Source organism: Ranitomeya variabilis, chromosome 3, assembly GCF_051348905.1.
Source record: "Ranitomeya variabilis isolate aRanVar5 chromosome 3, aRanVar5.hap1, whole genome shotgun sequence".
NCBI classification, from domain to species: domain Eukaryota; kingdom Metazoa; phylum Chordata; class Amphibia; order Anura; family Dendrobatidae; genus Ranitomeya; species Ranitomeya variabilis.
This window is the reverse complement of record NC_135234.1, coordinates 402,796,272-403,949,704: the sequence shown is the minus strand read 5'-3', so window position 1 is coordinate 403,949,704 and position 1,153,433 is coordinate 402,796,272. Positions and strand designations below refer to the sequence as shown.

The following is a 1,153,433-nucleotide window of genomic DNA, read 5'->3' as shown; positions in this document are numbered from 1 at the left end:
CAAAGTCATATAGCAAATAGATCAATGGCTGCACTCAAAATTTACTGTGCTAAGGCAAGGAAATGTGCGATACATGAAATGTGTATAGCATAATGGCTTGTGAAATTTATGAAAAAACACATGAGATTCTTAGCACAAGATTTGGCCAAAAGTTGTGAGCCCATCCACCAAACGTCAAGGTAATCTCAAAACGGATGGGTACCTGAGCTGACTGCCTAGTGTGAACACTTACCTATGGCTAATAACATGGTAAAGCCTGCTTTTATAGGAAGCTCAGAACCAACTGTGTTTGGATGTAATTAAAATCACAGCATGGTGAAGGGCGGGGCGTTCAAGTCAGAAAAAATAGTACATAGTAAATATAGGAAAACTGACTGAACAGCAATATTTTTTTTTAATTCAAACCCCCCTTCATCATCTCCTTAGTTAGGGAAAAAAATAAAAAATAAAAAAAAATTATTTATTTCCATTTTCCCTTTAGGGCTAGGGTTAGGGCTAGGGTTAGGGCTAGGGTTAGGGTTAGGGCAAGGGTTAGAGCAAGGGTTAAGGTTAGGGTTGGGGCTAGGGTTGGGGCTAAAGTTTGGGTTAGGGTTTGGGCTAAAGTTAGGGTTGGGGCTAAAGTTAGGGTTAGGGTTGGGGCTAAATTTAGGGTTAGGGTTGGGGCTAAAGATAGGTTTAGGGTTTGGATTACATTTATGGTTGGGATTAGGGTTGGGATTAGAGTTAGGGGTGTGGTTAGGGTTACCGTTGGGATTAGGGTTAGGGGCCTGTTTGGATTAGGGTTTCAGTTAGAATTGGGTTTCCACTGTTTAGGCACATCAGGGGCTATCCAAACGCGACATGGCGTCCGATCTCATCTCCAGCCAATTCTGCATTAAAAAAGTAAAACAGTGCTCCTTCCCTTCTGAGCTCTCCCGTGCGCCCAAACAGGGCGTACTCGGGACAAATTGGACAACAACTTTTGGGGTCCAAGTTCTCTTGGTACCCTTGGGAAAATTAAAATTTGGGGGGCTAAAAATCATTTTTGTGGGAAAAAAAAGGATTTTTTATTTTCACGGCTCTGCGTTGTAAACTGTAGTGAAACACTTGGGAGTTCAAAGTTCTCACAACACATCTAGATAAGTTCCTTGGGAGATATAGTTTCCAATATGGGGTCACTTATGGGGGTTTCAACTGTTTGGGTACATCAGGGGCTCTGCAAATGCAACGTGACGCCTGCAGACCAATCCATCTAAGTCTGCATTCCAAATGGCGCTCCTTCCCTTCTGAGCTCTGCCATGCGCTCAAATGGTGGTTCCCCCCAACATATGGGATATCAGCGTACTCACGACAAATTGGACAACAACTTTTGGGGTCCAATTTCTCCTGCTACCCTTGGGAAAATACAAAACTTTGGGCTAAACAATTTTTGTGGGAAAAAAATTATTTTTTATTTTCACGGCTCTGCGTTATAAATTGTAGTGAAACACTTGGGGGTTCAAAGTTCTCCCAACACATCTAGATAAGTTCCTTGGGAGATCTAGTTTCCAATATGGGGTCACATGTGGGGGGTTTCTACTGTTTGGGTACATCAGGGGCTCTGCAAATGCAATGTGACGCCTGCAGACCAATCCATCTAAGTCTTCATTCCAAATGGCACTCCTTCCCTTCCGAGCTCTGTCATGTGCCCAAACGGTGGTTACCCCCCACATATGGGGTATCAGCGTACTCAGGACAAATTGGACAACAACTTTTGGGGTCCAATTTCAACTGTTACACACTTGTGAAAATACAAAACTGGGGGCTAAAAAATAATTTTTGTGGAAAAAAATATATTTTTTATTTTCACGGCTCTGTGTTATAAACTGTATTGAGACACTTCGGGTTCAAAGCTATCAAAACACATCTAGATAAGTTCCTTAGGGGGTCTACTTTCCAAAATGGTGTCACTTGTAGGGGGTTTTAATGTTTAGGCACATCAGGGGCTCTCCAAACGCAACATGGTGTCCCATCTCAATTCCAGTCAATTTTGCATTGAAAAGTCAAATGGCGCTCCTTCCCTTCTGAGCTCTACCATGCGCCCAAACAGTGGTTTACCCCCACATATGGGATATCGGCGTACTCAGGACAAATTTCACAACAACTTTTGGGGTCCAATTTATCCTCTTACCCTTGGTAAAATAAAAAATTGGGGGCGAAAGTTCATTTTTGTGAAAAAATATGATTTTTTATTTTTACGGCTCTGCATTATAAACTTCTGTGAAGCACTTGTTGGGTAAAAGTGCTCACCACACATCTAAATAAGTTCCTTAAGCGGTCTACTTTCCAAAATGGTGTCACGTGTGGGGGGTTTCAATGATTAGGCACATCAGGGGCTCTCCAAACGCAACATGGCGTCCCATCTCAATTCCAGTCACTTTTGCATTAAAAAGTCAAATGGCGCTCCTTCCCTTCCGAGCTCTGCCATGCACCCAAATAGTGGCTTACACCCACATATGGAGTATCAGTATACTCAGGACAAATTGCACAACAACTTTTTAGGTCCAATTTCTTCTCTTACCCTTGGGAAAATAAAAAATTGGGGGCAAAAAGATCATTTTTGTGAGAAAAAATATGATTTTTTATTTTTACGGCTCTGCATTATAAACTTCTGTGAAGCACTTGGTGGGTCAAAGTGCTCACCACACATCTAGATAAGTTCCTTAGGGGGTCTACTTTTCAAAATGGTGTCACTTGTGGGGGGTTTCAATGTTTAGGCGCATCAAGGGCTCTCCAAACGCAACATGGCGCCAATCTCAATTCCAGTCAATTTTGCATTGCAAATTCAAATGGCGCTCCTTCCCTTCCGAGCTCTGCCATGTGCCCAAACAGTGATTTACCCCCACATATGGGGTATAAGCATACTCAGGACAAATTGTACAACAACTTTTGGGGTCCATTTTATCCTGTTCCCCTTGGTAAAATAAAACAAATTGGAGCTGAAATAAATTTTGTGTGAAAAAAAGTGAAATGTTCATTTTTATTTAAACATTCCAAAAATTCCTGTGAAACACCTGAAGGGTTAATAAACTTCTTGAATGTGGTTTTGGTTTTGAGCACCTTGTGGAGTGCAGTTTTTAGAATCGTGTCACACTTGGTTATATTCTATCAAATAGACCCCTCAAAATGACTTCAAACGAGATGTGGTCCCTAAAAAAAAAATGGTGTTGTAAAAATGAGAAATTGCTGGTCAACTTTTAACCCTAATAACTCCCTAACAAAATAAAATTTTGGTTCCAAAATTGTGCTGATATAAGGTAGACATGTGGGAAATGTTACTTATCAAGTATTTTGTGTGACATATCTCTGTGATTTAAGGGCATAAAAATTCAAATTTGGAAAATTGTGAAATGTTCAAAATTTTCGCCAATTTTCCATTTTTTTCACAAATAAACGCAAGTTATATGGAAGAAATTTTACCACTATCATGAAGTACAATATGTCACGAGAAAACATTGTCAGAGTCGCCAAGATCCGTTGAAGCGTTCCAGAGTTATAACCTCATAAAGGGACAGTGGTCAGAATTGTAAAAATTGGCCTGGTCATTAACGTGCAAACCACCCTCAGGGCTTAAGGGGTTAACGAGTCATGCAATATGACTTAGGCCGGTTTCACACGTCAGTGGCTCCGGTACGTGAGGTGACAGTTTCCTCACGTACCGGAGACACTGACACACGTAGACCCATAAAAATCAATGCATCTGTTCAGATGTCATTGATTTTTTGCGGACCGTGTCTCCGTGTGCCAAACATGGAGACATGCCAGTGTTCGTGGGAGCGCACGTATTACACGGACCCAATAGAGTCAATGGGTCCGTGTAAAACACGGACCTCACACGGACGTTCTCCGTCTGGGGTCCGTGTGCGTGCAGGAGACAGCGTTACAGTAAGCACTGTCCCCCCCACATGGTGCTGAATCCGCGATTCATATCTTCCCTGCAGCAGCGTTTGCTGCAGAGAAAATATGAATAATAGTGTTTAAAATAAAGATCTATGTGTCCGCCGCCCCCCCACCCCCTGTGCGCCCCCCCCCCCCGCTGTCCTGAAAATACTCACCCGCTCCCACGTTGGCTGTCACTCCTTCCTCTTTGCCCCGCGCCTCCTACTGTATGCGGTCACGTGGGGCCGATCATTTACAATCATGAATAGTCGGCTCCGCCCCTATGGGAGGTGGAGCCACATATTCATGACTGTAAATGATCGGCCCCACGTGACCGCATACACTAGAAGCCGCGGCCAGACCAGGAAGCAGCGAGAGAGGCGGGTAAGTATTTTCTGATCAGCGGGGGGGGGCGCACAGGGGGTGGGGGGGCGGCGGACACATAGATCTTTATTTTAAACACTATTCTTCATATTTTCTCTGCAGCAAACGCTGCTGCAGGGAACATATGAATCGCGGCTTCAGCGCGATGCAGGGTACCAGACGCGTGGGTACCACACGCTCCGTGTGGTACCCACTCGCCATACGGGCGGCACACATGTGCCGCTCGTATGGCCTACATGAGTTCCCAGGCACACGGACACGGAAAACTCCGGTACCGATTTATTCCGGTACCGGAATTATCTGGACGTGTGGGACAGCCCTTAGGATAAAAGCCAAATCAGTATCTCAATTCGCAGACTTGAAAAAATGAAAAATTACTGCTACATTTTTAAACCTTCTAAAATGCTAACAAAGTAAAAGAACATTTTACTAATGGTGCTGAAGTAAAGCAGACATGAGGGAAATGTTATTTATCAATGTTTTTCTATAAATAAACACAAGACATATTAAGTTATATTTGCAATTATCATAAATTATAATATACCACGAAGAAATATTCCGAGAATCACTGGGATTTGTTGAAGTGTGCCAGTTATTGCCACATAAAGTAACACTGGTAAGATTTAAAAAATTTGGCCCCATCACTAAGGGGTTAATTACATTTTCTAAATGATAGAACTAGTATAAACCTGATTTCCCTATATCTAATTAATCACTGAATTGCCTACACTAATAAGACCCAAAACCTAAACCGCATTTTTTTGTGTTTATAAATAAAATCTGCTTTATATGCCTGTTGTATTAGATTGGGTCAATCTCTACCTAGCTTTAGTTATGATTTTTAAATAATATAATATTTTGTCCTTTTTTTATGCTGCTGACAACATACAATGTATTTTCTTTATCTCTTGTGTTTCTCTTATCTTTTCCTATATTTGAAAAATAATAAAACAAAATATAAAAAAACTTACAATTTCCTCATTTTTGTGCAATTTGTGGCAGGAAACATGGTGAGTAATCCTGCAGTGTCGCAACTGCTGCAGAGGTATTGTTTAATCTAATTTATTATTCGGATGCATTTCAAAACAAAGCTATCTCATTTATAGTACTAATCTCAATTGTTTCGCTTACGTTTCTACTAGAGGACTCTGTACTTAATCTCTGCAGCTGTATCTCCACATTGCCAAAACAGATACATGTATTTTCCCTTCACTATATATTCTATTGGGAGAAACATTAAGCTGTGTATTATTTTTCACATTAAGGAAAAAAAAATTGAGCTTTAATGGGAAGTGTCTATCTATTGAGTTACCCCTGGCTATGTGCCAGCCCTTAGATTCAAAGACTCCTGGGATCAATATGAGTGTTTGCTGGCAACACCTACAATGGAGAGGCTTCACATGCTGAACAACTGAGACAACAAGTGCCTATAGGTAATGGTTCTGACATTGGGATTACATCATTTTACTGTCCTAATTGTCATATGCTTAAGCTTTGGATATTATTTACAATGTGTAAATGTGGCGTGGAAGAGGAAATGCCAGTTCTTTGTGTTTATCTCATCGCTGTGCTGTACAGATGCTCGAATGGGAAGTACGGTAATTATATATGTATATGTAGACACGCACTTCACTAGCAACAAAATATGGCCAAGATGTTTGAATTATACATCTCACACAGGTCTTGTAAACTATTAAGGGTATGTGCACACGTTCAGGATTTCTTGCAGAAATTTCCTGAAGAAAACCGGAAATTTTCTGCAAGAAATCCGCATTTTTTTTTTTGCGGTTTTTTTCCGTTTTTTTTGCGGTTTTTTAACATTCTGCAAGCGTAATTAGCTTGCAGAATGCTAAAGTTTTCCAAGCGATCTGTAGCATCGCTTGGAAAACTGACTGACAAGTTGGTCACACTTGTCAAACATAGCGTTTGACAAGTGTGACCAACTTGTTACTATAGATGCTGCTTTTGCAGCATCTATAGTAAAAGATAGAACGTTTAAAAATAATAAAAAAAATAAAAAAAATGCTTATACTCACCCGCAGACATCAGATCTCCTCACCGGCGTCCATTCCTATAGCTGATGTGTGCGCGCAGGGCCTTCCATGACGTCACGGTCACGTGAGCGGTCTCGACCAATCACAGGACAGTGACGTCATTCGGCAAGGTCCTTCTCCGCACACCAGCTACAGGAACCAGCCAGCGTGCAGCACAGAGGCGGGAACACTGCGCTGGACATCGAGGGTGAGTATAGGACTGTTTTTTATTTTATTTCTTATTTTTTGACCACTTATATGGTGCCCAGTGCGTGGAGGAGAGTTTCCTCTCCTCCACCCTGGGTACCAACCGCACATAATCTGCTTACTTCCCGCATGGTGTGCACAGCCCCGTGCGGGAAGTAAGCAGATCAATGGACCCCTAGGTGTGCGGAATCCCCGCAATTCCGCATTTTTAATGAACATGTTGCTTTTTTTTCCGCTATGCGATTTTTTCGCGGAAAAAATCGCAACATTTGCACAAAAAATGCGGAATACCTTGTAAATAATAGGAGGCATATGTTAGCGTTTTTTTCGCGTTTTTATCACGTTTTTATAGCGAAAAAACGCGAAAAAAACGCTAAAAATCCTGAACGTGTGCACATGGCCTAAACGTAAAAATCTATAGGTGCTTGTACAATCAAACAAATGGCATTACACTCCCTTATTGAGTCTCCTTTAAAATGGACACAAAAAAGTTGATGTTATATTGATCACACTCCAAGGATCTGCAATGATGGAGATCATACGCATATCACAATTTTTTTTTACATATTTGTGTAATTTTATGAATGTATATAGTGTGTATATTTGCAGATATATTCAATACTGTGTAAAAGTTTTAGACAGGTGTGGAAAAAAGGCTTCAAACGAAGAATAATTTAAAAAAAATAGAAGCATTAATGATTTATTTTTATCAATTAACAAAATGCAAAGTGAATTAACCAAAAAAAAAATACACAGTAACTCAAATCAATATTTGGTGTTACCACCCTTTGCCTTAAAAGCAGCATCAATTCCTATTGATACTATATACACGCACACAATTTTGAAGGAACTCGACAAAGAGGTTGTTCCAAATATCATGGAGAAGTAACCACAGATCTGTGGATATAAGTTTGTTTAAATCCTTCTATTTGTGCTATTCCAGACAGACTTGATGATGTTCAGATCAGTGCTCTATGGGAGCCACAAAAGAATTTACGGGATGCTTTATTTTTCTTTACTCTTAGGATGGTTCTTAATGACTTTATGTTTGAGGTCAGTGTTCTGCTACAGAATCAATTTAGAGGCAGTCCTGGCTGTTTTGCATGATGGATAAGTATCTCCCTGTATTTCTCACAATTGAGGTTGCCAAGAAATGGACAACGCTGAGGAATGTAGTCGCAATTTTCGGCCAAGGAAACTTAGTTAAGCATGTAGGGGTCGGACTCACTTCGGTGCAATAGGAGGAAAACAGGAGGCTTGTCCCTTTAAAAGTTCATGTGGGTTTATTGCTTAATAAACCCAGAAGCAAAAACAGAAAATAAACAGGCTTTAGATCAGGCAAAACAAAGTACAAATGACCACAGCAGGGCTCTGCTGCGCCAGGCCTGTGGGCACACAGGCTGGAGTAATGTCCAGTACTCAGGCTCGGTCTGGAGCCACACACACAGGAGACCTCCCTCCCAACACATAGACCATGTGCAAAACAACAGCAGCCATTATATTGGCTATAACCACACCCAGAGGTGAGGTATGTGGGTAGCCACACTCGCCCATTGCTCATAGCTACCCACAACGCAGACCCAGGTGCAACAAACGAACCTCTTAGTGCTTTCATGCACTAGAGAAAATACTCTGGGTTACATCACAGACACAAGCTATCTCTGTGACAAATACCTCCCATCGACTATGCGACCATTAGACACACTACAAGCAGATAAAAGATACATCACACTTACCTTTTGAAATTGGAAGATGGCCGTCTAACAGTGTCATCAGCTCAGAACTAGAAGCTAATAGTGGGATTCAGGTATACCCAACTACCATTTAGAGAAGTTAGGCCAGAAGTGTTCTTCAATAGAGATGAGTGCATTGAGTGCATAGAGAATGGTGTTCGAGTCAAATTTCCTGAAATTCACAGTTTCAGGTGAATTCAAATATTTTGAGATTCAATTTGTGGTTCACAAAATAAGAGAACTTGCCTGTTACTAATTTCCCGTAATGCTGAAGCATCAAAGAGCAGGCTAACGTAATTTTGCATTGCTGAGTAGGCCTCCCATAATGCCCTTCAGCTGTGACATCTTACAGATTATCATACTTTGCATGGTGGTGGTAAATACCTGGCCACCTGAAATCAGTGGTTCCCAGTGGAGCACAATTTGTACTTCAGAGTTATTTTCTCTCTTTTCTGTAGTGTGTAAGCCCTTATGGACAGCAGGGGTCTTTCTTTCTCTCTCACCTGTAAAGTGAGACCTCTTATGGTAAATAGGGATCTCTCTCTCTCCCTCCCCCTTGCCTGTAGATTGGAAACTCTTCTGGTCAGTGGGGGTCCTCTCTCTCTCTCTTGCCTGTGAAGCGTAAGCTCCTATGGTCAGTGGGGTACTCTCTTCTGTGATTTGTACAAATTTAGTTTTCAGTTAATAGATTTTTTAGGGAACATTTGACTAAGCTGGTGAATTTCCAAACATAAACTGATCTCTAGTCTCCATTGAAGAATTGAGGCCAAAAACAAACCTCTGACATGGAAACAAGGCCAAATGACTCAACTATGTGCTAAAACATAGGAATTGGGATGCAAAAAGTGGCATCAGATGGTCTGCACTGTCAAGTAAAAATTTTAATTATTTGTCTATGAGTCTATGGCAGAAGGCAGTTTGTTTGCTAAAGGCCTATAATGAGTGTCTGCAGCCAACTTTGATGCATAGTAGAGGTGCCTAGAAAGATCGGGGCTGCATTTCAGCACATAAAGTTACTGTGTTTAAAGGGAATTTGTGGTTACAACTCCGCACTGCCGCAGGGATAAATTCCAGGAGAATATCATAGATTCACAGTGGTTTTATTCAATGCGTTTCAGGGGTCTCATGCCCCCTTCATCAGGAACTACCACCATATCTCTTCAGGTCATTGAGGACCTGTAGATCTGCAGCAGCCGACTGCCTATATGCCTTTATCTCATCCTAACCAGGTGAGCAATTTTTGTGGTACATTCTTTCCTTTACAACGTGGATAAGACCCTATTGTGCTTTTTTGTCTTTCCATTCTTTTGCAACAGCACAAGAAGTTAGGGATGAGCAAGATTAATTGTTTCCTCAATGCTGATAAAGGCAGATACTTATCGATATTGTAATACCATCTTGGTGGAGGCATCTGATTCATTCTGCAGCAGTGATGCCGACAATGTCATTAAGAACTATTGTATCTTCGTGCGTGCAAATTGCCTCTTCTGAGAAAAAGAGGACTTAAACTCTATAGCGCCACCTGTTGGAAGTAGCGATCCTACAAGTCACAATCAACCCTTTAACGAGTCGTGCAATATGACTTAGGATAAAAGCCAAATCAGTATCTCAATTCGCAGACACGGTGTTTTGGGCTGTTGGCCCTCGTCAGTGCGAAGCATGAGAACTGATTTGGCTAGGTTAGAGGCTCTGAACTGGGGTCTAACGGGTAACGTTTCTCCTTATGGAGAGTGACATACCAGCTGGCTTGTCAAGGTACGGAGGCTTATTCGCTTTGTCAGTCACATCTCAGATGCCGGGTGCCTGACTGCGCCCTGTTACTGAATCCCCGCCCCGCACTGTGTTATTCATTATGCACAGTGCGGGGCTGGGGTTCCTGGGAAGGCGGGGGAGCGTCAGAGATGGGAGAGCGTCTGAGATGGGGGAGCGCCTGAACAGCGCAGTGCGCATGCCCAGGAACCCCAGCCCCGCACTGTGCATAATGAATAACACAGTGCGGGGGGTGGGGATTCAGTAACAGGGCGGCCGCACTGCCCGCACAGGCGCAGTCAGGCACCCGGCATCTGAGATGTGACTGACAAAGAACACTGTGCAGGCCCCAGGCAGGCACGCACAGCGCAGGCACCGGATTTAAGAAGCAACAACGCGAAGGGGGCGGGTACCATCAGCCCTGAAGAGAAGAGTGACGGCAGTTGGGAGATTCATACAGGACGCTTCGGACCGCTTCCTGGGACAATATCTGGTATGTGTGGCCAATTTTTAAAATGCTTTATTGAGGTAATAAATGAATCAAAAACTAAAAGAGCCACCTTGTTAGACTGCAGCATTACTGCTGCACAAGGTGGCTCTTTTAGTTTATAACGGCTGGAGGGGGTGACAGTGGCCCTTTAAGGACTTCATGGTAAGGCAGAACAAAGGCCAGATTCATCAAGATCACTGTTGTTGACACCAGTCTTGATGAGGGGGCATGCCAGAGTGAGATGCGCCTGCTTCATTAAAAGGCACCAAAATCATTAAGAGACTGGATTAACATTTGTGGAGTAATTAGATTAGCGTGCATCGCTAAGACATGTCCTGCATATTTTGACAGATCAGGCAGAAACTATCATGAAAACTAGGGATGTTCGGGTCCGTTGGCTTCAGTCGAACTGTAATCCAAAGTTCAATTTGGGCACCAGAACTTGACCTAAACCTCAGACCCCATAGAAGCTAATAGGGACCCGAATTTTGGTGCTGTAAAATGGTCATAGTAAGGGCTAGGGAGCTGAAAAAGGAAGCAAAATGGGGGTAAGAGAAGGACAATTGCCCTGCAAAGTACTGTGGAGAGGAAAAATAAAAGGAATAAATAAAAGAGAATCTGTTGCGTTGCTTACGTCCATCTCCATCTTCTCAACCTCCTCCTCCGCGTGGACCTCCATCTCCTGGTTCAAGATTATTATTACTCTTTTTTATTCTATGTTATTTTAAGTCATTTTAAGTCATTTTCCTATCCCAAAAAATATATTTACACTGTGTGCAGAATTATTTATAATAATATTATAATTGATCAACAACTATGTTCTCAATCAACCCAAAAGACTCATAAATATCAAAGCTTAATATTTTTGGAAGTTGGAGTGGGTTTTTTTTTTAGATTTGGCTATCTTAGGAGGATACCTGTTTGTGCAGGTAACTATTACTGTGCAGAATTATTAGGCCACTTAATAAAAACCAAATATATTCCCATCTCACTTGTTTATTTTCACCAGGTAAACCAATATAACTGCACAAAATTTAGAAATAAACATTTCTAACATGCAAAAACAAAACCCCAAAAAATTAGTGACCAATATAGCCACGTTTCGTTATGATGACACTCAGCAGCCTTCCATACATAGATTCTGTCAGTTGCTTGATCTGTTTACGATCAACATTGCGTGCAGCAGCCACCACAGCCTCCCAGACACTGTTCTGAGAGGTGTACAGTTTTCCCTCCCTGTAGATCTCACATTTTATGAGGGACCACAGGTTCTCTATGGGATTCAGATCAGGTGAACAAGGGGGCCATGTCATTATTTTTTCTTCCTTGAGACCTGGCCAGCCACGCTGTGGAGTAGTTGGAGGCATGTGATGGAGCATTGTCCTGCATGAAAATCATGTTTTTCTTGAACGATACCGACTTCCTACTGTACCACTGCTTGAAGAAGTTGTCTTCCAGAAACTGGCAGTAGGTCTGGGAGTTGAGCTTCAGTCCATCCTCAACCCGAAAAGGTCCCACAAGTTCATCTTTGATGATACCAGCCCATACCAGTACCCCACCTCCACCTTGCTGGCGTCTGAGTAGGAGTGGAGCTCTCTGCCCTTTACTGATCCAGCCTCTGGCCCATCTGTCTGGCCCATCAAGAGTCACTCTCATTTCATCAGTCCATAAAACCTTTGAAAAGTCAGTCTTAAGATATTTCTTGGCCCAGTCTTGACGTTTTATCTTATGTTTCTTGTTCAAAGGTGGTCGTTTTTCTGCCTTCCTTACCTTGGTCATGTCTCTGAGTATCGCACACCTTGTGCTTTTTGTTACTCCAGTAACGTTGCAGCTCTGAAATATGACAAAACTGGTGGCAAATGGCATCTTGGCAGCTTCACGCTTGATTTTCCTCAGTTCATGGGCAGTTATTTTGTGCCTTTTTCGCCCAACACGCTTCTTGCGACCCTGTTGGCTATTTGCCATGAAACGCTTGATTGTTCGGTGATCACGCTTCAAAAGTTTAACAATTTCAAGACTGCTGCATCCCTCTGCAAGACATCTCACAATTTTGGACTTTTCAGAGCCCGTCAAATCTCTCTTCTGACCCATTTTGCCAAAGGAAAGGAAGTTGCCTAATAATTAAGCACACCATAGGGTTTTGATGTCATTAGTAGTGTTGAGCGATACCTTCTGATACTTGAAAGTATCGGTATCGGATAGTATCGGCCGATACCCGAAAAATATCGGATATCGCCGATACCGATACCCGATACCAATACAAGTCAATGGGACTCAAGTATCGGAAGGTATCCTGGATGGTTCCCAGGGTCTGAAGGAGAGGAAACTCTCCTTCAGGCCCTGGGATCCATATTCATGTAAAAAATAAAGAATTAAAATAAAAAATATGGATATACTCACCCCTCTGGCGGCCCCTGGACCTTACCGATTGTAACCGGCAGCCTCCGTTCCTAAGAATGAGCAGTTTAGGACCTGCGATGACATCGCGGCTTGTGATTGGTCGCGTGAGCGGTCACATGAGCGGCACGCGACCAATCACAAGCCGCGACGTCATCGAGGGTCCTAAACTCCTCATTCTTAGGAACGGAGGCTGCCGGTTACAATCGGTAAGGTCCAGGGGCCACCGGACGGGTGAGTATATCCATATTTTTTATTTCAATTCTTTATTTTTTACATGAGTATGGATCCCAGGGCCTGAAGGAGAGTCTCCTCTCCTCCAGACCCTGGGAACCATACACTGGGAACTTCCGATTCCGATTTCCGATACCACAAAAGTATCGGAACTCGGTATCGGAATTCCGATACCACAAGTATCGGCCGATACCCGATACTTGCGGTATCGGAATGCTCAACACTAGTCATTAGACAACACCCCTCCTCATTACAGAGATGCACATCACCTGATTTACTTAATTGGTAGTTGGCTTTCCAGCCTGAACAGCTTGGAGTAGGACAACATGTCTAAAAAGTTTCATGTGATCAAAATACAACTTGCCTAACAATTCTGCACACAGTGTATATACACTAGCTCCCTGAAGATAAGGATAGACTGAGTGTGAAGAAGCTGCAGACAGATACACAGATCCTGTGTGGCTATCTGTGAGGGAAACTAAAAAGAATAAATAAAAGATAATCTGTCACTCAGCAAGAAGTAAATACAGAAGTGGAACCAAAATTTTATAAAATATTAAACTTACTTTGTAGACAACATAATGCTGCATGACCAATAAGGAATACTGATACAATCAAGCAATTAGCATTGCATTTGGAAATCTACCATTATTGTCTATGAGCTATCTTGACATGGCGCACAGTGTTAGTATTCACTGCGGGTGCTGTTGTGAACTCCGTTTTCAGGCTCCCTCTTGTGGTCACAGATGGTATTGTGTGACTTTGGTTTTTTGGCTCCCCCTGGTGGTTTGGTTTATTATCCTGCTGGTCTGCTGGATCAGCTGCCTCGTTATTCACCAGGGAGGCTCCTATTTAGCTCTGCTTCACTTCCACTTGTTGCCGGCTGTCAATGTATTCAGTGCTATTCTGATTACTCCTGATTATCTCGTTTTCTGCCTCTTCAGGATAAGCTAAGTTCTGTTTGAATATTTTTTGCTCATCTGCCTGCAATATGATTTCTGTGTATGATGAGTCTAGTCCAGCTTGCTAACATGTGATTTCTTTTGGCTGGTAAGCTCTGGAGTTGCTTCCCCCGCACCGTTAATTGGTGCGGGGGCTCGAGCAATCTCTGCGTGGATATTTTGAATAGGGTTTTTTATTGACCGCACAGTTTCCTTCCTATTTTCTGCTATCTAGTATTAGCGGGCCTCATTTGCTAAATCTGATTTCATCTCTGCGTTTGTGCTTTACCCTTAACTCACCGTTAATATTTGTGGGGGGCTATTCTATATCTTTGGGGTCATTCCACTGAGGCAAGTGAGGACTTACTTTCCCTCCAGGAATAGTCAGTTTCTCAGGCCGTGACGAGACGTCTAGGATTTTTAGGAAACGTTCCACGGCTGCCTATAGTTGTTTGCGGATAGGATCAGGTTGCGGTCAATCTAGTTACCACTTCCCCAGAGCTAGTAGTCTGTTCAGTTACTTAGCTAGTCCGACCTGCGATCCTTGCCACTAGGATCATAACAGGGTGCATGCAGATTGAATTACATTTTCAGTAGGTCTATCCAGGGCCACCAACAGGGCATTACTGCCCTTACTGGCGTATGGGGCCCGGGAGCAGAGAGGGGCCGGGAACAGGCCCCTCACTTTTTGCTTTTGCTCCCCTGGTACTATGCCGGCATGCGAGGTATCAGCACAGACGGGCACACTCATTCTCTGCTCCTTCACACTATGCATAGTGAGAAGCAGAGAGCCAGCAATGCGCGCAGCCGTGCAGATTGTTGCTGGCTGCAGTGGAGCAGGGACGCACAGTCACACAGCATGTGATAATACTCACACCTGCGCCTGCAGTCAGCAGCACAGCCAGGACCTAAGCATCTAATCCCTCCCCTCCAGCAGCCTCAAAGCTCTCAGACTGTAAAGAGATATGGAGGGGTGGGGCTAAACAGAGGGGGTGGAGCCACATACAAGCAGGAAGAATAAGGCAGAAGAAAAGATAAAAATAAGAGCGGGAGAGAGAAAAGATGGAAGAAGTGAGAGGAGAGAGACAGAAAGCACAACAGAGAGGCAAGACACAGGAGAGAATGCTATATATAAGACACTGGCTGCAGTTGTGGGATTCAGGGGGCTCTCTAATTTAGTGACATTGCTTTTAAAAATTAGCTGGCGGTTGCCAAACTATGTTTTCCTGTCCCGCAATTTTCAACTAAATGTGCATCTGAGGACGCACATTCAGTTGCAATATACTGCAGTACAGAAAGACACCGGCTTTCTGCACAGCAATAGTTACTAGCTTCCAGCCAATCACAGGCTGGCAGCTGACATCAGCGTGCACATTGCTGGCATATGATGTCACTGTCATGTGCCGTTGCATCCACACCTCAAATGAGGAAGAGGACACCGCTGGGCCATGTGCAGGTAAGCAGAATCTCTTTTTTTTAACTTTCTTTTTGTACTAAATGCCACAGGATGAGAGCTCATATGGGGGCAGGATGGGAGCTCATATGGGGCCGGATGGGAGAACATATGGGGGCAGGATGGGAGCTCATATGAGGACAAAATGGGAGCTCATATGGGGGCAGGATGTGAGCTCTTATGGGGGCAGGATTGGAGAACATATGGCTGGAGCCAGGAATGAGACAGAAGGTGGGCAGGATGGGGAATATTATTACTGTAGGGGTAATTAAGGGATATTATTACTGCAGTAATGTATTTTATTTTTGGAGGATACTGTTTCAATGATGGGATACTGATACTGTACAGAGCGACACTATGTCGCCTTTTCTCTTCGTCTGATGTAGTATAGAAGTTGGGAAAAAAATAAGTAATGTGCTCTGCAAGTGGAGCTCTAACTGTGTTATTTCCTGCAGAGACCTGGCTGGAAGAAGTGATGGCGGTCTGTGCTGGATGAAGATGAAAAAGCAAAGATTGAGGACTTCACTTAGAGACGTCACTGGTGAGTTTGTGTATTACACATACACGCACAGTATACATTGTATATTATATACAGAGCTCCTGTGTACAATGTCACCAGTAATCACTGTATTACCTGTACACTGACTCTATATACATAGCTCCTGTGTATAATGTCAATGGTGATCCCCACATTACCTGTACACTGTCACTATGTACAGAGCTTCTGTGTGCAATGTCACTGGTGATCACTGTGTTACCTGTACATTGACACTATACACAGAGCTCCTGTGTGCAATGTCACCAGTGATCACTGTATTACCTGTCCACTGACACTATACACAGAGCTCCTGTGTATAATGTCACCACTGATCACTGTATTACCTGTACACTGGCACTGTATACAGAGCTCCTGTGTATAATGTCACTGGTGATCACTGTATTATCTGTACACTGACACTATATACAGAGCTCCTGTGTATAATGTCACTGGTGATTACTGTATTAACTGTGCACTGACACTATATACAGAGCTCCTGTGTATAATGGCACTTATGGTGATATTAGTATCATGGGTTTTTTTAATTAATGATCAGTATTATAGTATTCGGTCACTATGTGGTGGCAATATGTAATCTGGTCATGGTGTGGTGGTATTTGTTCCTTGTATGTGCTATTATCCGGTCACTTTCAGGGCTTATCTAAAGCATTTTATAATGTTGTAGACAAGCCCCTGGTCCAACCTGCAAGTGAAGAAAAATAAGTTATATTATACTCACCCAGGGGGCTGTCCGCTCTGATGGGTGTCGCAGGTCTGGGACAGGCGCCTCCCATCTTCTTGCGATGACGCCCTCCTGCTTTTTCATCGCTCCACAGCATCGGCGCTTTGGCACAGGCCTACTTCTCTGCCCTGTTGAGGGCAAAGTAAAGTACTGCAGTGCGCAGGCACTGGGAACCGGACCGCACAGGACAGCCCCCCCCCCGGGTGAGTATAATATTACTTATTTTTCTTCACTTGCAGGTCAGACCGGGGGCTTATCTACAGCATTATCTACAGCATTATAGAATGCTGTAGATGCGCCCTGAAAGGAAGTGGCTGCATCTTATAGCAGCAAAATCTGCTGACAGGTTCCTTTAATGAGTGATTGGTGAGGATGTGGTGCAGAAGTAGAGTTTTTCCAAGAGAGGTTGGTGGGACTGTGGAAGGTTCAAGGGGTGGAGGAGGAGCTAGAGTGGAGCCTGGGCGGAGTCTCAAGGGGGCCCCGAAAATATTGCCAGTATGGGGCCCCCGAAATTCCTAGTGGCAGCCCTGGGACTATCACTTTTTATTATAATAAAAATTATCACTGTTAGTTTTTCTCGGATAATCAGTGAAATGAAAATCATTAATTGAGCTTTGTCTTAATAGGCCTGCTTTTGTACGTATACTTAAATCTCTTGTTTAATGTTATAAAATTTTGAAACAGGAGGCAGAGGTCTGAATGGAGGAGGAGGTTGAGGAGGAGGTGGAGATGAACGTGGCATTGTAGGTGGAAGAGGCAGTGGAGGAGGCAGCCAACACTGTTTTGTGGGGGTTTTTGCTTTCTTTTTTTGTTTTTTGTTTTAATTTTTTAGGGAAAAAACTTCAAACAGAATAAAAAAAATAACAATCTTGAACCAGGAGGCAGAGGTCCAAGTGAAGGAGGAGGTTTATGATGAGGTAGTGATGGACTTGGCATTGTAGATGGAGGAGGCGGAGGAGGAGGTAGCCAACACTGTTTTTGTGTTTTATTATTTTGTTTTTCTGCTTTTTTTGTTTTATTTGTGGAGGCCCCAAAACATTTGGAATGGCAAATAAAACATGCAAACTGTGGTGGAGTACAACAACGGCTGGATGCAGCTGTTCTACTTTTCTAGTCAGCCAAAGGTACAGACTAGTGATGAGGGAATGTGCTCAGATAACGTGTTAGCTGAGCATGCTTGGGTGTTATCCAAGTATCTTGTGTATGCTCTGTTTGTTTGGCAATCCCCACATTTGTTGCAGCTGTCTACCGCTGCAAAACATGCAACCGCAGGGACTTGAATATATTATCCGGGCACACCCAAGATACTCGGATAACACCCGAGCATGCTTGGATAACACATTATCCGAGCATGTTCACTCATCACTAATACAGTTAAGTTCTGTGGGATTGCCCATGTTGGCTGTGGACAGGCAGATGTGCCTATCTGTGATCACACCCCCTGCCGTGCTAAACACACGTCACGGCAGTACACTTGCCGCGGGGTAGGTCAGCACCTCCAAGGTGTAAGGTGCAAGTTCAGACCATGTATCCAATAAGGAGACCCAGAAGTTAAATGAGGCAGACCCATCACACAGTACCTGAAGATGTGTGGACACATACTCTTCTACCATGTTGTTGGAACGCTGCCTCCTGCTCATATGAACCGTATCAGATGGTGGTACTAGATGATGTGGCACGCTGAGGAAGGTTTTTGACATTTCGGCCAGGCTAACCCTCCTTTCCAAGGTGGTGCTGGTTCCCCAGCCACGTTGAAGACTTCCTTCGTCTTTGCATTGTTCTTCCACTGAGCCAACTATGAAGTGGGAACGCAGTCAGTAATGCACCTACCAGCATGTGCTTGTATTACCGCATTTTCCATTCCCATGCCAGTGATGAAAGTAAGGATGGTACGTTGTAATTGTAATGAGGACCAGCAGGGTGGCCACCCAGTAATCAGAACTGGTAGCAATCCAGGCAACTCGTTCATCATTGTGCAGGCACAGCTGCATGTATTGGTTCATGTGTGCCAGGCTGCACAGAGGCAATGACAAGCTGCCCTCAGTGGGAGGTGTATTATCTGGGTCTCCTTTATGCCCCCAGCCACAGTCCAGTGATGCCTGTGAGCTGCTTTGAGTGCCACCCTATTTTGGACATGGTTCCTCCTCCTCATACTCATCCTCCAAAACTGTCCTCTGGCTTGACAGTTGTGTGCCTGGTCGCTGTTGGCACAGGAACCCATGCTCCAATCCATGTGTGGACGACTGGTCTGATAATGGTGTGGATGGTTCCTGTTCCTCACCCTCTTCCTCCTATGCTACCACTTCATCCATCATCACCTAAAGCATTTTCTCAAGCAGGCATAGAAGTGGAATAGTAATGCTGATTATGGCGTCATCAGCGCTGGTCATATTGGTGGAATACTCAAAGCAGCGCAACACTGCACACATGTCCCACATGGGGGGCACAAGGTTGGTGGTGAAGTGGTTTTGTTCTGCAGAGTGACTCACCCATCCGTGCTACAGCTAAAGCTCCACTATTGCCTTCTGCTGCTCGCACAGGGTCTCCAGCATATGCAAGGTGGCGTTCCACCTTGTGGGTACGTCTCTTATGAGTCGGTGAATGGGAAAGCAGAAGTGATGCTGCAGCGCAGACAGGTGAGCAGGGTTAGAACACTGAAAGCGCACACACAGTGCCCGCACTTTCAGCAGCAGCTCTGACATATCATAGTAATTTGTAAGAAATCTCTGCACCACCAAACTAAGCACATGCACCTGGCATGGAATTTGTGTCAAACTGACTAGACCCAGAGCTTCTATGAAATTTTGCTCATTATTGCACATCACCAGGCTGGGCTTGAGGTTCAGTGGCACCAACCACTCATCCGTCTGTTATTTGGTCCCCGTCCACAGCTCCTGCACGGTGTAGGATCTTTCCCCCAAACAGATGAGTTTCAGAACAGCCTGCTGTCATTTCCCCCTGTCTTTGCTGAAGTTGATGTTGCAGATGTTACACTGACCGGATGATGAGGAAGTGGAGGAGGAAGTGGTGGACGAAGCAGAGTAGAAGGTAACATGGACAGAGAAACATCCAGCAATTCTTGGTGGTGGTACCTTCTGCCTCAGGCCCAGCCACCCACTACATTTACCCAGTGGGCAGTTAGGGAGATATGACATCCCTGGCCTTGCTTACTGGCCATGTATCAGTTGTTATGTGAACCTTGCCACTGATGGAGTTGCACAGTGCACACCTGATTTGATTTTGTCTGCAACATGAGTGTGCAGGGCAGGGATGGCCCACCTGGAAAAATGGTGGTGGCTTGGAAGCACATAATGTGGACACTGGGCACCATCAGTTTTTTAAAATTGTCCGTCTCCTCCCTCCTGGAATGGCAGCATTTCAAAGGCCAAACATTTTAAAATGCTATAATTCAGAAAAAAAAACTTTATTCGGCATCCAAACAGTAAAACAGTGTTGGGTGTCCTGTACGAACCACAAAACTTCACAGTTTGGGTTCATTCATCCCTAATGATAAAAGCCACTAAATATTGGCACAATTCTGTGTTGTTCAAAAATAACTGACTTTTCTATTGGCGTAATCACTTTGATTAACCCCTTCACCCCCAAGGGTGGTTTGCACGTTAATGACCGGGCCAATTTTTACAATTCTGACCACTGTCCCTTTATGAGGCTATAACTCTGGAACGCTTTGACGGATCTTGGCGATTCTGACATTGTTTTCTCGTGACATATTGTACTTCATGTTAGTGGTAAAATTTATTCGATATAACTTGCATTTATTTGTGAAAAAAACGAATATTTGGCGAAAATTTTGAAAATTTCGCAATTTTCCAACTTTGAATTTTTATGCCCTTAAATCACAGACATATGTCACGCAAAATACTTAATAAGTAACATTTCCCACATGTCTACTTTACATCAGTACAATTTTGGAACCAAAATTTTTTTTTGTGACGGAGTTATAAGGGTTAAAAGTTAACCAGCAATTTCTCATTTTTACAACACCATTTTTTTTTAGGGACCACATCTCATTTGAAGTCATTTTGAGGGGTCTATATGATAGAAAATACTCAAGTGTGACACCATTCTAAAAACTGCACCCCTCAAGGTGCTCAAAACCACATTCAAGAAGTTTATTAACCCTTCAGGTGTTTCACAGGAATTTTTTGAATGTTTAAATAAAAATGAGCATTTAACTTTTTTTCACACACAATTTATTTCAGCTCCAATTTGTTTTATTTTACCAAGGGTAACAGGAGAAAATGGACCCCCAAAGTTGTTGTACAATTTGTCCTGAGTACGCTGATACCCCATATGTGAGGGTAAACCACTGTTTGGGCGTATGGCAGAGCTCGGAAGGAAAGGAGCGCCATTTGACTTTTCAATGCAAAATTGACTGGAATTGAGATGGGACGCCATGTTGCGTTTGGAGAGCCCCTGATGTGCCTAAACACTGAAACCCCCTACAAGTGACACCATTTTGGAAAGTAGACCCCCTAAGGAACTTATCTTGATGTGTGGTGAGCACTTTGACCCACCAAGTGCTTCACAGAAGTTTATAATGCAGAGCCGTAAAAATAAAAAATCATATTTTTTCACAAAAATGATCTTTTTGCCCCCAATTTTTTATTTTCCCAAGGGTAAGAGAAGAAATTGGACCCCAAAAAATGTTGTGCAATTTGTCCTGAGTACGATGATACCCCATATGTGGGTGTAAACCATTGTTTGGGCGCATGGCAGAGCTTGGAAGGGAAGGAGCGCCATTTGACTTTTCAATGCAAAATTGACTGGAATTGAGATGGGACGCCATGTTGCGTTTGGAGAGCCCCTGATGTGCCTAAACATTGAAACTCCCTACAAGTGACACCATTTTGGAAAGTAGACCCCCTAAGGAACTTATCTAGATGTGTGGTGAGCACTTTGACCCACCAAGTGCTTCACAGAAGTTTATAATGCAGAGCCGTAAAAATAAAAAATCATATTTTTTCACAAAAATGATCTTTTCGCCCCCAATTTTTTATTTTCCCAAGGGTAAGAGAAGAAATTGGACCCCAAAAAATGTTGTGCAATTTGTCCTGAGTACGCTGATACCCCATATGTGGGTGTAAACCATTGTTTGGGCGCATGGCAGAGCTTGGAAGGGAAGGAGCGCCATTTGACTTTTCAATGCAAAATTGACTGGAATTGAGATGGGACGCCATGTTGCATTTGGAGAGCCCCTGATGTGCCTAAACACTGAAACCCCCTACAAGTGACACCATTTTGGAAAGTAGACCCCCTAAGGAACTTATCTTGATGTGTGGTGAGCACTTTGACCCACCAAGTGCTTCACAGAAGTTTATAATGCAGAGCCGTAAAAATAAAAAATCATATTTTTTCACAAAAATGATCTTTTCGCCCCCAATTTTTTATTTTCCCAAGGGTAAGAGAAGAAATTGGACCCCAAAAAATGTTGTGCAATTTGTCCTGAGTACGCTGATACCCCATATGTGGGTGTAAACCATTGTTTGGGCGCATGGCAGAGCTTGGAAGGGAAGGAGCGCCATTTGACTTTTCAATGCAAAATTGACTGGAATTGAGATGGGACGCCATGTTGCGTTTGGAGAGCCCCTGATGTGCCTAAACATTGAAACTCCCTACAAGTGACACCATTTTGGAAAGTAGACCCCCTAAGGAACTTATCTAGATGTGTGGTGAGCACTTTGACCCACCAAGTGCTTCACAGAAGTTTATAATGCAGAGCCGTAAAAATAAAAAATCATATTTTTTCACAAAAATGATCTTTTTGCCCCCAATTTTTTATTTTCCCAAGGGTAAGAGAAGAAATTGGACCCCAAAAAATGTTGTGCAATTTGTCCTGAGTACGATGATACCCCATATGTGGGTGTAAACCATTGTTTGGGCGCATGGCAGAGCTTGGAAGGGAAGGAGCGCCATTTGACTTTTCAATGCAAAATTGACTGGAATTGAGATGGGACGCCATGTTGCGTTTGGAGAGCCCCTGATGTGCCTAAACACTGAAACCCCCTACAAGTGACACCATTTTGGAAAGTAGACCCCCTAAGGAACTTATCTTGATGTGTGGTGAGCACTTTGACCCACCAAGTGCTTCACAGAAGTTTATAATGCAGAGCCGTAAAAATAAAAAATCATATTTTTTCACAAAAATGATCTTTTCGCCCCCAATTTTTTATTTTCCCAAGGGTAAGAGAAGAAATTGGACCCCAAAAAATGTTGTGCAATTTGTCCTGAGTACGCTGATACCCCATATGTGGGTGTAAACCATTGTTTGGGCGCATGGCAGAGCTTGGAAGGGAAGGAGCGCCATTTGACTTTTCAATGCAAAATTGACTGGAATTGAGATGGGACGCCATGTTGCGTTTGGAGAGCCCCTGATGTGCCTAAACATTGAAACTCCCTACAAGTGACACCATTTTGGAAAGTAGACCCCCTAAGGAACTTATCTAGATGTGTTTTGAGAGCTTTGAACCCCCAAGTGTTTCACTACAGATTATAACGCAGAGCCGTGAAAATAATTTTTATTTTTTTTCTCAAAAATGATTTTTTAGCACCCAGCTTTGTATTTTTACAAGGGTAACAGAATAAATTGGACCCCAAAATTTGTTTTCCAATTTGTCCTGAGTACGCTGATACCCCATATGTGGGGGGGAACCACTGTTTGGGCGCATGACAGAGCTCGGAAGGGAAGGAGCGCCATTTGGAATGCAGACTTAAATGGATTGGTCAGCAGCCGTCACGTTGCATTTGCAGAGCCCCTGATGTACCCAAACAGTACAAACCCCCCACAAGTGACCCCATATTGGAAACTAGACCTCCCAAAGAACTTATCTAGATGTGTTTTGAGAACTTTGAACCCCCAAGTGTTTCACTAAAGTTTATAGCGCAAAGCCGTGAAAATAAAAATTCTTTTTTTTTTTCACAAAAATGATTTTTTAGCCCCCAGTTTTGTATTTTCACAAGGGTAACAGGATAAATTAGACCCCAAAAGTTGTTGTCCAATTTGTCCTGAGTACGCTGATACCCCATATGTGGGGGGGAACCACTGTTTGGGTGCATGACAGAGCTCGGAAGGGAAGGAGCGCCATTTGGAATGCAGCCTTAAATGGATTGGTCTGCAGGCGTCACGTTGCATTTGCAGAGCCCCTGATGTACCCAAACAGTACAAACCCCCCACAAGTGACCCCATATTGGAAACTAGACCTCCCAAGGAACTTATCTAGATGTGTTGTGAGAACTTTGAACCCCCAAGTGTTTCACTACAGTTTATAACGCAGAGCCGTGAAAATAAAACATCTTTTTTTTCCCACAAAAATGATTTTTAGCCCCCCAAATTTTTATTTTCCTAAGGATAACAAGAGAACTTGGACCCCAGAAGTTGTTGTTCAATTTGTCCCGAGTACGCTGATAACACATATGTTGGGGTAAACCCCTTTTTGGGCGCACGGGAGAGCTCGGAAGGGAAGGAGCACTGTTTTACTTTTTCAACGCAGAATTGGCTGGAATTGAGATTGGACGCCATGTCGCGCTTGTAGAGCCCCTGATGTGCCTGGACAGTGGAAACTCCCCAATTCTACCTGAAACCCTAACCCAAACACACCCCTAACCCTAATCCCAACGGTAACCCTAACCACACCCCTAGCCCTGACACACCCATAATTCTAATCCCAACCCTAATCCAAACGTAAATGTAATCCAAACCCTAACCCTAACTTTAGCCCCAACCCTAACTTTAGCCCCAACCCTAACTTTACCTCCAACCCTAGCCCTAACCCTAACCCTAACCCTACCCCTAACCCTAACCCTAAACGTGACTGAAATACGTGGCACTGAAATACGTGGCACTGAAATACGTGGCACTGAAATACGTGGCACTGAAATACGTGGCACTGAAATACGTGGCACTGAAATACGTGGCACTGAAATACGTGATACGTGGCACTGAAATACGTGGCACTGAAATACGTGGCACTGAAATACGTGATACGTGGCACTTAAATACGTGGCACTGAAACACGTGGCACTGAAATACGTGATACGTGGCACTGAAATACGTGGCACTGAAATACGTGGCACTGAAATACGTGGCACTGAAATACGTGATACGTGGCACTGAAATACGTGGCACTGAAATACGTGATACGTGGCACTGAAATACGTGGCACTGAAATACGTGATACGTGGCACTGAAATACGTGGCACTGAAATACGTGGCACTGAAATACGTGGCACTGAAATACGTGGCACTGAAATACGTGGTACTAAAATATGTGGCACTGAAATACGTGATACGTGGCACTGAAATACGTGATACGTGGCACTGAAATATGTGATACGTGGCACTGAAATACGTGGCACTGAAACACGTGGCACTGAAATACGTGGCACTGAAATACGTGGCACTGAAATACGTGGCACTATGACTGTCAGAAAATGTTCATTAAACGGTTAGGGGTGAGGTTAGGGGTAGAGTTAGGGTTAGGGTTTGGATCCCTTTATCACCTTGATGGTGGTGGGTGGCTTTTCAGTGTGTTTAAATGCATGCGTTTTTAAAGCAAACAAACGCATGTGCTTAAAAACGCAAGAAAATACTGCAGGTTGTATTTCTGAAAATGAACGCATGCAGAAAAAAACCGCATGCGTTTGAAAACGCGACCAAACGCGTACAAAAAAACCGCATGCGTTTTCAATGTTAAATATAGGGAAAAAACGCATGCGTTTTTTTGTGCAAAAAACGCTGCAGACAAAAACGCAAGTGTGAAACCAGCGACGCTTTTTATAGCAAAAAAGTTTTTGCGTCTCCACATTTTGAGACCTATAATTTTTCCACATTTTGCTCCACAGAGTCATGTGAGGTCTTGTTTTTTGCGGGACGAGTTGACGTTTTTATTGGTAACATTTTCGGACACGTGACCGTTTTTGATCGCTTTTTATTCCGATTTTTGTGAGGCAGAATGACCAAAAACCAGCTATTCATGAATTTCTTTTGGGGGAGGCGTTTATACCGTTCCGCGTTTGGTTAAATTGATAAAGCAGTTTTATTCTTCGGGTCAGTACGATTACAGCGATATCTCATTTATATCATTTTTTTATGTTTTGGCGCTTTTATACGATAAAAACTAAAATATAGAAAAAATAATTATTTTCGTATCGCTTTATTCTCAGGACTATAACTTTTTTATTTTTTTGCTGATAATGTTGTATGGCGGCTTGTTTTTTGCGGGACAAGATGACGTTTTCAGCGGTACCATGGATATTTATATCAGTCTTTTTGATCGCGTGTTATTCCACTTTTTGTTCGGCGGTATGGTAATAAAGCGTTGTTTTTTGCCTCGTTTTTTTTTTTTTTTTTCTTACGGTGTTTACTGAAGGGGTTAACTAGTGGGGCAGTTTTATAGGTTGGGTCGTTACGGACGCGGCGATACTAAATATGTGTACTTTTATAGTTTTGTTTTTTTTATTTAGATAAAGAAATGTATTTATGGGAATAATATATTTTTTTTTATTATTATTTATTTAGGATTTTTTTTTTTTTTTTTTTTTACACATGTGGAAAAAATTTTTTTTAACTTTTTTACTTTGTCCCAGGGGGGGACATCACAGATCATTGATCTGGCAGTGTGCACAGCACTCTGCCAGATCGACGATCTGCTGTGCAGGGCTGCAGGCTTACCAAGTGTCTGCTCTGAGCAGACACTCGGTAAGCCACCTCCTTCCCTGCAGGACCCGGATGCCGCGGCCATCTTGGATCCGGGACCTGCAGCCAGGAAGGAGGTAGGAGACCCTCGCAGCAACGCGATCACATCGCGTTGCTCCGGGGGTCTCAGGGAAGCCCGCAGGGAGCCCCCTCCCTGCGCGATGCTTCCCTATACCGCCGGTACACTGCGATCATGTTTGATCGCGGTGTGCCGGGGGTTAATGTGCCGGGGGCGGTCCGTGACCGCTCCTGGCACATAGTGCCGGATGTCAGCTGCGATATGCAGCTGACACCCGGCCGCGATCGGCCGCGCTCCCCCCGTGAGCGCCGCTGATCGGTGATGACGTACTATCCCGTCGGCGGTCATACGGGCCCACCCCACCTCGACGGGATAGTACGTCAAATGTCGGGAAGGGGTTAATTGGGGACCAGACTTATTTTCACCTAGAAGTGAAACTATAGTGTGGAAAATAAAGCAAAAAAAAAAAAAAACAAGGCCTGCACCCACTACCAAATAAGGAACAGTGCAAAACGTAAGAGGTAAGTGCCAATAACAACCGGAAAATCATATAAAACGAAGCACCAACAATACCAAATATGATAAAAATTACAAAATTTTATTCAGTATATTAAAAGATAAAAAACCAAGATGAACAAAAAGGGATGTGACACGGTAAGCCAGAAACAGGTGGCACCATAGCCAGAGACAGACACATTCAGGTATATACAAAAAGATACAGTATATTTGCTCAAAACCAAATTAGCCAATACTTGTGCAAAGAAACGCATATACACCAAGCACACAGAAGGAGGCTGTGTACCACCCTTGAGATACGAGAAAAAAAAGGGGTCCGATGAAATGACCGAGTAATAAAGGTAAGTTACCTGAATGGACACTGGAGCTCTGAGGTGCCACCGTCCCGTATCTCAAGGGTGGTATACAGCCTCCTTCTGTGTGCTTGGTGTATATGCGTTTCTTTGCACAAGTATTGGCTAATTTGGTTTTGAGCTATGGTGCCACCTGCTACTGGCATACCGTGTCACATCCCTTTTTGTTCATCTTGGTTTTTTACCTTTTAATATACTGAATAAAATTTTGTAATTTGTATCATATTTGATATTGTTGGTGCTTCTTTTTATATGATTTCCAGTGTGGAAAATAAGTATTTGATACACTGATGGTTTTGTTTCAAGTTTTCCCACCTAAAAAGAATGGAGAGGTCTGCAATGTTTATTGTAGTTATTAAATCCAATTACCCATATATAGGTATTATGGGAAAAGGAGGCTAAGGCAACAATGTAACATAAAATAAATTTTAATGAAAATATTTAAAAACATAATGAATGTACAACAGGAATCGTTCTCATAAAAACAATGTGTGCCGAGAACAACCTCTAGGCAGAACACAAACTGATCCAAAAGTATAACACAGTATATAAGTCCACTTATAGCAATGGTATAGAATACACTAAAGCAAATGTGCCACATGGATAATTTGAGACAAAGCACAGAAAGGAGACATGGAAACTGATTTCCTATGACCATGTACGGAAAATGCCGCATAAGAGATGATGTTACTACTCTGTCACATAGATAAATTTGCCACATAGATAATTTGAGACAAAGCACAGAAAGAAGACATGGAAACTAATTTCCTATGACCATATGCGGAAAATGCCGCATAAGAAGTGATATTACTACTCTGTCACAAAAGAAAACTACTATTCCGCTAAAGAAACTAACCTAATGTGAGGCACAGGTTAACTGCATCTAAATGCTAATACCCTTTCAACAGCATGTTGAACTAAAATGCCAATACAATAAAGAGGAAAACATGGAAACTAATTTCCTATGAATATAAGCGGAGAATACCGCATGAGATGTAATGTAGTTACTCTATCACACAAGGAAACCTACTAAGCGGCTATAGAGACTAACCTAATGTGGGGCACAGGTTAAGTGCATAAGATGCTAATAGCTTATCAACAGCATGTTGAACTAAAGTGCACAGTGTAATCATAAAGTGGACAGTACATGATGATGTATAAACTTACATGGATGAGTGTCCAAACAAACAGAGTGTTCCACAGCGACCCCGACAGCGCCGTTTCGCCTGACTGGCTTCCTCAAATAGGGGGCGTAAGTGTCTAAAGCTCGCTACTCTCTCCTTATATACACCTATAACAGCTGCAGCGCGCGTCTGTGTGAAGAGTGTCCAACGGCGCATGCGCTGATCCCTGGACGTCACTACATGAAGTGTGACTTCCGGAACTCCGCACTTGGAACGCGAGCGTGGAACGCTTCCCCTTCCCATATGTACGGAGCCGGAAGTCACTGCGACGTCACTGACCGGCGCATGCGCAAACCACACACAGAGGCTGGAATAGGATCCTAACGTAACGAAGGTATAAAATAAAAACTACAAATATAAATGGGATGATCTTAATATCACTGAATCCATGAACGCTAATGCTCGCAGAAGCAAGGGCTAAAAAGATAAATGTGTAAAAAAGAGTGGAACAACATGCTGTTGAAAGGGTATTAGCATTTAGATGCAGTTAACCTGTGCCTCACATTAGGTTAGTTTCTTTAGCGGAATAGTAGTTTTCTTTTGTGACAGAGTAGTAATATCACTTCTTATGCGGCATTTTCCGCATATGGTCATAGGAAATTAGTTTCCATGTCTTCTTTCTGTGCTTTGTCTCAAATTATCTATGTGGCAAATTTATCTATGTGACAGAGTAGTAACATCATCTCTTATGCGGCATTTTCCGTACATGGTCATAGGAAATCAGTTTCCATGTCTCCTTTCTGTGCTTTGTCTCAAATTATCCATGTGGCACATTTGCTTTAGTGTATTCTATACCATTGCTATAAGTGGACTTATATACTGTGTTATACTTTTGGATCAGTTTGTGTTCTGCCTAGAGGTTGTTCTCGGCACACATTGTTTTTATGAGAACGTTTCCTGTTGTACATTCATTATGTTTTTAAATATTTTCATTAAAATGTATTTTATGTTACATTGTTGCCTTAGCCTCCTTTTCCCATAATACCTATATATGGGTAATTGGATTTAATATGTATCTTTTGAGGTGTGCACAACACTATTTATGGACATATGATAAAATTATAGCTTATTCTCTGTTCTCTAACAGATTGTCTTGTTATTACAATATGGACCTGAAAGCCAGAGAAAACAATTGGCGGTCCAAAGCGTCTGATTTGTTTAAACAGGGAAGTTCTTCAGGACTACAGGATACTACCGAAAATAGGGATCTTTTTGTTCAGTATAAAAATGCTGTTCACAAGAAAACAAAAATTTGGTGGAACAAAACCACCTTAGAAAACTATGTATCTCGCAATATTGTACCGAGAGGTTTACGTAAGTGTGCAAGTATATCCATCTTTAGATTTGGAAGATCCTGAACTTATAATTAAATGGAAAAAGGCTGCTGTCACATGCTCAATAGAGTTTATGAAAATTATTATTGAGAGAAACACTATGAGCATGAGTATATTGGATAGTGAAATTGACGAACTACATAAAACTCTAAAAGGTCAATTGGCAGTGGATAAAATGGAAAATCTTGTTCAGACTTTGGAAAAAGAAATTGATAAAAAAGAAGCAGATATTAGTGCACTCAAACTCAAGAAATTCACAAGAGACACCATTGATTTCGAAACCGATAAAATTTTTAGATGGCAGTTTCCCAAAAAGAAGTCTGTGACACCAAATTCTAGAACAATAGGACTAGTACGGGAGCAATCTGAGTACGCTGAAAGTAGTACATCATGCAGTGAAGCAGAAAGCTCAAGTGAATTATCTGTACGTACTAGAACATCAAACAGGGAAAATAGAAGATATCCGGATATTTTCTATAATAAAAAGAGTAACAGACGTGGCAATGATAGATCTAAGGTAATAAACCTCTCACAGCATGTGCTTACAGAGCCCCAAATACGTCTTCTGGAGAAGGGTCTAACTTTTTCACCTTCTTCATACCTAGACAAGTTTGAAGTAGTCAAGGATTTGCATTTATTTGCACGTAAGATCATCCTGCAGAAAATGCATCATAGAACAGACTTGGAAGATGTTTTCACGACTGAGGCTGAAAAGGAAGCTTTAAAATGTTTGCAGGAACTTATTGAGGAAAATAATCAAGAAACCATTGGTAAGTTCCCAATGCATCTATTAGGGAAATCTAAAAAATTCCCTAGCCTCAGCACGTGTTCAGTGGTAGACATTTTCATTAAGGTGATGGTTGAGGAGGTTGAGAACCTACCCTCTGTGCCTGGTTGGGTGTCTAATTTAAATGCTGATGAAAATAGGGCACTGAGAGAATTGCAGTCATGGGATGATGTCGTCATCAAACAGGCAGATAAAGGGGGCAACACTGTGTTGTGGCCTTGCAAAATGTATGAAAAACAAGTGTATAAAATTTTGCATAACACTAGTTGTTATAAAAAAACTTCATTATAACCCATTGACCAAGTTCCAACAAGAATTGGTTAATATATTGGAATCTGCCTTTGATGACGGCATCATCCCCAAAAGATTGGTTGAAATTGTTTCCAAATTACAACCTAGAATGGCCACGTTTTATTTATTGCCTAAACTGCATAAAAATCCATCTGACCCGCCAGGAAGACCCATTGTGGCGGGGAACGGTAGTCTTTGTGAGATTGTTTGCACTGTTATAGATTATTATCTGCAGCCGTTGGTATTAACTTTGCCTTCATACATCAAAGATACCACTATGATGTTGAAAAGACTTGACTTGCTACAGTTGGAGGAAGGTGCAATTTTGGTTATGGCCGATGTGGAGGCATTATATTCCTCCATTAGACATGAGGACGGTCTGGAGGCGGTTGCTCACTATTTGCATGAAAGCAATTTGGAGTCAACCTTGGTTGAGCTTCTTCTTGTTCTTTTGAAATTTGTATTGGAGCATAACGTCTTTTTATTCAATAATGAGTTTTTCATTCAACAGCAAGGTACGGCCATGGGGGCTACCTGTGCCCCGGCCATATGCGAATTTACTTATGGGATACTGGGAGCGTTTTGTTTTCCATGATGATGATTGGGATATCCATGCCATACAAGGATGGAGTCGTTACATTGACGACATCCTGTTTATATGGGAAGACTCTGTTGATAAATTAGCCTTGGTCATGACGAAATTGAATCAGAATAGGTTTAACATCAAATTAACTTATAATTATGGGAGAAAAGTTGAGTTCTTAGATTTAAACATTATGGCTTTGGATGACGGCAAAATAGTGACAAATGTATTTTGAAAACCAACAGCAACTAATACTTTGTTGCACGCTTCTTCTGCCCATCATAGGTCTACTATGAATGGTATACCCACTGGCCAGTTCCTTAGGATCAAAAGAATTTGCACTACCACTGATGATTATGATAACCAAGCATCGGATCTAGCTAGAAGATTTGCTGATAGAGGATATAGTAATCGTCAAATTAAAAGAGGTCTTAAAAAAGCAGCAAATACCTCTAGGGATGAATTGTTATATGGTGACAAAAAACGAAATGAAGCAAAAAATGATAAGAACGATATACGATTCATTACAAGGCTTAACAAGCAATGGCCTGAACTATCTCATATTATGCAAAAACATTGGAAGATTTTACAATCCGATCCGGTTCTGAAAACTTTGTTGCCGAATCGTCCTCTTATGGTTCCAAGGAGATCTAGGAACTTAAAAGACCTTCTTGTGCATAGCCACTATTCTGGAACTGGTCCTAGATCTGACACATCTGAAGGTAATGGTTTCTTTCCTTGCAAAATGTGTAAAGGATGTCGCAATATGTTTAGGAGTAAATCCTTCAGTAACCATGATGGTTCTAGAGTTTTTGAAATACGTAGGAGACTTACATGTACGTCTAAGGGCGTTATATATCATGCTCACTGTCCTTGTGGCAAAATATACGTGGGTCTCACTACACGTGAATTACGAATCAGGACAAGAGAACATGTGAGAGACATTGAGAAATCTGTAACCATTACTGATCCCAGTGTTTTGAAAACTCTGCCTAGACATTTTAAATTGTACCATCAATCGGATCCTAGGGGGCTTAAAGTTCAAGCTATTGATCAAATTGAATTGGGTATTAGAGGAGGGAATCTGGCCAAGATTTTGGCTCAAAAAGAAAGTAAATAAATCTACTTGTTAGGCACCTTAGCCCCATATGGTCTTAATGAGACTTTGGGTTTGAATTCGTTTCTGGAATAGGGCTATTTGTAATTTGAATCCTTATTATTGCTTACATAGTTGCGTAGGTCCTAGAGTCTCATTAGGTTTTTGGTATACTTGCATATCCTGGTAGTCCTGTATATTTTTAATTGTATGTGTCTTTATGTTTGTTATTAACTACATATTTTTTAATCTGATATTAGTTCTTGTATTGGGTTACTACTTACCATGTGGCGGTTGCTTGGTGGTCGGTGGCATTCCTCTTCTGAGGTGAAGATGATACCTAAGAAGATTAAAGAAGAGTAAAAAATAAAAGATTGGTTATCGGAAGGAATAGGAAAATGGAAGCAATAAGAAGAAAAAATAATATTGTCACTCATTATGATATTAATTTAAATATATTTATTGATATCTGATATATTATCAGTTTATTATTCACTTATTGTATATTTAATTGTTTATATTATTGTAATTCTGCACATTGTCTATTGTACTATATATTTATTGTTATTCATGTATTTTGGATATGTCTTTTAATATTAATGTAGACTTGGATTTAATTAATTCACTTAGATCATTTACATGTATTTTTTGATAATTTTTGATTAATTAGGTGTATATTAATATGTTCAGGGCACTGCACATTTGATTGGGCCCGTTTTCCTTTCCACTCTTTTTTACACATTTATCTTTTTAGCCCTTGCTTCTGCGAGCATTAGCGTTCATGGATTCAGTAATATTAAGATCATCCCATTTATATTTGTAGTTTTTATTTTATACCTTCGTTACGTTAGGATCCTATTCCAGCCTCTGTGTGTGGTTTGCGCATGCGCCGGTCAGTGACGTCGCAGTGACTTCCGGCTCCGTACATATGGGAAGGCGAAGCGTTCCACGCTCGCGTTCCAAGTGCGGAGTTCTGGAAGTCACACTTCATGTAGTGACGTCCAGGGATCAGCGCATGCGCCGTTGGACACTCTTCACACAGACGCGCGCTGCAGCTGTTATAGGTGTATATAAGGAGAGAGTAGCGAGCTTTAGACACTTACGCCCCCTATTTGAGGAAGCCAGTCAGGCGAAACGGCGCTGTCGGGGTCGCTGTGGAACACTCTGTTTGTTTGGACACTCATCCATGTAAGTTTATACATCATCATGTACTGTCCACTTTATGATTACACTGTGCACTTTAGTTCAACATGCTGTTGATAAGCTATTAGCATCTTATGCACTTAACCTGTGCCCCACATTAGGTTAGTCTCTATAGCCGCTTAGTAGGTTTCCTTGTGTGATAGAGTAACTACATTACATCTCATGCGGTATTCTCCGCTTATATTCATAGGAAATTAGTTTCCATGTTTTCCTCTTTATTGTATTGGCATTTTAGTTCAACATGCTGTTGAAAGGGTATTAGCATTTAGATGCAGTTAACCTGTGCTCCACATTAGGTTAGTTTCTTTAGCGGAATAGTAGTTTTCTTTTGTGACAGAGTAGTAATATCACTTCTTATGCGGCATTTTCCGCATATGGTCATAGGAAATTAGTTTCCATGTCTTCTTTCTGTGCTTTGTCTCAAATTATCTATGTGGCAAATTTATCTATGTGACAGAGTAGTAACATCATCTCTTATGCGGCATTTTCCGTACATGGTCATAGGAAATCAGTTTCCATGTCTCCTTTCTGTGCTTTGTCTCAAATTATCCATGTGGCACATTTGCTTTAGTGTATTCTATACCATTGCTATAAGTGTACTTATATACTGTGTTATACTTTTGGATCAGTTTGTGTTCTGCCTAGAGGTTGTTCTCGGCACACATTGGTTTCATGAGAACGTTTCCTGTTGTACATTCATTATGTTTTTAAATATTTTCATTAAAATGTATTTTATGTTACATTGTTGCCTTAGCCTCCTTTTCCCATAATACCTATATATGGGTAATTGGATTTAATATGTATCTTTTGAGGTGTGCACAACACTATTTATGGACATATGATAAAATTAATGTTTATTGTAGGTATCGCAGATTCCACCACTGTTACCAGTTTGTCACAGATGACACTGGAGATATCACACAGATCTCACCACTGCCACCAGTATGTCAAGGAAACACAACTCCACTGCCTCCAGCCGTCAGGACAGTTACACAGTTGAGTAATGAATGATGGATAAGGCAGCCATGGCTGCTTCCACTGCTTGGCCAGTTATTGGAGAATTGACAGTGATCGTATGGGCTATACACCTCCTAATCCAATGCATGGAATTTATATACCCCAGTAGATTACTGCCAGCTCCACAATAACAAAAAGAATTACTAGCTGCCACCACCAATCATTTTTACAAACCGATCGTAAACATGTTACAGGTAGCATGTGGCATTAGGAGTGCGGTTTACAGAACAAGAGGAATGTAGCTATTAAATTTTATATATTTAATCCAGAAAGGTAGATAGTGTTTATAAAAAATAAACAAAGATGATACAAAATAGGGACAAAACAATATGATATATACAATTACATAAAATCAAAGGCAATAACAAAAGAGAATTACTAAACCTGATGTCACAGAAATGGCTCAGAGTTTTGTGGAGGGAAGCACTCCGATTGGGAAAATGAACAACCCTGACAGCAAACTTTGACTTCCAGAATGAACAATGACCCAAACCCAAATTCTGCTTTTTATTAAATTGGAGCGGATGGATTAGCCTTACAATGATATAAGAGGATGGGTTCTGTCCGGCCCTTACCTGCAATGCTGAAAATGCATGTCCCATAATTATCAGATCAATGTGAGCTCCAATATTATTAAGTTGGAGAGGTTGGAATGGCTTTAGGCAGGCGTCACACTTAGCATAGTTTCAGGACTCTGAACATTTTTTTATTACCTTTTGTGCATTACTGCCCTTTTCCAGGATGGCATCTTTGGTCTCATGTGCACTGTGTCTTCCTGCTATAAAACTCCACCCCAGACTTCAGTCTGTGCTAGAGTATTCTGCCTTGCATCCAGCTCCTGACCTCTGGTTACTCCCTGGATATATACCTGCTCCTGTGAACCTGTGTGGTGATCCTGCTACTCTGCTCTGAGTTCCTGCTGCATACACCAGTTCCAGTAATCCTCCTTCATCTGCTGCTCGTGTTTACTTCCATCTGCATTTGCTGGACATGTAAGCTGTTGCTGCTTCTCAAGAACCTGAGACTATTACCCAGGCCTCCCTGGTTGAGCTAAGATATTATTTGAACTGCCTTATAAGCATATCTATCTGTGTTTTGGACTAAGCAAGGACTTATTCGTGTCAAGTATCCTCAAGAATAATTGTGCTTCATAGACTTTCTGTGTGATTGCATTTTCCTCTGAAGTTCCCTATAGACTGCTAAGCTGCATTTAATATTTACTCCAAGTGTTGTGGACTTGAGTTTCTCTCTGCACCTGTTTGAATCACCGTGTGATAATATAGACTTTACCACTTATAAAACTGTGTCCTGTAGTTGTCTTGTTCCACGCAAAGAGTCTCCTGAGTTATCCCCTATAATTATTACAGGATACTCTAGCCTAAAAAAAAAGGAGACTGCTGGAACAATGACTGCAGAAAGCAGACTAGAGCAGGTGTTTTCCATAATTAGATCACTGCAGAAAGATGTGGAAGGTCTGCAGAAGAAGTTTGGAAGCTTTGAACACAATCAACAAGTGTTTGGACAGACTTTGCAGGACTTAAGCACCCGCACGGCAGCCCAGGAAAACAAACTTGCTGGCATAGAGTCCCAGTATGGACGGGCTTTTCAGGACATAAGCACGCAAATAGCTGCACAAGCGACTTTTCCCTCTGGGCAACCGCCACCAGCTAGCCCACCTAAGTTGCCCCTATTCAGATTTAATGGTGATCGCAACAAATTTCGTGGCTTTGTGAATCAATGTATGCTATATTTTGATGTGCATGCTGACCGTTTTCCTAATGATAGATCCAAATTATTGTGTGTAATAATGCTGCTGACCGCACGAGCGCTCGCCTGGGCGAATCCGATGATTGAGTCTCGTGACCCACGGTTAAGTAACTTGGATGATTTCTTGGCCGCTATGGCATTAATTTTTGATGATCCTAATCGCCGTGCAACCGCTGAATCTGCTTTATTGTCCTTACTCCAGGCAAAACGTTCTGTTACTGAGTATGCTACTGAATTCAGGAGATTAGCAGTAGATACCATTTGGGACAGTTATGCACAATTGCCTATTTTTAAAAGGGGTCTGTCCAGTATTGTAAAAGATGAACTAGCTCGCTCTGAGTCACCACAAGAACTAGAGACATTTATACAGCATTGTGTGCGCATTGACATTCGCCTTACTGAGCGTAGGCAGGAGAAGTTTGCTGCATATAACCGTATTTCTAACTTTTCCCTTCCTTCCAAAGAGCCTGCAGGTAAAACATCTCGGGAGGTGGAGGAGGTGCCCATGCAAATTGATTCCGTTCAGAGGCGTGAGATCAATGAGCGCCGGGAGCCTTGCCTTCGTGAAAGTCTATGTTTCTACTGCGGCCAGTCTGACCACTTCTTGATCAATTGTCCTAAGTGTCCTAGACAGCCTAACAAGGTGCTAGCAGCAGTAGGGGAGTATGACAACTGTGATGATGAATCTGACATCTCTGAATGTAGCCTGCCTTTAAACGCTGTATTCCATTCACTTTCTATGACTTCACCCCCCAAGGAGCTTAAGGAAAAGAACTCTCACTGTTCTCTCCCTATTAAGATCCTGTGTTCAGGACAGTGGATTTCCAGTGCAGCTATGATTGACTCTGGTGCAGGTGGCAATTTCATGGATATCGCATTTGCCAAGGAACATGGTATTGAAATTCAGTAAAGAGCCTCTCCAATTACCATGGAAACAGTGGATGGGTCACCTTTAATCTCTGGGCCTGTGGATCAGGAGACCGTACCCCTTGAAATTTTATTGGAGCCTAATCATCAGGAGCAACTTTCTTTCTTGCTAATTTCTTCTCCTCATTTTCCTGTGATTTTAGGCATTCCTTGGTTGCGTTCTCAGAACCCAATTATCAACTGGGAGACCAAGGAGATTATCTTTCCAACAAGGAGCAACTCAGCATTAACAGAAGCTGTCCCCGGATACGGAACCACACGTACAGGTATTTTCTTTACCTCCAGCATATAAAGAGTTCTCTGACATCTGTGACAAGAAGAATGCAGGTCAGCTTCCTCCACACAGGCATTATGACTGTCCAATTGAGTTGCTTCCTGGGGCAGCTATTCCTTTTGGTAACGTATACCATTTGGCGGCACCTGAGCTTCAAGCCTTAAAGGAGTATATTGATGAAAATCTGGCCAAAGGCTTCATATGGCCTTCTTCCTCACCAGCAGGGGCACCTATCTTTTTTGTAAAGAAGAAGGATGGAACCCTGAGACCCTGTGTTGACTATCAGGAACTCAATAAGGTAACCGTACGAAACCGTTACCCTTTGCCTCTGATTCCCGAATTACTGGAAAGAGTCCGCCATGATAAGGTGTTCTCTAAACTGGATCTTCGTGGGGCTTATAATTTGGTGCATATTCGTCCAGGGGATGAGTGGAAGACAGCATTCAGATGCCGGTATGGACACTTTGGATCTCTTGTGATGCCCTTCGGGCTTTGTAACGCCCCTGCAACGTTTCAACACCTTGCTAATGACATTTTCAGAGATTTGTTGGACCAGTTTGCAGTGATCTATTTGGACGATATACTAATCTTTTCTGACTCTCTACAGGAACATGAAGAACACGTCAAAACTGTTTTAAGATGTCTGAAAGAGAACCATCTGTATATTAAGCCGGAGAAATGCGAGTTCCATCATTCTGAGATACAGTTCTTAGGTTATATCATCTCTCCCCAGGGGTTGAACATGGAATCTGGTAAGATTCAGGCTATCCTTGACTGGCCGGTACCCAAGAACGTTAAGGAGGTCCAACGTTTTATTGGTTTTGCTAATTTCTACAGACGCTTCATTCGAAATTTTTCTGATATTGTCCATCCCATTACTTCCTTGACAAAGAAGGAAAAGCCCTTTAAGTGGTCATCACAGGCTCAAGAAGCTTTTGATCGGCTTAAGATCTGTTTCACATCAGCACCGCTGTTGATACACCCAGATCCAACACTTTCTTTCATTGTGGAAGTGGACGCTTATGATAATGCTTTGGGGGCTATTCTCTCTCAAAGAACTGGAGAGAAGGGTCTGCTACATCCTTGTGCTTTCTTTTCCCGTAGACTAACCTCAGCAGAGAAGAATTACGACGTGGGAGACAAGGAATTGCTGGCTATTATTGCGGCTTTCAAAGAATGGAGGCATCATCTGCAAGGAGCTGCACAACAGATCATAGTGCTAACTGACCATCGCAATTTAGAGTTCCTTAGATCCGCTAGATGTCTTTCTCCTCGTCAGGCTCGTTGGAACTTATTTTTAAATTAATTGAACTTTTTTATCTCGTACCGTCCAGGTTCTCGTAATGGGAAAGCTGATGCTTTATCCTGAATCCATGCTGCGGATTCCGTACCTGGAGCCCCATCCAAGACCATTCTATCTGATGCCAATTTCATCGGAGTTATCCACGATCAGGACTTGTGGAAGGAGTGCAGGGAGGCCTATGACGGTGATGTATTTCTGGCCAACCCACCTGTGGATATTAATCTTGTCTTTAAGGGTGGCATGTTGTTCAGACATTGACGTATCTACGTCCCTGAGGTCGTCTGTCTGCAGATCCTCAAGTTGGTACATGACTCCAAGTTGGCTGGTCACAGGGGGGTACAGAAGACACAAGAGTTCCTGAGCCGATTCTCCTGGTGGCCAACTTGCCTGAAGGATACCAAGGACTATGTTCTCTCTTGCAAGGTATGTGCTCGTTACAAGACTCCTCATGTGGCACCTACGGATCTTCTACAACCATTACCTGTTCCGTCCCACCCTTGGGGGTCTATATCAATGGACTTTATTGTGGAGCTGCCTACATCGGGGGGCATGAATACAATCATGGTGGTAGTTGATCGCCTGACTAAAGCTGCTCATTTTGTTCCATGCACCGGCCTCCCCTCAGCTAAAGATACAGTGAACTTGGTTATACAGAATGTCTTTCGGTTGCATGGGGTTCCAGATGAGATCATCTCTGACCGTGGAGTGCAGTTTACTTCAAGATTCTGGAAGGGGTTTTGCTCTGCACTCAATATTAATGTCTGTCTCTCTTCCACTTACCATCCCCAGACAAATGGTCAGACTGAGCGTACCAACCAGACGCTGGAACAATATCTAAGATGCTATGTCAGCCATCTCCAGGATGATTGGTTGGAGTTGCTGCTGTTAGCCGAATTTTCATATAACAATTCTCAGAGCGCCTCCACTAAATTTACACCTTTCTTTGCCAATCTGGGTTATCATCCGTGTATCTTACCTAGGTCTCCAATTAATTCTCCGGTTCCGGCAGTGGAGGAAAGGCTGACTGCGATGAAGCAAAATCTGGAGGTTCTGAAGGAATCCCTGACTACAGCTCAAGAAGGTTATAAGAGATCGGCTGATAGATTCCGTAAACCTGCACCCATGTTCAAGGTAGGAGATTCCGTGTGGTTAGCAATAAAGAATCTGAAGTTAAACATTCCTTCACAAAAACTTGGACAGAAATTCATTGGCCCTTTCAAGATCAACGGTATTGTGTGCTCTGTGGCCTGCCGGCTGAAGCTGCCTAGGACTATGAAGGTACACCCAGTTTTTCATGTATCTTTACTAAAGCCTGTATCTCCTAATACCTTCCAGGGACATGTTGTGCCACCTCCGCAGCCTGTGGTGATTGATGGGCAAGAACAATTTGTGGTGGAGGAAATTGTTGATTCCAGGATTCGCATGAATCGGCTCCAATATCTGATAAGATGGCAGGGATATCCCCCTGAGGAAGACTCTTGGGAACCTGTGGAAAACATCAATGCCCAACAGAAGATTTCTCATTTTCATCAGAGATTCCCTGAGAAACCAGGTCCAGCATTGTCCTGAGGCCGCTTCTAAGGAGAGAGTAATGTCAGGACTCTGAACATTTTGTATTACCTTTTGTGCATTACTGCCCTTTTCCAAGATGGCGTCTTTGGTCTCATGTGCACTGTGTCTTCCTGCTATAAAACTCCACCCCAGCCTTCAGTCTGTGCTAGAGTATTCTGCCTTGCATCCAGCTCCTGACCTCTGGTTACTCCCTGGATATATACCTGCTCCTGTGAACCTGTGTGGTGATCTTGCTACTCTGCTCCGAGTTCCTGCTGCATACACCAGTTCCAGTAATCCTCCTTCATCTGCTGCTCGTGTTTACTTCCATCTGCATTTGCTGGACATGTAAGCTGTTGCTGCTTCTCAAGAACCTGAGACTATTACCCAGGCCTCCCTGGTTGAGCTAAGATATTATTTGAACTGCCTTATAAGCATATCTATCTGTGTTTTGGACTAAGCAAGGACTTATTCGTGTCAAGTATCCTCTAGAATAATTGTGCTTCATAGATTTTCTGCGTGATTGTGTATGGAAGTTGCTTTCCCTGCTCCTTACCTGGAACCTCTTTGTCAGACAGCTGGGTTGTCAGGGGGAAGACCTTCTGCCCTGGACAGAAGGGACCATGTGACTGCAGGGGGAGAGAGGAAGAGAGGGGGGCGTGGTGAGAAAAGTGCGGGAGAGCAGAGCGCGCCAGACAGAGGGGACAACGTGCCAGGGAGAAAGCAGGCTGCAGCGCCACGCTCCCCATGATAGAGTGCTCCCCGTGAGGGCACTAAGGCTGGAGTGAGAGTGGGTACTTGGAAGGCTCCATAATCAGAGACGACGTATCCCCTTTCAGTGACCTGAGCGCGCAGCCCCGGTGACCGCACTGACAAGCCAGGACCCCTGAGTGTGACTAAGGAAACTGCTCAGTGTGTGTGTATTCTTGCTGCAGAAAGAGAGAGACTGTCAGCCTGGTGCACAGAGACCCGCAGCAAAGTGGCTGTGTGATTTCCTGCTTGCAGCTTCACTGGGAGAAAAGTCTTAACCCCGGAGTTTCCAGTTTCCTGGAAAACAGAGAAGAGACTTCGATCCCCTGGACCCCGCAGTATCAGTACAGAGACTGTGATTCTTGGTGAGAGACTTAACAGTGCGGAGCCCCTGATTCCTGGCTGTGCTGTAAAAGCTAAAGACTGCATCTTGTGAGCACATGAAAGTGGACTCTGCTGGTGACTGTACCCACGCTGGAATTAGGACCCTCCAGTCAGGACCTCCCTGGACTGATAAGTTACAAGAACACTCGTTAACCCTTTTGTTTTCGTTTAACTGTTTACTGTTTGATTTACCTCTTTTAACCCCCTGTTTACTCCCTGCGAGGAGAATCTTACTCCTGTTAATAAAATCCCCTCAACAGTTGGTCTGTCTGTTCCGTGGTGACATACTCTACCCTGCACTCTATTACACTTGGCGTAGTAGGCAGGATGTCACACGGTAGCGCGGAAGGGGCAGACCAAGCAGTTGAGGGAGGCCCCAGGTCTAGCATCTCCCTGGGAGCCATGTTGGTTAACCTGCCAAAATTCTCGGGGAGCGATGTCATGTTGTGGAGTTGGATGGAGCGCATCCGAGGGATGATGCGGATGCATCCTATGACACCGGCTTTGCAGGCAGAAATAGCGGTGATGGCCCTAGAGGGGGATGCACGGGACTCTGTTATGCTCAGACCCCCCCAGGTGAGAGATACCCTGGACAAAGTATTACGGATACTTGAGGAGACGCATGGGGACCCCACTAACGTAGGGGAGCTGCGCATGTGACTGTTCCGCCGGGTACAAAGAGAGGGGGAGACCGTGACGCAATATATGAACGCACTGCAGGAGCTTCATACTGCCATTATACAGAAGGACGGCGTAGGTGTGGAGTCAATTGACATTATGCTGCGGGACCAACTGGTGACAGGCTTGCGAGATGTGTTGGTGAAACAGGCCCTGCGAGAGTGCATGCGCGTAAAGCTAGATATGACTTTCTCTAAGGTCGGGAGTGAGGCACGCACGCGCGAGCAAGAGCAAGGGGTGGTAGTGCCAGTTGGAAAGGTATGGAGCGGGGAGGTAACAGCCCCTCAATGGGTAGAAGACTTGAAGAAGGAGGTTAAGCGAGTCCGTGAGGAAGTGGCTGAATATAAGAAGATCCCTGCTGCAGAGTACAGCCCTCTGGTGCGAGAAAGAGAGACCGCCCCCCAAAGTGAGACTAGTGCCACTCGGCGAAGAAGACAGCCTAGATGCTACAACTGCAGAGCACCCAGTCAAAAAGAAGAGGAGGCGATGTGGACCTGAGATTCCCAGTTGAAGATAAGAAGAATCTGGGAGGAGATTGAGAGTCTGAGGAAAGCCCTTACTGCCGTTTTGGGGACCAGCGGCATACTCCGAGGTAACGTGCGGAAGCCACCAGAAAGAGATAGAGGAGAGGTGCGCAGCATGAAGAAGGCTTCGGTGGTGGCCCCAGAGTGAAACTCCGTGTCCTGGGGTGAAGAGCAACCGCAGATGAGAGATGTGCCCCGCCGAGGTCGACGATCCAGACTGAAGCGCCCTCCAGACAGACGCAGATGTGAGTGCTGGTCGTGCAGAAAGGTGGGACACATGTCCAGAAATTGCCCTACCCGAGAAGCGCGGTGGCAGAGATCCGCTCATCCCTCTGAGGGTCCTGCTAACTGGAGGGAACGTTGCCCCTGGTGAGAATGGTACGGCAGGAAGAGAAGAGTTCCACCTAAGGCAAGACAGTACCACAATGTTGGACGCCAAGGAGAGGTGAAGAAGGTGTCAAGCATCTCTGGTGGAATGACTGCGCTGTCCCAACGCGTAAAGGCGAGCCTGGTGGATCTACAGCCTGGGTCTGAAGGTTTTGTTGGTGAGACTCAGCCGGGAGGAAAGAAAGTGACGTTCACTCGAGAAGACCACCGGAGTGCTTTACTACCTTGCCCAGCACGAGTTCCCGAAGAAGGAGAGAAAGTGCCAAGTGTTCCTGCGACTCTCGTTTTCAAGGTCCTAGCCGATGAGAAGGAGGAACCACTGATGTCGTCCCCCGAGGTGAAGAATGTGCTGGCTGGCAGCTCACCAGTTCCTGATTGGACAAGGGAAATGGAACAGCTGTGTGAGACAGGGCGTGTGGCTGCGAAGCCCTAGGAAGTGATGCCCGCAGAGCCCGGCGCAGATGACAAAGAGTCCGGCCTGCATGGTCTTAATTCATATGACTCAAGCTCTGACGAGAATGCTCCTGTCAAAGAGAGGGGGAGCTATGTGTTATGATCCGGTGGCCTTGGAGCCGCATCAGACCTTCTCTGGAGAAGGTGGTACCTGTACAGACCGCAACCCTAAACTGACACCGCAACTAGAAGTAGCCGTGGGGTGTACCTAACACATCCTAGACACCTCGACACAGCCGGAGGACTAAATAACCCTATAGATGGAAATGGGAATTCTATCTTGCCTCAGAGCAGAAACCCCAAAGGATAGGCAGCCCCCCACAAATATTGACGGTGAATATAAGAGTAAAGACACACACAGGCTGAAAACAGGATTTAGCAAAAGAGGCACTTCTAGCTAAATAGTAAAGGATAGGACAGAGTACTAAGCGGTCAGTATTAAAACTCTGAAAATATCCACAGCAGAAAATACAAAAATTCCACATCTAACTAAAGACATAGAATGTATATCTGCATCTCCAGAGAATCCAGCATGACTGAAAAAATCCAAACAAGTCTAAGCTGGACAAGACAAAACAATAAATTGTTCTGAACTGAAAAGCACACTGCATGTGTGCTGCAGGAAAATAAACCAGACACTTATCTTGGCTGAATTGGCAGCAGAGCAGAAGGAACCAGACAGGGATGTAAACCCTCCAAGAACAATGGACAACTGGCACTGACTAATGAATCCAGCACACCTAAATACCGAATAGAGCTGCAATCAGCAGAAACACCTGCCCTGGATTACAACCCAGAGACAACTGCACTATCACAAACAACCACCGGAGGGAGCCCAAGAGCAGAATTCACAACAGTACCCCCCCTTGAAGAGGGGTCACCGAACCCTCACCAGAGCCCCCAGGGCGATCAGGACGAGCCAGATGAAAGGCACGGACCAAATCAGCAGCATGGACATCAGAGGCACAAACCCAAGAATTATCCTCCTGGCCATAACCCTTCCATTTGACAAGATACTGAAGCTTCCACCTCGAAAAACGAGAATCCAAAATCTTCTCAACCACATACTCCATCTCCCCATCAACCAACACAGGGGCAGGAGGATCAACAGAGGGAACAACGGGCACCACATATTTCCGCAATAAAGATCTATGGAAAACATTATGGATGGCAAAAGAGGCTGGAAGGGCCAAACGAAAAGAGACCGGATTGATAATCTCAGAAATCCTATAAGGACCAATAAACCGAGGCTTAAACTTAGGGGAAGAAACCTTCATAGGAACATGACGGGAAGACAACCAGACCAAATCCCCAACCCGAAGCCGGGAACCAACACGCCGATGACGGTTAGCAAAACGCTGAGCCTCCTCCTGAGACAACACCAAATTGTCCACCACATGAGCCCATATCTGCTGCAACCTGTCAACCACAGAATCCACACCAGGACAATCAGAAGGCTCAACCTGCCCTGAAGAAAAACGAGGATGAAAACCAAAATTACAAAAGAAGGGCGAAACCAAGGTAGCCGAACTAGCCCGATTATTAAGGGCAAACTCGGCCAATGGCAAGAAAGCCACCCAATCATCCTGATCAGCAGACACACAGCATCTCAAATAAGTTTCCAAAGTCTGATTAGTTCGCTCGGTCTGGCCATTTGTCTGAGGATGAAATGCGGAGGAAAAAGACAAATCAATGCCCAGCCTAGCACAAAAGGCTCGCCAAAATCTAGAAACAAACTGTGAGCCTCTGTCAGACACAATATTCTCCGGAATACCATGCAAACAAACCACATGCTGAAAAAACAACGGAACCAAATCAGAAGAGGAAGGCAATTTAGGCAAAGGCACCTAAATGGACCATCTTAGAGAACCGGTCACAAACCACCCAGATAACAGACATCCTCTGGGAAACCGGAAGATCTGAAATAAAATCCATAGAAATATGCGTCAAGGGCCTCTCAGGGACCGGCAAAGGCAAAAGCAACCCACTAGCACGGGAACAACAAGGCTTAGCCCCCGCACAAGTCCCACAGGACTGCACAAAAGAACGCACATCCCGCGACAAAGAAGGCCACCAAAAGGACCTACCAACCAAATCTCTGGTACCAAAAATACCAGGATGGCCAGCCAACACAGAACAATGAACCTCAGAAATCACTCTACTAGTCCATCTATCAGGAACAAACAGTTTCCCCACTGGACAGCGGTCAGGTTTGTCAGCCTGGAATTCCTGAAGAACCCGTCGTAAATCAGGGGAAATGGCAGAAAGGACCACCCCTTCTTTCAGAATGCCGACCGGTTCAAGGACCTCAGGAGAATCAGGCAAAAAACTTCTAGAGAGGGCATCAGCCTTAATATTCTTAGAACCCGGAAGATACGAGACCACAAAATCAAAATGGGAAAAGAAAAGGGACCATCGAGCCTGTCTAGGATTCAGCCGCTTGGCAGACTCGAGGTAAATCAGATTTTTATGATCGGTCAAGACCACAATACGGTGCTTAGCTCCCTCAAAAGCCAATGTCGCCACTCCTCAAACGCCCACTTCATAGCCAACAACTCCCGATTGCCGACATCATAATTGCGTTCAGCAGGCGAAAACTTACGGGAAAAGAAGGCACACGGTTTCATCAAGGAACCATCAGAATTCCTCTGAGACAAAACGGCCCCTGCCCCAATCTCAGAAGCGTCAACCTCAACCTGAAACGGAAGAGAAATGTCCGGTTGACGCAACACCGGGGCAGAAGTAAATCGGCGTTTAAGCTCCTGAAAGGCAGAGACAGCTGCACAGGACCAATTCGTCACATCAGCGCCCTTCTTCGTCAAATCGGTCAAAGGTTTAACCAAACTGGAGAAGTTAGCAATGAAACGGCGATAAAAATTAGCAAAGCCCAAAAATTTCTGAAGGCTCTTCACGGATGTGGGCTGAATCCAATCATGAATGGCCTGAACCTTAACCGGATCCATCTCAATAGATGAGGGAGAAAAAATGAAGCCCAAAAAAGAAACCTTCTGCACTCCAAAAAGACACTTAGACCCCTTCACAAACAAAGCATTATCACGAAGGATCTGAAATACCATCCTGACCTGCTCCACATGAGACTCCCAATCATCAGAAAAAAATCAAAATGTCATCCAAATATACAATCATGAATTTATCAAGATAAGTCCAGAAGATGTCATGCATGAAGAACTGAAAAACAGATGGAGCATTAGAGAGCCCAAATGGCATCACAAGGTATTCAAAATGGCCTTCGGGCATATTAAATGCAGTTTTCCATTTATCCCCCTGCTTAATACGAACAAGATTATATGCCCCCCGAAGGTCAATTTTAGTAAACCAACTAGCCCCCTTAATCCTAGCAAACAAATCAGAAAGCAAAGGTAAAGGGTATTGAAACTTGACCGTGATCTTATTCAAGAGGCGATAAGTCTTAAGGAGCCATCCTTCTTAGCAACAAAAAAGAATCCCGCTCCCAACGGTGAAGAAGATGGCCGAATATGCCCTTTCTCCAAAGACTCCTTAACATAACTCCGCATGGCGGTATGTTCAGGCACAGACAGGTTGAAAAGTCGGCCCTTAGGAAACTTACAGCCTGGAATCAAGTCAATAGCACAATCACAGTCCCTATGCGGTGGAAGGGAACGGGACTTGGGCTCATCGAATACATCCTGAAAATCAGACAAAAACTCAGGAATTTCAGAAGAGGAGGGAGAGGAGATTGACATCAAAGGAACGTCATTATGAACCCCCTGACAACCCCAACTAGTCACAGACATAGACTTCCAATCCAACACAGGATTATGTACCTGCAACCATGGAAAACCCAGCACAATAGCATCATGCAAATTATGCAACACCAGAAAACGACAATCTTCCTGATGGGCTGGCGCCATACACATGGTCACCTGTGTCCAAAACTGGGGTTTATTTTTAGCCAAAGGTGTAGCATCAATGCCCCTTAACGGAATAGGATTCTGCAAAGACTGCAAGGGGAAACCACAACGCCTGGCAAATTCAAAGTCCATTAAGTCCAAAGCGGCGCCTGAATCCACAAACGCCATGACAGAAAATGATGACAATGAGCAGATCAGGGACACAGATAACAGAAATTTAGGTTGTACAGTACTGATGGTAACTGAACTGGCGATTCTCTTTGTACGCCTAGGACAGACTGAAATAACATGAGAAGCATTGCCACAATAAAAACACAACCTATTCTGATGTCTGAATCCTTGTTTTTCTGTTCTAGACAGAATCCTATCACACTGCATAGGCTCAGGCATCTGCTCTGAGGGCAACGCCACAGCGCGCACAGCTCTGCGCTCACGCAAGCGCCGATCAATCTGAATGGCCAGAGACATAGAATCACTTAGACCGACAGGCGTGGGAAACCCCACCATAACATCTTTAATGGATTCAGAAAGACCCTTTCTGAAAATTGCCGCCAAAGCATCATCATTCCATTTAGTCAGCACAGACCATTTTCTAAATTTCTGACAATACAATTCTGCCGCCTCTTGACCCTGAGACACGGCCAACAAGGTCTTCTCCGCTTGATCCACAGAATTTGGTTCATCAAATAATAATCCTAGAGCCTGAAAAAAGGCGTCTACATTAAGCAAGGCCGGATTCCCAGATTCCAGGGAAAATGCCCAATCCTGAGGATCGCCACACAGCAGGGAGATGACAATTTTAACCTGCTGAATGGGATCACCAGAGGAATGAGGTTTCAGAGCAAAAAACAGTTTGCAGTTGTTTTTAAAACTCAAAAATTTGGACCTGTCCCCAAAAAACAAATCAGGAGTAGGAATCCTAGGCTCTAAAACCGGAGTCTGAACAATATAATCAGCAATACCCTGTATTCTAGCAGCAAGCTGGTCTACATGAGAAGCTAATCCCTGAACATCCATGCTAGCACAAGACTCCACAGCCACCCAGAGGAAAAGAGGGAAGGAGAGACAAAGCAGACTACGGAAAAAAAAATGGCTCAACACCCTTCTTCCCTTCTTCTGAGATGCATTTAACTCATTGTTGGCCAGTTGTACTGTTATGATCCGGTGGCCTTGGAGCCGCATGAGACCTTCTCTGGAGAAGGTGGTACCTGTACAGACCGCAACCCTAAACTGACACCGCAACTAGAAGTAGCCGTGGGGTGTACCTAACACATCCTAGACACCTCGACACAGCCGGAGGACTAAATAACCCTATAGATGGAAATGGGAATTCTATCTTGCCTCAGAGCAGAAACCCCAAAGGATAGGCAGCCCCCACAAATATTGACGGTGAATATAAGAGTAAAGACACACACAGGCTGAAAACAGGATTTAGCAAAAGAGGCACTTCTAGCTAAATAGTAAAGGATAGGACAGAGTACTAAGTGGTCAGTATTAAATCTTTGAAAATATCCACAGCAGAAAATACAAAAATTCCACATCTAACTAAAGACATAGAATGTATATCTGCATCTCCAGAGAATCCAGCATGACTGAAAAAATCCAAACAAGTCTAAGCTGGACAAGACAAAACAATAAATTGTTCTGAACTGAAAAGCACACTGCATGTGTGCTGCAGGAAAATAAACCAGACACTTATCTTGGCTGAATTGGCAGCAGAGCAGAAGGAACCAGACAGGGATGTAAACCCTCCAAGAACAATGGACAACTGGCACTGACTAATGAATCCAGCACACCTAAATACCGAATAGAGCTGCAATCAGCAGAAACACCTGCCCTGGATTACAACCCAGAGACAACTGCACTATCACAAACAACCACCGGAGGGAGCCCAAGAGCAGAATTCACAACAGTACCCCCCCCTTGAAGAGGGGTCACCGAACCCTCACCAGAGCCCCCAGGGCGATCAGGACGAGCCAGATGAAAGGCACGGACCAAATCAGCAGCATGGACATCAGAGGCACAAACCCAAGAATTATCCTCCTGGCCATAACCCTTCCATTTGACAAGATACTGAAGCTTCCGCCTCGAAAAACGAGAATCCAACGGGCACCACATATTTCCGCAATAAAGATCTATGGAAAACATTATGGATGGCAAAAGAGGCCGGAAGGGCCAAACGAAAAGAGACCGGATTGATAATCTCAGAAATCCTATAAGGACCAATAAACCGAGGCTTAAACTTAGGGGAAGAAACCTTCATAGGAACATGATGGGAAGACAACCAGACCAAATCCCCAACCCGAAGCCGGGAACCAACACGCCGATGACGGTTAGCAAAACGCTGAGCCTCCTCCTGAGACAACACCAAATTGTCCACCACATGAGCCCATATCTGCTGCAACCTGTCAACCACAGAATCCACACCAGGACAATCAAAAGGCTCAACCTGCCCTGAAGAAAAACGAGGATGAAAACCAAAATTACAAAAGAAGGGCGAAACCAAGGTAGCCGAACTAGCCCGATTATTTAGTGCAAACTTGGCCAATGGCAAGAAAGCCACCCAATCATCCTGATCAGCAGAAACACAGCATCTCAAATAAGTTTCCAAAGTCTGATTAGTTCGCTCGGTCTGGCCATTTGTCTGAGGATGAAATGCAGAGGAAAAAGACAAATCAATGCCCAGCCTAGCACAAAAGGCTCGCCAAAATCTAGAAACAAACTGTGAGCCTCTGTCAGACACAATATTCTCCGGAATACCATGCAAACGAACCACATGCTGAAAAAACAACGGAACCAAATCAGAAGAGGAAGGCAATTTAGGCAAAGGCACCAAATGGGCCATCTTAGAGAACCGGTCACAAACCACCCAGATAACAGACATCCTCTGGGAAACCGGAAGATCTGAAATAAAATCCATAGAAATATGCGTCCAGGGCCTCTCAGGGACCGGCAAAGGCAAAAGCAACCCACTAGCACGGGAACAACAAGGCTTAGCTCGCGCACAAGTCCCACAGGACTGCACAAAAGAACGCACATCCCGCGACAAAGAAGGCCACCAAAAGGACCTACCAACCAAATCTCTGGTACCAAAAATACCAGGATGGCCAGCCAACACAGAACAATGAACCTCAGAAATCACTCTACTAGTCCATCTATCAGGAACAAACAGTTTCCCCACTGGACAGCGGTCAGGTTTGTCAGCCTGGAATTCCTGAAGAACCCGTCGTAAATCAGGGGAAATGGCAGAAAGGACCACCCCTTCTTTCAGAATGCCGACCGGTTCAAGGACCTCAGGAGAATCAGACAAAAAACTCCTAGAGAGGGCATCAGCCTTAATATTCTTAGAACCCGGAAGATACAAGACCACGAAATCAAAATGGGAAAAGAAAAGGGACCATCGAGCCTGTCTAGGATTCAGCCGCTTGGCAGACTCGAGGTAAATCAGATTTTTATGATCGGTCAAGACCACAATACGGTGCTTAGCTCCCTCAAGCCAATGTCGCCACTCCTCAAACGCAAAACCAAAACACAAGGATTCCTAAAATATAACTTTTAATGTATAAAGTTAAAACAACAAAGTTCTAAAATTGAGGACAATACAATGAAAAAGAATAACCAACAGGGGAACTAACTGACCCCTATCAAATACCCTACTCCTGTCCACTACCTATTTGCGGAGGTAGGCACCCTAAGTTTCTGCGGTTGGCGCCCTCGATCCACGAAGACTGGCCCTGTTGGCCCTACAAATACCCTATATTCCCTAAAAGGTAGTGTCACGAATACCAATAGACCCAAAAACCAAAAATATTATAAAAAATTAGCAAAAATAGTTTAAATAAATAGAAAAAAATAGAAAAAACAAACTAAGCAAAAAAAAACAAAAATAGCTATATAGCCAACAGGCTGAAGACCCTTAATAGGGTATTCATATACAGTATTTTATTTTATGGGGTATAAAAAATGGGAAAAGTATTAATATCACCTTTAAACAGAACAGCTCAATTAGAAAGAGCCACTCGGATCACAATGATACCATCATGTATTTATCCCACTAAATGCATAGAGTAGAAACCCCAACTACCACATCTGTAGTTACAATGGCCTGCTAATTCATCCATAAACAAAAATATTATAAAAATTTAGCAAAAAACTGTATATACACAACATAATAGAAAAAAATAATCAAAAACGAACTAAACAAAAAAACTGAAAAATAGTTTTGTAACCAACAGCCTGGATGCCCTTGATAGGGTACTCAAACAGTTTTATAGGGCCGACAGACAGGGAAAAAATTAATGTCCCATTTATGCACAAGACTCAATTATGGGGAACCACTCAAAAAAACAGTAATGCCAATAAATAATGAGATGAGTATAACAGATGAGTAAAGTGCTTAATGCTTAATGACTACTTTTGCTGCATAGGATACAGCTATCTAAATGACTTTTGGAGCGATATCCACAGCGCTTGATATGGCTTAATGACTACTTTGGCCACATAAGATTTGGCTATCTAAATGATTGTTGGACCTATATTTACAACGTGATTGAAGGACGTCGATGTATTGGAGGGGCCATATCCTCATTTCTTCTCTGTGTGAAGCGCTCTATATGGCTGGAACTACATATGATATGGCCATTAAAATGACTATATGACACACTATATATACATCTCCTTGGGATAGGTTTTTTCATTATACTCTGGGGTCTCCACTCTATGAAATGATTCTATTGGAATTAGCCAGTGCATCAAGGTGGCTTTTTTTGCATCCAGCTTTTGCTGATTTCACCATTGTGTGAGAACTATTTATTGGCATTACTGTTTTTTTGAGTGGTTCCCCATAATTGAGTCTTGTGCATAAATGGGACATTAATTTTTTCCCTGTCTGTCGGCCCTATAAAACTGTTTGAGTACCCTATCAAGGGCATCCAGGCTGTTGGTTACAAAACTATTTTTCAGTTTTTTTGTTTAGTTCGTTTTTGATTATTTTTTTCTATTATGTTGTGTATATACAGTTTTTTGCTAATTTTTTATAATATTTTTGTTTATGGATGAATTAGCAGGCCATTGTAACTACAGATGTGGTAGTTGGGGTTTCTACTCTATGCATTTAGTGGGATAAATACATGATGGTATCATTGTGATCCGAGTGGCTCTTTCTAATTGAGCTGTTCTGTTTAAAGGTGATATTAATACTTTTCCCCTTTTTTATACCCCATAAAATAATATACTGTATATGAATACCCTATTAAGGGTCTTCAGCCTGTTGGCTATATAGCTATTTTTGTTTTTTTTTGCTTAGTTTGTTTTTTCTATTTTTTTCTATTTATTTAAACTATTTTTGCTAATTTTTTATAATATTTTTGGTTTTTGGGTCTATTGGTATTCGTGACAGTACCTTTTAGGGAATATAGGGTATTTGTAGGGCCAACAGGGCCAGTCTTCGTGGATCGGGGGCGCCAACCGCAGAAACTTAGGGTGCCTACCTCCGCAAATAGGTAGTGGACAGGAGTAGGGTATTTGATAGGGGTCAGTTAGTTCCCCTGTTGGTTATTCTTTTTCATTGTATTGTCCTCAATTTTAGAACTTTGTTGTTTTAACTTTATACATTAAAAGTTATATTTTAGGAATCCTTGTGTTTTGGTTTTGTTTTTGTAGTCTAGGATTCCATTGGTATTTGCTTTTGGTCTTTTTCTGCTAAGTTGTTTGTTATGGCAGGTTTTTTGTCCGGACCTCTGGATACGAATCGGTGGTTAGATGATGCGAGGGAGGCTTTTTCAGACATTGAGGGCACGGGGAGCTCGGCGACCACACCTACCTTGAAGGGTCTTTTTTCTGACCTTTTGAAGGCTTATAAAAATAATATCAAGTCCTGGTGGGAGGTCCAATCCCTGGACAATTATATCAAGAATAAAATCATACCTTTTGGTCTAAGGATACATTTGTTACCAGCACCTAGGTGTGCGTCTCCAACATTGTTAAAAAAATGGGAGGAGGAGTCTATTTCATCATCTGTTAGATTTATGCAGATTCTGGTAGAAGAGGAACAGAACACTTTTGAAAAAACAGCTAAGACTTTGAAGGAACTGATTGAGAAAACTCTAAAATTTAAGACGGATCCGAATTTTTCAACTAGGGAGGAATCCTTAAAAATAGCGGTGGACAGGTTTCACCTAGAGATTAAGGATAGGAAACATAAACGGTTTCTGAAGGATAGTGCCGAGTTTAAGGAGAAACGGGCTTATCCTTCATTACAGGTTCCTCAGACGAGTGGCAACGAGGTATCCTCTTCGGATATTGAGTTTTCTGACGTTGATTCAGCCTCAAGGGGGTTTGCGCCCAGGCAACAGCTTAGGAATAGAGGTCGAGGTAAGCGAGGCCGGAGATGGCAAAATCGAAGCTTAGAGAGGGGTTATCCCTCTGCCTCCTCCTCATCCTCTTTTTTAGAGGATCGAGGGAACATTCCCTATCATTTGAGAACTCGACCTCTTCTAGGTCAACCAAGATAGGAATTTTGGAAGATAAGAATCAGATTGTGAACCTGTCCTCCCATATTTTAACACCAATTGAGAGGGGCGTTCTGTCCCTTGGTCTTAGTTTTGTTCCGACCACCAGATTCGATCCCTTCAACTGGGTTAAAGATCTTAATTTGTTCACCAGAAAATTAAAATGGAAACGTTTTTTTCAAAAGAATGATGCACAGAAATGTCAACAGCTTGGCATCTCTCAGTCAGACCTTGCTGATCTGGAAATATTGGAGGATCTTGTGGAGGAGGGATCCCGCCCATTGGGCGAGGGTCCTTTCTCAAAATTGAAACCCATCAGTAGGAGGATGCCTCTGCCAAGTGAATATGGCAGCATTGAGATTTTTCAAAAACTGGTGACTGATGAAATTAATAAGATAAACCCAAGTTTTGATTCAACTTTTCCTAATTTGTCGGGTGTGGAAAAAAGAGCGTTGGATGGCCTTAAAAACAATCACTCAATTGTGATTAAGCCTTCAGATAAAGGCGGGAACGTGGTTGTTATGGATACCCGGGGTTATGTGGATATGTGTCTGACTATTGTGTCTGATAGGGATTCATATGATATTCCCAGATGTGATCCAACTCAGGTATTTTTACAGGAGCTCTCAGGAATTTTGACACTAGCATTAGAACAGAGATTAATCTCTAAGAGTGAGTTTGATTTTCTTTTACCTAAATCACCCACTATTGCTACATTTTATGCACTCCCAAAGGTGCATAAGGGCACTACCCCTTTGAGGGGTCGCCCTATTGTATCAGGGGTAGGTGCGTTAGCATAGAATTGTAGCATTTATTTGTACAAGCTTCTGCGTCCCTTTGTGCTGGCCCTACCCTCTTACATCAGGGATACAGGTGACCTCCTGACAAAATTGGAGGGCATTACAATTGATGATGACACAATCATTGCCTCGATTGATGTCGAGGCATTGTACAGCAGCATCAGACATCAAGATGGTCTGAGAGCTGTGAAATTTTTCTTGAGTGAGAGGGGTATACATCTTGGGCCACACAATGGATTCCTGATGGAGCTCTTAAATTTTGTGCTGAGGCGGAATTTTTTTCTTTTCCATGGTAAGTTTTACCACCAGCTCAGGGGCACAGCAATGGGGAGCCCTTGTGCCCCCACTTATGCTAATTTGCTCCTGGGCTGGTGGGAGGACACATTTGTTTTTCGAGATGAGGATGATCTATGGGGCCCCAGGATAGTTTTCTGGGGCCGTTACATAGATGATATTTTGGTTTTTTGGAAAGGGGACATTGAGTCCTTTAAAGGATTTATGCAATACCTCAACAGCAATATCGAAGGTATGGTTTTTACGTACGAGATTGGGGTGGATAAGATTACCTTTCTTGATGTCCTCATCTCGAGACAAAGTGATGGCCTCCTTAGTACTACCATATTTAGGAAACCAACGGCAACTAACAGCCTGTTAAGGTGGGAGAGCCATCACCCGTGCCCCCTTAAGAGAGGGATCCCTAAGGGGCAGTTTCTGAGACTACGTAGAAACTGCTCAAGGATGGGGGACTTTGAAACAAAATCCCTGGACCTTAGAAATCGATTTGAAGATAGGGGTTATCCCAGGGATATTGTGAATTCTGCTTATCAGACTGCACAAAGTACGAACCGGACCTCTCTGTTGATGCGGAGAAGAAATGAGGATATGGCACCAATTACTCGTTTAATTGGTACTTATGATGACCAGTCTGGTCGGATCTCTCAGATTCTTGGGAAGTATTGGCAAATTCTGAGATCTGATCCAGATATTAGTGAGCACGTATCCCCTTATCCCTCGGTCACTTACAGACGCGGTAGGTCCATAAGGGACATAGTGGTGCGGAGCCACTTTGAACCCCCTAAAAGACCGGGTACTTGGCTTGAGAACAGGTCCCTCGGAACTTTTAGATGTGGACATTGTTCCTTTTGTAAACACATTAGAGTCACAAATTCGTTCAGAAGTTCGGCAACTGGAAGAATATTTCGGGCAAGACATTTTGCGAACTGTAGAACGAAGGGGGTGGTGTATCTCTGTACCTGTGGGTGTCCCAAAGATTACATGGGAAAAACTAAACGCGAATTTCGCGTCCATATTGGAGAACATTTGTGGGACATTAGGCACAAAAGAGACACCCCTCTGGCTCGACATGTGAATACAGTGCATGGGGGTGATCCTGGGTCCCTGGCGTTTATGGTTATGGAGGTCATCTCCCCTTCCGTCAGATTGGGAGATTGGGATCAGAGAATTGTTCAACGTGAGACAAGGTGGATCTATTTGATGGGGTCGGTGAGTCCTTCTGGCCTCAATGAACAGCTGTCCTTCGTGAGTTTCATCTAACACGGTTTAAGCTACGTATTGTTGACTGCCTGGGTTGATTGTGGCCCTTTTGTAAATAATAATATATGTTTATAATTGGTATATTATAGTTCTTTTTTTGTTTTTATGCTTTATGTTTTTTGTTCTCATTCACTTCATATATTGTGAGAGTATCTGTATTTGATTATAGGGAGGGCGTAGATTGATATCTTTTTGGTGGTGTTATTTGGTTTGAACCAATTTTGGATATATTGTTGTGAACATTGTGATATGTAAATCCTTGGAGGTACATGTTACCTGCTGTATACATTTCTAATTATGAACCGGTACAGTCCTCATATGCCACCTAATTATGTGGTAGGTGGTGCTGCCCGGCCTCTTTTTGGTTTATGTATGTTAGCGGTCCAGCAGTGCTCTACATTACACATTTTCTCCAGTTTTAGGAGGGCCGCAATATGACTTTTTCGGCAGATGTAGTAAAACTCTCCTGGCTGGGTTGAAGCGCTGCTGTGGTCCATCGGACGCATGCACTGTTTTGGTGTATCCTCGCACAGTATTGATCTTGTACGTCATCTCTGTGGGCTGGAGCGCATTTTGCGTTCCAGCTAGAGGTACGGCGCTTACGTTGGTGGGCGGAGTTTAGTCCCACATGATCACTGATAGTTTTAACGTCATCTATGTGGGCTGGAGCGCATGTGCGTTCCAGTGAGATGGACGGCGGCGCACATACCGGTGGGTGGAGACTGTTCCCACGTGGAAATGGAGCCGGTAAGAGGCTATATATATGAAGTGTGAATGAGCGGTGTGTCATCATCTTGGCATCGTTTGGACGGTCATTACCCCCTGATGAACCCCCGGTCTTCCCACGGGGGGGAAACGCGTTGGGTATTGTAAGGGATGCTATCCTGTATGGAGACGTGTGTCAATGGCTGGACTGATATCTGCAGCGCTGCTGAAGGACTCTTACGATTCAGATGAGTAAAGCGCTTGATATGGCCTTATGGAGATGTCTGTCGGTGGTTGGACTGATACCCGCAGCGCTGTTGAAGGACTCCTATGAAACATATGAGTAAAGTGCTTGATATGGCTTAATGACTACTTTTGCTGCATAGGATACGGCTATCTAAATGACTTTTGGACCGATATCCACAGCGCTTGATATGGCTTAATGACTACTTTGGCCGCATAAGATTTGGCTATCTAAATGATTGTTGGACCTATATTTACAACGTGATTGAAGGACGTCGATGTATTGGAGGGGCCATATCCTCATTTCTTCTCTGTGTGAAGCGCTCTATATGGCTGGAACTACATATGATATGGCCATTAAAATGACTATATGACACACTATATATACATCTCCTTGGGATAGGTTTTTTCATTATACTCTGGGGTCTCCACTCTATGAAATTATTCTATTGGAATTAGCCAGTGCATCAAGGTGGCTTTTTTTGCATCCAGCTTTTGCTGATTTCACCATTGTGTGAGAATTATTTATTGGCATTACTGTTTTTTTGAGTGGTTCCCCATAATTGAGTCTTGTGCATAAATGGGACATTAATTTTTTCCCTGTCTGTCGGCCCTATAAAACTGTTTGAGTACCCTATCAAGGGCATCCAGGCTGTTGGTTACAAAACTATTTTTCAGTTTTTTTGTTTAGTTCGTTTATGATTATTTTTTTCTGCAGGCGAAAACTTATGGGAAAAGAAGGCACACGGTTTCATCAAGGAACCATCAGAATTCCTCTGAGACAAAACGGCCCCTGCCCCAATCTCAGAAGCGTCAACCTCAACCTGAAACGGAAGAGAAATGTCCGGTTGACGCAACACCGGGCAGAAGTAAATCGACGTTTAAGCTCCTGAAAGGCAGAGACAGCCGCAGAGGACCAATTCATCACATCAGCGCCCTTCTTCGTCAAATCGGTCAAAGGTTTAACCAAACTGGAGAAGTTAGCAATAAAACGGCGATAAAAATTAGCAAAGCCCAAACATTTCTGAAGGCTCTTCACGGATGTGGGCTGAATCCAATCATGTATGGCCTGAACCTTAACCGGATCCATCTCAATAGATGAGGGAGAAAAAATGAAGCCCAAAAAAGAAACCTTCTGCACTCCAAAAAGACACTTAGACCCCTTCACAAACAAAGCATTATCACGAAGGATCTGAAATACCATTCTGACCTGCTCCACATGAGACTCCCAATCATCGGAAAAAATCAAAATGTCATCCAAATATACAATCATGAATTTATCAAGATAAGTCCGGAAGATGTCGTGCATGAAGGACTGAAAAACAGATGGAGCATTAGAGAGCCCGAATGGCATCACAAGGTATTCAAAATGGCCTTCGGGCGTATTAAACGCAGTTTTCCATTCATCCCCCTGCTTAATACGAACAAGATTATATGCCCCCCGAAGGTCAATTTTAGTAAACCAACTAGCCCCCTTAATCCTAGCAAACAAATCAGAAAGCAAAGGTAAAGGGTATTGAAACTTGACCGTGATCTTATTCAAGAGGCGATAAGTCTTAAGGAGCCATCCTTCTTAGCAACAAAAAAGAATCCCGCTCCCAACGGTGAAGAAGATGGCCGAATATGCCCTTTCTCCAAAGACTCCTTAACATAACTCCGCATGGCGGTATGTTCAGGCACAGACAGGTTGAAAAGTCGGCCCTTAGGAAACTTACAGCCTGGAATCAAGTCAATAGCACAATCACAGTCCCTATGCGGTGGAAGGGAACTGGACTTGGGCTCATCGAATACATCCTGAAAATCAGACAAAAACTCAGGAATTTCAGAAGAGGAGGGAGAGGAGATTGACATAAAAGGAACGTCATTATGAACCCCCTGACAACCCCAACTAGTCACAGACATAGACTTCCAATCCAACACAGGATTATGTACCTGCAACCATGGAAAACCCAGCACAATAGCATCATGCAAATTATGCAACACCAGAAAACGACAATCTTCCTGATGAGCTGGCGCCATACACATGGTCACCTGTGTCCAAAACTGGGGTTTATTTTTAGCCAAAGGTGTAGCATCAATGCCCCTTAACGGAATAGGATTCTGCAAAGACTGCAAGGGGAAACCACAACGCCTGGCAAATTCAAAGTCCATTAAGTTCAAAGCGGCGCCTGAATCCACAAACGCCATGACAGAAAATGATGACAATGAGCAGATCAGGGACACAGATAACAGAAATTTAGGTTGTACAGTACTGATGGTAACTGAACTGGCGATTCTCTTTGTACGCCTAGGACAGACTGAAATAACATGAGAAGCATCGCCACAATAAAAACACAACCTATTCTGACGTCTGAATCCTTGTTTTTCTGTTCTAGACAGAATCCTATCACACTGCATAGGCTCAGGCATCTGCTCTGAGGGCAACGCCACAGCGCGCACAGCTCTGCGCTCACGCAAGCGCCGATCAATCTGAATGGCCAGAGACATAGAATCACTTAGACCGACAGGCGTGGGAAACCCCACCATAACATCTTTAATGGATTCAGAAAGACCCTTTCTGAAAATTGCCGCCAAAGCATCATCATTCCATTTAGTCAGCACAGACCATTTTCTAAATTTCTGACAATACAATTCTGCCGCCTCTTGACCCTGAGACAGGGCCAACAAGGTCTTTTCCTCTTGATCCACAGAATTTGGTTCATCATATAATAATCCTAGAGCCTGAAAAAAGGCGTCTACATTAAGCAAGGCCGGATTCCCAGATTCCAGGGAAAATGCCCCATCCTGAGGATCGCCACGCAGCAGGGAGATGACAATTTTAACCTGCTGAATGGGTTCACCAGAGGAATGAGGTTTCAGAGCAAAAAACAGTTTGCAGTTGTTTTTAAAACTCAAAAATTTGGACCTGTCCCCAAAAAACAAATCAGGAGTAGGAATCCTAGGCTCTAAAACCGGAGTCTGAACAATATAATCTGCAATACCCTGTATTCTAGCAGCAAGCTGGTCTACACGAGAAGCTAATCCCTGAACATCCATACTAGCACAAGACTCCACAGCCACCCAGAGGAAAAGAGGGAAGGAGAGACAAAGCAGACTACAGAAAAAAAATGGCTCAACACCCTTCTTCCCTTCTTCTGAGATGCATTTAACTCATTGTTGGCCAGTTGTACTGTTATGATCCGGTGGCCTTGGAGCCGCATGAGACCTTCTCTGGAGAAGGTGGTACCTGTACAGACCGCAACCCTAAACTGACACCGCAACTAGAAGTAGCCGTGGGGTGTACCTAACACATCCTAGACACCTCGACACAGCCGGAGGACTAAATAACCCTATAGATGGAAATGGGAATACTATCTTGCCTCAGAGCAGAAACCCCAAAGGATAGGCAGCCCCCCACAAATATTGACGGTGAATATAAGAGTAAAGACACACACAGGCTGAAAACAGGATTTAGCAAAAGAGGCACTTCTAGCTAAATAGTAAAGGATAGGACAGAGTACTAAGCGGTCAGTATTAAAACTCTGAAAATATCCACAGCAGAAAATACAAAAATTCCACATCTAACTAAAGACATAGAATGTATATCTGCATCTCCAGAGAATCCAGCATGACTGAAAAAATCCAAACAAGTCTAAGCTGGACAAGACAAAACAATAAATTGTTCTGAACTGAAAAGCACACTGCATGTGTGCTGCAGGAAAATAAACCAGACACTTATCTTGGCTGAATTGGCAGCAGAGCAGAAGGAACCAGACAGGGATGTAAACCCTCCAAGAACAATGGACAACTGGCACTGACTAATGAATCCAGCACACCTAAATACCGAATAGAGCTGCAATCAGCAGAAACACCTGCCCTGGATTACAACCCAGAGACAACTGCACTATCACAAACAACCACCGGAGGAAGCCCAAGAGCAGAATTCACAACAGCTATGGAGAAGAATTGCTTGTACTAAGCCCCCAAACTGAGGAGCCTGAGCAAGAAGTCCCTAAAGTTTCCGATAACAGCAAGGAAGAGGATGAATCATCTATGCAGACATCTGCTAGCGGCAAAACTAAGAAGAAGAAGAAAAAGAAGAAGAGGCCAGCAGTTGTCGAAGAAGCGGAAAAGGCATATCTCAACCTGACCGATGAACAACTCCTAGACCATTTAGTTTGGCAGTATGTGAAAGAAGAAAGGCAGAAGGAGATGCGACAATTGCAGTTATCTGACTCTCCTCAAAAGAACAAAGAGAAGCATGAAGAGTCTTCGCCCGTGGAATGGCGAGATTCAAGAGAGGGGAATGTAAGGAGGTTGCTTTCCCTGCTCCTAACCTGGAACCACTTAGTCAGACAGCTGGTTTGTCGGGGGGAAGACCTTCTGCCCTAGACAGAAGGGACCATGTGACTGCTGGGGGAGAGGGGAAGAGAGGGGTCCGTAGTGAGAAAAGTGCGGGAGAGCAGAGTGTTATGACCCCAATGGCGAGGGTCTCAGAGGAACGTGGAAGTCTGCAGAATACAAAAATCCAGCTCATAGGGAAGTGGTAACTGGGTTGACCATATATCTACTCCTAACGCCAACACTAGAAGTAGCCGGGGATCATTCCTACGTTGATTCTAGATGACACGCGCCAGCCGGAGAATCTAGCTACCCCTAGTAGAGGAAAACAAAGACCTTTCTTGCCTCCAGAGAAGGGGACCCCAAAGCTGGATAGAAGCCCCCCACAAATAATGACGGTGAGGTAAGAGGAAATGACAAACACAGAAATGAACCAGGTTTAGCACAGAGAGGCCCGCTTACTGATAGCAGAATAAAGAAAGGTAACTTATATGGTCAACAAAAACCCTATCAAAATCCACACTGGAAATTCAAGAACCCCCGAACCGTCTAACGGTCCGGGGGGAGAACACCAGCCCCCTAGAGCTTCCAGCAAAGGTCAGGATATAGATTTGGAACAAGCTGGACAAAAATACAAAACCAAAACAAATAGCAAAAAGCAAAAGGCAGACTTAGCTGATATAACTGGAACCAGGATCAGTAGACAAGAGCACAGCAGACTAGCTCTGATAACTACGTTGCCAGGCATTGAACTGAAGGTCCAGGGAGCTTATAAAGCAACACCCCTAACTAACGACCCAGGTGCGGATAAAAGGAAAGACAGAAAAACCAGAGTCAAAAAACTAGTAACCACTAGAGGGAGCAAAAAGCAAATTCACAACAGTACCCCCCCTTAGTGAGGGGTCACCGAACCCTCACCACGACCACCAGGGCGATCAGGATGAGCGGCATGAAAGGCGCGAACTAAATCGGCCGCATGAACATCAGAGGCGACCACCCAGGAATTATCCTCCTGACCATAGCCCTTCCACTTGACCAGGTACTGAAGCCTCCGCCTGGAGAGGCGAGAATCCAAGATCTTCTCCACCACGTACTCCAACTCGCCCTCAACCAACACCGGAGCAGGAGGCTCAGCAGAAGGAACTACAGGCACAATGTACCGCCGCAACAAGGACCTATGAAATACATTGTGAATAGCAAACGACACAGGAAGATCCAGACGAAAAGATACAGGATTAAGGATTTCCAATATCTTGTAAGGCCCAATAAAACGAGGTTTAAATTTGGGAGAGGAGACCTTCATAGGAACAAAGCGGGAAGAAAGCCATACCAAATCCCCAACGCGTAGTCGGGGACCCACACCGCGGCGGCGGTTGGCAAAGCGCTGAGCCTTCTCCTGTGACAACTTCAAGTTGTCCACCACATGATTCCAGATCTGCTGCAACCTATCCACCACAGAATCCACCCCAGGACAGTCAGAAGGCTCCACATGACCCGAAGAAAAGCGAGGATGGAAACCAGAGTTGCAGAAAAAAGGCGAAACCAAGGTGGCGGAACTAGCCCGATTATTAAGGGCAAACTCAGCCAACGGCAAGAATGTCACCCAATCGTCCTGATCAGCAGAGACAAAACACCTCAAATAAGCCTCCAAAGTCTGATTGGTTCGCTCCGTCTGTCCATTAGTCTGAGGATGGAAAGCAGACGAAAACGACAAATCAATGCCCATCCTACTACAAAAGGATCGCCAGAACCTGGAAACGAACTGGGATCCTCTGTCTGACACAATATTCTCAGGGATGCCGTGCAAACGAACCACGTTCTGGAAAAACACAGGAACCAGATCGGAAGAGGAAGGCAGCTTAGGCAAAGGAACCAAATGGACCATCTTAGAGAAGCGATCACATATCACCCAGATAACGGACATGCCCTGAGATAGCGGAAGATCAGAAATGAAATCCATGGAGATATGTGTCCAAGGTCTCTTCGGGACAGGCAAGGGCAAGAGCAAACCGCTGGCACGAGAACAGCAAGGCTTAGCTCGAGCACAAGTCCCACAGGACTGCACAAATGACCGCACATCCCTTGACAAGGAAGGCCACCAAAAGGACCTGGCCACCAGCTCTCTGGTGCCAAAAATACCCGGGTGACCTGCCAATACCGAGGAATGAACCTCGGAAATGACTCTGCTGGTCCACTTATCCGGGACAAACAGTCTGTCAGGTGGACAAGACTCAGGCCTATCAGCCTGAAATCTCTGCAACACACGTCGCAGATCCGGAGAAATAGCTGACAAGATAACTCCATCTTTAAGAATACCAACAGGATCCGCGACTCCAGGAGCATCAGGCACAAAGCTCCTAGAAAGAGCATCGGCCTTCACATTCTTTGAACCTGGTAAATACGAGACAACAAAATCAAAGCGGGAGAAAAACAATGACCAGCGGGCCTGTCTCGGATTAAGGCGTTTAGCAGACTCGAGATACATCAGATTTTTGTGATCAGTCAAGACCACCACACGATGCTTAGCACCCTCGAGCCAATGACGCCACTCCTCAAATGCCCATTTCATGGCCAACAACTCCCGATTGCCCACATAATAATTTCGCTCGGCAGGCGAAAACTTCCTAGAGAAAAAGGCACAAGGTTTCATAACAGAGCAACCAGGGCCTCTCTGCGACAAAACGGCCCCTGCCCCAATCTCCGAAGCATCCACCTCAACCTGAAAGGGAAGTGAGACATCAGGCTGGCACAAAACAGGCGCCGAAGTAAACCGGCGTTTCAACTCCTGGAAAGCCTCCACGGCAGCAGGAGCCCAGTTAGCTACATCGGAGCCCTTCTTGGTCATATCCGTCAAAGGTTTCACAATGCTAGAAAAATTAGCGATAAAACGACGGTAGAAGTTAGCGAAGCCCAAGAACTTCTGAAGACTCTTAACTGACGAGGGCTGAGTCCAATCAAGAATAGCTCGGACCTTGACTGGGTCCATCTCCACAGCAGAAGGGGAAAAAATGAACCCCAAAAAGGGAACCTTCTGTACACCAAAGAGACACTTTGAGCCCTTGACAAACAAAGAATTTTCACGCAAAATTTTAAAGACCAACCTGACCTGCTCCACATGCGAATCCCAATTATCAGAAAAAAACAAAATATCATCCAGATAAACAATCAAAAATTTATCCAGATACTTCCGGAAAATGTCATGCATAAAGGACTGAAAAACTGAAGGCGCATTGGAGAGCCCAAAAGGCATCACCAAGTACTCAAAATGACCTTCGGGCGTATTGAATGCGGTTTTCCATTCATCACCTTGCTTAATGCGCACAAGGTTGTACGCACCACGAAGGTCTATCTTGGTGAACCACTTGGCACCCTTAATCCGGGCAAACAAGTCAGACAACAGCGGTAAAGGATACTGAAATTTGACAGTGATCTTATTTAAAAGCCGATAATCAATACAAGGTCTCAAAGATCCGTCCTTTTTTGCCACAAAAAAGAATCCCGCACCAAGAGGGGAAGAAGACGGACGAATATGTCCTTTCTCCAGAGACTCCTTGATATATGAACGCATAGCGGTATGTTCAGGTACCGACAGATTAAACAGTCTTCCCTTAGGAAATTTACTGCCTGGGATCAAATCTATCGCACAGTCACAGTCCCTATGAGGAGGCAGTGCACTGGACTCAGACTCACTGAAGACATCCTGATAATCAGACAAATACTCCGGAACTTCCGAAGGCGTAGAAGAAGCAATAGACACAGGCAGGGAATCCCCATGAATACCACGACAGCCCCAACTTGAGACTGACATAGCCTTCCAGTCCAGGACTGGATTATGGGTCTGTAACCATGGCAGCCCTAAAACAACCAAATCATGCATTTTATGTAAAACCAGGAAACGTATCACCTCGCGGTGTTCAGGAGTCATGCACATGGTAACCTGTGTCCAATACTGCGGTTTATTTGCTGCCAATGGTGTAGCATCAATACCCCTAAGAGGAATAGGATTTTCTAATGGTTCAAGAGTAAAACCACAGCGCTTAGCAAATGAGAGATCCATGAGACTCAGGGCAGCACCTGAATCTACAAATGCCATGACAGGATAAGATGACAGTGAGCAAATCAAAGTTACAGACAGAATAAATTTAGGTTGCAAATTACCAACGGTGACAGGACTAACAACCTTAGCTATACGTTTAGAGCATGCTGAGATAACATGTGTAGAATCACCACAGTAGTAGCACAAGCCATTCCGGCGTCTATGAATTTTCCGCTCATTTCTAGTCAGGATTCTATCACATTGCATTAAATCAGGTGTCTTTTCAGACAACACCATGAGGGAATTTGCGGTTTTTCTATCACATTGCACCGAATTAGGTGTCTGTTCAGACAACACCATGAGGGAATTTGCGGTTTTGCGCTCCCGCAACCGCCGGTCAATTTGAATAGCCAGGGAAATGGTATCATTAAGACCTGTGGGAATGGGAAAACCCACCATAACATTCTTAATGGCTTCAGAAAGGCCATTTCTAAAATTAGCGGCCAGTGCACACTCGTTCCAATGTGTCAGCACGGACCATTTCCGAAATTTTTGGCAATACACTTCAGCCTCGTCCTGCCCCTGAGACATAGCCAGCAAGGCCTTTTCTGCCTGAATCTCAAGATTGGGTTCCTCATAAAGTAAACCGAGCGCCAGAAAAAACGCATCAAGATCAGCCAATGCCGGATCTCCTGGCGCCAGCGAAAAAGCCCAATCCTGAGGGTCGCCCCGTAAGAACGAAATAACAATTTTTACTTGCTGAGCAGAATCTCCAGATGAACAGGGTCTCAGGGACAAAAACAATTTACAATTATTCACGAAATTCCTAAACTTAAACCTGTCTCCGGAAAACAGTTCAGGAATCGGTATTTTAGGTTCTGACCTAGGATTTCTGATAACATAGTCTTGTATGCCCTGCACACGAGTAGCCAGCTGGTCCACACTTGTAATCAAGGTCTGGACATTCATGTCTGCAGCAAGCATAGCCACTCTGAGGTAAAGGGGAAGAAGAAAAAAAAAAAAAACTCAGAATCTTCTTTCTTATAATCCCTCTTCTGCAATGCATTAAACATTTAATACTGGCCTGGCAAACTGTTATGACCCCAATGGCGAGGGTCTCAGAGGAACGTGGAAGTCTGCAGAATACAAAAATCCAGCTCATAGGGAAGTGGTAACTGGGTTGACCATATATCTACTCCTAACGCCAACACTAGAAGTAGCCGGGGATCATTCCTACGTTGATTCTAGATGACACGCGCCAGCCGGAGAATCTAGCTACCCCTAGTAGAGGAAAACAAAGACCTTTCTTGCCTCCAGAGAAGGGGACCCCAAAGCTGGATAGAAGCCCCCCACAAATAATGACGGTGAGGTAAGAGGAAATGACAAACACAGAAATGAACCAGGTTTAGCACAGAGAGGCCCGCTTACTGATAGCAGAATAAAGAAAGGTAACTTATATGGTCAACAAAAACCCTATCAAAATCCACACTGGAAATTCAAGAACCCCCGAACCGTCTAACGGTCCGGGGGGAGAACACCAGCCCCCTAGAGCTTCCAGCAAAGGTCAGGATATAGATTTGGAACAAGCTGGACAAAAATACAAAACCAAAACAAATAGCAAAAAGCAAAAGGCAGACTTAGCTGATATAACTGGAACCAGGATCAGTAGACAAGAGCACAGCAGACTAGCTCTGATAACTACGTTGCCAGGCATTGAACTGAAGGTCCAGGGAGCTTATAAAGACTGCATCTTGTGAGTACATGAAAGCGGACTCTGCTGGTGACTGTACCCACGCTGGAATTAGGACCCTCCAGTCAGGACCTCCCTGGACTGATAAGTTACAAGAACACTCGTTAACCCTTTTGTTTTCGTTTAACTGTTTACTGTTTGATTTACCTCTATTAACCCCCTGTTTACTCCCTGCGAGGAGAATCTTACTCCTGTTAATAAAATCCCCTCAACAGTTGGTCTGTCTGTTCCGTGGTGACATACTCTACCCTACACTCTATTACACTTGCATTTTCGTCTGAAGTTCCCTATAGACTGCTAAGCTGCATTTAATATTTACTCCAAGTGTTGTGGACTTGAGTTTCTCTCTGCACCTGTTTGAATCACCGTGTGATAATATAGACTTTACCACTTATAAAACTGTGTCCTGTAGTTGTCTTGCTCCACGCAAAGAGTCTCCTGAGTTATCTCCTATAATTATTACACATAGGGAAATATGGTCCGTTTTCTACAGGCGTAATAGGCAGAAAAGTTCCTGAACAGTGATCCGTATTCAACTCGAGGATGCAATTTTTTTTCACTAAAAATGGGCTCAAATATTTATGAAAACATATATACAGTCATATATATATATATATATATATATATATATATATATATATATGTCAGTGAGACACATATATATATATTTATATTTGGATAGCTTAAAAGTCGGTAATTCAATTGCCGGCTTTTGCCATCTCCTTATCAAACCCGACAGTGTATGAGACATGGTTTACATACAGTAAACCATTTCATATCCCTTATTTTTTTACATATTCCTCACTAATAATGTTAGAAGTGTCTGTGTGCAAAATTTGGTGTCTCTAGGTGTTAAAATAAATGGTTAAATCAAGGAAAAAACTGGCGTGGGCTCCAGCGCAATTTTCTCTGCCAGAGTGGGAAAGCCAGTGACTGAGGCAGATATTAATAGCCTAGAGAGGGACCATGGTTATTGGCCCCCCCTGGCTAAAAACATCTGCCCCCAGTCACCCCAGAAAAGGCACATCTGTAAGATGCGCCTATTCTGGCACTTAGCCTCTCTCTTCCCACTCCCGAGTAGTGGTTGGATATGGGGTAATAAAGGGTTAATGTCACCTTGCTAATGTAAGGTGACATTAAGCCTGGTTAATAATGGAGAGATGTCAATAAGACACCTATGCATTATTAATCCAATAGTAGTAAAGGGTTTATAATACACACACATTAAGAATAAAGTATTTTAATGAAATAAATACACATGGTGTTTTAAAATCTTTATTGTACGCTTAATCCACCTGAAGACCTTCATTCTGTAACAAAAAAAAACATAAAAAAGCAACAATATCCCATACCTTTCTGGCGACCAGTCATTTCCCACACTGTAAATCCATCTGAAGGGGTTAAATAAATTTACAACCAGGAGCCTGCTATTGCAGCTGTTGTTCCTGGTTGTAAAAACTGGGAAATGAATGGAATGCAGGGGAACGTAGCATGGTAGACTTGCGGTGCTGCGCCCCCTGCTGGCATAAACTCATATGAACTCTAGCATGAGAAAATATTCAGAAAAATTCCCACGCTATTCTACATTATTATACAAGCGATGCAAGTTTGGTATGCTGTAATCGTAATCGAGTCATTTTTAAAATAAAATGAATAATGTAAAAGCAAAATGTAATATAAGTTGTTTAGTTGGATTTTTTTTTACAATATCACTGCAGTTAGAATTTTTTCTCCATTTTCAAGTATATTAAATGTTAAACAGAATAGTGTTGTTCAAAGCTACAATTTGCCCCTCATGTGGCTATATTAATGGAATAAAAGAAAATTTATGGCTCTTGGAAAAAGAAGAGGATAAAACAAAAGCACAAAAAAGAAAAATCATCAACTCTTCATTGGATTAAAGGAGTTATACGTAATAGATAGATAGATAGATAGATAGATAGATAGATAGATAGATAGATAGATTTAGATAGACAAGAGATATAAATAAAATGCATTCTACCGCCGTCATCCATGGCTCTTCTTTTGACTAGCCAGCCTATGTTGTGTGTGTCATGAGACAACAATGGCGTAATACTAGGAAAGCTAATCAGAAAAAAGGCATGGATGACAGTGGGTAGAAGGGCTTATAGGGCTCCCATCTAGTGACCACAAAATACTGCTCTGGACCAAGGTCCTGTATCTGCTCATCTCTAATTAGTAAAGATAGATAGATAGATAGATAGATAGATAGATAGATAGATAGATAGATAGATAGATAGATAGATAGAAAGAAATGCATTTTCGCATGCATGAACAAAAATTAAAAAGAAATTAATTAAACACACATATTCCATAAGTTTAAAAAAAAGTTTGGCATTGGGTACAAAAACTTTTTTGTATCAAAGTGTTGGCACTGACTTTTTATTTTCCAAGTGATCTGAGTTAAAGCTAAGAACATACATGAGTTCTTACTGCTTTGCCAACTTTTTTATTTACTTAAAATATTTCACCATCAAAAGTGTTTTATGCCTAAACTGAAGGGGGATTCCGGAGTCTGTTAACACAAAACATGGGTATGGTGGTATAAGAGGTTTTAAGAAGCAGGATTGTTAAAGTTGAACACAATGTTTCCATTAAGACAAAGTGGCAGGGGGTTATGAGTCCCAGTACTACACAACCATGAAAAGGGACTTTTTAGAAAATACTATGGTTCAAGATAGACACGATGGCAGTTTTGGGGGCTGTGGCAGCTGACACGTCACTTTTAAAAAAGTACGGCAAACAAGAGACTTGGCAATATCTTGATCCTTTAAGATAAATGTGCCGGATGCTGCAGAAAAGCACACAAGTTAGCCAGTGGTGCTCTTTCAACTGTTAGACAAAAATGAAAAATAGGAGATATAAAATGAAAGCACTTACTGGCGTTAAAAAGTATTTTTTATTCCTGTTAAAAAGTACTAGCACAGGTAGCAATGGGAGAGCAATCAAGGAGTCTTGTCAGCAACCGCCGTTTCATGTGCATTAATGCTTCTATCAGCTGTGACATAAGCAACATGGTGGTACTTGCTTATGTTCTTTTTAGATTATTTGCCATTTTATTTATGGTTTTACTGTTGTTACCATGGTTGTGCTATATACAATGCTCACACTCAAAAAGAGGCAACAGCACCATGTTGCTTCCTATCCAGCCTGTAAGAGTGTAAGTGCACACGAGATCATCATTGCTAACACCGCTTCTTGCTTTCTCTCTTCTGACCACCCATGTTTTACTTTTTAACATAAATAAAGGGAACTTTTTATGGCTAGTGGGTGTCTTAGTTTTGTCTACTATTTATGACAGGTTCCCTTTAAGCGAATCAATAAGATTTAATGTAAAAGTAAAGAAATTTAAAGTATTGACGTCATTAAACAATCACTTTTTGTTAGAAGGGTACACTGACAATGACAATAACACATACTGGACCCTCATAAATCAGCTGCCATTTGTGGGGAACCTGGCATTCAGCTCTCAATTCCCACACAGTGTCAGATGAAATAGAACATAACAATGCACAGAATCATGAAAGAGAGAGCTTTTTTAAGCCAATTCTTTTCGGAAAAAAAACTACATTAGGTAAAAATTTCCTATGAAAAATGGGGTTTGTGAAAAGTTTGACTCCTTTAAATAATATATATATATATATATATATATATATATATATAGATGGTGGCCCAATTCTAACGCATCGGGTATTCTAGAATATGTATGTCCGCGTAGTATATTGCCCAGCCACGTAGTATATTGCCCAGCCACGTAGTTTATTGCCCAGTTACATTGTATATTGCCCAGTGACGTAGTATATTGCCCAGTTACATTGTATATTGCCCAGTGACGTAGTATATTGCCCAGTTACATTGTATATTGCCCAGTGACGTAGTATACAGCACAGAGCCACATAGTATATTGCCCAGTTACGTAGTATATTGCCCAGCCACGTAGTATATTGCCCAGTGACGTAGTATAAAGCACAGAGCCACGTAGTACATTGCCCAGCCACGTATGAAACAGGTTAAAAAAATAAAAAATAAACATATACTCACCTTCCGCAGGCGCGTTATAGCTCTGTCGCCTGTGTGGGGTGCAGGCGGCAGCTTCCGGTTCCAGGGTGTGATGACGTCGCGGTCACGTGACCGTGTCTGTTATGGACCTGGTGGTTAGGTGCACCAGGAATGTGCACATGTGTTAAACACGGAATCGGGACAAGCTCTGGGGAAATGGGAACTCTGCTCACCGTAAACCCTACTCCTATCAACACAACTAGAAATAGCCGTGGAGCGTGCCTGACTCTGCCTAGACGCCTCTTCACAGCCTAAGAGCTAACTACCCCTAAAGAAAGGAAACAAAGCCTCACTTGCCTCAGAGAAATTTCCCCAAAGGTAAAAGCAGCCCCCCACAAGTATTGACTGTGAGTTAAGAGGAAATCACAAACACAGGATGAAATAGGCTTTAGCAAAGAGAGGCCAGTCTAACTAAACAGATTGAGGATAGAAAAGGGATCTTTGCGGTCAACACAACAAACTACAAAAACCACGCAGAGTGTGCAAAAAATACCCCCGCACCGACTCACGGAGCGGTGGTGCCACTCTGCACCCCCAGAGCTTCCAGCTAGCCAAGCAGTTTCATGATAGCAAGCTGGACTAGAACTTAGCAAAAAAACATAAGCAACAAATGAACAAGCCGGAACTTAGCTTTTGCTGGAGTAGACAGGTCCTCAGAAAGATCAAGGAGAGGTCTGAACCAGTACTAGAACATTGACAGCTGGCATGGAGTAACGATCTGAGTGGAGTTAAATAGAGAATCCTAGCCTAACCCTAAACGAGGGCAGCTGGGGAAGGAATCTCAGAACCAGCAGCTCCCCTCACAGCCACCAGAGGGAGTCCAAGGACAGAACTCACCGAAGTACCATTCATGACCACAGGAGGGAGTTCGAGAACGGAATTCACAACAGTACCCCCCCTTGAGGAGGGGTCACCGAACCCTCACCAGAGCCCCCAGGCCGATCAGGACGAGCCAAATGAAAGGTACGAACTAAATCGGCAGCATGGACATCAGAGGCAACAACCCAGGAATTATCCTCCTGACCATAGCCCTTCCATTTGACCAAGTACTGAAGTTTTCGTCTCGAAATACGAGAATCCAAAATCTTCTCCACCACATACTCCAACTCCCCCTCGACCAACACCGGAGCAGGAGGATCAACGGAGGGAACCATAGGCGCCACATATCTCTCAGCAATGACCTATGGAACACATTATGGATGGCAAAAGAAGCAGGAAGGGCCAAACGAAATGATACAGGATTAAGAATTTCAGAATTCTCATAAGGACCAATGAAACGAGGCTTAAACTTAGGAGAAGAAACCTTCATAGGAACATAACGAGATGATAACCAAACCAAATCCCCAACACGAAGTCGGGGACCAACACGGCGACGGCAGTTAGCAAAACGTTGAGCCTTCTCTTGGGACAAGGTCAAATTGTCCACCACATGAGTCCAAATTTGTTACAACCTGTCCACCACAGAATCCACACCAGGACAGTCCGAAGGCTCAACCTGCCCTGAAGAAAAATGAGGATGAAAACCAGAATTACAAAAAAAAGGCGAAACCAAAGTAGCCGAACTGGCCCGATTATTAAGGGCGAACTCAGCCAATGGCAAGAAGGTCACCCAATCATCCTGATCCGCAGAAACAAAACATCTCAGATAAGTTTCCAAAGTCTGATTGGTTTGTTCGGTTTGGCCATTTGTCTGAGGATGGAAAGCCGAAGAAAAAGACGAATCAATGCCCATCTTAGCACAAAAGGACCGCCAAAACCTTGAAACAAACTGGGAACCTCTGTCAGACACAATGTTCTCCGGAATGCCATGCAAACGAACCACATGTTGGAAAAATAATGGAACCAAATCAGAGGAAGAAGGCAATTTAGGCAAGGGTACCAAATGGACCATTTTAGAGAAGCGATCACAAACCACCCAGATGACCGACATCCTTTGAGAAACAGGAAGATCTGACATAAAATCCATGGAAACATGCGTCCAGGGCCTTTTTGGGACCGGCAAGGGCAAAAGTAACCCACTGGCACGAGAACAGCAGGGCTTAGCCCGAGCACAAGTCCCACAAGACTGCACAAAAGAACGCACATCCCGCGACAAGGAAGGCCACCAAAAGGACCTAGCCCCCAAATCTCTGGTATCAAAAATCCCAGGATGACCAGCCAACACCGAACAATGAACCTCAGAAGTAACTCTATTAGTCCATCTATCAGGGATAAACAGTTTCTCCGCTGGACAACGGTCAGGTCTATCAGCCTGGAACTCCTGCAGCACCCGCCGCAAATCAGGGGAGATGGCAGACAGAACTACCCCCTCTCTGAGAATACCAGCCGGCCCAGGAACCCCAGGAGAATCAGGCACAAAACTCCTTGAAAGGGCATCAGCCTTCACATTCTTAGAACTCGGAAGGTACGAAACCACAAAATTGAAACGGGAGAAAAACAGCGACCAACGAGCTTGTCTAGGATTCAACCGCTTGGCAGACTCGAGATAAGTCAGATTCTTGTGATCTGTCAAGACCACCACGCGATGCTTGGCTCCTTCAAGCCAATGTCGCCACTCCTCGAATGCCCACTTCATAGCCAACAACTCCCGATTGCCAACATCATAATTACGCTCAGCAGGCGAAAACTTTCTCGAAAAGAAAGCACATGGCTTCATTACAGAGCAATCAGAACTTCTCTGAGACAAAACAGCCCCTGCTCCAATTTCAGAAGCATCAACCTCGACCTGAAAAGGGAGCGAAACATCTGGCTGACACAACACAGGAGCCGAAGAGAAACGACGTTTCAACTCTTGAAAAGCCTCAACGGCCGCAGAGGACCAATTCACCACATCAGCACCCTTCTTGGTCAAATCAGTCAACGGTTTAACAACACTAGAAAAATTAGCGATGAAGCGACGGTAAAAATTGGCAAAGCCCAGAAATTTCTGAAGGCTCTTCACAGATGTAGGCCGAGTCCAATCATAAATAGCTTGGACTTTAACAGGATCCATCTCGATAGTAGAAGGGGAAAAAATGAAGCCCAAAAAGGAAACCTTCTGAACTCCAAAGAGACACTTAGATCCCTTCACAAACAAAGAATTAGCACGAAGGACCTGGAACACCATTCTGACCTGCTTCACATGGGACTCCAAATCATCCGAAAAGACCAAAATATCATCCAAATATACGATCATGAATCTATCCAGATACTTTCGGAAGATGTCATGCATAAATGACTGAAACACAGAGGGAGCATTAGAAAGGCCGAATGGCATCACCAGGTACTCAAAATGGCCCTCGGGCGTATTAAATGCTGTTTTCCATTCATCGCCCTTTTTAATACGCACGAGATTATACGCCCCTCGAAGGTCTATCTTGGTGAACCAACTAGCCCCCTTAACCCCTTTCTGTCATCGGACGTACTATTCCGTCCATGTGGGGTGGGCCCTAATTCCCAAGGACGGAATAGTACGTCCAGCACGATCGGCCGCGCTCACGGGGTGAGCGCGGCCGATCGCGGCCGGGTGTCAGCTGCCTATCGCAGCTGACATCCGGCACTATGTGCCAGGAGCGGTCACGGACCGCCCCCGGCACATTAACCCCCGGCACACCGCGATCAAACATGATCGCGGTGTGCCTGCGGTACAGGGAAGCATCGCGCAGGGAGGGGGCTCCCTGCGTGCTTCCCTGAGACCCCCGGAGCAACGCGATGTGATCGCGTTGCTCCGGGGGTCTCCTACCTCCTATCCCTGCAGGCCCCGGATCCAAAATGGCCGCGGGGCTGAATCCGGGTCCTGCAGGGATCACTTCCGGGTGCCGAGCAGGCTGCAGATGAAAGCTGCAGCCTGCACGGCTGTAAGTGAGATCGGAGATCTCACAGAGTGCTGTGCACACTGTGAGATCAGCGATCTGTAATGTCCCCCCCTGGGACAAAGTAAAAAAAATTCCCACAAAAAAAAAAATATTATTCCCATAAATACATTCCTTTATCTAAATAAAAAAAACTCAAACAATAAAAGTACACATATTTAGTATCGCCGCGTCCGTAACGACCCCACCTATAAAACTATATCACTAGTTAACCCCTGGAGTGAACACCGTAAAAAAAAAAAAAAAAAACGAGGCAAAAAACAACGCTTTATTCTCATACCGCCAAACAAAAAGTGCAATAACACGCGATCAAAAAGACGGATATAAATAAACATGGTACCGCTGCAAACGTCATCTTGTCCCGCAAAAAACGAGCTACCACACAGCATCATCAGCAAAAAAATAAAAAAGTTATAGTCCTCAGAATAAAGCGATGCCAAAATAATTATTTTTTCTATAAAATAGTTTTTATCGTATAGAAGCGCCAAAACATTAAAAAAATGATGTAAATGAGGTATTGCTGTAATCGTACTGACCCGAAGAATAAAACTGCTTTATCAATTTTACCAAACGCGGAACGGTATAAACGCCTCCCCCAAAAGAAATTCATGAATAGCTGGTTTTTGATCATTCTGCCTCACAAAAATCGGAATAAAAAGCGATCAAAAAATCTCCCGTGCCTGAACATGTTATCAATAAAAACGTCAACTCGTTCCGCAAAAAACAAGACCTCACATGACTCTGTGGACTCAAATATGGAAAAATTATAGCTCTCAAAATGTGGTAACGCAAAAAATATTTTTTGCAATAAAAAGCTTCTTTCAGTGTGTGACAGCCGCCAATCATAAAAATCCGCTAAAAAACCCGCTATAAAAGTAAATCAAACCCCCTTTCATCACCCCCTTAGTTAGGGAAAAATAAAAAAAATTAAAAAAATGTATTTATTTCCATTTTACCATTAGGGCTAGGGTTAGGGCTAGGGTTAGGGTTAGGGTTGGGGCTAGGGTTAGGGTTGGGGCTAGGGTTGGGGCTAGGGTTAGGGTTGGGGCTAGGGTTAGGGTTGGGGCTAGGGTTAGGGCAGGGGCTAGGGTTAGGGCTGGGGCTAGGGTTAGGGCTGGGACTAGGGTTGGGGCTAGGGTTAGGGATGGGGCTAGGGTTGGGGCTAGGGTTAGGGTTGGGGCTAGGGTTAGGGTTGGGGCTAGGGTTAGGGTTAAGGCTACAGTTAGGGTTGGGGCTAAAGTTAGGGTTAAGGGTTGGGGCTAAAGTTAGGGTTAGGGTTTGGACTACATCTACGGTTGGGAATAGGGTTGGGATTAGGGTTAGGGGTGTGTCTGGGTTAGAGGTGTGGTTAGAGTTACCGTTGGAATTAGGGTTAGGGGTGTGTTTGAATTAGGGTTTCAGTTATAATTGGGGGGTTTCCACTGTTTAGGCACATCAGGGGCTCTCCAAACGCGACATGGCGTCCGATCTCAATTTCAGCCAATTCTGCGTTGAAAAAGTAAAACAGTGCTCCTTCCCTTCCGAGCTCTCCCGTGCGCCCAAACAGGGGTTTACCCCAACATATGGGGTATCAGCGTACTCGGAACACATTGGAGAACAACTTTTGGGGTCCAATTTCTCCTGTTACCCTTGGGAAAATACAAAACTGGAGGCTAAAAAATAATTTTTGTGGAAAAATTTTTTTTTTTATTTGCATGGCTCTGCGTTATAAACTGTAGTGAAACAATTGGGGGTTCAAAGCTCTCACAACACATCTAGATGAGTTCCTTAGGGGGTCTACTTTCCAAAATGGTGTCACTTGTGGTGGGTTTCTACTGTTTAGGTACATTAGGGCCTCTGCAAATGCAATCTGACGCCTGCAAACCATTCCATCTAAGTCTGCATTCCAAATGGCGCTCCTTCCCTTCCGAGCCCTCCCATGCGCCCAAACAGTGGTTCCCCCCCACATATGGGGTATCAGCGTACTCAGGACAAATTGGACAACAACTTTTGGGGTCCAATTTCTCCTGTTACCCTTGGGAAAATACAAAACTGGGGGCTAAAAAATAATTTTGGGGTGAAAATGTTTTGGTTTTTTTTCACGGCTATGCGTTATAAACTGTAGTGAAACACTTGAGGGTTCAAAACTCTCACAACACATCTAGATGAGTTGCTTAGGGGGTCTACTTTCCAAAATGGTGTCACTTGTGGTTTTTTTTTACTGTTTAGGTACATTACGGCTCTGCAAACGCAATGTGACGCCTGCAGACCATTCCATCTAAGTCTGCATTCAAAATGGCGCTCCATCCCTTCCGAGCCCTCCCATGCACCCAAACAGTGGTTTCCCCCCACATATGGGGTATCAGCGTACTCAGGACAAATTGGACAACAACTTTTGGGGTCCAATTTCTCCTGCTACCCTCAGGAAAATACAAAACTGGGGGCTAAAAAATAATTTTTGTGGGAAAAAAATGTTTGTTTTATTTTTACGGCTCTGCATTATAAACTTCTGTGAAGCAGTTGGTGGGTCAAAGTGCTCCCTACACCTCTAGATAAGTTCCTTAGGGGGTTTACTTTCCAAAATGGTGTCACTTGTGGGGGGGTTTCAATGTTTAGGCACATCAGTGGCTCTCCAAGCGCAACATGGCGTCCCATCTCAATTCCTGTCAATTTTGCAGTGAAAAGTCAAATGGCGCTCCTTCCCTTCCGAGCTCTGCCATGCGCCCAAACAGTGGTTTACCCCCACATATGGGGTATCAGCGTACTCAGGACAAATTGTAAAACATCTTTTGGGGTCCAATTTCTTCTCTTACTCTTGGGAAAATAAAAAATTGGGGGTGAAAATATAATTTTTGTGAAAAAATATGATTTTTTATTTTTACGGTTCTGCATTATAAACTTCTGTGAAGCACTTGGTGGGTCAAAGTGCTCACCACACCTCTAGATAAGTTCCTTAGGGGGTCTACTTTCCAAAATGGTGTCACTTGTGGGGGGTTTCAATGTTTAGGCACATTAGTGGCTCTCCAAATGCAACATGGCGTCCCACCTCAATTCCTGTCAATTTTGCATTGAAAAGTCAAACGGCGCTCCTTCCCTTCCGAGCTCTCCCATGCGCCCAAACAGTGGTTTACCCCCACATATGGGGTATCAGCGTACTCAGGACAAATTGTACAACAACTTTTGGGGTCCAATTTCTTCTCTTACCCTTGGGAAAATAAAAAATTGGGGGTGAAAAGATAATTTTTGAGAAAAAATATGATTTTTTATTTTTACGGTTCTGCATTATAAACTTCTGTGAAGCACTTGGTCAGTCAAAGTGCTCACCACACCTCTAGATAAGCTCCTTAGGGGGTCTACTTTCCAAAATGGTGTCACTTGTGGGGGGTTTCAATGTTTAGGCATATCAGGGGCTCTCCAAACGCAACATGGTGTCCCATCTCAATTCCAGTCAATTTTGCATTGAAGTCAAATGGCGCTCCTTCGCTTCCGAGCTCTGTCATGCGCCCAAACAGTGGTTTACCCTCACATATGGGGTATTGGCGTACTCAGGACAAATTGTACAACATCTTTTGGTGTCCATTTTCTCCTGTTACCCTTGGTAAAATAAAACAAATTGGAGCTGAAGTACATTTTGTGTGAAAAAAAGTTAAATGCTCATTTTTATTTAAACATTCCAAAAATACCTGTGAAACACCTGAAGGGTTAATAAACTTCTTGAATGTGGTTTTGAGCACCTTGAGGGGTGCAGTTTTTAGAATGGTGTCACACTTGGGTATTTTCTATCATATAGACCCCTCAAAATTACTTCAAATGAGATGTGGTCCCTAAAAAAAAAATGGTGTTGTGAAAATGAGAAATTGCTGGTCAAATTTTAACCCTTATAACTCCCTAACAAAAAAAAATTTTGGTTCCAAAATTGGGCTGATGTAAAGTAGACATGTGGGAAATGTTACTTATTAAGTATTTTGTGTGACATATCACTGTGATTTAATTGCATAAAAATTCAAAGTTGAAAAATTGCAAAATTTTCAAAATTTTCGCCAAATTTCCGTTTTTTTCACAAATAAACGCAGGTAATATCAAAGAAATGTTACCACTATCATGAAGTACAATATGTCACGAGAAAACAATGTCAGAATCACCGGGATCCGTTGAAGCGTTCCAGAGTTATAACCTCATAAAGGGACAGTGGTCAGAATTGTAAAAATTGGCCCGGTCCATAACGTGCAAACCACCCTTGGGGGTGAAGGGGTTAATCCGAGCAAATAAATCAGACAGTAGAGGCAAAGGGTACTGAAATTTGACCGTGATTTTATTAAGAAGGCGGTAATCTATACAAGGTCTCAGAGAACCATCCTTCTTGGCCACAAAAAAGAACCCTGCTCCCAATGGTGACGACAACGGGCGGATATGCCCTTTCTCCAAGGACTCCTTTATATAACTCCGCATAGCGGCGTGTTCTGGCACAGACAAATTGAAAAGTCATCCCTTAGGGAACTTGCTACCAGGAATCAAATTAATAGCACAATCACAATCCCTATGAGGAGGTAGGGTACTAGACTTGGGCTCATCAAATACATCCCGGTAATCCGACAAAAACTCAGGGACTTCAGAAGGAGTGGAGGAAGAAATTGACAACAATGAAACATCCCCATGTACCCCTTGACAGCCCCAACTGGACACCGACATTGATTTCCAATCCAATACTGGATTATGGACCTGCAGTCATGGCAAACCCAACACGACCACATCATGCAGATTATGCAACACCAAAAAGCGAATATCCTCCTGATGCGCAGGAGCCATGCACATGGTCAACTGGGTCCAGTACTGAGGCTTATTCTTGGCCAAAGGCGTAGCATCAATTCCCCTCAAAGGAATGGGATGCTGCAAGGGCTCCAAGAAAAAACCACAGCGCCTGGCAAACTCTAAGTCCATCAAATTCAGGGCAGCGCCTGAATCCACAAATGCCATAATAGAATAGGATGGCAAAGAGCAAATCAGAATAACGGACAAAAGAAATTTAGGCTGTACAGTACCAATGGTGACAGACCTAGCGAACCGCTTAGTGCGCTTAGGACAATCAGAGATAGCATGAGTGGAGTCACCACAGTAAAAACACAGCCCATTCTGACGTCTATGTTCTTGCCGTTCAGCTCTGGTCAAAGTCCTATCACATTGCATAGGCTCAGGCCTCTGCTCAGAGGATACCGCCAAATGGTGCACAGTTTTGCGCTCACGTAAGCGCCAATCGATCTGTATGGCCAAGGACATTGATTCATTCAGACCAGCAGGCGTGGGGAACCCCACCATAACATCCTTAAGGGCTTCAGAAAGACCCTTTCTGAAAATTGCTGCCAGGGCACACTCATTCCACTGAGTAAGCACAGACCACTTTCTGAACTTCTGGCAATATACCTCCGCTTCATCCTGACCCTGACACAAAGCCAGCAAAATTTTCTCTGCCTGATCCACAGAATTCGGTTCATCATAAAGCAATCCCAGCGCCAGAAAAAACGCATCTACATTACGCAATGCAGGATCTCCTGGCGCCAGGGCGAATGCCCAGTCCTGAGGGTCGCCACGCAACAAAGAAATAATGATTCTCACTTGCTGAATAGGGTCACCAGAAGAGCGGGGTTTCAGAGCAAGAAACAGTTTACAATTGTTTTTGAAATTCTGAAATTTAGATCTATCCCCAGAAAACAAATCAGGAATTGGAATTCTAGGCTCCAACATAGGATTCTGAACTACATAATCTTGAATGTTTTGTACCCTTGCAGCGAGTTGATCTACACTAGAGGACAGACCTTGAATGTCCATATCCACACCTGAGTTCTGAACCACCCAGAGTTTAAGGGGAAAAGAAAGGCAAACACACTGCAGAGAAAAAAAAATGGTCTCAGAACTTCTCTTTTCCCTCTATTGAGATGCATTAACACTTTGTTGGCCAGCTGTACTGTTATGGACCTGGTGGTTAGGTGCACCAGGAATGACCTGATAGTTAAACACGGAATCGGGACGAGCTCTGGGGAAATGGGAACTCTGCTGACCGCAAACCCTACTCCTATCAACACAACTAGAAATAGCCGTGGAGCGTGCCTGACTCTGCCTAGACGCCTCTTCACAGCCTAAGAGCTAACTACCCCTAAAGAAAGGAAACAAAGCCTCACTTGTCTCAGAGAAATTTCCCCAAAGGTAAAAGCAGCCCCCCACAAGTATTGACTGTGAGTTAAGAGGAAATCACAAACACAGGATGAAATAGGCTTTAGCAAAGAGAGGCCAGTCTAACTAAACAGATTGAGGATAGAAAAGGGATCTTTGCGGTCAACACATCAAACTACAAAAACCACGCAGAGTGTGCAAAAAATACCCCCGCACCAACTCACGGTGCGGTGGTGCCACTCTGCACCCCCAGAGCTTCCAGCTAGCCAAGCAGTTTCATGATAGCAAGCTGGACTAGAACTTAGCAAGAAAAACCATAAGTAACAAATGAACAAGCCGGAACTTAGCTTTTGCTGGAGTAGACAGGTCCTCAGAAAGATCCAGGAGAGATCTGAACCAGTACTAGAACATTGACAGCTGGCATGGAGTAACGATCTGAGTGGAGTTAAATAGAGAATCCTAGCCTAGCCCTAAACGAGGGCAGCTGGGGAAGGAATCTCAGAACCAGCAGCTCCCCTCACAGCCACCAGAGGGAGTCCAAGGACATAACTCACCGAAGTACCATTCATGACCACAGGAGGGAGTTCGAGAACGGAATTCACAACACGTGTCGCGGTCACATGACCGTGACATCACGGCAGGTCCTTGTTGCGCAGGACCTGTGATGACGTCGTGGTCACATGACCGTGTAGCAGTCACATGACCGTGACGTCACGGCAGGTCCTTTCCACGCAGGCACGCAGGACTTGTGATGACGTCGCGGTCACATGACCGTGACGTCATGGCAGGTCCTTCTGCCAGACCATCCTTGCCACCGGAACGTGCCGCTTGCATCGCGAGGAGCGGGAAAGGCGGCATAGGTGAGTATATAATCATTTTTTATTTTTTTTATTATTTTTAACATTAGATGTTTTTACTATTGACGCTGCATAGGCTGCATCAATAGTAAAAAACTTGGTCACACAGGGTTAATAGCAGAGGTAACGGAGTGCGTTACCCGCGGCATAACGCGGTCCGTTACCGCCGGCATTAACCCTGTGTGAGCGGTGACCGGAGGGGTGTATGCGGGCGCCAGGCAGTGAGTGCGGGAAGTAAGGAGCGGCCATTTTCTTCCGGACTGTGCGCTTCGCTGATTGGTCGTGGCAATGGTAGTGGGCGTTTTGCCACGACCAATCAGTGACTTGGATTCCATGACAGACAGAGGCCGCGACCAATGAATATCCAGGACAGACAGACAGACAGAAGTACCCCTTAGACAATTATATAGTAGGATATATATATATATATATATATATGTATATATATATATATATATATATATATATATATATATATATATATAAGCCTTAAATATTCTGCCTAAAGGTATCCCTTACATTTCATCCAGGAAGAATGTTTGGTGAAGTCAGGTTAGATAATTGCTTCGGTTTTGCCTGTACTCTTTTTTTTGACCCTATTAGTAACAAAATAGCATCTGTGTAGGGTCACAGAATAAAAAACTAAATTTAATTCTTACAATTAACTGTGTAATCCGACTTTCCAAAACAGCTATTGCTGTCTGAGGTTGTCTGTTTGATATTGTAGCTCATCCCTATTCAATTCAATAAAGCTGAACTACAATACCAGACACAACCGATGGACAGTTGTAGTGCTATTTCTGGAAGGGAGCAGTCAAGTAGTTTTCTAATATTGTACAACCCCTGTAAAAGTCGCTAATCACCACAGCGTTCAGTGAATAAACCAGAGTCACATCTGATTTTTTCCAGTTTAAGTGAAGCCTTTAAAGTTGAAAACATAATAAATGAAGTGTATACACTTAAATACAATAAGCTGACAAATTATGGAAAAATTATAACATGATGGTGAATGAGCAACTTAACTCTGATTTCTGTTGTTTTTTTTTTCATCTTTAACACGCTATTGAATCTCTCCGACGTCAATAAGTCTGATGAGAGAAAGCTCCTTGTTCTCTATGTACACATTCAGCTTTAACATGCTATTCTTCAGGATCCAAGTCAAAAGGTCTGATGAAAGAAAACACCTGCATTAATCTCCGAGTGGTAAAACATTTGATCATCAGAGTTGCTCTTCATATGAACTTTCTTTAAAAGTTAACCGGCCAAACCCAAGAGGGAGTTGAGACAACATAAAGCCCAGTTACTGTGTTTGCTATCAATAATTATATTTGTTTTTTATTGTGTAGAAGCCTCGGGTCTGTGAGATCATGCCTCCTGTAATCCTTCCAGAATAGATGACACACAGCTAATAGCGCTTTGGTCCGGTTACTAGAGGATGACTTTTACTCTTAAGATAACAATGAGTTCACAAAGGGAAATGTAAAGCAATTTTTAGTTAAGTCTCTACTAGTAAAAGTCCCTTCCCGCAGAATGTATGTGGATTACATGTATTTGCTTTACTACCTTCCCAGGAAAGCATTGGGCGTTAAGATGCATAGCTGAAGAAATAAAGAGTCAGACAATAACCACTCATATGTCTGTTTTTGCAGAGCACACAGCACTATGTAAAAGGAGAGCGAATGTATCCAACAGGGAACTCTTCAATAGCTGAGAAGCGATTTCCTACAAGCACAAGAGTTGTGCCTGAAACACGACTTTCTCGTTCCAAGCTTGAGACAAACCATTTATTTCCCTTTCATTCTGCATTTAAGAAATGACACTGTTTTTCTTGGCGGAATGTGTTTTTGTCCGTAGTCGGCAGAATAAGTGATTTAAACACAGCTGCAGGTTTAGGACCCTGCTCTAGGCATGTCGGCGTGTTAACAAAAGTAACGTTCTACAGCTTCAAAAGAGAAAGTTTTCTCGAGGCTTCCGGAAAAATTAGTCATCTTGCTTTGCTTCCCTCATATTTAACTCTCTTAAGAGAAATATTTAATCACATGATTTTGCACAAGATAATTAATGAAGCAGTTAAAGGCAATGGTAACAATGATAAAATGTACAATAATACTGGTAAAAATTTCATAACAGACTGGAGAGCTGATGCTGTAAAGCTGGTCATACATATTCGATGGCTGTTTGGCTGGAAGATGCCTGAGCCAATCATTTGTCCAACAGCCATCTCAGCCATGTCTCCCCCCAAACAGGAGTGATCATTCAGCCTCCATGAGAAAACTGCCAACATACATTTCTGTATAGCGCTTACCAAATAAGCTGCAGAGGGAACCCGGCTTTCTGGATCATCTCGGCTGATCAGCTGTTCAGCTCCTCAACTGCATGTGTCATACATGCATAGAGAGCTCAATAAACAGGCTCTCCATACATGTGTCCTGAGTGTCACACAGCCGCAACACATGAAGCTGTGGAGCCGAACAGCTGATCAGCCGGAGCGATCCAGGAAGCCGGGTTTCTCTGCAGCTTATTAGGTAAGTGCTATAGCTTGCCAAATTGTCCAATTTGGACAGCGATGATAATGTATGTAAAGTGCTGTGGAATTAATAGTGCTTTATAAGTGAGTAAAATAAGTACATTTGTAAGGGGCATATTATTATTTTTTTGGATGTGTGCTTCTTTTCTTATTTATTGCCAGTGATAATATGTGAAGATTCTGAACAGGGCTTGTAAATCAGATATGTGTATGTAATAAATAATAATAGTAATTTTATTTCTATAGTGCCGACATATTCCGCAGCACTTTACATTTTAGAAGAGACTTGTACATACAATAGACATTACAGCATAACAACACACACATAGATCAACAGATACCAAGAGGAGTGAGGGCCCTGCTCGTAAGCTTACAATCTATGAGGAAAAGGGGAGACACGAGAGGTGGATGGTAACAATTGCTTTAGTTGCTCAGACCAGCCATAGTGTAAGAATAGGGTGTTCATTTAAAGCTGCATGAACCAGTTAACAGCCTAAGTATGTAACAGTACAGACACAGAGGGCTATTAAATGCTTAAAGTGTATGAGAACATGATGTGAGGAACCTGGTTATGGTAAAAATTTTGAATGGGCAACACAGGGATAGTTAAAGTGTTGAGGCGGTAGGCCAGTCTAAACAAATGTATTTTTAGGGCACGCTTAAAACTGTGGGGATTAATCGTATTAACCTGGGTAGTGCATTCCAAAGAATTGGAGCAGCACGTGTAAAGTCTTGGAGACGGGAGTGGAAGGTTCTGATTATTGAGGATGTTAGCCTCAGGTCATTAGCAGAACGAGGGCACGGGTAGGGTGGTAGGCTGAGACCAGGGAGGAGATGTAGGGTGGTGCTGAGCCATGGAGTGCTTTGTGGGTGAGGGTAATAAGTTTGTACTGGATTTTGGAGTGGATGGGTAACCAGTGTAATGACTGGCACAATGTGTATCATATGCAATTATATTTTTCTCACTTTTACCATGTTAAAGTTTAAAGTATTTAGTTACATCTTTTTTCTGTAAGGTGATTAACAACCAATTTTGGCTACCATTATGTGTCTCAGAGTCAACAACTATGCACTGTAAGTGGTACTGTTGTCAGGAGTCTTGACAAATTAGTCTAAGGGTAGATTCACATGACTTTTTAAAAAATCATTCAGAGTTTCATCCAGAAAAAAAAGTGTGACGATTTTTTTTCTCGTTTGTCATCCGTGGGCAATCTTTGTGCTGTTTATATGCGATCCATTTTTTTACACAAACAGCTATTAATCATTTACAAAACCAATTACTATGTTACAGAATTGCAATGTATCCATAAAAATTGGATGCTATACTGCAGCATCCGATTTTTTTTCGCACCCATAGATTTGAACGGGTGGTTCTCATCCAATTTACAGAAGAATCTCATGCATGCTGCAATTTTTATTCACACGCTGATTCGGTCAGTGAAAAAAAATCACTCATCTGCACTGCTCCATTGAATAGTATTGGTCTGAATGTTGTCCTTTTTTTAGGGACAGCACTTGGGCTGAAAATACGGTCATGTGCACTGGTCCTAAGAAGCACTGTAACTTCCTTCTCTACACATAGCTCATAGTATTTTACATGCATATGCTTGCATTTGATTGGATTCCATTAACCACTTCTTGACAAGATGATGTTTCATTTTGCTCTTTCGTTTTTTTCTTTACCATTTTTCAAAAGTCAAGACTTTTTATTTTTCCATCCAAGTAGCAATTTGAAAGCTTGTTTTATGCAGGATGAGTTGAAGCTTTGAGTGACACCATTCATTTTACCATATACCGTACTATTAATTGTACCATATATCGTACTGAAATGGGAAAAATTCCAAGAGAGGTGAATTGGTGAAACAATGCTATAATGCTATACCACTTTTGTAATGTTCATTGTGCTGTTACAATGACCTGGCAATTGGATTCTCCAGGTCAGTACAATTAGGGTTAAAACAAACTTAAAAGGACTTTCCATATTTCAATAGTTAAAAAAAATCTGGATTTGGTAAAATAGCGTGTTCATATCGCCTTTTTCTGAAACCTTTTTTATTTCATTTTTTCCATCCATGTAGCTGCGTGACTCCTGTTTTTTGCACCCTGAGTTATAGTTTTTATTGATTTTATTTTAAGGCACATACAAGTTACATACAGTGTTTTGATTTTGATTTTTGAGGAGAAGTGTGGTGACCAAAAAATGTCAATTCTGCCCTGTCTTTCTGGTAAAGGCTAGCATAGAGTTTAACTATTTTTTTATTTTGATTAATCAGACTTTATCAAATATGTTTATTTTTTATTTACTTATTAATTTTTAAAAGAGGGGTGATTTAAACATTTTACATTTTTTAATATCTTTAAAATGTTTTTTAATCTTTATTTTTTTAGTCCCCCTGGGATCATAACAGTACTGTCATATAGAGTGTAATTGGCAATCTCATATGAAGTCAAGACATAAATGACACTTTCCTATGAAGCTTCAGCAAGGCTCCAGTTGTCATAGTCATCCATTGACACCAGCAAGCAGGCTATTTCAATGCAAATGTCAGTGAGTGACAGTGCTATTTAAATCAGCTCTAGCTCCAGGTGCTGCTGTTACATGTGGATGTCACTCCATAAAATTAACACATAACCTGTGATGAAACTGTGCATCATAATAAGGGTGTTAAGGAGTTAAATATACTGTGTTAAGATGAAAAAGTTCCATGTATCCATTTCCCCTTTACATCCAATGATTAGAGCTGCCATAGTCCAAGAATTCTATTTCAGGTGCTTGCCAAATCTACACAATGGAAAACATGGAAGAAGTTTTCAGGAGAGCAATAATGGGCACAGATGTTTAACCCCTTAGTGACACAGCCAATTTGCGACTTAATGACCAAGCCAATTTTTACAATTCTGACCAGTGGCGTATCCAAGGGGGGGCAGCCAGGGCATGTGCCCCGGGCGCAGCCGACAGGGGGGCGCCAGCGGGCCGCCTGATGATGCGGCGGTCCAAGGAGGGGGTTGGCAGGGCCAGGAAGTGAGGGATGTCTAATTATACTCACCTACTCCTGATGCGGTCCCTGCAGGTCCCTGCTTCCCGGCGCCCCGGCTTCTTCCTGTACTGAGCGGTCACATGGTACCGCTCATTACAGTAATGAATATGCAGCTCCACCTCCCATAGGGGTGGAGCCGCATATTCATTACTGTAATGAGCGGTAACGGTGACCGCTCAGTACAGGAAGAAGCAGCAGCGCCGGGGAAGCAGGAACTGCACCGCGCCAGGAGCAGGTGAGTATACGGGAGGGGAGCGCTGCACTGCACGATATTCACCTGCTCCTCGTTCCAGTCGCCGTCCGTCTTCTGCAGTGACGCTGAGGTCAGAGGGCGCGATGACGTAGTTAGTGCACGCCCTCTGCCTAAACGTCAGTGCAGAGGAGGCGGAAAATGGAGCGGCAGCTGGAACGAAGTCAGGTGAATATTGAAAGTGCCGGGGGCCTCAGCGACGAGAGGTGAGTATGTGATTTTTTTTTTTTTTTTTTTAATCGCAGTAACAGCAAATGGAGCAAATATCTGTATGGGGCATCTTATGGGGCCATAACATTTGTGCAGCACTATATGGGGCTATAATGTTTGTGCAGCACTATATGGGGGCCATAATGTTTGTGGAGCACTATATGGGGGCCATAATGTTTGTGCAGCACTATATGGGGGTCATAACGTTTGTGCAGCACTATATGGGGGCCATAACTTTGTGCAGCACTATGTGGGAGCCATAATGTTTGTGCAGCACTATATGGGGGCCATAATGTTTGTGCAGCACTATATGGGGGCTATAATGCTTGTGCAGCACTATATGGGGGCCATAACGTTTGTGCAGCACTATATGGGGCCATAATGTTTGTGCAGCACTGTATGGGGGCCATAATGTTTGTGCAGCACTGTATGGGGCCATAATGTTTGTGCAGCACTATATGGGGGCCATAATCTTTGTGCAGCACTATAACGGGGCAAGTGTCTGTATGGAGCATCTTATGGTGCCATAACGTTTGTGCAGCACTATATGGGGCAAGTGTCTGTATAGAGCATCTTATGGGGCCATAACGTTTGTGCAGCACTATATGGGGCAAGTATCTGTATGGAGCATCTTATGGGGCCACAATGTTTGTGCAGCACTATATGGGGCAAGTATCTGTATAGAGCATCTTCTGGGGCCACAATGTTTGTGCAGCACTATATGGGGCAAGTGTCTGTATGGAGCATCTTATGGGGCCATAACATTTGTGCAGCACTATAACGGGGCAAGTGTCTGTATGGAGCATCTATGGGGCCATAACATTTGTGCAGCACTATATGAGGCAAGTATCTGTATAGAGCATCTTATGGGGCCACAATGTTTGTGCAGCACTATATGGGTTAAGTGTCTGTATAGAGCATCTTATGGGGCCATAACATTTGTGCAGCACTATATGGGGCAAATGTCTGTATGGAGCATCTTATGGGGCCATAATCAACGTTTCAGCAGCACTATATTGCACAAATGTGCCTATGGAGCATCTTATGGGGCCATTATTAACCTTTATGCAGGATTATATGGGGCTCCTGATTCAATATGGATATTCAAAAACACTTAACCTACTGATGTCTCAATTCATTTTGCTTTTATTGGTATCTATTTTAACATTATGGAGATACAGGAATGTACCTTGGCTTGGTCATACAGTTTCAATAGAGTTAAGGTTCAAATGGGGGAGGGTTTGGGGGGGGGGGCGCCAAACTGATCCTTTGCCCCGGGTGCTGGAAAGGCTAGATACACCTCTGATTCTGACCACTGTCACTTTTTGTGGTTATAACTCTGGAACGCTTTAATGAATCCCACTGATTCTGTTTGTTCATGACATATTGTACTTCATGTTAGCAGTAAAATTTCTTCGATATGACTTGTGTTTATTTATGAAAAAAATGGAAATATGGCAAAAATTTGAAAATTTTGCAATTTTCAAACTTTGAATTTTTATGCCCTTAAATCAGAGAGATATGTCACACAAAATGCTTAATAAATAACATTTCCTACATGTCTACTTTACATCAGCACCATTTTGGAAACAGAATTTTTTTTTTTTAGGAAGTTATGAGGGTTAAAAGTTGACCAGCGATTTCTCATTTTTACAACAAAATTTACAGAACCATTTTTTTAGGGACCACATCACATTTGAAGTCACTTTGAGGGGTGTACATGACAGGAAATACTTAAAAGTGACACCATTCTAAAAACTGCACCCCTCAATGTGCACAAAACCACTTTCAATAAGTTTATTAACCCTTTACATGCTTCACAGGAACTGAAGGAATCAATGAACATTTAACTTTTTTCACAAACATTTTACTTCAGAACCAAATTTTTTTATTTTCACAAGTGTAAAAAGAGAAAATGAACCACAAAAGTCGTTGTGCAATTTCTCCTTAATGCGCCGATTCCCGATATATGGGGGTAAACCACTGTTTGACCGCACGGCAGAGCTCGAAAGGGAAGGAGTGCTGTTTGACTTTTTAATCCAGAATTGGCAGGAACTGAGATCGGACGCCATGTAGCGTTTGGAGAGCCCTTGATGTGCCTAAACAGTAAAAAAAAAACACAAGTGACACCATCTTGAAAACTAAACCCCCAAAGGAACTTATCTAGATGTGTGGTGAGCACTTTTAACCCCCAAGTGCTTCACAGAAGTTTATAACGTAGAGCTGTGAAAATAAAAAAATTATATTTTTTCCACAAAAATTATCTTTTTGCCCCCAAATTTTTATTTTCCCAAGGGTAAAAGGAGAAATTAGACCCTCAATGTTGTTGTGCAATTTGTTCTGAGTATGCTGAAACCAAATATGGGGGGGTAAACCACTGTTTGGGTGCATGGCAGGGCTCAGAAGGGAGGGAACACCATTTGACTTTTTGAATGCAAAATTGGCTGGAATCAATGGTGGCGCCATGTCGCGTTTGGTGACCACCTGATGTACCTAAACAGTGGAAATCCCCCAATTCTAAATCCAACCCTAACCCCAACACACCCCTAACTCTAATCCCAACCCTAACCATTACCCTTACCACAAACCTAACCCTAACAAACCCTTAACCCTAATCCCAACCCTAACCATAACCCTAACCACAACCCTAACCCCAACATACCCCTAACCCTAATCCTAACCCTAATCCCAATCCTAGCCCTAGCACTAACCCTAGCCCTAATGCTAATGCTAACCCTAACCCTAGCCCTAACGCTAATGCAAACCCTAACCCTAATGCTAACCATAACGCTAACCCTAACTCTAACCCTAATGCTAACCCTAACCCTAACCCCCCTTAGCCCAACTCTAACCCTAATGGAAAAATGGAAATAAATATATATTTTTTTATTTTATTATTTTTCCCTAACTAAGGGGGTGATAAAAGGGGGATTTATTTACTATTACTATCACTGTGATAGGGTCTGTCACAGTGATCAAAATGAATCAATAGGAAAAATGTCCTATTGTTACCAGGTGCCACTATTTTCTCCCGAAAGAAGACGCCGGCAACATCATAGGGGGATGCCTGGACACCAGAGGTATTGGGGGGTGATTGGTGGACTGGGGGACCTTATTTCTCTCTCCTTTGATGTGTGATCACATCAGAGGAGAGAGAAATTAAATGGAAAAAAATGGACTTTCTTTTTTTTTTGCGGTCACCGTTATGCCGTTAATAACACAGAAGTCGATAAAAACCAACCCGAATCATGTTCTCTGGGGTCTCAGCTACCCCCAGTAGCCGAGACCCTGGAGAAATTCTGACTCTGAGGGACACTATACACTTAAACCTCAGCACCATTAACAGGGTCGCAAGAAGCGTGTTGGGCAAAAAGGCACAAAATAACTGCCCATTAATTGAGGAAAATCAAGCTTGAAGCTGCCAAGATGCCATTTGCCACCAGTTTTGCCATATTTCAGAGCTGCAACATTACTGGAGTAACAAAAAGCACAAGGTGTGCGATACTCAGGGATATGGCCAAGGTAAGGAAGGCTGAAAAACGACTACCTTTGAACAAGAAACATAAGATAAAACATCAAGATTGGGCCAAGAAATATCTTAAGACTGACTTTTCAAAGGTTTTATGGACTGATGAAATGAGAGTGACTCTTGATGAGCGAGATAGATGGGCCAGAGGCTGGATCAGTAAAGGGCAGATAACTCCACTCCGACTCAGACGCCAGCAAGGTGGAGGTGGGGTACTGGTATGGGCTGGTATCATCAAAGATGAACTTGTCGGACCTTTTCGGGTTGAGGATGGAGTGAAGCTCAATTCCCAGACCTACTGCCAGTTTCTGGAAGACAACTTCTTCAAGCAGTTATACAGGAAGAAGTCGGTATCGTTCAAGAAAAACATGATTTTCATGCAGGACAATGCCCCCTTGTTCACCTGATCTGAACCCCATAGAGAACCTGTGGTCCCTCATAAAATGTGAGATTTACAGGGATGGAAAACAGCACACCTCTCAGTGTCTGGGAGACTGCTGCACACAATGTTGATTGCAAACAGATCAAGCAACTGACAGAATCTATGGATGGAAGGCTGTTGAGTGTCATCATAAAGAAAGGTGGCTATATTGGTCACTAATTTTGGGGGGTTTTGTTTTTGCATGTCAGAAATGTTTATTTCTAAATTTTGTGCAGTGATATTGGTTTACCTGGTGAAAATAAACAAGTGAGATGGGAATATATATGGTTTTTATTAAGTGGCCTAATAATTCTGCACAGTAATAGTTACCTGCACAAACAGGTATCCTCCTAAGATAGCCAAATCTAAAAAAAACACTCCAACTTCCAAAAATATTAAGCTTTGATATTTATGAGTTTTTTGTGTTGATTGAGAACAACTTGCCTAATAATTCTGCACACAATGTATACAGTGGGGAAACAAGTATTTAGTCAGCAACCAATTGTACAAGTTCTCCCACTTTAAAAAGATAAGAAAGGCCTGTAATTGACATCATTGGTAGACCACAACTATGAGAGTCAAAATGAGAAAACAAATCCAGAAAATCACCTTGTCCACCTTGTCTGATTTGGCAAGATTTATTTTACAAATTATGGTGGAAAATAAGTATTTGATCATTAACAAAAGTTAATCTCAATATTTTGTTATATATCCTTTGTTGGCAATGACAGAGGTCAAACGTTTTCTGTAAGCCTTCACAAGGTTGCCAAACACTGTTGGCCCATTCCTCCATGCAGATCTCCTCTAGAGCAGTGATGTTTTGAGCCTGTCACTGGGCAACATGCACTTTCAACTCCCTTCAAAGGTTTTCTATGGAGTTGAGATCTGAAGACTGGCTAGGCCATTCCAGGACCTTCATATGCTTGTTATAAAGCCACTCCTTCGTTGCCCTGGTGGTGTGCTTGGGATCATTATCATGCTGAAAGACCCATCCACGTTTCATCTTCAATGCCCATGCAGGATGGAAGGAGGTTTGCACTCAAAATCTCATGATACATGGCCCCATTCATTCTTTCATGTACACGGATCAGTTGTTCTGGTCCCTTTGCAGAGAAAAAGCCCCAAAGCATGATGTTGCCACCCCCATGCTTCACAATAGGTAAGGTGTTCTTTGGGTGCAACTCAGCGTTCTATCTCCTCCAAACACGATGAGTTTTGTTTCTACCAAACAGTTCTACTTTGGTTTCATCAGACCATATGACATTCTCCCAATACACTTCTGGATAATCCAAATGATCTCTAGCAAACTTCAGATGGCCCGGACATGTACTGGCTTAAGCAGGGGGACACATCTGGCAATGCAGGATCTGAGTCCCTGTTGGCGTAGTGTGTTACTGATGGTAGCCTTTGTTACGGTGGTCCCAGCTCTATGCAGGTCATTCACTAGGTCCCCCCGTGTGGTTGTGGGATTTCTGCTCACCGTTATTGGGATCATTTTAACCCCACAGGGTGAGATCTTGTGTGGAGCCCCAGATTGAGGGAGATTATCAGTGGTCTTGTATGTCTTCCATTTTCTTATTATTGCTCCCACAGTTGATTTCATCACACCAAGCTGCTTGCCTATTGCAGATTCAGTCTTCCCAGCCTGGTGCAGGGCTACAATTTTGTTTCTGGTGTCCTTCGACAGCTCTTTGGTCTTCACCATAGTAGAGTTTGGAGAGTGACTATTTGAGGTTGTGGACAGGTGTCTTTTATACTCATAACAAGTTCAAACAGGTGCCATTACTACAGGTAATGAGTGGAGAACAGAGGAGCCTCTTAAAGAAGAAGTTACAGGTCTGTGAAAGCCAGAAATACTGCATGTTTTGAGGTGACCAAATACTTTTTTACCACCATATTTTGCATAATGAATGTTAACAAATCAGGCAAGGTGATTTTCTGGATTTGTTTTCTCATTTTGACTCTCATAGTTGTGATCTACTTATGATGTCAATTACAGGCCTGTCTCATCTTTTTAAGTGGGAGAACTTGCACAATTGGTCGCTGACTAAATACATTTTTCCCCACTGTATCACTGAAATGTATCACAGAATACGTAATACTCTATGGATGAAAATACAGTCAATTTTTTCAACCTCCCTGTATATATTTAGCATTGGACTGCAAACCCTAAGCCCTGCCTAGAGACTGTGTTCTGCCACTCTCCCTGGTCTTGCAACTGTCTCTCCCTAGGCTAAATGCAAAATGTATCTGATACAAACAGTAAAGCACAGATTCAGCCCTTACAAGGACTGCTAGTGTGATGATTCAGAATCAGCACCAGTATAAACAATAGAGGATTCTGATTAGTTCAACTTTGCACACACAGGCCCGGACAAGCACGCTCTCTCTCCCATATGAACTGTCCTTGAGCTGTGGTGTTAGTGTGCCAGGCGTGGTGGTGACTGTCCTTTTATAACCCCTGATGATGTCATATGGCAACCAATCACAGTAATGCCACTACCAAGATGGCTACAGCATTACAGTGACTCGCAGGCTATCCCCTCATGATAATTGGTTGAGTAGCAAGTACCAAACCGGTATTCGAGTATCACAGAGCACGTTTGCTCATCCCTAATTTTCACCCTTTTGTTCATCAGAATACACCATTACTAAGACTGTATTTGTGGTAAAGAACTGGAAAAGGTTTGAATATAGTCCTAGGAGACCTCAGTGTTAAACAAATATTTTTTAAGCGCAATTGGAGTCTTTGTTGTATTGCGATTTGCTGAGAATCAAGTTTATTTAAAATATTTTTAAAATCCGGAAAATTCCAATTTCAAAAGATCTGATCATCTCTAATGTTGACATTAGCATGGACAACAGGTAACTTCTGCATAAAAAAATGATATGCTTTTCATACTGTATCTGTTTGTTGGGATCTGTTCTTAGCAAAGTTTATTATTCCTCCAAAGTGTTTACTGAAAAAAATACCATTGGTTTAATCAATAAGGCACATTGATAAAGCATATGTCATAGCGCTGTTCATATGCACAAATCCACAAGCTGTAATTTTACTTATTCATCAGATACAAGAATGGCAGTTTTGATTAAGTAAAAATTGTATAGATGCATTAATTTAATATAAAAGATTCATATGGGCCATTTAAATATTCCAACTCAATAACTAGAGTTTTCTCTGAGTAAAATAATCTACTAGACTTTTCTACCATCTGGTCAATGCAAATATTAATACACTAAAGTGCAAAAATTCAATATAGATATAGTTTCTTTCCTTTTCAGAATTTTATTTGGCTGGCATAAGAGAATCTGGTAAAAACTAAAAAGTGATGCAGAGGCAGAATTTTAGCTTGAAAAAGAGTGTTAAATGTATGTGGATTTCTATCAAGTGTTTTATATAGAAGGAAATATTTGGGAATCTTGTAAGGGTTTTTTATACCTGGGTGGCCTGGCACTGATACAACCAAAATGTTGTGCCAAATATAAGACTGACAGTGCGTTTAACGTTTGGAAAATAGGGGTTGAAGTAAAACACAAAATTCCACAATACTAGAAGCTGCAGCTTAATTATGTCAACTTTGAACATTATTTCTAGGATGTCAACATTTGCCAAAAACTTGACAATTGAATGAAAATTGATTTTATATTTGAAGTTAACGGGCAGCCCTTTTGTTGACTTCACACAATGCAGCTGATGCCAGTTATGAAACATTATGGGAGACATCAGATTTTTGGAGAAGCAACTAGTCAATATAAATACAAAAACATTCCTAAAGTATACCTCCAACTATGAAAAACGATTTGTCAAAATCTCCAAACTGATGCACTTATTAATTTCCTAATACAGCCTCATCTTGTTTCTATTACAGAGTTCCAAATTCAATATTTTACTTCACATATTTTACTTTATATGGATAAAAAAAAAAATGGCTAAATGCTTATAGATTTACTCTACAGATTTACTATATACAGCTATGAAGCTTTACTAGTGGTGAGTGTGAGGAGTCAAAAAGTTATTATTTTAAAGGTATGTATACTCTTTCATCCACTCATTGGTCTTTCCAGAGGTCCAAAACCTATTGTAGGTCATAATGTCACGGGAGACCTAGGTAGGCAAGAGCTAATAACCTGGGCCCCTGCGATTTCCCTCAGACTAGGGAAACCCTGACTGACCCTCTCCCAGAGTTTACACTGATGGTGTGCATGTCTGGGCCTCGATCCTCACCCTGTCTCCTGTTTCAACCCTAAGCTGAAACCACCACCCACCACCCAGTGAAGAGACTATACACCAATACCCACAGTAAGCACAGACAAGGATAACGGAAAAATATGCACCACGCCGCAGTCACTCAGGAATACACTATAAGTGCACAGGGCAAAACAAATACAAATACAGGAAGGAGAAAATAAGACAAAGGGAAATACACCACCAGATTCGATACTCCAACACCTAGCTCACCACTCGAGACCGAGATAACCTAGCACAAGACAGAAGCTATAATCGGCGACGCCCAATGTTCAGAAGAGCTATTTAAAGGCAGTGGGCATGGCCCAGCTTCCAATCCGAGCACCAGCTAAATTAACCCCGGACCAGCTAGATAAAATCTAGCTGACGCCACTGAGCACATAGTGGACAAAAGCGGAATTACCGCTGTCTGTCGAACGACCTAGTATGAACAGCGTCTGACCTGACATTACCCCGCCTTCTACGAGGGACCCCAGGGCCCTCACGGCTTATAGGACCCGGCTTGTCCGGATGACGGCGGTGAAACATACTGACCAGTCGATCCGCATGAACGTCCGAGGCTGGTACCCAGGACCTTTCCTCAGACCCATAACCACGCCAGTGTACCAAGTACTGTAAAGTGCGGCGCACTGTTATGACCTGGTGGTTAGGAGCACCCGAAGTGACCTGATGGTTAAAATAGAAAACCTGGGACAAGCTCTGAGGAAGTGGTAACTCTACTGACCGCAATCCCTAATCCTATCACACACACTAGAAATAGCCGTGGAGCGTACCTAACTCTCCCTAGACGCCTCTTCACAGCCTAAGAGCTAACTACCCCTAAAGGGGAAGTGACAAACACAGGAATGAAACAGATTTTAGCAAAGGAAGCCGAATCTTCTCTAGAAAGACAGAGGATAGGAAAGGGAACTATGCGGTCAGTACAAAAAACCACGCAGAGTGTGCAAAAAGACCTCCACACCGACTCACCCCCAGAGCTTCCAGCTAGCAAGGAAATATCATAATAGCAGGCTGGACTGAAACATAGCATGTACTGAAAAATATATTCAAAAAACCAAAAAACAGCAAATGACTAGCAAGGACTTAGCTTCTGCTGGAGTAGTCCGGTCATCTGAGAATTCCAAGAGAGATCTGAACCAGTACTGAGACATTGACAGCTGGCATGAACTAACGACCTGGGCAGAGTTAAATAGGGAAGCGAGCAGAAGCAATAAACGAGGGCAGCTGAGAAAGCCAACCTCAAAGATCAGCAGTTCCACTCAAAGCCACCAGAGGGTGTCCAAGGACAGAACTCACCAAAGTACCATTCACGACCACAGGAGGGAGCCCGAGAACGGAATTCACAACAGCGCACTACATGAGAGTCAACCACCTTGGAGACTTCAAATTCCAAATTACCATCCACCAAGACTGGAGAAGGCATAGGTGTCGCGTCCACAAGACCCACCACCTTTTTAAGCAACGATCTGTGGAACACGTTGTGTATCTTATACACCGTAGGAAGCTCCAACCGGTACGCTACTGGGTTAATGACGGCGGCGACCCTAAATGGACCAATAAACCGTGGACCCAATTTAAGGGATGATATTTTGAGTCTTATGTTTTTTGTGGATAACCACACCCAGTCATCCACACTCAGGTCCGGACCTGGCACACGCCTACTGTCAGCCACACGTTTGTACCTAGCACCCACGCTCAACAAGCGCTGTTTAGCTCTCCTCCAGACTGATGACAGTTGTGCTCCTAACTGGTCTGTCTCCGGGACGCCGGAAGAGCCCCCCTGACTCAAAGTACAAAATTGAGGATGTAGCCCGTGAACACAAAAAAACGGAGACTCCCCAGACGACTCCTGGCGGTGATTATAGATGGCAAACTAACCTGATGAACCGACCCCTCCAAGAAGTGTCGCCATTCCTCAAAGGCCAATTTGATTGCCAACAACTCCCTGTTGCCGATATTGTAGTTACGTTCGGCGGGTGACAGTTTTTTGGAAAAATAGGCGCATGGACGCAAACCGCTCAAGGATGAGCCTTGTGACAGCACCGCCCCCACACCAACCTCAGACGCATCGACTTCCACAACAAAAGGTTTCGATACGTTTGGCTGCACAAGAATGGGGGCCGAAACGAAACTGTTCTTAAGAAATTCAAATGCGCGAACAGCAGCCTCAGGCCAAACGGAGAAATTGGTACCCTGTTTAGTCATGTAAGTTAGTGGTTTAGCAATGATAGAAAAATCTTTGATAAACTTCCTATAGTAGTTAGAAAACCCAAGGAACCGCTGAAGTGCTTTTAGGTTATCAGGCCGTTCCCAATGCAACACCGCTTGCACCTTAGTGGCGTCCATTTTAAAACCAGAAGCAGACACAATATAACCCAAGAAAGGCAACTCTTGAACCGAAAATACACATTTCTCAAGTTTCGCATACAGCTTATTCTCTCTGAGAAGCTGTAACACCTGCCTGACATGATCTAAATGAGTATCACGGTTGCAAGAATATATGAGAATGTCATCTAGGTACACGATAACGAATTTCCCCAAAACATGCGAGAACACATCATTTATGAAATGTTGAAACACTGCAGGTGCGTTTGTCAACCCAAATGGCATCACCAAATTTTCAAAATGACCCTCAGGGGTATTAAAAGCTGTCTTCCACTCATCACCATGATGGACTCTTATGAGGTTGTATTTTCCTGAGGTCAAGCTTGGTAAACCACTTAGCACCTGCCACCTGGTTGAACAAATCCGGTATCAATGGCATAGGGTATGGATCACGAACCGTAATCTGGTTTAACTCCCTGAAATCCAGACACGGGCATAGCCCGCCATCTTTCTTCTTCACGAAGAAGAACCCTGCTGCCACTGGCGAGGATGAAGGCCTGATGTGCCCTTTGCTCAAACTTTCAGCAATGTAATCCTTTAGCACTTGTCTCTCCGGACCGGAGATGTTAAACATCCTTGCTTTAGGCAATTTGGCCCCCGGTTTAAACCTGATAGTACAGTCATAGGGGCGATGTGGTGGCAACTCAGAACAACCCTTCTCAGAGAACACATCCACAAAATCCAGAAGTGACTCAGGAACGCTTGGAGTCACAGCAGAAACACATGTGGCCAAGCAATTCTTCTGGCAGAATTCGCTCCACTGAATTATGTCCTGAGTTTTCCAGTCAATAACCGGGTTGTGCATAGACAACCAAGGAAAACCCAGAACCAATTGTGCCGGAAGACTCTTGAGCACCTTACATGTAACCTGCTCAAAATGAAGAACCCCAATGTGGAGTTTCACCTCAGCCACAAACTCAGTAACCTCCCCCTGTGGGAGAGGAGCAGCATTGATGGTTACCACACGGATAGGATGAGGCAGTTTGTCGATCCTAAAACCGGCAGTGCGCGCAAATTCCTCATCAATGAGATTTGTGGCAGAACCACTATCCACAAAAACAGTGATTGGCTGCTCTCTGCCAGCGACAATAACTTTGGCAGGGAGCATGTATTGAGAAACCACCATGGAGGATATACATAAGCTCAGATTGGACTCCTCCACACCCTCTGAGCTTAGAAGTTTTCCGCCGTTGCGTTTTTCTTAGACAGCAAAGGACAAACATTAACAAAATGACCAGTTTTACCGCAGTAAAAACAGGCTCCCTGCTTCCTGAGCACAGGGGCTTGATGCTTAACATGTGACACCCCTGCGATTTGCATAGGTTCCGTGGGCTCACCTGCAGCAACCTCACGTGAACCTAAACCTTCACCCACAGGCAGCATCTCATGCTCCCCCTGACGCAAACGGCGATCAATGCGGACCACAAGACTCATAGCGGAATCTAGTGAAGCAGGAGTCTCGTACATCAGGAGGGCTTTTTTAACCCTTCCAGAAACCCAATGAATAAACTGACTCCGCAGCGCGGGATCGTTCCACTGTGTGTTGAGCGTCCAGCGGCGAAGTTCAGAGCAGTAATCCTCTGCAACACGCTCTCCCTGGTGAATAGTGCGTATCTTAGACTCTGCTAGAGCCATTCTGTCAGGATCATCGTAAATGTGTCCAAGAACGGAAAAAAACCTCTCCACTGAGTTAAATGCAGCAGAATCAGATGGCAAAGAAAACGCCCATGCTTGAGGATCCCTGTTGAGTAATGACAACACCAAACCCACACGCTGAGCCTCATTACCTGAGGAGATCGGACGCATCCGAAAATACAGTTCGCAAGCTTCACGGAAAGTAACAAATTTACTGCGTTCCCCAGTAAACTTTTCAGGCAAAGGAAACTTAGGCTCAGCAACTCTACCTGTCACTCCGGCTTGCACATTAGATACTGCTAGTCCCTGTTGCTGCACTGCCCCCCTCAACTCAGTGACCTGTAGGGACAGCGCCTCCAACTGGTGGGTTATGGAATTCATGGGAGCCATGGAATTCAAATAATGTTGGCCGATTATAATGTCACGGGAGACCTAGGTAGGCAAGAGCTAATAACCTGGGCCCCTGCGATTTCCCTCAGATTAGGGAAACCCTGACTGACCCTCTCCCAGAGTTTACACTGATGGTGTGCATGTCTGGGCCTCGATCCTCACCCTGTCTCCTGTTTCAACCCTAAGCTGAAACCACCACCCACCACCCAGTGAAGAGACTATACACCAATACCCACAGTAAGCACAGACAAGGATAACGGAAAAATATAAACCACGCCGCAGTCACTCAGGAATACACTATAAGTGCACAGGGCAAAACAAATACAAATACAGGAAGGAGAAAATAAGACAAAGGGAAATACACCACCAGATTCGATACTCCAACTCCTAGCTCACCACTCCAGACCGAGATAACCTAGCACAAGACAGAAGCTATAATAGGCGACGCCCAATGTTCAGAAGAGCTATTTAAAGGCAGTGGGCATGGCCCAGCTTCCAATCCGAGCACCAGCTAAATTAACCCCGGACCAGCTAGATAAAATCTAGCCGACGCCACTGAGCACATAGTGGACAAAAGCGGAATTACCGCTGTCTGCCGAACGACCTAGTATGAACAGCGTCCGACCTGACACATGAGCCAATATAATGTAAAGGGATTCTGGGCCACACTGAATGTTAACCAATTCAAGACTGGTCCATTTACCCTTCTTCCTGACCAGAGACATTTGCAGATTTTTCATACATGCAGTTTAACCCCTTAGTGACAGAGCCAATTTGGTATTTAATGACCAAGCCAATTTTTACAATTCTGACCACTGTCACTTTATGAGATTATAATTCTGGAACGCTTCAACGGATTCTGCTGATTCTGACACTGTTTTTTCGTGACATATTGTACGTTATGTTGCTGGTAACATTTCTTTGATATTACTTGCATTTATTTATTAAAAAAAAAGAAATATGGCGAAAATTTTGAAAATTTTGCAATTTTCATACTTTGAACTTTTATGCCCTTATATCAGAGAGATATGTCACACAAAATGGTCAGTAAATAACATTTTCCACATGTCTACTTACATCAGCACAGTTTTGGAAACAAAATTTTTTTATTAGGGAGTTATAAGGGTTAAAAGTTGACCAGCAATTTCTTATTTTTACAACAAAATTTACAAAACCATTTTTTTAGGGACCACCTCACATTTGAAGTCATTTTTAGGGGTCTATATGGCAGAAAATACCCAAAAGTGACACCATTCTAAAAACTGCACCCCTCAAGGTGCACAAAACCACATTCAAGAACTTTATTAACCCTTCAGTTGCTTCACAGGAACTGAACATATGTGGAAGGAAAAAATGAACATTTAACTTTTTTTCACAAACATTTTACTTCAGAACCAATTTTTTTTTTATTTTCACAAGTGTAAAAAGAATGAGCCACAAAATTTGTTGTGCAATTTGTCCGGAGTATGCCGATACCCCATATGTGGGGGTGAACCACTGTTTGTTGCACAGCAGGGCTCAGAAGGGTAGGAGCGTCATTTGACTTTTTCAACGCAGAATTCCCTGGTATTGAGATCGGATGCCATGTAGCGTTTGGAGAGCCCCTAATGTGCCAAAACATTGGAAACCCCCCACAAGTGACACCATTTTGGAAACTAGACCCCCTAAGGAACTTATCTAGGTGTGTGGTGAACACTTTGAACCCCCAAGTGCTTCACACAAGTTTATAACGTAGAGACGTAAAAATTAAAAATCATATTTTTTTAAGAAAAATTATCTTTTCGCCCCCAATTTTTTATTTTCCCAAGGGTAGCAAGAGAAATTGGACCCCAAAAGTTGTTGTGCAATTTGTCCTGAGTATGTCGATACCCCATATGTGGGGTAAACCTCTGTTTGGGTGCACTGCGGAGCTCGGAAGGGAAGGAGTGTCGTTTGACTTTTTAATCTCTTAATTGTGAGAACGGACGCCATTTCGGGTTTGTAAATGTGCCTAACAGCAGAAACCCCCCACTACTGATCCCATTTTGGAAACTACACCCCTCAAAGATTTTAATCAGGGGTATATTGAGCAATTTGAACCCACATGTATGACACAGAATTTGATAACATTAGGTCGTCATATTGAAAAAATAAATTTTTTTCACAAAAATCTTGTTTTAGACCTGAATTTCTCACTTTTTTCAGAAATAACACCAAAAAGTGGACCCCACAATTCGTTATCCACTTTATTATGAGTGCAGTGATATCCCATATGTAGTCAAAAAGTTCTGTTTGGACAAATGGCAGTGCCCGGACAGAAAGGGGCACAATGTGACAAATTTTGCTTTATTTGAAATAGATTGTTATACTGGCAGAGCCTGTATGGTTCAAGAGCAACCAAAATCCCCCACAAATGTCTTTTTTTATAAATTGTACCCTCTAATCTATTTATCTAGGGAGGTAATGAGTAGTTTGATGCCACCATTTTTTATGCAGTTGATGCAACACAAGCTTGAAAATTTACAATTTGCATTTTTTTCACTGTCTCTTTTATTATTCTTTTTTGTACATTCTGAGGAACAAACCTCAATTTTATTTCACTAGTTTTTAAGTGTTCAGAAATATATCCAATATGGCACCAATGTACCAATGTGAGTACTGGAGACATGGCTGTGTCTATAGTAGATGGCATACCATTTGGTCTTTAGGGTGAAAATAAAGATCCAGGACCCATTCAAAGCTTCTAGAGACATTGAGCAAACAAGAAAATCCTTCCAGGAATTATTACTCACAGAGGGAGGCATGCTCCTAAAAACAAATTGGCTGATTATAAAATTGGTCTTGCTAACAAAACAGTTGTCCTGCATTTGCGTATATTGTAGCAGGAAGAATAAACTGTACTGGAATGAAGGGCAAAATGTGGAAGAAAATGCAGCCAACTATGTGGCAAAGCTGAGTTTCTTCCAAAGATAAAAGAACACCATCAGGGCTAGTGTTGTGAATTCCAATTATGATGTCGGCAATCGGGAGTTGTTGGCTATGAAGTGGGCATTTGAGGAGTGGCGACATTGGCTTGAGGGGGCTAAGCACCGTATTGTGGTCTTGACCGATCATAAGAATCTGATTTACCTCGAGTCGGCCAGGCGGCTGAACCCTAGACAGGCTCGATGGTCCTTGTTTTTCTCCCGTTTCGATTTTGTGGTTTCATATCTTCCGGGATCTAAGAATGTTAAAGCGGATGCCCTCTCTAGGAGTTTTTTGCCTGATTCTCCTGGAGTTCTTGAGCCGGTTGGCATTCTTAGGGAAGGGGTGATTCTTTCTGCCATCTCCCCTGATTTACGGCGGGTGCTTCAGGAATTTCAGGCTGATAAACCTGACCGCTGTCCTGTGGGGAAGCTGTTTTTTCCTGATAGATGGACAAGTAAGGTAATTTCTGAGGTCCATTGTTCGGTGTTGGCCGGTCACCCTGGGATTTTTGGTACCAGAGATTTGGTGGCTAGGTCCTTTTGGTGGCCTTCCTTGTCGCGGGATGTGCGTTCTTTTGTGCAATCCTGTGGGACTTGTGCCCGGGCTAAGCCTTGCTGTTCCCACGCTAGTGGGTTGCTTTTGCCTTTCCCTGAGAGGCCCTGGACGCATATTTCCATGGATTTTATTTCGGATCTTCCTGTGTCCCAGAGGATGTCGGTTATCTGGGTGGTTTGTGACCAGTTCTCTAAAATGGTCCATTTGGTACCTTTGCCTAAATTGCCTTCCTCCTCTGATTTGGTTCCATTGTTTTTTCAGCATGTGGTTCGTTTGCATGGCATTCCGGAAAATATTGTGTCTGACAGAGGTTCCCAGTTTGTTTCCAGGTTTTGGCGGGCCTTTTGTGCTAGGATGGGCATTAATTTGTCTTTTTCTTTGGCGTTCCATCCTCAGACAAATGGCCAAACTGAGCGAACTAATCAAACCTTGGAAACCTATTTGAGATGCTTTGTGTCTGCTGATCAGGATGATTGGGTGGCTTTCTTGCCGTTGGCCGAGTTTGCCCTTAATAATCGGGCCAGTTCGGCTACTTTGGTTTCGCCTTTTTTTTGTAATTTTGGTTTCCATCCTCGTTTTTCTTCAGGGCAGGTTGAGCCTTCTGATTGTCCTGGTGTAGATTCTGTGATGGACAGGTTACAGCAGATTTGGACTCATGTAGTAGACAATTTGACGTTGTCTCAGGAAAAGGCTCAGCGTTTTGCTAACCGCCGTCGGTGTGTTGGTCCTCGGCTTCGTGTGGGGGATTTAGTCTGGTTATCTTCTCGTCATGTTCCTATGAAGTTCAAGCCTCGGTTTATTGGTCCTTATAAGATCTCTGAGATTATCAATCCAATGTCTTTTTGTTTGGCCCTTCCAGCCTCTTTTGCCATCCACAATGTTTTCCATAGATCTTTGTTGCGGAGATATGTGGTACCCTGTTATGATCCCTAGTGGCTGAGGATCACAAATAGACCAGCAAGTGATTAAACTAAGGACGAGCTCTAGGGAGATGGTAACTGGACTGATCGCAAATCTGAACCTATCCAACACAACTAGAGGTAGCCGGTGAACGTGCCTAAAAAATTACTAGACGTCTCGAGCCAGCCTGAGGAACTAGCTACCCCTAAAGAGAAAGAAAGACCTCGCTTGCCTCCAGAGAAATAATCCCCAAAGATATAGAAGCCCCCAACAAATATTAACGGTGAGGTAAGAAGAAGGCACATACATAGGGATGAAATCAGATTCAGCAAAAGAGGCCCACTAGTACTAGAAAGCAGAAAAATAGAGCAGGGGTCTATGCGATCAATAAAAAACCCTTACAAAATATTCATCCTGAGATTTCAAGAACCCACACACCAACTAACGGTGTGTGGGGAGAAACTCAGCCCACTAGAGCAACCAGCAAGCGAGGGAATTACATTTTAGCAAGCTGGAACAGAAAACATGATAAACACTGCTGATCAAAAAATGAGCAAACAAAACTTAGCTTGTCCTGGATGGACTGGGAGCAAGGTAGTCAGAAAGAATTTGAGTAGCACTGATTACATCGACAGCCGGCAACAAGTGAAAGTAAAACAGAGCAATATAGGAACCTCCCAGAGGATAATGAACCAGCTGATAGCCAGAGACCAGCAGGATAACAGACAAAGCCAACAGGGGGAGCCCAAAGCAAAAGTCACACCATACCACCAGTGACCACAAGAGGGAGCCTGAACACAGAGTTCACAACAGTACCCCCCCTTGAGGAGGGGTCACCGAACCCTCATGAAAACCACCAGGGCGATGAGGATGAGCCACATGGAAGGCACGAACCAAATCGGCTGCATGAACATCAGAGGCGACAACCCAAGAATTATCCTCCTGACCATAGCCCTTCCATTTAACCAAATACTGGAGCCTCCGTCTAGAAATACGAGAATCCAAGATCTTCTCCACCACGTATTCCAATTCTCCCTCAACCAGCACCGGGGCAGGAGGCTCAACCGGAGGAATCACAGGCACCACATACCTCCGCAACAACGACCGATGGAACACATTATGAATAGCAAATGATGCTGGGAGATCCAGACGAAATGACACAGGGCCAAGGACTTCCAGAATCTTATAAGGACTGATAAACCAAGGCTTGAACTTAGGAGAGGAGACCCTCATAGGAACGAAGCGAGAAGACAACCACACCAAGTCCCCAACGCGAAGTCGGGGACCCACACAGCGACGGCGGTTGGCAAAGAGCTGAGCCTTCTCTTGAGACAGCTTCAAATTGTCCACCACATGATTCCAAATCTGATACAACCTATCAACCACAACATCCACTCCAGGACAGTCAGAAGGCTCCACCTGACCCGAGGAAAAACGAGGATGAAACCCCGAATTACAAAAGAAAGGAGAAACCAAAGTAGCAGAACTAGCCCGATTATTAAGGGCAAACTCAGCCAACGGCAAAAAAGTAACCCAGTCGTCCTGATCAGCAGAAACAAAACATCTTAAATAAGTGTCCAAGGTCTGATTAGTTCGCTCGGTTTGGCCATTCGTCTGAGGATGGAAGACCGACGAAAAAGACAAATCAATGCCCAATTTAGCACAAAAGGTCCTCCAAAATCTAGACACAAACTGGGATCCTCTGTCAGAAACAATGTTTTCAGGAATTCCGTGCAAACGAACCACATTTTGAAAAAACAGAGGAACCAACTCGGAGGAGGAAGGCAACTTAGGCAAGGGTACCAAATGGACCATCTTAGAAAAACGATCACACACCACCCAGATGACAGACATTCTCTGAGAGACAGGGAGATCTGAAATAAAATCCATGGAAATGTGCGTCCAAGGCCTCTTCGGGACAGGCAAAGGTAACAGCAAACCACTGGCTCGAGAACAGCAAGGCTTAGCCCGAGCACAAATTCCACAAGACTGCACAAAGGAACGCACATCCCGCGACAAGGAAGGCCACCAAAAAGACTTGGCCACCAAGTCTCTGGTACCAAATATTCCAGGATGGCCCGCCAACACCGAAGAATGAACCTCGGAGATGACTCTGTTGGTCCATCTATCCGGGACAAACAGTCTCTCCGGTGGACAGCGATCAGGTCTATCCGCCTGAAACTCTTGCAGCACACGTCGCAAATCTGGGGAGATGGCAGACAAAATCACCCCTTCTCTAAGAATACCAGCCGGCTCTGAATCTCCAGGAGAGTCAGGCACAAAACTCCTAGAAAGAGCATCAGCCTTCACATTCTTCGAACCAGGCAGGTACGAAACCACGAAATCAAAACGAGAGAAAAACAACGACCAACGAGCCTGTCTGGGATTCAGCCGTTTGGCCGACTCGAGATAAATCAAATTCTTGTGATCAGTCAAGACCACCACACGATGCTTAGCTCCCTCGAGCCAATGTCGCCACTCCTCAAATGCCCACTTCATAGCCAACAGCTCCCGATTACCGACATCATAATTCCGCTCGGCAGGCGAAAACTTTCTTGAAAAGAAAGCACATGGCTTCATCACAGAGCCATCGGAGCTTCTCTGCAACAAAACAGCCCCCGCTCCAATCTCGGAAGCATCAACCTCCACCTGGAAGGGAAGTGAGACATCTGGCTGACATAAGACCGGAGCCGAAGAAAACCGACGCTTCAGCTCCCGAAAGGCCTCCACAGCCGCAGAAGACCAATTAGTCACATCAGAACCTTTCTTGGTCAAATCAGTCAAAGGCTTAACAACACCAGAAAAATTAGCTATGAAGCATCAACCTCCTGATGCTATGAACCTTGACTGGGTCCATCTCCATAGTAGAAGGAGAAAAAATGAAACCCAAAAAAGAAATCTTCTGGACTCCAAAAAGACATTTTGAGCCCTTCACAAATAAAGCATTGTCACGCAGGACCTGAAAGACCATCCTGACCTGCTTAACATGAGACTCCCAATCATCCGAAAAAACCAGAATATCATCCAGATACACAATCATAAACTTATCCAGATATTCACGGAAGATGTCGTGCATAAAGGACTGAAAGACTGAAGGAGCATTAGAAAGTCCAAAAGGCATCACCAAGTACTCAAAATGGCCTTCAGGCATATTAAATGCAGTTTTCCATTCATCACCCTATTTTATACGCACAAGGTTATACGCACCACGAAGATCTATCTTGGTGAACCAACTAGACCCCCTAATGCGAGCAAACAAATCAGTTAACAATGGCAAAGGATACTGAAATTTGACCGTGATTTTATTCAAAAGGCGATAATCAATACAAGGTCTCAGGGAACCATCCTTCTTAGCCACAAAAAAGAATCCTGCACCAAGAGGGGATGAGGACGGGCGAATATGTCCCTTCTCCAAAGACTCCTTTATATAACTCCGCATGGCAGCATGCTCCGGCACAGATAAATTGAAAAGTCGTCCCTTAGGAAACTTACTACCAGGAGTCAAATCTATAGCACAATCACAATCCCTATGAGGAGGTAGAGAATTGAGTTTGGGCTCCTCAAATACATCCTGGTAGTCTGACAAAAACGTAGGGACTTCAGAAGGAGTGGATGAAGCAATTGACACCACAGGAGCGTCACCATGAATTCCCTGACAACCCCAACTTGACACAGACATAGCTTTCCAATCCAGGACTGGATTATGAGTCTGCAGCCATGGTAGACCCAACACGACTACATCATGCAAATCATGCAGTACAAGAAAACGAATCACCTCCTGATGAACAGGAGTCATGCACATGGTCACTTGTGTCCAGTACTGAGGTCTATTCGTAGCCAATGGTGTAGAATCAATTCCCCTTAGTGGAATAGGGAATTTCAAAGGCTCCAAATCAAAACCACAGCGCCTGGCAAACGACCAATCCATCAGACTCAGGGCAGCACCTGAATCTACAAAAGCATTAACCGGGTAAGATGACAGGGAACAAATCAGGGTAACAGACAAAATGAACTTAGGCTGTAAAGTACCAATGGTGACTGATTTATCAACCTTCTTTTTGCGCTTAGAGCATGCTGAGATAACATGAGCTGAGTCACCACAGTAAAAGCACAAGCCATTTTGCCGTCTATAATTTTGCCGTTCACTTCTGGTCAGAATTCTGTCACATTGCCTAAATTCAGGTGTCTGTTCAGAAGACACCGCCAAATGGTGCACAGGTTTGCGCTCCCGCAAACGCCGATCAATCTGAATGGCCAGAGTCATTGACTCATTCAGACCTGCAGGCGTAGGGAACCCCACCATGACATTCTTAATGGCTTCAGAAAGACCTTCTCTGAAATTTGCAGCCAGGGCACACTCATTCCACTGAGTAAGCACCGACCATTTCTGAAATTTCTGGCAGTACACCTCTGCTTCATCTTGCCCCTGTGAGAGGGCCAATAACGCTTTTTCAGCCTGGTTCTCAAGATTAGGTTCCTCATAGAGCAATCCAAGGGCCAGAAAAAACGCATCCACACTGAGCAATGCAGGATCCCCTGGCGCCAATGCGAAAGCCCAATCTTGAGGGTCACCCCGCAAAAAAGAAATGATAATTTTAACTTGCTGAACGGAATCACCAGAGGAACGAGATTTCAAAGAAAGATACAACTTACAATTGTTCTTGAAATTCAGGAACCTAGATCTATCTCCAGAAAACAACTCCGGAATAGGTATTCTAGGCTCTGACATAGGACTGTGAACAACAAAATCCTGAATACTTTGAACCCTAGCAGCAAGATGATCCAGACTGGAAGCCAAGCTCTGGACATCCATGTCAGCAGCTGAACTCAGAGCCACACCAAGATTAAGAGGAGGAGAGAAGCCAGCCACAGCAGCTAGACACACGGCAACAACACAAAAAAAAAAAAAATAAATTTAAGGCTTCTTTTCTCCTGCTTCTGCCATGCAATTAACACTTTGTTGGCCGGCTGTACTGTTATGATCCCTAGTGGCTGAGGATCACAAATAGACCAGCAAGTGATTAAACTAAGGACGAGCTCTAGGGAGATGGTAACTGGACTGATCGCAAATCTGAACCTATCCAACACAACTAGAGGTAGCCGGTGAACGTGCCTAAAAAATTACTAGACGTCTCGAGCCAGCCTGAGGAACTAGCTACCCCTAAAGAGAAAGAAAGACCTCGCTTGCCTCCAGAGAAATAATCCCCAAAGATATAGAAGCCCCCAACAAATATTAACGGTGAGGTAAGAAGAAGGCACATACATAGGGATGAAATCAGATTCAGCAAAAGAGGCCCACTAGTACTAGAAAGCAGAAAAATAGAGCAGGGGTCTATGCGATCAATAAAAAACCCTTACAAAATATCCATCCTGAGATTTCAAGAACCCACACACCAACTAACGGTGTGTGGGGAGAAACTCAGCCCACTAGAGCAACCAGCAAGCGAGGGAATTACATTTTAGCAAGCTGGAACAGAAAACATGATAAACACTGCTGATCAAAAAATGAGCAAACAAAACTTAGCTTGTCCTGGATGGACTGGGAGCAAGGTAGTCAGAAAGAATCTGAGTAGCACTGATTACATCGACAGCCGGCAACAAGTGAAAGTAAAACAGAGCAATATAGGAACCTCCCAGAGGATAATGAACCAGCTGATAGCCAGAGACCAGCAGGATAACAGACAAAGCCAACAGGGGGAGCCCAAAGCAAAAGTCACACCATACCACCAGTGACCACAAGAGGGAGCCTGAACACAGAGTTCACAACAGTACCCGTTGTTCCCTCTGTTGATCCTCCTGCCCCAGTGTTGGTTGAGGGGGAGTTGGAATATGTGGTTGAGAAAATTTTGGAGTCTCGTTTTTCGAGGCAGAGGCTTTAGTATCTTGTTAAGTGGAAGGGTTATGGCCAGGAGGATAATTCTTGGTTGGTTGCCTCCAATGTCCATGCTGCCGATTTGGTTCGTGCTTTTCATTTGGCTCATCCTGATCGGCCTGGGGGCTCTGGTGAGGGTTCGGTGACCCCTCCTCAAGGGGGGGGTACTGTTGTGAATTCCGCTCTTGGGCTCCCTCCGGTGGTTGTAAGTAGCACTTTTGTGAATTCTGCTCTTGGGCTCCCTCCTGTGGTTTTGAGTGGTATAGCTGCTTCTTGGATTTAGCATCAGCAGCTGCTCCCACTGATCGTCTTTCTGGCTCGGCTATTTTAGTCTGGCCTTATTCCTCAATCAATGCCAGTTGTCAATTGTTCCTGCTTGGAGCCACTGTTCTTTTGGATTTCCCTGACACTCTGTCCAGTTCAGCAAAGATAAGTCCTTTTGTCCTTTTGCAGTCCACTTGTTGTGGACTTTATTGTTCAGCACATTCTATGTTTTGCTCATTTGTCCAGCTTATCAGTATGGATCTATTCAGCTAAGCTGGAAGCTCTGGGCTGCAGTTTTTGCCCTCCACACCTTTAGTCAGGTGTGGAGATTTTTTGCATATCTCTGCGGTGGACTTTTTCTAGTTTTTATTACTGACCACACAGTGTTTCTTTCCTTACTGTCTATCTAGCTAGAATTGGCCTCCTTTGCTAAATCTTGTTTCATACTACGTATGTCATTTCCTTCTCCTCTCACAGTCATTATTTGTGGGGGGCTGTCCTATCCTTTGGGGATTTTCTCTGAGGCAAGATAGCTTTCCTGTTTCTACCTTTAGGGGTAGCTAGTTCTCCGGCTGTGACGAGGTGTCCAGGGAGTGACAGGAACATCCCACGGCTACTGCTAGTGTTGTGTTAAAATCAGGAACTGCGGTCTGTATAGTTACCACCTGCCCAGAGCTAGTCGCATGTCGCTCCTACATTACCAGTCCATAACAGGCTAGAATAGCAGACACTTTTAGAGACTGGTCGTACAACGTCCGTTTAGCTCCATCAATCCCTATATGAGAGACGAATGTGCCAATAAACGTGGTACACCATAGCAAGCTCCCACCTGCCAAGGTCAGAACCACTATATGCACAAAACAACCAGTTCTCTATAGAAAGTATTGTCTGGTATCAGAGGTTCGGCAAGAACCATAAAGTAAAGCCCATAGTGTATAAGTACAGAACTTCCTCATTTTTAGAAATCCTCCAATAAAATGCTCATGCCCGTATCATCAACATAAATATAAGTAATATAAATGGAAGCCAAAGTTTTGTGTAGCAAGACAATCATAAAAACAGTCAAAGTTAGATAAATGGTCAAAAGTGTTTGTGAGTTATCAAGTCCTAGAATTCATTTTAAGATGATCTGACTTTTCAAGATCATTTGTGGGGTCCAACCACTAGAGCGTACAGACGTGGGTATGTGGATGAGAATTTGTTGGGATAGTAGTTTGGTATGGGATTGATCAAGTCCTAGAATTTTCAGATGACCTGACTTTGCAAGAACATTTGTGGGGTCCACACTGTAGAGCATACAGACGTGGGTACGTGGACGAGAATTTGTTGGGATAGTAGTTTGGTATGGGATTGATCAAGTTCTTTAACTAATTGTGAAATTGGGTAAAATGTGATCTACTAATTAAAATATTCTTTATCAATTGTTCCAAATTGTTCTACTGGGGCCACTAAGCAGAAAATAAAAATTATTGAAAAAAAAAACCCAAACTAATAATTGTAGGTGGTGTGGTAGGTCTCAAAACAGGGGGAGATACAAAGGCCTGGTTGGGATGGGAATGTGGGGCAATAGAATCAGGAATCACTCTGTCTGCCATGCTTTCTGCAAACTCGGCATCTTTTTTGAGGATGCCTTTGGGTGGGAGTGACAGGGACAGGGTGAGGAAAATGGCGTTCTGCAAGTCTCCGGGAATCCTCAGAGTCGAAAGCTTCCCCCGGTGCCATTGACTCAAATATGAGGCTCTCTACAATTTTTTCCTGAAAGTGCAGGAATGTAAGTGGTCCTTGAGACTTTTTATATAGGACAAAGTTGTTATATGTGGCAGTTTGAATAAGGTAGATTGCCACCTTTTTGTACCAGGCCCTGGTCTTCCTCTTGACCAGGTATGGTTGCAGAACCTTGTCTGACAAGTCTACGCCACCCATATATTTGTTATAGTCTGTGACGCAGACTGGTTTTCCTTGTCCCTGGTGGCACCCCTCTCTCTGACCATCACAGTGGTGTCCGCATGCAGTGTGGTAAGCATGTAGACGTCCTTCCTGTCTTTCCACTTCACTGCAAGAAGTTGGTCACTTGCGAGTGAGAATGACGCCCCCCTCTCCAAACGTCTGGACACCAACTGTGACGGGAACCCACTCTGCTTTCCTGACTGTCCCACAGACCCCTGTATTTGCAGCATGGAGGGATTTATAGTTGTCAGTATACACGTGGTACCCTTGATTGAGAAAGGGCGTCATTAGCTCCAGACAATTTTGCCTGGGATACAAATTGTCTGGGGGCAGTTTGGGGTGGTTATTTGGTGGTCCCTACCTTCATAAATTAGGAAGGTGGAAGTGTACCCTGATGAGCTCTCGCAAGTTTTGTATAATTTTATGCTGTATTTGGCTCACTTGGAGGGAATAAATTGGCAGAATGATAGACGGCCCTTGTAGCTTATCAAGGACTCGTCGACTGCCACATATTTCTCTGGGGTATAGGAATTTAGAAATTATGTTTTTAGGAGGGAAATTAGGGGTCTCAATTTATTTAGCCGATCGTAGTTGGGGTCAGTTCTTGGGGGGGATTGGAAATTGTCACTGAAGTGGAGCAATCTCATCAGGGCTTCGTAACGGACTCGGGACATGATGGCTGCAAATACAGGGGTGCTGTGGACAGCTTTTGTTGCCCAGTAAGAGCGGAGTGTGTTTTTTTTTTTTTACTAAACCCATATTCAGGGTGAGGCCTAAGAATTTTTTTATTTCGGGGACATTTGTGGGGATCCAGGAACGGGAATGAAAAGCAGTGGGTTTTTGGGAAATATATTGTCGGGCATATAGGTTTGTTTGGTGGACGATTAATTGCAGGACTTTGGGGCTAATGAAAATTTGGAAAAAATCAATGGGGGTAAAATTGGCGACATCTACTATTATTCCAGGGGCTGCAGAAAAAGGGGGAATTTGAGGGGAAAATGAGGTGTCATTATACCACAGCAGTGGGGGGACTGCGGTACTTGGTCCTGCCTCTGACGCTTTAGCAGTGACGACCGACTCCGCTACCATCGGGCTGGGGGATCCTGTCGAGGAAGAGTCATCATCACTGTCTGAAAGCTGCTCAGATTCAGAGGCAGATTCTGTTTCACTGCCGGAGCTGCTGGAGCAAAGCAGGCTGTAAGCATGCTCCGCGCTGAAAGTTCTGCGGGCCATTTTATTTATTTCCTCTGTTAACCCTAACCTTAATATGTGTAACCCTAACCCTAATATGTGTAACCCTAACACTAATATGCGTAACCCTAACCCCAATATGTGTAACCCTAACCCTAATATGTGTAACCCTAACCCTAACATGTGTAACCCTAACCCTAATATGCGTAACCCTAACCCTAACCCTAATAAATTATTTTAAAAAATTATTAGAAAAAAATTACAAAAAAACGTTTTTTTGTCAATGACAGGGCAGCACTTCAACTGTAGTCTCTCTCTCTTCTCTCCCAGAACAACTACAAGGAGAGAAGAGAGAGGTACAGCCCAAGTGCTGCCACGTTTATCAAACATTAGGGGTTTTGATCACTGTGATAGGACCTATTACAGTAATGAAACCCAGCAGCCAATGAGAAAATTCTCACTGGTTGCCAGGTGTCAGCCAGCAGATCTTGGTGGGCGCACTGCGCATGCGCCCGCCATTTTCTTCCTGCCGAGGAGAAGATGGGGGGCCGTGGGCTGGGGGACAGCCTCTACTAGGGACAAAGGTACCGTAGGGGGCTCGTGGGACCCTATTTATCTCCCTTCTGATATGCGATCACATCAGAGGGGAGAGAAAATGCAAAACAAACTTTTTTTTCCCGATATCTTATATGGGGCAATCGCAACCCTGGGGGTCTGTAAAGACCCCCGGGATTGCGATTGCCCTGGGGGTCGGTAAAACCGACCCCAATCTAGTCTCAAATTCTGCAGCCGGGTGCCGGAAGATAGATTTTGGCGGGCGCATCTACACATGCGCCTGCCATTTTCTTTCTGCCGGAGGAAACGGAGGGGGTCCGGGGACTGGGGGACAGCTTTTATGGTACATAAGGTACCGTGGGGGGCTCAGTGGACCCTATTTCTCTCTCCTCTGATGTGCGATCACATCAGAGGAGAGAGAAATTAAATGCAAAGCCGAGACCCCGGAGAAAATCGGACTCTGTGGGGCGCTATACACTTTTTCCACAGCGCCGTTAATTAACGACGCTGTGGTTTAAGTACCCTTAATGACCACCGTTAAAAGGCATATCGGCGGTCGTTAAGGGGTTAAAGAACCATAAAAAAAATGTTTTGCCAAGATAGTCAATATTTTTTTGCATATTCATGATATATAGGGCTTCATTTTTATGCCACTATCATATTCTCTTTATTTTTTTATTTTGCTGATAACGGGTGATGTTGGTGGAAAATAAATATTTATTTTTCACATTTTTTTTTTTTTATGACCACACAGAAACATTAAAATACATTTGAAGCAAATCTGTCAGCAGGATTGTGATCAGTTTACTACAGACACTGTGAGGTTGGTGCCATTATACTGATTAAAATGATACCTGGGTTGATGAAATCCATCTTGTGGTTGTTGTTTAATCTTTATTTGCAGTTTTCAGTTAATGAGATTTTCGTGCTCCAGGGTGGGCCTGTGAGCGGTTCTCTGCTTACATATGCATATTTATGGGCTTTTAACAGGTCACTGTTCTGTCAGTGACCCGCCCCCTATTTTACATGCTGCATAGAATATTGTGAGGAAAAAAATTAACATTCATCTCACATGAGCTGGCGCTGGCCAATACAATGGCTAATATGCATATATTAATTTATGATTTAGTCATATAGTATTGTTGGAAAAAAATAATATTATCTTCATCAAAATGGCACCGCCAGCAGCCCCTATCGCCTTCCACTAGATGCTACTGTGCAAGTGCCTCCACCTGCGTGATGAATGTCAATTTATTTTTATACACAATATTCTATGCAGTATTTAAAAATATGTTCCTTCTTTTGTAACAAGTATTGTTAAATATTTGACAAGTTGTTTTTTTTTTAAGGGGATGGGGCTGGTTACAGTGATTTGGATTGTCAGTGTCATTTTTTCCTCTAATTTTTATATAATTTTTATTTATTTTACACATTGTGCCCCCCATAAGATCATCAAAGACATTTGGAGCGGGGTTATTTAAATATTGAAACATTTTTATTTTCCTTTGAATTGGCTGGTATATTAGTGCCAGTTAAAAATGAAATATAGCCTGCTGGCTGCATAGCAGAACTGTCTGGATCTCCTACTACCCAACAGCTCCTGCTCCCCCTTAAGTATAATAATCACCTGATGGCATTGCCTCCTATTACTGCATACACAGTACTTTTACACATTGTGTATACAGCAATGGAGAAGGCACAGATGGCAATAAACTATTTCTGCCTTCTCTATAGGAACTTTGGCTGCATCTGACAGACAGATCCCCACTTCCGCAGTTACACAATTGCTTGTAACTGCAATTTTATGCAGTGACATTTTAGAAAGTCACTGCAGAGTAGGAGCAGCACTGTACACTATAGTTAACAGAGTGGTAACCAGCTCACGTGGACGGCTCTCAGCGTGCAGAAGCAGGGAAAAACGTGTGACTTCATGTGAGCAATCGAAGGAAATAACAACATTTTCCAGCTTCTTAAAATTCCAAAACTTTTTTCGTTACATCATTAAAATTCAAATGCGTGGACCAATAATGTGATCAAAATTTTTTTCTTGGAACAGGAGTGCCTGGTTATTTTATGTCTATGTACGGTCCCGAAGCAGTTACAGAAGACATATATTTAGTTTGTCCATGTTTGTTATCCATTAGGGAACATTTTCTAAAACTGAAGTTTCATTTACCAGTCCTAAACTGATTTGAGCTAAATTTCAAAAGTACTAAGGGAAGTGAGACAGATGTGGTATAGACTTTTTAACCTACAAAGTCAAAATACTGTACTTATCTAATATATGCTGACAAAAAAATTGAGACACTTACAGATTATACCTTTAAAAAAAGTTTATCCTCTCACACAGCCAAACCAGATCTCACACTTTCCACTGACAAGGGTCAGTACCCTGAAACACAGTGTCTGCAAATTGAGATTCTGGTTTTGGCTTTTATCCTATGTCATGTGACAAGGCTCATTAAAGGGTCAACATTGACTTTTAAAATTGCTTCTTCCTATAGGTGGCACTAGAGTTCTAGTTCTTTTCCTCTCTGAAGAGACAATTTGCTTATTTCCCAGATGAGCATTGCGGCTTTAAGTCTCCTCATCTCGGTATGCTTAACATGTCACTCTCCACAAGGAGAAAACGTTACCTCTTGGATCACGGTCAGACGTCTCTCACACAGCCAAACCAGATCTCACGCTAAGCACTAACGAAGGTCAGTACCCCGAAACACAGTGTTTCCAAATTGAGATTCTGGTTTTGGCTTTTATCCTAAGTCATGTGACAAGGCTTGTTAAAGGGTTGAAATTGACTTTTAGGATTGCTACTTCCTATAGGTAGCATTACAGTTCTAGTCCTCTTCCTCTCTGAAGAGACAATTTGCTTACATCCTATGTATAATTTATATACATAAATCTGGAGTTGGTCCTCGTACAGCAACAAAAACAGTTTCAGCACTTCCCACTACTCTTTCTACAACATTTTGGGGTGTGTCTGTGGGAATTTTTCTCCATACATCCAGAAGATTATTTGTGAGGTCATATGCTGATGTTGGATGAGAGGGACTGGCTTTCAATCTCCATTTCAGTTAATCCCAAAGGTGTTAAATGTTGTTAAGGTCAGGGCTCAAAGCAGGCGCCACACTAAATTTGCCCAACCATGACTTTATGGACCTTGCATTGTGCACTGGGGAACAGTCATGATATAAAAGAAAAGTCTTTCCTAAACGGTTCCCACAAAGTTTTGAGCTCAAAATAGTCACAAAATATCAGCATGCTGCTGAAGTATTGAGATTTCCCTTTACTGTAACTAAGCAGACAAGGCCAACCTTTGAAAAATGAAAAACAACCCTGTAGTAATATCCCTTCTCCATCAAACTTCACTGTTGGTACAATACAGTCAGATGTCAGTTGGCAAACCAAGACTTGCAAAAAATTGCAAAATCATTCCTTGCCACGAAAATGACCTCGACTTATTCACACAAAAAAACCCCAAAAAAACATTTTCACTGATTATCAGCTCTGACACGAAATTACCTGCCAACATAATTTCAGTGTTCTTCTCATTAACTCATTCTTCTCATTAACTCATCAGTATTAACAAGGATAAGCAGCTGCTATCATTCTGTCATGTTGATAAGAGCAGACTGGTTGGTTTAAGAGTAGGCTGGTGCTTGAAATCTATGTCTTCTATTAACCTTGCTACCTCCAAGGAAATACGAACAGTCATCATTGCATTGCATCAACAGGGAATTACAAGCAAGGACATTGCTGCTTGTAAGACTGACCCTAAATCAACCATTTATGCATTCATCAAGAACTTCAAAGAGAGGGGGTTGATTGCTTTGAAAAAGGCTTCAGGGCGCCCAAAACAATCAAGCAAGTGCAAGTTCTATCTTCTAAACTGAATTCAGATATGGGAACAGTTTAATACCAGTGCAGTTTTCTCATGAATTGCAGCAGTCTAGTGTCGGTATATCTGCACACATAGTGAAACGAAGGCTTTTGGAGGCTGGCCTGGTGTTAAGAAGGGCAGATAAAAGCCAATTCTCTTCAAGAAAAACATCAAGGACAGACTAACATTCTGCATGAAGAACAGGAATTGGACCGCAGGGGACTAGGGTAATAATTATTTTCTCAGTTGAAGCACCTCTGCAGATAGTTTGGGATATCTGGAAGAATCATAGGTCAGATAAGAAAAGTTGAGCACTACTATAAGTCCTGTGTCATGTCAACAGTACAGCTCACTCAGACTATTCATTTTTGTAGTTGTTTTTCAGCCAAGTGAGTGGGCTCACTCTCAATTTTGCATAAAAACACCTCCACAAAAAAAGAACAGTATCTTAACATCCTCCAAGAGCAACTTCTCACAAAGATCCAGGAGCAATTTGGTGATGAATAAAACTTTTTTCAGCATGATGGATCCCCATGTAACAAAAAAAGTGAAAAGCGATAGCTAAGTGGATTGGTGAACCAAGCATTGACATTTTGGGTCCACAGCCAGGAAAATCCCCACATCTCAATTTCATTGAGAACCCATGGTCAACCCTCGAAAAGTGGGTGGACAAACAAAAACACCAAAATTGTGTTAAACTCGAGAATGGGTCAACATCAGTCAGGATTTGGCCCAGTAGCTGATATCCAGCATGCCAGGGTGAATTGCAAAAGTCTTGAAAAGTAATTGTCAAGACTGTAAATTTTGAGTCTTTGCATAAACCTGATTTATTTGTCAATAACAGTTTAAAAACTTATGAAATGCTTATAATTGTACTTCAGTAACCATAGAAACATCTAAACTAAAAGATCTAGAAACAGTGAACCTTTGAAACACTGAAAATTTGAGAGAGCCAAAAATTGTGTCAGTTTCAAAACTTTTGGCCACAGTAGATGCAACATATTCTATTTTTAAAAATCTAAATTATTTTTAAAGAAAAATTATTAATGGTCATAACTTGAAATCTTTTAGTGCCATCAATTGAACAAAATATTATATAATACAAAAAATGTGTAACTTGTGAAACTTTCCATGGTAAATTGACCATTTTAGATGAAAAGATCATTAATCTTCTGCTGAAATTCCTACTCAAAATACATATAGTTCACAAATTGTTTCACAAAGTATGTTTGTTCTTATGAATCGTTTTGAAGGTTAAGTGTGAGTTACATTGTTCAGCCACTCACTGCACAGAGACTTAAGACAAAGGGCTTAAAGAAAATAAAAAGCTAATTAATTCATTAACTGTCGCCAGCTTTATCGAATGTGTTTATACCTGTCTGAGGGAGAGATAATTATAATCTTTTTTTATAACATACAGACATCACATAGTGGTACAATGAGAGCAGATCCCAGGTCAGATGTGTGACTTTTATTGTAAGATTCTGCACATAGCCTGTAATGTACATCCCATATGAAAATTTCTCTAGAGCCAAAGTTTCAACATAATTGCAGAGTAACCATCCACAACCCAAAGTGCGTTTAAATTATAGGACATATCAAAAGTCTTGGTGGCAGAAAGAATAATCCTTCTCATAACAAGGATCACCAGGAAACCTTAGATATATAGCTGAGGGTGAGGGAATGAGACATTCTTTAAGATATTACATACCCACAGAGGTCATTAAATACAGTATACTCCATAAGTCACATAGCAATGACTATTACTAATAAAAATGTAAGTTACTCCAAATGATTACAGGTTTTTATAATTATAGTCAAGCTCTTATTTACACCTACTCATTTTACACAATACCAGATTTCATGGTTTTTAAAGAGCATTCTCATTCCCTGTTGTATTTTAGAGGAATATTATTGCACATTTTACATCACTGTTGACCACATTTACAAAAAGCACACATTTTTTTAAATACAATATTTTAGACAGCGTTTTTCTGTGTATAAGTGTTCTGAACAGTAAATTAGTTCACCTCATAGAATGTATAAGATTATTTGTATTTATCATTAATGATCAGAATTTATCATTTATAAATTATAGACTATATAAAGCTTGTTATAAATAACTCATACGAAGAGATGAGTAAATCAACTAGAAGCAAAATTAATTTGCATCTGATTTTGAAAGATTTGCCAAAGTCAGCAAGTTTAAATACTTTGTGATTCTCACTGTGCAAGCCTTGCAGCTATCAAATCATATGATAGTATAGCACAACCAATCAAGAGGAATATCAGAGCTGTATGAAAGCAGAAGTAGGGAATGAAGGAGTCTTTTTGTGATAAATCTGAATAGTGAGAGGACATCACAGCTTAAAGCTTAGCCATAGACATACGGAGAAAAAAGCCCTGAACAAATTGAACAGATAGGCCCGATTCATCAAGATCAGAATTTTTAATTCTGGTCTTCATGAGGGGGCAGATGAGGCGATTGATTCATTAAGAGGTGTGCGCCTCTTAATGAATCAGGGAAGGAGCTAAGTGGCGTGCACCTTCATGTGCACTTTGCCACAAATCTTACTCAAGTAAGATTTGTGGCTTGAGATAAACCAAGGTTCATCATGACCTTGAAAAAAGGGGGTCGCTGTGCCCTGTCAGGTTTCTTTGCCAGAGCTGGGGGAAAATGGCTTGAAAAGGCCATAGGTCACAATATTTTTGCACAGCCTCAGTGCAAAACTTTTGCAACTCTTCAAAGCTTTTTAACCCCTTAACCCCCGGAGCTTTTTTTGTTTTTCACTCCCCTTTCCAGAGTCATACATTTATTATTTTTCCGTTGATATGGCCATGTGAGGGCTTATTGTTTGTGGGACAAGTTGTACTTTTGAATGATACCATTGGTTTTACCATGTCGTGTAACAGAAAACGGGAACAAATTTCAAGTGCGATGAAATTGCAAAAAATGTGCAATAACCACACTTGTTTTTTGTTTGGCTTTTTTGCTAGGTTCACTAAATGCTAAAACTGACCTGCCATTATGATTCTCCAGGTCATTACGAGTTCACAGACACCAAACATGTCTAGGTTCTTTTTTATCTAAGTGGTGAAAAAAAATTCCAAATTTTGCTAACAAAAAAAAAAAAAAATTGCGCCATTTTCCGATACCCATAGCGTCTCCATTTTTGTGATCTGGGGTTGGGTGAGGGCTTATTTTTTGAATGCCAAGATGAAGTTTTTAATTATACTACATTTGTGCAGATATGATCTTTTGATCGCCCGTTATTGCATTTTAATGCAATGTTGCGGCGACCAAAAAAACGTAATTTTGGCGTTTTGATTTTTTTTCTCGCTACGCCATTTAGCGATCAGGTTAATCCTTTTTTTATTGATAGATCGGGCGATTCTGAACATGGTGATACCAAATATGTGTAGGTTTGATTTTTTTTTAATTGTTTTATTTTAATTGGGGCAAAAGGGGGGTGATTTGAAGCACGCATTACACGATCGCCTCTGCTACATAGAGGTGAGGCACAGATCACCTCTATGTAGTAGAAATGCAGCATTGCTTTGAGCACCAACCACAGGGTAGCGCTCTCAGCAATCTGCCATCAACAACCACCGCACGAACACTGCCGGAAAAAGCAGAAGACTTCGAATTGCAGTGAATACCGCCGGAAGGTAATGAGCGGCCCCGGAAGTAGATGCGGCCGGGAGACAGCGGGATGGGAGGACGTGTCGCTGGACAGGTAAGTGTAATATTTAGAATGTTTGTTATTAATTTTATGTTTTCTTTTACAGCCACCCTGGACCCAAACTGGACCTGAACTGTAACACAGGTTTCCCATGTAAACCTGTGTTCGTGACTGTGTGACCAAACACTATGTGTTCAGTACGGTCCTGAACTTTACAGTTCTGGTTCGCCCATCCCTAGAGGTGATGTCAACAGAGGAGGACAGTGCTGATATGAGCAATATGCTATTGCTTAGCACAAAATTTGGCCAAAAAATGTGAGCCCATCCATCAACGCCCCACCCTTCACCATGCTGTGATTTTAATTACATCCAAACACAGTTGGTTCCGACCTTCCTATAAATGCAGGCTTTACCCTGATATTAGCCAGAGGTAAGTGTTCACACTAGGCAGTCAGGTCAGGGACCCATCCGATCCATGAGATTACCTTGTCATTGGTGGATGGGTGTTGTGAAATTGGATTTTGGGCTCCCCCGGTGGCCACTGGTGGAATTGAACTGGTGTGCATCATCCTCTCTGTTCACCTGTTTCCATCAGGATGTGGGAGTCGCTATTTAGCCTTGCTCCTCTGTCACTTCCATGCCGGTCAACATTGTAATCAGAAGCCTTTCTGTGCATGTTCCTGCTGCTAGACAACTCCCAGCTAAGTTGGACTTAGTCCTTGTTTGTTTTTGCATTTTGTTCCAGTTCACAGCTGTAGTTTCGTTTCTGTATCTGGAAAGCTCTTGTGATCTGAAATTGCCACTCTGATGTTATGAGTTAATACTAGAGTCTTAAAGTAATTTCAGGATGGTATTTTGATAGGGTTTTCAGCTGACCATGAAAGTGCCCTTTCTGTCTTCCTGCTATCTAGTAAGCGGACCTCAATTTTGCTAAACCTATTTTCATACTACGTTTGTCATTTCATCTAAAATCACCGCCAATATTTGTGGGGGCCTCTGTCTGCCTTTCGGGGAAATTTCTCTAGAGGTGAGCCAGGACTATATTTTCCTCTGCCAGGATTAGTTAGTCCTCCGGCCGGCGCTGGGCGTCTAGGGATAAAACGCAGGCTACGCTACCCGGCTACTGTTAGTTGTGCGGCAGGTTTAGTTCATGGTCAGTTTAGTTTCCATCCTTCCAAGAGCTAGTTCTTATGTTTGCTGGGCTATGTTCTCTTGCCATTGAGAACCATAACAGTTTGACCGGCCTAAAAGGGTTAAATTAATTGACAGAGAAAGGAGAGAAAAGAGAAGTCTGCTGAAGATTTTTTTTTTTTTTTCTCAGTTCTGAGTGTGCTTGTAATTGAATCTCTTGCAAGTCTGCCTATATTGCAGCCTTTCTCTCTCTCTCTCTCTCCTTCTAATCCTGGAATGGCTCTGTGTTCACCTGTTTAAAATGGATATTCAGAGTTTAGCTGCAGGTTTGAATAATCTCACCACGAAAGTTCAAAACTTACAAGATTTTGTTGTTCATGTTCCTATATCTGAACCTAGAATTCCTTTGCCTGAATTTTTCTCGGGGAATAGATCTTGCTTTCAAAATTTCAAAAATAATTGCAAGTTGTTTTTGTCCCTGAAATCTCGCTCTGCTGGAGATCCTGCTCAGCAGGTCAGGATTGTGATTTCTTTGCTCCGGGGCGACCCTCAGGATTGGGCTTTTGCATTGGCTCCAGGGGATCCTGCGTTGCTCAATGTGGATGCGTTTTTTCTGGCCTTGGGGTTGCTTTATGAGGAACCTCAGTTAGAACTTCAGGCGGAAAAGGCCTTGATGTCCCTATCTCAGGGGCAAGACGAAGCTGAAATATACTGCCAGAAATTCCGTAAATGGGCTGTGCTTACTCAGTGGAATGAGTGCGCCCTGGCGGCGAATTTCAGAGAGGGTCTCTCTGATGCCATTAAGGATGTTATGGTGGGGTTCCCTGTGCCTGCGGGTCTGAATGAGTCCATGACAATGGCTATCCAGATCGATAGGCGTCTGCGGGAGCGCAAACCTGTGCACCATTTGGCGGTGTCTACTGAGAAGACGCCAGTGAATATGCAATGTGATAGAATTCTGTCCAGAAGTGAACGGCAGAATTTTAGACGAAAAAATGGGTTGTGCTTCTATTGCGGTGATTCAACTCATGTTATATCAGCATGCTCTAAGCGTACTAAGAAGCTTGATAAGTCTGTTTCAATTGGCACTTTACAGTCTAAGTTTATTCTATCTGTGACCCTGATTTGTTCTTTATCATCTATTACCGCGGATGCCTATGTCGACTCTGGCGCCGCTTTGAGTCTTATGGATTGGTCCTTTGCCAAACGCTGTGGGTATGATTTGGAGCCTCTTGAAACTCCTATACCCCTGAAGGGGATTGACTCCACCCCATTGGCTAGCAATAAACCACAATACTGGACACAAGTAACTATGCGGATTAATCCGGATCACCAGGAGATTATTCGCTTTCTTGTGCTGTATAACCTACATGATGTGTTGGTGCTTGGATTGCCATGGCTGCAATCTCATAACCCAGTCCTTGACTGGAAAGCTATGTCTGTGTTAAGCTGGGGATGTAAGGGGACGCATGGGGACGTACCTGTGGTTTCCATTTCATCATCTATTCCCTCTGAGATTCCTGAATTCTTGACTGAATATCGTGACGTTTTTGAAGAACCTAAGCTTGGTTCATTACCTCCGCACCGGGAGTGCGATTGTGCCATAGATTTGATTCCGGGTAGTAAATACCCTAAGGGTCGTTTATTTAATCTGTCTGTGCCTGAACATGCTGCTATGCGAGAATATATAAAGGAGTCCTTGGAAAAGGGACATATTCGTCCTTCGTCATCTCCCTTAGGAGCCGGTTTTTTCTTTGTGGCTAAGAAAGATGGCTCTTTGAGGCCGTGCATTGATTATCGGCTTTTGAATAAAATCACGGTTAAATATCAATATCCGTTGCCACTGCTGACTGATTTGTTTGCTCGCATAAAGGGGGCCAAGTGGTTCTCTAAGATAGATCTTCGTGGGGCATATAATTTGGTGCGAATTAAGCAGGGGGATGAGTGGAAAACCGCATTTAATACGCCCGAGGGCCACTTTGAGTATTTGGTGATGCCTTTTGGTCTTTCAAATGCCCCTTCAGTCTTTCAGTCCTTTATGCATGACATTTTCCGTGATTATTTGGATAAATTTATGATTGTGTATCTGGATGATATTTTGATTTTTTCGGATGACTGGGACTCTCATGTCCAGCAGGTCAGGAGGGTTTTTCAGGTTTTGCGGTCTAATTCCTTGTGTGTGAAGGGTTCTAAGTGCGTTTTTGGGGTTCAAAAGATTTCCTTTTTGGGATATATTTTTTCCCCCTCTTCCATCGAGATGGATCCTGTCAAGGTTCAGGCTATTTGTGATTGGACGCAACCCTCTTCTCTTAAGAGTCTTCAGAAATTTTTGGGCTTTGCTAACTTTTATCGTCGATTTATTGCTGGTTTTTCTGATGTTGTTAAACCATTGACTGATTTGACTAAGAAGGGTGCTGATGTTGCTGATTGGTCCCCTGCTGCTGTGGAGGCCTTTCGGGAGCTTAAGCGCCGCTTTTCTTCCGCCCCTGTGTTGCGTCAGCCTGATGTTGCTCTTCCTTTTCAGGTTGAGGTCGACGCTTCTGAAATCGGAGCTGGGGCGGTTTTGTCGCAGAGAAGTTCCGATTGCTCCGTGATGAGACCTTGTGCTTTTTTCTCGCGTAGATTTTCGCCCGCCGAGCGGAATTATGATGTTGGGAATCGGGAGCTTTTGGCCATGAAGTGGGCTTTTGAGGAGTGGCGTCATTGGCTTGAGGGGGCTAGACATCAGGTGGTGGTATTGACTGACCACAAAAATCTAATTTATCTTGAGTCCGCCAGATGCCTGAATCCTAGACAGGCGCGCTGGTCGTTGTTTTTCTCTCGGTTTAATTTTGTGGTGTCCTACCTGCCGGGTTCTAAGAATGTTAAGGCGGATGCCCTTTCTAGGAGTTTTGAGCCTGACTCCCCTGGTAATTCTGAACCTACAGGTATCCTTAAGGATGGAGTGATATTGTCTGCCGTTTCTCCAGACCTGCGGCGGGCCTTGCAGGAGTTTCAGGCGGATAGACCTGATCGTTGCCCACCTGGTAGACTGTTTGTTCCTGATGATTGGACCAGTAAAGTCATTTCTGAGGTTCATTCTTCTGCGTTGGCAGGTCATCCTGGAATCTTTGGTACCAGGGATTTGGTGGCAAGGTCCTTCTGGTGGCCTTCCCTGTCTCGAGATGTGCGAGGCTTCGTGCAGTCTTGTGACGTTTGTGCTCGGGCCAAGCCTTGTTGTTCTCGGGCTAGTGGATTGTTGTTGCCCTTGCCTATCCCGAAGAGGCCCTGGACGCACATCTCGATGGATTTTATTTCGGATCTTCCTGTTTCTCAGAAGATGTCTGTCATCTGGGTGGTGTGTGATCGTTTCTCTAAGATGGTCCATTTGGTTCCCCTGCCTAAGTTGCCTTCTTCTTCCGAGTTGGTTCCTCTGTTTTTTCAAAATGTGGTCCGTTTGCATGGTATTCCGGAGAATATCGTTTCTGACAGAGGTACCCAATTCGTGTCTAGATTTTGGCGAGCATTCTGTGCTAGGATGGGCATAGATTTGTCTTTCTCGTCTGCTTTCCATCCTCAGACTAATGGCCAGACCGAGCAGACGAATCAGACCTTGGAGACATATTTGAGGTGTTTTGTGTCTGCAGATCAGGATGATTGGGTTGCTTTTTTGCCTTTAGCGGAGTTTGCCCTCAATAATCGGGCCAGCTCTGCCACCTTGGTGTCTCCCTTTTTCTGTAATTCGGGGTTTCATCCTCGATTTTCTTCTGGTCAGGTGGAATCTTCGGATTGTCCTGGAGTGGATGCTGTGGTGGAGAGCTTGCATCAGATTTGGGGGCAGGTGGTGGACAATTTGAAGTTGTCCCAGGAGAAGACTCAGCTTTTTGCCAACCGCCGGCGTCGGGTTGGTCCTCGGCTTTGTGTTGGGGACTTGGTGTGGTTGTCTTCTCGTTTTGTCCCTATGAGGGTTTCTTCTCCCAAGTTTAAGCCTCGGTTCATCGGCCCGTACAAGATATTGGAGATTCTTAACCCTGTGTCCTTCCGTTTGGACCTCCCTGCATCTTTTTCTATTCATAATGTTTTTCATCGGTCATTATTGCGCAGGTATGAGGTACCGGTTGTGCCTTCCGTTGAGCCTCCTGCTCCGGTGTTGGTTGAGGGCGAGTTGGAGTACGTTGTGGAAAAAATCTTGGACTCCCGTGTTTCCAGACGGAAACTCCAGTATCTGGTCAAATGGAAGGGATACGGTCAGGAGGATAATTCTTGGGTGACTGCCTCTGATGTTCATGCCTCCGATTTGGTCCGTGCCTTTCATAGGGCTCATCCTGATCGCCCTGGTGGTTCTGGTGAGGGTTCGGTGCCCCCTCCTTGAGGGGGGGGTACTGTTGTGAAATTGGATTTTGGGCTCCCCCGGTGGCCACTGGTGGAATTGAACTGGTGTGCATCATCCTCTCTGTTCACCTGTTTCCATCAGGATGTGGGAGTCGCTATTTAGCCTTGCTCCTCTGTCACTTCCAAGCCGGTCAACATTGTAATCAGAAGCCTTTCTGTGCATGTTCCTGCTGCTAGACAACTCCCAGCTAAGTTGGACTTAGTCCTTGTTTGTTTTTGCATTTTGTTCCAGTTCACAGCTGTAGTTTCGTTTCTGTATCTGGAAAGCTCTTGTGATCTGAAATTGCCACTCTGATGTTATGAGTTAATACTAGAGTCTTAAAGTAATTTCAGGATGGTATTTTGATAGGGTTTTCAGCTGACCATGAAAGTGCCCTTTCTGTCTTCCTGCTATCTAGTAAGCGGACCTCAATTTTGCTAAACCTATTTTCATACTACGTTTGTCATTTCATCTAAAATCACCGCCAATATTTGTGGGGGCCTCTGTCTGCCTTTCGGGGAAATTTCTCTAGAGGTGAGCCAGGACTATATTTTCCTCTGCCAGGATTAGTTAGTCCTCCGGCCGGCGCTGGGCGTCTAGGGATAAAACGCAGGCTACGCTACCCGGCTACTGTTAGTTGTGCGGCAGGTTTAGTTCATGGTCAGTTTAGTTTCCATCCTTCCAAGAGCTAGTTCTTATGTTTGCTGGGCTATGTTCTCTTACCATTGAGAACCATAACAGATGGGCTCACATTTTTTGGCCAAATTTTGTGCTAAGCATCTCATGTGTTTTTTCAAAGATTTCACAAGCCATTATGCAATTCACATTTCATGTATCACACATTTCCTTGTTTTAGTACAATTCAGTGCAGCCATTCATCTATTTGCTATGTAAGTTGTTTTTGGTTATGCACCAGTTCAGACTAGTTCGCTGTTCAGTCAGTTTACTATTACTTGCTATGTACTATTTTTTTCTGACTTGAACGCCCCGCCCTTCACCATGCTATGATTTAAATTACATCCAAACACAGTTGGTTCCGACCTTCCTATAAATGCAGGCTTTACCATGATATTAGCCAGAGGTAAGTGTTCACACTAGGCAGTCAAGTCAGGGACCCATCCGATCCATGAGATTACCTTGACGTTGGTGGATGGGCTCACATTTTTTGGCCAAATTTTGTGCTAAGCATCTCATGTGTTTTTTCATAAATTTCACAAGCCATTATGCTATTCACATTTCATGTATCACACATTTCCTTGCTTTAGTACAATTGAGAGCAGCCATTCATCCATTCCTGTCAGCACACTGCAGTGTCGGCTCTGCTGGTGAAGATAAGGACATCCTCCCACCCAATCTATGGATGTCCACATAAAAACCAACCCATTTATGTAACTTAGCTAAATGTTTACAACACTTAATGTGCTGGAGGAAAATACTCTGAGTTTCACATCACTGATGCTATTAACCATAGTGACACATATCTCCCCTCCAGTACTTTACCAGTGACTTTGTCACACCTGTTTAAAGATAACCAGCCACCATTATTTCTTGCAAAAAGGAGTGTCTGCTCAATGCTCTCACATACTGGGAAAAGTGAACTATTCCCTAGATTTGTCATTGAGCTTGAATGTGCATCGCCATATTGAAAAGTGCAAAAGCAATTATGGACATGGACCGGTCTTTCATGGCCCACTGGGTTTTGCTTATCCACCTCCCCCTACACCTTTAAATCCTGAAAATGGGCATCAGCCCATTGTTAACAGCAACAGGACAGAAGGTTTCATCCACTCTCTGTACTTTTGTTTATGTAAGCTTAAGTTCTGACAAGTTGTTTTATAGCTTACAGTACATGCATGGGCAACAAAAGACATTCTGCATGTCATGTTCCAGACTGGGTTTGAGTCCTTACCCAAAAAGAAGAAGGACAGCGCTGTGGCGCTGTCCTTCTTCTTTTTGGGTATGGACTTTATTTCTGGGATGGACCCCCTGGTGTTGACGTGCACCCTTATGTCCACAGAGACGTTGTGATTGCAGGGTGCGGTTTAACTGCTCTTTTTCGGATTTGAGTCCTGTCTAGCCCTTTCCCAGTCTGGTCATGTTAGGGGTTAACTTTGCTCTGCCTCATTCTGGGTTCAGGTTTGCTATTTAGCTCCGCTGCACCCTGCAGGTTGTGTCAGTTATATTTTCTGCCTACGGCGTGAGTATCTGACTCTGGTGCTACCCTGATTTCTCCTGCTGCCTTAGGCTTCTTTCACACTAGCGTCGGCACAGGGCCATCGCTATGCGTCGGCCCGATGTACCAACGCGCGTTGTGAAAGTGATGCCCGACGAGGGCAGCGGAAGCAGTCTTACGACGCTTCCGCTGCCCCATTGTAAGGTCCAGGGAGGAGGGGGTGGAGTTTCGGCCACGCATGTGTGGTCAAAAATGGCGGACACGACGCGCAAAAAACGTTACATGTAACTTTTTTTTGTGCCGACGGTCCGCCAAAACACGACACAACCGTCGCACGACGGTTGCGACATGTGGCCATACGTCGCAATATGTCGCTAATGTAAATCTAGGGAAAAAACGCATCCTGCGGACAACTTTGCAGGATGCGTTTTTTCTCCTAAACGATGCATTGCGACGTACAGCAAACAACGCTAGTGTGAAAGTAGCCTTAGCTGACTTGCTCGTGTCTGTTCCTTCCTCTCACCCCATCCTGACTTAATGTTTCCATTTGTATTTGGATTTCCCGGTGTTTTACTCGGCTTTGGTTCTGACCTGATTTCGTCTCTTGCTTCTGGTGCTGTGGCTACTGACTGGTACTGACCCTCTGGCACCCCGCTGACTCTGTATTTGGTGTTTTCCCTTTGTACTATGTTACTCCCTAGGTTTTGACCAGGCTTGTTTGACTATTCTGCTGCCACCTGGTGGTAGCCTCGCTGCAGCGCTGCAGGTCTGCTTTGGCAGACTTGCTGTCCTCCCTCCACTCTATTGCCATCTAGTGGAGCTTGCATCATCCTGCATAGCTGCAGCATGACATTACAACTGACCATTGACAGTTTTTTTTCTTTGCTTCTCTCTTCATGGATCCGCTTTGCACACTGGCAGATCAGATGTCTAATCTGACTCAAATGATGCAGAATTTGTCTGTGGAACACAGAGCTCTGGCCACTTCCCATAATCAACTTCAGAGAGAGCTTTCTGAGACGGTTAATTCTTTTCAGGGTTCTATTACTCAATCTGTCTATAATTACTCGGACCCCATAGATGTCTCGCTCCACTCTCCTGAACCTACGGTCAGGCTCCCAGATACTTTTTTCAGGGAGAAGGAGAAGTTCCATACATTCAGGGAGAGTTGTAAGTTGCTTTTCTCCCTTAGACTCCGTTCCTCTGGGGATGAGAGTCAACAGGTGGGGATAATTATTTCATTACTCCGGGAGGGTCCTCAATCTTGGGCTTATTCTCTACCTGTTACTGCCCCTGAATGTGTGTCTGTGGATAGGTTTTTTTAAGCTTTAAGACTGATTTTTGATGAACCAGACAGGGTCAGGGTGGCAAAGGATGCGATCATGGGTCTTTCCCAGGGTAAACTCACTGCCGAATGGTATTGCTCAGAGTTTAGACGGTGGCCCACTGAAGTGTCCTGGAATAACTCTGCTTTAAGATGCCAGTTCAGGAGAGGAATGGTGGATCATCTTAAGGATGCTCTGGCTCTCCATCTGCCTCCCAGTTCTTTAGAGGAGGCCATGACTCAGGCTATTCGTATGGATCGGAGATTGTGAGAGAGAGGTGTAATCCAGCAAGAGGTTTCAGTATACCCTTCTAAGTCCAAGGTCATGCCATATACGGAACCTATGGACGTTGGGGCCATTAACCTCAAAGAGGAGAGGGAGTGGCGACATGAGGGGAGACTATGTTTCTATTGTGGAAATCCGTGACATTGGAAGAAGGACTGCCCCTCCTGCCCACCGACTAACAAGCTGCCGAGTCTGGGTGATTGCCGAGGAGGTCACCCAGACTCTCATATACTTTTTTCCTCATGTCAAAAAATGTTGGAGGTAGAACTTTGTTATGGGGACTTACACACCCACTTCAGCTTTTGTGGACTGTGGGTCATCCCTGAACTTTATTGACTCATGCTTGGTGTCCTAGAGTAAGATAGGGACAGTTAGGCTTGAAACACTAATTCACATCATTGCTATTGATAAGACACCGCTGGTTAAGAATGTTGTTAACTTTGTCTCGGAGGAATTTCTCCTCAAGGTAGGTTCCTAGCATCAGGAACACATTTCATTTTATGTTCTGGATAATCTTCCAGCAGGACTGGTGTTGGGATTCCCCTGGTTACAGCTGCACAATCCTGTTATTGACTGGGAATCTCGGGATATTGTGAAATGGGGTTCTAACTGTTCTAAAGATTATATATGTGCTGTGCTGGTGTCATCCGTTAATCTGGAGGGTATTCCAGAGTACCTGAAGGATTCTAAGGATGTGTTTTCTGAAAAAGAGGCTGAGGTTTTGTCACCACATCGCCCCTATGATTGTGCTATCAATCTCATTCTGGGTGCTAAATTGCTCAAGGCCCGTCTGTACAATTTCTCTGGCCCAGAAAGTTCTGCTATGAAAGAGTATGTCTCTGAAAGTTTACGTAATGGTCACATCCTTCCCTCTGTCTCTCTTGTGGCTGCTGGATTATTTTTTGTTAAGAAAAATTATGGTGGTTTACACCCTTGCCTCGATTTTCGGGAACTAAATAAGATTACGGTGAGAAATACCTACCCTCTCCCGCTTATCCCTGATCTGTTCAACCAATTGTCTGGGGCTAAGTGGTTTTCCAAGTTGGATCTCAGGGGATCGTATAATCTTATTTGTATTCGGGAGGGGGATGAGTGGAAAACAACATTTCTCAACTCTGAGGGGTTGTTTGAAAACTTGGTCATGCCCCTTGGTCTCACTAATGCGCCAGCGGTGTTTCAGAATTTCATTAATAATGTTTTTTCTGACTTCATTGGGCACTTTATGGTGATATATTTAGATGACATCCTGGTATTTTTATCTGACAAAGAATCTCACATGGGTCATCAACATGTAGTTCTTCAAAGGTTACTGGAGAACTCTGTTCTCTAAACCTGAGAAGTGTTTATTTTTTGTCAAGAACTGTTCTTTCTGGGGGTCATTCTGTCTGCCAAGCGGTTTTGTATGGACCCTGGAAAGGTACAGGCCATTCCTATTGGGTGCATCCCAGAGACCTTAAAGGTCTTCAGCATTTTGGGGGGTTTGCCAATTACTGTCATAAATTTATTAAAGGGTTTTCTCAGGTGGTCAAGCCTCTCACTGATCTCTCTCGTAAGGGGGATGATCTTAAAAACTGGTCGGTCCCGGCAGTTGCAGCCTTTTCTGCATTGAAAAAATGTTTTATGTCTGCTCCTGTATTGGTCCAGCCCGATCCATCTGAACCATTGATTGTTGAGGTGGACACATCGGAGGAGGAATTGGGGGCGGTGTTGTCTCAGGTACCCATCACGTTGACTAACTTGAGACCTTGTGCCATTTTCTCCAAGAACTTTTCTCCTGCTGAGAGAAATTACGATGTCGGGAATCGGGAGCTATTAGCCATAAAACTGGCTTTTGAAGAATGGAGGCACTTTTTGGAGGGGGCTGTTCATTGGATTACGGTGATTACGGACCACAAGAACCTCTCCTATATAGAGTCAGCTAAGTGCTTGACTCCTAGACAGGTGAGGTGGTCGATTTTTTTCACGTTATCTTTTTTCCATCACCTTTTGGCCTGGTTCCAAGAATGTCAAGGCCAATGCCTTGTCTCACAGTTTGGATCCGATATCACAGCCCGAACCTCCTTCCTCCATTCTTCAGCATGGGTTGGTCGTTGCTGGGGTGTCCGCCAAGTTAAAGTGGGAAATTCGCAAGGCTCAGTCTCTTGCTCCTCCGTCATTGCCTGATAACAAGCTCTTCGTCCCTTCTTCAGTATCTGTTGAGGGTTCTCCTGGAGTTCCATTATTCTGCTCTCAGATAGCATCCTGGAGTCTCGGCTACTCGGAGAGCTATTGCGAGACTGTTCTGGTGGTCCTCCATGTCTTATGACATCGCTATGTTTGTGACTGCTTGTGATACATGTGCCCATGCTAAAGCTTCCCATAGCCGGCCAGCCGGGGAATTGGTGCCATTGCCAATTCCGGATAGACCCTGGACTCATTTGTTCATGGATTTTATCACTGATCTCCCTCCTTCCTATGGCAAGATTGTAGTTTGGGTGGTGGTTGACAGATTTAGTAAACAGGTGCATTTTGTACATTTGGCAGGACTACCTAACACGGAAATTTTATCCAAATTATTTATTGAACATGTTGTGCAGTTGCATGGTGTGCCTCTGAATTTGGTGTCTGATAGAGGAGTGCAATTTGTTCTGGAGGGCATTTTGTAAGAGAGCAGGTATTGATTTGACTTTCTCCTCAGCCTATCATCCCAAAACTAACGGTCAGACAGAGAGGACAAATTAGTCACTTAAAAAAATGTTGCGGTGTCTTGCCACATCTCGGCAGGATGACTGGTGCTCCTCACTGCCTGTGGCTGAGATTGCATTTAATAATCAGGTTAATCAGTCCACTGGCAACTCTCCGTTCTTCTGTAACTTCAGTTTTCACCCCCATTTTCCTGAATTTTCCAGGCTGGATTCTGGGTGTCCAGGGGCTGATTCGGAGGTTCAACGGTTGGAGGAGGTGTGGAGGGAGGTTCAGAACAACATTGGGGTGGCTCTGTGCAAACAAAAATATTTTGCTGATAAGCAACGATCTGTAGGACCTAAGTTGCTGATAGGAGACAAACTGTGGTTGTCTACCAAGTACATATGTCTGAAAGTTCCCTTTATGAAGCTGGGTCCTAAGTTTATTGGTCCTTACGAAATCATTGAGGTTGTCAATCCAGTTGCCTTCCGTTTACCTCCGTCGCTTAGGATCCCCAATGTATTCCATTAGTCCCTTCTTAAGTCATGTGTACCTTCCTCTGCTGGGTCTCCATCCCCTCCACCTCCTGTCTCTGTGAGTGGTCGAAATGAGTATGAAGTTGAACGGATTATTGACTCTCAGATGGTTTGCAGTTCACTTCAATATTTGGTCCACTGGAGGGGTTACGGTCCTGAGGATCGATCTTGGGTCCTGGCGCAATCTGTCCATTTTCAGTCCTGTCTACCCCTTTTCCTGGTCTGGTCATGTCAGGGGTGAACTTTGCTCTGCCTCATTCTGGGTACAGGTTTGCTATTTAGCTCCGCTGCACCATGCAGTTGGTGTCAGTTATATTTTCTGCCTATGGCGTGAGCATCTGACTCTGGCGTTACCCGGATTTGTCCTGCTGCCTTTGCTGACTTGCTCGTGTCTGTTCCTTCCTCTCACCCCGTCCCAACTTAGTGTTCCCTTTTGTATTCAGATTTCCTGGTGTTTGACTCAGCTTTGGTTCTGGTTCCATCTCTTGCTTCTGGTGCTGCGGCTTCTGACTGGTACTGACCCTCTGGCACCCCGCCGACTGTATTTGGTGTTTCCCTTTGTACTGCATTACTCTCTAGGTTTTGACCCGGCTTGTTTGACTATTCTGCTGCCACCTGGTGGTAGCCTCGCTGCAGCACTGCAGGTCTGTTTTCGCAGACTTGCTGTCCTCCCTCCACTGTATTGCCATCTAGTGAAGCTTGCATCATCCTGCATAGCTGCAGCGTGACACTGCAGATGATTTGCTCATCTGCATCAGGCAGAAAATCTCATGCTGGATGGCTCTCCATCAATTACAGCTGGACATTTTAGTGACAATGCTTTTGGCTGAACTATGGGTAAAGTAATACATCATCCATGCATGACACATGTCCTAAATTAAAGGAATATTTGTCCTTTCAAAGAACTAAACCCACATAAGAAGCTAGCAGACATGGACAGGAGGGTGTCTGGGTATTTCAATCGATCTGACATGGGAAAGCACGCCCACCAGGATTTGCAAAAACAGAACAGTCTGCATGCTCAGCTCCTGATTTAGAATTTAGGAATGTGATGGAATTCAAATACTTTATATTTTGGTTTGTCCTTCCAAGTAGAATAAAGTGGTAACTGAATATGTCATTCGACAGACAAACAGGAGATTTAGTTACTTTGAAAACCACAATTGGCGGATAGCAAGGGACCGGTTTCACCTATTGCCCCCCTTCAATGAGGCTACTAAATTTGTCTGTAGGGACAACTGTGGCATCAACTATGTCATCCCTCTCGTATTTACACTTCACACGAAAAGTTAGAGATATTTGGCTTTAAGAGTAAATTTATGGAAAACATAATAAGTTCACACTATAGTGAAATTTTATCATGAAATTAGCGCATTTTAGTAGAAGCATGCAATGGTGATTTCCTCATCTCAAAAATGTATTAAAACAAAAGCCAACCAACAACAGTGGGGGGTATACCCCAACAAAAAAATCTCAATGTCTCAATAAATTTTGTGAGGCAATCAGGGCCGGCTTTAGACAAAGTGGGGCCCTAGGCAAAAATTTAAAGTGGGGGCCCCAAATGATAACATTGCACTGCGGCCCCCATATTTAGGGGCCTTATATCGGCCAACGGGTCTGCCACTATTAGCTGTACGCAGGGGCGTTGCTAGGGTCAGAAAAGATTGGGGGCCCAAGACAAAGAGTTGCCCCCAACCCCCTCTTAATTTTTTTTTAACTCTTCAGATAAAACAGTGCTAACTCTCTGAGAACAGATAATGTAGTAGATGTCACCTGCAGTCCTATGTAACACCAGAGATAGCAGTGATAACTCTCTGAGTACAGATAATTTAGTAGATGTCACCTGCAGTCCTATGTAACACCACAGATAGACATAGCGTTTCAGAGTAAGACTATGTTCACATGCAACATTTTTTTCAGTAGCCAAAACCTTTTCTATTAGCAGTAGAAATGTTGCGTTCAAAACATCTGTTTTTCAGCTTGTTTTGTGGTGTTCTTCACACTTTTTTCAGCTTTTTTTTGGAGTGAGGATGTTTGGTCAGTATTTCAAATCAGCATATGTAAGCCAAAACCAGGAGGGTGAGAAATACAGAAGTAGTGACGTGTTTCTCAGGCTATGTGCACACGTTGCACATTTTGCTGTGGATCTGCAGCAGTTTTCCATGCGTTGTACAGTACCATGTACACGTATGGAAAACAAAATCCGCAGTACACATGCTGCGGAAAATACTGCGTGGAAATGCTGCATTGTATTTTCTGCAGCATGTCAATTCTTTGTGCGGATTCCGCAGCGTTTTACACCTGCTCCATAATAGGAATCCGCAGGTGTAAAAACGCTGTTGAAAACCGCACAAAAAAATGCGGTAATTCCACAATAAATCTGTGGTAAATCTGCAGCTAAAACGGAGGGGATTTAAAAAGTGCTACAGTTCTGGAATCCAGTCAGAAAAAAAACAAGCGCATGCAGGAGATTTTGGAAATCTCCTATGTTTTGCTGGCACTTTGAAAAGCAACTTTTCGCCATGTTCATATGCAGAATTTTTGCAGCTCTTTCTCCTGCAAATAAGAAGTTTACAGCATTTTACAGCACAAGCTGTAAAAACTGAGATTTTCAGAAACCTCCTGCACACCCTTTTACTTTCTCCTGACTGAATTTCACAACTGCAGCGTTTTTTAAATCTGCAGCGTGTCACTTCTTTCAGCAATTTTTTTCACCCGTAGAAAGCAATGAAAAAGTAAAAAAAATGCTGCAAATGTTGCAACGTTGTTTTTCGCTGCATTTTTTGTGAATAACACTAACTTTACTAAACATGTGCTGTAGACAAAATGCATACTGTAAAAAACAAACAGCAAAAGCTCTAAGGTTATGTGTCTACAGTCAGTAAACACTGCGGGTCAGCTGCTGTGTACTTGTGCAGCGTCCAACCCGCAATGGCCAGATGTTACAGTATAGTGGATGGGTTATCAAGAAATTCCATCTCTGCTATGCGTGCACTATCACCTGCACCTCACCCGCAGAGACGGACATGGGGCGCGTCTGTCCAGGCTGCAGCATGTCAATTTATATGGCGTAGACACGAGTCTCCGCAAGAGAAATCTCACCCCTGCAATGTATAGGACGCAGGGATTCCGCACAGATCAATGAACACATGCGGAATCACCTGTGTTCAAAACATGGCAGCACTTTGGACACCACACATGTCCGCTGCATCCAAGGGGCTGACATTTCCGGATCCTCTGCACATGCCCTAAAAAATGAGTGTTTTGAAAGCAGTGTTTTTACTGCCAGGAGAGCAGGCTTTGGCTGCAAAAAAAAATGCACCAAAAATGCTGATTCCTATGCACACCTGTACTATATATGTGTATGGTTTACCCTTATTATTTCACATGGGAATTCATTTATTTCTATATAATAAATGCCCTGATTCAGCAGACAATATTCCTGTCTTGTGTCATCGAGACAGTAGTGACAGGAGGTCGCCCTGTCAGATTGCAAGCAGTGACTGTGGTCAGAGCCTATGCTAATCCCTGCTATATGTGACTGTGAAACCTGATCCTACAGCAAACAGCACAGAGCTCCAGGACCACATGAGTAAATCACAGCACTGAGGGGGTCTCAAGGGGGGTTTGGGAGAGACGCCACTGCTGTACACCCTCTGGGCACTTCATACAGGGGCTGCAGAGGTAGGGGGCCCCCTTTCTAGGTGGGGGCCCCAGGCGTCTGCCTGGTCTGCCTGTGCCAAACACTGGCCCTGGAGGCAATGAGGGGGGAATCATATACAAGGATTGTTATGTGCTCCCCAGGAAGCACATAGAGGCAAACTGATCCCGCTGGAGAGCATTGTAATTACAGCCACGTCTGTGGTTACAATGCAAAATAAAAGAGAGAGTGGATTTGGCCAAACTATTTGACCAAGTCAGATTTAAGAAACTAATACCAACTTCTTAAACTGAGAAGAAAAAGTAAATGGCATTAGCAAACATAAGGCTTCACACATGGTGATGATGGATCCTATGCATTGAGCTATAGCAGTTAATCGAATGGTGTATGGTGCTCAGCACGGAATTAAATATGTAAATGAAAAATAGAAGAAGCATGCGACACTCACCAATCCAAAAAAATTAAATAGTCCTTTATTCAACTCCGTAGTAAAGGGTCAAAAGCCCAAATTCTCTCTCTTCTTTAAATCCAATACAGCATTGAGAATAAATTTAAAATATAACTTTTAATTATATCATTAAAAACTACCTTCTATACAAAAAGTGATTAAGTGCATGTGCATTATGTAAGAAAATTCCACCTAGCCACTATAGGTCCAATTAGACCGAAAACATAGGTATCAACATGTCCCTTATGAAGAACACCCTATATTATAAAGAGAAAAACAGTTCCAATTCTGGTCAACTTCTTGATTGGATACCAGATCGCATATTTTCTTAAACCGTGCGCTTCAGATATAAAGGTCCAATATTCGAACCATAAAGCACTTATCACGGTTACCATGTGGACATATCATATCGGGTGCATACATCACGTTCCACCATATTTAGCAAAAAGAAAAAGGAACAATCTCACCCATCAGTAGCTAATCAGTGGCTAATGGGTGAGTGATTCGGATTGGATAACTATTCCGTAAATCTTTTCTGACCCGATTGGAGCTAATCTTTATAAAACACTGACACGGGCGGGGAGGTGTGACCACTGATAGCCCGATAGTCAGAGAGGGAGAACCTTTGTTTTTTCCGGCAATAGTTATGTACCCTGATAGAGTGTGGACTCCCCTGATGATTCTATGAACTGATGAAACGCGTTGGGACACACAGGGACAAACAGGGCTGATATTGTAGGGGTCAGCTGTGGACTGCCCTTGTCAGGGCGGGAGTTATTGGGGACAGGGCCATATTAGCCTTTACAGGGCATAACAGGTTTAGTGCCCCACTCCCATGGAAATCAGTTGCTGAGGCGAAAGAGGACGGCTCCTGAGCTACTGATGGGTGAGATTGTTCCTTTTTCTTTTTGCTAAATATGGTGGAACGTGATGTATGCACCCGATATGATATGTCCACATGGTAACCGTGATAAGTGCTTTATGGTTCGAATATTGGACCTTTATATCTGAAGCGCACGGTTTAAGAAAATATGCGATCTGGTATCCAATCAAGAAGTTGACCAGAATTGGAACTGTTTTTCTTTTTATAATATAGGGTGTTCTTCATAAGGGACATGTTGATACCTATGTTTTCGGTCTAATTGGACCTATAGTGGCTAGGTGGAATTTTCTTACATAATGCACATGCACTTAATCACTTTTTGTATAGAAGGTAGTTTTTAATGATATAATTAAAAGTTATATTTTAAATTTATTCTCAATGCTGTATTGGATAGTCCTTTATTCCAAACTTTGGGACATGGACACAAAATCAGATGTGCAGGTTACAAAGGCATATGGGGAGAGACAGAGTGGACTATGGCTGTTTCGCGAAGCAACGCTTTAACGGGTACAGGTGTGTAATTACGTGAGGTCACTTCCTTTTAAAAGGGTTAAACCATTAGCATATTCTGGAAAAGAATTAATAATTATACAATAGATAATGTGCAACAAATATATGCATAAATTAAGTAATTACTTTCAAACTGAAGCAAACACCTGGCTAGAGGAAAATTAACAGATTTAATCTTTAAAATTGAGAGTCCTCAGTGGTTCTAAACATTTTTCTATCTACTGGCTAACACGGTACCAAGATATATATCTTTCCTGTATCAGATTTAATCTGTCATTTAATCCAATGGGACCTTGCGCATTGGTTCTCATGATCCACTTAGCTTCATGTCTAAGTAGAATGTTGTTGTGGTTACCACCTTGTGGTGGATAATTAACCACTTCGAGACCTGCAAAATGCAAGGTCTCTGGATCAGAATTGTGTTTTTCCTGAATATGTTTTATAAGTCTAAATGGACCCTTACCAGAAATAATTGAGCGATAATGTTCTCAAAATCTAGTTTTTAAAGGTCTGATTGTTTTTCCAAAATATTAGAACATACATGGACAGAATATAATGTATACCACAAATTTAGTTTTACATGATATAAAATCTGTAACTTGGTGTACAACAGATCCAATGCGTAGAGGATTACTGGTAATATGAAGGTGCAACAAGGGCACTTTCCGCATTTGCAATTGCCTTTAGAGGAATGTTTTTCTAACCAATTATTATTTACAGGCTTTTAAGTAGACTGCTATGTATTCACACAGCCATGATTCTCATTTCCCAGGGTACATACAGTGTGTGGGGACTACTGAGGGACAACCATACAGTGTTAAGGGATTATTGAGGGCAATCTTACAGTGTGGACAGACTACTAGGGACCATTGTACAGTAAGAGGGGACTACTGGGGGTAATTTTTCAGTGTGGGGGGACTACAAGGAGCCATCTTACAGTGATAGGGGACTACTGGGGGCCATCGTACAGTGTGGGGGAACTGCGGGCCATCTTACAGTGTGGGGGGGCTTCTGTGGCCATCACACAGTGGGAGGACTACTGGGGGCCATCAAACAGTGTGCATAGGGAGCTGTGGGCCTAACATGCTGTGTATGTGGCAGCTGTGGATGGAATCATATGGGGAACTATATATTGGGGAAAGCGGGACATTATTAAATGTTAAGTGGGCACTTAAGAAGCATAATTGTTATAGGGCACTAAGGGTATTGTGACTATCAACTGGGCACACTGGAGGCATTATTTCTTTCTAGGGGTAAAATGTGGGCACTGTCTTCTAGGGCATTTGCATGGGGCATTTATATTTTCTAGGGTGCAATTTTACCATCTAAAGGGCACAAAGGAGGAATTTTACTTTGTAAGAGGCATAGTGATGGGCATTATGTGGGTTACTAAGAGGATCAGTAATAGGGATGCATAGCAGCAGCTCAGTATTGGAGTATCAGCAGGAGTGTGTATAGGTTGGGAATACATGGGAACGGTGCTGGAAATGTTAAAAGTAAAATGTGTCTTTGTTGTAAACTCTGTAGACGAGTCGTGGATGGAGAAGTTGTCATGTCGGTCTGGGCCAGATGGATAAGATGGGAAAAGTGAACAACTCCACCAGAAAGAACATCAGCTGTAAGTCACCATCAATAACTGTACTGTAATCACTTGTATGTTCTGCAGCACTGGTATCGCTACCACTATATGGCGGTAATATCAGTGTTAATCTTTGTATAGAGATTTTCAGTATTGTCATCTTCTGAGGTTCCCCTATACCTGTTACTAGGATGCGCCAGAGTAGTTGTACACACGGTTACCTGATTAGGGGTCACAAAGATGTTTCGTCCCCCTCGAGCTGAGTCCCTAAGTACGCCTCTGGAAGGAGGCCTAATGATCAATAGGAGTCTGAGCCCCTGGACCTCCAACAATCTAACTTCTAACTTTCTACAACATATCAGAGGTTCCTTTAAAATGACTGGTACACTTTAAAGCTGAATGTTAGCTACACATGGATTATATTCCTCCTGAAATCCATTAGGCAATACTTAAAGAATTCCTGATAGAACAGATCTAAAAAAAAAAAAAAAGATTTTGTGCAGATGTGTTGCTCTAAGTTCAGGCTTAACGTCTCTACATAATTTGTTAAAACCAGAATAAAGTGTTTTAACACCATTTGATTTTTCATAATACCTTTTACAAGCTAAGGCACAGGAACGTGTGAAAAGGTTGCAATCCCACCCAGGACTATAAATATATTTATTGTTTCTTTAAACCTTGTTTTTAATGTTCACTCTGCAAAGAGCTCAAATCCGATTGTGCAAATATATTTCTGAAATTGTTACTTAAAGCAGCCACAACAATGCTTTATATGTAATACGCCACAGCTTTTGGCATCGACTGCATTCAGTGTTGGGCTTGGCTGCCCATTTCTGGTAAAAAGCTTCTCTCATCACAACTTCAAAATGACTTCCTTCTTAACAAACACCTGGGACTCTGAAATGAATGAAACAGGGCTGCAATCCTGAACTTCAATCACTGGATATTGGATTCATTGTTATCCACTTTGTGAAAAGTATTTCCTTTATAGTATTTTCTAAGTCTTAAGCTTGGCTGGCTTTCAAATTTTCAGCCACGACTGTAGGTAAGGATCATGTAACGTTATACAATTGGTGTACAATACCGAGCAACTAGTGTATTTTTTAAAGCATATGAAAGTTTTACCATGCATTCATATTATGTATAGATAAAGAAGAGATGACAGCTTTTTCATTTTTCCAAACAAAGACGCCAATTTATGAGGCATATCTACATAACAGATGTGAACCCATGTGCCTTAGAATGGCCCACAATAAGTAGGCATGAAAACAACAAAGGTCTGAAATAAAATGTAGCAAATTTATATTCGAGGATGTGGATTGAAGCATTTTGTGTGGTCAATAAAAACACTTAAGGATCCCATACACATTAGATTAAAGTTGGTCAAATCTGATGATTTCAGTGGCCCCAAACGAGGATCTAATGTGTTACATTACAATGCGCTATCTTTTTGTTTCCTTGGGAGATTAACCACAACCGAAGATGTCTTGCAGCTTCTTTTTCCATTATTACCATTTAAATACATGCTCTCTTATCGAAATTGAATGTGGATGTGTATTAGGGAGAAAGATATTTGTCCATAATCTAAGGTGTATAGACACTATTGGTATTACTACATACACACAATGAAGCGGTCTTGTATTTGTTCACAGAGTTACTTCACAACAGTCCTTATGCCAGGACCATGTACAGACTGCAAAGTATATATATCCTCTAGTCCTCAATACTCAATATGCCACCAGGAGTGGAAACTGAACAAGAATATAATGTATAATCCCAGAAAATGTTATTGGCAATATATTCAAGATTTATGCAAGATCCTGAATATGGCTATATGAGTGAGACATTATTTCTTTATTTCCCTGATATTTGTACCAATTGATAATTTGCAGCTAATTTCAGAAAAAAAAGTTCACTTATTTCAAACAATTTCTCTACTTTTGCTATTGAAAATAGTTTGCATCATTCACGAATGCCCCAAAACCACTTTCATGGGAGGGAAAACCTGAATTTTCAGGTGATTGTCACCCATATACATTTACCACTCATGGTACAGCAGCGAACCATGCCTTGTAAGCCGAACACAATAAGAAGGAGTAGAATCGATCAGTGAGCTTGTTAGACATTGAGGGTAAATCAGTGTGCTTGTCAGGCCTTGAGGTGAATGTCCCAGATTTTTTTTTTTTGGGTCATTCAATTGAAATGGGTATTGTTACATGTTGGTGGTACTCTCAGATTGCAGTAATAATTGTTTGGGGTATTATTTGTTATGGGGGGGCACTTGGAGGCATTGTTACCTTTGAGGCTAATTAAAGAGCATTATTATGTACTAGATTGTGGCCCGATTCTAACGCATCGGGTATTCTAGAATATGCATGTCCCCGTAGTATATGGACAATGATGATTCCAGAATTCGCGGCAGACTGTGCCCGTCGCTGATTGGTCGAGGCAACCTTTATGACATCATCGTCGCCATGGCAACCATTATGACATCTACGTTGATACTGTGCCCTTTGCTGATTGGTCGAGGCCTGGCGGCCTCGACCAATCAGAGACGCGGGATTTCCAGGACAGACAGACGGAAAAACCCTTAGACAATTATATATATAGATAAAGGTGCCCTCAGGGGGCATTATTACGTGTGAAAGGGGCACTCGGGAAAATTAATACTTTTTATGGGACGGTCAAGACAATAGTATTAGTAGAATAGAGAGATTCTGAATAGGTGGGGATGGTGCTGGAAATGTGAACAGTAAAATGTGTCTGTTCTACTAACTCTTCAGTCAAGTTGTAAGTAGAAGATGTTGTCATGATGGTCTGGGACAGAAGGAAAAAAATGGAAAAGATGTCTACAGTGAGTCACTATATATAAGTGTATTGTATTCACTTATATTGTCTGCAGAACTGGTCTCTACTACTATATCCTCACTGTATGGTGGTAATATAGTTCTTGGTCTTTGTGCAGTGATTTTTATTCGGAACAGTATTGCCGTTTGCTGCAGTGCTCACTATAATTATGATTTACCTCAATCATTGTAAATTACCTGGATTACGTAGCCTGGGAGAAACTCAGATGTTTTTCAACCCCATCCCTACCATGCCAGGGCTGAAACTCTCATTCACGTATTATAGAAATATCTGCCATTGAAAATCAGATCCATGCCTACAAATGTAATAATAATAAAATCCTATTAAATTAGAAAAAAAAAATGTTCCAAAAGTCGTGGATCGGCATCATGACAGATTCCATTTAAGACATCTTCTCTTCAGAAATTGGTAAGTGGAATGATGATAACATATACAGTGCCTTGCAAAAGTATTCGGCTCCCGTGAACTTTTCAACCTTTTCCCACATATCATGCTACAAACATAAAGATACTACAGTTGTGGCCATAAGTATTGACACCCCTGCAATTCTGTCAAATAATACTCAGTTTCTTCCTGAAAATGATTGCAAACACAAATTCTTTGTTATTATTATCTTCATTTAATTTGTCTTAAATGAAAAAACACAAAAAGAATTGTCCTAAAGCCAAATTGGATATAACGCCACACCAAACATAAAAAAGGGGGTGGACAAAAGTATTGGCACTGTTTGAAAAATCATGTGATGCTTCTCTAATTTGTGTAATTAACAGCACCTGTAACTTACCTGTGACACCTAACAGGTGTTGGCAATAACTAAATCACACTTGCAGCCAGTTGACATGGATTAAAGTTGACTCAACCTCTGTCCTTGTGTGTACCACATTGAGCATGGAGAAAAGTAAGAAGACCAAAGAACTGTTTGAAGACTTGAGAAACCAAATTGTGAGGAAGCATGAGCAATCTCAAGGCTACAAGTCCATCTCCAAAGACCTGAATGTTCCTGTGTCTAACGTGTGCAGTGTCATCAAGAAGTTTAAAGCCCATGGCACTATGGCTAACCTCCCTAGATGTGGACGGAAAAGAAAAATTGACAAGAGATTTCAACGCAAGATTGTGCGGATGTTGGATAAAGAACCTCGACTAACATCCAAACAAGTTCAAGCTGCCCTGCAGTCCGAGGGTACAACAGTGTCAACCCGTACTATCCGTCGGCATCTGAATGAAAAGGGACTGTATGGTAGGAGACCCAGGAAGACCCCACTTCTTACCCCGAGACATAAAAAAGCCAGGCTGGAATTTGCCAAAACTTACCTGAAAAAGCCTAAAACATTTTGGAAGAATGTTCTCTGGTCAGATGAGACAAAAGTAGAGCTTTTTGGGCAAAGGCATCAACATAGAGTTTACAGGAGAAAAAAAGAGGCATTCAAAGAAAAGAACACCGTCCCTACAGTCAAACATGGCGGAGGTTCCCTGATGTTTTGGGGTTGCTTTGCTGCCTCTGGCACTGGACTGCTTGACTGTGTGCATACAATTATGAAGTCTGAAGACTACCAACAAATTTTGCAGCATAATGTAGGGCCCAGTGTGAGAAAGCTGGGTCTCCCTCAGAGTTCATGGGTCTTCCAGCAAGACAATGACCCAAAACACACTTCAAAAAGCACTAGATAATGGTTTGAGAGAAAGCACTGGAGACTTCTAAGGTGGCCAGCAATGAGTCTAGACCTGAATCCCATAGAACACCTGTGGAGAGATCTAAAAATGGCAGTTTGTAGAAGGCACCCTTCAAATGTCAGGGACCTAGAGCAGTTTGCCAAAGAAGAATGGTCTAAAATTCCAGCAGAGCATTGTAAGAAACTCATTGATGGTTACCAGAAGCGGTTGGTTGCAGTTATTTTGGCTAAAGGTTGTGCAACCAAGTATTAGGCTGAGGGTGCCAATACTTTTGTCTGGCCCATTTTGGGAGTTTTGTGTGAAATGATCAATGTTTTGCTTTTTGCTTCATTCTCTTTTGTGTTTTTTCATTTAAGACAAATTAAATGAAGATAATAATACCAAAGAATTTGTGTTTGCAATCATTTTCAGGAAGAAACTGAGTATTATCTGACAGAATTGCAGGGGTGTCAATACTTTTGGCCACAACTGTAAATGTAAATTTTTGGTGAAGAATCAACAACAAGTGGAACACAATTGTGAAGTTGAACAAAATTTATTGGTTATTTTAAATTTTTGTGGATATTCAAAAACTGTAAAATGGGGCGTGCAATATTATTCGGCCCCTTTAACCCCTTCACCCCCAAGGGTGGTTTCCACGTTAATGACCGGGCCAATTTTTACAATTCTGACCACTGTCCCTTTATGAGGTTATAACTCTGGAACGCTTCAACGGATCTTGGCGATTCTGACATTGTTTTCTCGTGACATATTGTACTTCATGTTAGTCGTAAAATTTCTTCAATATAACTTGCGTTTATTTGTGAAAAAAACGAATATTTGGCGAAAATTTTGAAAATTTCGCAATTTTCCAACTTTGAATTTTTATGCCCTTAAATCACAGACATATGTCACACAAAATACTTAATAAATAACATTTCCCACATGTCTACTTTACATCAGCACAATTTTGGAACCAAAATTTTTTTTTGTGACGGAGTTATAAGGGTTAAAAGTTGACCAGCAATTTCTCATTTTTACAACACCATTTTTTTTTAGGGACCACATCTCATTTGAAGTCATTTTGACGGGTCTATATGATAGAAAATACCCAAGTGTGACACCATTCTAAAAACTGCACCCCTCAAGGTACTCAAAACCACTTTCAAGAAGTTTATTAACCCTTCAGGTGTTTCACAGGAATTTTTGGAATGTTTAAATAAAAATGAACATTTAACTTTTTTTCACACAAAATTTATTTCAGCTCCAATTTGTTTTATTTTACCAAGGGTAACAGGAGAAAATAGACCCCAAAAGTTGTTGTACAATTTGTCCTGAGTACGCTGATACCCCATATGTGGGGGTAAACCACAGTTTGGGCGCATGGCAGAGCTTGGAAGCAAAGGAGCGCCATTTGACTTTTCAATGCAAAATTGACTGGAATTGAGATGGGACGCCATGTTGCATTTGGAGAGCCCCTGATGTGCCTAAACATTGAAACCCCTAACAAGTGACACCATTTTGGAAAGTAGACCCCCTAAGGAACTTATCTAGATGTGTGGTGAGCACTTTGACCCAACAAGTGCTTTACAGAAGTTTATAATGCAGAGCCGTAAAAATAAAAAATCATATTTTTTCACAAAAATGATCTTTTCACCCCCAATTTTTTATTTTCCCAAGGGTGAGAGAAGAATTTGGACCCCAAAAATTGTTGTGCAATTTGTCCTGAGTACGCTGATACCCCATATGTGGGTGTAAACCATTGTTTGGGCGCAGGGCAGAGCTCGGAAGGGAAGGAGCGCCATTTGACTTTTCAATGCAAAATTGACTGGAATTGAGATGGGACGCCATGTTGCATTTCGAGAGCCCTTGATGTGCCTAAACATTGAAACCCCTAACAAGTGACACCATTTTGGAAAGTAGACCCCCTAAGGAACTTATCTAGATGTGTGGTGAGCACTTTGACCCAACAAGTGCTTTACAGAAGTTTATAATGCAGAGCCGTAAAAATAAAAAATCATATTTTTTCACAAAAAATGATCTTTTCACCCCCAATTTTTTATTTTCCCAAGGGTAAGAGAAGAAATTGGACCCCAAAAATTGTTGTGCAATTTGTCCTGAGTACACTGATACCCCATATGTGGGTGTAAACCATTGTTTGGGCGCAGGGCAGAGCTCAGAAGGGAAGGAGCGCCATTTGACTTTTCAATGCAAAATTGACTGGAATTGAGATGGGACGCCATGTTGCGTTTGGAGAGCCCCTAATGTGCCTAAACATTGAAACCCCCCACGAATGACACCATTTTGGAAAGTAGACCCCCTAAGGAACTTATCTAGATGTGTGGTGAGCACTTTGACCCAACAAGTGCTTCACAGAAGTTTATAATGCAGAGCCGTAAAAATAAAAAATCATATTTTTTCACAAAAATGATCTTTTCACCCCCATTTTTTTATTTCCCCAAGGGTAAGAGAAGAAATTAGACCACAAAAGTTGTTGTGCAATTTGTCCTGAGTACGACGATACCCCATATGTGGGTGTAAACCATTGTTTGGGCGCATAGCAGAGCTCAGAAGGGAAGAAGCGCTATTTTACTTTTCAATGCAAAATTGACTGGAATTAAGATGGGATGCCATGTTGCGTTTGGAGAGCCCCTGATGTGCCTAAACATTAAACCCCCCCACAAGTGACACCATTTTGGAAAGTAGACCCCCTAAGGAACTTATCTAGATGTGTTTTGAGAGCTTTGAACCCCCAAGTGTTTCACTACAGTTTATAACGCAGAGCCGTGAAAATAAATTTTTTTTTTTTTTTCACAAAAATGATTTTTTAGCCCCCAGTTTTGTATTTTCACAAGGGTATCAGGATAAATTGGACCCCAAAAGTTGTTGTCCAATTTGTCTGGAGTACGCTGATACCCCATTTGTGGGGGGGGGACCACTGTTTGGGCGCATGACAGAGCTCGGAAGGGAAGGAGCGCCATTTGGAATGCAGACTTAAATGGATTGGTCTGCAGGCGTCACGTTGCATTTGCAGAGCCCCTGATGTACCCAAACAGTACAAACCCCCCACAAGTGACCCCATATTGGAAACTAGACCCCCCAAGGAACTTATCTAGATGTGTTGTGAGAACTTTGAACCCCCAAGTGTTTCACTACAGTTTATAACGCAGAGCCGTGAAAATAATTTTTTTTTTTTTTTTTCACAAAAATGAAATTTAGCCCCTAGTTTTGTATTTTCACAAGGGTATCAGGATAAATTGGACCCTAAAAGTTGTTGTCCAATTTGTCCTGAGTACGCTGATACCCCCTATGTGGGGGGGAACCACTGTTTGGGCGCATGACAGAGCTCGGAAGGGAAGGAGCGCCATTTGGAATGCAGACTTAAATGGATTGGTCTGCAGGCGTCACGTTGCATTTGCAGAGCCCCTGATGTACCCAAACAGTACAAACCCCCCACAAGTGACCCCATATTGGAAACTAGACCCCCCAAGGAACTTATCTAGATGTGTTGTGAGAACTTTGAACCCCCAAGTGTTTTACTACAGTTTATAACGCAGAGCCGTGAAAATAAAAATTATGTTTTTTTCACAAAAATGATTTTTTAGCCCCCAGTTTTGTATTTTCACAAGGGTATCAGGATAAATTGGACCCTAAAAGTTGTTGTCCAATTTGTCCTGAGTACGCTGATACCCCCTATGTGGGGGGGAACCACTGTTTGGGCGCATGACAGAGCTCGGAAGGGAAGGAGCGCCATTTGGAATGCAGACTTAAATGGACTGGTCTGCAGGCGTCACGTTGCATTTGCAGAGCCCCTGATGTACCCAAATAGTACAAACCCCCCACAAGTGACCCCATATTGGAAACTAGACCTCCCAAGGAACTTATCTAGATGTGTTGTGAGAACTTTGAACCCCCAAGTGTTTCACTACAGTTTACAACGCAGAGCCGTGAAAATAAAACATATTTTTTTTCCCACAAAAATGATTTTTAGCCCCCCAAATTTTTATTTTCCCAAGGATAACAAGAGAACTTGGACCCCAGAAGTTGTTGTTCAATTTGTCCCTAGTACGCTGATACCCCATATGTTGGGGTAAACCCCTTTTTGGACGCACGGGAGAGCTCGGAAGGGAAGGAGCACCGTTTTACTTTTTCAACGCAGAATTGGCTGGAATTGAGATTGGACGCCATGTCGCGTTTGGAGAGCCCCTGATGTGCCTGAACAGTGGAAACTCCCCAATTCTACCTGAAACCCTACCCCTAACCTCACCCCTAACCGTTTACTGAACATTTTCTGACAGTCATAAGTGCCACGTATATAAGTGCCACGTATATAAGTGCCACGTATTTAAGTGCCACGTATTTCAGTGCCACGTATTTCAGTGCCACGTATTTCAGTGCCACGTATTTAAGTGCCACGTATTTAAGTGCCACGTATTTAAGTGCCACGTATTTAAGTGCCACGTATTTAAGTGCCACGTATTTAAGTGCCACGTATTTAAGTGCCACGTATTTCAGTGCCACGTATTTAAGTGCCACGTATTTAAGTGCCACGTATTTAAGTGCCACGTATTTAAGTGCCACGTATTTCAGTGCCACGTATTTAAGTGCCACGTATTTCAGTGCCACGTATTTCAGTGCCACGTATTTAAGTGCCACGTATTTAAGTGCCACGATATTTCAGTGCCACGTATTTCAGTGCCACGTATTTCAGGCACTGAAAAATACGTGGCACGTAAATACGTGGCACGTAAATACGTGGCACGTAAATACGTGGCACGTAAATACGTGGCACTGAAATACGTGGCACTGAAATACGTGGCACTGAAATACGTGGCACTGAAATACGTGGCACTTAAATACGTGGCACTTAAATACGTGGCACTTAAATACGTGGCCTCTGAAATATCGTGGCACTTATATACGTATATAAACGTATATTTCAGTGCCACGTATTTCAGTGCCACGTATTTCAGTGCCACGTATTTCAGGTTAGGGGTAGGGTTAGGGGTAGGGTTAGGGTTTTTTGTTTTTTTCTTGTTTTCTTGTGTTTTTCTATAAAAACGCATGCGTTTTACCGCGTTTACATGCATTTTTTCACACGTGGTTTTTTAAAAAAACGCATGCAGATAAAAACGCAAGTGTGAAACCAGACTAAAAGACGCTTTTTATAGCAAAAAAGTTTTTGCGTCTCCACATTTTGAGACCTAGAATTTTTCCACATTTTGGTCCACAGAGTCATGTGAGGTCTTGTTTTTTGCGGGACGAGTTGACGTTTTTATTGGTAACATTTTCGGACACGTGACCATTTTTTATCACTTTTTATTCCGATTTTTGTGAGGCAGAATAACCAAAAACCAGCTATTCATGAATTTCTTTTGGGAGAGGCGTTTATACCGTTCTGCGCTTGGTAAAATTGATAAAGCAGTTTTATTCGTCGGGTCAGTACGATTACAGCGATACCTCATTTATATCATTTTTTTATGTTTTGACGCTTTTATACGATAAAAACTATTTTATAGAAAAAATAATTATTTTGGCATCGCTTTATTCTGAGGACTATAACTTTTTTATTTTTTTGCTGATGATGCTGTATGGCGGCTCGTTTTTTGCGGGACAAGATGACGTTTTCAGCGGTACCATGGATATTTATATCCGTCTTTTTGATCGCGTGTTATTCCACTTTTTGTTCGGCGGTATGGTAATAAAGCGTTGTTTTTTGCCTCGTTTTTTTTTTTTTTTCTTACGGCGTTTACTGAAGGGGTTAACTAGTGGGGCAGTTTTATAGGTTGGGTCGGTACGGACGCGGCGATACTAAATATGTGTACTTTTATTGTTTTTGTTTGTTTTTTTTAGATAAAGAAATGTATTTATGGGAATAATATTTTTTTTTTTATTATTATTTATTTAGGAATTTTTTTTTATTTTTTTTTACACATGTGGGAATTTTTTTTTTTACTTTTTTACTTTGTCCCAGGGGGGGACATTACAGATCGCTGATCTCACAGTGTGCACAGCACTCTGTGAGATCTCCGATCTCACTTACAGCCGTGCAGGCTGCAGCTTTCATCTGCAGCCTGCTCCGACCCGGAAGTGCTCCCTGCAGGACCCGGATACAGCCCCTCGGCCATTTTGGATCCGGGGCCTGCAGGGAGAAGACGTTCGGTACGAGGTGAGTACATCACCTTGTACCGATCGTCTCAGGGAAGCCCGCAGGGAGCCCCCTCCCTGCGCGATGCTTCCCTGCACCGCCGGCACATCGCGATCATGTTTGATCGCGGTGTGCCGGGGGTTAATGTGCCGGGGGCGGTCCGTGACCGCTCCTGGCACATAGTGCCGGATGTCAGCTGCGATATGCAGCCGACACCCGGCCGCGATCGGCCGCGCTCCCCCCGTGAGCGCGGCCGATCGCGTATGACGTACTATCCCGTCGGCGGTCATGGGGGCCCACCCCACCTCGACGGGATAGTACGTCAGATGTCGGGAAGGGGTTAATTTCAGTGCAGCAAGCTCATTCCAGAAGTTCATTATGGATCTCTGAATGATCCAATGTTGTCCTAAATGCCTAATGATTATTATTATACATTTTTATAGCGCCATTTATTCCATGGTGCTTTACATGTGAATACGGGGCAAATATTGACAAATTAAATATGAGCAAAAAACAAGGCACACAGGTACATAAGGATGGAGGACCCTGCCCGCGAGGGCTCGCAGTCTGCAGGGGATGGGTGAGGATACACTAGGAGAGGGTAGAGTTGGTTGTGCGGCGGTTCAGTAGGTTGAGGATCACTGCAGGCTGTAGGCTTGTCGGAAGAGGTGAGTCTTCAGGTTCTTTTTGAAGGTTTCTATCGTAGGTGAGAGTCTGATGTGTTGGGGTAGAGAGTTCCAGAGTATGGGGAAAGCACGGGAGAAGTCTTGGATGCAGTTGTGGGAAGAAGAGATGAGAGGGGAGTAGAGAAGGAGGTCTTGAGAGGATCGGAGGTTGCATGTAGGTAGGTACCGCGAGACCATGTCACAGATGTATGGAGGAGATAGGTTGTGGATGGCTTTGCATGTCATTGTGAGGGTTTTGAACTGGAGTCTCTGGGCGATAGGAAGCCAGTGAAGGGCTTGGCATAGGGGAGAGGCTGGGGAATAGCGGGGAGACAGGTAGATTAGTTGAGCAGCAGAGTGTAGGATGGATTGGAGTGGTGCCAGAGTGCTAGAGGGGAGTTCAGAGAGTAGGAGGTTGCAGTAGTCAAGGCGGGAGATAAGGGCATGCACTAGTGTTTTTGTGGTGTCGTGGTCAAGGAATGTACGGATTTGGGAAATATTTTTGAGTTTGAGATGACAGGAGGAGGCAAGGGCTTGGATATGTGACTTGAAAGAGAGGGCAGAGTCGAAGATCACCCCGAGGGACCGGGCGTATGGGACTGGGGAAAGTGAGCAGCCATTGACATTAATAGATAGGTCTGGTGGAGGGGTAGAGTGAGATGGGCGAAAGATGATGAATTCTGTTTTGTTCATGTTCAGTTTTAGAAAGCGAGCAGAAAAGAAGGCTGAAATAGCAGACAGACAGTGTGGGATTTTGGTAAGTAAGGAGGTGAGGTCAGGTCCGGATAGGTAGATCTGTGTGTCACCGGCGTAGAGATGGTACTGCATACCGTGGGATTCTATGAGCTGTCCAAGGCCGAAGGTGTAGATGGAGAAGAGTAGGGGTCCTAGAACAGAGACTTGAGGAACACCGACTGACAAGGGGCGAAGTGAGGTGGTGGTGTGGGGGAGAGAGACACTGAATGTTCGGTCTGTCAGATATGATGAGATCCAGGATAGGGCCAAGTCTGTGATGCCAAGAGATGAGAGGATCTGTAGCAGAAGGAAGTGGTCCACAGTGTCGAAGGCAGAAGACAAGTCCAGGAGAAGGAGGACAGAGTAGTGTCCCTTGCTCCTGGCAGTTAGTAGGTCATTGGTGACTTTAGTTAGGGCAGTTTCAGTTAAGTGATGGGGTCGGAAGTCAGATTGTAACCGATCAAAGAGGGAGCAGGAGGAGAGGTGGGAGGACAGTTCAAGATGGACGTGTTGCTCCAGTAATTTGGAGGCATAAGGGAGAAGAGATATCGGGCGATAGCTAGACACAGAGGATGGGTCGAGGTAGGTCTTTTTGAGGATGGGTGTGATCTTGGCAGGCTTGAAGGATGAGGGGAAGACACCTGTTGTCAGTGAGAGGTTGAAGAGGTGCATTAGGGTTGGGATGAAGACCATGGAAAGGTTAGGGATGAGGTGGGACGGGAGCGGGTCGAGTGTGCAGGTGGTGAGGTGTGATCTCGACAGGAGGGTAGAGAGCTGATCTTCTGTCATGGTGGAGAAGCTGGTTTTGGAGGAGCAGGGTTGAGCAGCTAAGAGGGGCATTGGGTGCTGTGGGCCAAAGCTTTCTCTGATCATATCGATCTTCTGTTTAAAGAAAGAGGCAAAGTCTTCAGCAGAAATGAGAGGGGAGGGAAGGGGTGCAGGGGGATGGAGTAGAGAATTGAAAGTGTTGAAAAGCTGTTTAGGGTTGTGAGAGAGGGAGGATATAAGAGATGATAAGTAAGTTTGTTTTGCGGCACTGAGCGTGGACTTAAAGCTGGCGAGTGACTGCTTGTATGCAGTGAAGTGGTCGGCAGAGCGGGATCGCTTCCATCTCCGCTCAGCGATCCTGGAAGCTCGTCTCAGTTCTTTGGTCAGGCTGGTCAGCCAGGGCTGCCTGTTGAGTGTACAAGTTTTGTTATGCATGAGCGAGGCGGCCAAATCTAGTGTTGCTGTTATTGTGGAGTTATAAAAAGTAGCAGCGGCATCTGTGAAGGGAGGCTATGTCTGTAAGAGGGAGAAGGGACTCAGAAAGTGATTGTAAATTGAGGTGTTTGAGATTTCTGTGAGGGTGAGTTTGTGGAGTGGGGGTTGCACACTAGGAGAGGAGAGGAAAGAGAATGTCAGTAGGTTGTGGTCAGACAGGGGGAGGGGTGTGTTAATGAGATTAGTAAGGGAGCAGAGGTGGGTGAAGATGAGGTCCAGCGTGTGGCCATCTTTGTGAGTGGCCTCAGAGGACCATTGAGTGAGGCCAAAGGAGGCAGTGAGGGATAAAAGTTTAGAGGCAGCTGAGGTGGAAGTGTCAATGGGGATATTGAAATCACCCATGATGATAGTGGTGATGTCAGCAGAGAGGAAATGAAGTAGCCAGGTGGTGAAGTGGTCGAGAAAGGTGGAGATGGCTAGTTCTGGGCGGTAGATGACAGCCAGCTGGAGGTTGGAGGGGGAACAGATGCGGATAGAGTGCACCTCAAAAGAGGGAAGAGTAGCAGAGGGTGGTAGCGGGATTGGAGTGAAGGAGCAGGTGTCGGACAGGAGCAAGCCAACCCCTCCACCACGTTTGTTGCTGAAGCGAGGGGTGTGAGAGAGGTGGGAAAGCGCAGCTGGAGAGGCTGAGTCAGAGGGGGTGAGCCAGGTTTCAGTGATGAAGAGGTCATGGAGAAATGGTAGTTTGTTGCAGATGGAGCGTGCGTTCCATAGTGCTCCAGGTAAGGGAACGGGGGAATGGGGCTGGATGAATGGGTGTGAGGTTGTCATGGTTGGGAAAACGTGCATAAGATCATGGCAGGGGGTTAGAAATGAGTGTGGTGATGTGTTGAGGAGGGCTAGGATTTGGGGATACGTCATCAGAGATGAGGAGTAGCAGACAGAGCGTTAGAAGGTGAGAGCAGGATAGGACATGATGCAGCTGTGAGTGTCTGGAGAGAAAGGATTGTATGTGGAGGAACAGTTTTGAGGAGAAGGTGAGATGGCTGGGGATTATTGAGGGAGAAATGACTAGTTCTTTACTAGGTTGAGGAATTGCAGGAGATTGTAAGAGGGAAAGTAGTATGGAAGTAAAAGAGAAAAGAAACCGAAACATTGTAGTTGTGGTGTAATGATGATAAATATAATCCACCTGTGTGTAATCAAGTCTCCGTATAAATGCACCTGCTCTGTGATAGTCTCAGAGTTCTGTTTGAAGCACAGAGAGCATCATGAAGACCAAGGAACACAACAGGCAGGTCCGTGATACTGTTGTGGAGAAGTTTAAAGCCGGATTTGGATTCAAAATGATATCCAAAACTTTAAACATCCAAAGGAGCACTGTGCAAGAGATCATATTGAAATGGAAGGAGTATCACACCACTGCAAATCTACCAAGACCTGGCCGTCCCTCTAAACTTTCATCTCAAACAAGGAGAAGACTGATCAGAGATGCAGCCAAGAGGCTCATGATCACTCTGGATGAACTGCAGAGATCTACAGCTGAGGTGGGACAGTCTGTCCATAGGACAAAAGTCAGTCGTACACTGCACAAATCTGGCCTTTATGGAAGAGTGGCAAGAAGAAAGCCATTTCTCAAAGATATCCATAAAAAGTGTTGTTTAAAGTTTGCAACAAGCCACCTGGGAGAAACACCAAACATGTGGAAGAAGGTGCTCTGGTCAGATGAAACCAATGGAACTTTTTGGCAATAATGCCGAACAATATGTTTGGTGTAAAGGCAACACAGCTCATCACCGTGAACACACCATCCCCACTGTCAAACATGGTGGTGGCAGCATAATGGTTTGGGCCTGCTTTTCTTCAGCAGGGACAGGGAAGATGGTTAAAATTGATGGGAAGATGGATGGAGCCAAATACAGTATCATTCTTGAAGAAAGCCTGTTGGAGTTTGCAAAAGACCTGAGACTGGGACGGAGATTTGTCTTCCAACAAGAAAATGATCCCAAACATAAAGCAAAATCTACAATGAAATGGTTCACAAATAAACATATTCAGGTGTTAGAATGGCCAAGTCAAAGTCCAGACCTCAATCCAATCGAGAATCTGTGGAAAGAGCTGAAAACTGCTGTTCACAAACGATCTCCATCAAACCTCACTGAGCTCGAGCTGTTTGCTAAGGAAGAATGGGCAAGAATTTCAGTCTCTCGATGTACAAAACTAAAGAGACATACCCCAAGTGACTTGCAGCTGTAATCGCAGCAAAAGGTGGCGCAACAAAGTATTACGTTAAAGGGGCCGAATAATATTGCACGCCCCACTTTTCAGTTTTTGAATTTCCCCAAAAATTTAAAATAACCAATAAATTTCATTCAACTTCACAATTGTGTTCCACTTGTTGTTGATTCTTCACCAAAAATTTAAATTTGGTATCTTTATGTTTGAAGCATGATATGTGGGAAAAGGTGGAAAAGTTCCAGGGAGCCGAATTCTTTTGCAAGGCACTGTAGATCATGCGCATATCTTCATAAATGCATGAATACTTGTCTCCATATACCTTTTTATTAAAGAAACAACCCTATAAAAATGTATAGGTTAAACATTTGTAACTGGTATGTAGTGTAGAGTAGGTGCATTCATATACCCAACGATCGCCATATACAATGGTTCTAAGCCAATAAAGACTCATTCTGAGGCCCCATAGACTTACATTGTAAAAGCCACTTGCGTCTCATACATAAACCTCAGTGTGAGTCAGCAAATCATAACAGCCATTGTTTGACCACCGAAGAGGACCGAAGCGACACTGGAAACCGGGGGAGACAGTGATAGTTGAGTATATAAATTCACCTGCACTACAATACATATATATATTTACATGGGTGCAGCTTGAAGTATTTCTTTTTATTAGCAAGAAAATTCTTGTACATTTTGCAAAATAAATGTGACCCTTTGTATACATTAAACATAACTCATCTGTAGTCATTTTGTCGATAAATGATAACTTGAGGCTTCGATTTTCCCCACAGAGGCGTAAACATGGCGTAAACATGGCGGCACCAGTGGTGAAGTCTTTGCTGTAGAGTGTGTGAATGTGAGAATTCACTGACTAATTTGAAATGATTTACAGAACAGCTCTTGAAGACCTCCAAAACCCTGCCGAAGTGGAACTTCTCATCTCGCAGCAACAATAAAGTGAAGCCATGGGGATTAAAGCAGCCTAGTATTGTTAATCTTACAGCTGGCTGGTAAAGGGCAAGACTTCACCACAGGGACCCTTGTGCGAGCAGTTCTTATATAGTTGTCAGTACCAATTGAATGTACATATACGCACAGTTTATACCAGGACAATGGACAAAATGTATTGAGGAAAGGAAAATGAAAACTAGATTTACTGTCTCCAATTATTCCCTCCTTCCTCAGGATGAAAGCACATCATATAGTGCACGTTCCATGACCTGAAGCACATAGCGGTCATGTCTGGATAATACCGTTCATCTTCTGCACATATTAAAAAAACAACCATCGTGTTATGATATCCATTTGCAGTATTAACTGTACTTTCCACATTGTGGGATGGCATTATGAGCACCAACTTTGTACATTAACCATTGTATTGCTAGGCCTGTGATATGTATCACTTCTCTACAAGTGACACTGTATATTCACCATGTTTAACAACTACATAATAATGGCTGTTGTAGAAAAGGTCTTGTTAATGTTTTTGCTGCAAAGTGATGTCATTGTGTAGGAATGTTTGTCTTCATTTTATAGAAATGAGCTTCTTGTATGCAATTGACATTAATGCATATAAAATGTGTTATATAGTCACAATGTAATGCCACTGTAAAGGCATTGGACAATATGAGAAGAATGAGCACTAAAAGGATATTACATGACTTATGACGGAGAGATGACAGGCCGCAACAGCCACAACAATGGAAGTCAGTGATACCCAAATTTTAGCAAATGTCAAATGACAGTAAAGTAACAAGTTGGCATCTAGGGAGCTTATTATTGCACTCGAGGAGGTAAAAAACAATGCTGGAGCAATGTACACTGACGTAGAAAAGTATCTCAACTTACCAGTGCACAGAGGAACTTAAAGAGATTGTCTAATGAACATAAGTGGATAGTTTGGTGGAGGTCTAGGGCTGATCAACAGAACACAACAGAGGACTTTTATCCAGATAAGAATGGTACGGCAGTGCGTATGCTCAACCACCACTCCATTCATTCCCCCACAGTGCAGCCAGGAAAAACTGAGTGCAGTCTAACAGAGAGTGGATGGGAATGGCATGTGTAAGATTGCGCTCACTGCATGTGTTGGGGACACTCGCTTGACACGGGATTCAAGCACTCAGGCACGGTTTTCTCACAAAAAGTCTATTTGGTTTATTTAAGCAGTCATAAATCATAGAAACGTGCGCCAAATGCAAACAGTCTTTACATAAAGCTTCACATCATCAGTTTGCAACACTAAACACGTTGATCCTTGTCTGACCAGTTGCCGTGGGTGACCGCACAGTTCATAGAGTATCAAAAGCACCAACAGTCTATGGTACCTTACGGGAGCTCCTGCTCCACCTGCTGACTCCTTGTCAGTCCTCTCTCCAGGGAAAGCTGCCTTACGGGGTTCACCAACTTGCCTGGCAGGCACAATTCAGTCAGTCCAGAGCCACCGAAGGACGGTAGCTTCCCCAACACAGACCATCCAGGTCCACGGTCTCTCAGGTGCTTCCAGGAAGACTTCACTCACAGGAGCTTCCAACACAGACCATCCAGGACCACGATCTCTCTGTGCTCTTCAGGGATCCAGTCCTACTCCCAGGACCTCCCAACACAGAAGCTTTCCACAGTGCGCTATTCAGGACGTCCGTCCCCACCTGGGGCCGTCCAACACACAGGCGTGTGGCCTGTCCAGGTGCTATTCAGGACGTTTGTCCAACACCCCAGGCCACCAGGTCCAAAACATTTGCAGTGGTATGATACGCCTTCCATTTCAATATGATCGCTTGCACAGTGCTCCTTGGGATGTTTAAAGTTTTGGAAATCATTTTGTATCCAAATCCGGCTTTAAACTTCTCCACAACAGTATCACGGACCTGCCTTTTGTGTTCCTTGGTTTTCATGATGCTCTCTGTGCTTCAAACAGAACCCTGAGATTATCACAGAGCAGGTGCATTTATACGGAGACTTGATTACACACAGGTGGATTATATTTATCATCATTAGGCATTTAGGACAACATTGGATCATTCAGAGATCCACAATGAACTTCTGGTGTGAGTTTGCTGCACTGAAAGTAAAGGGGCCGAATAATATTGCACGCCCCACTTTTCAGTTTTTGAATTTCCAAAGAAATTTAAAATAACCAATACATTTTGTTCAACTTCACAATTGTGTTCCACCTGTTGTTGATTCTTCACCAAAAATTTACATTTGGTATCTTTATGTTTGAAGCATGGTATGTGGGAAAAGTTCCAGGGAGCCAAATACTTTCGCAAGGCACTGTAATTAGAGTATTTTGCAGAGGCAATAAGGTTTGGAGTGGAACTGGGAGATAATATCTTTCAATGTGTTTCCCCACTTTTGTATTGAAGTACAATATGTAATTGGAAGAGACTGTAGCGTAACATTGATCAGCGATTTTAATCCCTGGGCATTCCAGCTCTCATTTGCTCCATTTGCAACCCTTTCAAAAATTATTCCTTTCACCTTTATGACTTCCGCTGTTTGGATATACATATTTACCACTTCTATATCAAAGTATGAAATGATTTATTTTGGGAGGGCACATTTTTTTTGATTAAGCCAAAGGAATTTGAGTAAAAAGTGAAAGCATCAATTACATTTTTTTTTCTGTTTCGGGCTGAAAATAATTACCGTACATTTGGGCAGAAAACAATTATGTTTAACCTCCTTAACAAAATCGTATTATTGCAGTTTTGCATTTTAAAATGAGATTGTGATGTTGCATTGTAACATACGTAGCATGCAGTTATTTCCTAGGGTATCACATAGTGACCTGCAGCGACTATGACACACAGGAAAGTTTCAGAATGTGTTGGATTTTCTGTATCTGGTCTTTCAAGTCACTTTCGATAAACTTCCCCCATAGCCTTCTATTCATTTTGCAGCTTTAAAATAGTCACTCGTCAGCAAGTTGCGCAAATGTTTTTGGTTGTGCGACTTGTCTGAGAATTGCTACCATGTGTTGCGTGACAAATTTCGCTTGTAGACCCAGCCTAGAACACACATTACATTGCACATAGTGTAAGCATTTTTTGGCTTAAAAAAATAGGAGGAATTTCATAAAACATTTTTTACAGGCATTTTGTTTGCAATTATTAATGCAATCTTTACGTACATTTTTTAGTTGCAACAAAAGTGAGTGTGATTAACATTTCCTTATTATCCATAAGGTATAGTCTGGCTGCAGCATTTGTTTTATATCTTTTGGTAGTAAAGACAATGCAAAAAACAATATATAAAAAAACTTTTTTTTCAAGAAATGCTCTTTGTGAGACTATGAAACCATCTTCAGCATTTTTAGTAAAAACATTGAGTTTTTCATGGCACTATTTCTAGCTTTTTTGCAAGATGTTGAAATCTAATAATGACATATAACATTTTTTTCATAAAAAAAGTACGTTAATCATTGCCTGAATTAAAAAAATTCCACCCGAAAAAGGCATGTAAACATGATACTTTTTATAAAAAAATTGTAATTTTTAAAATATTTTCTTCAGCCCATTGACCCTTTCAGTTATGAAATAGTAAATAAATTGCATTCATTAACAGCCTTTACATCTCGCATAACAAAGACTTTTGTCACCATTGATGAGGCGAACTATAGCAGATGTCAGTCAAAATGCAGAAAACTTTTGTAAGTTGTTTTAGAACAATTGGAGGCAGTGTTTAATTCGGCAGATGGTGTTGTCTATATTACTGCATCACAAACCACTTCTGTCGGTTGGCATTCACACTAGTCACCTGCCAGTGTTACTTGTTTTGGCTCTTTAACAAGTGGCGATCAGACTTAAAAACTAAACGACTCATTCTAGAACTGTCAATACATTTCTGATAAATAATACCCTTTAAAATATTTTATATAATAGGATGCTTTAATACACATAACATACTGTAATATTTCTGGTGCAACCTGTTTGGCATGTTAGCGACTTTCCTTTCTTTAGGCCACATGCACACATTCAGTATTTAGTGAGTTTTTTTACCTCATGATTTATAAGCAAAAATCAGGAGTGGAACAATCAGAGGAAAAGTATAATAGAAACACATCCCCATTTCTGTATTTTTTTGCCCGCTCCTGATTTTGGCTTACAAATACTGAGGTAAAAAACTCATCAAATACTGAACACGACTAGCAAATATTCACACCAATGCATTTAAGCACAAAATATATGACTCCTTTTAAAATAACTATAATTGTAAAATAGTGTCTAAAACACAGTATAATTTTGGCTCTGTTTTTGTGTAATTTGCTTAAAAACTTCTGGCTCATTTTGCTAATTAATTCTCCCCTACTATAGTAGAACATGATTAGTGATGAGTAAGGCTACATCCCCACTTCCTTTGTACAGTTGTATGTATGTGTGTATATAGGAGGCAAAAATTAAAACCATCAACTTTAAGGTTAAAGAAAACCTGTCACTAGGTTAAATGTGGTTAGTTTTTGCTCTTATTTTATTCTGACTGCTCCCTTGAATATTATTTTTTTTATTTTATTTTTTTTAAAGTCCACCATGTGGTTCCAAACATATTGGCCCTATTATTTAGTGCTAATTTGTATGGTCTTTACTAGTGATGAACGAATATACTCGTTGCTCTGGTTTTCCCCAAGCACGCTCGGGTGACCTCCGAGTATTTGTTAGTGTTCGGAGATTAAGTTTTCATCACCTCAGCTGAATGATTTACAGCTACTAGCCAGGCTGAGTACATGTGGGGGTTGCCTGGTTGCTAGGGAATTCCCACATATAATCAAGCTGGCTAATAACGGTAAATCATTCAGCTGCCGCGATGAAAACTTAATCTCCGAACACTAACAAATACTCGGAGGTCACCCGAGCATGCTTGGGAAAACCCGAGCAACAAGTATACTCGTTCATCACTAGTCTTTACCTAAAGGCGTTGCGCACAGGATTCTTTGGGTTCATGCTTTGTGAGCACAGCCCCCTTTGTAAAAAGCATAAACATTAGCACTAAACAAAAAGGTCCACATCTATGGAACCATATAGCAGAATACTTGGGGGAGAAGCAGGAAAAAAATGAGCAAAAACTGGTCACTTATGATCTGGTAACAGTTTCTCCTTCAAAGCTTTCTATTGTATCCCTTAATGGTAGTCTGCATCACAAAGGAAAAGTTAGGCTGAAACCCTGCAATAGACTCTATAATAGGGGGTCTTTATAAAAGAAAAGTTTTTCTTCATACACAGTATCACATTCTTCTTTTAGACCGCTCACCACCATAAATGAGCATTTGAAAGTGACGTAAAATGTACCTTTTCCTCGAATAAATTTATTGCATTCTGTAAAGTTTCTCATGGATCATTGTGTGAGGGAGGATCCGAAAAATTCTTATAAAATCTCTGCATAATGGTATACTTCCCTGAATAAAACTCATCCGATAGATATTAATCCACAGCATTTTACATCTATTATCATCACTGTCCCCCATAATGGAGATGTTTTGATGATAAAAGGATTTTACATGTACATTTACTAAATTTGCCAGTATCTTCTACCTGAGCACCAAGTATCTGAAGCATATTAAGGTCACTAATACTATAATATATTTTCCTTAAAGAGAACCTGACAACTGATACACGCTGGTTGATCCACGGGCATCATGTATCAGATACTGGCTGTCTTATTTCAGCCATGTGTATATGACTCTGAAACACTGTAGTATTTTGGAGAAAAGCATAGTTTTTCATTCACGTAGGGAAAGACATGTCATTCCAAGGCAGCAAGTGGAGAGAAGCCGCCAGGGACCTGTCTGCCCAACTATTCTCCTTTGTGACTTGGTCCGAAGCGATTATTAAATATGTTTTCCTCTGAAACGTCACAGCGTTTCAGAGTTAGACATATATGGCAGAAAAGACTCAGCCAGTCTTTGACACATGTATCAGCTGTCAGGTTCCCTTTAGTCTACCCTTTGGGAGCCAAAGTACATGAAACTCACACTACACTCTTCTCAAACACTAATGCTACACTGAAACTTCTAACCGCACTTCTATGGAGAACGACATAGCTCTTCCATAGCTCATTGGATAAATAATATGCAGTGCAACTCCACCATTTCCAATTACATTGCCATACACTGTGCTGTTCCAAATTAATTCTCCATTCTACAAATTTGGTCATAAAATTAAAAACTTTCATGCAAAAACTGTAAAAAAAAGAATACTGTTCAAAATCATTTGAGAGTGAAGAGCATTGCCTTGTATATTATATACTACACAAAAACCCAGACTCATGATATACGGTAGCCAGGATAATATCCAGGCCCCTCTAAACCCACTCCCAATATTATATAGAAAAACAGGAGATCAAACAGGAGCATGTAGGAACATCAATGCAAACTTTATTAGAAAAATATTAAAAACAACACATTAAAAACACCAATTGAAAACACCAGGGAAATCCGGAGATGATTACAGCAATACGGGCATATTTTGATAACCATCAAAGACACAGTGTAACCTTATAACCCCTAATCGATGCAAGTAAGGGAAGATTAATAGTACCACCTCAACAGAAGGAACCGAATCAACAAGCCCACCTATATATATAGTATCTACCAGCAACACCTATGCGGTTATATTGTTGCAGATTAGGTTAAATGCCACCGGTTCCCAAAAAGGCTAGATGTGGGAGATGTCCCAAGGGGCGATAAAAATGAACAGCCAACCGGCATAATGTAGTCCACCTTAGAACATATACCTCACCCGGATCTTACCCTATATCCGTGGTCCCTGGTACGGGCGTAACCCCCAACGCGCGTTTCGCTTCTTCTATGTCTGCTTTTTGAAAAAGCAGACATAGAAGCGAAACGCGCGTTGGGGGTTACGCCCGTACCAGGGACCACGGATATAGGGTAAGATCCGGGTGAGGTATATGTTCTAAGGTGGACTACATTATGCCGGTTGGCTGTTCATTTTTATCGCCCCTTGGGACATCTCCCACATCCAGCCTTTTTGGGAACCGGTGGCATTTAACCTAATCTGCAACAATATAACCGCATAGGTGTTGCTGGTAGATACTATATATATAGGTGGGCTTGTTGATTCGGTTCCTTCTGTTGAGGTGTGGGTACTATTAATCTTCCCTTACTTGCATCGATTAGGGGTTATAAGGTTACACTGTGTCTTTGATGGTTATCAAAATATGCCCGTATTGCTGTAATCATCTCCGGATTTCCCTGGTGTTTTCAATTGGTGTTTTTAATGTGTTGTTTTTAATATTTTTCTAATAAAGTTTGCATTGATGTTCCTACATGCTCCTGTTTGATCTCCTGTTTTTCTTGTATATTATATCCAGGATGGGGAATTTACTGCACTTCCACCCTCTTCTGTGAACTTCTTCCTCAATGAATAAATAAAGTTGATGAACTGTGTCACCTGGAAGACTTGACAGCCCTTACTCAGCGTAAAGTCCCCTTTAATTAATAAACAAAATAATAGAGAATACAGCGGGGTAGAGAATATGAATAGTAAGCATTATAATTGTGAATCCTAAGGAAGAGTTTTAGAGGACAATTAAATGAATTGCAAATCTGCCAGCTATTAGTGATGGTGGGATGCATGTTATGAACTCTATATATCACTAATAATGTCTCTTTAATCACAGCGCTGCTCATAATAGTTGGATTAAACAGTCTCATGATATCAAAAATCCATAGGAGCCTATCTCTCTTCCCCACCTAAGTGATAAATAACCTGAAATCATGTTTAAAGGAAACCTGTCACCCCGTTTTTTCGGTATGAGATAAAAATACCGTTAAATAGGGCCTGAGCTGAGCATTACAATAGTGTATTTTGTGGACCCCGATTCCCCACCTATGCTGCCGAAATACGTTACCGAAGTAGTCGTTTTCGCCTGTCAATCAGGCTGGTCAGGTCAGATGGGTGTGGTGTCCTCCCCCAGATCTTGCGTAGTTTTCCGTTGGTGGCGTAGTGGTGTGCGCATGTCCAAGTCCCGAATCCTCTGCCAGGGGTGTAAAAACAACAGCCGTTATTCCATTGGTGGTCGGTGGGCGCGGCCATCTTGCTTTGGCCGCAGAAGCGGCGCTCTACTGACCGCGGCTTCAGGAAAATGGCCGCGGGCATCCGCGCGTGCGCAGATGGCTATCGCGGCGGCCATTTTCGTGAAGCAGAATTCGCATCTCAGCTTCACGAAAATGGCCGCCGCGATAGCCATCTGCGCACGCGCGGATGCCCGCGGCCATTTTCCTGAAGCCGCGGTCAGTAGAGCGCCGCTTCTGCGGCCAAAGCAAGATGGCCGCGCCCACCGACCACCAATGGAATAACGGCTGTTGTTTTTACACCCCTGGCAGAGGATTCGGGACTTGGACATGCGCACACCACTACGCCACCAACGGAAAACTACGCAAGATCTGGGGGAGGACACCACACCCATCTGACCTGACCAGCCTGATTGACAGGCGAAAACGACTACTACGGTAACGTATTTCGGCAGCATAGGTGGGGAATTAGGGTACACAAACTACACTATTGTAATGCTCAGCTCAGGCCCTATTTAACGGTATTTTTATCTCATACCGAAAAAACGGGGTGACAGGTTTCCTTTAAGAGGTAAGTAAGTCTCAATAATATTTAATTTTACTGGACCTCCAGCATTATTATAAGGTACTGTAGGGTTTTCTTTAACTCAATTAGTAACATCAGACAACGTGAAGTTCAAAAAGTTTGATAAGTTCAATACATACCTAGAAAAAGTTAAGTCTATTAACACGTAGGATAAGACCCTCCATCCCCAAAGCTGATCCAAATGTTTGTCTCTTGGATCTGTCTGCTCACATTTTCTAAACCAGTTGATACCTCTTAATCCAACTAGACCACTAATGGTTTTAAGATTTTGTTCTGCAAAAACATCAGTTGTCGCCAAGACTTAACAGGGAAGAGGGTAGACAGATTACAGAAGATGTGCGATAGATAAGCTTTGGTCTCTATCAGCTCAGACCAATTAGAAGATTAGGAAAGAGTTGTTGAATCCAACATCAGTGCCAAGAGTAAAGAAGCAATATGTCTTCTGTTATCTGATTAAGGTAAAGTAGATGAGATTCCTACTGTGACAATGTGTCAAAAATGTATATGGTTGTCGGGAAGAATTATTTTAGTTGTACACACAGTACTGTGCAAATGTTTCAGTTAGGTTTGAAAGAAGCTGCAAAGTAACAATAGAAGTATTAATAGTTTATTTTTCTCAATGGCAAAATGCAAAGTGAATGAACAAAAGAGAAATCGAAACAAATCAATATTTTGCATGACAACCCTTTGCTTTCAAAACAACATCAATTCTTCTAGGTACACTTGTTCACAATTGTTGAAAAAACTAGGCAAGTAAGTTGTTCTAAACATCTGGGAGAGCTCAACATTGATCTTCTGTCCCAATGTATTCCTATGCAAACTCTTATGTGTCTTCATGTAATCCCACATAGGCTTGATGTTCAGATCAGGACTATAGGGGTATATCATCACTTTCTGGTCTTGTTCTTCTTTATGCAGAATGTAGTTATGTAACATTTGGGATAGTTGTCCTGCTGTAGAATAAATTTGGAATTAATCAGATTTTTTGTCTGATGCTATTGGATCATATAGGACCATACATGTTACACATTTAAATGGATATTTGTATCTTAAAATGTTATAAGATGTTCCTTCAATATGTCATAACATTATGTTCATTAGGAATCCAATCTCTAGGACTTGTACCAATCCCAAAAACAAAGTAACAGGAGTTCCCTAAGCAGTTCTTCTGCACAGCGGCACACTGCACTACTTACTGTGCAATAAACTGCAACACAGGCCCACTCAGGTCAATAGGGTTATATTGTAGTTTCCTGTACAGTGTTTGGTAGCGTCACCGTGAGTGGGAAAATCAGTAAAGCAGGGTCAACTCATAATTTGTACTGTGGTCTCTTCATTCTGAGAATTGTATGGAACACTGCGGTAATACTTCCTCTGATGAGGATGTAAGAGTCCTACAAGATTGAATATATATTATTTGCAATTCCGGTCTAAAGAAAAAAATAAAAATTGAGAGTCCTCAGTTGTGTTTTAATGGCTAACTGAAAACGTGGTGACAAATAACAAGCTTTTGTGACTGATCAGGCATGGTTTAATACCTAAATACCTAAGTAGTCTCTGAAGCTTTCTATTTCTCATTACATTTCATGTTAAGAATCAACCAGAGGATTTTCAATGTAATTTTTTTACCAACCTGGTACAAATATACGGTATATTGTTTTTCCTCTAACAAATATTTGTTATAGGATTAGGAAAGGTGTTTTTTTTATTAATTTGGTATAGAAGTCTTGTAATCTCTAAAGATTAAAGCACCACTCCAGCACTTTTTTTTTCATCTCTACCACTGGAGGCATGTCATTATCCTAAATTCCCCATTCCTAGTATTATTCTTACCATCCGCCGTCTTCATCTGTTATCGTTGCCACTCTGGTCGGTTTTCTGCAGGTTGCGACCTGCCAGATCCCTCCCGTATGTGCTGGTCCATCCGGAAGTCACTATTCAAGGTAAGTCTATGAGAGCCAGAACGAGGCTCTAAGAAACTTACATTAAGAGCTTGTGACCGTTACCTCTGACTTCTGGTCAGTCATAAGTTGTGGTCACAAGATGGCGGTGTGTGTTAGTGTGAAACTAGGGGCAGGGAACTTAGATTGGTGCCCCCACTCTAGCACTGAAATAAGAAAAAACGTTCCAGACAGAAGGTATGCACCCTTGTCTTTTGAGAAGGAACATCCAATCATATACTTGTACGTACAGGTTTATCATGTCCCACTTAGGTGTCTCTTCTGTAGACATTTAATACTTTTAATCTTTTCTCATACATAAGATCTCAATATTTTTTAGGTCCTTTATCATATTAGTTGCTAATTTTTGTATTTTGTTTCCAACTATATAGCACCTTTCTATGAACTGGTGTCCAAAATCAAGATGCATAGTACAGATGAAGATATTCTGCTTCTTTGTAAAATTATAATATTATGTTCCAATCTGATAAGTTCAGGTCTCTTTTAATACATGACAATATCCTGCTGGCCTTAGAAATAGATAATTGACATTTTATAACGTAACATGCTGTTATTTAGACGTTGAGCTATAAGTACTCCCAGATGCTTTTCAACAAGTGACTCTCCTAGTTTTACTTCCTTTATTAAATATTATGTTCACAGCTTATTAGTACCCAGATGCATAATTTTGTGCATCACTTTATATTTCTCCACTTTCAGCCTCTTCTGCAAAGTATGAATGCTCAAACACTTAAAGTACATTGTGAACAATTTCCATAGACTTTATTTAACATAAATTGGCATCTGCAAAAATAGAAACAATGTTATTAATCCGGTCTTCTACATATTTATTAATTAGGTTGAATAGTAGCAGACCCAGCACTGAACCTTGGGGTACAACACTTATGACCGGAGACCATTCAGCGTAGCATTTAGTGTCCACAGCTCACTTGATGCGATCTTTGAACCAGTTTTCTGTCCAATAACAAACTATACTTTCTGACCCCAAAGGTATGTGCACATGATTTCTTTTAAACTCAAGCTGGACATTTTTTATCCCAATTTTAAAACACACCAAAAGACTTTTTGGAGTCCCCATAAAGCTCTTTATTTATATTTTGGTGTTTCCCAAGCAGAAGACTACAGAATAATGGTCATTTCACTTCTTTTAACCGCTTTGCATCTTTTAAAACCTGAAAGGATTAAAAGACAATCAGAGGATTGAACATATGTACTGCAAGATATTTTGACATTGAAATACATATGTACAATATTTTGAGCATTTTATGGTACTTTTTTAAGGAGGGTTTCAAAGTGGATCCCCTGAAAAGGACACGTGCCCATGACCTAAAGATGACCCTCAGTCCAGATTTCTCACTTCTACAGAAAAACAAATCAGATTGGTAGTGTACTGTATCTATGGAAAGTACAGAATGGAAAAGTCAATAATAGTATGTGTTGCTAGCTTTTCTTTAGTATTAGGTCTAATGGACAATTTTGATTTACATAAGTATGGTTGGTTTCACATACGGCAGATTTGTCACAAAATTTTCTGTTACTGTTTCATTTATTCCGCATAAGGCTTGTGGAAATCCATGCAGATCCTGCAAAAACAAATTCATTCAGTGTTATGAAATAGATTTTCAGTCCACATGTGCACAATGTGAACAAACCTTTATACAGATAAATCTATTGCAAAGTATTTTTAACTTTACTTCTAATTTATCCAGTAAACCGTACGGAGTCCTTTTATTGTTTCTAGTTTCATCTAATTTCATATATGCAAGAATAGTTTTAGAATTATTTCTAACCCATTTTTGGATTAACGTGCTTCTCTACATGAAAGAAATACACTTGATACCACAGTAAACATACTGGTATAGGAATCAAGTCTTCTGTCATTAAGATTAGGCTTTTATGAGAAATTTCATGTTGAGAGATCTATTCCTTGAAGTTGAGTCTCTTCTTTACACAGCAGTTTTATGTAATTAAGGTGGAAAATCTCTAAGGCAATGTATTGAAATAATGTCTAATGATGTCTGATGATTGTCATGAAGTCCTGAATGAGAAGAATGCATTTTAATTGTAACTGCTGGTAAAAGCTTTGGAAAAGCAAGCAGGAAATGGCCATATTGTTGATTTTGGTAAGGGTCCCATAATTAATAATTATATGGTGAGGTCTTGTCAACGGACATCAATTAGGAATCCAGAAGAACAAGAAATAATGAGCCTTAGTGCAGCCCAGTGTATTGTGGAGTGTCTGCATAATAATGAAGTTCCCTCTGCCGAAGATACAAATTAATAGGAACTGCCTTTACCCTTGTGTACTGATGCCTAACAACAATCTGCTTATGACAAAGGCCGTAAGTAAGACGCCGGCAAATATATATTCGCGTGGCAGATGATCTCCATTCTATAAAATAGCGAATCTGTTACAGAAACAAATGAACAGTCCATAACGTGACTGATAGCGTCCTTCCTCCATAGAAAATGAATAGAAAGGCTTTACTCAGATTTAGGTCAGGCTGGTATTCTCAGTAGCTGTATTAACGGAGAAGTTTGCCAAATGTGGCACCCTGATGAACAACAACATTATCCCGGATGGAAGGCACCATGTCAGCTCACTGCTTAGTGACTCGCAGGCCCAGCACTTCAATCACTAAGTAGAAACAACTTCACAAATTAAACTCTGTAACATTTACTGACAGATGATTTGCAGATTCTTTATAGAGGACTAAGAGGCTTGTGCTTACAAAGGACCTGTCCAGCTTTATTAAGAGCTTTCAAGAAGACGAGCAACTGTAGCAAGTGAGGAGTTTCACAAGTTCATATGCGCATTACACAATGGCAGCATACTTTATGTCACACAATTGCTTTTGATATGTTACTAACAAAAAAGAAAAAAAAGTTTTTAGTCAGTGAATTATGTCTATTAGCCCTTACACATTAGAATAAAGTAGGCCAAACTCACTAATTTTGGCAGAACCAGAGGACTATCCAATATGTATGCGAGTCTCTTGTTTCTTTCCATAAAAAAAAATGTTTCAGAAAATTTTACTCCACTTATGACCACAAAACAGAATTACAGGTACATGAAATTGCGTTTTGAAATTGTGTCTGGAAAGGCATTGGAGCGTGACAATGGACTTTTTAGCTTCACAGCCTCGCATTGTACTTCCTACCATGCAGCACCTTCCCCTGGCTGATTGACAGGTCATTGACAGTGTACCAGAGCAAACAACCTACCAATCAACCAGGGGAGGCAATATAGGTGGGTAGGTAATACAGCTAGTTAGGAAATACAATGTCAGGCTGAGAAACCTGGAGTTTCGCCATTCCGACACAACTAAAAAAAAGTGCAATATTTCGCTGCTGGAGCAGTACTTTGCGTCAAGTGACAAGGGTAAGGGGTGGCTTGTCAAGGTAAGGAGGCTTATTCGCCGTGCAATGCTCCTCTGGGAATTTAAATATGCAAATTGCCTCTGTTGAAAAAAAGAGGACTTAACTCTATAGCGCCACCTATTGGAAGTAGCCAATATGCACCAATAGGTGGCGCTATAGAGTTAAGTCCTCTTTTTTTCAAGAGGCAATTTGCATATTTAAATTCCCAGAGGAGCATTGCACGGCGAATAAGCCTCCTTACCTTGACAAGCTAGCTGGTATGTCACTCTCCATAAGGAGAAACGTTACCCCTTAGACCCCACTCCAGAGCCTCTCACCTAGCCAAATCAGTTCTCATGCTTCGCACTGACGAGGGCCAACAGCCCGAAACACCGTGTCTGCGAATTGAGATACTGATTTGGCTTTTATCCTAAGTCATATTGCACAACTCGTTAAAGGGTTGATTGTGACTTGTAGGATCGCTACTTCCAATAGGTGGCGCTATAGAGTTAAGTCCTCTTTTTTTCAACAGAGGCAATTTGCATATTTAAATTCCCAGAGGAGCATTGCACGGCGAATAAGCCTCCTTACCTTGACAAGCCAGCTGGTATGTCACTCTCCATAAGGAGAAACGTTACCCCTTAGACCCCACTCCAGAGCCTCTCACCTAGCCAAATCAGTTCTCATGCTTCGCACTGACGAGGGCCAACAGCCCGAAACACCGTGTCTGCGAATTGAGATACTGATTTGGCTTTTATCCTAAGTCATATTGCACGACTCGTTAAAGTGTTGATTGTGACTTGTAGGATCGCTACTTCCAATAGGTGGCGCTATAAAGTTAAGTCCTCTTTTTTTCAACAGAGGCAATTTGCATATTTAAATTCCCAGAGGAGCATTGCACGGGGAATAAGCCCCCTTACCTTGACAAGCCAGCTGGTATGTCACTCTCCATAAGGAGAAACGTTACCCCTTAGACCCCACTCCAGAGCCTCTCACCTCACCTAGCCAAATCAGTTCTCATGCTTCGCACTGACGATGGCCAACAGCCCGAAACACCGTGTCTGCGAATTGAGATACTGATTTGGCTTTTATCCTAAGTCATATTGCACGACTCGTTAAAGGGTTGATTGTGACTTGTAGGATCGCTACTTCCAATAGGTGGCGCTATAGAGTTAAGTCCTCTTTTTTTCAACAGAGGCAATTTGCAAGGGTAAGGGGGTGAGGAACCTTAAATTCTCTTAAATGTGAAGAAAATTCTTTGGTCGTGAAAACTAAGTTAACTTCAGAAAAAACAATGCACATACAGTATTTATGTGGTTTAGATATCGAGCATAAACTTTCTATGGGCACAGTCAAACAGCTGTATAAATCAAACCAAAATCGGAACGCAGTGCATGGACTGGCCAGCGATTCTCTCTACCCGAGTGTGATAGCTTCATGTATTTCAATGCAGCGGCCATGCTCATGTCAGGAGAGCCGCCAGCCAGTCCGTGTGTTGTGTTCCGATCTCAGTCCGATTTATACATTTGTCTGACTGCACCCTAAGTCTGTGTGTTCATTTTCCTCTCAGGTCTGGTTGACTTTTACACTATTTCCTCTTGACCCTTTCATGTGATGAAAGAACGGACACTGCACTATATCTTAAAAACAGAACTGAACTGGGCTTATTTATTTGCTGCTTTACACTTACATTAGAATGGTGTATTTAAAGGTGTCGCTCTGAGCGATAATTAACAACTCTAATTGCAAATCTATGAGCAGCTTAACATGCAAGTCGTTCCATCATCTTACTGTGTGGTGTTTCTTCCAGTATGGTGTCAGTCTTGGCAGCTGCACTCAAGAGTCTACTAAATAAGTAGCTATATTCTCTCACTTCAAAAATGAAAAGTGCTTAAAAAAAGTACCGGTTAAGGATGTGCATATTTTAACACGTGTTGTGAACCTTTCTTATAAGCATGGTCATGGGCCACCAAGGGAATCAATATGGGTGGCATGGTGGCCCATTGGTTAGAAATATTGCCTTGAATATGCTTTCTCCTATACTTAAAAGACATATTAAGGTTTATTACCTTCGTGTGAAGTGGGCTGGGCATGAGGATTTAGTGTATGAGGATGGGTGAAAATCAATGGTGACAACATTGCTGTTGGACTTCGTGCTATTTCAGCAATGACAAATAATTCATTTTTTCTTTTATCTCAAAGGATTATAGTATGTAATAAAGCACAAATAACCTGTTTTCATGTCTTCACATGGCTCTGTAAAGCTAGTCTCTAAAGGTACCTTCACACGAAACGACATCGCTAGCGATCCGTGACGTTGCAGCGTCCTCGCTAGCGATATCGTTTCGTTTGACACGCAGCAGCAATCAGGATCCTGCTGTGATGTCGCTGGTCGCTGAATAAAGTCCAGAACTTTATTTGGTCGTCCGATCGCTGTGTATCGTTGTGTTTGAAAGCAAAAGCAACGATACCAGCGATGTTTTACACTGGTAACCAGGGTAAACATCGGGTTACCAAGCGCAGGGCCGCGCTTAGTAACCCGATGTTTACCCTGGTTACCAGCGTAAAAGTAAAAAAAACAAACAGTACATACTCACCTGCGCGTCCCCCAGCGTCTGCTTCCTGACACTTACTGAGCGCCGGCCCTAAAGTGAAAGTGAAAGCACAGCGGTGACGTCACCGCTGTGCTGTTAGGGCCGGAGCTCAGTCAGTGTCAGGAAGCAGACGCTGGGGGATGCGAAGGTGAGCATGTACTGTTTGTTTTTTTTACTTTTACGCTGGTAACCAGGGTAAACATCGGGTTACTAAGCGCGGCCCTGCGCTTAGCAACCCGATGTTTACCCTGGTTACCCGGGGACCTCGGCATCGTTGGTCGCTGGAGAGCGGTCTGTGTGACAGCTCTCCAGCGATCAAACAGCGACGCTGCAGCGATCGGCATCGTTGTCGCTATCGCTGCAGCGTCGCTTCGTGTGAAGGTACCTTAAGGGTTGCATAGGAAACAATCTGTTGCCCAAGCAGCCTTGAGAAAGTGACTGTATACACTTTGGTGTGCCCAGGAAGGCATGCTGAAACCTGCCCACCCATAATTGGACAGTTACGTCACAGGATCTTCAGCTCACATGACATGATACCTGAAAAATACTATATTCTTCAATACATAATTGATAGTGTTAAATTTGGTGGGGAAAGTATAATGGAATGGGGATGTTTTTTACGGTGCGGGCTAGACCCCTTAATTTCACTAAAGGGTACAGTAAGGGTATGTGCACACGTTGCGGATTTCTTGCAGAAATTTCCTGAAGAAAACCGGAAATTTTCTGCAAGAAATCCGCATTTTTTTTTTTGCGTTTTTTTTGCGTTTTTTTCGCGTTTTTTTAGCATTCTGCAAGCGTAATTAGCTTGCAGAATGCTAAAGTTTTCCAAGCGATCTGTAGCATCGCTTGGAAAACTGACTGACAGGTTGGTCACACTTGTCAAACATACTGTTTGACAAGTGTGACCATCTTTTTACTATAGATGCAGCCTATGCAGCAACTATAGTAAAAGATAGAATGTTTAAAAATAATAAAAAAAATAAAAAAAATGCTTATACTCACCCGCAGACAGCTGATATCCTCACCGGCGTCCGTTCCGTATAGATGGTGTGCGCGCGCAGGACCTTCCATGACGTCGCGGTCACATGACCGGTCTCGACCAATCACAGGACGGTCACAAGACCGTGACGTCATCGCAGGTCCTCCACCGCACATCAGCTACAGGAACCGAAGCGGCAGCATGCAGCTGAGAGGCGGGAAGACATCGAGGGTGAGTATATGACTATTTTTTATTTTAATTCTTTATTTTTGACCAATTATATGGTGCCCAGTGCGTGGAGGAGAGTCTCCTCTCCTCCACCCTGGGTACCAACCGCACATAATCTGCTTACTTCCCGCATGGTGTGCACAGCCCCGTGCGGGAAGTAAGCAGATCAATGGACCCCTAGGTGTGCGGAATCCCCGCAATTCCGCATTTTTAATGAACATGTTGCTTTTTTTTCCGCGATGCGATTTTTTCGCGGAAAAAATCGCAACATTTGCACAAAAAATGCGGAATACACTGTAAATAATAGGAGGCATATGTTAGCGTTTTTTTCGCGTTTTTATCACGTTTTTATAGCGAAAAAACGCGAAAAAAACGCTAAAAATCCTGAACGTGTGCACATGGCCTAAAGTATACAAAAAGGTTTTAGACCCCATACAGTGGGAACAGTTTGTGGAAGACTTTCCTGTTCTTGCGTGAGTATGGTCCTGTGCATATAACAGGGTCCATTAAAGACATGATTTAACAAATGGAAATGCAGCTTAAGAGTCCAGCAAGGAGCCCTGATGAATTTGAAAGCTGAGTACAAAGGAGACCTCGTCGACAAGCATCAATGCCCGACTTCACAAATGCTCCCTTACCTGAATGACCACAAATTCTCAATTTATTGTGCAAAGTCTTAACAGATGAACTGAGGCTGGAATAGCTGTAAAATGGTTCAATTCCTTATCAGCACTAATGGTTTTGGAATGGAGATATCCAACAAGCTCATATAGAGGTGTCCATGTTCTTTTTGTTCATTCATGGAATCATTTAGCATATCTAAATTATGACTCATTTTGTGCAAAATTAATGCTGGGTTTTGGATGAGGAATGTTTAAAAAATGGAAAACATTTCAGATTTCAGTCAAAGAAAGGAATAAAATAATGGATGACTTTGCAAGACTATTATATTTCGTATTTTTAATGTAGACCAAATAATGCATAGTGTAGAAGTCTGGAGAGAGTTCTTTATAGCAGAAGTAGGCCTCGATTGCTGGGTTGGTATAGATGCATAGAATGATGAGCTGCACACAATATCAGGAATACCTGCTATGTTCAGGTCATTATTATACTTGCTCTAGTTTTAGAATTGTGTTTTTAAAGGGAACCTGTCACCACGTTTTTGGAAGATGGGATAAAAATAGCGTTAAATAGGGGCAGAGGTGGGCGTTACATTAGTGTGTTTGTTATGCGTTTATTACCCACCTAAGTTGCCGAAATAACTTTGCAAAGTCTCCGTTTTCGCCTGTCAATCAGGCTGGTCAGGTCACATGGGCGTGGTGTCTTCACCCAGATTTGGCGTAGTTTTCCGTTGGTGGCGTAGTGGTGTGCGCATGCCCAAAGTCCGGAATCCTCTTCCAGGGGATTTAAAATAGCGCGGTGTTCGTTATTGCATTGGTGATCGGTGGGCGCGGCCATCTTCCTTTGGCCGCGCGTGCGCAGAAGCGGCGCTCTGCTGGCCGCGGCTTCAGGAAAATGGCCGCGGGATGCCGCGCGTGCGCAGATGGATATCGCGGCGGCCATTTTCCTGAAGCCGCGGCCAGCAGAGCGCCGCTTCTGCGCACGCGCGGCCAAAGGAAGATGGCCGCGCCCACCGATCACCAATGCAATAACGAACACCGCGCTATTTTAAATCCCCTGGAAGAGGATTCCGGACTTTGGGCATGCGCACACCACTACGCCACCAACGGAAAACTACGCCAAATCTGGGGGAAGACAACGCCCATGCGACCTGACCAGCCTGATTGACAGGCGAAAACGGAGACTTTGCAAAGTTATTTCGGCAACTTAGGTGGGTAATAAACGCACAACACACACACTAATGTAACGCCCACCTCTGCCCCTATTTAACGCTATTTTTATCCCATCTTCCAAAAACGTGGTGACAGGTTCCCTTTAAAGTAACTTATGACAGTAACTCGAAGAAAATGATCTGTAACTAAAGCCACACAATAGCATCAGAAGACATCCATGTGTATCACTAGAGAAATAGCAGAACATATAATCCCCTAGAAGCTGACAGACTAATGTAAAGAAAGGCACATCTTTCATCAGTACAGTTCACAGCATAAGGAAAACGGAAGCTAGGAGCCGAATCTCGGAAGGTGTGTGAAAGGTTGTGAATGCTTATGCTGCTAGCATAAAAAGACCTGTCAGCAATGCATACCAAGGTGTTGGAAATAATTTTTTTTATTTTGAAAAGGATGTCAATATTGTGAATACAAAACAAACATGAAGACCTTATTACCTTATTTCGAGTAACCTGATCCTACAGGAAATATTTGTAGATCTTGTTATCCACTTAGTTCGCCTTCATTAATCTAGGGGTGCCTTGTGTGTGGGTGTTGATTTCTTTACTCCTCTTTTCCGCATAGGAAGTGAAGAAATGTGTCTATACCTAGACTCAGAACAACTACACAACCTGAAAAGCAGGGCCGGTTTTAGGCAAAGTGGGACCTTGGGCAAAATTTTAAATAAGGCCCCAAATGCTAACATATTGCACATCACACAGAAGCATTTTGGTTGTATTTACCTGCGCTGAGTTCAAGCCGCTAAACAAATGTGATTGACAATATTGAAGTCGTTCAACGCTTGTTTCCTGGCCTTTTTTACCGGTTGAGGAATGATTTGGACAGAACGATCACTGATAGATCAATCTGTCCCCATACAATATTATGTTATCAGCTGGATATCTGCAGTTTGCATCGGGCGATGTGCTGCTGAAAACAATGATTTTTGTTCTAGCATAAACAAGCCAATCACTGTATTATACTAAACAAGCATTTTGGTTGTTTAGTATAATACACCTCATAGTCCTCCATATAGTATAATGCACTCCACAGTCCTCCTTATATTATAATGTGCACCACAGTCCTCTATATCATATAATGCACACCCCTTAGTCCTCCATATAATATAATGTGCCCCATAGTCCTCCATATAGTTAGTATAATACACTCCCCATAGTCCTCTATATAGTATAATAGACTTCCCATAGTCCTCCATATAGTATAACACACTCCCCATAGTCCTCCATATAGTATAATACACACTCCATAGTGCTCCATACAGTATAATACCCTCCTCATAGTACTCCATATAGTATAATACACTCCCCATAGTCCTCCATATAGTATAATACACTCCCCATAGTCCTCCATATAGTAGAATACACTCCATAGTCCTCCACATATTAAAATATACTATATGGAGGACTGAGGAGTGTAATAAAATCCTCAGTCCTCCATATAGTATAATACACGCTCCATAGTCCACCATATAGTATAATACACTCCTCATACTCCTCCATATATTAAAATACACTATTCAGTCCTCCATATAGTATATTACACTCCTATTGGTGGACAGATTACTGGGAGGGGCTGGTGAGGACCCAGCGGTCATGGTGCACATTGGCACAAATGACAAAGTTAGAGGTAGGTGGAAGGTCCTTAAAGATGATTTCAGGGAATTAGGCTGCAAGCTGAAAGCAAGGACCTCCAACATGGTATTTTCCGAAATACTGCCTGTACCACGTGCCACGCCAGAGAGGCAATGGGAGATTAATAAGTGTCTCAAGAATTGGTGTAGGAAGGAGGGGTTTGGGTTCCTGCAGAACTGGGCCGACTTCTCAGTTGGCTACAGGCTCTATGCTAGGGACGGGCTGCACTTCAATGGGGACCCTCCCAGCTGTGTTGGGAGAGAAAATGGCTAGAAGGTTGGAGGAGTGTTTAGACTAGGGAATGGGGGGAGGGTATTCATTTTATAGGAGGGGAAGATAGTGCAGATAGAGACTTGGGCACAAATAAGGAAGTTGGGGGTGGCGGTGGCATGGGGGGTGGGGTTAGAACAGTTAATAATTTAAGAAAGAATAGAGGTACAGAGAGGAACATCAAGTGCATGTATACTAATGCCAGAAGCCTCGCCAACAAAATGGACGAATTAGAATTAATGTTGTTGGAGCATAATTATGACATGGTGGGGATATCTGAGACGTGGCTGGATGAGAGCCATGACTGGGCTGTTAACTTGCAGGGTTATAGTCTGTTCAGAAATGACCGAATGGATAGGCGAGGGGGAGGGGTGTGTCTATATGTTAAATCGTCCTTAAAACCCATCCGGCATGATAATATAGGTGAATCTACTGAAAATGTAGAGTCCCTGTGGGTGGAGATAAGGGGAGGGGGAAAAAATAATAAATTACTGATAGGGGTTTGTTATAAATCTCCAAAAATAATGGAAGCAATGGAGAATATCCTCGTAAAGCAAATAGATGAAGCTGCGACCCAAGGAGAAGAAGTCATTATTATGGGGGATTTCAACTACCCTGAAATAGATTGGGGAACAGAAACCTGCAGTTCCAGCAAAGGTAATTGGTTTTTGACAACTATGAGAGACAATTACCTTTCACAACTGGTTCAGGACCCAACAAGAAGGGGGGCACTGCTAGACCTAATATTAACCAACAGGCCAGACCGCATAGCAAATATAAGGGTTGGGGGTCACTTGGGGAATAGTGATCACAAAATAATAAGTTTTCATGTATCCTTTAATAAGATGTGTAGTAGGGGGGTTACAAGGACACTAAACTTTAGGAGGGCAAATTTCCAACGGATGAGGATCTTGGTGCAATTAACTGGGATGATATCCTGAGACATAAAAATACACAAAGAAAATGGGAGACATTTATTAGCATCCTGTATAGGACCTGTGCACAGTATATACCGCATGGGAATAAACATACTAGAAATAGAAGGAAACCAATATGGCTAAATAGAGCTGTAAGGGGTCGCAATAAGTGACAAAATTAAAGCATTTAGAGAATTAAAGAATTAAAGGTAGTGATGAGGCATTAACTAAATACAGAAAATTAAATAAATTCTGTAAAAAGCAAATCAAGGCAGCAAAGATTGAGACAGAGACTCATTGCCAGAGAGAGTAAAAATAATCCCAAAATATTCTTTAACCCCTTCCCGACATGTGACGGAATAGTACGTCACATGTCGGGACCCCCGCTTTGATGTGCGCTCCGGCGGTGAGCGCACATCAAAGTCGCGACATGTCAGCTGTTTTTTACAGCTGACATGTGCGCGCAATAGCGGCGGGTGAAATCGCGATCACCCGCCGCTATTAACTAGTTAAATGCCGCTGTCAAACGCAGACAGCGGCATTTAACTACCGCATCCGGCCGTGCGGCCGGATATGAGCGCATCGCCGACCCCCGTCACATGATCGGGGGTCGGCGATGCTTGTACATTGTAACCATAGAGGTCCTGGAGACCTCTATGGTTACTGATCGCCGGTGGCTGTGAGCGCCCCCCTGTGGTCGGCGCTCACAGCACACCTGCATTTTAGCTACATAACAGCGATCTGATGATCGCTGTTATGTAGCAGAGCCGATCGGGCTGTGCCTGCTTCTAGCCTCCCATGGAGGCTATTGAAGCATGGCAAAAGTAAAAAAAAAAAGTAAAAAAAAATGTGAAAAAAATAAAAAAAATATAAAAGTTTAAATCACCCCCCTTTCGCCCCAATCAAAATAAATCAATAAAAAAAAAACCCAACCTACACATATTTGGTATCGCCGCGTTCAGAATCGCCCGATCTATCAATAAAAAAAAAGCATTAACCTGATCGCTAAACGGCGTAATAAGAAAAAAAATCGAAACGCCAGATTTACGTTTTTTTGGTCGCCACGACATTGCATTAAAATGCAATAACGGGCGATCAAAAGAACGTATCTGCACCAAAATGCTATCATTAAAAATGCCAGCTGGGCACGCAAAAAATAAGCCCTCACCTGACCCCAGATCACGAAAAATGGAGACGCTACGAGTATCGGAAAATGGCGCAATTTTGTTTTGTTTTTTGCAAAGTTTGGAATTTTTTTTCACCACTTAGGTGAAAAATAACCTAGTCATGTTAGGTGTCTATGAACTCGTACTGACCTGGAGAATCATAATGGCAGGTCAGTTTTAGCATTTAGTGAACCTAGCAAAATAGGCAAGCAAAAAACAAGTGTGGGATTGCACTTTTTTTGCAATTTCACTGCACTTGGAATTTTTTTCCCGTTTTCTAGTACACGACATGGTAAAACCAATGATGTCGTTCAAAAGTACAACTCGTCCCGCAAAAAATAAGCCCTCACATGGCCAAATTGACAGAAAAATAAAAAAGTTATGGCTCTGGGAAGGAGGGGAGCGAAAAACGAAAACGGAAAAAGCTCCGGGGGTGAAGGGGTTAACTACGTAAATAGTAAGAAACTAAGAAATTATAGTGTTGGCCCCCTAAAAAATAGTCTGGGTGAAATGGTGGATGAGGATTAGGAAAAAGCCAATGTGCTAAAAGAATTTTTTTCATCAGTATTTACACAAGAAAATCCCATGGCAGACAAAATGACTAGTGATAAAAATTCCCCATTAAATGTCACCTGCTTAACCCAGCAAGAAGTACTGCGGCGTCTAAAACTCACTAAAATTAACAAATCTCCGGGCCCGGATGGGATACACCCCCGAGTACTGCAGGAACTACGTACAGTCATTGATAGACCATTATTTTTAATCTTTAAAGACTCCATAATAACAGGGTCTGTACCACAGGACTGGTGTATAGCAAATGTGGTGCCAATATTCAAAAAGGGGACAAAAACTGAACTCGGTAATTATAGGCCAGTAAGCTTAACCTCTACTCTGGGTAAAATCCTGGGGGGCATTTTAAGGGATGCTATACTGGAGTATCTGAATAGGAATAACCTCATGACCCAGTATCAGCACGGGTTTACTAGGGACCGTTCATGTCAGACTAATTTGATCAGCCTCTATGAAGAGGTAAGTTCCAGACTGGACCAAGGGAACCCAGTGGACGTAGTGTATATGGACTTTTCCAAAGCTTTTGATACGGTGCCACACAAAAGGTTGATACATAAAATGAGAATGGGGATAGGGGTGGTTATTAATGGAGCACACTCGGACTGGGTCGCGGTTAGCAGTGGGGTACCACAGGGGTCAGTATTGGGCCCTCTTCTTTTTAACATATTTATTAATGACCTTGGCTCCCCATTACCCAGAGACTCCAGTTCAAAAGCCTAACCATGGCATACAAAGCCATCCACAACCTGTCTCCTCCATACATCTGTGACCTCATCTCCCGGTACCTACCAGCACGCAACCTCCGATCCTCACAAGATCTCCTACTCGACTCTTCTCTTATCTCTTCTTCTCACAATCGCATACAAGATTTCTCCCGCACATTCCTCCTCCTCTAAAACTCTCTACCCCAACATATCAGACTCTCGCCTACTGTGGAAACCTTCAAAAGGAACCTGAAGACCTACCTCTTCCGACAAGCCTACAACCTGCAGTAACCACTGATCCACCAAACCGCTACACGACCAGCTCTGCCCTCACCTATTGTATCCTCACCATCCCTTGTATATTGTGAGCCCTCGCGGGCAGGATCCTCTCTCCTCCTGTACCAGTCGTGACTTGTATTAAGATTATTGTACGTGTTTTTTATTATGCATACCCCTCCTCACATGTAAAGCGCCATGGAATAAATAGCGCTATAATAATAAAATATATTTAAAAACACAGTACTCACCTCTCCTCGTTTTCCTTGCTGCTCCAGGCTCTGCTCCGATATCAGCAGCTGCACTGTCCAGCACACAGTGGGTAGACGATAAGAAAGTATCATTTTTGGTTGGTTTTGCAGAATGATAATTAAAGCAATGACTAAATGAGATTTAGAAATGTCTAAGGTATGCAGAGCATATTGAAGCATATCATTCAGAACCGTTAGGCCCCAATCAGATGCTTTTGTTTTACATATTTGTTCTATACAAGGTTTTCACATATAGAGCAATTTTCCAATATAGTCTATGGAGATGTTCACATGTCCATTTCTTTGAGGACCAAATGTCCTCACAAAAAAATAAAAATAAAGGGATATTCTTGTTTTTGATCCCACATTCTACCATAGCCTATGGCTCCGATTCATCAGACAGACGTGAACAACGCCGGTCTTGATAAGGGGTTGTGTTGGAGTCAGATGCTCCTTCTTAATGGAGATGTGCACACCTCCTAATGAATCAGGAGTATTTGACAAAGTGGCATGCGCCTCGCCACTAATATTACTCCAGTAAAAGACAGGAGGAAGATCTATGGTGTAAGACATAAAGCAGCTCGACATGAATTAGCCAAGGTGTGATGTCATGCCCCCATTCTGCCCATTTTGGCGGAGCTGGGAGAAATTGGTGTGAAAACAGTAGCAATGTGCAAAAATTTGGCAACTTTTCAAAGCGACTTGCGCCAGAATTCTGGTGGAATGACTTTGACAAATCAGGACCTATAGGTTTGTGAAAAACTTGGACAGCACACTGGGGGAACTGTAGTTGTATTCTTGCGTTATCAGTTTTTCACTGATTGATAACAGCTAGAGAAACCTGCCAGGATTTTTTTTGTTTGCATGACAGAAAAACTGACACAAGGACGAAGCAAGGATAGAAATCTCATCCAGCACACTGATGAAATTCGGTCCATTTTTTTTCACGTTGGAGTGAAAAAAAAATGGACATCCGAGGCCTTACTCATACTTTTTACAATATCATCTATGGTTTCAACAAATTAGGTTTTGGGTTATGACCCTGTTAACATTTTCTTGAATTTTGCTTGAAAAGTAAAACCTGCAGTGGTTTAGTAAATCCGGTGATTTTGTCATCACGTTATACTTGTGCATTCCAGGAGAGAATTCATATTGTTTATTTGAGGCTACACATATACTGTACGTCCCCTGTGCTCTCCAGGACTCATTCACACATCATCATGTTGTGGTGCTAGTCAGCAGTAGAAAGACAACGGCACATGTCTGACCTAAATCTCAAGCGTAAGGGAAGGAGAGAACTATAGAAGAACATTAACATAGAATATAAAGCAGATTTAGTCTTTTAGCCTTCGTTTAGGTTGACTACAGATCACTATTAAAATTTACTGTGGGCCTAACAAAAGCAAAATTGGCTTTCTTGCCCAAAGCAAGCAATCAGAGCTTAGCTTTCATGATTAAAATTTTTGGATGGACTGTGATTGATTGCTATGAACAAGTAGGACAAGAGATTTCATACCTCGGGGTATGTGAACACTGATTTTTTTTTAGGTGGTCAAAAATAAGTCTTATGGAAACCTCTTAGGGAAACAATATTTCTTTGGGGAGTGTTTGAAGGAGTTTCCTAAAGCAGATTTGAAGAGTTTTGGAAGCTTTTTAAATAAAGCATTTTTTCTGCAGTCTTTTGATTGGACAGTGCCTAGTTTGGAGCAGATTCCATGAGGAGAAGCTTCAAAAAAGTGACACTCTCTCTTTTTTAGCCATCAGGTGTTTTCGAAACCTAAAAGGAGAAAAAAAAATCTCAAAAGACTAAACATACACAGCACAGTGGTTTTACAATAAACATGATTAGGAAAACTCTTACAAGCATTTTTTAAGCAAATTTTCAGGTAGACTTTGAAGTGGACCCATTAAAGTGAAATGCTGAAAAAACTTCTTACATTTTGATGAAATTTCTGATAAATATATGCTTTGAACAAGTTTTTTTTTTTTTTTACGTACAAGGATGGACCTCCAGAAATAATGTTATGGCATATTCTACAGTGGCTTGCGAAAGTATTCGCCCCCTTGGCTTTTTACCTATTTTGTTCCATTACAACCTGTGTTTAAATATTTTTGTAATACGATTTGTGTGTGATGCATAAGCATTAAATAGTCTAAGTGGGTGAAGGGAGAAAAATATAGAAATAAATTAAATTTATGCAATCAAATAAATACAAATTGACATGTGCATATGTTTTCACCCCTTTTGCTATGAAGCCCAAAAAAATTCAGGTGCAACTAATTACCTTCAGTCACATGCTTAGTGAAAAGTTCACCTGAGTGCAATCTAAGTGTCACATGGTCTGTCTGTATATACACAAGTTTTCTGAAAGGCCACAGAGGATGCAATACCATTAAGCAAGAGGCAGCATTAACCAAACAACACCATGAAGACCAAGGAGAACTCCAAACAAGTTAGCAACAAAGTTGTTGAGAAGTCAAGTAGGGTTGGGTTATAAAAAAATCCCAATCTCTGATGATCCTCTCGAGCACCATCAAATCCATTATCATTAAATGGAAAGAAAATGGTACCACAACAAACATGTCAAGATAGGGCCACCCACTAAAACTCTCAGCCTGAGCAGGGAGGCATTAATCTGAGGGGCAGCAAATAAACCAAAGGTAACCCTGAAAGAGCTGCAAAGTTCCCAAGCAGAGACTGGAGTATTAGTCTATACGAACACAATAAGCCATACAATTCATAGAGGTAGCCTTTGTGGAAGATTGGGCAGAAAAAAGCATTTACTTACAAACAAGAACTGTAAAGCTCATTTTGAGTTTGCCAAAAGATATGTGGGAGTTTCCCCAAATGTATGGAGGAAGGCGCTGTGGTCAGATGAGACAAAAATTTAACTTTTTGGCAACTAAAGTAAACGCTATATCTGGCACCGAACCAACACAGCTCATCAAATGATTTTTCGCCCCAAATTTGTTATTTTCCCAAGGTTAACAGAAGAATTTGGACCCCAAAGTTGTTGTGCAATTTGTTCTGAGTACGCCGATACCCCATATGTGGGGGTAAACCACTGTTTGGGTGCAACGCAGAGTTCGGAAGGGAAGGAGCGCCGTTTGACTTTTTCAATGAAAATTGGCTGGAATTAAGATCAGACGCCATGTTGCATTTCGAGAGCCTCTGATGTGCCTAAACAGTGGAAAACCCCCACGTTGAGCCGTGAAAATAATAAAATCATATTTTCCTCACAAAAATGTTATTTTAGTCCCAAATTTTGCATTTACATAAGGGTAACGAGAAATTGCACCATACAATTTGTTGTGCAATTTATCTTGAGTATGCGGATACCCCATATGTAGGGGAATACTAGTTTTGAGGCACAGTGCAAAGCTTAAAAGGGAAGAGGCACCATATTAGAGTTCAGATTTTGCTGGAATGGTTTGAGGGTGCCATGTCACATTGGCAGAGCCCCTGAGGTGCCAGAACAACAGAAATCCCCTATATGTGAACTCAGTTTACAAACTCCGCCCCCCAACAAATTCATCTTCGGGTGCAGTGATCATATTGACACCACATGTGCCTCACAGAATTTAATACCACTGAGCAGTGAAGAACGAACAAAATACATTTTTACCACTAAAATGTTATTTTAGCCCCAAGTTTTTAATTTTTTGAAGAGATAATAGGATTTTTTTTTACAACAAACTGAGGTCCATTTTTTCCTGAGTGTGCCAATACCCTACATGTAATAGGAAAATATTTTTCGGTCACAGTGTAAAGCTCAGAAGGCGAGGAGCGCCAGATTTTATTGTTATGGTTTGAAAGTGCCATAACCCACTGCGAGATCCCATGAGGTGCCAGAACAGCAGAACTCCCCCATAATTGATCCCATTTTACAAACTACACCTCTCAATGAACTCATCTAGGGGTGCAGTGATCATATTGATACCATGGGTGTGTCACAGAATTTTATTCAACTGGGCAGTGAAGATAAAATAACTACATTTTTACCACCAAAATTTTGTTTCAGCCAAAGATTTTAGATTTTCACACAAGAAGTTGGTAAAAATGGCACAAAAATTTGTGCCACTATTTCTACTGAATGTGGCAATACCCCATATGTGGCTGTACAGTACTACTTAGCCATACGGAGAGACTAGGGAAGAATGCAGCGCTATTTGCCTTCTGGAGCGCAGATTTTCCTAGAACAGTTTGCGTACTCCATATACAGAGCCCCTAATGGCTAGAAGAGCAGAATCCTCCCTCAAGTGACCCCATTTGTGAAACTATGCCCCTTGGGGAATTTATCTACAGGTGTAGTGATGATTTTGACTCCTTGGGTATTTTCCAGAAACAAGCAGCAATGAATGTTGCCAAGTGAAAATCGCAAACTGCCATTGCAGTGAGCAGTACTCTCTAGTGACCAGTACATTACAGTCACCAGTACGTGCTTCTGGAGACATGCACCCCTAAGTTAGGTGGGCTCTCATCGCTTCAGAAATGCTAAACGTGGATGCAATATATAGAGTGGGGCTCAGAAGGGAGGGGGCATTTGGATTTGGGAGTGGAGAATTTGCTGAATTTCTCTTGGTGGGTGAGGAGCTAATACGCTTTTCCATAGCCTTTGTGCTACCAGTAACATGGAAGCTCCCTATATTTCCGTTAAACAATGGTGGACCTGAGTGAGGGCTTGCTTTTTTTGTGGATTGAGTTGAAGGTTTTATTGGGAACATTTTACATAATGCTTGGGATCACATTTAACCAGTGCACTTACTTTGGGGTTTCCATCTAAATCTTCGAGTGACGTGATTCAGATGAAACCCCTGAGGGATCCATTCACTATAGTGAGGCAGCAGTCTTACTCTGTCTGTGACCGCTCCTGGCACCTAGTTCCGGGTGTCAGCTGTCCGAATCAGCTGACACCCGGCGGTGATCGCCCGCACACCCCCCGAGTGAGCGGGTGATCGCGGTGACGTAATATTCCGCCCCTGGTCAAATAGACCCAGCACACATGGACAGAATATTACGTCCGATGTCAGAAAGGGGTTAAACACTTGACAGACTGCATGTCACATCTTAACCACTAAGTGGCGACATACAGACACATATATCATAAACCTCTCCCAACACAGCAACGGAAAATCTGAGCCTTTTTTTACATTTTTCAAACCAGGTTAACTCGACGAACTCATGATGGGATATTATGTCGTCAAGAGGAAAATGTGAGAAAGTACACCTGTGTGTATTACCAAGAGACTAATTTATCAATAGAACAAAGTAAACCACTGAGACAAATTTAATTTGAGATAAAAGTTATATTTTAAGAGAAATTTATAAATTAGGAAGCCGAGGTCCAGCATAACCGAGAGAATTGCAGAAGTCTTGAAAAATAAGAGTCAACGTTTGATATCGTATAAATGGAAGTTGTCCTGAGGAGGAGTCGGATTTGCCTCTGAAACGCATCTAATATATAATTGCCTAGAATACTACTTCCTGCAATTTGTGCCAACTTCCGTGGCTTTGTCCGGAGCTAATGTCCGGAGCTAATGTCCGGAGCTAATGTCCGGAGATAAGTGACGTCACCAGTGTCCTACACCCAGGCAGAGCACAGGGGCCCCAGGCAGCATATGGGGCCCCAGGCAGAGCACAGTGGCCCCAGGCAGCATATGGGGCCCCAGGCAGAGCACAGTGGCCCCAGGCAGCATATGGGGCCCCAGGCAGAGCACAGTGGTCCCAGGCAGAGCACAGGGGCCCCAAGCAGCCTATGGGGCCCCAGGCAGAGCACAGTGGCCCCAGGCAGAGCACAGGGGCCCCAGGCAGCATATGGGGCCCCAGGCAGCATATGGGGCCCCAGGCAGAGCACAGTGGCCCCAGGCAGAGCACAGGGGCCCCAGGCAGAACATGGGGCCCCAGGCAGAGCACAGGGGCCCCAGGCAGAGCACAGGGGCCCCAGGCAGCATATGGGGCCCCAGGCAGAGCACAGGGGCCCCAGGCAGCATATGGGGCCCCAGGCAGAGCACAGGGGCCCCAGGCAGCATATGGGGCCCCAGGCAGAGCACAGGGGCCCCAGGCAGAACATGTGGCCCCAGGCAGAGCACAGGGGCCCCAGGCAGAGCACAGGGGCCCCAGGCAGCATATGGGGCCCCAGGCAGAGCACAGGGGCCCCAGGCAGCATATGGGGCCCCAGGCAGAGCACAGTGGTCCCAGGCAGAGCACAGGGGCCCCAGGCAGCTTATGGGGCCCCAGGCAGAGCACAGTGGCCCCAGGCAGAACATGGGGCCCCAGGCAGAGCACAGTGGCCCCAGGCAGAGCACAGGGGCCCCAGGCAGCATATGGGGCCCCAGGCAGAGCACAGGGGCCCCAGGCAGCATATGGGGCCCCAGGCAGAGCACAGTGGCCCCAGGCAGAGCACAGGGGCCCCAGGTAGCATATGGGGCCCCAGGCAGAGCACAGTGGTCCCAGGCAGAGCACAGGGGCCCCAGGCAGCTTATGGGGCCCCAGGCAGAGCACAGTGGCCCCAGGCAGAACATGGGGCCCCAGGCAGAGCACAGGGGCCCCAGGCAGAGCACAGGGGCCCCAGGCAGCATATGGGGCCCCAGGCAGAGCACAGTGGTCCCAGGTAGAGCACAGGGGCCCCAGGCAGCCTATGGGGCCCCAGGCAGAGCACAGGGGCCCCAGGCAGCATATGGGGCCCCAGGCAGAGCACAGGGGCCCCAGGCAGCATATGGGGCCCCAGGCAGAGCACAGTGGCCCCAGGCAGAGCACAGGGGACCCAGGCAGAACATGGGGCCCCAGGCAGAGCACAGGGGCCCCAGGCAGAGCACAGGGGCCCCAGGCAGCATATGGGGCCCCAGGCAGAGCACAGGGGCCCCAGGCAGCATATGGGGCCCCAGGCAGAGCACAGCGATATTTTGGACCACTGTGCGGTGTTTCAGACCCCCTGTGTGATGTCTGGGGCCCTGTTATTAAGTATATTAAAGATTAAAGTAACGTATATTAAAGTATATTATAGATCAAATTTGAAACGTTTATGAGCACCATTGAGTGATATACTCAAGAATGACATAATTTTTCAACATTTTATGGTTTGAAACTGTAAACACTCAGAGTTTTTTTTACTTCAACCAGAAAACCTTAACGGTTCATAAAAAACTTGACTGTTCAGGATATGATAAAAGTCATAGTATTCTGAATCTTTAACTTATAAAGATACCTTTACATGGGGTGATTATTGGTTCCAGAGAGGCTTTCGGTCGATAATTGTACACATGGCTGGTGACAGGACAATACAATATAAACGTTCAAAGGTAAACACTGATAACATTAAAATCTAATATATAATTGCCTAGAATACTACTTCCTGCAATTTGTGCCAACTTCCGTGGCTTTTTCCGGAGCTAATGTCCGGAGATAATGTCCGGAGCTAATGTCCGGAGGTAATGTCCGGAGATAAGTGACGTCACCAGTGTCCTACACCCAGGCAGAGCACAGGGGCCCCAGGCAGCATATGGGGCCCCAGGCAGAGCACAGTGGCCCCAGGCAGAGCACAGGGGCCCCAGGCAGCATATGGGGCCCCAGGCAGAGCACAGTGGTCCCAGGCAGAGCACAGGGGCCCCAGGCAGCCTATGGGGCCCCAGGCAGAGCACAGTGGCCCCAGGCAGCATATGGGGCCCCAGGCAGAGCACAGGGGCCCCAGGCAGCATATGGGGCCCCAGGCAGAGCACAGTGGCCCCAGGCAGAGCACAGGGGCCCCAGGCAGAACATGGGGCCCCAGGCAGAGCACAGGGGCCCCAGGCAGAGCACAGGGGCCCCAGGCAGCATATGGGGCCCCAGGCAGAGCACAGGGGCCCCAGGCAGCATATGGGGCCCCAGGCAGAGCACAGTGGCCCCAGGCAGCATATGGGGCCCCAGGCAGAGCACAGGGGCCCCAGGCACCATATGGGGCCCCAGGCAGAGCACAGTGGTCCCAGGCAGAGCACAGGGGCCCCAGGCAGCTTATGGGGCCCCAGGCAGAGCACAGTAGCCCCAGGCAGAGCACAGTGGCCCCAGGCAGAGCACAGGGGCCCCAGGCAGAGCACAGGGGCCCCAGGCAGCTTATGGGGCCCCAGGCAGAGCACAGTGGCCCCAGGCAGAACATGGGGTCCCAGGCAGAGCACAGTGGCCCCAGGCAGAGCACAGGGGCCCCAGGCAGAACATGGAACCCCAGGCAGAGCACAGGGGCCCCAGGCAGAGCACAGGGGCCCCAGGCAGCATATGGGGCCCCAGGCAGAGCACAGGGGCCCCAGGCAGCATATGGGGCCCCAGGCAGAGCACAGTGGCCCCAGGCAGAGCACACATCAAATCGGAGGCCGAGGGTCCCTGCCCACCAAATCGGAGGCCGAGGGTCCCCGCCCACCAAATCGGAGGCCGAGGGTCCCCGCCCACCAAATCGGAGGCCGAGAGTCCCCGCCCACCAAATCGGAGGCCGAGGGGCCCCGCCAACCAAATCGGAGGCCGAGGGGCTTCGCCAACCAAATCGGAGGCCGAGGAGCCCCGCCCACCAAATCGAAGGCTGAGCGGCCCCGCCCACCAAAGCGGAGGCCGAGGGGCCTGGCCCCGCCCACCAAATTGAAGGCCGAGCGGCCCCGCCCACCAAAGCGGAGGCCGAGGGGCCCCGCCCACCACATCGGAGGCCGAGGGGCCCCGCCCACCGAATCGGAGGCCGAGGGGCCCCGCCCACCAAATCGGAGGCCGAGGGTCCCCACCCACCAAATCGGAGGCCGAGGGTCCCCGCCCACCAAATTGGAGGCCGAGGGTCCCCGCCCACCAAATTGGAGGCCGAGGGTCCCCGCCCACCAAATCGGAGGCCGAGGGTCCCCGCCCACCAAAGCGGAGGCCGAGGGGCCCCGCCCACCACATCGGAGGCCGAGGGGCCCCGCCCACCAAATCGGAGGCCGAGGGTCCCCGCCCACCAAATCGGAGGCCGAGGGTCCCCACCCACCAAATCGGAGGCCGAGGAGCCCCGCCCACCAAATCGAAGGCTGAGCGGCCCCGCCCACCAAAGCGGAGGCCGAGGGGCCTGGCCCCGCCCACCAAATTGAAGGCCGAGCGGCCCCGCCCACCAAAGCGGAGGCCGAGGGGCCCCGCCCACCACATCGGAGGCCGAGGGGCCCCGCCCACCAAATCGGAGGCCGAGGGTCCCCGCCCACCAAATCGGAGGCCGAGGGTCCCCATCCACCAAATCGGAGGCCGAGGGTCCCCGCCCACCAAATTGGAGGCCAAGGGTCCCCGCCCACCAAATCGGAGGCCGAGGGTCCCCGCCCACCAAATCGGAGGACGAGGGGCCCCACCTGTGAAAATTTTACTGTGAAAATACCTGATGGGCACACAAGTATGCGCCAGTATGGGTACTAAGAGCTTTTCCACATAATAATGAAATATTTTAAAATGTCATAGAACATACCAATATACATAGTTATTGATACATATTATTTATTATTTACATTATTGTTCTTAAGCAAAGAACCGTTGTTGTGGCATTTGCCACAACACGCAAAGTTGTTGTCTGATGTCTTTCATCACTCCCCTCATAAGCATGTTCATGGATCCTGTGTAACTGTACCTTAAATAACAAGAATTGTCAAGAGCTGGTGAGTGCAGCCATTTTTTGTTCTTTCTTACTATTATTTATTAATTGTATTATTCTTACATTTGAATAAATAAAGTATATATGGATTCTAGACTCCCGATTCTTTAGAATCGGGCTGCCATCTAGTTAACAATAAACAAGTTCAAATTAATTTATCCTCGGATGCTTTGCGATTGTGCAGCGTACTTGAAGTCCACGAATTCTGGCTTTCTATACGTTTAATAAAAGTCTTAAAACTTATGAAATGCTTATAATTATACTTGTGAAAAACAAACTTTGTGTTGGTCTAAACTTTTGGCCACGACTGTAGGGAGAAAAAAAAGTTTTATAGGGAGTTTGGTTTTATCTGTATGTTGCAAAGCATTGACATAAGTCATATTTAGCGCTGAACAGACATTACACCAACTGAACATCGATGTGTTTTTCTAGTCCACTCAAAGGAGAAGACAAAGCAAGAATGTAATGTTTGGATTACACAGGAATAAATATGCAGTATGGAGATCTAGTGACAGCTGATCACACAGCGATACATGATGCACCTGGTACATCAACACATCAAACTCAGCTACCTTACTTAACAACCTTTCTGAGACGCCAGACATTACCTGTACAAACTAAGTTTGCACTGGGAATAACACAATAATGAAAAGACGTTCTTATTTGAATGGGTTTTTCTAAGATTTGCTTTCACTGAATATCACAGTCCACTAAAGCCCATGACAACTAGTAGCAGAAAGCAAAGGATCGCTCCTGGCAGTTAAATACTAGACAGAATCCATAACACTACGCAGCATATCACCAGACTGTGAATTATCCTAGGAATTAGCCTGAAAACATTATCACATTTAGACTCTAAGAAGTTGAAAGTGGATCTGAGAACTGATACATTATACTTTAAATGAGGTGGACATCCTGAGCAAGTAGACAGTGGTAACACTTACATACATACAGCAATTCCACAAATGTGTATGTTGGTGATCATGATCCAAACTGACGCAACTGAATCTTAAACTCTGGTCTAAGCTAAATATCTTGCACGAAATCTCAGCATCGAAACAACCCCAATATTGACATCACTGTCCCTATCACAATCTATATTCTCTGGGAGGTAATTGGAGATCCCATACGAAACCCTTGCCGATGTATATGGTGTGACTGCAAGCTAACAGCGCTAACCACTCAGCTGCCCAGCTATCTACTACTACCTATGCAGGGTACAAGACAATCCTGGTGATAGGATTGAACTACTGACCTTTTTCTAGTGAAATACTTTACCGAAATCATGCTATAGTATGTTTAACAAGACCATCTTATAGCCATTAAATGTATTTACGCATGCTTATGTGTGATGCCAAATTGAGGGCCACTTGACAAACATGAATAGTCAGTAATACAAAAGTATTTACCGTATATACAGTACATTTTCAGAAAATATACAATTCAACTGAGTATTTGTATGATAAATCATATTCAGCTTAGTACATTTCACATACACAATGACAAGTGGGCTGCATGGCGGTTCACTGGATGGCATTAGTGCCTCGAAGCACTTGTGTCTTAGGTTTGAATCCAAGCAAGAACTACATCTATATGTATGTTCTCCTTGCTCTACCATGAGTTTTCTCCCAAATTGCAAAAAATATACTAAGCGGTTAATTGCCTTCCTATGAAATTGACCCTAGTGTATGTCTAAAATAGGGAGAAAGATTGTGAACCCCACCGAGGATCAGGACTGAGGTGAATAGTGATAATCTTCGAATAGGGCTGTGGAACACTTTGCAGCCGTACAGTGTAAGAAATGAGTAATAAACTAATATAAAATATATATCTAATACTACACGTTGCTTTTTTGGGGAGCAGCAATGTGTAACAGTGGATTCAGCTGTTCGGGCTCTGAAAAAAATAGCTCCGTCATTTCTTGGAAAGGTTTTAGCAATATTGACAAACAGTAACAATGTAAAGTGATGTGAATCCTATCCATTATTTCAGCAGGAAAACTTACATTCTTGGAATAAAACATCAAACGTTCATTATTCTACAAGATGTAGTTTATCTTGGTCTATTCATCCTCATACTGTCCACACAACCACTCACTTTCCATGTTCTTTATATTTTTCAGAATTTTTCTAGAATCATCAGTAATTAACCTAATTTGATACCAAAATGAAGTTAATTTCGTTGAAATAACTAGAACTCCTCATTCCATACACTGGACTATTAGTCCCTGATCATTAGATGATAAAAAGTTTGACTACATTATGTTTTATACAAAAGGTTTATTTATAAACTAGATGGTGGCCCGATTCTAACGCATCTGGTATTCTAGAATATACATGTCCACATAGTATATTGCAGGAAATAGAAAAAAATCCAGCTCGACGAGGTGGTGAAAAAGCAAAGTCTTGGTACTTTCTTCACTTCATATCAAAAAATGGAGGATAAAACAACAGCACAATATAATTAAAAACACTATCTACGTGTTTCTGGTGACACAGCACCCTTAGTCATGATTGGTTATCATGACTAAGGGTGCTGTGTCACCAGAAACGCGTAGATAGTGTTTTTAATTATATTGTGCTGTTGTTTTATCCTCCATTTTTTGATATGAAGTGAATAAAGTACCAAGACTTTGCTTTTTCACCACCTCGTCGAGCTGGATTTTTTTCTATTTCCTGCATTCCTCACGCCTTGACACAGTGTTTCCGTGCTCCGAGCCTCCAGGGACTACAACTATGGTGAGCTGGATTTTTTCTTTTCTCTTCACATAGTATATTGCACAGCCCACGTAGTATATTGCCCAGCCACGTAGTATATTGCCCAGTCACGTAGTATATTGCCCAGTGACGTAGTATATTGCCCAGCGAAGTAGTATATTGCCCAGTGACGTAGTATATTGCCTAGCCACATAGTATATTGCCCAGTCACGTAGTATATTGCCCAGTCACGTAGTATATTGCCCAGCCAGTAGTATATTGCCCAGCGACGTAGTTTATTGCCCAGCGACGTAGTATATTGCCCAGCCACGTAGTATATTGCCCAGCCACATAGTATATTGCCCAGTCACGTAGTATATTGCCCAGCCACGTAGTTTATTGCCCAGCCACGTAGTATATTGCCCAGCCACGTAGTATATTGCCCAGCCACGTAGTATATTGCCCAGTCACGTAGTATATTGCACAGCCCACGTAGTATATTGCCCAGCCACGTATATTGCCCAGCCACGTAGTATATTGCAATGATGTAGTATATTGCCCAGCCACGTAGTATATTGCCCAGTGACGTAGTATATTGCCCAGCCACGTAGTATATTGCCCAGCCACGTATTATATTGCCCAGTCACGTAGTTTATTGCCCAGCCACGTAGTATATTGCCCAGTCACGTAGTATATTGCCCAGTCACGTAGTATATTGCCCAGTCACGTAGTATATTGCCCAGCTACGTAGTATATTGCCCAGCCACGTAGTATATTGCCCAGCCACGTAGTATATTGCCCAGCCACGTAGTATATTGCCCAGTAACGTAGTATATTGCCCAGTGACGTAAAATAAAAAATAAACATATACTCACCTTCCGAAGTGCCGTTGAAGTCCTGGGGCCTGTGTACGGTGCACATGGCAGCTTCCGGTCCCAGGGTTGGTATGAGCGCAGGACCTGTGATGACGTCGCGATCACATGACCGTGATGTCATGGCAGGTCCTTGTCGCATAGCATCCTTGGCACAGGAACCTGCCGCTTGCACTGCCGAGGACACCGTGCCACCTCGGAGGGTGAGAATAACCTTTTTTTATTATTATTATTTGTAACAGATCTTTTCACTATTGATGCTGCATACGCTGCATCAATAGTAAAAAGTTGGTCACACAGGGTTAATAGCTGCGTTAATGGAGTGCGTTACACCACGGTCCATTAATGCTGGCATTAACCCTGTGTGAGCGCTGACTGGAGGGGAGTACGGAGCGGGGCACTGACTGCGGGGAGGAAGGAGCGGCCATGTTGTTGCCGGACTGTGCCCATCGCTGATTGGTCGTGGCAATGGTCGTGGGCGTTTTGCCATGACCAATCAGCGACTTGGATTTCCATGACAGACAGAGGCCGCGACCAATGAATATCCGTGACAGACAGAAAGAAAGACAGACAGACAGAAGGACAGACAGAAAGAATCAAATGTGAAGGTACCAGGAACCCATTATCCTCCTATCATATTCCAGAACTGCAGCCTCCCTGGACTGCACAGAAGTACAAGGTGTTCAATGCTCAGAGACATGGCCGAGGTAAGAAAGACTGAAACCTGATCACCGCTGAATAAGACACGTAAGTTGAAATGTCAAGATTGGGACAAGAAATATCTCAAGACAGATTTTTCACAGGTTTTATGGACTGTTGAGATAAGAGTGATTCTTGAGGGACAAGATGGATGAGAACCATGTCTGGATCAGTAACGGGCAGAGACCTCCACTTCGACTCAGACACCAGCAATGTGTCGTCTTCGTGGCAGACTTTTCCTGAGCAGGGGTAGGTAAAGAATATTGTATCTGAGCAATGCAATATTGGGTGTATTCTTTACCCACCGTTGCTCAGCTCTGCACTGTTAGAAATAGTACTCCATTTCCTGCTCTAGACCACTAGTTATCCAAAAATGACCATCATGATTATTTGAAATCAACATGGATGTTGATGTTAACCTGCCATAGATCACCAGGAATCTAAGGGTAAGTTCACACTAGGTGTTTTTTTCATGATCTCTTGGCAGGAAAGAAGCTGCAGAAAAAACACAGGTTTTCCTTGCATTTTTTGCATGCTAGATTTGTCTCTTATGCATGCTGATAAAGTTTAGAGTTGAAAAAAAGTCCTATTCTATAGAATCAGGTTTGGTTTCAATGGGTGAAAACCCTGAAAAAATGCTGAAAGAAGTCACATTTGCAAAAAAACATGCGAAGCACAAAATACTGATGACAAAAAAACTAATGTGTGTGCATGAGATTTCTGAAATCTCAGACTTTGCAGGTACTGTAAAAACGGCTCAAAATTTGCATGAAAAAAAGCATAAAAAAACGCTGCAAAACGCCAAGTGTGAACTTTGCCTTAATATTAAACCTTTCACGGTGTTGGATCCCCAGGGATTACATGGTCCCCAAAATGTCTTGACTAACTGAAAGTGATGGTTTTCACTCCACAAAACCTTCACAGTGTGTCCAGGATACAGTGAGATAAAATTTCATTAAAAATTATTTCTCCAGAAAAATGGCACAGATTGTGACAATTTCCATGCAAAGCTAAATTCTCTATGGAGACCAGCGAGTTATGACACTATCCACATTAAAGTATTAAGTTGACATCAAATCACATCTACTAACTTGTATTCTGTTATTGAACTAAAAAAAAGCACTTTTTATGTTTCATATTTTTTTTTAATGAAAATTAGTTTAGAAAAAAGTCACAAATTCTTCTGAATTCTAAAGTTATAATAATGAAAAAATGAAAGCAAAGTTAAATTTACACAAAGATAAAATATGAATTCAGACGATGATTATTCAAACATATTAACAACGTTCTATTGATGTTGTAATACCCCTCTGAATCAGTATTCCTTTGTATAAAAATCCATAATCATCTTTGCCTGCTGGCTATAAGGTATATAGTGTAATGAAATAGTTTACCATAATGGTTGGCCTATAATACATTATCTAACCATTACCTACAGTGGTGTCTTTATTTGTGATTTCAGGAATGTTAAAGGGAACATGCCAGAACTGGACACCTGAAAGATCTCCTACATACCTCACAACATATCAAATACCAATTTCAAAAATTTGGGCATTCAAAGCCTTACCCATTTTGTGACCCTAAAAACGTGGCTTTTCTCATTGCACTGCAATCACTGAAAATCAATGATTTTATTTTTTCGACCTGGAAAGTCTGTTCCTCCTTTTTGTCTCCACCTGTACATCAGGGAACATCTCAAGACCACTTTGTGCATCGACAGAAGAACGGTCACTTGGTAGCGTAACCAGTTGGTTTACTGTCGTGTTAAAATTACTAGTGTTTAAATCATTTTCTGTCCCCCTACCATTATCATCAGTGTTGTCTTTATGCGCGATGCAATCATCATCGGACAGCAGTAGCATAATGTTATCTTGTTCCTTCACATCAGGACTGTGCCTCTCAATCTCACTGTCAAAAAGCTCAGGTGTAAAATGGATAGTGACATCCTCATCGTCTTCCCCAGTTATTTCGATAACAGAGCTTTCAGCTTTTTCTAAGGCTGTATTACGATCAATTGTGTTGTCACGAAACAGAGGAATGACATTGCAGACATTCTCAACACATTCTCCATTACTGGTAGAAGCAGATCTGTCCAAAGTCAGTTTGTCAGGAAGGGCTGGACACCTTCCTTGAAGTTCTTCACAGTCAATCGTAGTCTCGAGATTGGTGATCTGGTGGGGATCTCTCCTTGTAGAAGAGGGGAGAGGAGTTGAGGTGAGGGGACTGCTGATGAAGAAAGAATAGAAAGACGACTTCTGCTTTGAGAGGTGACGCTTTTGCTTCTCAGATTTGTCCATCACTTCTTTTTGAGTTGGATTTGTTTTTCGGCCTCTAGAATTTGTAAATTTAGATCTCTGGGGTCTAAAAACTGCAAAGTCTCCTATCGAAAAACAAAATAGAAAAATAGTCATAACAAATAGCATATAAAAGTATGGTCATGCACATACAATGACGACTAAGAGTTGTGCTGCCTAATTGACAGTAGCAACATGAGGTTTCAGGTGAAAACCACCAGAATTAACTTCTCATGGCAATAAAAATAAACAGTTTTATGCAAAAAAAAGGGTCTTGTGGAAATAAACCCATTAGATTCCCCTGTTAAAGGCAATCTTTCAGCAGTTTTTTTTTTTACATGTAATCTGAGAGCTGCATAATGTAGGGGCTGAGACCCTGATTCCAGCAGTGCTTCGCTCGTTGGTCTGCATGCTGTCATCTTGATTTTCTCTACTGCAGATCTAACAGTGCTCTGATTATTGGACCCTGTATAATCCATCCCCTACTACTGATTGAGACCTTGCTGTGTACACTGTGCATAGGCAGAAAACTGCTAACAAGCAGTGGAGGCGGCATTACACAGAGCAAGTGAATAGGAGGCATGAGACACATAGTTCTGTAGTAATAGTCTCTTGCTGATAAAACACTGATTTTATTGAAACAGCAACACATAGCCGAGTAATTGACACATGACTGGAATCGGGATATCGGCCCCTACATTATGCTGCTATCATATTACATAGCAAAAACCTGCTGTCAGATTTCCTTTAACCCCTTCACCCCCAAGGGTGGTTTGCACGTTAATGACCGGGCCAATTTTTACAATTCTGACCACTGTCCCTTTATGAGGTTATAACTCTGGAACGCTTCAACGGATCTTGGCGATTCTGACATTGTTTTCTCGTAACATATTGTACTTCATGATAGTGGTAAAATTTCTTTGATATTACCTGCGTTTATTTGCAGAAAAAATGGAAATTTGGCGAAAATTTTGAAAATTTTGCAATTTTCCAACTTTGAATTTTTATGCCCTTAAATCACAGAGATATGTCATGCAAAATACTTAATAAGTAACATTTCCCACATGCCTACTTTACATCAGCACAATTTTGGAACCAAAATTTTTTTTTGTTAGGGAGTTATAAGGGTTAAAAGTTGACCAGCAATTTCTCATTTTTACAACACCATTTTTTTTTAGGGACCACATCTCATTTGAAGTCATTTTGAGGGGTCTATATGATAGAAAATACCCATGTGTGACACCATTCTAAAAACTGCACCCCTCAAGGTGCTCAAAACCGTATTCAAGAAGTTTATTAACCCTTCTGGTGCTTCACAGGAATTTTTGGAATGTTTAAATAAAAATGAACATTTAACTTTTTTTCACAAAAAATTTACTTCAGCTCCAATTTGTTTTATTTTACCAAGGGTAACAGGAGAAAATGGACCCCAAAATTTGTTGTACAATTTGTCCTGAGTACGCCGATACCCCATATGTGGGGGTAAACCACTGTTTGGGCGCATGACAGAGCTCGGAAGCGAAGGAGCGCCATTTGACTTTTCAATGCAAAATTGACTGGAATTGAGATGGGACACCATGTTGCGTTTGGGGAGCCCCTGATGTGCCTAAACATTGAAACCCCCCACAAGTGATACCATTTTGGAAAGTAGACCCCATAAGGAACTTATCTAGAGGTGTGGTGAGCACTTTGACCCACCAAGTACTTCACAGAAGTTTATAATGCAGAACCGTAAAAATAAAAAATCATATTTTTCACAAAAATTATTTTTCGCCCCCAATTTTTTATTTTCCCAAGGGTAAGAGAAGAAATTGGACCCCAAAAGTTGTTGTACAATTTGTCCTGAGTACGCTGATACCCCATATGTGGCGATAAACCACTGTTTGGGCGCATGGGAGAGCTCGGAAGGGAAGTAGCACCGTTTGACTTTTCAATGCAAAATTGACTGGAATTGAGATGGGACGCCATGTTGCGTTTGGGGAGCCCCTGATGTGCCTAAACATTGAAACCCCCCACAAGTGACACCATTTTGGAAAGTAGACCCCCTAAGGAACTTATCTAGAGGTGTGGTGAGCACTTTGACCCACCAAGTACTTCACAGAAGTTTATAATGCAGAACCGTAAAAATAAAAAATCATATTTTTTCACAAAAATTATTTTTCGCCCCCAATTTTTTATTTTCCCAAGGGTAAGAGAAGAAATTGGACCCCAACAGTTGTTGCACAATTTGTCCTGAGTACGCTGATACCCCATATGTGGCGATAAACCACTGTTTGGGCGCATGGGAGAGCTCGGAAGGGAAGTAGCACCGTTTGACTTTTCAATGCAAAATTGACAGGAATTGAGATGGGACGCCATGTTGCGTTTGGAGAGCCACTGATGTGCCTAAACATTGAAACCCCCCACAAGTGACACCATTTTGGAAAGTAGACCCCCTAAGGAACTTATCTAGATGTGTTTTGAGCGCTTTGACCCACCAAGGGCTTCACAGAAGTTAATAATGCAGAGCCGTAAAAATAAAACAAAAATTTTTTCCCACAAAAATTATTTTTTTAGCCCCCAGTTTTGTATTTTCCCGAGGGTAGCAGGAGAAATTGGACCCCAAAATCTGTTGTCCAAGTTGTCCTGAATGCGATGATATACCATATGTGGGGAGAACCACTGTTTGGGCGCATGGGAGGGCTCGGAAAGGAAGGAGCGCCATTTGGAATGCAGACTTAGATGGAATGGTCTGCAGGCGTCACATTGCGTTTGCAGAGCCCCTAATGTACCTAAACAGTAGAAACCCCCCACAAGTGACACCATGTTGGAAAGTAGACCCCCTAAGGAACTTATCTAGATGTGTGATGAGCGCTTTGACCCACCAAGGGCTTCACAGAAGTTTATAATGCAGAGCCGTAAAAATAAAACAAAAATTTTTTCCCACAAAAATTATTTTTCAGCCCCCAGTTTTGTATTTTTCCGAGGGTAACAAGAGAAATTGGACCCCAAAAGTTGTTGTCCAATTTGTCCTGAGTGCGCTGATACCCCATATGTGGGGGGAAACCACCGTTTGGACGCATGGAAGGGCTCGGAAGTGAAGGAGCGCCATTTGGAATGCAGACTTAGATGGAATGGTCTGCAGGCGTCACATTGCGTTTGCAGAGCCCCTAATGTACTTAAACAGTAGAAATCCCCCACAAGTGACACCATGTTGGAAAGTAGACCCCCTAAGGAACTTATCTAGATGTGTGGTGAGCGCTTTGACCCACCAAGGGCTTCACAGAAGTTTATAATGCAGAGCCGTAAAAATAAAACAAAAATTTTTTCCCACAAAAATTATTTTTCAGCCCCCAGTTTTGTATTTTCCCGAGGGTAACAGGAGAAATTGGACCCTAAAAGTTGTTGTCCAATTTGTCCTGAGTGCGCTGATACCCAATATGTGGGGGGAAACCACCGTTTGGACGCATGGAAGGGCTCGGAAGTGAAGGAGCGCCATTTGGAATGCAGACTTAGATGGAATGGTCTGCAGGCGTCACATTGCGTTTGCAGAGCCCCTAATGTACCTAAACAGTAGAAGCCCCGCACAAGTGACCCCATTTTGGAAACTAGACCCCCCAAGGAACTTATCTAGATGTGTTGTAAGAACTTTGAACCCCCAAGTGTTTCACTACAGTTTATAACGCAGAGCCGTGAAAATAAAAAATCCTTTTTTTTCCCACAAAAATTATTTTTCAGCCCCCAGTTTTGTATTTTCCCGAGGGTAACAGGAGAAATTGGACCCCAAAGGTTGTTGTTCTATTTGTCCTGAGTACGCTGATACCCCATATGTTGGGGTAAACCCCTGTTTGGGCACACGGGAGAGCTCGGAAGGGAAGGAGCACTGTTTTACTTTTTCAACGCAGAATTGGCTGGAATTGAGATCGGACGCCATGTCGCGTTTGGAGAGCCCCTGATGTGCCGAAACAGTGGAAACCCCCCAATTATAACTGAAACCCTAATCCAAACACACCCCTAACCCTAATCCCAACAGTAACCCTAACCACACCTCTAACCCTGACACACCCCTAACCCTAATCCCAACCCTATTCCCAACCGTAAATGTAATCTAAACCCTAACCGTAACTTTAGCCCCAACCCTAACCCTAACTTTAGCCCCAACCCTAACTGTAGCCTTAACCCTAGCCCCAACCCTAGCCCTAACCCTAGCCCTAATGGGAAAATGGAAATAAATACTTTTTTTTTATTTTTCCCTAACTAAGGGGGTGATGAAGGGGGGTTTAATTTACTTTTATAGCGGGTTTTTTAGCGGATTTTTATGATTGGCAGCCGTCACACACTGAAAGACGCTTTTTATTGCAATAAATATTTTTTGCGTTACCACATTTTGAGAGCTATAAATGTTCCATATTTTGGTCCACAGAGTCATGTGAGGTCTTGTTTTTTGCGGGACGAGTTGACGTTTTTATTGGTAACATTTTTGGGCACGTCACATTTTTTGATCGCTTTTTATTCCGATTTTTGTGAGGCAGAATGACCAAAAACCAGCTATTCATGAATTTCTTTTGGGGGAGGCGTTTATACCGTTCCGCGTTTGGTAAAATTGATAAAGCAGTTTTATTCTTCGGGTCAGTACGATTACAGCGATATCTCATTTATATTATTTTTTTTATGTTTTGGCGCTTTTATACGATAAAAACTATTTTATGGAAAAAATAATTATTTTTGCATCGCTTTATTCTCAGGACTATAACTTTTTTATTTTTCTGCTGATGATGCTGTATGGTGGCTCGTTATTTGCGGGACAAGATGACGCTTTCAGCGGTACCATGGTTATTTATATCTGTCTTTTTGATCGCGTGTTATTCCACTTTTTGTTCGGCGGTATGATAATAAAGCGTTGTTTTTTGCCTCGTTTTTTTTTTTTTTTTCTTACGGTGTTTACTGAAGGGGTTAACGAGTGGGCCAGTTTTATAGGTCGGGTCGTTACGGACGCGGCGATACTAAATATGTGTACTTTTATTGTTTTGTTTTTTTTATATTTAGGTAAAGAAATGTATTTATGGGAATAATATTTTTTTTTTTTTTTCATTATTTTGGAATATTTTTTTTTATTTTTTTTTACACATTTGGAAATTTTTTTTTTTACTTTTTTACTTTGCCCCAGGGGGGGACAATACAGATCGGTGATCTGCCAGTTTGCATAGCACTCTGACAGATCACCGATCTGATTGAAGTGCAGGCTGCTTCACAGTGCCTGCTCTGAGCAGGCTTCTGTGAAGCCACCTCCCTCCCTGCAGGACCCGGATCCGCGGCCATCTTGGATCCGGGTCTGGAGCAGGCAGGGAGGGAGGTAAGACCCTCGCAGCAACGCGATCACATCGCGTTGCTGCGGGGGGCTCAGGGAAGCCCGCAGCCGGGGTGCCGGGGGTTAATGTGCCGGGGGCGGTCCGTGACCGCTCCTGGCACATAGTGCCGGATGTCAGCTGCGATATGCAGCTGACACCCGGCCGCGATCGGCCGCGCTCCCCCCGTGAGCGCGGCCGATCGGCTATGACGTACTATCCCGTCAAGGGTCAGATAGGCCCAGGTCACCTCGACGGGATAGTACGTCAAAGGTCACAGAGGGGTTAAGAAGGCCGTGCTTTGCTCCAAGTCACTGAATGCTAATACAATATGGTCCAAATACAAACCTTTATTTTTGCCTTTTGCATCTTCATCAGATCCCGATTGGTCAGAACTAGAAGCAATTGTGATTACAGATGGTTGAGGGGCACGGGTTGGTGTACGAAGGGTCTGTTCTGTTTGATGCAAAACACTGTCAGTGGGGTGAATAGAGATGTCCAGCAATGAAGAACTGATAAAGCTATCCTTGTTGGTGGGAGAAGGTTCCTGATGACACGGATCAGCACTGACCACACTTGGTATCTGGACCGGTTGTTGCTGGTTTGTAGAAAAAGCCAACAAAGACTCCAGGGCGCTGTTAAAAGTAGAATGATGCTGGACCAGCTGCCGCACCCATTTTGACAGTCCTGCAAAACAGATTATATAGAAATCTTTCATTTCATTCCAACATAATTCAAGATCTTATATAGAAACAGACGTCAGATTAATACTTAACATTCGGCGACTCAATCATAAGTTATTTAGATCGGAGAAACACGAGTCAAAATTAGCCCAAATAAATAAAAAAATATTATTTATTGAAACTTTAACAATAACCACTAAAACGTACACATAATGTACAATAAGTAGTAATTCACAAGATTGTGTAAAGTGACTAATCCATAGGTGCAACCAATGTTCCAGGTATACAGAAAAGGACACTAATACCTTCAATCATAACAAAGGGTATCCAGTACGTACCCATAAATAGTAGTGAGCGGCAACACAGGAACGCGAAACGCGCGTTGGGGTACGGTACCAGGATACAGATCGGACACTCCGTTAGATATGGGTAATTAATTCGTTCACCCTTTTTACTTAGTTTACATGCCATGATCGGCACAGATATGGTACATGGTGGTACTGTTGGTTTAGTTTGCATAGCCACATTATACTGCTATTTATTCCATGTGCCATATACCGGGCTCACTACTATTTATGGGTACGTACTGGATACCCTTTGCTATGATTGAAGGTATTAGTGTCCTTTTCTGTATACCTGGAACATTGGTTGCACCTATGGATTAGTCACTTTACACAATCTTGTGAATTACTACTTATTGTACATTATGTGTACGTTTTAGTGGTTATTGTTAAATTTTCAATAAATAATATTTTTTTATTTATTTGGGCTAATTTTGACTCGTGTTTCTCCGATCTAAATAATTCAAGATCTTGTCTGCGTTAATAGCAAGCAATCATTGTTGGCATTTAGCTCATTACAGAAATTAACTATTAGTAGAAGGGACATGTAAATCTCTCTCTAGACGGGAGTACTTGACAAGAAGTCCCAGAAGGCTTCACTTGCTCAAAAGTAAGTTTTCTAACATCTGTTCATCCCCTTCTAACATCCCATTCCAGAAAATGCCCCTACACCTCTATTAAAGGGAGTGGAACAGCATTCGTGTATTTACAGCTGGACGGATGACAGTGCACGGTGTTCTCCTATGGGCAGTACAGTATCAGGTGAGAAGTTGTCATACCGGAGTCACTTGGATCTGGATTGTATTAAATTGCTTTGGATACACTTGGTGACTTTAGGGATTTCTATTACACTGTTAATTTACAATGCAAACTGTACCCATTACTGATTAGATCTATTAGGCCTGATGAGGCAGGTGTACTTGCTCTGAAAATCCATGTCAAAATGGCTGTATAAATCCTCAAGTTGAGGAGTCTTGGAAGGCAGAAAAACTTTCACAAAGGATTATACAGAAATCCTGACATGGATTTTTAAAGTAAGCACACCAGCCTCGTCACGTATAATATAAGAGGTCTATTTAATAAAGTACTATTGGAAAATTGGGTGACAGATCTGCTTTAAAGATACTCAACCATTTGTCAGAGGTGACAAGACATCCCTATATATAATCAAACATTGCCATCAGTAAATCTTGATTTCTTTTAATGAATCAGTTCTTTATTTTTCACTACTACATCATCATATATTGAATGTATTATTAATATCAGTGTTCAATGATTATTTACAAGCATTTGTACTATGATTTTACAGCAATGCAGAAGTAATTAGAACAAAATATGGCTGTGTATAATTGCAGTGCTATATAAAGTATACTTAAAATTAAGTATCCACATACTTGCCGTGTATATAAGTATATCTATTGCTGTCTGTATTGCCAATGTTAAGCTCCCGGACAAAAGAAAATTCTACATCCCCAGTCCCAGGGCATATTCCAGACCTTAAGTAACAGGTATGCCCTAGCATGACACATGATGCTGACTGGAGTACTATCCTGCTTCCCTGATAGATCTTTTAAATGTAGAATGGAATCTGAGCTCCCCCTACTGGCTACACTCTGGAAGTGTAACATCCCCATTTTAAGGTCTTTTATTATTGTTTCCATTTCATTACTTGACCACTTGCGACTATTTTTTGGCTGCACTGGCTGAGGATTTAGGGATTTGCAAAGCAGTGCTGCCTTAATAAATTAGACATCTAAAGGGTTTAGCTAAGAAACTTAAAACAAAATCAATTACAAGATGTGACCTGTTCAACACAATAAAGGGCTTTTCCCTGTGGTCATTACTGGCTGCAGAATAAACTAAATTAATGCTTTCTTCAAGACATAAACACAAAGTGAAATATGAAATAGCAGCGTCTGCAGCTCATGGTCTCCAAATTCTTGTATTTAAAGAAAAAGCATGTAAGACCTATATCTAATGTTCACAAGCTGCATAAAAAGGTAAGTTTCACTAAAAGACATTAGATCCAACTCAAACGAATGTGTAATGTCTGACTACTCGGTATCTGGAGTGTTCAAAATATCATCAGCTAAAGACATGGATGTTAGACAGAAATGTTCACATTTGTTGCTGGTAGAAGGTGAAATATTTATTTCCCTCTCTTCTTTTAGCTCACTTATACTTTTATAACTTGAAACCAGAACAGGATCCATTGTGACTGCTCAAGTCATGTAAGACAGACCTCTTAATGTCTGATTGTTTCTTGATATGGCGCAAAATTTTTGTGTAACTCAAAGTGCAAAAATGTTGTGGCTTTTCTTTTGGCAATTTTATGCAGTTCCTGGCCAACTCTATCTACTTTTTCAAAAATGGTTGAAGCTTGGGCGAGACAGGGTGTGGCTTAACGTGTCCAATAAATTCACCATAATTTTACACCACAAAAATCTGTATAAATTATGATGAAAATGGACTCTAGCCCCTTAGTGGAGTACACTTCTGGAGGGGCATGCAACAGTTGAAAGATGCCCCAAAGTAAGATACATGTGCCTCTAAAAGAATTTGGAGCATCTTATTCTAGCACATACCTCATCAAGATTGGGGTACAAAACGCCAGTCTTGATAAATTGGGGGTCTGTATGTCTGTAGTATGGCAGATCAGAGCATTGCAAACCTCCTACTATATGTGACATCCTTGGCACCTCTTCTGATTAGCAGGCCCCCATGACATCAAGCAAGCGCCCAAGTTGAGAAGAGGTGCTGGGAATGTCAGAGGAGGCTTGCTGTGTTATCGGCCAGTGGACACGGTCTACAATGGTGGCCGCTGGACCAGGGTCCTGTCAATCTTTTCACTCAACTCTAGCAATGACGTCAACGTGACAGATACCATCTTGGAAGCACATAGTCATTCTTCACTTACCGGTTATATACTTTGGATTGCTTCGGAAACGGTCATCAACTAGTATCAGTGCACCCCAATCGTTTTTATGTCTGATACATCTGAGGGGAAAAAAAATTGCAGAACTTTACTGACAGCTGACCGATAAGTGGTAGAAACTAGACATTCCCCATATTAAATTGAGATGTATACTAAATAGCAGGAACAAAAACTGAGCTGCATACAAGGCTCTGCAGGGAAACTGGATGTAAAAGAGACAATGTAGTAAAATGGAGGATTGCGTAAAGTAGAACTATCTAGCTGTATCCTCATCACACACACAAAATCAGAGTTCTGCATCCATGGGATAAACTTATGAAAAAATAAATCAGACCCTTAGAATTGGCATCGTTGGGCAGATACGTAAGTTGATATTTGCATCTTGTAATCCCAAATGCATTGCTGGGTGGTATAGTCCTGGAGTTCATGACAGACGCTAAATGTGCCTACGCAGTTACATATGGAGGCGCATAGTATAGTACTATTCTCTGCAACACTATCCAGTTCTAAAACGTATACTGTGCAGTGACCATTCTTCACAATGGGAACCTATGGGTGACAGATGCCACTGAATGCATTCACAGCATGACTAGTGTCTTATCAGACTTTTGTAGATTAAGGAATTGAAACAAAACATTAAAAAATACTTCTAAAGGCAAAGAGACTCATTATAACATAATTACTTTATAATGATTCTAGGAAATGGTTCCATTTGCTCAATAATCTAATTTTTTGGAAGTATCAAATGCAGTGGAAACAGTGTTTCTGGATTATTAGATGCCAGATTAAGGGAATGACTGTTTTTTGCCTTAGAAGAATTATTTCTGTGTATCTTTTTTTTTCCTCATTACCTTACGCTATATATATATATATATATATATATATATATATATATATATATATATATATATATATATATATATATATATAAAAGTAAACTTTCCTTTGTCGTGCCGTTTCTGCATGGCAGAGCATTTCTAGATTTTCAGGAAAGTGCCAGATTCAAGCCTTTTCTGCTCCTATTGCCATAAATCTTTGTAGACATTTTCCTCCTAAAATCTGACCACTTTGTGTCACTGTCAGCGTATATCAGATTTTGGTGAAGGATCTCTTCAAGTAAAAGGTCACTTGTCTTTAGTGACTTTCTTTTCCTGTGCATGGCCTTTCCATGACGTTCCTCCGAGTGGAAGGTGAATAAAGCTGAACTGCTAGTTTTTTTCTTGCTCTTTTTAATTTCGCAGACTTCAGAGAGCGTTGCGCTGTGTTTGTGTTACTCGAGCTCCTCAAGGCCAGACGGGCACACAATGAGAAATCCAATATGCTATTTGTTATAGTTCAGAACAACGCATTTAATCGATATATGCTGGGGAGACTGAACCGAAGCGATTTGTATTGAAGTAGTGCAGTTTGGTAGTCTCAGCCTTATACATAAATGTACAAACAAAATATTAATTATTTACTGCTGCTCGTTAATCTGGATATCATCTGCTGCAAACACTGATGGGTGTAGCTGCCAGATTTGACTCATTATGCATCATAACTTACAGGCATTTATCATTATATACAAATTACAGAATATCAAGTGACTGTGAATTTACGATGCCTACTTACAATGAGCAAGCCCATAATAGAAAACTAGCTTACAATTAGCCGATATATCATTATGTAACTGAACAATAAGTAATCCATTAGAATAATAACTGATTATATAGACTCTAAACGCGGCAAGTCTCAGCCTGAGAGAACAGAAAACATGACTCCTATGAAAGGTCGGAATCTGTCATTTTCTCAGTGCAATCTTGTATGACGATGCTGTGTGGATACTGGGCAATTCCACAGAAAAAAAGGTTTTGTAAAATGTAATTAATTACTAATAATAAAAGAAATAGTTGGTGGATAATTCTTTTAAGAACTTCCTGACAAAATAATAATATCATTTAGCTATTTAAACTCTCAGAAACAACTAAATAGGATGAACATTTATGTAGCAACAAATTGTTTTCTTACAATGGCACTTCCTTTAGGTTTCTATTCAATGCTGTGAGTGTAATAAATGTACTAACAGAGTAGAATTTGTTTTAATAATTGATTAGCCATGTCTGCCAAAGACAATTAATAGAGGGATTACTCCAACATAGCACTATATGCAGTCACTACACATTGTGGTTTGTAGATATGTTAAGCATGAATTATAATAACCAGCAGATAGGGTCGAAGTAAAGAAATATTCAACACATGTTAAAGACTAACTTAAGCTAATCTATAGAGGAATCTAGTATCTTACTGTATATTAACGAGCAATGTGGACACATTTACATTCATTTTCATTATGTATTTAATTACATAGTAACACTTTTTACCTGGGCTTTATTCTTTTCTCTTCATAGGTCACTTAATAAAATATTGGTGACTATCGGATGGAAGATTTCCTCAGTACACACAACATTATGGGTTATAGATAATTTAGTGACAAAAATGTATAATTGGTGGAGAAAGGTTGAACTTGATGGACTTGGTTCTTGTTTCAACCTATGCATATGACACTAGTTGCAAAATAGTAAGAGTATTAATACCATAAAAGCCAACTTAAAAGAACTTGCCTCCCCAAAGCTTGATTAAGGGCTCGGTATGCTTGGATCTCATACCACTGGCTCCCAGGTAGAAGTCCTCTAGTTTTGGAGTATTGATCATTATATTTCCTTTTCAGTTCAACCTACAATGAATAGGATAAAGACAGAAATCATAGTAAGAGAGAAAATAAATATATCAGGAGTCAAAGACCTCAATGTTTCCCTGCTTGTATGCTTCGCAAATACAGCTCCCACCTCTCTTTCAGAATAATTAGTCATTTGCATTACCTAACATACACGAGGCACACAATGGGTTAAATGCCCAAAAGAAACTTCACACAAGATCCCAAATGGGCTGCTTGTATATATTGGCATGTTTCCTGGCTGCAAGGAATGTAATATTAATAAAATTCTATGGCTGTTACTCATATTATTTGGAATAGCTAAGCAGACTTAACATGACGGTAATGTACTTCTATTAGCACTCACAAGATCTAAAGCAAAAGGGTTTTTTTCTTTTTTTTTAACCATTCAGTCCTACATGTTGACACTCTACTTTCATAGCATGCCACATTTCTAACTGAACTTGTCACACACAGAACTGATATTTCTTTTATCTATTCTGTGGCACAAAGTATTGTCCAAGTTGTGTTTCCAATTTCAGAATATCTAAATTAAAGTTAATACTTAAGAGCCTGGAAGAGAAAATGCAAAACACATGAAACTTAATCCTAGACTCCAAACAGGTTAGATTCTTTTAGAACAAACAACAAAATCCATAAATTGGAGATGTGCAGAACTGCATTGCAGCGTGAATAAAGAATCATATAAATGAATATTACTATGAGAAAACACGAAAACAAAAAAGTTTACTATATCTTTTAGTCTGAAAGTTAAGGTGACCAATACATTTATAGTCTTTAAAATCAGGTTCAAACCGTTTTTCATTCCACTTTTTTTTTTAAGGAAACAAGAAATAAAGGCAAAAAGGTGGAAAAAATAAAGGAAACCAAATGAAAATTTCAATTAGATGGAGTAAGATATAGGAAATTAAATACATGGATTTACGGTATGCCACAATAATACATGGAGTGCCAAATTCATCTTTTTACAATATTATATGTATACAAGAAATAAGAGATGATGTAAGAGGCGTATAGTCTAAATCATTAAGAGCAGACACAAATAGATCACATGGGGTCTGCAGAGGACTAGGACCACTACATACATCCATTCTAATATGGAAATCTACTAAATTAAATAAAACAAATATTAAATGTATTTATTTCTCTACATATAGTTTAAGGCTTAAAATCCAGACACTAAATCAATGCTCTCATCTAAATCTATGTATAATACAGTCTTGAAAAGAAAATATGAGAAAATTGGTGCCAATGTTATAAGCAATAAAATAAAGGCGCAATATAGTAGATAAATACAATAGGGAAATGGGTCAACTGCATAAACCGCAACATTTATTACTTGTAAAATCAATGTGAAAGATCTTAGGATAATAATTTATCATCTAACTACTATAGATGCACTGTGGACATTATTATGTGAAACAATGAACATAAGTGTACGTGTATAATAATAATAATAATAATAATAATAATAATAATAACAACATATGTCACCTGACCATTGTGGCTCATTTCCACATGCATTTATAAAGCTGGACTGTGATAAGAAATCAGTTCTGTGATGAACATGCAACAAATATACCACGACAATACCAGAAAGGCGAACGAGTGTAAACTGGCTCTAAATTGCCAGGATGCCCCAGTTCCATGAGCAGTACGCTTTGGCATGGTAACACGTTTTGACAAACATCACAAATCCCTGATTGTAAAAGTTTGAAATCTGCAAACAGAGTTTTATGGGCTTTTGAGCGAAATGCTGCGCCGGAAAGCTTTCACTCTGTTTTTTTTTTCTCGTGGATTGCTCTTTTGTACAGTGTTAACCTTTTTAAACTGACAGCTGAAGGGACATGCTTCAGGAAAAATACAGAAGACTTCTAACTATTTCTGACAGGTAATTTTCAACGTGGGTTGGGGTACAAAATTTTATTTTCTGTACCTATGCCCTTTCAAACAAACTGTCAAATTTACAAATTCAAACTTTCAAGCAAGACAGTAAATTGAATTTGATTCTGTAGATTTAATAGTTGCCTCAGTCACAGAAAACGCATGTGGCAGAATGGTGCATGTTCTCGAAAGTGAAAGGTGGAAAAAAAAAAAGACACTCCAAAAGCTTGAACACGTTGCTTGTGTGAAAGGCAAAAATATTGTATTCTGTACCGATGTCTCACATCAGCACAACATAACTAAAGACACAATATAAATGAAGACAGGTAGGCCTACATGTAGTAGATGAAAAGACAATACATCGGAATAAGCTGCCTCATACATGTAATGTCTGCAAATAAAAACATATGTTGCTTCATAGGTTTTTATTTTGCAGTACGTTTTCATAACCTGAAGAAAAAAAAAATCTATCTATTAGTATTTGGCTTGCATTAAGTCTTGGCTTCCATCATAAGCTATGAAGGATAAGTGAAAGAGCTACAGAAATAGGTTATTGCAAATATATTTAAGTTCAAGTTCTGTGTCTATAATACAGTTGTACTGTGAACATAGGGATTGCAAGCTTAGTACTTTCACATGGGCCAATATTACGCTGCTAAAGCCTCAATTACAGTGGAGGTAATATAAAGACATTATAAGTTGGTTGGTATGGTGTAACTGAGACAATGGGGCACATGATAATTCTTAAACAATGCAAACTTGATCACGACAATCAGAAAATGTGCCAAATTTATCACAGTGGTTCATATTGTTTGATAAACCTTGTAAATTTACACTACCTATTATTTTATGCCGGAAATTTGAGCTAAAATTTTGATGGGCGGTGTCACATTTTAGATCATGCTCCTTTCCAGCAAGACTGCACCCGCTTGTCGGACAAGGTTCAGAAAATATCTAAAATACAAATATAGTGGATATCATGAAAGACCGTTTTATGGACCAAATTATGCTAGAATTCTGGTGCATTTAGTTACGATTCCGGTCCTCCATATGGAACAAAGTATAAATGAACAATGTAAAATACCAGAAATTTATATTTCTTTAAAAGCAAGTAAACCACAAACGCTATACCAGAAGGCAAGCTATATCAAAGAGGCAAACGGACATGCAAGCAGAGGTAAAAGATATGTTCAAGTTCGAAATTATTTTTTAATTATCCTACTGCATCTAAAATGTAAAATGTAGGCTCTTTGTAATAGGTCAGAATTAAAAATGTTCTATCGCTTTGTTTCTAAACCTCCTACACAGATTTATGTGCTTGATTACTAACAGACAAATAATCTCTTTATAGTCTAATGTTCATACTCCCCTCTGTCTTGCTAACCTACAAAATGAATGTTAGCATAAAGTCGATGACAAATGGAAGTAAGCATGACTGAAGGATCAGACTATACAGATTTTTGTTTGCCGACTATGACAACATATAATCTTCATAGGAACTGTAATTACAGAACGAAACAAGCTGTAGAAACAGAATGATACATGAGCTGTAGAAACAGAATAGAAGAGCTGTAGAAACAGACCAATAGAGGAGGTGCAGAAACAGACCAATAGAGGAGCTGCAGAAACATAATGATAGAGGAGCTGTAGAAACAGACTAATAGAGGAGGAGCTGCAGAAACAGAATGATAGAGGAGCTGTAGAAATAGATGAACATAGGAGCTGTAGAAACAGACCAATACAGGTGGAGCAGAAAAAGACCAATAGAGAAGCTACAGAAACATACTAATAGAGGAGCTGCAGAAACATACCAATAGAGGAGCTGCAGAAACAGAATGATGGAGGGGCTCTAGAAACAGACCAATAGAGGAGCCGTAGAAATAGATGAACAGAGGGGCTGTAGAAACAGACCAATAAAGGAGCTGTAGAAATAGACGGAAAGAGGTACTGTAGAAACACACTGATAGAGGAGCTGTAGACACAGATGAACAGAAGACAAAACAGACCGATAGAGGAGTTGCAGAAACAGAATGATAGAGGAGCTGTAGAAACAAACCAATAGAGGAGTTGCAGAAACAAACCAATAGAGGATCTGCAGAAACAAACCAATAAAGGAGCTGCAGAAACAAACCAATAGAGGAGCTGCAGAAACAGAATGATAGAGGAGCTGTGGAAATAGACAAACAGAGGAGCTGTAAAAACAAACCAATAGAGGAGTTGCAGAAACAGACCAATAGAGGAGCTGCAGAAACAAAATGATAGAGGAGCTGTAGAAACAGACGAACAGAGGAGCTGTAGAAAATGACTGATAGAGGAGCTGTAGAAATAGATAGAGGAGCTGAAGAAACAGAATAATGAGGAGCTGTAGGAACAGGCCAATAGGACATTTTTAATTAACATTAGTTAAAAAGTTGCTTTAATTTACAAGCATTGATGCAATAAAACATTTTGGCTGCGACTGTGTGCTGTAAATGGCCTTTATTACTATGGTAGAGTCAGTGTGTCATTTGGCATAATTTACTGTGATATGAAATGTGTTACCCTTCTTCTTTGTGTACTACAGATAAATCTCAGATTTATCATTGTACATAAAAGGAAAAAATTAAATCCAGCTCTTACATTTATAAACCTAGTGGGAAAGAACATTCTTCCTTATATTTGATGAGTTTCTTCTAGCTAAGTTTTATCAAAGAAGCTTGCTGGTCAAAGAGTTATATTTTAAAGAATAGTCCACTCTGAAATGCGTTTCCTGGTATTTCTAAGGGTACCGTCACACAGTGCCATTTTCATCGCTACGATGGCACGATTCGTGACGTTCTAGCGATATCGTTACGATATCGTTGTGTCTGACACGCTACTGCGATCCGGATCCCCGCTGATAATCGTACGTCGTAGCAGATCGTTTGAAACTTTCTTTCGTCGTCTAGTGTCCCGCTGTGGCGGCATGATTGCATCGTGTGACACAGGTTGTATACGATGTGCGCACAGTAACCAACGGCTTCTACATCGCAAATACGTCATGAAATTATCGCTCCAGCGCCGTGTATTGCAACGTGTGACAGCAGTCTACGACGCTGGAGCGATAATCATACGACGCTGCAACGTCACGAATCGTGCCGTCGTAGCGATGAAAATGGCACTGTGTGACGGTACCCTAAGTCTCCTTATATTACTCAATGAAGATTCAGAAGGAACAGTGACTCTGATCCTAAAAGAAGATAGGCTGGGTAAATTAGAATCTGGGGGGCTCGAGTAGGACATGAATCTCCATTTGCACTTAGAATAGTCTGTTTACATAGCAAAATAAAAGAGACATTGACACGTTGCGCACAAAATATCCATCTAAATGTAATACATTTTCAAAGACTATGATGATAAGGCAATGTACAGAATGATAAATCTCAACTTCCATTAAACTTACCACATACTGTAAGAATAAATCCTCCTGTCTATATCATAAGTCTGTAAACCCCTATTGGCAAAGGGTTACAAACACTGCTAATTATTGCTGAGTGACAAGACAAATAAAGGTCACCAAATTTTAACTTTTCTGCTTAAATAAGCAAAGTTGATGTTACATCTTGCAAAAAATCATGTTTTGGCATGATAGGTCTATGTGAATTGCTGTGGGTTAAAGATTCATTAGAGCCCTGGCAAAGGTATATTAGGAAGAAAAGAAACCTCCCGTCAGTTTAATGCAATGAGAATCCATTTCATTGTATAACTTCACATTAGTAGGCATCAAATAAACGCCCAATTCAAAATGACAGGTTGCATATGTGAAAAAGCCACTCTCCCCTGCTAGCAAATATCCTCAATGTGCAGTAAACCACAGGCTAGGGATTAGTTAAAATGTCAGAAGACAGCCTTTTACCTGATCATCCTTAAAAATGTACTCTTAGCTATCAGGCATGCTTTACAGACAAAGGGCTGCAGCGAGCAAGCAGCAGACGGCCTGTGGCAAGCTCTGCCATCTTGTAGCTGTCAAACAGATTTAGACTTTGATCTGTCTAGGAGGTCGTGACTACACTGTCTTCCTATTAGTTTGTGTCTCGCAGTATTATACCTGATAGTCATGATGTGCTTTACGCATAATTAGGCAAATGCTACCCGCCTGTGTACATTTCTGCATCAAAATCTACACATAGGTTTCAAAAGTTAGTACTGTGACCCGACAAATTAAGAAATGGAAGAATGTGTTTTTTTTATTAGGATTCTTATGTCATTCAGGTAAAGGAGTAGTATGATACAGCAAAGAGGACTAGGAGTCTTTTTATAATAAAATATAGCTTTTAATGAGCTATTTTAAAACACAACTCCAATGCATATATTGGCACAAATGCACAGTTGGTGCTAGTGATAATGATGGCATTCGGGGGACTGTTTCTTTTATTACACTAAAGAGCGTGTGGTACCAAAATTCTCCTTTTCTCTGTGTTTGGAGCAATTATATGATATATATTCCGAGTGGTCAGTACTTTTCCAAAGCTGATCAAATAGCACCATGACACACTGAAAGTACAGACAATTCTGTGTATAAGCAATAAACGACTAAAAGCAGCCGCTTTATGGGCAGCACGGTGGCTCAGTGGTGTTCTCCCCATGTTTGCGTGTTTCCTCCGGGTACTCCGGTTTCCTCCCACATTCTAAAAGACATACTGATAGGGAATTTAGATTGTGAGCCCCATCGGGGACAGCGATGATAATGTGTGACAGCGATGATAATGTGTGCAAACTGTAAAGCGCTGCGGAATATGTTAGCACTATATAAAAATAAAGATTATTATTATTTTCTAGAACTCTACATTGTGGCATTCCAATTTCAGTCCTTTTGACAATGTATGAACAGAAAACTGGCCATTATCATTTTCCTTTTCAATAAGGTGTACTCTGTTTGGTCCAATACTGTAAGTACAGAATAAATGGTGTGGGGCACAAAGATACACACCCCGCTGACGAGAAAAAAATAGTTTCACCCAAGTCTCAGTTTATTTCCATGTTTCCAGGAAGAATAAGAGAGGAATGAAACACAATGATAGAGTTGCATTTTTACTTTATAAAGAATGAAACAATTCGCTTAAAGGGAACCTGTCACCCTCAAAATCGAAGATGAGCTAAGCCCACTGGCATCAGGGGCTTATCTACAGCATTCTGTAATGCTGTAGATAAGCCCCCGATGTATCCTGAAAGATGAGAAAAAGAGGTTAGATTATACTCACCCAGGGGCGTTCCCGCTGAGGTCCGGTCCGATGGGCGTCACGGTCCAGGGCCTCCTATCTTCTTACGATGACGTCCTCTTCTTGTCTTCATGCTGCGGCTCCGGCGCAGGCGTACTTTGTCTGCCCTGTTGAGGGACAAAGTACGCCTGCGCCAGAGCTGCAGCGTGAAGACAAGAAGAGGACATGATCGTAAGAAGATGGGAGGCACCGGACCGTGACGCCCATCGGATCGGACCGCCCACCCAGGTGAGTATAATCTAACCTCTTATTCTCATCTTTCAGGATACATCGGGGGGTTATCTACAGCATTACAGAATGCTGAGAACAAAACTCCCAGATACATATTGTGAGAAAACGAGGTCTGGCGAGAGTCGCGCCAACCAACCCCGGTCTCACCAAATCAGCTCCAAACAAACCATGATTCAAGGAGAAAAATACAGAGCATCGATGAACATTTCATTAAACAAACTTTTATTCCATAAGTAGTACAAAGACATGTAAAAAGCAAATAACATTATTTAATAACTAGAGCAAAAATGCCCAAATGTTGCTGCCGGTGTAAGGGCATACAAAAAACCACTGCCCCCCCCTTTTATTTTATAAAACAGGGGCAATCGTATGTAACCGAACGCTAAGTATAGGCAAAAGGCCACAGTGTGCCAGGCCTAAAGAGAAACACCTATATATCCAGCACGGATATCCATAATGGAACTCCACAATAACACCATTAAGTGTGGTGATTAAAGAAGGTGCTTCACTTACCAGTGAAAGGGGCAGAGTGGGAAGACAGTCGGGAGGTGGTCATTACAGAATGCTGTAGATAAGCCCCTGATGCTGGTGGGCTTAGCTCATCTTCGATTTTGGGGATGACAGGTTCCTTTTAACCCCTTAATGACTGCCGTTACACCTTTTAACGGCGGCAGTTAAGGGTACTTAAACCACAGCGCCGTTAATTAACGGCGCTGTGGAAAAAGTGGATAGCCCCCCAGTCGGAATTTCTCTGGGGTCTCGGTTGCCGGGGGTAGCCGAGACCTCAGAGAACATGATTCGGATTGTTTTTTACCGAACCCCAGGTTGCAATCGCCGGTAAATAACCGTTTACCGGCGGCCGCAAAAAAACCCAAAACACGATTTCCCATTTAATTTCTCTGTCCTCCGATGTGATCGCACACCGTGATCAGAGGACAGAGAAATGGGGTCCCCGATAGCCCCCTACACTCACCCGTCTCGTCCGATGCTCCTCGTGGCTCCCGATGGGCGCCACCATCTTTTTCCGGGAAAAAAATGGCGGGCGCATGCTCAGTGCGTCCTCCGGCCGGCACCCTGAAGATCTTTGGGGTCTCGGCTGCCGGGGGTAGCCGAGACCCCAAAGAACATGATCGAGGTCGGTTTTTTTAAATAACCGCTTACCGGCGACCACAAAAAAAAGCAGCGTGTCATTCTCTGTCCTCTGATGTGATCGCACATCAGAGGACAGAGAAATAGGGGGATTTGGGGACCCTGTCATACTTACCGGTGTCCCTGGGTCCTCCTGCGTCCCCTCCTGGCCACTGGCTTCTTCCTCTGGGAAGAAAATGGCGGGCGCATGCGCAGTGCGCCCGCCGTGATGTGCCAGCTGGCAGAGGCAGATTCTTCCTCTTGTTTTATTTTGGTCACTGTGAGATCCTATCACAGTGATCAAAATAAAAAAAATAGTAAATAACCCCCCCTTTATCACCCCCTTAGTTAGGAAAAAATAATAAAATAAAAAAAATGTATTAATGTGTTTTATTTTCAAGGCTCTACGTTATAAACTTCTGTGAAGCACCTGGGGGTTTAAAGTGCTCACCACACATCTAGACAAGTTCGTTAAAGGGTCTAGTATCTAAAATGGTGTCACTTTTGGGGGGTTTCTACTGTTTAGGAACATCAGGGGCTCTCCAAACGCGACATGGCGTCCGATCTCAATTCCAGCCAATTCTGCATTGAAGAAGTCAAACGGTGCTCCTTCTTTTCCAAGCCCTGCCGTGCGCCCAAACAGTGGTTTACCCCCACATATGGGGTATCGACGTACTCAGGAGAAATTGCACAACAAATTTTGTTGTTCATTTTCTCTTTTTACACTTGTGAAAATAAAAAGGGGTGTAATTTGTAGAATGGTGTCAAGTTTGGGTATTTTCTGTCATGTACACCCCTCAAAGTGACTTTAAATGTGAGATGGTCCTTACAAAAAATGGTTTTGTACATTTTGTTGTAAAAATGAAAAATCGCTGATCAAATTTTAACCCTTATAACTTCCTAAGAAAAAAAATTTTGTTTCCAAAATTGTGCTGATGTAAAGTAGACATGTGGGAAATATTATTTATTAACTATTTTGTGTGACATATCTCTCTGATTTAAGAGCATAAAAATTCAAAGTTTGAAAATTGCAGAATTGTAAACATTTTCGCCATATTTCCGTTTTTTTCATAAATAATCGCAAGTAATATCGAAGAAATGTTACCACTAACATGAAGTACAATATGTCACGAAAAAACAATCTAAGAATCAGCGGGATCCGTTAAAGCGTTCCAGAGTTATAACCTCATAAAGTGACAGTGGTCAGAATTGTAAAAATTGGCTCGGTCATTAAGTACCAAATTGGCTCTGTCACTAAGGGGTTAAACAAATGTCATGAGAGCAGACAAGACATCTTCCACAGCTAGTCTCTATTACACTCTATTCTTGCTGCCCCTCCAGTTCTAAATACAGACAAGTTTATTCTCTACAGACGTCTGCCTACTACAGGCTCCCACAAATCTAGACTTATACCGGATCATCCAGGATCTGGTTACTTTTTTATCAGCAATTCTCCAATTAAACCTATGATAACATATTTCTAGTATTTTCGTGTTGTTAGGATGTATTCACACATTACTACATTTATTAATAAATTCTTTGACTAAATGTATAATTGGATAAATAAAATGTTACCACTATAATAGCATCATGGTAACCATTACAATAATGTCAAGTCTAAACCATGCTTCTACCTGTTTCTTACAGCCCAAGAGAACAACTTAAAAATCACGTAGAAAAATCAAACCTAGTATTTTATCACTCACAAACTTGCTTCATCTTCTGCCAGAATCAGAGCTTGTAACATAAACTGCATACAGAAAAGTCAAACTGGAGCATACAAGGAATGTGCATTAGGGGTACTGACTGCCGAATCTACTGTAAACATTGTATCTACGGTGGGATGACAAGATATTTACTCATTCAGTGTTATGAATTTAAAGGACGGCTTCATTTGTGGCGGATGCCCTTATAAGAAGCCTTACTAACTCTTTAATAGTAATTATTACATTTTACAATTCTGAGTTACTTATTAAATATGTTGCCTCTATATTGCAAATATTGCAAGAGATTTGCAAAACCATGGTCCAGTAGCCAAGTCAGTAGCCCTGGCCGCTGGACAAGTGCACTGCAAAGCTCTACCTTCTGAAGCATGCATATAATGCGTCTATTGACCAGAAGGTTTGGCGTCATTACAATGTGATGCGCCAATGCATGCATGACATAGCAAGGGACTACTAATAAAAATAAGGTGCAGGGGATGCCGCTGGTGCTAAGCGGTTTGCAGTGCTCTGGTCTGGCAGCGACGGACTACCGATACGGTATCTTAATGGAAACACTGATCATAAAACAGCTTAAAATCCGATACAAAATATAAAGCTAAGATTTTGCAGTTGTGCTTTTTTGTTTGAAAACATAAGGAATGTTGTTACATGCATAACTAAGAGCAACTCTAGTTTAAAGAATGCAATTATATGCGGCTCCTTAATATCCTTTCCATTATTTCTGCAAGAAGCAGTTATCTTTAAAGGGAACCTGTCACCCCCCAGGGCGTTTTTAAGTAAAAGAGCCACCTTCAGCAGCATGAAGGTTGCATTCTGTGAAGGTGGCTCTTATGTTTTTGATTCCTAGGAAAGCTGAAATATTCACTTTTATAAATTGTGCGCCATACCAGTAGCGTCTGGGGGGTACGTTTTCTCCCCCTGACTCAGCTGCCTCACAGCTGTCCATCATTCCCTCCTCTCTGTCTTGTGCTGTCACCAGCGCCTGCGCTCTGCAATTATATCTCGAGCATGCGCCGTGTGTGCTGCCCTGGAACTTACATCAAGCGATCTAAGTAGATCGCTCCTGAGCACAGCGGAGGCCCCAGATCCCGCCCTGCAGTGTGTTATGATGTATTCACACTACGGGGATGTGAATCTTGCGCTTGCTGAGTGGAGCGGGTCACCGTGCTCCATTGAAGATAGTGCTGAAGTCTCGCGAGATTTGTGAAGTCACAACAGGCGGCGCCCGGTGGGATGATGGACGGCTGCGAGGCGGATGACTCAGGGGGAGAAAACGTACCCCCCGGACTCAATACAGGTATGGCGCGCAATTTATAATAGTGAATATTTCAGCATTCCTAGGGATGCTAAACATAAGAGCCACCTTCAATGAATGCAGCCTTAGTGCTGCTGAAGGTGGTTCTTTTACTTAAAAACAACCTGGGGGGGGACAGGTTCCCTTTAAATAAAGCAAGGAAGTTATAGGAAAATCTAAATTGAATGTGACAGCCTGCTATCCATATACTGATTTATAGCAATTCTGTAAGAACATCAAAGTAAAAAATGAAGCATCGTTACAAACTGGTCAATCATTCTGTGTCTACAGCTCACATGTAGACTCATATGTACATCTAGTATTCTGTGCGAAAAAGGGGAACAATAGTAACAATTCATTTCCTAGGTGCTAGGACTAAAGAAGTGCAGGACAGACAAGTAAAAAGCTGTTAAAAACTAAAAGGTGTAGGAAATCATCCAGATTAATGCCGAAATTTTAATTCAATCTGCTGATTTACTGTACAGCCGTAAAAAAAAAAAATAAATAAATCTTCAAACGGCTCCGACTTCATAGTGCATGTCATAACTACACAAATGCTAATAGGCTGCACTTGAAATGTAATTTTCAGCGGTAGCATTGCTGTGAAGAAACAAGTGAGGCAATGCTACTATTGGGACCACCAAAACGTTTCTTCATAATGAGGTGCCGGGATAAAGTATATTTCAATGGAGACAATTGTTGACAGATGTGATTTCCTTCTGAGTAAAGCGCTTTCACACATCATTACTTCCCATCTACATCCAAATATTGATAATGAAACACAAAAACATATTATAGGATGTTCAGAGAACTAGCCAGTTCAAAGCACATTTTACAAACAGTCTTGTATGGAGATTAACTCTTCTGGGACTGAATTCTTTAGAAATGAGGTGTTCTAAGCCAATGTTTATGTAACACTTTCCATTTTTCACATCCTAGATTATCTACTGGTCTCATCACAAAACGTATATTCCACTACTAAGCGAGACGTCATATTATCTCCTTTTTAGAAATCAGGTTATCTGATGAATGTAAAAGGTTTTTCCAAATATAAAGCAACAGAGCTTTATTTTTTTCACTTCCCACTCAAATACCTATTATTAGAGCGCCAATTATTCCATAGTGCTTTACATGCGAAAAGGGGTATACATAATGAAAAACAAGTACAGTAATCTTAAACAATACAATGACCGACAGGTACAGGAGGAGAGAGGACCCTGCCCGCAAGGGTTTATTGCTTTTAGTTTTGTAAGCATTCAAATATATTTAGTTCTATTATGCAGAATGTCAAGTTGCTGATTAGACATGGAAGAAATTAAAGGGGTTGTTCGGTCCAAATCGATAAGTCAGCAGTCACTCTGTGTGACTGTAGACTTACGCATTCCCCAGCACATGCACTGTGCACTGCGGGGATTTACTATATTCTGATCCGGGACCGGAGGGTATGTATGAGTTATACATACTCCCGGCCAGTGGGCGTGGCCTCGCTCCATACACTTGTATGGAAAGAGTCCAGACCAACTGGCCGGAAGTATGTATAGGTGCTTCTCACAAAATTGGAATACCATCAAAAAGTTAATTTATTTCAGTTCTTCAATACAAAAAGTGAAACTCATATATTACATAGAGTCATTACAAACAGAGTGATATATTTTAAGTGTTTATTTCTGTTAATGTTGATAAGCCAATCAAAACCCAAAAGTCATTATCTCAGTAAATTAGAATAATTAATGAAAAAAACACCTGCAAAGGCTTCCTAAGCGTTTAAAAAGATGCCTTAGACTGTTTCAGTAGCTTCCACAATCAAGGGGCAGACTGCTGACTTGACAGATGTTCAGAAGGCAGTAATTGACACACTCCACAAGGAGGGTAAGCCAAAAAAGGTAATTGTTAAAGAAGCTGGCTGTTCACAGAGTGCTGTATCCAAGCATATTAATGGAAAGTTGAGTGGTAGGAAAAAGTGTGGTAGAAAAAGGTGCACAAGCAGCCGGGATAACCACAGCCTTGAAAGGATTGTTAAGAAAAGGTCTTTCAAACATTTGGGGGAAATTCACAAGGAGTGGAGTGCTACTTGAGTCATTGCTTCAAAAGCCACCACACACAGACATATGCAGGACATGGGCTACAAGTGTCGCATTCCTTGTGTCGAGCCTCTCATGACAAATAGACAACCCCAGAAGTGTCTTACATGGGTCAAGGAGAAAAAGAACTGGAATGTTGCTCAGTGTTCCAAAGTGTTGCTTAGAGATGAAAGTAAACTTTCATGGGAAATACTCCTTTTTGGCTTTGAATATTGTCCCCTGGTCCATGTGTGGCCAAACCCTGATCCAGTATCCTAGACTGCGTGTCTGAACCGAGCACAAATCAGTGTCAGTAACCGTTCTGTAGAGGGGCCAGAACTTACTAGTCTGAATGGAGACTTAGCCCTAATCAGTGTCAGCATACCTGATCCCTGGGGTCTGCAGCTGCAGGTTTTGCCCAGGAGTGGTATCTGGCAGCTACCTGCAGCCCAGTCTGTCTCCATCATATGGAGCTCCAGTGAACACCAAGTAGCCACTTAGCTATGCCCCTTCCTGGGCAGGCCCAGTCCTGTGGCACAGTGGATCCACAAACCCACAAGTACCACCATTGGGAGTAACATTTGCTTGGTCATGGGCCCCGTTGATATTCAGCCCTCTCTGCTTTGTGTCGGCAGCTGCGCTGCCAGTGAGAGAGCCAAGACATATTTTTTCCATCTGATGACACTAGATGCCCGATTGGAAGCCCTGATGTATGGAGAACCTGAAACCTGCGTTCCTGTAATGGAACCCGTCCTGTCTGATCTATCTCGGTACTATGGGAATCCAAAGCAGTGCCGTGGGCTCCTGGATAAGTGCATGCGGCACTATGAAGTTTTCAGCCAGCAGTTTTCCTCGGTTCGGGCCAATGTGGGATTCCTGATGTCCTACCTAGCAGGAGATGCCCTGGCATGGCTAATTCCCCTATGGGAGATAGGGACTCCTATCACCTCAGACTTGCAGGCCTTCCTGGTGGCCTTCTGTATGGTCTTCACTGAGACAAACCCAGAGCAGTCTGCAAAACTTCTCTTTCCAACTTCAAAGAGCAGTCTAGACGGGTGATGCATGTAAGGAGACCGTTACATCTGGTCCTATGCCTTCAAAGACCACCCATTCTTCAGCTTGTTGAGGCAGCTACCTGTGCAGAATCCATAAAGGTCAAAAGTGTTTCACAGCTTGAGCAGAAGCCGCAACACAGTCATGATATAGGATTGTGGTATCGCTGCAGTTGCACGGAACATCCTGATGGTCTTTATCCATTGAAGCTTAAAAACTGCAAAACCTGGATGAAGTGGGAGAGACTGCCTTTGGAAGTAGTATTCCTTCTCCACAAATGACTGTGACTGTATCCATGGCAAGTGAAGGCTTTGGTTCGGTGTGAAAGTTCATGCTGCAAGCCATGAAGAGTCGGTGTCTGATTTCTGTCTGACGGCTCCGGAATCCAGCGAGGGTGTTGTTTAGTGAAGGATGAGCCCTACTCAGAAACAGTCAAGCCATGGCTGAACAACTTGAGCTACAGATCGGAGCACTGTCCACGGAGAAGATCGCCTTCCATGTGTGGTCTGGAATTTCCTTTGGTCATCCAGAGCTGAGAACTCAGGCGCCCGTTCTAATCTGGAGACCCCGTGTGGTGCTTCACAGGGGACAGCTGAGTCACAAGAGGTGTCTGGTCCCCAGACATTCAGGTCAGCCAGCAGAGTCGCCATCTTCTCTGCTTGTCACCTAGTCACTGTGTGCTGGTGTTTCTGAAGAAAGGATAGTGGAGGCGATGTCCCAACACAGCCCTGATGACTATACCAATAATCTGCATCCAGGAACCTCCCTGCCTCATGGACGTGTCATCTTGGAGACCAGACTGAAGATGGATCAAGAGCAACGTATCACTTCCTAGACTGCTAAGTGTAGATAGGATCTGTTTTACTGTATCTGCTGTAGATGTAGCAGTGGTGATATTGCTAAATTGTGTATAAACCCTGCTTACACACCTGTTTGACAGCTTCGTCTGTTCACTGTTCATTGTCAGTAAGGTGCCAATCAGTGGTGGAGGGCAGGGTTTCACAGATTTTCTGGACTACAGAGCACATGAGATCGTCAGGCAGTGATAATCTCTTGCTGATAAAACACTTATTTAAACTGACTAGCGGTGGATACCGCATAGATGCAGGACACATGCGTGCACTGTCTCTTAACACAGGCCGGGCCGGCAGTGTTCATCCTTCTGACACTTATAGTCACAGTTTCCACAGTTTGTACCAATATTTGTGGTATGTCCTGATGAAGGGGTCACCTGAACCCAGAAAAGTGTAGAATAAACCACGCTGAAACCCCTACAATTTTTGGAATCCTTCTTGCGGCAGCGTGAGAATGATCATTTTTTCCTACCCAAGTGTATGTTTCAATCAGGTCTTGCACTGACCTGTGGATCTGCAGGAGCCGCCATTAATATATGTCCTTCCTTCACTCTCACCAGGTAAGTAGTTCTCTTGATGGGCAACTCTGTGTAACGTTGGATAAGACCCTATTTGTGCTTTTGTGTCTCCCTCTTTTCTCTGAAAAGTTGAGTGACAAATATTCTTCTTAATTGTACTGAAACTACAACACAGTCTAGCAAGTGATACATCACTGTAATCAAATGCTCTTGCCCTATATTATGCTGCTCTACGATTAAATAGCAAAAACCTGCTGACAGATTCCATTTAACCCCTTTCCGACATCAGGCGCAATAGTACACCGATGTCGGACTCCATCCCTTTGATGTGGGCTCCGGCGGTGAGCCAACATCTTTCCCGGCACATGGCAACTGTTTTGAACAGCTGACATGTGCCCGGAACAGCTGTGGGTGGAATTGTGATCCAGCAGCGGTTATTAACCCATTAAATGCTGCTGTCAAAGAATGACAGCGGTATTTAACATGCGCTTCTGGCAATGGCGCCGGAAATCCGCCCACTGGTGGCCCCCATCACATGATCGCGGGTTACAGGTGGGTTGGCATGATAACCAGAGGTTTCCTGGAGACCTCTATGGTTGTCACTGTCGGCTTGTTGTGAGCGACGCCGCCCAGTGGTCGGCGCTCATAGCAAGTGAGAAATTCAGCTACATATAGGCAAACTGATCATCGGGGGGATATAGCTAAGCAGATCAAGTTAGGGCAGCTTCTAGTCTCTCATGGAGACTATTAAAGCATGCCAAATGTAAAAAAAAAGTTTTTAAAAATATAAATGTTCAAATCACCCCCCTTTCACCCCATACAAATCAATAAAATACAAATCAAACAAACACATATTTGGTATCGCCGATTTCAGAATTGCCCATCCAATCAATAAAAAAAGATTAACCTGATCCCTCAACGGCGTAGTGAGAAGAAAAAGTAAAAACGCCAGAATTATGTTTTTTTTTGTCGACGCGACATTGCATTAAAATGCAATAATGGGCGATAAAAGATCGCATCTGCACCAAAATGGAATAATTAAAAACGTCAACTCGGCACGCAAAAAATGAGCCCTCAGCCATTCAAGATAATGAAAAATGGAGACACTATGGGTATCAGAAAATGGCACATTTGTTTTTTTTTTTTTTAAAACAAAAGTTTGGATTTTTTTTTCACCACTTAGATAAAAAAGAACCTAGACATGTTTGGTGTCTATGAACTTGTAATGATCTTGAGAATCATAATGTCAGGTCAGTTTTAGCATTTATTAAACCTAGTAAAAAAGTTAAACAAAAAACAAGTGTGGCATTGCACTTTTTTGCAATTTCACTGCATTTGAATTTTTTTCCCATTTTCTAGTACATAACATAGTAAAACAAAACCAATGGTGTCATTCAAAAGTACAACTAGTCCGGCAAAAAACAAGCCCTCACACGGCCATATTGATGGAAAACTAAAAAGTTATGGCTCTGGGGAAAAAGGGGAGTGAAAAAATAAAACGAAAATACCTCCGGGGTTAATGAGTTTATTTAAAAACAAACTAAAATGAATAAATAAAAAGGAATGGGGGGCAATCCCAAATGTCTGTCAATTATTTACTTAAAAAAATGAACATAGATTGCAATTCACTTATTCACGTGACCACTAAACTCCAGTTGAAATCAGTCATGTGACAGTTGATTTTGGTAGAACTTTACATTTCTCCACCTTCCAAAATGTATAAAGCTTAGCGCCTATAATTCATAGGATAGTTTTGAGATTTAGGAGTGTCAGAATTGACTGCTAAATCATATTATCAGTTAAATCACTTTCTAAATTCATTACCTAGCAGCACTCTCACTTGTAATCCCTTTGACAGGAAGGGCATGAAAGGCTTATATAATGTCAGAACCACTGTACAATTTGAGTGATGTGAACTCTAGTACGCAGCATCTTAGAAAGCTTTACAGTTCGACAAATCATGTAGCACATTCACCCCAGGCCCATCTACTCATCTCATACTTAAAGGCATTGAGGGACTGTGAACAATAGATTAGATTAAGAACTAATGCAACCAAAAATCTAACTCTGAAGAGAAAATTCAATCCATATCCATTGGTGCAGAAGTGAATAAGAAAATAAAAATCAAATTGCTTCCCTTGAGGTACAACGTTGTTCCATACGTTCACTGCCATTGCGGTTTAGGTGAACTAGGAAGTGTCACTCAAACTGACAAATCCCCAAGGTGATAGCTTCACTTTTAAAGCCTTCAACTTACTTTGACAGTGCAGTATAAATGGAAAGGTCAACACTGCTTGCTAAGGACAAGAGAAAACACAAGTAAATCACTCTGCTATGTTTTATGGAATGGAAAAGGTAACTAATGAAGAAAAATTAAAAGAGGTATCCTACTTTAAATGCATAAAGTGATGATTTATTCAATGATAATAATGTAAACATTTTATTAAATTGTTTCACTCAGAAACTGCTCCTCTTATAAAAAAAAAACCCTTAAGAACTCTTAAATGATGAAGTATATATTTATGTATCCAATCACTATGGCTAGAAAAAAAAGTGTCCTTTTAGTGATCAACTGATATTTCAGGGACGTCTTCCCTCATTTCTTCTAACTTGCAGAATCTGAAATGTGCAAGACATAATGGTCCAGCATATCATCTGTGTGCCTTGATTTACATCTATATTAACCCCTTAACGACCGCCGATACGCCTTTTAACGGCGGCAGTTAAGGGTACTTAAACCACAGTGCCGTTAATTAACGGCGCTGTGGAAAAAGTGAATAGCGCCCCCCAGAGTAGGATTTTCTGTGGGATCTCGGTTACCGGGGGTAGCCGAGACCCCAGAGAACATGATTAGGGTTTTTTTTACCGACCCCCGAGTTGCGATCGCCGGTAATTAACAGTTTACCGGCGGTCGCAAAAAAAAAAATGCGATTTCCCATTTCATTTCTCTGTCCTCTGATGTGATCGCACATCAGAGGACAGAGAAATGGGGTCCACGATCGCCCCCGATACTCACCTGTCTCCCCCGGTGCTCCTCGTGGCTCCCGATGGGCGCCGCCATCTTGTTACGGCCAAAAAATGGCGGGCGCATGCGCAGTGCGCCCGCCGGCTGGCTCCCGGAAGATCTTTGGGGTCTCGGCTGCCGGGTAGCCGAGACCCCAAAGAACATGATCGGGGTCGGTTTTTACTGACACCTGTTTTGCAATCGTCGGTAATTAACTGTTTACCGGCGACCGCAAAAAAAAAAAAGCGATGTGTAATTCTCTGTCCTCTGATGTGATCGCACATCAGAGGACAGAGAAATAGGGGGATTCGGGGACCCTGTTATACTTAACGGTGTCCCTGGGTCCTCTCCTGGCCGCCGGCTTCTTCCTCTGCTAAGAAAATGGCGGGCGCATGCGCAGTGCGCCCGCCATGATCTGCCGGCCGGCAGCTACAGGAGTTGGGGCTAAAATTAGGGTTAGGGTTGGGGCTAAAGTTAAGGTTGGGGCTAAATTTAGGGTTAGGGTTAGGGCTAAAGTTAGGGTTAGGGCTAAATTTAGGGTTAGGGCTAAAGTTAGGGTTAGGGTTGGGGCTAAATTTAGGGTTAGGGTTGGGGCTAAAGTTAGGGCTAGGGTTAGGGTTGGGGCTAAAGTTAGGGCTAGGGTTGGGGCTAAATTTAGGGTTAGGGTTGGGGCTAAAGTTAGGGTTGGGGCTAAAGTTAGGGCTAGGTGTTATGACCCCAATGGCGAGGGTCTCAGAGGAACGTGGAAGTCTGCAGAGTACAAAAATCCAGCTCATAGGGCAGTGGTAACTGGGTTGACCATATATCTACTCCTAACGCCAACACTAGAAGTAGCCGGGGATCATTCCTACGTTGATTCTAGATGACACGCGCCAGCCGGAGAATCTAGCTACCCCTAGTAGAGGAAAACAAAGACCTTTCTTGCCTCCAGAGAAGGGGACCCCAAAGCTGGATAGAAGCCCCCCACAAATAATGACGGTTAGGTAAGAGGAAATGACAAACACAGAAATGAACCAGGTTTAGCACAGAGAGGCCCGCTTACTGATAGCAGAATAAAGAAAGGTAACTTATATGGTCAACAAAAACCCTATCAAAATCCACACTGGAAATTCAAGAACCCCCAAACCGTCTAACGGTCCGGGGGGAGAACACCAGCCCCCCTAGAGCTTCCAGCAAAGGTCAGGATATAGATTTGGAACAAGCTGGACAAAAATACAAAACCAAAACAAATAGCAAAAAGCAAAAGGCAGACTTAGCTGATATAACTGGAACCAGGATCAGTAGACAAGAGCACAGCAGACTAGCTCTGATAACTACGTTGCCAGGCATTGAACTGAAGGTCCAGGGAGCTTATATAGCAACTCCCCTAACTAACGACCCAGGTGCGGATAAAAGGAATGACAGAAAAACCAGAGTCAAAAAACTAGTACCCACTAGAGGGAGCAAAAAGCAAATTCACAACAGTACCCCCCCTTAGTGAGGGGTCACCGAACCCTCACCACGACCACCAGGGCGATCAGGATGAGCGGCATGAAAGGCACGAACTAAATCGGCCGCATGAACATCAGAGGCGACCACCCAGGAATTATCCTCCTGACCATAGCCCTTCCACTTGACCAGGTACTGAAGCCTCCGCCTGGAGAGGCGAGAATCCAAGATCTTCTCCACCACGTACTCCAACTCGCCCTCAACCAACACCGGAGCAGGAGGCTCAGCAGAAGGAACTACAGGCACAATGTACCGCCGCAACAAGGACCTATGAAATACATTGTGAATAGCAAACGACACAGGAAGATCCAGACGAAAAGATACAGGATTAAGGATTTCCAATATCTTGTAAGGCCCAATAAAACGAGGTTTAAATTTGGGAGAGGAGACCTTCATAGGAACAAAGCGGGAAGAAAGCCATACCAAATCCCCAACGCGTAGTCGGGGACCCACACCGCGGCGGCGGTTGGCAAAGCGCTGAGCCTTCTCCTGTGACAACTTCAAGTTGTCCACCACATGATTCCAGATCTGCTGCAACCTATCCACCACAGAATCCACCCCAGGACAGTCAGAAGGCTCCACATGACCCGAAGAAAAGCGAGGATGGAAACCAGAGTTGCAGAAAAAAGGCGAAACCAAGGTGGCGGAAATAGCCCGATTATTAAGGGCAAACTCAGCCAACGGCAAGAATGTCACCCAATCGTCCTGATCAGCAGAGACAAAACACCTCAAATAAGCCTCCAAAGTCTGATTGGTTCGCTCCGTCTGTCCATTAGTCTGAGGATGGAAAGCAGACGAAAACGACAAATCAATGCCCATCCTACTACAAAAGGATCGCCAGAACCTGGAAACGAACTGGGATCCTCTGTCTGACACAATATTCTCAGGGATGCCGTGCAAACGAACCACGTTCTGGAAAAACACAGGAACCAGATCGGAAGAGGAAGGCAGCTTAGGCAAAGGAACCAAATGGACCATCTTGGAGAAGCGATCACATATCACCCAGATAACGGACATGCCCTGAGATAGCGGAAGATCAGAAATGAAATCCATGGAGATATGTGTCCAAGGTCTCTTCGGGACAGGCAAGGGCAAGAGCAAACCGCTGGCACGAGAAAAGCAAGGCTTAGCTCGAGCACAAGTCCCACAGGACTGCACAAATGACCGCACATCCCTTGACAAGGAAGGCCACCAAAAGGACCTGGCCACCAGATCTCTGGTGCCAAAAATTCCCGGGTGACCTGCCAACACCGAGGAATGAACCTCGGAAATGACTCTGCTGGTCCACTTATCCGGGACAAACAGTCTGTCAGGTGGACAAGACTCAGGCCTATCAGCCTGAAATCTCTGCAACACACGTCGCAGATCCGGAGAAATAGCTGACAAGATAACTCCATCTTTAAGAATACCAACAGGATCAGCGACTCCAGGAGCATCAGGCACAAAGCTCCTAGAAAGAGCATCGGCCTTCACATTCTTTGAACCTGGTAAATACGAGACAACAAAATCAAAGCGGGAGAAAAACAATGACCAGCGGGCCTGTCTCGGATTAAGGCGTTTAGCAGACTCGAGATACATCAGATTTTTGTGATCAGTCAAGACCACCACACGATGCTTAGCACCCTCGAGCCAATGACGCCACTCCTCAAATGCCCATTTCATGGCCAACAACTCCCGATTGCCCACATCATAATTTCGCTCGGCAGGCGAAAACTTCCTAGAGAAAAAGGCACAAGGTTTCATAACAGAGCAACCAGGGCCTCTCTGCGACAAAACGGCCCCTGCCCCAATCTCCGAAGCATCCACCTCAACCTGAAAGGGAAGTGAGACGTCAGGCTGGCACAAAACAGGCGCCGAAGTAAACCGGCGTTTCAACTCCTGGAAAGCCTCCACGGCAGCAGGAGCCCAGTTAGCTACATCGGAGCCCTTCTTGGTCATATCCGTCAAAGGTTTCACAATGCTAGAAAAATTAGCGATAAAACGACGGTAGAAGTTAGCGAAGCCCAAGAACTTCTGAAGACTCTTAACTGACGAGGGCTGAGTCCAATCAAGAATAGCTCGGACCTTGACTGGGTCCATCTCCACAGCAGAAGGGGAAAAAATGAACCCCAAAAAGGGAACCTTCTGTACACCAAAGAGACACTTTGAGCCCTTGACAAACAAAGAATTTTCACGCAAAATTTTAAAGACCAACCTGACCTGCTCCACATGCGAATCCCAATTATCAGAAAAAACCAAAATATCATCCAGATAAACAATCAAAAATTTATCCAGATACTTCCGGAAAATGTCATGCATAAAGGACTGAAAAACTGAAGGCGCATTGGAGAGCCCAAAAGGCATCACCAAGTACTCAAAATGACCTTCGGGCGTATTGAATGCGGTTTTCCATTCATCACCTTGCTTAATGCGCACAAGGTTGTACGCACCACGAAGGTCTATCTTGGTGAACCACTTGGCACCCTTAATCCGGGCAAACAAGTCAGACAACAGCGGTAAAGGATACTGAAATTTGACAGTGATCTTATTTAAAAGCCGATAATCAATACAAGGTCTCAAAGATCCGTCCTTTTTTGCCACAAAAAAGAATCCCGCACCAAGAGGGGAAGAAGACGGACGAATATGTCCTTTCTCCAGAGACTCCTTGATATATGAACGCATAGCGGTATGTTCAGGTACCGACAGATTAAACAGTCTTCCCTTAGGAAATTTACTGCCTGGGATCAAATCTATAGCACAGTCACAGTCCCTATGAGGAGGCAGTGCACTGGACTCAGACTCACTGAAGACATCCTGATAATCAGACAAATACTCCGGAACTTCCGAAGGCGTAGAAGAAGCAATAGACACAGGCAGGGAATCCCCATGAATACCACGACAGCCCCAACTTGAGACTGACATAGCCTTCCAGTCCAGGACTGGATTATGGGTCTGTAACCATGGCAGCCCTAAAACAACCAAATCATGCATTTTATGTAAAACCAGGAAACGTATCACCTCGCGGTGTTCAGGAGTCATGCACATGGTAACCTGTGTCCAATACTGCGGTTTATTTGCTGCCAATGGTGTAGCATCAATACCCCTAAGAGGAATAGGATTTTCTAATGGTTCAAGAGTAAAACCACAGCGCTTAGCAAATGAGAGATCCATGAGACTCAGGGCAGCACCTGAATCTACAAACGCCATGACAGGATAAGATGACAGTGAGCAAATCAAAGTTACAGACAGAATAAATTTAGGTTGCAAATTACCAACGGTGACAGGACTAACAACCTTAGCTATACGTTTAGAGCATGCTGAGATAACATGTGTAGAATCACCACAGTAGTAGCACAAGCCATTCCGGCGTCTATGAATTTTCCGCTCATTTCTAGTCAGGATTCTATCACATTGCATTAAATCAGGTGTCTGTTCAGACAACACCATGAGGGAATTTGCGGTTTTTCTATCACATTGCACCGAATTAGGTGTCTGTTCAGACAACACCATGAGGGAATTTGCGGTTTTGCGCTCCCGCAACCGCCGGTCAATTTGAATAGCCAGGGACATGGTATCATTCAGACCTGTGGGAATGGGAAAACCCACCATAACATTCTTAATGGCTTCAGAAAGGCCATTTCTAAAATTAGCGGCCAGTGCACACTCGTTCCAATGTGTCAGCACGGACCATTTCCGAAATTTTTGGCAATACACTTCAGCCTCGTCCTGCCCCTGAGACATAGCCAGCAAGGCCTTTTCTGCCTGAATCTCAAGATTGGGTTCCTCATAAAGTAAACCGAGCGCCAGAAAAAACGCATCAAGATCAGCCAATGCCGGATCTCCTGGCGCCAGCGAAAAAGCCCAATCCTGAGGGTCGCCCCGTAAGAACGAAATAACAATTTTTACTTGCTGAGCAGAATCTCCAGATGAACAGGGTCTCAGGGACAAAAACAATTTACAATTATTCACGAAATTCCTAAACTTAAACCTGTCTCCGGAAAACAGTTCAGGAATCGGTATTTTAGGTTCTGACCTAGGATTTCTGATAACATAGTCTTGTATGCCCTGCACACGAGTAGCCAGCTGGTCCACACTTGTAATCAAGGTCTGGACATTCATGTCTGCAGCAAGCATAGCCACTCTGAGGTAAAGGGGAAGAAGAGAAAAAAAAAAAAAACTCAGAATCTTCTTTCTTATAATCCCTCTTCTGCAATGCATTAAACATTTAATACTGGCCTGGCAAACTGTTTGTCCCCAATGGCGAGGGTCTCAGAGGAACGTGGAAGTCTGCAGAGTACAAAAATCCAGCTCATAGGGCAGTGGTAACTGGGTTGACCATATATCTACTCCTAACGCCAACACTAGAAGTAGCCGGGGATCATTCCTACGTTGATTCTAGATGACACGCGCCAGCCGGAGAATCTAGCTACCCCTAGTAGAGGAAAACAAAGACCTTTCTTGCCTCCAGAGAAGGGGACCCCAAAGCTGGATAGAAGCCCCCCACAAATAATGACGGTTAGGTAAGAGGAAATGACAAACACAGAAATGAACCAGGTTTAGCACAGAGAGGCCTGCTTACTGATAGCAGAATAAAGAAAGGTAACTTATATGGTCAACAAAAACCCTATCAAAATCCACACTGGAAATTCAAGAACCCCCGAACCGTCTAACGGTCCGGGGGGAGAACACCAGCCCCCCTAGAGCTTCCAGCAAAGGTCAGGATATAGATTTGGAACAAGCTGGACAAAAATACAAAACCAAAACAAATAGCAAAAAGCAAAAGGCAGACTTAGCTGATATAACTGGAACCAGGATCAGTAGACAAGAGCACAGCAGACTAGCTCTGATAACTACGTTGCCAGGCATTGAACTGAAGGTCCAGGGAGCTTATATAGCAACACCCCTAACTAACGACCCAGGTGCGGATAAAAGGAATGACAGAAAAACCAGAGTCAAAAAACTAGTACCCACTAGAGGGAGCAAAAAGCAAATTCACAACAGCTAGGGCTAATGTTAGGACTAGGGTTGCGGCTAAAGTTAGGGTTAGAGTTGGGATTAGGGTTAGGATTAGGGTTGGCATTAGGGTTAAGATTAGGGTTGGGATTAGGGTTAGGGGTGTATTGGGATTAGGGTTAGGTTTGAGGTTAGGGTAGAGATTAGGATTAGGGGTGTGTTGGATTTAGGGTTCTGATTAGGGTTCTGGTTGTTTTGGGATTAGGGTTGTGATTATCGTTAGGGTTGTGATTAGGATTATGGATTGGGTTGGGATTAGGGGTGTGTTGGCGTTAGGGTTGGAGTTAGAATTGGGGGGTTTCCACTGTTTAGGTACATCAGGGGGTCTCTAAACGCCACAGCCAATTTTGCGCTCAAAAAGTCAAATGGTGCTCCCTCCCTTCTGAGCTCTGCCGTGCGCCCAAACAGTGGTTTACCCCAACATATGGGGCATCAGCGTACTCGGGATAAATTGGACAACAACTTTTGGGGTCCAATGTCTCCTGTTACCCTTGTGAAAATAAAAACTTGGGGGCTAAAAAATCTTTTTTGTGGAAAAAAAATATTTTTTATTTTCACGACTCTGTATTATAAACTTCTGTGAAGCACTTGGGCATTCAAAGTTCTCACCACACATCTAGATAAGTTCCTTGGGGGGTCTAGTTTCCAAAATGGGGTCACTTGTGTGGGGTTTCTACTGTTTAGGTACATCAGGGGCTTTGCAAACGCAACATAACGCCCGCAGACCATTCTATCAAAGTCTGCATTCCAAAACGGTGCTCCTTCCCTTCCGAGCTCTGCCATGCGCCAAAACAGTGGTCCTCCCCACACATGGGGTATCAGTGTACTCAGGACAAATTGGACAACAACTTTTGGGGTCCAGTTTCTCTTGTTACCCTTGTGAAAATAAAAATTTGGGGGCTAAGAAATTGAAAGACCATTCTTTCAAAGTCCGCAATCCAAAACGGCGCTCCTTCCCTTCCGAGCTCTGCCATGCGCCCAAACAGTGGTTTACCCCCACATATGGGGTATCAGCCTACTCAGCATAAATTGCACAATACATTTTGGGGTCCAATTTCTCCTGTTACCCTTGTGAAAGTAAAAATTTGGGGGTGAAAAAATCATTTTTGTGGAAAAAATATGATTTTTTTAATTTTCATGGCTCTACATTATAAACTTCTGTGAAGCAATTGGGGGTTCATAGTGCTCACCACACATCTAGATAAGCTCTTTGGGGGGTCCAGTTTCCAAAATGGGGTCACTTGTGGGGGGTTTCTACTGTTTAGGTACATCAGGAGCTCTGCAAATGCAACATGACGCCCGCAGACCATCCCATCAAAGTCTGCATTCCAAGTGGCGCTCCTTCCCTTCCGAGCCCGATGGGTGGCCCCCCCACATATGGGGTATCAGCGTACTCAGGACAAACTGGTCAACAGATTTTGGGGTCCAATGTCTCCCGTTACCCTTGAGAAAATAAAAAATTGCAGGCTAAAAAATCATTTTTGAGGAAAAAAAAAAGGATTTTTTATTTTCACGGCTCTACGTTATAAATTTCTGTGAAGCACTTGGGGGTTTAAAGTGCTCACCACACATCTAGATAAGTTCCTTAAGGGGTCTACTTTCCAAAATGGGGTCACTTGTGGGGGGTTTCTACTGTTTAGGCACATCAGGGGCTCTCCAAACGCGACATGGTGTCCGATCTCAATTCCAGCCAATTCTACATTGAAAAAGTAAAACGGCACTCCTTCACTTCCAAGCTCTGCGGTGCGCCCAAACAGTGGTTTACCCCCACATATGGGGTATCGACATACTCAGGAGAAATTGCACAACAACTTTTGTGGTCTAATTTCTCCTGTTACCCTTGTGAAAATATGAATTTGTGGGCGAAAAGATCATTTTTGTATAAACAAATGCGATTTTTAATTTTCACGGCTCTACTTTATAAACTTCTGTGAAGCACTTGGGGGCTCAAAGTGCTCACCACACATCTAGATAAGTTCCTTAAGGGGTCTAGTTTCCAAAATGGTGTCACTTGTGGGGGGTTTCCACTGTTTAGGCACATCAGGGACTCTCCAAACGCGACATGGCGTCCGATCTCAATTCCAGCCAATTCTGCATTGAAAAAGTCAAACGGCGCTCCTTCTCTTCCAAGCTCTGCGGTGCGCCCAAACAGTGGTTTACCCCCACATATGGGGTATTGGCGTATTCAGGAGAAATTGCACAACAAAATGTATGGTTACATTTCTGTTTTTACACTTGTGAAAATAAAAAAAATGGTTCTGAAGTAAAATGTTTGCAAAAAAAAGTTAAATGTTCATTTTTTCCTTCCACATTGTTTCAGTTCCTGTGAAGCACGTAAAGGGTTAATAGACTTCTTGAATGTGGTTTTGAGCACCTTGAGGGGTGCAGTTTTAGAATGGTGTCACACTTGGTTATTTTCTATTAGATAGACCCCTCAAAATGACTTCAAATGTGATGTGGTCCCTAAAAAAAAATGGTGTTGTAAAAATGAGAAATTGCTGGTCAACTTTTAACCCTTATAACTCCCTAACAAAAAAAAAATGTTGTTTCCAACATTGTGCTGATGTAAAGTAGACATGTGGGAAATGTTATTTATTAACTATTTTTTGTGACATATATCTCTGATTTAAGTGAATAAAATTACAAATTTTGAAAATTGCAAAATTTTAAACATTTTCGCCATTTTTTTCATAAATAATTGCAAGTAATATCGAAGAAATGTTACCACTAACATGAAGTACAATATGTCACGAAAAAAACAATCTCAGAATCAGCAGGATCTGTTAAAGCATTCCAGAGTTATAACCTCATAAAGTGACAGTGGTCAGAATTGTAAAAATTGGCTCGGTCATTAAGTACCAAATTGGCTCTGTCACTAAGGGGTTTAATAAACTGCCATTTCATTCTAATTGGCATATAAATCATATTTATTTGTATAATTTCTTGTTTTGTTTTTTTTAAACTTGGTATTGCAGATTTTTTGTTGCCATTTCAATATGTTTGATATGCTTGAAAGTAAGTCCCAAATCATACAACATTAGCTTGGGAAGACCGAAACTGAGAAGCTATAACTATGTTTTTGAAGTTAAAATATTTTTGATACATTGCCTTATTCACCGTAAATGCTATATTTTCCGATCCATTTTAAGATCACAATTTCCAGAGTGGGCGCTATTACTAGCCTAAGCAGTAGTGCTCCAAAATCTGTCAGATTGGGAGGGGATCTACTATGTACAGCTCTCTTCATGCCAACCCACAGATCTTCAATTGGATTCAGGTCTGGGCTTCGAATGGACAAAACTTTGATCTTCTGGAAAACCCATTCTCTTTGGTTGATTTAGAGGATGTAGGGATTCAGCTCTGTTTGGAATACGGTAGGCTTCACACAGGCTTGAGGTATCTTTGTCCAAACCGGTAGTTTTATAAACAAATGTACATCCTTCCCGCATAAAGCAGAATCACAAGAAAAATAGTCCATACAGCAACATGGCTCAGATATTCAGGTGTCACAGGGCTTAGTCTGACTGATCAGGACTGACCAGCACAATAAGTCTTTCCACCTGTCCAAAAAGACATTTGGAAATTATACAGAAGTTCAATTACCCTTTACACCAGCTTAAGATTCTGAATTGGAGGATGGGAATGACCAGTCCTTCCTAGAACTCGGACCCAAAATCCGGGCAGATTAAAAAACTTCTCAGCACTATACAAAGCCTGCTTCTATGGATTTCACATCACTAAGGATAGACACCTCGGTGACAATACTTGATCCAGAATCTGTCCAGCTGCTTTCCTACAAGGTATACTTAGGGTCGTTGTTGTGCTTGTTACGCCTAAAAGTTAATTTTCTGTTCATTTTCAGCTTCTTAGCAGAGGTCTGAAGGTTTTGCTGCAACATTGATTGATATTTGGAACTGTTCATTGGCGCTTCCACCTTGACTAAAACTACAGTTCCAGCTGCAAAATAACTGCCCCAAAGCATAATACTGCCTTCACTATACTTCAATATGGCTATAGTGTTCTTTTGGTTATGTGCAGTTTTGGCTTTCGGCCAAACACACCTTTTAGAAATCTAGCCAAAAAGTTCAACCTTGGTCTCATCAAACCATAACATGTTTTCCCACATCCTTTTGGCAAACTTGATGTAGGTATTGGCATGTAGGCATTGGGTGTTTTTCTGCATAAGAAAAAGACTTCCCTTTAGCTACCCTATCTCACAGCACAGACTTATGAAAGATTGTTGTCACATGCAGTGCACAACCAGTACTTGTCAGAAATTCCTGCAGATACCTTATTATTGTAATAGGCCTCATGGCAGCCTTTTGTACCAATTATCTTCTCATCCGTTCATTAATTTTTGAGGGGTATTACATTCTAGGAAATTACACTGTTGTGACAAATTGAAGCCACTTCTTGATGATCGTCTTCAGTGTTCCATGGAATAGTTGATACTTTGGAAATGTTTTGCACCCTTCTCTCAACCGAATACTTTCAAGAATGAGAACCCTTTGCTGTGTTGTAAGCGGTTTGCGGACCATGGCTTTTAATGTAATATGCAACTAAGAAAATGTCAGAAAAATAAAATGGGAACAGAAAAACTTTATACGGGGTCAATCAGAATCACTTTAACCCCTTTACCCAGAGGGTGGTTTGCACGTTAATGACCGGGCCAATGCTTCAATGGATCTCGTGACATACTATACTTCATGACAGTAATAAAATTTCCTTTATATGACTTGCGTTTATTTGTGAAAAAAACAGAAATTTGGCAAAAATTTCGCAATTTTCCAACTTTGAATTTTCATGCCCTAAAATCAGAGATATGTCACACAAAATACTTGTGTAGCTGACAGCTGAGGGTTGCAGCCCCCAGCTGTGAGTTTTACCTAGCTGATTATAGAAAATACAGGGGAACCCACGCTGTTTTTTTCATTTATTTACTGCGCACGCGGTGGCTGATGAATACCTCCATCAGCCGCTCCTGCTGTCACTTATTAGCAGCAGCAGGGGTAGGCTGATGGGAGTAATAGTCCCATCAGCTGCCGCCTGCTGTCTCTTATCACTTAAATATAAGTCTCATCATTCTCCCCTGCTTGCGCCGATCGCCGGCAGAGCAGAGGACAATGATGAGAGCCATTTTCAGCACCCGGCGCCGGGGAACATCGCTTACTGTAATGCTTCTTCCCTGGCGCTCGTCCGTGTGGTAGTGATGCAGCACACACATGCCACATGTGTGCCGCAAGTATTACACACAAGGACACCGACATCTCTGTACCAGAAATATCAGGACCTGTGAAAGAGACCTTATAGTGGGTTTTTATGTGTGGCTGCTGTCACACACTAAAAGACGCTTTTTATTGCAAAAAATAGTTTTTGCTTCACAACATTTTGAAAGCTATAATTTTTCCATATTTTGTCCCAGAGTCATGTGAGGTCTTGTTTTTTGCGGGATGAGTTGACGTTTTCAATGGTACCATTTTTGGGCACATGACATTTTTGTATCGCTTTCCATTACAATTTTTGGGAGGCAGAATGAACAAACACCAGCAATTCATGAATTTCTTTTCCTTTTTTTTGGGTGGGGGGTTATGCCGTTCCGTGTGTGGTAAAATTGATAAGGCAGTTTTAATATTCGAGTTAGTACGATTACAGTGATACCTCATTTATATATTTTTTTATGTTTTGGCGCTTTTATACAACAAAAACTATTTTATAGAAAAAATAATTATGTTTGCATCGCTGTATTCTGAGAGCTGTAACTTTTTTATTTTTCCGCCGATGGAGCTGTATGGTAGCTTGCTTTTTGCGGGATAAGATGACATTTTCAGCGGTACTATGTTTATTTATATCAGACTTTTTGATTGCGTTTTATTCCACTTTTTGTTTGGTGGTATGATGATAAAGCATTGGTTTTTTATGTGTTTTTATTTTTTTATGGTGTTCACTAAAGGGGTTAACAGTTTTATAGGTCAGGTTGTTGCGGATGTGGCAATACCAAATAGGTGTACTTTTATTGTTTATATAAATACTAGCTGTACTACCCGGCTTCGCCCGGGGTAATAACTGCTGTTAGCAAAATAGAATGTGTTAACAAAAATTTATTCTGCACAAAAAACCCACAAAAAAAATAGATAGAAATGTAATTATTAAAAGGCAAAAACTAAGCTAATAGAAGCATTTTACAACATATATTTCAACACCAGAGATATTCCACACAGATTTAACTAAATTGGCCAAGTAATGTGAAGTAATCTTTTACTACTTATTCGAGAGCCTTTTGATAAACGACATTCTTAGTTTTTCCTTCAGGTGCAAAGACAAACAGATTTTTGGCTGTTCCAACTCTTGAACAGGCCACATAAAGTTGACCATGAGAAAAGCATGGAGATTGTAAATCTAAGCTAGCTGAAGAGCCCGGCGTTGCCTGGGCATAGTAAATATCTGTGGTTAGTTATAGCACCTCACTTCTCTTATTTTCCCATCACGCCTCTCATTTTCCCCATCACATCTTTCATTTTCCCCCTCACATCTCTCATTTTCTCCCTCACACCTCTCATTTTCCCCCTCACTCCTCTTATTTTCCCCCTCACTCCTCTCATTCCCCCCTAACACTTGTAATTTCGACCTCACATCTGTCATTTTCCGATCACTCCACTATTTTCCCTCACTCCTCTCATTTTGCACTCACACCTTTTCATTTTCACCTCAGTATATACATGTTTGTCATTTCCCTTATATATAGTATACACCTGTATGTCATCTCCTGTATATAGTATATACCTGTATGTCATCTCCCCTGTATATAGTATATACCTGCTGTGTGTCATCTCCCCTGTATATAGTATATACCTGTATGTCATCTCCTCCTATATATAGTATATGCCTGTATGTAATCTCCTCCTGTATATAGTATATACCTGTGTGTCATCTCACCTATATATAGTATATATCTGTGTGTCATCTCCTCCTGTATATAGTATATACCTGTATGTCATCTCCTCCTATACATAGCATATACCTGTATGTCATCTCCTCCTGTATATACTATATACCTGTAGGTAATCTGCTCCTGTATATAGTATATACCTGTGTGTCATCTTCTGTATATAGTATATACCTGTATGTCATCTCCTGCTGTATGTAGTATGTACCTGTATGTCATCTCCTCCTCTATATAGTATATACCTGTGTGTCATCTCTCCTGTATATAGTATATATCTGTGTGTCATCTCCTCCTGCATATAGTATATACCTGTGTGTCATCTCCCCTGTAAATAGTATATACCTGTGTGTCATCTCCTCCTGTATATAGTATATATCTGTATGTCATCTCCTCCTGTATTAGACCTCATTCACACGTTATTTGGTCAGTATTTTTACCTCAGTATTTGTAAGCTAAATTGGCAGCCTGATAAATCCCCAGCCAACAGTAAGCCCACCCCCTGGCAGTATATATTAGCTCACACATACACATAATAGACTGGTCATGTGACTGACAGCTGCCGGATTCCTATATGGTACATTTGTTGCTCTTGTAGTTTGTCAGCTTATTAATCAGATTTTTATTTTTGAAGGATAATACCAGACTTGTGTGTGTTTTAGGGCGAGTTTCGTGTGTCAAGTTGTGTGTGTTGAGTTGCGTGTGGCGACATGCATGTAGCGACTTTTGTGAGATGAGTTTTGTTTGGCGACATGCGTGTAGCAACTTTTTGTGTGTCGAGTTTCATGTGACAGGTTAGTGTAGCAAGTTGTGTGCAGCAAGTTTTGCGCATGGCGAGTTTTGCGCGTGGCGAGTTTTATGTGTGGTGCCTTTTGAGTATGTGCAAGTTTTGTGTGAGGCAACTTTTGCATGTGTTGCAACTTTTGTGCATGTGGCAATTTTTCCGCGTGTGCAAGTTTTGCGTGTGGCGAGTTTTCCATGAGGTGAGTTTTGCACGTGTGGCGAGTCTTGTATGTGGAGAGTTTTGCGTGTGGCGAGTTTTGAGCGGCGACTTTTGTGTTTCAACTTTTATGTGGCGAGGTTGGTGTATGTGTGGTGAAATGTGCGCTGAGGGTGGTATATGTGTATGAGCACATGGTAGTGTGTGGCGCATTTTGTGTGTGTGTTCATATCCCCGTGGTGGTGTGGTGTTTATCCCATGTCGGGGCCCCACCTTAGCAACTGTACAGTATATACTCTTTGGCACCATCGCTCTCATTCTTTAAGTCCCCCTTGTTCACATCTGGCAGCTGTTAATTTGCCTCCAACACTTTTCCTTTCATTTTTTCCCCATTATGTAGATAGGGGCAAAATTGTTTGGTGAATTGGAATGCGCGGGGTTAAAATTTCACCTCACAACATAGCTTTGACGCTCTCGGGGTCCAGACGTGTGACTGTGCAAAATTTTGTGCCTGTAGCTGCGACGCCTCCAACACTTTTCCTTTCACTTTTTCCCCATTATGTAGATAGGGGCAAAATTGTTTGGTGAATTGGAAAGCGCGGGGTTAAAATTTCACCTCACAACATAGCCTATGACGCTCTCGGGGTCCAGACGTGTGACTGTGCAAAATTTTGTGGCTGTAGCTGCGACGGTTCAGATGCCAATCCCGGACATACACACATACATACACACATTCAGCTTTATATATTAGATATTGTTTTCATTTAAATATTTATTTAGAAACAGAATATATTGTTTTTACTATTATTTTTTATTTAAATATTTTTACAATTATTAAAAAAAAATGTATTTACTTTTTTTTATATCTTTTTTACTTTGTCCCACTATGGGACTATCATTGTTTGCAGGCTGATAGCTTCTATAGCATGCAGATGAAGCAGCATCTGCATGCTATAGAAATTGTCAACACTGCACTGACAGAGAGACTTGATGATCATGCTCTGCGCATGATCAGCAAGTTTACTAGCTCTGGTGACCGGATGTCATCATGATGGCATCGGGTCACCATGGCAACGATCGGGACCTCGAGTCACACAGCAGGGTCTCCGATCCAAAGGCAGAGGGGCTGAAATAAAACTGAAGAACTGAAATAAATTAACTTTTTGATTAGATTACTAACTAGATGGTGGCCCGATTCTAACGTATCGGGTATTCTAGAATATGTAGGTAGTATATAGCACAGGCTACGTACTATATTGCACAGTGACGTAGTATATAACACAACCGAAGTAGTATATAACATAGCTACGTAGTATATAACAGAGCTACGTAGTATGTAACACAGCGTACGTAGTATATAGCAGAGCTACATAGTATATAACACAGCCACGTAGTATATAACATAGTCACGTAGTGTATTGCACAGGTATATAGTATATTGGTCAGCCACGTAGTATATAACAATTATACAATTATATAGTAGATTTTCTGAGAAGCGTTTGTATATACATACTATACATATAATTTATATGCAATCCATGACTGTGCATATATACATTACACATATATACCCAGTATACATATAATATATACTGTATGCAATCAGTGTAAAATAAAACATACAGTCATGGCTAAAAGAGTTGGCACCCTTGAAATTGTTCCAGAAAATGAAGTATTTCTCCCAGAAAATTATTGTTATCACACATGTTTTATTATACACATGTTTATTTCCTTTGTGTGTATTGGAACAACACAAAAAAACTGAAAAAAATGTAAATTGGACATAATTTCACACATGTTGGCACCTTTCCACAATTGTGGGTAAACAACTTTATTTCAAGCATGTGATGCTCATTCAAACTCACACGTGGCAAGTAACAGATGTGGGAAATAGAAAAATCACACCTGAAACATGATAAAAAGGGGAGAAGTTGACCCAATGTTTCCATTTTGTGTCTATGCGTTCACACTAAGCATGGAGAATAGAAAGATGATAAGAGAACTGTCTGAGGACTTGGGCTCCAAAATTGTTGAAAAATATTAAGGTTACAAGTCCATCTCATTAGATCTTGATGTTCCTTTGTCCACGGTGTGCCACATTTTCATGAAGTTTACAACCTATGGAACTGTTAATCTCCCTGGATGTGGAAGGCAGATAAAAATTGATGAAAGGCTGCAATACAGGATAGTCTGGATGTTGGATAAGCAGCCTAATCAAATTGCATATAAATACAAGCTATCACGCAGGCTGAGGGTGAATCAGTGTCAGTGCGAACTATCCGTCAACATTTGAATTAAATGAAACGCTATAGCAGAAAACCCAGGAGGACCCCACTGCTGACACAGAGACATAAACAAGTTGAACTGCAGTTTGTCAAAATGAACGTAAGACATACCATAGTCCTTCTTATGAACTGATGAGACCAAGATAGAGTTTTATGGTAAAGCACATCATTCTGTTTACCAAAAAAGGAATGTTGCCTAAAAGATTAGCTACAGTGAAATATGGTGGAGGTTCAAAGATGTTTTGGGGTTGTTTTGCTGCCTCTGGCACTGGGTACAAGGCGTCCCGAAATCTCAAGATTACCAAAGGATTTTGCGTCCCAATATACGAGTACACTCCATACACTCGTAGTGCCCAATATCAGAAAGCTGAGTTTGCACCCTAGGTCATGGGTCTTCCAGCAGGACAATGATTCCAAATATACTTCAAGAAGCACCCAGAAATGGATGGAAACAAAGCGCTGGAGAGTTCCAAAGTGGCCAGCAATGAGTCTGGATCTAAATCCCATTGAAAACCTCTGGAGAGATCTTAAAATTGTTGTTGGGAGAAGGCACCCTTCAAATATGAGAGTTGTGGAGCAGTTTGCAAAAGAAGAGTGGTCCAAAATTCCAGTTGAGATGTACAAGAAGCTTGTTTATGGTTATAGGAAGTGAGTGATTGCAGTTATTTATTCCATTTTGAGGGTCTTGTGTGAAATTACAGTATGTCCGATTTGCCTTTTTTCCCTCTGTTTTTTGTTGTTCCAATACACATAATTGAAATAAACATGTGCATAACAAAACATGTAATTGCAGTTATTTCCTGGGATAAATACTTCATTTTTTGGAAAAATTTCAACACTTTTGCCCATGACTGTATATCCTAAAGCCACAAAATGTCATACAGCTATGACAAAGTGAAAAGCTATAGATATGCAGAGGAGACACACCAATAAAAAAATAATTGTGTCATTAAAACTCAAAGCTGGCAAAAGTATAAATACTCAAAAGGGGAAGCAGTTATACAAATACACATAGAAATACATTATCCACCTCCAAAATTTGAAGGGACAACTTTTTGAAATTTGATTAAAAATCTCGTTTTGTTCACCTCCACAGGAACAAAATTTAAGCAGTCTTGTTCTGATGTAATACTGTCTTCTTTCTGTTTCCAACTATATGATTAAATACCAAACGTAGACCCAAATCCTGGATTGTCTGCTGTATCCGGGGCAGTTGAGGCAAGAGATGAACAGATCGATTCACGGGACTCCAGTCCAAGTCAGTGGTATCTGACGGCTGGACTTGAGACCTGTGAATCTCTTACCTTGCCACTGGATTTTTGTAAAGCAGTGGGAGAATTAAACTTTTGACAACAATGAGCAATGTAATGGTAAATGTCATAACATTAAATAAACATCATAAACCTCTAAATATGAGAAAAATGGTGATTAGGGTAATTCCTGATGTTAAAAATGCAATTAGGAGGAATGTTTATTAATACAGTTTAATAATGATTAAATGTCTGTTGATAATGTCTGTAAAGCGCTGTGGAAATAATGCCGCTATATAAGAGAGTAAAATAACAAGAGAGCCTAATTTCCATAACACTAATTGCAATACACATAGAACTCATATAAGAAAACTTTTAACATGAAGCCTACAGCAAACTGCTACAAAAGAAAATCCTGAAGCTATGAAGGCATTCCAGCATTTAGCAATAAAACAAAAATTGAAAAATGCAGTATGATGGTTTCTGTCATTGCTCACAAATTATATGCGTGGAAACAAACCATGGACTGTGTTCTATATACAATTTCCACACCTGCTCTTTGCTCATTCCTACAGAGGAAATAATAGAACAGCGGCTTGCACAACAGGTGTGGAAAGCTTTGATGAATGGAGTTCATAGTGTTTCCCTTCAATACGTCAGATTTAAACAACCTTAGCTAACTGGCAAGAAAGATAGCCCATGACTCGGCAGCAAGAAGAGAGGGTTTCCCAATAAGTCCCAGCACTATAATAGCCATAGTCCACTAAAGAGTTAAATCATTTAAAATGTACAAGTCTATAGACATAGTAACAGATAAGTAACAGTGACACAATATTGCCATAAAATGAGTAACTCTGCAAAAACATAACACTGTATACTACTTATATTTTACTAGGGTAAAAAGCTAGAACTTGGGGGAAACTTCTAAATAAATATCTTGCTACCAAAAGTAAGTAGAAAATTCTCATATCCCTCAGAAAATCTAAATTAATTACAACCAGAACGAAGTAAGTCTCACTTGGCTACAACATTTTCCAACCACTATTTTCAGGTCCCAGAAGGTGGGCAGAGGAAATCCTGGTGACGGCCAAGCATGTCACAGTTCGGCTCAGAGGTCTAATTCCCTACTCATAAACTCTGAATTATATATATCATGTTATCCACTTGTGACATTTTCATATAATTACACTATTTCAAAGTTAAAAACAGAATTTCGTTAATAATATTAAAAATGCGGCAATGAGAAAGTCAATTTTACATTTCTTTACTATAGTCAATATGTTACACAAAGCCAGAGAGGATGGTGGGAATCTGAAAAACCTTAAGAATCAAACTAAACATGGGCAGGCAAACTATTCCAATAGCCAAGTATAGTCAGTTATCAGGTCCTGAAGGATTGATGGTGATGATAGGTTGATTGATAATTGGTAGTACAGTGTAATATGAGTGGAATTTACCCATCTGGTACTGGCTACTTCCAGTAGAATAGGGGTATGTCCACTCAGTGCTTTTGAAGTGGATTTTGAAGCTGATCTGCTTCAAAATCCATCTTAATATATACTTACCTTGTAATGTCTTCACATCCTGTTCTGTCCAGATGTGTCCGGATCCCAGAATTCCAAGCGGCGGAAGTTCACCAACCTCGATATTGGGACACCCAAGTGATGGGTGTCTCAATATGAAAACGGCTGGTGGTACCAGCCTCTTGCGCGGTACCAGCAGCGGAACACTGTCGCACAACACACACAATATATGTCGTATGCACCACACACACTGTATAGCCCGTAGGCACCACACACACACACTGTACGCAGCCTCTTGCGCGGTGCCACCAGCGGAACACTGTCACAAACACACCGCCGCCAGGATCAGCCGTATGATTCACTGACCGCCACCATCTTTGTACAGGAGGAGTGCATGTGCAGTTTTAATGTGACCACCACTATCTGTCTGAACAAAGATGGCGACGGTCTGATTTACCGCAACTGCGCAAATTCCGCGCAGGCGCAGTAAATCATTCGGTTGATCCCGGCGGCAGATGTGCGACGTGTCTACAGGCAGAGGAAGCTGGTCACATTAAAGGAGTTTTCCCACGAATGAAAGTTAATTTTAAAAATTTTCTGTGTCTGAATGTGTACGGAGTATACCACATCTCCTGGGCAGGGGAGGAAGCAAAAGACAATACTGACATTACAGCAGGGGATCACAGAGGATTTCTTTTGTCAGGTAAAATATTCCACTGACTGTTTTTAAACAATATAACAGTAGAACACAGCACAGGAAGGAGAGAGACAGCAGACAAGGAGGATAGCACATGGGGTAGACAGGTCAAAGAAGAGAGCACAGACGGGAGAAAGTCAGCACATTGGGAAAGTGAGAGTGGATAGGTGGGTGAGCACATGAGGGGGGAGAGATTTTCAACACTGCAAAGCCTGCCCCCATTGTGACATTACCACCCTCCCGATGCAATAGCATCGGGCCTCCATCTAGTATCATATAGTTTCTAAAGATTGTTCGGATGTGGATTTGACATCAAATTCTGTTCCAAAAAATGCAGCGTGAACATAGGCTTACATATGATGGCACATACACTATCTTAAGGAGTACCTGTCACCAAACCCAAAGTTGCCAATTTTTACTCTTATTTTATGGTTAATTATGTGGAGCAGCATAAAAACACCCACCAAAGATTATTGTGAGCCATGCCACCTTGTAAAGACCCCCCCCCCCCTTTTTGCACTTATCAAAAAGGCTCTTTTTCAAGGCAGAGCAGATTGGAGCTTGAAGTATAAGTAAAACTGACAGTTTTATGATTTTTTAAATCTATTCTATATCTAATCTATTATATAGTTTGGGAAAAGGACAAAATAAGTATCAAAATCAGAGTGTAAACACAGCCTTAGGGATAATTGATGTGGCAACATCTTTTCTTCTATATTCCGACCACAATTATCGACCCGTGAAGTCTTGTGACCTGAATTAGCAGCTACTGTAAGTTCTCAGGTTGAGAGTTGTGACTGTAATACGCTCGTGTGAACCTTTGCAATGTCATTTTCTGCTGGAGAAAACTATCTTCTCTCCACTAATTACACACACCTAGTTATACAACTACTGATCATGTCAGAATAAAACAAGTCTGGAGAAGTGATAAATAAATGACAAACTCTACAGCATGATAAAATATATATTTGCAATGGGACACTCCAAGTCAATTACCTGTAGAGCTACAACTTCTGAGGTTAATTGAGGATAAACAGAGATGCAAAAATAAAGGAAGAATGCAGTATTTGCCAAGTCTAGCATACAGTAGAAGCTACAAAAATAAGAAAGCTATTGATCAGAAAAAATCCTGCTGCCTTTACCTCTTCCATCTCTCCACTACTTTTCAGGACTAATTCAAACATCCGTATTTAAATATGAAAAAATGGTACCAGTGTCATCATTGTTTTGGATCGTGTCATCAATGTATGGTCTATGTGTATGTTTCTACCGTCAGTGTTCGGTCCATGTGTGTGTTTCTGACATTAGTGTTTGGTTTGTGTGTTTGTTTTTACCATCAGTGTGTTATCAGTGTTTGGTCCGTGTGTTTTTTTCTTACCATCAGTATGTCATCAGTGTTTTTCACGTATGGATAAATAAATTACAAAGCTTCTTCTATCCTTTGCAATATTAAACACACACAGCGCACAGATATCATCCGTCTACTGCAAGTGTTTTTCACGGATCCATAGGCTTGTATTAGCCTTTGTCATCCGTGATAATGGAAAAAAACAGACATTTCTGTGAGCTTTGCATGGACACACAGTTTGTGAAAAAAAACGGTCATGTGAATAGCACTATACATTATAGGTGCAACCCAAACTTATGAATGAGGCCTTACTCATATACACTTCTCAAAAAAAAAGGGGACTCTTAAACAACAGAATATAACTTCAAGTAAATCAAACTTCTTTAGAAGCAACACTGTTTGATAATCAATTTCACATGCTGTTCTGCAAATGGAATAGACAACAGATGGAAATTATTGGCAATTAAGACGCACTCAATAAAGGAGTGGTTCTGCAGGTGGAGACCACAGACCACATCTCAGTACCAATGCTTTCTTGCTGATGTTTTGGTCACTTCTGAATGTTGGTTGTGCTTTCACACTCGTGGTAGCATGAGACGGACTCTACAACCCACACAAGTGGCTCAGGTAGTGCAGCTCATCCAGGATGGCACATCATTGCGAGCTGTGGCAAAAAAGTTTGCTGTGTCTGTCAGCGTAGTGTCCAGAGGCTGGAGGCGCTACCAGGAGACAGGCCAGTACACCAGGAGATGTGGAGGGTGTCATAGGAGGGCAACAACCCAGCAGCAGGACCGCTACCTAAGCCTTTGTGCAAGGAGGAACAATAGGAGAACTGCCAGAGCCCTGAAAAATGACCTCCAGCAGGCCTCAAATGTGCATGTGTCTGCACAAACTGTTAGAAACCGACTCCATGAGGATGATCTGAGCGCCCGACGTCCACAGATGGGGGTTGTGGTCACAGCCCAACACCATGCAGGAGGATTGGCATTTGCCACAGAACACCAGGATTGGCAAATTTGCCACTGGCGCCCTGTGCTCTTCACAGATGAAAGCAGGTTCACACTGAGCACATGTGACAGACGTGACAGAGTCTGGAGATGCCATGGAGAGCGATCTGCTACTTGCAACTTCCTTCAGTATGAGCGGTTTGGCAGTGGGTCAGTAATGGTGTGGGGAGGCATTTCTTTGGAGGGCCGCACAGCCCTCCATGTGCTTGCCAGAGGTAGCCTGACTGCCATTAGGTACCGAGATGAGATCCTCAGACCCCTTGTGAGACCATATGCTGGTGCGGTTGGCCCTGGGTTCCTCCTAACGCAGGACAATGCCAGACCTCATGTGGCTAGTGTGTCAGCAGTTCCTGCAAGATGAAGGCATTGAAGCTATGGACTGGCCCGCCCGTTCCCCAGACCTGAATCTGATTTAACGCATCTGGGACATCATGTCTCGCACCATCCACTAACGTTACGTTGCACCACAGACTGTTGGCAGATGCTTTAGTCCAGGTCTGTGAGGAGACCATCCGCCGCCTCATCAGGAGCATGCCAAGGGATTGTAGGGAGGTCATACAGGCACACGGAGGCAACAAACACATACAACTGAACATCTTTTCCTTGTCTTGATGTATTTCCACTGAAGTTGGATCAGCCTGTAATTTGATTTTCCACTTTGATTTTGAGTATCATTCCAAATCCAGACTTCCATGGGATATTCACTTTGATTTATATTGATCATTTTTATGTTTTATTGTTCTCAACACATTCCACTGTGTAATGAATAAAGATTTGCAACTGAAATATTTAATTCAGTGATATCTAGGATGTGGTATTTTAGTGTTCCCTTTATTTTTTTGAGCAGTGTACATGACAGAATTATCAAGTAGAAGGAGACAGAAAGGACTCTGACTTGATCAAAATACACAAAGTTTGGAATTTAAATATAGTACCGTGCTACAAACTCTCATATATTGCATAAAGAAGAGACCAATATGTAAAATACGAAATAGAAATATGCATAAATAAATAAATCAATGCCAAAAACACAGTTCCCAGGTAAGACCTACACAGAATAAATAATCAGACTGTGCTTCATAACATTGTGCCCAACATATTCTGGAGTTTCCACAATTGCACAATCCCACTGTGCCGGATGAGCCCCTGTAATAAGATCTAATAACAGAATGTACACACACTGCAGGTGAATCAATTGTACGCCACTGGTATTGGTAATAAGTCTTGGAATACAAAAATAAAAACAATGTCCTGTAATAGAATCTAAAGGGTTAAAATACTTTGAAAAATGTTCTTTAATGGGGGTTTGAAGGTGGCTACTGGGATGAAGGTAGATATAACAAGATGTGTTGCAGGAGCATCCTCCTGTCGCTCTCTTGTATTTTCATCCTGATGTACGTGCTGGACCTGGGTTAAAAGTAAAAATGGCGTGTGACGTCACTGAATGAAACCACAGATTACTGATGCGGCCGAAAGAAATCAACGTGTTTCAAAGGATCAATGTCCTTCTTCATCAAGGTATGGCCATGGCATGAGGAGTCTATTTATACTGTATATCCTCAAATCCATTCTCAATCATTGATGATTAAATATTAAACAATAGTATACATTTGTAGAGACCGCAGGTAAAGAAGGATGCAGGGACAAATGGGAGCCAGAAAGCAAACAGTGTTTTTAACTTTTCTTTTAACTTCCAACCAAAAGATAACAACGGTTTTCCACGCAGGGAACTTGAGTACAAGTCTACAATATCACAGTAAATCCTAACTACTATATAGGAGGCCTGAGCTATACCCGTAGAACGCGGCAGCGCCTCACTAGTACCTCCCCTACTAAGATAAAGTCAACAACGTTCACTTATCGGTGCTGTTTCAGCGATGTAGTCCCGGTGGTGAGGCTCCGTCAGCGACGTAGTCCTAGTGGTGAGGGAAGGCGGTGTCCTCCGACGTCGAGCCCAGGAGTAGATTCGAGTCCAGAATGTCTTTTGCGGTGCTGCGTTACCTCCCGCAGGCGGACGTTGATCCGGGGTAACCGTTTCCACGTCCAGAGAAGAGTCTTTTTGAGAAGAGTTAGCAGAATTATCAGTATCAGTCACAGCTAAGAAAAACCCGGGAGGGTCCGGAGCACTGTGTGGCAAGATGCTCCCGGGGAGCGCGGTAATACTGTCCCTGAGCTGATCAGCACTACCCCTCTGCCTGGGGGGTCGCTGACGACGAATGCGCCTCTTTTTGGGGGCTCTGGTGATTGCCCGCAGTGTCTGTTGCACGTTTTCCCCCTGCTTCCAGCAAGTCTCACTGCAGCCTGCACACACACGACAACTGCGCTGCAGTTTCCTCTCCTCAGAGATTTCCCGCGCTTCTCTGTCCCTGCTTTCGCGCGTTTTGCTTTTTATCCTCTCCTCTCCCTGCGTCACTCTGCCTCCTGTCACATGAGCCTGGCTTCCCATGCGCCCCTCAAGTCCGTCCCCCGGAACCCCGACTCCCGGCAACAATGGTTCCACCCGTCTGCACAGCTCACCAGGTCCCTGTCCCCTACATTCCCCCACCCTGTATGCTCGCCAGTCCCCGGGCGAGGCCTTCGCACTGACAGGTCGCCCATCTGACGGGTTGTTCCACACTTGGGTCTGTCTAGTGTGTAAGTCAGGACTGTAGCGAGTTGGGGGTCTACCGGCAGTAGAACGTTCAGAACGTCGTGGCTCGGGTCCTTGTGTAGGGGGTGTTGGGGGAATGTCGTCAGCGGAAGGGTGACTGGTCAGGGGTAGTGTAGTAGTCGAGATAGGGAGAGTATTTTGACGCCGTTCTTCTTCTTCATCATCTTCTTCATCCCACCAATGGTTGTTGGGGGACTCAGTCGTAGGTGGCTCTTCCCTGATTGCGAATTCCGGGGTGTCCGAGTCAACAGAGCGACACAACTGGAGCATGTTGCGATGAAGAATGCGAGTACCTGTACTTCCGAGGGCCTCAGGCTGCACTTCATATACAGGTCCATGCGGGTCTATACGGCGAAGCACCCGATAGGGTGTTTTTTCCCAACGATGGTCTAACTTGTTTTGCGGTCTTTGCTCTCGAACGAGTACTCGATCACCTGGCCGGAACTCTGGGGGTTTTGCTGTAGGGGTGCTCCGATGCTCCACTTCCCGAATTCGAGTGTGTACCAGTCGGTGTAAGGTCTGCAGCCGATGCCGATGATCACGCACCCACGAAGCCATCCCTGTTCGAGGGCCTTCTTCCTCCGAAGACAGTTCCAGATCTGTCATGCCTTTTCCTGGGCGCCCAAAGACCACTTCATACGGGGTGCGTCCTGTGACTTGATGAACTCTATTGTTGTAGACCCACACTAGGTCAGACACATACTCCGGCCAGCGGGCCTTCTGATCTTGTTCTAACGCACGCAGCATTTGAAGCAAAGTCCGGTTAAACCGCTCACAAGCCCCATTTCCCTGGGGATGATACGGTGTGGTGCGCGACTTATCAATGCCGTAGAGGCGATGCAGCTCTTCCATGACTTTGCCCAAGAAACAGGCGCCTTGATCCGAATGTATTCGCCTCGGACAGCCGTAAACTTGAATAAAGTTCTTACAGATAGCGCTCGCCGCCGACTCAGCTGTCTGATCACGGGTAGGGGTGACTACCGCGAATTTTGAAAAATGATCTACCATAACGAGGCAGTGTTCGTAGCCTTGATGCGCTGCTCCAATGGTAATGTAGTCTATCATTAATACTTCAAAAGGGGCAGACGTCGTGATGCTCTGCACAGGCGCCCTTTCCTCTGGTGACTTGGTTAGCTCACATTGTCGACATTGTCTACAGGCAGTTTGTACTTCCGCAAGCAGCCGAGGATGATAGAACCGAGTTTGCAGCCACTTAAACGTCCTCTTCACTCCGAAGTGTGCCCCGGACTCATGAGCTTCTTTAGCAACTGCGGCCACCACGGGCCCTGGTAAGACCATCTGCCAGGTCGGCTCGGAATCTGCCTGGGCCATGGTTAAGTGGCATAAGAGCCCGTCCTGAAGAGTTAGGCGTTCCCACTGCCGCAGAAGAAGGTTCAGATCTGACGGGAGAGTTTGTCCAGGGGTTCTCACGGGCAATAGACCATTCGTTATCCACTGTCGCAATGGAGCTAGTTCCTGGTCTTCCTGTTGCAGCCGTATCCATTCGTCCCGACTCTGAACCAACAGTCCTGTAGTCGTTCCGTTCCCGGTCTGTTCCCGGCTCACAGCCGTCCGAGCAGCGCCCCCGATGGCGTAGGGGATTTCTTCTCCCTCCAGCTCCTCATCTCGGTTAGTTCTTGGGGGGTCCTTCCGCAGACGAGATAATGCGTCAGCATGAACATTCTCCGCTCCTCGCTTGTAGAGGATACGGTATCTGTACTTGGCCATCCGGGCTACCCAGCGCTGTTCCAGAGCACCCAATTTCGCATTTTCCAGATGTGCCAATGGATTGTTATCCGTGCGTATCAGCACCTCGGAACCGGCCAGGTACTCAGCGAACCGCTCCGTCATAGCCCACACCACGGCCAGCAGCTCCACCTTGAAAGAACTGTAATTGTCTGGGTTCAACTCAGAGTCATGAAGAGACCGACTCGCATAGGCGATCACTCTCTCCCGCCCATCCTGAACCTGAGACAACACAGCTCCCAATCCCTGAGAGCTGCCGTCGGTGTGTAGGATGAACGGTTGCGAAAAGTCCGCATAAGCCAACACCGGCGGCTCCATGAGAGCTGTCTTCAAGTCCCGGAACGCTGCTTCTTGTGGCTCCTGCCATTGTATCTTCTTTCCCCGTTCCTTGGGGGAGCTTCCTTTCAGCAGGACTTGTAGATTGTGAGAACGGCGAGCAAAGTTCTTCACGAAGCGCCGGTAGTACCCAGCGAGGCCCAAGAACGCCCGTACATCCTTGGCGGTCTCCGGTGTGGGCCACTCCTGGATTGCGGCAATCTTCTCCTGCGATGGCCGGACTCCTTCGGCGGACACCACATGCCCCAGGTACTCGATCTGTTCCCGGAACAAGTGACACTTCTGGGGCTTCACCTTAAGCCCGTATTTCAGCAACCGGTCTAGTACCTGCTCCAGTCGGCACAGATGTTCCTCGAATGTTGGAGCATAGATGATGATGTCATCCAGATAAATGAGAGTGGCCTCGAAGTTCAAATCCCCCAGACACCGCTCCATTAATCGTTGGAAGGTGCCTGGAGCGTTGGCCAGCCCAAACGGCATCCGATTGAACTCGAATAGTCCCATGGGAAGGATAAACGCTGTCTTAGGACGATCTGCTTCTGTCATCGGGACCTGCCAGTATCCGCTGGCTAGGTCTAAGGTGGAAAAATATTTGGCCCGACCCAGCACGGAGAGAGACTCCTCGATACGGGGAAGTGGATAAGAGTCTCGGACGGTGCATGCATTTAGCTTACGATAGTCCACACAGAACCGGAGCGTGACGTCCTTTTTCCGCACCAGCACGATCGGGGCAGCCCACGGGCTCTGACTCTCGCGGATCACTCCCTTTTGTAGCATCTGGCCTAACAACGTCTTTACTTCCTGGTACATCTGCGGGGGAATCTGTCTGTACCGCTCCCTGATGGGCACTGTATCTCCGGTCGGAATTCCATGTTCGATGGCCGTGGTACAGCCAAAATCATCTTCATGTTGTGCGAACACTTTAGCATAATGTCCAAGGAGTCGCTGCACTTGTGAGATCTGTGATGGATCCAGGCCCGACAATTCCATCCGCATGTGCTCCAGAATAGTTTGACCCTTTCGAAACGCTATTGGCTCAGGATCCTGCGTAGACCGGACACTGACCATCCAGGGATCAGGGGAATCCACCGTTAACTGCAAAGTATCTGGAGGGGGCATCACTTCTAAAGGTCGTAACACTTTGGCCATCTCACTTCGGGCCCGTAGCACGACATCGTGTTCGTCCACATTCACACATCGCACTGGTACGGCCCCATTTTTAACAGTAGCCAGGGATCGGGCCACCAGCAGTCCTGTGGGCAAAGGGGATGTAAAGGTGGGCTCAATCTGTACTTGTACTCCTTCTAGAGGGATGCGAGCTCGTATGGGCAGGGATATAACAGTCTGTCCTGGGGGGAACGTCACCTTCGCTGTCGGGGAAGTAATTACTCTCCCTAGTATGTCTCCCTCCTGACAGGTCTCTTGTACCCGGACTTCCCTCACTAACTGTCTGAACACGGAGCCCTGAGGTGTACTGGTCCCCCACTGATTGAGTGTCTCTTGCGTAGTCTCCCCTAACAGAAAACTGCCAAAATCTTTCAATACGTTCATCCCCAAGGTCACAGTATGTTGTGGGCCGGGATCTCCCCGTGTTAACACAACCCCCCGGCGGCCCAGGTCCTTCCCACATAAAGATATTTGCATCCAGGTGACCCCTTCCACTGGGATGGGCAGCTGATTGGCGGCCTGTAACCGAATTACGGGACCCCATTGGGGTCTGACTGTCAAAGGAAAGTGTTTTCTAAAATAAGCCTCGGGCATAGTCGTGACTTGGGACCCGGTGTCCACCAGACAACGGACAGCCCGCCCTTCAAACTCTGCCCAAACCAGGGGGCAGCTGGCAACCAAATTTCCGGGACTTTCACCACCCATCCGCAGGGACTCTGGCTCCGAGCGTCGTCCCCTTAGCTCGGAGCCCTCTAGTTTAACGCCTGACGGGACGAGGCCCTCCCTCTCCGGGGGCACTCCCGTGCGAAATGTCCTGCCTCCCCGCAACCATAGCAAGCACCGGGGACCGGATAATATCCTGGACGAGCGCCACGAGCTGGACTCCCAGACCCTGTCCCCCGGGGTAGCTCCCTTGGGCTTCGCGCATTCTTTTTAACTTCAGCCAGTTCGTCTCTGATTTGTTTGAGCTCCTGCCGCATCTCCTGAACCCACGACGGCTCACCCCCTCCTGGTGCAGCGGTCTGGATAACCCGAGTCTCTCCTGTCAGGACCGTCACCCCCCTCTCTTGCTCCCGGGTGCGGGCCTCATTGCCTATGTCGGAGAAAGTCAGGCGCGGGTCGACCCGCACTCGTTCACGTAGAGCCTGTTTGGTCAACTCATCTCGCAGTCCCGTCACCAGTTGGTCGCGCAGGGTCACGTCAACATGTCCCATCCCCATACCATCTTTCCGCACGATTGCAATGTTTAGCTCTTGCAGAGCATTCATGTACTGAGTGACAGTCTCGCCCTCTTTTTGTCGCCGTCCAAACAACCGGGCCCACAGCTCTCCCACGTCGGTGGGATCCCCGTGCGTCCCCTCTAACACATTTAACACCCCGGTAAAAGTATTCCGCTCTGTGGGGGGTCTCAACATCACTGAATCTCGGGCCTCTCCGTCTAAGGCCATAATGGCCACCTCTGCTTCCAGGGCCGGGGTCATAGGATGCATCCTCAGCAACCCCCGCATCCTTTCAGTCCAACTCCACAACAACATGTTGCTCCCATTAAACTTGGGCAGGTTATTCAACATGGCCCCCAATGAGAGAGACGCTCTCGGACCAGCCCCATTCTCCGTATCTTCTGGCTCCCTCTTTGGATCCTGCATCCTGCCGACTACGCCAAATGTAGAGACCGCAGGTAAAGAAGGATGCAGGGACAAATGGGAGCCAGAAAGCAAACAGTGTTTTTAACTTTTCTTTTAACTTCCAACCAAAAGATAACAACGGTTTTCCACGCAGGGAACTTGAGTACAAGTCTACAATATCACAGTAAATCCTAACTACTATATAGGAGGCCTGAGCTATACCCGTAGAACGCGGCAGCGCCTCACTAGTACCTCCCCTACTAAGATAAAGTCAACAACGTTCACTTATCGGTGCTGTTTCAGCGATGTAGTCCCGGTGGTGAGGCTCCGTCAGCGACGTAGTCCTAGTGGTGAGGGAAGGCGGTGTCCTCCGACGTCGAGCCCAGGAGTAGATTCGAGTCCAGAATGTCTTTTGCGGTGCTGCGTTACCTCCCGCAGGCGGACGTTGATCCGGGGTAACCGTTTCCACGTCCAGAGAAGAGTCTTTTTGAGAAGAGTTAGCAGAATTATCAGTATCAGTCACAGCTAAGAAAAACCCGGGAGGGTCCGGAGCACTGTGTGGCAAGATGCTCCCGGGGAGCGCGGTAATACTGTCCCTGAGCTGATCAGCACTACCCCTCTGCCTGGGGGGTCGCTGACGACGAATGCGCCTCTTTTTGGGGGCTCTGGTGATTGCCCGCAGTGTCTGTTGCACGTTTTCCCCCTGCTTCCAGCAAGTCTCACTGCAGCCTGCACACACACGACAACTGCGCTGCAGTTTCCTCTCCTCAGAGATTTCCCGCGCTTCTCTGTCCCTGCTTTCGCGCGTTTTGCTTTTTATCCTCTCCTCTCCCTGCGTCACTCTGCCTCCTGTCACATGAGCCTGGCTTCCCATGCGCCCCTCAAGTCCGTCCCCCGGAACCCCGACTCCCGGCAACAATGGTTCCACCCGTCTGCACAGCTCACCAGGTCCCTGTCCCCTACATTCCCCCACCCTGTATGCTCGCCAGTCCCCGGGCGAGGCCTTCGCACTGACAGGTCGCCCATCTGACGGGTTGTTCCACACTTGGGTCTGTCTAGTGTGTAAGTCAGGACTGTAGCGAGTTGGGGGTCTACCGGCAGTAGAACGTTCAGAACGTCGTGGCTCGGGTCCTTGTGTAGGGGGTGTTGGGGGAATGTCGTCAGCGGAAGGGTGACTGGTCAGGGGTAGTGTAGTAGTCGAGATAGGGAGAGTATTTTGACGCCGTTCTTCTTCTTCATCATCTTCTTCATCCCACCAATGGTTGTTGGGGGACTCAGTCGTAGGTGGCTCTTCCCTGATTGCGAATTCCGGGGTGTCCGAGTCAACAGAGCGACACAACTGGAGCATGTTGCGATGAAGAATGCGAGTACCTGTACTTCCGAGGGCCTCAGGCTGCACTTCATATACAGGTCCATGCGGGTCTATACGGCGAAGCACCCGATAGGGTGTTTTTTCCCAACGATGGTCTAACTTGTTTTGCGGTCTTTGCTCTCGAACGAGTACTCGATCACCTGGCCGGAACTCTGGGGGTTTTGCTGTAGGGGTGCTCCGATGCTCCACTTCCCGAATTCGAGTGTGTACCAGTCGGTGTAAGGTCTGCAGCCGATGCCGATGATCACGCACCCACGAAGCCATCCCTGTTCGAGGGCCTTCTTCCTCCGAAGACAGTTCCAGATCTGTCATGCCTTTTCCTGGGCGCCCAAAGACCACTTCATACGGGGTGCGTCCTGTGACTTGATGAACTCTATTGTTGTAGACCCACACTAGGTCAGACACATACTCCGGCCAGCGGGCCTTCTGATCTTGTTCTAACGCACGCAGCATTTGAAGCAAAGTCCGGTTAAACCGCTCACAAGCCCCATTTCCCTGGGGATGATACGGTGTGGTGCGCGACTTATCAATGCCGTAGAGGCGATGCAGCTCTTCCATGACTTTGCCCAAGAAACAGGCGCCTTGATCCGAATGTATTCGCCTCGGACAGCCGTAAACTTGAATAAAGTTCTTACAGATAGCGCTCGCCGCCGACTCAGCTGTCTGATCACGGGTAGGGGTGACTACCGCGAATTTTGAAAAATGATCTACCATAACGAGGCAGTGTTCGTAGCCTTGATGCGCTGCTCCAATGGTAATGTAGTCTATCATTAATACTTCAAAAGGGGCAGACGTCGTGATGCTCTGCACAGGCGCCCTTTCCTCTGGTGACTTGGTTAGCTCACATTGTCGACATTGTCTACAGGCAGTTTGTACTTCCGCAAGCAGCCGAGGATGATAGAACCGAGTTTGCAGCCACTTAAACGTCCTCTTCACTCCGAAGTGTGCCCCGGACTCATGAGCTTCTTTAGCAACTGCGGCCACCACGGGCCCTGGTAAGACCATCTGCCAGGTCGGCTCGGAATCTGCCTGGGCCATGGTTAAGTGGCATAAGAGCCCGTCCTGAAGAGTTAGGCGTTCCCACTGCCGCAGAAGAAGGTTCAGATCTGACGGGAGAGTTTGTCCAGGGGTTCTCACGGGCAATAGACCATTCGTTATCCACTGTCGCAATGGAGCTAGTTCCTGGTCTTCCTGTTGCAGCCGTATCCATTCGTCCCGACTCTGAACCAACAGTCCTGTAGTCGTTCCGTTCCCGGTCTGTTCCCGGCTCACAGCCGTCCGAGCAGCGCCCCCGATGGCGTAGGGGATTTCTTCTCCCTCCAGCTCCTCATCTCGGTTAGTTCTTGGGGGGTCCTTCCGCAGACGAGATAATGCGTCAGCATGAACATTCTCCGCTCCTCGCTTGTAGAGGATACGGTATCTGTACTTGGCCATCCGGGCTACCCAGCGCTGTTCCAGAGCACCCAATTTCGCATTTTCCAGATGTGCCAATGGATTGTTATCCGTGCGTATCAGCACCTCGGAACCGGCCAGGTACTCAGCGAACCGCTCCGTCATAGCCCACACCACGGCCAGCAGCTCCACCTTGAAAGAACTGTAATTGTCTGGGTTCAACTCAGAGTCATGAAGAGACCGACTCGCATAGGCGATCACTCTCTCCCGCCCATCCTGAACCTGAGACAACACAGCTCCCAATCCCTGAGAGCTGCCGTCGGTGTGTAGGATGAACGGTTGCGAAAAGTCCGCATAAGCCAACACCGGCGGCTCCATGAGAGCTGTCTTCAAGTCCCGGAACGCTGCTTCTTGTGGCTCCTGCCATTGTATCTTCTTTCCCCGTTCCTTGGGGGAGCTTCCTTTCAGCAGGACTTGTAGATTGTGAGAACGGCGAGCAAAGTTCTTCACGAAGCGCCGGTAGTACCCAGCGAGGCCCAAGAACGCCCGTACATCCTTGGCGGTCTCCGGTGTGGGCCACTCCTGGATTGCGGCAATCTTCTCCTGCGATGGCCGGACTCCTTCGGCGGACACCACATGCCCCAGGTACTCGATCTGTTCCCGGAACAAGTGACACTTCTGGGGCTTCACCTTAAGCCCGTATTTCAGCAACCGGTCTAGTACCTGCTCCAGTCGGCACAGATGTTCCTCGAATGTTGGAGCATAGATGATGATGTCATCCAGATAAATGAGAGTGGCCTCGAAGTTCAAATCCCCCAGACACCGCTCCATTAATCGTTGGAAGGTGCCTGGAGCGTTGGCCAGCCCAAACGGCATCCGATTGAACTCGAATAGTCCCATGGGAAGGATAAACGCTGTCTTAGGACGATCTGCTTCTGTCATCGGGACCTGCCAGTATCCGCTGGCTAGGTCTAAGGTGGAAAAATATTTGGCCCGACCCAGCACGGAGAGAGACTCCTCGATACGGGGAAGTGGATAAGAGTCTCGGACGGTGCATGCATTTAGCTTACGATAGTCCACACAGAACCGGAGCGTGACGTCCTTTTTCCGCACCAGCACGATCGGGGCAGCCCACGGGCTCTGACTCTCGCGGATCACTCCCTTTTGTAGCATCTGGCCTAACAACGTCTTTACTTCCTGGTACATCTGCGGGGGAATCTGTCTGTACCGCTCCCTGATGGGCACTGTATCTCCGGTCGGAATTCCATGTTCGATGGCCGTGGTACAGCCAAAATCATCTTCATGTTGTGCGAACACTTTAGCATAATGTCCAAGGAGTCGCTGCACTTGTGAGATCTGTGATGGATCCAGGCCCGACAATTCCATCCGCATGTGCTCCAGAATAGTTTGACCCTTTCGAAACGCTATTGGCTCAGGATCCTGCGTAGACCGGACACTGACCATCCAGGGATCAGGGGAATCCACCGTTAACTGCAAAGTATCTGGAGGGGGCATCACTTCTAAAGGTCGTAACACTTTGGCCATCTCACTTCGGGCCCGTAGCACGACATCGTGTTCGTCCACATTCACACATCGCACTGGTACGGCCCCATTTTTAACAGTAGCCAGGGATCGGGCCACCAGCAGTCCTGTGGGCAAAGGGGATGTAAAGGTGGGCTCAATCTGTACTTGTACTCCTTCTAGAGGGATGCGAGCTCGTATGGGCAGGGATATAACAGTCTGTCCTGGGGGGAACGTCACCTTCGCTGTCGGGGAAGTAATTACTCTCCCTAGTATGTCTCCCTCCTGACAGGTCTCTTGTACCCGGACTTCCCTCACTAACTGTCTGAACACGGAGCCCTGAGGTGTACTGGTCCCCCACTGATTGAGTGTCTCTTGCGTAGTCTCCCCTAACAGAAAACTGCCAAAATCTTTCAATACGTTCATCCCCAAGGTCACAGTATGTTGTGGGCCGGGATCTCCCCGTGTTAACACAACCCCCCGGCGGCCCAGGTCCTTCCCACATAAAGATATTTGCATCCAGGTGACCCCTTCCACTGGGATGGGCAGCTGATTGGCGGCCTGTAACCGAATTACGGGACCCCATTGGGGTCTGACTGTCAAAGGAAAGTGTTTTCTAAAATAAGCCTCGGGCATAGTCGTGACTTGGGACCCGGTGTCCACCAGACAACGGACAGCCCGCCCTTCAAACTCTGCCCAAACCAGGGGGCAGCTGGCAACCAAATTTCCGGGACTTTCACCACCCATCCGCAGGGACTCTGGCTCCGAGCGTCGTCCCCTTAGCTCGGAGCCCTCTAGTTTAACGCCTGACGGGACGAGGCCCTCCCTCTCCGGGGGCACTCCCGTGCGAAATGTCCTGCCTCCCCGCAACCATAGCAAGCACCGGGGACCGGATAATATCCTGGACGAGCGCCACGAGCTGGACTCCCAGACCCTGTCCCCCGGGGTAGCTCCCTTGGGCTTCGCGCATTCTTTTTAACTTCAGCCAGTTCGTCTCTGATTTGTTTGAGCTCCTGCCGCATCTCCTGAACCCACGACGGCTCACCCCCTCCTGGTGCAGCGGTCTGGATAACCCGAGTCTCTCCTGTCAGGACCGTCACCCCCCTCTCTTGCTCCCGGGTGCGGGCCTCATTGCCTATGTCGGAGAAAGTCAGGCGCGGGTCGACCCGCACTCGTTCACGTAGAGCCTGTTTGGTCAACTCATCTCGCAGTCCCGTCACCAGTTGGTCGCGCAGGGTCACGTCAACATGTCCCATCCCCATACCATCTTTCCGCACGATTGCAATGTTTAGCTCTTGCAGAGCATTCATGTACTGAGTGACAGTCTCGCCCTCTTTTTGTCGCCGTCCAAACAACCGGGCCCACAGCTCTCCCACGTCGGTGGGATCCCCGTGCGTCCCCTCTAACACATTTAACACCCCGGTAAAAGTATTCCGCTCTGTGGGGGGTCTCAACATCACTGAATCTCGGGCCTCTCCGTCTAAGGCCATAATGGCCACCTCTGCTTCCAGGGCCGGGGTCATAGGATGCATCCTCAGCAACCCCCGCATCCTTTCAGTCCAACTCCACAACAACATGTTGCTCCCATTAAACTTGGGCAGGTTATTCAACATGGCCCCCAATGAGAGAGACGCTCTCGGACCAGCCCCATTCTCCGTATCTTCTGGCTCCCTCTTTGGATCCTGCATCCTGCCGACTACGCCAAATGTAGAGACCGCAGGTAAAGAAGGATGCAGGGACAAATGGGAGCCAGAAAGCAAACAGTGTTTTTAACTTTTCTTTTAACTTCCAACCAAAAGATAACAACGGTTTTCCACGCAGGGAACTTGAGTACAAGTCTACAATATCACAGTAAATCCTAACTACTATATAGGAGGCCTGAGCTATACCCGTAGAACGCGGCAGCGCCTCACTAGTACCTCCCCTACTAAGATAAAGTCAACAACGTTCACTTATCGGTGCTGTTTCAGCGATGTAGTCCCGGTGGTGAGGCTCCGTCAGCGACGTAGTCCTAGTGGTGAGGGAAGGCGGTGTCCTCCGACGTCGAGCCCAGGAGTAGATTCGAGTCCAGAATGTCTTTTGCGGTGCTGCGTTACCTCCCGCAGGCGGACGTTGATCCGGGGTAACCGTTTCCACGTCCAGAGAAGAGTCTTTTTGAGAAGAGTTAGCAGAATTATCAGTATCAGTCACAGCTAAGAAAAACCCGGGAGGGTCCGGAGCACTGTGTGGCAAGATGCTCCCGGGGAGCGCGGTAATACTGTCCCTGAGCTGATCAGCACTACCCCTCTGCCTGGGGGGTCGCTGACGACGAATGCGCCTCTTTTTGGGGGCTCTGGTGATTGCCCGCAGTGTCTGTTGCACGTTTTCCCCCTGCTTCCAGCAAGTCTCACTGCAGCCTGCACACACACGACAACTGCGCTGCAGTTTCCTCTCCTCAGAGATTTCCCGCGCTTCTCTGTCCCTGCTTTCGCGCGTTTTGCTTTTTATCCTCTCCTCTCCCTGCGTCACTCTGCCTCCTGTCACATGAGCCTGGCTTCCCATGCGCCCCTCAAGTCCGTCCCCCGGAACCCCGACTCCCGGCAACAATGGTTCCACCCGTCTGCACAGCTCACCAGGTCCCTGTCCCCTACACATTCACCAACTCAGACGTGACAGAGGGTGTTAAAGTCAATGACCCAATCTCATGTCATACATCATAGGTTATTTATGCAATTCAATGTCCAAGTGGTAAACTATATGTGGGATGCACAAAATGGATTCTTCTGATAAGAACATTACAATAATATCAGTAAGAGCTACCATGGACACCCCCTGTTACGACATAACAGTTGATTCCACAACCAGTCCTGCAAGGGTACCCCTTTTTTTGCATTCAGCTAGTCCCAAGAAACTGGAGGGGTGGGGATTACCTCAAGAAAATGTCAAGAATCGAATCCAAATGGATTTTTATACTCAATAGTTTGGCTCCCAAAGGGCCTAATCACAAGATTGAATTATATGCCTTTTAGTTATTTATTTTTTTCTTTTTAGTTATTTTTAACCTTTTTCACAATTACTAAATATATAGATTTTTGTAAACATATTCTGGATATGTCTTTCCTTTCTTTTATTTATTTATATATAGTGGTGTGAAAAAGTGTTTGCCCCTTCCTGATTTTTTATTCTTTTGCATGTTTGTCACTCTTAAATTTTTCAGATCACAAAACAAATGTAAACCCTTTACCCCCAAGGGTGGTTTGCACGTTAATGACCAGGCCAATTTTTACAATTCTGACCACTGTCCCTTTATGAAGTTATAACTCTGGAACGCTTCAACGGATCTTGGCGATTCTGACACTGTTTTCTCGTGACATATTGTACTTCATGATAGTGGTAAAATTTCTTCGATATAACTTGCGTTTATTTGTGAAAAAAATGGAAATTTGGTGAAAATTTTGAACATTTCACAATTTTCCAACTTTGAATTTTTATGCCCTTAAATCACAGAGATATGTCACACAAAATACTTAATAGTTAACATTTCCTACATGTCTACTTTACATCAGCACAATTTAGGAACCAAAATGTTATTTTGTTAGGGAGTTATAAGGGTTAAAAGTTGACCAGCAATTTCTCATTTCTACAACACCATTTTTTTAGGGACCACATCTCATTTGAAGTCATTTTGAGGGGTCTATATGATAGAAAATTCCCAAGTGTGATACCATTCTAAAAACTGCACCCCTCAAGGTGCTCAAAACCACAATCAAGAAGTTTATTAACCCTTCAGGTGTTTCACAGGAATTTTTGGAATGTTTAAATAAAAATGAACATTTAACTTTTTTTTTTTACACAAAATTTATTTCAACTCCAATTTACCAAGGGTAACAGGAGAAAATGGACCCCAAAAGTTGTTGTACAATTTGTCCTGAATACGCCGATACCCCATATGTGGGGGTAAACCACTGTTTGGGCGCATAGCAGAGCTCGGAAGGGAAGGAGCGCCATTTGACTTTTCAATGCAAAATTGACTGGAATTAAGATGGGATGCCATGTTGCGTTTGGAGAGCCCCTGATGTGCCTAAACATTGAAACCCCCCACAAGTGACACCATTTTGGAAAGTAGACCCCTTAAGGAACTTATCTAGATGTGTGGTGAGCACTTTGACCCAACAAGTGCTTCACAGAAGTTTATAATGCAGAGCCGTAAAAATAAAAATTCATATTTTTTCACAAAAATGATCTTTTCGCCCCCAATTTTTTCTTTTGCCAAGGGTAACAGGAGAAAATGGACCCCAAAAGTTGTTGTGCAATTTGTCCTGAGTACGCGGATACCCAATATGTGGGGGTAAACGACTGTTTGGGCGCATGGCAGAGCTCGGAAGGGAAGGAGCGCCGTTTGACTTTTCAATGCAAAATTGACTGGAATTGAGATGGGACGCCATGTCACGTTTGGAGAGCCCCTGATGTGCCTAAACATTAAACCCCCCCACAAGTGACACCATTTTGGAAAGTAGACCCCCTAAGGAACTTATCTAGATGTGTTTTGAGAGCTTTGATCCCCCAAGTGTTTCACCTAGTTTATAACGCAGAGCCGTGAAAATAAAAATTCTTTTTTTTTCCACAAAAATGATTTTTTAGCCCTCAGTTTTGTATTTTCACAAGGGTAACAGGATAAATTGGACCCCAAAAGTTGTTGTCCAATTTGTCCTGAGTACGCTGATACCCCATATGTGGGGGGAAACCACTGTTTGGGCGCATGGCAGAGCTCGGGAGGGAAGGAGCGCCATTTGAAATGCAGACTTAGATGGATTGGTTTGCAGGCGTCACGTTGCATTTGCAGAGCCCCTGATGTACCCAAACAGTAGAAACCCCCCACAAGTGACCCTATATTGGAAACTAGACCTCCCAAGGAACTTATCTAGATGTGTTGTGAGAACTTTGAACCCCCAAGTGTTTCACTACAGTTTACAACGCAGAGCCGTGAAAATAAAAAATCTTTTTTTTTCCCACAAAAATGATTTTTAGCCCCTCAAATTTATATTTTCCCAAGGGTAACAAGAGAACTTGGACCCCAAAAGTTGTCCAATTTGTCCCGAGTACGCTGATGCCCCATATGTTGGGGTAAACCCCTGTTTGGGCGCACGGGAAAGCTTGGAAGGGAAGAAGCACTGTTTTACTTTTTCAATGCAGAATTGGCTGGAATTGAGATCGGACGCCATGTCGCGTTTGGAGAGCCCCTGATGGGCCTAAACAGTGGAAACTCCCCAATTCTAACTGAAACCCTAATCCAAACACACCCCTAACCCTAATCCCAACGGTAACCCTAACCACACCCCTAACCCTGACACACCCCTAACTCTAATCCCAACCCTAATCCCAACCGTAAATGTAATCCAAACCCTAACCCTAACTTTAGCCCCAACCCTAACCCTAACTTTAGCTCCAAACCTAGCCCCAACCCTAACCCTAGCCCTAACCCTAATGGGAAAATGGAAATAAATACATTTTTTTAATTTTATTATTTTTCCCTAACTAAGGGGGTGATGAAGGGGGGTTTGATTTACTTTTATAGCATTTTTTATAGCGGATTTTTATGATTGGCAGCCGTCACACACTAAAAGACGCTTTTTATAGCAAAAAAGTTTTTGCGTCTCCACATTTTGAGACCTATAATTTTTCCATATTTTGGTCCACAGAGTCATTTGAGGTCTTGTTTTTTGCGGGACGAGTTGACGTTTTTATTGGTAACACTTTCGGACACGTGTCAGTTTTTGATCGCTTTTTATTCCGATTTTTGTGAGGCAGAATGACAAAAAAACAGCTATTCATGAATTTCTTTTGGGGGAGGCGTTTATACCGTTCCACGTTTGGTAAAATTGATAAAGCAGTTTTATTCTTCGGGTCAGTACGATTACAGCGATACCTCATTTATATCATTTTTTTTTAGGTTTTGGCGCTTTTATACGATAAATACTATTTTATAGAATAAATAATTATTTTGGCATCGCTTTATTCTGAGGACTATAACTTTTTTATTTTTTCTTTGATGACACTGAATGGCGGCTCGTTTTTTGCGGGACAAGATGACATTTTCAGCGGTACCATGGTTATTTATATCCGTCTTTTTGATCGCGTGTTATTCCACTTTTTGTTTGGCAGTATGATAAAAAAGCGTTTTTTGCCTCGTTTTTTTTTTTTCCTACGGTGTACACTGCAGGGGTTAACTAGTCAAACAGTTTTATAGGTTGGGTCGTTACGGACGTGGCGATACTAAATATGTGTACTTTTATTGTTTTTTTTTTAATTTAGATAAAGAAATGTATTTATGGGAATAATATATATTTTTTTCTTTATTTAGGTTTTTTTTTTTTTTTTTTACACATGTGGAATTTTTTTTTTTTTACATTTTTATTTAGTCCCGGGGGGGGGGGGGGGACATCACAGATCGCTGATCTGACAGTTTGCACAGCGCTCTGTCAGATCGGCGATCTGACACAGTGCTGCAGGCTTACCAAGCGCTTGCTCTGAGCAGGCACTCGGTAAGCCACCTCCCTCCCTGCAAAACCCGGATGCCGCGGCCATTTTGGATCCGGGGACTGCAGGGAGAGGAGGTAAGAGACCCTCGGAGCAACGCGATCACATCGCGTTGCTCCGGGGGACTCAGGGAAGCACGCAGGGAGCCCCCTCCCTGCGCGATGCTTCCCTGTACCGCCGGCACACCGCGATCATGTTTGATCGCGGTGTGCCGGGGGTTAATGTGCCGGGGGCGGTCCGTGACCGCTCCTGGCACATAGTGCCGGATGTCAGCTGCGTTAGTCAGCTGACACCCAGCCGCGATTGGCCGCGCTCCCCCCGAGAGAGCGGCCGATCGAGCTGGACGTACTATCCCGTCGGTGGTCATACGGGCCCACCCCACCTCGACGGGATAGTACGTCCAATGTCAGAAAGGGGTTAAATATTAGACAAAGTTAACACAAGTAAACACAAAATGCAGTTTTTAAATGAAGGTCTTTATTATGAAGGGAACAAGAAATCCAAACCTACAGAGCCCTGTGTGAAAAAGTGATTGTCCCTAAACCTAGTAACTGGTTGGGCCACACTTAGCTGCAACAACTGCAATCAAGCATTTGCGATAAGTGGCAATGAGTCTTTACAACGCTCTGGAGGAATTTTGGCCAACTCTTCTTTGCAGAATTATTGTAATGTAGCCACATTGGAGGGTTTCTGAGCATGAACCGCCTTTTTAGGTCATGCCACAGCATCTCTATCGGATAAAGGTCAGTACTCCGAAGTCTTAATTTTGTTTTTCTTAAGGCATTCAGAGGTAGGCTTGCTGGGGTGTTTTCAATTATTGTTGTTAAATACATATACATTTTTATACAGAAATATTTTTTTTATAAATTATTCATGTACCAAGGACAACATCTGCAAGGAGTTTGTATGTTCTCCCCGTGTTTGCGTGGGTTTCCTCCGGGTACTCCAGTTTCCTCCCAAACTCCAAAGACATACTGATAGGGAATTTATATTGTGAACCCCCCTCGGGGATAGTGATTATAATGTGTACAAAACTGTAAAGCGCTGCGTAATATGTTAGCGCTACATAAAAACACATATACACATATTTTATCCATGTCGTATGTCAATGAAGTATCTGATTTTATTGATCAGCCAATTTTAAATCCTCATTCTATTAGTCACTAACAATAGCCATGTTATTTTGAGTTTTTGCTTTCTTTGTTTAATCTTTAATGATTGAGAATGGAATTCACTGAGGATATATAAGGTGCCTACTCATGCCATGGCCATACCTTGCTGAAGAAGGACAGTGATCCTTTGAAACGCAGCGGTAGTCTCACTCAGTAACGTCACACTCCATCTTCACATGGAACCCAGGTAAAGTCACACTACTGGCCGGAGCGCTCAGCACATTGGGACAGTAATACAAAAGAGATATGGGAAGACGCTGCCACAACACATCTTGTTAGATTACCTTCATCCCGGCAGTCTCCTACGGACCTTCTTTAACCCCTTCACCCCCAAGGGTGGTTTGCACGTTATGGACCGGGCCAATTTTTACAATTCTGACCACTGTCCCTTTATGAGGTTATAACTCTGGAACGCTTCAACGGATCCTGGTGATTCTGACATTGTTTTCTCGTGACATATTGTACTTCATGATAGTGGTAAAATTTATTTGATATTACCTGCGTTTATTTGTGAAAAAAATGGAAATTTGGTGAAAATTTTGAAAATTTCGCAATTTTCCAAATTTGAATTTTTATGCAATTAAATCACAGTGATATGTCACACAAAATACTTAATAAGTAACATTTCCCACATGTCTACTTTACATCAGCATCATTTTGGAACCAAAATTTTTTTTTGTTAGGGAGTTATAAGGGTTAAAAGTTGACCAGCAATTTCTCATTTTTACAACACCATTTTTTTTTAGGGACCACATCTCATTTGAAGTCATTTTGAGGGGTCTATATGATAGAAAATACCCAAGTGTGACACCATTCTAAAAACTGCACCCCTCAAGGTGCTCAAAACCACATTCAAAAAGTTTATTAACCCTTCAGGTGTTTCACAGGAATTTTTGGAATGTTTAAATAAAAACGAACATTTAACTTTTTTTCACAAAAAATTTACTTCAGCTCCAATTTGTTTTATTTTACCAAGGGTAACAGGAGAAAATGGACCCCAAAAGTTGTTGTACAATTTGTCCTGAGTACGGTGATACCCAATATGTGGGGGTAAACCACTGTTTGGGCGCATGACAGAGCTCGGAAGCGAAGGAGCGCCATTTGACTTTTCAATGCAAAATTGACTGGAATTGAGATGGGACGCCATGTTGCGTTTGGAGAGCCACTGATGTGCCTAAACATTGAAACCCCCCACAAGTGACACCATTTTGGAAAGTAGACCCCATAAGGAACTTATCTAGAGGTGTGGTGAGCACTTTGACCCACCAAGTGCTTCACAGAAGTTTATAATGCAGGACCGTAAAAATAAAAAATCATATTTTTTCACAAAAATGATCTTTTCGCCCCCAATTTTTTATTTTCCCAAGGGTAAGAGAAGAAATTGGACCACAAAAGTTGTTGTGCAATTTGTCCTGAGTACGCTGATACCCCATATGTGAGGGTAAACCACTGTTTGGGCGCATGGGAGAGCTCGGAAGGGAAGGAGCGCCGTTTGACTTTTCACTGCAAAATTGACAGGAATTGAGATGGGACGCCATGTTGCGTTTGGAGAGCCACTGATGTGCCTAAACATTGAAACCCCCCACAAGTGACACCATTTTGGAAAGTAGACCCCCTAAGGAACTTATCTAGATGTGTGGTGAGCACTTTGACCCACCAAGTGCTTCACAGAAGTTTATAATGCAGAGCCGTAAAAATAAAACAAAATTTTTTTCCCACAAAAATTATATTTTAGCCCCCAGTTTTGTATTTTCCCGAGGGTAACAGGAGAAATTGGACCCCAAAAGTTGTTGTCCAATTTGTCCTGAGTACGCTGATACCCCATATGTGGGGGGGAACCACCGTTTGGGCGCATGGGAGGGCTCGGAAGGGATGGAGTGCCATTTGGAATGCAGACTTAGATGGAATGGTCTGCAGGCGTCACATTGTGTTTGCAGAGCCCCTAATGTACCTAAACAGTAAAAAAAAACCACAAGTGACACCATTTTGGAAAGTAGACCCCCTAAGGAACTCATCTAGATGTGTTGTGAGAGATTTGAACCCCTAAGTGTTTCACTACAGTTTATAACGCAGAGCCGTGCAAATAAAAAATATTTTTTTTTCCACAAAAATTATTTTTTAGCCCCCAGTTTTGTATTTTTCCAAGGGTAACAGGAGAAATTAGACCCTATATATTGATGTCCAATTTGTCCTGAGTACGCTGATACCTGATATCTGGGGGGGAACCACCGTTTGAGCGCATGGCAGAGCTCGGAAGAGAAGGAGCATCATTTGCAATGCAGACTTAGATGGATTGGTCTGCAGGCGTCACATTGCGTTTGCAGAGCCCCTAATGTACCTAAACAGTAGAAACCCCCCACAAGTGACCCAATATTGGAAACTAGACCCCCCAAGGAACTTATCTAGTTGTGTTGTGAGAACTTTGAACCCCCAAGTGTTTCACTACAGTTTATAACGCAGAGCGGTGAAAATAAAAAAATAAAAAATTTCCCCCCAAAATTATTTTTTAGCCCCCAGTTTTGTATTTTCCCAATGGTAACAGGAGAAATTGGACCCCAAAAGTTGTTGTCCAATTTCTCTTGAGTACGCGGATACCCCATATGTGGGGGGGAACCACCGTTTGGGCGCATGGGAGGGTTCGGAAGGGAAGGAGCGCCATTTGGAATGCAGACTTAGATGGAATGGTCTGCAGGCGTCACATTGCGTTTGCAGAGCCCCTAATGTACCTAAACAGTAGAAACCCCCCACAAGTGACACTATTTTGGAAAGTAGACCAGCTAAGGAACTCATCTAGATGTGTTGTGAGAGCTTTGAACCCCCTAGTGTTTCACTACAGTTTATAACGCAGAGCCATGCAAATAAAAAATTTTTTTTTCCACAAAAAATATTTTTTAGCCCCTAGTTTTGTATTTTCCCAAGGGTAACAGGAGAGATTGGACCCCAAAAGTTGTTCTCCAATGTGTTCCGAGTACGCGGATACCCCATATGTTGGGGTAAACCCCTGTTTGGGCGCACGGGAGAGCTTGGAAGGGAAGGAGCAGTTTTACTTTTTCAACGCAGAATTGGCTGGAATTGAAATGGGACGCCATGTCACGTTTGGAGAGCCCCTGATGTGCCTAAACAGTGGAAACCCCCCAATTATAACTGAAACCCTAATCCACACACACCCCTAACCCTAATCCCAACGGTAACCCTAACCACACCTCTAACCCAGACACACCCCTAACCCTAATCCCAACCCTATTCCCAACCGTAAATGTAATCCAAACCCTAACTTTAGCCCCAACCCTAACCCTAACTTTAGCCCCAACCCTAAATGTAGCCCTAACCCTAGCCCTAACCCTAATGGGAAAATGGAAATAAATACATTTTTTAATTTTTTAAAATTTTTCCCTAACTAAGGCTACGTTCATATTAGCGTTCTGCGCCGCAGCGTCGGGCGCCGCAGCGTCGCCGCATGCGTCATGCGCCCCTATATTTAACATGGGGGCGCATGGACATGCGTTGCACTTGCGTTTTGTGACGCATGCGTCACTGCGGCGCACGCGTCATGGCGCAGAGGAAGCAGCAAGTTGCATTTTTTGTGCGTCCAAAATCAAGCAAAAAAGGACGCATGCGTCGCAAAACGCAACGTTGTGCATGCGTTGTTCCTGCGTTGTGCGTTGCGTCGCCGACGCTGCGGCGCACAGCGCAAATGTGAACGTAGCCTAAGCGGGTGATGAAGGGGGGTTTGATTTATTTTTATAGCGGGTTATTTAGCGGATTTTTATGATTGGCAGCCGTCACACACTGAAAGACGCTTTTTATTGCAAAAAATATTTTTTGCGTTACCACATTTTGAGAGCTATAATTTTTCCATATTTGAGTCCACAGAGTCATGTGAGGTCTTGTTTTTTGCGGGACGAGTTGACGCTTTTATTGGTAACATGTTCGGGCACGGGAGATTTTTTGATCGCTTTTTATTCCGATTTTTGTGAGGCAGAATGACCAAAAACCAGCTATTCATTAATTTCTTTTGGGGGAGGCGTTTATACCGTTCCGCGTTTGGTAAAATGGATAAAGCAGTTTTATTCTTCGGGTCAGTACGATTACAGCGATATCTCATTTACATCATTTTTTTATGTTTTGGCGCTTTTATACGATAAAAGCTATTTTATAGAAAAAATAATTATTTTTGCATCGCTTTATTCTGAGGACTATAACTTTTTTATTTTTTCGCTGATGATGGTGTATGGCGCCTCGTTTTTTGCGGGACAAGATGACGTTTTCAGCGGTACCATGGTTATTTATATCCGTCTTTTTGATCGCGTGTTATTCCACTTTTTGATTGGCGGTATGAGAATAAAGCGTTGTTTTTTGCCTCGTTTTTTTTTTACGGTGTTCACTGAAGGGGTTAACTAGTTATGTAGTTTTATAGGTAGGGTCGTTACGGACGCGGCGATACTAAATATGTGTACATTTATTGTTTGATTTTTTTTTTATTTAGATAAAGAAATTTATTTATGGGAATAATTTTATTTTTTTATTTATTTATTTAGGAATTTTTTTTTTATATTTTTTTTTACACATGTGGACATTTTTTCTTTTTACTTTTTTACTTTGTCCCAGGGGGGGACATCACAGATCGGTGATTTGACAGTGTGCACAGCACTCTGTCATATCACCGATCTCACTGACAGGGCTGCAGGCTTACCAGCGTCTGCACTGAGCAGACACTCGGTAAGCCACCTCCTTCCCTGCAGGACCCGGATGCCGCGACCATCTTGGATCCGGGACCTGCAGCGAGGAAGGAGGTAGGAGACCCTCGGAGCAACGCGATCACATCGCGTTGCTCCGGGGGTCTCAGGGAAGCACGCAGGGAGCCCCCTCCCTGCGCGATGCTTCCCTATACCGCCGGTACACCGCGATCATGTTTGATCGCGGTGTGCCGGGGGTTAATGTGCCGGGGCGGTCCGTGACCGCTCCTGGCACATAGTGCCGGATGTCAGCTGCGATAGTCAGCTGACACCCGGCCGCGATCGGCCGCGCTCCCCCCGTGAGCGCGGCCGATCGTGCTGGAGGTACTATTCCGTCCTTGGGAAGTAGGGCCCACCCCACATGGACGGAATAGTACGTCCAATGACAGAAAGGGGTTAAAGAATGTTTTTCAAAGTCAGTTAACTAGATATGGGCGAACCTGAACAGTAAAGTTCGGCGTTTGTACTGAACACCTACTGTTTGGGCATGGACACCGAAAAAGGACTTCACTAAGAAATCTGTGTTATTGTTCGGGTTTGGCCCCCTGAACACCGGATGTTTGTTATGCGCATGACACCGCGGCAAACACTGCTTCTGATCAGCGGTGAGCTTACCTACGGTCACTGGTGTCAGCTAATGGGACTAGTGCTCCCATCAGCTGCCGCCTGCGGCCGCTAATAACAGTGAGGAGTGGCTGATGGGCGTATTCATCAGCCGGCGTCTGCACTGTAAATTAATAATTTTAAAAAAAGCATAAGTTCCCCTGTATATTTGATAACCAGCCAGGCAAAACTCACAGCTGAGGGCTGCTACCCTCAGCTGTCAGCTTTAGCAAGGCTAGTTATCAATAATAGTATGTATTAATAAATAAAAAAAAAACAGAATGGGCCCCCCCCCTTCTCTGGGCAGCTGCAGGCTGCTATTTTTAGGCTGGGGTGGTAAATATCCATGGCCCCTTACCAGCCTGAGAATACCATTCCCAAGCTGTGAGCTTTAGCAAGGCTGGTTGTCAAAAAAGGGGGGAGACCCCATGCCGGTTTGAAAAATTATTTATTTAAATAATTTTAAAAACAGCATGGGGATCCCCTCTGTTCTTGATAACCAACCTTACTGAAGCTGTCAGCTGAGGGTTGCAGCCCCCATCTGTGAGTTTTGCCTGGCTGGTTATACAAAATACAGGGGAACCCATGCCGTTTTTATCATTGATTTATTTATTTATTTATAGCGCAGTGGCTGATGAATACTCCCATCAGTCGCTCCTACTGTCACTGTTATTAGCAGCAGGGTTAGGCTGATGGGAGCATTAGTCCCGTCAGCTGCAGCCTGCTGTCGCTTTTATCACTTAAATATAAGTCATCATCTCCGATCACCGGCAGAGAAGGGGAGAATGATGAGAGCCGTGTTCGGCACCCGGCGCTGGGGAACAGCGCTTACTGTAACGCTTCTTCCCCGGTGCCGATGCGTGTCACTCGGATGACATCCATGTGTGCAACCCTCAGCTGTCAGCTTCAGCAAGGCTGGTTACCAAGAACAGAGGAGTCTCCATTCCAATTTTTTTAAATTATTTAAATAAACAATGTAAAAAAATGGTTCGCGGTCCCCCCATTTTTGACAACCAGCCAAGCTAAAGCAGACCGCTGGGAGGCTGGTATTCTCAGTCTGGTAAGGGGCCAATTCTGGCGCTTTGCCCCGCTCTTCCCACTTGCCCTGTAGCGGTGGTAATTGGGATTCATATTTGTGGAGTTGATGTCAGCTTTGTATTGTCAGGTGACATCAATCCATTACTTATCCCATAGTTGTTATGTAAATAAACACACAGCCAGAAAAAAAGTCCTTTATTTGAAATAAAACAACACACACTTTTCCATTTTTATTTTAAAATAATAGACACAGTTATACTCATCTAATGCCCATTCCACCGAAGACCTCTTCTTCTGTAATAAAACAAAAATAAAAAACTATAAAATTTAATAAGGTTGGTTGCCAAAAAAGGGGGAGACCCCACATCATTTAAAAAAAAAAATATTTAAATAATTTTAAAATTAGGAGTGGGTATTCCTCTATTCTTGATAACCAGCCTTGCTGAAACGGACAGCTGAGGGTTGCAGCCCCCAGCTGTGAGTTTTGCCTGCCTGGTTATGAAAATACAGGTGTTTACTCTTCAAAACCGGCGCCTGCGCTGTGTACTACTGTGCTGCGCAGGCGCAGTAAGCTCTGGCCATCTGACGTCCTAGCCAGGCTTGCAGACTGCGCCTGTGCGGGCAGTGCAGCCACCCACCTTTGGAATCCCAGCCCCGCACTGTGCATAATGCATAACACACTGTGGGGCTGGGATTCCAAAGGTGGGTGGCCGCACTGCCCGCACAGGCGCAGTCTGCAAGCCTGGCTGGGACGTCAGACGGCCAGAGCTTACTGCGCCTGTGCAGCACAGTAGTACACAGCGCAGGCGCCGGTTTTGAAGCGTAAACAGCGCTGAGGGGTGGCGCCGAAAACCCCTAAAGATTGGAGTGACGGCAGAGTAGCGGTTCAAGCTGGGGAGTGAGGACCCGCCTCCCTGGCTAAAGACAGGTATTTTGGGTAAGTTTCAAAATGCTTTATTTTGGGAATACTTGAACCAAAAACTAAAAGAGCCACCTTGTTAGAATGCAGCATTACTGCTGCACAAGGTGGCTCTTTTAGTTTATAACGGCTGGAGGGGGTGACAATGGCCCTTTAACCTTGCAGATTAATTACCAGACACCACTAGTTTAGTTGAACAGTTTGACCTTAAGGCTAAGTGCACACGTTGCAGAATTGCCACGGAAATTTCCGCGGCAATTCTGCGCCTCCTGCGGCGGGTATATCGCATGTGGAATTGGCATGCATATTTCCGCAGAAAACTAGCGTTTTGCAAGCATAATTAGCTTGCAGAATGCTAGTGTTTTCCAAGCAATCTGTAGCATTGCTTGGAAAACTGATTGACAGGTTGGTCACACTTGTCAAACATAGTGTTTGACAAGTGTGACCAACTTTTTACTATTGATGCAGCCTATGCCGCATCAATAGTAAAAGATAGAATGTTAAAAATAATAAAAAAAATAAAAAAACTGGTTATACTCACCTTCCGCAAACAGCCGATCTCCTCAGCGGCTTCCGTTCCTATAGATGGTGTGTGTGCAGGACCTTCGATGACGTTGTCGAGGTCATGTGACCGCGACGTCATTGCAGGTCCTTCACACACACCATCTATAGGAACGGAAGCGGCCGTGTGCAGCGCTGAGAGGCGGGAAGACTCCGGGGCCATCAGAGGGTGAGTATATCACGATTTTTTTATTTTAATTCTTTTTTTTTTAACAATTATATGGTGCCCAGTCTGTGCAGGAGAGTCTCCTCTCCTCCACCCTGGGTACCAACCGCACAACATCTGCTTACTCCCCGCATGGTGGGCATAGCGCCATGCAGGAAGTAAGCAGATCAATGCATTCCTCGGTGTGCGGAATCCCCGCGATTCCGCAAATTAATGAACATGCTGCATATTTTACCGCAAATCGTTTCCGCTGCGGAAAAATACTCAGTATGTGCACAACATTTGCGGATTGCATTCTAATTAATAGGATGCTTAATGTGAGCGTTTTTTTCGCAGTTTTATAGCGTTTTTATAGCGAAAAACCGCGAAACAACCGCGACGTGTGCACATAGCCTAAAGTGGTTGTCTTGGCAAAATGAAAAGTTCTTGGATGTCTTGGAGTGGTAAAAAATAACTAAGTGATACTCACCTACCGACACTCATCTGGATCCAGAATAGCCAGTTCCACTGTATGTGCTTACTCAGGAAAAGGAGTCATCACCGCTTTACCAGCAGCAGCCCCATTGCAGACTGGGATTGGCTGTTGTGGTGAAGTGACTTCAGCAGTGAGTCATTAGATATTTCTTTGATGAAGCGCTGCTGAAGTCAATCCCAGCCCACAGCAGACTGGCTACTGGTGGAACGGTGTTGACCATTCTATAATGCAAGTGAAATCGGATATCACATAACAAGCCTAAAGTGTGAAACAGTGTCTTTCTAAATAATCAGACTGCATTTTATAAGAGCCATACATCCAGCTACAGGTGTTCTATTGACCACACTCAAGGCTATCATGGTGCAAAGCAAGATGGTAATGTAGGCTGGAATGGAGATATATCCTCTACAGCGATTTGTCTTTAACATAATTATAGTTGAAGATTGATGTGAAGACCACATGGGCAGCAGCTTAAAGAGGCCTCCACGAGGAAACCTGACAGTGTCCCAAAAGTGATTTTTCAACATGACAATGTCAGGCTACATGTTACTCATGGTGCTAAATGTGCTATGATGGCCTGCAGCAACTCCAGACTTGTCTCCCATCAAAAAGATCATTGGTATATCCAAAAGAATAGTCTTCAGCATAGCATGACCTAGGAATGTTTGACTCAGCCCCCCTTTCAACAACCGTCTTATGTAACCTGTACACCTACAATAACCACAGACACATTCCGAACCTTTTGGATAAATAGGCCACAGCAGCCCTGTTTATTAACATATTTACATTACAAAACTGAACATATCAATATAACATTGCCAAATAAGGAACGGGGTCTATGGAAGCCGTGCACCAGCTTTGTTGCGCCATCAGCCGCACCTTAGGCCCTCAAACACACCACACTGGTTTGAGGACCCTCCTGCTTATGCCCTCAACCGCACCACAACGGTTCGAGGACCCTACTGAATGGCGCCACCAATTAAATTGTCCTGCTGAGACCTCAGCCCATGAGGGACCAATTTTATTAAACCCCTTAATCCAATATGACATACTATCCCGTCGAGGTGACCTGGGACTAGATTCCCAGGGACGGGATAGTACGTCATAGGCGACCGCCTGTGCTCACAGGGGGAGCGCGGCTAATCGCCGCCGGGTGTCAGCTGATTATTACAGCTGACATCCGGCACTATGTGCCAGGAACCTCACAAAAATCGGAATGAAATGCGATCAAAAAATGTCACGTGCCCGAAAATGGTACCAATAAAAACGTCAACTTGTCCCGCAAAAAACAAGACCTCACATGACTCTGTGGACCAAAATATAGAACAATTATAGCTCTCAAAATGTGGAGACGAAAAAACAATTTTTTGCAATAAAAGGCATCTTTTAGTGTGTGACAGCTGCCAATCATAAAAATCCGCTAAAAAAACGCTATAAACGTAAATCAAAACCCCCTTCATCACCCCCTTAGTTAGGGAAAAATAATAAATAAAAAAAAAAAAAGTATTTATTTCCATTTTCCCATTAGGGTTAGGGTTGGGTCTAAAGTTAGGGTTAGGGCTACAGTTAGAGTTGGGGCTAAAGTTAAGGTTAGGGCTAAAGTTAGGGTGTGGGCTACAGTTAGGGTTGGGGCTACAGTTAGGGCTAAAGTTAGGGTTGGGGCTAAAGTTAGGGTTGGGGCTAAAGTTAGGGTTAGCTTTGGGGCTAAAGTTAGGGTTTGGATTACATTTATGGTTGGGATTAGGGGTGTGTTGGAGTTAAGGGTGTGGTTAGGGTTGGGATTAGGGGTGTGTTGGGGTTAGGGGTGAGTTGGGGTTAGGGGCATGTTCGGGTTAGGGGTCTGGTTATGGTTGGGATCAGGGTTAGGGGTGTGTTTGGGTTAGGGTTTCAGTTAGAATTGGGGGGTTTCCACTGTTTAGGCACATCAGGGGCTCTCCAAACGCGACATGGCGTCCGATCTCAATTCCAGACAATTCTTCGTTGAAAAAGTAAAACAGTGCTCCTTCCCTTCTGAGCTCTCCCATGCGCCCAAACAGGGGTTTACCCCAACATATGGGGTATCAGCGTACTCAGGACAAATTGGAAAACAACTTTTGGGGTCCAATTTTTTCTGTTACCCTTGGGAAAATACAAAACTGGGGGCTAAAAAATAATTTTTGTGGAAAAAAAAAAAGAATTTTTATTTTCATGGCTCTGCATTATAAACTGTAGTGAAACACTTGGAGGATCAAAGTTCTCACAACACATCTAGATAAGTTCCTTAGGGGGTCTACTTTCCAAAATGGTGTCACTTGTGGGGAGTTTCAATGTTTAGGCACATCAGGGGCTCTCCAAATGCAACATGGAGTCCTATCTCAATTCCAGTCAATTTTGCATTGAAAAGTCAAACGGCGCTCCTTACCTTCCGAGCTCTGCCATGCGCCCAAACAGTGGTTTACCCCCACATATTGGGTATCACCGTACTCAGGACAAATTGTACAACAACTTTTGGGGTCCATTTTCTCCTGTTACCCTTGGTAAAATAAAACAAATTGGAGCTGAAGTAAATTTTTTGTGAAAATTCCTGTGAAACACCTGAAAGGTTAATAAACTTCTTGAATGTGGTTTTGAGCACCTTGAGGGGTGGAGTTTTTAGAATGGTGTCACACTTGGGTATTTTCTATCATATAGACCCCTCGAAGTGACTTCAAATGTGATGTGATCCCTAAAAAAAATGGTGTTGTAAAAATGAGAAATTGCTGGTCAACTTTTAACCCTTATAACTCCCTAACAAAAAAAATTTTGGCTCCAACATTGTGCTGATGTAAAGTAGACATGTGGGAAATGTTACTTATTTAGTATTTTGTGTGACATATCTCTGTGATTTAAGGGCATAAAAATTCAAAGTTGAAAAATCACGAAATTTTCAAAATTTTCGCCAAATTTCCGTTTTTTTTCACAAATAAACGCAGGTAATATCAAAGAAATTTTACAACTATCATGAAGTACAATATGTCACGAGAAAGATTGTCAGAATCATCAGGATCCGTTGAAGCGTTCCAGAGTTATAACCTCATAAAGGGACAGTGGTCAGAATTGTAGAAATTGTCCCCTGGTCATTAACGTGCAAACCACCCTTGGGGGTTAAATTATAATGTACTCTAACCTCCAAATGAAGCAAAAGAGGAGAGAGGTACATAACTGCCCCATCAAACAGGTCCCCTACTCCCCCCTCTGCTACCATCAACTGGCTCTCCACAGACCCGTTCCCGCCTCAACTGCCATGACATACAATCAACTGATCAACCCCCCAGACCTCATAAGTCACCCTAAATAAAACCATAACAACCTCCTATCCACTTCTTAGGGTGGGTGGGTGAGACATAGATGTACTAATAGACTGTCCCTGTCCCTTCCAATCCCCCTTATATACCTGGTCCCCTTAACCAATCAAATGGCCCCATTCACACCCCCTTTTAATAACTCTCACCATACTTTGAACCGAAACCCCTAATACCTTTCCTTATTCCACCATTTTAGATCCTAACCCTTCCCCCAAAAAACTCAATTTTAGTTTACTTCTGCTTAACCCCTATTAGGGCCTGGCATACATCCTGGTCATGAGACCCTCCCCTCTACAGCCTGTGGATTGCAGTACGGGCCCCACTTGACCTAGGAATGTTTGACTCAGCCCCCCAATTCAACAACCATCTTATGTAACCTCTACACCTACAATAACCACAGACAAATTCCGAACCTTTTGGATAAATAGGCCACAGCAGCCCTGTTTATTAACATATTTACATTACAAAAATGAACATATCAATATAACATTGCCAAATAAGGAACGGGGTCTATGGAAGACGTGCACCAGCTTTGTTGCGCCATCAGCCGCACCATAGGCCCTCAACCACACCACAATGGATCGAGGACGCTCCTGCTTATGCCCTTAACCGCACCACACCGGTTCGAGGACCCTACTGAATGGTGCCACCAATTAAATTGTCCCGCTGAGACCTCAGCCCAGTAGGGACCCCTTTTATTTAAATCATACTCTGACTACCAAATGAAGCAAAAGAGGGGAGAGGTAGGTAACTGCCCCACCAAACAGGCCCCCTACTTCCCCCCTGCTACCATCAGCTGGCTCTCCACAGACCCGTTCCAGCCATGATAGACATGCATGACACCTTATGCATGAATGTCCCTCCACACCTTAACAGCCTTCTCTAAACCCTCTCTCAAACCCAGTGCCCAGATATCTATACTGACAGGTGTCAAATGCACCCCATCCCAACGTAAATGCTCCCTGGATGGCACTTCCAGATCGCAATGCCGCACTACCACTACCCCATTCCTAGCCAAAAAACGAGACACCTCCCGAATCACTTTCATCCGGGCCCTATTTATGCGTTCCACTGAACGACCATATTTCCATGCCAAACAAGCCACAATATAGGGCCAAACAAAGACCATCCCCGAGTAAGCAGCCATGAGCTGCAAGCAGTCAAAATTAATGTCCCAAACCAAACCTCTGGAAGTGCAGACCCCCAAATCATTTCCCCCCGTGTGAATCAATAAAACATCCGGGGGTCTATCCAAACCCACATGAAAATAATATTCTGGAATCAACCTGGAGCAGAGCATTCCAATAAACCCAATCTACCTCACTGTCACTTCATCCTGTCTTAACCCAAGCTGGCGGCTGGATGGTCTGACGTCAGCCCTTAAAGCTCCCCACACCACTTACGAGTGTCCTAATACACATACCAACAGCGAACCATCTGTAAAAGAAAACAACCAAAATTGTAACTTGCAACCCCAAAGGCAAAAAAATCGCCTTCACCACTGTTAAACATCCAGCATTCCTGTACGGACATATGACGCAAAGCGTAACGACTCATCTCCCAATCTTGCGCACCGCCGCTGCATTAAGGCTCCGCCTGTCCGCGTCCATTGCTGCCCCTGTACGAAACGAATGGGACCCGAATTTAGAATCATCCATGCCAATCGAACCTAAGCACCTCCTGAATATGGCTATAAACTTGAATTTAGACAAAGCTGAACCATCCTGATAAATCAATCAGGAAGAACCCTCGGCACCTCCCCTTACCAACAAAAATTGAGACGTTCCATATACCAGACACTACATTAATCCTTCCCCCGCCATCAGTTCCACCATACAACCCTTGCTATAAATATCTGTCTTTGACCTCCTAAGTATACAACAGATAACCCAGGGTTCACATACCACATCATGGAATTTCAAACCCCCTTGATGACAACAATTCTTACTCACTAATTTGCTTATTCGAAACTTGCCAAAGAAGGCTAAACTAAAAGCAGTCTGAGACAACAATGTCTCATATTTTGACAGACACACGTTCTCCAACGCTGCTAACAGTCTACCCAACATATGAAATGAGATCGGATGCCTCCAATCCTGAACCACTCTTCCTTTCCTGTACCCCTTTAAAGCTTGTCGTATCACAAAAGCCTTGGTAACTTCTACCACGCCAAAGAATTTGAACAAAAATGCCAATGCTGCTACTCGACCATTCAACACCGACCCGCCTTCCTCACATGACCTGCCGATCATGTATAACAACAGATCCACTCTATCGTCATCTGACTGACAACTCCCTGTATTCACCTCCAGCCTATACCAGTAGTCTCACACCGACTTATATTGATGCCACGTCCCAGGAGCCATAGATGCCGCAATCAACCTCATTGCTGATCCGATACCAGATTCCATAAACTCGCTGGCCATTGTGTTCCGTGCTGCTCTGACTCCGGGGTCAGCTTCCAAAACAGACTCCATTGAAAGCGAGAAATTGCATCAGCAATGGAATTTTTGACTCCTAGGGCATGCGTCGCCCTCAACCATACATTCAAATGCAAGCATCGAAGTACCAAATGATGCATCAAGTTCGCCACAGGAGGAGAATGAGTAGACAAGCGATTAATACTCTGCACCACGCTCATGTTATCACACAAAAACCTCACCTTGTTTGGCAAAGCCTCCCCCCCACACTTCCACGGCTACCACAATGGGGAATAGCTCTAAGACCACTAAATTCTTTGTCAGCCCATTAACTCTCCACTCGTCCGGCCACTTCCCGGCCAACCATTTGCCTTGAAAATAGGCTCCAAATCCCAATGATCCTGCTGCATCCATAACCAACTCCAAATCAACATTGTCAACCACCTCATCCATCCACACCGATTGTTCCGTTGTAACTGCCCAAAAACTGCTCCCACATGTTTAAATCCGCTTTCTGCCCTGCAATCAGCCGAATAAAATGCCGTGGGCGAGTCACACCCGCCATTGCTATAGCCAACCTCCTGGTAAATATTCTATCCATGGGTAAAATCCTGCACGCAAAATTCAATTTACCCAATAAAAATTGCAACTGGCGCAACTGAATCTTACGGGCTCTCAACACCTCCTGTATGACCATTTTCAAATCCTCCAGCTTCTCAACTGGCAAAGAACATTCCATCAACACCGTATCTATCTCAATGCCCAGAAAACTCAGCGTCGTGGTTGGACCAACAGTCTTCTCTGCTGCCAAAGGAATCTCAAACCTCTCCGCTACTTGCTCCATCGTTCGCAATATTGCGCACACCGGAGACCCAGCTGGTCCAATACACAAAAAATCATCAAGATAGTGAATAACAGAATCTGCACCTGCCTCCGTGCGAACCATCCATTCCAAAAAGGAACTAAACTTCTCATAATACGCACATGAGATAGAACAACCCATGTGCAAACAACAATCAAAGTAGTAATGTCCTTCCCAAAAACAGCCAACAGATGAAAACTGTCGGGATGAACCAGCAACAATCAAAAATCCACCTCTATGTCCATCTTGGCCAACAGTGCACCCTGACCACACCGCCTTACCCACTCCACCGCCTTATCGAATGACACATAAGACACCAAGACCAATTCTGGATCAATGCCATCATTGACCGACCCCCCTTCTGGGTACAATAAATGGTGCATCAACCGATACTTATTTGGGACTAAACTCAATGGAGAAATCTTTAAATGCGGTAATGGTAATTCCTGAAACGGGCCAGCCATCGTGCCCAACTCCACTTCTTTACCCAATTTTTGACCAACTATCTCCGGTTGCTCCATAGCAGACTTCAAATTCTGAACCAAAACAGATACTTCCTTCACAACCGAAGGGATCTTGAAACCAAAACGAAAACCCCCCTTCAACTAACATGCTGCCTCCTTATCAGGGTAATTATCTAAATACTGCTCCATCTGCTCTACCCTCACCAGAGTTGTCCCTCATAACCGCAGCTTCCCCAGGTTTTCCCTTTAATCTCTTAAAACACTTTGTGAAGCTGTGCTGTCCTCTGCAACCGGAACATTCGTGCTTAAACCTACAGGACGTAAAAGTACATTTCTTCTCATTAAAGCGCCAACACAAACCCTTCTTTGCTCCCACCAGTGGTGCCCCTGAACTAGCGGGTACCCCGACGGTCCCACGAAAAGAAGACGATGATGCTCTCGGTGCTGACATTAAATGCATCCATAAACTTATGTCCTTGTTATCCCACCCCAAACTCGGACGAACCGCCTTCCTTTGCTTAAACCAACCAGTCCCATCATACGTACGATATGTCTCCCCAATGCTATCCAGAGAGCAAAAAAAAGAGAAGAACACTTTTCCGGGGCCTTGTCCCCCACCACACTAGCCAATATAGAGCACGCCTGCAGCCAGTTGGCAAAAGTTCAAGGAATCAATCGATACCGCCGCCTTTCCTCTTACTTTTTTACTCTCCGTCAACTTCACCCTGTCCAAATTTAACTTCTCCAACAGTAAAAGCAAAAAAATCTCTACATATTCATCCCTCCATATCTTCTCTTTCACCTCCGTTTTAAATGCGCACCCAATGGCCCATCAAAACACACATATACTTCCCCATGAGCCTTATCATCCAGTATCACTGGGTCAACACTCACCGCACTCTCCGACTCAGGGGGATCCCCTCAAGCGGGGCCTCACCCGGAGTATCACTTGCCACCCCTACCGAGGCTGAAACTACAGCAGCTGTTTCGCCATGTGCGCCCCAGCCCCTTGCCACATCGCCGCTGGGAAAGACCTAGCCATGCCAATCAATTCACGCATCATTCACAACAAGATACAGATACCACTGATGCATGTCAATGCAAACTACTAATAGGGACACACCCTATAATGGACAAAGGATTACAGGGTCAGACTCCAATACTATATATATCCTACAGAAAAAAACCGGAGTATAAATAAACCCAAATAAGGCATAATAAGCTAAAAAGCATAACAACTTTTATTGATTATATTCATATCACAGGAATTATAAAACAGAAAACGTCACATACAAAGTACACGTATAGTTCATGTGCGGCAGACACCCACTGCAAGTAACACCTAGGGCATAAGAAAGGCAGGAGCCTGAAAACAGTACGGGACTTGCTAATCGATCCTTTGATCCTGAATTGAACATTAAAGTGCATAGTGCAGAGGGAACGTACATGTACCCAGTACCGCCATATCAGTCATTGCTTATACGGTCAGAGGTAGATGAAAAAAATCATAAGGCTCTGCCATTCTTACCCAGAATTATTGGTGCCAGTATGTGTCCGGACCGGACACATACTGGCACCAATAATTCTGGGTAAGAATGGCAGAGCCTTATGATTTTTTTCATCTACCTCTGACCGTATAAGCAATGACTGATATGGCGGTACTGGGTACATGTACGTTCCCTCTGCACTATGCACTTTAATGTTCAATTCAGGATCAAAGGATCGATTAGCAAGTCCCGTACTGTTTTCAGGCTCCTGCCTTTCTTATGCCCTAGGTGTTACTTGCAGTGGGTGTCTGCCGCACATGAACTATACGTGTACTTTGTATGTGACGTTTTCTGTTTTATAATTCCTGTGATATGAATATAATCAATAAAAGTTGTTATGCTTTTTAGCTTATTATGCCTTATTTGGGTTTATTTATCATTCACAACAACTGTGACACCTTGCTACCTGCCGACCCCTCAGACACAACCTGCTGCACGCCACCCACATTAAAACCACTTGCTGCATTACAGTGACCACAATGCTTACCGGGCCGACTTCGAGTCACCCTCGGTACGGCCGCTGCCTATCTCCCCCGCTGGTCCTCCTCAGATTCTTCTCTTGTAGACACCAGGCCCTCCTCCTCACACTCCACCGTTGATGCCCCAGCAACCAAGAATCCCTTGGCCCTTGTTGCGTCAGTGTTGCGAATGTCCATAGTCCCTGCAGTGGTGGAAGGCACTTCAGCTGCACGCCTGCCGCTAGCAATCCTCCGAATGCCTTCATCCCCCCATACCAATCCGTTTTCCCTAGGTCTTTCCTCCATTCCCAGGGCCAGTCCCCATGCTCCGTCCTCCCAAAGAGGCAGAGCTCTGGACTGCCCGCTCAGGTCCTTGCTCCCCGGATATTCCAGCAACTTCTCTGTTCCTCTTCCCGGCGCCCCGTCACCTCGTCTCTCTGCATGACGCCGGCGCCTCCACGCCGGAAGATGACGTCACCACCCTGCTCCTACGCATGCTTGCAATCGGAGCAGACTTCCGGCGCGGATTCAAGGCCTCCTGCTTCTCCCGGCTGCTCGCATCGCAACTCGGATGGTCCTTGGATGGACTCCCTGCCTTCCTCCGCACCCTGGATGACAGTTCAGGGCTCACACTCTCAGGAGGCTCGACCTCCTAGGGCATTTTGGGGGCATTGGGTCCACAGCAGATCCGCCGCTGCTGCCACTCAACAGACGCAACTGCTCCTGCAGCCACGCTGTGCTCTTTGTAGCTGCCAGCATCTTAAAGTCCTGGAATGGAGCATGATGCTAAATGTGCTACGATGGCCTGCAGCAACTCCAGACTTGTCTCCCATCAAAAAGATCATTAGTATGCCCAAAAGAATAGTCTTCAGCATAGCATTACATTCCTCAGACAACCATTAATAACATCACTGATAGCATAACAAGGTAAGTTAATTTATTATTGCATATGGCAATCACTCAATTGAATAAATGAAGGAGTTTTGAAAATGTTTCCACTTTTTCATAATTTTGCATATCATTATCATGCCTATTGATTCTGTGATTTTCACAATTCCACAACTTTTCCTCCAATGCTGAGGAATGTATATATACATACACAAACAAATATTTACATATACATGCTATGCATAAAAGAGCAGTCTTTTTACATACTTGTAATTCTTGATTGCGGCTTGTAAACAAACAAGCGATAACCTTCAAACCTTTCAGCGCCATGTGGAACAGTTACTAAAAATGTTGAGATCAGTATATGGCCTCTGTCTTTGTGCGTGCTTTTCACATATCAAGCAGCAGACAGTTGAACAGGATGGCAGGTACACGGAGCAGAAAGAATCTGAGCTGTTGTCAGGATTAACAATTAGCCCTTCAGCACAAAGTAACAGAAAATCTCTAGTTTGAAGTAAATGTCTAGACATGGATTGTGTAACTTATGTTCTTTATTGTTTTGTATCAATTGTATATTTTATTTTTATGTTATTAAGGCTAGTTTCACATTTGCGTTAGAATCCGCAGCGTTTAATCCACATGCACAAGTGCAGGAAAAAATGCACAGAAACACGTCCAAACGCGGCGTTTTTTTTAGACGCATGCGGGAACGCATGCGGTTAAAAAAACGCCGCGTTTGGACGCTTCTCAATGCGTTTTTTCCTGCGTTTGCGTTTTTGGTGCGCATAGTGACAAATTTTACAGGAGAAAAATCTAGATAACCAGACACCACCAATGGGACTACAGAGGGCGTGTATTATTGGATATCTTTATATAGACCCTTGAACAGCTGAAATCTTCAGATTTTGCTCCTGTATCCTCTGTCATGATGGATCTTCGCATGGAGAGCTTTTATTTCAACCTGGATTTAAGCATCAAGCTGTTTCTTGCCTGTGCGTTTGCTTGGGAGCAAGACAGAAATCGCGAAAGATGGAGAAGGAGACGTCGTAGGCGTTTTTGGAGACACCCCATTATTGAATTACGTGAGAGCCGTGGAGCCTATCACACGCTGTATGGCGAGCTTAATGACAACCTGGACAAATTCCTGGAATATACAAGGATGTCGCAAGACTCGTTCCGGGATTTGTTTGCTCGTGTCCCAGGAGCCATACGTAGACAGGACACCCAGCTCCGTAGAGCGATTCCACCAGAGGAACGTCTGCTGGTTACATTAAGGTACCGTATTTTTCTGACCATAAGACGCACTTTTTTTCCTCCAAATTTGGGAGGAAAGTGTGGGTGCGTCTTATGGTAGGGATGTAGCATGTGGGGAGGGGGGCAGCAGCGAGTGGGATCGCACTGTTATCCCACTTCAGGAGGCAGAAAAATGTCCCCACTGCCAGGAATCACTGCTGGGGAAACCATGTGGTCCCGATGATTAAGTGCAGTGAATATTCATTAGCTACTCCCCGCCCACCTATCAGCTGAGCAGTGAGCCGGGAGCAGCAAATGAATACTGCACTTAAGCAGGGACACACATGGTTTCCTCAGCGCTGATTCCTGCAGCAGCTGGGGAGATCTGTGTGTCCGGGGGAGGAGGAGGCAGCAGCAGTAGGGTCCGGGGGAGGAGATCGCTGCGTACCTTCCTGGGCTGGAGCTGAGTGCTGTGCAGTGTGCACAAGGAGGACCTGTGATGATGTCAGAAGTGGGCGGGCTGGAGCATCACATGGCAGCACAGAGCCCTCCCTCTTCTTGACATCATCACAGGTCCTTCAGACTCCAACACTAGAATCTGCTGGCTTCCAGTACCTGTGCTGTGGAAAGGCAACAAGCGGGAGGGCTCGGTGTGTGCAGTCATGGGATGCTTTTCACCTCACCACAGCTGGCTGGCTGCCACAATTAAGAGGTTAGTCTTTCCAAAACACAATAAAGCACTCTGCCACTCCATTAGTGCGCTATAACTCCCAGCATGTCGTAGGATCTGCAGGACATGCTGGGAGTTATAGTTCTCCCATGGGCTTTTAAAGCAGCACTCCAGTGTTATTTTGCAGTGCTAGAGTGGTGCTTTCAATATAAGCCCTGTGCCCCCATTCTTATACTCACCCTCCAGCATCTTCATATAGTACTTCACAGACACCACACTGGTCCCGCAGCTTCCAACATAATAAAATACTATTATATATAATAACACCACAAATAATAGTATGTTATTAAATATTTTACCACATTTTTTTGCTTCAAATATTTTTTTCCCTATTTTCCACCTCTAAAACCTGGGTGCGCCTTATAGTCCGGTGCGTCTTATAGTCCGAAAAATACGGTACGTAACAAATCTAAACCAATGGCAGTGCTAATTTTTGATGTTCTGACATGTTTTTTTTTTTTTGTATTTTCCTTTATGTCTTTAGCATAACAACACCATAAATAGAATTGATTGTAATTGTTTTTTTTTTTCTTCTTCCAGATTTCTGGCAACCGGAGAGAGTTTATCATCCCTCCACTTCCAATACCGGCTTGGAATTTCCACCCTGTCCAGAATAGTTGCGGACACCTGCCGGGCTTTGTGGAATGTACACCGGGATGAGTTTATTCCCCTACCCACCTTGGACATGTGGACTGAAATTGCGGAAAAATTCTGGAGTGTGTGTGATTTCCCCAACTGTTTGGGAGCGGTGGATGGAAAGCAATCCGCATTATCAAACCAGCAAGAACAGGATCGGAGTACTTCAATTACAAAAAATATTTTTCTGTGGTGCTCATGGCAATAGCCAATGCGGACTGTCGCTTCATCGCCGTGGACATTGGAGCTTTTGGTCGTGGCAACGATTCCCAGACTTTTAAGAACTCTGATATGGGCCGCCATGTGTATGGCAAAAATTTTAATTTTCCACGGCCACGACCGCTCCCCAACACTCAAGGTCCACCAATGCCATTTGTTATGGTTGGTGATGAGGCCTTTCAGATGTGTGAAAACCTACTGAAGCCATATTCCAGTCGTGACTTGAACCACACTAAAAGGATTTTTAACTACAGACTGACCAGGGCACGAAGAACAGTAGAGTGTACCTTTGGGATTCTGGTCTCAAAATGGCGCATTCTTGCATCAGCCATTAATCTAAAAATGGAGAGAGTCGACGAGGTGGTCAAAGCCTGTGTGGTTCTGCACAATTACATAATGGCTAAGGAGCGGCCCAACATTGAACTGGACGAACCAGTTGCACACCCACTGCCCGATTACCAACATCACCCGCTGCGGTCAACAGCTGAAATTGGCCACATGCAGGACCAATTTGCTGCCTTTTTTGATTCGGATATTGGGCGTGTGTCATGGCAGGACAATGTTGTGTAAATGTCCTGTTGGGATTTTATCTGTACCAGTTATTTTCTAAAATGTTACTAATATTTCTCGTTAATAAACTTTATTTTTTGGTGTCTTGACCGTGTCTCCTATGTCCTCTACAACTCAAGGCTGTTGGTTTGTAGTATTTTAAATCTAAAACCAGGAGTGGGTGATAATAGCTGAGGTGTCAGATATGTTATTATTATAATTTTCCTCTTAACATTTTCCTCTAAATTGTTCCAATCATTGTTTTGACTTACTGATATAAAATACTGACCACATACTGTTAATGTGACGATAGCCATGTTGTTTTAAAGGTTGTTAATGTCATTGCGCCCGGATTCTGTTCTGCAATATCCATTGGACACAGACTGAAGAGACAATGACTGGGATACAAAACAGATCTATACTCATCAAGTCAGGTGTCAGAAATAATTAATTCATGATGCACATAGCGTCATGAATTCATTATTTCTGACACATGTACAGGTGAGCATAGATATGCCGTGTATGACCGCCATCGTCCCTTCAGTTTGTGTGAAATAGATTAGTACACAGAAGAGAAAATGGAGGTTAGACAAGGCAGTTCTCTACTCACCAGGTCAGGTGTCCTAAAACTAATGAGTTTGTGGACACCTGACCTGTTGAGTATAGTTCTGCATTTTATTTCCGCCATTTTCTCTTCACTCTACAACACTAGTCACAGACTAAGCAGAAGGAAGAGATTATGGAGATAATACAAGTATAAATATTTTGGCCCACCTCATATCTCTATACTAAAGACACACAAAGCTGCAGTCTTTTATTTGCTAACTACTGGAGCTATGATGTGGCCAAAAAATTAAGTGTTCGGCGCACGGTGTGTGTTGACGGCGGCGAAATACACAAGTAAACCACACATAATTGGGGGCAAAAAACAATATTATTTATTTTGTTACAGACAAAATTTTTATTTACTGCGTCTGCTTGGGGTAGAGTGATGTAAACAGGGGGTGTGAAGCAGTGAGGCCTGGCTAACCATGGATGACGCAGAGGTGGCAGGAGAAGGGGCAATAAAACTTGTGGGGTCTGGTAGTTCGGGGATAGGGCTTGACACATGAGAGGCTTGAGACGCACTGGAAGGGTGAGATAAACCTGACATTACAGACACACTGGGAGGTGAAGGGGGAGGAATACTAAGAGTCCGCTGTTTTTGTTTTTTTTCCCTTTCTGGGATTGCCGGGTTCTGGTAAGCCTCGGTGGGCTCATATGTCGTGGCATGGTCATGGTGGGTGACCTGTCAGGGTCCGTCTGCACTGTGTCAGAGTCCATAGTGCTCGTAGAGCGTGCAGCCATGCCAGAGTCCATAGTGCTCGTAGAGCGTGCAGCCATGCCAGAGTCCATAGTGCTCGTAGAGCGTGCAGCCATGCCAGAGTCCATAGCACTTGTAGAGCGGAAGGCCATGCCAGGGTCCTGCTGCATCGTGGTGGTGGCGGTACGGAAGGCCATGCCTGGGTCCTGCTGCATCGTGGTGGTGGCGGTATGGAAGGCCATGCCTGGGTCCTGCTGCATCGTGGTGGTGGCGGTACGGAAGTCCATGCCTGGGTCCTGCTGCATCGTGGTGGTGGCGGTACGGAAGGCCATGCCTGGGTCCTGCTGCATCATGGTGTCAGTGGAGGAGGTCCAAGCAGGAGCAGCGGTTGTCATGGTGGTGGCGGTGGGCTGTCCATCAGCACTCAGCATGGTGGTGGTGCTGTACTGGTGTCCGGCAGTGCTAGGAATAGAGGTGGCCGTGCAGTGGTATGCAGCAGAGGTTGGCATTGAGGTTAATCGTGATAGTGAAGGCACAAGGTGGATATGCCGCCACTGTCTGCTGAAAATACCGACTCTGCTGCATAGCCTGCACGTAAGCAGCATTGCAGGCTTGCATGACACTAATCTGGAGATCAGGAGTAAGGTGTTCCGACATGCCCTGCTCAATTGGTTAAAAAAATTATGTGCTGGCCTCTGGAGGTCGGCTTTTACTTGGTCAAGGCTTTTGGTGACCTCCTGGATTCGTGTATTCATGTGGCTAAGGGAAATATCCATTCGGTCAACCAAAGCCTTGAGTCCGTGAAAAACCGAGCTCAAGTGCAAAAACTCGGGCATAAGAGACCTGTCCGATGCCCTCTGCCGCTGCCGTGAGGAGCCCAAAAAAAAGGGGCAGTGGCAGAGGACTGGGAAAGGGGAAGACCTGATGGACCAGCTTCCTGGTCTCCAGTTTCTGTGGCAGGCCCACTTGCTGCAGCGCTGCTGGATGGCTGGGACGGGTCCATGGCTGTCTGATGAAGGACAGCTCCAGAACCTGGGCCAACAGTGCTGCTCCATGTGCTGTGAAAAAAGGAAAAAAAATTAATACCAAAAATGAACCAGACGCCAGCTCCTGTGGAATAGAAACATACAGATTATGGCAATACAACACAACCTAATGCACGGAAGAAATACTTACGTTCTCTGGGCAAGGACCGGTTTTAAAAATGCCAGAACGCGATGGTATTTGTACTTTCTGATCCTTGCTCCTTAACCACTGGGAACACGGCTCTCTTGACGCAGGCCCTTGTTGAAGGGGCCCTTCATCGAACGCCAACGTGTTTTGACTCTGGCCACTGTTGAAAAAAACAAAACATAATGGTCAGACAATGGACTTTTGGTCGTGCTCACACAACTGTATGTGATGAGAGAAACTCCTGAGAGTTTCTCATCACACACAGTTGTGTGAGCACGGCCAAGGTGTCTGCTGCTTCACACCGCATTGCAATACTTACCAAATGCATTTCGGACCCGAGTCGGGGCGTTTTCCCAGCCATCCCACATCTCTTTGGCCACCTCATTCCATAGGCGCCGGATCGTCACATTGTCCGAGTGCTGTGGAACCCGGGTATCCCATAACGGGACTCGCTCCTGGACCAGGGAGATGAGGAGGTCATTTTCTATGAGGTCTTCATCCCGTTCTGGAACCTAAAAATTAAATAAAGACATTAATGTTGGATACATTAACATAAGGAAAAGAAAGAAAACAGAGGCTGAGAAATGGCATGAATAAGGAAAGTCAAGATACAAAAGGATTCCAGAAGAAAAATGTAAAGAAATAGGAATGTAAATAAAGGAAGATTCAAGAATACTACAGTGAGAATACAGTAAACAGTCAGCCTTGTATACGTACACGCTGCCGCCTTGCCACCCGACCGTGACTCCGCTGCTCCTGCCCAGTCTCTGCCGCAGTAGAAGAAGTGCTCTAAAAAAATGAAAAACAAAAATTGTCATATGTGTAGATGTGACATTGAATACTTACCAATCTGAGGAGGTGAGTACTCACTTCACTGACATGTTCTACTTCAGAAGGCCCAGGACGTTGCTCCTCATCAAAAGAAGAAGACATTCTGATGTATGCAGAAAGAAAGAAATGGCAGAAATTAGGACATATTGAGACAGAAAATAGAAAATAAAGGCATTGGCTAGGATATACTCACGTTGTTCAGAGGCTTGTTTGCTCCAAGGTGCTGTGGTCTGTCTGCTCTGCTTGGCTGTCTGCTGAGTAGTGACCTGCAAATGTCCACTCCCTCCCTTTATCACCTTGTATGTGGGGGGGTGGCTTATCAGTGTCTAGTTTGTTTTTTTTTCTGGTGCAACGCATGCGTTCACGACCGCAAGCAAACGCATGTGCTGGTAAACGCATGCGCTGGTAAACGCATGCGTTCACATAGACAGCAATGCGTTTTTTTGGCGCATTCCTTACGCAATCGACCGCATACGTTTCTAGGCGGCAAATTGATGCCTCTAAAAATTACTACATGTAGCATTTCCGTGACAAACCGCAGACGACGAAACGATGCATGTGTTGTGAAACGCGGCAAAAAGCAACCGATCGCAGACGCATGCGTCCCTAATGTTAAATATAGGAATACACAACGCATGCGGATATTTGCAGAAGAAACGCTGCGGACACAACCGCAAATGTGAAACCGGCCTAACACAGTCACATTTATGGGACATGTGATAACTTGAAGATTCAGTTTCAAACTATTTTACGGATTGTATTAAAATCCTCCATCTTGCTTGGTACAATTACTCAGTATGTGATTCTTCAGATTTTGTTTTATTCTATGCCTGATGAAGAGACCCGAGTAGTCTCGAAAGCTTGCAATTTGTTACCATCTTTTCAGTTAGCCATTAAAAGGTATCAATCACTGAGGACTCTCAATTCTAAATATCTTTCAGTTCATAACAAGAACCATTAAATACAGTAGAACCTGCTATGGGCATTTAGGTCCCTAAACTATCATTATGGTATTATGCTGGTATTATGGAACTAAATTTCTAAAGTTGCCCCTGAATATACTCTTCGATGAGGCAAGATGTATAAAATTGTGTGCACTGTAGAAAAGCGGCACCGTCTGTATAACAAGACACCAGTAATTAGCATAACAAAAATTATTTCTAAACATAACACAGCAATGGAAAGTTTTTACAATATCTTTTTCATATGCTGGAGGTTTAGGGACCTAAAAACCAGTGACAAGATGCTCAAATCACTTGCTATTAAAGTTCTATCTGTAGAATCAGTAAGACTGAGGTGTAGAGATGAGCAAGCACTAAAATGCTAGGATGCTCGTTACTCGAACTGAACAATTCCTAATGCTTGAATGCTTGTTTCGAGAAATAAGTATAACGGTAGTCAACGGGAAATCCGAGCATTTTTCTGGCAGACCCTACAAAGAGGTCTGGGGGGCAGTGAAAATATTGAAATGGATGGAAAAAGTGCTGAATAGAAAGAGAACAACACGGGGAAGACTCCCGGAAGGATCTCTGACTCTCAGATCACTGCTGAGAACAATGGTGTCACACTTTTACTCTACTTTAACCCCTTAACGACCAGAGGTATTTTTGCTTTGCATTTTTCGTTTTTTTTGCTCCCCTTCTTCTCAGAGCAATATCTTTTTTACTTTTTGGTCAAAATGGCCATGTGAGGGCTTGTTTTTTGTGGAACATGTTGTACTTTTGAACGACATCATTGGCATTTAACATATGGTGTACTGGAAAACAGGAAAAAAATTCCAAGTGCAGTGAAATTGCAAAAGTGCAATTCCACAGTTTTTTTTTTTTTTTTTTTACCATGTTCATTTAATGCTAACACTGACGTGACATTATGATTCTCCAAGTCATTATGAGTTCATCGACACCAAAGAAGTATAGTTTCATTTTTATTTAAATGGTGAAAAAAAATCCAAAGTTTGTAAAAAAATAAACAAATAAATACATTTCCGATACCCGTAGCGTCTCCACTTTTCGTGACCTGTGGTTGGGTGTGGGCTTTTTTTTTGCGAGCCGAGCTGACGTTTTTAATGATACTATTTTGGTGCAGATACGATCTTTTGATCGAATGTTATTGCATTTTAACCCCTTACCGACCTCTGCCGTACTATCACTGTGGAGGTCGGATCCCCTGCTTTGATGTGGGCTCCGGCGCTGAGCCCACCTCAAAGCCGGGACATGTCAGCTGTTTTGAACAGCTGACATGTGCCCGCAATAGCGGCGGTGAAACCGAGATTCACCTGCCGCTATTAACTAGTTAAAGGCCGCTGTCAAATGCTGACAGCGGCATTTAACCGGCGCTTCCGGACGTGCGGCCGGAAATGAGCCTATCGCCGACCCCGTCACATGATCGGGGTCAGCGATGCGTCGGCATAGCAACCAGAGGTCTCCTTGAGACCTCTATGGTTGCTGATGACAGCTTGCTGTGAGCGCCACCCTGTGGTCGGTGCTCATAGCAAGCCTGTAATTCAGCTACATAGAAGTGATCTGATGATCGCTGCTATGTAGCAGAGCCGATCAGGCTATGCCACCTTCTAGCCTCCCATGGAGGCTATTGAAGCATAGCAAAAGTAAAAAAAAAAGTTTAAAAAATATAAAAAAATATAAAAGTTTAAATCACCCCCCCTTTCGCCCCATTCAAAATAAAACAATAACAAAATCAAACCTACACATATTTGGTATCGCTGCGTTCAGAATCGCCTGATCTATCAATAAAAAAAAAGGATTAACCTGATCGCCGCGACATTGCATTCAAATGTAATAACGGACGATCAAAAGAACGTATCTGCACCAAAACGGTATCATTATAAACGCCAGCTTGGCACGCAAAAAATTTGCCCTCACCTGACCCCAGATCACGAAAAATGGAGACGCTACGGGTATTGGAAAATTACCAATTTATTATTTTTTTTTTTAGCAAAGTTTGGATTTTTTTTTTACCACTTAGAAAAAACGTAACCTAGACATGTTTGGTGTCCATGAACTCATAATGACCTGGAGAATCAAAATGGCAGGTCAGTTTTAGCATTTAGGCTACGTTCACATTTGCGTTGTGCGCCGCTGCGTCGGCGACGCAACGCACAACGCAAACAAAAACGCAACAAAACGCACGCTAAAACGCTGCGTTTTGCGACGCATGCGTCCTTTTTCGCCGAAAGTTGGACGCAAAAAAAATGCAACTTGCTGCGTTCTCTGCGCCCAACGCTTGCGGCCAAAAAAACGCATGCGTCGCAAAACGCAGCACAACGCATGTCCATGCGCCCCCATGTTAAATATAGGGGTGCATGACGCATGCGGCGACGCTGCGGCGCCCGATGCTGCGGCGCCTAACGCTAATGTGAACGTAGACTTAGTGAGCCTAGCAAAAAAGCCAAACAAAAAACAAGTGTGGGATTGCACTTTTTTTGCAATTTCATCACACTTGGAATTTCTTTCCCGTTTTCTAGTACACGACATGCTAAAACCAATGATGTCGTTCAAAAGTACAACTTGTCCCGCAAAAAATAAGCCCTCACATGGCCATATTGATGGAAAAATAAAAAAAGTTATGGCTCTGGGAAGTAGGGGAGCGAAAAACGAGAACGCAAAAACGGAAAAGGGCAAGGTCATGAAGGGGTAAATGCAATGTCGCAGAGACAAAAAAAACCCATGATTCTGACGTTTTTACTTTTTACTAATTACGCCGTTTAACGATCAGGTTAATTCTTTTTTTTATATTGATCAGGCAATTCTGAAAGTGGCGATAACATATATGTGTATATTTGATTATTTTGATTGTTTTATTTTGAATGGGGCAAAAGGGGGGGATTTAAACCTTTATATTTTATTATTTTATATATTTTTTAAAACATTTTGTTTTTTACTTTTTGCATGCTTCAATAGCCTCCATGGGAGACTAGAATCTGCAGTACTTTGATCATTCTGTTAAAGGGACTCTGTCACCTGAATTTGGCGGGCTATGTAAATGCCCTGTGTCTGGTCCGATGGACGGTGTTTCCTCTTTTTTCATTCACCCCTTCCTTTCCTGCTGGCCGCAATATTTTCTTGAGTGTTAGTAGGTTTCCTCCGTAGTTCACGCATGCGCAAAGCAATCTTGCCTTGTGCACGAGCAGTATGCTTTGCCCAACTGCGGGCAAAGCCGAAAAGCATTAGTGCGCATGCGCCGCCGCACTATGTCCCGGAACACAGCGAACCTCATAAACATTCTTTTCAAATGGTCATGTAGTGGAACTATTAGACTCATAAAGGCTACGCACTGTGCAAAGCCTTCCAAAAACTACAAGCAGAGTCATCCATACACCCTTGAAGGCACCAACTGTAGTGCCTCACTCAGATATTTTAAGCAAAGTATAGTTATGGTACTCCTACACTCCTAAAAGTTATGCAGAGTACAAAGCCTTCCAAAGATTACAAGCAGGGTCATCTGTACACCTTGAAGGCAAAAATGGACAGCCTCATTAAAATATTAAGAAAGTATACACCTGTAGCAGACCAATTTATTTATTTTTTTATTTCAAACCAACGAAATTTCACACAAAGCAGGCTCTACTGTATATAAGACAATAGTACATTTTTTGACGAAAAATATTGTGTGAACCGTACTGGGCCAAGCGTCTTTAAACTTTTTTCAACCAACCGTAGTTGTACACAAAGCACGTTATTCTGTATGAATGAATCATTGAATACAAACATTTTTTGAAGCTTTTTTAGCGTTTAATAAACCAGCGAAATGTAACAAGAATCGCATTAAAGTATATGGATGAATCATTGAATCCATAAAACGTTTTGAAAGGTTTTTTTTTTAGTTTAATATACCAGTGAAATGTAACAAGAACCATGTTACAGTGTATGGATGAATCATTGAATCCATAAACATTTTTTCAAGATTGTTTTAAGGTAACACTGAAATGTAACAAAAAGCACATAATACTGCATGGATCAGTAATTGAATCAATAAAAAAAGTTCCAATTTTTTTGAAGTTTTATGTAACACCGAAATGTAACAGAAAGCACTTAAAACTGTAAGGATGTATAATTGAATCCAGACAAATTTCTCACTGCTTTTTTATAGCGTTTCATATACCACTGAAATGTACCCAAGCACGTAATACTGTATGGATGAGCAATATAATACTGAAAAATGTTTGAACTAATTTATTGAGAGTTACATACCACCGAAATCCACCAAAGAACAATGTAATACTCTATTGATGAGCAGTATAATACCGATAAATTTTACATAATTTTTGGAGGGTTATATACCACCAAAATCTACCTGAGAATATGTATAACTCTATGGATAAGCGTATTGTATTGAGGGTTAGATACCACAGAAATCTACCCAAGAACATGCAATACTCTAGGGATGAGCAATATAATAAACATACATTTTTTAACAACCTTTTGGAGGGTTCGATACCACCAAAATATATGCAAGAACACGTAATACTGTATGGCTAAGCAATACAATACCGAAAAACATTAGACAACTTGTTCTGAGGGTTAAATACCACCAAAATCTACCCAAGAAAATGTAATACTCTAGGGATGAGCAATATAATACCGATACATTTTTGAACAATTTTTTGGAGGGTTAAAAACTACCGAAATGTATCTAAGAAGACTTTATACTCTATTGATGACTAATTTAATCCAGATAAATGTTTGAACAATTTTTTGCAGTGTTATATACCACTGAAAAGTACCCCAGAACACGTAATACTCTACGGATGAGTAATTGAATTCAGATACATTTTTGAACTTTTTTAGAGTGTTATATAACACAGAAATGTACCCAAGACCATGAAATAGTTTATGGCTGAGAAATTTAATCCAGATAAATTTTATTAACAATCGATGTAAAAACAACAAATTGTTATTTTTATTGTTATTTTATGATATATATGATTCGATTTCGCACACTCTCTGTGGGTTATAAATCCCACCTTTCTATTTTTATTTGAATTCTAATCCTATGTTCTGGGTATAACCTATATCGGCAGGACGGCTGGTACCATGTAGAGCAGCCATCCCAACAGCAGGCTAAACAAGCGGGCCGTAGATTATGATTGACAACCTGGGAGGTTAAATACTGGGGCACTTCCAGAGACCGGTAACCCTGATGAAGAAGGACGCCACTCCTTCGAAACGCGTCAGTCTTTTGGTCTCTGTGTTACCCCGTACAATCTCCAATCTCCGTGACGTCACACGCTGAGCCTTGTGCCAGCGAGCTCCTCCCCCTGTCTTTCCCTGCTCGTATCCAGGGACGCTACCGGCCGGAGCTGTCCCTGGCCCTACGCAGCTTCCGCATTGTACGCCACTTTGCGGTTGTTCTCCACCGCTTGCTTGTTTTCCTGCCTGCACGCCTACCCGACGGATTCCACCTTCCAGACCGGACCACACTCGCCACTCCAGACGGAGCTATAGTGCCATCCCGGTGAGTCCGCACCTGTTGTACCGCCATTGTCTCTCTGGGCACGTCCATATCCCCGGCTTCAGGTCTGGATCTGGAGCAGCAGGGGTCGACTTGTGGTGGCCCCTGGCTGTGTGGGGGAGTGCAGTATTCATGTGTATTGGACCATTGCAACGTGCATGCATTAATTTGAGTGGAGAAGTCACAAGCCACTCGTTTACACTCTAGTACAAATATTTTATAGGTTTCTACATCACTGTAGCGCGGATCCAGTTGTTTTTACATCGATTGTTTCCTTTATTGACAGTAGCAGCCCCTACCTGTCCTGTTTCCTGCGGCTTGGTGATCCTGGTGAGGCAGCGCTGGTGTATTCTTTTACATTTTAAATTTTATTAACACTTTTTGTGAGTGTTCTATATCACAGAAATGTACCCCAGATGATGGAATAGTCTATCAGTGAGAAATTTAACAAAGATAAATTTTGAAACTTTTTTTGGAGGGTTAAATATTACAGAAATTTATTCCAGACCTTTGACTTTTTTGAGTTTTACATACCTCCATAATGTACCAATAACCGCATTAAACTGTATGGATGATAATTGAATCCAGAAATAAATTTGAAATGTAAATATTTTGAAAGTGTAGTTTATGCACATCTACACTCATAAAGGTTTTGCAGAAAGTGCAAAACCAGTTAATAATTATAAGGAGGGTCATCCATAGACCCTTGAATAACAACAACTGGCGGGCCTCATTCAAATACTTTAAAGTGTAGTTGCTGTACACATTCACACAGTGCAAATCCAGTAAAAAATTATCAGGTGGGTAATAAAGTAATCCGCTTCCTCAGGTGTCTGATTCTTCTTCTTCCTCAGGAAGCTGGGAGGACTGCCTCCAACTGCTTCCTGGAGCCGAATTCCCAGGTGACACATATAGAAATGGGCAACAGCCTCCTGTGTTACCAGCACCATTGCCTGCTCCCCCATAGGAGGTGGGGGAACCCGAAGAACAGTATGCTCTCTAGGGGGTGGTAGTAGCACTGTCTTGAGCTGCCTCAAGGAGCCTCTCCCAGACCCATTCATTCCTCAAGAAGGGTTCATACCGCTCGCTTCCTTCTGGGATCACACCCACTGTATACCAGCGATGTTAACCTTTCATTTTGAGGACGTGACCCTGGTCCCAGCGATCAGTTCTTGTAGCCTTCAAGGCAAGTATTCCATCTCTACTGCCCGATGGTTGAACAAGATGTGATGACGGGTCTCAAACTCTTCAATGGACTCCCTTCTCCGCTGACGGGATGCCAGCTCTTGGTACCTTGCGGCTTTTGGGCACGATAACATTTCTCCAGACCTGGTCCTGGTTCGCCTCCTTGTCTCTTCCAACCAGTCTAGGCCCCGCAGTCCGCTCACCAGTTCCTGGCTATCCCGTCTGCAAGAACCACAGTCGTAAAGGATGTGGCCTGGTCCCCAGACCATGGAATATTGCATGGCTAACAAATTTAACCCAGCAAAATTTGTTAAGGCTTTTAGTGAGTGTTAGATATGATAAAAATGTACCCGAGAGCATGGAATACTCTATGGTTAAGTAATTTAATCCAGGAAAAAATTTTGACACTTTTTGGTAGTGTCAAATAACCTCAAAATGTACCACAAAGCACATAATACTCGATGGATCACATTGATGGATCACATGATATATTAAATTTTTTCACAAAAAAAAAATGCTGCAGCTATATATTTTGCAAGGGACTGTACAGCCATAATCCCCGTCTACAGACTATATTCGGCCACTTTCCCTGCTCCTGCAACTCTCTCTCCCTCCATAGACTTAAAGGGGTATTCCCATCTCCAAGAACCTATCCAAATATGTAGTACAAATACCTCTAATTAGAAATGTAGTATAGTTTTTTTTTACTTCACTATGTCTCTTTCCTCATGTGCAGACATTGCAGGACCTTAGGTATCTATGGTTGGAGATGGGAATACCCCTTTAATGCAGACTGTATGTGATTCAGAGTAAAGCTAACGACTAGCCCTTAAAAGGGCTCTTAGTATGATTGTTCCGTTTCTGCACCAGTATCAACATTACAGAACTGATTTCTTATACTGTTCACACACACACACACAAACAAACACACACACCTGGACAAGTACCCTCTCCCTACAATATGAACGGTCACAGAGATGTGCTATGGTGTCAGTGTGCATCAGTGGTGCTAGGCGGCGCTTTTTCTTTTATAAGCTCCTGATGATGTCACACGGCCATCCAATCTTAGCAATGCCACTACCAAGATGGCTACAGCATTATAGTGGAATGCAGGCAATCCCTGCATGCTTATTGGCTGTGTAACAGGCGCCAAACATGAGGGGCGGGAATTACAGTTGAAATCGTGCACCACCTAATGCTCGCCCAGTAACAAGCACATCCTACCACTCAGATACTCAAATGATATCCGAATATTATAAAGCATGTTCGCTCAATCCTACTGAAGTGCTGAAAATAGCAGATACTGGGCACAAAAATTGATTGCAACCATAATTATTGATGGCTTTTCTGTGGAATTGTTCAATCAGCAGAAAAACCCTTTGACAATTAAAATGACCAATAGAGGTCATAAGGAAAAAGTGAGAGCAATTGAAAGCATGTGCTGATCTCCATTGCAGGATGTGGAGAGGGTGAGTATATACAGTACAGACCAAAAGTTTGGACACACCCTCTCATTTAAAGATTTTCTGTGTTTTCATGACTATGAAAATTGTACATTCACACTGAAGGCATTAAAACTATAAATTAACACATGTGGAATTATATACTTAACAAAAAAGTGTGAAACAACTGAAATTATGTCTTATATTCTAGGTTCTTCAAAGTAGCCACCTTTTGCTTTGATGCCTGTTTTGCACACTCTTGGCATTCTCTTGATGAGCTTCAAGAGGTAGTCACTGGGAATGGTCTTCCAACAATCTTTGGGAGTTCCCAGAGATGCTTAGCATTTGTTGGCCCTTTTGCCTTCACTCTGCGGTCCAGCTCACCCCAAACCATCTCAACTGGGTTCAGGTCTGGTGACTGTGGAGGCCAGGTCATCTGGCGTAGCACCCCATCACTCTCGTTCTTGGTCAAATAGCCCTTACACAGCCTGGAGGTGTGTTTGGGGTCACTGTCCTGTTGAAAAATAAATGACGGTCCAACTAAACGCAAACCGGATGGAATAGCATGCCGCTGCAAGATGCTGTGGTAGCCATGCTGATTCAGTATGCCTTAAATTTTGAATAAATCCCCAACAGTGTCACCAGCAAAGCACCCCCACACCTCCTCCTCCATGCTTCACAGTGGGAACCAGGCATGTAGAGTCCATCTGTTCACCTTTTCTGCGTCGCACAAAGACACGGTGGTTGGAACCAAAGATCTCAAATTTGGACTCATCAGACCAAAGCACAGATTTCCACTGGTCTAATGTCCATTCCTTGTGTTCTTTAGCCCAAACAAGTCTCTTCTGCTTGTTGTCTGTCCTTTGCAGTGGTTTCCTAGAAGCTATTTTACCATGAAGGCCTGCTGCACAAAGTCTCCTCTTAACAGTTGTTGTAGAGATGTGTCTGCTGCTAGAACTCTGTGTGGCATTGACCTGGTCTTTAATCTGAGCTGCTGTTAACCTGCGCTTTCTGAGGCTGGTGACTCGGATAAGCTTATCCTCAGAAGCAGAAGTGACTCTTGGTCTTCTTTTCCTGGGGAGGTCCTCATGTGAGCCAGTTCCTTAGCGCTTGATGGCTTTTGCCACTGCACTTGGGGACACTTTCAAAGTTTTCCCAATTTTTTGGACTGATTGACCTTCATTTCTTAAAGTAATGATGGCCAGTAGGGTTGAGCGAAACGGATCGTTCATTTTCAAAAGTCGCCGACTTTTGGCAAAGTCGGGTTTCGTGACACCCGACCCGACTCCAGCGTGGGATCGGCCACGTGGTCGGCGATCTTGGCGCCAAAGTCGCGTTTTGTATGACGCCTTCCCCGACATTTTTTCAGCCAATTAAGGAGTGTGGGCAGCGTGATGATATAGGTTCCGGCCTGGTTTCTGCGGCGTCATAGAGCCATATTACCGTTTGGGCTGCAGTGATTTCCGCAGTCAAACACAACACATGCTTTGCACGGAGGGGAGAGAGAGAGAGAGAGAGAGAGGGAGAGAGAGAGAAAGAGAGAGAGAGAGAAAAATAATAAAATAATCCACATTGACTTGCATTGGGTTTCGTGTTCCAGTCCGGAACACGACTTTACAGTAGAATTGGCCGATTTCACGCGATCCGACTTTCGAGAAGGTCGGGTTTCACAAAACCCAACTCGACCCTAAAAAAGCAAAAGTCGCTCAACCCTAATGGCCACTTGTTTTTCTTTACTGTGTATCCACCAGACTTCTGCACAACACAACTGATGGTCCCAACCCCATTTATAAGGCAAGAAATTCCACTTATTAAACCTGACAGGGCACACCTGTGAAGTCAAAACCATTCCCGGTGACTACCTCTTGAAGCTCATCAAGAGAATGCCAAGAGTGTGCAAAGCAGTCATCAAAGCAAAAGGTGGCTACTTTGAAGAACCTAGAATATAAGACATAATTTCAGTTGTTTTGATGCCTTCAGTGTGAATGTACAATTTTCACAGTCATGAAAATACAGAAAAATCTTTAAATGAGAAGGTGTGTCCAAACTTTTGATCTGTACTGTATATCTACATATAGATAAATATATATATTTTTTAAGAAATACTTTATTTGCATGTTTTTCTTAGTTTATTTGCACGTTCTTCTTACTATTATCAATAGTGAATCAATTATTAATAGTCAAATTATTGCATTTGAGAGTAAACTTACTTGTAGATCTTTAACATTTGGAAACGGAATTCCTACTGTTACAACAGCGCGGGCATTGTCATCAGAAAAGTCTAGTCCTTCACTCACTTTACCTCTGCAGACTGCAATCAGGAGGGCACCATCTGAAAAAGGAAAGTACAAACAGGGATAAAGTAAGTACCGTATTTTTCGGACTACAAGATGCACTTTTTCCCCCCCAAAAAAAGGGGGGAAAATAGGGGGTGCGTCTAATAGTCGTAATGCAGGCTTACCCGCAGTGGTGTGGTGGCGGCTGCAGAGGTGCGGGGATGAGGAGGCGCAGTTAAGTGGGGTCCCTTTCACCGGTGAGATGATGCAGCAGCCCGGTAAGCAGCAGAGCCGGGTGAATCATGTTGTTATCGGTGGTGGCGGCCATCTTCCTGAGGCCGCGCGTGCGCAGATGGAGTGCTCTGCTTCCCGGGGCTTCAGGAAAATGGCCGCGGGAGGCCGTGCGTGCGCAGATGGAGATCGCGGTGGCCATTTTCCTGAAGCCGAGTTCGCACATTTAGATCTTGGCTTCAGGAAAATGGCCGCCGTGATCTCCAACTGCACACGTGCGGCCTTCTGCGGCCATTTTCCTGAAGCCCCGGGAAGCAGAGCACTCCATCTGCGCACGCGCGGCCTCAGGAAGATGGCCGCCACCACCGATAACAACATGATTCACCCGGCTCTGCTGCTTACCGGGCTGCTGCATCACCTCACCGGTAAAAGGGACCCCGCTCACGCCATACTGCTCACTGAGCCTCCTCATTCCCGCACCTCTCCCGGTAACCACTGCTGCAACCCTCCCATGGACACCAGGCCGTGGCCTCGCCCACCTAAGCAGGAAGGGACCCTGCTCAGGTGCACGCCGTACCGCATCACCCCACCTCTGCCGACACCATGCCTGTGACCCTGCTCTGCCACCGCCAGCCCTCAGGTAAGATACTGTAAATTCGGACAATAAGACGGACCCCCATCTTATAAAAAAAATCTTTTTTTCTGCAATTTTCACCCCAAATTTGGGGTGCGTCTTATGGTCCAGTGCGTCTTATAGTCCGATAAATATGGTAATAAGGCCACTAAACATAATAGATACCCAAACAATCATTTGGCCGACACTAACCAGCCAATTCTCCCAACTCCATCATACACAGAAATGCTTGAGTGAGCGCTCCTGATTTCTTTATGACACAGTCGCTATCAAAGGAGTCACAGGAAGTATAAAAGGATTGACTGTTGTAAGTTTAAAATACTGGATACGGCTTTCCCTTACAGAAAAGACAGGTAGGCTAAGGTTAAATCCTAGCTCTACAGGCTCTGATTAGCTGCACCTGGCTGGCTCTGCATATAACCAGTCTAGGTGTTCACCTTATTCAGTCAGCAGGGGGAAGCTGACCAGGCTGGATTGTATAGAGAGAGAGACAAGTCGGAATCTCTCTCTGGAAAGAGACAGCACAAGTCATGTGCACCAAACTGGAATTATCAGTGGTTGATATGGATAACTTTTGTTTTGTTTGACTGAACTGGGACTAGCTCAGCCGTGTATGAGTAGCCAGGGTCTATTTTGTTTAGTTAGCGCCTGGACACGGCTAGGGAATTTGTTTATGGTTTCACTTTTTGGTGCTGTGAAACCTGTGTAAATAAATGTCACATTGTTTTGACACAAAAATCCAGCGCCTGTGTGAATGCTACCTAATGCCTACCTGAGAGTGTGACTCCCTATACCATCCAACAACATATGTAGGGAGTGAGATGAGAGGCCTGCATACACATTAGACTGTTAGCCAATCCCCCCCCTCCAAAATCAGCTGCTTTGGCCGCCTGTAGTCTAAAGGTTGGGCTCACGCACAGACTTTTAAGAGTGTTAAGAGCTTAAACACAGTCTGCGAAAGTCTTAAATATTAATGTATTTGGTATTCAGCAGCTGCATATACACAATCTTATGGACTACAAGAGATGAGAGAGATACTGCAATAGTCTTGGCCTTATATATTTTTTGGCACGTAAACAAATATACCATTCTTTCATAAATGAACAGCTTTTCTTGGCTACACTCACCCTTCACTCCCTTAAAACGTATGGCATCGTAATATGTCTGCAGTAATTTATCAAAGTCCGTTTTCTCTCCTCCTTGAGGCTCCTTAATGACCGTCTTGATCTGTTCTAAATTCTCCCATAAACCAGTGTGCATCCATCTGTCTTTTAATTTTTCCAGCATCTAAAAAACAAAACTGTTCATTAATGATCATATTATTTTATTTTAATCAGTCTCCAATTTTTCACAGTGACTTGTGTAAAATGATGGAACCCTGCCTAATGGACATTTACAGCTTCATACTATAAAAGTCAGCTAGGTGTGGCTGTTCTACCTTTGGAACTCACACATCTCAGAATTTCCCAGTACACCACAATTGCTGAATTGCTTCTATAACTCTCATAAAACTGAATAGGGAGATTCATGCTAATGTGCTGCCACCTCCTTAGGCTACGTTCACATTTGCGGTGCGCGCCGCAGCGTCCTCGCCGCAAGACAACGCATGCGTCGTGCGGCCCTATCTTTAACATTGGGGCCGCATGTACATGCGTTGTCATGCGTTGTGTTGCGTTGTACGCCGCATGCGGCGTTAGGGCGCACCTGTCAGGGCGCGGCAAACGCAACATGTTGCATTTTTTGGGCGGCGCCAACCTTTTAAAAAACGCATGCGTCGTGTTTGCGTCGTCGATGCGCCTTATTCCCCATTGAAGTGTATTGACGACGCAATGTGGTGCGTTGTACGACGCATGCGTTTTCAATTAAAAAATGCAAAAAATTGTCTAGACTTTGTCTAGACAAAAAAAAGCACTATATATATAAAAAAAGGGGGGTTGGCATTGTCTTTCACAAGGCTATTCTCTACAGAGAAGACACAGAGAGGAGCAATCTGCTTTCAAAACCTGTAAGTATATAATTTCTCTTTGCATTTTTATTCTGTGTTTTATTTCTTGATTTTGATTTAATTTGTGCAATGTTTGGTCTGTGCTATTGTACGGTTATGGCACTGTGGGTTGTTATTGATAAATTGTGTTTTTTAATCTGGTTCTGATGTATTTCTGGCGTTATATGATAGCGTTTCTTGTCTTTGGCCTTGCTTGGTTTTGGATTGGTTTTTAATGGATTTTGGGTTGTTCTGGTGTCATGCGGTTGTTCAATGTCTTTTTTTTGGCTGATTTTTTATTGTTAAATTTCTGGTGCATGTCTTTTTCTGGTTTCTATTGTTGGGGGTAACCGTATGGTGTTTTCTTGGCTCATGTCTTGCTGTGTTTTATTGTAAAGTATGCTCTTGGCATTGCCTACCTTTTTTTTTCTTTCCTTGAGTGTCTTTTCTTGCTGGTGTGGGGGGGCTACATTTATGATGTTTCATTTGTATTGTACTATTCCGTGCGGCTATATGCCATTCTATTTTCAATTGTATTTTTTTTTTTTTTTTTAATCTCTGATGGTTTTACGTCGTTTTTAACCGTATGGCATATATCTTCCTTCCTTGACTGTTTGCATTGTAAAGTTTGGAGTATGGATGTATTTTTTTTTTTTTTTGGGGGGGGGGGCCCTTTTTTTTTTTTCCCATGTTTTTTTTTTCTATTTGACTATGGTTTATTTTTGGGTTGCTGTATATTTTAACAGCGGTTGTACCGTAATGTTTATTGCTTATTGTCTAGAATGGTATTTATTACCTTTTTCTGATGTATTTCTGTGGTTCTATGTCACAAGATGGTGTTGTTTTGGATCATGTCTTGTTGTAATTGTAAAGTATGGCGTTCATTAGTTTGCTATTTCATTGGTCCTTTTTTTTCTGTTTAAATAAAGTTTTATTTTTTTTTAGTTTTTATTTTTTCAAATTTGGACATAGGGGTCTATTTTTGCTTAATTTTTTGGGGGTCTATTCTGGATGAAACTTTTTAATACTCTGCATTGTGTTGTATCTGCTATTGTATTCTCTTGCAATGTATGGCATTGTGGTGTCGCTTGTTGAGGTTGCATTGTCCTATCAGTCAACAGTCCATTGTGGTTAATTTTTATTTTTATTTTTGCTATTTCTTTGTATGTGGCAGTGTTTGCTTTGGATTTGATTTTTTGTTCATTTTTTCATTGCAGAATAACTTGCAAGAATGGCGACTGAGTCAGCATCTAGCCAATCGGCGCAGGGGAGTGCGGTGAGTAATTATGTCCAGTTGCTTACTATTCGCTGTCATTTGTAGCCTTGGCAATAATTTTTGTCTACAATTTTTACAGGCTTCTTCAAGTGAGGGGGAAGGGAATCAGCGGGAGCAGCGAGCTCGGGGCCAAGGTGTGGCGTCAAGCCGGCGAGTAAGTATTTTTTTTTTTTTATTTAAATTTCTTTTCTTGACTAGCATCCTGCTGTGAGGAACAGTACATTTGACTAGCATCCTGCTTTCACTAGTGATGTTGACAAAGCTTAATTACATTATAGCTTTTAAGGGCTGCAAGTATTGGGGGAAGGTAACATACAGTTGAACTCCCTGCACAAGAACATACAAAAAATACAGGTATAGAAACCAGAGATACATACATCAAATGGCATATTATTCAAAGACAGGACAGGGCAAAGGTACATATCATGACAGGTGCTGGTGGTTGTTCATATTTTCAAATCTTTAACCTTAATGTTTTCCAATTATTCTAGGTTTCACAACGGGACCATGGTGAGAGTATTGATGTGGACCTCCTAATCACCAGCATACAGGAGCGTGGCCCGTTGTGGGACAGCCGTGACCCCCGGCACATGGACCAGGTGGTGTTGAGGCGTTTGTGGGTTGAGGTGGCAAAGTCGCTGTGGGATGGCTTTGACAGCGCTTCAGGCACGGACAAAAGCAACTTTGGTGAGTATTGCTGATACGCCGTGCTGATACGCCGCTATGACCCATCATGCCGGGATAAACACAACCGTGTGTGATGCGACCAACGCCTTCAACTTTGCATCGCACACGGTTGTTTTATCCTTTTTAAATGCTAAATATGAAACCTTTTTTTTTGTTTGCATTCACAGTCAAAAAGTTGAGGACCAGATGGCGATCCATGAAGCATGATCCATGACCGTTTCAATAAGGGCCTCCGTAATGAGGAGGAGCAAGCTCGGAGTGGTGCTGGTGCGGCCAAGTCTGTTCCCTACAAATACAACAGGGCGTTACAGTTCCTAAGACCGGTCCTTGGCCGCCGACAGTAAGTATTTTGTCCACATACCAGATTGCGCATCCACATCGTACATTGCCCAGCCACGTACATTGCGCATCCACATAGTATATTGCCAGGCCACTATATCGCAGCCACATAGTACACGTTCTAGCCACGTATCCACATAGTATATTTCCCAGGCACATAGTGTATTGGCCATCCATGTAGTCAGCGTAGCATATTGGCCATCCACGTAACTTTTTCCCTAGTGGGATGGTATATTGCCCATTAGTCATTTTTTTGGTTAACAGCGTGAGTCCTTGTAGTCCATGACAGGCTACGTTCTGAGTCAGGGTAGGTCTGATCTCAGGAATAATGATGACGTCTCGATCACATGACCCTAACGTCATGGCAGTTCCTGCGATCAGCGTTAAAATGGCAGTCATCTGCAAAGTCACTGTAGATAATTTATTTTTTGGGTTTTGTTTTACATTTTTCTCTTAACTTTAAATTTTATACTATTGCTGCGGCATAGGCAGCGTCAATAAAGAGTTTATGACAAAAATGTTTTTTCCAACACAACTCATGTGTTTGCCGATGACAGTGGTATGCGGTCAAAAGGCTTTGGCAGCGGGAAGGAGCGCTCTTTTTCTGCAGTTGGTATGTCCATGATTGGTCTCGTCAGCCATAACAGGCAGCTGGCGATAACAATCATCAATTTATTAAAGGCCAGACAGACTGAGAGACAGAGGATTGTTATCTATTGCTGTGTCATGTAATGTTAACGTTATTACAGGAGTTGGCGTATGTGATAGGTTATTAATTGAAAACTAATTTTTCCCTTATCTTTTCACAGAACACACAGCAGCACCCTCGAGCGTGCTCGCCCATCTGGAGAGGACCTTCATGAATCGCCATCTGACCAGTCACAGCCATCCCACAGCGACAGCAGGCTTGCACCACCATCTGGAGAACCGGCAGCCGGTCCATCAGGTGTTCCCCTGGCCGAGGCCTCTGGCGCTCCTTCTTTCGGGAATTCCCGACAGCGCCAGCGGGCCTCGGACAGGCCAACAATGCCCGAATTTTTGCATTTGAGCACGGTCTTCCAGAATTGTTTCAAGGCGCTGGGCGATAGAATGGACACTGCTCTGTCCAATATCGACCGGCGCCTTGAAAATATGGAATCCGAGCTCTCGAGGCTGGCCAAACATTTTTTTTAGTGCCATTGCTAAGGGCATGGTGGAACACCTTACGCCGGAACTCCAGATTTCGGTGATGCAGGCCTGCAACACTGCCTACGTGAGGGCTCTGCAGCAGGCTCGGGTCATGCAGTCAGCGACTACAATGCCCGTAGTGCCGTCGCTGGCTAGCATGACTCCGACTCCTGCTGCAGAGCCACTCCAGCCACCCCACCGAGGTCTGCGTGCGGAGCGACGCCACCACAGGCACCATAACATCGAGCCGCCGACTCCTGCTCCTGCAAGGCCCTCATCCTGCCGTAGACGTCATGCTGTGGGAGCTGCCGCGGGAGAACATAGGAGGAAGAGAAGGAGGACACATACTGCGGCTCTGGCTGCTCCAATCATACAGACACCTACTTCGCGGCAGGGGTCTAGCCGCAGCAGGAGCAGCCAGAGCCATTCAAGAACCAGCGGAAGACTAGTTTTGCCTCCTCCCTCCCCTACAGAGGTTGCTGTATCGTCGCCAGGGTACCCTGAGGGCTTGGAATTGCCGTCGAGCCTACTGGACTCTGGCTCATCATCCTCCTCTTCCTCTCCCCATTCCCAACCAGAGACTTACCACTCACCCATGGTAGCTGAGGTTGATACCCCATAAGTTTATTTCCCATCTTTTTTTCCTGTTTCCCCAATAAAAAATGTTATTTTCACAACAATATTTGTTTTTATTTTGCAGTATACTTCTCGGCAATTCACGCCGTGCGCCGTCTACACATATTTTGTGCTTCAAACACCTCATATATGCAATGTCAGACAGTATTTTTACAATTTTTATTTTGCATTTTTTTTGGTGTCTCTCATTGCTGTATGAGGTGTTTACAAACACTAAAGGTACCTTCACACTTAAGCAACGCTGCAGCGAAACAGACAATGATGCCGATCGCTGCAGCGTCGCTATTTGGTCGCTGGAGAGCTGTCACACAGACAGCTCTCCAGCGACCAACGATGCCGAGGTCCCCGGGTAACCAGGGGAAACATTAAGTTGTGCGCAGGGCCGCGCTTAGTAACCCGATGTTTACCCTGGTTACCAGTGTAAAAGAAAAAAAAAATATATACTCACAATCGCGTCCACCGGCGTCCGCTTCCCTGCACTGACTGAGTGCCGGCCCTAACAGCAGAGCGGTCACGTCACCGCTGTGCTGTGCATTCACTTTACGGCCGGCACTCAGTCAGTGCAGGAAGCGGACGCCGGGGGACGCGAAGGTGAGTATGTACGGTTTGTTTTTTTACACTGGTAACCAGGGTAAACATCGGGTTACTAAGCGCGGCCCTGCGCGCAGTAACCCGATATTTACCCTGATTACCATTGTAAAACATCGCTGGCATCGTTGCTTTTGCTGTCAAACACAACGATACACGGCAATCTGACGACCAAATAAAGTTCTTAACTTTAACCAACGACCAGCGATATCACAGCAGGATCCTGATCGCTGCTGCCTGCCAAACTCAATGATATCGCTAGCCAGGACGCTGCAACGTCACGGATCGCTAGCGTTATCGTTTAGTGTGAAGGTACCTTAACTGTTATTACATAGATTGTATACATATAATAAGGTCAGTGCTCCGGTGGTTGCAATGGTCACATGGCAAAGTGTTGACACTATTTGAATCAGGATGTATTTCTGCATCCTGACTTCAATACTTAATGGAGCGAACAAGATCGGCTCCCTCGTTGGCAAACTGAACAGTTTCCAAATAATAGCATATGGACACGGCTTCCTGGTGTGCGGTTGCTGATCTGCTTTTTTCCGGCACTGCATCCGCATGTTCCAAGGCTATGTGAGTGGCACAACCCATGCACAACCGAAGCCTATTGGCCTCGCCATGGTGTGGTGCCAGTCACACTGCCGCGGCAACTGCAGCTGCGTCGGGTGAAAATGTGAACAAGTGTGGGGGTTTTGCAGACCATTTGGGAGCTGGTGATCACCAGAGTACATTTTGGGCGGTACACCGTTTTAGCGCAGTTGGTAGAAATATGTTCTTTGAAGCAGTGTAGAAAACTTTGAATAATTTTTTATTAAACAACAACATTTTTAAAAAAAGGGTTGCAAGTTTTTAGATAAGGCACATTACAGTAACAAACATTTATGAAGTATAGGTAGATGCAAAATTTGACATAACAAAATCCACCTAAACGGATGACATTTATTGCACATAATACTGGAGAAATATTTTATTATCATTATATTATATTTTTAGCACAGTCACAGTAGAGGTATTTATTGGTGTAGTTAAAACCAGAATACAGTCCAACAGTAACATTAACACTACACCATTGTATCTTGCCATGACACACGGCCAACATCTGAAACAAAATAGGCCGCAAATCGATCCCTCATCTGCGCAATTTCAACACTTGTCCTCAGAGGATGATCTTGGTAATCGGGCAATGGGTTTGCTATGGGTTCATCGAGTTCCACGTTCAGTCTCTCTTTGGCCATAATATAATTGGAGAACCACACAAGCCTTCACCACCTCATCGACTGTCTCAATTTTAAGATTAATGGCGGATCCTAATATACGCCATTTGGAGACAAGGATGCCAAAGGCGCACTCCACAGTTCTTCTGGCCCTGGACAGTCTGTAATTGAAAATCCTTCTTGTATGGTCCAAGCCCCGACTGGAGTAGGGTTTCAGCAGGTTGTTAGACATTTGAAATGCCTCATCCCCAACCACAACAAATGGCATTGCCGGGCCTTCGGTGTGGGGAAGAGGTCGTGGCTGGGGGAAATTAAAATTGTTCCCATATAATCTTTGGCCCATATCCGACTCCTTAAATGTCCGTGAGTCATTTGCACGGCCAAACGCACCAATGTCCACTGCGACAAACCTGCAGTCCGCACCTGCAATTGCCATAAGCACGGTAGAAAAGTATTTTTTATAATTAAAAAAAAGAGATCCACTTTTTGCAGGCTTTGTAATCCGAATGTGCTTCCCATCAACTGTGCCAATACAGTTAGGGAAAGAACACACTTGCTCAAATTTCTTGGCGTTGGCCTCCCAGATCTCACTTGTAGGGAGGGGTAAAAATTCCTCACGGAGATTATCCCACAAAGCGCGGCATGTGTCGGCAATAATTCCGGAAAGAGTGGAGACTCCAATCCTGAATTGAAAATGCAGGGATCTCAAGGTCTCTCCGGTAGCCAGGAAACTGCCAAGAAGATAAATAAAGAAATTACATTAAAGTACATTGTAATTTATAAAATTCCATTGACCATACCAAACCCAAAACAAATTCCCAAAAAAGATTAAAAAAAAAGCGAAGAACATATCACAGTCATTCAAAGAGCTACGTACCGTAGAGTCACCAGCAGCCGTTCCTCTGCGGAAATTGATCTCCGGAGCTGCGTGTCCTGCCTGCTAATGGATCCTTCCACCCGACGCAGAAGATAGCGGAAGCTGTCTTGAGACATCCTGGTATACTCAAAATATTTTTCCAGGTTGTCATTGAGCTCGCCAAACAAGCAATGGTAGGCTCCACGGCTCTCCCGGACTTCCACGATAGGGTGTAGCCAAAAGCGGCGATGACTCCATCTCCGTTTTTCCCTTTCCCTTTGATGATAACAGGCAAGAGCATAGGCATTAGCCAAGGCAAACTCCATCTCCATATCCATGTAAATACTCTCCATGGGACGCTCCATCATGATACTGTAAATACAAGCAAAATGGGAGGAATTCATCTCTGCCAGGGTATATATACACAATTACATTACACCAACCCTCTTTTAGCCATTGGTGGTCTTTATCTAGTGTCTAGACACGATTGGTTTATTTTTTGTTGAAGAATGACATCACTTTAGGAAAACGCATGCGTCGGAAAACGCAGCGTTTTTTGGGCAAAACGCAACAGCGTTTCAAAAAAACGCTGCGTTTTTCGACGCATGCGTCCCAAAACCATGCCTTTTTTATGCGTTTTCATTGCGTCGTGCGTTGCGGCGAGGACGCTGCGGCGCACACCGCAAATGTGAACGTAGACTTAGAACTCAGTAGGTGCAATGGTCGCCGAAGAGATGTAAATTGTAAGATTTTTATGGTATATCCTCAGCCATGGTACCCTAAAACACAGATGAGGTACTTCACTGACAAATGAAAGATTGTTTCATAACATGATGTTTTATCAGTTATACCAGTTACCACTGAAGAAGCAACTCACATGATGAGACGTGGGGGATTATTTCCCATTCAATTTGATGTGTCCAACTCTTTTACATGGTTTTTGTGGGCACTTTAGCACTTCAAGCATGATGTTGGCCAGGGTGCAGTTCTCTTTCGAATATATATTCAATGTATTTATGTACAGTATTTATTCATATAGCAGTTCCACTAAAGTAGTGATTGCTTGGGGGGGGGGGGGGGAATGGCTTAGAGTGGACATGTCTCCAGAGAGCTCCAGCTGTACTCATGCTGTAAGACACATCCTGAGATGCAATTTCTGGGAAAATACTCCTATCCTGTGGTTGACTGTTCCTTGAGGCTGGAGGTGCTTTTTCAGGGCGATAATGGTGATGATGACCAGAAGCAGAAAGATCAGCAAAAAAGGGGGGCGACATCAGACATCCAAGATGACACCTGAGCATCCTGTGCTCAGAGGCACGAAGATGTAGGTGGAGAGGCAGACGTTGCAATAGTGTGTTATGGTTAATGATGCATATATGCAAGTTATATGGTTTATCCTTAGTGTGGCGGGCTCTATGTAGGAGACAATATTTTATTTCTGGGATTTATTATTGTGAAGGATGCACAGAATGGTTGTGAGCTGCTTTTGGCCCCATCCCTTACTGGTAAGGGTAGATTCATACTCTTTGAGAGAGGTAAGAAGGAGGGGATTGTTAGCTGCGTTGAGGATGGGGGGGATGGTAAATCTGCAGTGCAAACCTGAAGTTTGGATGATATGGAGGGTAAAATATCTGGAATGGGTGACTTTGACAATAACAGTTGCCTCTATTCAGTACCTTAGTAAATGGGTGTCACAGTTTATTTTATATCTTGGACTATAAAAGACAAGAAATATGCAATATTTGAATATGTCGAAATCATCAACCTGGCAATTATACGGCCACAGGAGATGAATATGACAAAAGGTCTTATTAATTTAATGCACAGGTCCTGGATGAAGTTTGGACAGCACTATTCTATTCCAACTACTCTAGGGGAGTCAGTATTATAGTGCATAAAAGTATTCACTTTGAAAGCATAAGCAGTAGTGATGAGCAAATATACTCGTTACTCGAGATTCCCCAAGCACGCTCGGGTGTCCTCCGGGTATTTTTTAGTGTTCGGAGATTTAGTTTTCATCACCGCAGTTGAATGATTTACATCTCTTAGCCAGGTTGATTACATGTGGGGATTCCCTAGCAACCAGGCAACCCCCACATGTACTTATGCTGGCTAACAGATGTAAATCATTCAGCTGCGGCGATGAAAACTAAATCTCCGAGCACTAAAAAATACTCGGAGGACACCAGAGCGTGCTAGGGAAATCTCGAGTAATAAGTATATTCGCTCATCACTAATAAGCAGCATCAAAGATGATGAAGGAAGGTTTGTATGTGTCTGTTGCTTAATCTCTCATTTTTAATGTGCCATTGTTGTTGTTTATGTTCCCCCTCCTTCAGGGCCGTATTTAGAGTTTCTGCTGCCCTAGGCACTTTTAGTGCTTCCTCCCCCTTTGGTGAGTATGACACTATCGGCAGTGACTTTGCCATAAATCGCTGATGTGAAAGTATCCTTTTGCAGCAGATCCGGCAGTTCTTCCGCATCTGCCGTGTAACGGATCACTTACGGCAACACTGCGTTCGGCCTCATTCATTTCTTATGGGACTTGCGGACATGTGCGGCACTTGCGGTTTTGCAGCGATCCGGCAAATGCGGTACTTGCAGCAATGGAAAAAAACACTGCAAGCAGTGTTTTTTGTATCACCGCAAGTGCAAAACCGCAAGTGCCACACATGTCCGCAAGTAGTCATCACTACCTGTCCCTGCACCTTCCTAGCTCATCCCTAACCATCCCTCTCTGACCTAAAACTACACTATAAAGCTTTAGGAAAACAATTTATTAACTGACATATTCCTATGATAATGAGGCGTCAGGCTATGGCGTAGACTGGGACGGGCAGTCTCCGGGTCTCCATTCTCTCTGTGCACACCCTCAGTCCCTGCCTCACTGCCTGTGCACAGACATCCATCCACTGGACCCGGTAATCACCGCTCGCAGTGGCATACCGGCAGAGGTGTATCTAGGGTTTCTGGCACCAGGGGCAAGAATTCATTTTGGTGCCCTCCCCCACACAGGACATATGTGATTTGCACACTTAGTCATGTACCGACGAGCTAGAATCTAAAAAAAATCCAGAAAATCACAAAATGATTTTTACATAATTAATTAGCATTTTATTGCATGAAATAAGTATCTAATACAATAGAAAAACAGTACTTAATATTTGGTACAGAAACCTTTGTTTACAATTACAGAGGTCAGATGTTCTCTATAGTTCTTGACTAAGTTTGCACACACTGAAGCAGGGATGTTGGCCCACTCATCCATACAGATCTCCAGATCTTTCAAGGTTTAGGGGCTGTTGCTGAGCATCATTGAATTTCAGCTCCCTCCAAAGATTTTCTATTCAATTTAGGTGTGGAGACTGGTTAGACCATTCCAGGACCTTGAAATGCTTTTTACGGAGCCACTCCTTAGCTGTTCTGGCTGTGAGTTTCGGGTTATTGTCATGCTGGAAGACTTCAATGCCCTTATTGAGGGAAGGATGTTGTTGGCCAAAATCTCGCAATGCATGACCTCTTCCACCTTCGATACAGTCATCCTGTCCCCTTTGCAGAAAAGCACCTCCTAAGTATGATGTCTAGCCCACCATGCTTCACGGTTGGGACGGCATTCTTGGAGTTCTACTTATTTTCCTTCTTCCTCCAAACACGGCAAGTGGAGTTGATACCAAAATGTTCTATTTTGGTCTCATCTAATCACATAACCTTGTTCCATGCCTCCGCTGGATCATCCAGATGGTCATTGGTGAATTTCAAACGGGCCTGGACATGTGCTGGCATGAGCAGGGGGATCTTGCGTGCTGTGTAGAATTTTAATCAATGACAGCGTAGTGTGTTACTAATGGAAATGTTTGAGACTGTGGTCCCATCTCTTCAGGTCATTGACCAGGTCCTCCTGTGTAGTTTTGGGCTCATTACTGACCTTTCTCAGAATCATCCTTGCCCCACGAGGAGAGATCTTGCATGGAGCGCTAGACCGAAGAAGATTGACAGTCATCTTGTGCGTCTTCCATTTACTAATAATTGTGCCAACAGTTGTTGCCTTTTCACCAACCTGTTGCCTATTGTCCTGTAGTCCATCCCAGCCTTGCACATGTCTACAATTTTGTCCCTGCTGTCCATAGACAGCTCTTTGGTTTTTGCTATGGTGGAGAGGCTGGAGTGTGCTTGATTGAGTACAGGTATCTAATATATAGGTAACAAGTTAAAACAGGTGCAATTAATATAGGTCATGAGTGCAGAGTAGGAGGGCTTCTTAAAGAAAAATTAACAGGTCTGTGAGAGCCAGAAGTCTTGCTTGTTGGTAGATGATCAAATAACTATTTCATGAAATAAAATGCAATTTATTTATTTAAAAATCATACAATGTGATTTTCTGATTTTTATCTTTAGATTCTGTCTCTCACAGTTGAAGTGTACCTACGATAAAAATGACTCAATGACAAATCAATCCCTTTCAAGAATTGATTTGGTACTATGCAATCCTTCTATGATTCTGGGGCTTGTTAATATAGAATATTATTCTCCTAGGATGTTATCAGATCGCACATCAGAAGAGAGAAGTAGGGTCCCGGGTCCCTGATCCCCCCCCCCCCCCCCAGTACCTCCCGGTGCTCCTCGGCCCTCCTGCCCCCCCAATGGCGCCGCCAACTTTTCCGGGAAAAAAGCATGCGTAGTAAGCCCGACGAAATCTGCCAGCCACTACCAGGCAGATCTCGGGGTCTCGGCTGTCAGGGGTAGCCTAGACCCCAGAGAACATAATTCGGGTCGGTTTTAACCGACCATGGTTTTGAGATCGCCACTACAAACAGTGTGGCAGCGGCCGCAAAAAAAAAAAGTCTGATGTGCCATTTAATTTTTCTCTCTTTTGATGTGATCGCACATCAGAGGAGAAATAGGGTCCCCGATCCCCCCCGATGCTCCTCGGTCCTCCTGCTTCCACCAATGGGCGCCGCCATATTCATCTGGGAAAAAAAAAAATGGTGCGCCCGCCAAGATCTGCCGGCCGGCACTCGGCAACAATAGGAAGATTTTTCCTATTGGTTTATTTTGGTCACTGTGATAAACCCTATCACAGTGATCAAAATAAAAAAAAAAGTAAATAAACCCCCCTTTATCACCCCCTTAGTTAGGGAAAAATAATATTTTTATTTTCATGGCTCTACGTTGTAAACGTCTGTAAAGCACTTGGGGGTTCATAATGCTCACCACACATCTAGATAAGTTCCTTGGGGGGGTCTAGTTTCCAAATGGGGTCACTTTTTTGGGGTTTCTACTGTTCAGGCACATCAGGGGCTCTGCAAACGCAACATGATGCCCGCAGACCATTCCATCAAAGTCTGCAATTTAAAACGTCACTACTTCCCTTCCGAGCCCGGCTGTGTACCAAAACAGTGGTCCCCCCCCATATATGGGGTTTCGGCGTACTCAGGACAAACTGGACAACAACTTTTGGGGTCCAATTTCTCCTGTTAACCTTGTGAAAGTAAAAAATTGCGGGCTAAAAAATCATTTTTGAGGAAAAAAAAAGATTATTTTCACGGCTCTACGTTATAAACGTCTGTGAAGCACTTGGGGGTTCAAAGTGCACACGACACATCTAGATAAGTTTCTTAAGGGGTCTAGTTTCCAAAATGTTGTCACTTGTGGGGGGTTTCCACTGTTTAGGCACATCAGGGGCTCTCTAAACACAACATGGCATTGTGTTAACTTATCTCTTTTTACACTTGTGAAAAGAAAATAAATTGGTTCTGAACTAAAATTTTTGTAAAAAAAAAAAAAAAGTTAAATGTAAATTGTTTCTTTCCACATTGCTTCACTTCCAGTGAAGCACGTAAAGGGTTAATAAAATTCTTGAATGTGGTTTTGAGTAGCAACTAGGCAACCCCTACATGTACTTATGCTGGCTAACAGATGTAAATCATTCAGTTGTGACGCTAAAAACTAAAACTCTGAGCACTAACAAATACTCTGAGGACACCCGAGCGTGCTCGGGAAATCTCGAGTAACGAGTATATTCGGTCATCACTAGTTTTGAGCACCTTGAGGGGTGTAGTTTTTAGAATGGTGTAACTTTTGGGTATTTTCTGTCATGAACAGCCCTCAAAGTGACTTTAAATGTGAGATGGCCCTTGTAAATTTTGTTGTAAAAAAGAGAAATCGCTGGTCAACTTTTAACCCTTATAACTTCCTAACAAAAAAAAAATTTGTTTCCAAGATTGTGTTGATGTAAAGTAGACATGTGAGAAATGTTATTTATTAACTATTTTGTGTGACATCTCTCTTTGATTTAAGGGCATAAAAATTCAAAGTTTGAAAGTTGCAAAATTTGCGCCATATTTCAGTTTTTTTCATAAATAAAAGCAAGTAATATCGAAGAAATTTTACCACTACCATAAAGAATAATAAGTCACGAAAAAACAGTCTCAGAATCAACGGGATCCCTTACAGCGCCCCTGAGTTATAACCTCGTAAATTGACAGTAGTCAGAATTGTAAAAATTGGCTTGGTCATTAAGTACCAAATTGGCTCTGTAACTTAGGGGTTAATCCTTTTTGGCATAAAATTATTGACTGTAACAATGTCAGGGGGCAACTATAGGGATTTTTTCCATTAATTTGGGCTTGGCAATTATAAGCATGGTATGATATGCAATGAAGGCCCTCTTGACAGGTTTGTTAACCCCTTCACCACCTTGGAATTTTCCGTTTTTGCTTTTTAGTTATTTGCTCCCCATTTTCCCAGAGCCATAACATTTTTATTTTTCTGTCACTATGGCCACGTGAGGGCTTTTTTTTTGTGGGAAGACACCATTGGTTTTACCACATAGTGTACTGAAAAATGGAAAACGGTAAAAAAAAATTCAAGTGTGGTTGAAATTGCATAAGAATGTGCAATTCCACAATCAATTGTTTTTCTTTTTTACCATGTTCACTAAATGCTAAAACTGACCTGCTATTATGATTCTCCAGGTCATTACGAGTTTGCAGATACCAAGCATGTATAGGTTCTTTTTTATTTAAAGGGAACCTGTCACCCCCAAAAGCAAAGGTGAGCTAAGCCCACCAGCATCAATGGCTTATCTACAGCATTCTGCAATGCTGTAGATAAGCCCCCGATGTATCCTGAAAGATGAGAAAAAGAGGTTAGATTATACTCACCCAGGGGCGGTCCCGGTCCGGTTCTGGTCCGATGCGCGTCGCGGTTCGGGGCCTCTCATCTTCTTACGATGACGTCCTCTTCTTGTATTCACACTGCGGCTCCGGCGCAAGCGTACTTTGTCTGCCCTGTTGAAGGCAGAACAAATTACTGCAGTGCGCAGGTGCCGGGAAAGGTTACAGATAACATTTTGGGGTTGATTTGAAATTTTGATCGCCTATCATTGCAATGTTGCAACGCTTTGATTTTTTTCTTTGTTACGCCGTTTACAGATTTGGAGCCCTGCTATGTGTAGCGGAAATGATCATCGGCCATGGGTCGGTGCTCAAAGCAGATCTGCAATGACAAGCACGGGGGTCTCTTGCACACTCCCGGCTGTCATGCCAACCCATAAGCGCCCCGCGATCATGTGACAGGGACGCCGATGGTCGTGGTTTGTGACGAGCTCATGTTAAATGCCGCTGTTCGAAATTGACAGTGGCGTTTAACATGTTAACAGCCAGGGGTGGATCGTGATCAGATCAGTCGTCATGTGCCTGAAAAGATGCGGGCTAAGAGCTGGAGCCCACATCAAAGATAAGGAGGTAACCTATAATGTACCTATAGGTTGTAAAGGGGTGAATAAGATAAAGTCTGTTATGGATAACTCACAAGACAGGGTGTCGACCTGGAAAACAGTTTGGGATACTGAATTGCGGTTTATTCAAAACAATAGCCCTGTGGAAGGAATCGCAAAAGCATTTTCAGTCATTCCAACTAGAACAGGCTGATAATAAATGTATGTTTATACAACAGCAATTCTACAAGGAGGGAGAGACCTCGGGTCATTACTTGGAAAGATGTGAAGGAACAGATGATTGGCCTCGGGGAGACCAAAACATCCAGACCTTTCCCCGGGAAGGAACAACCACGGGAAGGGCAGCATCCAATAAAGGAAAACATCCAATACAGGAAAACCACCTATGCCAAGCATGGTATCCATCCACAGACAGCTGTTTCGGGGTGTTTGCCCCTCATCAGTGTGGAGTAGGAATCTGGCTATTAGGAGCAGTGCCTGGTAAAAGGCTGTGAAGGAACAGATGATTGGCCTCGGGGAGACCAAAACATCCAACACCGCGGAGACACCATCACGTGTTTCTCAACGCAGTGATCCAGAACACTGCCCCCATCCCTTATGGGAAATATGCAAATGCATGTAGGATAGCTGCGGAGACACCATCACGTGTTTCTCAACGCAAGCAGTGAATAGCCAGACCTTTCTCCGGGAAGGAACAACCACGGGAAGGGCAGCATCCAATAAAGGAAAACATCCAATACAGGAAAACCACCTATGCCAAGCATGGTATCCATCCACAGACAGCTGTTTCGGGGTGTTTGCCCCTCATCAGTGTGGAGTAGGAATCTGGCTATTAGGAGCAGTACCTAGTAAAAGGCTGTGAAGGAACAGATGATTGGCCTCGGGGAGACCAAAACATCCAACACCGCGGAGACACCATCACGTGTTTCTCAACGCAGTGATCCAGAACACTGCCCCCATCCCTTATGGGAAATATGCAAATGCATGTAGGATAGCTGCAGAGACACCATCACGTGTTTCTCAACGCAAGCAGTGAATAGCCAGACCTTTCCCCGGGAAGGAACAACCACGGGAAGGGCAGCATCCAATAAAGGAAAACATCCAATACAGGAAAACCACGTATGCCAAGCATGGTATCCATCCACAGACAGCTGTTTCGGGGTGTTTGCCCCTCATCAGTGTGGAGTAGGAATCTGGCTATCCTACATGCATATGCATATTTCCCATAAGGGATGGGGGCAGTGTTCTGGATCACTGCGTTGAGAAACACGTGATGGTGTCTCCGCGGTGTTGGATGTTTTGGTCTCCCCGAGGCCAATCATCTGTTCCTTCACAGCCTTTTACTAGGCACTGCTCCTAATAGCCAGATTCCTACTCCACACTGATGAGGGGCAAACACCCCGAAACAGCTGTCTGTGGATGGATACCATGCTTGGCATAGGTGGTTTTCCTGTATTGGATGTTTTCCTTTATTGGATGCTGCCCTTCCCGTGGTTGTTCCTTCCCGGGGAAAGGTCTGGCTATTCACTGCTTGCGTTGAGAAACACGTGATGGTGTCTCCGCAGCTATCCTACATGCATTTGCATATTTCCCATAAGGGATGGGGGCAGTGTTCTGGATCACTGCGTTGAGAAACACGTGATGGTGTCTCCGCGGTGTTGGATGTTTTGGTCTCCCCGAGGCCAATCATCTGTTCCTTCACAGCCTTTTACTAGGCACTGCTCCTAATAGCCAGATTCCTACTCCACACTGATGAGGGGCAAACACCCCGAAACAGCTGTCTGTGGATGGATACCATGCTTGGCATAGGTGGTTTTCCTGTATTGGATGTTTTCCTTTATTGGATGCTGCCCTTCCCGTGGTTGTTCCTTCCCGGGGAAAGGTCTGGCTATTCACTGCTTGCGTTGAGAAACACGTGATGGTGTCTCCGCAGCTATCCTACATGCATTTGCATATTTCCCATAAGGGATGGGGGCAGTGTTCTGGATCACTGCGTTGAGAAACATGTGATGGTGTCTCCGCGGTGTTGGATGTTTTGGTCTCCCCGAGGCCAATCATCTGTTCCTTCACAGCCTTTTACTAGGCACTGCTCCTAATAGCCAGATTCCTACTCCACACTGATGAGGGGCAAACACCCCGAAACAGCTGTCTGTGGATGGATACCATGCTTGGCATAGGTGGTTTTCCTGTATAGGATGTTTTCCTTTATTGGATACTGCCCTTCCCGTGGTTGTTCCTTCCCGGGGAAAGGTCTGGCTATTCACTGCTTGCGTTGAGAAACACGTGATGGTGTCTCCGCAGCTATCCTACATGCAATTACTTGGAAAGATGACCCAAGCCCAAAAAGAAAATGCTTTCATATTTCAATTGAGATGTAGAGGGCAATATGACCTTCAGGACCCCGGATATACTAAATGTCTTACATAGCTTCTATTCTATTCTATATTCGGCTAAGGTAAATTACTGCAAGATGACTTGGAGGATAAAGAGTTCTTTTAGATCAGCCAATTTTCTTGGAAGAAGTTAGCCAGGCTGTAGGAAAAATGGCTAATGATAAGGCCCCTGGTTTGGACGGCCTCTCGTAGAAATCTATAAACATTTTGAGGAAGAAATATTACCGAGCTACGTGGAAATAATTAAAAATGCATTTGTATCAGGGGTGTTACCAAAGTCGTTTTACGAGATGGTAATAGTTGTTCTGCCCAAGAAAGGAAAAGAAAGAGAACTATCTGACTCTAGCAGATGTATCTCGTTGCTGACAACAGATGTTAAGATATTGGCTAAAATTTTGGCCTCCTGACTGAGTACGGTTATCGAATCAATAATTCATGTGGATCAGGCTGGCTTTATGTCCTCTAAGTCAACTGCCATAAACCTAAGAAGGCTATTTCTGAATTTGCAAGTGGCACAGGTGGATCCTAGACGGAAGGGTGTCTTATCCTTGGATGCCACCAAAGCATGCAATAGTGTCAAATGGGGTTATATTTGAGATGTTAATGAAAATTGGGTTTGTCCATAACTGTATAACATTGGTTAAGGACAAAGCGCTAATATCAGAGCAACTGGGGATGTTTCTGGAAACCTTGAGCTTCACAGTGGAATGAGTCAGGGCTGCCCACTGTCACCTTTACTTTTTGCTACAGCAATTGAGCTGTTAGCTTGTATTATTAGACAACATAATTGGATAGAGAAATTTGGGAATCAGTAAGAAAAGATTGCTCTATAAGCAGATGATTTCTTATTATTTGTCAATAATAAAAACATTTTGCTTCCAATTGTAATGGAAACTATAGACAGATCTGGGGCCTTCTTGGGATTGACCATAAATTGGTCAAAGTCTGTGCTGTTTCAATTGGAAGATATCTCAGGACTAAGTAGTTTTTCATGGTCCCAGTAGTCTCAAAATTCAAATATCTTGGCATATATATTACAAGAGAGACGAAAGATTACATTTCTCTAAACTTGAGTCCATTGGATCCCAAAATAAAGTTGAAGCAAGAGGGAAATTGCTACTGGTAAGGATGAATCTTATCAAAATGTGCTTTGAGCCTAGCATTCTTTATATACTGCATACTTCTCCCATTTTGATTTCCAAATATTGGTTTAGGTAGATGCATAACATTCTTAGGGACTTAGTTTGGAAAAGGGGTATACCCAGGATAAAGTTGGAGAAGCTACAGCTGCCCAAAAATAATGGGGGGTTTAGCCTTGCCACATACTTGGAGATATTTTATAACCTCCCAATTTCAACACTTTATACGATTGTCTTTGGGGGAATGCAGGTGCCCCAGTGCTAAAATTGCTTGGGAAGGGTGGAGTAATTTAGTTGAGCTACTAGGGGCATGCAGGCTTAGGTCTAAGACAGGATGCTTCACAACTTTAAATCTTGTTTATAAAATCTGGTGGGCTTGTAAGAAATGGTTGGGAATGAGAGAATATTTCAAATACACTTCTCTCTGGAATAACCCGTTTCAAGGAACTGCAACTTTTAGAAGGTTTTGGGGAATGGAAAAGGAGAAGATTGAGATAATTACATCAACTATAAAAGGAGGGTTATATTTGCACATTTGAGTGTCTACAATAATGGCATGCAATTAAAGCTCAAGAGTCTATATCCGATTTGTCCATCTCCTTGAATGGGGTGTTGATCATGCTCTTACCTGGTTAGGCTGTGAGAGGCGGCAAATTGATTCTCAAGATCTTTAAAATTTAAATATCTCTCAGCCCTAAAGTATGTGCTGGGCTATAGGAGAGGTATTGGATATTCATCCCCACAACTGGCAATAGCTAAAATACTGTATCAAACCAGGAAGACCACAGCTAAACACTGGTTGGCAAGAACTGCACAGTCAATGGAAGAGGTTGTGAGCTGTTTAAATATCATCATTATGATGAAAAAAAAGGATTGCTTCTTTCTTCTTTCTCTATAGGATATTCTTCTGTTATATTAGCCTGAAGCACCTACTATAGCTTGAGGGTAATGCCATTTTATACGAATTATCCAGTGGATGCCACAAATGTCTGTTATAGGAATATCATTTTAAAAGGAATCTCTCAGCAGGTTTTTGCGAATTATTCTGAGAGCAGCACAACATAGGACAATAGAGTCAGGGTTCAACAATGTGTCACTTACTAGCTTGTCTAACGTAGTTTCAATATAATCAGAGTTTTATCAACAGGAGATTATTACTGCCTGACTCGGTCTAAAGGCCCCGTCACACATAGCGAGATTGCTAGCGAGATCGCTGCTGAGTCACAAGTTTTGTGACGCAACAGCGACCTCAATAGCGATCTCGCTATGTGTGACACGCACCAGCGACCAGGCCCCTGCTGCGAGATCGCTGGTCGTGTCGGAATGGCCTGGACCTTTTTTTGGTCGTTGAGGTCCCGCTGACATCGCTGAATCGGTGTGTGTGACACCGATCCAGCGATGTCTTCACTGGTAACCAGGGTAAACATCGGGTTACTAAGCGCAGGGCCGCGCTTAGTAACCCGATGTTTACCCTGGTTACCAGCGTAAATGTAAAAAAAAAAAAACAGTACATACTCACCATCTGATGTCCGTCAGGTCCCTTGCCGTCTGCTTCCTGCTCTGACTGAGTGCCGCCGTACAGTGAGAGCAGAGCGCAGCGGTGACGTCACTGCTGTGCTCTGCTCTCACTGTACGGCGGCACTCAGTCAGAGCAGGAAGCAGACGGCAAGGGACCTGACGGACATCAGATGGTGAGTATGTACTGTTTGTTTTTTTTGGTAACCAGGGTAAACATCGGGTTACTAAGCGCGGCCCTGCGCTTAGTAACCCGATGTTTACCCTGGTTACCCGGGTGCTGCAGGGGGACTTCGGCATCGTTGAAGACAGTTTCAACGATGCCGAAGTCGTTCCCCTGATCGTTGGTCGCTGGAGAGAGCTGTCTGTGTGACAGCTCCCCAGCGACCACACAACGACTTACCAACGATCACGGCCAGGTCGCATCGCTGGTCGTGATCGTTGGTAAATCGCTATGTGTGACGGGGCCTTAATATGCAAGGCAGTCCGGCTAATCTGTGTAACCCCGCCCCCAACACTGATTAGCAGCTTTCTCACAACTCACACTGTATGATAACCCGCAGATATGAAGTTAATCTGCAGGTTAATAGTGTTATGATGCTGTCTGACATCTGCACGCTGCCGAACCGGTTGCAGCGGGGAGAAAATGATCTTTATAATCCCTGCCCGCATTTCATATTCAGTCATAGGGGCGGGACGGCGCCGGTTCAGTTACTGCTCTGAGTATATAGTCAGGGCAGGGGGAGCATGATTACAGTTTCTGCTCTGTATACTCAGAGCATGACTGAACTGGTGAAAGGTTCCCTTAAATGCCTTTTCAGAATAACTACATACAAAATTGTACTAGTAACCTTACAAATGCATCAACCCGTGTAATTTAGTAAGCTAAAGTGTGGGCGCTGATATAGCAGAACTACTTTTCAACATTAACCTTATTACAGTATGCCATAGATATGCAAGGGAAAATGTTTATGAAAAACCCTAGACCTAATGCACATGTAAGTTTAATTAACCCCTTAGTGACAGAGCCAATTTGGTACTTAATGACCGAGCCAATTTTTACAATTCTGACCACTGTCACTTTATGAGGTTGTAACTCTGGAACGCTTTAACAGATGCCGCTGATTCTGAGACTGTTTTTTCGTGACATATTGTACTTCATGTTAGTGGTAACATTTCTTCGATATTACTTGCGATTATTTATGAAAAAAATGGAAATATGGCGAAAATTTTTAAAATTTTGCAATTTTCAAACTTTGTATTTTTATGCCCTTAAATCAGAGAGATATGTCACAAAAATAGTTAATAAATAACAGTTTAATAAATAACAGTTCCCTCATGTCTTTACATCAGCACAATTTTGTAAACAAAATTTTTTTTTGTTAGGGAGTTATAAGGGTTAAAAGTTGACCAGCAATTTCTCATTTTTACAACACCTTTTTTTTTTAGGGACCACATCACATTTGAAGTGGTCATTTTGAGGGGTCTATATGATAGAAAATAACCAAGTGTGACACCATTCTAAAAACTGCACCCCTCAAGGTGCTCAAAACCACATTCAAGAAGTTTATTAACCCTTTACGTGCTTCACAGGAACTGAAACAATGTGGAAGGAAAAAATGAACATTTCACTTTTTTTTTTGCAAACATTTTACTTCAGAACCATTTTTTTTATTTTCACAAGTGTAAAAACAGAAATGTAACCATAAATTTTGTTGTGCAATTTCTCCTGAATACGCCGATACCCCATATGTGGGGGTAAACCACTGTTTAGGCGCACAGCAGAGCTTGGAAGAGAAGGAGCGCCGTTTGACTTTTTCAATGCAGAATTGGCTGGAATTGAGATTGGATGCCATGTCACGTTTAGAGAGCCCCTGATGTGCCTAAACAGTGGAAACGCTCCACAAGTGACAACATTTTGGTAACTAGACCCCTTAAGGAACTTATCTAGATGTGTGGTGAGCACTTTGAGCCCCCAAGTGCTTCACAGAAATTTATAAAGTAGAGCCGTGAAAATAAAAAATCCTTTTTTTTCCCTCAAAAGTGATTTTTTAGCCTGCAATTTTTTATTTTCTCAAGGGTAACAGGAGACATTGGACCCCAAAATCTGTTGACCAGATTGTCCGGAGTACGCTGATACCCCATATGTGGGGGGGGGCACTGTTTGGGCACCCATCGGGGCTCGGAAGGGAAGGAGCGCCGCTCGGAATGCAGACTTTGATGGGATGGTCTGCTGGCGTCATGTTGCATTTGTAGAGCTCCTGATGTACCTAAACAGTAGAAACCCCCACAAGTGACCCCATTTTGGAAACTAGACCCCCCCAAAGAGCTTATCTAGATGTGTGGTGAGCACTATGAACCCCCAACTGCTTCACAGAAGTTTATAATGTAGAGCCATGAAAATAAAAAAAATCATATTTTTTCCACAAAAATGAATTTTCACCCCCAAATTTTTAGTTTCACAAGGGTAAAAGGAGAAATTGGACTCCAAAATTTATTGTGCAATTTATGCTGAGTAGGCCGATACCCCATATGTGGGGGTAAACCACTGTTTGGGCGCATGACAGAGCTCGGAAGGGAAGGAGCGCCATTTTGGAATGCAGACTTTGATAGAATGGTCTGCGGGCGTTATGTTGCGTTTGCAGAGCCCCTGATGTACCTAAACAGTAGAAACCCCCCACAAGTGACCCCATTTTGGAAACTAGACCCCCCAAGGAACTTATCTAGATGTGTGGTGAGAACTTTGAATGCCCAATCTTCACAGAAGATTATAATGCAGAGTCGTGAAAATAAAAAATATTTTTTTTTTCCACAAAAAAGATTTCTTAGCCCCCAAGTTTTTATTTTCACAAGGGTAACAGGAGAAATTAGACACCAAAAGTTGTTGTCCAATTTATCCCGAGTACGCTGATGCCCCATATGTGGGGGTAAACCACTATTTGGGCGCACGGCAGAGCTCAGAAGGGAGGGAGCACCATTTGACTTTTTGAGCGCAAAATTGGCTGTGGCGTTTAGAGACCCCCCTGATGTACCTAAACAGTGGAAACCCCCCAATTCTAACTCCAAACCTAACACATCCCTAACCCTAATCCCAAACCCGATCCATAATCCTAATCACAACCCTAACGATAATCACAACCCTAACCCCAAAACAACCTTAACCCCAACCCTAACCATAACCCTAATAAGAACCCTAAATCCAACACACCCCTAATCCTAATCTCATCCCTAACCTCAAACCTAACCCTAATCCCAATACACCCCTAACCCTAATCCCAACCGTAACCTTAACCCTAATCCCAAACCTAACCCTAATCTGAAACGTAACCCTAATGCCAACCCTAATCCAAACCCTAATCCCAACTCTAGCCCTAACTTTAGCCGCAACCCTAGCCCTAACTTAAGCCCCAACCCTAACCCTAGCCCTAACTTTAGCCCCAACCCTAACCCTAAATTTAGCCCCAACCCTAGCCCTAACTTTAGCCCCAACCCTAACCCTAAATTTAGCCCCAACCCTAACTCTAGCCCTAACTTTTGCCCCAACCCTAACCCTAGCCCTAAATTTAGCCCCAACCCTAACTCTAGCCCTAACTTTAGCCCCAACCCTAACCCTAAATTTATCCCCAACCCTAACCCTAACTTTAGCCCCAACCCTAACTTTAGCCCCAACCCTAAGGCTACTTTCACACTTGCGTCGTGTGGCATCTGACGCAAGCCGTCGTTTTGGACAAAAAACGGATCCTGCAAATGTGCCCGCAGGACGCGATTTTTGCCCATAGACTTGTATTGCCGACGGACCGCGACGGATGGCCACACGTCGCGTCCATCGTGCACTGGATCCGTTGTGTTTTGGCGGACCGTCGTCACAAAAAACTTTCAATGTAACTTTTTTGTACGTCGCGTCCGCCATTTCCGACCGCGCATGCGCGGCCGTAACTCCGTCCCCTCCTCCCCAGGACATAGACTGGGCAGTGGATGCGTTGAAAAACTGCATCCGCTGCCCACGTTGTGCACAATTTTCTCAACATGCATCGGTACGTCTGGCCGACGCATTGCGACGGCCCCGTACCGACGCAAGTGTGAAAGCAGCCTAACCCTAGCCCTAAACCTAAATTTAGCCCCAACCCAAAATTTAGCCCCAACCCTAACCCTAAATTTAGACCCAAACCTAACCCTAAATTTAGCCCCAACTCGTCTAGCTGCTGGCCGGCAGATCATGGCGGGCGCACTGCGCATGCGCCCGCCATTTTCTATCCGGATGAAGAAGCCGGCGGGCAGGAGGACCCAGGGACACCAGTAAGTATAACAGGGTCCCCGAATCCCCCTATTTCTCTGTCCTCTGATGTGCGATCACATCAGAGGACAGAGAATGACACACTGCTTTTTTTTTTGCGGCCGCCGGTAAACAGTTAATTACCGGCGATTGCAAAACAGGGGTCGGTAAAAACCGACCCCGATCATGTTCTTTCGGGTCTTGGCTACCCCCGGCAGCCGAGACCCCAAAGATCTTCCGGGTGCTGGCCGGCGGGCGCATTTTTTGGCCGGAACAAGATGGCGGCGCCCATCGGGGGCCACGAGGAGCACCAGGGAGACAGGTGAGTATGGGGGGCCATCGGGGACCCCATTTCTCTGTCCTCTATGTGGGATCACATCGGAGGACAGAGAAATTAAATGGGAAATCGCGTTTTTTTTTGCAACCGCCAGTAAACGGTTAATTACCAGAGATCGCAACCCGGGGGTCGGTAAAAAACCCCCGAATCATGTTCTCTGGGGTCTCGGCTACCCCCGGTAACCGAGTCCCCAGAGAAAATCCGACTCTGGGGGGCGCTATTCACTTTTTCCACAGCGCCGTTAATTAACGGCGCTGTGGTTTAAGTACCCTTAACTGCCGCCGTTAAAAGGCGTATCGGCGGTCGTTAAGGGGTTAAACACTAGCCTGAGGTTTTCTAACTGGCTACAATCATAAGTAAAAGTACGAATACTTTGGTATACACCTCAACTGTCCTGTTTCAACTCAGCCATCAGCAAGCTGTGTACTTTGGGATCTGCACAATTCAGTAAGATGGCATAACATTACAAAGCGTTAAGGAGAGTGTCTGGAAATAATATTGATTGTATGCTCACTCAGCTACCAGTGAAACTGTTATAACAGTAATCATTTTAGATATTTTATGCTAGGAAAGAGACTACAAAATTAGCACTCCAATTGGACTGTAGACAAAGTGATACACAATATCACTGAGCTAGAGAGCTGTGAAACAAATGAACCATTCACATTTCTTTTACTAAGGGATGGTAAAATGATTTACCGATAGAACGTAATTCCCAGAACATTCTATTTACGGTAGCTTTTACATCTTAGAACCTACTGGGCATTTCACCAAAGGTAAAAGCTAAAGAATATTTGAAACTACACATTTGCTACTTGGTAGAAATATGAAGAAAAACATCCATTACATTGTTAATAAAATCATAGCATCAACACTGCTGGTAGTGAAAAAAGTTAAGAGTGTCTCAGTGGAGAATCACTGATCTAAAAGCCTTCTGCAATGCAAGCTTCATCATGTGTATACTGCCTACATTTTCTTCTTGAGTAAGCAACGATCAAAGTGTTTCTCTGCTGTGACAAGAGGGTTGGAGAGTCAAATAGAAGTTCAATCTGCAGTATATATGTATATAGTATTTTTTTCTGCAGTGGGTTGCCTTGATCACGTTATGAAACAGAGGTTTTGGTTTTACTTTTACATATTAATATTTTGTGAATTAGTAGAAAAGGACAAGAAGTTGCAAACTTTTTGTGCTAACACTCCATGCGTCAGATTTGCTATATTTTCATGCAAGGAAACAGGCATAAAAGGAAATGACAAATTCCCTCTAAGGACTTTAGCATTTCAATCACTAAATAAGGATGATAATATTCTTAGGTATCATTTTTTCATGTCAACTTTCCTTCAGAAATATAAAACTTAACATGTCCCCCCAAAGAGGGCACAAGAAAAAACAGACATTCTTAAATATAGGATTGCTTTCTTCTCTTAATCAGTCATACATTTCTGTATAATTCAAGGTGCTGCTTTGACAATACACACATATATTAAATGGATACTTCATTGGAGACACAGTAGTGCTTTGGATTTCCTTTAGCCTTCAGAAATGTAGCAATTCAGTTCTTTTTTTAATAAATTAACCGTCAGTTCTTATAGGACCATCATACTGTGTCTGTGGGGAGTCATTTGACCATCATACTGCATGTGGGGTACAGTTTGGCTACCATACTGCATGTGGAAGACCATTTGGCTATCATAGGGTCGTTTGGTCTTCATACTGTGTGTGGGGGGTCTGTTTGGGCACTCTGTGATTGGGGTCTATTTGGCAGTCATGCTGGTTATAGGGGCTGTAAGGGGCACTGTATGTAAAGATGTGGGGACAATCATACTGTGTGTAGGGCACTGAGGGGTCCATCATACTGTGTGCGTGGGGCTGCGGAGTCCATCATATTGTGTGTGTGTGTGGGGCTGTGGGTACATCATATTGTGTAAGGTGGACCATTTGGTTGTCATACCATTTGTGGAGGATGTTTGGCCATTATCCTATGTGTGGGGCTGTTTGGCCATCATATGAAACCTACTATTTACCTTATGCGCCTGTGTACTCTCTGTTCATCTACTGATTTTATCTTGTGACAGCTATATCAGTATAGATGTATGTGTTGTTTTACATAATGATCTAGTTCTAGCAGAGCTCAACTGTCCTGTACTTCATCACAGCAGAAGTGCACAGCTGTGTTTGTTTCCTGATGTTGGGAGACCAGTCATTTGAAACCGCAAATACTTCTCTATTGATGCATAGAGCAAAAAACTATCCTGCTGTAAATTCCCCTCTTATATCCTCTATACAGAGCCCCTTTCGGCAGTATGTCTTTGCTTTCAGCCCCCTCTTGCAGTATTTTCTCTCCTCTCTGCTCTCTGTGCATCACTTGATCTTCGTTAATAGAACACCTACACAGCACCTACAGTGTAATGAAGGAGGCTGTACCCATTTCTGTGACATCATCTTTCAGAGTAGAAGCTCTGATCTAGACACAGCACACCTATGCTGGCAGGCAACCAGTTGAGAGGTACCACACTGTGCACGATTATTCACGAGCTGGCACTACTAAACACTACACTACAATGGCAACTGAAGGATGATCCCTAAGGAGATGATTTTTGCAAAACGGGATAGATTTAAAAATGGATTATACTGGCACAAATTAATAAATATACGTGTACATTATTATATGAATACATGATCACGTGAATACGTGATTTGGGGAATACAGTGGCATGCAAAAGTTTGGACTCACCTGGTGAAATTACTTTTATTGTAAACAGTTAAGCAAGTTGAAATTATCTCTAAAAGGCCTAAAGTTCTAGATGCCACATTTTTTTTGTATTTTAGGCAAAAAAATGTACTGTATATATTTTCATCATTTATATTTTAAAAATTACAAATAGGAAAATGGGCTGATGCAAAAGTTTTGGCATTCTGCATGGTTAGTACCTAGAAGCACCCCCTTTTGAAAGCACATCACAGAGTATATATTTTCTGAGGTAAAATATTGTGTAAAAACAGTCAGTGAAATATTTTACCTGACATAATGAATCTTCTGTGATTCCCTGCTGTAATGTCAGTATTGACTTTTGCTTCCTCCCCTGCCATGGAGATGTGTTATGTTCTGTACACGGTCAGACACAGATAATTTTTAAAATGAACTTTTGTTCGTGGGAAAACCCCTTTAACCCCTTCACCCCCGGAGCTTTTTCCGTTTTTCCGTTTTCGTTTTTCGCTACCCTCCTTCCCAGAGCCATAACTTTTTTATTTTTCCGTCAATTTGGCCATGTGAGGGCTTATTTTTTGCGGGACGAGTTGTACTTTTGAACGACATCATTGGTTTTAGCATGTCGTGTACTAGAAAACGGGAAAAAAATTCCAAGTGCAGTGAAATTGCAAAAAAAGTGCAATCCCACACTTGTTTTTTGCTTGCCTATTTTGCTAGGTTCACTAAATGCTAAAACTGACCTGCCATTATGATTCTCCAGGTCACTACGAGTTCATAGACACCTTACATGACTAGGTTATTTTTCACCTAAATGGTGAAAAAAAATTCCAAACTTTGCAAAAAACAAAACAAAACAAAATTGCGCAATTTTCCGATACTCGTAGCGTCTCCATTTTTCGTGATCTGGGGTCAGGTGAGGGCTTATTTTTTGCGTGCCGAGCTGGCGTTTTTAATGATAGCATTTTGGTGTAGATACGTTGTTTTGATCGCCCGTTATTGCATTTTAATGCAATGTCGTGGCGACCAAAAAAACGTAAATCTGGCGTTTCGAATTTTTTTCTCATTACGCCATTTAGCGATCAGGTTAATGCTTTTTTTTTATTGATAGATCGGGCGATTCTGAACGCGGCGATACCAAATATGTGTAGGTTGGGTTTTTTTTTTATTGATTTATTTTGATTGGGGCGAAAGGGGGGTGATTTAAACTTTTATATTTTTTTTATTTTTTTCACATTTTTAAAAACTTTTTTTTTTTACTTTTGCCATGCTTCTATAGCCTCCATGGGAGGCTAGAAGCAGGCACAGCCCGATCGGCTCTGCTATGCAGCAGTGATCATAAGATCGCTGCTACACAGCAGATTTGCAGGTGTGCTGTGAGCGCCGACCACAGGGGGGCGCTCACAGCCACCGGCAATCAGTAACCATAGAGGTCTCAAGGACCTCTATGGTTACAATGGAGGAGCATCGCCGACCCCCGATCATGTGACGGGGGTCGGCGATGCGCTCATATCCGGCCGCACGGCCGGATGCGGTAGTTAAATGCCGCTGTCTGCGTTTGACAGCGGCATTTAACTAGTTAATAGCGGCGGGTGATCGCGATTTCACCCGCCGCTATTGCGCGCACATGTCAGCTGTAAAAAACAGCTGACATGTCGCGACTTTGATGTGCGCTCACCGCCGGAGCGCACATCAAAGCGGGGGTCCCGACATGTGACGTACTATACCGTCACATGTCGGGAAGGGGTTAATGTGACCGGCTTCCTCTGCCTGTAGACACGTTGCGCATCTGCCTCCGGAATCAGCCAAATGATTCACTAAGCCTTCGCAAAAATCGCTCCTCCTGTACAAAGATGGCAGCGGTCAATGAATCATTCGGCTAATCCTGGCGGCGGTGTGTTCGCGACGGTGTTCCGCTGGTACCGCGCAAGAGGCTGCGTACGGTGTATACAGTGTCTGTGGTGCCTTCGGCTTATACAGTGTGTGTGTGTGGTGCGACGGTGTTCCGCTGGTGGTACCGCGCAAGGGGCTGGTACCACCAGCAGTTTCCATATTGAGATACCCACTACTTGGGTGTCCCAATATGGCGGTCTGTGAACCTTCGCCCCTTGGAATTCTGGGATCCGGACAAATCTGGACAGAACAGGATGTAAAGACATTACAAGGTAAGTATATATTAAGATTTTTTGTTACTCACCTGTCCAGGCTCCTTACCCTAGTGCAGATTACATCTATGCAACTCTGTTCTGGGTTACTGTGGTAACCCGACAAATATTTTTACATCACCACGTAAAGCATTTAAAGGCTGACTCAGACAGCCATATGCTGTCTGAAAAATAAATGCTTAAAGGGGTTACCCATGTTAGGACTGGCGGAACGCACCAAATATAAATGAGAGATGCGTTTGCAGTCCAGGGTCCACCGTGCAGAGAAGACACTCGCTGCTCGGTAATGGCGGACTATATGACGATATTAAGAGAAGACACACACGGTTTAGCTTCACCCGGTATGAAGGAAGCGAACCCTGTTGCGTCACAGGGCCGTGATACCACACAGAGAGCGCAAGCAAGGAGTCACAGAACTCTTCCCCAAGACTCAGGGTCAGAGTCCATTGAGACCTCTTGCGCTCGACACCGCTACAGGGGTGTCAGGAGTAAACTAAACTTAAAATAGATTTCGCACACTGGGTGCGCGCAGCGCCACTCTGGCTAACACCACTAACAGCCCTAATTAGGGACAGGAAAGCGCACTGGTAGCGCACGGTGCCGCACTGGCTAACGCTGCTGTTAGACACCATAGATTGTGCCTGATGCTGGATGGCGCTAGACAGCTCCAATATTCGCGAGCATTCATCAACACTAGGGATGGGAATGATTCAGAGCTTTCACCAGAACAGGATTACATCCACACACACTCAAGAGCTGATTTATACTAGCGCATGGCCGTTCGGCCATGAGAACCTTTTATAGCTGTAGCTCTCCAGGACTTTCCTAGTGATCCAATAGGAGCCGCTACAGGACCTGAGCATGTGACCCCCGGCCTCCAATGAGAGGTCGACCCGTCAGCATGCTCAGTAGGGGAAAAGCAGGACATAGTCCCTGGAACGTTTGCTCACCACTGATCAGTGCTGGCTACAAGGGCTGAGCCTGGAAAGGCAGCAGTAACCAAGTGCACAGAATCAGCTTGAGCCAGACGCTGGGATCGACGTCTCCGCTGACCAGGTTCCGCTGCGGCTGGAGGAGAATGACAGACCGCAGCGGACACGGTTCGAGATTCCCCCTATGCAGTGGCGGGAACTCGACACCTAACAATCCATACTTTAAAAATTGATCATCATTTGGATAAGCCATCAATCTTAGACTGACACTTCGATATGTTGTTTGAAGAGGCAAGAACAAGCCTGTAAGAGCCGCAGCTTCTTCAGTCAGCTTCAAATTGATGATCAGTGGAGGTGCAAATAGAGCAGTTGAAAGTCAGATAACCCCTTTAATAGTATTTAACCCATTTCATAGCTTAGAGCACTAACATAATATTATTACTTAGCAGCAAATTAGAGCACATGAGCAGGATATATACACACTAAAATATGCAAGCTCAAAAGCTGGGTCAAAGATCCTTACAGTGCAGAGAGACATTCAGAAAAAACACAGTATTTCAATGAAAATATAAGGAATACAATAACAGGTGACTATACTGCAGAAAGAAGTAAAATTATCACAGTTTCATGAAGAACTACGGTACAATATATGTAAAAAATAAATACAAATAAACAAATAGCATTATAATTATAAAGACCTAACATTTTTTTCTCCTGTGAAATATTATCTAGCCGGTTTAGATTGTGCTTTTTTACTTAGCATGCTGCCTACCTCCCCTTACTAACTGTAGTGATTGGCCCAATTCAGGAAAATTCCCAATCTACTAATGTCTATAGTCCAGTGAGTTCTCATTTTTCTGGCAACAACACTTAGAACTGTTTTCCTCAGTCGCTGGTGTGATCTAATAATATACATGCAGGGCACTGAGTGGACTCAAATTCATAGCTATTACCCTGTTAATCTGTATTACATTACTGTCCACTGACAGACTGCAGGCTGCCGTATGTAAAAAGTAGCCTATAGTTTGCTGACAGATTTGTGGGTCAACAACTGGGGATATGAATTTCCACACAAGCAGTAATAACTTCCACCACTGAAGAGGGTGATTCCATTAAGGGAATTGATGGTAAAACAACTTTCTTACAGACATCAGCTCATTAGATTACAGCATTTGCATATTAGAATTGAATGATAGGCTAAGATGAGTGAGTGTTAAATATAAAAGAGAACATTGATTATAACAGTTACAAGCATTTTAACAAAGACTGTCTGATATTTCTAGGGACAGGTCTGGTCCACTCTGTTCCTTATTCTTCAAAAGCTTTTAGGTGACAAAACTGGCGTAAAGAGCTTTGAAAAGTCAGGACATTTTTGAACAATGCAAGGCTACAAAAAATCTGTTGCATTTTGCATTACCACGCCATTTTTGTCTAGCTCCAACAGGAACGTGGCGACCCTGCTTGTCAAATACATGACAAGCAGTGGAATTACTTACACTATAAATCGTACTCCAGAAGCATACACCACTTCGCACCTAGCCTGATTCATTAAAAATTAATCAGGTGCCTCGCACTCCATCCCGCCCCATCATGAAGACCGGCGTAAAAGGTACCGGTCTTGAATCGAGGCCTAAAAATTCCTTCATCAATTTTGAACCTAATGGATGAAATATATAATTAAGGAAAAAAAGCTTATACTGGAGAAAGAACTTGTTAAAAATATTTACTGCATTTGCTGTCCTAAGACAGGGTTCACATTGCGTTGGTGCAGTCCGTTCAATGCATGCGTTAAATGGACTGCACCAACGCTAGTGCCTTTTAACCCCTTCATGACCCAGCCTATTTTGGCCTTAATGACCTTGCCGTTTTTTGCAATTCTGACCAGTGTCCCTTTATGAGGTAATAACTCAGGAACGCTTCAACGGATCCTAGCGATTCTGAGATTGTTTTTTCGTGACATATTGGGCTTCATGTTAGTGGTAAATTTAGGTCGATAATTTCTGCGTTTATTTGTGAAAAAAATGGAAATTTGGCGAAAATTTTGAACATTTTGCAATTTTCACATTTTGAATTTTTATTCTGTTAAACCAGAGAGTTATGTGACACAAAATAGTTAATAAATAACATTTCCCACATGTCTACTTTACATCAGCACAATTTTGGAAACATTTTTTTTTGCTAGGAAGTTATAAGGGTTAAAATTTGACCAGTGATTTCTCATTTTTACAACAAAATTTACAAAACCATTTTTTTTAGGGACCACCTCACATTTGAAGTCAATTTGAGGGTTCTATATGGCTGAAAATACCCAAAAGGGACACCATTCTAAAAACTGCACACCTCAAGGTGCTCAAAACCACATTCAAGAAGTTTATTAACCCTTCAGGTGTTTCACAGCAGCAGAAGCAACATGGAAGGAAAAAATGAACATTTAACTTTTTGTCACAAAAATGATTTTTAGCAACAATTTTTTTATTTTCCCAAGGGTAAAAGGAGAAACTGGACCACGAAAGTTGTTGTCCAATTTGTTCTGAGTACGCTGATACCTCATATGTGGGGGTAAACCACTGTTTGGGCGCACGGCAGAACTCGGAAGGGAAGGAGCGCCATTTGACTTTTTGAATGAAAAATTGGCTCCAATCTTTAGCGGACACCATGTCGCGTTTGGAGAGCCCCCGTGTGCCTAAACATTGGAGCTCCCCCACAAGTGACCCCATTTTGGAAACTAGACGCCCCAAGGAACTTATCTAGATGCATAGTGAGCACTTTAAACCCCCAGGGGCTTCACAAATTGATCCGTAAAAATGAAAAAGTACTTTTTTTTCACAAAAAAATTATTTTAGCCTCAATTTTTTAATTTTCACATGGGCAACAGGATAAAATGGATCCTAAAATTTGTTGGGCAATTTCTCCTGAGTACACTGATACCTCACATGTGGGGGTAAACCACTGTTTGGGCACATGGTAAGTCTCGGAAGGGAAGGAGCGCCATTTGACTTTTTGAATGAAAAATTATCTCCATCGTTAGCGGACACCATGTCGCGTTTGGAGAGCCCCTGTGTGCCTAAACATTGGAGCTTCCCCCACAAGTGACCCCATTTTGGAAAGGAGACCCCCCAAGGAACTTATCTAGATGCATAGTGAGCACTTTAAACCCTCAGGTGCTTCACAAATTGATCCGTAAAAATGAAAAAGTACTTTTTTTTCACAAAAAAATTCTTTTAGCCTCAATTTTTTAATTTTCACATGGGCGACAGGATAAAATAGATCCTAAAATTTGTTGGGCAATTTCTCCTGAGTACGCCGATACCTCATATGTGGGGGTAAACCACTGTTTGGGCGCATGGCAAGGCTCGGAAGGGAAGGCGCGCCATTTGACTTTTTGAATGGAAAATTAGCTCCAATCGTTAGCGGACACCATGTCGCGTTTGGAGAGCCCCTGTGTGCCTAAACATTGGAGCTCCCCCACAAGTGAACCCATTTTGGAAACTAGACCCCCCAAGGAACTTATCTAGATGCATAGTGAGCACTTTAAACCAACAAGTGCTTCACAGAAGTTTATAACGCAGAGCCGTGAAAATAAAAAATAATTTTTCTTTCCTCAAAAATGATTTTTAGCCCAGAATTTTTTATTTTCCCAAGGGTAACAGGAGAAATTGGACCCCAAATGTTGTTGTACAGTTTGTCCTGAGTACGATGATACCCCATATGTGGGGGTAAACCACTGTTTGGGTGCACGGCAGGGCTTGGAAGGGAAGGCACGCCACTTGGCTTTTTGAATGGAAAATTAGCTCCAATCATTAGCGGACACCATGTCGCGTTTGGAGAGCCCCTGTGTGCCTAAACATTGGAACTTCCCCATAAGTGACCCCATTTTGGAATCTAGACCTCCCAAGGAACTAATCTAGATGTGTGGTGAGCACTTTGAACCCCCAAGTACTTCACAGAAGTTTATAACGCAGAGCCATGAAAATAAAAAATAATTTTTCTTTTCTCAAAAAATTTTTTTTAGCCCTGAATTTTTTATTTTCCCAAGGGTAACAGGGGAAATTTGAGCCCAAGAGTTGTTGTCCAGTTTCTCCTGAGTATGCTGATACCCCATATGTGGGGGTAAACCACTGTTTGGGCACATGCCGGGGCTTGGAAGTGAAGTAGTGATGTTTTGAAATGCAGACTTTGATGGAATGCTCTGCGGGCGTCACGTTGCGTTTGCAGAGCCCCTGATGTGCCTAAACAGTAGAAACCCCACACAAGTGACCCCATTTTGGAAACTAAACCCCCAAGGGAACTTATCTAGATGTGTGGTGAGCACTTTGAACCCCTAAGTGCTTCACAGAAGTTTATAACGCAGAGCCGTGAAAATAATAAATACGTTTTCTTTCCTCAAAAAAAATTTTTTAGCCCTGATTTTTTTATTTTCCCAAGGGTAACAGGAGAAATTTGACCCCAAGAGTTGTTGTCCAGTTTCTCCTGAGTACGGTGATACCCCATATGTGGGAGTAAACCACTGTTTGGGCACATGCCGGGGCTTGGAAGTGAAGTAGTGATGTTTTGAAATGCAGACTTTGTTGGAATGCTCTGCGGGCGTCACGTTGCGTTTGCAGAGCCCCTGATGTGCCTAAACAGTAGAAACCCCCCACAAGTGACCCCATTTTGGAAACTAAACCCCCAAGGGAACTTATCTAGATGTGTGGTGAGCACTTTGAACCCCCAAGTGCTTCACAGAAGTTTATAACGCAGAGCCATGAAAATAAAAAATCATTTTTCTTTCCTCAAAAATAATTTTTTAGCCCGCAATATTTTATTTTCCCAAGGGTTACAGGAGAAATTGGACCCCAAAAGTTGTTGATCAGTTTCTCCTGAGTACGCTGGTACCCCATATGTGGGGGTACACCACTGTTTGGGCACACGTCGGGGCTCGGAAGGGAGAGAGCACCATTTTACTTTTTCAACGCAAGATTGGCTGGAATCAATAGTGGCGCCGTGTCGCGTTTGGAGACCCCCTGATGTGCCTAAAAAGTGGAAACCCCTCAATTCTAACTCCAACACTAACCCCAACACACCCCTAACTCTAATCCCAACCCTAACCACAACCCTAACCCCAACACACCCCTAACCCTAGTCTTACCCCTAATTCCAACCCTAAACCTAAGGCTATGTGCTCACGTTGCGGATTTGTGTGGATTTTTCCGCAGTTTTTGAAAAATCTGCAGGTAAAACGCACTGCGCTTTACCTGCGGGTTTATCGCGAATTTCCAGTGTTTTTTGTGTGGATTTCATTTGCGGATTCCTATTATGGAGCAGGTGTAAAACGCTGCGGAATTGCACAATGAATTGACATGCTGCGGAAAATACAACGCAGCGTTTCCGCGCTGTATTTTCCGCACCATGGGCACAGCGGATTCGGTTTTCCATAGGTTTACGTGGTACTGTAAACGTGATGGAAAACTGATACGAATCCGCAGCGACCAATCCGCTGCGGATCCGCAGCCAAATCCGCACCGTGTGCACATAGCCTAATTCTAACCCTAATTCCAACCCTAACCCTAATTGCAACTATAATTCTAACCCTAGCCCTAAGTGCAACCCTAGCCCTAAGTGCAACCCTAGCCCTAAGTGCAACCCTAGCCCTAAGGGCAAACCCTAAGTGCAACCCTAGCCCTAAGTGCAACCCTAAGTGCAACCCTAGGTGCAACCCTAGCCCTAAGTGCAACCCTAGCCCTAAGTGCAACCCTAGCCCTAAGTGCAACCCTAACCCTAAGTGCAACCCTAAGTGCAACCCTAGCCCTAAGTGCAACCCTAAGTGCAACCCAAGCCCTACGTGCAACCCTAAGTGCAACCCTAAGTGCAACCCTAGCCCTAAGTGCAACCCTAAGTGCAACCCTAGCCCTAAGTGCAACCCTAAGTGCAACCCTAACCCTACCCCTAACCCTACCCCTAACCCTACCCCTAACCCTAATGGAAAAACAAAAATAACCTACCTACCTATGGGGGTGATAAAGGGGGGGATTTATTTACTATTTTTTTTATTTTGACAAAATGTGCAGGAACGAATCTGCCGGCTGGCAGATTTGGCGGGCGCACTGCGCATGCGCCCGCCATTTTCCAAGATGGCGGCGCCCATGAAGAAGACGGCCGGACACCGGGAGGGACATCGGAGCTAGGTAAGTATGGGGGGGTGGGACCGGAGCACGGGGGGGGGGATCGGAGGACCTGGGGAGCGGACAGGAGGACCGGGGGAGCCGACAGAAGGGAGGAGGGGAGCGGAACGGAGATCGGGGCAAAAAGGACGACTGGGGAGGCGATCGGTGGGGTGGGGGCAGATCGGGGTCTCCAGCCATGGCAGATGCTATTGCAGCATCGGCCATGGCTGGATTGTAATATTTCACCATTTTCATAGGTGAAATATTACAAATCGCTCTGATTGGCAGTTTCACTTTCAACAGCCAATCAGAGTGATCGTAGCCGCTGTGTAACGGATGTCGTCAGCACATTGCCATTGACGCAATGTGAACCCGGCTTTAGGTACAATGGGGAAAATAAGTATTTTATACACTGCCGATATTGCAAGTTTTGCCACCTACAAAAAATGGAGAGGTCTGTAATTTTTATCATAGATACACTTCAACTGTGAGAGACAGAATAAAAAAATCCACACTGTATGAATCTTAAATAATTAAATTGCATTTTATTCCATGAAATAAGTATTTAATCACCTACCAATCAGCAAAAATTTTGTCGCTCACAGACCTGTTGGTTTTTCTTTAAGATCTCCTATTCTGCATTCATTACCTGTTTAAATTGCACTTGTTTGAACTAATTACCTGTATAAAAGACACCTGTCCACACACTAAATCACACTCCAACTTCTCCACCATGGCCAAGAGCTGTCTAAGGACACCAGGACAAAATTGTAGAACTGCACAAGGCTGGGATTGGCGAAAGGATAATAAGCAAGCAGCTTAGTGAGAGCGTAACAACTGTGGGTAAAACACTTATTAGAAAAAAAAGAAACACAAGATGACTGTCAATCTTGCTCGGTCTGGGGCTCCATGCAAGATCTTGCCTTGTGGGATAAGGCTGATTCTGAGAAAGGTCAGGAATCAGCCCAGAACTACATGAGAGGACCTGGTCAATGACCTGAAGAGAGCTGGGACCACAATCTCAAACATTACAGTTAGTAACACACTATACTGTCATGGATTAAAATCCTGCAGGGCAAGCAAGGTCCCCCTGCTCACACCAGCACATGTCGAAGTCCGTTAGAAGTTTGTCAATGACCATTTCGATGATCCATCAAAGGCATGGGAGAAGGTCATGTGGTCAGATGAGACCAAAATAGGACATTTTGGCATCAACTCCACTCGCCATGTTTGGAGGAAGAAGAAGGATGAGTACAACCTCAACAGGATCTCCATGCATGTTACATAGTTATTAAGGTTGAAGGAAGACTGTAAGTCCATCTAGTTCAACCCATAGCCTAACCTAACATGCCCTAACATGTTGATCCAGAGGAAGGCAAAAAAAACCCATGTGGCAGACACAGCCGCGACACATGCAGCTGCGGCACCGATCAGCTGATCGGCCAGCGCGATCCACGAAGTCGGGTTCCCTCTGCAGCTTATCAGCAAGTGTTATAACTTGCTGAATAAGGGTACTGTCACACAGTACCATTTTAATCGCTACGACGGCACGATCCGTGACGTCGCAGCGATCGTATGATTATCGCTCCAGCGTCGTAGACTGCGGTCACACGTTGCAATCACGGCGCTGGAGCGATGCCGAAGTCCCCGGTAACCAGGGTAAACATCGGGTAACTAAGCGCAGGGCCGCGCTTAGTAACCCGATGTTTACCCTGGTTACCAGCGTAAACGTAAAAAAAACAAACAGTGCATACTTACATTCCGGTGTCTGTCCCCGGCGTTCTGCTTCTCTCCACTGTGTAAGCGCCATAGCCGGAAAGCAGAGCGGTGACGTCAGACGTCACGGCTGTGCTCGCTTTCCGGCTGGCAGACGCTCACACAGTGGAGAGAAGCTGAGACGCCGGAGGACAGACACCGGAATGTGAGTATGTACTGTTTGGTTTTTTTACGTTTACGCTGGTAACCAGGGTAAACATCGGGTTACTAAGCGCGGCCCTGCGCTTAGTTACCCGATGTTTACCCTGGTTACAAGCGAAGACATCGCTGGATCGCTGTCACACACAACGATCCAGCGATGTCAGCGGGTGATCAAGCGACGAAAGAAAGTTCCATACGATCTGCTACGACGTACGATTCTCAGCAGGATCCCTGATCGCTGCTGCGTGTCAGACAGTCGTAGCGATCAAAATGGTACTGTGTGACAGTACCCTAAGAGGGAACCCAAGCAAATTCGCTCATCTCTAATCTTGAAGGCCATAAAGAGTTGTTACAGAAAATATTCTGTACAACTTATTATGCCAAGAATAACATGCTTGCGGAAACTGAAATACCCTTTCAACTAAGATTCTATATAAAGGTATATTTAAACACACATGCAAAAAAAAAACACTGACATATCCTAGACGACTCCAAATACTTATGACATACAGTACAGACCAAAAGTTTGGACACACCTTCTCATTTAAAGATTTTTCTGTATTTTCATGACTATGAAAATTGTACATTCACACTGAAGGCATCAAAACTATAAATTAGCACATGTGGAATTATATACGTAACAAAAAAGTGTGAAACAACTGAAAATATGTCTTATATTCTAGGTTCTTCAAAGTAGCCACCTTTTGCTTGGATGACTGTTTTGCACACTCTTGACATTCTCTTGATGAGCTTCAAGAGGTAGTCACTGGGAATGGTCTTCCAACAATCTTGAAGGAGTTCCCAGAGATGCTTAGCACTTGTTGGCCCTTTTGCCTTCACTCTGCGGTCCAGCTCAAACCAAACCATCTCGATTGGGTTCAGGTCTGGTGACACAGCCCGGAGGTGTGTTTGGGGTCATTGTCCTGTTGAAAAATATAAGATGGTCCAACTAAACGCAAACCGGATGGAATAGCATGCCGCTGCAAGATGGTGTGTCAGCTATGCAGGTTCAGTATGCCTTCAATTTTGAATAAATCCCCAACAGTGTCACCAGCAAAGCACCCCCACACCATCACACCTCCTCCACCATGCTTCACGGTGGGAACCAGGCATATAGAGTCCATCCGTTCACCTTGTCTGCGTCACACAAACACGGTGGTTGGAACCAAAGATCTCAAATTTGGACTCATCAGATGAAAGCACAGATTTCCACTGGTCTAATGTCCATTCCTTGTGTTCTATAGCTCAAACAAGTCTTTTCTGCTTGTTGCCTGTCCTTAGCAGTGGTTTCCTAGCAGCTATTTTACCATGAAGGCCTGCTGCACAAAGTCTCCTCTTAACAGTTGTTGTAGAGATGTGTCTGCTGCTAGAACTCTGTGTGGCATTGACCTGGTCTCTAATCTGAGCTGCTGTTAACCTGCGATTTCTGAGGCTGGTGACTCGGATAAACTTAGCCTCAGAAGCAGAGGTGACTCTTGGTCTTCCTTTCCTGGGGCGGTCCTCATGTGAGCCAATTTCTTTGTAGCGCTTGATGGTTTTTGCCACTGCACTTGGGGACACTTTCAAAGTTTTCCCAATTTTTTGGATTGACTGACCTTCATTTCTTAAAGTAATGATGGCCACTCTTTACTTAGCTGCTTTTTTCTTGCCATAATACAAATTCGAACAGTCTATTCAGTAGGACTATCAGCTGTGTATCCACCAGACTTCTGCACAACACAACTGATGGTCCCAATCCCATTTATAAGGCAAGAAATCCCACTTATTAAACCTGACAGGGCACATCTGTGAATTGAAAACCATTCCCGGTGACTACCTCTTGAAGCTCATCAAGAGAATGCTAAGAGTGTGCAAAGCAGTCATCAAAGCAAAAGGTGGCTACTTTGAAGAACCTAGAATATAAGACATATTTTCAGGTGTTTCACACTTTTTTGTTAAGTATATAATTCCACATGTGTTAATTCATAGTTTTGATGCCTTCAGTGTGAATGTACAATTTTCATAGTCATGAAAATACAGAAAAATCTTTAAAAGAGAAGATGTGTCCAAACTTTTGGTCTGTACTGTATACCAGCTGTTGTATACCAATTTATAATATATAATACATCGGTAGTTATGCTATATCCAAAATATCACTGGCAACAGTCTCGAATGAGATTTCCTTCTAGATAAATAATCATAATTACAAATATATTATATGACAGTATTGAATTATGTTAGAAGATAGTGCTTCCAAGAGAACACAATTTTATGATGGCATACACTTTTAATTGCTGGCTGTTAGTTGTGTGAAATTCTAAGAAAATAAAAAAAATAAAAATGGCAAAATGTTTAATGAAGTTCAAAACCTCTAGTGTAGGTAAGCATAGTATTATGAACAGCATTATGCTTGGAGTATGCACACAAATACATGGTAAAAATTAAATTATTTAGAGTCATATTTTGAAAACATCGCTCAGCTCGGAGGGCAAGGTATTTCCATGGTATGATTTCTCTACTGGGACAGTGACAAAGTGCCTCCCACCATAGCAGAGCAGCACTGAACTGTGTTCCCGATGCCATAAATCAACACTGCAGCCTACAGGATGTCTCTCTGGTACAAAAATACCATCAATTTTTTAATAACCTTGTTAAATAATGGAAAGTTTGAACTGTCACAACAGTAATGAAAAATGAAATCTTTTGCACACCAAACTCTGCGGAAAAAAAAAGTTAAGATACTGCAAAAGCAAACCAAAGGACGAGACAAAAATAATAATATTTTTTAACAACCAAACAAAACAACTAATTTGCGGAAAGGAGAAGTGATGTAACCATTTGGTCTTCCCTTATGCCAAGAGGGGTCTTTAGCAAGTCTCTTTTTGGTGAGTGTGAGAATAATGTAAATGGGGGTTAATAAAAAAGCTTGCAAGGCATGGTCAACTAAAAGATAACACAATATTACAGTAGGATACTGACGCTTTTGATTCTCGGCTGCGATCCGGAGGATACCATTTTGTTTTCCGCTTGTAAGTACGTTGGACATTAAAGACAATTTGTTTGGAACTTTCCTGTGGTCACTGCCTGTCTGTCACACTGCACCAACCCCGCTGCACTGCAATACGCATTAACATACATACTTCCACATATTAGCAGCCATAACATTACTTTTTTCACTTATGTAGCTGTATTATGCAGCTCAAACATATTGGATATCGAATGTTGATTGGCTGTTATAGTTAAACAAATGATTGTTTGTTTCGAACAATGGCTGACAGACAAATGTTTGTAATCAGTCAAAATATAGATTGAGTGTGTTGGATTTGTTCATCTGATGATCTGCACAGTTATAATCTGTATTTGTTACTCTGGTGACCAATGAAGAATCATTTTGTAACCCGCCCCACCCGATCGTACCTTATTTGTTGTACAAATACTCACATATATTATCCAGAATTAATGATGGTTTCCCCAAACTGGTTATATTGATGTATGTAAACAAAAATTCATACAGAGATGTATGTAGCCAACGAACATTCAATTTTACACACTCGTTTTCATTCATTCATATACGTACAAATACCGTATACACTCGAGTATAAGCTGAGATTTTCAGCCCACTATTTTGGGATGAAAGTGACCCTCTCGGCTTATACTCGAGTCATTGTCAGCGAGACGGGGGGGAGCGGCGCGGTGATATACTCACCTGCTCCCGGCGCGGTCCGTGGCAGCGTCTCACTGTCAGATGGTCTCCGGGAGCCGGCGGCATCTTCCTGTATTCAGCTGTCACATACCGCTCATTAAAGTAATGAATATGCATCCATATTCATTACTTTAATGAGCGTTACCACGTGACCGCTAAACACAGGAAGATGCCGCCGGCTCCCGGAGACCATCTGACAGTGAGACGCTGCCACGGACCGCGCCGGGAGCAGGTGAGTATGATGGGGAAGTGAGCAGTGTGCGATAGTCACCTTCTTCGTTCCATCTCTGCACGCTGCTCTGTCTTCTGTCCTCTGGCTGTGACTGTTCAGGTCAGAGGGCGCGATGACGCGATTAGTGCGCGCGCCGCCCTCTGCCTGAACAGTCAGTGCAGAGGATGGAAGACAGAGCAGCGCGCAGCGATGGAGCGAGGAAGGTGACTATCGCAAGTGCCGGGGGCCTGAGCGAAGAGAGGTGAGTATGTGATTTTTTTTATTTTAATCGCAGCAACAGCAAATGGGGCAAATGTGTGGAGCATTGTATGGTGCCACAATATATGGAGCATTGTATGGTGCCACAATATATGGAGCATTGTATGGGGCCACAATATATGGAGCATTGTATGGGGCCACAATATATGGAGCATTGTATGGGGCCACAATATATGGAGCATTGTATGGGGCCACAATATATGGAGCATTGTATGGGGCCACAATATATGGAGCATTGTATGGGGCCACAATATATGGAGCATTGCATGGGGCCACAATATATGGAGCATTGTATGGTGCCACAATATATGGAGCATTGTATGGGGCCACAATATATGGAGCATTGTATGGTGCCACAATATATGGAGCATTGTATGGTGCCACAATGGAGCATCGTATGGTGCCACAATGTATGGAGCATTGTATGGTGCCACAATGTATGGAGCATCGTATGGGGCCACAATGTATGGAGAATCTTATGGAGCCACAATGTATGGAGCATCTTATGGGGCATAATGTGTGGAGTATCTCTTGGGGTATAATGTGTGGAGCATCTTATGGGGCATAATGTGTGGAGTATCTCTTGGGGTATAATGTGTGGAGCACCTTATGGGACCATCAACCTTTATGCAGCATTATATGGGGCATATTTTAATATGGAGCATTATATGGGGCGTATTTTGTATGGAGCATCTTATGGGGCCCATCATGAACTGTATGGAGCATTATATGGGGCTCCTGATTCAATATGGATATTCAACAACACTTAACCTACTGATGTCTCAATTAATTTTACTTTTATTGGTATCTGTTTTTATTTTTGACATTTACCGGTAGCTGCTGCATTTTCCACCCTAGGCTTATACTCAAGTCAATAAGTTTTCCCAGTTTTTTGTGGCAAAATTAGGGGGGTCGGCTTATACTCGGGTCGGCTTATACTCAAGTTTTTCTCCTTGGCCCAGGTAAGACGCTTCGGTCGTTGTTTATTGGTTATGAGTGGCTTGACACAAGGAATGTGACACTTGTAGCCCATGTCCTAGATATGTCTGTTTGTGGTGGCTTCTGAAGCAATAACTCCAGCAGTAGTCCATTCCTTGTGAATCTCCCCCACATTTTTGAATGGCCTTTTCTTAATAATCCTTTCAAGGCTGCAGTTATGCAAGTTGCTTGTGCACCTTTTTCTACCACACTTTTTCGTTCCACTCAACCTTCCATTAATATGCTTGGATACAGCATTCTGTGAACAGCCAGCTTCTTTAGCAATGATCTTTTGTGGCTTACCCTCCTTCTGGAGTGTGTCAATGACTGTCTTCTAGGCATCGGTCAAGTAAGCAGTCTTCCCAATGACTGTGGAGCCAACTGAAACAGACTACGTCACCTTTTTAAATGCTTAGGAAGCCTTTCCAGGTGTTTTTGGTAATTATTCTAATTTACTTTATTTTTGGGTTTTCATCGGCTGAAAGCCATAATCATCATTATTAACAGAAATAAACACTTGAAAAAGATCACTCTGTTTGTAATGACTCTATATAATATAGGAGTTTCACTTTTTGTATTTAAGAACTGAAATAAATTAACTTTTTGATGCTATTCTAATTTTGTGAAAAGCACCTGTAGATCATTACTAACTTGAAGGAAACCTGTCATCGGGATTTTGCAAAGTAAACTACAGGCATTGTCAGATTGGTGCTGTTAAACTGATTACAATGATACCTGGGTTGAAGAAATCCATCTTGTTAAAAGACAGGTCACTGAACCTTCAGTGACCTGCCTCCTCCTATTTTAAATTCTGCACTTGCGCAGTTAATAGATTGGTATCAATTGCGGTGATCTCAGTGAGATCACCAATCGCACTGTGAGATGTTTCAAAGTAGGCTGCGCTGCTGTAGATAGGGTGCAGTTCCAGAATGGAATAGTAGTCTCACAGTTATTTTTATGCATTTTGTGCTCACACCGAGCCCTTATTCAAAAACAAACTACATAGAACAATGTTCTACAATGTTACTATTCCATTCTAGAACTGTATCCTCTCTATAGAAGGCAGTTTACTTTTGAAACCTCAGTCTCATATTTTTTACTAATTGATATGCAAAAGAGGTTTTACCTTAATTTTCCAACGGAACTGCAGCAACTGTGATATTCATGGGCAATTATTGGAGTTGTGACAATCAGAAATTTTTCAGGTGAACAACTGCAAAACTTCCTTCTAATCTGTTGTACATCACTTTTACAAAGATGGCCTATCCTTAGGATAGGTCATCAATGTCTGATCGGCCAGGGTCCGGCACCCCTGCCAATCAGCTGTTATCGGTGGTGACCGCTGGTCGTAAGTACTTACTTTGCTTATCTGGTTGTCTACTTGTAGTGGCAGCCGCATGGCTTGCAGTAACAAGCCTGGCCACTACAAGTAGATGGCCAGCTCTGCAAGTAAGTACTTCTGAACGCCATCCGCTGCTGTCACAAATAACAGCTAATTGGTGAGGCTGTCTGACCCCGGACTATCAGACATTGATGACCTATCCTAATGATTTGCCTTCAATGTAAAAGTTGTGGACAACCTCTAAGATCACGATATGTCAATTGTAGTGGACATATTACTGGACAACCTATTTAAACACTAAGCCCACCAAGTGGTCATAACAGATCTATGGGGATATTTATTTTTATTGCTCAGCTTCTCACTGCTACATAGGCATCCACAGGAAAAACAGGAACAGAAAAAACAACCAGCTGTTATAGCACAAGTAACTTGCAAACCTCATTTTGGTCTTCGAAAGACCCAGAAATTCTGGTATGCCACCTGGCAATCATGTGACTGTAGGGTCCATTAGAGGAAGTTGAGTAACCAAATACAATATGCAGTACACTTCAGCACTCTTTGAACACTATGTATCCTACGAGAGTGAAGATATACGGGTAAGTGTTGATAAACCACTCCTGTCTTTTCTGCAGGTTTACTGGAGCAAGACCTTTTACTCCACAACATCAAATCACGTTGATGAAAACTGGAGACCCCATCTTTAAAATACAATTAGAGGCTGGGAATTGGATGTTAAAGCATTGCAATTCTCAGAATAACAGAGTTATAGAGGTATTCCCATCTCCAAGATCTTATCCCAATATGTAGTAGATGTAATAATGAATAATAATACCTCCAATTAGAAATTTAGTGTAGTTTTTCTGATTCGCTATGTCTCTTTCCTCATGTGCAGGCATTGCCGGAACTTATTCATGGCTATGGCCACTGATACAGTGACAGTTAATTAGCTAGTTGCTAATTGTCCTAACTATAAATACCTAAGGGTCCTGCAATGCCTGCACATAAAGAAAGAGACACAACAAATAAAAAAAAACCTATACTACCTTTCTAATTGGAGGTATTTGCTAATATTATTGTTATTACACCTACTACGAATTGGGATAAGATTTTGGAGATGGGAATATCACCATACACATGCAAGCTCAGCACGACCAAGCATACATTAGTTTTGCAGAGGGAAAGGGGAATAAGCTACTGCAAGACACCTCTGTTGGCAGCCAGTCTTACCCATACAAACAGAAAAATCTCACAACCCAATTTTCAAAGTAAGATTGAATATTTTATACATTTACAAGTTTATACTGTATTGTTTTGTTTGTGCAATAATACATTAAAAGAGAAACGATGACAGTTGTTCATAATAATACTTGTAGATACTTACTTTTTTCATAAGGACCTTGCATGGGGGAAAAAAAAAAAGAGGCCCATGAATTAGTACAATTGGCCGGCAAGGGTTCAGTGTGTGAGTTAGAAGGTGTGTAGCTTTAGCCCATTGTGTCTGTAGATTTTGACTCCAGCTGATTTATTTTCATACATGCCTATTCATTGGTTTCTTACAGGGTTTTCTGTCCTCCCTATAAGTCAGCGGGAACACAGGCTGACAGCGCATACTGCCACAGTTTATTGCTTGCATACTTACTCAGTCAAAAGAGCAAAATACTTCATCTCGACTGTGTGATAAATCTCCTCTCATGCAACTGCTGCTAAGTGGTGGGAAAAATGCTGAGGCAAAACTCATTAAAAGTAATCAAAGTGGAATTCAGACCATGTGTTAAAATAAACTGCACCAGTTAAATTTTGGGCTTTCTTAACAACAAACAGCTACACATGGAAGTGAGGAGCATTAATGGATTTTTTTTCATTTCCCCCACATGGTGCAAATAATATGCTTGAAGGTATCAAACTGTAATAATCAACATTTTATAGTGCCAGATATGAGATCTCCTCCTTTCTATAACCCATCACTATAAGCTTAGGATGGAAAGAGGAGTGTGAACAGTAACATTTAAGTAGGAGGCCTCTTTAGGAGAAAAAAGGTATTATGGCTAAACGTATGACATGCTTGAAATGGTTTCAAACTTATGAAAATGTGTATTTAATGATTTTACAATCATTATCCAAAGTTTTTAATACGTCTTTACCATACTAAACAGCAATGTTAAATTGTGAAACTAGTCACAGATTTAAATTTATTTTATACTTGCAATCTTTTGTCACTGTTTGTCTTCCACTGTAAGGATTTTTATTCAGTAGTTTATGGTTATATGAATTTGATTTATGCCCTAAAGGAATTTTTTCTGAAATTTACATTGAGATTCTGGTCTAGGTATGGCTAGTTTCCTAACAGGTCCAGTTAATCTAGATTTGTGGTTGGAGGACGTGAATCAGGCCTTTAGTGTAGATGGCACCAGAGATAAAAGTATTGGCATTCTAACCCTCAAAAATATATTTAATGAGATCTATGCAGGTTACAAGGAATATATAAAATCGTGGTGGGAGATTAGAACATTGGAAAACTATATGAAAAATAGGATAATCCATAGGGGTTTAAGAATCGACATCACCCCTTCTCCAAGAACGTCATCTCCTGAGCTATTAAGGGTATGTGCACACAATGCGGATTTAGCTGCGGATCCGCAGCATTTCCGCAGCTGCGGGTCTGCAGCAGTTTCCCATGCGTTTACAGTTCAATGTAAACCTATGGGAAACCAAAAACCCTGTGCACATGCTGCAGAAAAAACTGCGCGGAAACGCAGCGGTTTACATTCCGCAGCATGTCACTTCTTTCTGCGGATTCCACAGCGGTTTTACAGCTGCCCCCATGGAAAACCGCAGTTGTAAAACCGCAGTGAAAACCGCAGAAAAACCGCGGTAAATCCGCTATAAATCTGCAGCAAAAACGCAGCGTTTTTGCCCTGCAGATTTATCAAAACTGCTGCGGAAAAATCCGCAGTGGCCAGGAATACGTGTGCACATACCCTAAATCTATGGTTAAAGGAATCTATTGACTCATCCCTTAGATTTATGCAAATTTTATTACTTGAAGAAAATAAATTATTGGAAATGGCAGCAGCCAATTTGAATAAATTGATAGAAGGTGCATTAAAATTTAAATCAGATCCAGATTTCAATAGGAGAGAGGGTCTTCTACAAACATCAGTAGAACAATATCAAGCCCTCCTAAAAGAAAGGAAACAGTTGCAATTTCAGAAAGACTTAACAAAATTTGGAGAACATAAAGTATATAATTTTCAAAGGGATAGAGCATCAGAGGCCTCATCCTCAGATCTAGAGACCTCAGACACGGAAAGGACTGATATATCGACCCGAGAAGCACAATTCTTTAGGAGTGCACCTCAAAAACAAAAAATACAGGGCACAAGGGGGAAATTTGGAAGGAGGGGGAGATGGGGTTACAAAACCGGAGGGGAACAGAGAAAAACATCAATAACTACGCCCTCATTGACATCGGCATCTGGTCCACCTACAATCTGGACCATCATCTTCCTCTTCCTCTTTTTTAGAGCAGGGTGCAAGGACGGGTTAATTTCTAAGAACCAAGTTCAATTAGACAGGGGACAGATTATCAATCTGTCCTCACACCCACTCTCTAGGAATGAAATCAATGTATTACAAAAAGGCTTAAATATTGTACCGACGAATAATTTTAATTGTTTTGAATGGGTTAAAGATCTAAATCTTTTCTGCAGAAAATTAAAATGGAAAAAATTCTTCAAATATAACAATCGAGAAGAATGTTATAGGCAAGGTCTTCAGGAGGAGGATATGGAAGGGTATCAGGCCTTACTGGGCCTCCTTAGAGTGAATGCACAGGAACTGGATAGTGGGAAAGGCCCTTTCACAGTTTTAAAAAAATAAAAGTACAAGAATGGTGCCCCAAGGAGACATAACTAATATTGATATTTTTCTGCAGTTAGTGGAGAGGGATCTATGTAAAATCAAGGGGTCCAATTCAGGTATAGAATATAATTTGACAGAAAAAGAAAGAGAAGCCTTGGAAACATTGAAAAAGAATAATCAGTTGATCATAAAGTCATCCGACAAAGGTGGCAATCTGGTGATTATGGATCACTAGATGATAGCCTGATTCTAACGCATCGGGTATTCTAGAATATGTATGTAGTTTAATTATGAAGATTTTAGAATAATACATTGAATACACAGGATTCGGTCGTCTGCGACCAATTAGCGAAGCGTGGTTCAAATCCCGCGCCAATTCGCGGCCAGACTGCGCCTGTCGCTGATTGTTCGCGGCGGGCCATGTACTATATAGCACAGCCACATAGTATATTGCACAGCCACGTAGTATATAGCACAGCCACGTAGTATATAGCACAGCCACGTAGTATATAGCAAAGCCCACGGAGTATATAGCACAGCCACGTAGTATATAGCACAGCCCATGGAGTGTATAACAGCCCACATAGCATATAACACAACCACGTAGTTTATAGCAGCCCATGTAGCATATAACACAGCTCACGTAGTATATAACAGCCCACAGCCCAAGTAGTGTATAACACAGCCCACGTAGTGTATAACACAAGCCACGTACTGTATAACACAGGCCACGTAGTATACTGCACAGGCCATGTAGTATATTGCACAGCCCACGTAGTACATTGCACAACCCACGTAGTACATTGCACAGCCCACATAGTACATTGCACAGCCCACATAGTACATTGCACAGCCCACATAGTATATTGCACAGCCCACGTAGTATATTGCACAGCCCACGCAGTATATAGCACAGCCCACGCAGTATATAGCACAGCCCACGCGGTATATAGAACAGCCCACGCAGTATATTGCACAGCCCATGTAGTATATTGCACAGCCCACGTAGTATATTGCACAGCCCACGTAGTACATTTCACAGCCCACGTAGTACATTGCACAGCCCACGCAGTATATAGCAATGTGGGCATCATATCCCTGTTAAAAAATAAAATAAAATAAAAAACTTATATACTCACCTTCCGTTGGCCCCGGATCCAGGCTAAGCGTTTACCGATGCTCATCGCGCGCTTCGGTGCCAAGAGTGCATTGCGGCCTCGCGAGATGATGACGTAGCGGTCTCGTGAGACCGCTACGTCATCATCTCGCGAGACTGCAATGCATAGAGTGGTCACCGGAGCGTCGTGAGGAGCGGGAAAGGCCTGTTCTGGATCCGAGGGGCCGACGGACAGTGAGTATATAACTATTTTTTAAATTATTTTTAACATTAGATCTTTTTACTATTGATGCCGTATTGGCAGCATCAATGGTAAAAAGTTGGTCACACAGGGTTAATAGCAGCGTTAACGGACTGCGTTACTCTGCAGCATAACGCAGTCCGGTAACGCTGCCATTAACCCTGTGTGAGTGCTGACTGGGGGGGGGGGGGGAGAGTATGGAGAGGGCACTGACTGCGAGGAGTAAGGAGCGGCCATTTTGACGCCGGACTTTGCCCGTCGCTGATTGGTCGTGGCCGTTTTGCCGCGACCAACCAGCGACTTGGATTTCCATGACAGACAGAGGCCACGACCAATGAATATCCGTGACAGACAGAAGGACAGACAGAAAGACGGAAGTGACCATTAGACAATTATATAGCAGATTTGGAGTATTGTAAGATGTGTAACACTATTCTTCAAGATAGGAATATTTATGAAGTATTGAGATCTGACCCAATGGGCATATATAGGGATAATCTGAAACAACTCCTTGATGAAGAATTGGCAATTGAACTGATCTGTGCACCTCTTGCTGTCATTATAGTTTGTCGTTGTTGCCAACCACTGGGACATTGCAATGTTGAACAGTGATGACATCCTAGCCTATGCCAGGGAAGAAAAAAACGAGTATACAGACATTACAGCACAAGATCACAGCTGATTTTTTCTGTGACTTAAAACAATGTTTAAAAACAAAACAGTGAAATGTTTCTCCTAACAAAAAGAATCAGCTTTTTTTATTGATACCATTTTGGTTCAGATACGTCGTGACCAAGAAAACCTAATTCTGGAGTTTTTACTTTTTTTCTCGCTACGCCGTTTAGCGATCAGGTTAATCCTTTTTTTATTGATAGGTCAGACGATTCTGAACGCGGCAAAACCATATACGTGTATGTTTGATTATTTTTTTATTGTTTTATTGTGAATGGGGCAAAAGGGGGGTGACCCGTTTTACGTGACAGCCCGATGTCCGGAAGCACGCATTAAGTGCCGCTGTCAGAGTTTGACAGTTGTAACTATTCCACGTATTAAGATTTGGGAACCTACAGTGGGCCAAAAAAGTATTTAGTCATTCAGCAATAGTGCAAGTTCCACCACTTAAAAAGATGAGAGGCGTCTGTAATTTACATCATAGGTAGACCTCAACTATGGGAGACAAACTGAGAAAAAAAAATCCAGAAAATCACATTGTCTGTTTTTTTATCATTTTATTTGCATATTATGGTGGAAAATAAGTATTTGGTCAGAAACAAACAATCAAGATTTCTGGCTCTCACAGACCTGTAACTTCTTCTTTAACCCCTTCATGACCCAGCCTATTTTGGCCTTAATGACCTTGCCGTTTTTTGCAATTCTGACCAGTGTCCCTTTATGAGGTAATAACTCAGGAACGCTTCAACGGATCCTAGCGATTCTGAGACTGTTTTTTCGTGACATATTGGGCTTCATGTTAGTGGTAAATTTAGGTCGATAATTTCTGAGTTTATTTGTGAAAAAAACCCGGAAATTTGGCGAAAATTTTGAAAATTTCGCAATTTTCACATTTTGAATATTTATTCTGTTAAACCAGAGAGTTATGTGACACAAAATAGTTAATAAATAACATTTCCCACATGTCTACTTTACAGCAGCACAATTTTGGAAACAAATTTTTTTTTTGCTAGGAAGTTATAAGGGTTAAAATTTGACCAGTGATTTCTCATTTTTACAACAAAATTTACAAAACCATTTTTTTTAGGGACCACCTCACATTTGAAGTCAGTTTGAGGGTTCTATATGGCTGAAAATACCCAAAAGTGACACCATTCTAAAAACTGCACCCCTCAAGGTGCTCAAAACCACATTCAAGAAGTTTATTAACCCTTCAGGTGTTTCACAGCAGCAGAAGCAACATGGAAGTAAAAAATGAACATTTAACTTTTTCGTCACAAAAATGATCTTTTAGCAACAATTTTTTTATTTTCCCAAGGGTAAAAGGAGAAAATGGACCATGGACGTTGTTGTCCAATTTGTCCTGAGTACGCTGATACCTCATATATGGGGGTAAACCACTGTTTGGGCGCACGGCAGGGCTCGGAAGGGAAGGAGCGCCATTTGACTTTTTCAATGAAAAATTGGCTCCAATCTTTAGCGGACACCATTTCGCATTTGGAGAGCCCCCGTGTGCCTAAACATTGGAGCTCCCCCACAAGTGACCCCATTTTGGAAACTAGACCCCCAAAGGAACTTATCTAGAAGCATAGTGAGCACTTTAAACCCCCAGGTGCTTCACAAATTGTTCCGTAAAAATGAAAAAGTACTTTTTTTTCACAAAAAAATTATTTTAGCCTCAATTTTTTCATTTTCACATGGGCAACAGGATAAAATGGATCCTAAAATTTGTTGGACAATTTCTCCTGAGTACACCAATACCTCACATGTGGGGGTAAACCACTGTTTGGGCACATGGTAAGGCTCGGAAGGGAAGGAGCGCCATTTGACTTTTTGAATGAAAAATTATCTCCATCGTTAGCGGACACCATGTCGAGTTTGGAAAGCCCCTGTGTGCCTAAACATTCGAGCTCCTCCACAAGTGACCCCATTTTGGAAACTAGACCCCCCAAGGAACTTATCTAGAGGCATAGTGAGCACTTTAAACCCCCAGGTACTTCACAAATTGATCCGCAAAAATGAAAAAGTACTTTTTTTTCACACAAAATTTCTATTAGCCTCAATTCTTTCATTTTCACATGGGCAACAGGATAAAATGGATCCTAAAATTTGTTGGGCAATTTCTCCTGAGTACGCCGATACCTCATATGTGGGGGTAAACCACTGTTTGGGTGCACGGCAAGGCTCGGAAGGGGAGGCTTGCCATTTGACTTTTTGAATGGAAAATTAGCTCCAATCGTTAGCGGACACCATGTCGCGTTTGGAGAGCCCCTGTGTGCCTAAACATTGGAGCTCCCCTACAAGTGACCCCATTTTGGAAACTAGACCCCCCAAGGAACTTATCTAGATGCATAGTGAGCACTTATAACCCCCAGGTGCTTCACAGAAGTTTATAACGCAGAGCCGTGAAAATAAAAAATAATTTTTCTTTCCTCAAAAATGATTTTTAGCCCAGAATTTTTTATTTTCCCAAGGGTAATAGGAGAAATTGGACCCCAAATGTTGTTGTCCAGTTTGTTCTGAGTACGATGATACCCCATATGTGGGGGTAAACCACTGTTTGGGCGCACGGCAGGGCTCGGAAGGGAAGGCACGCCATTTGGCTTTTTGAATGGAAAATTAGCTCCAATCATTAGCGGACACCATGTCGCGTTTGGAGAGCCCCCGTGTGCCTAAACATTGGAGCTCCCGCACAAGTGACCCCATTTTGGAAACTAGACCTCCCAAGGAACTAATCTAGATGTGTGGTGAGCACTTTGAACCCCCAAGTGCTTCACAGAAGTTTATAACGCAGAGCCATGAAAATAAAAAATAATTTTTCTTTTCTCAAAAATAATTTTTTAGCCCAGAATTTTTTATTTTCCCAAGGGTAACAGGAGAAATTGGACCCCAAAAGTTGTTGTCCAGTTTCTCCTGAGTATGCTGATACCCCATATGTGGGGGTAAACCACTGTTTTGGCACACGTCGGGGTTCGGAAGGGAAGTAGTGACGTTTTGAAATGCAGACTTTGATGGAATGCTCTGCGGGCGTCAGGTTGCATTTGCAGAGCCCCTGATGTGCCTAAACAGTAGGAACTCCCCACAAGTGACTCCACTTTGGAAACTAGACCCCCAAGGGAACTTATCTAGATGTGTGGTGAGCACTTTGAACCCCCAAGTGCTTCACAGAAGTTTATAACGCAGAGCCGTGAAAATAATAAATGTGTTTCCTTTCCTCAAAAATATTTTTTAGCCCAGAATTTTTTATTTTCGCAAGAGTAACAGGAGAAATTGGACCCCAAAAGTTGTTGTCCAGTTTCTCCTGAGTACGCTGATACCCCATATGTGGGGGTAAACCACTGTTTGGGCATATGCCGGGGCTCGGAAGGGAAGTAGTGACGTTTTGGAATGCAGACTTTGATGGAATGGTCTGCGGGCATCATGTTACGTTTGCAGAGCCACTGATATGCCTAAACAGTAGAAACCCCCCACAATTGACCCCATTTTGGAAACTAGACCCCCCAAGGAACTTATCTAGATGTGTGGTGAGCACGTTCAGCCCCCAAGTGCTTCACAGAAGTTTACAACGCAGAGCCGTGAAAATAAAAAATAATTTTTCTTTCCTCAAAAAAGATGTTTTAGCAAGCAATTTTTTATTTTCACAAGGGTAACAGGAGAAATTGGACCCCAATATTTGTTGCCCAGTTTGTTGTGAGTACGCTGATACCCCATATGTGGGGGTAGACCACTGTTTGGGCATATGCCGGGGCTCGGAAGGGAAGTAGTGGCATTTGAAATGCAGACTTTGATGGAATGGTCTGCGGGCGTCACATTGCATTTGCAGAGCCCCTGATGTGCCTAAACAGTAGAAACACCCCACAAGTGACCCCATTTTGGAAACTAGACCCCCCAAGGAACTTATCTAGATGTGTGACAAGCACTTTCAACCCCCAAGTGCTTCACAGAAGTTTATAACGCAGAGCCGTGAAAATAAAAAATAATTGTTCTTTCCTCAAAAATTGTTTTAGCAAGTAATTTTTTATTTTTGCAAGGGTAACAGGAGAAATTGGACCCCAACAGTTGTTGCCCAGTTTGTCCTGTGTACGCTGGTACCCCAAATGTAGGGGTAAACCACTGTTTGGGCGCACGTTGGGGCTTGGAAGGGAGGGAGCACCATTTGACTTTTTGAACGCAAGATTGGCTGGAATCAATGGTGGCGCCATGTTGCGTTTGGAGACCCCTGATGTGCCTAAACAGTGGAAACCCCTGAATTCTAACTTCAACACTAACCCCAACACACCCCTAATCCTAATCCCAACTGTAGCCATAACCCTAATCACAACCCTAACCCCAACACACCCCTAACCACAACCCTAACCGCAACACACCCGTAACCCTAATTCCAACCTTAACCCTAATCCTAACCCTAATCCCAACCCTAATCCCAACCCTAACCACAACTGTAACCCCAACACACCCCTAACCCTATCCGTAACCCTAACCACAAGCCTAATCTTAACCCTATTTCCAACCCTAGCCCTATTTCCAACCCTAACTCTAATTCCAACCCTAACCCTAAGGCTATGTGCCCACGTTGCGGATTCGTGTGAGATTTTTCCGCTCGATTTTTGAAAAATCTGCAGGTAAAAGGCACTGCGTTTTACCTGCAGATTTACAGCAGATTTCCAGTGTTTTTTTGTGCGGATTTCACCTGCGGATTCCTATTGAGGAACAGGTGTAAAACGCTGCGGAATCCGCACAAAGAATTGACATGTTGCGGAAAATACAATGCAGCGTTTCTGCACGGAATTTTCCGCACCATGGGCACAGTGGATTTGGTTTTCCATAGGTGTACATGGTACTGTAAACCTGATGGAAAACTGCTACGAATTCGCAGCGGCCAATCCGCTGCGGATCCGCGGCCAATCCGCTGCGGATCCGCGGCCAAATCCGCACTGTGTGCACATGCCATAACCCTAACCCTACCCCTAACCCTACCCGTAACCCTAACCCTACCCCTAACCCTACCCCTAGTTCTAACCCTAACCCTAGTGGAAAACGAAAAAAAAAAATAATATTTTCTTTATTTTATTATTGTCCCTACCTATGGGGGTGATAAAGGGGGGGTTTATTTATTATTTTTTTTATTTTGATCGCTGTGATAGAACCTACCACAGCGATCAAAATGTACTTGTAAGGAATCTGCCATTTTGGAAGATGGCGGCCCCCAGCGAGGAGACGTACGGACACCGGGAGGATCGGTAAGTATGAAGGGGTGGTGGGGGGGTGGATCGGAGCACAGGGGGGGTAATCAGACCACAGGGGGGGTGAATCCAAACAAGGAGGGAGCGGACAGGAGGACTGGGGAGCCGGCAGGCGGACGGAGGGGACCGGACCCCATAACGGAGGACTGGGGGGGCGATCGGTGGGTGTGGGGGGGGGTCACTTCAGTATTTCCAGCCATGGCCGATGATATTGCAGCATCGGCCATGGCTGGATTGTAATATTTCACCAGTTTTTTAGGTGAAATATTACAAATCGCTCTGATTGGCAGTTTCACTTTCAACAGCCAATCAGAGCGATCGTAGCCACGGGGGGCTGAAGCACCACTCTCCCTGTCTCTGCAGATCGGGTGAGATTGGAGTTAACCCTTTCACCCGATCTGCAGGGACGCGATTATTCCATGACGCATACGCTGCGTCATAGGTCGGATTGGCACAGACTTTCATGACGCAGCATATGCGTCAAAGGTCGGGAAGGGGTTAAGAGTCTCCTCTTTCCTCCACTCATTACCTGTAGTAATGGCACCTGTTTAAACTTGTTATCAGTATAAAAAGACACCTGTGCACACCCTCAAACAGTCTGACTCCAAACTCCACTATGGTGAAGACCAAAGAGCTGTCAAAGGACACCAGAAACAAAATTGTAGCCCTGCACCAGGCTGGGAAGACTGAATCTGCAATAGCCAACCAGCTTGGAGTGAAGAAATCAACAGTGGGAGCAAGAATTAGAAAATGGAAGACATTCAAGACCACTGATAATCTCCCTCGATCTGGGGCTCCACGCAAAATCCCACCCCGTGGGGTCAGAATGATCACAAGAACGGTGAGCAAAAATCCCAGAACCACGCGGGGGGACCTAGTGAATGAACTGCAGAGAGCTGGGACCAATGTAACAAGGCCTACCATAAGTAACACACTACGCCACCATGGACTCAGATCCTGCAGTGCCAGACGTGTCCCACTGCTTAAGCCAGTACATGTCCGGGCCCGTCTGAAGTTTGCTAGAGAGCATTTGGATGATCCAGAGGAGTTTTGGGAGAATGTCCTATGGTCTGATGAAACCAAACTGGAACTGTTTGGTAGAAACACAACTTGTCGTGTTTGGAGGAAAAAGAATACTGAGTTGCATCCATCAAACACCATACCTACTGTAAAGCATGGTGGTGGAAACATCATGCTTTGGGGCTGTTTCTCTGCAAAGGGGCCAGGACGACTGATCCGGGTACATGAAAGAATGAATGGGGCCATGTATCGTGAGATTTTGAGTGCAAACCTCCTTCCATCAGCAAGGGCATTGAAGATGAAACGTGGCTGGGTCTTTCAACATGACAATGATCCAAAGCACACCGCCAGGGCAACAAAGGAGTGGCTTCGTAAGAAGCATTTCAAGGTCCAGGAGTGGCCTAGCCAGTCTCCAGATCTCAACCCTATAGAAAACCTTGGGAGGGAGTTGAAAGTCCGTGTTGCCAAGCGAAAAGCCAAAAACATCACTGCTCTAGAGGAGATCTGCATGGAGGAATGGGCCAACATACCAACAACAGTGTGTGGCAACCTTGTGAAGACTTACAGAAAACGTTTGACCTCTGTCATTGCCAACAAAGGATGTATTACAAAGTATTGAGATGAAATTTTGTTTCTGACCAAATACTTATTTTCCACCATAATATGCAAATAAAATGATAAAAAAACAGACAATGTGATTTTCGGGAATTTTTTTTCTCAGTTTGTCTCCCATAGTTGAGGTCTACCTATGATGTAAATTACAGACGCCTCTCATCTTTTTAAGTGGTGGAACTTGCACTATTGCTGAATGACTAAATACTTTTTTGCCCCACTGTATATCTATGCACCTCCTCTTTTAGGCTGTGCTGAACATTTTCTATATCTCCTCAGTGCAAGACATATGAAAGCCTGCATGGACTTTGCTAAAAAAAAAAAAAGAAAAAACACATGAAAGACTCCCAGACTATGAGAAATAAGATCCTCTGGTCTCATAACACAAAGATAGACCTTTTTGGTGATAATTCTAAGTGGAATGTGTGGAGAAAATCAGGCGGCATTGCTCATCACCTGCCCAATACAATCCCAACAGTGAAACATGGTGGTGGCAGCATCATGCTATGGGGGTGTTTTTCAGCTGCAGGGACAGGACGACTGGTTGTTACTGAAAGAAACATGAATGCAGCCAAGTACAGAGATATCCTGGATGAAAACCTCTTCCAGTGTGCTCTGGACCTCAGACTTGGCCGAAGGTTCACCTTCCAACAAGACAATGACCCTAAGAACACAGCTAAAATAACAAAGGAGTGGCTTCAGAACAACTCTGTGACCATTCTTGACTGGCCGATCCAGAGCGCTGACCTAAATCCAATTGAGCATCTCTGGAGAGACCTGAAAATGGCTGTCCACCAATGTTCACCATCCAACCTTACGGAACTGGAGAGGATCTGCAAGGAAGAATGGCAGAGGATCCCCAAATCCAGGTGTAAAAAACTTGTTACATCATTTCCAAGAAGACTGATGGCTGTACTAATTCAAAAGGGTGCTTCTACTCAATACTGAGCAAAGGGTCTGAATACTTATGGCCATGTGATATTTCAGTTTTTCTTTTTCAACAAATTTGCAAAAATTACTACATTTCTGTTTTTGTTTCAGTCAAGATGGGGTGCAGTGTGTACATTAATGAGAAAAAATGAACTTTTTTTAATTCACCAAATGGCTGCAATGAAACAAAGGGTGAAAAATGTAAAGGGGTCTGAATACTTTCCGTACCCACTGTATGTGAAAAAAGTTTGGGCATTTTCTTGGATGCCGCTCCTGCTGTTATTACAGAAAGATGTGATAGTGGCTGTTTTATAACTGACACATTAAAGGGGTCGTCCAGTCCAATTGATAAGTCTGTAGTCACTCTGTGTGACTGAAGACTTATGAATCCACCCAGAGGGAAAAGGTTGTATGAAGAATATTGGAGACATAATTCCATGTCAATCAGCTGTATTCTATTGGGCATGGAATTATAAAAAAATCCTTCAGCACGTGCTGTGGAAACATGGCAGCTGGCCAGATCAAACTACGGATTCACACATCCTTAGATAGCTGGTATGCAACCTTCTACAGGAAGATCCCCTGTGGATCCAAGCCTTGCAGCCTTAGTCCTTTGTTCAACCAGCTAGGATTTCATAAAGGAGTTATGGAAATACTATACGTTCTAGCGGTACATCGCATATATTTCAGAGATCCCCAGACGAGGGCAAGCGCCTGTCTGGGTCTTGAGTCATTCTGACATGCAAGGGAAGGGAGATACATAGAACAGCCACTAATCAAAATTGTGTTTAGTCTCTATGAGTAGCAGGGACCCGGTCAGATCCGATGGTGCCAGAACTGCTGCCTTAACACTGCCCAGAAAGAAGTTAGGATCTTTCGTAGGTTTTGGGAGATTTATCTCCAAACCTCCAGGGGAGGAGATTTAGGTTCAGCCCAGGGGGTAGGAGGGGAGTGACTCAGTGGGTTAAATGCTTGTGTGCAGCATTTCCTATTGCTTTTTCTCTGGGAGATCGCGAGGACATCATGTGAGGACACGTTACACACGGAGGGGACCACAAGTCTCCCATGTGTCAACCCCTACCCCGCAAGCCAAGTCTTTCATCTAACTTGTAACTGACTATATGTTCTCTTTGTCCTACCACTATTGCGTTTGCATATCTGACCATTATATATATAACCAATGTGTAATTTAAACTTGCGCTGCTCTTATCTAGATCCATGAATCCACACATCCGTTTCCCGGCCTAAGCTCACATGCTACTGGGGATGGGTTTAACACTGTTAACGGACCCAACGTATATCAAACAAGGAATTGGTGGCAGTCCTACCGGGCTGATAAGGTTCCGTTTCACTGGGGCTAGCAAAAGGGGCCTCTCGGGCTGTCAGGGTTGTGGCCGAGTGTGGTCACCAGTCTCTCCCTTACCTCCCTGGGTCCATGTGAACAGGGGGGTGTCTGTGTAACCCTAGGGGGTGCAGAAAGTCTTGTTGGTACAAGTCGGGAGACCTTACCACAATATCCTGCTGACGTAATATTGACATCAGATGGGGTGGCGAGGTGTGGCTCCTTCATGTTTCCTCAAAGGCTGCTTAAAAGTAGAATTCTTACAAGCATGCATAATACACTACACAAGTATAAGATCAAGTTCCTTTGTGGGACTAATACATATTGTAAAAAAAGAAAATTATACATATATATGTATTTTTTAATGAATAAAATGCTGTGACTTGTAAGAAGTAAATGGGTCTAGTCTATTAGTCAAACTGGCTGTCAAGTATTAGATGCTTTTCTTTCCCAGAAAGAGTACAATGTCTCTATCCTAGGACCGTGTCTGATATGGCAGCATTTTCCCATTATACTGAATAAGACTGAACTGCAAAGCTAAATGCACTTTTTCCTTATGTAAAACAATCCCTTTAAAATTTTGCAGCTACAGGGGGTAAAACGATCATTTAAATGTATCCCTTTGAGGCATACACATGCTTGACTTCATTGCTCTAACTTCTTAAAAAACTAATTGTGTCCTGATGGAGTTCTGAGAGCTGCCGCTGATCACTGTTAGCCGATGAGCTAGACGTCTCTTCTTGAGTTCCAAGTTTTCCATGCATAAATATGCCTGACTTCTGTGACTGAGCACACAGGTGAATTACTTTCTTTAACCCGTTTCCGACATTGGGCAAAATAGTACACCGACGTCGAACTCCCCGTTTGGTGTGGGCTCTGGCGCTGAGCCCGCACCTTTCTGGGCACATGACAGCTGATATATACAGCTGACATGTGCCTGCAACAGCCGCAGGTGGAATCGCGTTCCACCTGCAGCTGTTAACTAGTTAAATGATGCTGTCAATCTCTGACAGTGGCATTTAACTTGCGCTTCCGGTAAGTGCGCCGGAAATCCAGCCCATCGGTGACTCTGTCATGTAATCGCGGGTCACCGATGGGCTGGCATGACAACCAGAGGTCTCTAGCAGACCTCTAAGGTTGTCATAGCGAGAATGCTATGAACGCCACTCAGTTGTCGGCACTCACAGCAAGTGAGCATTTCTGATACAAGCAGGCAATCTGATCATTGCCTTTGTGTAGAAGAGCTGATCAGACAACTGCAGCTTCTAGTCTCCCATGGAGACTGTTGAAGCATGCAAAAAGTAAAAAAAAGTTTTTAAAAATGAAAAAAATATATATATATAAAAGTTCAAATCACCCCCCTTTCACCCCATTCAAAATAAAATAATAAAAAAATGAAATATACACATATTTAGTATTGCTACATTCAGAATCACCTTATCTATAAATAAAAAGAAAAAAATTAAACCGATAGTTAAAAGGCGTAATGACAAAAAAGTCAAAATGCCAGAATTAAGTTTTTATTTGTTGCAGCAACATTGCATTAAAATACAATAACGGATGATCAAAGGAACGTATTTGCACTAAAATGGTATAATTAAATACGTCAGCTCGGAGCACAAAGAATAAGCCCTCACCCAACCCGAGATCACAAAAAATGGAGAGTCTACAGGTATCAGAATATGGCGCATTTTTTTTTTCCTTTAACAAACTTTGGAATTTTTTTTCACCACTTAAATAAAAGAGAACCTATACTTGTTTGGAGTGAGAATGTACTTTTTTTTTGCAATTTCACCGCACTTGGAATTTTTTTTTCCTGCTTTTTAGTACACTATATGTTAAAACGAATGGTGTTGTTCAAAAGGACAACTCATCCTGCAAAAAAAAAAAAAAGCCATCACATGGCCATTTTGACCAAAAAATAAAACCGTTATGGCTCTGGGAAGACGGGGAGCAAAAAAAGAAAATGCAAAAATAAAAATACTTCTGGTCGTTAAGGGGTTAAAGAAAGCTATAATGTCCTTCAACTTAGAAATACCTGTCAATCAAGTAAAGCTAGGCGGGGAGAAACCGGCAAGGCATGGATATGATTTTTAGGCCGGCGTCACACTCAGCGTATGTAAATACGGTCCGTTTCTTACGGCCGTAATACGCAGAAAAGCCCCCAAAATAGTGGTCTGTATGTCATCCGTAGGCAGGGTGTGTCAGCGTATTTTGCGCATGGCATCCTCCGTATGTAATCCGTATGGCATCCGTACTGCGATATTTTCTCGCAGGCTTGCAAAACCGACATCTAATGGATTTATGTGCTCAAATGTTCGTTAAAACATATATACAGTATATATATATATATATATATATATATATATATATATATATATATATATATATATATATATATATATATATATATGTCATTGAGACACATATACCGTATTTTCCGGCGTATAAAACAACTTTTTAACCCCTAAGAATTGTCCCAAAAGTCGGGGGTCGTCTTATACGCCAGGTACGGCATGTGCAGGGAGCGATCCTGGATGTTCCCAGGGTCTGAAGGAGAGGAGACTCTCCTTCATGCCCTGGGATCCATATTCATGTTAAAAATAAAGAATAAAAATATGTATATACTCACCCCTCCGAGAAGCCTTGCTGTCACCACTGCAAGCGTCTTCCTCCGTTCCTAAGAATTGCAGAGCGTGAAGGACCTTCGATGACGTCACGGTCAGGTGACTGGTCACATGAGCGGTCACGGACCAATCACAGGCCAGTCACCTGACCGTGAGGTCATCGAGGGTCCTTTATGCTCTGCAATTCTTAGGAACGGAGGCAGACGCTTGCAGCAGTGACAGCAAGGCTTCTCGGAGGGGTGAGTATATACATATTTTTTATTTTTATTCTTTATTTTTAACATGAATATGGATCCCAGGGCATGAAGGAGAGTTTCCTCTCCTTCAGACCCTGGGAACCACACGCCGTGTAAGATGACCGGGCGTATAAGATGACCCCTGTCTTATACAGCGGGCATATCCCAAATTCCATATTTTATATGGAAAAGTTGGGGGTCGTCTTATACGCCCAGTCGTCTTATACACCAGAAAATACGGTATATATATTCTGTATTTATATTTAATTCAGCGTGATATATGTGAAAAGCCGGTAATTCAATTGCCGGCTTTTCATTTCTCCTTCCCAAACCCGACAGGATATGAGACAAGGATTACATACAGTAAACCATCTCATATCCCTTTTTTTTTTTGCATATTCCACACTACTAATGTTAGTAGTGTGTATGTGCAAAATTTGGGCACTGTAGCTTGTAAAATAAGAGGTTAAATGGCTGAAAAAATTGGAGTGTGCTCCCGCGCAATTTTCTCTGCCAGAGTGGTAAAGCCAGTGACTGAGGGCAGATATTAATAGCCTAGAAAGGGTCCATGGTTATTGCCCCCCCCCCCCGGCTAAAAACATCTGCCCCCAGCCACCCCAGAAAAGGCACATCTGGAAGATGCGCCTATTCTGGCACTTGGCCACTCTCTTCCCACTCCCGTGTAGCGGTGGGATATGGGGTAATGAAGGGTTAATGTCATCTTGCTATTGTGAGGTGACATTAAGCCAGATTAATAATGGAGAGGCATCAAATATGACACCTATCCATTATTAATCCAATAGTACTAAATGGTTAATAAAACACACACACATTATTTACAAGTATTTTAATGAAATAAAGACACGTTGTTGTAATATTTTATTAGACTCTTAATCCACCTGAAGACCATCGTCCTGAAACAAAGTTAAAAAAAACAAACAACAATATTCCATACCTTCCGTCGTTATGTCCCACGATGTAAATCCATCTGAAGGGGTTAAATCATTTTACAGCCAGGAGCTGTGCTAAAGCACTCGCTCCTGCCTGTAAAAACCCCGGGTACTGAATGGAAAGCAGTTTGATCTGTAGTTACCTTGAGTCACGGTGATGCGTCCCCTGCTGGATGTCCTTATATGAACTCGAGCGTGGGAACTTTTCTAAGGCTCCAGTTCAGGAGGACATCTGTTATGACCCCAATGGCGAGGGTCTCAGAGGAACGTGGAAGTCTGCAGAATACAAAAATCCAGCTCATAGGGCAGTGGTAACTGGGTTGACCATATATCTACTCCTAACGCCAACACTAGAAGTAGCCGGGGATCATTCCTACGTTGATTCTAGATGACACGCGCCAGCCGGAGAATCTAGCTACCCCTAGTAGAGGAAAACAAAGACCTTTCTTGCCTCCAGAGAAGGGGACCCCAAAGCTGGATAGAAGCCCCCCACAAATAATGACGGTGAGGTAAGAGGAAATGACAAACACAGAAATGAACCAGGTTTAGCACAGAGAGGCCCGCTACTGATAGCAGAATAAAGAAAGGTAACTTATATGGTCAACAAAAACCCTATCAAAATCCACACTGGAAATTCAAGAACCCCCGAACCGTCTAACGGTCTGGGGGGAGAACACCAGCCCCCCTAGAGCTTCCAGCAAAGGTCAGGATATAGATTTGGAACAAGCTGGACAAAAATACAAAACCAAAACAAATAGCAAAAAGCAAAAGGCAGACTTAGCTGATATAACTGGAACCAGGATCAGTAGACAAGAGCACAGCAGACTAGCTCTGATAACTACGTTGCCAGGCATTGAACTGAAGGTCCAGGGAGCTTATATAGCAACACCCCTAACTAACGACCCAGGTGCGGATAAAAGGAATGACAGAAAAACCAGAGTCAAAAAACTAGTAACCACTAGAGGGAGCAAAAAGCAAATTCACAACAGTACCCCCCCCTTAGTGAGGGGTCACCGAACCCTCACCACGACCACCAGGGCGATCAGGATGAGCGGCATGAAAGGCACGAACTAAATCGGCCGCATGAACATCAGAGGCGACCACCCAGGAATTATCCTCCTGACCATAGCCCTTCCACTTGACCAGGTACTGAAGCCTCCGCCTGGAGAGGCGAGAATCCAAGATCTTCTCCACCACGTACTCCAACTCGCCCTCAACCAACACCGGAGCAGGAGGCTCAGCAGAAGGAACTACAGGCACAATGTACCGCCGCAACAAGGACCTATGAAATACATTGTGAATAGCAAACGACACAGGAAGATCCAGACGAAAAGATACAGGATTAAGGATTTCCAATATCTTGTAAGGCCCAATAAAACGAGGTTTAAATTTGGGAGAGGAGACCTTCATAGGAACAAAGCGGGAAGAAAGCCATACCAAATCCCCAACGCGTAGTCGGGGACCCACACCGCGGCGGCGGTTGGCAAAGCGCTGAGCCTTCTCCTGTGACAACTTCAAGTTGTCCACCACATGATTCCAGATCTGCTGCAACCTATCCACCAAAGAATCCACCCCAGGACAGTCAGAAGGCTCCACATGACCCGAAGAAAAGCGAGGATGGAAACCAGAGTTGCAGAAAAAAGGCGAAACCAAGGTGGCGGAACTAGCCCGATTATTAAGGGCAAACTCAGCCAACGGCAAGAATGTCACCCAATTGTCCTGATCAGCAGAGACAAAACACCTCAAATAAGCCTCCAAAGTCTGATTGGTTCGCTCCGTCTGTCCATTAGTCTGAGGATGGAAAGCAGACGAAAACGACAAATCAATGCCCATCCTACTACAAAAGGATCGCCAGAACCTGGAAACGAACTGGGATCCTCTGTCTGACACAATATTCTCAGGGATGCCGTGCAAACGAACCACGTTCTGGAAAAACACAGGAACCAGATCGGAAGAGGAAGGCAGCTTAGGCAAAGGAACCAAATGGACCATCTTGGAGAAGCGATCACATATCACCCAGATAACGGACATGCCCTGAGATAGCGGAAGATCAGAAATGAAATCCATGGAGATATGTGTCCAAGGTCTCTTCGGGACAGGCAAGGGCAAGAGCAAACCGCTGGCACGAGAACAGCAAGGCTTAGCTCGAGCACAAGTCCCACAGGACTGCACAAATGACCGCACATCCCTTGACAAGGAAGGCCACCAAAAGGACCTGGCCACCAGATCTCTGGTGCCAAATATTCCCGGGTGACCTGCCAACACCGAGGAATGAACCTCGGAAATGACTCTGCTGGTCCACTTATCCGGGACAAACAGTCTGTCAGGTGGACAAGACTCAGGCCTATCAGCCTGAAATCTCTGCAACACACGTCGCAGATCCGGAGAAATAGCTGACAAGATAACTCCATCTTTAAGAATACCAACAGGATCAGCGACTCCAGGAGCATCAGGCACAAAAGCTCCTAGAAAGAGCATCGGCCTTCACATTCTTTGAACCTGGTAAATACGAGACAACAAAATCAAAGCGGGAGAAAAACAATGACCAGCGGGCCTGTCTCGGATTAAGGCGTTTAGCAGACTCGAGATACATCAGATTTTTGTGATCAGTCAAGACCACCACACGATGCTTAGCACCCTCAAGCCAATGACGCCACTCCTCAAATGCCCATTTCATGGCCAACAACTCCCGATTGCCCACATCATAATTTCGCTCGGCAGGCGAAAACTTCCTAGAGAAAAAGGCACAAGGTTTCATAACAGAGCAACCAGGGCCTCTCTGCGACAAAACGGCCCCTGCCCCAATCTCCGAAGCATCCACCTCAACCTGAAAGGGAAGTGAGACGTCAGGCTGGCACAAAACAGGCGCCGAAGTAAACCGGCGTTTCAACTCCTGGAAAGCCTCCACGGCAGCAGGAGCCCAGTTAGCTACATCGGAGCCCTTCTTGGTCATATCCGTCAAAGGTTTCACAATGCTAGAAAAATTAGCGATAAAACGACGGTAGAAGTTAGCGAAGCCCAAGAACTTCTGAAGACTCTTAACTGACGAGGGCTGAGTCCAATCAAGAATAGCTCGGACCTTGACTGGGTCCATCTCCACAGCAGAAGGGGAAAAAATGAACCCCAAAAAGGGAACCTTCTGTACACCAAAGAGACACTTTGAGCCCTTGACAAACAAAGAATTTTCACGCAAAATTTTAAAGACCAACCTGACCTGCTCCACATGCGAATCCCAATTATCAGAAAAAACCAAAATATCATCCAGATAAACAATCAAAAATTTATCCAGATACTTCCGGAAAATGTCATGCATAAAGGACTGAAAAACTGAAGGCGCATTGGAGAGCCCAAAAGGCATCACCAAGTACTCAAAATGACCTTCGGGCGTATTGAATACGGTTTTCCATTCATCACCTTGCTTAATGCGCACAAGGTTGTACGCACCACGAAGGTCTATCTTGGTGAACCACTTGGCACCCTTAATCCGGGCAAACAAGTCAGACAACAGCGGTAAAGGATACTGAAATTTGACAGTGATCTTATTTAAAAGCCGATAATCAATACAAGGTCTCAAAGATCCGTCCTTTTTTGCCACAAAAAAGAATCCCGCACCAAGAGGGGAAGAAGACGGACGAATATGTCCTTTCTCCAGAGACTCCTTGATATATGAACGCATAGCGGTATGTTCAGGTACCGACAGATTAAACAGTCTTCCCTTAGGAAATTTACTGCCTGGGATCAAATCTATAGCACAGTCACAGTCCCTATGAGGAGGCAGTGCACTGGACTCAGACTCACTGAAGACATCCTGATAATCAGACAAATACTCCGGAACTTCCGAAGGCGTAGAAGAAGCAATAGACACAGGCAGGGAATCCCCATGAATACCACGACAGCCCCAACTTGAGACTGACATAGCCTTCCAGTCCAGGACTGGATTATGGGTCTGTAACCATGGCAGCCCTAAAACAACCAAATCATGCATTTTATGTAAAACCAGGAAACGTATCACCTCGCGGTGTTCAGGATTCATGCACATGGTAACCTGTGTCCAATACTGCGGTTTATTTGCTGCCAATGGTGTAGCATCAATACCCCTAAGAGGAATAGGATTTTCTAATGGTTCAAGAGTAAAACCACAGCGCTTAGCAAATGAGAGATCCATGAGACTCAGGGCAGCACCTGAATCTACAAACGCCATGACAGGATAAGATGACAGTGAGCAAATCAAAGTTACAGACAGAATAAATTTAGGTTGCAAATTACCAACGGTGACAGGACTAACAACCTTAGCTATACGTTTAGAGCATGCTGAGATAACATGTGTAGAATCACCACAGTAGTAGCACAAGCCATTCCGGCGTCTATGAATTTTCCGCTCATTTCTAGTCAGGATTCTATCACATTGCATTAAATCAGGTGTCTGTTCAGACAACACCATGAGGGAATTTGCGGTTTTTCTATCACATTGCACCGAATTAGGTGTCTGTTCAGACAACACCATGAGGGAATTTGCGGTTTTGCGCTCCCGCAACCGCCGGTCAATTTGAATAGCCAGTGCCATAGTATCATTCAGACCTGTGGGAATGGGAAAACCCACCATAACATTCTTAATGGCTTCAGAAAGGCCATTTCTAAAATTAGCGGCCAGTGCACACTCGTTCCAATGTGTCAGCACGGACCATTTCCGAAATTTTTGGCAATACACTTCAGCCTCGTCCTGCCCCTGAGACATAGCCAGCAAGGCCTTTTCTGCCTGAATCTCAAGATTGGGTTCCTCATAAAGTAAACCGAGCGCCAGAAAAAACGCATCAAGATCAGCCAATGCCGGATCTCCTGGCGCCAACGAAAAAGCCCAATCCTGAGGGTCGCCCCGTAAGAACGAAATAACAATTTTTACTTGCTGAGCAGAATCTCCAGATGAACAGGGTCTCAGGGACAAAAACAATTTACAATTATTCACGAAATTCCTAAACTTAAACCTGTCTCCGGAAAACAGTTCAGGAATCGGTATTTTAGGTTCTGACCTAGGATTTCTGATAACATAGTCTTGTATGCCCTGCACACGAGTAGCCAGCTGGTCCACACTTGTAATCAAGGTCTGGACATTCATGTCTGCAGCAAGCATAGCCACTCTGAGGTAAAGGGGAAAAAGGAAAAAAAAAAAAAAAAACTCAGAATCTTCTTTCTTATAATCCCTCTTCTGCAATGCATTAAACATTTAATACTGGCCTGGCAAACTGTTATGACCCCAATGGCGAGGGTCTCAGAGGAACGTGGAAGTCTGCAGAATACAAAAATCCAGCTCATAGGGCAGTGGTAACTGGGTTGACCATATATCTACTCCTAACGCCAACACTAGAAGTAGCCGGGGATCATTCCTACGTTGATTCTAGATGACACGCGCCAGCCGGAGAATCTAGCTACCCCTAGTAGAGGAAAACAAAGACCTTTCTTGCCTCCAGAGAAGGGGACCCCAAAGCTGGATAGAAGCCCCCCACAAATAATGACGGTGAGGTAAGAGGAAATGACAAACACAGAAATGAACCAGGTTTAGCACAGAGAGGCCCGCTACTGATAGCAGAATAAAGAAAGGTAACTTATATGGTCAACAAAAACCCTATCAAAATCCACACTGGAAATTCAAGAACCCCCGAACCGTCTAACGGTCTGGGGGGAGAACACCAGCCCCCCTAGAGCTTCCAGCAAAGGTCAGGATATAGATTTGGAACAAGCTGGACAAAAATACAAAACCAAAACAAATAGCAAAAAGCAAAAGGCAGACTTAGCTGATATAACTGGAACCAGGATCAGTAGACAAGAGCACAGCAGACTAGCTCTGATAACTACGTTGCCAGGCATTGAACTGAAGGTCCAGGGAGCTTATATAGCAACACCCCTAACTAACGACCCAGGTGCGGATAAAAGGAATGACAGAAAAACCAGAGTCAAAAAACTAGTAACCACTAGAGGGAGCAAAAAGCAAATTCACAACAGACATCCAGCAGAGGGCGCCTCACCGCAACTCAAGGTAACTACAGATCACCCTGCTTTCCATTCAGTACCCGGGGTTTTACAGGCAGGAGCGAGTGCATTAGCACAGCTCCTGGCTGTAAAATTATTTAACCCCTTCAGATGGATTTACTTCGTGGGACGTGACTGATCATCGGAAGGTATGAGATATTGTTGATTTGTTATTTTTACTTTTTCACAGAACGAGGGTCTTCAGCTGGATTAAGAGAATAATAAAATATTACAAAAACCTGTGTCTTTATTTCATTAAAGGACTTTGTAATAATGTGTGTGTGTGTTTTATTAACCATTTAGTACTATTGGATTAATAATGGATAGGTGTCATGATTGACGCCTCTCCATTATTAACCTGGCTTAATGTCACCTTACAATAGCAAGGTGACATTAACCCTTCATTACCCCATATCCCACCGCTACACGGGAGTGGGAAGAGAGAGGCCAAGTGCCAGAATAGGCACATCTTCCAGATGTGCCTTTTCTGGGGTGGCCGGGGGCAGATGTTTTTAGCCAGGGGGGGCCAATAACCATGGACCCTCTCTAGGCTATTAATATCTGCCCTCAGTCACTGGCTTTACCACTCTGGCGGAGAAAATTGCGCGGGAGCCCATGCCAATTTTTTCCGCCATTTAACCCTTTATTTTAGCAGCTACAGCGCCAAAATTTTGCACATACACACTACTAACATTAGTAGTGTGGAATATGCAAAAAAAAGGGAAATGAGATGGTTTACTGTATGTAAACCATGTCTCATATCATGTCGGGTTTGGGAAGGAGATAGCAAAAGCCGGCAATTGAATTACCGGCTTTTCTATAGAACACTGCTGCGTATTTCTCGCAAGTCACACTGCTGGTCCGTGTGTAATCCGTATTTTTCTCGCCCCCATAGACTTTCATTGGCGATTTTTTTTGCGCAATACGGTGACAAACGCAGCATGCTGCGATTTTGTACGGCCGTACAAGACCGTATAATACGGATAAGTAAAATACAGCTGATAGGAGCTGGGACATAGGGAATCATTGGGCCGTGTGTTATGCGTATTTTACGGGTGTATTTTCTGCGCTCATACGTCCGTAAAACTCGCCAGTGTGACGCCGGCTTTATTGTGAGATGTTTTTGAAAAAAAACATGCATTTCATACATTGGAATCTTTGTTGCTAGTATACATGAGGCAGTCCAATCAGTGATTGACATTCCTTCCTGTATGACTGTGCATACAGGTACAGCTGCTACTCACTAGTAGGACCGCCCACTGGACTCTTATGCCTACAAACACCAGGGATGTTAATGAATAAAATGCAAGTCATACTGAATCTTTACCAACAAATCTATATATATTTCTGCTCAGCTTGTCCCGACAGGTTCCCTATAAGATGGCTGTAAAATGGCTCTATGAGAGGGCTAAATTGCTAGAGACAAATAAGGGATTAGATCTAATTATGCGTTATTAAGAAAGTCTTCCCCATCCAAGTGCAACCTCACAAAGCACACAGTAAATACACTGAGAACGTTACGGTACATCTGGCTATTTTATCTACTATAAATAAAGCAACCCAAATAGAGCAAAACATTGAACTATTTCTTCCTAATTGTATCGGCGCTGTGATCATAGCCTATACTGGTGATTTACAGTCAGAGAAACAAATGTTCATTATAAAATAAAATGACATCCATCGTTGCTTATGAACACTCTAAGTGTTGCATTTCTCCCTCTTCTTTTCCTTAAGTGCAATGTGACTTCAATAACTCTACACTTCAGTTCTCACCATAAAAACCATTCCTAGTTGCAACTGATCCAATAAAGACATAAAAGCGCTTATTTCACATTTGGAGCACGCATGCTTTTCAGCAGATGAACTTGGTAGTAAAAAATTCACTGAGTAGCTGCAGATATCTCTACAAAAAGGATTCAAAAACTACAGAAGATATTCATTATACTTTATATGTGCCACTCCAATTATATAAACCTTAATATTTAAAGAAAAAAAAATACAATATAAAATTAGTACTTGTATACTATAAATAACAGGAACTCTGAAATCTAGACTGGTTTTGTGATTTAATATGGTTGTTAATCCTACAGCTAAAATTATGCAAACATTGGTGGTTTATGTACGGTTATAACCGCATCTGAAAAACTGCATGCAGTTTTACTGCAATTTTGTGATGTGGTAATTGTTGGTGCAATTTTCACAGGGAAAACACATTTATTTTATTAAATTTCACCTAAGGAAAAAAAACATGGACAATTACTGCACTGCAAAAGAAAGGAAATGGCAGTAAGCAAAATGCAGTTGTGATGGGGTTTAACCATGATAACACTTGTGCATACAACAAAGAGAATTTATGCATCAGAAAACAGGAGCCCCCGAAACACAGGATAGGCGAGTGGAGTCACCTGGGCCCAAATACAGTTTCTTCTGTCTTGAGTATATTTTTCATAGAAATCTCTTCTTTTGCACAATAATTTTCAACACTTCAGCATACAAAATGAAAACACATAAATATGTTTTTATTATATATCTGTACACATTCAATTATGGTAAAATAGCTCAGATTTACGAGTGCCTCACCACATTTGCCATGGCTACATAAGAGTTCAGCAAACAAAACTTACCGTATATACTCGAGTATAAGCCGACCCGAGTATAAGCCGACCCCCCTAATTTTGCCACAAAAAACTGGGAAAACTTATTGACTCGAGTATAAGCCTAGGGTGGAAAATGCAACAGCTACCGGTGAATTTCAAAAATAAAAATAGATGCTCCATACTGTTCATTATGGCCCCATAGCTGTGCCATATAGTGCTCTGCACCATTATTGCCCCATAGCTGTGCCATATAGTGCTCTGCACCATTATTGCCCCATAGCTGTGCCATACAGTGCTCTGCACCATTACTGCCCCATAGCTGTGCCATATAGTGCTCTGCACCATTATTGCCCCATAGCTGTGCCATACAGTGCTCTGCACCATTACTGCCCCATAGCTGTGCCATATAGTGCTCTGCACCATTATTGCCCCATAGCTGTGCCATACAGTGCTCTGCACCATTACTGCCCCATAGCTGTGCCATATAGTGCTCTGCACCATTACTGCCCCATAGCTGTGCCATACAGTGCTCTGCACCATTGCCCCATAGCTCTGCCATATAGTGCTCTGCACCGTCCATTATTGCCCCATAGCTGTGCTGCTGCAATAAAAATAATAAAACACATACTCACCTGTCTTGCTTGCAGCTTCTCGGCGCCATCTTCCCGGCGTCTCCCTGCACTGACTGATCAGGCAGAGGGCGGCGCGCACACTATATGCGTCATCGCGCCCTCTGCCTGCAGTCAGTGAGGAGAGAGAGACGCCGGGAAGATGGAGACAGCGCCCGGCGTGTGGAACGTGGACAGGTGAATATGACATACTTACCTGCTCCCGGCGTCCCGCTCCTTCCCCCTGCCTGTGTTCGGTGCCGCAGCCTCTTCCTCTGTCAGCGGTCACCGGCACCGCTTCATTAGAGAAATAAATAGGCGGCTCCGCCCCTATGGGAGGTGGAGCAGCCTATTCATTTCTCTAATGAGCGGTCCCACGTGACCGCTCAGGGGAAGAGGCTGCTGCACCCGGAGACCGTGGGACGGGCAGGGGGAGTGACAGGATCGCCGGGACTAGGTAAGTATGCCTCAGCGCCCTCTCCCCCTCACCCGCCGACCCTGCCACAGACCGTGACTCGAGTATAAGCCGAGGGGGCACTTTCAGCCCAAAAATTTGGGCTGAAAATCTCGGCTTATACTCGAGTATATACGGTATTTAATAATACTAAACGTTAGGAATTATTACACTTTTCTTACTTGTGGCCATATTACCGCCATATGGCAGCGATTCTAATGTCAACATCATAGGGATCTAAAGCGTGACCATTTTACAACCATCTAAAACGGGTTTAATGTGCCATGTATATGAGTGACCAGGATACTGGAGTAAAAAGAGAAGGCTGACATTTATTGTACTAAATTGATGCAGATATATAACAAAAAGCTGCAAAGCATTTAAAGGGAACCGGTCACTTGATTCATGCTGCCCAAACCACAGGCAGCATTAATCAGGTTGCCGCAGCTTGGAATATTTTTCTTTCAAAACGCTTCAGGATTTCAGAAAAGAAATACGGTAGTTTGAAAAGCTGACGCTGACCCAGCCTCCAGTCGTCTTCTTCCACAGCTTCTCCAGGTTAGTGACATGTCGCTTGCTAAGTACACACATGGAAGAGACCTGTCAATCACCAGGAACGGCGCTGTGGTTTTCAAACTATTGAAACGTTGATGCATTTCAGAGAGGGAAAAACATGGCAGCAATCGTGCAGCCTGGTTATGATTCATGCTGCCCATAGTTTAGGCAGCATGAAACGACTGACAGCTTCCCTTTACAGCTCATGCACGAGACGGTACAGTCTTTGTGTCAGTGTGGTCCTATTTTCAGTAACTGTAATACTCCTTTTCAAATGAAGAGTTAAAATAGAATTAACAATAAAAAAAATCAGTCAATAGCTTCACTGATAGAAGTCAGGACAGATCTAACCTACATGCTTCTCATACAGATGTATACATCTATATCTGTGATTTTGGATTGAGATATCAAGAAAGGCAACGTACTCTGTTGGACATTGCTTATGCTGTATGTGCTCCTGTATTGAATTTGTATTGCGAGAAAGTGGTGTTCTTAAAGGGAACCTGTCAACCCCCCCCCCCCCCCAGTCGTTTCAAACTAAAAGAGCCACCCTGTGCAGCAGTAATGCTGCATTCTGACAAGGTGGCTCTTTTAGTTCTGGGTGCTGTAACTTGAGAAATAATCAGGTTTATAATTTGTCTGAAGTACCTGGTCCTCAGTCAAGTGGGCCGGCGTTTCCCCCCTGCTTCAGACAGCACACAGCTGTCACTCACATCTTCTTGGCGCCGGGCGCTGCCTCCTCCTCACCGCTGTTTTCAAAAGTAGCCGGCGCCTGCGCTCTTTTCCCCTTTCCTCATATGCAGCCCAGCTGACTGCGCCTGCGCGGCCGCCCTGCCTGTGAATCCCAGCCCCGCAGTTACTTATGATTTATTCACATTGCGGGGCTGGGATTCACAGGCAGGGCGGCCGCGCAGGCGCAGTCAGCTGGACTGCATATGAGGAAAGACGGGCAGCGCTCACTGCACCTGCACCAGGCAGGGGAAAAGAGCGCAGGCGCCGGCTACTTTTGAAAACAGCGGTGAGGAGGAGGCGCCAAGAAGATGTGAGCAGCAGTGTGCTGTCTGAAGCAGAGGGGAAACGCCGGCCCACTTGACTGAGGACCAGGTAATTCAGACAAATTATAAAACTGATTATTTCTCAAGTTACAGCACCCAGAACTAAAAGAGCCACCTTGTCAGAATGCAGCATTACTGCTGCACAGGGTGGCTCTTTTAGTTTGAAACGACTGGGGGAGGGGTGACAGGTTCCCTTTAAATAGAACCTGTCACATAACCCCAGCTTTCCAAACTGCCACAAATATGATTTAGATCCCTAGTCCTGCATAGCAATCATGTCCCTTATATCCCAGACCAGTTTCTGCAAAAAACAACTTATATTGCGGTCACATGGCAAAGGTAAATTACGTAGGACTAGTCTTGATTAGTGATGGGCAAGTATGCTCATTACTAGAGTTTTCCGAGCATACTCGGGTGTTCTCCGAGTATTTTGGGCGTGCTCGGAGATTTAGTTTGTGTGGCCGCAGCTGCATGATTTGCGGCTGCTAGAAAGCCTGAATACATGCAGGGATTGCCTGTTTGTTAGGGAATCCCCATATGTATTCAGGCTGTCTAGCAGCTGCAAATTATGCAACTGCGGCCACACAAACTAAATCTCCAAGCACGGCCAAAATACTCTGAGAACACCCGAGCATGCTCAGAAATCTTGAGTAACGAGCATACTTGCTCATCACTAGTCCTGATGAACAGTACTTAACACAGAGCAGTTTGGCCTCAATTGTCCAAATGAGGAGGACATCGACCACAACAAGGGGTGTTCCTTTAACAAAATTCATGGATAAGTGAGTGTGTACACCTTGGTATCAGTGCTATTGACTACTGTTCTGAAAACTAGTTGTCCACAGTAACATATCTTTCTAATTACATCACTTATGCATTGGATACATAGAGGAGTACAATTGTATTACTCTATACAAACAATTAAAAAAGCAATCATAAAAGCCACAGAGATGGGTTGAATATCAGAGCACGATGACAACAGGGACCACTATGGAGTGAAAGGCTGAGCTCCGAACTACATTCATTGAATTGAGCCACCTGTTGAAACCAGGAGAGTTACAACTTGCAATGTCTCACAAGGCTGTAGGGAACACCTGACTTTCTGAATTTGTCAAGAGACAGAAGTTATGCTTCTGTACCATAACACTCCTAACACAGGTTTTATAGGACAGAAATCCTTGAGCTGTCAGCAACCTGGGGGATTTTCCTGCAAAGAGATATATGAGGGTGCATAAAAAAAATAAAGATGGAAAATCAGGCAGGGAGAAATGAGACATAATGGTCCCCAAGGCCCAGGTTTCTAATGTTCCTTGTGCTTTTATTCCTATGCAGCTGGCTAGCTGAATGCATTAAGCTTGTGCTTCCTATGGAAGGGAATGAGCTCTCCCAATGGGATAATGAACAAAAAGTAATACAGAAACTCAACACCATAATATCATTTTACCACTTTGTTTATTAGAAAATTTGGAGACTTCTCTGAAAAAAGTGTCCCTCAACGCATCATGCAATTTGTGCAAACTTAATTGTCTGGGTGTGACCACAAATATTCACAGGTATGGTATGTAGAATACCTCCTAAAGTCAGCATGGATTAAGGTGCAGAGATAGTACAATATTACCGTATGCAAACAGAAAAGTGCGCGAGCCACATTATACTTTTGCTTACCAATCTAAACACTTGTCCATGAAGAACAAAATCCAACAATATTTCTTCATAGTAGTATAACTACAAACAAGCCCAATAAAATATGAAAATATAGGAATACAGTCCTTGTGCATTATTTACCCACAAAACACAATCTACTGTTCGGATCATAAACATGTCTGCTGTGTGGAATGTTTACATACTATCTGGATATTGTCACTGCGCTGTCTAAGTCTTCTGAAAACAAGTATATCGCTGGGGAGGAGAAAAAGCCAGAATCAGGCCTAGTGGGGAAACCCTGCACTTGCTCAATGTCTATAGCTTTTACACACTTCCAGATGTGCAGCCCATTAATAATGCACTAACTGAAAACCTCTTTTTGAAACTTAAGAATGTGCAAATTGCATTAAAACCTCTTTGCCCTCATTAATGGCATTGTTACAATCCCAGTCCTCTGGAAAATGTTTTTTGGCATTTGTTTAACTTTTTAATATTGCCACTTACTCACTTTAACTACCATGCTTTCAAAACCTAATGTTCTTAATAGGCCAAGAAAGCAGCATGCCATCTTTGTGATCACGAGGCAACAATAGCTACAGACAATGCTAAAACATTCTTATATCTGGTTATTCCTTGTGTTTGTCAATTTCAGGGACACTGTAGAGAACAGAACATAGGTTGCAAATTATTTAAAAGGAGGGATCGTTCTTTGAGGGAAAATCGCAGGAAAACCATCAATGAGCCATAAACGTAATCCAATAAAGTATATGAAGCCTCAGATCTCAGCAGCCAACTTTTTCAATTTTTCAGCTTTACTGAAACTGTTTCGAAAAATGTTGTAAAACGCATCAGCCATACTGACATTATTGCTTGGATGAGCCTTAGAAGCTCTTCTACACGTCTAAGAATTAAAGTTGAAGATTGGTATAAATAATGCAGAAAAATTGTAAAAAGTATTTGTTTTTAATCAATTAAATAGATAATGATGGATGATTAGCGGTTATGTACTACAGAAAATAAAATGGTACAAACTCTTTGAACCACCATATAACAAACATTGAGTGTTAAGTCCATTTATTCTTACACAAATTGTACTATTAATGGACATCTGTCATGTGATTTTTTTGTAGCATACTGATTGTATCCAGAAATAGGGTTTGGGCAGCCCTTTTAGAATACCATTTCTGCCCCTGACGAAGCCACCGTGTGTGGCGACACGCGTTGGGCTTTGCTGCCCCATGGACCCTATCCAGATCTTTGGCAATAGCCTTGGCTCCGGTGTTATCTAGTGTGACTGCATGCACCCTACTGCAGTTCGTCTGCCGTAATGTGTAACGTAATTTTTCTGTGTTTTTAAATGTTTTTAAGGTATTTTTGGTCTGTTTGCACACTTGAATAAAGCATTTAATTGTTTCCAATTTCGGTTATCTCCATTATAGTGTGTCCTTTTCTTCTTTTGTGTATTACCTTTTAGAATATGTAACGTTTATTTGCTGTCGCTGACGTACAGAGGTGGGAGGGATTATGGTTGAGGGTTAGGGGGCATATTTACTTAGGATTTACATATGCTTGACTAGTCTGAATTGTTAGGAGCTTACAGCAAGACAATGGGAATCACCTGACAGATTCCCTTTAATGTGGCTGATCTAGACAACTATCCATACACCGCATTACTGTATATGAGGGCAAAAAGTGGCATCCCACTAACTCTGCTAAGGACCTAACTCTATTATCCGGAGGGGATTGTCACCCCATTGTGCTCTACAGTGAGAATATAGACTTGCTTGCAGGTCACCGTGGTGAATGCTCTCAGCACAGAAGCCAACAGTGTCCATAAACCTTTGGGCTGAATCAATACCAAAGAGTGTCTTTTGGCAGGTGAATTATACCACTCATGTATTGCAAGATTTAATACTGCACAGACACTGAATGTGCCCAGAAAATAGTGTGAACAGACCATAAGTTTAGAAGTTTAAGTTCCCAAAAGACAACTAATAAGATAAGCAGAACCTGCAGTTTAACAAGCATTACAGTGAAGTACCGGTCACCAACATGCTACACTGGGGGCATGTACCATAGACAATGCAAGTTTTTGACATGCAACGTTGTAATACATGAATTATACGGATACTTCTCTTTGTCATGAGTCTTCCAACTAAATTCATAAAAAACAAAACTGATGCAGTGATGTTCATATAGAACATTATATTATGCTTTCACTATTACTCGCTAATTCATAGATATGAACCACAAAGAAGCATCAGCCTTAGGGCACACTCAGACGGCCATATTACTCATGCAAAAATCGCACTGCAATCATTGGACTGGCCGACGGCTTTCTAGACCTGAGTATGACAGAATATAGTTCTATGCAGCTGTCAGGGGATTGCAATGCGATGTGATCCTCGCATGAGTTATACGTCCATCTGATTGCACCCTTGTAAACAATTGGGGTCTTTAGTGATCTCTTCATTCCCCACAAATTAAATCCAATTAAAGGAAATGTATAATCAGAAAATGACCTACAGTATATTAAGAAACAAATTAAATTTGCACTGGTCACTGGGGCTATTTCAAAGTCACACTTCCTATTTGTTCAGGCAGAGTTTTCCGAAGTCTCATTATCATAATAGGCAACATTACATTGACAGCTGATTACACAGTATCTACAATTCACAGCAGGCAATATTACAGCTTCCCTTTCTGCTTTACCATTAGATGCCCCAATACAAAAGAAAGGGCCTGAGTCTATTGCTGCTTATGTACATGTAGATTTGCTGAAAGAAGAGAAAGCAAGAGTTCTTGAGGAGGAGAATCACTGAAATTTGGACAGATGTACAATCCTGGTTGTGTCTCCTGAGTCTGACCCTGGGTGTCTGTGATGATAGATTTTAAAGGGTCCCATCCAGACCCCTCACCCCTCCTCCTGGCCAATTAAGAGGAAAATGGCTAATTCAATGCAAGAAAATATGGGTGCAGGACATAATTCCAATTTATGTAATTTTCCCACAAGACTCTCCCAGTGGAATAATATGATCGCCATGTTTCCAACCTTATTTTTTACCATCGGTAAATATGACTAGGAAATATCCGTAAATAGCCTTTTCAGAAGGGCATTATTTTTTGGCAGCACCTGTCAGATGTTGCAATCCTAAAACCAAAATCGTCCCCTTAATGAGCCTTGTCACAAGACTAGGATAAGAAGTCAAACCAGAAACACCATTTGTAGATGCATATTTCGGGGTGTAGCACCTCCTTCGTGCAAAGTAGGAGATCTGATTTGGATAGATGAGAAGCCTGACCAGAGGTTTAAGGGGGAATGTTTCACCTTGTGTAAAGTGCCAAGGATGCTTATAGGCCATGCAATGCTCCTCTAAGGATTTAAATATGCAAATAGTCTCTTCAGAAGAGGGCCTTATCTCTTGGGCCAACTACTGGATGTAGCAATCCTAAAAGTCAAAATCGACCCTTGCCATGATCTACTATATAATTGTCTAAGGGTCACTTCCGTCTTTCTGTCTGTCCTCAACTTCCGTTAAGGTTATTCATTCGCTGATTGGTCTCGCCAGCTGCCTGTCATGGCTGCCGCGACCAATCAGCGACGGCCACAGTCCGATTAGTCCCTCCCTACTCCCCTGCAGTCAGTGCCCGCTCCATACTCCCCTTAGTCACCGCTCACACAGGGTTAATGCTAGCGGTAACGGACCGCATTATGCCGCGGATAACTCACTTCGTTACCGCCTCTATTAACCCTGTGTGACCAAGTTTTTACTATTGACGCTGTCCTATGCGTCAATAGTTAAAGGATCTAATGTTAAAAATAATAATAATAATTAAAAAAAAATCATTATATACTCACATTCCGCCGCCTTTCCCGGTCCTCGCGACCCTCCGGTAACCGCTCCGTGCAAGCGGCAGGTTCGGGTAGCAAGGATCGTGTGGGAGAAGGACCTGCCATGACGTCACGGTCATGTGACCGCGACGTCATCACAGGCCCTGCGCGCCTGCGCGAGAAGTACCTGCCATGACATCACGGTCATGTGACCGCGACGTCATCACACCCTGGGACCGGAAGCTGCTGCCTGTACCGTGCACAGGCGACAGAACTACAAGTATGGTGAGTATGTTAGAACTACAAGGGGCCCTCGGATCGGAAGGTGAGTATGTTTATTTTTTAACCTGTGACATACGTGGCTGGGCAATATACTATGTGTCTCTGTGCTGTATACTACATCGCTGTGCAATATACTACGTCACTGGGCAATATACTACGTGGCTGGGCAATATACTACATCGCTGTGCAATATACTACGTGGCTCTGTGCTGTATACTACGTCACTGGGCAATATACTACGTCGCTGGGCAATATACTACGTCGCTGGGCAATATAATACATGGCTGGGCAATATAATACGTGGCTGGGCAATATACTACATCACTGGGCAATATACTAGGTGGCTGGGCTATATACTACGTGGCTGGGCTATATACTACGTGGCTGGGCTATATACTACGTGGCTGGGCTATATACTACGTGGCTGGGCAATATACTACGTGGCTGGGCTATATACTACGTCGCTGGGCTATATACTACGTCGCTGGGCTATATACTACGTGGCTGGGCAATATAATACGTCGCTGTGCAATATACTACGTGGCTCTGTGCTGTATACTACGTCACTGGGCAATATACTACGTCACTGGGCAATATACTAAGTCGCTGGGCAATATACTACGTGGCTGGGCAATATACTACGTGGCTGAGCAATATACTACGTGGCTGGGCTATATACTACGTGGCTGGGTTATATACTACGTGGCTGGGCTATATACTACGTCGCTGGGCTATATACTACGTGGCTGGGCAATATAATACGTTGCTGTGCAATATACTACGTGGCTCTGTGCTGTATACTACTTCACTGGGGAATATACTACGTCACTGGGCAATATACTACGTCGCTGGGCAATATACTACGTGGCTGGGCAATATACTACGTGGCTGGGCAATATACTACGTGGCTGAGCAATATACTACGTGGCTGAGCTATATACTACGTGGCTGGGCTATATACTACGTGGCTGGGCAATATACTAAGTGGCTGGGCAATATACTACGTGGCTGGGCTATATACTACGTGGCTGGGCTATATACTACGTGGCTGGGCAATATACTACATGGGCTGTGCAATATACTACGTGGACATGCATATTCTAAAATACCCGATGTACGTGGCTGGGCTATATACTACGTGGCTGGGCTATATACTACGTGGCTGTGCAATATACTACGTGGACATGCATATTCTAGAATACCCGATGCGTTAGAATCGGGCCACCATCTAGTGTATTTATAATTCAGGTTGCTTTTACATTTCTGTACCTTCCAAAGGCTGAAATTCATAGCACCTGAAACCACAGAAGCAATATGATCTTGGATATATCCATAGATTACTGTGAAATTGGATTATTGCAGAGACGGCTATGAAATACTGCATTTTCATTGTGCCTTCCTGCTGTCCCTGGTGTGGGCTGGAAATGGCCATTCCGCATCAGGGTGATTATCGTCATCTACATGATGCACCTCTTTGATAATGCGATAATTTGGTCTTCCTGATACTGTAAGCTCCTTGCTTATATGATTTTCTCCGCACTGATGATGTTGCTTGCAATTGTGAAGTGACATCAAATTTTTATTCACCTAATCCATAACATTGGCAAAATTGAACATAATATGTAGCCACGCCACATTTCACACTATACCACTACAACATGGCAGTATTAGGGTATGTGCACACGTCAGGATTTCTTGCAGAAATTTTCCTGACAAAAACCGGACATTTCTGCCAGAAATCCGCATGCGTTTTTTTTCGCGTTTGTGCGTTTTTTTTTTCCCAATGCATAGAATAGCGGGAAAAACGCGAAAAATCCGTAAAATCAATGAACATGTTAATTTTTTTACCGCGATGCGTTTTTTTCGCTGAAAAAAACGCCTTATGTGCACAATAATTGCGGAATGCATTCTAAATGATAGGATGCATATGTATGCGTTTTTTATTGAGTATTTATAGCGTTTTTATCCCCAAAAAACACGAAAAAACGCAAAAATTCCTGAACGTGTGCACATACCCTAATGTAAGAAAAGTGGTCCTGTTGCAATAGCAAATTGCCTCAGTCTCAAAAAAAAATTGAAACTCTATGGATTTTTTGCTTCTTGTGTGAAGTGCTAACTTGATTTGCAAGACAGTTACATTCACTTCCTAAGGCCGCATTTAGAAGTTCATTTTTTCATGTAAGAGAAAAATGAACCAATTATTTTGATCAAAGTGTGGTTCGAGTATCTGCCGTTTTTCTTCTACATTTAGGGGGGGGGGGGGAAACTTCTCCACTTTCTCATACAGTGGGGAAAATAAGTATCTTATACACTCTAGATTTTGCAAGTTTACCCCCCTACAAAGAATGGAGAGGTCTGTAATTTTTATCGTAGGTACACCACAACTGTGAGAGACAGATTCTTAAAAATAAAAAAAATAAAAAATACAGAAAATCACATTGAATGATTTTTACATGATTAATTTGTATTTTATTGCATGAAATAAGTATTTGATACAATAGAAAAACAGAACTTAATATTTGGTACAGAAACCTTTGTTTGCAATTACAGAGGTCAGATGTTTCCTGTAGTTTTTGACCAAGTTTGCACACACTGCAGCAGGGATTTTGGCCCATTCCTCCATACAGATCTTCTCCAGTTATAAAAACTTGATTCCAGCTCACCCAGTTGCTCTATGCTCATCCATCTGGGGCTCAGACACCGGCCTCGCCCTGGTCTCACATCAAGGAAAATAGAAAAAATTGGAGTCCAGCTCAACAGGACTGGATTTTCCTTTTCTTTTTTCTTTTTCAAAAGAAATTATAGTGCATACAAAAGAAAAATATACATGGTCGACATGACCCAGTCGACGCGTTTCGACTGCACTAGTCATGAGTAAGACTGCCTAGTGCATTCGAAACGCGTCGACTGGGTCATATCGACCATGTACATTTTTCTTTTGTATGCACTATAATTTCTTTTGAAAAAGAAAAAGAAAAGGAAAATCCAGTCCTGTTGAGCCGGACTCCAATTTTTTCTATTTTTCTATTTTCCTAGATCTTCTCCAGACCTTTCAGGTTTCAGGGCTGTCGCTGGACAGCATTGAGTTTCAGCTCCCTCCAAAAATTTTCTATTTGGTTCAGGTCTGGAGACTGGATAGGCCACTCCAGGACGTTGAAATGCCCTTAGTGGCCCATCTTTAATGCTCTTTCTGAGGTAAGGAGGTTGTTGGCCAAAATCATGTGAAACTTGACCCCATCATCCTACCTTCAATATGGTGCAGTCGTCCTATCCTCTTTGCAGAAAAGCACCTGCAAAGTATGATGTTTCCTCCACCATTAGGACAGTGTTCATCGGTTTGTACTCATCCTTCTTCCCCCAAATGACGAGTGGAGTTCATTCCAAAAAGTTCTATTTTGGTCTCATCTGACCACATGACCTTCTCCCATGCCTCCGCAGATGCTCATTGGCGAACTTCAAACAGGCCCGGACATGTGCTGGCATGAGCAGGGGAAACTTGTGTGCTCTGTAGGATCTAAATCCATGATGGCATAGTGTGTTAATAATGGTAATGTTTGAGACTGTGGTCCCATCTCTCTTCAGGTCATTGACCAGGTCCTCCCATGTAGTTTTGGGTTGATTTCTGACCTTTCTCAGAATTATCCTTACCCCAGACCAAGGAAGATTGAGAGTAGGTGCACACGGTTAGTAAACGCTGCTGGTTGGATGCTGTGTACTTGTAGTTGTACAAGACCACTGATAATCTCCCTCGATCTGGGGCTCCACGCAAGATCTCACCCCGTGGGGTCAAAATGATCACAAGAACGGTGACCAAAAATCCCAGAACCACACGGGAAAACCTACTGAATGACTTGAATAGAGCTGGAACCACCGTAACACAGGCTACCATCAGTAACACACTAAGCTGCCAGGGACTCAGCACTAGATGTGTCCTCCTGCTTAAGCCAGTACATGTCCGGGCCCTTTTGAAGTTTGCTAGAGAGCATTTGAATTATCCAAAAGAGTATTGGGAGAATGTCTTATAGTCTGATGAAACCAAAGTAGAACTGTTTGGTAGAAACAAAATTTGTCATGTTTGTTGCATCCAAAGAACACCATACCTACTGTGAATCATGGGGGTGGCAACATTATGCTTTAAGGCTGTTTCTCTGCAAAGGGACCAGGATGACTGATCCGTGTACATGAAAGAATGAATGGGGCAATGTATCAAGAGATTCTGAGTATACCTCCTTCCATCAGCAAGGGCATTGAAGATGAAACATGGATGGGTCTTTTAGCATGATAATGATCCCAAGCACACCACCAGGGCAACGAAAGAGTGGCTTCGTAAGAAGCATATGAAGACCCTGGAGTGGCCTAGCCAGTCTCCAGATCTCAACCCCATAGAAAACCTTTGGAGGAAGTTGAAAGTCTGTGTTGCCCAGCGACATGCCCAAAACATCACTGCTCTAGAGGAGATCTGCATGGAGGAATGGGCCAACATCCCAACAGTGTGTGCCAACCTTGTGAGGACATACAGAAAATGTTTGACCTCTGTCATTGCCAACAAAGGATATATAACAAAATATTGAGATGAACTTTTGTTAATGACCAAATACTTATTTTACACCATAATTTGCTAAATAAATCTTGCCAAATCAGACAAGGTGATTTTCTGGATTTGTTTTCTCATTTTGACTCTCAATGTTGTAGTCTACCTATGATGTCAATTACAGGCCTCTCTCATCTTTTTAAGTGGAAGAACTTGCACAATTGGTGGTTGACTAAATACTTTTTTCCGCACTGTAATTGGGGTTTTAAATCATTTTGCATTTGGGTTTCATTAAAAATGTTGCACTGTCTGCACAGTTTTCTATGGCCTCTGTGCTGCACTGTCTATTGCTGGCTGCAGAATGAGTTAACTGTGAATCCATCAGTCAGCACAATTCCGACTATCTAACAGGTAGTTTGTAACTCTTATAACTGTCTATTTCTGAGCTCCCCCCAACCTGATTTATGACCACAGAACATATCAAAGTTTAATGGGCAGGAAAGAAAGAGCCTGTAAAAGCAGAATGGTGCAATATTTTTAACAGAAGCCAAAAATAATTTCTAGCCCCAAATACATGCACAAACAAAATATATTCCCAAGGTAGACAATCCCTTTAATGATTTGCAATAAAAATTATCACTTATCAATTTTATAAGCGGCTGTTCTCCCCAATATGTTTCGATGGTCTGACCATCTATAACAATGTTGAATTATCAGTACACTTATAAAATTGTGGTACAAATGGTTATGTTTGATTAACAGAGCTGCTCTTTTCCAATATGCAAGATCTGCATACCTAGGGTTTAACATACAGTAGTTCACAGGGCATAAATATAATAATCTGGTTGGGAGCATGTTATCGTGAGAGACCCATGGTCTCCTTTTCCAATGATCAAGAAGTAAAGAATAAACTCCAAATAATATTGAACCAAAATATGTCAAAATAGGCAGGAGTACTATATTCATAAGGTATAAAAAGACATCATTTTATTGATGTAACTAGATGGTGGCCCGATTCGAACGCATCGGGTATTCTAGAATATGCATGTCCACGTAGTATATAGCACAGCCCACGTAGTATATTGGTCAGACACGTAGTATATTGCCCAGTAACGTAGTATATTGCCCAGTGATGTAGTATACTGCCCAGCCACGTAGTATATTGCCCAGCGATGTAGTATATTGCCCAGTGACGTAGTATACAGCACAGAGCCACGTAGTATATTGGCCAGCGACGTAGTATATTGCCCAGCCACGTAGTATATAGCCCAGCCATGTAGTATATTGCCCAGTGACGTAGTATATTGCCCAGTGACGTAGTATTCAGCACAGAGCCACGTAGTATATTGCCCAGCCACGCAGTATATAGCCCAGCCATGTAGTATATAGCCCAGCCACATAGTATATTGCCCAGCTATGTAGTATATTGCCCAGTGACGTAGTATATTGCACAGCGATGTAGTATACAGCACAGAGCCACACAGTATATTGCCCAGCCGCGTAGTATATTGCCCAGTGACGTAGTATATTGCCCAGCGACGTAGTATATTGCCCAGCCATGTAGTATATTGCCCAGTGACGTAATATATTGCCCAGCCATGTAGTATATTGCCCAGCCACGTAGTATATTGCCCAGTGACGTAGCATACAGCACAGAGGCACGCAGTATATTGCCCAGCCACATAGTATATTGCCTAGCCATGTAGTATATTGCCCAGCCACGTAGTATATTGCCCAGTGACGCAGTATATTGCACAGCGATGTAGTATACAGCACAGAGCCACGTAGTATATTGCCCAGCCACATAGTATATTGCCTAGCCACGTATGTCACAGGTTAAAAAATAAAAAATAAACATACTCACCTTCCGATCCGAGGGCCCCTTGTAGTTCTAACATACTCACCATACCTGTAGTTCTGTCGCCTGTGCGAGGTAAAGGCGGCAGCTTCCGGTCCCAGCCTGCTCGCGCAGGCGCGCAGGGCCTGTGATGACGTCGCGGTCACATGACCGTGACGTCATGGCAGGTCCTGCTCGCCCAGGCGCACAGGGCCTGTGATGACGTCGCGGTCACATGACCGTGACGTCACGGCAGGTCCTTTCCGCGCAGGACTTGCAATGACGTCGCGGTCACATGACCGTGACGTCATGGCAGGTCCTCCTGCCAGACCATCCGTGCCAACGGAACGTGCCGGTTGCATCGCGAGGAGCGGGAAAGGCGGCGTAGGTGAGTATATAATCATTTTTTTTTTTTTTATTATTATTTTTAACATTAGATGTTTTTACTATTGGCGCATAGGCTGCGTCAATAGTAAAAAACTTGGTCACACAGGGTTAATAGCAGCGGTAACGGAGTGCGTTACCCACGGCATAACGCGGTCCGTTACCGCCGGCATTAACCCTGTGTGAGCGGTGAGCGGAGGGGTGTATGCGGGCGCCGGGCAGTGAGTGCGGGGAGTAAGGAGCGGCCATTTTCTTCCGGACTGTGCGCGTCGTTGATTGGTCGCGGCAGCCATGACAGGCAGCTGGCGAGACCAATCAGCGAACGAATAACCGCGACAGACAGACAGAAGGACAGACAGATGGAAGTGACCCTTGGACAATTATATAGTAGATGTGTTAAAATACATAACAATACAAATGAAGGGTTAAAGAAGGGATACCCAAGAAGGATTCAGAAAAAAATCCTGTGAGAGGCAGTCTACACATGGCTGTAGCCTCTACAAGCATGGAAAGCTCATATATTACCAAAAGTGATAAAAATCAAACTACAGTCACAGATAGTCTACGCTTCCACATACAATGACAAACATAATAATAATGCTTAGAAAAAATGTGAGGGCACTTATGAAAACAAATCAAGTATACATCAGTGACCTGGTAATTGATGAACCCTTGTAAGCTAGCAAAAGTAAATAATTTGGATAGCCTGCACTAGTAGTTCCCTACTGGCTATGAGATCAAAGTAAAGTGAGGAATACAAAAATCAATCATACGAGGAGCCTACCCATCATAATAAAATACCAATGCAAGGTCCCAGGAAGGTCCCCAATGTGCGTTCCGCATGTTTTGTATCAATGGGACTGCCCTTGATAAAGCACACACTAAACACGTGTTGGGGACCTCCCTGGTACCTTGCACTGGCACTTTAACCACTTCCTGACCTTTGACGCAGCGTATGCGTCATGAAAACCTGTGCCAATCCGACCTGTGACGCAGCATATGCGTCATGGTCGGATTGCGTCCCTGCAGGCTGGGTGAAAGGGTTAACTCCAATTTCACCCGACATGCAGGGACAGGGGGAGTGGTACTACAGCCCAGGGGGGGTGGCTTCGCCCCCCGTGGCTACGATCGCTCTGATTGGCTGTTGAAAGAGAAACCCCCACATATGGGGTAGCAGCGTACTCAGGAGAAACTGGACAACAACTTTTGGGGTACAATTTCTCCTGTAACCCTTGGGAAAATAAACAATTGTGGGCTAAAAAATTATTTTTGAGGAAAGAAAAATGTTTTTTTATTTTCACGGCTCTGAGTTATAAACTTCTGTGAAGCACTTGGGGGTTCAAAGTGCTCACTACACATCTAGATAAGTTCCTTTGGGGGTCACTTGTGGGGGGTTTCTACTGTTTAGGCACATCAGAGGCTCTGCAAACGCAACGTGACGCCCGCAGAGCATTCCATCAAAGTCTGCATTTCAAAACGTCACTACTTCACTTCCGAGCCCCGGCATGTGCCCAAACAGTAGTTTACCCCCACATATGGGGTATGAGCGTACTCAGGAGAAACTGGACAACAACTCTTGGGGTCAAATTTCTCCTGTTACCCTTGGGAAAATAAAAAACAGCGGGCTAAAAAACATTTTTGAGAAAAGAAAAATTATTTTTTATTTTCATGGCTCTGCGTTATAAACTTCTGTGAAGCACTTGGGGGTTTAAAGTGCTCAACACACATCTAGATTAGTTCCTTGGGAGGTCTAGTTTCCAAAATGGGGTCACTTGTGGGGGAGCTCCAATGTTTAGGCACACAGGGGCTCTCCAAACGCGACATGGTGTCCGCTAATGATTGGAGCTAATTTTCCATTCAAAAAGCCAAATGGCGTGCCTTCCCTTCCAAGCCCTGCTGTGCGCCCATACAGTGGTTTACCCCCACATATGGGGTATCAGCGTACTCAGGACAAACTGGACAACAACGTTTGGGGTCCAATTTCTCCTGTTACCCTTGGGAAAATAAAAAATTCCGGGCTAAAAAATCATTTTTGAGGAAAGAAAAATTATTTTTTATTTTCACGGCTCTGCGTTTTAAACCTCTGCGAAGCACCTGGGGGTTTAAACTGCTCACTATGCATCTAGATAAGTTCCTTGGGGGGTCTAGTATCCAAAATGGCATCACTTGTGGGGGAGCGCCAATGTTTAGGCAGACAGGGGCTCTCCAAACGCGACATGGTGTCCGCTAACGATTGGAGCTAATTTACCATTCAAAAAGTCAAATGGCGCACCTTCCCTTCCGAGCCTTGCCATGCGCCCAAACAGTGGTTTACCCCCACATATGAGGTATCGGCGTACTCAGGAGAAATTGCCCAACAAATTTTATGATTCATTTTATCCTGTTGCCCATGTGAAAATGAAAAAATTGAAGCTAAAATAATTTTTTTGTGAAAAAAAAGTACTTTTTCATTTTTACAGATCAATTTGTGAAGCACCTGGGGGTTTAAAGTGCTCACTATGCATCTAGATAAGTTCCTTGGGGTGTCAAGTTTCCAAAATTGGGTCACTTGTGGGGGAGCTCCAATGTTTAGGCACACAGGGGCTCTCCAAACGCGACATGGTGTCCGCTAAAGATTGGAGCCAATTTTTCATTCAAAAAGTCAAATGGCGCTCCTTCCCTTCCGAGCCCTGCCGTGCGCCTAAACAGTGGTTTACCCCCACATATGAGGTATCAGCGTACTCAGGACAAATTGGACAACAACTTTCGTGGACCAGTTTCTCCTTTTACCCTTGGGAAAATAAAAAAATTGTTGCTAAAAGATAATTTTTGTGACTAAAAAGTTAAATGTTCATTTTTTACTTCCATGTTGCTTCTGCTGCTGTGAAACACCTGAAGGGTTAATAAACTTCTTGAATGTGGTTTTGAGCACCTTGAGGGGTGCAGTTTTTAGAATGGTGTCACTTTTGGGTATTTTCAGCCATATAGAACCCTCAAACTGACTTCAAATGTGTGGTGGTCCCTAAAAAAAATGGTTTTGTAAATTTTGTTGTAAAAATGAGAAATCACTGGTCAAATTTTAACCCTTATAACTTCCTAGCAAAAAAAAAATTTAGTTTCCAAAATTGTGCTGATGTAAAGTAGACATGTGGGAAATGTTATTTATTAACTATTTTGTGTCACATAACTCTCTGGTTTAACAGAATAAAAATTCAAAATGTGAAAATTGCAAAATGTTCAAAATTTTCGCCAAATTTCCATTTTTTTCACAAATAAACGCAGAAATTATCGACCTAAATTTACCACTAACATGAAGCCCAATATGTCACGAAAAAACAGTCTCAGAATCGCTAGGATCCGTTGAAGCGTTCCTGAGTTATTACCTCATAAAGGGACACTGGTCAGAATTGCAAAAAATTGCCAGGTCATTAAGGTCAAAATAGGCTGGGTCATGAAGGGGTTAATACTATAGGATCAGACATTTTACAGCAATACACGGTTAGGCGTCGAGTTCCCGCCACTGCTCAGGGGAAATCTCAAGCCATATACTCTGCGGTCTCCCATTCTTTCTCAGCCGCAGAGGATCCTGCTCAACAGTGACATCGGTCCCAGTGTCTTGCTCAGGCTGATGCTGTGCGTTTGGTTGCTGCTGCCTGCACAGGTCCAGCTATAGCAACCAGTTTTAGTCAGCAGCGAGCAGATGCTCCAGGGACTAAGTCCTGCTTTTCTCCATCTCAGCATGCCCGAGAGACTCTCTCTCATTGGAGGTCGGAGGTCACCTGCTCAGGTCCTCAAGCAGCTCGGATTGGGCCATCTGCAAGGTCCCGGAAGGCTGCGGCTATAAAAGGATCGCATGGCAGTGCACTAGTATAACCTATAATCGTGGTGTGTGTGTGCAAGTGTGCATGTCTCTGGTAAAAGCTCCTAATGATCCCCTACCCTCTGGTTGTGTGTGTGAATAGGATGATTGGAGTTGAGACTGCGCCGAGTAGGGCACTGCCTATGTGCCACTGTGCACACTTCACAATAGTTAGCGTCAGTTTACGGTGTATGCCAGTGCGACGCCGCACGCTAATTTTATTTATAATTTCTTTAGGCATCGCAGATGCGACGCCTTCTGCATATTGGGTCTAGATAGACTCCTACCCCGCGTGCTAGGGGCTGAGTCTTGTGACCTCACTTGCGCTAATCCTGCTGTGCCTTGTGATTGCCAACAGGGTGCGGTATCTGTATACTGTGGTTCAGAGGTTCTGTGTAGTAACAGAGCTCGTCGCAGTACACACCGGGTGACAGTTAACCTGCGTGTGTTCGGCGTTCACCCGCCATCTTGTTCTGCCATTACCGAGCAACATCTAACATCTCTGCAGGGTGGACCCCAGGCTGTGAATGCACCTTATTACTATCCTTATATTTATTTGGTGCGTTCTGCCAGCCCTAACATTATACTAGTGCCAGGGTCTGGCTAGTAATGGCGGAAGAGCAGCGACTACAGCGGTACATCCAGAAGCTGGAGGGCAGGTTGGCATTTCTCGAGCATACAACCTCAGCTGTGGATGTGACTGCAGTAGCTGTTCAGGCAGCTAGTGAAGCTGTAGCCCTATGTCCGCTGCCACCCCTGTTCCAACCTTATCCCGCCTCCTGCTGCCTGAAAGGTACTCAGGCGATAGCAAGTCATGCAGGGGATTTGTGAACCAATGTGCGATACACCTTGAGCTGCTGGCTGCACGTTTCCCCTCAGAGCGGGCTAAATTGGGATTATTTCACTTCTGTTGGACAGGGCGTTGTAGTGGGCTATGCCGCTGTGAGAGCGCGATGATCATGTGGTGCAGAGTGCTCCGTGGTTTCTGAGCACTCTGAATCAGGTCTTCTTAGGACCGCGAGTCACCCATGACACAGCGCTCAAACTGCTGGCATTGACACAGGGCTCATCCATGGTCAGTCACTTTGCCGTCCACTTCTGGACTTTAGCATCTGAGATGGAGTGGCCGGATAAAGTGCTCATCCCTGTATTTTGGAGGGGGATGGCTGACCATGTGAAGGACGCTTTGGCCACTAGGGAGATTCCGGCCACACTGGAGGAGTTAATATCAGTCTCTACTCGAATCGACCTTCATTTCTCCGAGCGAAGGTTGGAGCCAGCACAGTGTCTGGCAGAGGTTTTGGCTGGCTCTAACTTTGCCAGACCTCTGGAATCTCCGCTCCAGGCGTCCAGAGCGTCAGGAGGCCATGGAGGTGTCACGAGCGGGATCTAAGTCCTGGACCGCTCGTGCACTCATGGTCTGTCATGTTTGCCGGCAGTCAGGACATTTTGCCTCCAGATGTCCCCAGCGGTCGGGAAAACATCCCCGTCTAGTGGCTATAGGAGGAGGTTCTCTAGCTACAGCGGCGTTTTTCTCCAAATTTTCCTTCAAGGGGACACTCACAATAGGCCCATCCACCTACACGGTTGAGGTTTGTGTGGATTCCGGGGCAGAGGGCACGCAATACCACTGGTGATGCTCACCAAACCAGTGACCGTATGAGTGATAAATGGGTCGACACTGCCCTCTCACAGATCACACACCAGACCATCCCACTTACTCTCACCATGTTTCCAACCCATCAGGAGATAATCTCCCTATTAGTCATATCCGAGAGTGTTGATGAGGTTTTATTAGGGGTACCCTGGATACGCCACCATTCTCCTCATATTGAGTGGTCCTCTGGGAGAATATTGGGATGGAGTGAGTCTTGTGAGTGTAGATGTCAGAGGGAGTGCATTCAGGTGGCTTCTACAGCCGTGCCCGCAAATCAATCTTCTCTCCCCAGACAATATTGGTCATATGCGGACATATTCTCCAAGAGAGCTGCGGAGACCCTCCCGCTTCACCATCCCTATGACTGTCCTACTGATCTCTTGCCTGGTGCTGAGCCTCCCCGGGGTCGAGTCTATCCATTATCTCTCCCGGAGACGGAGGCAATGTCTCAGTACATCAAGGAGAATCTGGCAAGAGGGTTCATTAGGAAGTCAGTGTCACCTGCAGGGACTGGGTGGTTCTTTGTGTAGAAGAATGGGGAGTTACGTCCATGCATAGACTACAGGTGCTTAATGAGATAACCATCAGGAATAAATACCCCCTGCCTCTAATCTCCAAACTCTTTGATAGGTTGCGGGGAGCAAGAGTATTTACTAAACTACAGTAGGTCTGCGGGGCGCCTATAACCTGATACGCATCCGTTAGGGGGATGAGTGGAAGATGGCATTTAACACCAGGGACGGCCACTATGAGTATCTAGTGATGCACTTCAGGCTATGTAATGCCACTGTCATTTTCCAATACTTTGAGAAGGATATCTTCCAGGATATGCTATCCACCTCGGTCGTAGTCTATCTGGATGATATTCTTATCTACTCTCCAGACAGACTCTCACCGGAGAGAGATGTTTGCAAAGTCTTTGACCTCCTACGGGCAAACTCCGTCTTTGCCAAGTTGGAGAAGTGTGTGTTTGAGCAGGAGTCCTTGCCTTTCCTGGGCTATATCATCTCTGCCCAGGGATTGCCGATGGGTCCTGCCAAGCTACAGGCTGTGATGGACTGGCAGGAGCCCCATTCTCTTAAAGCAGTGCAGTGCTTTATGGGGTTCATTAACTATTATCGCCAGTTCATTCCCCACTTCTCAACTTTGGTAGCTCCCCAGGTTGCCCTCACCAAGAAGGGAGCTAATCCCAAATTTTGGTAGGAGGAGGTCTCCAAGGCCTTTCTCTCTATTAAGTCACATTTCCCTAGCGCTCCCATTTTACATCGCCCCAATGTTGATAAACCATTTATCATTGAGGTGGATGCCTCTTCCGTCAGTGCTGAAGCCATCCTCTTCCAGAAGGATGCTCAAGGTCGGACGCATCCTTGCTTCTTCTTCTCCAAGACCTTCTCACCGGCGGAGAGGAATTATTCCATCGGGGACAGGGAGTTGCTAGCAATGAAGTTGGCTTTTTCGCAGTGGAGACACCTCCTAGAGGGGGCTCGCTACCCCTTCCAAGTATTCACCGACCACAAAAATTTGGTGTATTTGCAAACCACCCAGCGGCTGAACTCTCGCCAGGCCAGATGGTCCCTGTTTTTCTCCCGATTTCACTTCACCCTCCATTTTCTCTCCGGCGAGAAGTACACTCGTGCCGATGCTCTCTCCCGCTCCGTTGTGTCATCTGAGGAGGGATAGGAGCATTGGCTTATTGTCCCTTCAGAGAGCCTGAGAACTGTGGCCTTGGTTTCGCTAGAGTCTGTGCCCCCGGGCAAGACTTTTGTCCCTTCTAATTTCCGACCGGAGGTTCTCTCTTGAGCTCATTCGTCCAGGGTGGGTGGACATTTTGTGACTAAGAGGACATCTGAGCTCCTGGCGAGGACGTACTGGTGGCCGCATATGGCCCGTGACGTCGGAGACTATATTCGGGCGTGTGTCTCCTGCACCAAGAATCGGTCTCCTCGGCAGCGGCCTGCTGGTTTACTGTACCCCCTCCCGGTGGCGGATAGGCCCTTGGAAATGGTCGGGATGAACTTTATAGTGGGCTTCCCCAAGTCCCGTAGTTGCACTGTTATCTGGGTAGTCACTGACCTTCTCTAAAATGGTGCATGTGGTGCCTCTTAAGCGGGTACCTTCAGCACGGGCTTTGGCAGCGTTGTTCATCAAACATGTTTTTTACCTACACGGCATGCCTGACAAAATAGTCAGTGACCGGGGTCCCCAGTTTGCGACTCGGTTCTGGAGAGAGATGTCGTCTATTCATCATAGAGCTAAATCTCTGTTTGGCTTACCATCCGGAGACGAACGGGTTGGTAGAGGGCCAACTAGACTCTGGTCACATATTTGCAACATTTTGTCTCCACCAGGCAGGATGACTGGGCATCCTTGCTACCGTGGATGGAGTTTGAGCTGAACAACGCTGTTGCCGACTCCACTGGCAGACCCCCATTCCACCTTTATTACGACCAGCATCCGCGTGTCCCTGTGCCCATGCCCGTGTCATTCACTGATTCTAGGGTAGCAGACTGGAAGGTGGAGGCACATGACATTTGGGACAACACACAGGATGCCATCCGGGCCTCCAAGGAGAGAATGAGGGTCTCCGCCGATGCGCAATGGCGCCCCGCTCCTAGTTTTGCCCCTGGCGACTTAGTGTATCTCTCCGCCTGTAACATCAGGCTGCAAAGTTGAGTCCACAAAGTTTGATCCTCGCTACATAGGTCCCTTCTAGGTCCTGGAACAGGTCAACCCTGTGGTCTATCATCTGGCCCTTCCTCCATGCCTAGGTATCACCGACACCTTTCATGTGTCCCTCTTAAAACTAGTTCACATGTCCCGGTTTTCTGAGTCATCTACCGGGACATCGGGCTTGTCCGAGGACGATTATAAGGTGAACGCCATTGTTGGTTCAAGGTGGTACGTGGCAAAAAGTTCTATCTATTGGACTGGAACGGTCATGGCCCAGAGGACAGGACCAGGGAACCTACTGAGCACATTCGGGTTCCTCAGCTCATTGCGGCATTTGAGGAGGGGGGCCTAGGCGTCAAGTTCCTGCCACTGCACAGGCAGAATCTTGAGACATGTCTTCTGCGGTCTCCCATTCTTCCTCAGCCACAGAGGATCCTGCTCTGAAGAGATATCGGTCCCAGCATCTTGCACAGGCTGATGCTGTGTGTTTGGTTGCTTCTGCCTGCACAGGTCCAGCTATAGCAACCAGAATTAGTCAGCAGCCAGCAGAGGCTCCTGGGACTAAGTCCTGCTTTTCTCCATCTGAGCATGCCAGAGAGACGATTTCTCATTGGAGGTCAGAGGTCACATGCTCAGGTCCTCAAGCAGCATGGATTGGGCCATCTGCAAGGTCCCGGAAGGCTTCGGCTATAAAAGGATTGCACGGCTGCGCGCTAGTATATCCTATAATCGTGGTGTTTGTGTGTGTGTGCGCAAGTCTGTATGTCTCTGGTGAAAGCTCCTAATGATCCCCTACCCTCTGGTTGTGTGTGAATAGGGTGATTGGAGTTGAGACTGCGCCGAGTAGAAGCATTGCCTATGTGCCACCGTGCACACTTCACGATAGTTAGCGTTAGTGTGACGCCGCAAGCACTCAGTGCGCTAAATTTATCTAATTTATTTAGGCCTCGCAGATGCGATCTCGTGCGCATAGTGGGTCTAGATAGACTCCTACCCCGTGTGCTAGGGGCTAAGTCGTGACCTCACTTGCGCTAATCCTGCTGTGCCTTGTGATTGCCAACAGGGTGCGGTATCTGTATACTGTGGTTCAGAGGTTCTGTGTAGTAACAGAGCTCGTCGCAGTACACACCGGGTGACGGTTAACCCATGTGTGTTCAGCGTTCACCCGCCATCTTGTTCCGCCATTACCGAGCAGCAGTTAACATCTCTGCATGGTGGACCCCGGGCTGCGAACGCACCTTATTACTATCCTTATAGTTATTTGGTTAGTTCCGCTAGCCCTAATATACACACATCTTTAGTAGTCTCTTGGGTTAATTTGTGATATTTGATCCATTATAGGTTCCCATCAGAAAGCGAGGGCACTGTCCAGTTGGGCCAGAAATTGACATGAGTGGCATAAGGAAAGAATACTTCAGACCCCTATATCTGACACCTCTTTAATTTTATTACACTATTATTTTTAAAAGAGCATGTGAGCCAGAGGAAATTTAGGTGTGGCAAGAGTAGTTAGAGTTGGGACACAATGAAGCCATCAGGGCATCATAGTAAGTAGGTATTTAAGAAAAATGTAGAAAGATGTAATTGCATTTTTTTTTTAATTCATTCTACATACAGATTTCATGTTACTACTAGTTGCTATACATCTACTGAAAGAGTAACATTTTAGTCCCTAAAGGACAGTTTTTTCTTTAATAAAGCTGCTATAAAATTTGCCGTTATTCTGTCAGCACTAAACAGACCACTCATAACCACTGCATTTTAACACTAAGTTTGGCCCTAAAATAACACACACATCTACTGCAGATTAATTAAAGGAAACGTTAATTACTCCTAAAAGCAAATTACAATTCTCAATAGTTGGCAGAAATGTAAACTCCTGTAAACATTAATAGCAGCTTATGTATTTAAGAGAAATCATATATTGCCAGTGGGTGTTAGTGTCTCTATAGTATATTGTTAGATATTGTTATGTCGAAATTACTTTCCACTGTTCTGGCATAGGTCTGACACTTTCAAGAACAGGAAAAGTGGTAACGCATCCTGATTTTGGGCAGACCTATTATTGAAGCAACATTATTCTGCCATTTCACAAAAAAAATCAGCAGACAAACATGGCCTTGTTGCTTTCATATCAAACAAGGTAAAAATGCTATTTGGTGCTTATACTGCACCAGTTGGAAATAGCCAGGAATTGCCACAATTCTCATGCTCTGTAACATGGCAGCCATTCATTTTGAGCAACATGGCAGCCATTCATTTTGAGAGAGGCATTTACCGCTTCATCGGCATTCTACCAGCACTAAAAGAGTTAGAACTTCCGCCCCGTCATTTCCCAACATGCATTGCTCTAACAGCTTGACTGCTCTGAACTGAAAGCCCGCATCTGTCTCGGAATCTCTGAGGCTAAAGGTTATAGATAGGCAAGACCAAGTTGTCTATTGATCATGCATGATGGAATGTAAGGTAACTATGACAACAATGTACCTCACAATATAGTATTCCAATGGTTAATCCTACACATAACTGTTGATGGAGCCTGTCACGTGTCGCGGCACCCTATTACACTATGATGATTAGTCTGCAGAATTTACACTGTCCTCTCCCAGTTATGTCTCAAGTGTCAAGGCAGAATTGATCCAATTCACACCTGCATATTCAATTGTAGCTTTTCTATAGATTTCTGCAATAACTCAGTTAACTGATCTTATTTTGCACTTTAAACCACCAGAATTTAATATGTAGTTTAACCTTTACAATGATAGTACCAATTTTAATAGTTAAAACTATTACGTACACTCACCGGCCACTTTATTAGGTACACCTGTCCAACTTCTTGTTAACACTTAATTTCTAATCAGCCAATCACATGGCGGCAACTCAGTGCATTTAGGCATGCAGACATGGTCAAGACAATCTCCTGCAGTTCAAACCGAGCATCAGTATGGGGAAGAAAGGTGATTTGAGTGCCTTTGAACGTGGCATGGTTGTTGGTGCCAGAAGGGCTGGTCTGAGTATTTCAGAAACTGCTGATCTACTGGGATTTTCACGCACAACCATCTCTAGGGTTTACAGAAAATGGTCCGAAAAAGAAAAAAAATCCAGTGAGCGGCAGTTCTGTGGGCGGAAATGCCTTGTTGATGCCAGAGGTCAGAGGAGAATGGGCAGACTGGTTCGAGCTGATAGAAAGGCAACAGTGACTCAAATCGCCACCCGTTACAACCAAGGTAGGCCTAAGAGCATCTCTGAACGCACAGTGCGTCGAACTTTGAGGCAGATGGGCTACAGCAGCAGAAGACCACACCGGGTACCACTCCTTTCAGCTAAGAACAGGAAACTGAGGCTACAATTTGTACAAGCTCATCGAAATTGGACAGTAGAAGATTGGAAAAACGTTGCTTGGTCTGATGAGTCTCGATTTCTGCTGCGACATTCGGATGGTAGGGTCAGAATTTGGCGTAAACAACATGAAAGCATGGATCCATCCTGCCTTGTATGGAGCATCTTTGGGATGTGCAGCCGACAAATCTGCGGCAACTGTGTGATGCCATCATGTCAATATGGACCAAAATCTCTGAGGAATGCTTCCAGCACCTTGTTGAATCTATGCCACGAAGAATTGAGGCAGTTCTTAAGGCAAAAGGGGGTCCAACCCGTTACTAGCATGGTGTACCTAATAAAGTGGCCGGTGAGTGTATATATACAATTTTAGTAGTTGCAATTTATTTTTTTCTTACCCTGCTTAGTAAAAATTATTTTATATTTCCATGGAAATAGGCATTTGAAGGCTTGTTGATTTTTTAGTTTTGCAGGACGAGTTATACTTTTAACTGATACCCTTCACTTCGTGATATAATTTATTGAAAAATGGGAAAACATTCTATGTGAGGTGAATTAATGGCTTAAAAAATGTTGAATGTTTGAAAAAAGATACCAAACATTCAACTTTTTAATTGCATTTTTTAAATCTTGTTTTTAGTTCTAGCACTTTATCTTATTGATGAAATAATTTTATATTTTGATTATACTTTTATGAATGTGTCAATATCAGACATGCTCTTTTTTTCATAGATTTACTTGTGGATGGAGAAAAAGAAGGGTGATTCAAAATTTATTTGTTCCCACTTCCCACTGTATTTTTATTTGGATATAGTATATGGTAGAAATTACAGTCTCCTACATATTGTGTGTGTGTGTGTGTTGGGGGGGGGGGGGGGGGGGGTTGGGGTAAACGATAAGCACACAAATGAGCAACTTCATGAAAATTACATAATTAAAGTGCCTCAGCCAGGGATTCCCAGCAAATGAACAACTTCATGGGAATTACACAATTAAAATGCCTCTTCCAGGGATTTACACCAGCGATGATACCTAGCTATGGTCGCTGCTGCTGGAGGGTGGAGCTGATATATCTAACATATAATTGCCTAGAATACTACTTCCTGCAATTTGTGCCAACTTCCGTGGCTTTGTCCGGAGCTAATGTCCGGAGCTAATGTCCGGAGCTAATGTCCGTAGCTAATGTCCGTAGCTAATGTCCGGAGCTAATGTCCGGAGATAAGTGACGTCACCAGTGTCCTACACCCAGGCAGAGCACAGTGGCCCCAGTCAGAGCACAGGGGCCCCAGGCAGCATATGGGGCCCCAGGCAGAGCACAGTGGCCCCAGGCAGAGCACACACCAAATCGGAGGCCGAGGGGCCCCGCCAACCAAATCGGAGGCCGAGGAGCCCCGCCCACCAAATCGAAGGCCGAGGGGCCCCGCCCACCAAAGCGGAGGCCGAGGGGCCCGGCCCCGCCCACCACATCGGAGGCCGAGGGGCCCCGCCCACCACATCGGAGGCCGAGGGGCCCCGCCCACCAAATCGGAGGCCGAGGGTCCCCGCCCACCAAATCGGAGGCCGAGGGTCCCCGCCCACCAAATCGGAGGCCGAGGGTCCCCGCCCACCAAATCGGAGGCCGAGTGTCCCCGCCCACCAAATCGGAGGCCGAGGGTCCCCGCCCACCAAATCGGAGGCCGAGGGTCCCCGCCCACCAAATCGGAGGCCGAGGGTCCCCGCCCACCACATCGAAGGCCGAGGGGCCCCGCCCACCACATCGGAGCCTGAGGGGCCCCGCCCACCAAATCGGAGGCCGAGGGTCCCCGCCCACCAAATCGGAGGCCGAGGGTCCCCGCCCACCAAATCGGAGGCCGAGGGTCCACACCATCCAAATCGGAGGCCGAGGGGCCCCGTCCACCAAATCGGAGGCCGACGGGCCCCACCCACCAAAGCGGAGGCCGAGGGTCCCCGCCCACCAAATCGGAGGCCGAGGGTCCCCGCCCACCACATCGGAGGCCGAGGGTCCCCGACCACCACATCGGAGGCCGAGGGGCCCCACCAACCAAATCGGAGGCCGAGGGTCCCCGCCCACCAAATCGGAGGCCGAGGGTCCCCGCCCACCAAATCGGAGGCCGAGGGGCCCCGCCCACCAAATCGGAGGCCGAGGGGCCCCACCCACCAAATCGGAAGCCGAGGGTCCCCGCCCACCAAATCGGAGGCCGAGGGTCCCCGCCCACCAAATCGGAGGCAGAGGGACCCCGCCCACCAAATCGGAGGCCGAGGGGCCCCGCCCACCAAAGCGGAGGCCGAGGGTCCCTGCCCACCAAATCGGAGGCCGAGGGGCCCCGCCCACCACATCGGAGGCCAAAGGGCCCCGCCCACCAAATCGGAGGCCGAGCGTCCCCGCCCACCAAATCGGAGGCCGAGGGTCCCCGCCCACCAAATCGGAGGCCGAGGGTCCACACCATCCAAATCGGAGGCCGAGGGGCCCCGTCCACCAAATCGGAGGCCGACGGGCCCCACCCACCAAAGCGGAGGCCGAGGGGCCCCGACCACCACATCAGAGGCCGAGAGGCCCCACCAACCAAATCGGAGGCCGAGGGGCCCCGCCCACCAAATCGGAGGCCGAGGGTCCCCGCCCACCAAATCGGAGGCCGAGGGTCCCCGCCCACCAAATCGGAGGCCGAGGGTCCCCGCCCACCAAATCGGAGGCCGAGGGTCCACACCATCCAAATCGGAGGCCGAGGGGCCCCGTCCACCAAATCGGAGGCCGACGGGCCCCACCCACCAAAGCGGAGGCCGAGGGTCCCCGCCCACCAAATCGGAGGCCGAGGGTCCCCGCCCACCACATCGGAGGCCGAGGGGCCCCGACCACCACATCGGAGGCCGAGGGGCCCCACCAACCAAATCGGAGGCCGAGGGGCCCCGCCAACCAAATCGGAGGCCGAGGGGCCCCGCCCACCAAATCGGAGGCCGAGGGGCCCCGCCCACCAAATCGGAGGCCGAGGGTCCCCGCCCACCAAATCGGAGGCCGAGGGTCCCCGCCCACCAAATCGGAGGCCGAGGGTCCCCGCCCACCAAATCGGAGGCCGAGGGTCCCCGCCCACCAAATCGGAGGCCGAGGGGCCCCACCAACCAAATCGGAGGCCGAGGGGCCCCGCCCACCAAATCGGAGGCCGAGGGTCCCTGCCCACCAAATCGGAGGCCGAGGGGCCCCGCCAACCAAATCGGAGGCCGAGGGGCCCCGCCCACCAAATCGGAGGCCGAGGGGCCCCGCCCACCAAATCGGAGGCCGAGGGTCCCCGCCCACCAAATCGGAGGATAAGGGGCCCGGCCAACCAAATCGGAGGCCGAGGGGCCCCACCAACCAAATCGGAGGCCGAGGAGCCCCGCCCACCAAATCGAAGGCCGAGCGGCCCCGCCCACCAAAGCGGAGGCAGAGGGACCCCGCACACCAAATCGGAGGCCGTGGGGCCCCGCCAACCAAAGCGGAGGCCGAGGGTCCCCGCCCACCAAATCGGAGGCAGAGGGACCCCGCCCACCAAATCGGAGGCCGAGGGGCCCCGCCCACCAAAGCGGAGGCCGAGGGTCCCAGCCCACCAAATCGGAGGTCGAGGGTCCCCGCCCACCAAATCGGAGGCCGAGGGTCCCCGCCCACCAAATCGGAGGCCGGTCCCCACCCACCAAATCGGAGGCCGAGGGTCCCCACCCACCAAATCGGAGGACAAGGGGCCCCACCAACCAAATCGGAGGCCGAGGAGCCCCGCCCACCAAAAGTAAGTGCGGCCCCAAAAGTAAGTGCGCCCCCGGGTGCAAAAGTAAGTGCGCCCCCGGGTGCAAAAGTAAGTGCGCCCCCGGGTGCAAAAGTAAGTGGGCCCCCGGGTGCAAAAGTGAGTGCGCCCCCGGGTGCAAAAGTAAGTGCGCCCCCGGGTGCAAAAGTAAGTGCGCCCCCGGGTGCAAAAGTAAGTGCGCCCCCGGGTGCAAAAGTAAGTGCGCCTCCGGGTGCAAAAGTAAGTGCGCCCCCGGGTGCAAAAGTAAGCGCGCCCCCGGCCCCGGGTGGAAAAGTAAGCGCGCCCCCCAGTCCCGTGTGTGAAAAGTGCTGCTGTAAAGCTGGTAGCGCTGTTCAAGCACCATGTATTTCCTTCAGGAAATGCCCATCTAATATATAATTGCCTAGAATACTACTTCCTGCAATTTGTGCCAACTTCCGTGGCTTTGTCCGGAGCTAATGTCCGGAGCTAATGTCCGGAGCTAATGTCCGGAGCTAATGTCCGGAGCTAATGTCCGGAGATAAGTGACGTCACCAGTGTCCTACACCCAGGCAGAGCACAGGGGCCCCAGGCAGAGCACAGGGGCCCCAGGCAGCATATGGGGCCCCAGGCAGAGCACAGTGGTCCCAGGCAGAGCACAGGGGCCCCAGGCAGCCTATGGGGCCCCAGGCAGAGCACAGTGGCCCCAGGCAGCATATGGGGCCCCAGGCAGAGCACAGTGGCCCCAGGCAGAGCACAGGGGCCCCAGGCAGAGCACAGGGGCCCCAGGCAGCATATGGGGCCCCAGGCAGAGCACAGGGGCCCCAGGCAGAGCACAGGGGCCCCAGGCAGCATATGGGGCCCCAGGTAGAGCACAGTGGCCCCAGGCAGAGCACAGGGGCCCCAGGCAGAACATGGGGCCCCAGGCAGAGCACAGGGGCCCCAGGCAGAGCACAGGGGCCCCAGGCAGCATATGGGGCCCCAGGCAGAGCACAGGGGCCCCAGGCAGCATATGGGGCCCCAGGCAGAGCACAGTGGCCCCAGGCAGCATATGGGGCCCCAGGCAGAGCACAGTGGCCCCAGGCAGAGCACAGTGGCCCCAGGCAGCATATGGGGCCCCAGGCAGAGCACAGTGGCCCCAGGCAGAGCACAGGGGCCCCAGGCAGCATATGGGACCCCAGGCAGAGCACAGTGGTCCCTGGCAGAGCACAGGGGCCCCAGGCAGCTTATGGGGCCCCAGGCAGAGCACAGTGGCCCCAGGCAGAACATGGGGCCCCAGGCAGAGCACAGTGGCACCAGGCAGAGCACAGGGGCCCCAGGCAGAACATGGGGCCCCAGGCAGAGCACAGGGGCCCCAGGCAGAGCACAGGGGCCCCAGGCAGCATATGGGGCCCCAGGCAGAGCACAGGGGCCCCAGGCAGCATATGGGGCCCCAGGCAGAGCACAGTGGTCCCAGGCAGAGCACAGGGGCCCCAGGCAGCTTATGGGGCCCCAGGCAGAGCACAGTGGCCCCAGGCAGAACATGGGGCCCCAGGCAGAGCACAGTGGCCCCAGGCAGAGCACAGGGGCCCCAGGCAGAACATGGGGCCCCAGGCAGAGCACAGGGGCCCCAGGCAGCATATGGGGCCCCAGGCAGAGCACAGGGGCCCCAGGCAGCATATGGGGCCCCAGGCAGAGCACAGTGGCCCCAGGCAGAGCACAGGGGCCCCAGGCAGCATATGGGGCCCCAGGCAGAGCACAGTGGTCCCAGGCAGAGCACAGGGGCCCCAGGCAGCCTATGGGGCCCCAGGCAGAGCACAGTGGCCCCAGGCAGAACATGGGGCCCCAGGCAGAGCAAAGTGGTCCCAGGTAGAGCACAGGGGCCCCAGGCAGCCTATGGGGCCCCAGGCAGCATATGGGGCCCCAGGCAGAGCACAGGGGCCCCAGGCAGCATATGGGGCCCCAGGCAGAGCACAGCGATATTTTGGACCACTGTGCGGTGTTTCAGACCCCCTGTGTGATGTCTGGGGCCCTGTTCTTAAGTATATTAAAGATTAAAGTAACGTATATTAAAGTATATTATAGATCAAATTTGACACGTTTATGAGCACCATTGAGTGATATACTCAAGAATGACATAATTTTTCAACATTTTATGGTTTCAAACTGTAAACACTCAGAGTTTTTTTTACTTCAACCAGAAAACCTTAACGGTTCATAAAAAACTTGACTGTTCAGGATATGATAAAAGTCATAGTATTCTGAATCTTTAACTTATAAAGATACCTTTACATGGGGTGATTATTGGTTCCAGAGAGGCTTTCGGACGATAATCGTACACATGGCTGGTGACAGGACAATACAATATAAACGTTCAAAGGTAAACACTGATAACATTAAAATCTAATATATAATTGCCTAGAATACTACTTCCGGCAATTTGTGCCAACTTCCGTGGCTTTGTCCGGAGATAATGTCCGGAGATAAGCGACGTCACCAGCGTCCTACACCCGCTCAGGGTGGACAAAGATATATGCCTTCGTGGTGCGCGGCACTTTTCTGATTGGTTGCCGCCTGCCGCGAGCAACCAATCAGAAATGTGCCGTACTGTCAAGAATTGTCAAGAGCTGGTGAGTGCAGCCATTTTTTGTTCTTTCTTACTATTATTTATTAATTGTATTATTCTTACATTTGAATAAATAAAGTATACAGGTCCTTCTCAAAAAATTAGCATATAGTGTTAAATTTCATTATTTACCATAATGTAATGATTACAATTAAACTTTCATATATTATAGATTCATTATCCACCAACTGAAATTTGTCAGGTCTTTTATTGTTTTAATACTGATGATTTTGGCATACAACTCCTGATAACCCAAAAAACCTGTCTCAATAAATTAGCATATCAAGAAAAGGTTCTCTAAATGACCTATTACCCTAATCTTCTGAATCAACTAATTAACTCTAAACACATGCAAAAGATACCAGAGGCTTTTAAAAACTCCCTGCCTGGTTCATTACTCAAAACCCCCATCATGGGTAAGACTAGCGACCTGACAGATGTCAAGAAGGCCATCATTGACACCCTCAAGCAAGAGGGTAAGACCCAGAAAGAAATTTCTCAACAAATAGGCTGTTCCCAGAGTGCTGTATCAAGGCACCTCAATGGTAAGTCTGTTGGAAGGAAACAATGTGGCAGAAAACGCTGTACAACGAGAAGAGGTGACCGGACCCTGAGGAAGATTGTGGAGAGGGACCGATTCCAGACCTTGGGGAACCTGAGGAAGCAGTGGACTGAGTCTGGTGTGGAAACATCCAGAGCCACCGTGCACAGGCGTGTGCAGGAAATGGGCTACAGGTGCCGCATTCCCCAGGTAAAGCCACTTTTGAACCATAAACAGCGGCAGAAGCGCCTGACCTGGGCTACAGCACTGGACTGTTGCTAAGTGGTCCCAAGTACTTTTTTCTGATGAAAGCAAATTTTGCATGTCATTCGGAAATCAAGGTGCCAGAGTCTGGAGGAAGACTGGGGAGAAGGAAATGCCAAAATGCCTGAAGTCCAGTGTCAAGTACCCACAGTCAGTGATGGTGTGGGGTGCCATGTCAGCTGCTGGTGTTGGTCCACTGTGTTTCATCAAGGGCAGGGTCAATGCAGCTAGCTATCAGGAGATTTTGGAGCACTTCATGCTTCCATCGGCTGAAATGCTTTATGGAGATGAAGATTTCATTTTTCAGCACGACCTGGCACCTGCTCACAGTGCCAAAACCACTGGTAAATGGTTTACTGACCATGGTATTACTGTGCTCAATTGGCCTGCCAACTCTCCTGACCTGAACCCCATAGAGAATCTGTGGGATATTGTGAAGAGAAAGTTGAGAGACGCAAGACCCAACACTCTGGATGAGCTTAAGGCCGCTATTGAAGCATCCTGGGCCTCCATAACATCTCAGCAGTGTCACAGGCTGATTGCCTCCATGCCACGCCGCATTGAAGCAGTCATTTCTGCCAAAGGATTCCCGACCAAGTATTGAGTGCATAACTGAACATTATTATTTGATGGTTTTTTTGTTTGTTATTAAAAAACACTTTTATTTGATTGGACGGGTGAAATATGCTAATTTATTGAGACAGGTTTTTTGGGTTATCAGGAGCTGTATGCCAAAATCATCAGTATTAAAACAATAAAAGACCTGACAAATTTCAGTTGGTGGATAATGAATCTATAATATATGAAAGTTTAATTGTAATCATTACATTATGGTAAATAATGAAATTTAACACTATATGCTAATTTTTTGAGAAGGACCTGTATATGGATTCTAGACTCCCGATTCTTTAGAATCGGGCTGCCATCTAGTACCATAATAAGCACCTGCCTCGCGTGTAGCGAGCTTAGTTTTTCTTGCTCTACACGACCAAACCTGTTCCATGCAAATTTTGAGAAATGGCATTTCAACATTTTTCTGCAAATCCAGTGACATCAGGGTAGATGTAAAATGACAAACTGGTCTGGGAAAGGCAAAAGCGTAATTTGCTATTTACAAATCAGTGACATAAAATAAAAAATACATATCTGCTACAGAAAATAAAGGGACAATTGATAGTAGCACAGACAATTGTCTTGGAATGACTCTTTCTTAGTATACAGTATCTGAGAAACCGAAGCTATAAATGTTCCAGAGACATAAGTAACTCATTTGACCTGATATATGCTGTTGTAAAATTGCCTATCTGTGCTGTGCAGAGTTAGCAAAATAAGAAATCTATAGGGTGCCATAAACTGGTGCACTAAAAACATTGAAACCAAATGGTTTTCCATCTGGGTTGCTAAGGATTTTCCCTCAGATGGATTACAATCCAGAACACAAGAGAGTATACAATGAGTTTTGTTATACAGCTATTCTTAAAATGGTTATTCTAAATCTTCAGCATCTACTGCACAAAATGTTTAATGTCTCATCGGTTTCTATTGTTATAGGGATATGTAAAAAGTGAAATAGAAGAGATAAATCTGATGTAATTAAATTGTTTAAGTGGTATATGCAAGTGTAAAAGAACTTCAATCCATACACTGATTTTTAAAAAAGCAGATTTTAGCTAAATTTAGCTTTTTACAGAGCACGGTTTCTGAACAAACCCATCTACTATCCTTTACAATGCTTTTCTTCTTGTACAGGCTAGTAGCACACAGCTTGGTTAGAAAAACTGCAAGTGATTAAACAGCTAGTTAGGAAAGGATTATCCAGTCATTGCCATACATTTCCGAAAAAATAAAGCCCATGGCAATTTTTTTTAGAATATTTAAAGGGGTTGTCTGATAATGTCTGATATTGCAAGTCAGCAATGACAGACCTAATTTGAGGAGAAGTTCAGAAGCAACAAAAGTTCAACAGGTGGCTCTGTTTATAGCTAGAAAAAGACAGTTTATAATCTCAGATATCACTTTAAAGTTGAACTCCTCTACTCATTGTAAAATACCTTCAATCTGTTACACTCTGTTTAACACTTTAGTTCTCACTTTTTAAAATGGTCACTAGAGATGGGCGGACAACTGGATGTTCGAGTCCGGCAGAACAGTTACAAAAAGTTCGGGTTTGAGTACTAGAACAGTGCCCGGACCCAATTAACTCGAATGGGGGGCCCGAACATCCAGCGTTTGCCATGCTGTCATGTGCATGACAGCACGGCAAACACCTCTTCTGATCGGTGGTAAAATCATCACCACCGGTCAGTCGCGGTTCCCACGCTGTCAAAAGACAGCGTGAGTGCGCAGCTGTGACTGGAGGTATAAAGTTTACATCTAGTCACTGGTGTCGGCATATGGGATCACTGCTCCCACCAGCCAACGCCTGCTGCCGCTAATAACAGTAAAAGCAAGCTGCTGCTGATGGGAATATTAAATCAGCCAGCACCTGCACTGTTAATAAATAATTTAAAAACACAGCATGGGTTCCCCTGCATTTTTGATAACAAACCAGGCAAAACTCACAGCTGGGGGCTGCAACCCTAAGCTGTCAGCTTCAGCAAGGCTGGTTATAAAGAATAGAGAGGTCCCCACACGGTATTTTTTAATTATTTAAATAATAAAAAAAAAAACAGCATGGGGTCCACCCCATTTTTGTCAACCAGCCAAGCTAAAGCAGACGGCTGGGGGCTGGTATACTCAGGCTGGTAAGAGGCCATGGATACTGGTCCCCTAACCTAAAAATAACAGTGCACAGCCACTCAAAAACAGCACATCTATTAGATGCGCTAATTCTATCATTTTGACTATTATTACCATTAGTAATAATCCTATAATTATATGGTAAATAAACACAGAGACAGAATAAAGTCTTTTATTTGAAATAAAACAAAACACTTCCATTTTTATTTAAAAATAACAAACACAGTTATACTCACCTAACACCTAATTCCACTAAATGTCTCATCTCATGTAATAAAACAAAAATAAAAAACAACAATATCCCTCACCTGTCCGTCATTCTGTCCCATGCCGTAATCCATGTCTGGGGGATAAACAGTTTTCAACCTATAGATGGTGGCAAAATGCGACTGTTCAGGCTGAGAACCACTGGTGAATGAGTTGCAGCATCAGTGACCAGCGGTGACATCATCAAGGTTACTGCTGGTTAATGAGGCTGGGTTCTCAGCTGGGCTGAACTGCGGTGACCTCGGTGAGATCTCCGCTAGCACCGTCAGAAAAAGTCTCACTGTGCAGTGGCGAGTTCACGGCAGTTCAGCACAGTGACCTCGATGACGTCATCACTGGTCACTGATGCTGTGCTCACAGCAGCTTATTCACCAGTGGTTCTCAGCCAGGATGGTCGCATCATGGCACCGTCCAGGTTGAAAACTGTTTATCCCCCAGATATGGATTACGGCGTGAGACAGAACGACGGACAGGTGAGGGATACTGTTGTTTTTTATTTTTGTTTTATCACAGGAGACAAGGGATTCAGTGGAATTAGGCATTAGGTGAGTATAACTGTGTTTGTTATTTTTAAATAAAAAAAGTAAAACTGTTTTGTTTTATTTCAAATAAAAGACTTTATTCTGGCTGTGTCTTTATTTACCATACAACTATAGGATTAGTAATGGAGAGGTGTCTTATAGACTCCTTTCCATTACTAAGCCGTGGACTTGATGTCATCTGACAATACAAAGCTGACATCAACCCCACAAAGATGAACCCCTCTTGCCATAGCTACAGCTCAAGGCGCCAGAATTGGCGCATCTAATAGATGCACCTTTTCTGGCCAGCTGCGGGCTGCTATTTTTACACTAGGGGGGCAATATCCATGGTCCCTTACCACCCTGAGAATACTAGCCCCAAACTGTCTGCTTTAGCTTGTCTGGTTGTCAAAAATGGGGTGGACCCCAAGCCGTTTTTTTCAAATTATTTATTTAAATTTACAGCGCTGGTGCCGGCTGATGAATACTCCCATCAGCCGCTGCCTGCTCTCACTGTTATTAGCGACAGCAGGCATCGGCTGATGGGAGCAGTAGTCCCATCAGCTGACACCAATGACCGGAGGTAAACTTTTTACCTCTGATCATAGCTGCGGATTGTTTCCGAACATATTTGCTCATTTATACTCCCATTGACTTTAATGGTGTTTGGCAAATATTGCAAAATCCATATTCGCCGAGGAATGTAATCCAAACAGAATATTGAAAAATTTGCTCAACTCTAGTCTCCACCTTCAGGAGTAAATCGGGGGACAGGGATAAACTAGTGAAACCCTAGTTCGAGGGATCGGGTAGGTGCCCACAGTCCCTTGACCGTACTTGACATTAAGAATTTGCAATAAATCCAAAGCAAATTCAGTAGAGACTTATTATTTCAATGACACAAAAAGACACTTATTACCATGATTTAGGGTTAAGTTATATTGAATAGGCTTAAAACAGTGCACATATTGGAGCTGCCTGCCAAGGACAGGATATGCACTAATCTTCTCCGTAAATTTGACAAAAATAGCGCAAGCTGCAATTATTCTTACATGGCCACTCAACCCGTATGAAAAAATTAGCTGAACAGCCCGTCAGCTGAACAGCCCGTCAGCTGAACAGCCTTAGTGATTTACATTGGTCAGTGTGGGGTTTGATTTTGACTCAGATAGAATGCAAAAATGGGCTCATCTGAACAAGCCCTTATACTAATTTTATAAACTCAAGGCCATAGCGTCGGGAACAACCCGTCGCTGTGCGTCGGGCCAAGGTCCCCGACGCTAGCGTGGTCTCCGCCGCACAACGGGGGCAGCGGATGCATTTTTCCAGCGCATCCGCTGCCCCATTGTGAGGTGCGGGGAAGTGCGGGGAGGTGGGGGCGGAGTTCCGGCTGAGTTCCGGCCGCGCATGCGCGGTCGGAAAAAGCGGACCGTCGGGAGCAAAAAACGTTACATGTAACGTTTTTTGCTCACGACGGTCCGCCACAGCACGGCGCAACCGTCGCAGGACGGTTGCAACGTGTGTCATTGCGTCGCAAATGCGTCGCTAATGTTAGTCAATGCAGAAAAAACGCATCCTGCAAGCACTTTTGCAGGATGCGTTTTTTCGGCAAAACGACGCATTTGCGACGTAATGCAGTTAACGCTAGTGTGAAAGTAGCCTAAGTCTATAATATAACTAGACAGAAAAAATGGAAAAATTGATGCCATGCTTTGTATATATTGGCAAAGGGATCCTTTTCATCATGAAGATGGAGGAATTTTTCTTTCTTCGGTCTGAAAGTTTTAGAAAAAAATCATAGACGAGTATTGGACTCTTATCGCAGAGGGTGAAGCTGAGCAGATGGTAAATTTAATTTTATTTTATGATTTATGATGAAAGAAGTTCATGTCTCAATGCATAATGTAAGCTTCCCTTTTCAGGCATCAAAGCCATCTGACTCAAGGGGTTGGTTCAACTATGCGTTTAATGTCATCTAAAGTTTTTGGAAGACGATGGCACACCTCTCCTGTCTTTCACTGAAATAAAGAAATAGCTCCATGGCAATGTCGGTATAGAAAAAAAATTGAATAAAAAAAAAATGAATAAAAGCCATTGAACTTGTTTCTGCACTTTATATAACCGCAGCTACATCTAACTGGCAGTGCTTCAATATGAAATACAAATTACAGTATAAGAGAAGCTAGCCGAACTGGAATATGCACAGAATAAACATTATTGGTAGTATTCATATGCTCAATGCATGAAACACTCCATTTGTTTTCTGCTCAAGAATGCTTTGTAGTGCAAGATGAAAAAAATGTGCATTATGGCGTCCACAGGAATATTATATTTAAGCTATTGTCATGAGCAAGAACATTTCCTGGCAAACAAAAATGGTCAACACCTTTCAAAGACTTACATGTATGTAGCTCACAGCTCAATATAAAATGACCAGTTAATAAATAGTGTTTACAGTTTAGAGCCAGTATATGCAGGATTATAAAAGTTACCCTCCAGATATTAAACAAATGTATGCAGCCTATTTCACGTTCATGTGTATACGAGAGAAAAATGTCAATAACCTGCAGCTATTATCAGCTGATAAATGAAGGATTGTGTAAAAAGTACAGCACCAAAGCTTTATAACGCCGCGTTATACTAGTCAGGGGACTACAGTTAGGGGAAGCAAGCATTGGGACAATACTTACCTAGCAAATGGGTTAAAAGCAAGATTAGGGAAAACACGATGCACACAGCCATATAAAAAATGCCGAGAGTATCATTCAGAAAACTCAGTCACATGTTTTTTTTTTTTACTTGTCATCCGAATGCAATACATATACAATCCATTTTTTTAAAAAAAAAACAGCAGTTATCAATCATTTATAAGACCATTTACAGTTTCCCTTGTTAAAGAATTGTAATATACAGTATTTGTAAAATTTGGATGCAATATGTATGGAATCAAGTTGGATTGTTTTTGGTGCACCCATAGACGAGAATGGCAGATTCTCATCCGACACAGAAGAAAATAGAGCATGCTACGATTTTTTTCCACATGCAGATTTGGTACGTGAAAAAAAATACTTGTCTGTAGTGCCCCATTGAATAACATTGGTCCATTTTTTTCACATAGAGCGCTCGGGGCCGAAAATGCGGTTGTGTTAAGGAGATCTTAGACAGCTAGATACATTTAAATATACTAGATATACTCTAAATCCATAGTATTAATATGGAGGAATTTCCACCATTTCAGATAAAACAGGTTCCACTCTTTTGGAAAGCTTTTCTACAAGAATTTGCTGTGTGTCTGTGGGAATTTGTGTCCATTCACCCAGAAGAGCCATTTTCAGGTCAGACACTGATGTTGGATGAGAGGACTTGGCTTGCAATCTCTGTTTTTGTTCATCCCAAAGGTGTTTGATAGGATTGAGTTCAGGGCTCTATGCTGGCCAATAAGATTGGAAGCATACAATTGTCAAAAATGTCTTGGTATGATGACGTACTAATATTTCCCTTCACTGGAACCAAGCGGTGTAGGCCAACTCTTGAATAAATAAACCCTAATCATTATCCTGCCTGAACCAAACTTTATAGTTGGCACAATGCAGGCAGGCAACATTCGCCTGGCACTTATAAAACCAATACTCATCCATCAGACTGTCAGATACAGAAGAGGGATTTGTCACTCCACAATACACATTTCCACCTAATAGAGTCCAGTAGGCGCATCCTTTACACCACTCTAATGCTTGGCATTGTGATTAGTGATGTAAGGCGTGCATAGTGTCATGAAGCTCCCGTTGCACAGTTTTTGTGCTGATGTTAATGCCAAAGGAGGTTTGCAGTTATTGAGTCAGCAGAGCCTTGGTGACCTTTATGCACTATGCATCTCAGCACTTGTGATCCCACTCTGTAACTTTACAAGGTTTGTCACTTTTATGTCCAAGTTGCTGTAGTTTCTAAATACTTCCACTTTTCAATTGTACAACTCATAGTTGATTATGGAATATTTAGGAAGGAAGAAATGTCATGAACTGACGGAGTCCTACCACGTTCCAAAGTAGTTCTCTCTTTAGAACAATCCATTCTTTTACAAATATTTGTAAAGGCAGACTGCATGGTTAGGGGCTGGATTTTATACATGTGTGGCAATGAGGCTGAATAAAAAGCCCAAATAAGGGTTATCCGAGCACGTTTATGTGCTAACCGTGTGTCTTCAGCGTGCTCGAATAATATGTTCACGTCCCCGTAGTCTTCTCTTAAGACAGCTGCAGCACATGCAGGCACTATCAAACAGTGTTCCATACTCCAGTTCTGATGCTTACGTGCACACTATAGGTGCTTTCAGTAGTAGTAGACCGCATGCAGCAAACTCTGAGAAGACGGTGGCTATAAAATCCCCAAAATGGCAGGGTGCAATGCACTACACGTTCTGACATAATTCTATCAATTGTGACACAGAGGCGCTTCTGTGGACAAGACGGATTAGTCTCTGTCCCAATCAGTAGCAGTGAGTTGTACATATACTGTAGGTAAGTAAGATAAGAGTTGGCCATTATAACAAGTATGGACATTGGTGGTATAGTGGCTATTTTTCCTGTGCTACATATTTAGAAGAATAATGGAAATCTAATGTGTATGCATAACCATTAGCAAAGAGGGAGGTAAACGCATCTGATTTTCGGATATTCCGAGGGTGATATTTGGATCAGCAAAAACTTTTGGAAATGAATTGCACTTGACAGTTGATTATTTTAGAATACCATTTTCTCATTACCAGCATTAACTTCTTAAACAATTTGTGCTATACAAGCTCTTCCGTCTGACTGAAGAAGACAGGCTAGTTTTTGTCCCCAATAGCACCAATCAGAAAGGGGAAGGTCATCCCTTTGACCACTTATGGTAGTAATCAATGCATACTGGGAATACCATAACAATATGTTGTTTTGGAGATACACCTAGCCATCCAAGCTTGTGCCTAGCCATAGCAGTGACATCTTTACGCTTGCCCATTTTTCCTGCTTTTAACGCATCACCCTTGAGACCTGTTCACTTTCTACAATATTTCACCCCTTTGACAGGTGCCATTGTAACGAGATAATTAATGTTATTCACTTAATGTTAAGGATGATCAGGGTGTATAATAACCACAATATTACAGCTCCATGCTACAGGGAGTGACAAAATCAGTCCCACAGAGGTACACAAATGTATCTAGCGTAATAATAGCACTTACACTTTCCTTTCTACGTTTAAATGACAAAATGCGCATTACATGGTAACAGCCCTCTGCTTGCATATAAATGCATGCATTATTTTTTATTTTCCATGCTGGTAACACCTGTACGGTATGGTGCCGTCTTGATCTCTTTTGCTGTTGTCAGTACAACAGAACCATTTTTTTTATTAGAAGACATCAGGACAGCTGATGCAGAAAAATGGTAACACTCTGCGGCAAGAAAGCAAACAAAGGTCAGTGAGACGGCAGGAGGGGGCATCTCTTAAACAAATAAGCATTAGCATTTCCCTTCATATCGGGTTGTTCAGCTTTGATATGACACATATTGAATGAATCATCTGTGCTGCAGGCGCCAAGCAAGATACATCTTCATGCAGACAGGTCGGCGACATGAACCCTAATGGTCCTTATCTTAATCTTGTTTAAAAGCATCTTAGATTTCTGTGTAATCTTTTCCACTTTTTGACATTCATTTTCTTTAAAATGATCTTACATCTAAACATGTCACTGGCTTCTACCAAGAGCGTGCTATACAGGACACAATTTGTAATTGAACATTTTTTTTTTCTTTCCCTTCCTGCCTGACATATTATCTATGAATAATGACACTGTCACAGTTATATGGAGAGATGTAATACACCTTGAATATGCTGTGTAATAAGCTTTGTAATGACCATTAGAGGACAGCAGTTAGTGGGCAGTGTTGACCTCTTGTCAGACCAAGTTACGCACTGCGAAAGGGTTGAAGGGTTGAATATGATACTATAAGTGGTGCTCACGAATTACAGACAAGGTTAAATTACGTGCTGTTAGGTTCACAAGTTCAACCGTCAAGCACACATAAAATACGTATACTCAAAAGCAGCCGGGTCACAGCGCAACATGGATGATGTTCCACCATAAGAAAGGTGTTTAAGTGGGCATACAATGTAAAAAATATGGTAGAAAATAAAAAGGCCTACACAATTCTAATAATGTGCTATCACGTACTTAACAACACACACCCAATGAATGATCTATCTTTATACTCTGTTACATTTTGCCATATCACTTGATTAAAACTCTTCGCAGTAAGAACGCCTTTGCTGCATCTCGTACTACCCAAACTCAGCCAGACTTAGCATACCTGTTTATTCAGGTGCCCAACAGTCGGCTTATTAGCATTGGCAGGAAGTCCTTTCCCAGTATAATATGTGCCACATCCGCAAATAGAACGCAAAAGACAATAAATATGCAGAGTGAAACCTAACCCAATGAATTACTATGAAGGCACAATACAGCTGCTGTCTGACTGTCATAGCGTCACGGCTATGTTGGGGCCTATTTCACTGTACAAGAACCTGCTGTCACAACATGCCACATATCATGCAGAATATTACACCGAGGGATACTACTGAGAGATACAAAACAACAAGGCGTGACCCTAGAATGGCGGTAGGGCATACAAGACGTATTTACGATTGTCCAAAAGGACAGAAAAATGTTATCCCTCCTACCATAGCCTCGAGATTTATTAAAGCGTTACTTTTATTAGGTATTATTTAAAATGAATGATGTGATAATATCCAAAGCTAACTAAAATATTAAAATGCAATTGGTAACATAAAGAGAAATAGTTGCTTTAAGTTTTCTTTATATTTTATAAAAATCAATGCTATGCATGAAAGTAAGCAACTTTGAAATATATCTTGAGAGAAATCTGCTTCTTTTGCCTTCTGGACTGACCATTCACTCTCAATTCACGGGTAAAATCTGTATTCAGTGGAGGCAAATTTTCACATTTTTGAGATAGAATTTTAAAAGCCCCAACTGTCATCGTCTATGGTGCTTGTAGCAGGAGGAAGGAGCTAGAGGCAGATACAGATATTCTACAGCAAGTTTTCCCTCAGTTACAGCTCTCCATAGAACTTCATGATCACCCAATGTTATCTCCTGTTTCACTAATGGGAAAACTGAGGACAGATTTTACCTGCGTATTGACAGTTTTGAGAATTAAAGATTATTGTAGGAGGAGGACGAAATGTACTATTGATTTATGAAAAAACAATTGATGGTAACTGTTTAGTCCATAAATTCTAAAGGCTGCTGTCGCACTAGCAGTATTTGGTCAGTATTCTACATCAGTATTTGTAAGCCAAAATCAGGAGTGGGTGATAAATGCAGAAGTGGTGACGTGTTTCTGTTATACTTTTCCTCTATTTGTTCCACTCCTGGTTTTGGCTTACAAATACTGATGTAAAATACTGACCAAATACTGATAGTGTGATGCCGGCCTAAGTCTGAGAGCACTATGGGCACAATTCATCAATGTTTTCACCAGAATTCTGGAGTAAAACTTAAAAATGTCAATTTTTTTTGTGCAACTCTGCAACTGTTAGAACTTTTATGCCAGTACTGATCACCTTTGCCAAAATGGACAGAACTGGTTCAAGATGGGGAGTGGTGAAGTCCGTCCCTCTAATTAATTTTGATGTTGTTAATTTTTGCCAAAAATATACTCCACTCCCTGACCCAGTTGTCTGAGGCGCCTAATTCATTAAATGGTGTGCGCCATTAGGTGCATCTTACTCCAGTGGTTCCGTTTATTAAAACTGTTGTCCACATTTGGGCTGTATATATCTCGATACACATATATATTGCAGTACACATCACCTTACTTTTACAAGGCACCACTATTGTTAAAACCTAATACACATCCCCCTAACATGTCTACCAATGAATCTGGCTTCAGGGGTAAAGGGGCTTCTAGGGATAGGCAATATCAATCAAACAAAAGAAATGTTGTTGTATGGTGAAACAATCCATTTACAATGCACGAAAATGGCCCAATGAGCGAAATATTTCAGCTATATCCCTCCTATATGTTCACAATTACTCTGCGTTCATTATGTACAGGGCACTAAGAATAGAAGTTAAAGCCTATAAAAGACTGTATATATATATATATATATATATATATATATATATATATATATAAACACTCACCGGCCACTTTATTAGGTACACCTGTCCAACTTCTTGTTAACACTTAATTTCTAATCAGCCAATCACATGGCGGCAACTCAGTGCATTTAGGCAAGTAGACATGGTCAAGACAATCTCCTGCAGTTCAAACCGAGCATCAGTATGGGGAAGAAAGGTGATTTGAGTGCCTTTGAACGTGGCATGGTTGTTGGTGCCAGAAGGGCTGGTCTGAGTATTTCAGAAACTGCTGATCTACTGGGATTTTCACGCACAACCATCTCTAGGGTTTACAGAGAATGGTCCGAAAAAGAAAAAAAATCCAGTGAGCGGCAGTTCTGTGGGCGGAAATGCCTTGTTGATGCCAGAGGTCAGAGGAGAATGGGCAGACTGGTTCGAGCTGATAGAAAGGCAACAGTGACTCAAATCGCCACCCGTTACAACCAAGGTAGGCCTAAGAGCATCTCTGAACGCACAGTGCGTCGAACTTTGAGGCAGATGGGCTACAGCAGCAGAAGACCACACCGGGTACCACTCCTTTCAGCTAAGAACAGGAAACTGAGGCTACAATTTGTACAAGCTCATCGAAATTGGACAGTAGAAGATTGGAAAAACGTTGCTTGGTCTGATGAGTCTCGATTTCTGCTGCGACATTCGGATGGTAGGGTCAGAATTTGGCGTAAACAACATGAAAGCATGGATCCATCCTGCCTTGTATGGAGCATCTTTGGGATGTGCAGCCGACAAATCTGCGGCAACTGTGTGATGCCATCATGTCAATATGGACCAAAATCTCTGAGGAATGCTTCCAGCACCTTGTTGAATCTATGCCACGAAGAATTGAGGCAGTTCTGAAGGCAAAAGGGGGTCCAACCCGTTACTAGCATGGTGTACCTAATAAAGTGGCCGGTGAGTGTATATATATATATATATATATATATATATATATATATATATATATATATATATATATATATATATATATATATATATATATATATATATATATTACACAGTATATATAAAACACATAAAACTTTCTATCTTTTTTTCATAATAAATGAACAGCTCTGTTTTCTTGTTCATGCTGTAAACATAGCCCGGTGTTAAAGCCAGTGTGGAGAGGATCACATTTTTATGTCAGTAATATGAGAGAGCCGGACAAATCCTCGGGCGACTATTGGTGATACACATCTTACTGGGATATCAATAATTAATTCAAAATGCATAACAACACATTGGGACAAAGTATTTATCAGCGAGATCGTACTTGCAAGGAAACATAATATCCACAAAGTCACAGGACCACGAAAAGTACGTCTGATGCAGGAGAAGGGGCATGGTGCTATTACACAAACTCACATCATCTGGGAGTCAATGGCTTCAAAGGAGGATTACACTACTAGTAGATCTACGTTTTGCAACACTAGCAAACAATTGCTTACTTTTTAACATATTTGTTCACTTTTCGAAAGAAAATAAAGGTATTCATTATATAAATAAAGCTTGACTTTATAAGTTCTCATGTCTCTCATACGATAGGGTTGTTAAGTTAACGTGACATATGAAATGTTAAAAGAGTATTCAATAGTTAGACACAATTATTCGCTTTAAGGGCTTGTTCACATGAGTGTATTATGCAGACGTGCGCTGCAGGAGTAAAGATCGCACAGCTCACTGACTAATGTAATTCAATATGGCCGTTTGAAAATGTAGATGTATAAAATCAGATGCCACAAGGACGTAAAAAATGGAAGACAACATTGAAGAAAATAGTCTGATATTTCTGCATGAAACTTTAACGATTTTTCATACACTCATTTAACTCTGGCTGTAAAGGGATATGTAACCAGATTTTACAATACAAAATGCACACATTATTAAAGAGGACTTGCCAAGAGTGACCAGTTCTTAACGGTATTTTATACCGTCTGCTCTCCACTTCTGAGCTTGTGACAAGTCCTCTTTACATCGATATCTTAGGCCTAATGAGCACGGTGTACGTTCTTAGAGAATATGCTCCTTGGATATTAAAATGAACATCTAACTAGAATTGGGATGCTGATTGCAATACTGGTATTGCCATACTGGCATGGGTTTTCAAAGAAAGTACACCATTCTCATTAGCTCTAAGAAATCCATTTAAAGGGAATTTCTACATGATTCATGCTGCCTGCAACTCAGGCACCATGAATCAGAGACCAGCTCCTGCCATATACACACATAGATTTTACTCTGAAACATTGCAGGGTTCAAGAGAATAACATAGTTGAAAGTGTGGTCTATCAGGAAAAGTCAGGATAGCTGAGTTGGAGAAATGAAGCTGGCAAGGACACACCTCTGAGTGGACTGGTCACTGGTCCAGTTTTTCAATGCAACATTTCAGAGTAAAGCATATCTGTCTGCAATGCAGGAGCTTGAGACAGTCTCCGATTCATGCCGCTCGTTGCTCGGGCAGCAGCAATCATGAGGATTCCTTAAATATTTCATGCTTTTTGTAATGTATATCTGGTGAAAGATTTGCTTAAAGTCTGGCTTGTTTTTTCTCAGTGTAGTTTTTGAACTTATAAAATAAACTTCATTTTCTTATGTTTTCCACTTTTTTCATGAGTTTTCTCTAATAGAGAAGTCTATGTGAAAACGCATAAAAAAAGCTACAGCTAGAGCATACTGTGTTTAGAAACATACGACAAATACCTAAAAAAATGTACTACAAGGATGAAAAAAAACAAACAATATACAAAAATTGAAGAGTGAATGTGTGTGTAACCACCCCACCGAGGGTGACTTAAAAAAAAATCTGCAAACATTGAGACATTTTTAGATTAAAGAGAATATGTCAGCAGGTTTTTCCTATTTAATGTAGGGGCAGAGAGCCTGATTGCAGGGATGTGCTACTTGCTCAGCAGCTTGCTGTAGTTTAAGTACAATCGGTGTTTTATCAATCAGCAGAAAATTATCACTGCTGAACTAGCGGTCAGTGCACGTCAGACCAGATAATCTGTGCGCATCATGCAGCTCTCAGATTCCATAGCAAAAACATACTGGCAGATTTTGTTTCTTGAACGACACTGCAGCACTCCCGTAAACCCATGCTGTCTTGGTCAACTCCCCATAGTACTGCTAAGCATTTCCAGACAAAGATATTCAGGGGGTGTCTTCCTCAATTAACTTCTTTATTGGTTACAGCCTACAAAAAATAAAAATGCTTTGCAAATTTAACCTTGCAAATTTCAGTTTTTGTTTTAGGTTTTGTCTAAAAGTTATTTTCTGGAAAAACAAGCTGTCTCACAATCCCTTTATACAGATTACAATTGCACAAAATTGGCGATTTAGTTGACACGAAAAAGGTTGTCCAAGGTTTGGATATTTTATTTTTTTTTTACACACAGGGTAACATCTGGAAACATAAAATATTAAATTATGCATTATTCACTTAATCAGTCCCTGCTGCTTCTGCCAATCACTGGCCTCAGTGAACAGCTATGTACCCGTACATGCAAACCAAATTTTGAACATTCCATCAGTTGACATAGATGTCATGAGAGATTCCCTAAGTATCCCAATCACATGTAGTAGCTCTCACTGTTGGACTGAATGGACACTACAAAATCAACTGTTTGCCTGTGGTCCTGGGTAGGGTTGAGCGAAACGGGTCGTTCATTTTCATAAGTCGCCGACTTTTGGCAAAGTCGGCGTCTCATGAAACCCGATCCGATCCCAGTGTGGGTCGGCCACGTGGAACGCGAACTTGGCGCCAAAGTCGCGTTTCGAATGACGCCTTCCCCGCCATTTTTTTGAGCCAATTAATTGTGGGCAGCGTGATGACATAGGTTCCGGCTCCTGCGGCATCATAGTGCTATGTTACGTTTTCGGACGTAGTAATTTCCGGAGTCAAAAAATAACATATGCCTTGCACGGAGGGGAGAGGGAGAGGGAGAGGGAGAGAGAGAGAGGGAGAGAGGGAGAGAGAGAGAGAGAGAGGGGGGGGAGAGAGAGAGAGAGAGAGAGAGAGAGAGAGGGGGGGGGGAGAGAGAGAGAGAGAGAGAGAGAGAGAGAGAGAGAGAGAGAGAGAGAGAGAATAAAAAAAATAAAATAATTTCATTGACATACATTGGGTTTCGTGTTCCGGGTCCGGAACCCGACTTTACAGTAGAATCGGCCGATTCCATACGATCCGACATCCGAGAAGGTCGGGTTTCACAAAACCCACCTCGATCCTAAAAAAGCTAAGGTCGCTCAACCCTAGTCCTGGGAACTAATCATCATGGTTGGTCACACTTTAAAAGCCATGTCTTTGGCGAGACTTCTTTGATCGAAAATGTATAGCATTTGGTGAATTATAGCAAATGCAATGCCAATAACCTGTGGGTACACACAGATAAGGAGGATTTGTGGATAATCTGCGCTGCTGGTATCTATAATATAACGCTGGGAGCGTCACTCTGTCCGAAGCCTTTATTGACTGCGCAAGCGCCGGCGCAGTCTGGACCCCACAGAGTGACGCTCCCAGGAGATTGCGGTTTGCGTAAGCGCTGAACGCACACCGCGATCTCCAACGGAGAAGCAGGGACGAGCCAGGAGGGTGAGTATGCAATACTTACCTGTCCTGTTCCACCGACACGATTCCGGGCCATGAATGTCCCCCTGCTCCCGGAATCGGCGCCTGCGCAGTCCGCGCATTCCGGCGCCATTTTCTTGAAGACACACTGCGTGTCTTCAAGAAAATGGCGCCGGAAAGCGCGGACGCCTGTGACGTTCAGTTCAGAGGGCGCGATGACGCGCTTAATGCGCAGTCACAGCCAGAGGACCCGGAAGACGGAGCGGTGGAACGGGGGACAGGTAAATATAGCAAGTGCTGGGGGCCTGAGCTAGCGGCGACTCCGGCACCTAACCCCCACAGCGATCCGGTGTCCCCGCCTGCTCAGGCCCCCAGCACAGCCTCCCGCACTCTCAGCACCTCCACGCACAGCCGCCCGCACTCACCACCGCCACGCACAGCCGCCCGCACTCACCACAGCCACGCACAGCCGCCCGCACTCAGCACAGCCACGCACAGCCGCCCGCACTCACCACCGCCACGCACAGCTGCCCGCACTCACCACCGCCACGCACAGCCGCCCGCACTCACCACAGCCACGCACAGCCGCTCGCACTCAGCACAGCCGCCCGCACTCAGCACCGCCACAGGATGCGAGCAGCACATGACAAAATGATTGCGCACGATGGGAGCAGCACATGACAGGATGGGGTTGCAGAATGGGAGCACATGACAGGATGGGGCGCAGAATGGGAGCAGCACATGACAGGATGGGGGTGTAGGATGGAGCAGCATATGACAGGATGGGGGCGCAGGATGGGAGCACATGACAGGATGGGGATGCAGGATGGAGCAGCACATGACAGGATGGGGATGCAGGATGGAGCAGCACATGACAGGATGGGAGAGCAAGATGAGAGCAGCACATACCAGGATGGAGGCCATATACCAATATAAATGCTCGCCACCCGGGCGTAGAACGGGTTCAATAGCTAGTTCCATATAATAAATCCAAATCTAGACAGAAAGTACATGCGTTTTTTCTTTATTTAGTATACGCGATTCAAAGTACTACAGACTTCTTCATCAGGACAAGCAAAAACAGTTTCTTTCTATCTCAAGCACTAGAATCCAAAACCAGAAATACTTAAGATTGTGTCCACCTGTCTGCTTATCTACACACATATTTTGTTAATGAGGTTGTACACTACTGGACAATCCATTCTTAAAGGTAATCTGTCACCCCCTGGGACACATATTACCTATTACAATGGGCATACAGGTGCTATTAATGTTAAACTATATGTCTCATATTTGCGGTCTTGTTGAGAAATCTTACTTTATTTCTGTATGCTAATGATTTCTTCAAGGCTTCCTGTGGAGAAATCTGTATCTCCTGTCTTCATAAACATACCACCCCCTCCAATGCATGTCACAGTGCCCTGTGACGTGCAGATGTGGTGCTGGAATCCCGCGCCTTCGCCCTGTACTCCCTCCACAATCCGTACCTTTTCCTCCCTTCTATGTGCAGTGTATTTCAGATTCTTCTGCGCAGGCAAATCACTGTCATCACTAGGAAACATTCGCATGTATACATACATACACATGGTTCCTAGCTATGACTATGCAGGGAGGAAGTGGGAGAGCACCTTATCTTTGTGAATGCTGGAGGTCATGTGCATGGGAGGGGGTGGTAAGTTAATGAACACAGGAGGCAAGGATTTCTTCCAGGCATGGCATGCCCCAGAGCCTGGAATAAATCATTAGCATGAAGACAGAATATAACGTTTCTCAACAACAAGATCACAAATATGAGGCATACAGGTTGGACTAGTGCATCATTTCCATCACCTGTATGCAACCATTAATAGGTAATATACGTCCCAAGGGGTGACAAATTCCCTTTAATTCAGTGCCTATCATAAAATGGTCAGTTGTGGAAAACCCCTTTAAAATGTCTAAGAAAAAGAAAGCAGATTTAAAAAGTATCTTGTAGTAAAATGTGAAAAGAAAACAGGAGGAATTTGCCACAAAGAATTCTTCAAAAGCAGAACAGGATGAAGAGAGTCAGCAACTTCAAAGTGTTCTTTGGCAAGAGACCAAGTAATGTTCACCAGTTGTTAAAAGAACCTTAAAATGTATCCTGTGCTCCACAGGAAAACCCTAAAATGTCCTGCAACCAACAAGGAAACCTGATATCCAAAAATAAGACGAACGTGAACCTGAGCAAAGGCTAGTGGCTCAGCTGCAGAATTTACATGTCTAGCACCACTTACACAATACGTATAATGACAGTTCTTGTTAAATAGCACAAGCGCACCAGGTACCAAACAATGAAAACACGAGAACGCTTACAGCAAGTTTGCAGAATTAATTAAAGCTTCAAAACTTGTTTCTCCTTTGCAGTTTCTAAATATATGCTGGATCTTTGGGAATGAAAAAGCTGTCACTTGCACATTAGGTTCTTATTATGAGAACAGTAAAACAAGAAGAGGCTTTTTATGTTGAGAAGTCAAGAAACAGCCTGCTATTTGAAAACATCCAGCCAAATGAAGGACTCTGATGAACTGTTACATTTGGAGGCTTTAATCCCGAGTTGAAGGAGCAGCTGCGAACAAATTGTCCACCACACCGGCAAGGATTTGCTCATCATATAATACAAATTAGAGTTAGCTGCTGCTGAAAATACGACTGCAAACCCCTACAAAGCAAATATCTAGAAAGAATAACTGAGAAATCTGCAGGTCAGTGGCTTTTATTCAGTTGTAATCAGTGGCTTTTATTCAGCTGTGCAGGGTTCATGTGTATGGTTGGTGAAAAAAAAGAAAAAGATGTTTGCTAATCCAGATTGGGAATATAGCTATTAAAATACAGGGTGGAGCGCGGTAATTTGCTTTTTTGCACGGCATGCTGTGGCGGCACTGTGGGTGTGTGAGTGGGAGTGGCTTACAGTGGCTGATGGGAGATTTGTATTCCTCCGCCTTTCAGTTGCCATCATGCAGTGGACACGTGAGGAGAGGTCATTTTGTGTTGAAGCGTATTTTTCAAATGCCCACTCGATCATTGCAAGTGCAGCGTGCTATTCGTTTACAATTCGCTGTTCCTCCACGCGGACGTGTTCCTGGACGGCAATCAATTGTAAATTGGGTGAATGCATTCAGAACAGCAGGGAATGTGTCATGTGTACGAAGGGGACCTGAGAGAAGGATTACAACACCACAAAACATCGAGAGAGTTAGAGCAGCAGTACTGCAATCTCCGAAACGCTCTGCTCGGAAGCAATCATTTGCTCTTGGCATTTCAAGACGTTCTCTCCACCGGATTCTTCATGATGAACTGAATTTTCACCCGTATAAAATGTGCGTGGTCCAACAATTGTCAGCACGGGACTATTTGACACGGCGGACCTCTTGTGAAGACATGTTAGCAACGATACCCCGTGACGCAATTGTGTTTTTTTCTGATGAGGCACATTTTCACCTCAGTGGGTGTGTAAACAAACAAAATATGCGTTACTGGAGTGAAACAAACCCCAGAGAAGTTCACGAGAGACCTCTGCATTCGGACCGCGTCACTGTGTGGTGCGCCATATCACGAGTAGGCATCATAGGTCTTTACTTTTTTCAGGATAACGGTCGTGCCATAACTGTGAACTCCGAACGGTACTTGTCTATGATACAGGATTATTTTCAGCCGGCTCTTGAGGCAATGGAACTAGAGGATACATGGTTCCAACAGGATGGTGCCACTGCACACACAGCGAGGGTTACCATGAATTGTTTGAGGCAAATGTTTCCTGGACGGCTTATCTCTTTGAGGGGAGATGTGAACTGGCCAGCACGCTCACCAGATTTAGCCCCATGCGATTTTTTCCTTTGGGGTTACCTGAAGTCTAAGGTGTATATCAACCGTCCCAACACCTTGGAAGACCTAAGGAACAATATTGAAGCTGAAATTGGCAGACTACCAGTGGACATGCTTGTTAGAGTTCATGAAAACTTCAGAAAACGTATGCAGCAGTGTGTGGATAGCGAAGGTCGACATTTGCCAGATACACTATTTAAAACCATGTAATTTAAAAATTCCAATACTGTTCAGTATAATTAAAATATAAAATAAATTTTTCTAATGATCATAATTTTTTTTATTTCATTCCCAAATCAGCAAATTACCGCGCTCCACCCTGTATTATATTCACCTAATTCAATCTATTTTCAACTTTTCCCCATTTTCAGGGTATTATTTCCTTCCAATCATCATTGTTTGCAGATCATTGTGAAAAGGTTTGGCCATCACTGCGATTCTGCAGCAATGGGCACTCTTGAGCAGTTCTTCACCTGTAATTTCTACTGATGAAGGCTGTTCTCATGGGAGAATGTATGCTGGAGCTAGCTCCTCACCCATCCACATCTGTTGAGGTCTGTAAGACTGTTGTATTGCATGCCAGGAGTAACGGAATTATACATGAGCACTGCCGACTGCATCTAGCGGCATCAGGAGTATACACATTCAGGCCAGGTAAGTGTTTTTTATCAATGTAGGGCCAATGCCCTGAACTGTTACTCAAGTAAACAGACCAGACACAGATCAAGCAGGTACAGTAAGGAAGAAGCTGGCAATGGACCTGCATGTGAAGTAAAACGGAGTTGAAACCATCCATTTAGAGTAATAAATCTGCTACATTTTCTCAGGGTGGATTAATGTAATATTATAGCTGTTCTTATAATCACTGTGTAAGTTGACACATTTTCTGTCCTCCATTGTATTAACAGGAGCAGAACGTGGCCTGTCATATGGGCATACCTCCCCCTGAGAGAAGAAGGAACAGATTTGTGACTACGGAATTAATTTACACAAGACTGACATAAGGAAAGAAGAGTCAAGAGAAGGAAAGTGTATGTATCCTAATATAAAAGTAAGAGGGATTCGAAATCAGCAAACTATGCCAGAAATAGTTGTAGATAATAGCTTGGCAAGATGAGAACAACCATTTGAGGTCAAATTTAGCTATGTCATTAATAGGTTACTGTAACGATCACTCAGAAAATAAGGCAGAGGAAAAATAAAACGCATAAGGAGCGCATGGTGCCAGTACAGCAAAAGAAAAGACAATGCAATTGTGATGCGAGTCACTATTCACGGACAAGCCGTGAGTCTTGGGAAGTCAAGAGGTTCGGGGTCATATACCAAGAGGGCTCATCATATACAAAGGGGTAGGCCAAAGGCACAGTCAGGTCAAAGTTCGAGGTCAAAATTTCCGGGAGGATAGTGGATCAAGACAAAAGAGCAAGGCAAAATTATGGTAAAAGGCAAGGTCCAAAGTCAGGCAACAAAGATAAAATACAGGAACACAGAGAACAGTGCAAGAGCTCACCATTTGAGCAAAGGTATTGTTCTGTCTTCATACACGTTGATACGGTGTGTGATCCAACATACAGCATAAACCACTTCTGTCTTCCAAATAAGCAGACTGTTCTCTGTAGTCTAACTTGTTTATTGGTAACAGGTATTGAAAATGCGGTAAAACTAAAGGAACACAAATGACATATATAAGTATTGGGCTAAACAATCACACAGCTGATACTTTACAACTGACAAAGAAAGTATACAGTATGATACAACCTATGTACATAACTACATACAGTAAGTCCCTGGTAATCACATTTCCTGTGTACTGGCTGCTATACAGTTAATCACGTTCTGTACAACACTACATTGCAAGAACAGGGATAATGATCTTACTGGATAAACTTTACTAGGATGGCAACTAAGGTATTTCCAGCACAGCAGAAGAACAGGTGTGTCCAGTGTTATAGACTAGTAATTTAGGAGCGACATGCGACTAGCTCTGAGCAGGTGGTAACTATACAGACCGCACTTCCTGATCTTAACACAACACTAGCAGTAGCCGTGGGATGTTCCTGTCACTCCCTGGACACCTCGTCACAGCCGGAGAACTAGCTACCCCTAAAGGTAGAAATAGGAAAGCTATCTTGCCTCAGAGAAAATCCCCAAAGGATAGGACAGCCCCCCACAAATAATGACTGTGAGAGGAGAAGGAAATGACATACGTAGTATGAAACAAGATTTAGCAAAGGAGGCCACATCTAGCTAGATAGATAGTACAGGAAAGAACACTGTGCGGTCAGTAATAAAAACTAGAAAAAGTCCACCGCAGAGATATGCAAAAATCTCCACACCTGACTAAAGGTGTGGAGGGCAAAATCTGCAGCCCAGAGCTTCCAGCTAGCTGAATAGATCCATACTGATAAGCTGGACAAATGAGCAAAACATAAAATGTGCTGAACAATAAAGTCCACAACAAGTGGACTGCAAAAGGACAAGCAAGGACTTATCTTTGCTGAACTGGACAGAGTGTCAGGGAAATCCAAAAGAGCAGTGACTCTGAGCAGGAACAATTGACAACTGGCATTGATTGAGGGATAAGGCCAGACTAAAATAGCCGAGCCAGAAAGACGATCAGTGGAAGCAGCTGCTGATGCTAAATCCAAGAAGCAGCTATACCACTCAAAACCACAGGAGGGAGCCCAAGAGCAGAATTCACAAAAGTGCTACTTACAACCACCGGAGGGAGCCCAAGAGCGGAATTCACAACAGTCCAGGAAGAACAGAGGGAAAATGGAGGTTCCTCATCCCAAAATGCAACTCTCTAATTATTGCTAAAAAACACAGGTTATAAATTTAACCACCACTGGGTGGTGCTATAACACAGCAAAACCAAAACACTAATAGTAGTGAACCTTTAATGCATGAAACGAACACCCTGTCCTTCATTAGAAAGGACAGAACACTCCCCGCTTGGCATCAACCGATGCCACCTACAGGTTCTTTTGGCGAAAACAGTAAGACAAGTTTTGCAACTGGTCTGCGAAATAGTTTACTCTCCCCGGACTTGCCTACTTTGACCTCGACCTTACGCACCTTCCCATCTTTTCTTGGGAATATTTTAGTGATGAGGCCTAGTGGCCACTCATTACGGTGAGACTGGCTGTCTTTCATGAGAACGACATCACCGGTTTTGATGTTTGGTTTGTCGGTCTGCCATTTCTTCCTTGGTTGTAAGGTGGAGAGGTACTGCTTCCTCCATCTGTCCCAGAAGGTATTGGAGAGACTTTGCACTTGTCTCCATTGCCGTCTGTACAGGTCCTTGTTGCTGAAATCTCCAGGTGGAGCGCTGAGGACGCTGGCTTTCTGAGTAAGCAACATGGCGGGAGAGAGAATGGCCGGATCTCCAGAGTCACTAGAAAGTGAAGTCAATGGTCTAGCATTGATGATGGCCAAAACTTCTGCCAGGAATGTGGTCAAACTTTCATGTGTGAGTCTTGCGCTACCTGCTTGCAAGAAAATGGAATCAAGGATTCTGCGTGCCATTCCTATCATCCTCTCCCAAGCACCTCCCATGTGAGAAGAGTGTGGCAGATTGAAAGTCCAGGTGCATCCCTGCTCATTCAAGTATCTTTCCACACTGGTGGTGTCTAGGTTGGAAGGAATTTGAAGTTCTTTCACTGCTCCTACAAAGTTGGTACCTCTATCGGAGTGTATGTGCTTCACGGGGCCTCTGATGGCGATGAAACGTCGGAGTGCATTTTAACCTTGAAGTGTCCATGGACTCAATTACTTCGATGTGGACTGCTCTGATGGACATACAGGTGAACATAACCGCCCAGCGTTTTGCGTTGGCTTGGACTCTTCTAGTGTGCCGTGCAACCACAGACCATGGCCCGAATACGTCCAGTCCGACGTTGGTAAAAGGAGGTTCTGTACTAAGTCTGTCCGATGGGAGATTGGCCATCTTCGGCTTTTGAGTCCCGCCACGGAGTTTGCGACAAATCACACAATTGTAAATGAGTTTACTCACGCATCTCTTTGCTTCAACTATCCATAGTCCAGCAGTTCGTAGATTTCCTTCGGTAAACAGTCGGCCCTGATGTTTCACCAAGACGTGGTGGTGTTGCACAAGCAAGGTCGTGACATGGTGATGTCCAGGAATTATTATAGGGTGTTTCTCCCCAAATTCCACTTCAGCTTCTTGAAGACGGCCTCCAATTCTTAACAGCCCATCTTGATCGATGATTGGATCAAGCTTCTTCAAAACACTGTCTCTAGGAACAGGTTGGCCCTTATTGAGGTTATCTAATTCTTTGGCATAACATTCACGTTGTATGGTGCCAATTATAACGTTCTTGGCATTTTCCATGTTTGGAACGGTAAAGGCAATGTATGGCGTCGAACGGCATAAGAATGTAACATAGTTAGTAAGGCCGAAAAAAGACATTTGTCCATCCAGTTCAGCCTATATTCCATCATAATAAATCCCCAGATCTACGTCCTTCTACAGAACCTATTAATTGTATGATACAATATTGTTCTGCTCCAGGAAGACATCCAGGCCTCTCTTGAACCCCTCGACTGAGTTCGCCATCACCACCTCCTCAGGCAAGCAATTCCAGATTCTCACTGCCCTAACAGTAAAGAATCCTCTTCTATGTTGGTGGAAAAACCTTCTCTCCTCCAGATGCAAAGAATGCCCCCTTGTGCCCGTCACCTTCCTTGGTATAAATAGATCCTCAGCGAGATATTTGTATTGTCCCCTTATATACTTATACATGGTTATTAGATCGCCCCTCAGTCGTCTTTTTTCTAGACTAAATAATCCTAATTTCGCTAATCTATCTGGGTATTGTAGTTCTCCCATCCCCTTTATTAACTTTGTTGCCCTCCTTTGTACTCTCTCTAGTTCCATTATATCCTTCCTGAACACCGGTGCCCAAAACTGGACACAGTACTCCATGTGCGGTCTAACTAGGGATTTGTACAGAGGCAGTATAATGCTCTCATCATGTGTATCCAGACCTCTTTTAATGCACCCCATGATCCTGTTTGCCTTGGCAGCTGCTGCCTGGCACTGGCTGCTCCAGGTAAGTTTATCATTAACTAGGATCCCCAAGTCCTTCTCCCTGTCAGATTTACCCAGTGGTTTCCCGTTCAGTGTGTAATGGTGATATTGATTCCTTCTTCCCATGTGTATAACCTTACATTTATCATTGTTAAACCTCATCTGCCACCTTTCAGCCCAAGTTTCCAACTTATCCAGATCCATCTGTAGCAGAATACTATCTTCTCTTGTATTAACTGCTTTACATAATTTTGTATCATCTGCAAATATCAATATTTTACTGTGTAAACCTTCTACCAGATCATTAATGAATATGTTGAAGAGAACAGGTCCCAATACCGACCCCTGCGGTACCCCACTGGTCACAGCGACCCAGTTAGAGACTATACCATTTATAACCACCCTCTGCTTTCTATCACTAAGCCAGTTACTAACCCATTTACACACATTTTCCCCCAGACCAAGCATTCTCATTTTGTGTACCAACCTCTTGTGCGGCACGGTATCAAACGCTTTGGAAAAATCGAGATATACCACGTCCAATGACTCACCGTGGTCCAACCTATAGCTTACCTCTTCATAAAAACTGATTAGATTGGTTTGACAGGAGCGATTTCTCATAAACCCATGCTGATATGGAGTTAAACAGTTATTCTCATTGAGATAATCCAGAATAACATCCTTCAGAAACCCTTCAAATATTTTACCAACAGTAGAGGTTAGACTTACTGGCCTATAATTTCCAGGTTCACTTTTAGAGCCCTTTTTGAATATTGGCACCACATTTGCTATGCGCCAGTCCTGCGGAACAGACCCCGTCGCTATAGAGTCCCTAAAAATAAGAAATAATGGTTTATCTATTACATTACTTAGTTCTCTTAGTACTCGTGGGTGTATGCCATCCGGACCCGGAGATTTATCTATTTTAATCTTATTTAGCCGGTTTCGCACCTCTTCTTGGGTTAGATTGGTGACCCTTAATATAGGGTTTTCATTGTTTCTTGGGATTTCACCTAGCATTTCATTTTCCACCGTGAATACCGTGGAGAAGAAGGTGTTTAATATGTTAGCCTTTTCCTCGTCATCTACAACCATTCTTTCCTCACTATTTTTTAAGGGGCCTACATTTTCAGTTTTTATTCTTTTACTATTGATATAGTTGAAGAACAGTTTGGGATTAGTTTTACTCTCCTTAGCAATGTGCTTCTCTGTTTCCTTTTTGGCAGCTTTAATTAGTTTTTTAGATAAAGTATTTTTCTCCCTATAGTTTTTTAGAGCTTCAATGGTGCCATCCTGCTTTAGTAGTGCAAATGATTTCTTTTTACTGTTAATTGCCTGTCTTACTTCTTTGTTTAGCCACATTGGGTTTTTCCTATTTCTATTCCTTTTATTCCCACAAGGAATAAACCGCTTACAGTGCCTATTTAGGATGTTCTTAAACATTTTCCATTTATTATCTGTATTCTTATTTCTGAGGATATTGTCCCAGTCTACCAGATTAAGGGCATCTCTAAGCTGGTCAAACTTTGCCTTCCTAAAGTTCAGTGTTTTTGTGACTCCCTGACAAGTCCCCCTAGTGAAAGACAGGTGAAACTGTACAATATTGTGGTCGCTATTTCCTAGATGCCCGACCACCTGCAGATTTGTTATTCTGTCAGGTCTATTAGATAGAATTAGGTCTAAAAGTGCTGCTCCTCTGGTTGGATTCTGCACCAATTGTGAAAGATAATTTTTCTTGGTTATTAGCAGAAACCTGTTGCCTTTATGGGTTTCACAGGTTTCTGTTTCCCAGTTAATATCCGGGTAGTTAAAGTCCCCCATAACCAGGACCTCATTATGGGTTGCAGCTTCATCTATCTGCTTTAGAAGTAGACTTTCCATGATTTCTGTTATATTTGGGGGTTTGTAACAGACCCCAATGAGAATTTTGTTACCATTTTTCCCTCCATGAATTTCGACCCATATGGACTCGACATCCTCATTCCCTTCGCTAATATCCTCCCTTAAAGTGGACTTTAGACAAGACTTTACATAGAGACAAACCCCTCCTCCTCTCCGATTTTTACGATCCTTTCTAAACAGACTGTAACCCTGTAAGTTAACTGCCCAGTCATAGCTTTCATCTAACCATGTCTCGGTTATTCCCACTATGTCAAAGTTACCTGTAGATATTTCTGCTTCTAGTTCTTCCATCTTGTTTGTCAGGCTTCTGGCGTTTGCGAGCATGCAGTTTAGAGGATTTTGTTTTGTTCCAATCTCCTCGCAGTGGATTGTTTTAGAACTGTTCTTACCTCCCTTCTGAGTATGTTTTCCTGGGTCTTCTTTGTTCGAGTCTAATGTTTTTCTTCCCGTCCCCTCTTCTTCTAGTTTAACGCCCTCCTGATGAGTGTAGCGAGTCTTCTGGCGAATGTGTGTTTCCCAGGTTTGTTGAGGTGTAGTCCGTCTCTGGCGAGGAGTCCATCGTACAAGTAATTCACACCGTGGTCCAGGAATCCGAATCCTTGTTGTCTGCACCATCGTCTTAGCCAGTTGTTCGCATCAAGGATTCTGTTCCATCTCCTGGTGCCATGCCCGTCTACTGGAAGGATAGAAGAAAAAACTACCTGTGCATCCAGTTCCTTTACTTTCTTCCCCAACTCTTCAATGTAGGGCCAGTAAACCAGGTTGTGTCCTTAAGATGTCTTGTTTCAACGGATCTGGTTGTGTGGTCCGCAGGATTGTGGTGTGTGGGCACATAATGCCACTGTTTAGGGTTGGTGGATCTCCTGATCCTTAGCACCCGATTGCTGACAGACATAAAAGCGATGAGTTTCATTGCAAATGTACCCCAGCACTACCTTGCTGTCAGTGTAGAACACGACTTCTTTGATTTCCAGGTCCATTTCTGTTGAGATAAGCTCAGCTAACTCTACTGCTAGCACAGCTGCACAGAGTTCCAGTCTGGGTACTGTGTGTTCACGGAGTGGGGCCAGTTTTGTCCGGCTCATAACAAGCCTTACGTGGCATTGTTCATTGATGTCGGTAGTTTTCAAATACACCATTGCTGCAATTGCTTTGGTTGAGGCATCGCAGAAGATACAAAGCCTTTGCATCTTGACTTCTGTTGATGGCACAGAAGCATATGGTCGTGCCACGTAGAGACTTGACAGGGCTTCTAAAGAGTTCTTCCATCTTACCCACAAGTCTCTTTTCTCGCTGGTAAGCGGATTATCCCAATCGGAAGTCTCTTGGGTGAAGTCTCTCAACATCATTTTACCTTGGATAGTTACAGGGGTTACAAATCCCAGAGGATCGTACAAGCTGTTTACAACGGACAGGACGCCTCTACTCGTGAAGGGTTTCTCTTCTTCGCTGATCTGGAAGGTGAATGCATCCTTTTTCAAATCCCAGAGTAAACCCAGGCTCCGCTGCATGGGAAGGGAGTCCGTGCTAAAATCCAAGTCTTTTAAATCGGTTGATGAATCTTGAGAGGGAAAGGCTGCCATTAGTTTTTGGATGAAGCGAACATTTCTTGTGCCCTTTTCAGGAGACTGACTGCTGACTCATCTGGGTGTGGATTTCAGGCAGTCATCTACGTAGAAATCCTTTTCCACAAACGATCTTACATCCGATCCATACTTAGCTTCATCTTCTCTGGCTGAATGTCTAAGGCCATAGATAGCGACAGCAGGGGAAGGGCTGTTCCCGAAGATGTGTACCTTCATACGATATTCCACGATGTCCTTGTAGGGGTCATTATCGCAGTACCAGAAAAACCTCAAGTAGTTTCTGTGTTTTTCTTTAACAAGGAAGCAGTGAAACATCTGTTGTATGTCGGCCATAAATGCTACTGCATCTTTGCGGAAACGAAGTACTCCCAGAAGTCTGTTGTTGAGGTCTGGACAAGACAGAAAGACGTCGTCATGATAGTATCCTCACTCCTGGGGGTCCAATGAACCCCCAGGTTCCCAGTAAACCTATGATAGAAGGCCCTGACCAGATGATTGGCCTCTCTTCGGTTCCTTATCACCTCTAGTGAGTGAAAAATTGGAGAGAATCTCAGACCCTATGAGAATTCACGATCTTCTGCACCTCGTACTCCAAACCTCCACTGACAAAAACAGGAGGCAGAGAAGGATCTGTGGAACAAATTTGGGATGCGAACAGATGGAGAAAGTCATAATCTAAAGTCCACCAGATTATCTATCTCCAAAATCCTACACAGGCCAATAAAATTATGACCCAACTTTGCTGATGTATTTTCAACTTAATATTTTTGGAAGATAACCAAACTTTATCACCTACTTTGAAGATGGGACCTGCCAAAAATTGCCCATCGTTTTTCCGTTTTTTTGCAAAGCTGAGCCACCCCAATATTTTTCTGAAACTCCCTCCAGACATGCCCACTTTTCTGTATGGCAACCTTTACTCCAGGACAAAAAGAACTCATCCTATAAAATTCATCCAAATGGGGATGAAAACCATAATTGCAAAAAAAAAAGTTGAGGTTCCAGTGGACTGATTGACCAGACTATTAAAGGCACACTCAACAAGAGGTAAAAATGAGGACCAATTTTCCTGTTAAGCCGCAAGAAAACACCTTAAAATTTGTTTCAACGACAGATTTGTCCTTTCTGTCTGACAGTTGGTTTCAGGGTGGTAGGCAGAGGACAGATCAATCCCCAATTTCCTGCAAAACGCTCTCCAGAAGTGGAGACAAATTGCACCCCCATCAGATACAATGTTCAGAGAGATTCCATGCAACCTCACCACATGATTGATAAACAAACTAGAAAGTGTTTCGGCATTTGGGAACCCAGATAACGGAACATAAGTGAACCAGTTTACAGAAATAGTCAATTATTACCCAAATAATGTTTTTTCCTCCAGACAAAGGCAAATAAGTGATGAAATCCATGGACAAATGAGTGCACGGTCTTTCTGGAATTGGCAATTGAGCCAGTTATGACAGACCTTAGCATGTAGCATTATGATTCTCCAGGTCATTACGAGTTCATAGACACCAAACATGTCTAGGTTCTTCTTTATCTAAGTGGTGAAAAAAAATTCCAAAATTTGCTTTAAAAAAGAAAAAATTGTGCCATTTTCCGATACCTGTAGCATCTCCATTTTTCGTGATCTGGGGTTGGGTGAGGGCTTATTTTTTGTGTGCCGAGCTGACGTTTTTAATTATACTACATTTGTGCAGATACGTTTTTTTGATCGCCCGTTATTGCAGTTTAATGCAATGTCGCGGCGACCAAAAAAACCGTAATTTTGGTTTAGTTTTGATTTTTTTTCTCACTACGCCGTTTAGCGATCAGGTTAATCCTTTTTTTCACTGATAGATCGGGCGATTCTCAATGCGGCGATACCAAATATGTGTAGGTTTGATTTCGTTATTGTTTTATTTTGAATGGGGCGAAAGTCATAGTTACTCACCGATAACGGTGTTTCTCGGAGCCCATGACAGCACTACGGAGAGAGGGGATCTGCCCTTCAGGGACAGGAAACCTACAGATAAAAAGGGCGGTACCTCTCCCTCGCATCAGTTGGTTTACAGAGCATCGGAGGACCTCCAGGTTAGTTACAACAGAAAAAACATATTATAACATTACTTATTAGAGGAACACCGTGCCTATAATATATTAGATAAGGTATATATAAGAAAAGTGCTCACCGCACTCGTGATGGGAGGGAATAAGCGAGTGCTGTCATGGGCTCCGAGAAACACCGTTATCGGTGAGCAACTATGACTTTCTCGGTCTCCCATGGCAGCACTACGGAGAGAATTACAGAGATTAAGCTTAGGAATGGACCACAGCCTCGAGAACCCTTCACCCGAAGGTCAAGTCAGACACAGAGGCTAGATTTAATCTATAGTGTCTAAAAAAGGTTGATGGTGATGACCAGGTGGCCGCTTTGCAGATTTGCTCAATTGATACCTCTGACCTTGTGGAATGCGCTTTTATACCATCCGGGATCGTATTCCCCATGGATGAATATGCCAAGGCTATTGCGTCCTTTATCCACCTTGCCAAGGTACCTTTGGATGCCCGGAATCCTTTTCTGGGACCCTGAAAACAGACAAATAAAGAACCTTCCTTCCTATACTCCCTGGTGGAATCTAAATATTGGACTAGACATCTTCTGACATCTAAATTATGGAAATTTCGCACTTTCTCATTTTTAGGGTCTGGGCAAAAGGACGGCAGGGATACTTCTTGTGACCTATGAAATTTTGATGCCACTTTTGGCAAATAGGCCGGGTCGGGTTTAAGAGTGACTCTGTCATCTAATATTTTTGTAAAAGGTGGGTTAGAGGACAGGGCTTGAATGTCACTTATTCTGCGTGCAGATGTAAAGCTACCAGAAGAATAGTCTTAAGTGATAGTGTTTTAATGGGAATTGTGTTTATGGGTTCGAATGGAGGACCCGTTAGTGCAGAGAGAACTAAGTTTAGGTCCCATGAGGGCATTTTTTGAGTAACTAGAGGTTTTGACCTGGTTCCCTCTTTAATAAATCTTACTACCCATGGATTGGCTGCAATATTTTGATTATAGAGTGCTCCCAGAGCTGCTATTTGTATCTTCAGAGTACTAACCGCCAACCCCTGTTCCAGACCTTTTTGTAGGAATTCAAGTATTTTATCAATAGAAGGCCCATCCTGGACTTTTACTTTGGAGACGGATAAGAATTTTTTCCACGTTTTCCCATATGCATTAGTAGTAATAGGTTTTCTACTTTTTAACAACGTGGCTACTAAGTTGTCCGAAAAACCCCTTTGTTTCAATAGTCTCCGTTCAAAATCCAGGCTGTTAAATGTAAGTTCGACTCCTGTGGGTGAAAGATTGGCCCTTGCTGTAGTAGGTCTGGTATATTCGGTAGGATCCATGGGTCTGAGACCGATAGCATCCTTAGCCAGGAAAACCATGTCCTTTTTGGCCAGAATTGGGCTATAAGGATCATTTTTGTTTTGTCCTCTCTGACTTTCCGAATGACTGCCGGGATCAGAACAATTGGAGGAAAAGCATATGTTAGTTTGTGGGTCCATGGAATCAGAAAGGCATCCAGAGCCTGGGGGTTCCCTTCCGGGTTTAGTGAGCAAAACATGTCTACTTTTTTGTTTTTGGAATTGGCGAATAAATCTATTGTTGGGGTTCCCAACATCTCCGTAATCTGGTTGTAGATGGATTGGTTTAGGGACCACTCGCCTTGTTTTAACGGAGTCCGACTCAAGTAATCTGCCTTTTCGTTGTGTGACCCCTGAATATGTAGTGCCGAAAGGGATAGTAGATTTTCCTCTGCAAGACTGATAATTTTGGCGGAGGAACTCATCAGTGATCGAGACCTTGTTCCTCCCTGGTGGTTTATATACGCTACTGTCACCTTGTTGTCCGAAAAAATTCGGACATGATGCCCTCGAATATAGGTTAGAAAAAATAGAAGAGCTCGATACACCGCCCAAAGTTCTTTTTGGTTCGAGGATGCTAATAGTTCCTGAACTGTCCAGTCTCCCTGACCCACCCTGTTTTCCATGTGAGCCCCCCACCCTCTGTGACTCGCATCGGTTGTAATTACCCGAGATATTTTTGGTACCCAAGGAATTACCGTTGAACGGTTTTGGCTCTTTCCCCACCAGAGAAGGGAATGAATAACTGAGGAATTTAGAATGATGCGACCTTCTAAATTGTCTTTTAGTATTTACTGCCATTCCAGTATAAGCCATTGAAGCTCTCTCGTGTGGAATTGTGCGAAAGGTACTGCTGGCAGACATGAAGAGAGAGAACCCAGTAGCGACATCCCCCTCCTTAGAGTCATGGAGGGGTTGTGTAGAGTTCGTGCTATCATAGTCATTATATTGTCTTTTTTGTACACTGGGAGTCAGCATTCTTGGACCTGGGAGTCTAATGTTAGTCCCAGAAACTCCTGAATTTGACAGGGTTCCAACTTTGATTTTTTTATATTTATGAGCCAACCCAAGTCCATTAGAATATTTATCACTCGGTCCCGCTGTTCCCTGCAACTTTGCGCCAAGTCGCTTGCAATAAGAAAATCGTCCAAGTAAGGGACTATTAATATATTTTGTTCCCTTATGTGGGCCATCATTTCCGCAACTATTTTTGTGAACACTCGCGGAGCAATTGAGATCCCGAATGGGAGGGCTCTGTATTGGAAATTTCTTACTTGACCCTCTATGGGTACAGACATCCTGAGAAATTTTTGAGATTGTTTGTGGATGGGCTCATGATAATATGCATCGGTTAGGTCTATCACGACCATGTAGCAGTTCAGAAAAAGGATTTTTATGGTAGATTTTATGGTTTCCATTTTGAATTTTTGATTTTTTACATATTTGTTCAGGTTTTTTAGATTTATTATCGTTCGAAAAGAGCCGTCGGGTTTTGGCACTACAAATAGCGGGGAGTAAAATCCCTTCCCTATTTCTTGAGGGGAGATCTCTTGAATTACAGATTTTTGTAATAGGGAAATAATTTCCTTTTCTAGTGCGGCTTGCTCTGCTGCTGAAGATCTTGTCTTTGTTACTACATAATTTTGGGGGGGTAAAAAGAGAAAATCTATTTTTAGACCATGGTGAATTAGATTTAGGATCCAGGTATTGTTGGATATTTTCTTCCAGGCGGGAAGGAATGAAGTGTCTTCCCCCCACCACAGGGAAAATGTCATTTGGAGGGTTTTTTGTCACGGGAGGTGTTGCCAAAAAGGTAACCCCTATCTTTTCTTCTTCCTTCTTCCCATTTACTCTGTTCTCTGGGGGGTCTTCGGCGAAAAAATCTCCGGCTCCGAAAGGACTGTCTGAATGGAGCTGGACCCAGGTTTGGAAAATCTTTCTTTTTATCCCCAGCTTTCTGAAGAATGTCATCCAAGGTCTCCCCAAACAAGAAATTTCCCTCACATGGAATGGAACATAATTTTAATTTCGTCTGCAGATCCCCCGGCCAACTTTTAAGCCATAAAGTTCTTCTGGCTGCGTTGGAAAGGGCAGCGGCTTTGGATGTTAAGCGCACAAAGTCCGCTGAGGAATCCGCTAAGAACGCTGCTGCCGCTCGAATTACAGGGATTGAATCCAGCAACTTATTCCTGGGTGACCCGCCTTTAATCTGTTTTTCTAATTGGTCAATCCACACCATTAAAGATCTGGAGGTGCATGTCGCCGCAACCGCAGGTCTAAAGCTACCGCCAGCCGATTTCCACGCCCCCTTGAGAAAAGTATCCGCTTTTTTATCTAAAGGGTCCTTAAGGGAACCCATATCCTCAAACGGGAGCGCAAATTTTTTCTAAGCCTTGGCTACCGCGACATCCAATTTAGGCGCCTTGTCCCAGGAAGTAGACAGTAGACGCCTCATCTTCAAAAGGATACTTCCTTTTAAGCGAGGGTACTGAGGAGTTTCTCCTATCAGGTTTCTCCCACTCTTTTTTAATCAGCGTTTGGACGTTGGAATTTAGGGGAAATGTTCCCTGCTTTTTCTGCCCTATACTGAACATTATGTCTTGAGCCGTTCTATCGGGACGGGGATCGTCTACCCCCATAGTAGCTCTAACTGCTTTTACTAGAGTATCTACCTCCTCTAGTGGGAAACAGTGACGGCCCGAATCTTCGTCGGAGGAAGATAATAAGGAATCAGATTTGTTAGAATCTGTGTCCTCGGATGAAGACTGGTCAGAGTGGGAATATACTGTCTCTTTTTTCTTATCTTTCCCTTTTTTGAAAGATATAAGCGCATTCTGAACCTCAGATCTGATTATCGTTTTTAGGTCAGATGCGAAATCGGGGGTCTCTTCACATAATAATCGTTGAATACACGATTTACAAAGCTTTTTGTTCCAGGCTACCGGCAAAGCTTTGTCACAGGTGGGGCAGGATTTGTTTTTCTTTTTCTCCAACCTCTTCTTTCCCTATTAAGGGAGAAGAGGGAACCCCATTATAAAATATGAACTTTCTCGGAGATCACTCACCATTCAGACGTGAACGTAGATACCGGTTGTGGAAGAGGGCCCGGGTCTGGTAGAGGAAACTCTTGAGGAGGAGAGTTGATCACTGCAGCAGATCTGCTGCACTGCGTGGAATGGCTGCTAGACCCACTTCTCCTGGCCTTAGGGTCCGCCTGCTTCCTATGGTGCTGGTGCTGCTGCTCCGGTTCCTGCTGCAATTCGCTGTCCTCCATGTTTCCAGGGAGTTAGTGCAACAACCATGTGTGCACTATCTCCCTATTTGAATCTGGCACCACCTCCCAGCGTCCGGCGTTCTTCCGGTCCTATGTCACGTCCCCCGGGGAGAAAAAGCTACCACGCACGTGCGCGGCGATGACCCGGAAGTCCTGCCACATTTCCGGAGAGGCGGCCATCTTTGTACACCCAGAGCGTGCGCTTGTCGGCACAGGAGCTCCGGTTGTCTCTGCGCCCCTTCCTCTTTCAGAGTGGCGGCGATTCTCCCCCCGCACACCCTGAAGAACCCCTCGGTTCCAGCGATGGCGGCTTCGGGCACCGGACGAGCCATGGCAGGAGCCTCCTCGCTGACGGAACCCGACTGTCCAGTCCCATTGGAAACGGTGTCTTCTTACAGGTACCACCGAAAAGAGGTTCCCCGTCAGGGACAGGAAACCAACTGATGCGAGGGAGAGGTACCGCCCTTAAAGGCGGATCCCCTCTCTCCGTAGTGCTGTCATGGGAGACCGAGAAAGGGGGGTGATTTGAACTTATATATATATATATATATATATATATATATATATATATTTTTTTTTAAACACATTTTTTTTTTGGCATGCTTCAATAGTCTCCATAGGAGGCTAGAAGCATGCACTACACGATCGCTTCTGCTACATAGAGGTGAAGTACAGATCACCTCTATGTAGCACAAATGCAGCATTGCTTTGAGCGCCGACCACAGGGTGGCGCTCACAGCACCCTATCAACAACCATAGAGGTCTCAAGGAGAACTCAGGTTGTTATGGCAATGCACCACTGACCCCCCTGATCATGTGACGGGGGTCAGCGGTGCGAGCGCTTCCAGCAGCGCGGCCGGCGGCGCTTGTTAAATGCCACTGTCAGAGTTTGACAGCAGCATTTAACTAGTTAATGGGCGCGGGTGGATCGCGATTCCGCTTGCGCCCATTGCGGCAACATGTCTGCTGTTGTTAACAGCTGACATGTCGCAGCTTTGAGGTGGGCTCACCACCAGAGCCCACGTCAACGAGGGGGAGTGTGCCAGCTGATGTACTATCCCGTCAGCTGGCAGAAAGGGGTAAACGATCTGCAAAAAAACCCTAATAAATGTTCTATGGTAATTGGTGAATCCTAGAAAACATTGCAATGCTTTAAGGTCAAATTGAACCCAATCAACAATGGCCTGCACCTTCCCAGGATCCAACTTAAACCCCTTAGCTGATACAATGAATCCCATGAACAGAAAAAGTAAATTTCTCCAATTTAGTACACAAAGAATTTTCCCTAAGCTTTTCTAAAACAAAACGGACATGCTCATAGTGTGAATACAGATCAGGCAAAAAAAAAATAGAATATCGTCAAGGAATACCACAATAACCTTCTAATACAATCAGAAAATATATCATTCAGAATGTTTTGAAAAACTGCTGGGGCATTGGTTAATCTCAAAAGAATGAAAAGAATTTCAAATAAATCCTCAGACATTAAAAAAAAGCTGTTGTACACTCCCCACAATTCTGAATGCTTATCTAATTATAAGACCCTCTAAGATCAAGTTTAGAAAACCATTTGGCCCTCAAAGCTTATTATATAGGTCAAGGATGAGTGGAAGTGGGTAAGTATTCTTTACCGTAAATGTGCTTAATTCACGGAAATCGAGGTAAGGACATAGATCCCCATCTTTCTTTTCAACAAAGAAAACCCAGCAGCTACTGGCGAAAAGAAAGGACGGATATGACCCTTCCATAAACTTTGGTTTACATAGTCTTTCATGACAGTACATTCAGGACCCGATAAATTAACCCCTTCACCCCCAAGGGTGGTTTGCACGTTAATGACCGGGCCAATTTTTACAATTCTGACCACTGTCCCTTTATGAAGTTATAACTCCGAAACGCTTCAACGGATCTTAGCGATTCTGAGATTGTTTTCTCGTGACATATTGTACTTCATGATAGTGGTAAAATTTCTTCGATATCACTTGCGTTTATTTGTGAAAAAATAGGAAAATTGGCGAAAATTTAGAAAATTTGGCAATTTTCCAACTTTGAATTTTTATTCTGTTAAACCAGAGAGTTATGTGACACAAAAGAGTTAATAAATAACATTTCCCACATGTTTACTTTACATCAGCGCAATTTTGGAAACAAAATTTTTTTTTTTTAGGAAGTTATAAGGGTTAAAATTTGAACAGCAATTTCTCATTTTTACAACATAATTTACAAAACCATTTTTTTTAGGGACCACCTCACATTTGAAGTCATTTTGAGGGGTCTATATGGCAGAAAATACCAAAAAGTGACACCATTCTGAAAACTGCACCCCTCAAGCTGCTCAAAACCACATTCAAGAAGTTTATTAACCCTTCAGGTGTTTCACAGCAGCAGAAGCAACATGGAAGGAAAAAATGAACATTTTACTTTTTAGTCACAAAAATGATCTTTCAGCAATAATTTTTTTAATTTCCCAAGGGTAAAAAGAGAAAATGGACCTTAAAAGTTGTTGCCCAATTTGTCCTGAGTACGCTGATACCCCACATGTGAGGGAGAACCACTTTTTGGGCGCACGGCAGAGCTCAGAAGGAAAGGAGCGTCGTTTGACATTTTCTAGCTAAAATTGGCTGCAATTGAAATCGGACGCCATGTCGTGTTTGGCCAGCCCCTGATGTGCCTAAACAGTGGAAACCCCCCATAAGTGACACCATTTTGGAAACTAGACCCCCTAAGGAACTTATCTAGATGCGTCGTGAGCATTTTTATCCCCCAAGTGCTTCACGAAAGTTTATAATGCCCGGGTGTGAAAATAAAAAATCCTATTTTTTCTACAAACATGATCGTTTAGTCCCCAATTTTTTATTTTCTCAAGGGTAGCAGGAGAAATTGGACCCCAAAAGTTGTTGTCCAATTTGTCCTGAGTACACTGATACCCCATATGTTGGGGGGAACCACTGTTTGGGCGCATGGCAGGGCTCAGAAGGAAAGGGGCGCCCTTTGACATTTTCAAGCTAAAATTGGCTGGAATTGAGATCGGATGCCATGTCGTGTTTGGCGAGCCCCTGATGTGCCTAAACAGTGGAAACCCCCCATAAGTGACCCCATTTTGGAAACTAGACCCCCTAAGGAACTTATCTAGATGTGTCGTGAGCACTTTTATCCCCCAAGTGCTTCACGAAAGTTTATAACGCCCGGGTGAGAAAATAAAAAATCCTATTTTTTCTACAAACATGATCGTTTAGTCCCCAATTTTTTATTTTCTCAAGGGTAGCAGGAAAAATTGGACCCCAAAAGTTGTTGTCCAATTTGTCCTGAGTAGGCTGATACCCCATATGTGGGGGGGAACCACTGTTTGGGCGCATGGCAGGGCTCAGAAGGATAGGAGCGCCCTTTGACATTTTCAAGCTAAAATTGGCTGGAATTGAGATCGGAGGCCATGTCGTGTTTGGCGAGCCCCTGATGTGCCTAAACAGTGGAAACCCCCCATAAGTGACCCCATTTTGGAAACTAGACCCCCTAAGGAACTTATCTAGATGTGTCGTGAGCACTTTTATCCCCCAAGTGCTTCACGAAAGTTTATAACGCCCGGGTGAGAAAATAAAAAATCCTATTTTTTTTTACAAACATGATCGTTTAGTCCCCAATTTTTTATTTTCTCAAGGGTAGCAGGAAAAATTGGACCCCAAAAGTTGTTGTCCAATTTGTCCTGAGTAGGCTGATACCCCATATGTGGGGGGGAACCACTGTTTGGGCGCATGGCAGGGCTCAGAAGGATAGGAGCGCACTTTGACATTTTCAAGCTAAAATTGGCTGGAATTGAGATCGGAGGCCATGTCGTGTTTGGCGAGCCCCTGATGTGCCTAAACAGTGGAAACCCCCCATAAGTGACCCCATTTTGGAAACTAGACCCCCTAAGGAACTTATCTAGATGTGTCGTGAGCACTTTTATCCCCCAAGTGCTTCACGAAAGTTTATAACGCCCGGGTGAGAAAATAAAAAATCCTATTTTTTTTACAAACATGATCGTTTAGTCCCCAATTTTTTATTTTCTCAAGGGTAGCAGGAAAAATTGGACCCCAAAAGTTGTTGTCCAATTTGTCCTGAGTAGGCTGATACCCCATATGTGGGGGGGAACCACTGTTTGGGCGCATGGCAGGGCTCAGAAGGATAGGAGCGCCCTTTGACATTTTCAAGCTAAAATTGGCTGGAATTGAGATCGGAGGCCATGTCGTGTTTGGCGAGCCCCTGATGTGCCTAAACAGTGGAAACCCCCCATAAGTGACCCCATTTTGGAAACTAGACCCCCTAAGGAACTTATCTAGATGTGTCGTGAGCACTTTTATCCCCCAAGTGCTTCACGAAAGTTTATAACGCCCGGGTGTGAAAATAAAAAATCCCATTTTTTCTACAAACATGATCATTTAGTCCCCAATTTTTTATTTTCTCAAGGGTAGCAGGAGAAATTGGACCCCAAAAGTTGTTGTCCAATTTGTCCTGAGTAGGCTGATACCCCATATGTGGGGGGGAACCACTGTTTGGGCGCATGGCAGGGCTCAGAAGGATAGGAGCGCCCTTTGACATTTTCAAGCTAAAATTGGCTGGAATTGAGATCGGAGGCCATGTCGTGTTTGGCGAGCCCCTGATGTGCCTAAACAGTGGAAACCCCCCATAAGTGACCCCATTTTGGAAACTAGACCCCATAAGGAACTTATCTAGATGTGTCGTGAGCACTTTTATCCCCCAAGTGCTTCACAAAAGTTTATAACGCCCGGGTGTGAAAATAAAAAATCCCATTTTTTCTACAAACATGATCATTTAGTCCCCAATTTTTTATTTTCTCAAGGGTAGCAGGAGAAATTGGACCCCAAAAGTCGTTGTCCAATTTGTCCTGAGTAGGCTGATACCCCATATGTGGGGGGGAACCACTGTTTGGGCGCATGGCAGGGCTCAGAAGGATAGGAGCGCCCTTTGACATTTTCAAGCTAAAATTGGCTGGAATTGAGATCGGAGGCCATGTCGTGTTTGGCGAGCCCCTGATGTGCCTAAACAGTGGAAACCCCCCATAAGTGACCCCATTTTGGAAACTAGACCCCCTAAGGAACTTATCTAGATGCGTCGTGAGCACTTTTATCCCCCAAGTGCTTCACGAAAGTTTATAACGCCCGGGTGAGAAAATAAAAAATCCTATTTTTTCTACAAACATGATCGTTTAGTCCCCAATTTTTTATTTTCTCAAGGGTAGCAGGAGAAATTGGACCCCAAAAGTTGTTGTCCAATTTGTCCTGAGTACACTGATACCCCATATGTTGGGGGGAACCACTGTTTGGGCGCATGGCAGGGCTCAGAAGGAAAGGGGCGCCCTTTGACATTTTCAAGCTAAAATTGGCTGGAATTGAGATCGGATGCCATGTCGTGTTTGGCGAGCCCCTGATGTGCCTAAACAGTGGAAACCCCCCATAAGTGACCCCATTTTGGAAACTAGACCCCCTAAGGAACTTATCTAGATGTGTCGTGAGCACTTTTATCCCCCAAGTGCTTCACGAAAGTTTATAACGCCCGGGTGAGAAAATAAAAAATCCTATTTTTTCTACAAACATGATCGTTTAGTCCCCAATTTTTTATTTTCTCAAGGGTAGCAGGAGAAATTGGACCCCAAAAGTTGTTGTCCAATTTGTCCTGAGTACACTGATACCCCATATGTTGGGGGGAACCACTGTTTGGGCGTATGGCAGGGCTCAGAAGGAAAGGGGCGCCCATTGACATTTTCAAGCTAAAATTGGCTGGAATTGAGATCGGATGCCATGTCGTGTTTGGCGAGCCCCTGATGTGCCTAAACAGTGGAAACCCCCCATAAGTGACCCCATTTTGGAAACTAGACCCCCTAAGGAACTTATCTAGATGTGTCGTGAGCACTTTTATCCCCCAAGTGCTTCACGAAAGTTTATAACGCCCGGGTGAGAAAATAAAAAATCCTATTTTTTCTACAAACATGATCGTTTAGTCCCCAATTTTTTATTTTCTCAAGGGTAGCAGGAAAAATTGGACCCCAAAAGTTGTTGTCCAATTTGTCCTGAGTAGGCTGATACCCCATATGTGGGGGGGAACCACTGTTTGGGCGCATGGCAGGGTTCAGAAGGATAGGAGCGCCCTTTGACATTTTCAAGCTAAAATTGGCTGGAATTGAGATCGGAGGCCATGTCGTGTTTGGCGAGCCCCTGATGTGCCTAAACAGTGGAAACCCCCCATAAGTGACCCCATTTTGGAAACTAGACCCCCTAAGGAACTTATCTAGATGTGTCGTGAGCACTTTTATCCCCCAAGTGCTTCACGAAAGTTTATAACGCCCGGGCGTGAAAATAAAAAATCCTATTTTTTCCCCACAAAAATGATCTTTCAGTCCCCAATTTTTTATTTTCCCAAGGGTAACAGGAGAAATTGGACCCCAAAAGTTGTTGTCCAATTTTTCCTGGGTACGCTGGTACCACATATGTGGGAGAAAACTACTGTTTGGGCACACTTCGGGGCTCGGAAGGGAAGTAGTGACGTTTTTGGAATGCAGACTTTGATGGAATTGTCTGCGGGCATCATGTTCCATTTGGTGAGCCCCTGATGTGCCTAAACAGTAGAAACCCCCATAAGTGACCCCATTTTGGAAACTAGACCCCCTAAGGAACTTATCTAGATGTGTCGTGAGCACTTTTATCCCCCAAGTGCTTCACGAAAGTTTATAACGCCCGGGCGTGAAAATAAAAAATCCTATTTTTTCCCCACAAAAATGATCTTTCAGTCCCCAATTTTTTATTTTCCCAAGGGTAACAGGAGAAATTGGACCCCAAAAGTTGTTGTCCAATTTTTCCTGGGTACGCTGGTACCACATATGTGGGAGAAAACTACTGTTTGGGCACACTTCGGGGCTCGGAAGGGAAGTAGTGACGTTTTTGGAATGCAGACTTTGATGGAATTTTCTGCGGGCATCATGTTCCATTTGGTGAGCCCCTGATGTGCCTAAACAGTAGAAACCCCCCATAAGTGACCCCATTTTGGAAACTAGACCCCCTAAGGAACTTATCTAGATGTGTCGTGAGCACTTTTATCCCCCAAGTGCTTCACGAAAGTTTATAACGCCCGGGCATGAAAATAAAAAATCCTATTTTTTCCCCACAAAAATGATCTTTCAGTCCCCAATTTTTTATTTTCCCAAGGGTAACAAGAGAAATTGGACCCCAAAAGTTGCTGTCCATTTTGTTCTGAGTACGCTGGTACCCCATATGTGGGAAAAAACTGTTTGGGCACTTCGGGACTCAGAAGGGAAGCAGTGACGATTTGGAATGCAGACTTTGATGGACTGGTTCTGAGGGCGTCATGTTCCGTTTGCAGAGCCCCTGATGTGCCTAAACAGTAAAAAAAACCCACAAGTTACATCATTTTGGAACCTAGACCCCCATGGAACTTACTTAGATGTGCCCCCTCTTTGGAACTAATCTACTGGTTCCTAATTAGTAGTGCATGGAGGTGTGGTACAATTTGAAGCAGTCCTTCATACACAGGCCAGGTTTGTCGGGGCAGGTGTCGCATTGATAGATGGTGTCCTTGCGTACTCCTCGTTTGTAGCACACTCGGCACCTTTTTTGCGGCTTACCTTTTCTACCAGTTGGCGGGACCACCCCCGGAAAATGCTGACCTGGTACAATACGAGCACCCTCAGTTCCGGAAGTACTGGGGTCCGCTCCTTCCCTCGTGCCAAACATCAGGGCCTTAACCACTACCTCCTGGAACTGAAGGTACGTCGTATCGGTGTGGCGTGCACATCATGACAGCAGGAAAGCGTTAAGCATTGCCATTTGTACGATGTACACCGACAGCTTTTTGTACCACACCTTGGCCTTCCTCAAAGCACTGTACGGTTGGAGGAGTTGATCAGAGAGATCAACGCCCCCCATGTTTTTGTTGTACCCCAGTACACAGTCCGGTTTGCAGACCTGTGTAGAGGTACCCCGTACAGTGCTGAGGGCGCTGCCATCACCGTGTATGGTGGTCAACAGAAGGACATCCCTCTTGTCCTTGTACTTGACCACCAGCAGGTGGTCGCTACATTGGGCTTTGCTCTCACCTTTTCTGAGCATCTGCCCAAGTAGCGTCTTCGGGAGGCCTCTCTGATTTTTGCGGACAGTACCGCAGGCTGCGGTACCTCGCGCAGAGAGGGATTTGTAGAGTGGGATGCTGGAATAAAAGTTATCGGTGTAGAGGTGATAACCTTTATCCAGCAGTGGGTGCACCAAATCCCACACTATTTTCCCACTCACTCCCAAGACAGGGGGACACTCAGGCGGTTCAATCCTGCTGTCCTTCCCTTCGTAAACTCTAAAGCTGTGGGTGTACCATGAGGTACTCTCACACAGCTTGTAGAGTTTGATTCCGTACCTGGCCCTTTTGCTGGGCAGGTATTGACGGAATCTGAGCCGCCCCTTAAAATGAACCAAGGACTCATCCACACAGATGTCCCTTTTGGGCACGTACACTTCAGCAAACTTTTTGCTGAAGTGTTCGATGACCGGCCGAACTTTGAACAGACGGTCAAAATTGGGGTCATCTCGTGCGGGACACTGTGCATTATCGGAATAATGCAAGAATTTGTGGATGGCCTCAAAACGCGTCCGAGCCATGACCATTCGGCACACTGGAGTGTTATATAAAATATCCACACTCCAATATTGCCGAAGTTCTGGCTTCTTCACGATCCCCATGTGGAGGACCAGGCCCCAAAACTGCATCATTTCAACTGCGTCTACAGGAGACCAGTTAGAAAATGATGAACTGGGGTTTTGCTCCAAAAATTGCCAAGCATATAAATTAGTTTGCTCCACCATGAGGTTAATAAAATCCTCAGAGAAAAAGACTTTGAAAAAGTCTATTTCTGTGAGGCCGGTGGTGTCAAACCTGATTCCTGATTCTGCCACAAAATCAGGAATCAGTGGCTCGTAATTTTCGGGGGGCGAGGTCCATATGGGGTCCGAAGAAGGGCGCGCTGGTTCATCTTCAGGAGTGGGTGCTGCGTCATCTTCTCTCCTGGGGAGTCTGCGAGGCGGTTCCGCAGGACCCGAGGAGGAAGATGAGGAGGAGGAGGAGGAAGAGGATGAAGAATCTGAAGAGTAAAGGAATGTGGGATCCTCTCCCTCGCTATCAGTGTCGGAGGCAAGAAAAGAATATGCCTCCTCTGCTGAATAGCGCTGCTGGGACGAACGGGACATTTTTTGTGTCAGTATGGTGCTTGGGTGCAATTTATTGGAACTATGTGTACGTGTGGGGGGGGTAGTGTTTGGTGCAAACTTCTGAAAAGTAAAAGCTAAAAGAAAAAAAGCAAATAGGGAAAAAAAATACCTGTGAAAGGAAAAGTCTAAAACAGCAGGCCCTAGCTCTGATAAGTGAACTGCGTCACTTATCAAAGTTCGGCGCCTGCTGGGTGTGTGAATGGGGATGTGGAAAAAACGCCAGGCACGAGAGCTCTGATAAGTGAACCGAGTCACTTATCAAAGTTCGGCGGCGGCGGCTGGGTGCGCGGACGGGGGATGTGAAAAAAAAAAAAGAAACGAAAGGCACGGCTTCAGACGCAGCGGCGGGGTGCGCGGACGGGGATGTGGAAAAAAACAAAAAGAAACGAAAGGCACGGCTTCAGACGCAGCGGCGGGGTGCGCGGACGGGGATGTGGAAAAAAACAAAAAGAAACGAAAGGCACGGCTTCAGACGCAGCGGCGGGGTGCGCGGACGGGGATGTGGAAAGAAACGAAAGGCACGGGTTCAGACGCAGCGGCGGGGTGCGCGGACGGGGATGTGGAAAAAAAAAAAAAGAAACGAAAGGCACGGCTTCAGACGCAGCGGCGGGGTGCGCGGATGGGGATGTGGAAAAAAAACAAAAAGAAACGAAAGGCACGGGTTCAGACGCAGCGGCGGGGTGCGCGGACGGGGATGTGGAAAAAAACAAAAAGAAACGAAAGGCACGGCTTCAGACGCAGCGGCGGGGTGCGCAGACGGGGATGTGGAAAAAAACAAAAAGAAACGAAAGGCACGGGTTCAGACGCAGCGGCGGGGTGCGCGGACGGGGATGTGGAAAAAAAAAAAAAGAAACGAAAGGCACGGCTTCAGACGCAGCGGCGGGGTGCGCGGACGGGGATGTGGAAAAAAAACCAAAAGAAACAAAAGGCACGGGTTCAGACGCAGCGGCGGGGTGCGCGGACGGGGATGTGGAAAAAAACAAAAAGAAACGAAAGGCACGGCTTCAGACGCAGCGGAGGGGTGCGCGGACGGGGATGTGGAAAAAAACAAAAAGAAACGAAAGGCACGGGTTCAGACGCAGCGGCGGGGTGCGCGGACGGGGATGTGGAAAAAAAAAAAAAGAAACGAAAGGCACGGCTTCAGACGCAGCGGCGGGGTGCGCGGACGGGGATGTGGAAAAAAAAAAAGAAACGAAAGGCACGGCTTCAGACGCAGCGGCGGGGTGCGCGGACGGGGATGTGGAAAAAAAACAAAAAGAAACGAAAGGCACAAGTTCAGACGCAGCGGCGGGGTGCGCGGACGGGGATGTGGAAAAAAACAAAAAGAAACGAAAGGCACGGCTTCAGACGCAGCGGCGGGGTGCGCGGACGGGGATGTGGAAAAAAACAAAAAAACGAAACGCACGGGTTCAGACACAGCGGCGGGGTGCGCGGACGGGGATGTGGAAAAAAAAAAGAAACGAAAGGCACGGCTTCAGACGCAGCGGCGGGGTGTGCGCAAGGGGATGTGGAGGAGAAAAGTGAGCACGAGTGTTGATCGGTGAAATGCGTCACCAATCAACGCTCGGCGGCACTAAGGGGGGTGAAAAAGAAAAGAGAGCACGAGTGTTGATCGGTGAACTGCGTCACCAATCAACGCTCGGCGGCTGCTAAATTTGGGCACGGACGGACGCGGCGCAAAGTGAGGGTGGAGGGGGAAGGGGGGATGGGGGGTAAGGGGGGATGGGGGGGGGTAAGGGGGGATGGGGGGGTAAGAAAGATCGGGCCGGGATCGGGGTATCGACACTTACGGTTGTAGTCTCTCTTCTTTCTTCTGTCTTCTTTCTTCTGTCTTCTTTCTTCTGTCTTCTTTCTTCTGTCTTTTGTTTTTTTAGCGAGAATTATGGTGTCACAGGCTACTGTGGCACCACAAGTCTCAGCACAGGAGGGGGATCTGACAGCGTGACCGCTCTGCAGGAACCCTCACCAAGTGTGAGGATTCCTGCAGAGCAGTCAGACAGGTCAGGGACAGGTGAGACAGGTCACAGAGCGGTCACACCGCTGCTGTGACCTGTGATTGGTGGGATCGATGATCACATCGATCCCACCAATCAGGGGAGGCCCTGGTGACGCCGGTGTTGCTAGGCACCAGCCTATGATCGGAGCTCACAGCTCCGATCATAGGCAGGTCACCGGCAGGTCACCAGTAGGTGACCGGCAGGTCACCCCCAGGACACCATCAGGGCACAGCGCGGGCACACCGCTGCTGTGCCCTCTGAATGGCAGAGGATCCGGAGATGAGGCAGGGCACAGGCAACCATTTCATTCATATTCAAGCAGGGCACAGCGCGGTAACACCGCCGCTGTGCCCCGCCATTGGCGCGATCGATGTGATCGTCGATCGCGCCAATGCGGCGGGTCTGTGCCCTGATTGACGCGATCGACGATCACATCGATCGCGCCAATCAGCTGCAGGATCTGGACCCATGAGGAGGCAGGGCAGGGCAGAGGGGGCGCCGGTCCAGGCAGGGCACAGCGCGGTAATACCGCCGCTGTGCCCTGCGATTGGCGCGATCGATGTGATCGTCGATCGCACCAATCCGGGGGGTTTTGGCCGGTGCCTGGCGTTGCCAGGCACCGGCCCCAGGATCGAGTACATCGGTACTCGATCCTAGCCTGGGACCTCACTGTTTCAGCCAATCTGATTGGCTGAAACAGTGAGAAAGGCTGTGATTCGCTGTTCAGAATTGAACAGCCAATCACAGCGATCGGGAGGCCGGGGGGGCGGCGCCATACCCCGAAATGCCGAGGCCATCTTCCCCCAGGTGAGATGGCGTCGGAATTTTAATGCGATCACCGCGACTTAAGTCGCGGTGTCGCATTAAAGGGCATGACGTACTATCCCGTCGGCGGTCATACGGGCCCACCCCACCTCGACGGGATAGTACGTCGGATGTCAGGAAGGGGTTAAACGGGCCAGCTTTAGGTAATTCAGCATTAGGGATAAGATTAATGGTCATAAGGACAATGGGGAGGTAACATATTTGCCTCTTTTTCCGAGAACACATCTCCGAAGTCTTTCAGGTAACCCAGCAGACCCTCCAGACAAGTGGAGAAAATTTGTACAGAACTAAGACATCTCTTATGACAATTGTGGCTCCACTTAACAATATCCTTCCAACACCAATCAATAAGAGGATTGAGAATATGCAGCCATGGAAACCCCAATACCAAACCAGCAAGTAAATTGTCCAAAACATAACAAGAGATGAACTCAGAGTGAACTATTCACAGATTAAGTGTGAATTCTACCGTTGCCAGCTTGACAAGGTTCTGGAGTAATGGTGTCCTATCAGTAGCAACAATTTGAATGGGTCTTCCCAACCTAACTGTCTCTAGTCCTAACCTCAGAACAAGTCCTGAATTGATGAAATTGGTTGCAGACCCACAATCCATGAAAGCTAACGCTGATAATGACTGGTTTTGGAAAAATAGTTCCACCTTCAGCGGTACTTTATGTGAGGAGTAAAAACATATCTGGAAGTCTGAGTGACCCTGTCAACAATCACCCAGACATAGGTGTTTCCCGATGGCTTTCTTGCTTAAGGATGTATTGAACAGTCCTTGAGGAAATGCCCAGCGCCTACAGTAGAAGCAGAATCAGAGATCACGCCGACATCTCCTCTCAACGGTCCAAGAGCAAATGGCTCTAACTTCCATCGGTTCCACCTCAGGTAAATGGACAGATTTGGGGGAAATGACCAAACACCTGTTGCTCCTCATACCTGTGATAAAACCTGAGTTATGGCCTCCCCCATGGAATAAGGTGGTGTATGCATAGCCAGAGCATCCTTCAGTTTATCCGAAAGGTTTCAGTGAAACTGACACCTGAGAGCTGCATCATTCCACAGAACTTCAGTGGACCATAGCCAAAACTCGATATTATAGTTTTCAGGCATGTGGCTCCCTTATGTTAGGTTCATAATCTTTGACTCTGCCACTTGGATTCTGTCAGGGTCATCGTAGATTAACCCTAAAGCGTCAAAAAAAGAGTTAACGGATGACTGTTCTGGGGACTGTGGGGACAAAGAAAATGTCCAAGTCTGAGAACCCCCTCTTAGTAAATACATGATTATTCCCACCTGCTGGAAAAAATTCCCTGATGACCGGGGTCGAAGGGTAAAAAATAGCCTACAGCTCTCCCTGAACACCCTAAACTGATTTTTATCCTCAGAACATTTATCAGGAAGGGTCATTACTGGGTCAGGAGAAATCAACTGCACATCAGAAGATAGCAGAGTCAAAGCTACTGCAGCGGAGGGCTCTGGGAAACACTCATCATGCTAGAAAACTGACCCTGCAACTGCGACGTTTCTAGTTTTAGGTGGGCCCTGGCCAGATCCTGAACCGCCTGGGTCAGATTTGTCATCTGATCGCACAGTGTGTGCACAAGATCCATACTGGGAAGGGGGAAAAAAATGTCAGGCCAGTTGTGATGTGATGCTAGACACTACTCACGGACAAGCCATGAGATACTAAGAGGGCTCGTCATATACAAAGGGTTAAGGTAAAGGTGTAGTCAGGTCACAGTCCGAGGTCAGAATTCCGGGATCAAGACAAAAGGGCAAGGCAAATGAATCATCAAAGGCAAGGTCCAAAGTCGGGCAACAAAGATCAAATACAGGAACACAGAGAACAGAAAAAGGGCACACCATTTGAGTAAAGCTACAAATGGCACTAATTGGAGGCAGAGAGCCAGCTAAATAGCAAGGTAATCACTCGAACAGCAGACACATGGGGAAACCCCGGAAGTCCCCAGCTTGATTGGACGGCTGAACTGCCACTCAACACACTGACTGCTTAGCAAACGCATCCTGTGATTGGACGGCTGAGTTGCCCATCACCATACTGACAGCTCAACACGTCTCTATCCTAGATTGGATGGTTGAACTATCACTCACTGCTTCCAATTAATTACAAGAGAAAGGCGTGCACTCTGGAAGTTCAAGCAGGTGCAGGCTGGACCTGGAATGGATCCAGTAAAGTCATATGCTTGAAAAAACAGCTGCACTCAAGAGATGGATTTTCAAATGCATCATATAGGTGAAATTTTATTAGAAACACCACAGTGGTAATAAAGTATCGAGGTAACATTTCGACCCCTTGGTGGGTCTTTATCAAACCTCACTTTACAGTATAGATACAAAGGAAGGGAGAACACCACATTGAAGAAAATCGTAGAGGCTACTAGGAAGAGCTAATTGTATAGAGTTCAGAGGTCCGGTACAGCACGGGCAGGGAAAAATGGTCCCAAAGAGGGCTGGGGTTCCGTAGAGAGGGGATGACTGTGGTGGTGTGCCTCACTGCTTCCAGACACACCGATAGGCGTAATCGTGACAGCAATAGTATGAGGATGGAAGCTCACTTTAATGGTTTGTACTAGTAAAGGAATAACACTACTGTAGCGCATATACAGATAAATCCATGTCAAATGAGCTGCTGGGCTTGGCCATAGTGTAGAAGAACATCATGGTGAAAGCAGATCTGTGTTACACACAGTGATGACTAACTAATCAAATACTTATGCTATTAAAAGTATTAGCAGACTCAAAATACAACATGTTTTAAAGCATTAGATTCCTTTTTTGAGTATGCATACGTGAAAAAAAGTGCTCTAATTTCCTGAATTGCATTATAATTTGAGACCGTCAATGATTTTAATACTTTAAATAGAAGTTTTTACTGAATTCATCATCACTTGGTGACGTTTTTCATCCTGGGATTCATTCACGCCAACCTAAGTTCCATACCAGTGATGTGTGAAACACGGGTTTGCTTTCACTCTGGTACTGTATATTTAGATTACAAAATCTGTAAGCTAATCTCCCTTTACTGAAACTTTAAAAAATTGATTATTAAAAAAACATTTAACTTATACATGGGTGAGGATATTATTCTACATAGATTAACTGTACGAACATGGCATGCAAAAACAGCCAGCTAACATACTTCTTAAACATGTACATTTCAATAGTCAATACTAGAAACAATACTCCCAAGATATGGTTTTACCTAAATAATTGTAAACGAGTATTTTTTTACCTTGCTAAAAACATAAAAGGATCTCAGCCACAGGGAAAAGGAAATATTTTGTTAGGGATTAAAAAAAGGAAAGTGCTATGCCACTTGCAATCACTACTGGTGAAATAGAAGCATGTTCTAGCCTAAATCTAATGAGAATTAATACAGTAATATGATCTACAAAAGAGGAATGCAGGAGCGACCGAAATGATAGTTATTACTGCAGATCTACAGGTCCTTCTCAAAAAATTAGCATATAGTGTTAAATTTCATTATTTACCATAATGTAATGATTACAATTAAACTTTCATATATTATAGATTCATTATCCACCAACTGAAATTTGTCAGGTCTTTTATTGTTTTAATACTGATGATTTTGGCATACAACTCCTGATAACCCAAAAAACCTGTCTCAATAAATTAGCATATCAAGAAAAGGTTCTCTAAATGACCTATTACCCTAATCTTCTGAATCAAATAATTAACTCTAAACACATGCAAAAGATACCTGAGGCTTTTAAAAACTCCCTGCCTGGTTCATTACTCAAAACCCCCATCATGGGTAAGACTAGCGACCTGACAGATGTCAAGAAGGCCATCATTGACACCCTCAAGCAAGAGGGTAAGACCCAGAAAGAAATTTCTCAACAAATAGGCTGTTCCCAGAGTGCTGTATCAAGGCACCTCAATGGTAAGTCTGTTGGAAGGAAACAATGTGGCAGAAAACGCTGTACAACGAGAAGAGGTGACCGGACCCTGAGGAAGATTGTGGAGAAGGACCGATTCCAGACCTTGGGGAACCTGAGGAAGCAGTGGACTGAGTCTGGTGTGGAAACATCCAGAGCCACCGTGCACAGGCGTGTGCAGGAAATGGGCTACAGGTGCCGCATTCCCCAGGTAAAGCCACTTTTGAACCATAAACAGCGGCAGAAGCGCCTGACCTGGGCTACAGCACTGGACTGTTGCTAAGTGGTCCCAAGTACTTTTTTCTGATGAAAGCAAATTTTGCATGTCATTCGGAAATCAAGGTGCCAGAGTCTGGAGGAAGACTGGGGAGAAGGAAATGCCAAAATGCCTGAAGTCCAGTGTCAAGTACCCACAGTCAGTGATGGTGTGGGGTGCCATGTCAGCTGCTGGTGTTGGTCCACTGTGTTTCATCAAGGGCAGGGTCAATGCAGCTAGCTATCAGGAGATTTTGGAGCACTTCATGCTTCCATCGGCTGAAATGCTTTATGGAGATGAAGATTTCATTTTTCAGCACGACCTGGCACCTGCTCACAGTGCCAAAACCACTGGTAAATGGTTTACTGACCATGGTATTACTGTGCTCAATTGGCCTGCCAACTCTCCTGACCTGAACCCCATAGAGAATCTGTGGGATATTGTGAAGAGAAAGTTGAGAGACGCAAGACCCAACACTCTGGATGAGCTTAAGGCCGCTATTGAAGCATCCTGGGCCTCCATAACATCTCAGCAGTGTCACAGGCTGATTGCCTCCATGCCACGCCGCATTGAAGCAGTCATTTCTGCCAAAGGATTCCCGACCAAGTATTGAGTGCATAACTGAACATTATTATTTGATGGTTTTTTTGTTTGGTATTAAAAAACACTTTTATTTGATTGGTCGGGTGAAATATGATAATTTATTGAGACAGGTTTTTTGGGTTATCAGGAGTTGTATGCCAAAATCATCAGTATTAAAACAATAAAAGACCTGACAAATTTCAGTTGGTGGATAATGAATCTATAATATATGAAAGTTTAATTGTAATCATTACATTATGGTAAATAATGAAATTTAACACTATATGCTATTTTTTTGAGAAGGACCTGTATTTCTATTTTAGAAAAACATTAAACACCAGTTAAGTCACCACATTGCAGATGAGACAATAAATAAGTTGAAAGATGGATGACTAAACAGATAGGAAGAACAACAGAATTGAAAAGGGTTACCTCAAAAACAGAGGTTATGTCAATTTGGCAGGGCTATGTCAATATTTTATAATCCATGGGACTCTGACCTGTGGGATCATCCTCAATTCCCAATATAAAAATAGTCAAAAAGTACAACAACCAGAAACACCCAAATGTATGAGCAATGACAAATAGACATGCAACAAGAAGACATGAGTCCATCACGTTCAACCTATAACCTAACTTGTTCATCATGAAGAAGGTACAAAACCCATGAGGTATATGCTAATTGCCCCATATTAGCAGAAAAGTTCCCATTATATTCCAATACGGACAAATGTATCATTATATCAAGACAACCCCTGTCCATATCACATGTTAACGCACATGGATGCCAAATAGTGGGCTAGGGAACACTTTCTATACGGCAAAAGCATAGAACCCTTAAAAAGCATCAGCGACTCCTGTAATAAAGGAGTTATTGCTAATGGGACAAATCTTTTAAGTTTACCAATTATAAATGCAGGATAAGATGATAAAGTTATTTGGTCACTATAATCACCCAAGAAAAATCACTCTAAAGTACCAGCCACTCAGTGTTCCTTGTGGCAAGTCATTGTCTATCTGTTCAAGCTCTCCTACCTGTCAATCTTGATACTGGTATGACAGAGAGACAGGCACTGGACAATAGCAGGCACAATGCATGCTGGGAAGTGTGAAAAAAAGATCCAGCACCTATAATCCTGTAAGAATGCTAATGTAGAGGACTGGTCCATTAAACAAGAGTTAATTGCAAGTGACATCGCATTAGAAGAGGGACAGTTCCTAGACACATTAGACTGGTATGTCCACCAAAAGCAGTTTTTTGAGTGACAAGGGAAGCAAAACGCATTGAAATTGAAAATAAAAAGCATAACATTAATTTAGCAAAGGGCTTTATATAGTAATTATAGAAAGTTTTCATACGCAGCACCCACATCTAATATTGTGACATGTCATATGTGTGCGTCACTAAAAATCGCATACTTCTGCATCCACGCTAGTGCTAATTGCAAAAAGGATGTGGCAGAACAAGCTGGGAGTAGGCCAAAATAAATTGCAGATATTATTTGTTAATAAAATAGAATTCGTGCTCGGAATTCGCTAGAATAATAACAGGTGCAAAAGCTTGATGAATATCTTTATCATACGTTATTAAAGTCTGCGCTTAGTCTTTACAGGGTTACAAGTAAAAATACAGCTCACAGAGGATTATATTTTAGATGCCGTGCTGCAAAAATTAATATTTGAAAAATCATTCCTATAGTCATGAACAGAAATATATGGTGTTTTTTTAAGTGAACGGAGGGAAAATAAGGTGAATTTCTTAAGGTAACAGTCAGAATTTTACTGTGGTGTAAACTATTATCTAGAACTAAATGTTCCCAAAAATTGCTAACCTCCTAAGCAATCTTGTTTCTTGTCTGCTTGTTCAGTACTTGACATTAAACACTTGCATTATTATAAGGAGATATACGGTCACTTACACGGACACTAGAACACTAAATAGGGAGAATTCTATTACATCCGCAGAATGCTCTAGAGGTGGAGAAGTGGAAAATATGTAGATATTATTCTAACATACGGTACTTTTACATTTGGCTACAAAAGTTATATCTAAATACTGATTAAACTAATGAAAAAAATGAGAGTAAAATTCCAAATTACTACATACTTACATTAGTATTTGTATATTAAAAAGTAGCCTTACACTTGTGCCTAGATCGAGTGCCATTCTGATTCTTTCATATAAAACTAGGTTAGGGCTGTTGCATATGTGACACCAACACGATAACGATATTTGTGTATAGGGCGCCACTGAAGTGAATGGACCTGAGCTGTAATATCAAACACAATGTTTACCACAGAAATGGCACTGTTTTTATAACAAACCACTTGTACTCTTTTAATCCTGTACAATCTTTTAATCAAAGAGAACCTGTCATACTGAAATGGTGTCTGATCTGCCAGCAACAAATTCTATGACATACTCAGTATAAGGCCACATTCACACGTTCAGTATTTCATATCAGTATCTGTAAGCCAAAACCAAGAGAGGAACAATCAGTGGAAAAATATAATAAAAACGTGTCATCACGTCTGAATTTATGACCCACTCCTGCTATTGATTTACAAATACTGATGTGAAATACTGACTAAATACTGAACTTGTGACCATAGCCTATCCTGCATTTTAATCTTCAAAATCTTTGATCATTCTGGGAAGGAGTGTCCTCAGATGCACATTCAGCTGAAGTGTATTGAAGCAAACAGACCCATCAGGTCTGTGACCGGCAATACACGCTGCTGGCCAATCAGAGGCCAGCAGATGACGTCGGCGTGCACATGACCTGGGCGCACACATGGCAGTGATGTCATGTGCTCCTGTCACCTGCATGCTGAAGTCAGCTGCCGGCTTAAGCAGAAGACGCCGCAAGGTGGGGGAGCGCAGTGAAGGTGAGTATTTTTCTTTTCTTTTTGAAATCAGTGAGTACACGGTGCCTGTGGCCATACTAATACATGGATGACTATGGGCTGTGTATTATACTACATGGATGACTATGGGATGTATTATACTGTACGGATGACTATGGGCTGTGCATTATACTATATGTATGACTATGGGCTTTGAATTATGCTACATGTATGACTATGGGCTGTGCATTATAATATATGAATAACTGTGGCTGTGCATTATAATTCACGAATGACTTTAGGCTGTGCATTATACTACATTGATGACTATGGGGTGTACATTATACTATATGGATGACCATGAGCTGTGCATTATACTATATGGAGAACTATAGGGAGTGCATTTTACTTCTGCTCTGGTGCCCCATGACTTATGTTTGCGACTGGTGAGTATAATGGTTGGCACTTGGGCAAGTGCCGATGTCCTGAGCAGGCAGTGACACCATCATGAACTTTATGGAGCATTATATGGGCCCATCATGAACTTTATCAAAGCATTATATGGGCACATCATGAACTTTACGGAGCATTATATGGGCAAATCATGAACTTTATGGAGCATTATATAGGCCTATCATGAACTTTATGGAGAATTATATGGGGCGTATTTTGTATGGAGCATCTTATGGGGCCCATCATGAACTGTATGGAGCATTAAATGGGCCCATGATAAACTGTATGGAGCATTTTTGAAATTTAACAGTAGCTGCTGCATTTCCCACCCTAGGCTTATACTCAAGTCAATAAAGTTTCCCAGTTTTATGTGGCAAAATTAGGGGGGGTCGGCTTATACTCGAGTATATACGGTATGCAGGGGCCCAACAGATTCTAGTCACTACACTGTTTCTGGGTTAGAAGTCGACGAGCTGGTCCTAATCAGTGACTGACAGCTATATTTGCACTCACAATTATATAGATAAGGCACTCACTGATTACGACCACCCACCTGACTACTAAGCCGGAGTGAATAAACTACCAGTTATACTGAATATTTTCCCACAAATCCACATATAAATCTATACAGACTCTCATACTCTACATACTGTACATAGAATCGTATTTGAGATGGCAGGTTCCCTTTAAGAATTTAAGTGAATTTTACTATGATGTATAATGGAGGATATCTTGGCATCCTTGTGATCAGTTAACTGATTTGGACTGTGCAGAAAAACCAGGTATCACAACTACCAAATGTACAAAGCTATGACTGACTCCTTAAACGGAACATGTCACCCCAAAATTTGAGTATGAGCTGCGGCCACCGGCATCAGGGGCTTATCTAGAGCATTACAGAATGCTGTAGATAAGCCCCTGATGCCAGTGGCCGCAGCTCATACTCGAATTTTGGGGTGACAGGTTCCCTTTAAAGGGATTGTCCATTGCTGAAAAAAAAATTTTTTCCCACCGGCATGGATCTTTTCAAAAGAACAACAGAGGCAATGAAACAGAGAAACATCTGATGATGCAATCTTGTAGTAACCTGACCACTGCAGACAAACACAGTTTCAGTGGTCCATTTGAGTTCCAGACAGCACAGGCATTGCTTCTGGAGCTGGCTCAGAAGTCTGAAACCGTCCGGAACCGTTTCCACAGGGGTGAGACACAGGGTGATTATGCCTCTGACTGGTCATTTGAAAAGAGCCATTGCTAGGGAAAAAATATTTCAGCGTCGGACAATGCTTTTAAAGGGAAACCATCATCAAAAAATGCCATATAGTTTAATTCAGGTTTTTGGGTGACATTATTTATTTTTTTAAATGGCGATGGGTTTTTTTAATATCAGGATCTTTATTAAAAAATAACAATATTACACTTTTCATAATGGCCACTGTGATTTTTAGTCTTATACTTTATTCATTTAGTTTCCCACAGGCTCCTAGTGAGCAGAAGCAGGGTTACAATGAGCAGATAATACAGGATCAAGAAAGGCATGTTACACCTGACCCTGCGCCCCTTTCCTTCACAAAGAACTTTGCACAGGCACTTTAGATGCTTCAATACAAAAGATAGGGTCTGAGTTTGTGGCCAACTTACATTTGTGTGTCCTGAAACAACCGGAAGAAAGTCTAAAAAAAGGTCCCTGGAACAAGTGTGAAAACTGAAAGATTTCTATGTTTTACTTGGAATACAGAAATAAAAAAATAAAATAACAAAAACATGAATTAAACAATATGTCATTTTCTGATAGCTTTCCTAAGTCAGCTAATTGGCGAAGAAAATGATGCAGTCCCTCACCAATCTTATGCTGATGGCCTATCTTAAAGTAACACTCCAGCTTTTTGTTTGTTTAAGGGTATGTGCACACGTTGCGGATTTCTTGCAGAAATTTCCTGAAGAAAACCGGAAATTTTCTGCAAGAAATCCGCATTTTTTTTTTTGCGTTTTTTTTCCGTTTTTTTCGCGTTTTTTTAGCATTCTGCAAGCGTAATTAGCTTGCAGAATGCTAAAGTTTTCCAAGCGATCTGTAGCATCGCTTGGAAAACTGACTGACAAGTTGGTCACACTTGTCAAACATACTGTTTGACAAGTGTGACCAACTTTTTACTATAGATGCAGCTTATGCAGCATCTATAGTAAAAGAGAGAATGTTTAAAAATAATAAAAAAAATAAAAAAAAAGCTTATACTCACCCAGACATCTCATCAGCGGCGTCCGTTCGTCTTCCTATAGCTGGTGTGTGCGCGCAGGACCTTCCGTGACGTCACGGTCACGTGAGCGGTCACATGACCGCTCACGACCAATCACAGGACAGTGACGTCATCGGCAAGGCCCTTCGCCGCACATCAGCTACAGGAACCGAAGCGGCAGCGTGCAGTGGAGGCGGGAAGACATCGAGGGTGAGTATATCGCTATTTTTTATTTTAATTCTTATTTTTTGACCACTTATATGGTGCCCAGTCCGTGGAGGAGAGTCTCCTCTCCTCCACCCTGGGTACCAACCGCACATAATCTGCTTACTTCCCGCATGGTGTGCACAGCCCCGTGCGGGAAGTAAGCAGATCAATGGACCCCTAGGTGTGCGGAATCCCCTGCAATTCCGCATTTTAATGAACATGTTGCTTTTTTTTCCGCGATGCGATTTTTTCGCGGAAAAAAAGGCTACATTTGCACAAAAAATGCGGAATACACTTAAAATAATGGGAGGCATATGTAAGCGTTTTTTTCGCGTTTTTATCACGTTTTTATAGCGAAAAAACGCGAAAAAAACGCGAAAAATACTTAACGTGTGCACATGGCCTTATTCTTACTGCTGGAGTGGTGCCACTAATCTAAGCTCCCTGCTATCACCGGTGTGTCAGATGCAACAGACTGTCGCTCTGCATCTGGCTGCAGAAGGTCTCTGGGTTTGGCATTACAGATGCCTCCTTAATCTCTCTGACTCTTGGACTCAGCGGAACCTCCCTCAGGGTCTAGTTGACACACCTGGACCTGGGTGTTTATAAATCCCCAGCATGCTGCAGAAAGTCGCCGGTGATATTCGCATTTTTCCCTTGTGAAGGCTTGGAGATATAGAAGTCGGCTAACTTCCTCTCTGGAGCTGTTTGAGGGCCTATGGTGTTACCTCTCTGAGTCTGCTTTAGCCAAGTTCTTTCCCCTTGTCTGTCAATCTTTTTGTCTTTAGTTTACAGTTGGGACTCACCAGTGCCTATCTCCTCCCTATTCAGGGCTTGGCTCTAGGGAGGCACAGGGCTTAGGTTTCCTGCTCGGCGATTGGTGAGAAACCAAATTATGGGCAGTAGGGCAAGTAGGGTATCACATCTGCCTAGGGGTCTCCACACACCCTTTTCCTAGTGTCTGGGCTTCCTTACCCTCATCCCTTCGTGTTGCACTTAGTCTTCCAACACTATGCATGACACCTTCACTTAGTCTCATTCTTGTCAGCCGCCCTCTTCTTCTGTTATCTGCGCCGCTCCGGTAGTCTTCTGCAGGTAGTGAACTGCCAGAATGCTCTAGTGTTTCCTGGGCAAGCCAGAAGTCACAACTTAATGTTAGGCTATGAGAGTCAGAACAAGACCAGAACAAAGCTCACATAGACTTACACTAAGAGCTTGTGACAGTTAGCTTTGACTTCCAGTCAGTCAGAAGTTAGGGTCACAAAATGGCAGCCCAGGACCGGAGCGGCACCGGGAAGAGCTATTGGCAAGTATAATACTAGGGTCAGGGAACTTAGTTAAATGGCACCAGTCCTGCACTGAAATAAAAATGTTAAGGAGCGGTGCTTTAAAGATAGGCCAGTGATGATACAGATCTGGAAACCCCTTTAAATAAACCTCTAGTTACAATCTGTATCAGAATCACAGAGCAGAGGACAATACTACAGCAGTGTTAACTGTAGTGTTCATTTATAAAACATGATCGTAACATTGAGCAGCAGGTATTTGTATCCATCTCTTCCGTAAAGAGAGAACCTGTCTCGCATATTTCATGTATATGAACTAAACATAGAACATGTTGTCCAGCAACAACCTACTTTATCGGTCTCCCCATATATTTAATTTACAAGGTTTAAAGATTTGTTCATGTTTATACACATAACCCTGTACTATGTCCCACTCAGTCAACTCCTCCCAATTTACCCCTCCACCATCTGTATCTGGCAACTTTACGTCATCTCCCACAAAATCTGATGATCCACATCAGCTTAAATAAATATACTACTAAATCATCATACAAATGGATTGCCATAGGAAGAATAAGGCTATGTGCACACATAGAGTAAAAAATTCTGCACCATTCCTTCAGCTCTTGGCAGGAAGAGCTCAGTTGAAAAAACGTGTGGTTTTGCCCAGGGCGAAAACGAAGAGAATTGATATGCTGCAGATTATTTTCTGCACCAAATCTGCAAGTCAAAAATACTCAACGTGTGCATGACACTTCAGGTTTCTCATTCACTTTGCAGGTATCAGGTTTGCTTTGGGTTTATCTAGAAAATCTAGGAAAAAACGCACCAAATCTGCATCGTGTGCACACAGAATAAATCCTACCAATCCCTGAAATCCCCCTCCCATGTTAAATTCCCCTTTCTTTCTCCTCTGCTTACATCCCTCATCTTTCATTCCCTCTTCCAATCATTTTTTTATAAATCTTATTATTAAATGTTTCAAGAAAAAATACCATAATTACGTATTACAAACTTAATGCTATATAGTTACGTATTACAAACTTAATGCTATATAGAAACATTATTATTTTTTTATCTTTAAACCCCCTAAACTCCTTATCCTCTCAACCTTTCCTGTCCTGTAAGGCAGGAACTTTTCTACAGTGACATATAAAACAAGGCAAGTATAAAACACTTTTTCTGAAAAATGCAAAGGCACGTCTGAGGATATAAAGGGGTTGCAGGAACCCAATTTTTATGATCTGAAATCTTTTATGATTGGCTGGGTTTATAAGCAAAAAAAACAGGGGGCAAGTTCCCTTTAAGGCCCCCTTCACATGTCTGTGTTTCAGCTACGTGTGGTAACCGTTTTTTTCACAGATACCACATGAACCAATGATAATCCATGGTGCTGCACACATGTCCATGAGTTTGCACGTACTGTGTGTGTTTTACCAGCAGCACGGATGAAAAGGGCCAATATAAGTCTTTGAGTCCATGAAAAACACGTACAGCACACGGATGGCTCTATGAGTCATCAGTGTACTGTACCTTTTTAACATTGTAAAGTATAGGAGAAGCTTTGGATTTGATTATTTTTAACCCATACCAGAAAAAAACGGATGGCACACAGATGACACACTGATTCAAAACACAGTTAACATTAGTACCATATTTTCTGGGACCGTCTGGCTACGTCTCTTCTCACGTCTCTAAATGTGCAATTCAACCTTCTTTTCCAAACACTAAAGGGCCTGCTCCCGCAGCTAAGATTGCCTCCCTGACTTATGTGAAGCAAAGATGTAATTTTACAAGAAGCCATTGGTATTCTTTCATTCTATCACAAGGATATGTGCACTGCCTTCAGTTAAATGAATAGTGATTCCCCATCCTATGTCTGTCCGCTGGAGTAGACTACTGTGCATGCTTCAAACGCAATGCATGACATTAAGGCTCATACATTTTTATCTCCCTTATTTAGTTTTCCCTAGAGTACAATGTGACGCTGCATTTCCCAGCAAACAACCATTAATCTCAATGAAACTCACCTGGAGGTGTAAAGTTAAGCGGCATTTACATATAATTATCGTGAGCAAGTGTTCCTAGGAATGATCGTTCACAATAATCTTGCAGTGTCAACAGGCTACCGAACAGCCCATGTACGAGCAAAAGGCTCGATCATCTCATGAAATTATGTTTAAACTGGCTTAAAAATCATCTTTCTCAGCAGTGCAATGTTCTATGTAAACAGGATTCGTGTAGCTGAAAACAATGGCCGCCTATATTCATACGCACTTAATGATCTATTACATATTGTTCAGTGCACATTGTTTGATCTGCTATTTAACAGCCGATCAATAAATCTTTACGCATAGGTGGTCATTTAGTGCCGACGCATGATCGTGTAGACGGACTCTAAGATTAGGCAGTCTAAAAATGCACCAAATTTATCAAACATCACTTTGGTAAATTTGGCTAACAAAAAAAACTAGATAGAAATGATAGAATCTCAGATCAACTGCATATTCATCTGAGATACATGCAGATCACAAAGGTAAATCTGGTATCTAACTCTAGAAAGGGGGCTCCCTTTCAATGTAGCGTTGATCTTGCATGCATTGCTCCCTAAATTTACTGCTACAGTGAAGGAAATAATTACTTGATCCCTTGCTGATTTTGTAAGTTTGCCCACTGACAAAGACATGAACAGTCTCTAATTTTTAAGGGTAGGTTAATTTTAACATTGAGAGATAGAATATAAAAAAAAATCCAGAAAATCACATTGTATAAATTATATAAATTTATTTGCATTTTGCAGTGAGAAATAAGTATTTGATCCCTCTGGCAAAACAACACTTAATACTTAGTTGCAAAACCCTTGTTGGCAATCACAGCAGTCAGACGTTTTTTGTAGTTGATGATGAGGTTTGCGCACATGCCAGGAGGAATTTTGGTCCACTCCTCTTTGCAGATCATCTCTAAATCATTAAGATTTTGAGGCTGTCGCTTGGCAACTCAAGAGCTCCAACTCCCTCCATAAGTTTTCTATGGGATTAAGGTCTGGAGACTGGCTAGGCCACTCCATGACCTTAATGTGCTTCTTTGTGAGCCAGTCCTTTGCTGCCTTGGCTGTATGTTTTGGGTCATTGTCTTGCTGGAAGACGCAGCCATGACCCATTTTTAATGTCCTGGCACAAAGAAGGAAGTTGTCACTCAGGCTCCATCCATTCTCCCATTGATGCGGTGACGTAGTCCTGTGCTTCTAGCAGAGAAACACCCCCAAAACATAATGTTTCCATCTCCATGTTTGACAGTGGAGACGGTGTTCTTTGGGTCATAGGCAGCATTTCTCTTCCTCCAAACACGGCGAGTTGAGTTAATGCCAAAGACCTCAATTTTTGTCTCATCTAACCACAGCACCTTCTCTCAATCACTCACAGAATCATCCAGGCGGTCATTAGCAAACTTCAGACGAGCCTGCACATGTGCCTTCTTGAGCAGGGGGACCTTGGGGGCACTGCAGGATTTTAAACCTTTACGGCATAATGTGTTACCAATGGTTTTCTTGGTGACTGTGGTCCCAGCTGCCTTGAGATCATTAACAAGTTCCCCCTGTGTAGTTTTAGGCTGATCTCTCTCTCCTTCCTCATGATCAAGGAAACTCCAAGAGGTGAGATTTTGCATGGTGCCCCAGATCGATGTCGATCGACAGTCATTTTGTATTTCTTCCATTTTCTTACTATTGCACCAACAGTTGTCTCCTACTCACCCAGCGTCTTATGTATGGTTTTGTAGCCCATTCCAGCTTTGTGCAGGTCTATAATCTAGTCCCTGACATCCTTAGAAAGCTCTTTGGTCTTGCCCATGTTGTAGAGGTTAGAGTCTGACTGATTAATTGAGTCTTTGGACAGGAGTCTTTTATAAAGGTGACTATGAAGACAGCTGTCTTTAATGCAGGTAACGAGTTGATTAGGAGCGTCAAACTGGTCTGTAGGAGCCAGAACTCTTACTGGTTGGTAGGGGATCAAATACTTATTTCTCATTGCAAAATGCAAATAAATTTACATAATTTATACAATGTGATTTTCTGGATAATTTTAATGTTAAAATTAACCTACCCTTAAAATTATAGACTGTTCATGTCTTTATCAGTGGACAAACTTACAAAATCAGCAAGGGATCAAATAATTATTTCCTTCACTGTATGGGAACTCTAATCCTGGCAGTTACTAGCGACCATGGCACAAAGAAGGATCTTATGTAAGACTATTGATACCTGAGCAATGTGATTTAGGGCTCCTATGGACTCTAGGAAATTAAAATGGCTCCTTGGACTGCCATGTACTGGAGCCTATTAGGCCATCCTCATAAGCTCTAATAGGCTGGTAGTTTTGCTTTGACAGACAAAATACAATACACTAAACTGCAAAATTGAAGTGCATTATGCAAGTGATCCAAGGATTACACGGTCAAGTCCCCCTAGCAGGAAATAAGAACAAATCTTAAAAATTACTTAAAAATAATGCATGGAAAAACAATAACTAAAAATAAGATCAAGACAATTTGCCCTTTTTTACAGTGCTTCACTGTTAGCAAAAAACAAAACAACCCAGAAATAAAAACCATACACAACTGGTATAGTTGCAACCATAACCTCTTTGATTAGTGGCATAAAAAGAAAATACTGTATTTATATCAACCTACCTCCCAAAAAGCTGGTATAAAAAATGCATTTTAAGAATATCCTTGCAATGTTACCAATCAAAACTACAAGCAATTCTACAAAATAGAAGCCCTTATACGGCTCTGCAAATGGCAAAATAAAATGTTATCGGTTTTGATACACAAACAAAGGATTTATTGGTATTCAAAAGTATTAGACTATATAAAATGTACATAATTATAATACCTTGCAGGATTCAGTTACCTACAATTTTTACAGCATGGTGACTGCAATAAAAATGAAACCCAACCTCTGCTTGTTTCCGCACTCTACTCGCCACTCCTCCTCTCCTTTCCTTCTCCATAGAGAACAATAAGAGGGATAACCTGACACCTCACTGTGCTGGTAGTCCAGCTCATCTGGCGCAAGATGGGAATGAGCTGTTTATTCAGAGTGGATGGTGAGTACATCATGAGGGGGCGGGAAAAGTGGCTCATAAGTGGGCAAAGATTCAATATTCTCTGATAATATATAACACAAAGTTTCTTATATTTACTTGTGCTACTGATTCATACTTAGTATCACATCAGTGAGGTTCCTGGTAAGCCTGCCAACAGCTGATTAACATTAATAAAAAAAAAAAGTATATTATAGGGGATGGTATGTGCTGCAGGTCAGTGGGAGTCTGAAGCCATCACCTATTGGTTAAAATACCACTCAAGGAAACACCCTTGCATGATCTGCGGTGTATGGACACATAGAATTAACCTCATAGTGACGGCGCTAATTTTGACCTTAATAACCAGGTCAAATTTTTTAAAATCTGACCACTGTCACTTTATGTGGTTATAACTCTGGAACGCTTCAACGGATCCCACTGATTCTGAGATTGCTTTTACTGACCTATTGTAGTTCATGTTATTGGACAAAATGATTTGCGTATATTTATAAAAATATCGAAAATTTGACAAAAAAATGTTGAAAATGTTGCAATTTTTAAACTTGAATTTTTTATGCCTATAAATCAGAGAGCTACATCACACAAAATAGTTAATAAATAACATTTCCCACATGTCTACTTTACATCAGCACAATTTTTTTTTGTTAGGAAGTTAGAAGGGTTCAAAGTTGGCCAGCGATAGATCAATTTTCCACATTTACTAAACCATTATTTTAGGGACCACCTCACATTTGAAGTGACTTTGAGGGGCCTATATGACAGAAAATACCCCAAAAGTGACACCATACTAAAAACTGCAACTCTCTAAGTTCACAAAACCACACTGAAAAAAATTTCTTCACAGGAGTTAATGGAATGTTTAAGGAAAAAATGAATATTTTATTTTTTTCACAAAAATTTTGCTCTGTCCCATTTTTTTTTTACTTTCACAAGGGTAAGAGGAGAAAATGGGCCCCAAAATTTGTTCTGCAATTTCTCCTGAGTACGCTGACATCCCAAATGTGGGGGAAAACTACTATTTGGGCACACAGCAGGGCTTTGTGGAACACAAAAATGTCTGCAATCGAGAGCAGACTTTATGTCACATTGGAACAGCATCTGTTGTGTCTAAAGAGTGGAAACACCCCCCCCCCCCCTCCAAGTGACCCCATTTTGGAAATTACACCTCTCAACCATTTTATCCAGGGGTACAGTCAGGATCTTTAACCCAAAAGTACTACACAGAATGTAATAACATTAGGTTATCATATTGAATATGTTGTCACTAGTTTTGAGCGCAAGTGCTTGCTACTAAAGTTGGCATCAGGGTTCTCGGGTATGCACTGAGTATTACGGGGGCTCAAGCGACCCCAATTTAAACTCGAGTAGTGAGCACTTACACTCAACACTCAACGTCATATCGATAGGGTCCTTGTTGTCACTGGGTGCTGGCCGCCATATCTGAGCGGGCACAGTGCACATATGTCCAACATTTTTTTTTAAGAAGAGTTGAGGCCTGGGGACGGAGCTAGGAGACCGGGGGGATGGTGGAGGTACCGGGGTTTATTTTTACGTGTTCGGGGACTGGAAAAAATGGCCCTGATCGTGTTTTCTATTGTCTCAGCTGGGGGGGCGCTACAACCTTATTCCTGATCGCCGTTTTGAAACAGCCATGAGAGAATAAGACCCCTTAACGGCCACTGTTTTAATGAGTATTGGCGTTAAGGGGTTAATATTAAGCTCGTACATCCCTATATGCACAGGACATGCAGGAGTAGGGCACTTCAGAGTGATGTTTTGACCAATCAGCAGGGCTTTCAAGATCAGACACTCTCTGATGTACATTTTTATTTTTAATTATAGCCATCCTTTAAGGAACCATCTTCTATAGAGTAGACACTAAGATGCATGGAAGAGTAGAGCAAAATGTGTTTTATATTCTTCTGGACAAAAACAAAATGTTGACAAAAGAAAGGCCTAAACTTATAGTATGGTCTCTGAGGTCATCTGGTGGCCACTCTAGGGAATTGCATGACATCACAGAAATTTTACAATTCTTATTTCTTAAAACCTGCAGAGAAATGCAAAATGGATAGCTCCAACACATTTCTTGTTATTGCATAATCTTATTGTTCCAGAACCATGGATGCCAATCGCTAATCTGTGGTTTGTAATCTCTACTAACATTCTCTTTACAAGATTTTGAAAAATGATCAAGAAGACAATACAGACAAAATATTCAGAGTTCACACCCAAATATATAAGGATGATTTGTGCCAAACAATTAGACTGCCCTAAATACAGATGGGCAACATGCATATAAATATTGTTTACTTTTTGATCATGTTATATAGTATTATTATATAGAATTTTTAATCGTCATTAAACAATGTTAATAGATCAGTGGGTTAAAAGAATATCAAACATTAGGTAAAAATAAAATATTAACTTAAATAGTTCTAAAAGACAAATCTTAAATTTGGTTTTATACAGCTTTTTTTCTCAAAACCGTCCTGACCTTAAGCAAATAATTTTAATGTAAACACAAATACGGTAATAATATTCTACAATAGAAATTGTACAAAACGTAGGTTTTGCTCAATTAAGTCTGATATGCTTCCATTTTCTTTAAAGGTGTGGTCCACTACTAGGTCAACACTTCTTAAACTAAATGCGATCCCGGGGCTGTGATTTGATAAAATGACACGTGATGCCCAGTGCCCAATCAGCGCTGGTGTCACTGTCTCTGGTCACTGACTCCACCCCCTGTTAAAATAAACATAAAGCAGAAGTCCTAAATCAGCTGCAGCCTAGACTTCTGCTTCATGTTCAATTTGTCTGAAGGCGGGGACAGTGACGTTAGCGCTGATTGGGCGCTGGGCAATAGGTGTTAATACACCGCATCACAGCCCCAGGACCGCGAGTGCCAATACGGCTGGAAGAAAAGTGGGTATAGGCTTATTTATTTTATCAGGGCTGAACATTTAGTTTAAGAAGGGGGTTGTCCTAGTAGTAGACAACCCCTTTAACACACATTCTGGAAGCACAAGGACTAAATACTGTTCTTTGTCAGTAGCACTCTCCCCCATGATAGTTTAACATACGGTGGGGCAGACATTAACAAAGGATCTTAAGTTCTGGGTATTGGTAGCACTTAGTAAAGTTGAAACGATTAAAAAATAAAAGTATGACATAAAAATAATAAATGTATTCCTGTATTCCTAAATTAGACCAGTAAGGCTGAATATATCATTTTGTGAAGAGGGGCTGTTTTTTTTTTTCTCTCCAGGTACTTTTAGTTTCAGTTACCTTATACGATGGCAGGAAGCAGAGGACTCCGTGGCTCACTGTCTGGCACACTGATAGTAAAAGGGCACCAATCTCATCCTGAAACTCGAAGGTCTCCGAATGCTGAAATGTTGCACAAAGTTTACGGCCCTTTGGACCAACGCCAACCGTTCCAACCCACACCTGTAAGATAAGCACATCATAGCTGACTGGGTAACAATAGCATTTACACTGGTTGATCGTATATTAACACAGTCTCACAAAATTATTATGGCAAAAAATGTCTAATTTTCAACATAATTATACACAATCTCAGGTAATGAAATGAGGAAAGACGGTAAATTGCACATTATTAAGATTAAAATTAAAATCTTTATTGTTAATATGACATTATAAAAGAAAAAAATAATTGTTTAAAAATTCAAGTTATGGAACATGAGGCAGCACGCTAACACGGAAATAAGTTATTGAGAATGACCGTGATTGCATGCACAGTTGATGCCTACTAAAAAGAAAATGAAAAAATGCACACTGCACTCAGAATGTATGAAAGGTATAATGTCTGTTTGCTATATAAATCTCACGGGTGTTACGCATGAAGTGATCCACAGTATGAATATAAAGTGTACAGTGCGTATGTAATAATGTGGACCACTAGATTGCCAGTATAAATATCACAGCAAAAATACAGAGCTTGATTTTTTAACGTAACTGATAAAAATCACTAGGTAGATCACGGCATGACTAGAAAGGGAAGGAAATTCAGTTTGGCTGGAATAGATTGCAGATGCCATTTCACATTTAAAGAGCCCTTGACATGCCAAAACAGCAGAAACCCCCACAAGCGACACCATTTCGGAAACTATACCTCTCGGAACTCCTCTAGAGGAGTTGTGAGCAATTTTTAACCTTCAGGCAATTCACAGAACTGTACAACATTGGGCTGAGTAAATAAAAAAATAAGATTTTTTACCTACCATAAAATCTGTTTTTCATATTCTTCATTTAGGGGACACAAAAACCATGGGGGATAGTCTGCTGCCACCTGGAAGCTGACACTATCATTGCATTTTAATAAAATTGGCTCCTCTCCAGCAGACTATACCTTGCCTGCTGGAGCAGTAAGAGTAGAACAGAAAAGAATTAAGGCAAGAAGAAACATAACTGTATGCCCTACCGGGCAACAAAGGAGCTGTGTCCCCCAATGAAGAAACAGATTTACAAAAAAAACTATTTTTCTTATTTGTCTTATTAGAGGACACAGAACCATGGAATGTTCTAAAGCTGTCCCAAAGGTGGGATAGTATTAAATCTCATACCGTTATCACCTGTTTTTTCGGCCTGCAGTATCTTAACACTAAGATTTGCATCTGCCGAGGCAAAAGTGTGCACTCTGTAAAATGTAGAAAATGTATGCACCGATGCCCAAGTAGCTGTTTTACAGAGGTGCAAAGCTGATGCCTGATGACGAACTGCCAGGAAACCCCCACAGTCCGCGTAGAATGCCACTAATTCTAAATGGGGCCACACTGACATTAGCCTTATAGGCCTGGGTAATAGCAGTCTTGATCCAGAGGGCAATGGTTGCTTTAGAAGCGGCGTGACCGTTACAAGGGCACTGTGGTGTAAAAAAACAAGGAATCAGAATGCCTAAAGGAGGCAGTGGCAGATAAATAATATCTTACAGTTCTAACAACGTACAACCAGTGCAGAGCCTTATCAATAGGATTAAATGGTGCCGGACAAAAGGAAGGTAGAATAATATCTTCATTAAGGTGAAATTCAAAACTAGCTCTGAGAGAAAAGACTGAACTGGCCTGAACACTACCTTATTCTGATGAAGAATAAGTTGAGGGGAGCGACAACACAGAGTAACAAACTCAGAGACTCTACTAAAAGAAGTGATGTTATAAAGAAAGCTCCAAACCTCTTGGACACTCAAGTGATGGAAAAATGCTTCCCAGACGGACAAGCTGGCATCCATAGCGATCACCTGCCACTGTATGGTTTGAAAAGAGCAACCCTGAGTTAACAGGGGTGACGTCAACCACCACATGAGATTGGCGTCAATGAAGGGGAGATTGTATTGATGTGTCCCAAGAGACTAGGAGGGTGTTCTGTAGAGGCCTTGACTGAAATTGACCAAATGGTACTACGTCGAACATCACCACCATGTTTCCCAGGACGAAGGGAACAACTGCCCAGTTGTTTCAAAGTTCTGATAAAAGACTGAAAAGATAATCTCTTCTCTTATGTAAGAAATACCAACGTCTAACACCATACCCAGAAACCGTAGCCGCTGTGTTAGAACTACAAGACACTTTTAGACTCATAAGATTGGAGAAGGGCAAACGTTGTTCCTATCTTCAAAAAAGGAAAGAAGATGGAGTGAAGAAACTACAGATCAGTGAGTCTTACTTCTATACAAGGAAAGATCTTTGAATAAAATTATTAAACAGCATGATGTATGTAAATGCTTGGATAAGATTACAGTAATTAATCAAAGCCAGTATGGGTTTGTAGTAAACAAGACATGCCAGACTAATCTAATTTCCTTCTATGATGGAATCCGTGACTGGGTGGATCAGGAAAATGTGGTACATATAGTATATACCAACTTCAGTGAAGTATTTGATAAAGTATTTCATACTATCCTTATTGAAAAAATTACCAACCATGGGATTGACAAGGCTACGGTTAGGTGGATTCATAACTGGTTCAGAGATCGTATTCAAAGAGTGGTAATAAATGGTTGCACATCCAATTGGAAGTGTGTTTCATTTATAAATGATCTAGAGAAGGGAACTAAAGGTAAACTAATTAAATTTGTAAACGATGCAAAGCTAGGAAGGATAGCTAAAGGCTGAGTCACACATAACGATATCGTTAACGATATCGTTGCAACGTCACACTTTTGGTGACGTAGCAACGATCCTGCTAACGATCTCGTTATGTGTGACAGCGACCAACGATCAGGCCCCTGCTGGGAGATCGTTGGTCGATGGGAATGATCAGGACCTTTTTTTGGTCGCTGATCACCCGCTGTCATCGCTGGATCGGCGTGTGTGTCGCCGATCCAGCGATGTGTTCACTTGTAACCAGGGTAAATATTGGGTTACTAAGCACAGGGCCGCGCTTAGTAACCTGATATTTACCCTGGTTACCATTGTAAAAGTTAAAAAAAAAACATTACATACTCACATTCTGATGTCTGTCACGTCCCCCGGCGTCCACAGGGTTAAAACTGCTTTCGGCAAGAGCGCTGCTAATATGCACGCGCTGCTGCCGAGAGCTTCCCTGCACTGACTGTGTCAGCGCCGGCCGTAAAGCAGAGCACAGCGGTGACGTCACCGCTGTTACTGCCGGCGCTGACACATTCAGTGCAGGGAAGCTCTCGACAGCAGCGCGTGCATATTAGCAGCGCTCTTGCCGAAAGCAGTTTTAACCCTGTGGACGCCGGCGGGGGACGTGACAGACATCAGAATGTGAGTATGTAGTGTTTTTTTTTTTTTTACTTTTACAATGGTAACCAGGGTAAATATCGGGTTACTAAGCGCGGCCCTGCACTTAGTAACCCGATGTTTACCCTGGTTACCCGGGTGCTGCAGGGGGACTTCGGCATCGTTGAAGACAGTTTCAACGATGCCGAAGTCGTTCCCCTGATGGTTGGTCGCTGGAGAGAGCTGTCTGTGTGACAGCTCCCCAGCGACCACACAACGACTTACCAACGATCACGGCCAGGTCGTATCGCTGGTCGTGATCGTTGGTAAGTCGTTTAGTGCAACGGTACCTTAACACTAGAGTAGACAGAAAAAGGATTCAGAAGATCTTGATAAGCTTGAACAATGGGCAGCGACTAATAGAATGGTATTTAACAGGGAGAAATGCCGGATTCTACATCTGGGCAAGAAAAACGAAAATTACATCTTCAAAATGGGAGGAATAGAACTAAGTAACAGCAAATGTGAAACAAACTTAGGTACATTAATAGATCACAGACTGCACGAGTCAACAGTGTGATGCAGCAGAAAAAAGGCAAACACAGTTCTAGGATGTATTAAGTGAAGCATAGAGTCTAGATCACGTGAAGTAATTGTGCCTCTCTACTCCACCTTGCCAAGGCCTCATCTGGAATACTGTGTCTAGTTCTGGGCACCAAACTTACAAAAAAAAAAAACATTTAAAAGCTGGAGCAAGTTCAGAGAAGAGCCGCCAAGATGGTGCGCTGACTGCAAATTATGTCCTATGAGGAATGGTTAAAGGATCTGCAAATGTTTCGCTTTTTAAAAAGAAGGGTAAGAGGAGACTTAATAGCTGTCTACAAATATCTGAAGGGATGTCACAGTGTAGAAGGATCATGCTTATTCTCATTTACACATGGAAACACGAGAAGCAATGAAATGAAGCTGAAAGATACAGATTAGATATTAGAAAAAACTTTTTGACAGTAAAGGTGATCAATGAGTGGGACAGGCTGCCACGAGAGGTGGTGAGCACCACTTCAATGGAAGTCTTCAAACAGAGGCTGGAGAGACATCCGTCTGAGATGGTTTAGTGAATGCAGCATTGAGCAGGGGCTAGGACCCTAAAGGTCCCTTACAACTCTAACATTCTATGATTCTATAACTTTGTCCTGTTGACAATCCAACCGAATCACTCCAGAGTCTGAAGAACGGCTCTCTAGATTTTGCGCAAAGAATGACGCCATGAAAAGAATGTTGTCCACATAGGGAAAAACAATTATTCCCCTGGAGTGTAGTAATGCCATAAGCAGGGCCAGAAACTTTGGAAATACCCTGGGCGCTGCGACCAGTCCAAATGGAAGAGCCCTGAATGGATAGTGATCTTGATTGACCGCAAAGCGAAGAAATCACTGATGGGCTGGAAAAATTGGCACATGCAAATAAGCATCTTGAATATCTACTGAACAAAGAAATTCTCCGGTTTCCATGGATGCGACCACTGACTGGAGTGACTCCTTCTTGAAGTGACGAAGATGAAACCATTTGTTTAGGTGTCTTAAATCTAAAATAGACCACACCACGCCGTCTTTTTTGGAGATAACGATTAGATTTGAATGAATCCCCTTGAAGCGCTCTGGAGTGGGAAATGTTATAATCACCCCTGCTTGAAGCAAGGAAGTTATCGCCTGATTGAAATTGGCCCTTGTGCTGGGAGACCAAGGAGGGCAAGATCAAAAGAAACTATCGTGAGGTAGAGTTGTGAACTCTATTCTGTAACCCGAAGAGATTACCTGCCCCCAGCCATGACTCATGAAAAAGGAGGTGGCCACCTATCTAGGAAGAAACCCCAAATGGGGGCTGTCCGTCAAGCATCGACCTGGAGGGCTCAGCCCCTGATCCAGAGGGGTGTCCGAAGGGTTTTGCTCTAAAAGGTGGCTTTCCTCGGAGACCTTCTGATAACTTGCCAACCTGACTCGTTCGGTGTTTGCAACACACTTCTGAAAGGGACGGTTAGCCCTGGACTGATGAAGCAGAGTGCTTCTACTGCCTGTTGCTTCTGAAATGGTTTTGTCTCCCAAATAAGTGAGACTCTTGGGATGGTAGTCCCATCAAAGGTTTCTTGGAAGCCAAATAATTACTTGCCACAAGGGTAGAGCACTCCTCTGCATCTAAGGATACTGCACAGCAATAATTTCCTGCCTGTGCAATCTGATTAGCGACAGATTAACTACTCTTACAATTTGGGAACCAGCCAACAAATGTCATTGCAAATGCCTAGCCCATGCCGTTACCGTCTTGTAAGCTCAAGTGACAGAAAATGCTGGGAAAAAGGCAAAATCTGCTGCCTCAAAAACGGACCTTGACACAGACCCTATACATCTGTCTGTGGGATCCTTAAGTGCTGGAATCTCGGCTTCAGGTAGAGTGGTCACCTTAGATAAGTGAGACACTGGATTATCTAGCACCAATGGGGTAGACCAAGCGGCCACCAGCTCTGCTGGGAAGGGGTTTAACAACTGCAAACGGCTACACTTCTGAAAGTGTTTGTCTGGGTGTTCCCATGCTCTCTGTAACAGCTATGTAAACTCCCCATGGCTACAAAATGATCTACTCATGCGATTACCCCTCCTAAAGAAATCTGCTTAAATAACGGGTGGGGGTGACTGAAGTGACATTCCCAAACAGGAGTCCACTGCCTACACCAAACTATCCACCATTTCCCTTAATTTTCCCAACTGATACAGATCCAGTACACATTTTGAAATGGAACTGGAATCTTCTGTCCCCACCATTGCATCAAAACTGCCATGACCAAAATTACTAACAACTTACTGGTAAAGCGAACAGACAATTCTATATGCTCCCCTTTTTAGACCTGTCCTCTGCCTTCAACACAGTCAACCACTCCTTCCTACTACAAATATTATCTTTCCTTGGCATCATAGACTTTGCCCTCTCCTGCTTCTCCCTTCTGCAAATCCCTTCACTGGCTCCCAATTCCCCAAACAATTAATATTGACTTACAAAGCCGTCCATAATCTGTCTCTTCAGTATATCTCCAAACTAATCTCCAGATATCTTTCAACATATAATCTCTAATTGTAAAGATCTCCACACTTATATGCTCCTCACCCATTCATCTCTAAAACTTCTCCAGAGTATCCCCCATCCTCTGGAATTCTGTGCCCCAACACGTCTGATTATTATCCGTCATATTCAGAACTTTCAGACGAAACTTGAAAACCCATCTCTTCAAGACAGCTTACAACCTGCAATTGCCTGCTGCCAACTCTCCAAAATCGGAACTGCTACAACCCCCCTCCCCCTGCCAACCTTCCACTTCCTTCCTCTTCCTTCTCCATTATCCTGTAGAATGTAAGCCCACAATAGCAGGGATTCCTCCTTTCTGTACCAGTTTGTCATTGTTATCTTGTTCTCGGTAATCTACATTTGCACTTTGTATGTAACTCCTTCACATGTTCAGCATCATGGAATCAATATTGCTCTAAAAATACATAATAATAGCACATGGTATTTGCTCATTTTGTTTTGATCTTAGTTTCTTCTTGTTAAAAGGCCACAATGTGAATACGCACCTATTCATTGCAATTATACCAACCTGTGCTGTGGCTAAATTTTGGGGGTTTAACCCAACAATGCAGTACAGTGACCAGTATAACAGTAAAATACTAGGTCACTAAATAGATAAATACAATAGCAATAAACAGACTTGTACATGCAATTTTGATTTTGACCTGTGACTGAGATCAAAAATTGAAATATAATCGTAATTATTTTGAGGTGCAGAAGCACGGTCCACAAAAAAACATAGGTGTGAACTGCTAAATAGAATATAAAAAATGTCTGAATGAGGCCTTAGATAGGGGACCACAGAAAACCCTCATGTATCACCATTCCTGTTATGACCTGGTGGTTAAGAGGCCACACTGATATGACCTGGTGGCTAAAACGCAACATGGGACGAGCTCTGAGAAGGTGGTATCTCTACTGACCGCAGTCCCTAATCCTAACAACAACACTAGTAATAGCCGTGGGATGTTCCTGACTCTCCCTAGAACCTCTTCACAGCCTAAGAACTAACTACCCCTAAAGAAGGAAATAGAAAGCTATCTTGCCTCAGAGAAAACCCCAAAAGGAAAGACAGCCCCCCACAAATATTGACTGTGAATGGAGGGAAATGACGTACACAGAAATGAAATCAGATTTCAGCAAAGGAGGCCAATACTAACTTGATAGACAGAGAGAAAAGGATACTGTGCGGTCAGTATTAAAAACTACAAAATCCACGCAGAGTTTACAAAAATGAACTCCACACCGACTCACGGTGTGGAGGGGCAAATCTGCTTTCCCAGAGCTTCCAGCTAGCCTGAATATGACATAGTGACAAGCTGGACAAAAAGAGACATATTTGCAAAGCAATAGAGTCCAAGAAAATGGACAAACAAAAACTAGCAAAAACGTATCTTTTGCTGGCAAGGACAGGCCATATGAGAAATCCAAGGAGAGAACCAAATCCAACCAAGAACATTGACAGCTGGCATGAACTAAAGCCCAGAGCAGGTTTAAATAACAAACCCAGGCAAGGCGATTAGTGAAGGCAGCTGCCACAGCTACCTAAAGGAGCAGCAGTTCCACTCGAAACCACCAGAGGGAGCCCAAGGGCAGAACTCACAAAAATACCATTAGCAACCACAGGAGGGAGCTCAAGAATGGAATTCACAACACAATCCTGTTTTCTCAGGAGTCATGTGTCAACCGAAAGTTTAGCCTTAAAGGGAATCTGTCACCCCCCGGGACGTACAGTGGGTATGGAAAGTATTCATATCCCTTTAAATTTTTCACTTTTATTTCATTTCACCCATTTGGTAAATTAAAAAAAAGTTCATTTTTTTCACATTAGTGTACACTCTGCACCCCATCTTGAATGAAAAAAACCCAGAAATGTAGCAATTTTTGCAATTTGATAAAAAAGAAAAACTGAAATATCACATGGTCGTAAGTATTCAGACCCTTTGCTCAGACAGTCATATTTAAGTCACATGCTATCCATGGGATCCTCCTTGAGATGGTTCTATGCCTTCATTGGAGTCCAGCTGTGTTTAATTAAACTGATAGGATTTGATTTGGAAAGGCACACCTGTCTATATAAGACCTCACAGCTCACAGTGTATGTCAGACCAAATGAGAATCATGAGGTCAAAAGAACCGGCCAAGGAGCTCAGAGACAGAATTGTGACAAGGCACAGATCTGGCCAAGGTTACAAAAGAATTTCTGCAGTACTCAAGGTTCCTAAGAGCACATTGGCCTCCATAATCCTTAAATGGAAGAAGTTTGGGACCACCAGAAGTCTTCCTAGACCTGGTTGTCCAGCCAAACTGAGCAATCGTGGGAGAAGAGCCTTGGTGAGAGAGGTAAAGAAGAACCCCAAGATCACTGTGGATGAGCTCCAGAGATGCAGTAGGGAGATTGTAGAAAGTTCCACAAAGTCAACTATCATTGCAGCCCTCCACCAGTCAGCACTTTAAGGCAGAGTGGCCCGACGGAAGCCTTAATTCAGTGCAAGACACATGAAAGAGAGCATAGAGTTTGCTAAAAATAAAAAAAAATAAAAAAAATAAAAACAACACATGAAGGACTCCCAGACTATGAGAAATAAGATTCTTTGGTCTGATGAGATGAAGATAGACCTTTTTGGTGATAATTCTTAGCGGTATGTGTGGAGAAAACCAGGCACTGCTCATCTCCTGCCCAATACAATCCCAACAGTGAAACATGGTGGTGGCAGCATCAAGCTATGGGGGTGTTTTTCAGCTGCAGGGACGGGACGACTGGTTGCCATTGATGGAAACATGCAGAGATGTCCTGAATGAAAACCTCTTTCAGATTGCTCTTGACCTCAGTCTTGGCCGAAGATTCACCTTCCAACAAGACAATGAACCTAAGCACACAGCTAAAATAACAAAGGAGTGGGTTCAGAACAATACTTGACTGGCCTGGCAGATCCCTGACCTAAACCCAATTGAGCATCTCTGGAGAGACCTGAAAATGACTGTCCACCAACGTTCACCATCCAACCTGGCGGAACTGGAGAGGATCTGCAAGGAACAATGGCAGAGGATCCCCAAATCCAGGTGTGAAAAACTTGCTGCATTATTCCCAAGACGACTCATGGCTGTACTAGCTCAAAAGGGTGCTTCTACTCAATACTGAGCAAAGGGTCTGAGTACTTATGACCAAGTGATATTTTAGTTTTTCTTTTTTAATAAATTTGCAAAAATTACTACATTTCTGCTTTTTTTAAGTCAAGATGGGGTGCAGAGTGTACATTAATGAGAAAAAAAGACCTTTTTTTGAATTTACAAATGGCTGCAATGAAACAAAGAAAGAAAAATTTAAAGGAGTATGAATACTTTCCGTACCCACTGTATAAAGTCATAACTGATTAAGGCCCCATAGTGTAACCCCCACAGTTGTTAGTAATGAGTTTGTACATGTGTATATGGAGTATGAATGTTTATACTTGTGTACAATGTGTATATAGCTGTCAGTGTGAGTGTGGGAGCCCTCATTCTGTAAAGTAAGATATGGGTGTTGTGAGATGGAGGTGTCACGAATAGTGTTGAGCGATACCTTCCGATATGCATTGGTATCGGTATCGGATAGTATCGTGTTATGACCCCAGTGGACAGGGTCTCAGAGGAACGTGTAAGTCTGCGAGATTCAAAAATCCAGCTCATAGGGCTGTGGTAACTGGGTTGACCAAATAGCTACTCCTAACGCCAACACTAGAAGTAGCCGGGGATCATGCCTACGGTGATCGCTAGATGACTCGTGCCAGCCGGAGAATCTAACTACCCCTAGGAGAAGAAAACAAAGACCTCTCTTGCCTCCAGAGAAAGGGACCCCAAAGCAAGATACAAGCCCCCCACAAATAATAACGGTGAGGTAAGAGGAAATGACAAACACAGAAAAGAACCAGGTTCAGCAAAGAGAGGCCAGCTTACTAATAGCAGAATATAGCAAGATAACTTATCTGGTCAACAAAAACCCTATAAAAATCCACGCTGGAGATTCAAGAACCCCCGAACCGTCTAACGGTCCGGGGGGAGAACACCAGCCCCCTAGAGCTTCCAGCAAAGGTCAGGATACAGATTGGAACAAGCTGGACAAAAATACCAAACAAAACAAAAGCAAAAAGCAAGGAAGCAGACTTAGCTTGAAATACAGGAACCAGGATCATAGGACAAGAGCACAACAGATTAGCTCTGATTTCAACGATGCCAGGCATTGAACTGAAGGTCCAGGGAGCTTATATAGCAACGCCCCTGAACTAACGGCCCAGGTGAGGATATAGGAAAAGACAGAAGCTCCAGAGTCAAATCACTAATGACCACTAGAGGGAGCAAAAAGCAAAATCACAACAGTACCCCCCCCTTAGTGAGGGGTCACCGAACCCTCACCACGACCACCAGGGCGATCAGGACGAGCGGCGTGAAAGGCACGAACTAAATCGGCCGCATGAACATCAGAGGCGACCACCCAGGAATTATCTTCCTGACCATAGCCCTTCCACTTGACCAGGTACTGAAGCCTCCGCCTGGAGAGATGAGAATCCAAGATCTTCTCCACCACGTACTCCAACTCGCCCTCAACCAACACCGGAGCAGGAGGCTCAGCAGAAGGAACCACAGGCACAACGTACCGCCGCAACAAGGACCTATGAAACACGTTGTGGATAGCAAACGACACAGGAAGATCCAGGCGAAAGGATACAGGATTAAGGATTTCCAATATCTTGTAAGGACCAATAAAACGAGGTTTAAATTTGGGAGAGGAAACCTTCATAGGAACAAAGCGGGAAGAAAGCCACACCAAATCCCCAACACGTAGTCGGGGACCCACACTGCGGCGGCGGTTGGCAAAGCGCTGAGCCCTCTCCTGTGACAACTTCAAGTTGTCCACCACAAGATTCCAGATCCGCTGCAACCTATCCACCACAGAATCCACCCCAGGGCAGTCAGAAGGTTCCACATGACCCGAAGAAAAACGAGGGTGGAAACCAGAGTTGCAGAAAAACGGCGAAACCAAGGTGGCGGAACTAGCCCGATTATTAAGGGCAAACTCAGCTAACGGCAAGAAGGTCACCCAATCGTCCTGATCAGCAGAGACAAAACACCTCAAATAAGCCTCCAAAGTCTGATTAGTTCGCTCCGTCTGTCCATTAGTCTGAGGATGGAAAGCAGACGAAAACGACAAGTCAATGCCCATCCTACTACAAAAGGATCGCCAGAATCTGGAAATGAACTGGGATCCTCTGTCTGACACAATATTCTCAGGGATGCCGTGCAAACGAACCACGTTCTGGAAAAACACAGGAACCAGATCGGAAGAGGAAGGCAGCTTAGGCAAAGGAACCAAATGGACCATCTTGGAGAAGCGATCACATATCACCCAGATAACAGACATGCCTTGAGACACCGGAAGATTAGAAATGAAATCCATGGAGATATGTGTCCAAGGTCTCTTAGGGACAGGCAAGGGCAAGAGCAACCCGCTGGCACGAGAACAGCAAGGCTTAGCTCGAGCACAAGTCCCACAGGACTGTACAAATGACCGCACATCCCTAGACAAGGAAGGCCACCAAAAGGATCTGGCCACCAGATCTCTGGTGCCAAAAATTCCTGGGTGACCTGCCAACACCGAGGAATGAACCTCGGAAATGACTCTGCTGGTCCACTTATCAGGCACAAACAGTCTGTCAGGTGGACAAGAATCAGGCCTATCAGCCTGAAATCTCTGCAACACACGTCGCAGATCTGGAGAAATAGCTGACAAGATAATACCATCCTTAAGAATACCAACAGGTTCAGCGACTCCAGGAGCATCAGGCACAAAGCTCCTGGAAAGAGCATCGGCCTTCACATTTTTTGAACCTGGTAAATACGAGACAACAAAGTCAAAACGGGAGAAAAACAATGACCAGCGGGCCTGTCTAGGATTCAGGCATTTAGCAGACTCGAGATACATCAGATTTTTGTGATCAGTCAAGACCACCACACGATGCTTAGCACCCTCGAGCCAATGACGCCACTCCTCAAATGCCCATTTCATGGCCAACAACTCCCGATTGCCCACATCATAATTTCGCTCCGCAGGCGAAAACTTCCTAGAGAAAAAGGCGCAAGGTCTCATAACAGAGCAACCAGGGCCTCTCTGCGACAAAACGGCCCCTGCTCCAATCTCTGAAGCATCCACCTCAACCTGAAAGGGAAGCGAGACATCAGGCTGGCACAAAACAGGCGCCGAAGTAAACCGACGTTTCAACTCCTGGAAAGCCTCCACGGCAGCAGGAGCCCAATTAACCACATCGGAGCCCTTCTTGGTCATATCCGTCAAAGGTTTCACAATGCTAGAAAAGTTAGCGATAAAACGACGGTAGAAGTTAGCGAAACCCAAGAACTTCTGAAGACTCTTAACTGACGAGGGCTGAGTCCAATCAAGAATAGCTCGGACCTTGACTGGGTCCATCTCCACAGCAGAAGGGGAAAAAATGAACCCCAAAAAGGGAACCTTCTGTACACCAAAAAGACACTTTGAGCCCTTGACAAACAAAGAATTTTCACGCAAAATTTTAAAGACCATCCTGACCTGCTCCACATGCGAGTCCCAATTATCAGAAAAAAACAGAATATCATCCAGATAAACGATCAAAAATTTATCCAGATAGTTCCGGAAAATGTCATGCATAAAGGACTGAAAAACTGAAGGGGCATTAGAGAGCCCAAAAGGCATCACCAAGTACTCAAAATGACCTTCGGGCGTATTGAATGCGGTTTTCCATTCATCCCCTTGCTTAATGCGCACAAGGTTGTACGCACCACGAAGGTCTATCTTGGTAAACCACTTGGCACCTTTAATCCGGGCAAACAAGTCAGACAACAGCAGCAAAGGATACTGAAATTTGACAGTGATCTTATTTAAAAGCCGATAGTCAATACAAGGCCTCAAAGATCCGTCCTTTTTAGCCACAAAAAAGAATCCCGCACCAAGAGGGGAAGAAGACGGACGGATGTGTCCTTTCTCCAGAGACTCCTTGATATATGAACGCATAGCGGTATGTTCAGGTATCGACAGATTAAACAGTCTTCCCTTAGGAAATTTACTGCCTGGAATCAAATCTATTGCACAGTCACATTCCCTATGAGGAGGCAATGCACTGGACCTGGACTCGCTAAAGACATCCTGATAATCAGACAAATACTCCGGAACTTCCGAAGGCGTAGAAGAAGCAATAGACACAGGCAGGGAATCCTCATGAATACCACGACAGCCCCAACTAGACACTGACATAGCCTTCCAGTCAAGGACTGGATTATGGGTCTGTAACCATGGCAGCCCCAAAACAACCAAATCATGCATTTTATGTAGAACGAGAAAACGTATCACCTCGCGGTGTTCAGGAGTCATGCACATGGTAACCTGTGTCCAATACTGCGGTTTATTTTCTGCTAATGGCGTAGCATCAATACCCCTAAGAGGGATAGGATTTTCTAATGGTTCAAGAATAAAACCACAGCGCTTAGCAAATGAGAGATCCATAAGACTCAGGGCAGCACCTGAATCTACAAACGCCATGACAGGATAAGATGACAGTGAGCAAATCAAAGTTACAGACAGAATAAACTTAGGATGCAAATTACCAACGGTGACAGGACTAACAACCTTAGATATACGTTTAGAGCATGCTGAGATAACATGTGTAGAATCACCACAGTAGTAGCACAAGCCATTCCGGCGTCTATGAATTTTCCTCTCATTTCTAGTCAGGATTCTATCACATTGCATCAAATCAGGTGTCCGTTCAGACAACACCATGAGGGAATTTGCGGTTTTTCTATCACATTGCATCACATCAGGTGTCTGTTCAGACAACAACATGAGGGAATTTGCGGTTTTGCGCTCCCGCAACCGCCGGTCAATTTGAATAGCCAGGGACATGGTATCATTCAGACCTGTGGGAATGGGAAAACCCACCATAACATTCTTAATGGCCTCAGAAAGGCCATTTCTAAAATTAGCGGCCAGTGCACACTCGTTCCAATGTGTCAGCACGGACCATTTCCGAAATTTTTGGCAATACACCTCAGCCTCGTCCTGGCCCTGAGACATAGCCAGCAAGGCTTTCTCTGCCTGAATCTCAAGATTGGGTTCCTCATAAAGTAAACCGAGCGCCAGAAAAAACGCATCAATATCAGCCAATGCCGGATCTCCTGGCGCCAACGAAAAAGCCCAATCTTGAGGGTCACCCCGTAAGAATGAAATAACAATTTTTACTTGTTGAGCAGAGTCTCCAGACGAACAAGGTTTCAGGGACAAAAACAATTTACAATTATTCCTGAAATTCCTAAACTTAAATCGGTCTCCAGAAAACAGTTCAGGAATCGGAATCTTGGGTTCAGACCTAGGATTTCTGGTAACATAATCTTGTATACCCTGCACACGAGCGGCAAGCTGGTCCACACTTGTAATCAAGGTCTGGACATTCATGTCTGCAGCAAGCTTAAGCCACTCTGAGGTAAAGGGGAAAAGAAAAAAAAAAAAATGAGAGAGGGAAAAAAAACCTAAAAATTTTCTTTCTTATAATCCCACTTCTGCAATGCATTAAACATTTAATACTGGCCTGGCATACTGTTATGACCCCAGTGGACAGGGTCTCAGAGGAACGTGTAAGTCTGCGAGATTCAAAAATCCAGCTCATAGGGCTGTGGTAACTGGGTTGACCAAATAGCTACTCCTAACGCCAACACTAGAAGTAGCCGGGGATCATGCCTACGGTGATCGCTAGATGACTCGTGCCAGCCGGAGAATCTAACTACCCCTAGGAGAAGAAAACAAAGACCTCTCTTGCCTCCAGAGAAAGGGACCCCAAAGCAAGATACAAGCCCCCCACAAATAATAACGGTGAGGTAAGAGGAAATGACAAACACAGAAAAGAACCAGGTTCAGCAAAGAGAGGCCAGCTTACTAATAGCAGAATATAGCAAGATAACTTATCTGGTCAACAAAAACCCTATAAAAATCCACGCTGGAGATTCAAGAACCCCCGAACCGTCTAACGGTCCGGGGGGAGAACACCAGCCCCCTAGAGCTTCCAGCAAAGGTCAGGATACAGATTGGAACAAGCTGGACAAAAATACCAAACAAAACAAAAGCAAAAAGCAAGGAAGCAGACTTAGCTTGAAATACAGGAACCAGGATCATAGGACAAGAGCACAACAGATTAGCTCTGATTTCAACGATGCCAGGCATTGAACTGAAGGTCCAGGGAGCTTATATAGCAACGCCCCTGAACTAACGGCCCAGGTGAGGATATAGGAAAAGACAGAAGCTCCAGAGTCAAATCACTAATGACCACTAGAGGGAGCAAAAAGCAAAATCACAACAGTATCGGCCGATACCGGCAAAATATCGGATCTCGCCGATACCAATACCCGATACCAATGCATTTCAATGGGACGCAAAGTATCGGAATGGTTCCCAGGGTCTGAAGGAGAGGAAACTCTCCTTCAGGCCCTGGGATCCATATTCATGTGTAAAATAAAGAATTAAAATAAAAAATATGGATATACTCACCTCTCCGGCGGCCCCTGGACCTTACCGCCGTCACCGGGAGCCTCCGTTCCTAAGAATGAGCGCGTGAAGGGCCTTCGATGACGTCGCGGCTTGTGATTGGTCGCGTGAGCGGTCACATGAGCAAAAGTATCGGAACTCGGTATCGGAATTCCGATACCGCAAGTATCGGCCGATACCCGATACTTGCGGTATCGGAATGCTCAACACTAGTCACGAATGTGCGTAATCCTGCTGAGACATTTGTGGAATCTGGGAACAGAAGGTTGTAGCGGTTGGCAGATCACAGGTCCTATTTGGAGTTTGGTCTGTGTTTAATTTGCGATGCAAATTGATTTTCAATTGGTGTGGAAAGGGTTAAAAGTTCCTTTTTTGTCCTTCTGTGATTCCATATGGCTCTAATCTCAGATGCAGCTTGCTGCCTCTCCATTATATTATTTAAATTCACTCCTAGCTCTCTAATATGCTAGTTATAGGTTTTCTATGCTCACCTCCTTGGAAAAATTGCTCCAATCCCTAGAGAAGTTGTTACATTTTAAACTGTGGTGTTCCATTTGTTGTTTGAATTCTCCCTGATTGTTTACTTTAGTAGTAAGACTAGTGTCCAGCTGCCCTATTCACTCCTTGAGGGTATGTGCAAACGTCAGGATTTCTTGCAGAAATTTCCTGAAGAAAACCGGAAATTTTCTGCAAGAAATCCGCATTTTTTTTTTGCGTTTTTTTCCCGTTTTTTTCGAGTTTTTTTTTAGCATTTTGCAAGCGAAATTAGCTTGTAGAATGCTAAAGTTTACCAAGCGATCTGTAGCATCGCTTGGAAAACTGACTGACAGGTTGGTCACACTTGTCAAACATAGTGTTTGACAAGTGTGACCAACTTTTTACTATAGATGCTGCCTATGCAGCATCAATAGTAAAAGATAGAATGTTTAAAAATAATTAAAAAAATGGTTATACTCACCTGCAGACAGCCGATCTCCTCAGCGGCGTCCGTTCCTATAGATGGTGTGTGTGTGCAGGACCTTCGATGACGTCGCGGTCACGTGAGCGGTCACATGAGCGGTCATGCGACCAATCACAAGACCGCAACGTCATCACAGGTCCTTCACACACACCATCTATAGGAACGGAAGCAGCGCTGAGAGGCGGGAAGACTCCGGGGCCATCGAAGGTGAGTATATCACTATTTTTTATTTTAATTCTTTTTTTTTTTTACCAATTATATGGTGCCCAGTCCGTGGAGGAGAGTCTCCTCTCCTCCACCCTGGGTACCAACCGCACATAATCTGCTTACTTCCCGCATGGTGTGAACAGCCCCATGCGGAAAGTAAGCAGATCAATGCATTCCTAGATGTGCGGAATCCCTGCAATTCCGCAAATTTAGTGAACATGTTGCTTTTTTTTCCGCGATGCGATTTTTTCGCGGAAAAAAATGCAACATTTGCACAAGAAATGCAGAATACACTGTAAATAATAGGAGGCATATGTAAGCGTATTTTTCGCGTTTTTATAGCGAAAAAAACGCGAAAAATACTGAACGTGTGCACATGGCCTTAGGGCTAGCTCAGGGCCAGACCAGAAAAGAAAACAGTCCCCTCAAATATGACCTTTAATAATAAAGTTGAAAACTCAAATAAACTCTTAAAAACATCTAAAATATTATAGGGTGTATAACCATATACGCATTATCTAGTAAAAGATATACTGGTCAAAAAATAACTATACAGCTCTGGCAAAAATTAAAGGGAACCTGTCACCCCCAAAATCGATGGTGAGGTAAGCTCAACGTCATCAGGGGCTTATCTACAGCATTTTGTAATGCTGTAGATAAGCCCCCGATGTTACCTAAAAGAGGAGAAAAAGAGGTTAGATTAAACTCACCCAGGGGCGGTCCCGCTGCGGTCCGGGTCCGATGGGTGTCTCAGGTCCGGTCCGGCGCCTCCCATCTTCATTCCATGACGTCCTCTTCTGGTCTTCACGCCGCGGTCGCGGTGCAGGCATACTTTGTCTGCCCTGTTGAGGGCAGAGCAAAGTACTGCAGTGCGCAGGCGCCAGGACAGTTTCTAAGCTTTCAAAATTTTTGCCAAATTTCCATTTTTTTCATAAATAAACACAAGTCATATTGAAGAAATTTTACCACTAACATGAAGTACAACATGTCACGAAAAAAACATTCTCAGAATCAGTGGGATCCGTTGAAGCATTCCAGAGCTATAACCTCATAAAGTGACAGTGGTCAGAAATGTAAAAATTGGCTTGGTCATTAAAGTACAAAATTCGCTCTGTCACTAAGGGGATATGCAAATTCTGCTTTTGGTAAATAGTCCACCCAGTCATCCTGTAGGTAAGAAATAAAACAGCACAGGTATTGTTCAACAGTTTTGTTAGTTCTTTCAGTCTGGCCAATGGATTGTGGGTAGAACGAAGTAGACAAATTAACAGTAACTCCTAAAGCTGTACAGAAGGTTTTCCAAAATTTTGATGAAAACGGAACACCTCTATCAGAGATTACATAGTCACGAATTCCATACAACCTAAATATGTCTTTGACCACTAATTCTGCGGTTTGTTCACATGTAGGAATTCTTTTAGTTGGAATAAAATGAGCCATCTCTGTGAGCAGATCCACCACAACAAGGATAACAGTAATTTCTTGAGAGGGAGGTAGGTCCACAATAAAATCCATTGAGATTGATCACCAAGGACTGGATGGAACTGGAAAAGGTTGAAGGAGTCCTAAAGGTGAGGATCCTGGCGTCTTGTTCTATGCACTTGTTAAACAGGAGTAAACATATTTTCTCACATCCTTCCAAAAATTAGGCCACCAAAAACAAAGAAGCAGTTCTTGTGTTTTCATGACTCCAGGGTGTCCTACAAGTTTAGAATCATGGACAAGTTTGAGGACTTCAAGTCGAGCAGATCCGGGGACATATATTTGATGGTTCTGCATCCAAAACCTTTCCTTAAATGATCGACGTCTTTAGAAAGATGGTTAAGAAAGAAGTCAGTTTGGTATCCATCTTTAATCTTTGTTAAAAATTATTTGGTGTCCAGTATTCCCAAAACATTTTTTGGGGTTAGATCGGTAGGTGAGTGTTAGATTTCTCCTGAGGTTCAGTAAATATCCTGGACAGAGCATCAGACTTGCCGTTTCTTGAACCAGGCTGATAAGAAATTAAAAAATTAAACCTGAGAAAAATAAGGCCCAACTTGCTTGTCTTGCAGACAACCTCTTAGCTGTATGGATGAATTCTAAATTTTTGTGATCAGTAAGTCAGACAGTCACCGGATGATTGGCCCCTTCCAAAAGACATCACCATTCAGAGAAGGTGACTTTAATAGCTAAAAGTTCCTTATTTCCCATATCCTAATTCTTTTCTGCAATGACATGGTATGAGAAAGGAATTCACATAGATGAAGCTGCATCTTGTCCCCCAACTCATTGTGATAAAACGGCTCCCACCGAAGAGTCTGAAGCGTGTACTTCGACAAGAAAGGGCAGTTCAGGATTTTGATAAACTAGTAATGGGGCGGAAGTAAAGAGAGTCTTTAACCCCTTAATGACCGCCGATACGCCTTTTAACGGCGGCAGTTAAGGGTAGTTAAATCACAGCGCCGTTAATTAACGGCGCTGTGGAAAAAGTGAATAGTGCCCCCCAGAGTAGGATTTTCTCTGGGGTCTCGGTTACCGGTGGTAGCCGAGACCCCAGAGAACATGATTCGGGGTTTTTTACCGACCCCCGGTAATTAAGCGTTTACCGGAGGTCGCAAAAAAATAAAAATAAAAGTGATTTCCCATTTAATTTTTCTGTCCTCCGATGTGATCGCACATCAGAAGACAGAGAAATGGGGTCCCCGATCGCCCCCCGATACTCACTTGTCTCCCCAGATGCTGCTTGTGGCTCCCGATGGGCGCCGCCATCTTGTTCCGGCCAAAAAATGGCGGGCGCATGCGCAGTGCGCCCTCCGGCCGGCACCCGGAAAGTCTTTGATCTTTGATCGGTTTTTACAGACCCCTGTTTTGCGATCCCCGGTAATTAACTGTTTACCGGCGACCACAAAAAAAAAAAAAGCGATGTGTAATTCTCTGTCCTCTGATGTGATCGCACATCGGAGGACAGAGAAATAGGGGGATTCGGGGACCCTGTTATACTTACCGGTGTCCCTGGGTCCAACTGTGTCCCCTCCTGGCCGCCGGCTTCTTCATATGGTAAGAAAATGGCGGGCGCATGCGCAGTGCGCCCGCCATGATCTGCCGGCCGGCAGCTAGAGGAGTTGGGGCTAAATTTAGGGTTGGGGCTAAAGTTAGGGTTAGAGTTGGGGCTAAATTTAGGGTTAGGGCTAAAGTTAGGGTTAGGGTTGGGGCTAAACTTAGGGTTAGGGCTAAATTTAGGGTTAGGGTTGGGGCTTAATTTAGGGTTAGGGTTGGGGCTGAATTTAGGGGTAGGGTTGGGGCTAAAGTTAGGGCTAGGGTTAGGGTTGAGGCTAAAGTTAGGGCTAGGGTTAGGGTTGGGGCTAAATTTAGGGTTGGAGCTAAAGTTAGGGTTAGGGTTAAAGTTAGGGCTAGGGTTGGGGCTAAAGTTAGGACTAGGTTTGCGGCTAAAGTCAGGGTTAGAGTTGGGATTAGGGTTAGGATTAGGGTTGGCATTAGGGTTACGTTTGGGATTAGGGTTAGGTTTGGGATTAGGGTTAAGGTTAGGGTTGGGACTAGGGTTAGGGGTGTACTGGGATTAGGGTTAGGTTTGAGGTTAGGGTTGAGATTAGGATTAGGGGTGTGTTGGATTTAGGGTTCTGATTAGGGTTATGGTTGTTTTCGGGTTAGGGTTGTGATTATCGTTAAGGTTGTGATTAGGATTATGGATCGGGTTGGGATTAGGGGTGTGTTGGGTTTAGGGTTGGAGTTAGAATTGGGGGGTTTCCACTGTTTAGGTACATCAGGGGGTCTCTAAACGCCACAGCCAATTTTGCGCTCAAAAAGTCAAATGCTGCTCCCTCCCTTCTGAGCTCTGCCGTGCGCCCAAACAGTGGTTTACCCCCACATATGGGGCATCAGCGTACTCGGGATAAATTGGATAACAACTTTTGGGGTCCAATTTCTTTTGTTACCCTTGTGAAAATAAAAATTTGGGGGCTAAAAAAAATCTTTTTTGTGGAAATTTTTTATTTTTTTATTTTCACAACTCTGCATTATAAACTTCTGTGAAGCACTTGGGCATTCAAAGTTCTTACAACACATCTAGATAAGTTCCTTGGGGGGGTCTAGTTTCCAAAATGGGGTCACTTGTGGGGGGTTTCTACTGTTTAGGTACATCGGGGGCTCTGCAAACGCAACATAACGCCCGCAGACCATTCTATCAAAGTCTGCATTCCAAAACGGCGCTCGTTCTTTTCCGAGCTCTGCCGTGCACCCAAACAGTGGTCCCCCCCACACATGGGGTATCAGTGTACTCAGGACAAATTGGACAACAACTTTTGGGTCCAATTTCTCGTTACCCTTGTGAAAATAAAAACTCGGGGGCTAAAAAATCTTTTTTGTGGAAAAAAAAATTTTTTTTATTTTCACGACTCTGCTTAATAAACTTCTGTGAAGCACTTGGGCATTCAAAGTTCTCACCACACATCTAGATAAGTTCCTTGGGGGGTCTAGTTTCCAAAATGGGGTCACTTGTGGGGGGGTTTCTACTGTTTAGGTACATCAGGGGCTCTGCAAACGCAACATAACGCCCGCAGACCATTCTATCAAAGTATGCATTCCAAAACGGCCCTCCTTCCCTTCCGAGCTCTGCCATGCGCCCAAACAGTGGTTTCCCACCACATATGGGGTATCAGTCTACTCAGCATAAATTGCACAATACATTTTGGGGTCCAATTTCTCCTGTTACCCTTGTGAAAGTAAAAATTTGGGGGTGAAAAGATCAATTTTGTGGAAAAAATATGATTATTTTTATTTTCATGGCTCTACATTATAAACTTCTGTGAAGCAGTTGGGGGTTCATAGTGCTTACCACACATCTAGATAAGCTCTTTGGGGGGTCTAGTTTCCAAAACGGGGTCACTTGTTCGGGGTTTCTACTGTTTAGGCACATCAGGAGCTCTGCAAATGCAACATGACGCCCACAGACCATCCTATCAAAGTCTGCATTCCAAGCGGCGCTCCTTCCCTTCCAAGTCCCGATGGGTGCCCAAACAGTGCCTTCCCCACATATGGGGTATCAGCATACTCAGGACAAACTGAACAACAGATTTTGGGGTCCAATGTCTCCGGTTACCCTTGAGAACATAAAAAATTGCAGGCTAAAAAATCATTTGTGAGGAAAAAAAAAGGATTTTTTTATTTTCACGGCTCTACGTTATAAATTTCTGTGAAGCACTTGGGGGTTTAAAGTGCTCACCACACATCTAGACAAGTTCCTTAAGGGGTCTAGTTTCCAAAATGGGGTCAGTTGTGGGGGGTTTCTACTGTTTAGGCACATCAGGGGCTCTCCAAACGCGACATGGCGTCCGATCTCAATTCCAGCCAATTCTACATTGAAAAAGTAAAACGGCACTCCGTCTCTTCCAAGCTCTGCGGTGCGCCCAAACAGTGGTTTACCCCCACAAATGGGGTATCGACATACTCAGGAGAAATTGCACAACAACTTTTGTGGTCTAATTTCTCCTGTTACCCTTGTGAAAATAAGAATTTGTGGGCGAAAAGATCATTTTTGTGTAAACAAATGCGATTTTTTATTTTCACGGCTCTACTTTATAAACTTCTGTGAAGCACTTGGGGGCTCAAAGTGCTCACCACACATCTAGATAAGTTCCTTAAGGGGTCTAGTTTCCAAAATGGTGTCACTTGTGGAGCGTTTCCACTGTTTAGGCACATCAGGGGCTCTCTAAACGTGACATGGCATCCGATCTCAATTCCAGCCAATTCTGCATTGAAAAAGTCAAACGGCACTCCTTCTCTTCCAAGCTCTGCGGTGCGCCCAAACAGTGGTTATACCCACACATATGGGGTATCGGCGTATTCAGGAGAAATTGCACAACAAAATTTATGGTAAAATTTCTGTTTTTACACTTGTGAAAATAAAAAAAATGGTTCTGAAGTAAAATGTTTGCAAAAAAAAGTTAAATGCTAATTTTCTCCTTCCACATGGTTTCAGTTCCTGTGAAGCACGTAAAGGGTTAATAAACTTCTTGAATGTGGTTTTGAGCACCTTGAGGGGTGCAGTTTTTAGAATGGTGTCACACTTGGTTATTTTCTATCATATAGACCCCTCAAAATTACTTCAAATGTGATGTGGTCGCAAAAAAAAAATGGTGTTGTAAAAATGAGAAATTGCTGGTCAACTTTTAACCCTTATAACTCCCTAACAAAAAAAAATGTTGTTTCCAAAATTGTGTTGATGTAAAGTAGACATGTGGGAAATGTTATTTATTAACTATTTTTTGTGACATATCTCTCTAATTTAAGGGCATAAAAATACAAAGTTTGAAAATTGCAAAATTAATTAAGTAATATCGCAGAAATGTTACCACCATCATGAAGTACAATATGTCACGAAAAAACAGTCTCAGAATCAGCAGGATCTGTTAAAGCGTTCCAGAGATATAACCTCATAAAGTGACAGTGGTCAGAATTGGGTTAATTTGCCAAAAGCCACCTTTGCCTCTGGGGACCAGGAAAACACTTTGGTTTTCTTCGTGAGCGAAATAATTGATAAAATATTTTTTTTTTACATTTTTAATGAATCTTCTGTAGAAATTTGCAAATCCTATAAGGCAGTGAACGGTCTTTTAGATTTATTGGGGTAGGCCAGTCAACTACCGCTCTGATATTACTGGAATCCATGCTCAGATCTTTTGGGGAGATTATATATCCCAGGAATGGAGTCCTGGTTTGTTCAAATTCACATTTTTTGAGCTGATTCTCCTGTATACATTTCAGAACTAAGTGGACATTCCTGTGATGTTCCTCCAAGAAGGTCACCCAATCGTCCTGATCAGCAGAGACAAAACACCTCAAATAAGCCTCCAAAGTCTGATTAGTTCGCTCCGTCTGTCCATTAGTCTGAGGATGGAAAGCAGACGAAAACGACAAGTCAATGCCCATCCTACTACAAAAGGATCGCCAGAATCTGGAAACGAACTGGGATCCTCTGTCTGACACAATATTCTCAGGGATGCCGTGCAAACGAACCACGTTCTGGAAAAACACAGGAACCAGATCGGAAGAGGAAGGCAGCTTAGGCAAAGGAACCAAATGGACCATCTTGGAGAAGCGATCACATATCACCCAGATAACAGACATGCCTTGAGACACCGGAAGATTAGAAATTAAATCCATGGAGATATGTGTCCAAGGTCTCTTAGGGACAGGCAAGGGCAAGAGCAACCCGCTGGCACGAGAACAGCAAGGCTTAGCTCGAGCACAAGTCCCACAGGACTGTACAAATGACCGCACATCCCTAGACAAGGAAGGCCACCAAAAGGATCTGGCCACCAGATCTCTGGTGCCAAAAATTCCTGGGTGACCTGCCAACACCGAGGAATGAACCTCGGAAATGACTCTGCTGGTCCACTTATCAGGCACAAACAGTCTGTCAGGTGGACAAGAATCAGGCCTATCAGCCTGAAATCTCTGCAACACACGTCGCAGATCTGGAGAAATAGCTGACAAGATAATACCATCCTTAAGAATACCAACAGGTTCAGCGACTCCAGGAGCATCAGGCACAAAGCTCCTGGAAAGAGCATCGGCCTTCACATTTTTTGAACCTGGTAAATACGAGACAACAAAGTCAAAACGGGAGAAAAACAATGACCAGCGGGCCTGTCTAGGATTCAGGCGTTTAGCAGACTCGAGATACATCAGATTTTTGTGATCAGTCAAGACCACCACACGATGCTTAGCACCCTCGAGCCAATGACGCCACTCCTCAAATGCCCATTTCATGGCCAACAACTCCCGATTGCCCACATCATAATTTCGCTCCGCAGGCGAAAACTTCCTAGAGAAAAAGGCGCAAGGTCTCATAACAGAGCAACCAGGGCCTCTCTGCGACAAAACGGCCCCTGCTCCAATCTCTGAAGCATCCACCTCAACCTGAAAGGGAAGCGAGACATCAGGCTGGCACAAAACAGGCGCCGAAGTAAACCGACGTTTCAACTCCTGGAAAGCCTCCACGGCAGCAGGAGCCCAATTAACCACATCGGAGCCCTTCTTGGTCATATCCGTCAAAGGTTTCACAATGCTAGAAAAGTTAGCGATAAAACGACGGTAGAAGTTAGCGAAACCCAAGAACTTCTGAAGACTCTTAACTGACGAGGGCTGAGTCCAATCAAGAATAGTTCGGACCTTGACTGGGTCCATCTCCACAGCAGAAGGGGAAAAAATGAACCCCAAAAAGGGAACCTTCTGTACACCAAAAAGACACTTTGAGCCCTTGACAAACAAAGAATTTTCACGCAAAATTTTAAAGACCATCCTGACCTGCTCCACATGCGAGTCCCAATTATCAGAAAAAAACAGAATATCATCCAGATAAACGATCAAAAATTTATCCAGATAGTTCCGGAAAATGTCATGCATAAAGGACTGAAAAACTGAAGGGGCATTAGAGAGCCCAAAAGGCATCACCAAGTACTCAAAATGACCTTCGGGCGTATTGAATGCGGTTTTCCATTCATCCCCTTGCTTAATGCGCACAAGGTTGTACGCACCACGAAGGTCTATCTTGGTAAACCACTTGGCACCTTTAATCCGGGCAAACAAGTCAGACAACAGCGGCAAAGGATACTGAAATTTGACAGTGATCTTATTTAAAAGCCGATAGTCAATACAAGGCCTCAAAGATCCGTCCTTTTTAGCCACAAAAAAGAATCCCGCACCAAGAGGGGAAGAAGACGGACGGATGTGTCCTTTCTCCAGAGACTCCTTGATATATGAACGCATAGCGGTATGTTCAGGTATCGACAGATTAAACAGTCTTCCCTTAGGAAATTTACTGCCTGGAATCAAATCTATTGCACAGTCACATTCCCTATGAGGAGGCAATGCACTGGACCTGGACTCGCTAAAGACATCCTGATAATCAGACAAATACTCCGGAACTTCCGAAGGCGTAGAAGAAGCAATAGACACAGGCAGGGAATCCTCATGAATACCACGACAGCCCCAACTAGACACTGACATAGCCTTCCAGTCAAGGACTGGATTATGGGTCTGTAACCATGGCAGCCCCAAAACAACCAAATCATGCATTTTATGTAGAACGAGAAAACGTATCACCTCGCGGTGTTCAGGAGTCATGCACATGGTAACCTGTGTCCAATACTGCGGTTTATTTTCTGCTAATGGCGTAGCATTGTCAAGGTGAAAATGTATTTTCTTATATACCTTTATACTTTTATAAATCTTTATACTCTTTTTGTACTGTTATACTTTTATACTGTGAAACAATAAGTTTTTCCTATCTGCTAGCTAATGCAAATGTAATTGTATTTAAAGATGGCTGCCAGTGTTCATTGTTCATTTCAGTTTAGAACGTGAAGAGTTAAGTATTTCTCCTGAAAAGATAACTCAGGAATGTGAAGAAGAAGTAACCATCAGAGATGTCCTGACAAATCAGAGAGAGAGACTGGGCACTAGATGTATGCTGCTTAAACTCCGCCTAATGCATTCCTTTTCCTAAACAATAGTGTTGTGTATTCCAAAATAAACAGTTGCTGCTTGGTTCTTCACTGAGGTGAACACGAGAGCATCAACAAAGATTGAATCAGCTACGTGTCTGAGCCATTTCTTTTCCGGTACCAGATGTTCTGTGCTCACATCACAATTTGGAATGACTGGTGAATGAGGACCAATTGTCGTAATACGACCCCGACAATTTTGGCGCGACCAACGTGGGACGTGGCCAGCGATCCGAGACTCTCTGGACCCATGCCTGGATGTCTGTGGATGATACCCGTAGTGGCTGACCTCGAGGACTGATCACCCTCCAAAACACGGTAAGTGAGATCATATACACTGTATGTGTCACACTTGCTAGTGTCTCAGCCGTTATTGGTTTGTCTGTGGTCTCCTTGGGTCTGGAGAGTGACCGGTCGAGTGGTGAGATCGAATGTGATCCTGTGCCACGTTCTGAACCAGCAACTGAGACGTCGCATCCTGTGCGATCTCTGTACACCACACCTTCTCCATCGGTCATTGTACTCCATTCAACCATCCTACCCGTGACTATTGTCTAGTAGTGAAGTGGATTGTAAAATTGAGCCAGTTGTAGATTGTGGGGCAGCTTAGAGAAAAGGATAGGAGACGCAGCCTCTGTGATATTATGCTGACAGGTAAATAAGGCGTTCCGTGAGGGGACCACCTGTATTTTTGTGGAGGGGTCTCATTAGGAGGCTGCCTCCCAACGGTTGGAATATCGTGGCAGGATAGTCTGTAATCACTGTGTTCAGGTTAGGGACAGGAAACATTGAGCGTGAGGCTCTTTTCCTAGTACGTCGAACGTGAGGCTCCGTACTGTAGAACACCAGTGTTGAAGATCGCTGCCAGTGATTTTACTGCAGAAAATCACAGTATTCTGTGAGTCATGTTGCGTCTTTTAAAGAAGAAGAAATCTGTGCCCCACAAGTTAGATGAGGATGCTGTGGAAGTCAGGGCAATAGTTGAGTCACGGGAGGGCAAGAAAGCAGTCAAAAATGTTGAGAGATTGTATAAGCATGTAGGATTGCCCTCGTCAGGGAGACTACAGCCGGCTATGTGGAATAATCTCATAGAGAACAAACGAGGCATGTTGAAAGATAAAGGATTGTTAGAACAAGCACAAGCTCATCTGCGAGTAGCGCGAGGCTTGAAGAATGAAGGATGGAAAGAAGTCGATGGGGAGGGTGGATCAGATAATGCGGAGCCCGTGTTTGGTTATAAAATGCCTTTGAACTGTGATCTTACAGATTGTAAAATGGCCGCCGTGCCACAGATGATGAAAATGCAGTCCCAACCACCACCTTATAATGGCAAGGAGATGAGCTCTCCAGAAGCGTGGGTGTGTCCTGTTTGTGGCGTGCAGAATCCAACCTGGGTGGAAACCTGCCGTGTGTGTGGGGCGGGTCGTCCTCGGGGTTCCGCCCAGACAATGGAAGGAAGTGGGGCATGCCACACTTCCTCCAGCGGCCATCTTGGTGCACCCGGAACTTCCCCCGGAAGTGGGGCATGCCACGCCTCCACCGGCAGCCATCTTGGTGCACCTGGAATTCCTCCCCAGCCACTATGCCCACTGGTAACACTTTCCGGCGAGTACTATCAGGGACCACCACTTCCTGAGAAACCTTCAGCACCGACTGATGCTGCCTCCACCTCCAATGTTCCCGTATCCACTTTAGTCTCGGGGTCTAGTCTCCCAGTGCAACCCACTGTGATATTTGTAAACACTCCAGGTCAGGGTCCCTTTACCCTTGAAGCTCTGACCGGCAGTGCAGCTTTTCAGTCCGCAATGCGTATGAGACGCCATGTTATCGGAGATGATGAAGAATCAGAGGACCAGGACAACCAGGCCGCTACAAATCCCCCTGCCCTGCCAATGCTATTAGGTCCATTCGAATCCCCCCGGCCTGGAAGGAGCACACTACCTACCCCTCTCAACCAATCCTCTAAGTTGCCCCATGACCCCGAAATCTGGTTCCCCTGTCATTCACGTTATTACATCACACCTCAGGGCTCCCAGGTTCTCTTCACAGTGGGCTATGGGGACATACTTACCCACCAGGTGGGAGCCATAGTGAACCCAGCTAATTCTACCCTGTCACATAGAGGTGGTTTGGCCCAACAGATAGCTAAAAAGGGGGGCCCATCCATAGCCCAAGAGTGTCAGGCCTACCTTGCCAATTATGGCCCCTTGCATCCAGGAGATGCTATGACTACCCAGGGAGGGAATTTGCCCTGTGATATAGTGCTACATACTGCAGGCCCTATATACGACTACAGGACACCCGAACACTGCCGTACAATGTTGCAGACTGCCCTGCAGACAGTGGTCATCCTTGCAGGACGGCTAGGGAGAGATACACTTCCTCGTAGAACTTTGGCTGTACCATTGATATCTTCAGGACTCTTTGGATACCCACTGGGCCCCTGTATGAAGGAACATGTTGAAGTCATCAAGAATTGCCTCCAATCAACCCCAAATCTAGACTTACAAGAAGTCAGAATCGTCTGTTACCACGAGTCTGGATTAGAGGGCATCATGCCCTTGGTAGCTGAATACATGGTGCCACTGATGCATACGGGTATAAAGCCTCTGGATGAGATAACACCCACAGCACCCCCAACTGCCCCGGAGGGCGAGGTAGTGACACATGACGAAGAAGAAGAAGAACTGAAGCTGAAGTACAAACCCTTCACTCCGGTACAGATTGATGCTATTGTCAGCAAGTTATGTGACCCAGACAAATTTCCCATGCAGTATGTGAGGAGACTGGAGCAGATTAGGAGCATCTATGGGGCTACATGGTCAGATCTATCAGGTATTACATCTATCAGAGCCTCCGAATACTTTCTCCCCACCATCATGAAGGAATTGGACTCCACTAAAGCAGGACCTCTCAACAAGTTCAAGTCTGGAAAGGAGTTTATTGCTCAACTCACAAAGTGGGCCCAGGATCGTCTCTGTGACGAAGCAGGATCAATACAGGATATACGACAAGAATCTGGAGAAGCTGTGGAGAAATATGCTGCCAGACTAACTATGCAGTTTGAAGATTTGGGTTATTCAACTCATGTGAAGACGCAGGCAGCCTTGTTGGTCCGTGCTTTTATTGATGGTCTGGAAGATCCACTGAAGGATAAGGTCATGAAGCTTCGTCCCGAATTACCTGATGGTCCCCTAAAACAGGCCCTTACTGTTGTGAAGAGTTATCAGAAATTGCTTCAAAGGGAAGAAAAAGAAGCAGAAAAAGAAGCCGAGAAGGAAGCACAGAAGGACAAAGGCAAGAAGAAACTAGCCATGTATATGGCAGAGGTCTCAGAAGTACCTGTTATGGTGTATCAGGCTCAGGATCGGTACAGACACCCATCTACAGGACCAAGAAGGTCCCAAAGCCGACACTACAGGGACAGACCAGATCGTGATGACCAAGGGAGACCTCTATGTTGGGAGTGTGGCAGTCTTAATCATATGAGAAGTGATTGTCCCCACAGGAGACACCCTCAGAGACCTCTTCCTCCTCCACACTCATGAAGTTCAGGCCAACCGGTGCCCACTTATCCTGCCACCTGTACTTCTTCATCTTGCGGTACAGTGACTCTGGAAGTGGACAGCCAACCTCTCAAGTTCTTAGTGGACACTGGGGCGGCCACCTCTGTTATCTCTTCATCTCAGCTGCCTCCTACGATTTCCCTGTCTTCAGATTACCTCACGTGTATTGGAGTTGAAGGCCAACAAACCTCATCACCACTCACTGTTCCTGTCTCAGCTGGCCCTTTCTCTGGTGTCTTTGCCAAATTTCTGGTGTCTGAAACCTGCCCTGTCAACCTTCTAGGAGCTGACCTCCTTCAAAGGCTTCATGCTACCATCACCTTCGGTGATCAAGGGATGGAATTGCAGTTACAGGACCCTGCCTCACAACAAGGCGCTGAAGATCGTTGTGTCCTTAAAGCCTTCCCTCTGATGATGATGACTCTGCAAACGACACCATCCCCGGATTTGCCTAATGTACCTACCGGTCTGTGGTCAACTGGACCTGAAGATGTGGGTCTGCTCAAAGTGCCTCCAGTAAAAGTACACCTCAAACCTGGGCATCCGTACCCCAGACTACCTCAGTATCCACTTAAGGCTGCCCAAGAGCAAAGCCTTGGAGTTCAGATTACCTCCCTCCTGCGTTCTGGAGTGCTAATCAGATGTGTTTCACCCTGCAACACGCCCCTGTTTCCGGTAAAGAAAAAGACAGCTCCTGGAGACCCTCCGAGATACAGACTTGTACAGGACCTCAGAGCAGTCAATTCAGCCACCATCTTGGAAACTCCTGTGGTACCCAACCCAAATACCTTGCTTTCTCAAGTGCCTACTTCAGCAACACTCTTCACCGTTATTGACCTGGCTAATGCTTTCTTCAGTGTCCCGCTTCATGAAGACTCACAGTTCTTATTTGCCTTCACGTTTCAAGGATCTCAGCTAACCTGGACCAGGACACCTCAAGGTGCCCAGAACTCCCCTAACCAGTTCACACATGCTATGAAGATGACCCTGGATCCGTGGGTGTTACAGAATCTTCATGTCACGCTTCTCCAGTATGTTGATGACCTACTCCTCTGTGGAACTGAAGAGAATCTGTTTGCTGCTTCTGAGTCCTTACTCCTCTTCCTCCACTCTGCTAACTGCAAAGTCTCAAAGGCCAAGGTCCAGTGGTGCAAAGAGAAAGTTGTCTTCCTCGGCCACTGCATCTCTCAAGGTTCGAGACACCTCACCGAGGACAGAAAACATGCCATCGAGGACATCCCTTATCCGAAGACGTACTCTGCTATGCAGTCTTTCCTAGGACTCATTACCTACTGCAGACAGTGGATTCCAGATGCTTCAAGACTCATGCAACCCTTGTATGACTGTCTTAAAACTGGAGGACCAGATTGGGAACATGCTGAAAATCCGTATATCTATGCTCAGCAAAAGGACTGTTTTGAGACTCTCAAGGAAGCTGTTGTCAGTGCCCCTGCTCTGGGTCTCCCTGACTACACTCAGCCGTTCCACCTCTTTGTTTCAGAGTCTGAAGGATATGCCTCTGGTGTGCTAGCACAGAAACATGTTGATCGTTTCCGTCCTCTGGCCTACTACTCAGCCAGACTGGACCCTGTTGCTAGAACTGCTCCATCCTGTCTCAAGGCTGTACATGCGGCCCATGTTCTCCTGGACAAGTCGGCTGACATAGCCCTTGGTCATGACTTGGTCATTCAAGCTGGACATGATCTCTCTGCCGTCCTTCAACAAACATCTCCTAAGCATCTGACGAGCCAAAGACATCTCAGGCTTCAGTGCTCTCTACTTCTGCCTTCCAACATCACTTTCCAGAAATGTACTACTATCAACCCAGCCACTTTGCTTCCACATTCTAGGGGGGAGTTACCTGAATGGTATAAGGATTTACCAGACTGGAGATCACCTGGTGACCCACATGACTGTGTAAAAGCACTGGAACAAGAAATTTCTGCACCACAGAATGTGGTAACTCAGGAACTCCTCAACCCTGATTTGCAACTATGGACTGATGGATCTCGATTTGCAGACTCTTATGGCAAGTTCCACACTGGATATGCTGTCACCACTGACACAGAAGTCCTTCTGGCTGAAGCTCTACCACCTCACCTGTCAGCTCAGGAAGCCGAACTTGTGGCCCTACAACAAGCATGTTATCTAGCAGAAGGGAAAACGGCCAATGTCTACACTGACTCAAGATACGGCTATGGAATCTGTCACGATTTCGGATTCCTATGGAAATCCCGAGGGTTCATTACGGCTACAGGAACCCCTGTTAAACATGCACTAAGGATTAAAGCCCTGATGAAGGCACTAGAGCTCCCCGCACAGATTGCGGTGATCAAGGTCAAAGCTCATGGGAAAGTCAACTCGAAGGAAACTAGAGGAAACCATTTAGCAGATCAAGCTGCCAAAGCTGCTGCCATAAAGAATGTCTCAGCAAAGTGGGAAGAAGAAGAAACAGCACCAGAAAAACCCTGTTGGGAAGACACTGCTACACCCGTGATGCCTGTGCTTACCAGAGCACAAACAAAGGAACAAGCAACCAAGGAAGCTACCCAAGCCGAAGAAGAACGAGACTTTGAGAAGTCTGAAGCCCGAAGAAAGAAGAAGAAGAAGTTGATAGAAGACATGGAAATGGAATACCCTGCTACCGGATCTGGCTGGAAGCCAGCTCGACCACCTGAAGAAAGATTGTGGGAAGAACAAAAGTTGACCTCTAGAGAAGAAAAGAAACAGTGGGAAGCTGCAGGAGCCATTCATGGGAATCGTAGTTCTGCTGGACAATACGAATTTCCTAGACTCTATAAGGTGGATGGGAGACCCTGTCTACCCAAAAGAATGTATCCAGCCGTTGCAGCATGGGCTCATGGATCAACTCATCGAGGAAAGAACCAAGCACTAGCCTGTATTAAGAAGCTCTACTGGGCCCCAGGAATCTCTACCACTGTCACAGCTTACTCAAGAGCCTGCCCAGTCTGTGCCATCTGTAACCCAACAGCCACCGCCAAGGTTCCACTTCAGCATCTTGCCAAACCAGATTACCCTTGGCAGAGAATCCAGGTTGATCATATTCAAATGCCCAAGTCAGGAAAGTATGAGTACGTCCTAGTGGCTGTGGATATGTTCTCAGGATGGCCTGAAGCCTACCCAGTGACCAATATGACTGCCAAAACTACAGCTAAGAAGCTCATCACTGAAATTTCGTGCAGATTTGGAATACCCGAAGTTGTTGAATCAGATCAAGGCCCAGCCTTCACTGCCAATGTCTACGAGGAATTGTGGCACATGTTAGGGACAGATTTGGGTCTACACACCCCTTATCACCCCTCCAGTTCAGCCAAAGTTGAGAGAATGAACTCTACAATTAAGACACAGTTGCTTAAAATGAGCCAGGACCACCCACTCCCATGGCCAGATTTGCTCCCTGTGGTCTTATACCATATCAGACACACCCCACAGGGAAAACACGGCTTGACCCCCTTTGAGATTCTTTTCGGTGCTCCACCTAAAATAGGAGATATTAGGCCTCAAGAGTTGTCTGAGACAAATGATAAAGTTGTACAATTTGTGATTGCATTGTCTAAGGAACTGTCTAACACCCATTCTACAGTTTCTGCTTCTCTTCCAGAATCCACAGGTGACGTGGTCCATGACTTTGTGCCAGGAGACCTGGTGTATGTGAAAAAGTTTGTGCGCAGAGATTGTCTCCAGCCAAGATTTGAAGGACCTCATACAGTGATCCTGGTCACCCCCACTGCAGTAAAACTTGAAGGAAAGAGCACCTGGATTCACGCTTCACACTGTAAAAGAGACCGAACCAGTGTTTAGTCACAGTAGTGACTGAAGGGAAATGTTGCTGTTGTTTTTGACCTTGGGACTGGGGGCCATCCTCGCCCCTACCTTTTCGGCCTCTGTTGTAAATAAGAATTCTGGCCCCACTATTCTCTGGGTAAATCTGACAGCCCCGGTGAATATCTGGCGATTTGATTTCTGTGATGTAGTCAAGTGCCTTGACACTGAACGGATAGTAGAGGGAACTATCCAGTTTTATCTGTGTGTTACCAGACAATACAATGATAATTGTCACTATTGGACAGATGCTGCCTGGAGTACAGGGAAAGATTGGGGATATAAACCTAGCGAAGCCATGTTCCCTAAGGATAGAACGGGTAGGACTCTCCGTGAGAGAATGCATCTTACAGCCCTTCTGCAACCACTTAGGGGCTGTAAATGGGGTAAAAGTTGTCACCCCCTCCTCTTGAATCTTGAAAACGCCCAATCTGCTGATCTGCAGACGTTTGTATTAGGAAGGAATTACAATTATGTATTTAGTGCTGGACCCCATTCGTATTTAGGCCATATACAGCTCCAGGATATTAGCTCTAGACCAACCAAGGCTCCTGTTACCAGTACAGCTAAAACAGGCCCAGGTGAGCGTTTGCAAAAAGTAGTTAATGAAGTGATACCCATTCCAGGTCTCAGGTGGCAAGAGGTCTTCTCCATAGAAACACAAACAGCCCCAAGGAAAAACCTATGGTTAGAATGGGTAAGATACAATGTAAAAGTCCAGAACATCTCTGTAGGATGTATTGCTTGTGCTGCTGCGAATACACACCTATACACACATGCATTGCTTTTTCCTGATGATAATATCACTGTCTGTGTTATGAATCTGTTGAAAGGTTTGAAGCCCACTGATTGCCCAGACTATGTCCCATTAATTCATGAGAAACCCAAACTAAAGGTCCCAGGAGAAGTAACCGTATTAGCTGACAATTACACCTGCTATAATTCCCACGACACCACAGGTACACCAGTAGGGATCTTCGAGACAGGTTTCTGCAAAGAGAACAGTTCTTTAGATACTGACTTGCTAATCAAACATACACATTATATGTACGACATTTATTGGTTATGTGGGGATGGTAAGCTCCGTCCTAGGTTGCCTAATGCCTGGATAGGCCAATGCACCCTTGTTAAACTAGCCATGCAGTTCAAGATTCTACCTTGGGATCCAAAGATACCTGATGAACCTACCAGAAAGAGGAGAAGCCTTGATCAGCTCCACATGAGTTATGAAGAAGATCCACTAGTATATATTGATGCTATTGGAGTGCCAAGGGGGGTGCCTGACCAGTTTAAAGCCCAGAACCAGATCTATGCTGGCTTTGCTTCTATAATCCCACAGGTGCAGATTAATAAAAATGTTGAATGGATCAATTATATATATTACAGTGAACAAAGGTTTGTCAATTTTAGCCAAGATGCCTTTCAGGGTATAGTTGAAGAATTGGGCCCTAATACTAGAATGACTCTTCAAAACCGACTAGCCCTTGATATGATTTTAGCTGAGAAAGGAGGAGTTTGTGGGATGGTGGGAGAAGAATGCTGTACCTATATCCCTCAGAACACTGGAGTGAATGGAAAAACCATGATAGCCCTTAAAAAGATAACTGGGTTAGCAGCAGAATTGAAAACTAATGCTGGAGTAGACACATCTTTCTTTTCCGGCTGGTTGGGTGGGCTCAAGGGATTCCTTCAACAAGCCTGTCTGGTACTGATTGCTCTCCTTGTAATTGGATCAATAATTCTCTGTTGTGTTATTCCTTTGTACAAAAAGGTCATTGCCAAAGCAACTCCGACTGGCACCTTCCTCAATCAAGAAATAGACCCACCAGAGTACGATGGTACTGATCCAGGGGAGATCCCGAAGTACATTCCTCTCAAGAGAGTAGGCAAAACCCCCCATTCTCAGATGATGCTAAGAGATTTAGTTTAGGGACAGTGGGAGAACTCCATGTGAGGTTAGTGAAGGGTTCAGCTGCCTGGAGGCCTCTCGCTAGGGGAGAGTTTCTGAGGTGTCTGGATGAAGAAATCCACCTCCCCTTTTCCCATCACATGGACAGTCTCGAAAGATCCTTCTTTAAGGGAAAAACTTAGTGTTTAGGGGGGATTGTCAAGGTGAAAATGTATTTTCTTATATACCTTTATACTTTTATAAATCTTTATACTCTTTTTGTACTGTTATACTTTTATACTGTGAAACAATAAGTTTTTCCTATCTGCTAGCTAATGCAAATGTAATTGTATTTAAAGATGGCTGCCAGTGTTCATTGTTCATTTCAGTTTAGAACGTGAAGAGTTAAGTATTTCTCCTGAAAAGATAACTCAGGAATGTGAAGAAGAAGTAACCATCAGAGATGTCCTGACAAATCAGAGAGAGAGACTGGGCACTAGATGTATGCTGCTTAAACTCCGCCTAATGCATTCCTTTTCCTAAACAATAGTGTTGTGTATTCCAAAATAAACAGTTGCTGCTTGGTTCTTCACTGAGGTGAACACGAGAGCATCAACAAAGATTGAATCAGCTACGTGTCTGAGCCATTTCTTTTCCGGTACCAGATGTTCTGTGCTCACATCACAATTTGGAATGACTGGTGAATGAGGACCAATTGTCGTAATACGACCCCGACAGCATCAATACCCCTAAGAGGGATAGGATTTTCTAATGGTTCAAGAATAAAACCACAGCGCTTAGCAAATGAGAGATCCATAAGACTCAGGGCAGCACCTGAATCTACAAACGCCATGACAGGATAAGATGACAGTGAGCAAATCAAAGTTACAGACAGAATAAACTTAGGATGCAAATTACCAACGGTGACAGGACTAACAACCTTAGATATACGTTTAGAGCATGCTGAGATAACATGTGTAGAATCACCACAGTAGTAGCACAAGCCATTCCGGCGTCTATGAATTTTCCTCTCATTTCTAGTCAGGATTCTATCACATTGCATCAAATCAGGTGTCCGTTCAGACAACACCATGAGGGAATTTGCGGTTTTTCTATCACATTGCATCACATCAGGTGTCTGTTCAGACAACAACATGAGGGAATTTGCGGTTTTGCGCTCCCGCAACCGCCGGTCAATTTGAATAGCCAGGGACATGGTATCATTCAGACCTGTGGGAATGGGAAAACCCACCATAACATTCTTAATGGCCTCAGAAAGGCCATTTCTAAAATTAGCGGCCAGTGCACACTCGTTCCAATGTGTCAGCACGGACCATTTCCGAAATTTTTGGCAATACACCTCAGCCTCGTCCTGGCCCTGAGACATAGCCAGCAAGGCTTTCTCTGCCTGAATCTCAAGATTGGGTTCCTCATAAAGTAAACCGAGCGCCAGAAAAAACGCATCAATATCAGCCAATGCCGGATCTCCTGGCGCCAACGAAAAAGCCCAATCTTGAGGGTCACCCCGTAAGAATGAAATAACAATTTTTACTTGTTGAGCAGAGTCTCCAGACGAACAAGGTTTCAGGGACAAAAACAATTTACAATTATTCCTGAAATTCCTAAACTTAAATCGGTCTCCAGAAAACAGTTCAGGAATCGGAATCTTGGGTTCAGACCTAGGATTTCTGGTAACATAATCTTGTATACCCTGCACACGAGCGGCAAGCTGGTCCACACTTGTAATCAAGGTCTGGACATTCATGTCTGCAGCAAGCTTAAGCCACTCTGAGGTAAAGGGGAAAAGAAAAAAAAAAAAATGAGAGAGGGAAAAAAAACCTAAAAATTTTCTTTCTTATAATCCCACTTCTGCAATGCATTAAACATTTAATACTGGCCTGGCATACTGTTATGACCCCAGTGGACAGGGTCTCAGAGGAACGTGTAAGTCTGCGAGATTCAAAAATCCAGCTCATAGGGCTGTGGTAACTGGGTTGACCAAATAGCTACTCCTAACGCCAACACTAGAAGTAGCCGGGGATCATGCCTACGGTGATCGCTAGATGACTCGTGCCAGCCGGAGAATCTAACTACCCCTAGGAGAAGAAAACAAAGACCTCTCTTGCCTCCAGAGAAAGGGACCCCAAAGCAAGATACAAGCCCCCCACAAATAATAACGGTGAGGTAAGAGGAAATGACAAACACAGAAAAGAACCAGGTTCAGCAAAGAGAGGCCAGCTTACTAATAGCAGAATATAGCAAGATAACTTATCTGGTCAACAAAAACCCTATAAAAATCCACGCTGGAGATTCAAGAACCCCCGAACCGTCTAACGGTCCGGGGGGAGAACACCAGCCCCCTAGAGCTTCCAGCAAAGGTCAGGATACAGATTGGAACAAGCTGGACAAAAATACCAAACAAAACAAAAGCAAAAAGCAAGGAAGCAGACTTAGCTTGAAATACAGGAACCAGGATCATAGGACAAGAGCACAACAGATTAGCTCTGATTTCAACGATGCCAGGCATTGAACTGAAGGTCCAGGGAGCTTATATAGCAACGCCCCTGAACTAACGGCCCAGGTGAGGATATAGGAAAAGACAGAAGCTCCAGAGTCAAATCACTAATGACCACTAGAGGGAGCAAAAAGCAAAATCACAACAGTATCGGCCGATACCGGCAAAATATCGGATCTCGCCGATACCAATACCCGATACCAATGCATTTCAATGGGACGCAAAGTATCGGAATGGTTCCCAGGGTCTGAAGGAGAGGAAACTCTCCTTCAGGCCCTGGGATCCATATTCATGTGTAAAATAAAGAATTAAAATAAAAAATATGGATATACTCACCTCTCCGGCGGCCCCTGGACCTTACCGCCGTCACCGGGAGCCTCCGTTCCTAAGAATGAGCGCGTGAAGGGCCTTCGATGACGTCGCGGCTTGTGATTGGTCGCGTGAGCGGTCACATGAGCAAAAGTATCGGAACTCGGTATCGGAATTCCGATACCGCAAGTATCGGCCGATACCCGATACTTGCGGTATCGGAATGCTCAACACTAGTCACGAATGTGCGTAATCCTGCTGAGACATTTGTGGAATCTGGGAACAGAAGGTTGTAGCGGTTGGCAGATCACAGGTCCTATTTGGAGTTTGGTCTGTGTTTAATTTGCGATGCAAATTGATTTTCAATTGGTGTGGAAAGGGTTAAAAGTTCCTTTTTTGTCCTTCTGTGATTCCATATGGCTCTAATCTCAGATGCAGCTTGCTGCCTCTCCATTATATTATTTAAATTCACTCCTAGCTCTCTAATATGCTAGTTATAGGTTTTCTATGCTCACCTCCTTGGAAAAATTGCTCCAATCCCTAGAGAAGTTGTTACATTTTAAACTGTGGTGTTCCATTTGTTGTTTGAATTCTCCCTGATTGTTTACTTTAGTAGTAAGACTAGTGTCCAGCTGCCCTATTCACTCCTTGAGGGTATGTGCAAACGTCAGGATTTCTTGCAGAAATTTCCTGAAGAAAACCGGAAATTTTCTGCAAGAAATCCGCATTTTTTTTTTGCGTTTTTTCCCCGTTTTTTTCGAGTTTTTTTTTAGCATTTTGCAAGCGAAATTAGCTTGTAGAATGCTAAAGTTTACCAAGCGATCTGTAGCATCGCTTGGAAAACTGACTGACAGGTTGGTCACACTTGTCAAACATAGTGTTTGACAAGTGTGACCAACTTTTTACTATAGATGCTGCCTATGCAGCATCAATAGTAAAAGATAGAATGTTTAAAAATAATTAAAAAAATGGTTATACTCACCTGCAGACAGCCGATCTCCTCAGCGGCGTCCGTTCCTATAGATGGTGTGTGTGTGCAGGACCTTCGATGACGTCGCGGTCACGTGAGCGGTCACATGAGCGGTCATGCGACCAATCACAAGACCGCAACGTCATCACAGGTCCTTCACACACACCATCTATAGGAACGGAAGCAGCGCTGAGAGGCGGGAAGACTCCGGGGCCATCGAAGGTGAGTATATCACTATTTTTTATTTTAATTCTTTTTTTTTTTTTACCAATTATATGGTGCCAAGTCCGTGGAGGAGAGTCTCCTCTCCTCCACCCTGGGTACCAACCGCACATAATCTGCTTACTTCCCGCATGGTGTGAACAGCCCCATGCGGAAAGTAAGCAGATCAATGCATTCCTAGATGTGCGGAATCCCTGCAATTCCGCAAATTTAGTGAACATGTTGCTTTTTTTTCCGCGATGCGATTTTTTCGCGGAAAAAAATGCAACATTTGCACAAGAAATGCAGAATACACTGTAAATAATAGGAGGCATATGTAAGCGTATTTTTCGCGTTTTTATAGCGAAAAAAACGCGAAAAATACTGAACGTGTGCACATGGCCTTAGGGCTAGCTCAGGGCCAGACCAGAAAAGAAAACAGTCCCCTCAAATATGACCTTTAATAATAAAGTTGAAAACTCAAATAAACTCTTAAAAACATCTAAAATATTATAGGGTGTATAACCATATACGCATTATCTAGTAAAAGATATACTGGTCAAAAAATAACTATACAGCTCTGGCAAAAATTAAAGGGAACCTGTCACCCCCAAAATCGATGGTGAGGTAAGCTCAACGTCATCAGGGGCTTATCTACAGCATTTTGTAATGCTGTAGATAAGCCCCCGATGTTACCTAAAAGAGGAGAAAAAGAGGTTAGATTAAACTCACCCAGGGGCGGTCCCGCTGCGGTCCGGGTCCGATGGGTGTCTCAGGTCCGGTCCGGCGCCTCCCATCTTCATTCCATGACGTCCTCTTCTGGTCTTCACGCCGCGGTCGCGGTGCAGGCATACTTTGTCTGCCCTGTTGAGGGCAGAGCAAAGTACTGCAGTGCGCAGGCGCCAGGACAGTTTCTAAGCTTTCAAAATTTTTGCCAAATTTCCATTTTTTTCATAAATAAACACAAGTCATATTGAAGAAATTTTACCACTAACATGAAGTACAACATGTCACGAAAAAAACATTCTCAGAATCAGTGGGATCCGTTGAAGCATTCCAGAGCTATAACCTCATAAAGTGACAGTGGTCAGAAATGTAAAAATTGGCTTGGTCATTAAAGTACAAAATTCGCTCTGTCACTAAGGGGATATGCAAATTCTGCTTTTGGTAAATAGTCCACCCAGTCATCCTGTAGGTAAGAAATAAAACAGCACAGGTATTGTTCAACAGTTTTGTTAGTTCTTTCAGTCTGGCCAATGGATTGTGGGTAGAACGAAGTAGACAAATTAACAGTAACTCCTAAAGCTGTACAGAAGGTTTTCCAAAATTTTGATGAAAACGGAACACCTCTATCAGAGATTACATAGTCACGAATTCCATACAACCTAAATATGTCTTTGACCACTAATTCTGCGGTTTGTTCAGATGTAGGAATTCTTTTAGTTGGAATAAAATGAGCCATCTCTGTGAGCAGATCCACCACAACAAGGATAACAGTAATTTCTTGAGAGGGAGGTAGGTCCACAATAAAATCCATTGAGATTGATCACCAAGGACTGGATGGAACTGGAAAAGGTTGAAGGAGTCCTAAAGGTGAGGATCCTGGCGTCTTGTTCTATGCACTTGTTAAACAGGAGTAAACATATTTTCTCACATCCTTCCAAAAATTAGGCCACCAAAAACAAAGAAGCAGTTCTTGTGTTTTCATGACTCCAGGGTGTCCTACAAGTTTAGAATCATGGACAAGTTTGAGGACTTCAAGTCGAGCAGATCCGGGGACATATATTTGATGGTTCTGCATCCAAAACCTTTCCTTAAATGATCGACGTCTTTAGAAAGATGGTTAAGAAAGAAGTCAGTTTGGTATCCATCTTTAATCTTTGTTAAAAATTATTTGGTGTCCAGTATTCCCAAAACATTTTTTGGGGTTAGATCGGTAGGTGAGTGTTAGATTTCTCCTGAGGTTCAGTAAATATCCTGGACAGAGCATCAGACTTGCCGTTTCTTGAACCAGGCTGATAAGAAATTAAAAAATTAAACCTGAGAAAAATAAGGCCCAACGTGCTTGTCTTGCAGACAACCTCTTAGCTGTATGGATGAATTCTAAATTTTTGTGATCAGTAAGTCAGACAGTCACCGGATGATTGGCCCCTTCCAAAAGACATCACCATTCAGAGAAGGTGACTTTAATAGCTAAAAGTTCCTTATTTCCCATATCCTAATTCTTTTCTGCAATGACATGGTATGAGAAAGGAATTCACATAGATGAAGCTGCATCTTGTCCCCCAACTCATTGTGATAAAACGGCTCCCACCGAAGAGTCTGAAGCGTGTACTTCGACAAGAAAGGGCAGTTCAGGATTTTGATAAACTAGTAATGGGGCGGAAGTAAAGAGAGTCTTTAACCCCTTAATGACCGCCGATACGCCTTTTAACGGCGGCAGTTAAGGGTAGTTAAATCACAGCGCCGTTAATTAACGGCGCTGTGGAAAAAGTGAATAGTGCCCCCCAGAGTAGGATTTTCTCTGGGGTCTCGGTTACCGGTGGTAGCCGAGACCCCAGAGAACATGATTCGGGGTTTTTTACCGACCCCCGGTAATTAAGCGTTTACCGGAGGTCGCAAAAAAATAAAAATAAAAGTGATTTCCCATTTAATTTTTCTGTCCTCCGATGTGATCGCACATCAGAAGACAGAGAAATGGGGTCCCCGATCGCCCCCCGATACTCACTTGTCTCCCCAGATGCTGCTTGTGGCTCCCGATGGGCGCCGCCATCTTGTTCCGGCCAAAAAATGGCGGGTGCATGCGCAGTGCGCCCTCCGGCCGGCACCCGGAAAGTCTTTGATCTTTGATCGGTTTTTACAGACCCCTGTTTTGCGATCCCCGGTAATTAACTGTTTACCGGCGACCACAAAAAAAAAAAAAGCGATGTGTAATTCTCTGTCCTCTGATGTGATCGCACATCGGAGGACAGAGAAATAGGGGGATTCGGGGACCCTGTTATACTTACCGGTGTCCCTGGGTCCAACTGTGTCCCCTCCTGGCCGCCGGCTTCTTCATATGGTAAGAAAATGGCGGGCGCATGCGCAGTGCGCCCGCCATGATCTGCCGGCCGGCAGCTAGAGGAGTTGGGGCTAAATTTAGGGTTGGGGTTGGGGCTAAAGTTAGGGTTAGAGTTGGGGCTAAATTTAGGGTTAGGGCTAAAGTTAGGGTTAGGGTTGGGGCTAAACTTAGGGTTAGGGCTAAATTTAGGGTTAGGGTTGGGGCTTAATTTAGGGTTAGGGTTGGGGCTGAATTTAGGGGTAGGGTTGGGGCTAAAGTTAGGGCTAGGGTTAGGGTTGAGGCTAAAGTTAGGGCTAGGGTTAGGGTTGGGGCTAAATTTAGGGTTGGAGCTAAAGTTAGGGTTAGGGTTAAAGTTAGGGCTAGGGTTGGGGCTAAAGTTAGGACTAGGTTTGCAGCTAAAGTCAGGGTTAGAGTTGGGATTAGGGTTAGGATTAGGGTTGGCATTAGGGTTACGTTTGGGATTAGGGTTAGGTTTGGGATTAGGGTTAAGGTTAGGGTTGGGACTAGGGTTAGGGGTGTACTGGGATTAGGGTTAGGTTTGAGGTTAGGGTTGAGATTAGGATTAGGGGTGTGTTGGATTTAGGGTTCTGATTAGGGTTATGGTTGTTTTCGGGTTAGGGTTGTGATTATCGTTAAGGTTGTGATTAGGATTATGGATCGGGTTGGGATTAGGGGTGTGTTGGGTTTAGGGTTGGAGTTAGAATTGGGGGGTTTCCACTGTTTAGGTACATCAGGGGGTCTCTAAACGCCACAGCCAATTTTGCGCTCAAAAAGTCAAATGCTGCTCCCTCCCTTCTGAGCTCTGCCGTGCGCCCAAACAGTGGTTTACCCCCACATATGGGGCATCAGCGTACTCGGGATAAATTGGATAACAACTTTTGGGGTCCAATTTCTTTTGTTACCCTTGTGAAAATAAAAATTTGGGGGCTAAAAAAAATCTTTTTTGTGGAAATTTTTTATTTTTTTATTTTCACAACTCTGCATTATAAACTTCTGTGAAGCACTTGGGCATTCAAAGTTCTTACAACACATCTAGATAAGTTCCTTGGGGGGGTCTAGTTTCCAAAATGGGGTCACTTGTGGGGGGTTTCTACTGTTTAGGTACATCGGGGGCTCTGCAAACGCAACATAACGCCCGCAGACCATTCTATCAAAGTCTGCATTCCAAAACGGCGCTCGTTCTTTTCCGAGCTCTGCCGTGCACCCAAACAGTGGTCCCCCCCACACATGGGGTATCAGTGTACTCAGGACAAATTGGACAACAACTTTTGGGTCCAATTTCTCGTTACCCTTGTGAAAATAAAAACTCGGGGGCTAAAAAATCTTTTTTGTGGAAAAAAAAAAAAATTTTATTTTCACGACTCTGCTTAATAAACTTCTGTGAAGCACTTGGGCATTCAAAGTTCTCACCACACATCTAGATAAGTTCCTTGGGGGGTCTAGTTTCCAAAATGGGGTCACTTGTGGGGGGGTTTCTACTGTTTAGGTACATCAGGGGCTCTGCAAACGCAACATAACGCCCGCAGACCATTCTATCAAAGTATGCATTCCAAAACGGCCCTCCTTCCCTTCCGAGCTCTGCCATGCGCCCAAACAGTGGTTTCCCACCACATATGGGGTATCAGTCTACTCAGCATAAATTGCACAATACATTTTGGGGTCCAATTTCTCCTGTTACCCTTGTGAAAGTAAAAATTTGGGGGTGAAAAGATCAATTTTGTGGAAAAAATATGATTATTTTTATTTTCATGGCTCTACATTATAAACTTCTGTGAAGCAGTTGGGGGTTCATAGTGCTTACCACACATCTAGATAAGCTCTTTGGGGGGTCTAGTTTCCAAAACGGGGTCACTTGTTCGGGGTTTCTACTGTTTAGGCACATCAGGAGCTCTGCAAATGCAACATGACGCCCACAGACCATCCTATCAAAGTCTGCATTCCAAGCGGCGCTCCTTCCCTTCCAAGTCCCGATGGGTGCCCAAACAGTGCCTTCCCCACATATGGGGTATCAGCATACTCAGGACAAACTGAACAACAGATTTTGGGGTCCAATGTCTCCGGTTACCCTTGAGAACATAAAAAATTGCAGGCTAAAAAATCATTTGTGAGGAAAAAAAAAGGATTTTTTTATTTTCACGGCTCTACGTTATAAATTTCTGTGAAGCACTTGGGGGTTTAAAGTGCTCACCACACATCTAGACAAGTTCCTTAAGGGGTCTAGTTTCCAAAATGGGGTCAGTTGTGGGGGGTTTCTACTGTTTAGGCACATCAGGGGCTCTCCAAACGCGACATGGCGTCCAATCTCAATTCCAGCCAATTCTACATTGAAAAAGTAAAACGGCACTCCGTCTCTTTCAAGCTCTGCAGTGCGCCCAAACAGTGGTTTACCCCCACATATGGGGTATCGACGTACTCAGGAGAAATTGCACAACAACTTTTGTGGTCTAATTTCTCCTGCTACCCTTGAGAAAATAAAAATTTGGGGGCAAAAACATCGTTTTTGTAGAAAAAATTTGATTTTTTATTTTCAAGGCTCTACGTTATAAACTTCTGTGAAGCACCTGGGGGTTTAAAGTGCTCACCACACATCTAGTTAAGTTCCTTAAGGGGTCTAGTTTCCAAAATGGTGTCACTTGTGGGGGGTTTCCACTGTTTAGGCACATCAGGGGCTCTCCAAACACGACATGGTGTCCGATCTCAATTCCAGCCAATTCTACATTGAAAAAGTAAAACGGCACTCCTTCTCTTCCAAGCTCTGCGGTGCGCCCAAACAGTGGTTTACCCCCACAAATGGGGTATCGACATACTCAGGAGAAATTGCACAACAACTTTTGTGGTCTAATTTCTCCTGTTACCCTTGTGAAAATAAGAATTTGTGGGCGAAAAGATCATTTTTGTGTAAACAAATGCGATTTTTTATTTTCACGGCTCTACTTTATAAACTTCTGTGAAGCACTTGGGGGCTCAAAGTGCTCACCACACATCTAGATAAGTTCCTTAAGGGGTCTAGTTTCCAAAATGGTGTCACTTGTGGAGCGTTTCCACTGTTTAGGCACATCAGGGGCTCTCTAAACGTGACATGGCATCCGATCTCAATTCCAGCCAATTCTGCATTGAAAAAGTCAAACGGCACTCCTTCTCTTCCAAGCTCTGCGGTGCGCCCAAACAGTGGTTATACCCACACATATGGGGTATCGGCGTATTCAGGAGAAATTGCACAACAAAATTTATGGTAAAATTTCTGTTTTTACACTTGTGAAAATAAAAAAAATGGTTCTGAAGTAAAATGTTTGCAAAAAAAAGTTAAATGCTAATTTTCTCCTTCCACATGGTTTCAGTTCCTGTGAAGCACGTAAAGGGTTAATGAACTTCTTGAATGTGGTTTTGAGCACCTTGAGGGGTGCAGTTTTTAGAATGGTGTCACACTTGGTTATTTTCTATCATATAGACCCCTCAAAATTACTTCAAATGTGATGTGGTCGCAAAAAAAAAATGGTGTTGTAAAAATGAGAAATTGCTGGTCAACTTTTAACCCTTATAACTCCCTAACAAAAAAAAATTTTGTTTCCAAAATTGTGTTGATGTAAAGTAGACATGTGGGAAATGTTATTTATTAACTATTTTTTGTGACATATCTCTCTAATTTAAGGGCATAAAAATACAAAGTTTGAAAATTGCAAAATTAATTAAGTAATATCGCAGAAATGTTACCACCATCATGAAGTACAATATGTCACGAAAAAACAGTCTCAGAATCAGCAGGATCTGTTAAAGCGTTCCAGAGATATAACCTCATAAAGTGACAGTGGTCAGAATTGGGTTAATTTGCCAAAAGCCACCTTTGCCTCTGGGGACCAGGAAAACACTTTGGTTTTCTTCGTGAGCGAAATAATTGATAAAATAATTTTTTTTTACATTTTTAATGAATCTTCTGTAGAAATTTGCAAATCCTATAAGGCAGTGAACGGTCTTTTAGATTTATTGGGGTAGGCCAGTCAACTACCGCTCTGATATTACTGGAATCCATGCTCAGATCTTTTGGGGAGATTATATATCCCAGGAATGGAGTCCTGGTTTGTTCAAATTCACATTTTTTGAGCTGATTCTCCTGTATACATTTCAGAACTAAGTGGACATTCCTGTGATGTTCCTCCAAGGTATCTGAAAGTATAAGTATGTCATCAAGATAAACAACAACAAATCGATCCAAGAAATCTCGAAAAAGATCATTAATGAAGTGCCGAAAGGTGGCAGGGGCGTTGCTAAGGCTGAAAAGCATAACCTCCCGTGACGTCCCGGCTTGTGATTGGTCGCGTCGCCCATGTGGCCGCAACGCGACCAATCACAGCAAGCCGTGACGTAATTTTAGGTCCTTCAGGATTTTAAAATTACGTTCTGGCTTGTGATTGGTCGCGACGCGATGCGACCAATCAAAAGCCGTGACGTCACGGGAGGCAGGACAAGCGCGCATTTTAAAATGCGCGCGTGTCCAGCCTCCCGTGACGTCACGGCTTGTGATTGGTCGCGTCGCCCATGTGACCGCGACGCGACCAATCACAAGCCAGAACGTAATTTTAAAATCCTGAAGGACCTAAAATTACGTCACGGCTTGCTGTGATTGGTCACGTCGCGGCCACATGGGCGGCAAGCGACCAATCACAAGCCGGGACTTCAAGTAAGGAAGTAAACGCGCAAATTTTAAGCAAACAACGCTGCCGGTTCCCTCGCTGAGGTCCAGGCTGCGTCGGAGAGGTGAGTATAGCAATATTTTTTATTTTAATTCTTTATTTTACACATTAATATGGTTCCCAGGGCCTGAAGGAGAGTTTTCTCTCCTTCAGACCCTGGGAACCATCAGGAATACCGTCCGATACATGAGTCCCATTGACTTGTATTGGTATCGGTATCGGATTAGATCCGATACTTTGCCGGTATCGGCCGATACTTTCCGATACCGATACTTTCAAGTATCGGACGGTATCGCTCAACACTACTCGTGAGTAACAGGTCCAGATTAAAAAGGTGATCCATCCACAGTTTACATATCAAGTGGCATGGATTTAGTTATACTTGAAATGTTATTATCACGTGTAAATTGTAAGTCCATAAAAATTTCTCCTGATCCAGAATCTAACATGGCAGAGTATTGTATTTTTTGGTTTCCCAATTATGACCTGTATGGGAATGACAAAATGAGACGTTGGTGATTGCTCTTTGCCTCTTGGCCATAACTGGATCTGGCCATTCAAAAACATCTAAATCGCTTTCAGTTTTGGCATTTGTGAAAGCTATGGTCCTTTTATTAGGACAGTTGAAGGCAAAATGTCCAGTACCACCACAAAAGAGGCATACATTTTCTGTACGTCGCTTCTCCTTCTTTACTGCAGAGAGAGGTTTACAGATTACATTAATTTTCATAGGTTCAGTAACACTTTCCACTTCCTGTTGTTGTTTTAGAGTATGTGCGCACGTTGCGGATTTTGCTGCGGATCCGCAGCGTTTCTGCAGCTGCGGGTCCGCAGCAGTTTCCCATGAGTTTACAGTTCAATGTAAACCTATGGGAAACTGAAAACGCTGTGCACATGCTGCGGAAAAAAACGAGCGGAAACGCAGCGGTTTACAATCCGCAGCATGTCACTTCTTTGTGCGGAATCGTGGTGATTCTGCACACATAGGAATGCATTGATCCGCTTACTTCCTGCATGGGGCTGTGCCCACCATGCGGGAAGTAAGCGGATCATGTGCGGATGGTACCCGGGGTGGAGGAGAGGAGACTCTCCTCCAGGCCCTGGGAACCATATTTGTGTAAAAAAAAAAAAGAATTAAAATAAAAAATAATGATATACTCACCTTCTGATTGCCCCTAAAGTCCTCCCGCCTCTCAGCGCTGCACACGGCAGTCCGGTCGCAGGGTTGCTATGCGAGCAGGACCTGCGATGACGTCGCGGTCACATGACCGTGACGTCACGAAGGTCCTTCTCGCATAGCATCATTGGAACCGGACCGCCGCGTCGAAGGGTGAGTACAACCATTTTTTAAATTATTTTTAACATTACTATTGATGCCGCATATGCAGCATCAATAGTAAAACAAGTGCAGGAGTAAACCCGCAGCAGAAACCACAAGACAAACCGCGATAAATCTGCAGGGATAACCGCAGCGGTTTGGCCCTGCAGATCTATCAAATCCGCTGCGGGAGAACCCGTAGAGGACCCTTCCTACGTGTGCACATAGCCTTTAGGCTGACTGAGTACAGGAGTAGTTAGACGTGTTTCCAAATACTCGCAGTCTTTCCTTTCTTCGTTCAGTTAGTCTCTGATCAGTTCGGATGCACAGTTGAATAAAGTCCTCTAAATTATCAGGGGTCTCAACCCTTGCAAGTTCACCCTTAACTAGTTCTGATAATCCTTGTCTAAATTGATTCCTCTGGGCAGCTAAATTCCTTATGGTGTCTGCCACCCAGCGGCAGAATTGGGCAGTATATTCAGCTAGAGCGCCGCCCTTGATGTAGGTTATGCAATTTGGTTTCACTGTAGGACAACGATTTGGGCCATCAAACACTTCATCCATAGCAGTGAAGAAGGAAACAAAGTCTTTTAATAGGTCAGATTTAATTTCCACATAAAGTGAGGCTCATGCAAGAGCCTCATCTGTCAGGAGATTAATGATAAAAAGAACCTTTTTTCTATGACTGGTAAACAGCGAAGGTTGCATCTGGAAATAGATGCGATATTGATTAAGGAATCCACGATAATGATAAAGATCCCCACTGGTTTGCAGGCAGCGGCCTGATTACAGGCCTGAGTTGTGTAAATCCAGAAGTTGATTCTGCAACTCAATAACTTTCTTTTGCTGACCCAACACATGTGTTTACAACTTAGAACATTTTTCTTGGTATGTGGCACTAAAAATCTGAAGTTCAGCGACTTGTTGCCTCAGTTGGGCTGCAACAGACTCCATTTTGTGTGCAAGATAATTCTGTTAACGACTGACCTGAGTTGGAGTAGTGATATTGCAACCACCAGGGGCAGCACCAGCAGGAAGAATTGTCAGGATATAGTCAGAGGTTAGTACACAGAGCAGCAGTTGGATCTTGAGCAGAGGTGTCAAACTGCATTCCTCGAGGGCCGCCAACAGGTCATGTTTTCAGGATTTCCTTGTATTGCACAGGTGATAATTTAGTCACCTGCACAGAATGATTCCAGCACCTTGTGGAATGCTAAGGAAATCCTGAAAACATGACCTGTTGGTGGCCCTCAAGGAATGCAGTTTGACACCTCTGATCTTGAGGATAAGCAGGAATTGTAGTCAGGATATAGCTAGAGGTCGGTAAACAGAGCAGCAATAGGATCTTGAGAATAAGCAGCAGGTGGAAAGAAGCTAGACTAAAGGCTGGGAGCTCAATAACTCGCAATGAAGTGCCAGGTTTAAGTAGGGTGCTCAATCAGGAGATCACAGAGTGAGCCAATCAGAAACTTCAGGTTGAAATAACAGGAACTCGGGTAGGAGACATGAGGAACAACACAGGTACTAATATCGGATTTAGCAAGTAACTGTCCAGCGAGCTGAATAACTCAGAGGGAAGAGCTGTGGCCTGGTGCACAAGAGCTGCTGGGTTTGAAACTTGACAGCTTGTTTCCCTCCCTGAGTTTCTTTACTTTAGTAGCGAGACAAGGATCTTGCTGCACTACTCACTAGTTAGGATAGCTCAGGGCAAGCTAGTGCTTAGGCACATGATCACGCATGGGGGAACAGGACCCGTTTAGGGACAATAGGGAGAGCAGGGTGCACTCTCAGGTGAGTGTTTAGGGGTGTCCTTCTTCCTTTTCTCCATCGTCAGGGCACTCTTTACCTTCTTTACCTTGTTTGCTCAATACACCAGGTATTTCCTTCCTCTGGCATGACAGGAGGCCACCAGTCACCCATAACGGATTGAGGGCTCCATTCCCCACAACCCATGTCACCCATAGCTGAAAGAGGACCCCTTCACTCACACTGACAGTTATACATGAGTATAAGTACTCACACACTCAACACATAAAACTCATAACCAATAAATATGCACACAGAAAACCTTACTTTACAGTTAAGTTGCTGAGTGCAGGTGAAAAAGCGCCACTCAGTGCAGCTGTAGACTGCAAATCCCCTCCCCCTCTCAGCCCTTACAGCAAAGGAGACAGATGTTTGTGTGTGAGAGGGAAGGAAGGGAGGAGGTGTTAAGGTGGCACTGCAGAACTCAATGTAGATCCCAGCACTACCTTAAATGATGCATCAAACTTCAGGCAAAGCTTCTCTCCTCCAAACATATAGAAGCGGGGGGGGGGGGGGGGGGGGGGGTGTTAGTCTCCGGATGATCTTCCCATGCTCTGCAGGGCCAGTCCAATACTGAAAGGTGCATCTTACGACATTGGTTCAAATGTACTATGGTGGACACATCTTTTTCGTCATTACTACTTACCAAAAGTACTTGTATGGGTCTTATGACTGGACCCTTTAGATCTTGCCCCAATATCACCTACCATTTCCGGAATATTTATTCTGAATTAAACTGGTTGCTGTCTGATGGTCTCTAACTTCCCTTCCTTACTCTTGTTAAAAAATGACACACACGATTGCAAAATGGTAATTTTTTTATGTATTTTCATAAACATTTGCTGCCGCCATCAACAGTGACATTCCGATGACCCCCGACCACGGAGTACAGTACAGTTTCTACCAGCTCCATAGACAATGGAGTGGTGTTGTCCATGTTTCATGGATGATCTGTTTAAGTCATTCATCACTATGATCATGTAGTGAGAAGGAACTGACCCTGTTCTAAATATCGATGATGGTCTAAGAGTTGGAGTCCCAGGAATCAAACATTTGTCACCTAGTCTCTGTTTAGGTGAAATATGCCCATTTTGGAAAAACCCTTTCAAGCTCAATACCTTGAGTCTCTATGAAAATAATTGTGTATGCCACATTTTCACAGCGTAACAATTTGCAACTATATACCGGCATCTAAATTCTTCAGCTAGCATACTCACAAATGCACAGTATAAAAGTGATCACTCACCTGGGATTTTTGGATAACATGACTGGCCTCTAGCTGGATAGAAAACTTAACTCCTAGTTCAGAGGAAAATGAACCCATTGGAGACAAGGTGCCTGAGGTAAGGACAATAGAGCGAGCATTGCCACTTAGTTCAGAAAATGCCTGTAATAAAAAACAGTAAGAAAATATATGACAAAGTATTTTTTCTTTTCACATAAAATAGAGATAAAACATTTTAAATAAAATCTAAACAGCTTGTGAACAGCTGAATGTCAGAGGACCCATCTATCAAACAGGGACAGCCCAAAGTAAACAACCCCTCCAACAATACAGCACTGTATTGTCACCTGGAAAAGCTAGGCCTTTTGGTCACAAGCTGCTATTGCATTGTGGCTTTTGGGTCAACTCTTTTGCATGACCCAACATGTGACCACATTTTAATAGTGTCTTATTCCAGTTTGCCTCCAGATTATTTTGCACAACTTTCAGGGAGATTTATCGTTTTGTAAACTGTAAGTTATGTGATGGTGACATTTTTCTGAAATGCCACACTGCATTAGTTCTATAAGTATGTTAGGCACATTTTGACACCCATGATGCTTTATATAAACACCTTATATATTAGTGCCACAAATAGAGCACATATTTTATACATTTGCACCCCTTTTATGACTTCTCCTGGTCATCCACTTTCTTTTGGTAGGTGGTAAATGCACTCTTCAACAAAACATGTGCTATTCATATGTTTACATGGAATATACTTAATTTACCACTGCTGGGTTCAAGCACCAGAAGTTCAGCGTATAAATTAGCGTCCTTTGACGAATGCTTCTACGATTTTTTGGTCTTGCAAAGAATCCGTTTTCATCTGCTACGTCTTGTTTGCTTGTCCATGTGTAAGATTGCTGCAAGGCAACCCTGTAATCTTCTGCAAATCTAAAGAAATGGATGACTACTGTAGTAAATGGTAAAATGATGTAATCACAAAACCATATGTAAGAAGTACATGTGTCACTAGGATGCAGTCATTTTAAAATGCCAGAGTACATATTTAAAGGGTATTCCCATCTCCAAGATCTTATCCCAATATATAGCTGGTGTAATAATATAGCGACAGTTAGATAGTTGTTAGTGGTCGTAAACATGGATTCCTAATGCCCTGCAGTGACATAGTGAATCAGTAGAACTGTATTACATTTCGAATTGAACTTAATTGAAAATATTATTATTACACCTACTAAATTGGGATAGAATCTTGGAGATGGGAATAGCCTTTTACATTTTTAAGGCAACTAGTAACCATTTTTAATGCCTACTTATTGCTCAGAAGTTATGAATTAGTTATTATGTGTCGAGATGACTAGTTTCCATTTACTAGATATTAGATTGCTAAAGAGACCCATACAAATAAAAAAAAAAGTTGATTGATAGTGCTGATTTTGGAAGACCCGTCAACTACCTTATATATATGGGAGTGTGCAAACTCTTCCCCAAATTTAAATATCTGATCCTTTATTTTTCATAGGGTAAGACACCACCAGTGGTATCTGGCAGCACCTTAATCCCCTCCCTCCATTTTGAATATATTCACACAATGTAAAACTAGGCATTTATGTGTACAGAGAGGTCAAGCCCCGCTTGATTGGAGTGGTGGTCAATCAGGCACACTGCATTTCCATTAATTTTTATTGAGAGACATCATCATTACATTTTCCAATTAAATACACTAAGAAACAAAATAGAAAAGATTGTAATATAATAGTAGTGGACAATGAAACTCTTCATTTGCCCCTTAGAGAGTTGCCACTCCGTTCATTCTTACTGGGACTGCCAGAGATTGCTGAACGCTGTGTGGTGTTCAACGATCCTGAAAGAAAAAATGAAGCGGAGGTGGGCATTATAGACCACTTCTCCATTCACAGAAGCTGTTCTGTCCATTCTAATAAGGACAGTGTAGCTCGTATTATGCATTAAAGTTTTAGTACTATAGTGTTGATTTGCTGTGTTATAACACCATCTAGTGGTGGTTAAATTTATAATCTGTGCCTTAGTCACAATTAGAGTGTTGCATTCTGGGATTGCACTAAGGTATCATGGGATAGGGAAACTCCAATTTTCTCTGTGTACTTCCCGGGACACACGTGTTTATCTGCTGTGTTGAAACTACCTCACTTAGTTGCCATCCTGGTAAAGTTTATCCGGTAAGATTGTTATCCCTGTTCTTGCAATGTAGTGTTGTACAGAATGTGATTAACTGTATAGCAGCCAGTACATAAGAAATCTGATTATCAGAGACTTATTGCATGTAGTTATATACACAAGTTGCATCATACTGTATACTTTCTTGTTAGTTGTGAAGTATCAGCTGTGCTATTATTTGGCCCAATACTTATTTGTGTCATTTGTATTCTTATAGTTTTACCGCGCTCACATGTTTACCAATAAACAAGTTAGACTACAGAGAACAGTCTGCTTATTTGGAGGACAGAAGTGGTTTATGCCGTATGTTAGATCACACTCCGTATCAACGTGTATGAAGACAGAACAGAAGCTATTCAGCGCCCCGATTCTGGGAATCGTTAGGAATCCCAGTGGTCGGACCCCCAGCAATGGGGAAGTTATTCACCTATCCCATGTATACGGATTAACTTCCAAACTCCCTTTTAAGAGTTTTCACAGCAGATCTCTTTTCATCCCAACACACTAAATGTTAATTTATGTCAAAGTCACACCGCAGTTTCTTCAATTTCTAGAATACAGCAGCAGAAGCTATATCATCAACATTTTGAGTACCGTTAATGGCTTTCACTAGAAGTGAAAATATCTTGTTATACTTACTTAAATAGTAATTATTAAATGTTATACATAGGGTATTATTTCCCATATGTAAACTAACCTGTTGTTTTCACGAAACAGATAGTCCAAGACAAGAAACAGTCCCTGCAATACTATTTGCGTTTGTGGGCTAAGTATTGGAACTTTCACTACCGACTCCTGACCATCCAGCATAGTTGTCTTTTCCTCCTTTTCAACTACAGCAGCCAGATTTCCCTAATTACAACATAAAAAAATGCAATGAAGACTAAAAAGAGACAATTCTATATACAGGAAACTTGAGAATTTGCCCCCCTGAAAAGAAAAAAGTTGACACTTACCTTAAGGAGAGGAAACGTTGCATTCGTTATACCCATGTCATGGAAAATTGAGAGAATATCTTTACCATTCCACACTTTACATGAAGATTCATAATCCCTTTCCACCAAATTATCAGTACATTCTTTTATCCAACTAGAAAACAGATGATAAAAATGAAGATATTTGTATATAGAGTCATTTACAGATTACACAATATCTCTATTAACTGCAGATGAGAAGTTACTATTGCGAGGTTGTTGCTATTACTAGCTTGTAACTTATTTCTAATTATTTCTCCCAAGAAATAACTTACTTGGTCATACTGTAACAAACCCCTCGCAAGGGTTCATGGTTGCTTGGTCTAATCCCATGGATAACCATGCTGTCTATCTCATCTCGGGCAAACAGCAACTGGGCATCTGTTACACTATAACTGGCAGATTCACGGGCACAGTCCTCGATGTTGTGGGCCTCATCTAGGATTACAACCTGGTCTTTCAAGCATATCTCCATCTAAAAACAATTATAAAACAAAGCATTAGTCCAATCTAAATAACTGCAACTAATATTTCTGTAAATGGAGCAGGTGCATTTAGGGTGCCATACTGGAGTGCAGACAAAAATACAATATACAACACAGGAATTAATAAAATGCTATGGCCTCGCCACCAAAAATGAACCAATGAAATGTCAATATGTAGTGAATACCCCACAAATCCTGCTTCATTCATACTGGGAGGAAAACCGGAAACATTTATAAATAACCAAGAGGGTAAGCATTGATATTTGCCCATCTGCCTTTATGACTGGTCACATTAACAAAATCAGTTAGATGTTGTCCTTTAAGATCTGCATCATAGTCTTCCTAATTAACTTTTATAAATTCCATTATGTTAGCTGGTGAAGTCAACTAGGTTTCAAATGTCAGTAATACATAGTGGTATTAGAATACACAATGTTTATATATACTTTGAGAGGGGCATAAAAAGACAAGGGAGATCCAGATCTTTTTCACCCCATTGTCTGCCCATTGGATGAGAGAAGAGAACCATACTGCTAAAGACAGTGTTCATGGTAAAGCAGGACCTTCTCAAACTCAGACTCTTGATGATATAGAAGCTCATTTCCCCCTCTGAGCCCAACATGACGGCTACAGGAGCCACTTATTCCTATGGGGGCTCAGGCCCCCGGCACTTGCTATAGTCACCTGGCCCCGATCCACCGCTGCGCACCGCTACTTCTTCTGGGTCCTCTGGCTGTGACTGTTCAGTCAGAGGGCGGCGCGTTCTAATCGCGTCATCGCGCCCTCTGAATCGAACGTCACAGGCAGAAGACGCGAAAGACGGAGCAGCGAGCAGCGGTGGAACGGGGACAAGTGAATATAGCATATACTCACCCTCCTGGCACATCCCTGCTTCTCCATTGGAGACCGCGGTATGCGTTCAGTGCTTACGCATACCGCGATCTCCTGGGCTGCGTCACTCTGTGGGGTCAAGATTGCGACGGCGCTTGCGCAGTCTATAAAGGCTTCGGACAGAGTGACGCTCCCAGCGTTATATTATAGATATTGTGATGCAGTGACCCCTGTTACAGGTAGACAGCACTGCATGGTCTCCCCAGAATATGCATGGAGGTATATTGCGGCAATAGGAATGCATGGCAATCGCAGGCATAACTATGGTGAGGAGTTAAAGTCCGGCATTATTGTGAATGGTCGGTATGTGTGTCGCAGAGGAAGACACTCTGCACTGCCAGCCTGAAGTAAGGTTGTTCTGGGACCTGTAGTCCCACAAGTAATTATGTTGTTTTAGAGGGAGGCTGGCAGGGCTGGCTAGTTCTGAGAGCTGGGCAGGTCAAACTAGCCACACACACACACCTCCAACCTGTGGGGGTGGTTACAGCTTCATAATGTGACCAGGGTGTGGGTCACATGTTGAGAGTGTGTGGATCTGTATGGTCCATGTACAAGGTCTTGGTAAAGCCTATGTGTGGGAGTGCTATCTCCCTGAATAGCACGTGGTGGAGCTTTGGACCTGGTGGCTTTGGTGTTGGACGAGCGTCCTGAATAGCACCCACACAGGTCACATGTGTGTACAGAGCCTGGGATGGCCCTTGTTATGATCTGGTGACCTTGGAGCCGCATGAAACGTTCTCTGGAGTCGGTGGAACCTGTACTGACCGCAAATCCTGAACTAACACCGCAACTAGAAGTAGCCGTGGGGTGTGCCTAACATACCCTAGACACCTCGACACAGCCGGAGGACTAAATACCCCTATAGATGGAAATAGGAATGCTACCTTGCCTCAGAGCAGACCCCCAAAGGATAGGCAGCCCCCCACGAATAATGACTGTGAGTAGGAGAAGAATAGACACACGCAGGTAGAAAACAGGATTTAGCAAAAGAGGCCACTCTAGCTAAATAGGAAAGGATAGGACAGATTACTAGGCGGTCAGTATTAAAACCCTTCCAAAAATATCCACAGCAGATAATACAAAAAGTTCCACAATCTAACTAAAGACATGGAATGTATATCTGCCACTCCAGAGAATCCAACAAGACTGAGAAAATACTGACACAATCTAAGCTGGACAAGAAAACACAAAGAATAGCAATGAATTGTGAAGCACATAGCATGTGTGCCACAGGAAAAAAAAAAAACACCAGACACTTATCTTTGCTGATTTGGCAGAAAGGCAGGAGGAACCAAGCAGAGGTCCAACACCTCCCAACAACAATTGACAACTGGCAAGGACTAATGAATCCTGCACGCCTAAATACCCCAGTCAGAACTGCAATCAGCAGATACACCTGACCAGGACTGCAACTCAGGGGCAACTGCATTACCACCTACCACCCCTGGAGGGAGCCCAAAAGCAGAATTCACAACAGGCCCTACAATGAGAAAGACGCTGTCCTATTGAGGACCTTGGACTGACGAGGAGTCAGCCTGTGGAGCAGGAGCTCCTGAGAGGTAACCCTGGGTATGGGGAAAGAACTATGTGCCCTGATAAAGGACAGTTACTGAACTGTGCAGTCACCAGGTGACTGGAGAGATACAGGCGTGATTATGTGTAAACTAATGTTGTGAAACCTGCAACGCTGACAAGCAGGTAATCCAGACGGTGTGTGTTTGGCTCCAGAGGGAGTCTGAATATTGGACTCTACCAAGAGTGTATGGTCACAGTCCTGAAGGAGCAGAGTCATTCTATGAACACTGTTACTTTGTTTGCCATGCTATGAAGGCTGTTACTTTGTGTTTTGTGCTACTGGAGTTTATGGAGTAATAAAACCCAGTTGAACTTTTGAAGAAAATACGGTCTTGCTGTGTGTCATATCGCTGCCAAGCGAGTATTCCTCTACCTTTTAGTGAGTGCAACGTCACAATATATATATCTCATATGACCTAGCTGAAGAGCATGCATTTTCATATTAAAGGGACAGCTAAAATAAGGTAATAGTAGCTGAATTTCTATAAATTTAGCTAGTATTACTTTTTTAGCTGATCCTTTCCATATGAAAATGGTGACCCCCTGGTAATTACTGTATTTTTCGGACTATAAGACGCACCGGACTATAAGACCCACCCAGGTTTTAGAGGTGGAAAATATGGGAAAAAATATTTGAAGCAAAAAAATGTGGTAAAATATTTAGTAACATAAATAACATACTATTATATGTGTTGTTATTATATATAATAGTACGCTATTATGTTGGAAGCTGCGGGTAGAAGATGGTGCTGCGGGACCAGTGTGGTGGCTGTAAAGTACTATATGAAGACGCTGGAGGGTGACTATAAGAATGGGGGCACAGGGCTTATATTTTCCTGCACTGAAAACTAATACTGGAGTGCTGCTTTGAGATCCCATTGGAGAACTATAACTCCCAGCATGTCCTGCAGATGCTATGGCATGCTGGGAGTTAGGCTAGGTTCACATTGCGTTAGAGCAATCCGTTTAGCGCTAGCGGATTGTGGTAACGCAATGTATTTGTAGGGGTCGCGTTTAGGGGTCGCGTTAACGTCCCCGCTCTCGCAGATCCCCGATCTGCGAGAGCGGGGAACGGACCTCGGGCGTGCCGCGGACGCTGCAAGCACGCGCTAGCGATGCGCTTCAGGCAGAAACAACATTGCTGTCAATGGGTGCGCTAACGGACCCGTTGCACGGCGTTAATTGCGACATTTTCGCCGTGCAACGCTGTCCGTTAGCGATCACCCAATAACGCAATGTGAACCTAGCCTTATAGTTCACCACAGGAGTGGCAGAGTGCTTTATTGTGTGTTGCAGTGACTAACCTTTTAATTGTGGCAGCCAGCCAGCCAGCCACGCTGTGGTAAGGTAAAAAGCTCTAGCATACCATGACTGCACACACAGAGCCCACCCTCTTGTTGTCTCTCCCTCCACAGCACAGGTCATAAGAGGAAGCTTGCAGATTCTAGTGGGGAGTCTGAAGGACCTGTGATGACATCAGAAGAGGGAGGGCTCTGTGCTGCCATGTGATGCTCCAGCCTGCCCTCTTCCTGACATCACACAGGTCCTTATGCCTCAGCATGTAGCACAGCCAGGCAGGTATGCAGCTATCTAGTCTCCCCCTGCCCCCTCCTCCACCGGACACACAGATCTCCCCAGCAGCTGCAGGAATCCAGCGCTGGGGAAACCATGTGTGTCGCTGCTTAAGTGAAGGACTAATCAATGTCTGCTTCCCACTCACTACTCAGCTGGCAGGTGGGCGGGGAAGCGGCTAATGAATATTCACTGCACTTTAATCATCGGGATCACATGGTTTCCCCAGCGCTGCAGCCAGGCAGCGGGGACATTTTTCTTCCTCCTGTGAGTGGAATCACAGTGGATCCCACTCGCGCTGCCCCCTCCCCACATGGTACATCCGGACCTTAAGACGCACCCACACTTTCCTCCCAAATCTGGAGGGAAAAAAGTGCATCTTAAGGTCCGAAAAATACGGTATATGCCTTTCTGTTCTCTGGAGAAGTCCACTGTCTTAGACACCAGAAGTTTCAGTATGATGCAATTGCATGAACTGTACCAGAGGTTCTTCATGTGAAAAAGAGGGACAGAAATGTTTTCCACAGTTACTGGTGATAATTACACAGCTCCTGTCACACAGTTATAATTCTGTAAAGAATGCAAGAGGAGGTTCAACTGCAGTGGAGTAAGTAGTTAAACTATGAGAAGTGTGAGAGGGAAGTAAGCGGAGAGGCCCGGCGCCTGCGCACTGCAGTACTTTGCTCTGCCCTCGTATGCAGATAGGAGGCGCTGGACCGGACCGCGACGCCCATCGGACCCGGACAGCAGCGGGACCGCCCCTGGGTGAGTATAATATAACCTTTATTTCTCATCTTTCAGGTTACATCGGGGGCTTATCTACAGCATTACAGAATGCTGTAGATAAGCCCCTGATGCCGGTGGCCGCAGCTGATATACGATTTTGGGGGTGACAGACTCCCTTTAAAGGTTCATCAGCAAGTGTGACCACCTCTATAAAAGCAGACATTTTTGCTGGTCTAAAGTATTCAAGAGTGTGTAAAGATAAAATCAAGAAGAAAAGACATCAGCAATAATTTTTAGAGTAGCAATGTGTTTGCAAACAACTTTGAGTCCATCATTCTACAGTGAGAAAGATATTCACAAGTCAAAAACAATGAAGACTGTTGACAATTTTCCCAGGAGTGTATGTCTCAAGCAAACTCACTCCAAGGACAAATTGTATTCACATATTACCAACAAATATAGTTTGCGTACCAAACACAAATCAGGACTATAAGGTCACGGGTTCCTTTTCATCTATATCCTCCAACGTGGTGTACATGATACAATGTACGAGGTTCCCTGGGAGTATCTATATTGGGGAAACCATGCAAAAACTACAAACTAGGATGAATCTACACAGACACACAATCAGGAATTAAATGGACACGCCTGAGGGTACTGTCACACAGTGGCACTTTGATCGCTCCGACGGCACGATCCGTGACATTGCAGCGTCGCTTGATTATCGCTCCAGCGTCGTAGACTGCGGTCACACTTTGCAATGCACGGCGCTTGAGCGATAATTTCATGACGTAGTTGCGATGTAGAAGTCATACGGGACATTGGGAATATCGTGCACACCTTTGTTACACGCTGCGATCATGCCGCCACAGCGGGACACTTGACGACTAAATAAAGTTTCAAACGATCTGCTACGACGTACGATTCTCAGCGGGGTCCCTGATCGCAGTAGTGTGTCAGACACAGCGATATCGTAACTATATCGCTGGAACGTCACGGATCGTGCCGTTGTAGTGACCAAAGTGCCACTGTGTGACAGTACCCTGAGGGAAAACATTTCTCTGGACCTGGACACTGCATGACAGATTTAAAAGTCTTAATATTAAAAGGTCATTTTAAGGATGAAAGAGAAAGAAAAATTTGGGAATTCAAACTAATGAAGTTGTTCAATTCTTTGACACTAGTACTCAATTTAACACCTGGATTTATGAGTCACTACATGGATACAATTCACACCTCCACCAGAAGGACTCCAGATAACTAAGAACATTATTCCCACTGCCTCTCCATTGGTAAGAAAATGCCTAATTTGATTTCCTTGGCTTATCTTTAGAAGGCACCACACCTACCACCCCCTGAACAAATGTCCTATAATAAAAATAATAATTTTCATTTATATAGCGCCAACATATTCCACAGCACTTTACAATTAAGCGGGGATATGTACAGACAATAAATTCAATACAAGTTAAGAGAATTTTCTTTTTTTCTTTTATTCTTTTTTTTTTTTTTATATATAGCGCTAACATATTCCACAGCGCTTATTAAACAGTGACATTAGGGGTGAGGTCCCTGCTCGCAAGCTTACAATCTACAAAGAAATGGGACACAATAGGTGAAAAGTGCTTGTTATTTCAGGTTTGGCAATTATAATAAACTAGCTGAAGAGCCCGGCGTTGCCTGGGCATAGTAAATATCTGTGGTTAGTTATAGCACCTCACTTCTCTTATTTTCCCATCACGCCTCTCATTTTCCTCATCACATCTTTCATTTTCCCCCTCACATCTCTCATTTTCTCCCTCACACCTCATTTTCCCCCTCACTCCTCTCATTCCCCCCTAACACTTGTCATTTCGACCTCACATCTGTCATTTTCCCATCACTCCACTATTTTCCCATCACTCCACTATTTTCCCTCACTCCTCTCATTTTGCACTCACACCTTTTCATTTTCACCTCACACCTCTCATTTTCACCTCAGTATAAACATGTTTGTCATCTCCCTTATATATAGTATACACCTGTATGTCATCTCCTGTATATAGTATATACCTGTATGTCATCTCCCCTGTATATAGTATATACCTGCTGTGTGTCATCTCCCCTGTATATAGTATATACCTGTATGTCATCTCCTCCTATATATAGTATATACCTGTATGTAATCTCCTCCTGTACATAGTATATACCTGTGTGTCATCTCACCTATATATAGTATATATCTGTGTGTCATCTCCTCCTGTATATAGTATATACCTGTATGTCATCTCCTCCTATACATAGCATATACCTGTATGTCATCTCCTCCTGTATATACTATATACCTGTAGGTAATCTGCTCCTGTATATAGTATATACCTGTGTGTCATCTCCTCCTGTATATAGTATATACCTGTATGTCATCTCCTCCTGTATGTAGTATGTACCTGTATGTCATCTCCTCCTCTATATAGTATATACCTGTGTGTCATCTCTCCTGTATATAGTATATATCTGTGTGTCATCTCCTCCTGTATATAGTATATACCTGTGTGTCATCTCCCCTGTAAATAGTATATACCTGTGTGTCATCTCCTCCTGTATATAGTATACATCTGTATGTCATCTCCTCCTGTATTAGACCTCGTTCACACGTTATTTGGTCAGTATTTTTACCTCAGTATTTGTAAGCTAAATTGGCAGCCTGACAAATCCCCAGCCAACAGTAAGCCCACCCCCTGGCAGTATATATTAGCTCACACATACACATAATAGACTGGTCATGTGACTGACAGCTGCCGGATTCCTATATGGTACATTTGTTGCTCTTGTAGTTTGTCTGCTTATTAATCAGATTTTTATTTTTGAAGGATACCAGACTTGTGTGTGTTTTAGGGCGAGTTTCGTGTGTCAAGTTGTGTGTGTTGAGTTGCGTGTGGCGACATGCATGTAGCGACTTTTGTGAGATGAGTTTTGTGTGGCGACATGCGTGTAGCAACTTTTTGTGTGTCGAGTTGCATGTGACAGGTTAGTGTAGCAAGTTGTGTGCAGCAAGTTTTGCGCATGGCGAGTTTTGCGTGTGGCGAGTTTTATGTGTGGTGCCTTTTGAGTATGTGCAAGTTTTGTGTGAGGCAACTTTTCCATGTGTTGCAACTTTTGTGCATGTGGCAATTTTTCCGCGTGTGCAAGTTTTGCGTGTGGCGAGTTTTCCATGAGGTGAGTTTTGCACGTGTGGCGAGTTTTGCATGTGGAGAGTTTTGCGCGTGGCGAGTTTTGAGCGGCGACTTTTGTGTTTCGACTTTTATGTGGCGAGGTTGGTGTATGTGAGGTGAAATGTGAAATGAGGGTGGTATATGTGTTCGAGCACGTGGTAGTGTGTGGCGCATTTTGTGTGTGTTCATATCCCGTGGTGGTGTGGTGATTATCCCATGTCGGGACCCCACTTTAGCAACTGTACAGTATATACTCTTTGGCGCCATCGCTCTCATTCTTTAAGTCCCCCTTGTTCACATCTGGCAGCTGTTAATTTGCCTCCAACACTTTTCCTTTAATTTTTTCCCCATTATGTAGATAGGGGCAAAATTGTTTGGTGAATTGGAAAGCGCGGGGTTAAAATTTCACCTCACAACATAGCCTATGACGCTCTCGGGGTCCAGACGTGTGACTGTGCAAAATTTTGTGGCTGTAGCTGCGACGGTTCAGATGCCAATCCCGGACATACACACATACACACATTCAGCTTTATATATTAGACTAGCTGTACTACCCGGCTTCGCCCGGGTTAATGACTGCTGTTAGCAAAATAGAATGTGTTAACAAAAATTTATTCTGCACACAAAAACCACAAAACAAATAGATAGAAATGTAATTATTAAAAGGCAAAAACTAAGCAAATAGAAGCATTTCACAACATATATTAGCTTTGTTATACTGAGAATGTCTTTGTTGCCTATATTAACCAATCAGAGCTCAGGTTAATTAACTGTAGCAAAATAGAAGCTGAGCTGTGATTGGTTGCTATTGGCAGCCTGATAAATCCCCAGCCAACAGGAAGCCCTCCCCCCTGGCAGTATATATTAGCTCACACATACACATAATAGACAGGTCATGTGACTGACAGCTGCCGTATTTCCTATATGGTACATTTGTTGCTCTTGTAGTTTGCTTATTAATCAGATTTTTATTTTTGAAGGACAATACCAGACTTGTGTGTGTTTTAGGGCGAGTTTTATGTGTCAAGTTGTGTGTGTTGAGTTGCGTGTGGCGACATGCATGTAGCGACTTTTGTGAGATGAGTTTTGTGTGGCGACATGCGTGTAGCAACATTTTGTGTGTTGAGTTGCATGTGACAGGTTAGTGTAGCAAGTTGTGTGCAGCAAGATTTGTGCATGGCGAGTTTTGCGCGTGGCGAGTTTTATGTGTGGTGCATTTTGAGTATGTGCAAGTTTTGTGTGAGGCAACTTTTGCATGTGGTGCAACTTTTGTACATGTGGCAATTTTTCTGTGTGTGCAAGTTTTGCATGAGGTGAGTTTTCCATGAGGTGAGTTTTGCACGTGTGGCGAGTTTTGCGTGAGCCTAGTTTTGCATATGGCGAGTTTTGCATGTAGCGAGTTTTGAGTGGTGACTTTTGTGTTTCGACTTTTATGTGGCGAGGTTGGTGTGTGTGTGTGGTGAAATGTGTGCTGAGGGTGGTATATGTGTTCAAGCACGTGGTAGTGTGTGGCGCATTTTGTGTTTGTGTTCATATCCCCGTGTGTGGTGAGTATCCCATGTCGGGGCCCCACCTTAGCAACTGTACGGTATATACTCTTTGTCGCCATCGCTCTCATTCTTTAAGTCCTCATTGTTCACATCTGGCAGCTGTCAATTTTCCTCCAACACTTTTCCCTTCACTTTTTCCCCATTATGTAGATAGGAGCAAAATTGTTTGGTGAATTGGAACGCGCGGGGTTAAAATTTCACCTCACAACATAGCCTATGACGCTCTCGGGGTCCAGACGTGTGACTGTGCAAAATTTTGTGGCTGTAGCTGCGACGGTACAGATGCCAATCCCGGACATACACACATACATACATACACACATTCAGCTTTATATATTAGATATACCTGTATGTAATCTCCTGTATATAGTATATACCTGTGTGTCATCTCACCTATATATAGTATATATCTGTGTGTCATCTCCTGTATATAGTATATACCTGTATGTCATCTCCTCCTATACATAGCATATACCTGTGTCATCTCCTCCTGTATATACTATATACCTGTAGGTAATCTGCTCCTGTATATAGTATATACCTGTGTGTCATCTCCTCCTGTATATAGTATATACCTGTATGTCATCTCCTCCTGTATGTAGTATGTACCTGTATGTCATCTCCTCCTCTATATAGTATATACCTGTGTGTCATCTCTCCTGTATATAGTATATATCTGTGTGTCATCTCCTCCTGTATATAGTATATACCTGTGTGTCATCTCCCCTGTAAATAGTATATACCTGTGTGTCATCTCCTGTATATAGTATATAGCTGTATGCCATCTCCTCCTGTATTAGCCCTTGTTCACACGTTATTTGGTCAGTATTTTTACCTCAGTATTTGTAAGCTAAAATGGCAGCCTGATAAATCCCCAGCCAACAGTAAGCCCACCCCCTGGCAGTATATATTAGCTCACACATACACATAACAGACTGGTCATGTGACTGACAGCTGCCGGATTCCTATATGGTACATTTGTTGCTCTTGTAGTTTGTCTGCTTATTAATCAGATTTTTATTTTTGAAGGATACCAGACTTGTGTGTGTTTTAGGGCGAGTTTCGTGTGTCAAGTTGTGTGTGTTGAGTTGCGTGTGGCGACATGCATGTAGGGACTTTTGTGAGATGAGTTTTGTGTGGCGACATGCGTGTAGCAACTTTTTGTGTGTCGAGTTGCATGTGACAGGTTAGTGTAGCAAGTTGTGTGCAGCAAGTTTTGCGCATGGCGAGTTTTGCGCGTGGCGAGTTTTATGTGTGGTGCCTTTTGAGTATGTGCAAGTTTTGTGTGAGGCAACTTTTGCATGTGTTGCAACTTTTGTGCATGTGGCAATTTTTCTGCGTGTGGCAATTTTTCTGCGTGTGCAAGTTTTGCGTGTGGCGAGTTTTGCACGTGTGGCGAGTTTTGCATGTGGAGAGTTTTGCGCGTGGCGAGTTTTGAGCGGCGACTTTTGTGTTTCTACTTTTATGTGGCGAGGTTGGTGTATGTGTGGTGAAATGTGCACTGAGGGTGGTATATGTGTTCGAGCACGTGGTAGTGTGTGGCGCATTTTGTGTGTGTGTTCATATCCCCGTGGTGGTGTGATTATCCCATGTTGGGGCCCCACCTTAGCAACTGTACAGTATATACTCTTTGGTGCCATCGCTGTCATTCTTTAAGTCCCCCTTGTTCACATCTGGCAGCTGTTAATTTGCCTCCAACACTTTTCCTTTCATTTTTTCCCCATTATGTAGATAGGGGCAAAATTGTTTGGTGACTTGGAAAGCGCGGGGTTAAAATTTCACCTCACAATATAGCTTTGACGCTCTCAGGGTCCAGACGTGTGACTGTGCAAAATTTTGTGCCTGTAGCTGCGACGCCTCCAACACTTTTCCTTTCACTTTTTCCCCATTATGTAGATAGGGGCAAAATTGTTTGGTGAATTGGAAAGCGCGGGGTTAAAATTTCACCTCACAACATAGCCTATGACGCTCTCGGGGTCCAGACGTGTGACTGTGCAAAATTTTGTGGCTGTAGCTGCTACGGTTCAGATGCCAATCCCGGACATACATACATACATACATACATACACACACACACACATTCAGCTTTATATATTAGACTAGCTGTACTACCCGGCTTCGCCCGGGTTAATGACTGCTGTTAGCAAAATAGAATGTGTTAACAAAAATTTATTCTGCACACAAAAACCACAAAACAAATAGATAGAAATGTAATTATTAAAAGGCAAAAACTAAGCAAATAGAAGCATTTCACAACATATATTAGCTTTGTTATACTGAGAATGTCTTTGTTGCCTATATTAACCAATCAGAGCTCAGGTTAATTAACTGTAGCAAAATAGAAGCTGAGCTGTGATTGGTTGCTATTGGCAGCCTGATAAATCCCCAGCCAACAGGAAGCCCTCCCCCCTGGCAGTATATATTAGCTCACACATACACATAATAGACAGGTCATGTGACTGACAGCTGCCGTATTTCCTATATGGTACATTTGTTGCTCTTGTAGTTTGCTTATTAATCAGATTTTTATTTTTGAAGGACAATACCAGACTTGTGTGTGTTTTAGGGCGAGTTTTATGTGTCAAGTTGTGTGTGTTGAGTTGCGTGTGGCGACATGCATGTAGCGACTTTTGTGAGATGAGTTTTGTGTGGCGACATGCGTGTAGCAACATTTTGTGTGTTGAGTTGCATGTGACAGGTTAGTGTAGCAAGTTGTGTGCAGCAAGATTTGTGCATGGCGAGTTTTGCGCGTGGCGAGTTTTATGTGTGGTGCATTTTGAGTATGTGCAAGTTTTGTGTGAGGCAACTTTTGCATGTGGTGCAACTTTTGTACATGTGGCAATTTTTCTGTGTGTGCAAGTTTTGCATGAGGTGAGTTTTCCATGAGGTGAGTTTTGCACGTGTGGCGAGTTTTGCGTGAGCCTAGTTTTGCATATGGCGAGTTTTGCATGTAGCGAGTTTTGAGTGGTGACTTTTGTGTTTCGACTTTTATGTGGCGAGGTTGGTGTGTGTGTGTGGTGAAATGTGTGCTGAGGGTGGTATATGTGTTCAAGCACGTGGTAGTGTGTGGCGCATTTTGTGTTTGTGTTCATATCCCCGTGTGTGGTGAGTATCCCATGTCGGGGCCCCACCTTAGCAACTGTACGGTATATACTCTTTGTCGCCATCGCTCTCATTCTTTAAGTCCTCATTGTTCACATCTGGCAGCTGTCAATTTTCCTCCAACACTTTTCCCTTCACTTTTTCCCCATTATGTAGATAGGAGCAAAATTGTTTGGTGAATTGGAACGCGCGGGGTTAAAATTTCACCTCACAACATAGCCTATGACGCTCTCGGGGTCCAGACGTGTGACTGTGCAAAATTTTGTGGCTGTAGCTGCGACGGTACAGATGCCAATCCCGGACATACACACATACATACATACACACATTCAGCTTTATATATTAGATATACCTGTATGTAATCTCCTGTATATAGTATATACCTGTGTGTCATCTCACCTATATATAGTATATATCTGTGTGTCATCTCCTGTATATAGTATATACCTGTATGTCATCTCCTCCTATACATAGCATATACCTGTGTCATCTCCTCCTGTATATACTATATACCTGTAGGTAATCTGCTCCTGTATATAGTATATACCTGTGTGTCATCTCCTCCTGTATATAGTATATACCTGTATGTCATCTCCTCCTGTATGTAGTATGTACCTGTATGTCATCTCCTCCTCTATATAGTATATACCTGTGTGTCATCTCTCCTGTATATAGTCTATATCTGTGTGTCATCTCCTCCTGTATATAGTATATACCTGTGTGTCATCTCCCCTGTAAATAGTATATACCTGTGTGTCATCTCCTGTATATAGTATATAGCTGTATGCCATCTCCTCCTGTATTAGCCCTCGTTCACACGTTATTTGGTCAGTATTTTTACCTCAGTATTTGTAAGCTAAAATGGCAGCCTGATAAATCCCCAGCCAACAGTAAGCCCACCCCCTGGCAGTATATATTAGCTCACACATACACATAATAGACTGGTCATGTGACTGACAGCTGCCGGATTCCTATATGGTACATTTGTTGCTCTTGTAGTTTGTCTGCTTATTAATCAGATTTTTATTTTTGAAGGATACCAGACTTGTGTGTGTTTTAGGGCGAGTTTCGTGTGTCAAGTTGTGTGTGTTGAGTTGCGTGTGGCGACATGCATGTAGGGACTTTTGTGAGATGAGTTTTGTGTGGCGACATGCGTGTAGCAACTTTTTGTGTGTCGAGTTGCATGTGACAGGTTAGTGTAGCAAGTTGTGTGCAGCAAGTTTTGCGCATGGCGAGTTTTGCGCGTGGCGAGTTTTATGTGTGGTGCCTTTTGAGTATGTGCAAGTTTTGTGTGAGGCAACTTTTGCATGTGTTGCAACTTTTGTGCATGTGGCAATTTTTCTGCGTGTGGCAATTTTTCTGCGTGTGCAAGTTTTGCGTGTGGCGAGTTTTGCACGTGTGGCGAGTTTTGCATGTGGAGAGTTTTGCGCGTGGCGAGTTTTGAGCGGCGACTTTTGTGTTTCTACTTTTATGTGGCGAGGTTGGTGTATGTGTGGTGAAATGTGCACTGAGGGTGGTATATGTGTTCGAGCACGTGGTAGTGTGTGGCGCATTTTGTGTGTGTGTTCATATCCCCGTGGTGGTGTGATTATCCCATGTTGGGGCCCCACCTTAGCAACTGTACAGTATATACTCTTTGGTGCCATCGCTGTCATTCTTTAAGTCCCCCTTGTTCACATCTGGCAGCTGTTAATTTGCCTCCAACACTTTTCCTTTCATTTTTTCCCCATTATGTAGATAGGGGCAAAATTGTTTGGTGACTTGGAAAGCGCGGGGTTAAAATTTCACCTCACAATATAGCTTTGACGCTCTCAGGGTCCAGACGTGTGACTGTGCAAAATTTTGTGCCTGTAGCTGCGACGCCTCCAACACTTTTCCTTTCACTTTTTCCCCATTATGTAGATAGGGGCAAAATTGTTTGGTGAATTGGAAAGCGCGGGGTTAAAATTTCACCTCACAACATAGCCTATGACGCTCTCGGGGTCCAGACGTGTGACTGTGCAAAATTTTGTGGCTGTAGCTGCTACGGTTCAGATGCCAATCCCGGACATACATACATACATACATACATACATACACACACACACACATTCAGCTTTATATATTAGATAAGGGATTTTCATATAAAGCTGCATGATCCGGTCATCAGCCCGTGTGTTTAAGTGCAATAGTCAAGTATCACGTGCAGTTATGTGCATGGAGGGTGTGGAGACAGATGAATAGTAGGGTGCAGATTCAGAATAAGATTTGGGAGGGAACAGGGCAAATTTATTTTACCGAGTAGTTGATGTGGTAAGCTTGTTTGAAGAGATGGGTTTTCAAAGCGCGCTTGAATAGGTCAGGGCTAGGTATCAGTCTGATCATCTGGGGAAGTGTATTCCAGAGAGCTGGTGCACCACGAGAGAAGTTTTGGAGAAGGAGGTGTGAGGTTCGGATTACGGGGGACGTTAGTCTTAGGTCATTTGTTGAACGGAGGGCACGTGTAGGGCGATAGACAGAGATGACAGAGGAGATATAAGGCGGTGCAGAACTGTGGAGAGCTTTGTGGGTGAGAGAGATGAGTTTATACTGGACCCTGTAGCGAATGGGTAGCCAGTGTAATGACTGGCACAAGATGGAGGCATCAGTGAAGCGGCTGGACAGAAATATGACCCTGGCTGCTGTATTCAAGATGGATTGGAGAGGAGAAAGTTTGGTAAGAGGGAGACAGATCAGAAAAGAGTTGCAGTAGTCCAGACGAGAATGAATAAGAGTGACAGTAAGAGTCTTCGCAGTTTCAAAGGTGAGAAAAGGTCGGATTCTGGAGATGTTTTTAAGATGATGCAGGTGACAAGAGCGAGTGAGTGATCGGATATAGGGAGTAAAGGAAAGTTCATTGTCGAATATGACCCAAAGACAGCGGGCATGCTGCTTGGGAGTTATGGTTGAACCCTCCAGGGTAATTTCCATGTTGGGTAGAGTGAGGTTAGTAGAAGGGAGAAACACAAGAAGTTCCGTTTTGGAGAGATTTACTACTGTAGTACACCTTAAATGTGCTTTTTTCTTATTAATCTATTTATAATCTGCCTGAAAAAGGAGCCACTGTGCTCTGAAAGCTTGCAAACATATTATTTTCTGAATAGCCAATAAAGGTATCACTCCTAGAATACTTCTGTCATCATTGGGCAGAAAAGTATTCACAGCAATGCTCAAAGAAATTGCAAACAAACAAGAGCTATAGCTCACACTCTATAGGCCTCAATTAGCATGTTAAATGTTCAAGTTTATGACAGTTCAACTAAAAAAAAAGAGTTAGGAGCCCCATATAATGCTCCATACAGTTCATGATGGGCCCCATAAGATGCTCCATACAAAATACGCCCCATATAATGCTCCATACAGTTTATAATGGGCCCCATAACATGCTTCATACAAAAATATGTCCCATATAATGCTGCACAAAGGTTAATAATGGCCACATAAGATGCTCCATAGAAAATATGCTACATGTAATGCTGCATTAAAGTTGATTATGGCCCCATAAGATGCGCCATAGAAAATATGCCCAATGTAATGCTGCATTAAAGCCCCATAAGATGCTCCATATAAAAATGTACCACATGTAATGTTGCATTAAAGTTCATTATGGCCCCATAAGATGCTCCATATAAAAATGTGCCACGTGTAATGCTGCATTAAAATTCATTATGGCCCCATAAGATGCTCCATATAAAAATGTTCCACATGTAATGCTGCTGCAATAAAAAAAAAAAAAAAAAAATGACATACTCACCTCTCGCTGCTGCCCACTGCTCCTCACCGTCCCTCCGCAGCAACTGTTCAGGCAGAGTGCGGCGCGCACACTAACACGTCATCGAGCCCTATGACCTGAACAGTCACAGCCAGAAGACGAGGAAGATGGAGCGGCGCCCAGCGGTGGAACGGGGAAAGGTGAATATGAAATGCTCACCCTCGCCGTTATACTCACCTGCTCCCGGAGCGGTCCCTGGCAGCTTCTCTCCCAGACAGATGGTCTCCGGGCGCCGCACCTTCTTCCTCTGTTCAGCGGTCACTGGTACCGCTCATTACAGTAATGAATATGCGGCTCCACCCCTATGGGAGTGGAGTTCATATTCATTACTTTAATGAGCGGTACCATGTGACCGCTGAAAAGAGGAAGAGCTGCCGGAGACCATCGGACATGCAGGCCAGGGACCGCGCCAGGAGCAGGTGAGTATGTGACAGCCACCGCTCCCCCTCACCCGCCAACAATGACTAGAGTATAAGCCGAGAGGGGCACTTTCAGCCTAAAAAAATGGGCTGAAAATCTCGGCTTATACTCGAGTATATACGGTATGTTTAAGACACATACATATATCAGTTGAAGTGTGCATTTTAAACACTATATAAAAGTCTTTATAGACTTCAGGAATACTACATAAATGCTAATTTCACTTACACTTTCTCTAATTTGTGAGTCCAGAAGATAATTGTAGGGACAAAAAACAATGTCAGCTTCCATCATAAGTTCACGAGCTGCATAGTAGGCGCAAGCACGAAGTTTTTTTCCAAGGCCTACAAGCTCTTCAATGTCCCATGCTTGATTTAATCCCAGTCTATATTGCAAAATGTTCTGTTCACTCATCTTTTGAGCACCATAATAGTAACGACAAGACGGACCCTGAAACAGAGACCAATAAAACATCAACATGAGCAAGTACAAATCCTTATGATTAATTTTCTTAAAGATTTTAATAGCAGAAATGCACATCATTGAAAGGTAGGTTATGGTGTAAATTAACAAAATAATCGGTACTTACATGTAAATATATATATATATATACACACACACACACACACACACACACACACACACACACACACACACACACACACACACACACACACACAGTTGTGCGCAAAAGTTTACATACCCTGGCAGAATTTTTGGCCTTTTTTCAGAGAATATGAATGATAACACCGAAACTTTCTCCACTCAAGGTTAGTGGTTGGGTGAAGCCATCTATTGTCAAACTACTGTACTGTATTTTCTCTTTTTAAATCATAATGACAATCCAAAACATCCAAATGACCCTGATGAAAAGTTCACATACCGTGTTTCTTCTTTCTTAATACCGTATATTGCCCCCTCTAACATCAATGACAGCTTGAAGTCTTTTGTGGTAGTTGTGGATGAGGTTCTTTATTTTCTTAGATGGTAAAGCTGCCTCCAGTTCCTGTAAATTCCTGGTTGTCTAGCATGAACTGTGCGCTCTAGATCTCCACAGAGTGGCTCAATGATATTGAGGTCAGGAGACTGAGATGGCCACTCTAGAACCTTCACTTTGTTCTGCTGTAACCAAGGACAGGTCGACTTGGCCTTGTGTTTTCGATTATTGTCATGTTGGAACGTCAAGTACGCCCCTTGCGCAGCTAACCATGAGTGGAAAAAAGTTTTGGAGTTATCATTCATATTCTCTGAAAAAAGACCAAGAAAGCAAAAATTCTGCTAGGCTATGCAAACTTTTGAGCACAACTGTGTATATATATGTATACTAGATGGTGGCCCGATTCTAACGTATCGGGTATTCTAGAATATGCACAGCCCACGTAGTATATTGCCCAGCCCACGCAGTATATTGCCCAGCCCACGTAGTATATTGCCCAGCCACGTAGTATATTGCACAGCCCATGTAGAATATTGCCCAGCCACGTAGTATATTGCCCAGTTACGCAGTATATTGCCCAGCCGCGTAGTATATTGCCCAGTAACGTAGTATATTGCCCAGTGACGTAGTATACAGCACAGAGCCACGTAGTATATTGCACAGCGACGTAGTATACAGCACAGAGCCACGTATTATATTGGCCAGCCACGTAGTATATTGGCCAGTCACATAGTATATTGCCCAGCTATGTAGTATATTGCCCAACCACGTAATATATTGCACAGCGACGTAGTATACAGCTCAGAGCCACATAGTAAATTGACCAGTTACGTAGTATATTGCCCAGTGACGTAGTTTATTGCCCAGCCACGTAGTATATTGCCCAGTGACGTAGTATATTGCCCAGTGACGTAGTATACAGCAGAGCCAAGTAGTATATTGCACAGCGACGTAGTATACAGCACAGAGCCACGTAGTATATTGCCCAGCCACATAGTATACAGCACAGAGCCACGTAGTATATTGCCCAGCCACGTAGTATATTGGCCAGTCACGTAGTATATTGCCCATCTACGTAGTATATTGCCCAGCCACGTATGTCACAGGTTAAAAAATAAAAAATAAACATATACTCACCTTCCGAAGGTACCCTTGTAGTTCTGTCGCCTCCTTCTCGCGCAGGCCCTGTGATGACGTCGCGGTCACATGACCGTGTCTCGGTCACATGACCGTGACGTCACGGCAGGTCCTTCTCGCGCAGGACCTGTGACGACATCGCGGTCACATGACCGTGACGTCATGGCAGGTCCTTCTCGCAGACCATCCTTGCCAACGGAACCTGCCGCTTGCATGGACTGGTCACCGGAGCGTCGCGAGGAGCGGGAAAGGCGGCGGAAGGTGAGAATATAATGATTTCATTTATAATAATAATATTTTTTTTTAACATTAATGTTTTTACTATTGAAACTGCATAGGCAGCATCAATAGTAAAAACTTGGTCACACAGGGTTAATAGAGGCGGTAACGGAGTGAGTTACCTGTGGCATAACGCGGTCCGTTACCGCTGGCATTAACCCTGTGTGAGCGGTGACTGCGGGGAGTATGGAGCAGGCACCGGGCATTGACTGCAGGGGAGTAGGGAGGGACTAATCGGACTGTGGCCGTCGCTGATTGGTCGCGGCAGCCATGACAGGCAGCTGGCGAGACCAATCAGCGACTTGGATTCCATGACAGACAGAGGCCGCGACCAATGAATATCCGTGACAGACAGAAAGACAGACAGAAGGACAGACAGACGGAAGTGACCCTTAGACAATTATATAGTAGATATATAGGTAGAAAAAGAGGAACAGCACAAGAAAAAATACCTTAAAGCGTGCACGCTTCCCTGACCAGCATTCAAATGGCCTTTCAGACAGTAAACAAAAAGGGAAACAGCACAAAAAGATGTAAAAAAGAGGACTTTATTGCCCTGTGGCGTGGCAACGTTTTATATAAAACAAATCCTTTCTCAAGCTGATTTTCATGTGAGAAATACATGCATATGTGACTTTTTATAGTGTATGTAAACTTTTAGGTTCAACTGTATATAATACACAGATATAAAACATACACCACAAGTGTATATATAGAGCTATGTGTATTTTTACATTGGAAATACAAAAGATGAAATTATACAGCAAATATTTATATAAAAAGAGCAAATCTCCTTTCAACTTGTCTCCTGCAGCAATAAAATTATGAATCATCTTAATATCCTGCTGCAGGAAATCCTGAAACAGGAAGGAGGTCCCTTTAAATCATTCCCCTCCATGAGAATGCTGCCTTCATCTTGTCTTGGCTCCATAGGCTGGGTTGCTTTAAGCAGCTCATTCTACAACAGAGAATCTGTTAGCAGATGCCCCGTCAAAGTGACTGCATTTTCAAGAGGACATTCAGCTAGGTTTAAAGACCTTTCACAAGCCGTGCCAGAAATACGGTTACAGCCCAAAACGTCTTTGTGTTGAAATGTCTTCAGGGCTCTATAAAATTCCTATAAACATTTTAGGATTCCCAAACCAATGAAGGAAATGCAAGGATGCTTTAACAGTCCAGTGGGAGCAGAGACATGTTTTCGTACAATATATACTGCATATATCTGGCTCAGGAAGAAGTGGGTCTAGATGTTATTTTTAAACCAAGAGGAGCGCTGAGCTCTTGTGCATATATGCAACACTAACAGCGAACAAAGTAAGGCATAACTTAAAAAAATACAATACAGGGAGCACATACGAACCCTTCCTTCAGTGATAAAAATAAAGAAGAGACACATTTTGTTATCCACTTTCTCCTAGTACTTACGGTACCTTCTTATCTAGACACAAAATGCTGTGTAACTTAACGAGGTCAGTTTTAGTATGTTAAACTGGCCACATTATGATAAAGTGGCCGCAGAGCTGAATAAAACATATTTTTATTTTTTTCCAACAACCCTCGCTATTTTCATCTCATAGCAGGCAGTGTGGGAGGGGGGAGTAATGCAGAGCAATGTGTCATTACAAACTCCCCCCTCACACTGATTGCTGTGAGATGAAAGCTGCAAGAGGTATTTGTATTGACACTCAGCTATGCAATACTCTACTCTAAGGGGTGCTTTCTTTTTTTTTTCTGCTTATGAATGGGCAAAGTCATGAAGGGAATAATTACCACCCCCACAGATGTATCTCTGCCAATTTTTTCCCTTAGTTGATGATGTTAGAATCTAAAACGTATAAGTAAAAAACATAAAAAATATGTTTTATTCAGTTCTTTATCATGGTATGGACATTTTAACATCTAAAACTGGAAAAAAAAGGTCCTCTTTAAAAGGCATTTGCTGGCAACAACAACAATTCTGATAATCTGGTCTAAACTAAAGTGAAATGTTAATTTATTAAAAATTGCCAAAGTTTGGAAAGTCAGCCACATAGAAAAGAAGCTAAGAAAAGAGAGAGAAAAATTACTATGTATTTGGAAACCCCTTTATGTTTTCAGACTTAACTGACCAACACTATTTTCTTGACCAATATCCCTTGCCACAGGAAAGAGGAGTATGCAACTGAAAACTCAGGGTTATTTACTAAAGAATAAATGTAATTCGGAAACTTATAGGGGTCATATAATTTTCAATCTGTGCTCCCGATGATTGACAATTTAGACCAATGGTATGGTTTCTTGGCTGGCCATAATAATGCTGTAAACAGAGGTAGCTTTGCTTCTGCTGCATCAGAGGTGAGCAGTGGCACTGAAGCAGGATGGATACAGTAATGCAGCCAGCTTTAAAGCAGCATTTGCAAAGTCTATAATATAAAGCTTGTAGCAGCTGCTCTCCTGGACTTGAAGTCCAGCTAAATGCTGATAGACTGCAAAAGTAGTAAGTAACTTAGGCAATGAGCAGTAGAATTAAAGATACCCTCGCACTTGATAAAGGAGAGGTTGTTTACTAAAAAGTAATTTGCAAAGACTGGTGGTGACTTAACGGAAATAGCTGAAAACGAATGAGCTAAATTGTTCTGTAACTTCTACTCATGTTTATGAAAGTTACAGAAACCCTGTAGCTCAGCTGGTTGGTAGCTTTCTGCCTATGCACAGTGTACACAGAAAATTACTTATTAGTGGTGAGGGTGGGGTTATACAGGGCTCATGAATATGAAGGGCTACACAGAAGCAGATTTACTAGTCCTCTAGTGATAATATCCTGCTGATAACACTGATATTATCAAAACTACAGCCAGCAGCTCAGTAAGTGACACATAGCCAGAATCAGCGCCTCTGTCTCTACATAATGCTGCTCTCTCATTAGGTGGCACAAAGTTGGTGATAGATTCCCTTTAATAAAGGATATTTGTTATGCTTTCAATATATAATTTGTAGTCCAGCGGTGTCCTCACTGTGCAGTAATGAAGCAGTGACCAAAGAAAGTTCAAAGCAAACGTAGTATTAATGTCCAAACCTTAACCACTTACTGACATCGGACGGGATAGTACGTCCGATGTCAGCTCCCCTGCTTTGATGAAGGGCTCCGCGGACAGCCCGCATCAAAGCCGGGACATGTCAGCTGTTTTGAACAGCTGACATGTGCCCGCAATATCGGCGGGTGAAATCGCGATTCACCCGCCGCTATTAACTAGTTAAATGCCGCTGTCAAACGCAGACAGCGGCATTTAACTACAGCATCCGGCCGGGCGGCCGGAAATGACGGCATCGCCGACCCCCGTCACATGATCGGAGGTCGGCGATGCTTCTCCATTGTAACCATAGAGGTCCTTGAGACCTCTATGGTTACTGATCGCCGGTAGCTGTGAGCGCCACCCTGTGGTCGGCGCTCACAGCATACCTGCATTTCTGCTGCATAGCAGCGATCTGATGATTGCTGCTATGTAGCAGAGGCGATCGTGCTGTGCCTGCTTCTAGCCTCCCATGGAGGCTATTGAAGCATGGCAAAAGTTTTTAAAAAAAGTTAAAAAAAATGTGAAAAAAAATAAATAAATAAAAGTTTAACCCCTTCCCGACATTTGACGTACTATCCCGTCGAGGTGGGGTGGGCCCGTATGACCGCCGACGGGATAGTACGTCATAGCCGATCGGCCGCGCTCACGGGGGGAGCGAGGCCGATCGCGGCCGGGTGTCGGCTGCATATCGCAGCTGACATCCGGCACTATGTGCCAGGAGCGGTCACGGACCGCCCCCGGCACATTAACCCCCGGCACACCGCGATCAAACATGATCGCGATGTGCCGGCGATGCAGGGAAGCATCGCGCAGGGAGGGGGCTCCCTGCGGGCTTCCCTGAGCCCCCCGCAGCAACGCGATGTGATCGCGTTGCTGCGAGGGTCTTACCTCCCTCCCTGCCTGCTCCAGACCCGGATCCAAGATGGCCGCGGATCCGGGTCCTGCAGGGAGGGAGGTGGCTTCACAGACGCCTGCTCAGAGCAGGCACTGTGAAGCAGCCTGTACTTCTCGCAGATCGGTGATCTGTCAGAGTGCTATGCAAACTGGCAGATCACCGATCTGTATTGTCCCCCCCTGGGGCAAAGTAAAAAAGTAAAAAAAAAAATTTCCAAATGTGTAAAAAAAAATAAAAAAAAATATTCCAAAATAATGAAAAAAAAAAAAAATATTATTCACATAAATACATTTCTTTATCTAAATAAAAAAAAACAACAATAAAAGTACACATATTTAGTATCGCCACGTCCGTAACGACCCAACCTATAAAACTGCCACACTAGTTAACCCCTTCAGTAAACACCGTAAGAAAAAAAAAAAAAAAACGAGGCAAAAAACAACGCTTTATTACCATACCGCCGAACAAAAAGTGGAATAACACGCGATCAAAAAGACTGATATAAATATCCATGGTACCGCTGAAAACGTCATCTTGTCCCGCAAAAAACAAGCCGCCATACAGCATCATCAGCAAAAAAATAAAAAAGTTATAGTCCTGAGAATAAAGCGATACCAAAATAATTATTTTTTCTATAAAATAGTTTTTATCGTATAAAAGCGCCAAAACATAAAAAAAATGATATAAATGAGATATCGCTGTAATCGTACTGACCCGACGAATAAAACTGCTTTATCAATTTTACCAAACCCGGAACGGTATAAACGCCTCTCCCAAAAGAAATTCATGAATAGCAGGTTTTTGGTCATTCTGCCTCACAAAAATCGGAATAAAAAGCGATCAAAAACGGTCACGTGTCCGAAAATGTTACCAATAAAAACGTCAACTCGTCCCGCAAAAAACAAGACCTCACATGACTCTGTGGAGCAAATGTGGAAAAATTATAGGTCTCAAAATGTGGAGACGCAAAAACTTTTTTGCTATAAAAAGCGTCGCTGGTTTCACACTTCCGTTTTTGTCTGCAGCGTTTTTTGCACAAAAAAAGCATGCGTTTTTTCCCTATATTTAACATTGAAAACGCATGCGGTTTTTTTGTACGCGTTTGGTCGCGTTTTCAAACGCATGCGGTTTTTTTCTGCATGCGTTCATTTTCAGAAATACAACCTGCAGTATTTTCTTGCGTTTTTAAGCACATGCGTTTGTTTGCGTTAAAAACGCATGCATTTTTATCGAAAAAAAACAGAAAACACACTGAAAAGCCACCCACCACCATCAAGGTGATAAAGGGATCCAAACCCTAACCCTAACTCTACCCCTAACCTCACCCCTAACCGTTTAATGAACATTTTCTGACAGTCATAGTGCCACGTATTTCAGTGCCACGTATTTCAGTGCCACGTATTTCAGTGCCACGTATTTCAGTGCCATGTATTTCAGTGCCACGTATCACGTATTTCAGTGCCACGTGTTTCAGTGCCACGTATTTCAGTGCCACGTATCACGTATTTCAGTGCCACATATTTTAGTACCACGTATTTCAGTTGCACGTATTTCAGTGCCACGTATTTCAGTGCCACGTATTTCAGTGCCACGTATCACGTATTTCAGTGCCACGTATTTAAGTGCCACGTATCACATATTTCAGTGCCACGTATTTAAGTGCCATGTATTTAAGTGCCACGTATTTCAGTGCCACGTATTTCAGTGCCACGTATTTCAGTGCCACGTATTTCAGTGCCACGTATCACATATTTCAGTGCCACGTATTTAAGTGCCACGTATTTCAGTGCCACGTATTTCAGTGCCACGTATTTCAGTGCCACATATTTCAGTGCCACGTGTTTCAGTGCCACGTATTTAAGTGCCACGTATCACGTATTTCAGTGCCACATATTTCAGTGCCACGTATTTCAGTGCCACGTATTTCAGTCACGTTTAGGGTTAGGGTTAGGGGTAGGGTTAGGGTTAGGGCTAGGGTTAGGGCTAGGGTTGGAGGTAAAGTTAGGGTTGGGGCTAAAGTTAGGGTTAGGGTTTGGATTACATTTACGTTTGGATTAGGGTTGGGATTAGAATTATGGGTGTGTCAGGGCTAGGGGTGTGGTTAGGGTTACCGTTGGGATTAGGGTTAGGGGTGTGTTTGGGTTAGGGTTTCAGGTAGAATTGGGGGGTTTCCACTGTCCAGGCACATCAGGGGCTCTCCAAGCGCGACATGGCGTCCAATCTCAATTCCAGCCAATTCTGCGTTGAAAAAGTAAAACAGTGCTCCTTCCCTTCCGAGCTCTCCCGTGCGCCCAAAAAGGGGTTTACCCCAACATATGTGTTATCAGCGTACTCGGGACAAATTGAACAACAACTTCTGGGGTCCAAGTTCTCTTGTTATCCTTAGGAAAATAAAAATTTGGGGGGCTAAAAATCATTTTTGTGGGAAAAAAAAGATGTTTTATTTTCACGGCTCTGCATTATAAACTGTAGTGAAACACTTGGGGGTTCAAAGTTCTCACAACACATCTAGATAAGTTCCTTGGGAGGTCTAGTTTCCAATATGGGGTCACTTGTGGGGGGTTTGTACTGTTTGGGTACATCAGGGGCTCTGCAAATGCAACGTGACGCCTGCAGACCAATCCATTTAAGGCTGCATTCCAAATGGCGCTCCTTCCCTTCCGAGCTCTGTCATGCGCCCAAACAGTGGTTCCCCCCCACATATGGGGTATCAGCGTACTCAGGACAAATTGGAAAACAAATTTTGGGGTCCAATTTATTCTGTTACCCTTGTAAAAATACAAAGCTGGGGGCTAAAAAATCATTTTTGAGAAAAAAAAAAAATATTTTCACGGCTCTGCGTTATAATCTGTAGTGAAACACTTGGGGGTTCAAAGCTCTCAAAACACATCTAGATAAGTTCCTTAGGGGGTCTACTTTCCAAAATGGTGTCACTTGTAGGGAGTTTCAATGTTTAGGCACATCAGGGGCTCTCCAAACGCAACATGGCGTCCCATCTCAATTCCAGTCAATTTTGCATTGAAAAGTCAAATGGCGCTCCTTCCCTTCCAAGCTCTGCCATGCGCCCAAACAATGGTTTACACCCACATATGGGGTATCAGCGTACTCAGGACAAATTGCACAACATTTTTTGGGGTCCAATTTCTTCTCTTACCCTTGGGAAAATAAAAAATTGGGGGCGAAAAGATCATTTTTGTGAAAAAATATGATTTTTTATTTTTACGGCTCTGCATTATAAACTTCTGTGAAGCACTTGGTGGGTCAAAGTGCTCACCACACATCTAGATAAGTTCCTTAGGGGGTCTACTTTCCAAAATGGTGTCACTTGTAGGGAGTTTCAATGTTTAGGCACATCAGGGGCTCTCCAAACGCAACATGGCGTCCCATCTCAATTCCAGTCAATTTTGCATTGAAAAGTCAAATGGCGCTCCTTCCCTTCCAAGCTCTGCCATGCGCCTAAACAATGGTTTACACCCACATATGGGGTATCATCGTACTCAGGACAAATTGTACAACAACTTTGGGGGTCCATTTTCTCCTGTTACCCTTGGTAAAATAAAACAAATTGGAGCTGAAATAAATTTTGTGTGAAAAAAAGTTAAATGTTCATTTTTATTTAAACATTCCAAAAATTCCTGTGAAACACCTGAAGGGTTAATAAACTTCTTGAATGTGGTTTTGAGCACCTTGAGGGGTGCAGTTTTTAGAATGGTGTCACACTTGAGTATTTTCTATCATATAGACCCCTCAAAATGACTTCAAATGAGATGTGGTCCCTAAAAAAAAATGGTGTTGTAAAAATGAGAAATTGCTGGTCAACTTTTAACCCTTATAACTCCGTCACAAAAAAAAATTTTGGTTCCAAAATTGTACTGATGTAAAGTAGACATGTGGGAAATGTTACTTATTAAGTATTTTGCGTGACATATGTCTGTGATTTAAGGGCACAAAAATTCAAAGTTGGAAAATTGCAAAATTTTCAAAATTTTCGCCAAATTTCCATTTTTTTCACAAATAAACGCAAGTTATATCGAATAAATTTTACCTTTAACATGAAGTACAATATGTCACGAGAAAACAGTGTCAGAATCGCCAAGATCCGTCAAAGCGTTCCAGAGTTATAGCCTCATAAAGGGACAGTGGTCAGAATTGTAAAAATTGGCCCGGTCATTAACGTGCAAACCACCCTTGGGGGTGAAGGGGTTAAATCACCCCCCTTTCGCCCCAATCAAAATAAATCAATAAAAAAAAAATCAAATCTACACATATTTGGTATCGCCACGTTCAGAATCGCCCGATCTATCAATAAAAAAAAGCATTAACCTGATCGCTAAACGGCGTAACGAGAAAAAAATCGAAACGCCAGAATTAAATTTTTTTGGTCGCCGCGACATTGCATTAAAATGCAATAACGGGCGATCAAAAGAACGTATCTGCACCGAATTGGAATCATTAAAAACGCCAGCTCGGCACGCAAAAAATAAGCCCTCAACCGACCCCAGATCATGAAAAATGGAGACGCTACGACTATCGGAAAATGACGCAATTTTTTTTTTTTTTTTTTAGCAAAGTTTGGAATTTTTTTCACCACTTAGGTAAAAAATAACCTAGTCATGTTAGGTGTCTATGAACTCGTAATGACCTGGAGAATCATAATGGCAGGTCAGTTTTAGCATTTAGTGAACCTAGCAAAAAAGCCAAGCAAAAAACAAGTGTGGAATTGCACTTTTTTTGCAATTTCACCGCACTTGGAATTTTTTTCCCGTTTTCTAGTACATGACATGGTAAAACCAATGATGTCGTTCAAAAGTACAACTCGTCCCGCAAAAAATAAGCCCTCACATGGCCAAATTGACAGAAAAATAAAAAAGTTATGGCTCTGGGAAGGAGGGGAGTGAAAAACGAACACGGAAAGAGAAAAATCCCACGGTCATGAAGGGGTTAAAAAAAATAATTGTATCCTCCAGATCGCGGCCGGGAGACAAGACAGTCCAGTAAATTCGTCCATTGCAGAGGGCGACTGCACCAGCTTACTATGCTGGGGGGTGCCAGGCGTTCGCTCTGCTTGGTTCTGTGTTCCATCACACAGGCTGAGCTTTTGCAGAGCCGTCTGCTCTGCACTTTGCAAACTCCACACTGACACACTCAACCCTCTACTGCAAGGTTTTTTGTTTTTTTTACCAAAGATCCGGTGGCTGTAGGCCACAGAAAACCCGGGCTGGGGGAGGAAACGGACCACCCCACTACCTTCCTGTAGTCCATTTCAAAAATAAAAGCCCATGGCAGGTTTTCCTAAATCTGCCTTGGACAAATAGCTTGCCCAAGACTAACACTCACTTTTATTCTGCATTGCAATCACAGCTATGCCTGTCACTGCAATGCACTCCCAAGGCCTCAATATGTATGTGTGTACATAGCGACCCTCGCATATGACCCTGGTCACTGCCTCACAAATACTATAAAAAAAACCTTTTAGATTTAGGTTTCCCTAGAAGTGTGCCTACACAGAATCATATAACACTTATACTTTTACGGTTATGAAATAAACAAATAAAACATCCAAATATTTAGTAGCCAGCAATACTCGTTACCTGGCGCCAGAATCCTTCCATTCAGTGTATGGTGTAAATAGGAAGACTTCAGTAACATTTTAATATGTGAATTCATATCCATAATCAGATAGGTAGAAGAGACGTAAATTTCATCAACCACAAAATGTAAGTTCTCTGAAACGCTGATGTAAAAAGGTTTACGTTAAGCCGAGTTGTGGGGATATATAAAAAGAATAGGGGGAAATAATAAAAATAAACAGAAGCAAGGTGTGAGAGAAGTGATAACAGTGTCCAGTGAAGAAGCTGTTATGTCGCTCTATATCATATGCAGGAAAGGGGAGAGCTTTTATTCCAAGAACAACATGATAGGAATTTATTTTACAATCCATTTGGGTTTCGTTGCTTCTGTGAATAATGGAAAAACCATCAGGTTTATTCTTTTACTGCCATAGCTGCCTATGCCTAAAAGTTTGCCAGATAATTCTGTATTTTCCACCAAGGTGCCATGTCTAAGTGTGGGTTTTGAAACCCAGTAAAATGATTCCCAAAACGTCTGAAAAGTTTGACGCTTAAAAACAATTACTGCATTATATGATGTGGCAAGAACCCAAGTTTCTTAGATTAGAGAACTTTACAGTCATCAAAAATTAACATTCACCTATTTTATTACCAACATCAGATGAATTTCTGGGAACTGCAGCAAAACCGAATATAGTTAAAAAATGGGCAATTTTAAAGTGTCATCCAAATAAATCCTTTTAGTATTAATTAATATATGAATTGTTTGGGGTCGAGTTCCCGCCTCTGCACAGGGGGAATCTCGAACCATCTCCACTGCGGTCTCCCATTCCTCTCCAGCGGCAGTGGAGCCTGCTCAGCGGAGACGTCTGTCCCAGCCTGATACTGTGCGGATGGTTTCTGCTGCTTTCCCAGGCTCAGCCATTGTAGCCAGTACTGGTCAGCAGCAAGCAGACATCTCTGGGACGAAGTCCTGCTTTTTCTCTTCTGAGCATGCCCAAGGTATGACCACTCATTGGAGGTCAGGGGTCACATGCTCAGGTACTGCTGCAGCTTCCATTGGTCCTCTAGGAAGGTCCGGAAGTTGCTCTGGTATTGTAGCAGCTTCCATTGGTCCTCTAGGAAGGTCCTGAAGCTGCTGAAACTATAAAAGGTTTGCATGGCCGCACGGCCATTCGCTAGTATCACTTCATGTTATGAGCTTGCTATTTGTGGTCACGCCTGTATTTGGATAGGGTTTGGCTGAAATAAGCCCCTAGAATACCGGCACCTCCGGTGAGGAGTTTGTATGTGTGTATTCAGGGCTGGCAAATAGCCACTAGGAATTCCGGTTCCACCGGTGAGGAGTGTTTGTGTGCTTCTCTGTGTGCGTGACCACTGACTGCCATCAGCTCAGCAGTTAGCTGTGTTCCTCTGTGACGCTAACAGGGCACAGCGTGTTCTTTTCAGTGCGACTCAGTGAAGTAACGGAGTTCACTTATACCGCCATATAGTGCCGTCATCTTCTAACAGCAGGTTCTCTTCTGCACGGTGGACCCTGGGCTGCGAATGCACCAATTATAACATCTATATTAACTCGGTGCGTTCCGCCAGTCATTACATGAATTATGTTCTATATGATGACACTTGGTTCAATAGTATGTAGTAGAGATTCCACATTATCCAGCCAACAAAGCATACATAAATGAGCATAGTTCATCATTTACTAACAAGCTGACTGTTCTACAATGTAACCAACAGCACATCATACTACAGAATATGCCAAGTTACCGATCCAACTGCAAATCCGGTTTTAATCAGGCCATGCAAATATAAAATATGACTGAAAAGGCCGATTTTGACAAATTACATTTGTGCATCATGCTAAAAGAAGACAGAAATTATTGCTTGCTATGGCTGTCATCTGGCTTGTGTAATTATTTCAGTGCTGTCCCCCAAAGCCAGATCAATATGGCTGTCAAAAACATTAACATTCACTGTAGACCACTTGTGGTATGCCGTACATACAAATATCTTCTGCATGATATTTCTTCTACATTACACTGTATGTACTTGTCTGCTTATGGGATCCTTATCACATAATGATAATCCTTTCCAATTGAACCATACATAAATAAATGCACCACGCACCATCCTGCGCCATATTGAGATTTCCTCTAGGAAACTTGGTCCATGAAGTGTACTCTAGGGTGAACAATGCAAATTGCAATATCATTCAATGCTTCATCTGATATACACTTGTGTGTACTAAGGCGTAAATGTGAGGCTAGTCACTTCTCACGGCCATGCCGTGAGTTAGAATGGTCAAGGAGTCGAAGGTCAGAAGCCAGGAGGGTACATCAAACAGAAGGAAGAAACAAAAGTGTGGTCAGGTAACGTTCCGAGGTCAGAATACCAGGATAAGGAATCAGAGCAGAAGAGGTTAAACAGTCGGATTGTCAGAATGAAGTCCAAGGTCAGATATCAAAAGATCAAGCATACAGAACTCAAGGCACAGGAGAACAAACCTCAGAAACTGAATGCACGTCTGGCAGTGGTCTGGGAGATGCAGCTCAGTTAAGTAGCATGGCAATCACCCGGAATAATGAACATTTGGAGACAGCTGACACCTCCCAGTCTCAGATTGGATAGTCGAGCTGTCAATCAACACATTGACAGCTTCAGCACACCCCTGTACCGGATTGGACGGCCGAGCTGTCAGTACCCACATCCTAGACACACTGAGGGGTGGAACTGTGACAATAACACTGTAAAATTAATATGAAAATTGCCTCTTCAGAGAGAAAGAGGACTAGAACTCTAGCACCACATATTGTAAGTAGCAATTCTAAAAATCAAGATCAACCGTTTAACAAGCCTTGCTAAATAACTTAGGATAAAAGCCAAGCTAGACACTATTTGAAAACATGTGTTTCATCAGTGCAAAGCAAGAGATCTGATTTGGCTGGATGACAGGCTTCTGATGGGAATCAAAGGAGTAACATCTCTCCTTGTGGAGAGTGACATGCTGCTGTTAGGCTAGGTTCACATTGCGTCAAGTACATGGCATTAAACAGATCTGTTAAACGCATGTACAGAAAAGGATCCAATTTGTCGAAAAATCGGCATCACGTTAACGCTTGCGTTAACGCACGTGACCGCGTTTTTCTCATTTGGGTGTCCATTCGCGAAGTATCCGTTTGTCTGCGTTTGTCACTGTCAATAAAGTTTTTTGTTTTTTTTCTCCTTTTGTCATAGTCGGGGTGTGGGTGTAGACTCATTCTCCATTTTGAAAGCATTGAGTGAACTTCTGCTAGCAAGATGTTTGTGTCTGAGCTCGTTCGATTTCGCTTGATGCGGTTGCGACTTCGGCAGAGAAAGCGTAGTTCGAAAAGGAGATATTGGATCCACGAAGTGAATTTCTTGCGGAATACATATGGTGCCTTTCACACCCTGTATGTTCAGCTTCGGGATCATCCCTCCAAATTCCAACGCTATCTACGGATGTCCATTGAGACCTTTGATGTTCTGCTCTCACATGTGAAGGATGAGATACATCATCATCGCAGCACTTTCCGTGAAAGCATCTGTGCGGAGGAACGTTTAGTAGTGACTGAGGTAATTATAAATTTTTTTATCATTCTATTGACAAACACTAGATGTAGGTATCGTGGGGCATAATTATGTTCATTTAAGGCAATTGTATATTCTATTGTATGTAGCCTTTTAGTTGTCCTTTAAAATCCTAAACAATTTTTTTTTTTTTTCTTTTTGAATGCCGACAGATATCTGGCTACGGGAGAATCTTTTTCGTCACTGCATTATCAATTTAGACTTGGGAAGACAACAATTTGCCAACTGGTTCGGGAAACTTGTGATGCCATTTGGAACAACTTGCAACCACTTGTGCTACCAACCCCGACATCAGAAATGTGGCTAGCGATTTCCCAACAGTTCGAGGATGTGGCTAATTTCCCCAATTGTATTGGTGCCGTGGACGGCAAGCACATTCGAATTCAGAAACCAGCGCATAGTGGATCCCTCTACTATAAGAAATACTTTTCGATTATATTGATGGCTATTGCGGATGCAAGATACCGTTTTGTAGCTGTGGATATTGGTGCGTATGGCCGGACTAACGATTCCAGAGTCTTCAGAGACTCCAACATGGGGAGATGTTTGTACAGCAACAATTTCAACATACCCTCATCACGACCTCTGACGGGGACAGAAGACCCAAGTTTGCCCTATGTTTTAGTTGGTGATGAGGCGTTCCAACTTGGACAAAATCTCCTAAAGCCGTACTCAAGCCGTAGTCTGAACTCCACCAGGCGCATTTTTAATTATCGCTTGAGCCGGGCAAGACGTTTTGTGGAGTGTGCCTTTGGTATTTTGACATTAAAATGGCAAATTTTACTAACTTGCATGCAACTGCAACCAGAAAATGTGGACCGTGTTGTGAAGGCATGCATCTGTCTGCATAATTTTGTTGCCAGACATGAACCCCAGGTGGTTGACCCCGATGAATGTGAGTCGAACCTCATTAGCATTGAATCTACTGCTGTTCGGTCTACAGCTCAAATAATGAGGATTCGTGATCAAATTGCACAGTACTTCACACATGAAGGCCATGTTCCATGGCAACACAGACACGTGTGAAAATTATTTAAAGTCTGAAGTTGTGTCCTGATGTTTTGCTGAAATGTGAGGTTTTTTTTTGTTTGTTTGATTTCCCACAACCTTATGTCTTGTAAAAAGTTACATTCATGTTATTATGTTGTGCTCAAAGTAAAAGTCATACAAGAATCTTAAATTTTAAACAGTATACTAAAGTTTCGGAATTTGTATGAAAAAACTGTTGCTAGACATGTTTAACATATGATATCCCATAGGGATGTAAAAAAACACACACGAAATTGGGTGCAAAAAAAATAATTAACCAACAAAACGTGAAACGCAGTAATTGCACCTGGCTGGGGACAGTGAGCAGTACTATAGACTCTGGTATTGCGCGGGCGTATTGTCTGCCCAACTGTATGATGGACTGCTACTTTGTCTCTGATGTTCCATGCTCGTTTCACCCCGGCCTCTATATTGAGGGTTGTAGGCCGGCATGTCTATGCTTCTTGTTCTCGATAGAGCGGGTTCCTGGGGGCCCACAAATTCCTCAAGAAGGTCATTCAGTCTTTGCCTAAACAAAAGGTTTCTGTGTGCCGGGATATTTTGTGCTACAGGCACATAGGACAAAAAAAGTAGCTTCCACTCATTTGCAGAATATACAGACTCGCGGGATTGCAAGTCGGTAATTTCCCGCCTCAGTTCTTTGAGTTCACTACGACACATGTCCTCTACCCTTTGGAGTCCATCGACGATAATGGCATCAGCTTCATCTTTTTGTGATGCTCGCTTGCGTCCACGCTGTGATTGCAACCGGGCACTCACACCAGAAGCAACAGTGCTTCTCTCCCCAGATCGTGGCTCACTGATGCCAGACACATCTTCAGCGCCCGTCTGCTGGCTTGGTTCCAGTGGAGATGGCTCCAGTTCCTCTGCCTGTCTAGGCGCGGCGGTACTGCATATCGTGCTGTAACCCCCCCCCCAAAAAAAAAATAATATATTTTTCTTTAATTAAACAATTTTGTCTCGCACACAGACCTATTTGTACTTACGAGCGCTGAGACACTGTTTTTTGCAGAAAGAGCAATTGCTCGTAATGCACATACGGGGTCACCCGTTTGGCACCTGATCCGCTTGCTGCATTTTGACTGTTCCGGTAGACACGGACAAAGCGGTCCCTTATTGATTTCCAACGGGTATGGACCGCATCGGCTTTAAATTAAAAAAATAAATAAAAAAAAGATATATAAATACTAGATAGATAGTTCTTATATTGATAGTTTAAAAATTGTGTATAGTTAGTTAAGATAGTTAATATATAGATAGTAGATAGATAGTTGATAGATAGTAGTTATTAGATAGATGATAGATAAATAGTTTAAGAAATAGTGTATAGATAGTTGAGAGTTGAGAGATAGATAGTAGACATTTTAACATCACCAATATGTACCAATTTTTTTCTTTGAGGTTGACGACTTCTCCATGTATCGAGGATCGAAGTGACAGATAATTTGATCCCACAACTTGTGGTTCTTCACGATGTCATGGTGGGAGCTGTCGCTTTGGTCCCATATTGAGGGGTTGGCTTCCACAAGGTTGATCAGTGTCTCGTTGTGAATGGTCAACGGCTCTTCGTCAACCACAATCCTTTTTTTTTGGCTCGCTGACTTGGACTATGTAAACACAAAACGTTATGTTGAAAGGTTCAATTTCACTTTATTGGTAGACTGATAGATAGATAGATACATAGATAGATAGATACATAGATAGATACATAGATAGAGCGAAAGATAGAGAGAGCGAGATAGATAGTGGATAGATAGTTTATAGATATAGTAGATAGAAAGTGAATAGATAGATTGTAGATAAATATTGGATAGAAAATTTCTAGTTTTATATTTACCACTGGCAGTTGTGGCGACGACAGACGGTGAGGAACCTTCTTTCTCTTGTGTCCTCCGTGTGCCACAACCTATTGTGTATGTAAATGGAAAAAAATAAAATTACATTTCTTGGATCAATAAATTTATGCTTGCAAAACTAAAAATGTCTGCCATGTACCTTTGTGGGTTTTGCCTGTTTTTTTGGGGGGGGGGGCCTAGCAGCCTCGGGCTCCGAAGACTCCTATTTGCAATAAAAACATGATCATACACGTGCTTAGCTCAATACACTGGAGTAATACACTGGAGTTTCACACAACTTTTAGTGGTTTTTTAAAGTGCAAGCCTACCGATTGAGAAGAAAAAAACGCAGACACGCTGCTGCTGCTGCTGCTTCCCTCACTATCCGACATCTGCAACAAAGCAATACATTTTTAGTACACACACATCCGACGGACAATACAGACTCCCATGATGTATACAGAGATATATATATATATATATACAAATGTACTTACATTTCCTGTGATCTCTTGCAAGACACTTTCTCTCTCACGTGCAGCAGGCCTCAGGAAAAATGTGTGCTAGGGACATTAATGGCTGAAATCATGTTTCCTGTCACATGACCACATGGACCACCCTCAAACGCTATTAAAATGTATGGTTCTATTTGGAAATTTTTCACGATTTGCGTCTGGCTGTGTTTGCCATAGCCATCAATGGCAGAATTAACGCTTCCGTTAGTATTGCGTTAGCTTGGCCGGACCCGAAAACGCTGCAAGCCGCGTTCCAAGGTCCGTCAGAAAAAAACGTTATGTGACAAACGCATGCCAATTTTGGCATGCGTCACGATGCGTCAGACAATGCAAGTCTATGGGTGCGTTAGTATGTGCGTTATATTGCGTTTTCAGTACTTAAAAATGTGTCCGTTAGACGGACTCACCTAGCGCAATGTGAACCTAGCCTTAGGAGTCTTACAGACCATGCAATGCTCCTCTAAGAAATTAAAAATGGTAATTGTCTCTTCTTAGAAGAGGAATTGAACTCTAGAATTGTTACTTCCAGAAGGTGGCACAAGAGTTTGCACCGGCATGTCACGTGTCTCTCCCCAAGGAGAGATATTACCCCTTAGACTGCAAACTCAGAATCTTCAATCATAATTTCCTTCTTAAATGCTGGTGAATGTTGTCTCCTTCTACAACCTACCATGACGTTTGAAGAGGGAGCCTAGATGAACACAGACCACAAACCACTTTGTAAGTTAAATCTAAAATGAAAAAAGAAATTACCTTACTACAATTCCTAACAGTGATGGCTTGTGCAATAGATTATCTACATAGCTTAAATTAAGTGTTATCCTAGGTCTTGTATTAACTACTGATGTTACCCAACAAGGTACACTCTCCCTGCTAGCCATCTGTACTCCAATTCATCAGAGGTCTGGTAAGAAAAGTAAAACGCTCATCACTCAATGGTGTAACACAAACCAACTGAACAGTTGTTGATTCTGTTATCACACATTATCAGGCTTTACTTCCTATTATCAGTCCATCAGCTTAACTGATTAACATAGAAGCCTTGAAGTCACACACCACAGGAAACAAATTAATTACCTGTCATTATGGATGCATATGCTATCCCAGGATCTGGAGATCACGAGAGATAACAAGCACAAAAGGGAATCAATATTCTCAAAAGCATCATAAGAGAAAGTGCACGCCATGTCTTACAGACACAGGTGCACCCAAATAGTTTTTGAAGGGAAAGACACTTCAGGAAAACGCTTACGGTGTTTTTCAAGCAGTGTCTTGTTTGTCATCCTGTTTGTGTGGCTGCATCATTTTTACATATAAAATATTGGAGGCTTCCATGTAGAAGCCGCCTGAAGAATGGTCGTCAGGTCATTTCTTTTAGCCGTTTCATGGCTATTGAAGCCTAAAGCGGTTAAAAGAAGTTTAAAAAAAAACAAAAACGTGACATAAGCACAGCAGGTCATTTTGAGATTGTTGTGCATATATTAACTATTGTTTATACTTATTATTAGACATTTTTATAGCGCCATTTATTCCATGGCGCTTTACATGTGAAAAGGGGCAAAGCCCAATCTACCTGAAAAAAACGCCATTTGCACATAGAAACTTGAAATTACTTACGTTTGCAGAGCATTGCGTTTGCAGAGCATTGCATTTGCAGATAGGCTTACACACAGACCTGACAAACAGGACACATGTTATGAGGATATTTGTCCAAGATGTTCATTTACCTCCCTCCTCAAATATTTTCTTAGGTCAGAAACAGTGCTTATTTTCCTGACTTATTATGATTGCTCTAAATCTCTGACAGCAGTATTTAACTCGCATCAAAGAGCGCCTGTGTGCTTAGTTCCGCCCATCCACAAAAATTGCTGTTCAATAACCAGCCTACGGCAAGCTCATTAATTACAATATAATAAAACATCAGTTTTATTGAACTTATAAAGGACAATTAAAAACGCTAGGTTAGTGTGTGTTAATCACCAGAATATTATGAATATTAATTCATCTAAATATTATGAAGTCATCTAGTCAGTTGCATTTTTATCTGGTGTCCCAGTATTATTCATTTGATCTGTAGGAATGGTGCGGCCGCTACCTATATCCTTATTCAGATTTGTTTATATACTAGTAACTTGCTAATAAAATTAACTACTATGCCTACCCGACATGTTTCGCCAGCTTAGGGTATGTGCACACGTTGCGGATTCTCTGCGGATCCGCAGCGTTTTTTGCAGTGCAGAAACGCTGCAGATCCACAATTGATTTACAGTACAATGTAAATCAATGAGAAAAAAAAATGCTGTGCACACTTTGCGGAAAATCCGCTGCGGAAACGCTGTGGTTTTAAAGAAATAGCATGTCAATTCTTTTTTGTGAATCTGCAGCGTTTTTGTACCCATTCCATTATAGAAAACCGCAGGGGTAAAAACCGCAGCAAATCCGCAAGAAAACCGCAGCAAAAACGCACAAAAAAACGCTGCGAAACCGCACAAAAAACCGCAGGTGCGTTTTCTGCCAGGAGAGACAGAATCCGCACCAGAAATTCCTAAGCCGAATCCGCAACCTCTGCACATAGCCTTAACTGGCTTTATCAAGAGTCAGCCAGGGGTGGACGAAGCATTTCAATGCGAAACGAACGTCGGGTTTGGTGAGTGCCTGGACTACTTTGACCCTTACAGGTAATATGTATGGTTCTCTTGTTTATTGTGTTGGGGACATGTATCTTTATGGATTACATTGACACTGGGCATGATGTGTGTACAGATTTGTCATTAAATTAATACTATTGACTATCATTACCCTGGTATCATATTGTTAACTATACGTGACATATATTCTAATGAAGAGATCATGATATTTTGAAAGCAATACCCCTAATAGTATTTACATACATATTTACATCGCATCCAGGTTACCCACCCTTGGCTTTTATTTGTGGAGTTTCTTGCATTACACTCGTCCGACTCTCCTGCATCAAAATCAGACCCATTTTAAAATCGCTAGTGTGTCTCCAGCCTAATAGGAAATTTCCTCAGAATGTTTTTTTTTAATAATAAAGAATGGACCTGTGACCAGACTAATGGATGCAATTGTGCTGTACTTTTTTTTTGCAACAACATTCACTCAGAAGTAGTGAGAAACTATGAAATGACTATTAGGAAAGACAAAACTTAATAGAAAGAAACTAAAATACATGCAATTACTGCAGACTTTCTTGTTTTAGGTAGAAATTTGACTAAACTGATCCTTATAAGCTTACAAATAAAGGATTTGAGATTTTTAGGAGCACTTGGTTTCACAATAACAAAATTAAAAAAGTAAATATTAGTGAAAGCCATAACAGAGTAAGAAGAATGGAAGCTCATTCATTTTGGCTAGGTTGAGATGAACTAATAAAATGCTTGGGTAACTAAATGAGGTTTTTACAGGTTGCCAGGCACAAATACAAGGCAAGCTTCCAAAAAACTGTAACAATATAGCCAAATGCTCAAAAAGGAACAAAACCCAAAGAGACAGTACAATGCTCTAATAGCTGAATACGTGGAGTGGGAGTACTGGGAGTCAAAAGTTATTCTAGCTTGGGAAAAAAATTTTTATAATCCAGCAGCAATTTAATTCCTAAATCAGTGTCTTGTCTAATTGAAAGCCATGCTATTTTCAGATATATTGTGGTATGATTCCTTTCCTCTTCATTTTCAATGCCACTGCTTGCTGTCATAAAAATACTGTATAAACATTTCTGTTCAAAGACTGAGACTCTGACCTACACACGTGGTAAAAATTGTTGGTACCCCTCGTTTAATGACAGAAAAACCCACAATGGTCACAGAAATAACTTGAATCTGACAAAAGCAATAATAAATAAATAAAAAATCTATGAAAATTAAAGTCAGACATTGCTTTTCAACCATGGTTCCACAGAATTTTGTTTTAAATAAAATTCATGAAATAGGCCAGGACAGAAATGATGGTACCCCTGAAAATAACGTGACAAAAAGGACATGTTAAATCAAGGTGTGTCCACTCACTAGCATCAGAGGTGTCTACAATCATGGAATCAGTGAGTGGGCCTGTATATAGGGCTACAGATACTCACTGTGCTGTTTGGTGACATGGTGTGTATCACACACAACATGGACCAGAGGAATTGAAGGAAAGAGTTGTCTCAGGAGATTAGAAAGAAAATTATAGACAAACATGTTAAAGGTAAAAGTTATAAGACCATCTCCAAGCATCTTGATATATCTGTGGCTACAGTTACACATATTATTCAGAAATGTAAGATCCAAAAGACTGTAGCCAACCTCCCTGGACGTGGCCGCAGGAGGAAAATTGATGACAAATCAGAGATAAGTGGACTTCATGGGAGACGACGAGGACACTATTGCTGAAAAAAATTACAGACGGAAAAATGAAGCCTATCAAGAAAAGAAAACTGTCCCTACTGTGAAACATGGAGGAGGCTCTGTTATGCTCTGGGGCTGCTTTGCTGCATCCGGCACAGGGTGTCTAGAATCTGAAGGGTACAATGAAATGAGGTCATGGGTCTTGCAGCAGGATAATGACCCAAACCGCACAGCTAAAAAACACCCAAGAATGGCTAAGAGGAAAACATTGGACTATTCTGAAGTGGCCTTCTATGAGCCTTGACCTAAATCCTATTGAGCATCTTTGGAAACAGCTGAAACATGCCTCCTGCAAAAGGCAGCGTTCAACCACGAGACAACTGGAGCAATTTGCTCTTGAGGAGTAGGCCAAAATACCTGTTGAGAGGTGCAGAAGTCTCATTGACAGTTACAGGAAGATGACTGCAGTGATTGCCTCAAAAGGTTGTACAATAAAATATTGAGTTAAGGGTACCATCATTTTCTGTCCAGGCCTATTTCATGAGTAGAGATGGGGGGAACCTGAACAGTAAAGTTCGGCATCCATACCGAACACCTACTATTTGAGCACGGACACTGAACATGGACTTCACCAGGAAGTCCATGTTACTGTTCGGGTTCGGCTGCCCGAACACCGGGTGTTTGTAGCGCTGTCATGTGCATAGCAGTGCGGCAAACATCGCTTCTAATCAGCATTGAATTCATCCCTGCTGGTCAGAGAGCCGCGGTTCCCATGTTGTTAAAAGTCATCATGAGCGCTCAGCTGTGATTGGAGGTGTAAAGTTTACCTCTGATCACTGATGTCAGCTGATGGGACCACTGATCCCATCATCCGACACCTGCTGCCGCTAATAACAGTGAGAGCAGGAGCGGCGGATAGGAGTATTCATCAGCAGCTCCTATGCTGTAAATAAATAATTTAGGAAAAAATGGTGTGGGTTCCCCTGTACTTTTGATAACCAGCCCTGCAAAAATCAAAGCTGGGGGGCTGCAACCCTCAGCCTTCAGCAAGGCTAGTTATCAAGAATAGACTGGTCTAAATGCCGTACTTTTTAATTATCTAAATAATTAAAAAAACGGCGTGGGGTTACCTCCATTTTTGACAACCAACATTGCCAAAGCAGACAGCTAGGGCTGGTATATTATCAGGCTGGTAAGGGGCCATAGATATTGCCCCCCCCCCCAGCCTAAAAATAGCAGCCCGTAGCTGCCCAGAAAAAGCACATCTATTAGATGCGCCAATTCTGACGCTTTGCCTGGCTCTTCCCACTTGCCCTGTAGCGGTGGCAAGTCAGGTTAAAATTTATGGGGTTGATGTCACCTTTGTATTGTCAGGTGACATCAAGCCCATGGCTTCGTAACGGAGAAGCGTCTATAAAGGTACCGTTACACTAAACGTCTTATCAACGATCACGACCAGCGATGCGATCGTTGGTAAGTCGTTGTGTGGTCGCTGGGGAGCTGTCACACAGACAGCTCTCTCCAGCGACCAACGATCAGGGGAACGACTTTGGCATCATTGAAACTGTCTTCAACAATGCCGAAGTCCCCCTGCAGCACTCGGGTAACCAGGGTAAACATCGGGTTACTAAGCGCACGGCCGCGCTTAGTAACCCGATATTTACCCTGGTTACCATTGTAAAAGTAAAAAAAAAACACTACATACTCACCTTCTGATGTCTGTCACGTCCCCCGCCGGCGGCTTCCCTGCACTGAATGTGTTAGCGCCGGCCGGCCGTAAAGCAGAGCACAGCGGTGACGTCACCGCTGTGCTCTGTTTTACGGCCGGCCGGCGCTGACACATTCAGTGCAGGTTAGCCGCCGGCGGGGGACGTGACAGACATCAGAAGGTGAGTATGTAGTGTTTTTTTTTTTTACTTTTACAATGGTAACCAGGGTAAATATCGGGTTACTAAGAGCGGCCCTGCGCTTAGTAACCCGATATTTACCCTGGTTACAAGTGAACACATCACTGGATCGGTGTCACACACACCGATCCAGCGATGACAGCGGGTGATCAGCGACGAAATAAAGTTCTGGACTTCTAGCTCCGACCAACGATATCACAGCGGGATCCAGATCGCTGCTGCGTGTCAAACACAACGAGATCGCTATCCAGGACGCTGCAACGTCACGGATCGTTGTCGTTCTCGTTGCAAAGTTGCTGAGTGTGACGGTACCTTAAGACACCTATCCATTACTAATCCTATAATTATATGGTAAATAAAGACACAGCCAGAATAAAGTCCTTTAATTGAAAGACACAGACTCCTTTAAAGGGAACCTGTCACTCCCAAAATCGAAGGTGAGCTAAGCCCACCAGCATCAGGGGCTTATCTACAGCATTCTGGAATGCTGTAGATAAGCCCCCGATGTAACCTGAAAGATGAGAAAAAGAGGTTAGATTATACTCACCTGGGGGGGCGGTCCGATCCTATGGGCGTCTCGGTCCGCGGCCTCCCATCTTCTTACGATAACGTCCTCTTCTTGTCTTCACGCTGCAGCTCCGGCGCAGGCGTACTGCAGTGCGCAGGCGCCGGGCCTCTCTGACCTGTCCCGGCGCCTGCGCACTGCAGTACTTTGCTCCGCCCTCAACAGGGCAGACAAAGTACACCTGCGCCGGAGCGTGAAGACAAGAAGAGGACGTCATCGTAAGAAGATGGGAGGCACTGGACCGGACCGCGACACCCATCGGACCGGACCGCAGCTGGAACGCCCCTGGGTGAGTATAATCTAACCTCGTTTTCTCATCTTTCAGGATACATCGAGGGCTTATCTACAGCATTCCAGAATGCTGTAGATAAGCCCCTGATGCCGGTGGGCTTAGATCACCTTCGATTTTGGGGGTGACAGGTTCCCTTTAATAATCTTAATTAAACCATACTTACAACCTCGCGTAATTCCACCGAAGCCCTCGATCTCCTGTAATAAAACTAAAATAAAAAAGAACAATATACCATATCTGTCTGTCGTTCTGTCACACGCCGTAATCCATGTCTGGGGGATAAATAGTTTTCAACCTGGATGGTGCCAAGATGCGACCATCCAGGCTGAGAACCACTGGTGATTGAACTGCTGCGAGCGCAGCCTCAGTGACCGGTGATGTCATTGCAGTTACGTCCGGTCACTGAGGCTCCGGTTCCCAGCCGGGCTGAACTGCCATGATCTCGGAGAGATCCCCATTAGCAGCATGAGAGTGTTTGCTGCGCTGTCTTGCACATTACAGCACAGCAAACACTGGATGTTCGGGCCCCCCATTCAAGTGAATGGGGTCCGGTTTCAGGTACCCGAACCCGAACTTTTTGTAACTGTTCGGCCAAACCCGCACATCCAGATGTCAGCCCATCTCTATTCATGAGTTTTTTGTTTTGTTTTTTTTTAATTCTGTGGAAGCATGGTTGAAAAGCAATGTCTGACTTTCATTTGTTCATTTTCATAGATCTTTTATTTATTATTACTTTTGTCTGATGCAAAGGAGAAAAAAATATCAAAATATCTCGATTTATTCAGTATCAAGTGCCAGTGCCATGTGCAGAAATACACTCACTTACATGCATTGGCATAGCATCAATGAAGCTATTATCGGTTTTCGGAGGACCATTCTGCCACGCTAAATGAACTTGTGCACACAAATAATCCACTCCTGGCAGCTCTCTTTCCAATTGCCAACTGATGATGTCCCAGATGTGCTCGATGTAACACAAGTCTCTAGAGATGCTGTAGGCCACGGTAGCACGTGTGGTAACATGTGGCCTGGCGTTATAGTGATGAAAACTGCTCCTAGGAAGAAATATCTGTACCACTGGTTTCACAACCAAATCAATGTAACACTGACCTGTTAGTGTACTGCAAATGAAGATTAAAGGGATCAGACTACTTACATTATGCCCCCTCACACCATAATCTTTCGAGAAGGCTTTGCCCACGTGGTCGTCAGACTAATCTCTGTTTATTATTGTGTACAAGACAAAAGGAGAACTCATACCTGTTGGATTAGACCTCCATTTCAGTTCCATTGACATTGACAACTTGCTCTGCACCACAATAGCCTTCGAGATCGGCTGCGTGAAGTCAATGGACATCTGTTTCATATCCCAATGGCTTGTGTAGACACTATTTGATGCCTTGCTATATGACATCCAATGTTACTTGAAGTACAAAATAGATCACTATGTGTCATTCTTCTAATCTGACAATCAGTGCCAATGTTTTCCCAACCACTGGGACACTCAACTTTGAATAATGATGACATCTTGGCCTATGCATGTAGTAACCTGCTGCAGTGACAAACCAAGATTCCTCACATCAAGGATTCTGTCCTGCTCATTTTGCGACAAATTGCCATAACTTACATGTAGATGAAGAGGAGGCATGAAACAATCATCTTAGAAGGCTTTATCCAATTATTGAGGTTTAATTTAGCTAAAAAATTCTTACAATCTGGCTTTTATACTGGTCTCACATGAAACAGTTTGGAGCTAGGTACTTGAAAATTTGATCATTGCAGATCTGCGTCTAACTTGATTCACATAACTTTATGGTTTGTCCTTCTTGGTATTGTAATTTCAATGTTGAGAAGTTTATATTATAAGAAACCATCAGCTGAGCACAGAACATGTTAGGACAGATCTTCAGTCACAGGAGTATGTTTTCAAACACCGACTACAAGTAGAGATCTTGAAAAAGGAATTAAGAATTGAAGGAAGCGGCATATGATTTCATTTTAAATAGTTTTACAAAAATAAAGTGACTATGGTTTCATATAATACAACTAATGCCAGCCCAGTGTAGCAGATGGCACTGGCATCTAAATATGATACATACATGTGAACACAGTACTCTTATACCGGTGTCTCCTAATTCTCAATAGGGCTGCATTCCTAACACCTTGCAAGCAGATTTCAGTCAGGGTGGAAAGTACAGGCAGGAGGCGATGATTATTTTATAGTGGGCATGAGTTTCTTCAAAGGTGAGATTACAAATGTAAAATGTATTAGTACCGACACAAGAGCCTCCATCATGGAGGTTACCAGACACCTGTGTAACAAAAGTAACTAGATCTATCCTGCTGTCACAAGGAAAATAGCTGAAAGTGTAGATTTACCGCTTACAAAAATGAACGTACAAACATAGTATCAAATTCCAATAAGTAGATCTGCACTACACTCTCTGCTAATGAAACACCATGTGGTTTCTAAAAGAAAGAAAGGGAAAACATTTCATATAAAAGAGCTATTCACTTACAGTATATCTTAAGTCTAAAGGTGCATTTATACAAGTAGCTAACTGGAGACCGAGTGTTTATAGGAACGCTCATTCACAATTATTTTCCAGCATAAACATTCTGCTGACGATCTGACAAACAAGCAAAGCACTAATTTATCGGGTGATTACATCCTTTATACCAGCAAAAAATAATTGTAATTGGCAGCACATCGCTCCATGTAAATAGGATATGAGTAGCCCATAAGATTAAACTGTATGGGGAGAGAAAGATTGTATGAGCGATCCTTCTGACCCAATGAATGCTATTCAACCTGAGTAAAAAGGAACAATCACGGGACAGAGCAATCGTTAATACCCATACACAATGCATCTTATTGGCAGCATATCACCTGTCTACACAGGGTTATTTGCTGCCTCTAAAGATCCTTTTTATGCCGGCATTAAAATCAAATCACCAGACAAAAATGTGTTTGCTTCTTCATCAAGTAATTACGTACATTTTTACATGGGCTGAAAATTGGGAACAAGTGTTCAGGATTTGATGAGAATTTTGACACAGAGACAACACCTAAATTCTTGCTAGCATTCCACATACAGTGCATGCAAATGAATTATATTTTATTCTAATCACATATTTAAAGAGGTATTCCCATGAACAAAGTAAATTTTAATCAATAGATCTGGTCTTGGATTAAAATAAGCTCCACAATTGGATGATACATATAATAAAATAAATATAATGTTCCTGTGCTGAGATAATCTTATAAATGTGCCCCTGCTGTGTACTGTGGAATGGCTTTGTCTGACCGTACAGGAACATGGTCTGATCACACCACAACTCCTAGGAAGGGGAGGAAGAAAAAGGGTACACACACAGCACAGCACAGGATCACAGCTGCTGCTATTTGCGAGGTAAGACATTTCCCTGCTTGTTTAAAAACAAAAATCTAAAGAAAGCCCTCATATATTAATACAGTCCATCAAGACAACGAAAACCAATAGAAAAAGGACCCTCCAACACAGAATATAATAATGATAGAACAACTTTATTAAACAGACAATACATAAGATAAAATTAGGGAAATGGTCATGATAAAAGGAAAAAAGATGTATACATATATCCAAAATAGTCAAGGATGATGATTCTTGGTAGAAAATAAAACACTTATAGGATATGTATTATAACAATTCGAGCAACAAAAGGGGTAGTGTTGGGCATTTATAAGGATCTAATGCATACTTTTTTAAATAGTTATCCTATTAGAGCACAAGGGAAATGGGAGGAGGAGTTGGGTAGGTTAGAGGAAGATAAATGAGAAGTGATTATGGAATATATACCCCAATTATCACTGAGTGAACTGGGCAGACTCTTGCAGATATATGTACTCCATAGAGTATATAGCACTCCTGAACGGCTGTATAGAGCAGGTCAGAGACAGACTTCTGAGTGTCATCGGTGCCGGGTGGAGGGGGCTGGAATTCTCCATATGTTATGGCAGTGTCCAAATCTGAACCCATATTGGACAGCGGTGCTTAATGCCATAGGAGGAGCGTATGGTTGTAGGATTGAGAGGGACCCTGTGGTGTATTCTGGGATATGTGGAGGAGGTCCAGGTACATAATAAATATAAGGTGGCAATAGCTAGATTACTATATATTGCGCGGAAACTAATCGCCAGATACTGGATAAATTAAGATCCGCTGACGTTGAGGGAATTTTTCAGACAGTCTGACTCTATTGTGAATATAGAAAAAAACATTTTAGAGAAAAGGCATAAGAATATTTGAGACACTAAGGACACCTTGGGTGGAGAGAAGATGACCCTGAACTAAGGTTACACCGTGCATTATTTGCTGCTCTTGTATGTAATAGGGGGAGGGGGAAGGGAAGGGAGGGAATTTCTGAAACTAATGACCATTGTTAATGTTGTTCTCATTGCGATTTTTGTTTTGCTTTGTACTGTTAATTTGGTTAAATAAAAATTTATCTGATTATTAAAAAAAAATAACAATTTGAGCAGTAAGGCAATAAACAGGACGTCCCCTCCATATACCAGGTTGCATTGGATGGTGAAAAAACATATTTATCATCAATTCGTGGACTCATAAGTACTGTGCATTATAATAGCAAAGACAATGCAAGGTAATCTTTAGTAGAACATATTGAGTATGTAATAACCACAAATAATGTTAAATGAAGAAGGGAACAATCTTTATGATCATTACCTAAAGTGCACCGTGCACTTACCAAAAGGTCTCTGTACAAACGGAGACCTCTATGTTCTTTGATCTACAATGTGATCAGTATATAAAGGTCCCATGTATGTACTGTATAACCAGGGAAATAGAGTTGCCTTTGTGGAGGATAAATAACACCCAGGAACATGTGACAAACATACAAACAGATATATCTATCAGTAACTAAATAAATAGAATTGTGCAAAAAGAATCCTCATATGGAAATACAAAAAAGTCCCCGCAGAAACGAATGTAAAGCAATAAATAGGGAGCCACATGTAGATGATATGACCAAAAAAAAAAAACTAAACTGGAGTCTCATGTCCCAGAGGTGAATTGCACACAAAGGTCTAGTGACTATAAAATACTTCATACTAGTCCCCATATACCATGTACATTCACCCAGGCACAACACAGTACTTGATCAGATGTAAGTGCATAAACAGAGAAATATACTGCCAAGTACCCAGACTGCATCAGACCATTCCTTTTTATCATGACCATTTTCCTAATTTTATCTTATGTATTGTCTGTTTAATAAAGTTCAATCATTATTATACACTGTGCTGGAGGGTCCTTTTTTTCTATTGGTTTTCGCTGTTTAAAAACAAGCAGGAAAGGCACATTCATAAGATTATCTCAGCACCGGAACATTTGAATAAAATATACTGTACTTTGTTTGTTCATGGCAAAATCCTTTTAATCCTGGCATTTCAGAGTTATAATTTTCTATTGGCCCTTGTGAATGCGGTCTAAATGTTATTCTCAGATTTAAAGGCAGAACATTTCTCCTCTTCATAAACACTCTTATAAAGCTTTTCTCTTCTTAACCCCTTCCAACAGATGTACATGCTGAATTATTCAGCCATCATCTGTCTCTAAGGGTATGTTTCCACGTTCAGGAAACGCTGCGTTTTTGACGCTGCGTTTTTCTGCAGCGTCCAGATGTTACAGCATAGTGGAGGGGATTTCATGAAATCCCGACTCCACTATGCGTTAAAAAACGCATGCGTTTTTGCCGCGAAAACGCATGCGCGGTGCGTTTTTTCAAAACGCAGCATGTTGCTACAATGAGCAAAACACGCAGGAACACCGCAGGTGACCTGCCAGTGACCTCAGGTGCAGTTTTGGTCAGGATTTTACTTGCATAAAATCCTGACCAAAGCCTGAAGCAAAACTGAACGTGGACACATACCCTAAGGGTAGGTTTCCACGTTCAGGATTGCATCAGGATTTGGTCAGGATTTTTCATCAGTATCTGTAAGCCAAAACCAGGAGTGGAACAATTAGAGGAAAAGTATAATAGAAACATATGCTCCACTTTTGCATTTGTCACCCACTCCTGGTTTTGGCTTACAAATACTGATGAAAAATCCTGACCAAATCCTGATGCAATCCTGAACGTGGACACATACCCTAACAGCCACGGAGGGAGTGGAGCTGTTAATATGTTAAATGCCGCTGTCAATATCCGACCATCATTTAACATACGTCGGCAGTGGGGTGCGTCATTCTACAAGACCATGGGTGTGCCCTTGAAGTGATCGCGGGGCGACAATGAGTTGCCATGACAGCCTGGGGACTACAAAATAATTTGTTGCTTGTCATGACAGTTTTCCTGTGAAAGCCAGCGTTTAGCTGTCACTCATAAGAGATTGTGATTTTCACTATGCATAGCAGTGCTGATGAACTCCTAAGTAAAGTACAAGCGATCCGATGATCGCAGCTTCGCTTCCACTAAGAGGACTAACAAATGCAGTAATAAGTGAAAAAAAAGTTTTAAAAATATGAAAAAATAAAGAAAATACAAAAGTTCAGATAACCCCCATTTGCTCCATTAAAAATAAAGCAATTAAAGGGAACCTGTCACCCCCCTCAGGCGATTGTAACTAAAAGAGCCACCTTGTGCAGCACAAATGCTGCATTCTGACAAGGTGGCTCTTTTAGTTATGATGCCTGCACACGCTGAAATAAACGTTTATAAAAAGTGCCCCCTCATACCCTGAAATCGCCAGGGAGGCGGGTCTTTCCTTCCTAATCAGACACAGCACAGCTGTCTCTCTGGGCCTGTGCGCGCCGGGCGCCGCCTTCTCTTGGTGTATTATCGTCCCCGGCGCCTGCGCTGTAAGTACAAAGGGCAGCGCAACTGCGCACGCCCCCCAAAAAAACTAAAAGCGCAGGCGCCGGGGACGATAAGGGTATGTGCACACGATGCGGATTTTGCTGCGGATCCGCAGCGTTTCCGCAGCTGCGGGTCCGCAGCAGTTTACCATGCGTTTACAGTTCAATGTAAACCTATGGAAAACCAAAAACGCTGTGCACATGCTGCGGAAAAAACCACGCGGAAACGCAGCGGTTTACATTCCGCAGCATGTCACTCCATTCTGCGGATTCCGCAGCGGTTTTACAGCTGCTCCAATAGGAAACCGCAGTTGTAAAACCGCAGTGAAATCCGCATACAAACCGCAGAAAAACCACGGTAAATCCGCAGCGGTTTTGCACTGCGGATTTATCAAATCTGCTGCGGAAAAATCCGTAGTGGACCAGAATACGTGTGCACATATAGCCTTATGCTGCAAGAGGAGGCAGCGCCCAGCGCGCACAGGCCCGGAGAGACCGCTGTGCTGCATCTGATTAGAAAGAAAAGACCCGCCTCCCTCGCGATTTCAGGGTAAGAGGGGGCACATTAAGTGATTATTTCAGCGTGTGCAGGCATCATAACTAAAAGAGCCACCTTGTCAGAATGCAGCATTTGTGCTGCACCATGTGGCTCTTTTAGTTACAAGCGCCTGAGGGGGGTGATAGGTTCCCTTTAAAACAAATAAAAAATATACATATTTGGTATCAATGAGTTTTTAAAAATCTGATCTATCAAAATATAATACAAATTAATCCAATCGGAAACGGTATAATGAGAAAATGAATTAAACCTTCAAAATTACATTTCTGCTGCAACATTGCAATAAAATGTAATAAGACGTGATCAAAACACCTCAAAATGGTATCAATAGAACATCAGCTTAGGGCACAAAAAAATAACCTCTCACACAGCCCCTAATCCCGAAAACTGAAAATGTTAAGGATCTCGGAAAACAAGCAAAATTTGTATATTTTTTTTTTACAAATTTCTTAGTTTTTACAAAACTATACATGTTTGGTATCTGTATAATTGTACTGACTGGGAGAATCATATTGCTAGGTCAGTTTTAATGTATAGTGAACACGGTAAATAAAGAATAATTGTGGAATTTCCCTTTTTTTTTGCAATTTCATTACACTTGGAATTTTGTCCTGCTTTCCAGTGCAACACATGATAAAATGAATGGTGTCACTCAAAAGTACAACTTGTCCCGCAAGATAAAAAAAAAAAGTTATGGCTCTTGGAAGAAATTCACTTTTTAAAAATGTCTCTTCAGAGAGGAAGAGGACTAGAACTCTAGTGCCACCTATTGGAAGTAGCAATCCTAACAGTTAATGTCGACCATTTAACGAGCATTGTCACATGAGTTAGGATAAAAGCCAAACCAGAATCTCAATTTGCAGACACTGTTTCGGGGTACTGCCCCTCGTCAGTGCAAAGTGAAGATCTGGTTTGGTGAGTGCGAGGCGTCTGACCGGGATCCAAGAAGTATCATTTCTCCTTGCGGAGAGTGACATGTTAAGCATATCAAGATGAGGAGACTTAAAGCCGCAATGCTCCTCTGGGAAATATGCAAATTATCTCTTCAGAGAGGAAGAGGACTAGAACTCTAGTGACACCTATTGGAAGTAGCAATCCTAACAGTCAATGTCGACCCTTTAACAAGCCTTGTCACATGACTTAGGATAAACCAAACCAGAATCTCAATTTGCAGACACTGTGTTTCGGGGTACTGCCCAGTCAGTGCAAAGTGGAGAACAAGTTTGGCTGAGTGAGAGGCGTCTAACCGGGATCCAAGAAGTATCGCTTCTCCTTGCGTTGAGTGACATGTTAAGCATGTCGAGATGAGAGGAGCACTGCGGCTTTAAGTCTCCTCATCTCGACATGCTTAGCATGTCACTCTCCACAAGGAGAAAGGATACTTCTTGGATCCCGGTCAGACGCCTCTCACTCAGCCAAACCAGATCTCCACTTTGCACTGACGAGGGGCAGTACCCCGAAACACAGTGTCTGCAAATTGAGATTCTGATTTGGTCCTTATATTAAGTCATGTGACAAGGCTCGTTAAAGGGTCGACATTGACTGTTAGGATTGCTACTTCCAATAGGTGGCACTAGAGTTCTATTCCTTTTCCTCTCCGAAGAGACAATTAGCATATTTCCCAGAGGAGCATTGTGGCTTTAAGTCTCCTCATTCCCACATGCTTAACATGTCACTCTCCGCATGCAGAAACGATACATCTTGGATCCCAATTTTTTAAAATAAATTCTTGTTATAAAATATCTGATATTATAGTCCACTCTCATAGGAATGTGGCAGCGTTGGACCCCTGACCCCTTCTTAACCCCTTAAGCCCCGAGGGTGGTTTGCACGTTAATGACCAGGCCAATTTTTACAATTCTGACCACTGTCACTTTATGAGGTTATAACTCTGGAACGCTTCAACGGATCTTGGCGATTCTGACATTGTTTTCTCGTGACATATTGTACTTCTTAATAGTGGTAAAATTTCTTCGATATAACTTGCGTTTATTTGTGGAAAAAAAAGAAATTTGGCGAAAATATTGAAAATTTCGCAATTTTACAACTTTGAATTTTTATGCCCTTAAATCACAGAGATATGTCACAAAAAATACTTAATAGGTAACATTTCCCACATGTCTACTTTACATCAGCACAATTTTGGAACCAAAATTTTTATTTGCTAGGGAGTTATAAGGGTTAAAAGTTGACCAGCAATTTCTCATTTTTACAACACCATTTTTTTTAGGGACCACATCTCATTTGAAGTAATTTTGAGGGGTCTATATGATAGAAAATACACCATTCTAAAAACTGCACCCCTCAAGGTGCTCAAAACCACATTCAAGAAGTTTATTAACCCTTCAGGTGTTTCACAGGAATTTTTGGAATGTTTAAATAAAAATGAACATTTCACTTTTTTTCACAAAAAATTTATTTCAGCTCCAATTTGTTTTATTTTACCAAGGGTAACAGGAGAAAATGGACCCCAAAAGTTGTTGTACAGTTTGTGCTGAGTACGCGGATACCCCACATGTGGGAGTAAACCACCGTTTGGGCGCATGACAGAGCTCGGAAGGGAAGGAGCGCCATTTGACTTTTCAATGCAAAATTGACTGGAATTGAGATGGGACGCCATGTTGCGTTTGGAGAGCCCCTGATGTGCCTAAACATTGAAACCCCCCACAAGTGACACCATTTTTGAAAGTAGACCCCCTAAGTAACTTATCTAGATGTGTGATGAGCACTTTGACCCACCAAGTGCTTCACAGAAGTTTATAATGCAGAGCCGTAAAAATAAAAAATATTTTTTCACAAAAATTATCTTTTCGCCCCCAATTTTTTATTTTCCCAAGGGTAAGAGAAAAAATTGGACCCAAAAACTTGTTTTGCAATTTGTTCTGAGTACGCTGATACCCCATATGTGGGGGTACACGACTGTTTGGGCACATGGCAGAGCTCGGAAGGGAAGGAGCGCTATTTTACTTTTCAATGCAAAATTGACTGGAATTGAGATAGGACACCATGTCGCGTTTGGAGAGCCCCTGATGTGCCTAAACATTAAAACCCCCCACAAGTGACACCATTTTGGAAAGTAGACCCCCTAAGGAACTTATCTAGATGTGTTTTGAGAGCTTTGAACCCCCAAGTGTTTCACTACAGTTTATAACGCTGGGCCATGAAAATAATTTTTTTTTTTTTTTTTTTTTCACAAAAATGATTTTTTTAGCCCCCAGTTGTGTATTTTCACAAGGGTAACAGGATAAATTGGACCACAAAAGTTGTTGTCCAATTTGTCCTGAGTATGCTGATACCCCATATGTGGGAGGGAACCACTGTTTGGGCGCATGGCAGAGCTCGGAAGAGAAGGAGCGCCATTTGGAATGCAGACTTAGATGGATTGGTCTGCAGGCATCACGTTGCATTTGCAGAGCCCCTGATGTACCCAAACAGTAGAAACCCCCCACAAGTGACCCCATATTGGAAACTAGACCTCCCAAGGAACTTATCTAGATGTGTTGTGAGAACTTTGAACCCCCAAGTGTTTCACTACAGTTTATAACGCAGAGCCGTGAAAATAAAAATAAAAAAATTTTCCACAAAAATTATTTTTTAGCCCCCAGTTTTGTATTTTCCCAAGGGTAACAGGAGAAATTGGACCCCAAAAGTTGTTGTCCAATTTGTCCCGAGTACGCTGATGCCCCATATGTTGGGGTAAACCCCTTTTTGGGCGCACGGGAAAGCTCGGAAGGGAAGGGGCACTGTTTTACTTTTTCAATGCAGAATTGGCTGGAATTGAGATCGGACGCCATGTCGCGTTTGGAGAGCCCCTGATGTGCCTAAACAGTGGAAACTCCCCACAAGTGACACCATTTTGGAAACTAGCTGTCACATACTAAAAGACGCTTTTTATAGCAAAAAAGTTTTTACGTCTCCACAATTTGAGACCTATAATTTTTCCATATTTTGGTCTACAGAGTCATGTGAGGTCTTGTTTTTTGCGGGACGAGTTGACGTTTTTATTGGTAACATTTTCGGACACGTGACAGTTTTTGATCGCTTTTTATTCCGATTTTTGTGAGGCAGAATGACCAAAAACCAGCTATTCATGAATTTCTTTTTTTTTTTGGGGGGGGGGGGCGTTTATACCGTTCCACGTTTGGTAAAATTGATAAAGCATTTTTATTCTACGAGTCAGTACGATTACAGCGATACCTCATTTATATCATTTTTTTATGTTTTGGCGCTTTTATACGATAAAAACTATTTTATAGAAAAAATAATTATTTTGGCATCGCTTTATTCTGAGGACTATAACTTTTTTATTTTTTCTTTGATGACGCTTTGGTGCCTGCACCACTTCCGATGCTCCTATAAGCAATCAAACACCTGGTTGATCCTGCCGCCGCAAGCGTAATGCCTGCGCTGTATAATGAAGTCAGAGCGCGCACCCGACAACCACTTCCGGAGTGCGCTATTACCATTTACCTAGCTGATCCTGCCGGCCGCCCAGCGCGACGCTTGCGCAGCAAAGTGATACTTGAACGCGCACCTGGCAACCACTTCCGGTGCGCGCTCCCACTTACCTGGCCTGCCATCACCAACGGCCTGCACTTCCGGTGCGCGCTGCTGAACTGTGCTCCAGGCGCGCATCACTTCCGGTGTGCGCCGCCTTTTTCGATCCCCCTGCCCCTTACAAGTGTTCCGAGTGCTGCCGCCGGGTAATGTTCCGGGAACCCGGCGTCGGCTGGAGGGAGGCTCGCAGCGCTGACGGTGTCCACGCCACAGATGCCCCGGTACAGTCCTCCCAAGAGAAACAAGACAGTCTGGAAGGAGAAGTAACATCACTCCTAGACATGCACGTCTTGGAAGAAGTTCCAATAGAGGAAAGGAGGGAAGGATTTTATTCCCCCCTTTTTCTCATAAAAAAAACGGACAATTCTTGGAGGACAATAATAAATTTAAAAGGCCTCAACAAATTTCTTGTAATACCATCATTCAAGATGGAAACCATAAAATCAGCGGTGAAGCTTCTATATCCCCAGTGTTACATGTCCGTCCTTGACCTCAAGGACGCTTATTATCACGTCCCAATCAGACAATAAGATCGTCAGTTTCTCAGAGTGGCAGTTCAGATGGGGTCCCAGTTGCGTCACTTTCAGTACAGGGCTCTGCCCTTTGGGATAGCAACAGCCCCACGGGTATTTACAAAGCTGATTGCAGAGGTCACAGCACATCTCAGAGAAAAGGACACTCTGATAATACCCTACCTGGACGACTTCCTGATTGTAGGGAAGAACTTTTCTCACTGTCAGGAGCAGGTCAGGATAGTGATGGACACTCTACAGACACTGGGATGGCAACTAAACCTCAAAAAATCAAAACTAGAGCCAGCTATGGTCCAGAATTTCCTGGGGATAACAGTAGACTCTGTGGCACAAGAGTGTCGCCTCCCAGAAGAAAAAGAGGAAAAAATCAAACAGATGATTATGACCACTTTAAAAAAGCCAGAGATGACTTTAAGAAGAGCCATGTCAGTATTGGGGTCCCTAACCTCCTGCATACCGGCAGTAAAATGGGCCCAGTTCCATGCAAGAGAACTGCAGTGGTGTGTGCTGCAGAACGACCTGGAACTTCAGGGGCAGCTAGAGCAGAAGCTCATTCTCCCACTCTTTGTACTCCAGTCGCTCAGATGGTGGTTACAGATAGAGTCATCTCCGAGAGGAGTTCCCTGGGCATATACAGCCTCCAAAGTGATCACAACGGACGCCAGTCCATGGGGGTGGGGAGCTCACTCAGACACGCTATGGGTCCAAGATCCCTGGGCTCAAGAGGAGAAAAATCTATCCTCAAACAAGTGGGAACTCCTAGCAATAGAAAAGACGCTAGAGAAGTTACTTCCACACTTGGCAGGGCATCATGTTAGAGTCCTATCGGACAACCGAACAGCGGTCGCTTACGTGAACCACCAGGGGGCACCCGTTCTCGGTCACTGATGCACATAACCAAGAGACTCATGGCTCTAGCGGAAAGGCATCTCCTTTCATTATCAGCCCTGCATATTCGAGGTGTGGACAACATAAAGGCAGACTTTTTAAGCAGGAACCACTTGAGGCAAGGGGAATGGTCCCTAAAAAAGTCCGTTTTTCAACGGATAGTACACATGTGGGGAAGACCCAGGGTAGACCTCTTTGCCTCAAAAGCCAACAAGAAAGTTCAAAAGTTCTGCTCCCTGAACCCAGCAGACAGGCCGTTGGCATTAGACGCCTTCAGTATAGAATGGACGTCAGGACTCCTGTATGCCTTCCCACCGATATGTCTAGTTCCAGCAGTTCTGAGGAATATCAGGGAGGACAAGGTCAGAGTAATTGTGATAGCTCCCTTCTGGCCAAAAAGACCATGGTTTTACTGGCTGAGAGTGATGTCAGTGACGGACCCGTGGGTTCTCCCGGAAGACCAGGACCTTCTAACGCAGGGTCCCTTCAACCACCCGCAGAACTCCGGGCTTCATTTGACAGCCTGGCATTTGAGCGGTCGTTACTAGAGAAAGAAGGGTTCTCAGCTGGGTTAATATCCACCTTGCTCAGCAGCAGAAAACCAGTAACGACCAAGATCTATGGGAGAATATGGAAGAAATTCCTCTCCAGCTCAGGGCCAATACGGGAAGGTGAGGTCCCGATAGTTGCAATACTGGAGTTCCTGCAAAAGGGCTTAGATCTGGGGTTAGCTGTTAGTACCCTCAAAGTACACATTTCAGCCTTAGCAGCCCTGTTCAACTGTGACCTGGCAAGCAATAGATGGGTGGTGAGGTTTATCCGAGCCTGTAGTAGAGCTGACTCTGTCCCATCCCCTACTCCTCCACCATGGGATCTGAATTTAGTGTTAACAGCCCTGACAGAAAGACCCTTTGAGCCGTTAAATACAACTTCAGATAAAGTACTAACATTAAAAACAGCTTTGTTAGTGGCACTTACATCGGCCCGTAGGGTGGGGGATTTACACGCATTGTCAGCTGACCCCCCTTACACACAAATCATGGACGATAGGGTTGTATTAAAATTAGATCCGGCATATCTCCCCAAAGTGGTATCGAGATTCCATAGGGCTCAGGATATAACTCTACCCTCTTTCTGTCCCAATCCTAGTAACAACAAAGAGGAGAGACTCCATTGCCTAGATGTCAGGAGATGTATCCTGCAGTATTTAGAGAATACAAAATGTATTTGTTTCGTTCCAGGGGTCAAGGAAGGGCCTTAAAGCCTCGAAACTGACTATAGCTAGCTGGGTGAGAGAGGCCATTATTCTAGCGTATAGTAGTGCAGGCAGGGTTGTTCCACAGGGTCTGAAAGCCCACTCCACGAGGGCCATGGCGACATCGTGGGCGGAGAGAGCGGATGCTACCATGTACCAAATCTGTAAGGCGGCCACTTGGTCCTCTCCGTCTATATTTTTTAAACATTATAGGCTAGACCTATCTGCTACCTCTGATCTCACATTTGGGAGAAGAGTGTTACAAGCAGTGATCCCTCCCTAAAGAGAATACAATCTCTGTAACTCTCTCGTGGTGCCGTCATGTATGATGGAAAAACACGGGTATTACATACCTGGTAATGTGATTTTTCATGAGACATGACGGCACCCTTATATTCCCACCCTTTTGATCACGTCATTAGTTGGGTGCATTATTAGCATTATTTGTATTATACACTCCCTGGGGTATCGGTGAATAGAACCGTATAGGATGTATTATTTATGTGTACACTAACCAGCGGAGTTCCTCTCGTACTCTGTAAAACAACTGATGCGGAGAGAGGAGCCGCCCCTTTTAGCATGAAGGTTTCCTGTCCTTGATGGGCGGATCCCCTCTCTCGTGGTGCCGTCATGTATGATGGAAAAAATATATTTTTTTTTCTTTATTTAGGAATTTATTTTTTATTTTTTACACATGTGGAAATTTTTTTTTTTACATTCTTACTTTGTCCCGGGGGGGGGGGGTTATCACAGATCGCTGATCTGACAGTTTGCACAGCGATCTGACTTACAGTGCTGCAGGCTTACCAAGCGCTTGCACTGAGCAGGCACTTGGTAAGCCACTCCCTGCAGGACCCGGATGCAGCCCCGTGGCCATTTTGGATCCGGGGACTGCAGGGAGAGGAGGTAAGAGATGCTCGGAGCAACGCGATCACAGGGGTTAAAGATCAGGCAAAGCCCTCACAAAGCAATCCCACTGATCATTGAGAGAACATTTATTGACTGATACATCTCTCATTATGATCAGTGAAGAGGAGAGGAAGAGCTGTTGCAACAACATATTATACCATTAGGTTACCATAGGCAAAAAGGAAAAAAAAAAACCTTCTACTTTTCCACTAGCCCACATGGAAATACGTCATATACAGTCATATATACATGTACATACACTCCAGAACTATTTGCATTAAAAACTCCATTAGCTTGGACTACCAGAGAATTGAAAACCATTTGATTTTATTTTTTCAGATGCCACTGCTTCTGATGAATCAGAAAAAAAGCATAGTACATGGAAAACCACAATGTGCAATGTTCAGCCAAAATAGGGTATGTGAAACATCAGTTAGGAAGGCTTGCTAGAGTATTATTCAGCTTATCTAGCATCTTTGTGCTGAATCCTGATTACATTTTTAATAATTTGTATCTTTTTTTTTGTTTTTACTACAATGTTGGTTTGGAAAAGAACATAAGGCTTTCAAACTTTACTAACAAGCTGCTGATGACAAAGCACATCATTTATATTTAAATGGAATGTATCAGTAAGTTACACCACAAACTAAAGAAGTGTGTATAAAGGCCCTTTGATGTTTACTAAATCCATACCTTGCTGGTAATATTTAGGCTGGAAATTGTAGAGAAATTTAGCCTTGAAGTATTAATTGCAAGTACAGGTGGCAGACCCTGCCCTTCCAGTTCTCCTACCTCTCCTCATTTCTCCACCTGATGCCAGCCTCCGATCTCTGATGGATGGGTCACACTCCTGTCTCAGTGACCCGCCCCACTGACAAGGTTCTGAGAGGATGCTGTCATTGCATGAGGTCGTCTTATCAGAGAGGTACACGCGCAGTAAGCTCCTGATGATGTTGCAAGAGCTGAACTATCAAACTATGCATGTGCTGCCCCCCGAGGAGACTACCCTGGCCAATGGCAGCACCTGCGCAGGATCTCAGGCAGGTCACTAAGGCAAAGAGATCAAATAGGAAAAGAGGCAAGAAAGCAGAAAGTGCAAAATCCATCCCCTACTTGCGATTAAAACTTCAAAGTTGAATTTCTCTACAATTTGCAAACAAAATACTACAAAGCAAGGTATGGATTTAATAAGTATTAAAGGGCCTTTATAAACAAGCCTTTAGTTAGGGGTCTAATTTCCTGATAAATTCCCTTCAACGGGGCTGTCCACCTCTGGGGACAATGATTTTTTTACATACATGCATTTGATGCTAAAAATCATTTTTTGCAACGGAGTTTCATTAAAAACGTTTCTCAGAAGCAAAGAAAACATTTTAATAAAACCCAATTGCAAAAATGTTGGGGGGTTTTTAATATGGAAAAATGCATGCGTTTAAGTACAGGAAAAAAATGTCCCCAAAAACGGAGTTTTCCTATCATGGGGAAAAACCTCTAACATTTACACTATGAGTTGAATGACACTTTCAGACTAGTTTTATTGCAAAACTTATTTTCTGTTGCTGAGAGGCGTTTCACCAAGCTGATCTTAAGTTTTGGTCTATGTGCAGGACACCAGCCTGCCTTGTATACTGTTGGCATACGCACACTCTCACGATCAAATATACATTACATTCTTCAGAGTCTTGTGCAATGCAATGAAGCAAGGCAGAGCCATAGTAGTAACTAAAAGCATTTGGCTGATATTTTACATTGCTAAAAAGCTAGCCAAAGAAGAAAACAGCAAAACAAATCTCTATAGATACCTATAACATGAAGTGGGGGAAAAAGTAGTCTTCACCTCAGTGCTGAAAAGTCAACTACGCTGCTATTTTATCAAAATTATTCACTATTATGTAAAAATCTGTTAACAAGTGAAATAACAGAAAGTATACAAGATAAATAACATTTACTTTATTCTCATGTTACTTCAAAGAATCACAAGACCCTCAAACCACAGTAAATACACATAAACCCCAAAAAGTACTTACATCCTTTGCCTCAATAAGTTCTCTGCATTTCTCATTTCTGTTACTATGAATATCCGGGTTAACACAGGTGTGATCTCTGCTGGAAAGAATAGTCATCCGAACAGCCGAATATGCAGTCCTTCTCAGCTCCCTGGTAATCTGGGCTATTTGCTTGTGTGTCCTAGTACCAAAATATATTTTGGGCACCTTCTGCCTTTGTCCATTTTCTTTCTTTTTACCATTTTGATCTGTTTTATCTTGATTTTTCTCACACCCGCAAAAACAGAGATTGCAAGGTTCACAGTGCTGAAATGAAGAAGAGTAATAGAAATTAAATGACAGAGATTGCATATTTCTGTATTCTGAACAAAAAAAAACCCATCAAGTTACTCACAATGTCATTATAATCCTAAATCAAAGAATTACAATTATAGATGAATATCTTGGCATATCTGTGAATAACAAAAATGTCTATTTTTCCCTATTATTGCCAATAAATCAAAACTTCTAGGACAGGAACATCTGATACTACTGTGTCAAATCAGTTGACATCTTTTCTGCTGGACCAAAAGTGAATAAAAGGCGATCAAAAAGTCACATGCAAAAAAAATTGTATAAAGGAAAAAGCAAAACCGCCCTGTAAAAAAAAAGCCCTAATTTGGCTCATTCAGCCAAAAATAAGTTTCAGCTCTCAGAACATGACGATGCAAAAACAAATTCATTTTTGTAAAATATTGTTTTTAGTCTGTAAAAATAGCAAAGCATAAAAATCAATATAAATCTGGAATGGCTGTAATTATACCGATCCGACGAACAACTCGGTCTCATCACTTTTAAAGTATGGTGAATGGCGCAAAAATAAATAAATAACTGACTTGCTGATTTTGTTCATTCTGTTTGAAAAATGTGAATAAAAAGCGATCATAAAACGCACCACAAAACGGTACGAAAAAAATCTTAAATTCGTCCTGCAAATAATGAGCCCTCATTCAGATCTGCTCGCCAAAAAATAAAAAAGTTACATCTCTCATGATATGGCGACAAAAAACCCAACTTTTTATAAAAAAGCATTTTTACTGTAAAATAGCAGCAAAACAAAAAATCTATATAAATTTAGTAGAACTGTAAATGAACCGATTTGAATAAATCTACCTAATCACTTATATGACAGGAAAAACAGGGCAAAAATTTACCCATTCTTGAAATGCTGTCTATTTGTTCATTCTACCTCCCAAAAATAGGAATAAGGCTCAACTAACATTTATCCTGCGTTTTCTGCTGAGCGCTTATGTCAGGGTTCCTGTGTAAATTCCCCAAAACCGCAATTCAGACAAAACCCCAGACAAAAACACTCACTTTTGAGGCAGACTGAGTCACTTTGTACTGGTCTGTGTTCCAGCGGTTACCCATAATTTTGGCGTCTTTTTAGAGCATAAGTATGGGCGACCAAAGATCCGTGCACGCCTAAACAGATTGATACCACCGGAGCAGAAGTAAGAGGTTTTGTCTGAATCGCATTTTTGTGGGATTTACACGGAAACCCCAACGTAAGTTCTCAGCGTAGAACACAAGAATGTGAACCCAGCCTTATACTAGAAGTGATCAAAAATATTATGTACCCCAAAATATTACCGATAAAAACTCTAACTCTTCCCACACAAAACCAGACCCACTCAGGTCTGTCATCTGTCACTGGATCTATAGGGGTTTACCATGTTACTACTAGAACAAAGACTCTGGAAACATGACATGGCTCCCGCCCCCTCAAATAAAATCCAGTGAATTCCGCACTCCCAAATCCAAATGCACCATCCTGAGCCCCAACGTGCCTAAACCACAGTAAGCAGCCACATGTTATTATTGTAATGGAGAGAAGACACTTAATTTACAGGTCCGTATCCCCAGAAGCACAAGCTGAGCACAATGTATGGGGGCGCTACAATATATGGGAGCTCTAAACTGTATGGAGACACAAGGCATGGGTGCTAGACTGGCAGATTTGCAATTCTAAAAAAAAGCCTGGATGTTACAAAATAGACACTGCAGCTGTAGATGAATTCATTGAGAGGAGCAATTTCTACAGTGGGGTCAAGTTTGTTTTTTAATCTGCTATTTTGGCACCTTCGGGGCTCCACAAATGTCACTCGGAAACTATTATGATAAACTATGTGCTTCAAATGCCAAATAGCTCTCCTTTATCCTTAGCCCTGACGTGTGGCCTAAAAATAATTTTGTACAACATATGGGACAGAACCACATCCGGGAGAAATTGCACAAATACAAAAATTACATTTTTACTACTAAAATGTCTTATTTCCAAGTCTCAATGTTATAAAATTCTGTGAGGCACCTATGGGTTTAAAGTACTCACTACACCCCTAAATGAATTCCTTGAGGGGTCTAGTTTTCACATGTCAGAGGCTCTTCAAATGCGACAAGCGGTGGACACCGCGTCACTGCTCCCCACTCATCACAGCAAGATAAGGTATTTTCCTTTTGATACAGCCATAGGCCATTCATCACAGGCTTAAATAGCCTGCATGGATACCGGATAACAGTGTCTATACCTATTTTCTATTTGCAGTCGGTTCACTGAGGAAGGTCTGATAGACCGAAACGTTTGTATGTATAATTTTTTACTACAACACGTGGATCATATTAAAATACAACTTATGCAATTTCCTGTGTGCCAAGTTTATTCTACTAGTAAAGCACGGTTTGGGAACCTACTTGCACACCAGTTAACAGTTGTGCTTACGTCTAAATATATTTGCTCTTCAAATGCGACATGGATTTAACAATCTATCCCAGGCAAATAGCGCTCTTTCCTTTTCTAGTCCTGCCATGTGCCCAAGCAAAAGTTCTTGACCACATATGGGGTATCGTTCGTTTTGTGACAAATTTATGCAACAAATTATGGGGACCATTTTCTCCTCTTATCCATTGTGAAAATTACAAATTTGGGGCTAAAACAACATTTTTGTGAAAAAAATGAAAATTTTCAATATGACGACTTAATGTTAAAAAATTCTGAGTAGTATCTGTGGGTTCAAAATGCTCACTATCCCCCTCGATAAAGTCCTTGAGGAATGTAGTATGTAGGAGGTTTTCACTGCTTAGGCTTATCAGGGCTCTCCAAACACGAAATGACCCACGAAGACCATTCCATCAAAGTCTGCTTTCCAAAATGACACTCCTTCCTTTTCAAGCCCTGCTGTGAGCCTAAACAGTAGTTTTCCTCCACATGCAGTATCGACGTACTCAGCAGAAATTGCACTACAAATTTTGAGGTCCATTTTCTCCTGTTACCATTGTAAACATAAAAAAATTGGGGCTAAAAATACATTGTTGTGGGTAAAATGTAATTTTGTATTTTCACAGCACTACGTTATAAAATTCTGTGAAGCACTTGAGGGTTCAAGGTGCTCACTACACATCTAGATACATTCCATGAGGGGTCCAGATTCCAAAATGTGGTCACTTGTGGGGGGTTTCCACTGTTTAGGCACATCTGGGGCTCTCCAAATGCGACATGGCGTCCACTTTTGATTCCAGACATTTTTGTTTTCAAAAAGTCAAACGGTGCTCCTTCCCTACTGAGCCTTTCTGTACGCCCAAACAGTAGTTTTCTCCAACATATGAGGTATTGGCGAACTCAGGAGAAAATGGACCCCAAAATTTGTTGTGCAATTTCTCCTATTACCCTTGTTAAAATAAAAAAAAATGGGTCCTGGGGGTTCAAGATGCTCACCACACATCTAGATACACTATTTGAAGGGTCTACTTTGCAAAATTGGGTAAATTGTGGGGGGATTACACTGTTCAGGCATATCAGGGGCTCTTGATCCCAGCCATTTTTGTGTTCAAAAAGTCAAATGGTGCTCATTCCCTTCCAAGACCTGCCATGCATCCAAACAGTGGATTTCCCCCACATAAGGGATATCGACATACTCAGGAGAAATTGCATAACAAATTTTAGAGTCAATTTTCTCCCGTTACCCCTATAAAAATAACAAGTTTGGCGTTAGGTTAAAAATGTTTGTGAAAAAAAATTAAATGTTCAATTTTTCATTCCACATTGCTTTAGTTCTTGTGAAGCACGTGAAGGACTAATAAACTTCTTGAATGCGGTGTTGAGCACTTTGAGTGGTGCAGATTTTAGGTGTCACTTTTTTGTATTTTCGGTCATTTAGGCCCCCAAAAGTCACTTGAAATGTGATGAAGTCCTTAAAAATGGTTTTGTAAATCTTGTTAGTATAAATTAGAAATTGCTGGTCAACTTTTAACCCTTCTAACTTTCTAACAAAAAAAATATGTGTAAGAAATTATGCAGATGTAAAGTAGACATGTGAAAAATTTTATTAATTACTTTGTGTAACATAACTTTATGATTTAAGGGCATAAGAATTAAAAGTTTGAAAATTGCTAAATGTTTGAAATTTTTGCCACATTTCCAATATATTCACAAATAAACGCAAGAGATATCGAACAAATGTTACCACTATTATGAAGTACAATATGACACTAAAAAACAATAAAGTGACACTGTTCAGATTTCAAAAATTTGGCCTGGTCATTAAGGTCAAAATTGGCTTGGTCACTAAGGGGTTAATAGGCTCTAACCTCTCTTCTCGGATTGCATTTACATGATCGTTGGTAGCATCATACTGTTATAACAGGCTATAGGATGAGGAGATCAGCAATCTTCAACAGAATATAGGAGATCACATTCTTTCCCACAAAAATAGATAACAATCAGAACATATTGTCTTCACAGCCCATGCAGAAATGCAGGTACTCGGTGTCCCTTGCAGCTGCATACGAATTAGTGTGTGCTACTTCACCTACTGACTGGCCCAAGAACCTTCATAATTGGCCTACAGCACAAAAGCAATAGCATCTACTAAATCACAGTGCTAAAAAAAATCTTACAGATGAGAGAAAAACTTTAACCAATTGATTGCACATTCTTATCATAAAAAAGACAGTGGGTTTTCTTCAAGTAATCACCCAAACACGAAAAAATCGTATTATTAACATATGTTCTAATCATCCAAGGATCGTACATCCAGCTGAATGTATATTCACTTGGATTCACTCTTGCCCAGGAAGTCCATCAAGCTATTCCTGTTCCCTCTTACAACTCTCTCAGCTGCAGGGGATGATTTTTATGTGGTTAGCAGATAGCTTTGGATTTTTTTACATTTCCAATTAAATATAATTGTAAGTGACCACAATATAAATCAATAGCACGAAACACTAGACATCTATTTACCCATAGAACTAAAAGTGTATTAACCATTGCTGTCGTAATCCGTTTTCACCTTCCTTACCAAGCCACATTTTTCAAGTCAGAAAGGTCAGTTTATGTAGTTCTAATTTTGGAATGCTTCTTCTGATCCATCTGATTTTGAGAATATTTTGTGATACATTGTACTTTATGCTAGTGGTAAATTTTTATTATATGATTTGTGCTTATTTATGAAAATATCTGATCAAAGTTTGAAAAATTCATTATTTTTAAAATTTGAATTTTTTGCCATTAAATCAGACAGTCCTATCACAAAAAAGTTAATAAATAACATATAGCATATGTCTACTTACCTCAGTATCAAATCCAAAACATCCTTTTATTTTGTTAATATGTTAGAAGGTTTAAAGGGAATCTATCACCTAATTTTGGCCCTATACACTGCGGCCACCACCATCAGGGGCTTATCTACAGCATTCTGTAATGCTGTAGATAAGCCCCCAATGTAACCTGAAAGATAAGAAAAACAAGTTAGATTATACTCACCCAGGGGCTGTCCCAGTTCGGGTCCGGTGCCTCCTATCTTCATACGATGTCGTCATCTTCCTTGCTTCTGTTGCGGCTCCTGTGCAGGTGTACTGATTTGCCCTGTTGAGGGCAGCGTAAAGTACTGCAGTGCGCAGGCGCTGAGCCTCTCTGACCTTTCCCAGCGCCTGCGCACTGCAGTACTTTGCTCTGCCCACAACAGGGGAGATAAAATACGCATGCGCAGAAGCCGCGACAGGAAGCAAAGAAGAGGACGTCATCGTATGAAGATGGGAGGCGCCGGACCCGGGACACCTATCGGACCTGACCGCCGCTGGGTGAGTATAATCTAACTTGTTTTTCTTATCTTTCAGGTTACATCGGGGGCTTATCTACAGCATTACAGAATGCTGTAGATAAGCCCCTGATGGCGGTGGCCGCAGTTTATAGGGCCAAAATTAGGTGACAGATTCCTTTAAAGTGGTATTTTTTTCCCACTAAAATGTTACGGTAGTCTCCAAATTTTCATTTACACACGAAAAAAAATTTACAAGAAAGTAAAAGAAGCACACAATTTATAAGATAATTTCTCTTGAGTATGCCAATACCAATATGTGGTAAGTATGTACTGTTTCGACACAGAGCTCAGAAAGTAGGGGCACTACTTGACTTTTGGAGCGCAGACTTTCCTTGGAGTAGTTTACGAGGACAATTTGCAGTGCCACTAGTGTGGTACAAAGCTTAAACCCCCTAAAAAGTGACCCGATTGTGGAAATTACAGTGTATATACACGTTCTGCCTTGGTGAGCTTTTCCAGAGAAAGACGCTTAAGTAAATACCAGTATTTTTTTCTCCCTTAAATCTCTTAACTGTTTTTTTTTGTCATTTCCAGAGTGCTTTTTCATTCTTGCCCATTAACAGGATTTTAGAGGTGTAATTCCAGCATTTTTGGGGTGCCTTTTTTTTTTCTGCCATTTTTCAGACTTTTTAGAACAAAACAAAAACTCCAGTGAACATGCAGGCAAAATGTTTAAAATGCCGCCTGGGCATCTTTTGAGCTTTCCCATCCCATAGACTTCTATTGGAAAGTAGAGCGTGCCTTCAGAGCAGAAAACACTGAAGAATGGTCCAGTCTCTTCTTTTAACTGCTTGGTGCATCTTTGCAACCCTGAATTAGTTAAAGTATGCTCAAATGAGAACATATAAGGAGCATGTCAATTTTAATTAGAAATTCTTTTGAGTATTTAGTTAGCGTTCTGTGCACGTACTCTTACACCCCTCTGAGAATTTATCTAGGGATGTAGTGACTATTTTTGACTCTACAAATGTTTTAAGAGGTAAGCACAAAGGTAGTGTTGCAGAGCAAAAATTGCAAATATGTCATTTTAGTGCCCAGCTTCACATACACCCTGTAAATTGTCAAGAGGGTTCTATAGATTTGTGGATGCTATATACAAGTATGGTTTGGGAACACTGCCAGACTCTGAAGGTAAGAGGGGAATTTGGATTTGGGAGCATAGATTTTGAAGGATATTTTTAGGGGAAGTCATATCATTTGTCCAGATCCTTTGGGCTACTAGTAAAGAGAAAACAAACTGTATTTCCACTCACAGATGACGTACTCGAGTGGGGACCGAGTGGGGTTTTAGGGGAATGAACTAAAGTTTTGATGGGTAGCGTTTTAGGGTACATGACATTGTGGATCGCTTTTAAGACTCAGTTCACATTTATTCTGTGTTCTATGCTTACGTCTGGGATTTTGTCTAAATCCGAGAAAAACAGGATTCAGACTGGAAACCTGATAGAACTAATTACTATGATGGAGGCACTTTAGACACAGTCTGGCCTCTAGTCCATCAGTGACCCGCCTTTCAAGGAGTGCACAAAACCATGGATGACCAAACTTTTGTGCACATCTAAATAGACATTGCAAATGCCAGTCCAAAGTGACTTATTTTGCCTTATTATAGTGAATAGTTCTGTCAGGGGGTTCGTCTGAATCCTGTTTTTGAAGATTTAGAGAAAAACCCCAAAGTAAATGATCTGCATAGTGCACAAGATAACTGTGAATTGAGACTTATTTGGATTTTTAGGAACAACATTATTGGATTTTTTTTTAAACTTATTACATTTTTTTACTCCATTCACTGTGAGATATAAGTGATAACACAATTTTAGGCCATGTTCACACTTTGCGGTTTTTACCGCGGAACCGCGGCGATTTTGATACTGCGGGTCCGCAGCAGTTTCCATAGCGTTTCCATTTACATATAAACCCTATGGAAACCGCAAACCGCTGCGCAGAAACGCAGCGGTTTAAAACCCGCAGCATGTCACTTCTTTGTGCAGAATCGCTGCGATTCTGCACCCATAGGAATGCATTGAACCGCTTACTTCCCGCATGGGGCTGTGCCCACTTTGCGGGAAGTAAGCGGTTAATGTGCGGGTGGTACCCGGGGCGGAGGAGAGGAGACTCTCCTCCAGGCCCTGGGAACCATATTTGGGGTAAAAAAAAAGAATAAAAATAAAAAATCATGTTATACTCACCTCTCAGCGCTGCACGCGGCCGGCCGGTCAGAGTTGCTGTGCGAACAGGACCTGCGGTGACTTCGCGGTCACATGACCGTGATGACGCCCGGGTCACATGACCGTGACGTCACGAAGGTCCTTCTCGGCACAGCATCTTTGGAACCGGAGCGCCGCGTGCAGCGCTGAGGAGATCCGGACATCAGAGGGTGAGTATAACCAATTTTTATTATTTTTAACATTACTATTGATGCTGCATATTGCTGCATATGCAGCATCAATAGTATAGGAGTAATCCTGCAGCGGAAACCGCGGAACAAACCGCGATAAATCTGCAGGGATAACCGCAGCGGTTTTGCCCTGCAGATTTATCAATTCCGCTGCGGGAGAATCCGCAGAGGGATGCCGCAAGGGGTGAACGTGGCCTTATTCTTCAAGTCAGTACAATTACGATGATACCAGATTCATATTTTTTTGTAATCTGCTACTTTAAAATGCTGAAAAAAAAATTTGGGTGCATTGCCATATTTTGAAAGCTATAAATTTTTACTTTTGTGCCAGCAGAGTTGTATGAAGTATTATAATTTGTAGAATGAGTTCCCGTTTTTATTGCTACCCTTTTTTGGATACATAACATTTTTTGATCACTTCCAACTAATCTTGGGAGACAGAACAAACAATTATTGTGAAATTGACGGTTCCCCATGCCCTCCAACCCAGCAGCATTCACATACAGTGGCATGTAAAAGTTTGGGTAACCTGGTCAAAATGACTGTTATTGTGAATCGTTAATCAAGTTGAAGATGAAACTATCACTAAAAGGCCTAAAGATAAAGATGACACATTGCCTTTTGTATTTTAGGCCAAAAAAATAGAAGTATTTCTATTTTAAATTATTTCTTAAGATATTGTACATAGACTGTACAATATCTTCAGAAATAAATGTAAATGTACCAAAGGTATATCTTCAGGATTTTATAATTCGTTGTCCAAAGTGATACAACAATAAAACATTGTTTTTCAACTTACATGTTGCAATTTCAAAGAAGAAGAAGAAACAGAATAAACAGCATGTGCAGTAACAAAGGTACCCTTAACCCGTTTCTGACATTGGACGTACTGTACTATCCCGTCGAGATGGGGTGGGCCCGTATGACCACCGACGGGATAGTACGTCCAGCGCGATCGGCGGCGCTCACGGGGGGAGCGCGGCCGATCGCGGCCGGGTGTCAGCTGATTATCACAGCTGACATCCGGCACTATGTGCCAGGAGCGGTCACGGACCGCCCCCGGCACATTAACCCCCGGCACACCACGATCAAACATGATCGCGGTGTGCCGGCGGTACAGGGAAGCATCGCGCAGGGAGAGGGCTCCCTGCGTGCTTCCCTGAGACCTCCGGAGCAACGCGATGTGATCACGTTGCTGCGAGGGTCTTTACCTCCTCCTCGCTGCAGGTGCCCGGACCCAAGATGGCCGTGGCATCCGGGTCCTGCAGGGAGGGAGGTGGCTTACCGAGTGCCTGCTCAGAGCAGGCGCTTGGTAAGCCTGCAGCACTGTAAGTCAGATCGGTGATCTGACAGAGAGCTGTGCAAACTGTCAGATCACCGATCTGTGATGTCCCCCTCCCCCCCCCCCCCCCGGGACAAAGTAAAAAAAAAAATTTCCACATAAGTAAAAAAAAAAAAAAAAAAAATCCTAAATAAACAAAAAAATATATATATTATTCCCATAAATACATTTCTTTATCTAAATAAAAAAAACGAAACAATAAAAGTACACATATTTAGTATCGCCGCGTCCGTAACGACCCCACCTATAAAACTATATCACTAGTTAACCCCTTCAGTGAACACCGTAGGGGGAAAAAAAAAAACGGGGCAAAAAACAACGCTTTATTATCAAACCACCGAACAAAAAGTGGAATAACACGCGATCAAAAAGACGGATATAAATAACCATGGTACCGCTGAAAACAGCATCTTGTCCCGCAAAAAACCACCATGCAGCGTCATCAAAGAAAAAAGAAAAAAGTTATAATCCTCAGAATAAAGCGATGCCAAAATAATTATTTATTCTATAAAATAGTTTTTATCGTATAAAAGCGCCAAAACATAAAAAAATGATATAAATGAGGTATTGCTGTAATCGTACTGACCCGAAGAATAAAACTGCTTTATCAATTTTACCAAACGTGGAACAGTATAAACGCCTCCCCCAAAATAAATTCATGAATAGCTGGTTTTTGGTCATTCTGCCTCACAAAAATCGGAATAAAAAGCGATCAAAAACTGTCACGTGTCCGAAAATGTTACCAATAAAAACGTCAACTCGTCCCGCAAAAAACAAGACCTCACATGACTCTGTGGACCAAAATATGGAAAAATTATAGGTCTCAAAATGTGGAGACGCAAAAACTTTTTTGCTATAAAAAGTGTCTTTTAGTGTGTGACGGCTGCCAATCATAAAAATCCGCTATAAAAAATGCTATAAAAGTAAATCAAACCCCCCTTCATCACCCCCTTAGTTAGGGAAAAATAATAAAATTAAAAAAATGTATTTATTTCCATTTTCCCATTAGGGTTAGGGTTAGGGCTAGGGTTAGGGCTGGGGTTAAGGTTGGGGCTAGGGTTGGAGCTAAAGTTAGGGTTAGGGTTGGGGCTAAAGTTAGGGTTTTGTTGGGGCTAAAGTTAGGGTTAGGATTACATTTACGGTTGGGATTAGGGTTGGGATTAGAGTTAGGGGTGTGTCAGGGTTAGGGGTGTGGTTAGGGTTACCATTGGGATTAGGGTTAGGGGTGTGTTTGGATTAGGGTTTCAGTTAGAATTGGGGAGTTTCCACTGTTTAGGCACATCAGGAGCTCTCCAAACGCGACATGGCGTCCAATCTCAATTCCAGCCAATTCTGCATTGAAAAAGTAAAACAGTGCTCCTTCCCTTCCGAGCTTTACCGTGCGCCCAAACAGGGGTTTACCCCAACATATGGGGCATCAGCGTACTCGGGACAAATTGGACAACAACTTTTGGGGTCCAAATTCTCTTGTTACCCTTAGGAAAATATAAATTTGGGGGGCTAAAAATCATTTTTGTGGGAAAAAAAGATTGTTTATTTTCACGGCTCTGCGTTGTAAACTGTAGTGAAACACCTGGGGATTCACAGTTCTCACAACAAATCTAGATAAGTTCCTTGGGAGGTCTAGTTTCCAATATGGGGTCACTTTCGGGGGTTTCTACTGTTTGGGTACATCAGGGGCTCTGCAAATGCAACGTGATGCCTGCAGGCCAATCCATCAAAGTCTGCATTCCAAATGGCGCTCCTTCCCTTCCGAGCTCTGCCATGTGCCCAAACAGTGGTTCCCTCCCACATATGGGGTATCAGCATACTCAGGACAAATTGGACAACAACTTTTGGGGTCCAATTTATCCTGTTACCCTTGTGAAAATACAAAACTGGGGGCTAAAAAATCATTTTTGTGAAAAAAAAAAAATTTTATTTTCACGGCTCTGCGTTATAACCTGTAGTGAAACACTTGAGGGATCAAAGCTCTCAAAACACATCTAGATAAGTTCCTTAGGGGGTCTACTTTCCAAAATGGTGTCACTTGTCGGGGGTTTAATGTTTAGGCACATCAGGGGCTCTCCAAACGCGACATGGCGTCCCATCTTAATTCCAGTAAATTTTGCATTGAAAAGTCAAATGGCGCTCCTTCCCTTCCGAGCTCTGCCATGCGCCCAAACAGTCGTTTACCCCCACATATGGGGTATCGGCGAACTCAGGACAAATTGCACAACAACTTTTGTGGTCTAATTTCTTCTCTTACCCTTGGGAAAATAAAAAATTGGGGGCGAAAAGATAATTTTTGTGAAAAAATATGATTTTTTATTTTTACGGCTCTGCATTATAAACTTCTGTGAAGCACTTGGTGGGTCAAAGTGCTCACCACACATCTAGATAAGTTCCTTAAGGGGTCTACTTTCCAAAATGGTGTCACTTGTGGGGGGTTTCAATGTTTAGGCACATCAGGGGCTCTCCAAACGCAACATGGCGTTCCATCTCAATTCCAGTCAATTTTGCATTGAAAAGTGAAATGGCGCTCCTTCCCTTCTGAGCTCTGCGGTGCGCCCAAACAGTGGTTTACCCCCACATATGGGGTATTGGCGTACTCAGGACAAATTGTACAACAACTTTTGGGGTCCATTTTCTCCTGTTACCCTTGGTAAAATAAAACAAATTGGAGCTGAAATAAATTGTGTGAAAAAAATGTTCATTTTTATTTAAACATTCCAAAATTTTCTGTGAAACACCTGAAGGGTTAATAAACTTCTTGAATGTGGTTTTGAGCACCTTGAGGGGTGCAGTTTTTAGAATGGTGTTATACTTGGCTATTTTCTATCATATAGACCCCTCAAAATGGCTTCAAATGAGATGTGGTCCCTAAAAAAAAATGGTGTTGTAAAAATGAGAAATTGCTGGTCAACTTTTAACCCTTATAACTCCCTAACAAAAAAAAACATTTGGTTCCTAAATTGTGCTGATGTAAAGTAGACATGTGGGAAATGTTACCTATTAAGTATTTTGTGTGACATATCTCTGTGATTTAAGGGCATAAAAATTCAAAGTTGGAAAATTGCGAAATTTTCAAAATTTTCGCCAAATTTCCATTTTTTTCACAAATAAACGCAAGTTATATCGAAGAAATTTTATGACTATCATGAAGTACAATATGTCACGAGAAAACAGTGTCAGAATCGCCAAGATCCGTTGAAGCGTTCCAGAGTTATAACCTCATAAAGGGACAGTGGTCAGAATTGTAAAAATTGGCCCGGTCATTAATGTGCAAACCACCCTTGGGGGTGAAGGGGTTAATTAATACTCGGTTACACGCCCTTTGGCATTGATGACAGCCTCCAAACATTTATTGTAGCCATCTACAAGCTTCTTGCCCTTGTAAGTTGGTACTTTCTCATTACTCTTCCTTTGGAGTTTGTTCAAACTCTTGAATGTCTGCAGGGTTCATTTTATCAATGGCAGATTTCATGACTCATTGATGGCCATTTTAAAACAGTCCATTTTTTCTTTTTCAATCAGTCCTGTGTACTTTTGGATGTGTGCTTTGGGTTATTGTCTTACTGGAGGACCCATGATCGTCAACTTAAATCAAGTTATCTTACACTGGGCAGGATATTTTGCTCTAAAATCTCTTGATAATTCTCTGATTTCATGATTCCTGTGATACGGTCAAGGCCTCCAGTACCAGACACAGCAAAGCAACCCCACAGGATTATGAATCCTCCCCCATGCTTAACTGTTGGTAGGGTGTTCTTTTCCTTATAAGCTTCATTGCACCATCTGTAAACAAACTGTTGCGTTGCATTGCCAAAAAGCTCTATTTTTGTTTCCTCTGTTCACAGAACATTTTCCCAGAGGATTATTGTGGTTTGTCAAGGTACTCTTTGGCAAAGATCAGTCATTCCTTTTTATGTATTTTCTTCAGCTATGGTTTCTTCTTTTGCCTTCGCCCATAAATCTCTGCTTGATTTAGTGTGCGGCATATGGTACTTGTTGAAACCGTAAGCCCAGACTGTTCCAGGTTAGCCTTCAGGTCTTTGAAAGTTTGACATGGTGTTTTTTCACCATTCGCATGCACCTTCAAAAACATCTTGTCAATTTTCCTATTTCACCCACGTCCAGAGAGGTTCTTGATGGTTCCATGCTTGGCAAACTTAATAACATTGTGCACTGTTGAAACTGGGATACCAAGGTCTTTGGAGATGGCCTTATACCCTTTAGAAGTTCTGTGTTTGCTAATAACAGCAGTTCTAATTTCCTCAGACAGCTACTTTGGCTTCATCACTGTGACAAAGTAACAGGACCATGTGGCTTTTTAAAACACTGAAGTCATCATTCATTGGCTAATTCATGTCAGTCACATGGGCACCGACAATTAATCACTGGTGATTCTCATTTGTGATTTACCACAGGCGAGTCAAAATGAGCTTCCATACTAATTTTATGTAAAGAGTGCCAATACCAGTGTCACAGCAAGCTTTATTTTTTTCTAATTTTCCCACCCATTATTTTTTCTTTTAAATTATTGTTTCTCAATTGCTGTTTTGTATTTAACACGCGTGCTCTCTTTTTTTTCCATTTTAAATGGCAATTAACAGAAACAGTGGAAGTGAAGATAAGGTCTGGTAGACCAAGCAAAATTTCAATGAGAGGTGCTATGGGCATAATTATATGATTTGCACGAGCCAGTGTCATGCTTGTCGCTAATTATGGCAGCCTCACTGCTCCTCTGTAGCCGGGTGTACACTTCCCGGCTTTAGTAGTGCACTGTGCATGACCAGAAGTTCAGAAGAGCAGTCTTCTGAACTTCTGGTAATGCAAAGTGCATCTCTGAAGCCGGGAAGCATACACCTGGCTACAGAGGCACAGTGACGCTTTCGAAATAAGCGACACGCATGCGCAAGATTTGCATGAGCTGGCATTGACGCCCCTGTGGCCATGATAACATGGAAAGAGGGCTGACCAGTTCAACTAGTCAAAGCCCTAAGTGACACCATTCTAAAAACTGCACCCCTCAAGGTGCTCAAAAGCACATTCAAGAAGTTTATTAACCAATGTGGAATGTGGAAAGAATTAACATTTAGCATTTTTCAAAAAATTTTTATTTAGACCCAATTTTTATTATTTTCACAAGGGTATCAGGAGAAAATGGAGCACAAAATTTGTTGTGCAATTTCTCCTGAGTACACCGATACCCCATATGTGGGGGAAATCCACTGTTTGGGTGCATGACAGGGCTCAGGAGGATGCACCGTTTGACTTTTTGAACGCAAAATTAGCTGGAATCGATGGCGGGCACCATGTTGCGTTTCGAGACCCCCTGATGTGCCTAAACAGTGGAAACCCTCAATTCTAACTCCAACCCTAACATAGCCCTAAACCCAACCCTAACCCCAACACACCCCTAACCACTGCTAACCCCAACACAACCCTAACCCCAACCTCAACTCATCCCTAACCCCAACCCAACCCTAACCCCAACACGACCTTAACCTTAACTACAACCCTAACCCCAACCCAACATTAACCCCAACACAACCCTAACTCTAATTGCACATAGTGGAATAAATTATATTTTTTTAACTTTATTATTTTTATGTAATTAAGGGGGTGACAAAGGGTGGATTGATTTACTATTTTTTTAATAGGTTTTTTTTATAGGTTCTATCACAGTGATCAAAATGAACCAATAGGAAAAGTGCCCTATTGTTGCCGGATACAGGGTCTCCTCTGGTACTCTAGATCATATCAGAGGAGAGAAAAATGAATAGAAAACCAGCCTTTTTTTGTGATCGCCGTTATTCAGTGAATAACGGTGATCAAGTGACAGGGGACGATAAAAACTGACCCAAATCGTGTTTTCTGGGGTCTTGGCTATTCCCGGTAGCGGAGACCTCAGAGATTTTCCGATGCTGGGGGACGCTATACACTTATTTCTCAGCGCCAATAAAAAGTTAAAAGGCATATCGGCGGTCATTAATTATTTAATTTGTGTTTTTACGTAACAAATACGTTTTAATAGCAAAATATTTTTCCTGATTTAGATTCATGCTTTATTTTTGGAGGGAATGGGGGTATCTTTTTCTAACTTTTTTTTATTTATTTATTTTTTTAACCTTTTTACGTAGTCCAACTCTAGGACTTGAAAACTAAAACCGCTAATCACTGATCTAATACACTGCAATACTCCTGTATTCAGTTATAAGAGACCTGTTAGTTTTACATTGACAAGAGGCCTATTAGACTTGGCACAATACCTGGCATTGTCTTTAATGACAACCATTGACAAACAGATCATTTTGCGGGGAAATGTCGATGAAATGAAAGAGGGGGCAAATCCTTCTTCACACGACCATCTAGATGCTACAGCTATAGACCATGGCATCTAGAGATTTAAACAGCCAGTAAGCTGCTGGAACCAGCCATGAGCTTGGCTGTCTGATAAAGGGAATCTGTGATCAGGTTCTTTCCACCAAATTTGAGAGCAGCATAATGTAGAGACAGAGAACCTGATTACAGCAAAGTGTCACTTATTAGGGTGCTATGTGCAGTTTTGATAAAATCAATGTTTTATGAGCAGATTATCACTAGATGACTAGAAAACCTGCTGCTATGTAGTCCTCTATATTCATGAGTACGGTATAACCCTGCCCCTACCACTGATTGGCAGCTTTCTGCCTATGCACAGTGTACACAGAAAGATGCCAATAAGTGGTGTAGGCAAGGTTATACAGATCTCAGCATTCAGAAAATTGGTAGATCTGCAGCAGATAAAACAGTGAATATGAAAATGACAATATTCAGTTTAAGTTGGTATATCACAGGATTCAGGGTCTCTTTCCCCACATCATGCTGCTCTTGGATAGGGTTTTAAAAACCTGGTGACAGAATTTCTTAAATTAAAGTCTACAAATGTGATGTCATCCTATGAGCTGGGAATGAAAAAGCTCTTGGAAACAAGCAACATGGCCATTTATCTTATGGACAAAGCAAACCAACCAATGAGCCATGAAATCTGTCATGCTCCACCAAATTGCTAACTGATGTACCCAATTATTTATAGTTTATGCTGGCACCTATGGGCAAACATGGATTTGTACAAGCGTGTAAATGAAAAAACACTGCAATAAAACATCACAATGGTACCAGATATTAGTGACTAACAAGACAAACTCTGAAGACTGCGGATTTTAACTTTGAAAATTGAAAGAAAAAATATGATGGCTATTCAACTAAAATACAAAAAATAGTGCAGAGAACAACCTCAGCTCACCTCATAATAAAAAGCTGTATAGGTCTAAAAGAAATACAGAACAGAATGCTAAAACATACCGTAACTATTCTTAATAATCTAACTCGTAAACAGTGCGGCAAAGCATGGCAAGCGTTACACCACAATGCTAGGGATCAAGCTGTCTCTTAGCCTTTAGTATGTGGAAAAGTAAGTTCAGATTACGCTCATTCCCACTCAACCTTGTCCACCATTAAATATTACAATAAGCGATAGAATGGAGGTGAATGTGACCCTTCTGGGGCTGTCAGTCACAGGGATAAAAGGTTCACTGATGTGCCAAAGAAATAGCGCGTCAAACCAGATAAAGTTTCCTTCTTGCTGGAATTGTTACATTCCCCTCTCAAGTTGCGAGGAAAGGTAGGCTTCATTATGGTGTGCTGCCACATTAAATAGCCAGCTCCAAATATCCTGCCTCCTATATTGAATAATTACTTATTCACTGAAAAGGATAAAAAGGACACGTTATGAATGGAGTTCTTGTAAGTGGTGAGGGAGGAAACAGCTGACCCAACGGTGTCCCTTACATTTACTGCAATATCCGACTTGAACAGGAAAGGAGAGAGCAAATTATATAATGATTATTTCACTCTGAAGACTTGTTTCAGTATTCAACAGTTTTGGATCACGATGAATTAGTGGGATCATTTCTGAACCAAGTATTTTGTCGGTACAAAAATATAAAATTTAGAAATGACAAATGCATGTTACAAAGCTGCAATCATCCAACCAGAATATTCATCACCGATTATACGGCCATAATAAATATGGAAAATATTTACTCTGAATTTTTTAAGCCACTAAAATCTAAAAATAAAAACCTATAAATGCTTGGTATTACCATAATTATATTGATTTGGAAAAAAAAAAGAATCACAGAATTCTGAGGGTTTTTTCACCATATCACTGCAATCTGTATTTTCTTTTCCATTTTCCCAGACACTACACGGTAAAATAAATGTAGTCTTTCAAAACTACAATTTGTCCCACGAAAAAAACAGGTCGTCATGCATTTATGTTGGTGGAAAATGAAAAAGTTATTGCTCTTTTATAAAGGGGAGGAAAAAGTTAAAATGCAAAAATGAAAATTGACTGCTTCCTTAAAGAGTTAATATGCAGCTGAAGCCGTTCATGTACATTATGGATCAGTAGAAAATGTGTAAGTTTATTGTGAAATAAAAAATAATTCCATTTTATAATGCATACAGAATAATCATGAACTCTCTATAACTCACTTAAGTAATCTGTAACTAGATTTATGTCAAATAAAATCTAGCAATCAAATGATTTAACCCCTTCATGACCCAGCCTATTTTGACCTTAGATTTATGTCAAATAAAATCTAGCAATCAAATGATTTAACCCCTTCATGACCCAGCCTATTTTGACCTTAATGACCTGGCCATTTTTTTGCAATTCTGACCACTGTCCATTTATGAGGTAATAACTCAGGAAGGCTTCAACGGATCCTAGTGTTTTTTCGTGACATATTGGGCTTCATGTTAGTGGTAAATTTAGGTCAATAATTTTTGCGTTTATTTGTGAAAAAAATGGAAATTTGGCTAAAATTTGGAAAATTTCAAAATTTTCAAATTTTGAATTTTTATTCTGTTAAACCAGAGAGTTATGTGACACAAAATAGTTAATAAATAACATTTCCCACATGTATACTTTACATCAGCACATTTTGATAGGAAGTTAGAAGGGTTAAAATTTTACCAGCGACTTCTCATTTTTACAACAAAATTTACAAAACCATTTTTTTTAGGGACCACCTCACATTTGAAGTCAGTTTGAGGGGTCTATATGGCTGAAAATACCCAAAAGTGACACCATTCTAAAAACTGCACCCCTCAAGGTGCTCCAAACCACATTCAAGAAGTTTATTAACCCTTCAGGTGCTTCACAGCAGCAGAAGCAACATGGAAGGAAAAAATAAACATTTAACTTTTTAGTCACAAAAATGATCTTTTAGCAACAATTTTTTTATTTTCCCAAGGGTAAAAGGAGAAACTGCACCCCAAAAGTTATTGTACAGTTTGTCCTGAGTACGCCGATACCCCATATGTGGGGTGGGAACCACTGTTTGGGCGCATGACATGGCTCGGAAGGGAAGGAGCGCCATTTGACTTTTTCAATGAAAAATTGGCTCCAATCTTTAGCGGACACCATGTCGCGTTTGGAGAGCCCCTGTGTACCTAAAGATTGGAGTTCCCCCACAAGTGACCCCATTTTGGAAACTAGGCCCCCCAAGGAGCTTATCTAGATGCATAGTGAGCACTTTGAACCCCCAGATGCTTCACAAATTGATCCGTAAAAATGAATAAGTACTTTTCGTTTCACAGAAAATTTCTTTTAGCCTCAATTTTTTCATTTCAACATGGGCAAAAGGATAAAATGGATCCTAAAATGTGTTGGGCAATTTTTCCTACGTACACCGATAGCTCACATGTTGGGTAAACCACTGTTTGTGCACACGGCAAGACTCGGAAGGGAAGGAGCGCCATTTGACTTTTGAATGAAAAATTAGCTCCAATCGTTAGCGAACACCATGTCGCGTTTGGAGAGCCCCTGTGTGCCTAAACATTGGAGCTCCCCCACAAGTGACCCCATTTTGGAAACTAGACCCCCCAAGGAACTTATCTAGATGTGTAGCGAGCACTTTTTACCCCAAGTGCTTCACAGAAGTTTATAACGCAGAGCCGTGAAAATAAAAAATGTTTTTCTTTTCCTCAAAATTGATTTTTTAGTCCACAATTGTTTATTATCACAAGGGTAACATGAGAAATTGGACCCCAAAAGTTGTTGTCCAGTTTGTCCTGAGTACTCTGGTATGTGGGGGTAAACCACTATTTGGGCACACGTCGGGGCTCTGAAGGGAAGTAGTGACGTTTTGAAATGCAGACTTTGATGGAATGGTCTGTGGGCATCACGTTGCGTTTGCAGAGCCCCTGATGTGCCTAAACAGTAGAAACCCCCCACAAGTGACCTAATTTTGGAAAATAGAACCCCCAAGGAACTTATCTAGATGTGTGGTGAGCACTTTGAACTCCCAAATGCTTCACAGAATTTTATAATGCAGAACCGTGAAAATAAAAAAATCACTTTTTTTCCCCACAAAAATAAATTTTTAGCCCCCAATTTTTTATTTTCCCAAGGGTAACAGGAGAAATTAGACCACCAAAGTTGTTGTGCAATTTTTCCTGAGTACGCTTATGCCCCATATGTTTGTGTAAACCACTGTTTGGGCACAAGTCGGGGCTCGAAAGGGAGGGAGCACCATTTGACTTTTTGAACGCAAGATTGGCTGAAATCAATGGTGGCGCCATGTCGCGTTTGGGACCCCCTGATGTGCTTACCTCTTCATGACCTTTGGATTTTTCGTTTTTCCGTGTTCATTTTTCACTTTTTTTGCGGGACGAGTTGTACTTTTGAACAACATCATTGGTTTTACCATGTCCATGTACTAGAAAACGGGAAAAAAATTCCAAGTGTGGTGAAATTGCAAAAAAAGTGCAGTCCCACACTTGTTTCTTGTTTGGCTTTTTTGCTAGGTTCACTAAATGCTAAAACTGACCAGCCATTATGATTCTCCAGGTCACTACGAGTTCATAGACACCTAACATGACTAGGTTATTTTTTATCTAAGTGGTGAAAAAATTCCAAACTTTGCTAAAAAAAAAAAAAAAAAGTGCGCCATTTTCCGATACTCGTAACGTCTCCATTTTTCATGATCTGGGGACAGATGAGGGCTTATTATTTGCGTGCCGAGCTGGCGTTTTTAATGATACCATTTTGATGCAGATACGTTCTTTTGATCGCCCGTTATTGCATTTTAATGCAATGTTGCGGCGACCAAAAAAAACGTAATTCTGGCATTTCTAATTTTTTTCTCGCTACGCCGTTTAGCGATCAGGTTAATGCTTTTTTTAATTGATAGATCGGGCGATTCTGAACGCGGCGATACCAAATATGTGTAGGTTTGATTTTTTTTTTTAATTGATTTATTTTGATTGGGGCGAAAAGGGGGCGATTCAAACTTTTTATATTTTTTATTTTTTTCACATTTTTTTCTACTTTTGCCATGCTTCAATAGCCTCCATAGGAGGCTAGAAGCTGGCACAACGCGATCGGCTCTGCTACATAGCAGCGATCTGATGCTCGCTGCTATGTAGGAGAAATGCAGGTGTGCTGTGAGCGCCGACCACAGGGTGGCGCTCACAGCTACCGTGGAGCAGTAACCATAGAGGTCTCAAGGACCTCTATGGTTACAATGTAGAAGCATCGCCGACCTCCGATCATGTGACGGGGTCGGCGATGCGCTCATTTCCGGCCACAAGCGCCGGTTAAATGCTGCTGTCTGCGTTTGACAGCGGCATTTAACTAGTTAATAGGCGTGGGCGTATCGCAATTCTGCCCGCGCCTATTACAGTCACATGTCAGCTGTTCAAAACAGCTGACATGTCCCGGCTTTGATGCGGGCTCACCGCCGGAGCCCGCATCAAAGCGGGGCTTCTGACCTCGGACGTACTATCTTGTCCGAGGTCAGAAAGGGGTTAATCAGTGGAAACCCCTCAATTCTAACTCCAACACTAACCCCAACACACCCCTAACCCGAATCCCAACCCTAACCATAACCCTAATCACAACCCTAACCCCAACACACCCCTAACCCTAATCCCAACCCTCACCATAACCCTAATCACAACCCTAACCCCAACACACCCCTAACCCTAATCCCAACCGTAACCACAAGCCTAACCCTAACCCCAACACACCCCTAACTCTAATCTTAACCCTAATACCAACCCCAACTCTAATCCCAACCCTAACTCTAATTCAAACCCCAACCCTAAGGCTATGTGCACACGTTGCGGATTTGTGTGCGGATTTTTCCACACCGTTTTTGAAAAATCTGCAGGTAAAACACACTGCATTTTACCTGCGGATTTTCTGCAGTTTTACACCTGCGGATTTCTATTGAGGAGCAGGTGTAAAACACTGCGGAATCCGCAAAAGAATTGACATGCTGCGGAAAATACAACTTAGCGTTTCCGCCCAGTATTTTTTGCAACATGGGCACAGCGGATTTGGTTTTCCATAGGTTTACATGATACTGTACAATGCATGGAAAACTGCTGCGAATCCGCAATGGCCAATCTGCTGCGGATCCGCAGGCAAATCCGCACCGTGTGCACATACCCTAATTCCAACCCTAACCCTAATTCTAACCCTAATTGCAACCCTAACCCTAGTTCTAACCCTAGCACTAACCCTAGCCCTAGTTCTAACCCTAACCCTAGTGGAAAAATAAAAATAAATATATTTTCTTTTATTATTTTCCCTACCTGTGGGGGTGATAAGGAGGGGGGTTATTTACTATTTTTTTTATTTTGATCACTGTGATAGGTTGTATCAGAGTGATCAAAATGTGCCGGCATTGAACTAATGAATCTGCTGGCCGGCAGATTCGGCGGGCGCACTGTGCCCACCATTTTGGAAGATGGCGGCGCCCATCGCTGAAGACCACCGGCACCGGGAGGGACACCAGGACTCGGGAGGCACAGAAGGGGTGAGATCGGACAGCGGGGGGGACGGAGGACAGGACGGGGGGACGGACGACAGGTCGGAGGGGAAAGGAGGGCTAATGGCAGCGGCATATCGCCGCTGTCAGTTGGTGGCGGGGGTTGATCGGGGTCTCCAGCCATGGCCGATGTTATTGCTGCATCGGCCATGGCTGGATTGTAATATTTCAGCAGGTGTCCGAGCGATAAGGATATAACCTCACACTACTCTAAGAGGAAAGATCCACAGAGCACAGCTTTGAGAAAAGATAACTAATTTAAAAATAAATTGCTATAATAATCTAATGTAATCTGACATTAGAAAAGTTTGTCTGCAGACATGCTCATTACTGATTGTGAACAGGCCACTTCAAATACATTACCATACTAATAAATGACAATCTCCCCTCTTCTGGCTATTGGTACTGTAGAGCCAGGGCTGCAGACAGGCCAGCTGTCATGCTGGTGATCTTCGGGGTGACAGTCATGTTACCTTAAAGATTACCATGGGCACCATCTACTGGTGACTGCAGAATAAGGCAGGTTGCATTTAAACTTGACCAAGTGTAATGACCAGGCCGAACATTCCCTGCTATCCACCCCCACATGGTGTCCGCAGCCGAAGGAATTATGACACATCGGTCTTGGGGATAACAGTTGCTTTTACTTCAGCAGGAACGGGAATTATAATTTGGAACAAATAAGGAACAGTCTCTCATGGTAGTCCACGGCAATCACAGTTCACACTCAGATGCTGAGATGTGATTGGGGTCTGGGGCTTTAAGAGCACTGGATAGTGTCTTTTTGTAGTTTACAGAAGGAGGTAGATGCAGTAATTAGAGGTTACAGACCTGTACTCAGGGTTAACTCCACAGTGTCACGGCACATGCACAAGTACTTATAGGTGAATGTAAAAACTGAGGTGATTCCAGTCAGAAAGATTTAAGAATGATGCCACTTATAGGTGAATGTAAAATCTAAGGCGATTCCAGTCAGAAAGATTTAAGAATGATGCCACTTATAGGTGAATGTAAAATCTAAGGCGATTCCAGTCAGAAAGACTTAAGAATGATGTCTGTAGAGGTTTTAAAGGGAACCCAGGCTTTTATGCCTGCAGGAGATCTTGTAGTGAAAACAGCCTCACGCATGTTCTGCTCTCCCTGAGGGCATCCCTCAGACTAAAGAACATTCTAGACTTGCCTGGAAAATAGATCCTCCTATTGACCATGTGACTAGGAGCTGGCCAATTAGGACACTGGATTCACATCTCAGATCCTTACAAAACAATAATTATGAGTCATTGTACACTTTCACCATTAAATGACTCCAGAACACAGAAAATGAGAAATGCATTACATCTAAAATGGAGGTCACTAGAAATGGAGAATTACAGCTCACAATTGCAGGGGATAATGTAGAGGGGCAGTTAGAGAGTGAGTTGTAATGTATAGAAGCTACTCACAATGCAGGATTACTTTAAGGGAAGGACACAATCTTAACTGGGTCACTACACAAGGGTAACAGCAGTGACAGGGTGCCAGGTTAACACGCTTCTGTGACAACACAGCATTTTATCTTAATTAACCAGATGTATAGATTCAGTAATCTAGGAGTCATTTACTGATATCTATATGTTGACTTTTGAATTTGTGTGTTTGTTCTTCAGTTGGTCAAGAACCATACACTTATGAGTCTTAAACAATGATTTTTGATCTCTTTGAATGGCTAATGTTTGCATCTTATATCCGCTCCTACAACTTATGGTCTGCTATTTTTTGCAAAACAGTATTGCAGGGTCATTGATGAATGGATGTTTGCTTAATTTGTTGAATGACTATTGTGTGGGTCATGTAGCTTGTTGACTTGCAGACAGAGAAGCATAAACTATGCAAATGTATTAAATAAACAATGCGAGTTAATCTCAACACCCCTTCTCCTTGACCTGTGAATAATGGCTTGAAGAACAATAGTGAACTATAAAAATAGAATATATACATCCAGACAAACATCCAAAGACAGCAGCCAAGACATTATGGTTCTATCATGAGGGACACAGATTTGACATTCTACAGGATGTCAGCTTAGGGGACCATGGCTGCGGCTGAATGAATACAGATCTGCTCCACTGACCATCACTGAACCATGCATACGTTTGGGGTAGTCAGGATTTGGACCCACCAGTCACCTGAGCCCCATGGATACATTTGAGAAAGCCAGGAATGGAACCCACCGGTCACCTTGCTCCATGGAAATGTTCGGAGAAGCCAAATTGTGACCCTCCGGTGATCTGGCCTTGTACCTCAATGGACTGTCAGCTTCTTAAGCTTGTCTTTACCTCCTCTTTGTGTGTGTCAGTGGAAGGGTAAGACTGTAATTTTGCACCATCTTAGGTATTTTGCTGAGATTGTTCTGTGTGTTATTTAGCTGTTTTGTGGTTCAATAAAGTAACTCTCTTCTCGACCCTCTTCAATCTGGTTTCCGCTCTTTACACTCTACTGAAACTGCCATCACTAAAGTCTCTAATGATCTACTAACAGCTAAATCTAATGGTCACTACTCCATGCTAATTCTCTTGGATCTCTCCACAGCATTCGATACTGTGGATCATCAGCTCCTCCTCACTATGCTCCACTCCATCGGCCTCAAGGACACCGTTCTCTCCTGGTTCTCCTCCAATCTCTCTGATCGCTCCTTCAATGTATCTTTTGCTGGTTCCTCCTCCTCTCACCTTCCCCTTACTGTTGGGGTTCCTCAAGGATCAGTCCTAGGCCCCCTCCTCTTCTCTTTGTATACTGCCCCTAATGGACAAACAATCAGTAGATTTGGTTTCCAGTACCATCTCTATGCTGATGACACCCAATTATACACTTCTCCTGATATCACGCCTGCCTTTTTAGAAAACACCAGTGATTGTCTTACCGCTGTCTCTAACATCATGTCCTCCCTCTATCTGAAACTGAACCTGTCAAAAACTGAACTCCTCGTGTTCTCTCCCTCTACTAACCTACCTTTGCCTGACATTGCCATCTCCGTGTGTGGTTCCACCATTACTCCCAAGCAACATGCCCGCTGCCTTGGGGTCATCCTTGATTCTGAGCTTTCCTTCACCCCCCACATCTGATCATTGGCTCGCTCTTCTTATCTGCATCTCAAAAACATTTCTATAATTCTTGCTTTCGACACTGCAAAAACTCTTACTGTTTCACTCATTCATTCTCGTCTGGACTATTGTAACTTTCTCTTAATTGGCCTCCCTCTTACCAAACTATCCCGGCTTCAATCTGTCCTGAATGCTGCTGCCAGGATTATATTCCTCACCAACCGTTACACGATGCCTCTACCCTGTGCCAGTCATTACACTGGTTACCCATCCACTCAAGAATCCAGTACAAAACTATTACCCTCATCCACAAAGCACTCCATGGCTCAGCACCACTCTACATCTCCTCCCTGGTTTCAGTCTACCACTCTACCCGTGCTCTCCGTTCTGCTAATGACCTGAGGTTAACATCCTCAATAATCAGAACCTCCCACTCCCATCTCCAAGACTTTTCACGTGCTTCGCCAATTCTTTGGAATGCACTACCCAGGTTAATAAGATTAATCCCCAATCCCCACAATTTTAAGCGTGTCTTAAAAACGCATTTGTTCAGACTGGCCTACCACCTCAACGCATTAACCTAACTATCCCTGTGTGGCCCATTAAAAAATAAACAAAAAAAAAAACCTTAAACCTTAATCAGGTTCCTCACATCATGTTCTCATATATTTCATGCAGTTAATAGCCCTCTGTGTCTGTACAGTTACATACTTAGGCTGTTAACTGGTTCATACAGCTTTACATGAACACCCGATCCTTACACTATGGCTGGTCCGAACAACGAAAGCAATTGTAACCATCCACCTCTCGTGTCTCCCTTTTTCCTATAGATTGTAAGCTTGCGAGCAGGGCCCTCACTCCTATTGGTATCTATTTTGAACTGTGATTTTTGTTACGCTCTAATGTCTATTGTCTGTACAAATCCCCTCCATAATTTGTAAAGCGCTGTGGAATATGTTGGCGCTATATAAAATTATTATTATTATTATTATTATTATTATTAAGTAATTCCACACTGTTTTACCCTCACCCTGTGTTGTTTGAGTAGTATTTTGCCCACTGTAAAAGGAGAGTTGGCATTTGGTGGGATAATCCCTGGCCCATGCAGTTTCAGCTTGCAGACTAGAGCACCCACTGAATCCCATGTCTACACATTAACATTTTGTTGAGGATAATGCTCATCAGTTAAGATGGCGATACACTTTTATTAGTAACAGCTATTCTAATCAGGGTGCGTGCCCAAGATCAGCTACATTACATAGTATTCAATGCAAATCCTCATTAATAGTAAATTATCCTAATAGCTGCACGGTGTGCACAGACAGCAATCCCATATTGGCATCCCAACCTAGCATGGCAATTAGTACTGATAGTAGTTGAGTAGTTGATCATATTTACCGATAGTTAATGGGGTGATTAGTGTGGACCGGTGCCCAGCGCACTATTAATGAGGATTTGTATTGAATACTATGTAGTACCTACTGGCTATACAGCAAGGATTGTGGCTATATTGGCATTATAGAGTAGTATGAGCTGACATGATTGGGAGGTATTTTGTGTAAGGAAGGGAGACTTGTTATTGACAGGTGATTACTTTTATCCCCTCTATATGGTACCGGGTCCCGGCGTGGCCACACTGTATTGCACTTCATGTTGCGATCTATTGTGTGTATGCACTTGTTGTATCCCCATGCACTGTATTTTATCAATAAAGTTGTTTGTATTTTTCTATATTCGATAAGTGACCTTGGTATCATCTTTTGTGTAGTATATATCTAGTTTTGATGATGGGTTAAAATAGTCCAGTTATATTTTGCACATGATTGTGTTGTAAATTTGAAAATGTGTTGTTGTTATCTAAAATTGTACTACCTATTGAGGGCAGAGCAAAGTACTGCAGTGCGCAGGCGCCTGGAAAGGTCAGAGAGGCCCGGTGCCTCAACAGGGCAGACAAAGCATGCCTGGCCCCCTTTTTCTCATCTTTCAGGATACATCGGGGCTTATCTACAGCATTATATAATGCTGTAGATAAGCCCCTGATGCTGGTGTGCTTAGCTCGCCTTCGATTTTGGGGGTGACAGGTTCCCTTTAACTTTGCGTAAACTCACCAGCAAAGCGGGTTTATGAGCCGCAGCATGTTCATTTATGTTACGGAGACGCTAAGCTCTGCTGTGTATTTTCAACAATAGAATGTCATTACATGAGGTGAATCTGCATGTACCTAAATATAGTTAACTGAATAAAAAATAAGTTGAATTAGCAAAGGACGAAGGTGGTATGCCTTGCATTCATCAGGCATTATATGGACTGCCTCTTATATCAATGCCAGGCTGTAGAGCCAAGCTGTAGAGCTCCAAAGATAAAATTACTTGGGAAAAGTATTATTGCCATGCTTTCAACAATCTCATTATTTCCAAGCTGTTTAGCCACATCCTGTTTCCATATTTTGTGCTTTAGAAATTTGGTCTTCAATAATCAGGTCAAAGCCTTTTAGCCATGCATTTATATAATTTCTATGCATTCAGAGGCGTAGGAAGGGGGGGGCGGTCCGCCCCGGGCGGCACAATGCGGGGGGCGGGTCGCCGGCGGCGCAGAATTTTTTTTTTCTATTAAAGGGAACCTGTTCGCATCTCGGCTTCAGAAAAATGGCCGCCGCGATCTCCATCTGCGCATGCGCGGCATCCCGTGGCCATTTTCCTGAAGCCCCGGGCAGCAGAGCACTCTATCTGCGCATGCGCGGCCTCAGGAAGATGGCCGCCCCCACCGATAACCAGAGAGAGCAGGAGCACGGTCAGGTAAGCAGAACTTGTTTTGTTTTTTTTATTGAGAGCGGCGATCCGGGGGGCCCGGGGCAGAAAGCTGGACACAGGGGGGCAGAAAGCTGGACACAGGGGGGCAGAAAGCTGGACACAGGGGGGCAGAAAGCTGGACACAGGGGGGGAAGAAAGCTGGACACAGGGGGGCAGAAAGCTGGACACAGGGGGGCAGAAAGCTGGACACAGGGGGGCAGAAAGCTGGACACAGGGGGGCAGAAAGCTGGACACAGGGGGGCAGAAAGCTGGACACAGGGGGGCAGAAAGCTGGACACAGGGGGGCAGAAAGCTGGACACAGGGGGGCAGAAAGCTGGACACAGGGGGGCAGAAAGCTGGACACAGGGGGGCAGAAAGCTGGACACAGGGGGGCAGAAAGCTGGACACAGGGGGGCAGAAAGCTGGACACAGGAGGGGAGAAAGCTGGACACAGGGGGGCAGAAAGCTGGACACAGGGGGGCAGAAAGCTGGACACGGGGGCAGAAAGCTGGACACAGGGGGGCAGAAAGCTGGACACAGGGGGGCAGAATGCTTGAGACTGGTGCAGAATGCTTGAGACTGGTGCAGAATGCTTGAGACTGGTGCAGAATGCTTGAGACTGGTGCAGAATGCTTGAGACTGGTGCAGAATGCTTGAGACTGGTGCAGAATGCTTGAGACTGGTGCAGAATGCTTGAGACTGGTGCAGAATGCTTGAGACTGGTGCAGAATGGAGAAACGGGGCATGATTGGAGACATGGCGTCATGACTGGAGACACTGGAGGCAGGATTGGAGACAGATGGGGCAGGATCATGGGGCAGGATGGATACGATGGAGACAGATGGGGCAGGATGGGAAGATCATATGGGGCAGGATGGATACTCATTAGGGCAGAATGGGAGAACATATGGCTGAAGCCAGGAATGAGACACACGGGGGCCAGGATGGCGAATATTATTACCATAGGGGCTAATTAAGGGATATTATTACTGCAGTGATGTATTTATTTTATTTTTTGAGTATACTGTTTTAAATGGTGGGGCGGTCCTATTACTGTGCAGAGTGACACTATGTCGCCTTCTTCATGTGGTGTAATGTAGAAGTTGGGAAAATTAAGTAATGTGTTCTGCAAGTGGAACTCGAGATAACTGTGTTATTTCCTGCAGAGACGAGTCTTGGCTGGATGAAGTGATGGCGGTCTGTGCTGGATGAAAGATGAAGGACTTCACCTAGAGACGTCACTGGTGAGTCAGTGTGTTACCTATACACTGACACTATACACTGTATACTATATACTGAGGTCCTGTGTATGTCACCGGTGATCACTGTATTACCTATACACAGACGCTGCATACTAAGTACAGATCTCCTGTGTATAATGGCACTTATGGTGATAGTATTGTGGGGTTTTTTATTATTGATCAGTATTGTAGTATTCAGTCACTATGTGGTGGTAATATGTGGTGGTAATATGTGGTCTGGTCATGATGTTGTGGTGTTTGTTCCTTGTATTTGATATTATTCGATCACTGTGGTGGTAATGTCATCTGGTCATGGTGTGGCGGTATTTGTGCCTTGTAGATAGTATTATAGGTCACTGTGGTGATATGGTGTCTGGTCTGTCTTTTGAACATCAGCTGAGTGAAGAAATAGAGTTTTGTTTCTGTGCGTGTTGTCCTGACTATTTTTGGTAACCTTTGTGTGTATTGAGCCCGGGGGGGGGGGGTGCGCCAAACTCGGGAACAGCCCTGGGCGGCAAAAGCTCTAGCTACGCCTCTGTATGCATTTTAGCCATATTCTTACAGCAATCATGTTCATGTTTTTCAGTAATGTTCTCATATCACATGTCTAGGTTATTCCCTGATATATGCTTCTTAGGCTACTTTCACATTTCCGTCGGGCATTCCCCGTCACAATGAGTCGTTTTGGGAAAAAACACATCCTGCAAATTTGCCCGCAGGATACGCTTTTTTTCCTATAGACTTGTATTGCCGACGGATCGCGACGTATGGCCACACGTTGCCATCCATCGTGCACTGGTTGCATCGGGTTTTGGCGGCCCGTCGTCTGGGAAAAACGTTCAAGGGAACGTTTTTCTGTGCGTTGTATCCAGTTTTTCCGTCTGCGCATGCCCGGCAGGAAATGTCTCTCTCTGTCTCTTTCCTGGCCGGGACTGCAGACGGAAATGTGAAAGGACACACTTCCGTCGGTACGTCATGCCGACGCTTTGTGACGGGCGACTATCGACGGAAATGTGAAAGAAGCCTTAGTTACGCACTTATATAATTCTTTGTCCATATGCAATTCTCCTTAAATTCTTACATTTGCATCATTCTTATATTTCAATCTATATATACAAGAAAAAAAAATATAGACTAATTTACAGGTATTGTCTGGGGTCTCTATTTTTGGGATTGCTATAGAGGTTGGAAATGGCTGCAGAAGCATTGGTGTAAGGTATCTGCAATCATTACAAGACTTCATACATAGAGGTATGAGATGAATGGAGAAGAAAAAAATGCATAACTTCTAGAATCAGAAGAGCCACTGGATTTATCTGTACTGTAATGACATGTAAGGTTCACAGAGCACCTGTGTAGAACTATCTTTATATGAACATCTTATGATGTTATGATGATGCAATACTGTCTACCGTTCCTATTTAAAAAAACCATTTGCCTAAAACACCCACAAATATGACATATATGTAAGGAAATAGACTGGACCACAGGTACCTGCATGCCGGGTCCGGAACTGAAGGGGCTGCATCCTCTGTTCCCAGGGGGAAGCTGTGATTACAGCTGCAAGTCGCTAGGGGTATGTCTCTATCAGTTTAGTACATCGAGAGACTGCAATTCTTGCCCATTCTTCCTTGGCAAACAGCTCGAGCTCAGTGAGGTTTGATGGAGATCGTTTGTGAAGAGCAGTTTTCAGCTCTTTCCAGAGATTCTTGATTGGATTGAGGTATGGACTTTGACTTGGCCATTCTAACACGATACGTTTATTTGTGAACCATTCCATTGTAGATTTTGCTTTATGTTTGGGATCATTGTCTTGTTGGAAGACAAATCTCTGTCCCAGTCTCAGGTCTTTTGCAGACTCCCAACAGGTTTTCTTCAAGAATGGCCCTGTATTTGGCTCCATCCATCTTCTCATCAATTTTAACCATCTTCCCTGTCCCTGCTGAAGCAGGCCCAAACCATGATGATGCCACCACCATGTTTGACAGTGGGGATGGTGTGTTCTGGGTGATGAGCTGTGTTGCCTTTATGCCAAATATATCGTTTGGCATTGTTGCCAAAACCTTCTTCCACATGTTTGGTGTGTCTCCCAGGTGGCTTGTTGCAAACTTTAAACAACACTTTTTATGGATATCTTATAGAAATGGCTTTCTTCTTGCCACTCTTCCATAAAGGGCAGATTTGTGCAGTGTCCGACTGATTGTAGTCCTATGGACAGACTGTCCCACCTTAGCTGTAGATCTCTGCAGTTCATCCAGAGTGATCATGGGCCTCTTGGCTGCATCTCTGATCAGTCTTCTCCTTGTCTGAGATGAAAGTTTAGAGGGACGTCCGGGTCTTGATAGCTTTGCAGTGGTATGATACTCCTTCCATTTCAATATGATCGCTTGCACAGTGCTCCTTGGGATGTTTAAAGTTTTGTAAATCATTTTGTATCCAAATCCGGCTTTAAACTTCTCCACATCAGTATCACTGACCTGCCTGTTGTGTTCCTTCGTCTTCATGATGCTCTGTGCTTCAAACAGAACCCTGAGACTATCACAGAACAGGTCCATTTATACGGAGACTTCATTACACACAGGTGGATTATATTTATCGTCATTAGGCATTTAGGACAACATTAGATTATTCAGAGACCCACAATGAACTTCTGGAGTGAGTTTGCTGCACTGAAAGTAAAGGGGACGAATAATATTGCACGCCCCACTTTTAAGTTCTTGAATTTCCCAAAAAAATTTAAAATAACCAATACATTTCGTACAACTTCACAATTGTGTTCCACTTCTTGTTGATTCTTCACCAAAAATTTACATTTGGTATCTTTATGTTTATACTTTCGCAAGGCACTGTATCTACATGAAGGTTCAAACTACCAACATAAATGATATCTTGCCCCATACAGAGCCCCTGCAGACCTGACTATATAGACATCTGCATGATACTGATCAAGCCAGCTATTATATGTAATGTCCTGTAGCCGGGCACAGGATAGTATAGCACATACAGTGGCATGTAAACGTTTCGGCACCCCTGGTTAAATTTACGGTTATTGTCAACAGTTAGTTGAGCAAGTTGAAGATTCAATGATTTAAAAAAAAAGGGCTAAAGTAAAAGATGACATCTCCTTTTTAGACCCAAAAAAATTATATATGTCATTTTTTACTTTTTAAAAATTCCAAAAAGGAAAATAGACCGATGCTAAACTTTGGGCACCCTGCATGGTTGGTACCTAAAAAAAAAGTCAAACGGTAAGGTTTTTAATATTGGAGTTAGGACTGTCCCAATTGCGGTCACCGTGCCGTGGTGGGATGGCTTTTGCATTTTTTTTATCAAAAAACATGTTAACCAAGTACCATATATTATTTTCATGCACTATGCTATTTATTTACTTACTGCAAGGTAATTAATCGTTATATTTCGGTCTTTCATTTTATTACAGCTTGAAAGTCTTTCAATTTTTGTTTGAAGCATTTTCATTCATTCTCCCTTGGAAAATTCTTCCAGTTCTGTGAGATTCATAGGTCATTTAGCACACACTGTTATTTTGAGGTCTGGCCAAAGATTTTCAATAATGTTCAGATCTGGGGACTGTAAATTGCCATTGTAAAACCTTCAGCTTGCGACTTTTGAGATACTCTATAGTGGATTTTTATGTGTGATAAGGATCATTATCCATTTGTAGAAGCCATCCTCTTTTCAACTTCAGCTTTTTTACAGATGGTGTTATGTTTGCATCAAGAATTTGTTGAAATTTCATTGAATCCATTCTTCCGTCTATTCGTTAATTGTTCCCCATGCCATTGCCTGCAACACAACCCCAAAGCATGATTGATAAACCCTCATGTTTAAAGGGAACCTGTCAGCAGAATTGTGCCGAGTAACCTACAGTGTCAGGTCGGCGCCGTTATACTGATTAAAATGATATTGTGGTTGATGAAATCCATCTTGTGGTTGTTTAATCTTTATTTTCAGTTTTGAGTTAATGATATGCTCATGCTCGTGGGTGGGGTTGTGGGGAGGTGTCTTCATGTGGTGCTCTGCTTATGAATTCATGTGTATGGCTTCTGACAGGTCACTGATCCCCAGTGACCTGCCCCCTAGTTATGAATATTATGTATACCGTATATACTCGTGTATAAGCCGACTCGAGTATAAGCTGAGGCACCTAATTTTGCCACGAAAAACTGAGAAAACTTATTGACTTGAGTATAAGCCGGGTACACATTGTCTCCTCATCCCTATCTGTCTGCATGGCTCCTCATCCCCATCCTTGTCTGCATGGCACCTCATCCCCATCCTTGTCTGCATGGCTCCTCATCCTCATCCTTGTCTGCATGGCTCATCGCCATACTTGTCTGCATGGCTCCTCATCCCCATCCTTGTCCGCATGGCTCCTCATCCCCATCCTTGTCTGCATGGCTCCTCATCCCCATCCTTGTCTGCATGGCTCCTCATCCCTATCCTTGTCTGCATAGCTCCTCATCAACATCCTTGTCAGCATGGCTTCTCATCCCCATCCTTGTCTGCATGGCTAATCATCCCCATCCTTGTCTGCATGGCTCCTCATCCCCATCCTTGTCTGCATGGCTCCTCATCCCCATCCTTGTCTGCATGGCTCCTCATCCCCATCCTTGTCTGCATGGCTCCTCATCCCCATCCTTGTCTGCATGGCTCCTTATCCCTATCATTGCATGCATGGCTCCTCATCCCTATCCTTGCATGCATGGCTCCTCATGCTTATCCTTGTATGCATGGTTCATCATCCCTATCCTTGCATGCATCGTTCCTCATCCCTATCATTGTATGCATGGCCGCCATGAGAAAAGCATTAAAAAAAATCCTACTTATCTTCCGTGCGCACCCTTGCTGCATCTTGTTCTGGTGCCCGCAGCTCCAGCTGCCAGGCGATCACGTATCCCCGATCATTAAGGTAATATTCACTCCAATCCACACTTATGGGAGTGGAGAGAGGTGAACATTCATTATTCTTAAGTAGAGCGCACCCGTGATAGCCCAGTGGCTGACACTGTGCGCTATAAGAGAAATTAATATTTACTGCCAGTGCAGTGAATATTCATTTCTCTTTAGCAGCGGGAACAGGCTTTAGCCACAGGAGCCAGCTCCTGCCTCCTGTGACCCGCTGCTCCAGCTTCAACTCTATCCTCTAGACCCTCACCTGAAAAACTTGGCTTATACGCGAGTATATACGGTATGTTGGAAATAAAACTTCTGCAGGCCGGCGGTGGCAGCGCCTGCGATGCAGCATGATCGCATATGTCCAAACACCAGAAATTGGAGCAAAAAAACCAAAGAAATAGATATATCATAAAATAGTACATTTTATTACAAATGTATCACATATAGGTAAGTATCACACAATAGGTAATTAGAACAGAGCAAAAGACTAGGTTAAAGGTGCACCTTAGATGATGGTACCCCCAGGACAAAGGCATGGAAATTAGCTATTTCATAACGCCCAAACAAGGGTCTGATTCAAATAAAGTGCCTAGTGCATATAATTTAATTCATAGCCTAAATGGTCACATAAATCTCACAAAGGTAAGATCCCATCGTATAAGAAACAGCCATCTGGCTAACATAATCTACCAAGTACAAAAAACATGAGACCACCCGCAGATCTTACCCATGTCCTTGTCCATAGGGATACCCACGCGCCCCAACGCGCGTTTCACAACAGCAATTTTCTGATACTCGTAGCGTCTCCATTTTTCATTATCTGGGGTCGGTTGAGGGCTTTTTTTTTGTGTGCTGAGCTGGCGTTTTTAATGATAGCATTTTGGTGCAGATACGTTCTTTTGATCGCCCGTTATTGCATATTAATGCAATGTCGCGGCGACCAAAAAAACGTAATTCTGGGGTTTCGAATTTTTTTCTTGCTACGCCGTTTAGCGATCAGGTTAATGTTTTTTTTTATTGATAGTTCGGGCGATTCTGAATGCGGCGATACCAAATATGTGTAGGTTTGAGTTTTTTTATTGATTTATTTTGATTGGGGTGAAAGGGGGGTGATTTAAACTTTTATATATTTTTTATTTTTTTCACATTTCTTTTTAATTTTTTTTTTTTTTTTTACTTTTGCCATGCTTCAATAGCCTCCGTAGGAGGCTCGAAGCAGGCACCACTCGATCGGCTCTGCTACATAGCAGCGATCTGATGTTCGCTGCTATATAGCAGAATTGCAGGTGTGCTGTGAGCGCCGACCACAGGGTGGCGCTCACAGCTGCCGGGGATCAGTAACCATAGAGGTCTCAAGGACCTCTATGGTTACTATTCTGAAGCATCACCGACCTCCGATCATGTGACGGGGGTTGGCGATGCGATCATTTCCGGCCGCCCAGCCGGAAGCAGTAGTTAAATGACACTGTCTGCGTTTGACAGCGGCATTTAACTAGTTAATAGGCGCGGGCAGATCACGATTCTGCCCGCGCCTATTACGGGCACATGTCAGCTGTTCAAAACAGCTGACATGTCCCGGCTTTGATGCGGGCTCACCGCCGGAGCCCGCATCAAAGCGGGGCTTCTGACCTCGGACGTACTATCCCGTCCGAGGTCAGAAAGGGGTTAAGAAACACTAAAAGAAATCAAGAACAAAAAATGTATTAGTCAGTAAAGGTTACTTTTTTTAACTAAGCATAGGGGAAACATTATGGAATCACTCAATTCTGAGGAAAAAATTATGGAATCGTGAAAAACAAAAAAAACACTCCAAAACATCAGTAGTATTTTGTTGCACCACCTCTGGCTTTTATAACAGCTTGCAGTCTCTGAGGCATGGACTTAAAGGGAACCTGTCACCACGTTTTTGGAAGATGGGATAAAAATAGCGTTAAATAGGGGCAGAGGTGGGCGTTACATTAGTGTGTGTGTTATGCGTTTATTACCCACCTAAGTTGCCGAAATAACTTTGCAAAGTCTCCGTTTTCGCCTGTCAATCAGGCTGGTCAGGTCACATGGGCGTGGTGTCTTCACCCAGATTTGGCGTAGTTTTCCGTTGGTGGCGTAGTGGTGTGCGCATGCCCAAAGTCCGGAATCCTCTTCCAGGGGATTTAAAATAGCGCGGTGTTCGTTATTGCATTGGTGATCGGTGGGCGCGGCCATCTTCCTTTGGCCGCGCGTGCGCAGAAGCGGCGCTCTGCTGGCCGCGGCTTCAGGAAAATGGCCGCGGGATGCCGCGCGTGCGCAGATGGATATCGCGGCGGCCATTTTCCTGAAGCCGCGGCCAGCAGAGCGCCGCTTCTGCGCACGCGCGGCCAAAGGAAGATGGCCGCGCCCACCGATCACCAATGCAATAACGAACACCGCGCTATTTTAAATCCCCTGGAAGAGGATTCCGGACTTTGGGCATGCGCACACCACTACGCCACCAACGGAAAACTACGCCAAATCTGGGGGAAGACAACGCCCATGCGACCTGACCAGCCTGATTGACAGGCGAAAACGGAGACTTTGCAAAGTTATTTCGGCAACTTAGGTGGGTAATAAACGCATAACACACACACTAATGTAACGCCCACCTCTGCCCCTATTTAACGCTATTTTTATCCCATCTTCCAAAAACGTGGTGACAGGTTCCCTTTAATGAGTGCCAAACAGTACTCTTCATCAATCTGGCTCAAACTTTCTCTGACTGTTGTTGCCAGATCAGCTTTGCAGGTTGGAACCTTGTCATGGATCATTTTCTTCAACTTCCACCAAAGATTTTCATTTGGATTGAGATCCGGACTATTTGTAGGCCATGACATTGACTTTATGTGTCTTTTTTCAAGGAATGTTTTCACAATTTTTGCTCTATGGCAGGATGCATTATCATCTTGAAAAATGATTTCATCATCCCCAAACATTCTTTCAATTGATGGGATAAGAAAAGCGTCCAAAATATCAAAATAAACTTAATTGAAGATGTAATGACAGCAATCTCCCTAGTGCCTTTACCTGACATACAGCCCCATATCATCAAAGACTGTGGAAATTTGCATGTTCTCTTCAGGCGGTCATCTTTATAAATCTCATTGGAAAGGCACCAAACAAAAGTTCCAGCATCATCACCTTGCCCAATGCAGATTCGTGATTCATCACTGAATATGACTTTCATCCAATCATCCACAATCCACGATTGCTTTTTCTTAGCCCATTGTAACCTTGTTTTTTTCTGTTTAGGTGTTAATGATGGCTTTCGTTTAGCTTTTCTGTATGTAAATCCCATTTCCTTTAGGCGGTTTCTTACAGATCGGTCACAGACGTTGACTCCAGTTTCCACCCATTCGTTCCGCATTTGTTTTGTTGTGCATTTCCTGTTTTGGAGACATATTGCTTTAAGTTTCCGGTCTTAACGCTTTGATGTCTTCCTTGGCCTACCGGTATGTTTGCCTTTAACAACCTTCCTATGTTGTATTTGGTCCAGATTTTAGACACAGCTGACTGTGAACAACCAACATCTTTTGCAACATTGCGTGATGATTTACCCTCTTAAGAGTTTAATAATCCTCTCCTTTGTTTCAATTGACATCTCTCGTGTTGGAGCCATGATTCACGTCAGAGCACTTGGTGCAACAGCTCTCCAAGGTGTGATCACTCCTTTTTAGATGCAGACTAACGAGCAGATCTAATTTGATGCAAGTGTTATTTTCAGGCATGAAAATATACAGGGCGATTCCATAATTTTTTTCCTCAGAATTCAGTGATTCCAACATTTTTCCCCTATGCTTGGTTAAAAAATGGTAGTTACCTGCCGATAACGGTATTTCTCTGATCCCATGATGGCACCACGGAGAGAGGGGTCCGCCCCCAGGGACAGGAAACCTACAGGTGAAAAAGGGCGTACCTCTCTCCCACATCAGTTGGTTTACAGAGCCTTATACAGAACTTCAGCTGCAACTCAATATTTACGCAAATTAAACTTAACCTATTTAACTTAATAGAAGCACCGTGACTAAAATTAATTACTATTATATTATCCAGTGCACACCTATGTGTGAAAAAGGGAGGGAATATACGGGTGCCATCATGGGATCAGAGAAATACCGTTATCGGCAGGTAACTACCATTTTCTCTATCCCCATGATGGCACCACGGAGAGATTTGAATAGATAGCGCTATTAGGGAGGGACCACTGCCTCTAGAACCCTTCGCCCAAAGGTAGGATCAGAGGAAGTCAAGTCTAAGCGATAATGCTTAAAAAATGTAGACTGGGAAGACCAAGTGGCCGCTCTACATATCTGTTGTATTGAAGCGCCAGCTCTCTCCGCCCAGGATGATGCCACTGCTCTGGTCGAATGAGCTTTTATGTTCTCTGGGATGGCTGTCCCACAGGATGAGTAGGATAGGGCGATGGCGTCTCTTATCCATCTTGCTAACGTTGCGTTCGACGCTTTTTGTCCTTTGCGTGGACCCTGGAAGCAGACAAACAGAGCCCTATCCTTCCTGCACTCCCTAGTGGCTGATAGATACCTAACTAGACACCTTCTTACGTCTAGGGTATGCAGTGTTTTCTCCCCCTCATTTTTAGGTTTGGGACAAAAGGAGGGTAAAGAAATTTCTTGCGTTCTGTGAAACTGTGACGCTATTTTAGGGAGATAAGCTGGGTCGGTTTTTAGAATGACTCTGTCATCAAGTATCTGAGTAAAAGGCGGGCATGAAGATAACGCCTGTATATCGCTGACATGGCGAGCTGAGGTTAGGGCCACTAGGAGTGTGGTTTTCAGAGACAGGATCTTTAGAGGGACTTCTGTCAGGGGCTCAAAGGGAGGTTTGGTTAGAGCGTTTAGTACGAGGTTTAGGTCCCATGGGGGAGAGTTGTGGAGGGGAATGGGTCTGGACCTAGATGAGGCTTTAATAAATCGCATGACCCAACGATTTCTGGCCAGATCGTGATTATACAGAGCTGCTAAGGCTGCCACCTGAACTTTTAGAGTACTTGTAGCCAAGCCTCTTTCCAGGCCTTTCTGTAAAAATTCAAGGACTTTCCCAATAGGAATTTCCCCGGACGGGTCTGCCCCTGATACCGATATGAATTTTTTCCACACTTTCCCATATATTCTAGTGGTTACGGGTTTTCTACTTTGTAATAGAGTGGACACCAGGTTAGGAGAGAACCCTTTGTCTCTTAGTAACCTCCTTTCAAAAGCCACGCTGTCATGTGTAAATTTTTCACATTGGGGTGAAACACTGGGCCCTGGGACAGAAGTTTCGGAGTGTCTGGTAGAACCCATGGACTTGTTATGGACATTTTTCTTAGCCAAGAAAACCATATTCTGCGGGGCCAGAATGGCGCTATTAGTATCACTGTAGATCTCTCCTCCCGAATTTTCCTCAACACTAAGGGGATGAGTGACATTGGAGGGAACGCGTAGGCAAGGTGATAGTTCCAAGGAATTGTCAAAGCGTCTAGAGCTACAGGGTTCCCCCGGGGATCGATTGAGCAGAATGTTTCTACTTTGCGGTTTTGGCTGTTCGCGAATAGGTCTATTACTGGTAGGCCCCAGAGATTCACGATCTGATCGAAGACCGATTGGTTTAGCTCCCATTCTCCCTGTTTTAAGCATGTTCTGCTCAGGAAGTCTGCAGTTTGGTTTTCGGAGCCTTTTAAGTGGAGAGCTGTCAGGGACTTTAGACTGTGTTCCGCTATGTGGAGGATGGATTGGGTTACCTCCATCAGAGCTCGACACCTGGTTCCCCCTTGGTGGTTTAGATATGCCACAACTACTTGGTTGTCCGAAAACACTTTTACGTGATGACCGTGCAGGAGATATAGGAAGTGTGTTAGAGCCAGTTTTACCGCTAGCAGCTCTTTCATGTTGGAAGAGTCTGGCTCCTGACTTTTGTTCCAACTTCCCTGTGCCACCTGATCGCCTATATGAGCTCCCCAGCCCCAGGGGCTTGCGTCTGTTGTTAGAATCTTTTCTGTCGGTAGCGCCCAAGGAACCCCTTTGGCTAGATTCCCTGGGTCTGCCCACCATGCTAGGGAGTGTATTGTATTTGGAGAAATGGTTAACCGCCCGTCTAAATTTCCGTGCAGAGATATGCCTAAATTTAAGGTCTCCCATTGTAGATCCCGGGAATGAAGTTGTGCCCATTGAACTGCCGGAATACAGGCAGTCATAGAGCCCAGGAGGGACATTGCTCTCCTCGGAGTGGTCACTGGGGATACCGTCAGTTGTAATACGGCTTGTGTCATTTTTTGTACCTTCTCCTGAGGAAGATAACATGTATGCGTGTTCGAGTCTAGGACTATCCCCAAGTACTCCTGTACCCGAGATGGCACCATTTTGGACTTGGGTATGTTTAGCAGCCACCCTAGACTCGACAGGGAAGTAATGACCAGGTTCAACTGTTGTTCGCAGTGTTGAAATGAGTTTCCTACCACGAGTAGGTCGTCTAGATAGGGAACTATTAGGATGTTCTGTTCCCGTATGTGGGCCATTACCTCTGACATTATTTTCGTGAATACTCGAGGAGCGATAGCTATCCCGAAGGGGAGAGCTCGGAATTGGAAGTGTTTGATCTCCCCCTGGATATTCACTGCCAGTCTGAGATATTTTTGGTAATCTCTGTGTATGGGCACATGGTAGTACGCGTCTCGTAAATCTAAAACAGTCATGAAACACTGAGGAAAGAGTATTCTCACGCAAGATTTTATTGTTTCCATTTTGAAATGTTGTATCTCCAGGAAACTGTTTAGTTTTTTGAGATTTATGATCGTTCTGTACGATCCGTCCGGTTTTTTCCGGAGAAAGAGGGGAGAATAGAACCCCGTGCCTCTTTCCAGGTATGGAACTTCTTGCAATACATCTTTCTGGATTAGGCTCAGAATTTCCTTCTGGAGAGCTGACTGTTCGAGTGACTGTTTTTGAGGCGTTACCATGAAGGAGTTGCCGGGAGGGACACGAAATTTGAATTTGAGGCCTTCTCGTATGATGCCTAAAATCCAAGGGCTGTTTGAAATTTTTTCCCAGGCTGGAAGAAATTTCGCTAGTCTCCCTCCGACCCGGGAAGTACCTTCATTGAGATTTTTTATTATCTGGAGGGGGGTTTTGTTGAACAAGAAGCCCCTGTTTTTGTTTCTTCTGTCTTCCCATCCGTCTTTATTTCCTTTTGGAGGTCTTCTGCGCATGAACTTTCTGTTCCGAAAGGAGCGCCTATATGACTGGTTGGGGAACCCGGGAAAAGATTTCTTTTTATCTCCCGCTTTGTCGCGGATGTCGTCCAACGTTGACCCAAACAGAAATTCACCCTCGCAAGGTATTGAACAAAGCTTGGTCTTTGTCTGCAGATCCCCCGGCCAGCACTTCAGCCACAGGGCGCGTCTTGCGGCGTTTGAGAAGGAAGCCGACCTGGCTGACAATCTTGCCGAGTCCACCGAAGCGTCCACCAAAAAAGCTGCTGCTCCTTTCATCATGGACACTGACTTTTGTAATGTCTCTCTTGGGACTTTCTCTTTTAGTTGAGAATCCAAATGCTCAAGCCATACCATCAGAGCACGGGCCGTGCATGTGGCTGCGATGGCTGGCTTTAGGCCCCCTCCTGCTGCTTCCCAGGAGTTTTTTAAGAAGGTGTCTGCCTTTTTGTCCATCGGATCCTTCAGAGTGCCCATGTCCTCAAAGGGCAGGGCGAACTTTTTAGAGGCCTTTGCTATGGCCACATCCAGTTTGGGTGCCTTGCTCCAGGATGAGCAGGCTGGGTCATCGAACGGGTACTTTCTCTTGGGGGTCAAGAGTACTTTCTTGTCTGGTTTCTTCCACTCTTTCTTGATCAAAGAATGAATTTTTTCATTTATTGGAAATACTCTTCTTTTCTTTTGTTCTAATCCGCCGAACATAATGTCCTGTGCTGTTCTTTTAGGGCGTTCGTCTACCAGACCCATAGTTGTTCTGATGGCCTTTATCAATGCGTCCGTCTCCTCGATGGGGAAGCAACTGCGTCCCCCCTCTGATGATAGTGAGGAGGTTTCGGATGTTGATGAATCATTAGAGTCAGATGATTCATTTTCTGATTCGTCTATACTGGACTCGGGAGACTTATGACCTGATCTATGTTTTTTCCTCGGAATTTTAATGCTTTTGAGGGCATTTTCCACTTGATTTTTTATAAGAGTTTTTAGGTCTGATGCGAACGCCGGAGATTCCTCCTGGATGGTTTTTTCTATGCAGGGCCCGCATAGCTTCTTTTCCCATGAGGAAGATAGCTCTTCCGAACATATCGCACATACTTTGTGTTTTGATTTGGTTGTACATTTCCTTCCCTAAGAGAGAAAAGAAAAATAATCTCGTATTATGTTACCACTTCCACGTGGATCACTCACCCTTTACGGCTAAGAGATACCGTCTCTGGCCTCGGGACTGTATCCACTGTTTTTGTCGCTGGCCGAGTGTTTCCTCCAGAGACTCGGCTGCGTTGAGACCCTGATCGTCCGCTGCTGCTGCGTTGTTGGGATGAAGCGTTCCCCTTGCGCTGATGTTGTGAGCGCGGACGCGGTACTTGCTCAGGTGATGATTGTGCACATTCCTGTGTCTCTTGTGGTCCTTTGCCGCTCCTAGTGGCTCCGCACTGCGTTTGCCAAAAGAGAGGGTTTTCCACACTTTCTCTGTTGAGAACGCCGTTTTTTAAACTTGCCGCCGGCAGAAGCGGTCATCTGCGCATGCGCGCGCGTCACTTCCGGTTTGCTGCACAGGCGTCCTATAGGGAGGATATTAGTGGGGACGCCTGTGCGCGCGTTCCAACGTTCCGCCCGAGCCCGTGCTTCCGGTTTGGGCGGCGGTTCAGCGGTGACCTGCGGCGCTTATGCTCCAGCGCCTGAGATGGTAGTGTAGCCGCCGCTACCCCCATGCACCGATTAGCGGTGTAGAGGCTGTAACGGTGACCGCCGCCACCTGCCTCTTTCCTCCCCCTTTTTTTTTTTTTTTTCCTTTGAGGAAGGCAGGCTCGGACCTCTTCACTGCCTTCCCCTGCAACACTCACCCGTAGGGCCCGCCGACCCCCGTGGTGGAGCTTCAGGGTCGGATGAAAAGGGGGGAGAAAACCTGCTGGACACAGCCGAGACAGGGCGCCCCCTGTCAGGAACCGACCGGCCAGCACCCTGGAATCCCACGAAGAATCCTTTAGGTACGTGCTGTAGGTTCCCCGTCAGGGACAGGAAACCAACTGATGTGGGAGAGAGGTACGCCCTTTTTCACCTGTAGGTTTCCTGTCCCTGGGGGCGGACCCCTCTCTCCGTGGTGCCATCATGGGGATAGAGAAAAAGTAACCATTACGGACTACCACATTTTTTGTTCTTGATTTCTTTTAGTGTTTCTTAAAGCCAGAAAGTTGCCATTTGAAATGACTTTCGTTTTGTGCCATGTCTGTGATCTGCTTTTTTTCTACAAAATTAAACAACTGAATGAACATCTTCCAAGGCTGGCGATTCCATAATTTTTGCCAGGGGTTGTAGCATCAAAAGTGGTCACGGAAGGGCAAAACAAGAGCAAAGAATACTATGATCGGAAATGTCATGGAGCAGAACTGATATCAGAAAATCGTGTGGTAGACAAAAACCTATGAGAGAAAGGTGGTCCAGGAAAACTTAGTTTGCACTGGGAAGATCAGGTGTATTTGGCGATGAAGAGAAAGTCCAGTTTATGAAATTAATGGGAGACAACAAAACAAGAATGGTACATCAGAAGTTGCTACTACCCTGTGATTACCTCCCACCACAAAACATCCTGGAAATTGATCGTCGACCAAAACCAACAGAGATACTACCACAGACTGAAGCTTCTGAGGCGGACAGTGACCTTAGGAGTCCAGATGAAGAAGATCAGACTTTTCTACTTCGCATACCGACAAGAAGTGAAACTTACCACGAGGTTCATTTCAAATCTGATGATAAAACACTAGTTGCTGAAGACATCGATAGAAACCTAGGGTAAGAGGAATCCCCAGACCATACAGAAACGGATGATCCAACAGAAGAACCAGAAACCACAGATGTATAGTACAGACCAAAAGTTTGGACACACCTTCTCATTTAAAGATTTTTCTGTATTTTCATGACTATGAAAATTGTACATTCACACTGAAGGCATCAAAACTATGAATTAACACATGTGGAATTATATACTTATCAAAAAAGTGTGAAACAACTGAAAATATGTCTTATATTCTAGGATCTTCAAAGTTGCCACCTTTTGCTTTGATGACTGCTTTACACACTCTTGGCAGTCATCAAAGCAAAAGGTGGCTACTTTGAAGAACATAGAATATAAGGCATAATTCCAGTTGTTTAATACTTTTTTGTTAAGTATATAATTCCACATGTGTTAATTCATAGTGTTGATGCCTTCAGTGTGAATGTACAATTTTCATAGTCATGAAAATACAGAAAGATCTTTAAATGAGGTGTGTCCAAACTTTTGGTCTGTCCTGTATGTGTGTGTGTATATATATGTATATTATATATATATATATATGTATATTATATATATATATATATATATATATATATATATATATATATACACACACATATATATATATATATATATATATATATATATATATATATATATATATATATATATATATATATATATATATATATATATATATATATATATATATATATATAGCAGTGAGACACACATATATTTATATTTCATACCGAGCTGGATAGCAGAAAACCGGGTAATTCATTTGTCTGCTTTTGCTAAATCATTACCGAACCCGACAGGATATGAGACATGGTTTAAATACAGTAAACCATTGCATATCTGTTATATTTTTATATATCCCTCCCTAATAATGATAGTAGTGTGTGTGTGTTAAATTTTGGAGCTGTAGGTGTTAAATTAAAGCATTAATTCACGGAAAAAACTGGCATGGTTTCCCGCGCAATTTTCTCTGCAAGAGAGAGAATGCCAATGACTAAGGGCAGATATTAATAGCCTACAGAGGGACCATGGTTATTGCCCCCCGGGTAAAAACATCTGTCCCCAACCACCCCAGAAAAGGCGCATCTGTAAGATGCACCTATTCTGGCACTTAGCCTCTCTCTTCCCAATGCCCTGTGGCGTTGGCATATGGGGTAATAAGGGGTTAATGTCACCTTGCAAAGAAGGCGAGAAGGTGTGTCCAAACTTTTGGTCTGTACTGTAGTTCCAACAGCATCCGATTAAGAACTGGAAATTAATACGGAGGAAGAAACCCCTGTAACAGAAGAATCAGTAGTAGGAGGACTTCGACTCGAGAAGTAAGAAGACTAGTGATTCTGATGTATGATGCATTAGGTGAAACGAGTAGAGTACTAAGGACTGTCAAGTTGAAAAACAGGCAATGCTGCTTATGGACCAGGTAAGTCCACCTGAGTGGTATCTCCCACTGATGTACTTTACAAAAGACATTACCTGAGAGAATAGACTCTTTGCCTTAACTTAAACGCAAAGATTTTGTAATAACAAAGAAAGATAAAAGTACTCAAGACTAGTTAGCATTAGCTGGTTGAACACGGACGAAAAGCTCCAGTTGAAGAGAAGCTCTTTGTTTAATTTTTTTTTTACTTCTATTAGATCTACAAGCAAGACTTAGTAAGGATAAGACTGTTAATGTTTTAAATTGAATGCTAAATGAACAACTTTTAACATATACACAGTGTTACATAACTTTCACCACCTTTTCCAAAAGGACAGTTAAGGGAGAATAACTCCTAGGGGTTTGTTAGACCAACTAGAAAGAAGACGAATATCGGGGATGACATGAAATTAGGAGGGAAGAATGTAGGGGATACTGGGAAAGTTGTTATTATGTCCTGGACATCCAAGAGTAAGATGTGTGCTAGAGAGTCTAATGTCACACTGAAGTCAAACAAGCTTTACAGCCCAGTTCTTCTAGTGAAGCAATTGGGGTAATCATAGAAGCAGCCAGGACAGGCAAGAGCATCTTTATTACCTCAAGACAGAAGTGAGATAGCTACAGCACCGGACTCATTCCCATCCCCACACCTCGCTGCACGAGGAAGGAACAGTTCTGCTTAGGTTAAGACACTGTGTGTGAAGAGAAGTTATCTGTAAAGAGACTTTCATATATGTTTATGAAGCATTACATGAAGAGAGGTGACTGTGTGATTAAAAGAAGCTTGAAAAAAACCAGTGATTAATCCAGTCTGTCTCTAGAAGGATGTCTCTAAACATAACATCATATGTAACAGCAAATATGATAGCAGAAATATGCCAGAAATATAACCCCCTGCTATAGATGCTTCATTTTTATTTTTGCTATGCTTCGTTATTGCTATTAATCTGACAACTTATCTCCTTCATCCTCAGGTATGTCCGCTGGCTGCTACCCCAATCCCATCACCATCACCCAGCTTTCCTGATCTTCCTCACCCTGCTATTCCTTCCTGGTATGTTCGCTGGCTGCTATGACTATTTTTTATTTTTTCCCCTTCCCCTGCATGTTTTCTCATTTTAATTCCTTGATGCCAATACACAGTTTGGCTTTATCTTTCCATTTGGATCTTCCCCTTGTATTTTCTCTTCTGACTTCTAATTAATCCCCTCCTGTGTCTGTGACCAGTCTTCCTGCTGCCCCTCCCTCCTGGTCACACCTGGCCTATTTCATGAGCACTTAGCCTGTTATAAATTCAGAGACACAGGTCTGTCTGGACTTTGGTCTGTCTCTAGAAGGATGCCTCTAAAAGGATAATAGCAAATATGATAGCAGAAATATGCCAGAAATGAGCCAGAAGTGAACAGAGGGTAAGACTAACCACTGTTAATAAATGTACTAAATTTCATTCCCTTTCCGCCACACTTATTCTCATCATGCTGACATACGCTCTAACAGTTTTGGCTCCCTTACTCCTCACTCTCCTTCGCTATCCTCAAACCCTAGCACCGCCTAACCAAGTAATAATCTCTCCTTCCCTCCTGCCTCCCCACCTGACCTCCTCTGCTGACCTGCTCCTCAACCTCAGATCTCTCCTAATAAAACACAAAACAAGCCGCCCACTCTCCTTCTCCCACCTGCTCTGTCTCTCTCTGCTTCTCCTCACTGCTGGCGACATATCTTCCAACCGTGGGCCCCCACAGCTCATACCTCCTATTACTACTCCCTCCTATAGTTCTCAACCCAATATAAACACCCGAAATCTTGCCCACCTCAAATCCGTGCCCATGACGCCCACCCCCCTGCACCCTCTCTCTGGATCACTATGGAATGCCCGCAATCTGCAATAAACTCCACGTGATTCACGACCTCTTTACCTCTCGTAATCTTTTCTTTCTGGGCATCACCGAAACATGACACCCTCTGACACAGCCTCCCTTGCTGCACTATGTTACGGTGGCCTCCACTTCACCCACACTCCTCGCCCTGGCAACAAACATGGTGGAGGAGTGGGCCTTCTCCTTTCTTCCAACTGTACCTTTAACCCAATCCCACCTCTACCCTCCCTTATCCTCCCCTCTTTTGAAGTCCACTCTGTCCGTATCTACTCCCCCTACAACCTCCAAATGGCCATCATATACCGACCTCCGGGCCCGACCACTGCCTTTATTGACCAATTCTCCACCTGGCTCCTTCACTTTCTCTCTGCTGACATTCCCACCATAATCATGGGTGACTTCAACATCCCCATTGACACCCACCAGTCAGCAGCCTCCAAACTCCTGTCCTTTACTTCATCCTTTGGACTTACTCAGTGGTCCTCCTCAGTCACCCACACAGACGGACACACATTAGACCTGGCCTTCACCCGTTTATGCTCCCTATTTAACTTCACAACCTCCCCTCTCCCTCTATCTGACCACCATCTACTCACTTTCTCATCCCTGTCCTCTTCACCTGTCACCCATGTCCAGCACCATGCGCACCCACGCAGGAACCTCGCACTCCTAGACACCCACACTCTCTTGACTATCCAACCACTGTCCTCTATATCCTCACTCCATGACAGACACTGCCACTGCTTTCTACAATGCCACACTTGCATCAGCTAGTGACACGTCACCCCTGTCATGCATAGCAGACCAACGAACCAATAGACAACCCTGGCACAATAACATCACTAAAAACTTCGGCAAGTATCCAGAATTGCAGAACGGCATTGGAAGAAAATGCATTCACAAGATGATTTCACTGCACTCAAACAAGCAACACTGGCATTCAAATCAGCTCTCACCTCTGCTAAACAGGCCTACTTCATAACCCTCGTATCTTCCTTATCCCACAATCCCAAACAGTTGTTCAACACTTTTAACTCCCTCCTCCGCCCACCACTGCCCCCTCCGAGTTCCCTAATCGTTGCAGAGGACTTAGCCACGCACTTCAAAAATAAGATAGACCAAACAAGGCAAGTCTTTGTTGTCCAAACACAACCCCTTTGTATGAGACCAATGCCCAAACCCCATAACTTCACTCTCCAAAATAACTGAAGGACAGCATGCTCATCTTCTCTCCAAATCACACCTCACCACTTGTGCACTTGACCCCATCCCATCCCACCTCCTCCCCAACCTCACCACCACACTAATCCCATCCCTAACCCATCTCTTCAACCTTTCAATAACTTCTGGTACCTTCCCCTCTGCCTTCAAACATGCCACAATCACACCTATCCTCAAAAAGCCATCCCTTGACCCAAGTGGTATGTCCAGCTATCGCCCCATATCTTTGCTCCCATTTGCTTCCAAACTCCTTGAGCAGCACATCCATGCTGGACTTTCCTCACTTTGCATCTAACTCTCTCTTCGACAACCTACAATCTGGCTTCCGTCCCCACCATTCCACTGAGACTGCCCTGACCAAAATTACTAACGACTTACTTACAGCCAAAGCTAACAGACAATTCTATATACTCCTCCTCCTAGACCTGTCCTCTGCCTTCGACACAGTTGACCACTGCCTCCTACTACAGATCCTCTCTTCCTTTGGGGGTCAAAGACCTTGCCCTATCTTGGATCTCCTCATACCTTGCCAACCGCACATTTAGCGTTTCCTACTCCCATACTACCTCTTCATCTCGCCCCCTCTCTGTTGGTGTCCCCAAGGCTCTGTCCTAGGACCCTTACTCTTCTCAATCTATACACTCGGCCTGGGACAACTCATAAGGTCCTATGGCTTCCAGTACCATCTACATGCTGATGACACTCAGATCTACCTCTCTGGCCCAGATGTCACCTCTCTGCTCTCCAGAATCCCAGAGTGTCTATCTACCATATCCTCCTCCTCTCGCTTCCTCACTCTCTCGCACCCATCCAGTCCATCCTTAACTCTGCTGCCCGACTAATTAATCTCTCTCCTCGCTACACTCCTGTTTCCTCTCTTTGCAAATCCCTTCACTGGCTCCCAATTTCCCAGCGTATCCAGTTTATATTATTAACACTGACCTACAAAGCCATCCATAACCTTTCTCCTCCGTATATTTCCACACTAATCTCTCAATATCTTCCCTCACGTAATCTCAGGTCCTCCCAAGACCTCCTCCTCTCCTCCACGCTTATTCGCTCCTCACCCAATCGCCTCCAAGACTTCTCCCGAATAACACCCATCCTCTGGAATGCAGTGCCAACACATCCGGTTATCCACTACTTTTGGATCCTTCAAAAGAAACTAGAAAAACCACCTCTTCAAAGAAGCTTACAGCCACCTCAACACCATTGGAGCTACTGCAACCCTCTACCTACTGTCTCCTTCCCCATAATCCTGCAGAATGCAAGCCCACAAGGGCAGGGTCCTCTTCCCTCTGTACCAGTCTGTCACTGTTAGTTTTGTTTACTGTAAGTGATATTTGTATTTTGATGTAACCCCTTCTCATGTACAGCACCATGGAATTAATGGTGCTATATAAATAAATAATAATAATAACTGTGTCATAGCTGTGTGACTGTAAACAGTTACCTCCCCTCTACTGTGAAAAATTATAATTAATGGTAGCCTTGAGTAACATTTCCCCAGGATTCCAAAAAGAACTTGTGTTTCCTTTGTATCGCCTTCATATACTGAGTGGCGTACATGTAACACCTAGCACTCTGAAAATGAAAATGGTGGAGGCCCACAAAGTAGAAGGCTATAGGAAGATAGCAAAATGTTTTCAATTTGTCCTTTCATCAGTGACTAGCAGTGATGTCATCGAGGTAAGAAATTTTGAACGGTGAACTGCCGTGAACTCATCCACTACTCGACAGTTTTTTTTGTTTGTTTTTTACAGCAGTCTAGGGCTTCAATGGAATGGGCAAGAGGTAAGTATAACTGCGTTTTTTATATTTAACCCCTTAGTGACAGAGCCAAATTTTCTAAATTTGACCAGTGTCACTTTATGTGGTAATAACTCTGGAACGCTTTGACAAATTCCAGTGATTTTGAGATTGTTTTTTCGTGACACATTGCACTTTATGATAATGGTAAATATATGTTGATATGTTTTGTGTTTATTTATAAAAAAATATCAGAAATTTGACAAAAATGAAAAAAAAATTTGCAATTTTCAAAATCTGAATGATTACCCCTTTAATTCAGATAGTGATACCATAGCAAAACATTAATAAATAATATTTCCCTCATGTCTGCTTTAGATCAGCACCATTTGTAAAATGTTCTTTTATTCTGTTAGCATTTTAGGAGGTTTAAAAGTATAGCAGTAATTTTTCATTTTTTCATGGAAATTTACAAAATTATTTTTTTTAGGGACCTATCCAGGTTTGAAGTGACTTTAGGGGTCCTATATATTGAAAAAAACCCAAAAGTGATACCATTTTAAAAACAGCACCCCTCATCATATTAAAATTTTCCATTATGTAGTTTATTAACCCTTCAGGTTATTATAGGATGATAGGAATGAAAAAGTGTATTTTTTACCACCTAAATGTTGTTAACTTCTGAACAGGCCGCTATAGCCGGCAGCCCCACTATTTGCTCATGAATTGCCATGGAAAACATCAGGACCACACAATCATGATCTCAGGGCGCCGATGGGGAGAAAGAGGGAGAAGCCACACTTTTTTAAACATTTATGTTATATAGTCCCTAGTGATAGCAGCATCTAAGGGGTTAAACAGAAATGGACGATGCCAACACTGATAATGGCTGATGCAGCAAGTTGTCAGCTATAGTGTACAGCTGACAGCTGCTGGACTGTCTCCTGTATGGGGAGGCTATCTCTTAGATCTCAGGTCAGTTAAAAGACGTATAGACGGTCATTAAGGGGTTAAATGTTTGTAAACCGGTGTGTATTTTTAACCCCTTTCTGACCTTGATAGTACGTCAGATCCCCTGCTTTGATGCAGGGCTCCGCGGTGAGCCCGCATCAAAGCCGGGACATGTCAGCTGTTTTGAACAGCTGACATGTGCCCGTAATAGGCGAGGGCAGAATCACGATCTGCCCGCGCCTATTAACTAGTTAAATGCCGCTGTCAAACGCAGACAGCGGCATTTAACCGGCGCTTCCGGCCGGCGGCCGGAAATGAGCGCATCGCCGACCACCGTCACATGATCGGAGGTCGGTGATGCTTCTGAATAGTAACCATAGAGGTCCTTGAGACCTCTATGCTTACTGATCCCCGGCAGCTGTGAGCGCCACCCTGTGGTCGGCGCTCATAGCACACCTGCATTTCTGCTACATAGCAGCAAACATCAGATCGCTGCTATGTAGTAGAGCCGACCGTGCTGTGCCAGCTTCTAGCCTCCCATGGAGGCTATTGAAGCATGGCAAAAGTAGAAAAAAAAAAGTAAAAAAAAGTGAAAAAAATAAAAAAATATAAAAGTTTAAATCACCCCCCTTTCGCCCCGATCAAAATAAATCAATAAAAAAATAATCTAACCTACACATATTTGGTACCGCCGCATTCAGAATCGCCCGATCTATCAATAAAAAAAGCATTAACCTGATCGCTAAACGGCGTAACGAGAAAAAAATTCAAAACGCCACAATTACGTTTTTTTGGTCGACGCGACTGCATTAAAATGCAATAATGGGCGATCACAAGAACATATCTGCACCGAAATGGTATCATTAAAAATGCCAGCTCGGCACGCAAAAAATAAGCCCTCAAATTACCCCAGATCATTAAAAATGGAGACGCTACGAGTATCGGAAAATGGCGTAATTTTTTTTTATTTTAGCAAAGTTTGGAATTTTTTTTCACCACTTAGATAAAAAAGAACCTAGTCATGTTCGGTGTCTATGAACTCGTACTGACCTGGAGAATCATAATGGCAGGTCAGTTTTAGCATTTAGTGAACCTAGCAAAAAAAGCCAAACAAAAAACAAGTGTGGGACTGCACTTTTTTGCAATTTCACCGCACTTGGAATTTTTTTCCCGTTTTCTAGTACACGATATGGTAAAACCAATGATGTCATTCAAAAGTACAACTCGTCCCGCAAAAAATAAGCCCTCACATGGCCAAATTGACAGAAAAATAAAAAAGTTATGGCTCTGGGAATGAGGGGAGCGAAAAACAAACACGGAAAAATGGAAAATCCCAAGCTCATGAAGGGGTTAATGAAAAAAAAAAGGATTTTATTCTGGGTGTTTTTTAGTGACAATATGACTATAGGGTTAGCAATGGAAAGGCGCCTTATAGACGCCTCTACATTACTATCTGCTGGGCTTGATGTCATCTCAAAATACAAAGGTTACATCAACTCCACAAATATGAACCCCAGTTGAGACCACCGAAGAGCAAGTGGGAATAGCCAAGCAAAGCAACAGAATTGGCGTATCTAATAGATGTGCCTTTTATTCGGCTGCTGTGGGCTGCTATTTTTCAGGCTGGGGGGCCAATATCCATGGTTCCTTACCAGCCTGAGAATACCAGCCCCAAACTGTCTGCTACAGACTGGTTGGTTGTCAAAAATTACGGGACCCCACACTGTTTTTTCAAATTATTTATTTAAATAATTTTAAAAACGGTGTGGGGACCCCTCTATTTTTGATAACTAGCCATGATAAAGACAACAGCTGAGGGTTGCAGTCTGCAGCTGTCAGAACATGCTGGTTATCAAAAATATAAAGAATACAAGTCATTTCTTTTATTATTTATAAATTGCACAGACACCAGCTAACGAATACACCCATCATCTGCGTCTGCTCTTGCGGTTTATTAGCGGCAGCAGGTATAGGTTGATGGGAGTAATTTTTACCGCCGTCAGAGCTGCTGCCGCTTTGACCGATGGTAATAATCTACTCGCCGATCAGAGCTGCTGGTGTTTCTCGGGCCGTCATGCAGATGACAGCATGGGAAACACCCAATGAACTTGTACGGTAAGGCCTGCGTAACACTACCGTAGAATACAGGCGAGTGCTATGCGAGAAAATATCGCATAGCACTCATTCCAATGTTAATCTATGGGGCTGCTCACATCACCGTTTATTTTCTCAGGCATATTCAACGTGCGCATAAAATCACAGCATGCTGAGATTGTCACTGAGACTCTGCCGAAACTCGCCAATGCAAGCCGCCTATGGGTACGGAGAGAAAAAATAAAAAAATCGCACAGCACTCGGACCATGGGAGTGTTGTCCGATTTTTACGCACTGGTGTCCTTTCAAAAGCCAGCAATTCATGTGCCGCATACAGAAAAATCACACTGACAGGTTAGAGTATAATAGATATACATCCATAGAATACATAGATATATAGATGTCAGTTACACACACATATATATATACATATATATATATATATATATATATATATATATATATATATATATATTTACACCATGTTCCAAATTATTATGCAAATTACATTTTCCTCGGATTTTCCTAAATGGTCGGTGCAAATGACAGTAGGTCTAATAAAAGTCATCACCCCTTAAGAGTATACATCAAAATTTATTGAAGAAACCTCCCAATGATAACAGTATAATCTTCAAAATGAATAAAAACTCAAAATGCACTGTTCTAATTAGGAACAGTAGAATTTCTAACATTTGATGTTTTAAAGAACTGTAAATGCTCATTTGTGGAATTTGCAGCATTAGGAGGTCACATTCACTGAACAAAAAGCTATTTACCGTAACTCCAAAACATCCTAACAGGCTAACTTACATATTAACATAGGAACCCTTCTTTGATACCACCTTCACAATTCTTACATCCATTGAACTTGTGAGTTTTTGGAGAGTTTCTGCTTGTATTTATTTGCATGAAGTCAGAATAGCCCCCCAGAGCTGCTGTTTTGATATGAACTGCCTCCTACCCTCATAGATCTTTTGCTTGATGATACTCCAAAGGTTTTCTATAGGGTTGAGGTCAGGGGAAGATGGTGGCCACACCATGAGTTTATCTCCTTTTATGCCCATAGCAGCCAGTTACTTAGAGGTATTCTTTGCAGCATGAGATGGTGCATTGTCATGCATGAAGATGATTTTGCTCCTTAAGGCACGTTTCGGCTTTTCATACCATGGAAGAAAGTTGTCATGTCAGAAACTCTATATACTTTGCAGGTCATTTTCATATCTTCAGGAACCTTAAAGGGCCCTACCAGCTGTTTCCCCATGATTCCGGTCCAAAACATGACTCCTCCACCTCCTTGCTGACGTTGCAGCCTTGTTGGGACATGGTGGCCATCCACCAACCATCCACTACTCCATCCATCCGGACCATCCAGGGTTGCTCGACAGTCATCAGTAAACAAGACTGTTTGAAAATTAGTCTCCATGTATGTCTGGGCCCACTGCAACCGTTTCTGCTTGTGAACACTGTTTAGGGGTGGCCGAATAGTAGGTTTATGCACCACAGCAAGACTTTGAAGGATCCTACACCTTGAGGTTCGAGGGACCCCAGAGGCACCAGCAGCTTCAAATAACTGTTTGCTGCTTTGTAATGGTATTTTGGCAGCTGCTCTCTTAATCCAATGAATTTGTCTGGCAGAAACCTTCCTCATTATGCCTTTATCTGCATGAACTCTGTGCTCTGTTTCAGCCACAAATCTCTTCACAGTATGATGATCACTCTTAAGTTTTCGTTAAATATCTAATGTATTCATACCTTGTCCAAGGCATTGCACTATTTTATGCTTTTCAGCAGCAGAGAGATCCTTTTTATTTCCCATATTGCTTGAAACCTGTTGCCTGCTTAATAATGTGAAACATCATTCTTAAGTAGTTTTCCTTTAATTAGAATCACCTGGAAAACTAATTATCACATGTGTTTAAGATTGATTTCAGTGATTCATTGAGCCCTGAGACACAATACCATCCACGAGTTTATTTGAAAAACAATTAAATCTTTATGACACTTAAATCCAATTTGCATAATAATTTGGAACACAGTGTATATTACATGCATAGATAGATAGAAGAAAAGATGGCAAATCATTTGCCATGTACTGTAAAATCACTGCAGGAGCAGACAGACAGATTAAAAGAGATGGATTACATACAGTAAATACAAATAGAATGGGTAGATATACAGATGTCTGTGACAAATAAAATTAGTACAGTGTTTGTGCAGCTTACTGTACATGCATTTAACCCCTTTACCCCCAAGAGTGGTTTGCACGTTAATGACGGGGCCAATTTTTACAATTCTGACCACTGTCCCTTTATGAGGTTATAACTCTGGAACGCTTCAATAGATCCCGATGATTCTGCCATTCTTTTCTCCTGACATTGTACTTCACGATAGTGATAAAATTTCTTTGATATTACGTGCGTTTATTTGTGAAAAACATGGAAATTTGGCTAAAATTTTGCAATTTTCCAACTTTGAATTTTCATGCCCTTAAATCACAGAGATATGTTACACAAAATACTTAATAAGTAATATTTCCCACATGTCTACTTTACATCAGCACAATTTTGGAACCAAAACTTTTTTTTGTTAGGGAGTTATAAGGGTTAAAAGTTGGCCGGCGATTTTTACAACACCATTTTCTTTTTAAGGGACCACATCATGTTTGAAGCCACTTTGAGGGGTCTATATGATAGAAAATAACAACCCAAACCCTAACTGGAAAATGGAAATAAATACATATTTTTATTTCGTTATTTTTCCCTAACTAAGGCGGTGATCAATAGGGGTTTGATTTACTATTTATAGAGGGATTTTTATGGCGGGTTTTTATGTTTGGCAGCTGTCACACACTAAAAGACGCTTTTTATTGCAAAAAATAGTTTTTGCGTCACCACATTTAGAGAGCTATAATTCTTCCATATTTTGGTCCACAGAGTCATGTGAGGTCTTGTTTTTTGCGGGAGGAGCTGACGTTTTTATTGGTATCATTTTCGGGGACATGACATTTTTTGATCGCTTTTTATTACGATCTTTGTTAAGACAGAATGAACAAACACCAGCAATTCATGAATTTGTTGTTGTTTTTTTTTTTTGGGGGGGGGCGCGTTTATACCATTCCGCATCTGGTAAAATTGATAAAGCTGTTTTATTCTTCGGGTCAGTACGATTACAGCGATACCACGTTTATATCATTTTTTTATGTTTTGCCGCTTTTATACAATAAAAACTATTTTATATAAAAAAATTATTTTTGCATCACTTTATTCTGAGAGCTATAACTTTTTTATTTTTTCCACTGATGACGCTATATGGCGGCTCGTTTTTTGTAGGACAAGATGACGTTTTCATCGGTGCCATATTTATTTATATCTATCTTTTTGATCGCGTGTTATTCCACTTTTTGTTCGGCAGTATGATGATAAAGCATTGTTTTGTGCCTCTTTTTTTTTACGGTGTTCACTTAATGAGTTAACTAGTGGGCCAGTTTTATAGGTCGGGTCGTTACGGACGCCGCAATACTAGATATGTGCATTTATAGTTTTTTTATTTACATAATGAAATGTATCGGAACAATATAAATTTTTTTCCTTTATTTTTTTTTTTTATATATATATTTTTACACAGTGTAATATTTGTTTTTACTTTTTTACATTGTCCCAGGGTGGGACATCAATATATAAAGTCAGATCGCTGATCTGCAGAGCACTGTGTCAGATTAGAGATCTGACAGGCAGTGCTGGAGGCTTGCCTGTGCCTGCTATCAGCAGACACCTGACAAGTTGCCTCCCTGCAGGATCCCATGGCCAACTTGGAACCGGGGGGCCTGCAGGGAGGAGACAGGAGGAGACCTTCGGAACAGCGCGAACACATCGCGTTGTTCTGAGGGTCTAAGGGAAGCACGCAGAGAGCCCCCTCCCTGCGCGATGCTTCCCTATGCCAAAGAAACGCTGCGATGATTGTTGATCGCAGTGTTCGGGGGTTAAAGTGCGGGAGCCGTCCGTGACGGCTCCTGGCACATAATGCCGGATGTCAGCTGTGATAATCAGCTGACACCCGGCCGTGAGCACGGCTGATCGCATATGACGCACTAACCCGTCGATGGTCATATGGGCCCAGGTCACCTCGATGGGATAGTACGTCTAATGTCAGAAAGGGGTTAATTAATAAAAATTATTTTTTAGAAAAAATGGCGTGGGCTCCCACGCAATTTTTGTAACAAGCAAACGGAAAGCTGACGGCTGGGGGCAGATGTTTATAGCCTGGGAAGGGAGTAATACCCACGGGGCTTCCCAGGCTATTAATATCAGCTCACAACTGTATACTTAGCCTTTACCGGCTATTAAAATGGTGGACCCCCAAAAAATGACGTAGGGTTTTCCTATAATTAATAACCAGCAAAGGCTATGCACACAGATACGGGCTGATTATAATAGCCTAGGAAGGGGACATGGATACTGCCCCCCCCCCCGCCAGGCTAAAAACATCAGCTGTCAGACGCCCCAGAAAAGGTGCATCTCTAAGATGAGACAATTCTTGCACTTAGCCTTGGTATTCCCACTTTTCCTGCAGCGGTAGCAATGGGGTGAAAGTTGGGGGGGGGTTGATGTCACCTTTATATTGTCAGGTGACATCAGGCCCCGAATTTAGTAATGGAGAGGTGTCAATAACAGGCCTCCATTACTAACCCCATAGTCATGTTGTAAAAAAAAACACAAAATAAAGTCCTTTAATTGAAAGACTGACACAGACTCCTTTAATCCCTTCATGATCCCAGCTTTTTCGATTTTGCGCTTTCTTTATTCGCTCCCCTCCTTCCCAGAGCCACGACTATTTTATTTTTTTTATCAATATAGCCATGGGAGGGCTTATTTTTTGCGGGACAAGTTGTACTTTTGAACGACATCATTGGTTTTTGCATGTCATGTACTAGAAAACAGGAAAAAAATTCCAAGTGCAGTAAAATTGCAAAAAAAGTGCAATCCCACACTGGTTTTTTAGTTTGGCTTTTTTGCTAGGTTCACTAAATGCTAAAACTGACCTGCTGTTATGATTCTGCAGGTCATTACGAGTTCATAGACACCAAACATGTCTAGGTTATTTTTTATCTAAGTGGTAAAAAAAAATTCCAAACTTTGCTAAAAAAAAAAAAAAAAATTGTGCAATTTTCAGATTCCCGTAGCGTCTCCATTTTTAGTGATCTGGGGTTGGGTGAGGGCTTATTTTTTGCATGACGAGCTGACGTTTTTAAAGATACCATTTTGGGGTAGATACGTTCTTGTGATTGCCAGTTATTGCATTTTAATGCAATGACGCGGCGACCAAAAAAACGTAATTCTGGCATTTCGACCAACGGTGGACACCATGTCAGCAGCTAAAACTAAGACTGCATCCACCCTCTTGTTACCTAGTATATCTGACTACAACATAGCCTCTTGGCATTCACCATAGTGCTATCCTGTGGTTGGCCATAGTATTTGTATCACAACCCTCAATACGCAACTGACGAAGGTCTTTTGTATGGACCGAAATGTTTTGTAATGCTACTGTTTGGGATAGAATAAAATCACCAACAATCTTTACACTGAGTTGAGTGCCGGGTTCTATTTTTATTAGAGACAAGATCATAGACCTGCATAAAGCTGGAATGGGCTACAAAACCATAAGTAAGACACTAAGTGAGAAGGAAACAACTGTTGGTGCAATATTAAGAAAATGGAGGAAATACAAAATGACTGTCAATCGACATCAATCTGGGGCACCAGGCAAAAATTTCACCTCGTGGGGTATTCTTGATCATGAGAAGGTGAGAGATCAGCCTAAAACTACACGGGGAGGACTTGTTATTGATCTCAAGGCAGCTGGGACCACAGTCATCAAGAAAACCATTGTTAACACATTACGCCGTAAAGGTTTAAAATCCTGCAGTGCCCGCAAGGTCCCCCTGACCAAGAATGCACTTGTTCAAGCCCATCTGAAGTTTGCCAGTGAACACCTGAATGATTCTGTGAGTGATTGGGAGAAGTTGCTGTAGTCAGATGAGACAAAAATTGAGGTCTTTGGCATTAACTCAACTCGCAGTTTTTGGAAGAAGAGAAATGCTGCTTACGACCTAAAGAACACTGTCCCCACTGTCAAGCATGAAGGTGGAAACATTATGTTTTAGGGGCATTTCTCTGCTAAGGGCACACATGACAACTTCACCGCACCAATGGGAGAATGGATGGAGCCATGTACCATAAAATCCTGAGTGACAACCTCCTTCCCTCCACCAGGACATTAAAAATGGGTCGTGGCTGGGTCTTCCAGAAAGACAATGACCTAAAACATACAGCCAAGACAACAAAGGAGTGGCTCAAAAAGCACAATAAGGGCATGGAGTGGCCTAGCCAGTCTCCAGACCTTAATTCCACAGAAAACTTATGGAGGGAGTTGAAGCTCTGAGTTGCCAAGCAACAGCCTCAAAATCTTAATGATTTAGAGATGATCTGCAAAGAGGAGTGGACCAAAATTCCTCCTGATATGTACGCAAACCTCATCATCAACTACATAAAACATCTGACTGCTGTGCTTGCCAACAAAGGTTTTGCCACCAAGTATTATGTCTTGTTTGCCAGAGGGATCAAATACTTATTTCTCACTGCAAAATGCAAATAAATCTATATAATTTATACAATGTGATTTTCTGGATTTTATTTTTGATATTCTATCTCTCAATGTAAAACTAACCTACCCTTAAAATTATAGGACTATTGATGTTTTTTTCAGTGGGCAAACTTACAAAATCAGCAAGGGATCAAATACTTATTTCCCCCTTTATTTATCTTCAAAAAAAGCCAAAAATAGGGTGGCAAATACACATACGACAGACATCACATTATGGGGGCAACCAATTAAAATATTTAGCTGTAAAGGTAGATATGGTTGATGGACAAATCATCACTAAAACGTACCGCAAGCCGTCATCTACAAACGCACTTGTGTACTTTAAAAGAGCACATCCAATGCACACGAAACAGTCCCGACCTTACAGTCAAATGTTAAGATTACGAAAAATTAATAACAATGACAATATCTTTCAGGACCAGGCTAATGAGTTAAAAAATTGTTTTCTGAGGAGAAGGTACCTCTCCCCCATTGTTTTGGAAGAAGCACACATAAAAGCTTCTGAATTCTCACAATCAAATCAGAATTACTGGATAAAAACAAAAATAAAAACACATTGAAACCAAATCCACAAATCCACCCAAAAAAAAAATGCAGCAATTTATTTTTAATTTCAAACATAACCCAATGTATAACATAAAAGTGCTTCTCACTAAATTAGAATATCATCAAAAAGTTAATTTATTTCAGTTCTTCAATACAAAAAGTGAAACTCATATATTATATAGTAATTACAAACAGAGTGATCTATTCCAAGTGTTTATTTCTGTTAATGTTGATGATTATGGCATTCAGCCAATGAAAACCCAAAAGTCATTATTTCAGTAAATTAGAATTAACAAAAACACCTGCAAAGGCTTCCTAAGCCTTTAAAAAGGTCCCTTAGTCTGTTTCAGTAGGCTCCACAAACGTGGGGAAGACTGCTGACTTGACAGATGTCCGGAAGACAGTCATTGACACACTCCACAAGGAGGGTTAGCCACAAAAGGTGATTGCTAAAGAAGTGCTGTATCCAAGAATATCAATGGAAAGTTGAAGGAAAAAGTGTGGTAGAAAAAGGTGCACAAGTAACCAGGATAACCGCAGCCTTCAAAGGATTGTTAAGAAAATGCCATTCAAGCATTTGGGGGAAATTCACAAGCAGTGAACTGCTGTTGGAGTCATTGCTTCAAGAGCCACCACACACAGATGTATCCAGGACATGGGCTACAAGTGTCTAATTCCTTGTGTCAAGCCACTCATGACCAATAGACAACGCCAGAAGCATCTTACCCAAGACAAAGAGAAAAAGAACTGGACTATTTGCCAGTGGTCCAAGGTGTTGTTTTCAGATGAAAGTAAATTTTGCATTTAATTTGGAAATCAAGGTCCCAGAGTCAGGAGGATGAGTGGAGAGTCACACAATCCAAGCTGCTTGAGGACTAGTGCAAAGTTTCCACAATCAGTGATGTTTTGGGGAGCCATGTCATCTGCTGGTGTAGGTCCAGAGTGTTTCATCAATAACAAAGTCAGTGCAGCCGTCTACCAGGATATTTTAGAGCACTTCATGCTTCCCTCTGCTGACAAGCTTTTTGGAGATGGAAATGTAATTCTCCAGTAGGACTTGGCACATGTCTGTACTGCCAAAAGTACCAATATCTGGTTTAAAAACAACAGTATCACTGTGCTTGATTGGCCAGCAAACTCGCCTGACCTTAACCCCATAGAGAATCTATGGGGTATTGTCAAGAGGAAGGTGAGAGACACCAGACCCAACAATGTAGACGAGCTGAAGGCTGCTATCAAAGCAACTTGGGCTTCCATTACACCTCAGCAGTGCCACCGGCTGATCATCTCCATGCCACGCCACATTGATGCAGTAATTGGTGCAAAAGAAGTCCCGACCAAGTATTGAGTGCACTTACTGAACATACATTTCAGTAAGTCAACATTTCGGATTTTAAAATCATTTTTCAAGCTAGTGTTATAAAGCATTCTAATTTACTGAGATAATGACTTTTGGATTTTCATGGGCTGTAAGCTATAATCATCAACCATCAACATTAACAGAAACAAACACTTGAAATAGATCACTCTGTTTGTAATGACTCTATATATGAGTTTCACTTTCTGTATTGAAGAACTGAAATAAATTAACTTTTTGATGATATTCTAATTTAGTGAGAAGCACTTGTAATCCATATGGCGATTAAAAAATATTGGCATATGCTTAATAAAGATAAAGACCTACGTGACATGGGTATAACTAAAGCCTATTTTTGCTTATAAGAGGTGTCAATATTTGGGAGATATCCTGGCCCATAATAGTTTACTGTCCACACCAAATAATTGGTTAAAAAAAGCATATTCCTAATGGAAGTCATAAATGTGGTAATTGCCCAAGCTGTCATTTACATGCTACTATGAACCCATTACGCATGGGATTGATCTCTCATTATGTCACAGATTTCATTTCTTGCAAAACAAAATTTGTAGTGTACATCATATTTTGTTCATGTCCTTTTTATTATATAAGGAAGTCGATTAGACCAGTAAAGACAAGATTTCGGGAACACTATCGTTCTATAAGTTCTGGCAAAGGTTCTTTAAGGTTAATTAAACATGTGCAAGAAAAGCATAACTGTAATCCAGAAACCCTAACATTTGCAGATCTTGAAATGGTTAATGTTCCACCGCAAGGTGTTACCCACAATAGACGTTTACTAAGACATGAAGCAAAATAGATCCTAAAGGCAAATGCACAGCTAGGTTTGAATGATAGATTAGATTGTTTTTCTATAGAATATTTTTCTGTTTTTATTTGTAATTCTCTGTATTTGTTTTTAACAATGTATTTATATTATATTATATTGCACAACACAGGATCACTTCACATTAATTTGCACCCCCTATAAAATTGTATTGCCTTTGATAATTAATAAACAAAAAATGCTGTTCATTAGTCAGCGTAGGGCAAGCACAATTATTAACAATTTGCCAGTGGCAATTAATCCCTGACTAAAGGCTATAGAAAAATATAACTTGAAATCAAACTACTTTTTTTTCAGCCTCTCACCCCGATAAAGCCACTATAGCTGGTGAAACATGTTGTGGGGAGGCCTAGGAGATCTTTTAGTAGCTAGTTAGTTGTCAATGGCTCATTTAATAATGAGGATGAGGATAGCGGTAGCGGACGCACCTTTTTATCACTTTCCCTAAAAATACATTGTAAATAAGACTAACAATAATATCCTGGTCATGGACACATAGTAACTTAGCAATTATTAAATGCTCCATTAATAGTTTGATTAAAAGTTATACTTTACTATAGTCTTTAGTTAGGGAATAATTGTCTCTGGCAAATTGTTAATACCTTTGTTAATTACACACCTGGATCCATACAAGTGTTAGAAGGCGAAACGGCCATCGTCCAACATCCTTCTCCCTGCAACCCCCTGAACTCCCTGCATACCCTGTCCATGTCCTGAAATACGGAATAATAGGACTCTATTTTCATCGACTTGGTGAGTGTCGCTTTCCTTATTCTTCTGTCCACGGTACTTAGACTATTTAGTGTTGATGCCTCATGAACAAATTGGATTACAAAAATATTTAAACACAAATTGTAATGTAACAAAATAGGTAAAAAGCTAAGGGAGTGTGAATACTTTAGCAAGTAACTGTACTTGTCGTAAGCATTCAGTATACCCTGACGAAGTGGAATGGAGGCTCCCCGAAACACGTAGGTTTTCTGGCCTCCACAGAACACTGTAGGCCTCAGCCGTGACGCTTCCTCTGCTTCCGCCTACGTGGTTACAATAGACACTACCAGCTGGAGCCCTGGTTATACTTACCTTTCAGAAGACTGTAGCTTCACTCTCCATTCAGCACTTCAGGACAAAGTGGACAATATTAAAACTGTGTGCACCAGATCGCGCACAGTGGAGTCGGCACGCCAAACCTTCTACTGTTGTGGTCCTTTTTTCAGTACAAATATACACTTAATCAGACAAGTTAGTACTACATCCACAATTAATTATAGTTGCTCCCTTCCTTTATTCTGTTTTCCACTCCTCTCCAAACCTATTAGCGGGGCAGCCCCATTTTGTTTTCCTAATTATCACAGGCGTTTGAGATTGATTTCAGTGATCCAAAGAGCCCTGAGACACAATACGGTCCATGACTTTGAAAAACAAGAAAAATACATCTTTATGACACAAATTAAATTTACATAATAATTTAGAATGCGGTGTAGACGAGGAGGGCTACACTCTATTAACAACATATCCAGAAGGGAATAGAAGTGAATGTAAACAAAACTAGTCATCTAGTTTCCATAAATGTGTGATGTAATGTATCTAAAGGTAGGCTGGAGTCCTGTCTCTGGTCTGATTAGAGGGATGCAAGGTCTGTATGTATTGAGTATAGTGATCTTTTGGTAAACAGGGTTATCTGGACTGCAGATCGGTAAATAGTAACAGATAGAATCATAGAATGTTAGATTTGGAATTGACCTCTAGGGTCATCGTGTCCAACCTTCTGCTCAGTGCAGTGCAGGATTCACTAAACTATCTCAGACAGATGTCTGTCCAGCCTCTGTTTGAAGACTTTCATTGAAGTAGAACTCACTACCTCTCGTGGCAGCCTGTTCCACGCATTGATCACCCTCGCTGTCAAAGTTTCATTCCATTGCTTCTCGTGTTTTCATGTGCAAATGAGAATAAGGATGATCCCTCTACACCAGTGTTTCTCAACTCCAGTCCTCAAGACACCACAACAGGTCATGTTTTCAGGATTTCCTTAGTATTGCATTGGGGATGGAATTAATGCTTGAGCAGGTGATGAAATTATCACCTGTGCAATGCTAAGGAAATCCTGAAAACATGACCTGTTGTGGGGTCTTGAGGACTGGAGTTGAGAAACACTGCTCTACACTAGGACATCCCTTCGGAAATTTGTAGACAGCTATTAAGTCTGTTCTAAACCTTGTTTTTAGCAAGCTAAACATTCCCGGATCCTTTCACCGTATCTCCTAGGACATACTTTGCAGACCAGTCACCATCCTGGTAGCTCATCTCTGAACTTTATCCAGTTTTTCCATGTCTTTTTTAAAATGTGGTGCACAGGACTGGACACAGTATTCCAGAAGAGGCCTGACCAAGGAGGATAATTACTTCACGTGTTCTAGACTCTATGCTTCACTTAATACATCCAAGAACTGTGTTTACCTTTATTGCTGCTGCATCACACTGCTGATTCGTGCAGTCTGTGATCTATTATTGTTTAGTTCTATTCCTGACATTCTGTAATGTCATTTTAGTTTTGTCTTGCTCGGATGTAGAATACTGCATTTTCCCGTTAAATACCATTCTATTAGTCGCTGTACATTGTTCAAGTTTAGCTAGAACCTTCTGAACCATTTTTGTCTTCTCTAGTGTTAGCTATCCCTCCTAGCTTTGTATAGTCTGCAAATTTGATTAGTCTCCCTTCAGTTCCCTTATCTAGATCATTATAAAAATGTTGAACAACACTGGGGCCAGGACAGAGCCTTGTGGTACCCCTTAAAACACTCTTCCAATTGGATGTGCAACCAATTATTACCATTCTTTGAGTACAATCACTGAGCCAGTTATGAATCCACCTGCCGAAGTCTTGCCAATCCCATAATTGGTCATTTTTTCAATAAGGATTGTATGAGATATTATATCAAATTCTTTGCTGAAGTCGAGATATACTACATCTACCACATTTCCCTGATCCACTCAGTCACTGATTCCATCATAGAAGGAAATTAGATTAGTCTATTAGTCTACCATGATTTGTTTTCTACAAACCCAAGCTGGCTCTGGTTAATTACTGTATTCTTATCCAAATACTTACAAACATGCTGTTTAATAACATAGAAGTAAGGTTCACTGGCCTATAATTTGCTGGCTCCATCTCCTTACCTTTTTTGAAGATACGAACAACATTTGCCTTTCTCCAATCTTCAGTTCTCAAGGAATTTTCAAAGATTCTGGCTAGTGGTTCTGCAATTTCCTCTGCTAACTCTTTCAGTACCCTAGGATGTAATTCATTTGGACCAGGAGATTTAAATTAATTTACATTAGCTAAGTAATCTCTCACCATCTTTCTGTTTATAGATAGTGTGGATTATTTTATTCCTTCAATAGCAACTTGAAGATCAGTTGATTTTACAATTGCTTTTTTAGAGAATACAGATGCAAAATAGGATTTTAAAAGTTCAGCCTCAAAAACATTTTTGACCACTATACCCTTTTCATCCTATAAAAATCCTTATAGCATCTTTGACTTTTCTTTTGCTTTTGATATAGCCCAGAATCCTTTTTATATTGCGTTTGATCTCCCTTGCAAGCCTCACTTCATTACTGGCTTTATCTCTATGCCCTGCATTCCCTGCAAACAGCATTATATTCTTCTTTAGATATGCCTCCCATTGTCCATTTAATATACATTTCATTTCTTTTTTTCCTTTTTAACAAGTGTTTAAATACTGTGTTCATCCATCCTTGTCTCTTTAAATGTTTCCAGTTCTTCTTTCTTTTTGGGATTGTTTTACTGATTGTGCAGTGAGAATTTCATTTAGTAAAATTTCCCCTCCTGCTTGGACATTTCTGTCTTTTAGAACATACAGCTATTCGACCTTTCCTCTGCAAACAGTCATGATTCTTCCATGAGGGTGGGCGTTCATGTAGCTGCATGCATGCGATTTGCATACTTAGTCATTTGCATACTAGTCTCAACCAGCTTCTCTCAATAAAAAAAATTGAGAGAAGACGTATAAGGCTAGTCCGCATATGACAACAGGAATGCAAAATGCATGCATGCGGTCACAAGATCACCCACCCGCATGGGGACTGTCACGATTCGGCAGTTTTCAGTCACAAAGATACAGGAAACTTACAGTTGTGGCCAAAAGTATTGACACCCCCGCAATTCTGTCAGATAATACTCAGTTTCTTCCCGAAAATGCTTGCAAACATAAATTCTTTGGTATGATTATCTTCATTTAATTTGTCTTAAATGAAAAAACACAAAAAGAATTGTCCTAAAGTATTATGTTGTTGACTTCACGGGCACTGGCTTGGGCAAATCCTATGGTTGAAAGTCGTGATGTACGTCTAAATAATTTGGATGATTTTCTGGCAGCTATGGCGCAAATGTTTGATGATCCCAACCGCCGTGCCTCTGCTGAAAAATCCTTGCTTTCCTTACACCAGGGGAAACGTTCAGTCATAGAGTATATTACTGAATTTAAGAGGTTAGTAGTGGATACCAACTGGGATGATAATGCTTTATTACCAATTTTCAGGAAAGGGTTGTCCAGTACAATCAAGGATGAGCTAGCTCGCTCAGAGTCTCCACAGGAGTTTGAGTTATTTTTACAACACTGTGTGCGTATTGATATCCGCCTAACTGAACACAGACAAGAGAAATGGGCGTCTTCAAATCGCATCACTAATTTTACTCTTCCGTCTAGGGAAACTACCAGCAAGAACCCGCGGGAAGCTGAGGAGGTGCCTATGCAAGTGGACTCACTACAAAAACGTGAGAGTAACGAACGCCGTGAATATCGGTTTCGTGAGTGCTTATGTTTTTACTGCGGTCAATCGGATCATTTCCTTATTAATTGTCCTAAATGTCCCAGGCGACCTAACAAAGTGTTGGCGGCAGTAGGGGACTATGACAATACGGACACTGAGTCAGAAGTTTCGGAGACCAGTTTACATATAGATGCTGTGGTTCCCCTAACAGTGATGCCGACTTCCCCTAAAGATCAAGGGGAGAAATACTCACATTGTTCTCTTCCTATTCAGATTCTGTGGGAGGGACAGTGGATACCAAGTTCTGCTATGATAGACTCTGGAGCAGGTGGAAATTTCATGGATTCTTCTTTTGCCCGGGAACATGGTATTAAGACACAACTAAGAGCATCACCAGTCACCATGGAAATGGTGGATGGTTCTTTATTAGTTTCCGGACCAGTAGACCGGGAGACGGTGCTTCTGAAGTGTAAGATGGAACCAGACCATCAGGAGACACTTTCCTTTATGTTAATATCTTCTCATTTTCCTTTAATTTTAGGAATTCCCTGGTTACGGTCACAGAATCCAAGCATCAATTGGGAAACCAAGGAGATATCCTTCCTTCCGAAGTGTAGCCCTACCATCAGTCCACAGGTAATGGCTCCAGTTACCCAGAATTTGGAGGAAAAGAAACAGGTATCTACTCTCCCTCTGGTTTACCAGGAGTTCTCGGACATTTGTGACAAAAGGAAGGCTGACCAACTCCCTCCACATAGACCCTTAGAGCTGCTTCAGCAGCGATTCCTTTCGCCCATGTTTACCCGTTGTCAGCTCCAGAATTAAAGACATTACGAGAATACATAGATGAAAATTTAGCCAAAGGGTTTTTCCGACCATCCTCTTCACCAGCGGGAGCCCCCATATTCTTTGTAAAAAATAAAGATGGCACTCTAAGACCTTGTATTGACTACCGGGAGCTAAACAAGGTAACGATTCGTAACAGGTACCCGTTGCCTTTAATTCCTGAATTGTTGGAGAGAGTTCGCCAAGCTAAAATATTTGCCAACTTAGATCTTCGCGGGGCATATAATTTACTCTGTATACGTCCCGGAGACGAATGGAAGACAGCTTTCAGATGTCGGTATGGACATTTTGAATATTTAGTGATGCCATTCAGACTCTGTAACGCTCCTGCTGCTTTCCAACGCTTAGCCAACGATATCTTCAGGGATTTACTGTATCATTATGTAGTAATTTACCTGGATGACATCTTGATTTTCTCTGATTCACTACAGGAACATATCAAGGCCGTGCTCAGACGTTTGAGAGATAATCATTTGTACATCAAACTCGAAAAGTGTGAATTTCATTGCTCCAAGATTCAATTTTTAGGCTATGTTATTTCTCCCCAGGGATTGAATATGGAGTCCAGCAAGATCCAGGCGATCATAGATTGGCCGGTACCAGGAAACATCAAAGAGGTACAACAATTCATTGGTTTTGCCAACTTTTATAGACGTTTTATCCGGAATTTTTCAGAAATTGTCCGTCCCATCACTCTCCTCACTAAGAAGGGGAAGAAGTTTGTATGGTCTTCGCAAGCCCAGGAAGCCTTTGATCGCCTCAAGGTTTGTTTTACCACGGCTCCGATATTGACGCACCCGGATCCTGCTCTGCCTTTTGTCGTGGAGGTGGATGCTTCTGACTGTGCACTGGGAGCAATCCTCTCACAACGAACCGGAGACAAAGGTTTGTTGCACCCGTGAGCCTTCTTTTCTCGCAGGTTATCATCTGCTGAACTGAACTATGATATTGCAGATAAGGAACTTTTGGCAATCATTTCCGCCTTTAAGGAATAGAGACACCATTTGCAGGGAGCAACTCAACAGGTAGTGGTGCTCACAGATCACCGTAATCTGGAATTCCTTAAGTCCGCCAGATGTCTTTCTCCTCGACAAGCTAGGTGGAGTTTGTTCTTGAACTAGTTTGATTTTATCATCTCGTACCACCCAGGTTCACGTAATGGGAAAGCCGATGCACTATCCTGAATCCACACGATGGACTCCGTGCCTGGGACCCCATCTAAGACCATCTTGTCTGATGCCAATTTCATAGGAGTGCTCCAGGACCGGGACTTGTGGGAGGAAATCAAGCTGGCCTATGATGGTGACGTATTTCTTGCTGCCCCACCTGACAATGTGAATCTTGTCTTTCAGAATGGAGAATGGCTTAGAGAGCGCTGTATTTGTGTCCCTGAGGCTGTGAGACTTCAAATTCTCAAATTGGTCCATGACTCCGTATTGGCTGGTCATCGGGGGGTACAGAAGACGCAGGAATTTTTAAGTCGATTTTTCTGGTGGCCTACCTGCTTGAAGGATGTGAATGACTATGTCCGCTCTTGTGAGGTTTGTGCCCGGTAAAAGGTTCCTCGTGTTTCACCTACTGGCCTTCTTATGCCACTACCCATACCATCTCGCCCTTGGGGATCTATTTCGAAGGACTTTATTGTGGAGTTACCCACCTCTGGCGGTAAAAATACTATTTTGGTGGTAGTGGACCGTTTAACGAAGGCTGCTCAATTTAATCCTTGCACCGGTCTTCCCTCAGCTACAGAGACAGTGGATCTGGTTATCCAGAACGTTTTCCGGCTGCATGGGGTACCAGATGAGATCATCTCTGACCGGGGAATACAATTTACCTCCAGGTTTTGGAAAGGATTATGTTCTGCGCTCCACATTAATGTTTGCTTGTCTTCTGCATACCACCCTCAGACCAATGGGCAGACTGAACGGACCAATCAAACCTTGAGCAATATCTACGCTGTTACGTCAGTCATTTGCAGGATGATTGGCTGAAGCTACTTCCACTAGCGGAATTTTCGTATAACAACTCACAGAGCAGTTCCACAAACGTAACGCCTTTTTTCGCCAATCTGGGATATCATCCAAATATTTTGCCTAGGTCTCCGGTTGCTACTTCGGTACCGGCAGTTCAAGACAGAGTGGCGGTGTTGGAACGTAATCTTGAAGTTTTGAAAGACTCCCTGACCGCAGCACAGGAGCGTTACAAGAAGTCGGCCGATAGATTCCGGAAACCGGCACCCATGTATAAGGTAGGAGACTCGGTTTGGTTGTCCACCAAGAATCTAAAATTGGGTGTTCCTTCGCAGAAACTGGGACAGAAGTTCGTCGGTCCATTCAAGATCACCGGGATTGTGAGCTCTGTTGCTTGTCAGCTGAAGCTGCCACGAACTCTAAAGGTACACCCAGTATTTCATGTTTCTTTATTAAAACCGGTCTCTCTCAACACATTTCAGGGACGTATCGTACCTCCTCCTCCACCAGTGTTGGCTGATGGCAAAGAACAATTTGTGGTACAGGACATTATCGATTCAAGACTTCAAAGGAACCGGCTTCAGTATCTAGTTAGATGGCAGGGTTACTCTCCTGAAAACGATTCTTGGGAACCAGTAACATCAATGCTCCCCTGAAGGTTGCTCAATTTCATCGTAGATCCCCAGACAAGCCTGGTCCAGGTTCGTCCAGAGGCCGTTTCTAGGGGGGGGAGTAATGTCAGTATTCCGGGTTTTCTAAGTCACCTTGTGAATGATTTTGCCCTTTGTTAAGATGGAGTTTGCTGTTTTTGTCTGCCTTACTTCTTGTTCGTTTGTTTAAAACCCAGGTCAGGTGTCAGCCTCTTTGCTGGAGTATTCTGATTCTGTTCTCCTTCAGCTCAGCTGCTGGTTCTGAGTGTGTCTCTACTTCTGGCTCTGGAAATTTAGTGCATTTGTAAGCTACACTCTATAGGTTATCATTAGTCTGCTGACTTGGAACTTAACCCTCGGTTCACTCCTTCTGGTAAGAACTGTGTTTATGGAACTTTGTTTCGGGACTGTGTGTTGCTACTTAATCCTTCATTTACTCCCCCCGGTGGGAGCTGTTGGAAACAACACCAGTATAATACTTTAATGTGAACCTGTTTCTGAACTTACCCGTGTTCATGCCACACCTGGGATGAACTTGTGGACTTGTTCTGGACTTCCCTGTGTTTACTTCATACCTGGATTTGACTCTTTCTGTGCCGACAGTGTTTGGATCTGCACCACGTCACCTATCACACTCACCTTGCTGAGGACTCTGCCTTAAGAACTCCGCCGATTTGCTGTATATATTTCAAGGACTCGTTTCATTTCAGGACACTGGGTTATCAGTATATTGTTTTGGGTGTTATTGCTGTTGTACAAATACACTATTTGCACTAAAGAAACCCGTCTCTGTCTGTTCATTGCCCCATGCTATCAGAATCCTTGAGTTCCTACAATAGTATTACAGGCCCAGTGTGAGAAAGCTGGGTCTCCCTCAGAGGTCATGGGTCTTCCAGCAGGACAATGACCCAAAACACACTTCAAAAAGCACTAGAAAATGGTTTGAGAGAAAGTACTGGAGACTTCTAAGGTGGTCAGCAATGAGTCCAGACCTGAATCCCATAGAACACCTGTGGACAGATCTAAAAATGGCAGTTTGGAGAAGGCACCCTTCAAATATCAGGGACCTGGAGCAGTTTGCCAAAGAAGAATGGTCTAAAATTCCAGCAGAGCATTGTAAGAAACTTATTGATGGTTACTGGAAGCGGTTGGTCGCAGTTATTTTGGCTAAAGGTTGTGCAACCAAGTATTAGGCTGAGTGTGCCAAAACTTTTGTCTGGCCCATTTTTGGAGTTTTGTGTGAAATGATTAATGTTTTGCTTTTTGCTTCATTCTCTTTTGTGTTTTTTCATTTAAGACAAATTAAATGAAGATAATAATACCAAAGAATTTGTGTTTGCAATCATTTTCAGGAAGAAACTGAGTATTATCTGACAGAACTGCAGGGGTGTCAATACTTTTGGCCACAACTGTATCTTCTGAGGCTGGACAACCACTTTAAATTGGATACTCTTCTAATGTTGAGCATATGGACATCACTGTATATGTACACAAGCGGAAACTGTTGAAATCTGGTTACTACTTCTCCCTTTTGACTTGTACTAGCTTTCATGAAATCCAAAGTCTCCCCATCAGTACAGGTGTATGTTAGAAGATCAATTTTAGAAGCATTGGAGAAACATTTATCATGAGTGAACTTGTGCCAAATTTATCCATATGTTGCACAACATCTGATAAATTTAGTGCATCTTTAACCCCTTAATCCCATATGACGTACTATCCCGTCGAAGTGACTTGGGACTTAATTCCCAGTGACGGGATAGTAGTTTTATGCGATCGGCCGCGCTCACGGGGGGAGCACAGCTGATCGCGGCCGGGTGTCAGCTGACTATCACAGCTGACATCCGGCACTATGTGCCAGGAGCGGTCAGGGACCGCCCCTGGCACATTAACCCCCGGAACACTGCGATCAAACATGACCGCAGCATTCCGGCAGTACAGGGAAGCATTGCGCTCCCTGCGTGCTTCCGAGACCCTCGGTACAAGGCGATGTGCTCACCTTGTACCGAGCGGGGCTACATCCGGGTCCTGCAGGGAGGTAGCTTACCAGCGCCGGCTCAGAGCAAGCGCTGGCAAGCCTGCAGCCCTGCATGTCAGATCGCTGATCTGACACAGTGCTCTGCAAAGTGTCAGATGAGCGATTTGACCCTATAACATGATGCCCCCCCCAAAAAAAAAATAAAAAATATATATATTGTTCCCATAAATACATTTATCTAAATAATAAAAAACAATAAAAGTACACATATATAATATCGCCGCGCCCGTAACGACCCCGCCTATAAAAGTGTCCCGCTAGTTAACCCCTTCAGTGAATGCGGTAAAAAAAAACGAAGCAAAAAACAATGCTTTATTATCATACCACCGAACAAAAAGTGGAATAACACGCGATCAAAAACACGGATATAAATAACCATGGTACCACTGAAAACGTAATCTTGTACCGCAAAAAACTAGCCGCCATACAGCATCATCAGCGAAAAAATAAAAAAGTTATAGTCCTAAGAATAAAGCGATGCCAAAATAATTATTTTTTCTATAAAATAGTTTTTATCATATAAAAGCGCCAAAACATAAAAAAAAGATATAAATGAGGTATCGCTGTAATCGTACTGACCCAAAGAATAAAACTGCTTTATCAATTTTACCAAACGTGGAATGGTATAAACGCCCCCCCAAAAAAGAAATTCATGAATAGCTGGTTTTTGGTCATTCTGCCTCACAAAAATCTGAATAAAAAGCGATCAAAAAATGTCACGTGCCCGAAAATGGTACCAATAAAAACATCAACTCGTCCCGCAAAAAACAAGACCTCACATGACTCTGTGGACCAAAATATGGAAAAATTATAGCTCCCAAAATGTGGAGACGCAAAAACTATTTTTTGCAATAAAAAGCGTCTTTTAGTCTGTGACGGCTGTCAATCATAAAAATCTGCTAAAAAAAAAAGCTATAAATAGTAAATCAATACCCCCTTCATCACTCCCTTAGGGAAAAATAATAAAAATAAAAAAAAATTATTTATTTCCATTTTCCCATTAGGGTTAGGGCTAGGGTTAGGATTAGGGCTAGGGTTAGGGTTTCAGTTAGAATTGGATGTTCCTACTGTTTAGGCACATCAGGGGCTCTCCAAACGCGACATGGCGTCCGATCTCAATTCCAGCCAATTCTGCGTTGAAAAAGTAAAACAGTGCTCCTTCTCTTCCGAGCTCTCCCGTGCGCTCAAACAGGGTTAAACCCCAACATATGGAGCATCAGCGTACTCAGGACAAATTGGACAACAACTTCTGGGGTCCAATTTCTCCTGTTACCCTTGGGAAAATAAAAAATTGGGGGGCTAAAAAACCATTTTTGTGGAAAAAAAATGATTTTTTATTTTCACGGCTCTGCGTTATAAACAGTAGTGAAACACTTGGGGGTTCAAAGTTCTCACAACACATCTAGATAATTTTATTGGGGGGTCTAGTTTCTAATATGGGGTCACTTGTGGGGGGTTTCTACTGTTTAGGTACATTAGGGTCTCTGCAAACGCAATGTGACGCCTGCAGACCATTCCATCTAAGTCTGCATTACAAATGGCGCTCCTTCCCTTCCGAGCTCTGTCATGTGCCCAAACGGTTGTTCCCCCCACATATGGGGTATCAGCGTACTCAGGACAATTTGGACAACAACTTTTGGACTCCAATTTCTCCTGTTACCCTTGGGAAAATACAAAACTGGGGGCTAAAAAATAATTTTTGTGGGAAAAATAATTTTTCTTTTCACAGCTCTGCGTTATAAACTGTAGTGAAACAATTGGGAGTTTAAAGCTCTCACAACACATCTAGATAAGTTCCTTAGGGGGTCCCATCTCAATTCCTGTCAATTTTGCATTGAAAAGTCAAATGGCGCTCCTTCCCTTCCGAGCTCTGCCATGCGCCCAAACAGTGGTTTACCCCCACATATGGGGTATCAGCGTACTCAGGACAAATTGCACAACAACTTCTGGGGTCCAATTTCTCCTCTTACCCTTGGGAAAATAAAAAATTGGGGGCGAAAAGATCATTTTTGTGAAAAAATATGATTTTTTATTTTCACGGCTCTGCATTATAAACTTCTGTGAATCACTTAATGGGTCAAAGTGCTCACCACACATCTAGATAAGTTCCTTAGGGGTCTACTTTCCAAAATGGTGTCACTTGTGGGGGTTTCAATGTTTAGGCACATCAGGGGCTCTCCAAACGCAACATGGCGTCCCATCTCAATTCCAGTAAATTTTGCATTGAAAAGTCAAATGGCGCTTCTTCGCTTCTGAGCTCTGCCATGCGCCCAAACAGTGGTTTACCCCACATATGGGGTATCGGCGTACTCAGAACAAATTGTACAACAACTTTTGGGGTCCATTTTCTCCTGTTACCCTTGGTAAAATAAAACAAATTGGAGCTGAAGTAAATTTTGTGTGAAAAAAAGTTAAATGTTCATTTTTATTTAAACATTTCAAAAATTCCTGTGAAACACCTGAAGGGTTAATAAACTTCCTGAATGTGGTTTTGAGCACCTTGAGGGGTGCAGTTTTTAGAATGGTGTCACACTTGGGTATTTTCTATCATACAGACCCCTCAAAATGACTTCAAATGAGATGTGGTCCCTAAAAAAAATGGTGTTGTAAAAATTAGAAATTGCTGGTCAATTTTAACCCTTATAACTCCCTTACAAAAAAAAAAAAGTTCTAAAATTGTCCTGATGTAAACTAGACCTGTGGGAAATGTTACTTATTAAGTATTTTCTGTGACATATCTCTGTGATTTCAGGGCATAAAAATTCAAAGTTGGAAAATTGCAAAATTTTCTAAATTTTCTCCAAATTTCCATATTTTTCACAAATAAACGCAGGTAATATCAAAGAAATTTTACCACTATCATGAAGTACAATATGTCACGAGAAAACAGTGTCAGAATCATCAGGATCCATTGAAGCGTTCCAGAGTTATAACCTCATAAAGGGACAGTGGTCAGAATTGTAAAAATTGGAACGGTCATTAACGTGCAAACTACCCTTGGGGCTTAAGGGGTTAAATATTACACTTGTGTCTAAGATTTTTCTCCAGTATTCATACTGCCCTATTGGGAGTGGACAGTTTATAAAAAGAAAAAGCACAATTCATAAAATCTGTCATACAGCCATTTTCCTGTCTAAACGTGCTCACTTTCGCAGCTACATTTTAAAAGTGGCATCGCAGCATAAAATCACAATAATAGCAGGCAACAGAATTTGCAACAGAAAACCGATGTAAAGCTGTGATAAATTCACTCCTCGTGCTTGATTTCAAGCTCTCCTAGCTTTTCTTACAGTCGTTTCATATGCATATTAGAATTTATACATTTCAATATTTTCTGCACTTGGATGACATTTAAAAAAGTAGAGCAACGATTCAACACCACACATATAACACACTGCAAAATGTCCCTGAAAAAAACAGTAAAAAGGTCTCTTTACAGCAAAGTGAGAGAGTGTATAAAAGAAAACGAAGTTCCAGGCCACCAAATAAATGGAAGAGTAAAACAGGAATGTTTACCTTAGCAGAACCTGTAAAATAACTTTAGCCATGTTGGAACCACCTGGAACAAAAAGGTTCTTTAATAAGAACTGTTCTCAATACACTTTATTTAAAACGTGTCTCTGTATTGAGACTGAGGGGAGCTATCAAGCTATAAAGTTGGACTGATTTTATGGTCACCAGTAAAAATGTGGAATTGAACAGTGCCTGTATTACAGTTGGCAAATTGAGAAAAAGAGCAGATGCTTTGTCTATTTGTTCACTAATCGCAACAAATGCTGCAGAAATCATTCTGTCCTGCACTCCCCTCTTGTTATACCCATTATTTTCTGTAGCCATATTTTAGGGCACAATTGTGGCATCAGTCTTCTGATGGACTTTTGAGTGTTTATTGTTAAATGCCATAGCACATCTGTAAATTGGTGTTAAGCTTTAACTGATGGCCAAAACATAAGAACTATCTAACCGATTAAGATAATGTGAAAATCTAGGAGGACCCTTCCCAGCAAGAGGGATATACGGTATGCTAACCAATGCTGGACTAATGAAAAATAACAGCTTTGCTGATAATGTGCTTCATATATACAGTATCTTGATAAAGTTGGAGAGGATTATACTTTACAAACATAAGTTCAGTGCAATCCATTGTTCTCTACGAGGAGTCATCCAGGGTGTTGAGAAGCTGGCAAATATTTTTGAGTGGGAACTGAAAGGGAACCAATAAAAAAATGTCCACACATTCACTACTTCATGTCTAATCTTTACAGTTAAATTGTAACGATATACGCAGGCTTGTGAGAAAATGATCCTTTTTATAATTAACCTAACAGATTTGTAGAATAATATTGAAGTGTGCAGAAAGGAGATGGAAGGACCAATAGTCCAAAACAGCAGTCTATTAAAATGACGTGCTTCTATTAGTCTATTACTCTCAAGCTGAGAAAACAACTATAGATTCTTGTAATTTTCAAACTATTTTCAAAAGGATAGATCTCATACCTTTAACGAATTAAAAATCTAAAACCGATCTAGAATCAACCTAAAATATAGGAATAATTAATAAATGTTCTAATGGGAGGGTTACCAATAATAAAGTAGAAATAGACAGTTGTGCTATTCGCCAATATTTTAATTGAAGGGGGTTTCAAGAACATACAGTGTCAGGTCTATTAAACATGATGCTCACATGACGAGATGAGGTAATAGCCGAACAGCTGATCTGTATAGAATATCTTGTTCAATGTATAGTGTTGTCATGTGTACCATACAGAGGAGGATGTAATGGCCACTTTTTTTCTACATTTCTCTTACAGTTGTGGCCAAAAGTATTGACACCCCTGCAATTCTGTCAGATAATACTCAGTTTCTTCCTGAAAATGATTGCAAACACAAATTCTTTGGTATTATTATCTTCATTTAATTTGTCTTAAATGAAAAAACACAAAAGAGAATGAAGCAAAAAGCAAAACATTGATCATTTCACACAAAACCCCAAAAATGGGCCAGACAAAAGTATTGGCACCCTCAGCCTAATACTTGGTTGCACAACCTTTAGCCAAAATAACTGCGACCAACCGCTTCCGGTAACCATCAATGAGTTTCTTACAATGATCTGCTGGAATTTTAGACCATTCTTCTTTGGCAAACTGCTCCAGGTCCCTGATATTTGAAGGGTGCCTTTTCCAAACTGTCATTTTTAGATCTCTCCACAGGCGTTCTATGGGATTCAGGTCTGGACTCATTGCTGGCCACCTTAGAAGTCTCCATTGCTTTCTCTCAAACCATTTTCTAGTGCTTTTTGAAGTATGTTTTGGGTCATTGTCCTGCTGGAAAACCCATGACCTCTGAGGGAGACCCAGCTTTCTCACACTGGGCCCTACATTATGCTGCAAAATTTGTTGGTAGTCTTCAGACTTCATAATTCCATGCACACGGTCAAGCAGTCCAGTGCCAGAGGCAGCAAAGCAACCCCAAAACATCAGGGAACCTCCGCCATGTTTGACTGTAGGGACGGTGTTCTTTTCTTTGAATGCCTCTTTTTTTCTCCTGTAAACTCTATGTTGATGCCTTTGCCCAAAAAGCTCTACTTTTGTCTCATCTGACCAGAGAACATTCTTCCAAAACGTTTTAGGCTTTTTCAGGTAAGTTTTGGCAAACTCCAGCCTGGCTTTTTTAAGTCTCGGGGTAAGAAGTGGGGTCTTCCTGGGTCTCCTACCATACAGTCCCTTTTCATTCAGACGCCGACGGATAGTACGGGTTGACACTGTTGTACCCTTGGACTGCAGGGCAGCTTGAACTTGTTTGGATGTTAGTCGAGGTTCTTTATCCAACATCGGCACAATCTTGCGTTGAAATCTCTTGTAAATTTTTCTTTTCCGTCCACATCTAGGGAGGTTAGCCACAGTGCCATGGGCTTTAAACTTCTTGATGATACTGCGCACGGTAGACACAGGAACATCCACGTCTTTGGAAATGGACTAGTAGCCTTGAGATTGCTCATGCTTCCTCACAATTTGGTTTCTCAAGTCCTCAGACAGTTCTTTGGTCTTCTTTCTTTTGTCCATGCTCAATGTGGTACACACAAGGACACAGGACAGAGGTTGAGTCAACTTTCATCCATGTCAACTGGCTGCAAGTGTGATTTAGTTATTGCCAACACCTGTTAGGTGCCACAGGTAAGTTACAGGTGCTGTTAATTACACAAATTAGAGAAGCATCACATGATTTTTCGAACAGTGCCAATACTTTTGTCCACCCCCTTTTTTATGTTTGGTGTGGAATTATATCCAATTTGGCTTTAGGACAATTCTTTTTGTGTTTTTTCATTTTAGACAAATTAAATGAAGATAATAACAACAAAAGAATTTGTGTTTGCATTCATGTTCAGGAAGAAACTGAGTATTATCTGACAGAATTGCAGGGGTGTCAATACTTTTGGCCATGACTGTATACAATGCTCTTCTTTTCTTTTCTTCTTCCCTTCACTACTCGGTCAATTTTCATTTTTCTGTCTTTGTTTTTTTTTTTCCCTTCCTCCAAGAGCCATAACTTTTTTCATCCACATAGCCGTATGAGGGCTTGTTTTTGTCTCCTATTGCATTTTATTGCAATTTTGCAGTTGCAAAAAACCCTTATTCTGGTGGTTCGATTTTTTTGCTTGCTACGCTGTTTACCAATCAGATTAATTTATTTTTATATTTTGATAGCTTGCACTTTTACGAATGCAGATAACAAATATGTGTATTTTTTTTTTATTTGTAATTGTCTTATTTTTAAAAGGGGCAAAAAAATAGAATTATTCTTACCGTTAATTCGGTTTCTAGGAGCCTTCCACGACAGCCACCAGGAGGTTGTCCCCACACCCTAATGGGGGACAGGAAGCACAAGAGGTTAAAAACCCCTCCCACCTCCCATTAACCAGTGACTTACAACTGAACCCATAGCACCGGTTACCTTTTAGGTTCTCAGAAAAATTATCCAAGAACATCGGGAGGGAATTAATGCTGTCGTGGAAGGCTCCTAGAAACCGAATTAAGGGTAAGAATAATTCTATTTTCTCTAGTAGCCTTCCACGACAGCCACCAGGAGGAATGCCAACCAATTCTGTATTTAGGGAGGGACCACAGCCTGAAGAACCTTTCGGCCAAATGTAAGATCCCGGTTGGACCAGAAGTCCAATCTATAATGCTTGGTAAAAGTGTGCAAAGAAGACCATGTTGCTGCCCTGCAAATCTGCCCTGTTGAAGCACCAGCCCTTTCAGCCCAAGAGACGGAAGTAGATCTGGTGGAATGAGCCTTTAGGCCCGCAGGAATAGCAATATTCTGAGTTAGGTATGCTTCAGTAATGGCCTTTTTTATCCAGTTGGCAATGGTACTCTTCGCTACCTTCTTGCCCTTGTTTCTGCCAGAAAGATGAACTAAGAGATTTTTGTCAATTCTGAACGATTTAGTCTGTTCCAAGTAGTATAACACTATACGTCGTACATCCAAGGTATGAAATCTGTGTTCTTCCGGATTTGAAGGATTGTGACAGAACGATGGGAGGACTATATCCTGTGATCGATGAAATTCTGACACTACCTTCGGAAGAAAACATGGATCTGGTCGGAACACAATTGAATCATCTCTTATGGTAAGATAAGGTTCTCTAACTGAAAGGGCTTGTATTTCCCCCACTCGTCTTGCAGTAGAAATTGCAACTAAGAAAGCCGTCTTGCAGGATAGAAGCTGTGAGGAACAAGATGATAATGGCTCAAATGGAGGAGCCGTAAGGCCCTTTAGAACTATGTTTAAGTCTCATGATGGCACAAAAATCTGTTTTCTTGGACAATGCCTTGATGCTGCGACCATAAACCTCTTTATCCATTGATGACCTGCAAGGTCTTGATCGAAGACAGAGCTCAAAGCTGACACTTGAACTTTTAAGGTACTTGGCTTCAGCCCCAACTCCAATCCTTTTTGTAAAAAATCTAATATTTGTGAGAAATTAGGATGGAAAGGGTCAGGATTATGAGGATGACACCACGAGGAGAATCTATTCCAAATTTTGCCATATATGGCATTGGTGATAGGTTTTCCAAACTTCTGTAAGGTAGAGATTACTGACTCTGAAAGACCCTTAGCTCTTAGTACCTGGGCTTCAATAGCCAGGCTGCCAGTTTGAACTTTTGTGGTTCCGGATGATAAAAGGGGCCCTGGCAGAGAAGATCTTCTGATGCTTGAAGAAAGACTGGACCATCCACCTTCAGTTCTCTGATGAGGTGGTACCAGCTTCTCTTCGGCCATGCCGGAGCCACTAGGATAGTCTGGACCTGATCGTCTCGGATCTTCCGGAGGGTCTTCGCAAGCAACGGTATTGGAGGGAACACGTATGCTAGATGGAACCTCCATGTATGAGCGAAGGCGTCTACTCCCCGAGACCTGTCTTTGAGGTCTAGAGAGAAGTAGTTCTCGACCTGTGCATTCTGGCTTGACGCTAGAAGGTCTATATCGGGAAGTCCCCATCTGTCTGTCAACATTCTGAAAATGTCCACCTTCAGGCTCCATTCTCCTGGATGTAAATCGTGACGACTTAGGAGATCCGCATGAATGTTTACTGACCCCCTGAGGTGTATTGCTGATAGTGAGAGGAGATGTTTCTCTGCCCAGCAAAAAATTCTGTTTTATATTGCTCTCAATTGGTTGAACTTCGGACTTCCCTGGTGTTTTAGATGCGCAACAGTCGTCATATTGTCTGAGTAAATTCTGACATGGTGACATATAATGAGACTGCTGGCGGCCAGAAGGGCCCTCTCCACTGCCATCAATTCTCTGGAGTTGGAGGAATTGGAGCTTTCTTTCTGATTCCAGTGACCCTGGAATGGGATTTGCGAGACAACTGCTCCCTAACCTTTTTGACTGGCATCTGTTGTCACTGTGACCAGTGGATCTTGTATCCAGTCCACTCCTTTTAGCAGGTTTGATTGGATCGCCCACCAGGTTAACGAGGCTTTTACCTTCCCTGGAGTGTACACTCTTTTGTTCAGGAAATTTGGATTTCCGTTCCACTTCCCTAAGATGTGTGCCTGCAGTACTCTTGAGTGGCTTTGAGCCCACAGAACTGATTGTATACAGGCCGTCATCGACCCCAGAAGAGACATCGCAGTCCGCAGAGTCGGAGAACGTTGTTTTTTGAAGTCTAAGACCTTGGATATCAGGTTCATCTGGTGTTCCTCTGGTAGGAAAGATTTTTGATTTCCTGAGTCCAAAAGGACTCCGAGGAATTTCCTCACCTTTGATGGTAATAGTTGAGACTTCTTTAGATTGGGTATCCAACCCAAAAGCTGTAAGATGTTCAGAGTTTTGGAAATTCTCTGATTGAGAATTTCGGCGGAAGGTCCAATTATTAAAAGGTCATCCAAGTACGGCACTATAGCGATGTCTTGGCTCCTGATATGAGCTACCGCTTCCGCCATGACTCTGGAAAACACCCTTGGGGCCGAGGAGATCCCGAAGGGGAGAACATTGTATTGGAAATGTAAGATTTTTTTATTGAATTGGACCGCAAATCTTAGGTATTTCCTGTGGCGAGGATGCATTGGAATATGGAAATAGGCATCCTTGAGGTCTATTGTTGCCATATAGGAATGAGGAGCTATCAGAGGGATGGCTGTTTTTACTGACTCCATTTTGAATTTGCGGTAAGTTATGTATTTGTTGAGAGCTTTTAGATTTATTATGATCCGAGATTGCCCGGAAGGCTTTTTTATCATGAAGATACGGGAATAGTGCCCTTTCCCTTGCTCGTTTACCAGGACCATGGAAATGGCTCTCGAGTCTAGTAAGTCCTATATTCCAGCCATCATCAGTTTTTGAGTCTCCCGAGATGACGGGGAGGTGACTCTTAAGATCCTGGGAGGAGGTGCATCGAATTCTATCAGAAGACCCTGTTGGATAACACTCACTACCCAGGGGCTGTTGGAGATATTCTGCCAACTGTGAACGAAGTTCGAAAGCCTCCCCCCCACCGGATCGGAGTCATTGTTTTTCTTGTTGTGTTTGTTGGGGAATAAGGATGTTTTTAGGCTTCCCCTTAGCATAACTCCACCTCCCGGTTTTCCCTTTTCCTTTGCCCTGGGAGGGCTGGGACTGGGAGGCTCGAAAAAAACGCTTCCTGGGAGGCCTTTGTTCAGGAAGAGTTTTCTTTCTGTCCGTGGCTTTCTCCAGGATGTCATCCAATGAGGGCCCAAACACGTAGTTCCCCTTAAAGGGAATGGAACAGAGTTTTATCTTTGAAGTGACATCTCCGCTCCACATTTTTAGCCAGAGAGCTCTTCTGGCTGAATTTGTCTGGACTACAGATCTGGCGGCCACACGGATAGATTCCAGTGAGGCGTCTGCGAGAAACCCAGTTGCTCTATGCAAAATAGGCAAGGAGTCCAGCACTTCCTCTCTCGGGGTACCCTGAGAGATGTGGTTTTCAAGCTCTTCTATCCAGCGGAAGAGAGAGCGGGCCACACAGGTGGATGCAATGTTGAATCTGAGGGCTGAGGTAGAAGTTTCCCAGGATTTTTTGAGAAGGCTCTGAATCTTCCTATCTAAGGGGTCTTTTAACTGGGAGGAATCCTCGAACGGCAGAGCCGTCTTCTTAGCCACTCTAGCCACCTGAACATCAATTTTTGGGATGTTCCATTTGATTGAGTCCTCATCTAGAGGAAACCGATGTTTAAAGTCTGAAGGAGTAGTTAGCCGTTTCTCAGGCAATTCCCATTCATTATTAATCATATCTATTATACTTTTATGTACGGGAAACCCAGGCTGTTTTTCAGTATGTATACCGAATAATTCATCTTGAGGAACTGATTCCTCTTTTAGCCCCATGGTGTTCCTCACTGCAGACACCAATTCCTCAATGTATTCAGAGGAAAAAAGATATTTTCTAATTTCCGCAGATTTATGGGGTAACACATCCTCCCATTTGACTGAAGATGACGTATAGGACCCTTCAGACTCTGACCCAGAATACTCCTGGATTTTCCTCTTTTTGGGAAGTGATGGACCAGGTGAGGATGGTGGTGGCGGTGGAGGCGGGGCGAGTGTGGCCAACGAGGTTTGAACCTCCTGTCTAACCAGGGAGCGAATTTCTTCAATCAATGAAGGGTGTTCCGCCCAGATAATCTTATCTGTACAAGGTTGGCACAACTTTTTCTCCCAATCTAATGGCATTTTCACATTACAGGTGGCACATTTGCGTTTAGTAACAGATTTAGGGCCAGGCTTGACTCCCTGAAAAGAGAGAGGAAGCGGAGTAAGAAGGTGTATACAAAACTACCTTTAAATGGGACCCATCTCTGCCACACTTACTAGGGCTTGAGGAGCGCTGGGCTCTGCAGCTGCAGGGCAAGACGAATCCATGCTTACAGCAGGCTTACCTGAGACGTCTTCGCAGCTTATATAGAAAAATAAGACTGCACAAGCGCGTGGCAATTAGCCGCCCCTCCCCCTCCGCAGTTCCAGGCAGGCGTGCGAGGATGCAGCGTGCCTCACACGCCGTTCGGTGATCCATAACGCTGGACTGTGTCGCTCCTATACAGGAGCGCCGACCCGGAAGTGGAGTATCACCTGACTTCCGGGTCGCCGAACAGCGTGAACAGGAGGGGGAGACGCCGGAGAGCTCAGGGAGGCCTCCGGGATGGGCTCACCAGCCAGCTTTATCCCCGCAAGAGGACGCAGGAGGACCGGGAATGCGGTCCCAGAATCCAGAGGAGACGGGAGGCACAACGGAGGAGGAAGCCCTGGGGGCCCGACCATCAGTGCCCGGCACAAGAAAGAAACAAGGTACACTGCTAGAGCCGGCCGCTGCAGCGCACCAGTAACCTCTCCATGCCCCATGGGGGACAGGAAAGACACTGGTTAATGGGAGGTGGGAGGGGTTTTTAACCTCTTGTGCTTCCTGTCCCCCATTAGGGTGTGGAGACAACCTCCTGGTGGCTGTCGTGGAAGGCTACTAGAGAAATTGATAATTTGAACTTGTGTTTTTTTTTAATTTTTCATATTTTTTAAAACTTTTTTTTACTTTATACTGTATTTAATAGTCCCCTTAGGGGACTCAAAGCTGTAATCGTCTGATCGCTTGTGCTATACATAGCATTGCATTAGCATTGCTCTGTATAGTGAAAACCACAACCTTCTATAAATGCCAGCTAAGCACTGGTTTTCACAGGAGTTTTATAATGACAGGCACTGGGTCTTTAGCAGACCCTCAGCTGTCATGGCAACCCATCGGCGCCCCGCGATCACATCATGGGCACGCTGACGGGCATGCGGAATGAGGCACTGCCCTGCTAGCACGTGTTAAATGACGCGGGCAGAGATTGACAGTAGCATTTAACAGGATAACAGCTCTGCCCGTGGCTGTTAAAGGCTCATGCTAGCTGATTAAATCAGCCATAATTTGCCGGAATGCGAGCCCACATCAAAGACAGGGACACGACAATTGATGTACATGTGTGTAATATTTCACGAATAAGGTTGTCCAGTCTTAAATTACACGTCTGCAGTGACTCTATGCAACTGTAGACTTGTGAATTCTCATACAGTGTGCCCTGCGTGCTGTGAAAATTCTCCAGTGCCAGCACCGGGATCGGCAGTCATATTACTGCAAGTATGAAATATGCATACTCCCAGACACATTTCAACTAGACTGTTTCTGGCCTCGATCAATACATTTGCACTGAGTGCGCCCATCTAGTTGAAATGTGGCCGAGAGTATGCACATCGCATACTTGCAGTCACATGACCCCTGGTCCCGGCGCGAGAGAATCCTCACAGAGCATGCGATGTGAAGATTCACAAGTCTGCAGTCACATAGAGTGCCTGCAGACTTTTATTTAACCCCTTCCCGACCTTTGACGCCACGTAGGCGTCATGAAAGTCGGTGCCAATCCGACCTGTGACGCCTATGTGGCGTCATGGAATGATCGCGTCCCTGCAGATCGGGTGAAAGGGTTAACTCCTATTTCACCCGATCTGCAGGGACAGGGGGAGTTGTACTTCAGCCCAGGGGGGGTGGCTTTGCCCCCACGTGGCTACGATCGCTCTGATTGGTTGTTGAAAGTGCAACAGCCAATCAGAGCAATTTGCAATATTTCACCTATGAAAATGGTGAAATATTGCAATCCAGCCATGGCCGATGCTGCAATAGCATCTGCCATGGCTGGAAATCATGTTCTGCCCCCCCCCCACCGCCCCCGATCTCCTCCCCAGTCCTCCGTTCTGTCCGGTACCCCCCTCCGTCCCCCTGTCCGCTCCCCCGTGCTCCTGTCCGCTCCCCCCGTCCTCCGATCCCCCCCCCCCTGTGCTCCGATCCACCCCCCCCACCACCCCCTCATACTTACCGAGCCTCCCGAAGTCGGTCCGTCTTCTCCCTGGGCGCCGCCATCTTCCAAAATGGCGGGCGCATGCGCAGTGCGCCCGCCGAAACTGCCGGCCAGCAGATTCATTACAAAGTACAATTTGATCGCTGTGGTAGGTTCTATCACAGCGATCAAAATAAAAAAATAATAAATAACCCCCCTCCCCTTTATCACCCCCATAGGTAGGGACAATAATAAAATAAAGAAAATATTTTTTTTTTCTTTTTCCACTAGGGTTAGGGTTAGAACTAGGGTTAGAACTAGGGGTAGGGTTAGGGGTAGGGTTAGGGTTATGGCATGTGCACACAGTGCGGATTTGGCGGCGGATCCGCAGCGGATTGGCCGCGGATCCGCAGCGGATTGGCCGCGGATCCGCAGCGGATTGGCCGCTGCGAATTCGTAGCAGTTTTCCATCAGGTTTACAGTACCATGTACACCTATGGAAAACCAAATCCGCTGTGCCCATGGTGCGGAAAATTCCATGCAGAAACGCTGCGTTGTATTTTCCGCAGCATGTCAATTCTTTGTGAGGATTCCACAGCGTTTTACACCTGTTCCTCAATAGGAATCCGCAGGTGAAATCCGCACAAAAAAAACACTGGAAATCTGCTGTAAATCCGGAGGTAAAACGCAGTGCCTTTTACCTGCAGATTTTTCAAAAATCGTGCGGAAAAATCTCACACGAATCCGCAACGTGGGCACATAGCCTTAGGGTTAGGGTTGGAATTAGAGTTAGGGTTGGAACTAGGGCTAGGGTTGGAAATAGGGTTAAGATTAGGCTTGTGGTTAGGGTTACGGATAGGGTTAGGGGTGTGTTGGGGTTACAGTTGTGGTTAGGGTTGGGATTATGGTTAGGGTTGGGATTAGGGTTAGGATTAGGGTTAGGGTTGAAATAAGGGTTACGGGGGTGTGTTGGGGTTAGGGTTGTGGTTAGGGGTGTGTTGGGGTTAGGGTTGTGATTAGGGTTATGGCTACAGTTGGGATTAGGATTAGGGGTGTGTTGTGGTTAGTGTTGAAGTTAGAATTGAGGGGTTTCCACTGTTTAGGCACATCAGGGGTCTCCAAACGCAACATGGCGCCACCATTGATTCCAGCCAATCTTGCGTTCAAAAAGTCAAATGGTGCTCCCTCCCTTCCAAGCCCCGACGTGCGCCCAAACAGTGGTTTACCCCCACATATGGGGTACCAGCGTACTCAGGACAAACTGGGCAACAACTGTTGGGGTCCAATTTCTCCTGTTACCCTTGCAAAAATAAAAAATTACTTGCTAAAACATAATTTTTGAGGAAAGAACAATTATTTTTTATTTTCACGGCTCTGCGTTATTAACTTCTGTGAAGCACTTGGGGGTTGAAAGTGCTCACCACACATCTAGATAAGATCCTTCGGGGGTCTAGTTTCCAAAATGGGGTCACTTGTGGGGTGTTTCTACTATTTAGGCACATCAGGGGCTCTGCAAATGCAACGTGATGCCCGCAGACCATTCCATCAAAGTCTGCATTTCAAATGTCACTACTTCCCTTCCGAGCCCTGACGTGCGCCCAAACAGTGGTTTACCCCCACATATGGGGTACCAGCGTACTCACAACAAACTGGGCAACAAATATTGGGGCCCAATTTCTCCTGTTACCCTTGTGAAAATAAAAAATTGCTTGCTAAAACATCTTTTTTGAGGAAAGAAAAATGATTTTTTATTTTCACGGCCCTGCGTTGTAAACTTCTGTGAAGCTCTTGGGGGTTGAACGTGCTCACCACACATCTAGATAAGTTCCTTAGGGGGTCTAGTTTCCAAAATGGGGTCACTTGTGGGGGGTTTCTACTGTTTAGGCATATCAGGGGCTCTGCAAACGTAACATGATGCCCGCAGACCATTCCATCAAAGTCTGCATTCCAAAACGTCACTACTTCCCTTCCAAACCCCGACGTGTGCCCAAACAGTGGTTTACCCCCACATATGGGGTATCAGCGTACTCAGGAGAAACTGGACAACAACTTTTGGGGTAAAATTTCTCCTGTTACCCTTGCAAAAATAAAAAATTCTGGGCTAAAAAAATATTTTTGAGGAAAGGAAACACATTTATTATTTTCACGGCTCTGCGTTATAAACTTCTGTGAAGCACTTGGGGGTTCAAAGTGCTCACCACACATCTAGATAAGTTCCCTTGGGGGTCTAGTTTCCAAAATGGAGTCACTTGTGGGGAGTTCCTACTGTTTAGGCACATCAGGGGCTCTGCAAACGCAACCTGACGCCCGCAGAGCATTCCATCAAAGTCTGCATTTCAAAACGTCACTACTTCCCTTCCAAACCCCGACGTGTGCCAAAACAGTGGTTTACCCCCACATATGGGGTATTAGCGTACTCAGGAGAAACTGGACAACAACTTTTGGGGTCCAATTTCTCCTGTTACCCTTGGGAAAATAAAAAAATTTGGGCTAAAAAATCATTTTTGAGAAAAGAAAAATTATTTTTTATTTTCATGGCTCTGCGTTATAAACTTCTGTGAAGCACTTGGGGGTTCAAAGTGCTCACTAAGCTTCTAGATAAGTTCCTTGGGGGGTCTAGTTTCCAAAATGGGGTCACTTGTGCGGGAGCTCCAATGTTTAGGCACACAGGGGCTCTCCAAACGCGACATGGTGTCCGCTAATGATTGGAGCTAATTTTCCATTCAAAAAGCCAAATGGCGTGCCTTCCCTTCCGAGCCCTGCGGTGCACCCAAACAGTGGTTTACCCCCACATATGGGGTATCATCGTACTCAGGACAAACTGGACAACAACATTTGGGGTCCAATTTCTCCTATTACCCTTGGGAAAATAAAAAATTCTGGGCTAAAAATCATTTTTGAGGAAAGAAAAATTATTTTTTATTTTGACGGCTCTGCGTTATAAACTTCTGTGAAGCACCTGGGGGTTATAAGTGCTCACTATGCATCTAGATAAGTTACTTGGGGGGTCTAGTTTCCAAAATGGGGTCACTTGTAGGGGAGCTCCAATGTTTAGGCACACAGGGGCTCTCCAAACGCGACATGGTGTCCGCTAACGATTGGAGCTAATTTTCCATTCAAAAAGTCAAATGGCACCCCTCCCCTTCCGAGCCTTGCCGTGCACCCAAACAGTGGTTTACCCCCACATATGGGGTACCAGCGTACTCAGGACAAACTGGGCAACAACAGTTGGGGTCCAATTTCTCCTGTTACCCTTGCAAAAATAAAAAATTACTTGCTAAAACATAATTTTTGAGGAAAGAACAATTATTTTTTATTTTCACGGCTCTGCGTTATTAACTTCTGTGAAGCACTTGGGGGTTGAAAGTGCTCACCACACATCTAGATAAGATCCTTTGGGGGTCTAGTTTCCAAAATGGGGTCACTTGTGGGGTGTTTCTACTATTTAGGCACATCAGGGGCTCTGCAAATGCAACGTGATGCCCGCAGACCATTCCATCAAAGTCTGCATTTCAAATGTCACTACTTCCCTTCCGAGCCCTGACGTGCGCCCAAACAGTGGTTTACCCCCACATATGGGGTACCAGCGTACTCACAACAAACTGGGCAACAAATATTGGGGCCCAATTTCTCCTGTTACCCTTGTGAAAATAAAAAATTGCTTGCTAAAACATCTTTTTTGAGGAAAGAAAAATGATTTTTTATTTTCACGGCCCTGCGTTGTAAACTTCTGTGAAGCACTTGGGGGTTGAACGTGCTCACCACACATCTAGATAAGTTCCTTGGGGGGGTCTAGTTTCCAAAATGGGGTCACTTTTGGGGGGTTTCTACTGTTTAGGCATATCAGGGGCTCTGCAAACGTAACATGATGCCCACAGACCATTCCATCAAAGTCTGCATTCCAAAACGTCACTACTTCCCTTCCAAACCCCGACGTGTGCCAAAACAGTGGTTTACCCCCACATATGGGGTATCAGCGTACTCAGGAGAAACTGGACAACAACTTTTGGGGTAAAATTTCTCCTGTTACCCTTGCAAAAATAAAAAATTCTGGGCTAAAAAAATATTTTTGAGGAAAGGAAACATTTATTATTTTCACGGCTCTGCGTTATAAACTTCTGTGAAGCACTTGGGGGTTCAAAGTGCTCACCACACATCTTGATAAGTTCCCTTGGGGGTCTAGTTTCCAAAATGGAGTCACTTGTGGGGAGTTCCTACTGTTTAGGCACATCAGGGGCTCTGCAAACGCAACCTGACGCCCGCAGAGCATTCCATCAAAGTCTGCATTTCAAAACGTCACTACTTCCCTTCCAAACCCCGACGTGTGCCAAAACAGTGCTTTACCCCCACATATGGGGTATCAGCGTACTCAGGAGAAACTGGACAACAACTTTTGGGGTCCAATTTCTCCTGTTACCCTTGGGAAAATAAAAAAATTTGGGCTAAAAAATCATTTTTGAGAAAAGAAAAATTATTTTTTATTTTCATGGCTCTGCGTTATAAACTTCTGTGAAGCACTTGGGGGTTCAAAGTGCTCACTAAGCTTCTAGATAAGTTCCTTGGGGGGTCTAGTTTCCAAAATGGGGTCACTTGTGCAGGAGCTCCAATGTTTAGGCACACAGGGGCTCTCCAAACGCGACATGGTGTCCGCTAATGATTGGAGCTAATTTTCCATTCAAAAAGCCAAATGGCGTGCCTTCCCTTCCGAGCCCTGCGGTGCGCCCAAACAGTGGTTTACCCCCACATATGGGGTATCATCGTACTCAGGACAAACTGGACAAAAACATTTGGGGTCCAATTTCTCCTATTACCCTTGGGAAAATAAAAAATTCTGGGCTAAAAATCATTTTTGAGGAAAGAAAAATTATTTTTTATTTTGACGGCTCTGCGTTATAAACTTCTGTGAAGCACCTGGGGGTTATAAGTGCTCACTATGCATCTAGATAAGTTACTTGGGGGGTCTAGTGTCCAAAATGGGGTCACTTGTAGGGGAGCTCCAATGTTTAGGCACACAGGGGCTCTCCAAACACGACATGGTGTCCGCTAACGATTGGAGCTAATTTTCCATTTAAAAAGTCAAATGGCACGCCTCCCCTTCCGAGCCTTGCCGTGCACCCAAACAGTGGTTTACCCCCACATATGAGGTATCGGCGTACTCAGGAGAAATTGCCCAACAAATTTTAGGATCCATTTTATCCTGTTGCCCATGTGAAAATGAAAAAATTGAGGCTAAAAGAAATTTTGTGTGAAAAAAAAGTACTTTTTCATTTTTACGGATCAATTTGTGAAGCACCTGGAGGTTTAAAGTGCTCACTATGCTTCTAGATAAGTTCCTTGGGGGGTCTAGTTTCCAAAATGGGGTCACTTGTGGGGGAGCTCCAATGTTTAGGCACACGGGGGCTCTCCAAACGCGACATGGTGTCCGCTAAAGATTGGAGCCAATTTTTCATTGAAAAAGTCAAATGGCGCTCCTTCCCTTCCGAGCCCTGCCGTGCGCCCAAACAGTGGTTTACCCCCACATATGAGGTATCAGCGTACTCAGGACAAATTGGACAACAACGTTCGTGGTCCAGTTTCTCCTTTTACCCTTGGGAAAATAAAAAAAATTTCGCTAAAATATCATTTTTGTGACTAAAAAGTTAAATGTTCATTTTTTACTTCCATGTTGCTTCTGCTGCTGTGAAACACCTGAAGGGTTAATAAACTTCTTGAATGTGGTTTTGAGCACCTTGAGGGGTGCAGTTTTTAGAATGGTGTCACTTTGGGGTATTTTCAGCCATATAGAACCCTCAAACTGACTTCAAATGTGATGTGGTCCCTAAAAAAATGGTTTTGTAAATTTTGTTGTAAAAATGAGAAATCACTGGTCAAATTTTAACCCTTATAACTTCCTAGCAAAAAAAAAATTTGTTTCCAAAATTGTGCTGATGTAAAGTAGACATGTGGGAAATGATATTTATTAACTATTTTGTGTCACATAACTCTCTGGTTTAACAGAATAAAAATTCAAAATGTGAAAATTGCGAAATTTTCAAAATTTTTGCCAAATTTCCGTTTTTTTCACAAATAAACTCAGAAATTATCGACCTAAATTTACCACTAACATGAAGCCCAATATGTCACGAAAAAACAATCTCAGAATCGCTAGGATCCGTTGAAGCTTTCCTGAGTTATTACCTCATAAAGGGACACTGGTCAGAATTGCAAAAAACGGCAAGGTCATTAAGGCCAAAATAGGCTGGGTCATGAAGGGGTTAAAGACCAAATAACCCTTTTAAGCATGAATGTGCAAAATAACTAAAGGAAATAATACATTGAATGAATGATCAAAGCAGGTATCCATTTTTTCGGGTAGTTTTAAACCAGTTATTTAGAGAAAAACTGATCATATGGTGTCAGTATTAATACAACCATCACTACTGAAAAATATAATTTTCATATTCAAATGAAAAAAAAAAAGAAAAATGTAATTCCTAAAGAACTCTGGCTCACTAATCTAACTCTACATGCCTATAATTTTCATTATGAACAAAACCCGTGAGACAGGACTTCTGAGAGACTAAGGATCTCCCTTCGCATGTCTTCAACAGCATCAAGAGTAATGTCCAAATGGAGTTTTGAAACATGGAATAGTGCACTTAAAGCACAAAACAAAAATTACACCAATATCACTAAAAACTACAGACTTGTCAAGTCCATAAGGAAAATAAACTCTATAGATTGTGTCACAATGAAGGACTCAATACAGAGTTACAAAGCAAAACTAAAACCTGACTATATGGATAGTTACTCTTTATGAGACGCAAACCATCTAACTGTGTCAGCAAATCCTCAGCTTATGAATCCAACAAAGCAGCTATGACGAGACCTTAGGGTATGTTTTTTTTTCATGTGGATTTAAAGAAGGTCAGCCCCAAAAACCGCCTGAAAAAACACACTCCAAAAATATTGAAAAGAATGAACATACTGTATTTATATCTATGCAGAAAACACTTGGTGCTCAGGTTTTCTAAAAATGTCAAGCAGTTATTTAAGAACTCCACTTAGAAGTCAATGGGAAGGCTACTAACTTTTGGATCATTTGGGCGGCTTTTAGAGTGTTATCGTCTAATAAACACTTGTGTTTTACTCATTGCTTATAGGACTTTAAAAAAACACCAGCAAATCACCCCAAAAGACATTAAAAAAAAGTAAAAATAGTTAATAAAAAAAAATACGGTTAAGAAACACCAACAGAAATTGTTTAAACCGCTGCAGGAACTGTCTGAAAATAGAGCAAAAGTACGCTTTAAAAAAAAATAGAAACACAATGGCTTTTCCTAAAGCAGCTTGCGCTTGAAGATCTTGTTTGATTCTTCTGACTAGGAAAAACGTTGTGTGAATATGCACTAAGGCTTCTTTCACACTTCAGTTTTTTTTTGGCGTCAGTCACTTCCGACATAATGACGGATCGACGGATCCGTCACAATAGTTGAAAAAACGGATGTAACGGATCCGTTTTTTTTACGGATCAGTTACTCGGGGGTTGTATATACTTTTTGGAGCATGCGCAATTGAAAAAACGGATTGGGGCGAAATGACGGTCGCGACGGATCCGTCGCCCTCAGGCGCCCATTCTATAAAATGACGGACGCGACGGATCCGTCGCAATCCGCCATTTCAACGCAGACAAAAAACATTGCAATGACCGTCAATGTCTAGATGACGTCCGCCAAATTTTGACGGATCCGTCGCATGACGGATGGAACGGACGACCATCCGTCACAATCTGTCGCTAATGCAAGTCTATGGGGAAAATAACGGATCCGTCACAAAAAATGACGGATCCGTTTTTTGAGGAAAATGACGGTTTTAGACTGACGCCAAACAACTGAAGTGTGAAAGAGGCCTAAGCAGTCTCAAAAACTGTTATTTTTATTCACTTTTTCAATAAGACATCAACTTTTCTCAACATAAGGTAAAATTTATGTTTTAAGTCTATAAATTACGGTAAATGAGATGTGCCAAGTTCAGAAGACATCCCTTACCCATAGAATAAGGAATAGCTTTCTAATTGTTGGTTGGTCCAATCACTAGGCCTGTTTCACCAATCACAAAACAGGATTATGAAGAGCACTGTGTGAATGGAGTCAAGCTTAAGCATGCATATGTCTGCTCTATTCATTCTCTGTGGGAGTCTCAGAGACAATGCACATGCTTGGCTGTTGCTTCATTTACACAGGCTCATAGGAGCCCCATAATCAGGATTGATGAGAGGCCAGTAGTTGGATCCCCCTTGATCAGAGTTATCCTCTGCCGTATAGATAGATAGTGGATAATTTTTATACCCCTTTAATACTTCATTCATATGAACATTCTCCTAGGTTAGTTTCACAGGTTTTTTCTGGCAACTGTATTTATATATGCAGCCTACAAGTCCAAAAATGTTGCAATCTTAAATCTGTTGTTTATATTACCCATTAAAGGCAATAAAGGGTAAACAAAAAACCTCAAATTTACATTCAGATTTTAATTTGTATTGTCATCCAAGTTCCCTTGCATATTGCAAAAAAAAAAAAGGATAAAAAGAAAAACGACTTGTATAGCAAAATACAGAAACAATATTGGCAAATATGGAACTGAACACTTGGAAAATCATGTGTATTTTATACCATATTAAGCCCAGCATATTTAGCATTTTTTATACTAAAATGGCACGATTGTACAGAATTTGGTATTTTCTTTTAACAGGTAAACCCTTTTAAAGCGCTCACATTCTTCTATAATGCATGTCCCACGCAATTCTTAAAGAACTGTTAACAGTCCAGTGATCTAAGCTGATGCGGAGGTAATAACTGAGTTCCATGGTATCATCTACAACCTATTATTAAACTGTCAGAAAGGGAGCTGGACAGAAAAACAATGACACATTAAGGAAAATCAATTAACAGAAAACCTTTGATCAGTCATGAAAGGTAGAAGATAGATAAGATGAAAAAAGGCCTATCATCATCTACAAAATAATATTGTCACAAAGCCATCTCAGTGTTACAAGTCTCAATACCCTGCTGTGTGAAATCTCACACGAGGGCAGCGGGCTGGGATATGAGAAGTGACATGGCTAAGACTTCTCAAATACTCTAACTCTTAACAGAGGGTAGCACTCCCCAGCTATAGTCCCATGATTAAGCCGCACAAAGCAGCTGTTTATCCACTCACAGTAACCAGCAGGTGAACCCGATTCAATATTTATCATAGGCTTTTACAGATCACTGCTGGCCAAGCAAACGTTTTAATTAAGCTGGAACTCGCTTCAAAGAACTTATTCAAGATGTCAATCAGCAGGATAGAGATCGGATACGGTGTCAGGTGAGAGTGTGTAATACAAATCCGTAACTTTCTTCATCCCATCTCTGTAAATTAGCCCAGTATAAAGTTGGGGCTCTGATTGTAACAGACTGCCAGTCTCCTGGAATGTGTAACTCAAGTCACTCAAACCCCATTGTGCAGGTTGTAAGCAATATGTTAAACTGCAGTGGGCTAGCACATTAAGACAGATCCTTTTCACAGCCGGTTTCTTGATACCACAAGTGTTTGTTACACTACTCTCCATTTACTGTTTACTTTCTTAGCTAGTGTAAATGGGGATTCCTTAACATTGCTGTCCCAGTTTCTCTAAGTCATGGCCACTGCAGAAGAGTGTGTTGCGGTTGGGGATCAAGTCAAGCCCAAAATCTACATAAATAGTTCTCCCAAAGCTTAATATGGCCTAATGGTCATCGAGAAGAAAGGGCTCACACTGTGTCTCCAGGTAAGCGCAAGAAGTGCGAAGACACCAAGTGGCTAATTGACAGTGAATGCACATGGGAAAGGAAGGTCAAAAGAACTTGAAAAACAAGGGCCACCTCATTTCTCTAAGTGTAAAGAAAACAAATTTACCAACTACTGTGTTACAGACACCGTGACCTGGTGCATGGATCTCTAGAAAGAGATATATAAACAGGCAGGTGTCCTTCCACACTCACAAAGATAAAACCTGAGTGTGCCGTCTCTGGTTTAGTATAAAAGAGGACCAGTCACTTCCTCAGTAATGTCTGCTTTAGGAAATACAGTACTTGTATTCCCCGATTCTGGAGCAGCTTTTTGCAGCTCTGCATTGTGTCATTCCTCCATTATTCCTACTAGAAATTCATCCTGAACGAGGTAAGACTGTACAGGGTCACACCCAAGCAGGTAGCACCCAGTTGTCGATTTATTGATAAAACTACTAGGAACAACAATAGAGGAACAGAACACAGCACAGTTATGAAACAAAAGCTCCATATCTGTTGTATCATGATGAATGTATTTATCAACTAAATCAGACATGTCTAGGAGACAGGCAGATGTGCTTAATGATGTGGCCCATTTCTGTCTGCAGGTCGCAACCATTTTATTTTGTTTTTGATCCACACGTTTTAAAAGCAATAACATTTTAGTTTGTCATCAACATGACCATAAGGGGCTTGTATTTTAAAAGTTAAGTTGTTCTTTTAATGACTCGCTTTGGGGTATATACAATGTACTAAAAAAAAAACTAATAAGTGTACAAAAACGGTAGCCATGAGATTGGAAGCCCTCTAGCGAGGCCGTTGCTGCCATAACAGTGAATGGCATCTAAGAGGTTAAACAACTAAGATTTAAGTTATCCCCAATCCTAGCCATAGCAGCAGATGTTCAGCTGATTTACCATTGAAGAGTCACCAACCTAATACCTTACATTCACAGCTAGATATGACTCTTTGCCAACAGAGCGTATAAATATATATATATATATATATATATATATATATATATATATATATATGATGCTGGTGAACCTTCTCTTTTGCACCATACAGGAGATCTAAATTGAATATAAATTTATTTAGTTTTGTTATGCAGTGATAACATATTCCACAATGCTGTACAGAGATTTTCCCAATTCATAACAATTCCTGTTTACAAAATTACAGGGTTTACAAAATATAATTTCCTCATCTTCGACAACTACACAAGCTTTCATAGAAAGTTTGTATGTTAATGAACCAATCAGTATGTTTTAGGAGTGTGGGAGAAATCATGAGAATTTGATAGAAGCCCATGCAAATACAACTAAGAAGCTGTTCAGAACGGAAAATCAATGAGCTTTCAAGTCAGCAAAAGAATTTAGCAACTCACAAACATAAGGTACAATTCAAAATAGCTGCTCTAAGAGGACCTTTGACAAGTTTAAGCATGTTAAACTGGCCACATTATGGAATCGTGGCTGCAAAGTAAAACAGTTTCCATTTTTATCATTTTTCCTGTCTGTTACAGAGATAGATTGTAAAGTGTAGGTTATCATTTATGATAACACCAAGGTGATGTTACATGAGGCTCCTCCCTGGAGGCGTGCACTTTCCCCCTGCATGAGATTCACCAATCATAAGTAGACAGAAACATACTGGGGAGAAGAAAAAAAAAAAAGAACACGCCCCCCCCACAGTAGCTTAGAGCAGGTTTGTTAGTGTGAGACATGAGACTGTGTTGCACTTATGATGACAACATTTTAGCACATGGATAAAGTTTTATTTTTTTTGGTGGTGGGTGTGGGAACAAAATAGTTTGTTGGCTTTCAAACTGGTTGCCATCCAGTAAAGATAATATATTGATCTTACTACATGGGTCATAATTACAATATCAAATTTATTTTTTACGTTTTGTTTATATATATATATATATATATATATATATATATATATATATATATATATATATATATATTATATATACACTTGGGTGTAATAAAAATAAAATTGTATGGAAAATATAAATAAAATCCTATTCTTTTTAAACTTTGAACTAGGTCTGCGGGCCTTTGTTATGCCACCAGAATGCCATGGGCACTATACAATCACTTTGCAGGTGTGTGAAAAAAAATTACAGAGGGAGCACCCTACTCTCGATCTACACACTAATATGCTTTATTATTATTGACCACAACACCTAAGAATGTAAATGTCCAGAGAATCAGCGCTATCTAAAATCCCCACCACTAGAACAGGGTATTATCTATAAATAACAGCTGGCGCATACTTACAGTACCATGAGACAAAAGAACATTCTGCTCAATAAATGACGTGGAGAGGTATTTATGTTAAATTGTTAGATGTTTGCAACATTTTGCCTATTATGCTGCTTTTAACCCACTTAATTTTAATATGTAAACTTGATCGCTTTCTAAAACCAAGCAAGTTTCCTAGTTTTATATTGTCTTATCCTTTGGACCGATAGCTAGCCAGGAGTCCACATTTGAAATGGGAATTTAGCTCAATATTTTTTTAGCATTCTCTCTTCCAAATATTGTATGTGAATATTTAGGCTCCAATTCATCAAAGCTTTTACACATGAAAACTGGCATAAAAAGCTTTGAAAAGTCGCAACATTTTTGCGCAATGTGAGGCTGCACAAACATTTTGCAACTTTTGGAGTTTTCATACTATTTTCGACCAGCTCTGACAAAGAAGGCATAGCTAGGCTGCACTTTAAATTCATAAGTGGTGGAGTTCATTAATCCCCATATCTTACTCCAGTCTCTAACTGGAGTAAGATTTGTGTCAAGGCACCTGCCACTTCACGCCTTGTCTGATTCATTAAGATGGGTACACCTCTTAATAAATCAGGTGCCTCACACGCCACCTCACCCCTCATTAAGAGTGGCATGTAGTAATGAGCGAATAAACTCGTTACTCGAGATTTCTCGAGCACGCTCGGTGGGTCCTCCGAGTATTTTTTAGTGCTCAGAGATTTAGTTTTTCTTGCCGCAGCTGAATGATTTACCTCTGTTAGCCAGCATAAGTACATGTGGGGGTTGCCTGGTTGCTAGGGAATCCCCACATGTACTTATGCTGGCTAACAGATGTAAATCATTCAGCTGCGGCAAGAAAAACTAAATCTCTGAGCACTAAAAAATACTCGGAGGACCCCTGAGCGTGCTAGAGAAATCTCGAGTAATGAGTATATTCGCTCATCACTACAGTTATGAGATCAAAGTAATTAGGAAAACACAGCACTTCTGGAATTCTGGAGGTGCACAAGTAGGATAACCAAATCGGTCAGCTGTGATGTAGAAATAATGAGACGTTTCGGTCAATACCTAGACACTGCAGACGCTCACAAAGCGCGCTGCCACACAGATCTCCTCTATCCAGATTACTGGTGAAGGTGAGGCACTGACCGTCTCATTTTTTCTGGAATTTCTTCACTCAATAAATAAGTTCTTGAACACGCCTATACGAGTGCCAAGTATTTCTACATCATGGCATGAAATCGAGGCCTGAGGTGAGGAGCAAAACAACGTGCACCCCGCTATAAAGCTTACTCCAGACACTCGTCATGACTTCAATGAGCGAGGGTCACCACACACCCTATCGTGCTCCAGCTATGCCCGGAGTTGGGTGAAAATGCCAAAAGTTTGGCATTTGGCATTGGCAAAAATGCCAAAAATTTTGCAACTTGTTAAAATTTTCTATGAAACTTTTCCGGCATAATAGCTTTCATGTATCAGCGTTCAAGTTAAGTACAGTGAAATGTGACTCGATAGGACAATTCAAGGTAGGTCTTAGTTTGAATTACTCCCATATAGAAAAAGAGAAAAACACACTTGAATTTCTTTCAATAGTTCATTTATAAAAATTAAATTTCAATTTCCAGCGTATTCAATGAATAATTTTCAATCACTCTATTCACCACAGTTGGCTCATTTCAGTAAATTTGACTTAGACAATCCTCTTCACTCCAGCAAGCAGTAGCATTAGGGTACCGTTACACAAAACGATTTACCAACGATCACGACCAGCGATACGACCTGGCCGTGATCGTTGGTAAGTCGTTGTGTGGTCGCTGGGGAGCTGTCACACAGCTCTCCAGCGACCAACGATGTCAAAGTCCCCGGGTAACCAGGGTAAACATCGGGTTACTAAGCGCAGGGCCGCGCTTAGTAACCCCTATGTTCACCCTGGTTACCATCGTAAATGTAAAAAAAAAAAAAACGTACATACTCACATTCCGGTGTCCGTCAGGTCCCTAGCCGTCTGCTTCCCGCACTGTGAGTGCCGGCCGTAAAGTGAAAGCAGAGCACAGCGGTGACGTCACCGCTGTGCTCTGCTTTTACTTTCCGGCCGGCAGTCAGTCAGTGCGGGAAGCAGACGGCTAGGGACCTGACGGACACCGGAATGTATGTACGTTTTTTTTTTTTTTACATTTACGATGGTAACCAGGGTAAACATCGGGTTACTAAACGCGGCCCTGCGGCCCGATGTTTACCCTGGTTACAAGCGAACGCATCGCTGGATCGGTGTCACACACACCGATCCAGCGATGACAGCGGGAGATCCAGCGACGAAATAAAGTTCCAAACGATCTGCTACGACGTACGATTCTCAGCAGGGTCCCTAATCGCTGCTGCGTGTCACACACAGCGATATCATATGGATATCGCTGGAACGTCACGGATCGTGCCGTCGTAGCGACAAAAGTGCCACTGTGAGACGGTACCCTTAGGCAGGGATGTTTGTTCAGACAGTCAGTGGGTCTGCACCTTTGGCAATGTTTCGGAGATCCTCCCCTTCCTCAAATGTCACCACAGGTGCCGACTCTCTGAATGTCTGAACAAATGTCTCTGCCTAATGCTACTGCTTGTGGGAGTGAAGAGGATTGCCTACATCGAATTTACTGAACTGAGCCCACTGTGGTGAATATAGTGATTGAAAATTATTCATTGGATTGTATGTCTGTGAAAAGTATTTGAATATACTGGAAATTAATATTAAATTTGAATAAATGAAGCACTGAAGGAAATTCAAGTGTGTTTAGCAGTTTTTCTATATTGCATGTTATATGGCAGTAAATGGGGACTACTGCATTTTGGCATTATCCACACAAGGTGTAGCAATATCTAAATTGACAAAATAAGGGTCGGCTTTTCTTTGTATAATTTGAATTAATCATATCACTACAAGTCAAAGTAGTTTACCGTTGTTGTACTATACATATCATCAACTGACTGGAGTAGCTCAGCTGCTTACTGGGCATACAATTGCTCACTGTACAGATGGTGTCCCTCTGGATGAACAAAAAGCTGCACTTTAAAATAAATTATTTAATGAATGAACACAACAAAACACTTGGAACATAGTAAATGTGAAGGCACAAGTTGTTTCATAAAACTAAACCATATATTTAATAAATCTAATTACTAACTAGCCAGTTGTTAATCTAACACAGCAATGTCAATTTATTTACATACTGTACAACATTTTTTCCATAATAGGTGATAACTCATATTCACTGCAATACTGAGCTAAGCTCAACTAATCATAGAAACCATGTCTTGCAACAGTATTTACACATCCCCCCAACCCCTGACATTTTTTGTGTCTTGCTACCCCACAACCTGGTATTTCACTGTTTTTTTTGAGGGTTTGCATCAGTTCATATTAAGAACATACCTTCAACTGTGTACATTTAGGCTATGTGCACTTGTTCAGGATTTTTCACATTTTTTTCGAGTTTTTTCAGCCGTTTTCTGCGGGGAAAAATGCTAAAAAAAACTTACATAAGCACCCCATCATTTTTAATGCATTCCGCACATGATGCGTTTTTTCCGCGAAAAAATTGCATCGCAGTAAAAAACGCAGTATGTTCATTAATTTTGCGGATTTTTCGCATTTTTGCTGCTATATTATTGCATTGGGGTAGCTCCGGGAAAAATTAAAAAAAAAAACGCAAAAAAAAAAGCAAACTGATTCCTGAACGTGTTAACATAGCCTCAGTTTTTTTTTTCTTTTTATTGTGAAGCAAACAACAAATAGAACAAAATAACTAAAAACTAAAAACTTCAGTGTGCATAATTCTATTCACCCCCTAAAATCAGTACTTTCTACAGCCTCCTTTTGCGGCAAGTACAGCTGCAAATCGCTTTGGATAAGTTTCTGGAGTGTTCCCCATCTGCCCCTTGAGATTTTTGCCCACTCCTAAAGACAAAACTGCTCCAACTCCTTCAAATTAAATGGTTTCCTCTGGTGTACAGCAATCTTCAAGTCTGACCACATTCTCAATTGGATTAAGGTCTGGGCTTTGACTACACCAATCCAAAACATGTACATTTTTCCCCTTAAACCACTCAAGTGTTGCTTTAACAGTACACTTTGGATCAATGTCTTATTGGAAAGTGAACCTTCTTCCAAGTCTCAAATCACTGACAGACTGAAGCAGGTTTTGCTCAAGCATATCCCTGTATTTCGCACCATTCATCTTACCCTTGACTCAGACCATTTTACCTGTCCTTGCTGGCACAAAAGCTCCCCACAGAATGATGCTGCCACCACATTTCACTGTGGGGATGGTGTTCTTGGAGTGATGAGCTGTGTTGGTTTGGCACCAGGCATAGCATTTACCTTGGTAGTCAAAAAGTTCAAGCACCTTCCTCCATACATTTTGGGAGTCTCCCACATGTCTTTTGGAAAACTCTAAATGCGACTTAGATTTTTTGTGGGTAAGTAAAGTTTTTTTTCTCTTCCATAAAGGCCAGCTCTATGGAATTTAAGGGTTGTTGTGGTTGTATGGACAGATAGTCCACTCTTTGCTTAGGAACTGTGCAGCTCCTTCAGGGTTATCTACGGTCTCTGTGATGCCTTAATGCCCTCCTCGCCTGAGCTGGTAGTTTTCGTGGGCGTTCCACTATTGGCAGGTTTGTTGTGGTACCACGTTCTTTCCACTTGATGATAATGGATTTGATGGTGGTCCGGGAATCAGAGATTGTTATTTTTAATTTTTTTTATTATTATTATTTTTTTATTTTATTTTTGTTTATAACCCAAGCCTGACTTGTACTTCTCAACAACTTTGTCCCTGAATTGTTTGAAGATTTTCTTGCTTTGATGCTGGTGTTTGGTTAGTGGTGCCTCTTGTTTAATGGTGTTGCACTCAGTGGCCTTTCAGAAAAGGTGTGCATATATACTGACAGACCATATGACACAGACTGCATACAGGTGGACTTCCTTTCGGTAAGCATCTGACTTATGAAGGTAATTGCTGGCATTAGAATTTTTTTAGGGGCTATATAGCAAAAGGGGTGAATTCATATGCACATGACAATTTTTATTTATTTTATCCCATAAACATAATTTTTGCCTATATTTTTCCCGCTTCACTTCAACAACTTAGACTATTTTGTGCTAATGCATCACACACAAATGAGATTGCAAACATTTATAAACACACGTTGCAAATAGTAATGTAAAAAATAATAGGTAATAAGCCAAGTGGGGTGGGGGTGAGTGGTGAAAACTTTTACGAGCCACTGTACATACATACATATTTTATATGTATATATATATATATATATATATATATATATATATATAAATTATATATAATTATATATATATACACACACACACACACACACAAACTCAAACACACAAACACACATATATGCACACATATCACAAAGACACAAGTAAATTGCAACTGTAAATAATTACAAGATGTTATCGCCACCGCAGGCTCCTCTATGTACGCTTAATGCACTATCATTTCTTTCAAATAAAATCTGGAATGTGCTTGGTCAAAAAACCTAGGCGTTTGCCAACTAATTTTCTGTTGGCTGGTCCGTTAAAAGGGATTACTGGCAAGAAAATGTCAATTTGTTAGCAAGGATAGTTTCCTTGAAGACAGTGTTTCTAAAACAGGATATGAAAATGATAAGGCATTTTATCTTTTAGTCTTACAACAATGCCAAGACAGTGTACACTAGACTGTGAAATTCAAGGAACAAAATGGATCAAATCTGATTAAGTGGCTTTTATTCATTGTTGTCATTTTTATTAAATATTCCATAAACATATTCAGGCTGTTTAAACAAAACTCAAAATCTTTTATCTCCATGTTTTTCGTGAGAACAGCCACAATACATCAAAAGACAGAAAAGAAATTCCATATACATATAACGTGTACTGCTAACTTTACAGTTTTTGCCCTTATGTTATTCCTGCTGGTCCCCTGATCATTCAGTTTTGTTTTTTATTTAAATCTGACATACAGATATTGGGTTTTTTATTCAGTGCACCCAATATGCTAATTTTTATGGTCTTTACAAGGAAGCGTGGCTCCCATGGTAATTATTCACAGAGCTTACGACAGAAAGCTTTATTTTACACAAAGAATTTAGAAGAACTACTCAGCAGCAAACAAAATACTTTTGCTTTTGTTTCTGAATCGCAAAATTAAGTGGTAACAAAAACATAAAAGATAAATAGTGAAATAAGAACAGTGTAAGGTTGTGTGCACACGTTCAGGATTTTTTGAGCTTTTTCTGCGGTTTTCTGCCATAAAAATGCGATAAAACCGCTAAAAAAACGCTTACATTAAGCATCCTATTATTAGAATGCATTCCGCATTTTTTGTGCACAAGCTGCGCTTTTTTCCGGAGCGGAAATGCATTCCGGAAAAAAACACAGCATGTTAATTAATTTTGCGGAATGGCGGCGAATACGCACACATAGGAATGCATTGATCCGCTTACTTTCCGCATGGGGATATGCCCACCATGTGGGAAGTAAGCGGTTTATGTGCGGTTGGTACCCAGGGTGGAGGAGAGGAGACTATCCTCCAGGCCCTGGGAACCATATACCTGTAAAAAAAAAAAAAAGAATTAAAATAAAAAATAGGGATATACTTACCTTCCGATTGCCCCCAGAGTCCTCCCGCCTCTCAGCGGTGCATGCGGCTGCTTCCGTTCCCAGGGATGCTTTGGGCAAAGGACCTGGGATGATGTCGCGGTCACGCGACTGTGACGTCACAAAGGTCCTTTGCGCAAAGCATCCCTGGCAACGGAAGCTGCCGCATGCACCGCTGAGATCGGGAGCCGTCGGAAGGTTAGAATAACCTTTTTTTTAAACATTAGATCTTTTTACTATTGATGCTGCATAGGCAGCATCAATAGTTAAAAGTTGGTCACACTTGTCAAACACTATGTTTGACAAGTGTGACCAACCTGTCAATTAGTTTTCCAAGCAATGCTACAGATCGCTTGGAAAACGCTAGCATTCTGCAATTACGCTTGCAAAACTCTAGTGTTTAGCGGGAATACGCATGCCAATTCCGTATGCGTATTTCCCGAGGCAGGGAGTTCCGGAATTGCTGCGGAAATTGCCGAGGCAATTCCGGATATGTGCACATAGCCTAAAGGGGAGCACAAGGCTCAATCATGCTTGGAGGGAGCAAAGATTTGTCAGTCTAGTCAAATCTCACAGGAGAGCTACTGTAGTACAGGAAAAAATATAATGCTGACAATGAAAAAGTCATCAGAGTTCACAATACAGTGCAACTACACATTAGACTAACAATATCGCCAGCCGACAGACTAATATGTATGGGGTCTCCAAACTCTCCCCGGTAGATGATGTCAGGGAAGAGAAGGATCCCGCATGTTCGATTTCATACTGCCAATCCTTTTATTTTCCAGGAGATAAGCCACTGCAGAGTCAGAAAGCAGCTCTCTCATAAAGTACACAGGAGCACTTGGCAGAACAAGTACGGAACTCATGTGTTATAGGTGAGACAGGCAAGATGGCTGCCAGCCGAAAGAATGCCAAAACATCGTTCAACTGTGTATGGAGGGGCTTTAGATGAAAGACCAATCTTCTTTTCAAAAAGATTTTATTATATGCTCCATAGTTGCCTCCTTCTACCAAACTGTAACAATTTACTTTTTCTATAAACTGGGTTCTTAGTAAAAGGTTAGCCTGGTCTGATGAATCACAATTTGTTTCACATCATGTGAACAGCCAGATCTGTGTCTCATGTGAGTAAGATGGCACCAGAATGCCATATGGGGAAAAAGGCAAGCCGGCTAAGGCAGAGTAATACTCTACAATGTTCTGCTGCAAAACCTTAGTACCTAGAACGCTTGAAAGGAGGAAAAAAAATACGGTATATTAATGATGCGCACACCTTAAAATTAAACAACTTTTATTAGTGTACAATCGTTAAAATGTTATAAAAAATATACCAATGAAACAACCTGAACCGCACATAATCCAAGTGCAAACATATATGCCAGTAATACTAAGTGTAGATGGAGGAATAATATACTAAGCTCCCCGAAGGAGATGATCATCGCCTGGAGAGGAGCTGCAAGAAGAAGCTAGAATTCAATAAAAGATGCAAGACAGTATAATGTAGTCTCACATGACATTAATGATGGCAATTAATATACCGTAGTAATCACAAAAATTGGAGCAAAGTATATCATAATACCCCAAATAAATAGACTTCTAGAATGCCTGTAAAGGGTATGTAGAATCACTTATTAGATTGTAATAGCAAAGGCTGAAAAGATAAAGTAAATGGTGCTACACTTTACCATCTCCGGGCGTCTGGGCGCATTCGTCGATGTCCAACATGTGGATACAATACTACACTAGTCTTGCATGGCTGCATAATGAATCAATAGATTGCACAGCCTTTGCATGGTGCTGGATAAGGTGCCGCACAAGACCAGAGTATGCTAGCAGAAAAAGCATGTCACTCATAGAGACCCATGACTCAAGTAGCCTAGAAATCCTACCTACGCGTATCCCTGTGTATCACAGCTTCGTCAGGGACAGTGCTTAGGCAATAGAGCATCCATTTGCTTTATATATTATAAATAAATAAATATATATATATATATATATATATATATATATATATACACACATATATATATATACATACATACACACACAAAAAAAAATCCTAAAATGATAATTACTGAAGGCTGTGCAATCTGTTGAGAAGGAGGGAGATGTTCATTATGCAGCCATGCAGGACTATTCATTAGTGAATCCACATGTTGGACTTTATCTTACCAGTCTTTCCTATTACAATCTAATAAGTGATTCAGCATATCCATTAAAGGAATTCTAGGTGTCTATTTATTTGGTGTATTATGATATACCGTGCTACAAGTTTTTGTGATTACTATACTAATTGCCATCATTGGTATCATCTGAGACTACACTATACGGTCTTGAATCTTTTATTGATTATTGAATTCTAGGTTCTTCTTGCAGCTCCTCTACAAGGGATAATCATCTGCGGGGAGCTTAGTATATTATTCCTCCGTCTACACTTAGTATTAGTGGGATATTGTATAGTATCTTTCATATGTATTAGTGCATGGTCTACAATAATTCCATGCACCATTGCTAGTATTGTTCTTAGGCTACTTTCACACTAGCGTCGTACGACGCACGACGAATTGCGTCGTTGCGACGTACCGATGCAAGCAGTGAAAGCGACGCACAAAGGGGGCAGCGGATGCTGTTTTTCAACGCATCCACTGCCCCATTGTGAGGTGCGGGGAGGAGGGGGCGGAGTTCCGGCCGCACATGCGCAGTCGGAAATGGCGGACACGACGCACCAAAAAACGTTACATGCAACGTTTTTTGGTGGCGATGGTCCGACGCAACACGACACAACCGTCGCACGACGGTTGCGACGTGTGTCAATGCGTCGCACTGCGTCGCTAATGCAAGTCTATGGAGAAAAAACGCATCCTGCAAGCACTTTTGCAGGATGCGTTTTTTCTACAAAACGACGCATAGCGACGTGCAGTGCACGACGCTAGTGTGAAAGTAGCCTAAAACATTTGGATGCTGTATTATGTTGTTATTGCAACTTTTTACCATGTCGCATTGGCTTATGTTTGGCTTGAATTTTTATAACATTTGAACAATTGTACACTAATACAAGCTGTTTAATTGTAAGGTGTGGGCATTGCTAGTGTATTTCTTTTCCTCCTTTCATGTGATCTGACTTCTGATAGATGATGCAGCACCCTATAGTTATTAGGCTGTGCTCCCCCTTTTGTATGGTTTCACTTTAGTACCTAGCATTCATGTTGATGTTATTCTGACCCTGACCACCTACATAAACATTGTTGGTGAATGTCTAGGTTTTTTATTTAAAAAAAAGTATTAATAAAGAATTTCCAATCTAGCTTCATGCAAAATTAAAACCAAACTTAATCCCATAAAGGTTAAACCGTACTGTCAAATAACTTTCCTGCCCTGTCTGTGTATGAGGCGGCATTGATATTTAGTTGACCTAGCCTGGAAAAAGAACTACGTTTTTGAAGTATTCATATTTTATTCAAAACAATATTTCAGCTCTAAACTTAACTCTCAGAATATGGAGACACACAAAACAAACTGCATGGCAAAAGGCATAAAAAAATTTAAATAAGCTGTATTAACACATATTAAAAGATATTAAAAGTTTTTCAACACATTTTACATATGTCCAAAAAAAACAAGCCTTTATATGGCTATGTCAACAGAAAAATGAAAGAGCCATGACTCTTGGAACACAATGTAAAATAAAAAGAAAAAAAAAAGCTGCGTCCTACAGGCCCAAAACATCGTTGCCGTTAAGGTATTTAAGTGACCCCAGGTTTCCATGACTTGTATAAAATTTTATCTTTATCCCTACTATGCACACTATATTTATATGCTCAGGTAGGATGTCAGAACACTAGGATTATAATATTAAATGACACATCAACTAGCTAATGCTAAAGATGGGTCTACAGACGGCCAAATCCTATCATATACCAATTTAATTTGTGAAGGATTAAAACATTTCGATGTAACTGCCAGCTAACATCTAGAGTTTAAAGTGTGCTTGATCACAGCGGCATAAAGGCACAGGCAAAAACATTGCTTTGGCTCTGTATTCATGGATCACTATCAAACTGCTTATCAATCAAAGCATTAGTAAATAATAAGTGTAAAAAAACAAGGTTATAACAAGGGTTATAGGGTGTAAGGACAATCTCCTAATGGGGTTGTTGCCTTTCTGTAAATGGATGTCCCCAACTACAGGTCATTATATACAAACAAACCATGATGCAGTCATTCTCTGCCGATGGTCCCAGTGCCTGGCATTGGCTGCAGTGCTGACATTGCGATGACAGTGGGTCCACCAATCAGTGAGCTCACTGGCTCTGCTAATGTAATCTAAACACCTCATCAGGGCTACTGCCCAATGAATGCGTGCTGTGCGGTCAACGTGACGTCAGTTCTGCAGCCAAAACCAAATACCGAGACCATCAGCATAAACTCGCCAGAGGACCCAGGAATGGTGAGTTTAACATGGTCTTTTTCTTTATAATAATCAGATTCCGGGGACTTTCATTTACTGTTTTTGGTCAAACAATGGTTTGGCTAGTAGCCATCTCACCCGACTCCGCCATACGCAGGAGTTCTCGCTCTTCTGAGCACTCCTGTGTTCTCTAGAAAAGCCGCTGCCAGACTCCTCTGGCAGTGGCTTATCTCTTAGAGAACAAAAGGATCAGCAGTGCAAAATCAGACATGCTGAATTCTTATCTCCAACAACATCAGCTATTAGGGGGACAGTCAAGAGGCCCCCATACACATTAAACTGTTGGACATACCATCAATATTGGGGGGTTTGGCTGACATTAGTCTAATGTGTTTGGGGGGGCTTTAGTCTTCAAGAAAAAATACACACTGATTATGGTGCACAAAAGGTGATATATACAGTAATTACTTTTTCTCTACCTTACAATCCATGACAATCCAGAGGCAGTTGGCTTGCTCTTGCTTGCAATTAATATAGCTTGCGGATGAAAACCTCAATTTTACTTAAAAAAGAATTGTAAAAAAACATACGACACAATCTGTATGTATCATAAGTGAACTGCTTTATTACAACCTCCCCCGCTTCCCCAAGTCTGTTAAAAGGTATTTGGTGGTTACAGTAATTAGTGTTCACATTCTTATGACATTTTCACCACTTTTTTATTATCCTACTGAGAGATGACTTCATTGCCAACTATATACAACATGGCAAGATTTACTCACACTTCATGCTTTGGTAATTAAAACTATGTCAACACATTAAGCTCAGCATTATTTTCCAAAATAACTAATATAAAAAGGAAAACCAGTTTGGCTGTTGCTTACATATAAAGTCCTACGCTCTCAGTTTAGAATGAAGTGTGTAAAAAAAACCTGCATAAACATTTCATTTGGTTGGGCGGCTGCAAGAATTGAGACATACAGGGAACCCCTTGTGACCACCTGACATATAAAGTGTGTATAAGTCTGAACAGCTGATGAGATAGCTGCTCATGTATTTTTACCAAATCACTGCCATACTCTTACACTGGAATTTGAGCTGCGTTGTATCGTAAAAGGGCTAGAAATAACACAGTTATGCAATAATATATGCGGATACATTTGGGGAAAAGAAATTCAGCAGTTATAATTTACAAGTGTTCTCGAAATGTATAGAATGCCACCTGAAAGCTGATTTTGCCAAGCTCCAGCACAGAAAGAGGGACGTTGCGGTTAAATCTGTGAAGTAGTTTAAAGAAACGAATAGACCCCCAAAATCTGTAAGGGGAAGAATTGATCTTTTAATAAGGTCACATTAATAGAATATTTGCGTAATTGTTTGGCTGAGATCAAATGCTACAGCTGAAATGGCACCCACAAGCAAAGCCAGCCCGGTTCTGAAAACAATCGCAGCTAATCACTCAGAAATGTGTAGATTTTAATCCTTTCCCGACATGGCAATTTCAGTTTTTGCCCTTTCCTTTTTCCCTCACCTTCTTCCTGGAGCGATAACTTTTTTAGATTTCAGTCGTTAGCCATATGAATGCTTCTTTTTTGTGGGACGAGTTAAGGTATGTTCACAAGTGACGTTTTTGCTGCGTTTTTTAATGCAAATTTTCAGGTGTGTTTTACAGTACCAGCAATGTCTATGAGATTTCAGAAATCTCATGCACATAGCTTGTTTCTTTTTGTCCTCAGTATTTTGTGCTTTTCTTGGTCTTTGCAGAATAGAGCGTGTCACTTTCAGCGTTTTTCACCCATTGAAAGTAATGCTTTATTTTTTGTGCCAAAACTTTATGAAGTAGAACATGATTTTTTTTTCACCAAACTTTATCAGCATGCACAAAAGACAAATGTAACATGACAAAAATGCAGCAAAAACACAGCAAGAAAAAAACAAGCAAAATCTGCTTATTTCTGCAGCTTCCATAAAGTCAAGAGAGCAGGTTTGCTGTGGAAAAAAAAAGCTGCAAAAACACCACGTGTGAACATAGCCTTATACTTTTGAAAGGCTGAATCCATTTTAGCGTATGACGTACTGGAAAGTGAGAAAATATTACAAGTGCGTCAAAATTGCAGCAAAAAAAAAAACTCCACAATTGTTTTTGGGGTTTTTTTTTTTTTTTTTTAAGTGTTCATTCGCGATCCACATGGGGCTGTTAACATGTTATATTCCACTGCCAATCTCTGACAGAGACATTTAACATGTGCAAGCTGTAAGCGCATCACAAACCTGCCCATCGGCATCCCTGTCACATGATCGCGGGGCGCCAATGGGTTGGCATGACAACCAAGGATCTGCATAAGACCCCCGTGCTATAGCCGGCGTTCATAGCAGATGATGAATTGCGCTACACATTACCAGGTCTGTGTGTAGAACAAGTGATCACAACATCGCACCTTTAATTCTCCTAAGAAAACTACTAAAGCAGGTAAAAAGCAGAAAAAAAGTTTTAAAAAATATAACTAAAAAATATAAGTTCAAATCATCCCCCTTTTACCACATTTGAAATAAAACAATAAAAAAAGATTAAAAATACACATATTTGGTATTGCCGAGTTCAGAAACGCCCAATCTATCAAAATATAAAAATAATTAATCCGATAGGTAAATGGTGTAACTGCAAAAATCAAAACGCCAGAATTATGCTTTTTTCAGTTGCCACAACATTGCAATAAAATGAAATAACAGGCGATCAAAACATCCCAAATGGTATCAGTAAAAACATCAGCTCGGTGGACAAAAAATAAGCCCTGTCCAAGTCCCAGATCCTGAAAAATGTAGATGCTATGAGTCTCGGGAAATGGCGCCACTTATTTATTTTATGTTTATTTATTTATTTATTTATTTTTATTTATTTATTTTTTTACAAACTTTGGATTTTTTTTCATCACTTAAATAAAAAAGAAATTATACATGTTAATATCTGCAAACTCGTAATGACCAGGGGAATCAAAATTAAAGGTCAGTTTTAGCATTTAGTGAACATGGTAAAAAAAATTGTTCAATTGCAACGTTTTTTGCAATTTCACTGCATTTGCAATGTTTTTTCCCATTTCCCAGTACATTATATGGTAAAATCAATGGTGTTGTTCAAAAGTACAACTTGTCACACTAAAAATAGGCCCTCACATGGCCACATTGACGGAAAAAAAAAAAAAGTTATGGCTCTGGGAAGAAATGGAGAAAACAAAATGCAAAATCTGAAAATCCCAACGTCGTGAAGGGGTTAAGTGGTGAAAAAAAAAACAGTGACATTCATAAGAAAAAGTCATTTGTGTTTCAGTTATCTGAGACCTGTAAAGTTATTTTTTTTTCGATGGGGCTTTGTGAGTGTTCGTTTTTTGCTTCATGAGCTGATATTCGTATTGTTACCATTTTGGGATAGGGATAGCTATAATGTTTTGATCACCTCTAACTAAATTTTTTTTAATTTTTGTGTTACAGTGACCGAAGAACCATAGTTTTAATTTTTTTCTCACATTACACCATTAAATTAATTTTATATTTTCCGTGATTGTACTTTTCCACACAGCTATACCACGTGAATTTTTTGCTTTTAATTTTTTATTTTTAATGGGGGAAAACAGGTATGAGTTGTACAGTTACGGTAGATTTTTTTTTTAAATGTTTTCATATGTTCAAAAACCTTTTTTTTTTTCTTTTTACAGTCCTGCTGTGCATAGCAAAAATGATTTCCTATGAATACCAGCCACAGACTGGGTTTCATAGGAGTACCATCAACAGGCATGGAGTCTTCTGCAAACCCTTGGTTTTCATGATAATCTATGGTTTACTCTGGGCTGTGCGTTGTAAACGCCGCTGTCTCAGTCTGACAGTGGCTTTTAATAGGTTATTAGCCATGGGCTCCGCTCTGCTGCCTTCACATTTGTTAGACGTAGATGATGGCCACAAAGACATGGCTCAGTTGTTGAGCCCGCATCAAATGCAGGGAGCCAACATAGTATAACCAATATTTGTAAGGGGTTAGAAATCAAAGGCGAGCAGCAATAAATTTGATAATCAAGCTGATTTGCATCTGCATAATTTTTTTCCACAATGTCCCCTTCTATAGGAGGAGATAGCAACAGATTACTTCAGATTTGGCTCATTTATTAGCAAAAGGAAGAACCCTTAAAGAGTAACTAAGAATTCATTTTTCTTAATCATTTCATCCAGCATAGACATGTTAAGAAAATGTGCAAAGCACTTTATTAGGTGATTTGCCTTCATTTCTAAAAAGATATTGTATATACCGTAAATGTCTTCTGATCTACTGCATTTTCCAGTCTATTTGCTTAATTTCAGCTGCATTGATAACAGAACATACTAATTTGGAGATCTGACATTGGCAGAGAAAAGGTCCGCAGTTATGAGCAGGCTTGTCAGACTCCTCACTATGTATAGTATACCTTAAAGGGAATCTGTGAGTAGAATAAACCCTCCTAAGGGCATGTAGGTTATAGGAAGCTGAATAAAATGACACTTTGATATCTGCGATCCAATGTCTTATTACAGAGAAATCCAAGCTTTTCTTATAATTTAAACGAGCTGTTAAGATCTATGGGCCGGACGCTGATCTGCATAAGAATCTGCCTCCAGAGCCTATTTTATACGAAAGGGACTTTGTCCCCTTAGAAACAAATTTGCTGCAGCTCTCACAGCTGTGCTGTATTGCAACACTGGCTGCTTTTGAGATGGAATCTGGAGAACTGAGAGGAACCTGCAATTGTGTTTAATGTTGTCCTGTGTCAGTTATAATCAAACACAGCTCTGCAGTGAGATCAGGAACGCAAAAAGCACCTATTACATATCACACTGGTAACATTGCTTTTGTTTAAAAGTTACCATATATACTCGAGTATAAACCGACCTGAGTATAAGCCGAGGCACCCAATTTTGCCACGAAAAACTGGGTAAGCTTATTGACTCGAGTATAAGCCTGGTATGCATTGTCCCCTCATCCCTGTCCTGCTATGTGTGGCTGCCCCTATCCTGTCCTGGTATGTGTGGCTGCCCCCATCCTGTCCTGCTATGTGTGGCTCCCCCTGTTGTATGCATGGTTTCCCCAGTCCCATCTGTATGCATGGCTCCCCTAATCGCGTCTGTATGCATGGCTCGGCTCCCCCGGTCCCATCTGTATGCATGGATCGGCTCCCCCGGTCCCGTCTATATGCATGGCTCGGCTCCCCGGTCCCATCTGTATGTATGGCTCGGCTTCCCCGGTCCCATCTGTATGCATGGCTCGGCTCCCCCGGTTCCGTCTGTATTCATTGCTTGGCTCCCCTGGTCCCGTCTGTATGCACTGCTCAGCTCCTCTGGTCCCGTCTGCATGCATGGCTCTGCTCCCCCGGTCCCATCTGTATGCATGGCTCGGCTCCCCCACTCCCATCTGTATGCATGGCTCGGCTCCCCTGGTCCCATCTGTATGTATGGCTCAGCTCCCCCGGTCCCAATCTGTATGTATGGCTCAGCTCCCCAGGTCCCGTCTGTATGCATGGTTCACCCTCCCCCATCCTACACACCCTCCTCGCTGTACCTCTGTCCCTGCATCTCCGTTGTCCGTTGCGCGGCAGCTCACCTGTGCTGAGGGGTCAAATGGTGCCGCTCATTACGGTAATGAATATGCCCTCCACGCCTATAGGAGTGGAGACGCATGCATATTCATTACCTTAATGAGCGGTACCAGGTGACCACTCAGCACAGGAAGAGATGCAGGGACGGAGATGCAGCGATGGCATGAGGAGGGTGAGTATGATGTCTTCTGCTCCACCGCTCCCCCTCCCCAGCAGGCTTTCTATGACAATTGACTCGTGTATAAGCCGACAGGGGCGTTTTCAGCACAAAAAAATGTGCTCAAAATCTCAGCTTATACACGAGTATATACGGTATATATAACACTGGTCAACAGCATTTTTGGTGCCAAAGATATTTCATCGAATTTAGGGTATTTTTGGGGTGCTGATTCTGAATATGTCATCAGTTTTGCCAGATTGGCTCAAGTTTTTGAGATTTTTGGTATCTTATTTATAGCACTTGTTGGTAAATGCGACGCATCATCTCATTAATTTATTTGGATTAGTACTTGAACTGAGCAGTTCTCAATATAGTTTTGTGTTAATTAGTGTTCTAAAAGTTTGTTCATAGCTTGATTTTTGCACTAACTTTATGTTGTTGTCTGTTTTCCAGTGAAAAGCATGAACTCATCAAGAAGAAGTTGTCTTAACGATCCAGACTCATTCTGTTACATTTGTGGTAAATACACACTGCCAAAACATAGAAGAAACATAACAGACTTCGTAAAAAAAAGTGTATTTTGCCTATTTTGGGGTTATGCTTGGGGACCAAGACAAGTTTTGGGCACCACACATAGTGTGCAAAGCATGTATCGAATTATTACGAAAATGGAGCAAAGGACAAAGAAAAAGCTTCAAATTTGGTGTTCCAATGGTGTAGAGAGAGCCAAAAAATCATCATGATGACTGTTATTTATGGTAAACACAGGTACAGGCACATCTTCACAATGAGGGACAGGCCTTCTTGCAGATTCCATGTTACTCCCATTTTCGTTTCTTATGCTTATTGAATCCTTGCACTTGCACTGCACAGAAATAACAGTCATCATGATGATTTTTTGGCTCTCTCCACACCATTGGAACACCAAATTTGAAGCTTTTTCTTTGTCCTTTGCTCCATTTTCGTAATAATTCGATACATGCTTTGCACACTATGTGTGGTGCCCAAAACTTGTCTTGGTCCCCAAGCATAACCCCAAAATAGGCAAAATATACTTTTTTTACGAAGTCGGTTATGTTTCTTCTATGTTTTGGCAGTGTGTATTCACCACAAATGTAACAGAATGAGTCTGGATCGTTAAGACAACTTCTTCTTGATGAGTTCATGCTTTTCACTGGAAAACAGACAACAACATAAAGTTAGTGCAAAAATCAAGCTATGAACAAACTTTTAGAACACTAATTAACACAAAACTATATTGAGAACTGCTCAGTTCAAGTACTAATCCAAATAAATTAATGAGATGATGCATTTACCAACAAGTGCTATAAATAAGATACCAAAAATGTCAAAAACTTGAGCCAATCTGGCAAAACTGATGACATATTCAGAATCAGCACCCCAACAATACCCCAAATTCATTAAAATATTTTGGACACCAGAAAAAATTTTTTTTTTTGTTGACCTGTGTAATATATGCACACACACATATACAGAGGGTACGGAAGTATTCAGACCCCTTTAAATTTTTCACTCTTTGTTTCATTGCAGCCATTTGGTAAATTCAAAAAAGTTCATTTTTTTCTCATTAATGTACAATCTGCACCTCATCTTGACTGAAAAAAAACAGAAATGTAGTAATTTTTGAACATTTATTTAAAAAGAAAAACTGAAATATCACATGGTCATAAGTATTCAGACCCTTTGCTTGGTATGGAGTAGAAGCACCCTTTTGAGCTAGTACAGCCATTAGTCTTCTTGGGAATGATGCAACAAGTTTTTCACACCTGAATTTGGGGATCCTCGGAGTGAAAAATTTAAAGGGGTCTGAATACTTTCCGTACCCACTGTAAACATATTATATATAGGTATTACTATGAGGGGACATGATGAGAACTTGTTGAAGTACCGTATTTTCCGGCGTATAAGACGACTGGGCGTATAAGACGACCCCCCAACTTTACCAGTTAAAAAATAAAATCTTCTTAAAAGTTGGGGGTCTTCTTATACACCGTATGTCGTCTTATAGGGCCGGTGAATATGTGCCTTTTGGGGGGGGGGGGAGTGATCCTGATGAGGACGAGGGGGCGTCTCACAGGAAAGTGAGTATCCCCCATTACCTTATCATAGCGCTGCAGCGTGGGGTCTCTGTGCTGGGAGCGGCGGCTGCTGTGCTGTGGCGGCTCCTCTTCTGCAGTGTGGGGCCTCTGGTGCTGTGGGGCAGTGGCGGCGGCGTATCTTCATGCAGTCGGGGCTCCTCCGGCATCTCAGCCTGGAAGCCCCGCCGGCAACTCCATCGGTACAATGCGGTCAGGTGGCCTCCGGGAAAATGGCCGCTGCTCAGATTCAGATCTCGTCCCGAGATCTCGGGAGACGAGATCTGAATCTGAGCAGCGGCCATTTTCCCGGAGCCAGCTCAATAGGTGCGATGCGGTGGCCCGGCCGCTGGGGGCTGTGCATGCTCAGATTCAGATCTCGTCCCGAAATCTCGGGACACGAGATCTGAATCTAAGCAGCGGCCATTTTCCCGGAGGCCAGCGCATTACACCGATGGAGTTGCCGGCGGGGCTTCTAGGCTTTGAGATGCCGGAGGAGCCCCGACTGCATGAAGATACGCCACCGCTGCCACCGCCCCACAGCACCAGAGGCCCCACACTGCAGAAGAGGAGCCGCCACAGCACAGCACAGCAGCCGCCGCTCCCAGCACAGAGACCCCACGCTGCAGCGCTATGATAAGGTAATGGGGGATACTCACTTTCCTGTGAGACGCCCCCTCGTCGTCATCAGGATCACTCCCCCCCCCCCACCCACCATATACACCCGGCGTACAAGGCGATTCCCGGCGTACAAGACGACCCCCGACTTTTAAGAAGATTTTGAGGGGTTAAAAAGTCGTCTTGTACGCCGGAAAATACGGGTAAATCTAAATTCCATTACAGGTGAAATGAGGCTCTGACAAGTCTGCTACAGGAGATTGTTCTGATAAGACCAATACTCAGAGGAAGACACAGACAGTGACCCTTTTACTGCCAGCTTCAGTACACCAAATGAGCATATTCTGATATCAATGCAGCTGAAGGCAGCCAAATAGATTTACACGTGATCATTTCCTATAATTTAGTAGACAAATTACAAGGGAAATCAAGTAAACTTAAGACATCTCTCCACGTATCAAATGCAGTTTATGAATTGCCAGTTAAAAGTGGTATAGAAAAAACTTAAAATCACCAAAACAAATACACACAAGGCAAAAAAACACACACTGTCAAATATCATATCAATTATTATGTTAAATATCTAGTGTCCATGCAAAGACTGGTCGATTGGCTTTGCAACACAAAGACAATCTAACATAACACAGCCTACAGCACCCTCTGGTGCCATCATGCAAGATATTCAGGCACTTTTTTAAATTCTTTAATTCTATTTCATAGCTTGGTAACAAAACTATGAATAAACATGACTTTCATTTATCACCAAAAGCAATAGAATAAAATAGAGAACAAGAGAGACACATACATTCCTGCACTTGCAATTTGTAGCTAAAAGAAGTAAATGCGACATTAGATGTAAAAAAGGTGGCAGAAGGTCCATTTTATTCAAATTTTTGACCAAAAGGAATCATTGAGGCCAACCAGTTTGGTTTGCTGATGATTTTAATCATCTATGAACGTGCAAAAGATGTAACAGCTGTCGCTTCATAAGGAGCAGACTAATTATACTCTTTGAGGATTCAGTATTTGAAAGTTGCTACTAACCTGCTTTAAAGAAGGCGGCGCCGAATCATCTGAGGCATGTGGAACAGCAGATTTTTGCTGTTTGTAAAAAGTATTGGCTAAACTGCTGTTGCCATTATTTTCATCTTCATCAATAAACTGTACGCCTTTCTCAAAGCAGGGTCGCTTTCGCATCTGCCAAATAAGTAATTGTCAGATTTGTAATCATATGGTTGACATGTCACATAAAACCCTAACTTAAGTCTAATCAGAAGTTGGCCTTTGCATTTGCCCAAATCATGATAATGCATGAGGATATACTGTACTATTTGGAAAGATATACTGCTCAAAAGGAACAAAGAATAAACTTCTACAGTCAAACAACCAGCTTCACAATTAAAGCAGTGAGCAATGAGTACGTTTTATACAAGAAATGGCGATAGACTTCATACAGCTGTGGGCTGACAGCTGCTTCTTGGCATGCATTTTCAATGAATATAGGAGAATAGGCCAGCGCCATCTTTGAACAAGCATGGCAAAGTTTTAAATGAACACATATTTTATTATATTTGTACACTAAAAAGTATCATAGCAAGTGACAATGGGAAACGATTGTCCAATTGTAAGTTATTGTAAAACTCACTGTAACCCAAGTGTCAGTTTTTATATTAATTAAACATTAGGAAAATAACTGTTAAGGGAGTAACAATTAACATATAGGCTGTGGTAATTAACTATCCATTGTCAAATCCAAAGTCGTTAGTCTCTCTGACACATCAATGTGCAGAGCAATGATAAGGCCATTTATAATTGGGAGTAGTAACTAAATATGACAAATGAGGTGTGGCGTGACCTGAGTAAACCACAAGTAATCAAGAAAGAAAGTAATACATTTATTGAATACTTTCCTGTGAATACTATGATTATTACCTGCTGCTCACTGGGAGAAGCGCGGCTTCGTTTTCTATCAGCTTGAAAATCATCATCGTCTTCAGTGGAAGCTTTTTTCATTGCAGATAACTTTGAAGAAAGTGAAAGCTGGCCACTGAAGGATTCTACAAATAACACAGAATATATAATTATTTTGACTTTAAAACACTGAAAACATGTAACATACACATCATCATGATTCACTACAACCATACTGCTCTTAGGCTGTAATCACGTCTGTGTTTCACAGTCAGAGTACAGACCATGGTATCTGGACCAGCTGTGGCATCCCTGACCAGAACTCAACAGCCTCATATGCATATATATGAGTTCAGGTCCGGAGACCAATGACCATGTAGAAATCATGATCCGAAGAAACACAGACAAGTAAATGCAGGCTTACAAGAACAACTAATTTTAAAGATGTTGTCCACTGCCCTGACTCAGTTTCTGTTTTGCCATAAATGCTAAAGGATGATGCCCCTAAAAATCTCCATGTACATTTTTTGCCAAGTTTCAAGTAGTTTTCTTCTATTCTGCTTCACTTCCTGTCTTTGGCCCCAGCTCTGCTCTCACAGCCATCACTTCCTCTTCAGAATGCTCTGCTTCCTTGTGACTACATTTTCCATCACTCCTTGTGTGGGCTGCAAGCCAGGAGTGAGCACACCTCCATTACTCTGCTTAAACCCTTCCCACTCCTCCCTCACGGTCACACACATCTTCAACATGATCTCCTGTACAGGAAACTGTTACAGGGAATAGAAGTAATAAACAAAGCACCAGAACAGCAGACCTGGCAATAAAGATTATCTCATACTCCCCATCACTGACTGACTGACTGACTGATGGATGGGATGGATAGGTAGACGAATGCGGTAAGAGAATTGAATGTATTCATATAATAAACAGTATATAGAAGGGTGTATATACCTTACACAGGGTATATAGCAATGTGTGTACATGTATATAGACTCTGCTATATATGTACAGATACAAGGGAGAGCTGGGTCTGCAGGAAGAGCTGTGTCTGCAGCAGCATGCACAGGAACAATGTGAGCCCAGCTGAATGGAGACCCACCCACTCATACCATACTGCTAACCATGCCCACCCATCAGTTTCCAGAGCCCGGAACTGAGAAGATGTTGTCATATTGCTGGAAGCCAGGAAAGTCTTAAGCAGGGATAATGTGACTAGGAATGAAGGTCAGGTTGCAGAAGGATTTGAAACAACAAGGTATTTAGTAAAGTGCGTCTCTAGATCAGTTAGTTCACATGAAAGGGACATGTAAAGTAGTGGCCAACTTCTTCAAGTAATACAATATTAAATGGTTACAATTACGAAAATTGTAGACAACAACTTGTGTGCTACCAATAGGATGGAATTAAGAACCTTAAAGAAAGCTTCATTCTAAAGCTAGCTATAAGGGCTCATGCAGACGAGCGTATAAATCGGACGTGTGCCATTTGATTTTTAATCGCACAGTACACGAAAGCATACTAACTCATGTTATTCAATAGGGCTGTTCAGATGAATCATTTTTTCTCGGCCCTGCTGTTCATGAGAGAGTAATCACAGCGTGCACTATTCTCTTCCAAGTCTCCGATGAGACTCACCTATTCAAGTCTATGGGTGCGTAAAAAAAACATCTGAGTGGCATCCATTTTTTACAGATACATTTCTATTATAAACCTAGGAAACTGTATTTGATCATGTACATTTTTTAGTATAGATGTATGAACACGGATCAAACACCTAGACCTAGAATGTTGGCAATATTACTGTTCCTTCCAATGCAGCACCTGGGAACTAAAGATATACAGTAACTTATTCTAGAAACATTCTTATGTGATAACAGGACATGTTCAATTTGCTTTTATTAATCAGTAGTGAAAACACAACAATCGACCAAATATATTATGATCCAATAAATCACGCAGGACTAAACGAAGCTTGTAAAGATAACAGTATTCATGCAGAAATATAAACAGGTCGGTCAACATTGCAGCTGCATAAAAAAAAAATGACCAAAATATTCATATTAGCAAATGAAGAATTATTCTGAAAATTCCAACATTATATAGTATAGAACTATAAGTAGAAAGAAGGAAGTGAAAAAAAAAAAGAGGGGAAGAGGGGGGTTAAAAGGGAGAAGGGGTATGGAAAAAGGGGGTGAGGGGAAGATGAAGGAAATGAGGCAACAATCTTGAGGTAAGCACACAGCACCAACCCAGAAACACCTCATGTGAGAACAGTCCATTTACTCGAATAATTTATAAAAATCCACCGTGTCCTGAAACAGGATCCAGTCACTCCACAATCTCCTAAATCCATCACCGTGTCCAGAGCTTTCAGCTGTGAGTTCTTCCATCCTACAAATATTAACCATCTCGGCAAACCATTCCGACATTAGGTGAGTATGAGATGCTTTCCAATGTCTTGGAATCACTGACCGTGCTGCTTGTTTTTTTGCGGGACGAGCTGTACTTTTGAACGACACCATAGGTTTTACTATGTCATGTACTAGAAAACGGGAAAAAAATTCCAAGTGCGGTGAAATTGCAAAATAAGTGAAATCCCACACTTGTTTGTTTTTTCGTTTGGCTTTTTTACTAGGTTCGCTAAATGCTCAAACTGACCTGCCATTATGATTCCCCAGGTCATTACGGGTTGATAGACACCAAACTTGTCTAGGTTCTTTACTACCTAAGTGTTGAAAAAATAATTTAAAAAAAACAAAACACTTTGCGCCATTTTCCGATAGCCGTAGCGTCTCCATTTTTTGTGATCTTGGGTTGAGTGAGGACTTATTTTTTGTGCGCCGAGCTGATGTTTTTAATGATACCATTTTGGTGCAGATATGATCTTTTGATCGCCCCTTATTGCATTTTACTGCAATGTCTCGGCGACCAAATAAATGTAATTTTGGCGTTTTTACTTTTTTTCTCGCTACACCGTTTAGCGATCAGGTTAATCCTTTTTTTTTATTGATAGATCGGGCAATTCTGAACACGGCGATACCAAATATGTGTATGTTTGATTTTATTTTTAATGGCGCGAAAGGGGCATCATTTGAACTTTTATATTTATTTTGTAAAACATTTTTTTTTAACTTTTGGCATGCTTCAATAGTCTCCATAGGAGACTAGAAGTTGCCATAGCCCAATCGGCTCTGCTACATAGAGGCGATGTTCAGATCGCCTCTATATAGCAGATTTACTGACTTGCTATGACTGCCGACCACTGGGTGGTGCTCACAGCAAGCCGACACTGACAAGCATAGAGGTCTCCAGGAGACAACAGGTTGTCATGCCAACACACCGGTTACTTGTGATCACGTGACGGGGTCACCGGTATGCATATTTCCGGCCCGATGGCCAGAAGCGCAATTTAAATGCTGTTGTCAGAGTTTGACAGCGGCATTTAACTGGTTAGCAGCCGTGGGTGGATCGTGATTCCAACCACGGCTATTGCGGGCACGTCAGCTGTTCAAAACTCGCTTCTGTGGAATATTAAAGCCTCTTATGTTAAGAGAACTTATTTTGATTGAAGCCATGGTTGGGAGAAAGGGAATAGAAAACGGGTTGGGTTAGAAAGGGAGGTAAGAAGGTATTAGGTGAATATAAAAAAAGAAAGAACTGAAATGCAAGTTTGATAATAAGTGAGGGGAAAGATTTATCCCACACCTGCACAGCAGAGTGTAGATCCCCTGTATGGGGGCAGACTTTCTATAAGGGACACCTCCCCCTGGCCTAACACCACCCAACCCCACCGGTGTAGCAGAACACTGAAGATGACAAAAGAAAACAAACCCTACCAAGTGTAATTGTGTGAACAACATTAAATTGTTAACAACATTAATTCAGAAAAAGTCACAGGCTACAAATCCTTCAAGGGTCAAGTTGGACAATCTTTCTAAAAAAGAGTACTAAACTTTACCAACTTATATCTCAGAACAGAGCAGAGCGTAAAAGAAAAGTTCAGTCCGGTGGGGTAGGAGGGGGAGAAACATGTGTACTGTCTCCTCCAATCCTGGAGTCCCTTCTAGGTTTACGTCTTTGAGCTCTCTGTGGCTGAGAGTTATATTGCAGGTTAGGGCCTCCAGGGAGTCCAGGCCAGTCCCTTGATGTGATGGACATGGGTGGGATCTTCAGTTCTGCAATAAAAGCTGATAAGTCACCAGGGCCTCAAAGAACATGAGTGCTTCCCTCCTGACGGACCTGGAATCCCTATGAATATGGGATGTTTCGCTGTCTCAGGACCTCCAGAAGTGGTCTCAGGGCCCTTCTTTTTTGAAGCATGTACCGCAATAAGTCCTGCATAAGCTGGATCGAATGATCCTTGTATAGGATAGAGTCCATGTTTCGGGCCTTGGGTAGAATGCTTTCCTTCTGTTTATATCTATGGACCTGACAAATTACATCATGAGGTTTGGTTTCATGAGTGGATCTAGGACCCAGAGATCTATGTGCTCTATCAAATTCTAATTCTGAGTCCGGGTGTGCTCCTAAAATGGAGTTGAAAATGTATCTTAGAGTCTCATCTAGATCTTTCTGAGCCACTGTTTCAGGGAGCCCCCTAACCCTGATAATGTTACGCAGTCCTCTGTTTTCAATGTCGTCCACAAGATCCGTCGAGTATTCTAGTTGGTATGAATGAGAAGTAATATCTTTTTCATGAGAGATCAGCTTTTGTTCCACATTAGCTGTGTTATTTTCTCTGATGGACACCCTCTCTGTTAGTTGTTGCACTTCCCCTCCAATAGAGGCAGCTTCAGCCCTGTATAATGATTCCAGTCTAGATACATAGTTCTTCATATCCTCCCTGCTAGGGATAGCACGTATGCATGCTCTAAGATCTTCCCAGGTTTTGTCAGTCTCTGTGATGTCTGCCTGTAAACCTCCCTCAGAGGCATCTGTGTGGGATGGGGTCAGCATTGCAAGGAAAACTTCCCTCTCAGGGGAGATAGGAGAGACAGCTCTTGGATTGAACTCCACGGTATGTGGAGATAAGGGAGAAGTAGCTGACTCATGGGTTTGGGCAAGGAGAGGACCTTGAGTTTTATAGCCCAGGCGAGGTCTGTGTCCAGTCCAGGGACAGGAGCTGAGGAAACACGCGTCCTTACTCCTTCATAGCCAGGTCACGCCCCATCATAACAGAGTATGTACATTTTCCCAGATATTTGTGAATAACTTGAAAAAATGTCATAATTATTGTGATATTAAATAAAAGTATATGTAATGTCTAAACTCACAACACCATAAACTGTACCTGTATGAATGTTGCAACAACAAAAATAGCAACAGCGGTTAGAATGCGCTGTGCAAAGGATAATGTCAACCAGTTCAGTACTAACAAAAGTGCAATTGAATTCTATTACCATTTGCAGTTGACAAAAGACCACTTGAGGATGAGCCGGCTTTGCCACCAGATGTAGAAGCGGATGCTGCACTGGAATGGGGTGTCTTTGAATGACATGTGCAGCTACAATGTGAATGCTCTTCTTTCTTCCATTCTTTTTCACTTGCACTGTCAACAGGCTTTCCTATAAGAGAAATATACAAGCACAATTATTTTTTATGCAACATATAGAATTCAGAACCTGCTCAAAACATGTAAAAGACAAACAAGCCATCTTTCTTTCTCAAAGAGATGTCCCGGTTTATGTACTGTAAGTAGGTTTTATAAGAAACCCAAGAACACTCAATAGCAAGAGTAAAAACCCCTCCACCCCGACCACCCACATAAAAAAAACATAATTATAAAAAACATTTTTTTGCATCTGAATTTCCTTGAGGGTTGTCATGGTTCAGTGCACTGTGTCTGGTCTTTTGAGAGTCTATATTGTATTGAAGTATTTTTGCAGGAAACAATTGTGGAATTAATATATTTTAAGCAAATTTGGAGTTGGATTAAAGAAATTTCACTTATGATATCTTCTTACAATAAGTTCAAAGTATGTAAGGGGTTCGCTTACATGAACAGATAATCGTGTAAACAATAGCAGCTATCAGATCACCTCTATATACACCGATAATAATAACAACAATAATAATAATAATATACACCAATAGCTGCTACTGCGCAGGCACCATTTTAAACTTGATATTTTTATACTCCTCAGGAAAACCTCAAGCACATTTATTAACAACACAGTACACATGCGATGATGTTGCAGCGCAGGTGTCACGGCTGGCACCGGCCTGCAAAAAGGGCTTTTTTTTATTGCAGTATGTACATATATTCATTATGTAAACTAGGGGGCAGGCCAGTGAGGGATCAGTGACCTGTCAGCAGTCTGCATTATGAATAGTTAATTAGAGCACCACATGAGGCCCACCCCGGCAGCACAAGCATATCATTAACAAAAAAATGAAAATAAAAATTTAACAACCACAAGATGGATTTCATCAACCCAGATATCATTTTGATCAGTATATCACTGGAGACCTGACTGTCTGTAGGTTGCACAATCCTGCTGACAGGTTCACTTTAACACGCATCGGCAAGGGGGCGCACCATTCCATGCACCCATCAGCACACTTGTGACGACTTGATTGTGGGGTGCCAATGGGTTGCCATGACAGCCGAGAGTCTGCTGAAATCCACCATACCCGTCATTACGATACTTCTGTGAAAGCCAGCTTTCAGCTACCATTTGTAGGAGATGATGATTTTAACTATACATAGCAGTGCTATGAATAGCACAAGCGATCGGATGATCGCAGCCTAAAGTTCCCTAATTGGACTAACAAATACAGTAAAAAGTGAGAAAGAAAGCTTTTTAAAAGTATGTAAAAATACAAAAAAAGTTCAAACCATCAACATTTTGTCCAATTAAAAAAATAAAACAATTAAAATAAAAATACACATACCGTATTTGGTATAGCCACATTCAGAAAAGTCCCCTCAGGCCTGCTCTAATGCACAAACCGCTTATTACACCAAAACTTCTATTGGTGATTAAAGAATATTTATCAACCTTCAATGTTGGCCATACCAGCCTGTGCAACATCTCTAAGCTTGCAATAGAATACAATAAGGTCATATGTCTAATTCTGCCGTTTGCCTGTTTCGCTATCAGAATATTTTGAGCTCAAGCCTCTTTTTTTTGCTAGCACCTATTCCTGGTGTTAAATTGTTGTTAATGACGATTTACTAATAAAAATGTAAGTTTTATAAATAATCATGTGTCACTTCTAGCTGTTGCCATTGTGAAACCAGACACCTGTGAGCTCGCATTTAAATGTAATAATAAGTGCTGCCTATATATCAAGGGCTATTTGGTAATGAGAACAATTATTGCTATTAAACTTAAGACTGGAGAATCATATTACCAGGTCAGTTTACGATATAGTGAACATGGTAAATAAAAAAAAAGCTGTGAAATTGTACTTTTTTTTGCTATTTCAACACACTTGGAATTTTTTCCCAACTTTCCAGTGCATTACATGATAAAATCAATGGTGTAATTCAAAATTAAAACTACTTATCCCACCAAATAACATGCCCTCATACGGCTATGTGGACGGGGAAAAAAAGTTATGGCTCTTGGAAAAAGGGGAGGGAAAAAATGAAAAACGAACAAACTGAAAAGAGCCAGGTCACATCATTTAGTCACTCAACCCATTCACATCACACAATCATCATCATTATCATTAGTACCAGACAGATTAACGCCGTTGTAAAATGACCTTTAGTTTTAGCAGAGCTGAGGATTTGTTAACCTGTTTGAGAACACATACCATAAATGTATGGCTGCAAACTAGCAGACAGGTTGGGTACCTGGCACTCGACGACAGCTGATTTTCCAAGGAGAAAATAAAACTTGTTTATAACTGCTAGTGCCTTCTCTTTTGCAGCTTACACAGCATATGGTGACCACTGGAAATATTATTATTATTTATTTGATAGCACCCTTAACCCCTTCATGATCTTGGGATTTTCCGTTTTTGAGTTTTCGTTTTTTGCTCCCCTTCTTCCTAGAGCCATAGTTTTTATTATTTTCCCAGCAATAGGGCCGCGTGAGGGCTTGATTTTTCCGGGAAGACATTCTTTTGAACGTCACCATTGATTTTACCATATAGTGCATTGGAAAATGGGAACAAAATTCCAAGTGCAGTGAAATTGCAAAAGAAGTGCTATTCCACAGTTGTTGTTTTTTTACCATGTTGACTAAATGCTAAAACTGAGCTGCTAAGATTATGATTCTTCAGGTCATTACGAGTACGCTGACTCATGTATAGGGTTTTTTTTTATTTAATTAAGTGGCGGAAAAAAATCCAAAGTTTGTTAAAAAAAAAAAAAAAGCCTTATTTTCCGAGACCCGTAGCGTCTTCATTTTTCAGAATCCAGGGCTTGGTGAGAGCTTATTTTTTTTACGCTAAGCCGACATTTTATTGATACTATTCTGGGTTAGATACAATATTTTGATCGCCAGTTAATTTTTGGATCGCTGACTGTGGTTAAAACTGTACTATTCAAGTTTTAACTAGATGATAATTTTATTTATATAGCGCCAACATATTCCGCAGCACTTTATCTTATAGATTTATAACATGAAATTTAAAAAAAAATTGTAAAAAGAAAAATTCTCTCTCCAATGGGGTGGGTGATGTAAAAAGTGGAAATACAGCTGTAGACAGAAGCTTTATATTTAAAGATGCTCCAAATTTTTCAATCATCATGCATCACTTTGTTAAATTTGGTGCAACAAAGGTTAGCGCAGTTTCCAGCAAAACAGATTTCTAATATTCCCACTAAGACTTCAAGTTGGCTTTTTGCTTTTGTAACTGAGGCTCCTGCTGATGCCCCAGTTAGAAAAAAAAATGAAAATAAAAAAAGATAAAAGGTGACCATCAAAGCTTTTTTATTACCTCATAGGGACATATTACAATAAGAAAAAAATATATAAATTGATATAGACACACACACAGACATAAAAAAGTAGTGCAAAAAAAAAAAAAAACAGAGCAAACACGGCAGCAGAAACTATAACCATACCTGCCGGATTCACCTGAGAATATAAAAGACATACCTAGAAATAAAAATAATACCAAATAATATAAATAAATAAAAAAAGGTAGAAACGCTATACCACCACATGCAAAATGAAATTAAAAAAGGTTGTTTTTTTTAGGACCAAAGCACTCTAGTTGTTTAAAGGGATTATATTAAACTTGACAAACTTTCATAAAGCAATATGATAAAAAAATGTTCTTCATCAAATCCTCGGCAATTCCAACACTGTTGTTCCAGAATTCAGTAAGCGATGATGTGACATACAACATCACTTGAACACGTCAGCCAAAACTGGCCTTATAGGAGATATCACATCACAGAACAGTTATTAAGGTCACTTATTAGCTAAAGATAAAGCACATAAGATCCCATTTGCAAGACCACTGAAAAAAAATAAGATCTGAATGTCAAATTATGGTTATTTCTCTTTCTTTTTATATTGACCGCTGTTCGGCAACCTTCATAAAATAAAGACAAACCCCCTTGGCATTGCCAATCTAGACTGACTCATTAGCTAAGTACATTTACACGTCTTTGTGAATCAGCATATTAACATATACAACAATTAATCATAGCCAAAAGAACTGTTCTGAAATGGTTAAAGTAGAGAACTTGCAGGGCCTGATAATAACAGTACAGAACATAATATCAAATCCCAATGTACCAATAAAAGGGTGACATTCTTCTGTTTATGATGTGATTGAACTTGAAGGCAGAAAGGTGAGTATGTAATCTCAGATGTTTCCCAACAGCTCTTGAGATTTAGCATGTGTTGGGCCTGTTTGGTTCAAGTCACAGTAAGATCTCCTCACTACAGGAAAACATCTGAGGATATACGGTCCACTCATTAGGTGGATGCCTACACACATAATTCCCAAAGCTGTCATAAAATGTAACACGTGTAGCCTCCTAGTAAATCTTAGAAAGAGGGAAGACAAAAAAAAAAAACATGACAACACATATCTTGCCTTTAATATAGGAAACCACATTCCCAGATGAGGAGACCCGCATTTCACCGGGTCAGAAAATACCCAAAAGTGAGACCATTTTGAAACTGCACCCCTCAAGGTGCTCAAAACCACATTCAAGAAGTGTTTTGACCATTTAGGTGCTTCACAGGAATTAAAGCAGTGTTGAAGAAAGAAATAAAAGTTTTATTTTTCTCACAAAAATATTGCTTTAGTTCCAAGTTTTACATTTTCACATGGGTTGTGCAACTTCTCCTGAGTAGACAGATGTGGTGGAAAACTACTGTTTGGGCAGATGGCAGGGCTTGGAAGGAAAGTAGCACCATTTGGCTTTTGGAGTGCAAAATTGTCTGGAATATAGTGGATGCCATGTCTTGTTTACAGAGTCAGTGATGTACCTAAACAGTGGACACCCCCACAAGTGACCCCATTTTGGAAAATACACCCATCAAGGAAGTTATCTATTGGTGTGGTGAGCACGTTCAACCCACTAGTGCTTAGCAGAATTTTAGAACGTTTAAAATGAAAAATTAGATTTTTACCACAAAAATGTTGCTTTGCCTCAAATTTTCAATTTACACTGTTTGGGTGCACGGAAGGGCTTGGAAAAGAAGGAGCGCTATTTGGCATTTCGAGTGCAGATTAGGCCGGAATAAACTGTGAACATCATCTTGTGTTTGAAGAGCCCCCAAAGTGCCAAAACAGCAGAACCCCACCTCCCCCAAGTGACCCCATTTTGGAAACTACACCCTTCATGGAGGTGAGCATTTTGAACCCATAGATGCTTAAAACATTGGACCGTGAAAATGAAAAATTAATTGTTTTCCCTGAAAATGTTGCTTTGCCCCAAATTTTAAATTTTCACAATGGTAACAGGAAAATCGACTACCCAATTTGTTGTGCAATTTCCTCTGAGTACACTGATGCACAATATGTGGTGGAAAACTACTGTTTGGGCACATGACAGGGTAGATTTGGCCGGAATAGACTGTTCATGCCATGTTGCATTTGAAGAGCTCCCAAGGTGTCAAAAAAACAGAAAGCCCCTACATGTGATCCCATTTTGGAAACTAAACCTCTTAAGGAGTTCGTTTAGAGGTGTAGTGAGCATTTTAACCCCTTTACGACATGCAACGTACTAGTACTGTACACGTCGTGTCAGCCCCTTTGATGTGGGCTCTGGCGCTGAACCCACATCTTTCCAGGCACATGTCAGCTGTTTTGAACAGCTGACATGTGCATGGTATAGCCACGGGTAGAATCGCGATCCACCCACAGCTATTAACCCATTAAATTCCACTGCCTAACGCTGACAGCGGCATTTAACATGCGCTTCCGGCAATCATGCCAGAAATCCGCCCATCGGTGACTCCGTCACATGATCGCGGGTCACCAATGGGTTGGCATGACAACCAGAGGTCTCCTGCAGACCTCTAAGGTTGTCAATGCCGGATTGCTATGAGCGCCGGCCTGGTGGACAGCTCTCATAACAAGTGAGGTATTCTGCTACATACAGGTGATCTGATCATCGCCTGTATGTAGCAGAGCCAATCGGGTTATGACAGCTTCTAGTCTCCCATGAAGACTATCGAAGCATGCCAAAAGTAAAAAAAAAAATGTTTTTAAAAAAAACATCGCTCCATTCAAAATAAAATAAAAAAAAAAAATCAAACACATACATATTTGGTATCTCCGCGTTCAGAATCGCCCGATCCAACAGTATAAAAAAAGAATTAACCCGATCGCTAAACAGTGTAATGAGAAAAAAAATTAAAAACGCTAGAATTAAGTTTTTTGGGTCGTCGCAACAAATGCAATAATCGTATCTACACTAAAATGGAATAATAAAAACGTTAGCTCGGAACGCAAAAAATAAGCCCTCACCCAACCCGAGATCACAAAAAATGGAGACACTACGGGTATCAAAAAATAGCATTTTTTTTTTTTTTATTACAAACATTATATATTTTTTCACCACTGAAAAAAAAAAAAATCTAGACATATTTGGTGTCAACGAACTTGTAATGACCTGGAGAATCATAATGGCAGGTCAGTTTTAGCATTTAGGGAACATGGTAAAAAATCCAAAAAAGTTGTGAAAATACACTTTTTTTTGTAATTTCACCGCACTTGGAATATTTTTCCTGTTTTTAAATACATGATATGGCAAAACCAATGGTGTCTTGGCCCCAAGCCTTTAACCCCTTTACCCCCAAGCATGGTTTGCACGTTAATGACTGGGCCAATTTTTTCAATTCTGACCACTGTCCCTTTATGAGGTTATAACTCTGGAACGCTTCAACGGATCCTGATGATTCTGCCAATGTTTTCTAGAGACATATTGTACTTCATGATAGTAGCAAAATTTCTTTGATAATACCTGCGTTTATTTGTGGAAAAAAAACGGAAATTTTACAAAAATTTTGAAAATTTTGCAATTTTCCAACTTTTAATTTTTATGTCCTTAAATCACAGACATATGTCACATAAAATACTTAATAAGTAACATTTCCCACATGTCTACTTTACATCAGCACAATTTTGGAACCAAATTTGTTTTTTTTGTTAGGGAGTTATAAGGGTTAAAAGTTGACAAGCAATTTCTCGTTTTTACAACACCATTGTTTTTTAGGGACCACATCACATTTGAAGTCATTTTGAGGGGTCTATATGATGAAGACAATAACCTAGTGTGACACCATTCTAAAAACTGCACCCCTCAAGGTGCTCAAAACCACATTCAAGAAGTTAATTAACCCTTCAGGTGTTTCACAGGAATTTTTGGAATGTTTAAAAAAAAAATGAACATTTAACTTTTTTTCACAAAAAATTTAATTCAGCTCCAATTTGTTTTATTCTACCAAGGGTAACAGGAGAAAATGGACCCCAAATCTTGTTGTACAATTTGTCCTGAGTACGCCAATACCCCATATGTGGGGGTAAACCACTGTTTGGGCGCATGGCAGAGCTCGGAAGGGAAGGAGCGCCCTTTGACTTTTCAATGCAAAATTGACTGGAATTTAGATGGGACGCCATGTTGCGTTTGGAGAGCCCCTGATGTGCCTAAACATTGAAACCCCCCACAAGTGACACCATTTTGGAAAGTAGACCCCCTAAGAAACTTATCTAGATATGTGGTGAGCACTTAGAACCCCCAAGTGTTTCACTACAGTTTATAAGGCAGAGCAGTGAAAATATATACCGTATATACTCGAGTATAAGCCGACCCGAGTATAAGCCGACCCCCCTAATTTTGCCACAAAAAACTGGGAAAACTTATTGACTCGAGTATAAGCCTAGGGTGGAAAATGCAGCAGGTACCGGTGAATTTCAAAATTAAAAATAGATACTCCATACCGTTCATTATGGCCCCATAGATGCTCCACATAAAGCTGTGCCACATATAATGCTCTGCACCGTTCATTATGGCCCCATAGATGCTCCACATAAAGCTGTGCCATATATACAATGCTCTGCACCATTGCCCCATAGATGCTCCATATAAAGCTGTGCCATATATACAATGCTCTGCACCGTTGCCCCATAGCTGTGCCATATATATTATGCTCCGCACCGTTGCCCCATAGCTGTGCCATATATATAATGCTCTGCACCGTTGCCCCATAGCTGTGCCATATATATAGTGCTCTGCACCATTGCCCCATAGATAGCTGTGCCATATAGTGCTCTGCACCGTTGCCCCATAGCTGTGCCATATAGTGCTCTGCACCATTGCCCCATAGCTGTGCCATATAGTGCTCTGCACCATTGCCCCATAGCTGTGCCAAATAGTGCTCTGCACCATTGCCCCATAGATAGCTGTGCCATATAGTGCTCTGCACCATTGCCCCATAGCTGTGCCATATAGTGCTCTGCACCGTCCATTATTGCCCCATAGCTGTGCCATATAGTGCTCTGCACCATTGCCCCATAGCTGTGCCATACAGTGCTCTGCACCGTTATTGCCCCATAGCTGTGCCATATAGTGCTCTGCACCATTGCCCCATAGCTGTGCCATATAGTGCTCTGCACCATTGCCCCATAGATAGCTGTGCCATATAGTGCTCTGCACCATTGCCCCATAGCTGTGCCATATAGTGCTCTGCACCATTGCCCCATAGATAGCTGTGCCATATAGTGCTCTGCACCGTTGCCCCATAGCTGTGCCATATAGTGCTCTGCACCATTGCCCCATAGCTGTGCCATATAGTGCTCTGCACCGTCCATTATTGCCCCATAGCTGTTGCTGCTGCTGCAATAAAAAAAAAAAAACCACATACTCACCTGTCTTGCTTGCAGCTCCTCGGCGCCATCTTCCCGGCGTCTCTCCGCACTGACTGATCAGGCAGAGGGCGGCGCGCACACTATATGCGTCATCGCGCCCTCTGCCTGAACAGTCAGAGCGGAGAGACGCCGGGAAGATGGCGCGACGCCCGGCGTGTGGAACGCGGACAGGTGAATATGCGATACTTACCTGCTCCCGGCGTCCCGCTCCTTCCCCCTGCCTGTCTTCGGTGCCGCAGCCTCTTTCTCTATCAGCGGTCACCGGCACCGCTTCATTAGAGAAATGAATAGGCGGCTCCGCCCCTATGGGAGGTGGAGCCGCCTATTCATTTCTCTAATGAGCGGTCCCACGTGACCGCTCAGGGGAAGAGGCTGCGGCACCCGGAGACAGTGGGACGGGCAGGGGGAGCGACAGGATCGCCGGGACTAGGTAAGTATATGACAGTGCTCACCCGCCGACCCCACCACCGATCATGACTCGAGTATAAGCCGAGAGGGGCACTTTCAGCCCAAAAATTTGGGCTGAAAATCTCGGCTTATACTCGAGTATATACGGTATATATTTTTTTCCCCCACATAAATTATTTTTTAGCCCCCAGTTTTGTATTTTCCCAAGGGTACCAGGAGAAAATGGACCCCAAAATTTGTTGTCCAATTTGTCCTAAGTACGCTGATACCCATATGTGGGGGGGACCACCGTTTGGGCGCATGGCAAAGCTCGGAAGGGAAAGAACGCGGTTTGGAATGCAGACTTAGATGGAGTGGTCTGCAGGCGTCACATTGCATTTGCAGAGCCCCTGATATACCTAAACAGTGGAAACCCCCCACAAGTGACCCCATATTGGAAACTAGACCCCCCAAGGAACTTATCAAGATGTATTGTGAGAATTTTGAACCCCCAAGTGTTTCACTACAGTTTATAACGCAGACGCGTGAAAATAAAAAAATCATTTTTTCCAACAAAAAGGGTTTTTTAGCCCCCCAAATTTTTATTTTCCCAAGGGTAACAGGAGAAATTGGACCCCAAAAGTTGTTGTCCAATGTGTCCTGAGTACGCTGATACCCCATATGTTGGGGTAAACCCCTGTTTGTGCGCACGGGAGAGCTCGGAAGGGAAGGAGCACTGTTTTACTTTTTCAACGCAGAATTGGCTGGAATTGAGATCGGACGCCATGTCGCGTTTGGAGAGCCCTAGATGTGCCTAAACAGTGGAAACCCCCAATTCTAACTGAAACTCTAACCCAAACACACCCCTAACCCTAACTCTACCCATAACCCTAACCACACCCCTAACCCTAATCCCAACCACACCCCTAACCTCAACCATACCCCTAACTCCAACACACCCCTAACACTAATCCCAACCATAACCCTAACCACACACTTAACCCTGACACACCCCTAACCCAAATCCCAACCGTAAATCTAATCCAAACCCTAACTTTAGCCCCAACCCTAACCCTAACATTAGCCCTAACCCTTAATTTAGCCACAACCCTAACTGTACCCTAACCCCAACCCTTACCCTAGCCCCAACCCTAGCCCTAACCCTAGCACCAACCCTAACCCTATCCCCCACCCTAACCCTAGCCCCAACCCTAACCCTAGCCGCAACCCTAACCCCAACCCTAGTCCCAACGCTAGCCCTAACCATAGTCCTAACCCTAGCCCCAACCCTAACCCTAGCCCCAACCCTAGCCCCAACCCTAACCCTAGCCCTAACCTTAATGAGAAAATGGAAATATATACTTTTTTTATTTTATTATTTTTCCCTAACTAACGGGGTAATGAAGGGGGTTTGATTTACTTTTATAGCGGGTTTTTTAGCAGATTTTTATGATTGGCAGCTGTCACACTAAAAGACGCTTTTTATTGCAAAAAATAGTTTTTGCATCTCCACATTTTGAGAGCTATAATTTTTCCATATTTTGGCCCAGTGTCATGTGAGGTCTTGTTCTTTGCGGGACGAGTTGACGTTTTATTGGTACCATTTTTGGGCATGTGACATTTTTTGATCGCTTTTTATTCCGATTTTTCTGAGGCAGAATGACCAAAAAACAGCTATTCAAGAATTTATTTGGGGGGGGAAGCATTTATACCGTTCCGCGTTTCGTAAAATTGATAAAGCAGTTTTATTCTCCGGGTTAGTACAATTACAGCGATACCTCACTTTATCATTTTTTTATGTTTTGGCGCTTTTATACGATAAAAACTATTTTATAAAAAAAATTATTATTTTTGCATTGCTTTATTCTGAGGACTATAACTTTTTTATTTTTTCTTTGATGACGCTGTATGGTGGTTCTTTTTTTGCTGGACAAGATGACGTTTTCTGCGGTACCATGGTTATTTATATCCGTATTTTTTATCGCATGTTATTCCATTTTTTGTTTGGCGGTATGATAATAAAGAATTGTTTTTTGCCTTTTTGGTTTTTTTACGGTGCTCACTGAAGGGGTTAACTAGAGGGACAGTTTTATAGGTCGGGTCGTTACGGACGCGGCGATACTAAATATGTGTGCTTTTATTGTTTTTTTTTATTTAGATAAAGAAATGTATTTATGGGAACAATATTTTTTTTTCTTTATTTAGGGATTTTTTTTTTTTTTTTTTTTTTACACATCTAAATATTTTTTTTTTACACTATAACATTGCCCCGGGGGGGCATCATGTTATAGGGTCAGATCGCTGATCTGACACTTTGCACAGCACTGTGTCAGATCAGCGATCTGACAGGCAGGGCTGCAGGCTTACAAGCACCTGCTCTGAGCAGGCGCTGGTAAGCCACCTCCTTGCAGGACCCGGAAGCAGCCCCGCGGCCATTTTGGATCCGGGGCCTGCAAGGAGAAGGAGGTAGGAGACCCTCGGAGCAACGCGAGCACATCGCGTTGCGCTGAGGGTCTCAGGGAAGCACGCTCCCTACGTGCTCCCTGCGATACCGCTGGAACACTGCGATCGTGTTTGATCGCGGTGTTTTGGGGGTTAATGTGCCAGGGGCGGTCCGTGACCACTCCTGGCACATAGTGCCGGATGTCAGCTGCGATAGTCACATATGACGTACTATCTCGTCGGTGGTCATACGGGCCCACCCCACCTCGACGGGATAGTACGTCTAATGTCAGACAGGGGTTCATTTTCAAAAAGAGAATGTTACGCGCCTATCCCAGTACCCTGCCTTGCTTCCCTAACCACGGTCCGCTAGACTCTGTTGGGCTCCACGTCAGGCTTTGCAGATGGCCCTGCATGATCCCATGTGGTGTTAAGACATCAGTATTGCGAAGACTCTGGCTTGCTCCATACACCTCAATTTGCTCAGCTGGTGTATGCGGTATCATGGGTTTCTTCCACCTGCCAGCGCTTTCCAGCATTCAATCTGCTTGCCTGCAGTTTTCAGCATTCTGTCTACCTGAAGTTCCCAGTCCTCAGCTGTCCGTGTTCCCCATGCTCCACCTAGCTGCTGCACGGACGCCCGTGGCTAGTGTGCCAATCTGGACGATGGGTTTAGAAGATCCACCTCACAAAGTGAGCCTAACAGGGAAACAAAACAAAATGGACCACATAACTTGCTACATAATTTCTCCTGAGTAAGCCAATACTCCATATGTTGTCAGAAGCTAGTTTTCAGGCACAGTGCAAAACTCACAAGGGAAGGAACGCCAAATTGATATGCAAATTGTGCTGGAACTTCACCCCTCAGTAAATTCATCTAGGAGTGCATTGAGGATATTGACAACACAGGTGTGTCACAGACTTTTATACCATTGGGAGGGAGGTTTTATTGGTAAAATACTGTTTTAGCTCCAGATTTTTAATTTTCACAAATGGAAATGGGTAAAAAGGACCAATAATTTGTTATACTATTTCTCTGGAACGCGGCATTACCCCATACAGTACAGACCAAAAGTTTGGACACACCATCTCATTTAAAGATTTTTCTGTATTTTCATGACTATGAAAACTGTACATTCACACTGAAGGCATCAAAACTATGAATCAACACATGTGGAATTATATACTTTACAAAAAAGTGTGAAACAACTGACAATTATGTCTTATATTCTAGGTTCTTCAAAGTAGCCACCTTTTGCTTTGATGACTGCTTTGCACACTCTTGGCATTCTCTTGATGAGCTTCAAGAGGTAGTCACCGGGAATGGTCTTCCAACAATCTTGAAGGAGTTCCCAGAGATGCTTAGCACTTGTTGGCACTTTTGCCTTCACTCTGCGGTCCAGCTCATACCAAACCATCTCGATTGAGTTCAGGTATGGTGAATGTGAAGGCCAGGTCATCTGGCGTAGCATCCCATCACTCTCCATCTTGGTCAAATAGCCATTACACAGCCTGGAGGTGTGTTTGAGGTCAATGTCCTGTTGAAAAATAAATGATGGTCCAACTAAACGGAAACCGGATGGAATAGCATGCTGCTGCAAAATGCTGTGGTAGCCATGCTGGTTCAGTATGCCTTCAATTTTGAATAAATCCTCAACAGTGTCACCAGCAAAGCACCCCCACATCATCCCACCTCCTCTTCCATGCTTCACAGTTGGAACCAGGCATGTAGAGTCCATCCATTCACCTTTTCTGCATCGCACAAAGACACGGTGGTTGGAACCAAAGATCTCAAATTTGGACTCATCAGATCAAATCACAGATTTCCACTGGTCTAATGTCCATTCCTTGTGTTCTTTAGCCCAAACAAGTTTCTTCTGCTTGGTACCTGTCCTTAGCAGTGGTTTCCTAGCAGCTATTTTACCATGAAGGCCTGCTGTACAAAGTCTCCTCTTAACAGTTGTTGCAGAGATGTGTCTGCTGCTAGAACTCTGTGTGGCATTGACCTGGTCTCTAATCTGAGCTGCTGTTAATCTGTGATTTCTGAGGCTGGTAACTCGGATAAATTTATCCTCAGAAGCAGAGGTGACTCTTGGTCTTACTTTCCTGGGGCGGTCCTCATGCGAACCAGTTTCTTTGTAGCGCTTGATGGTTTTTGCAACTGCACTTGGGGACACTTTCAAAGTTTTCCCAAATTTTCGGACTGACTGGCCTTCATTTCTTAAAGTAATGATAGCCACTCGTTTTTCTTTGCTTAGAATTTTTATTATGGCAAGAAAAAAGCAGCCAACAGTCTATTCAGTAGGACTATCAGCTGTGTATCCACCAGACTTCTGCACAACACAACTGATGGTCCCAACCCCATTTATAAGGCAAGAAATCCCACTTATGAAACCTGACAGGGCACACCCGTGAAGTGAAAACCATTCCTGGTGACGACCTCTTGAAGCTCATCAAGAGAATGCCAAGAGTGTGCAAAGCAGTCATCAAAGCAAAAGGTGGCTACTTTGAAGAACCTAGAATATAAGACATATTTTCAGTTGTTTCACACTTTTTTGTTAAGTATATAATTCCACGTGTTAATTCATAGTTTTGATGCCTTCAGTGTGAATGTACAATTTTCATACTCATGAAAATACAGAAAAATCTTTAAATGAGAAGGTGTGTCCAAACTTTTGGTCTGTACTGTATGTGGCTGTAAAATACGGTTTGGCCACAGGGCAGGGATTGGGAGGGAATTTGACGTTATTTGACGTTTGCAGATTTTCCTACAATAGTTTGCAGACTCCATTTGCAGGACCTCTGAGTACTAAAACAGCAGAAACACTCCTCAAGTGGCTCCTTATTGAAATTTACACCACTCTGAGAATTCATCTATGGGTATAGTGACTATTTTGACAATGGGTGTTTTCCAGAGACAAACACAGTGGAAGTTGCAGAGTGAAAATTGCAAATACGCCATTGCAGTGACCAGTACATTGTAGTGCTCAGTATATTGAAGAGAGATGGTATAAACAGTCTCTGTCTTCTCCACAGGTAGTCTAGCTGTCTTTGGCAGCTAGCACCCCACTCTGTAACTGTATGATCTCTGTGCAGCTGTTAAATCCAAAATGTCCTTAGTAATATGCAACCCCAACGTCTTAAAATGTTGGGTAGTCTGCAAGTAGTTAAAGAGAATCGGTCACCAGAAATTTGCTGTTACAACTGAGAGCTGCATATAGTAGGAAAAGAGAGCTCCTTTGCCCGCATGTTGTGGGTTCACAGCATCAGTTTCCAAATGCAATGCATGGAATCAGCTCAAAACCTTATACCTATGTTATTGATGATGGATTAAAGGGAGAATTGCCCATGCAGCCAATTAAAGAGCTTTTGAGATAACTGTCCAACTACTTTTTGTCCTTTTAAAAAGAGGCAGCTACATAATAAAGAGCTGTAATTCTTAAACCCTTACTCTAATTAGGATATGAAGATCCTAAAATAATAGCGGAGAGTCATGCATATTGATTATATAACGATCTTAAATATGTTTTGTTCAATAAATTCTGGATCTAACTTTATCTCTTACTGTGCTTCTTGCTGTAGGTTTGATAAAATGTCGGTCTATCTGCTGCCGATCAGTTAGTGTGTTCAGTGATGAGTTATTGTTTTTCAATCCTTGATATTCCTGAGCTCCAGCTATCCCGGACCCTATAATTAATTGGCAGCTTCTGTCCATGCACAGTGTAGACAGAAAACTATTAATCAATGGTACATGTGAGGAGAAACAAATATGGTCATTCATAGAACTAGTAAAGCTGTAACAGATAAACCCTGATTTTATTTTCAAAACGAAAACAAGAAGGAAGCCTTTATTTCATGAATACACTGAACGTTCTCTAAAAGCAAATTTGAACAGATTAGAACCATAATAATAAATAAATAAACGGGGTGCAATACAGTATTCCTAGGCAATAAATCTAACTATAAAAGCTGAGTTTTTGTTTTTTTTTACTTTTTGGGCAATTCTCAGACCTAATGGCTGTTTTGATGTATTAAGATAAACAGTGCTAAGGAATATCATGACACAATACAATTAAAGCACGACTAAACCATTTTTTGTTTTTATTTCACTACTGCAGTGGTACTGAAAATCCAAGTCCTCTGTCCCCTGTCTGATACTCTCCCTTCCGGCGTTTTCATCTGTTACGTCGCCGCTCCAGTTCTTCTCTTGCAGTCTGTGAGCTGCCAGCTGCTCCAGTGTTTCATGGAGCTAGCCAGAGGTAACTAAACAATGTAAATCAATGAGAGCCGCATTCTGGCTCTCATAGTCTTGCATTGAGAGCTTGTGACGTAGCTTCTGACTTTCAGCCAGTCAGATGCTGTGCTCACAAGATGGCGCCGCAGGAACGGAGTGTCATCGAAAAATGGTGAAAACATCAGAGGATGCGTATATGACCGGGGGCTGAGGACTTACGTTTAAAGGGAACCTATCACCCCCCCCCCAGTCATTTCAAACTAAAAGAGCCACCTTGTGCAGCAGTAATGCTGTATTCGGACAAGGTGGCTCTTTTAGTTCTGGGTGCTGTAACTTGAGAAATAATCAGTTTTATAATTTGTCTGAAATACCTGTTCCTCAGTCAAGTAGGCCGGCGTTTCCCCCCTGCTTCAGACAGCACACAGCTGTCACTCACATTTTCTTGGCGCCGGGCGCCGCCTCCTCCTCACCGCTGTTTTCAAAAGTAGCCGGCGCCTGCGCTCTTTTCCCCTGCCTGGTGCAGGCGCAGTGAGCGCTGGCCGTCTTTCCTCATATGCAGCCCAGCTGACTATGCCTGCGCGGCCGCCCTGCCTGTGATTCCCAGCCCCGCAATGTGAATAAATCATAAGTCACTGCGGGGCTGGGATTCACAGGCAGGGCGGCCGCGCAGGCGCAGTCAGCTGGGCTGCATATGAGGAAAGACGGCCAGCGCTCACTGCGCCTGCACCAGGCAGGGGATAAAATCGCAGGCGCCGGCTACTTTTGAAAACAGCGGTGAGGAGATGTGAGTGACAGCTGTGTGCTGTCTGAAGCAGGGGGGAAACGCCGGCCTACTTGACTGAGGAACAGGTATTTCAGACAAATTATAAAACTGATTATTTCTCAAGTTACAGCACCCAGAACTAAAAGAGCCACCTTGTCAGAATGCAGCATTACTGCTGCACAAGGTGGCTCTTTTAGTTTGAAACGACTGGGGGGGGGTAGTGACGGGTTCCCTTTAAAGCACCACTCCAGAAGTGAAAAAACAGGGGAGTAGTGCCTTAAGTATCCAAATAAATTCTGGAGAGCACAGGCTAGCTCCAGGCTGGCTAGTAAACGCAATGATGCCTTCTTCCTGACGCCACTGGAACTGCCAGCAGATAAAAGGGGCTGTCTACCACTGGAAAACCCCTTTTGAACAGGTCTAAGGATCATAACATTAAGAAATTCTTAACTTATTTCCTGGACCGGCACCATACTTCTGAAATCAGTGCTGTGCCATTTTAGGTTACATGACCACTATAGCCAATCAGCCGCCTCCACTTCTGTGTCAGAATGTATATTCTTTCATTGGCCACAGTGATCTAAAGACCGTTACCACACGCCGCCAATATCAGAAGAATGGCACTAGTCTGTGTGGTAAGTATAGCATTTTTTTGAAACTGAGGGCGATTCAGAAGGAGTTGTCCAGTAGTGGAAATTCATTTAATGTTAGGGAAAGGAGTTCAGTGATGCAGATGAGCATACCGTGCAGCCTGTTTGATTGTGGAACTGACACCTGATCTTACAATATTAACTGCATGCATTATTCAATAGATAAGTGTCAGAAAGGCTGGATAGATTTTTTTTTTAAGTTTACACTCAAACTCTGGCCATCTAGCCTGATTGGCAGTTCCCTCGTGACCCTGCTGCTGCTATTTCACACTTGCAGCTATCAATCAGGGTGAGTGGACAGAGAATGAATATAGTTGGTGTTGGGCAATTTCATTTTATAGCTAGACTCATAACACGCTCATCATAAGAGCAGCATTATACAGCGATTACGTAGCCGACACCTGCTTCAAACAGCAAATTTGGGGTTTGCTTCAATCACTGATAAATAATTTCAATAAAGTTTTATTTTAAACAGTTTAAACTTAATACAATGATATCATAAAAGAAATGGCATGTAATTTATTCCCTCGCAGGGGAATTTCACTAAATTGTAACAATAATAGTATCAATATAAATATTATATTAATGGGGGAACCAGACATAGACAGGGAAAGGAATTAGAAATGGGGAGAAGACAAACAAGAGAGAATTCCACAGCGATCAAAGACAATCATTTATCCTTAGGAAATATATCAGTCTAGACGTACCATATAATAAAGAGGGTTATGGAGAGAGGCGCAGAGACCTGTATAATTGGGAATTTGGTTCTAGTTCCATCCAAGGACTCCAAAGTTTGAAAAATACATCCCAGGTATCACCTCTGGTTGCTTCGATACGTTCAGAAAGCATAATATTGTTCATTCTCTCTTTTACTGCTGAGATACTGTAGATAGCATATTTTGTATGGAGTATCTTATGGGGCCCAGCATGAACTGTATGGAGCATTATATGGGGCTCCTGATTCAATATGGATATTCAAAAGCACAACCTACTGATGTCTCAATTAATTTTACTTTTTTTGGTATCTTTTTATTTTTGAAATTTACCAGTAGCTGCTGCATTTGCCCCCTAGGCTTATACTCGAGTCAATACGTTTTCCCAGTTTTTTGTGGCAAAATTAGGGGTCTCGGCTTATACTCGGTGTAGAAGGGAAGTGCTCCAAAATGTATATTTTTACGTACAGATGTGTTTAGTGATGTATAATTCCCCCACATGTGCTCAGTTGCCCCCTCCTCACGCTGGTATATCCGGTTTCATTTTGGACTTATGCTAGTAGACAATAGACTTGTGACCTCATCCCCACACACCTGGGGCTGGACACACCTCTTCTAGCTGGACATAAAAGGCACAAGACATTTGCTCTGGCTCTTTTTGCTCTATGGCTTGCTGGGAAGATCATGGACCCACACGGTGGATAAGTACTCTGTATCCCCTTTTCTTATTAGGCCCTGTAACCTCTTAGGCCTTAGGGTTAGTAATCTATAGATTGGGAGGGCTGATATTATATGTGTGATTTGGGTAATCGGGCAGTTAATTGTGGGTTTTTATATTGTGGTGATATTGTTGTGATATTACTAGATATTGTGGGTTATTACTGTGTGATACTGTTGGGATATCACTGTATACTGTAGTGATATTACTGTATCAGAGTTGTGATATCCGTATATTTGTATATATATGTGTATATATATATATATATATATATATATATATATATATATATATATATATATATATTTATAGTCGCCAGCTTGGGTATAAATATATATGTATGTTATAGACTGCAGACGTGTGTGTGTGTGTAATAAATATCCTTTATTGTTACACTGTTTTGTCTCAGTTAGTATATAGTATAAGGAAAATATAACGTTGAGGCATATTTAGTGGATATTAGTTATTAATAGTCAAGTTTCGCAATAATAGTTAATATCGGACCTCAATAGAGGTGTAGGGAGTGTTCCTTTTTGATACTACTTGGTTAGTAATTTTTGGAGGAAAACCCTGTCTCTTTTACACTCGGGTCGGCTTATACTCTAGTATATACGGTAATTATCAATGACCATTTCTTCTATAAAGTAAGTACAATCCTAATTTCTATAAAATATTTCATATTTCTATGTACTATTTAACCTTTCGTCGCGTGGAGTCAATTGGACCCCAATAAAGTTTGTTTTTGTCATATTTCCACAAGTATGGAAGGCAGTTTACAGTCTGCTTTGGTAGCTTCCTAGTCCTTAATGACGCTGCATCAACTACACGTGCTTCAGCACAAAAAAAAAAATCCCAAGGCATTTCTAGTATTTATTTTTGTCACATATATAGCACCATTTATGCCATTGCGTTTTGCAGACATTATTGGCACAATCTAAATTTCCTATCAGTATATCTTTGTAGTGTGGGAGGAAACCGAAGTACTTGGAGGAAACCCACGCAAACACAGATTTGAACCCAGTACCATAGCTCAGCAAGGCTGCAGTGCTAACTACTGAGCCAACATAGTGTCCACTATGAATCATGATAAAGTTATATGTGACGGTGACAACAAGAAGTTGGAAATAATAGACTTTTACCATAAAACCCAGGGTGGCATTGATACAAACATCAAACTATGCGAAACTTAAAACGTTGCTCGAAACAGTAAGAGATGGCCAATGGTCATATTATTTTTCTCTTCAATGTATTAGCTTTAAATGCTTACATTATTTATAACATGATTAATAAGACTAAAATTACCCCTGAAGAATTTCTGAAACTGTTTTTTCAACGTAATTTGTAAGAGCTCATATAAGTACCCCCGACCTACTGTCTCCTTCCCCATAATCCTGTAGAATGTAAGCCCGCAAGGGCAGGGTCCTCGCCCCTCTGTATCAGTCCGTTATTGTTAGTTTGTTTACTGTAAGTGATATCTGTAACTTGTATGTAACCCCTTCTCATGTACAGCACCATGGAATCAATGGTGCTACATAAATAAATAATAATAATAATAATAATAATAAGATAGCGAAGAAGATTTCCATTTTGCAGCTATATGTATTTTGGTAGCCATAAGAAGAAAGTTTACTAGTTTATGCATGTTCTTATGGAGTGCGGAGTGTTTTGCTCCCAACAGGAAAATTGCCGGATCTAAACAGATTTTTTGGCCAAACATTTGATCTATTAGGGATTTTACCTTTTGCCAAAGATCTGTGACCAAAGGGCACGTCCACCAAATATGCATCATATATCCTCGTTGGTTACAGCCTTGGAAACATAAATCAGAAACCTGTGGATATATACTATGTAGTTTGGATGGAACCAGATATGTCCTATGAAGAACCTTTGACGAGGTTTCTACTAGGGATGATTGGTGACTACCTTTAGATAATGTATCGCAACAGTACCTCCAATCCTCTATAGTTATTTCAAATCCCATATCCTTCTCCCAGCTTATAATGTAATTCCAATCACTGATATTTAACCACATGGTGTGCTAAAGAACACGACCATTCTGGAAACCATTGCCCTCCATTACATAAACGTGTATCCTGTTAGGTTGACATGGCAGCCTAGTGAAGACCCCCATGACCGCTATCTTTACACTAACAGACTGGGCTTCATAGGAGATCGCTATTACTAGTATATACTGGAAACGTTTGCAGGTTAAAGTTTCCAAAGGGAACTAAAAAAATTAAATTAAATAAAAAAAGAATAAAACTAAATGTTTTTAAACAAGCCTGTAAAAAAAATCACGACTTTATGTTTAAGCTAAACTGAATGCCAAATATGGGTCATTATATGTGCAATGAAATATAAAATAAATTACTCACCATACTGAGATTGCTGCCATGCAAGAGCAGAGCACAATAATGCTAAACTCTTCCCACTCCCCGTCGGACTTTCCAGCAAACAATGCTGTTTGCAGTTCAAACCTCTCATAATCTGAAAATAAAAAAAATGTCAACACATTTGGCTCTGAAATGCTGTCATATACAAAAACACAATAAGAAAAGTATGGTGAAATTCTCATTTTCACTTATAGCAAAAATCTGTAAATGAAGGGAAGGATTCTGTAAAAGTTATCAAAGCTAAAACAAAATTAAGGGAAACCTGTCATGTGCAAAAACACTATTTCCCTGCCAATATAGGGGTAATCATCAGTTTAAATCCTGTTTAGCCAGCTTAGCAGCGACTACAGGGAAAAAATAAACTTAAATCCTTCTTGTAGCCGCTCACGTTCAGTTACTGGTAGTGCAGGGAGCGGTTAATCACTGTTCACAAGCTGTCATCAGTCCCTGGCAATTTGACTGACATCCTGCTCTGCGCACACATGCACAAACACACACAGCAGTTTGTCAATAAAAGTGCTGAGGAGTGATGACATCCGTACTCACAGTACAATGAGCATTGACTGTAATTGCTCCCTGAACCACCCCTATAATAATCTTTATTTTTATATAGTGCTAACATATTCCGCAGAGCTTTACCCCTATGACTGAAAGCAGCTACAGGGAGTACATAAGTTCATTTTCTCCCTGTGGTTGCTGCTCCAGTAAGGCAGCCTGGCAGGATGTTAATGCGATTTACTTGCCGACTAACCCTACATATGCAGGTAAATAGCATTATTAAACATGACAGGCTCCCTTTAAAAGAAAAGTTGTCACTATTATACCACGCTGTTATAAAAAGTATGGCCACTCCGTACATGGTTTCTCAAAAAAAAAACTTTATCACTGCTTTGAAGCTGCAAAACCGATCGCTTTACGTGAGCTGCTGTGTTCTGATCCATCACTTCTGCTCCTATCTGCCTAAATTTCCCAAGAATATGTGCGCTGGCATCCAAGGCAACATTAAGAACAGCCACTGTACCTCCCACCCAGAAGTTCTAAGCCAATTCAGTAGGAATGGAGCTGCCTTACCCTGCAGTGGTCGGTAAACAGTCTATGGACCTAGTGTTCCCGCTCTGTACACTGTTTATATCCGCTCGGCGGTGGAGTCGATAATTGTTGATTACTTATCCTAAGAACAGGTCATCGATTTTGAAGTAGTACACAACCCCCTTACAAGCAAAAGTACTTACTGAATTCATCATAGCAAGCTGGGAGGGATATGCTTTGCATGGAAACAGAATCTTTACTCCGCCAATTGTATATTCAGAACACGTGGATGACATTTTGTCTATAAGGAATTAAATTAAAAAAAATTTCAAAATAAACTATCAGTAAATCCCTTCGTATATTCAGTTAAAAAAGTATAGTCAGCATACATGCTCAATTATCTGCATCACCCATCACTTGTGCATCATCATGGCAACATTTCTAAAGTCTAGCATCCAAGAGTACAGAAATTAATAATCCAGCATTTATTTATAGTAGAAAACTGCAAAATAAACTGTATTTACACAAAACTGGAACCAATCCTGTGACTTCTGAAAGTCAGCTACTTTCCCTAGGAAACTTAAAACTGCTGTTCACCACAGTTCACTTCACCATCCGGCGCTTATGGCATAATGTCGGCAGATATCTGCTAGGACGCGTGCACCTCTCTTATAATTCAATATAAGGCAAGGGTTAGACAAGTGTAAAATCACTCGTTAGAGAGAATCGGGTCAATTATGAAAATCACACTGATCAGTTTGTGTGATCACAGTGTGCTCCGATTCTCTGATGAGAAGATGGGAGAAAAAGAATTCTCTATTTTGTCTGTCAGTCCGTTAATATCAGAGTGCACTTAAATGTCAACTGATGGCAGTCCGATGGTTTCTACAGACTCTTTGTGACTTGCGTTGCCGAGTGCGAGCCAAAAACAGCAATTTTTTTTCTGGGACAGTCTCTGTCTGAGGAAAAAAAATCTGACATGCACACAGTAAACAGGTCAGGGTGCAATCTGATGTTTTGTCAGATCTCACTCGGACAGAAAATACGCTTGTCTGCACCTGTCCAACTTGATAGCTTTAAGTGGCTCTCTTCATTAATAAGAACCTGTCAGCTGATTCATGCTGCATCATAAAGCAGAGCATGACTGTGTGATTGCAGCCAGGTATGTTTTTCTCTGAAAAGGCTGGAAACCATATGCAGAGATGAAACTAGTCTGGCTCAACCCCCATTCAGCTTCTCCCCCACACTGCTCTAGCTGATTGACAGGTCTATCCCACTTTTGTACATCGGGAGGGACCTCTCAATCACTAATATTGTGTATCTCCTCTGTTTCAGAGAAATATTGGCTGACATACATGCTGCATGAATCAGCTAACAAGTTCCCTTTAAAGTCTATGGGTATAAAAGAAAACAATATCTGCCACTTGCTCCATCCCATATAAATAGGCTTTCCAATCACAGCATGACTAGACTACCCTCACACACTGTATCCTCACCCATCCCTTGTAGTTTGTGAGCGCTCGCGGGCAGGGTCCTCTCTCCTCCTGTACCAGTCGTGACTTGTATTGATTAGGATTATGGTACTTGTTTTTTTCTTATGTACACCCCTTCTCACATGTAAAGTGCCATGCAATAAATGGTGCTATAATAATACTAATAATATCTTTACACTTACATACAGAGTTGGTGCAAATCAATTTGCAGGATCTGGCCCATCGGCTATGTCAGTAGTCTGTGGCCGTTGGACAGGAGCCCTGTAACCTGCCTCTTACCTGCACCAGCGGTTCCTCTTTTGATTAGCTAGTCTTGCGCAAACTTGAGGCGTTATGTACATGTAACATTGCGTCGGCTAAACTAATTAAGAGTAGTGGATGTTGGTAAGTAGGAGGCGGTTCTCAAAGATTACTGATGTGGCCGATGGACACTACGGATCAAATAGCACCATATCTACTTACAGTTAAAAATGTTTTCCAGGACTAGAAAAAATATTCTAAATTGCTAAAAACCCTGTTTTTTTTAATAAACAAACTTAATATCACAGGAGACCACCAATAATATTGCTGTTGTGCTTCTGTCTTGGGGGCATGTCAGGAATGCAGCATATTACATTTCCAAAACATTAGTGCAGGTCAAGGCTATGCAAGCACAGAACTTTCTAACAGCTGTTCTGCTACACTTCATGATCACATGTCAAAAACTAGCCCTGTCCCAGATACCCCACATATGATGCCGCATACATTGGGGCAGTAGGCACACGTGATGGCACAGTCAAGCTGGAAAAAGACAGATTAGGCTACGTTCACATTTGCGGCCAGCGCCGCAGCGTCGGGCGCCGCAGCGGCGCCGCATGCGTCATGCGCCCCTATATTTAACATGGGGGCGCATGGACATGCGGCGCACTTGCGTTTTGCGCCGCATGCGTCGCTGCGGCGCCCGCGTCGGGGCGCAGAGGACGCAGCAAGTTGCATTTTTGCTGCGTCCAAATTCAATGAAAAAAACGACGCATGCGGCGCAAAACGCAGCGTTGTGCATGCGTTTTGCTGCGTTTTTGTTTGCGTTGTGCGCTGCGGCGCCGACGCTGCGGCGCACAACGCAAATGTGAACGTAGCCTTAAGGAGATCCTGCCACATTGCACATGCAGTTCGATCTGGAGACACCACAGAGAGAAGAGGAGCTGAGCAGAATGATATATTTGGAAAGGGTTCAGTATAACTTGTATTTCATTCATTCTAATCCCTGGTGTTTGTATACATACGAGTCCAGTGGCCTACAGGTGACTGACAGCTGTCTGCATCCAGTCATACAGGGAAGACAAGTCAATCACTGACAGGACCACCCACCCTTGTGCATAGAAACACCAGGGATTTAAAAAAATAAGATGCAAAATCTACTGAAACTTTCCACAAACTTGTATATATATATATATATATATATATATATATATATATATATATATATACATATACATATGAATCTGATCAGCTCCCCTGCTCTATAACATCCCGCCTGCAGAGCAGATAACATTTTATAGAATCCCCTTTGTAAACATGCACTTTGAGCCAAAGGCACCCAGAGAGCAAATTAGGGATGTGGGGGATGGGAAATTAGGAGACAAAAGGTTACTATGGTAATTACACTTTGTTCGTTTGTATTAATTGGATACATTGCCTTTAAAGTTACTTTATTATCAAACATTCGATTCTCTAGAATAGTAAGAGCAGCTGCAGAGCTGTCCTGCAGAACATCTGCCGGTCCTGACAGAATGCCGGCTGTTATAACCTGCAATGCTTGCTGCTGGGTATTACTAGTCCAGCACAGCACTGTATTCTTTCAGTCATGCCCAGCATGCTCCCAGCAGCCAGCCATCATGTGGCATGCCCAGCTGCGTAGCATGCCCAGCTGCACACAGGCTTACTGCCATGACAGCGCACTGCGCGTGTACCACAGGTGGGATAATTGACAGGTGCTGTCATACCTTGCACGGACGGCCGTACCCGCTCACGGCACTAGCACTATCCCGGAACCGGGCAACACCACACAATTCTTCCCGGGTCTCACTCAACACACCCACTTTCCGTCTCACAGCCAATAGACGTCCTGGTTTCATTCAACCAATAGTTGTACAGAATTTTCGAGCACAGTCCTTTCCTAAGCGGGCTCTTATTGGCTGGGTGTAGAGTCTATAAGGAGTCGCTGCAGCAGAGCTGTGAGGTAAAACAAAAATGCGCGGGAACAACTGGAGACTCTCAGACGCGAGGCAGTGTGAGGTGTTTATTGGCGCTATACAGTCCTCACAATGCGTCCATGTGCGTTAACGTTTAGCTATGTAGCAACTTGGTTTTTATTTTACCATTACCCCCTAATTTTGCCTTTAGGGGCATAAACTTGTAGCATACAGATAATTTACATCTGAAAAAAAGCAGCATAGCCTGTGGCATAAGGGTATGTGTCCACGTTCAGGATTGCATCAGGATTTGGTCAGGATTTTTCATCAGTATTTGTAAGCCAAAACCAGGAGTGGGTGATAAATGCAGAAGTGGTGCATATGTTTCTATTATACTTTTCCTCTAATTGTTCCACTCCTGGTTTCGGCTACAAATCCTGACCAAATCCTGATGCAATCCTGAACGTGGACACATACCCTCTTGAGGCTTTTCCCAGTTTCTCTCTTCTGTGTAATGTACCCACCCATTCATTTGGGTCTCTTTCATTGTATTTTTGGTGTTTTGTGCTTTTTTTTTTTTTGTCACACCATATTCACCTGACTCATCAATTGCGACATTTCAAAAAATTGCTAAATTTGTCACAAACGTGTTCCAATTCCCTGACCTAGAGTGATTCTACGGACACCAGATATGTTTTTTTTGCAAAATGTGCAAGGTTTTTATACAAATTGAAAGGTGGTTAAAGCCAGAAAAGACTAAGGCTACTTTCACACTAGCGTCGTACGACGCACGACGAATTGCGTCGTTGCGACGTACCGACGCAAGCGGTGAAAGTGCCGCACAACGGGGGCAGCGGATGCTGTTTTTCAACGCATCCGCTGCCCCATTGTGATGTGCGGGGAGGCGGGGGCAGAGTTCCGGCCGCGCATGCGCAGTTGGAAAAGACGGTCTTGACGCACCAAAAAACGTTACAAGCAACGTTTTTTGGTGGCGACGCAACCGTCGCACGACGGTTGCGACGTGTGGCAATGCGTCGCTAATGCAAGCTTATGGAGAAAAAAAAGCATCCTGCAAGCGCTTTTGCAGGCTGCGTTTTTTCTACAAAATGACGCATAGCGACATGCAGTGCACGACGCTAGTGTGAAAGTAGCCTAAGGCTACTTTCACACATCAGGTTTTTGCCGTCATGCCGATTCCGGCCTTGCGATGGATCTGGCGTAAAATGTGAAAAACTGATTAAACGGATCCGGTTTTCCGCCGGATCCGACTAGCGGAACCGTCAAAAAACCGGATCCATTTCATCAGTTTTGCATCCGTTTCTTAAGTTTTTTAATCCGTTTTTTTACGGATCTGGTTTTTAAAAACGCTCCTGGGAGGCTCCCAAATGTGATTGGCTACAGAAAACCTATATATACAGTGTTTCTTCAGCCCATCTGTGACAGGTTGTAGGAGGAGCAAGTGGTTGGACAGCAAGATGGAAGGCTTTATTGCAAATATTCTGAAGATCAACGTGGATTTTACTGTGGAGGCGAATCGTTTGAAAGCTATTGTTCTGGAGAAGGAGCGAGAGAGACAGCGCATTGTGTCTGCGCCGACGGCGCTTGTGGATCCACCCCATCACTGCACAGAAAATGACACATGGAGTGTTTTCTACACTACATGGAGCTACGAGGAGACCCAGAGAAATTTTTTTCATATGTGCGGATGAAAGCGGAGAACTTTGATCTATTGGTGGACCGAACTGGACATCTCATCCGAAGGAGTGACATGTATTGCCGATTCTCCATTTCACTGGCGGAGCGTCTGATGGTCACTCCTCAGTAAGCCATTTTTATTGTATCTCCTCATGTTAAAGCACACTTACAATTTTAATGTTGTTGCTGGTAGTTTTTATAAATTATTTTTATTGTATCTCCTACTGTTAAAGCTGGCTTATAACTGTAATGTTATTCATGATATTTTGTAATAATTTTTGCCTTGCTTTAATTCACAGATTCCTCGTCACTACATTTTCAATTTCGGTTTGAAATTTCCACCATATTGGCCGAATTGTAAAGCACACCTGCCGTTCATTGTGGGACTCTTTGCACGGCGAATTTATACCACATCCCACAATGGAGAGTTGGTTGGAAATAGCCGATAAATTCCACCAAGTTTGTCAGTTTCCCAATTGCTTGGGTGCAGTGGACGGGAAACATATCCGCATCGTGAAACCGTCTGGATCTGGCTCAGAATCACCTACTGAATCCCTACTCCAGTAGTGGATTGACGCAAACTAAAATAATTTTTAATTACCGCCTCACACGAGCACGGAAAATGGTGGAGTGCGCTTTTGGGATTCTGACGGCAAAATGGCGAGTTCTGTTGACCGCTATCAACTTGAAGAATGACACTGTTGACGAGGTGGTGAAAGCTTGTGTAGTCCTACACAATTTTTGGTTTCAATATATTTATTTGAAGTTTTTCATAACAAATTACAACAATAAAACATCAGCCCTCCATGCAAGGAAGTACGTAAGTGATTGAGAAATGTCACAATAGAGATATAAGGCAACAAATAACCTCGAGGAGGGTCAGACACACATATCAAACAAAAAGGACATGACGAAAACAGACTAGGGGTAGAAACAACAAGGGAGATAACACCAATACAGTCCTAAAAAATGTGGGGATAGACCAGATAATTAAGTGGTATTGAGGTTCGAAAGCTAGTTGCGCCCAGGTCTATTTTAACACATAAAGCTGGGACATTCTGGTATTTATCAAACATAGGAACACATATGGAGGTCCCGGGCTATCTCTCTTCTACCAAAATATGTTAGATTCACAAAGTCCAGTATGGATCTAGAACTTAAGGAGATAGTATAAGGGCCCGGCCTAAGGAGGCGCCAGGGTCAAGGTCAAGCCATGGGCTCCAGATCTGAAAAAAAACATTCCAATCGTCACTTCTAGTTGCTTGGATTCGTTCACATAGCAATATCTCGTTCATTCTATCTCTAACCATCGAAATGGACAGTGACGGAGATCTCCATTTAGCAGCTATGTGAATTTTAGCTGCCATGCAAAGGGTATTCACCAACCTCTGAAAACTCTTTGAGAACCCATGATGTTTTTTGCCCAATAAAAATACTGTTGGGTCCATGGGTATTGATTTGCCGAATAGAAGGTCGATAATTAATTTAACCTCCTGCCACAGGTTCTTGACTACTGGACATTTCCACCAAATGTGGAGCATGTCACCAGGGGTACTACAGCCTCGAAAGCATTTTTCAGAAATATGTTAATATATGGCGTGTAGTTTTGTTGGGACGTAGTATGCTCTATGTAGCACTTTAAGTGATGTCTCTGTCAGAGATGTCTGATGGCTGCCTCTAGAGAGAGCATCGCTACATTTGTGCCAAGTCTCTACAGGCAAAACGAGTCCCAGATCATCCTCCCATTGGAGCATATATTTTAGTTTCCCCGGTGTGTGCGGGACGTTCATCGTGGAGTATATCAATGAGATTATCCCGTTTCCCATAGGGTCTCCATAGCACCTTTGCTCAAAACTGGAGAGGCGGAAAGGGGACTCGTGTGACAAAGTCTGCCTGGCGAAGTGGAAAACCTGGTTTATACGCATAACTTCTCTACTCGGTGGTTCATGATGTTGTGCAAATTCCTGTTTAGTGAGTAATAAATTGAATGGTGTACAGAGGTGCTTTAACATGGTGATCCCTCTCAGGAGCCACCATGAGAATAATGCTGGTTCTAATCCTGGTAAGAACATTGGATTATGGAACAAGGATGTTAGGGGAGATGACTTAGATTGAAGCCCATACTTAAATCTCTCCTTTCACCATATAATCAGAGAGAGGGCCGAGAAGGGGGCTGCGACCTGGATACCCGGCGGGAGTGTTGCTGTAGACCACAAAAGACCTTCAAGGGAGTATGGTTGCAAGAAGTAAGACTCCAATTGTACCCATCTAGGAGTATTACTGCAGGAAGTAAGTTTAGCCATTTGGGCTATTTGTGCAGATTTAAAATATAGCAGAAAATTAGGAAGTGATAATCCCCCTAGCTTTCTATGTAGAAACATTATGCTTTGTTTAATACGGGGTCTCTTCCCATTCCATATGTATTTGGAGATGTTTGATTGGATATCTCGGAGACATTTTAACAGGATCGCAATAGGGAGTGATCTAAATAAGTATAGGAATCTCGGTAGAGAAACCATCTTTATAGTATGTAGCCGACCCAGCCACGAGATCTTCAAGCGAGTCCATTTTGCTATATCTGTCTGAAATTTTTTAATTAAAGGGGAGTATTCCATTTGAAAAGGGATGATTTATGGGTCGTGAGATTAATTCCCAGATAGGTTAGGTAATGCTCTTTCCTAGTAAAGCCAAACTGTGAAACTAAATTGTCCTGATCTGCCTTAGGAGTATTAATAAATAGCGCCTCGGATTTATCCACATTAATTTTAAGACCCGAAATTTTTTCAAATGTGCGGAGAAGAGAGAACAGGTTAGGTAGAGTAGAATAGGGGTTAGCCAACGTGAGCAAAAGATCATCCGCGAAAAGGCTCAATTTATATTTATCACCAAGATCAGTAGGCCCCAAAATATTAGGATTGTCTCTTATGGCTGTGGCTAACGGTTCCATGGCTAATGCAAATAATGCTGGTGACAACGGGCAGCCCTGACGTGTACCTCGTTGTATATCTATAGGCAACGGATTAGTCGTCGGGAGTTTGAGATATGCTGAAGGTTTATAATATATTAGTTGAAGGCAGGATATCAGCTTTTGAGGGATGCCAAATTTGGAGAGCACAGAAAAGAGGTACGGCCAGAGAACTGTATCAAAAGCTTTTTCAATATCTAAAGCTAGTACCATTAATGGTTTCTGTGACCGGTTCGCTGAGTGGATATGCGGCGCGCCCCCACACCGCCGCAGGGCCGAGGGGTACCCGAAGCCGGGCCTCTAGTTCTCAGTCTCGGGGTTGTCACGGTGGCTAGACCCGGTCCGTGGCCCTGTCCGTCAGTGGGGGACGTCCGGTGAAATAGGTGGTAATAATGGTAGCGATGTAGCGGTGCGGTTGTGGGGTGTAAGTCGCGGTAAATAACGAGGACACCAGGTTGCAGTCTCTTTACCTCTTTACTGGAGATCTCTGAGTCCTCAGTCCAGAACACGGTTCACCAGGCTACGCAAGTCCGGCCGGTCCAATGGCACCTCCAGAGTTCTCCTCTCAGGTGGAAATCTGTGCCTTCCTTCTAGCGCTATGTGTTGTAGTCCTTCCCTGCTGTGCTCACGGAAAGTAACCCCACAACGGTTGTGTCTGTTTCTTAAGTTCCCTCACAACTCGATTTGATGTTCCTCTGTAATCCACCCCTTCCCTGTATTCAGGTTGGAATGGCACCCGTTTGTCAGGTAGGCCTGGAGTTCTTCCGGGACCCTAGAGTCGCCCCTCTCCCGCAATTGCCCCCCAAGACTTCATAGGTGATATGTGGTAGACAGCCCGCCTGAGACCGACTGTCCTGCCGCTGTTTGGAGTATAGCTTGAAGCTGTATTCTAATCCACTCCCTCGGCGTTCCGGCCACCGGTATTGCGCCTCAGCAGGGTGCTGCCTCTTTCAACAAAACCCCTGCTGGTATTCTCCTTCTGCTTGATCTCGTTTCTCACTCAGCACAATCTATCTCGCTTCTAGTCCTTTCTTGAGTCCCGCCGCTTCCAGGAGCCTGCGCGGACCCGTTACGTTCTTTCAATGCCAAGCCTCTGCCAGGATCCCACCCCTGGCAGAGACCCTACAGTCTCTTCCTTCACAACACCCCCTGCCACAGGGTGTTGCTCCGTTCAATCCCGTCAGCGTTCTCTCTAACTTCCTGCCTGACCCCCAGTTTACCCACTATGGTGGGGAGTGGCCTAATGAATAGCACCCTTAGCTCCCCCCGGAGGCCCAGCTGTGAAACATATTGGTGTCTGTGATACCTGATTGGAGGAACTCCTTCGGTGCCATCGAACGTACCATGGCTCCCCTTAGTGGCGGAGCCACAGTACTGCAACGACCAGGACTCTGGGGCGCTGCACTCCCCCCTGGTTAAACACAGTACTCCGGGACTGGGAAGAAAAACAACAATACAGATTAGCAAAAAGACATACAATTTTGTTGAGTGCAAAACAATAAGTATACTTGAACAGGCTTCCCTTTATGGGAGGTGAGGACACTTTTAACGTTACAAACATGGTCAACATTATAAATTACAGGCTATGCATAACTCCTGTTACCCAACCGGGTATTCTACTTAGTGCAAATTCTGGAACAATAAATTAACATTGCCTTTAAGAAACACACACTCTTAGTTTACCAAAGGCCTTCCTATAATCACATTACAGGGTAAGGTAACTTCACATTCTCCTACTTTGAACCTGCAGGACCGCCTGTCCCTATGGCACCAGACCTACTGCCTCTCCTTTCTTTTACAGGACCGCCCCGTTCAGCCAGGGCCTACTGCCTTTCGCTACTATACATAGTATAGACATAACATTCCTTTCGTTTAAAGAACTCTGAGCCCGCTCTACTCGGCTCCTTTAAGGACTCACTCTCTAACCCCTACGGGTTCACTTTCTGTCCTTAGTAACAAAGTAACTTTCTATGGGGACGCAGGGTTTACCTTCTATCCTCACCTTCATCATTACTTCTTTACTTTCAGCTATGCAGATCTCTACATCTACCCCTACGGGCTCTCTGCACCTTTCAAAACATTATTCAGGTTTCACATTTCAAACAAATTGAACACATTTAACTTTTCATGGAAAACAGTTACATTCTTTTCAAGCATCATTATAGCTTTACTGTTCTGCAACAGTATCTCTCTCAAGTTCAATTCTTCACATCCCCTTTAAGAGGGGACCAAGTCTCTCTGAGGTAGCTCGTTCTCTCAGCCTACCAGCCCACGCAAAGGTTCCGGTATGGTATCTTCGCAAAGTGTCTTTAACTAGAACCGGTAGGAAAGGTATCTTCACAAAGTGTCTTTGGCTCAAACCAATAGGGCAAATATCTTCGCAAAGTGTCTTTGGCTAAAACCAGTAGGGAGCACCTTTAAGAAGGTGCAAACTATTTACAAAGGAAAGTTCGAATCATGCACAGTCCATGATTACTGCAGTTTGTGTAACTTGGTGCAAAAACTTCAAGAAAAAGAAAAACAAACAAAGGGGATCCCGGGTCAACAGAGGGATCCATTAACCCTGGGCGGGTTTAGCAGCAACAGGAACAGTTAAAACAATAAAGTAGCAACTATTTACATTTTCATCAACATTGAAAGCAATATCTTACTGAGGCTCAGCGGAAGGTGATCTCCTTCCTGGCTTCACCAGACCCACAGATCGGTCCGGTGAGCCAGGACGCCGTCCTGGCTCCAGTAAAGATAGAATCCCTCTTCGGGAGGTCCTCCTCGTCGGTAGGCGTACCCGCCTCTCCGGGGCGCGGTGAGGTCGAACTTCCCCCGGTTCCGCGGGGTCAGGTCCCGCTGCTTTTCCTCCGGGACTATCCTCTTCTGGTGTCCCAGCAGCAGCCTGGAGGGCGACACATCGTTGGACCCCCCGGGCAAACCAGCCCGTCTCACTGGTGTTCCTTCTCCACCTCGTATAGGTGACGGCGTCCCCCGGCTCCAGGTTACAATCAAACCGCCTGCCAGAAGGTTCCACCTCTTCTCGGTCCACCCAGACCTGGATCGGCTCCCCAATCTCCTGTATGACCCCTCTCCCTTGCTGGGGATGGAAGGCCACCACAACACCCCAGTGCGAGGGCGGGATCTCGGGGACACCAACCAAGTCCACTTGTTCTGCAGGCTGGGGCCGGCTCCGCCACTCTGCCATAAGGCGCCGTAAGTGCTCCGCATCCGGCATGATCTTCAGACCCGGTGCAGGTGGGGTGCTTTCAGCCGGGCCCGGGTAAGGGGCAATGGGAGACAGCTTGATCTCGGTGGGTTGGCCTACCCGGGTGAGCGCGCGGGCATCGGCCCTCAGTCGGCGGGCCAGCTGGCGGGCCTCAGCCGCAGCCACACGTCCCTCCGATAACGGCGTCGGAGGTCGGCCCATCGGGGACTCGGTAAGGGTCAGACCTCCCAGCAGCGGTGCCTCGGAGTCGGTCTCGGACGCCGCGGCCTCAGACTGAGCCGACTCAGCTCCGCGTGGTGCTTCTGGTGCCGCCATTTTTTGCTCTTTTCCCGCGTCTTCTTCCCGCGGTCTCTTCCGTGGGCGGCCCCGTCCCCATGGTCTCCACCCTCCGACCAAGATCAGGAGGCGTACCTCAGCTGTTGACGGGCACGTCCTCAGGACACAAAAATACTTAGACTGGGCGGCCATTGCTGTTCGCGCTCTCCAGCTCGTCTACGCCCACTCCACGCCCCGCTTCTCTTCCTGCGCTCTCCTCAGCGCTGCAATGGCGGCGGATTTTGGCGGCAACTGGCGCAGCACAGTCTTTGTAATAAAGTACAGTCCAAGCACAACAAATCACAGTCTCTAGGCACACATGACCTGATTCTTCAGGCTTAAGTAGATCCTGTTCGTGACGCCAAATCTGCGGCGCGCCCCCACACCGCCGCAGGGCCGAGGGGTACCCGAAGCCGGGCCTCTAGTTCTCAGTCTCGGGGTTGTCACGGTGGCTAGACCCGGTCCGTGGCCCTGTCCGTCAGTGGGGGACGTCCGGTGAAATAGGTGGTAATAATGGTAGCGATGTAGCGGTGCGGTTGTGGGGTGTAAGTCGCGGTAAATAACGAGGACACCAGGTTGCAGTCTCTTTACCTCTTTACTGGAGATCTCTGAGTCCTCAGTCCAGAACACGGTTCACCAGGCTACGCAAGTCCGGCCGGTCCAATGGCACCTCCAGAGTTCTCCTCTCAGGTGGAAATCTGTGCCTTCCTTCTAGCGCTATGTGTTGTAGTCCTTCCCTGCTGTGCTCACGGAAAGTAACCCCACAACGGTTGTGTCTGTTTCTTAAGTTCCCTCACAACTCGATTTGATGTTCCTCTGTAATCCACCCCTTCCCTGTATTCAGGTTGGAATGGCACCCGTTTGTCAGGTAGGCCTGGAGTTCTTCCGGGACCCTAGAGTCGCCCCTCTCCCGCAATTGCCCCCCAAGACTTCATAGGTGATATGTGGTAGACAGCCCGCCTGAGACCGACTGTCCTGCCGCTGTTTGGAGTATAGCTTGAAGCTGTATTCTAATCCACTCCCTCGGCGTTCCGGCCACCGGTATTGCGCCTCAGCAGGGTGCTGCCTCTTTCAACAAAACCCCTGCTGGTATTCTCCTTCTGCTTGATCTCGTTTCTCACTCAGCACAATCTATCTCGCTTCTAGTCCTTTCTTGAGTCCCGCCGCTTCCAGGAGCCTGCGCGGACCCGTTACGTTCTTTCAATGCCAAGCCTCTGCCAGGATCCCACCCCTGGCAGAGACCCTACAGTCTCTTCCTTCACAACACCCCCTGCCACAGGGTGTTGCTCCGTTCAATCCCGTCAGCGTTCTCTCTAACTTCCTGCCTGACCCCCAGTTTACCCACTATGGTGGGGAGTGGCCTAATGAATAGCACCCTTAGCTCCCCCCGGAGGCCCAGCTGTGAAACATATTGGTGTCTGTGATACCTGATTGGAGGAACTCCTTCGGTGCCATCGAACGTACCATGGCTCCCCTTAGTGGCGGAGCCACAGTACTGCAACGACCAGGACTCTGGGGCGCTGCAGATAATGTTGAGATTTCTACCTATATTATCAGGTCCTTGTCTCATCGGAATAAAGCCCACTTGATCTCGATGTATAAGCGAGGGGAGTAATTTATTGAGTCTATCGGTAATGAGAGACGTAAAAATCTTCAGGTCAACGTTTAGTAAAGAAATGGGACGGTAATTTTTTACTGATAGGTGATCTCTTTTTGGTTTTGGGATAACTGTCACATGGGCGATATAGAACTCAGGGGGCATTTGGGAGCCCGAAAGAAGGGCGTTGCAAAAATTTTTAATATGAGGTACAAGGAGATTTCCAAATTTTTTATAGTAAAGGGCTGAAAGGCCATCTGGTCCAGGAGCTTTCCCAGTTTTTAATTTTTTAATTATTTTATCTATTTCCTCGGGAAGAATTTCTGACTGGAGTTGTTGTACTGCAGATTCCGCAATTTTAGGGAGAGAAATGTCCCGTAGGAAAGAATTTAATAGATTTTTGGGGGTAATTTGAGGGGAAGAATATAAATTCTGATAATAGTCATGAAAGACTTTATAAATAACTTCTGGGTTAGCTGATATACGTCCTGTGTTATCCTTAATGGAGGGGATGGTATTTAGGAATTCTCTCGCACGAAGTTGGCGTGCTAACATTCTGGAGGGTTTATTAGCCTGCTTATAAAAAGAGGCCCTTGTCCAGGCCAGGGCTTTTTCTGTTTTAACAGTAAGTGCCACATTTACGAAGACTAAGGGGTGATCTTATGTTAATGTATAAATATATGAGGGGACAGTACAAAGACCTTTCTGATGATCTTTTTAATCATAGACCTGAGACAGGGACAAGGGGGCATCCTCTACGTCTGGAGGAAAGAAGGTTTAAGCATAATAACAGACGCGGATTCTTTACTGTAAGAGCAGTGAGACTATGGAACTCTCTACCGTATGATGTTGTAATGAGTGATTCATTAATTAAATTTAAGAGGGGACTGGATACCTTTCTGGAAAAGTATAATGTTACAGGGTATATACACTAGATTCCTTGATAAGGCGTTGATCCAGGGAACTAGTCTGATTGCCGTATGTGGAGTCGGGAAGGAATTTTTTTCCCCATGGTGGAGTTACTCTTTGCCACATGGGGTTTTTTTGCCTTCCCCTGGATCAACATGTTAGGGCATGTTAGGTTAGGCTATGGGTTGAACTAGGTGGACTTACAGTCTTCCTTCAACCTTAATAACTATATGTATAACTATATGTATTTAGTTGTTTTTTTACGTCGGAAATTTGTTTTATTAAGTAACGAGATGTAGACAGTTGATTAGCTTGTTCTAGCTTAAATAACTTAGTTTCCAGTCTATTTTGGAAAGCAGATCTGTTTTTTTTACGGGTGGAGGCTATCTTGATTATAGAGCCAGTAATATACTTTTTATGGGCCATCCAGATATTCCCAGGGGTAGAATCATTAGTCACATTAGTTTGGAAGAAGAGTTCCAAATCTTCCTTGAGTTGGGATGAAATTGAGGGGTCTGTGAGCAAAGATTCGTTTAGACGCCATTTGAAAAGGCCGGACGTGGTGATATCAAATTTGAAGACAGATAGTACGAGGTCATGGTCTGACCATGTCGATGGGACGTGGCGTGAGTATAGAACTGAAGCTAGTAAATTTGCCGTCGTTAGCTGTAGATCGATGCGAGAGTACGATTTGTGTACCGGTGAGAAAAAAGTGTAACCTTTTGCGTGCCCATTGGCCTCCCTCCACACATCCACCAGTCTATTCTCGTTCATCGAGTGCAGTATTTTTTTCCTATCAGTCTTGGTGATATCGGATCTCCGGGCTGAGCTACTATCCAGGCTTGGGTCTAGTACCATGTTAAAATCTCCACACCAGATCACATGGTGGTAAGAGATTTGAGAGAGTTTAGCTAGAATTATTTTGAAGACCCGGAGCTGAGTGGTGGCGGGGAGGTAACTATTTATGATACAGAGGCTTTTACCTTGCAAGGTTCCCTGTAGGATTATGAACCTTCCTTCTGGATCCAAATAAGATTCGGTAACGTTATAAGGGAAAGAATTTCTGAGGAGCACAGCAACACCCCTGGTTTTACGGTCCCAAGAGGCAAGAAAGTGGCGGGTATAGCTAGAGTCAAAAAATTTAGGAGAAGATGTGGTAGAAAAATGGGTTTCTTGTAGACACAAGATATCGGGTTTGTGTTTATGATAGTCTATGAATGCTTTCTTTTGTTTAATAGGTGAGTTTAGGCCCTTTACATTCTGAGAGATCACCCTACACATTGTTAAATATAAAATTATTGCTTACAGACCTGGTGACCCGTGCGCTCCACCAACCAGACCCTCCAGGAAGCTCCCGCTGTGGGTTGTAAAGCAGATCGCATTGGGCTACTCTGTGGGAGAACAAAGGGGAAGGAACAAAACAGGGGAAGACAAACATGTAGAACATTGAGAGAACAAGAGTGCGGGTTCTAGACCCACAGTAAATGGTGGTCCGGGTTACCATATTAAAAGATAATCCAGGAATCACCGGGGTAAGGCAACATGTGGTGAACCTGAGGTCCTACCCGTTATAATTAGAGGCCCTGCCAGGGATAGGGGGAAGGGGGGAGAGAGGAGAGAAAGAAAAAAAAAAAAAAAGGGGGAGAGGGGGAGAAGGGGGGCATCTTAATACAAATATATAAATAAATGCGGGCGTATTCAAATGGGTTTGAAATCGGAGAAATACAGATCAGTTTGAAAAGAGTGAACAGTCAGCTCACAAAAAAATCAGTATAGCCAACCGGCTGGTTTAGATAACAGTCACATCAGGCGAGGTTACCATATAAAGTTTAGGAATTATTCAAGTGATACGTGAACTTTGGCTCCTAGTCGTAGGGGCTGTTTGCCATTCTTTAATCGGTCTGGGTCTTCGCTGTGGGAGCGGAGGCAAGGTATCAGGGATTGGTATTCCAGCTTGCTCTAGCGCCTTTTTGCCTTCATCTAGAGTACGACATATGTGAAGCTCGTTCTCATGTGTAATGGATAAAGAGAATGGAAAGCCCCAACGGTATTTTACTTGCGCCGTCTGTAAAGCTGTAGTGACCGGCTTGAGGGTTCTCCTGCGGAACAACGTGGCTGGAGCTATGTCCGAAAATAGTCGCACAGAGTCTGGGAGGCCAGGAAGTGTAGACAGAGATCTCGCAGCGTTGAGGATTAAGTCTCTGGACTCTTCATATTGCATTTTGAGGACCACGTCTCTGGGGGGACCTGAGGAGCGTGGTTTACCCAGTGACCTATGGATCCTTGTGATATGTAACGTGGATGGATCAGTAGTTGGCAGAAGCGTGGTAAAAAGTGTAGTGACTGTCTCTTTTAATGATACATAGGATTCTGGCAGTCCTCGAACTCTAATATTACCTCTCCGGGACCTGTTTTCCAGATCCTCACTTCTTAACTCCAGGTCCATAATGCGGTCTGCATGAAGTTTGAGGGTTTCCTGGTCTTCTCCGAGAGCCTCTGCTGTGGCCTTCATTTTTTCTTCCAGGCATGTTGTGCGCTGGGCAATATCCTGCAGCTGGGTGGTAACTGCATTCATGGCGGCAGTAAGTTCTGTGCGGAAGGTCTCCTGGAGGGTTTTTGTAAGCATCGCTGTGGATATGACAGCGTCCCCTCCGGTATTCAAGTCCTCTTCTTCTGCCCCCTCATTGAACTGCGGTGCCGAGGTGGGAGTGGAGGCAGACGCGGCGGCCATTTTACCAGCACCGCTGCCCGCCAGGAGTTCCGAGATCGGGCAGCTTACAGGCTGACCCGCTCCTCCCTTCTTGGGCATCGTAAGCCTCGGAGCTCTCTGAGGTAAGGGGAGACTGACCGGTATGATGATTTCCCCGAATCCGGTGCTTTTATGGGGTATGAGCGGGCCTCAGGTTGCGGAGCTCAGCCAAGCACTTCCTGCTCCATTAGAGTCCACGCATGTGCCCCAGTCCTACAAAATTTTGTGATATGCAAGGAACATATTTCCATTGAAGACCACTCTGAAGAAACCACCTTGGCTGATTATCAGAACATTACGTATAGAAGTTCTGTGTCAGTTTCCAGAATGAGGGACAAATTTGCAGAATACTTTATTTTACCTGAAGGAAGAGTAGACTGGCAGGATGAGAGAGTTTGAAAAATTTGTCTTGGACCTTGTAACCAAAAGTATTTTACCTTCTTTTACCCAAGTTGTGTACCTGTTTGGGTTTTACCCAAAGTATTTTACCTTCTTTTACCCAAGTTGTGTACCTGCTTGGGTTGTACCCACAGTATTTAACCTTGTTTTACCCAACGTATTTAACCTTATAAATAAATGAAAGACAAAATTTATAACCAATAAACTGTTTTATTAACAATGTATTAAACAAAAACAATATTATAAGTTTAAATAGTGTGGGGTGGAGATAATGCTGGAGGGGCTGTCAGATTGGGACACTTTGACATTGAGAGTGTGGAGAGAAGAATGTGATTGTGGTGGTGAAGGATCAGTAGGTAAAACAGCTGAAGGGGTGGAGAAAGAAAGAACGGGTGGATATGAAACCGGGAGTAGTATTGGGAATTTGAAGGGGTGGAGTGGATGGATTGGGAGGCAGAAGAGGTGGTGGCTGGAGAAGAGGGTTGTGTTTGGTGTTGTGAATTCTGCTTTTGGGCTCCCTCCGGTGGTTGTAGGTGGTAATGCAGTTGCCGCTGAGTTGCAGTCCTGGTCAGGTGTATCTGCTGATTGCAGTTCTGACTGGGGTATTTAGGCGTGCAGGATTCATTAGTCCTTGCCAGTTGTCCATGGTTGTTGGGAGGTTTTGGTCCTGGTTTGGTTCCTTCTGCCTTCTGCCAAATCAGCAAAGATAAGTGTCTGGTTTTGTTTCTTTGGCACACATGCTGTGTGCTTAATAATTCTGTGCTATTCAGTGTTTTTTTGTCCTGCTTAGATTGTGTCAGTATTTTCTCAGTCTTGTTGGATTCTCTGGAGTGGCAGATATACATTCCATGTCTTTAGTTAGATTGTGGAACTTTTTGTATTATCTGCTGTGGATATTTTTGGAAGGGTTTTAATACTGACCGCTTAGTATTCTGTCCTATCTTTCCCTATTTAGCTAGAGTGGCCTCTTTTGCTGAATCCTGTTTTCTGCCTGTGTGTGTCTTTCCTCTCCTACTCACAGTGAATATTTGTGGGGGGCTGCCTATACTTTGGGGTTCTGCTCTGAGGCAAGGTAGTATTCCTATTTCTATCTATAGGGGTATTTAGTCCTCCGGCTGTGTTGAGGTGTCTAGGGTCTGTTAGGCACACCCCACGGCTACTTCTAGTTGTGGTGTTAGTTCAGGTTTTGCGGTCAGTACAGTTTCCACCTACTCCAGAGAAAGTTCATGCGGCTCCAAAGTCACCAGATCATAACAGTACAACTGGCCCACTATGAGTTAAATGCATCTCAGAAGAAGGGAAGAAAGGTGTTGATTCATTTTTTTTTCTGCAGTTTGCTTTGCCTTTTCTTCCCTCTTTTTCTCTGGGTGGCTAAGGAGTCTTGTGTTAGCATGGATGTTCAGGGATTAGCTTCTCGTGTAGACCAGCTTGCTGCTAGAATACAGGGAATTTCTGATTATATTGTTCAGACTCCTGTTTTAGAGCCGAAGATTCCTACTCCTGATTTGTTTTTTGGTGACAGGTCCAAATTTTTGAGTTTTAAAAACAACTGTAAACTGTTTTTTGCTTTGAGACCTCGATCCTCTGGGGATTCTATTCAGCAGGTTAAAATCGTCATTTCCCTACTGCGTGGTGATCCACAGAATTGGGCATTTTCCCTGGAATCTGGGAATCCGGCTTTGCTTAATGTAGATTCCTTTTTTCAGGCTTTAGGATTATTATATGATGAACCTAATTCTGTGGATCAGGCAGAGAAGACCTTGTTGGCCCTATCTCAGGGTCAAGAGGCGGCAGAATTGTATTGTCAGAAATTTAGAAAATGGTCTGTGTTGACTAAATGGAATGATGATGCTTTGGCTGCAATTTTCAGAAAGGGTCTTTCTGAATCCGTTAAAGATGTTGTGGTGGGGTTTCCCACGCCTGTCGGTCTGAGTGATTCTATGTCTTTGGCCATTCAGATTGATCGGCGCTTGCGGGAGCGCAGAACTGTGCACGCTGTGGCGTTGTCCTCAGAGCAGAGTCCTGAGCCAATGCAGTGTGATAGGATTCTGTCTAGGACAGAACGACAAGGACTCAGATGTCAGAATAGGTTGTGTTATTATTGTGGTGACGCTTCTCATGTTATTTCAGTCTGCCCTAAACGGACAAAGAGGATCGCTAGTTCATTTACCATCAGTACTGTACAACCTAAATTTCTGTTATCGGTGTCCTTGATCTGCTCATTGTCATCATTTTCTGTCTTGGCGTTTGTGGATTCAGGCGCCACTTTGAACTTAACGGACCTTGAGTTTGCCAGGCGTTGTGGTTTCCCCTTGCAGCCCTTGCAGAACCTTATTCCTTTAAGGGGCATTGATGCTACACCTTTGACTAAAAATAAGCCCCAGTTTTGGACACAGGTGACCATGCGCATGGCGCCAGCCCATCAGGAAGATTGTCGATTTCTGGTATTACATAATTTACATGATGCTATCGTGTTGGGTTTTCCGTGGTTGCAGGTACATAATCCTGTGTTGGATTGGAAGTCTATGTCTGTGACTAGTTGGGGTCGTCAGGGGGTTCATAATGATGTTCCTTTAATGTCCATCTCCTCTTCTTCCTCTTCCAAAATTCCAGAGTTTTTGTCTGATTTTCAAGATGTATTTGATGAGCCCAAGTCCAGTTCTCTTCCACCGCACAGGGATTGTGATTGTGCTATTGATTTGATTCCAGGCTGTAAGTTTCCTAAGGGCCGACTCTTCAACCTGTCTGTGCCTGAACATACCGCTATGCGGAGTTATGTTAAGGAGTCTTTGGAGAAACGGCATATTCGGCCATCTTCTTCACCGATGGGAGCAGGATTTTTTTTTGTTGCTAAGAAAGATGGCTCTTTGAGACCCTGTGTTGATTATCGCCTCTTGAATAAGATCACGGTCAAGTTTCAATACCCTTTACCTTTGCTTTCCGATTTGTTTGCTAGGATTAAGGGGGCTAGTTGGTTTGCGAAGATTGACCTTCGGGGAGCGTATAATCTTGTTCGTATTAAGCAGGGTGACGAATGGAAAACTGCGTTCAATACGCCCGAAGGCCATTTTGAATGCCTTGTGATGCCGTTCGGGCTCACTAATGCTCCATCTGTTTTTCAATCTTTCATGCATGATATCTTCCGTACTTATATCGATAAATTCTTGATTGTATATTTGGACGATATTTTGATTTTTTCTGATGATTGGGAGCCTCATGTGGAACAGGTCAGGATGGTATTTCAGATCCTTCGTGACAATGCTTTGTTTGTGAAGGGGTCTAAGTGTCTCTTTGGGGTGCAGAAGGTTTCTTTTTTGGGTTTTATTTTTTCTCCTTCATCTATTGAGATGGATCCGGTTAAGGTTCAGGCCATTCATGATTGGATTCAACCCACGTCCGTAAAGAGCCTTCAGAAATTTTGGGGTTTTGCAAATTTTTATCGCCGTTTCATTGCTAACTTTTCCAGAGTGGTTAAACCCTTGACCGATTTGACGAAAAAAGGCGCTGATGTGGCGAATTGGTCCTCTGCGGCTGTTTCTGCCTTTCAGGAGCTTAAACGTCGATTTACTTCTACTCCGGTATTGCGCCAACCGGATGTTTCCCTTCCGTTTCAGGTTGAGATTGACGCTTCTGAGATTGGCGCAGGGGCCGTTTTGTCCCAGAGGGTCATGTTGGTTCCTTGATGAAACCGTGTGCATTCTTTTCCCGTACATTTTCGCCTGCTGAACGCAATTATGATGTTGGCAATCGGGAGTTGTTGGCTATGAAGTGGGCATTTGAGGAGTGGCGACATTGACTTGAGGGAGCTAAGCACCGTATTGTGGTCTTGACCGATCATAAGAATTTGATTTACCTCGAGTCTGCCAAGCGGCTGAATCCTAGACAGGCTCGATGGTCCTTGTTTTTTTCCCGTTTTGATTTCGTGGTTTCGTATCTTCCGGGTTCCAAGAATATTAAGGCTGATGCCCTTTCTAGAAGTTTTTTGCCTGATTCTCCTGAGGTCCTTGAACCGGTCGGCATTCTGAAAGAAGGGGTGGTCCTTTCTGCCATTTCCCCTGATTTACGGCGGGTTCTTCAGGAATTTCAGGCTGATAGACCTGACCGCTGTCCTGTGGGGAAATTGTTTGTTCCTGACAGATGGACTAGTAGAGTGATTTCTGAGGTTCACTGTTCTGTGTTGGCTGGTTATCCTGGTATTTTTGGTACCAGAGATTTGGTTGGTAGGTCCTTTTGGTGGCCTTCGTTGTCACGTGATGTGCGTTCTTTTGTGCAGTCCTGTGGGACTTGTGCGCGGGCCAAGCCTTGTTGTTCCCGTGCTAGTGGGTTACTTTTGCCATTGCCAGTCCCTGAGAGGTCCTGGACGCATATTTCTATGGATTTTATTTCTGATCTTCCGGTTTCCCAGAGGATGTCGGTTATCTGGGTTGTTTGTGACCGGTTTTCTAAGATGGTTCATTTGGTGCCTTCGCCTAAATTGCCTTCCTCTTCAGAGTTTGTTCCGTTGTTTTTTCAGCATGTGGTTCGTTTGCATGGTATTCCGGAGAATATTGTGTCCGACAGAGGTTCCCAGTTTGTTTCTAGGTTTTGGCGGACCTTTTGTGCTAGGCTGGGCATTGATTTGTCTTTTTCTTCTGCATTTCATCCTCAGACAAATGGCCAGACCGAACGAACTAATCAGACTTTGGAGACTTATTTGAGATGCTTTGTGTCTGCCGATCAGGATGATTGGGTGGCCTTTTTGCCATTGGCCGAGTTTGCCCTTAATAATCGGGCTAGTTCGGCTACTTTGGTTTCGCCTTTTTTTTGTAATTTTGGTTTTCATCCTCGTTTTTCTTCTGGGCAGGTTGAGCCTTCTGACTGTCCTGGTGTGGATTCTGTGGTTGACAGGTTGCAGCAGATTTGGGCTCATGTGGTGGACAATTTGGTGTTGTCTCAGGAGGAGGCTCAACGTTTTGCTAACCGTCATCGGTGTGTTGGTTCCCGGCTTCGGGTTGGGGATTTGGTTTGGTTGTCTTCCCGTCATGTTCCTTTGAAGGTCTCTTCTCCTAAGTTTAAGCCTCGGTTTATTGGTCCTTATAGGATTTCTGAGATTATTAACCCAGTGTCTTTTCGATTGGCGATTCCGGCCTCTTTTGCTATCCATAATGTCTTCCATAGATCATTATTGCGGAAATATGTGGTGCCCGTTGTTCCCTCTGTTGATCCTCTGGCCCCTGTTTTGGTTGATGGGGAGTTGGAGTATGTGGTTGAGAAGATTTTGGATTCTCGTTTTTCGAGGCGGAGGCTTCAGTACCTTGTCAAATGGAAGGGTTATGGCCAGGAGGATAATTCTTGGGTTTTTGCTTCTGATGTCCATGCTGCTGATTTGGTCCGTGCCTTTCATCTGGCTCGTCCTGATCGGCCTGGGGGCTCTGGTGAGGGTTCGGTGACCCCTCCTCAAGAGTGGGTACTGTTGTGAATTCTGCTTTTGGGCTCCCTCCGATGGTAGTAGGTGGTAATGCAGTTGTCCCTGGGTTGCAGTCCTGGTCAGGTGTGTCTGCTGATTGCAGTTCTGACAGGGGTATTTAGGTGTGCAGGATTCATTAGTCCTTGCCAGTTGGCAATTGTTGTTGGGAGTTGTTGGACCTCTGCCTGGTTCCTCCTGCCTTTCTGCCAAATCAGCAAAGATAAGTGTCTGGTTTTTTTTTCCTGTGGCACACATGCTGTGTGCTTCACAATTCAGTGCTATTCCTTGTGTTTTCTTGTCCAGCTTAGATTGTGTCAGTATTTTCTCAGTCTTGTTGGATTCTCTGGAGTGGCAGATATACATTCCATGTCTTTAGTTAGATTGTGGAACTTTTTGTATTATCTGCTGTGGATATTTTGGAAGGGTTTTAATACTGACCGCCTAGTAATCTGTCCTATCCTCTCCTATTTAGCTAGAGTGGCCTCTTTTGCTAAATCCTGTTTTCTACCTGCGTGTGTCTATTCTTCTCCTCCTCACAGTCAATATTCGTGGGGGGCTGCCTATCCTTTGGGGGTCTGCTCTGAGGCAAGGTAGCATTCCTATTTCCACCTATAGGGGTATTTAGTCCTCCGGCTGTGTCGAGGTGTCTAGGGTTTGTTAGGCACACCCCACGGCTACTTCTAGTTGTGGTGTTAGTTCAGGATTTGCGGTCAGTACAGGTTCCACCGACTCCAGAGAAAGTTTCATGCGGCTCCAAGGTCACCGGATCATAACACATATCCACTAGATGGTGCTATCACATTATTTATATAGTTAGCCTAATTAGAAAAATAAAGCTTGAAATACCAGGACCGGCATACACTTTAACAAATATCTAATGATTCAGTTGTTCCCTTTATATCTATCCTTATACACCGACCATGCCTAATTCTACATCATATCTTCAGACGTGTCAAATATCACATCATAATAACGCACTAAATTATGGCTTGATAGATTAAGGGAAATATATAATCATTTAAAATGCACATCCAAAGATGCAGTTTACCTGATTACCAGCAGGAAAGAAAGTGTGCCGTTCACAGAAGTTAAAGATCTCCAGCCCCGACGCGCGCGTTTTGCCCAGCTTCTTCGGGGGGCGTGTGAAGAAGCTGGGAGAAACGTGCGGGTCGGGGCTGGAGATCTTTAACTTCTGTGAACGGCACACTTTCTTTCCTGCTGGTAATCAGGTAAATTGCATCTTTGGATGTGCATTTTTAATGATTATATATTTCCCTTAATCTATCAAGCCATAATTTAGTGCGTTATTATGATGTGACATTTGACACGTCTGAAGATATGATGTAGATTAGGCATGGTCGGTGTATAAGGATAGATATAAAGGGAACAATTGAATCATTTAGATATTTGTTAAAGTGTATGCCGTTCCTGGTATTTCAAGCTTTATTTTTCTAATTAGGCTAACTATATAAATAATGTGATAGCACCATCTAGTGGATATGTAAAAAATCACACAGATTGTACTTTATTTATTTATTTCTTTTTTTCTGTGTATTTAAATACTAATAAACATTTTTATTATTATATAGCCTTAATATTAGATTTGAAGGATGTTATTGAAACAAAAATACAGATATGGTTAAAGTAATCTCCATTTTTTCCAGTATCATAGTTCCTGTAAAGAAGTTTTTATTGATTTTGAAAGAACTAATAAAGTATTTTTTATAATTATTTATCTCGTCACTTCAACTTGTTTTTTTGTGTCGAAAAACAAAAGAAAGGGGATTTCTGGAGGGACACACAAAGAAACTATGTGGCATATGAATATTATAACTGATTGAAACCATATCAATATATATCAATAATTAGTATTAATTAATTGGAGTGTTTGAAACCATTAACCCTTAGTGACAGAGCCAATTTGGTGCTTAATGACCGAGCCAATTTTTACAATTCTGACCACTGCCACTTTAAGAGGCTATAACTCTGGAACGCTTTATCGGATCCCGCTGATTCTGAGATTGTTTTTTCGTGACATATTGTACTTCATGGTAGTGGTAACATTTCTTCGATATTACTTGCGATTATTTATGAAAAAAATGGAAATATGGCAAAAAAAAATAAAATTTTGCAATTTTCAAAATTTGTATTTTTATGCCCTTAAATCAGAGAGATATGTCACGAAAAAATAGTTAATAAATAACATTTCCCACATGTCTACTTTACATCAGCACAATTTTGAAAACAACATTTTTTTTTGTTAGGGAGTTATAAGGGTTAAAATTTGACCAGCAATTTCTCATTTTTGCAACACCATCTTTTTTTTAGGGACCACATCACCTTTGAAGTCATTTTGAGGGGTCTATATGATAGAAAATAACCAAGTGTGACACCAGTCTAAAAATTGCACTCCTCAAGCTGCTCAAAACCACATTCAAGAAGTTTATTAACCCTTTACGTGCTTCACAGGAACTGAAACAATGTGGAAGAAAAAAATGAACATTTAACTTTTTTTTGCAAACATTTTACTTCAGAACCATTTTTTTTAATTTTCACAAGTGTAAAAACAGAACCACAAATTTTGTTGTGCAATTTCTCCTGAGTACGCCGATACCCCATATGTGGAGGTAAACCACTGTTTGGGTGCACCGCAGAGCTTGGAAGTGAAGGAGCACCGTTTGACTTTTTCAATGCCGAATTGGCTGGAATTGAGATCGGACGCCATGTCGCGTTTGGAGAGCCCCTGATGTGCCTAAACAGTGGATACCCCCCACAAGTGACACCATTTTGGAAACTACACCCCTTAAGGAACTTATCTAGATGTGTGGTGAGCACTTTGAACCCCCAAGTGCTTCACAGAAGTTTATAACGTAGAGCCGTGACAATAAAAAATCGCATTTTTTCTACAAAAATGATCTTTTTGCCCCCAAATTTTTATTTTCACAAGGGTAACAGGAGAAGTTAGACCACAAAAGTTGTTGTGCAATTTCTCCTGAGTATGTCGATACCCCATATGTGGGGGTAAACCACTGTTTGGGCGCACCGCAGAGCTTGGAAGAGAAGGAGTGTCGTTTTACTTTTTCAATGTAGAATTGGCTGGAATTGAGATCGGACGCCATGTCACATTTGGAGAGCCCCTGATGTGCCTAAACAGTGGAAACCCCCCACAAGTGACACCATTTTGGAAACTAGACCCCTTAAGGAACTTATCTAGATGTGTGTTGAGCACTTTAAACCCCCAGGTGCTTCACAAAAGTTTATAACGTAGAGCCGTGAAAATAAAAAAATCGCATTTTTCTACAAAAATGATCTTTTTGCCTCCAAATTTTTATTTTACCAAGGGTAACAGGAGAAAATGGACCCCGGAAGTTGTTGTACAATTTGTCCTGAGTACGCTGACACCCCATATGTGGGGGTAAACCACTGTTTGGGCGCATGGCTGAGCTCGGAAGCAAAGGAGCGCCATTTGACTTTTCAATGCAAAATTGACTGGAATTGAGATCGGACGCCATGTCGCGTTCGGAGAGCCCCTGATGTGCCTAAACAGTAGAAACCCCCCACAAGTGACCCCATTTTGGAAACTAGACCCCCCATGGAACTTATCTAGATGTGTGGTGAGAACTTTGAATGCCCAAGTGCTTCACAGAAGTTTATAATGCAGAGTCGAGAAAATAAAAAATATATTTTTTTCCCACAAAAAAGATTTTTTAGCCCCCAAATTTTTATTTTCACAAGGGTAACAAGAGAAATTGGACCCCAAAAGTTGTTGTCCAATTTGTCCTGAGTATGCTGGTATCCCATATGTGGGGGTAAACCACTGTTTGGGAGCATGGCTGAGCTCGGAAGGGAAGGAGCGCCGTTTTGGAATGCAGACTTTGATAGAATTGTCTGCGGGCGTTATGTTGCTTTTGCAGACCCCTAATGTACCTAAACAGTAGAAACCCCCCACAAATGACCCCATTTTGGAAAATAGACCCCCCAAGGAACTTATCTAGATATATGGTGAGAACTTTGAATGCCCATGTGCTTCACAGAAGTTTATAATGCAGAGTAGTGAAAATAAAAAATATTTTTTTTTCCCACAAAAAAGGTTATTTTGCCCCCAAATTTTTATTTTCACAAGGGTAACAAGAGAAATTGGACCCCAAACGTTGTTGTCCAATGTGTCCTGAGTATGCTGGTACCCCATATGTGGGGGTAAACCACTGTTTGGGCGCACGGCAGAGCTCGGAAGGGAAGGAGCGCCATTTTGGAATGCAGGCTTTGACAGAATGGTCTTGCGGGCGTTATGTTGCGTTTGCAGAGCCACTGATGTACCTAAACAGTAGAAACCCCCCACAAGTGACCTCATTTTGGAAACTAGACCCCCCAAGGAACTTATCTAGATATGTGGTGAGAACTTTGAATGCCCAAGTGCTTCACAGAAGTTTATAATGCAGAGTAGTGAAAATAGAAAATATTTTTTTTTTCCACAAAAAAGATTTTTTAGCCCCCAAGTTTTTATTTTCACAAGGGTAACAAGAGAAATTGGACGCCAATATTTGTTCTCCAATTTGTTCTGAGTATGCTGGTACCCCATATGTGGGGGTAAACCACTGTTTGTGCACACGGCAGAGCTCGGAAGAGAAGGAGCGCCATTTTGGAATGCAGACTTTGATAGAATTGTCTGTGGGTGTTATGTTGCGTTTGCAGAGCCCCTGATGTACCTAAACAGTAGAAACCCCCCACAAGTGACCACATTTTGGAAACTAGACCCCCTAAGGAATTTATCTAGATATGTGGTGAGAACTTTGAATGCTCAAGTGCTTCACAGAAGTTTATAATGCAGAGTAGTGAAAATAAAAAAAAAAATTTTTTCCACAAAAAAGATATTTAGCCCCCAAGTTTTTATTTTCACAAGGGTAACAGGAGAAATTGGACCCCATAAGTTGTTGTCCAATTTATCCTGAGTACGCTGATGCCCCATATGTGGGGGTAAACCACTGTTTGGGCGCACGGCAGAGCTCAGAAGGGAGGGAGCACCATTTGACTTTTTTAGCGCAAAATTGGCTGTCGTGTTTGGAGACCCCCTGATGTACCTAAACAGTGGAAACCCCCCGATTCTAACTCCAACCCTAACCCCAACACACCCCTAACCCTAATCTCAACCCGATCCATAATCCTAATCACAACCCTAATGATAATCACAACCCTAACCCCAAAACAGCCCTAATCTCAACCCTAACCATAACCCTAATCAAAACCCTAAATCCAACACACCCCTAATCCTAATCTCAACCCTAACCTCAAACCTAACCCTAATCCCAATACACCCCTAACCCTAATCCCAACCCTAACCTTAACCCTAATCCCAACCCTAACCTTAACCCTAATCCCAACCCTAACCCTAATCCCAACCCTAATCCCAAACGTAACCCTAATCCAAACCCTAACCCTAATCCCAACTCTAACCCTAACTTTAGCCCCAACCCTAACCCTAACTTTAGCCCCAACCCTAACCCTAATTTTAGCCCCAACCCTAGCCCTAACCCTAACTGTAGCCCTAACCCTAAATTTAGCCCCAACCCTAACCCTAAATTTAACCCTAACCCTAGCCCTAACTTTAGCCCCAACCCTAACCCTAGCCCTAAGGCTACTTTCACACTTGCGTCGTGTGGCATCTGTCGTAATCTATTGTTTTGGACAAAAAACGGATCCAGCAAATGTGCCCACAGGATGCCTTTTTTGCCCATAGACTTGTATTGCCGACGGATGGCCACACGTCGCGTCCATCGTGCACTGGATCCGCTGTGTTTTGGCGGACCGTCGTCACAAAAAAAGTTCAATGTAACCTGGCCGTAACTCTGCCCCCTCCACCCCAGGACATAGACTGGGCAGCGGATGCGTTGAAAAACTGCACCCGCTGCCCACGTTGTGCACAATTTTCACAACGTGCGTCGGTACGTCGGGCCGATGCATTGCGACCGCCCCATACCAATGCAAGTGTGAAAGAAGCCTAAGGCTACTTTCACACTAGCGTCGTATTCGGCACGTCGCAGTGTGTCGGGCCGACGTACCGACGCTAGCGTTGTAAGCGCCGCACAACTGGTGCAGCGGATGCTGTTTTTCAACGCATCCGCTGCCCCATTGTGAGGTGCGAGGGCGGCGTTCCGGCCGCGCATGCGCAGTCGGAAATGGCGGACACGTCACACAAAAAAACGTTACATGTAGTGTTTTTTTGCCGACGGTCCGCCAAAGCACGACGCATCCGTCGCAATGTGTCGCTAATGCAAGTCAATGGAGAAAAAACGCATCCTGCAAGCACTTTTGCAGGATGCATTTTTTCTCCAAAACTGCGCATTGCGACGCAAGCCAAAAAAACGCTAGTGTGAAAGTAGCCTAACCCTAGCCCTAACCCTAACCCTAAATTTAGCCCCAACCCTAACCCTAAATTTAGCCCCAACCCTAACGCTAAGCCTAATTTTAGCCCCAACTCGTCTCTCCTGCCGGCCGGCAGATGGCAGCAGATGGCGGGCGCACTGCGCATGCACCCGCCATTTTCTTTCCCGAGGAACAAGCCGGCCGGCAGGAGGAGACGCAGGAGGACCCAGGGACACCGGTAAGTATGATAGGGTCCCCGAATCCCCCTATTTCTCTGTCCTCTGATGTGCGATCAAATCAGAGGACAGAGAAATACAGATCGCTTTTTTTTTTTTTTTTTGCGGTCGCCGGTAAACAGTTAATTACCGGCGATCGCAAAACGGGTCGGTAAAAACCGACCCCGATCATGTTCTTTGGGGTCTCGGCTACCCCCGGCAGCCGAGACCCCAAAGATCTTCCGGGGGCCGGGCGGCGGGCGCACTGCGCATGCGCCCGCCATTTTTTCCCCGGAAAAAGATGGCGGCGCCCATCGGGAGCCACGAGGAGCACCGGGGGAGATAGGTGAGTATTAAGGGGCCATCGGGGACCCTATTTCTCTGTCCTCCGATGTGCGATCACATCGGAGGACAGAGAAATTAAATGGCAAATCGCGGTTTGGTTTTTTTTGCTGGGACCGCCGGTAAACGGTTAATTACCGGCGATCGCAACTCGGGGGTCGGTAAAAACCCCCCGAATCATGTTCTCTGGGGTCTCGGCTACCCTCGGCAACCGAGACCCCAGAGAAAATCCGACTCTGGGGAGCGCTATTCACTTTTTTCACAGCTCCGTTAATTAACGGCGCTGTGGTTTAAGTACCTTTAGCGGCCGCCGTTAAAAGGCGTATCGGCGGTCGTTAAGGGGTTAAAAATAACTTACTACACAACATTCTATGTATACTCATTAAAACAGGACTTCTTCACCATTCCACAGTGATATCACGGGAACTCCCGGGTTAAGCATGATGACATAATCTCAATAATGTAAGTTTCATAGGGCCAAATAAGGATTAACATTTTCAGTGAAAAGGGGCTGACCTCTGGCTATCCAGCCATGGATCCCATATACCCTGGATTTTCTTTTTGGCTGAGATAGAATGAGCAAACGCCAATTCATATTGGCAGTGTATATTAACTTTCTCAATTACTTCTTTTATGGATGGCAAACTCGTCCCCCTTCACCTAGCCACCAGAGCTAACCTGGCTGCAATCATGCATAAAATGCTTCAATCTGTAGCCACTTGTGAGCATTATCCATTAACCACCAGTCTTTTACCCCAACAAGGACTGCCGCCCTATGGTATGGAAGCAAGTCAGGGACTCCCATCCCTCCTGCATCATACGAGTAATACATCCACTTTCTAGCCACCCTCGGTCTTTTATGAGCCCAAAAATTATGATTAGCCATTTTTTTGAAGAGACGAAAGAAATCTAATAGGATCCTTAACTGGAATACACCTAAAATAATATAAAGTCTTAGGAAGCACCATCATTTTAAAAATATTGATCCTTGCTATCCAAGAAGATGGAATAGATTGAAATTCGTCTAATTCTAACTTGGTCTCTTTCAGGAGGTTGGAGAAGTTTCTCTCTTATAAGCTGGTTAGAGTGTGTAAGAACTATACCTAAATATGGGATCCCTTCATCTACCCAATTTAAAAGGGTATTTAGGCTTAATGATTTTGATGAGCAAATGGGGCCTTATGATTCTTCACTACACCACAGTTTTAGCCCAAACGATGTAAATTAGCAAATAGGGCCTCCTGGCTGAACCCCAATATTAGGACTAACGATTTTGATGAGCAAATGAGGCATCCTGATTCCTCACTGCAACACAGTTTTAGCCCAAACGATTTGGATTAGCAAATGGGGCCTCCTGAGGCTGCCAAACACTTTTAGCACAATCTATTTAGATGCTGGAAGATCGATTTCACACAGGACACTTGCAGCAGGAGCAGCCTCTCTGCACTATCACACTGAGTAAATGGCGCCAGCAAAACAAGATGTCCCCTTTTAATATGGAGAGGGACATGTGACTTTATGTCATAAGGTTGTGGTTAGTTTCTGCACCTTGATTGACTGCCAGAATGTATAGACATTAAGTTATTACAGAAAAAAAGTAAATAAAATTACACTCTGCCGCTCCTCTGACCTAGACACCACCCTCCCCTCATGACACACATTCCCCCGCTCATCATACAGCACCACTATCCTCGACAAAGTTAAAACAAAAGCATTAGTGAAAATGTGATCATTTTCTGATCTTTAACCGAATTTTGCCGACTTTGAGGAAAACTGTTAGGGAAACAAACACGAATCCAAATGTGCTATGTTTGTGCCAAATTTGAGATTGATGAACATTTTCCAAACAAGTTCACCCATCTGTAGTGCTAACTGACTCCTTTTCACCTCTTAACATTTAACGTACCTATACGTCATGACAGGGTAGCGTTTCCCAACCAATGACGTATAGGTACGTTATGGCGATCGTGCGTGGCACAGAGCTGTGCTAGTGAGATCGCCGCAGGGAGCTCAACCTACATGATAGCCAAGCCCCGGCTATCGCAACCAGCAGCGATGCCCGCACCCCCTCCCCAGCTGTTTAACTCCCTAAATTCAGTGATTGATATCGATCACAACATTTAGGAGACTAGGAGAGGAAGGGGGCTTCTTCTCTTGTCCGATTGGCGCCCCGCTACGTCATTGTGAAGGCCCGATAGTTATTATGGCAACCTGAGGTCATCATGGAGGCCATAAGCATGGTCTAAGAGGCTTCTTACTGACAGGTATAATGCATTGCAGTGTTGGTGCATTGCAATGCATTAGGCCGGCGTCACACTCGGCGTAAGACAATACGGTCCGTATTTTATGGCCGTAATACGGAGAAATGTTCCCAAAATAGTGATCCGTAGTCAGGGTGTGTCAGCGTATTTTGCGCATGGCATCCTCCGTATGTAATCCGTATGGCATCCGTACTGCGAGATTTTCGCGCAGGCTTGCAAAACCGACATCTAATGGATTTATGTGCTCAAATGTTCGGGAAAACATATATACAGTATATATATATATATATATATATATATATATATATATATATGTCATTGAGACACATATATATATATTCTGTATTTAGATTTCATTCAGCGCGATATCTGTGAAAACCCTTTTGTACTATTGGATTAATAATGGATAGGTGTCATAATTGACGCCTCTCCATTATTAATCTGGCTTAATGTCACCTTACAATAGCAAGGTGGCATTAACCCTTCATTACCCCATATCCCACCGCTACAGGGAGTGGGAAGAGAGTGGCCAAGTGCCAGAATAGGCGCATCTTCCAGATGTGCCTTTTCTGGGGTAGCTGGGGGCAGATGTTTTTAGCCACGGGGGGACCAATAACCATGGACCCTCTCTAGGCTATTAATATCTGCCGTCAGTCACTGGCTTTACCGCTCTGGCGGAGAAAATTGCGCGGGAGCCCACGCCAATTTTTTCCGCCATTTAACCCTTTATTTTAGCAGCTACAGCGCTGAAATTTTGCACATACACACTACTAATATTAGTAGTGTGGAATATGCAAAAAAAAGGGGGATATGAGATGGTTTACTATATGTAAACCATGTCTCATATCCTGTCGGGTTTGTGCAGGAGAAATGAAAAGCCGGCAATTGAATTACCGACTTTTCACTAACACCGCTGCGTATTTCTCGCAAGTCACACTGCTGGTCCGTGTGTAATCCGTATTTTTCTCGCCCCCATAGACTTTCATTGGCGATTTTTTTGCGCAATACGCTGACAAACGCAGCATGCTGCGATTTTGTACGGCCATAGAAAGCCGTATAATACTGAACCGTAATATACGGCTGATAGGAGCAGCCCCATTGAGAATAATTGTGCCGTATGTTATGCGAGTTTTACGGACGTAGTTTCTGCGCTCTTACGTCCGTAAAACTCGCCAGTGTGACGCCGGCCTTATACAAATGATCAGAGTAATAAAAGTTAAAGTCCCTTAGTGGGACTAAGGAAAAAAAAAATTGTAAAAATATGTTTTTAAAAATCACTAAATAATAAAAAATTAAATATTATACCCATAAATACTTATCTTTACGTAAAAACAACAATAAACAAGAAAAGTACACCTATGGAGTATCGCTGCGTCATTTAGTATCGCCGCATATGGATTTATAAAGCCGTCCCACTAATTAACTCCTTCAATGAACACAGTAAAAAAAAAAAGTAGCAATACTTTTTCATCACACCGCCAAAATAAAGTGGAATAAAAACGTGGTTAAAAAGTCAAATGTAAAAATACATGGTATAGCTTGTTCTGAAAAAAAAAAAAAACTGCCATACAGAACCATTAGTGGAAAAATAAAAAAGTTATAGCTCTCAAGATACTGCGATGCAAAATCAATTTTTTTTTTTCTACAAATCACTTTTACAACACATGGAACGGCATTAAAAACAAAACAAAAAAAAATTACTAAATTGCTGTTTTTTTGTTCATTCTGTCTCCCAAAAATTGGAAAAGAAAGTGATGTCAATGGAAATATAAGGGCTTCCACGTTACTGGTAGCTCAAAGGCCCTGGAAAAGTGCTATGGCTCCTTGCACCACAAAAGAAATCTAGCAAATTTTGCGCTCTCAAATCCCCCCTCCCGTCTGAGCCCCAGGGTGCCTAAACCACATTTACCATACACATTTGGTATTTCTGTAGCAATTAGATCCTGCTTAATTTATGAGTTCATCTCTCCAGGAACACTAGCTGGGCATGATTTACTGATCACTACAATGTTCAGGCATGGCAGAGTTACAATGTTCACATAGCAACATCCATTGGTGCTCAACTCTGGAAAACGCCATGGAGTCAAAATCATCACTACACCTATAGATAAATTCCCAGAGGGGTGTAATTTTCAAAATGGGATCACTTGAGGTGGTATTCTGTTCTTCTGCCACTTACAGGCTGTGTATATGGAGTCTGCAAACTATTCTAGGAAAGTCTGTGATCCAGGAGTCAAATAGCACTCCATCACTCGAGTCTTGCTGTGTGGCTAATCAGCACTATACAGCCACAAATGGGGTATTGCCACGTTCAGCAGAAATTGTGTCAAATTTTGGTGCTATTTTTACCCATTACGCTGTGTGAAAATGTAAAATCTGGGACTAAAATAAAATTTTGTCCAGTGGAATAAAATTCTGCGACACACCTGTGGTGTCAATATGATCACTGCACACCTAGATTAATTAGTTGTAAAGGTGTAGTTTGTAAAACAGGGTGACTTGTAAGGAGGGGGATTCTCCTGTGTTGGCACCTCAGGGGCTCTTCCAGTGTGTCATGGCACCTGCAAACTAAAACAGCCAAATGTGCACAATAAGATCATAATATTTCCCTTATGAGCTTTGCATTGTTCCAGAAAAGTAGTCCCAATTACATGTAGGGTTTTGGCGTACTCAGCAGAAATTGCATAACAAACCATGAGGTCCATTTTGTTTTCATTAGCCCTTATAAAAATTAAAAATTTGGGGCTAAAACAACATTCTATTGGTAAAAATATAATTATTCTTTCTTCGCAGCCCAATGTCATAAAATTCTGTGACACACCTGTGGTGTCAACATTCTCACTGCACCCCTAGATTAATTCATTGGGGGATGTAGGTTGTAAAATGAGGTCACTAATGGGGGGGTTCTGCTGTTTGGCACCAAAGGTCCTCTGTCAATGTGACAAGGCTCCCTCAAACCATACCAGCAAAATCTGAACTCCAATATGGCGTTTCTTCTATTCTGAGCTTTGATCCCATATGGGGTATCAGCATACAAATTGTACCGTTCATTTTCTCCTATTATCCCTTTTGAAAATTATAAATTTAGGGCCAAAGCAACATTTTAGTGGAAATTGACTCAGCTCAGTGTTGTACAATCCTGTGACGCGCCAGAGGGTTAAAAATGCTCACTACACCCCTAAATTTCTCAAGGTGTAGTTTCCAAAATGTGGTCACTTGTAGGGGTTTTTGGTGTTTTGGCATGTCAGGGGCTCTTCAAATGTGACACGGCATCGGCAATCTATTCCTGCAAAAATTGCACTCCAGAACTCAATTGGTGCTTCTTCCTTTCCAAGCCCTGCCGTGTGGCCAAATATTAGTTTTCATCCACATATAGGGTATCGATGTACTCTATACAAATTGTATGGTCTATTTTCTTCTGTTATCCTTGTGAAAATAACAAATTTGGAGCTAAAGCAACATTTTTGCAGAATTTTTTTTTCCACAACTTGTTATAAATTTTTTAAAGCACCTGTAGGTTCAAGATGCTGACTACACCTTTAGATAAGTTCTTGAGAGGTGTGATTTCCAAAATGAGGTCACTTGTACAGTGTTTCCACTGTTTAGGCACATCAGGTGCTCTGCAAACATGACATGGCATGCACCATCGACTCCAGCTAATTTTATGTTCCAAAAGTCAAATGGTACTCCTTCCCTTCTAAGCCCTACCGTGTGCCCAAACAGTTGCTTTACACCACATATGGAGTATCTGCATAATCTGGAGAAATTGCAAAATTTGGGATCCATTTTCTCCTGCTATCCTTGCGAAAATAAAAAAATTGGGGGCTAAAGCAACATTTTTGAGGGGAAAAAAACTAAATTTCTTTCCGGTAATTGTGTTTTATGGAGTCCACGACAGCACCCACTTGAGAGAGGGGATACGCCCATAGGAACAGGAAACCTACAGATAAAAAGGGGCAGTCCCCCTCGTCTCTTCAGTTGGATTACAGAGCTTGAGAGGAATCGCCAAAAGAAATTTAGACAATCTCCATCCTAATTATATATACATTTACACAACCACCACCAGGAGTGAATCACAGCACCCACTCAAGAGACTTTCAGAGAACCATCACCTGTAGGGGACCACCTTATCGAAGACAGATCTCCCGAAACCCAAGTCAGAGGATGATGATAAATCAAGTCTATTGTGGGTGTAAAAGGTAGATGGTGAAGACCATGTTGCTGCCTTACATATCAGATCGATTGAGATGTCCGCCTTCTCAGCCCAGGAAGATGCCATAGCCCGTGCTGAATGGGCCCTTACTCCGTCTGGGGGATTTTCACCTTTCGCTGAGTAGCCCAGACAGATTGCATCTCTGATCCATCATGATAAAGTGCTCTTTATGATTCCAAACCCCTTCCTGCGGCCCTGAAAGGGCACAACCAGAGCCCTACTCAGCCTCCAGGAATGAGTTCTGTCTATATTATGCAGGACAGTTCTCCTCACATCTAAAGTGTGGAATCTCTCTTCCTAAGGAGTAGAAGGGTTAGTAAAAAAGGAGGGAAGAAAAATCTCCTGACTTCTGTGAAATTTGGCAACTACCTTAGGGAGGTTGGAAGGGTCTGGTTTCAGCACTATCCTATCAGGAAAAACTAAAAGAAAAGGAGGATCAATAGACAGCACCTGTATGTCAAAAACTCTTCTAGCTGATGTTAATGCAAATAACAGAGCAGTTTTTAACGATATGTCTTTTAAATAAGCAGATTCTAGAGGCTCAAATGGAGGACCTGTCAGGGCATCAAGGACCAGGTTCAGGTCCCAAGGAGATAAGCGAACAATGTGTACAGGGTCGCTATGCTTACACGCTGTAATAAACTGTGAAACCCATCTATCCCCTACAATATTGTAACCATGTAGGGCTCCCAAAGCTGATATCTGAACCTTTAGTGTGCCAACCGAAAGGTCCAGCTCCCAACCCCTCTGCAGAAACTCAAGCATTGCAGAAATTGGAACTTCATTAAAGAAGGGACCGGTATGGAACTCAAGGAATTTTCTTCACACCCTACTGTATATTTTAGCTGTGGATTCTTTTCTACTTTGGAGAAGTGTTGATCAGGTTGTCAGAAAAACCCCTTAACCTCAACAGCTGCCTCTCAAGTTCCACGCCGTTAAGTGAAGATCCCTACTTGAGGATGATGGAATGGACCCTGAGAGAGCAGTCCCGGATCTGATGGGAGGATCCAGGGGTCGGGTATGGACATGTTCTGAGCCATAAAAACCAAGGCCAGAAAGGAGCGATGAGGATCAACCTCACTCCTTCCTCCCTGATGACTAATGGAAGCACAATCATTGGAGGAAACGCATAGGCCATACTGAGCTGCCAAGGGGACTGAAGAGTGTCTACCATATCTGGCTGGTCCGCCCTGTTCAGGGAGGCAAATCTCTGGACCTGTCTGTTGGCTCTGGTGGTGATCAGGTCTGTCTCTGGAAGCCCCCACAAGTCTACTATCTTCCTGAAGATTCTTTGATTGAGAACCCATTCTCCTTGATGTAATGTATGGCGACTGAGGAAGTCAACTTTGAGATTGTCTACTCCCCTGATGTGAAGGGCTGAGAGGGACAGGAGATGGGCTTTGGCTAGTTTGAGAATTCCCACCGCAGTAGATATCAGAGCCTTTGATCAAGTTCCGCCTTGGCAATTTATATATGCAACTGACATGGTATTGTCCGATAGAATCCTCACATGAGACCCCCGCAGCTGTGGGAGAAAGTGATGTATCGCATGACTGATTGCCTTTAACTCCTTTACGTTTGGGAGTCATCGGCTTCTTCTACGGACCACTGCCCCTGGGCCAGGTCATCACCCAGATGAGCTCCCCATTCATCGGGACTAACATCAGTAGTAACTATACTAGAAGGTCTCACTACCCATGGAACCCCCTAGAAAGATGATCCCGATCTAACCACCAGGACTGGGAGTTTATTACTTCTGACAACAGAGTCATTCTGTCTTTGAGGTAACCCTGCAGTCGCTCTTCTGCAGAGGATTTCTTGCTGCAGACACCTAGTATGAAATTGGGCCCACTGAACAGCTTGAACGCAAGACCTAAGGGACCACAAGAGGGACATAGCATGGGTTTGTAAATAATAGGTAATGTCATACTAACTTAATTTCCTTCTATGACAGAATCACTGACTGGATGGATCAGGGAAATGCTGTAGATATAATATATCTTGACTTCAGCAAAGCATTTGACAAAGTATCTCACCCAATCCTTATTGAAAAATGACTAAGTATGGAATGGACAAGGCAACTGTTAGGTGGATTCATAACTGGCTTAGTGATCGGATCCGAAGAGTGGTTGTAAATGGCTGCACATCCATTTGGAAGAATGTCTGAAGTGGGGTACCACAGGGCTCTGTCCTAGGCCCTGTATTGTTCAACATTAGCGATGAGCGAATATACTCGTTACTCGAGATTTCTCGAACACACTCGGGTGTCCTCCGAGTATCTATTGGTGCTCGGAGATTTAATTTTTCTTGCCGCAGCTGAATGATTTAAATCTGTTAGCCAGCATAAGTACATGTGGGGGTTGCCTGGTTGCTCATCACTAGTCAACATCTTTATCAATGATTTAGATGAAGGAATTGAGGGTAAACTGATTAAATTTGTTGATGACACAAAGCTAGGAGGGATAGGTAATGTATATAACGATTTGGATTAAAAAGTAACTTTTAATTATTTATTAAAATCTGCAACTACCATAAACAACAAACAAAAATGAAAATTTGTGCAAGGTGCGAAAGACAAACAACAATCAAAATATTGCGGGATGCATCATACGCAGATGGGGTATTATATTATAGCTCCCCTTTATCTGCTGTGCTTAGATCCCTAATCACCATACCACCCCTAATAATAACCAAATCTGAAATCAAAGTAGCTGAATAGGGGTATGAGTATGTACCATAGGGCAGAGGTGTCAAACTGCATTCCTCGAGGGCCGCCAACAGGTCATGTTTTCAGGATTTCCTTAGCATTCCACAAGGTGCTGGAATCATTCTGTGCAGGTGATTAAATTATCACCTGTGCAATACAAGGAAATCCTGAAAACATGACCTGTTGGCGGCACTCGAGGAATGCAGTTTGACACCTCTGCCATAGGGATCAAATCAGATTGGGATTTAATAATACTAATCAACCCTGATCTGTGCAGTCTCCACATAAAGGGATGATCAGACACCCATTACTGTGTAAATAAATAAAATATAACCACAGTAGAGAAAGCATTTCAAATGGGTGTAACTTATACTAGTACAATGTACATCCTTAGGGCCCAAAACCCTCCACAGAAAAGACCCTCTTTTGAGACCACATCAAAGAACCAGGGTCCAAAATAAACAGGGGTTAACAATGTCAAACATATCAATGTAAAGGTGATGTCAATTAATAATGCAACTATTTTACAGCTTATGCATATTCAGGAATTACCACCTCCCCTTTTGAAGTGGTCCACCGCTGTATCCAGATGAAGGTTATGTCCCTGTGACATTAATGCGGGTGAGACCTTTCCAGTTTTTCTAAGATGCCTTGTTTCATTATGTCAATCCCCTTGAGGTTCTAAGGGGGAAGGTGGTATATATAGCTGGTCTAAAGGCTCTAGTACAGGCTTCCCATGATCTTTTGAGTAGCGCCTCTGCCTTACGGTCGAGAGGGTTAGATAGAAACCCAGTCTTCTACGGGAAGGGCAGAACGTTTAGAAGTCGAAGCCCCATGCAGCGTCCACCTTGGGAACTTTAGACCAGGTTGCCAAATCCTCGTCAGGCCTGGGGTCACACTTGCGAGTGTGATGCAGGAAACTCGCACTAATCTCTCGCATCAATACCCGGCACTCGGGACTAGAGCGTGCGGCTGCATGTATTTCTATGCAGCTGAACGCTCCGTTCCCGAGTGCCAGGTATTGATGCGAGAGACTCGTGCGCATCTCCCGGACCCTGGCCTCACGCCATCCACCACCAGATGAAGGGGGAGTCTGACAGGCAGGGGTTCCCAGATGCTGCTTCTGGTGTCACAGGCCCTGGCTGTTCCCATGGAGACCGCAGAGGGCTGCAATCTGGACCAGGTACCTCTTTAGTCTGCAGGTTCCCATAAGAACAGGAAACCATCTGAGGAGGCGAAGGGGACCGCCCCATTTTATCTGTAGGTTTCCTGTTTCTATGGGTGGATCCCCTCTCAAGTGGGTGCTGTTGTGGAGAGAAGAAAAGTAAAATTTTCATTTTTTCTTCCACATTGCTTTAATTGCTGTGAAGCACCTGAAGGGTTAAACTTCTTAAATGTGGTTTTGAGCGCTTTGAAGAGTTTTTAAAATTGTGTCACTTTGGGGTATTTTCTGTCATAGAGGCCCTTAACAGTCACTTCAATTATGATGTAGTCCCTAAAAAGAAAAAAAAATTGGTTTTGTAAATATTGTTGCAAAAATGCTGATGAACTCCTTTCTACCTTCCCAACTGAAAAAAAAAAAATTAAAAAAATGAAGCTGATGTAGCGTATACGTGGTAAATGTTTTTTAATCATTTTGTGTGATATAACTCTGGTTTAAGGACATACAAATTTTAAAAGTTTGAAAATTGCTATATTTTCACGAATAAACAAAATATAGAACTAAATTTACCACTAACAAAGTACAATGTATCACGAAAAAACAAATTTAGAATCACTGGGATACGTTGCAGAATTATTACTACAAAGTAGTATACTTGGACTGGTCAGGAAGGTGAAAACAGGTTTTTGGGATGAGAGGGTTAACTCCATATAAAAGTTTAGCTGCCTAGTAGGATTTTCTAAGCATTTTCTAAGTTGCACTTTACAACAAAAAGATTTGATGAATCTGGCCCTATGGTTGAACGCCAGTATTCCAGCATAAAAAGCTTTAAAATGTCATAATTTTAGCACAACTTGAGACAGTACTAAAATTTTGAGCCCAGCTCCGTGGGCAAAGCTAGGACAGGGGTGTGGCAACTGCTGCTTGTCAAATTAAATTCATGACAACTAGCGTTCACTATGACACAAATTTTACTCCAGCAGCAACTGATGTGTGCACTTGTCCGACGCATGTGCCTCTCGAAAAATCAGGAATATCTGACTGCAGCGCAATATACTCATCACAACCGGCGCCTTATAATTAATGCTAACATTCTGTGGTTCAATACGGTAATGGTGGCGACCAGTATATTATATATAAATATTTTGTTTATGATTTACTACTTTTACACAATAAAATCACTTTTAAAGAGATTAACTATTTCATTTTTATGAGTACAGAGCATTAATAGGGTTTGTTTTTTACAAAATATGCTGTAGTCTTTATTAGTACCATGTTGGGATAAATTCGACGTTTTGATTACTTTTTTTTGTGGGACAAGGTGAACAAAATCATTAATTCTTACATAGCATTTAAATTTTCTTTTTTAACCCCTTCATGCCGCAGTCCATTTTTCGTTTTTGCATTTGTTTTTTGCTCCACTGCTTCCCAGAGCCATTCGTGCAATGAAATTGCAATTCCACAACTGTGTTTTGTTTTTGTTTTTATCATGTTCACCAAATGCTAAAACTGACCTGCCATTATGATTCTCCATGTCATTACGAGTTCGTACATACGAAACTTGTATAGGTTTTTTTAAATGGTGAAAGAAGAATCCAGAATTTCTTAAAAAAAAAAAAAATTGCATCGTTTTCCGAGACCTGTAGCCTCTATTTTTTGCATGCTGAGCTGACTTTTTTATTGATACCATTTTGGTGTAGATCAGATCTTTTCATCGCCCGTTATGTTGCGGCGACCAAAAAAACATAATTCTGGAGTTTTGACTTTTTTGCTACTCCGTTTACCGATTAGTTATTTTTATATCTTGATAGATTTGGTATCTCCCAATGTGTGTAATTTTTTTTTTAATTTTTTTATTTTGAATGGGGCAAAAGGGGGGTGATTTGAACTTTTATTTTTTTAGTATTTTTAAAAACTTTTTTTTTTTTTTTTTTACTGTACACCTGCTTCAATAGTCTCCATGGGAGACTAGAAGCTTCGATCATCCGATCCATTGTGCTACAAAGAGCAGGTCTTCAGCCCTGCGCCGTGTAGCAGAAATGCTCACTTGCCATGAACGCTGGGAGGCGCCCGTAGCAAACCGGCAATGACAACCACAGAGGATAGCGGCAGACCCCGGGTTGTCATGCCAACCCATCGGCAACCCGAGGTCATGTGACACGGACGCTGATGGGCAGGATTAGTGACGCGCTTCCAGCGCTATCATTAAATGCTTATGTCAGAGATTGACAGCGGCATTTAACAGGTTAACAGCCGCAGGTGGATCGCATTAGGGGCACATGTCAGCTGTTCAAGTCAGCTGACATGTGTCGGGAGAGATGTCATGTGCCAGAGCCACCACAGTACATGAACGGCGCATGTCATAAAGGGGTTAAAGGCGTTTACCATGTGAGAAAGTATTAGGCCGGTGTCACACTTGCGAGTGCAATGCGAGAAACTCGTGCGAGTCTCTCGCACCAATACCCGGCACTGCCGCCGACAGTCAGGACCGGAGCGTTCAGCTACATAGAAATACATGCAGACACACACACTCCGTTCATGAGTGCCGGCGGCAGTGCCGGGTATTGATGCGAGTTTCTCACATTGCACTCCAAGTGTGATACCGGCCTTATAGTATAGGTTGTTTTAAAGGCAGTGATTCCATGTAGAGGTTGTTTTTTGTCAAATTATTAAAACTGAATTTTTTTTTCTATAATAATACTTAACAGTCCTGCAAGGGGACTTCAACACATGATCCTTTGATCGCATTGATAGTCTAATGTATATGGCAGACATGAAATTAACGGTTAGGCAGCGATCTCTTTCTGTCAAACTACTCACATGCTGCTGCGATTATCGACAGCAGCATCTGAGGGATTAAAGGGCTGTGACCAGAACTAGGTACCAGCAAACACAGCAAGAGTTTAGCTATGTGTAAGAGACGGAGTGATGCTATTGCCATTCCTGGTATTTCAATGTATGTCGGATTGAAATAAGTTTCTTGAAATCTGGATGTTTATTGGCAGGGAAGAGGTTACATTTTGTGTCCTCACACATACTATGCCAATCAGAACTCCCATATTGGAGAAGCTGCAGTCCATAAGTATTTTTGAATGATTGTGAATACTATAAAAACTATATGACTACAGATATGCAAATATTTTTCCCCAATTTGCTGTGCAGATGCATTCAAGAATTAATTCTTAGGCTTGAAATCAGCTTATGGAAATCAGTTAGGCTACGTTCACATTTGCGGTCGGCGCCGCAGCGTCGGGCGCCGCAGCGTCGCCACATGCGTCATGCGCCCCTATATTTAACATGGGGACGCATGGACATGCGTTGTGCTGCGTTTTGCGCCGCATGGCCGCAAGCGTTGGACGCAAGAAACGCTTCAAGTTGCATTTTTTTTGCGTCCAACTTTCGGCCAAAAAGGACGCATGCGGCGCAAAACGCAGCGTTTTAGCGTGCGTTTTGCCGCGTTTTTGTTTGCGTTGTGCGCTGCGGCGCCGACGCTGCGGCGCACAACGCAAATGTGAACGTAGCCTTACTCGCTAATAATCTAATTGGCGCACCACATAGCTTTCATTCAGTTGATCAGCATGGCGTTAGAGTCGAAGACTATAGCTATATATAGTATAGCAACCTAGCTAATACACAGGATAGTTATACAAAAGACAATTACATCAACTTGCTATAAAATTGGATCTTTTAAAACTAAAAACAATATGAGCAGGAATATTGATACATTTGTTGGTATGAGGAGTCCTACAATTGGCTGTATTTTATTTGTGAAGATTTTTTTTCCCCATTTACCATGTTCAACATAATACAAAACAAAAAATAAAAATGCAGAATTACAATAAAAAATATAAATTTATTTTACAGTGCTTCACATTAGATTTTCTACATGGTGGAAAACTTGAAAAAAATATTGTTTTTGGTGAAGATGTGTTGTAACATTGTTATATTTATAAAGTTAAATACCAAATATCAATTTATTTTATACATACCAATAAAAAAAATGTAATGCAATGCAATATAGTAGGTATTGCCAACAACTTCAGATTTGGAAGAGACACTTAGTATATTCAGCTTCTATCCAGAGCGCAACTTTAAATTGCATTTTGTTTTACCCATTCACAAATGCATGACATTGTATATGGAATATATATATATACATAATACAGGGAAATATATACAGTAGAAAGATATTATAACTTGAATTTAATATTTGTTGCCGACTGGCTTCCATAAAGCATTTGGCTGCAGCATTCGCTGATACAATGAATAATTTAAAAGGCAAACTGAAAGAAATTCTTCTATGGATATAATTGTTTCCTTCTCAGGTTGTTGTGCACATGTAAAGATACTATTGATATTGTTATTACAGCACCCATGTGTTTAGCCAAAAATCACAACTAGCAGGCTGAGGTGGTTGTAAAATGTTCACATTACACAAAATAATTCTAGCAGATCTTTCGAGATGCCTCCAACTATGCTGAATAAGGAAGGATAAAAAAATAAAAATTGTTTTGTAATTAATAAATAATTTTGTCCAGTGTGGAAAATTAGGAAAGTTTGAAAATCAGTTTTTAGTGAATTTCATTAAGGTAAAAAAATTGCACATAAGTGTCCTTTTTCTGATTTGCCTGCCTTTAGCTGCAATGATATCAGAACACACTAATTTGGAGTACAGATGATGGCAGTGAAAGGGTCATGTTGGCACCTGTATCTCACTAACTCTGGGGATAAGACTGCAGACAGCTGTAATGTGCATTGCACAGACTGAGTTTCTCCTGATTCAAACTTACAGCCCAATACACATCTATGAGGCTGCAACCCACGTTCAGTTTGTACGTTGCATTCAGTATACAGACCATGAAATATGATCGTTTGAATTCAGCCCGAGCAGAGATTGTTCTGAGTGGAGGAGATAGGTGCCATCATCAGTACTCCAAATTAGTATGTTGTGATATCAATGCAGCTGAAGGCGAATAGAATGGGAAAACGCAGGGGTTTTTAAGCCACTCACATGCACTTTTCCTTCCAGTAATGAAAACAAAATTCCCAAATGTGATTTGTGAACTTAAATAACTTACCATGCTGGACAAAATTACCCCTTAAGGAATGGCTCTCTGCTGTGCTCAAGCATGAAAGTTTCAGTTGAATTTTGGAGCAGAACATAACTAATATTTTAGAGAGCAATTGAGGCATCCATGATGCACAGGTGGTTTTCATAGCTCTGCTCCATGGCTGTGGGCATGAAAAAGTCAGCTTATATACATAAGCTGATGGGAAAATGGCAAGATTCAATGCAGAAGACAGTATTACTGAGATTTAAATGAAACCACAAATCTCCACATATTGGTAGCGTGTCGTTGTTCTCAAGCATCATTATGTGATGAGCTACAGAGAAACATGGTGCCAGCACTCTTTTCTGCACCCATGTTCCTCATCATTTCCAGGTCTAAAACAGTGATGGAGTAATAAAATCTAAAGATAAAGTCTTTACACGCCAGTGACACTCATATTAATTATATCAATGATGGTATTTTCCACTTGATGACAAAGCTGGACATCTGGATCCAGGCTCTCCAGATCCTTTACTGCAGAAATCGGAAGAGGAAAAAGCCTAGATGCATTTGCAAGTTCCTTTGGTTTCTCTTTAAGTTGCTGCAAACCTATTGGGAGAAAAAAAAGAAAAGATGACGCAACATAAACAAAATAGATCCAATAATGTATTGCAACAAACATACTGAATGAGCGACCTGACCATCCCTCTAAACTTTTGCTACATGCATTTACAATATCTCAGCCTTATCCTATAATTGCATTGTACCCTTTTGGGTGTTTTGGACTTTTATCATCATCATTTTTTCAATTAAAGTTTATGTTGAACCTTTATATATCTGTAATAGATCGTTCTGTGTGCATTGTTCTCGTCTTGTTTACATGTGATGATCTGCTGCTAAGAATGATAATCTTTTGTGCAGCAAAAAAGATATTTCAGCCGATAAACAAGTACTTTGCTTCAGTGGGTGATGGTCAGCCCATTTACAATGGGAGAATATTGTTTAACCCTTTAGTGACAGAGCCAATTTGCAGCTTAATGACCAGGCCAATTTTTACAATTCTGACCACTGTCACTTCATGAGGTTATAACTCTGGAACGCTTTAATGGATCCCGCTGATTCTGAGATTGTTTTTCTCGTGACATATTGTACTTCATGAAAGTGGTAAAATTTCTTCGATATGACTTGCGTTTAGTTATGAAAAAACTGAAATATGGTGAAAATTTTGCAATCTTCAAACTTTGAGTTTTTATGCCCTTAACCCCTTTCTGCCAGCTGACGGAATAGTACGTCAGCTGGCAGATCCCCTGCTTTAAGGTGGGCTCCGGCGCTGAGCCCACCTTAAAGGGCACCTGTCACCCCGTTTTTTCAGTATGAGATAAAAATACTGTTAAATAGGGCCTGAGCTGTGCATTACAACAGTGTATTTTGTGGACCCCGATTCCCCACCTATGCTGCCAAAATACGTTACCAAAGTAGCAGTTTTCGCCTGTCAATCAGGCTGGTCTGGTCAGATGGGCGTGGTGTCTTCCCCCAGATCTTGCTTAGTTTTCCGTTGGTGGCGTAGTGGTTTGCGCAGGCCCAAGGTCCCGAATCCACTGCACAGGGGAGTTAAAAGAGCGCGATGTGCACTATTTCATTGGTGATCGGTGGGGGCGGCTATCTTCCTTTGGCCGCGCGTGCGCAGAAGCGGCGCTCTGCTGGCCGCGGCTTCAGGAAAATGGCCGCGGGATGCCGCGCGTGCGCAGATGGAGATCGCAGCGGCCATTTTCCTGAAGCAGAGTTCACACGCGCGGCATCCCGCGGCCATTTTCCTGAAGCCGCGGCCAGCAGAGCGCCGCTTCTGCGCACGCGCGGCCAAAGGAAGATGGCCGCCCCCACCGATCACCAATGAAATAGTGCACATCGCGCTCTTTTAACTCCCCTGTGCAGTGGATTCGGGACCTTGGGCATGCGCAAACCACTACGCCACCAACGGAAAACTAAGCAAGATCTGGGGGAAGACACCACGCCCTTTTGACCAGACCAGCCTGATTGACAGGCGAAAACGGCTACTTTGGTAACGTATTTTGGCAGCATAGGTGGGGAATCGGGGTCCACAAAATACACTGTTGTAATGCACAGCTCAGGCCCTATTTAACAGTATTTTTATCTCATACTGAAAAAACGGGGTGACAGGTGCCCTTTAAAGTCGCGACATGTCAGCTGTTTTGTACAGCTGACATGTGCGCGCAATGAGCGCGAGCGGAATCGCGATCCGCCCGCGCCCATTAACTAGTTAAATGCCGCAGTCAAGCGCTGACAGCGGCATTTAACTAGCGCTCCCGGCCGCGCGGCCGGAAATGCTTGCACTGCTGACCCCCGTCACATGATCGGGGGTCAGCGGTGCATTGCCATAACAACCAGAGGTCTCCTTGAGACCTCTATGGTTGTTGATGGCCGAATGCTTTGAGCGCCACCCTGTGGTCGGCGTTCAAAGTACACGACCATTTCTACTACATAGAGGTGAGCTGTACTTCACCTCTATGTAGCAGAGGCGATCGTGTTGTGCATGCTTCTAGCCTCCTATGGAGGCTATAGAAGCTTGCCAAAATAAAAAAAAAAGGGTTTAAAAATATATAAAAAATAAAAAATATATAAAAGTTTAAATCACCCCCCTTTTGCCCCAATCAAAATAAAACAATTAAAAAAAAAAAAAAAAACCTACACATATTTGGTATCGCCGCGTTCAGAATCGCACGATCTATCAATAAAAACAAAGGATTAACCTGACCGCTAAATGGCGTAGCGAAAAAAAAAATCAAAACGCCAAAATTACGTTTTTTTTGGTCGCCGCGACATTGCATTAAAATGCAATAACGGGCGATCAAAAGAACGTACCTACACCAAAATGGTATCATTAAAAACGTCAGCTCGGCACACAAAAAATAAGCCCTCACCTGACCCCAGATCACGAAATATGGAGACGCTACGGGTATCGGAAAATCGCGCAATTTATTTTTTTTGCAAATTTTGGATTTTTTTTCCACCACTTAGATAAAACAAAACCTAGACATGTTAGGTGTCTATGAACTCGTAATGACCTGGAGAATCATAATAACAGGTCAGTTTTAGCATTTAGTGAACCTAGCAAAAAAGCCAAACAAAAAACAAGTGTGAGATTGCACTTTTTTTGCAATTTCACCACACTTGGAATTTTTTTCCCGTTTTCTGTTACACGGCATGGTAAAACCAATGGTAACGTTCAAAAGTACATCTCATCCCGCAAAAAATAAGCCCTCACATGGCCATATTGACGGAAAAATAAAAAAAGTTATGGTTCTGGGAAGGAGGGGAGCGAAAAACGAAAACGAAAAAAGCTCCGGGGGTGAAGGGGTTAAACCAGAGAGATAGGTCACAAAAATTCTTAATAAATAACATTTCCCACATGTCTACTTTACATCAGCACAATTTTTTTTTTTTGTTATGAAGTTATAAGGGTTAAAAGTTGACCAGCAATTTCTCATTTTTACAACACCATTTTTTTTTTTTTTTTAGGGACCACATCACATTTGAAGTCATTTTGAGGGGTGTACATGACAGAAAATACCCAAAAGTGACACCATTCTAAAAACTGCACCCCTCAAGGTGCTCAAAACCACATTTGGGAAGTTAATTAACCCTTTAGGTGCTTCACAGGAACTGAAGCAATGTGGAAGGAAAAAATGAACATTTAACTTTTTTTTCAAACATTTTATTTCAGAACCAGGTTTTTTTTTTATTTTCACAAGTGTATATAAAGAGAAAATGAACCACAAAATTTGTTGTGCAAATTGAATACGCCGATACCCCATATGTGGGGGTAAACCACTGTTTGGGTGCACGGCAGAGCTCGGAAGGGAGGAGCGCCGTTCGACTTTTTCAATGCAGAATTGGCTGGAATTGAGATCGGACGCCATGTCGCGTTTGTAGTGCCCCTGATGTGCCTAAACAGTGGAAACCCCCCACAAGTGACCCCATTTTGGAAACTAGACCCCCCAAGGAACTTACCTAGATGTGTGAGGAGCACTTTGAACCCCCAAGTGTTTCACAAAAGTTTAGAACATAGAGCCGTGAAAATAAAAAAATAAAAAATTTCCCTCAGGGTAAGCCACGCTTAGTGGCGATACGCGTGGGGTTCCTCTCCCCACACACCATGCTGTGACCGGGTATTTGTATCTCCGCATCCACCTACAGGCTTTTTTGCTGCCTTCTTTTTACCCCTAAGTGACTCATACGATATGCTATAGTCCTTATAGTCAAACCTATAGTTCAACTGACCTCATTGTTCGGGGTCTTTTGCTCTATTGGGGTTCTCTCAGTGCAGCTTTAGCCACTGGACTTGAATATTTTGTCTGTTTCTTGGGGTAATTTACCATATTTTTCGGACTATAAGACGACGCACTCCCCCCCCCCCCCCCCAAAAAAAAAAATGTGAGGAAAATGGGGGGTGCGTCTTATAGTTGGAATGCAGGCTTACCGGCAGTGGTGTGGCGGCGGCAGAGGTGCGGGGATGATGAGGCGCAGTGAGCGGTATGGCGTGAGCGGGGTCCCTTCCACAGGTGAGGTGACGCAGCGGCACGGTATCCAAGGAAAGCAGCAGAACCGGGTGAATCATGGCTTTATCGCGCATGCGCAGATGGAGTGCTCTGCTTCCCAGGGCTTCAGGAAAATGGCCGCGGGAGGCCACGAATGCGCAGATGGAGATTGCGGCGGCCATTTTCCTGAAGCCGAAATCTAAATCTGCGAACTCGGCTTCAGGAAAATGGCCGCCGCGATCAGAGCTTAACTTGGATACCGGGCCGCTGTGTCACCTCACCTTTGGAAAGGCCCCTGCTCACGCCATACCGCTCACTGCGCCTCATCATCCCTGCACCTGGAGATCGCGGCGGCCATTTTCCTGAAGCCGAGATGTAAATCTGCGAACTCGGTTTCAGGAAAATGGCCGCCGCGATCAGAGCTTAACTTGGATACTGGGCCGCTGTGTCACCTCACCTTTTGAAACGACCCTGCTCACGCCATAACGCTCACTGTGCCTCATCATCCCTGCACCTCTGCCACCACCACAGCACTGCTGCAACCCCCCCATTGGACACTAGGCCGTGGTGTCGTCCACCTAAACAGGAAGGGACCCTGCTCAGGTGCACGCCATATCGCCCACCGCATCTCTGCCAACACCATGCCTCCTGTGACCCTGCTCTGCCACCGCCAGCCCTCGGGTAAGATATTGCAAATTCGAACAATAAGACGGACCCCCATCTTAGAAAAAAAAACAAAACTTTTTTTTCTGCAATTTTCACCTCAAATTTGGGGTGCGTCTTATGGTCCGGTGCGTCTTATAGTCCGAAAAATACGGTACTTCATTTAGACTATGGGTTGATCTTCATTTGATCAATGTTGCATTATTTTTTATACGTTTGGTGCACACAGTGAAGATAGCTGTAAGGTACCTAACCGGTCCTTCAGGTGTTATGGTTTATACCTTCAATGGTTTTTAACATGTGGTTTGTACCTTGTTTGTGGGATCCTGTGTAATCCTGATTTAATAAAATGTATTGTTTCTAATATTTGAAATTCATTCATGGTGATCCTGGCCATTTTTTGTACAGACTATTTTTTCTTGGGTATTAACATAGTCATGTTTTAAGTGTGGGGCTAGTGATCCCTAGTATTTTGTGGTGGTGCCCTCAGACTTTTATGTTAATGCACCTTAACATTACTAAGTCATCTTATACTGAATTACAGGTCTAGACTTTTGAATGGGTTGTTTCACAATTCGGCTAATCGCTGTCGAGGTTAAAAAAAAAAAAAAAAAGTAAGTAAGCTTGTTGTCAAAACACATCCTATTAGGCTCACGGTACTCTGATAATGCAGTCAGACTATTCACATATCCTATATTAGATATTATAGGTGCACGTCACAAAAAAGGAAAATAACTAATGCAAGTTCTAGCCCCAAGAGTAAATCCACAATTAAAATTCTAAATACCAAATACAATTATCCTATTGACAAATGGAGCTTCAAGTGATAATATGAGGCTCTACTGGCACTCAAAAAATAGACTTGAATCCATAGTGGTATTTACAATTTTGTGATCCACATACTTTCAAATACCACTGTGTATTCTGTATAGAATTACATTAGTATATAATCTAATTATGCAGTTTTAGATGGCTGCCATTTCTATAAGGATCAACCATCACAATTTGATTTATATGTTAAATCTCTCTACTATGATTGAACTTACGTGCAATAATTGGGTCCACATCTCTAGTCTGAGTGGCCACATTTGATGCACAGACCTGCCCAATCTGTATGAGAAGTGACATGATATCTTCATATAATGGAGGGAATGCTTGGCAGAATGGTACCAAACAAGGCAATGTTGGCATAAAAAACACAAAACGCTTGGCTTGAGTTAACACTGCAAGAAGAAATTAGAATACAGAAAACGAGTTAGTTTGCAAATTCCAGATGATTCTAAATAAACAAAACAAGTGAGATTACGTTACAAAACTTTTCCAATCATAAGCAACAATCTCTCCAAGCATATTTTGTGGTCCACAATACACTGAAGTGACATTTTATTTTGCACTATACATCACAGGGAGTAGCAAAGTGCTTTGTGTTACTGAGCTGTACAGTGTAAATTTCCAAACTGGGCCTCTTCTCTTACATCGCATCCTATAATGCTGGTAGTACGGATAGATCGGCACCATTTTACCTGCTTTTTCTAGAATTTGGAGCAGAATGTAGCGAATTACCAGCTAGGGAGTAGAATGCTCTTGGTACAAAAGCATTATGTGCAGATTGCATAGTTAAAACAGAGCCAGGAGAATACGTGGTATTACTTTACCCAGTAGCAGCAGAACTAAGAGCAATGTGGGAATACTGTGGCATCTTCTATGGTACACAACAGATCAGCTGTAATAATTATTACATTTGTTGCAATGTTATTACTTTTATAAATGTAAAACAAAATTACCTGTAAGGAGCGTTCCCATTACATTTACAGCCAGACGTGCCATACTGAGAGATTTGGGTAATGCATACTGAATACACAAGTGTGAAAGAAGTTGGATTGCAAATATCTGAAATTATAAGAATAAAGACCTGCATATAAATTAACAAAAGAAAATGAATTGTGTATATAGGAATAGTCACCAGATGTGTCATTAACACTGTATATATGGAATGTAAAATACATATCATTGTAAGCAATAATACAAGTGATACACAATAATTCTGCAACACTACAGAAACAAATTTTGTTTACGTAATAGCAAATTGTTGCTTTTTTGTTAGGGACAATATTCAATTCTGAAATAACTTGTTACCTGTTTCTCCAGTTCTGGCTGAGCAATAAGTTCAGGGATAAAATCAAGACAGATGTGCATAGATGGGATTCCTGCAACTGTCAGAGACAGAAGCTGACAAGGGTAACCCTAGTAGAAATGGTGGAAACCAGAGAGAAAATTTAGTTGAAGTTTACTGTAACACTTTAGCATCGGTAGCCTCTCTATCAAACTGCCAAATGAGAGAACAGACCATATTTATTAATACTGCAATATCATATGCCAGTGTGTTTGGATAGGTTAGATGGAGAGAATTGTGCTCAATTTAAAGAAAGCTGCAAACCTCTTAATAAATATGACATATCTAGAAATTTATACCCTTTGAAAGATTTTTATTCTCTGCCTGCTTTATCTTCTTCCAAATATGGCGATTTTCATTTTTTTTTGCGTTTTCATTTTTTCTTCTAAGAAAAAAACTTTAGTTTTTCCATTCCACATAGCTGTATGAGAGCTTGTTTTTTGCAGGAAAAGTTGTAGTTTTGAATGACACTATTCAAGGCATCTACCGTAATCATTCAATGTACTGGAAAAGCAGTATGTTATATCTCAGAAAGGGGATTTAAAAGGAATCAGTCACCAATTTTTTCCGGCCCCATCATAATGTGTATTAGACTCACAAATTCCAACGAATTATCACTTACTGGGCTTGTTGATAAAGTTGTGATATAACCACTGTTTTATCCGCTGCAACTGTTCTAGTCCTCTCAACGATCAGGGTTTCTGCCCCTACTTTATGCTGTTCTCAGATAGGGCAGCAAAAACCTGCTGACAGATTTCTGTTAAGCAACAATATTTTTTTTCCATTGTTTTTATGTAGCTTTTTCCCCTTTTTACAATCTCCATTGGATCAATGTCTATAGCAAGACCAAGCCCACATTTTCCAAACCAATTTTCAAGAGAAACTCGCCAACAAGAATTTGCACAATTGTGTTTTCAGGGATAAGTTTTCTCCTCATGAAGTGTGGCATGCCAATATGAGGAGATTTAAACACCTTGCATTCTCCTCTGGGAAATTAAATATGCAAATTGTTTCTTCAGAGAGGAAGAGGACTTGAACTCTAGTGTCACCTGTTGGAAGTAGCGATCCTACACGTCAATATTGACCCTTTAACAAGCCTTGCAACATGACTTAGGATAAAAGCCAAAACCAGAATCTCAATTTGCAGATCCTTGTCAATGCAAAGTATGAGATCAGATCTGGCTGTGTGAGAGGTCTAAGACTGGAATCTAAGGGGTGAGTTTTCTCCTTGTGGAGAGTGACATGTCAGGTCTGGCAAGCCGGGATCAGGAGGCTTAAACGTCTTGAATGCTCCTCTGAGAAATTTAATATGCAAATTTTAACCCCTTAATCCCATATGATGTACTATCCCGTCAAGGTGACCTGGGACTTAATTCCCAGTGACGGGATAGTACATCATATGTGATCGGCCGCGCTCACGGGGGGAGCGTGGCGGATCGCGGCCAAGTGTCAGCTGACTATCGCAGCTGACATCCGGCACTATGTGCCAGGAACGGTCACGGACCGCCCCCGGCACATTAACCCCCGGCACACTGCGATCAAACATGATCGCAGTGTTCCGGCAGTATAGGGAAGCATCGCTGCGTGCTTCCCTGAGGCTCTCGGAGCAACGCGATGTGATCACGTTGCTCCGAGCGTCTCTTACCTCCTCTCCCTGCAGGCCCCGGATCCAAAATGGCCGCAGGGCTGCATCCGGGTCCTGCAGGGAGGTGGCTTACCAGCGCCTGCTCAGAGCAGGCGCTGGTAAGCCTGCAGCGCTGAAAGTCAGATCGCTGATCTGACAGAGTGCTGTGCAAACTGTCAGATCAGCGATCTGTGATGTCCCCCCTGGGACAAAGTAAAAAAGTTAAAAGAAAAATTTCCACATGTGTAAAAAAAAAAAAAAAAAAAATCCTAAATCCTAAAGCGCCAAAATGATATAAATGAGGTATCGCTATAATCGTACTGACCCAAAGAATAAAACTGCTTTATCAATTTTACCAAACGTGGAACGGTATAAACGCCCCCCCCCAAAAAAAGAAATTAATGAATAGCTGGTTTTTGGTCATTCTGCCTCACAAAAATCTGAATAAAAAGCGATCAAAAAATGTCACGTGCCTGAAAATGTTACCAATAAAAACGTCAACTCGTCCCGCAAAAACAAGACCTCAAATGACTCTGTGGACCAAAATATGGAAAAATTATAGGTCTCAAAATGTGGAGACGCAAAAACCTTTTAGCTTTAAAAAGCGTCTTTTAGTGTGTGACAGCTGCCAATGATAAAAATCCGCTATAAAAGTAAATCAAACCCCCTTCATCACCCCCTTAGTTAGGGAAAAATAATAAAATTAAAAAAATGTATTTATTTCCATTTTCCCGTTAGGGCTAGGTTTAGAGCTAGGGTTAGGGTTGGGGCTAAAGTTAGGGTTAGGGTTGGGGTTAAAGTTAGGTTTGGGGCTAAAGTTAGGGTTAGGGTTGGGGCTAAAGTTAGGGTTGGGGCTAAAGTTAGGGTTAGGTTTGGGGCTAAAGATAGGGTTAGGGTTTGGATTACATTTATGGTTGGGATTAGGGTTGGGATTAGAGTTAAGGGTGTGTTAGGGTTAGGGGTGTGGTTAGGGTTACCGTTGGGATTAGGGTTAGGGGCGTGTTTGGATTAGGGTTTCAGTTAGAATTGGGGAGTTTCCACTGTTTAGGCACATCAGGGGCTCTCCAAACGCGACATGGCATCCGATCTCAATTCCAGCCAATTCTGCGTTAAAAAAGTAAAACAGTGCTCCTTCCCTTCCGAGCTCTCCCGTGCGCCCAAACAGGGGTTTACCCCAACATATGGGGTATCAGCGTACTCGGGACAAATTGGACAAGAACTTTTGGGGTCCAAGTTCTCTTGTTACCCTTGGGAAAATAAAATTTTGGGGGGCTAAATATCATTTTTGTGGGAAAAAAAATAATTTTTATTTTCACGGCTCTGCGTTGTTAAACTGTAGTGAAACACTTGGGGGTTGAAAGTTCTCACAATACATCTAGATAAGTTCCTTGGGAGGTCTAGTTTCCAATATGGGGTCACTTGTGGGGGGTTTCTACTGTTTGGGTACATCAGGGGCTCTGCAAATGCAACGTGACACCTGCAGACCAATCCATCTAAGTCTGCATTTCAAATGGCGCTCCTTCCCTTCAGTGCGGTCCTGCGCCCAAACGGTGGTTACCAGAGTATCAGCATACTCAGGACAAATTGGACAACAACTTTTGGGGTCCAATTTCTCCTGTTACCCTTGGGAAAATACAAAACTGGGGGCTAAAAAATCTGTAGTGAAACACTTGGGGGTTCAAACCTCTCAAAACACATCTAGATAAGTTCCTTAGGGGGTCTACTTTCCAAAATGGTGTCACTTGTGGGGGGTTTCAATGTTTAGGCACATCAGGGGCTCTCCAAACGCAACATGGTGTCCCATCTCAATTCCAGTAAATTTTGCACTGAAAAGTCAAATGGCGCTCCTTCCCTTCCGAGCTCTGCCATGCGCCCAAACAGTGGTTTACCCCCACATATGGGGTATAAGCATACTCAGGACAAATTGTACAACAACTTTTGGGGTCCGTTTTCTCCTGTTACCCTTGGTAAAATAAAACAAATTGGAGCTGAAATAAATTGTGCGTGAAAAAAAGTGAAATGTTCATTTTTATTTAAACATTCCAAAAATTCCTGTGAAACACCTGAAGGGTTAATAAACTTCTTGAATGCGGTTTTGAGCACCTTGAGGGGTGCAGTTTTTAGAATGGTGTCACACTTGGATATTTTCCATCATATAGACCCCTCAAAATGACTTCAAATGAGATGTGGTCCCTAAAAAAATGGTGTTGTAAAAATGAGAAATTGCTGGTCAACTTTTAACCCTTATAACTCCCTAACAAAAAAAAAATGTTGGTTCCAAAATTGTGCTGATGTAAAGTAGACATGTGGGAAATGTTACTTATTAAGTATTTTGCGTGACATACTGTATCTCTGTGATCTAAGGGCATAAAAATTCAAAGTTGGAAAAGTGTGAAATTTTCAAAATTTTCGCCAATTTTCCGTTTTTTTTTTTTCACAAATAAACGCAAGTTATATCGAAGAAATTTTACCACTATCATGAAGTACAATATGTCACGAGAAAACAATGTCAGAATCGTCAAGATCCGTTGAAGCGTTCCAGAGTTATAACCTCATAAAGGGACAGTGGTCAGAATTGAAAAAATTGGCCTGGTCATTAACGTGCAAACCACCCTAGGGGCTTAAGGGGTTAAAGCACTTTTATAGACCTGTGCAATTTAAAGGGAACCTGTCACATGAAAAAAATGCTATAAATCTGCAGATATGGGGTTAAGCTGCGGGTTAAAAAGAATTCTGAACCTGCCAGTTGCTGATACTTAGACCCCTGCGATCGGGTGGAAATTATTTTTATTCCTCCCGGTAGCATTCAGATTCTAGGTGTGTGGGAGGTGCGAGTTCAGGTCACCACTCAGTGGCTCTGACTGACAGCAGCTCAGCATTAGGCCCGGCTGTCAGTCAGTGCAGAGGATGCGGCAATAACTGCCGCTCTCTATACACAGAACCTGCGCAGATGCCTCCCCCATGACTGGAACGCTGCCGGGAGCAATAAAGTTCATTTCCTCCAGTCAGCCCGGGTCTAAGTGTCTGCACGGGGCAGGTTCAGAACACTATTAACCTACCTGCAAATTAACCCCATATCTGCAGGTTAATAGCTCTCTGAACCTTCCTGGCGCAGGCACTTAGACCCCGGCTGCTTGGAGGAAATTAACTTACTTTATTTTTTTTTTCACATTACAGGTTCCCTTTAAGCTAAAAATTAGCATAAGCTTAAAGGGAATGTGAAAGACAAGATCAGAAGAAAGCACTTTTGCTGCACAGTTTAGTCGAATATTTTGCCTTTATATAATTATTGGGTAATATAGAATAATTATATATTTTTATTTAATCTACACACTTAAGCAAACCTTACAAATCTATAAATCTTGTGCTAACAAGTGCAGTTTTCTAATAAAACTTCACTCTACATACCTGAAAATGAACAAGTTTTGCAATGTTTGGGTCTGCGATGAACATCTGATGCAGGAGACAACAAATGAGACACTGTACTTCTCGAAGATTGCAGAGCAGACTGTCTTCTCCTTCCAGTAGCTCCTGGTTTTTGTCCTCCGATGGAAGGCAGACCTCCAGCAAGATTTGCACGGCAGCACTATCCTAATATGACATTTTTGCATGTTTATGAAAGAGTAGTGCACATGATGATGGACAGTAAGGCAGCTTGTAGTTGTTGCTTATTACCTGGGCTGATAGTAGAGCGTTTTTTAACTCTTCTCTGGTAACTTCCATAGTTTCCGTCTGACCTGTTAGAGCAGCCATTGCATTACTGGGAGAAGGTTTAATATCTTGATCTGCAGTTTCTTTAAGATAAGAGTTCAAGTAAGCTTTGGATGCTAAAAGGTAGCCATTCAGCATGTGTAATGTAATATCCATCAGAGGTGGGCACCTGGCAACACAGAAAAAGCATGATGGTATAAATCCAAAACAGGCAAATAACTTAGGCCTCTAAAGAGAAAATAGAAGCTAACCTCAGGACCCGGGCATCACAGCGCAGGACAATTAGGGGGTCAATCATCAGATCGTTCTGAGTGTACTTATGACTCCGAGCTAATTTCAGTGAAGGCTGCAATGCATTCACAGTCATCACCCACAGCCTGAAAATGAAAAAGAATGGCAAAAGTAGGTCCTATTTTCTTACCGCTACAGATACATGAAGACTAATACATTTGTTATGCTGACATAGCATCCTATATTTACTATCCATTAGATAGCACACACAGATAAATAAATCACTGAATATTTTATTATATCAAATAATGGTCAACTGACTGAACAGAAGACTACTCTGAACTGGTGCATAACCAAAAAAGACTTACATAGCAAATAGATGTACCGTAAGTCTTTTTTGGTTATGCACCAGTTCAGACTAGTCTTCTGTTCAGTCGGTTGACCATTATTTGCTATGTACTATTTTTTCTGACTTGAACGCCCCGCCCTTCACCACGCTGTGATTTTAATTACATCCAAACACAGTTGGTTCCGACCTTCCTATAAATGCAGGCTTTACCATGTTATTAGCCATAGGTAAGTGTTCACACTAGGCAGTCAGGTCTAGGACCCATCCGATCTGAGATTACCTTGACGTTTGGTGGATGGGGGTCACATTTTTTAGCCAAATCTTGTGCTAAGCATCTCATGTGTTTTTTCATAGATTTCACAAGCCATTATGCTATTCACATTTCATGTATCTCACATTTCCCTTGCTTTAGTACAATTGAGTGCAGCCATTGATCTATTTACTTTATTATATCATTAACCCCTTCATGACCTTGGGATTTTCCATTTTTCCGTGTTCGTTTTTCGCTCCCCTCCTTCCCAGAGCCATAACTTTTTTATTTTTCCGTCAATTTGGCCATGTGAGGGCTTTTTTTTTTTGCGAGACGAGTTGTACTTTTGAACGACATCATTGGTTTTACCATGTCGTGTACTACAAAACGGGAAAAAAATTCCAAGTGCGGTGAAATTGCAAAAAAAGTGCAGTCCCACACTGGTTTTTTGTTTGGCTTTTTTGCTAGGTTCACTAAATGCTAAAACTGACATGCCATTATGATTCTCCAGGTCACTACGAGTTCATAGACACCTAACATGACTGGGTTATTTTTTATCTAAGTGGTGAAAAAAAAATTTAAACTTTGCTAAAAAAGAAAAAAAATTGCGCCATTTTCCGATACTCGTAGCGTCTCCATTTTTCATGATCTGGGGTCGGTTGAGGGCTTATTTTTTGCGTGCCGAGCTGGCGTTTTTAATGATACCATTTCGGTGCAGATACGTTCTTTTCATCACCCATTATTGCATTTTAATGCAATGTCGCGGCGACAAAAAAAAACGTAATTCTGGCGTTTCGAATATTTTTCTCATTACGCCGTTTAGCGATCAGGTTAATGCTTTTTTATTGATAGATCGGGCGATTCTGAAAGCGGCGATACCAAATATGTGTAGGTTTGATTATTTTTTTATTGATTTATTTTGAATGGGGCGAAAGGGGGGCGATTTAAACTTATATTTTTTTCACTTTTTTTTACTTTTTTTTTTTTTTTTTTTTTTACTGTTGCCATGCTTCAATAGCCTTCATGGGAGGCTAGAAGCTGGCACAACGCGATCGGCTCTGCTACATAGCAGCGATCTGATGTTTGCTGCTATGTAGCAGAAATGCAGGTGTGCTGTGAGCGCCGACCACAGGGTGGCGCTCACAGCTGCCGGGGATCAGTAACCATAGAGGTCTCAAGGACCTCTATGGTTACTATTCAGAAGCATGGCCGACCTCCGATCATGTGACGGGGGTCGGCGATGCGATCATTTCAGGCCGCCCGGTTAAAAAAATGTCCTCATTAGTATACAGTAAAATGGCAAGCCACACCACAAGGTTAGTAATCAGAAAGACTGCATAACACCTAGGCACAAAAAGATAACCTGCAATATATCCATAAGCCAAAAGATGGCACTATGGGGCAGTAAAAACCAAAGCCAATTTAAATTCAAAGAAGCTCAGAAATACACTTCTGGGTGTATATATCATATATACATAGTAACTGGGGATGAGTGAATATATTCGGATAACGCCTTACCCGAATAGCTATAGCGCTTACTGAAAGTTGCATCAGGAACCCGGATACCTGGAGCGCTCCAGATAATCAGCTGTTCGGTGTCGCAGCTGCATGTGTCGCGGCTGTGTGACAGCCACAACACATGCATCAACAAACAGGCTCTCCATGCTTGCGTAATTTTGTCCAGAATATCAACTAATACCTGATGCATTTTATAATTTTTGCAGGATGACATCAGGCCCTGTAGTTTTAGTGTGAGGAATTAGGGTTCTTGTCCTTGTGAAGTACATTGATAGAATGCTGGGCATCCGCCCAATATATTAGTATGGGCTGGAGTATTAGGACTGGTGCACTACACATATCTATGTGACTGGCACCTTATACAAGTCTTATCTGTGCGCATCTATAATACTAAACAGTCACCCCCTCATGAATGATAGGTTTGTGAGTGGTTGTTTATCAGTCTACTGCATACGTGATACCTCTGCCTTATGATGGGAGCACGGCTGCATACTGCAGTACAATAGCACTGTGACCAAGAATTAATAAGTTGGGCTGCTTTGTTTCCAGCTAGTTTCTTGGATTTCATGTCCTTGTTAGCAAATTCCCTCCTCCCACACATTACCACAGTTTTGTTATGTGCACATGGATTTGTACACTTTTTTTTTTTTCACAGTGCAACTATAAAGCTAAAACATATATAATGATAGTAATCTACAACCTTTACCTTCTTGGCATTACAGTGTTCAAGGTCATCCAAAGCTTGTTGATTGTCTGTAGGATCCTGCGTGGGACACCAACATTCAAGAGTTGGCTCATATTGGCGGTGATAACTTCTGAATATGGGATAAGGTCACTGGCACTAAGCAGGGTCAAGTGCTCTAGAATTTGCATCACCTGTGTATGGTTGCTTTGAAGCTGCGAAAATGCTAAACAAAAAAACCCTTTACATTAAAAAAACATTACTAATCACCGCAAAACTACAAAGGTATCAAACCATTTGATGATACAGCACAGCCATTGAAAGCAATTTATAATATAAATAAATATATAATACTTTATAATTTCTTAAATGAAGCCAGGTTGATCATGGACAGAGACCCTTGAAGAGCCAACAACATACTTCAAATGTTTAACAAAGAAAAAAGAAATATAAATAAACAGTGGCTTGCGGAAAGTATTCACACTTTGCTTTTTAACACAACCTGTTAAATATTTTTGTAATCCCATTTGTGTGTGATGCATCAGCTCTAAATAGTCCAAGTTGGTGAAGTGAAGTAAGAAAAATATAGGCATAAATTAAATTAATGAGATCAAATAACTAAAAATTAGCATGTGCATATGTATTGGCCCCTAAACATTTCTGGTGCAAGTAATTACCTTCATAAATCACAAGCTTAGTGAAATTAGTCCACCTGGGTGCAATGTACAGTAAGTGTCACATGGTCTGTCAGTATATACACACACCTTTTTTGAAAGGCTGCAACACCATTAAGTGAAAAGGACCACTAACCAAACAATACTATGAAGACCAAGGAGATCTCAAAACAAGTCAGGGACATAGTTGTTGAGAAGTACAAGTCAGGGTTGGGTTATAAAAAAAATAAATAAAAAATATTCCAATCTCTGCTGATCCCACAAAGCACCATCAAATCCGTTATCATTAAATGGAAAGAATATGGTACCACAACAAACTTGCCAAGAGAGGACCCATCACCTTAAGAACACCATCCCCATAGGATAACATGGTGGTGGCAGCATCATGCTGTGGAGATGTTTTTCTTCAGTGGGGATAGGGAAAATGGTAAGTCAAGGGAAGATGGATGGTGCGAAATACAGGGATATTCTTGAGTAAAACTTGTTTCAGTCTGCCAGTGATTTGAGACCGAGGTTCACCTTCCAACGAGACAATGACCCAAAGTATACTGCTATAGAAACACTCAAGTCGTTTAAGGCGAAACATGTAAATGTTTTGGACTGGATTAGTCAAAGCCCAGACCTTACTCCACTTTAGAATCTATGGTCAAACTTGAATATACCGTATATATTAGAGCAGTGGTCCCCAACTCCGGTCCTCAAGAGCCACCAACAGGTCACGTATTCGGGATTTCCTTAGTATTGCACAGGTAATGCCTTTCCAGGTAATGTAATGATCACCTGGGCAATACTAAGGAAATCCTGAAAACATGACCTGTTGGTGGCTCTTGAGGACCGGAGTTGGGGAACACTGTATTAGAGTATAAGCCGAGATTGTCAGCCCACTTTTTTGGGTTGAAAGTGCCCCTCTCGGCTTATACTCGAGTCGTTGTCCCAGGGGGTCGGCGGGGAGCGGCGGCTGTCACATACTCACCTGCTCCTGGCGCGGTCCCGGCATGTCCGATGGTCTCCGGGCAGCTCTTCCTGTGTTCAGCGGTCACGTGGTAACGCTCATTAAAGTAATGAATATGGGCGCATATTCATTACTTTATTGAGCGGTACATGACCGCTGAACATAGGAAGATGCCGCCGGCTCCCGAAGACCATCTGACAGTGAGCCGCTGCCAGGGACCACGCCGGGAGCAGGTAAGTATGACGGGGGAGGTGAGCATTGCGCGATATTCACCTGACTCCGTTCCACTGCTGCGCGCCGCTCTGTCTTCCGTCCTCCGGCTGTGACTGTTCAGGTCAGAGGGCGCAATGACGTAGTTAGTGTGCGCGCGCCGCCCTCTGCCTGAACAGTCACTGCGGAGGATGGAAGACAGAGCAGCGTGCAGCGGTGGAACGGGGAAGGTGAATATCGCAAGTGCCGGGGGCCTGAGCGAGGAGAGTATGTGATTTTTTTTATTTTAATTGCAGCAACAGCATATAGGGCATAATGTGTGGAGCATAATGTGCGGAGCATCTTATGGGGCATAATGTGCGGAGCATCTTATGGGGCATAATGTGCGGAGCATCTTATGGGGCATAATGTGCGGAGCATCTTATGGGGCATAATGTGCGGAGCATCTTATGGGGCATAATGTGCGGAGCATCTTATGGGGCATAATGTGCGGAGCATCTTATGGGGCATAATGTGCGGAGCATCTTATGGGGCATAATGTGCGGAGCATCTTATGGGGCATAATGTGCGGAGCATCTTATGGGGCATAATGTGCGGAGCATCTTATGGGGCATAATGTGCGGAGCATCTTATGGCTGTAAAGGCACAGATGATTGGCCTCGGGGAGACCAAAACATCCAATACCGCGGAGACACCATCACGTGTTTCTCAACGCAGTGATCCAGAACACTGCCCCCATCCCTTATGGGAAATATGCAAATGCATGTAGAGTAGCTGCGGAGACACCATCACGTGTTTCTCAAAGCAAGTAGTGAATAGCAAGGCCTTCCCCGGGAAGGAACAACCACGGGAAGGGCACGTGATGGTGTCTCCGCGGTGTTGGATGTTTTGGTCTCCCCGAGGCCAATCATCTGTGCCTTTACAGCCTTTGTACTAGACACTGCTCCTAATAGCCCGATTCCTACTCCACACTGATGAGGGGCAAAAACCCCGAAACAGCTGTCTGTGGATGGATACCATGCTTGGCATAGGTGGTTTTCCGGTATTGGATGTTTTCCTTTATTGGATGCTGCCCTTCCCGTGGTTGTTCCTTCCCGGGGAAAGGCCTGGCTATTCACTGCTTGCGTTGAGAAACACGTGATGGTGTCTCCGCAGCTACTCTACATGGAGCATCTTATGGGGCATAATGTGTGGAGCATCTTATGGGGCATAATGTGCGGAGCATCTTATGGGGCATAATGTGCGGAGCATCTTATGGGGCATAATGTGCGGAGCATCTTATGGGGCATAATGTGCGGAGCATCTTATGGGGCATAATGTGCGGAGCATCTTATGGGGCATAATGTGCGGAGCATCTTATGGGGCATAATGTGCGGAGCATCTTATGGGGCATAATGTGCGGAGCATCTTATGGGGCATAATGTGCGGAGCATCTTATGGGGCATAATGTGCGGAGCATCTTATGGGGCATAATGTGCAGGGCATCTTATGGGGCATAATATGCGGAGCATCTTATGGCTGTAAAGGCACAGATGATTGGCCTCGGGGAGACCAAAACATCCAACACCGCGGAGACACCATCACGTGTTTCTCAACGCAGTGATCCAGAACACTGCCCCCATCCCTTATGGGAAATATGCAAATGCATGTAGAGTAGCTGCGGAGACACCATCACGTGTTTCTCAAAGCAAGTAGTGAATAGCAAGGCCTTTCCCCGGGAAGGAACAACCACGGGAAGGGCACATGATGGTGTCTCCGCGGTGTTGGATGTTTTGGTCTCCCCGAGGCCAATCATCTGTGCCTTTACAGCCTTTGTACTAGACACTGCTCCTAATAGCCCGATTCCTACTCCACACTGATGAGGCATAATGTGTGGAGCATCATATGGGGCATAATGTGTGGAGCATCATATGGGGCATAATGTTGGGAACCGTCTATTGGGGCATAGTGTGCGGAGCATCTTATGGGGCATAATGTGCAGGGCATCTTATGGGGCATAATGTGCAGGGCATCTTATGGGGCATAATGTGCAGGGCATCTTATGGGGCATAATGTGCGGAGCATCTTATGGGGCATAATGTGCGGAGCATCTTATGGGGCATACTGTGCGGAGCATCTTATGGGGCATACTGTGCGGAGCATCTTATGGGGCATAATGTATAGAGGATCTTATGGAGCATACCGTATTTTTCGGACTATAAGACGCACCGGACTATAAGGCGCACCCAGGTTTTAGAGGTGGAAAATAGGGGAAAAAATATTTGAAGCCAAAAAATATGGTAAAATATTTAATAACATACTATTATATGTGGTGTTATTATATATAATAGTATGTTATTATGTTGGAAGCTGCGGGACCAGTGTGGTGTCTGTGAAGTACTATATGAATATGCTGGAGGGTGAGTATAAGAATGGGGGCACAGGGCTTATATTGAAAGCACCACTCCAGCACTGCAAAATAACAGTTGAGTGCTGCTTAAAAATCCCATGGGAGAACTATAACTCCCAGCATGTCCTGCAGATCCTATGACATGCTGGGAGTTATAGTTCACTAAAGGAGTGGCAGAGTGCTTTATTGTGTTTTGGAAAGACTAACCTCTTAATTGTGGCAGCCAGCCTGTGGTGAGGTAAAAGCATCCCATGACTGCACACACAGAGCCCTCCCTCTTGTTGCCTTTCCACAGCACAGGTAATGGAAGCCAGCAGATTCTAGTGTTGGAGTCTGAAGGACCTGTGATGATGTCAAGAAGAGGGAGGGCTCTGTGCTGCCATGTGATGCTCCAGCCCGCCCACTTCTGACATCATCACAGGTCCTCCTTGTGCACACTGCACAGCACTCAGCTACAGCCCAGGAAGGTACCAGCGATCGCCTCTCCCCCGGACCCTGCTGCTGCTGCCTCCTCCTCCCCCGGACACACGGATCTCACCAGCTGCTGCAGTAATCAGCGCTGAGGAAACCATGTGTGTCCCTGCTTAAGTGCAGTATTCATTTGCTGCTCCCGGCTCACCACTCAGCTGATAGGTGGGCGGGGAGTAGCTAATGAATATTCACTGCACTTAATCATCGGGACCACTGGTTTCCCCAGCGCTGATTCCCGGCAGTAGGGACATTTTTCTGCCTCCTGAAGTGGGATAACAGTGCGATCCCACTCACTGCTGCCCCCCTCCCCACATGCTACATCCCTACCATAAGACGCACCCACACTTTCCTCCCAAATTTTGAGGAAAAAAAGTGCGTCTTATGGTCAGAAAAATACGACAATCTATGGAGCATAATCTATGGAGCATAATCTATGGAGCATAATCTATGGAGCATCTTATGGGGCAATCAACCTTTATGCAGCATTGTATGGGACAAATGTTTCTATGGAGCATCTTATGGGGCCATTATTAACCTTTAGTGCAGCATTATATGGGGCATATTTTAATATGGAGCATCTTATGGGGCGTATATTTTATGGAGCATCTTATGGGGCCCATCATAAACTGTATGGAGCATTATATGGGGCTCCCGATTCAATATGGATATTCAATAACATTTAACCTACTGATGACTCAATTAATTTTACTTTTATTGGTATCTATTTTTACTTTTGAAATTTACCAGTAGCTGCTGCATTTCCCACCCTAGGCTTATACTCGAGTCATTAAAGGGAAGGTGCCATCCAAAAAAATTTTTTTTACAGCAATTGTAAAAATGTAAAGAATTAATGTTTAAATTTTCTTAAAAAATATTTTCATTTGTTTATAATTTAGCAAAATATGAAAAATAATTTGAAAAGTTTTGGAATTTCCACTTTTAAACACTAGGGGGAGCAGCTGCTGAAATTTCAGAAAAACCTAGTGTACAACTAGCTCACATTACTGCACTGCAGTAATTATGGGCGGAGTCTGCTGACGTGTGTGATGTCTCCTCTCCTTCCATGTGTTTGCTAAGGGATGAGAGGATTCAGGAACACAGTGAGCAGCCATTTTGTTGGTGACTGCAGAGTAAGGCTGCCGTCACACTAGTAGTATTTGGTCAGTATTTTACCTCAGTATGTGTAAGCCAAAACCAGGAGTGGAGCAATTAGAGGAGAAGTATAATAGAAACATATGCACCACTTCTGCAGTTATCACCCACTCCTGGTTTTGGCTTACAGATACTGATGTAAAATACTGACCAAATACTGAATGTGTGACCGCAGCCTTATACTGACAAGTAGACAGTCACCGAGGATGGCAGGCAGCAAGGATTCTGGGAGATATGTGGTGGAGGGAGCAGGGTGACAGCAGCACAGAGTATTTCAGGAGAGCAGTGTGCTGGTCTATGGGGGGCACCATGTTCAGTGCGCGGAGCAGCCAGGGATTGTACATAGAGCGCTGTCTTTTATACACATGGATGGACCGTCTCCTCAGAAATCCAGGAAACATTTCTGTGGATTGATGGCCTGTTCTGATCCAGACTCTGCATGCAAAGACCCCATTCCCCTCCTCAGATCCTGTCTTCTCCATCCTGTCCTGGCGATGTGTGAAAGTGAGACGACAGGCGCAGTCCGGGGTGACGCTGGGGGAAATGTAGCCATAGAGTAATGATAAAAATGAGACCCCTCTCTTCAGCTGCCTCACCAGCCCTGACTGCACCTAACTGGAGGTCATGCTGCCCCCTCTATTACCCCAGACCCGCGTGCAGGTGCTCAGCCAGAACCACCGTAGAATGGGTCCGCTTTCTGAAGATAATACTGCCATAGTGTTCTCACATAATACCGCTATATAGATCACACATAATACCGCCATATACATCACACACAATACTATCAAATAGATCACACAATACTGTCATACAGTTCTCACATACCACCATATAGATCACACATAATACCGCCATATAATTCTCACCTAGTACTTCCACATAGATCACACAATCCCACAATATAGTTCTCATATACCACCGTCATATAGTTTTTACATCATTCCACAACACTGATCAAACATAATATTGCCATATAGATCACATATAATACCGTCACATAGATCACACAATACTTGGTGGCATAATGTGTGATATTATATATATATTATAATATCCCGGCATAATGTGTGGTCTTTATGGGAGTATATGTGATATATATATATATATATATGCATTATACGTGATCCATATGGTATTGTGCTGCTCTAGGGAGGTGAGAGACGTATGGTGGAAGGAGCAGGGTGACGGGAGCACAGTATTTCAGAAGAGCAGTGTACTGGTCTGTGGGTGGGAGGGTGTGCTCACTCACACGCTCGCAACTGTATACTTATAGCCTTTACTGGCTATTAAATGGGGGACACCCCCCAAAAAAAGACGTGGGGCCCCCTATAATTAATAACCATGAAATATTATGCAGACAGCTGCGGGCTTACATTAATAGCCTAGGAAGGGGCCATGGATACTGTCCCCCCCCCCCCCAGGCTAAAAACATCAGCTCTCAGCTGCCTTTTACATGCGCCTTTTCTGGCGCTTTGCCTGGCAATTTCCACTTGCCCTGTAGCGGTAGCAAGTGGGGTTCATATTTGTGGGGTTAATGTCACCTTCATATTGTCCGGTGACATCAAGCCCACGGCTTAGTAATGGAGAGGCGTCTATAAGGCACCCATCCATTACTAATCCTATAGTTGTATTGTAAATAAAGACTCGGCCAGAATAAAGTCCATTGTTAATCTTTTTTAAACCATACCGAACGCATAATCCTCGACTCCCACATCTCCCACAACAAAAATAATAAACCACAATGGGAAAAGACACGCAGGGGGGGAGTGCATAGGAGAGGATTAGATACTGACTGCTGAGCCGTGTATCTAATCCTGGCCTGTGTGATACCGACAGCTGAGCCATGTATCTAATCCTGTCCTGTGTGATACCGACTGCTGAGCCGTGTATCTAATCCTGTCCTGTGTGATACCGACTGCTGAGCCGTGTATCTAATCCTGTCCTGTGTGATACTGACTGCTGAGGACACAGTACACGGGACAGGATTAGCTACCCAGGACTAGATTAGCTACACAGGACAGAGGTAGCAGTGGTATACAGAGGCAGGCAGGCAGTGGTATACAGAGGTAGGCAGTGGTATACAGAGGCAGGCAGGCAGGGGTATACAGAGGCAGGCAGGCAGGGGTATACAGAGGCAGGCAGGCAGTGGTATACAGAGGCAGGCAGGGGTATATAGGGGCAGGCGGGCAGGCAGGCAGGCCGTGGTATACAGAGGCAGGCAGGCAGTGGTATACAGAGGCAGGCAGTGGTATACAGAGGCAGGCAGTGGTATACAGAGGCAGGCAGTGGTATACAGAGGCAGGCAGGCAGTGGTATACAGAGGCAGGCAGGCAGTGGTATACAGAGGCAGGCAGTGGTATACAGAGGCAGGCAGGCAGGGGTATACAGAGGCAGGCAGGCAGGGGTATACAGAGGCAGGCAGGCAGGGGTATACAGAGGCAGGCAGGGGTATACAGAGGCAGGCAGGCAGGGGTATACAGAGGCAGGCAGGCAGGGGTATACAGAGGCAGGCAGGCAGGGGTATACAGAGGCAGGCAGGGGTATACAGAGGCAGGCAGGCAGGGGTATACAGGGGCAGGCAGGCCGTGGTATACAGAGGCAGGCAGGCAGTGGTATACAGAGGCAGGCAGGCAGTGGTATACAGAGGCAGGCAGGCAGTGGTATACAGAGGCAGGCAGGCAGTGGTATACAGAGGCAGGCAGGCAGTGGTATACAGAGGCAGGCAGGCAGTGGTATACAGAGGCAGGCAGGCAGTGGTATACAGAGGCAGGCAGGCAGTGGTATACAGAGGCAGGCAGTGGTATACAGAGGCAGGCAGGCAGTGGTATACAGAGGCAGGCAGGCAGTGGTATACAGAGGCAGGCAGGCAGTGGTATACAGAGGCAGGCAGGCAGTGGTATACAGAGGCAGGCAGGCAGTGGTATACAGAGGCAGGCAGGCAGTGGTATACAGAGGCAGGCAGGCAGGGGTATACAGAGGCAGGCAGTGCTAGGTGGTATATAGGGGCTGGTAGCAGTGGTAGATGCATAAGAAAATAAAAACCCTGTACTTACCTTCCATCCTCTCAGGAAATGCTGAGTCATGTTCAGGGCAGAGCAGTGCGACGATCTCCATGCTCTGCTCTGAACAGGTCGGTAGTGAGCAGTGATTGCAGCCTGTACTGTAATACTAAGTACAGGCTGCAATCACAGCTCCTCGCTGCAGATATTTACCCTGGACCCTCGGCAGCAGCTTCTCCCAGCAGCAGCTTCTGCCATCGCACGCACTGAGCTGTGTGTGCGATGGCAGAGGGAAATAAACAAAATGGCCGCGATCTCCTCTCACAGCTGTGACGCGGCAGCTCAGTGGGCGTGGCCAAGTCACAGCTGAGAGGCAGGAGATGCGGTCGGAGCCCGACCGTTGGCTCCTATGTACATGGCTGCCGTAAGTGAGGTGTGCAAGTGTCGTGCCCAGACACTCACACCCACACTAATGAAAATGGCGGCCTCCAGTGGTGAAAGTAAAAGTGAATAAATAAAAAAGTATGAAAGAGGTACATTTACTTTTGTATTGAAAATAATTGATTATATCATCAATAATTATTAATACAAAAACTAAAATCACGGCACCCTCCCTTTAAGCTTTCCCAGTTTTTTGTGGCAAAATTAGGGGGGTCTGCTTATACTCGAGTAAACACGGTAGATTGTTTCTTCTGGTGAACAGCAAAGTTGAAGGAACTGGAACAGTTTTGCAAGATGTGGAAAGCTAATAAAGAGACTTATCCAAAGTGACTTGCAGAAGTAATTGCAACAAAAGGAGGCTCTATAAAGTACTAACCCAGGGTGTGAATACTGAATATATATATATATATATATATATATATATATATATATATATATATATATATATATATATATATATATATATATATATATATATATATATATATATATATATATATATATATATATATCACATAGTTTCACACAAGACCTAAAACGGAAACCCAGCATTCTGTCACTGGACTACATTGTGACCCAAAATACTTTGGTAATCTTTAGATTTCATGATACCTTGCACACACAGTCAAGACACCTAGTGCCAGAGGCAGCTAAACGACTGCAAAAAATCTTTGAATCGTCACATTTGAATGTAGGTACTGTGTGCTTTACTTTGTAGGCCTCATTCCATTTTCGATAAACAGTAAAATGTTGTGCTTTACTAAAAACCTCCATCTTGATCTCATTTGTCCACAAAATGCATTCGCAGAAGGATTTTGGCTTATTCAAGTACATTTTCGTAAACTGCAGTCTAGCTATCGTATGTCTCTGTGTCAGTTTTTGGGTCCTGTCGTGTCTCCTGCCGTAGCATTTTGCTTTATTTGAAAGGCCGATATATAGTTCATTCTGACACCAATGCACTCTGAGCCTGCAAGACAGCTTCAATTTTTTTTGGACCTCGATTGGTGTTGCTTATTCACTATCCGGACTATCCTACATTGCAACCTTACATCAATTTTTCTCTGCCGTCCACCTACAGTGCAATGTAAACTTCTTGATTATGTTGAATACTGTGGACAAAAGAACATCATCATCTCTGGAGATAGACTTGCAACCTTGAGATTGTTGATATTTTTCAAAAATCTTGGTTCTCAAGTCCTCAGACAGTTCTCTTCTCTTTCTGTCCTCAATGCTTAGTGTGGCACACAAACATACAATGCAAAGGATTTAGTCAAATTCTCTCCTTTTTATCAGGTTTCAGATGTGATTTTCATATTACCCACACCTGTTACTTGCCACAGGTGAGTTTGAATAAGCATCACATGCTTGAAACAAAGTTGTTTACCCACATTTTCGCAAAGATGCCAACAATTTTATCCGGACCATTTTTGGGGTTTAGAGTGAAATTATGTCCAATTTGCCTTTTTTTTTCCAAGGTTTTGTTTTGTTTTAGCACACACAAAGGAAAGAAACTAGTACAAAAAACATGTCATTGCAATCATTTTCGTTGATTAATACATAATTTTCTGGAACAATTTCAAGGTGTTTACATATGTACGTGTGTGTGTAAGTACATGTGTGTGCATGTACACATTTATTTATTTATTTTTTTAAGAGGCACTATGTTAGAAAAGGGTGCAGAGTCAAGGCCTTCAGTCAAGACCACATATCAATAAAATATCAAAAACTGTAGCACTACAAAATCCAAATTAAGCAAAAAGTGGTGTCTTTATTAATCCATGTGGTTACAGCAACGTTTCAGTTCCTCCTTGCTTAAAATAGGCTCCAGGAGAATCTGAAATGTTGCAACCACATGGCTTAAAGGGGATGCCGGACTTAAGGCTCATACAGGTGTCAGTGATTTTTCATCAGTGTTTGAATGCCAAACCATGAATGGAAAAACTATAGTTGAAAGATTGACATCTATTCTGTGTTTTGGAGACACTCCAGTGATTTTATCAGTGTTTGCAGCCCTTAAACTACAAGTCACTATCTGCCTGCAGACTTGTGAATCCTCACATCACATGTACAGTGCACTGTCAGATTTGGAGCAGTGGGCGTGAGACAGCAAGTCTGATTTGCATACGTGTGGTCACATGCTGACTAGGTGGGTGCAGACTTGCTCAATGCAAGTGTATTGAGAGAAGCCAGATACAGTCTAGTCGGAATGTGGCTGGAAGTATACAAGTCGCCTACTAGCGGTCACTGGAAAATTCTCACAGCGTGAGTGATGTGAGAATTTACAAGTCTACAGTCACAGCGAGATTGCAGAATTGTAGTTCAAGGTCGGACGTACCCTGTAATAAAAGGCACAATTTGTGCTTGATTTGGCTTTTTTGGAGTGCTGCCATTTTTAATTTTATTTTTTATGTATAGAAAATATATTATTCTACTTTGTACAGTAGAACGTTAAAACATTACACTTTTACGGCATTAAACTGTTCAAACTCATTCTCATTCATTTGATAAGCTCACCATCCTGCAGCTGCTTTGGGGAATGATTTTTGGTAGAAATAGTCATCAACATCCTCCTTAAAAGAGCATCTGTCCCAGTAATTTCCTCCTCACATATCCAGTCATCCACAATGCACAGGTGGGGGTAGTTGGTGGCAAGCAAGCGCAGGAGGGCAGAGTGTAAACCTAAAAGAACAAAAAGCAGTAATAGCACAGTAATTCATCCTTTCCCAGAATTCCTACTGGCACCAGCTTTCACAAGGGCTTAGAGCGTCATAAGTTATAACACATGCCCGTGTTCACACTACCGTCACAGACAAGTGTGCATTTAGGCATGTGTTAACCCCTCCATGACCGGAGTTTTATTTGGTTTTGCGTTTTTGTTTTTTCACTCCCCTTCTTCCCAGTGCCATAACTTTTTTTTTATTTTTCTGTCAATATGGCCATGTGAGGGCTTATTTTTGCGGGACGAGTTGTACTTTTGAACGACACCATTGGGTTTACCATGTCGTGTAACAGAAAACAAGAAAAAAATTCCAAGTGCGGTGAAATTGCAAAAAAAGTGCAATCCCCCACTTGTTTTTTGTTTGGCTTTTTTGCTAGGTTCACTAAATGCTAAAACTGACCTGCCACTATGATTCTCCAGGTCATTATGAGTTCATAGACACCAAACATGTCTAGGTTGTTTTTCATCTAAGTGGTGGAAAAGTTTGCTTTAAAAAAACAAAACAAAAAACAAAAAACAAAAAAAAACACGCCTATTTCCAAGAACTGTAGCGTTTCCATTTTTTGTGATCTTGAGTTGGGCGAGATCTTATTTTTTGCGCGCCGAGCTGATGTTTTTAATGATACCACTTTCGTGCAAATACATTCTTTTGATCGCCCGTTATTGCATTTTGATGCAATGTCGCGGCGACCAAAATAAACGGAATTTCTCGCTACGCCGTTTAGCGATCAGGTTAATTCTTTTTTATTTTTATAGATCGGGCGATTCGGAACGTGGCGATACCAAATATGTCTATGTTTGATTTATTTTTATTGTTTTATTTTGAATGGGGTGAAAGGGGGTGATTTGAACTTATGTTTTTTTGGGGGGGGTTTCATATTTTAATCACTTTTTTTTTTTCTTTTTTACTTTTGGCATGCTTCAATAGCCTCCATGGGAGGCTAGAAGCTGCCATAGCTTGATCGGCTCTGCTACATAGAGGCGATGATCAGATCGCCTGTATGTAGCAGAATTACAGAATTACCACTGGGTGGCGCTCATAGCAATCCAGCATCAACAACCATAGAGGTCTCAGGGAGACCTCTGGGTGTCATGCAGACACACCGCTAACCCCCGATCACGTGACGAGGGTCAGCGGTGTGCGTGTTTCTGGCCCGATGGCCGGAAGAGCACGTTAAATGCCGCTGTCAGAGTTTAACAGCGGCATTTAACTAGTTAATAGGTGTGGGCGGATCGCAATTCCGCCCGCGCCTATTGCGGGCACATGTCAGCTGTTGAAAACAGCTGACATGTCGCGGCTTTGAGGTGGGCTCACCTCAAAGCGGGGATACTGACAATGGACATACTATCCTGTCTGATGTCAGAAAGGGGTTAATCTTCAAAAAGTAATAGAAAAACCAACATGAGCAAATATCTTGCAGTAAATAAACATAAATAGTGCAGACAATAAACATATTGTGCCAAGTAAAAAAAAAAAAAAAAAAAGTAAATGCCATCCAACCACATCACGGTGACCTTATTTAGGACAGTCCTAACCTCTAGTATTAAAATCTAACCATATGTCAAATGATGTAAATGTGAAGAAGGGCAGATATCAAAATAATGTAGGGTACTTAGTTAAAGTAATTTTCATGGACTACTGCTGTTTATTTACTGCAAGATATTTGCTCATTTTGTTTTTATCTTGGGTTTTTGTGTGTTTAGTGGCTAGTGTGAACATGCCTACACGCTGCATGCACACCAACTTATATTCCAGTTCATCTCTAATTTTTTTTTCAGGTTTTTGCGATCTGTGCAAATCAGTGTGTGACCTCCCCTTTCCTTGAGGTGGACATTACGTTTATATAACTCCCCATGGTTGTGTGTCCCTTAATAGTCGGGGTCTCTGTCCTCTCGCAGCCCTTATTTACATTTACTTCATTTGACATATGGTAAGGTTTTAATACTAAAGGTTAGGACCATCCTGAATAAAATCACCTTGAAGGGGTGAAATGGCCTTTTCCTTTTTTGTTAACAAAATTATGCTAAGTACCCCATGTTATTTTCATGCACTATTGCTATTTATTTATTTATTTACTGCAGGGTATTTGCTCGTTTTGTTCTTATATTCCAGGTCATCTCTTCAAGTTTTGTTTATCTTTAGCAAAAAAAAAAAAATATATATTAGCAACAAACATTAATCTATAAGCACTTCTATTTGTTGATATCATTGACATACTTAACCCCTTAACGACCGCCGATACGCCTTTTAACGGCGGCCGCTAAGGGTACTTAATCCACAGCGCCGTTAATTAACGGCGCTGTGGAAAAAGTGAATAGCGCCCCCCAGAGTCGGATTTTCTCTGGGGTCTCGGTTGCCGAGGGTAGCCGAGACCCCAGAGAACATGATTCGGGGGGTTTTTACCGACCCCCGAGTTGCGATCGCCGGTAATTAACCGTTTACCGGCGGTCGCAACAAAAAAAAAAAAAACGCGATTTGCCGTTTAATTTCTCTGTCCTCCGATGTGATCGCACATCGGAGGACAGAGAAATGTGGTCCCCGATGGCCCCCAATAGCCCCCCAATACTTACCTACCTCCCCCGGTGCTCCTCGTGTCTCCACATGGGCGCCGCCATCTTTTTTCCGGGAAAAAATGGCGGGCGCACGCGCAGTGCGCCCGCCGCCCGGCACCCGGATGTTCTTTGGGGTCTCGGCTGCCGGGGGTAGCCGAGACCCCAAAGAACATGATCGGGGTCGATTTGCACCGACCCCTGCTTTGCGATCGCCGGTAATTAACAGTTTACCGGCGACCGCAAAAAAAAAAAAAAAAAGCGATCTGTTATTTCTCTGTCCTCTGATGTGATCGCACATCAGAGGACAGAGAAATAGGGGGATTCGGGGACCCTATCATACTCACCCGGGGTCCCTGGGTCCTCTTCTGTCTTCTCCTGCCAGCCGGCTTTTTCATCATGGCGGGCGCATGCGCAGTGCGCCCGCCATCTGCTGCCATCTGCCGGCCGGCAGGAGAAGACAAGTTGGGGCTAAAATTAGGGTTAGGGTTAGGGTTAGGGTTAGAGTTAGGGTTAGGGTTAGAGTTAGGGTTAGGGTTGGGGCTAAATTTAGGGTTAGGGCTAGGGCTAGGGTTAGGGTTAGGCTACTTTCACACTAGCGTTTTTTGGCTTCCGTCGCAATGCGTCGTTGGAGAAAAAACGCATCCTGCAAAAGTGCTTGCAGGATGCGTTTTTTCTCCATTGGCTTGCATTAGCGACGCATTGCGACGGATTGCCACATGTCGCATCCGTCGTGCGACGGATGCGTCGTGCTTCGGCGGACCGTCGACACAAAAAAAACTACATGTAACTTTTTTGTGCGACGTGTCCCACATATTTCAGTGCCACGTGCCACGTATTTAAGTGACACGTGCCACGTATCAAAGTGCCACGTGCCACATATTTCAGTGCCACATATCAAAGTGCCACGTGCCACGTATCAAAGTGCCACGTGCCATGTATCAAAGTGCCACGTGCCACATATTTCAGTGCCACGTGCCACGTATCAAAGTGCCACGTATCAAAGTGCCACGTGCCACATCTTTCAGTGCCACGTGCCACGTATTTAAGAGACACGTGCCACGTATCAAAGTGCCACGTGCCACATATTTCAGTGCCACGTGTCACGTATTTAAGTGACACGTGCCACGTATCAAAGTGCCACGTGCCACATATTTCAGTGCCACGTATCAAAGTGCCATGTGCCACGTATCAAAGTGCCACGTGCCACGTATCAAAGTGCCACGTGCCACATATTTCAGTGCCACGTGCCACGTATCAAAGTGCCACGTGCCACGTATCAAAGTGCCACGTGCCACATCTTTCAGTGCCACGTGCCACGTATTTAAGAGACACGTGCCACGTATCAAAGTGCCACGTGCCACATATTTCAGTGCCACGTGCCACGTATTTAAGTGACATGTGCCACGTATCAAAGTGCCACGTATCATGTATTTCAGTGCCACGTATTTAAGTGACACGTATCACGTATAAGTGCCACGTGTCACGTATTTAATTGCCACATATTTAAGTGCCACGTATCAAGATTTTCCATGGAGAACAGACACATCCAGAGATATGTCTGCTCTCCACGGCTGCAGCAACACACTGACAGGAGCCATAGTTCCTGTCGGTGTGTCACTGCGCATGCGCGAGCGAGTTTACCGGCGGTCATTGACCCCGGCACTCTCGCTTAACGGCAGTGCTGCGTGGGAAAGTTCAACGCAGCTGTACTGCTGTTAACCGAGACGCCGGAGTCATTGAACTCCGGAACAGTACGCGATACACTGCTAGGAGCTTCGCTCCTGGCAGTGTATCGCCGGAGAGCAGCCGATCGGCGTGGGACACTCGTTTTATGGATTCTGCGGATAGGGAGTATGAATTTGGTTTATTATTTTTGGATTTTTTCCTGGAGGATCGAGGGCTTCGCCTACAAGTGGGCTGTTGGTGAGTATATACTCTGTTATGTGTTGTATGTACTGTGTGTCATGTATGTGTATTGTGTGTAGGTGTTTTGTGTAACTTTACAATTGTGCTAAGTCGCCGGACACAGGGACAACTCTCCCATCCTAATACCGGATGGGAGTAGTAGTCCCATACGGCGACTTAGCACAATGGTGGCACTAGCGTCACATGGGGACACACACACGCACACACACGCACACACACACACACACACACACACACACACACACACACACACACGCGCTGCTTCACTGGGGGGCGGGGGCTTCCCTCTTCCTGTCCGACGTCACGTCCGGTCCTGGGTGTCAACCCCTCCGTACAAAGACGCCGACACCCAGGACAAAGGCGCTGTGTGTGGAAGGTAATATGGGGCCCTAGGGGGATACGCAGACACGCCGCTGCGTAAAGAATTGACATGTCAATTCTTTTTACGCCGGCGTGTTTGCAGACAAAAGCGCCGCGTTTTTTTGCGGTGTGTCTGAACGGCAAAGTGAATTTCTCATTCACTTTGCCGGCAGACGAAAATGACATTGCGCATTTTTGAAAAGCGCCCGCAAAATAGCGCTCAAAAATGCGCTATGTCTGAAAGTAGCCTAAGGCTTCTTTCACACTTGCGTCGGTACGGGGCGGTCGCAATGCGTCGGCCCGATGTACCGACGCACGTTGTGAAAATTGTGCACAACGTGGGCAGCGGATGCAGTTTTTCAACGCATCCGCTGCCCAGTCTATGTCCTGGGGAGGAGGGGGCAGAGTTACGGCCACGCATCCGCGGAAATGGCGGACGCGACGTACAAAAAAAAGGTTACATTGAACTTTTTTTGTGACGACGGGGGCTAAAGTTATGGTTAGGGTTGGGGCTAAAGTTAGGGTTGGGGCTAAAGTTAGGGTTAGAGTTGGGATTAGGGTTAAGGTTTGGATTAGGGTTGGGATTAGTGTTACGTTTGGGATTAGGGTTGGGATTAGGGTTAGGGTTGGGATTAGGGTTAGGGGTGTGTTGGATTTAGGGTTTTGATTAGGGTTATGGTTAGGGTTGAGATTAGGGCTGTTTTGGGGTTAGGGTTGTGATTATCGTTAGGGTTGTGATTAGGATTATGGATCGGGTTGAGATAGGGTTAGGGCTGTGTTGGGGTTAGGGTTGGAGTTAGAATTGGGGGGTTTCCACTGTTTAGGTACATCAGGGGGTCTCCAAACATGACAGCCAATTTTGCGCTAAAAAAGTCAAATGGTACTCCCTCCCTTCTGAGCTCTGCCGTGCGCCCAAACAGTGGTTTACCCCCACATATGGGGCATCAGCGTACTCGGGATAAATTGGACAACAACTTTTGGGGTCCAATTTCTCCTGTTACCCTTGTGAAAATAAAAACTTGGGGGCTAAAAATCTTTTTTGTTGGAAAAAAATATATTTTTTTATTTTCACTACTCTGCATTATAAATTTCTGTGAAGCACTTGAGCTTTCAAAGTTCTCACCACATATCTAGATAAGTTCCTTAGGGGGTCTAGTTTCCAAAATTTGGTCACTTGTGGGGGTTTCTACTGTTTAGGTACATTAGGGGTCTGCAAACGCAACATAACGCCCGCAGACAATTCTATCAAAGTCTGCATTGCAAAATGGCGCTCCTTCCCTTCCGAGCTCTGCCGTGCGCCCAAACAGTGGTTTACCCCCACATATGGGGTACCAGCATACTCAGGACAAATTGGACAACAACTTTTGGGGTCCAATTTCTCTTGTTACCCTTGTGAAAATAAAAAATTTGGGGGCTAAAAAAATCTTTTTTGTGGGAAAAAAAATATTTTTTATTTTCTCTACTCTGCATTATAAACTTCTGTGAAGCACTTGGGCATTCAAAGTTCTCACCACATATCTAGATAAGTTCCTTGGGGGGTCTATTTTCCAAAATGGGGTCACTTGTTGGGGGTTTCTACTGTTTAGGTACATTAGGGGTCTGCAAAGGCAACATAACGCCCGCAGACAATTCTATCAAAGTCTGCATTCCAAAATGGCACTCCTTCCCTTCCGAGCTCTGCCATGCGCCCAAACAGTGGTTTACCCCCACATATGGGGTACCAGCATGCTCAGGACAAATTGGACAACAACTTTTGGGGTCCAATTTCTCTTGTTACCCTTGTGAAAATAAAAACTTGGGGGCTAAAAAATCTTTATTGTTAAAAAATATATATTTTTTATTTTCACGACTCTGCATTATAAACTTCTGTGATGCACTTGGGCATTCAAAGTTCTCACTACACATCTAGATAAGTTCCATGGGGGGTCTAGTTTCCAAAATGGGGTCACTTTTGGGGGGTTTCTGCTGTTTAGGCACATCAGGGGCTCTCCAAACGCGACATGGCGTCCGATCTCAATTCCAGTCAATTTTGCATTGAAAAGTCAAATGGCGCTCCTTTGCTTCCGAGCTCAGCCATGCGCCCAAACAGTGGTTTACCCCCACATATGGGGTGTCGGCGTACTCAAGACAAATTGTACAACAGCTTCTGGGGTCCATTTTCTCCTGTTACCCTTGGTAAAATAAAAATTTGGAGGCAAAAAGATCATTTTTGTAGAAAAAATGCGATTTTTTTATTTTCACGGCTCTACGTTATAAACTTCTGTGAAGCACCTGGGGGTTTAAAGTGCTCACCACACATCTAGATAAGTTCCTTAAGGGGTCTAGTTTCCAAAATGGTGTCATATGTGGGGGGTCTCTACTGTTTAGGCACATCAGCGGCTCTCCAAACGTGACATGGCGTCCGATCTCAATTCCAGCCAATTCTACATTGAAAAAGTAAAACGACACTCCTTCTCTTCCAAGCTCTGCGGTGCGCCCAAACAGTGGTTTACCCCCATATATGGGGTATCGACGTACTCAGGAGAAATTGCACAACAACTTTTGTGGTCTAATTTCTCCTGTTACCCTTGTGAAAATAAAAATTTGGGGGCAAAAAGATCATTTTTGTAGAAAAAATGAGATTTTTTATTTTCACGGCTCTACGTTATAAACTTCTGTGAAGCACTTGGGGGTTCAAAGTGCTCACCACACATCTAGATAAGTTCCTTGGGGGGTCTAGTTTCCAAAATGGTATCACTTGTGGGGGGTTTCCACTGTTTAGGCACATCAGGGACTCTCCAAACGCGACATGGCATCCGATCTCAATTCCAGCCAATTCTGCATTGAAAAAGTCAAACGGTGCTCCTTCACTTCCAAGCTCTGCGGTGCGCCCAAACAGTGGTTTACCTCCACATATGGGGTATCGACGTACTCAGGAGAAATTGCACAACAACTTTTGTGGTCTAATTTCTCCTGTTACCCTTGTGAAAATAAGAATTTGTGGGCGAAAAAATCATTTTTGTGAAAACAAATGCGATTTTTTATTTTCACGGCTCTACGTTATAAACTTCTGTGAAGCACTTGGGGGTTCAAAGTGCTCACCACACATCTAGATAAGTTCCTTGGGGGGTCTAGTTTCCAAAATGGTGTCACTTGTGGGGGGTTTCCACTGTTTAGGCACATTAGGGGCTCTCCAAACGCGACATGGCGTCCGATCTCAATTCCAGCCAATTCTGCATTGAAACAGTCAAACGGTGCTCCTTCACTTCCAAGCTCTGCGGTGCGCCCAAACAGTGGTTTACCTCCACATATGGGGTATCGGCGTACTCAGGAAAAATTGCACAACAAAATTTGTGGTTAAATTTCTGTTTTTACACTTGTGAAAATTAAAAAAAATGGTTCTGAAGTAAAATGTTTGCAAAAAAAAGTAAAATGTTAATTTTTTTCTTCCACATTGTTTTAGTTCCTGTGAAGTACGTAAAGGGTTAATAAACTTCTTGAATGTGGTTTTGAGCAGCTTGAGGGGTGCAGTTTTTAGAATGGTGTCACACTTGGTTATTTTCTATCATATAGACCCCTCAAAATCACTTCAAAGGTGATGTGGTCCCTAAAAAAAACATGGTGTTGTAAAAATGAGAAATTGCTGGTCAACTTTTAACCCTTATAACTCCCTAACAAAAAAAAAAATTGTTTCCAAAATTGTGCTGATGTAAAGTAGACATGTGAGAAATGTTATTTATTAACTATTTTTTGTGACATATCTCTCTGATTTAAGGGCATAAAAATACAAAGTTTGAAAATTGCAAAATTTTAAAAATTTTCGCCATATTTCCATTTTTTTCATAAATAATCGCAAGTAATATCGAAGAAATGTTACCACTAACTTGAAGTACAACATGTCACGAAAAAACAATCTCAGAATCAGCGGGATCCGATAAAGCGTTCCAGAGTTATAACCTCATAAAGTGACACTGGTCAGAATTGTAAAAATTGGCTCGGTCATTAAGTACCAAATTGGCTCTGTCACTAAGGGGTTAAAAGGGAGTGTCACAATCCAAAATGGCATTTAAACTGCGTAAACATTTATATAAGGGACCAAAAGCCCTATTTACATTATACTAGTCAAGTATAGCTTAACTTTATTTACATTATACTAGGCAAGTATAGCTTAACTTTATAGTTAATTAAAATTAACTTTTATTTGAAATGAGGGCGCTTCAGTATTTTTACATGCTCAAGCCATTTTTCACTCAGCTCCGAAAAGTAGTCTGAGCTGGGGCAGGACGGGGCCTGGCACCCCTTGATCGTCAAACAATTCATGACAAGCAGCGGCGTTGCTTACGCTATAAATCTTACTCCCTTTGAGAAAGTAATAGTGCGAAATGCACGTTGGGGCAGTCATGGTAGTATTCTGTTGATCTCATTATGGGTATGCGACTAATTTAATTTTGCCTAAGTGGACTAACCGGTTTTAATTAAATTTATCTAGACTATATATTTATTGGGAATCTGGTCAGTATTATCCGTTTGGCATTGCACAGCAACTATTAATATACCCGTGGCCAGACCTGACTCGCCACCTCCTTTGTCTACACTTGATTTACCCTCTTTTCTGAATCCTCATACATGCATCATTTACTGTATGGTTCATGTTATTAAATATTTTTTTTGTCCAATAAAATTGAGAGTGGTTTTCATGAATCCTCTGTATTCATATGTAGGCTGTATTATGTAGTAATCCACCTTCTATAAATTGATTATTAATGGGAAGACTAATACTGACATGTCTGTAGCCACTATAATTATGATTATATGTTTTTTCAATATTTGTATGAAAGTCTTACTCCAGTGCCTGACTGGTGTAAAATTTGTGGTGATGTTCACATTGAGGTGCACACCACTTTTCGGACACAATGGATTTATTAAGAAGCATGCACCTATTAATGAATCAGAACATCCGACTCCACCACACCCCCTCATAAAAACTGGCATGTGCTGGAATCAGGGTCTGGGTGTTTATCTGTGCAAGTCCATTGGGTAGTCCTATTCAGCGATTGACAGTCTTCCCTGTATGACTGCACATTCAAACATAGCTGTCAATCACTGAGCAGGACCACCCACAACGGACTCCTACATACAAACAAAGGTATCTCAATTAACAAAATACAAGTTATACTGAATATTCTCCAACAAATCTATATATAATTAAGCTCAGCTTCTCCATTATACCCTGCTGTCCAGAGACCAGAATGCATGTGTAAAGTGACAGGTTCACTTAAAGTATTTCTGGAGAAAACCATGATTATAGAACCAGATATTTTTCAGGACATCCTTGTCGGTAATCCCACTAACGAACATACAGGCAGCAATGGCCTAGCCTGCGATAGCTGCTCCAACACTACGTTAAGCTTCAGTTCACATTTCCTCTTTCGCTTCAATCTAACGTATACATCAGGTGTATTCCCCGACATACTTCCGAAGAAAGCCTCCAACATGAGCCAATATAGAGGCATTCATGAGCCATTGACTGTTGTGGCAGAATCAGTTTTCAGATTATCCAAGTGCATGTGAACCTATAAACCTTGGGACATTTCCTAGAGCATAACCCAGTATGTAGTTATGTAGTTAGTGGGTAGTCTACATGACATGGTGATTTTTCATTTTTTCTTCCCCTTCTTATAAGAGCCATAACTTTTTATTTTTCCATCCATACAGCCGTATGAGGACTTTTTTTGCAGAGGGAGTTGTACTTATGAATGTCATCATTCATTTTACCACATAGTGTACTAGAAAATGGGGAAAAAAATTCCAAGTCTGTGAAACTGCAAAACAAAAAAAAAGGGCAATTCCTCAGTTGTGTTTTTTTTTTTTTATTTATTCACTGTAGGGTTAAACTGACATGGTAATATGATTCTCCAGGGCAGTACTAACAATGCAGATACCAATCACAGGCAGGAACACGACATATGACGTACATATAGTCAAATGTTGTGAAGGGATTAAAAGAGTTGTGAACAAAGTCTAAATAGAAAGATTTAGCTTCCCCAGGAACAGATATGATGTATACAATTCCTAACGTATGCATATTCACTTAACGGTTACTTACCTCCAAGTTCTTGTTGTAGTCCTTGTGCCTGCCTGATCAGGTATTTTATTGGAATCTGATCCATTAATAATGAAGAGTAAGATTTTGGTTTCTTCTGCATAGCGGCTGTAATTACAGCAAAAATAATCCTTGTGAGCAATTTTTGTTGCTTAGCATCCCTCAATTTAACAGATATAGATTTGGATGAGCCCCTTCCTCTATTAAAAACACTAAGGGGTCCATCAAAAGTTTAAATTCTCCGATCTCAGCCATTGCAGCAGGTCATCAGACGCGTGTTACAGCTATAACCCAATGTGGACGGCATGGGTACAACTATGACTACATCGTACATTTATGGTGCTGTGCAGGAACCACATTCATGTACAGCACAGTACATGTAGGGGTTTAACGTACAGGCAGTATTTAAAAAGAGAGCATATAGAACAGTGTTGAATATTTCCATTCTTCTGATAAATTTAAGGGAATCTGTCAGCAGATTTTTCCCATGTAATCTGAAGACAGCAGGAGTGGCAAGGTCTGAATCGCCGAATTCATTGATGGGTCACTTGTCAGGCTGCATGCGGTTTACTTATAGTGAAGGTTTTAACACTAGATTATCACTGCTGGACTACAGCAGCATGGCCATACTCCCTCCAACCATGCCCCCCCCCCCCTCCTCTGATAAGCAGCTCACTGTCAATAGACTATATATAGACAGCCTGGTGTGGGTTATCTTTCTGAGCTCTGCTACATGTAACTCTGATAGCTTACTTGGTGAAGAGGTTGTCACGCAAAGTGATGCATTGTTGGAATGAGGATCTCTTTTCCTACACTATCCTGCTCTCAGAAGAGGTAGCAACAACCTGGAGACAAAGGCTATGTGCACACGTTGCGGTTTTTACCGCGGAACCACAGCGATTTTGACACTGCGGGTCCGCAGCAGTTTCCATTGCGTTTACAGTTCCATGTAAACCTATGGAAACCGCAGTCCGCTGTGCACATGCTGCGGGAAAAAACGCGCTGAAACACAGCAGTTTACATCCCACAGCATGTCACTTCTTTGTGCAGAATCGCGGCGATTCTGCACACATAGGAAAGTATTGATCCGCTTACTTCCCGCATGGGGCTATGCCCACGATGCAGGAAGTAAGCGGATCATGTGTGGATGGTACCCGGGGTGGAGGAGAGGAGACTCTCCTCCAGGCCCTGGGAATCATATTTGTGTAAAAAAAAAAAAAAAGAATTAAAATAAATAATGATTTACTCACCTCTCAGCGCTGCACGCGGCTGTCCAGTCTCAGGGTTGCTGTGCGAGCAGGACCTGCGGTGACGTCGCGGTCACATGACCGTGATGACGCCGCGGTCACATGACCGTGACGTCACGAAGGTCCTTCTTGCACAGCATCTTTGGAACCGGACTGCCGCGTGCAGCGCCGAGGAGATCGGGACGTCAGAGGGTGAGTATAACCATTTTTTTTAATTATTTTTAACATTACTATTGATGCTGCATATTGCTGCATATGCAGCATCAATAAAACCCGCAGCGGAAACCGCAAGACAAACCGCGATAAATCTGCAGGGATAACCGCAGCGGTTTTGCCCTGCAGATTTATCAAATCCGCTGCGGGAGAACCCGCAGAGGACTCTCCCTACGTGTGCACATAGCCATAACCTCTTCACCCCCGAAGGTAGCAACAACCTGGAGACATAACCTCTTCACCCCTGAGCCTATTTTCACCTTAAGGACCAAGCCACATTTTACAAATCTGACCGATGTCAATTTATGTGGTAATAACTCTGGAACGCTTCAACATATCACAGTAATTCTGATATTGTTTTTCATGATATATTGCACATTATGATAGTGGTAAAAGTTGTTCAATATGACTTACATTTATTTGTGAAAATAATCAAATTTGGCGAAAATTTTCACAATTTTTCAACTTTTAATTCTTATGCCCATAAACCAGAGTTATATCACACAAAATCGTTAATAAATAACATTTACCACATCTACGTTACATCTGCATTTTTGAAACAATTTCTTTTTGCTAGGAAGTTAGAAGAGTTAAAAGTTTATCAGCAATTTCTAACTTCTCTAACAAAATTTCCCAAACAAATTTTTTTTAATTTTATTAGGGACTACATGACATTTGAAGTCACTTTCGGGGTCCTTTATGACAGGAAATACCCAAAGTGACAAAATTTTAAACCCTTCACCCCCGGAGCTTTTTCCGTTTTTTTTCGTTTTTGTTTTTCGCTCCCCTCCTTCCCAGAGCCATAACTTTTTTATTTTTCCGTCAATATGGCCATGTGAGGGCTTATTATTTGCGGGACGAGATGTACTTTTGAACGATACCATTGGTTTTACCATGCCGTGTAACAGAAAACGGGAAAAAAATTCCAAGTGCGATGAAATTGCAAAAAAAGTGCAATCTCACACTTGTTTTTTGCTTGGCTTTTTTGCTAGGTTCACTAAATGCTAAAACATGCCTGCCATTATGATTCTCCAGGTCATTACGAGTTCATAGACACCAAACATGTCTAGGTTCTCTTTTATCTAAATGGTAAAAAAAAATTCCAAAAGTTTGCTAAAGAAAAAAAAATGCGCCATTTTCCGATACCCGTAGCGTCTCCATTTTTCATGATCTGGGGTCGGTTGACGGCTTATTTTTTGCGTGCCGAGCTGGCGTTTTTAATGATACCATTTTGGTGCTGATACGTTCTTGATCGCCCGTTATTGCATTTTAATGCAATGTTGCGGCGACCAAAATAACGTAATTTTGGTGTTTTGATTTTTTTTTTTATCGCTACGCCATTTAGCGATCAGGTTAATCCTTTGTTTTTATTGATAGATCGGGCGATTCTGAAAGCGGCGATACCAAATATGTGTAGGTTTGATTTTTTTTTTTTATTGTTTTATTTTGATTGGGGCGAAAGGGGGGTGATTTGAACTTTTATATATTTTTTATTTTTTTTATATTTTTAAATACTTTTTTTAAAATTTTGGCATGCTTCAATAGCCTCCATAGGAGGCTAGAAGCATGCACAACTCTATCGCCTCTGCTACATAGGGGTGACGCACAGACCACCTCTATGTAGCAGAAATGCAGGGTTGCTTTGAACGCCGACCACAGGGTGGCGCTGAAAGCAATCGGCCATCAACAACCATAGAGGTCTCAAGGAGACCTCTGGTTGTTATGGCAATGCACCGATGACCCCCGATCATGTGACGGGGGTCAGCGGTGCGAGCACTTCCGGCCACGCAGCCAGAAGCACTAGTTAAATGCCGCTGTCAGCGTTTGCCGGCGGCATTTAATTAGTTAATGGGTGCGAGCGGATCGCGATTCCGCTCGCGCTCATTGCGCGCACGTCAGCTGTACAAAACAGCTGACATGTCGCGGCTTTGAGGTGGGCTCACCGCCGGAGCCCACCTCAAAGCAGGGGATCTGCCAGCTGACGTACTATTCCGTCAGCTGGCAGAAAGGGGTTAATGACTGCACCCCTCAAACTGCTGAAAACCACATCCAAGAAGTTTATTAACCCCTTCAGGTGCTTTACAGGAATTAATGTAATGTGGAAGCAAAAAAGTGAACATTTTCATTTTTTTTAAATAATTTTGACTTTAGCCCCAAATTTTTTATTTTCACAAGGGTAACAGGAGAAAATGGACCCCAAAATGTGTTGTGCAATTTCTCCGGAATACATTGATATCCCATATGTTGGGGAAAACTACTGTTTGGACGCACAGCAGGGCTCGGAAGGGAAGGAGCATCGTTTGACTTTTTGAAAGCAAAAATGGCTGGAATCGAGAGCAGATGCCATGTCACATTTGGAAAGCCCCTGATGTGCCTAAACAGTGGAAACCCCCCACAAGTGACCCCATTTTAGAAACTAGGCCCCTCTAGGAATTTATCTAGATGTGCTGAATCCCCCAGGTGCTTCACAGGAGTTAACTTAGAGCCATGAAAATTCAATAAAGCAAAAACATTTTTCCCACAAAAATGTTTTTAGCCCCAATTTTTTTTTATTTGTACAAGGGTAACAAGAGAAATGGACCCCAAAAATTTGTTGTGCAATTTCTTATGAGTACGCCAATATCCCATATATGGGGGAAAACTTGGAAAGGAAGTAGTGACGTTTTTGGAACACAGACTTTAACCCCTTAATCCCATATGACGTACTATCCCGTCGAGGTGGGGTGGGCCTTAATTCCCACCGACGGGATAGTACGTCATATGCGATCGGCCGCGCTCACGGGTGGAGCGCGGCCGGGAGTCAGCTGACTATCGCAGCTGACATCCGGCACTATGTGCCAGGAGCGGTCACGGACCGCCCCCGGCACATTAATCCCCGGCACACTGCGATCAAACATGATCGCAGTGTTCCGGCAGTATAGGGAAGCATCGCACAGGGAGGGGGCTCCCTGCGTGCTTCCCTGAGACCCTCGGAGCAACGCGATGTGATCGCGTTGCTCCGAGCGTCTTTCCTCCTCTCCCTGCAGTCCCCGGATCCAAAATGGCCGCGGGGCTGCATCTGGGTCCTGCAGGGATGTGGCTTACCAAGCGCCTGCTCAGAGCAGGCGCTGGCAAGCCTGCAGCGCTGGAAGTCAGATCGGTTATCTGACAGAGTGCTGTGCAAACTGTCAGATCAGCGATCTGTGATGTCCACCCCCCTGGGACAAAGTAAAAAAAAATCCACATATGTAAAAAAAAAAAAAAAAAAAAAATTCCTAAATAAAGAAAAATATATATATTATTCCCATAAATACATTTCTTTATCTAAATAAAAAAAAACTATAAAAGTACACATTTAGTATCGCCACGTCCGTAACGACCCAACCTATAAAACTATCCCACTAGTTAACCCCTTCAGTGAACACCGTAAAAAAAAAACGAGGTAGAAAACAACGATTTATTATCATATCTCAATTCCAGTCAATTTGGCATTGAAAAGTCAAATGGCGCTCCTTCCCTTCCGAGCTCTGCCATGCGCCCAAACAGTGGTTTACCCCCACATATGGGGTATCAGCGTACTCAGGACAAATTGCGCAACAATTTTTGGGGTCCATTTTCTCCTGTTACCCTTGGTAAAATAAAACAAATTGGAGCTGAAATAAATTTTGTGTGAAAAAAAGTTAAATGTTAATTTTTGTTTAAACATTCCAAAAATTTCTGTGAAACACCTGAAGGGTTAATAAACTTCTTGAATGTGGTTTTGAGCACCCTTGAGGGGTGCAGTTTTTAGAATGGTGTCAAAATTGGTCATTTTCTATCATATAGACCCCTCAAAATGACTTCAAATGAGATGTGGTCCCTAAAAAAAAATAAAAAAGGTGTTGTAAAAATGAGAAATTGCTGGTCAACTTTTAACCCTTATAACTCCCTAACAAAAAAAAATTTTGGTTTCAAAATTGTGCTGATGTAAAGTAGACATGTGGGAAATGTTACCTATTAAGTATTTTGTGTGACATATCTCTGTGATTTAAGGGCATAAAAATTCAAATTTGGAAAATTGCGAAATTTTCTAAATTTTCGCCAAATTTCCGTTTTTTTTTTCACAAATAAACGCAAGTTATTTCGAAGAAATTTTACCACTATCATGAAGTACAATATGTCATGAGAAAACAATGTCAGAATCGCCAAGATCTGTTGAAGCGTTCCAGAGTTATAACCTCATAAAGGGACAGTAGTCAGAATTGTAAAAATCGGCCCGGTCATTAACGTGCAAACCACCCTCGGGGCTTAAGGGGTTAATGGAATGGTCTTTGGGTATCATGCCGCATTTGGAGAGCCCCTGATGTGCCGAAACAGTGAAAAAAAAAAACACAAGTGACCCCATTTTGAAAACTACACACATCAAGGAATTTATCAAGATGTGTGGTGAGCACCTTGAACCTCCAATTGCGTCACAGAATTTTCCAACGTTGGACTGTGAAATTGAAAAGAAAAAAAAAAAATCATCCCCAAAACAATGTTTTAGCCTTATTTTTTTTTCATTTTCACAAGGATTGCAGGAGAAAATGGGCCCCAAAACTTGTTGTGAAATTTCTCCTGAGTACACTGATACCCCATATGTTGTCGAAAACTACTTTTCAGGCATAGTGCAAAGCTCAGAAGTGAAGGAGCGCTATACTATAGTGCAGATTTTACTGTTATGGTTTGCGGGTTCCATGACCCACTGGGAGATCCCTTGAGGTGCCAGAACAGTGGAATCCCCCATAAGTGAACCCATTTTACAAACTACACCTCTCAACAAATTCATCGAGGGGTGCAGTGATCATATTAACACCACAGGGGTGTCACAGAATTTTATACCATTGTGCAGTCAAGAAAAAAATAATTACATTATTAACAAAAAATTTAGTTTCAGCCCCAGGTTTTACATTTTCTTAAGGGGAAATGGGTAAAAATGGCAACAAAATATGTCCAACAATTTCTGCTGAACATAGAACTGCCCCACATGTGGCTGTACAGTGCTGCTTAGCCACATGGCGAGACTCGGGAGGTATGGAGCACTAGTTGTCTCCTGGAGCGCAGACTTTCATAGAGTAATTTGCGGACTCCATATACACAGCCCCTAAGTGCTAGAAGAGCAGAATCCCCTCAATTGAACCCATTTTGGAAATTATACCCCTTTGGGAATTTTATCTACAGGTATAGTGATGATTTGACTCCATGGGTGTTTTCTAGAAACAGGAAGCAGTGGATGTTGTGGACTGGAAATTGCAAATATGCTATTGTAGTGTTGTAGTTACCGTACCTTGTGGTGCCCAGCTCGTGCATCTGGAGGCATGCACCCATAATTTAGGCAGGCTCTCATAGCTACAGAGATGCCAAACATGTGGACTCTAAATGTGTTATAGGCACACTGTGGGGCTCAGAAGGGGGGGGGGATTTGTACTTGGGAGTGAAAGATATGCTATATTTAGTTTGGGGGGTGACTTGGAGTCGTACCGTTTTTTCAGAGCCTTTGAGCTACCAGTAACATGGAAGCCTCCTGTATTTCCATTAACAGATGATGGACCTGAGTGGGGACTTGGCTTTTTTTGTGGATTGAGTTGAAGCTTTATTGGGAACATTTTATATAACATTTTGGATCATGTTTATCTTGCACTCTACGCTAAGCACATACATAGGGGTTTTGATCTTAATCTCCAAATAACACGCCCAACCGGTCCACACTATAATGTGGCAGCAGAGTTACTCTGGACCTCATCTGGCCTCTGTTCAGCGTTGTCCTTTTCAGATCGCGCTTTTATGCACGCCTAAAAAGACGGACACCGTCGAATCATAGACCAGACGGCGTCCACAGTGCCTCCATATTCCTCATTATAGGGGTTCCGTCCGAATCACATATTTCAGAGATTTACTGTAAGCGCTCAGCGTAGAGCGCAAGGGTAAATGTGAGCCAAGCCTTACTGCAATTTTGGCAAGGCAGAAGGAACAAATCAACGGCAAGTGAAGAATTAGTTTTATTTTTTTTACACCATTCCTCGTGCGGTATAAGTGATTAGATGACTGTTTTCTTCTGGTCAGTCCAATTACAGCAATACCAGGTTTATAACTTTTTTCTATGGCTGCTGACACACTAAAAGACGAGGCTTTTTTTTTTGCAGAAACAAGATTTTGCATCTCCGTATTTTCAGAGCTATAATTTTTCCATATTTCGTCCGACAGTCATGTGAAGGCTAATTTTTGTGATGTTTTTATTGGTACCATTTTCTATCACATAATGTTTTTTATTTGCTTTCAATTCTGATTATTTGGGAGGCAGAATGAACAAATACAAGCAATTCAGGAATTTTCTTTTGGAAGGTTTTTTATGCCATTCTACGTGTGGTAAAATAAGAAGCTTTATTCTTCGGGTCAGAATGATTACAGCAATACTACATTTTATACCTTTCTTTTGTGTTTCAGCGCCTTTACACAAACTATTTCATAGAAAAAAGAATTATTTTTGCATTGCTTTATTCTGAGAACTATAGCTTTTTTTTTTTTTTCTTCTACTGATGGTGCTATATGATGACTTTTTTTTTGCGAGACAAGAAGACGTTTTCAGCTATATCATTTTTATTTACATTTGTCTTTGATCGTGTTTCATTCTACTTTTTGTTCAACAGTATGATGGAAAATAATAGTTTTTTGCCTTTTTTATGCTTTCATTGAAGAGGTTAACCAGTGTGACAGTTTTACAGGTTGGGTCGTTCCTCATGCGACTATACCAAATGTGTGTATTTTTTACTTTTTAAAAAAAATTAAAATACTTATTTATGGGTGGGTGTATGTATATGTATATTTATATATATATATATATATATATATATATATATATATATATATATATATATATATATATATATATATATATATATATATATATATATATATATATATATATACATATATACACACACACACACACACATATACATACCGTGTTTCCCCGAAAGTAGGACCCCCCCGAAAGTAAGACAGGGTGGGGGTTACGGGGGGGGTCCTTCAATGTAAGGCCTCCCCCGAATGTAAGGCAGGGTTGGGGGGCCGCTGTGAAATATAAGGCCCTTACCTTTGGGCCGCCGCTGTCCCCCAAATCCTCTGCCAGGGGATTGAAAATTGCAGCGATGTCCGTTATTCCTTCGGTGGTCGGTGGGCGCGGCCATCTTGCTTTGGCCGCGCGTGCGCAGAAGCGGCGCTCTGCTGGCCGCGGCTTCAGGAAAATGGCCGCGGGATGCCGCGCGTGCGCAGATGGATATCGCGGCGGCCATTTTCCTGAAGCCGCGGCCAGTAGAGCGCCGCGGCCAGCAGAGCGCCGCTTCTGCGCACGCGCGGCCAAAGCAAGATGGCCGCGCCCACCGACCACCGAAGGAATAACGGACATCGCTGCAATTTTCAATCCCCTGGCAGAGGATTTGGAACCTTGGACATGCGCACACCACTACGCCACCAACGGAAAACTACGCAAGATCTGGGGGAGGACACCACACGTTGGTAACGTATTTCGGCAGCTAATGTAAGACCTCCCCCGAAAGTAAGACAGGGTGGGACTTTTTGGGGTAAAATTAATGTAAGACAGGGTCTTACTTTCGGGGAAACACGGTATATATATATATATATATATATATATATATATATATATATATATATATATATATATATATATATATATATATATATATATATATATATATAGTGATTTTAAAAAACGTTTACAGGTTTTTTCTTTTTTTACTTAGTTCCACTTTGGGACCTTCATCACTCTGATCACTGTTATGAAGCATTGCAATGCACTAGCATTACAATGCTTTATAACCGTCAGTGCTGAACAGACAAGCCACTTAGACCATGCGCAGAATGGTCTAAGGGGTTGCTGTAGCCTGGTGACACAGACGTCATCATGACTACCTCGGGTCATCATGGTAACGATCGAGCCCTCGCAATGACGTCGCAGGGGTGCCAATCATAGGGGAAAGAGATGCCTCTCTTTCTGCCTTCGATCGATATTATGATCGCAGCATTTAGCGAGTTAAACCTCTCCTCATAGTGAGAGCTTAGATGTCAGCTGTGATGTTCGCTGAACATCTTGCGGCGATCGCTCAGCTCCTGTGTGCGGGTTATCGCCATATCATATACATACGGTGGCTCGGTGGTTAGCAGTGTAGCCTTGTAGCGCTGGAGTCCTGGGTTCAAATCCCACCAAGGACAACATCTGCAATAACTTTGTATGTTCTCCCCGTGTTTCGGTGGGTTTCCTGCAGGTACTCCAGTTTCCTCCCACACTCCAAAAACATATTGATAGGAAATTTAGATTGTGAGCCCCATCAGGGACAGCAATGATAATGTGTGCAAACTGTAAAGCGCTGTGGAATATATTAGCGCTATATAAAAATAAAGATTATTATTGTTATTATAATGATACACCTGAAAGGTCTGGAAATTTTTCCCTTCCATGAAGTATATATTCTGCAAATGTCGGGAAGGCATTTTAATTACTTGTTCTCAACGAGCCTGCCAAGCCTTTGGTCCAAATACAACAACATAAAAAACAATAGTTTAGGAAATAATGTAGCACAACTAGTTTGCAGGTGGGGAGAGACTGTAACAGGTATATAGCCCGACTGAGAAATGATAACAGTGGCTAGTAGTACTGGAAACTTAAAGGGAATCTGTTAGTAGGATACACACTCCTAAACTGTCTATATGGGCATGTAGGTGATGGGAAGCTTAATAATCAAATACCTTATTATCTGCAATGTGATGTCTTATTCCAGAGATATTCATGTTTTTCTTATATGTTAATGAGCTGTTCAGGACTATGAGAATGACACTATTCTGCCGTGCAATCTGTTGCCAGATTTTATTTTTAATAGAAGGGGGAGTTATCAGTGTGATATGTAATGGCTGCTCTCTGCGCTCTTGATCTCACTGCAGAGCTGTGTGTGATATAATCACACACAGCTCTGCAGTGAGATCAAGACAGCGGCCATTATTCATCACACTGATAACTCCCCTTCTATCAAAATTAAGAACTGGCGACAGATTGCAATGCAGATTAGTGTCTGTCCCAAAGAGCTCACTTACATATGAGCAAAATTTGGACTTCTCTGGAATAAGACATCAGATATCAGGGGGACCATTTTATTCAGCTTCTATGACCTGTATGCCTATGTAGAGGAGTTAAGAAAGTTGATCCCAGTGACAGATTCCCTTAACATTGAATGTTACAGCTGCATGAAGTTTATTACTTCCTCCCATTTCTGTGGGTTTCTTAGGGTTACAATGATTTCCAATAGGTTAATTGGCTTCCTATAAAATTCAGAAAATCAAAGTTGCGCTAGTAATGTGAGTGATTATTATGTATATATATAAAAAAAATAAAATAGTGGTAATTAAAAATACATGAACTAAAAAAAATTACACATCCAAAAAAATAGTATCGGGGGGGTTAAACATGTTGTTAGGTACATGACTAAGAAAAGATCAATGGGTACTGGAGATATGTGAGCACTAGACCGTTATGAAAGTGTTGAATATTGCACAAGATTTCACTGCAGATATATTTTTACTATTGAAAATAACTAAATAGTTAAGATTTAAAGACAAAAATAATACAATTTACCTACCTAATGTTTTTGAATTAGCTAGTAGAGCTTCTTCGTAAGAAAGAAGATAATAGAGTAAAAGCAACTGAGTAGTAATTTTGCTTCGGTGGTTTGGACGCAAATTCTCCCCTGTATGACCCTGGAAAACCTTCAATATTTCTTGCTCTGTGATTGGTTTGTTGGTGGCCTCTGGGCTGGATTTCGAGGCAGGAGTGATTATTGAGTTAATGTACACGTCAACCAGTGGAATGAGCTGCTGATGTAGAGGAGTAGTTGTCTCACAAATCTGAGTGTAGATCCAGTCCTAAAACAATTGATATTTTATAGTAAGACATCATCATGGTCAGTTTCATTCACAACTACGATATATCATTTTTTCTCATCAGTACCGGCCTTAGGGGCACTAATGGCCTATGAAAACCTTTGTGAATACTATGGTATTTTCCAGATAGAAAATTTATAGTTCAGCGCGTGATCAGTAGCTAATCCACAATTGTCCCACCAATGAGTAGAAACACAGGACCTCGCCATGGTCCCTTCCTTGCATCAGTCACAAGTAACAGGCTCATTAATGTACCTGGTCCAGAATGCAATAAAGAATTGTTTTGCATTGGTCTGTGCTGCAGGGAAGAAAGGCAATTAAATAAGCTTTGTTGCAGCAAAGACAACTGCTGCAGTGAAAAAAAAACACTATAAATGTGGCTGTGCTGTGCAGCTGCTCCAGTGAACAAAGCTCATGAACTGAGCTGTGGTACAGTAAAGAAATTCTATAAAATTTGATCTGTACTGCAGTGAAAAATTAAATTGTGCTTTTCTGAGAAGAAATGTCATGAATTAGGCTCTGCTGTGCAGGTGCTGCAGTGAAGAAATGCAATGCCCAAGCAAGTAGAAACTCCTCTAGTGCTTAATTTTGTTATCTACCATATCTCCAATCAATGTAATTGTAACATATAAAATTGGCCTAAACTAGCTAAAAATACATACAAAACGCATTTAACTACTATTACTTATTAACTGCTTTGGGTCCTACCTCCTGGGAACCTAATCAACCACTAAAAAAATACGAGGATTGTATGTATGCATGTATGTATGTAGATATATATTTATTTATGGGGTGAAATCTTGCTGACAGATTCCCATTCCAATTTCAGATGCTAATTCTACGTGACAGCAGGCCCAGAACTTCTATTGAATTGTGTTGTTTTATTTTAATACCATCTGTACTGTATTAGCTCAGTGTACGTCAACCGTTTGTCTTATTAAAATCAAAATAGAAAAAAGATAATGAAAGAAAGTGTTAATGTACTTGTCAAGCGTAAGCTAAGCTCTCACATTAAGTACTCAGTTGAAGTCACCATCAGGTTGTGCATTTCTGCATGTAGAGGTGTTTGAACAAGCTTCTTTGGGGGGTTAATTGAAAGTAGTGGACAACCCCTTTATGTATCCCCCGGGGGCCCTAATGAATTGTGTAAATACCTTCCATTGCCCTTTTCGCCTGTGAGCGGCGCTATGGCGGCGGCTGAATCCGGGTCACGTGACCCCCAGGCTGCAGCCACCGCTTATTTCCGCCGACGTCACGTCAATTTCCAGACTCTGGAAATTGACGTGACGTCATGAGCAGGCGTGACCCCAGGCTCCACAGACAGCAGTCACTCATCAAGAGTGGGTGGGCGGGGCTGTGCTGGGGGCGGGTGGGGCTGTGCTGGGGGCGGGCGGGGCTAGGCAGGGATGTGCGTACGCCGGGGTTATGTGCCGGCGCCGGTATGTGCGGGGGTCTGCGTGCCGGCGCCGGGATGTGCGGGCGGTGCTGGGGTCTGCTGGCCGTGCTGGGGTCTGCTGCGGGGCTGTACGGTGGTGGTGGCGGCGGGGGTGTCTGTGTGCAGTTTTTTGCGCGGTTTTGAAGCATTTTTTTATTTGCTTTTGGTGCGGTTTTTGCGCGGTTTTTATGTGTTTTGGTGCGTTTTTGAAAGCTAAATAAAGATGTATTATTGAACAAAAAAAAAAAGATTTGTCATGTCATTATTGTCCAACCTCCTCTTTTACATTTGTCCAACCCACACTTCATTACACACACAGATAGACAGATGATAGATGAAATAGATAGACAGATCTACATATAGATAGATCTATAGATGCATACATCTGTCTATTCATATATCTATCTATAGATATATCTGGATAGATATATCTATTGATAGATGTATGGATAGCGTAGGGTGTGTGTCCACTGTCCAGATTACATCCGAATTAGCTGCAGGTTGGATGCTGCGTACTTGTACTTCTATCGGATGATGCCTACACACACAACCCAAAAGACCCCCCGCACCCACCCGAACAGTCCCGCACACACCCAAACAGCCCCGCACCCACCCGAACAGTCCCGCACACACCCAAACAGCCCCGCACACACACGAACAGTCCCGCACACACCCAAACAGCCCCGCACACACACGAACAGTCCCGCACACACCCAAACAGCCCCGCACACACACGAACAGTCCCGCACACACACACGAACAGCCCGCACACACACACGAACAGCCCGCACACACACACGAACAGCCCGCACACACACACGAACAGCCCGCACACACACACGAACAGCCCGCACACACACACGAACAGCCCGCACACACACACGAACAGCCCGCACACACACACGAACAGCCCGCACACACACACGAACAGCCCGCACACACACACGAACAGCCCGCACACACACACGAACAGCCCGCACACACACACGAACAGCCCGCACACACACACGAACAGCCCGCACACACACACGAACAGCCCGCACACACACACGAACAGCCCGCACACACACACGAACAGCCCGCACACACACACGAACAGCCCGCACACACACACGAACAGCCCGCACACACACACGAACAGCCCGCACACACACACGAACAGCCCGCACACACACACGAACAGCCCGCACACACACACACACGAACAGCCCGCAGACCCAGCACACATACACGCACACAGTCACCGCCCACATTCCGCCCACACACTTCCCTCCTCCCGAACTGCAGCGTTTCTCGGACCCACATCCGCAGCAAAACTGCAGATCTTTTTTACATCTGCGGTTTTGCTGCGGATGTGCCCGACTCAATGAAAGTCTAAGGGTGCAGAAACGCTGCAGTTCCGCACAAAAGAAGTGACATGCTGCGAGAAAAAAAAGCTGCGTTTCGGTGCCCAACAAGTCTGCGGCTCCCATAGACTTACATTGGTTGTGCACTACACTGCGGATTTGATGCAATTCTGTGAGGTAAAAAACCCTGTGGATCTGCAATCAAATCGTGTGCACACAATCTTAGCATTTAATGAACCTAGCAAAAAAGCCAAGCAAAAAACAAGTGTGGGATTGCACTTTTTTTGCAATTTCATTGCACTTTGAATTTTTTTCACATTTTCTGTTACACGACATGCTAAAACCAATGGTGTCGTTCAAAAGTAGAACTTGTCCCGCAAAAAATAAGCCCTCACATGGCCATATTGACGGAAAAATTATGGCTCTGGAAAGAAGGGGAGCGATAAACGAAAACAAAAAAGCTCCAAGGGTGAAGGGGTTTAGAAACATGGATATAGACATATCTATGGAAATAGACATAGATATATAGATATATCTGTATTTATTCATCTATCTATCTATCTATCTATCTATCTACCTACCTATGTGTAATGGAGTGTGGGTTGGACAAATGTAAAAGAGGAGGTTGGACAGAAATGACATCACAAATCTTTTTGAAGCTAGAGGGGGGAGAGGAGGGAGGGGTTGGGGTGTGTTTTGGAGTGGGTGTGCCAGGTGCAGAGTTACAGGCGAGTGCAATGCATCATGGTACTTGTAGTATTAGAGCACAATAACAATAATAGGAGAAAGGAAGTTGTCGATTAACCCCATGAGAGCTGGATCCAGCACTAAAAATGTGCTGCTACAGCATGATAAAAGGTAATATTGCTAAAATAAACACAGTAGATGTTTTCAGTGGCACATAACAGCAAGATTTATGGAAAAAAAAAAAAGTTATAGTAGCGGACAACTTCTTTAATGTCATTAGCAGACTGTAAAAAAAGCCTCATAAGAGCAGTTATCAGGGTCTTCTTGCCAAAAAAGTATCACACAAATACATTTCACTGAATCAGCATAAAAATCATCCAAAGGCAGGGAGTGATATAATGTAATAAAAACACAAAAACACCTGTCTAACTTCCTACAGATCATGCACTGCTGCTCTCCGCTGGTTTTAGTTTACTAGGAGCATCTTACCTTTATGGACACTTTGTGCTTGGTGAAAGCACGACTTCTCAGCAGCTGATAAATACAGTGGATAGGTAGAAAACCAGTAATGTTAGCACTCAGATTACTTGTGACAGGGACCCGAACTGCATGGGCTGTGACCACCTGAATAGAAAACACAACCAAAAACAAAAATTATATTACTGAAGAGAAAAAAAAAAGGAAAAAAGATAGCAAGTTACAAAAAGGAACCAGGAAAGAGAGGCAGGTGTCTAGATTATTTTTTGGGTATAGGAGAGGCAATTTTAATTCCTTGGTATAGGTAGTGACAATATTTCACCTGCTCTGTAAAGATCTCCTGAGTGAAAATGGTCTTCATTCTACTTAGAGAGCTTGGTTTGATGACAATCTGGAAAATAATAAAATGATCCAGTTATACTGTCCCCACTGTTGTCCGAATAACAATATAAAAAATTAGAAAATATTAACAAATTTTACAAAATCTGACAAAAAGGTATCCAAAACAGTTGTTGATCCACTTTCCTACAGAAAAGCAAGTCAGAATTAGATATATAGTGAGAGTTCCTCTGCCTCTGTATCACTGCAGAGCTAAACCAGTTAGCTAATCAGGAGTTTGATAAAGTCAACCTGGTTAAGTGATCGGGGCAATCATTCAGCAAACACCAACAGACTGCATTTCTTTGCCCTGTCTGTCTCTATAAGGATACAGCAGAAATATGCAAGAAAAATAACCCCCTGCTATAGATGCTTCATTATTATTATCATCACTATGCTTCATTATCGCTATCAATCCAACAATCAATCTGCTTCATCCTTAGGTATGTCCACTGGCTGCAATATCATCACCAATCTTTCCTGATCCCACTCCCCCTGTATCTGTCTGCTATTCCTGACTAATGTCCAAAGGTCAGCAAGAACTCCAGCAGAGGAAGGGAAATATATATACATACATATATAAATATATACATACATATATACATATATATATATATATATACATATATATATATATATATACACACAGTGGGGCAAAAAAGTATTTAGTCAGTCAGCAATAGTGCAAGTTCCACCACTTAAAAAGATGAGAGGCGTCTGTAATTTACATCATAGGTAGACCTCAACTATGGGAGACAAACTGAGAAAAAAAAATCCAGAAAATCACATTGTCTGTTTTTTTTATCATTTTATTTGCATATTCTGGTGGAAAATAAGTATTTGGTCAGAAACAAAATTTCATCTCAATACTTTGTAATATATCCTTTGTTGGCAATGACAGAGGTCAAACGTTTTCTGTAAGTCTTCACAAGGTTGCCACACACTGTTGTTGGTATGTTGGCCCATTCCTCCATGCAGATCTCCTCTAGAGCAGTGATGTTTTTGGCAACACGGACTTTCAACTCCCTCCAAAGGTTTTCTATAGGGTTGAGATCTGGAGACTGGCTAGGCCACTCCAGGACCTTGAAATGCTTCTTACGAAGCCACTCCTTCGTTGCCCTGGCGGTGTGCTTTGGATCATTGTCATGTTGAAAGACCCAGCCACGTTTCATCTTCAATGCCCTTGCTGATGGAAGGAGGTTTGCACTCAAAATCTCACGATACATGGCCCCATTCATTCTTTCATGTACCCGGATCAGTCGTCCTGGCCCCTTTGCAGAGAAGCATCCCCAAAGCATGATGTTTCCACCACCATGCTTTACAGTAGGTATGGTGTTTGATGGATGCAACTCAGTATTCTTTTTCCTCCAAACACGACAAGTTGTGTTTCTACCAAACAGTTCCAGTTTGGTTTCATCAGACCATAGGACATTCTCCCAAAACTCCTCTGGATCATCCAAATGCTCTCTAGCAAACTTCAGACGGGCCCGGACATGTACTGGCTTAAGCAGTGGGACACATCTGGCACTGCAGGATCTGAGTACATGGTGGCGTAGTGTGTTACTTATGGTAGGCCTTGTTACATTGGTCCCAGCTCTCTGCAGTTCATTCACTAGTTCCCCGCGCGTGGATCTGGGATTTTTGCTCACCGTTCTTGTGATCATTCTGACCCCACGGGGTGGGATTTTGCGTGGAGCCCCAGATCGAGGGAGATTATCAGTGGTCTTGAATGTCTTCCATTTTCTAATTATTGCTCCCACTGTTGATTTCTTCACTCCAAGCTGGTTGGCTATTGCAGATTCAGTCTTCCCAGCCTGGTGCAGGGCTACAATTTTGTTTCTGGTGTCCTTTGCCAGCTCTTTGGTCTTCACCATAGTGGAGTTTGGAGTCAGACTGTTTGAGGGTGTGCACAGGTGTCTTTTTATACTGGTAACAAGTTTAAACAGGTGCCATTACTACAGGTAATGAGTGGAGGAAAGAGGAGACTCTTAAAGAAGAAGTTACAGGTCTGTGAGAGCCAGAAATCTTGATTGTTTGTTTCTGACCAAATACTTATTTTCCACCAGAATATGCAAATAAAATAACAGACAATGTGATTTTCTGGATTTTTTTTTCTCAGTTTGTCTCCCATAGTTGAGGTCTACCTATGATGTAAATTACAGACACCTCTCATCTTTTTAAGTGGTGGAACTTGCACTATTGCTGACTGACTAAATACTTTTTTGCCCCACTGTATATACATACATACATACATACACACACACATACACGCCTCCACCACTGGTCCAGGACAGGTTGTCAACAGGAAAATAGGGATTTTTGTGTATTCAACGTAAAATCCTTTTCTCCGAGCCATTCTTTGGGGGACACAGACCGTGGTGCATGCTGCTGCCACTAGGAGGCTGACACTTCAGTGATACAAAAAAAGTTAGCTCCTCCCCTGCAGTATACACCCTCCTGCTGGCTCTCAGCTAACCAGTTCAGTGCAAAGGCAGTATGAGATCAATAACAATATATGAGCGTATAGCATGCCACATTATATATGAGAGTATAGCATGTCAAATTATAAAACAAGCACAAGCTAATAACAGGGTGGGAGCTGTGTCCCCCAATGAATGGCTCGGAGAAAAGGATTTAACGGTGAGTATACAAAAATCCCCATTTCTCCTTCGCCTCATTGGTGGACACAGACAGAGGTCCCAAAGCAGTCCCTGGGTGGGGACAACATCAGATCAGGCCTTGTGAAACTGCTACTTGCAAGTGCACCACCGCGACCTGCAGAGTCCGCCTGCCCAGACTCACATCTGTGGAAATCTGTGAATTATAGTGCTTCAAGAATGCATGCGGACTGGACGAACCCGCAAGCTTGCAGGCATGCTTTGCCGATGCCTTTTGCCTAGAACCCAAGAAACCTCAATAAACAGGGAGATAGGCTGACATCTAACACGGAAGGACTCCTGGATGGTGTAACAAATCCACCAGGCTAACATGGCCGATGAAAAGGCTAAACCCTTCCTGTAACCGTCAGGAAGCCGTCCTCTTACCGTGAGGTAGACCAATTACAGTGTCCAACCTTCGGAAGGATACCGTCCTCGAGACGAACCTACTCAGAGCACTCACCATGTGCAGAATATGGGGAACCCATTCCATTTTGTGAATTGGTGCTGAAAGAGATGAGGGAAGAACAATGCCCTCATAACAGTGGGAATACAATACCACCTTGGTAACAAGGGACGGGGATGGCCTAAGGGCAACCTTGCCTTGATGGTAATAAGGGAAAAAAGTCTGAAAGAACAGAGCGGCTAGCTCCGAAGACTCGTCAGAATGAGGAGATCGCAGAGAAAAAAAAGAGCGAGCTTCCCTAATAGTAAAGTCTGTCCGGATCAAAAGGAGTCTACTGTAAGACTCCCAGGACCATTAAGGTCCAAAAGATCTAACGGTATGCAATAAGGAAGAACCACATGTGAAGATTCTCTGCGAGAAAGTCCATATTTGCAGTTTTGTTGCAATAAGACGGAAAAATACTAGTTCCGCAAACGAGAAAAAAAACCTGACATGGTCAATGCGGATCTCCCAGGATCACTGGGGCCCTTCCTGCTTCCGAAAAGATCTCGGAAGTAGTGGAAGAGGGGTTATGGAACCTGGTACCATGGAAGAACCAGAGCATGCACTGCGATGGCTTTTGGATATTGAGGCCAAACCATGAACTTAGAGTACATTGGCGTTCCGTTTGGACGCCATCCAATCTACATCTGGAGTGCTCCAAAGAAGACAGATCTGATGGAAGACTTTCAGGTGAAGTTCCCACTCACATGAGGCGGGACCCTGACTGCGTCTGCCGCCAAGATGTTCTACTCCTGAGATGTATAGTGCCGAGATCCCCGAATGATAGATCGTGGCCCAACAGAGAATGTGAGGTACCTCAGCCATGACGCCTGACCGTGGGTACCTGCTAGATGATTGACGTATGGCACAGACGTGGGATTGTCCGATTGAATCGGATGGGGTGACCCGCCAGAAGGCAGTGGACCTTCTGTAGAACTAGCCGTACTGTTCGGATACCCAGAACAATGAACAGGAGAAGAGGACGGGCATAGGTAGTCACTAATAACCATTGAACCAGGAGAAAGGATCTCCCCTGGATGAGGAGGGAGCTCAGAGACTAAACTCTGAAAGCCTGTTTGACCTGCGGAAAATGAGAGGAGCGAAGGAAACCGCTTCCATTGTCACCAATTTTCCTCAGAACCCTCCTAGCAAATCGAATGGAATGAGGGGATGAGTGAACAAGTGAGCGAGCTCCCTGTTGAAGGGCCACGGCCTTGTCTCAAGGGAGAATCACCAACCTTCTGGAAGATTCCAGGATCATCCTCAAAAAGGATATATGCTGGGCTGGAAATTAGGACAAAACTTGTCTAAGGCTACGTTCACATTTGCGGTCTGCGCCGCAGCGTCGGGCGCCGCAGCGTCGCCGCATGCGTCATGCGCCCCTATATTTAACATGGGGGCGCATGGACATGCGTCGCACTTGCGTTTTGCGCCGCATGCTTCCCTGCGGCGCACGCGTCCGGGCGCAGAGGACGCAGCAAGTTACATTTTTGCTGCGTCCAAAATAAATTAAAAAAAGGACGCATGCGGCGCAAAACGCAGCGTTGTGCATGCGTTTTGCTGCGTTTTTGTTTGCGTTGTGCGTTGCGGTGCCGACGCTGCGGCGCACAACGCAAATGTGAACGTAGCCTAAGATTAGCTGCCAGCCCAGGAGAGAGAGGGTATCACAAGAGATATAGAGGACTCAACGCAGGGCTGGAAGAGCGGCTCGAAAGTCGACCAGATAGGGCACGACGACCTACAGTGCCTCTAGGGTGCAAGAGGAACATGACAGCTGCCATAACCCTTGTGAACACTCTGGGTGCGGTAACAAGGCCGAAGGACAAGGTCGTGATTTGAAAACTTTTGAAGAGGGGAAAACATAGGATTGTGAAGGTAAGCATCCCGAATGTCGGTGGATGCCAGAAACTTCACCTTTTTCCGTTAAAGTAATGGCTGAGCGGAGGAACTCCATCCGGAGAACGGGGACCTTGTCAAGCTTAGTAGAAGTTTGAGGTTCAGGGTCAATCTTACTTTTCGGTCCTTTTTTGGAACCAAGATCGCTTAGATCTAGGCCGTACTGGACAACTTATCCATTGCTGGTTGGGTCTATAGGAAACATGCGATCCTTTGTTCCTGCGTTGGGAAAGCTCCCAACTTCTCACCGAATAACCTATCACTCTGGTAAGGGAGTGATGTCAGAGGCCTTTTGAACGTAGAGTACGCTTCTATTCTCTGAGCTATAAAGTCCTTCTGAGTGTAATGGCATTTGCTGCTGACAGAGCCGCGCAAGTAGACGCAACCGTGAGGCGTGAAGCAGCTAGTCTCCTTGCTCAAGAAATTTGATTGACCAGCTGTACCGTCTTCGGGAAAAGGTTACTGTTGGAAATCAATATAGTTTAGGTCTCTGACCAGGAGACCATTGCTCTAGCAACACATGTGGCAGCTAAGGAAGGGTAGAGCGCTGAACCGGAGGCCGCAAGACGGAATGAACCAGATTTGCTATCTGACAGTCTGTTGTATTTTTAAATGATGACCCATCGGGCAGGGATACTGGTAGGTATACCACAGGAGATTGTACCCGGCTAATATGCCAAGTGGCAGAAAGGGCAGCTGCATGTAGAAGGTCAGGAAAAGCTCTTACTATCGCCGCTCTCTTTTGACGGTGCGGAGTTAAAATGATGAACCCTCGATCCACCATCCTCTTAACAGGGAAGTATAGAGAGATTGTCCACCTTCTTGCACCATCTGCTAAATAGAGGAGATGCAGAGAGGGATGTTCGGACGCCCCAAAAAGTGTGCCTCAGTACATCTACAGAGTTAAGGTCCCCGGGTGGACAGGGCTGGTTTTCCAGCATTACGCCTGGCTGTAGAAGAGGATACATGGAGGCGACACTCCATGTGCTCGTCTATTGATGGTGTGGGCAGATCGGTGCCCTTTAAAAGGACCCGTCGCCCTTAAGAATCAGACCAGGCATGGCATCTCACATCTTAGGTGGGTATATGTGGAGGGAACACCCCACGTGTTTGCATATTGGCTGAAAAAGGATACTGCGCTTGCAGAGGTTTATGTCCAGTGGATCGCTTATCTGGATGCTCCCTGTCCGGGTGAATGGTAAATGCTCTGCGAGGGAGTTTAGTTTCCTCATGAGGGACACTGCGTGATCTAGAGTATAACCGAACTCCTCGTCAATCTACAGCGATTGGTTGATTATATAAATAGGCGAATCCATCCTTTTCTGAAGTTTTGGTGAGTCCAGAACCAAGGCAATATCCGATCCATATTCAGAGACTTGTTCCCAGCAAATCATTGGCGAGGGATCAGGAAATGAAACTTTCGTTTTCTAGGCGCATGTACGTTTCTAGACGCCTGTACATTTCTAGAAAACTTGCGGCCCCTGCTAGCCGACTGCTCGCAAGAAGGAGAGGGACCATCTATATTCGTCCTGCGAGCACTCCGAGCCACAGAGGGTACACGGAGGGATTCAATCTCTTGGTCAGAGAATCCATGGGTTTCGGCAGTGACGAAGCCCACTCATGGAACTAGGTACTCTGGGATAAGCTGGGGTCGGCGGCGGAAGGCTGAGCTCATTTAGGGTGACCGGCTTCGGACTGGTCATGTGTCTTTAAGGCAAGGGAATATGGGTCATGAGCTTTTAAGACCGGGGATACTGGTTCTGTGCCTTTAAGACCAGGTAATACTGGTTATGTCCCCTTAAGACCAGGGAATAATGGTCATGTGCCTTTAAGACCAGGGAATACTGGTCATGTGCCTTTAAGACCAGGGAACACTGGTCACGCGCCTTTAAGACCAGGGAATGCTGGCCATGCGCCTTTAAGACCAGGAAATATTGGTCATGCGCCTTTAAGACCAGGAATACTGGTCCTGTGCCTTTAAGACCAGGGAATACAGGTCATGTGCCTTTAAGACCAAGGAATACGGGTCATGTTCCTTTAAGACCAGGGAATACTAGTCACGTACCTTTAAGACAAGGGAATACTGTTCGTGCACTTTTAAGACCAGGTAGGAGATACTGGTCATGTGCCTTTAAGCACAGAGGGAAGATGCAGGGGAAGAAAGCAGTACTTCCTTACCCGGTTGCAGAGTCGTTGTGCCCCTTTAATGCAAAACCATAGCCCCTGTGTGTGTGCCGGCAGGGTGGACTAAGATGGCCACCAGGAGTTGCAGAGGTGGTAAAGTCTCGCAGAGAGCGAGAGGCACCAATTCGGGAGGGCGGGGCCACAGACATGATGTGGGCGGAGCCTCGTGACTTCCATGAATAGGCCCAAGCCGGGGCCTTAATTTCTGTAGCCTGCGTGGGCAATACCAGGGGTAGAATAGAGTGGCGTTGCCGAGAGAAGTGATCTCCCGTGCCAGGGAAGAAGCACCAGAAAAGGTGGGCGGAGCCGCCTTAGCGCGCCACAGTGCGGGCGCGGCTTCTGGGATGAGGCCTACACATCGGCCGAAGCCAGGGGGCTCAATTTTTGCAGCCGGCCGGGACGTTACCTCAGGGAGGTGGGCCACAGGGAAGCCATGGCAGAGGCTGCCTGTCAGCATGTGACTATCCCACTGCAGAGGCTGACTGGATCCACTCACCATCGGTGCGCGTCCCGGCATGGAGCCGCCGCGGATGACTGGGTTTCAGTTACGAGGAAAGCGCGCGCACTCTACTGTTCTGCTGCAGGTCAGGTATTGCAGCGTGGCCGGTGCAGGGATAGAGAGGTAAACCTCAATCCACCATCCCTTTGTTAGGGAGGTGGAGAGGAACCGTCCGCCTCCTTGTACCATCCGCTTTAACAGTGGTGGTACAGTGGGGGCTGCTCGGACGCCAAAGAGAGGGGCCTCTGTGCATCCACGGAGTTCAGCCCCCGGGTGGACAGGGCCAGTTGTCCGGCAATAGGCCTGGCTGAAGAAGAGGGTATGTGGAGGCGACACTCCATGTGCTAGTCCGTTCAGGGTGTGGGGAGATCGGTGCCCTTGAAGGGACCCGTCGCCCCTAAGAATCAGCTCAGGCGTGGCACGTCGCAGGAGAGGATACGGAGAGGCAACACTCTCCGTGCTCGCCTGTTGATGGTTCGGGGAGATCGGAGACTTGAAAGGATCCGTCGCTCCTTCGTTGTAGAAAGTAAAATCAAAAATGTAAAAGGTATAAATAAAATAATAAAGAGTTTTGGGTCTGAATAGCAGACCTGTCCGTGTGCCTCCTACGGACACTAAGCAAGAACTGGTTAGCTGAGAGCCAGCAGGAAGGTGTATACTGCAGGGGAGGAGATCACTTTCTTTGTATCACTTAGTGTCAGCCTCCAAGCGGCAGCAGCATACACCATGGTCTGTGTCCCCAATGAGGCGAAGGAGAAAATAACCACATGCGGTAATCATGTCATTCAACCTCTGAACTGAACTACCCTGCATGCATTTTCACTCCATTCAATGTTTGCAAGCAGCCTGAATTTTAATCAGGTCATTCAACTCCTTTGCTACAATTCATCAGTTAGGGTACTGTCACACTAAACGATTTACCAACGATCACGACCAGCGATACGACCTGGCCGTGATCATTGGTAAGTGGTTGTGTGGTCACTGGGGAGCTGTCACACAGTCAGCTCTCCAGCGACCAACGATGCCGAGGTCCCGGGTAACCAGGGTAAACATCGGGTTACTAAGCGCAGGGCCGCGCTTAGTAACCCAATGTTTACCGTGGTTACCAGCGTAAAAGTAAAAAAAAATAAAAAAAAACAGTACATACTCACATTCCGGTGTCTGTCCCCCGGCGTTCTGCTTCTCTCCACTGTGTCTGTGCCAGCCGGAAAGCACAGCGGTGACGTCACCGCTGTGCTCGCTTTCCGGCCGGTGCTCACAATGCAGAGAAGCAGAACGCCGGGGGACAGAAACCGGAATGTAAGTATGTACTGTTTGTTTTTTTTCACTTTTACGCTGGTAACCACGGTAAACATCGGGTTACTAAGCGCGGCCCTGCGCTTAGTAACCCGATGTTTACCTTGGTTACAAGCGAACGCATCGCTGGATCGCTGTCACACACAACGATCCAGCGATGACAGCGGGAGATCCAGCGACGAAAGAAAGTTCCAAACGATCTGCTACGACGTACGATTCTCAGCAGGGTCCCTGATCGCTGCTGCATGTCAGACACAGCGATATCGTATGGATATCGCTGGAACGTCACGGATCGTACCGTCGTAGCGATCAAAGTGCCAATGTGTGACAGTACCCTAACATGGTTCTCAGTACTTATTGTTGTATATCCGGGGAAGGGGAGGTGCTATAATGTAGAGATGTAATCAGGACTGCGTATTTGATCATCTTTTCCACACCAGGATGTGTTGAGCAGCTGTTGCTAATTTATAACTAACCAGCTCCCACAATCCGTCTCTCCTGTCCCTGTACTGGGGGCCTATAAATTTAGAAACATTCTAAGGGATGCACGCATGTGTGGGGTCGCATGCATTCAGCAAAACATCGCATTAGCTAAGCATCAAGAAAAAGGCAGTTACTCCATGGCAGTTAGTCAGGGCAGGAGTCAGGTAACCCACACTCTGCACTCCCTTTCATCTGTGTGCTTTATTGCTATCCTCCTATGTTCCCATGCCATCCAAATTCACTGCACCATCCCCCCTCCATGACGACTCATACACATCAACCCCTCTATACTTCCCTCTCCCATGTACAGCTCCCATGCACTTCTCACCTTCCTGAAAAACCTTAGACCATCTTGCCCAAACACACTGCACAAAAAAACTTCGTACAATTCAAAAAACTCCTACTCCTACTGATTTCGGGGGACATCTCCCCCAACCCAACGTCCCCCAACCCCTACCCTACCTCATATCAAAACCATACTAACCTTATTAATATTACTTGCACTCCCTCATATCCTTCTTTCAATTGAGCCCTCTGGAATCCACGGTCTGTATGTAACAAGATTCCTTTCCTGCAAAACTACTTTTTGAACAACTCTCTAAATCTGTTGGCCCTCACTGAAACCTGGATCCAGGACTCTGACACTGTCTCCCCTGCTGCCATTTCCCATGGTGGCTTACAATTCTCCCATTCCCCAAGACCCACAAACAGACTTGGTGGTGGAGTCGGCATACTCCTGTCCCCACAATGCACTTTCCAGGTCATCCCCCAGTTCCATCACTCATTCCCTTCTTTTGAGGTCCACACTATCAGGCTCTTTCGCCCCCTCTCCCTCAGAGTAGCAGTCATATATCGGCCCCCAAGCTCACCCACCCACTCCCTGGACCATTTCTCAGCCTGGTTGCCGCACTTTATGTCCTCAGAACTCCCAACCCTTATCCCAGGAGACTTCAACACCCCCATTAACAGCCCCACTTCCACATCTGAGTCCCAGCTTCTATCACTAACCACTTCTCTCGGCCTCGCACAGCTCTCAACCCCTGAGACACAAGGACGGTAAAACCTTTGACCTGGTCTTTGTCCATCTCTGTTCAAGCTCCTACCTAAATAACTCACTGCTTCCCCTCTCTGACCACAACATTGTCTCCTTTACACTCACAAATCCACGCCCACCCCAGCACACTCCTACCTACCATAAATTCAGAAATCTTCAAGCCATTAACCCTCATACACTTTCAGACTCCCTACACTCATCACTGTCCCCAATCTCCTCTTTTTCCTGCCCTGATCTGCCTGTACACGACTACAATGACACTCTCAGAAGCACCCTGGACCAAGTAGCGTCCCTCATCTCAGAACCTCCAAACACAGAGTGAAACAGCCCTGGCTCACATCGCAAACTCGATTTCTCCAGCGATGCTCTAGGAGTGCTGAACGCTTATGGAGGAAAATTCACACACCAGAAGACTTCATACACTTCAAATTTATGTTAAAAACCTATAACTCTGCCCTTCACCTCGCCAAACAGACCTACTACACCACCCTGATCTCCTCACTATCCAACAACCCCAAGAAACTTTTTGACACCTTTCACTCGCTCCCCAGGACAAAAGCAAAAGCCCCTATCAGACATTTGTGCTGATGACCTGGCCTCCCATTTTATAGAGAAAATAGATAACATCCGTCAGGAAATCCACTTCCAACCACCAAGTTCAGTGACTCCCATCCCTCCCTGCATCTCCCCTGGCTCACTCTCCACATTTGTTCCCATCACAGAAGAAGAAGTCTCCAGGCTCCTCTCTTCTTCTCGTCCGAATACATGACCTACTGACCCCATTCCCTCTCATCTCCTCCAGTCATCACAACTCACCTAACTACAATCTTTAATCTCTCCCTCTCCTCAGGCATTTTCCCATCCTCCTTCAAACACTATCATTACTCCATTATTAAAGACACCTGCTCGCAACCCATCCTGCACAAATAACTACAGACCAGTCTCCAATCTCCCCTTCATCTCTAAACTCTTGGAGCAACTAATCTACTCCTGCCTTACCCGTTACCTCTCCACTCACTCCCTCCTAGACTCTGCACAGTCCGGCTTATGCCCCCTACATTCAACAGAAACTGCACTCATCAAAGTGACCAATGACCTTCTGACAGCAAAATGTAATGGTGACCACTCGCTGCTAATTCTTCTCGACCTTTCTGCAGCTTTCGACACTGTTGACCACCGACTCCTACTCTCTAGGCAGTACCATCTTTATGCTGATGACACACAACTATACACATCATCCCCTGACATTACCCCCGCTGTACTACAGAACGCCACTAACTGTCTGTCCACAGTCTCCAACATCATGTCCGCTCTCTATCTGAAACTCAACCTCTCCAAACTGAACTTCTGCTCCCGCCATCTACTAACCTCCCTAAATCTGACATTTCCCTCTCCATGAGTGGCACCATAATAACACCCCGGCAGCAGGTGCGCTGTCTGGGTGTTATGTTTGACTCCGATCTCTCCTTCACATCCCATATACAATCTCTTGCCCGCTCTTGCCGCTTACACCTAAAGAACATCTCTAGAATCTGCCCTTTTCTCACCACGGAAACAACAAACCTTCTCTGTCGCTTTGATCCACTCCCACCTGGACTACTGCAACGCTCTATTATTTGGCCTCCCCGTTACTCGACTTACCCCCCTCTAGTCTACCCTTAATGCAGCAGCCAGAGTGGTCCATCTAACTAATCGGTATTCAGACGTGTCCGCTCTTCGCCAATCGTTACATTGGCTGTCCATTCATTATAGAAACCAATTCAAAGTACTTGTTATCACCCACAAAGCTCTCCACAGTGCGGCACCTCCTTACATCTCCTCCCTCATTTCCGTCTATCGGCCTAACCGACCGCTGCGATCTGCAAGCGACTTTCGACTAACCTCTGCACTAATCCGTACCTCCGACTCCAAGTCTTCTCCCGTGCTGCACCAATCCTCTGGAATGCTATATCCCAAGATATTAGGACATCCACAATTTGCATAGTTTTAGGTGCTCCCTCAAAACACATTTGTTTAGAGCGGCCTATCACGTTCCCTAATCAAAGTCATTTTAGGTTTGTGTGTGTAGCCCATTCACTACTTCCATCTATCCCCCATCCCCTGAAGATGGCTGGACCATCACTGTAAATACAAACCTGTACTTTGTATCTCCCCCACCTCATTGCAGATTGTAAGCTCTCACGAGCAGGGTCGTCTTATTTTGCTTCAATTATTGTATTGTTAATGTTGTTACTTATGACTGTTGTGTTTGAAACTGTTAAACTGTACAGCGCTGCGGAATATGTTAGCGCTATATAAAGATTATTATTATGATGAAGTAAATACTGCTAGAACTTCCCTCCAGTTCCCACCACATGTATAATCTTACATTCTGGCCTCTAGACCTTTTCCTTCATAGGCTGCAGTTTCAGTAAAGTAGAAGACAGCCAACAAATATCACAGCCCTAGGCTATACAAGAGGGCAAGGCATTGCTCCGACGATTATATCTCACGGACATATCTACGGGGATTAGTCTACAGAAAGGTTTCATGAAAATAAGCATATTGTCCTATGCATCTACTGCACACAGTTTTAGAGTAAAAAAGTAGGAAATAATGCAACACCCTGCCTACATTCTGTAGATATTGCAATGTTCTATGTACCTTCATTCCCAAAGTGGAACAGACCAAATCAATGATGGCGCTCAGTTGATTGCTATGGAAATACATGGCAACTAATAGCAGCATTTCTCCAAATGAAGCAGACACTCCAGCTGTGCTGTTAACGACAAGTTAGTGATAGTTTAAGATCAAGTATTTCTGTCATGATTAATCTTTTTACCTAAATTATGTTATTTAGCAGCCAACTTTTCTTCCCCACAAATACCCACCTTTCAAAGTAAGCTTCTTCTTTTATCATCCAGCTAAGCCACATCAACATCAATTGTTCCTGTTCCGGGGTACTGAAACAAATCAGCAAAATTCCTAAAATAATGCAATACTGAAATATGCCCTGTCATAATTATTACAGTAATTGTTTTTTTTGCAGGACCATGCATGATGTGACACACTGCATTTTGTGTTGGTCTGCATCTGAGAATGTTTTCTTCATATTGAGATCCCTTTAATAGAGGCTTACTATAGTTTATGGTTAACAGTTGTCAGCTCCATTTTTGTATATAACATTTAGAAATACTTCACACCCTGCACGTATACGGATGGACGGCTGCTTAGGTAAAAGTACTGGTGATCATATAGGACACCGCTCCGTATCTGACAATCTAGCTGTGTCACTCTATTCATTAGTGCTGGATGTGCACTTTTGCAGGCTGTCCTTGACCAATTTTTTATAGAAAGCCACAGAAACGTTATAAAAAAAAAATAAATATCGACACACAACTGCAATGTTAAATCTAAATGCCAAATGACAACAGTGGGATCAGCTAACAGCTAAAGAACCATAGTGCTCCTTAGTTTTTGGTTTGGAGTTTTGGATTGCTTCTTTCTATACAGTTAAGTTGTGGAACTGATGTTTTTCTTCCCACTAACATAAATGAAGAAAAAATGCTGCAGTAAAAAAAAATCCAACTGTGGTACTTCCACAGCTGTAATTACAAATGGGAAAACATATGACAAGATAAATGAACAAAGAAAAGAAAAAAGTGAACTTGCTGCATTTCCCCCCATTAAGATGCAAAGTTAGGAGGGATAGCTAACAATAAAATGACAGAAGGGATTTAGAAGGATCTAGATAAGCTTGAACAATGGGCAGAGACTAATAGGATGGTATTTAACAGGGAGAAATGCAAGATTCTACATCTGGGCAAGAAAAGGAGATTTTTGTGTACTCACCGTAAAATCTTTTTCTCCGAGCCAATCATTGGGGGACACAGGACCATGGGTGTTATGCTGCTGCCACTAGGAGGACACTAAGTAGATAAAAAAGATTAACTCCTCCTCTGCAGTATACACCCCTTCGCTGGTTACAATTTCAACCAGTTCGGTAGGAAAGCAGTAGGAGCATGAACCAAAGACAAACTATGTCAACAAACCAAGAAGTAACAACAAGCCAAACAGGCTAACAGGGTGGGTGCTGTGTCCCCCAATGATTGGCTCGGAGTAAAAGATTTTACGGTGAGTACACAAAAATCTCCTTTTCTCCTACGCCTCATTGGGGGACACAGGACCATGGGACGTACAAAAGCAGTCCCTGGGTGGGAAGCAATATGCTAATACCCCATGTACCACTGGCGTGCGGCTAAGAAACTGCCGCTTGCAGAATGCGCCTGCCAAGGGCGGCGTCTGCAGAAGAGAGAGAATGGATGTGGTAATGCTTGGTAAAAGTGTGCAAACTGGACCATGTCGCAGCCTTGCAGACCTGCAGTGCTGACGCCTGGTGCCGAACGGCCCACGAGGCGCCCACCGACCAGGTAGAATGGGCCTTGATCCCAGCTGGGATAGGAACACCTTTGGCACGATAGGATTCTTCAATGGCGGAACGAATCCATTTTGCTAGAGTAGCCTTTGAAGCAGGAGAACCCTTCCTTGGCCCCTCTGGAAGTACAAACAGGACATCAGACGTGCGGAAGGGAGCCGTCCGCGAGACGTACCGACGAAGAGCCCTTACCACATCAAGAGTGTGCAGAGCCTTTTCAATGCGATGGACTGGTGCCGGACAGAGCGAAGGCAGAACAATCTCCTCATTGAGGTGAAAAGAAGATATGACCTTGGGCAGAAAAGCGGGAGAAGTCCTCAAAACTGCTTTGTCCGGATGAAAATTTAGAAACGGAGGGCGGCAGGAGAGTGCAGCCAACTCCGAAACCCGTCTGATGGACGTAATGGCCACTAGGAAAACTACCTTCCAGGAGAGGAAGGTCAGGGAAACGCCCTGTAGTGGTTCGAAGGGAGTCTCCTGGAGAGCTCCGAGAACTAAATTAAGATCCCACGGATCCAAGGGCATCTTGTAGGGAGGCGCCACGTGGGAGACTCCCTGGAAAAAAGTCTTCACCGGCAACCTATTGGCAATCTTTCGCTGGAAAAGGATTGACAAGGCCGAAACCTGACCCTTTAGAGAGCTAAGGGCAAGTCCTGACTCTAGTCCAGACTGAAGGAACTCCAGTATGGTAGGGATAGAAAATACCAGGGGAGATCGTCCCTGTGCGTCGCACCATGAGAAAAAAAATTCGCCAGGTACGGTGGTAACTGCGCATGGAAACAGGTTTCCTAGCTCTGATCATGGTGGAAGACACCTTGGGAGTGAAACCCGCTTGGCCTAGAATCCAGGATTCAACGGCCAGGCCGTCAAAGACCGGGCCCCTGAGTTCTGGTGGTAAAATGTGCCCTGTGAGAGAAGATCCACGCGATCTGGAAGGCGCCAGGGGGCGTCGGCGACCAGCTGGACCAGTTCCGCGTACCATGCCCGGCGCGGCCAGTCCGGTGCGACGAGAATCACTGGTACCCCCTCTGCCCTGATCTTCTTGATGACCCTCGGTAGCAGGGGAAGAGGGGGAAAAATGTACGGGAGACGAAACTGGTGCCAAGGCAAGACCAGGGCGTCTGCTCCGATGGCCCGTGGGTCGAGTGACCGAGCAAGGAACTGTGGAACTTTGTTGTTCAATCTGGATGCCATGAGATCCACATCCGGGGTCCCCCAGCGGAGACAGATCTGCTGGAAAACCTCCGGGTGAAGGGACCACTCGCCCGAGGCGAGGCCCTGGCGGCTGAGGAAGTCCGCCGCCCAATTCTCCACCCCTGGAATGTGGATCGCCGAGATGGGCGAATGATTGGATTCCGCCCAGTGCAGGATGTGGGATACCTCGAGCATAGCCGCTTTGCTGCGGGTTCTCCCTTGACGGTTGATGTACGCCACCGGCCGTGGCGTTGTCGGACTAAATCCTGACTGAGTGACCCGCCAGAAGGTGGTGAAACTGGAACAATGCTAGTCTGATGGCTCGTATCTCCAGGACATTGATGGGAAGACGAGACTCTCGAGCTGACCACCGCCCCTGAGCTGTGTGATGTTTGAAAACCGCCCCCCAGCCTATAAGGCTGGCATCGGTGGTCACCACCAGCCACTGCATAGGGAGAAAGGATCTTCCCTGGATTAGGGAGGACTTCGACGTCCACCACCTGAGGGTCTTTGTGACCCGTGGGGGCAAGATAAAGCGGCGGTCGAGGGAGGACGGATTGCCGTCCCACGCCGACAGTAGCGCATGCTGGAGGGAACGAAGGTGGAATTGCGCGAATGGAACCGCCTCCATGGCAGCTACCATCCGCCCGAGAACGCGCATGCTGAATCGGATGGAGTGGGAGGCTGGACGGGAAAGACTCCGAGCACCCTGCTGCAAGGCCAAGGCCTTGTCGTGAGGGAGGATCACCAGACCGCGAGAAGTGTCCAGAATCATCCCGAGAAAAGAGATCCGCTGAGCCGGAATCGGAGAGGATTTCTCGAAGTTTATCTTCCAACCCAGGCGAGAAAGAGTATCCACCGTGAGAGCGACGGACTCTACGCAGGCTGGGTAAGAAGACCCTTTTATCAGTAGGTCGTCCAAGTACGGAAGTACCACCACTCCCCTGGAATGAAGAATGGCCATGGCATCCGCCATGACCTTCGTGAAGACCCTGGGAGCGGTGGCGAGACCGAAAGGCAATGCCACAAATTGGAAGTGCTCTCCGTGACAGGCGAAGCGGAGGAACTGTTGATGCGGAGGGAAAATTGGGATGTGGAGGTAAGCATCCTTGATGTCTATGGACGCCAGGAATTCTCCTTTTTCCATGGACGCGACCACAGATCGGAGGGATTCCATCCTGAAGTGATGGATTTTTACAAATTTGTTTAGCAGTTTTAGGTCCAGAATCGGACGGAGCGAACCGTCCTTCTTCGGGACCACAAATAGGTTCGAGTAGAACCCCTTGAACCTTTGGTCTAGGGGAACCGGAATGATGACTCCGTCCCCTAGAAGTGCCCGTATGGCCTGAAGAAGAGCTGTTGACTTTGATTTTGAAGAGCAAGACTGGAAGAAGCGCGTCGGGGGAGGGGGGGGGGTGAAGAAAATTCTATTTTGTATCCGGTGGATACCAGTTCCCTGACCCATTCGTCGGAAACGACTGAGAGCCAGGTCTGGCGGAAAAAAAGTAAGCGCCCTCCTACCCTGTTGGTGCCCCCCGGAAGGCGCAAGGAGTCATTGCGTGGAGGATCTATGGGATATGGATCCCTTGGGCCCGGGAGGTCTCGGTCTGGGTTTCCAATTTCGGTTAGGTCTGTAAGAGACCTGGGAGCCTCGGCCACCGCGCGGGCCTTGTCCTGATGCGGAAGTAGAGGAAGTGGAAGACCAGTTGGTATTGTTACGAAAAGGCCGAAATCGGGATTGTTGTTGATACCGAAACGGCCGGGTAGGCTTTTGTTGGGGAAGAAATTTGCTTTTTCCCCCGGTGGCATCTGAGATCATTTGGTCTAGCTTTTCTCCAAACAAACGACCAGCCTGGTAGGGCAGAGATGTCAAAGAGCGTTTGGAGGCAGAATCTGCTCGCCAATCCCTGAGCCACAGGGCTCTTCTAATGGAGATTGCATTCGCGGCTGCCTGTGCCGCGCAATTGGCTGCATCTATTGAGGCATTGACTACGAAGTTTCCCGCTTGGGCTATCTGGTTAGCCAGGTTGACCGCTTCTGGAGGTAGATCACTAACTTGCATGGTTGCGGAAAGCGACTCGGCCCAAGCGACCATAGCCTTAGCCACCCAGGAGGCAGCAAAGGATGGGAAGAGGGAGGCTCCTGTGGCCTCAAAGACGGAGCGAGCCAGATAATCAATCTGGCGATCAGAGGGGTTCTTAACAGAGGAGCCGTCTGACAGGGATAGGATGGTCTTGGAAGCGAGATGTGACACAGCAGGGTCGACTGAGGGGGACTGCAGCCAGTCCTTGATTAGGTCCTGAGAAAAAGGATATTTGGCCTCTATGGGCTTTTGACTCATGAAGCGTTTATCGGGACGATCCCTATGTTTTTGTACAATTTCCTTGAACTCAGGATGAGTGACAAAAAACTTTTGGACACGTTTAGTCTTTTTGAACGACACCACGTGTTCGGGCGTAGATACGGATTCCTCGTTCACCTTTAGGGTCTGGTTAACCGCCTCTATGAGAGAGTCGAGTGTCTCTTGAGAGGAAGAGGATTCCTGAACGTAGGAATCGTCAGACTCATATTCAGAATCGTCGCCTGGAGAAGGAGACCGGGAAGCAGAGGTTGCCGACGCTGAAAAACCAACTGGCCCGTGGTCAGGGGATGAAACATGGACCCGTTTTCTGGGACCCCGAGAAGGAGGAGATAAAGTACGCCCTCTGCTGGTGGACGGATCCGTACCATCACTCGGATCCACCGCTGACTGACCTGAAGGGGGGTCCCGGAGGGAATCAACCGCCCTGACTAGAGAATCCATGGATCGTGTCAGCAAAGCTGCCCACTCAGGGAGACCAGGCTCCACAGGGTCGGCGGCGGCAAAGGTGGCGGTATCGGCGGGAGGCGGCTGCACAGAGGCCGAGACACAATCTGCACACAAAGGACTAGTGTGAGCTCGGGGCAGGGCCGCATTGCAAGTGGCACATACAGTGAAAAACACTGTGTGCTTCTTGTTACCCTTTTTTGTCTCCCTGGATTGAGACATAGTGCCTTTGGAGACAGAGCGGGCAGTATACGAAGGGAAGGGGTAAGCTTTCTTGAAGCAATCTTACCCACGGTCCTGTGTCTGTGTCCCCGGGGAGAGATTACCCGTGGCGGCTCTCAGGAGTGCTGTGGATGCGTGGGCTCCGTGCAGGGAGAACAAAAAACATGTCCCCCGAGATCTGCAGTGCGCTTCTCGGCCCAGACGAGAGGCGCCGATATAGGGGGCGGAGTTACGTCCGTGGGAGGGATTTTTCCCCCTGCGGCCTACTCCGGCTGAAGAAGCCGGGGACTAAATTTTTGGGGCCTGCCGGCGAGGTGCGGCGGAGGCCGCGGCGGAGCGTCGCCGAGACCGCCGACCGCGGCGCCTCTCCCCAGGGACCCGGACCGCATCGCTGCCGCACATGGGGAAGCAGGGAGGTAGTACTTACAGCCGCAGTGCTCCCCGGACCGCTCTGTCACAGAGCTGCAGGGCGCTTGTGTGAAGGTGTGCACTCAATCCATGCACCCTGAATGGGGATGGAGAGGCCCTGATGCATCCTCTTCTGCTGCAAGTGCACCCTGTTGGGGCTGCGGCACATCTTCTGTCATGTCCTGCTCTATTGCAGGGAAGGAGGGGGGGGAAAAAAATCGGGACCAAGGAGGAACCGTTGCCCCGGTACAAGCTTTTCGTGCCCCATACGTCGCAGGAGAGGGACGGGGAGGTATACTCGCCGTGCTCGCCTGTTGCTGGTTCGGGGGAGAGAGAGAGCGGACCCTATAAAGAAGGGACCCGTCGCCCCCTTCACTCCGTTAGATAAAAAGTAAAAATTTACGGAAAATTAAAAAATTAAAAATTAAAATAAAAAAAGTTGGGGTCTGAAAAAACAGACCCAAGTGCCTCCTACAGACACTAAGCAAGAACTGGCTGAAATTGTAACCAGCGAAGGGGTGTATACTGCAGAGGACGAGTTAATCTTTTTTATCTACTTAGTGTCCTCCTAGTGGCAGCAGCATAACACCCATGGTCCTGTGTCCCCCAATGAGGCGTAGGAGAAAAATGAAAATTACATCTATAGAATGGGAGGAATAGAACTAAGCAACAACACGTGTGTGAAAAAGACTTGAGTATACTAATAGATCACAGACTGCACATGAGTCAACAGTGTGATGAAACAGCAAAAAGGCAAACACATTTCTAGGATGTAGTAAGAGGCTTAGAGTCTAGATCACGTGAAGGAATTATCCTCCTCTACTCCTCCTTGGTCAGGCCGCATCTGGAATACTGTGACCAGTTCTGGGCACCACATTTAAAAAAAAAAAAAAAACATTGAAAAACTGGAGCAAGTTCAGAGAAGAGCTACCAGGATGGTGAGCGGACTGCAAAGTACCGTATGTCCTACGAGGAACGGTTAAAGGATCTAGGAATGTTTAGCTTGCAAAAAAGAAGGCGCAGAGGAGACTTAATAGCGGTCTACAAATATCTCAATGGATGTCAGTGTAAAGGGATCATCCTTATTCTCATTTGCACATGGAAACAATCAATGAGTGGAACAGGCTGCCTAAAAATATATATATATATTGGTTACAAATGTGGCAGCACACTTTTTTTTCCCCTTTTTTTCTTCTATAAAACAGGATATGTTAAGCAAAAAGTACTGGAATAATTCTAACTCGTTTAACTCAATTTAAAAAAATAGCTTTGAAGTAATAATATTCAGAATAAAACAAGATAGAAAAAAAAATATTATAATTTGGAGAAAACTGTCACTTTAACAATGCAACAAGAGCACTGGATCCCATTGCCACTCCAGAGACTATTCTTGCAAGCAGCAAAATCAACCTGAAACACAGCATACTGCAAGGAAAAATTAACTACACTACACATTCAGATACCGCAACATGCATTAGTGGCAAGACTTTAAATAATAATAAAAAAAAAGTTCATACTATGAACAGCAATGCACAACTCACCTTACTAGTGTAGAAAACGCCAGCAGCATACAGAAGGAAAGGGAGACGAAGCGCACTCCCCCAGGAGTCGCAGGTGGACGGCTGGTCATGAGCTGAAGTACCTGCTCGGCTTCTTCGTCTGTTGGCCTGAAATAAAAAATTAACACAGTACGGTTAAGGAGCTGTCAAACATTTTTCAGAGCATCATGCCCTTCCCTAGTAAGTTGACGAAGTATGACTGCCGGATTTCTTGACACAGACACAAACAAGGCAGCTCAGTCAGAAGACCCAGCAGTCGGCCCCGTACTGTGATGAGAGCACAGGACATGTTTCACAGACATGTGAAACTGGCCTTACAGAGACATTACGTATAAGATGACTGACTATCTAATCAGTTTAACTTTGGAGGGATCTAACGTTCCCCTAATTTTGTATCTCTCTCCCATTTCCCTATCTTTTTAGCTACAATCTTTAATAAACATGCAAATATTAAGAAATAAGAAGTGAATGAGAATCATCAGTTGATTATTAAAATTTCTCCATAGCCAGAATAGAGTGACTTTACTTACAGATATAAACATAAATGATACTTCTTATATGTGGTACTTGCAAGCATTTCTTATACATCACACACATAAAGGGGTTGTCCGTTATCTTCATGTTGTGAAGAAACACTAGTTGGCATAGTTGACCGCCTCTGGATCAATATGTTACGATTATAGTTTGAATTTAATAGACCTGTCCGTTTAATATCCTGAACTACTATGAAATGATTAATCTCAGTCCCATGTTACAGTGCAAAATAAGGGTATTTACTTAAGACCGGCAATTCCCATCAAGGCACAATATAGGCGAAGCAGGGCACTAGCTTTGACTACATGTTCTTCTTTGAGTCCACAGTAGACAGATCCTCCAAGCTCAATATCTCCACCCTTTGATATCTTTGGTTTTTTCTCCGTTGGAAGGATGCTCATTAACTCAGAGAGGAGCTGCCGCCGCATTTGCCACAGAACCGAGCTGCTGTTTTCGCGTCTTCTCTAAAATAGAAAAAAACGAATTTCCATCGACAGTACACATTGTAACAGTAAGAGATACAGTCATGTTCACCGTGTAATAAATGGAGATTACGATTTAATATCTAGAAAGACAATTTATAATAGGGAAATCTTACCAGTTGACCATTGCGAATAAAGGTGCCAAACCAGGTCCTAACTTTTGCATTGGTCCCAAGGAGCAGCCCGCTTACAAAGCACACCATGTTGCTCACACCATCATCACCAGCCTCATTTTTGGTATGGTCCAAGGTCAATGCTACACCAAGCCCTGGAAGATGACATTCCTCTACCTGACATGTAAATCACAAATTAAAAATGTCCCTCGACTGTCTAGCAAACATACTGTTAGTATAAAAAAAAAAAATTGGTGAAATACCCAAAGCTACTTACCACCATGCCTCGAACTTTCAGGGCTTGTGATGGATTCATCTTGCAAAGCTGTCGAAGAGCTTCAGTTCTGCGCCTCCCTCCAGTACTTTCTTCATCTTGACGTTCTCCATTTTTTATCAAGCTCCTACAAACTACACAAAATATAAATGAACATTTAATGGTGTTTTAGATTCATGTATAAACCAGGCAGATTATATTGTAATACTTTAACTGTGTTTGCCCATGATGGTACATTTGCAGGCAAGGATGCAAAATTATATTGGTAGTTGCTGTGTTTCCATTCAGGTCATACAATATTAATGACAATTAGTTAAAGGAAGATTAAAAAAACATTGAAAGACGACAATGTACAATGTTAAAGCACTTTAGTATAGCACCAATGCATTGGGGGTGGGGGAATCATTCCAGTAGGAGTATACAGCTTCTATGGAGACCTATGTTACTATATAAACCTATATTTACAGGTAAAAATTGCAGTTTCCACATTGGCCACTAGGTGGCAGTAATTACATAAGGGTCACGCTTACCAATGCAACCAATATAGTTGATCCAAAGAAAATCACCATAAAATCCTTTTCTCCGAGCCACTCATTGGGGGACACAGGACCATGGGTGTTATGCTGCTGTCACTAGGAGGCTGACACCAAGTTGAGACAAAAAGTTAGCTCCTCCCCTGCAGTATACACCATCATGCCCTGGCTTCCAGACCCAGTTCAGTGCAAAAGCAGGAGGAGATTAATAATAATATATTAACATTAGAGTATAACATGTCAGAGAAAGTCAAGAACCAAAAAGGTAACGAGCCGTAAGGCTAACAGGGTGGGTGCTGTGTCCCCCAATGAGTGGCTCGGAGAAAAGGATTTTATGGTGAGTACACAAAAATCCCTATTTCTCCTTCGCCACATTTTGGGACACAGGACCATGGGACGTCACAAAGCAGTCCCTGGGTGGGGAACAATACAACCAAATAACTCTGTGTACCATCTGACTATAAGTGTACAACGGCCGCCTGCAGAATACGTCTGCCAAGGGCTGCATCCGCGGAAGATTGAGTGTGGACATTGTAGTGCTTTGTGAAAGTATGCAGGCTAGACCATGTTGCGGCCTTGCAAACCTGCTCCGCCGTTGCCTGGTGCCGAATGGCCCAGGAAGCACCCACTGACCGAGTAGAGTGTGCTCTAACCCCTGCCGGGATAGGCCTGCCCCTGACCCGATAGGATTCTTGGATAGCCAATCGGATCTATCTGGCTACCGTGGCCTTAGACACGGCTGAACCCTTTCTGTGACCCTCCGGGAGGACAAAGAGGGAGTCCGATTTGCGGAAGGGAGCAGTCCTAGAAACGTACCTCCTGAGGGCCCGTACCACGTCCAAGGTGTGAAGGGCCTTTTCGACCCTATGTCTCGGCTGTGGGCAGAAGGAGGGAAGAATGATATCTTCATTTATGTGGAAGGATGAAACCACCTTAGGGAGAAAAGCCGGAGATGGGCGTAAGACTACTTTGTCCTGGTGGAAGGAAAGGAAAGGCACCCGGCAGGATAGTGAGGCCAACTCCGAGACGCTCCTGATAGATGTTACTGCCACAAGGAAGGCAACCTTCCAGGAGTGAATGGTCAGCAGGACGTCCTGCAGAGGTTCAAATGGAGATTCCTGAAGGACGCTCAGGACCAAATTGAGATCCCAGGTCTCTAACGGCATTCTGTAGGGGGGTACCACGTGGGAGACCCCTTGAATAAAGGTCCTAACTTGCAAGTTAGCAGCAATCTTAAGCTGGAACAACAACGATAACGCTGAGATCTGACCCTTGAGGGAACTGAGCGCCAGGCCGGAATCCAAGCCGGACTGGAGAAATTCCAGAATGGAGAAAACGAGAGGGGGGGCGACCGCGGAGCCAGCACCATGAGAAGAAGGCTTTCCCAGTGCGGTGATAAATGCGAGCGGAAGACGTCTTGCGAGTGCTGATCATGGTGGCGATGACCTGCTGGGAGAAACCTGCTTGAGTTAGGATCCAGGTTTCAACAGCCAAGCCGTTAAACGTAGGGCCCCTGAGCTCTGGTGGTAGATCGGTCCTTGGCGCAGAAGATCTGGGCGGTCTGGTAACCGCCAGGGGACTTCGGATACGAGATGAACGAGTTCCGCATACCATGCGCGACGTGGCCAATCCGGGGCGATAAGGATCACCGGAACCCCCTCCATCTTGATTTTTCGGATCACTTTCGGCAACAGAGGAAATGGAGGGAACACGTACGGGAATTGGAACCGGTGCCATGGGGATATCAGTGCATCCACCCCGACAGCCCGGGGATCCAGAGAACATGCTATGAAGTTGGGGACCTTGGCGTTCAGTCTGGACGCCATCAGGTCCACGTCCGGACTTCCCCAGCGAAGCTCAGATTTGATGAAAAACCTCTGGATGGAGTTCCCACTCTCCCGAGGCGAGACCCTGACGGCTGAGAAAGTAAGCCGCCCAGTTCTCGACGCCCGGAATGTGCACTGCGGAAATGGTGGAGTGGTTGGCCTCGGCCCAACGAAGAATGTGGGAGACCTCCTGCATCGCCGCCCTGCTGCGGGTACCCCCCTGATGGTTTATGTACGCCACCGCTATGACGTTGTCCGACTGAATTCGGATTGGGTGACCCGCGAGCAGGAAGTGAAGGTGTCTCAGGGCAAATCTGATAGCTCGGATCTCCAGAATGTTTATGGGAAGTTTCGACTCCCGAATCGTCCAACGCCCCTGGGCAGTGTGGTGGCAAAACACCACTCCCCAACCGAGGAGACTGGCGTCGGTGGTCACCACCAGCCAATGGATCGGGAGAAAAGACCTCCCCTGGTTGAGAGATGATTCCAAAGTCCACCATTTGAGCGTTTGCCTGGTCCGCGGGGGCAGAGGACATGGCCGGTCGAGGGTTAAGGGACTCCTGTCCCAATTGTCCAGTAGAGCTTGTTGTAAGGGACGGAGATGCAGTTGGGCCAAGGGAATCGCTTCCATTGCGGCCACCATCTTCCCCAGGATCTTCATGGCAAACCGAATGGACTGCGGACAAGGGCGACAGAGCGTCCGGGCTCCCTGCTGAAGCGCTTGGGCCTTGGACCAAGGAAGTAAGACCAGCCCCTTGGACGTGTCCAGGATCATGCCTAGGTAAGAGATCCTTCGAGCTGGAACAGGGGAGGACTTGTCTAAGGTGATTAACCAGCCCAGGCGCAAAAGGGAATCCAACGTAATGCGGACGCTTGCTTCGCAGGCATGATAAGATGGACCTTTGATCAGAAGGTCGTCTAAGTATGGCAACACAACCACTCCCCGGGAGTGTAGAATGGCCATGACCTTCGTGAATACCCTGGGCGCTGTAGCAAGACCGAAGGGTAAGGCCGTGAATTGAAAATGGTCCTCTAGGATGGCGAAGCAGAGGAACCTTTGATGTGGTGGAAAGATTGGGATATGAAGATAAGCATCTTTGATGTCTATTGATGCTAGGAACTCGCCTCTCTCCATTCTCCATCGAGGAGATGACCGACCGGAGGGATTCCATCCTGAAGTGCCGTACCTTTACGTACTTGTTTAGGAGCTTCAAGTCCAAAATGGGGCGCACCGTCCCGTCCATTTTTGGCACGACGAAGAGGTTTGAGTAAAAACCTCTGAATCTCTCGCGTTCCGGAACCGGAACGATTACCCCGTTTTGGTGGAGGGATTCGATGGCGCAGTGAAGAGCGCGAGACTGAGCTCCCGAACTTGGGAGACGAGAGGGAAAAAAAACGAGCTGGAGGGGAGGTGGAGAATTCTATTTTGTAACCAGAAGACACCAGGTCTCTGACCCATTCGTCGTGGATGACGAAAAGCCAGACGTGTCGAAAAAGAAGCAGGCGTCTGCCTACCTCGGTGGTGTCGACCGGAATTCTCCCCGAGTCATTGTGAAGGAAATCTGGAAGGCCTAGAACCTCTGGTTCTGGGTTGTCTAGGTTTTCCTCGCCAGGACTGATTCGGTCTGTAAGAATGCCGAGAGTCTCTGTCTGTGCGTGTAGATCGTTCTGATCTGGACGATGCTGTGGAGTTGGACCAGAAAGGGCCACCGCGAAAGGGGCAAAAACGAAAATGCTGTTGGCGCTGAAAAGCAGCTTTTGGCCTGTGTTGAGGGAGGAACTTGCTTTTTCCTCCTGTAGCATCGGAAATAAGTTGGTCCAATTTTTCTCCAAACAGGCGTCCGCCCTGAAAGGGAAGGGAAATCAGAGACTTTTGTGAGGAGGAATCCGCACGCCACTCTCTAAGCCACATAGCTCTCCTGATGGTGATGGCGTTTGAAGCCGCGGTTGCCGCACAGTCTGCTGCATCTAATGATGCGTACATCACATAATCTGCAGCCATAGCAATTTGTTTGGCGAGGTCCACCGCCTCAGACGGAAGAGCCTGGTCCTGAATGGATTTTGCAAGGGCATCTGCCCAGAAAACCATTGCTTTGGCTACCCATGCCGCAGCGAAGGAAGGAGATAGGGAGGAACCTGAGGCTTCATACACTGAGTGCGCCAGAGAATCTTACTGGCGTTCTGTGGGATTTTTGATTGAAGCCCCGTCAGGTACTGATAACAGCGTTTTGGTAGCCAAACGCGATACTGGAGGATCTACCAGCGGTGGTTCCGTCCAATCCTTGACCAGATCTGCGGAAAAGGGATACTTTGATTCCAGGACCTTTTTCCCCATAAAGCGTTTATCCGGTCGCTCCCTGTGCCGCCGAACTATCTCTAGGAAATCTGGAAGGGAGGCGAACACCTTATGGGATCGCTTGGTTCTCGTGAAGGAAACTGCGTGATCTGGAGCTGAATTAGGGTCATCATTAACCTTTAGTGCATGATTGACAGCCTCAATGAGGGAGTCAACAGTTGATTGGAACTCCGGAGAATCAGGGTCCATGGACGGCTCAGACTCATACTCAGTCAAGATCGCTTCGAGCCCCTGGGGAGGGTGAGCGAGAAGTGGAGCTACTCGAGACTAAATGGCGTGGTGAATGCTCAGGAGAGGTAGTGCGGATCCGTTTTTTGGATGTCCGAACCTCGTTCTGGTGAGAGCGGCCCCTGCTGGCCGATGATTCCCCTGTTATAGAGGGGTCTCTTAACCCAGGGAAACAAACACCCCGCTCCCCAGAGGGGTCATGAAGGGATTCAATCGCTTTGGCTAGCGAAGCCATGGATTGTGACAGTGACGTGGCCCACTCATGGGGGCTAGGAACACTGGGGTCGGTAGCGGCGGAGGGCTCTTGGGCACATTGGGCATCACAGGCAGGACAGAGGGGGGAGCTTTGAGGCCGAGGGAGAGGAGCCTGGCAGGTGGTACATGCAGAGAAATAGGTTGTATGTACCTTAGTGGACTTTTTACCCCTTGACTGGGACATGTTGTACCCCAATGTAATTAAAAGCTGCTAGTGGAAGCTGAGGGGTAACGCTGCAGGGAAGCAGTTAGTGCCGTCTCCTTACCCGGTCCCGTGCCCCACAATTGGATAGGTGGCGCTGAGTGGGAGAAAACCTCCGTGGAGAAAGGGAAGCCGGCCGTCGCTGCGTGCTGCAGAAGGAAGATGGCTGCCAAGAGTCTGTGGGTAGTCTCGCAGGGAGCGAGAAGCGCCAGAAGCGTGGGCGGAGCTGCAGAAATGCTGCATGAGGTGGGCGGAGCCTACCGGAGTGCGGCCTACACAAGGCCGAAGCCGGGGACTAAATTTCTGGCCTCGGCCGGCGCGGACCGCAGGGAAAAGAATCGCGGCGCTAAGGGGAGAATCCTGCCGCTATGGAGCCCTCCAAAAACATGTGACCGCCAGAAAAAAACGACCCCTGGTGCACTTACCCCAAAATGAAGGTGCCCAGGGTAAATAGGAAGGTGCAGGGTTGGGGGAGCCTCCATCCACCATCCCCATGAAAGGGGGGTGTTGAGGAACCGTCCGCCTCCTTCCATCATCCTCTTTTTCAGTGGTGATGCAGTGGGGGCTGCACGGACGCCACAGTGGAAGAGCGCCTCTGATCAGCCGAGGGTGAGACCTGGTGGGCAGGGCAGATGTCCGGCAATAAAGGCCTGGCTGCAGAAGAGGATACTGGAGGTAACACACCAGTGCTCGTCTGTAAAGTAGGGGGGAGATCGGTGCCCTTGAAGGGGCCCTTCGCCCAAAAGGTCAGCTCAGGCAGTGGCATCCCACGTCGCAGGAGAGGATACGGAGAGGTAAAACTCCCGTGCTCGCCTGTTGTTGTTTCGGGGAGATCGGAGCCTTGAAAGGTTCTGTCGCCCCTTCGTCCAGAAAAAAAGTTTTAAAAATCCAGTGTGCCTCCTACGGACACTAAGCTTGAACTGGGTCTCTGGAAGCCAGCATGAGGGTGTATACTGCAGGGGAGGAGCTAACTCTTTTTGTCTCAACTTAGTGTCAGCCTCCTAGTGACAGCAGCATAACACCCATGGTCCTGTGTCCCCCAATGTGGCGAAGGAGAAAGTATTGTTTGTCACATAAAAGAAATGTGTCACCTGAAAATGTTCTATTGTTTAAACCAAGTTTTTATGTAAAACATTTGTTAAGCAACTTTAAAAGGGATTATTTTTTCGTTTTCCAAATTATGTAAAATTAAATACTTATATCTCGCAGTTTTCACACAGACCACTGAGAATCACACTAAGCCAACTCATATTCTGTTCAGATCACTTTGCAACAGTCATATCATTATTCTTAAAGACAGGCTTACAATGAAAGGTTTCAATAAAAAAATAGAAAAATAGAGGTTCCGCCATTCAGGGTATGTGCAGAAGAAAACGCGGATTTCTTGCAGAAAATATCCGATTTTTTTTTTGCGTTTTTTTCCCGTTTTTTTCGCCTTTTTTTAGCATTTTGCAAGCGTAATTAGCTTGCAGAATGCTAAAGTTTTCCAAGCGATCTGTAGCATCGCTTGGAAAACTGACTGACAGGTTGGTCACACTTGTCAAACATACTGTTTGACAAGTGTGACCAACTTTTTACTATAGATGCTGCTTATGCAGCATCAATAGTAAAAAGATATGTTAAAAATAATAAAAAAATAAAAAAATGGTTATACTCACCTTCTGCAGACAGCCGATCTCCTCAGCGGCGTCCGTTCCTATAGATGGTGTGTGCAGGACCTTCCATGACGTCGCGGTCACATGAGCGGTCACGCGACCAATCACAAGACCGCGACGTCATTTTTTTTTTACCAATTATATGGTGCCCAGTCCGTGGAGGAGAGTCCTCTCCTCCACCCTGGGTACCAACCGCACATGATCTGCTTACTTCCCGCATGGAGGGCACAGCCACATGCGGAAAGTAAGCAAATCAATGCATTCCTAGTTGTGCGGAATCCCCGCAATTCCGCAAATTTAATGAACATGTTGTTTTTTTTCCCGCGATGCGATTTTTTTCGCGGAAAAAAATGCAACATTTGCACAAGAAATGCGGAATACACTGTAAATAATAGGAGGCATATGTAAGCGTTTTTTAAAATACTGAACGTGTGCACATGGCCTCACAATACATGTAACTAGCCTGCTTGTCTCTGCACAATAACTGCAGCACAGATCAGTGTATCTAGAAAACTGGTTCCTATGGCCATGTGGCTCATGTACGGTTGGAATCGCACAAGCAGCTTTTTTTTTTTTATTAAGCCAAAGGCAACTATGGACCCAGCATGAAGGAAAAGTAGAAGTCCTTTGTTAGGCTGTGTGCACACGTTCAGGATTTTTCACATTTTGTTCGTGTTTTTTCGCTATAAAAACGCTTTAAAAACGCATACATATGCATCATATTATTTATAATGCATTCTGCAATTTTTGTGCATAAGTTGCGTTTTTTTCCGCGAAAAAAAACGCATCGAGTTAAAAAAATGCAGCATGTTCATTAATTTTGCGGATTTCCCACTATATTATTGCATTGGGAACCTCCAGAAAAAAAACGCAAAAAATCCGCAAAAAAAAACCGAGCAAAAAATGCAAAAAAAAAGCATGTGGATTTCTTGCAGAAAATGTCCGGTTTTGTTAAGGAAATTTCTGCAAGGAATCCTGACGTGTGCACACCTAAGCCTTAATACTTCCCATTGCTTCTAAAACCACTCCTTACTCACAAAGCAGAGAATCAACAATGGACACCGTATGATAGGGTGTTCAACAATTGAATTAAAAAAAAAAAAAGCTGATGATTAAGACTGACATTATCTGTTTTTCATTAGTAAAAATGTAGGTGCTAAAATAGCTTCTGAACGTGTGTGTGTTTTCCCTTTGCTACCATAAGCGGACTGTGAGTATGACAATCCCATTAGAAACAAAAAACAGCAGTGTATCATGAAAGAAGATTGCCATTAATCTACATATAATTATAGTATAGGGTAGACACTTAAAGGGGTTTTCTCAAGTTTCCAAGTTATCACCTATCCACTGGATCCGACTGCTGGGAGAGCCACCGATCCCAAAAATCAAGGCTCTTCCTGGAGGTCAATCATACACACTGTGGCTCCATTCACTTTTTATGGGAATGCCAAAGACCAGCTCACAGCAATGCTCAGCGATCGCTCATAGTCTCATTAAAAATGGAGATGGATTGTGCATGATATGACTGCCATGGATAGGGGATAACTTCCAAACTTGAGAATGCCCATTAAAAAGGAGATTTTTGGGTACTCACCGTAAAATCTCCTTCTCTTAGCCTCTAATTGGGGGACACAGGACCATGGGTGTTATGCTGCTGTCCACTAGGAGGCGACACTATGCATAATCTGAAAAAGATTAACCGTGGCTCCTCCTCTGCAGTATACACCCCTGGACGGCGTCAGCCTTCTCCAGTTTTGTGCAAAAGCAGTAGGAGGAACGTAACATGAATGACATAGACATGCCTATAAGAAGGCCACTATGTACGAGCTCAAAGAACAATATGAGAACTCAACAGTAACAACGGCCCGAAAATGGCAACATGGTGGGAGCTGTGTCCCCCAATTAGAGGCTAAGAGAAAGATTTTACGTTGAGTACACAAAAATCTCCTTTACTCTGTCGCCTCATTGGGGGACACAGGACCATGGGACGTCCTAAAGCAGTCCCTGGGTCGGAAGCAATGGATGAATATTGTGCAGACAGGCCCCTATACTTGGGGCACCGCTGCCTGCAGAACACATCTACCCAGGCTCGCTTCCGCTGAGGACTGGGTATGAACCCTGTAGTGTTTAGTAAACGAGTGTGGGCTAGTCCAAGTGGCCGCCTTACACACTTGTTGTGCCGAAGCCTGGAGCCGAATGGCCCAGGAGGCCCCTACCGCCCGTGCAGAGTGTGCCGTAATACCGGCTGGAAGAGGAGAATTCTTAAGGCGGTAGGCCTCTTGTATGGTGGATGTGATCTTCCCGGCAAGGGTAGCTTTGGAAGCTGGGAGACCCTTGCGGCCGCCTTCCGGAAGAAGGAAAAGGGATCAGACCTCCGGAAGGACGCAGTCCTAGACACATATATACGCAATGCCCTGACAAGGTCAAGCGCATGCAAAGCCTTCTCCAATCTATGAACCGGGACCAGACAAATGGAAGGCAGAGAAATTTCCTCATTGAGGTGGAAGTTGGACACAACCTTCGGAAGGAAGGACGGGACTGTACGGAGAATTACCTTGTCCAGGTGAAAAAACCAGGAAGGGCCGTTTGCAGGAGAGTACTGTCAGTTCAGACACCCTGCGTAGCGAGGTGATTGCCACCAGGGGAAAAAAAAACAAAACACCTTCTGGGAGAGAAGGCAGAGCGGGACCTCCTTAAGGGGTTCGAAGGGTGGTTCCTGCAATGCTGTCAGGACCAGGTTGAGGTTCCACGTTTCTAGTGGTCGTCTGTGAGGGGGAACCAATCGGGAAACCCCCTGAAGAAAAGTCTTTACTCGCAGCTTGGTAGCAATGCGCCTTTGAAAAAAAGCACTGAGAGGGCTGACACCTGGCTCTTAGGCGAGCCCAGGGGCAGCCTGGCCTCCAGACCCGATTGGAGAAAAAAACAGGTAGTTCGGGGAGGGAAGAAGGGAATGGGGTCTGGAAGCGAGATTCGCACCAGGTAAAGAGAACTTTCCAGGTACGGTCATAGATCTTGGCAGAGGCTGGCTTCCGTGCCCTGATCATGGTCCTAATGACGTCCATCGAGAGCCCTGCCTGGGTTAGAACCCAGGTTTCAAGGGCCATGCCGTCAAATTGAGAGCCCCTGAGTTCTGGTGGTAGAACGGGCCTTGTGATAGAAGATCCGGGCTGTCGGGGAGGCGCCAGGGGGCGTCTGCTGAAAGTTGTACGACGTCGGCGTACCATGTACATCTGGGCCAGACCGGTGCGATTAAGATGGTTGGAACTCCATCTTGCTTGATCTTCCTCACCACTCTAGATAACAGGGGGAGAGGTGGAAAAATGTACAGAGGCTGGAACTGGGTCCAGTCCTGAACCAGAGCGTCTGCTCCGAGCGACCGCAGATCGTGTGTTCTGGCCATGAAGTTGGAGACCTTGGCATTGAAGTGGGATGCCATTAGGTCCACATTTGGGGTCCCCCAGCGATGGAAGATCTGACGAAAAATTTTGGGATGGAGAGACCACTCTCCCGAATCTATTCCTTGTCGTCTGAGGAAGTCTGCTTCCCAGTTGTCCACACCCGGAATGTGGACCGCCGATAGAACAGAGCCTGTGTCCTCCACCCAGTGGAAGATATGTGACACTTCTCGCATCGCCTGGGTACTGCGGGTCCCCCCTTGGTGATTCACATATGCCACAGTGGTGGCATTGTCCGATTGTATTCTGATGTGAGAGGCTGCCAGTAAGTGATGGAAGGCCCTCAATGCCAGGAGGATGGCGTGAATTCCCAGGATGTTGATGGGCATGGTCGCTTCCACTGGGGACCACTTGCCCTGTGGTGTAGGTGCACTGCACCCCAACCCGTCAGGCTCGCATCGGTGGTCAGAACCTTCCACTGACCTGTGAGAAAGGATTTCCCATTTGCTAGCGAGGTTGGGCTGAGCCACCAGTGCAGGGACCTCTTGGTTGACGACGTTAGCCGGAACTCCCTGTCGAAAGAGAAAGGGATTCCTGTCCCAGGACATGAGAATGGCTAGTTGGAGAGGCCTGAGGTGAATCTGGACCAAATTGGGACCGCTTCTATTTCTGCCCCCATCCTGCCGAGGACTCATGGCAAACCGGAGAGATCAAGGGGGTTTGCGGAAGAGGATGCTAACTCCTAGGCGGAGAGCCAGTGCCTTGGAAAGAGCACTAGACCCCTGGAGGTGTTGTATAGCATTCCCAGGAAGGTCAGAGACAGACTCAGGGTTGGTGATGACCTTGTAGGTTCACTAACCAGTCCATGCGACTCAGTGTCGATTGTGACTGAGACGCTGAGCTCGCAGTCTTTGAAGGTAGGAGCCTTGATGAGTAGAACGTCCAGGTATGGAACGACTACTAAGCCTCTGGAGTGCAGGACGTCCATGGTGGCTGCCATGACCTTGGTAAACACTCTGGGAGCCTTGGTGAGTCCGAACGGAAGAGCCACGAACTGGTAGTGGTCCTGGTCGATTGCGAACCTGAGAAAACTCTGACGAGCAGGTGCAATCGGTATATGCAGGTATGCGTCTTGTATTTCTATGAAGGCGAGATATTCTCCCGTCTCCATGGATGCAATGATGGACCGAAGGGGACTCCAGCGGAAGTGACGAACCCGTACATATTTGTTGAGTTGTTTTTAGGTCCAGTATGGGCCGTATGCTGCCTCCTTTCTTGGGGACTACGAATAGATTGGAGTAGAACCCTTGGAAGCTCCTGGCCGTGGGAAAAGGTACTATGACTCCTGCTTGAAGAAGCGAGGGAACCGCTTGGTGGAAGGCACGAGCCTTGGCTGGCGGTTTTGGGGGAACAGAGAGGAAGACTCGGTTCGGTGGGTTGGAGGTTGAACACTATCTTGTATCCGGAAGACACTAGTTCCCTAACCCACCTGTCTTCTGTAGTAGGCATCCAGACTTGCTGGAAGAGCAAAGTCGGCCGCCTACGGGTGGGATGTCTTCCGGGGTCCGTGAGTCATGAGGAGGAAAAAAATCTGAGGTTTACCTCCTTTGGGCTTTGACTGGCCTGCTTTTAACTGCCAGGTCTTGTCCGACCTATGCGTCATGAGTTGTCCCTGTGTGGGGAACGGTTACGATTTTGTGCTGGACGCGAGACGGACCAGCCCGAGGAATTCCGAAAGGATCGGAATCGGTTTTGTTACACTTCTTGTAAGTGCGTATAGGTTTCAGTTGAGGGTGAGAGGTACTCTTCTCCCCCGGTGGCGTTGGATATCATTGTGTCCAACTTTTCACCGAAAGGTCACCTACTGAGATACGGGAGGTGCGTGAGGGACTTCTTTGAGGCTGCGTCCGCTTTCCATTCCGCAGCCAGAGGATACGCCGAATCGTGATGGTGTTTGATGCTATCCCCGCTACACCCCTTGCTGAATACAGAGCTGCATGAAGCATGTAATCTGCTACAACTGCTATATGAACCGCTTGGTCCGATAGCTCAGAGGCAGATGCTTGGAGGCCAGCTTGTAAATTTTTGGCCCAAGCCAGTATGGCCTTGGCAGCCCAAACTGAAGCGAACGCGGGAGCCAGGGAGGCCCCTGCCGCCTCGAAAATTGAACGAGCCATGCGTTCTAACTGCCGGTCTGCTGCGTCCCTGAGGGTTGAGCTATCTGGCAGTGAAAGGAGAGTCTGTGCTGCTAGTCTAGAGACTGGGGGGTCCACTTCGGGTGGATCTGTCCATTCCTTGGTGTCCTTCTGTGGGAAAAGGAACCTTGGCTCCAGATATTTGCGATTAGCGAATTTTTTCTCAGGTTGTGAGAGCTGCTCTATAAGGATCGCTTTAAACTCTGGGTGGTTAGAGAAAACCTTAGGCGGCTTCAGAGGTCCTTCAAAGGAAATCCTCTGGTGGCAGATTAGAAATGTCCAGCACCCGATGGATGGAAGAGATTATGTCCTCGACTATCGCTGTATTGCTAGGGGGGATTGGGATCAGGGACCCCTCCATTTCCCTGTCTGAGTCGGAGTCACACATGCCTTCCGAATCCTGTGTATCACTGAGGCGTCCCCTGCTGGTGAGCTGGGGAGGAGGCCTTCTCTGGTCGGGGACTGCGGAGATCTGCATTGCCTGCCTCTGGAAGGGGACGGTCTAGATGACTTGGAACTACGGTGTCTCTCCCTAGAAGGGGATGACCGTGTGCTATGGGATGACGCAGATGGACTTGACCTATGGGTCCGCTTGCGTCCTGACCTAGACGTGGATGTGCCAGGTCGTTCTGTTCCTGAGTCAAGCTCTCACTTTGCTGGGTAGCGGTCATAGCCAAGGCATGACTCTGCAGAGCCTGAAGCAATGTGGAGGTTTGGTTATCTATAGACTGCGTCATAGATTGCGACCTCTGAGTGACCCATTCCAGCGTGGCATTAGACACCGAGGCATTGGCAGGGGCTTCTTGGGGCTCGGACGCAGTAGTCTGGTGCAGTCCTGGCAGCGCGTTACGTGCTGCCACTGGGGAGAGCGGTCCAGCAGGCTGTACAGAATGCATAATAGCAGTCCTGCCTTGTTCTCTTGGACCTTAAGCCCGGCATAGTGCACAGAGTGCAGAAGGGCTGCTATGCAAAGGACCTTACAGGGGTAGCTATGTAGAGAAACCTATAGGGGAGCCTTATAGGTAATATGGATTCACAGCCGAGTAAAACAACCCAGCTGTGATCTTACCCCACCAGTATGCCCCTAGGTCCAGCACCAAAGATCCACAGTCTTGTGCCCCCCCGGAGACTGGCTGGCCTGGTCCTGCTGACCGGGAGATGCAGGGTTAATCCTTGCTGCAGTCGAAATGGCCGCCGAGAAGAGGCAGGGGGAGAAGGGGGCGGAGAGCTGAGAAAAAGGCGGCAAAGCTGTGTAAAAACGCGCCCTGTCTCGATCCACCCCCTTTATTTTTTTAGCGGTGGGGCTGTAAGCGGGAGGGCGGCCCTGTGAGGGGTCCCCCTGAGGCAGTATAGAGCTGGTGCTGCCGCAGAGACAGGGGCGCAGGGAGCCCTGTGTCTGTATGTGCCATGCCTGCCTGCACTCCCCCCGGCCCCAACAGGAGCCCGCAGCTGGGCTGGGGTCCCTGGATGCAGGCGCAGTGTGCTGGCCTACTGCTGGGAGCTGCAGAGTGCTGCCTGTACAGGCCCTACCTGAGGCGTCTCAACCTAATGCCCCCAGAGGGGGAATAGGGAGGGTGCTGTTGTCACCTTCAGGGGCTTTATCCTCGCCTCGACCTCAACCCAGAAACCAAAAGACAAAAGATATTGGGGAAGGAGGGGGGAGTCTCGACTTCGAACCAGCACCCGAGGGACTGGGGAAGGAGCGGCATGGGGAATAGCCATCTCTACTTCAACCGGGCACTCCGTAATAGGGGGCCGAGGAAGGAGCCATGTCGGGAGTCTCACAGGAGACCCACTTTTCTTCATCTATAATCCGTCGGAAAAAAACAGAGTAAAAAAATCTTAGGTGTGCCTCCTATGCGACACTAAGCAAAAACTGGAGAAGGCTGACGCCGTCCAGGGGTGTATACTGCAGAGGAGGAGCCACGGTTAATCTTTTTCAGATTATGCATAGTGTCGTCTCCTAGTGGACAGCAGCATAACACCCATGGTCCTGTGTCCCCCAATGAGGCGACAGAGTAAGTGGCCATACACTGTTGACTGAACAGCTAGCTTCTTCTTCATACGCCTCCAAACATATGAATGCTCTGAGTTCACATTTTTTCAAGGGGCACACGGGTACAAAAAAAAAGTCGAGATACTTATTAACAGCTAATTTCTTTTGCCACCTAGTCACAGGGTAGAAGATAAATCAATGATTGCTGTGGTGTGAATCTCTCGGAACCCCCACAAAATCCTTTTAACGATGGCCCAAGATCCCGTGTGAACACCACATGTGCATTGACTTCTCCATTGACTGACTCCTATAGTTAATGAAGCAGAGCAGTGGATGCACATAGACAGTAACGCATTCACACAAATGACATTGGGACCCTTGTTCTAGTGATTGATGGGATCCCAGTGGCTGGACCCTCAGCGATCATGTGAGAGAACAGACTCCATTTTGTGTCTGTGGTATTCATCTTCACTTATAACTCCTGTGTCATGGTGATCAAATAACACTGTTGGGAGAATAAGTGTCAAATTTCTATTCACGCCCCTAAAGTTCCTACTGGCTATATATTTCGGAGGGAACTTTCCTTTGTCTGTATTAAAAGGGCCTACATGTGGTTAATAAAACAGAAATCTTATTCAGAACACAATACAAGCCTGTGTGGTACTGATTTCCCGAGATCTCAAAACATACTTTCTTAATTGGAGTTCAAAAGGCAAAGAAGAGAGTGAATTTCGCTCACATTCATATTTACCATCTATCCTGTGGTTAGGTGGTATATGTGGTGTATTGGACATAATGAAGGGGGAGGGGGTGGAGAGAGAGATACATATACCCTTACTATGAAAGAGCATTTCCTCAACCCGGACCATGTGCGGCACATTACTGGCAATTTTATAGAATGGTTTATGTCTGATCAATCCTACCAACTCAAAAGTCAGTGAAAAAAAAACAAACAAAAAAACAAAAACTTACCTTCATTAAAGCTGTCTGGAACATTGGCAACCAGCAAACAAAGGAACCAAGCTCCATTACGAACATGAAGGAGAGCTTCAGCCATGTCTGTGATAGGCAGCAGCGTGTGCAGCTCTAAAGAAGAACAGAATAATGTTGAATGTAGGTCAATAATACAATGGGATACTTGTACAAATCTCAGAGTTTCAAAGAGCAGCAAGACAAACTATACCAGCTTGTAAAATGCAGAGCACATCCGCCGCTTCCTCCATGTGCACAGGACTTTCAAAGAGCTCTGATGACTTCAGGAAATATTCACCATTAGAATCGGCCACCTATAAAAGAACAATAATAAGAATACACACAACCTGCACAAGATGCATACTGTAGTTCACCACAAAAATGATTGTCAATATGGAAGTCTTCATTGTCCCCAAGACTAAAGCGATCTAAAGAATGGGAGCAGCCTGAATTCAGGCTAAAAATCATTTTATCAGTTATGAGTGACATCTATACCTTATTGATTATTGCCAGTAGCTCACTGAGCACTAGTCGTAATCGACGAGGAGAATCACTGTGCTCAAACTCCAAAGTCAGGCCATGCTGAAGTTGCGACACCAGGATACTTTCTCCTGTACCTCCCCCAAGCTTATGTCTGTGGAGAAGAATATACTAATTAAATAACTAAAAAGGAGGTCATGAACAAAGTGAAAGGCAGACAACAAAATGTATTACCACTGCCCTAAACAAAATAAATATTATGTGCATGGTATTATATATGTCAAGTATATTCATAATAAAAAGAGTCTGTCAAAAGCTTTACTGCTATTATAATTACTATTTATTTATATAGCACCATTGATTCCATGGTGCTGTACATGAGAAGGTTACATACAAATTACAGTTATCACTTACAGTAAATAAACTAACAATGATAAACTGGTAAAGTGGGCAGAGGACTATCTATAGGATGATGGGGGAAGTCAACAGTAGGTTGGGGATTGCAGTAGCTCCAGTGGTGTTGAGGTGGCAGTGGGGTCAGTGCAGGTTGTAGGCTTTCCTGAAGAGGTGGGTTTTCATGTTCCGTCTAAAGGATCCGAATGTGGTTGATAGTCGGACGTGTTGGGGCACAGAATTCCAGAGGATGGAGATATTCAGGAAAAGTCTTGGAGGCAATTGGGTGAGGAGCGAATAAGTGTGGAGGAGAGAAGGAGGTCTTGGGAGGACCGGAGATTACGTGAGGGAAAATATTGGGAGATTAGTTCAGAGATATAGGGAGGGGACAGGTTGTGGATGGCTTTGTAGGTCAGTGATAGCAGTTTGAACTAGATACGCTGAGGAATTAGGAGCCAATGAAGGGATTTACAAAAGGGGGAAGCAGAGGAGTAGCGAGGAGAGAGATGGATTAGTTGGGCAGCAGAGTTAAGGATGGACTGGAGAGGTGCAAGAGAGTTAGCAGGAAGGCCACAGAGAAGGAAGTTGCAGTAGTCGAGGCGGGAGATGATGAGGGCATGCACAAGCATTTTAGTAGAGTGAAGGTTGCGTAAAGGACAGATTCTGGAAATATTTTTTGAGCTGGAGGCAACAGGAGGTGGAAGGAGCTTGGTTTCTGTGAAGGACAGAGCAGAGTCAAGGGTTACTCAGAGGCAGCGGATTTCCGGTACAGGGAAAAGTGTGATGTCATTTACTGTCACAGATAAATCAGCTAGGAAGTGAAAGGAGAAGGAGGATATGGCCGATAGACACTCTGGGATTTTGGACAGCAGAGAGGTGACATCTGGGACCAAGAGGTAGATCTGAGTGTCAACAGATGGTACTGGAAGCCATGGGAATTTATGAGTTGTCCCAGGTCAAGGCTATAGATGGAGAAGAGTACGGGTCCAAGGATAGAGCCTTGAGACACTCCAACAGGAACAGGGCGTGGTGGGAGGTAGTGTGGGAGTGAGAGACGCTATATGTGTGGTTGGAAAGGTATAAGGAGATCCAGGATAGTGCAAGGTCTCTGACGCCAAAAGGAAGAGAAGACATGTAGTAAGGAGGCAGTGATCAACTGTGTAGAAGGCAGAGGACAGGTCTAGAAGGAGGAGTATAGAGAAATGTCTGTTGGCTTTGGCTGTAATCCTTGATCCATATGCCTGAATGAGATTGAATACATTATTAGGACTATGAGAACTTAATAGGACGTGAGTCTAATCAATAGCACGCTAGTGTCCATGAAGATATATTGACCAGGGCGGGTTTTAATATTTATGTTTCCTTTAGTAGTATTATTAAAAGTTAAATTTTAGGTCTTTAGTTAAGGGATTATTTGCCTTTGCCAATTTGTGATTTATATTTGTTACCCTACGCTGACTTTGGACAGCAATTTGTGTGTTAATGATGATAAAAGGGTACAGAGAGGAAAACGCACAAGCTGATGAGTGAATATGCTATAAACGGAACATATAACATACCTTAGCTGTTGTTCTTTGTTGGCATCCTGCTCTAATGCATGGAAATCTACAGAGAGCAAGGCCACAATGGAATTAACAGCCTCTACTCCTGACAGTAGCCGGAGAAGCAACTTTTTGTCCTGAGCCCAGCTTTGGCTCTGGTCAGCAGGTGCACATAAGGCCATGCGGACCAGACATGGAAGTAGCAGTCTCAGCTCGGGATCACTCAAGGCAGCCAACCGTACTACATCCACTTTCTGCATTGCTTCAAATGCATATGGGCTGACATACTGAAGACATGTACTCTCACCCATTGTACTGACTCCTGGAATTAAAAAAAAAAAAAAGATTTAATAGGGTTTTATGTCTTCAAATATGTGCATATTGGCAGTGAATGTCAAAAAGTTAAAAAAAACAAACAAACAAAAAAACCCCCTTTACTTGATGAATCCCTGGCAGCTGCAGCACAGAATTGCTCCTTAGCTGGTCACAGCTTACTTCCCACCTGACATCCTATCTACCCAAGTGAGCCCTACAGGCAGTTGCTAGCCTCAGAGATTACATCGATTTGGTCCACCCAAGACCACTGCGGCTATTGACTAGAGCAGGGGTCCCCAACCCGTAACTTGCGAGCCACATGTGGCTCGCCTGCTCCTGACATGTGGTTCGCCGACGGTCACAGAAAAGAAGTCCCCAGGGAGCCGCCCCGCTGCCTGTAATACCCGCCCAGGGCCGGCGTCAGCACTCGGGCAAGTGCCAGGGCCCTGAGCAGGCAGGGGGCCGACTCTCCGTCGAGGACACTGGCGTGCTATGGTGCCGGCCCCCGCGAGTGGACTCCCGCCTGCTCCGGGTCCCGACACTTGCGATACTTACCTCTCCCGGTCCAGCGCTGCAGCGTCTTCCATCCTCTGACTGTGACGTTCAGGTCAGAGGGCGCGATGATGTCACTAGTGTGCGCCCTCTGCCTGAGCAGTCACAGCACAAAGAGCAGGAAGACGCTGAGGAGTCCAGAGCAGTGCAGCGACAAGCAATGAGAGGTGAGTATTTAATTTTTTTTATATATTTGGAGCAATATATGGGGACCATCAGAAGGGGTCCATATATGGAGCATTATATGGAGCTAATTCTATATGGAGCATCTTATGGGGCCAATAATATATGGAGCATCTAATGGGGCCAATTCTATTTGGAGCTTCTTAATGGGGGCCAATTCTATATGGAGCTTCTGGGGCCAATTCTGTATGGAGCTTCTTAATGGGGCCAATTCTTTATGGAGCATCTTGTGGGGCCAATTCTATATGGAGCTTCTTAATGGGGCCAATTCTATATGGAGCTTCTTAATGTGGCCAATTCTATATGGAGCTTCTTAATGGGGCCAATTCTATATGGAGCTTCTTAATGGGGACAATTCTATATGGAGCTCCTTAATGGGGCCAATTCTATATGGAGCTTCTTAATGGGGCCAATTCTATATGGAGATTTTTAATGGGGCCAATTCTATATGGAGCAGTATATGGGGCCAATTACATATGGAGCAGTATATGGGGCCAATTACATATGGAGCAGTATATGGGGCCAATTACATACGGAGCAGTATATGGGGCCAATTACATATGGAGCAGTATATGGGGCCAATTACATATGGAGCAGTATATGGGGCCAATTACATATGAAGCATCTTATGGGACTGTTAAAGGGTATTGACTTTTAAGATTGCTACTTCCAATAGGTGGCACTAGAGTTCAAGTCCTCTTTGACTAAGCAATTTGCATAACAATAATGTAAAATACATAAGGATAGAGTGAAAGTGAAAATCTGATTGTTATTATTTTTGCCTTCTCTAGGTTTTTCTATGACTATCTGCATTGTGGCTCTCGACCAACTTTCATAGAGGATTGTGGCTCGCAAGGTAAGAAAGGTTGGGGACCCCTGGACTAGAGCAATGGTTATGTGAGTAGAGGTCACGTGACTGTCACAAAGAAATAAGCAGTGCAGGGAGTGTCGAGATTCATAGGGTTAGTCATGGTAGTTGTATGATTTTAAGGCATTTAACCAAATTTCTTGCAGGATCTCTGCTAAATGTTTCCTAATAAGCATGAGCAATAATATTCACTATATTGCTTTGTTAGGTAGTCGTTTGCAAATCCAACATGTATTTAGCTCTATGAAGATTTTATTTATTTATTTGACTCATTTATATAGCGCCATTAATATCCACAGCGTTTTACTTTCATCATCATCGCTGTCCTGTCCCTATAGGGAGGAAGCTGGAGAACCATGACAAAACCTACGCAAATATGGGGACAACATACAAACTCCTTGAAGATATACAAACAAAGAAACCCAAGTACATCATGAACATCATAAGGTGGGAATGCTAAGTAGCCAACCACCGAGTGTAACTTAATTCGAACTCCATTAATACTTCGGAATAAGGAGAAAATAGTGGAGTCGACTCGAATTTATAGAATATAGCAAAATACAAATTTTATTAAGAAAATATTAAAACAGTACAAACAACGGAATTTCAATTATATTCAGGAATAGACTGTGACAGGTAAAGTGCGCACGTGTATTATTATTGAAGAGAGGCATTAAATTGCCTCAGTAATTAGTTAGGCAGGCAGGCAATGCTGTAAAATGCAAGGCATGGCAGCGGAGGCATATAGAGAAAATAGCCTAGTATAGCTCTGGTGAGTGCAAGGCAGGCATAGATAGTATTGTAATAAAACCTCACAAATGACATGAAGTTGAAACAAAGTTCAGCAAAGCTTACCGCAATGTGCGCAGCAGACCTGTATATGATGGTGGATGACCCGACGCGCGTTTCGTGTCCGCGCTGGACACTTCCTCAAGGGGTATATTCTGCGCATATGGAAAAGGACCTTAAAAAGCCATGGCAACACATCACGTGATGTGTTTTTCACCAACCACATTGCGGTACTAATGGCGCATGCGCAATGTGTATCCCAGGTCTCGGCACAGCAACACAGGCGTCTGGAATCACAGCGCGTGTGCAGGGAACCTGAGCAGGCGAAGGAGACCGTGGAGACGCCCGTTGTCATGCCGGGCCCGGGGGCAACACCGCGCATGCGCACGACCGCCTGTGAAATTGGGAACGTGTAACGTGTGCAGCAGGTAAGATATCTACAGCGAAATTATAGGCAGCACGGAATATATGAGTCAAATCAATACATATATATACATAGCATGTTCATTACATGTCAGAAGAATAGAATCACATTATAAGCGTAAAGCATATATCGAATATAACTGGCCACTATATAAATAAGTGCTTTAAGGATGACATGACGTAATAGACGTCTGAGGCGCTGTATGGACTCCATAATACAATGATGAAATGATGAAAGAAGTCCGGCATAAAGTTCTTGACCATATTGAAAAATCACTGAATAAAATAGAAAGTCATAAAATTAAAAGCCTGTTAAAAACAAAGGAAAAACGTATTTTACACCATCAGGGAAAAAGTATATAGAAAAAGGAAGAAATGGATAATGATGTGGAGCAGAACTATAAAAATGGGGCAAAGGTAAGAGACTCATTAAGACCTTTAGGGGCCAATGTATCGAGAACTACGATCCATCTAGATTCTCAGGTTCCCTGCGCACGCTCAGGTCCTTTTCCATATGCGCAGAATATACCCCTTGAGGAAGTGTCCAGCGCGGACACGAAACGCGCGTCGGGTCATCCACCATCATATACAGGTCTGCTGCGCACATTGCGGTAAGCTTTGCTGAACTTTGTTTCAACTTCATGGCATTTGTGAGGTTTTATTACAATACTATCTATGCCTGCCTTGCACTCACCAGAGCTATACGAGGCTATTTTCTCTATATGCCTCCGCTGCCATGCCTTGCATTTTACAGCATTGCCTGCCTGCCTAACTAATTACTGAGGACCCCAGCGATGCAAGGCTGCAGTGCTAACCACTGAGCCACTGTGCTGCCCAGCCTATAATACTTAATTATAGTATTGCCAGAAATAGATCAGATTTACCCACATTACAAGAAGTGGAAAATATGGCTCTCTTGCACACAGCTATACCTCCAGACTGCCCCATTCACTTACACAGTCAATTCAGTCACACAAATGTGTTCTCTAAATAGGAGGACTGAAGTCGCTGCTGGGCACCTTTAGTAGTGGCTTATCTGGAACGACTTTTTCTGGTATATTCTGAATGGAATCAGCCTTTAAAAAAAAATTGTTAAAAAAGAGCTAAAAAACCACTGCAAAGAATGAACATAATGTACAGTAATATAAAAGGGATTTGCAGTGAAAGTCAGATCTTTTATCCACTTCAGGCTTCAAAAGCCATTAAAAGTAGCATGTTCAATTTCTGGGTAACTTCTGCTTGAAAGCTGCTCACTATTTAAAGTTTATACAAAAAGAAAGACGCCTGTGGCAAAGACGTTTCAGGAAGACCACTGCCGGCGTTTTACTGAAAAGTCTTCACATTGGAAAACTCAACAAGTAAAATGGCGTGTTAAAGATGCTCAGTGCAGATACCCCAAATCTATTTTGTTCTTCCAAGACACTTATAACTACATGACAACTAGGTGTGACTATTCTCCTTGTAATGGCTGGCTGGCCCTACACAATTTCACCCCGACACTGCTGATTAGATACTGAGTAAGGTCAAAGTTATTCTGTATCAGAGAAAGATCAACTAACAAAAAAAATGATATAATGCAGAATACAGGTATTCTGGTGACAGTGACACAAGTTCTATACTGGCTCAGATCTGACAGCTGAGTGCAAAGAAGTCACCCCCCTTTTGGCAATTTAAAAAAAAAACAAAAAAAACATACTATGTGCACATCTGTAAAAATTGGAAAAATGTTGGGAAAAAACAAAACAGAAAACAAAAGAATTGGCGTTTATTTAAACACAGCATTCCCTAGGAGAAAAAAAAAACATCAACTATAACACATATACTGGTATCAATAAAAGCTACAGCTTGGCGAGCCAAAAATAAATCCAAGAAAAAAAATAAAAATGTTGCATGTATCAGAAAAACGGCAAAAAACATTTTAAAAAAGTTCACATTTCTTTTTACAAACTAAGAACTGTCCAGGTTTTGGACCAGTGTAATTGTACTGGAGGCTTCTACTGTCAGGGAATGTTACCACACAATAAACACTAGCAATAATCAAGGAAAGAAACCATTTTTGTATCTTCTCACCACACTTTTTGCACATTTTATGGTAAAATTAATGGTGTTATCCAAAACTACAACTCGCCTAATAATAATAATAATAATAATTAATAATAATAATAATTTATTATTATTATTATTATTATTATTATCTACTTATCTACTAATAGTAATTATTAATTTAAAAAAAAGAAGTCCTCAAACAGCAGAAAAAAAAATAAAACTTATGAAATGTATGGTGCTTTGAAAAATAGGGAAAAAAATGCCAAAATAAAATGGAGCCTAATGTCTCGGTCCCGGAGAGGTTACTGTTTGCTGGTGTGCACTGTGACATGAATGATGAGAGTGACTACGTTACAAATATCACCATTGATATGCAGGTACCTGATAAGTCCCGGGCCCTGACAGGCCGGTTTGTGTGTCCGGTCCCCCGGGATATGAGACGTGCACTCGGTGAGCTACAGCACAGGGCAGTGCAGAGCTCGGGTGCCGGACGGAATGCGCGCAGCTACCGGACACATCACGTGTTCAATCAGTCTGGTCTCTATTGTATCACTGAGGTAACATAGTGCCCGGAACCTAGTACCTAGGAAGAATGTGCGCCAAGGGACCGGAAGTAGGTAGCAGCACTGCGGCGCACACTGCACTGCCCCGAAGCGCTTAGCCACGCCTCATCGTTCTATACAGCCACTAAGAAGCCAGAATGACATCAGCAAATAGCAGACGGTTTCTTAATTGTCTTCGGCCCCTACTTTGTAAGGAAGCCTGTGGTTGGCTGACATTACAGGCTTATTGCATGACGTATAGAAGAGGCAGGATGCTTTGCTACAGAGACGTGAGGGCGGAGCGGACAGCTGTCACCCTTGCTCGCCTGGGACTAGTCGGATTCTACAGTAATAGGCTGTGAATGATACTTGGCATTGGCAATCCTCTTACTGTAAGGCCATGTTCACACGGTCAGTATTTGGGGAGTTTTTTACCTCAGTATTTGTAAGGTAAAACCAGCAGTGGAACAATTAGAGGAAAAGTATAATAGAAACATATGCACCACTTCTGTATTTATCATCCGCTCCTGGTTTTAGCCCATGTGCACACGTTGCGGATTCGGCTTAGGAATTTCTGGTGCGGATTCTGCCTCTCCTGGCAGAAAACGCAGCTGCGGATTTTGTGCGGATCCGCAGCGTTTTTTTGTGCGTTTTTGCTGCGTTTTTTACCCCTGCGGATTTCTATAATGGAATGGGTACAAAAACGCTGCAGATTCGCAAAAAATAAGTGACATGCTATTTCTTTTAAACCGCAGCGTTTCCACGTGTGCACAGCATTTTTTTTTTCTCATTGATTTACATTGTACTGTAAAGCAATTGCGGATCTGCAGCATTTCTGCACCCCAAAAAACGCTGCGGATCCGCAGAAAATCCGCAACGTGTGCGCATAGCCTCACACATACTGAGGTAAAATACTGAACGTGTGCATGTGGCCTAAGGGCTTGTTCACACGATCCTTTTTTCACTGCGGATTTTTCAGGTCCTTTTTTGGGAAAATCCGTAGTGAAAACCCGCGGTGCTTTTCACCGCGGATTTGTGTCCTTTTTCTACTGCGGATTCCACTGCGGGTTTCCAACTGCAGTTTCCTATTGGTGCTGTTGGAAACCCGCAGCGGAATCCGCAGAAAGAATTGACATGGTACTTCTTTTTTTCTGCAGGCAAATCCACGCGGATTTGCCTGTGAAAAAAAGGATCGTCGGCACAGCGGATTTTGTTTTCCATAGGGTAACATTGTACTGTACCCTGCATGGAAAACTGCTGCGGATCGCAGCTGCAAATCCGCTGCGGATCCGCAGCAAAAACCGCATCGTGTGAACATAGCCTAAATGTACTGTCTTTTTCAGGCAGATTCCGCCTCAAAAGCGCAAGAAAATGCTGCACAGTAAGGGTATGTGCACACGCTGCAGATTTTGCTGCGGATCCGCAGCAGTTTTCCCAAAGTTTACAGTACCATGTAAACCTATGGGGAAAAAAAAAACGCTGTGCACATGCTGCGGAAAATTCCGCGCAGAAACGCAGCAGATTATTTTCCGCAGCATGTCAATTCTTTCTGCGGATTCCGCAGCGGTTTTCAACATGCACCAATAGGAAAGTGCAGTTGAAAATCCGCAGAGGAATCCGCAGAAGAAACCGCGAAGAAATCCGCAGTGGTTTTGCACTGCGGATTTTCAAAAGCCGCTGTGGAAAAATCTGCAGCAGAATCCGCAACGTGTGCACATACCCTAAGGCTGCCATCACACTAGCAGTATTTGGTCAGTATTTTACATCAGTATTTGTAAGCCAAAACCAGGAGTGGGTGATAAATACAGAATTGGTGCATGTGTTTCTATTATACTTTTCCTCTAATTGTTCCACTCCTAGTTTTGGCTTACAAATACTGATGTAAAATACTGACCAAATACTGCTGGTGTGACTGCAGCCTAAGGTAAAAACGTTCAGTATTTTATTACTTATTGAAGTGGGTACAAGTAACCTGTTCATTCTTCTTTATAAATGAAAGTATAGGGAAAGAGCGCAGGCGCCAGAGATGGCAGCAAGACCACTTCAGGAAAAAGACCGCCAGCTTGTTCGTGGAGCCGCTTCAAATAGGAAATCCTCTGCTGCTGCTGCTGCTGCAATTCAAGTGTCTTGTGCACATACCCTCAGCCAAGGATCCTTTTAATGTAACTTTAACCCTTCATGATGCCGCCTTTTTTATCACTGTCCTTAAAAGGGTTGTACAATAGATTTATATCGATGACTGATCCTTAGCATAGACCATGAATAGAAGATTGGTGGGAGTCCAACACCCGGCATCCCCCAACTATCAACTGTTAGCACCTCTATGGCAGACTGATACACACAGCGGTTACACCATACCTTCTGTCATTGTATCACCGGAGCCCCAGGAGAGCGGTCACATCTGCTGATGTTACAGCTCTCCACGGGAGATCGTCATGGGACACTCATTATTACATGGATTACTGCGGATTAGGGAGAATATTGTTGGTTTACTATTTTTATATTTCTAACAGGTGATCGATGGCTTCGGGGACTGTGTGGTGAGTATGTACTGTGTGTTGTATATATTGTATGTCTATATGTGTTTTGTTTGTTTTTTTACACTTGAACACAGCAGCCGGATGATGGGACTATACTATCCCATCATCCCGCTAGCTGTCGCTGCAACAGGCATAGTCGGATGGGACTAGTAGTCCCATCGGACGATGCCTGCCTACACACAGCCCGCAGACCCCGGCACAGCCCCGCACATCTTCTCCGCACACACTCTTCCGCCTACCGATCTGCAGCGTTTCAACCGCCGCAAATCTGCAGATTTTCTCCTACGCCTCATTGGGGGACACAGACCGTGGGTGTTATGCTGCTTGCCACTAGGAGGACACTAAGTGATACAAAGAAAGTTAGCTCCTCCCCTGCAGTATACACCCTCCTGCTGGCCCTCAGCTAACCAGTTCTTGCTTAGTGTCTGTAGGAGGCACTTGGGTCTGTTTTCAGACCCCAACTTTCTTATTTTAATTTTTATTTTTTTGTAAATTTTTATTTTTTATTCAACGGAGTGAAGGGGGCGACGGATCCTTTTTTATGGGACCCGCTCTCCCCCGAACCAGCAACAGGCGAGCACGGCGAGTATACCTCCCCGTCCCTCTCCTGCGACGCGGGAGCACGCCAAATTTTACTCGGGCAACGGGTTTCCATCTTTGGTCCCGATTTCCCTTCCCCCTGCAAGACGGCGAGCACATAGAGCCTGCTCTAATGTTCCTCTCCGGTGGCCCGACATACAAGGCCCACATCACATGGCGTTGCATACTTGCGGCAGAGCCCAAAGGGATTGCAGAAGAGGATGAGGATGGAGCGCCCAGGGACAGGGGGACCTGCATTACCGGACTGTGAGTACATCAGGAGTTCCCCTCCTGCGCTCCGGATCGCTTTGCGGCCGCGCCACCTCACACTGCCGGGCAGGCCGGAAATTTAGTCCCCGGCTTTTCAGCCAGAGTAGGCCGCAGTGGCCTCTATGGGGTAGGCGCCGGCGGTACTTACGGCAGAGCCCCTGGGGACAGGCGCCGGCGGTCGGGAACTGCGGCGGTTAGCGTCGCTCCGTTGCGGCCGCCGCGCATCCCCAGGCAGGCTGGAAATTTAGTCCCCGGCTTTTCAGCTGGAGTAGGCCGCAGTGGGCAGATCCCTCCCACGGCCGTAACCCCGCCCCCTATATCGGCGCTTCTCGTCCGGGACGAGAGGCGCCCTGCAGATCTCGGGGGCCATGCTTCCTCACGCTGCCTGCCTGGAAGATGCGGTCCTGGGGGTGCCACTGGCTGGTACGCCAGCGGCAATCATTCGGCGCGCGGCCCGCCGACGTGCTCCACCGGCAGGCTCCATAAATTTAGTCCCCGGCTTTTGCAGCCGGACTAGGCCGCAGTTGAAATCCCTTTCAGGAGCGGAGGTGCTTTCATGGTCCCGATGGGCTGAACTTCGTGGATGTACAGAAGCCCCCCTCCATGGTCCGGGCAGCCTCCACCACTGTGAAAGCGGACAAGGAGGCGGACGGTTCCTCTCCACCTCCCTAACAAAGGGATGATGGATTGAGGTTTACCTCTCTACCCCTGCACCGTCCACGCTGCAATACCCGACATCCGCGGCGGCTCCATGCCGGGACGCGCACCATTGGTAAGTGGATCCTGCCAGCAATGGGCTTCTGCAGCGGGATATTGACAGGCAGTCTCAGACTTCCCTGTGGCCACCTCCCTGAGGTAACGCTCCAGCCGGCTAACAAATTTAGCTCCCGGCTCCGGCCGATGTGTAGTCCGCACCTCCAGAAGCGCACTGTGTCGCCTCAAGGCGACTTAGCCTTTTTTTTTTTTTTTTTTTTTTTTTTTTTCCTGGCGCTTAGCGCCTGACGCGGAAGCGCTCAATTTTCTCGAGCAACGGGTGACCACCCCTAACTCTTACGCTGACGCCGGCTGCAGAAATTTACGCCCCGGCTGGGGCCTATCATGGAAGTTTTGAGGCTCCGCCCACGTCGTGCCTGTAGCTCCGCCCCCTAAATTGGCGCTTCTCGCTCGCTGCGAGATTTTACCTGAACCCGCATGACCAGTATTCCCGGTCTTAAAGTCACACGACCAGTATTCTCTGGTCTTAAATGCACGTGACCAGTATTCCCTGGTCTTAAAGGCACGTGACCAGTATTCCCTGGTCTTAAAGGCGCGTGACCAGTATTCCCTGGTCTTAAAGGCGCGTGACCAGTATTCCCTGGTCTTAAGGGCGCGTGACCAGAATTCCCGGGTTTTAAAGGCACACGTCCAGTTTTCCCTGGTCTTAAAGGCACGCGACCAGTATTCCCTGGTCTTAATGGCGCACGACCAGTATTTCCTGGTCTTAAAGGCACACGACCAGTATTCTCTGGTCTTAAAGCCACACGACCAGTATTCCCTGGTCTTAAAGGCACACAACCAGTATTCCCTGGTCTTAAAGGCACACGACCAGTATTCCCTGGTCTTAAAGGCACACGACCAGCATTCTCTGGTCTTAAAGCCACACGACCAGTATTCCCTGGTCTTAAAGGCACACAACCAGTATTCCCTGGTCTTAAAGGCACACGACCAGTATTCCCTGGTCTTAAAGGCACACGACCAGTATTCCCTGGTCTTAAAGGCACACAACCAGTTTTCCCTGGTCTTAACGGCACACGACCAGTATTCCCTGGTCTTGAGGGCACCATGACCAATCCGAAACTGGTCATAAATGAGGAGCCCTCTGCCGCCGATCCCAGTTTATCCCAGTGTAACTAGTTCCCTCAGCCTAAACTCCCTCGTAGAGCTTTTGCCATCCAGTCCGGATATGCGATTCACTGGACAGAAGCCTCTACGCGGGACGCTATGCCTGGTCTGATTTTTAAGGGCGACAGGCACTTTAAAGGGCGCCGGTCTCCCCACACCTTCAACAGACGGGCACTCGAAGGTCCAGGCCTAACGCCAGACAGCCTGTCCTGTCCACCCGGAGACCTGCACTCTGTGGATGTACAGAGGCATCCTTTTTTTCGGGCGTCTGAGCACCCCCCTCTGCATCACCACTATTTAACAGAAGATGCAAGTAGGCGAATTTCCCTCTCCACTTCCTTGTTAAGAGGATGGTGGATCGAGGCTCCTAATTTTTAACTCTGCAATGACCTGCTGGAAGCAGCGGCGCATTCTGCCACTCGGCAGATTAACCGGGTACAATCTCCTGTGGGTTACCTACCAGTATCCCTGCCCGATATGTCCTCAATTAAAGATGCCACGATCTGTCAAATAGCACATCTGGTTTGTTCCGTTTGGCAGCTACGGGTCCAGCCCTTTAACCTCCCTATCCGCCGCATGGATGCTAGAGCAACGGTCTCCTGCTTAGAGCCCTTAACTACTTTGATTCACACCAGTATCCCTTTCCTGAAGACAGTTCAGCTGGTCAATCATATTCTTGAGCGGGAGACTAACGAACAATCGTACGTTTCCGCAGCCCCGACCAACAGTGAAAGGGTTGTCCAGGACAGTCTAGATCTAAGGGATCTTGGTTACTAAAAGGTGGAACGATAAGTAGGACCGATTCCGGACCTCAAACTTCTAACAATCTTTTCACAAGGTTCTTCTTCTTCTTCGAATGGAGTCTCATCCGATTACTTCAACGAAAAAGGTGCAGTTTCGGGCATCCATCGACATTCGGGATGCCTAACCTCTTCAAAAATTCCTTTGCTTTTCCATTCGTGAATAGCATTTAAGTCACGACCTTGTTCTTCGGCCTTGCTACCGCATCCAGGGTGTTCGCAAGGGTCATGGTGGCTGTCATCTTGCACCTAGAGGCGTGGTCGTCCTATCCTGTTTGACCGACTGTGTACCCACCCTTGCAGGACTACGCTAAGTCGTCTATATCTCTTGCGATACCTTCTCACCTGGGCTGGTGGCTAGACTTAGACAACTCCTCATTTCCAGCCCAGCAGATATCCTTTTTGAGGATGATCCAGTATTCTTCCAGAAGGGTGGTAAATCTCCCTCCAGACAAGGTCATGGTTTTTCAACAGGGAGCTCGCGCTCTTGCTCACTCATCCCCTCATTTCTTTCGATTTGCTGGGAGGGTTCCAAAAAAAAAAAAAAAGGAGACGACAATGGAAACAGTTTCCTTTGCTCCGTTAGTTTTCAGCAAGTCAAGCAGCCTTTCAGACGATAGTCTCTGAGCTCCTTCTTCATCCGGAGTTTTTTTCTCCCGGTTCCATGGTTACTAGTAACTTCCAATGCCAGTCCTCTTCTCCCGATCATTGCTCTGGAGATCTCAAGGGTAGTCCTATAGTAGGTCCACTCCTTATGGCGGGTCAACCCATCCAATTGGACAAGGCCACGGCTGTGTCATACGTCAATCATCTAGCGAGTACCCACGTTCAAGCAATGGCCAAAGTACCTCACATGGGCCGAGATCTATCACTCGGTGATCTTGGCAGTTCATATCCCAGAAGTACAACTCTGGGCTGCGAACATATATAGCCGTCAGGGTTTCACCTCAAGTGAGTGGGAACTTCATCGGAAGTATTCCATCAGACCCGCCTTCACTGGAGCTTTACAGTTGTAGCTCGGATGGCGTCCTGACTGATCACCGGCGTACTGGAGTTGGTTGTTCGGACTCCAGATCCAGGAGCCTTCGCACTGCATGCTCCGGTTATTCCGTGGTACCAGTTTCCACTTCCGAAAGCTTTTCAGAAGCAGAAAGGGCCCCGTACTGACCACGTCAGTTCGCTTGCGGAGCTGGTAGCTTTCTGTATTTCTGCAACAAAACTGCAAGTAGGGACCACCTCGCAGGATGTTTTTCACATGTAATTCTTCCCTATTGCATACCGTTAGATCATTGGGATCTATTCTATTAGGGAAGGTTGCCCCCTTTTCTCTCGGCTATATCCTCATCCTGACGAGTCTTCGGTGCTAACGGGTCTTTTCAGATTTTTTTCTCTTATTTCCTTCAAGGCAAGGTTGTCCTCAAGCCTTCCCTGTCCCTAGTTACCAAGGTGGTATTGTATTACTACTGTCATGAGGGCATAGTTCCTCCCTCATCTCTTTTGGCACCACTCCACAAAATGGAATGAGGTCCCCATATTCCGGACAGAGCAAGTGCCCTGAGTAGGTATGTCTTGAGGACGGCGTCCTTCCGAAGGATGGACACTGTATCTTGGGTTTCCTACCGGTAAGAGGAAGGCTTCCTGACTTTTACAGGAAGGGTTTGGCCGACTCCATCGGCCATTTAGCCTGGTGTATTCTTTCACCATCCAGTAGTCCTTCCGTGTTAGATGACAGCCTATCTCCCCGTCTATCGTGGGTTCCAGGCACCAGGCGTCAACAAGACACGCCTGCACGTTTGCGGATTCGTCCAGTCCGCATGCATTCTTGAAGCATTATAATTCCCAGACTTCCACAGATGTGACTCTGGGCAGGCGGACTCTGCAGGCCGCGGTGGCGCACTTGTAAGGAGCAGTTACACAGAGCCTGATCTGACGTTGTCCCCACCCAGGGACTGCTTTGGTACGTCCCACGGTCTGTGTCCCCCAATGAGGCGTAGGAGAAAAGGAGATTTTTGTTTACTTACCGTAAAATCTTTTTCTCCGAGCCAATCATTGGGGGACACAGCTCCCACCCTAGTATTGGCTTATGCTTGTTTTTACAATCCGATATGCTATACTCTCATATATAATATGACATGCTGTAAGCTAATATGTTGTTACTGATCTCCTACTGCTTTTTGCACCGAACTGGTTAGCTGAGGGCCAGCAGGAGGGTGTATACTGCAGGGGAGGAGCTAACTTTCTTTGTATCACTTAGTGTCCTCCTAGTGGCAAGCAGCATAACACCCACGGTCTGTGTCCCCCAATGATTGGCTCGGAGAAAAAGATTTTACGGTAAGTAAACAAAAATCTCTTTTTTTTTTTTTTACACCTGCAGTTTTGCGGCGGATTGGACACAATTGAAATCACTGGATGCAGAAACGCTGCAGATCCGCAAATAGAATTGACATGGTCCTTTTTTGAATCTGCTGTGTTTTTCGTGCAGATTTTTCCGCACCATAAGCACAGCATTTTTTTCCCCACTGATTTACATTGTACTGTAAATCACTTGCAGATCTGCAGCATTTCTGCCCGGAAAAAAAATGCAGATCCCCAGCACATCTGCAACCTGTGCAAATACCCATAGGGCATGTTCACACTTTGCAGATTTTGCTGCGGATTTTTCCGCAGCGGATTTTGAAAAACCGCATTGAAAATCCGCTGCGGTTTTCACTGCGGATTTTCCTGCGGTTTCTTCTGTGGATTCCTCTGCGGGTTTTCAACAGCACTTTCCTATTGGTGCATGTTGAAAACCGCTGCGGAATCCGCAGAAAGAAGTGACATGCTCCTTTTTTTCCGCAGCAATTCCGCGCGGTTTTAAAAGGGATTTTCCGCAAAGTGGGAACAGCGGTTTTTGTTTTCCATAGGGTAACATTGTACTGTACCCTGCATGGAAAACTGCTGCGGATCCGCAGCGTCAAATCCGCAGCGGATCCGCAGCAAAAACCGCAAAGTGTGAACATAGCCTTACTCTGAAACGCTGCAGCATGTCAGAGAACGCATACAGGTGCTCTTTCATTAAAAAGTTCATTTATTTCAGTTCTTCAATACAAAAAGTGAAACTCAATATATAGTCATTACAAACAGAGTGATCTATTTCAAGTGTTTATTCCTGTTAATGTTGATGATTATGGCTTACAGCCAATGAATAAATTAACTTCTTTGATGATATTGTAATTTTGTGAGAGGTACCTGTATTTGTATACTCTGGGACACATGAACCATGGGATGTCCTAAAGCAGCCCATGGGTCTCAGAAAACTAAGAACCGGCATTGCAGAAGGAAGAATAGCAGTCCATCAGATTACCACCTGAGCAACTGGAGTTTGTAGTACCCTTTTGCTAAGATTTGCATCCATAGATGCAATAGTAGGAGCTCTGCAAAGTTGTGGGCTGAAGACCAAGTAGCAGCCATATAGAACAGAAGTACAGGTCCTTCTCAAAAAATTAGCATATAGTGTTAAATTTCATTATTTACCATAATGTAATGATTACAATTAAACTTTCATATATTATAGATTCATTATCCACCAACTGAAATTTGTCAGGTCTTTTATTGTTTTAATACTGATGATTTTGGCATACAACTCCTGATAACCCAAAAAACCTGTCTCAATAAATTAGCATATTTCACCCGTCCAATCAAATAAGTGTTTTTTAATAACAAACAAAAAAACCATCAAATAATAATGTTCAGTTATGCACTCAATACTTGGTCGGGAATCCTTTGGCAGAAATGACTGCTTCAATGCGGCGTGGCATGGAGGCAATCAGCCTGTGACACTGCTGAGATGTTATGGAGGCCCAGGATGCTTCAATAGCGGCCTTAAGCTCATCCAGAGTGTTGGGTCTTGCGTCTCTCAACTTTCTCTTCACAATATCCCACAGATTCTCTATGGGGTTCAGGTCAGGAGAGTTGGCAGGCCAATTGAGCACAGTAATACCATGGTCAGTAAACCATTTACCAGTGGTTTTGGCACTGTGAGCAGGTGCCAGGTCGTGCTGAAAAATGAAATCTTCATCTCCATAAAGCATTTCAGCCGATGGAAGCATGAAGTGCTCCAAAATCTCCTGATAGCTAGCTGCATTGACCCTGCCCTTGATGAAACACAGTGGACCAACACCAGCAGCTGACATGGCACCCCACACCATCACTGACTGTGGGTACTTGACACTGGACTTCAGGCATTTTGGCATTTCCTTCTCCCCAGTCTTCCTCCAGACTCTGGCACCTTGATTTCCGAATGACATGCAAAATTTGCTTTCATCAGAAAAAAGTACTTGGGACCACTTAGCAACAGTCCAGTGCTGCTTCTCTGTAGCCCAGGTCAGACGCTTCTGCCGCTGTTTATGGTTCAAAAGTGGCTTTACCTGGGGAATGCGGCACCTGTAGCCCATTTCCTGCACACGCCTGTGCACGGTGGCTCTGGATGTTTCCACACCAGACTCAGTCCACTGCTTCCTCAGGTTCCCCAAGGTCTGGAATTGGTCCTTCTCCACAATCTTCCTCAGGGTCCGGTCACCTCTTCTCGTTGTACAGCGTTTTCTGCCACATTTTTGCCTTCCAACAGACTTACCATTGAGGTGCCTTGATACAGCACTCTGGGAACAGCCTATTTGTTGAGAAATTTCTTTCTGGGTCTTACCCTCTTGCTTGAGGGTGTCCATGATGGCCTTCTTGACATCTGTCAGGTCGCTAGTCTTACCCATGATGGGGGTTTTGAGTAATGAACCAGGCAGGGAGTTTTTAAAAGCCTCAGGTATCTTTTGCATGTGTTTAGAGTTAATTAGTTGATTCAGAAGATTAGGGTAATAGGTCGTTTAGAGAACCTTTTCTTGATATGCTAATTTATTGAGACAGGTTTTTTGGGTTATCAGGAGTTGTATGCCAAAATCATCAGTATTAAAACAATAAAAGACCTGACAAATTTCAGTTGGTGGATAATGAATCTATAATATATGAAAGTTTAATTGTAATCATTACATTATGGTAAATAATGAAATTTAACACTATATGCTAATTTTTTGAGAAGGACCTGTATAGAGTCATATGACCCAGGAGTCTTTTGACAGACGGGAATTAAGCCATGCCCTGGCAGGGCGCCCTAGCTTAGCTTGATTGAAGCCAGTGAACTATGGTAGCCCAGAGGCGGTCCGATCTCTCCAAGAGCATATCGGAACAACCGGCTTCCAATGAAGCTGTGAGACAGGAAGGTGCTAAGCTAAACAGCTGGGTGTCAGCTGGCCAGGTGTAGGCTGTGGGAAGGAGCAGACTTTCTTTTCCTAAAACGTATTCTTTGAGTTAGCCTCCAGGTGGCAGCATAATAAAACAGTTCCTGTGTTCCCTAATGAAGCATGAGAATGTGCTGTATCAAATATACAGCATGTCAATTCTTTCAGTGGGTTTTTTACTCATTTGAATGAAAGTAAAAAAACAATTTATGCAGCGTTTTTCTGTCAACATGCTGGTTTTAGTACAGAAAAATCTTCAGCAAATTCTCATTGCACATATTCTTGGTTCAACGATTTTTTTCTTAGTGTTATAATTATAATGTTGAGGGGTGTATGTCCATGTTACATATTGAACAAGTATTAAAGTGGGTTCCCCATTTCGCTTAATTGTTGTGGTCTAAGGTGAATGGGGAAGCTAACCCAAGGGTCTGTAATGATGCAGGCAGGTTTTTTTTTTGTTTGTTTTTTCCACCCTTCCTCCCGGCTCCACTTGCGCTTTGTGACCATAAGGGTTCGTGCAGACGGTCGTAGATTCTGTCATTCGAGATAATCAGACCAATTATGCAACTGACACTGATCAAAATTTAATCAGAGTGTGAGCTGATTCGCTCAATGATAGAATCGAAGCACATTGAAAATGGAGAACAAAATTTCTCCATTGTGCCGTGTCAGTGGGCAGAAGTCATCTAAGTGCAGTCCGATAATTTCTATGCACTCATTGACATGCATGGCCAAGTGCGATCCAAATATCGGATCAAACTGACATGCTTCAATTTCTTCCTCAATTGTGCTCGACCCCATAGAACAACATTGGCCTGAGTGCGCCCTGATGTTTTGTCAGATCACATTCAGATCGAAAATGCAGTCGTGTGCACCAAACCTTAAGCTGCATGTACACAGATTATTGTGAATGCGCACTCTTGGAAATGCCTGTTTCACGATAATCTTGCAGTGTAAACAGTCTTTTAAGCTAAAAAGGGATCAGTATAATACATGGAGAATTTGGTGCATTTCTTCCAGATTATTCTTAACTATATGCTTTGCACCTTTCAGAAATGATCCGTTTGGAGGAATATATGAACAAAGCAAAGATCCTTAATTCTGACCCTCAAAGATTTTGCAGACAATTTTATGGAATGTAACAGACCCCATTATAAGTAGCTGGGGTCCATATCAATAGAAATAATTCATCTGTAGTGAACTCGATCCTGGATATGATGGAGGTTCCAACAGACTGCAGTAAGACCCTAAAATTCAAAGTACGGTAGATTATGTCCCTACACACTAATTCATGGAAATGAGAACATTTATTGATACACATTCCTCGATTGATATAAAGGGGATTCTCTTTTTCAATGCATCGCAGCACCATGTAGCTATAAGAATGGGGTATTTGTGCAAAGGGCGTCTATAATCGGTGGGCACAAAAGTCTAGGGCACGTCTGTCCATCTACTCAACTTCTGATCGCTCTAGGGATTGAAATGTTGCTGTAGTTTCTGTAATTGTGATGACAATTTATTGGGAATCTTGAGCAGGAGAGTTCACAGTTGCTTTGCAGCGCTGGAGTCCTGGGTTCAAATGCTGCCAAGGAGACCCTCTTCAAGTTTGTATGTTCTCTAGGTGTTTGTGTAGATTTCCTTCAGGTTCTCCAGTTTCCTCCCAAACTCTAAATACATACAGTTAAGGAATTTAGAGTGTGATGGTAAGGTCTGTAAAGCACTGTGGGATATGATGGAGCTAAGCAAGTAAAATAAGTTCTCTCACTTGGGAATAGCGATCATACCACGCTTGGCATTCATGCATCCAGACTGTTTTGAAGCTTGATGTAATCTTAACATTACTACTATTAGTATATATCGAGTGACCGATCTGGAGTAGCATTTAGGCTTCCATTAGAAATGAAAACCAGAAAGCCAATAAGAACAGCCCTAGTATCGCTCCCATAAGGTTAAGACCACACATCACCCACTGACTCCGATGTTAATACAATAATATTCATGGCTATGACACTCAGAGGATCTGACCAATATCATTATAATTAGATATAGCCAGAGAAAATGAATCACAAAGTGTACAGATCCTCTAGGATAACATGCAGCGCCATAATAATCAGGGCTGAGGAGTCAGAGCCCATTTTGGTGGAGTCAGCGTCATGGTAATTGATGAGTCTGAGGTTTGGCTTACTGACTCCACAGCCCTGATAATGCCAGATTGGACTGGACTATTACTGTAAAAATACCCCCAAGAGCATTTTACCCCTCTAACGTCTCCAGTTGTCCAGGTATAGTGGCCAGGTAAATAATAACAAGCAAGACATACAAAGTGAATAAAAATATGACTGATTTAATTACAGATTGAAAATTTCCAACACATCAGAAAACATCTTTATCCCACAGAAATCTTAACCAAGTAAGAGAAATGCCAACTTATTTCCTGAGGCATTCAAATTACCTTTAGGAAACAAACAAAAATAAAAATATATAGATTTCTGAAGTAAAATACTTTTTGATTGCACGGTTTTCAAAGAATGTCTGAAAGCTTTTGTCACCAAGTCTTAAACAAAATTCATCTCTTCTTAAATATTTATTTATATTTATTTATATATATATATATATATATCTATGTATATATATACACACACATACGCAAAATGCATACTGGTTTCCTCCATGTAACTATATGAGCGTTAAAGGTAAATACTCTGTATTTACAAACTTAAAAAAGTGAGGTTTCTCTGAATACAATTCAATTATTTCCAGGTACTGTGTGAATAGAGGAAGTTTTCAAGATAATACAGATTTTAAAAGCTCAAGATTTCATAAAAGTAAATTTAGGAATCCTATCACCCAACCAGTGTGAGAGTCTATATACACTGCACCATAACCACATGTAGAACCCCATGATGACTGCTCCCATTTCCACATGGTGTATGCCAAGCTAGGTATAACATAATAAATGACACAGTCATCAGTTTTACCCATTTGCATTCAATGTTAACCAGCCATCACAAATGGGGGATGGGGGGGAAGGGAAAGATAAAAATAAAAATTTTGGGAGGGGGAATAGAAGCTCTTATAAATATAAAGTAATGCTGTTTGTAGCAACAATTCTAATAAAAGCAGTCAAAGCCCTGAACCAAATAAAAAAAAAAAAAAAACATGTGCACTTTTATTAGTTACTACAAGTAAATCACCTACAATAATCTGATATATTGCCATTAGGTTTGCTGAGGTGCAATTATAAAAATTCTCTTTAAGACCCGGTACCTTATTTTTCAAATGTATAAACACAGTGTAGATCATTACTGTACATGTACTCTGCTGCTACAGCTTAGCTGTAAATCCCCCACACACAATGGTATGGACATTACCCTTCCTACCCCCCCAACCCTACTGTACATCAACAATACAAAGTTTTTAATGTCTCCTTCCCACTTACAAAAAATAATACTCTAAAAGCGACCTACTGCAACTTTTAATTAAGACGAGTACATAGATTCGAAACCAATTGCTTTAAAGCAAGAAGGCAGTATAAACCTTCTAGGAAAAAGGTGTTTATAAAAGAGGTTAAGAAATATAAGACAATTTACACATTAAAAACTTACAATAAATAAGATGCAGGCATTTTCTGTATATTGATATTAGGTTTTAGAATCCACACAACATCTTTATGATGTTAAAAAGTCAAAGCTGAAACGCCTCGTTGTTAGTGCAGGGCAACCCCCCAGCTTTCTCCGATCACTAAGTGCCAGAAGGTGGAGCAGATCCTACAGCAAATACTGAGACTGGAGATGATGAGCAGTGTTCAGTGAGTGTCCGTTCTTTAAAACATCGCAAGCTTGGGGAAAATGCTGCTCATCGAGAACAGAGTGGCTTCAGAGAAAGCTAAAGGATTTCCCAATCCTGCACAGCAATTAAAATCTTGTTCCTTACAGCTTTTCTGGTGAAAATCACAGCAAATTCATGATGAAGTTATACAACTGGTTCAGCACCACAAAATGAACCGGCAGACACGACCGCCTGTCTTGAGTTGCAGGATCACAGGTTAGCCAAGAAAGGGCGTTATACTGTTCCAAAACAAACCTAGGAGTTTTAAAACAAAAAGACAAAATCAAACATATTGTCAGAGACGTGTTCACATTAGATGAGTAATAAAATGTCTATGAATGTCATAGAGGTGCTTGAAAATTTGTAACTCTCCAGAACTTAAATTTTCTGAATGATTTGGATCTAAAACTACATCAGATTTTCCCACAAGTCCTAAAAGTAGATGAGAACCAGAAAAAAGTGAACCAAATACACTGTGTGCAGAATTATTAGGCAAGTTGTATTTTAGAGGATTATTTTTATTATTGATCAACTATGTTCTCAATCAACCCAAAAGACTCAAATATCAAAGCTTAGTATTTTTGGAAGTTGGAGTGTTTTTTTTTTTTAAGATTTGGCTATATTAGGAGGATATCGGTTTGTGCAGGTGACTATTACTGTGCAGAATTATTAGGCAACTTAATAAAAACCAAATATATTCCCATCTCACTTGTTTATTTTCATCAGGTAAACCAATATAACTGCACAAAATTTAGAAAAACATTTCTGACATGCAAGAACAAAACCCAAAAAAATTAGTGACCAATATAGCCACCTTTCTTTATGATGACACACAACAACCTTCCATCCATAGATTATGTTAGTTGCTTGATCTGTTTACAATCAACATTGCATGCAGCAGCCACCACAGCCTCCCAGACACTGTTCCGAGAGGTGGACTGTTTTCCCTCCCTGTAGATCTCACATTTTATGAGGGACCACAGGTTCTCTATGGGGTTCAGATCAGGTGAACAAGGGGGCCGTGTCATTATTTTTTCTTCTTTGAGACCTTTACTGGCCAGCCACGCTGTGGAGTAGTTGGAGGCATGTGATGGAGCATAGTCCTGCATGAAAATCACGTTTTTCTTGAACGATACCAACTTCTTCCTGTACCACTGCTTGAAGAAGTTGTCTTCCAGAAACTGGCAGTAGGTCTGGGAGTTGAGCTTCACTCCATCCTCAACACGAAAAGGTCCCACAAGTTCATCTTTGATGATACCAGCCTATACCAGTATCCCACCTCCACCTTGGTGGCGTCTGAGTTGGAGTGGAGCTCTCTGCCCTTTAGTGATCCAGCTTTTGGCCGATCCATCTGGCCCACCAAGAGTCACTAATTTCATCAGTCCATAAAACCTTTGAAAAGTCAGTCTTAAAGGGAACCTGTCACCCCCAAAATGGAAGGTAAGCTAAGCCCACGGCATCAGGGGCTTATCTACAGCATTCTATAATACTGTAGATAAGCCCCCGATGTAACCTGAAAGATGAGAAAAAGGTTAGATTATACTCACCTGGGCGGGCGGTCCGATGGGCGTCGCGGTCCAGGGCCTCCCATCTTACTATCACGTCCTCTTCTTGTCTTCACGCCGCAGCTCCGGCGCAGGCGTACTTTGTCTGCCCTGTTGAGGGTGGAGCAAAGTACTGCAGTGCGCAGGAAAAGGTCAGAGAGGCCCGGCGCCTACACACTGCAGTACTTTGCTCTGTCCTCAACAGGGCAGACAAAGTACGCCTGCGTCGGAGCTGCGGCGTGAAGACAAGAAGACATCATCTGATGAAGATGGGAGGCGCCGGACCGCGACACCCATCGGACCGGATCGCAGTGGGGAACGCCCCTGGGAGAGTATAATATAACCTCTTTTTCTCATCTTTACATCGGGGGCTTATCTACAGCATTACAGAATGCTGTAGATAAGCCCCTGATGCTGGTGGGCTTAGCTCACCATCAATTTTGAGGGTGACAGGTTCCCTTTAAGATATTTCTTGGCCTAGTCTTGACGGTTTATCTTGTGTTTCTTGTTCAAAGGTGGTCGTTTTCAGCCTTCCTTACCTTGGCCATATCCCTGAGTATTGAACACCATGTGCTTTTTGTTACTCCAGTTGCAGTTGCAGCTCTGAAAAATGGCAGCTTCACGCTTAAATTTTCCACAATTCATGGGCAGTTATTTTGCGCCTTTTTTGCCTAAGGGTATGTTTCCACGTTCAGGAAACGCTGCGTTTTTGACGCTGCGTTTTTCTGCTGCGTCAAAAACGCAGCGTCCAGATGTTACAGCATAGTGGATGGGATTTTATGAAATCCAGACTCCACTATGCGTTTAAAAACGCATGCGTTTTTGCCGCGAAAACGCATGCGTTGTGCGTTTTTTCAAAACGCTGCATGTTGCTACTATGAGCAAAACACGCAGGTACACCACAGGTGACCTGCCAGTGACCTCAGGTGCAGTTTTGGTCAGGATTTTACTTGCATAAAATCCTGACCAAAGACTGATGCAATCCTGAACGTGGAAACATACCCTAACACGCTTCTTGCGACCCTGTTGGCTATTTGCCATGAAATGCTTGATTGTTCGGTGATCACGCTTCAAAAGTTTGGCAATTCCAAGACTGCTGCATCCCTCTGCAAGACATCTCACAATTTTGGACTTTTCAGAGCCCTTCAAATCTCTCTTCCGACCCATTTTGCCAAAGGAAAGGAAGTTGCCTAATAATTAAGTATACCTTATATAGGGTTTTGATGTCATTAGACAACACCCCTCCTCATTAGAGAGATACACATCACCTGATTTACTTAACTGGTAGTTGGCTCTCAAGACTGAACAGCTTGGAGTAGGACAACATGTGTAAAAAGTATCATGTGAGCAAAATACAACTTGCCTAATAATTCTGCACACAGTGTATTTGTCTTTTATTTTTTAATTTGAGAAAAATTATTCAATAATACATGTCTGAGGGACAAAAATAAGTGAACCTTTGCTTTCAGTATCTTGTGTAAAGCTCTTTGTGCAGCAATAACTGCATTTATATATGTCCAGTACTGATTAATCCCAAACATCAGTTTGCAGAATTTTAGTCCACCCCTCAGTACAAAACTGTTTCGCCACTTATGTTGATGGGTTGTCTCCCATGAGCTGCTCAGATCTTTCCATATCATTCCTACAGGATTAAGGTCAGGACTTGGACATTACAAAATTTTATTTTTCTTTAAAATAGAATCTGTCAGCAGGTGTTTGCTATGTAATTTGAGGACAGCATGAGATCGGGTTTAAAACACCGAATTTAACGATGTGTCATTTATTAACCTCTTAAGAACCAGGGGTATTTCTGTTCTTGCATGTCCATTTTTTGCTCCCCGTCTTCTAGGAGATGTACCTGTTATTTTTCCGTCAATATGGCCATGTGAGGGCTTGTTTTTTGCGGGTCGAGTTGTACTTTTGAACGGAACCATTAATTTTACCGTATTGTGTACTGGAAAACGGGGAAAAAAAATTCAAAGTGCAATGAAATTGCATTAAAAAAAATGCAATTCCACAATTTTTTTTTTTTTTTGGGGGGGCATGTTCTGCACCCAGTAAACTAAGTGATAAATCATTGGACTCGGGGTCTCTTTGCCCACATCATATTGCTCTCAAATGAGGTAGCAAAAACTTGCTGACATTCCCTTTAACCATTCTTTTGTTCAACCAATTGTGTGATTTGGATTATTGGCTTGCTGCAGGATCTACATTCTCAAGATGCAGAAACACAGAGTAAAATAGGATATTTGGTTGCTTACCGTAAAATCTGTTTCTTGGAGCCTCCATTGGGGGACACAGGAACCATGGGTGTATGCTGCTGCCACTAGGAGGCTGACACTATGCACAAAAAAAGTTAGCTCCTCCTCTGCAGTGTACACCCCACCGACTGGCATTAAGCACTTCAGTTACAGAGAAAGCAGTGGGAGAAAAACAAGAAGGTTGAACAACATAACCACAAACATGAGAACTGTAAACGTAAGAACAGAAACTGAATAACATGGGAGGGTGCTGTGTCCCCCAATGGAGGCTCCGAAAAACAGATTTTACGGTAAGCAACCAAAAATCCTGTTTTCTCTATCGCCTCTCATTGGGGGACACAGGAACCATGGGACATCCCAAAGTAGTCCCTAGGGTAGGAAAAACGGACTTCCATCAGGTCAGAGGACTCACCACTGCCGCCTGCAAGATCCTTCTGCCTAGGCGTAGGTATGGACCCTGTAAAATTTGGCGAACGTGTGGATGGAAGACCAGGTTGCCGCTTTGCAAAGCTGTAGTGCGGAAGCCCTGTGGTGTACCGCCCAGGAGGCACCAACTGCCCGGGTAGAGTGGGCCTTTATCCCAGGAGGGGGCACTCTGTTCTTGGCCCGGTAAGTCTCCAGAATTGCTGTTCTGATCCAGCGAGCAATAGTCGCCTTAGAAGCCGGTAGGCCTCTACGCGTGCTATCAGGAATGACGAAAAAAGAATCTCTGTCTTCCGGAAAGCGGACGTTCTATCCAGGTAGATCCTCACTGCCCTGACTAGGTGCAGCTTGTTCAACGATCGCTCCAGAGGATGAGTCTGAGCTGGACAAAAAGAAGGTAGAACGATGTCCTCGTTGAGGTGGAAGGTGGAAACCACCTTAGGAAGGCGGAAGCCTGAGGACTACCTTGTCCTGGTGAATGACCAAGAACGGAGGTCGGCAAGAGAGGGCCGCCAACTCGGAAACGCGGCGGATAGAAGTGATGGCCACAAGAAAGGCCACCTTCCACGAAAGAACTGATGGGAATCTCCGAGAGGCTCAAATGGGGAAACCCTCAGAACGTCCAGGACTAGATTTAAATCCCATGAATCCACCGGGGACCTATACGGAGGGACAGCATGGGCTGCTCCTTGAAGGAAGGTCTTAACCTGTGGCCGAGAAGATAAAGTCTTCTGAAAAAGGATGGAGAGCGCAGAAACCTGGCCCTTTAGGGAACTAAGACCAAGGCCCGAATCCAGTCCTGCCTGAAGGAAGGCCAAGATGGAAGGCAGGGAAAAGGACAAAGATGGAACGTGGTTGGACTCGCACCAACGGAAGTAGGCCTTCCAGGTACGGTAGTAGATCCTGGAAGACGAAGGCTTCCGAGCCTGGATCATGGGCATGCGCATTGCGTCTAAGCCTCTCACCCTCTCCCACCGCCTGCTACAGCGTGTGCATCCTCAGGTGATCCCTCCTCCGTGCAATCGCCTTAAACCTTGCCAACTCCTCACAGCTGGTGTGTGTGTATATGTGTGTGTGTGTGTGTGTGTGTGTGTGTGTGTGTGTGTGTGTGTGTGTGTGTGTGTGTGTGTGTGTGTGTGTGTGTGTGTGTGTAGCAGGCGATGGGAGAGAGTGAGAGGCTTAGACACGCAATGCGCATGCCCAGGAATCCCAGCCCCGTAGTATAAATAAATCATAAGACACTGCGGTGCTGGGATTCACAGGCAGGGCATACGTACGCACAGAGGACAGACGGCCAGCGCTCACTGCGCCTGCCCAAGGCAGGAGAAAAGAGCGCAGGCGCCCCATTATATCAAAACAGTGGTGAAGAGGCGGCGCCCGGCGCCAAGAAGATGTGAGTGACAGCTGTGTGGCGTCTAAAGCAGGGGGGAAAGGCCTGCCACCTTGTCTGAAGACAAGGTATTTTGGACAAATTATAAAACTGATTATTTCGGCAGTTACAGCACACAGAACTAAAAGAGCCACCTTGTCAGAATGCAGCATTACTGCTACACAAGGTGGCGCTTTTAGTTAAAAACGCCTGGGGGGGGGGGGGGGGGACAGGTTCCCTTTAATGATTTGGTCCAGCTTAGAACCAAAGAGACGTGAGCCTTGAAAAGGTAAGCTAGTAAGGGACTTTTTGGAAGACAAGTCCGCCTTGCCAGGCCTTGAGCCAAACGGTCCGACGGATGGCAACAGCATTGCTGGATGCCTGAGCCGCACAAGACGCGGCATCCAGAGAAGCGGAGACCAGGTATTCACCTGCGTGAGAAATCTGGATGGCAAGTTCCGCTAGCTGTTCGGGTGGGGCCCCGTCCAGGATGCCTCGACGGAGTTCTTTGGCCCATTTGGATATAGATTTTGAAACCCGAGTGGGAGCAAAAGCTGGACATAGAGCAGCTGCAGCCGCTTCAAAGGAAGACTTGGCGAAGGATTCTATGACTCTATCGTTAGAATCCTTCAGCGATGCTCCGCCGGAGAGTGGAAGCACCGTGTTGGTGGACAGCCTGGAAACTGGGGGGTCCACCGAGGGAGAAACAGTCCAATTGGCGATAAGTTCTGGAGAAAAGGGATATAAAACACCAAGTCGTTTTCCCCTCTGAAAACGTCTGGTCGGGTTCTCTCTTTCTCTGTTCATGATCTCCTCGAATTCAGGGTGAGGAGCGAAAAACTTGGAAGGTGGTTTAGCCCGTCTAAACGAAACCGCCTGGTCTGTGGGTTCCGTAGAGGGATCCTTGATGCCACAGGTTTGGTTTATTGCTCCAATGAGATTCTGGACCATATCCCTCATGGTAGCGATTTGGTTAGAATCCAGCTCCGAAATATCCTCCGAGGGCGCATCAGAGAACGCCTCGCCTGACTCAGGGGAGGAGGATCGGGAGGACGCCGACCGCAGAGGAGGACCGAGTGGCGAGATGGAGCGAGAAGAGGACTCAGACCGTCGTTCCTGTCTGGACCTTTTGCGGCTTATCCTGGAGGGCTCGGATGGAGGCTCCTGCCACCCGCTGGCTACTGCGGGGGTCTGCAGAGGTAATCGATCTAGAATGGACACCAGAGTTTGAGACACCCGTGTTAGATTGGCCACCGATTGTGACAGAGAGGAAGCCCAGCCTGGGATGGGGGTATCACTCTCGGGCGGATTGGCCGGGGGATCCTGGGAGGTGGGAGCAATCGAGTTGCTGAAGGCCTGACAGAGGGGAGAGGACTGACCTGAGGGAAGTTTGCAGCTACAAGACGAACATGCAAAGTACTTAACTAAGGCAGAAGAGGAAGAAGTAGGAGGATGAGAGCGGCCCCCTTTAGAGGTAGACATTTTGAGAGGGTCCCTGAAGAAAATGCCAGAGGGTTAGGGGACAGGTGGGCAGAGGGGGGTGTCAGTCTGCAGTGCAGAGCTACTCACGGCTGATGAAATTGCTGTGTCCCCCAATGTCCTGACGGAAGACGCCGCACAGCTGTAGATGGTCCCACAGGGCAATCAGTCTTTCGTGAAAGGGATGCGGATCTGCAGAAGTCCAGCCAAGGGAAGCTGGAACCGTAGTCCTCTCCTGCGGCGCACATGTCTAAGCGATGTGCGTTAGGAGTACTAAGATGGCGCCGGTGGGCGGAGCAACGCCAAGTCATGGGAGATGGTCGGGCGGGAGAAAAGCCCTCCCGAGTAAAGGAGGAAGTGGGCGGAGCGGCGTCACCGGAAGTAGGCCCAGAGAAAAACCGGGGCCTAAATTAGTAACCGGTGACCGCCGGAGAGTGCCGTGGCGCCAGCGCCGTACAGCGGAAGAGTGGCGCGGCAGCTGCCAGACCGTCGCATCAGAAGGAAGGAGCGAGGCATAAGGTTAGCGCGTTGCCGGATGTAGGCTCCGGGGAAGCCGGGGCCTAAATTAGGAACCGGCGACCGTGCCGCGGCGCAGCAGCGCTGCAGCCTGCAAGGTCGTCAGAATAAAGACGCGCGTCCGCAAGCTAGCGTATTGCCAGAAGTAGGACCCGGAGGAAGCCGGGGCCTAAATTAGGAAAACGGCAACCGCCGGAGAGGGCCGCGGCGGTGAAGCGCAGGAGGAAGCACGGCTGTCAGAAAGTCCGCCGCGTCGGATGAAACTGTTCGCAGGGAACACGGCGCAGCTGCCTATGAGGCCACCGCGCAGGGCGCAGAGAAAGGTGCTGCAAAAGCAGCGATGAGCCCTGCCCACTCCTGAGACCCCTTTTGGAATGGGGAGCAAAAAGGAGAACCCAAGGGACCCCCCGGGACTAGAGGAGGGGATCTGGGAATACTCACTTGAAAACATCCCACGCCGTCCATTACTAACCTCAAACCTTGGGAAGGTATCAGACGTCCATGGGAGCTGCTGATGGACGTCCTCGTCTCCTCCAACCGACAGGCTCTGGTGGGCGAGTGGGTGGGGGACGGAGCCAGGACCGGACTTCTGAGCACGCTTGTGTGCTAGGATCTTGGTCCTGGTGAGGGATCCATGAGGATATGGCATGGCAGTACATGCCGTACTCATAGTCTGCCTTGTGGGAATACAGGTTTGACTGTTCACCCTGTATCCCTTCCGGAAAAAACCTGAAAGAAAACGACGCACATTGAGGTAGATAAGGGTCTAATGAAAGACCCGTGTCCACCTCCTACTGACACTAAGCTAAACTGAAGTGCTTAATGCCAGTCGGTGGGGTGTACACTGCAGAGGAGGAGCTAACTTTTTTTGTGCATAGTGTCAGCCTCCTAGTGGCAGCAGCATACACCCATGGTTCCTGTGTCCCCCAATGAGAGGCGATAGAGAAAACCACGATACTACCATCACGAATCACAGATCATACCAGTTTTTATGCTGGAATTGGTTTGGTTTTTTTTTTCTCCAAAAAACACAACACTTAGCATTTAAACTAAAAGGCTTTATTTTGGTCTCATCCTTCCCAAAAATACTGTTCCAATAGCCTTCTGGCTATCCAAGATGGTCTTTAGCAAACTGCATACGGGCAGCAATGTTCCTTTTGGAGACCAGTGGCTTTCTCCTTGCAATCCTACCATGCACACCATTATTGTTCAGTGTCCTCCTGAAGGTGGTTTCAGACATTAACAATAGCTAATGTGAGAGAGGCCTTTAGTTGCTTATAGGCTACCTTGGGTTTCTTTGTATTCTCTCGAACTATTATATGATCTTGGAGTTATCTTTGTTGATCAAACATTCCTGTGGATGGCATTATTGGTCTTGAATTTCATGCATTTCTACAAAAACTGACTGGATTGGGGGGAGTCCAAACTCTGTAGAAGTGTGTGTCATGGCACAGACACATTTTGATACAAATCAGGTTGTAGAAGTTTACAAAACCATTCCTTCAAACATGTAAATGTGTTTTTAAGATCAAATTTTCATAGAACCCAGTTCTTTAAAGAAAGCAGGTTGTACAATCAGGCATGATTTTCAAATGGATGGGATGACAACACCAGACTCTAATTTCAAGTTCAAATTCTGCTAATCCTATAAATTTATGTACTTTTTGCCACTCACAGGCATGCCTTTGGATCATTTTCCTTATCAAAAAATGACAAAAACTAATAGGTTTTATAATTTGTTTGATTTTGTCCTTTATCTATTTTGCAGACTTGTGTGAAATTCTGATGTTATTTTAGGTCACATCTATGCATAAACTAGGAAACTTCTTCAAGCACTACGGCATATCCCCAAATCTCAACTATAACAGGTATAACAATGCACAGAGCCAGTTCCATACCTGAGGACATCTGAAGTCTGATTTGAATCCAGTGGGTGTGAGTGTTTGCTGTGCAGCAACTCATCTGATTGCACTGAAGGCACATGAAGGTGCAGAGAGGCCTAAAACCCAAAAGCACAATGTTCACCATTTATTTCTATTTTATTAATAATAATACATCTTATTTCTATAGTGCCAACATATTCTGCAGCATTTTACATTTTAGAGGGGACGTGTACAGACAATAGACATTACAGCATAACAACACACACATAGATCAACAGATACCAAGAGGAACGAGGGCCCTGCCCGCAAGCTTACAATCTATGAGGAAAAGGGGAGACACGAGAGGTGGATGGTAACAATTTCTTTCATTGCTTGGACCAGCCATAGTGTAAGAAATCGGGTGATCATGTAATGCTGCATGAACCGGTTATCGGCCCAAGTATGTAACAGTACAGACACAGAGGGCTATTAACTGCATAAAGCGTATAAGAACATGATACGGGGAACCTGGTTATGGTAAAAATTTTGAATGGGCAACACAGGGATAGTTAAAGTGTTGAGGCGGTAGGCCAGTCTGAAGAAATGCATTTTTAGGGCACGCTTAAAACTGTGGGGATTGGGGATTAATTGTTTTAACCTGGGTAGTGTATTCCAAAAAATTGGTGCAGCACGTGAAAAAAATCTTGTAGATGGGAGTGGGTGGTTCTGATTATTGAGGATATTAGCCTCCGGTCATTAGAACGGAGGGCACGGGTAGGGTGGTAGACAAGAGACGAGGGAGGAGATCTAGGGTGGTGCCGAGCCATGGAGTGCTTTGTGGGTGAGAGTGATAAGTTTGTACTGGATTCTGGAGTGGATGGGTAACCAGTGTAGTGACTGGCACAGGGTAGAGGCATAGGAATAACGGAGGAATATGATCCTGGCTGCAGCATTCAGGACAGATTGGAGTGGGGAGAGTTTGGTAAGAGGGAGGCAGATTAGTAGAGAGTTACAATAGTCCAGACGAGAATGAATAAGAGAAACAGTAAGAGTTTTTGCAGAGTCAAAAGAAAAAGGTCGAATTCTAGAAATAAATATTAAGCAGGATATGCAAAACAAAAACAGCAAGACTTTCCAAGCAGGTGTTGAGAAAGAGGCATGCATCCGTTTCATGCCGTATAATGGCATGGTTTGGGGCATATGTCAAGCACCACTTTTGAGGCTCAGACTGCAATGATATGTTCATTTTTATGAGCCAAAAATAGAAGTGTATGCAAAAGAAGAAGAAAAAATTGCTAAAAAGACCGAAGGAAAAAAAGAAAAAGCTTATTCAAGAGCAAAGTAGTAAAATGTGACATGGCAGACAGTTCTCTAAAAAAGTGATAATTTGAGGCATCTCCATACGAGTACAGGAGCTGCTTAGAATTTTAGAATATTGAAAGAAGCAAAGTTACGTTAACTGGAAATTTACGGATTTCACATTCCAACATTTACAGTCATTTTAGTCAGGAAGGATAGATAGATAGATTACACATACAAAATATGTATATGTCAAGGAGTTGTGCAGGCTTGGGAAAAAACTCTACAGTCACTATAAGTGACTGCAGAATCGGGACAGCATGCGGTGGGCAAACCATCATGATTCCAGTAAGCAATCATGAGCCTGCATCTATGCGATTTGCATACTTGCATTCACTTTTACTGAGAGAAGCCAAACCAGTCTAATCGGCACATGACCGCACGTACACAGATCGCTTATATGCGATCACATGGCTGCCTGCTCACACTGGGAATGGAAGGGAATCATAGCTGCTTGCACAGTGCACACTATCACGATTCAGCAGTCTGCGTGACTGCAGACTTTTGTCCAAATCCTCAACAACCTCCTTCATGGACATGTAAAATATCACCAATTTGACAGTCATTTACCTTAAGAAACAGTGGGCACTGATTTTGTGCTTGAGGACATGCTGACCAAAACCAGTCAGGCAATGGACCAGCTTTGGCAGTTGAAACAAAGTAACCTAGCGCCAAGGGTTGTTGTAAAATGTTGGTCACTTCATCATGAGATTCTGTAGACAGTAGTCGATCAGTTCCCTGACCCTAAAAAAATTATATAGAAATTATACATGAAGATAGTGAAAACTGTTGCTAAAGGAGTTACCAAAAATGACCTAGCGGTGTCAGAGCATGACGTGTGACATTACAGAGGAGCAACGTTATATTCTTGAGTGATGTATATAGTGCCTTCATCCTTACCACCATTATCACAGCTCCTTGATAGGCTCTTCAATAGCCAGATAGGAAGTTGTTTTTTGCTGTTCAGAATTAGTTGTCTGGTTGGTGTAATCAATATTATGCTGATATACTAATTACTAACTGGTAATAGGAAACATTAATATTGTCCGTTTTAGAATTAACACAAAATTGTATTCCAACAATGTAAATGATTATTCACCTTGCCAACATCACCTCCATGGGGGTAATGAGATCCAGGAGAATGGCCTGGGGATCCACTGGGAGATGCAGGAAAAATGTTTATAAGATCTGGATCCAAGTCTTCAGGTGTATCAAGCACATCAAAAATTCCCATGCCATCTGATCCATCTGTAGTAGGGAAGGACAGGGGGATAAAAACAAAAATGAGCCTTGGTCACAATACAACACAAACAGAAAGTAAGAAAATTTCATAACTTTGTAAAATCCAGGTATAGAAACACTGGGGGGAGATTCATAAAGATGATTATGCCAGAATTCTGGCATAAAACACCTTAGGTCACAGTAATGTTTTTGGTTTTTTTTACCAGACAAAAAAAGAAAAGAAAACAAAAATATTGCAACATTTGATGTTCACAGGACAGTCCTGGCCAGGTACACAAATATGGGTGGGACAGGATGTGGCTACACTTGACCGTTAAATTCATCACAATTTATACCACGAAAGTGGCGTTAACTTACTACATTTCTTGCAGCAGTGGTCGACAGTTAAAAGAGGAGTAAAATTCATTAAGCGTCATGCACCGCATTCCATTAAACCCTTCAATTATCACTGGAGCACACAACGCCAGTCTTAAGCCCCCGTCTCACTAAGCGAGATCGCTAGCGAGATCGCTGCTGAGTCACAAGTTTTGTGACGCAACAGCGACCTCAGTAGCGATCTCGCTATGTGTGACACGTAGCAGCGACCAGGCCCCTGCTGTGAGATCGCTGGTCGTGTCGGAATGGCCTGGACCTTTTTTTGATCGTTGAGGTCCCGCTGGGTAGCACACATCGCTGTGTTTGACACCTTACCAACGACCTCGTTGACGACTCAGACACTGAATCATCATAATAGCTCCCATGTGACATCGTTGTACAGGTCACTACAGGTCGCTGGTGAGATGTCAAACAGTGAGATCGCAGCAGGGATCCTTGGGAAGATCTCACTGTTTGACATCTCACCAGCGACCACATAGCGACGCAGCAACGATCCCTGACAGGTCGTATCGTTGTCGGGGATCGCTTTAGCGTCGCTAAGTGAGACGGGGCCTTTAGTGAATCCCCTTTTATTTATAAAGGTGCTTTTGAAGATATGGTCAGCTTAATGTTAAGGGTTAAACCAACAGACATGACTATTCTAAAGCGTTAACCTCCTGCGAACTCAAAGCTGCATGTAAAGCTGGTCTGCAGAGAACTGGGGTACGCAGGACCTTTTGAATATCTTATAAAAGTGGAAGAAAATAAATAAATAAAATAGACATCCTGCTTAATAGTAACCTTTCCATACATGGTTTACGGATGTCTACAAGTTCATCTAGTGAACAAGGATGGTGCCACACTGTGGAGGATGATGCATATTAAAAAGGGCAAAGAAGCCAAATACTCACCGTTATTTGTACTGAAAATATTCTCATTGGTGTTATTTACAGTCGCCACTTGCACATGCGCGGATGTAGGGAAAACCAGAATATGAGTGCAGGAGGTGTCCTGCGGTGTATTTAGTTGTGAAGTTTGCATGGTTAATGTAGTGCTACGTCCAAAGACAGAACCAGTTGACACAGAATCTGGAAAATAAAAAGTAATATACATGTATTAAATACTACGTACAAAGTAAAAAAGTGATTACAAACAAGCTTCATCAGGTATTTAAAAGGGACTCTCAGCACAGAATAACTATTCAAACCAAGTCCAGACGCGCGGTGCATCACAGCGGGGCCAATCATTTATATACACCTTCTCATCTGATTGTTTTCCATCGATCTCCACCATTTCCTAGCTCTATGAAGCCAGAGCTTGGAGAAAGATGGAAACCAAGCAGGTGGGAAGGTGTATATAAATTATTGGCTCGCCGTAAAGCCCCGAGCGCTTGTACTTAGTTTCATCTGTCATTCTGCGCTGACAGAGACCCTTTAAAGATTAAAGACCGCATTAGCTCTAGTGTGAACAGAACCATACACAGACGTACTGCAGGCCACACTTCATAGTATGTTGCAGAATGCTAGCAGATTTGTGAAATAAATGCACATGTATATTTTTTGCTATAAATTATGTTAACATGATCAGATCTTAACAGCAGGCTTTGGTTAAAACTAGTGTTGAGCATTCCGATACCGCAAGTATCGGGTATCGGCCGATACTTGCGGGTATCGGAATTCCGATACCGAGATCCGATACTTTTGTGGTATCGGGTATTGGTATCGAAACAACATTAATGTGTAAAATAAAGAATTAAAATAAAAAATATTGCTATACTCACCTCTCCGACGCAGCCTGGACCTCACCAAGGGAACCGGCAGCGTTCTTTGCTTAAAATGCGCGCGTTTATTTCCTTCCGTGACGTCACGGCTTGTGATTGGTCGCGTGCCGCCCATGTGGCCGCGACGCGACCAATCACAGCAAGCTGTGACGTAATTTTCAGGTCCTCAATGCCTAATTCTAGGCATTCAGGATTTTAAAATTACGTTCCGGCTTGTGATTGGTCGCGTCGCGGTCACATGGGTGACGCAACCAATCACAAGCCGTGACGTCACGGGAGGCAGGAAACGCACGCATTTTAAAATTACGTCACGGCTTGTGATTGGTTGCGTGCCGCCCATGTGACCGCGACGCGACCAATCACAGCAAGCCGTGACGTAATTTCAGGTCCTGAATGCAGAATTAGGCATACAGGACCTGAAATTACGTCACGGCTTGCTGTGATTGGTCGCGTCGCGGCCACATGGGCGGCACGCGACCAATCACAAGCCGTGACGTCACGGAAGGAAGTAAACGCGCGCATTTTAAGCAAAGAACGCTGCCGGTTCCCTCGGTGAGGTCCAGGCTGCGTCGGAGAGGTGAGTATAGCAATATTTTTTATTTTAATTCTTTCTTTTACACATTAATATGGATCCCAGGGCCTGAAGGAGAGTTTCCTCTCCTTCAGACCCTGGGAACCATCAGGGATACCGTCCGATACTTGAGTCCCATTGACTTGTATTGGTATCGGGTATCGGTATCGGATTAGATCCGATACTTTGCCGGTATCGGCCGATACTTTCCGATACCGATACTTTCAAGTATCGGACGGTATCGCTCAACACTAGTTAAAACCTATCCACTGAGTGTCATAATAAGGAATATTATCTGCCCCACAGGATACGGTGACCAATGTCTTATACAGATAGGAGTCCAAATCTCCCAATTTTCTACATTGTGTTTGGGTTGAACAGAGCAGTGTAGTCAGGCATGTCGGAGAGTGAGTGATGGAAACCATCTGATCGCCATAAAGCATTGGATGGGGCAGCAGCAATCATGTGCAACCATGCCGCTCCATTCAATTCAAACACAGTGAGAAAGAATAGTAAATCGTGATGAATGTCTTGTGAAAAAACTACTGTATTCTTGACTTATCTTTAGGGTTTATTCCCCCCCCCACAAAGGAGCTGTTAGCAGGTCCTCCAACTGACCAAAGTGCATGATGTATAGAGCCAAAACGTCACAGCTCCACATTTGTGTAGTGGCCGTTCTCATGTACTGCAGCTGAGTTCTTAGCAAGATGAAGTGAATACCAAGAGACTTTCCTATCCATCTTCATAATTGTGTGAGGTTCAGACAGCCATACAAACATTCATGACGTGACTGGCTCCATGTGCAGGGCCTGCATGTTATTTATATCCTCTAGTCCAGTCTGTAAATCAGAGCAGAATAATGCAGACTGATTTGTTTCCAATGTAGACCATTGGTTTGTGTGGAATATTGGCCATGTGCACTGGCTATAATGGGTATGGGTGCTCTCGTGTCGTGTGGAGTGCGCACATCCATGTAACACTCATCTGAATGCGCTGTAAGCCTGATCGTAAAGTTCTACCCTTTTACCAACACAACAGTTCCAACATATTTTAGGGTCAGGAACTCAAATGTTTTGTTTAGAGCTTATAATTCCCAGCATAGGCGGAGAGAAGCAGCTTATTGCTTCCCATGGGCAGCACAACCAGTTTCCATTAGTCATGAAAATGCACTATATATTTTGCTATGGAGCCATCAGCTTCATTGAATACAGGGAAACAGGTGAGGGGGGAATCCGGCGACACTCAAAGATCTGTATCCAACACGAATAAAATCACATAACATGAACAGTGTGAGTTTTTATTTGATACATACCTGGCATGATGACAAATGAACCCTGTGGCTCCATGGCTACCAAACAAGCACTAAGAATGCTGGGAGAATCCGCTGCCGATATGCCACACATTCGACACGTATCCTTCAATCTCTTACTCAGCGACTGCAAATTGCGTCTACTCAGTAGACCACTCCAATCTGTAAAAATTAGAATACAATTGCATGACACATAAAAGTAACTATGATTGACATTTGTGGATGTTTCCATCCTGACACAATTACGGTACATACATGTTAATGCTTAACAGCACAAATCTGTTTGTTCAAAGGCCGGTTTCACACATTCATGAAACGGACTGTTCTGGCATCGTAAGCCCTAGCCCTACTGCTGGCTCTCCCAACCTGGACTGACTGCTTCATTTATGGCAATAGGATTGGGTCTTCTGATGCGAGAACGATCTGTTTCACAAGTGTGAAATCGGACAGATACAGCTCCATGAACACGCAAGATGACAACATGGCAGAATTCATTTGCAGGGTCAAAAATCTCAATGCATTGAGTCAGTATTTTTACTTTTAACCCCTTCCCGACCTCCGCCGTACTAGTACTGCGCTGTGGGAGGTGCATTTCTGACCAGCGCAGTGCTAGTACGGCGGCACGATCACCGCGGCCTCACGCTGAGCGCCACGGTGATCGTGTGTGGGTGTCAGCTGTATGTGACAGCGGACACCCCGCCGCAATGCCCACGATCGGTACTAACACCAATCGTGGGCATTTAACCCCTCTGATGCCGCTGTCAGTACTGACAGCGGTAGAGATGACAATCGCGCAGGGACAGGGGCTCCCTGCGCTCTCCCACTTGAACAGCGCGATCATCGCGTTGTTCCTGTGGTCTCCATGGAGACCCCCGGCTCCAAGATGGCCACGGGGGTCCTGCCGGGGCCTGGAGTGAGGTGGCTTGCGAGCGCCTGCTTAGAGCATACGCCGGCAAGCCTCCTACACTGCCTGTCCGATCGCTGATCTGACACAGTGCTATGCAAAGTGTCCAATCAGCGATCTGACCTTATATAGTGATGTCCCAACCTGGGACAATCTAATAAAGTTAAAAAAAAAAAAAAAAATCCCCAAATAAATAAATAAATATTTTACCAATAAATCCATTTATGTAAATAATAATAAAAACCAATAAAAGTACACATATTTGGTATCGCCGCGTCCGTAAAGACCCGACCTATAAAAATGTCCCACTGGTTAACCCCTTTAGTGAACACCATTAATAAAAAATAAAATTAAAAAAAAAAAAAAAACAAGGCAAAAAATCAATGCTTTATCATACCGCCGAACAAAACGTGGAACAACACGCCATCAAAAAGACACATATAAACAAACATGGTACCGCTGAAAATGTCGTCTTGTCCCGCAAAAAAAACGAGCCATCACACAGCATCATCAGCAAAAAAATAAAGTTATAGCTCTCAGAATAAAGCGATACAAAAATAATTATTTTTTCTATAAATGTTTTTATTGCATGTAAAAGTGTCAAAACATAAAAAAATGATATAAATGAGGTATCGCTGTAATCGTACTGACCAAAAGAATAAAACTGCTTTATCAATTTTACCAAACGCGGAGCGGTATAAACGCTCCACATATGGGGTATCAGCGTACTCAGGACAAATTGTACAACAACTTTTGGGGTGCAATGTCTCCTGTTACCCTTGGTAAAATAAAATAAATTGGATCTGAAGTAAATGTTTTGTGGAAAAAAATAAAATGTTATTTTTTTTTTTTAAAAAAAACATTCTAAAAATTCCTGTGAAGCACCTGAAGGGTTAATAAACTTCTTGAATGTGGTTTTGTGAACCTTGAGGGGGGCAGTTTTTAGAATGGTGTCACTTTTGTTTATTTTCCATCATATAGACCCCTCAAAGTGACTTCAAATATGATGTGGTCCTTAAAAACAATGGTTTTGTAAAATTTGTTGAGAAATCGCTGGGCAACTTTTAACCCTTATAACTTCCTAACAAAAAAAATTTGGTTCCAAAATTGTGCTGATGTAAAGTAGACATCTAGGAAATGTTATTTATTAACTATTTTGTGCGATATAACTCTCTGATTTAAGGGTATAAAAATTAAAAGTTGGAAAAATTTTCAGTTTTTTTTTTTTTACAAAAAACCGCAAGTCATATCAAGGAAATTTTACTGCTATCATAAAGTACAATATGGTACGAGAAAACACTTTCAGTATCAGTGGGATCCGTTGAAGCGTTCCAGAGTTATTACCTCAAAGGGACAGTGGTCAGAATTGTAAAAATGGGCCGGGTCAGAAAGGTGAAAACAGGCTGGGTCTTTAAGGGGTTAAGGTAACACTGGCAATTTGTGTACAATGATAAATATATTTATCTTAGGTTTACGAACGCTTCTGCACTTGCCTTTAAGCTCTCCGTGCCCTATTCTTCCCAGACGGCCAATGACCACTCTCCATGGTAAGGAGCTCATCTGTACAAGTCCTTGGCACCATTCCCATAGCTTCTGGAGACCACTGCGGCGAGCAGAACCTTTTTTCCGCCGAGCTCTGTGATTTAAAGCCAAACAACTTAACATTTCCTCTAGCAAGATACACTTAAACACACACGTAGGTTAGAATATAGTCTACAATATACGATTTCCCTAACCTGTTTGGCACATCAATGTTGATGATGCAGGTTTCCAAGAGCTCTCCGTAGAGATCTGTACAAGAAGCTAGGAGCCATTTTTGATCATGAGATAAGCAGTAACCAAGGAAGAGAACATTGTATTTTTGTCCAGCTTCTCCAAATGTTTCACCAAGTTCTGTCTGCTTGTCTTTTACTGGAGCCAAAATAAACGGTGGTGTGTAAAGTTTAATACATTCCGGCCTCTGCAAAAAAAAAAAAAAAAAAATGCATCAATATGGCGACTTACGAAATAACGAAATTTCTATAAATAAATAAAAAAAATAAGCTTATAACCGATAAAAGATGCTATATAAAGTTTATTGCTGACAAGCGAATTGTAAAAATACAGGGATCACCAGGGTTATTTGGGCTACATTGCCGGTCTGTGGTTGTTATGATGTATAACTTCGCAACTTTCTTTCATGGAAACTAACGGAAGTAAAACGTACTTCTGGACTTTTCAAAGAATTTTCAATAGCCAGACCAGGGCCAAATCCAGTTAAAGTTTTCACATTTGTGGAGCACGGAAGTGGTCTTCTGCACTGGGTAAACACTGAGAAAGCCAAGGACTTCAAATGCTGGGTGTAAATCTGCCGGTCCTCATGTCTCACTGGTTGAAGAAGATACTGGCATGGGACAATCTAGGGAAGAGAAAGCAAATGTTAAGAGCCCCTTCCAATAGTTGTAATATGTCAACTTACAAAATCTAAATTTTAACCACTTCATGATGAAGCCCTTTTTCGTTTTTGCGTTTCGTTTTTTTGCTCCCCTTCTTCCCAGAGCTATAACCTTTTTATTTTTCCATCAATATGGCCATGTGAGGGCTTTTTTTTTTGCAAGACGAGTTGTACTTTTGAACGATACCATTGGTTTTACCATGTAGTGTAAAGGAAAACAGGAAAAAAAATCCAAGTGCGTGAAATTGCAACCAAAAGTGCAATCCCACAGTTTTGTTTTTTCTGCTTTTCATTAACCATATTCACCAAACGCTAAAACTGACCTGTCATTATGATTTTCCAGATAATTACGAGTTCATAGACACCAAACATGTATAGGCTCTTTTTTATTTAAGTGGTGAAAAAAAATCCAAAGTTTGTTAAAAAAAAAAAAAAGTTTCCATTTTTTAGGATCTGGGGCCGGGTGAGAGCTTACTGTGAGCTGACATTTTTAATTATACCATTTTGGTGCAGATACGATCTTTTGATCGCCTGTTATTGTATTTTAATGCAATTTTGCGGTGACCAAAAAAAATAATTTTGGCGTTTTGTCTCTCGTTACGCCGTTTAGCAATCTGGTTCTTTTTTATACTAATTGGCAATTCTGAACACGTTGATATCAAATATGTGTATGTTTGATTTTATTGTTTTATTTTGAATGGGGCGAAAGGGGGGTTGATTTGAACTTTTATTTTTTTATTATTTTTGAAAAAAAATTTATTTATTTTTTATTTTGGCATGCTTCAATAATCTGCATGGGAGACCAGAAGCTGCCATAACTCAATCAGCTCTGCTACATACAAGCAATGATCAGATCACCTGTATGTAGCAGAATCGCTCACTTGCTACGAGCGCTGACCCCTTTAAATTTTTCACTGTTTGTTTCATTGCAGCCATTTGGTAACTTCAAAAAAGTTCATTTTTTTCTCATTAGTGTACACTCCACACCCCATCTTGACTGAAGAAATAAATTTTTTTGCAAATTTATTAAGAAAGAAACTGAAATATCACATGGTCATAAGTATTCAGACCCTTTGCTCAGTATTGAGTAGAAGCACCCTTTTGAGCTAGTGCAGCCATGAATCTTCTTGGGAATGATGCAACAAGTTTTTCACACCTGGATTTGGGGATCCTCTGCCATTCTTCCTTTAATATCCTCTCCAGTTCCGTCACGTTGGATGGTGAACGTTGGTGGACAGCCATTTTCAGGTCTCTACAGAGATGCTCAATTGGGTTTAGGTCAGGACTCTGGCTGGGCCTGTCAAGAATGGTCACAGAGTTGTTCTGAAGCCACTCCTTTGTTATTTTAGCTGTGCTTAGGGTCATTGTCTGGTTGGAAGGTGAACCTTCGGCCAAGTCTGAGGTCCAGAGCACTCTGTAAGAGGTTTTCATCCAGGATATCTCTGTACTTGGCCGCATTCATGTTTCCTTCAATGGCAACCAGTCGTCCTGTCCCTGCAGCTGAAAAACACCCCCATAGTATGATGCTGCCACCACGTTTCACTGTTGGGATTGTATTGGGCAGTTGATGAGCAGTGCCTGGTTTTCTCCACACATGCAGCTTAGAATTATCACCAAAAAGGTCTATCTTCGTCTCCAGAGAATCTTATTTCTCATAGTCTGGGAGTCCTTCATGTGTTTTTTTTTTATCAAACTCTATGCGGGCTTTCATATGTCTTGCATGGAGTAGAGGCTTCTGTCGGGCCACTCTGCCATAAAGTCCCAACTGGTGGAGGACTGCAGAGATAGTTGACTTTGTTGAACTTTCTCTTATCTCCCTACTGCATCTCTGGATCTCAGCCACAGTGATTTTTGGGTTCTTCTTTACCTCTCTCACCAAGGGTCTTCTCCCACGATTGCTCAGTTTCGCTGGATGGCAAGGTCTAGGAAGACTTCTGGTGGTCCCAAACTTCTTCCATTTAACCCCTTACCGACCTCCGCCGTACTATTACTGCGGAGGTCGGATCCCCGGCTTTGATGTGGGCTCCAGCGCTAAGCCCACCTTAAAGCCGGGACATGTCAGCTGTTTTGAACAGCTGACATGTGCCCGCAATAGCGGCGGGTGAAATTGCGATTCACCCGCCGCTATTAACTAGTTAAATGCCGCTGTCAAATGCTGACAGCGGCATTTGACCGGCGCCTCCGTCCGCGCGGCCAGAAATGAGCACATCGCCGACCCCAGTCACATGATCTGGGGTCAGCGATGTGTCAGCATCGTAACCAAAGGTCTCCTTGAGACCTGTATGGTTGCTGATGCCGGCTTGCTGTGAGCGCCACCCTGCTAAAACGCAGTGTGAACCTCACCTTATATAGACAGGTGTGTGCCTTTCCAAATCAAGTCCTATCAGTTTAATTAAACACAGCTGGCCTCCAATGAAGGAGTAGAACCATCTCAAGGAAGATCACAAGGAAATGGACAGCATGTGGCTTAAATATGAGTGCCTGAGCAAAGGGTCTGAATACTTATGACCATGTGATATTTCATTTTATTTTTTTAATATATTTCCAAAAATGTCTATATTTTTGCTTTTTCTCAGTCAAGATGGGATGCAGAGTGTACATTAATGTGAAAAAAATGAACTTTTTTGAATTTACCAAATGGCTGCAATGAAGCAGAGTGACAAATTCAAAGGGATCCGAATACTCTCCGTGGTGAGTGTGTGTGAGAGTGTTTGAGTGTGAGTGTCTCCTGTTAACGATATGTTTTTTGTTTCTATTAAATCCACCTTAAAAAGGGAGAAGTTAGCATTATATTGTGCATCAAATATTAGTCATCATTTTGTCTGGTCATTGTTCACTTGTACGGGTCACATTTTCTAAATACCATTCTTGAAGAACACAAAGTGCAAGGAAACAAGTACCTGTACAGAGACAGTGTTTCGGAGGTGTGGTGGAAGAATATGCAACATTTCCATGAAACAGCGGAGAAGCCCCAAGGACCACACACTAGAGGAATTTGACCCTTCATCTTTATTTTCATAAGTAAAGGGGTCAACGATGTAAACCACAATAGCCGGGGGATAGGTGATGGCATGAGACTCCCCATCAGTTGGAACTCCAACCTTATCACGATCCATGGTGCTAAATGAGAAACCGATGATAAAGGGTCAGTGTTTTATACAATTTATGCAAAATGCATGAAAGTCATAATTTAACTTCTATTTATTCCCTTCACATGACATTAAGCCTCTGTATAGGAACAGTGACATTTGTACACATTTTTTCAGTAAACAAGCAAACAATACAGGATACCCATAATGTACTTCAAGACCATGTTTTTCGACGCATGCATCTCACCTTTCAGTAACCTCGCATGCTGCTGCAGCTGCTGCCTGCTCGCTTGACATCCCAGTGGCTTGCTGCAGGGTCGCTTGCTGCAGGGTCGCTTGCTGCAGGGTCGCTTGCTGCAGGGTCGCTTGCTGCGATGCTGATTGATTGTTCTGCACAGAGTTAACCTGTGCTGGGACAGCATTAGTGGAGTTGTTCATGCTCCCATAGGGAGGAAAGCTGGTATTTTTGTTTCCCGGTAAAGAGTTTGTCCCGTTTGCAGGAGGAGGAAGGCATGGTGTGGTTGCAGGTGGCAGAGAACTGTTTGGAGTTGCTGAGGAGTTAGTGGATGGAGCTGGGGTCATGGACGAAGGAGTGCTGGGGTTTCCAGTGTTGCTTGTAGGAGGTGGCTGAGCGGAAGCAGTCTGATTAACAGGGGATGCAAGGTTCGGTTGGCAGAGTAAAGAACTATCCAGTGGTTGGGAAGCAAGATATGGCCCTATAAAAATGAAAAAAGTAAAAAAAAGGAAAGGGTGGGAAATGGAATTAAAAACATTTCTTTAACTTTGGAGGAAAAAGGTACCTTAAAACGGGTTGTCCTATAAACAACATATCTAGGATTGCTGAGGGTCTGGTAGTTGAGAACCCCAGAGATCATGAAAATGTATGACCACTACTCCATTTACTGTCTATAGAAGGGATTGTCACATACTCACTACTGCTTCATTTATGCAAGGAATGACCTCTAATAATCACACATGTACCATCTATCCTGGGATATGATATACTAATCATCCAAGTCCCTTAAAAGGTTAAAATATTTTTATGGCATTTTTTTTATGGGACATAATTGGCTGTAAGTTTTTGACATGTCAATATGATGTAAAAAACCGGTTTGGCCAAAAACTGCAACTGAAACTCATTACATCTGCATCTGAAGTGATCAGAACATACCTAACTCATATTTGCACACTTGTGCATATAATCGCAATTTGGAAAAGGTTTCATTGCCACCAGTCGCTGCCTGAGAAAACCATTCTGCAACAGATTTATCAGAAACCTTTTTTGCGGCAGTGGACCCAACTCGCATGATGCCATCTGTAAGTTGTTTGGAAATCGCTCGATGCTGACCAAGTCTGCAAGACTGAAACGCACACAAATGATGAAATAAGGAATAAAGGATGAATACATAACAGATCTGAAAATATTAATACAATAAAAAAAAAAAAAAACTATTTACGAGAATAATTTGTACAAGTTACATAAGAAAGCAGCAGAGGGGGATGCTAAAAATAAAGGGATCCACTAAATCAGTAAAAGTGGTAAAAACACAATTACATTTAGCAGGGCAGTGCCATATGGGGCCCTTTATTACCACACTATAAAGGAACAGACAAGCCCGCCATATACATTAGATAGCGGTCAATGGTTCGGCGGATCGTTCGGCGGATCGTTTGGCGGCCATCTCAGTTGGCTCTCCATACAAGAGCGCTTGGTCAGCACAGTGTGTCTGTTCTCGCCAAGAGAGCTTATTTCTGGGAGAACAAAAGGATCGGTAGTTCAGAATCTGACATGTCGGATCTTTGATAATGAATTGTACAGGCCGCCATACAGACTGTCAGCCGAATCCACCGATTGCTAATGTGTATGGGGGGGCTTTAAGAAATGCACTCACAATAATAAGCAATTTATAAAAGGAGTCAACTAGATGCAACAGTCTTACCTCATACATAGCAGTAAGATCCCGAAAGAAACTCTTGGCTCCATTTAGAAGAGCCTCATTCTCTGGGCAGACCACAACATATGCAATGTCTCGTTGAGACCCATAAGGTTCTAGCATCAGCCTTTCCCAGTAAGGCAGAGCAAAGGGAGACAGCACCAAAAAGTCATAATCGTATCCAACCATAAATGTGGGGATTGGCAGTGGTTCTGGGGATTCATCTGTTCCTAGAGACACACACAAACACAAACATTTCAGTAAAAGCGAATGTGGAAGTTCTGCTTAGACTGTAGGGTGCCAGTGTCTCAGCTAAGTCACTACATACTGTATGCATGCACCATCGCTAGCTACTGACTTCCATGCTATTCGGCTTATGATTGACTCACTGTGGGACGTGCAAGTTGCAATGTATTACTACAGACTATGCAGATTTTGTGTTGCGGCATTTCCAAAGATTAAAACTTGACTTACCATACGAGCCACGGCCAGCCATTTTGTGAAACTGTTGCCAGGTTAAGGGCCCCTGAACACCCCACGATCGTACAGTTCGCTTCTTTTGAACAGCATCTTGCAAGACAGGTTGCAGAGAAAGAAGCATCCGGAGGATGTCTTGGGAACATTGCTTGCTGGAGTCTACTGCTGCAAAGCAAAACATGGAGAAGACTGCAAATGAGCAACACTGCACTTATGCCTAGACTGGGCAGAATTCACACACAAAGGCAGCCCCATTCATTTAGATGGCTGCCCCTCAGATGCAGACAGCATATCATCAATGTCTGATCAGTGGGGGCTCCTTTCAGCTTTATCCGGGCAGTGCACTATGTAGGAAGTGGAACATAACCCTGTATATGTCAATAGCATATGGTGATGTAGAAATCAAAGTTACAGCTTGCTACAGTGGAAGGGGGTCAAGAGACTCTCCAAGGTTTCTAATGAAAATCTTTCTGCTCCAGCGCTGCTAATCTGGTAGCCTAAGGGCTTTTGTCATGTGTGCTGGAGTGATTTTACAAGTGATCGCATGTGACTGCTGCCATCAGTCGGATCACACAGATCATGGTTTGGCATCCAATTCTCACTTTTTTTTTTCTTTATTTGGGGCTGTGAAAGTCTGGAGTCACATGCGGACATGTTTAGGACATGATCACCATGTACTCTAGACAGAAGACTAGTAAAACATTACAATTCACATTTTTTACTACTTTTTTTTTTATATATTAAAGTCAGTCACTACCGAAATGCATTTTAAATGGGCTATACAGTGCTTTAGGGAATATAGACCCTGGAACAACCACACTAGCACTGTACCTGTTGTTGGTACAGCGCCTGAGAAAAGGAGATTTTTGTGTACTCACTGTAAAATCTCTTTCTCTTAGTCTCTAATTGGGGGACACAGGACCATAGTTTTTGCCATGGGTGTTATGCTGCTGTCCACTAGGAGGCGACACTATGCATAATCTGAAAAAGATTAACCGTGGCTCCTCCTCTGCAGTATACACCCCTGGACGGCGTTAGCCTTCTCCAGTTTTGTGCAAAAGCAGTAGGAGGAACGTAGCATGAATAACAATTATGCCTGTAAGAAGGCAACTATGTACGAGCTCAAGAAAACAATATGAGAACTCAACAGTTACAACGTCCCAGAAGGGCAACAGGGTGGGAGCTGTGTCCCCCAATTAGAGGCTAAGAGAAAGAGATTTTACGGTGAGTAGACAAAAATCTCCTTTACTCTGTCGCCTCATTGGGGGACACAGGACCATGGGACGTCCTAAAGCAGTCCCTGGGTGGGAAGCAATGGACGAATATTGTGCAGACAGGCCCCCATACTTAGGGCACCGCCGTCTGCAGAACACATCTACCCAGGCTCGCGTCCGCTGAGGACTGGGTATGAACCCTGTAGTGTTTAGTAAACTTGTGTAGGCTAGTCCAAGTGGCCGCCTTACACACTTGTTGTGCCGAAGCCTGGTGCCGAATGGTCCAGGAGGCCCCCACCGCCCGTGTAGAGTGTTCCGTGATACCGGCTGGAAGAGGAGAATTCTTAAGGCGGTAGGCCTCTTGCATGGTGGATTTGATCCACCTGGCAAGGGTAGCTTTGGAAGCCGGCAGACCCTTGTGGCCGCCTTCCGGAAGGAGGAAAAGAGAATCAGACCTCCGGAAGGACGCAGTCCTAGACACGTATATACGCAATGCCCTGACGAAGTCAAGCGTATGCAGAGCCTTCTCCACTATATGAACCGGACAAAGGGATGGTTGTGAAATTTCCTCATTGAGGTGGAAGTTGGACACAACCTTCGGAAGGAAGGATGGGACCGTACGAAGAACTACCTTGTCCTGGTGAAAGGCCAGGAAGGGCCGTCTGCAGGAGAGTGCTGTCAGTTCAGACACCCTGGTAGCGAGGTGATTGCCACCAGGAAAACCATCTTCTGGGAGAGAAGGCGGAGCGGGACCTCCTTAAGGGGTTCGAAGGGTGGTTCCTGCAATGCTGTCAGGACCAGGTTGAGGTCCCACGTTTCTAGTGGTCGTCTGTAAGGGGGAAACAATCGGGAAACCCCCTGAAGAAAAGTCCTTACTCGCAGCTTGGTAGCAATGAGACTTTGAAAAAGCACTGAGAGGGCAGACACCTGGCTCTTAAGCGAGCCCAATGACAGCCTGGCCTCCAGACCCAATTGGAGAAAACCAAGTACTTTGGGTAGGGAATAAGGGATTGGGGGTCTGGCCACGAGATTTGCACCAGGTAAAGAAAGCTTTCCAGGTACGGTAATAAATCTTGGCAGAGGCTGGCTTCCGTGCCCTGATCATGGTTCCAATGACGTCCGGCGAGAGCCCTGCCTGGGTTAGAACCCAGGTCTCAAGGGCCACGCCGCCAATTTGAGAGCCCCTGAGTTCTGGTGGTAGAACGGGCCTTGTGATAGAAGATCGTGGCGGTCGGGGAGATGCCAGGGGGCGTCTGCTGTAAGTTGTACGATGTCGGCGTACCATGTACGTCTGGGCCAGTCCGGTGCAATTAGGATGGTTGGAACTCCATCTTGCTTGATCTTCCTCACCACCCTGGGTATCAGGGTGAGAGGTGGAAAAATGTACAGAAGCTGGAACTGGGTCCAGTCATGAACCAGAGCGTCTGCTCCAAGCGACCGCGGATCGTGTGTTCTGGCCATGAAGTTGGAGACCTTGGCATTGAAGTGGGATGCTATTAGGTCCACATCCGGGGTCCCCCAGCGATGGCAGATCTAGCGAAAAATTTTGGGATGGAGAGACCACTCTCCCGAGTCTATTTCTTGTCAGCTGAGGAAGTCTGCTTCCCAATTGTCCACACCTGGAATGTGGACCGCTGAGAGAACCGACCCTGTGTCCTCCGCCCAGTGGAGGATATGTGACACTTCTCGCATCGCCTGGGTACTGCGGGTCCCCCCTTGATGATTCACATATGCCACAGCCGTGGCATTGTTCGATTGTATTCTGATGTGAGAGGCTGCCAGTAAGTGATGGAAGGCCCTCAATGCCAGGAGGATGGCACGAATTTCCAGGATGTTGATGGGCATGGTCGCTTCCACTGGGGACCACTTGCCCTGTGCCCTGTGGTGTAGGTGCACTGCACCCCAACCCGTCAGGCTCGCATCGGTGGTCAGAACTTTCCAATGACTTGTGAGAAAGGATTTCCCCTTTGCTAGCGAGGTTGGCTTGAGCCACCAGTGAAGGGACCTCTTGGTTGAGGACATTAGCCGGAACTCACTGTCGAGAGAGAAAGGGTTCTTGTCCCACGACTTGAGGATGGCTAGTTGGAGAGGCCTGAGGCGACACTGGGCAAATGGGACGGCTTCTATTGCTGCCCCCATCCTGCCGAGGACTCTCATGGCAAACCGGAGAGATCGAGGGGGTTTGCGGAGGAGGGTGCGATCTCCTAGATGGAGTCAGTGCCTTGTCCTTGGGAAGGAGTTAGACCCCTGGAGGTGTTGAATAGCATTCCCAGGAAGGTCAGAGACTGACTCTGGGTTGGTGATGATTTTTGTAGGTTCACTAACCAGCCCATGCGACTCAGTGTCGATTGTGATTGAGACGCTGAGCTCGCAGTCCTTGAAGGTGGGAGACTTGATGAGTAGATCGTCCAAGTATGGAACGACTACTATGCCTCTGGAGTGCAGGACGTCCATGGTGGCTGCCATGAATTTGGTAAACACTCTGGAAGCCGTTGCGAGTCCAAACGGGAGAGCCACGAACTGGTAGTGGTCCTGGTCGATTGCGAACCTGAGAAATTTCTGACGAGCAGGTGCAATCGGTATATGCAGGTATGCGTCTTGTATGTCTATGGAGGCGAGATATTCTCCCTTCTCCATGGACGCAATGATGGACCGAAGGGACTCCATGCGGAAATGATGGACCCGTACGTATTTGTTGAGTTGTTTTAGGTCCAGTATGGGCCGCACGCTGCCTCCTTTCCTGGGGACTACGAATAGATTGGAGTAGAACCCTCGGCCATGAGGACCGGTACTATGACTCCTGCTTGAAAAAGCGAGGAGACCGCTTGCCGGAAGGCACGAGCCTTGGCTGGTGGTTTTGGGGGGACAGAGAGGAAGAATCGGTCCGGTGGGTTGGAGGTGAACTCTATTTTGTATCCGGAAGACACTAGTTCCCTGACCCACCTGTCTTCTGTAATAGGCAGCCAGACTTGATGAAAGAGCAAAAGTCGGCCGCCTACGGGTGTGGTGTCTTCCGGGGTCCGTGAGTCATGATGAGAAAGTCTGAGATTTTCCTCCTCTGGGTTTAGACTGGGCTGCTTTTGACTGCCAGGTCTTGTCCGACCTTTGCGTTGATCGTGAGTTGCCCCTGCGTGGGGAACGGTTACGATTCTGTGCTGGACGCGAGACGGACCAGCCCGAAGAATTCCGAAAGGATCGGAATCGAGTTTGGTTACGCTTCTTGTAAGTGCAATTAGGTTTCAGTTGGGGAAGAGAAGCACTCTTACCCCCGGGAGCGTTGGATATCATAGTGTCCAACTGTTCACCGAAAAGTCGCCCACTGAGGTAGGGGAGGTGCGTGAGGGACTACTTTGAGGCTGCGTCTGCTTTCCATTCCCACAGCCAGAGGATATGCCGAATTGTGATGGCGTTTGATGCTAACCCCACTACACCCCTTGCTGAATCCAGAGCTGCATGAAGCATGTAATCTGCTACGACTGCTATTTGAACCACTTGGTACGACAGCTCAGGAGCGGATGCTTGGAGGCCAGCTTGTAAATTTTTGGCCCAGGCCAGAATGGCCTTGGCAGCCCAAACTGAAGCGAACACGGGGGGATGCCCCTGCGGCCTCGAAAATTGAACGAGCCATGCGTTCTACCTGCCGGTCTGCTGCGTCCCTGAGGGTTGAGCTATCTGGCAGTGAAAGGAGGGTCTGTGCTGCTAGTCTAGAGACTGGGGGGTCCACTTCGGGTGGGTCTGTCCACTCCTTGGTATCCTTCTGCGGGAAGGGGTACCTCGCCTCCAGATATTTGCGATTAGCAAATTTTTTCTCAGGCTGTGAGAACTGCTTTTTAAGGATCGCCTTAAACTCTGGGTGGTTAGAGAAAACCTTAGGCGGCTTCAGAGGTCCTTCAAAGGAAACCTTGTGTTCTGGGGCCTCTGGTGGCGGATCAGAAATGTCCAGCACCCGATGGATGGAAGAGATTATGTCCTCAACTAGTGCTGTATTGCTAGGGGGGGATTGGGATCAGAGACCCCTCCATTTCCTTGTCTGAGTCGGAGTCACAGATGCCTTCCGAATCCTGTGTATCACTGAGGCGTCCCCTGCTGGGTGAGCTGGGGAGGCCTTCTCTGGTCGGGGATTGCGGAGATCAGCATTGTCTGTCCCTGTAAGGGGACGGTCTAGATGACCTGGAACTACGGTGTCTCTCCCTAGAAGGGGATGACTGAGTGCTATGGGATGACGTAGATGGACTGTGGGTCCGCTTGCGTCCTGACTTAGACGTGGATGTGCCAGGGTCATCCTGTCCCTGAGTCAAGCTCTCCCTTTGCTGGGTAACGGTCATAGCCGAGGCATGACCCTGCAGAGCCCGAAGCAATGTGGAGGTAAGGTTATCTATAGACTGCGTCATAGTTGGCGACATCTCAGTAGCCCATTCTGGCGTGGCACTAGACACCGAAGCATTGGTAGGGGCCTCTTGGGGCTCCGACACAGTAGTCTGAGTGCAGTCCTGGCAGTGTGGGTACACACTGCCACTGGGGAGAGCGGTCCTGCAGGCTGTGCAGAATGCATAATAGCAGTCCTGCCTGGTTCTCTTGAACCTTGAGCCCGGCATAGTGCACAGAGTGCAGAAGGGCTGCTATGCAAAGGACCTTACAGGGGTAGCTATGTAGAGAAACCTATAGGGGAGCCTTATAGGTAATATGGATTCACAGCCGAGTAAAACAACCCAGCTGTGATCTTACCCCACCAGTTTGCCCCTAGGTCCAGCGCCGAAGATCCACAGTCCTGTGCCCCCCGGAAACTGGCTGGCCTGGTCCTGCTGACCGGGAGATGCAGGGTTAATCCTTGCTGCAGTAGAAATGGCCGCCGAGGAGAAGAGGCAGGGGGAGAAGGGGGTGGAGAGCTGAGAAAAAGGCGGCAAAGCTGTGTAAAAACGCATCCTTTCTGTCTCGATCCGCCCCCTCTATGACACTGTAGAGTGTCATATTTGCCATCCGGGGGCGGGCCGGGGGGGCGGAGAGGAGGCGGCGGCTTCAGCTAGGCCGAAGCCGGGGCCTAAATTAGATGCCCGATGCCCAAAAGGGCTCCAGGCCGCCGCGAAAGTCCGGGAGGGGGTAGGATCTGAACTGGACCCCCCCGGATTTAAAGGCAGGATAGCGGTGGGGCTGTAAGCGCAAGAGGGGACCGGTGAGGGGTCCCCCTGAGGCAGTATAGAGCTGGTGCTGCCGCAGAGACAGGGGCGCAGGGAGCCCTGTGTCTGTCTGTGCCATGCCTGCCTGCACTCCCCCCAGCCCCAACAGGTGGGCTGGGGTCCCTGGATGCAGGCGCAGTGTGCTGGCCCATTGCTGGGAGCTGCAGAGTGCTGCCTGTACAGGCCCTACCTGAGGCGTCTCAACCTAATGCCCCCAGAGAGGGATTATAGAGGGTGCTGTTGTCACCTTCAGGGGCCTTAATCCTCGCCTCGACCTCAACCCACAAACCCAGAGGAATTCGGGAAGTTTCAACTTCGAACCAGCACCCGAGGGACTGGGGAAGGAGCAACATGGGGAATAGCCATCTCCACTTCAACCGGGCACCCCGTAACAGGGGGCCGAGGAAGGAGCCATGCCGGGAGTCTCACAGAAGACCCACTTTTCTTCATCTGTAATCCGTCGGAAAAAAAAACGGAGTAAAAAAATCTTAGGTGTGCCTCCTATGCGACACTAAGCAAAAACTGGAGGAGGCGGACGCCGTCCAGGGGTGTATACTGCAGAGGAGGAGCCACGGTTAATCTTTTTCAGATTATGCATAGTGTCGCCTCCTAGTGGACAGCAGCATAACACCCATGGCAAAAACTATGGTCCTGTGTCCCCCAATGAGGCGGCAGAGTAAATAAGTTCCCTAATTCATATGTAAATGGCTTTGCTACACCTTGGAGTGGCCAAAATTTGGCACACCAGTAGACCATCTCATTTGCATATTGGGCTCCCCCACACACTTCTGATTGACAGCACTACACTTCCACGTGCATTAGACGTGCGAGGGTTGTCAGAAGGAGAAAATTTAATTTGAGGGGTTTATTTTTTTATTTTTATTTTTTTTACTCCCCTTCTTCCAAGGGTCCTAACTTGTTAATTTTTTTCGATCAATGTAGCCATACCAGGGGTTGTGTTTTGCATGATACAATTCACATTACTATGCAATTACTGAAAAAAGAGGAACGACACCATATCACTATATAACGTACTAAAAAACAAAGAAAAAAAAAAATCTAAGTGTAGTAAAAACTGAAGAAAAAAAAATCCCCCCCATCATTTTTGGGGGGTTTTGCATTTACAGCATTCATTATTTGATACAAGTGATCCATATAATTCAGGTCAATACGAGTACAACAATACCAAACTTATAAGGGTTAGAAGGAGAACTATATCTATCTCTTTGTTTTCTACGACATGTAACATTTTCATTTTTCCATCAAGGAAACTGCAAAAGTTCGGATGTTGTGCATTGAGCTCACATTTATACACTTTTGGCACACATTTTGATCTATTTTTGATGCATTTTTTTGTTGGTAGTTAAACCACTAAAATCGATGCTACTATATCTATATAAACATGGTGCAATTCGCAACTGGGGACTACCAGATTCCCATTAACCACTGTAGGGTAAGTTTCTATGATTATGTACAGAAGACTTTCTCAACTAAGCACGGGTGCGTTCAACTGTCAGTGGAGAGGTGGCTGAAATTCCCTCACAAACGAATGGAGAGCACCATCCAATAGTATAATTCCGGCCACCGTTGTTCCACTGACTGCAGCCGCAATTTGGGCAGTATGAATCACATGACAGATTCCTTCAAACCTCCATGATGAACACTGGCCTAGACCCAAACTAGCAGCATTGATAAAATACATCAAATAAAATTAAAATCACTCACCATTTCTTTTAGACCAGCGATGTAAGCAAGAACTTCTGACAAGTGCTTCATCCACTTTACCTCCAGACATGTTATCCATAAACTGTCGGCCGTGCTCCAGTGCCAAGTAGCAATCATTACAGCAGTCTTGTTCTTCCACACGAGCCGCGTAATTCACAATGCTGGTTTTTGTTGCTGGCTCTTCATCCATAATTCCAAACGGAGAGAATAAATTAGTGCACTGGTCATGTAGAAGTAGTATTAATTCATCTGGCATTTTTTCAGTATCCTTTAGCACCCCACGATCAGCTCCTGCAGCTCGAAGTGCATCAAAGCGCTTTTCCACTTCCTTAGAACATTCTGTATGTCTGCCAATTATATCCAACTCATCCTCTAAAAACAAGCCAGAGTTGTTACCAAACTTGCGATTCATCACTGCACTGAAGCCACAGGTGCAGCGGTACTGCACTTCTTGGGTGGGGTCAGGAATATACACGCCGACGTCTGCGCCTTTAATGTTCATGTTGCACACACATATGCAGCAGCTATCAAAATTGCAATCTTTGAAAAGATTCATTACAGATTCTGAAAGGATCAGGTTGACGTAGAGGCTGTGTGCCTCGGGTATCGATGGAACAGTTGCTGGTTCGACTGAGTTCAAGGGTCTGCATGTCGAAGGTGTGGAGGCTGGAGAGTACAAATCAGAGTTCTCATATTTGACAGATCCTTGAACACTGGCTGGACCTGCTCTTGGGGTACGAGGAGTTCTTGGCGTTCGTGGAGTGGGAGCTGAAAAGCGAGGTGTGGCAGGAGAAGGTAGAATGCCTGCTCCGCCATTACTTGGTGGGGCACTGTTTGACATTCCAAATGGTGTATGGGTTTGTGGTGTGTACGTCTGAACATATTCTTGGTCAATTGCACTGCTGACGCTAGAGATATTCCTAAGAAAAAAGGAAAAAAATGTCAGTTCAGGAAAAAACCCGCCCCCCACGAAATATAAAATCAAAGAAAATTGGCAAATAATCTTAAGAAACATACTACTGTTTTCCAGAATTTACATATCTCCGTGGTCACAAACTACTAACACTTCTTAGATGCAGAAGTGTGAGACACAAAAATGAAAAGCTTCTTGAAAAAAGTAGAAGTTAGATTGCCATACAAACTTACCCGTCTTTGATAAAAGGCATTGTGGGTACTGGGGGGAGCAGGTCCAATTTCCCAACAGTCCAACTAGGACGGTAAATGCACTCATCTGACAACTTGATGGGTGGCAAAGACTGGCTGGGTAGAGTCTTCAAGGGAGCAAACATGGTACAACCCACCATTACTTGACAGGTTTCTGCTTTATATACGTACGAGAAATCCTGGGAAAAAGGAAAAACAATCTTCAGATTTAATTCTGTAAATTTCCTCAAGGCAGATGGAGGATCTGCATCATGTTCAATATTAACAGGAAAAGATAAAAAGCAAGTCAGTGAATCAAGGTGACCAAAGTAGGTGGCGCTGCCTAGCAATGGTACTGGTTCATAACCAAAAATCATGGCTATTGCAATTCCAACCATGGTACCAAACTCTGAAAAGTATACATTCTAGAACTTTAAAAATTGTGGAAATAGAGGGATTTTTGATACTCACCGTAAAATCTTTCTTGGAGCCTTCACAGGTAACCATGGACGCATTCTGCTGTCAGTAGGAGGCTGACACATGCAAAAAAAGAAAAATAGCTCCTCCTCAGCAGTACACACCCACTGACGGCATAAAGCTCATCAGTTAGTAGTAAAGCAGTAGGAGAAGCAACAAAAACATAACTTTGTACAAGCCCAACAAAAGGCACGTAGGCCCAACCAGGGAGGTTGCAGTGTCCCCAAATGGAGGACGATAATGAGGTACCAGGTGAGCGACACCCTGAAGGAAGGTCTTTACCTGGGGATGAGAGGCCAGTTTGGACGTAAGGGAAAAGGTCATAGGAACGGATTTATTGTCTTTACTCCAACGAAAGAAGGCATTGCAATATCTGTATGACAAGTGCGTGAGGACGCAAGCTTTCTCGCATTTATCCTCGTCTGTATGGCCTGAAGAGAAAATCCAGCCTCCCTCAAAACGGCGGCCCCACAGACATGCCATTAAATTCAGAGACAGAGAACTCTGGTGGAAGAGGGAGCCCTGTGAGAGTAGGCCTGGAAGCCTCCAGGGGACTTCCGCAAGCAGGTTTACCAACTCCGCGTTCCAGGCCCTTCTGGGCCAATCCGAAGCTACCAGGATTACTGGAACCCCCTCCGACCTAATCTTTTTTTTACAACTCTCATAATCAGCAGGAGGAGGAAAAAGATACAGCAGCTGAAATTGAAACCAAGGAATGACCCGAGTCACAACCAATGGCTAGGGGGTCACAGTACCTGGCTACGAAACGAGGCATCTTGTGATTCATCAGAGACATCATCAGATCGACGTCCGGGGTGCCCCATCTTTGACAGATCTGGTCGTAGAAGGCGGTGTTGAAAGACCAATCGCCTGAGGTGAGACCCTGATGACTCAGTAAGGTTGGCGGCCCAATTGTCCAACCCCGGAAGGTGGACTGCTGATATTACTGGTATATGGCATTCTGCCCAAAGCAAAATCCTTGCCACCATAACTGACTTGCTGAAAATCCCACCATGGTGATTTATATACGCTATGGCTGTGGCATTATATGACTGAACGTGAACTGGATGACCCACAAGGTGATTCTGCCAGTGGAGAAGGGAGAGGTAAATTGCTCTGTTATCCAGCAAACTGATGGCAAGAGCGGCCTCCTATGGATTCCAGTGACCCAGGGCTGTGCATGGAGAAAAACCGCTCCCCATCCAAGGAGACTGGCACCAGTGGTAATGACTTGCCAGCGGAGAGGAAGAAACGATTTCCTGTGTAGAGAGGCAGGGAGGGTCCACCATGTCAGAGACTGACTCACCCAAAGGGGTAGCAGAATGGGACGGTCCAGGGAAGAGATCCTCTTGTCCCAAGCTGACAGGAGGGCTAGTTGAAGGGGACAAGTATGGAACTGGGCAAAAGGTACAGTTTCCATGGCAGCAATCATCCTCCTCAGTACGCTCATGCAGGGGATGTGGAAATGGCAGTCTCAGGGAGCGGAACCCCAGGTGTAGAGATGAGAATTTCTCCTCTGGAAGATCTTGGCGCGAGCTGTGTTGAACAGCATGACCAAGAACACCAGATGTCGAGACGGGATCAGGTAAGACTTACCTGTTGACTATCCAGCCGAGATGGTCAAGAGTGTCCAGAATGATCTGAAGACTCTGGCGATAATCTGAGGACAGTCCCTTGATCAACAGATCGTCCAGGTAAGGGATGAGGAGTATCCCCTTGGAATGAAGAATGGATATGACAGTTGCCATAACCTTCGTAAACACCCTGGGGCAGAGGCCAGACTGAAGGGAAGGGCTGTGAACTGGTAGTGCTCCTCCTGAACCGTGAAGCAGAGAAATATCTGATGTGGGGTGCAAATAGGGATGTGCAAGTAAGCATGCTGAATGGCCACCTAGCAGAGAAATTCATCTGGTTCCATAGAGGCGATTACTGAGCGTAGAGATTCCATCTGAAAGTGACGGACTCGACAGCTTAACCATTTGATATCCAGAATCAGACGAAGGGAATGGTCCTTCTTTGGTTCCACGAAGAGGTTGGAGTAAAACCCTGAAAAGCGTTCGTGAGAGTGAACGGGTACGATAACCTCTGTCCGAAGGAAAATTTGATCTTGTAACCTGAGAATTTCTCTGAGCCAACAATCTCTCTGAGCCAGGCGTCAACCACCAACAACCATGATTCCCGGAAAAAAAGCCGGCCCCCCCACCTTGGGAGAATTGCCAGGTGGGTGTGATGTCTTGTTCAGGAAAATCTGTTGGATCAGGACCCTGAGGGCTTTGAGGATTGACCTTTTGGACGCCAGTGAGGGGCTGGCTTGAAGGACTACTTCCTGACGGGAGGCCCGGAGGAAGGACAAAAGGAACGAAACTTGAGAGAAGGGCTCCTGGTGAAGGGGCCTTTTGGCTTAGGAAAGGAAGTGCTCTTACTGCCAGTAGCGTTTGAAATTATCTGGTCCAACTTGGACCCAAAAAGCCTAGGACCCTGGAAGAGAAGGTTGGCAAGAGACTTCTTGGAATGTGAAACAGCATTCCAGGCCTTCAACTAAAGAAACTTCCGTATGGAAACGATATTGCTGGTAACCCGAGAAGAGCAACTGGAGGCGTCATATAACTTCATCAGTTTATATTTGCCAGCGTGCAAAATTTGATCTGCTAGGTCAGCTAGCTCATCAGGAGAGGAGGCTTATGAAATACCTTTCGAAGGAGTTTTTCCCAGGCGTATACGGACTTGGCTACCCATGTGGAAGAGAAGACGTGACAGAGGGAGGCACCAACAGCTTCAAAAGCTGACTTAACCAGGGATTCGATCTGTGTCAGTGGATTCCTTAGCGGAGGATCTGTCTGGCAGAGACAGAACAGTCTTGGAGGACAGCCGGGAAACCGGCAGATTGACGGTCTGGGACTCTATCCCTTTCGTTCTGACCTCATTAACGAATGGACAAAGAATATCCAGTTGTTGCCCACCAGAGAAACGCCTTTCCAGATGTTTGGTGAAGATTGCATGATATTGATACATGATACTGGCTGTCATTTACCACCCCCCAGGGCCAGCCACCACCTTCTTTGACCACTTCACCACCTGGCTACTTCATTTTCTTTCTGCGGACATCCACACTATCATGGGCGACTTCAACATTCCCATTGACACTTCCTTCTCAGCTGCCACTAAACTTCTATCTCTCACTTCCTCCTTCGGCCTCACTCAATGGTCTTCTGCAGCCACTCACAAAGATGGTCACACACTGGAACTCATCTTCACCCGCCTCTGCTCCCTATCTAACCTCTCTAACTCACCTCTTCCTCTTTCTGACCACAAACTACTCACATTCTCTTCCCTCTCCACTCCTTGTCTACAATCCCCAACCCACAAACTTGCCCACCCTCGCAGAAATCTTGATCACCTTGATCTACATTCACTCTCTGAATCCCTCCTCCCTCTCACAGATATAAGTTCCCTACACAATGCGGATGACGCTGCCGCTCTATATAACACCACAATAGCTGTAGCTTTGGAATCTTTTGCCCCTCTCACACATACCAAAGCTCGCAAAATCAACAGACAGCCCTGGCACACCAGCCTGACCAAAGAACTGAGGCGAGCTTCCAGGGCTGCTGAGCGCAGATGGAAAAGATCCCACTCCAACGAGCACTTCATCGCATTCAAACAGTCCCTCACTACTTTCAAGACCACACTCGCCACAGCAAAACAACCCTACTTCTCATCTCTCATATCCTCCCTGTCTCACAAGCCTAAACAGTTATTCAACACCTTCAATTCTCTTCTCAGTCCCCCAGCACCTCCTCCCTCCCCACTCATCTCAGCTGAAGACTTTGCCTCATTTTTCAAACAGAATATTGAGAACATCAGACAGTTTTAGTGAACAACCCCCAAGAGCCCTTCCTCCAAACTCCCAGCCCTCCAACTCGAAAACCAACTTCTCCACCATTACGGAAGATCGACTCTCCACTCTACTCAAGATCGCATCTCACCACCTGTGCACTTGACCCGATCCCATCCCACTTCATCCCAAACCTCGCCAATCTTCATCCCAACCCTAACCCATCTCATCAACCTATCACTAACAACTGGTGTTTTCCCCTAAAGCTTTAAACATGCCTCAATCACACCAATCCTCAAAAAGCCCTCTCTTGACCCATCCTCTGCATCTAGCCATCGCCCTATATCACTTCTCCCCTATGCCTCAAAACTAATGGAACAACACGTCCATCTTGAACTGTCCTCCCATCTATCTTCCTGCTCCCTCTTCGACCGCTTACAATCAGGCTTCCGGTCACACCACTTCACTGAAACTGCCTTAACTAAGGTCACCAATGACCTATTAACCGCCAAGAGCAAATTTGCAAGCGACACAACTCTATCCTCCTCCTCCTGGACCTGTCCTCTGCCTTTGACAGAGTGGACCATTCCCTGTTGCTGCTGACCCTCTCATCCCTTGGCATCACAGACTTGGCCCTATCCTGGATCTCGTCATACCTAACTGACCGGACATTCAGCATCTCCCACTCACACACCACCTCCTCATCTCGCCCCCTATCTGTTGGAGTCCCGCAAGGTTCAGTTATAGGGCCCCTGCTCTTCTCCATCTACACCTTTGGCCTGGGACAGCTCATAGAATCTCACGGTTTTCAGTATCATCTCTATGCTGTCGACACACAGATTTACATTTCTGGACCAGATATCACCACCCTACTAACCAGAATCCCTCAATGTCTGTCCGCTATTTCATCCTTCTTCTCCGCTAGATTTCTAAAACTTAACATGGACAAAACAGAATTCTTCGTCTTTCCATCTCACGCGACCCCCCCCCCCCCCCACGAACCTATCTATTACAGTGAACGGCTGCCCACTCTCCCCAGTCCCACAAGCTCGCTGTCTTGGGGTAATCCTTGACACTGATCTCTCCTTCAAACCACATATCCAAGCCCTTTCCACTTCCTGTCACCTTCAACTCAAAATTATTTTACGGATCTGTACATTCCTAAACCAAGAATCTGCAAAAACCCTAGTCCATGCCCTCATCATCTCCCGCCTCGACTACTATAACCTCCTGCTCTGTGGCCTCCCCTCTAACACCCCTCAAATCTATTCTAAACTCTGCTGCCCGACTAATCCACCTGTCCCCCCGCTATTCACTGGCCTCTCCCCTCCGTCAATTCCTTCACTGGCTCCCCATTACCCAAAGACTCCAGTACAAAAGCCTAACCAGGACATACAAAGCCATCCACAACCTGTCTCCTCCATACATCTGTGACCTCGTCTCCCGGTATTTTCCTGCACGCAACCTCCGATCCTCACAAGATCTCCTCCTCTACTCCCCTCTTATCTCCTCTTCCCACAATCGCATACAAGATTTCTCTCGCGCATCACCCCTACTCTGGAACCCTCTACCACAACACATCAGACTCTCGCCTACCATCGAAACCTTCAAAAAGAACCTGAAGACCCACCTCTTCAGACAAGCCTACAACCTGCAGTAACCACCGATCAACCAAACCGCTGCACGACCAGCTGTACCCTCACCTACTGTATCCTCACCCATCCCTTGTAGATTATGAGCCATCGCGGGTAGGGTCCTCTCTCCTCCTGTACCAGTTGTGACTTGTATTGTCCAGATTATTGTACTTGTTATTATGTATACCCCTCCCCACATGCAAAGCACCATGGAATAAATGGCGCTATAATAATAAATAATATTTTATGTGGTTGGAAAAGGTCTGGGAAGGACGTTTTACCCTCTTGAAAGAGAAGGAGTGATCCTGGGAGGGTGGGGAAGGACCGCATCCTTTTTAACATTAAGGGTCTAGTTAACAGCGAATATGAGACTGTCAACCATATCCTGTAGTTTGGAGTTCTGGTCCGTGTCGGGATCACAGTAACTGGGAATCTGAATCAAACCCCAGAGCCACCTCGGAAGAGGAGGTGTGGGATATCAAGGGCATCCTGGACGATGTAGAGGGGACCGGAGAGCTGGATAAAGATCTGGAATGAGCCAGTTTCCTGGACTTAGTCCTCGATCTGCCCTTCTGAGGGTGGTGTTCAGGTGAAAGCAAATAACCGTGGGAGGAGTTCGGAGCACTGGTGGAGATGGACAAGTTTTATAAACGTTCTAGAACCTGGACTGACACCTTGGTCAGGTCAGAAACTGATTGCGACATAGCAACAAGCCCACTTCCAGGGGAGGGGGTGTGCTCTCGTCCCGGGTTGTGGGGGGCTAAAGTGAGGCAGGCATGAAAGAAGAGTTGCAAGTCTGGCAGAAGGGTGAAGACTGGCCTTAGGGCCACTTTTTACATACGGCACAGGCGTAGTGGATTATAGTTGGAGCAAGGCAGGCATGGGTCTCCCTGGGATTGGGCATAAGTGAGGGCCTTAGAGGTACTGTTGTGGAGCTCAAAGCCCTTTAAGGGATAAGGGATAGGGCCAGTCAAGGCAGAGACTACCAGAAGTCAGTGACGGTCCAGCTGTAGCTGCATGAACTGTGTCCTCCAGATTCGTGGCTGTAAGCTTTAGAGAGCTGCGTGCAGGCTGTAGGCTGGAGCTGATGAGTGCTGGAGCCGGAAGAAGCAGGGACTGGACGCTGCACAGATAAGCTGGCAGTTGTACAGGTCGGGTAGTGAAAGTGTGAAGGTCCTGCCTGCTGATTGGCCGTCCCATCAAGGACTAGCCTGGAGGAAGAGGCCCTGTGATAGGCCTAAAAGCGTGAGAATAACGCACGCTGATGGAGATGCGCATCGTGGGGAGTGGAGGCCCAAAGCCGGAGACTAAATTTTGAGAGCGGGTCAGGATGGAAATTGCATCGGCGCCTGCTGTATCTGGACATGCACGGGGGGGGGACCGCGGGTCACAACTTAAAAGTGAGTAACGATCCCTCTTCGCCCATGAGGATGAAGTCAGAATCCCCAGGGTGGATGGGGTTACTGGGATATATCATCCTCCTCCCAGCACCGTCATGGATCCGGCCACTGCAGAAGACTGTGTCAACGCCTAAAAGGGGGAAGGCCTAAAACAACTGACCACGGTCTTCCTCCCAGCCTACTCCGAGGAGAGGGCTGCGGTGGGGAAAAGGGCTAGGACCGGCCGCCGGGAATCACCCTGAAGTAACAGGAGATTAGGTCCTGCCCTGCAGATCAGAGAGTGGACGATGTGGGTGACACCACGCTGTTCTCTCAGTTGCAAGAGTGCGAGACAACAAGGTGAGAAAATACACTTTGATGACCTATAGAAAAAAACCTGAAAGAAAAAGGGAAAAAAGATTAATAAAAAAACCAGGCTGACCTGAAAAGAAAAAGTCGGACCTGGGATCAGATCCAGGTCTACTAAGCTTAAACTGACAAGCTTTGTGCCAGTCGGTGGGTGTATACGGCTGAGGAGGAGCTATTTTCCTTTTTTTTTTTTTTTTTTTGCACAATGTCAGCCTTGTGGGAACAGCAGCAAACATCCATGGTTACCTGTGTCCCCCAAGGAAGCGATAAAGAAAAAGCAACCCTAAAGCTTTCTGAACTTTGCCCAGTGACTTATCGGATGGCATAAAAACATTAATTCATGCAATTACAAAAGCATACAACCAACCAATCTAGATCGCGACTGGTCATAATCAGTGCTTGGCATAAACTTTAAGGGAAAAAGCACCAAGAGTACAAATGTATGACATGACACCAACTGTAGAGGAAAGTAAAACATACAAGTAAAGGTTTAAAGAAATCACCTTAATTTCTGAATGTTTTGGGCTACAGAATCCTTCGTCAGGTTCTATTTTGAATGGTGTTCCATCAAAAGTTGTTCCTCCCGGCGTAGTGTCAATGTTACCATAATCTTTGCTGTTCATGTTCATAGGCGAGAAGCCCAAGTGCTGCTCCAAGGATGGTGGCGTAGGGTACATTTTATGAAGATCAACTGAACCTGCAAAAAAAAAAAATTCATATAAAGCCCATATGGCACAGCAGAGAGGGAAAGAGCATGAGAAGTAATCCACAACAATTATTTTGGTCTTTCTCAGAATACTGGAAAGCTACTGAACTTTCTGGCAATGGCACCAGTCACAGCAACCACAGAAACATTTTCTATCCAACACCTGATGCAAACCTTCATAGGAAGTGATTTGGGTTATAAATATATTATGATACAGCCGCAGTTTGCCTATAGTGAAACTTCAGAAGAAAACCCACAATTTGCATGTAAAGCTGAAAACACTTACTTATGCAGGACAAAGGGTCCAAATTTCCTGATTTTGACTCTTTGTTGGCCTTGTCATCATTGTTAAGAGTTCTTTTTGCTCCGGGCTATATTAAAAATCATTATATAAAAGAACATTAAATTTAGATTTTGCAAGTTAAAATTTAATAGTATTAAAAAAAAAATTGCATAAAAACATCAGATTATATACTTGTACTTGTTTATGCAAGAAGCAAATCATACCGCAAGCTCATCTTCATCAGAATTAAAAAGATTATCCAGATCAGTGTAGGAAACCACAAGGTCAGTTTCATGAAAGAGGCTGGTGGAGGCTGTGCGGGCATGAGCAGCTGATCTCTGAGCATCTGTAACAAAAGGATTTTTTTTTTCTTCTTTTTTTTTTTTTTTTTTTTTTTAAGAAAACATGATACTTATACTTTAGAGACCCCCATCTAGCAATACACCACTGCACAGGTAGATACGTGTACAGCACTTAACCAGCTTTAAACATCAAATCAAGTCACAGAAACAGATCTCGGTATCTTGCCCCGATCTCAGGCTGCCCTTAGGGAAGCACAATACCTGACATAACCTATTTATCATTTAGTGAGGGAAAGTCTCAAATATATATACTATTCATAAAATTAGCAAGATAAACTCCCCAAATGTAAAATGTTATCACACACATATGTGAATAAAGTAACACTAAACGTAGAAACGAATGACACAAGCAGACAGGAGATTATCTTGCCCACAATGTTTCTTTTAGAAATATTTGAAAGAACACAGACTAATTTCTTGTCGATCTGTGACATTTTCAGTTGTGGGATAGCTGAGGACACAGAGCTTAAAGTGACTGTCAGCACAGAATGACTGTTCAACGTACAGGCGCTCTGTGCATCATGGCGGGGGCCAGTCATTTAACCCTTTCACAACGCAAGCCAAGCCCACATCTTTCCCAGCTGATGATGGTTGAAGCATTCAGCCATCATCTGCCTCTAACAGTCTGTTAACCTGTTACATGCCTGTCAATCTCTGACAGTGGCATTTAGCCCAGGATGGCAGAGTAGCGTGTCATTCCACGTGGTCTTAAGCGCGCCTATGACGTGATCGCTGGGTGCAGATGGCCGTAATAGTCGGGGGTCTGCTGAAGACATCCGTGCTCCTCATGACTATTCTCCTGTGAAAGCCAGCGTTTGGCTGGTATTCATAACTGACTTATTTTCGCTACTAATGCACTGCTATATATAGCACATCCGATCTCAGGTGCGTCCCATAAGGGGGACTAAAATGTGGACGAGAAAAAAAATAGAAAAAGTTCAAACCACCCCTCTTTTGCCCTCATTAATAATAAACTAAATAAAAGCATAATTTGTATCGCTGGGTTCATAAAAGTCCGTTCTGTGAAAATATGAAAGAAAATCAACCTGATCGGTAAATGGCATAATGAGAAGAAACCGAAAGGCTAGAATTACGGGGGGGGGGTTTTGGCCACTGCAACATTGCAATAAGAGGTAATCAAAACATCGTATCTACCTCAAAATGGTATCCATAAAAACGTCGCTCATGGTGGAAAAAATTAAAATAAGCCCTCACACAGCCCGATATCTTGAAAATTGAAAATGGCTAGTCTCCGAATATGGTGACAATTTTTTTAAAATTTTAAATTTTTTTCACCACTTAAAGAAAAACTACGCGAGTTTGGTATCCGCGTACGCATACTGACCTGGAGAATAATACTACCAGATCAGTTTTACCATATAGGGAACATGGTAAATAAAAAAAACCAAACAATAATTGAGGAATGCACTTTTTGCAATTTAAACACACTTGGATTTTTTTTTTCCCCGCTTTCCAGTGCATACGGATTTTTTTTCCTCACAAAACTATAATTCAAGCTACTCCGCTCCTGCTGCTCCATATAATGCTGCCTGCAGACTGGACTGCAATTTCATTGCGACAGGTTTTTAAATATTTTGCAGTACTACATACAGGGCATAAAGAGAGTTTTCTGCTGCAGTCTTACAGCCAGCCAGAAACGGGACAATGCAATGACGAGGAGGAAGACATAGCTAATCTCCTGGGATTAGGAAGATTTTTTTATATTTTTCACTTTTAATTGAAATATAAGGCATAAAAAGAGGAAAGGAGATCTAGGAAGAGATATCTCGTTTTTGTGCATTTTCTATATTTAGTGTTTCTTTATCTACAGTATACACATATGTGTGTAAATAACAGCTTTACATCTCTAACCTTGTTTAACTGAAGGGTTGAATAATGACATAGGGTCTTCACCTTCTTGGGATAAAACAGAAACATTGGACATTCCATCTTCTGCCTAAAAAAAAAAAAAAAAATATACATCATTATATGAAGCATTAGCAGAAGAGGTGTAGCACAATGCATAAATAGCACAGATTTACTCTATAACCAGCCTACCCAGCAGAAAACATGTGAAGGAAAATCCACCGCACTCAAAAATCGCTATTTCCAAGATATTTTTACCTATTTATTGATAAGTACATATCAAAGTAGCATGAACCAAATGGGACAGGTTGGTGACAAAATTTAAGACGTTTCTACCCATCCCTGGTCTTTATCAAAAGGTTGCAGAATAAAACTGCTGTAGAAAAGTAGACTATTGCGGTCCGTTGGTTTAAAATAAACGTCAGTAGATAAATTCCCATCAGTATTTTTAACCACTAGAGTATCCAAAAAAAGAAATCTTGGTGTTAAAGTAAATTTCTGTCCAGATGGAATTAAGTTTAACAGCTTGTGACAGGGTGTCAACAGGACCATTGTATATGTAAAATATATCATTGATCTATCTATACCAACAAGCGTGTGTACAGAATAGGTTATTGCTGTATACGTATTGTTTTTCGAAGTGATCCATAAATCATTTGTCCTAGGCAGGAGCCACACTGGAGCCCATAGCCATGCCACAAACCTGCAAATAGTGATGACCCCCAAATAAAAAAAAAGTTGACTCGTGATATAAATCGAGAGAAGTTCAATACAAAATGTGTCTGAATTTACAGAAAGGTGAGAATTCTGAAGCATACTGTTGACTGCTTCGGTTTTTCATGTGAAATGGACGTACATAGGTTATAAATACTCTAACAGGCACCTCCTAATTCTGGTGTATGAAGCTTCATCTCTTTCTGGTTTCTAGAATTGGGAAGGAAGAAAAGGAGAACTATTTCCTGTGACCTACGGAATTTTGAGGCTACTTTGAGCAAGTAAATTGGATCTAGCTTAAGTACCACCCTGTCCTCCAGGAGCCTTCTTAAAGCCAGCTCCACTGCCATTAGCTCCTTCAGGTTAGAAGAAATTGTATCCAGTGAAGGGGTGTATACTGCAGAGGAGGAGTTAATCTTTCTGTCTACTTAGTGTCCTCCTAGTGGCAGCAGCATAACACCCATGGTCCTGTGTCCCCCAATGAGGCGTAGGAGAAACTAACTGTTCTCCCCATAACCCCTGGACTACGACCTCCCTCATATGCGCCCCCCATCCTTTAGGGCTAGTGTCTGTGGTGACCACCCAAGTTATACGATTTTCCCAGGTAGCCCCCCTGGACAGATTATCCCGGTCTAACCACCACCTCAGAGAACGTATAGAAGGGGACAAGGTCACCAGTCCCTGCAGGTACCCCCTAAGGGCTCTATCTGAGCCGAGAAACTGCTTTACCCTTCAGGGCTGTAGCCGAGATTTTTTTTAATGTTCAGTAACCACCTCAAGTGCTCTTGAGTGGCCATTATCCTCTCTACTTGAGCTGAGCAATGATCCGCTGACCTGTCTACAATAAAAATCGAGGTAGGGAATAATCAAGACATTGGTTTCACGCAGGTGGGCAATGACCTCGGCTACCACCTTTGTAAAATCTTGACGGGCCACGGCAAGACCAAAGGGAAGAGCTCTAAATTGGAAATGCCTAACCGATCCCCTAATGACTACCGCCACTCTGAGGAACCGCTGATGAGCTGATTATGCGTGAATAGGCACGTGATAGTACGCATCTTTTAGATCCAACACTACTTTAAAACAGTCATTAAAGACTAGTTTTATTGCTGATCCAATAGATTCCATTTTGAAGGGGCGTACTGCCAAGAATCCATTTAGAGCTCTAAGGTTAATGATCGTCCTGAAAGAGCCATCCGGCTTCCGAATCAGAAAGAGAGGGTAATAAAACCCCTCTTGCCCAGGAACCTCAACCAGGACTGCTTTATGCCATAGTTCCAGGACCTCAACCTCCAGGGCTCTCTGTTCCGTGGGGGATGACCAGGAAGGGGTTATCATCATGAACCTGTCCAGTGGGACAGAAGAAAACTAATTTCAGCCCTTATGATATCAGGCTACGAACCCAGTCACTATTAGTAATGCTTGACCACGCCGGGTAGAAGGCCGATAGCCTACCCCCCACCAAGGCAGGAAGTCATTGGGGTTGTTTCTTACGCTCTCGAAAGGAGCCCCCAAACATGAACCCCATACTTTTCCTTTTCCTCTTATCCCATTTGGCTCGGTCCCAGGAAGGTTTCCTACAATTAAAACTCCTCCTACTGAAGGGACGCCTGTAGGAAGAAGCTAACGGACTGGGGAACTTCTTTTTATCATCTGCCTTTTCCAGAAGCTCATCCAGGACCGATCCAAAGATGTAATCCTCCTCACATGGAATAGAACATAGTCTAGACCTGGCCTGATTACCCCGGGTCAGCACTTCAGCCATAATGCTCTCCGAGTCACGTTTGAGAGGCCCATAGCTTTAGCAACCATCCTGACCGAGTCTACAGAGGCATCTGACAAGAACACCGCGGCACCCTGAATCACTGGAAAGGGTTTTAGAATAGATTCTTGTAAGGCTCTTTCTATTTAATTGAGTCTCAAGCTGATCTCTTCAAATCATCATTGACCTGACCGTACATGTAGATGTCACTGCTGGCCTTAGGGCTCCTGCTGACATTTCCCATGCCCCTTAAGAAACGTGTCCGCCTTCTTATCCAGATGGTCTTTTAGGGTCCTCAAATGGCAAAGAGATTTTTTTTTATGCTTTCGCCACTGCCCCTTCAAGTTTTGGGGCCTTATCCCTAGTTCTTGCTACTGGGTCCTCAAAGAGGTATCTCCTCTTTAACGCTGGGGGAAGGGAGCATTTCATCTCTGGCCTCTTGCACTCCCTGCCCACCAGAGAATGGATCTATTCGTTTAAGGGGAAAGACCTGCGCTTCCTTTGGTCTAGCTCCCCAAACATTATGTCCTGAACAGAAAGGTCAGGCTTAGACTCTACTATCCCCATAGTGCTTCTGCCCGCTTTGACTAATTTATCCACTCGGTCTATGGGGAAACAGAAGCTGCCAAAGTCATCTTCCGAAGAAGAGGATGCTGAAGGAGATGAAACGGAAGAGTCCTCATCTCCAATAAAGTCAATGAGGAGTCTGAGTCCAGGAGCCGAGTCCTCCGTCCTTTCCTTCTCCCCTTAGAACATTCTCCCTGGGACAGCCACATCAAGGACTCCATCACTTTCGCCCTAATATTTTATTTTAGGCTGTAGCGAAGTTAGGAGTCTCCTCAGCTACACTCTGCTGCACACAGGACTGACAATCTTTTCGGACAGGAGTCCGGCAAGGGGGACCTGCAAAGGGCGCGTTCCTTGTGTCTTGACTTTCCTGTGCACTTCTTTCCCTTAGTAGGATTAGGAGAAATAAGGGGAAGACTACAAACCCCCGAGTGATGTAGTCCCCCCCCCCCCCTTCGACATAGCCCAACAGCCCCGGGTGCGCGACCATAGAGCCCAGGAGGCATCACCAGCAGAACCCTCGGACCGCCCCGGTCGATTCACACGGCACGCCCCCGGACGTTCCCATATGCATCCGGCGGTGCCACACCGGGAACCACGCAGCTACTGCAGGAGAATACTCACCTTCTTCCGGTGCAGACCTTCCGGAGTTGGTTATCATCCCCGGCCCACCGTGGCGCTTCCAAGGACCCCGGCTGCCTGAACCAACCCGAAGATCAGTTGATCTTCACAAGTATGTCTGAAGGACCAAGGTTCCCCATCAGGGACAGGAAACCAACTGATGAGTGAGAGAGGTGCCGCCCTTTTAGGTCTGTAAGGCTGGTTTCACACTTGCGTTTTTATCTGCATGCGTTTTTAAAAAAAAACGCATGTGTGAAAAACGCATGTAAACGCGGTAAAACGCATGCGTTTTTTAGACGCATGCGTTTTTATAGAAAAACACAAGAAAACACAAGAAAACACAAGAAAACACAAGAAAACCCTAACCCTACCCCTAACCCTAACCCTAAACGTGACTGAAATACGTGGCACTGAAATACGTGCAACTGAAATACGTGGTGCTTAAATACGTGGTACTTAAATACGTGGCACTTAAATACGTGGCACGTGGCACTTAAATACGTGGCACGTGGCACTTAAACACGTGGCACGTGGCACTTAAATATGTGGTACTTAAATACGTGGCACTTAAATACGTGGCACGTGGCACTTTAATACGTGGCACGTGGCACTTAAATATGTGGCACGTGGCACTTAAATACGTGGCACGTGGCATACGTGGCACTGAAATACGTGATACGTGGCACTTAAATACGTGGCAATATGACTGTCAGAAAATGTTCATTAAACGGTTAGGGGTGAGGTTAGGGGTAGAGTTAGGGTTAGGGTTTGGATCCCTTTATCACCTTGATGGTGGTGGGTGGCTTTTCAGTGTGTTTTCTGTTTTTTTTCTATAAAAACGCATGCGTTTTTAGCGCAAACAAACGCATGTGCTTAAAAACGCATGCGTTTACATAGACAGCAATGCATTTTTTTGCCGCGAAAAAACGCATGCGTTTTTTCGCGGCAAAAAAACGCGCAAGAAAATACTGCAGGTAGCATTTTTGAAAATGAACGCATGCAGACAAAAAACGCATGCGTTTGAAAACGCGACCAAACGCATGTGCAAAAAACGCATGCGTTTTCAATGTTAAATATAGGAAAAAAAAACGCATGCGTTTTTTGTGCAAAAAACGCTGCAGACAAAAACGCAAGTGTGAAACCAGCCTAAGTTTCCAGTCCCTGAAAGGCAGATCCCCTCTCTAGTGGTTCTGTCATGGGAGACCGAACAAATATCGATTTTGAGAGTGTGGTGGATATTCCTTCACATACGACTTGGACCACAATACACTCCTCCAACACCTCCCTTTTACAGTGTGCATAGCAATTTCCTACTTTAGGCTATGTGCACACGTTCAGGATTTCTTGCAGAAAATTCCTGAGAAAAACCTGAAATTTTCTGCAAGAAATCTGCATGCGTTTTTGCCACGTTTTTTTCCGGACATTTCCCAATGCATTTTATAGTGGGAAATCCGCAAAAAACCTGCAAAATTAATGAACATGCTGCGTTTTTTTAGCGGAAAAAAAAGCATCATGTGCACAAAACATGCGGAATTCATTCTAAATGATGGGATGCATATTGTATGCTGTTTTTTTGCGGTTTTATAGCGTTTTTATCGGGAAAAATCAGCAACGTGTGCACACAGCCTTAAACTTGTCACAAATATGTAATTTATTTTATATCCTAGTCTAAATGCTGCTGTTCCCTTAGATTTTGCATAGTTTTTTTTTTCTGCCTCATTCTTGGTGCCTTTCCATTTTTGAGATATGTAGACATGTCCCACTTTTACATTTTGTAAATCTAAACTTTTTAGCCAGGGGGTTACAATCCTCAACTGGATGCCAATGGGATGAGTTGAAGATCACATCCCATCGATTGTACAAATTGTAAACTATCATTTTAATAGAATTATTTAAGTCCCACTAGAATCCTTGATGGTGTAAAAATGTACACCAATATGGTTTGGAATAATTCTTAAAGCAAAACATTACTGTTAGGGCTCATGCACACTCATAGGAAAATTGTACAGCTCCTTTACTGGTAATGGAGTATTCAAAGGACTTAAAATGTAAGCTCTAAAAGCAAAGTGGGTGCAATATACAGAGTCTGGTCCAAAAGCGAGAAACTTTGCATCCCACTGTAGGAAGATGGGTACAACAGAGCGCTCCGGTACCTCTATGGATATGTGCATGTGCCCTTAAATTGCTATGGGCTAATAGGTGTATAAAATGGCAAAGTCCCGCCAAATGTCTGGCAGCCTAGGTGGCCAATCAGAAGCCAAGTTCCGGTAATCACTTGCTTTAAAACTTCATTGATACTGTATCCTGTTTTGACTGCAGCATCTAAGGGAATAAACAGCTGAGATCTGAGTAGTCTCCAATTGTGGATAACTATCCTAAATATTGCAGATAATTCTTAAAGAAAATACACACAAAAATTTTTTTAAAAAAAGACGTTCAGGAAAAAGAAGTCATCACCTAGCCATTAGATAAGAACAATAATTTGTTGATTGGTGGAGAAATCCAACCACTGTGATTTGCAACGATAGAATGGGAGATCTTTATCCCATTTGAATGAAGTGGCAGCGGGCATGTGCAACCTGTCTTCCATCCATTCCCTATGAGGTTGCGGACGCTGCACTTGGCATTTTCCAGAAGCCCGATAGAGAATGAATTTAATGTCGTTCAAGATAAAACATCGATCAACAAATTATCCCCTATCTTGTGGATATCTGATAAGTTGTCCAACCAATTTAATTTGGATCATTTTGTTTGTATGAGCACAATCGTTATGACTTATAGAGTTTATAATTGTTACAAACAGGCGGCCATGATGACTTCACAATAAATGACATGCCACATTTAACAAGCAGACTCAACAAAGCTGAACATACCTTATGCTTCTTTCCAACATCTCTTTCATTCACCGGTCTATCCTTTTTGGCATCAGAGAATACATATTCCTCATCTCCATCCACAAAATCGTAGGGATCATGCTCTTGATCGCTATCTAATACAGCCATTGGGACATATTCGTTCTTACTTTGATACTTGAGGAGCAATTCTTCTGAAATTTTCAATGGCTTTTTATATTGCACCACTAACCTGGATCATAGAGAAAATGAAAATATTTATAAAAAAGAAAATAAAGTCGTTGCATAGAGGATAAAAGGAAAATAATCTGGCTCTCCTCGAAGGTCAGTAAATAATGGAAGGACAAAGTATCAGACCTGATGGCAGCATTCTTTCAGCTCCCATGTCCTTATAATAATAATAATCTTTATATAGCGCTAACATATTCCGCAGCGCTTTACAGTTTGCACACATCACTGTCCCTGATGGGGCTCACAATCTAAATTCCCTATCAGTAAGTCTTTGGCATGTTGGAGGAAACCCACGCAAACACGGGGAGAACATGCAAACTCCTTGCAGATGTTGTCCTTGGGGATTTGAACCCAGGTCTCCAGCGCTGCAAGGCTGCATTGCTAACCACTGAGCCACCATGCTGCTATAAATAAATATAATATAATTTATTATATGTATATGTAATATATATATACATACATATATACATACATACATACATATATATATACACACACACACACACACACACACACACATACATATATATATACACACACATATACATATATACACACATATACATATATATATACACATACATACATATACATATATTTTGTTACTGCCCCATCTGAGAGCAGCATAATTTAGGGACAAAGCCCTTAGGGACTGAGCTTTCTGCTTTTATTTTGATAATCAGTTTTCTCTGCTACAGATTATTATTATTATTATTTATTTATTTATTGTTATAGCGCCATTTATTCCATGGCGCTTTACAAGTGAGGAGGGGTATACATAATAAAAACAAGTACAATAATCTTGAACAATACAAGTCATAACTGGTACAGGAGGAGAGAGGACCCTGCCCGCGAAGGCTCACAATCTACAAGGGATGGGTGAGAATACAGTAGGTGAGGGTAGAGCTGGTCATGCAGCGGTTTGGTCGATCGGTGGTTACTGCAGGTTGTAGGCTTGTCGGAAGAGGTGAGTCTTCAGATTCTTTTTGAAGGTTTTGATGATCCAGCAGTTCTCTGAATGCAGAGCTCTGTATAACCCCATCACCACTGATTGGCAGCTGTGTACACTGGCTGCTTTCTGCATAGGCACAATCAGTGGAGGGTGGCTACACAGAGCAGGAGAACTATAGACACAACCTCTAGTGATAAACTCCTGCTAATAAAACAGTGATTTTTATTGAGACTACAACAGGCCAGTGTGTGATACATTGTTGGAATCAGGGTCTCCGTGTATACAATATGCTGCTCTCCGATTACATAGCAAAAATCTGCTAGCAGATTCCTTAAAAGGAGCAGGTTCCTTTCAGAAAATGTTATTTGCCAGCAGCAGGTTAGTATAAAGCAACAAAACATGCTGTACCCGCCTTCCCCAGATCTACTAGTGACTCTCTCGGCACTGTTCCCGGTGTCTGGCTTTGGCTGAGGCACTTGAGGTCACATTGATAGCCAATCTGGGAGCGGGTTTGTTTTGTCTACATGGGTACTAAGCTGATGAGATCACCAGTTCGTTGTCACCCTGTCAATGTGATGTCAGCACCACAGCCAAAGCCAGACACTGGAATCAGCGACAAGACTCACCAGCGGACCCGAGGAAAGCGAGTAGTGCGGTTGTAATGTAGTAATGACAGGCCAGTCAGATTCCAGAGCATAAAATATTGTCATATGAGCCCAGTACAGCTTGAGAAACATGTAGATTATGCTGCCCATATGCAACTAAAGTCAGCCAAGTGTGGCCTAATCCTTAAAGAGGTTGTTCATTACTTTTTCAATGATGACCCATCCTTAGGATAGGTAATCAATGTCTGATCGGTCAGGGTCCGACACCTGGCACCCCCGCAGATCAGCTGTCATTGGCGTCACCGGAGGAGCTCGATAGTGGAGCTACTCCATCTTCTGGTAGTGGCCGCAGCCGGGTACTGCACATCCGCCTCCTATTCAAATCAATACAAGATGTGCAATACCCTGCTGCGGCCACTACCAGAAGTTTGAGCAGCGCCACAACAGAGCAGATGCGGCTAGCAGCGGCTTCTGCCACCAACCAAAATAGCTGGTAGGCGAGGGTGCCAACCGATCAGACACTGATTACCTATCCTAAGGAAAGGTCATCAATGAAACAGTAGTGGACAACCTCTAACGGTAGGCAAGTGTATCAGATCATAAAGCTGGGTTTACACGAGTGTATTTCACTTTCTATATACAGACTGCAATGCCCGGTCTGGAGGCATGGCTCACCAACTCCAACTTACAGCCCTATAGACACATATAAGGCAGTAAGTTTGGGTTGGGAGACCCACGATCAGTCCAGGCATGAATTGTCGTCCATATACTGACCATGAAATACATCTGTCTCAACCCCATCTAACCTACAGACTTTCAATGTACAACTGAGCTTACAAATGTAATCGCATATTGACCACTTACGCACATTAAATATCAAACTACATGTTTAGTACTTACTCTGTAACAGAAGTGTTATTGTCCTTTCCAGCAGAACCAAAACCATCATCTCTCACTTTATCAGTTGGAAGTGATGGAGGGAGAAACTCGGATTCCTTTCTCTTCGGGACCTTATAATACTTCCAGGTGTTGTCAGTCTCCCCTTCCTCCATGTGCACGGCAGTGCCGACATAAAGTGTAGGTTCCAGGACTTCAGTAAAAGAAGGAGCAAAGGTTTGAGACATGCCATCTATTCGTTCATCTATTGCTTTAGCAGGAATTAAGGGATCTGGAGTAGGCATCTGATAAAAATGCTGACTTTGAGGGGTTGATGGATTTTTTACATTTTCACCGCCATCATCTAAAACCTCACAGGGATGAGGACTCAGTGGAGGTGGTGGAGGTGAATTGCTCATCTCATTACCATGCAATTGTGGAGTTTTTGCTACATCGCTTGGCCTGATATTTGAGAAACGTCCCCTAGTATCTTGAGAGCGTATTCCAAGTCTCTGGTTTGTAGGATCAGGTTCCATGTTCACATCATCACCAAGAGAAATACGGTGATGAAATGGAGTAAGTGGACGCTTCTGAGGCTTGTCACCTTTTTCCTGCTTCTCATTAGTTTTGTGCTTTTGAGCCGCTTGCTGCTGTGGCCCCACGGGTGTCACCTGACACGGCTGACCTGAATTTCTCTGCTTCAGATTTTTGTGCCTGAAATCAGATTAATAAAAGAAAAAAAAGTTAGTCAACAGTAACAAGCTTATATCAAATGATAATACTTTAAGTAATTTAGTGAAGGATGAGCTGTAAATGTTTTCATAAGAATTTGGGAAAGTTATGAAATGTCCTATAAATGTCTGTTCTATTCCTGACCTAAGGCTCTATGCTAGGATTTTAGCTGAGGCAGGACTGGTTGCAGTAGTCGAGGTGGGAGATGATGAGTATTTGCAAATTCTTAATTAAAAAAAAATGAGCGGATCTAGGAAATATTTTTGAGTTGGAGTCGGCAGGAAGTGGAAAGTGCTTGGATATGTGGTTTGAAGGAGAGAGCAGAGTCAAGGGTTACTTGTGGGACTGGGGACCACTGACATTGATGGATAGGTCTGATGAGTGAGATGAGGGAAAGATAACGAATTTGGTTTTTGTCCATGGTAGGGTATGTGCACACGTCCGGATTTCTTGCAAAAATTTCCTGAAGAAAAACGGAAATTTTCTGCAAGAAATCCGCATTTTTTTTGGCGTTTTTTTTTTCGCGTTTTTTTAAGCATTTTGCAAGCGTAATTAGCTTGCAGAATGCTAAAGTTTTCCAAGCGATCTGTAGCATCGCTTGGAAAACTGACTGACAGGTTGGTCACACTTGTCAAACATACTGTTTGACAAGTGTGACCAACTTTTTACTATAGATGCTGCTTATGCAGCATCTATAGTAAAAGATAGAATGTTTAAAAATAATTAAAAAAAATGGTTATACTCACCCTCTGCAGACAGCCAATCTCATCAGCGGCGTCCTTTCCTATAGATGCCGGTGTGGTTCAGGACCTTCGATGACGTCGCGGTTTGTGATTGGTCGCGTGAGCGGTCACGTGACCAATCACAAGACAGTGACGTCATCACAGGTCCTGAACCACACCATCTATAGGAACGGAAGAGAGAGCATGCACCGGAGAGGCGGGAACACTTCGGGGGCCATCAGAGGGTGAGTATAGGACTATTTTTTATTTTAATTCTTTTTTTTTTGACCAATTATATGGTGCCCAGTCCGTGGAGGAGTCTCCTCTCCTCCACCCTGGGTACCAACCGCATATAATCTGCTTACCTCCCGCATGGTGGGCACAGCCCCGTGCGGGATGTAAGCAGATCAATGCACTCCTAGGTGTGCGGAATCCCCGCAATTCCGCATTTTTAATAAACATGTTGCTTTTTTTTCCGCGATGCGATTTTTTCGCTGAAAAAAATGCAACATTTGCACAAAAAAATGACGAATACACTGTAAATAGGAGGCATATGTTAGCGTTTTTTTCGCATTTTTATCACGTTTTTATAGCGAAAAAACGCGAAACAACCGCGAAAAATACTGAACGTGTGCACATGGCCTTCAGTTTTAGAAATCTAGCAGAGAAGAGAGATAAAATAGCCGACTGACATTCTGGGATTCTGGTTCGTAAGGAGGCGATATCGGGTCCAGACAAGTAGATCTGTGTGTCATCAGCATGGAGGTGATACTAAAAGCCGTGCACTCTATGAGCTGTCCCAGGCCAAAGAAGATGTAAATGGAGAAGAGCAGCGGACCTAGGACTGAACCTTGCGGGACTCCAACAGATAGGGAGCGAGGTGAGGAGGTGGTGTGTGAGTTGGAGACGCGGATTGTCTGGTCTGTTACCTATGACGAGATCCAAGATAGGGCCAAGTATGTGCTGCTAAGAGATTAGAGAATCTGTAGTAAGAGGGAATGTTCCACTGTGTCGAAAGCAGAGGACAGGTCCAGGAGGAGGAGGACAGCATAGTGTCTCTTGGATTCGACAGTTAGTAGGTCATTGAGGACTTTAGTCAGGGCAGTTCCAGTGGACGTCTTAGGAACTTCTTTTCTATGTGGGCGAACCAGACGAGGTTTTCAAGCAAAAACACTTTAATAAAATGCATGTGATTTCTCCCCCCTTCTGAATAATCCTTATAATCGGTTTTTATGAGCATTTTTGTTTTTAACTGGCATTTTCCAGATTTTTTTTTTCTTTGCAATTCTAGGCAACAACTTCTTTTAACTGCTTGACGACTGTAGATACCTAAAGTGATTAAAAGATGCTCAAAAAAATGACTCAGAAATATGAATGCTCTTTAGAGCGCTTAGAGCTTTTTCAGCTTTAGAAGTAGCATTCTCTGGGGGGGGGGGGGGACCAAAAAAAAAAAAAGCCAAAACAACATTAAGGCCGAATCATTGACACTTTCATGCCACAAAAAAAAACATAAAAGCTGAGTTGAGATGCAAAAAAGATCTGTGACTTGTCATTTTCACACCATTCTTAATCAGCTCCACCGAAATAGGCAGAGTTGGGGAGGAGCCCATCCGATTCATGAACAGTGAAGTGTTTTTGATTGCTTTTTTTTTTAAGACAGAAATGCTACTTCAGTCATTAACTGGAGTAGCATTTCTGATGCAGTACACAGAGGCACACGCCACTGAATGAAGGCGTTGAATTCACTAAGTTTCATGCGCCTCTTGAGGGAATTCTGTCACATTAGAGTGATCTCATTTTTTAATATGGGCATACAGGTTATAGACTGCTATAAAGAGTCCTACCTGTGTGTCTCATATCAGATGTCTTATTATGGAAAAATCTTTTTTTCGCTTTATGTAAATGAGCTCTTCCAGGCTATGGGGAGGACACTACCAGGAAGATAACACTGCCTTCTTGCTTCATTATCCTATCTTTCTCCTCCCACAGTCACACTGTCCCTGTGATGTCAGGTGCACAGTCGGAAATCCCGCGCCGCCATATTGCAACTCCAGTCACTCCACTCTTCCGCCCTTCTATGGGCTTCACTTTTGTTTTGCGCAGGCAGCGGAGTTACTGTAACTTTTGCTCCTAGCGTTCGCCAGCGTGCAGAACAGGTGAACTATTGAATTCCATGCACCCATCATGCATAGTAATTATGCCATTTGTACCTCTTCCGTGGGCTGGAGAACACGTTACAGTAACTCTTTGGCGCCTGTGCAAAACAAGTGAAGTCAATGCCCATAGAAGAGCGGAACAATGAACAGGCGCGATTGGCAGTCGGAATGCACAGGTGCAAGATTTCTAGCCGCTCACCTGACGTCACAGGGACATAGTGACGATGTAGGAGGAGAAAGATAAAATAAGGAAGCAAGGAGGCAGATAATGCCCTATAGCCTGGAAGAACTCAAAAGAGAATTTATCAGCAATGCATCTGATATGAGACACACAGGTAGAACTTTTTTCAGCATCTATAACCTGTATGCCCACATTAATAGGTCAGATTTCTCAAATGTGGAGATATTCCCTTTAATGAATTTGGCACCCCTTCTACACGCCATCAAGACTGTCATAGTGTGAGCTAGGCTAGGCTTGATGGATTGACCTCATTGTGTGCACATACCCTAATGAAGGGAGATTGCCCAGGGAAACATTTCCAGATCTTGAGTTGTGAGGGATGTGAATTGTGCTTACCTTGAACAGACACAAGTTGTTCTTTGTGTAGCTTCTACAAAATCCCAGGTTGTAGCTTTGTCAGATGGCTCATCGTCACACACCCCATTAGTAGTAGCAGAGAACTTCCTTCTGTTATATCAAAAAACAATTACAGTATGAACAACAACAAAAAAAAAAACAATAGTTATACTCTCTCCCCATATACCAAACAAATTAGGAGAGGCATGAAGTTTACAAGTAAAATACCAACAGCTGTCCTATACAAATACTCCTGGACAATGAATTAATTGTTACCTGTCATATGGAAGAGTGTCAATATATCAGTCACAATTCTCTGCTTTGCAGGCCATTTATAATGAAATACAAACGCAGACATGTTTCCTTTCTTTGATTATACATGACACATAGAAACATGCACTTATAAATATCTTGCCTCATACATATGAACTACTGTCTTAAAAAGGGAACTTGTCAGCAGACTTGCCCCATATAAACACAAAACAGCAGCTTTTATCTGTCTTTCAGATCACTGCAGGAATCTGTGTATACGACTATCCAACAGATCCATGAAAAAGGGTTTTTAAAATTCTTCAACAACAGATGCAAATTGATACGGTATGGTTCAATGGGTGCTGCAGATCTGTGCTCGGCGCCTTCTATCACCCTGAAGTTGCCAGCCTTCCTATATTGAAGTAGGTTGATTATTTCTCCTACATCATCCACTCAACGTTGCAAATCTGAAGGTGTGGAGTAGATGCACAGACCTGCGCAAGTATGCTTCACTTTAAGCTGATGACCCTGGAGTGAAGCGGTCGATGGTGTATGTATATTACAGGGCTTTACTCAGCGATGGTCACCTGTGCAGGTCTGGGATTCAATCGTACAGGCTCGAGAGTTGCAGCGCTGGGCTGATGACGTAGGAGACATCAGCCCTGTCCATCAATACAGGAGGGCTGCCTATTTCAGGGAGGAGATTTGAAGCACAGATCAAAACCACCATCGGGCCAGACAGCCCGATTAGCGTATGGCTGGATCTGCAAGGGAGCCAGAAATTAGATTGCGAAAGCTTTTAAAAGGTGTTTAGTTTATATGGAGAAAAACTTGTGAGAAGTTCCCAACCGCCAATGCCCCTTTTAACAGCGGCAGTTAAGGGTACTTATTCCTCAGCACCGCTTTTTAACGGTGCTGAAAAATAAGGTTATAGCGCCCCCCAGCTTTGGAAAATCTCAAGGGACTCTGCTACCGGGTGTAGCCGAGACCCCGGAGAACATGATTCAGGTTGGTTTTTACAGTCCCCATTGTTGTAACAGCAACTGCAAAAAAAAAAAAAAAAAGTTTGATTTCCCATTTATTTCTCTCTCCTCTGATATGATCTAGAATGTTTAACCCTTATAACGTCATATTTTAAACGAATATAGTGGGGTAGTAATTTTGTATATGTAATCATACGATACCCTTAAAACACAAATTTTATTAAATATGATTTTAAAATGCCAACAACCAATGGCACACCAAAAAAAGAAAACACACCGTGAAAAAACTGGGGTGGGGGAAGAGTCATGCCCTAGTATAAGTCTGTTCTGTAGTGCTGCCTATCTGCGGGGGTTGGCACCCTGGGGGAAACGTTATGGCGCCCCCGCTCGGCGACGGCTGACCCTGGGGTCCCTAATTTGACCCTGATCGACCCACAGGGTCCCTCTACCCACACAAAGTTGTACTGAAGGTACCCCTATAATCTATACATAGGTCAGACCTACAACTAGGGAGACCTAAACCCCACACTGTGCAAGATAAAAACAGATGGAGAACATGTAATTAAGGCGTTTGGTGGCGAAAAAAATGCAGAATAGCCCTGATATGTAGATGCTCTTAGGCATAAAGATGGCCTATCATGGATTGCCCCAATATCATTGGCTCCCGCTCAGGTGCAATAACTTTCACTCAATAGATGCAATTGTGAGCATATTAGATAGTGAGTAATATGTGCCAAAATAGATTTCGTATGCGCCTAATGTTGCAGGAGCTAGAGCATATAATCAATGTATATTTCGATACTCATTTCAGGTGTATTGCCGCCCGCCTTCTGTCTGCTTAGCCTCAACGCGTTTCGCCTCTCTGGCTCATCAGGAGGCCCGATTACATTGTCATGTTTCTCGATGAGTTATGATAGCATTGAATCGCCATACCATTACCTCAGTCTTTAATAGCCGGGCACCGGAACTTGCAGTATCGATGCTTCCTGTCTTCCGGTATAAAGTGCACCCGCAAGCAGCCCCCCGCGTTGCTGGGGAGAAAGGTTCCGCCTCATATGACTACTGCACTATCGAGCGCTTCCTAGTGTTTCATACACATAAAGCTATACGACGTCCCTCGTTTCCGGGGGATATACGATGTGCGTCAGTATAGGGCTTCATCCTCATATAGTGCGCATGCATCCGGTGGACCACTAACAGATTCCCTGCGTTCCACAGGCTTCCAACTGCTATATGCCTGGTGCGCTTGCGCTCGGTGCAGAGCTTACAGGATAACTGCGTTCCAGCCATCCCCTCATGTCGGGTGTCTAAAAAGACATGACACTGCTGTGCAGGCGTAAAGTGGAACGCTCTGTCACATGTTACGTGTAACCATCTACTACTTTGTTGCAGCAAGAAAAAAGTATATATATGACTATCTGTCACAGCTATATCCCCTGCAGCTGTGAACTCTGTGTTAACAAGATATACACAGTGCCATTATTTTGAATGCAGATTCGATTTGCTGTTATTGTTCTCCAAAGACATTAGATAAAGATGGTCAAAGTCCCACCTCCATAAGGTACAACCTTCTAGATATTGGCCCCGTATCAATTCTCAAAAAAGGGTGGGGGGGCCTCAGGGGAGGGGGAGGGGAGATTACAATGATGTCTTATTCAGGTGCCCCATATTCATGTGGGGATGTTAGGATATCCCATTTAGAGGCGAAACGCGTTGAGGCTAAGCAGACAGAAGGCGAGCGGCAATACACCTGAAATGATGAGTATCGAAATATACATTGATTATATGCTCTAGCTCCTGCAACATTAGGCGCATACGAAATCTATTTTGGCACATATTACTCACTATCTGATATGCTCACAATTGCATCTATTGAGTGAAAGTTATTGCACCTGAGCGGGAGCCAATGATATTGGGGCAATCCATGATAGGCCATCTTTATGCCTAAGAGCATCTACATATCAGGGCTATTCTGCATTTTTTTCGCCACCAAACGCCTTAATTACATGTTCTCCATCTGTTTTTATCTTGCACAGTGTGGGGTTTAGGTCTCCCTAGTTGTAGGTCTGACCTATGTATAGATTATAGGGGTACCTTCAGTACAACTTTGTGTGGGTAGAGGGACCCTGTGGGTCGATCAGGGTCAAATTAGGGACCCCAGGGTCAGCCGTCGCCGAGCGGGGGCGCCATAACGTTTCCCCCAGGGTGCCAACCCCCGCAGATAGGCAGCACTACAGAACAGACTTATACTAGGGTATGACTCTTCCCCCACCCCAGTTTTTTCACGGTGTGTTTTCTTTTTTTGGTGTGCCATTGGTTGTTGGCATTTTAAAATCATATTTAATAAAATTTGTGTTTTAAGGGTATCATATAACCCTTATAACGTCCTCACAAGAAAAATTGTGTTTCCAAATCTGTGCTGATGCAAAGTAGACATGTGGGAAATGTTATTAACCATTTTGTGCGATATGATTCTCTGATTTAAGGGCACAAAATTAAAAGTTTGAAAATTGCTAAATAAAAAAAAAAAAATGTTGCAAAATTTCAGTTTTTTTTTTTTCATAAACGCAAATCATATCAAAGAAATTTTACCACTAACATGAAGTACAATATGTCATGAAAAACAATCTCAGAATCAGTGGGATCCGCTGAAGCGTTCCAGAGCTATAACCTCAAAGTGACAGTGGTCAGAATTGTAAAAATTGGCTTGGTCATTAAGTACAAAAGTGGCTCTGTCACTAAGGGGTTAAAGTGTTGTAAAGCATGCATCAGGCAAACAATGCAAATCTTACTTGCTCAGGGATCGGTTCATGTTGCACTCTTGCCAAACTCTATCCACCACTTGGTTAGCCAACTTTCTTGGTATTTTACCACCATGATGGCTCGTACTATCCGAATTGAAACAATCAGACACAAAAGGAAACTTCATCCACTTCTGTGCAGATTGGACATCAACTGTGGAACATAAAAATTGTGACAATTATTTTAATGATCAAAAAGAAAAAAGAAAAAAATATGTGTGTGTATATAATATTAATACATATATTTTAAGAATTAACTTGCATGAAAAACAATTTCAGAAAAAGACTGGTGTAAATTTATCAAGACAAGAATGTTGAGCATCAGTCTATAAATGTATTTGAAAATTTGTGACTTCACTTCTTTAAATCACAAGTTACGCTGCCAATGTTTGACTTTTTTGACTCCTTTGTAAACTATAACCAAAACGACAAAAGAGGGATTATTGGTACCCACCATAAAATCTCTTTCTTGGAGCCTTCATTGGGGGACACCGGTAACCATGGCTGTATATGCTGCTGTCGCTAGGAGGCTGACACTATGCAAAAAAAAAAGGAAAATAGCTCCTCCCCAACAGTATACACCCACCGACAGGCACCAAGTACCTCAGTTAGTATAAAAGCAGTAAGAGAAGCAACTAAAAACTCAACATATGTACCAACCCCACAACAAAAGGCCATAGGCCCAAAAGCGGTACAACCAGATAGGGAGGGTGCTGTGTCCCCCAATGAAGGCTCCAAGAAAGATTTTACGGTGAGTACCAAAAATCCCTCTTTATTTATCGCTTCATTGGGGGACACAGGTAACCATGGGACGTCCAAAAGCAGTCCCCAAAAGGGTGGGAAACAGAAGGAACTCAAAAGAAAAACAGACTTAGGTAGGCCGGTACATAACCGCCACTTGCAGCACCTTCCTACTCAGGCCGGCATGGGTATGAACCTTGTAAAATCTAGCGAAAGTGTGCAATGCTGACCAGGTTGCAGCCTCACAATCTGTAAAGCTGAAGCCTGGTGATGAACTGCCCAGGAAGCTCCTACCACCAAGGAGGAGTGAGCCTTTTCCCCCAGAGGGGGCTGTTTGTCCTGAATGCAGTATGCCTTCAAAATTGCTGAACGAATCCAACGGGCAATAGTGGACATGGAAGCTGGAAGCCCTTTACAACGAACTTCAGAGATGACAATTAGGACATTAGAGCGGTGAAAGGAAGTAGTCCTTGAAAGGTAGACTCGGGATGAACAGGGGAGGGACACAGGGAGGGAAGGACAATTCCTTCATTTATGTAAAAGGAAGAAATCACCTTAGGTAAGAAGGAAGGAATGTCCTGAATGGGCGACTCCTTGAAGTAAAGTCTTTACCTGGGAACAAGAGGCCAGCTCTTGTTGGAAAAGAATTGACAGTGCGAGAACTTGACCCTTTAAAGTACTAAGCCAGAATCAGGAGTCACCTGTAGAAACCCCAGGATGGAAGGAAGAGAAAAAGCACTCTGGTGGAAGAAGGAAGAAGAAAGAAGATCTAGACGGTCTGGAAGCCTCCAGGAAGCGTCTATGAGCATGATCAATAGCTCCACGTACCAGGTCCTTCTTGGCCAGACCGGAGCTACCAGGATTACTGGGATTCCTTCTGCCTTTATCTTTTTAATGAAAAAAATAAGGCGGATGGAATGGTGACCACGGGATTACCAAAGCATGGCAACCGATTGCTAGCGGATCGTCCGTAGTGCCCCATCTCTGGCATATTTGGCTGAAAAACGAGACCACTCGTCCACTGAGAGAACCTGATGACTTAGAAATTCGGCTGCCCGAATTTCCACCCTCGGAATATACGGCTGTTATAGCGGGAACGTGACACACTGCCCATTGTAGAATATTTGTTACCTCAGCCTCCCGGTTCCATGGAGGCGATCACTGAACGTAGGGACTCCACGCTGAAATGGCAAGTCCGAACGTGATGGTTCAGTCGCTTGAGGTACAAAATCGGACGGAGCAAACAGTCTTTCTACATGACTACGAAAAGATTGGAGTAGAAAATCTGAAAAGCGTTAATTCCAGAGAACAGGTATGATTACTCCTGTGCGTAGAAGGGATGAGACATCCTGATGAATTCCAGGAGCCTGAGACGAGAGTCTTGGTGAATGGGACAGAAAGAAAATGTCTTCCCGAGGGAAGAAAAGTTGATTTTGAAACAGGACTCTATCTCTCTGACCCAGGCATCGTCGACCACCGACAACCATGCGTCCCGGAAGAGAAGAAACCAGCCTCCCACCCTGGGGATACTCCCGGGTGGGGGTGGCCCTTCACTTAGAGGAGAATGTGTTGGCACGGGACCCAAATGACTTTGAGGAACGACCCCTTAGTCCCAGTGGGGTGTGGGTCTGGAAGAGGGCTTCTCCCTTTCCCCTTGGGCGGAGGAACGGCCCTGGTGAGAGGAAGTCCCTGATAAAGAGAAGGGCCGAAAGGAATGAAAAAAACGGCAACCTCTTCCTATTGAAAAGGCGCTTAGGCTTGGGCTGGGGAAGAGAATTGCCTATCCCGCTGGTAGCATTCGAAATTATCTAATCCAGTTTGGACCCAAAAAAACTAGATCCTTGAAAGGCAATGTCAATGAGAGACTTTCCTGAGAGTGGATCAGCATTCCACGCTTTTAACCAGAGGATGCGGTGTATAGCAATGATGTTGCCGTTTGCCCTGGTGGGAAAACTGGCCGAAGCCAGCATGTCCAATCTGGTCTGCCAAATCTGCCATCTCATCTGAAAGGGCTGCTGCTAGGCTACCCTGGTGAGACATGAACTTAGGCACCTAGGTAGAGGCAAAGGTAGGACAGAGAGAAGCGACTCAATCTGCCTGTCTGTAGCGTCTTTAAGAGACACGCCGTCTGGCAGAGACATGACTGACTAGAAGACAGACGAGAAACCGGCGGATCCACATTAGGGGATTCTGCCCATTTATCCATGAGGTCTGGGCTGAAGAGATACAGAAATTCTAGCGGCTTCCTTCCAGGGAAACACTATTCATGATGTTTTCAGTGTTTATTCATAATTGCTTGAGATTCCCCGTTATTGGGGAAGGATCGTGAAGGACATCTTACTCGTTTGAAGGACACAGAGTGCTCCTGAGCAGGAGTCTCGTCCATCTGTAGGTGAAGAGTTTTGGTAATTGCTGAGATAAAGCTTCTGACCATATCCTGCATATTTGAGGTCTGGTCCATATCGGACTCCGACTCAGACTGGGAATCCACGTCCGACCCAACAACCGCCTCCGATGAGGGGTATGGGGAGAGGAGAGCATCTTAGATGATGCAGAGGGACCAGGGAAGTAGATGAGGAACTTGGAAGAGCCCACTTACTTTGCTTTGTACCCGGTCTGTCCCTGCGATGGTCATGGACAAGAGCATGCGAGACGCCATGAGAGGCGTTCGGAGCACTGGTGGCTGCAGACAAATGTGGAAGGTGCTCCAGGACTTGGACCAGGGACTGTGAAACTTTTGTCTGGTCAGAGGCCAACTGTGATAAAGCAATAGCCCACTCCGGAGGGAGGGGTGTGCACTCATCCCTGGCATTAGAGTGTTCCTGTGGGGCAGACATGGTGGAAGGGGTTGCAGGACGGAGAGAAAAGGGAAGACTGACCACTATTTTACAAGGGGCACAGGTGTAATGAACCTAAGTAGGCTTAGAGGGGAAACTGGAAAACTCTGCAGGGTTGGTAGAAATACTGCTGAGAATAGGCTTATATATGGCTATATAGGGGGAGGGAGAGGGTAGATTCTACCAGAGCCAGCAAAGGTCAATGCCAGCGACGGTCAGCAGATGACTGCGAGGATAGCAGTGTACCCCTGTGGCAGAGGTCTTCAGCTAAATGCGGGTCCGACACCGAGGGCGCATAAACTATGCAGGAAAGCAGTGTCTTAGACAGAATTACATCTGCTGAGGCACAAGAACTGATGAAGCAACGGCTTAACAGCGCTACAGTCCACACGTTGCAGAGCGGTGGGCGTGACTAAGAACACCGGCCGGAGATTAAGTAACAATCTGATTGTAGAAGGAGGTGTGGCCAGGGAGAAAGGAGAGTGGGTCACTGAGTGAGAGGACGGCCGGGGGAAAATGGGCGCCACCATGCAGGTCTACAGGGATAAAATCTAACCTGCTCCCTAACAGTGATGCTATGGCCGCGCAAAGCGCGGGCCTTACAGAATTGATGTCACCCTCCTACCCGGACCTGTCGCGCCTACAGGGAGGGGATCATACATACCTGCAAAGTGAGCCCCGGTCCTCTTCGCAGAAGAGGAGGTCATTAGGAGCCCCCGAGTGGATGGGGGTCACTGGAATAGTAAATCCTCCTTCCCGCACCGTCTCCAGACGGTGCAGAAGATGGCATCAACCCCTTACAAGAAGGGGGGTCCTCTTCCTCTCAGCCTTCTCCGAGGAGATGAGTGAGGAGAAAAGGCAAAGGACCGGCCACCGGGAATCACGCTGAAACACCCGTAAGGGTGACATAGGATTAGGTCCTGCCTTGCGGGCCCAAGAGTGGGCTATGTGGGTAACACCACACTGCTTTCTCGGTCGCATAAGTGTGGGAAAACAGGGTGAGACATTACACCCCATTACCCTGAAGATGAAGAACCTGAAAGACAAAGGGAAAAGATTAATAAAACACAACAGGTCACCTGAAAAGGAAAACTGTGGATCTGGGATGAGATCCAGGTCTTCCTCCTACAGACACTAAGCTTAAACTGAGGTGCTTGGTGCCTGTCGGTGGGTGTATACTGCTGGGGAGGAGCTATTTTCCTTTTTTGCATAGTGTCAGCCTCCTAACGACAGCAGCATACCCCATGGTTACCTGTGTCTCCCAATGAAGCGATAAAGAAATTTTGTTTAACATGATATTTCCACATCCTGGTAATAGTGTAAGGAAAACAGAAGAGCCAATGACAGAAAAAAAAAAGATCAAACTACCCCCTATGGCCTCAGACCTGTTTCAAGCATATTCCATAATGTATAAGAATATATTACTTGTTTGAACTTCTTCTGGCGAAGTTGGTGGTGTCAGGGTTACTGAAGACATGGCTGGATCTCGAGAAGAAGTAGGCACTTGAACACCTAAACATGTGTTTGAGCAATGAGTGGATCCAGATGAGCTGACTGTAGGGATGTCTGACTGAGGGACAAGCACAAAGCATGCTGGATAGACCATTCTGACTCCAGCTACAAAGTAAAAAAAAAAAAAAAAAACTATTAATAAAATCAGAAGATGATCTTGTTCATAACCTTTAACTGAAAAGACAAATCAATTGCTACACTAAAAGGCTTATAAAACTGATCACCTGAACTTCGGATAGTTCATCAGCATCAGCTCGTGGCGGTCCAACACCCAGCACCAGCAATGATCAGCAGGTTTTTCTCCCCCAAAGTAAAAATGAGCTGAGCTGCAGTTCACGGTAATATACACTACATGGTTAACTGGCCTGTACTGAATCAGCTCTTTTCAATTATATAGTTAGTGTGGAAGTTTATCAGATCCCCCTAGATAAGATATTGATGGCCTATCCTAAGGATTGGTCATCGATACTGTAAGCCTGTATAACCCCTTTTATAAGTTATCACCAATCCACTGATTAGGTAATGCTTAGATCAGTGTGTGGGTCCCACCTATTGGGACATTTACAATTATTAAGTGTATTTATTTAACAAACCTGTTAGATATTTTTTTTATTATTATTTTACTCTCATATAGCGCAATTAATTCCACAGCGGTTTACAGACATCATCACTGTCCCCACTGGGGTTCATAATCTAAATTCCCTTTCAGTATGTCTTTGGAGTGTGGTAGGAAACCGGAGAACATGGAGGAAACCCACACAAACATGGAGAACATACAACCTTCTTGCAGATGCAGTGCATTGTTGTCTCCACCTCTCAAGCTGGTCACTAGTCATATTCTAACAGAATTGGGTTTTTGTCAATTATTTAGATAGTACGATTTAAGGAAATTGAGCAACAAGAAAGCAGCAAAGAGGAAAAATAATAAAAGCATTATCCACGTCAACAAAAATGCTATCTAAAGTGGATATCAGCAACTGAACACTTTGTTCTTGGTGTATGCAGTAACAAGCCATTCATACACCGTCCATGCCGTATGTTTTCAGAACAAACTTTAGCCGATTGCAGCAAGGTCATATGGTTTAGTCTACGATACCTTGTGTGGGAGACATACTACTAGAACACACTTTCGCTATTACTGAAACTTTCAGCTTTAAAACACAACACAAACCTGGAAACCTTTACTGAAACAGCTTACAGTAAGACATTTTCGAGACTCACCCACTAAAACCTCCACGGCTGCCAGCGAATCGTCCTCCCAATCCATTTCCTCCTGCTTTTCCTCTGGGCTCTCTTTTATAGTGGATGAAATGGGATAAAACTGTTTCCATTCCCCTATTAATTTCTTGGTAGAAGAATCAGACATCTTGAATGATTGCCCTGTGAGGGTTCCATTTAAGCCAAATGGGCTCAAGATAACTGGAAAAATGAAGAGTTTATTCAAAATTTCACATATCTAGATGTATCAAGAAAAAATTAAATGCTTTCCTGCCATAATCATTAATACAAACCAGGGTGGATAAAAATCAATGGTTTTTTTTAAAAAAATCAAAAAAATCGGATTTTTTTGATTTAAATCGGATTTTTTTCAATAAACTGCTTTTTGAGGAAAATATTTTACCATCCAAAGGTTCTTCCATCATGAGATAAAGCTGAGTTGTTTAACTCAGTAGAATAAAGGCTGTATATGTGTAACATTCACAATGCCATGCTCTTCCAGAGGTTTCTGTAGGATTAGTGGGCAGTTTCTCTCCTATATTATCACAGACGCTCGCTTTACTTACGCAGTTCTCAAAACTGAATTTGACTCCGCAGAGGTCCCAGCCTCTTCTTCACGGCAAAAATGTTACAACATGAACAGAGTTGAGAAAAAGACCTTAATCCTATTGTTCTACAAACCTATGAATACAGAATCAACCCCTTCAGTGCCAAGTCCAAGAAGTTAGACAATATGTTTCTGATTGTTTGGAGTGGAATAGATCTGCACAACACAAGAAGAATGTGAATCTAAGTGTGAGGAGGAGGAAGGGCAAGCAGACAAGAAAATGAAAGTGAAACTTTGAGCACAACACTGCAGCATAGCCACAGACAGACAAGTCTGGATCTGTTTGTGTGTACGATCTGAGATTTATTACATTCTTTCCTTATAATGGCAGCAGGCCGTAAAAGAGACCCAGTTTGGGAATATTTTAATGAAGCTCCTTCGCCTATCGGTAAGGCAGGCATGCGTGCAAAATGCAAACGATGCAACAAAGAGATGCAAGGCCTGGTGGCGCGAATGAGGCAACATCATGAGAAGTGCGGTGATGAAGATGACCAAAGAAACACTTCTGAGCAGGCAGGATCTTCAGGTTGGTAAACATTTTTATTGAATCCTATTTCTAAAGACTGAACTGTCATGTGTGAGAAAAATTATATTTCTTATTATTACTGCATATTACTGTCATTTGGTACAGTTATGAAGAAAAACAAATATTCCTTTTGGGGCAGGGGCAGTGATGTGTTGTGTACAATAAGCAGAAATTGTATAAACAATAAAATAACAGCATTGACTTTTTTTGTTTAGGGGAATTCATGGATTCTGGAAACTATCCACCTCCAAGATCACCATCATCCTGTTCTACAGTTTCAGAGTTATCCATCCAGGATAGTGCTTCATTAGCAGCAGCATCATCATCAGACACCCACAGCCACATATCACCATCACCCAAAAGGAAGAAAAAACCTTTACCTCCTGGAACCACCATAGATAGGTTTGTGATAAGAACTAGAAGAATAGAAAAAGAGTTGATTGATGAAAAAATTGCCCAGTTTATTTATGCAACGAACTCTTCTTTCCGTCTGACTGAGAACCCACATTTCATTAATATGGTTCAGTCACTGAGACCAGGATACAGTCCACCCAGCAGAGCTGATGTTGCAGGGAAACTGCTGGATCAAGTGTATGACAGAGAAATGGAGCAATGTGCAACAGCTCTGGAGGGTAAAATTGTTAACCTAAGTATTGATGGGTGGAGTAATGTCCACAATGATCCTATTGTATGTGCTTGTATAACAACAGAAGAAGGTAAAGTCTTCCTTGCACAAACAACTGATATGTCAAGAAAAGCACACACAGCAGAATACTTACAAGAAGTGGCAGTAAAAGCTATAACGACATGTGAACAAAAATTAAAATGTCTAGTACGCAGTTTGGTCACTGACAATGCTGCAAACGTATCGAAGATGAGAAGAGATTTAGAAGAGCAGGGAGGGAATACAAAGCTGCTAATAACATATGGTTGCAGTGCTCATTTGCTGCACCTCTTAGCCAAAGACTTAAGTGTTCCAGAAATAAAGGCTAATGTTGTTGAAATTGCTAAATACTTCCGTAATAATCATTTTGCTGCAGCAGCTCTGAAAAGGATGGGTGGAACCAAGCTAACTCTCCCACAAGATGTTAGATGGAACTCTGTGGTGGACTGTTTTGAGCAGTATATCAAAAACTGGCCTATTCTGATGACACTTTGTGAAGAAAATCGAGATAAAATAGATGGCACTGTCACGGCCAAAATCCTCAACATTGGGCTTAAGAGAAATGTTGAACATATGCTGAGCTTCCTGAAACCCATCTCTCAAGCTTTAAACAAAATACAGAAAAATAGCTGTTTTATTGCGGATGCTGTTGAAATTTGGAAGGAACTGAGTGAACACTTAAAAACAGAACTACACATGGACAGAATTAAATTACAAGCAGTAAACAAACGAATGGGACAAGCACTGACTCCAGCTCATTTTTTGGCAAATATTGTCAATATCCAATATCAGGGTCAAAACCTAAGTGCTGAGGAAGAGGAGTTAGCTATGACATGGGTATCCAGCAATCATCATCTTTAATGCCAACTATAATAAACTTCAGAGCTAAGGGGGAACCATTCAAGAAATATATGTTTGCTGAAGATATTTTAAGGAAGGTCACACCAGTAAACTGGTGGAAGTCACTTAAGCGCTTGGATTTAGAGACTGTTCAAGTAATGATTTCACTTTTAACAGCAGTAGCTTCTTCTGCAGGCGTTGAAAGAATATTCTCTTCCTTTGGACTCATTCATTCTAAATTGAGAAATCGGTTGGGACCCAAATAAAGCAGGAAAGCTTGTTTTTCTTTTCCAGATTATGAATAGGAACAAAGATGATGATGATGATGATGAAGATGACGACAAGTGAGCTACAGAGGACAGCAGGGACAGTAGTATTTAAGTTTTTAATGTGTCGGCTGGGCTGACAGTCTAAGTTTCTTAAAATATATATATATTTTGTTTAGCCAAATTAGTTAACAAACATGGATGTTTGTTTAAGCAAATAACTTATGCTGTAATGTTGTTATTGTTTCAGTTGAATAAATCTATTTAAATTGTTATTAAGGTCAGGATTATTTTTCTCCTTCCTAAGTACAACAGAACAGTGGTGTCCAAATATGAATGATTAACCCATTAAACTGGGGAGAAAAAAGTAATATAAAAAGTGATTCTAAAAATCTTCATCTACTTGCATGTTAAAGTAGCAAGAACTAGTTTAGGTAGAAACTTTGATTTAAATCACTGATTTAAATCAAGCCTTACTGACTAGTGATTTAAATCGTGATTTAAATCAGTTAGATTTAAATCAAATCCACCCTGATACAAACTCATGCAGATTACAGCAGGTGAAGTGACCGATGTCTGGTTTGAAATGACACCACCTTACCTTGAAATGGGCTACTTGACTGCTGGGCTAAGTTAAGGTGCTCCTCGCTGAGAAGGTACACTGGTTGGTGCTGGTTAATTTCTACACTTGTGCAAACATTGCTGTCCCCATGAAGAAAGAAGGTAAACGAGCAGGACAAATGCTCACTGAAACGAAAAGAAATGGAGATTTTAAAAAGACATTGCAAAGCGGATAAACCGTATATGAATTCAGCAATTCCTTCCCCTATACCTGAAGAAAAAAAACAAAACACAACGCCCATCCATCACTTGGATGGGTACTGCATAGATGCATAGGAACAGTCTCAGTGTGATAGTTTGCTTTCAAGGGGACCCAGGTTGTATTCTATGAGCAAGGAATTTGTCCCTTTTCTGGGACTTACGGGAGTATTCACACATTGGGTTTTTGCAGCTTTTTTCTCGGCTGCCAAAAACCTTACTCTTCGCAGTAAAAACGCTGCATATATAACAAATAGCAGTGCTCTTCTTTTTCTGCATTTTTCAAGCATATTTCATGTGTGATTTGTCTCCAGAACATGTTAATAAAAGTTAGCTTTATTCACCAAAAATGCAAGTTTTTTGAGGTTTCTCAAACGCAATGAATGAATTGACTTGCCGCAGATTTCAAAAATGTTTAATGATAAAGACACATACTTGGGTACATTTACACTTGCAGCCGGCCACAAAACACTTAAAAATAATTGGCCGTGTATTGACCGGTGTAAACATGAGTTGCACTGTTGAGAATAATGGCACCTTATGCGCACTGAACGCTCTTCCTCTCCCTTCCTTACTGCAGAGGTTGGCACCGCAAGTTCAACATGGCGAACTTAGGGTGCCAACCTCCGCAGTTATGCTATGTGCACACGATGCGGATTTAGTGCGGACCACAGCAGATTTTTCAGCGCAGAAACGCTGCAGATCCACACTGTGATTTACAGTACAATGTAAATCAATGGGGAAAAAAAAAAAAAGCTGTGCGGAAAAACGATGGTGCGGGTTTAAAAGAAGTGCATGTCACTTCTTTTGTGCGGATCTGCAGCGTTTCTGCAACCTTCCATTATAGAAATCCGCAGTGATAAAAACCGCATCAATTCCGCAGAAGATCCGCGGCAAATCTGCACCTGCGGATTCTGCCAGGAGATGCGGATTTTGTGCAGAAAATTCTGCACCCCATTCCGCAACGTGTGCACATAGCCTAAGGAAGGGAGAGTTCACCAACACCCCCCCCAGATAATCTTTCCTATTTTAGATAACACTGATATTTAAATCTCTTTGACCCTTACTTATGGGTAATTTTACCTTTATTGTATAAAAGTAATTGGTCTAAATCATCAAAAAAATTATCTATTGCGTCTCACTTTACGTGAAAAAAAAAAATCCTGAAAATATTTTAGTGTTCACTCTGTCCACTGAGCTATAACTGCAGTATAGCGAGGTCTATTCAGCTGTCATCTTACTAATATCACAGGCTGGTTTCCAATGATTACACATATGTAAAGATCATGTAAGATTCACCATTCGCAACAGGTGAGGCAGTTCTCCTCCACAAGTTACAGAGCATGCCTAGCACACTCCCCATAGAAATTAATTAGCATCTCTTGACCATTGACGACACATTGCAGCTTTATTTTAAAAAGTCACATAACAGCTCCTCCTTATGGGCAATCAATCAAATGCTCAAAATTTGTGGCTTTTTATATTAAATTAAAAATAAAGATGTGGATAAAGGAAGACTAAAGTCATAAATCAGAGTACACCCAACAAGAACCTGCCTTAGGCTACTTTCAGACATAGCGCAGTTTTGAGCGCTATTTTGCGGGCGCTTTTCAAAAATGCGCAATGTCATTTTCGTCTGCCGGCAAAGTGAATGAGAAATTCACTTTGCCGTTCAGACACACCGCAAAAAAACGCGGCGCTTTTGTCTGCAAACACGCCGGCGTAAAAAGAATTGACATGTCAATTCTTTACGCAGCGGCGTGTCTGCGTATCCCCCTAGGGCCCCATATTAACGTGCACACACAGCGCCTTTGTCCTGGGTGTCGGCGCCTTTGTACGGAGGGGTTGACACCCAGGACCGGACGTGACGTCGGACAGGAAGAGGGAAGCCCCCGCCCCCCAGTGAAGCAGCATGGAGTGTGAGTGTGTGTGTGTGTGTGTATGTGTGTGTGTGTAGCGACGCTGCAGCGATAGCGACAACGATGCCGATCGCTGCAGCGTCGCTGTTTGATCGCTGGAGAGCTGTCACACAGACCGCTCTCCAGCGACCAAGGGGTAACCAGAGTAAACATCGGGTTACTAAGCGCAGGGCCGCGCTTAGTAACCCGATGTTTACCCTGGTTACCAGCGTAAAAGTAAAAAAAACAAACAGTACATGCTCACCTGCGCGTCCCCCAGCGTCTGCTTCCTGACACTGACTGAGCTCCGGCCTTAACAGCACAGCGGTGACGTCACCGCTCTGCTTTCACTTTCACTTTAGGGCCGGCGCTCAGTCACTTTGATACGTGGCACTTTGATACGTGGCACGTGGCACTGAAATATGTGGCACTGAAATATGTGGCACGTGGCACTTTGATACGTGGCACGTGTCACTTAAATACGTGGCACGTGGCACTTTGATACGTGGCACGTGTCACTTAAATACGTGGCACGTGGCACTGAAATATGTGGCACTGAAATATGGCACGTGGCACTTTGATACGTGGCACGTGTCACTTAAATACGTGGCACGTGGCACTTTGATACGTGGCACTTTGATACGTGGCACTTTGATACGTGGCACTTTGATACGTGGCACTTTGATACGTGGCACGTGGCACTTTGATACGTGGCACTGAAATACGTGGCACTGAAATACGTGATACGTGGCACTTAAATACGTGGCACGTGGCACTTAAATACGTGGCACGTGGCACTGAAATACGTGGCACTGAAATACGTGGCACGTGGCACTGAAATACGTGGCACTGAAATACGTGGCACTGAAATACGTGGCACTGAAATACGTGGCACTGAAATACGTGGCACCTAAATACGTGGCACTTAGGCTATGTTCACATTTGCGTTGTGCGCCGCATGCGTCCTTTTTTTGATTGATTTTGGACGCAGCAAAAATGCAACTTGCTGCGTCCTCTGCGGCCGGATGCGTGCGCTGCAGTGACGCATGCGGCCGGCGCAAAACGCAAGTGCGACGCATGTCCATGCGCCCCCATGTTAAATATAGGGGCGCATGACGCATGCGGCGCCCGACGCTGCGGCGCAGACCGCAAATGTGAACGTAGACTTAAATAGCTGGATAGAGCTGGATCCGCGGGCTGTGATCTGGCCTACGCTCAGCACTCTGCAGAGCGCTGTCATTCAAAACACGTCCACTCATTTTGGTGTTTAGTCCCAAAATGGAGGATGGAAGAAGAAAAGGGTTGGACAAGGAAATGACATTTCTTTTTTTTTTCCCCCACTGCAGTTAAAGCTTTATTTGTGTCAAACACAGACAATCTGCAGAGAAAACTGCATAAAAAACCGCACTAAAAACCGCATCAAAAACGCACCAAAAACGCACCTGCGTTTTCTGCCAAGAGCTGCGGTTTTTGTCCTGAAAAAAAAGGATTGAAATCAGGATCGTGTGAACATACCCTTACCGTACAGGGTTACGAGGGGGGGCGTCTGACTGACGCCTGCCCTAATAACCTGGGGTTAGTGACAGTGGGGTTAGTAAACCCCAGCTGATGTCTGTTCCGCCTGCTGAGGCGTCTTTGGCTCAAGGCCATTGCAGCTGGCAGAATCGACATGATGTTAACTCCAGTGTGTATTGTATTCTGAGTCATAAAGACAGGAAATGACCTCAATGACTTTTTTTTTTTTCCCCTTTTTTTTTTTTCAAACAAACTTTATTTTCAGTACACAATGCTGAAAAAAACGCAGCTGCAAAAAACGCAGCAAAAAACGCTGTGTGTGAAAGCAGCTGCGTTTTTTGCCTGCGTAAAAAAACGCAGGTAAAGCAGCAGCAAAATACGCGCGCGTAAAAATACGCAGCAAATATGCTGTGTGTGAAAGTAGCCTTACAGTCATGGACAAAAATTTTGAGAATGAGACAAATATTAATTTTTCCAAAGTCTACTGCTTCATTTTTTCTAATGGCAACTTGCATAAACTCCTGAATGTCAGAGTGATCAGCTTAACAGCAATTACTGCACTTGCAAAGTCAATATTTGCCCAGAAAATGAACTTTAACCCCCAAAACACATTTCAACATCATTGCAGTCCTGCCTTAAAAAGGAGTAGCTAACATCGTTTTAGTGATTGATCCATTAACACAGGTGTGGGTGTTGATGAGGACAGGGCTGGCGATCAGTCAGTCATGATTAAGTAAGAATGACATCACTGGACACTTTAAAAGGAGGCTGGTGCTTGGTATCATTGTTTCTCTTCAGTTAACCATGGTTATCTCTAAAGAAACACGTGCAGCCATCATGGCACTGCACAAAAATGGCCTAACAGGGAAGAGTATCGCAGCTACAAAGATTGCACCTCAGTCAACAATCTATCGCATCATCAAGAACTTCAAGGAGAGAGCTTCCATTGTTGTCAAAAAGGCTCCAGGGCGCCCAAGAAAGACCAGCAAGCGCCAGGACCGTATCTTAAAACTGTTTCAGCTGCGGGATCGGACTACCAGCAGTGCCGAGCTTGCTCAGGAATGGCAGCAGGCTGGTGTGAGTGCTTCTGCACGCACTGAGGCGGAGACTCTTTGAGCAAGGCCAGGTTTCAAGGAGGGCAGCAAAGAAGCCACTTCTCTCCAGAAAAAACATCAGGGACTGACTGATATTCTGCAAAAGGTACAGGGAGTGCACTGCTGAGGACTGGGGCAAAGTCATTTTCTCTGATGAATCCCCTTTTCGATTGTTTGGGACATCGGGAAAACAGCTTATTCGGAGAAGAGGTGAGCGCTACCACCAGTCTTGTCTCATGCCAACTGTAAAGCATCCTGAAACCATTCATGTGTGGGGTTGCTTCTCAGCCAAGGGAATCGGCTCACTCACAGTCTTGCCTAAAAACACAGCCATGAATAAAGAATGGTACCAGAATGTCCTCCAAGAGCAACTTTTCCCAACCGTCCAAGAGCAGTTTGGCGCCCAACAATGCCTTTTCCAGCATGATGGAGCACCTTGCCATAAAGCAAAGGTGATAACTAAATGGCTCATGGAACAAAACAGAGATTTTGGGTCCATGGCCTGGAAACTCCCCAGATCTTAATCCCATTGAGAACTTGTGGTCAATCATCAAGAGACGGGTGGACAAATAAAAACTAACAAATTCTGGCAAAATGCAAGCATTGATTATGCAAGAATGGACTGCTATCAGTCAGGATTTGGTCCAGAAGTTGATTGCAATTCTCCCTGGCATGCTCTCAGAGGTCTTGAAGAAGAAGGGTCAACACTGCAAATATTGACTTGCTGCATTAACTCATTCTGTCAATATAACCTATTGGTACTCCTAATATGATTGCAATTATATTTCTGTATGTGATATAAACATCAGACAAACACTAATAAAAACCAGAGGGCAGCAGATCATGTGAAAATATAATTTTGGTGTCATTCTCAAAAATTTTGGCCATGACTGTACATGTACCAGAGCACCCAGCCGCTATAGAGACTGAGCATGACCACGAATACCAGGTCACTAATTCACATCATTGTATATAAACAGCAGCGTCTTGTAGCTAATTACAGCAATTCAGCATTAACCTGGGTCATTAAAGATTTCAGTTTACAAGCAATACGCCGGGGAACCAATAAAGTACCATATATATGCTGCGAATGCATACAAAAAAACCACAAAAACAAGTGTAATCAAACAGTAACACATTTAGAAAACACCACTTAAAAGCTGTGCATTGTGACAGCACACAACTACGCTCGTCATGTAAAACATTACTTATTACAGCTTCGAAAAAAGAAAACAAGACGGCTGCCAGTGAAGCTGGAGAGCTACCAAGGACAAGAAAAACAAACAGGGGCTTTTCTGCTCATGAGCTACACTACATCCACGGCACTGCCGAAAAAGAAAACATGCCTACCAGAAGCCATTTATCTCAGCCTCTTCATGCGAGCCGAGATATTCACCAGCTCGGAATCTTAGGGTTTCTGCAAGGCTGGATTCAAGCTCAGCGATTCACAAAAGGTTTTTTCTGGATATCATAATATACATACATTTCCAATTATACTATAATATACAACACCAATTCCAAAAAAGTTGGGACACTGCATAAAATGGAATGAAAACAAGAATATTTGGAAATCTTATTTTATTCACAACAGAACAGGGAAAACCATCTGAATTTCAACTTCTGATGTGCTCTATTTCATTTGAAAAAAAAAAAAAAAAAAAAAAAAAAAAGAACCTAATTTACTAATTAATGGTAGCAGCCGCTCAAAAAGGTTGGGACAGGGTTAACAAAAAAGCAAATTACACGACTATAAAAAGAGCATGATAGAGAGGCAGAGTTTCTCAGAAGCAGAGATGGTCAGAGGTTCACCACTCTGAACAACCGCATATAAAAATTGATAAACAATTTCTAAAATTATAGATTATCAGACACTCTGGAGAAATCCGTGTGAACAAGGCCAATGGTCAATATTGGTTGCTCTATGGGCTTTTGTGGTCAAATGAATCAAAATATTAACTTTTTTATACAAAGGCCGCCATGGTATGCAGACTCAAGAAGAGAGGGACCATCCAGCTTGTTATCAGCACACAGTTCAATAGCCTGCATATCTGATGGTATAGGGTTATATTAGTGGCTATTGCATGGGCAGCTTACACATCTTGATAGGGTCCATCAATGCTGAGCAATATATAGAGGTTATAGACCAACATATGCTCCCATCCAGACAACTCCTATATCAGGGAAGGTCTTAGATATTTCAGCAAGATAATGCTAAACCACATACTGCACCCATCACATCCATATGGCTTCACAGAGGAAGAATTTGGGTGATGAACTGGCCGCTTGCAGTCCATACCTTTCGGAAGTAGAAGCCAGTATAGATAATGTGTGTGCGCGGTTGTGTGAGCGTATGCGTGTGTGCGCGCGTGCAGGTAAGGCTGGTTTCACACTTGCGTTTTTTGCCGCTGCGTTTTAGCGCTAAAAAAAGGCATGCTTTTTTTTTATATACTTAACATTAAAAACGCATGCGTTTTTTAGCATGCGTTTTGACACGTTTTCAGCAACGCATGCGTTTTTAGACACGTGCGTTTAGTTGCAGAAATGCAACCTGTAGTAATTTCTAGCGGCGTTTTTTTGCCACAAAAAACCGCATGCGTTTATTCGCGGCAAAAAAATGTATTGCAGTCTATGTAAACGCATGCGTTTTTAAGCACATGCGTTTGCTTGCGTTAAAAACGCATGCGTTATTATAGAAAAACACAAGAAAACACAGAAAAAAACAAGAAAACCCTAACCCTTGGGTTACTAGGGATCCTAACCCTAACCCTAAGGTTAGGATCCCTAGTAACCCTATGGATCCTAACCCTAACCCTAGGGATCCTAACCCTAGGAACCTAACCCTTAGGGTTAGGATCCTAACCCTTAGGGTTAGGATCCCAAGGGTTATGGTTAGGGGTAGGGTTAGGGGTAGGGTTTGGATCCCTAGGGTTAGGGTTTGGATCCCTTTATCACCTTGATGGTGGGGGGTGGCTTATCAGTGACCTGGTGACCAGGACATTCTTCTAATAAAAAGCTACCCCTAACCCTAGGGATCCTAACCCTAACCCTAACCCTAGCTAATTCTATTAATAGTGGGTTTTCTAGTTGATTTTGATGATTGGCAGCTGTCACACACTTCTCAGCATGCGTTTCAAAAACGCAAACGCAGGAAAAAACGCATGTAAACGTGTCAAAACGCTGCGTTTTTTTTCTGCATGCAAAAACGCATGCGTCTAAAAAACGCAGCGTTTGCATGCGTTTACATGCGTTTTTTCACCACCTGCGGGTTTTTTTTAAAACGCTGCCGATCAAAACGCAAGTGTGAAACCAGCCTAAATAATTACACACATTCCCAGAAATCTTGGGACTGTGTAAAATGTAAAGAGAACAATGCCATGATGCAATATACACACATTAAACAGATCTCTGTGTAACCTACAGCAGTCATGTGCTGTATTGGTGATGTCACCAGTGCGGTGGTTTTAACAAAGACTAGGGGCAGCAGGACAGGTAGGGGTAAATGAGCAGGGGTCAGCAGCTTTCATCACCACTGTTGCAAAACGATAACTTCCTATACTCCCGACAGCCAGAGGCCCGGGACATGTTGGGGGTTAATTTCACAATCAGTTTCCTGAAGGTTGCTGATACCTGGAATAGACAGTAACAGTATGTGCACACATTAAGTATTTGGCAAGAAAATAAAGCTCCGAGGCAAAAAAGCTTTGGTGCAGATTATTCGCCATCATTAGTATGATGAAATCTGCAGCAAAAACACTGAATGGGTGAAATCTGCAATTGATAACTAAGCAAACTGTACATCAGACTATAGGGTTCTCAGTCACGTTGCTGGCATCAGCAAACCCTTTAGGTTTTTGGACTGAAAAAGAAATGCGGCAAAAAACGCAACATGTGCACACAGCTGAAAACCTGCATAGCACAATGGGAGTTTTTATATTACTACCCATACAAGTCGGACCATTAGACTAGATATACACATGCTATTTCTTCATATGCTGCACAAGATTAGAAAATAGGATTTCCACCATTCATATCAGCATACAAAACATTACACACAGATTTAGAAACAAAGGAAGGTGTGAGCACCGAGCCGCGCACAACAAAGCTTGCCCATGCAAAAGCCCATGCAAAATTAAAAAAAATAAAAAAATGCAGCTTTGATGAAAGGTCCATTGAGACATGCACTCAGTTGTCAGTGAGCATTAACCCTCACATAAGCATACCTATACACGTACGTGTAGAATATGCAAAATATGTGTAGGATTACTTATGGGGATACCTATCCTGCACACATGCATAAGCAAGACATGCTACAATGGATCTGCCGGCAGCAGGACGCACTTTAATCTTTTTAGTCAGAGCAACAATTACAAGATAAAATGAACAAAGGTCACAGCAGAAAGTGTTTTGTTGGGTTTTTTTTTGTAAATCCACATACCTGGATGGGCAGCAGGAGAGGACAAATGTATAACGGCGCAATATTACACAGTTTGCACTACATAAGATCAGAGCAAAATATATAAGAAAAAAAAATTAAAGACTGCCGTTTCACTTGCCAGTCTTAAAAGGGGTGATCTCGTTTTGTTAAAAGAGAAAAAAAATACAGAATGCCTGCAAAACCAGGCAATCTACCCCTCATTAAAAGATCTCTCTGTTCTCAAGAACAGAGGAATTTTCTATTCTAAACTTTACTGCTCAATACCTAGGTATCATTCATACCAGAGGCGACCGGTTTGCTAGGCACGGAGCAGGCACTTGCTATACAACTCGTAAGGGCTGCTCTGAGGCTGGCTGGGGTCCGGCTCGGTGTCCCTGCCCTCCTCCAACGAGGGTCTATCACAGTGATCAAAGGAACCAATAGGAAAAATTATCTATTGTTGATGGGTACCGGCCGGCACATCTCAGCGGGCGCAGGAAGGGGGATCTCATAGCCCTCTCCTCTGATATGCTTGATCATATCAGAGGAGAGAGAAATTAATTTGAAATCTTTTTTTTTTCTTCAAACGGCGATCACGTGACAGGGGACCATAAACACTGTCCCTCATCATGTTCTCCAGGGTTTCAGTTACGACGTTAGCCAAGATCCCAGAGATTTACCTATACTAGGGAGCGCTATACTCTTATTCCTCAGCGCTGAGGAATAAGTTCCCTTAACTGCTGCCGTTAAAAGGCGTATCAGCGGTCGTTAAGGGGTTAAAGTGGCAAGGGAAGAAAAAGTCAGACATCTGATTTGTGTCAGAATGTGCAACACTACCACAAAAGTGGGGCACAACAGAAAAATTCCATCCAAAATGTTTATTTAAATCCCCACACCAATAGATGACGTTTCCCTTTGTCAGGTAGTGTGTGTAAGTATCATGAAAGGTAGCAGCATACCCACCGGTCACTGTCTTCTCCTGGTTTCACCAGACACTTCAATCCGCTCCAGCATCTGTAACCTGCGGAATCACTGAAGTGATGGTAACTCTCTCAATGCTAACCTTAGACTCCGAACGAGGCCCTCTGAACTATTACCGCGAGTCTCACAGTTGCACTGAGAAAATTAAAAGAAAAGTGTCCTCGGTTTCACAAAGAAACCACTGTGTGATTCCGCAGGTCACAAATGAAGTCACGTAACGCCGCTGAAACCGGGGGGAAGACAGCGACGGGTGAGTATGCTACTACCTTTATTATAAGGATACCAGACAGAGGGGGAAAAAAAGTCACTGGAGTGGGGCTTTAAAGCACAAGGCTCAGTTTAGACTCAGTTATAAGATTATATCAGTCCCCAAAACAGATTGCACATGGACCGACATAGCAGTTTTGAGATCGAGGAGGATTTGGAGTTTCCACTCATGTGACCTGTATTTGGTAGTAGGAGTTCCTGCTCCAAAATTTCCTTGAAAACCTATGGGCACATACCCAAGCACATACAGTAGAAACCAAAAGTTTACATACACTATATAAAAAGAGTAGATAAAGAAATACCGGCTCACTCACGCTCTAGGCGGTTGGAGGTTTGAGATCCATAGGACAGAGAAGCAGTCAATTAGGTCAATTTGGATTACCATAATTATTAATATTTGCCAAATGCCAGAGTAATGAGTGTATGCAAACTTCTGGTTTTAACTATACATGGGGAATTGTCAGCAGGTTTTCACTCCACAAACTATTTATATGCTCATGTAGCTCTTTCAGAGACAGGTCCAGTAATACCTTTACATGGCCAATCCATTCCTCAGAAATGAGGCTGCAGATCTGAAGTCCCTGTCACTCCAGCTCTATTGCCCACTGAGCACCCCCTCTGTCTGCTAGACAGCTTCCTTGTTTAACCCCTTAGTGACAGAGACAATTTGGTACTTAAAGGGAACCTGTCACCACGTTTTTGGAAGATGGGATAAAAATAGCGTTAAATAGGGGCAGAGGTGGGCGTTACATTAGTGTGTGTGTTATGCGTTTATTACCCACCTAAGTTGCCGAAATAACTTTGCAAAGTCTCCGTTTTCGCCTGTCAATCAGGCTGGTCAGGTCACATGGGCGTGGTGTCTTCACCCAGATTTGGCGTAGTTTTCCGTTGGTGGCGTAGTGGTGTGCGCATGCCCAAAGTCCGGAATCCTCTTCCAGGGGATTTAAAATAGCGCGGTGTTCGTTATTGCATTGGTGATCGGTGGGCGCGGCCATCTTCCTTTGGCCGCGCGTGCGCAGAAGCGGCGCTCTGCTGGCCGCGGCTTCAGGAAAATGGCCGCGGGATGCCGCGCGTGCGCAGATGGATATCGCGGCGGCCATTTTCCTGAAGCCGCGGCCAGCAGAGCGCCGCTTCTGCGCACGCGCGGCCAAAGGAAGATGGCCGCGCCCACCGATCACCAATGCAATAACGAACACCGCGCTATTTTAAATCCCCTGGAAGAGGATTCCGGACTTTGGGCATGCGCACACCACTACGCCACCAACGGAAAACTACGCCAAATCTGGGGGAAGACAACGCCCATGCGACCTGACCAGCCTGATTGACAGGCGAAAACGGAGACTTTGCAAAGTTATTTCGGCAACTTAGGTGGGTAATAAACGCATAACACACACACTAATGTAACGCCCACCTCTGCCCCTATTTAACGCTATTTTTATCCCATCTTCCAAAAACGTGGTGACAGGTTCCCTTTAATGACCGAGCCAATTTTTACAATTCTGACCACTGTCACTTTATGAGGTTATAACTCTGGAACGCTTCAACGGATCCCGCTGATTCTGAGACTGTTATTTCGTGACATATTGTAGTTCATGTTAGTGGTAACCTCTCTTCGATATTACTTGCGATTTATTGAAAAAAAAAAAAAAAATGGAAATATATAGTTACATAGTTATTAAGGTTGAAGGAAGACTGTAAGTCCATCTAGTTCAACCCATAGCCTAACCTAACATGCCCTAACATGTTGATGCAGGGGAAGGCAAAAAAACCCCATGTGGCAAAGAGTAACTCCACCATGGGGAAAAAAATTCCTTCCCGACTCCACATACGGCAATCAGACTAGTTCCCTGGATCAACGCCTTATCAAGGAATCTAGTGTATATACCCTGTAACATTATACCTTTCCAGAAAGGTATCCAGTCCCCTCTTAAATTTAATTAATGAATCACTCATTACAACATCATACGGCAGAGAATTCCATAGTCTCACTGCTCTTACAGTAAAGAATCCGCGTCTGTTATTATGCTTAAACCTTCTTTCCTCCAGACATAGAGGATGCCCCCTTGTCCCTGTCTCAGGTCTATGATTAAAAAGATCACCAGAAAGGTCTTTGTACTGTCCCCTCATATATTTATACATTAAAATAAGATCACCCCTTAAGGTACCGTCACACTAAACGATATCGCTAGCGATCCGTGACGTTGCAGCGTCCTGGCTAGCGATATCGTTTAGTTTGACACGCAGCAGCGATCAGGATCCTGCTGTGATGTCGCTGGTCGCTGAATAAAGTTCAGAACTTTATTTGGTCGTCCGATCGCCGTGTATCGTTGTGTTTGACAGCAAAAGCAACGATACCAGCGATATTTTACACTGGTAACCAGGGTAAACATCGGGTTGCTAAGCGCAGGGCCGCGCTTAGTAACCCGATGTTTACCCTGGTTACCAGCGTAAAATGTAAAAAAACAAACAGAACATACTCACATGCGTCCCCCGCCGTCTGCTTCCCACACTGACTGAGCGCCGCAAAGTGAAAGTGAAACCACAGCACAGCGGTGACGTCACCGCTGTGCCCTGCTACTGCCGGCGCTCAGTCATTGCAGGAAGCGGACGCCGGGGGTCGCATGTAAGTATGTACTGTTTTTTTTTTACATTTTACTCTGGTAACCAGGGTAAACATCGGGTTACTAAGCGCGGCCCTGCGCTTAGCAACCCGATGTTTACCCTGGTTACCCAGGGACCTCGGCATCGTTGGTCGCTGGAGAGCGGTCTGTGTGACAGCTCTCCAGCGATCAAACAGCGACGCTGCAGCGATCGGCATCGTTGTAGCTATCGCTGCAGCGTCGCTTAGTGTGACGGTACCTTAAGTCTTCGTTTTTCCAAACTAAATAGCCCCAAGTGTAATAACCTATCTTGGTATTGCAGACCCCCCAGTCCCCGAATAACCTTGGTCGCTCTTCTCTGCACCCGCTCCAGTTCAGCTATGTCTTTCTTATACACCGGAGACCAGAACTGTGCACAGTATTCTAAGTGTGGTCGAACTAGTGACTTGTATAGAGGTAAAATTATGTTCTCCTCATGAGCATCTATGCCTCTTTTAATACATCCCATTATTTTATTTGCCTTTGTAGCAGCTGCCTGACACTGGCCACTGAATATGAGTTTGTCATCCACCCATACACCCGGGTCTTTTTCATTGACTGTTTTGCCCAGAATTTTAGAATTAAGCACATAGTTATACATCTTATTACTTCTACCCAAGTGCATGACCTTACATTTATCCCCATTAAAGCTCATTTGCCATTTATCAGCCCAAGCTTCTAGTTTACATAAATCATCCTGTAATATAAAATTGTCCTCCCCTGTATTGATTACCCTGCAGAGTTTAGTGTCATCTGCAAATATTGAAATTCTACTCTGAATGCCCCCTACAAGGTCATTAATAAATATGTTAAAAAGAAGAGGGCCCAATACTGACCCCTGTGGTACCCCACTGCTAACCGTGACCCAGTCCGAGTGTGCTCCATTAATAACCACCCTTTGTTTCCTATCACTGAGCCAGCTCTCAACCCACTTACACATATTTTCCCCTATCCCCATTACTCTCATTTTATGTAACAACCTTTTGTGTGGCACCGTATCAAAAGCTTTGGAAAAGTCCATATATACTATGTCCACTGGGTTCCCTTGGTCCAGTCCGGAACTTACCTCTTCATAGAAGCTGATCAAATTAGTCTGACATGAACGGTCCCTAGTAAACCCGTGCTGATACTGGGTCATGAGGTTATTCCTCTTCAGATACTCCAAATATTTTTAAAATTTTCCAATTTTCAAACTTTGAATTTTTATGCCCTTAACCCCTTCATGACCCAGCCTATTTTGACCTTAATGACCTGCCCGTTTTTTGCAATTCTGACCAGTGTCCCTTTATGAGGTAATAACTCAGGAACGCTTCAAACGGATCCTAGCGGTTCTGAGATTGTTAAAATTTTACCAGCGATTTATCATTTTTACAACGAAATTTACAAAACCATTTTTTTCAGGGACCACCTCACATTTGAAGTCAGTTTGAGGGGTCTATATGGCTGAAAATACCCAATTGTGACACCATTCTAAAAACTGCACCCCTCAAGGTGCTCAAAACCACATTCAAGAAGTTTATTAACCCTTCAGGTGCTTCACAGCAGCAGAAGCAACATGTAAGGAAAAAATGGACATTTAACTTTTTAGTCACAAAAATGATCTTTTAGCAACAATTTTTTTATTTTCCCAAGGGTAAAAACAGAAACTGGACCCCAAAAGTTATTGTACAATTTGTCCTGAGTACGCCGATACCCCATATGTGGGGGGAGAACCACTATTTGGGCGCACGACAGGGCTCGGAAGGGAAGGAGCGCCATTTGACTTTTTCAATGAAAAATTGGCTCCAATCTTTAGAGTCGCGTTTGGAGAGCCCCTGTGTGCCTAAACATTGGAGCTCCCCCACAAGTGACCCCATTTTGGAAACTAGACCCCCCCAAGGAACTTATCTAGATGCATAGTGAGCACTTTGAACCCCCACGTGCTTCACAAATTGATCCGTAAAAATGAAAAAGTACTTTTTTTTTTTTTCACAAAAAAATTCTTTTAGCCTCAATTCGTTCATTTCCACGTGGGCAAAAGGATAAAATGGATCCTAAAATGTGTTGGGCAATTTCTCCTGAGTACACGGATACCTCACATGTGGGGGTAAACCACTGTTTGTGCACACGGCAGGGCTCGGAAGGGAAGGAGCGCCATTTGACTTTTGAATAAAAAATTAGCTCCAATCGCTAGCGGACACCATGTCGTGTTTGGAGAGCCCCTGTGTGCCTAAACATTGGAGCTCCCCCACACGTGACCCCATTTTGGAAACTAGACCTCCCGTGGAACTAATCTAGATGTGTGGTGACCACTTTAAACCCCCAAGTGCTTCACAGAAGTTTATAACGCAGAGCCGTGAAAATAAAAAATAAAAAATGATTTTTTATTTTCACAAGGGTAACTGGAGAAATTGGACCCCAAAAGTTGCTGTCCAGTTTGTCCTGAGTACGCTGATACCCCATATGTGGGGGGAGAACCACTGTTTGGGTACATGTCAGGGCTCAGAAGGGAGGGAGCACCATTTGACTTTTTGAACGCAAGATTGGCTGGAATCAACGGTGGCGCCATGCTGCGTTCGGAGACCCCTGATGTGCCTAAACAGTGGAAACCCCTCAATTCTAACTCCAACACTAACCCAAACACACCCCTAACCCTAATCCCAACTCTAGCCATAACCCTAATCACAACCCTAACCCCAACACACCCCCCTAACCACAACCCTAACCCTAATCCCAACCCTAACCACAACCCTAACCCCAACACACCCCTAACCCTAACCAAAAGCCTAATCTTAACCCTATTTCCAACCCTAGCCCTAAATCCAACCCTAACTCTAATTCCAACCCTAACCCTAAGGCTATGTGCCCAGGTTGCGGATTCGTGAGATTTTTCTGCAGCATTTTTGAAAAATCCGCAGGTAAAAGGCACTGCGTTTTACCTGCGGATTTACCGCGGATTTCCAGTGTTTTTTGTGCGGATTTCACCTGCGGATTCCTATTGAGGAATAGGTGTAAAATGCTGCGGAATCCGCACAAAGAATTGACATGCTGTGGAAAATACAATGCAGCGTTTCCGCGTGGTATTTTCCGCACCATGGGCACAGCGGATTTGGTTTTCCATAGGTTTACATGGTACTGTAAACCTGATGGAAAACGGCTACGAATCTGCAGTGGCCAATCTGCTGCGGATCCGCAGCTAAATCCGCACCGTGTGCACATAGCCTAATTCTAAGGGTATGTGCACATTGTGTGGAAAACGCTGCGGATCCGTAGCGGGTCCGCAGCTGCGGGTCCGCAGCAGTTTCCCATGAGTTTATAGTTCAATGTAAACCTATGGGAAACAAAACGCTGTGCATATGCTGCAGAAAAAACTGCGCGGAAACGCAGCGGTTTACATTCCGTAGCATGTCACTTCTTTCTGCGGATTCCGCAGCGGTTTTACAGCTGCTCCTATAGAAAACCGCAGTTGTAAAACCGCAGTGAAATCCGCAGAAAAACCGCGGTAAATCCACGATAAATCCGCAGCGGTTTTGCACTGTGGATTTATCAAATCCGCTGCGGAAAAATCTGCAGAGGACCAGAATACGTGTGCACATAGCCTTATCCTAACCTTATTCTAACCCTAACCCTAGTTCTAACCCTAACCCTAGTGAAAAAATAAAAGTAAATATATTTTCTTCATTTTATTATTGTCCCTACCTATGGGGGTGATAAGGGGGGGGGGGTTAATTTACTATTTTTTTTTATTTTGATCACTGTGATAAAACCTATCACAGTGATCAAAATGTACATGGAACGAATCTGCCGGCCGATTCGGCAGGCGCACTGCGCTTGCGCCCGCCATTTTGGAAGATGGCGGCGTCAATGGAACAGACGGACGGACACCGGGAGGCTCGGTAAGTATGAGGGGGGGATCGGAGCACGGGGGGGAATCGGAGCACGGGGGGGAATCGGAACACGGGAGAGTGGACGGAGGGGAGTACGAGAGAACGGAGGATTGGGGAGGAGATCGGTGGCGATGATATTGCAGCATCGGCCATGGCTGGATTGTAATATTTCACCACTTTTCATAGGTGAAATATTACAAATTGCTCTGATTGGCTGTTGCACTTTCAACAGCCAATCAGAGCGATCGTAGCCACGTGGGGGCAAAACCACCACCCCCGGGCTAAAGTACCACTCCCCCTGTCACTGCAGATCGGGTGAAATTGGAGTTAACCCTTTCACCCGATCTGCAAGGACGCGATCCCTCCATGACGCCACATAGGCGTCACAGGTCGGATTGGCACCGACTTTCATGACGCCTATGTGGCGTCACAGGTCGGGAAGGGGTTAAATCAGAGATATGTCAAAAAAATAGTAAATAAACAACATTTCCCACATGTCTACTTTACATCAGCACAATTTTGGAAACAACATTTTTTTTTGTTAGGAAGTTATACGGGTTAAAAGTTGACCAGCGATTTCTCATTTTTGCAACAAAATTTAGAAAACCATTTTTTTTTTTTTAGGGACCATCTCACATTTAAAGTCACTTTGAGGGGTGTATATGACAGAAAATATCCAAACTTGACAATTCTAAAAACTACACCCCTCAAGGTGCTCAAAACCACATTTATGAAGTTTATTAACCCTTTACGTGCTTCACAGGAACTGAAACAATGTGGAAGGAAAAAATGAACATTTAACTTTTTTTGCAAACATTTTACTTCAGAACCAAATTTTTGTTATTTTTACAAGTGTAAAAAGGGAAAATGAACCATAAAATTTGTTGTGCAACTTCTCCCGAGTACGCCGATACCCCATATGTGGGGTTAAACCACTGTTTGGGCACACGGCAGGGCTTGGAAGAAAAGGAGCACCGTTTGACTTTTTCAATGCAGAATTGGCTGGAATTGAGATCGGACGCCATGTCGCGTTTGGAGAGCCCCTGATGTGCCTAAACAGTAGAAACCCCCCCACAAGTGACCCCATTTTGGAAATTAAACCCTTTAAGGAACCTTTCTAGATGTGTGGTGAGCACTTTAAACCCCCGGGTGATTCACAGAAGTTTATAACGTAGAGCCGTGAAAACAAAACAAAAAAAAAAAAAATCACATTTTTTCTACAAAAATGATCTTTTCGCCCCCACATTTTTATTTAAGGGTAACAGGAGAAATTAGACCACGAAAGTTGTTGTGCAATTTGTCCTGAATTCGCTGATACCCCATATGTGGGGGTAAACCACAGTTGGAAGAGAAGGAGTTCCGTTTGACTTTTTCAATGCAGAATTGGCTGGAATTGAGATTGTGCGCCATGTAGCGTTTGGAGAGCCCCTGATGTGCCTAAACAGTGGAAACCCCCCACAAGTGACCCCATTTTGGAAACTAGACCCATTAAAGAACTTATCTAGATGGATGGTGAGCACTTTGAACCCCCAAGTGACACAGAAATTTATAACTTAGAGCCGTGAAAATACAAAATCCTTCTTTTTCCTCAAAAATGATTTTTTTAGCTTGCAATTTTTTTTATTTTCTCAAGGGTAACATGAGAAATTGGACCCCAAAATTTGTTGTCCAGTTTGTCCTGAGTACGCTGATACCCCATATGTTTGGGGGGGGGGGGAACCACTGTTTGGGCACATATCGGGGCTTGGAAGGGAAGTAGTGACGGTTTAAAATGCAGACTTTGATGGAATGGTCTGCAGGAGTCATGTTGCATTTGCAGAGCTCCTGATGTACCTAAACAGTAGAAACCCCCCACAAGTGACCCTATTTTGGAAACTAGACCCCCCAAGGAACTTATCTAGATATGTGCTGAGCATTTTGAACGCCCAAGTGCTTCACAGCAGTTTGACGCAGAGCCGTGAAAAAAAAAAAATCTTTTTCCACATAAATTTGTTTTTTTTTGTTTTTTTTTTAGCCCCCAATTTTTTTTTATTTTTGCAAGGGTAACAGGAGAAACTGGACTCCAAAAGTTGTTGTCCAACAAAATTGGCTGTCTCGTTTGGACCTAAACAGTTGAAACCCCCAATTCTAACTCCAACCGTAACCCCAACACATCCCTAACCCCAACACACACCCCTAATCCCAAGTGTAACCCTAATACCAAACGTAACCCTAATCCCAAACATAACCCTAATCCCAAACATAACCCTAATCCCAAACGTAACCCTAACTTTAGCCCCAACCCTAACCCTAGCCCCAACCCCAACCCTAGCCCCAACCCTAACCCTAACTTTAGCCCCAACCCTAACCCTAGCCGGAAAATAGAAATACATAAAATTAAAAAAAAAGTATTTTTTATTTTTTTTTTAACTAAGGGGGTGATAAAGGGGGGGGGGGGGGGTATTTACATTTTTTTTTATTTTGATCACTGTGATAGGATCTCAGTGACCAAAATAAAACAAGAGGAGGAATCTTCCTCTGCCGGCTGGCAGATCACGGCGGGCGCACACTGCACCCGCCATATTCTTACCGAAGCAAGAAGCCGGCGGACAGTAGAGGAAGCAGGAGTACCCAGGGACACCGGTAATTATAACACGGTCCCCGATCCTCCTATTTCTCTGTCCTCTGATGTGCGATCACATCAGAGGACAGAGAATGAGACACCACCTTTTGCGATCGCCGGTAAACTGTTAAATAAAGGCAATCGCAAAACAGGGGTGGGTAAAAACCGACCCCGATCATGTTCTTTGGGGTCTCGGCTACCCCAGCAGCCGAGACCCCAAAGATCTGCCAAGTGCCGGCCGGAACACTGTGCATGCGCCCATAATTCTTTGCCGGAAAAAGATGGCGGCACCCATGAGAAACCAAGAGGAGCACCGGGGGAGACGGGTGAGTATCGGTGGGCAATCGGGGACCCCATTTATCTGTCCTCTGATGTGCGATCACATCGGAGGACAGAGAAATTAAATGGCAAATCGCTTTATTTTTGCGACCGCCGGAAAAATGTTATTACTGGCGATCGCAACTTGGGGGTTGGTAAAAACTGACCCGAATCATGTTCTCCCTGGGGTCTCGGCTACCCCGGCAACCGAGACCCCAGAGAAAATCCGACGCTGGGGGGCGCTATACACTTTCCACAGCGCCGTTATTTAACGGCACTGTGGTTTAAGTACCCTTAACTGCCGCCGTTAAATGGCGTATCGGCGGTCGTTAAGGTGTTAAAGTCACATACATAGAGGCAGTCAGTTAAGCAAAAGGCGGAGCTGGGCAGGGAATAGAGCTTGAGTAACAGAGGCACATTTGCATATCAATTAAAACACTGACATCCCAGTACCAAAAGAAAGGACTGGCAATATAAAGGTATTGTAGGACTTGCATTTGAAAGAGCTACATGTGCATATAGATAGTTTGGGGAGGTGAAATCCTGCTGACAGATTCCCTTTAATGGAACAACACTACAATAAGAAAATCTGAGTGTCTATGTTATGTGACCACACTTCTATTGCATATGACAGGTTAAATTCTGCCATCCGTAAATCCATCAGTGACTGGATGGCAGTGGTGAGAATCAGTTCTCAGACAGTGCTCCCAATAACACACAAGTGTCAGAGCGGTGACAGGCTGGTTTAAGCCATGTTGTCATTAGAGGGCAGCACAACAAGCCGACAGCTCGTGAAGACAGTAATAATTCTACAGCTCAATATTGACTACAAAAGGTCACCCTGTAATTACACTCGGTATGCAACACTACTTACCAGTAAAGGCATACTATAAACGACCCAGAGGAGAAGACACCAGAAATATTCCATTTAACCTACCTGAACTAATAAATCCAAAAATCACATCTGATTCTTAATGCCACATTGAGCTACAGTGTGCAATAAGTTAGCACACCAATACATTCTGTAAGAAGAGTATAATTTATACACTAAGCCTTTGCCAACATCGGAGTTTAATTCATTTTCCCTTGTTTCCTCGTACGAACAAACAAGAATTACAGATCCATTAGGGTATGTTCCTACGGGTTGGACGCTGTGTACTTCTGCAGCGTCCAGCTGTTACAGCATAGTGGATGTGCTCTATACAAGAAAGCCACAGACAGATCTCAGTCAGCTTTTTTCATGAGACCAAAGGGATACGAAATCGGACAGACCATGGAATTGGTTGGCTGTCGCCGATGTCGGCAGGCTCAGAGGGCATAAGTCTAAAAGGTATGGTGAGACTGCTTTACAACAGGATTTTACAGTGACTAGAAATTTGAAGAGGAAATACCCTTTGCAAATTACCCATCAAAGTGGCAAAGCCCCAAATATAGTTTTTGAATCGGCATTACAAAAGATTGTTGCATCATTCTCCTTTTTGAGTTTCAGTGTGGAAATATACCCCACCACTAAGGCGTCTGTTGCAGTATGGGAAAGTACCCCACTACGGGGCTCCCCATCCGTATGATGCAATTTAAAACTTTAAAACTTTTCACAAGTACTTAAGTGCCACAACTAATATAGATAAAAAACTAGGAAGGGAGTATGGTATACTGAATCCATACTGACCACTAATCATTATTAACCTCTTAGTGACCGGGCCAAATTTTCAAAATCTGACCAGTGTCACTTTATGTGGTGATAACGCGAACGCTTCAACAAATCCCAGTGATTTTGAGATTGTTTTTTCGGGGCACATTATACTTTATGATAATGGTAAATTGAGGGCGATTTTGTTTTTGTTTTTTTGGTGTTTTTTTTATAAATCAATACAAAACATCAGAAATTTTTCAAAAATGATAAAAAAAAATAGTTTTCAAACTTTGAATGATTATTCCTTTAATCCAGATAGTCATACCACAAAAAAAAAAAAAAAAAAAAAAAACATTTCCCTCATGTCTGCTTTACATCAGCACAATTTGTAAAATGTTATTTTATTTTATTAGCCTTTTAGAAGGTTTAAAAATGTAGCAGCCATTTTTCATTTTTTCAAGGAAATTTACAAAAAAAAATTTTAAGGACCTATCTAGATTTGAAGTGACTTTGGGGGTCCTATATATTGGAAAACCCCTTAAAAGAGATACCATTTTAAAACAGCGCCCCATAACATATTGAAAACTGCTGTCAGGTAGTTTATTAACCCCTCAGCTGATTTTCAGGAATTAATGAAAAGTGGCATGACCGGAATGAAAATGTTTATTTTTACCACCTAAAATGCCACTGACTTCTGAACAGGTCAGTGTAGCCAGCAGACACCATTTGGCTGCAAATTGCCATGGCAAACCACTGAAGACCACACAATCATGATCTCAGGGTGCCAATGGGGATAAAGAGGGAGAAGCCACACTGTTAACCATTTATATGATGTAGTCACTATTGACAGCAGCATCTAAGGGGCTAAACAAATATAGGCAGTGCCAACACTGAATGTGGCTGATGCAGCAAGTTGTCAGCTAGAGTGTACAGCCGACAGCCGCGGCATTGTCACCGGTATGGGGATGCTAGTCCCTTATATCTCAGGTTAGTAAAAAGAAGTATTGGTGGTCATTAACCCCTTCCCGACCCATGACGCCACGTAGGCGTCATGAAAACCCGTGCCAATCCGACCCATGACGCCTATGTGGCGTCATGGAATGATCGCGTCCCTGCAGATCGGGTGAAGGGGTTAACTCCGATTTCACCCGATCTGCAGAGACAGGGGGAGTGGTGCTTCAGCCCAGGGGGGGTGGCTTCACCCCCCCCCCGTGGCTACGATCGCTCTGATTGGCTGTTGAAAGTGAAACTGCCAATCAGAGCGATTTGTAATATTTCACCTGAAAAACTGGTGAAATATTACAATCCAGCCATGGCCGATGCTGCAATATCATCGGCCATGGCTGGAAACACTAATGTGACCCCCCCCCCCCACCCCACCGATCGCCCCCCCCAAGCGACCGTTCTGTGCTCCGCTCCCCTCGGTCCTGTGCTCCGCTGCCCCGTGCTCCTGCCCGCTCCCCCCGTGCTGCTATGCCACCCCCCTGTGCTCCGACGCCCCCCCGGGCCCCGATCTCCCCCCCCTTATACTCACCGAGGCTCCCGGTGTCCGTCCGCCTCCTCGCTGGGCGCCGCCATCTTCCAAAATGGCGGGCGCATGCTCAGTGCGCCCGCCGAATCTGCCAGTCGGCAGATTCGTTAAAAGTACATTTTGATCGCTGTGATAGAACCTATCACAGCGATCAAAATTAAAAAAATAAATAAATTAACCCCCCCCTTTATCACCCCCATAGGTAGGGACAATAATAAAATAAAGAAAATATATATTTTTTTTTCCACTAGGGTTAGGGTTAGAACTAGGGTTAGGGTTAGAACTATGGTTAGGGTTAGGGGTAGGGTTAGGGTTACGGGTAGGGTTAGGGGTAGGGTTAGGGTTATGGCATGTGCACACAGTGCGGATTTGGCTGCGGATCCGCAGCGGATTGGCCGCGGATCCGCAGCGGATTGGCTGCTGCGAATTCGTAGCAGTTTTCCATCAGGTTTACAGTACCATGTACACCTATGGAAAACCAAATCCGCTGTGCCCATGGTGCGGAAAATTCCGTGCAGAAACGCTGCGTTGTATTTTCCGCAGCATGTCAATTCTTTGTGAAAGCGTTTTACACCTGTTCCTCAATAGGAATCCGCAGGTGAAATCCGCACAAAAAAACACTGGAAATCTGCTGTAAATCCGCAGGTAAAACGCAGTGCCTTTTGCCTGCAGATTTTTCAAAAATCGTGCGGAAAAATCTCACACGAATCCGCAACGTGGGCACATAGCCTTAGGGTTAGGGTTGGAATTAGAGTTAGGGTTGGAATTAGGGCTAGGGTTGGAAATAGGGTTAAGATTAGGCTTGTGCTTAGGGTTACGGATAGGGTTAGGGGTGCGTTGGGGTTACAGTTGTGGTTAGGGTTGGGATTAGGGTTAGGGTTGGGATTAGGGTTGGAATTAGGGTTACGGGTGTGTTGCGGTTAGGGGTGTGTTGGGGTTAGGGTTGTGATTAGGGTTATGGCTACAGTTGGGATTAGGATTAGGGGTGTGTTGGGGTTAGTGTTGAAGTTAGAATTGAGGGGTTTCCACTGTTTAGGCACATCAGGGGTCTCCAAACGCAACATGGTGCCACCATTGATTCCAGCCAATTTTGCGTTCACAAAATGTCAAATGGTGCTCCCTCCCTTCCAAGCCCGACGTGCGCCCAAACAGTGGTTTACCCCAACATTTGGGGTACCAGCGTACTCAGGACAAACTGGGCAACAACTGTTGGGGTCCAATTTCTCCTGTTACCCTTGCAAAAATAAAAAAATTACTTGCTAAAACATAATTTTTGAGGAAAGAACAATAATTTTTTATTTTCACGGCTCTGCGTTATAAACTTCTGTGAAGCACTTGGGGGTTGAAAGTGGTCACCACACATCTAGATAAGTTCCTTTGGGGGTCTAGTTTCCAAAATGGGGTCACTTGTGGGGTGTTTCTACTGTTTAGGCACATCAGGGGCTCTGCAAATGCAACGTGATGCCCGCAGACCATTCCATCAAAGTCTGCATTTCAAATGTCACTACTTCCCTTCCGAGCCCTGACGTGTGCCCAAACAGTGGTTTACCCCCACATATGGGGTACCAGCACACTCACAACAAACTGGGCAACAAATATTGGGGCCCAATTTCTCCTGTTACCCTTGTGAAAATAAAAAATTGCTTGCTAAAACATATTTTTTGAGGAAAGAAAAATGATTTTTTATTTTCACGGCTCTGCGTTGTAAACTTCTGTGAAGCACTTGGGGGTTGAACGTGCTCACCACACATCTAGATAAGTTCCTTCGGGGGTCTAGTTTCCAAAATGGGGTCACTTGTGTGGTGTTTCTACTGTTTAGGCACATCAGGGGCTCTGCAAATGCAACGTGATGCCTGCAGACCATTCCATCAAAGTCTGCATTTCAAATGTCACTACTTCCCTTCCGAGCCCCGGCATGTGCCCAAACAGTGGTTTACCCCCACATATGGGGTATCAGCGTACTCAGGAGAAACTGGACAACAACTTTGGGGTCAAATTTCTCCTGTTACCCTTGCAAAAATAAAAAATTCTGGGCTAAAAAAATATTTTTGAGGAAAGGAAACACATTTATTATTTTCACGGCTCTGCGTTATAAGCTTCTGTGAAGCACTTGGGGGTTCAAAGTGCTCACCACACATCTAGATAAGTTCCCTTGGGGGTCTAGTTTCCAAAATGGAGTCACTTGTGGGGAGTTCCTACTGTTTAGGCACATCAGGGGCTCTGCAAACGCAACCTGACACCCGCAGAGCATTCCATCAAAGTCGGCATTTCAAAACATCACTACTTCCCTTCCTAACCCCGACGTGTGCCAAAACAGTGGTTTACCCCCACATATGGGGTATCAGCACATCTAGATAAGTTCCTTGGGAGGTCTAGTTTCCAAAATGGGGTCACTTGTGCGGGAGCTCCAATGTTTAGGCACACAGGGGCTCTCCAAACGCGACATGGTGTCCGCTAAGGATTGGAGCTAATTTTCCATTCAAAAAGCCAAATGGCATGCCTTCCCTTCCGAGCCCTGCCGTGCGCCCAAACAGTGGTTTACCCCCACATATGGGGTATCATCGTACTCAGGACAAACTGGACAACAACATTTGGGGTCCAATTTCTCCTATTACCCTTGGGAAAATAAAAAATTCTGGGCTAAAAATCATTTTTGAGGAAAGAAAAATTATTTTTTATTTTCACGGCTCTGCGTTATAAACTTCTGTGAAGCACCTGGGGGTTATAAGTGCTCACTATGCTTCTAGATAAGTTCCTTGGGGGGTCTAGTTTTCAAAATGGGCTCACTTGTAGGGGAGCTCCAATGTTTAGGCACACAGGGGCTCTCCAAACGCGACATGGTGTCCGCTAACGATTGGAGCTAACTTTCCATTCAAAAAGTCAAATGGCACGCCTCCCATTCTGAGCCTTGCCGTACACCCAAACAGTGGTTTGCCCCCACATATGAGGTATCAGCGTACTCAGGAGAAATTGCCCAACAAATTTTAGGATCCATTTTATCCTGTTACCCATGTGAAAATGAAAAAATTGAGGCTAAAAGAAATTGTGTGTGAAAAAAAAGTACTTTTTCATTTTTACGGATCAATATGTGAAGCACCTGGGGGTTTAAAGTGCTCACTATGCTTCTAGATAAGTTCCTTGGGGGGTCTAGTTTCCAAAATGGGGTCACTTGTGGGGGAGCTCCAATGTTTAGGCACACGGGGGCTCTCCAAACGCGACATGGTGTCCGCTAAAGATTGGAGCCAATTTTTCATTGAAAAAGTCAAATGGCGCTCCTTCCCTTCCGAGCCCTGCCGTGCGCCCAAACAGTGGTTTACCCCCACATATGAGGTATCAGCGTACTCAGGACAAATTGGACAACAACGTTCGTGGTCCAGTTTCTCCTTTTACCCTTGGGAAAATAAAAAAAAATTCGCTAAAAGATCATTTTTGTGACTAAAAAGTTAAATGTTAATTTTTCCCCTCCATGTTGCTTCTGCTGCTGTGAAACACCTGAAGGGTTAATAAACTTCTTGAATGTGGTTTTGAGCACCTTGAGGGGTGCAGTTTTTAGAATGGTGTCACTTTTGGGTATTTTCAGCCATATAGAACCCTCAAACTGACTTCAAATGTGAGGTGGTCCCTAAAAAAAATGGTTTTGTAAATTTTGTTGTAAAAATGAGAAATCACTGGTCAAATTTTAACCCTTATAACTTCCTAGCAAAAAAAACATTTGTTTCCAAAATTGTGCTGATGTAAAGTAGACATGTGGGAAATGTTATTTATTAACTATTTTGTGTCACATAACTCTCTGGTTTAACAGAATAAAAATTCAAAATGTGAAAATTGCGAAATTTTCAAAATTTTCGCCAAATTTCCGTTTTTTTCACAAATAAACTAAAAAATTATCGACCTAAATTTACCACTAACATGAAGCCCAATATGTCACGAAAAAACAATCTCAGAATCGCTAGGATCCGTTGAAGCGTTCCTGAGTTATTACCTCATAAAGGGACACTGGTCAGAATTTCAAAAAACGGCAAGGTCATTAAGGCCAAAATAGGCTGGGTCATGAAGGGGTTAAGGGGTTAATCTATTAATATGTGAAAAAGGATTCAGAGATAATAATGGCATAATTTTATTTTTAAATTTACCCATTGTGCCTTTGTGTGAACACATTTAAATGAACGAATTACATGGACATGTGCTGTCCGAGTAAAAAAAAAAAAAAAAAAAAAACACTCACCAATGTAATTCAATTGACATGACAGTTTTTCCACACAAACCTAGTGTCTGTGTGTGTGGGAACAAAAAACAAAACACTTTATGGATACATTGCCTTCATTAGCCTAGGAAATTGAATGTGATCATGTACATGACATCTTTTTATGAATAAATACGGATGCCACAGACATGAAACGGTAAAGAAATGAAAGCGTGCAATAGGGTTTTATCCATGTTATCAGCCTGAATGAAAGGTAAAACCGCTCACCTTGTAAGACAGACAACACAAAGAGCCTAAAGGCCCCGTCTCACATAGCGATTTACCAACGATCACTACCAGCGATACGACCTGGCCGTGATCGTTGGTAAGTCGCTGTGTGGTCGCTGGGGAGCTGTCACACAGACAGCTCTCTCCAGCGACCAACGATCAGGGGAACGACTTCGGCATCGTTGAAACTGTCTTCAACGATGCTGAAGTCCCCCTGCAGCACCCGGGTAACCAGGGTAAACATCGGGTTACTAAGCGCAGGGCCGCGCTTAGTAACCCGATGTTTACCCTGGTTACCAAAAAAAACAAACAGTACATACTCGCCTTTCGGTGTCCCTTGCCGTCTGCTTCCTGCTCTGACTGAGCCGCCGTACAGTGAGAGCAGATCACAGCAGTGACGTCACCGCTGCGCTCTCACTTTACGGCGGCAGTCAGAGCAGGAAGCAGACGGCAAGGGACACCGAAAGGCGAGTATGTACTGTTTGGTTTTTTTTTTACATTTACGCTGGTAACCAGGGTAAACATCGGGTTACTAAGCGCGGCCCTGCACTTAGTAACCCGATGTTTACCCTGGTTACCAGTGAAGACATCGCTGAATCCGTGTCACACACACCGATTCAGCGATGTCAGCGGGACCTCAACGACCAAAAAAAGGTCCAGGCCATTCCGACACGACCAGCGATCTCGCAGCAGGGGCCTGGTCGCTGGTACGTGTCACACATAGCGAGATCGCTACTGAGGTCGCTGTTGCGTCACAAAACTAGTGACTCAGCAGCGATCTCGCTAGCGATCTCGCTATGTGAGACGGGGCCTTAAAGGACCAGAAGCTTCCATAGAATATCAATATAGGGAACCGGATTGGAAGCGTTTCTGCACTCTCTGGAATTATGACAAGTTATAGTAGATAAAATTGCAGGTTTATCAACGACGCCTTTCAGAGTCCTTCGACTCCTTCCCCAGGACAACCATACAAAAATACAGACACCGCTGAAAATAGTCAAGATTTTTGGATGAAAAAAAAAAAAACCCAGACAATATTTCAATTTGTTCATCTGAACCCGGCCTACTTAAGGAACAAATACTAGTATTAACCTGGATATCCAAGCCAAATCAATGCTAAATTCCAGTTACACCCAACAATGCCAGATTCTTATAAGCAATAGGAATTGACCAAAATATGTGCAGAGCTCAATCATGGCAGCATTCAGTCTCATGAGATAACTGGGCACCCAAATTCTGTTTGGGCATTTTTTTTTTCTACTAGTGCAAGTAGCCGAATACATTATGAATGAGTAATTTTACGGCCATCTCAAGAATAGGTGGTCACATGCTCTTTATTATTATTATTAATATTATTTATGTCCATTAGCAGCAGGTACCTCAAAAAACTAGAGTGAAACATTCCAACTAAGCAAGTGACGGCCGCTCTCAGCTCGCGCAGTTTATCCCGAGCTGGCCTACTTTCATCATCGCTCGGCTCCAGCTGTCCATTGTGTGCACAAACCATCACCTGACACTCAGTGTCATTATATAAGTGAGACTTGTATAGAAATTCACAGATTATAGGCTGAAATATACAAAGTGGCCACGGCTGGTGGAAACTTTCTACTTCAGCATCGAGCAGATTCATCAAATATACTGGGGATGGGCAATTAATTCAATTAATTGGATTAAGCTGCCATTTTAATGCAGCAGGGTCAGATTGCCATCAGAATTGGGATATCAATGTGAGCCTTGTTCCTGCAGGCAGGCTAATGTCAAGGCCAAAGAGAAGAAGTACTTGGAGCAAGATGTGGAGGAGGTTGAGGGCCCCCCAAGATCACCGCAAAGCATATAAAATTCTACAAGTAGCACAACAGTGACAGTAAGGGGGCAAACCATTAGTAACCGTAGAAGACGACCAGGGACAGATCCACCAGAAGCCATTGTAGGGATGCAGTCAGACAGGGTAGAACTCGGACAGAGATCGAACACAATGCTCGGACTGGCTGGCGGCTCTCATGACCCGAGCATGACAGCTGTATAGAAATAAATGCAGCTGTCCCGCTCATGTCGGGAGAACCGCCGGAAAGTCTGAGCATTGCGGTTCGATGCCGGTCAGATTTGTATGACCGTCTGACTGCACCCATAATCAACGGGAGGTTCCTTTCACCCCACAGCGATTTCAAGCATTACTTACTACCAGCAGTGTAGAGAGCAGCAATAGACCGGTCTGTAATTTAGGAAAATGCACTACTTTACCTCTCCACTAGTCTTTATGTGCCTCACTGTGTCTCTTATTGAGGCCACGTTCACACGTTGAGTATCTCGTTGTTTACCTCAGTATTTGTAAGACAAAACCAGCAGTGGGTGAAAAATGTAGAAATGGTGACGTGTTTCTACCATCCTCTAATTGTTCCACTGCTGGTTTTGGCTTACAAATACTGAGGTAAAATACTGACCAAATACTGACTGTGTGAACCAGTCAGGTTGGTAATGCCCGCTAAGAAGTAGTATAGTGGTCCTGGCCTTAGGCACCAGAGTCCATATCTGTAACCCGAGGATCTTCTGCTATTGCACTACATCTCCTAACATGACAGGTTGGAGGTTATAGTCCCAACACATCGATCACACGTCTGTGGCACAACCTGTGGATAGCTCATAAATGTCTCAGGAATGAATACCCTTGTAAGCATAGAGGCCTGGCCTTACAAATACTCAGGCTGTCCAGTGCTGCAGCTCAGGCCCATTCAAGCGTATGGTGCCAAACTACACAATGAGCAACCGTTCATGATATCGCCATCCCATGGGAAGGGAAACAACCTCAGACACTATATAGTATGTATAGTGAATGTACATTGTGTCACAAACTGCGATTTAACGGGAAATTTGTGGAAGTACCAATTTTAGCCGTTATTTAAAAGGGGGTTATCCCAGAGTCTATTTATATTTCCCAAATTCCCTTTAGCCCAATCACCTCTCTAAATAACCCAGCCATGTCCATCAATCCTCACTGGCTACATTCTTACTCTTCTTCCTACCTCCAACCTCTCCATTACAACGTCTGCTCAGTGTGAAGTGAGGGTTCATCGGTGCTGACCATGTAAGGCTATGTTCACATTTGCGTTGTTGGGCGCAGCGTCGGCGACGCGACGCAACCAACAACGCATGTACACAATGCAGCGTTTTGCGATGCATGCATTGTCATAAGATCCTACAGATTGGGACTTTCGGCGCAGGGAAAACGCTACAAGTAGCGTCCCCTGCGCCCTGTCTTGTGCGTCTATATGACGCATGCGTCGTAAAACGCAGTACAACGCATACCGGCGCATGTCCATGTGCCCCCCATGTTAAAGATAGGGGCGCATGACGCATGTGTCGGCGACGCTGCGCTCAACAACGCAAATGTGAACGTAGCCTAACCAGTGTTAATACAATTCGAACAAGCACCCCGCTTTTTCAGCCGCCATGCTGTCTCCTTTGTACAGATGACAGTAGTTATGGCTGTTGCTATTGGTAACAGGAGCAGAGCTGACAAAGAAACCACAGTATGACAATCGTTTGTTGTGGGGTTTTTTTTTTTTTTTAATAGTTATTTCAAATTACTGGTATATACCGTAATCCTTTTCCATCCCCACCACACTGTGTAAAGGTATATAATTCCCCACAAAGAATTCTGTAGGCATTGTAAATATATTCTCCCTGTGTTTGCTCTTATAGCTTTTTGTTGCCACATCAACCAGTCACAGTGCAGCTTTAGGCTATGTGCACACGTTGCGGATTTGGCTGCGGATCCACAGCAGTTTTCCATGCAGTGTACAGTACTATGTAAACCTATGGAAAACCAAATCCGCAGTGCACATGCTGCGGAAAATTCCACCCGGAAACGTAGCGGTTTATTTTCTGCAGCATGTCAATTCTTTGTGCGGATTTCTATAATGGAATAGGTGTAAAACGCTGCGAAATCCGCAGGTGTAAGGGTATGTGCACACGTTGTGGTTTTTACTGCGGATCCGCAGCATTTTTGACAGTACCATGTTAACCTATGGAAAATAAAAACCGCTGTGCACATGCTGCGGAAGAAAAAAACGCCCGGAAACGCAGCAGTTTATTTTCCGCAGCATGTCAATTCTTTGTGCGGATTCCGCAGCGGTTTTACACCTGCTCCATATTAAAAAAACCACAGGTGTAAAACCGCAGTAAAATCTGCACAAAAACCGCAGTAAATCCGCAGGAAAACCGCGATAAATCCGCAGGAAAAACGCAGTGTTTTTGCCCTGCGGATTTATCAAAATCAGTGTGGAAAAATCCGCACACCAGTCCGCAGCGTGTGCACATAGCCTAAAAGCGCAGATGAAATCTGCACAAAAACTGCACTAAATCCGCAGTAAATCTCCGATGAATCCGCAGGTAAAACGCACGGATTCTGCAGAATCCACACGGAAAAATCTGCAATGGAAACAGCATTGTGTGCACATACCCTTCATGTCACCAGTGCCAGTTAAGAATTGAAAGCAGAGCAGTGACTGGTTGCTGTGGACCGGACAGTGCAGACAGAGGCCCAGTGGTACCTATACTGGGTTTATGGGGAGATGTGCATTACAACAAATATGGAGAGAAATGATCATGCTTTTAATGAAAAGGATCATTAGTGGGTTAGTGGCTAGTAGGCCTGTGCTTGCTCTACTTAGTCTATCGCACAGTCGAGGAGGAGGAAAGCTATGACAGCAGCAGGTGCGTAGTGCCCACGTCCACTCTGCGCAGCAAGGATGGTGCAACCATGAATGAGCAATCCCACATCCCCTAAGTAGATACCTGCTGTTCTTCTAGCACTGACTACTACCGTGCTTGTCAAAAAAAAAAAAAAAAAGAGAGACAGGTTCTTATACTATTTTTTGCTCTGAAAGATGGGTTAGGGTTTATTTTCAGGGGATGTCATTTTTTTGGGCTCCCCAAAAACAACTATCCACATTTATGATTAAACAAAAAAAAAAACAAAACATTTATTCAATTATAATCACGTGATCACAATCCGGAACATCAGCATAACTCGCCAGACCCGGACTTCTAAAGGTACCTTCACACTAAACGATATCGCTAGCGATCTGTGACGTTGCAGCGTCCTGGCTAGCGATATCGTTTAGTTTGACAGGCAGCAGCGATCAGGATCCTGCTGTGATGTCGCTGGTTGTTGAATAAAGTTCAGAACTTTATTTGGTCGTCAGACCGGCGTGTATTGTTGTGTTTGACACCAAAAGCAACGATACCAGCGATGTTTTACACTGGTAACCAGGGTAAATATCGGGTTACTAAGTGCAGGGCCGCACTTAGTAACCCGATGTTTACCCTGGTTACCAGTGTAAAAGTAAAAAAAAAAAAAAAAAAAAAAAAAAAAAAAACACTACATACTCACCCTCGCATCCCCCGGCGTCCGCTTCCCACACTGACTGAGCGCCGTAAAGTGAAAGTGAAAGTACAGCACAGCGGTGACGTCACAGCTCTGCTGTTAGGGCCGGCGCTCAGTCATTGCAGGAAGTGGACGGCGAGGGACGTGAATGTGAGTATGTAGTGTTTGTTTTTTTACATTTTACGCTGGTAACCAGGGTAAACATCGGGTTACTAAGCGCGGCCCTGCGCTTAGCAACCCGATGTTTACCCTGGTTACCCGGGGACCTCGGCATCGCTGGTCGCTGGAGAGCGGTCTGTGTGACAGCTCTCCAGCGATCAAACAGCGATGCTGCAGCGATCGGCATCGTTGTCGCTATCGCTGCAGCATCGCTTAATGTGAAGGTACCTTTACATGAATTTCTTGAGATCCTATTTACTTTTTCCAAGTACCGCAATCTACTCTTTACACATGCTGATGAACGATGGGGTTACAACGATCACTAATGCATCATGCTGTCCCCATACATATCATGTAATCAGCAGCACATCTATTTACACTGAGGCAATGTGCTAACGAGAACAATGGCCCTGACTCATTAACACTGGCGTTGTGCAGGCCAGTCTTAATGAATGGGGCTGCTGGGCTAAGGGTATCGTTACACAAAATGATTTACCAACGATCACGACCAGCGATACGACCTGGCCGTGATCGTTGGTAAGTCGTTGTGTGGTCGCTGGGGAGCTGCCACAAAGACAGCTCTCCAGCGACCAACGATACCGAAGTCCCCGGGTAACCAGGGTAAACATCGGGTTACTAAGCGCAGGGCCGCGCTTAGTAACCCGATGTTTACCCTGTTTACCATTGTAAATGTAAAAAAAAAAAAAAAAACGTACATACTCACATTCCGGTGTCTGTCAGGTCCCTCGCCGTCTGCTTCCCGCACTGACTGAGTGCCGGCCGTAAAGTGAAAGCAGAGCACAGCGGTTTGTTTTCCATAGATTAACATTGTACTGTACACCGCATGGAAAACTGCTGCGGATCCGCAGGGCCAAAACCGCTGCGGATCCGCAGCAAAAACCGCAACGTGTGAACATAGCCTTATACCCCTGGTTGGAGGGATGTGATGCCCAGTTAGGGTATGTGCACACGATGCAGATTTAGTGCAGAATTGGTGCAGATCTGCAGCAGATTTTTCTGCAGCAGAGACGCTGCAGAACTGCACTGTGATTTACAGTACAATGTAAATCAATGTGAAAAAAAAAAAAAGCTGTGCACACGGTGCAGAAAAATCTGCGCAGAAACGCTGCAGATATCAAAGAAGTGCATGTCGCTTCTTTTGTGCAGTTCTGCAGCTTTTCTGCACCCCTCCATGATAAAAATACACACTGGTAAAATCTGCACAAAAACTGCACAGAAACTGCACAGAAACTGCACAGAAACTGCACAGAAACTGCACAGAAACTGCACAGAAACTGCAACAAAAACTGCAACAAAAACTGCAACAAAAACTGCAACAAAAACTGCAACAAAAACTGCAACAAAAACTGCAACAAAAACTGCAACAAATCTGCACCTGCGTTTTCTGCCAGGAGATGCAGATTTAGTGCAGAAAATTCTGCACCACATTTCCTACGTGTGCACATAGCCTTACTCCTAAAGGTACCTTCACATTAAGCGACGCTGCAGCGATAGCGACAACGATGCCGATCGCTGCAGCGTCGCTGTTTGGTCGCTGGAGAGCTGTCATACAGACCGCTCTCCAGCGACCAACGATGCCGAGGTCCCCGGGTAACCAGGGTAAACATCGAGTTGCTAAGCGCAGGGCCGCGCTTAGTAACCCGATGTTTACCCTGGTTACCATCGTAAAAGTAAAAAAAACAAACAGTACATACTCACCTGCGCGTCCCCCGGCGTCCGCTTCCTGCACTGTGTGAGCGCCGGCCCTAACAGCAGAGCGGTGACGTCACCGCTGTGCTTTTACTTTCACTTTAGGGCCGGCGCTCAGTCAGAGCAGGAAGCGGATGGCAGGGGACGCGCAGGTGAGTATGTACTGTTTGTTTTTTTTACTTTTACGCTGGTAACCAGGGTAAACATCGGGTTACTAAGCGCGGCCCTGCGCTTAGTAACCCGATATTTACCCTGGTTACCAGTGTAAAACATCGCTGGTATCGTTGCTTTTGGTGTCAAACACGACGATACACGCCGGTCTGACGACCAAATAAAGTTCTGAACTTTATTCAACGACCAGCGATATCACAGCAGGATCCTGATCGCTGCTGCGTGTCAAACTAAATGATATCGCTAGCCAGGACGCTGCAACGTCACGGATCGCTAGCGATATCGTTTAGTGTGACGGTACCTTAAGAGATTACATGTGCCAATCCCTTGATGAATCAAGCTTTTGAGGAAAAGCGTCAGGAGGCATCCAGTGAGATTTCTCCTGTTTTCTGCAACCTAGTGTATGTCTGGCTGCTGGCCAGCTTTTGTATTTATTATTATTTATTTATTTAGATAGCACCATTAATTCCATGGTGCTGTACATGAGAAAGGGGTTACATACAGGGTTATAGAAATCGTTTACAGTAAACAAATTTACAGTGACAGACTGGTACAGAGGGGAGAGGAACCGGTCCTTTCGGACTTACATTCTATGGGATAGTGGGGAAGAGACAGAAGGTCGGGGTGCGGCGGCGGCGACTCTGGCGGCGGCGAGGTGGCAGCTCTGGCGGCGGCAGCAGCTCTGGCGGCGGCAGCTCTGGCGGCAGCTCTGGCGGCGAGGCGGCAGCTCTGGCGGCGGTGAGGCGGCAGCTCTGGCGGTTCTATTTGCATGCTACTTCAAGTAATTGGACAGGCTAGCCCTTTATATTGTATGACCAGTGTCATAAATATTTGTTTCTTCCCAAACAGGGAGATCGACTTTGCTTATATGTTTGTTAATGTTGTTGGAATCACTGTTTGCACGGATAGTTTCTACATGAGGTTTTTGTAAACTTTTTAGGAATAAGTAAAGGTTCATCTCTGCATTTTTTGCTATCTTCTTAGTTCTCCAGATTCCTGCAGTTGAGAGACCTTTGGTGACATTATGGTCACATGACTGTAAAGTCATCAAATGTCCTCAAGCCATCTTAACTTCAGGATAGAAACGCTGGTGGCCCCCAAGAGAGTGGGGGCCCTGGGCAATTGCCCAGTTTGACTTCTCCTAACGCTGGCCTTCACTAACTAGGGCTTAGATTTCAAGCATACTGGAAAAATCCTATAAAATCATGCTCCGGCTTATTTTTGGGGTAGGTCTTATTTTTGGGGGAACTTGGTAGAAGCAGTTATTTAGTGTGGGACAGGTCAGAAAAGAACTATAGAATGTATCCATGGACAACCAGGTGAACAAAAGTGTCTGACATTTTCAGGGAGATACTTGGGGTAGCAGGCACTTTTGGAAACGGATTGCATTTGACAAGTTTAATTATTTTAGGATTTTACACTACTGAGCTATGATTTATGTTTGTGGGAATAACCCTTTTAAAAGGAAATCTGTCAGCACATTTCCGCTAAGTAATCTGAGAGCACTATAATGTAGAGACAGAGACCCTGATTACAGTGATGTGTCACTAACTGGACTGTGCAGTGAAACAGCAAAACAATCTTTTTTATTAGCAGTAGATCATCACTACAGGACAACTTGCCTTGTGCCCCTTGGTCCACCCCCACCCCACTGATTAGCAGCTCTCTGTCACTATACAATGTAGACAGATGGCTGTGCTGCGGGAGGGGTATACACAGCTCAACATTAGCGCTCTGCTTAATCTGCAGCACAGTAAACTGTGATTATATATCATAGCTGTATCCAGTAATCTAAGTGACATCGCTGGAATCAAGGTTTCTGTCCCTACCTCCTACCTCCTACTGCTATCCGATGCATAGCAAAAAACCTACTGAGGTTTTCTTATTGGAGAGCAAGTTGCAAGTGATCTTTTGGAAATTCAACAATGTACCTTTGTCCATATATCTTTATGTGGAAAGATTTGCAGACAGCTTTACATGGCAGTATTGGCAAGATTTTACAGCGAATCACAAGTGACTCCACATTTCAGGTTTTAGGCTCTGACTTGCCTGTAATGTATGTACCAAATCAAAACAAACACGGCACTAGCACATTTTGCAGATGCAGATTGTGTGTTTTTGGTAGCAGAATTCCACAAGAAAACTAAAGGCAAAAAGTGTAAGGAATGAAACATTCTCACCACAGAAGAAAGCACTACACTCACCTTTTATTAACTGGCTTTTCATCTTTCTCGTATGGCTTCACAAACCATTTCCCTATGCGCACAAAACTCCGGTTCATTAAACATCGCTCCAGCAGGTTATGGATGGCCTTGAATAGCAGAGTGCGACAATCGTACGAGAGGCCATTATCCCAACTGCCATCCTCCTCCACTGAAAAGAGAAAAAACAGGGTAAATGTTTGTCACAAATGAGAAGTAACAGCACAGCGATGTCAGCATGGCATGGGTGCACTACAGAGACACGTGGCACGGCAAGTCTTGTTGGCGCCCTAGGATAGGTCCTCCATATCGAATTGATGCGATCCGAGACCCAGCACCCCCAATGCCAGATGGAAGTAGAAGTCACTGCAGACTAGCTCCTATTGAAGAGACTAGGACACAACTCAGCTTGGGACAATGGTCTCCTAACTCCTGCTGAGGTGGCAGCACAGATGGCAGGCTTAAGGGTATGTGCACACGTCCGGTTTTCTTGCAGAAATTTCCTGAAGAAAACCGGAAATTTTCTGCAAGAAATCCGCATTTTTTTTTTTGCGTTTTTTTTTCCGTTTTTTTCGCGTTTTTTTAGCATTTTGCAAGTGTAATTAGCTTGCAGAATGCTAAAGTTTTCCAAGCGATCTGTAGCATCGCTTGGAAAACTGACTGACAGGTTGGTCACACTTGTCAAACATACTGTTTGACAAGTGTGACCAACTTGTTACTATAGATGCTGCTTATGCAGCATCTATAGTAAAAGATAGAATGTTTAAAAATATTAAAAAGAAAAAAAAAAAAAATGGTTATACTCACCCAGATGATCTCCTCAGCGGCGTCCGTTCCTATAGATGCCGGTGTGGTTCAGGACCTTCGATGACATCGCGGCTTGTGATTGGTCGCGTGAGTCACATGAGCGGTCACGCGACCAATCACAAGACAGCGACGTCATCACAGGTCCTGAACCACACCATCTATAGGAACCGAAGAGAGAGCATGCACTGGAGAGGCGGGAACACTTCGGCGGCCATCAGAGGGTGAGTATAAGACTATTTTTTATTTTAATTCTTTTTTTTGACGAATTATATGGTGCCCAGTCCGTGGAGGAGAGTCTCCTCTCCTCCACCCTGGGTACCAACCGCACATAATCTGCTTACTTCCCGTATGGTGTGCACAGCCCCGTGCGGGAAGTAAGCAGATCAATGGACTCCTAGGTGTGCGGAATCCCCGCAATCCGCTTTTTTTAATAAACATGTTGCTTTTTTTTTTCCGCGATGCGATTTTTTCGCGGAAAAAATCGCAACATTTGCACAAAAAATGCGGAATACCCTCTAAATAATAGGAGGCATATGTAAGCGTTTTTTTCGCATTTTTATCACGTTTTTATAGCGAAAAAACGCGAAAAATCCTGAACGTGTGCACATGGCCTAACAGTCCCCACTAGTCCAACTAGGCAAGTCTCATGACAACCACACTTACATATACAGCTGAAACTATATAAAAAGTCACACGCACACATGGTCAAAATTGTTGGTACCCCTCGTTTAAAGACAGAAAAACCCACAGTGGTCACAGAAATAACTTGAATCTGACAACATACTAGATGCCCGGCGAATCATACCAACTTGTCTAATGTATATTGGGGCCAATATACTATCCTAAAGCAAGCCAAGCAGGTATGGCACCTAAAAATGAAAATTTCATATGGCTCAGCCAACAATCTAAACCAGTGTTCACAAGCAGCAGCCATGGTATGTGCATGACGGTAATTTTCCAAATGTTGCCTTGAAAATGGTACTATACTAGATGGCTCAGTGTGTGTGCAAGCTGCCACTGTCCGAGCTTTAGTTCATTTTTGTAGGTTTGCGATGCAATATCCCAGTCTCGGTTTTTAAATTTCTTTTGTGTTCTGTGTTTAATGTTTGTTATGTATATTAATTTTATTGTTTTATTTTCTAGTATTGTTCTGTTGATTAACATTACCCCCTTGATGTGTGAATTGGCAAAACTAACTGAGGCCGGAGAGTTACTTTGGAAGTGTTACCTTTGCAGCTCTCCTCCATGGACTGGAAATTTGAAGGATGAATTGGATCATATAATAATATCATCATCATCATATATTCTCATGCACTATTTATTCACTCCATTTATTGAGAATTAATTAACTTATTAGCTTATATATATTTATTATATATGTATATGTCACTTATCACTTATGAATTATATGGCTGTTATATAGATATTGTATTTATTCATGTATTATTATATTTAGTATTTATCTTTTTGTTGCACTTTTATATTAGTATGGATAGATTTATGTTATCACCCAATTTTCCTTCAATCCCCTAAATATGTAGTGGGCTGCAGCTTCCAGCGTCCCCTAATACCGCACCGGGTCCTGTTGTGCGCATGTCTTCTGTGGCACAGACCAGAGCATCACTGATGGCGACTATGGATGACACTTGCGTTCCAATGACATCACTGAGACATGGACGCTGACACGCAGTGTTATTCCGTTCTGCAGGAAGTGATTCTAGTTCCGGCGTGCAGATCCGGAGACATGCGCCGGCTTTACAGGTTCCAGCGCCAAAAGGTATTTAAATACCGGCCCACACACACAGCATCACCGCACCTTGAAAAAGAGCAGCGAAACGCGCGTCGGTAGCGGCGTGACACGGGTCCGGCACTACACTATTACAGGGGTAAGCATTCCAAATAAGTACCACTATATGTTACAATGTCGCCACTAAGCAATGAATATATATTCAGCTAATGTACCGTACCTTACTGTGGGTTATATTGTGGATGCTTCCCATAGCAACTGTGAGCACTAGGCACTTTATGCTTTTATGACATTTTTGCCGGTATACCTGTGACTGACCTGATCCCTCTTTATGTAGAGGTTTGTCATATTAGTTTGGTATGTTACTGACTATTTAATAAATTGATATACACTTTATGGATTTTGGACTGAGTACTCCTTTTCTCTTTGGGTATCACTGTCCGGCAGTGTGAGTCCGCTTTACCAGATGAGAGTTTCTTGCTCACTGGGCGCTGGCTGCCTGTCTACACAGCACAATAATCGTGAAACAAGCGTTTTTAAAACATTGCTCATTCAGAATTATCTTACAGTGTAAATGCTGTAAGAGACTGTTTGTCAAGTGCCCACTAGACTCCTTTTCCAACAGTTTTGGATAGCCAAATAAGTACGGTAAAAATAATTCTGTCGATGTCACCAAATGAAATTGCCCACTCATTCACGTTTCATAAATCCTTTTTTTTTTTTTTTTGCAGTAAATGCTAGTTTCATATTGGATTTTATTGGAGCATTTCCCATAATATGAATTAATTATTTTTGGAAACAAGTCAACCTGTAGGAAACACTTAAGTGATGCTCTCCAGACAACTGTCCCAATAGAAAAAAAAATTAAAAATTAAAAAATGCTCGTTGAAGGTCTGGGGTCATTCCCTGGGGCTACAGTTTTGTCCATGGACATACCGTACATACTGCAGCCTATACAATTCACAAACCTCACCTCGAGGACAGAATTACAGTGGAATGTATACCCGAATGTTTCACTACTTTCTGAAGCAATGGGCAGGATTTGTAAGTCAGGGGAAACCAGTTTAAACTTTCCAATCAACTACTTAGGAAACACTGGGTTTGGCACACGTCCCATTAACTCCCTTTGTAGCCTGTGCGTGCTGCCAGATTTCAGCGAAAAGGAGTGGCCGATTTCCATATTTCTAACCACTCCTAGTTACAAGCCCAAAGGTAAAATTATGTCACTGTAGATCTTAATGCATGTAATAAAACCAGGAGCTCAGATCAGCAGATGTATCGAATACAGGGGGCCATCATTTGTGCCCTCCAGTAGGGACAGCCCATGCACCGAAACCTACTTTATAGCAGATTTCAGGTGAGAAGTTTCCCCAAAATCATTTTATATTTCATTAATCTTCATGTAAGCAGTGATTACCAGCACTGACATAATACTACTACTATTAGTAAAATGGCAGAAGTCAAACGAACCCCATGCACGGGGACGTAGCAATATTAACACTAGGCATTGTAAATTAAATTTGTGCTATTTCTAATAGAACGTTTTCATTTAGTGGGGTTTTAATCTAGTTTACACTGGCTCCTAGGCACTCAAAGCTACAAAAGATACATTATTTCTATTTCTCAGCTACATACTTTAGTAGAATGGGACAAAAATATACAGACATGACCGAAAAAGTGTTGGCACCCTTGAAATTGTTCCAGAAAGTGAAGTATTTCTCCCAGAAAATTATTGCAATTACATGTTTTGTTATACACTTATTATACAATATTGCCTTAAGCAGTCGTGTACTCCGGAGGACAGAGAATGAACTTCAATCCAATATTGCGGCCAGCATGCAGCCAGCTGGTAAGGAAAGGGTGAATCCAACACCCAAAAACCCCGCCCATATGACCCAAAACCGGTCCCGCCAAATTCAGGTGACAGGTTCCCTTTAAGAAAATACATGGAGTTAAGTCCTCTGCTTGTAATTTTTTAGTCACTGTAAGTGGGTGCTCTAGCAATTTTTCCAGCTCAGTCACCTGATTCCACTGACTTTCATTTAGCGTCAGTTGAGGGTTAGCCATGTCTACAAGAAAGGTTTTCAGTTCAACCAAGCGCTGAATCATTAAGTAAGTACTGCCCCATCGTGTGGCTTGATCAATAATTGCCCCTTTTCCAGCACGTCTCTTCAAAAGTGAGTCAACTTTAGGGGTTCTGGCAACAGTAGCCAATTTTCTCACCTTGCCAATCAGTGCAGCAGCATGTCCTTCTTGCAGACTGTCTCTTATAGCCAGCTGTAGCGTATGCACAACACAGCGCATGTGATGAATGAAAGAACTTATTGACACAGTTTCAACAAGATCATCTAAACTATCATGTTGCTTTCCACCATCATTACTCTCCTTCATTAGCTTAATAGTACTTATCATATTTGAAGCATTGTCAGTTACGACAGAAAGAACTTGCTCTTTTTTAAGTTCATAGTCTTGCAGAACCTTTTCCACCAAGACCTGGAGAAACTCACTGGTGTGATGAGCTTTGGTGTCTTTTACTGCCAATGTCTTGGTAACTATTTCATTTTTGTCACAAACAAATCGGACATTGATGGCAAAATAGTTCACTCTGACGTGTGCAGGCATCCATTTTAAGAAACAGAAAGCGTCCCTTGAGAGTTTTTTTTAAGTTCTTCCTTTTGTTTAAAAGCTTCTTCGATTACTAATTTTCTAATACTCTCTCTCTCCAGAGAAACACCAAGCTTTCGGGCCATTTCCCCATTCAGACACATAAAAGCTGGTCGTGAAAATAATGAAATAGGCACACTATCCTTTACAACAAGCTCTATGATCTGTTTTTTTAAATGTATCTACTGTCATTGTCACAGTAACTTTGTCACTGACAAAATATCTTGCAACTGATGGCTGCAAAGTTCTCTGCTCCTTTGTTTGGCTGGAAGAGCTGGGCACTGGTTCATTGGTTTGGATGCAGTCTTTCTCATCCACTGCTTTCAGTACTTCTGGATGAAAGCGCTGTAAATGTCTCTTTAGATTAGAAGCTCTGGTAGGAGCATTTTTATGTTTGCCTGAATATGCACTGATCTTGGCTTCACAGCATTTGTTCTCGTCTGGATCATTTGTCATACACTGACAGACATAATGTTTTCTATCTTGAGTGATGGTGAAATGTTCAAATACAGCTCATTTAATGTGACGCTTCTTTGACATTCTCAGGTTTTTAATTCTGCATTCACAATCCAAATGACAATTGTTTTTCCTAAAAACAATTGTACAAAATTATTGCCAGGTCGTACAACTGATATAGTGGTCAGTAATACTGTTGTTCCTCATGTACTCACAGTTAACTGATGCAAAGTTTGTTGAAAGGATAATACTTCTTACAGTCTTCCTCTTCTGAGTAGCAGCTGTGAGATGCTTGGAAGACGCACACCTAGTAAACATCTAGTCTAGAGGAGGAGCTTTACTACTAAGAATTTGCAACACATTTTCACTTTCAGTTTCATACACTGTAAGTAGCGGGGTTGGGGCAGCATGAGGTTAACCAAGTATAAGATTAGATAAGGGCAGTGGAGAACAGTGACACACAAGAAGTAAGAAATGTCTCTATCTCCAGCAGAACTGTTTATCACTGCTGTTCATAGTTTGGTAGAACATATATATTTGAGTAACATTTATAAAATTCATATGAAAGTTCAATTATGAAATATTAATATATATTTTTTTAAAGCTGGAGTCGGAGTCGGTACATTTCTACCGACTCCAACCAAAACTAACTCCGACTCCACGACTCCGACTCCACAGCCCTGCTGACAGGGCACACCTGTGAAGTGAAAACCATTCCCGGTGACCACCTCTTGAAGCTCTTGAAGAATGCCAAGAGTGTGCAAAGCAGTCAAAGAAAAAGGTGGCTACTTTGAAGAACCTAGAATATAAGGCTACTTTCACACTAGCATACCTCCCAACCGTCCCGGATCCCGCGGGACTGTCCTGATTTTGACAGCCAGCCCCGGGATCCCGGGCGGGACACTAATGTCCCGTGCCTAGGGCAGGGACAATGCAGGGGGCGGCACCTGAGTAGCTTAGGTTTGTGGCTGTTTTTTTTTTCTTATACATGCTGGGTCTCCTCCCGACCGATCCCGCCCCCACCCCGCCCCCCGCCCCCTGTGTGTGCGGCGCTGCCACGCTGAGGAAGAGAGCCAGCAGCGATCAAGATGAGAGGTCAGCGACTCACTTCCTCCTGTGTGTGCACGGAGCTCTGGCGTCTCCTGCTCTTAGCTGCTATCCCGGCAGAGAAGGAGAGACGGGGGAGGTGCCGGGACAGTGCAGAGCTGTGAGCAGCCGGAGAAACTGAAGAGCTGCAGTGCACATGGACAGATCAGCCGCCCCTGCACCACAGAGGAGATTGTGTGTGTGTGATGTGTGTGTGTGATGTGTGTGTGTGTGTGTGTGTGTGTGTGTGTGAGTGAGATGTGTGATGCTGCATTTGTGTGTGTGTCATGTGTGTATGAGGTATCTGGTGTGTGTGATGGCTGGGTGTGTGTGATGGCTGGGTGTGTGTGATGGCTGGGTGTGTGTGTGATGGGTGTGTGTGTGTGTGATGGGTGTGTGTGTGTGTGATGGGTGTGTGTGTGTGATGGCTGGGTGTGTGTGATGGCTGGGTGTGTGTGTGTGATGGCTGGGTGTGTGTGTGTGATGGCTGGGTGTGTGTGTGTGATGGCTGGGTGTGTGTGTGTGATGGCTGGGTGTGTGTGTGTGATGGCTGGGTGTGTGTGTGTGATGGCTGGGTGTGTGTGTGTGATGGCTGGGTGTGTGTGTGTGATGGCTGGGCGTGTGTGTGTGATGGCTGGGCGTGTGTGTGTGATGGCTGCGTGTGTGTGTGATGGCTGCGTGTGTGTGTGATGGCTGCGTGTGTGTGATGACTGCGTGTGTGTGTGATGACTGCGTGTGTGTGTGATGGCTGTGTGTGTGTGTGTGATGGCTGCGTGTGTGTGTGTGATGACTGCGTGTGTGTGTGATGGCTGCATGTGTGATGCATTTGTGTCAAAGCTGCATGTGTTTGTGAGCTGCGTTTGTGATGCTGCGTGTGTATGTGTGATACTGTGTGTGTGATGCTGCATGTGTGTGAGCTGCGTGCCTGTATGTCATTATACAGTATGGAGAACTGTGGCCATAATACAGTATGGAGCATCATGTGGGGTCATTATACAGTATGAAGCATCATGTGCAGTCATTATACAGTATGGAGCATCATGTGTGGTCATTATACAATATGGAGCATCATGTGCAGCCAGTATACAGTATGGAGCATCATGTGCGGTCATTATACAATATGGAGCATCATGTGCGGCCATTATACAGTATGGAGCATCATGTGCAGTCATTATACAGTATGGAGCATCATGTGCGGCCATTATACAGTATGCATGCGGTCATTATACAGTATGGAGCGTTATGTGTGTTCATTATACAGTATGGGGCATCATGTGTGGTCATTATACAGTATGGAGCACTGTGTGGCCATATTTTTTTGTTTATAACTATTGTATATGAAACAGTGTGATCAGCAGTGCTAAATGGGTGTGCTTGGGACGTGGATATGGGTGTGACTAATTATGAATGGGTGTGGTCAGAGGCGTGGCCTAAAATTTGCCACGGCGCGCTTTGCGCGCCGCAAACTTTGTCCCTCTTTCCCATCTTCAAAAGTTGGGAGGTATGCACTAGCGTCGTACTCGGCCCATCCGCACAACGGGGGCAGCGGATGCTGTTTTTCCACGCATCCGCTGCCCCATTGTGAGGTGCGGGGAGGTGGGGGCGGAGTTCCGGCCGCGCATGCGCGGTCGGAAATAGTGGTCCGTCGGCGGAAAAAAACGTTACAAGTAACGTTTTTTGCAGCCGACGGTCCGCCACAACACGGCGCAACCTTCGCACAACGGTTGCGACGTGTGGCAAAGCGTCGCAATGCGACGCAAATGCTAATCAATGGTGAAAAAACGCATCCTGCAAGCACTTTTGCAGGATGCGTTTTTTCAACCAAACGACGCATAGCGACGTGCAGTGCACGACGCTAGTGTGAAAGAGGCCTAAGACAGAATTTCAGCTGTTTCACACTTTTTTGTTAAGTATATAATTCCACGTGTTAATTCATAGTTTTGATGCCTTCAGTGTGAATGTACAATTCCCATAGTCATGAAAATACAGAAAAATCTTTAAGTTAGAAGGTGTGTCCAAACTTTTGGTCTGTACTGTATAGCTGATTAGCTTATCATCCCCTATCTAAATGTTATATTACGAGCTATACTACACATGCCTAGAATTCAGCAAGGTGTACTGCTTGCTGAAAATTAAACCAGGGCTGGACAACCCCTTAAAAAGTAAAAAAAAAAAAAAACCACAGTCTCTTCCCCCCCAGGTAATATGGGAAAAGTACTACAAACCTAGAAACACATTCTTGCTTCACCCAGTAGGGAAGGAAACAAATGCATGTAACCGGACACCACTGTTATTAGCAGGCATATGGTTCTTGCAGAACAAGATGTGAGGCATTCCCAAATACAGCAGCGATTTAAATGGAGGATAGATCAAATTGCAAATATTCCTAGCTCATTAGTCAATGGACTTTTTCACTTCAAAACCAAACGACATTTTGCTTTTTATTAAAAGTAATTAAGAGTCATTTTACTGAATTGAATCTATGTGTCTCAGTGCTTAGATCTAGGGCGAGAACCCTTCCTCCGACCAGTCATCCTTCACCTTACTCTTGAAGAGCTCTTTGCTGTAACAACTTGTGTTTATGTAACTTATTACCAGAAGTGCTGATACATTGTATTACACATACACATCCATATGGCAGGTTCTATGGAAGCTCTGTGTCAAATCAATTTCAATGAGAACAGCACTTAATGTTTGCTTGAGTGGAAATGTCATGAATTGTGCATTTTAAAAAGACTTAACTCCACTAAATTCAAGAAAGGGCTCTGCAGGGCTGCAGTCTTGTTGTATCAGAGCCCTATTCTCGGGTCCCAGCAATTGAGACACCTACTAGAAGTTATCACTCATTCTATGAATAGGTGATTAAAGGGTTATTCCTAGAATTGCATTTTAAAGAAAATCTGTATGCCCAAATTAACAGTATAAACTGAGCACACAGCCCTGAAGGGAATATAGCCCCATAAAATCACAACTTATTTTGCAGAATCTGAAGTTCAATCATAACTGCTAATTAGGGTGCTCAGTGCACCCATGATGTGGCCAAGAGGCTCCGTGCACCATTCCGCCCACTGGTTTTGCACATCCTCACCTCCCTCACTGGTAATTGACAGCACTGGAGCAAGCACAGACTGCAGAGAAATATCAGAAAAGCCAGTGCTATGAAACACCAGTGAGCGAAGATGAGACATGCAAAAAAAATCAGTGGACAGAACAGTGCCCTAAGACTGTTGGCCACATTACGGGTGCACGGAGCACCATAGTTGGCATATTTGATTAAACGGCAGTTTCCGCAGAACCGAGCCAGTGATCAGAGCACTAGAAGAGCCATTTTAATGGGGGCTATACCCCCAACAAGGCTATGGGCTTAGTTTATTATAAACAGCTTGGTCGCACAAACTCCTTTTAAAAGGGAATCTGGCAGTTGATACATGCAGCATATCAGACAGTGGCTGTATAATTTAATCCACATATGTTTGAAATTCCACAGCGTTTCAGAGCTAGAGAAAAAAATAGTTTTAAAAAGTCGCAGGGAACCGAGCCGTACAGGAGACTTGTCAGACAGGTAAGTCCCTGGTGGCTTCTCCCTGTCTGCTCCAGTGATTGATAGGTCTCTCCTTGTCATGCACATGTAGAGAACAGTCACTCTAGGGAACAGGGCGGGCAAAGCCACCAGGGTCCTGCCTGTCCAACTAGTCTCACCTGTGTCGTGGTACCAGCAGCTTTAAAACTACACTGCTCAAAAAAAATAAAGGGAACACTTAAACAACAGAATATAACTCCAAGTAAATCAAACTTCAGTGAAATCAAACTGTCCCCTTAGGAAGCAACACTGTTTGACAATCAATTTCAAATGCTGTTGTGCAAATGGAATAGACGACAGATGGAAATTATTGGCAATTGTCAAGACACCCTCAATAAAGGAGTGGTTCAGCTTCTGCAGGTGGGGACCACAGACCTTTTCTCAGTACCAATGCTTTCTGGCTGATGTTTTGGTCACTTTTGAATGTTCATTGTGCTTTCACACTCGTGGTAGCATGAGACTGGCTCTACAACCCACACAAGTGGCTCAGGTAGTGCAGCTCATCCAGGATGGCACATCAATGCAAGCTGTGGTAAAAAGGTTTGCTGTGTGTCAGCGTAGTGTCCAGAGGCTGGAGGCGCTACCAGGAGACAGGCTAGTACACCAGGAGACAGGCTAGTACACCAGGAGACGTGGAGGGGGCCGTAGGAGGGCAACAACCCAGCAGCAGGACCGCTACCTCAGCCTTTTTGCAAGGAGGAACAGGAGGAACACTGCCAGAGCCCTGCAAAATAACCTCCAGCAGGCCACAAATGTGCATGTGTCTGCACAAATGGTTAGAAACCGACTCCATGAGGATGGTCTGAGTGCCCGACGTCCACAGATGGGGGTTGTGCTCACAGCCCAACACCGTGCAGGACGCATGGCATTTGCCACAGAACACCAGGATTGGCAAATTCGCCACTGGCGCCCTGTGCTCTTCACAGATAAAAGCAGGTTCACACGGAGAACATGTGACAGACGTGACAGAGTCTGGAGATGCCGTGGAGAGCGACCTGCTGCCAGCAACATCCTTCAACATGACCGGTTTGGCAGTGGGTCAGTAGTGGTGTGGGGTGGCATTTCTTTGGAGGACCGCACAGCCCTCATGTGCTTGCCAGAGGTAGCTTGACTGCCATTAGGTACAGAGATGAGATCCTCAGACCCCTTGTGAGACCATATGCTGGTGCAGTTGGCCCTGGGTTCCTCCTAATGCAGGGCAATGCCAGACCTCAAGTGGCTGGAGTGTGTCAGCAGTTCCTGCAAGATGAAGGCATTGAAGCTATGGACTGTTCCCCAGACCTGAATCTGATTGAACACATCTGGGACATCATGTCTCGCACCATCCACCAACATCACGTTGCACCACAGACTGTCCAGGAGTTGGCGGATGCTTTAGTCCAGGTCTGGGAGGAGATCCCTCAGGAGACCATCCACCGCCTCATCAGGAGCATGCCCAGGAGTTGTAGGGAGGTCATACAGGCACATGGAGGCCACACACACTACTGAGCATCATTTCCTTGTCTTGAGGCATTTCCATTGAAGTTGGATCAGCCTGTAACTTCATTTTCCACTTTGATTTTGAGCAGCATTCCAACTCCAGACCCCTGTGGGATTAGTTGTGATTTACGTTGATAATTTTTAGGCTTTATTGTTCTCAACACATTCCACTATGTAATGAATAAAGATTTACAACTGGAACATTTCATTCTTGATATCTAGGATGTGGGATTTTAGTGTTACCTTTACCTTGAGCAGTGTATATTTTTCTCTGAAATGCAGCAGCGAAGATAAACATATATGGATGAAATCATACAGCCAGCATCTGATACATGCTGACCAAGGATCACGCAGCATGTATCAGCTGTCAGGTTCCCTTTATTACTGTAAATTATATTTACACAAGTCTGCTTTTACAAAAATTCTGGAGATTATTTGCGATTATGAAAAACGCGACAAATATAAAAAAGACATGTGAATACACCCTATGGATAGCTTACACTAGAGTAATACTTCACTTAGTAACTATTGCGATATCTTTTTATTGTAATATTTTTACCCTTTTGGGCTCAGATCTTTTACACATCTGAAAGCTTAGGAATAACAAAAATCCTAAATAGAGTAGTGTGTAGTATATGATGGTACCAAATATGCAGCTAATAGTTAGAGGGATCCATGACCACCTCCATGGACTCCACTAGCATAACTGCTACAGAGGAAGAATAAACTTATGGCACACGTTAGAATTGTGGACTTGTTCATTTGTTAGATCACGTTGTGGATGTCCTTTCCCTGCCAGAAACAGGAGGAGTGGAGAGAGTTAGAGTTGGAAGCTATAGAACTACAACTAACTACTAAAAAGTTATCATTAGAGATGAAGCGAGCCACACAGGTTTCTTGGACTGTAATCAAAGGATACAAACATTGCACAGTTTGTTTTACACTACTGTACACCTATGCAAATAAAATAAGAACAGATTAACATGGAACACATTTTTCCAAGCTTGCAATAAAGTTGTGGATTAATGTCTTTATACACTGCGAAAGTGTTAGATCGCATCAATTAATGGGCGTCTAAACCTTTTAGTGAGCAGTGTCTTACTTATGTGACATGGTAACTGCTAAACTGGACCTGTCACTTGCTCAAAAGAAAAAAAAAAAAAGTTACATACTCTGGAGGGGAGGGGAGAGAGGGGAAGAAGTCACAGACTTTACCATATTCTGCCACTTTTACCCATTTTGCTCTGTGTCACTCCGTTGCGGAGATATTCACATTTTTTTTCTACTGAAGCGCAGTATGTGAAATCTCTGCCTGGCAGACCAACTGGGCATTTCTTCTCAGTCTTCTCTGGGGGTGCACACTTTAACCCCTCCCTCTCAGATGCTGCCAATCACAGCTCAGCAGCATCTGCGACTGATATACTACTAGATCAGCTGCCAAACTGTGATTGACAGCCTCATGGAGAAAGGGGTGAAAGCACATGCCCCCAGAGAAGACTGTGCAGAAATCCCGAGATGGTCTGAACGAGTCCATGATCTCAACAAACTGAAACATTCAGAAATTCAACTCTATTTTTGTCATTGAAGTCTATGGGACTCAGACGGAATCAGCTGAATGCACTGCAGAAAGCACCATATCAACATTGCCTTAATTTGCCAACATACAGAAAAGCATTCTGGCATCAATGTGCAACAAAATACTGAAAGTCAAGAGGTGAGCACCATGCAGCCATGGTGAAACTACAACTCCCAGAATGCAGTGAAAGCTGGCAGATATTGGAAAATCTGAGCAGGAGATAACTAAATTTAAGACTGGCTGCTTTGCAAAGCCTGGATGGGAGGACTGAACATAGCCCATCTAGGATTTGTGTAGAGAGTGATCTGGTTGTTGCGTCCGGACCTCTCCTAGGGCAAAGTGCATGTTAAGTCTGGTGTGCAAACCCGTTTCTGGTTCTAGGGCGACATAGTCATGCTGAATCACTAATAAGGGTCACAATTACACATATGGGGGTATTACCATCTGAGACATTGCCAGCATATCAAATTAAAATGCCTGACATATTAGTCCAAAAAGTGATGGGAACAATAGGAGGCCCATAACCTCCAGTTAGCACTTATGAGAAGAGAAGGCCATGCGTAAATGTGGCTATCCCCAGTGTAAACTTGAGTGCCATAAACAACATTCTAGAGAGCCAGAAGCATAGATGGTCAGCTGTAAAGCTTGTATAGATCCTTCTGGAATGAGAAAGACGTCTTGGAACTCTATTCTCCTCAAATTAATGGGACACACATGACTGTGAGATACAGATAGATATATACATACATACATACATACATGCATGCATGCAAGCATCTGTGTGACCACATGGCTGGGAGGCACACAGATTGGCATAGTGGGCCACATGCTTGAGCATCTGTACTCCCTGAATTAAATCCACTAGCCAAGTGCCAGTGGCAATCTGAGCTCATACTTATAAGTCACCCACTTCTGCCTCCACCAGAGCCAAAGTCTTCCCTGGTTTCATACATTTCTGTATACATATTTATTTGATTTACTTATATAGCGCCATTAATTCCACAGCGCATTACAGACATCATATACGTATTAAACTCCAGATATGAGCGACGTATAGATCGCACACGTTCTAGTGCCACGCAGAAGACTACAGAGTGTTCAATAAGAGCAGTAAACCGTGGAGAAGACATCTCACATTAGGAAGCATGTGAAGATACAAGTTTAGACGAAGTAACTGCAGATCACAGATCGCCTGCCACAAAAGGCTGCTGTTTACCCAGGACTAAAATAGCTCCCATTTACATGAGGTTACCGCTTACAGGCCAGGCAAGGCTCAAGAGCCAGCACGCAGGCTGTGCACAGCGGTTGGGAGACCTGTCTGAGGTTTCATCACTTTCACGGCAAGACCAGCGCTATTCCTGTCACTAAACCGAACGAAACTAGAAAGAACCCCGGCAGGGCCCATTAGAAGGCAGTATGGAGCGGGCACAGCATCACCGCTGCCCAAAGTAACAATGACAATGTGAACTTCGCTGCAAACATTAACAGAACGCATGCAAGGTCTCACTCACACCTTCATTCAGCGAAACAGTGAGAAAGTGACCAGAAGACCCACACACACAGCACTAGTGGAACTTCGGTATGACGGCGTGTCACAAAGCAGAAACCTGTGCTTGCATTAGGCACAACAGCACAACTAGAAATGGCTCCTAGAAACAAGGCACAGATTTCGCAAAACTTAATGGTGCAAACTTAGGCTGTACTTACAGAGATTAAAACAATTCTCTTTCAGTGTAAACAGGCTGTCAACCAATGAGCACAACACTTGTTCAATAGGTGGAATGATTTTTTTTGTGCAGCACAACAGATCAGCGTTCTCAGTGATGCATCATCCTGTGTAATCAGGAGCTGCGCTGCAGAGAACAATGGCGGCCTATGTGCACCGAGTGATCCATTACAGATCGGTCACTGTACATCATTTACTGTGGTAAAGATGTAGCAATCAGCGGTTGTATCATGCCGCCAGTCACTCCATGTAAACAGACCCTTAGACTAGACAGTCTTGAAATGCACCATATTTACTAGAGCGATTCCTGCGGTTTGATAGGTCAGTCTGTTTTTAGGTCTGGTCTAAGCTGATAGCATTGGTAGTCAGTAAAGCACCTATAGAGGGCATTCTTTCTGCCACGATGTGTTGCTTTGTAAGCCACACCCCTTTTCCGAAAAGCCATGCCCTTTTATGAGGCCACACCCCCAACTAGGACAAGCCACAAAGTGTTTCTACAACACAAATATGGTGCAAGTCATCAAAGTCAGTTTTTTGTTACAAGTTACATCTGAAATCTGGTGCATTTAACGTTCTAACTACGCCCCAAAGTGTTCTGATTATTATTGGGGCATATTTATTATTCTGATCTCCATTACTACGGACTTTCAGTCCCACACTAAAAAGACTAATCATGTAACCTGTCTTGTGCCCAGGCTGGTAGCTGCTTGTCACACCAACGGTAACCAAGGTGCCCACACTATGCCAAGTGACTATAGTCAGCATTATTTTGTTGTATCAGTAGCCAGGGCCTCATCATTGTAAACAAAAATGTGATTCTCTCAAAATTCACAGACACTGGCCTCATTCAGTGATTTTTCACATACGGAAAAAACGTATAAGTGTCATCTGAGTTGTTCATCAGGATTTGGTCACGGTTTCTTCAGCCACTCCTACAGATTGCAATGTTAACACTAATGCCATGGGTCTGGGTGATTTTCATCCATGACACCAATAAAATCTAGGCAGGTCTCTGTGAATTTTGCACGGACAGTCCACAAAAAAAGAACATGGACATGTGAACAGCTCCATAGACTAGAATAGTTAAGTGTTCTATTCGAGAAACCACGGATACATTACATGATTCACAGACTTTAAGGCTTCAAGTAAGAAAAAATAAATGGTATGAGCAGCAGTTCCCTAATGTTACTGGAGGTGCCCCTGCAAATATTTGTAGGGAATTTAAAGCCTCATTAACAAGGTCTCATTCAGACAATTTCTTCATGTACAGTAGGGAAGAACAAAAAACAGACTGATTTTTAGCAGTATTGAGTCAGTGTGTCAGTCATTTTCTTACTTAAAAAAAAAAATAATAATTCAAAGCTTCTACTATCCATTTGCAATATTAAAACAGACAGCGCACAGACGGCACATGTGTTTCTAGTGATTTTCAAGGGCTGACAGACTCGTATGAGCGACTTTGATCTGTTACACCGGGAAAGAAAAAAAAAAAAAAATGAACAGGTAAAAACAGCCCCATACACTATAATGGGTACATATTCTATCCATGAAAAGCATGACTAGAACACATAGGTGAAGATGTGACATCTGAATGAGGCCTATGAGAAATGTGCATAAATAAGCACATATCACCAGCTAGAGCCCTTACAGAAGTTGCCTTACCCACACACCTGAATTGTGAACCCATTCTGAACCACCTCTTTGATCTACAATGGAAAGATTAGCTCCCACCCTGGCGGAACTGGTACATCCACATAAAAAAAAAAAAACAAAAAAAAAAAAACGCACATCAACCAGTATTTCCGCATGCCACCCAAGAAAAGAAGCCCAGATCTTCTAGGCCAAGCTGATGTGAAGCATTACCTCCTACATGAGCCCAATAAGCACTTCCGATCTTCCAAGACAGCTCAGAATCCGATCATTTAGAGCAGTGTTCCCCAACTCCGGTCTTCAAGAGCCACCAACAGGTCATGTTTTCAGGATTTCCTTAGTATTGCACAGCCAATAATTCCATCACCTGTGCAATACTAGGGAAATCCTGAAAACATGACCTGTTGGTGGCTCTTGAGGACCGGAGTTGGGGAACACTGATTTAGAGGGCACAAAGTGGGAAATTTCAACAATTATCACTCAAAAGAGACAGAGAAAGGCTATGTGCACACGTTGCGGATTTCCTGCGGATCCGCAGCGTTTTTTGCCATGCAGAAACTCTGCAGATCCGCAAGTGATTTACAGTACAATGTAAATCAATGAGAAAAAGAAAAGCTGTGCTAATGGTGCAGAAAATTCCGTGCGAAAACGCTGCGGATTAAAAGAAATAGCATGTCACTTCTTTTTTGCGGATCTGCAGCGTTTTTGTACCCATTCCATTATAGAAATCTGCAGAGGTAAAACAAACGCAGAAAATCCGCAGTAAATCTGCACAAAAAATGCGTCAAATCCGCACCTGCGCTTTCTGCCAAGAGATGCAGAATCCGCTCAAAAAATTCCTAAGCCTAATCCACAACGTGTGCACATAGCCAAAAGTCGGAAATTTTTGTGCAACACCTTGTTGATAAAAATTTTTTTGCAACTTTTACAGTCTGTCCACCAGCTTTGCGATCTTTTTCAAAAGCAGATGAAACTTACGGAATACTGAATCCCAGAGGCGCTAACATTTCTACAGAAGTTTCACTAATTATAACAGAAATGCATTTCAGTCCACGACTAGAGTACATTTTCCGAAATTGCAGCATGGACCACTTAAAGGGAACCTGTCGCCAGGTTTGGCTGATAAGAGATACAGCCATCACCTTGCAAGGCTGATATACAGCATTCTATAATACTGTATGCCTGCCTCCAACCCGACCTGTAAAAGAAAAATAACTTTCATACTCGCCTGCCGGGTGGTCCGATGGGTGTCGCTGGTCTTGCTCCGGCGCCTCCCTTCTTCTTACAATCCAGTCCCCCTGCTAGCTTCGTGTGGATGATGCGTTCCTTCGTCATCCACACAGTCTCCTCGGCACAGCACCCCTGCACAGGCGTACTTCTCTGCCCTGCGTACCCGCAACAGGGCAGAAAAGTACGCCTGCGCAGGAGGGCGATGCCAAGGAGACAAGTCATATACACGAAGCAATCAGGAAGGTGGCATCGCAAGAAGAGAGGCGCCAGACCAAGAAGAGCGACACCCCTCGGACCGGACAGCCCTGCCAGTGAGTATGATAAAAGTTATTTTTCTTCGCTTGCAGGTCGGGTTGGGGGCAGATATACAGCATTATAGAATGCTGTATATCAGCCCTGAAAGGTGATGGCTGTATCTCTTATCAGCCAAACCTGGTGACAGGTTCCCTTTAAAAAAGAAACCAATTTCATAAACATGTGTATGTTTCTCGATTAATTTGGCGCATCTTACGCCAAGGGACTCTTATCAGGATTGGTGTACAATCTGTCAGTCTTTAATGAAATTTCCACTTTTAAAAGGAGTATTCTCAAGTTTGGAAGTTAGCCTATTTAACACTTATCCACATGATAGTGTAGGACAGTGTTCCCCAAGTCCAGTCTTCAAGAGCCACCAACAGATCAAATTATCAGGATTTCCTTAGTAGTGTATGGGTGAACTATCACCTGGGCAATACGAAGGAAATCCTGAAAACATGACCTGTTGGTGGCTCTTGAGGACTGGACTTGGGGAACCCTGGTGTAGGATAATGTAGAACTGATGGGGGCCCCACTAGATGTTGAAGAATCTGAGTGGTGCAGCATCAAAGCATGCACAAGGTGATACACTATAGTGATGGTGTGGGGTCTTCAATGATCCTACATTTATCCCCTATACTGTAAATAGGAGATACTTGTTTTTTGGGTGGCAAACACCTTTACATAAATTAAACATATCCAATAACAACTCCACCCCAGTGTCTTATTCTAACCAAGACACAATATGACATTGTTTGTGTAAAGGTACCGTTACACTAAGCGACGCTCCAGCGATATAGACAACGATCCGACCTAAACTAGATCGCTGGAGCGTCGCTGTTAGGTCGCTGTAGAGACGTCAAACACAGCAGGTCCAGAACGATGCAGGAGCGATCCAGTGACGTAACGGCGACTCACTTATCGTTCACGCTCCATGTAAAACATTGCTGACATCGTTGCTTTTGCTGTCAAACATGACGATACACGCCGATCTAGCGACCAAATAAAGTTCCAGACTTCTAGCTCCGACCAGCGATATAACAGCGGGATCCAGATCGCTGCTGCGTGTCAAACACAACGAGATCGCTATCCAGGACGCTGCAACGTCACGGATCATTGTCGTTCTCGTTGGAAAGTTGTTTAGTGTGAAGGTACCTTAAGTGTTACCTTATCTTTTTACTAGCCAAGACTACACTGCACAGTGAATGAAAGCAGGCTGATGTAGAAGGGAGAAAGAAAATCAACATGGAATCACAATGTCAAAATTTCCATGATGACTAATCAACATATTTGTGTCAACCAAGCAGCCGGCTGCAAACGTCTTACAGTGAAGCCCAGGGCTTAGGAATATGACATCTATGAAGTCTGCCCTTTCAACAGCCGCAAAGCAAACACTATTAAAAATGGAACAGCTTCCAAAAGCACCTATAAATGAAATCTTACCTGTCAAGTCATGATGAATTAGGTCAGAAAAATGGGGATCATCTCCCCACCAGAATATCCACAGTTCTCTCCGGCCAGGACGCTGATCTCGACGCCACACGCTTAGCACATCGGCTTTGAGGCACCGACTGAAGCTGCTCAGAATGGGATCCTCTTCTGTAACTGGGAAGAGGATCGGAGCAGAGGTAGGGCCCTGCCATACAAACTGCTTCCATTTGATCCCTGTAAGGTCCGCCTGGAAGGAAAAACAACACTTTGTTAGATCCTTTCTTCTGGTTATGGTCACAATGGTATAGACAGTGGTGTGTAATGAACGGCACGCCAAAGCATCCAGCCCCCTCCTGGAGAAACAGTGATTCCAAGTGAGAGGAGGAGGAGGAGGGGATGCTGGACAGAAAGATGAGCTGCCGAGCTGGGAGAAGCACATTCCTGGCCTATAATTACTTGGAACACAACAATACAAACATCTCAAGGTTTAACATTGTGATCACTGACTAACAGCTGGAATCCCAACCTCACTTCAACTTCCCTTAGAGGGACACAAAGATGGGGGGATGGGTGTAAAAGAGCACATCTCACTATTCCCACAGACAGCCAGGCTTCATGTGATGCCTACGGCCATGTTCACACTTTGCGGGTTTTACCGCGGACCCGCAGCGCTTCTGCAGCTGCGGGTCCGCAGCAGTTTCCATTGCGTCTACATTAACATGTAAACCCTATGGAAACCGCAATCCGCAGTGCACATGCTGCGGGAAAAAACGCGCAGAAACGCAGCGGTTTACAACCCGCAGCATGTCACTTCGCTGCGATTCTGCACCCATAGGAATGCATTGATCCGCTAACTTCCCGCATGGGGCTGTGCCCACGATGCGGGAAGTAAGCGGATAACATGCAGATGGTACCCGGGGTGGAGGAGAGGAGACTCTCCTCCAGGCCCTGGGAACCATATTAGTGTAAAAAATAAAGAATAAAAATAAAAAATAATGATATACTCACCTCTCAGCGCTGCACGCGGCCGTCCGGTCGCTGGGTTGCTGTGCGAGCAGGACCTGCGGTGACGTCGCGGTCACATGACCGTGATGACGCCGCGATCACATGACCGTGACGTCACGAAGGTCCTTCTTGCACAGCATCTTTGGAACCGGACCGGCAGCGCCGAGGAGATCGGGACGTCAGAGGGTGAGTATATAACCATGTTTTATTATTTTTAACATTACTATTGATGCTGCATATGCAGCATCAATAGTATAGTAGTAAACCCGCAGCGGAAACCGCAAGACAAAACGTGATAAATCTGCAGGGATAACCGCAGCGGTTTTGCCCTGCAGATTTATCAAATCCGCTGCGGGAGAACCCGCAGGGACCCGAACCTACGTGTGCACATGGCCTACTACTGAGGTGAAGACATTACAACACTGGCATGTTACCAAGACCCAGGTCTAGAGCGGGCCACAGACATGAGATTTATCTGTAGACCACTGGGAGAACTCTCTAAATCTGAAGACCTCTACTGAGAATCTGATGCACAGGCACCTTTAGGCAGTGTTCACACAAGCGTCTTTCAGGGTCCGTATATGGACGGCAATGCCCAGACTGGGCGCGTCTAGCTACCGGAACCTACAGGCCCGTAGACACATGATCTAAGTTTAGGGCAGAAGACTCACAGTCAGACTGGGCTGTATATGGACCATCATGTGAACTTTGCCTTATTCTTACATGTATGACCATCACAGATATCGTCACTAGCTGGCAGCTTGTTTGGACAACAGTTTTCTCCCAAGGTAACAGCATGCTCAGCCAAAACGAGTGTGCACACGTGTTTCCCAACATAGAAAAGACAACGTCCCTGGCAGTGGCTTATCCTCCCCATCAACAACAGGATTGGGCAATCAAATACAGGTGTGACCCCCCCTTTACATCTACAATTTCTAAGAAAAACAAGTTTTCGTGAAGCAGCTGCACATTTTATTTAAAGGGGTATTCTCCAAAGGGTATGCCAAAAATGGGACCTCTGCCCCTCATCAGCCTGGCACCATGTCTGCTGTGACTAGAGGTGGCATGCATGTGTTCACCGCTATGCAACTTCTAAAAAGCCGCACAATATCTACGGTGAAGAAACATCTCTAAAACAGTGAAACGTACTAGCGGCCATATTGCTCGTTGCCCAACTTTCCAACAGGGGGTTGTCCAGGATTAGAAACACATGTCCGCTTCATTTGGAAAACCGTACCAATCCTGACCATAGATTGTGTCTGCCATTAAACTTAGCCCCACTTACAGAGAATGGAGCTACAGTACACTACCATGGACTAAGGTGGCGCTGTTTCCGAAAGCAAGAGGGCATGCGTTTCTAATCACACACAACCCCTGGGAAAGCGGGGTAATGAGTATTACCTCACACTGTCAACCAGTGTCATGAACGACAAGACTGTCTAGTAATCTAGATGAAGCTACTGCAGAACCATAAACATGTGCACGTTCTGGAGTCCGGGACAGCTGGGTGGTAAAGGTGACCAATTTCCCAGAAACAGCCATAAGAGTGCGACACGCACAAGAAGCGCCATCTAAAAAACTATTCTATGTGCAAGAATTAAGATGTGCTAAAGGTTTTCTACAGAATAGTGCGGGAGCGGAGACCGAGAAGTGCAGCCAGCTAAACAGAGACCTGATAAGATTAGCCTGGGGAAAAGCAGTGCCACAAGGTCAGGGCCTACACCGAGAACCGAGCAGCAGCCAAGAGACGGCACATAACGAGATGTTGGAAGATCCGTCTCACCGCAGAAAAGGAGCAAGATACCAGGCAGCAGCCCGGGTGGCTCCATACACAGGAGTCCCAGGCAGAGACACCGGCCAACAAAGTTCTGGCCTGGGCCGTCAGAACAGGCAGGAAAATGGCTGCTTCCTGCCTCCTCCCACACAGGAGAATAGGAAGCGGCTGAGGAGAGGAACACTCCGAATAGTGGCACACAGCAGCCAAAGTTTAGGAACACAATGTATGGAAGGGGCTAGAGAGACAGAGGGGAGGAGTGAGGGAAGGAAGGATCTGAATCCATATATAGCGCAGTAGATCCACAGCTATCTGGCTAGAGGGATCACCAGAGGTGAGGCTGGCTCCACAGCTATAGGGATCACCAGAGGTGAGGCTGGCTCCACAGCTATAGGGATCACCAGAGGTGAGGCTGGCTCCACAGCTATAGGGATCACCAGAGGTGAGGCTGGCTCCACAGCTATAGGGATCACCAGAGGTGAGGCTGGCTCCACAGCTATAGGGATCACCAGAGGTGAGGCTGGCTCCACAGCTATAGGGATCACCAGAGGTGAGGCTGGCTCCACAGCTATAGGGATCACCAGAGGTGAGGATGGCTCCACAGCTAGAGGGATCACCAGAGGTGAGGATGGCTCCACAGCTAGAGGGATCACCAGAGGTGAGGATGGCTCCACAGCTAGAGGGATCACCAGAGGTGAGGATGGCTCCACAGCTAGAGGGATCACCAGAGGTGAGGATGGCTCCACAGCTATAGGGATCACCAGAGGTGAGGATGGCTCCACAGCTATAGGGATCACCAGAGGTGAGGATAGATCCACAGCTATAGGGATCACCAGAGGTGAGGATGGCTCCACAGCTATAGGGATCACCAGAGGTGAGGATGGCTCCACAGCTATAGGGATCACCAGAGGTGAGGATGGCTCCACAGCTATAGGGATCACCAGAGGTGAGGATGGCTCCACAGCTATAGGGATCACCAGAGGTGAGGATGGCTCCACAGCTATAGGGATCACCAGAGGTGAGGATGGCTCCACAGCTATAGGGATCACCAGAGGTGAGGATAGATCCACAGCTATAGGGATCACCAGAGGTGAGGATGGATCCACAGCTATAGGGATCACCAGAGGTGAGGATGGATCCACAGCTATAGGGATCACCAGAGGTGAGGATGGATCCACAGCTATAGGGATCACCAGAGGTGAGGATGGCTCCACAGCTATAGGGATCACCAGAGGTGAGGATGGCTCCACAGCTATAGGGATCACCAGAGGTGAGGATGGCTGCACAGCTATAGGGATCACCAGAGGTGAGGATGGCTCCACAGCTATAGGGATCACCAGAGGTGAGGATGGCTCCACGGCTATAGGGATCACCAGAGGTGAGGATGGCTCCACGGCTATAGGGATCACCAGAGGTGAGGATGGCTCCACGGCTATAGGGATCACCAGAGGTGAGGATGGATCCACGGCTATAGGGATCACCAGAGGTGAGGATGGATCCACGGCTATAGGGATCACCAGAGGTGAGGATGGATCCACGGCTATAGGGATCACCAGAGGTGAGGATGGATCCACGGCTATAGGGATCACCAGAGGTGAGGATGGATCCACAGCTATAGGGATCACCAGAGGTGAGGATGGATCCACAGCTATAGGGATCACCAGAGGTGAGGATGGATCCACAGCTATAGGGATCACCAGAGGTGAGGCTGGATCCACAGCTATAGGGATCACCAGAGGTGAGGATGGATCCACAGCTATAGGGATCACCAGAGGTGAGGATGGATCCACAGCTATAGGGATCACCAGAGGTGAGGATGGATCCACAGCTATAGGGATCACCAGAGGTGAGGATGGATCCACAGCTATAGGGATCACCAGAGGTGAGGATGGATCCACAGCTATAGGGATCACCAGAGGTGAGGATGGATCCACAGCTATAGGGATCACCAGAGGTGAGGATGGATCCACAGCTATAGGGATCACCAGAGGTGAGGATGGATCCACAGCTATATGGCTAGAAAGATCTCCATATAGAAGAACAGATCCACAGATGCGGACAGATCGGCCAGAAGGCTGGACCAGACACGATCACTCACCAGACAGAAGAGGTTGGAGTGGCAATCCTCCAGACTGGCCCCGTTCGGCACGAAACATGAACTCATCCTCACAGGCAGGGATCACTCGCCATTATCCCACCCGAACAAGAAAGAGAGACAGCGGCGGCGGCAGCAGCAGTGGCGGCGATCACCTCCGGTCACCAGCAGACCACCATCCTCAGAATCCAGGCCGGCTCCCGATCACCGATTAGTCGCTGCCCATCACACGTGACCCGGGCTGGAGGGAACACAATGTAGCCGAGCGCGGCCGGTCCGCACGGTGCAGCAGCGCCGTTACCAGCCCCGGTATCCGGGCGGTGTCTCAGTCCTCCCTCCCCCGCCGCTGGTCCCCCTGCTCGGGGCGCAGAGCATGGCGGGAACCCTCCGGTCACCGGGGCGCTAGGCCTCCACCGGGAGGAGCACAGGACACAAAGGGAAGCGCTGAGGCCGCCGGCAGTCCCGGGTGTTCCTCGGCTTCTTTTCTCACAGGTTCGCCATTTTCCTCTCCTCCGCCTCCTCCCCGACTCTCCTCCTGCGCACACACAAGTAGTTGTCGATGCCGACCCTCGATAGATCGTCTCCTCAGCGCCTTGTAGCAGGAGAATCCCCCGCGGAGGGAAGTAATCCGTGATGACGAATAATCGGATCAATGTCGGGGCAGCTTTCCCATTTGAATTTACAGATTCCTTTCTTTAATGGCGGCCGTAGTGCCTGCTCGGCCTCTCGCTGGTGGTTGGTTAGATTGCCGTCATGTGACCAAAAGATACCTTCCCTGATTGGTTAGTCAAGGTTGTAGCCTGGAACGAAGCGAGTGGGGGAGGATCGGAGAGGTTGTCATAGGAAGAGACCACTAGGGGGCGAGGTATGAGATCGTATTAGAGTCTGCGCCGCCTGCTGGTCATGAGCGGCTACTACAGTCTACTGTGCAGTTGGAGTGTAATGAAGAAGTTCCTGGAAAGTTCAGTACAGACTATACATTGTAGCTTCGGAGTCATTCTGTCACTCAGGCTGGCTGTATAAGAACAGCCCAGATCCTGCTGCCTTCTAGGTAGTGATGCTAGGAAGCAGCCATGATTTTCCTTGTTCTAATCTGCCATGTTACTGGAAACTGAAGGACATGCGAGGAATGGGGCCCGGGAAGGGGGCTGGGCACAGAGTGGTGTTCCTGAAATAACCTCCTTATCCACAGGGGCTTGTACAGATGAGCAGATCATACGTCTTCGTGCTGCCCATATGTATGTCTGATGCCTGCGGACTAGTGATGTAGCTCCCATGTTATATGTGGCCCGCGCACTAATCGGACCAGACTCGCCCATAAAGCTATTCGGGTACATTCAATAAAAGGATGTCATCCAGACCCCGTCCGTACAGGATCCGCTGATTCATTGCAATCATTAATTTATACTTGTCTTATGAGGCCCCTTCATGCTCTGAAAGCTTGCAAATATACCATTTTCTGGCTAGCCGATAAGGTGACCCTCCTAGGATACGTTTGGCTATTTTGGCATAATAGTATTTACGTAGACTTTTCTGGCTCACACTGCGCCACAATATAATATGTATTTTGTTGTATGCCATAATCTTTAACTTAATCCAGAAACTAACATGTCCTTTCTAAAAATCTATCTTTACACCCTAACCACTTTTGTAATTAGCTTTCTTAAACAATACCCTACACTTCGCCCTTTCTTGCTAATCCCTAAATGTGTTTTTTTTTAATTCATTTCCTGTGACATTTCATTTCAGAGGAATCTCAAACAGAATGTCACAGAAGGCTGGGGCTGCACTCACTCCCTGCGGCGTCCATCGCCTCTTCTGGAACTGTACGTCATCGGTTGGCAGTGCTGCAGTTACTACAGTTTCTTGCATTGCTGCCATCTGAAGATGTGCTGGATAGAGACTGTGGGAGAGGTGGTGAGCGCAGCGCCGGGCACACTGCTTTTATCTCCACCGTCGCATCTTCTAATTATGAAACAAGATGTCATCAGTGGACGGAGAAAGAAGTAGCGAGTGACACCAGCGCCGCCCCACAGCTATAATCACCATCCTCAAAAGAATTGATATCAGGGGGGCGGCGCTGCAGTTACTACAGTTTCTTCCCTCTGAAGATGTGTTGGATCCATGGTGATAGACACTGTGAGAGAGCTGAGTGCAGCATCGGCACTCGCTTCTATTTCCACCATCGAATCTTCTAATTGTGAAACAAGATGTCATCAGTGGGAGAAGAAAGAAGCAGTGAGTGATACCAGTGCCGCCCCACTACTTTAATCACTATCCTCAAACGAATCATCATCAGGGCTTGGCGCTGATGTCACTTACTGCTTCTATCACTGCTGTTGTGAATCCGCTTTTTGGGCTCCCCTGGTGGTGGCTGGTGGTACTGGTGACTTGTGTGTCTTTGCTGTCTCAGTTCACCTGCTCCCATCACTGTTTGGGAGTTTCCTATTTAGCCTTGCTCTCCAGTCATTTCCTTGCCGGTCATCATTGTAACCAGAGCCTTCGGTTGCATGTTCCTGCTACTAGTCTGCTGATCAGCTAAGTGGACTTTGTCCTTTTGTTTTGTATCTTTTGTCCAGTTTGCAGTTTTGTTATTCTCTGTAGCTGGAAGCTCTTGTGGGCTGAAATTGCCACTCCTGTGTCATGAGTTGACACAGGAGTCTTAAAGTAATTTCAGGATGGTTTTTTGATAGGGTTTTCAGTTGACCGTGAAGTCCTCTTTTGTATCCTTCTGCTATCTAGTAAGTGGACCTCTCTTTGCTAAATCTACCTTCATACTGTGTATGTCTTTTCCTCTAAACTCACCGTCATTACATGTGGGGGGCTGCTATCATCTTTTGGGGTATTTCCCTAGAGGTAAGCCAGGTCTGTTCCTTCCTCTACCAGGGGTAGTTAGTCCTACGGCTGGCGCGTGGCATCTAGGGTTAATCAGGTATGCTCCCTGGCTACTATTAGTTGTGTGGTAGATTTAGCTCACGGTCAGCTCGAGATTCCATCACCCAGAGCTCGTCCGTTATCTTTGTGTTTTGATGTTTCCCTGCCATTGGGAATCATGACAGTATGACCGGCCCGTGTTAAAGTTACTGGCAGAAGAAAGGAGAGAAAAAGAAGTCTGTAGAGTTTTTTTTTTTTTTTTCCTATGTTTGCTCCATAGTTGGATCAGTTGTATTTCAGCTCTAATTACAGCCTTTGCCTTTCTCTCCTTCTAATCCTTGAATGGCTCTGATCTCACCTGTTTAAAGATGGATCCTCAGAGCTTGGCTGCAGGTTTAAATAATCTTGCTACTAAGGTTCAAAATTTACAAGAATTTGTTATACATACTCCGATGTCTGAACCTAAGATTCCTACACCAGAGGTGTTTTCCGGAGATAGATCTTGGTTTCTGAATTTCAAATATAATTGTAAATTATTCCTTTCTCTCAGACCTCACTCCTCTGGAGATCCTGTCCAGCAGGTTAAGATTGTGATTTCTTTGCTGCGAGGTGACCCTCAAAACTGGGCATTTTCATTGACACCAGGGGATCCTGCGTTGCTCAATGTGGATGCCTTTTTTCTGGCTTTAGGCTTGCTTTATGAGGAACCTAATTTGGAGATTCAAGCTGAAAAAGCTTTGATAGCCCTATCTCAAGGGCAAGATGAAGCTGAGATATACTGCCAAAAATTTCGTAAATGGTCTGTGCTTACTCAGTGGAATGAGTGCGCCCTAGCGGCAAATTTCAGAGAGGGCCTCTCTGATGCCGTTAAGGATGTTATGGTCGGGTTCCCTGCGCCTACAGGTCTGAATGAGTCCATGACAATGGCTATTCAGATTGATCGGCGTTTGCGGGAGCGCAAGCCTGTGCACCATTTGGCGGTATCTTCTGAAAAGTCGCCAGAGAATATGCAATGTGACAGAACTCTGTCCAGAAGCGAGCGGCAGAATTACAGGCGTAAAAATGGGTTATGTTTCTATTGTGGTGATTCTGCTCATGTTATATCAGCATGCTCTAAACGCACAAAGAAGGCTGACAAGTCTATTTGCACTTTACAGTCTAAATTTATTCTGTCTGTAACCTTGATTTGCTCATTATCAGTTATTACTGTGGATGCCTATGTGGACTCTGGCGCCGCCCTGAGTCTTATGGATTGGTCCTTTGCCAGGCGCTGTGGGTTTGATTTAGAGCCACTGGAAGTCCCTATACCTCTGAAGGGTATTGATTCTACCCCTTTGGCTAGTAATAAACCACAATTCTGGACGCAAGTGACTATGCGTATGACTCCAGACCATCAGGAGGTGATTCGCTTCCTTGTGTTGTACAATTTACATGATGTTTTAGTGCTTGGATTACCATGGTTACAATCTCATAACCCAGTCCTTGACTGGAAAACAATGTCTGTGATAAGCTGGGGATGTTGGGGGGCTCATCGGGATGTACCTTTGGTTTCCATTTCGTCATCTACTCCCTCTGAGATTCCAGCATTTTTGTCTGATTATCGTGATGTTTTTGAAGAGCCTAAGATTGGTTCTCTCCCTCCCCACAGAGATTGTGATTGCGCCATAGATCTGATTCCTGGCAGTAAATTTCCAAAGGGTCGTTTGTTTAATTTATCTGTGCCTGAACATGCTGCTATGCGAGAGTATATTAAGGAGTCCCTGGAAAAGGGACATATTCGTCCTTCTTCATCTCCTTTAGGAGCTGGTTTTTTCTTTGTGTCTAAGAAGGATGGCTCTCTGAGGCCTTGTATTGATTATCGACTCCTGAATAAAATTACAGTCAAATATCAGTATCCGTTGCCTTTGTTGACTGATTTGTTTGCTCGCATAAGAGGGGCTAAGTGGTTCTCTAAGATTGATCTTCGTGGGGCGTATAATTTGGTGCGAATTAAGCAGGGGGATGAGTGGAAAACCACATTTAATACGCCTGAGGGCCATTTTGAGTATTTAGTAATGCCTTTCGGCCTTTCAAATGCACCTTCGGTCTTTCAGTCCTTTATGCATGATATTTTCCGTGAATATTTGGATAAATTTATGATTGTGTATTTGGACGATATTTTGATTTTTTCTGATGACTGGGAGTCTCATGTTCAACAGGTCAGGAGGGTTTTTCAGGTTTTGCGGACTAGTTCTTTGTGTGTAAAGGGTTCAAAGTGTGTTTTTGGGGTTCAAAAGATTTCTTTTTTGGGGTACATTTTTTTCCCCTTCTTCTGTTGAGATAGACCCTGTTAAGGTTCGGGCTATTTGTGACTGGACGCAGCCTACTTCTCTTAAGAGTCTTCAGAAATTCTTGGGCTTTGCTAATTTCTATCGTCGATTTATAACTGGGTTTTCTGGCGTTGCTAAACCTTTGACTGATTTGACTAGAAAGGGTGCTGATGTTGCCAATTGGTCCCCTGCTGCTGTGGAGGCCTTTCGGGAGCTTAAGCGCCGCTTTTCGTCTGCTCCTGTGTTGCGCCAGCCTGATGTTTCTCTTCCCTTTCAGGTTGAGGTCGATGCTTCCGAGATCGGAGCAGGGGCGGTTTTGTCGCAGAAAAGTTCCGATTGCTCAGTGATGAGACCTTGTGCGTTCTTTTCTCGTAAATTTTCGGCCGCCGAGCGAAATTATGATGCTGGTAATCAGGAGCTTTTGACCATGAAGTGGGCGTTTGAGGAGTGGCGTCATTGGCTTGAGGGTGCCAGACATCAGGTGGTGGTTTTGACTGATCACAAGAATCTGATTTATCTGGAGTCTGCCAGGCGCCTGAATCCTAGACAGGCACGCTGGTCGTTGTTTTTTTCTCGGTTTAATTTTGTGGTCTCATACTTACCGGGTTCTAAAAATGTGAAGGCAGATGCTCTTTCTAGGAGTTTTGAGCCTGACTCTCCTGGGGATTCTGAACCTGCTGGTATCCTTAAGGATGGGGTGGTTTTGTCTGCTGTCTCCCCAGACTTGCGACGTGCTTTGCAAGAATTTCAGGCAGATAGACCTGATCGTTGTCCACCTGGTAGACTGTTTGTTCCTGATGATTGGACCAGTAGAGTCATCTCGGAAGTTCATTCTTCTACTCTGGCAGGTCATCCTGGAATTTTTGGTACTAGAGATTTGGTGGCTAGGTCCTTCTGGTGGCCTTCCCTTTCTCGAGATGTGCGTGTTTTTGTGCAGTCTTGTGATGTTTGTGCTCGGGCCAAGCCTTGTTGTTCTAGGGCTAGTGGGTTATTGTTGCCCTTGCCTATTCCGAAGAGGCCTTGGACGCACATCTCTATGGACTTTATTTCTGATCTCCCTGTTTCTCAGAAGATGTCTGTCATCTGGGTGGTGTGTGACCGTTTTTCTAAAATGGTCCATTTGGTGCCATTGCCTAAGTTGCCTTCCTCATCTGAATTGGTCCCTCTGTTTTTTCAAAATGTGGTTCGCCTGCATGGGATTCCGGAAAACATCGTTTCTGACAGGGGAACCCAGTTCGTGTCTAGATTTTGGCGGACATTCTGTTCCAGGTTGGGAATTGATTTGTCTTTTTCGTCTGCATTCCATCCTCAGACTAGTGGCCAGACGGAGCGAGCTAATCAAACTTTGGAGACTTATTTGAGGTGTTTTGTGTCTGCGGATCAGGATGACTGGGTTGCCTTTTTGCCGTTGGCAGAGTTTGCTCTTAATAATCGGGCTAGTTCTGCCACTTTGGTTTCCCCTTTCTTTTGCAATTCAGGGTTTCACCCTCGTTTTTCATCTGGTCAGGTGGAATCTTCGGATTGTCCGGGAGTTGATGCTGTGGTGGATCGGTTGCATCGGATTTGGGGACAAGTGGTGGACAATTTGAAGTTGTCCCAGGAGAGGACTCAGCAGTTTGCTAACCGCCGGCGTCGTGTTGGTCCTCGCCTTCCTGTTGGGGACTTGGTGTGGTTGTCTTCCCGTTTTGTCCCTATGAGGGTTTCTTCTCCTAAGTTTAAGCCCCGGTTCATCGGTCCTTATAGGATTTTGGAGGTTCTTAACCCTGTGTCCTTTCGTTTGGACCTCCCGGCATCTTTCGCTATCCATAATGTATTCCATCGGTCGTTGTTGCGGAGGTATGAGGTACCGGTGGTTCCTTCTACTGAACCTCCTGCTCCTGTGCTGGTAGGGGGTGAATTGGAGTACGTTGTGGAGAAGATCCTGGACTCCCGTATTTCCAGACGGAGACTTCAGTACCTGGTTAAATGGAAGGGCTATGGTCAAGAAGATAATTCTTGGGTAACTGCCTCTGATGTTCATGCCTCGGATTTGGATCGTGCCTTTCATAGGGCTCATCCAGATCGTCCTGGTGGTTCTCGTGAGGGTTCGGTGCCCCCTCCTTAAGGGGGGGGTACTGTTGTGAATCCGCTTTTGGGCTCCCCTGGTGGTTGCTGGTGGTACTGGTGACTTGTGTGTTTTTGCTGTCTCAGTTCACCTGCTCCCATCAGTGTTTGGGAGTTTCCTATTTAGCCTTGCTCTCCAGTCATTTCCTTGCCGGTCATCATTGTAACCAGAGCCTTCGGTTGCATGTTCCTGCTACTAGTCTGCTGATCAGCTAAGTGGACTTTGTCCTTTTGTTTTGTATCTTTTGTCCAGTTTGCAGTTTTGTTATTCTCTGTAGCTGGAAGCTCTTGTGGGCTGAAATTGCCACTCCTGTGTCATGAGTTGACACAGGAGTCTTAAAGTAATTTCAGGATGGTTTTTTGATAGGGTTTTCAGTTGACCGTGAAGTCCTCTTTTGTATCCTTCTGCTATTTAGTAAGTGGACCTCTCTTTGCTAAATCTACCTTCATACTGTGTATGTCTTTTCCTCTAAACTCACCGTCATTACATGTGGGGGGCTGCTATCATCTTTTGGGGTATTTCCCTAGAGGTAAGCCAGGTCTGTTCCTTCCTCTACCAGGGGTAGTTAGTCCTCCGGCTGGCGCGTGGCATCTAGGGTTAATCAGGTATGCTCCCTGGCTACTATTAGTTGTGTGGTAGATTTAGCTCACGGTCAGCTCGAGATTCCATCACCCAGAGCTCGTCCGTTATCTTTGTGTTTTGATGTTTCCCTGCCATTGGGAATCATGACACACTGCCCCCTGATGAAGATTCATCTGATGGCTGTGTTAGAAGCAGTAGCTCAGTGCTAGTGTCATTCACTGCTTCTACCTCCATTCAATGGTGACATATTGGTTTAACAGAAGATACAACAGCAGAGATAGAAGCAGTGTGCTGGCGCTGCACTCACCTCTCTTGCAGCTTCTATCACCATGATCATGGATCCAGGACATCAGAAGGTTCCAAGGATGAAACTGTAGTAAATGCAGTGCTGCACTCTGATGATGTCCTGTTCTAGGAGGGGCGATAGACTTTGCAAGAAAGTGAGTGCAGTCCCAGCCTCCTATGTAGTCACATTTAAGACTCTTCTCAAATAAAACATCACAGGAAGTGCAGGTAAAAACCACAGTTAAGGAATCACTAGAAAGAGAGAAGTGTAGGGAATTTTATAGTAAAGTTTATTGGAAAAGAGGTTTGGGTGTAACGATAGATATCTACAACGGACCTTTTAGGTGCCAGTCCACACCTTTAACAAAGGAATCTGTATTTAGTCTCTTCTTGTTTTATTTAATTGTTAATGTATAAAATAAATGCCATACAGAGGGGAAACAACAGACATACTGGTGACAATACAAATGAAAAAGCGTCTAATTTTTTTTAATGAAAAAAAATGGACGGTTTTACATAATGCTCATCTAATTCCCATACAATTTGCAGATTAAACTTACCAATTCTAATAATAGGATACATTTTTTCAATCAGACAGAACATGGATGCCATCCCATGTGCCATCCGATTTAAATGCATACATGTGAATGCAGTCTGAAGGCTAGCCATACACATTAGATTTATATTGGCCAAACCCCCTAATTTCAATTGTAATGTGCATGTGGGTGTCATATCTGTCCCCCAAGGGCGGAAGATGTTGAATACAAGCATTGGGCAGTTGGATTTAAACATGTCTGTGTCACAACATTGTTGCAGGATATCCTGGGGCTAGGGACTGCTTCCCTATCCCTAAAGCTAGCTGCGGCCTAGCTATCCCTGCTTCTCTGGTTACATCTGATGGTGAAGACGCCGGGACCATATGCCTTGCTGAGCTCCTAAACCAGCCCTTATCTGTCCATTCCTCCCTACAGGGAAGTTGGGAGTTGTAGTGTATAAGAATACACAAACTAGATGTCATGACTGTTGAGTGTTCTGGGTCCCGGGGCTCCTTCCCTGTCCCTAAGGCTAGGGGCGCCTTAGCTCACCTTGTTCCCCGGATTACGTCTGATGGTGAAGATGCCGGGGCCACGTTTCTTGCCTTAGCTCCTGAATCCGCCCTTAGTCTGTACCCGTCCACCACCCAGGGAACAGGGAAGTAGTAGTGTATTGTAATACACCAACCAGACTAACAATGTAATACGAACAGGGATAACGAAAAATACCAATCATAGAAATATAATCTCACAAACAACAGAGGAATGCATCGGGGAGTGGAAGATAGGGATTAAACCAAAGTTGGAGAAGAAGGGTAATTATCACACATTGAAAACCTACCAACAGTCACAGATAAATCCACCAAACACCTTCTCAAATAACAATCTCCAGTCATGCAGCAAAAGCTTCCTCTGAGAATGAGTGCTATCCAGGGCCCATGTTATATAGGAGATAGGCATGGCTAACAGTGAACAGCTGAGCCTTAACTCAGGAAAGCTTTGAGGAACTCTCAACTGAGCAGGTTAACCCCTGCACTGCTAAAAGAAACCTGCACTCTTTAATATGAAGGTGAAGTGCTTATAAGCAGTGCAGGAGTAGGAAAAATTAGACGCTTCAGTCTTTTGGCTCCCCTCTGTAGCGGTAAACCCATGAGACCAGACTAGCAAGGGAAGATGTACAGGGATAACTAAAAATACCAATCATACAAGTATGCACTCAGAAGCAAGAGTGGAACATTGGTAAGTAAAGGAAGGAAAAACCAAATGGGAGAGGATGGAGATATGCGCACAGACAAATCACCAAGCAATAGTCTTCTGAACAACATTCCAAATGCCTCCTCAAACAACCAACACCTCTAACTCCAGAACCAGACAGTATGAAACTATGAGCTGATACCCATCACCGTAAAAAAAAGGTCAGATATCGGTCCAGAAAAGTGGGACAAGTGTCATGCGATTTTCTTTCGAGGTCAATGTGATTTTTATCACCTAGCATCCAACTGACATAAGGATGGGATCCGATTTCAATGCGATTTTAAAGGGAATCTGTCACCTAATTTTGGGTCTATAAACTGCGGCCACCGCCATCAGGGGCTTATCTACAGCATTCTGTAATGCTGTAGATAAGCCCAAGATATAACCTGAAAGATAAGTAAAACAAGTTAGATTATACTCACCCAGGGGCGGTCTCGGTGCGGTCATGTCCGATGGGCGTCGCAGGTCCAGGTCCGGCGCCTCCCATCTTCATACGTACAATGTCGTCCTCTTCTGTGCTTCCTGTCGTGGCTCCTGCGCAGGCATACTTTATCTGCCCTGTTGAGGGCAGAGCAAAGTACTGCAGTGCGCAGGCAGCGGGAAAGGTCAGAGAGGCCCGGCGCCTGCACACTGCAGTACTTTACGCTGCCCTCAACAGGGCAGATAAAGTACATCTGTGCAGGAGCCGCGACGGGAAGCAAAGAAGAGGACGACATCGTATGAAGATGGGAGGCGCTGGACACGCAACGCTCATCGGACCGTACTGCACAGGGACGGCTCCTGGGTGAGTATAATATAACCTGTTTTTCTTATCTTTCAGGTTACATCGGGGGCTTATCTACAGCATTACAGAATGCTGTAGATAAGCCCCTAATGGTGGTGGCTGCAGTTTATAGGCCCAAAATTAGGTGACAGATTCCCTTTAAAATGAGCTTCTACTGTGGTGCGGTAACCCATGTTACAGCCAGGGGGCGCTGTGTGTGTGCTTCAGGATGCGCTTGGAGGCATAATTATGGTGATGAGACAAAGTCTGCCAGGATTGTAAATGGCCAGTATGTGTCGCAGAGGTGCTCTGCGCTGTAAGCCCAAAATGATATGGTTATGCTGGGACTTATAGTTCCACAAAAGTTTGTTGTGTTTACTTATAAGGGCGGGATTATAGGGTTAGCTGGTGAGCTGGGCGGGACTGGCTAACCACACACACTCCCATCTAGGGGAGTGGCTACAGCCATATAATTTAACTGAGGTCTGGTCACATGGTCAGAGTGTATGGATCTGTTTGGTCCATGTACAAGGCCCTGGACGGTCGGTGTTGGAATCTCCTGTGAGTGGAGTCTTCCTGGAAGCACCTGAGAGACCGTGAACCTGGTGGTCTGTGTTGGAAGCTCCTATGAGTGGAGACTTCCTGGAAGCACCTGAGAGACTGTGAACCTGAATGCTCAGGGTGTTGGATTGTCCTGGGATGGACTGGAGTCCTGGAAACACCTGGTGAGAGTGTGAGTCCTGGAATGGTCAGGGTGTTGGATTGTCCTGGGATGGACTAGAGTCCTGCAAGCACCTGGTGAGACCATGGACTAATGGTTTGTGTGTTGGAAGTGCCTGTGGCTGGACTTCCTGGAAGCGCATGGAGAGGCTGCATCTACAGAGCCTGTGATTGCTTCTGTGTTGGGGAAGCTACAGTTCCTACTGTGGGTCTGGACTATCCGAGGTGCCCTGGTCACAAGGACGGTGATCCCAGTGAGGCAGCTTTCCCCTGTGAACCAGCACTGGCAGGAGTCAGTGTGTGGAGCTCTTGTAAGGTAACTCCAGATAGCAAGGGGTTACGGGCAGACATGGATCTGCCATTGGAACAGACTGTCGTCGATGGTTAATGTGTTTCGTTGATCTATGTAATGAACTGTTTGTGTTATGGTTTATGATGTATAATAAACCGAATAAGACTGTTTACGTAGAGAAACCGTGCCTGAGTGCTTAAATCCCGTGCCAAGCGAGTGTTCCTCAACCCACTCAGGTAGCGTTTCACCACACTACATAGAGTAATTCTCTGTGACTTACACAGTTTTCAAAGGAAATATACTTATACAAATGTGTGTGTATATATATATATATTGTGGTGTAGTGACCCCTGTGGCAGCTAGGGGGCGCTGTGTGTGCTCCTTGGGAAATGGATTGAGGCATATCTGTTGTGATAATGGTAGTAAAACAGTGATTGGCAGTGTAGTGAATGGCCGATATGTGTCGCAGAGGGAGTCTGTGTGGTAAGTCTGATGCAATGTTGTTGCTCTGGGACCTGTAGTCCCTCAAGAGTTTGTATAGTTGTAAGGGAGATTTACTAGGCTAGTTGTGTGAGATGGGCGGGACAAACTAGCCACACATCCACACTCCCACCTGTGAGAGTGGTTAGTACTATATAATGTGACTGAGGGCTGGTCACATGGGCTGTGAGTGTGGATCTGAATGGTCTGTGCTGGAAGGTCCTGGAGAGAGACCCATGTGTTGGGAGTGGCGGCTCCCTGGAGAGCACATGGCAGGGGCTCTGGACCTCTCACAGACCAGGCTGTGGAACGGATGGAGATCTGTGTTATACTGACCGGGGTCAGAGTGAAAGAATGTCTGAAGGATGCCTCTAGTGAAAAGAGGTATCGGAGCACCTGTGCGGCAATGGCAGGTAACGAATGGAGATTCGTGTTGTACTGACCGGGGTCAGAGAAAAGGAAAGATAGAGTGTGAACATCTGAAGGATGCCTCTGGTGAAGAGAGGTATCCGAGAACCTGTGCGGCACTAACAGGTAACGGATGGAGATCCGTGTGATATGCTAACTGGGGTTAGAAGAGAGAGACATTGTGTATGGGGCACCTCTGAGGCCAAGAGGTGTCCAGGAACCCGTGAAGGTTGCCAACGGGTAGTGGTCTGAAAACCGTGTGTAATGCTGACCGGGGTCAGAGACGAACTGTGGTGGAGTTGAATATGTCCAGATACTGTTCAAACTGTTACTAAGTTCCTGAGGATGTGGTTTATGTTGTGAGAAATAAACCTAAAAGACTCTGTTTTATAAGGAATCCGTGCCTGAGCGTGTTAATCCCGTGCCAAGCGAGTGTCCCCCAAGACACGTAGTAGGCGCTATGCTACAAAGAAAAGACCGGATTGACCTGACCATATGGCCGTCAGATGCTGGTACACACATTCTCTCTTCAAGACCTTAACCCTTCCAGTGAACCAGATACTGAAGAAACAGATAAACCAAGCGAGAATCAACAATCGCAGCTATCTGAAATTCCAAATTTCCATCAACAATGACTGGGGATGGAGTTGGTGATGGTGATGGTTCAGATGTTGAAACTTATTTTTTGAGTAGAGATCAATGAAATTGTTAATCTTAAAAGTGGGTGGCAAGGCGGAATGCTACAGGATTGACAACGGCCAGAATCTTATAAGGACCAATGAACCTCGGTCCCAGTTTCCAAGAAGGAACCTGCAACTTAATGTTCCTCGAGAACAACCACACCAGATCACCAACCCACAGGTCCGGGCCAACCAACTGTTGCTCCACAGGTATTCCTGAAAAAAGATTCCTATTAAAAGAGCAGAACTGAGGATGAAACCCGTATGCCCAGAAGAATGGGGACTAACCCGTATACTCATGACAACTGTTATTTGCCGCAAATTAAGCTAGAGGTAACATCTAAAGATAAGTCTCAAAGTCTCAAGATAAGTCCTCCCAAGACCTCCTTCTCTCCTCCACACTTATTCGCTCCTCATCCAATCGCCTCCAAGACTTCTCCCGAATATCCCCCATCCTCTGGAACTCTCTGCCCCAACACGTCCGACTATCAACCACAGTCGGATCCTTCAGACGGAACCTGAAAACTCATCTCTTCAGGAAAGCCTACAGCCTGCACTGACACCGCTGCCGCCTCATCATTATCGAAGCTACCGCCTCACCAACACCGGAGCTCCTGCAACCGCCAACCTACTGTCTTCTTCCCCATAATCCTGCAGAATGTAAGCCCGCAAGGGCAGGGTCCTCGCCCCTCTGTATCAGTCCGTCATTGTTAGTTTGTTTACTGTAAGTGATATCTGTAACTTGTATGTAACCCCTTCTCATGTACAGCACCATGGAATCAATGGTGCTATATAAATAAATAATAATAATAATTCTGGTTTAACACGTTCAGTTTGCCCATTAGACTGGATGAAAGGCTGTAGAAAGGATTATGGAGGCCACTCTGATCTTAGTAACCTGGAGTACTGCAGAAATTCTTTTGTAACCTTGGCCAGATCTGTGCCTTGCCACAATTCTGACTCAGAGCTCCTTGGCCAGTTCCTTTGACCTCATGGTTCTCATTTGGTCTGACATTCACATGCTTTTCCAAATCAAGTCCTATCAGTTTAAACACAGCTGGACTCCAATGAAGCAGTAGAACCAGCTCAAGGAGGAGCACAAGGAAATTGACAGCATGTGACTTAAATGTGAGTGTGTGAGCAAAGGGTCTGAATACTTATGACCATGTGATATTTCAGTTTTTCTTTTTTAATAAATATGCAAAATTTCTACATTTCTTTTTTTTTTGGTCAAGATGGGGTGCAGAGTGTACATTAATGAGAAAAAAATGAACTTTTTTACCAAATGGCTGCAATGAAACAGAGGGAAAATGTTAAAAGGGTCTGAATACTTTCCGTACCCACTGTATGTTAATACATTAATAATGCTCTACAAAGATATCACTTGATCCTTATCAAAATGAAAACTATATTAGTTAACAATTGAAAGACCAGTATGAACCATCAAACCTTTTATTTCATATATAAGTATGAATATAGTATGCATATGGTGACTAAAGGTACCTTCACACGAAGCGACGCTGCAGCGATAGCGACAACGATGTCGATCGCTGCAGCGTCGCTGTTTGGTCGCTGGAGAGCTGTCACACAGACCGCTCTCCAGCGATCAACTATGCCGAGGTCCCCGGGTAACCAGGGTAAACATCGGGTAACTAAGCGCAGGGCCGCGCTTAGTAACCCGATGTTTACCCTGGTTACCAGCGTAAAATCTAAAAAAAACAAACAGCACATACTTACATTCACGTCCCCCTGCGTCCACTTCCTGACTGACTGAGCGCCGTACAGTGAGAGCAGAGCGGTGACGTCACCGCTGTGCTGCTTTCACTTTCACTTTGCGGCGCTGAGTCAGAGGAGGAAGCAGACTGCAGGGGACGCAATGTGAGTATGTGCTGTTTGTTTTTTTTACATTTTACGCTAGTAACCAGGGTAAACATCGGGTAACTAAGCGCGGCCCTGCGCTTAGTAACCCGATGTTTACCCTGGTTACCAGTGTAAAATATCGCTGGTATCGTTGCTTTTGCTTTCAAACACAACGATACACAGCGATCGGACGACCAAATAAAGTTCTGGACTTTATTCAGCGACCAGCGACATCACAGCAGGATCCTGATCGCTGCTGCGTGTCAAACGAAACGATATCGCTAGCGAGGACGCTGCAACGTCACGGATCGCTAGCGATATCGTTATAATGTCGTTTCGTGTGAAGGTACCTTTACCCAAACACTGTCTTCCACCTGTTGCACTTACTTCCCCCTACTGTGTCATCTTACCATATGGTGATGCTCTTGTGTGGCCAAGGCTCCCACGATATACTTGTAAAGCAGCTGTGCTTGGTTTGTACATGTTCTCAATACAGTACAAGACTAAGCAATTTACCATAATGTTGTTTAATAAAGTTGATAATGATACGAAGGTCAAGCTAGATATAAAATGAAATGGATGGCTAAATGATCTTAAAAAAATATATAAATGGCACTAGCCCACGTGTTTCACATGTTAAAGGAGTATGAATATTTAAATATATGTAAATGTAAAGAATCAAGAACTTAGCACCAGAGATGGCAAGTATGTCAGAATGGAACACATCCCCAGACATGACAACCAAAAAGAGACTACACGAGGAAATATGGTGTCAGGACTCTGAACATTTTGATTACCTTTTGTGCATTACTGCCCTTTTCCAAGATGGCATCTTTGGTCTCATGTGCACTGTGTCTTCCTGCTATATAACTCCACCCCAGCCTTTAGTCTGTGCTAGAGTATTCTGCCTTGCATCCAGCTCCTGACCCTGGCGACTCCCTGGCTTTGCACCTGCTCCTGTGAACCTGTGTGGAGATCCTGCTACTCAGCTCTGAGTTTCTGCTGCATACATCGGTTTCCAGTAATCCTCCTCCATCTGGCTGCTTGTGTTTGTTTCCATCTGCATTTGCTGGATATGTAAGCTGTTGCTGCTCTGCTTAAACCCGAGATTATCACCCAGGCCTTCCTGGTTGAACTAAGACATTGCTTGAACTGTCTTATAAGCATATCTATCTGTGTTTGGACTAAACAAGGAATTATTCGTGAAAAGGACATAGTTCCACAATTTCGAAAACCACTATCAATTAGTTTATTTAAATATATTACAAAAGAGTTTTTAAAAATGGAGAAACTGACAAAATTACACAGTGCATATCACTTTACAAAACACATCAGATAGGGTACAGATCAACCATACTGGAGAGTAAACCCCAATGAGACAAAATAAATACAAACACATATCATAAGAGGTCCTAAGACCAAGTAAAGTGCAAAAAAGTGTCTCTAAGCATTAGTACCAGTGAAGAGATGATCCGTAGTTCCCCAAGGAAGGAGTCCTTGAAAAAGCCACAGAGGCGAAACGTACGTTGGAGCTGGAGTCCTGGGGAACTACGGATCATCTCTTCACTGGTACTAATGCTTAGAGACACTTTTTTGCACTTTACTTGGTCTTAGGACCTCTTATGATATGTGTTTGTATTTATTTCGTCTCATTGGGGTTTACTCTCCAGTATGGTTGATCTGTACCCTATCTGATGTGTTTTGTAAAGTGATATGCACTGTGTAATATTTTTGTCAGTTTCTCCATTTTTAAAAACTCTTTTGTAATATATTTAAATAAACTAATTGATAGTGGTTTTCGATATTGTGGAACTATGACCTTTTTTTGAGGCTCTGATTTAGTTTTGGGACATATGGTGAGGATTTCTCACTTAGTTGTAAAAGGAATTATTCGTGTCAAGTTTCCTCAAGTACAACTGTGCTTCATAGACTTCCTGCTTGATTGCGTTTTTCCTCTAAAGTTCCTATAGACTGTTAAGCTGCATTTTATATTTACACCAAGTGTTGTGGACTTGAGCTTTGTTCTGCACCTTTTTGAATCACCGTGTGATAATATAGACTTTACCACTTATAAAACTATGTCCTGTATTTGTCTTGTTCCACGCAAAGAGTCTCCTGAGTTATCCCCTATAAGCATTACAGGATACTCTAGCCTCAAAAGAGGAGACTGCTGGAACAATGACTGCAGAAAGCAGACTAGAGCAGGTGTTCTCCATAATTAGATCACTGCAGAAAAATGTGGAAGGTCTGCAAAAGAAGTTTGGAAGCTTTGAACACAATCAACAAGTGTTTGGACAAACTTTGCAGGACTTAAGCACCCGAATGGCAGTCCAGGAAAACAAACTTGCTGGCATGGAGTCCCAGTATGGATGGGCTTTTCAGGACATAAGCACACAAGTAGCGGCACAAGCCACGTTACCCTCTGGGCAGCCGCCACCAGCTAGCACACCTAAGTTGCCCCCGTTCAAATTTAATGGTGATCGCGACAAATTTCGTGGCTTTGTGAATCAATGTATGCTATATTTTGATGTGCATGCTGACCGTTTTCCTAATAATAGATCCAAAGTATTGTGTGTAATAATGCTGCTGACTGCACGAGCGCTCGCCTGGGCGAATCCGATGATTGAGTCTCGTGACCCGCGGTTAAATAATTTGGATGATTTTTTGGCCGCTATGGCATTAATGTTTGATGACCCTAATCACCGTGCAACCGCTGAATCTGCTTTATTGTCTTTACGCCAGGCTAAACATTCTGTTATTGAGTATGCTATTGAATTCAGGAGATTAGCGGTAGATACTAATTGGAACAGTTATGCACAATTACCTATTTTTAAAAGGGGTCTGTCTAGCATTGTAAAGGATGAATTAGCTCGCTCTGAATCACCACAAGAGCTAGAGACATTTATACAGCATTGTGTACGCATTGACATTTGCCTTACTGAGCGTAGGCAGGAGAAGTTTGCTGCATATAACCGCATTTCTAACTTTTCCCTTCCTTCCAAAGAGCCTGCAGGTAAAACCTCTCGGGAGGTGGAGGAGGTGCCCATGCATATTGATTCTGTTCAGAGGCGCGAGATCAATGAGCGCTGGGAGCATCGCCTTCGAGAAAGTCTATGTTTCTACTGCGGCCAGTCTGACCACTTTCTAATCAACTGTTCCTAGTGTCCCAAGCGGCCTAACAAGGTGCTAGCAGCAGTAGGGGAGTATGTCAACTATGATGATGAATCTGACATCTCTGAATGTAGCCTGCCTTTAAATGCTGTATTCCATTCACTTTCTATGACTTCACCAGCCAAGGAGCTAAATGAAAAGAACTCTCACTGTTCTCTCCCAATTAAGAAACCTGTGTACAGGACAGTGGATTTCCAGTGCAGCTATGATTGACTCTGGTGCAGGTGGCAATATTATGGATATCGCATTTGCCAAGGAACATGGTATTGAAATTCAGCAAAGAGCCTCTCTAATTACCATGGAAACAGTGGATGGGTCACCTTTAATCTCCGGGCCTGTGGATCAGGAGACCGCATCCCTTGAGATTTTGTTGGAGCCTAATCATCAAGAGCAACTTTCTTTCTTGTAAATTTCTTCTACTCATTTTCCTGTGATTTTAGGCATCCCTTGGCTGCGTTCTCAGAATCCAACTATCAACTGGAAGATCAAGGAGATTATCTTTCCAACAAGGAGCAACTCAGCGTTAACAGAAGCTGTCCCTGAGTCCACCGCTATGGAACCACATGTACAGGTATTTTCTTTACCTCCAGCATATAAAGAGTTCTCTGACATCTGTGGCAAGAAGAATGCAGATCAGCTTCCTCCACACAGGCATTATGACTGTCCCATTGAGTTGCTTCCTGGGGCAGCTATTCCTTTTGTTAACGTATACCCTTTGGCGGCACCTGAGCTTCAAGCCTTAAAGGAGTATATTGATGAAAATCTGTCCAAAGGCTTCATACGTCCTTCTTCCTCACCAGCAGGGGCACCTATTTTTTTTGTAAAAAAGAAGGATGGGACCCTGAGACCCTGTGTTGACTATCGGGAACTCAATAAGGTAACCGTACAAAACCATTACCCTTTGCCTCTGATTCCCGAATTACTGGAAAGAGTCCGCCATGCTAAGGTGTTCTCTAAACTGGATCTTCGTGGGGCTTATAATTTGGTGCGTATTCGTCCAGGGGATGAGTGGAAGACAGCATTCAGATGCCGGTATGGACACTTTGAATCTCTTGTGATGCCCTTCGGGCTTTGTAACGCCCCTGCAACGTTTCAACACCTTGCTAATGACATTTTCAGAGATTTGTTGGACCAGTTTGTAGTGATCTATTTGGACGATATACTAATCTTTTCTGACTCTCTACAGGAACATGAAGAACATGTCAAAACTGTTTTAAGACGTCTGAAAGAGAACCATCTGTATATTAAGCCGGAAAAATGCAAGTTCCATCGTTCTGAGATACAGTTCTTAGGTTATATCATTTCTCCCCAGGGGCTGAACATGGAATCTGGTAAGATTCAGGCTATCCTTGACTGGCCGGTACCCAAGAACGTTAAGGAGGTCCAACGTTTTATTGGTTTTGCAAATTTCTACAGACGTTTTATTTGAAATTTTTCTGATATTGTCCGTCCCATTACTTCCTTGACAAAGAAGGAAAAGCCCTTTAAGTGGTCATCACAGGCTCAAGAAGCTTTTGATCGGCTTAAGATCTGTTTCACCTCAGCACCGCTGTTGATACACTGTTATGATCCGGTGACCCTGGAGCCGCATGAGACTATCTCTGGAGTAGGTGGAACCTGTACTGACCGCAATCCTAATTCTGACACCGCAACTAGAAGTAGCCTTGGGATGTACCTAACCAGGCCTAGACACCTCGACACAGCCGGAGGACTAAATACCCCTTTAGATGGAAATGGGAAATCCTATCTTGCCTCAGAGCAGAGCACCAAAGGATAGGCAGCCCCCACAAATATTGACTGTGAATTTAAGAGGAAATACGTACACAGGCAGAAAAGACAGAGTTTAGCAAAAGAGGCCCTTCTAGCTAGATAGAAAGGATAGGACAGAGTTCTAAGCGGTCAGTATTAAAACATTAGAAAAATCCACAGCAGAATATACTATACACTACATCTAACTAAAGACATAGGATGTATATCTGCATCTCCAGAGAAACCAGCATGACAGAAAAATCCAAACAAGTCAAAGCTGGACAAAAACACAATAGATTGCACTGCACATAAAAGCACACTGCATGCGTGCTACAGAGAACCAAAACAGGGCACTTATCTTAGCTGAAATGACAGCAGGGCAAGTGGAGCCAGACAGAGATGCAATCCCTCCAAGATACAATGGCCAACTGGCAGGGATTGATGGATCCTACAAACCTAAATACCTAATAGAGCAGCAATAAGCAGAAACACCTGCCCAGCTTATAATCCAGAGACCACTGCACTACCACTAACAACCACCGGAGAGAGCCCAAGAGCAGAATTCACAACAGTACACCCAGATCCAACACTTTCTTTCATTGTGGAGGTGGACGCTTCTGATAATGCTTTGGGGGCTATTCTCTCCCAAAGAACTGGAGAGAAGGGTCTGCTACATCCTTGTGCTTTCTTTTCCCGTAGACTAACCTCAGCAGAGAAGAATTACGACGTGGGAGACAAGGAATTGATGGCTATTATTGCGGCTTTCAAAGAATGGAGGCATCATCTGCAAGGAGCTGCACAACAGATCATAGTGCTAACTGACCATCGCAATTTAGAGTTCCTTAGATCCGCTAGATGTCTTTCTCCTTGTAAGGCTCGTTGAAACTTATTTTTAAATCAATTTAACTTTGTTATCTCATACCGTCCAGGTTCTCGTAATGGAAAGGCTGATGCTTTATCCCGAATCCATGCTGCGGATTCCGTACCTGGAGCCCCATCCAAGACCATTCTATCGGATGCCAATTTCATCAGAGTTATCCACGATCAGGACTTGTGGAAGGAGTGCAGGGAGGCCTATGACGGTGATGTATTTCTGGCCAACCCACCTGTGGATATTAATCTTGTCTTTAAGGGTGGCATGTGGTTCAGAGATTGACGTATCTACGTCCCTGAGGTCGTCCGTCTGCAGATCCTCAAGTTGGTACATGACTCCAAGTTGGCTGGTCACAGGGGGTACAGAAGACACAAGAGTTCCTGAGCCGATTCTTCTGGTGGCCAACTTGCCTGAAGGATACCAAGGACTATGTTCTCTCTTGCGAGGTATGTGCTCGTTACAAGACTCCTCATGTGGCACCTACGGGTCTTCTACAACCATTACCTGTTCCGTCCCACCCTTGGGGGTCTATATCAACGTACTTTATTGTGGAGCTGCCTACTTCGGGGGGCATGAATACAATCATGGTGGTAGTTGATCGTCTGACTAAAGCTGCTCATTTTGTTCCGTGCACCGGCCTCCCCTCAGCTAAAGATACAGTGAACTTGGTTATACAGAATGTCGTTCGGTTGCATGGGGTTCCGGATTAGATCATCTCTGACCGTGGAGTGCAGTTCACTTCAAGATTCTGGAAGGGGTTTTGCTCTGCACTCAATATTAATGTCTGTCTCTCTTCCGCTTACCATGCCCAGACAAATGGTCAGACTGAGCGTACCAACCAGACACTGGAACAATATCTAAGATGGTATGTCAGCCATCTCCAGGATGATTGGTTGGAGTTGCTGCCGTTAGCCAAATTTTCACATAACAAGTCTCAGAGTGCCTTCACTAAATTTACACCTTTCTTTGCCAATCTGGGTTATCATCCATGTATTTTACCTAGGTCTCCAATTAATTCTCCGGTTCCGGCAGTGGAGGAAAGGCTGACTGCGATGAGGCAAAATCTGGAGGTTCTGAAGGAATCCCTGACCACAGCTCAAGAACGTTATAAGAGATCGGCTGATTCCGTAAACCTGCACCCATGTTCAAGGTCAGAGATTCCGTGTGGTTATCAACTAAGAATCTGAAGTTAAACGTTCCTTCACAAAAACTTGGACAGAAATTCATTGGCCCTTTCAAGATCAACGGTATTGTGAGCTCTGTGGCCTGCCGGCTGAAGCTGCCTAAGACTATGAAGGTACATCCAGTTTTTCATGTATCTCTACTAAAGCCTGTATCTCCTAATACCTTCCAGGGACGTGTTGTGCCACCTCCACAGCCTGTGGTGATTGATTGGCAAGAGAAATTTGTGGTGGAGGAAATTGTTGATTCCAGGATTCGCAGGAATTGGCTCCAATATCTGATAAGATGGCAGGGATATCCCCCTGAGGAAGACTCTTGGGAACCTGTGGAAAACATCAATGCCCAACAGAAGATTTCTCGTTTTCATCAGAAATTCCCTTAGAAACCAGGTCCAGGATCGTCCTGAGGCCGCTTCAAAGGAGGAAGTAATGTCAGGACTCTGAACATTTTTTATTACCTTTTTGTGCATTACTGCCCTTTTCCAAGATGGCGTCTTTTGTCTCATGTGCACTGTGTCTTCCTACTATAAAACTCCACCCCAGTCTTCAGTCTGTGCTAGAGTATTCTGCCTTGCATCCAGCTCCTGACCTCTGGTGACTCCCTGGCTATATACCTGCTGCTGTGAACCTGTGGGGTTATCCTGCTACTCTGCTCTGAGTTCCTGCTGCATACACCAATTCCAGTAATCCTCCTTCATCTGCTGCTCGTGTTTACTTCCATCTGCATTTGCTGGACATGTAAGCTGTTGCTGCTTTGCAAGAACCTGAGACTATTACCCAGACCTCCCTGGTTGAGCTAAGATATTATTTGAACTGCCTTATAAGCATATCTATCTGTGTTTTGGACTAAGCAAGGACTTATTCATGTCAAGTATCCTCAAGAATAATTGTGCTTCATAGACTTTCTGCGTGATTGCATTTTCCTCTGAAGTTTCCTATAGACTGCTGAGCTGCATTTGATATTTGCACCAAGTGTTGTGGACTTGAGTTTCTCTCTGCACCTGTTTGAATCACCGTGTGATAATATAGACCTTACCACTTATAAAACTGTGTCCTGTAGTTGTCTTGTTCCACGCAAAGAGTCTCCTGAGTTATCCCCTATAATTATTACAGGATCTCTTTTAGCAGGTAATCACAAGCATGCAACATGTTCATACTCCAGGCTAGAAGGGGGAGCTCTGATCCAGCTTGTGGGTGGCTTCCCTATATATATTCTGGCTGGAGGGGAAGTAGTGAGCAGTCTGTCAGAGGAGAGAGGACGAGAGGGGTCGTGCAGCTGCGTGAGGTGCTGCAGCTCCTGAAAGGAAAGAGATAGAAAGTAAAGCAGAACAAGCTGTAGAGAGCATGAAGGGGAAGTGAAGCAAAGGAGAGTGAGGAGCAGGGGGTTAGCTGTGACTGGGCTACCTCCACGCTGAAGCGCAGATATTGGTAGCCAGAAGACCGAGGTTGTGGGGGTAACTCTATGCCCCACAACAGAAATCGGTGGGACAGCCGATTGCAAGTCACCTGTCCATCTTAGACACCCAAAGACATAAATCACCAAAAAACCACCTTCACACTACGCCAGTAAAATTAACACATAATCTTTATTAAGCATTATAAAAACAAGTATCGACAAGAAGGTATATTACCACAAGCACAGGCAAAAAGAGTGGGTAGCCCAGGTAGTAACCCCAAATAAAAAAGTGGTATACAGGTAACAATTTAAGTACTGCAATCCATGTACAAAAATGTGTGACCATGTACAACATGCATAAGTAGTACCCAATGCAATAATAATACAAGTGTATATAACAGTACAATAGTAAGAACATATATATATATAGTTACCAATGGAGTACTCCTGGGGACCCACCACACCCGACGCGCGTTTCGCACTGAAATGCTTCGTCCAGGGGACGAATTATAGAATGCTGTAGATAAGCCCCTGATGCCGGTGGCCGCAGCTCATACTCGAATTTTGGGGTGACAGATTCCCTTTAAGTCTGTTGAGATTCAATTTGGCATTGGTCTCAGTTGCTGCTTATTGGTACACTCCTCCATCACTATTTAAACTCACTTCTGGCTTCCTCCCATGCCAGCAATAGGTTTCACTATCCTAAGCCTTACGTGGAATAGCTGTTGAGTTTCTGAAGCAGCCAAAGCATTCTAGGAGAAGTTGTTTGTATTCCTTTTGATTCCTATGGATATCCCTTGTTGAGTGTTTCCCCTGTTTACTCACCCAATTTTGGGTCTCATCAGTTACGCGTCAGGCAGGTGTTACAGATTTTACGAGATAATTAATTGTATGCTAAGCTGTAAAAATGTATGTCCGCTGTACAGGAGGTGTCATTTTTTAGGATACCTGGTGTCATCTTTGGGGTTCCAGATGGACCCTGAGAAAATCCACTCCAGAAAATCAGAAAGCCCTACAACGCTTTCTGGGATTTGCTAATTATTATCATAAGTTTATCAAGAACTTCTCGTCAATTGTCAAACCACTCATGGACATGATCATTTATTGTTGAGGTTGATGCATCTAAGGTGGGTTTGCGGCCGTTTTATATCAGGGGTTGTCTTCTAGTAAATGGCGCCCATGCACATTTTCCTCTCAAAAACTATCTCCAGCTGAAATAAACTATGACATTGGCAATAAATTTTGGCTATTAAGTTGGCTTTTGAGGAATGGCGTCATTTTCTGGAGGGAGCAGCTTACCTGGTCATGGTGATTACCGATCAGAAAAATCTATTATACATGGAATCTGCTAAACGCCGCTCTATGAGACAAGCCAGTTGGTCTTTATTCTTCACCAGGTTTAATATATCACCTACCATCCTGGGGCTAAAAGTTTCAAGGCTGATGCATTATCCTGAAGTTTCCCTGGGGAGGTATAACTGAGGACTGCATACTTATTCGTCCGGGTCGCTCCTACCATTGGTTATTCTGACAGACCATGAACGTATTTGTCTATGTATTTTATTATTGACTTTCCTTCATCCTCTGGAAAAACAGTGATTTTTGTGATGGTGGATAGGCTTAACAAAATGGCACACTTGATTGCGTTACCAGCTTTTCCCAAATGTCAAAACCATGGCAGGCATTTATCAGTATGATCTTGAAGCTTCACAGGGTTCCCTCCAATGTGGTGTCAGATCGGGGGACCCAGTTTGTGTCTAAATTTTGGAGGGCTTTTTGATCTCACCTAGGAGTGCATCTACCTTTATCCATCCTCAGCTTTATATCCACAATCTAATGGTCAAACTGAACATATAAATCAAAGCTTAGAGACAGGAGTTTTGTTTCTGAAAACCAGGAAGATTGGTCATCTTACCTTTGACAGAATTTGCGCTAAATAATCATCTCCATCTTTATGGCAAGGGGTACAGAACAACTTGAAGGTGATGGGAGACAGATGTAAACGTGTGGTTGATAAAAAGCGTTTGCCAAGTCCGGACCTTTATGTGAATGACTATGTGTGGTTGTCCACCAAAAACATCAAGTTGAAAGTTTATTCTTGTAAATTGGGTCCGACATTCATTGGTCCGTATAAGGTGGTTGCTGTCCTTAAAACCTGTAGCTTATCGCCTTGAGTTACTGTAAGGGGTTACAAGGACTATGCGGTACTCCCTATACCCTAAAGCCGTGTGCAATGTTTTAATGTATACTTTTGTGTATATATAGTTGTATCATATATTTTCTGCTGTACAGTGTATTTTATAGGGACAGTGCAGTTTACAGTTTAGACACTATATGGGGGCACAGAGTTCTTGAGTGATAGCCTCCCTGTAAATAGTTAACATAGGAGGGTAGGAGGGGTTAGCTGGGGAGTAAGATAGCATGACTTGCTGAGGTTTAATCGTCAGTCAGGGCGAGTAGCCCGTAGTGCTCGGGCGGGCGATATGCCCAAGCTACCTAGCACCCCGCAACGTTGAAGCAGAATCCAAGCCATCCAGAGACAGTGGGTCACCTAGTAGAGTGACAGATGCAGAGAGAAGAGATTGAAGGAACAAAGGATTGAGTTTCCCAGGAAGAATGCTGCAGGACAGAACACGGCAGGACAGACGGGCGGGTCACTCAGGATGTGGAGATTGCTAGCATGGGTGGACTCCCTTGGTGCCATGGCGAAACGGATGAGGACCCCCAGGATACAGTGAGCATACACAATGAGAACGCCGGGAAAATGTACAGTGAGGTATGACCCGATCTCGAGAAGTGTTACAGGTAGAAAAGAGAAGGGAGAGATGCAGTATCATGTAACATGGAAACTATTGTTGAAGGAATGTATCTGGATGTGCTGCGAAGATCCGAAAGTAAAGTTTTGCATTTTGAGTTATACTTGGATTATGTCTCTGTTCATTCAAATGAAGCCAAAGGCGACCCCACTGAAAGGAGGGTAGGCCCTGTCGGTGCCAGATATGAAGAGGCAAGTAGAGTACCAGAGAAATGTGAATTTTCTGTAAGTGTAGGCCAGGGTATATCTTGCCAGAGAGACCCAGCCACGACCACTGCCCTGACCGACCTTTACGTTACCACAAACACTTAAAGGGGTTGTCCACTACTTTCAATTAACCCCCCAATGTATCCCCCCGGGGCCCCTAATGAATTGTGTAAATACCTTCCTTTCCCATTTTCGCCTGTGAGCGGCGCTATTCCGGCGGCTGAGTCTGGGTCACGTGACCCCCAGGCTGCAGCCGCTGCTTATTTCCGCCGACGTCACGTCAATTTCCAGACTCTGGAAATTGACGTGACGTCAGCAGCAGATGTGACCCAGCCTCCACAGGCAGCAGTCACTCATCAAGAGTGACTAGGCTGTGGGCGGGGCTGGGGGCGGGCGGGGCTGTGCTGGGGGCGGGCGGGGCTAGGCAGGGATGTGTACGTCCACTCACAATGTGATGCGCGAGCGCGGGGGTCTGCGTGCCAGCGCCGGGATGTGCTGACGCCGGGGGTCTGCGTGCCGGCACCAGGGGTCTGCGTGCTGGCGCAGGGATGTGCCGGTGCCGGGGGTCTGCGTGCCGGTGCCGGGATGTGCGGGCGGTGCTGGGGTATGCTGCAGGGGCGAGAGGGGGGGCATTGGTGTGTCTTTGTGTGCAGGCATCGTCCGATGGGACTACAAGTCCCATCGGGCTCTGCCTGCTACAGTGACAGTGAGTGACACATTAGCCAATGATGGGACAGTAGTAGTCCCATCATCCGGCTAATGTATTGAATGTAAAAAAAACACATACACATATACAGTACATACATACATACAACACACACCATGTGACATGTAACGTGACATCATGCAACATGTGACAACATGCGACATGTGACAACATGCGACATGCAACATACGACATGAGATGACATGCGACATGCAATGACATGCAACATGCGACATGTGACAACATGCACCATGCGACGACATGCAACATGCGGCGACATGCAACAAACGACATGCAACATGCGATGACATGCGACAACATGCAACATGTGACATGCAACATGCGATGACATGCAGCATGCGACAACATGCAGCATGCGATGACATGCGATAACATGCGACATGCGGTGACATGCAACATGCGACAACATGCGACATGCACCATGCGACAACATGCGACATGCGGCGACGTGCAACATATGACATGCAACATGCGATGACATGCAACATGCAGCATGCAACATGTGATAACATGCAATGGCATGCGACGACATGCAACATGTGACATGCGGCGACATGCAACATGCGATGACATGCAACATGCGATTACATGCAGCATGCAACATGCTATGACATGCAGCATGCGACATGCGATGACATGCAACATGCAACATGTGACGACATGCGGCGACATGCAACATGCCACATACAGTAGATACATACAGTACATACATACAACATACATATAGACATACAGTACATATGACAGAGTACATACTCACCATCACTTGTCACCTTGATCCCTGAAGCCAGTGTCATCTGTAAAAAATATTAACCCCTTAACGACCGCCGATATGCCTTTTAACGGCGGCAGTTAAGGGTACTTAAACCACAGCGCCGTTAATTAACGGCGCTGTGGAAAAAGTGGATAGCGCCCCCCAGAGTCAGATTTTGATGATTCGGGGGTTTTTTACCGACCCCCGAGTTGCGATTGCCGGTAATTAACCGTTTACCGGCGGTCGCAAAAAAAACCAAAACGCGATTTGCCATTTAATTTCTCTGTCCTCCGATGTGATCGCACATCAGAGGACAGAGAAATGGGGTCCCCGATCGCCCCCGATAGCCCCCCGATACTCACCTGTCTCCCCCGGTGCTCCTCGTGGCTCCCGATGGGCGCCACCATCTTCTTCCGGCCAAAAAATGGTGGGCGCATGCGCAGTGCCCCCGCCGGCCGGCACCCGGGAGATCTTTGGGGTCTCGGCTGCCGGGGGTAGCCGAGACCCCAAAGAACATGATCGGGGTCGGTTTTTAGCGATGTGTAATTCTCTGTCCTCTGATGTGATCGCACATCAGAGGACAGAGAAATAGGGGGATTCGGGGACCCTATCATACTTACCGGTGTCCCTGGGTCCTCCTGTGTCCTCTCCTGGCCGCCGGCTTCTTCCTTCGGTAAGAAAATGGCGGGCGCATGCGCAGTGCGCCCGCCATGATCTGCCGGCCGGCAGCTAGAGGAGTTGGGGCTAAATTTAGGGTTAGGGTTAGGGCTAGGGTTAGGGCTAAATTTGGGTTAGGGTTGGGGCTAAATTTATGGTTAGTGTTAGGGTTGGGGCTAAATTTAGGGTTAGGGTTGGGGCTAAATTTAGGGTTAGGGCTAGGGTTAGAGTTGGGGCTAAATTTAGGGTTAGGGTTGGGGCTAGGGTTAGGGTTGGGGTTAAAGTTAGGGCTAGGGTTGGGGCTAAAGTTAGGACTAGAGTTGCGGCTAAAGTTAGGGTTAGAGTTTGGATTAGGGTTTGGATTAGGGTTGGCATTAGGGTTACATTTGGGATTAGGGTTAGGTTTGGGATTAGGGTTAAGGTTAGGGTTGGGATTAGGGGTGTATTGGGATTAGGGTTAGGTTTGAGGTTAGGGTTGAGATTAGGATTAGGGGTGTGTTGGATTTAGGGTTCTGATTAGGGTTATGGTTGTTTTGGGGTTAGGGTTGTGATTATATTTAGGGTTGTGATTAGGATTATGGATCGGGTTGGCATTAGGGTTAGGGGTGTGTTGGGGTTAGGGTTGGAGTTAGATTTGGGGGGTTTCCACTGTTTAGGTACATCAGGGGGTCTCTAAACGCCACAGCCAATTTTGCGCTCAAAAAGTCAAATGGTGCTCCCTCCGTTCCGAGCTCTGACGTGCGCCCAAACAGTGGTTTACCCCCACATATGGGGCATCAGCGTACTCGGGATAAATTGGACAACAACTTTTAGGGTCCAATTTCTCCTGTTACCCTTGTGAAAATAAAAACGGGGCTAAAAAATCTTTTTTGTGGAAAAAAAAATATTTTTTATTTTCACAACTCTGCATTATAAACTTCTGTGAAGCCCTTGGGCATTCAAAGTTCTCACCACACATCTAGATAAGTTCCTTGGGGGGTCTAGTTTCCAAAATGGGGTCACTTGTGGGGGGTTTCTACTTTTTAGGTACATCAGGGTCTCTGCAAACGCAACATCATGCCCGCAGACCATTCTATCAAAGTCTGCATTCCAAAATGGCGTTCCTTCCCTTCCAAGCTCTGCCATGCGCCCAAACAGTGGTCCCCCCCACATATGGGGTATCAGTGTACTCAGGACAAATTGGACAACAACTTTTGGGGTCCAATTTCTCTTGTACCCTTGTGAAAATAAAAACTTGGGGGCTAAAAAATCTTTTTTGGGGAAAAAAAATATTTTTTATTTTCACGACTCTGCATTATAAACTTCTGTGAAGCACTTGGGCATTCAAAGTTCTCAACACACATCTAGATAAGTTCCTTGGGGGGTCTAGTTTCCAAAATGGGGTCACTTGTGGGGGGTTTCTACTGTTTAGGTACATCAGGGGCTCTGCAAACGCAACATAATGCCCGCAGACCATTCTATCAAAGTCTGCTTTCCAAAACGGCGCTCCTTCCCTTCCGAGCTCTGCCATGCGCCCAAACAGTGGTTTCCCACCACATATGGGGTATCAGCCTACTCAGCATAAATTGCACAATAAATTTTGGTGTCCAATTTCTCCTGTTACCCTTGTGAAAGTAAAAATTTGGGGGTGAAAAATCATTTTTGTGGAAAAAATATGATTTTTTTTATTTTCATGGCTCTACATTATAAACTTCTGTGAAGCAGTTGGGGGTTCATAATGCTCACCACACATCTAGATTAGCTCTTTGGGGGGTCTAGTTTCCAAAATGGGGTCACTTGTGGGGGGTTTCTACTGTTTAGGTACATCAGGAGCTCTGCAAATGCAACATGACGCCCGCAGACCATCCCATCAAATTCTGCATTCCAAGTGGCGCTCCTTCCCTTCCGAGCCCCGATGGGTGCCCAAACAGTGCCTCCCCCACATATGGGGTATCAGCGTACTCAGGACAAACTGGTCAACAGATTTTGGGGTCCAATATCTCCTGTTACCCTTGAGAAAATAAAAAATTGCAGGCTAAAAAATCATTTTTGAGGAAAAAAAAAAGGATTTTTTATTTTCACGGCTCTACTTTATAAATATCTGTGAAGCACTTGGGGGTTTCAAGTGCTCACCACACATCTAGATAAGTTCCTTAAGGGGTCTAGTTTCCAAAATGGGGTCACATGTTGGGGGTTTCTACTGTTTAGGCACATCAGGGGCTCTCCAAACGCGACATGGTGTCCGATCTCAATTCCAACCAATTCTACATTGAAAAAGTAAAACGGCACTCCTTCTCTTCCAAGCTCTGCGGCGCGCCCAAACAGGGGTTTACCCCCACATATGGGGTATCGACAAAACTCAGGAGAAATTGCACAACAACTTTTGTGGTCTAATTTCTCCTGCTCCCTTGTGAAAATTTGTGGGCGAAAAGATCATTTTTGTGTAAACAAATGCGATTTTTTATTTTCACGGCTCTACTTTATAAACTTCTGTGAAGCACTTGGGGGCTCAAAGTGCTCACCACACATCTAGATAGGTTCCTTAAGGGGTCTAGTTTCCAAAATGGTGCCACTTGGGCAGCGTTTCTACTGTTTAGGCACATCAGGGGCTCTCTAAACGTGACATGGCATCTGATCTCAATTCCAGCCAATTCTGCATTGAAAAAGTCAAACGGCGCTCCTTCTCTTCCAAGCTCTGCGGTGCGCCCAAACAGTGGATTACCCCCACATATGGGGTATCGACGTATTCAGGAGAAATTGCACAACAACATTTATGGTTAAATTTCTGTTTTTACACTTGTGAAAATAAAAAAAATGGTTCTGAAGTAAAATGTTTGGAAAAAAAAATGTAAATATTCATTTTGGCCTTCCACATTGTTTCAGTTCCTGTGAAGCACGTAAAAGGTTAATAAACTTCTTGAATGTGGTTTTGAGCACCTTGAGGGGTGCAGTTTTTAGAATGGGGTCACACTTGGTTATTTTCTATCATATAGACCCCCTCAAAATGACTTCAAATGTGATGTGGTCCCTAAAAAAAAATGGTGTTGTAAAAATGAGAAATTGCTGGTCAACTTTTAACCCTTATAACTCCCTAACAAAAAATTTTTTTTTTCCAAAATTGTGCTGATGTAAAGTAGACATGTGGGAAATGTTATTTATTAACTATTTTTTGTGACATATCTCTTTGTTTTAAGGGCATAAAAATACAAAGTTTGAAAAGTGCAAAATTTTAAAAATGTTCGCCATATTTCCGTTTTTTCATAAATAATCGCCAGTAATATCGAAGAAATGTTACCACTAACATGAAGTACAATATGACACGAAAAAATAGTCTCAGAATCAGCAGGATCCGTTGAAGCGTTCCAGAGTTATAGCCTCATAAATTGACAGTGGTCAGAAATGCAAAAATTGGCTCAGTCATTAAGTACCAAATTGGCTCTGTCACTAAGGGGTTAAAATAATAAATAAACAATATACTCCCTGATCCGCAGAAATCCAATTAATACGAGTGTCCCTCGACGATCTCCCGTGGAAAGCAGCAGCATCAGCTGATGTGACCGCTCTCCAGGGGCTCCAGGAATACAATGATGGACGGTATCCTTCCACAATGTATTCCTCACAATGTATTCCTACGCCCCTGTGAGAAAATAGTCCCTAGTCTCACTTTTGGCATTGCTGTGTGAGAAATTTTCCCACTCAGCAATTGCCATAAAGTGAGACTTTGAACTATAGTAACCTCTCAGTGATGCACTGCAGGAGCCATTGTCTCCTGTCAGTGTGTCACTGAGGGTCCTATAGAGCAGTGACATCACCCGATGTCACTGTTCTATAGGGGAGATCGTCATGGGACTCTCGTCATTAATTGGACTACGGCGGACAGGTAGTATACGGTTTATTATTTTACATTTTGCAGGCGCTGAAGTATGGTAAGTATGGTTAAATGAAGAATATTAAAATACTTTTTTTGCAATGTGTGTGTGTTTTATTAACCATTTACTACTATTGGATTAATAATGGATAGGCGTCTTATTGACGCCTCTCCGTTATTAACCTGGCTTAATGTCACCTTACAATAGCAAGGTGACATTAACCCCTTATTACCCTATATTCCACCGCTACACGGGAGTGGGAAGAGAGGGGCTAAGTGCCATTTCTGGGGTGGCTGCGGACTGGTATTTGTAGCCGGGGGGGGGGGGGGGGCAATATCCATGGGCCCTCTCTAGGCTATGAATATCAGCCCGCAGCTGTCTGTGTAGCCTTTCTGGCTACGTTGTAAAACTGCATCCGCTGCCCACGTTGTGCTAAATTTAGCACAACGTCCGTCGGTACGTCGGGCCGACGGTTTGCGACGGTCCCGTACCGACAGAAGTGTGAAAGTAGCCTTACATCCGAATTAGCTGCAGATTGGATTCTGCGTACTTTGTAGTCCCATCGGATGATGCCTGCACACACACCCCAAAAGACCCCCCGCACAGCCCCACACACACCCGAACAGTCCCGCACACACCCGAACAGCCCGCAGACCCCGCTCGCACACACCCGAACAGCCCACAGACCCCGCCTGCACACACATACACGCACACAGTCACCGCCCACACACTTCCCTCCTCCCGAACTGCAGCGTTTCTCGGACCCACATCCGCAGCAAAGCTGCAGATCTTTTTTACATCTGCGGTTTTGCTGCGGATGTGCTCGACTCAATGAAAGTCTAAGGCCGGAGTCACACTACAGCGAGATACGGCCGAGTCTCGCAGGTTAAATACAAGCTCTGGCACAGGCACTCCGGAGCGGAGCGTGCGGCTCCATGTATTGCTATGCGGCTGCATGCTCCACTCTGGAGTGCTGGTGCCAGAGCTTGGTTTTAACCTGCAAGACTCGGCCGTATCTCGCTGTGTGTGATCACGGCCTAAGGGTGCAGAAACGCTGCAGTTCGGCACAAAAGAAGTGACAAGCTGCGGAAAAAAAAAGCTGCGTTTCGGTGCGGCCTTTTCCGCAGCATGTGCACAACAAGTCTGCAGGTCCCATAGACTTACATTGGTTGTGCACTACGCTGCGGATTTGATGCAATTCTGTGCAGCAAAAAACCCTGTGGATCTGCAGTCAAATCCGCAACGTGTGCACACAGCCTTAGCATTTAGTGAACCTAGCAAAAAAGCCAAGCAAAAAACAAGTGCGGGATTGCACTTTTTTTGCAATTTCATCGCACTTTGAATTTTTTTCACATTTTCTGTTACATGACATGGTAAAACCAATGGTGTCGTTCAAAAGTAGAACTTGTCCCGCAAAAGACAAGCCCTCACATGGCCATATAGACTGAAAAATAAAAAAGTTATGGCTCAGGAAAGAAGGGGAGCGATAAACGAAAAAATCTATCTATCTATCTACAGTATCTATCTATCTATCTATCTATCTATCTATCTATCTATCTATCTATCTATCTGTGTGTAATGGAGTGAATCTTTTTGAAGCTAGAGGAGGGAGGGGTTTGGGTGTGTTTTGGAGTGGGTGTGGTAGGTTCGTGCTTAGTGGCCAGTGCAAAGCATCATGGAACTTGTAGTATTAGAGCACAATAACTCACGAGAAAGGAAGTTGTCGATTAACCCCATGAGAGTTGGATCCAGCACTGAAGATGTGCTGCTACAGCATGATAAAAGGTAATATTGCTAAAATAAACACAGTGGATGTTTTCAGTGGCACATAATAGCAAAATTTATGTAAATTTTTTTTTTTATTGTAGTGGACAACTTCTTTAAGATTCACGATGTCTTCTACAAATCATTTCTTAAAAAATATGTTGCGTCGTCTAATCCGTAACCCTTACCGCTGCCTCCAGTCATGGTGGACGGTAATATAGAATTTCAGGTAGCAAGAATTGTTGATTCTCATTTTTTCCATCGTTCCCTCCTGTACCTGGTACATTAGAAAAGTTATGGTTCGGAGGAGAGAAAGAATGTGGGTATTAGTGTCTGAAGTTAATGCCGGTAGAATGGTTAATTTTTTTCATGTAGCTTATATTGACAAACCTGGCTTTGAATGTCTGGGGGCCCCTCAAGGAAGAGTAGGTACTGTCACAAGTGTGCCGAACCCTGCTGGGACCTGTAGTACACCTGCGATCAGAGGATCACAGAGATTAGTTGATCACAGGTCCTCCTTGGAGCCTACACAACCATTTACATGAGTTGTGTAGGTTTACGCTTTATTTTGGTACAGAAGGGATTAAGAGTCCTTGGTTTAAGTCTGCTGAGTTTCCATTTAGGCCCCGTCTCACATAGCGAGATCGCTAGCCAGATCGCTGCTGAGTCACAAGTTTTGTGACGCAACAGCGACCTCAGTAGCGATCTCGCTATGTGTGACACGTACCAGCGATCAGGCCCCTGCTGTGAGATCGCTGGTCGTGTCGGAATGGCCTGGACCTTTTTTTGGTCGTTGAGGTCCCGCTGACATCGCTGAATCGGTGTGTGTGACACCGATCCAGCGATGTCTTCACTGATAACCAGGGTAAACATCGGGTTACTAAGCGCAGGGCCACGCTTAGTAACCCGATGTTTACCCTGGTTACCAGCGTAAATGTAAAAAAAAAAAAACAGTACATACTCACCATCTGTTGCCCGTCAGGTCCCTTGGCGTCTGCTTCCTGCTCTGACTGCCGCCGTAAAGTGAAAGTGAAAGTACAGCACAGCAGTGACGTCACCGCTGCGCTCTGCTCTCACTGTACGGCGGCACACAGTCAGAGCATGAAGCGGACGGCAAGGGACCTGACGGGCAACAGATGGTGAGTATGTAGTGTTTGTTTTTTTTGGTAACCAGGGTAAACATCGGGTTACTAAGCGCGGCCCTGCGCTTAGTAACCCGATGTTTACCCTGGTTACCCGGGTGCTGCAGGGGGACTTCGGCATCGTTGAAGACAGTTTCAATGATGCTGAAGTCGTTCCCCTGATCGTTGGTCGCTGGAGAGAGCCGTCTGTGTGACAGCTCCCCAGCGACCACACAGCGACACAACAGCGACGCTGCAGCGATCAGCATCGTTGTCTGTATCGCTGCAGCGTCGCTGTGTGAGACGGGGCCTTTTGGCTTTGGTCTCAGCTGTTGTCTATTGGTACACCCCCTTTCACTATTTAAACTCAATTCTGGCTTCTTCCTGTGCCAGCAATAGCTTTTAATATCCTGAGCCTTACCTGGAATAGCTGTTGAGTTCCTGGAGCAGCCAAAGTGTTCTAGGAGAAGTTGTTTGTATTTCTTTTGATTCCTAATGAATATCCTTTGTTGTGTGTTTCCCCTGTCTGTCCTTTTCCGTGTTGTCTTATTGTAGGAGTAAGGGGACCGTCACACAGTGCAATTTTGATCGCTACGACGGTACGATTCGTGACGTTCTAGCGATATCGTTACGATATCGCAGTGTCTGACACGCAGCAGCAATCAGGGACCCTGCTGAGAATCGTACGTCGTAGCAGATCGTATGGAACTTTCTTTCGTCGCTTGATCACCCGCTGACATCGCTGGATCGTTGTGTGTGACAGCGATCCAGCGATGTGTTCGCTTGTAACCAGGGTAAACATCGGGTAACTAAGCGCAGGGCCACGCTTAGTAACCCGATGTTTACCGTGGTTACCAGCGTAAAAGTAAAAAAAAAACAAACAGTACATACTTACATTCCGGTGTCTGTCCTCCGGCGTCTCAGCTTCTCTGCACTGTGAGCGCCTGCCGGCCGGAAAGCGAGCACAGCGGTGACGTCTGACGTCACCGCTGTGCTTTCTGGCCGCTGTGCTTACACAGTGCAGAGAAGCTGAGACGCCGGAGGACAGACACCGGAATGTAAGTATGTACTGTTTGTTTTTTTTACGTTTACGCTGGTAACCAGGGTAAACATCGGGTTACTAAGCGCGGCCCTGCGCTTAGTAACCCGATGTTTACCCTGGTTACCCGGGGACTTCGGCATCGCTCCAGTGCCGTGATTGCAACGTGTGACCGCAGTCTACGATGCTGGAGCGATAATCATACGATGCTACGACGTCACGAATCGTGCCGTCGTAGCGATGTAAATGGTACTGTGTGACGGTACCCTAAGACTGGTGTCTTGCTGCCCAGCTCACTATCTAGAGCTAAGATGCAGGGTCTGCCAGGGCTTAGGCATGTGACAGTGCACAGGGGCAAGGACATGTCTAGAGCGATAGGGAGCGCAGATGTCAGCATAAGGTGAGTGTTGAAGGGTCACAATCTTCTCCCTATCCTTACCATCAGGCTCCTCTTTACCAGCTCCCTCAACACCTCCCTTTGTGTAGCACATCAGGCATGCCCCTGCCCTGGCATGACAGCTAATCAGTGATACAAATCACTGATCACCATCTGTGCTCACCGTTTTCCAGGACTTTTTTCCACTCTGTCTATTCCACACCTCCCCTTTGCACCATCTCTGTGCGTGCATCCTGCAGCCGCCAAGCACTGATCAGATGTACAAATCACGGATCGACACTTGTACTCACTGTTTTCCATGACTTTTTTTCCCTAACTAATTTTTCTCCTCTTTTGCACCACTCCATGCATGCGTTCTACAGCTGCTGAGCCGCTGATCAGACGCACATCACTGACTGGCACCCGTGCTCGCTTTTGGCCAGGACATATTTCCTGTCTATTTTTTTTATCCCCCCACCACATCAGTGCATCCATGCGTTCTACAGCTGTCAAGCGCTGGTCGGTGACACAAATCACTGATTGGCCTCCGGTTGTTGTTTTTTATGTGAAAAAAAGAATTGAATAAAAAATAATTTAGATTAGTTGATAGGACTAGATTAGGGACAGTAAAAATATACAGTAGTAATCAGCATCTACTACAGTATTTTTTACTGAATTTAGTCCGGGTTAATGTCAGATAGCGAGGAAAAAAATAATCACATCCATGCATGCATGCATGCCACTCACAGTGTGGGAAGACTTAGTGCAACACGAAAGGATGAGGGGAAAGAAGCCCAGACGCTAGGGAATGGAGGAGTGGAGACTAATAGGCAGATCTAATAGCACCCTACCATTCCTATATTGGTTCCACACCAAATCGCTGAGCAGAAAACCTAAGCCCTGTATATCCCTAAAGCTAGGCCCTGAATAGGGAAGGAGGGATGAGCACTGGCCTGTCCCCACTGTACACTAAAGACAAAAAAGGAGACAAACATGGGGGGAGAAACTTAACTTTAGCATACTCCAGAGAGGCAACAGCAAATGTCCTCCAAGAGCACCAGAGAGGAGGTAAGCCGACTGCTATAGCTCCAAGCCTTCACAAGGGAACATGAATATCACCGGCGGCTCCCTGAAGCAGACTGAGAGTCTATAAACACCCAGGTCCAAAAGAGCCGGAGGGGGGATGCCACTGGGTCCAAAAGTCAGATGGATTAAGAAGGCGTCTGCAATGCCAAATGGAGAGACCTTCTGCAGGCAGATGCAAAGCGACTGTCTGTTGCATCTGATATACCCGTGACAGTACCCCTCCCCCTTGTACGAGTGGCCTCCAGACACTAAGAACCAGGTTTCTCAGGATAAGAGGTGTGGAATGAACAAAATGGCCTGGGGGCATTCACCTCTGATACTGAAACCCATATCCTTTCCTCTGAGCCATAACCCTTCCAGTGCACCAATTATTGTAGGGAATGACATTGGAGGCAAGAATTTACAATCCTCGAAATCTAAAACTCCAGATTTCCATCAACCATTATTGTGGGTGGTGGTAGGGGTGAGGACTCAGTAGGTATTGTGTTGGATGCAACTCAGCAATCTGTCTCCTCCAAACACGATGAGTTTTGTGTCTACCTGACAGTTCTACTTTGGTTTTATCAGACCATATGAGATTTTCCCAATACTCTTCTGGACAGTCTGGCACTGCAGGATCTGAGTCCCTGGCGGCCTAGTGTGTTACTGATGGTAGCCTTTGTTACGGTGGTCCCAGCTCTATGCAGGTCATTCACTAGGTCTCCCGTGTGGTTCTGGGATTTTTGCGCACCGTTCTTGTGATCATTTTAACCCCACGGGGTGAGATCTTACATGTAGCCCCATATCGAGGGAGATTATCAACGGTATTGTATGTCTTCCATTTTCTTATTATTGCTCCCACAGTTGATTTCATCACACCAAGCTGCTTGCCAATTGCAGATTCAGTCTTCCCAGCCTGGTGCAGGGCTACAATTTTGTTTCTGGCGTCCTCCGACAGCTCTTTGGTCTTCACCATAGTGAGGTTTGGAGTGTGACTGTTTGAGGTTGTGGACAGATGTTTTTTAGACTGATATCAAGTTCAAACAGGTGCTACAGATAATGAGTGGAGGACAGAGGAGCCTCTTAAAGAAAAAGTTACAGGTCTGTGAGAGCCAGAAATCTTGCATGTTTTTAGGTGACCAAATACTATTTTTCCACCATATTTTGCAAAATAAATCTTGCCAAATAAGACAAGGTGATTTTCTGCATTTGTTTTCTCATTTTGACTCTCATAGTTGTGGTCTACCTATGATGTCAATTACATGCCTCTCTCATCTTTGTAAGTGGGAGAACTTGCAAAATTGGTGGCTAACTAAATACTTTTTCCACACTGTATGTGATCTGGTCATGGTGTGGTGGTATTTGTGCCTTGTATGTGATATTATTGGTCATTTTAAAAATTTAAAAATAAATAAAAATATACTTAAATTGTATTGCATATTTTAACAAATGATTAATAGAATAGAGTAGAATAGGGCCCAGCCAAAAGAGTCTACCTTGTCGTGGTGGCGGATTAAAAAATCTTTTGACCAAAACAAAAGCTGCTGGCTATGTATGTGATCAGGTGATAGGAACTGTTAATGTGTGATTGGTGAGGACATGATGCAGAAGTGGAGTTTTTGCAAGAGAGGATGGTGGGACTGTGGAAGGTTCGAGGGGTGGAGTCTGGGTGGAATGTCAAGGGGGCCCCGAAAATTTTGCCAGCATGGGGCCCCAAAATTCCTAAAACACCTGATGCAAGTCTCAAAATTCTGATTAATGTGCTCGGTCTGTCCATTCGACTGAGTATGGAAGGCAGAGGAAAAGGACCACCAGTCAAGAACAGAATGCCCTCCAGAACTTAGAAACATATTGAGTCCCCTGATCTGACACCACATCAGAGGGAACCCAGTGAAGCTTCATGATCTCATTTATAAACACCTGAGCAATAGTCATAGTATTCGGAAGTGCCGGTAATGCGATGAAGTACACCATCTTACTGAACCTACAGTATCTTCAACCACCAAAACCACAGTCTTGACTGCAGATACCAGTAGGTCAGTAATAAAATCCATGGACAAGTACATGGCCTGCTAGGAATAGGTAGCGGAAGAAGAGTACCAGACGGATGGGTATGCAATACTTTAGAACGCGCTCAGATACTACAAGCAGATACGTGTTCAACCACATCCCGATGCAACCCTGGCAACCAAAAACGAGAAATGAGGTCCGCAGCAGCCATACCACCTGGATGACCAGCAAGCACAAAGTTGCGATGTTCCTTTATTACTTTGCGTAGCAGATTGGATGGTACAAATAACCTTCCTGAAGGGCAGGAGGCAGGGGCATCCCCCAGGGCCTCCAACACCTCACCCCCAGCTCAAGGTATAATGCCGAAATGACTACCCCCTTCTGTAAAATCGGGACAGGGTTCTCATGGTCACCACCACCAGGGAAGCTCTGGGACAAAGCATCAGGCTTGACATTTTTGACCCCTGGACGGAAACTGACAACAAAATTGAACCTTGTAAAAAACATGGTTCATCTAGCTAGCCTAGGGTTGAGAAGTTTTGCTGATTGAAGATATGAGAGGTTTTTATGGTCAATAATAATAGTAATGGGATGGACAGCCCCTCCAGTTCTTCCAGTCTAAAGCAATAATACATATGCCAGAGGCAAGAGAGGCCAATTGTTGGCTGAGATTGGTAACACTACTGCCTGATGGCTGGTGCTCTTGATGGTGCTTCTGTTGCTGCTAGTAGCTCCCACATTCTGAGACGTGGTATGGTATTTTGTTTGTTCTTTACAATTCACCGTCCATTGCCACTTTTACTGTACATTTTGTCCAACATTAAAACTAACTTTTGATGATCTTTTTAAATCATTTTTCAACCCTTCCCAAAAAGGACATAACAAGAAATGCTAGGTAGGTACACACTCAAAAAGCAAAATGTGGCAGCAGGCTGCAGTATAGATGAATTATGTATGGTTGTCAAACCAGACTAGAAAAACAGGTGTTCAGTCAGCACCTGCAATAGGGCTCAGTATTGGGGTGACATAAATGGATGTACATTTTTATTAGTAAAACAGATGTGCAAAATAAATAGCTTAAAACATGCACATCTTATGAGATATAATCACAGTTAAATGTCAGGATTTCTTCTGTATTTAAAAAACAAAACAAAACAATTATTCCCACTTGACAAAAAGGGTTGCATAGGAAATGCAAAAACTCAGTACAGTCCCTTGTTACTAACAAAATAAAGATGGCAAAGGCGACCAAGAATTTAAAGCTAACGTTTTGACCCTCCCGGGTCTTAAGGTACCGTCACACTAAACGATATCGCTAGCGATCCGTGACGTTGCAGCGTCCTGGCTAGCGATATCGTTGAGTTTGACACGCAGCAGCGATCAGGATCCTGCTGTGATATCGCTGGTCGTTGATTAAAGTTCAGAACTTTATTTGGTCGTCAGATCGCCGTGTATCGTTGTGTTTGACAGCAAAAGCAACGATACCAGCGATGTTTTACAATGGTAACCAGGGTAAATATCGGGTTACTAAGCGCAGGGCCGCGCTTAGTAACCCGATGTTTACCCTGGTTACCAGTGTAAAATGTAAAAAAACAAACAGTACATACTCACCCTCTGATGTCTGTCACACGTCCCCCGCCGTCTGCTTCCTGCACTGACTGTGAGCTCCGGCCGGCCGCAAAGTGAAAGTACAGCACAGCGGTGACGTCACCACTCTGCTGTTAGGGCCGGCGCTCAGTCAGTGCAGGAAGCGGACGGCGAGGGACGTGAAGGTGAGTATGTACTGTTTGTTTTTTTACATTTTACACTGGTAACCAGGGTAAACATCGGGTTACTAAGCGCGGCCCTGCGCTTAGCAACCCGATGTTTACCCTGGTTACCCGGGGACCTCGGCATCGTTGGTCGCTGGAGAGCGGTCTGTGTGACAGCTCTCCAGCGACCAAACAGCGACGCTGCAGCGATCGGCATCGTTGTCTGTATTGCTGCAGCGTCGCTTAGTGTGACGGTACCTTTAGTCATAGGGTCGCTCAGTCCAGTAGTGTCAGTAAACAAATAGAGGGAGCCAGGAGGGCAGAGTTAATAAAACACATTTTTTGCATATCTACTGATAGAGTGTGCGGTGAACTTTTACTATTTACTTAGGGACTTTCACAGTCCGTTACACCAGCACCTCCCCATTAGAGACTGCGTGCCCACCAATTTACACATTTACTCCTTGCTACTAACAAGCAGATTTTTTTTACCTTTGGCTTTTGGGCTTTCTAGTACAGTGTGAACTACAAAAAAATATTTAATTGTAATTAACATGCAGCAAGACACATAACAGCTGTAGCATACCACTGATCAATGTCTCTGGTACTGTTGCTGACAGCGCTTCTATTTTTTTATTTCTCCTCTTAACTCCTTAACAACCAGAGGTATTTTTGTTTTTACATTTTCGTTTTTTGCACCCCTTCTTCCCAGAGCCATAATTTTTTCATTTTTTAGTCAACTCACGCCGGTCAAAGCAGGGCGCGGGAGCACAGATGGTATATTTAGGATGACCCTCTCTATTAGCCCGCTGGCTATTTATCTTCTGCATTGAGGCACTACTCACATTGTCACACTTACCCACAGGGCTCTCAGGATCGTTACGTCACCCTGTGTCACCATTTCTCGATGTTACATTCTGACTCGTCACGTTCATTACAATTTACTTTTCCTACTGGCTTGTACATATGGCGGAAGCTTTAGGTGGACCCAATAAGTCGATCATTAAACCGGGATGACCTTTTTCACCGATGATTATGTGCTTTATATGTGTTTCGCCATTGTTTATTTGTTTATTGATTTATGTTTTGTTCTGCGTATTTTTTCTTTGTTCACAGCGATCACTTGACAAAGGCTCTGGTGGAGCCGAAACGTTGTAAAACGATCGCATAAGCTGTATATTCTGTTCCGCTCCCAGATTGTGTGTACAATAAATTCACACTTTACTTTATGCTATCAAAGAGTGTGCGGTGAATCTTATATCTTACCACATTATGAGTTGATAGACACCAAACATGTACAGGTTCTTTTTTATTTAAGTCGTGAAAAAAAATTCCAAAGTTTGTTAAAAAAAAATTGTGCCATTTTCCAATACCCATAGCTTCTCAATTTTTTGTGATCTAGGGTTGGGTGAGGGCTTTTTTTTGTGCACCGAGCTGACATTAATGATACCATTTTGGTGCAGATACATTCTTTTGATCGCGCGTTATTGCATTTTAATGCAATGTTGCTTAGATCAATAAAAGTAATTCTGGCGTTTTGACTCTTTTTTCGTTACGCCGTTTAGCGATTGGGTTAATCCTTTTTTATATTGATAGATCTTGCAATCATGAACCCGGCGATACCAAATATGTGTATATTTGATTTTTTTTTATTGTTTTATTTTGAATGGGGCAAAAGGGGGATGATTTGAACTTTTATATTGTTTCTTACTTTTTTTTATATTTTTAAAAACTTTTTTTTACCTTTTGCATGCTTCAATAATTTCCATGGTAGACTAGAAGCTGCAGTTGTCCGAACGGCTCTGCTACATACAGGCGATGATCAGATTGCTCACTTGCTATGAGTGCTGACCACCAGACGATGCTCATAGCAATCCGGCTATGACAACCATAGAGGTCTGCTGGACTCCTCTGGTTGTCATGTCAACCCATCGGTGACCCGCCATCACATGACAGGGTGGGATTTCTGGCACGTTTCCCGGAAGCGAGAGATAAATGCTGCTTTCAGAGATAGCTGTATATATCAGCTGACATGTGCCCGGAAAGGTGCGGGCTCAGCGCAGGAGCTCGCGCCAAACAGGGGGAGTCCGACATTGGCGTACTATTACACCTAATATTGGAATGGGGTTAAAGGGAACCTGTCAGCAGAATTGTGCACAGTAACCTACAAACAGTGTCAGGTCGGCACCATTACACTGGTTAAAATGATACCTTGGGTGATGAAATCAATCTTGTGGTTGTTTAATTTTTATTTCCAGTTTTCAGCTTATGCCCATGCTCCGGGGTGAACCTGTGAGGGGTTCATCATGTGGTACTCTGATTATTATTCATTTGTATGGCTTCTGACAGGTTACTGATCCCTCACTGACCTGCACCCTAGTTTACACAATGAATGTTATTTTTATCTTGTGGGAAAAAAAAACCTTCTGCAGTCAGGCACCAGTGGTGGAACCTGCGCTGCAGCCTGATCGCATATGTACTGTGTGTCTACTTAATTTGTTTGCTGTTCTCCTGATAGTCATAATAAAAAATCAGTTTGAAAATATAGCCCGCCGCGCCCCCACAGTAGCAGCTCTTGGTGATCCTATAGCTACTACGGCACAGGCGCCAGTGGCGCCACCTTGCTAGAGAAAAAAAAGTTTTTCCTCCAAGTTGGCGTCGGCGGCACCTGCACAGTAGTAGCTATCAGCGATTGCACAGGTGCCGGTGGTGCCATCTTGGAGGAGGAAATTTTTTTTCATCTAGCAAAATGGTGCTGGCAGCGCCATCTTGGAGAAGGACATTTGTTTTTTCTCTAGCAAGATGGGGCTAGCACCTGCGCAACAGCAGCTCTCAGCGATCGCCATTAGGTGCTACAGCGCAGGCACCGGCGGCGCCATCTTGGAGGAGGATTTTTTTTTTCTCTAGCAAAAAAATTGCAGGCGCCATTTTTAGACTGATTTTTTTATGATTATCAGGAGAACAGCAAACAAATTAATTCTATACACAATACACCTCTGGTGCCTACCTGCAGAAGGTTTTTTTCCCAAGATAAATATAATATTCATTATGTAAATTAGGGGGAAGGTCACTGAGGGATCAGAAGCCATACACATGAATACCTAAGCAGAGCACTACATTAAAACCACACTCACAGTTCCGCCCCACAGCACAAGCATATCATTAACTCAAAACTGAAAATAAAGATTAAACAACAACCACAAGATGGATTTCATCAACCAACTGACTAGGGCCAACAGCCCGAAACACCGTGTCTGCGAATTGAGATACTGATTTGGCTTTTATCCTAAGTCATATTGCACGACTCGTTAGAGGGTTGATTGTGACTTGTAGGATCGCTACTTCCAACAGGTGGCGCTATAGAGTTAAGTCCTCTTTTTCTCAGAAGAGGCAATTTGCATATCAACCAATGTATCATTTTAATCAGTATAATGTCACCGACCTGACACTGTCTCTAGGTTACTGTGCACAATCCTGCTGACAGGTTCCCCTTAACAATTGAATATCTGCATTAGGTCTCCTTCACATGTCCTGCTGATTTCTGTACATGAAAAAACAGTACTGGTGAGATCCGTGATCCCTGTCCGTGTGCCATCCCTATGTACATATGTGACATCTGTGTGTCACCAGTGTGTCTCCATTTGCTGTCCCTGTTTCCTTGTGTCCTTGTTTCACATCTGTGTGGCATCCATGTGCAGTCTGTGTTAAACATCCTGAAGGCAGTTTTCATCTTTGTCGATTGGTCTTCCTGAGATTAGCGTGACCAGGTGACAATTATGGGAGTTGTATTTAGCAGCAGTTGTGTCCTACCTGTGTAAAACAAAAAATGTAATAAAAAAATGGCATGGGTGCTGGAGTAATTTTTATAACCAGCAGAGGCAAAGCCCACTGACAAAGGCGGAAGCCGAAACGCACGTCGGGGTGGACGCCACTTGGAGGAAGGAGCTCCGTTCATAGTAAGTCTATCACCTTCCCATTTTTGGTTATTATACTATGACTGTCACCAGTAGGTGAATTTACAAACATGTAAACACTAAGATGAGCACTGTGTCTAAAAATCCTATACTGATGTTGTGATACATCACTCTTCTTCCTAATAAAATAAGGAATTGACTTACGGCACTTGCATTTTATGTTTCCTCATAGATATAATATATACTGTATGTCCTTTTTTTTAGTAATTATAAAAAAAATTTTTCACATGTCTATGATAATACATCAGTGATGGCGAACCTATGACACGCGTGTCAGTGCTGACACGCGTAGTCATTTTCAGTGACACGCAGGCCGCCGGCCGCGGCCGCATAGAAATTGCATCCTTACATTGCATGGCAAGCCGTTCCGATTTTTTATCGGATCGGATGCCATGCAGGAGGTCTGTGGGCCCAAACAACAGAGCTCCGGCGCAGAGCGTCTAGGCCTGGGACTTCCGGTAGGCCCGGCGCAGCTCCCGGAAGTCCCAGGCCTCCGCGCGGGTCGGATGCCATGCAGGAGGTCTGTGGGCCCAAACAACAGAGCTCTGGTGCAGAGCGTCTAGGCCTGGGACTTCCGGTAGGCCCGGCGCAGCTCCCGGAAGTCCCAGCCTCTGCGCCGGAGCTCTGTTGTTTGGGCGGCATTGCGCTGCTCCCTGCTTCGCCGGCCGGAAAGATCGGACCTACCGGTCCCATGCCTAGACGCTCTGCGCCCTAGCTCTGTTATTTGGGCGGCATTGCGCTGCTCCCTGCTGCGCCGGCCGGAAGTCCCAGGCTGCACTTGGGATGCACTTCTGAGGCCTGAGGTGATCGCTGTCTGGAGGCCCTGTGATTGCTGTCTGCAGGCCCTGTGATTGCTGTCTGCAGGCCCTGTGATTGCTGTCTGCAGGCCCTGTGACTACTACAGCAACCATCATCCAGTGAACTGTGGGGTGTCATTGGCCATTACTGAGATAAGTGAGGGGGAGGCTGGAAGAGGCCTGTGCTATGGGTGCCGTTTCCCGCCATTAGGAACGCCATCTTGCAGCATAGTACAGACTCCATTTCACCACCATTACTGTTTGTTGTGCATCCTTATTAACCCCTATTTCTGCTAATTGCCTGCAGGGCTAACTATAAATCTTCTCTCATGGAGAAGCCACAAAATAAAAAAACAAAGTTAAGTAAAGGGAGTGGTAGTAGCAGTAGCCGACCCTTTCAAGAGACATGGACTGAGATGTATGGCATTATAGAAAAAAATGGCAGATCATTTTGCGTTCTATGTAGTGAAACGGTAGTAAGCAGAACGTGGAATGTAAATAGACATTTTGAAACTAATCATTCCCAGCTCTTGAAAAAAAGTGAGGATGAAAGGAAGGAATACATTTCCAGGCAGCTACACCTTCATAAGAGCCAATCTAATTCCATCCTTAAATTTGTAAAAAGCTCTACAAATTTAACATCTGCAAGTCTGAGCATTGCTCACTCCATAGCTCAGCATGGAAAAGCACTCAGTGAGGGAGAATTTATTAAAGATACTCTCTTAAGATGTGCACCAGTTCTATTTCATGATATGCAGAATAAAGATGCAATTATTAAGAGAATATCTGAGTTACCACCGCAACAGCTGGAGTGCCACAGGTTCGCCATCACGAGAATTCCCCCTCCCCCCCACTTATCTTAGTTCACGGCACCCCACACAAGTTAAATAATAGCAAGACCAACAAAAGAAACCAACTGACAGATGAACAAAGAAGTCACTAAGCAGGTAAGTTAAATAATTATAATTATACATATTTGTTATTTAAACTATACATGTCGCAAAATTATGGTTTTTTTATCAAGGTGACACACCACCCAAGTTATGTTCGTTTTTTTGGCGATTTTGACACACCAAGCTCAAAAGGTTGCCCATCACTGTAATACATACTACATGATATCACTGATTGTCCTCCTTCCATAAGGATAATTGTACCGGGTGCAGCGTCCGTGATTTTTATCTTTTTTGTATGTGTATTCTTGGCGGATAGCTCCCAACATTGTTTTGATACCCATGTTACTACCTGTTGTAATAAAATACTTTTTGTTACTATTACTTTGTGGTCCGGGACTATTTTGGTCGGTTTTTTTCTCCTTCCCCCTTTTCTTGATATTGTGCACTGACTGTCCCCCTCACCTAATACAGTCTATCATTACTATAAGTGAATAAATTATTAATATAATTGCGTGTATCAATCTATAAACCCAGATATCTTCCCTTTTCATATATGATTACAAATCTGATCCAGCAGCAGTGCATCAGTGCTGAGCGGGCTGTCAGTCAGTGTCACTGCGTGGTTACAGCTATTGCTCAATATGTACTGAACGGTGACTGAAGCAGCACTGACCGCACCTCTATAACTGAAAGCCGGAGGTTACCGGAAGGAATAAAGTTCATTTCCTGTTGGTAGCTGATATTTCAATGCGGTGGCTGCACGGCTTTAGAATGCTATTAACCTGTAGATTAACTACATATCTGCAGGTTAATAGTGTTTTTTTGATATGACAGGTTCCCCCTAAAAAATAGAGACAAACTGTGCGCTTCCTTTTACACATTTCTTGTCATAAAATATTTCTCTTTTATTAGTTGTCTGTGTATTGCTACTTCCTCTTGAAAGATGTGGAATATATTGGTGCTATACATTCACACAATACATTATCATTACTATAGAGAACTCCAATATATACACCCCATTAGGTTATATGAATGTTATAAAGAGAGATTTACTCAATATACAGATAACCCACATTACTTCAGTGGGCACAATGAAATACTTTAATACCACTGCAGAAATGAGGACTTGCCAGATGTTTCCTCCAGCGACAATAGCTGACTGAGGTCGGTGGGGGGTGGTTCCTTCTGCATGATCGTATGCCGTATGCGATCAGCTCATCATCAGGGAACTAATTGTACAGTAAAGGGTTGTTGAACCTGACAAGCCCATTAGAAAAATGTAATCTTCTCCATACTGATTTTTGTTTATATGCATCTAAAGAATATAAGGGTATATGCACACGTTGCGGATTTAGATGCGTTTCCGCAGCGTTTTTGGACGTTCGGAATTGCCTCAAATCCTCAGTGTGGTGTGCACACAATGTTAATCAATGGGAAATACAAAATCGCTGTGCAAATGCTGTGGAAAAAATTGCGTGGAATCGCATCGTTTTATTTTCCGCAGCATGTCAATTCTTTTTGCAGATCTGAAGCGTTTCTGCAGCCATTGACTTCCACTGATTCAGTCAAATCCGCAGCAAAACTGCATGTTTAAAAAGATCTGAAGTTTTGCTGCGGAGTTGCGTGCGAGAAACCCTGCAGATTGGGAGAGGGAAGAGTGTGTGGGCGGAGACTGTGTGTGTGGGCGGAGACTGTGCCGAGATGATGTGCGTGTCTGTGTGTGGGTGTTTGTGTGTGTCTGTGTGTGTCTGTGTGTGTCTGCGGTGGTCTGCGGGTGTCTGCGGGGCTGTGTGTGTGTGTTTCTGTGTGCGGGGGTCTGCGGAACTGTACAGGTATGTGCGGGGGTCTGCGGAGCTGTGCGGCGATGTGTGGGGGTCTGCGGGGCTGTGTGGGTGTGTCTGTGTGGGGGTCTTTGGAGCTTTGCGGGGATGTGCGGAGGTCTGCGGAGCTGTGTGGGGATGTGCGGGGGTCTGCAGGGCTGTGTGTGTGTGTCTGTGTATGGGGGTCTGCAGAGCTGTGCAGGGATGTGTGCAGGGGCTGACTGGCCCAGGTGGCAAAGAGGCAAATGCCCCCCGGGCCACTCCCCCAGCAGCTGTTCAGGGCCGGCTGCCTGATGGTGGCTACAGCCACACAGCAAATTGTGCGCAGTCATGTCTGCTGTACTGTGACATGGCTGACAGCACACAGCCGCAACACAGTTAGCGCACACGTCTGCGCTGGGGCCAGGAGCTATGCTTGGTTGTCACCTTGACGGCTGCGCAGCTACTGCTCCCTTCATGTTCTCTATACTTCCAGGTTAGCTGTTGGGCATGCGCGATGGTGTCCTCACGCACACGCCGACATGACCCGGATGCTAGAAGCAGAGAGGCACTGCAGGGGAGCGACTGGTGAGGTAAGTATAAAGAACTTTTTTGTTTTCTTTATAAAATAAATTTAATGGTGGGTAACTGCAAGTTATGAAATGGGGGGTGTAAGGAGGCTGCACATGATGGAATTTGGGGGTTAAAGGAGACTGCACATGATGGAGTGAGGGGGTAAGTGGGGCTGCACATGAAGGTTGAGTGCGGCTGTACATGATGGAGTGGGGCTGCACATGATGAAGGGGGAGTGGGGCTGCACTTGATAGTTTAGTCCAGAGGTGTCAAACTGCATTCCTCGAGGGCCGCCAACAGGTCATGTTTTCAGGATTTCCTTGTATTGCACAGGTGATAATTTAATCACCTGCACAGAATGATTCCAGCACCTTGTGGAATGCTAAGCAAATCCTGAAAACATGACCTGTTGGTGGCCCTCGAGGAATGCAGTTTGACACCTCTGGTTTAGTGGATAAAGGAGACTGCACATGATGAAGTGGGGAGAGTGGGGGTGTACATGATGGAATGGGGCAGCATATGATGATGTGGGGGTAAGGGGGGTTGCGCATGATGAAGGGGGAGTGGGGCTGCACATGAAGTGGGGGGTAAGGGGGACTGCACATGAAGAAGTGGGGGGGTAAGGGGGACTGCACATGATGAATTGGGGGTTAAAGGGGACTGCACATGATGAAGTGGGGGGTAAGGTGATCTGCACATGAAGTGGGGGTAATGGGGACTGCACATGATAAAGTGGAGTGTAAGATGGACTGCACATTAAGTGGGGGGTAAGGGTGACTGCACATGATGAAGTGGGGGGTAAGGGGACTGCACATGATGAAGTGGCAGAAGGGGACTGCAGGACTGCACATGATGAAGTGTGTCTGACGTGGGACTGCTCATGATGAAATGGAAGGGGGATAGGGGGCTGTAAATGATGAAGGGGCACTGCAGATGAAGTGAGGGGGTGATAGGGGACTGCAATCAATGAAGTAAGGGGACTGCAAATTAAAGTGGGGGGACTGCAAAATGATAAATTCAGTGTGAGGGACAGCAATTTAATTGAAGGTGGGGGTGGGGAGAGCAAATGATCAATTGAAGAGAGGGTGGGGAGAGCAAATGATGATCTAGGGGAAGAACAAATAATGAATTTTGAGGGTATGTGCACACGTAGCAGAATTGCCGTGGAAATTTCCGCGGCAATTCTGCGCCTCCTGCCGCGGGTATATCGCATGCAGAATTTGCATGCCTATACCCGCAGAAAACTAGCGTTTTGCAAGCGAAATTAGCTTGCAGAATGCTAGAGTTTTCCAAGCGATCTGTAGCATCGCTTGGAAAACTGACTGACAGGTTTGGTCACACTTGTCAAACATAGTGTTTGACAAGTGTGACCAACTTTTTACTATAGATGCAGCCTATGCAGCATTATAGTAAAAGATAGAATGTTTAAAAATAATAAAAAAAATAAAAAAAAGGTTATACTCACCTCAGCGGCTTCCGTTCCTAAGGGTATGTTTCCACGTTCAGGATTGCATCAGGATTTGGTCAGGATTTTTCATCAGTATTTGTAAGCCAAAACCAGGAGTGGGTGATAAATGCAGATGTGGAGCATATGTTTCTATTATACACTCACCGGCCACTTTATTACACCTGTCCAACTTCTTGTTAACACTTAATTTCTAATCAGCCAATCACATGGCGGCAACTCAGTGCATTTAGGCATGTAGACATGGTCAAGACAATCTCCTGCAGTTCAAACCGAGCATCAGTATGGGGAAGAAAGGTGATTTGAGTGCCTTTGAACATGGCATGGTTGTTGGTGCCAGAAGGGCTGGTCTGAGTATTTCAGAAACTGCTGATCTACTGGGATTTTCACGCACAACCATCTCTAGGGTTTACAGAGAATGGTCCGAAAAAGAAAAAAAATCCAGTGAGCGGCAGTTCTGTGGGCGGAAATGCCTTGTTGATGCCAGAGGTCAGAGGAGAATGGGCAGACTGGTTCGAGCTGATAGAAAGGCAACAGTGACTCAAATCGCCACCCGTTACAACCAAGGTAGGGCTAAGAGCATCTCTGAACGCACAGTGCGTCGAACTTTGAGGCAGATGGGCTACAGCAGCAGAAGACCACACCGGGTACCACTCCTTTCAGCTAAGAACAGGAAACTGAGGCTACAATTTGTACAAGCTCATCGAAATTGGACAGTAGAAGATTGGAAAAACGTTGCTTGGTCTGACGAGTCTCGATTTCTGCTGCGACATTCGGATGGTAGGGTCAGAATTTGGCGTAAACAACATGAAAGCATGGATCCATCCTGCCTTGTATGGAGCATCTTTGGGATGTGCAGCCGACAAATCTGCGGCAACTGTGTGATGCCATCATGTCAATATGGACCAAAATCTCTGAGGAATGCTTCCAGCACCTTGTTGAATCTATGCCACGAAGAATTGAGGCAGTTCTGAAGGCAAAAGGGGGTCCAACCCGTTACTAGCATGGTGTACCTAATAAAGTGGCCGGTGAGTGTACTTTTCCTCTAATTGTTCCACTCCTGGTTTTGGCTTACAAATACTGATGGAAAATCCTGACCAAATCCTGATGCAATCCTGAACGTGGACACATACCCTTATGCTGTGTGTTCAGGACCTTCCATTGACGTCGCGGTCACGTGACCGCGGTCATGTGACCGCGACGTCATCGCAGGTCCTTCACACACACCACGGAAGCCGCTGAGAAGGTCGGGCCGCCAGAAGGTGAGTATATCGCTATTTTTTATTTTAATTCTTTTTTTTTTTACCAAATACATGGTGCCCAGTCCATGGAGGAGAGTCTCCTCTCCTCCACCCTGGGTACCAACCGCACTTGATCTGCGTACTTCCCGCATGGTGTGCACAGCCCCGTGCGGGAAGTAAGCAGATCAATGCACTCCTATGTGTGCAGAATCGCCGCGATTCCGCAATTTTAATGAACATGCTGCGTTTTTTTCTGGATTGCGATTCCGCTCAGGGAAAAAATGCAGCATGTGCACAAAAAATGTGGATTGCATTCTGTTACATAGGATGCTTAATGTTAGCGCAAAAAATCTGATACGTGTGCACACAGCCTAAGAGTGGGGGAGTAAATGATGTATTGAATGTGGGGTAGAGCAGTTGATAATGAATAGAGGGTGAGAGAGACATGACAATGAACTGGGGCGGGAGGGGCATGTAACTATAATGAATCGGGGTTAGGGTTAGAGTAGTAGGTACATAGTGGGGGGTGTTGAGGATGAAGTGACTGGTAATGAATTGGGGGAAAGAGTACAGGTGCTAATTAATTTATATATTAAATGGGGAAAGTGGCTATTTATAGTTAGTGGGTGTGTGAAGGAAGAAATTAAGAAAGAATCTCCATTTTGTGCTTTTCGACTCCATTTTGTTGTTTTGATATAAATTTTGTTAGTAGGCTAAAGGTTACAGCTGTTATGAGATTTTGATGAGACCTTGATTGTTGCAACCTCGGTAGAACATGAGACTGAGGATGTATTGTTCTACAAAACTTTGACGCACAGATTGTTCCTGCATTCTTATAGGCTAAGAACCGTGAGCGTGTTCTTATGCTGATTGGTTGAAGTGTAATTTCTATGACTATGATAAAGTCATGCAGAATAAACGGGGGCGAGAGATCAGCTTGATCCCCCCAAACAGAGACACACGTCTCCGTCTCCATTTTCAGTTGCCGGCAACACCTTATATATTAATTTGGAAATCACTGGGTTAACCGTGAAGGATCACTTTAAATCCTCCCTCAACAGTTGGCGCCCGTTAACGTGGGGCTCCAAGCAGGAACGCTTCTGCCGCCCGGAGGACAACAAGACAAAGGACCCTCGGACCGGACGCAGGCACTGGAAAATTGGGACTGATCATCCCCCACAACAACCACGGTAAGTTGGCAGTTATACTGTTCAGACTAACCGTTTGGTGTGGTTTTCCTGTGTTTGTTGCTGCAAAGAGGATCTGAGGTTTGTCCCCGGAGTGGGATGATTCTTGGGTGGAATCATATAGAGGTGTAGTTCCGTTGGAAGCCCAGTGCTCGAACCGTACCTCATAAGGGACGGACACCCCGGATTGACCAGTGATGTAATTCTCTTTACAGTCAAAATATCCTGAATTCCTGATCACTGTTAGAATCAGGCGCGGTGAGGTGATCGAAGATTGGGTAGGATGCGTAACTCAGGAATACATAGATATATATGTGTATGTCCAGGGGCGTCCGGAGGGTTAAGTCTAAGACGCCCTCCTCCTTTCACTGAGTACCGCGATTTTGGGTTGTCTCAGCGGGGGACAGGTAAAAACCCTAGTGGAATAGACTAAGCGGCCGCTCTGGTATCTATACACGACTAAGTAGGGGTATTTCGCTTTAAAGGAGAATCAGTCCGTGGAAGAAGAAGACTTTGAATTGTGTGATGAAAATTTGATATTGTTAGCCCAAAGAAGGGAAAAGAAATCTGTCAGGAATGCAGGGAAAATATTCTTAATCTGGTATGTGAATTGTGCGATGAAGATTTTATAGAAATTAATTAAGTCTAAGAACTGCTGTATTTTGTGTCTGTCTTTGGAATATCCGATGGGAGGGGTTGAGCAGCTGCGCTGTGGTTTTTTTTCCTTTTTGCACTGAGGAATGCTGTGATTTTTCTTATCGCTGTTTCTGAAAAGGGAGGGAGCGCGCGCGTCGCTGCGCTCTTGAGTCTCTCTGTGTTTTCTTAGTATTGTACGCGCTGGTAGATCTGTGAAATATTGTAAATTGAAAGTGAAATCTGGTTGTGCCCCTCAATCCCAAGGCACCAATATATACTGGGTTGTCAAAACTTAGTGCGCCTCCATCCTATGATCCGGCTGCGTGGATCTGTGATGTATGCGGAGTTACTAATTCTCAGTGTAGAGAGGTCTGTTACAATTGTGGAGCGAGAAGATCCGGGGTTGTAGCCCCCACCTTTCCCTTGCTAAACGCTGACGGCACCTATCAGCCACTGCCAGAACGCAATCCTGTATGCCTCCTCTCGCCCTCGAGTCAGTAATATCAGAGTTTGAAGAAGATGATGTGAAAGCTACTCCTGACAGGCCAAAGTATACCCCCTTTTCTCCATCCCAGATAGACACCCTTTTTAACCAATTACCCGATCCAGAAACCTCCCCCATGGCCTTCTATAGACAAATAGCAGCGAATCGAGAGATTTATTCCACTCCCCGGAGAGATCTGTTACATTTACTCCAAGTGAAGGCTGGGGAGGGATATTTTCCAATCATTGAGGGTGGCATAATGTATAATGTGAACCTGGATGGGGGAACATATGAGAGTGGGGTTGATTTTTGTAATGCTTTAAAAGTTTGGGCACAAGATAGATTAGCGGACCAAGCTACCTCCCTCACAGATGTCACACAGGACAAGGGGGAGACTGCCGAGAAGTTTTATGGGCGTCTTGTGGTAGTGTTTAAAGATTTGGGATTCTCATTGTATAATAAAGCCCATTCACACCTATTTGTGGCAGCTTTAATGTCCGGCCTTAAATCTGAATTGAAGGAGGCAATAATGTCGGTCAGACCCGATATTGAGATTTCCACTCCGGATGATGCATTAAAAGTAATTAAAAGTTTTCAAAAGAATTTAGCACGTTCTGCATCAACAGGAAGATCAAGGGTTAAAACCAGCCACAGCAGTCTCTGCTCCAATTCCAGCCCCCACCCCAGGTACAAGAATGCAGCTGGCTCCTTATCAGTGGCCTGCCCAGCAGCAAATTCCAACTCCAGCCCTCCCACCTTATACAAATTCAGTCCCCTACTCAAATATTTATTTTAACCCTATGTCTGGAGGTATTGCTCCCCAGCCCCCCCGCACCAGTTCTCACTTGCAGTGTTGGCGCTATGGCCGGCCCGGTCACTTTCAGAGAAATTGTCACACCCCTGCTGACAGATGCTACCCTCAAGTTCCCCTTTCCAGTTACAACCTAGCCACATGTCCATGGCTGGACAGCTGCGACTTCAGTGTGCTATTCTCATGCCTACTAATGTGACTTTGAAAAGGTGCACTGTCCTAAACCCCGCTACTCTTCTCCTAGTACCTATGGATCCAAAGGGGGAAGGAGTAGGTGATATGAAAAAGGACACTTTTTCTTTCTAGAATGGATCCAGAGGAACAAGATTAGGTTTCCAAACCACATGATTGTCTAGAATTGATGTCTCAGGAAACGGCTGGCCTCCCTACTGTCTCTAGTGTGCCTATTCTAATGCTGATTTTGAGCTTTTTGTAGATGGATCCCGTCACCAAGATGACCAAGGACGCTTCTGTACCAGATATGCTGTGGTCTCAGAACATGAGGTAATCAAGGCAGAGTCAATGCCAGCTCATATGTCTGCACAAGAAGCAGAGCTCACAGAAACGTGCAAACTAGCAGAAGGTAAGACTGTAAATATCTACACTGATTCCAGGTATGCCTTTGGCATTACACACGATTATGGGCCTATCTGGAGAGCCAGGGCTTTCCTGACAGCAAATGGCCACCCCTTTAAACGTGCTGAGGCAGTCCAGCAACTTATGAATGCACTACAGCTTCCCACCCAAGCAGGCATCATAAAGGTAAAGGCACATACCAAAGGCACTGATGGACGGACAAAAGGGTAACGCACTGGCAGACCAAGCTGCCAAGAAAGCAGCAAGAACTCCTGTAGCCTCTCAAGTACATCACCTAGACACCCCACCATCTCCACTTGTGTTGAAAGACATCTTAGCCCGGTTACAAGAACAGGCAAGTAAGGAGGAGAAAAATAGGTGGCAAAAGATAGGGGCTTGCTCTGATACCGTCACTGGACTATGGGGGAGGGGTGAAAAGGTCTGCTGTCATGGTTCCCAATGGCAAGGGAACGTAAGAAACATATAAGTAACGAACGAGCTCTCGGGTAATGGAAACTCGAGTTGACCGTGAGCTAAATCTACCACACAACTAACAGTAGCCAGGGAGCATACCTACGGCTTCCTATATGCCACGCGCCAGCCGGAGGACTAACTACGCCTGGTAGAGGAAGAAACAGACCTGGCTTACCTCTAGGGAAATACCCCAAAAGATGATAGCAGCCCCCCACATGTAATAACGGTGAATTAAGAGGAAAAGACATACACAGTATGAAAGTAGATTTAGCAAAGAGAGGTCCACTTACTAGATAGCAGAAGGATACAAAAGAGGACTTCACGGTCAACTGAAAACCCTTTCAAAAACCATCCTGAAATTACTTTAAGACTCCTGTGTCAACTCATGACACAGGAGTGGCAATTTCAGCCCGCAAGAGCTTCCAGCTACAGAGAATTACAAAAACTGCAAACTGGACAAAAGGTACAAAACAAAAGGACAAAGTCCACTTAGCTGATCAGCAGACTAGTAGCAGGAACATGCAACCGAAGGCTCTGGTTACAATGATGACCGGCAAGGAAATGACTGGAGAGCAAGGCTAAATAGGAAACTCCCAAACACTGATGGAAGCAGGTGAACAGAAGCAGCAAAGTGCAAACAAGTCACCAGTACCACCAGCAACCACCAGGGGAGCCCAAAAAGCGGATACACAACAGTCTGCCTACCACAGGTACTGTACCCAATGATGGCACAGGTTCTGCACGGGAATGTGCACCACTCGAAGACGGCCATGTGTGACACCCTACAGAGACAATGGATTGCCCCCGGGTTTTCCACCTGCGCAGAAAGGCAGGTACAGAGCTGCATGATATGTGCCACACATAATCAGAGTAGGACAGTGAAAACCCCATCCAAACACACTCCCCGGCCCTTTAACCAATTCCAGAGACTGCAGATTGATTATATTCAGTTGCCCAGGGTAGGGACGTATGAGTATGTGTTGGTCTGCATTGATTTATTTTCAGGTTGGCCAGAAGCCTACCCAGTTGCCAAAGCTACGGCTAAGACAACGGCGAAGAAACTGATGGCTGAGATCATATGCAGGTATGGAGTTCCTGAAGTCATTGAAAGCGATCAGGGTTCCCATTTTACTGGAGAGATCATGTCAGAGGTAATGGCAGCACTGGGGGTAAGTCAAGCATTGCATACTCCATCCGTAGAGCAGTGGAAAAGTGGAGAGACTAAATGGAACTCTTAAGCTTAAAATCCAGAAGGCAATGGCAGAGACTGGTAAACCATGGACAGAATGCCTTCCTCTAGCTTTGTTTTCAGTAAGATATACCCCAAACAGGAAGACAGGACTGTCACCGTATGAGATTCTGTTTGGCAGGGGCCCCAATCTTGAATGTTTCTTTCCACAACAGTTACAACTCAAGTACCAGGACTTGACTAGCTATGTGCAGGCCTTACATGGACACCTTGCCAAAGTGCATTTAACCGTTTTCAGTTCTCTTCCAGACCCAGACAAGGTTCCTGGACACCATCCCTTTGTGCCAGGAGACCTGGTGTATGTGAAAAAGTTTGTGCGCAGAGATTGTCTCCAGCCGAGATTTGAAGGACCTCACACGGTGATCCTGGTTACCCCCACTGCAGTAAAACTCGAAGGAAAGAGCACCTGGATCCATGCCTCACACTGTAAAAGAGACTGTTGTTTTTGATCCTGGAACTGAGGGCTATCCTCGCCCCTACCTCTTTGGTCCCTATTGTAAAAATAAGAATTCTGGTCCCACTATTCTCTGGGTAAACCTGACAGCCCCGGCGAATATCTGGCGATTTGATTTCTGTGATGTAGTCAAGTGCCCCGAGACTGAACGGGTGGTAGAGGAGATCATCCAGTTTTATATGTGTGTTACCAGAAATGACAACAATAACTGTTATTATTGGTCAGATGCTGCTTGGAATACGGGAGATGATTGGGGATATAAATCTAGTGAAGCCATGTTCCCAAGGATGGGACGGGTAGGAGTCTTCGTGAGAGAATGCATCTAACAGCCCTTCTGCAACCACTTAGGGGCTGTAAATGGGGTAAAAGTTGTCACCCCCTCCTCCTAAATCTCGAAAGCCCCCAATCTGCTGACCTGCAGACATTTGTACTGGGAAGGCATTATAATTATGTATTTAGTAGTGGATACTATGGGAATTTAGGCCATATACAGCTCCAGGATATTAGTTTCAGACCAACCAAGGCCCCTGTTACCAGTACACCTAAAACAAGCCCAGGTGAGCGTTTGCAAAATGTAGTTAATGAAGTGATCCCCATTCCAGGTCTCAGTTGGCAAGACGTTTTCTCCATAGAAACACAAACAACCCCAAGGAAAAACCTATGGTTAGAATGGGTGAGATACAATGTAAGAGTCCAGAATATCTCTGTAGGATGTATTGCTTGTGCTGCTGCGAATACATATCTATACACACATGCATTGCTTTTCCCTGATGACAACACCACTGCCTGTGTCATGAATCGTTTGAAAGGTCTGAAGTCCACTGATTGTCCAGATTATGTCCTACTAATTCATGAGAAACCCAAACTAAAGGTTCCAGGAGAAGTAACCGTATTAGCTGACAATTACACCTGCTATAATTCCCACGACACCACAGGTACACCAGTAGGGATCTTCGAGACAGGTTTCTGCAGAGGGAACAGTTCTCTAGAAATTTGGTGTTCCAATGGTGTGGAGAGAGCCAAAAAATCATCATGATGACTGTTATTTATGGTAAACACAGGTACAGGCACATCTTCACAATGAGGGACAGGCCTTCTTGCAGATTCCATGTTACTCCCATTTTCGTTTCTTATGCTTATTGAATCCTTGCACTTGCACTGCACAGAAATAACAGTCATCATGATGATTTTTTGGCTCTCTCCACACCATTGGAACACCAAATTTGAAGCTTTTTCTTTGTCCTTTGCTCCATTTTCGTAATAATTCGATACATGCTTTGCACACTATGTGTGGTGCCCAAAACTTGTCTTGGTCCCCAAGCATAACCCCAAAATAGGCAAAATACACTTTTTTTACGAAGTCTGTTATGTTTCTTCTATGTTTTGGCAGTGTGTATTCACCACAAATGTAACAGAATGAGTCTGGATCGTTAAGACAACTTCTTCTTGATGAGTTCATGCTTTTCACTGGAAAACAGACAACAACATAAAGTTAGTGCAAAAATCAAGCTATGAACAAACTTTTAGAACACTAATTAACACAAAACTATAATGAGAACTGCTCAGTTCAAGTACTAATCCAAAGAAATTAATGAGATGATGCGTCGCATTTACCAACAAGTGCTATAAATAAGATACCAAAAATCTCAAAAACTTGAGCCAATCTGGCAAAACTGATGACATATTCAGAATCAGCACCCCAAAAATACCCTAAATTCGATGAAATATCTTTGGCACCAAAAATGCTGTTGACCAGTGTTATAGCTGTGATGCCTTCCAGGGTATAGTTGAGGATTTGGGCCATAACACTTGTATGACCCGTGCTGCAACCCGACCTAAGAGAATTACACTGAATCCTGTCCAGACAAGATCACATGCAGTGATATAAGAAGCTGACACAGGATTGTGGTTGGTGGATACTGGAGACATTAACTTTTGGGAGTAGGCTGACAGTAATCCTTTTGGGAAGGAGCTGTAGACCAGCATGTCATGTCGCCCCCACCACCAGAGAACCAACCACATCAGGTAGGGTAAGACAGATACAGGAGTATTATCCCTGGAGGCCCTCTGACTAGCTATGCAAAAACAATTGGCTGACCCTGAGAACCAACCTTTCTCATTTTACAAACAAATAAAGACAATATGATGGACGTATAAGTACACCTGGGCAGGCCTAGGTAGTTAGTGAAAGCAATCCCGACTGGCACCTTCCTCAATCAAGAAGTAGACCCACCAGAGTACGATGGTACTGATCCAGGGGAGATCCCTAAGTATGTCCCCCTCAAGAGAGTAAACAAAACCCCTCATTCTCAGATGATGTTAAGAGATTCAGTTTAGGGACAGTGGGAGAACTCCATGTGAGGTTAGTGAAGGGTTCAGCTGCCTGGAGGCCTCTCGCTAGGGGAGAGTTTCTGAGGTGTCTGGATGAAGAAATCCACCTCCCCTTTCCCATCACATGGACAGTCTCGAAGGATCTTTCTTTAGGGAAAAAAAAATTAGTATTTAGGGGGGATTGTCAAGGTGAAAATATATATATATCTTTATACCTTTTTGTACTGCTATACTCATACTGTGAAACAATAAGTTTTTCCTATGCTTGCAGATATAACTGTATTTAAAATGGCTGCCAGTATTCACCTTTATCTTTGTCATGTATGTAATACTAAAACTTGTTTTTTGGTGTATTTCTGTGTGTATTAGGAAATTCTGTACTAGGATAATTAATGATGAAACCAAAAGCGTTGTCACCCCTGCTCTTCTCCACACCGATTTCACAAAGTTACCTGATGAAGATGTTGAAGCCAAGCGCATGGCTATCTTCAAAAGATCCCCACTACTGTTATCAATAATTGTTATTCGTAAATTCTAGTATACAGGAGGGACGGGTACGCCGCAACAGCCATGGCTGGTAACATGGCACCAGCTATGTGAAGACCAGTACCCCTCGAGCTTAGGGCTTGGGATAGTATCTCTGATGCTGGACATTAATTAACAAAATTTATCTAGGGGGGAATGTGAAGGAAGAAATTAAGAAAGGTTCTCCATTTTGTGCTTTTCGACTCCATTTTGTTGTTTTGATATAAATTTTGTTAGTAGGCTAAAGGTTACAGCTGTTATGAGATTTTGATGAGACCTTGATTGTTGCAACGTCGGTAGAACATGAGACTGAGGGTGTATTGTTCTACAAAACTTTGACGCACAGATTGTTCCTGCATTCTTATAGGCTACGAACCGTGAGCGTGTTCTTATGCTGATTGGTTGAAGTGTAATTTCTATGACTATGATAAAGTCATGCAGAATAAACGGGGGCGAGAGATCAGCTTGATCCCCCCAAACAGAGACACACGTCTCCGTCTGGTCATTTTCAGTTGCCGGCAACACCTTATATATTAATTTGGAAATCACTGGGTTAACCGTGAAGGATCACTTTAAATCCTCCCTCAACAGGTGCACAGTGGTGGATTATAATTTATATTTGGAATGGTCAGTTAATAATAATAATTATAATAATTTTATTTCTATAGTGCCAACACTTTACATTTTAGAGGGGACTTGTACAGACAATGGACATTAAGCATAACAGTAAACACATAGATCAACAGATACCAAAAGGAATGAGGGCCCTGCTCGCAAGCTTACAATCTATGAGGTTGCATAATAACCAATTATATATTGTTTGTGGGTGCACCTCTGTATTCAGATGTCTAGTGTACACCATGTTCCAAATTATTATGCAAATTGGATTTAAGTGTCATAAAGATTTAATTGTTTGGTTTTTGAAATAAACTCGTGGATGGTATTGTGTCTCAGGGCTCAATGGATCACTGAAATCAATCTTAAATACATGTGATCATTAGTTTTCCAGGTGATTCTAATTAAAGAAAAACTACTTAAAAATGATGTTCCACATTATAAAGCAGACCACAGGTTTCAAGCAAAATGGGAAATAAAAAGCATCTCTCTGCTGCTGAAAAGCATTAAATAGTGCAATGCCTTGGTCAAAGTATGAAAACATTAGATATTTCACGAAAACTTAAGAGTGATCATCATACTGTGAAGAGATTTGTGACTGAAACAGAGCACAGACAGAGTTCATGCAGATAAAGGCATAATGAGGAAGGTTTCTGCCAGACAAATTCATTGGATAAAGAGAGCAGCTGCCAAAATACCATTACAAAGCAGCAAACAGTTATTTGAAGCTGTTGGTGCCTCTGGAGTCCCTCGAACCTCAAGGTGTAGGATCCTTCAAAGGCTTGCTGTGGTGCATAACCCTACTATTCGGCCACCCCTAAACAGTGTTCACAAGCAGAAATGGTTGCAGTGGGCCCAGACACACATGAAGACTGATTTCCAAACAGTCTTGTTTACTGATGAGTGTCGAGCAACCCTGGGTGGTCCAGATGGATGGAGTAGTGGATGGTTGGTGGATGGCCACCATGTCCCAACAAGGCTGCAATGTCAGCAAGGAGATGGAGGAGTAATGTTTTGGGCTGGAATCATGGGGAAACAGCTGGAAGGGCCCTTTAAGGTACCTGAAGGTGTGAAAATGACCTCGGCAAAGTATATAGAGTTTCTGACTGACAACTTTCTTCCATGGTATAAAAATCAGAATTGTGCCTTCTGGAGCAAAATCATCTTCATGCTGACAATGCCCCATCTCATGCTGCAAAGAATATCTCTGAGTCATTGGCTGCTATGGGCATAAAAGGAGATAAACTCATGGTATTGCCACCATCTTTCCCTGACCTCAACCCTATAGAGAACCTTTGGAGTATCGTCAAGCAAAAGATCTATGAGGGTGGGAGGCAGTTCACATCAAAACAGCAGCTCTGGGAGGCGATTCTGACTTCATGCAAAGAAATACAAGCAGAAACTCTCCAAATACTACAAGTTCAATGGAAGCGAGAATTATGAAGGTGATAACAAAGAAGGGTTCCTATGGTAACATGTGACTTTGCCTGTTAGGATGTTTTGGAGTTAAATAGCTTTTTTTGTTCAGTGAATGTGACCTCCTAATGCTGCAAATTCCACAAATGAGCATTTTCAGTTCTTTAAAACAGATCAAATGTTTAGAAATTCTACTGTGCCTAATAATTTGGAACAGTGCATTTTGAGTTTTTATTCATTTTGGAGATTATACTGTTATCATTAGGAGGTTTCTCCAATAAAATTCGATGTATACTCTAACGGGTGATGACTTTTATTAGACTGACTGTCATTTGCACCGACCATTTAGGAAAATCCGAGAAAAATATAATTTGCATAATAATTTGGAACATGGTGTAGAAGAAAGGGAAAAAGTGGGGAATGTGGTCTGGAAGCCGTGCTCTAGGTAACTGTGTTATTTTATGCAGAGACGAGTCCTGGCTGGAAGAAGTGAGGGCAGTCTGTGCTGGATGAAAATGAAAAGCAAAGATGAAGGACTTCAGCTAGAGACGTCACTAGTAAGTCAGTGTATTAGCTGTACACTGACACTATACACTGTATACTATATACAAAGCTCCTTTGTATAATGTCACTGGCAGTGGTGATCACTGTATTACCTGTACACTGACACCTTATACAGATCTCCTGTGTATAATGTCACCAGTGATCACTGTAGTATCTTTACACTGACCGTAAATAGAGCTTCTGTATACAATGGCACTTAGTGTTGTGCTTTTTTAAAATTAATGATCAGTATTGTAGTATACAAGCAGTAAAAGTTGTACACTCCCTGACAGAAGTAATGTCGCTTATCCATGTTATGTAAATAAAAGCTTATAACCTGATGTTAAATTCATCAATTGGTTGTATAAATTATTCTTTTGAAAGCTGAAACCTTCCAAAATGTGGTTTAGGTTAAGAAAATAAATTGACATCAATGCAGAAATATTGATCAGTTAATGGACACAGAATGGTCAGATTTTAGCAAGACAAAAGTTTTGTCGCCTGGTCATATAATGCATCCAATCCTAGTTTACATCCTCTCCTGTGCTCAGTAAATGATCGGTTATTTAGTGAGCGTGTATAAAAAGAAACCCGGCACCCCAGACTTTCACTTGAACTGCAACTTGAGCTCTTGACAACATGCCAAGAATCCACCCTGCGACCAAAGCCTGGATTATCAAGAGGCTAAAGATCCACTGCAGAGGTGGCGGGCACCTTTAATGTGTCTCAGCGTCAAGTACAAAGAATTAAAAAAAAGATTTGAAGAGACTGGAGATGTGTTTGACTAGCCCAGGTCCGGCAGACCCCCGCAAGACAACTGCTCAGGAGGAATGTTTGTTGGTTAGAAAATCCAAAGCAAGCCCCTCTTCCACAGCAGCAAAGCTCCAACAGGTCTGGTCACCTCAAGTCCCTGTGTCAACTAGTAAAATTAAATTCAACGCACGTGACACGCCGATTGTTAGCAAGGCGCCGGAGCGCCACTTGTCATAACAGACACTGTAGGTCCACACTACTGGACAGGATCTTCCATAGGCGGACATTTAGATTACAATAGAGCTTATATTGCACCGCTGGGACTTTCCGCCTTCTCTGTATATCACTATCTTAGCTGGAACAAGCGATTATGTGACAAAGGCTCTGGTTAAGCCGAAACGTATATAAAAAATCACAGATGCTGTAATATTCTGTTATGCTCCCAGTTTATGTATAATAAATTTATACCAGACTTTGCATAAGAAACCTAGAGAGAGTGCAGTGAATTTAACTTTTACTGTTATTCTGGGCCATTGGTCCGTTACACCAGCACTTCGCCATATTAAGGCTGAGTGCACACCTAAACCTTTACCTGTGTCAACTAGAACAGTTTGTAGGATTCTGTCTCAAAATGGCCTCCATGGTCGAATCAGTGCCCAGAAGCCAGCACTAAACAAAAGGCAAATAAAAAACCGTGTGGCATTTGCAAACTCCCACAGCCTGCTAAATAGATGGACACTGGAAAAGTGGCAGAAGATGGATTTCTCTGCAGTAGAATTACACCACAGCTGCCACAAACACTGCAGGAGACCTACTGGAGCCCATATGGATCCAAAATACACCCAGAAGACAGTTAAATTTGGTGGTTGAAAGATCATGGTCTGGGGTTACATTCAGTATGGGGGTGTGCGAAACATTTGCAAGGTGGAAGGCAATATCAATAGCCTAAAATATCAAGAAGTATTAGCTACCGCTTATATTCCAAATCATAAAAGAGGTCAAATTCTGCAGCAGGATGGTGCTCAATCTCATACATCCATCTCTACAACAAAGTTCCTCCAGGCAAAAAAGATCAAGGTGCTCAAGGACTGGCCAGCCCAGTCACCAGACATGAACATCATTGAGCATGTTTGGGGAAGGATGAAAGAGGAAGCTTGGAAGACAAAACCAAAGAATCTAGACGAGCACCACAACTTCATTCACCAATGTTATGCAACATATATTTGTATTTTAAGTTAATTATTTGTCTGTGGGCAACAAAAATTTTGTCTTGCCAAAATCTGACCATTCTGTGTCCATTAACTGATCAATATTTCTGCTTTGATAACAATTTATTTTCTTAACCTAAATCACATTTTGGAGGGTTCCAGCTTTCAAAAGAATAACTTATACAACCAATGGAAGAATTTAACATCAGGTTATAAGCTTTTATTTACATAACATGGATAAGCGACATAACTTCTGTCAGGGAGTGTATGGTGGCATCATTGGTCTTTGTATAGAATGTAGTTTCATGTAGAGGTAATGGTGATATTATAATATTATGTATTCTGTTGTGAACTGTGTTTCTGGGCTCCCTCTGGTGGTCACTAACGGTATTGTGTTAGGTATGTCTTGTTGCAGGCCTGAGCTCCAGCTGGGTCGTTAAGCAGCGGGTGTTTCCTATTTGAGTCTCCTCTGGACTCAGTCTCTTGCCTGGCATCGTTGTATCCAGACCTATTTGGTCTCCTCCGGATTCCTTTCAGTCTGCCTCATGCAAGAAAAGCTAAGTCTGTTTTGTACAATTTGGATCGTTTGCATTATTCAGTGTTTTTGTCCAGCTTGCTTTACATTTGATTTTTGACTCGCTGGAAGCTCTAGGGGGCTGATATTCTCCCTCCACACCGTCAGTCGATGTGGGGGTTCTTGAATGTTCAGCGTGGATGTTTTGTAGGGTTTTCTGCTAACCGCATAGTCCACTATCTATTTTCTGCTATCTAGACTATTGGGCCTCACTTTGCTGAATCTAGTTCATCTCTACGTTTGTGTTTTCCTCTTGCCTCACCGTTATTATTTGTTGGGGGCTTTCTATATCTTTGGGGTTCAATTTCTCTGGAGGCAAGCGAGGTCTTATTTTTTCCCTTTAGGGGTAGTCAGTTCTCCGGCTGGCTCGAGACGTCTAGAACCAATGTAGGCACGTTCACCGGCTACTTTTAGTTGTTTGTGTCAGGATCAGGTATGCGGTTAGCCCAGTTTCCACCTCCCTAGAGCAGTATTTCTATTTTTGCTATCTTGCCGGAATATCAGAGATCCTCTGCCATTGGGATCATAACAGAATGCCAGGCCAAAAGAAAATGTTTAATGCATCGCAGAAGCGGGATTAAAAAGAAGCTTTGAGGGTTTTTTTGTTTTGTTTTGTTGTTTTTTTTTTTGTTTTTTTTTGCTGCAGTTTGCCTAGCTTCTTCCATCCCCTTTTTCTCTGAGTGGCTGAAACTCTGCTGCAGATATGAATGTCCAGACTCTGACTTCTAGTGTGGATCAGCTTGCTGCTAGGGTGCAAAGTATTCAGGATTTTGTTATCCATAGCCCTATGTCTGAACCAAAAATACCTATTCCTGAGCCGTTTTTTGGAGATAGATCTAAATTCCTGAATTTTAGGAATAATTGTAAATTGTTTCTGTCTCTGAGGCCTCGTTCCTCTGGTGATTCCGCTCAGCAAGTTAAGATTGTTATTTCCTTCTTGCGCGGCGACCCTCAGGATTGGGCCTTCTCTCTGGCGCCAGGAGATCCTGCATTGGTGAATGTTGATGCGTTTTTTCTGGCACTTGGTTTGCTTTATGAGGAGCCTAATCTTGAAAATCAGGCTGAAAAAATGTTGCTGGTTATCTCGCAGGGTCAGGACGAAGCTGAGGTATATTGCCAAAAATTTCGGAAATGGTCCGTGCTTACTCAATGGAATGAGTGTGCACTGGCCGCAAATTTCAGAAATGGTCTTTCTGAAGCCATTAAAGATGTGATGGTGGGGTTTCCTATCCCTACAGGTCTAAATGATTCAATGGCTCTAGCCATTCAAATTGATCGACGTTTGCGGGAGCGCAAATCTGATAATCCTTTGGCGGTGCTGTCTGAACGGTCACCTGATTCTATGCAATGTGACAGAATTCTGACCAGAGCCGAGCGACAAAATCATAGACGTCAAAATGGGTTGTGTTTCTACTGTGGTGATTCGACACATGTTATCTCAGCATGCTCTAAACGTTTAAAGGAAAAAGTTTATCCTGTCGCCATTGGTACTTTTCAGCCTAAGTTTATTTTGTCTGTGACTTTAATTTGTTCATTATCTTCTTACTCAGTTATGGCTTTTGTGGATTCTGGTGCTGCTTTAAGTCTGATGGATTTGTCGTTTGCCAAGCACTGCGGTTTTGTCCTGGAGCCTTTGGAAAATCCTATTCCTCTTAGAGGAATTAATTCTACGCCATTGGCAGAGAATAACCCTCAGTATTGGACGCAGGTGACCATGTGCATGACTCCTGTACATCAGGAGGTGATTCGTTTTTTGGTACTGCATAAAATGCATGATGTTGTCGTTTTGGGTCTGCCATGGTTACAGGCCCATAATCCAGTTTTAGATTGGAAAGCTATGACTGTGTCTAGTTGGGGGTGTCAGGGGATTCATGGCGATTCTCCATTGGTGTCTATTGCTTCTTCTACTCCTTCTGAGATCCCTGAGTTTTTGTCAGACTTTCAGGATGTATTTAATGAGGCCAGGTCCAGTGCCCTTCCTCCTCATAGGGACTGTGATTGTGCTATAGATTTGATTCCTGGTAGTAAGTTTCCTAAGGGACGACTCTTTAATTTATCTGTGCCAGAGCATGCCGCGATGCGGAGTTATATAAAGGAGTCTTTGGAGAAGGGACATATTCGCCCATCCTCGTCCCCTCTTGGTGCAGGATTCTTTTTTGTGGGCAAGAAAGACGGGTCTCTGAGACCTTGTATTGATTATCGTCTTCTGAATAAGATCACTGTTAAATTTCAGTATCCTTTGCCATTGTTGTCTGATTTGTTTGCTCGGATTAAGGGATCCAGTTGGTTCACCAAGATAGATCTTCGTGGTGCGTATAACCTTGTGCGCATAAAGCAGGGAGATGAATGGAAAACGGCATTTAATACGCCTGAGGGTCATTTTGAGTACATGGTGATGCCTTTCGGATTATCTAATGCTCCTTCTGTGTTTCAGTCCTTCATGCATGACATCTTCCGGAAATATCTGGATAAATTTATGATTGTTTATCTGGATGATATTTTGTTTTTTTCTGATGATTGGGAGTCCCATGTGAACCAGGTCAGGATGGTGTTTCAGGTTTTGCGGGAGAATGCTCTATTTGTGAAGGGCTCAAAATGTATCTTTGGGGTACAGAAGGTTTCTTTTTTGGGTTTTATTTTTTCCCCTTCTACTGTGGAGATGGACCCAGTTAAGGTCCGTGCCATTCATGACTGGACTCAGCCCACGTCTGTTAAGAGCCTGCAGAAGTTCTTGGGCTTTGCTAATTTTTACCGTCGTTTTATCGCTAATTTCTCCAGCGTGGTTAAACCTTTGACGGATAAGACCAAGAAGGGTTCTGATGTTGCGAATTGGTCTCCTGCGGCCGTGGAGGCCTTTCGGGAGCTGAAGCGTCGGTTTACTTCAGCGCCAGTCTTATGCCAGCCGGATGTCTCTCTTCCCTTCCAGGTTGAAGTTGATGCTTCTGAAATTGGTGCAGGGGCTGTTTTGTCGCAAAAAAGTTCTGATGGCTCCGTGATGAAGCCATGCGCCTTCTTTTCAAGAAAATTTTCGCCTGCTGAGCGGAACTATGATGTTGGTAATCGGGAGTTGTTGGCCATGAAGTGGGCATTTGAGGAGTGGCGACATTGGCTCGAGGGAGCTAGACATCGTGTGGTGGTCTTGACTGATCATAAAAATCTGATTTACCTCGAGTCTGCCAAGCGCCTGAATCCTAGACAGGCCCGTTGGTCGTTGTTTTTCTCCCGTTTTGACTTTGTGGTCTCGTACCTGCCTGGTTCGAAGAACGTGAAGGCTGATGCACTTTCTAGGAGTTTTGTGCCTGATTCTCCGGGAGTCTCTGAGCCGGCTGGTATTCTCAGAGAGGGAGTAATTTTGTCTGCCATTTCCCCAGATTTGCGACGAGGGCTGCAAAAATTTCAGGCTGATAGGCCTGATCGTTGTCCACCAGAGAGATTGTTTGTCCCTGATGGATGGACCAACAGAGTTATTTCTGAGGTTCATTCTTCGGTGTTGGCGGGACATCCTGGGATTTTCGGTACCAGAGATTTGGTGGCCAGGTCCTTTTGGTGGCCTTCCTTGTCGCGGGATGTGCGTTCTTTTGTGCAGTCCTGTGGGATTTGTGCTCGGGCTAAGCCTTGCTGTTCTCGTGCCAGCGGGTTGCTTTTGCCCTTGCCTATCCCGAAGAGGCCTTGGACGCACATTTCCATGGATTTCATTTCGGATCTTCCGGTGTCTCGGAAGATGTCTGTCATCTGGGTGGTGTGTGATCGTTTTTCTAAAATGGTCCATTTGGTGCCCTTGCCTAAGTTGCCTTCTTCCTCTGATTTGGTTCCTTTGTTCTTTCAGAATGTGGTTCGTTTGCATGGCATCCCTGAGAATATTGTATCTGACAGAGGATCCCAGTTTGTGTCCAGATTCTGGCGATCCTTTTGTGCTAAGATGGGTATTGATTTGTCTTTTTCGTCGGCTTTTCATCCTCAGACTAATGGCCAGACCGAGCGAACTAATCAGACGTTAGAGACTTATTTGAGATGTTTTGTTTCTGCTGATCAGGACAACTGGGTTACCTTTTTGCCACTGGCCGAGTTTGCCCTTAATAATCGGGCTAGTTCTGCCACCTTGGTTTCACCCTTTTTCTGCAACTCTGGTTTTCATCCTCGTTTCTCCTCGGGTCAGGTTGAACCTTCTGACTGTCCTGGGGTTGATTCTGTGGTGGATAGGTTGCAGCGGATTTGGAACCATGTGGTGGACAATTTGAAATTGTCACAAGACAAGGCCCAGCGGTTTGCCAACCGCCGCCGCGGTGTGGGTCCCCGACTTCGTGTTGGGGATTTGGTTTGGTTGTCTTCTCGGCATGTTCCTTTGAAAGTCTCCTCTCCTAAGTTCAAGCCTCGCTTTATCGGTCCTTATAAGATTTTGGAAATCCTTAACCCGGTGTCTTTTCGCTTGGACCTTCCAGCGTCTTTTGCTATTCATAATGTGTTCCATAGGTCCTTGTTGCGGCGGTACGTGGTCCTATGGTTCCTGCTGTTGAGCCTCCTGCCCCGGTTTTGGTTGAGGGCGAGTTGGAGTACGTGGTGGAGAGGATCCTGGATTCTCGTATCTCTAGACGGAAACTCCAGTATTTAGTTAAGTGGAAAGGCTATGGTCAGGAGGATAATTCCTGGGTTGTCGCCTCTGATGTTCATGTGGCTGATTTGGTTCATGCCTTTCACGCTGCTCATCCTGATCGCCCTGGGGGTCTTGGTGAGGGTTCGGTGACCCCTCCTCAAGGGGGGGGTACTGTTGTGAACTGTGTTTCTGGGCTCCCTCTGGTGGTCACTAACGGTATTGTGTTAGGTATGTCTTGTTGCAGGCCTGAGCTCCAGCTGGGTCGTTAAGCAGCGGGTGTTTCCTATTTGAGTCTCCTCTGGACTCAGTCTCTTGCCTGGCATCGTTGTATCCAGACCTATTTGGTCTCCTCCGGATTCCTTTCAGTCTGCCTCATGCAAGAAAAGCTAAGTCTGTTTTGTACAATTTGGATCGTTTGCATTATTCAGTGTTTTTGTCCAGCTTGCTTTACATTTGATTTTTGACTCGCTGGAAGCTCTAGGGGGCTGATATTCTCCCTCCACACCGTCAGTCGATGTGGGGGTTCTTGAATGTTCAGCGTGGATGTTTTGTAGGGTTTTCTGCTAACCGCATAGTCCACTATCTATTTTCTGCTATCTAGACTATTGGGCCTCACTTTGCTGAATCTAGTTCATCTCTACGTTTGTGTTTTCCTCTTGCCTCACCGTTATTATTTGTTGGGGGCTTTCTATATCTTTGGGGTTCAATTTCTCTGGAGGCAAGCGAGGTCTTATTTTTTCCCTTTAGGGGTAGTCAGTTCTCCGGCTGGCTCGAGATGTCTAGAACCAACGTAGGCACGTTCACCGGCTACTTTTAGTTGTTTGTGTCAGGATCAGGTATGCGGTTAGCCCAGTTTCCACCTCCCTAGAGCAGTATTTCTATTTTTGCTATCTTGCCGGAATATCAGAGATCCTCTGCCATTGGGATCATAACAGTATTCTCTGTGTAGTGGTGACAGTAGTAGGCACTGTGTAGCCGTATTGTATTTGTATGTATGTTTGTAAGTAAGCTTCGTTATGGCACCATATCTAAGCAGTAAGCTTGGTTCTGGTACTCTATCAATGTAGTAATCTAGATTATGGTACTGTATGTATGTCATAATCTCAGTTCTGCTCCAGTTTCTATGTAGCAGACTTGGTTCCATGTAGTAGACTTATTAAGCTCGGTTCTGCTCCCTTATCTCTGTAGTAAGCTCGGTTCTGCTCCCATATCTCTGCAGTAAGCTCGGTTCTGCTCCCATATCTCTGTAGTAAGCTCGGTTCTGCACCCTTATCTCTCTAGTAAGCTCGGTTCTGCGCCCTTATCTCTGTAGTATGCTAGGTTCTGCTCCCATATCTCTGTAGTAAGGTCGATTCTGTTCCCCTATCTCTGCAGTAAGCTCGGTTCTGCTCCCATTTCTCTGCACTAAGCTCTGTTCTGCTCCCATATCTGTAGTAAGCTTGGTCCTGCTCCCATATCTTTGCAGTAAGCTCGGTTCTGCGTCCATATCTCTGTAGTAAGCTCGGTTCTGTTCCCATATCTCTGTAGTAAGCTCGTTTCTGCTTCCTTATCTCTGTAGTAAGCTTGTTTCTGCTCCCATATCTCTGTAGTAAGCTCGGTTCTGTTCCCCTATCTCTGTAGAAAGCTTGGTTCTGCTCCCTTATCTCTGTAGTAAGCTCGTTTCTGCTGCCGTATCTCTGTAGTAAGCCCCGTTCTGCTCCCATATCTCTGCAGTAAGCTTGGTTCTGCTCCCATATCCTTGCTGTTAGCTCGGTTCTGCTCCCATATCTCTGTAGTAAGCTCGGTTCTGCTCCCATATCTTTGCAGTAAGCTCGGTTCGGCTCCCATATCTCTGAATCTAGTAAGTTCGGTTCTGCTCCCATATCTCTATAATAAGCTCTGCTCCCATATCTCTGTAGTAAGCTTTGTTCTGCTCACATATCTCTGTAGTAAGCTCCGTTCTGTTCCCATATCTCTGGAGTAAGCTCGATTCTGCTCCCATATCTATGCAGCAAGCTCCGTTCAGTTCCCATATCTGTGTACCAGCCTGTTTTTAAAGCCTGTTATCTCTGCTACTTTAATGCAGTGGCCAGATATAAGCAGGGAAAAGGAGGGCCACTGCAACTCGAGGGCCACTGCCTTGTGATTGCCCCCCAGGCTGAAAATTGCCAGCCAGCCCCTGGATGTATGGGGCCTGCGGAGCCGTGCAGGGCTGTGTGTGTGTCTGAGTGCGGGGGTCTGCGGGGCTGTGTGTGTGTCTGTGTGCAGGGGTCTGCGGAGGGTGTGTCTGTGTGTGTGTGCGTGTGTGTGCAGGGCTGTATGTAGGCAGGCATCGTCTGATGGGACTACTAGTCCCATCAGGCTATGCCTGCTACAGTGACAGCTAGCCGGATGATGGGACAGCAGTAGTCCCATCATCCGGCTACTGTGTTCAAGTGTAAAAAAAACAAACACATACACGTATACAGTACAGACAGTACATACAACATACAGTACACACTCACCAATCACCTAGCCCCGAAGCCCTCGATCACCTGTAAGAAATATAAAAGTAATAAACCAAAAGTATACTCCCTGATCCACAGTAATACATGTAATAACGAGTGTCCCATGATGATCTCCCGTGGAGAGCTGTCACATCAGCAGATGCGACCGCTCTCCAGGGGAACCGGCAATACAATGATGGAAAGTGTCCTTCCGCACTGTATCCCTCCGCCTCTGTGAGTACAGTGTAGTTCATACTGTCACTTGCGGCACAGCTGCGTGGGAAAATTCTCATGCAGCAGTGCCGTAACGTGAGAGCAATGAACTCATTGAACCCTCAGTGATAACACTTCAGGAGTCATTGTCTCCTGTCAGTCTGTCACTGGAGGCCCATAGAGCTGTCACATCTCCTGATGCGACAGCTCTATAGGGGAGTTCGTCGTGGGACACTCGTTATTAATTGGACTGCGTTGGACAGGGAGTATACGGTTGGTTTATTATTTTTATTTTTTGCAGGTGATCGATGGCTTTGAGGAATTAGGCGTGGTTGTAAGTATGGTGAAATTAAGAATATTAAAATACTTTTTTCTGGCTGTGTCTTTTTTTTAAACTCTTCACTACTATAGAATTAGTAATGGATAGGTGTCTTATTGACGCCTCTCCATTAATAACCAGGCTTGATGTCACCTTACAATACAATGGTGACATTAACCCCTTATTACCCCATATGCCACCACTACAGGGCATTGGGAAGAGAGAGGCTAAGTGCTGGAATTGGTGCATCTTACAGATGCGCCATTTCTAGGTTGGCTGGGAGCTGGTATTTTTAGCCGGGGGGGCAATATCCATAGCCCCTTCCTAGGCTATGAATATCATCCTGCAGCTACCTGCATAGCCTTTCTGGCTATTAATTATAGGGGGACCCCACGTCATTTTTGACGTTTTTTTGTCAGGTATTGAGCTGCGAGACATATGCGAGTTTCTCGCAAGTGCGACCCAGGCTAACGCAGATTTTGTGTGTGTGTGTGTGTCTTTATTTAACTCTTTATGTACCATTTTATTATGTTTACTACTAAACATCGGGCTTGGTATTATCTATCTATCTATCTATCTATCTATAGATATATAGATCTATCTATCTATCTATCTATCTATCTATCTATCTATCTATCTATCTATCTATCTATCTATCTATTATCCAGAAAAATGAAGGCAGTACTCCAATAGAAAAAATAAATGTGGTTTATTGGCCCATGTGCGACATTTCAGTCCAGGATGTGGACCTTTCTCAAGCCAACATCCACATCCTGGACTGAAACGTCGCACATGGGCCAATAAACCACATTTATTTTTTCTATTGGAGTGCTGCCTTCATTTTTCTGGATAATAGCATGAGGTTTGGTATATACCTGGAAGGATTTTTTGCACCCTTTGTTTTCTTTTGGTGCTGCTTTTTGTTTTCTTTTCTATCTATTTATCTATAGATATATCTATCTATCTATCTATCCATAGATCGATCGATTTATCTATCTATCTATCTATCTATCTATCTATCTATCTATCGATCTATCGATCTATCTATAGATATATCTATCTATCTACAGATCTATCTATCTATAGATCTATCTATCTATTATCTATCTATCTATCTAGCCGTGTGAGTAAACATTATTCTTCAATGGAGTATGTAAATGAAGAGGTTGGACAAGAAATGACATCACAATTCTTTTTTTTTTTGTTCAATAAGGCTACGTTCACATTAGCGTTAAGCTAATGTGCGTCGGGTTTGCGTCGGCGACGCAGCGGCGACGCATGCGTCATGCGCCCCTATACTTAACATGGGGGACGCATGCGTTTTTTTTGTTGCGTTGTGCGACACATGCGTCTTTTTTGCCGCAAGCGTCGGACCAAGAAAACGCAACAAGTTGCATTTTTCTTGCGTCCGATTTTCGGCAAAAAACGACGCATGCGTCGCAAAACGCAGCGTTTTTGCGTGCGTTGTGCGTTGCGTCGCCGACGCAGCGGCGCACAACGCTAGTGTGAACGTAGCCTAACAGATCTTTATCTAGCTTTCAAAAACGCATACAAATCCACATGAAAAAACACATCAAAAATGCATCAAATCCGCACAAAAAAACGCATGAAAAACGCAACAAAAACGAGCAGATTTTTGGCTGCATTTTCCGGCAAGAAATGCAGATTCTATGCGGAAAAATCCGCAGGCAAATCTGCAACGTGTGCACATAGCCTAATACTGTAGTATATGTCATTAAAAAGACTATTTGTTTCCATTCTGCTTCTGTACTTTGTGTAAGGGGGTGTGCGGGCGGCTGGTTTGGGCCCTGCATTCCTGTGCACACCTGTCAAAACTGGGTACGATTTATATGTTTTAATATGTGTACCGTGTAATATGGTAGGATTTTATTTTATTTTAGTGTGCTGACCAATGTACTCGTGTTTATACATTGTGCAAGTAATGTTTATATGCCTCTAGGTGTAAGGGATATTGGTAGGGATATTTAGTGATAGGCCGGGGTCACACACAATGTCTAAAAAATCTGTCCAATTTTGTCTGCTGAGAATCGCACAAATGTTTTCCGTATGGTGATCCGTATCTCATCCGTGTGCAATGCCAGGATGCGTTTTTTTCTCAAAAAAGTATCCGTGTGTCATCAGTATCTCATCCGTATGGTGAGATTTTCTCACACACTTGCAAAATGAGCAAATAATGGCTGAGCCTTTCCTGTCACCTGCCCAATGCCTGAGAATTTCTCGCAAGTCACCCTGATGGTCCATGTGCGGTGCGATTTTTTTCTCGCACCCATAGACTTGCATTGGCGTTTCTCAGCTGCGATACGCGGACAATTGCAGCATGCTGCGATTTCACTCGCAAGTGTAATACGGACAAGAAAAAACGGATGATGGAGGCTGCCCCATAGATTAACATTGGTCCGAGTGCTATGCGATTTTTTATCGCTTAACACTCATCCGTATTACGCTGTACTGTAACCCCGGCCATACAGTTAGGTTTAGTGTTCAGTCAGGGTTACCGTATGTAGGATTTAGGACAGTGAACTTAAGTGCACAATAGAGTTAGATATTAGGTTGAGATAAGAACTGGTTTCAGCCTGAATTCTGACAGTTGAAAAAGGGGGAGGGGCCAGTGTAGTGGCAGGAAGAGTGCCTTCCTGAGGTAATTTCAGTTAGTGGGAGGAGCTAAAGCTGTGTGAGGAGCACTGTTCTAGAAGGAGTTGGGGCAGAGAGCTGAACAGAGCAACAGTGCAGAGTTGAGGGAGTGAGACTGAAGATTGAAGGAAGAAGGTCTGGAGATGATAGATCTTGGAGCACATGGGAAGCGAGACAGTCTGGAAGAATCAGTGACTAGTCTGTGGGTTACCTCCCGTGACGTCCGGCCTGGGACTTACAGTCTGAGTAGGATAGGCAGCGGCATCTTTTAGTTTCGCCCATGATGAGGAAAGTGGACGGGGAGCACTCAGTATCAGCTAGTTGGATGGTTCAGGGAACTGCGGGCATGGAAACCATCGTGCAGGAAGATAGGCTGAAGGAGCAGACCAGGGAAAGCGCAGGAGATGGAGTTCCCATGTATTGTGAAAATGGATGGACTGTAACTGTCTTGAAAAAGCCTGAGTTCAGTAAAGCTTCAAATAAAAGAAGGTATAAAAAGACTTTATAATGTAGACGATCCCATAAACATTACCGAAAAGTTGTCCAAACACTTGGTTTCGGTGAGACAGAAGAAATATTTTATACCTCCTGACTATTCCCCAAGATTATTTATTTATTTATTTTTTTTGGGGGGGAGGATTGAGCTCCTTTATTTTAACACAATTCTTTTGTTTGTTTTTTTAAGGGTGTGACAAGGTCACTGGCGATATATGTTATATGGGTCTGACTGCCACTCACCATATCTCCTCCCCAAAGGGTGTGGTTGGTGAACTTAAATGTCCAGCTACTGTGTTTTTTGTCTGCTGTGTGTTTTGAGACAGGGAAGTCTCTAGTTGGTAACTTCTGTAAGAGCTGAAGTTAACTGGATCCTGAGAGGGTGAATGCTGTAAGCATATGGACTGTGCTATAAGTTTATTTTGTTTGACCATTATGCCAGGAATCCTGCAATGGTTTATGCCGTGTTTTAATAAACCGACAGAAGATTAACCCAAGAAGCTTTCCTGTGTCTACCTCTGAAAGCAGCTGAGTGATACAACCTATCACAGTTGGTGTTGCGAATGCAGGCAATGTTCCAGGAACATGTGTAGCTGCTACAGAGAACATTGTATGTCCTGGGTAAAAGCCACCATCCAGCAGGAGACGTCCGACGGCATGGAGGACATAATCATAACACCTGGTCCAGACGCAGCAGCAGGAGACGAACAAGCTACGGCTACAGCAAATACAACAGCAGCAGGAGCAGCGGTAACAGATGCAGCTTCTAGCGAGCTCCATCCAGGGCAGGTCGACTGCCCCACTCCCAAGTACAGCTGATGATTCCCACGTCTGGAAGGCAGTAAGACGGGCCATGCAGAAGATGACCCCCGGGAAAGATTTGGAAGCTTTTCCCTTGGTTTTTGAGAGGGTGGCTGATCGGGAGAAACTTCCGCAAGCCCAGTGTTGGCTCCATATTTGACAAGCAAACCACAAAAAGCATATTATGACTTAGCACTACAGAATGCCAAGGAATACACCAAGTTACAGACCAAAATCTTGGCATGCATAGGAGTAACTATGTGAGTTAGAGCCTAACGAGTCCAGCACTTGGCGTATGCTGGCAACAAGCCTCCTCACTTCCAGATATTTGACTTGTTACATCTTACATCTAGTCCAAAAGTGGTTGCAGCCGGAGTCTTCTACTCCTGCCCAGATGGTCGAGCGTGTGGTGAGATTCATCCACTCCCTTTCTAGGACAATACAGATCTGGGTTGCTCAGGGTCACCCTCGGAATGCGGATTACCTGGTTAGATTAGTAGAGAGGTACCAGGCTGTCAAGAAAACCCTTGAGAAACCATACATCATAATTTCCATGTACTGGAATACCCAAAGGGTCACCACAGAGGGGTCTAGAGCCACAAATGGAAGGTGTCCCAATCCCACTGAGGGTCCTCTAAAGGTTGTTGTTAAGGACGTGGTCTGTTGGCGATGTCACAGTCCTGGACACGTAGCCACCCGGTGTCATATGTCCCCTGTACTAATGGCCTGCAGCCCAGGTCGGTGTTGTTCCTATTATGCCTATCTGGCCTGTAGTGTGGACTGTTTGTGGGTGTCCACTGCATACAAGGAGTTGCTAAGGACTACCCTGTGGCCAGAGTGACCATAGGAGCAAACTATGGTACCAAGTTCCATGAGGTCGAAGTAGTAAAGAACTTAATACATCCAGTCATATTGGGGCAGTATTTCTTCTTGTTTTGGGATTTGTCGCAAAAGGGGGTCATACCAAGTATCTCGGACAAAAGCCAGCTCACTCGAGAAGTAACTCAATTGAAAACAAAGATGGATTAGTTTACCCTGTATGTCCTTGTCAGGGAGGACGATAAGATGATGAAAGAGGAGCCCAACCTTCATAAGTTAGAAGTGGCCTGAGAGAACTTTGGGTCTGCTCAAGTTATGGACCTTATTTTAAAGTGGACATTTATTATTATTATTATTATTATTATTATTGTTTATTTATATAGCACCATTAATTCCATGGTGCTGTACATGAGAAGGGGTTACATCAAAATCAGTAACATTTAGCAATGTTACAATCTGTAATGGGATTGCTGAAGAGCCGGGGAAGAAACCAGGTACCTGGATTTTAGAGTTAATGGGGTGTTATTTTATCAGGTGTTCAAGGACCCTACCGGTGGAGGGTTTTAGACATGGCCCATTGGCATGTTTTTAGGGGACATCTGGGTGTAGAGAAAACTCAGGAGAGGATAATGCGGAGGTTCTATTGGCCTGGATGTTACCGAGAGATCCTAAATTATTGTAGATCCTGCCCCGCCTGCCAGATAACCGCTCTCTCTTCTCACTTCTGAAGTCCCCTAGACTCGTTACCTGTGATAGAAGTCCCATTTAAGAGAATTGCCATGGACCTTGTAGGTCCTTTAGTTATGTCTGCACGAGGTCCTCAAACATCCTAGTGGTCATGGACTATGCGACCCGGTACCCAGAAGCATTTCCACTAAGGAACTCCTCTGCAAAGTTTATAGCCCAGGAATGTGTCAATATTCTAGGACAGGCCTGCCAAAACAGCTCTTGACAGACCAGGGAACCCCTTCATGAGCAAGGTGATTAAGGAGCTGTGTCTGTGTAAGGTCCTCCAGATTTCTCAGCTGAGAACCTTAGTCTACCATCCAGAGACAGACTGTCCATCCTGTATCTGAGCCGTAAGCTCTCTTCTTGCGAGAAAAACTATGCCATTGTGGAGAAAGAGTGTTTATCCATAAAATGGTCCTTGGATATGCTGACGTATTGAAGAAGATCCATAGAATAGAAAACATAGTATCATAAATAGGACCCTAACCAATTGGTGCAGAGGGTCTAAAGTATCATAGGACACTCTCATAGGCATCACAGAAACACAAAAGAAGAAATAGAGAGGAAAAGTCCAAGATCACAAGTAACCAATTTTATTAAACACATAGTTTAAAACATTGCCTTGAGGAAGCCCACGCGAAACGCATGCCAGCATTATACCCCGTGTAGATACTATAGGTAAGATCCTCATTACTATTGCTATAGCCCCATGTACTGCCTGATCACCGATGCTTTCTTTACCCATGACTCTTAATATTAGCCTCTGGGTAACTACAGAGTTTGGACTTTGGACATGCATGTTGTTTGTTGAGGCTTTAAATGTCTGAGACACACTGTGATAATACATTAAGATTGGCTAGGAATGATATGAAGCACTGGCACTTTACATGTGATGCTGCTATTTCCATCGGCTTCCCATCCACTTTACATATGTGAGTCTGTGTGCTTTCTGAACCTTTGTTCCACACTATTCATCGTTGTCATTTTCGTTGTACTTGTGTTTACACATTGTTGTTTTAAACTATGTGTTTAATAAAATTGGCTACTTTTTATCTTGGACTTTTCCTCTCTTTTTCTTCTTTTTTGTTTCTGTAGGTTTAAACTAGTGCCAGACCATGCACTTCTGAGGTGGTTAAGGGAAAAAAGGGTAAGAATGCCCTGGTGACCAGGTGGTTCTTAGGCCTCCAGGACTTTAGTTTCCATATAGAGCATAGACCCGGGAAGTTACACAGTAATGCGGATGCTCTCTCTCAAATTCTCTGTTTGGTGTCTGAAGGTGGCAAAACCCCTGGCTTTGAGCAGAGAGGGGGTATACGTGACAAGGTCATTGGCAATGTATGTGAGGGGAGATATGTGTCACGAAGGTTACTATATTCCGTGATGTGATACCCAGAATTTTCTCTCCAGCATGTCATGTGCTGCGGGGTTAATCAGCCATGAAAGGGTTGATTTTTTTGTGAGTAGCTGTAAGAGATGGGCGGGACTGCCACTCACAATATCTCCTTCCCAAGGGTGTGGTTGTTGAAGGTACAATGGGGGAAATAATTAAAAAATCTTAATGATTTAGAGATGATCTGCTAAGAGGAGTGGACCAAAATTCCTTCTGACATATGCGCAAACCTCATCATCAACTACAAAAAAAGTCTGACTGCTGTGCTTGCCAACAAGGGTTTTGCCACTAAGTATTAAGTCTTTTTTGCCAGGTGGATCAAATACTTATTTCTCACTGCAAAATGCATATAAATTTATATAATTTATATATTGCGGTTTTCTGGATTTTATTTTTCATATTCTATCTCTCAATGTTTAAATTAACCTAACCTTAAAAATTATAGACTGTTCATGTCTTTGTCAGTGGGCAAACTTACAAAATCAGCAAGGGATCAAATACTTATTTCCCCCACTGTAAATGTCCAGCTACTGTGTTTTTTGTCTGCTGTGTGTTTGGAGACAGGCAAGTCTCCAGTTGGTAGCTCCAGTGGGAGCTGAAGTTTACTGGATCCTGAGCGCTTGAATCGCGTAGACATATACTATAGACAGTGCTATAAGTCATCTTTTGTTTTACCGTTATGCCAGAAAGACCATGTTTATTTTGTTAAATCCTGCAATGGTTCATGCCGTGTTTTAATAAACCAGCAGAAGACTAACCCAAGAAGCATTCCTGTGTCTACCTCTGAGAGCAGCTGAGTGAGACAACCTATCACAAGGGAGATAAGTCATTAATTGCTCTTCAATGGTTTTCCATAGTGAAAACATATACAGTACAGACCAAAAGTTTGGACACACCTTATCATTTAAAGATTTTTCTGTATTTTCATGACTATGAAAATTGTACATTCACACTGAAGGCATCAAAACTATGAATTAACACATGTGGAATTATATACTTAACAAAAAAATGTGAAACAACTGAAATTATGTCTTATATTCTAGGTTCTTCAAAGTAGCCACCTTTTGCTTTGATGACTGCTTTGCACACTCTTGACATTCTCTTGATGAGCTTCAAGAGGTAGTCGCCGGGAATGGTTTTCACTTCACCGGTGTGCCCTGTCAGGTTTAATAAGTGGGATTTCTTGCCTTATAAATGGTGTTGGGACCATCAGTTGTGTTGTGCAGAAGTCTGGTGGATACACAGCTGATAGTCCTACTGAATAGACTGTTAGAATTTGTATTATGGCAAGAAAAAAGCAGCTAAAGAAAAACGAGTGGCCATCATCACTTTAAGAAATGAAGGTCAGTCAGTCCGAAAAATTGGGAAAATTTTGAAAGTGTCCCCAAGTGCAGTGGCAAAAACCATCAAGCGCTACAAAGAAACTGGATCACATGAGGACCGCCCCAGGAAAGGAAGACCAAGAGTCACCTCTGCTTCTGAGGATAAGTTTATCCAAGTCACCAGCCTCAGAAATCGCAGGTTAACAGCAGCTCAGATTAGAGACCAGGTCAATGCCACACAGAGTTCTAGCAGCAGACACATCTCTACAACAACTGTTAAGAGGAGACTTTGTGCAGCAGTCCTTCATGGTAAATAGCTGCTAGGAAACTACTGCTAAGGACAGGCAACAAGCAGAAGAGACTTGTTTGGGCTAAAGAACACAAGGAATGGACATTAGACCAGTGGAAATCTGTGCTTTGGTCTGATGAGTCCAAATATGAGATCAAGATGGTTTGGGGTGAACTGGACCTCAGAGTGAAGACAAAAGGGCCAACAAGTGCTAAGCATCTCTGGGAACTCCTTCAAGATTGTTGGAAGACCATTCCCGGTGACTACCTCTTGAACCTCATCAAGAGAATGCCAAGAGTGTGCAAAGCAGCCATCAAAGTAAAAGATGGATACTTTGAAGAACCTAGAATATAAGACATAATTTCAGTTGTTTCACACTTTTTTGTTAAGTATATAATTCCACATGTGTTAATTCATAGTTTTGATGTCTTCAGTGTGAATGTACAATTTTCATAGTCATGAAAATACAGAAAAATCTTTAAATGAGAAGTTGTGTCCAAAATTTTGGTCTGTACTGTACCTGCTTCATAGATTTCAGTGTGCATTTGTATAGGTGTCAGGAGGAAAAGCTGAGTGCTTACTTGACAACTAAGGTATATTGACAACTTAACTTTGAGAAAAATACAAACTACACAGTAAAGACCTTCATACACATTAAAGTTGGACAAACCTAAAGGCCCCGTCTCACATAGCGAGATCGCTAGCGAGATCGCTGCTGAGTCACAAGTTTTGTGACGCAACAGCGACCTCCATAGCGATCTCGCTATGTGTGACACGTACCAGCGATCAGGCCCCTGCTGCGAGATCGCTGGTCGTGTCGGAATGGCCTGGACCTTTTTTTGGTCGTTGAGGCCCCGCTGACATTGCTGAATCGGTGTGTGTGACACCGATCCAGCGATGTCTTCACTGGTAACCAGGGTAAACATCGGGTTACTAAGCGCAGGGCCGCGCTTAGTAACCCGATGTTTACCCTGGTTACCAGCGTAAATGTAAAAAAAAACAAACAGTACATACTCGCCTTCTGATGTCCGTCAGGTCCCTTGGCGTCTGCTTCCTGCTCTCACTGACTCCCGGCCGTACAGTGAGAAGTGAGAGCACAGCAGTGACGTCACCGCTGCGCTCTGCTCTCAGTGTACGGCGGCTCAGTCAGAGAGCAGGAAGCAGACGGCAAGGGACCTGGACACCGAAAGGCGAGTATGTACTGTTTGTTTTTTTGGGTAACCAGGGTAAACATCGGGTTTCTAAGCGCGGCCCTGCGCTTAGTAACCCGATGTTTACCCTGGTTACCCGGGTGCTGCAGGGGGACTTCGGCATCGTTGAAGACAGTTTCAACGATGCCGAAGTCGTTCCCCTGATCGTTGGTCGCTGGGGAGAGCGGTCTGTGTGACAGCTCCCCAGCGACCACACAGCGACTTACCAACGATCACGGCCAGGTCATATCGCTGGTCGTGATCCTTGGTAAATCGCTTAGTGAGACGGGGCCTTTAGACTAGATGGGCATCTAATTTGTAGAACAAATAGATCCTACAGCAACAATCATCCCTCTTTTAAAATTCTTTACTCAGTACAGCATATGCATGTAAAACAAGAGGACCAGTGCCCTAATGCCATTTCAAATTCAAGCACACTTCCCAAAGCCTACGACCATCTAATGTACATGGGAGCCTCCTAACATTCTCACCACAGATGATGTTGGAAAAGAAAAGGATTGGGTATTGAATTCACTGCTCAATCCTTTTGCTATCCCACTAGGTAAAGCCCTATCAGAGATGTAGCACATTGTTCTCCACATACAGAACAAATGCATGCCTAGCCGAGCCAAGAATCCATGTGTATGGGAGGTTGGGAAAAAGTAACTTGGCTTGAGATGACTGAGTATATCTGGGGACTTGAGGCCCTCATAGACATTAGATTAAAGAAGTTGTCCACTACAAATTTTTTTTTTTTTTTTTCATAAATCTTGCTATTATGTGCCGCTGAAAACATCCACTGTGTTTATTTTAGCAATATTACCTTTTATCATGCTGTAGCAGAACATCTTCAGTGCTGGATCCAGCTCTCATGGGGTTAATCGACAACTTCCTTTCTCCTGAGTTATTGTGCTCAAATACTACAAGTTCCATGATGCTTTGCACTGCCACTAAGCCCGAACCTACCACACCCACTCCAAAACACACCCAAACCCCTCCCTCCTCTCCCTCCTCTAACTTCAAAAAGATTTGTGATGTCATTTCTGTCCAACCCACACTCCATTACACACAGATAGATAGATAGATATGGGATAGATAGACAGAGAGATAGATAGATAGATAGATAGATAGATATGGGATGGATAGATAGATACATACACATATATCTATATATCTATGTCTGTTTCCATAGATATGTCCATATCCATGTTTCTAAACCCCTTCAACCCTGGAGCTTTTTTTGTTTATCGCTCCCCTTCTTTCCAGAGCCATAATTTTTTCGTCAATATGGCCATGTGAGGGCTTATCTTTTGCGGGACAAGTTCTACTTTTGAACAACACCATTGGTTTTACAATGTCGTATAACAGAAAATGTGAAAAAAATTCAAAGTGCGATGAAATTGCAAAAAAAGTGCAATCCCACACTTGTTTTTTGCTTGGCTTTTTTGCTAGGTTCACTAAATGCTAAGGCTGTGTGCACACGTTGCGGATTTGATTGCAGATCTGCAAGGTTTTTTGCTGCACAGAATTGCATAAAATCCGCAGTGTAGTGCACAACCAATGTAAGTCTATGGGAGCCGCAGACTTGTGCACATTCTGCGGAAAAAGTCGCACTGAAACACAGCTTTTTTTTTTCCGCAGCATGTCACTTCTTTTGTGCCGAACTGCAGCGTTTCTGCACTCTGAGGCCAGGATCACAGCGAGATACGGCCGAGTCTCGCAGGTTAAAAACAAGCTGTGGCACCGGCACTCCAGAGCGGAGCGTGCGGCGGCATAGCAATACATGGAGCCGCACGCTCCGCTCCGGAGTGCTGGTGCCAGAGCTTGTATTTAACCTGCAAGACTCGGCCGTATCTCGCTGTAGTGTGACTCCGGTCTTAGACTTTCATTGAGTCGGGCACATCCGCAGCAAAACCGCAGATGTAAAAAAGATCTGCAGTTTTGCTGCGGATGTGGATCCAAGAAACGTTGCAGTTCAGGGGGAGGGAAGTGTGTGAGTGGTGACTGTGTGTGTGTATGTGTGTGCTGGCGGGGTCTGCGGGCTGTTCGGGTGTGTGCGGGACTGTTCGGGTGTGTGAGGGGCTGTGCGGGGGTCTTTTGGGGTGTGTGTGCAGGCATAATCCGATGGGACTACAAATACGCAGCATCCAATCTGCAGCTAATTCGGATGTAAGGCTACTTTCACACTTCCGTCGGTACGGGGCCGTCGCAAACCGTTGGCCCGACGTACCGACGGACGTTGTGCTAAATTTAGCACAACGTGGGCAGCGGATGCAGTTTTACAACGCATCCGCTGCCCATTGTGATTAGTGGGGAGGAGGGGGCGGAGTTCCGGCCACGCATGCGCGGTCGGAAATGGCGGACACGTCGCACAAAAAAAGTTACATTGAACTTGTTTTGTGCGTCGCGTCCACCAAAACACGACGGATCCATTGCACAACGGATGCGACGTGTGCCCATCCGTCGCGATCCATCGCTAATACAAGTGTAAGGGCAAAAAGCGCATCCTGCAAGCACATTTGCAGGATCCGTTTTTTGCCCATAACGACAGATTGCGACGGAGTCCAGAAGACAGAAGTGTGAAAGTAGCCTAATTCCAGACAGTGGACATGCACCCTACACTATCCATACATCTATCAATAGATATATCTATCCAGATTTATCAATAGATATAGGAATAGATAGATGTATGCATCTATAGATCTATCTATATGTAGATCTGTCTATCCATTTCATCTATCATCTATCTGTCTATCTGTGTGTAATTGAGTGTGGGTTGGACAAATATAAAAGAGGAGGTTGGACAATAATGACATTACAAATCTTTTTTTTTTGTTCAATAATATATCTTTATTTAGCTTTCAAAAACGCATACAAAAACGCACCAAAAACAGCATCAAAACCACACAAAAAAATGCATGAAAAAGGCATCAAAACCACCAAAAACTGCATCAAAACTGCACCAAAAACGGCATCAAAACTGCATGAAAACCGCACTAAAAACTGCATCAAAAATGCACAAAAAACGCATCAAAACCGCAGCAAAAGCTGCATCAAAACTGCACCAAAAACGGCATCAAAAATGCATGACAACCACACCAAAAACTGCATCAAGAACTACATCAAAAACTGCATCAAAACCGCATCAAAAACTGCATCAAAAACCGCACCAAAAACTGCATCAAAACCGCACCAAAAACTGCATCAAAACCGCACCAAAAATTGCATCAAAACCGAACCAAAAACTGAATCAAAACTTCACCAAAAACTGCATAAAAAAGCATAAAAAACCTGAATCAAAACCATGCAAAAAACGCAATGAAAACTGCACCAAGAACTGCATCAAAACCGCACTAAAAAAGGCATCAAAAATCGTGAAAAAAACGTGAAAAAAATGCATAAAAAATGCAGCTGCGTTTTACTGCAAAGAGATGCAGATTTTGTGCAGAAAATTCTGCACCCAAATCAGCAACGTGTGCACACAGCATAAAACTGACCCGCCATTATGATTCTCCAGGTCATTTACGAGTTCATAGACACCAAACACGTGTAGGTTATTTTTTATCTAAGTGGTGAAAAAAATTCCAAACTTTGCTAAAAAGAAATAAATTAATTGCGCCATTTTCTGATACCCGTAGCGTCTATATTTTCTGAGATATCGGTTTGGGTGAGGGCTAATTTTTTGCGTGCCGAGCTGGCGTTTTTAATGATACCACATTTGTGCAGATACGTTCTTTTGATCGCCCGTTATTGTATTTTAATGCAATGTCGCGGCGACCAAAAAAACATAATTTTGGCTTTTGATTTTTTTTTCTCGTTACGCCGTTTAGCGATCATGTAAATTTTTTTGTTGTATTGAAAACAGCTGACATGTTGCGGCTTTGAAGTGGGCTCACCACCGAAGCCCACCTTAAAGCGGGGAATACTGCCAGCTGACGTACTATTCCGTCAGCTGGCAGAAAGGGGTTAATGAACACTATGTTTCAGTTAAAAAAACAAACAAACAAAAAAATGGCGTGGGCTCCCGCGCAATTTCCGGCACCAGAGAGGGAAAGCCGACGGCCGGGGGCCAATATTTGTAGCCTGCTATGAATATCAGGCCGCAGCTGTCTGCGTAGCCTTTACTGGCTATTAAAATAAGGGGACCCCACGTCATTTTTTTTTGGGGGGGTCCCCCTATTTTATAGCCAGAAAGGCTACGCAGGCAGCAGCGGGCTGATATTCATAGCCTAGAGAGGGGCCATGGATATTGCCCCCCCTCCCCGGCTACAAATACCAGTCCGCAGCCACCCCAGAAATGGCGCATCTGTAAAATGCACCAATTCCGGCACTTAGCCCCTCTCATCCCACTCCCCTGTAGCGGTGGGATATGGGGTAATAAGGGGTTAATGTCACCTTGCTATTGTAAGGTGACAATTAGCCGGGTTAATAATGGAGAGGCGTCAATAAGACGCCTATCCATTATTAATCCTAGAGTAGTGAAAGAGTTAAAAAAAAAAAAAAAGACCGCAAGAAAAAAGTATTTTAATATTCTTCATTTAACCATACTTACCATACTTCAGCGCCTGCAAAAAACATAAAATAATAAACCGTATACTCCCTGTCCAATGCAGTCCAATTAATAACGAGTGTCCCACGACGATCTCCCCTATAGAACAGTGACATCGGGTGATGTCACTGCTCTATAGGACCTTCAGTGACACACTGACAGGAGACAATGGCTCCTGCAGTGCATCACTGAGAGGTTACCATAGTTCACTGGTCTCACTTTATGGCAAAAAGCTGCATGGGAAGTTTCTCACACAGCAATGCCAAAAGTGAGACTAGGGACTATTTTCTCACAGGGGTGTAGGAATACATTTGTGAGGAATACATTGTGGAAGGATACCTTCCATCATTGTATTCCTGGAGCCCCTGGTGAGCGGTCGCATCAGCTGATGCTCCTGCTCTCCAGGGGAGATGGTCGAGGGACACTCGTTTTAATTGGATTTCTGCGGATCAGGGAGTATATTGTTTGTTTATTATTTTAATATTTTTTTACAGATGACACTGGCTTCGGGGAACAAAGTGACAAGTGATGGTGAATATGTAATCTATGTTATATGTACTGTATGTCTATATGTGTGTTGTATGTATGTACTGTATGTATGTACTGTATGTGGCATGTTGCATGTTGTCGCATGGCGCATGTCATATGTTGCATGTCGTCGGATGTCATCGCATATCACATGTCGCATGCTGCATGTCGTTTCATGCTGCATGTCATCGTATGTTGCATGTTGTCGCATGGTGCATGTCACGTCGCATGCTGCATGTCGTTGCATGCTGCATGACATCGCATGTTGCATGTTGTCGCATGTTGCATGTCATCGCATGGTGCATGTTGCATGTCATCACATGTCGCATGTCGTCGCATGGTGCATGTCGCATGGTGCATGTCACATATCATCGCATGGTGCATGTCGCATGGTGCATGTTGCCACATGGTGCATGTCATCGCATGTTGCATGTCGTCGCATGTCGCATGTCGTCGCATGTTGCATGTCGTCGCATGGTGCATGTCGTCGCATGTTGTCACATGTCGCATGTCATCGCATTGTGCATGTCGCATGTCACATGTTGCATGTCGTCGCATGGTTCATGTCGCATGGTGCATGTCACATGTTGCCTGTCGTCGCATGGTGCATGTAGTTGCATGTTGCATGTTGTCACATGTTGCATGTCGTCGCATGTCATATGTTGCATGTCGCATGTTGTCACATGTCGTATGTTGTCACATATTGCATGATATCACATGTTGCATGATGTCACATGGTGTGTGTTGTATGTATGTATGTACTGTATATGTGTATGTGTCCCATCATTGGCTAATGTGTCACTCACTGTCACTGTAGCAGGCAGAGCCCGATGGGACTTGTAGTCCCATCGGACGATGCCTGCACACAGAGACACACACACACACCAATGACCACCCCCCGCAGCAGACCCCAGCACCGCCCGCACATACCGGCGCCGGCCCGCACATACCGGTGCCGGCCCGCACATACCGGTGCCGGCACGCAGACCCCCGGCGCCCGCACATACCGGCAGCGGCACGCAGACCCCCGGTGCCTGCACATACCGGCGCCGGCACCCAGACCCCCGGCGCCGGCCCGCACATACTGGCGCCGGCACGCAGACCCACGGTGCCCGCACAATCATCCCTGCCAAGCCCCGCCCGCCCCCAGCACAGTCCCGCCCGCCCCCAGCACAGCCACGCAGGCAGCCCCCAGCCCTGCCCACAGCCCAGTCACTCTTGATGAGTGACTGCTGACTGTGAGGCTGGGTCACGCCTGCTGCAAACGTCACATCAATTTCCAGAGTCTGGAAATTGACATGATGTCAGCGGAAATAAGTGGCGGCTGCAGCCTGGGGGTCACGTGACCCGGACTCAGCCGCCGGAATAGCGCCGCTCACAGGCGAAAACGGCAACTGAAGGTATTTGCACAATTCATTAGGGGCCCCGGGGGGATACATTGGGGGGTTAATTGAAAGTAGTGGACAACCCCTTTAATGTCAGCTTAACCCGCAGATATCGTTGGGTTCATGTGACATTCTAATGTGTATAGAGGTGCTGGCCAACTGATCATTGTGGAAGATCTCGATTGAGCATGTCTGATTTCGATTGCCAATCGCTCTGTTCTACAATAGATAAGCCGCAGAAATGTCTGTTGGCGGCTTTCTGATAGAGAATACACAGAGAATACAAGAGTGCCCGGCTCTGTATAGGAGAGCTGACCGAGATGGCTGTCAGCCAAACGATGGGCCGAATCATCGTTCGGATACCAACCATCTAAAGTGTATGGCTGGCTTTTAGACTCTGGAAATAATCACCTCTGCAGTATCCTTATATAATATTTGCTGAAAGGTATAAAAAGGGTATATACTATATCTTTCTATTGGTGCCATGTGTTGTACGTCAAAATGTCAATACAGAAATAATAACTCTATCCTGCTACTCTAGAACCTCTTAGTAGTAAAGTAGCAAATCACTTTGCAAATATTGTATGTAAAAGTGATTCCTAATAAATAACATTATAGTTTCCAATCAGCGTATAATACAAGTTTACAAATATTTTAGTGGGACAAATTGTTGAATGAAGCATTTCTACAGTACAGCAGCATTTCACCAAGACAAATATTTAACACACTACCAAGCCATGAAAAGCACGGTTGTATAAGCTATCATGAGGAGGATCAAGAGCTTTGTCCAGAGATTATTTCAGGTCAAAATAAAAGGATTAAGAGTAGGGTTAACTTTCCTTTTACATCTCTGTTTTTTGCTGATACTTGTAATGCCGTTGTAAACAGGAAAAAAATTATAATGTATATGCAACAACAGATATTATGAGGATATTATTGTTTTAGCATTTAAAATGTATTTTATTAAAGCAAACTTATAAACTAAATTTAAAGTACTGTTCCACTGGGCTCACCCAATTGATCATTGCACACTTGCTTTTCCATTGACCCTCCACACACTAGAGAACAAGCATTTTTCTTGCTTCCAACCCTCGACTATAGATATGTCCCTTCCACCCACTGGATATCAGGTACTACGATACTTTTCAGCCAATGGACACCCTATATTTAATGACTATCCCCTTGACGTTCAAAAAAGTTTCTGATGTCTACTAAGGACCTGCCTTCTCTATTTCCAATTAAAAACAAAAGGCCGCTATTGGATGGATGAGTAAGGGAAATAGATGTATGAACAGCTTTAGATGATATATGTCATTTTTTACTTATCACCTAATCATTAGGTATGAGTGAACCAGAACTGGAAAGTTCAGGGTTTGTACCAGACTTCTAGTGTCTGAACACTAGTCTGAACATGGACTACTTCCTGTATATCCGGTCCTCCATACAGTATTATGGGTACTACATAGTCCTCCATACAGTATTACAGGCACCACATAATCTTCCATACAGTTTTATTGACACTACATAGTCTTCCATATAGTTTTATGAGCACCACATAGTCCTCCATACAGTATTATGAGTAGAGATGAGCCACCTCCCTAGTGTTCGGGTTTGGTTCGTCGAACAGGGAGATGTTCGCCGAACTGTTCGTCGAACTGTTCGACGAACACCATCGAACCCCATTGAAACCAATGGCAGGCAAACACAAACACATACAAACACATGGAAAACACATAGAAAACACCTTAAAAGGTGTCCAAAAGCTGACAATCTGCTCAGAAGACACAACAAACACATGGAAAAGTCACAACTACACATATTCATGCGAAAAGAAAAGAGTTGGAGGAGTAAAAGGAGGAGGAGACACAGATATAGGCATGTCATGCCCTTCTAAAGTTAAGAAAGGCTAGAGTAAAAATCTAAACTCACTCTACCAACACCCAGACGTCTTGACAAAAAAAATAAAAAATAAATATCTTTAGGTAGAATGGCGGCGGGTCCATTCAGAACACTTTCCTTAAAAGATGTAGTGGTACCCCCGTTGGGAGTTGTGCCAAAAAATGAACCCAATACATTCAGACTAATCCACCATTTGTCATATCCAGGGGGCAGGTCAGTAAACGACAACATCGACGCGGAACCAAGTACAGTACTATGTACTGTACCTCCTTTGACGAGGCAATCAGGTGGGTCAAGAAGTTGGGAAGGGGCACCCTAATGGCCAAAACAGGCATTGAGGGGGCGTTCCGGTTACTACCTGTGCCTCCAAATAGTGTCCTCCCATTGGGCTGCTTCTGTGAAGGAGCATACTACATAGATGTCATGTCGGACGCTGTTCAGACCAGGTCGTCCGACAGACAGCGGTAGTTCCGCTTTTGACCACTATTTGATCATTGGCGTCGGCTAGATTTTGTCTAGCTGTTCCGGGGTTAATTTTCCTGATCCTCGGATTGGAGGCTGGGCCATGCCCATTGCCTTTAAATAGTTCTCCTGATCATTGGGCGTCGCCGATTATAGCTTCTGTCTTGTGCGTTGTTATCTTGGTCTGGAGTGGAGAGCTGGTTGCTGGAGAGTCGTTGCTGGTGGTGTATTTTCCTTTGTCTTATTTACTCCTTCCTATATTTGTATTTATTTTGCCCTGCACATTTATAGTGAATTCATGAGTGACTGCGGCGTGGTGTATATTTTCCTTTATCCTTGTCTGTGCTAACTGTGGGTATTGGTGTATTGCATTCACTGGGTGGAGGGCGGAGGTTTTCAGCTTAGGGTTGAGACAGGAGGCAGGGTGAGGTTCGAGGCCTGGACATGCACACCATCAGTGTAAACTTCAGGTAGAGGGTCAGTCAGTATTTCCCTAGTCTCAGGGAAATTGCAGGGGCCCGGGTTATTAGCTCTCGCTCACCTAGTCTCCCCGTGACAATAGATCGCTGTTTGCCCGTGGGGTGCTCCATATCCTGCTCACTATTTGAGGCATTTAGTTGCTTCCTCGAATGTGTCATCATGGACGTTTGTAAGGCGGCACATATTATCCATTACCTCAATGACTTCTTATGCCTGGGCCCAAAAGATTCGCCACAGTGTGAAAACACGCGGTAGTCCACCTGTGAGGAGAGAGCTGGAGGGAGAGTGGACACCCCAGAGCCGAGGGGTTAGACTGAGAAAGAAAGAAGGCGGTGTAGCTTGCTTCATGGGTGGGGTACTCTGCTGAGTAGCACAAAATGCTATTAGGTACAAAACGATTTCCTGGGCTAGATCAGTTAAAAATTAGTAATTAGATCAACAGGCGATGTAGCTTGCTTCATGGGTGGGGTACGCTGCTGAGTAGCACAAAATGCTATTAGGTACAAAATGATTTCCTGGGCTAGATCAGTTAAAAATTAGTAATTAGATCAACAGGCGATGTAGCTTGCTTCATGGGTGGGGTACGCTGCTGAGTAGCACTAAATTCTACTAGGCCCAAAAGGATTTCCTGGGCTAGATGCCGTTACAAAATAGTAGTTAGGTAAACAGGTGGTGTAGCTTGCTTCATGGGTGGGGTACGCTGCTGAGTTGCACCAAATTCTACTAGGCCAAAAAGGATTTCCTGGGCTAGATGCCGTTACAAAATAGTAGTTAGGTAAACAGGCGGTGTAGTTTGCTTCATGGGTGGAGTACGCTGCTGAGTTGCACCAAATTCTACTAGGCCCAAAAGGATTTCCTGGGCTAGATGCCGTTACAAAATAGTAGTTAGGTAAACAGGCGGTGTAGCTTGCTTCATGGGTGAAGTACACTGCTGAGTAGCACCAAATTCTACTAGGCCCCAAAGGATTTCCTGGGCCAGATGCTGTTAAAAATAGTACTTAGGTAAACAGGCGGTGGGTGGCTGGGCTACTCTGCTGACTAGCAGACACTGAAGCTTTGGAGCAGATCTCTGAATCCCAGGCCATAGTATGAGTAAACAACTCTGCAGACGACCCCACCCACATGGAATTGACGATGGCAACGTAATGTAAAACTCAGCAAGGAGACTAAATCAAAGAGTCTCCATTTTTTCCAAAAATTCGGCCACAGACACCACTTAAGTGGCATCAATTTCGCCAGAGTTTTTTTAAACTGTTGGTGAGGTGATTTTCAAAAATCATTAAGCTTTTAGTCTTCCAAAGATGACACAGGGGTAGAAAAGTCCTTGCAGATCCAGGATTTGTTCATCTTGATGAACGTTAGTCTGTCTACATTGTCACTGGACAGCCGCGTGCGCTTATCTATCAGCACACCACCAGCAGCGCTGAACACACGTTCAGAGAGATCGCTGGCTGCGGGGCACGACAAGATCTCCAAGGCGTGAGTGGCGAGTTCAGGCCATTTTTCAAGATTGGAAGCCCAAAATGAGCAAGGGTCCAGTTCCATGGCATCGATGTTAACTTGGAGATACTCTTGTACCATCCTCTCTAGGCGTTGGCTGTGCGTCAGACTTCTTGTCTCCTGTGGCCTTGCAAAGGAGGGTCTAAAAAAATCTTGAAACGATTGGAAAAAATTGCTGTTACCACCAGATACGATGTTACTGTTACGGTTTGAATGATGACTCGATAGTCCCACGGTTGGCAAGTTAGAACTCAGAGATTCACTACGTGCACCACAGTTGTTTTGTGGAAAAGCAGATGTTAGATTCTGTAACAGTCTCTGCTGATACTCCTCATGCGTGAATCCCTTTCTATGGCAGGAATTATTTTGCAAAATTTGCTTTTGTACCGGGGATCTAAGAGTGTGGCAACCCAGTAGTCGGCATTACTTCGGATTCTGACAATCTGAGGGTCATGTTGCAGGTAGTGCAGCAAAAAGGCACACATGTGTCTTGCGCATCCAGGAGGACCAAGTCCTTGTTGTCTTGGTGGTGGGGAGGTGAGAATCATGCTTCCATCGTCTGCCCTCTCCCCCCAACCTCGCACAACAGAAATTTGATCACGGTCTCCCTCATCTGATGAGTCTTCCATGCCCAGCGCCAGTTCGTCCTCCACTTCTTCCTCGCCTCCTGCACCTTCCTCAACAGTTTGGCTGCTACCATGCGCCCTCGGTAATCCCTCTCCCCCAGCCTCCAATGCCAGCCGCCTTGGTGCTGCCAACCTTCTTGACCTTGGAGATATGTTCCCTTCCGCATACGACTCCTCCTGTTTCTCCTCCTCCTCCTCTTGTACCACCACCTGACTCCAAACACTGTGTAAGGTGTGCTCCAGCATGTAAATCACCGGAATGGTCATGATGATAATGGCATCGTCAGCACTAAACATCTTCGTTGCTATTTCAAACCTGTGCAGAAGGGTGCATAGGTCCCTAATCTGAGACCACTCCTGCTGCATGATTTGCCCCACCTCTTGATCTTGTTGGCCCAGGCTATACGTCATAACGTATTGCACCAGGGCTCGTCGGTGCTGCCACAGTCGCTGCAACATGTGCAGAGTTGAATTCCACCGTGTGGGCACATCGCATTTCAGCCGGTGAACTGGCAGGCCCAACGACTTCTGTAGAGATGCAAGTCGTCCAGCTGCGGGATGCGAACGGCGGAAGTGAGCACACAGCGACCGTGCCCTCTGCAGAAGCCCATCTAGTCCGGGATAGTGGGATAAAAATTGCTGGACAACCAGGTTCAAAACATGAGCCATACAAGGCACGTGTGTGACATTGCCCCGGCGAAGGGCCGCACCCAGGTTTGCAGCATTGTCGCACACGGCCTTCCCTGGCTGCAGGTTGAGTGGAGACAACCATTGATGGAACTCGGTCTCCAGAGCTGACCACAACTCCTCAGCTGTGTGACTCACATTTCCCAGACATTTCAATGTAAACACTGCCTGATGCCGTTGAGCCCTGGTGACAGCATAGTGAGGAGGTGTGCAGGATTCCTTCTGCGCAGTTACAACGTGGGTGGCATTACCAGACAGGCTTTGGGTGCAGGTGGAGGACCGAGAGGAGGTTGAGGAGGCAGAAGCAGTGGAGGAACTTCTAGATACAGAGGATCGACGAGCAACTCGTGGGGACGGCAAGACTTGGACAGCAGCACCTTCTCCTGATGTCGCCGTAGTTACCCAGTGCCCAGTCACCGACATGTAACGCCCCTGTCCATGTCTACTCATCCATGTGTCTGTGGTGAAATGCACCCTGTCACACACAGAGTTTCTCAAGGAAGCGGTGATGTTGTGTGCGACATGCTGGTGTAGCGCAGGCACAGCTTTCTTTGAGAAGTAGTGGCGACTGGGCATCTGGTACTGGGGCACTGCGACGGACATAAGGTCTCAAAAATCCTCTGTGTCCACCAGGCGGAAAGGCAGCATTTCTGTAACCAACAGCTTGCAGATGGAGAAATTCAACCTCTTAGCTTTGTCATGGCTAGGAGGAAATGGTCTTTTACTTGTCCACATCTGAGGGACTGAGGGCTGGCTGCCGTGCTTAGACGGAGTTGAGTAGGGTGTCTGTTATGGACCTGGTGGTTAGGAGCACCCGAAATGACCTGATGGTTAAAATGGAAAAACCTAGGACAAGCTCTGAGGACGTGGTAACTCTACTGACCGCAATCCCTAATCCTATCACACACACTAGAAATAGCCGTGGAGGATACCTAACTCTCCCTATACGCCTCTTCACAGCCTAAGAGCTAACTACCCCTAAAGATAGAAATAGTAGCCTACCTTGCCTCAGAGAAATTTCCCAAAGTAAAGGTAGCCCCCACAAATATTGACTGTGAGTTAAGAGGAAGTAGCAAACACAGGAATGAAACAGATTTTAGCAAAGGAGGCCGAATCTTCTCTAGACAGACAGAGGATAGAAAAGGGAACTATGCGGTCAGTATTAAAAACTACAAAAACCACGCAGAGTGTGCAAAAAGAACTCCACACCGACTCACGGTGTGGAGGTGCAGCTCTGCACCCCCAGAGCTTCCAGCTAGCAAGGAAATATCATAATAGCAAGCTGGACAAAAACATAGCATGTACTAAGAAATATATTAAAAAAACCAATGAACAGCAAATGGACTAGCAAGGACTTAGCTTCTGCTGGAGTAGACAGGTCATCAGAGAAATCCAAGAGAGATCTGAACCAGTACTGAGACATTGACAGCTGGCATGAATTAACGACCTGGGCAGAGTTAAATAGGGAAGCCAGCAGCAACAATAAACGAGGCAGCTGAGAAAGCCACCCTCAAAGATCAGCAGTTCCACTTAAAGCCACCAGAGGGTGTCCAAGGACAGAACTCACCAAAGTACCATTCACGACCACAGGAGGGAGTCCGAGAACGGAATTCACAACAGGTGTCCCCGGCAAACTGCTGGTCTGTGAGGAAGGTGCAGGCGGAGATGTTATGTTGCCTTGATCAAAATGTGGTGTCAATGTCGGAGAGCGCTCAACACCAGCAGGTGTTTCCACTTGCAAATGTCCTGACGACTTGCCAATTACACTGGCTGTTGCGGGTAAAGAGGTGGAAGGTCTGCTTCCAAAACCATGTGCGACTGCTGTCCCCACAGTCACAGAGGATGAAGAGGATGCGGATGCACTTGATGGGGCAGACGGTGGTTGACCCGGCCCACTAGGCCGCATTGTAGCACAGTGAGCTTCCCACTGCAACTTATGCCTCATATCCATGTGACGGTTCATGCAGGAAGTACTCAAGCTAGTGATTTTTTGGCCTCTACTGAGATTTTGTTGACAAATCTTACAGACAACATGAGTTGGGTCATCCTTTGCAATGTCAAAAAATGCCCAGGCTATGCAAGGCTTAGAGCCCTTGCGACCTGAAGAGCCACCACGACTTCTGGTCTGAGGCACAATTGGGGTTGAGGATGCAGTTGTTGACGTGCTTCCAGTACTCCGTCTCTGTCCAGGAAGGCGCACCGTTACCTCATCGTCAGACTCGTCACTAGCATCCTCCTCCACCTCCTCTGCTGACCTCATGGACTGGCGGACTGGGGGTTGACAGTAAGTGGGGTCTACAACCTCGTCATCACCATCCTGTGTGTTCTCACACCCGTCGTCCTCAGAGCCAACCTCTTCCTGCCCCGACCGAAAAGTCAAGTTTTCGTTCCAATCAGGTATCTCAGTCTCATCAACATCTTCCACATTGTCTCCACCAACAGGAGTTACAGTTTGGGAACGAGGGTCTACATTATGCTCAGAATCTTCTTCATCTGGGCCTGGATCCGACTCACAAAGATTCTGGGCATCAGTGCAGATCATTTCCTCGTCTGGATTCACAGAAGCTCTAGAGCAGACCTCTGATTCCCAGGCTATAGTATGCGTAAACTGCTCTACAGACTCAACCATGTGTGCTACCCCATGCTCAGACGGGCAGCTGGAGACTTGGGAATGGGAGCTGTGAGGAAGCAAGTGCGATTGGGGTGGCAACTCTGAGGACTGGAGTAGTTGTGATGTGATGAAGTTGACATGGAGGAGAGCCCACTTGAACGAGCACTTGATATCCGTTCAAGCACCTGCTGTTTTTGTGCCTCATCTGGAATTTTTGGCGATGCTTGTAGCGATGGTCGTAAGAAAGGGATCATATCAGATTGTCCACGAAAAGAAGTAGACATCTTACTTTGGCTGGAAGATGGTCTTTCTTCTGCAGATGTTACTGTTGCTTTACCACCTACCCCACAGACACAACCTTTTTTTCCCTTTCCAACACGCCTATTCCCCTTTCCACCAGCAGCAGGCCTTTTGCCACTCATTTTAGTGCTTAATTGGCAACTCTGTATCTGAAGTTGTTGGCACAACAACCGATGGATGAAAACCGAGCAGAACTGAGTGGCCAAACTGTGGTACTAGGCCCAAAATGATCAACTGGATTAGATGCAGTGAAAATAGAGATACACAGGCGGTGTAGCTAGCTTCACAGGCGGGCTACTCTGCTGACGTGCAGACAATGCTACTAGGCCCAAAACTATCAACTGTAATAGATGCAGTGAAAATAGAGATACACAGGCGGTATAGTTTGTTTCACAGGCGGGCTACTCTGCTGACGTTTAGACACTGCTACTAAGCCCAAAACCCCAAAACGATTTACTGGGTTAGATGCCGTAAAAATTGAGATACAAAGGCGGTGTAGCTTCACAGGCGGGTTACTCTGCTGACGTGCAGACAATGCTACTAGGCCCAAAACTATCAACTGGATTAGATGCAGTAAAAATAGAGATACACAGGCGGTATAGTTTGTTTCACAGGCGGGCTACTCTGCTGACGTGCAGACAATGCTACTAGGCCCAAAACTATCAACTGTATTAGATGCAGTGAAAATAGAGATACACAGGCGGTATAGTTTGTTTCACAGGCGGGCTACTCTGCTGACGTGCAGACAATGCTACTAAGCCCAAAACCCCAAAACGATTTACTGGGTTAGATGCCGTAAAAATTGAGATACACAGGCGGTGTAGCTAGCTTCACAGGCGGGCTACTCTGCTGACGTGCAGACAATGCTACTAGGCCCAAAACTATCAACTATATTAGATGCAGTGAAAATAGAGATACACAGGCGGTGTAGCTAGCTTCACAGGCGGGCTACTCTGCTGACGTGCAGACAATGCTACTAAGCCCCAAACCCCAAAACGATTTACTGGGTTAGATGCCGTAAAAATTGAGATACACAGGCGGTGTAGCTAGCTTCACAGGCGGGCTACTCTGTTGACGTGCAGACAATGCTACTAGGCCCAAAACTATTAACTGGATTAGATGCAGTGAAAATAGAGATACACAGGCGGTATAGTTTGTTTCACAGGCGGGCTACTCTGCTGACGTGCAGACACTGCTACTAAGCCCAAAACCCCAAAACGATTTACTGGGTTAGATGCCGTAAAAATTGAGATACACAGGCGGTGTAGCTAGCTTCACAGGCGGGCTACTCAGATGACTATCAGACAATGCTACTAGCCCAAAAGGATTGGCTGAGCTAGATTACACCAAATGCTGTGACTAACACTTGCACAGCACTGGCTCAGACCTGCCTGGCAAACAGTGCTATGAACTGCTGTAACCTACCCTGAAAAGGGCTGATATTACAACTAGTCCCATCTCCCGACTCCCTAAACCTATCTCTTCGCTGGCAAAAAAAGACTCTTTGACTGTATAGTGCCCACAGCAGCAGCGGTGCCGTCTAACACTAAGCTGCAGCAGTGAGGAAATGGTGACGATGGGGCAAATGGCTGGTTCTCATTGGGCAAGGAGTGACATGTGACATACACAGCCAATGACACATACCCTTGCTTTTCTGCATCACATGCACATTGCTGTGTGTGTGCACACTGCTGATAGGCTGAGAGACTGAACCGCCCCTCTGTAAATGCGGGAAAGAAAAAAAAAAATGGAGATCGGCGTTATTTCAGCACAGATCTATCCCCCCCCCCCCGCCCACTATACACTGAAACAGTCCATTAACAATGATAAACAGTTTTAATGTGCAAATCAAGCTAGGCTTTTGGTGAACGAACAGTTATCGAACAGAAACTCGAACAGCCGAATTTTAAGCAATTAATTGTCCGGGTTCGTCGAATGATTCGAACACCGCCCAAAACAGCTCGAATTTGAAATTGGCGAACAGTTCGACTCGAACACCGCTCATCTCTAATTATGAGCACCACAAAGTCCTCCATACAGTAATTTTGGCACCACATAGTGTTCCATACAGTATTATGGGCACCACATAGTGCTCCATACAGTATTATGGGTCCCACAAATTGCTCCATATAGTATTATGGATCCCTTATATTGCTCCGTACAGTATAATGAGCCCCACATATTGCTCCATATAATGGGCCCATATATTGCTTCTTACAGTATAAAGAGCTCCATATATTACTCCATACAGTATAATAGGCCCCATATATTGCTCTATACTGTATAATGTACCCCATATATTGCTCCAATGCAGTATTATGGGCCCCATATATTGCTCCATACAGAATAATGGGCCCATATATTGCTACATACAGAATAAAATGCCCCATATAATGCTCCATACAGTATACTGGGCCCCATATAATGCTCCATACAGGATAATGGGCCCCATATATTGCTTCACACAGAATAATGGGACCCATATATTGCTGCAAACAGAATAATGGACCCCACATAGTCCTCCATACAGTATTATGGGCACCACATAGTGCTCCATTCAGTATTATGGGCACCATATATTGCTCCGTACAGAATAATGGGCCACATATAATTCTCCATACAGTATAATGGGCCCCATATAATGCTCCATACAGTATAATGGGCCCTATATATTGCTCCATACAGATTAATGGGCCCATATATTGCTCTATATAGAATAATGGGCCTCAGATATGGCTCCAAGTAGAATAATGGACCCCATTCATTGCTCCATACAGAATAATGGGTCCCATATATTGATCCATAGAGTCTAATGGGTCCAATATGTTACTGCATACAGTATAATGGACCCCATATAATTATACATACACTCACCGGCCACTTTATTAGGTACACCTGTCCAACTTCTTGTTAACACTTAATTTCTAGTCAGCCAATCACATGGCGGCAACTCAGTGCATTTAGGCATGTAGACATGGTCAAGACAATCTCCTGCAGTTCAAACCGAGCATCAGTATGGGGAAGAAAGGTGATTTGAGTGCCTTTGAACGTGGCATGGTTGTTGGTGCCAGAAGGGCTGGTCTGAGTATTTCAGAAACTGCTGATCTACTGGGATTTTCACGCACAACCATCTCTAGGGTTTACAGAGAATGGTCCGAAAAAGAAAAAAAATCCAGTGAGCGGCAGTTCTGTGGGCGGAAATGCCTTGTTGATGCCAGAGGTCAGAGGAGAATGGGCAGACTGGTTCGAGCTGATAGAAAGGCAACAGTGACTCAAATCGCCACCCGTTACAACCAAGGTAGGCCTAAGAGCATCTCTGAACGCACAGTGCGTCGAACTTTGAGGCAGATGGGCTACAGCAGCAGAAGACCACACCGGGTACCACTCCTTTCAGCTAAGAACAGGAAACTGAGGCTACAATTTGTCCAAGCTCATCGAAATTGGACAGTAGAAGATTGGAAAAACGTTGCTTGGTCTGATGAGTCTCGATTTCTGCTGCGACATTCGGATGGTAGGGTCAGAATTTGGCATAAACAACATGAAAGCATGGATCCATCCTGCCTTGTATGGAGCATCTTTGGGATGTGCAGCCGACAAATCTGCGGCAACTGTGTGATGCCATCATGTCAATATGGACCAAAATCTCTGAGGAATGCTTCCAGCACCTTGTTGAATCTATGCCACGAAGAATTGAGGCAGTTCTGAAGGCAAAAGGGGGTCCAACCCGTTACTAGCATGGTGTACCTAATAAAGTGGCCGGTGAGTGTACATAAAAAAAAAATAATCAAATACTCACCTCTCACATGTTGTTAATGAACATACAACCAATACTAGATTTGGTATAATCCCTGTTTAATAACGTGTCACCAGTCTTTGGGAAAATCTTAATTTGGACAAAACTGATAACATTGTTTGGCATGGACTACCTTGGCAGGTATAGGACTATATAAACTTTAAGGGTTAAACTTGTTTATTAAGTTTATTGTGTTCATACTATAATGTATAATGTATGTAATTGTTTATAAAATTAAATAATCAATAAAAATGATCTGATTTAAAAATACACACCTCTCCCTGTTCCCCTGCTTCTTCAGTCTCCTCAGCATCTTCTGATTCTCTGCACTGCTCGGCACAGAGGACACGCTGAAGTGATGTCATCGCTCCCTCTATGCTGAGACATCACAGAAAGTCAAAAGACACTGAGGAGACCAGAGCAGCAGGGGAATGCAGAGTATTTGAAACAGTTCAAAGTACGATGGGGTGGCGTGGCCTGCGCTGGCACTGGGCCCCATAGTGTGCCAGTGTCCCCAATGGTGAGTGGGCCCTCCATTTATCCAGGGCACCGGCACTTGCTGGGGTGCACTGGGTGGTGATACCGGCACTGGGCACACCCTTCAACTTTTGGAGCGCAACATTGGCTGGAATAGATAGCAAATGCCATGTCACGTTTGCAGAGCCACTGATGTGCCTAAACAGTGGAAACCTCCTCCATAAGTGAACCCATTTTGGAAACTATACCCTTCAAGAAACTTGAGGTCTAGTGAGCACCTTGAACTTGCAGGTGCTTCACTGAATTTTATAACGTTGTGAAAATAAAAAATCACATTATTCCCACAAAAATGTTGCGTTAGCCCCAAATTATTAATTCACACAAGGGTAATAAGAGAAAACAGACCATACAATTTGTTGTTCAATTTCCCTTGAGTACACCGATACTGAATATGTAGTGGAAAACTACTGTTTGGGCGCACGGTAGTGCTCAGAAGGGAAGGCGCACCATTTGACTGTTGGAGTGCAAAATTTACTGGAATTGATAGTGGATGGCATGTTGTAACTGCAGAGCCCTTGATGTGCCTAAACAGTGGAAATTCCCCGAGTGACCCCCATTTTGGAAAATACACCCCTCAAGGAACTTATCTAAAGGTGTGGTGACTCATGAGCTCCTTGCACCCACAGGTGTTTCACAGAATTTTATAACATTGAGCCATGTAAATGAAAAAAAAAACATTTTTTCCCTCAAAAATGATGCTTTAGCCCCTGATTTTATCTTTTCTCAATGGTAACAGGATACTATGGAACCCAAAATATGTTGTGTGAATTCTCCTGAGTACACAGGTGCCCTATATATGGTAGAAAACTATTGCTTGGGCACACAGCAGGGATCGGAAGGGAAGGAGTGCTAATTGAACTCTGGAGTGCAATTTTAGCTGGAATGGAATGTGGATGCCATGTCACATTTGAAGAACCCTCGACATGCTAAAACAGCAGAAACCCCTACAACTGACCCCATTTTATAAACTACACCTCTTGCTGAGTTCATCTAGGGATGTAGTGAGCATTTTTAAAGCTCAGTGGATTCACAGAATTGTATAACTTTGGGCTGAGTAAATTAAAATTTACCATTTTTTCCACTAAAATGGTGCTTTAGCCCCAAGTTTTTAATTTTCAAAGGGGATAATAGGAGAAAATGGACAGTTGTAAAGAGAAAAAGCAAGGTTTACTCCAGACACAAGACATCCCAAATAGCAAAAATAAATACAATGATAACTAGAGAAATAATGTACAAAAAGAGATTTATTGGTACCACACACAAACACTAGTAAAGTGTATATAAAACCATTTAAAAACAGAAAAACAAAAGAACGTGAGAAATTATCCCCTTATGATAAGGCATTTGTTTATCATGTCATAAAAGTAAAAAACTAACCTCCTCAATTGATAATATAGACTGTGTATTATGGAAAAAAGTCCAGCATATGAAACACCATAAATCAGCATACAATAGAAATTCTTATGCCAATACTATGATGGTAGATGAATGGTATATTGAAGCAAAGGACTAATAATGCAAGCATAGGTGAGATCAAATACTATAACACTAATCAAAATATATGTAATAAAACACTGATTATGGTGACATGTTTATAGTTATAGATAATAAAGTACCCATACAAACCATCAGTATGTAGTCCACAATGTGGACCTGTGGAAAGAGGAGAGTAGCAGACCCTACGTGTTACAACATCCCTATGCATTTGTAAGGAGGAAGACCGGGCCGCGGGTACCTGTACCGAGCCGAGTCCGGAACTGTTGATTCTGCCTCCCTTGTTGGTTGGGGGAAGGAATGAGGAGCTGGACTGACCTCATGACCCGGGTAGGAGGGGCAGCTTAAAAAGAAAAGCGCGCTCAGCTGCGGGTAGTTTGGCGCGAATCAGCAGCAGCGTGCAGCCAGGTGAGCAGTGTGCTCAGTCCTTTTAGCACTGGCTCCACGACAGGCTACATTGTTTGGTCCCCGCTGTCTCCAGCGGGACCGCTGCAGAGAGAAGTGCAGTGCGCTCAGTAGCTGCCAGAGACAGAAGTGACATGCGCTGAGTTACTCTGAGTACCGCGCACGTGCAGAGGAGAGAAGGCCGAGTACCGGACAGACATTTGAGGCCTAACCTGCCACTTGCTTCCCGCCCGTTTACGTTTGACTCTGAGAGTGCCACGGCCTTGTTTGTTTCGGCCGCACATGCTTATGGACTAGGGGCTCAGCGGAAGGTACCGGAGACCAACCGCTACCGCCAGAAGACAGACCATTGCTTAAAGGACCCCATCTGAGGACATCGCCCTGCCGCTGCTGGTTCTACAACCCCCCTGCGGAATCATCTGCTGCAGAGGACCATACAGGACATGATCATTTCCTTCATTGGACTGCTATTGTTTTACAGCTGCTACCCCCATTATCCCTCCTTTAACCATTAACCTCCCTGCAAGGAGTGAATACCTTGTTTTATTAAATTGTTACATCTTGTTAACCCTTGCTCTGCCTCCTGTTTGTCACTGCAGCCCGCAACCTGCTTACACTAGGTGTAGTCGGCAGGATGTAGTCTACAAGTACAGAGGTGGCAGACCAAGATGCCGTGGGGGTCCCAAGGGCTAGCTTACCACTGGGGGGCCATGCTCAGCAATCTCCCAAAGTTTACAGGGAGTAATTCACTAGGACTGGTCCGAGCGGGTTAAAAGCATGCTAAGGATGCACCCCATGGCCCCTGCTATGCAGGCGGAGATTGCTGTGATGGCCCTAAACGGGGAAGCCAGATATTCTGTCATGTTTCGGCCCCCACATGAGTGGAAGACTTTCACCAAAGTGTTACAGATCTTGGAGGAGATGCATGGGGACCCCACGGATATCGGTGAATTGCGGATGTCGCTTGTTTGGCCGTGTCCAAAGAAAGGGGGAGTCTGTGACTCAATACATGAATGCGCTGCAGGAGATTCACGCCGCGATCACTAAGCAGGATGATGCGGATGTGGGACCCCCTGATGTAATTTTGAGGAACCAACTAGTGGCGGGCCTCCGGGATGCGCTGCTCAAACAAGCCTGAGCCTGAGCAGCCAAGAAGGAGAGAAGGAAGTCCCACAAGTTTAGTTTCCCTGTGCCCCTTGAATGGGCTGAAATGGATGGCTGAGCCATTTGTTGCTTAGTTGATACCAGTTCCCAAGTGACTACTATGCCATAAACTTATTTCAGATGTCACTTTTTCGGGGCAATGCGGCCTGAATGGGGCCCAGTGATCAATTTGACAGAGGCCAACCAATTACCCATCCCGGTCGCAGGGGTGGTCTGAATGCAAATTACCGTGTGGAAAAGATGTGGGCAGAAAAGGAGTAGTGTTGACTGCCGAAGACCCTGGCAATGGCCCTACCATGATGCTAGGGATGAATGTGCTGAAGGAACTCGAGACCTTCCTAGTCAATGAGTCACCATATGTTTTTCTCTATCGATGGAGCCCCCGCACACCCCAAATAAAGGTGTTCCAGCAACTGATACGGGTAAAACAGGCCCAAGAAACTTCTAGAGAAGGAAAAGTCCAGAGGAAGGTGGTCATTCCTGCCTCTGCCAAGCTTGTTTTACCGTCTGACCAGACTGTGCTCACGCTGCCTGTGCAAGCCTGTACAACCCTTGAAGGAGTGGAAGTCCAGATAGAGCCCGCCCGTCTGGATCAACTGCCTTCAGGACTCCTCATTGCTAGGACATTAACCACCGTCCACCATGGTAATGTAGTGGTGCGATGTGTTAACCAAGAGGATGATCTGATGCTCTCACCCAGGAGTGAAGTGGCCCAAGTACTGGGTATGCCAGAAGATCTGACACCACCAGAGGCCGTTCAGTTAGCGGAGAAACCAGTAGATCCCTAGACTGTAACCCTCACCATGTCCTCAGAGCCTTCATCCAGTATCCTGAGAGATGGACGCCGGATGCTGGAACAGATGCAGGTTGAACTGACGGGACTCTCGTTGCAACAGGTGCAACAAGTGGAAGCTATGCTGGGGCGGTTCCAAGATGTCTTTGCCCGTCATGTTAATGATTTCGGGTGCACCACAGCCATAACTCACAAGATCCCCACAGGAAATGCCGCACTGGTTCAGGAGCGCTATCGACAGATTCTACCGCAAATGTACCAGGAGGTGAAAGAAATGTTGGCACACATGCTGCAGAGTGGGGTCATATTGGAAAGTCAGAGCCTGTGGGCAGCCCCTATCATTCTAGTTTGGAAAAAGGACAGAAACCTGCGTTTTTGTGTTGACTATCGGCGACTAAATGCCTGTACAGTTCGGGACTCTTACCCCCTACTGAGAATTGAGGTGTTGTTGTCTGCCCTGGGAAAAGCTAAGTAAATCTCATCATTAGATCTGGCCAGTGGATATTGGCAAGTGCCTATGGCTGAGCAAGACCGGCCGAAGACAGTTTAAACTGCCTATGGGGCTGTTCGAATTCAACTGGATGCTCTTCGGTCTTACCAACGTGCCTGGAACCTTTCAGCAGCTGATGGAACGGTGTTTGGGAGACCTGAACTTTGAAGCTACCCTCATTTATCTGGATGACATCATTGTCTATGAAGCCACTTTTGAGGAACATCTTCGGTGCCTGAAGCAGGTGTTGAGTCGATTACAGAAGCACAGCCTGAAGGTCAAGCCTCTGAA

At 43.8% G+C, this 1,153,433-nt stretch overlaps 4 protein-coding genes across 8 annotated transcripts; 1 reads left to right on the top strand and 3 right to left on the bottom strand.

Annotated features, from left to right (window-relative positions):
• Positions 1-199,489: 199,489 nt before the first annotated feature.
• BRIP1 (BRCA1 interacting DNA helicase 1) lies at positions 199,490-754,484 on the bottom strand. The gene is made up of 20 exons (XM_077296215.1): positions 754,340-754,484; positions 751,068-751,165; positions 749,818-749,929; positions 728,643-728,807; positions 723,265-723,389; positions 722,377-722,529; positions 602,600-602,884; positions 559,247-559,468; positions 541,992-542,191; positions 541,699-541,831; positions 541,440-541,594; positions 539,314-539,479; positions 538,565-538,705; positions 486,385-486,546; positions 312,107-312,266; positions 310,049-310,170; positions 212,543-212,655; positions 209,925-210,004; positions 206,332-206,670; positions 199,490-200,745 (listed from the first exon to the last, which is right to left on the bottom strand). Exons 2-20 carry the CDS (start codon positions 751,158-751,160, stop codon positions 199,997-199,999), a joined length of 3,675 nt encoding a protein of 1,224 aa, XP_077152330.1. The 5' UTR covers positions 751,161-751,165; positions 754,340-754,484; the 3' UTR covers positions 199,490-199,996.
• LOC143816164 (uncharacterized) lies at positions 512,837-1,102,452 on the top strand. 3 transcript variants are annotated; one of them, XR_013223896.1, is made up of 2 exons: positions 512,837-513,471; positions 1,101,883-1,102,452. XR_013223896.1 is itself a non-coding variant. In XM_077296217.1 (2 exons), the coding sequence occupies exon 2, from the start codon at positions 520,564-520,566 to the stop codon at positions 522,490-522,492; it is 1,929 nt and encodes a 642-aa protein (XP_077152332.1). In that variant the 5' UTR covers positions 512,837-513,471; positions 520,342-520,563; the 3' UTR covers positions 522,493-523,080. The 3 variants fall into 3 exon arrangements, 2 of the variants coding, with proteins under 2 accessions (XP_077152332.1, XP_077152331.1); XM_077296217.1 differs by lacking the exon at positions 1,101,883-1,102,452 and adding an exon at positions 520,342-523,080; XM_077296216.1 differs by lacking the exon at positions 1,101,883-1,102,452 and adding an exon at positions 520,324-523,080.
• Positions 794,913-896,912, bottom strand: INTS2 (integrator complex subunit 2). Its single transcript, XM_077296205.1, has 24 exons — positions 896,649-896,912; positions 891,110-891,413; positions 889,173-889,311; positions 888,889-888,991; positions 888,678-888,791; positions 873,068-873,198; positions 872,794-872,967; positions 872,439-872,659; positions 871,644-871,769; positions 863,929-864,000; positions 863,702-863,816; positions 850,486-850,554; positions 850,176-850,310; positions 845,918-846,200; positions 834,817-834,921; positions 823,688-823,852; positions 811,910-812,111; positions 809,107-809,232; positions 808,820-809,024; positions 808,553-808,735; positions 803,484-803,591; positions 803,132-803,237; positions 802,394-802,570; positions 794,913-796,737 (listed from the first exon to the last, which is right to left on the bottom strand). The coding sequence occupies exons 2-24, from the start codon at positions 891,400-891,402 to the stop codon at positions 796,565-796,567; spliced, it is 3,525 nt and encodes a 1,174-aa protein (XP_077152320.1). The 5' UTR covers positions 891,403-891,413; positions 896,649-896,912; the 3' UTR covers positions 794,913-796,564.
• On the bottom strand, positions 910,471-1,046,666 carry MED13 (mediator complex subunit 13). Of its 3 annotated transcripts, XM_077296213.1 has the most exons (31): positions 1,045,941-1,046,666; positions 1,041,076-1,041,310; positions 1,021,341-1,021,509; positions 984,264-984,409; positions 980,763-980,960; positions 979,455-979,646; positions 974,443-974,605; positions 970,416-970,526; positions 966,253-966,942; positions 963,586-963,796; positions 957,055-957,139; positions 955,045-955,166; positions 954,824-954,908; positions 954,335-954,528; positions 946,141-946,337; positions 944,995-945,914; positions 936,879-937,046; positions 936,411-936,634; positions 935,642-935,831; positions 934,844-935,186; positions 934,718-934,813; positions 934,282-934,501; positions 931,154-931,345; positions 930,684-930,907; positions 930,441-930,583; positions 928,047-928,205; positions 925,295-925,471; positions 923,887-924,035; positions 923,358-923,531; positions 921,465-921,565; positions 910,471-912,229 (listed from the first exon to the last, which is right to left on the bottom strand). In XM_077296213.1, exons 1-31 carry the CDS (start codon positions 1,046,004-1,046,006, stop codon positions 912,097-912,099), a joined length of 6,477 nt encoding a protein of 2,158 aa, XP_077152328.1. In that variant the 5' UTR covers positions 1,046,007-1,046,666; the 3' UTR covers positions 910,471-912,096. The 3 variants fall into 3 exon arrangements, with proteins under 3 accessions (XP_077152328.1, XP_077152326.1, XP_077152329.1); XM_077296211.1 differs by having other exon boundaries at positions 934,718-935,186; XM_077296214.1 differs by having other exon boundaries at positions 934,718-935,186; positions 957,097-957,139; positions 1,045,941-1,046,665.
• Positions 1,102,453-1,153,433: the final 50,981 nt, after the last annotated feature.

Excerpts from the sequence above, each read along its gene's own strand:
- LOC143816164 (XM_077296217.1), top strand. The coding sequence starts at position 520,564 with ATGTTGCTGTTGTTTTTGACCTTGGGACTGGGGGCCATCCTCGCCCCT.
- INTS2 (XM_077296205.1), bottom strand. The coding sequence starts at position 891,402 with ATGGGTGAGAGTACATGTCTTCAGTATGTCAGCCCATATGCATTTGAA. Across the intron at positions 872,968-873,067 it reads TGAAAGTTCGAGGCATGGTG|GTAGAGGAATGTCATCTTCC; the intron begins GTAAGTAGCTTT and ends TTTACATGTCAG. Across the intron at positions 809,233-811,909 it reads AACACTGTAATGCCAAGAAG|GCTGTGGGTGATGACTGTGA; the intron begins GTAAAGGTTGTA and ends TTTCATTTTCAG.
- BRIP1 (XM_077296215.1), bottom strand. The coding sequence starts at position 751,160 with ATGTCATCCACGTGTTCTGAATATACAATTGGCGGAGTAAAGATTCTG. Across the intron at positions 539,480-541,439 it reads CTGTTTCGTGAAAACAACAG|ATTTGCAGAAGATTACAGGG; the intron begins GTTAGTTTACAT and ends CCATTTCTTTAG. Across the intron at positions 538,706-539,313 it reads GGTGCTTGAACCCAGCAGTG|GCATTTTCTGAACTAAGTGG; the intron begins GTAAATTAAGTA and ends TTTTTATTACAG.
- MED13 (XM_077296211.1), bottom strand. The coding sequence starts at position 1,046,006 with ATGAGTTCATGTTTCGTGCCGAACGGGGCCAGTCTGGAGGATTGCCAC. Across the intron at positions 957,140-963,585 it reads ATGTTGGAAAGAAGCATAAG|GCAGAAGATGGAATGTCCAA; the intron begins GTATGTTCAGCT and ends TTTTTTTTTTAG. Across the intron at positions 936,635-936,878 it reads GGCTGGCCGTGGCTCGTATG|GAACAGATGAATCCCCAGAA; the intron begins GTAAGTCAAGTT and ends GTGTGTCTCTAG.